At 41.1% G+C, this 1,083,517-nt stretch overlaps 31 protein-coding genes and 1 long non-coding RNA gene across 106 annotated transcripts in view; 18 read left to right on the forward strand and 14 right to left on the reverse strand.

The window, feature by feature from the left end:
• wapla (WAPL cohesin release factor a) overlaps positions 1-10,057 on the forward strand; it is a 15,587-nt gene extending 5,530 nt beyond the window's left edge. For all 3 annotated transcript variants that reach the window (XM_046401887.1, XM_046401886.1, XM_046401888.1), the window contains exons 8-20: positions 360-496; positions 1,461-1,572; positions 2,521-2,751; positions 3,324-3,435; positions 3,589-3,686; positions 3,941-4,017; positions 4,244-4,419; positions 4,812-4,927; positions 5,055-5,291; positions 6,008-6,224; positions 6,873-6,961; positions 7,063-7,158; positions 8,036-10,057. In XM_046401887.1, coding sequence (XP_046257843.1) covers positions 360-496; positions 1,461-1,572; positions 2,521-2,751; positions 3,324-3,435; positions 3,589-3,686; positions 3,941-4,017; positions 4,244-4,419; positions 4,812-4,927; positions 5,055-5,291; positions 6,008-6,224; positions 6,873-6,961; positions 7,063-7,158; positions 8,036-8,101 — 1,764 coding nt within the window. In that variant the 3' untranslated portion in view covers positions 8,102-10,057. The remainder of the gene's footprint in view (positions 1-359; positions 497-1,460; positions 1,573-2,520; positions 2,752-3,323; positions 3,436-3,588; positions 3,687-3,940; positions 4,018-4,243; positions 4,420-4,811; positions 4,928-5,054; positions 5,292-6,007; positions 6,225-6,872; positions 6,962-7,062; positions 7,159-8,035) is intronic.
• Positions 10,058-65,243: 55,186 nt separating this feature from the next.
• On the forward strand, positions 65,244-275,644 carry grid1a (glutamate receptor, ionotropic, delta 1a). 5 transcript variants are annotated; one of them, XM_046401816.1, is made up of 17 exons: positions 65,244-65,505; positions 67,120-67,275; positions 191,554-191,838; positions 205,989-206,194; positions 233,561-233,614; positions 241,230-241,403; positions 244,097-244,258; positions 245,364-245,483; positions 255,071-255,172; positions 256,484-256,681; positions 258,023-258,353; positions 260,982-261,120; positions 266,179-266,374; positions 269,352-269,518; positions 271,164-271,404; positions 273,756-273,891; positions 274,870-275,644. In XM_046401816.1, the coding sequence occupies exons 1-17, from the start codon at positions 65,427-65,429 to the stop codon at positions 275,358-275,360; spliced, it is 3,237 nt and encodes a 1,078-aa protein (XP_046257772.1). In that variant the 5' UTR covers positions 65,244-65,426; the 3' UTR covers positions 275,361-275,644. The 5 variants fall into 5 exon arrangements, with proteins under 5 accessions (XP_046257772.1, XP_046257773.1, XP_046257776.1 ...); XM_046401817.1 differs by lacking the exon at positions 273,756-273,891 and having other exon boundaries at positions 65,247-65,505; XM_046401820.1 differs by lacking the exon at positions 273,756-273,891 and having other exon boundaries at positions 65,247-65,505; positions 271,164-271,638; positions 274,870-274,999.
• LOC124065910 lies at positions 271,637-326,504 on the reverse strand. The gene is made up of 3 exons (XR_006844508.1): positions 326,287-326,504; positions 273,449-274,194; positions 271,637-271,823 (listed from the first exon to the last, which is right to left on the reverse strand). It is a non-coding gene; the product is annotated as an uncharacterized LOC124065910 (long non-coding RNA).
• A 1,684-nt stretch (positions 326,505-328,188) lies between these two features.
• On the reverse strand, positions 328,189-381,638 carry ccser2a (coiled-coil serine-rich protein 2a). Of its 6 annotated transcripts, XM_046401824.1 has the most exons (13): positions 380,930-381,638; positions 368,011-369,509; positions 367,717-367,925; positions 355,578-355,671; positions 352,551-352,659; positions 352,264-352,444; positions 350,222-350,287; positions 349,992-350,111; positions 346,061-346,207; positions 341,916-342,005; positions 338,017-338,101; positions 336,458-336,497; positions 333,240-333,451 (listed from the first exon to the last, which is right to left on the reverse strand). In XM_046401824.1, exons 2-13 carry the CDS (start codon positions 369,464-369,466, stop codon positions 333,388-333,390), a joined length of 2,661 nt encoding a protein of 886 aa, XP_046257780.1. In that variant the 5' UTR covers positions 369,467-369,509; positions 380,930-381,638; the 3' UTR covers positions 333,240-333,387. The 6 variants fall into 6 exon arrangements, with proteins under 6 accessions (XP_046257778.1, XP_046257779.1, XP_046257781.1 ...); XM_046401825.1 differs by lacking the exon at positions 336,458-336,497 and having other exon boundaries at positions 333,215-333,451; positions 380,930-381,636; XM_046401826.1 differs by lacking the exon at positions 341,916-342,005 and having other exon boundaries at positions 380,930-381,636.
• A 2,062-nt stretch (positions 381,639-383,700) lies between these two features.
• On the forward strand, positions 383,701-387,522 carry sparcl2 (SPARC-like 2). Its single transcript, XM_046402626.1, has 6 exons — positions 383,701-383,851; positions 384,395-384,467; positions 385,019-385,130; positions 385,406-385,524; positions 385,612-385,766; positions 387,319-387,522. Exons 1-6 carry the CDS (start codon positions 383,789-383,791, stop codon positions 387,469-387,471), a joined length of 675 nt encoding a protein of 224 aa, XP_046258582.1. The 5' UTR covers positions 383,701-383,788; the 3' UTR covers positions 387,472-387,522.
• Positions 387,523-394,834: 7,312 nt separating this feature from the next.
• ndnfl (neuron-derived neurotrophic factor, like) lies at positions 394,835-404,703 on the forward strand. The gene is made up of 4 exons (XM_046402951.1): positions 394,835-395,241; positions 398,074-398,325; positions 400,925-401,049; positions 402,592-404,703. Exons 2-4 carry the CDS (start codon positions 398,150-398,152, stop codon positions 404,040-404,042), a joined length of 1,752 nt encoding a protein of 583 aa, XP_046258907.1. The 5' UTR covers positions 394,835-395,241; positions 398,074-398,149; the 3' UTR covers positions 404,043-404,703.
• A 920-nt stretch (positions 404,704-405,623) lies between these two features.
• dnajc9 (DnaJ (Hsp40) homolog, subfamily C, member 9) lies at positions 405,624-408,308 on the forward strand. Its single transcript, XM_046401614.1, has 5 exons — positions 405,624-405,983; positions 406,935-407,075; positions 407,394-407,648; positions 407,787-407,873; positions 407,962-408,308. The coding sequence occupies exons 1-5, from the start codon at positions 405,810-405,812 to the stop codon at positions 408,061-408,063; spliced, it is 759 nt and encodes a 252-aa protein (XP_046257570.1). The 5' UTR covers positions 405,624-405,809; the 3' UTR covers positions 408,064-408,308.
• Positions 408,309-408,357: 49 nt separating this feature from the next.
• On the reverse strand, positions 408,358-417,591 carry fam149b1 (family with sequence similarity 149 member B1). Its single transcript, XM_046401611.1, has 15 exons — positions 417,021-417,591; positions 416,509-416,625; positions 415,828-415,972; positions 414,954-415,102; positions 414,639-414,782; positions 413,907-414,068; positions 413,602-413,783; positions 413,361-413,503; positions 412,103-412,215; positions 411,555-411,779; positions 410,589-410,712; positions 410,236-410,361; positions 410,049-410,130; positions 409,520-409,657; positions 408,358-409,349 (listed from the first exon to the last, which is right to left on the reverse strand). The coding sequence occupies exons 1-15, from the start codon at positions 417,065-417,067 to the stop codon at positions 409,267-409,269; spliced, it is 1,980 nt and encodes a 659-aa protein (XP_046257567.1). The 5' UTR covers positions 417,068-417,591; the 3' UTR covers positions 408,358-409,266.
• Positions 417,592-417,868: 277 nt separating this feature from the next.
• ecd (ecdysoneless homolog (Drosophila)) lies at positions 417,869-422,707 on the forward strand. The gene is made up of 14 exons (XM_046401610.1): positions 417,869-418,027; positions 418,158-418,384; positions 418,501-418,618; positions 418,768-418,855; positions 418,959-419,137; positions 419,277-419,469; positions 419,643-419,771; positions 419,877-420,002; positions 420,431-420,516; positions 420,595-420,698; positions 421,139-421,397; positions 421,749-421,816; positions 421,906-422,114; positions 422,199-422,707. Exons 2-14 carry the CDS (start codon positions 418,180-418,182, stop codon positions 422,433-422,435), a joined length of 2,001 nt encoding a protein of 666 aa, XP_046257566.1. The 5' UTR covers positions 417,869-418,027; positions 418,158-418,179; the 3' UTR covers positions 422,436-422,707.
• Positions 422,708-423,516: 809 nt separating this feature from the next.
• On the reverse strand, positions 423,517-429,680 carry si:ch211-248a14.8. Its single transcript, XM_046401613.1, has 5 exons — positions 429,205-429,680; positions 427,659-427,720; positions 426,775-426,976; positions 424,618-424,918; positions 423,517-424,521 (listed from the first exon to the last, which is right to left on the reverse strand). Exons 1-5 carry the CDS (start codon positions 429,238-429,240, stop codon positions 424,115-424,117), a joined length of 1,008 nt encoding a protein of 335 aa, XP_046257569.1. The 5' UTR covers positions 429,241-429,680; the 3' UTR covers positions 423,517-424,114.
• Positions 429,681-430,125: 445 nt separating this feature from the next.
• On the forward strand, positions 430,126-434,478 carry LOC124066057 (serine/threonine/tyrosine-interacting-like protein 1). Its single transcript, XM_046402125.1, has 5 exons — positions 430,126-431,693; positions 431,858-431,988; positions 432,095-432,263; positions 432,736-432,872; positions 433,506-434,478. Exons 1-5 carry the CDS (start codon positions 431,623-431,625, stop codon positions 434,156-434,158), a joined length of 1,161 nt encoding a protein of 386 aa, XP_046258081.1. The 5' UTR covers positions 430,126-431,622; the 3' UTR covers positions 434,159-434,478.
• A 566-nt stretch (positions 434,479-435,044) lies between these two features.
• On the forward strand, positions 435,045-449,544 carry p4ha1b (prolyl 4-hydroxylase, alpha polypeptide I b). 2 transcript variants are annotated; one of them, XM_046402124.1, is made up of 15 exons: positions 435,045-435,446; positions 439,615-439,697; positions 439,868-439,964; positions 440,518-440,669; positions 441,031-441,168; positions 441,332-441,571; positions 442,753-442,970; positions 443,073-443,249; positions 444,261-444,331; positions 446,063-446,162; positions 446,398-446,451; positions 446,561-446,626; positions 447,383-447,451; positions 447,918-448,014; positions 448,246-449,544. In XM_046402124.1, exons 1-15 carry the CDS (start codon positions 435,433-435,435, stop codon positions 448,314-448,316), a joined length of 1,647 nt encoding a protein of 548 aa, XP_046258080.1. In that variant the 5' UTR covers positions 435,045-435,432; the 3' UTR covers positions 448,317-449,544. The 2 variants fall into 2 exon arrangements, with proteins under 2 accessions (XP_046258080.1, XP_046258079.1); XM_046402123.1 differs by lacking the exon at positions 444,261-444,331 and adding an exon at positions 443,458-443,528 and having other exon boundaries at positions 435,060-435,446.
• Positions 449,545-449,648: 104 nt separating this feature from the next.
• On the forward strand, positions 449,649-468,607 carry actn2b (actinin, alpha 2b). 2 transcript variants are annotated; one of them, XM_046401299.1, is made up of 21 exons: positions 449,649-449,988; positions 453,523-453,637; positions 453,909-454,028; positions 454,173-454,259; positions 454,479-454,566; positions 454,955-455,033; positions 457,946-458,027; positions 458,256-458,341; positions 458,542-458,634; positions 458,899-459,129; positions 459,363-459,510; positions 459,838-459,988; positions 462,305-462,413; positions 463,207-463,347; positions 463,580-463,762; positions 464,063-464,197; positions 464,536-464,715; positions 464,905-465,051; positions 465,938-466,003; positions 466,127-466,285; positions 466,464-468,607. In XM_046401299.1, exons 1-21 carry the CDS (start codon positions 449,860-449,862, stop codon positions 466,620-466,622), a joined length of 2,688 nt encoding a protein of 895 aa, XP_046257255.1. In that variant the 5' UTR covers positions 449,649-449,859; the 3' UTR covers positions 466,623-468,607. The 2 variants fall into 2 exon arrangements, with proteins under 2 accessions (XP_046257255.1, XP_046257256.1); XM_046401300.1 differs by lacking the exons at positions 449,649-449,988; positions 453,523-453,637; positions 453,909-454,028; positions 454,173-454,259; positions 454,955-455,033 and having other exon boundaries at positions 454,485-454,566.
• A 1,407-nt stretch (positions 468,608-470,014) lies between these two features.
• On the forward strand, positions 470,015-533,588 carry ryr2b (ryanodine receptor 2b (cardiac)). Of its 7 annotated transcripts, none has more exons than XR_006844477.1 (104): positions 470,015-470,235; positions 472,157-472,276; positions 472,682-472,786; positions 473,202-473,276; positions 473,390-473,468; positions 473,563-473,675; positions 474,011-474,134; positions 474,391-474,487; positions 474,581-474,655; positions 474,789-474,945; positions 475,125-475,289; positions 475,415-475,536; positions 476,223-476,403; positions 476,490-476,625; positions 476,830-476,925; positions 477,121-477,239; positions 477,611-477,744; positions 479,735-479,976; positions 480,648-480,840; positions 480,955-481,174; positions 481,336-481,440; positions 481,586-481,689; positions 481,864-481,947; positions 482,094-482,253; positions 482,536-482,683; positions 482,963-483,171; positions 483,866-484,040; positions 484,239-484,447; positions 484,593-484,779; positions 485,085-485,217; positions 485,477-485,591; positions 485,862-486,022; positions 486,227-486,386; positions 486,590-486,676; positions 486,945-487,171; positions 487,411-487,624; positions 487,734-488,342; positions 488,438-488,638; positions 488,825-488,930; positions 489,062-489,202; positions 489,420-489,696; positions 489,863-489,977; positions 490,212-490,344; positions 490,813-490,916; positions 491,467-491,602; positions 492,194-492,380; positions 492,927-493,035; positions 493,743-493,863; positions 494,546-494,715; positions 495,231-495,454; positions 496,063-496,153; positions 496,269-496,409; positions 497,074-497,237; positions 497,423-497,501; positions 497,687-497,776; positions 498,056-498,193; positions 498,338-498,415; positions 498,657-498,732; positions 498,833-498,956; positions 499,242-499,357; positions 499,651-499,727; positions 500,583-500,704; positions 500,947-500,996; positions 501,269-501,329; positions 501,711-501,958; positions 502,408-502,489; positions 502,944-503,074; positions 503,164-503,478; positions 503,601-503,838; positions 504,253-504,340; positions 504,452-504,538; positions 504,672-504,833; positions 505,035-505,097; positions 505,944-506,072; positions 506,362-506,474; positions 507,235-507,331; positions 507,558-507,686; positions 508,607-508,660; positions 509,152-509,193; positions 509,340-509,439; positions 509,637-509,716; positions 510,352-510,428; positions 510,588-510,661; positions 510,957-511,037; positions 511,278-511,366; positions 511,741-511,869; positions 512,053-512,157; positions 512,382-512,463; positions 512,567-513,861; positions 514,037-514,089; positions 514,394-514,538; positions 514,669-514,755; positions 515,376-515,594; positions 515,775-515,905; positions 516,095-516,137; positions 517,713-517,849; positions 518,730-518,790; positions 519,150-519,296; positions 519,476-519,610; positions 520,921-521,077; positions 521,341-521,405; positions 521,872-521,960; positions 523,103-523,203; positions 524,425-524,465. XR_006844477.1 is itself a non-coding variant. In XM_046401292.1 (104 exons), the coding sequence occupies exons 1-104, from the start codon at positions 470,029-470,031 to the stop codon at positions 525,468-525,470; spliced, it is 14,994 nt and encodes a 4,997-aa protein (XP_046257248.1). In that variant the 5' UTR covers positions 470,015-470,028; the 3' UTR covers positions 525,471-525,674. The 7 variants fall into 7 exon arrangements, 6 of the variants coding, with proteins under 6 accessions (XP_046257248.1, XP_046257247.1, XP_046257249.1 ...); XM_046401292.1 differs by lacking the exon at positions 521,872-521,960 and adding an exon at positions 525,375-525,674 and having other exon boundaries at positions 507,558-507,685; positions 508,609-508,660; positions 524,425-524,476; XM_046401291.1 differs by lacking the exon at positions 521,872-521,960 and adding an exon at positions 525,375-525,674 and having other exon boundaries at positions 495,234-495,454; positions 524,425-524,476.
• A 17,228-nt stretch (positions 533,589-550,816) lies between these two features.
• chrm3a (cholinergic receptor, muscarinic 3a) lies at positions 550,817-629,810 on the forward strand. Of its 3 annotated transcripts, XM_046401303.1 has the most exons (4): positions 551,134-551,252; positions 557,600-557,668; positions 581,512-581,626; positions 625,883-629,810. In XM_046401303.1, the coding sequence occupies exon 4, from the start codon at positions 625,902-625,904 to the stop codon at positions 627,858-627,860; it is 1,959 nt and encodes a 652-aa protein (XP_046257259.1). In that variant the 5' UTR covers positions 551,134-551,252; positions 557,600-557,668; positions 581,512-581,626; positions 625,883-625,901; the 3' UTR covers positions 627,861-629,810. The 3 variants fall into 3 exon arrangements, with proteins under 3 accessions (XP_046257257.1, XP_046257258.1, XP_046257259.1); XM_046401302.1 differs by lacking the exon at positions 557,600-557,668 and having other exon boundaries at positions 551,121-551,252; XM_046401301.1 differs by lacking the exons at positions 557,600-557,668; positions 581,512-581,626 and having other exon boundaries at positions 550,817-551,252.
• A 642-nt stretch (positions 629,811-630,452) lies between these two features.
• Positions 630,453-666,112, forward strand: fmn2a (formin 2a). 2 transcript variants are annotated; one of them, XM_046401298.1, is made up of 18 exons: positions 630,453-630,872; positions 632,048-634,241; positions 636,874-637,037; positions 640,477-640,632; positions 641,809-642,671; positions 643,225-643,366; positions 647,688-647,775; positions 651,007-651,068; positions 655,100-655,191; positions 655,288-655,417; positions 655,520-655,666; positions 656,342-656,401; positions 657,061-657,181; positions 659,112-659,204; positions 663,104-663,155; positions 664,031-664,180; positions 665,212-665,293; positions 665,485-666,112. In XM_046401298.1, exons 2-18 carry the CDS (start codon positions 632,093-632,095, stop codon positions 665,509-665,511), a joined length of 4,578 nt encoding a protein of 1,525 aa, XP_046257254.1. In that variant the 5' UTR covers positions 630,453-630,872; positions 632,048-632,092; the 3' UTR covers positions 665,512-666,112. The 2 variants fall into 2 exon arrangements, with proteins under 2 accessions (XP_046257254.1, XP_046257253.1); XM_046401297.1 differs by having other exon boundaries at positions 630,453-630,849.
• Positions 666,113-666,595: 483 nt separating this feature from the next.
• On the reverse strand, positions 666,596-673,583 carry grem2a (gremlin 2, DAN family BMP antagonist a). Its single transcript, XM_046401306.1, has 2 exons — positions 673,143-673,583; positions 666,596-668,009 (listed from the first exon to the last, which is right to left on the reverse strand). Exon 2 carries the CDS (start codon positions 668,006-668,008, stop codon positions 667,430-667,432), a length of 579 nt encoding a protein of 192 aa, XP_046257262.1. The 5' UTR covers position 668,009; positions 673,143-673,583; the 3' UTR covers positions 666,596-667,429.
• A 1,239-nt stretch (positions 673,584-674,822) lies between these two features.
• Positions 674,823-722,665, reverse strand: rgs7a (regulator of G protein signaling 7a). 2 transcript variants are annotated; one of them, XM_046401305.1, is made up of 18 exons: positions 722,407-722,665; positions 721,287-721,405; positions 693,127-693,223; positions 689,904-689,954; positions 682,562-682,668; positions 681,675-681,726; positions 680,648-680,712; positions 679,795-679,871; positions 679,468-679,549; positions 678,513-678,587; positions 678,252-678,350; positions 678,025-678,086; positions 677,472-677,582; positions 677,207-677,332; positions 676,580-676,766; positions 676,359-676,448; positions 675,560-675,596; positions 674,823-675,287 (listed from the first exon to the last, which is right to left on the reverse strand). In XM_046401305.1, exons 2-17 carry the CDS (start codon positions 721,362-721,364, stop codon positions 675,576-675,578), a joined length of 1,380 nt encoding a protein of 459 aa, XP_046257261.1. In that variant the 5' UTR covers positions 721,365-721,405; positions 722,407-722,665; the 3' UTR covers positions 674,823-675,287; positions 675,560-675,575. The 2 variants fall into 2 exon arrangements, with proteins under 2 accessions (XP_046257261.1, XP_046257260.1); XM_046401304.1 differs by having other exon boundaries at positions 674,823-675,292; positions 722,407-722,663.
• Positions 722,666-726,641: 3,976 nt separating this feature from the next.
• Positions 726,642-729,422, forward strand: LOC124065664 (ubiquitin-conjugating enzyme E2 D2-like). Its single transcript, XM_046401264.1, has 7 exons — positions 726,642-726,826; positions 727,400-727,463; positions 727,661-727,692; positions 728,008-728,085; positions 728,320-728,425; positions 728,872-728,965; positions 729,057-729,422. The coding sequence occupies exons 1-7, from the start codon at positions 726,803-726,805 to the stop codon at positions 729,100-729,102; spliced, it is 444 nt and encodes a 147-aa protein (XP_046257220.1). The 5' UTR covers positions 726,642-726,802; the 3' UTR covers positions 729,103-729,422.
• A 1,473-nt stretch (positions 729,423-730,895) lies between these two features.
• On the forward strand, positions 730,896-785,755 carry LOC124065663 (protein bicaudal C homolog 1-like). The gene is made up of 21 exons (XM_046401263.1): positions 730,896-731,222; positions 748,353-748,399; positions 755,809-755,878; positions 760,240-760,319; positions 761,578-761,736; positions 762,975-763,028; positions 766,846-767,028; positions 770,002-770,253; positions 771,786-771,917; positions 774,016-774,220; positions 775,862-776,023; positions 776,298-776,485; positions 776,604-776,745; positions 778,404-778,557; positions 778,918-779,077; positions 779,173-779,212; positions 779,519-779,673; positions 779,913-780,075; positions 780,640-780,803; positions 781,091-781,190; positions 782,563-785,755. Exons 1-21 carry the CDS (start codon positions 731,027-731,029, stop codon positions 782,688-782,690), a joined length of 2,934 nt encoding a protein of 977 aa, XP_046257219.1. The 5' UTR covers positions 730,896-731,026; the 3' UTR covers positions 782,691-785,755.
• A 4,323-nt stretch (positions 785,756-790,078) lies between these two features.
• On the forward strand, positions 790,079-807,254 carry LOC124065648 (phytanoyl-CoA hydroxylase-interacting protein-like). 2 transcript variants are annotated; one of them, XM_046401215.1, is made up of 6 exons: positions 790,079-790,187; positions 791,223-791,403; positions 799,126-799,322; positions 800,919-801,093; positions 802,597-802,714; positions 804,993-807,254. In XM_046401215.1, the coding sequence occupies exons 2-6, from the start codon at positions 791,298-791,300 to the stop codon at positions 805,534-805,536; spliced, it is 1,140 nt and encodes a 379-aa protein (XP_046257171.1). In that variant the 5' UTR covers positions 790,079-790,187; positions 791,223-791,297; the 3' UTR covers positions 805,537-807,254. The 2 variants fall into 2 exon arrangements, with proteins under 2 accessions (XP_046257171.1, XP_046257172.1); XM_046401216.1 differs by lacking the exons at positions 790,079-790,187; positions 791,223-791,403 and adding an exon at positions 797,663-798,784.
• Positions 806,462-826,213, reverse strand: LOC124065646 (protein FAM13A-like). 6 transcript variants are annotated; one of them, XM_046401207.1, is made up of 21 exons: positions 825,940-826,213; positions 825,213-825,414; positions 824,926-825,135; positions 823,122-823,302; positions 821,379-821,484; positions 820,664-820,785; positions 816,115-816,321; positions 815,836-815,950; positions 815,428-815,516; positions 814,623-814,680; positions 813,878-813,982; positions 812,246-812,453; positions 811,190-811,439; positions 810,870-811,002; positions 810,336-810,417; positions 809,344-809,558; positions 809,145-809,228; positions 808,932-809,060; positions 808,316-808,530; positions 807,853-807,954; positions 806,462-807,403 (listed from the first exon to the last, which is right to left on the reverse strand). In XM_046401207.1, exons 1-21 carry the CDS (start codon positions 825,967-825,969, stop codon positions 807,277-807,279), a joined length of 2,970 nt encoding a protein of 989 aa, XP_046257163.1. In that variant the 5' UTR covers positions 825,970-826,213; the 3' UTR covers positions 806,462-807,276. The 6 variants fall into 6 exon arrangements, with proteins under 6 accessions (XP_046257163.1, XP_046257161.1, XP_046257162.1 ...); XM_046401205.1 differs by having other exon boundaries at positions 821,379-821,553; XM_046401206.1 differs by having other exon boundaries at positions 808,932-809,036; positions 821,379-821,553; positions 825,940-826,212.
• Positions 826,214-827,584: 1,371 nt separating this feature from the next.
• LOC124065647 (monocarboxylate transporter 9-like) lies at positions 827,585-834,910 on the reverse strand. 4 transcript variants are annotated; one of them, XM_046401214.1, is made up of 6 exons: positions 834,719-834,910; positions 833,167-833,421; positions 831,376-831,519; positions 830,231-830,326; positions 828,532-829,407; positions 827,585-828,228 (listed from the first exon to the last, which is right to left on the reverse strand). In XM_046401214.1, the coding sequence occupies exons 2-6, from the start codon at positions 833,363-833,365 to the stop codon at positions 828,047-828,049; spliced, it is 1,497 nt and encodes a 498-aa protein (XP_046257170.1). In that variant the 5' UTR covers positions 833,366-833,421; positions 834,719-834,910; the 3' UTR covers positions 827,585-828,046. The 4 variants fall into 4 exon arrangements, with proteins under 4 accessions (XP_046257170.1, XP_046257169.1, XP_046257168.1 ...); XM_046401213.1 differs by lacking the exon at positions 834,719-834,910 and adding an exon at positions 834,260-834,578; XM_046401212.1 differs by lacking the exon at positions 834,719-834,910 and adding an exon at positions 833,565-833,677.
• A 3,563-nt stretch (positions 834,911-838,473) lies between these two features.
• On the reverse strand, positions 838,474-852,594 carry LOC124066091 (coiled-coil domain-containing protein 6-like). The gene is made up of 9 exons (XM_046402190.1): positions 852,218-852,594; positions 850,919-851,068; positions 848,793-848,921; positions 846,945-847,048; positions 846,362-846,522; positions 844,734-844,890; positions 843,536-843,636; positions 842,397-842,518; positions 838,474-839,747 (listed from the first exon to the last, which is right to left on the reverse strand). Exons 1-9 carry the CDS (start codon positions 852,470-852,472, stop codon positions 839,550-839,552), a joined length of 1,377 nt encoding a protein of 458 aa, XP_046258146.1. The 5' UTR covers positions 852,473-852,594; the 3' UTR covers positions 838,474-839,549.
• A 1,232-nt stretch (positions 852,595-853,826) lies between these two features.
• ank3a (ankyrin 3a) lies at positions 853,827-969,575 on the reverse strand. 37 transcript variants are annotated; one of them, XM_046402632.1, is made up of 50 exons: positions 969,172-969,575; positions 912,458-912,559; positions 912,022-912,120; positions 909,750-909,848; positions 909,086-909,184; positions 907,711-907,896; positions 907,299-907,322; positions 905,576-905,674; positions 904,292-904,390; positions 903,678-903,776; positions 902,853-903,050; positions 901,743-901,841; positions 901,455-901,553; positions 901,230-901,328; positions 900,916-901,113; positions 899,279-899,377; positions 897,462-897,560; positions 895,408-895,605; positions 895,130-895,228; positions 894,212-894,310; positions 893,958-894,056; positions 893,730-893,825; positions 891,947-892,019; positions 891,653-891,709; positions 887,618-887,741; positions 886,184-886,195; positions 883,825-883,912; positions 882,881-882,931; positions 882,139-882,248; positions 881,255-881,287; positions 880,150-880,374; positions 879,785-879,939; positions 879,229-879,440; positions 878,812-879,019; positions 878,332-878,428; positions 877,060-877,288; positions 876,821-876,946; positions 876,214-876,336; positions 875,656-875,682; positions 874,104-874,185; positions 865,491-872,756; positions 864,504-864,578; positions 863,997-864,128; positions 863,476-863,619; positions 859,588-861,088; positions 859,250-859,412; positions 858,361-858,444; positions 858,122-858,235; positions 857,099-857,190; positions 853,827-855,919 (listed from the first exon to the last, which is right to left on the reverse strand). In XM_046402632.1, exons 1-49 carry the CDS (start codon positions 969,238-969,240, stop codon positions 857,119-857,121), a joined length of 14,040 nt encoding a protein of 4,679 aa, XP_046258588.1. In that variant the 5' UTR covers positions 969,241-969,575; the 3' UTR covers positions 853,827-855,919; positions 857,099-857,118. The 37 variants fall into 37 exon arrangements, with proteins under 37 accessions (XP_046258588.1, XP_046258618.1, XP_046258605.1 ...); XM_046402662.1 differs by lacking the exon at positions 886,184-886,195 and adding an exon at positions 858,821-858,901 and having other exon boundaries at positions 859,588-859,675; positions 863,539-863,619; positions 866,943-872,756; positions 883,825-883,927; positions 969,172-969,574; XM_046402649.1 differs by lacking the exon at positions 886,184-886,195 and adding an exon at positions 858,821-858,901 and having other exon boundaries at positions 863,539-863,619; positions 866,943-872,756; positions 883,825-883,927; positions 969,172-969,574.
• Positions 969,576-989,612: 20,037 nt separating this feature from the next.
• On the reverse strand, positions 989,613-995,472 carry ubac2 (UBA domain containing 2). The gene is made up of 10 exons (XM_046402574.1): positions 995,277-995,472; positions 994,655-994,779; positions 994,085-994,204; positions 993,661-993,767; positions 992,988-993,111; positions 992,785-992,832; positions 992,508-992,616; positions 991,869-992,011; positions 991,556-991,702; positions 989,613-991,323 (listed from the first exon to the last, which is right to left on the reverse strand). The coding sequence occupies exons 1-10, from the start codon at positions 995,305-995,307 to the stop codon at positions 991,216-991,218; spliced, it is 1,062 nt and encodes a 353-aa protein (XP_046258530.1). The 5' UTR covers positions 995,308-995,472; the 3' UTR covers positions 989,613-991,215.
• A 3,186-nt stretch (positions 995,473-998,658) lies between these two features.
• dachc (dachshund c) lies at positions 998,659-1,021,713 on the reverse strand. 4 transcript variants are annotated; one of them, XM_046402231.1, is made up of 11 exons: positions 1,020,887-1,021,713; positions 1,013,853-1,013,962; positions 1,010,988-1,011,098; positions 1,007,488-1,007,666; positions 1,005,870-1,005,990; positions 1,005,650-1,005,784; positions 1,002,339-1,002,535; positions 1,001,616-1,001,763; positions 1,000,801-1,000,929; positions 1,000,464-1,000,628; positions 998,659-999,225 (listed from the first exon to the last, which is right to left on the reverse strand). In XM_046402231.1, exons 1-11 carry the CDS (start codon positions 1,021,468-1,021,470, stop codon positions 999,188-999,190), a joined length of 1,917 nt encoding a protein of 638 aa, XP_046258187.1. In that variant the 5' UTR covers positions 1,021,471-1,021,713; the 3' UTR covers positions 998,659-999,187. The 4 variants fall into 4 exon arrangements, with proteins under 4 accessions (XP_046258187.1, XP_046258186.1, XP_046258188.1 ...); XM_046402230.1 differs by having other exon boundaries at positions 1,001,616-1,001,766; XM_046402232.1 differs by having other exon boundaries at positions 1,000,524-1,000,628; positions 1,001,616-1,001,766; positions 1,020,887-1,021,712.
• Positions 1,021,714-1,028,846: 7,133 nt separating this feature from the next.
• Positions 1,028,847-1,031,186, reverse strand: mzt1 (mitotic spindle organizing protein 1). Its single transcript, XM_046401502.1, has 3 exons — positions 1,030,880-1,031,186; positions 1,030,565-1,030,710; positions 1,028,847-1,029,355 (listed from the first exon to the last, which is right to left on the reverse strand). Exons 1-3 carry the CDS (start codon positions 1,030,929-1,030,931, stop codon positions 1,029,332-1,029,334), a joined length of 222 nt encoding a protein of 73 aa, XP_046257458.1. The 5' UTR covers positions 1,030,932-1,031,186; the 3' UTR covers positions 1,028,847-1,029,331.
• Positions 1,031,187-1,031,223: 37 nt separating this feature from the next.
• Positions 1,031,224-1,035,591, forward strand: bora (bora aurora kinase A activator). 3 transcript variants are annotated; one of them, XM_046401500.1, is made up of 13 exons: positions 1,031,268-1,031,340; positions 1,031,421-1,031,495; positions 1,031,661-1,031,810; positions 1,031,982-1,032,088; positions 1,032,207-1,032,252; positions 1,032,366-1,032,441; positions 1,032,563-1,032,610; positions 1,032,707-1,032,763; positions 1,032,854-1,033,119; positions 1,033,556-1,033,718; positions 1,033,828-1,034,405; positions 1,034,546-1,034,682; positions 1,034,853-1,035,591. In XM_046401500.1, the coding sequence occupies exons 3-13, from the start codon at positions 1,031,661-1,031,663 to the stop codon at positions 1,034,884-1,034,886; spliced, it is 1,662 nt and encodes a 553-aa protein (XP_046257456.1). In that variant the 5' UTR covers positions 1,031,268-1,031,340; positions 1,031,421-1,031,495; the 3' UTR covers positions 1,034,887-1,035,591. The 3 variants fall into 3 exon arrangements, with proteins under 3 accessions (XP_046257455.1, XP_046257457.1, XP_046257456.1); XM_046401499.1 differs by lacking the exon at positions 1,031,421-1,031,495 and having other exon boundaries at positions 1,031,224-1,031,371; XM_046401501.1 differs by lacking the exon at positions 1,031,421-1,031,495 and having other exon boundaries at positions 1,031,224-1,031,371; positions 1,032,566-1,032,610.
• On the reverse strand, positions 1,035,501-1,043,405 carry dis3 (DIS3 exosome endoribonuclease and 3'-5' exoribonuclease). Its single transcript, XM_046401496.1, has 21 exons — positions 1,042,971-1,043,405; positions 1,042,399-1,042,556; positions 1,042,056-1,042,252; positions 1,041,790-1,041,863; positions 1,041,479-1,041,646; positions 1,041,111-1,041,275; positions 1,040,828-1,040,941; positions 1,040,518-1,040,655; positions 1,040,154-1,040,300; positions 1,039,880-1,039,996; positions 1,039,690-1,039,791; positions 1,039,106-1,039,170; positions 1,038,877-1,038,961; positions 1,038,563-1,038,690; positions 1,038,229-1,038,315; positions 1,037,937-1,038,093; positions 1,037,345-1,037,559; positions 1,037,040-1,037,208; positions 1,036,631-1,036,789; positions 1,036,408-1,036,530; positions 1,035,501-1,036,161 (listed from the first exon to the last, which is right to left on the reverse strand). Exons 1-21 carry the CDS (start codon positions 1,043,187-1,043,189, stop codon positions 1,036,093-1,036,095), a joined length of 2,856 nt encoding a protein of 951 aa, XP_046257452.1. The 5' UTR covers positions 1,043,190-1,043,405; the 3' UTR covers positions 1,035,501-1,036,092.
• Positions 1,043,406-1,043,718: 313 nt separating this feature from the next.
• On the forward strand, positions 1,043,719-1,060,205 carry pibf1 (progesterone immunomodulatory binding factor 1). The gene is made up of 18 exons (XM_046401498.1): positions 1,043,719-1,044,350; positions 1,044,500-1,044,600; positions 1,044,898-1,045,096; positions 1,045,234-1,045,353; positions 1,046,066-1,046,199; positions 1,047,047-1,047,155; positions 1,047,301-1,047,420; positions 1,047,507-1,047,568; positions 1,047,715-1,047,840; positions 1,048,132-1,048,230; positions 1,051,610-1,051,775; positions 1,053,337-1,053,487; positions 1,053,901-1,053,991; positions 1,055,038-1,055,140; positions 1,056,991-1,057,121; positions 1,058,491-1,058,575; positions 1,059,531-1,059,713; positions 1,060,012-1,060,205. Exons 1-18 carry the CDS (start codon positions 1,044,084-1,044,086, stop codon positions 1,060,063-1,060,065), a joined length of 2,301 nt encoding a protein of 766 aa, XP_046257454.1. The 5' UTR covers positions 1,043,719-1,044,083; the 3' UTR covers positions 1,060,066-1,060,205.
• A 1,733-nt stretch (positions 1,060,206-1,061,938) lies between these two features.
• klf5a (Kruppel-like factor 5a) lies at positions 1,061,939-1,072,122 on the forward strand. Of its 2 annotated transcripts, XM_046402454.1 has the most exons (5): positions 1,062,494-1,062,743; positions 1,063,276-1,063,332; positions 1,063,440-1,064,586; positions 1,065,875-1,065,934; positions 1,069,441-1,072,122. In XM_046402454.1, the coding sequence occupies exons 3-5, from the start codon at positions 1,063,452-1,063,454 to the stop codon at positions 1,069,617-1,069,619; spliced, it is 1,374 nt and encodes a 457-aa protein (XP_046258410.1). In that variant the 5' UTR covers positions 1,062,494-1,062,743; positions 1,063,276-1,063,332; positions 1,063,440-1,063,451; the 3' UTR covers positions 1,069,620-1,072,122. The 2 variants fall into 2 exon arrangements, with proteins under 2 accessions (XP_046258409.1, XP_046258410.1); XM_046402453.1 differs by lacking the exons at positions 1,062,494-1,062,743; positions 1,063,276-1,063,332 and adding an exon at positions 1,061,939-1,062,318.
• Positions 1,072,123-1,083,517: the final 11,395 nt, after the last annotated feature.

The following is a 1,083,517-nucleotide window of genomic DNA, read 5'->3' on the forward strand; positions in this document are numbered from 1 at the left end:
GCCCTAGATCAACATGTTAGCCAAAGATCCAGTAAAATTTTTCAACTAAGTTGTCACTACACACTGGTGTTATCTTAAACCCAGGTTTTCACTCCTGTGCCACACTGAGTGCGTACACAGCATGGCTGTTGATACTTGTAAACATACAGTCAACTACTGATCAGACCCCAGCTTCACATGCTGAGTTTTTATTGATGAAGGGTATTAGCACAGTTGGCTATTGCTGCTAATGGAACCAATATAGAGGAATTTAACAATGAGAGCAATTCTCTCACTGTGCTTGTGTGAGCTTTTTGTGCCTCTGGCCAGATGCACTGCTTCCCAATTAGCTGTAATTAACCCCATTCCCCTTCCACCAGCTGTACACCGTGGTGCAGCACGTGAAGCACTTCAATGACGTGGTGGAGTTTGGAGAGAATCAAGAGTTCACAGATGATTTTGAGTACCTGGAGACAGGGCTGAAGAGCAGCCAGCCACTCAACACAAGATGCCTTAGGTAAGTGGAATAAAACACTTAGTGCTGCCTTTTTTGTGATGTTCGACAGAGGAGCACTTAGATGCTTTAAGTCTGCTCTGACTGAGATTTCTTTTAGTGCCATGATGATTGTCCTGGTTTGCACAAAGTATGTCACCAAGTTGATTGAATGGTACAAGCACCTGTCGGCCAACATTTGTTCATGTCATCTGGTATTTTGAAGGCAATTTGAGGAACACCTGCTTTAGTTTAGTCTATGCAACAGTCCTTATTTAAATGAAGCTCAATATTAATTATGCAAACTGAAAGCAACAGGTAGCAGCATGAAGTGAATATATTTAAAGATAAAGATTTTTTTTTTCTGTTTTTACTGCAAAATGTCTTTTGAACTGTTAATACAACAGCTGACATTGACAGCTTTATCTTTCTGGATAAACAAACATCCACTTCTAGTATCCTTGTGGTTTTCATTTAATTGAAACAAATATATTGTTTTTATTTTAAAACGAAACAAAAATAACGAGGCGGCATGTGTGCCCCTATTTTGCCTTCCTGTCTGTTCTTTTCTGTTGATGTTCTCGCCTCCATTTCCACCGTCTGTTGGGGTAAAATTGCAGAGATGTTTTTCTGTAGTCCGATAAAGCGTACAGTCATTCTGTTTTGAAAATTGAATCCACTCAAGAGAGACAGCCTTGAATTTAGAAAAAAGCTGCAGGGAGTTCAGCCTTCCTTTTTAAGGAAATTTTTTAGTCCTTATGCATGCAGGAAGAAGAGCGTGAAAAGATATAAATTCTAGTCTTCAACACTGGAGAAAATCAAAACAAGTTGCAGATGGGACAAATGGTGCTGCTGATTTAGAAGTAGACTGTGCCACATTCCGTCTCTTTCATCCTAGCTTTTAGGACAAGACTGATAAACATTTGGCCCACCAATTTTGTAATCATTCCTTTCTCTTCCCTTTCCTCTTCCTCTCTCATTGCTCCAGTATTATTAGCCTGGCTACACGGTGTGCCATGCCCAGTTTCAGGATGCACCTGCGAGCCAGAGGGAAAGTGGCTCAGGTCTTCAAAATTCTCAGTGATGCTCCACAACACCCGGTCAGTAAAATACCTTTTCCCCGCTGACAGAAAATCTGAAAAACATGGTGAGGAATGGCAGTATGTTTGCTTCTTTTAGTAATTGCTGCCCTTGTTTACTTTGTCCTAGATGGAAATGTATTCTCAAGGTTGAGTTGAAAAGATTCGAATCAGTGTAGTGGGAGTTTGAACCATGAACCTCATCTGGTGTGCTTAGCTACTGAATAACCCAAAAATAACAAGAGTACACAGGACCGCACAGTGGCTTTAATAAGAAGATCCAGGGTTAGACAAGAAATACATGATCTCTTCTGATTCAACAAGCACACTTACTTCATAAAGGAATCCCAGCATTTTTCATTCATTATTTTCAGCATTGTTTTCTGTTTCACATTTGTACAATTAATGCAAGACATTCCATGAAATCTAGACTTAAATTTATCATTAACACTATTATAGCGTGGCCTAATATTTTTCTTCTGACCACATAAAGGGCTGCCATTGATTGTCTACATTGTCAATATTGTTGCCCTGCAGTGGCAGTGTGACCTGTATGCTACAGAACAGCTATATAGAAACTGTAATGCTACAATTAATCTGGAGAGGGTGATGTTTATTTCATTATCTTGGACCACAACCATGTAATATTTGTGAATTTTAGAGGTTGTTTAGTTTTTACATGCCTGCAGTTATTTAAAATTCCAATTATTCCTTTTTGATTCAAGTCCTTGAGGTGTTAAGTTCAGTTTCAGTCATCCTTGAAGAGTAGCCTTTTCTTGGTATGCAGTATTTCTAGTGAGAAATTTTCCCAGTTGTACAGACAGTTTGTTGGGGAATGCTGCAGTTGTAGTAGGGAGACATTCACCTCATTCAGACACGTCCAGGGTTTTCAAACTGTTGACCACCTTGTCTCACCTCTCAACACCACGTACACCACTTTGTAAAAGCTGGTCTCTGTCGTTCCGTCAGAATCTTGCACTGTGCACGGCTTCGCTGATGTACATCCTGAGTCGGGACCGCCTGAACATGGATCTGGACAGGGCCTGCCTGGAGCTTATGATCAAGCTGCTGGAGTTAGACCAGGACTACTCGGCCCACCAGGATCAGCTGACAGCAAAGGAGGTGGAGAAGGTCAAGGAGAAAATCAGGAAGCTGTGTGAGACTGTGCACAACAAGCACCTCGATTTGGAGAACATCACGGTTGGTCGAAGTTAAATAATAATAAAGCTTCATCTGTGGTTCAGACAACCACCTCTTGCCCCCCCCCCCTCTCCTTATAGGAAAAGCATAATTTCTCAACTTGAGCACAAGATGTCAGTCTGATTTTGTTTTCATGCACTTTGATCTGTTTCTGATCTGTGTTAAAGAATTTACTAAGCACCTGTTTATATTTAAAGAATGAATGCATGTAGATACAACTGTCCTACTCATCGTGATCTTTGAACATCTTCTTCATTTTTCAAGTTGATGTATAGAATGAGACGAGTTTCCATGAAGATTCTTCTGTTTAGCTGAGTAGATGATTTAGGGTTAGCAGTTGATTGATCCGATAAAGAGGTGAGGGCACTATTCACATTTGGATCTTTATTACTTATCAGCTAGGTTTTATGTAGATGACGTGAAGTTAACACAGTGGGATGTAAAAACCTCCTTTGTTATATCGAGTCACAGATGGCTTGTTTTTTTCACATTCCAAAAAGACAAGTGTATGCAATTTGAGAATATGAAGGACATCTGAAAGAAATCTCTAAAATTTTTTCTTCCTGTTGCAGACGGGCCACCTTGCCATGGAGACATTGCTCTCTCTAACCTCCAAGAGAGCTGGAGATTGGTTCAAAGAAGAATTGCGGCTGCTGGGAGGTTTGGACCATATTGTAGACAAAGGTAGGTGTTTGAGATGCACAGTACGTAGGTGGGTTTATATTTCTGTATATGTGCAAAGATCTTCTTTCTTAAAGTCATGAGTCACAGCTGATGTTCCTGTAGCTTTGAGGATGTGTTATAGTTATGTGCCTTGTGCGTGTTGTGTTGCCACAGTTAAAGAGTGTGCGCAGAACCTGAGCCAAGAAGACGACAAGGAGAACCTTGTAGCATCTTTATGGGGGGCTGAGAGGTGTCTGAGAGTGCTTGAAAGTGTAAGTACTGCTTCATCAAGTTGACTTTTGTCTTTCAACCAAAGTCACACAGGAGTGAAACTCTTGACTAACCACTAGATGACATCTTTTATCATTTCTTGAAGGGCTTTATTTAAAACAATGAATGACTCTTACCAGCTATCTCACTTAGAATGTGACTAATGAAGAGTTTTCCGTTTCTTGATGACTTTGGAGTCTTTCATTGCTTTTTCTTCTTTATTGACTTTTATTTCTCTTTCATCTTCTGCCAACAGGTGACAGTGCAGAACCCAGAAAACCAGGGTTACTTAATTGCCTACAAAGACTCACAGCTTATTGTCTCCTCTGCCAGGTGATTGACTGGTGACTTACACATACTGATGCACCAGCTGTTATCATATAGTTAATTTGTCTGTTAAAACATGTAGTAACAGTAATGTGTACCCATCATATTAACGAGCATCCTCTATCCTTTCCTTCTCTCCTTCACCCTTGTTCTTGTTTTCTTTAAGAAAAAAATTCTGCAATTTCACTTTGCTCCCCAGTTTCTCTCATCATGTTTTTCTTACTTTCATCAGAGCTTTGCGGCACTGTGAGGATATGATCCAGCGGTACAGCAGGGCATTGAACAACAGCTCTCTGTCATTGTCTGGTGCAACGCTGCCCCACTGCAGCTTCAGTAACGTTGGCAAGGCGGTGGAGGACTGCATGAGGGCTGTTATAGGAGTGCTGCTCAACCTTACCCATGACAATGGTACTCTCATTTGCAACCTTTTTGCATTTGCTTTGTTTTGCCCTTGTTCTGTGTTTGTTGCTTTGGTCTGGCATTGCTTATTGAGAGCTGGGCAATAATTCACTATTCTGACTCATTGTTTGTCTGATGTAATGCATAACAGCGAAGCACAGTTGCCAGGATTAACTGTCAGTTTGATTCTTTTACGCTTGATATTGCATGCTATTGCAGTATTGTGATTTATGGTATCAGCAATGGAAAATATTCTTATTAATGAGTTCATATACGTCAACCATATCACTCAGGCTTTGTTAGCATATACATTTCAACATGATGTGTAATAGCTGGGTGCTCAGCAGGCAGATGCGTTAATTAGTATGAGCCAAGGTTAATAATGATGTTTTTGTCTGCAGAGTGGGGAAGCACAAAGACAGGTGAGCAGGAGCAGCTAATAGTAACTGCTCTGAATTGCGTCCTGCGAGTTCCACGCTACATCCCCCCAGAGCAGCGCTTTGACGTGCGAGTCCTGGTAAGCTGCTTCTGAACAAAACAAAACCACTCACTTGTTGAATAAAGAAGTGGGGGAAAAAAAAGATATTCTGGCAACCCGTCAATGTCTTTATGTGTGTGTCTTAATTCTGTGTTCTGCATAACAGGGTTTGGGTCTACTAATTAACCTTGTGGAGTACAGCTCCAGAAACCGCCACTGTCTGGTAGACATGGAGTACAGTGTTGACGGCACCTGTCTGGAAGACAGCCTGGTGCAGCCCGCTGACCCAACACAATCTGACACAGCTGCAACATCAGCATCGGGGCTGCCAAACATATCTGAGACTCAGCGAGACGGGGCTGACGAGCCCAAGTCCTCCGGTGCTTTGGTTGCCCTGGTGAAGGTAGGAACTGTGCCAGGACTCATTAATACATATTTCAGCTGTCATTGTACACTGTACTTTAGAAGTAAGGATCTGAGCAGAAAAAGTTAGTGATGAGCATTCATGAGGAAAAATCAATGTTTTTACTGTTCAAAAAGCACTTTGTATTGTCTGAACAGGTGAACCAATGATTCATCTCTTCTCTCAGGGAGATGGTTGAAACTTCACTCTGGTACTTTAATGAATATGGATGATTCTCTGTTGCTGTATCATCATTTCCCCTCTGTGCTACAGACTCTGCTGCACAACCATAAGCTGTACCCTTCAGCACATTTTAAGCAAATCAGTCTCAAGCTGTACACATTTGACAGCTTTAACATAAAGTAATAAAGTGTAAATCGATTCACACTCTTTTGTGAGTTTGAATTTCAAGATAAAATGTCATTTTATTTATGTTTAGCTTTGTTATTGATGTTACTTTAATTAAACTTGCCCAGCTGACTCATTAGTCAAAGTTTTCTGAAAGCCTGAGATGTGCCTTTGAGAATAAATTAGTGATGAGCTTTAAAATTCCTTTTCACCTTCAGACTTAAAGCCTTATATCAGTTTTGTATAAACCCACTTGCCGTGTTACCTTGCCATGAGGAGATCACTTGGCTAGCATGCTTCAGTGTTTTGTGTTCAGTGCTGTATTTGTGTTTGGACTACACAACTGTTTATTTCTCTAAAAATCCCAGCTCTTCCTGGAGAGGGAACGAGCCGCCATCCTGGCTGAGGCCAAGACTGATGACCTCATCAGCGAGGCGCCCAAGCCGGCACTGGACCAAAGTGGAGAGTGGAAGGAGACGTCGGGAGAGATCCAGTGGGTGGCAGCTGAAACCAACGACAGCCAAACTGAGAAGAAAGAGAGTGAGAAGAAAGAGGAGGAGGATGAAGAGTTGGACCTAAATAAAGGTAGACGTTGGTGTGCGTTTCAAGTCGTGTGTGTGTGTGTGTGTGTGTGTGTGTGTGTGTGCGCGCGCATATGAGAGGAGCTGTATTTAGCAGAATATCCCAGTTCCAGTTTCACAGCTGATATTTTCACAATTTTCTAATATTTCAGCGACCAAACAACAATTAATTGAAAAAGTAATCACCAAGATTCAGAATATATTTTGTTGCAGCCCTAATACTCAAATGATTTGTTTAGTCTTTGGCAGAATTTTGCAGCTGTTCAGTGCTGTGTGTTGTGCATCAGTCCATTACAACCGCTGAATGTGCACCACGTGTGTCATATCGCACATCAGCTGTAAAAGTCAACCGGCTGTAGATTCAGGCTATTGTGGACAACTTGTGCAAAACAGCTCTTGCACTGCAAAGCTGTTTTGTCAAATTTTAAAACATTAAAGACCTATCATCACAGTTAGTGCCTTTGACTGAATTTTAGCCACAGTGCAGCCGGTTTGGTATCTGAGTAGTGAATTACAGCACGAGTCCCTTGTGCTAAAACTTGTATTTCTTTAGCATTTCCTACCCTGAGAGATGAGACGCTCTCCTCCAAAAAAGGCCGTCTATATATCTGTAATCTTTAACGCTTTTCATTCTCCCTTATGTGTGCTGCAGCTCTGCAGCATGCAGGCAAGCATATGGAGGACAGCATCGTTGCCTCCTACACCGCTCTGCTGCTGGGCTGCCTGTGCCAGGGCAGTCAGGTGAGAATATCAAACGCACATGTGCACAATGTGATTGGGGATTCTGTTTCCCATTCGCAGATATTTATGTTGTATCTCACACACGTTTCCGTCTCTTTCAGATAAATGTGACTACTGTGAGAGAGCATCTACCTAAAGGGGATTTCTCCATCATGACAGAAATGCTGAAGAAGTTCTTGAGTTTCATGAACCTCACTGTGAGTATGACTGTAAAGACGGACCTTCTGTCATCAGCGTTGCATGATGATGCTGTTGGTATTATGATTAAAAAAAAAAGATGACAGAAATTACAATTAAAATGTATTACTGAAGTGACAAACTGATTTTTTTTTTCTTTCTAAAAGAGCATTCGTTTTAAATATTGTGAATACTGACATCGGAGGTATTTTTGGTAAACACTTAAAATTGATGATGTGCCTCTTAGCTGCAGGCGAATTGCCTTGAAATTACAAAAACCCCTTTAATTGGACCGATTGGACTGATTGAGCTGAAGTCCGTGTTTGTGCAGTGTTGTGGCTTGGATGTAATAAACCTTTTTTTGCTGACCGCTGATTTTGTACAACAGCACTTTTCCCTTAAGATTCAAATATAATTGCAGTTTTTTTCCTCTTTCTCCTCCTTCAATTCAGCCTCTTTGTGAGAACATACTAGAATTTGGATGAAAATGAAAGCTTTTATTACTGTTTATTTCATTAAGGTCAGCCTAATATCACTTCTTCTGCTGACACTTAGCTTTTATTAAAAGCTGTACTGTGATCAGTAAGTTGTTAATCAATGAAATATGATTGTTGTGTATCCAACCAGTACAGTTTAAGTCGTGATATGAATGCTAATTTAAAAATAATTAAAATAAACTGAACATTTACAGTCACATTGTGCATTTTGCAGCAGATTTCAATGTGACTCCTGTCAGAGCTGCAGATTGGAGCCATCTGTTTCACAAATGTCCTTTTCCAGTGATCATATGTGCTTTCTTTCTCCAAAGTTCCTCACTGTCTTGGCCTCGATTGTACACTTGTACCTGTTAGCACCCTCACACCCTTCTTGTTTTTGTTATTCTGTCTCTGCACACAGTGTGCCATGGGCACCACAGGACAGAAGTCCATCTCTCGGGTCATCGACTACCTGGAGCACTGTTAACAGACAGCCAGAGGCCAAACTCACACTGCACACCAAAAGGGATCCCAGGCTATTCCGGTGCCCCCTACCCAACGGGAGCCACAAGGGGTCATGGGAGACTCAGCAGCATTCCCTTGATTTCACCAGATCACCCGATGTGATCACTCTGAATTTCATAGTTGGAGGCGTACGTTGATGTGCGTGTAAACACACGAATTTTAAAGTTTCACTCCCTTTCTCGGAGCACAGCCTGAACCAAAGCCCTGCTATAGCCGACGGACATGCAGTTCCTTCAATTCCACTTGACTGACGCCACATTTGGAGTCAGACTGAGATCCATCCTCGGGTCACTGGGAATCGGTCAGTGGTTGGCATGAGGTTTCATACTCGGGGGAGGGGGACTGTCCCTTATGAAGACGGACTCAAAGCAGATCCCTTCCTGAAACATACCCACAAGGTTTGACGGTAACAGGCCACCGAGGTGGAGACTCCTGTCCACTGTCTGGTCTCCATTCTTGGTCCCCTTAGCTGGAGTGCAAACCTCTGGGTCGGGCTTTACGAATCGTTAAGTTTTAATCTTTACTCATCCCAATAGAAGCCAAGGCTGAAATCATTGATTAGCATGGAACAATCCCCAATCATTGTCATGGATGTGAGAAAGCCGTCTCTATGTGTCAGCTTGTGTGGAATGATTTTTGAACGCATACATCCGTTTACTTACATATTCGCTCTTTGCTTGAATGTTTTAAGGGAAAGAGAGTTTTTATGTTTTGACTTTTATGTTCTCATTGTGCCCATTAATTTAGTAAACTGTGATTTAGGAAGTTGCGTAGTTGTTTCCTCTCATGTTGTTAGATTTTTTGTTTTTTTCTTTCCTTTTGGGGCATTTTTTAACCCAAGTCATAAATTCCTTTTTAAAGAAATCCGGACTATGTGACATTGATAAGATGTCCTCTGTTTGACTGATCTGGAAAGTACACGTTTATATAATTTTTGGATTTCCCTCATACCCATTATCAATTTGATCCTATTTTACTTTGGTTAGATTATTTCAATTTCAGTTAATTCAGCAGTATGAAGCGAACAGTATGCATTTAACCTCACAGGTATAATGGATGTGATGAATTACTAAAATAATGGTTTGTGCTTCCTTTTTTAAATTTGTAATGTTAATTTTTGAAAGTGTATTTAATTTAATGCTTTCCTCCTCAATTGTAAATGCAAAATCTTTACCTAGCGAGACGCCATTTGTGTCGAAAGTTTCACGTCATGTTTCATGAAAATATGTCCCATGTGACACAGCTCAGTGGCTGGACGTAATACACACCTGTGACAGATTTTGTTTTGAATTGTGGATTCATTTTCAAACTCATGAAGCTGCATTGAATAGAAGAGGGAATGTAATTTTTGTGCTCCTGTTAGTCGGCGTGGGGGATTTCCTGATGCCGTCATGTCTTTGTATGTCCAGCCACATGTAGCTTCATGTTTTTGTGTCATATTTCTGCGTTGGACACCACGCATCAATCTCCCATTTATTTATTCTTCTGTGTTGTCGTCTTACCTGTAACGATGATTCTTCGCCTCCACCTTGTACTGCTCACATGTACGATCACTGATTTGAATGACAGCCATACCTGTATAAGCAGATTAGTTTTATCTGGTTTGTAAGGCTGCAGTGAACATGACTGCAACTGCGTTTACTGTTAATTACTTAGCGAAAATTCTGGTCTGAATGGAATTTTAGAATGTAAATACTCCTGTACATAGCGGTTAATGGACATTTAAAATGCTTAGACTACTTTTTTCCCTGAAGCTGATATTTTTATTTTATACAATATTTCTGAGTTGTCATTTGGAAAAACCACAGGAAGAGGAAAAAAAACGATTGTTTGTACCTGTTTCAAGGACATTGTCTTTGGTTACATGTAAATAATTGTATCTCAAAAAAGAAAAAAAAAAGTTGCTACTTTGAGTACACTCTCTACGTGTTTTCTTTCTTCAGTTTATTTTGTTTTGTTTTAATTTTTTTTTTTTTGGATCAACAGGACTTCTTTCTTTTATTTCAAGTATTTTGAGTGGAACCTTTTAATGCATTCAGAGCTACAGGATGTAAACACTTTACCAAACACAGGAGTGTGTTTCTTTTCCTTTTGGTATTCATGTTTCTAGCAGCCCCTGAATGCTTGACTTTGTATTCTGGCTTGTCTCCCTGCCTGTAACCCTACAAGGCTGTAAGTGGAAACGTGTGTGTGTGTGGTGAGAGATGTCTCACCCCCCTGACAAACTGGCTGGGATGGAGTGCGAGTCCAGAGCGTGGTCGGTATACTTAAGAGCACTCGGTGGTGACAGTTTGTGGACACGGCCCCTCAGCTTGACTGACTGCTGCATAATGGAAACAAAAGATTCTTGTAGCACTTGCTTGCCGAGAGTCAAACTTACAAATAGCTCAGGGGGGCTGGGGAATGTAGTGAAATACTATCTGGTGACACTGATTCGTTGCAGGAGACAACTGCGATGCGACAAGCGGGGACAAAAATGCAGGCTTTAAATCTGAACGCTGGGGTAACATGTTCTGTAAACGGAGCACAAATAACATCTAATTACGTCTATATCTCGTCGCACGCACTGCAAGTATGTTATTATGCTGTGCGGATAGTACACGTTTAAATTAAAAAAGAGCAGGAATCTTGCATGTACGTGACACACACCTCTGCCTGTCATCTTCCTCAATACATTATACATGACAGTTCTTCAGTTGTGGGAAGTCAAAGGCATGCATGGGAGTGTGAGAGAGAACGTTCCCACTGCGTTCGTCAGCGGTGAGAGAGGAGGCTGAACAGGAGGAGGAAAGAACGAAGTGTCTCCTATAGGTTAACAGGATCGACAGGATGTCCTCCATCACGAGGGGAGGACGCGGAGCACAGGGGATTAACGGTTCCCACCTGTCGATCAAAAGCCTCTCGGTGAGCGGGAGGACACCAGCAGCTGAACTTTGCAGCTTCCCCCAGCATTCATCCTCTCCCCTCATGTCTCTGTCCACATTTTTCCCTGGTTCGACTCATTTGTCTTTTCAGCCTCGCTGTGCTCCTCTGCTCCTCTGCTCCTGTTGCTTTGCTTTCTCATAACCTGTTTTCTCCTCTTTTTTTTTCTTTTTCTGAGATCTCCTAGCAAAAACGGTCTCTTTAACTGCATGCAACTCTTATTTGATGTCTCATCTCGTGCCTTGCTTTGTTGCGAGGGGAATGGGCGGGTGTACGTATTGTTTTGTCTCTTCATCTTTTCTGCTCGTCTCTCTGAAGGCAGCGTGAAACAAGGCCTGAATGCCACTAGGTGGTGTGAGTGCTCAGCCTCTGACCGCAGTGTTTGAATGGCTGAAAGTGAAGTGCACACACCCACGCATATTTTTGTGTACTTTTGTGTACACACACACACACACACACATACAAGTATCTTCTCATCAGTGGTGTTGCCTACTGATTTCCCCTGAAGCCATAACAACTCTGCTGTCTTTGGAGAAATAAACGCCCTTGTCTCACTGTTGCAGTCGCATACACATACTGGTGTGTACCCCAGATAGTACTGGAAGAATCTGGATGGTTACTTTGCTGACCATCAGTGTCCTTATTCTTTAAATTTAGATGAAGCTGTCACACAACAGGGACGTTTCGTTGCCCGTGTCTCAACACGTTCATTCATCTCTTAGCACCTGTTGTGCTTTTGATGACATTTACGTGGGTGAAAACGGAAAAACAAAGGACTTTTTGCTTTCGCAGAATTTTTTATTCATGTCACAGAATTTCTAATGAGTGTTTAACAGATGTACAAGCTTGAAAGACACACGCCCACTCACCTCCATTAGATTAGATCAGCTGGAGTGTTTTGGCGTAGAGGAAAGCAGGCTTTCAAACAACACTGCATCTCGTACTTAAGTTCAAATACTGCTTTACAAGTGCAAGTCCTGGCATTCAGGGGTGTTTGGTCAAAAGACCAAAACCAACAGCGTGTTGGCTGTCTCAGTACTTCCAGACTTTTTGTCAGATAGATGGAAAAGATGAGAAAATTTCCCATGAGTGACTTGTGGGTTCACCTCTCAGGAGAACTTGGACCTGTTTTGTGACTGCACAGTTGTTAGTGTGAGTGTAAAACAGTGTGTATTAACGTGATACCCGTTAAATCTTGGTTTAATTACACACATGTAGCAAACTGAGGTAGGTCGTAAACCTCATTGTTTCCTGCTGAGGGTGTAAAAAGTGATGTTTTACAGTAGTGTGCTTGTTGAGGACTATTTTATGTTGCGTATGCCCATGTTGACTGCAGTTCAGGAGTAACTAGTCAACAGCATGACAGCAATCCAGCATGGGATTTCTGACAATAAGAAACTATATAAAAAAAATAGTATCAAAAGTTAGCATACTCATGACAGTGTTGTATTATTATTACTTCTTCATTAAAGTGTAAGCAGCTGGTCAGGGTGGAGCTAATTAATCAAACGTTGTATTCTGTTTGGGTTTTAAGAACAAGTAATTAAAAAGAAATAGCTGCCACGTAAAAGAAGTGCAGTAGAAAGGGCAATATTTATGTCTGAAAGCTAGTCCAGTAATTAAGTAATAAAGCAGCATTAAGAGATCATTAGGAGGTACTTGTTCTCAAGTACACATAGCTCGTACTCAACAAGAGTGCTTGAGTAGCTGTACTTTACACCACTGCTGTGGACACCAAGAACAGTTCTTTTTCCTCTAACTCCTGCTCTTCAATTTGTATGTCAAGACAGATTAAGTCAGAGGGTAAACAGCGAAGCCGAACTGAACGCATTATCTCGAAACTGCAGGAGAACCTGGAACCAACCGCGAGCGCCACACTGTCAGCTGAATGAGGAACTTTGCTCTTGACCACACTAAAGGCCTTAAATTATTTTGCTTTGACTAAGATTAATTCAGTTTGTCCACATCTGCTCTGCTCTGTCTGTCTGTCTGTCTGTCGCCTAAATGGATGCTTTCACCGCTGTCTTGTTTACACACACACACACACATTTGCAGGTATACACACACGGCCAGCCAGGCGTATGAAAAAATACACACAGACCTGCAAATATTCTGCAAAAAAAAAAATAAAAAGAAGAGAAAAATAAAAGCCGTGAACAAAGGCACAACAGAAGGCACACATGCAAACACACCGGCACAAATATAATCAGACTGTAACAAAACAAAGCCGGTGCACATTCCTCTCCGCTCATCCACGTGCAGGTAGCTCCTCTTGTTTAATCTCACCCCTTAAATCATTGAGTGGCAGGGCAGAAAGACTCGCCAGCCCATCTGTATTCCTGGGTGTGCGTGACCTGCACTCTAACGGATGGGCTTTGTCCACAGGCGAGCCAGATGAGGAGCAGAGCAGAGTGGTGGTATTACTACCCCACTCTGCCTCTTGCCTTTTGCTATTCCCCACCTCCAGGCTCAGTCAGCCTTCTTTCTGTCTGTGGCGGCAGAGTGGAGGCTGATGTTGCTGTTTGCATCTGTGTGCTTATGTTTGTCCATCTGTCTGTATGTATTAGGGCAGGAAGCAGCGTGTGTGTGTTAAGAGTCCAGGAGGTTGTTCATTTGAGACGGACATGACTGTGGTTCCTTTGCTTGTTCTCAAGTAGAAGCTCTTGGGTCAACCACAAGGAGATTGTTTCATTTCAATGCATATCACAAATCTCTGCCACACACGTCTGATTCTGCAGGAACACATACATCCACAAGGAAATCCCCACAGCACAGTCAGCAACGGCTTCAGAATACACATTCACAAATCAAGCAGCAGGATAATAGTCTGTCTCTGATCTTCTTTAGTCAGTGTTAAAAAGGTCCTTTTTCTGAGACAGGTTGCTGTGAAAGGAGGCAAAGTGTGTGGGTTGGGTTGTAAGAATGTTACGAGGAGCTCAGGGACACGGCATCTGTGCATGTGCGTTGGTCATAAGATAAGATCAAAAGATCTAAGAAGGGATTGAGAGCACGGGAATATAAGATTATCAATTCAGAAGGTGTGTAGATATTTTTCCTGCTGTGTGTACCAGGACTGTTCTATTCTGTTTTTTTTTTTGGCATCTTGCCTTTATTTGAAGGGTGTCTGTGGAGACAAAGAAGTTGATAACCTGTAACAATGAGCCCTCTGACTTGAATCTGGCAGTTTCGGTGTATCTTAGAAATCATTATCTTAGAGGCAGATCCCTCCACGGTGCCCACCTGTACTTAGAATTTATCCCGCCATGTTTAACTGAAACACATTTATTTTCACAGTGGATAGCAGATAACAGGGTACAACGCAGCTCCAGGTTTTCTTCAGTGGAAGATTATTTCTGTATAGCCTGCTGGGACTATACAGAAGCAGGGGGTGCTCCAGTGATATGGTACAGCACTTCTATAAAGTTGAAGGAATCACAGGAGACATATTTTAAAAGAGTGGTAAAAATTGATGCAACAGATACTGAGATATCCTGACCTTAAGTCCCATATGCCAAGCTCCATAAAGTACTGGACACTCCGCTTACCATAATGCAACTGATTGCAGCTGCAAGAAGAGATATCAAGGGGTATCAAAAATTCCTCAGACCTGACAGCCTGTGAACACACAGACGAAACTTTGCACGGCCGAACTGACTAAAAGGCCTAGTCATATTTGGTTCTCGAAGCTTGGATGCCCGAAGTGGCTGGAGAGCTAACTGCTAACATGCTAACCAGCCTGGAATGGGCTCATGCAAATGTCACAACAGGTTTCTGTCGACATGCTGTCAGCTCGGAGTGAAGCCTGTCAGTCATTTCAGCTACATGTGAATTTGTGTGAGAGGAGGCAGTGTCTGTTGTTTCTCCTGCTAGCTGGAGGAACTGGTGTCGAGCCTGCAGCTGCCTGGTTAACAGTTTTTTTTTGATGCTTTGGAGTTCACGTGTCCCACCATTGCCGATGTACTGTTCACTAAGAGTTCATTGTCACTGAAACAATAACGTCTGGGTAGTTGTCAGTCTCTTTTTATGATCAATATACAATTAATCTATTAGCAATAGAAGAAGAAGAAGAATCAGCTTTATTGACAGTATATATATTTTTACATACACACACTGAATTCGTCTTCTGCATTTGACCCATCCTTAGTTGAACACACACATGCAACACCCGGCAAATTACATGCAGTGAAACACACACAGGAGCAGTGGGCAGCATCAAGCGCCCAGGGAGCAAACTGGGGGGGTTAAGTGCCTTGCTCAAGGGCACATCAGCCGGCTAATGGGGGGGGGGGGGGCCTTTATCGCATTAATCACTCCACCACACCCAAATTTTTCCTGCCCGTCCGGTGGGGGAATCGAACCGGTGACCCTCCGATCACAAGCCGCTTCTCCAACCTCTGGGCCACGGCAGCCCCCAGACCATGATTTCACAGCATTAGTTTTCAACACAATTTCCTTCCTTCTTGTCTTTTTTCTCTGTCTGACTGGCTGTTTTTTCCTCTCTCTCTTATATATATATATATATATATATGTGTATTTATTTATTTATTTATTTATTTGTTTCACCAGGCCTGGCTGGTTTTGTTGCTGGAGATCTAAGTGATTAACTGCCAGTGTGAAGCATTTGAGGGCATGCCAACACAACTAGCAAAGACCCCTGTGGCTTATAAAAAGCAAACCAAAACATCAGCAGCACAGGCCTCTAAACGGAGTTTGAAGACCTCCTTTTATCCGATCTAATGGTCCCTGTGATACATCCCTGGAGGCTGGCGTTAAGCTAGGCAAAACCTTCAGTTCAACGCTGCGAGATGACAAGGCAAAAAAGGGCTTTTGATACTGTCTGCTGCATTTGATGGCAAAAGTTTGGTTGTATTATACATTAGGTGTGGTATTATCTCCCAGATGTCATTAACCTTACACCCAGATGTTTCACCAGAGAAAACCTGCTGAATAAATGAGCACAAGCAGAATAGACAAAAAGTCCGACAATGCTTCTCAACAGCAAGGTTTTTGTTTTCTTTTTGTCTTTTGTGTGCGCAGGGCGTCAAACAGACCTGAAAGACTCGGTATTTGCATTATCTTACATAATTGATTCTCTGAGTAATTTGGAAAGAATTAATATTAATCTTTTCCTGTGGCAGGGTGCCCTGTAAGGCTGAGGGGGAGAACACAGAGGTACACTGGGGAGAACATGCCAAGATCCTTTACAAGTAAAATATTCAGCATCATAGGGAAGGGGGCTAAATGGTGCTTTGAAGGGACTGGCTAAAGAACCCTCAGGAGCCTGGGCACTATGAGAGTGGAGTGTAACAAAGTCCAAATCCAAAGGTTCTGCAGGCGCACTGGGATGGGTTTCATAACAGCCCAGAAAACAGCAGCGGAAAGTCGCCACATGGCTGGGAAACTCGTATACATGCACTGTGAAATACTGGAGATGTGAGGTTATCACACAGTGTTGTGCCAATTCTGTGAACAAAACACTCCTGGGATACAATAACACTTTGTACAACAGTCTGCAGAGAGAGTAAAATTTGCTGAATCCTTTCAATGTAAAATGTGTAAAGGAAATGAGAGGGAGCTATTACCACAAGCCTGAGGGCCCGGCCAAGTTTTCTTTATTTTGATACTTATGTGATATCAGTTTGTAAAACTTTTTAGCCATAACTTTAAACTGTCATTTACACTTTGTTTGGGACACGCCATAATGTAGTTGTGAACAGATATAAGGACACTTCTGCGTGTTTATTAATGGTTTTGTGAGCAATTTTCAATGTAAAAACTGGCTGTTACTGGTTGATAATACAGTATAACATAGTTGTAATCATGGTTATTAATATATGATTACACACATGAAGAAATCCTGATAGGTCCTCTTAATAAACAGTGTGTTAGAAATCATTTGTTAAATGTTTGTTCTTAAAGCTTGATTAAATGTAATTTTCCCTTGGGGATAAATAAAATATCTATCTATCTATCTATCTATCTATCTATCTATCTATCTATCTGATGTTTCTTCAAACTGTTTGTGAACACACATGCTAAGTTTGAAGGTTCATTTTTGACCTCAGAAAAAGCTGCTTGAAAGAAGAAGAAGAAAAAAAACAATTTCCCTTTGGTTCACATTCTTTTAGCAGAATCTCATGGTCTTCAGCAATAGATGGAATTTGCTCAATGCCACAGAGAGTGAAGTGTGCGTAAATATATATTTCATGTTTCATATTCTTCTAAAATGTGAAAACATATTTCATGTGATTTCAAAATATTATAGTTAAACTTATAAATGTTATATTCAGTAGGTTGCATTAATATGAATTCTCACAGGTTTGCACGGTAGCTGCATGAAATTATGAAGATGGATTAATGTAAACGCATAGTTACATTGAACTAACACAATGAATACAATGAACAGGTGACAATGTGTTTATGTCAAAGCTATAAACACAACTGAAAATGGAATGGAAATATAAGTAAACCTGTTCCTTGTTGGTGGAGGACAGCGATACCTCTGAGATGCATCTTATAGGCCACAAAGGTAAAGGAACAAGAAAGAGGAGGACATAAAAAAGAACTTTTTTTCATAAGAATAATAAAAGAAAAACAGTTGTGCAGTCCCTGAGGGTGAGGAAAAGTTTGTGGTGATGCTTTTAACAAAGGAAAGCATCGAGTGTTTTGTCTCTTCTGTCGCTAAGTGGAACATGTTTTGCATTTTGTTTTGTGTAAATGGATTCACCGCTGGACTGCTCAGGATTTTCTTAACACTCTGAAGCGAACTAACCTGCTAAGAGCTTTTATTCAGAGAACTTTTTTTCAGGGCCCTGCTTTGGGTTTTGAATTTTCCTATAAGCTGATGACACTTGCACACGAGCAGGTAAATCCCTGCGAGAGCGTTAACAGTTTAGAGCGAAGTAAAACTTTCAGGCCGGTTTCTCCCAAGTGTGGCATTTCGCTTCTAGTCTTACTGATTACAATTTCCAGCTTCATGACTACACGAGAACTTGAGAGTATTTCTAAGCCCAGTCCTTTTCCCTCCATTTCAAGTCCTGGACTCCTTTATCTCTTTGCATTTGTCATCAAAATCCAATTGCCTTTTAGGTGTATAATAAGCAATCTAGGGAAAAGCACAAACTTGTTTCTGTACACCATATTCTGTACACCACACACATATCAGGTTGTATAAAGTAAAAGATCAGCGTGTTCACCAGAGCCTGACTTGAGGGAAGAGGTGATAAAACAGCCTCCAGGCATGTTAGACTCCTCAGTTACCGTCTGTATCTTAGGGTTTGAAACGTTTGCTGGAGACGACTCCTTAACCAATAAATGAATGAATTCATCCATTATAATTAACAGTGACTCATGTTTATCTTACGAATTTGTGCAGCTGTAATTCAAATTTGTAAACATGACTGACTTTCCTCAAGGCTACAGAGATTCAGTGTTTTAATCTGTGATATAATATACAGATGCCGGATTCAAAAATCATGAATCTCTTCGGTTCCTAAAATTATGAAGAGGCAAAACGTTGAACTTGTTGAGCACAAACACAGTAACTGTCTTAAAACAAAACGTCTGCCGCGCGTTTACAGTTCTGAGTCTATGCTTTTATGCTTCTGAACGCGATCCATTTCGTTTGGAGTCATGGTACTGATGGAAATGCACTTCAGTCATCTAACGCAAAACAGTGGGAAGGTTTAAGGGTTATTTAACCACGGTTTCCTTTTTAGACTTGACTTGTTTGCGCCAACAGTCAACAGTCATACGGGGATAAATGTATCACAACCACAGACTGCATATAATAGATCATAACAGAAACAGAGTTGCCAGTTTCTCCTCCAGCAGCAGCACATTTAATAGACCATGATGCAATTGAGAAGACATGCGGCGTTTGAGTAAATCGAGTCTCACTTTTTTCGGCTAGTGGGAAACAGCTGTCACTGTCTTGGTCTCATTATATTATTGTTATACCTGTCCGTATCACTAGTTATCGCTCTGCGGTTACCCACAGCTGAATTCAACAAGTTTAAACATTTATTCCACAAGATGTTGGAATTAATTCAAGGAAGAGTAGAAGTCACTGTCTGAAATAACAAGGCCAAGAATTTTTTGGGGAAGGCGGGAAAAAAATTCAGGTGCATCCCAGAATTTACTGAGCATCACAAATGTGTGGTTTTTGGATCTCTGCACACTGTCATCCTCGGCAGCAGTGAGAGATAATTAAAATAATGTTCAAACTGCACCAAAAATGGAAGAGACTGTCATTTTCTGCGAGTGAACATGCAAATATGATGTGAAAGCTGTTATTTCCAGATTACTGCCTGTTCTAAACACACTTTATAGCCTCACGAGTGGGTTATTGAGTATAATTATATTGCAATTATAACAGCTCCAATTGTAGTAAACATAGCTTTCTTGTTTTTGTGTACTTTTAATACTCCACCATGCAGATAAACATCAACCATAAACAACCTCCGGTGGACTTTTCCATGGGTATTTGTACTGCATAGTAATTTATATTGTGGATTTACAACTTGCTTGTGGTGTCTACAAGTTCAGAGCCGTAAGGAGCATCTAATCTCACGCAGGCAACCTGAATGCAGTCAAGGCCACAGCAGCTCTGTGAGGCTGTAAACAGCTTTGAGCAAAATGCTCGAGCTAACGTGCTCACAATGCGGTTGTTAACGTGCTGATGTTAAGCAGGTATCATGTTAGCATGCTAACATGATACCTAACATGTGCTCTCGCTTCACTGAACAGCAAAGTACAGCTGAGAGTGCTGGGAATGCTGTCGTTCGGTCATAACTTTAAAGTGGAAATGGACGACTTTGCTCCCTAGTGTTTCCAAGTGGTATTATTGTTCACGCAGCTCGAGACAGACAGATTGTTTTCCGCTTTCCTCAGTGTAGCAACAACATGAAAACATCTGTTCATTCACTTAGTCTATAATGGAGACATGAAAGCAGATAAAAACGGTGCCAAGCTGCCTCTCCATCTTCACTTTTCTGGGAGATTTTATGTCGTGTGTTTCTTAGTGAAAGGGCGGTTTAACCATACTAAACACAGATGGTGTCATTATACTGTAAAATCAACAATTACCTCATAATATTCCTTCAAAGCAAATAAACTTTGTCTATTGTCAGCTAGAGTGTTGAACAAATTGAACAGCAATCCATCTAATAGTTTTTTGACAAATGTAAACCTCATTGGGGTGTTAGAGAAAAGGTCCAAAGTTGTTAGGATGTATTGTCAGGGAATCATGATTGCTTGTAGCAGATTTCATGACAATCCATCCCAATATTTTGTTGAGATATTTCAGTCTGTATCAATGTGGTGGACTGACTGACAAACAAACCGTGCAATCCTTACAAGCCTGCTTCTGATGTGGCTAAAAATGGGCTTTTTCTGGACCAAACCAGCAGTTTAGAAGTGACCTTTCTGCCTGTTGGCCATGCTTGCCGTCATGAGCTGACGAATGCTCACATTATGATGATGGCCTGGTCAACCTGAAACATTTGACAGATGAAGTGTCTACACTCACAAAACATATCATGATCTTTATAATGCACAGCAGCAGGAAAAGAAACAAATGTGTTTGGAAAAGCTGACAAATGCTGCAGGCTGAAAGACATTTGTTTTTTGGTCGCTGCTGTGCAGTTTAAACGTACGAAGTGATGAACAGCCAGCTGCAGCCGTGACATCGTCTGTCCTCTCTTCTGAAACAAATGCACACATGTTGATGTCCCATACAGTTACATACTTCCTGCCTCTCTCTGTACCTTCATTTGTGATTGTCTTTAATTTATGTACACTGAGCTTAGTGGTCAGTTTCTATTCACCTTATAGCAAAAAATTAACATAATATAATTTCAGCTTGGTCTGCTCCACTGTTACAATGTGTCATATGGACAACAGAATGAAAAATTAGTCTAATGGACATCCCGATCTTATCTCTGCATAAAAATACCTGACAAACTGTTGTCAAGCAAGACTTGTTTCCACACTGAATCTGCAGCAGGAGGAGGTCTTCTCTGCTTATAAAGGTAGACCTATCCATCTGTCTTCTATTATTGATCAATGCAGGACAACATAATCATCGCTGACTTCCATATTGCTCTACCTTTTTAAGAGTTGAGGTGAGTCTGCCAGACAAGAAAACATTTTAAACTGAGGTTGGCGGTGTTAAAATGGCTTTGTTGTTCTTAATCCATGCATGACTAAAAACATTTGCATGGTAAATCCGGGACAACAGAGTGTGCCTCCTATGCTCTCCCTAAGCTCCTGCTTGTATTGAGTGAGGCTGGTAGACTTTGCAAAGTTCACTTAGAGTTTCTGCATCTCTGCTCTGGTTATCCTCATTTTCCAAGCAGAGCTACACCTGAATCAAAACACATACATAAATACATACTGCTACCTAGGTAAGATTGTGGAAGGTACAATAATGACTGTCTGCAGGTAACAGTGAAGTGTGGTGGAGGTTCCTTACAGGTTTGGGGATGCATTTCTGCAAATGGAGTTGGAGATTTGGTCAATATTAATGGTGTCCTCAATGCTGAGAAATACAGGTAGATACTTATCCATCATGCAAGACCATCAGGGAGGCGACTGGCACCAAATTTATTCTGCAGCAGGACGACGACCCCAAACATACAGCTAACATCATTAAAAACTATCATCAGCATAAAGAAGAACAAGAAGTCTTGGAAGTGATGGTATGGTCCCCACAGAGCCCTAATCTCAACATCATCAAGTCTGTCTGGGATTACACGGAGAGACAGAAGGATCTGAGGAAGCCTACATCCACACAACACCTGTGGTTAGTTCTCCAACATGTTTGGAACAATCTACCAGCCAAGTTACTTCAAAAACTGTGTGCAAGTGTACTTAGAAGAATTGATGCTGTTTTGAAGGCATAGTAGATGCTGTTTTGAAGTCACACCAAATACTAATTTGATTCTAGATTTCTCTTCTCTACACTGCATTTTGTCAATTGATAAAAATAAACTATTAACACTTAGTTTACAGCATGTTTTCACACCTGCCTAAAACTTTTGCACAGTACTATGCACACACACACACACACACAGTATCTATTCTTAAGAACAAATTATGCGCTGGGGGAAGCATACATTTCATTTTTTTAACCTCATAACTCCCTTCTGTCTCTCTGCCTACGACTTCCTCTTCCATTCTTATTCATTCTCACTATCAAACTGACTGCAGTGTTTCCAATCTCTTTTCTCATATTCTGCTCTTATTCAGACTCTGGCAACACATGGACTGAGAAAGTATTGCTATAGGCTGCTGAAACAAAAATCCACGATACATACTGGGCAGACACATTTTCTCCTAATGCTTGCTTTTGTACATAAATGTATTGTTTTATTAATATATATTATATACACTGTACACATTCATGTCTCCCTGTTGATGTGAGCTCCTTTTTGTCACGTGTCTTCCGTGTTTTCATAAGGATGTACTCTCTGTTGCTCACTGCGCATGTCTCAGTGTGTGTTTATATGTGTGTGTCTATATGTGTGTGTGTGTGTGTGCCTCACTGGTTGTTTGAGGTAGTCATTGAAGCAGCAGCTGTGGAGGGTTTTAATGTAAGATGAACACACCTGTCTGCTCCTCTGACTGACCCCTCTGACCTTTTGTTCACATGTGGTTTGTAAAATGGGCTTCAAAGTTTAATGGGCATTGAAGCCTTGTGCATGTTCTTACAGTTGTTGGACAGACCAAAATAATGTATTCCTCATGAGACCCAGTACAACCTCCTGCTCTCTGCACACAAATGCTGTCTGATGCACCATTAATGCTCTCATCTCTTTTAATTACCTTCTCCATCAGCACAGCAGCTCAGCAATCAGTCAGGGGACCACGTGTCTCTGGGGATCACAGGACTGGCCTCCTGCTGGGATGCTGCATGCAATTTTCAGGCCCGCGAGGCTGCACTGTGGTTGGACTGCGCGCTGTGCATAGACTCACACTGTGGCGATAACGACAGCAATGCTGTCGACCAATGGATGGTGCTGTGATCCCTGCAAATCAGATTTCAGAGGTTCTGTCATGGTGTGAAGGGCAAAAGAAGATTTAGATTTTATGTATGGGGGCAACATCTGGGGAGGCTTTGCATGAGTCCTCTGGTTTGATACAGCAGTCCATTCATTAGCTTTTTTAATGAGACAGAAACTGAACGTACACTACGCAGTGTGAAATCACTGATCACACAACTAATTTCATTAAGGTCGCCTCAGAAATATCATAATAACCCCCTTGAATTAAAAAATAATTAGATCAGATTAACTTCACCCCAGTGTGAGCGCTGACAGACTGATGTAATGGCAAAGATTATGCAAAGCTTTTCAAGGTGTTTAAAACACTTTGCAGGTTTCACTTTCATGCAAAAGCAACGTGGAGTCCAGCCTTAATCAATAGACCCCCATGCATTCTTAATGCAGCAGAATGCATAAACATCCCCACAGAGAGAAACACCTTCTCTTTAAAGCTGTTTTTCAGGGTGAGAACTGCCTTAAGTACTGCCACACATATTGTAGACATGAGTTTTGGTACATTTAAAGCTATTGACCTGAGTCATTTCAGAGGTGATGTCTGTGGTCATAACAGAAGGATTGGTCAGAGTCCTCATACTGTGGAAATGCTCTAAAATGTACCAAGGATTTGTAATGTTTCTGGCAAAGGATGCTTGGACTCATGACTCAAGACTCATGAATAGAGCAGGTAGGATTAAAAGATTTTTTTAAACATTTTTAATTTGAAATTCAAAGTTCAGCATCAGGCAAGCAGTCAACAAAAGCAAACAGGTGATAATCAATAACTGGCAGGCAGGCAGGCAAGCAGGCAGGCAGGCAGGCAGGCGAGCCAACAAGAACAGAAGCTGGACCACAATAGATACAGTGGCACAATAGACAGTCTGGCAGGGGACAAGAGTTTGTGGACAGGTATATACACTGAGAAGCTGGTGAGGGAATTGAGAGCAGGTGTGTAGGCAGGTGGTGATCAGGTGAGTGGACTGGCTGAGGACTACAGCTGGAAGGACAGGGAATGTCATAAGAGGATATGAACCCCACTTCTCATCCAATGTGAGCTGGGTTGGCTCAAGATAATAGATGGATGGATGAAGAGGGATAGCCAATCATCATACAAATGTGTTTAAAGTCACCTTTGAAACCATTGCAATTGGAGAAAAATAACCTGTTAAGACAACACTCACCTGGAGCTTCCATGGTGAACATGTTGGCAAACAATAACCTTTTTACACATCCAGCAGACATGGGGTTGTGTTTTTAGGAAGCTGGCTTATTCAAGTCCAATTTTCACTCTTCTTTTTGCTCTGTTTTTGGTCTTCACCGACTCCTGAGGGAAATATCTGATTCTTTAACTGCTAAATGTTCACCAGCTGGTGGATAACTTTTTCTGTCTGCTGTTTGGTGATGGACAGGTGGTGTGAAAGTAAAACTGTGGACTGTCAACCCAAAACAATAAGCTGAAAGGTGCTAAAATGCCATGTAGAGCTGAGAGGAACTGAAGAGTCGGGTGATAATTATCTGTGGGTTCATCACAGTGATGAAGCCTTAAACTTAACACACAGTAACCTGATTCACGGTTAATATAAAAATATCGATTATTCCTGATTCAAAGTTTTATTCACTTAAATCCACAGCAATAAAACAACAACATGGGTAATTATTGAGGAACAAACCAATCTAATTAAAGAGTACAAGTACTTCCTGAAGAACACTGAATCAATACAGTCTGTGATCAAGGTTTGTAATGCTGATAACAATGCGATTCGTGAGAACAGGCTTTTAAGCACTGCTTTAATGAACCAGTTTTTAATTCCTAAATCCTCTGAACACTTTCATATTTAATCATTTTTAATTAGCTCTGAATCAGCTGCTAAATGGGACATGACAAATAATCAATCACAGCTTCCTTATTACGCACAAATAATTTTGTTTTTTTTGTTTTTTTTTTTTTTCTTTTGCGCCTCCTCAAATAAAGTAATGAATCTTACTGAGTTATTAAGGGATGCATCATTACTTTGAGGTTATCTCACCGTTACTAAACACTTCTGTCAGTGTCCCAACAGTAGTGCATCATCCTTACAAACAAATTAGTTCCTCTATTTGGCGATTGCTCGCAGTTTTTTTGTGCACGTAATTTTTATAATGTCCCCAAACCTCTCCCATGGAGTTCAGCACTAACAGGCTCACGATGAAGATGGATTGTTGGATTTGACTGTGTGATCGTTTATTTTTGGCCTCTTTTTTTCTTAAGTTTCTAGTTGAAATTTAAACCTCTAATTTTCTTTTCATTCCACTTACTCTCTTCCTCTCTGTCTCCCCTGCCCTGCTTTATTGCTGTGCCGATCACACACTCAGAACAAACCCTGCAGGATCTTCAAAATATATTGTACTAATAGACAAAAAAAAAAAATCCAATGGTCATCAGTGATGAAAAAAAAATCTTTCATGTTGATGCTTCAGAAGCACCCTGGGGTAAACTAAAAGGATAAACTAAAATTTGATTGAGGAAAGAGAGACAGCTGCTGGATTGGAGAATCAGGATTCGGGGGCTCGTGCAGTGATCAAGAAGCTTTAAGATCATAAATCAAACTCGCTGGCTCGACTCTGATGAATGTATCATGAAACCGACCTGGATACGCGAGATACTTTGATCCTGACATTACAGCGAATCAGTGAAACAAGCACCTGCCTCGCTGCTCATTCAATCTCCCACTTCATTCTGAATCAGAGGCTCACCTGTTGTGCGACTGTTGCTATAGAATAATATGCAGGGTTAAAGGACACGACAGAAAAATTCAGATACAACAGAATTATATGGATTTCACAATACCTGCTGTGTCTGCTTCTGTTCCACTGGTTTTTATTTCTCGCTTTGCCAGTTTCATTTTCAGTTTTTAAGAAAAGCTGGAAATCCATTGAAAATCTAACGCTTAGTCTTTTACCACTAGTGACCACTGATAAACTCTGAGGAGTAAAAAATGAATATCAACTCAAGCTCCCCTTGAGGTTTTGAGAGCCATTCTGTCACACATGTTATCAAAATAATCATTTATATTGAAATGATGAGGTGCTCAAATCCTCTGACTGGCACAGACATTTTCAGCTAATAATCTATGACAAAATACCAAGTGGAGGTCATGTCATATTCTAGAATTAGACATTGAATTACTTTACAGCTTTCAGTGTTGTGAGCAGCTCTTGTGTTGCCATGGGTTCATTACAGAGTGTGTCTGTTACTTTAAGAGAGCAGTGTATTGTGGGTCGTTTGTAGCTTTAATGTTGTCCATCAGTTTGCTGTGAGTCTGCTGGAGTCAGTGATTCCTGTCCAGTTGGCCCAGTAAACCTCAAGAGGTATCTGATGACTCACATTATGTCTTTGTGGAGCCCAAAATCTTTACCACAGAAATGTCATGTTAGAGGATGTGAGCCCCTAGAAACTGATTTAAAAGTCACAGAAAGCTTTTCCAAAGTGGATGCCTTTCTTGAGCTTGAGTGCAGTGGCCAAACTCCAAACCAAACCCGGATCAAAAACAAAAAAAACCCACCAAGGTGAGTTTTCTACTTCTGATAAAAATCTTTTTCAAACAAACTGATAAACTTTAACAAAATGAAGGGTTTTAAGGATGAAGACTAATGAACTTAATTTTATATTTTTCTGAGAGTGCTTGATTAATTGTGTCCCTTTTTTTTAGGGGTTTTATTTACAATATTTTGATTTCTTGGACACACACGGGTGTTTTCATTTGCCCAGGCTGATTACACCTCAGCTCTGATCAAGCAAAAAAACACCTGCGAGGCTGTAACGTGGAGGTGAACCTGCTTTAAAATAAGCATAACATCTCCTTATTTTATTCAAAATGTCTCTTATCGTTAAAAAGTGTTTATATTTCTTGAGCATATCTTTAACATTTGGCTGAGGCTTGTGAAATAGAAGGCAGGGCTTTGGCTCTTGGTATCTACCCTGAAGGTGTTTCATACAGGTGCTCGCTCGACTATACAGGGCTCCTCTGAACTGAACAGATCCATGCTGACAAAATGCTACGCGTCTTTATCCCCCTCTTCAATGGCACTGCTGCTGAAGTTGTTAGCTTCAAGGGATTGTGCTAACTGCCCTGACTAAACTCTCTCTGCAAGGGTTTTCTCAGTGGGGTCTTTCCTGACACATTGGTTTTGATTTGGCTGTCTTGGTGGTTTCTAGCTTACCTCCCAACATCCCTGTGAACCCACTTACCGATGCTCCCATGCATCATTTGCAAGTATGATTTGGAGAAGGATTACACTGCCTGCGTGAATTGAAAATAAGTACAAACAGAGGAAAACCTCTCGAAACGCCTTGATTTCGGCTTCACATTTAAGATACGTTTGTAGCCACGGATGACAGGAGAGAGGATACGCTGCGTCCCTCAAATATTGTGTTGCTGTTGTTGAATACACATCAGGGGCCAGCGAGATGTAAAAGCAGCCAGCCGCAGCCTCTGCTAAAACGTCTGTTTGTTTTACTTCTCATTCCAAGGCACCGTGGCATCGCCCCTCCACTCTCACTCTCAGCTCCCAAAGTGAAAGCGGCACAGCAATCGCTGGGCTCATCGACTGCAGGGCCTGAGGGGCTGTGTGGTAAAAGTCTGAGCACGTATTAGCTCTGCAATGCTGGCTGACCCAGACTGGTCCCTGACCACATAACCACCGTCTCATGCCTACTCAAAGGGCCTCTGTGTTGGAATGTGTCGGCACGGAGCCTGGCCCCACTGAAACATCATCCGTGGGATATGCGGAGCTGGCAGGTTGACAGGCAGGTATGTAGGCACGAGGTGGCTGGAAGGCCGCCCCGCTGCCTGCTCAGATCATGTTTAAGAGGCCTTTGTGAGGATTTTTATTTTTCTCCGTCGTTCCTTCAGTCCAGTTTTTAATGTTGGTAGTTTTAAGTGCCGATTTCTCTATCCAGTCTCTACTGACTCCGTTCACTCTGCTTCTCCTCAGTGACATAAGAAACCTTCATATCACTGCGACTCTTTCTCCGCACGCTATTCCTGCGACTTGTCTCCACTTCTTGTTATGTTATAATTAATTGATAAATCCCCAGTCTTCCTGTCATCTTCCGCTGTTTCTCCCCCCCCCCTCTTACCTCCTCTCTCCCGTTATCTGCTTCCTCTCTCTTCTTCATTCCCCAATCAGCCTCCTCCTCCACACTTCCTTCACTATCATCCCTCTCATCCCATCTTTAACTTGCAGGGTTGTGCTGTTTCCTCACCTAATTAGAAATCCCCTGTAGGTTTTGGTTACAAAGCAGAATATTTACTGTGAGCAGTTCAGTCATGGGTTTCTGGGTCATGTGAGGGGAAAGGGAGACTGATGAGCCTGAAGATTGTAGCTTAAATGACTAATTGATTACTAGATAACACATTAGTGTGATTATATTACTAATAAAGTAGTGCAATGCATTATAATTTAATTCTTAGTAGTGTAGAATTGAACTCGAGAAAGCGACTTGTCTTACACATCGCATTTCAGCGGAGCTATTGTATGTTGCTTAATTTGATAGCCGATTCATTGCACAATGAATATTGTTTTGATATAAAACTTAATATGCACACGCGGGCGTGAACTGTTACCTAGCAACAGCTGCTGTAAGTGGGTGAAGACAGATGAATGCATGGGAGGACAGATGCCAGAGTTAGCAAATTTAAGAATGGCAGGGGAGATTGGGTGCTTCCAAATGTGGAGAGACACTCATTATTTTGAATTGACTTTCTGGAAAAAGAAGAACTTTAACTGGAGGTTGTACAAAGTCAGAAACATGTTGTGATGTCTTGTGGCAGTTTTTAGCCAAGAACTCTGTTTTAATGTATGCTCAATTGAATTGTCTGAGTTTGAGGTGATTCTCTGATTCAGTCCTGGGTCTGTTCATGGATATACTGTACTGAACTGACATTGCAGAAGTTTTCTTCCTCACTTTGGCATATATTTCAGTGGCTGAGCTTCAGATGACCTCGGAAGCAACGGTTGATGAAACAGCTTCACCGTTGGGTTCACTTTTGATCAGGATCACATGATGTTCATCAGCAGGTGGAGTTTGCGCTGTGTTCATTAGTGGAAGTCTGAATAATCGGGCCAAAATGTCACTCTGAGGTGACTGGCGTTGGCTGATGCCTGCCCCCACAAGACTGCTGAACATTTTTATTTTCAAGTATTTTCTGTGTTTTCAAGTGAATAATACATTAGTGTTAAATAAATGTTCACAGATGTTCTGCAAACAAAGACATGCTGCTGTGTGCACCAACGTTCATTATTTACATATTTAATTTTTTTAAGTTTACAAATTTTCCTTGTCTCTGAGAAACAAGGAGATGCTGCTATCTGCTGATGAACAGACACTTATTATTCATTAGACACATTTTTTATTTAAAATAAGTGCACTGCAGACAGAGCACAGAGATACTTAAGCAAGCAGAGTCAACGCGGATAATGAAGTTCGCTGAAGTTCAGTAGCAGGATGTTATTATTCTTATTGTTATTTCTGTAAATGTGACATTTCCAATTGTTGGGCACTTTAAGGACTCAGGACAGATTTGCTTTGCTGTACCTTTCCATTGTAAGACGAGGCAATTTCTGTACATATGACATTTCATACAAAGTGGTACTTCAGTGCTTTAAAAAAGGTCTGACAGAATAAAAAGAAATCTAGTGGTCCAGGTCCGATTCCAGCCCAGGCCGTTAGGCTCTTTTCTTCCACATCCCTGTCTTTTGAGTCTCTCTCTCTCTCTCTCTCTCTCTCTCTCTCTCTCTCTCTCTCTCTCTCTACCATAACAAAGCAGAAATTCAAAAAAATATAATCTTAAAAAAAATGAAAAGCCTTAAAATTCAACTCTGAATGTATCTGAGTCAGCTGAGGACACTCTGAGTAATGCGAATCATCACCAGCTTTTTTCGATTTTGTACATGTTAAAAGTAAAAAATGGAGGCTAATTGTACACGTACTGATGAAAATGCAGTAAATAATTAAAAACTGTGATTGAAAAGTCCTTACAGCCGGTCTGTTACACCCAGAAGGAGTTCCTCTGTTTGTATACCTCATTACTCGCGGTGTTTAATCAGATGAGTGACGAGTGACGGAGGTTAAGCACGGCAAATTTGATTGACACAAACAGAAAGAAACACTCCTCTTCCTCAGGGAATCAGAGTGTGCCATGATTGCCAAGTGATGCAATTAAAGAATTCCCAGCTTAGGACTTAACTGCTGTGCTGGAGGCACTTTACAGGAACAGCATCTCGAAGGAAATGATAGATTAGAAGCTGCTCATCTTCATGTCATGGACGTCTTGCTTGTCATACCGGAAAATCGTCCTGGAGATGTTGGAGACGTTCACACTGGTTAGATGTACGGCAGAGGCACGAGGAAAGGCCGCGGTCATCGCGTTTAAACGAAACAGAGGGCGAGCATTTTAACATGATTGCTTCAAGATGTTTCGTTGGAATTTGGTGAAGTACTTGCATCTTTTAGTATTTACAAACCTAACACCTTATCAAATAACTTAGGGGGCGCTTGGGGGTTCAACAGGGGGCAGTCAGACTCCTGCTGACATCACTGACATACCTGAGGGTTGTGCGAGTCAGATTAAATATGAAACGTGTCCAACATATACAGCTTCACATTCTCATGACAGTCTCCTGAACCTCACTTTAACTTTTCTGAACTTTTGTACTCTATAAGGCAAATTTATTTGTCACTTACTTTCAATATCAAGATCGGAACCAGGGCCTGATAGCGTAAGACTGCAAAACTAAAAGTCAGTTATTTTTAGGATTAATCCATTAATCCTGTTCCAAACTTTTAATTTTTATGTTGACAATGTCATTGAAGGCCAGCACAAGGGGGAAGATGGGACAGAACAAAGTGGAAACTTGGCTTTATTTAGTCTCTGTAGAATTACACAGGATGTAATTTATGTTGCTCAGGGTCTGTCAATCAAAATAATGAAAGCAATAGATGTTTGATGACATAATGAAGTAGCTTGGGATCAGGGGAGTTGATTTGCTGATGAAAATCTGTTTGATATGACAGAAATGTTCACAGATGAGGTAATGTTTTAAAGTTTATTCATAGTATGTTCAGTCCAGTTCACCAACTTTCCTCCACACTCTTTGATTCTTTCCCAGAAGTTATAGCAACAAGCGACCGAGTGAAACGCAACATTAAAAATGTACAGATTTCTCTGCATTTGAACATTGTTGGAAACATTTCGGATACTCTAAATACAAAACAACAAAGGTTGAGCTGTTTGGAGACATTTTAGATATTAATGTTACACAAAGTGAAGTGCTTGAAGTGAATTGGCTTGGACAAAGACACGATAAACATCCTTCTTTTCACGTCTCAACTGAGAGCTTGCTGTTGTGTTTGATGTATTAAAGTATATACGTCTTTTGTCCTCTGTCAACATGCACTGTGTCTCTTTCACAAACCAGCTTCTTAGATGACCAATTTGTCTTCTCAGTACAAAAGCTGCAATGTGTCGATGCAAAGAAAAGGAAATTGAAAAACGAAGGAGTGTAATTTACAAAAAGATCCTATTGTGTCCTCTCGGTTTTCTATTCAGGGTGTTCTGACTAAACACAGCATGCATATGTGCAATGGGATTTCACTTCTCAAGACAAAACGCTCTGCTATTCTGTACATTGAAGAGCCATTATTATTTCAGTATCAGTGTGTTAATGCTGTGAATGTTTGCTTTCACACAAGAATGCCAGCCTGTGACATCATGTTTTCTTTGGTGAAAAGGTGGTCAGAGCTATGGGATTCTTATGTTGGATTTGTACGTTGTCTGTCAGGGACAGAAGGGTGTTTTCATGCTGTTCACCGAAACCTAATGCAGACTATCTCATGAATAATACAGCAACTTAGGTGGAAATACACCCTTTGGCATTTTCTCCCCTTGCCCTAAGGAATTTGCACCTCATTTGCATTTCAGCCAGTTATTTTCATGTGGATTGTGAGCAATACTACTATCTGAAGTACTCGATTGAGCCTGTTTAGATGTTCTGTAATGGTTTTCATAGCTTTTCGGATTGCACAAATTAGTTGCACATGCAGTACTGAATAGCTACGGCAAAGTGATCCACCCAAGGTGCTAAACGCAGAATTCAAAGTCCTGAGACCTCTCTGCCCTACCTCATAATGGTTCAATCAAGAGGTCTCACAATGAGAGACTGGATTCAAGGATTCAAATCAAAGGACCTTGTAGTTCTCTCATCTTTTGTGTACTGACCAGCTGTATCCGAGCCTGCATCTATGAAAAAAAAAATAAATAAAAAAAGCTTCTTTTCCCTCCTTCCTCTTCTGATGCAGTGAAGAACATGCCTTCAGCGCTTCCCCAGAATTCAGAGGAGATTTCCGCTGAGTAGCTCGACCTCACAGCCTAATCACCAGATCTAAAACTCCAGCAGAGCTCCAGGCTGCACCAAGAGGGATAAAACCCCCCTCCTGCTCTTGCTTCCTCCGGCCTCACATGCCAGGACACAATTAATTCATACTGCTGGCAGCCTTGGACCGTCCCAATAGTACAACTCTCATCCCTCGTGCTCATTCTCTGTCTGTATTTGCATAATATCAATTTGGTTTGTAATGGCCTACTGGGGAGCACAGTCTGCAAGTTTTGCATAAACAAGACAAAAAATGCATACACCGAATTCAAGTGATATTTATGGTCAAAGCTCAAAGCTCCGACTTCTGCATCCACAGTGGAAGTGGTGAGGGAATATGTGTTTAAATGGGCAAAGTGTACACTTTCCCTGAACTTGGTGTAAAAGGAAGCTTTGTGTGTGAAGCTATTTCTAACAGAGCTGCTACCAGAGATCTCTGCGGAGAATCTTGTGTCCGTGTGTGTGTGTGTGTGTGTGTTGGGAGGAAGGGGAGGGTGTTGATGAATTTAATCACAGATAGCCAAACTGGCCGTGGGCTGAGTAGGTGAGTGAGTAAGTGGGGGAAAAAAAAAAAGCTCCCTGCTTTTCCCTGGATGAATAATCATTCCCTCCTGCCACACTCCTCCGCTGGCTGCTTCTGAGGAACACACACACACACACACAAAAGAGAGGGAGCCACAGTCAGAAAAACAGCGATAGATAGACAGAAAGAGAGAGATGAAGGGAAATAGAGCGAAAATGATGAGATGAGAAGAAAAAGTGCAACAGCGCAGAGGAGAAGATTAGGTGAGGGCCAAACTAAATCTAGAAAGCAATCCCCAGGCAGGCTCTTACAGTGGAGCCAGAATCTGTATTAACCAAGCTCGTAGGGATGAGTGCTGATAGGATCGTAGTACTTCGCATGACTAAATATAACTCGGCAGCTCAGTTCAAACGTCATTTATACAAAAAGGAGACATACAAGAGGAAATGGGACAAAAGGAGATATGTTTGATTCTCTGTCTCTCTCTCGTTCTCTTTTATCTTCTGCTTTCTTAAAACCAGAACTCGGGCATCTGTGTGCCAAGTCAAGTGAGTGAAGGTGTAGATGGTGTGTGTGGCTCGTGATGAAACTGATTCCCCTCGGGACCCCCACCCCTGCAGGCAGGAGAATGAAACAAGCAGTGTGTGACTGATGTGTGCTCCTATGCAGAGAGCATTTACAAACATTACATGGCGACTGGATGTGTTTCTGCCACTGTGTATCCACACCCAAAAAGGGAGAATCTTCTTTTCACTCGTTCCTCCTCCACAGGGAGATTGAGGGACCAAAAGACCGTCGACCAACAATTGTCAAACTTGTGAGACACTGCAAGCTAAATACACAGACAGCTTTGCAGCTATAACAGCTTCCACTCTTCTGGGAAGGCTTTCCACAAGATGTGTGATGATGTGTTTCTGTGGGAATTTGTGCCCATTCATGCAGTAGAGTATTTGTGAGGTCAGACACTAATGTTGGACCAAAAGACCTTTCTCACACTCTCTGTTCCAGTTCGTCCCAAAAGTGTTGGATGGGGTTGAGGTCAGGACTCTGTATGAGCCAGTCAAGTTCTTCCAAACCAAACTCATCCAACCATGTCTTTATGGAGCTTTGTTTTGTGCACTGGGGCACAGTCATGCTGGAATAGAAACGGGCCTTCGCCAAACTGTCCAAAATGTCTTGCTATGCTGAAGCATTAAGATTTCCCTTCACTGGAAATAAGAGGCCGAGACCAACCTGTGAAAAACAACCCCATGAACTGGTGCGTCTGGATACTTTTGTCTGTATAGTGTGTATGATAGACAGCCTTGATACACATCCTTGTGTTTGATGTACAATATAACAGTCTTTTCAGTTTGTCCCCTGTCAGTACACACTGTCTCTCTGTCACAAACCCGTGACTTAGATGATCAATTTGTCTGCATTAATGACACAAAGGGGACAAAACACACAACAAAGGATCCGGTCTGGTTCTTAAAAATAATCCCATCATTTCCTTTTCAGTGTATTCATATAACATACTGGTTGTATGGTGTTCACTACTAGGCCAAACAATTATTTTTATTACTGATTAATGGGAAGATTATATTCTCAATTAATTGATTGTTTAGTCTATGAAATGCAGCAACAGCTCATTTTTGTCAGCTAGGCAATCCAAAATCCAACCAGTTCAAATCAGTTCACTATCAAAGCAAAACAGCAAATCCTCACATTTGAGAAGCGGGAACTAATGAATGACAAGAAACAGCTGATCACTTATCAGAATAGTTGCTGTTAAATTTCCAGACAATTGACTGATTGATTAATGATTGTTTTTTGCTTTTTGAGGTGTGTTTATGTTATTTCTGTTTTAAATTTTTCAAATGCAGACGTCCTCCCTGGGATGCGAGCACCACCTGTTGGGATCCACGGCACCAGGTGACCCTGTGATCCGCCTTGCTGCTTCCTGTCTGTTTGCAGGTCTGTCATTAAAACCATTGTTACAGTCATTTGACCTCAAAGTTGAATGAGTATTTACAACCTCCCCACTGTTTGAAGCTTCTTCAAATCCCCCCTTGCATGTTTGAAAGTTAACTCCAGTATCTTAATTAAACATTTGTAGCAGCTTCTTAATGCAGCAACAGAAAGATCAGATGGAGGCTTTGCTTTGCGTCTTTTAATTATGTAAATAAGAACAGCGTGGTGGTGCATTTTAATGTGAGAGTTTGCCTGTGCTAATTCAATTACACAAGGGTCTGCACCGGAAATATATAAAGGGTAAATGAATTAGAAATATTCATAAACTATCACACACTTAAAGACTGATTATTTATTGCAATATTTTATGCATTATTAAAACTTGAATTTTGAGCAAAGAAGATTACCAATACCAGATAAAATAACATCTCTACAACTTTTACCTACAGCTTCATAGACTCTCTAGAGGTCAACTTCAATAGTTTATATGAACATCAGTATTCAGTAAACACTAGTATGTGGCAGGGATTCACAGGATGGAATCAGATATGCACAAGTGTCCAACCGACAAATTCATCTTAACCAAGACAAACACATTCAAGATCACAAATTATGAAAACAGTAAAGCAGGGCTGCCGCTTGTGCTTTGTGAAATCTTTTGAAATGCCAGAAAACAAAGCAGAGTCGAGGTGGAGATCAGAGGGAAGAAACTTGGGAGAAAGGTCACGTGAAGTAATAATGAAGCTCATCAACACATAAAAGAAGGACTGTGTGAGTGCAGCATTTCCAGAAAAGAAATGTGGCTCATTAAATAAAGATGAAAAGCTCATTAAAATAAATCTCCAAACCCAGATGTTTTGACAAATACTGTTAGTGTATGTGTGAATATGCGCAACTACACTGATAAATTTAAGAAAATATGTGGACAACAGATGCAGTAATGCTTTTTGTTCCTGCCAGCTGATGTGTTGTTTTTCTGACGCTTTTCTGCTGATGATTTTATTTTTTTGAAATAATCATTAATGGCTCCCCTGACCTTTCATCAAGCTCCATTGTTGAGTCAGAAAGTTGACTTCTCAACTTCTTTTGTTTATGGCTTAACTTAATACATTTAACTCAGTGTATTGCTGTGCCTACGGTCAGCCTCTCACAGCCATTAGAGTGTAGACCAGCATCCAGCAGAGACCACAGTAAACCCCAGTGGTCACTTTTAATGGTCACAACATCGAATCCCACGCTGTTGCACAGCTGGCACAACTCTGCGATGGCCTTTAACATCCCATACCAATTTGCTGCATCTCTGAGACCAGTCAGTGACTCCAGGATGCAACAAAACTACCTTCTCACTCACGGAAGTAACTGTGACACACTCTTGACACACCGCAGGCATCCTTACAACATCTCCCATACGCACACGCAATTTGTAAAATTTTATTCAGCGCAGATGTTTGTCCACTGGCAGCTCTTTTGTCAGAGTCTCTTGTCACGGTTGCGTTTGAGGATCGCATTTCTGACCAGGACTGATGATGACAATGTTAATAACCGCCTCATGTAGTGTTATCATAACCCTGAATACTTGAGGCCACAGACTCCTTCTCCGTCTGTCCTGTTTCTTTGGTGTTTTTTTTTTTTTTTTAAAGCAATTTGCTGCTGGGACTGTGCAAGGCGGCACACTAGAGAAGACAGGCGACAAAATGGGCATAATGACTGGCCTTAGGGGGGAGACAGAGACAAAGAGCACCGAAAGTGTTAGACTGTTTTGACCCCATAAACAGTGGGGCCATCTGGGAGGGCAAGGAGGTGACTTGGAGACTGATTTAAAAGATAAACGTTCAAACAGCTTTATTCCCATTTGACGCACGCGGAGACAAAGCAGAGATAAATGTGTCTTAATGGATATGACGGGAGCATCTTGATGCAGAGGGTGGGAGGAAAGTGATTGTCATTCAACTCTCTGCTAATCTGATTACAGTCTGAAATACTGCAGACATAAAATACACACCCACACCCCCTGGTGTATCGCACAGCACCATCATAGTCTTTTTGATTGATTACCTATCGTGTTTTATCCCTCTGACACACAAAAGCAATGCACAGTACAAATCCCTACACTTCATGCTGCATTATGCATAAACTCAACATAAGCACTGTACATTATGAATACAATGGATCTGACAACATGCATCAGAACATATGAAGATGTTTGAAACATGTACCCACCCGCCTACATCCGCAACCTGTTTGTGTTTTCTGTTGATTTTTCAACCTTTATGGGGACCAAAATGTTCATTTCTATTTTTACAAGAGCAAATGTAGCCAACCCTAACCTTTATTTAATAAAAAATAAATAAATAAATAAAATACAGCCTAACTTTAATGTCTAAACTCACACTAAAAAAATACCACAGAATTAACATGCAAAGACAGACCGACACAAATGCTCTCACTTTGGAGGCTTTTACGCAACTAATTATTGTTGTGTGAACATATGGTCCTCATAAAGTTATACAAGAACACACACATACACATGTACATATATAGCAGCACATCTACCATATGAGTCAAGGTAAATCTATTTTATTGTGCTATTAATCTGCTCTTGCTTTATTTGCTCTTTGCTCTTGCACCTTCCAGCCCGTTTGGGTAATCTGAATGAAATATACATATAATTAAATCTTCCTGAACGTGCAATAGCTTTCGGTCCGCAATTGGAAATGCTCTGTTGTGCAAACATAAAGGGACGTGATTTCTACAATTTCGGCTAGAGCTCAAAATGAAGGTGAAGGTACAGAATGACTGAATGTACGCACTGTGGCTGATATTTACAACAAACACACAAGAACAAATGGCTCCGTACAAATGACCATACATTCGGGAAGGTGATGCAGTCACACATTTCCGTATGAATAAATATGAATGAATAAATGTGTCATGTACATCATGTGGCTGCATTAGTTATGCACATGCATTCAGACAGGCAGACAGACAGCACACGTGCACATGCTATGTATTATATATATTCACTCACTAATGCATGCACACGGTGCCTCACATGCACTTGTGCAAATAAACACATCTTGAGGTGGAGATAAGCTGTGACAGGGTGTCTCTGGATTCAAGGCATCTGCTTTAAAGGCCAAAGGCAGCAGTGTGCAGTGAGTGATGACAGGCCAGTGTACGCACACGCTTCTTCTTCTCCTCACACTTCACATCTACCTGCACTTTCAACTTCATTTGTTTGACTCGGAAATAGCCAGGGTTGTTTCCCTTGTGTGTGTTTTAAAGGTTATATAAACTGTGTCCTGAGCAGAGAACGACGTCACGCGGCCTCTGTGTGTGTTGTAATCTCAGACGCTCTGTTATTTGTTCTGTTCTGGTAGCCTGGACTGTTGCCTTTGTATTTGTTTTCAACATAATGAAATTGATGTCATTATTAAGTTGCATTATGGGAACTGTTGGATCCCGAATTGTTGGTGTTTCTTTTTTTTTAATTTCGTGGCCAGTATGCTAAAGTCAGGAATTTAAAATCCTTCACAAAGATGTTTTGACGAATTAAAGAATCCAGCCTCCCAGTTAACGTGTTCTTATTCCCCCCTGGGACACTAATATATACTAAGGATTCTAAGTTAGTCTCATTTTATATTGCTCCTTGGCTGCTGTTTGCAATAATGTGACCCAGTGAACTAGCTGGTAATTGAACAATGTGGTCGGTGCCTTTAAAATGTACTGTAAGTACCTCACAGAGAGGATTAGATAATGGGTCCTTGTTGTTGGCCCGGGAGGGGGAGTTGGGTGAAGGTTATTGGCTCTGGCTCCTTTCTTTAGTTATAGCTATAATAAATATCACCTAAGCAGATATATTACGTAGGGAAGAGTAGCTCAATAATGTAGCTAGCCTCTGGGGGGTATTCTCTCAGTCAGCTCTTTCTTTAGGCTCTATATCTTGCATAGGAAAAGGGGAACACATGCACATTCTGGCAACCATCATTTTATTCCCACACACAGCTTTCCCTGTGGCAGAGGGCATCTGGCAGAGATGGACTGTGGTTTCTGGAGTACACTAGCACTCAGATAAATAATCAATTAAACATTGCTTTCTCATCAAAACCTTTAGAGTATTGCACTTTAAGTTAAAAAAAATATATCGACTGCTGTAGACCATTTGGGTATGGTGGATGATGGTTGTACAAAACACAGAACTTTATAGAAATGTAATTCTCACTCAGGTCTGAGTGCAGACACCGTGTCTAAACTATGTCAAGCTTGTGTTGGTTCTGCAATTTCTAATTTAACAACACATACTTTACCAACATAATCTCCTAGAAATTACATTTACATGCTACGAATGCATGTGTGAAATGTAATGACATCCATTGCATCCAATTACATTTTAAAACATTTGCCTTGCAGCAAAGCATCCAGCGACAAGAGATGCCATTTATTTTCCTACAGTACTTTGAAAGTTAAGTATGACAAACCCTTATTATGCTCATGTTTACGCACTTGGTTACGGTTACAGGATATAAACAAGTCGGCAATAACTTGTACTATGAGACCGAACAAGTTTATTTTATTGACATTTAACCAAAGCTGTGATCTTTGTGATCTGTACAAACTTAGCAACTAGCTGGTAAACATAGCGGCTCTAGAGCCAGATGTTGGACCCACACAACCAGACTCTGCAATCTTTTTGTATTGCACTTTTTATTGACTTGTCTGTCCTCCGTGTTTGCACTTTATGTAGAAATGATATGTAATTTTATCTTTACTTGTGTGCAGTCTGTTTTTTATTTATCAGCATGCAGCATCCGGCAGGAACATTATGTCACTGCTCTGTGTAATACACTTTTTTTGATTTGGTAGGGACCAAAAACAGAGCAAAAAGACTCTAACTATTGGACTTATTTTTGCCAGGTAGCCAGAGAAATCACTTCAAATGAACCATGATGTGACGTGACTTCGAGATGTGTAAACCAGCAACTTTTTGCCAAACAAGTTGCCAAAATTCAGCTTAACCAAAGGCTTTTTGTTAGCTCAGTATAACCACACGAGAGACTCCACAGTCTTAGTGTCAAAGCTTTGTAGACTACTTGAGCCTGTGCTCATAATCCAACAAATGTGTTTCCTTCAAAACGTACCAGGCAAAACAAACAATGGTACAAATGCAATTTCAAGGTTGCATTTTTTTTAGGGTTGTTGTTACAAAAAACATTCTGGCACTCAGTGTTAACAGTGTGCCTTTTCGATCTGAATGCTCATTTTACCCATCTGTGATTGTGACAGTAACCAGGAGGTGGTTGTTATGGTTGTCCACTTCACATCACCGTAGTCACTGTGTTGCGCCTGTCAGAAGAGACCTTTTCCTCATTCTTTTTTAAAAGAGATGTGACCACTGGTTATCAGCTCATCAAAAAAAAAGAAAAAAAAGAAAAAAAAAGGATGAGTTTTCTTTGATAACACTTAAAGTACACTATTACAGGAAAGAGTGACAAAAAACAAGCCATTACTGTGTTGGTTGAGTTCTTATCTAAACAGGAATCTCAAAACATGTAATTTTCCAGCAGTAACATTTAACTTGTCTAGACAATAGAAAGTACATGTGACACATTTTGGCTTTGTGGACATATTAATAGATGATTTTCAATGATCTATTAATAGTACCCTGATCACTGTGTCAGCCAGTTGTTGACTTAACTATTTTTAAGCTTGTTTTCTAACAGAAAAATGGAGCAGAGAATATATTTGGTCTTCTTAGATGTGCAGAGGTTTAAACTGAAAATAGATGAGTGCATCTGTTTCTCTCTCTCTCTCTCTCTCTCTCTCTCACACACACACACACAAGCTGCCTTCACCCTCAGGACTTACATCTCATGATATGACTCTTGCTATGCGTGTGAGCATTTTTAAAAGAGAGATTATGTAAATGTAAAATCAATAAACTTTCAGCTTGATGTGTTCACTGCACACGTGTGCTTGAAACTAAACAATGAGGTCTTTTTATACAAAACCCATTCAGTTTGTGTTTTTATGTTTTAAAAAATTGACATGTCAATAATATAAGGACCCTGACCTTACACACTGCACAAGAATTCACTGTCTCAATGAAATGCTTTTTATTGGAGTCTACATATTATGACTGACACAAAATCAATAAGATGTGAGTCTTTACGTGGGGCAGCTGGCTAATAATGTGAAATATTTAATTGCCTTTATACTGCTGTTTGACAGTCTGTAGAACCACATCATGGATCCAGAGAGTAGCTCACTTGCTATTTTTTTTACTTGACTTTACTTCAATGTTGAGCAACACAACAACAGGCCATTTAATAAGATTGTGGGATCTAGCTCTCCTATTGGCTCCAAACACCCCCCCCACCCACCCTCCCAATCATATGATCATCCATCAGATTGGCAAGAACAGAACTACAAACCTTAAAGACATTGTGTTCACCTCGTCTGAATGTTAATTAGATCTGGTGGGTAAGCATATGTGGCAGTAATTTGGTGTAGTGGTTCAGCCATCCAGCAGTCCCCCATTTGAGTGTAAACAAGTCAAAGCAACCTGGGCTTGGTGTACCTGCACAAGGCAGTTGTTTTCGCAAACTGACAATCCTAATTCATGTACATTTTAGTCATAGTTTTTGATAATGTCTAAGCCATGTCAGGTAGGACAAAAACACGTTTCTGTTGGAAACTGGGTTCTATCTGTACAATCTTTTCCAGTGCCATCAAAATAACTAGATGAACCCCAGGTTCAAATAGAGAATGCGCTTTATAAAAGATATATTGAAGCTAAATAATAGTGCATGATGAATCAATTTAATCAGATAATACGGGTGCAGGCTGAAAGGCGTTGTGCTTGAAGCCAGCGGCCTTGGCCTTGTGTCAGCAGCCTTGTGTTATAGCAGTCAGATATAAACACAGCTTTGTAACATGAGAGTGTAGCTGTTGATCAGGGAGATACGTTTAAGGTGAGTACATGAAATTACTTCATGTTTTTGTTCGGCATCTGTGCTTCATTAAAGTCTGCGCATCCGTTTTGGCGACAAACAAGTTGGAAACTCGATGTTGACATTTTATTGTCACTATATTAAGTTGATGTGACTGGCTTCTTAGCAATGGACTGTTTATTTACACATCCAGCAGTTTTACTCAGCAACATTAGCATTCATTTGGAGTTTTGTTTGTCTTCTATTGAATCCAGTGCAGTCTATTTATAGTCCTCTGTTATATGTCTATTTAATATTTGGCTGCTAATCACTCCATGATTTTCACCAGCTAATCACTAACTATGTCTGTCTGCTGTTTGGTGCTGAGCAGGAGGTGTCCAGTGGCTTTTAAGACCTTTTTCTCTGAAAACGGCTGCCTGCTGTGGCCACAAAACCGTGAGAGTAGGAAGAGTGAGCCAGAACAGTAAAGTTGCATGTTATTTCATAAAGACCGGGCCTGGGCATACTCTAAACATTTGTTATTGTCAACAAATCTGAAAAGGAGCCAATCACAACAATGTGTTTGTCAGTCTCTCAGTACTGTTCCTTTTTCCCAGCCTGTATTTGGCTCTCAGTTCCAAGCCATTTTGTTCCCAATAAAACATAAATGACCACTGATATACACACGCTTTAACTAAAGCAGCTGAGCACTCCAGGGTTTAGCAAACATTGGAGTATTGAGGTAAATATTGTATTTGTTGGCGACTTGGATTTGTTCACTTGTGAGTATTTACAGCAACAGGATGGAATATGGTGGACTGGCTCAAAATACACTACGGTTCCCATGTTTGCAATACGGAACAAGGTTGTCCATTCACACACTTTGCTTGGACCAGCTCATTGCTCATTTTGGTCTTTTCCAGGGGCTTGTTGTTCAAAAAGAAAAATAGAGAATATCACCAGACTCGCCCTTTAACTATGATGAGTAATTTACCTCATAAATAATCAATAATCAAAACTATTCTTGAAACTAATCATACAGCCAATTTTCATTCGAGGTAGTGAGGAATGAACAGTTGCCAGTTTTGTTTTTTGTTCTCTCCAAGTCGATGTTTTTGTTATCTCTTGGCTTCTTTCCAGCTCCTTTTGTTTTGCCTTGCAGTTCCTATAGCCCGGGAAACATCTTTTTCATATCAAAGAGGTTGCTTGGAAAGAAGGCAAACGTTTTTTTTTTTTCTTTCATGGAATTGCAGCCTCCTTTGATGTCCTTTACGTGTGCCACAGCTGCTTCACCTCTTTGCACTTAAGGTGCTTGGAGGGCCGTCCGTAAGCTCCAGCGAGTTGATTTGACCCACCATAGGTGGAAAAAATTGAAAAAGCAATTCACATCTGAAAGGTGGCCTGCACATTGTGCTGTTTCAAAATTCTCTCAAAAAGCTCGCCCACCCATATTGAGACTATTAAAAAAAAGCTTCAATAATCTACAATTTGTATTTTAACAAAGAATCTCAATTATGCGTAATGTGAAACGTGTTGATTTTTGTGATGAACCTGCTAATTTTCTTTTTTTTTTTTGATAAAAGTTGATGTGTCAGTTCCAGCATCATGCAGGCGAATGTCAAAGTAATTTAATTTCGAGGACAGTTCGCCACGTATGGTCTTAATTATTGATTACATGTTTAAGATATGTTTGAAGCAACTACATGGGTGCACGTCTCTTGTGGGTGTGTTGTGTGCATCCAAGTGATGAAGACCTAACCCGTCGTATTTGATCTGTGGATAGACTTTGTAGCATAAAAAGCCCCGGGCAACTCTGTTAAGAAGAACAGTTCTCTCGCTCTCCTTCTTTCCATATCTGTATTTCAAACACACACACACACACACACTTATATTCTCCTTCTCCCATGAAGGACTTTCAAAGGTTCAAAGTTTATCGCAGACAGCGTTTGATCGCATTCTGATCCGCCTCATGAAAACGAGATGAAGGAACACATAGTTTTCACTTCATTTGCTTTGAATGCGTTTCTTTAAAACATCAGCCAGTCAACAGGAGACAAAAATAAGTTTGTTCCATATTGCTGCTACAGAGATTTGGCACAGCCTGCGTTTTTATTGGGGTTTTAGGGTTGTGAAATGCTGTAACAGTTCACTTGTTTACATATTTAACATTTCCAGGTATTATCTGTGAAGCCCAGGATGTTTGATTTTCATTAATCCGCAGTGAGGCCGATGCAGTGCTCAGAACCTCTAATCTGGTGAAGGATCCATCAGTCTTGACAGCTCATTTGTTCCATCTGCAGTAATGACCTCTCGTCTGGAAAGACTCCTGTTATACACACCTTAAGCCTGTCAATCTGCTAGCTTTGCCATGATTGCTGGGGTGATGCAAACCTAGCGAACGCCACGTTTTTGTGATCCACAGGGGGGAGAATGTCTCTTCAGTGCAGCCAATAATTTCTGGACAAATAGGAGAGAAGTGTGAAATTTTCCGGCTGGTGTGCGTGGTGGCGGCTATTTTTACGGACATTAGAAATTAATACGCTTGTTGATAATTCATGTGCAGTCATATAAGGGTTATGCAATTATTAAAACTGGATAACCAGCGAGCCCATAGGGTAGCTAATATGAATTTGTTCACTGTAAATGCATTTGTAAATGCCTTTGAGGGCCTCAAGAATGATGAACAAAAATGCTCCAAGGCCAACGCTATACTTTGCTCATGCATCTCCCTGCAGCGAGTTCAGTCTCCCTTTGCCTTGGTATCCACATGTATGAGTCTTCATACACACAAGCACGCTGCACAGGTACAGCCAGCCAGCCAAATGAGCATTAAAAATGCTTCACCCTTTAAAACAGCCAACATTAAGTTTAAACAGAATCTGCTGTTTAATGAGCTGAATAATTAATTTAGTTTGTGAGACACCATTAAACACCATCCATTTAATTATCAAAACAAATGAAATTTAAGCCTGTCACCAGATAGCTCAGTTCACCTATACGCTGCTAATGTTTTCTCACTTTTAAAAATGAATGTGCATGGTGGCTCTGATATGGTAAATAAACTATAGTTATGGTAGGTGTTGGGCAACTAAAACACCGGCTGAGGTTAAGGAAGGAAAAACTATATTTATGTGGCATAAAAAGTCTGATGTTAATTTAAGATCTGTCACAAGACACAAACTCTTTAGCACGAAAGACTGAGGGTCTGGTAACGCAGGTAAAGATACACTATATAGACAAAAGTATCCAGACAAACCTCTCTATGTGGCTGTTTTTCAGACTTTGTTCTTGGCCCCCAATTTCCAGTGAAGGGAAATCTTAATGCTTCAGCATAATAGACCATTTTGGACAATGCTATGCTTTCAACTTTGTGGCAACAGTTTGTTGAAGGCCCTTTTTCTATCTCAGCATGACTGTGCCCCAGTGCACAATGAAAACACTCCAAAATCTTTTGGAAAGCCTTCCCAGATGAGTGGAAGCTGTTATAGCTGCAAAGTTGTCTGTGTATTTAGAGTGCAATGTTCCTGTTGGTGTAATGGTCAGGTGTCCCAATACTTTAGTCCACATAGTCTACAATATTTTGTCCACAGGCAGAACTGTTTAGAACTATTTCAAATAGGAAAAACTTCCCATAATAAAGAGAAGCGAGAGGCAGTAACTCTTTCTGTTACACATGAAAATCGACAGAAAACTTGTTATGAGAGAGAACAGTTAAAACTCAGCTGACTGGGTAAACAGGTGAACAGAACAGAGACTCCGTTAATCAGGGCCGTGGAGAGACGACCAGATGTTCAAAGTTAAACAGGAGCACATGCAGCAAAACAATAACAACCTGCTGTATGTAGCCACAAAATACTGTATCATTGCCCCCCCAGCCAATGAAAATGCTTTCAGATTCTTGAAAATTGTAGGCTATTTTTCTCAAATATGTCCTCTACTAAGATGCCAAAATAAATGCACCAAGTGAAAGGGCACAGAGAGGGAGTGAGACATTTGATCACAGAGGATGTTATTTTGTCCTCAGTGGTCTTGGTCTGCCCTCCAAGACCACTGCAGTCAGGCCCACTATGAAACTGGTTGTATTAACTGACAAGACGATCTGAAGGGGCTGCAGTGTAGAGTGAACACTCAGGTATGTGACTGGCAAAGGACAAGAAAAGCAAGGAACTATACAGAGTGCAGAGTGTGACACCACACACACACACACACACACACACGCACACGCACACACACACCAACACAGAGCCAGCTATGAACCCTCACCCACTGACTCACACAAATGGATAGCTGATCTGCTCTGGAAAACTCAACATGCTAGTCAAAGGCCTCCCTTATTTGTTTCACGTGCTATAATTACATAAATAATCAACATTAAACATTCGGTTTGTCTGATTATTTGTCTGAGCTTTTTCACAAGGCAGAAAACGTATTAACTGCACAAATATACAATACAAACTACAGGTTGGTTAGAGTGAAACTGCAGTTACTTGCATCTTAAGTACCAGCAGATTGGTAAACACCAGTAAATTTGTGTTCTGTTTATAGACTTCAGTAGTTTGGATTCTTTTGTTATGTTTTCATGTATGGTCACATGCTTTTATGCGCTAATGGGAGCGATATTTGCTGAACTGAACTGGTTAGCTCTATTGCCTTACGTCAAGGAGTTGCTGGTTTAGAATCTGCCACTTAGCTGGGACCTTTCTGTGTTTTTATGTCATGCCTGTGTCTGTGTGGGTTTCCCCCAGGCGCTCCAGGCCTTCGAGCAGGTTTATATAATAGATGGATGGATGATCTGAGACTGTGTGCTGGAGATTCAGTGTCCACTTTAGCCAGTGAGCACAAGGCTCCTTCTACAGCAAGGAAGTTGGTCCTAACACATTTGTTGACAGCATGGCCTTCACAACAGTGTGACTCCTGCTATGTTGAATAAAAATCACTCGTTCTCGCCAGAGTTGTGGTATTTGGTCACTGTACATTATTTAAATCATCTTTAATAACTGTCAAACTTATTTCTCGACACAAACATGCCAGTACACACACAGGCAAACACTTCTGTGTCCAGATACACAACCACAAGAGCCAAGAGGGTTTCTGCGTTGGTGGCATCCTGAGCAGGTGGCAGCGCAAGTTTGTCAAGTCAGGCTGAGCCCAGGGTGCTGGGCTGCACAGCAGAGATAGCAGGGCTCAAATAGGCACACTCACACAACTGCATACATACATATCCCACAGCATTGTTGACCTCAGCTGAGTCTCTAACTGAACTAGAGTGACGCCGAAACACTGACAAGAAAGAGGAGGCACATTTAAGAGGCTTCAGAACAAAAAGATCAGAACTGTATTTATTTATTTATTTGGGATGTAGGTTACATTGGGTTTTCGTTTCCCCAGGTGGTGCCGCAAGTTAATTCAGCTCAGTCTATGTTTGTGCACATAACAGGGAAATAAATCGAAAAATGTAGAAACAGATTAAACTCACTGAAGTGTGGATTCTGGTGAGAATTTCTGGAGAGACGTGCAGCAGCCACTCTAGTGGTTGTCGAATGTTTTTTTGGTTTTTTTTTTTAAAGCTGCCCTTTTGACAACCGGAAAAAAAAAATCGTTCCTCAAACCACTGTATTTATAAATCATTGACAATGTTGGGGAAAATTAGTAAGTAATGAGTCAGATCAGCTGTTGTTTCCAGTTTGGGAACCTCTCAGTCAGATACAGCGACTCCACCTGGGAAATGGCTTGATAAGAGATCAGTTAATGCACAAAGCGTTTATTGTCATTGGAGCAGTTCCAGATGTTGTATCTTGATGGCAATGCAGACCGACAGACAGAGCTGCAGACCAGAGTCTTGGTTTCTTGGTTTGATTTGGTGAGATTTTAAAGGAAAAGGCGGGCGATGTTCTATATCGTTGTTATTGTCAACAAATCCTATCAAAAATGACCAAGTCAGCATCTCTTAAAGTGCCCCCCCAGCACGGGTTCCTCTGAGCTCGAAAAGCAAATCTTAAACTCATTATGTATATAAGAGCAAACCTGGAGGTTAAATATTGTGGGCTACATTTTATTTCTGCAAGGAGATGTTCCTTGTGCTCTCGTTTGGCTGGCAGGCCAGAGCTCAAGATGAGCAAGAGGACAGCTCAAAGACATCAGCGTGAGGTGGATATTTACCCACTGATTAACAGAAGCTTTAAGAATAGATAAACAAAGCATTGCAGTACATGTGATTTTGTCAACTATGTTGCCTCAGCAGCACCTGTGACGACTAGCCTGCAAAGATCTCATCATTTACCCTCTGCAAGGATCCATTTTTACTGCTTTTATATATATCAAGATTATATTTTAACATATAAATGTTCAGAGCTAAAGCTTAGCTTGGCTGTAAAATTGCCCCCCCTCCCCCCCAGGAGAGTCAGATCTTATTTCTCCCCCATGATTCAGTGACAGATTTCCTGAGCACTCGGTTCATAGTCTTTAATCTCCACTCCCAAGTCACATATTAAGCTGCAGATGGTGAAAGGGAAATGAAAACACCACACATTTCATCTGCTGACTGTGCTTGACACTTTGCTACAAGTCTGACATTCAAGCAAGCACATCATGAACTGCACAGGATCAGCCGAATCCCTGTCCTCTGCAGAGACACTTTGGTAACAAGGAGGCTCTGCAGGGGCCGAGTTTGTCCGCCTCTTGCAACCTCTGCAGCTGCTGTTTTCCCAGCGTGAAGCTTGTACAGTATCTCCAGCATGTTTAAAGCTTGTTTTCCGTCACTTAAGCTAGTAGACTCAGTTTTTTGTCCGGAGGAGAATGTCGTGAACATGGACCGCCTTCTCGCTGCCTCTGTACAGTCCACTGATCTGGTGTTTCTCGTTTCCTGTCTGCTGTGCTCTCTGGAGCCACGGTTTCGATCAAAATGTGAATGCGGGTTTGATGCGTAGCTGTTGACTCAGAGGTGAGCACCCAGCCTCGTCTCCTCTCACTCCATTTGCTCGTGCTGCTTTGACCTCGTCACTGTGCTGTCAGTCTATTGATTTTAATCCCCCACCCTCATGTTTATTTTACACAGATGAATCGTTAACATGGCTACACATGGAGATCTTTAGGTTTAGCTACCAGAAATGCATTTTGAGAACATGTTTGAAGCTCACCTTTTGTTTTTTCCTGTTTCTTTTTCGGTTTAAAATCATTTTTCACAGTCGCTCATATTTTAATCTAATCTTGATCTGGCTGAAAAATGTTTTTTGGGTGAGTTTAAATGAAAAATATTTAATTTAATTTATATTTTCCTTGCAGTAAAGACATGTCTGTAGTATTAACTATACCCTTCTTACACCTTCTCCACCACCTGATATTACTTCATTACATTTCTAATAATGCAGCTGATAAGCAGGTTAGTTTGGTTTAAAGAGATTAAAAGCGAGGGTCAACACATGTACAATTCCAATTTTTTCTTTATAGTTAATATACTGATGGTGTGTTGCAGATCATGCAGAGATACAAATGAAAAAAGTCATGCAATCTTTAATTGGCTGCTGACATTTAACTGTTACATGTGTGGCATTTCTTATGTATATCAAAGAGTTTTAGGCCGATACAAATATGACATAATGTTACTGATGATAAAAAATTCTTGCTTAATCATAATGACACTTTCCAATCAGTAAATAAGCGAAAACGTGTCTTCTCAGAGATAGGGTTTGATCCAAAGACTATAAAATGTGGCATTAAATATCAATGACAAAATTAAATTAGTAACATACATTACAAATGGCAGATTATATTTTGGACACGAGGTGAAGGTGTGCGAACCAGGAAATGAGGAGTTAAAGAAACTAAACATGATTAGATATCCTACGTGTTCATCATCATGTGTCTAATATCTATTGCTGCAAGACTCTGATCAAAGACTGTGAGACATGTATTAATGTACAGTCGTATGATATGTTGCTTGTTTTGCTTCTACTCACACCTGCATTAAAGAGAGTGCCTTTGGACAAACAGAGACGTGCACAGCAGATAGTTTGCCCCATTAGGCAGGTCATGGAGCAACAGTTAGTGAAACAACAGGAGCAAGTTTCTTATTTAAGCCTTTCTAATTCTCTTAGGATGAAAAGGTTAACTACATAAATATTGAATTACTCTGGGAAAATCACACGAGCCTGTGGCAGACGGTGGAGGTTGTGTAACTGTATGTGTATATTTACATTTATGTGTCCATTCATTTGTTATCTCTAAAAGGTATAAAAAGTCTTGATTAAATACTCAAAGTTTATTCAGACTTTTATCAGCTGTTTCACTGGCTGTGGATATGGAGATGGCAATGTTTCTCACTCCTGGTCCAGACTGAAATATCTTAACTTCTACAGGCTGAAGTGCCATGAAATTTAGTGCTTAACTCAGGACTCTGTGTGGGCCAGTCAAGTTCTTCCACACCAAACTCATCCAACCATGTCTTTAGGGACTTTGCTTTGTGCACTGGGGCACAGTCATGCTGGAATAGAAAAGGGCCTTCATGAACTGTTGAACTGTCACAAATTTGGAAGCATAGTATTGTCCAAAATGTCTTTGTATGCAGGTACATTAAGTTTTCCTTTCACTGGAAGTAAGAGGCCGAGCCCAATCCCTGACAGGCAGCCACTAAAGAGGTGTGTCTGGATACTTTTGTTTATATATTATAATTTAGCAATTTAATAATTTAGTATTTTATGTTGTGGACTTCAAAATCCTAAAATTATTTAATGAATTTACACGCACAGACAAACACACACACACACACAAAAAAGACAATCATTAATAAAACATACAAGAAGGAGAATTGCCTCATCCAGCAGTTTAACATTATGTCACTTATGAAAAGTTTCAAGTTTGATGGTTTCCAGAGAAGGATCTGTAAGTTTTATTTCTGGAGGATTAACAGTAGCTAAGGTAGTGAAAAATATGTACTTGTTGACCAGTAGTATTGTGTGTGTGCGTGTGTGTGTGTACACACGATTGCAAACATTGCAGACAGATATGTTAAAGAGGATATGGACATTCTATATGGTTATCTGTGTATATCCATGTATGTGCGTGTGTGTGTGTGATGGGCTGACACCAGCAGAACAATTACCAGCCCTCTGTGTAACCCCTGAAGCCATGAAATCCTATTTTATGACTGCATATGAGGGCCTGTGGGGTGTTGGCGGCGCTGTGTTGTGGTCTTCCGCAGACCCTCGCTGAACAGGAGCTGCCTCCACTCAGAATGGAGACGGCGGTGGATTGTACAAAATATGCATGAGTTCTTTCATAATCTGTCGTGTCCTTTGGCAGGAAGGCGAGGCCGTCCTTATCTCCTCCGTGTTCTGTCGGCTGCCCACAAGACACCTGGTACCCAATTTGTTACTGCCAGGATGGCTTTGACAAGGGAATTTAAATGGATGTTGCGTTAATCTCATGGTCTGACAGCACTTTAGGTTCATTTCTATGGGGTTGTTTTTTTTTTCTAATTAACCATTCATAGAAAAATCTTCCTCTGGGCAATTACAAATGTAACGTACATTATATCTATCTGCAAGTGACAGGGCTTATCGTAATGTGGTATATGGCTGGTAAATGCTGAAGCCATGGATTTTAAATTTCTGTACAACTTCACAAAATGATCTAATCCACTTAGTGAGCTGCTTCCTGTCAAGACTGGAGATGAAAGTTCAAGAAAGAATGATCTCGATGTTAATGTCTCTAGCAGCAGCGTGACCTCCTCTGCACTGTAATTTCTTAAGGTTTATGAAGTATGGAATACTGCATGTGATGATTTAATGTATATAAATAAATACAGTCATAAAAGGCCATACTAGCTTGTAAATGGTTATTGGCCAGCGATGGGGATGTAGTAAAGAGAGCATCTGTCACGGGTAATATGTTGCAGTTTGGTCACGGAGTAGTCATGGTTATGCTTAATAAGTGTGTCTGCACTTGAAAAATGTCACATTTAAAGATCTCTCTAATTACATCTTTTTCTTCAACATGTTACAGGAAATATAACGGGCAAACTCTGACTTGGCTCCTCAGTCGCGTGTTTGTCCGTTAGATACCTGCCCTCTGGGTTCTTCTTCTATTGTCCTGTCGTTCAAGAGCTCTAAAAACACCAAACACGCTCTGGTGCACTAAATGATCTCTTCTAAAGGAAAAATCAATGAGCTTTGTCTTGTTTGTCACTTCTTCTCCCTCTTCTTCAACCACCCCCACCCCCTACCCTCACCCCCACCCTACACTCCTTATTTATCTCACTCTCAGCTAATGGAGTGATGATTTGGAAAGTATTACGAGGCTCAAAATCGGCTCAGTGAGCTGCACACAACTGCGTGGCCAGCTCTTTGATGGATATCCCCGCTCTGATTGCCTGAGCTCGGTGCCATACAATATGAGGAATTTCTTAGATGTGCCCCTTAAGAGTCTCAGAGACTGATGCTGTGATCAGCCTATGTGGCTACTGTAGGGGGATCAGCAACTAGATAATGAAACTCTCCTGCAGACAGGCACACAGAAATGCATGCTCACACGAACGCGCTGGCTGGCAGACAGACAGACAGGCAGGCAGACAGGCAGGCAGGCAGACAGACAAGCACACCTGTTCCATGACTGATCATCTTTTCTCTCTCATTTGCCACGTCTGGAGGTGGCAGTGGTAGTTGGGCTGTGCTGGAGAAGAAATAGTGAGAGAGAGTAATTTGGCCACTGGTTTATCAAAAACCTCCACAGTCCATCTCTGGCTCTCACCAGGCTCATAGCTGCATGAAGCAGCTCCTTTCTATCACTTTCCTCCTCATCTTCTTTCTAATGGGCTGCCAGATTGCACGTATCATAGCCGCAATTTTATAAAATAACTTGATAATGCTATATTTTCCATTCATGGGAATTCTAAGGAAACGTCTTTTTCATCTGATGTACTATACCGGATTTCTCCATTTTCATTGTGCTCTAAAAGAAGCAAACGAGACAGACTTTTAACCACGGAGGAAATAATATTCACTCTACTCCTGCACTCACTGCAGAATTCATCAGCGTGTAAACCAATGCCTAAAATGTCCCTCATATGAGATAATAGCACAAAGGGGGATCTTTCATATTAGATTTTAGATTGATGTGCTTGAAACCTCATCTCATACGATTTCAAAATCCAGATAAACACTGAGATTTTGTTATTTTTAATTCACACGGGTACCTTAAAGGCAGAGATGTTACACCAGGTTTCTCTTTTAATTAATCACTCTTTGCACTTTCTTACAAGTTCAGATATGCAGAATGTCAGACGACAATGGACATGCTAATTGCTTTATCACCATTTCTTTCAGTAAGGTCATCTCAGCCACCTCACGCTGGCTCAGGAGAGTAGCTGTTAGCTGTCTGAACAGAGAACACGGTGTCTTTTGAAAAGTCATATCATTTGCGTTACGTCTCAGGGCATATTTCTGCTAAGAAAACAAATGAAGTGCAGCATATAACAATGAAAGATGGTTGAGGTCAAACACACGTGCACACACACACACTCACACACAAACGAACCACCCCATGCCACGCCTACATCCACAACAAACTGAACAACTGAAGAAGCTAAACAAGGAGACTTGTTAGTTATGTGCAGTTTTGGGCCTCTTCGAACTAGCTTTTTTTATTTTATTGTTGTTGCAAGACTTAACAATGCCCGTTACAACAGGATGATAACTCTGATAAGAGTAGGTTCATTTTCTTTGCTGTCGTGGCTCAGCTGGTATTTCATTTTGTCTTCGGAAATCAGACAAAGAACCGCAATCAGGCTTCGATCTTGCTGTAAATCATGCAGTGCTCTTACGCACACCAGCTGTTTGAGAAATCAGTGTGGGTTGTGAATTGACTTCAGATGTTCTTGTGCCTTAACAAGATTATTCATATATTTCTTTTAATTATTTTCAGTGGAAGTGGAGTAAGTTTCTTGGGAATTAGAATTTTAAGCGGCATCATTGTGCTTCTGGGCTTTAACAGCAAATCTGAAGATTTTCACATTAAGTTATTTGATGGCTTTTTGCCTGCTTTCATTTTGAGAACAGACAGACAGTGCAGACCAGTGTGAGCTTTGATGCCAGTTCATCAAAATTAAAACACATTGCACAACTCGTGCACACATTATTTCTTTATGTTTTAGTGCATGTTACTGAATCATGTGGAGGATTGGCAGTCCATGCACACATCTATATTTTCTGCAGCTTATCTTGGCCTGGGTGTCACAGTGACAGAAGTGTCAATAAGTTAGTCCAGATGTCCCTCTCTCTAGCAACGTCTTTCATCTCCTCCTGGGAGCCCTACCAGTTGGTCGTGCCTGCTAAACCTCAAAGGAGGCATCCTTATCAGGTGCTCGAACCATCTCAGCTGGCTCCTATGACGTGAAGGAGCAACGGCTCAGTTGCGAGTTCCCGCCGGATGAGCCTCTGCCAACCTAAAGAGGAAACTCATTTCTGCCACTCACATCTGTAATCTCTTTATTTATTTTTTTTTTCAGCCCAAAGCTTATGGACATAGGTGAAGGTTGGAATGTATATCGACTGGTAAATTGAAAGCTTTGCCTTCAGGCTCAGCCAGGTCCTATTTAATACAGCAGTCCAGTGCAATGCCTGCATTACTGCTGACACTGCACAAACCTACCTGTCAGCCTAGCGCTTCATTATCCCCTCTCTCCTGAACCAGACCCCAAGATATTCCTTCACACTGGGTGACAACTCATTCCGAACTCCAAAGGTGGAGGGAACATCCAATGGTTTTCAGGGGGAGAACTGTGAAGGTCATGGGTCAAATGACTCCTTAAAGAACCACATCATCTGCAAAGAGCAGAGAAGTCATTCTGAGATCTCCAAACCAGACGCTCTCCCCAACTGCGCACTGAGATCTTCTCCATGAATATCACTGACAGAATCTGTGAAATGGGACCACGCTGGTCGGGCTCTACACCCACTGAAAATGTGTTTGACTTCCTGCTAAAAATATAGACACAGCGCTCTCTGTGAGGACTAAGTGGCTCCTAGCAATGGCCTGGGTGCCCCTTAAATTTCCACAGCAACCCCCATAATCCAAGCATGGGTTGCATGACCCAAACATTCATTTAATTAGAATTAACTTAAATGAATGCAGGCGATGTTTTAGAGATGAAATAATAACAACATATGTTCCACACATTCAAGTCAAGGAGTGTCTGGTCTCAAAAAGTTTGTATGCAAATGGGAAACTTTCAGGAAGGAACAACAGATATTTTGCAGTTGCAACCTGACATTCATTACTGACTCTGTTTAATTGGATTTGACAGGGTTTTCAGTTTTCAGTGTTTAATACTCTCCCCCACTGAGAAACTGGTGGTTATCACTTTTCAAATGTAACATGAAAAATTACTGAAATTGGAGTCAGAAGGTTTCCACAGGCAACAGCAATGAGCGACTCATTTACATGCAGCTGTCAGCAAACCACCTTTTTCCCTCTGTGTTCAAATTAAACACAACAAGGTGTCTATGTCTGTGTATTCAAGATTCAGACTGCAATTCATCCATTTGTATCGTCTGCCTCTGAAGACTGTAGCTGTGATTCAGCCACTGGGAGATGATCGCTGTCTGGCGTGCGTGTGTGTGTGTGTGTGTGTGTGTGTGTGTCTGTGTGTGTGTGTGTGTGTGTGCGCCAATAAAACTGCAAAGGTTCAGACACACACACAAACAAACATACACAAACAAGCAAAATAGGAGACAGCTGAGGTCCAGCACTTCTAGAGACTGTTCTCAGAAGTGTGGAAGCACTGAAGCATGACGGTAGCTCAGTAGTGAGCTGGTTAAAGATGCTGCAACCCTCTCATCACCCCACCCATCTGGTCACACGCACACACACACACACACACACACACGCACACATGCACACATATGCACACACAGAATCTATTACCATCCCAAGCAGAAATGCAAGCAGAGGCTCCTCCACAGCATCAAGTTAAGGTTAAAACTCAGTAAGGTGGAAGGGTAAACCTTTTGTATATTTTTCCTTTCTGCTTAGCAACATCCACACACACACACACTCATACACACACACACACACACACAAATGCTTTCTTCAAAGTGCCAAATAATAAAATAACTTGCACAAGTCCTCATAGCATGGATCAGGATATTTGCTAATTCTTCAATATTTTCATTTGAAATTAGTTTTAATATATGGACTGCTGATGACAGTGTCCAGGACACAGTCAAATATCAGTTCTCACCAGCCTTAGGGTTGGGCTGAGGATAATTTGGCTCTTTTAAATCAAATTGAAAACCCGCTTATGATATTGATTATGTGTCACCGTTTGGCTTAAACTGAACAGTCAGATCTCACCAAAGTATTTATTCAGAACGGTGATCAAACAGTTGTCACGGCACTCCAGTTAAACTGCGCTTTATACAAATTTAATCGACAGCACAGAAGCCTTTTAGAATCAAATATTCCCTGGGGCAAAAGTATAAATGAAAAATGCACAAGCCTGCACAAACATGCGCACATTTTCCCTGTCGCAGTCATTGTGAATAAATGCTGTTATCATCTGTCAGCAAGAGGCAAGTTGCCAGCAGCTATGGTAGACATGCAGACAAAATAAAATATTATCCTCCCACAAAACGCCTGGGGCAGGCCAAAAACACAAGACACCCGTGGTCACACATAATGTTTAAATCTGTTTTATTAACAGCAGTACATTCACAATCATTCTCATATCTCTGCTGCTCAGTCCACTGTCTCATAAGGAGGCGCTCATAGTGAAATGCTTGACAGACAGGATAGGTTGATTAAATTTATGTTGTGGCCATTCATGCCACTAATTATTTAACCAGGTTTCATTGTGAATTAGATCTCTTTTTCAAGAGTTACCTGTTGCCCAAGGAATATTGTTACAAACATAAACAATGCAACATTAAAAATGAGTGAACACAACATGCAGTTAATATGCAACAAAAGGTCAAAGTGAGCCACAAGGTCTCTTAAGTGTCTGACGAAGGGTTTTTATCCTGCAATAGACGAATGGAAGTAGCACTGCTGTCCTGATCTGAGGAGTTCATTCTGCCACTGCAGGGCCAGAACAAATTAGAGTCTGGACCAAGATGAGCAACCACGGAGACCTCAGAGTGCACTCAATTGCCTGGATGCCAGCTGCAACAGGCAGTGGGCGTAGTGGGCGGAGAAGAGTAGTGGTGTAGGAAAATATCAGGTGGGCAGCAGCATTCTGGACTGATGGTAGACACAGGGTCTGTGACGAGGAGGGAGTTGCAGTTGTCCAACACGGATTAGGCCAAGCACCTGGATGAGCACCTGAGATGTCCCCGTATTGAGAAAAGAGTGGATCCTCCTGGTGTTGTACAGGAGGTGTCTACAGGAGCTCCTGCTGCCATGCCAGAGCTAGAGTTCATCATTTATGGTGACACCCACTATTCCTCAGTTTTTAATACTGGTGGATAAACAGGTCTCAGATGGACGTTAAAACAGGACCAGCTCGGACTTTCTTACGTCATCATCATGTGGGCTTGGAGACTACTGGAACAAACTCGGTGTGAAGTCTGAAATACAGAGCCATTTAAAAGACAGGAAGAGCTGAGTTGAATGAAAGATGCAGTTGAGTTGCTAAATTGCAGATATATTCCCTTTTTAATTACTTGTATGCAAATGAGAGAAAGGATCGCAGTGCTGCTGTGCAGCACCTATTTCCTCCGAGTGAACGGCCACTCCTGTCTGCAAGAGAGACCCTTTCATTCTGAATGACAGCTGCACCAAGTAGTGCACGTCTATCGGACTATTCACGATTTTGTCATTACTGTACAATCTTAGCAGCTTGTATTTAAAGTGATCTAAGACCTCCGTCAGCGAGATAATATCCTACTCCAATCATGTTTGTGTCACTGAATAGATTGCTTGGCACCTTGTCACCGGATGCACTGTGACAGTTAGTGTAATAGGCCCACTACACTAGACTATATCATATGCCAATTAATTAATCCCATAGAGCCTGGCTAGGCCCATTAGATCCCATTCTAATTAATCAGATGCCACCAGGATACTCTGTCACTTACCCCAGTTTTGAAGGATAATTAACCAAATGGAAGTCAGTAATTTCACTCCTGAGATTTTTTAAATAATATCTCCTTTTAAACAGCTAAATGAGGCACATTCCTGCGTATTTTCAGTGTGGAAGTGACAGATTTATTGGGGTGTTAATAAATCATATCTGTGAATGGTAAACCGGCTGCAGGAGTACAATGATGCATAGGAAGTTTCGGGATGAGCGTCACCAGTGGTGGAGTGGGAAGCATACATTTGGAGCCACTAAAAGGAAATCCAATTTGGTTTCATGAGTAACACTTATTATGTTAGATCTTGTCATTAGGCCCAAGGCTTTAACATCTTAAAAGTAGACCTGGGGCCAAAAGGGAAGGGAGGAACCCCACAGAGTTAAAAGAAGACCAGGAACTGAGCTGAATACTAAGACGTTTGTCATCTCTACCTCTCATGCACAGTATGAGAGAGCGAGAGAGCGAGAGAGATCTTTCAAGCACATCTGTGAGGGCTGCAGTGTGAGGATAAAAAAGGAAAACAGGGAGATTGGGACATGAGAGAGGAAAATGGCAGAGAGAGACGGCCACTTTGTTAGTTCACTAGGCAGGGCCAACTTTCCAGAGCACTGAAACCCAACCTCGACTTTGTTGTGAATAGATTATAAAGTGGGAGGTTATTGGGATCCGTGCTGCTGTCCCTCTGGCTTTCCTCACTCCTACTGCGCTCTAACACCTGTGTAATATTTTATGTTTTGTACACAATCATGATGACAGCACATGCGGACGGTCACCTATGGAGCTTTGTTATACAGCTTAAAAACATCACCTTAAATTTGTGAGAACTTGAGTTATCAGTCCAGCTATTGGTGGATTTGCGTGGCAATATTTTATACAGATGGCTGCTAGACCACAGCCTGCTGCAGTCGAAGCAATTTGTACTTTTAGATTCTTTTGTTTTGCATAATGGCCACAGAAAATTGAGAACTTTCACAAGCATTTGTCTGCAAACTTAATTTGGAGATTTTTTTTGTCTGTGGTCCCCAGCTACACAATGTGCATAATTGGAATAATAGATGTTTGCCAAGCAGCAGCAGAGCTTTTTAAATTTCAGTCTCCCTGTGTTTCACCACTTTGTATATTCTCTGTATACCCCTGGTAGGTTTCCTTTCATTCTGAGTTTAATAATGACTCAGATTGACCTGCTCTTAAAAGCTAAAATACTCAAAGGATTTTTGTTGTTGCGCTCACTTGCAAAAGGTACTATTTTGCAGGTGGATTTTGAAGTGTGTTTCTGCCAGTGGCTCCCCTTTAAACAAGCTCAACTGCTAATGACTGTGTTACAGGTGCAGCTGGAGTGAAATGTGGCTGACACAGGCACTGGGCTCAGTAGCATTGCTAAAGGCTCGCTAAACAAATGACTGAACGGTCACTATTAGGTGTATGAATTGTAAACATCTCTGCAAGCGACACGAGTGCCTCGCAGATTTCGCTAACGTTGGTTAATAATGAGGCTGATTTATTTCATTGTGAATTCGTGTTCATATTTTCCACATGAATATCATTATTTTGTTGTTAATATGGTGAGATATTTCTTCAGACACACCAATAGGCTGACAGACAGACAGACAGGTGAACAAAGGCTCCATTCACATTATGGCGTCCCCACAGATCAGTGTAAACAATGAACTGTGCACAGCAAAAGCAGAAAAGACCCACCACATCTGGTATATAGTACTAATAATAATGATAATAATAATGTTAATTATAATAACTTTATATAGAACCTTTCAAAAACCAGGTTCGAAAGTGCTTAACAAAAAACAAAACCAGCATAATGTACATGTGTTCCCTTCCTCTTCCTCCTTTTAATAGCAATAACCCCAGTCCACTCCCAGTTTGACACTGACATTATGATGATGATGCATGATTATGAAACAAGATTTAAAGAAAACTGATCAGCATTACTCAAACCACAAGTGATCTTATAACCAGTCTGTTCTGTAGGCTGTTTAGGGCATATGTGTTTCTTTTATTTCCCACATTTGTTCTCTGTGGGAATAGAACAGAGCGTGACATGAATATAAACTGTACTGTACGAGCTGTGGAAAAGTTTGGTTCTGATAAACGTGGACTAAAGCAAACTACAGCACACATCTAAAACAGGGCTTTACTTTGAACTGATCCAAGATGCATTATCATCTCATAACAAGCCCATAACCCATGATTAAGATCCATCCATCCATCTATCCATCCATCTTCTTCCACTTCGAACCAGGTCACCGGGGCAGCAGCTTGAGCAGGGATGCCCAGACTTCCCTCTCCCCAGATACTTCCTCCAGCTCTTTCGGGTGGACCGACAGGTGGAGAAGCAGCGGCTCTACTCCGAGCTCCTCCCGGGTGACAGAGCTCCTCACCCTATCCCTAAGGGAGTACCCCGCCACCCTGCGGAGGAAGCTCGTTTCAGCTGCTTGTATGCGAGATCTCGTTCTTTCGGTCATGACCCAAAGTTCATGACCATAGGTGAGGGTAGATCTTTTTTTCTTTTTTTTTTTAAATTTACATACCTGATTAAGACCACAGTTATGTCCCTGCCTGGAAAACTAACAAATCCTCTACTCAGGCAGTCAGTTTTTAGCTGAGACAGATAGATCTGCACTTCGCATTGCTATAGAGCCTCAGTCCACGGTTATATATTCCTGTATATATATATATATGTATATATATATATACAAGTTTGGTGCAGCGGTTAGCGCTGTCGCCTCACAGCACGAGATTTTCCAGGTTCGAATCCCAGTAGGGGCCCATCTGTGTGGAGTTTGCTTGTTCTCCCTGTGCCTGTGTGGGTTTTCTCCGGTTACTCCGGCTTCTTCCCACAATCGCAAAAACATGCACGTTAGGCTAATTGGCTACTCTACATTGTCCCTAGGTGTGAGTGTGTGGTTGTCTGTCTGTGTGTGTTAGCCCTGTGATCGATTGGCGACCAGTCCAAGGTGTACCCCGCCTCTCACCTGCTGTCAACTCCCCTTCACCACCACCCACGCCTCTCTGATGGCGTAGAAAATGGATGGATGGATGGATGTATAGATACAGTATATAATCATTTATATTTTTAGTGCTTGGTACATATTTCATCAAGGCTCAGACCAGTGTAATGTTGAAATATATAATGATGTGGGTAGTCAACAATTCACTCATTGGAATTCAGAGGCTGTGATGGAGGTTGCACTTATTCTCCCATAACATGATTAATCTATAATGTTACCTCAGGCTGTGTATTTGGAAGAGAGAGCCGTGGTTATTCACCTCTGGCGCTGCAGACCCTTATTGCTATTCCCCACACATTTCTGCTTGACATGAATGGATTTCCAACTTGTCTGAGATTTACCCTGTCCTCCAAATTGGCGCAGGGGCTTCATATAAGTACATCCAGTACCACAATGTGATGGACGAGATGGATGGGGCCGACTGCACGGCGACACACTCTTCCTTTAACTGAAAATATTGAAGAGTCATCTCTTGCTATTCTGCTATGAGAGTAGCAAACAAGATACTTCATAAATATGCTAAGATTCTTGTGGAACACTGCTGTTGCTCAAAGTGCATTCCTCACTTGTAATACTAATATTATGTATTACTATGTATGTTACACAACTGCTGCAGTAACTAGTCTAGACTCTAATTACGCTGACCTACAGTACAGTTGACTGCACACTTCTGGCTCTGTCCAGTTCTTTCCACTGACCACAGACATATTAGGCTAAAGGCTAATGAAACGATTAAACTCAGACTTATTCAACAGCACATCACTAGTCATCATATCATGGCTCCATGTGTAACGATAAAAGCTAACACAATTAGTGATTATCCGCTGCTCTGTGAGAATGTCTGTGCTTAAACTGCTTTTTCCTCTTTGAGTGAAACGAAGAGTCACTGAAAACACAAAGGTGCTAATGCTGCTACCGATCAGTGAAGACAGAGACCAGCTGCACAGGAGCCAGGAGTGTGTACTACACCATTTCCCAGGCTGCAATGTGTACATTCATTCATAAGAAAATAATTTAAGATCAAACTGAGAGATGTGATTCATCAGAGGAAAGTGAGGACCCAGAACGCAAAGATGCTGCTCTATAGAAAAAATTAATCACGCCAAGACTTGCGCCGCAGGCTTTTGTTTAGAAGAGTGAATTGTTTTGGATGAAGGAGAAATTACTTTGTCAGAGAATAATCCATTAGTTAAAGGTCACTGTGTAGCAGTTGTACTCTCTATTCATGACTAACAGTAGGTTTTTGTTGTTGTTGGCTTTCACTTCTGCATGTGGCAGCTCCTCTTCATTTAAATTCACATTTTGGCCTCGTTCCAAAAGAGGAGGAGGAAAACTCTGTCTTTCGTTTACACTTCATCGCTCATAGTCATAAACATTAATGACTCAGGTTTGCGTGACAATGAAATTCCACCTTCGACGCAGACAGCTGGCATGACCTACCCGCCAATGTCTTTGTGGCTGCTTGCAGCACTTTGAAGGCTGACTTATGTTGACACCGGTGGAGATACATGAGGTGCGCTCCACGACCGCAACCGAGGGACCAAAATACTGACGGACAATGATTTTTGAGATGCATAAATAATCAGCAGGGGGCCTTTTCTGGACCAAAATCAGAGCAGGTAGGATTCACAACTGGATAATGAATCCAGAATTGGTGATTATCCACGGGATGGCCTATTTTCTATGGAAAAGTAATCCTTCTGTCCTGTGAAATCTACTTACTGATGCATTGAATTCATCTACTCATGGCACCAAACATACAGTGCTATTCATTCAAACATCTCATAAATACCATTCTATATGCAGAGAATAAATATTAGAGGACATACATTATTTTCATGCCTACCTTATACATGGAAATGGATAACGTAGCATGATTTAACACTTACACATAGCTTCACTATGTGGAGACTTAGATGCTCCATCGCAGCTCATTTGTGAACCACAAACAAAGCCGTCACTAGATACAGCATGAAACACATTTTCATTATTCTTATGCATATTTTGAACAAGATGCAAAGTTTATTTTTATTATTTGGCCAACAAGAGAGCAGACAGATAAAATGATAGATTTGTCTCACATGCAGTCATAATAAACACAGGAAAACTGAGAGAATGAAGCCTTTTTAAGACCTGCATGAATTGCCAGTTAAGATGAATAATTCATAATTTATTTTGATGAAATCTCTGCAACATATTGCTTCATAGATCAAGGAAATTAAGAGATGTATCCCTCAGCTGGAATGTGATGAATTGTTTATGGTATTTTGGATGACTGTCAGCTCAAACCCCAAATCACAAAGTTAATCTTTCTGTCCAGATTGATCTACTGTGTTATGGGAACTTCATCTGGGATCAGTTATGGTATTTTCCTTTTTCCTTTTCTAAAGAGCTGACATGTGACATTGATATGTCTGTTAGCATTTACCGAATATTCAGACATAAATATCTACTGTAATGTTCCACTTTTAAGATATTAGTGTTAGGGGGCAGAGCTTGTTCTCACAAGCAGCGTGTTGTAAATTTCTCTGTCAGCTTCTCTTTCAGCCTGTTCTTATGTAAATGACGCACAAATGTCACAAATGGTTGTGAAAAGATGGAGATGTTTTTGCGCAACCACAGCTGCGGTACCCACAGGTGGCCAGTAGGGGTAGTGTGTGATTTTTAAAACAACTCAGGAAGCATGGATCTTTATTCTTAGGCTGCAGTGATGATACAGAACATGTGAGACTTTGACATGAGAACGACGTGGATTTATTTTGTCTAAGTATAATTTGCTAAATTGGAGCCTGGGAAGAAACAAAACACGTCAACAAATACGGAGATGTTCAGCTGACTGTGAGATGGCCGACTCTGTCCGCTCTACAGGTGCCCCCACACCCCCCTCACTTGTGCAGCTTAGTGCAGAAGCTGTCCACAGCCGGTGGTGCTGAAAGTTTGTGCTCTGCGCCTCTGACAGACTTAACCAAACAATTAAGAGATATTTCCGTTTTTCATTGCAGTCACGAGAAATATCCTTTAATTGTAAGATTATGCCCATCCAGAAACTCCGTCTCTTGCACGACTTCTTCCTCTTCCTCTTCTTCTTCTTCTTCTTCCTCCTCTTCTTCTTCACAGCTCTGCACACGCCTGACATTGTTCAAGTATTATGAGGCGTGTGGCTGGCGCCCAATGAGATCTGCTGGCACCCTGTAGTCTGATTCACAAGAAAACAAGTCCTCAAAATTTGCTCCGGTGTCATAATCCCGTTATTTATTTATTTTTTTTTTAAAAGGGGGGAAAACAAACAAAAAACTAAACACAAGAATGAAGGCGTCAGTTTTGCTGAAGCAACAGTCAATGGCTTGAACAAGTCACGTAGCATAGAAATTAAACACCGAGATATTCTGAGTTTGTTTCTCTGCAAAATGCTCCTCCGGTAACTCCAACCAGCTCGTCCCCCCGGTTCGGTCAGGCGTTGTGGCTTGTGTCACGTCTGTCCCTCGCCGAGCAACACGGTGTGGAAATCCTCTTCTCTGCCACATCAGCTGCGCTCCGTAGCCGCTGAAGTGCGCTGAAAATACGCCTCCCTGCGCCCTCACACATCACCCCTGAAAAACGCCAACTTCTCCAAAAAGTAAACTGTTTGCGCAGCCGTAGACTTTTCATCTGTCTGACCAGTCTCTATGTTTGGTTTTGCGTGTGAGCTTTTTGTCCTCCCTATCAGGAAGTCGCACAGGCTGATGGAGTTTTTGCTTTGCCTGTTGTAACCTCCAGTCATGTGTTCGGATGTCGGCTCTGCGAGCGTCTTTCTCCGGCTAGTCCAAATCATTTCTACCCGGCTTGTCGGGACAGCAGCCCAGTCGTGAAGTCTCTGCAGTCACGTGATCGAGACAGGACTGAAGGGTGTGTGTGTGTGTGTGTGTGTGTCTGTCCGTGTGCAGTTAGAGGGGTGTCCCTCCTCCGCATTTTTTGCTGCTTGCCATGCTTTAGACGCCGGAGCGCAGGGAGAGAAGCGAGAGTGAGAGAGGCAACACCGGTCTCTCTCACCGGGCTACCTGTCTTTTTGGTCTTACCCCGGGTCCCCGTCGGCTCTTCCTTGTCTTTTTGCGTTCACCTTCCTGCGGTCGACTTGTGTGTTGTTGTTGTTGGTTTTTTTTTTTTTTTTTTTGGTTTTTTTTGTTGTTGTTTTTGGTTTCAAAAGAGAGAGAGATAGAGAGGGAGAGAGAGAGAGAGAGGCAAAGGAAAAGTGTCATAATTTCTGCGGGGTTTCTGCTCTGCCAGGAGGAGGACAGCGGTTCTTGTTTCGCCACCAGTTGTGGTTTTGATCGTCTCTCTCTTTTTTTTGTCCCTTTTTCCCCTTGGGTGCTCTATTTGGACAGCATAGGATAGAAGAGCAGAGCTTGGATGAGCCGCCTCGCTGAAATCCCGAGATGGAGTTGCTGCTGATCTGCCTTTCCCTGTGGATATTGCAATGCAATTCGGCCAAAGCGGACTCCATCATACATATCGGTAAGCGTCCGATAAAACAACGCGCCGTTTGGCTTGGACTGGTGTGAAAGGCAAAGCGTGCGGGGATAAAAGCTCAGCCAGCGCATACTGCGTTGGTCACAGGATTTTGGTGAGAGGGCGGGATAAATAGTCTGTGCAGCTTGCATCCCGAGTTTAAGCAACACTATGACTCTCAAGCGAGTTGAAAAGTTGGCGTTTTCAACGCGGTCATGCCTCCGACCTCCGCTGCCACAGCTATTTTTTGTTTTAATTCATCACCACCATTCATTCATCAGCCTATTTGTGCAGCCATTACTGCACTTTTCGACGGCAGATCACTGCAGTCGTGTTGGCTTCACATCCAAACCTCTCACCGCTGTCGGCCTGTAAATTGCAATTCTCTATTCAAAAAACCGATTGCAGTAAGAACAAAGGCCTGTATTGTTGTAGCTTTGATGAAATTAATGTCCCATAACCAAAACGACTGAGGCTTTTTTAGACCAAGCTACCTCTTGTCTGTACCCGACAAGCCTCAACTTTCACCTGAACGTGACTGCAATATCAAGAGGGAGGGAATGTCAGTGGAGTTTGGTTTTAGAGATGCAAAACGCATAGAGCCTCTTTGTTCTCAAACTTCAAACCGAACCAGAGCTGCTTCTTCCAGGGCTTTAAACTCATCACGACTGCATTCTGATCCGGTGTTTGTCCTTAAACATCGCGTCACAGTTCATTTCACAGTTTTGAAATACAGAGATGAGTCCTCCTCTCCGTGCCCATCCTTCCTTCCTCTCCCTCTCTCTGTCCACTTATCTCTCCACACACACACACACACACACACACACACACACACGCACACTGAGTAATTGCCTTTGGTTTGTGTCCTCTTTCCACGCACACAGTCAGGTAGCCACTTCTAATGACTGGCGTTGTAATCTCAGATAAAAACGTCAATGTCACTGTGGGCAATTTTGGTTTCGGTGCTGCTCCGCCGCCGCTGCTCACAGTTTACTGCATCAGTCTGGCAAGCAGCAGGTGCTCAGTCAGTGCCTTAATACAGAGGTGGGACTCCATCCAGATAATATTGGCTGATGCGCCGCTTTACGTTAGGGTATCCCAATTATACTTCTCATTTCCTGAAACCCTTTTCCATGATATATGCGCGTCTCCCAGTCGCAGCTGCTGCCATTTTGATAAACAGAAGAAGACAGAGTGAGGGGAGGCCGAGACAACTAAGATTCAGCACGCTTCCCACGTCAGGCCTTTAAGGCTTATTGGGAAGGGTGTCATTGATCTGGTAACAGGCAATTGTTTTAAGTTTGGCGACTTTACGCATGATGTTGGAGGGGTGGCCGTGTCGCTGTCCAGGGTTCTGAAAGGCTGCCCCGGCTCACCGAGACGCACATGTTGCACAACCTCAATCTAAATAAACCACAAAAAGATCAAACAAAAATTCATCAACTGTTATTTAATTATGCATCACTCTGCACGACATCATTAAAAAGCTGTTTCTGTTTAGTCTGGTCCAACAGTCAAGGTGTTCACCACTTCACCTCACATCCAACTCCACCGTGCAATCACACTTCACCCACTTCTTTTCCTTTTTCTCCAAAACTTGTGACTGATTTTATTCAACAGGTGCCATATTCGAGGAAAACGCTGTGAGAGATGACGAGATTTTCCAACTTGCCATCTCAGACCTGAGTCTGAACGACGACATTCTGCAGAGCGAGAAAATCACCCACTCCGTGAAACTTATTGAGCCTAACAACCCCTTCCAGGCTGTGCAGGAAGGTAAGACCGGTCTGGTATTTCTGCCCTGATCTCACACATGATCATTATTGTTATTATTGTTACTATTATTGTTATTATTATTAATATTATTTTGATTATTATTATTATTATTATTTGCCACACAAGCTGTTGCTGTTGATTTCACATGGTGATCAGTCAGTGTGGTCGCTGAGGAGCAGCAGTCCTTGATGATGATGATCCATGTGTCTCTGTCAGCGAAATGGCTGTGTGTGTGTGTGTGTGTGTGTGTGTGTGTGTGTTGCCATCTGCAAAGTGCTGTGTGCCACTGTACCAAAGCAAGGTGCCTTCTGTGGCTGAAAAGCTAGGTGGAAGCATTGAGTTAGAGCATAGCAGCTAAGGATAATATGTTACGTGAAATAAAAATAATTTGAAGATGATCAAGTGCAATTCCAGCTCCACTACTGCTCTTTTATAACCACAGGTGGGAAAACTATTCCTGCGCATTCATCAAGCTGTTCTTTTAAATGTTTTGTCTGCCTCATTTGGATTTCCCATAAGTGCCAAGAATATACACAGCTCTACAAAACAGACAGAAAGTTAGCAATAAAATTATTTTAATCAAGGTTATGTCTTTCAGTCACTGAAAGCTGGTCCCATACGCTGTGATTAAAAATTCTTCCACTAAAATGAATCATTAAGACTTTAATAGGTTCCCTGGGACCTTCAAAGGCTGTTTATGTCCGCTGCACTTTGTTACCAGCTCATACTTTTGTCCCCAGTTGCACAAAGGCCTTGATGACTCATTGCTATTCATAGCCTCCCTGACAGGCACAGAAAGATAATGTCCCGCATTTTGCCATAATTATCACTTGTCATTTAGTTGTGGTCCTTAACAATGTCTCAGATATCTAGCACTCTAATTCACATTGCCTTTGCAAACTTGCAGTCTGACCAGACTCCCACGAAGCAGACCACCATTCAGGTTTCTTAAATATTCCAGAAGAGAAAGTCCTGGTTGTTTTCACAAAGATGAGATTAAAAAATAAATGCAGTACGCGCTGTGAATGGCTAATTAATCTGTCGCCGTTACTTGAGATGCAAAAGTAAATCTTTTGCTGTATTCTGATTAGTTCTGTAGTGTCAATGTCATGCCTGCACAAAAGCTTAAGGACACACGTGAGTTGTTGATGATCCTGTGAAAACAAACAAACACAGAAAAAAAAACCACGAAAGATGTGAAGAGAATTTGTAACTGCAGGGCTTGTTATTGCTTATTGGAAATTATTCAGAGTGTATTCCCTCTGATTGAACTGCCTTTTGTTAGCCTTGATTGGGTATCATTTGACATGTCTAATTACTGTTTACAGTTAGACTCCTGATGATCAAATATTCACAGAAGTGGGTGATTAGGGGGCTTTCAGTGCCTGGAGACAGTAGGGAATAATGTGCCGTCGACGACATGAGGATCGGTGGGTGGTCCCAGATTCTTCCACAATACATGAGGCAGCAGTGTGGTGAGAGTTTAGTGACATGCGGGATACGTTGACCTTTTGCTTTGCTCTTTTGTTTGCTGCCATCCCACTGTGAGTGGCAGTCAGGGACCTTGCCATCACATGGCAAAGAGGAAAGGGAGGGGAGGAGAGGGAGGATGGACATAAACAGGGAGGAGAGGAGGGAGGGTTAGTGAGGGCAATGAGAATGAGATGATAGTGATGGAGAATATAGTGAGTGCAGAAAAGAGGAAACAGAGGGAGATTAAGGGTGAGAAGAGCAATGAGGACAAGAATAACCATGAGTGCCAGCGATGGTGGCAGGACAAAAAAAATGGAAGAAAAGGAGACAATTGTGATCAAGACCTGAATAAACATGAAGCGAGGGAACAAATGAAGAGCAGGGGGAGCGTAAAGACAGCAGTCAGGTGACGAGGAAAATTTTCCAGCCCAGTGACAAGGGTAGTTGCAGCGTCATGTTTGTCCTCATTTGGCTTCCATTGTCCTTGCACTGGTGGACAAGGTTGTCACACTGAAACGACTGTTCGGTCATCCCACACGCTTATTGTTTAAAGATGACAGCTAGAGGCTGGATGGACATACTGCCTGACCACAATGCTGGTAGATGCTGTCCTGTTTATGAGCCGAAGGAGAATGAATAGGACGATTTTCTCACGAGAGTGATTACTCAGAACAGTATCTGTCTTTGATGTGCTAAATGCTAACATGCTAAACATCAGCATGTTTAGCAGGTATCAAGCTGCCCAGCGTCATCTTGGTTAAGCTTGTTAGCATGCTAAGCTAATTAGCACTAAACACAAACTGCAGCTGAGGCTCATAATAAAGTTCTGCATGAATGAAGTCATAATTACCTACCACGAGGCAAAATATCTGACAGTTCACTGCTAGTTGAATTCAGCCCACTTTCGCAGTAGTGATTTTAAAATGTAGCTCAGTGCTACAATGCTCGGTGCTAATGTAGTTCTGTCAACTCTGCCGGTTCTGATTTCATTTACAAGCATACGTTTAGAATGAAGCAAGTAAAACACAGCAAGCTATTCCTCTAATGTGCCTGTCTCACTGAATTTTTTTCACACAATACACCACTAGTGATCCTCCATTGTCATCTAACCCCTGTCAAGGTAACGTCAAGGAGGACTTGATTCTTTGCACTTTTGCAGTTTTGTCTTTTTAGTCTTTTTCTTTTGCTCAATCTGTGATGACAAAAGTTTTAAAAAATGGTTCCTTTGGAAATGCTGGCATGGGTAATGTAATATCGTCCATCTGATTCTCTGCTTATGACAACTCATTACTCCCTGTGCTCTAAACATGATGGAATGCTGCCCTTTCTCTATTATTGTCCCTGTGAATTTAATAATGCTGCATAAATCTTGGTAATGGATTTGTTTGTTTTTTTTATGTCTTTTTACCAGCTCTACACAGAGGGTGTTGATCAGGCCATTTTACTGGCCCCTGTTAATTACCCAGTGGTTATTTTAATCTGTCATAAGCTCCTCAATGGGCTGTATAAAAGGCTGCTGGTAGCTTAATCAGCTAAGTGATGTTGCGGCAGAGGTATACCTTTCACTGTTTAATCCCTTCAGAATTGTGAAGCTCACTACTCATCATCCGTGAAGGGTTAGCTCTTGACTGGTTGCTTTTTGTTTGCATACTGGTGTTCCAGTTTGTGTTTGAGAAAATGGTTAATTCCTACTCAGAAGAAAAACTATTAGAAAAGAAGTTTATTACTGATTTTGTCCAGTCAAGGGTATCTGGAAAGCTTCTGGCTCGGCTAATCTTGAAAAATGAGTTGGTTCTGGTTTAAGTTCTGATTAGGGTATATAATTTACACCATATGCACAAAAGTAATGGGACACCTGGCCATTACACCAACAGGGACTTTAATGACATCATATTCTAAATGCATAGATATTAATTTGGTCCTTTAACACCTTACACTTTTCTGGGAAGGCTTTCCAAGAAATTTTTGTGGGCATTTTTGCACATTCATGCAGTAGAGCATTTGTGAGGTCAGGAACTGATGTTGGACCAAAGAGCCTGGCTCACACTCTCTGTTCCAGTTCAAAGTTCTTCCGCAACAAACTCATCGAACCAATGTCTTTATCGGCTTTGCTTTGTGCACTGGGGCACAGTAATGATGGAATAGAAAAAGGGTCCTAAGCTGTTGCCACAAAGTTGGAAGCATAGCATTGTCCAAAATGTCTCAGTATGCTGTAGCATTAAGATTTCCCTTCACTGGAAGTCACCTTGGAAAAACAGTCCCATACGACACTTGAAGTCAATAATAAAGAGGTGTCCCAATACTTTTTTCTATATAGTGTATGTAGAATAAGCACAAAAAATAATTGCGAACTGGTTTAATTTATATTTATTGTCACATAAATCATAAACACATGGCATACAATTTTGTTCAGATTTTGAATGGCATGATGGGATGCTGAGACACACACACACACACACTTGAAATGGATGTCCGTCCTCGCTCCTGATGACCTGACAAAAAACGTTGCCTCATGAATTTATTCCATCCTGTATGGTTTGAGCTCCTGCAAACTCAGTGAGAGACGCCCTTGTTGCTGCTCGTGTGTTCATGAATTGGCTGTGCAACAGTGCAATGAATGTGCGACTAACAGCATATCTGAGGGCTTGTATGTGTCGGTGTTGTATTTGTGCAAAGTGCCATATTTTCGTGTGTGATGGATATCGTTGCAGGAGTGCATGTTAAGTGCTGTGCTGGTTTGGTTGTTTCCCTGCTGACTGCTTACTGTACACTACTACTCACTCTTTGTCTTTCTGCTTCAGGTGATATTTTTTGTCACACTATGCATCTTATGTAACTGACAGTGCAGTGCTGTGATTATACAAGCCTCTGTTTGCCCCTCTGTACCTGTGCCATTCACATCATACAGTGTGGATGACACAGGGGAGACCCTATGGAACCTGTATCCAGTGTGGGCTGACAGACACAGCAAAGGATATTATATTATATTCCTCCAGCTTTTAGCCAGTGTCAGCAATGTCTGCTGAGCAGCACCTGCCACAGAGGAAGGGGAGAAAAAGAGCAGAATACTGAAAGGAGGAGACAGAGAGAGGTCAAGGCTGTAAAATGTTGGATTTGCTTAGTGAGCCTTCAGGTTTTGTCCTCTGCGCAGTGCAGGAACAGCTGCTGAGTATCCCTGTCCTGCGGTGGGACACCTCAGTGTCACACAGTCCCGACATCTCCCTGTTGGAAAGATGACTCATTCGACGGTGCTCAGACAAGCTTTGAAGCATTGAGACATTTCTAAATATCCAGTTATAAAATAAAAAGAAAAGACTTTGAAAGTGATTTTGGCTTTTGAGTCAGAAGGCTTGGTCCACTGATTAAACTTCAAGAAAAGCGCCAGTTCGCTTAAATGCCATGTCTGATCTGTATTCAGAGGAATCTTCGGCAGTGTGCTAAATGTCAGCATGAGTGGAGGTTTTAGCAATCTTTTAATTTGAGTAAACAGGACTACTTTGTTGTGAAGCGCTGACTCTAGTTTTTACAGAGTCCCACATATAAATAAATAAATAAATATGCAGGCAGATAGAGGGAGTGCAGCATGCTGCTTTGCTCGTTGTAATCTTTCAACAGATTTTTTTTTTGCGGGGTTTTCAGGAAATGGAAAACTTATGTTTGGTGTGAGATGTAAACAGAATTAGTGTATTGCACTAATTAGAGAGAGCGTCGATCATGTTTGTGCATCACACATTCATCACACTTGCCTTTCTCCCTCAGCAGCAGGCAGCTGAGTATTCTCATTGCTTTTCACGCTGGCATGTGTGATTGAGGATGTTCTCGGGGGGTCATTGTGTATAAGGCTGACTAATGGCTTCTGGGTGGGATGATGGCTGTCTGTCTGTGAAGGACAAATGCAGGAAAAACACATTTGAGCCGTGGATACATTTTAAATGGGCAAAGAACAGAATCTTGAATCTTGATTGATGTTTGACTGTGTGTTCCTCCCACAATGCGCACAGGATTCCTAAATTTGGCAGCAGAGGATATTATTTGTGTCATTTAGCACTGTCAGACAATGACATCAAACTAGCAGGCGACCAAATGTATCCTGGCCTGTTCCCGTACTTGAAATTTAGCTCAGGTATTGATTTTCTGAAGTGACAGCAGCACCTGATGCGTGACAAATGGCAAAGAGAGCAAAAAATTTATGGCTATCAGTGCACCTGCTTGGATACCACACATAACTCAACGAGATGCTTGTAATACACAAATACACAACATATGTTTTCACTATCGCGGGTCTCTCAACCCTTATTCATGTTCCTGTCTTCTCTGATGTGACAGATTTATAACGAGCTGCAGAGAACACAGTGACAGATGTTAGTGCTTTGCCACGACCCCAAAGAGCCCCCAACCACCACTGGGGATTGGCCATCAATACTACTCTACCTGTTGGAGTGCGAGAGACTGAGTGAGACTGAGACAGAAAGAGAGACAGGGAGAGAGAGGCGGCCCAGCGGAGATGTCCTGTCCAATCAGATTGATGCTGATGAGGCCCTCGGCCTCTGTCCATTGTAATACATTGCAGTCCCACGTTGCTGGCATCATTTCTCTTTGTACACGCTGCTACGCTTCGACTTTATTGAGCTGCTGAGGTGACAGAGATGGGGAGCTATGCTGGGTGTATGAATGGTGGGAGAGGGTTTGTTTGTGCATCGTGGTTTGAATATGTGCCTTTATGTGTGTATGGGTGTATGCTGTGGTGTGTGTGGGTGTTTGTGGTGGTTTTTACATGCACAGATTTGTGTTTTTTGTGGATGTTTTTGAAAAGCTGTGCTGTGGTTTGCTGAGCAGTAGTGTTGGTGGTGGTAATAGGTTAGGAATGGGAGGTTGTAACTCCCCCATCCCCACCCCCACCCCCACTTCTGATGCTGACTAGCTCAAAGGGACGTGTGTATAATTTACTACCCACCACCTGCACCATTGGCGGCAAGAAGACTTCATTCCAGGAAGGAAGAGAGAAAGAGAGAGAGAGAGAGAGAGAGCTGAAAATCAGCCTCCAAGTAAATCTTATTAGAGGCTAAACAGGAGTCAGCCAAAGAAATGCTGTGAGGCTATCTCTGACTTCACACTCTTTTTAGACAGAGGGTGGAGAAGGATGCAGGGGGTGAGGGATGAGGAGTGGGGGTTGGAACAGGAGTCTTAGTGGGAGTAAAGGGCTGAAGCAGAATGAAGTGGTGAGCAAGCGTGATGATGAGGGTGATGGAGACGAGCGGAAGGCAGAGGGAAAGATAATGTGGGGAATAAAAGAGCAGAGGCTGTGAAATTTCAGGCCGTATGGAAGACAAGAGGGACGAAGTCATTTGAAACTGTGGACTCGGCTCACTACCCTCATTGATGAAGAGTTGCCAAAATGTATTTGGGAGCCATTGTTTGCATTACTGCCCACAGACACGGATACCGAGTGAGACCATCTGTTACAAGAATCCTTCCTCGGTCTTCCTCGCGGACTCTCTGACTCTCTGTCTCTCTCTCTCATTGCCATGGGTCCTCTACCGTGCCCGGGCAACATGGATTTTATCCAGAGATGAGGCTAAGCTAGTGTGTAAGCTCTCTGAGTGAAATCAAAACCCAGCTAAAACCTCATGAGTCAAAGCTTAAAAGAGTGTATAGGAGGAAACATGCAGGCATCACTGAAAACAGGGTCCATTATGCACCCTGATATCAGTGTGCTAGACACAGTTTGGCTGATGAGTAGCCTTTTGTGTTATTTTTACAGTGAAAGTCACCACAAGCACAGATCGGACGCGGCTTTCCCAAGGCACCTGACACCAAATGCATCCATTTGCTGGTGGCTTTCAATCCGTTAACCCAAAGAATCAGCATTTGCTCTCTGTGAAGTAATCAGGTCTGAAATGTGCCCCGTTTACGGCGTGGGAGCAGGACAAGCGAGACTCCACCTCTGACAAAATGTGCGACGAAGAAGCAGGCGTATTCGTCTTATGTCATCACTCATCAAGTACACTTAAAATAGTCTACAGAACCCATATTTTTATTTACTTATTTATTTAAACACTGCTTCCCTTCTGTAATTGAAAGCTGACATTTCTCACACATTTCCATGAATAGTTTTTCTTTTTTTGTGGGATTTTTCTGGAGTAGACTGTGTCATATTTTGCTGGCATGTGAAAAAAATAAACAAAAACAAAACATGTATGTTGACCAAAGTACTTGTTAGAACTGGTTTTGGTCCCATAGTGCTGCATAGTGGCTGCTGCTCCCAATGCTTAGCCCGAGTTAAATGCAGAGAATGAGTTTCCCTGTGGGAATCAATCAATTATAGTCTGATGTGTCTTTTTTGCATCGTAGTGTTTTCTAATTTTCTATAAAATGTACATTGGTAATTTGATTTTTTTTTTTTTTACAAAGTAGTTTGAATAGCTTTTCGAAGTAGCCTTAGTTAATTAAACTAGTTTTCTCTCCAGGGCATCTTTGGTGTTCTTCCATCGTAGCGTAATCGCTATACTTTCTTTTGCAAACCCTATAGTAGTTCTGTCTGGACTGGATGGACATCTGGACACAACTAAACCAAATGGTCGGGCTTTTGCGTCTCTGTTGGTTAAATGTTGGTTAAAATTTAGATTCCCTTCCAGACATTTTCAGCTATTATTTACGTTATTATCATTATTATTATTGTTATTATTGCTATTATTCTTGTTGTTATGTTGATGCTGAAATGTTCATTTGTCAACTTGTTCATTTGTTCCTTGTTCCTTTTTTCGTTAAACAGTCATATTTGCTCTGAAGCTCTTAAGCTCAGTGTTACTACATTTCTAAGTACCTTTTCATCTCTTCAGTTACTGAGCACAAAGACATTGGTTTCCTTAATGGGAAGCCCGGGCTGTTGTTCCTGAAGCCGGGGCTGTTGGGAGTAGAAGTTCATGTGTTTGTTCCAGACTCATGCTGAACATAGCCTTCCAGTGTAAGGACTTTTGCATTGTGTTAGGCCTCTTGGTTGAAAAATCAGTAGAAAGATTTTTGAAAGGCGTCATGATCCACTGCATTATTACTGCATGCTCTGTCACAATTTTTGAATTCATAATGAGACACTGTCTTTGACACTTGTTTCTGTGCTCGTTCATCGACTGTGCTCCCTTTTACTGTAACAACACGTCACAGCTGAGAGGAGGATGTTACTCTCTTTCATATGGGATGTTTTTAAATGTAACAGTCTGTCTCACTCGCAGATCGTCTTGGCTGAAGATAAAGAGACAAGTCTCAGATGAATTATTGATTTGTCATTGTTATTGTTTCCAAAATGAGCCGAGTACGTATTTGAGTATTAAGTGGGCCACGATTTGTCGTGTTATCTAATCCATCACATTACCACATGAAGACAAATCATTCTGGGAGCACTCGTGAGATGTGTGGGCCTAATTTCTGCTGTATGAACCCATTACAAGTACATGAGTCCTCTGTAGGTTGTATCAAAGCAAGTTGTCATCGTTGGGCTTTAATCATCAACTTTTGAACTCACATGCCACAGAATTAATTGAATCCCTTTTTTTCCCCCCTTAAGGTCAGTGTAAAGAGAATCTAATTAGATGCCCTCATTCAGCAGAAACAACAACACACCAACATGATCAGCTCCTCTCATCCAAACCAGGATTGATAACGGTTTGGATATAACAAATTACATCGATGGCCTCCCCTGCTGTCACCTGAAGCCAAAAGGACACTGCAGTGTGCTGACATTTTAGCGCTATGCTAGGAGTACAACCCAGACTCTCACTTTACGTGCTTTAATCCTCTTATGTTTGTCATTTCATGACCGTGAGGTGACCTTCACTATGATTGTCATCAGTGAAACAAGGGACTCAACAGGTAGTTATTTCATGCCGATCCATCCAATATTTGTTGAGACGTTTCACCAACTGTGAACCTCTCGGAAGCCCTGGAGAGGATTACCAAAGTCAGTATACACTGTCTGGAAACTGTCTGAAAGTCTGCACCAACTTTTCTGGCCATCTTAAAGTGGCGAATTGATGGGATGAGCAACTTCAGCATCGTCAGAGCCCGGCTCCCAGAGGGGCTAAAAAATACACAGATAACAGATAACAGATAAACCAAATTCTTTATGTTGTGCATGTTTCATCTCTACACACACCACACAATATAACACACAAGGACACGGTTATCCCATTTTAGCAACTGTCACACAAATGAGTCACCTTCATGCAGGGTGGAGTCAGTGCTCCGTCATTAGCATCAGCTAATAAAAAATTTTATTAGGCTTTTATAGTGGAAAGGCTCACACTCACAAAGGTATCACAGCACAGAAGGAGTGAAACAGCCACAAAGGCTTCTGACAGGGCCAATGACTTTTCTTTACTTCGCCTGAGTGAGGGGTAACATGTGTTAAAGAGGATCACTTTATTCAGAGAAAGAGGTGATAAAAAAGAGCAGTGGTAGTCTTTAAGCCTTTTCAAACCCAAGGCGATGTGAATGATTCATTATTTCACTTGAGCAGGTTCATCATCTTGCATTATCGTGTCACTCTGAAACACTTATTTTGTTTGCCTCCATCACAACATGTTTCCAAAGCCTTTTGCAGTTTTACTCTGTTATTTCAATTACTGTTCAGGCTGAAAAGCACATTACCGCTGTGTAAATAACTACACTGTACAAGTCCTAGCATTTATATGAAGTGGATAGTGTTTTTCAATGTATTTTATCTGTCAGGCAGGTTTGATGCGTCTTTGTAGGCCTTAGATGCTGGCATATTTGAGTGCATTTGTGTTACTGTGAGGTTCAAAATCTGCAGCACCAATGTTGTGAACCAAGTTCAACTCCTGGCAGTGGAACATGGAAAACTTAATCTATCCTTTTTCATGTAGGAGGTTTCAGAGGCCATTTTAGTACAAAGTGCACAAAGATTGGAAATCAGTAAAAGAAGCAGGCTTGTATGTAACTAGTAAAGTCTGTAGAGTCTGACCAAGTGTCTGTTGGTCTGTCAGCGTGTCCACCACTTTGGTCAAGACCGAAATAATAAGATGGACGTACACACTATTGTGATCCTAAGAAAATGACTCATAATGACTTTCCCATAGTGCCACTACAGGATGAACTATATGGATGGCTATGCAAACACATTAATCTCTTGTTCCCCTGTGGATGAATCATAATAACTTCAATAGTCCTCCAACTTTTCACGTTGCGTCGTCATCATTTCATTTGTCCAGTACTTTAGTTTATGACCAAATACCTGCAAACTAATGATATTCCCAGCAGCTTCAGCTGTTAGTTGCCTGTAGTTCAGTGCACTCCAGCCTTTGTGTTGCTGTGCGTTCGTGTTGAGTAATCTGGCTACTGTCACTATGTATCACTGCGAATGGCACAGCTGTTTCAGAGTGATGGGACCATTTGCATTTATTAATTACCACTGATTACAGGAACTGCACATACATGAACCAAAATAGCAGCAGTACTTTTCATTGTGCTTATGTGGTTAAAATAAGACCCATCGTTTTGTTTGGAAACGCAAAACTGGTTTAATCTGTGTTTGGTAGTTTATCAGTTTCAGATTTTGTGACAAAGCTACTTCATATCCCTCGCTGACTCTTCTGACAGAGCTACACCACCAGGCTGTGGTAAAAACTGTCATTTCAACCAACCGCTCAGAACTTTGTTAACCCTTAAATTGTTCCCACCATGAAATATTTAAGATAAAACCTGCTGTCCAGTATGGTGGTCCAGCTAGAATGAAACAACTCTATGATAGATACCATGCAGAGCAAAGAGCCGTCCTAATGTGTCCACAGAGAGGGAGGATCCCTCATCAGAGGAAGGTTACCTATTTTTATTGGCTGGTCAGCATTGGCTATGTCCTTCACATAATTACGTGCATTTAATATATGAGCTCAGGATGTGATAAGTGGTTTAAAATATTATAAGCATAAGCCTGGATTCCCACATAAGGGAACAGCATTATGCATTTTCTCATCCATTACATTATTTCCATGCATATATAGGAGCCTTTACAGTGTCCTGATTCTCTGTATGGTTTATGAGAAGAGTAATATACCGAGCATCACGCCTCGGGGACACATTTTGTTTTTCATTAAAATGAAAAAGAAAAAAACAGTAAGTGTATTCTCCACTGCTGTCGGAATGAGGATTTAGCTTCAGTTTATCTGAACAACATAAGAATCAGACTTTGAACAATCAATTGGAATCAAATCTTTTTATAGTCAAATGCAGACTGTTGGCATGGGAAAGAAGCACAAGAACATTTTCACACTGAAAAAGGCAAAACTCATCCACCAAATTCCTATGGCTTCTAAGACTCCATCCAGGCACTAAGGTTTGGACATAAACAAAATAATGTGTAATGCGACACTTTGAGAAGCTACATTTTCACGAGTTCAAACACGGTGAACATAGCAAAAACTTTCAGTGTGTAGAGGCTTATCTCTCCCCTACAAGAACAGTATCACAATCAGAAAAAGATGCCTTAAAGGCACAAGGAAAATATACAAAAGACATGAGTAGGAAGAGCAGACAAGCAGATTGCCTTGAGGGGAGAAGGAGAGGAACAGTGGTGGATAAGGAGGTGGCAGAGTTTCAGATCATCTCTCTATCTCTCCCTTTTCTCTTGGACAGCAGGAGGGTGTCTATCAAGGCAAAGTCATCATTTCTGGCAGCGCCTGTTTCCTCCTAGCAACGCAGGAGGCCGTGCAACCAGGAAGAGAGGCTAGAAAATGAGGCATCTTCCCCCACTGAATAGCTGTCCCTCACTGACTCACCACATGCCCACTCAGTGCCATAACAAACCCTCCTTTTAATAGCATCAAAATGGAACCTCTTGGACACAGGCCCATTCATTCCTTCACAAAGAGTTTGTGTGCTTTTGTCACAGGCTTGTATGGGGTTGATTAGAGTTCAATATGCGTATGCGTGTGTGCGGCTCTGTGAGTACACAGCATGTTGTTGTGAACGTACAGCAAACTGGCGTGTCTGTTATTCTTGCGTTGGCATTTTAATGAATTGCAATTCTTCAGGAACCTCACTAACAAGATGTCAAGACACCTCTATGCTGTGTGGTCATGATGTACTGTACTTTTACTAGTTAAACCACATGTCTGAGTTGAGACTGAGTAAAGTAATGCCATGATCCAATGCATTGGTTGATATGGCAACTGCTGCCTACTAGAGAACAAATTTTCTCTGTCCACCTGTTGACGAGGGAGAAACAGGCCGAGAGGCGTTAGAAAGGAAATGTGTTGCTGGCGGGATAAAAATCAAGGCATGTGCAGCCGCACAAGGGAGGCATTTTCATTGGAAACATCTGTCACAGGCACAGTGATTGTCTCCCACTCGATAACTGAATAACCGCATGATGGAATCACTCTCTTGATGGGGATGTTTGAAGCAATTTTTATTTTTTAAGAATGCAGATGTAGGCTCACAAGGGAATCCATGTTCTATTTGTCTTATTGACTGCGTACTGAGCAGCGCCCACTTTTCCTTCAAATTAGCCAGTCTCTTCTCACGATTCAAGGATTCAAGGATTCAAGGAGCTTTATTGTCATTTCACACATATAGAAACATGAGGTGGAATGAAATTAGTTTCCCTGCTCTTACCTAACAAAATACCTAATGCAAATAAATATAAACAACACTATATAAATATAAAAAAACCCCAATCAGAATAAGAGATATAAACAATCAGAATAAAGATATCTAAACAGTACTGCGATATTGTGCAAATGGCGGAGTAGTGCAAATGACAGCAGTGCAAATGAAATGAGTAGTCCAGAGTACTACTCATTGCTATCACGTGATCCAGAAACAGAGATGGTATCTGGGATTGGTGACATGAGTATTCTGCTTTGTTGTACTTCTGGAAAAGCAGAGGAGGAGCAGTAATGACCAGGCTTGATTCTTTCCCTTCTGAGTCCAGAGGAGAGAAAACACATCAGCCTGAAAGTCAAATGTGGTGCTGGGATTTCCTTTGCTTTTTGTTGCTCCTCGCAGGACGAATGATGATGTAAATGTTGAAGTGTGTGTTTGTGTGTTGTCTCTCCTTTGTCAATATTTCATGTGGTGGCAGCTATTGATTTTGTTTGTCAATATATAAATTTTTTTTTTAGACTTTTCGTGTCTCTCTCAGGACCACATATTATCCATGTTATCTGGTAAGTGGAGTTAAGCTTCATTTGTTTTTGGTAGGCTTTTTTGAGTTTGATATGAACAAAATGTGATTTAACCAGGATCAGAGTCAACTTTAACCCCAAAATCCCATACTCTCTCCTCTGAGACCAACTTTCCAAATTCAATGCACTATCCATGTTTAACGCTTCTTGGGGCAGAATGTCATTGTTTGGTTCTGTTTTATTTACCTTCAGACCTTCAGAAGCTGCTTTCGCTCGTCTCAGAACATTTTTAGAACCAAATTAATGCCTGTCATCAAGTCCAATTGTCAAGTCCAATTGTTAAGGGGCTAATAGCAGCTTTTGTTATGTGGCAGATCAGGATTGTGTTCATTAATGCGTTTGCAAATATCAATACAAGTGCCAAGCTGTGTGTGTTGGTGTGTGTGTATGCATGCTTTTGCAAAGGCTTAGTGTCCCCCCCCACCCCGCCCCGGAGATTGGGGGGCATAGCTTTTAGGATTTTGCCTTAAACAGAGTAAATCTCTGATTATGTGTTCCTCCATCGGCGTGCGAGGTCTCAATAGAAAAGGCTCTTAGAATGTGTCATCAATAATCTCAGTAGTCCTGTAATGCCTCTCAATCCTCAATTTTCAGCGCTGTCAAAAAACTAACCCATACCATGACTGTTCTCACCCTCTCTAATCCAACACAGCCTGTCTCAGCTTCTTTTATTGCCTCTTAATGTCACCCTTTTGCAGTATTTCAGACTGTAAGTGCAGTATGAATAGAGTTTATCCTGCTGCCGTGTTGCTGAAGAATGAAAGGTTTTAAAAAAACTTCGTAGCTGCAGCTCTCAGCAAAAATGGATTACACCTGGAACTGGTTTTGGTTAGGATCAATAACGGGCTCGAAACAGGGTGCACAAAGCCACAGTAGTAGAAGTGTGTCTTTCCTGTGATACTCTCCAGCCCTGGACAAGCTGAGCAGTGTTGATTATTGATTACGGCTGATAATTACTTACCCACAGACCTTTAATTTAGGAGGGGTGTTATTAGGTTTCTAAATGCTAAAGTAGCTAAACGTGGTGCTGGAAGCAATGTAGCCGCCTGAATAATATGGAATGTGCAGTGCTTTCTTTGAGCGGACCACAGTTATACATAAAGTGCTATATCACGCACTTTGGTTTTCTAATTTGGAGCGCATTCATTTCCGTTAAGGTGTGAAATTGTTTATTTATTGAACAAGTTTCCGCAGAATCACATCGTGGTATGATCTTTTAATATCACATGCCACAAATTTCTGTTCAAATGAATGATTCATAGTAAGATACCGACGTTATTGCTAGTCCACATACAGTAGCTTATTTCACTGTGTTATTAAGTTGCTTCCACTGTAATATGGAGCGCTGCAAACTAAGCTAATTTAGTTTATTTTCACTATCTGAGGTTTGTGATGTCCTCCAGTCCCTCGGTAGTATTTATTTCCAAAAGAGCTGTGAGAGAAAGAAAACATTTTTTTCATCTGACAAATGGTAAGATGTAATTTGTCAATGTAAACACTTCCTGTCCAATCATTGTTCGCTTGTTTGTTTGTTTTTTAACCATAGTGGTTAAACGGTTATAAATGTTTCACTGACAAATCAATGAAACTGAATCAGTGAAAAGATATCAAACAGATGGTGCTTCTGTGTTTTTATATGCTCTGCAAAGCCCAGGTCCCACAGTTTCAAGTACAGATCACATGGTGCATCACAACTGAGCACAAATATGAAAGCATTTGAAGACCTCATTTCTCAAAAACAGATAAACTCTTAAAATGAGTAAAGCAGAGTGAAGCTGATTTTCAGTCAGCTGCAGACTGGAAGCAATCACAGCGTCTGTTTACAATAACATCCAGATAGAAAACCCCTGCGTCACCAAACTAACATGGGCTGCATTTCAGTTTTCTTCTTCATGAAGTCGTCTCAACGTGTGTGCATCTCATTCATCTAAAATGCATATTTGATGCTTTCATATAATAACAGCACATTAACGTTAGACCGGAGAACCTCATTTTCCTGTTGCGCCACAGCACAACGTCATGATGATCTGGTCTATTGACAAAATGATTATGAAAAGTAAAATGAATAATATAATAAAATTAGATATCTTGAAAGAAATCCAGTTTTATTGATATTCTCTTGAGTCTCAAATATCAATAGTGGAAATCTTTATTAACATTGCAGTAATGATTTTCACCCAACACTAATTTCCATTGACAGTTAGCTGAACTGTTGTTTCTTTTTCATTAAACTCCTGCCTCACAGTGTTAAAGTTAGATACAATAAGGTCAAATGATCTCTTTTAATGCCGCAGCACATCCTCGTCATGTATTTCTCCTGTTGGCGGCTAATAATGCAGCCAATAATGACCCAACTGTTGCTTGATATTGCTGGTTTCCACAGTGTTCACTTTACAGCCCTCGGTGCTAAAAGTCGTATCAGCAGCCCTCGAAGAGTGAAAGGATCCACTTTCATCTACTTTCTCTGCCTCAGGATTTCAGATTATGAGCTCACATCTTGAACCTTGAGGCTACCGCTGACTCTAATGATGTGTGTTTTTGCTTTTCGTAGACAGGATAGGTTAAAGCGTAGGTTAAGGTTCATTTTGCACAGAAGGCCAATGGAGTATCTACGAGTCGGCGCCTACAGGAAATAAAGTTCTCCTCATCTTTCGTTGGAGCTGTCTCCTCCTCATCAGGGGGTGCTGTCAAATCTGAGCTTATTCCCGAACTCGTCGCAGGCTCACGTTGTAACGATCCCCTGATTAAGTCTGATCAGCAGTGTTTGAGCAACAGGATTTGACCATGCTGTCTGAACTGATGATTCCCTCATTTAGATCCCTGTGGGGATTCAGCTTTGAAATGACCTCACCTCCCTCCCCTAAAAGCTGTAATGATCAAAGGAAGGGATGTCTTCTATCCACTCAGCAGAAATCACTGGAGCCTAGAGTTCAGACCCAATAATTAATAAAGAACCTTTGAAGTTCCCTTTTATTACATACAGGATATTTCAGATTGAGCTTACAGCCTTTCATGAACATGTGCACAGAAGAAAATTTAATTCATTACATTCCTCATTATTATGACATTATTTACAATACCTCTGGCATTGAAATAAATTAAAACTATAAAATTGTCCACTGTTGGAGCCATATTGGCATCACAAAGATATTATGGTACATAAATGTATTATGTGTTGTGGTTTTTGTATATTTGAGCTGATTTATCTTTGCATTTGAAACCCAGAAATCCATTAGGTAACACAGTCTACTTGATGGTCTACTGACTGATAATTTATTCAAAAATCCAGTGTTGGCAGAGTCTACTGGAAACAAGTGTTCATAATAGTTCATAATAGTTATAATCCAACCCTTTCATATGGGCTAAATGCCAGAAACACATCTGTGTTTATGCAGTGCAGCTCAACAGCAACACAAACTGCACCATCCAAGTGCATCATACAGTTGAATCAACACGCCTCTAAAACAATGCAAACAAAACTGAACATGATAACCTTCATGAAGGGAGGATGTATTGTACCTGTATTACATACCTAATAAACTGGCACCCCCCCTAAACATCTTATTAAAGTATGTTCCACTTCATGCAGTCAGAAAGGAAACTAGTAAAGCATTCCATTGCTTGATAATTTACTGCTCTTTGTATTAAGCTAGTTCCACTAAGAGGCAATATAAAAATGACCCTCAGATGACAGCAGTGTAAAATAGTGGTCTCTCTCTCTGAACAGGAACATGAGCTTTTCTATATCACTGATAACATTTCCTCTTGTGTTCTTGTTCTTGGCACTGCACAGTAGAAGTACTTTGAAAGCTACTTAAAACCAGAGTCAAATTCATTGCATGCGTCAACAAGACACACTTGGCAGTTAATTCTGATGTTAAAAAAAAAAAAAAAAAAAAAGCTTCCTCTGCCCACAGCGTTGCACCGTGAAACAGCTTAGCATCTAACTTACCGCGTCCAATCATCGCATTCATCCCGCAGAGCCTCGTTGGTGTTTGTTTCACATGCTTTTTTACAAACCAACACGATCTAACCTGATGTGCGTGACCTTTCCATCACAGGAGGGTGACTTTTCCCTTCATCAACAGGAAAGTGGATTAGTTGCTTGGCAGCATCTTTTTGCTTTTCACATGTGCAGCTCAAAGTTAGCAAAAGCAGCCTACTGAGGCTCTAGACTATTTGCAGTCCTCCTTCTTCCCTGTTGAACACGGTGACCCTGCCAAGAAGAGACAAAGAGCAGTTCTTGTTGATGATGCATGTTTATTTTTTGCATTTTCTTCTTTTTCTCTGCCCATGTTTAGTCTCAAGAGGCAATCTCATTATGGACTAAATGTTAAGATCCAGTTCCCCTTGTTTTCTCATTACTTTTTTTATATCTCTCTCTGTTACTCTCGTTTTTTCTTTCTAATAGTGTGCTCTGTTTCTGCTGTTTTTCTCATCATGTACCTCCCTACTCATATGGATTAGTTCTGAGGTCGATTTCCCTGAGGGTTGCGGGTTAAGCTAAAGCCTGTCAGAGGTCTTACGTGGATGCAAGCTCTGCCCGTATCACGTAGATAACAAATCGAGTTGATGCTAATTAATTTCATCATGCATAAACTGCCTGTGATTCATGAAATGATGCCAGTTTTCGCTCTGTCTGATGCAGATATACGGCTTGTGTAAAACCCTCTCTGCTTATGAGGAAGTGTAAAGTACTGGTGTTGTGCCATAGCTTCTCTGATGTGATTAGGACTTCATTAAGTGATATGTACATCCAGAACTGCACAGTTTATGTCCAGCAAATGTTTTCACTTCAGCATTTCTGTATATGTTTGGTGCACACACACACACACACACACAGGCACACATGCTTTTTCCGTACTTGTACACTTATTGTGTTTTTTGAAGCCGAGCTAATATTTGCTCAGAGCTATTAACGTCACTGTATCATTCATGAGGTCTCAACCTTCCTTTGTGTGTTTGCAGGCCTTTAGCTGACTTTGAGATCATATAATGACTGGGAATAAAAGGAATGCATTTGTACAGAACACACACACACACACACACAAATCATTTTTAACGCTTTATGATCCTTTTTAAATTGGTAGTGAGATAATCAGCTGTAGGTCACATAGAGGTTAAAAAATCAGATTGTTCTTGCATGAATCCAGCCAAAGGGTAAAACCATGTCCTTTAGGGTGGGAAATGGGCTGTGATTTATGTACAGATCACGCAGCCATTTGGTATGGGCTATTATCCTGCATATGATTATCATTATTCTCTTTTCCCTGTTAATCATGGCAATCTCCCAGGGTATGTTGGCAAGGTGATCACATTTAATCTGGCTGTGTAAAGACCACTCCACAGAGGTTGTTTTATCACTTAAGAGAGGGGGCTAGCATTATCCAAATGAAAAACAAGCTGGAGAGGAGGCTGATTTGTCACAGGCTGATCAGAGCTCTCTCTGGCACTCCTCTTTGCTCCTGCAGGAGCTCTTCAAGGGCATGGCGAGACGCAAGGGCCCTGAGAGGCACAACACCACTGTTTGTTTCTGCATTTAAGCAGAAAACGCTGAAAATCTCCTACCCTCTGATGGCCTTATTTCCTCTGTTGCACATTCACCATAGAAGAGCGGCACATCGCCTCTGTCATTGCAATATGCGTGTTTGTTTTTGTTCAAAACAGTCATTTCGTCAACGCTAACAAACGTGTTCATTCTGAGACGAATGACACTTTTTATAGAGGCTCTTGAATGAAGAGCTTGGAGGCAGGAGACGAGAAGTTACACAGCACAGTGGGTGTCAGGCATCAAAATTGGAAACAACAGGCAAAACACTTGACGAACAAGAGTGCACGGAAGCATCCATTCTTACTCACATATTTATGAATTGTACAGAGCTGTCAACACAGCAGTGTTGTTCATTCTGTTTGTTTAAAGATGGCGTGTTGTGAAAGAATCAAACTGTTGTCTTGGCACAGACTTTTTATGTAAGTTTTAAAGAAACATGACCCCAAAAGATTTCTTTTGTTTTATAATGGATGCAGGGGAATTTGACAGACTATGACTCACTGCTCATGTTCATATGTTTGTGTGGGTTTTCAGATGAGTTCACCCCAAAGGATGAGGGCATGATCGCATGGTATAACAGGACAAATTACCAGGTCGTCTGCTGCATAATAAGACTTCTCTGCTTTCTTTTCCCTGAGGGGGGCAGGCGCTCGTATAATCCATTAAATATAACATGTTGGAAGGGGTCATTTATGTCTTCTCCCTGGAGCAATCACAAGATCAGCCTCGCTAATTACCCCTCACCCTTCTCCCCTATCATTGGCCACCAGGTAGTGAAGGTGACGTAGCTACTGTCCTTATTCTTTCCAAGTGGTTCACTGGAGGCTGAGGAGTGGCACCGAAGCCACTCTGCATCTAAAGGTCCCGAGTTTATGGCTTCACGTTGGCAAATATCTACATCTCTTTTGCTGAAGCATCCTTGACCCAGACATCATATTTCTGTAAGTTCCGTGAGTGGCAGACAGTCACTGATAGGCAAACAAACACTCTAAGTTTAAGTATTAAGTTTTGCATTATAATTAGTTACTTAAACACCCTGTTTGCATAACAAGTTGCTCCTTCATTTGGCTGTCAGTCTGCAATATGAGATAAGGAAAATACTGTGAAACATTCTAAACATCTGTGGATGGTTTGGCCACTGCAGCCAAAGAAAATACCGAATGAATAAGAATAAAGGAAAACAGGGTAATAAAAACAGGACACTTGAAATTTAAACACTACAATATTGAAGCAGTTAACTCATGTAAAGAAGATTATTAAATGACATTACATCAATGATGAATTAATCGCTCAAGTCATTTGTGCAGTCAGTCTCTCTATTGTGTATCTTTGCAAATCAAATACTTTTGGCTTTTGGTAAGCTTGCACTGAAAATGTCATTTTGTGTTAACTGAAATCTCGATAGGATTTTCATTTTCTGACATTTTGTAGCTGAAGCAATTATTCAGTTAATAAAAGAACAATAGAGAGATTCACCGTTAATGAAAAATAATTATTATTTGCAGACGTAGTAGACTGCCTGTAACCATAAACTCAGTTAGGGTTAGTGGAGTGATGATAATAATTTCCCCTGCAGGGAAACTTGCACTGGGAGGATACGGGTCGATGCCGGAATGGATGTGGGAGCTCATGAAACTCTTGATGCATCGTCTCCAGCAGCGTTTTCAGATAAGCAGTGCAGCAGCAGGCAGGGCAGAGCTGAAGAACAAGCAGAGCTCTGAGGTTTAACATACACTAAATTATTGCAAAGAGTGTGTTGGCTATACAGTACATGTTGTAGAGAGCAGAGCATATTTAATTACTGCATTGGATTATTGAATGGCAGACTATGGGGAAATGTATGTAATGAAAATACTTGTGTGGATGCGTAGGAGGTAGGAGGTACTTTTATATTATTGAGTATTCACTGAGTAAAAACTTGATTTCATGACACACAACACGTTGTCAAAGACTAAATCAAGTGCTCCTAACATCTCACAGTCTTGATATTTATGTTGTGACCTGTTGGACGAGAATGGACCGAATAACTACACTATCTAACTGTATATAAAATACACTATATGGACAAAAGTATGGGACCATAACTTCAACAGGGACACACCCCCCACCCCCCCTTCTGGAAAGCCTAGTGGAAGCCTTCTGTTCCGTGAAGGCTTTCCACAACATGTTGGAGTGTTTCTGTGGGAATTTGTGCCCGTTCATGCAGTAGGGCATTTGTGATGTCAGACACTGATGTTGGACCAAAAGGTCTGGCTCACAATCTCTGTTCCAGTTCATCCCAAAGGTGATGGATGGGGTTGAGGTCAGGACTCTTTGTGGGCCAGTCAAGTTCCTCCACAACAAACTCATCCAAACATGTCTTTTTGCCCTTGATTTGTGTTGCCACAATGTTGGAGGCATAGCATTGTCCAAAATGTCTTGGTACACTGAAATATTAAGATTTCCCTTCACTGGAAGCAAGGGGCTGAACACAACCCCTGAAAAACAGCCCCATACCACACCTGAATTAAAAAATAAAGAGGTGTGTCCCCTTAATTTTATCCATAAGGTATATTTAACGCTTCTTTAAACTCATTCAGCTACAACAATTAATCACTGCTTATGCTTCTATGCATGGGTACCTAATCATGTGATATAATATGATAATCAATCATAGGAGTCGTTTCTCTGCAGAATGAGTTTTTATACTTTTCATACTCATACGGTAAATATCTTCATACATGTCACACTCATGCCTCTGAATGTTGGACCAGGACTGGCTTCCAAACTGTTTGTGACATCACAAATCCTGCTTGTGGGCTCCGACTCTTAAAATCAGACTTTCAGTGAGCGCAGAGAGAATTCACGCAACGAACATGAAAACAGCCTTACAAGGTCCAGCTCTGCACATGCGTTATTCTACACAGTGAAGCTCAAACACGAAGAAAAACACATTTTTGACTGGAGTGTGAATTTGAATTCAGGGCTTGTTTCTACGTTGTATTGGAACTTAAAGGGTTGGAATACTTCTTCCACCCCTGGTATTTATCGTCACTTCTTGTTGTTCATCATTTATCATCATTTGTATAATGTTGCCATTCATCATTGCAGGGGAGCAACCTGTAGTGACTAGAAGGAGGGCAACATCTGAGCTGTTAATAAAAAGGCGGCGATGACGGCGCGATCACTCAGTTCAACCGAACAAAATGATGAGTGGAGTGAACAGTGGCGAGATCAAGGCACATAATTCTCACCATGTTTCATGCTGAGAGGACGGCAGGGCCCTGTCTTTGATCCCTGGTGTGATGGGCAACTCAGGCGAGTTCTATGTGGTGGGCTGGTGGTTGATGGTAGGAGAGGGAGGTGACCTGAGGGCCCTGTTCTAGAAAATAGATGTTTTACTCATTTGGTATGTCCCGAATGCTTCTGACTGTTTTCATACACACTCCCCACATCATACATCATGTTTTTCTGCAGTTTGTCTTCATTCCTCTCCCAGTCTGTGTTCTTTCCAGGGTCAGTTCTGCTCTTCAGCTCTCTCTGCTTATCCCCACAAGCTCACTTCTTCCTATTGAGAAGATGTGCTCTTCTGTTTGTGATCCAGTGTTAGCCGGTCAGATAACAGCTAACCATTTTCATTCAATTCATTTCTATTCACAGCAAATGTACACAGCAATTGAAATGGTCCATTGCCCCAAGGAGTAGCGCCTGCACTCCTGTAGAGCCTCTTTTATGAGCTGCTGCTGTACAATGAACACATATACCTGGACACTGAGGGTCATCAACAGGATCTCTTGGCTGGCAAGTTTCTGTCCTAACTATGAGACGCTTTTGGTCTAAGAGTAATTCAAAGCTTTTTTTTTAATAGTAAAGCTATCTTTTTCTCTGTCTTCAATCAATCTGCTCCTTCTAGTAATGTGTCTCTGCACATCAGCATTTCTGAATGACGGCTGGGTGAGTTAATCACGATTCAGTTGGCTCGTGAACAAAATCCAATAACATCAGAGGTGATGGCTGTTAGTATGACTGTGGAAAAATGCAGTTTGCCCTGCTGATGAATTGAAAGATCTCAGCAATCTGTCAGATTTATTCATCAAAACGAAATGTGACCCAGACTCGGTTCAACAGATCATTAAATGCACATGAGATCATCAGAAACATTTGTTACTTAAATGGCCAATATAAAGCTGATTTCATGGCCATCACGCGATATAGACGGAATTACCTCAACAAGGGTGAAGAAAATCAAAATCAGACCATCAAGATGGCGTTTTTGCATGTAAAAAAAGAATGTGATATTTGTGATATTCTTCTTATTCTGTGATATTTCACTGAATAAGAAGAAATGTCCAGAGGTTAACGTGAAGACACCAGGATGTTGTGAACTGTCTGTGATAAGCCGTGATTTTGAAAAAACAAGGGTGGTTTCTACAGAGGTGGCCGGGTTAGAGGCCCTGAAGAGATTAGAGTTGGTAACACAGGGGCAACAGCTGTGTGGCAATGAGAGTCAGAGCCATTAGCCAGCTTATCGCCTCTGCTCTCCCGTGATTAGCCCAGTTGCTCTTCGACCATCTCTTCTGTTCAAAAGCACTTCTTGCCCTGCACTCCACTCCATTTCACTCTTTCTCTCTTTCTCTCTGTTCCTCCCTGATGGCAGAGTGAGAGGTAGAAAAGGTTGCTGGTTAGACGGTGGGAGTTGTTTGGCATCGCTTGGTCTGAAATTGTTGCTCAAGTGGATTTTCTGAACTTAAATGGGATTTAAAGACGTGTTGGTAGGTGTAGGCTGGAGGTGATCTGACTCCATTTATCGATGTTGGATGGAGAGTGATGGAGAGTCCATGTGGGGTGCAGTCTCTGTCTCTCATGGTTCTGCTTAGACTGGCTCGACTTGGCTGAACAAAGTCAAATAGGAGCCACTGAGGCCCTCCGTTTACGTCTGTTGACTTTGTACAACATGTAGAGATAATAAAAACCAGAGGGAAGGGATGTAATTTGCTTGTTCTCTCTCACATACACAAACACATTATGCATATACATATATAAGTATGTACAATATTCATCATCCCGTTGTGCAAACAATGAGTTTACCGTATGTATAAATCTCATCAGCTCGTAGGGACAGCTTTCCTCGTGCTTGCAGCTTAGAGAGAACATGAGTAGGTGAAAAGAGACAATCTACCATCTGCACACTGGTGGCTAATTGTCAGGCTGTGGCTAAATCTGCCTGTTATGCAGCATTTGGGGCCGTGCACTTGGAGTCTAAAGAGATTTCATTACTGTATTTCTGTAAACATGTTTCTGTTGTTCCACATGCTAACAGTAAAGAATAGCTGCTAATGACGCATCTAATATGCACATGTGGAAATAGAAAGGGAAAATAATGTATTACTCAACAGGCAGCCCATTAATAATAGTGACCAACTATAATAAATAATGTATGTGTACATGCATATGGCCCCATGTGCATATGCTGAGGTGCTGAACGGGTACAATAATGTGGGATTGTGTGTTGTCAGTGTTTGCGGGCATGCCTGTGTTTCACTTAGGTGTGTGCATATATTTGTGTGTGTGATTCTGACTCAGTCCTTCCTATAACCGGATGCGTGTGTGTGTGTGATGCTAAATAAGGGTCTGACCACTTTAAAGCTTGTCTCGGTGAATCACCAGTCGGCTCTCCCCTGACACAATGATAAGGCAGGCTGTGTGCTCCTCAGAAATTAAAAATGCTGCAGTCCCCTTCCCCCTTTTCTCTCTCTCAGCTCCACTGCCTTCACTGAAGTGCGCTCCGGCGTAGCTGTAAGCAGCAGAGATCTGAAGAGCTGGCTGCCCATGGCTCATCCCTCTCTCTATCTCTGTATTGATCACTTTGGTGCATGAGCCCCCTAATCATTTAGATGGCTGGATTTACTGGGATTAACCTGTTGACAGCCAATCACAGAGGTATGCTGGCAGGAATGTTGACATTCACACACACACACACACAAATGTGTGTTCCAAGTGAAAGTGCAGCAGCATGGAGGACTATACACACACTGCTCTTTTTTTTTCTTTAGTCCTTTTGACGTGTCAGAGTAGGAAAAGCACAGAAGCAAACAATCAAGTGAATGATGGCTCACTTCAGTTTCATGCTGCTTATGCACAATGTCACTGTCACGGCTTAATGGGACACCAGAACGGAGCCATCATTCAGGAAACAGAAACTGACACTTTAAGGAATATTTTTATTCACTCAAAGTTAAAGAACTTTAGAAGTAGGTGGAAAGTGGATATTGTTAGCTTTGGACAAACTAGCTGTTTCCTTCTGCTGCCAATGTTTATGCTAAGCAAAGTTAACTGTCTTCTGTGTCCTGCTTCGTGTTCTCATCAAACTCTCTCAACTCACGAGAAAGCACATATGTCAGACTATTCAATGGATGCTTGTGGAAACATCAGAATGTCTGCTGTGAAGGCCTATCACGTCTGGGCGCATACATTTTTAAGTTTAAACATCAGTGACATTTAAGGCCGTCAACATCCACACCAGACTGTATGCATTAATAATGAAGGTGTTTAATCCCGCCCTAACAGGTGCAACAAAGCTGACAGGAGAGTGAGGGAGATGTCAGCTATGCACAGTCTGTACACACCCACACGGTCCTGTAGAGACATCTAATGAGCCAACAGTGAAAACACCTGTATGGGTTTAGCATGCATGTGCAGGGCCTTCAAAAGAAATTTCCATTTTTAAACCACACATCAAATTAGCATATTATTTAAATATCCGACATCAGCTCAATTGTCTAATGTTTCAACCTCCGGTTTGTCTCTGTTGTTACTGTCTCAGACTTTTGTCTTTCTATAGAAGGGTTTTTCAAGAGATTTGTGTTCAGGTCACGTGTTCCATAGATGACTCATTAAGTAGTTAGATGATTTTGCTGTGGTAAAGAGCTGCATGAATTATTGTCCTGGCAGGAAGGTTGAAAGTGGTTGTGTCATGCTGCTCCAAAGACCAGAGCTGATGCTGCCATGCAGAGTGACAGATGCACACACACTTTCACACTCTCTTTCTGAACCTCTCTCTTGCTCTCAAACACACACACACACACACACACAGAGTTGTAGTCTGTTTTACACTTTATCCCAAATGTTATGGTGATGATGATGATGGCCATGATATGATCATGATGGTGATGACAGGTGATGGTGATGATCATTTTTGTGTCTGTATCTCTTGTCCATTTTATCTGTTTGGTGTTCAGTGGTAACGTTTCATATTAAAGTGCTTTGAGCTGCTATTGAATATCATAGCTTAAAGGCTATGATCCTGCAGATATTCTCAGTAATAAGCCATGTGGATCTACAGTGTTTTACTGCACAATGCTTATTTGTATGTCTATTGTTTTCTATTGTATTGCTTAGTATTCCTCTTGTGTACTTTTGTCAAAATAAAATTCCACCCAGGGACAAATAAAGCTGAAACAGACACACATAATGAATCACTCAATAGGTACTCCAGCATAAGACTGTTATTGGCCACTCATCGGTCAAATTCTTGTTCACTTATGATGTTTGTCACCACAAAACTACTGTTGGGAAAGAATAACTCATGCATTTTGTAGGCAATCAAAGCAGAGAAGTCAAAACCAGACAAAAATGTATCTACCCGCCCGACCACTCACACATCCCCTCACCTCATTCCTTTCTGTAGCCGTTCATTCCTCTCTGTCTTTTCCTTCGTCCTTTTTGTCTCCTCATTCGACCAAGTTCTGTTGGGCCATCTCCTACCTGGCATGGATTCAAGCCTTTAGGTACTGCATCATCCACTGTCAGTGTGGGTGGGGGCCTGAGATCAATCACTGTGCTTCTAATGCAGTGCATTAAGCATACAAAGACTGGTTTGAGGTTGATATGGCCCATAGGGAAATCATGTGATGCATTATACTGAGGGTACCCGTAGCCAGCATTCTCAGCTGTATTTTATGCAACCTATCTCTTCTGATTTCTTTCATGGCCATTATAGTATTATTTTTATCAAACATTATGCACTCACCTCAGCCAGAGAACTAAAAGGCAACCTTTTGAACATCTTTATCATTATCAATGGCCCAGTGATTCTGGAGCAGCAGGTCAACACGTCGTACGTCAATACTTTTCTTGTGTTTATTTCTGAAGTCTTGGCATCTCCCCTGGATTCACCGCAGAAGACATTTATCTTAGCTCTGACCTTTCTCAAGATGACCAGTGGAGCAGATCATTACACCTCAAATCTCTGGCCCCCACGCACTAATAAATTACTTTCCCAAAATGAAATTGTCATCCTTCTCAATGCCCCTGTGTTTCCTCCATATGAGACTGTGAAATAAAGTGAATGGGACATGCCATATACTGTTTCTCAAAGGTATTCCAGTGCAAGAGTAAGGAGGTGGTCTTACAAGGAGAAATGAATGCCATGCTTTTGAAGAGGAAGGACAATTCACACTGTTTTCACCCGCGATCGAATCGAGACATTCAATATATTTGGAGTCCACATCTTGTGTATGGCAGGTTCGCGCTACCTCTAGGCCTCTGTGGCGAGATGAACTTATAACCTGCCAATTATACACAGGGTTGGATCAAAGTCTGTCTGTTCTCTATAGATTTCCTGTTGCTGTGCTGGGCTCGCCTTGATCACAACCAGCAGATACTTGGAAATAGAAGAGGGAACAGAGATGCTTATAGGCAGATGGCATTTACCAAACACATACATATACATTTTCTTTACCTGTATTTACTTGGATGTAAAGGGTTTCTATGAGAGAACAGTGTAGGTGGTGTATTGATGTCCATTTCACATAGCCAAAGGCTTACTAATTAGAAACGTGCAGCTTTATGTTTCCACCCTCAATCTAACAAACCATTTATTCCTGCTGCCCCTAAGGCGTATCCTCAAATGACAGTTCCAGTCTCTGCACACGTCTACAAAATGGCTTGTGTTCAGAGAAGATATCTCTTTAAGTGACTAACATATGTGCACTGGTCCGTTCGTAGCGTGGATGTATGTGCTGCATGTGTGCTGATAAAACTGTCTTGCAATTATACAGTTATTTACAAGGTGAAAGGCAGGGCATTCAGATTATTTATCACTATCCCAATGCATCCTGAGCATGAGCATCATGAAGTCACTGAGCTCTCATTTCCATGCTGAAATTTTGCACGTTTTCTAGAGCAGTTCTGTAGTCGTGCAAACAACACGCTGCTTTGTCTGAATGACAACTGATTACGCTACAAAAGGCCATCACTCACTCAAAATATTTAGCTCCTGGGTCAAAAGTAAATCAGTTCCTCAAACAGTTGTTGCAACTAACAATAAATATTAAGTCAGTGTCTAAAAGCCTTTAGAATTAAAGTCTGCTAACTGTTTGTAAGTCTACATTAGAGGTCAACAGACAATCAGACCAGAACCTTCATTCAAAGTAAACACCTTTCAATAGCAAACCAACACATACAGTCCACTGTTCATGGGCTCCATCGTCTGCCTGCTCCATGTCCACACTGATGTAACTCACCTCCTGCAGTGTAAATATGTTTTAGAAATGGCAAGTTATTGTTTTCTTGCACTTGTACTACTGGATTATTTGTTTATTAATTTTGTCAGGACTGATCTTTTTATGACACTAGCAGATTACTAAAAATCTATCCACGCCGAGGTTCTGACATTTGTGAAATTTGGCTTAGTTGTTTTGCATCTGAGGTCTTACAGAATTAGCAGAAATATAAAAATGTCTTACAGTTTTTCAGTTCATTAGAAGAGCAATGTAATTCTTTTTGATCACAAATTATATAGTTGATGAATGATGGATGAATTTATTTATTTTTTAAATAAAGTCTGAAAGCAAAAAGAAATAATGAAGAATGATGCATGGTTGTTCTAGTAAGACAACAGCAGATTAAACTGTTTATAAAACCTACTTTTGCCAAAGTAAAGATTGTCTTCCCCATCGATACCCAACTGTGAAACTGTGACATGATCATCAGCGGAAACGCATCTAGTACAGCTTAGTATTCCCTCATTTTATGAGAGCTCAATTTGGCATTGGTGGCATTTAGTAAAGGTTGATAATGCATCATGGCATCATCAGCATGTTTACTGGTGTGTTCGTGTGTGCTTTTGCTTCCAGATTTGACATGAATAAGTTGGTTCTCCAAGTTAAAACTCACACATCCACATCCACATCCTTTCTCGCCGTGACTTTGCATACAGAACGGTTCCCACCTAGTTTGTCAGTGTGTCTAGAGTTGTTTCTCCTTTGAGGTCAGGTGAGAGCCAACATGGCTCCTCCCTGCATCAGCCTGCATGTGATGAAAAGGCTACACTTTAGTGGGTTAACAGCATAGCTAGGTGCAGCTGAGCTCCATCAGAAAGGGATGTTTAACAGGCTTCTCTGGGAGGCAGGTGTGCAATGTGCTGAGTCACGTCTCCATTAGGAGGATGGAAAAAAACTAACAGGAAATAATAAAAATAGATTTGTTTTGGATGTTCTGACTTGAAAAACACTAACACACTGCTGATGAAACAGCTGAAATATTTCATGCAGTTAATACAAAGACAGTCTAATTAAAAGAGAACTGATTAGATTTGAACACTAATTAGCCACTTTAAATTAAAAGGTTTTCTAATGGTTTAAGCAAATGACAGAACTTAACAATAACATGCAAAGAAGGATTTGGTTTAAATGAAAATGAAAGGGGAAAAAAACATATTCTTGAGGATGTGTACTTGATTTGGCTCCGTGAAATCAATCACTTCCCACTTGTGCATTTTGAAACATTCGACACGTTGACTTTAAAATTAGCAAAGGTTTTAATGACAGAGGCAAACTAATCAGCAACAAACTCCTCAAGGCCCTCGTGTAAGTCAGTCAGGGGTAAAGATTATAATCAAACTTTAGACTTTTTGTGATGGAAGCACGGGTTGATGACAAAATCTATACCTCTTGTCAGCTTTAGTTAAGCCAAAACATACGAGATAGGCAGTAAAAATACTCTTAAACATATAAATACGCTACTCTTGTCGACAAAATGTATCACGTGAGAACATTTTCCTGCATTTAGCTTTATTTTTGAGGGATTTCCAAGAGAATATGGAGGAAAAAGAACAAAATAAGAGTTATACATTCAGTCTGTACTTAGACTGAATGTAGGATGTATAGCAACATATCTGCTTCTCCCTTCACGCATGCCCACACCCCTTTGTTTATCTTTAAATGTTTATGTAAGTGAAAATAATTGCACAGCAACAAATTGGAGGTACAGTGAAGTTATTAACAATTTTTTTAACGTAATCTTTTTATTTCAACAAAACAAAGGACAAAAGGGCAGAAACAAGATGTATTCTTTTAGGTACATGATATACCACTGAAGTTCAAATATTCATAAATCATTTTGATAACAAAGAAAGATGTGGATCAAAAATACACACTCAACTTGCAATATAATATTTTATTTTCTGGAAGAAGAAATGAAAGGAGGGAGTTTTCAGGAATATCCTCACAGTGCTGAGACATACATTTTCAACGCTTCCATAGAGCTCATCCATCGATGCTCCACTGAATATGTGCGTCTCTCGTTCACGGTGGTCCTCGGCTCCGTTGGCTGGGTCAGCACTGATTTGCCAGGCAGTGAGAACTGGGTGTGTGGCAGCTGCGTCTGTATTTCATTGACCTATGCCTGTAATTACAATGTGAAAATATCAGCTGTCCTCTCACGTAAATGTCTTCCCAGAGTGAGCAAAGTTTAATCGAAACAGAAACCCTTGCCTGATCTGACACAGGGGTTATGAATGCTGATAGGAACGAAGGGCTGGGTGGGGATTATATCCACTTTTTTTCATCCTCCCAAACTAAGAAAAAGATAAATCTGCATTAAAACACTCAACATTGTTACCAAACCAAAATATTAAGTGAAAGCTGACATGCAGTTGGCATGAAACCAACAGTTTATTTACTGAGGTGCTAAAATGCTAAAGTCTGTAAACAGAGACACAGAAGCTTCAGTATAGAAATTTTAGCTGCAGTATGGAATGTGTTGACAGTCTAAATTAAAACTTTTCATGATGCAACACGTGGTTAAGCTTTCAAAGGAAGACATGACACACAAATTGCTTGCAAAAAATTTCAGCCATGTATACAACACATCATGTCAAAATGGTCAGCATGTAGATATGTCTTGGATGTTTTTCATAGACATCCTCATAAATAATGAAATAGGGCTGCCAATATCATTTTCATTGATTAATCTGCCAGTTTATTTTCACAATCAACTGATTAATCATTGCATAAAATATCAAAATATCATCACAATTCCCAGAGCCCAAACTGACATCTTCAAATCTCTACTTTTGTCCACCCGGCAGTTCAAAAAGACTCTTCATTTATTATCAGAGATGACAAAGAAGAGCAGCAGAAAATTACTTTTAAGAAGCCGGAGCCAGCAAATGTTTGACTTCTGTTCTTGAAAAATGACAAATGAACCCGTTAATTCAATAATGAAAATAGCGATGAATTTTCTTTTGATCGACTAATCTTGGCAGTTCTAAATTGAGAAGGATATTTCTGAATCACTTCACAACCTTTACTCCTTGCTTTATCAGGATAATCCTCTGATGTTTCATCTCGACTGGGGCAGTCATCCTGCTAAAAACATCCTGCTGACAGCAAATAAAAGCTGAGGTTTTTTGACAGTCCAAAAATCAGAGCAGAGCAAACAAGCCCTCAGCTGTGAATTACTCTTATTTAACATAAAGCCGAGGCTCTGCCAGCACTCTCTTTTCCCATCATATATGTACAGTATATGAGTATGTCTCTTCCGTGACGTTCCTGCTGCTGTAAATAGACGTGAAGCTGAGGAGTTCTCTATTCCTGGAAGCGTTCACCACCTACATGATGTGAAGTAATTATTTTTTTCATTTATTTTTATAACTGCCATCAGTCCATCCCAGGAAAATGGAGGCCAAACAGGATGATATGATCTGTGGTCTTATGACTTGACCAACATATTATAGAAAGTTATTATTAAAGAAATATTATCACCAGCTACAAAAAGAACACAGTAATATAGGTATGTATTTCCATTTCTTTCAGTGGAATCCATCAAATTCATTTTTATTTCTGAGTTGTCTTTCTTGTATTTTTTAAGTTTGTTCACTGACTTTTTTTTTTTCTTTCTTTCTTTTTTGTCGAGATTCTCATGCATATCAATGATATCACCATTTGAAATGTTGGATCGATAGAGTGTCCGTCATTGTTTGAATATGCCTAAACAAATGTCACCTATCTTAGTGTGCATCCCTGCACAAAGAGCACGGGGCTCAGTCACGGAATAGTTTGAAGCTCTGAATTCCCCTCTGATTTTTTGTGTGAGAGTTTGCGTAAGAGAGCTCTGACTTATCTTGGTTGCGAGCTAACTTGGCAGGAAATGGGAATGAAAGTGCAATAAATCCTGGATGCTCCACCGAATACATTGAAATGTTTCTGCTAATATAAGTACAGGACATCTGATGCTGAATGTAAAATGAGGAAATATCAGATACTGTATGGGAGCCACATGGACTGATTAACTTAAATAGAGGATGTTACAATGCAGCTTGTTGGAGAAAAGGGAGGCAACATAAGTGTCAAATATTTTGTAAAATAAGTTATTTGTTTGAAGGAGCTAAGACAATTTACATCAATAAAAAAACTGTGAGGCAAAGGGCTGAGGAATGTTGTTTATAACCAAGAAAACCAAAAGGGGACACTAGAAGAGCTAAAAGTAACTTTTCATAAAATGAATCCTCTCGCCAATTTAACAGCCCTGCACTTAGTGTCACAGGGAAAGGTGTGTGTGTGTGTGTGTGTGTGTGTGTGTGTGTGTGTGTGTGTGTGTGTGTGTGTGAGATGAATTTTTTTAAAGATAAGCCTTGGCCCAGTCCCCCAGGTAGTTAAATGAGTGCCTCAGATGTGCTTCACAGAAAATATACACTAATTGACATAACAGTCTCACAGCACAACAAAGAGCGCCGAGGCAACCGGAGCGCTCACTCTCATTCCCAATTGCTTCTTCTGGGTTGGAGGGCTGGACCAGATACCCCTCCAATCAGGATCCTCAGCTTGTTTGGAGGAGGTGGGATTGGCAATGCCTGAGCACTTGAACCCAGTCCCGTACAGGGGACCACACATCCTCATCAACATACTAATCCCAAACACTAGAAGCGGTGTAAATCACATGTGGAGGCTTAGGTTTACTCTTAGAAATTATCTGAGGTTATGGCGATTTTAGAGGCGCAGTCTCTTAAGCAGGCAGTGCCCAAATTATCAACACAGGCCTTCTTAAACAGGAAAGGACCGGGGACACGGAGGACTCAAAGGGCTAGAGCTGGCCCTGGCTCAGCCATGTTGCAAAATCTACTCTGCTTCTTTTTCATCAACGCACGCTTCATGGGATAAACACAGTAGAGATATCGTTTAATATTTATGTTTAAGATTGTTTAACGGGCTTAATGTCAATATCGCATTGGAGGACGGGTCACTGAAAAGACAAGGGAAAAGGATTTGCATCATTTACAACTGCAGCGTTTGAGCGTCGGAGTTTGATGTAAATCTTAAAATATTCTTCAGACTGGAGTTTGCTTATTGATAATGTACCATGCTTCAGTGCCTCCCACAAGAACAGCCAATTAATTACTTACATCGGCTGCATCCAATCTTGAATACTGCATTTCCTCCAATATGTTAACATTTATTGCCACTGTAACCTGTTGTGTGTTTACATCTCAGTAAAAATGCCAATCAATTACGCTGTGAAAGGCTGTTGGTAATATCAACTATTTGTTTTGTGAACAGAAAAAGAAAAAAACAAAACAAAACACAGACTCCACACCCAAACCTAACTTCTATTATCTGTTCATTCTTTCATCACTCTCTCTCCTCTTTTCTCTCTCTCTCCCTCCATCACTGCCTTATCGGCCTCTTCCTCCCTCTTTCCTTCCAGGGAAGCATGGCTTTACCTGGGGGGCTATGATAACACAAGGCAGAGTCATAAATGGCAGCAGAGTGAGGAGGGAAATCAGAAATGGTCAAGCGGTTAGCTAGAGAAAATGCAGCAGAGTGTGTCGACTGCCACAGGGGCCAGCGAAGGTCTCATTGGCTGATTTCACTCAAGCTTGACCTTTCTCATAAGGGAGCAGGGACAACAGAGTCTCTGCTAACCAACTAACATAGCTAAACCCCAGGAGTCACAAACACCATCCTGAGAGGGAGGAAATCACAAAAAAAATAGCTGCATGCTTGGCAGGCTCTATACATCTCTGTAGTCTCTCACATACTGTATATGTCTACTGCTTATACAAATACTGTGCACAGGATATTAAAGAAAATCTACATATTAGGTTGTAGCCCTTTATGCACTGTCAAAAATTTCTTATGTCTCATTTATAGGATTTATCTCAGTTTGTTTCCCAATGTGGAGTGGCAGATTCCCTGTGTCCACCATACTTGTTACTTCCAAGCCACTGTCAACCTGAGGAGGGCTGTAGACAGACATGTGCTCCCTCCATGACACAGTGTTGCCAGATGGTTTGTTTCACCTCAATAACACGACACCTACGAGTCCTCACTCCTCGGTGGCAAAATTACTTTTCTCTTTCTGAAATGACGACGCACTCTCCTCAAGTGACAGACTTTTTACACTTGTTCCCCACCCCTGCCTCCGGTCTGAAAGACCCTCTGTGGAGTTTTTGACCACCAGAGGCGTTATGGAGGGTCTTCACTTGTGGGCTCCATTTTGTTTGTATCATGCATGCACACAAGGAGACACAAGCAGATGCGTAAGAACATAAACAAAGCAATTCTCATTCTGCAGTTGGTTACATGCTATTGGCTGACAGATGGAGGTGGCAGTGTGGCAAATATACATAGTAATGCATCCAACACGTGCTGTTAGCTACAGGACTAAACATGGATGTTAACAGTGTAGGCTTTAAAACAGTCTGCTTTGCAAATGTTAAATGAGGAACAAAGTGAACTCGACATATTTCTTAATCAAAGATAAACACAACGCGTTTTGGTGAGTAACACTGAATGTAAACTAAATCTTAAAATTTAAAGCAAAGTCTATTCAGTTTGTGTTTATTCACCCCAAACACTCATTGGACAGACTTAACCTGTAAACTAACTGGCTTTTTGCTGTATGTTTGCAAAGTCAGCATGTGAGTTGACAGCTCAGGCTCTGACTGAGCACAAAATTTACCATATATATTTTATATCCAAGTTATAAAGCCTCAGAATAAGTGTGTCAGCACCTCAGTTTGTGCAGCCTGCCGAATTTGCATCTGCCCATACTTTTGTATTGATCACCCCAAACTCTAAGTTCTCTTCGCGTCCAGTCTGAACACCTTTGGCAAGAATGTAATATCACACATATTCTTATGTTGTTACTGAGAATAGTGCTATATCCTTCTTTAATAATCAATCTTCTGCAGAAAACAGCTATGGTTACATGCACATACATATGTACAGCAGGTTTACACACTTACTGTACATGCACAGATTAATGAATACAAGCTTACACTTAAGTAGCAGTGGGAGAATGTGCTGTACATTCATACGCACTTATCTGCTTCACACATTTGCATAATAGTATAAAAGTATGAGTGCACATACACAGACACACACTTCCACGCATACAGTCTTGCATGTATACTGTATAACGCCTCAGTGGCACCACTGCACATGAAACATGTGGGATATTCTGTGCAGAGGAAAAGCTGTGGGATTATGTGAAATGAGAGCCGTACAGAAAAAGAAAGAGGGAGGGAGAAAAGATAGCCTGACATGAGAAACATTTGGACAGAATTCCTCTCCCATAACAACACACAGTCTTCCCTTGAGGAGGAAGGGGAAACCCATTGTTTCCAATGCCCTGTGCGACCCCGAAATGGTTTTTTTGCAGCTCCGAGCAAAGCGGGGCACGTCCAAAAGGCACTCAGTGTTAAAGTTTGCTAAACCACCTTTCTGGACTGAATTGTCTGTAGGAGGAGTACGGAGATGTCTATTGTGCATGGAGCTTTAGATGGAATGAGAGACATTCGGATGTGTCTGTTTACGCATAAGAGTATGATATTCTAATAATGATCTCTTATTATGAACTTACCGTAGGAAAGTTCATGTGGATATGCATAAGTGCATATGCATTAAAAGATGAGGATCTCTTCTCTTCTCTTCTCTTCTCTTCTCTTCTCTTCTCTTGTGCTTTCTGTCACCACAGTGGCTCCTGCTGAAGACAGATAACGGGAACTGGAGGTTTATATTTGCTTTATTGAGCGTTAGATTCAGAAGTGTGTGTTCAGCGCTGATGGATGTTCCTTATGAGCTGTGCCCAGTGTGAATGTGAATGAGCGTCTCTGTGTGCGTGTGCGTCTATGCGAGAGTTTATGTGCATGTGTGGTAATGTGTGTAGGTTGTTTAAACTGATCTGCATGAAGTGCAGAGAGCTGAGGGTGAAAGAAAATAAAGGCAACTGTTAGTGTTTGCTATACACAGGCAAATGGCTTCACACAGCACACAAATGTATGACAGAAAACTGGCTCAACTGCAAGGGTTCTGTAACACGACGATAACAATGACTCGATGCAACAAAATTCAAATTACTCTTTTATCCCATTTTGCTCCTTTCACTAAAGTATCCTCCGCTTGTCAGTTCCATCTCATATCAGCTCTGCTTTCTTTGGTTAGATAATAGATAATCTTCCATCTCATTTCTCCTTACAGCATGATATTAGCACATGGTGCCCTTTACCAGATATTCTTCCTTTCATTTCTGATTTCACTCTCCCTCTCTGGGAGCCGTAGCTTTCTCAATTATTGAACTGGGAGGAAGCTATTCACTGATTTTGTTTGTTTTCTTTGACCTTTTTCCTGTAAGAGGCAAATGTCTCCCAATATATTGACCATGTCATGCCTCTCCATCCCAAAAGATGAGGCCCTAATTAAACCATCTATTCATCTTCGAGTTTTATTTGAAAGATTTTTCTTACCACTGTGGCTGATCTGACATTTTAAGTCAAGTGCACTCAGCCATGCCACACATCATGACCACCATCTGCTTAGACATGCCTGCTTGTTATAGTGGCTCTCCAGAGAGGATACACCCGCTCTGTTTGGTGCTGGTCCTCAGTGGTGGTGTGTAAGCGGCTATATGGTAATATGATATGCAGTGTGTGTTAGATAGCATAACAAGTAAAGGCCATAGGGGAGTTTGTTCACTGCTGCACATCATTTGCACACCTTATGCTGCTCCTAGAGAACAGCTAAATATTCATAAGAGTTAAAAACCACTGGTGGCCAAAGTACTCACATCTTTTACCAGTGCAATAATGTACAAATACCCATCATTTAATTGTTTAAATTAAAACATCTGAGAAGTTTCAAAGAAAAATTTAACTTAAGAGGAAACATTAACAAGTCAGGGATTTTTGGGCCCTTCATATAACCACCAAAATATTCAATTACTTCATAATTTAAAAATACCCAGATTCCCCTTTACTCTTTAACAACATATTTGACAAGTTTATCAAAATAAAATGTGTATGGAAAAAAATAATATATGGGAAAAAAAGCTGTCAAATAAATGTTGTGGAGTAAAAAGCACATTATTTCCCTCTGAAATGTAATGAAGTAGAAGAAAATGGAAACAGTATGTACAAGTGCCTCTAGTTTGTAATTAAGTGCAGAGCTCCAGTAAATTTACTTTCAGACAGTTTCCTTACAGACTGACACTAAGAGGCCATTTGTTTTAAAATCCAGTGACCGACAGTTTAGAAAATCCTTGGATGAGATAAGATAAATAGATAGTGACAAACAAAGAAGTGGGTCCACGCTCTCATTGGCACCGCTGGCAAAATGTCCTAAGCCATAAGTTTAGCTGCATCCATATTTAATTAGCCGTCCCCTTTGTGCTTTTAGGCCTTTGTTAGATGTGAGGCACTCAACTCCAAGGGCACTGCTCACTTCCAGTCAGTTCGGATGAGCCTGTGAGATAAACACTGCACTGGGGAAAACATAACAAAAGAGAAAAGCACTCAGATAATTCTTGATTGGAGTTGACATACACTTTGTGTCACTCCTGTACTCCCTGTCACCACAATTTGTATATTTCCAATTGCCAATGTATTTATTTATTTATTTTTTTTTGGCCGAGGGCTGTGTGTGAGGATACTTGGTTGAAGGACGGTTGTTTTGGTGTAGCTGTTCAGCAATGTTGGCGAGAAGAGAGAGAAACGGAGAGACAAAGGATCAAAAGAAGTAAGAGTTGCTGTAATCCAACTTTGTGGATCTGTTTCCAATCTCTGGTGATTTTCTCAGGGCTAATCTGTTAATAATTACTGTGACACAGATGCTCGGATCTCAAAGGACCGCACACAAACACATTTCCACTCCCACATCCGCTTCTCATTTTTCTATTGCTGACACACACACACACACACATAGACTCATAGGGTATATTAACATATGCACACACACACACACACACACACACACACTTACTCTCAGATGCACAAACACTAAACCCCCAGTGTCTTACCGCCTCCTGTTGCTGCTTTAAAAATCCCTTTCATTTCTCAGCTGCTTTCTAAGAATGGTGGTCATATTCCACTTATTCTACAGGAAGGTCAAAGGTCACCTGGTGCTGATAACACTGTTGTTGCTGCTGCTGTTAACTAAAGAAACAGTAAATCAGCACTGGCTGCTCATCACTTTCCTAAATTTTCAGTGGTGTTACTTTTGCTGAGGTCCTACCAAGCCTTACCTTTCATTACCCTGCTAATAGTCCATCCATCCATCCATTTTCTATACCGCTTATCCGTCAGGGTCGCGGGGGAGCTGGAGCCTATCCCAGCTGACTACGGGCGAGAGGCGGGGTACACCCTGGACTGGTCGCCAGTCAATCGCAGGGCCAACACACAAAGACAAACAACCACACACTCTCACACTCACACCTAGGGGCAATTTAGAGTAGCCAATTAACCTAATGTGCATGTTTTTGGTATTGTGGGAGGAAGCCGGAGTACCCGGAGAAAACCCACGCAGGCACAGGGAGAACATGCAAACTCCACATAGAAGGGCCCAGACCGGGATTCGAACCTGGAACCCTCTTGCTATGAGGCGACAGTGCTAACCACTGCACCACCGTGCCGCCCCTGCTAATAGTCAGAGTATTATTTCATGATATGCATTTCTTTTCCTTCTTGTCTGGTTTAATTCTGCTCACTGATGAGCTGAGCTTTGGTCACCATTCATGTCTTGTCAGCAAGGCTCCTTTTTGCATCAGGGGACTGTGACGTGTTCACTGCTTTGGCTAGTTTCCACTCTGCTGCTGTCCATAGGTAATCAATTGTTAGAGCCCAGCTCAGCTGCAAGCAGGACTAACCATATCCTTTAAGTTTGTTCTCCTCAAGTCTGGTGCAGAATGTGTTACATTAAAAAATACAATGAAATTGATAATTCATTAGTTGTCTTTGTTGTTTTTTCTCTCCAATAAGCATCTGTTGTTTTATAGAGAACTACATTGTGTGGTCACTGCAAACATGTTTTGTGACAAATGTTTGTTTGATTGGTAGTCTATAAATTCAGAAAGCAAATATTCAAATGTAAACCAAATAAATATAATGTCCTAAACAATGATAATGATGCCACTCAATGTCGACTGCAGCTAAAAAGTTAAAACTAAAAGTTGAAAAGAGCAGCAATTCAACAGCCACATCTGGCTCACTCCTCTGCCTTTTTCTTATCTCTGAGTGCTTTTCATCTTGGAGTTTTCTTCAGTGATGCTTGTTACCCATTTTCAAATACATCAGCCTCTTTTTTCCTATTTGTGTTGATGCTGTTAAATTTTAAGATTGACTGTTTTTTTCCTCTTTGTATTCTTTAGTTTTTATCTCAGTTTATATTATACTAATTGCTTTTGGTAAAACAACTAAGAGCCTCCAAACTAATTACTGTGGTGTCACTCAAGATTACACAATTACAAAGCAGGGATTTTATGTCCACTTAACTGGCACTCCAGTGAAAACCGTAGGGAACATAAATGAAATAAAAAAAATTATGAAATAATTTAGGAAATTATCCATACTCAACTCATTTTCATAAAATGTTGTTTCTTCATTCTTATTTTCATGAGAAGTTTGTCAGACTCATTTTTATTTCAGAATGCTCTGTTTCATTGCTGTTGGTCAAGCTAACTGGAGCTAAGTGGCTAAATCTGGTAACAGTTACTGAGTCTGCTAGCGTCAGAGAGACAGGTGGTCTGTGATTGGCTGAAAGCACCTCTGTTAGGAAACATAACAGAATGAGGCCCTGGTAGGGGTTATAATTAAATAAAATGAGTTATTATAAGTAAGTAAATAATTGTATTATAATAATAAGTGATATTATGAAATAATACTCGAAAGTGTCATGAATATGTAATCAGGAATAATACCACAAAAGAAATAAGAACAGAACTTTTGAAAATGAGAAATAAAAAATGTCTTAAATGTTTGTTCTTATGAAAATTGTTGATTCATTTGCTTGTTTTTACACAATGTATTCAAATAATTATTTAATATTATTATTATTATATGGTAATAATTACTAAATTACCTATTTTTAAAATGTTGTGTTTCCTCAAACTTGTCCTGTGAAGTGTGCTGAGAAAACCGTGCTCACATAGACTGGAGGTTTTGTCTCAGAATTTATCACAATAAGTTCACAGCACAATTAATACAGGAAGTACCCATACAAAGTGAGAGACAATAAGCATGTGATAAGTAGAAGAAGTGAGAACTCAAACAAATTAAAGTGTTTCAGCAAGAATGCATGAAAACTAGGGCCACAGTGTGAAGAAACTTAACTGTGCACCACAAACCAACACATACTCATCACATGAGATGTGGCCATGGTTACACAGCAGGGAGCGCCAGCGACGCTATCAAAATGTTTTTATTTAGCTGAAGTGCCACCCTTTGAGCCCTGATCCTCAAAGAAGGAATATGAGCAGTTTCCTGCCTAATCAGGTTTTTGAGCTGCACAGGTTGGCACTGTGACAAGGCATCATTTGGCCATGGCAGTGTCCTTTTCCCAGTGTTCATGGCACATGCTCTCCAAAGTGTACAAACCTCTCCATGTCCACCCATTCTGGATTTAAGTGGACACAGGTGGAGTTTGACATTGTCATTAGTTTGTCACTGATTCATAAGAATCAGACATTAATTCTGCTCTACGTTTTCCACAAACATGTCCTTAATTTTGTTGTCTTGCTCATGAAAGTTATGATTGTTTGAAAAACAAGTTGAACTGTTGACTTGTCTGCCTCTTTCTTTATTTTATAAAGTTCCAATGGAAGGAATATGTGAATCACCCAAATATGTAGGAAGCTACACTGATATAATAACCAAACTAAATAAATGAGTGAAAAATATTCACCTAGAAAACAGATTTCTACAAAGAGGAGAACAAAGAGGGGAAGAAAAGTCATGATTTTGTTTTCGGCACTTTTGAACTGCCAACTTGCTATAGACTTGAAAATTGGGCTCTTTTGAAAAAAACATTCACAGCAAGTATTTGGCTTTTATCTCTGTGTTCTTGAGCAACCACAATAGCCTTCACTCAGGACTGACATGGGATGTGAAGTCATGATGGATTGATGAACAGAACAGTCGTGAATTTTATACCATGAGGGCAAAGTTGCACTTTGTAGTCATATGTTGAATAAAGGGAAACAGTGACGAATAGCAAGTCCAGCTGGAGATCACGCCTTAACAGGAAGCACATTCAATTTGTCAGTCACACTGCCTTCGGCTTCCACTGCAGTAAACAGTATTACTCTTAATAGGACACCAGTATCTTGGCTTCTTGCTTGATTACAAGCTTTGCTTCAAAAACATATTGATGAACTGACTACATGTTCCAAAGCAAAACTGGCATTATTTTACAGAAATGAGGCATGTATCACCCAGAACTGCAGAAAGCCAATTGTTCAGTCTGTGTGGACTACAGTGAAATAATTTATATGCTCTCTCCTGCTTCCAATCTTAAACTTCTCAATGCAATGCATCATTCTGCCGTTTGGTTTATAACTCGGGCTGGCTTTCATTGTTTCCTGAATGAGGAAGTTGGGTGGCCATCTTTGGCAGTGAGAAGAGAACAACACCGCAATCTATTTATTTACAAAGCACTTCTTGGCAAGCTACCACAGTATCCTACATGTCTCTCTAACTATAGATCAAGTTCACACTGCATTAGGTCCCAAGACTATCTGATCTTTGAAAACCAACATATTAATGCAGAACTCAGGGAAATGGCTGTCAAATATTATCCTCTACTAAGTAAAGCAATTTACAGAAATGTGGAGAACTAATAAGAAGGTCTCTTTTGCATAGTTTAAGACCCTTTAGACTGGCAGTGCAAAGGCATGTCTTTGCTTTGACTGTTTGCAATGTAATTTTTTTGTATTGTATATACTCCACTACATAGTTATATATTGAAAGTGTATTTTATTCACGGTAGCCTTGAAAAAAAGCTTCTTGCTCTTAGTGGCCCTTGTCTGTTTAAACAGAAGTTTGATTGAATGAAAAATTAAATTAAGCATCCGGCAGGATAGTGAGTTCTAGTGTGATTCCACCTCTTAGCAGCCATATCTACAAGGTCTTCTCATTCTTTCCAGAAAAACTACTGTGTGATTTTTTTATCATAGTTGATGATATTTTCTAAAATTTCCCACCAGCATAATGTGTACCTGTAATACACACACAGACCATTTTGATTTAAAAAGCCTGCTTATCAACAGTAGCCTCTATGTTTCTTTTCAGTAAAAGCCTTTTCTTTATCTGACTAAAAGGAAAATGTGATCCGAGTAATGGAGTTTCCAGGTTACTAATGGTGAGTAAAATGATATGGAGTCCTGCTCGAAAATAGAATGTACCTCCTCCTGCCTTTACGATGTATATACAGTTTATCTACACAGAAATATCATGATGAACACATTTCACACTTTGATTATTTGTTACGCATGAGGAAGTGGAATTTTACCAGATCAGTGGTTCCAAAATCACCCAAATATGTAGGAAGCTCTACTAATATAATAACCAAATTAAATAAATGAGTGAAAAATATTCACCTAGAAAACAGATTTCTACAAAGAGGAGAACAAAGAGGGGAAGAAAAGTCATGATTTTGTTTTCGGCACTTTTGAACTGCCAACTTGCTATAGACTTGAAAATTGGGCTCTTTTGAAAAAAACATTCACAGCAAGTATTTGGCTTTTATCTCTGTGTTCTTGAGCATCCACAATAGCCTTCACTCAGGACTGACATGGGATGTGAAGTCATGATGGATTGATGAGCAGAACAGTCATGAATTTTATACCATGAGGGCAAAGTTGCACTTTGTAGTCATATGTTGAATAAAAGGAAACAGTGACGAATAGCAAGTCCAGCTGGAGATCACGCCTTACACCAGTGGTTCCAAAATGTTGAACTATAGCTTTACTCATCTGAAGTAACATTATGTTGCTCTGTGATAAAGTGCGTGATATTGCTAGCTTGTGCCAGACACATGGACAACCCACACAGCTCATTATTTTTAATTAGTCCAACCTCGTCCGTTATCACCACCAGTCTGTGCTGCCGATGACATTCAGCACTGCCCGCCCCAGTGGCCTGAGCGGGATTTGTTTTAGCGCTGCTACCTCTAAAGTTCAGAGAAATGATGGGGGAACAGCGTGTGGATGCAAGACGATGTGAAGTTGTGTGTGTCTCTGTCACCAGCAGTCATGGGAGGACAAAGAGAAGACAAGCATCTATTTGGGCAGTGAAACAAATGAGCAGCCCTTTACAGGGCTGTGCATGTCCCCTGTGTGATTTTGCTCATAACCACAGGTTTCCTTGTGCCTGTTGCTGCGGCAAAGCTGTGATTTTCAGTGTTGAAGTGTTTTTGTGTTATACCTCCAGGGGAGCAACTGGTGTCCGGTTTTACTGCTTTTATTACTCCAGACCGTATGAGAACACCTGATTGATGTGTGTGAATGTGAGTGTTTCGTGTGATTGGCATTAAGCTTCCTTCACCACAGAAACTCTCCTGTGGTCCATTTCAGTGTGACGGGTGCTGATTGGGTTCAAGTGCTCCTCGACTGCAGATGCCATTTGAAGATTGCTTTCATCCTGCTTGAAACACAAGGACAGATAAGAAACAGACTTTTCTCTCCAAGGATACAAAAACCTCCCCCCGTCACATAGACGCAAATGTGTGTGCACAGCACAACTTTTCCATATAACTCTTTCCCTTCTTTCTTGCGCCTTCTGTCAGGCAGGTGTAGATGCACACACAATCACACGAACCCTGAAAGAAAATACTGCAAATTGTATTTACTTGCGCCAAGGCAATTTCCTTCAAAAGAGAAAAAGATGTTGCGAATGATTGGTCTCGAAAACCCTTTAACTCCCCAGTCTTCCACCTCACCTCCGTTCTGCCATCTTATCTTCCCCTTACAGCATGCTAATCAAAAGTGGCCGCAGCCTGCTATCTCTCTGTGGGATCAGCAGCTTTGTCTAAGCCTTTGCCATAAATGTCTTAAAAGCAACACCTTTAAAATTAGCACAGGCGTTGTGTTGGTTTTGAATCCCACGTAACACACATCAAAAGTTGACTGCAAAGTCATGAAAAGTGACTTAACAGATCATTTTTTAAGGTATGGGAATGGTGACCCTTTTGCTGAACAGGCTACTTCCTGTGCAGTTTTCATCTTTATTAACAACTTGCACTTCTGTTGAGACTAGGTTGGAAAAGAAGTCACTTTTTACAAGCTTCCCCTAAAGGGACATGTTTCATAACGAAAGCTCAGAAAAGCAGGGCTTGTGTGTGAGCATTTGCAATCCAGAAGCTGTTTCGTAAAGCAAATTAAGAACTAATGTAATCAAAAATTGCACATAATATGACATGAAACACAAATCCAATTAATTTACAATGACAAAAACTGTTAAAAGTTGTTAAAAAACACAAGCACTGGGACATTTCTTTGTAAGGCTTGCAACACACATGTGTAGAACACAACATGACATTAAACAAGAAGTATCAAAATAGAAGCCCAGCCATCTAATGTATTAAGATCAAGATAATGAGATAAGTAATAGTTTCTGGAGATTCAAGTTCTCTATCAGTTGGATTATAATATGCTGCTTTACAAGTGACATAACAACCTCCATGCTGAAAATACTGTTTAAACATCCTTTATTTTTCCCCATTTATAATTTCAGTAGGTGATTTTGCAGATGTATAATTGTTTAGATTTTATTTTACCTTTTTAAATTAGCCTACAACCATGTGCCAGTGTTATTTGCTAGTTCAGTGAACTAGTCTAAAGCAGATGTTTTCCCATTATTGCACTTACAATTACATTGCAGCATGCGCACATACAGATGAGCTGGCAGGTTAACACGGACAATGAAAGCATCAGAACTTTTGTTCACCATAAATCAGCACAGAGGCAACGTGACGTAGGTGAAGTTCCATCCATCCATTTTCTATACCGCTTGTCCGTCAGGGTCACGGGAGAGCTGGAGCCTATCCCAGCTGACTACGGGCGAGAGGCGGGGTTCACCCTGGACTGGTCGCCAGTCAATCAAAGGGCCAACACACAAAGACAGATAACCACACACTCTCACATTCACACCTATGGGGCAATTTAGAGTAGCCAATTAACCTAATGTGTATGTTTTTGGTATTGTGGGAGGAAGCCGGAGTACCTGGAGAACATGCAAACTCCACATAGAAGGGCCCAGACCGGGATTCGAACCTGGAACCCTCTTGCTATGAGGCGACAGTGCTAACCACTGAACCACAGTACCGCCCACGTAGGTGAAGTTAAGCCTGAATACTAGTTTTACCAGGCTTTACGTTTCCATTGGTATAATTCAATTCAATTCAATTCAGTTTATTTATATAGCACCAGTTCACAACAAAAGTTATCTCATGACACTTTCCAATTTGAGCAGGTCTAGACCAAACTCTTTAATTAAATTGTAAATAAAGAGAGCCCAACATTCCCAACATAATAATCTGCTTCATGACCCAGATTTACAGAAGTGAGCCTGACTTAACCGGTAATCTTTCTAAACAAAGCACTGGTCTGTTTTCAGTAAATCCTAACTTAAGCAAGCAAAGGCAATTGTTGATATTTGTCTTTTAGTCAAGCTCAACATTAACACGCAGTCGCTCATATTACTGCGATCCGTACAGCCAAAGAAATATTGTTCCACTTTAAAACTGTTGCCATCTCTATGCCAATTTCTTCTGACATCACATCTGACATGCAGCATCGCTTTTTTGCCTTTTGATGAAGTGCTACTTCCCTCTTTTTGAGTAGACTGTAACAGAAAACTTTACACCCTCTACAAGTTTGAAACCCTGCAAAGTACTGAGAGTAGACGCTCGTCAAAGAGAAGCAGACTAGTCGCGACGCTCCCGGGATTTGTGGATGAGCATAGCACAATCTGCTGCCATGCGCTGGAGCACAGTGTGCACATCACGCTGTAGTCATATTAATGAAATCTAAAGTGCTTTTCAGGTAACTCTCACCATTTCCCTCCACTGAAGACTCGCAGCACTAAAATGTCCACAGGTGGGTGTGCGCCGATGGTGGATAACACAACGAACAGTCTTGTTGGGAAAACTACGTCTAATGACAGTGCAGGGGTGTTTGAGGGGATTTGAAAGTAGCCCGCATCTACACTTTCACTGGCAGCTCGTCGTGTTGTAAGGGATTTTGATAACACAGGCTTTTTGTGGGCTTACAAGCAGAAGAGCCTGATAGTGGGTTGGGTGGAGGGATGTGCTGACTGGGTTTCAGAACATCTGTCGCGTCAGGAGGCAGATATTTATGATGAATACATTCCATGTCAGCCTTGCACATTTTATCCTCACTCTCTCTCTCTCTGTATTTTTATTTTGTCACTCAGTTTGTTTCTCAGGCCCCAGTTGTACTTATTAATATGCATATCCATAATTTCCTTTGTCTCATTGCCTTATGCTGTTTTCTCAGACCATCGCTTTCTGTCTTGTATTTCTCCACCACTCCCTCTCTCTCTTGTTCCCGTGTGTCTTGTTTCTCTCGCCGCCATCATAACCAGTTATTTATACCTTTTACTTTTTCACTCCATTATCCCATCATTCCTCTTTACAGGTCCAGCTCTCGTTTCTTTTATCTTCCCTTTCTCTTTTTAATAGCCTCCTGGATGTCAGCTGCCTCTTATGGCTATCGTTCTCCATTTCCCCCTCTAGCTTTCTTTTCTTTTTTCTTTTCTTGTGTTCTGTGCCGATGCCCTATCCTTCCATCTATAAGGATTTATACCACTGCTGGGAGCCGGCAGGAGGATAGCAGAGGAGATATGTGCGGGAGGGAGTGAAGAGAAAGGAGAGATCAGAGTGACCATCAGATGGAGTGCAAGAATGCGAAGATGAATAGTAAACAAGAGAGAGCTCCTGAGGCTCGACTAATTGAATTCAACTCTCCCCTTTGAGTCGGGTTAGCAGCGGCAGTCATAAGGAAATTCTGACTGAGATAGGGAGAGGAGAGGAATTGAGGAGGGAAAAAAGAGAGAGAGGGAGCAGGGAGGACAGCGAGAAAGCAAGTTAGAGAAGGGCCAAGAGATTGGATAACAAATAAAAAAGAGAGAAAGAGGGGGCTCCTCTGGCCAGACTAATTGAATTCCGATTTTCCCTCTGAGATTGGTTAGCAGCAGCAGGCAGGCAGACAGGCTGCCCCCAGCATGGATCAGCTCTATCCAACCAATCACACTAATACAGTGTTTATGTCCAATCCAGCGCACCCCGGTCAATAGCTTCTTCTCTAGCGCAAGGCCAAGAGGAAGTTTACCGAAGCCAGTGCCAACTTAAGAAATGATACATGATTAAAAAGCATGTCAGCTGGAACTACAATGAAGTGATTGCAGGTTTATTCATTTTTTTTTGTAAATATCAAGTAGTGGTTAGGTGCTGCAGTGTAAACCACAGAGAAAAAGTGAATTGTGTTTATCAAGGTCATTACTGGTACTGCTTTCTCCCAGGAGGCAGTGGCCAATAGGAATCCAATTTGTGGTAAACTGACTCTAAACTAGTTGGCTTTGTTCTTTAAAGGATAAGTCTGGTAATATTCTCTTAAGTAATATATATATATATGTGTGTGTGTGTGTATACATACATACATATTTTACTGGCAACAAATTCCATTAAAAGTGAAAACAAAATGACTGTAAGAACAATTTTTGCCTCTGTAGACAAAGCCCGATAGAGCTTATTCCTCTGTGCCACTGACTGCCATTGTTGCACAGAAACCATTAAAATCAAATCAATGAGCCACACTGTTCCCTCATGACAATGACTAAGGCCACTGCATTTTTATTTTGAGTCAATCCACATTCACTGTCCTGCTGCTTTAAATACTCACTAACTCACCACGGTGCCCAGCTTACTGGGCTGCCTATAAAATTAAACTATAAGTACATTTTAGACTGCTATTTTTTTTTTTTTTTTCAAGATTCACTTCTTCAGCAGGGACCAATGGGCTTGTGACAACAACAGGCATTGTCAGGGAGTCAGGCAGTATTTAAAAACAGCATCACGTCACATTTTTGGTTTTGATCTTTAGTAGAATCATTTTGACATAAAGTAAAATAACAAAAACTGCAGAATTTCTCAAGGTGAAAGTTGCATGTGTTCAGAGTAAACCCATCATTTTCTGTGTGCCAGGAGACACTTTGCCCGCAGAGCATGTGCAAGTCTGCATGCATGTGTGTCTACGAGTGTTTGCCTCTCTGTAATTTCACTTTTGTATGTGTGAGTTTTTGTCTTGACTGCCTGTGTGCCTCCAGCTGTGTCGTAAAGCATGTGGGTGTCTCTCCCCACGCTCATTATTTGCCTTCCTCCTCATTCTCTTCTATCTCCCTCGCTGCTGTACGTCACTACCCATCACCACACAGCCTTTATGAATATTTAACCACTCCTCAAGCTTCTGCTCTCTTTTCACACCCCTCCTTTATTCCCTTACTTTTCCTTATATCCTCTGTCGTACCTTTTTGTCGTTGTTGCACTCATTTGTCTGTCTCTGTCTCCCTCTGAAACTCTCGTAAGTCATTCCTTCCTCTCTCTCCCTCTGTCTGTCTGTCTCTGTCTATCTCTGTTTCAGCACATCATTTGCTCTTCCCTACAGCGAGGGAGGAAGCTACTGCTACACACCCTGCCCCTTAACGCCCAATCGTTGTTTCTTATTTAATCTGTTCCGCTTTATTGAATTTAATTATTTCTAAATGATTAACTCAGAGTTCAGAGGGAGGGAGGGAGGGGGGCAGAGGGACATATGCTGTGAGATGGTGTGGAGGGCCCACTGGAAGAAAGATAGTGGGATCATGGCTTTTTGTTTTGGAGCCAGGCAGTGTAAATAGCCTGGTATGCACACTCATCAGTCTTTGATTCCATTACTGCAGTGTGGCTGCAAATGCATGCCCCGCTCCCACCTCAAACGTACCAAACACAATTGCAATATGTACATTTGGTTGAGTGCAGAGTCATGAGAGAGAGGAAAAAAAAAATGAGAATTTGCATTTTTTGAAATATTATACTCTGTCTAAACACCTACAGGTACCAAATCAGCCTATTTTTCAACATGTCAGTGTGTTTGTATGTTTTTGTGTGACAGGAGGAGCGAGTACTGTTTACTTTCACACTGCCATATCTCAAAAAGAGGTATTCATTACAGTGCCAGAGGGTTCTGAAAACAAAGCTGTAATGACGCCCAGTAGCTTGTCAACTCTTTACATGAGAATATGACTGGTGGAGAAGAGAAAAACTAGAATGATGGGATTTTGCTATTCTGCAGTACCCCTACAATCACAGTGGAAATACTCGTGCAGGCGTGATACAAACCTGCATGAAAAGATATAAATGGAGCTGCAAAATACACATGTGCTTGCAGGCATGACAAGAAACACACCAGTAGTTTTTATACACACCTTTCTCTGAAATTGTAATTATCGGTACAGTGGGCTATTCTGGTAACAGTTCACAGCAGATGCTATGAAAATGGAACAAATTCAAAGTGCACGACTAATCATTTTATTCATCATCAGTTATTGCAGTGATTGGTTTCTTGATTTATCAGTTATTCACTGAGCCCATCAAATGTCCAAATGTATTTCCAAAACACAAGGTAGACCTAAAACAAAACTCTCCAAAAGATATTTGATTCACAGTTGGAGACAAAAATATGAAGTGTTTCATCACTGTGCTTAAAAAAAAAGACTTAAACAAATAGTTAATTATTAAAATAGATTAGGTATAATCAAATCAATAACTTCACTTTCTAATTCAATGCACCGCCCAGCGCAGAGGCTCGGTGAAGCAGATCGAACATACCGACAACAGAACCGCATGTCCTGTACAGCAGGTGCCTAGGAAGTAAAAGTTTCCGGAAAGAATAATGCGTATTTATTAAAACATCCATTAGGCGTTTCAGCAGCAATCTCAACTGGAAAAAAACACAAGAAGGAACACAACAAGAGGAACACTTCTGTTTGTGTGTCTACGGGGCTTACAAGCAGCGGATGCGGAAGGACCAGCTAGCTAACGGTAACTGTTGTACAGCTAACTTTGCTGTCGGGTTTTTTTTTGTTTTTTTGTAATCACCTTGCTTAATGGGTTTGTTGTATGACACCTTTCGAAATTTGGTTCAATGGTGAGAGTTCTTGGTATTAAAATTATTCGTCTACTTGTGGATGCCTTCTGTCGGTAAACTAAGCTAACCGAAACCCTTAATCGTCATTGGCTGCCAACAGACACCGGAAGTAATAAGTCTGTAGATGTTAATGAGCTATAACCAGCGACAGTACGCTATTTTTATCAAGCGGGACGGTTTGATCGAAAATGCTGTGGATTTATAAAACTCAGGTGGTGTTAGGTGTATGTGTGACGATCCGATGTTAATAAGGTTAAACTGATAGGGATGGCAGGAGCTCCCGGTGTTCTCCAGGTAACAGGTAAGACTAATTGGGTTCATAAGCTGGTAGATGTTTGGTCGCCATGTCAGTAATAAGAGAAGTTGGCGTTTTAGTTTGCTCGCATGTAAGTGTGAAGCAGGAGGGAGATGTCTTTTTTTCTTTTTACAATTGACCAGTTATATAATGGGAATGATGGTGGGATAATGGGGAGTCATCTTCCTCATTAACTTTCATTATCAGTTTTCCAAATCTGTACTTGTTATGGTCTTAGAGTCATTTTGCCTACAGATTCACTCAACAATCATCCGTTTCTTTGTTGCTGGTGGACATGAGTCACATTATGTATTTTTTGTTTCAGTTATTTTTGTTGTGAAGAGTAGGATCCTCTTCGTGCGCTCTTTTCTCTTTTTTAAAGCAAACAACCATACTTATCAACGGAAGAAATTGTCTACAAAAACACAAGAAAAAGAAATAAGGTCACTTCTGTTGAGTCATATTTATATAATTTTGGATGTGAACTATTAGAGAATGGACTCAAAACTTTCACTTTGCCAGCTTTTATTGGGAGGATTTTATACTTTTCTTGGTATATTATTACAAATTGAAATTACTTACTTACTTACTAAAACAATATAAATATTAAAACACATATTTTGCACTTAATAAAGTAGCATCACAAACCGTGGTAATCTCCAATGTGAAATTCAGCATTCAAAAGTGCTATGCTAGAGCTCAGATGCAGTGAGAAGGCCAACTCACCAAAATAAATTCAAATCAAATTTAAGAGTTTTTTCGTAAGTCTGAAAATGTTTGTCAAGAATAGCTTAGCAGCCTTTATGTTCTATAAGGTCTGCTATAGGTGAATCCTCCTACAGATGTCTTACTTATGGACTTTCTGAAGGTGTGTTTGCACCACTGAGTCTGGAGCATTTATTCCTAAAGTTTGGATCCTCTGGCTAGGTGGAAAAAAAAGATAAACTCACATCACAACAAATAAGTGCTGCTGAGATGCCTTTGGTCTCCTCTGTTTTCCAGAGTCCTGGAAATTACTTCAAATGTGTTTGATCATCGTAGTGCAAACAGAAGGATGTTGACATCTGAAAACCTGTGGTTGCTCATGCTTGAAACTCTGCAGTGTGAAACCACACAAAGCAAATACAGAAATGCATTATGCTGCTGCTGCTGCTGCTGCTGTTGTTGTTGTTGTTGTAGTAGCCTAGCAGTGTGACTGTTTCCCAGCATGGTGGCTTGATCTTATTTCCCAAACTGATAGACAGTATGTTTACTTAAGACCACACCACTGTGTGGGTCCTTAAGACTTTACGAGTCCAATACAGTAATACAAAATCAGTGTGTCCTTACTTCAGAGTCAGCCTTGCAATGGTACTATTTGATAACAACCACAATATTTGATAACAACAAGTGCAATGAGCTTGTGAGAATTAAATTTTACAGCACAGTACCCTAAGGCTGTCAAAGTATCATAAAGTCAAGTTAATTTGAGCAAATGATGTGTTATTGAGAATTAATTCTGCTGAATTTAAACGCAGGCTATAAGAATGTGTGGCACTGATTTCCATCTGTCTGTTAGCGGAGAGTGCCTTATCCTTCAGTAAGGTCTGTTGTGTTTTCTTGTGTGGCATCACACAGCTGCACTGTATGTCTTGAGCAGACAGTCAGAGGAGGTTGTACAGTTGTTTTGCTGCACTCGTTCCTGGTGTCTTTGTTGCTTCACTTGGGTTAGGGTTGTGCAGTTGTTTCTATGTTTATATCACAAATATTGGTCACTTGAAATTGCCTTTAGGCGATCTACTCATCAGGGGGTGGCAGCAGTAGGAGGGGGTGGGGAAAGGTATGTCACAGCATGGCAGGAACATTGCCATGTTACCTCACCAGGCGTGTGGAGAACGTTGATGATGGGTAATGGAATGGAATGCAATGGAAAAGAGAGAGCAAACTAGTTTGTAATTAGGGATTTAAATTAACTTTGCTTGTGCTGATTAATGGGGCTCGGAGGGCGGTCATGCCAAGAGTGCATGATTTTACTTAGTGCAACTTGAGTTGTGATATACCATCTACTTACCAGTCGGCACAAGCCTACCTTGGGTGTCGAGTGAGTGCTCAGATTTGTTGTTGTGGGAACAGTCATTACACGACATTAACGCTGGTAGATATTTTCCTCTCATTCACTGACATTCTGTGTGAGCAAAAGGGCGAAAAAATTATTCGCTTCCATCCACCTGTGGAGCTCTACTTTGTTGAACTTTGGCTGGCAAAGTCGTAGACTCAGCCAGTAAAAATGATGTGGGTGTGGTTGACTCCTTAAATCATCTACACACACAACCAGACAGATTTCTGTGTGTGTCGCATCCTGCACTGCCCACATTTGTCTGCATTTGTGCAAATGTGACCGTGCCTCAAGGCAGCTGCTTTTTAAAAGGTTGGAAAACAGCTGTGTCCTTGTTGGTGACTTTGACATCTGTGGTGTAGACCCCAAAATACTTCCACACAGTCCTTCTCAGATGTTTATTTCAGAAGGATGACTTTGCTCATCCACATTTCGCTCAGCATTTATTCATTTATTTTACTAGCTTAGCTCACTGATGGGTCAACAGGCCATCCAATAGGTCATGAGTTTTCACCCTCTGTTGGACCACAAGGCAAATAAATCCAGAGGGCCTGTTTTAAGTCTGATTTTGAACAGGTCGTTACAGAATAATACAGAATTTTGAATAAAAAGTGACAGCCTTACAAAAAGCATGGATAGCTGCACAAATCCAGCCTTGACACACAGCAAGGCTTCACTGACCAGTCTTAACATCTTGCACCCCATTAGCTGAGGAGGCTTTGTGTATGAACGCCTCTGCTTTATAAGCTTTTTGTTTTGTTGAACTTTCAGGCCCTAAACTTTTGTTTAGCTGGTCTCTGGTGTCTTGTTCTTACAATTGCACCATGTAATGTGAAGGCAGCTCTTTTTAATGATTTTGAAATACTGCTCGACAGATTTATACTTCACTAAAGAACATGTGTAAAACCTGTATATGCTGGTGTAGCTCACACACTCGTTCGTACACTTCTGTTACTATGTGACTGTTGTAATGCACTGTATACACACATGAAAAACAACATATATTACACAACTCAAGCTCTCATACCCGAAAGCGTCGTGTATACAGAAAATGTATACCTACTGTGATTTAAGACTCTGTCTGTAAGAGGCACTTTGTATGTCTTATAGCCCTCTTTTGTGGATTTTTTTTTAGAAAACATTTCCTGCTATACTGTGTGTCTTATTGAATGATGCAGAGGGGTAGGGATCCATGAATCTTGCTGCTTTCTGTGATTTGCAAATTGACAGGCAGCTACATCTTGCTCCTTTTATTACTGTTTTTTTTTCTAAACTAAACTTCCTTTGCTTCAATATGAATAACTTTATTGTTATTATCTGTATTTCACTGTTTGTCATTTTGTCAACAAATGTAGATTTATCTTCATCTGTAGGTTTGACAGGTGGTAGATATTCTTGTAAATAATATATATCAGAGAAGCAGTAAATTTTCCTCCTTAGGATGATAACCCATTGTGAGAGCTCAGTGTCCCCACAAAACCCTATTCATAATAGATTATTATTGAGCTGAAGATCATTTTTCACCTGGGATGTCTCAGTAGGGATTTCTCAAAATGTCAACAGCTCAGTGTGATTGCTCAGTGTGACACGACTATCTCATTTCATAGAAACCTAGGCCTATAGTCAAGGTAGAGAGGGGCTATCCAAAGGAATCTCGAGTCCCTATCAAACTGAGAAGCATTGGGGAGACTTGTTTCCGATAGTGCTTAATTGAATGAGAACAGTGGATGCTTAGTATGTTTTGCTGTGAACTTTAAACCACTGTTAGCAGATACTGCCGCCTGAGGGCTCTGTGTATATCCACTAGCAAGCCTGCAGTGGACTCCTTGGCACTCAGTGCCCCTCTTTTAATGCAGTTTCCCCCCCGACTACCTTTGCTTTTAATATCTGTGCTTGATCAAAAATAAAATTCAGGAACATGTAGTTAATCACCATGGCGGGTTCAATGTGCACTCCTCTCACCAAACCTGCTTATTGACTGAGCCAGCACCAACGATCAGCCTACTAAGCTTTTAATCTAAAACACAATTACCACCTAAGACTCGATGGTTCCAGGCAATAAATGTTTTCTGTTATTCCATGGGAACTGTTGCTGTAGCTCTAATTTGCACACTCCATTGGCCAGTTAGACCAATAAACTAAAAGGCAAGACATATTTATTTTCAGTTATTTATTTGTGTATGCATGCATACATACAACAACAGCACTTCTTACTAAGCAGTACTCTTATGATTCTGAACAATGTAATGCAATAATTTTAGTCTGAACACTCTGCACAGTCACTGAAAATGACTATAATCTTGTAGTCATCAATAGTTATATGTATCAAATAATATTACTTGTTCATTACTGTTGCTTTCAATGGACCAGGGTGACTTTGACATAATAGAGCAAAACATCTTGATTAAAAAACAGGAAGCACCGTAATAGGGTGAATTATAATTTCATTGTGTTTCTATCTCTCAGTCCAGTGGAGTTTGTTTTGTCTCTGTAATGACAGCATTGTTATTCGAGGTCTCAGGTCTTGTTGTTATCTGAGCAAGGTTGCACAGCAGATGGGAAGTTAGATAGTCCCACTAGTAGCTCCTGCCTCTTCCCTGCTCCCTCCCCTTGCTCCACCTCTGATACATTTTTTCTTTCTAATCTTTCTGGCCCCATCACACCTCTCCATTTTTGTATTCATTGTGAGACATCACCATATGGTATAGTGGCTGTTCAGACATATGCACTGGGGACAAACAGAGAAAAGCAACATGGTTGGCACAATGCATCAGCCCTATTAATCTGACGAGCCCTCTAGACACAGAAACCTATCAGAGAGCTGTGGAAAATGGCATGTCATGAATGTGTTTGCATGCATGTGTGTTATATCTTTACCAAATGCATGCGCCAAGAGCTCAGGTTAATACATTAACTTTGACATCACATTAAAAAAATACTGACCGTTATTTCCACTGCAGCATCATAAGGGAAATGTGAGAAGGTCCCTCAGTCACTGTCTGACTCACTTGAAGGGGGTCAATGAGGTTTCCAACATGGTTCTTCTTGTGCAAATAAAACATGCTGACTTTCATACAGGAATTATACCGTACTATCTCTTGATATTAAACAGCCATTTTATTTCTCACATTGCACCGTATATGGTGAAAACCTTGAGTAGTGATATACAACTGATCAACATGATCAAATACTTTTCACATGTAATTAAAAAAAATCATCTGACTGACTGCTTACTCTTGTATTTTTATGAAGCATTGATAAAAGTAAACTATGGCTGCACTTCACAAAGTCACTTTCAAACTTAAATACTTGATATTTGCTGACATTTTATAGACCAAGAAATGAATTAAATGTGATAATAACTAGTAGATTAATGGAGAATTATTATTATTATTATATATTTGTTGTATTCCAAGTGCAAGGTAAATAAAATGTGTAAATGCGTGAAAAAAAATTCCCCATAGCTATTTACAGTTATTTTAAGTCATAACCTCAGTTAACTGAAGTAGAAGTGAGCAAAGCATAGAATTGTAATTTTTAAATGATAGGATTTTCAAAGCTCCTTAATGGCCTGTCGTTCTGAATAGTCTGTTGAACCATGAGTAATAGTTTCCGTCAAAGCAATCTGACGGTGCACGCTGTGGAAACTATTTCACGTGTAGGTTTCCAAATGGCACAGTCTGACAATGTCACATCAAAGAATTAATTTTTCAAATGTGTTTTTTTTCTGTTTTTCTAGATTCACTATGGTTTTGGAGTGTAGAGCTGCAGGTTTTATGGCTCAACAGGAACAAAGTTGTTCTGACAACCAAATAAGCATGAGCAGGTACACAGTCCTAACCCAAATTATGATGTGTTTGTATAGTCCTTAGTGACACAGTGATCATTAAGGGCTATACAACTTCAGCTTTAAAGAAGACTTACATTTTTGAAAGAAAAATAGAAACCTTAAAGGAAAATGATCCTCACTCACTTGTAGAATAGACTGGGCAAATTTCACCATATCAATTCAAACTCTGAAGAAGAAAGGCAACAAACAATCCACCCTGACAGACTTACACTGACCATTTATATTTCTACAGGATGAAACAGAAAGAGGAGAAATGCAAATGAGAGACTGGAGTGTAACTGCAGAGATGAAAGGAAAGCTGTTATGGGTTTACAATGATCTGTAGTGCAATCACAAACATTAATCTTCTATCATATTTGCCTGTAGATATTTTTTCATCATTGTAGCCTTGCCTTCTGATAATACAAACAGATTAGCTGACCTAGTGGTCTCGCTTATGCTACAAAATTGTTGTTTATATTTACATTATTTTCAAGAGCGGTTTGAATTCAAAGATAGCGGAGATGGCCAGGGCTGACTTGGGGCCTCAGTAATAAATATTGTAATCTTTCAGCATACAGTAGGGACATTGTGTAGGTGATAATGGTGGCAGTAAGAAAAAAAATGACCTAGCTACAGGTAGTGCTGCAATTTGTGCATGACCTCTGATATGCTCCCAGCAATAATTGCATGTAACAAAAGTATTCTTTGAAAGGTTATTGCAGTAGTTCATATTAATATGTCTGCCTTCTGTAATTATAATTAAATCAGCTTATAATTTGGCTAAAAGGTTCCTGTAACAATTGGCTACTTTGAAGACTATTTTAGAAATTTACCATAACCCAGCATTAATCACGCCAACCCCTATTCTCCCAGTTTAATTGTATTTGCCTTTTGCTAATATTAATATTTCTTCTCAATACGGAAATCACTGGCTATTGGCTATTGCTAGAACCTGTTAAGACCTATTTGAAGCCTTTTGTTTTTAAACAGGGCATTACAATGGATGTTCATAAGCTAATTTAGGCCATTTGGGCAGAAGCCTTTTAGCCCGTGATGCATCAGTGAGTTACAGCTTAGCCCTGGTGGGCAGTCTCTTTGAGCCCTAATGAAGAGCAGTATGTCACTGACCATATGGCAGGAGTCATGGTGTTAGTACAGTCACTCAGTGCCAGCTAAGACATGTTAAGATAGCAACTGTGCGTGTGTGTGTGTCTGTGTGTGTGCACACGTGTATGTTCTCATCTATGTGTACAGTATTTGCACACTTTATGGTGCTAAAATGCCTGCGTGTGTGTTGTTTGTGTACAATATAAACGTGCTTGTGAGTGTGTTTTGTGGGTTGTAAAGGTTTGCGGCATGTGCCAACAAGCCTGGCTTGAGAATGCTAACAGACGGCCTGGTTTTTCATTAGTGCGGGTCAGTGGCTGAAAGTAAGGCCTGAGAGAACCTGCTGGGTAGACAGACTGTCAGCCACATCAAGTGGACAAATGGGGCTGTCCAGGGCCTTGGGGCATCCAACAAGGTCAAGGGTCATTAGCATCACAGAGGTGTATATGACAGTATTCGGCGACTCCGAGACAGGAGCAGTCCATGTGTTCTTGTTTTAATTTCTTTGTATAGCTACTAGGGCTGCAACCAAAAATTACTTTTATTAATGATTCACCTTTTGGTCTATATGTCAGAAAAAAAGTGACAAATGTCCATCACAAATAACAGTTTCCCTAAAGATCCAAGGTCATCATGGTAGCGCTCTTCATATTCCTGGTTTGGACAGACCCAAAGCCCAAAATATTTACCACTAGAAAAGCAGCCAATCAAACACAAGCTGCAACATGGGGATATTTGGCATTTCACCTTGTTGCACTTCTAGTAACTACAATCATAATTTTAAAATCTTCATATTCAAAATTGACTTATGCGTTTTCTTTGGAGTAAATTACTTGATTATTTTTTTTAAAATGAAAGATGCTCCCAAAATATGCATAAAAATCTTTTTATATGCACTTGAGGTGATCCACAGCCAAGAGTGGCTCCATTATTTCATGCCAAGTCATCAGTGTGAAATACAAAAGACAATAAAATGTGTGTTATTGTTCTATATTCAAGTGATGCAAATTATACTTTAGCCTTTGTTTCATAATCCAGGCATTGCCTGGGTGTATAAAAGACATAACAAATAGACTGTAATGCCCTGAAAGACATTAACAGTAATGACCTTATTCATTTGACACCATTACAATTACCCAACCCAGGGGCTCAGCAGCTCTTGTCTCTCTCTCTCTTCTATCTCTGTCTTTCTCTCAGTCATTTTCCTTCCAATGCTGCAATTCAGCTCACAGTTTGATTCAGAGTCGCTTATCATGCATACATCATCCCGGCAAGACGTGTCTTCATCAGGCGGAAGATACTGACATACATAAACACACACAAATGGACAATAGTGCAGACACATTAATCTTTAAGCACCTTTTGAGAGTTGAGCACAGGCGCGAAAGTACTGCAGTAAATTAGTACAAAACTGGTAGAACTAATTAGCCACTGTTTTGTTGAGAGATGTTATAAGGGAAATAGCATGAGAGACGAGATATGTTTAACAGATGATCCATACGCAGGGCGCTTCACAGTGGTAACCCCCACTGAGAGAAATTATTGCTGTAAACAGAAGCTTGCATCTCATAAATGCATCTGCATTTATTTGACTTGACGCCGAGCTTCACAATGCCGTCTTTGGCGGCAGGTGATCTCTTTCTCTCAGCAAGAATAGCATTGACTGCCATCCATGATAAAACTGAGAAAAATGGGCTAAGTGGAAAAAGAAGCGAGACGGGGTTTGCCATCTGGCATGCAGGCAGAAAGCAGCAGCACCTTGATGACCTGAATTTCCGATAGGGCCTCACCTGCCTTTTGTCAGTAAAATTCAGATTCGGCTTTTCAATTCAAAAAATTAAACTATTCGAATTGATATCAGCCTCCATAAGGTTCATGTTTCACCTGTACTCATGGTTTTATACATTGCATCATGTAAATAGTAGGAGTAGTGCTGTGCATCCTCCTCATAGTTCAGTTAGAAAATCCCAATTCCTGGCTGCTCCAGGCAGCATCTTTCTTGCCGTCTCTCCTGCTGACAGCGCTGTCTTCTGAAGAGTCAATCACAGTGGACAGCAGGGCTGAAGGATATGCAAAAAAGCCTTTTTTCTTTCTTTTTCTTTCTTTTTTTTTGCTGGATAGTGAACCAATCAAACCATGTTTTCAGTCTGGAGAATATGATTTGTAGACTGGGGCATCATTGTGAGACCACAGTGCTTCATTTTTATGGTGCTGCCATTCAATTATATCACCCTTCTTTGCTTAGTTGTTTTGTGGTCATTTTGAGACTTGGTTTGGAAAATTTATATTGTGCCATTGTGCTCCTGCATTACTCTATTTGCAGTGAGACAGCTAAAATATAAAAGTAAAAGTGCAATAACTTGACTCATAAAATGAAATTTATTTGTTTTTATTTATTATTATTATTTGTTTTTCTGGTTAATTTCTGAAAGTCCTTGATTTTAAGTCTGATTTTTACATTTAAAAACCAGGGACCAAATCATCGGCTTTTGTGATATCTCAATGACTTATTCACCTTCCATTGTGGATAATTGACCTTAAGGTACAAGAGATGATAGGTCACTGTATGCTGTTAAAATAAGTTACAAATTTTACAGGTAGCTAATATGTTATGATACTATTTAATTTATGCAATACAGTATGACTTCATGTTGTACTATATTTCATAGCAATTGTTTCCTTGTGTCCTTTTATCCTTGCATTTTATTCATTAAATGTTATGGCTTTTTATGTAGTTTATAAAGTAACCACTATTTATTACCTGGTAATCATGACTAGAAATAGCCTCATTTTTAGTGGAAACAGACTTGAAGTGTAATAAAGGCTAGCAAAGCCCTTTCCTGTCTGCAGAAACTCAAGTCCTCCTTCTTTTGTTAGTGGATCTATTAGCATGTCTACTTTTGGATTGTTTGCTGGCATGGCAACCTGAGCTACAAGCTAATGAGCTTGGTGGACTCTATAATGACTGGTCAAATAAACACATCAGACTTGTCTTCTCAGTCTTTTCAGATTTTTTCACTCTTGCTAAAGCACCAGCTACCTTTTCAGATAGATAAAATTCTCTTCAAGCTGAATTTCAAATAGCATTTCAGTTGTATTTATTTACAAATGAAAAGGTTGAAAGGATATGCAGGGCTTGTATCTGCAAAATAAGATTATTATCATGAGTGAAGCATTATTCTGTGTCCCCAAACTTGGGCCTCACCCTGAGCTGCACACTTAATTAAACTGTGTTGCTGTATTCAGTCTGAGGTTTATCCACATTATTTGGGTTTCTTTTATTTTTCTGTTATTCTTAACCTTGGAGTTCTTGCTGTCTTACCTTGAAAGAATTTGAGAGACACAGTGAAATATTAACTTTGAGTAACATCATACTATAGATACATTTAAAGCAGTGAGATAAATACCGTAGCTTTAAGGTATTATGACAGGGAGGATGAGAGAACATAGTTTTCAAGGCAAAATCTGACCTCAAAACTCTGTTATAGTTTGAATTTTTCTTTAAGTTTGACTTGTCCCTTAAGGAGAGAAACCAACAATATAAGAATAGACTTTTTCCCTTTCTGCTTGTTGCAATTCAGTGCAACATTACAAATATTTCTGGAGGCATTTTACACAAAGCCTGCTATGACTGGCTTTGAGTGATCTATTTATAGTATAACAGTTAAACATCAAACAGTGAAGTTAGCAGTCAGCCCTGATATTTATGATTTAAACCAAGATTCCTTCACTATCTAGTTTATAAATTTGACTTGTATTTGATTTATGATGGTCTCTGTTATTATTTTGTATATTTTGGGATATACGTAAACCATTCTGCATTAGATTGTACAGTAAAGATTGTGCATTTCTTTTAAAAACTCTTAATTCTGTCAAATCATCAAAACTTTCTACATAAATGCATCCCTGTGAATTCTTGTATTATGGTATGCCAAGCCGGTTCTGAATAGGAAAACAAAAATAAAACAAGGCAGATTACTCAATGCCATAATTGCCTGTATTGTTCCGAAAAGTTCTCTTAATCTCACAAAGTATGAGCTAAAATTTTCAAAAGGTGCTAATGAGAGGATCATACATACTAATTAAGTGATCACAGGGAGATCCTTTGGGGGCATTATACATGTTTCATTTGTTCATAGAGATGGTTGTAAAAATGTAGTTTTTTAGTCTTCATAGCTTTAATCTTTGTGCATATTTTTTTCTGTCATTTTACAAACTGACCCCTAATTTCCTATGTTTGCATTTTAAAGTATTCTTGTTACTAGCATTTACTTGTTACTCTATTTTAGTTTCTGACTTGTGTTAACTTCATTTACCAGATACTATATTTGGGATACAATTGCATACCAACATATACTATACATATACATACATGTATTAAACGAGCTCCTGACCATTAGCTGTTGTTACACAGGCGCATAGAAAAGCTTGCAGTATGATAATCATTTCTACAACAATCATTCTTCTTTTCCAAGATTACTCATAGTTTTATCCGTGTCAAAACTTAGATTAGTAGTTCTGAGTTATAATCCTCTTAAAATAATGAATAAACTTTGAATGTCTATGCTCTTTTTATTAAACTTAGCACCTAGCTTTCATCTCATCTCAGAATTCATCATTCCTCATGTCTACATCCTGGTAGCCAAACACAAAGCAAATCTCAGACTAGTTGGTTTGGAGGCAGCTTCTAGCCTCCATCTAAGCTTCCATTATGCATTATTAGAAATGTATTAATTGATTTGTTTTTTTTACACTATAACCCGATGTTCTTGCAGACAGAAATGAATTCCCATGCCGACACGTTCAAGCACCCATTTACAGTGCAAGTTCTGAAAGTTCAATTTAGAATCACTTACCACATGGAATACTTTACAGTCAGCAAGATTGTTAATAAAATTACACTCTTGTCTGAGCACAAACACACGTGTCATATGCACAAGGAAACTGTCTTTACGCTGTCTACAAACAGCTGTCACTTGGGGCATTTGGAGCCTAGACATAACTGTTAGATTCAGTTGTCTTAAATTAAACGGAAGGAAACAGTGAAGAGAAAAGAGAAATTCACCCAGAAATACTAATACCAATGTTAAAAAAAACGTGAAGCACTTTAATCAAAGCACTGCTTCCATGACTGTGATTCCCAGTAATTCAAAGTTTAAATAGACATAATGGCTCAGTTACCCATAAATTCAGTGGTATCATAACAAATGCAGATTGCAGTAGAAACCTAGAGATAGCGTGTTTAATTTCATTTATTCCCTATCACGGTTAATGCTTTCAGTCTAAACTCTCTCATGTATTGGCCACAAGCTATGCTTGTCTCTGCAAGTTTAGTTTATTTAAAAGAGGTCATAGGATCCCATTATTTAAAAAAAATAAAAATCAGTTTTTAGAGGCAGCTTCCTTAACTAACCTAATACATCATTTAAAATGAGATGATTATGGTAATGTTTCCTAACTTGACTCAAAGATATATCAAAACTAAACCCACTATGCTTGAACTGAATATGAGTTTCCACTAATTGTCTCCACATAGACATCGCCCACCTCTCCATCTGAAATTTTGTTTTGACTGCCATCAGAGGACCATAAAAGTGTGTTCTTAAAGAAAAGGTGGACATTTTTAACATCAAATGTGGTAATTAGCTGAAAATAAAATCACTTCAGGAGAACTCATCATTACTGTCAACTCTAATTCTGTAATATTGTTGCACTGTGGATGTAATAAATGGATAATTTGGTTTAAAGAGTGGATTGTTTATATGTGAATAGGGTCTATCATTAGATTATGTTCTTAAAATTGTTTCAGCGGTGGCTGTTGAGCATCCTTTGTTGGTGGAGGATATTCAGTGTATACAAGCACTGCATACCATGCGTGCTCTAGTTCCTGGAAAGGCAAATAATGGGCAAAATGTTTTGTGGTACCTTTATTCTCCATGATAGACTGTCTTTTGAAATGACTGTGAAATGGCAACAGAAGGACACCATACAGTGTTGTCTGGGAGTGATACAAAACACTCAGTTTGGATTGGCACTGTTTTTACTTCTGTTCTACTGTGTATGTATGCATCTGTATTGTTTTGAGTATCTGTATCTAATTATGATCTTACTAAAATGTGGATATGCACTTTTATGTGTTGTGCAGGTGTCTATATGTGTCTGCTTGAGATTAATCTGATGGTTTGCAATTCAATCAGACCCTGAAGTTGAATTCACTCTGCAAAGATCCATCATCAAAGCAGGGGACATTAACACAGCAGCAGTGATGGGACATTATTTACAGCACAATGGAGAGGAGGAACATGCCAGCACTCCCATTTGTGCAGGCGTGGCACTGCAAGCAGAGGGATCAGGAAAGTGACAAAGTTAACAAAAACAGTGAAAGTCAAAGCAGATCCATGTGAGACAATACTTGTCAGTTATTCAAAATGTTCCCCAACTTTGGTCATGTTTTGGTCCTGTCAAATTAAATAGGCCTTCTTTGCACTGTCACAGGGCATTTTCTCCTTTTTGTCACTGGTGCTTTCTTTTGCTTCATCTTCTGCTCTCCCATCTGTCTGGATCATCTATGAAAAAGTAGAGACAGTCAAAAGAGCCTAAAATCACTTTTCACAAAGGTCAGTTGATCATATTTTATACCACTGTGTTATTGTAATAAGCCTTAATATTCTCTCAGATATTTCTTTGCCATCGATTAACTTTGCTCGACATAATAGAACTCACTCAACCAACAGAATCATCTCTACACATAATATATCCAATCCTAGAAATATCAGTAATTTAAGAGTTTCATTTCATTTATATGTGCACAGTCCAGGGCCGCTGTTTGCCAAACTACAGCATACAGTGAGACCACTCGACTGTATTAAAAATGTTTCTGTTTTCATTTTATTTTGAACAGCTGAAAGCACATGCACATCACAGAAAAATGTCTCTAACAAACGGCTTGCATATTTTATTTGATGTAGTATTTGAAATCTTACCTCTCTGTTTGTTTGTGTGCATGTTATCATAACTATTATTGATTACTGAGGATGTTTTACAGACTTCTAAGCGTCAGTACGAACATCATTTATGTCATTATCATTCATCTCTCTGCTTCACAGCCCTTTACCTCCAGTTTTTCATTGCTCCTTAAGATACACAAAAAGCTCCTTCAGTTTCTTCTTGCATGAGTAATCTGGCGATCTTTGGGCAAGTCCCAGCCACTGATAATTAGCTTACTTGTCAAGTGGACACAACTAGATGAACAACTGGTTCTCTCGAGTTCCACTACAATGGAAGTGTAGCCATGGATATAGCTCTATGAAATTAACATCTCAGCCAATCAGTCAGCCCTGCCTTTTTGTGACTGCCGGAATCGGCTGTGCTTCACCGCTGAGAGATAGCCTGCCGGGGGCCATGCTAGCCGGAATACAAGAACCACAATTAAATCCTTGTGTCACTTCCATTAATGATGCTAATCTATTCATCTATCTGGAGATCTTTCGGCCTCGGCTTATTGAAATGTGGACACTGCTTTGATCGGGCCGAGATACTGAGAACTCTGCACATGAAGGCAGCATAAGTCAAAAGCCTTTGCAAAGGGATGTTGCTGTTAGGGAAGATACACACTGGGTAAGCCTATCCAAACAGTTATTATAATAGAATTACGTTTTGATAGCATTTTATCTCAGTGCACCATGCTTTGAAACATTCTAGGATACATTAAATTCTTGTCTCTCTAAAAGAAACAATTTTGAAAGAGTTATTTACTGTGTTTTCCAGAAAACAGCATGAATTTTCAGCCATTTTTAGGAGATGGAAACAAATCCCAAGATGTAGTCAAAGCATCCAGTGCCTTGAGTGGAATCCAGCCTGTGGTTATGTAAATGTATCCTTTCTCCAATATAGGATTATTCAAATGAGGTTGTTTAAGACCCTGCTACTTTTGTTTAAGCTATTGTACAAGTCAGGGAGAAAAGTAATCGAATTAAAAGTGTGGGAATCATGAAGCTATCTAGCAGCCAGTGTCATAATGTTCCAGCATCTACCGTCAATCATTGTATGGGAAGGAGGCACAAATCAGCTAAGAGGTGGAGAGAGGTGAAGTGAGACTCTATGAAGCAATGAGTAACACCTGTGTCCCTGTACACATCTCCTCACCTTTTCTTTTAAGAGGTAGTGAACTGTAGAAAAAGTACACCTGAGTAGCTAGAGAGAGGAAGTCAATGAGATGTTCACGGGCTAAAAGATCGGGGAGGAGGGCTGGGTGATTATGGCTAAAAATACAATCATAATATATTTCCATATTTCCATATTGATCAATATCAATATTTATCGCAAAAAGCTTTGGAAATTAGTTACTGCTGTCAATTATCCTGACAAACAGAAAGAAGCCAGATGGTTCATTAGTTAAACTTTAAACTATAGTGTATGAACATAAGAAAATACAATAACATATTCATAAGATTTGATTCAAAACATTTAGCTTTGCAGGCATGGCTTGATTTTAGAAAATATTTTGTGATTAAAAACAGAATATATTGAATTAAATTCAGGGAAGTGCAGCCATCTTCTGATGAATGCTCAACCTGGTATTTGCATGCTGTACTGGCTTTTGGAAACCTTCACAAATCATCTGTTCCAGACAGTAGCCAGAGAAAGCTGTGGAAGAAAAGAGGGAAATAGCATTTGCACTCTTTTGACATTTAAATTGTTTAGCACTCTGCAATAGACAGATGTCATATAAAATAGTCATGAGAATGAGTTTTGGTTGAAAATTATTTTAGAGACGTGTTGATTAAACTTAATTGTCATTTTGAGGCTTTAGTGTGAATTGTTGTGTTGCTTGTACAGGTTGTTATTTCTAGCAGGGTGTTCATGCTACTGTGCATAAGCATGTTGCATTTATTGCATACATTGTGAAATCCTAAGCGTTAACATGTGAATTACTACTATTGTGAAGCATAATTTTGTGATTTTTATGTTCAAAGAAAGCCAACATTGTCTCGATGATGATGCAAATGACAATATGCAGAAAAAACATCATCCTATTGTGTTGTTCATCGTCGTTTTTTGTTGCAGAAACTTTTGCAATGACGTCTCAGTTGCTGGTTGCATAGCAAGGCCAGATGTTGGAGAGCTACTTCTCTCCCCCTGCTAATGTGCTACAAGCTCTCCTCCTGTGAGATAGCTGAAAGTGTTTATCAAATTGGCAGTCACTGATCTTTAGAGGATGAGGTGAGAGTGCGTTCTCACGAGGCGGGAGGGTTGTTCATCTCATGTTTTTAGAACATTAGCTCCACATTTCGACATAAGTCATTCTTATTAGTGGTTTAAATGTGCCGTACAGTATGACCTGACTTAAGCGTAATGGTAACATGCGTAAAGCCCATGTTTTTGCACACAGTACAAAGAAGGCAGCTGGAGGGAAGATGTCACTGTCATGAAGGAGGCAGCAAACATGCGAACAATGTCAGGTCATTTTTGATGTCTTCCTATTTGACAGTTTTGCTTCTGCTTTGAATCCCGCTGTGGATGATGTTATTATTACTTTTGGAAATGGAAATGCATGTTGAGTTTCATCTCCACTTGGCTAAAATTCAGTCGCATTGTGGGCTGCATTTGGTCATATTCCAATTATAATGTGTTCTTTACATGTTAACCAGCTACGGGTCAGAAATGGAAAAGAAGATGAAATGCTCAGTTTTTGGCAGCCACTTTGTCTCATGGTTCTTCGTAGCTCTCTGTCTTAGGCAGACTAAAATAGACATGTTTTCATTTTGAAGTTTTAAATAAGTGGTCATTGAAGGTCAAAGCAACATAGTGCTGCTTGACTTCCTCTTATCTGTCCTCTGAGGTCTCTGTTTAGAGTATAAAGCTGTATGCCATCACGGAGTCATGCTCACTGACTGGAATGGAGCCACTGTGCACCGGAATGTGCATTACCTGTATGCGTGTGTGTCCATTTGAGTGAATATGCACTCCAAGGTTGGTCTGACTCTAGTGTACAGGGTCAGTTGGGGGTCAAGGTTCTTCTTTAATGCCGAGTCACACTGGGTGGCACTCAACTCACAAGGTCCAAAGTCATGACTCTGCCTGTGATTTCTAAATGCCCTGCAGATGTGCAGATGTTTAGCTACTTAATGTATTCATTTAGTCAGCAAATCAATGGGCAGCTGCAGCAATGCACTCAGGTGTAAAGGATTTTTCTAATATTTATTTATTTAGAGCCTCTGTGTATAGATTGATGTTTTCAGTATGAGATGTTTATGTTTATTATGTGATTGCTACCGTGAAATTCACGTTAGCTGGGACTTTACCATTATGCAGACACACCAGTGTAACTCATAATGTTTGCTCCATCTTCTCTGTAACTTTTATCACAATGAGTATATTGATATAATTTAAATTCTAAATGACAACTGTGTTGTGTTCATTCAGAAAAAAAACAAACAAAGGTGAACTTAAGTGCAGAGTTTCTGAACTCCATCGTTCTGAGTGAATGAAATGCTGCCCCTGAAAACAGTGCTGTCATATTATTGAGTGGGAGCTTTCAGACTTTCTAAATAATTTTACAATTAACAGCAGCAGCAGTGACAGCAGTAATGTTAGGAGGAATTGCAGCAATTACTGCAATTGCTTTGAACAGTACTTTCCAACATGTATTTTGAGATATGCTATTGGACAATGTTTTTGATTGTGACAACTTTTCACCTGCACTTGATTGTGCTTCAAATTGATATTCAGCCAACTGCTTGCTCCGTCACATTTAAGTTTAAGTTTTTTCCACATTACACATGGAATCAAACAGCACTGAAATCGTGCCATGCCTCTAGAATGATATGAACAAAAGTGAAAAGCATGATAATATATTCCTATTCATTATTTTCTTCTTTAAATTGGCAAAACCCCTGGAATCGCACAAATGCTACTTTTTTTTCTTGTGTGTACGGGGGATTTTTGAATACTGCTAGTTGTCAACCGCTGGCCTATAGAGCTGCGAGTCTGGTTTCTGTATGTCCGCGAACATATCTCTGTTTGACAGCCTCTGTAAAACATGCAGCTTCTTCAGTTCCTCATGTATTTATGCCATACGCTACCTTCTGAGGTGTTGTTGATGAGACAGACATATAGCCAAGTTGCTTGCGGCCAAAATCAGACTTGCGGTCTTTTTTTTTTTTTTTTTTCTTTTTTTTTTTACTTGAATAACTTTGCAGGCAGACAGCATGCTGAAACCTGGATCAGAGAGTCTGTACAGTGATGCGATTATGCACTGCACAAGTCCGTGTTGCTGTAGTCAAACTAACTGTGAAGTTGTTCACTTCAGAGGAAATAGAAGGAAATTGTTGGAAGTTGCCTTCTCTGAAAAGATCATCTGAGCTGAGTGTTATTACAGAAGATGGAGACGACGATTATTATAAATCAGACTAATTTTTTTTTTCCCCCCTGGATATGTTCAGATGCTGTGTTCACACTGCTATGCTGAATTGTTCTCGATTAGCAGCTACTTGTATACTACCATTAGTGCAGGACTTATACATGGACTGTGTCACAGCCTGGCAGTCAGCCAGACTGGAAGGAATCTGCACCTTTATTTCCCTTTGGTGCCCTTTTCCCCTCTGTACTGGGCTAATCTGGCCTGACAGAGTGGGTGTAACATTACACAAACCCTAGAGCCATCCTGCTGCTTGCTAATTAACTCTGCTCATCAACCATCGCTGTATGAAGAGCTGTATTTAGAAAACACCATACAGTAAGCCCATGAGAATGTGTTCATGATCAAGAAAGCAAGAAGATTTGACAGGAAGCGATATTAGCGTAATGTTCATGGTTAGTCATATTTGGATAACTGTAATGTTTTGTAATTCAAAAATGTCAGTCAATTTGCTGCTATTTACATGTGCACTTTACGTACTTATTGTGAATGACGTGGAGACACAAGAGTAAATGAACAATTTAAAATGAAATTTTAGTATTCAGTACCCTCCACTTTGGCTGTTGAGCTTCAAATGGCTCTGTTTCTTGAGCGCAGAGCTCTGCCTCGTTCCAGAGGGGTTTGAGTAGGTGGATTATGAGAGAAGGAAAACAAACTTCAAAACAACCCTCCCTGTCGCATCACTCACACAGCCTGTTCCCTCACACTGTACCTCCTCCTGCTTAGAATCCATTTACAGTAAAAAAAAAAAAAAAAAAAAAAAAAATTCAATCTCATGGCACTGCTGCGAGGGTCTGTTATAGTATAAAAGCAGTGCCACCAATGTCCACTCATGTCTTCATTAAAATATATAAGTAGAATAATCAGCAGTATTAATAAATATTAATAACCTTGAGCAGCGCATAAGAAACACATCATAATTAGTGAGAGGATTGTGGAGGTAGTTCGCTTGTAATGTGTTTCTGCTAAAAGCCATGTGTTCTTGTAGGAACATAATAACATAACATGGCGAAGAATGGTTTCAGTCTTGGTCAGCTTCGGTCTGAAATAAACATGTCTGTCTTTGTCTGTACATTTACTGTATTGTATGCTCACTGTGACTAGTTAGATTAATGCGCATGTTTAATTTTTACCCAGTAGTTCTAACATATAGATTTTTTCAGTGTCATTTAAAATTTGGGTCAGAAGTGCTATATGTATGTATATGAACACTGCTTGTGTACTGAATCAGTGCTTATACTGTATACTCTCTACTTAAAGGGCATCTGTCACATCTTAAAAATTGGGAATTGAAATCAAAGTGCCACCTCTAAGCTGTTGGAATCATTAGCTTTGTGGTGTTTCCTCCCTTCTGCACGATATGCTTGCTGTGTTTGATGAGCTGACTCACACTAGTCCTGTCTCCTTGTAATTCTGTGTGTATATAACTAATTTGCAGCCGTAAACATGTATAAAGGGAAACACAATGTCACTGAAATTACATTTACCATTAACACAATGAGAAGATGTTGGTAACTAGCTTTTTTTTATTATTATTATTGTGTTTAAACCAAAATCATTATCTTTTCTTAAACTTTTGTTGCTGTACACCTAACCACAGATGAGAGTCTGGACATGAAGTGAGGATTCTTGTGTCCAATCTTTGTAATTTGTATGCCTACCATTCACACTGACCAACTCCATGCAACTCCAAGTGTTTAATTCACTCAAAGACACATTGTTATCCAGACAGTGATTATGTTTGTCACCACAACACAATTATGCAAACAAAAAAAATATGCAAACACAGTTTCTGAGTTGGATACAAAAAAAAACAAAACAGCGTGATTAAACAGTACATTGCAAAAGCCCAAGCAACGCAGCCACAACCCCTTCAGAACAGCCAAGAAACATGCTCGTATGAGCTGAGTCAGCGCAGTGACTAGTAAATGTTGGCTGTGTTTGTGTTGCTCCTCAGGTAAAAAGCAGTGAAAGCTGCCCTGCCTGTGTCTCCATCTCTTTGGAATCACTCCCAGAGAGCATGACTCAAACAGACAGTTGCACCCAGGCTCAATCCTCTCCATCAGCCACTGGCACATTCTGAGGCATTGCTTTCTCCGCTAACCACCTGTATGTGTGTGTAGGCTTCGTGTCCAGTTTCATGCTCTTGTGATTGCCGCCTCAGACAGGTTTGAGATAAGATAATAAATAATAGAATTGTGGTATGTCATGCCATGCTGTGTTTTATAAAAATAAAGAAAGGATGAAAACATCTAGAAGATATTAAGAAGAGTTGCAGACAGATTAGTGCAGGGAGTTTCTGTGGAACAAATAGTAAAAGAAATCACCCGTGCATTATCCAGTTAAGTAATTTGGCGTGTCACACAAAGTTTTGTGGCCGTGGGCTGAAAGGAACTTTGCATATAGTTAGTCCATCAGTTGTTATAAGGGAGTGAACAGAAGGGTTTGTGAGTGATTTTCTTTTTTCCTGAATATGAAACAGCTTTTTGAAAGTCAGAGGTCTCTATTTTGACAGTGTTAGTGTTTAACATCTATTGCCATCTCAAACGGTTATTGGCACACAGCAGCGGTATTTGTAAAGTTGGCAACAAGAGGTGAGACAACTTAAAAATAATGAGCTGCATGAGGTTTAAAATGTTGACTGTATGTCCTATCTTATTTTTTTTTCCCCCCTCGAGTCTGCTTTTGGCTGCCTGCATTCAGGTGTTTTGGTTCAATACTATTTTTTCCTGTCATGAGAAGTAAGAGAGGAAGATTATTGAGTGAGGAGCAAATTAGAGATAGCAAATGGAGGCAAAAAATATAATTTTCTTCAGGGAACTGAAGTTCATGTTACTTAGTATACAGTAATTGAGACCATAATGTTCACTTTAAACTTTGATATATGGTAGGGTGCACATTAATGTGTCAGAATGTGTGGGAGCAGTAAGAAAACATCTTGTAACTGGGTTTGCGTCCTTTAAAAGGCACATTTTATTGTGATTGATCACTGAGGGTAACTGCGTTTTGTCAAATGGTTGAAAAAGTTAAATTCATACCTATTTTGTGCTTCAACCCTGACATTAGAAGAGTGTGTCCTGTTTGCAGACTGCTCTGCGTATGTTACACTTCATCACATTTCGTTGTGCTTTTGGCATCCATATTTAATCTGTGTTCACGTCATAAGTTCAATCATAATTTGATTAAGGCAATAATTCTAGACACACAGAGCCCAAATAACCGCCGTACTCTGATTATGATGATGTAATTAAGCTTTAAAGTGATGAAGCACATTCACAGTAACATGCAGTTGTTACAATGTCATTAATTAACACCAGTCAAGACATGTATACAGTTCCTGAAATGAAGTAAGTTTTGCATTTATTCAGCTTGAAGAATGGCTATACAATGTGAAGAAACTGTGGGTTAGACTTATTGGTAGTTCTCTCCAGTAGCTAACAAGATCATACTATAGAATCATCTAAAGACCAGTTTGCCAGCCACCCACACTACAATCTGTGGTTCACTCTCAGAATAGATTACTCACACATACTGGAACACACAGCATAGATCAGAAGACATATTCCTAACCAGCAAAGTAAGATGGCAATAAATTCAGAGAAGCCTATAGACAGCCCATCCAACATAAATAAATGACTATCATTCACAGGCACAAACAGTTTGCAGAACACCATAACTGACGGTGTCTTTTTTGCAATACTTAACTGGACCTTCTCGATAATTGCCAAAGTGAAAATCAAACAACTTAGCTCAAAGGTTGAATTAACCCGCACTAGATTTTCAAACAAGAAGCCTACAGCACAATTTCATCTTCTCTAAAGATGACACTCATCTGACAGGCCCAAGACACTGATCACAGCATTCATTAAAAAGCTCAACGCCAACTCCCATTGGGGACACTGAATCAGACTGTTTCCCAGCTCTTTTCAGTTTTCAGCCATGTTCGAACAAGTCACCCAAATCACCTGTCATTGCCAAGTTCAATCATTTCAAGCACTAGGAACTCAAAGGAAAGTGAAAGAAATGGAAGGCAAACTGAATTCAGACTCAGTGATGAACGTCCACATGAATCAGTGAATTATTGCAGTATTATATCCTTTTTGTAGACAAAATTGCATGTCGGACTTGTTTGGCTCGTGTGGAACAACTGGGGACTGCCTATCTATTTAAACCCAATTTCTGAAAGAGTTTTTTGGGGGAGGTGTCATTTTAACCTTGTTACTCCCACAGTTTTGATCCCAAATAATGGTTGTAAATAGTACAGTGATAGTAGTTATGGTAGTTAATTTTTATAGGAAAAAGACCAAAGCTACAAGTGATGAGTGACAGTGCTGTTGATACTGTAATTGAATAAGTCTTGTTCTAATTCTTCTCCAGGGTGTAATTGTGCTTCCGGATTACCAAACACTCAGTCAGAGCCTGTAATTATTCACACATAATGGTTTGACTGATGTTCCGTTTGTCTTTTTTCGGATTGTAAAACTATCTCAAGTACCAGTAAAATTTTATGATACTGCTGTACCGCACCATAAATGTTTGATCATTTCATTGCTTCAGTCAGATCTAGTCTAGTTATTTCAAGATTTGCAACTTTGATGACATTTACCATGCTGTTGACGATAAGAGAGATGATCCCAGCTGACACCTGTTTGAATTTGGGGAAAAGAGGTCATTTCAGTTTTTTTATTGTTAAGCTTCATCCCTTTAGAAGTAAAAAAAAAAAAAAAAAAAACACCATCTATTCATAACTTGTTGTGTTGCAACCCTTGTAGAGGAGTAAAGCTAAGCCCGACTGTGACTGGATCCCTGAAGTTCAAAAGACATCCGTATTCATACCTGTGGGAGGATGCACAACAGACGTGGTCTGAAATGGTCTTTTGTCCCTGGTGTTTCATCTTGTCTGCCATTGCCATTTATACATTTTATATAAGTATGATTATGTGACATATATTATCATGTGACATTTAAGCAGTCCCAGGGCAATTTTAAATGAATAAATGCCCCTTCTCTTTCGTCGTACACAGCTACATGAATGGCCGGGGGTCTTTTTACTGTTATTAAATCTATTCATGGAAGAAAATCAAGCAAACTCTTAAATAGTGCACAAACGTATACTTTTGAATACTCTGCTTTCTTATAATAGGCATTCACTTGTTCAAATCAGTGCCCACTTCAGTGCAGGCTGGTCTGATATTATAGCTAAATAATGTTAGACACGTTCGGAGATTTATCAGGTTGTCCTTTGCATGGCAGCAATAACAAAAATCTACTTGTTGAAAGGAAGCCACAGTTCGAAGAGATGGAAAGATGAGTGACTGTCGGATACATGGGGTTATTCTCTGATGCTTTAATGTGTATCTTCTATAAAACAGGTTTAACACACACTGTCATTTCATGAGACAGAAGCCGCTGTGATCAGGTTGTGACATAAAAATATTCGTCTTGCAATTTTTCTTCAAGGACTTCCTGTTTGCAATCATCTGAAAGCTTTTTCAGATGATTACACATAACTGCTAGATGATTGCACGCAGGAAGGCAGATGTCTGGTTCTGATGGCACTCATATCAGTTTGGAATACATTTATCTATTTATATCTATACGTTTGATATTTTGTTTCATCTCCTCTGTCTTGTCATTATCATTATTACTTCTGTTTTTTTCCTCTCTGTCTTCACATAACATCAGTGGCTAGATGCAACAAGTCTAATCAAGTCTGAAAGTTGTTTTGGAAAAATAAGGTCATAAGTAGATAAGGTGGGTTCAAAGAAGTTAGATCTAAAGTGAATTATATCATGGCGTTGTGAATATCAGAATTTGGCATTTTCCTTTGACCTTCACTCCAAGCACAATTTAAAACTGCTGTCTGTCACATTTGTTACTTTTTGTACTTTAGTCAAACATTTGAGCATTGTTTCCACATCTGCTGAAGACATTTGTATCCCAGCAAAGTCTCAACTTGGCAGCTGAATATTCCTGCAAGGCTTATATGGCAGCTAGTAGTGTCAAGTACTGCTGTTGGGCATTGTGACTGGATTTGACTTTGAATGTCTTGATATTTTTGTCCCTTCCCCACCCCCCGAATGCCAAGTCTGCTAGCTTGTATGGTGTATGACTCTCAAGGAGTAGGGTTGGAGGATGTGACCTCTTATGGAGTGCGACAGAAGAAATTTGTCCACCTGTAGACTGCTTTCACTGTGGGAGCTATCCCTGTCTCTGCTACATAGTCAGGGCTGGATTCTTGTGATGTTTCCATCAAGCTGCCTCACAAGGTGATGTGATGTAGGCAGCAGGACTGCTTACCGTGTTGTCTTGTGATGTGAGTGCAACAGTTGTTGGCAGTAATGCACCTCTAAGCTGGTTTGCCAACTGCAGCAGAAGAGAATACAGAAGAATACAGAGCAGGAGGGATCCCAATCAAATGTTGTGTGATCCTGTGTGTCTGAAACTGTGTTATCTCATGAGAGGTAGTTGTGTCTGTTTCTGTATGGAAGTTTCAAATGAAAGAAAATGTAATGAAATGTGACCAAGTACAGCGCAGTTTGGTTATTTTAAACCATTTCTTTGTAGAATTTACAGAACCATGTCTGTTCTGTAATGTACTGTTATTATGATGTAAAATTACATCAGCCACATCTAACTTTGGGACCAAAAGGAACGTAATTAAACCACTAAACTGCACCCCAGGATAGGCACTCGAATACGCCACCAAAATCTGGCCACTGTTCACAGAATTTTAGACATCCACTTGTAAATGACCTCCATTATGTCTTTTAATGTCTCCTTTGGGATTATTTTTGATTTCTTCAACATCAAAGCAGAATGGCATTGTTGAGGGCATGTAAGAACAATAAGACAATGAGTCTTATTGTTCTTACATGCCCTTTACAATGCCATTCTTCATGTATCATTTTAATTGAATCTAATTACTTTATTTTAGCATTTAGTCATTGGTTCCTATGTTAACCTTTGCCGCCACATTTCAACAGATGTCTTCTCCAAAGACAAAGCTTGTCCTTTTACAGTTCATACTGTATCACCTAAACAAAAGATATTACCATTTGACTATGCTGTGTTGGTGTTGGTGGCATCCCCACCAACTCTGGCTCATATCGTGCATGTTGTCACCTTCAAATATGATTTGATCTGTTGTGGCTCAAATTAGTGGAACTTTGATGGATATTTTGTGACTTTATTGCTGTTGGTGATTGTAGAGAGGTAAGAGATGAGTTTTTTGTGTTGCTGTTGTTCTTGCACTGTTGCGCTCTTCTCTCTTTATGGAACTATATATATATATTTTTTTATTTTAATATGGTTTTATTCAGGGCTTAATGTATCAAAAAGTGGCATTAATACTATGGGTGGCAAAAGGCCCTAGGTGTCCATTTTGTTCTCTGTGTTGATGTGTGTTGTGTTTGTGTCACTTTGATTATGATGAAGTAGGCACTGCAGATGAACAAGCAGTACACAATTATAAACACCTAATAATAGCTGTCCTTGGGTGATGTTTTGTTCCCCCGTGGCCCCATGCTATCCATTTAAATGAGCGCATTGCACTGATTGATTCTGACTGTGATCATTTGCTTTATGTAAAACCTACTCATGTGTCCATACACAATCCCAGTTATAATGGTGTTTTGGTATACACTGTGATCTGTGTTGTCAAACTAATCACGTCTGCATATTTACTTGTATTTCAGATTTCAATATCAATCTAAGATTGTGCATCTTATCTTATGTTCTGTGATTAGTTTGCTTTATTCTGCATGGGTTTTGAAGTGTCTCTATTCTCTTTAAACCAGTGTAGAGCGGTCTTTGCAGTAATGATTACACTGAGAGGTTGCAGAGAGTGTTTGGGAGGTTGGAGCTGTCACAGAATACTGAGACAGACTGAAACACAGACAGACGCAAGGAGCCACACGCGACTAGCTCACTGCACACACTTACGCATAAACACAGATGCTCACACGTTATTAGCAAGTAATTGCGCGCTAATTGTGATTAATCAGGTATGCATTTAGAAGTGTGTGCATGTACACCTGTGTGAGTGCGTGTGCATGTCTGTGTGTGCATGCGTGTGTATGTGTTTGTGTGTGTGTGCGTTGCTTAATTGCCTCAGGCTAGACAGCCAGTAGGGAAGGTCACAGTCAAGGTGTTTAAAAGGGGCTAAAGGGAAGACTAAAAGGGGTTGGATCAGCGGCCCACAGGGCCTAATTGAACACTGGCATGACAGGGCAAGTGAGGAGGGAACAGAGCAAGGAGCATTTAGTCCCAGGCCACCCACTTTAAAAGCAGTCTGATCAGACGTGCTGATAAGAGCAAACAGAATAGCCTGGTTCAAATAGGCAGAGAGAGAAAGTAAAAGAATTCAGTTCAAGACAATTGTTTTTATCCACAGAGGTAAATTCGGCTTTCCAACAGCATGTATAACCATCCAACAAATTATACACCAAAGAAAGATACTGCACATCCATTAATACTGCAGCTCCAACAGCAGTCAGTAGCTTAAATGTGCATTAAGCAGTATTTTTCTTCTTTCCACTAATATTAATATGGAAGGGCTGCATGTACTACTGAACCAACTGAGAGTCTGAGAACCCCATTTTGTATCTTCATACTTTACAGTGCAGACAATTTTTGGAGCAAAATATGCACAAGCAAGAAACATCTTTTTTTGGGTAAGATAAATCAACTATGTTAACTTAAATGACGCTGAATTAGAGGAGAACTTCGTTATTTACTGATACCCTCTTCACTTAGGCACAGTAAAGCAGCAAACAGCAGCAAACAGCAGTAACACAGTAGCGGCTGAGAGCACTGCTTTAGCGTGACAGGTGCCTCATTCCAGATATATTCTGTTCCTGCAGACTTAGGCCTACCAGTCATTATTGAACAGGTGTAGTGCTGCTTTCACATGTTGCATACAGAAATCTGGCGCCCGTTTGTGTGTGTGCGTGGGACAGTTAAAAATGCCTTCCACAGAATTCAGTAACACATTGACCTTACAGGGTATTTCCACTAATCTTCTAACTCCCAACACTGATTTTTTTTTTGCTCAAGCTCGGGGTACCACAGTGCCATTTTAAGTAGGGTCAATAGATCAAGGTAATCACAGAGGTCCCCTTGGAAAGCAACTTTTGAAAAAACAACTTCTAATTTATTGTTCAGATTAAACCTTTGTTTGTTTCAAAGCATTGATTGCCATTAACAGCAACTTTGTTTTCACAAATTTAATCAGTTGAGCTTAAGCCTTGCATTGTAAAATATTGTCTTCTTCTTTTTACATGTTTAAAAAATATTTGCCACACATCAACTATAAAAAAAGCAAAACAAAGAAAACAAGCATTTTTAGTGTATGTCAATGCCTATATTAGTCATAAAAAGCACACAAATGCTACACAATTCAACTAAAAATGTTTAACTAATTCTTTGTGTGACAAGCTTTTTCTTAATCTTCTTAATACCTTGATCGTGTACAAGGCTGGAGAAAACTCTTTGAAGATTAACTTGACTGGTTATTTGTTCTTCTAGAGGGCTGGGAGCAGTGGGTTAAGAAAGAGACTGTTGAGCAAATAAAGCTTTATTTTTTCACTTCACTGTGAATAGAGAGTTCAGAGTCATCATTTAACCATTACATTGATTTGGTTGATGGCACTTGTGCCAAAAAGGTTAGATTCACATGGGAACAATTTAAATATTGTATCAAAGTTGGCAGTAGACAGAAATGTTACTAAACTTCTAATGTTGTAAAAACCTCCCTCTTTAAAAGGAAAGGCTCCACCGCTGCCCTATGGAAGAGGGATTGCAAGGATATGTAGTTTTTTAAAAAAACAAACAAACAAAAAAAAAAACAACCTGTATCTCCTGACTTATCATTCAGTAAAGTCAATTTCCTCAGACAATTAGACTCAAGCGTTTTAGCACAGTTAGGATTCAGATTTCTTTGAGGATGTCTCCATTGTCTGCCCTAGTGAAATTTATGCTGAATAGAGGTTCATCGTGGTCAGACGGCACTTAGTCAAAGTCTACATTTCTTAACTGAACAAATATGCAGTATTCAAAATGGATCCTTTTCAGTGCAAATAAGAAATTATGATCTTAAAATATTCATCCGGCCTTTCTGCACAAGAAGGTCAAGTGCAGCGTACAACATGGACTTGGAGAAGTCACAGGAAGAAGTACTCCCATTTTAGCTGGAAACAGAAATTGCTCAATATAAATGAGAATTGCTGTTATAGCCTTGGAAGGTCCTGACTCTGAGGTGATTGGTTAAGTGAAGGTTTTCACAAATGTTGCCTGGGAGTATGAGATTAAGCCAAGGGTTTTTTGAGCTCCAACTAGGTGTCCATGCCAATTATAATCAAAGTCCAAGACTAGCATGTGTCATTATGGCCCACATCAGTCTAGACTCTATGATTAATGACTGTTCAAATGCGGACATGGGGACAATGACATTGATAGATGTCACTTTACCAATGACGCTTTCAACTCGCTCCCAAATGGATTTGGAAGAGTGCATGACTAACTGTGCGCCTCTGTTCCCCCCCCCCCCCCCCCCCTCTCCCCGTTCCTCTTTCACCATCTCTCTCTCTTCTTCTCCTCTGCCTCTCTCCTCTGTTTCTTTTTCACTCTTGCTTCCACATTATTCCTGCCATCCTTCTACGCCAGGTAAGACGAGATTTAAACCTTTCTACGCATACGCCCACACTCAGTATTAAACTACAGTGCACGTGGTCTAAAGAAAACCCACCAGTTTGCCAGTACTACTGCAGAAGAAGACATCACTGTAGATGGTTTTGGACCTTTGCCTCCAGCTGGCCTGAAATAATCCACACACTCACCAAGACAGCACTGTTGTCTTCACTGCTGATATGAATGCTGAATGGAATCACACTGGCCCACTTTGTCATAATCCCACACTAAACCGACACTGGGGGTGGGGGGTGTTCAGCCTCTGCCCATATGTGCACATAATTATATTTTTTGAATGCCTAAAAAGCAATGTTGGTCGTTTCTCTGTTTATAATGAGATGCACAGCCTTGGGAGCAGGAGGGGATTGGAAAACAGATGCCTCTGTACATTATAGGGGACAGCACACCAACATGAGTGAATGTTGGCTGGCTGCCTTTGGTTTACCCCTTGCGGTAAAGCAAGCAGCTGCCTATCTGTTTATGCTTTTGCGCTACATGTCATGTGGTTCTGTCAGAACAAAATGAGTAACAAAAAAAAAAAAAGTTCCAAGGGAGATCTGATGTAATACAAGCAGACTCTTTGCACCAGTTTGTCAAGTTGTTTTCCACTTGAGCGCACAACTAAGGCCCACTTCAATAGAGACCGAGTTTGAGCCCATATTAAGAGGAAAATATTCGCAGAGAAGGGTGTTCATGTTACTTCTTGCTGTGGATTAAGTGTTCATTGAATAAGCTGCGGATTCTTAATTGAGATGACAAAGCAAGTGGGACTCCCGAGTCTTGCTTAAGCTAACAAGTATTTAGAGATAGCGTGAATGAAGGAAATGAGGTGAGATGGGCAGTGAGACGTGGTAACATGGCGGGTAGAAGAACTGGAGAGGGATTAGATAAAGTGGTATTTACTGTGGGGAATATTGACCAGGGTAAGAATGGATTGTGGGAGATTTGTGTTTGGAGGGTGCATGAATCAACTATAAAAATGATGGAGAAAGCCTGAAAAAGGAAAGGATAGATCAGGAATAGAGTGCAGAGCAAGACAGTGTGGTGGAAGGAGGTAGAGAGATGAGAGCTAGTGGAGTGTGACGACTGTGGATTTCTCTATCAGTATTCTGTCTCTGTGACTGAGCTCCAGGGGCTTCAAGCAGCCATGTTCTCCGTTCTGCTTAGTCTCCTTTATACATACGCATGTGCATAGACATAAACACAAAAGTATGCATACAGATACATGACACCCCCACATACACAACCTGAATACACAATTTATTTTTCAGTTATTGTATCTCTACTTTTCCTTGGAGTTCAACACCAACAACCGCAGCAGCATTTACGATATTCTTGAACTACTTACTTCCAAGTCCATATAAACCCAGAAGTACATTTTGGTGAAATTTCATGGTCGTGGATTATGCCAAATCAAGGCTGCTAGCCAAGATCATAAATAATCTCATGGATGAAGACATAGTGCCGGCTGCCTTGTGGATTATAATGGAGATCAGTTTTTGAGTTGGATGTGGATGTTATTGTGAAAGTCTTCATCATTTGGCTCCATAATACCTAACTTCAAAATACCGAATGGAAGTCGTGCCAACAAATCCCCCCTGTTGCTAAGAAAGGTCCAGAAATAACAGCACAGTACAAGCTAACTCTGTATATAAATAAAGAAAACATTTTTTATGTTATGCAACAAATCTCCTAAAAAACAAAAGTCTGCCCTCGGTCTTTACAATAATTAAATGTTTTGAAACAAAGTCATTAAGAAACTCTGTGTATTTTGCTTGCTTGCTTGCTTTTAAATGCTTCATCCGTGACCACTGAACATTTCTTCTTTGATTGCTTTTTTTTTTTTCTTTTTCAGCAAATGTTACTCAAATCAGGTTGTGTCATGTTTCATTTCTAGCTTTTTGAGCTTAATGATTTGCTCACAAGAGGGCATGTTTTGCCTCCTCCCCTGTCAAAGCACGTTCACCCCACCCATCTAAACTGATACTCAAATGTAAATCCTGACCTTAAAGTTGAATGTAAATGAAATGTATTTAAGCAAAAATGACAGACTGGTCATGAATGATCACCGAACCAATAATATATAAAATCCAACAAACTGCGATGCGTCTGTGTTTAAAGCTGTTGAATCTGATTTTGAAAATACCGACATGGTGTGAAACATGACACATCCAGTGAGCTGGCTCTGCATTTAATAGACCAATTGGCATGGTCAGTGAGGGCAGATGCAACCTGTTCAACATTTGTCGCTATAGCAGACTGTAAACAGCATCTTCAACCATGGCAAATGTGCCAGGTTTTATAATTCCTCATTTTTAATTTATGTCAATTTTTTTTCAACTAGACATGGGTTACAGTTGGATGTAGTGCACAAACAGAAAAACATCTCATGTTTACTTCTACATGTGACATGTACAGAGTGAGTGTACTTTCTCTTAGAATGACTTGGATGCAACATCTGATCGAAATAGTTCCTTCAGCGCCTCTGTCTCACAATAAATGCACAGTCAGTATAATCACGTTTATTTAAGTCAAGTCAGTTTATTTATTTATACATATTTATGTTGATATTTTTTCGTATAGAAAATGTAAATACATTTATTTTCATTTTTGTAACCAATAATTACAAAATGATACATAAATACTTAATGATTAAATAATGTAGTCATTAAGCTGTTACATCCATCTGTCACATGCCAACTGTCCCAGCAATAAGAAAGTTATCAGCTAAGTTGAAAAAAGTACTGGTGAGAGTGGAACAAAAAAGGAGAAGCAACTCCTACACTTCTTAGTGCTCTACTTAATCGTGCTTGAGGACTATGTTTATGGTGATGGTCCTTCGTCTGTGCCATATGCTGTTAGATTCTTGACCAAGCGAAGAGAAGCACTAGAGCTGTGTGTGCCGTCATTTTATATTAATTTGAAGGTGCCGAGCAGTGGCTTGGTTTGGCTGAAAACAACTCCAAATGACGTAGCTTCAGGGAAGTAATAAGAGCAAAACACATCATTGAGCTGCTGGAACTTGGCCTCGTTCATCCTTTATCATCTCATAGGCAGTTATTTCAAGCTCTGCCTTAACAGTCAGCAGCGGCTGAATCTGCAGCAATACACGCCAGGCCGCAGCAGGCCTACGTGCCTTGCCTTTTAAACAGTGTGTTATTTTGATTTAGTACAATACCATGTAAAAATCACATCTGTTGCTTTTTGTAGTGTTAAAGATTGCCATCTAAAATCATTTGAAAACACCCTTAAAATCCATTTGACTTAAAAGATTGTTGATTTATCGGGTCAGCATGTCAGTTGCAGGTGCATTTTGCTGTTGTGTTGGGCAGCTTGAAACAAGGTAAAATATGGAAACCCACTGATCCACTTTGAAACTTAACATCCATTAACATATCTCACGCACATCTTGTGCCGTCAGCTAGCTGAACTGTGAAAGCTATTGGCTTGTCTGTGGTTGTTTACACATGACTATTACTTTGACATGTCAGCATGTATCAGTAAAGTCCAGTACAAGTACAATATCTTCACTCTATCTTAACAGATTTAAGGGGGGATTAAGCAGAAGAACTGCATCTAGATTGAGCCGCTTTGATTCTGTATGTCCTGCATGTAATTGACCTCTCCCTCTCTTTCTGTTTCTCCTCCTTGTGTTATCTTTTTCTCGCGTTCTATTTTTCTTCTATTCTTCTTCATATTTAATGAAAACACCTGACTCTACCAAGTAATCTGTTGTTTTGTAATTGAATTGGCCCTAGACAGCTTGATGTTAGCCTCATATTAAATGAAAAGAAAGTCTTTGATTTTATTTTGCACCTCAGTTTTAATATATCATGCAAGGGCATAATCAAGGCCGTGTTTTCGCTATAATTTCTATGATTTCTGCGCTTCAATACCTCATGGATATGATTCCTAATTTGTACATCTTGATTTATTCCTCTCATGAGATAACATCAGATTTCACCTCTTGGGTGATGGTAGAGAGAAAGCAGCATATCTCCCAGCGAGTCTTGCTTGCTTCTTTTGGAAGACATACTATGAGATTGCTGAGCCTGCATCCTCTCGTGGCCTCAGTGTGTTGCTTTGGTTATGGAGTGATAGGTCTGTCCAGTTATTCTGCACTGCCAAGGTTTTGGGCCAAGACTAACTGCAGCTCCTTGCTGTGAAAGCCACCCGTGGCAGAGGTTGTCACGTACTTAAATGATTAATTTTTCACTCAGAACCTGCCCCTCATGAGACACAGCCAAACAGTTTTCACAGGTCAAAGGAGCGAGTGAAAGCATGTAATGGATTCCCGCTTTATCATCAAATGGCCCTCCCTCCATTATGAACAAAACAAATAGAGTGTGAGAGAGAAGTGGATAAAGAATAAAAAGTCATTGGAATTGGTGAGGAGGAATGTCTCCTCTGGTATAGGTTGCTGTTAAGCCAGATAACAGTGTATTTTTCATGAAGCACAAATCTTTGTGTTTACCTATTATCTCTTTTAATTGCCGCAGGTTTTTTTTTTTTCAAAGAAGTTATTCTGTTCCTGTCTTACAAGCTCTCAACACTTATTTATTACTTCTTGATGTTGGGGATTTTCTTTTCTCTAATGACAGCATTTAGGGTCTTCCCCTCTGTGGGACTAACAAAGGCCTATCTTATCTTATCTTTACACTGGCCATAGAGAAATAAATCAATAATTTATAATAGCTACTGAACATGCAGACTGCATTCCCAGCTACAGCAGTAGCTTGCATGTAAATATTCATGGTGCATGTTTAGCTGATGACATCAGTCCTGTTGGGTTTAATGAGGCATGAAGAAAGGGGTTTGCTATCTCTCCGCTGCTGCCATCTCACCCATCACATGAGTTGACTCAGGAGGTGTTGATGGTTTAATGAGGGTCTTTCAGCCAGCTAGCTGTGTGTATATGTGTGTGTGTTTGTGTGTGTGTAAACCAGAGGCAGACTATTTTCACTTTTTAGTGGTTACTCATTATACTTTGGTGTTTTAAATAACACTGACTCATTACAACTTTTCACTTTGGAGGATAATTCAAAACTGGTTGACCGTGGCAAGTGGGTGTTGTTTCGCACTGGCCTGCACAAAATCCAACCACCAGAACAGCAGCGATTCATACCACTGAAGGCTTTGGGAAAATTCACGTAGTTGGCAGGGGAACTAAAATTGTGTTTTTGTTTCATATCTTATATGTTTATCCACTGCCTGTCATGTCTGTCTGCACATTTCTCCAATAATTGCTGTTTATGTTATCATCACTTTGTCACTCGCAACATCTTTTTTGTATCTTAAACTAAATCACTACATTAATAATACATGTTGTTGACTGAGAAGAAGAGGAAGAATCAGCTTTATTGGCAGCATATATATTTTTACATGCACACACTGCATTTCTTCTGCATTTGACCCATCCTTAGTTGAACACACACATGCAACACCTGGCAAATTACATGCAGTGAAACACACACAGGAGCAGTGGGCAGCATCAAGCGCCCGGGGAGCATATTGGGGGGTTAAGTGCCTTGCTCAAGGGCACATCAGCCGGCTAATGGAGAGGGGGAGCATTTTTGCATTAATCATTCCACCACACCCAAATTTTTCCTGCCCATCCGGTGGGGGAATCGAACCGGTGTCCTTCCGATCACAAGCCGTTTCTTCACCCTCTGGGCCACGGCTGCCCCCTGAGCAAAGTTAAGTTGCCAGATGTCAGTGTGATGCTGCAAATATGGATCACTACTCCCAAGGGTAACAGATGCTAACTACTAACGTACAGCCCACTGGCCCTGTATACACTTAAAACAATCAGAAGTGGCTTCCTGCATGTGGTAGCTAGAAATCTGGAGTATTTCGATAGAGGTTTTCTTTTTGTTTTTTCAGGTCCTGTGGTTTTCTGAAAGAAGGAATTACCAGTCCCTGTGCCTGACATGTAGACAATGGCAATAAAATAAGCAAACAGAGTATTCTCAAAGCCTCCCTCTGTCTCCATCCCTCTTAACTGTAGAGCATTACTTGCCTGACTAAATTAAAATGTCTTTCTCATGTGCCTGCAGGTCTGCTCAATTTGGATTTGGACAGCAGTTCAATTTGGATCACATTTCTCAGAATAAGCTGCTTTCAAGTTTTTGATAATGTTCATTGGAGATTTTCTGCATCACTTTTCCTTCTTCAAACACAGCTCTTTGTTCTGACCTTTTTAATCCACACTCATTTAGATGAGTTAAATTGTGTTTTTTGTGTTCTCAGAGGCCTTTTTTTCTTTTGTGTAATGAAATGCATGAGCAACTGCAAAATGCAAATGCTGGTTGCAAAGTCTGTCATTTGAAAAAACATTGGTGTGAGAAAATCCAGTTTTTGCCAGTGGTTTTCTTACTGAAGCTTAAACACTGCCAGAAAATAGCTGCAACACTGTTTTCTATATGTATTAATTTTCTTTTTCTGCTGAGTCTCCCCATAACAAACACAAGAACAATTTAGTTTAATCATTAATAGCATGTTCATGAATTAAAATCTTTTAATGAATTTCCTTTAAGAGGATTCATTTTCCTTCTTGCTCATAAACATTTATGGGATTGTTCTTTGCAGTTTAGCTTAATAGGTGGACTTTTAATTCAAGGATTCAAGGAGCTTTATTGTCATTTCACACACGTAGAACATGAGTGGAACGAAATTAGTTTCCCCGGTCCCGGTAGAAACCCAATTGCCTAACAAAATAAATATAAATATAAACAACGCTATATAATATAAAAACAGCAGAATATAAAAAAGACAGTAGATGATATAAACATCAGTATAAACAGTAGTGCAAATGGCTGACAGGGTAGTGCAAAATGACAGTCTTTAATCTTTTCTCCATTTCCAGATATAGATACATTACTGGTCGTTTTTCTTCTTCCTGCTACTTGTGAATAAGTACAAAAGGAGCACAAAATTGGTAGTTTTCAAATAGACTTCTCAGTTCTCCTATATTCTCTCCACCTGGTCACTGAGGATCTTGCTGACTTCTCCTGTAGCGATCTGTCAAGGAGACGGTCTTTTACCCTCATGTTTCTTTCAGCTCTGCCTTCCTGAGATCAAATCACATTTGGTTCTGGCAAGGCTGTGTAGAAGACCCCCCCTCTACTATCTGAAACAGCTCATGCCCTGCCTTGCGTTTTTCACTTGGATATCCAAAACATTTTTCCACAGGACTTAAAATCAGTCATTGATCTGTGGCCTAATGTGCTACAGTGTCACGTACACTCCGGCTGCATTGTCTGGAGGTCATCTTCTTCACTGAGCTGCAGTGGGAGGTTTCTGTATTGCTGTTAGTGAAGTTTGTTCAGCTAAGCAACCTTTTGTTAAAACATTCACAACTCCAGCTGTGTAGCAGCTATTTGAAAAATATTTTCAGCACCACTCATTCACTTTAGATAGCAGCCCAGTCAGAAATACCACATCTTATAAAAGAGTGTACTTTCAGAGCTAATACTTGGGTGCACGTTTGAGCTCAATGGTCACTTTTTATATTTTTCTTCTGCTGCTTGCCAGTCAGTTTAGGCCTCTACTTTGTCTTTCAGATCTTTAGCCCATGAAAATCTGATTCCACAATGTGTTTGAAGTGTTGTGCACAGAAAAACAACAGGGTTCATCCAGATCCAAAGGGCATGCCTGCATGGGTCCAGGATTAGGCCTGGATGTACTGAGACCGAGCAAGGTTGATCTTGATCTTGTTGGATTAGTCACAGGGATATTTCTGAGTAACTGTTGTATATCAGGAGTTCATGCTCCTGTGCAATCCCTTTAATACAGTAAAACCCAAGTAAAATCGCTTGGAGAGGATTTACTATTAGAGGGGAAGGGTGGGAATAAAATTGATAGTTTAAGTTGCTGTTCACTGTTGTGCCAAATTGACAGCCCATTTGATGAGGTGTAGAAGAACAAGCTGCTCTTCCAGTGTTTAAAAACAAACAACAACAAAACCTCAGAGACCACTTACAGGGGCATTGATTCAGACAGGAAAACAATAACAGCAAGTACATAGATAAACAATAGATTGAACAGAATTGTGACTGTACTTATTAGCACAAGTGATGTTAAAAATCATACCACATCCACTAGAGAAATAATTCCAGTCAAAATGGGGGCTTGAACTTGTAATTAGAGTGGGAAACAACAGGGAACTGGACATTCACATTGGAGTACTGCCTGTCCTAGAATACAAAAATAAAAAAAAATTGAAAATTAAAAAAACAACTTGAACAACATGTTCTTTATTTTTAATTTACTGATATAAGTAGAGGGCACTTTGTTCTCTTTAAATTTAGTATTTGCTTCTGTACTTAAGTAGAGTGGGCTGCTTATCTGAGGGTGTGCAAGGTCAGCTTGAAAAGTGATTCCACTTTGGTGTGAAAACGCTTGCTATTTCTGACAGAGTCAAAAGCACAACCATGCTCCAGTGGTGAAATATTAATATTTAAATTTGAAATTGTTTGAGCCAGCTTATGGTATATTTGGAGTAGTCAGTTCTGCCACAGTTAAGTAGTGCTGTGTAATTTTTATGGCATTGAAAAAGTGAGACCTGCCTGAGGGGTCATTGTCTGCATGTATAATGGAATGATTAAAGTGAACTTTGGGACAAAAAACTGTACTGGCAACTGAAAGATATCAAGTTGACTGGTAGGTAAGGAGACCTGAGATGTAACTGTGCCATAGGTGATGATCCAGAGTACAAATTTCCACATCAAGTATTCTTGCCTCTGTCTCAATGCACTGAGTAGCTTCACTTTGCCTTGACTTTCATGCTATGCAACGAACACTAACCTGTGCTGGCAAGGTGCTACGGCTTTACTCTTCACTGCGTTTGGTGGGCAGCCCTCCACACGCAGGTTTGTGTTTTCCACAAATAAGGCTGATACTGCCTCAACACGCTGCTATTCATCTTTGCTAATTATGTCGGACAACACGTTAGTCACAGTTACATTGACTATCAATCACACAGGAAGACCAAAACTGGGGGGGCGGATGGAAAGACACATGATGAATGTTCCTTCCTGAGTGTCTCTTGGTTGGTTATATTGTTTGTGCCTTCATTCACTGGCTGTTTTTGCATTCAGTTAAACATCGTACACATATGAGCACATTCACTTAAGTGCTCATTCTTTAGGGTTTTTTTTTCACTGGGAGGTTATAGAACTACAGGTTGCTGATTTGTATAGACCATAATACAGTCTGCCTGGATGTAGGCTAAAATATGATCATCATCATTAATGCTCTTATACTGCCTGTACAATGGAGTTATTGTCTTTTATAGCCACCGCTATGTTCAAAGGAAGGATTTTGTGAGTGAATTTGCCTCTGGGGCCTGTGGGGCTACAGTCACGGGCCATTTTTCTTTAGACATGAGTTTATTTTACTGTAAAATATTTATCGAGTATGAATTTTGAGCTCATACAGGGTCAGTGTAGGTATTCCTGTCTGGTAATGAAATTAAAATGTTGCTAACAAGGGAAGAAAGGAAATTTTGCATGTTTCTGTCGACTGGCTAGGAGTAAATCAGCTAACTCATTTTCGAAAAAAAAAAAAAAAGAAAATATCGAGGGAATCCCTAAGAGACAAGTGAGGAAAACAAATTCAAATGATTAGTTTTTATCAGTGAAAACAGGAAAAAAACTTTTTTCCAGGATCATAAGTCCCATTTAGAACATGGGCTGGTGGTCTGCTTCATTCATCCTCTTGTGGTTGAAATGAGTATTACAACAACAAGACTTTTCGAAAAAATTCTAACAGCCTCAAGCAAGCTGGAAAACTTTTTTTTTTTTCTGGCAAAATTGAGTATGTTTTTATAACCTTTGCCATTTTTTTGTTTTCTAATGCAATACTTGATACAGGAAAAATAAGATATATGACAAATCCCTTGCGTTTCATTGTATTTTATTGTAATGTTTTCCTATGCATGCTGCTCAGAGTAATTTCAGCCAGCATCTCTCCCTCTCCTCTCACACTGTGCGCCTGCAGGCAGGAGTGAGAGTGAGTTAATATGGTTTTGAGGACACTCTGTGTCCCCACTGTCATTTCACATCTACCACACATATTGGCTGCAGCTGTTAGTCTAGTTGGTATTTCTACAGTAAATGTCAGTGTGATGTGTACTCACAGTACATTTGAATAAGGGATGATGTTGACTTACTGTGTAACTACAAAGCCAAATTCTGTGAGCTTCCTCTTCACCAGCATATGTAAAAAATGCAACAAAGGACTGCACAGGAAGCCAGCTGTAGGGAGTGTAGCCTTGTGGCAATTTAGCGTGTGTTGCAGGAGGTAAGGAGACACTGACCAGAGTGACTTTGACAGTGTGACAGAATGGCCGCGGCTCAGTGTAGCAGGAACAGCCAGCTGGTAGTCAGAGCTAACCAGTCATGAACAGCTGCTGTGAGACTCTCTTTGTCTGCGCTAAAAACACAGAGAGTCCGCTGGAGCTTTGACAGTCACCAGAAGCACATTCATTGACCTTTGTAAAAGTTTCTGTGTGGTACCTGCGTTGCAGCCGAGCTCTCTATCTCAGTCAGGCTGACAGGCTCTCCGCCGTGTGTGTTTTTGTTCACGTGAGTCCGTCTCTGTCCTCCCCACATCTGTTGTCAACATGGCAGCCTGGTAAGAAGTCAAACATACACTAAAATACGTTTCTGAAAACATCTGAGGTACAAGAAACAGGCAACACAGTAACAGAATCTTGAGTCATATCGATCAGCATTGCCTACTTTTTGTGTAGACAGGAGTTTGATCAATCTGAGTTTCATATGGAGTGTTTTTTTTTCTTTCTCCCAACTTTATTGTGTAAACAGCAATATCTGTTGGCAGTGAAAGTCCTGTATTTCACCAATAAGTACTGCCTAACCCAAATCAAAATGGTTCCTTGGACTTTTTACGCTTAATTGGATACAAACAGAAGAGGAATTTACAAGAGAGGGTATTTACAGAGCAAAGGTAATAATTAGGAACGCACCAATCAGATACTGATATTGGTTATCAACCTGCTGCTAACTCAAATGGCTGCAATGTGATCAATCTGTTCAGTTTAATTCTATGTGGACAACTATGCGCATGTACTACATCATGTATCACTAAGAACCCATTAGCAAAATACATTATACCACCACGCACGCTAAAACTGTAAACCAGCACAAAGCACAAAACAGCACAGTGGTGGAAAGTAACTGGTAACCACTGGAGTCTCAGCCACCTTTGGTGCTTTTGATGCCAATACTTCTCTGTCCATCCACCCATTTTCTATACCAGTTTCCCATCAGGCTCGTGGGGGGGCTGTAACATATCTCAGCTGACAACTGGGGAGTACAACTGGGTGAGAAGCGGGTACATCTTTACTGGTCGCCAGTCAGTCACAGGGCCGACACACAAGACAAGACAATCAAACACACTCACACCTAGGGGCATTGTAGAGTGGCCAGTTAACCCAATGTGCATGTTTTTGGGACTGTGGGAAAGTGACAAAACAAAATCTCCGCATTTTATTGTGGCAAGATCATCCATAATTTTAAAGAAATAAAAAGAAAAAAAAATCAAATAACTACTAGTCTTACTCATTGACAACTTCCTGTTTTTTCCTGGTTGAAAGTATGCACCACACTACAGTAAAGGTCACTGTTAAATAAATGACTGTCTTAGTAGTTTTTCATTTTTATCTCAAAGTTATGCGCAAAGTAAGAATCTGACAAAATAAAGGATGCATTCATCTCTGTCTTCTATGTGGTAAAGGGGCCCAAGGTCTGCTGTTAAAATAAGGATATAAAAATTTTAAAGCCCATCTCGCCCTTTGAAAAACAACTAAAAGAACTATAAAAAATATCCTCTTTTTATTTGTTCTTGATATTGTTGTTGTTTGGCACTGAGCACTGTTATTATTACCTTTTTTGCTTTGCAAAACAGTGTCACAATATAACCTCTTCTCTGTGGTGCTTGTGCTGTATTTATCAAACTGTTCTCTTTTGCTCCATATTTGTAAGTGTGCAATCCAGTTACTTTTCTTATTATAAAAACTGTCTCCCTCAGGTTTTGTGCTCCAACATCCCTGCTGTGGTTTAACCTGTTTGCATTAGTGTAACTGATTTCTCCTTGTGAGTTTTGTAGCTGTTGTTCAAAGATAAAATTTCATAGGTACAAAAAAAAAAAGTCTCTCTCTCTGCATAACGTATGATAAATTGGAGAAAATTCTAATATCTGTGATATAACCACACTCATTTTCACATTTGGTAGAATAACCTTAACATTGTTCACATTGACCATCTGATAAAATAAGTGTACATGAGAAATTACCACATCATTTACCATCATCGTAAGGATCTTGATCTAGATATGTTTATGAAAAGAACTCCTCTCCAACTAAAGCACTTCCTCTGTGATTAGTAGTATTGCCATTTACAAGTGACAGCGTCTTGCCTGGATTCATATAATCGGTGTGCTGAAAGTGAACAGTAGTGAGTCTACTGAAATTTGAATAATAACAGGAAAATATCATCTTAAAGGTTAAAAAAAGACAGACTACTAGAATGAGATCAAGCAATCACCTGGAAAGCAAGTGTTCACAGTTAATATTTTTACAACCATCCATCAGCCAGAACTCCACAACTGTATTTTTAGAAGCACTCTATGAATGCACTTTACTTTTAGCATTAGCCTGGGCTGTTGCGCTAAATGTTGCACGGAGTAAGCTGTAAGTGAAATATATAGGAGATGTGGTGCAGATGTCAGGTCTATGGTAATGTTAAGGTATAATGGTATAGACATCTCTATTTGTCTTTTCACTGAGTGTATAACGCCTGAACAGATTTTGTGTTCCGGATTCAGATGTGTTGTGTTGCACAATCCTGTTGCACAATGTTTTCTCCCTATTGTTAACAGAAACGTGTGATGTTTTGTCTGTTTGCCCAGCAAACACAGTCTCGAAGTACAGTACAGCCCTAATGCCTCAGTTGGCTCAAAGCCTCAACAATGTGGAGGAGCACAGCTCTGATGTGAAGGCACAGAAGTTATGAATTTTCCATAAAACATCACAGACAAGCCTCAGGTGCTTTTCTTTCTCAACTACTGCAAACTCTCAGCTCTCAACTGTTGAACTTCTTCCAGCTGAGAGAGATTGTGAAAGAGCCCGCAAAGAGAATACTGGGCGTGCAGGATTGCTGTCTGTTAGATTCATGTAAACATACACAAGCATGTGGCAGTTTAAACAGACTGAATCGATCAGGTGGTGCAAGCATGATGGAAGATTTCTTTCATGATGTTTGCACACCAAACTCTCCTCCTTTAATATACTGTTCAGTGTACTGTTATTGTGTATCTTCTATATCTGATTCATTAGAAGAGTGTTCTCGTGAGGAAAAGTACTTCCGAAAAGCACATGTGAAAGTGAACAAGTTTAAATACCTTGTTTTGGCTAAATGTACAAAATCTAGACCTGCTCTATTTGGAAAGACAACTTCTGTCGTGATTTGGGACTGTATAAATAAATTGAATGGAATCGAATCTTGGGCAGCAGAAATCTGGCAAAAGTCAAAATTAAAGACTTATAGTATATTCAAGAAGGTTTATAAATGTGAGAAATGTGTTAAGTGTAATTTGAATAAAAGTCAGCGATCACTCTGTGCACAGTTAAGATGTGGTACATTACCATTACATATTGAAACGGGAAAATAGAGGTGACATCGAACATTAAATCATTTGTGAAGATTGTGAGCTAAATGAGGTGGAGAACAAATTTGTCTCGTATTGTTGTTAATGTCATGATTTACGACAAATATATTAACGTTCATGTTCCTGATTCAGATTTGATAGGACCTGAGGGTTGTGTTGAAGTGCGGTTTTGTATTGGATCCCAAGGCTGACACAAACACAGGAGATGTATTTTATTATAGTGAATATTATAGCAAATAGAGATGATGGCAGAGTGCAGGTGTTGTATTACAGTACATGGTTCTGTTCTAGTTACGATTAGATTTGAAATAGTCGTTACATTTAAGATTAATACTTTAGAACTTGAGACCGCATGTTTAAGCAAAGTCCCACTGTGCACTGGACCAAGGATGAATGTGTCTGTGTGCATCAGTATTTCTGCTTTTACATTTTACAATAACAATCATTAATTTAACAGATGTGTGTGTGTTGTAGCAGCACCAGCCTTGGCTGCTGGGTCAGAACAGGTCAAGCAGTACACCCTGTGTAATGCCACGTTACTAATATTGAGCAGTACACAGTGAGTTCTGCTGTGTGCGTAGGCACAAACTGAAGTTAATGTTCACAACAGTTGCCAACTCTGCGGGAGGTGTGTTCATCTTTTTTGTATAAATGAAAGGTTATGTAACCATTGTTAGTAATGGAAGGTAAAGGGAGCGTGATAGAAGAATGGAGTACAAGATGTCTGTAAGCTGTGTGATATTGCATAGTTGGTGTCAGTTTAAAGGGAAATTAAGAGATGGAGTAATTACTGTCCAATGGTGCTAAAAGAATAACATTGTCACGAGTCACAGAAAGAAGGACATGTCCTACTTTCATTCCTGGGTTGCTGGGTTGTGCTTTCATTTTTATCTCTTCTTTCCTTCCATCTGAGAAGCGATCAATCTTGCCCAATCAGCTCAAGGTCAGCCCATCCACTCAGTGCAGACAGATTGTAATAAGGACAGAAATAGCAAAGATATTAAACTGGGTGAGGAAAAAACAAACGTGTACACCCATGCAGAAGAGTGTAATGGGGTCAATTAGGAATAATATAAACACAGGAATAAAAGTGGTTACATTGCAATGAAATGACAAGACAGGGACATTAGCTTTGACTCTGATGTCACTGGCCATGGACTCACGCCTGCTTGTTGGTCTGAGTGGAGGGAGACGGACCCCTGGCTAATGTTGCGTCATCTCTCACATTTGACCACAGGCTGTCTGATATTGCCACTCCTTTCATTTCTCCTCTTGGTGGGTCTGCAGGGGCAGGTCACTGTTGTGACACCACAATAGGTAGAACAGGTCCATATCATCCATCAAAGCTAAAGTGCCTATTAGATGCATTTTAATATTTTACTAATTAAGATTGTGCAGTACTTAATCATCATTCACTCCCGTTAAAGTGGCCTGGGTTCACTATAAAGTGTTAAGTGACATTGATTGCCCGACTGTGGTGTACCCTCCATAATGGGCTTCAGGAAATTTGCCCTTCTTCTTGTCTGCCCTACTGCGGTTGATGAGGAAATAGATAGCAGCTAGCAGTCTGCTGAATTTGTAATTGATGTAGTTTGTTTCGATCCTCCTTCTGTTTGACTGTGACCTTTGCCCTGACAGTACAGCCAGGATGGACAGTGTCCTTTGTGGGTCACATCTGAAGCAGCATTTCTTCTTTCAGTTATCCATTGATTGGTTAGTTCATTTTGAATGTCCTCAACTCATACGAGCTCACTGTTTTTCTCTGAGCTTGCGCATTTTGAATTTGACAAGCTCTTTGTTTGTGTCTCAGCGCAGTCCAGTCTCGGCTGCGGTGAGCGAGCACTTTCTAATGCCGAGGCCTCCCTTGGAAAGAGTAGAAGTGCGATCACCCATTGAAAGTACTAAGCCAGCTTGGCTCAGCTAAGCAGGACATTTTTTCAGAGGATCTACAGTTCACGCACCTCCCAGTATTCGGCTTAGTTTTCATCTCTCAGCCTTGACACAAATAATAGAACAAGCCAAGATATGGCAGGTGGGTCAGCCAGGGGTGGAGTCATTAGAAGCAACTGGATACCAATCCAGCGAAATACGTAATAAGGAGTGTCTATATATTCATGGTGCTGCAGATTGGAGGGGAAACAAAGGGTTACTTTTTGTTTTTGTGTTTGATTTCTGCTGCTGAAGCAGGGGGCATGTCAAATTTCAGTTTGAAAAGTGTATGTCAAACTCCTGCTGATGACTCGCAGCTTCCACCAGAGTACAGCCTTATAGATGTTGAATTATTAAAGAAGACTGAAAGTCTGGCTTCTTACAGATGCACGATTCAGCAATTCTGATAACTGCTCTTGCGCTCAATATATTTAACTTCTAGTAACGATTATGGATGTCTTGTATCAGATATATCATTTATTAACTGTGTGATTGTTTTGGGTCAAAACATTACACACAACAAGGCCAGGAAATTATCTCACAGTCACACATTATGTTGGAATTTTTTTTTTTTTTTAATCAGTGACAGCAGATTTATCAAACATATGATTGTGTGGCAAAAGTTGATGCTTGTTAGCTCAAATGATTCAGTAGCGCAGTTTAATGTGCTTTAGTCAGCTAAATGTTGAAAATATTAATCCTTGAAGCCACAGTTAGTCTATTTTGTCATACATGATGACTAGTCATTAAGTTTGACACATAACTTAAAATAAGCTCCAAAGGTGATATCATTGTGTAGTGGAAAGGAATAAAAAATACAAGCTTTTTCCATGAGATTATACATTTGCTCCTCATGTTTTCCATTCCATGTTTCTAAAATAGCCTATTTGCGAAAAGGTCTCCATGTATGTAAAAAAAAAAAAAAAAAAGAAACAACAAATTATAATAATTATTATTCTTTGAATAGGAGACACTATTAAAATATTTTAATGGGTTATTTAGCTGCGGATGAATGAAATGGTCTATTTATGGCAACCCCAGCAGCAGAACCAATGGATTTACTTTATGTCTGTGAGCACAGGGGAATTACTGTATATCAACAACACAAGTCTGTCAGCATATTGCAGTGCAGTTCAACTGACAGAAAGAAAAAGCTAAATCATTTTCTCTCGATATTAAAAAAAAAATAGAAAAATAAGCATATAACTCACTGCGTTGAAATGTGCATCATTTCTTTTCAGGACAAAGACAAATTAAAATAGAGTCAATGGACAAAATGGATGTCTGTTTTAATTGCTGGACCTCTGATTCTCCTCTTAATTATGGTGTCTTTGTAATTGGGATTACAGATAACCGCCGGGGTCGGGCGTCCTCATTGGCTGGATAACAGGGTTTAGAAGGTGCAGGGGGTTGACAGAGAGACAGAAGACCAGAGTAAAGAAATCGAGTGAAGATTAAAATGGAAAAAGGGAGATTAATTGTCTGTTGCTCCAAGTTTGGCTCTCAGCTTCCAGCTCCTTGTCATTCTTTCTAACAATGTGGAAATGAAAAGGAGACCCTTGTGCCCCACATTCCCACGCTGATGAAATTGGATCCCAAAAGGACGGGAGAGGGGGACCCACTGTGAGAGTCAGATAGAAAAAAGGAAAGATGGAGACTCACGCTGAAGGACCATGAGAAAGTGAGTCAGAGCTGAAACAAAGCCAGAGTGACGGAAATGAAAAGGATCGAGATAAAAGTCAGGGGTTTTATTGCTACACTCTCTACATTAGTTCAGTCCCCACTTGACCTGTTCACTGAACAAGAAAAAAATGTTTTCTAATCATACTATTAGTCCTTGGAATATAGTGTGTAAAACCTCACCACTAATCCTTTTTAGCTATACAAAAATTGATGCAAATGCAAATACACTTTTTGCTGTTTTCAATTACTGTAATCCTGCTGCTGAAGGCCTATCTTTGGATAATACAGTCTCTGACATTTGACAGCCTATTGAAAGTTTTCTTTCATTGTGTAATGGTGAAATTACTACTGAAATATCCAAGTTAGAACCATGTTACAAAACCATGCCGCCCCTGTTCAGCCCTGTTCAGATTAATCCCCACTAAGTGCACCAATCCAATCAGTCTGTCCCGTTTTTAGTGTTAGTCAAATATTTCCTGGGCAGCTCTTATTCAAGGATGCAAAGTAGAAAGTGCTGTCATCCTTTATAGCACATTTATGTTTTATCCAAAGCCATAGATATCTTTCTTTCCTTTTTTTTTATTATTTATTAATTTTTTTTTTATTACTCATCACCAGGCTACCGGAAGCATTTGGCTTTACCTATGTGTTGACGAGAGAGAGAGAGAGAGACTTGAAATGACTCCTCAAGGCAACATTCATTAACACAACGGACTTTCCTTAATGTTCTTGCTACTATCTCACCCAAGGGCATTATTCAAATGAAGTCATCAAGGGAAAAATGGGTGACAGATAAAAGATTTGTCTGCTCAGAGATGAATCGCAGTGCGATTCAGTGTGTATGTATGTATGTACGTATGTATGTGTGTGTGTGTGTGTGTGTGTGTGTGTGTGTGTGTATGTGTGTGGTGGGTTGTATCCATAAAAGCACCTCATCAGAATGCTGCTGTCATTCAAACTTTGAATTGCAGTGCAACGAACATAAAAATAGCCAGAGGTGAGGGCTTCTCGCCGATTACTCTGAAAAATAGGAGGAATTCAATTATGGCTGTGCATGCATGTGTGAAGGGATTTGGAGGTGAGCCATTCTTGACGTGTTTCAGCGGTGGCAGTAGGCTTAAAAACTCAGGGCTAAGTTGCCCAAAACATTAAATGATAAGAGAATGAAAAGAAAATGGCATATATTCACAAATTCATGTACGCACACAGTTTTTATGCAGTTATGAGTCTTATTCCAAACACCAGCTTTTTAGGCCCTGTAATAGTTTTGCAAACCATTATCCAATTCAACCTCCAGACATCTTATTCATTTTTGATTCCTTCTTCCTTCATCTCTCACTACAGCAGTGCAATACTCTGATAAGAGGTTAAAGATAAATCCTTCCTGTAGTCTGAATGGTTTTTTCCTCACTCAGACTCATTTGCGAGATTGAATTTAATGGTGTAGGGGTTACAACTGGTAGCTGTCCTTTCACATGGCTTCCTCTTCATTGATTGGAGGGAGACAGTGGCAGTTCCCTTGTTGCTAATAGCCTGCTGATGTGTCTAATCAGGGACTGCATGACCTTTACAGAAGACACCCCACCGCCTTCCCCTCCTACACAGCCACACCCAGCATCCACCCGTTGTTAGCATCAGCAAGGACTATTAATCCAGTGAGTTGGCATGCAGTCACCACACTGTATGCTGTATGTGTCATCTTTAAGTGATATCGACAGGAAATATGCTGAAATTTGTTCCCTCCTATTCCTTTTGATTAAACATTTCAACTCTTATCAGAGCAGAAGCAGTAAAGCATGTAAGGACACCATAATCTTGTACTTTCTTAGCCATCTACAAACACCCACAGAGAGTGAAACTGAGGCATGCAGGAATCATGAAACTCTGGAGTATCACAAACTTTGCGCAAAGACGTTAAGAAATCAATTTCAATCTTTTACTAAATCAGTATCACATTAAGAATATGGCCGCTGCCTGTAGGTCACTTAAACTTGTGTGCAGGGTGTATAATAGTGTGACGTGATCAGGCTGTAATTGCACTGAAATGAAATCACCTCGCCTCATTCTACAAGGCTGGCGTTTTCTCACGCCTGAGAGATTATCCACAAAATCTTGGTCTTGGACTAAAACTACCCAATGAAAGTGTGAACCTTGAGTCTTTCTGTATACAGAGATAAATGAGTGTCCATGGGCTTACGAGGGAAAAGGCAAATGGCCTATTGAGTACCTTGCCTAAAGTTCTGATGTTTTCATGTTCTTTTTATCTTGCGTAACATGTATAACTCTGTCAGTACTATTAGAATGTGGCACTTAAATCAGAGCAGTTTTTGTACCTTTTGAAGATCTGATTTAATGAAGTGAAAACGACTGGTAAGAGAAAAGATAAGAAAAGCATCTGCCTCTGGTTTACACACAACCTGTTGGTGTGTGTTCACCTGAACTCTGCTCATGCTCTGTGTCATGCTGTTAAGCAATGTGTCTGGACCCTTGTGGAGTTTAAAGGAACATGCCTTGGAATGTTTTTCTCGTTGAGGCGACACTTTTTGTTAAAATTAATGGGATATTTTTAAAACTTATGTTATTGTGGTTACTTTCACTGAGATGTTGTTGTATCTGTTTACCTGACCTGCAGCTGACCCCATGTGTCAGCTCAGTAACAAAGTTTGTTCTTACTTGTTGGCTATCGTGGCTTATGCCTTCAGCTGCAAAGGCACTTCATTTGAGAACCTCTGGAACCCTGAAGAACAACACTGACTTTGAATTAAGTCTTGTTCCTTGTGTGTGTTCCTTTGGAGTTAGAGCCTCTTCTGCACCCACACAATCCTTCTATCTGTCTTCCTTTCTGTGTCCATATTTGCTTCTTTATAGTTAGAGCCTTATCTGTGCACTTGCAAGAACTCACACACACACACACACACACACACACAGTACAAACTTTACATATACACACATTACTCTGGCTCTGTCACTGCTTTCCTTGCCCGGATAGCTGTGTAATTGAGTTTTGGGGACGCAACTTGGCACTTCCTCCATGTGTGCAGGCTCCCCTCATTACAGAAGCCTAATTGGGATTAGTGCAGCATTTTGTTTTGGCATTGTTAACGAGGCCTGTGGTCAATGCCAGTATCTAGCTTGTTGTCCCCAACTCCAGGACAACAAGCCATTTGTGTGTTCATATGTTTGGCTATGTGTGTATTATTGTATGCAAGTCCAGTTTTACCTCTATGTTAAACACTGAAGCAGGCCAGGGAATCTTTTCTGGGAAGTCATGAACCATTCCAGAGGTATGCCCACTCAATGGAGCAATAGCTCTCAATCATATATAAATGCTGTCATAATTGAAAAACTAAAAACTGTAACTTTTAAAAATGTGATTTAAGCATAGTTCTCTTGGTGTGTGAATTTCATCGAGGAAATTAGCACAGCAAAATGGTTTACGATAATTTAGCTAGTAACTCGATTGATCACAAAGGACTGGATGTGTTCAGAACATGGTTGAGGTGGGGGTGTCTTCTGACGAAGAGCCCTGCAGTTTCGCTGTTCACTTGTCAACTCCATGAAAGGCCTTTCATCTCTGGCACATTTCTCTGCTTGACCTGTATAACCTTCTAGTCTTTCTTCAGCCAAACAGGTGACGGGTAGTACAGAATGTTTCTTCAGAATGTTCAAAGACTGAACTGATTATTTTCTTGAACTCCTTTAAGGATTAATACATTCGAAGCACAAACGTTTGATTATGATTTATTCAACAATGTTTTTATAGAACCCGTTAACATTTATGAAAGAACACATTTTTTCACTGAAAAAGAAAATACGGTTGACTCCAAGGAGCCTGCTTTTTTGTGATTATTTTGATTTGATTTGATCAGTCCATCCATCCTGTATCCACCGGCTGAATTACAGTGGTGTGGGTTTCACTGCTGCCAATCCATCAGGATGAAAGTGAACATTTTTTTTTTTCCCTGTTGTTCGGTTGTCTGCCTCCCTGTGTGTGTGGATGGATGGATGGATGGATGGATGCAGCAGGTGGAGCTTGTTTTAGCATGACTGAAATCCATCACCACAGGATTGTCCCTAACAAATTGTTCCCTACAAAAACTCCAAACACAGTTGACACAAATCTTTGCTGAAAAAGGTTTGTCACTGTCAGAATAAATATAAAGTCTACATGTTAGGCGATCAAATCTAAACGTCATATTTTAGTTAAATGACTGCTGGTACAGAAGGATGAACATGACTGAGGAAGAAGCTCAGCGGAGAATTTGCAAAATGTGGAGGAAAAAGACATTTGTACTTACAGCATAAAGGTACGCAAAACATGTAAGAAAAGCATGTCATGTACACAGAAATACAAGCAAGTAAACATGGTGCTATACACACACACACACACACTGACACAGACACACTATTCTGGCTTACAGCATTGTATAGTTCTGTTCCAGGCAGAAACTATGAAAGAAGAGAAAACGCATGTTAAGATAATGGAGCATGGTAGTCAACAGCTCTGTCAATAACCCTTTGTCAATTAAAACTGCTTGAAATTGATCAGTTATTGGATTTGAAGATGATTAGGAGGTACCTAGCTCCATTGTTACTCCTGAGTTATATTCCTCTGGACACAGATCAATAGTTGTTATGTTTGAGAGTCTGACAAGGATCAATTTACACAATATTTTAAAGGGATCAGACACTTTTTTTAATCACACATGCCAATCTTGAGACACTTATTTCCTGTCCACAAAGATTAAAACAGAATGTGTCCTCTTAAGTTCTTCAGTTTTGTATCCAGACTGATCCTTCAATGAGGCTTTGTGTTTGCATGATATCAGTTCTGATTTTTACACTTTTAATCGCTGGCAAAAAAGACAGGAATTTTTCCACTGTCTTTCTCTTTTTATTTCTGAAAATGACATACTGACAGCTTACCTTTCGCAGCACCTCCACGACTTGTCAGCCTGAGTCAAGCAAGGTTTTTTAAGCCCCCTGATGACAAAATGAAAAACCACGAATCTCCTCATTACTGAAGAATCTCTCCAACCAGGGCAGGCATCAAAGAACACTCCCACTCTCCTTAATGAAACTCCTTAATACCTCAGAATCTACACCAGCATATCACGCTGCCCTACTTTACTTTGCCGAAATATTTACATCACCTTGAAATATAACTAAAGCTGCCTCTTGCCTTCGCTACCACATTTATGGCCACATGAGAATTCAAGAGATCTGTTTTTCCCGAGATGACTTGCTTTACATGTTGCACTGTGCAGTGCAGCTTTGCAAGCTGTTCATGCTGGAAAATTTGTTAAGTAACTCAAGGGTAATAGCCCTTCCAAATACAGATGTTTTTACTTGACATAGTGAAAGTGAACCCCGCTGAGAGCATGGTGCATTAGTCCACTGCTGTTGTATGCTCTGGGTGATGTGAACACTTTTCTTATCAACTGAAGAGCTATTTACTGCATGGTTAGTCTTAGATGAGTTCTAAAATCAAACCAATCAGACCAAACCTGTCAACAACAAGACGATGTAATGTCACACTTTCCAGTAGTACATGGTTAAACAATGGCATATTTCAAAGTTTCTGTTTTGTTAAACAGTATGCAGTTTTTAAGGTTTTAATTGATTCTTACATCAGAGACTGAGACTATCAAATGTTGTAGAATGTAATAGAAACGCTTCATACTACACACCGTCATGAGACTCGAGCTCATGTGCTAAATTCAAACAGTACCATTTGGCAGATCATTACAGGGGCATTTGTGGTGAAAAGATCAGCCTTCTGAATCTCTTTATACAAAAAATCTTTGCTTACAAGCGCAAGGACAATAAGAAAATGGTTCTGTATGTGTTTTGTAAGAGATAATTTCGATTCACCGGGGATAGATATTATTCAGCTGAGCTAAGTGTGATTGAGTATAGTATTTTAAGGATAACATCTAAGAGGGATTTTAGCTTACATTGTATTTGGAGTTTTAATCTTTAATCTTCAGTACATCATGTTAAACTAGTTAGTGCTGTTTCTGTAGGTCACAGCACTTTCATCATGATAATATGTAGGTGTACTGTATGTGTATGATTATCTTTTCTTATTCCAGTGCAAATTAATACAGTTTACATCTTGCCACTCTTGTTATACAGAATTTCCAAGTCAGTTACTGTTATGGGAATCACTGTGTGGTGATGTGTGTTGGTTCTGTTTAATTATACAATGGCTGCTCTGGTCTGTTTGAGGGCATTGACAGAAGCAAGTGTGAAAAGGCTGCTGATTTTCTGGCCTGCTTTAATGATTTGCATATGACGTGCGTAGAAAAGCTCAAGTTGGGGCAACTGGACATCCGTTTAAAAGCTAAAACGTTTCACCTCTCATCCAAAAGGCCTCTTCAGTTCTGATTAACTGGTTGGGAGTTTGGTTTAATACCAGTGGTGCAGGCCATCGCCTCTGTTGAGGGAAGGTTGTTCCAGGTGGACATAAATGGCTTCCTTCACATGACATGTCCCCCACCTGTTCATACAAAGCAGTAAGGATGACCTCATGGTATGATCCAGCCCAGTACAATGCTGGCAGCCTTGATTAAACCATTTTAAAGGTCCCAAATTCTAGGAAACTGGAGTTTTAGGTGGCTTTAGTTGATAAATATTGCAAAATTGCACACTGTCAATATGAAATATTGACCAAACAGTGTAACATCAGAGGATAATGTGATGATTCCTGTAAGCTTAGTTTGTTCCTAAAAAAAATCCTCAGCTCAAAATCCTGAAATATTCCTTTTTGTTTATATTGTAAATTGATCTTTCAGTGAAATACAACTGGCTTGCGTAATGCATACAGTGCAGTATGTCATACTGATGCACATATTATATGTTCTGTTGTAGTTTTTTTGGCCAGAGACCAATTAGAAAATGATGACCATAAAAACTACAGTAGACTGATGTTGCTTCTGCCAGTGCGATATTCAAAAGCCCATTAGGTTTTCCTGGGCCCGCCGGCACGGCCTTGAAACATTTGTTTTGACCTAGCAAATTAAAATGCCTGCTCTTATCATTGCCCTCAAAGCTTGAGGGAGGGAGAGAAAGAGATGTCGCTGTCTGTCCTTGTCAGGTCACCGGTCTGTCTTCCATCACTCGAGTAACCACAAACCTGCTGTCAGATAACAGAGCACCTCTGCCCTCACAGTGTGTGTTTGTGTGTGCGATTTAAAGAAGGCAAAGACAATGTTTATGATGAAAAATATTCCTTCTGTACACATAGAAACTTGGCATTTTAAATGACTGTAATATAATTTATTAATGAAAATCTCCAGTTCCAGTCACACCTAGAAAAACAAGGGACACGTTGTTTATGTGTGTAATCACTTCACTTCTTTGTCAGATGGTTACATGAGCCCGTCACTGTTCAGGGAGTTGGTCTCTGGCTTTTTCTCTGTACATGGTTTGACAAGAATCTGAGCAGGTGACTTCTGTGTACTGTTTTAGTTGTGACATGTTATGGCTGACACTATTATTTTTAGATTTATTCCTGTTTTTCCTCACTTGCATGAACTTCCGCTGCCGGCAAACGAGCTGTCATTGTACATGTGACTCCTCCCAACATTTTGTGTGCATTTGTGTGTGGTTCTGCTGATGCATGTTTGGGGCGGCAGCAGGGTTCCTAATGAGGATGTATGGCCCTCGGTGCAGACTGCCATCCGGCTGCAGAGATGCACACGATTTTACTCACAGTTCTCTCTCTGCCTGTCTTTCTCTGGTTAGCTCTCCTTCCATCTGCCACTCCTCAACTCAGTCTCTCTCTCTCTCTTTCTCTTTTTGGTCTAGACTTTTCCTTTCGTAGTGTCACCTTTTTTTCTCCCTTTTTTCCCTCTCTCACACGCACAAGCATGACATTCTCCCATTGTTAGCATTTTCCTTGGGAGTCTGTACATGCGGATTGAAAAGATGTCAGAGCTCGGTCAAAGGTAATTCACACGTGCTGCATGTTTATCTGTCAGCTGCAGCTGTCGGCACAACCACTACTCAGCTCAGAAAAGCGCGATTTCACACTTGGTCCTCATCTTTCTTTTCCATTCAACTCATCTCTCTCTTTTTTTTCGCATCCCTCATACTATTATTTCATCTTTTCCTCTCACCTACCAGCCTACTTCCTCTCACCATCTGTTGCACAAAGCAATGTCCCTTTCTACCTCAGTCTCATTTCCACCATCCATCATGTTTTCTAGGCCCAAACCTGTCTGCTTGCTCCTCAGCATTACCCTCTAACTAGCTTCCTGGTGTGGTATCAGTGCTCTCCCCCTCATTTTTGCTCTTACTCTTTTCTTTATTTCTGTCTTAATGCTCTCCTAGGATCAATTTAACAAAATGCAGAGCTCTGCTATTACCCTGCGGGGACAGCCATTTGACAGATCCAGTTCCTGGCAGCATGAGCCAGCAAACACAATGGAGCAGGGATGAAGGTAGATAGTCACTGACAGCTAACAAATAGGCCCAGGGGACTCAACAGGATGAGATAGCCAAGTTCTACACACATTAAACGCCTGATCTGTTCACTGATAGTGAATGAACCAAAGTGGCAGTGAATGAAACAGATATGATACTGATATAGGCAGCGGATGTGTTGCATTAAAAGAAGGCCAGATGTGCATGGAGTATTTCCTCATGGCAAAAATCAAAAGTGTATGTGTGTGTGTGTGTATATATATCTAAACACACACACATTTAGACAGTCCTTTTTTTTATTGCACTGGCATTCAACAAAAGATCTGATTCCGAGCCCACCAGAAGACAGCCTAGAGCTATGTGTGTTTGGAACAGGTAGGCGAAATGAGAGCTAAGAAGATGTAAAATAAATCCTGAGGCAACACATGAGAGAACGTAATTCTCACAAGATCTACAGGCTCCAACACAGATGAGATGCAACATGACTTGAACACAAGAAGTATATGGTGAGAAAAAAAAATATCACTTTTCCTTGTGCTTTAATCCATTTCATTTTTTTGTGGATGATGCTGGATAATAACTGCACTGTGCCCACATGAACTTTTCAGTAAAGCAAAACAGCTCAGTCTTTATGAATGTTTGCTTAAATGTTTCTACCATTTTAGTTTTGAATAAATGATATTCAGTTAAAATTCCATAATTAAGTAATAAGGAGTTAGTGATGAGGTTTGAATTGCTTGTTTGTATTTTTTATTCAAAACTGTAATTTAGGAAAAAGCTTTTAATTTGTGCTTTTATTTCCAACAGAATGTATTAGTTAAATGAACAGCAGTCATTAAAAAAAGAAATAAGTTTGAAATACATGATAGGCCCCGGCAAATAGATGTAATTCAGCTGCAATTAAGCATGTTTTTTCTGCTAAATGGCCCTAACAGCAGTCTGTAATAAAATCAGGCTTCAGACTTCAAGGCTGTCTTTCATTCTTTGTCCTGTGAAGCAGATGGTCTGTATTGGGGTTGTAAGAAAGCTGCCCCTCCCTCAAAGGCAGCTTTAATTTTCACTTATCTGTCACGATTGAGAGGTACACAACAGGTGCTCAGCAAGAAGGGCTTTGGATAGAAGTGTGCAGAGACTCCTGACAGAGATGCTCTCTAGTCAATCATTATCCTTCCATTCAGTTCAGTTCTGCAGATAGAACCCAAATCTTGCTCAGTGGGCTCACTGTGTCATCAGCCCCTTGTTAACCCACCTTTGCACCAAGACCTACTATACTGCACTGTTTTATCTACTTTAAAGTGGAGTAGAGGACAAATTCAAAGCTGTGTTCTGTGTTCGTCTTGTATATCTGGTGTATATATCTGGTGTGTATATCTGGTGTAATATATTTACATTTGTTGTATTGTTTCAAAAAAAGGGTGAAATATCTTTAGGATTTATACTCTAGTTTGTTGAGACAGGCATTTTCTTGCTGAATTACATGCTATAGCACACAGAAGGCGTTTACTTTCTCCATCAAAGGCTAGGGTTAGGGTCCTTGTCAAGGTCTGCGCACAATCTGCAGGAGGTTCTTAGGAGAGCAAGAGTGTGGAATTGGCCAATTAGCAACACAAGGCCGATATAAAGACAGTGCTAGAGGCTTGTAAATTTAATAAAGTGAACAGACAAGAAGGCGAAGGAGAAAGAGCGGGAGGGCATCTGCTTATTAGCTGTTTGATAGGGACTGAAGAATGGGATTCTTTGTGGGCCTGGTCCAGATGATCTTTACGCCTTTTTAACATCACAATTCTTTTGTGGACGTTATCCTACTCAGTAGCCTCAAAAGCCATAATTATATTCCCAGTAAAATCATACGTGCATTTTTATGGCGTTTAAGCGACTTGACCACCAAAGATGTAACATTTGTGGTATCAGATTCTGTAATTCTTGAAATCATTGCCCCAAGCTGGTCTTTCAATTTTAAATGAGTCTAAATTAATGCAGTTTTCATCCAAATCAGTGTGTATTATTTCATGCATTCTTTCAGGCGTTTATTGATGATAAGTCTTCTGAGACAGAAATTTGATTATTTGGTTTGTTGCTGAGAGTTATGAGAAGATTGATACTGTTCAAATTTCTGACCATTAAATGGGAAGCAACAGCCAAGTGATTAAAAGACTACAAAATAGGACAAATGGTTAGCATGGGTCTTTTTGTACTTTTGTGCTATTTTTTGTATAGGTTAAACAAAATATAACACATTAATCAGTGAGCTTCAGAATAACCAGTAGGTGATTTTTTTTTTTTTTTTTTTTACCCAAGTTAGTCAGGCTAACCATTTTCTCTTGCCGAGCTAACTGACCAAGCTTCATATTTACAATACAGACACGAGAATGGTATCAGTCTTTCCATCTAACTTTCAGCAAGAGCACATAAATCATTTCTCGAGATGTCCAATTGATTATATGTAGCATGAGCATGATACAAAATACAATAAAAATCTTGCTGGAATCTCCCGTGAGACTGCACGAGTGTATTTGGTCTTGGTTCACTCTGCTCTTCCTCCACTCTCTTTTTGACCTCAGGGCTAAACAGCTACAAAGCCAGGGGGAATCCTCAAGTGCTCGCATGCTTGTTTCACTCATTTACAATACTAAGAGAGAGAGATGGAAAAATCTGAGGCGCAAGAGGGGGCTGGAAAGAAAAACAAGGACTGAAGAGTAAAGTACACTCATAGAGAGCATAAGTCAGAGATGGTTTGACCAGTGCAGCTACTATGTACTTTAATGTATTGGTTTTGTTTTTAAAAATGTATTGAAATATGATTTACATTTAAAAGATCTCAAGTGTGATACTTCATATTCATATTCACTTCACCTCATACTTACTTCACACTTCATAGTCTTTATCCAAAAGGCGTTGCGCTGGGCCGGTTGTCTCACCGGTATGTCATAGTGTATATTGAGGCCAATAAGGAAAACCTTGAGAAATGTAGAATCGAGAATTCTTCACGGACTTCGATTTATTCACACCCACTCTGTACTCTTATTTATGTAGATTTTGAGAGTCTCTCCGGTACCGTCTGCATACATTTAATTAAACACAGACTCACTAGAGACCTTGATTAATTCTCAGTTACACCTTGAAAACTGGAATAATGCTGCTGTACTGGCAGGTGATACAACAGATGTAGCAGTGGATAGCATTTAGCTGTGAAGAATGTACTAGTTTTCCAGGATGAGTATGTCTGCAGAGTTAATGCGTGATGATTTATCCGCTACACTGCATTGTGGGTAGAAATTGTTGAAGCACTGGAAATGCATGAGGCTGTAGAAAATTAAATCAAAGAGGAATAAATGAGGGAAAGGAGTCCACATCAGAGACGAGAGTTGTGGGTATGCATGCAGCCAGACAACAGGACAGGGGTTTAGTAACACCACACATTGAACATTTTAAGAGACCGAAACAAGACAGCAGGAATCCTCAAGCAGATGGCAGCTCAGGACTGCTGGGTCATTCAGAGCGGTGATCACTGAAGCACAGTACAGAAGACAGTGATTCAGCAGTAAGCCACCTGTGTCTCATACTAAATAAGAACAAAATTGTACAGGACGGGAGCAGCAAGCTGATGATTACAGACAGAAATATAGAGCATTGTCCTTATTACATATTGTTTTCATAATTGTAATCATTTGTGTTGAGTTAGTTTCAATCAGCAACAGACTTATGATTTCGTCAGTGTTAAACTACGTTTAATGCTTGACATTTAAGAGAAAAATCAAATCGAGGAATTTTCCACAATTCATTCGTTACAATCTGTCATTGTTTACCATACTTCCTGTTGCTGTCAACCCCAGTGGTTTTCTCAAAAGCAAGAAGATTCCATAGGAATATCTAATGCTCATTGGGATTCATCTTCACCTCAGCCATCCTCCCAACCATGAACACTGTCACTTGGTCATTGGAGTGTCCCACCAAGTTGAATCTGGATTTCAGAGGTGATGAAATCAATACAAAGTCTTTTCAAAGATTTAGAAAGACCCCAATTGCATCTACGCTTGATATTTTACTATTCCTCAAAGTGAGGTATGTAGAACTCACACATTTTAAAATAAATTATAGAAGGTCTCAATTTGATTAATTCTGTTTTTTGATATCTGAAATATAAGATTTGCTTAAGGATTTCACGGTAACAAATTTCTACAACAAACGTGAAGGAAAGTGTTCAAACAACAAATCACTGTCCTTCAAAAATCTATTCAGTGTCATTAGATGTTGTAAAGAACACTGTAACTCTGCTAGATAAAAAACATATAAAAAACATGTAAAACACCTAAAAAAAAACATGTTAAATCAGAAAAAATATTGTATATATTACATATTATTTAATTTTAAAAATAATCTTTCCTATTTTTGCTACCACCAGTGGCTTCCTTAGTCTGCGGCTAGTGAGCGTATTTCTCGATGTTTAACAGTTAACCGCGCTCTGCAGTGTGACATGATCACATGTTACATAAAGTGGACTTTTGAAGAGTTTTGTAGGAGCTCTGATCATACCTCACGTTTGGTCCTGGCCTGAAACCAGGTAAAAATCACAGAGAACACATGGTATTTGTGTCATTGGAGACAACACCCTGTCTCCTATGGCAAAAGTGAAAAGACCCTGCGGGGTATTAAATAAATGTAATTGCTGTTGGAATTGGTGGTGGGGTGGTGTATGGAAGAATGGCTGGTTTGTGATTTTAATCAAAGCAGAAACTCTGTGGCTGAGAGGACGAGGGAGCAGTCTTGCAGGACTTGGTATTAGCTCACCCCACACTGACACTTCAAATTGATGTTATCAACATGGTAATAGAGCTACTTTTGCCAGCTCCCTTCATACATTATGGGGGATGACAGCTTACTTAGGGACTACATAAAGTAGATCATATTTCCACTAGATTCTGTCCGCTTACATTTACCTCAGTATCTCCAAACAGATGGCCTGGCCTGTGTGTCTTCCATGCCACCTGTTGAACTGGCACATCGAAAAACATTTCATTGTGTCCCTTGGAGCAGCACCTGGAGATTCACATAGTACATTAAGGTTAATCTTGGATTAGATGAAAGCTTGGTGATTGGAGGTTATTTTGCCCATAACTCTATGAATGGAGTTCTGCAATGCAAGTCTATATTTTCAGCTGTGTTGATCGGCTACACCATCACTTAATAAAACTATGCTGTGTTCATAAAATTGTACTAGTGATTGTGTTTTGCTAAAATTGTACAGTTGAGATATGCACTATAAATAGGTAGTGCAGAGTATGGTAAGCTTTGCAGAAAATTATATGATTATTAAATTATTATTACTAAATTAAAGAGACACAGCACATGCAGATGCTTCCATACAGGTCGCTGAATGGGTCAGAAGCTGTGGCATCCACTTATGTACTACGATTTACCGCAGAGCTACGAATTAATATAATTTCCTGACATTTCCTGCTGTCACAACATTATTTTGTCACAAAAATCTTATCCATCTTCTTCAGTATAGTGTCTGTTATACTGTCAAGTTGTAATGGTTATGGTACGTTTAGTCAGTAGTGCGATTAACTGTTTTCATAAAGTTAGAAAAGCAACATCAAACAATAGCTTTGAAAATTCACGTGCAGCCCATGATATTCATAAATACTACAGACCCATACATTTCAATGCTGCAGTATTTTGTTAGATTGTTTCCTCTCAAAAAAGTTATTGTTTTACCCTGCTTATACCCATTAAGTGCACACATGAGGCAAATACATACGTACGCTACAAGCATACAAATATGGTTTACATCTTGAATATTTCTGTTACCCAGGAAACGGTTGTCAAGTGGTTGCCAGGGAGCACCCACATGTTATAGACAGTATGCACACCCCTGAAAAGTTGAAGAGGACAAATATAGAGCATCTATATTCCTGAAGACCATCTAAGTCAGAGTGATGACATGTATGAAGTAAATGCAGTCTCTTACCTTTCGCAAAATGTCAATGTCAGCCCCTACAGGAAGCTCTCTTTCATTTCATGCATGGTGAGTGCCTCTTCTGCACTTTATTATATCTCTGCCTTCTGCTCATCTCGAACAAGAAGAAATGAACAAACACTAGAGTGCAGAACAAAGGGAAGGGCTGAAACTGGATCCTAATTCCAGAGATGATTAGTGGGTTGTTGCTATTTAGGATTTGAGACGATAAGAACTTCTGGAATTAACCCAGCAGTTGGGTTAACAGCTCTATCTGAAGGCACAATTTAGGTATTTTGGGTGGCAGCCACACAAATGCTAATTTCATCCTGGCACTAAACGGTTTAGTGAAATGATGCCAAAAATACTGCCTAACAATTCACTGGCTTGTATTGTGCTTTTTAACAAATAAATATATATAGAATTTGTTTATTTGTTTTTGTTTATTTATTTGTTTAGAATTTTAAAAAAAGCTTTACTTAAGTTGATAGGCTTATCCGGTTTGGAGTTTCTTTTGTAGAGTAGATTCAGAACATAACCCTTACCAGTAAGAATGCATTGTGCATGAAGAGGCTGTGTGTGAATGCAGGATAGAAAGTTTGAAAGAGGTGCCATGACACCAGTGGGTTGTGTCTTACACTTGGAACTTGTGACAATATATGTTTTCAAGCGAATAAAACTGCACATCAAGTGGCAGTCTTTGACTACTTGAATATTCTTACACACAGACTAAAGTCTGTTTTGAAACGTCTCCTCCAGTAGATGTTTAACAAATTCAGGAATTTGGGTCATCGGCAACATGAAGCACAGTGTGTCACCTTGGCATTTACCTACAGATGCTCGTCCCAAACTTTTAAATCCTGCTGCTTGTTTGATGTTTTCTTTTTTTGGGCGAGTGTGGTGCCTTAATGGACTCGATAATGGGGATCTGTCTTGTGACAGCCATTACCGCCTGAGTTTAATGTGCGCTCTCAAGGTAGTATGTTGACATTTTCAGCTTGGCACATCCAAACGCTTGGCTCGTCACGCATGCTGCTCCTATGTGCCCAGCCTTCCAAGGATAATGAGCTAATTTGTTTTTTAACGGGACAGTGCTAACACTAAGGGGAGAGCAGATCACTAGGGAAAAGTCAGTTCTTCTCATAAGAAAGAACCATCACCTGTATGTGATGGAGCATTGTTCTGAATCTTCAGTTATTAGGGGTGTTGTTCTTGAAAGCATGGGGTCATTATTTAGTAGAACAGAGTAATATGTGCAAGATGAGCCTAAAAGCATAAAAGCCTCTTGCAACAAAAAGCCTGAAATTTTTAGCACAGACTGAAAAGCAGAACTTTAAATTATTCTTTTTAGTACTTTCTTACCATTTATCAGACACTAAATATCATGTACTTTGGCTTTGTTACAAATCCACAGAGTTATGAATATTTGTTTAAAATTGAATCTAGTGACTGGCAAGTAGAAGACAGGCAACCCTAATTGCAGTGCACTTTTAATAGCTAATGGATGATGGATAAGCTGCTAGCTGTTGATCTCATTAAAAGAATATTATTATTGTACAATCAGAGCAGTTTCAGATAATCACAAAGATTGTTGAATCCTAGAAGATTCTGGTGATTTGAATGAAAAACACTATGACAACAGGAAACGAATACAGATTAACTTTCTTTCCAGAGCGAAGTAGAGAGAAACATGTACTCTTGTTGCGTTAATAAATTTGTCAGTGAGCAGTTTACTTAAATCATTCCAAATGACTTGTATAAGCTGATCCCCTTAAGAGAAAAACATGAATGGAAGGATGGAGAAGAGCAGTCTTCCATCTGCCTCACTGCTGTTTGTTTACTGTTGGCCACACCATTACCCTCATCTACAAACATTACTGGTGTTAATTGCAATTTCATTCATGTCTACACCTTTTACAACTGCAGTTTACAGCACGCACTAAGAAAAGACAGATAAAGATCTATTGAGCGTATTCATATTATAAAGACTGGCACGTGAGGATTCTCTGTGGAGTTTTTGACCTCTGTGCACTATGGTGCAGCACAAACATGGCTGACTCGATACGCAGTCCTACCAGGGGTGTTACACTCCTCTGCAAAACAACAGGCAGCCACAACATGACAGGATATGCACTAATAAAGGCATGGAAAGAAGATTTTTAGCTAGTAAACCTAGATGTAAACAATGTTGAATTTTAAAATACTTAAAAAAAAGCAAAAAAAAAAAACAAAATCAAAAAACAGGCTACAAACACTAATTCCAAACAATAGCCTGGTTTTTTGTTTGTTTACTCCACAGGGCCCCTTCAAACCCCTGCAGTGGTTTTGATAACAGCTGGCATCACCGCCTGCGTTTAAAGGCATGCGGCTACCAGAATCTCTTTAGGCCTTTTGTTCTATTGATACTCTATATTAATTAAAATGTGATAATACATTTTAAACTGGTAAATTATTGAATAAGTTACTGTCTACTTTGTTTTATTCAAAATAGTTATGTGTTCTTATAGTTCTAACGACAAAGTCACTCGCACATTTGACTGAAACATTACAACACTGACATCCCATTACGGTCCTATTTCTCACCATGTCCAGGATATCAGGGACCTTTAGCTTGCCAACCCACTCAGCAAATAAAATATGATAAAATATGATTCATTATAAAATGTTTAATATTTGTTGGTTCATTGGGAACTAGAGCAACTCAGCTGCATTCGCTGGCAAACCAACCACACAAAGGCTAAAGTGGCTGAAAGTGGCACAGTGGGCCGTAGGCTGAAAAATTACTTCATGACAAGTAATATGAATATTAAAAATTCTCAAGGTCTCCAACCTTTGTAGGGTTTAAATATCGAGCACATCTACATGTCACGTATGTTATCTCAGGCACCTCATGGCAGTTTTCTTGTGTACATTTTTAGTGCCTACAAGGTATTTCATTACTCTTTAGTACAAGTAGGTCCTGTGTTTTTTAACTGCTTGACATTGCATTGATTTATTGCACAACTCAGCAGAATGAATCAGCAACAAAATAAGCCTAACCCATCAATCTGATTTAACACACAAGAAGAAGGCTGTTTCTTACTCTAAGTCGGGTCTCAGTTAACAGTAGTGGTGGATTTGGATGAATTACTCTGTGAAGCAGGTGAACACCTATCTGCCACCAGGCCTGCATGTGACCACATGTCCAGCTTTGTTCAAGCTGTGGGAACAGGTGGCTGTGATCTTGTGTGCCAACATGAGCCTTAGTGGAGCTGGTCAGTGTTTGTTGTATTGTGGCCAACATACTATCGAGGCTACAGTCTGCATGCTGTGGATTAAAAACGTTAGCTGCCCATAAGCCATTGAAATGATGAATGCAGTGTAATTTCACTGGAGGATAGAGCTGAGACTGTTCCTCTAGAGTGAAGTGAAACCTGAAACCTGAATTTATGTGTGCGCTAAAATGTCATTTACACATTCAGTTTTTGTGATGTTGTAGTCATGCATCATGTGTCGTGTGTGGTGTGATGTGTGGCTGTTCACGGAGGAGAAATGTACTTTGTGAGAGCGTGACAGGTGACGCCCGTGAACCTCAGAAAAACCACTGGACTGATGGGGAAGTGACTCGTGTGCAGACACAAGCAGTTGTGTGTTTGTTTTGCAGCAAACCTGAAGCAAGCCTGGATGTGTTTTAGTATTCCTTATCTGCCTGAATATTATTCTAAGTATTATTACCACTCTGTGTTGTTTTATATTGGTGTTGTTTGTTTTTGGAACCTTAAGGCTTTATGTTGTGTTTAGTGTAACATTATACATGTTGCTATATAGTGCTATTCTCCCTTCTGGTCTTTCAGCATTAAATGTTTTCCTATTCCAAAACTATTTTTTCTTTTGTGACAAATGTAGACCAGTACACAGCTAAACTTGGCCTTTGATTGCTATAGTACCTAGGGCCGGGTATTGGTACTAATTGCCTTCAAGGAATCAAATGAAATGACCCCTTACCAAGTAGTATCAAAACTTCTCCAGTTAAATAATACCTGCATTAGATTCTTTTCGTAGCGATGACTTCTTCTTGATGTCGCAGGACCACTGTCTGACTGTCTTTCCACTGATGCACAAAACCACATCTTGTGTAGCAGCAGCTAATGGTTCACTATTGCTACTGAAACGTTAGCTGCTGCAGACAGATTGAGTCGACTTCTAAATTGAACTCTGGCTTGCCAAAAGAATTGTACTTGTAGCTGTGAGATGTTGGGGGGAAAACTATAAATTACTCAGACACTTAAAGAAGTTATACCCCTGAACCCCTAAACTACCTCTTTACACTGTTATCACATAAGCCACATGTTAGCCCTGTCAGGGAAGTGAAAGAATAAGAGGGGAGTATGGTTGCATTCAGACTGACTCTACATTACAATTTCCATGTGGCTCTGATTGTCATAGAAAAGGTTTAATTTTGTAATCATTCACTTGTTTATTTCTTGACTCAGTCTCATTATTAGTCCACGTAATAGCCGCCTGATAAAGACCATTGTGACCAGCAGTGACCACTCCAACCTTGTGTTTTTCTATTCTACTATAGCACAAAGGAAGAGAGCACAACTGAGGGAGCTTGTGGTAATTCATTATTTATTTTTGCATGTTTGAGATATTGTGAGATACTCATTGATACACATTGTGAGATACTCACAATGTAGATGTGCTGAGAAGGACAAGGGCAGATTTTGATAAGGACAATGTAGGGTGAAGATGAACAGGATGAAGAGGGCAAGTGAGAGACAAACAGAAAAACGCGACAGAGGCAGATTTGTAGATAGGAAGAAAGAAAAAGAGACCATAAACCAAGAGACAAAAAGAGGCCAAGAAAGAGATTATATCAGAGCTTGTCTCTGCGCCAGTGGTCAGTGATTCATGATTATCCTCTGACAGTCAGCCATCACAAAACCCAAACATGTGTTTTCCATAAAAACTACACTGCCTATTCACCTGTTTCAACATTCAGCACAGTGCTGCCAGTTGAGTACCTTGTCTCAACAGGCACTGCTGGATCTTAATGGTTACAAGGACTGATTAGCCTCGTACGACCAAAGAAGAGAAAAGCAAAACAGACCCACACATCATTGTGTATGCAAAGGACTATGTTATGCACATTAGACTGACCATATTAGCTCTGGAAGGAACAGTGGTTGTGCTAAGTTGATGAGAGAACAAGTGACAGGGAGTAGAAAGCGCAGAAAAAGTAGAGAGGGAGTGGAGAGATAACAAGGAAACACAGAGGTGAGGATTCATTTAAGTGGTTTAAATATAAATGCAATTTCAAACTGACATTTGTCTTACTGTTCTAACAGAGATATTAAGATGATGTTAGAAGTAAAGTCATAATTTTTATGTTTCAACCTGAGAGAAAGCAAAAGCTCAGTGCTTCAAGGCAAAGGGTCTTTACCAATTGTTCAACAGTTGAAACTGCTGTCACAAGACAAGGCAGCTAGTTGTATCACTTTTTGGGGTTGTTGCATGTATATTGGTGTTTGGCAGCATCAGTTTTAGTGTCGGAATAGCAGCCAGTGGTTCAGTGCATTGGGCGTGTTCCACCAGTGTAAAGATTCTGTCTTCGTTTTTTTTTGTTTTCTTTCTCTTACCTTGTTTACTGAATATGTAAGGAGTGGACTCTGTTGCATTAGGTCAGGCTCCTCTCCCAGGCAGCACAGACTTAGACTGCAGGCCCTTTTCTGCGGCATCCCTCGGGTACCAGCAGTCGAAAAATATCCCAGAGCATACATTTCACAGGGCACAGTAGCTATCTTATTTCGTCAGCTCCAATGTCAGAAATAATAAGAACCAGTTCTCAAAAGTATATTTAACAGCGGGACCCAGGCGATAACACATGAAAGCACTGCAGAACAAACTGGGTCTCATTGTCAATCCACAAAGCATGTTGACGTTCAGTATACTATATCAGTACAGCTTAAAGGCTTTTTCTTTATCGCTGTATATATGATCGTTTTCACACAGATAAAAGCAGCAGCCAGATTTTATGTGAGCTACAAAGATAGATACGGTTTTCTTTTTTATATACACATGTGTATTATTACATTATAATGTGGGAGAAAAGTGGTATAAAGGCCTTAAGTGGAAGACTCATGTTCAGTCACATAGTTAGAAGACAACATGCCGTATAAAAATATCAGCTATTATGGAGTCAGAAAATGCTTAAGCCAGTCCGTTTGATTTAGAAGATGATAGTATGGAAATGTATGTACATATGTTCAGTAGCATGACTGCAGTCATTAACAAGGATTTAGGCCACACATTTATGTTTATGTCATTTAAATTTGTTATTCATCCTGACGTTAGCTGAATTAACAGGTACCTGACTTAATGCGATGTTAACAGAGGGTTGTCCAAACAGAACCACTACCTTATAGCTCATAGAGTGATATGAGCACCCACCAGCAGCATCATTGTTCCACTGATCTGCTCCCACAAAAAAGGCTTTTTTGTCTCTGTTTTGAGTTTTGTCTGAGGAAGCTCAACAAATGCTATAAAGTATCATCAGCTGTCTGAAAAAGAGTCACAGAGACAACCTTGGTGCTCCTGAACTCACATCTTTCTGAAAATTCAGTGCTGTTTCTCACACGGTCTCCACTGTTCTCATTTAAACAATTGAAAAAAGATGCTAGTGCACAGAAAAGATTGCCACGTGGACACAGGCCCTCAGGGGTTTATTTTCTCTGTTAGGCAGATGACAGTCCAGAGTTGTCATGAATGCTTTCAGCTGGACTTGGTCAGCGTTTTAAACTCGCAGGATGCCCCTGTAATGTAATTTTAAATACATGATATCTGCAATACAAACTTTATGAAGATTATACAGTTCAGTTTTTGCTTTTAGGGGGTTGTGGCGGTGCTATATTGAATTGCATTGCATTCTCAGGTGCTCCTGTCCACCTCTGTGGACAAAAACAAGATGTGAGTGTTTAAGCCTCACAAAGGTAATATTATTGGGCTGTGCTGCACTGTACAGAATCTGGGTCCACTCCCTGTATATAACCAGTATCTACTGTACAAAGTCTATTTCTGCCATTCCACCTGTCAGTTGTCTGGAGGGTATAATTTAGCGCAGTGAAACACTTCTTCACAGTTCAGATGACATGGGCAGTCTTAGCATCAATAGTATTGACGGGGATATGAACCCTTATCTTAGTCTGACAGCAGGGGAGCGGGCATGGGGAATAGGGCCATGGATGTTTATCTTCCCAAAGGAAGAGAGTCAGATGAGATTGAGTGAGTGGTAGAGAGAGGGTGACGCAGAGACGATTCATTCTTACTGGAGGTGCTGTACACTTAAATGTTGAGCTAAGCTGTGGTCCAGCTGCCATATAACGCTGATCTCTCCCATTTCTCCCTTTCTGTGTGGTGAAGAGCTATTATGTTGTGGGAAGCTGCCAAAAGCGGAGTGGAAGGGCCCATTCATAATGAGGAAATGACACAACACCCGGTCTCCTCTTAGCTGAGCGTGTTGTGGATCATTTGAAGCTCTTTCGGGTCTTCCACCAGCTGAAATGTTTGTAAAAATTGCACTTGTAATGTCAGTTTTTCCTGCTCAGTGCTTAAAAACCAACAGTGACCAATTTTGTGGTTGGGTATCTCAGTCTCAGCACTTCAAAAATCACAATCAGTGAAGTACACAGGGGAATGTATGTAAATACATGGTTTAGCTTATTTTTTTTTTTCTTGGCTTCACATTTAGACCAAATCAAGCTCAAATTCTAAAGTTAACATTCTAGTTGCTTTCTTTGCGGAAAGACTATAATCAGATGTTGATCCTTCAGACTCTTTTATTTGATTCTAATTTATACTATCAGGTATAACATCTCCCTAATCTCATGATTTTATATTTAGAAAGAAGGAACTCATCCTAAAAATAAACAGGAGGATTTTAACACAGTCAAAGCCTTTGTAAATCAGCCTCAGAGGTTACAAAACACACATACTGAATCACATATTTCAAGATGTCTCAATTAGATCGTGTGTGGAGTTTTGTTGACAACATTGCAGCATCTCAGTGGTGCTCTCAGTCAGAGCAAACTAAATGAGACTGTCTTTTTCAGACTGTGAAATCACTGAGACAGACCCAGTTACGAAACATTCACTATGGCAGTTGCGTGGTGGTTTGCCTCATCCCATGCACTGATGACATCATGTTTTCATGGGCAAACGATTGTGTGGCACAGTCGAAATGTCTTCTTTCAGCCTGGCATGTTTATGAAAATTTTTGTTTCCCCAAGCCCATCCGTGTGTAACTGAACTGGTCTGATGAGGCGAGGGCTTTTGCTGTGGGGGGGGGATCAGCGTGCTTTTGTTGATCAGTCCAAATCCGCATGGCAGATGTCCTTTATAATGGTTTCAATTATGAGTGTAGGAGCATGAAAGAATCGCTTACAGTCTCCCAGCCCCCTCTGTGCTTTGGTCTCTTAGTTTGCTGATAGTTAAGCAAAAATACATGATCTCATTGTAATGGTAATTGTATTGGGGTTTTAAACGTATGCAGCGATGATTAAATGTGTTTAAAAATTCATTTACCTCTGCTGAATTCATCATCCATTTATCAGCCATGTCATTACTGAGAAGAAAATGACTACAGTGGGTTTGATGGATTATTAAAGCTCTTTCCCAAGAAAGCAGCTGATGTTGTCTTGCATCTCCCTATTAGAACTTTTTTAATTACAGAAGACTTGTTAAAATTTTTCCATCCATTTCCATCCATAGATGCAATCTTAGTCTATGCATTTATTGAATCAGACCAAAAAATAAAAAACAGAATTCACGAACGAATCAGTGGTTTTATGTCTCATATGGTTATGTTGGCGAAGGAAGCTATTCCTTTAAAGGCTATGTAAAAGATGGGTGTTATATGATGACATTTGATGTCAGATAGCTAGCAGGAAATGAGTGATGGCCCCTGTCCACTTCAGGGGGAACATTTAAGAGTCATTATTCGACCATTATCATCCTTGCCAATGACTGTGCAGCACTGCTGTCTCCTGTCAGTGGGATGTCTGCTGTATAATGGGCCCAGGGTGTCCATTATGAAGCCGAAATGACTGCAGATGCACTTTAGCCACAGTCTACTAAAGTGGCCACGGAACATAGGCAGGGAATATGGACAAAGAGAAGAGAAAAATAAGAGAAACATATATTTCTATATGAACCACTGTTATACATGGAGTTAGATGTTAGACGTGTCTTGCATTAGCAGTTGGTGGAACGAGTGAAATAAAAGATGTAGCACTAAAGTAATGCAAAACAGTAGCACTAACAGTACCGCCGATAAGGTGGAAAACCTGAAGAGATTCCATTAGAAATATAAAGCACAGATGAGCAGCAAATCTTCATATTTGAGTATTTAAACCAGAGAATGTTGTCGAAAAATCAATAATAAAGTGACATAAAACCTTTGCTGTCTAATTTTCTGTTGATCAGGTAATTGTTTGAGCTCTAATATAAAAGTGTAACATTCAGCACTTTAAACTGGAATCCAGGCGTCTATATCCAGTTCTTGAGTTTATAATGACAAGGTAGCATCTAAGAAAATATTTTAAGATTAAACCAGCAACTCTTAGGAATAGGCTGTCGCTGTTCACAGTACGAGGTTTTATTACGTATTGACACATGTAGTAACAGTGTTCAAAGCATGCTCCAGACTTTTATTACTGTCAGTCACAGGACTTCTTACTGAAGGGGGTGTCTGAATTTCATGTTGCACACATCGGAATCCATGTAACTCTCTCTTTCTGTGTTGCACACACACACACACACACATACACACACACACACACACACAGAGCACATACACAAACAGAAGCAGCGACACACTTCCTCTGGAGAAGAACATTGTCTTTCCTGCACTCTCCTGAGCATTCATGCAAAAAGCTACAAATAATCCCTCTACTTCTCTTGCCCTGTTTTCCTCATTCTGCACACTCTTTCTTGTTGCACTCCATCTAGAACCACTATAGTGCATCTCCGCCTGCCTCGATTGTCTGGCATTCCTGCTTTGCCTGCTCCCCCTCAATGTGTTATTTAGTTTCCCCTGTACTTGTGATTTACAGAACCTTAATGTAGTCCTGTGCTTGCAGTCAGCAGATGAAACCATCATTTGTCACATTAATAGACCTCACCCTCGGCTGTACAGTCACACACACACACACACACACACACACAAAACCAACCTTTACCAGTATGGCTCCATTCAACACCCTGCTTATCATGCCCCCTCCTTCTCTCAGACCTCTCGCCTCCTTTTTTTAGCACACCTCCTACTTCACACCTCCTCTAATTTGGACTTAACCTACCTGTATACGTTTGACACGTTCATGTTGTGCTTAGAACGTCCAGTATCTATATTTGTATGCTACAATGTGGTCTTTACTGTTGTGTTGTTGCTTTGAGTGAAATTTTGCAGACATTAAAGTAGTCTGTATAATTTGCTGGTATTATGAAATGCAGTGAAAGAACATTAAAAAGGTATTTTGTACAATGTGTTTGGCTGTTTATGCTGAAATTATAAGAACTCTGTTTGAGAAACAGTGACCTGAATTTTAAAGGCAGCCTTTGCCTTAGCCCGTCCTGTGTCAAATGCAAAATTAGACAATCCCTGTAGAAGACAATTATGCAGCTTATAATAGAGATATGGTTGAAAATTAAATGCAAATTCAGTATTATTCATTTAACCTGTTTTGCCTTTGGATTTGCATCACTTTCTCTTTCCTGCATACTGCCAGTTTCTCTGTTTTTCTTGTAATCTAGGAGAGGAGGGAAATAGGTTTTTCTTTGTGGTTTGTATACTCCACAGCAAGGTTAATTTGGGACTTCTGATGCACAAGTTATAAATGTCTATTTTTTCCACCAAGAAGCATGACAGTAATATAAGATGGGATTTTAACAGAGCAATATTGGTTTATAATGAATCAGGTAAAGTTGCTGAAGATGCTGAAGGTCTCAGAACCAAACTGTTGTTTCTTTAACCGTTCTTTTAACGTTTGCTGTTTTCATAACTTTACATTACATGCAACTGTATTGAAAATAGCAACCATGAAATTAAGTTGTACAGTAATCTCAGCTATCTTTAGTTTTCACTAAACGCGGTCATTTTGGTTGAATAAATCATCCTTTTTAGATCAACTGTGAATGCCTGATATGTCAGATCATCGCAGCCTCAGATCTACCCACTGTCATTAAATATTAACCACCACTTCAACAAAACAGCTCCTCTTGTCAAACTTGAATGTATAAATAATGTTGACGATGACATTTTCATCCTTTAAAGATATTAGGTATTTTATCCCAGCAGACATGCTGACCTGTCCTAAGAGGATCCACAACAGATTCTGCCCAAATTACATGTGTAAATAAAAATGTAGGGACGTTAAGACACAGACATTACAAGCATATGTCTGATGTCCTAATCTGTGCTGGTTTACAGATTTTCACCATGTGTACATGAAACAGGAAGAGAAAATGGTGTGCAGCAAAGTATTTAGTTCAGACTCAGCAGAAGCATCACTTTGAATCCAACCTTCTGTATCTAGCTAAAATACGCCTGACTTTTATTTGTGACAGATTCCTCCCACTCAGATGTTGGTCTGTGCTTTTGCCAAGAACCACACTAACTCCTGTAGCTCTCTGATTCGTCTGCTGTTTTCAAGGGACTGTTACCTCTAACAAGCATTTCGCTTTAATCAGCCGTCTCATTTTTGTCTGTTGAAAAGGATTAGAGGATGCCCCCTACCGAATCTCTCATCTGCACATTATAATACAACTTCAGTTCCAGGCCCCTCCTTTCTGCGGTCTGCTCTCAACTACTGATGTAGACTCAGATGTAATCCTAAGTGGGATACACAAAGAACCATCTTGAATTCTTAAGCCTAGTTGAGCGCACTTTCTTGAATAATGTCGAGTGCTCTTAAAACCTGGAAAAAATAGTTTTGGAATGAAAATCTTGTTGGAATTGATTACAATTTCTGTTTACATGGAGAGCATATCTAACCGTGTTTTATCTCTCTGTTTCTCTTCCTCTCTGTCTCTTTCTCCTTATATCTTTTTTTTCTCGTCTCTTTCTTCCTCTCATATCCCTTCATACACATCCGTGTCTTTCATCCTTATTTTCTTTCTTTATATCCTTGCCTCTGCCCCTCTCCTCTGCATACATCTCCCTCAGCATGTGAGCTGATGAACCAGGGGATCCTCGCTTTGGTCACATCCACGGGCTGCGCAGCCGCAAGTGCCCTGCAGTCCTTGACAGACGCAATGCACATTCCTCACCTCTTCATCCAGAGGAGCGGCGATGGCGCTCCCCGCACTGCCTGCCAGCTCAACCCCAGCCCAGACGGAGAGAGCTACACTTTGGCTGCCCGTCCTCCTGTTCGAATCAACGACGTCCTGCTCACGCTTGTCTCAGAACTGCACTGGCAGAAGTTCATCATCTTTTATGAAAGCGACTATGGTGAGTTGGGACGAATGAGGGCAGTTGATGGTCAGATGTATCGTAGAAACGTTGCATTAGTACGTAAGATGATCTGAGCTCCTTCATTTAAATGCAAATACCCCAAGGAGAGATCAGACAGCTGCTGAGGTAAAGCCATTTAACAGAATTCATATGATGTGAAGAATACACTAGTAGGAGCTAAGATGAAGGAGCATCACCACTCTCCCACACACACACATAAACACTCACATGCTTTTCATTCAGACTGCTAAAAAATAAATCAAAATCCAGAAAAAAAAATTTAAAAAAAAATAAATAAAAAATTAGGGAAAGCAAGACCTTATCACTACATTCACAGTTAATAGCATCCTCATGAAAAGACAACTCTCAGTCTAATTGGCTCATTTGTGGCACCAAAGAATGAAGACGTGTCCCAGCAGTACTTTTATATATTCTCGGATGTTCTCCATTTCTGCGTCATTATTCTCACCACGACTCCTCCTGTGGGCCCGACCTTTCCTGACCCACAATTGGCAAAAAGGCAAAGTACTGTGGATCTACGAGTGATTGGCAAGAAAGTCCAAGGGCAGAGAGATGAAGAGAATATATTGCTGAATTGGCATTCCTCAGATGATACTTTGCCACTGCTGGCTAATCTTTTTACTACTTGGAAGAGTGCAATCTAGAGGGGAGTGTAAATCTTTTTTATTTTTTTTATTTTTTTCAGAACAGTGGAAGCCACAGTTCATGCAGTGTGTAGTAAAGCAAGCCCTGAAGGGAATACAGCCACCCACCACCCCTTTACAAGCTTCCACCCCACAGTTTGCACTCTACAGCCAGTCGCAGTGCTCCGTGTGATTGTATGAGACATGTTGTTTCACTTATAGAGAGCTCCGTCCTTGGATTTATTTCTGACATTGGCACTGTTTTGTAGAAAGTGCAAACTCAGCATTGAGCTGGATCGATTAAAATCCACCCATCTGTCTATCTATCTGTCGTGCTATCTACCTGCCTTTCTTCCTGGTTAGCTGTCTGTCTGGCCAGCTTGCTATCTGTCTGTCTGACTAGCTGTCTTGCAATCTATTTATCTTTCTTTCTTCCTGATTGGCTGACTGCGTCTGTCTCACTAGCTAGTTCTCTGTCTTCGACTACTGGCTGCCTTGATGTTTATTTGTCTTTCTGACTGACTAGCTGTCTGCCTGTCTGACTGACTGTCCATTTGTTTAGCCAGCTGTCTGTCTGACTTGCTCGCTAGCTTTCAAAGTGACCGTCTGTCTTGCTTTCTATCATCTGTCCATCCATCTGCATTTTAAGGAATTTTCAAGCAGCTTTCCCCCTGCTGTGAAACATTTCCATTCAGTTCCATTCATTCCAGTTGCGTTCACTGAATCATATCACATCTGTATAACACCCCGCCCCACCCGTGCACAACACACTGTATCCCTGAATATCAAGTACCGTGAGATGGAACCTATAGCTAATGAATGGAGGCTCAGTTTAACAAGGCATTGTTGGTGAGAAGTAATGGATGAGAATACTCGTTCTAACAAAATAGCCTTTTTTAAGTCTGCTAAATTAGGTGCTACAAAGTCGGCACCATTGACATTTGTGCTCGCGTTACACTGTTTAACTCTGCACTCGTTTAATTAAGGAATGTAGCGGCTAATTAGGAACCTCATCACAGAACGGTCAAAATACCCGTGGTGCCTGTTTTGAAGCAGTGCTACGGTGACCCACAGCTCTGCCTAGAGAGAAGTGTGGCCTGCCAATCTGTACCAGCACTACTTTCTATTGAAAGTAAGACAGTAAATGCTGAACCGACTTGAGATATATGAGTAACAATAAACACAGGCAGCGGTTCACTCAGTTTTACTTAGGTAATTGTGTGTGTGTGTGTGTGGGATGGGGATTAGTGATTTAACATGTTACTTGTGATAAATCAGTGTTTACTCTCTCTAATTGAGTCGTATGAATTGCCAATACAGTGCCTGAATTTAAGCTAAAAAGGTACTGTTTGTTTTTATAATATACTTATAAAAACATATTTTTCCATGAATTTAGAAATGGATGAAAGATTGAGCAAAAAAATATTACACCATTTGGTATTTCGCTGCATTTCAGTTCATAGCAAAAAGGGCTGCACACTGGTGCTTTTCAGTTGGTCCGGCTGATTATATTTCTTTTCAATTGTAGTTCTGCTGATGACATCCCGTGGATATGTTGAGTACACCTGAAAGAATCACGGACATGTCAGTCAAGTTCAGTATCTACACAAGGAGAGACGTCATCAAAAGACCTTTAGACCTGAACGTGGGATTTGTTGATGAATAGGGTTTAAAGAAGAAGTGATCCTGTCTGCCTTGTTAAGTCTTTATCACAGATTGCATGATCAAGTCAAGAAAAAATACGTATAGAAAAAAAGACAAGAAGACATTTTTTTTTTTCTCTTTAACTCAGAGGTGAACTGCTGTAATCGATTTTTCTCGGGGTTCTCAAACCTCAAACCTTAAATGGTGGAAAACAATGTGGAAAACATGATGGAAATATAGCTTCTGTGTTTGTTTCATGTATTAAATTACTGAACAAACGTACCTCCTTTTCACTCCAAGCAGATCTGGTGTTTTCGCCTGCCAAAATTTTTGATCTCTTCAGTGGACCTTTAAGTACCATGGAGGATTTTTGTCTGTTTCCATTGCACTTTGCAACTTTTTACTTTTATAAATACACCAGATTTTCAAGCTGTTTGTGTCAAATTGTTGGCATTTCCATCAGGCTGTTTCTAAGTACAAACTGAAATCGCACAGTAAAGCAGTTGGATTGAAACACATGTAGTGTCTTCTTCTTAGGTAAAGCGCTGTGTGTAAAATGTGCAGTAGTTACTCATTAAAGTTTGCTCACCTAATCATACCCTGTGGAAGAAAGAATGAAACAGTGCACAACATTTAATTAGACAACATTTGGTCCATTACACTTAATTTATTCAGCCAGAGGGCAAACATGCTGTTTGATAAAAGTTGATTCATATTCAGGTTTGAAAATGTTTCAGCACTTTTTTGTTGGCACAAAAGTTTGAAACATTGTTGTGGTCACAGAATGATTTTCTCAAGTCAGCTTAATTAATACTGTAAATCATGTGGAGCAAATTCAGAACAAATTTTTTATTTTTTAAAATTGAATGTATCAAATGTATGGCCACTTACAGTTTCACCAACATAGAGAGTCACAATACTTATTTACCATATTCTTTATAGTAATATTCATTTACATTTGTTTAAAATTAATCTCTATCAAATAAGACCGCGTATGTTTCCATTTATAATCATAGGCTTTGTATTTCCACCTGTTCAGAAACTCTACTGTAGTCTTTGTTCCCTCTTCTCCCATCACTTTTCCCATCATTGTTAAACCTGTATAAGCTTCCAATACATGGTGTCAGATCAATGACAATCAAACACCTGAAATGAGATTGTGTAACTTGACTCACAGTGCAGGAGCTCAGATCAGGTACTCACTGTGACCTTGTCAAAGTCTCCAAGTTTTCTCTCTTCAGCAGTCTGTCTATGTTTAGCATGAAAAGGGCAGGAAGTACAACACTGTTACATCCCCTTTGCTACAAAAGTTCCTTTGATACCTTGAGAGCGATCATGATGTTTGTGTGTCACATTTGTCACACTAAAGCCTTCAGCACCTCGGGTTTGCCAGAAATGCTGAGAAAGTAATTAAGCTCTTCTTCATTTAAATGTATGCAGAGGTGATTTTTCACATTGACAAATGAGAATCTCTATATACAAAACCTGAGAATAAAACATATGGCTCATTGTCTGCATGGAAAGTGAGGCAGTGAGTCAAGTCAAGTTTTACGTTCATAGTCCGATATCACAAATCACAATTTGCCTCCTGGGGCTTTACAAGCTGTACATCACATGAAATCCTCTATCCTTAGTCCCTCGATTCAGAAAAGGATAAACTCCCTGAAAAAACTCGTTAGCGGGGAAGAAAATGGAAGAATCCTCAGGAGAAGCAGCAGAGGTGGGGGAGGTATGAATGAATGTATGAATAGACAAAAAAATGACAGTACACAAATTATGATGAGAAAATTACAAATTGTAAAATGATTGTAAAAGATTGACCATGTGAAAATATGCATCAGGAGGACATTGAGAGAGCATAGCAGTTACGGTAATATTTTGTACTGTGGAGTCTTGTCAGCACTGCCAAGGAAGGCTGTTTTTTCCCTCAGACATAATCACATTTGTTGATTGACTGTGACTGTGACAAGGCACTGTGCTCATCTATGATCGTCAGTGCGTATCTCCATCAAGTCTAAGGTACACTACCAGTCAAAAGTTTGGACACATCTTCTCATTTATTGGTTCTTCTTTATTTTCATGACTATTTACATTGCAGATTCTCACTGAAGGCATCAGAGTTATGAATGAACACATATGGAATTATGTAGCAAACAAAAAAGTGTGAAATAAAAGTTTTATATTTTAAATTCTTCAAAATATCCACCCTTTGCTTTGCTGCTTTACACACTCTTTGCATTCTCGCGATGAGCTTCATGAGGTCACCTGAAATGGTTTTCCAACAGTCTTGAAGGAGTTACCAGAGATGCTGAGCACTTGTTGGCCCTTTTGCCTTCACTCTGCGGTCCATCTCATCCCAAACCATCTCGATTGGATTTAGGTCAGGTGACTGTGGAGGCCAGGTCATCTGGCGCAGTACTCCATCACTCTCCTTCATGGTCAAATAGCCCTTACGCAGCTTGGAGGTATGTTTGGGGTCATTGTCCTGTTGAAAAAATAAATGATGGTCCAATTAAACGCAAACCGGATGGGATGGCATGTTGCTGCAGGATGCTGTGGTAGCCATGCTGGTTCAGTGTGCCTTCAGTTTTGAATAAATCCCCAACAGTGTCACCAGCAAACCACCACCCACCATCACGCCTCCTCCTCCATGCTTCATGGTGGGAACCATGCGTGTAGAGAGCACCTCTGTTCACCTTCTCTGCGTCGCACAAAGACACGGCGGGTGGAGCCCAAATTTGGACTCATCAGACCAAAGCACAGACTTCCACTGGTCTAATGTCCATTCCTTGTGCTTCTTGGGCCAAACAAATCTCTTCTGCTCATTGCATTTCCTTAGCAGTGGTTTCTTAGCAGCTATTTGATCATAAAGGCCTGATTCTCCATTGAACAGTTGATGTGTCTGCTACTAGAATTCTGGGTGGCATTTATCTGGACTCTAATCTGAGGTGCTGTTAACTTGCGATAACTGAGGCTGGTGACTCGGATTATCCTCAGCGGCAGAGGTGACTCTTGGTCTTCCTTTCCTGGGGCGGTCTTCATGTGAGCCAGTTTCGTGATAGCGCTTGGTGGTCTTTGCGACTGCACTTGGGGACACATTCAAAGTTTATGCAATTTTGCGGACTGACTGGCCTTCAGTTCTTAAAATAATGAGGGATGTCGTTTCTCTTTTCTTAGCTGATTGGTGCCATAATATGAATTCTAACAGTTGTCAAATAGAGCTGTCAGCTGTGTACCAACCTGACTTCTGCACAACACAACTGATGGTCCCAACCCCATTAAGAAGGCAAGATATTCCACAAATTAACCCTGAAAATGCACACCTGTGAAGGAAAAACCATTTCAGGTGAGTACATCATGAAGCTCATTAAGAGAACGCCAAGGGTTTGCAACGCTGTCAACAAAGCAAATGGTGGCTACTTTGAGTAATCTAAAATATAAAACATATTTAGAGTTATTTTACATTTTTTTCTTTGCTACATAATTCCATATATCCTACTTCATATATTTGATGTCTTCAGTATGTATCTACAATGTAGAAAGTAGTAAAAAATAGAGAAAACACTGAATGACTGTCGGTGGAAAGATCAGAGTTTTTGATTTATTCACAGAATGATCATCTCGCTCAGTTCTTTTTCTAATCTCGTGTTTAAAACTCACATCAAAATGAACAGACTGTCATAGTGAACATGTTGAAAAGGGACATTTAATTTACAGATTCATTAGAAGCACGAGAGCTGCATACCGCCGTCACTGTTATTGAACATGTAAAGTAGTAATGAACGTTATGTGATGGATTCCTAGATGTGGTGAGATCAGGCTGCGTCTTGCTGGGCTGCTGTGTCATCAATTTGTTGATGGCGCATTAGTCTATATAAAAGCACATGTTAGAAAAGATGGAGCACCTACTTGTGTGTAGCTTCAGGCATACTGTAGCACGGCATAAAAAGAATTGTACAAAACCTCATTATCTATATTGCACTTGTCTAGACAATTGTTATTATTATCTGTCATATTTCTTTAATCCTTTCGTTTTTGGACGGAGAGAGCAACACCGGGCTCTGCAGTAGGAGAGCACAGGGTAAGTTTTGTGTTTTATTACAGCTTAAACAGCTGGCTTCCCCGACCTTAGGGCCAGAGTGTAGCTCAGTGTAATGAAGTGTGTCGGGGAAGCTGATTCATTCCAGTCTCCACCAATGCATCAGTTGCATAAAAGGCACATTATGTAAACAACTTCCAAGGCTTCACCTCTTCTGGTTACATTTGTCATTGTACATTTTCAACACATAATTTGATTCTTTGTTGTGAAGGAGGGCCCTCCTTAAGTTCTTTCACAAGTAACAGAAATAACTTGATTTTTGTGGTGTTGAAGCTCCATAAGAAGCAGAGCAACATATGGCAAAGCATCATAATGTGATCTTGCCTTTTGTACCTTCAAGCAAAAAAATAGATGGGAAAATCATATTACAATGCAGTAACAGCCCATTCCTATCCAAAGACCCTTAAGACCGTCTAGGATTTCTTGTTGAGTAAAGTCGTTATTTTCTTTTTCTTTCTTCCATTTATTCTATTTTTCCAGCAGGTTTTTTTTGTTTGTTTTTTTTTTTTTTTCAGTATGGCTTTAAACAGTCCTACTGTTGTAGATTCAAGCTATGCTCTCTGACAGTGCTGAAGCAAAATCTAATGTCTTGTGTCTGTTATTCAAAAAACACAAAATAAACTAGCACGTCAAGCATGTCAAGACCACAAAAGTTCGTCTCTTCCACTGAAAAACAAATGTGACTTGTAAACTCTTGATCAGCCCTTTGTGCATTGTGGGCTCAGATACCAAACAAAACTTTCATACAGAGACAAGTGTTCATTGTTACATATAAATGACACTGTCTGAATCTGCAGCTGTGGGTTGAGTTCCTGTGGTGAATCGAAAGCTGTGGTTTTATTCCATTTCATTTTGCATTTGACCATGACCACACATAATGCAGGTTCATACTCTTTTTTTTCTGCGTGTTTTACTAAACCAACCATGTCTTTAAATAGACAGTGTTCAGCAGAGTGACTGTAAATTGAATAAGTCAGTCATGCCATGCTTTGTTTGAAAGCCTATCTATCTGGTCAACACCTACTCAGTAACAGTAAGCTACTGAAAACGCCTCGCACTTGCCAATCAAGTATTAAATGTCTGTTATTTTGAATATAAATTGATTGAAAATGACTAAAGATTGTTGCATTCATGCCGAAGACAATCAAATGATTTTTTAACCAGTCTTACCAAAATTGCCTGTTCTGTTCTAGTACTGCTGATATGGATGATGGTGTTTGAGATTTCAGTGTCATTGTGTTGGTAGGTCGATTTATCGGTCCACCACTTAGGTCTGAAACATTCCAATAACTACTGGATGAATTGCCATGAAATTTAGTATAGTCAATAATTGTTCCCAGAAGGTGAATTCTAGTGGTTCGCTGACGTTTATTTTCTGTAGCCCCACCACGAGGTTTACATTTGTGGGTCTGAATTTTGAATGTTAGTGCCTGTATTGCCATGAAATATCTCCATCAGGGTGAGCCACAACCACTTTGGTCATCCTTTCATTTTCCATATAATGCCAAAGTCCAATACGGAAATCAAAACAAAAGACATCAGCATTCAACACTACACAGTGTTGGATAACACTGTAAAAATTATACTTGCTTAATATTGGCATGTTCCCTGTAATAACATGAGCATTTTGCTGAAAACACTGTTGTTCCTAAGTACAATCTCACAGAGGTGCTAGCAGACAGAGACTGCGGACTCTTGTTGTAAAGGTTGACGATATGTTATCTGTGTGCCTTTGTAAGTGCCTTTTAAGATGTGCTTGCACAGTACTCACAGTTGTGGGTATATAAGCCAGATATTGATTTTGTGTGGGAGGATGGGCAGTGGGTAGACTATCTACAAACAAAAGCTTCTGTAAAATTGTCTTGTCATTTTATCATAACAAGGGAAGTATAAAAGGCAACTGAGGCACGATTATAGGAAATCTTAAAGAAGGGTCAATTTTCTTGAGCATCGGTAGGCTCCTTGGCAGGTCTGTCTGAGTTAATATGCGATTAGTAATGATTGTGGAGCAGCTACATCTGTCTCTGCCCACCCTGTGGTGACTGGCTCTCGGTTAGAGGTGGAGAGAATTAGGCTGGGATTAGGTGTGAGACTGATTAAGCTGCTTTTGGTCCCAAGTAGGAGGTGGTTCCTAATGTAGAAAGTGCATTTATAACACAGGCAGGGTCTGAACGTAGACACACAAAGGATATCTACTGCAGAGTTTGTAGCAAGACTGTAATGCATAATGCTGAGGGTTAGGGTTAGTGACAGATCTGAGAAAATGAAGCAAACCCTCTGTGTAATGACATACTCTTTCATATGCTTTTTATTGTGTTACTTTATTTCCTCTAAATTAATGCTACATTTAGGCCATAAGGTCTGTAACACTGCCAACTATCTTTCAAGGTAATTTCACAGGGAGTGAACATACAAGTGACCTTCAGTTAATTGGCTTTCTATGCGAATACAGAGAAGAAGAAAATCAAAGAATAGTGAAGGAAAGGTGGGGAGAGAGGCTGTGAAAATATTGAGGACATATTTTGCTACCTTAGGCATTATATGAAGAACTTTACACCTGGTAGTGTGTCAAATCTCATGTGGAAAACTAATGAGGAAGCAATGAGAAAATGTTAATCACCATGACAAAAGGAAATTAGAGGAAGTAATAAATACAGATATTGTATATAAATATTACTCCATTATTCTCCTCACTAACTAATGTTTATAACCATGAGGAAATTAACAAATAAATCCTGCACCACCAAACAGAACTCTCTTAACCTTTTTGTGAAAGAGTGAAATAATTAGTGAGCCCTAATTTGCATAGTTCTGTGCTGAAGCTCCACACTCAGGTGACAAAAAATAAAAGTGCCTCTTGCCAAAGTGCTGAATCTCAACAGATTATTTTAAGCATAACCTTGACATCATTTTGATTAAAAGTGAAAATTTTTGATCAGATGGACTGATTTCTCTCTTTTTAATGATGCTGCATTAATTCCATTTTATGTTATTACAGTTTTACCATTCAAATTGTTTACATTTTGTTCAACAGTCTCCCTCCTAAGCTTGTAACATTGTATTGTCCCCAGACTTGCCATATGACAAGTAATTTCTTTCCCCCATGGACTAAAATGCGCATTGCAGTGTTGTCAGCCAAAAATGCAATCACTGGACAACATCCTTGTGACCATTTACCAGGCCCACACTGAGATAATATTTCAGTCCATGAACTGTAACCCCAGCCCTCGCCCTTCTGCTCAGTCAGACCTTAATTCTTACAGTGGAAGCATTTTGTTGAGCTTCGCCTCACTTTTCATAGTCCTTGACCAAAGAACACATGGTGTGACATACTCACGTCTACCAAAGTATAATAGTGAGCAGCTGCTTTGCAAAATTTGCCAGATGGACCACGATGAAATAACAGTTATAGATGTAGACCTCCTGTGTCTAAACAATGCATAAAATCAAAAACATTATATACCAAACAAGCAAAAAACAAAGTTTTAAGTAGGAAGTAAGGGAGTAATCACTTTACTGACGCGTACATTCCACAGAAATATAAGTGCAAGACATTTTCGCTCTCATTTTTCATAGAACAGAAAATGCTTTTCTCTCAAATTTTGATTACAAAGTTGTGCCGTGGGCAAGTGGAACACGGCATCATGAGCTGATGGCAGTGGATGAATGATGCAGCAGTGGACCTCGTGATCTCATCATGGTACATGTTATGTGTCACATTTACCCTATGTCGGTGGAATCGTGGGACCCCCAGGGTCCCCGAGTGGCTTCCAGGGGGTTCGCAGCTAAAAGGGGAATAATTTATTTGTGCTATAATCCCATCCCTGAGTAACACAATGACAAAATGCATGACTGCGTTGGTCATGAGTTTCTTTCTGTAATAAAAATAAAATCTAAAACCACATTTAAATCAGGTGGGGGACCTTAAGGCACTTTGGCAAATCTTATCAAATTGGGGTCTGTAGTATAATGGTTAGATGTGAAAAAGATCCACTGCTCTGTACCACATAAATGAGGGTTAATCACTAGACACCACATTTGTCTTCTTCTTTTTATGTTTTTTTAAACACCACCACCACCTCCCCCACCCCACCAATGTGTGTGACACAATTGAGATCCCACCACGAGGTGAAAAGCAGATGAAAGTTATGTTTAGCTCAGACCGAATGTAGCTAATTTGTGTTGTTTTTCCCCTTTGAATGTTAACATCGCCCAGACTCTTGGGGCCAGTGAGTTGGCCTTGCTACTAAGAATGGCCGGTCTGGATGTGCCTTTCGATCAATGCTGTGACGGGCTGCTGTTCACACACTGCTATGCTGTTTGGCATGGTGTAAGAACATAATCAGTTTTTCTTCACCTCTGTGTCACTTCTGCAAGGTGTTGGGTTTGTTTGTCTCTACAGCCCAATTCATAACACATGATATACATGCATACAGACAAGCACACAAGGACTGATGGTGTGTGCACATATCCTCATCTACATGCCCCAAACCAGCAGCCAGTCGTCTGATCTCTGATAAGAAGTGCTTAAATATAATTACAAGACAACACATACATGCTGAGATATTTTCTGAAGTGAGTGTGCTACATTACTTCCAGATTATGTGCTAACTCCTTTGTGTAAGGCTCATGAAGTGTTTTTCTTCCTCCTCACCCCTGTGCCAGCAATGACTCTGGAAGGCCTTAGAGGGAATTTCAGTCAAATTTGGCACAAATATCCAGTTGGACCTGGACAAAAGAACTGACAAGATTTTGGCAGCTAAATGCCATAACTTGCCAAATTTTGTGTGCTTAATGTGACAAAATTTTACACAAATGAGTACAATGATGAAGTGATGACATATTATGTTCAAAAGGTCAATGAAAATAAATAAAGAAATAAATTCTTGGCCACCCGGCTTGGAGATGTGTGTCAACCATCCACATTGTAGAATTGACAAAAAGAGAAAAGAATGAGCCTGACTTCTTCTGAGGCTGAAGAGAAGATAGTAAGATGATATTACAAATGTCAGTCTGGAGCTGAACTCCTTCAAGCAACAGAAATCATGACTGACAAATTTACTGTTTTATGAATATGATGTCCATGCTGTAAGATAAAATTTGTCATTTTATTCTGATAGTTCAGGTAGACATGTTTACCTTTGAAACACTGTGTAAGCACAGAATAGATTGTATGCATGCAGTCAGTAAAAAGATTGTGCTGAAACGTTTCTCACTTTCTGCTTTCTCTCTGTGTCGCTAATAGCTCCTGCGGCAATGCATAACACACTCTGTGGCTGATACATTTCACATTTGTGAAAAAAAATCCATATTGCATATAATTAACTGATATTGTTGTAACAAAAATAACAGTGATTGCTTTAAGAGACTCATCTCAATTTTGAGTAAACACAGGCTGGTAGCATAGCCATTTCTCATACTTTTCCGCTCGAATTGCAATGCAGCTTGACAGCTCAGTAAAAACCTCAGAGCCTTTTGATCATGATATGCTCATTTCTGCCTTGCTCAAATCCAAGAGGGTGTCCCACTGTACTTACAAGTTGAGCAAGACAGAGCTGAAAAGGACGCCAGAGCGTCTTCACAGCGTATTTCTCAGCCTCCTTCGATAAATCTTTCCTGTCTTCTCAGATCACATATCCGTAATTGGAAGTATAAGGTGGGTAGGGGACAGAGACTAGTCAAGAGTACTGAGTAAGTTGCTGTTCATCATAGAGCAGGATGCTGACACAGGATGGGCAGAGAAGGTCAAAGTTTTGATATCCAAAACTTTCAGAAGCAGATTTGTGTTCAGAAATGAAGCTTGGGTAAACATGTCCAGAAATCAGACCTTTAATTCCACGTTAATCCTCTTTACTGCAGCCCTGTCCATGGCCGACACGGCTGCCCCATGGAAAAGCCTGCTACCGGTTTGGAACGCTGACTTTGAAGTCCGATGTTTCTATCGGGTTCTCGAGTAGTTATCGCATGGTAGCTTTCCCTCGGCTCTTCATGGGATTAAAAACTCTGTTTGTTTGTCACAGTATGTTTCTTCTCTTCCCCATTTGAGAGATGCAAGGTTTTCACCCAACAGCAACATTACAGTATGTCACTACTGAATAAAGTTGTAGTCTGTTCTGATACGATTGCTTGCCGTGTTGATCCACTGAACTGCATTGTTCTTTGGGCAATTAGGAAACTTTTGCTTGGTAGATTTTTGTCTTATTTAAAGTCTGTAGTCTTCATGTGGACTAATGATCCAAAACCAGATGAGGAGACCTCTTGGAGAAGTGATAAAAGTACTGCTAACTACACAACTTGTTAATTGTTGTTTGAGTTAGAATTTGTTTTTTTTATTCAATCTAAAATTTACATTTTTTTCTGTCAAGCACAGAATAAATAGGAAATAAGATTCCGTGTTTGATCTGTAATCAATATCACCATACTCCACTGCAGCTGACTATCATATATAAATCATATATGAAAATTAATTGCAGTGGTAAGATCCTGCAGCAGGAGGGAAGGAGCCATGATTTGCTTACAAGTTGCGTTTGTGCTCCAACAGAGGGATGTTGAGTTTTTACTCGTCATATCCAAAGCAACACCATCAAGGGTAATTCTTTCAATTTGAGACAAAGAAAGCAAAGTGCTGTGTGTGTTTGTGTGAGATTGGGAGGCAAAGAGTTTCAAAATGCGCTGCAGTAAGAATTTGCTTCAAAATGATGAATGATTTAATTTGATGTTTTGTTTTGCCGTTTGAACATTTTTATTCTCTGTGTATTTATGTTACCCTAAAAATAAGTTGCAATACAACAGTAGCAGGAAAGCATTTGTCATCAGAAGTGAGTCTTTACGGTTTGCTTCATATGATACTTAGTCATGTTACTCTTTCATGTTGCCCTAAAGTATAGACTGAGAAATGGGGACAGCATACAGATATGTTGCTTGCCTACTCAGACCAGGTCAAGTGCTATATTATTAGCCTTATTTCCAGTTTTTGCCCTGAGCATCTAAAACTGTGCCATATCCCAAATAATGACCACACACCCCAAGGGTATGATATTATAGGGTTGTGCATGTATGTATGTGTGTGCGTGTGTGTCTGTGTGTGCACAGTGCATTTTCTCCATGTAGCCATAGGGTTGTGTATATTGAGCCTGACTGCCTTTCTATGCCTCTGTATATAGTTTGTTCTCACTACCAAAGCACTAGATCATTCTGTGACTCATCAAACCCCCACAGGTGCAACTAGAAAAATCCCACCCACCCACACATGCACACACACGCACACACACGCACACACACACACGACATACAGAAGCCTGGGACATGCTGGGCTGCTGCTCCCCCTGTGACTGCTGGGATTGGTGTGTTTATTGTGAGCCCTCCGCTGCACATTACCTTTTCATTTGGGTGTGCAGTACAGTCTTTTAAATGGTTTCTTGTATAGTGAACACACACACACACATCTCTGGGGACAGCAACACCTGCCTGCAGCTTCATATCCTGTAAACCCCAGGAAACAGAAAGACAGGAGTGCTTGTTGCGTTTTGTCACGCTTTAGATCAGGAGCAAAGAACGAAATCTGCCTTGAAGCTTTTGGAACGGAGCCTGAAAGTGTGTACAGGTGTTAAAAGTGCAGACTGTTTTCCAATAACTGTGATAAATAGTCCGTTAATAAAGTACTGTAGAGCATAGCCCCCGTCTAAGGTGTCATTCGTTTTGTTATTCAGTCTGTCTCTGTCACCCGCCATCACTCAATTTCTGTTGTTCTCCCTCTTCAGATATCCGAGGTTTGCAAACCTTTATGGACCAAGCATCTCGCCTGGGTCTGGATGTTTCCCTGCAGAGGGTAGACCGCAACGTCAGCCGAGTCTTTACCGACCTCTTCAACACGATGCGCACTGAGGAGCTCAACCGGTACCGGGACACTCTACGGCGGGCCGTGTTGCTCATGAGCCCTAGAGGCGCACAGGTGTTCATCCACCAGGTATGCTGTTTAATCAGGTTACACTGCTGAGACTTCACTTCATCAAGGGCATCGGTAACATGAGCAGAGAGAGAGAGGGTGAAAGAGCCAGGCAGAAAACTAGCATTTATTTATTCATTAAAGATGATGACCTATGACTGAAAGCACGTTTGCCTGGCACTCCTGATCTGACAGCTGATCAGACTTTTCACTGCTTTAACTGTACTGAATTAAACATAACAAAATAATTAGTAGGAGATGAACTGCCTGCTTTTCATTGGGAACTTGCCGCTAAAAGCACTCTAGTGACCCTGCCCTTGTTAAAACTGATGAAACAAGATGCAACTGCTTGTTTGCACCTCTGTGGATTTCTGACAAAACCCAAAGCAGATGGCACAGATCAGACTGGGATGTGTTTTGCCTTCTGTATTGAGTTGGCTAGAGGAAAACTACATACAGGTGCCAATATTGTGCATCACATTTTTCAGATATGTCTCTGGACAGCAGAAACGGTAACAGTTCATTCAGCCTGCTCTGCACTGCCAGTGAAGGGACTTTTGTTTTCTTTACTGATCTACAACACTGCACATAACCCCAGGCGAAGTTCAAATGGAGTCAGAGTCAAGTGTGTGTAGCCACAGCGGATCTGCATCTTTCTTAGTTCAGAGTATCCTAACTCGGACGCGGCTACTAACCTCTCTGTTTGCTCCTTACACATCGGCTTTGCTTATTACAGCAGCTGGAGTCAGATGGCGGTGTAGCAGTTAGTGCACTGAACTCTCCACTCCAACTAGCACATGTCTTTTCTTTCATCACACTTTGCTAAGTTCAAAGTTAATTCATTGAGCTGTCCTCTTCTGAACTGCTGTGTCCATGACTGACCTAAATTCCAGTAAACTGAAAATAATTGGGGTCAATGTTATAATAACAAACGCTTCTCTATGTTTTTCTCACTAATGGCAGCCAGAAGTGGAAGGTTTTACTTTAATCATCTGCTGGGCTTTTACTGATGAAAACCGCTCAGTCAAACCATGTTGAATAATAATGTACTGTAGTGTTTTGGCATGATGGAGAGCAGACTCGTGTGGCATTGGCAGAGTTGGAGAAAAATATGGCAACACAAAAGCGAGCTGAGTGGCTTGTTCTGCCCAGCAAACACATCACAGACTGACACTTAATCTTCCTTCTCATCTGGCAAGGCCAGTGAAACGCTGATAAATACTGACAGTTTTCCAACTCAAATGAAAAATCTGGACCTCAAATACAGGGCAGTAGACAAATAATTGTTAAATAATGGTTGTGGATTAGAGTCACATGCCCTATTTAACAGTAACCAAAGCTTTTTTTCTTTACATGTTGCAGTATCTACTCTTTTGTATTTTTTATTAACCAGGAGGCAGATTCACAGTCTATGACAAATTCATTAATGATGCTTGATAGGTCAACTATCTGGCCATTGTGAAAGTATCAACATCTTTGCTGCTCAGAGAAAAATATCATTCAAAAAGGTCTACAGTCAGTGGATCAGAGGTTCATTTTCAGATTAACAGTGCAAAGCATAAGTGACCTCTATGTTGTGACGCATTCAACCAAAATGACATCCACACCTTTCCACAGAGTGAGCCTCGCTTTGACAGAAAATACACATATTTTAATATGTACCGTACAAAGCTTTGCAGAGAATTAACTGATAAGGTATCTTGTTTTATGTGAAAAATCCTACCTGTATTTAGAGTTAATAAGCATCAATATTTCTCATTTTAGCCTAAACACAGTCTTCAAAATGTCTTGCCTCTAAATTACTGCTTAAAAAGTCATACAAAAAAATGTTGTGTCAAGCCCAGTGTCTCATTTTTGGTTTATTTTCATTTCCTTGTTCCCAGGACACTGAGAAAGTATATCTCTCATGATGGAGAACCTTTTAAGAGACTAAACTTAAGCTCAGAGTTATGACATTTCTGTAGGCCACTATAAGTATCCATCTTACTTAGTGAAGTGCAGTTATAGATAGAAGGAACTAAAAGAGTCATGATGATGTATTGAAGTGCTTTGTAAAAGAAATATAAAATATATGTCCAAATTTTCATCTTTTTATTGCATTTGGAGCTCACTTGCATTGAGAATGAGAGAGAAGCCCTCTTGCATGTGACGGTATTACGCTGCATGTACTATTTATAACTGATTTATTGTCTACGAGGGAGGCTGCGGCTCAGGAGGTAGAGCAGTCGTCCACCAATCGGAAGGTTGGTGGTTCAATCCCTGACCCTTGTGGTCTGCTACTCTGAACCCCAAATTGCTCCTGATGGCTGCTCATGTGAATGTTTATCTCTGCTGATGAGCAGGGGGCACCTTGGCTGCCACCAGTATATGAATGTTTGTTTGAATGTAGGGTTGAATGGTTGGCTTTCATGTTGTAAAGCGCTTTGAGTGGTCAGTCAGATCAAAAGAACTTTCTATCTAAATGCCGTAGAAAACAGTCTTAATCAACAAAAGGTCTGACTTGTTAGCTTCATGTAAATTCTCCAGTATTAATCTGAAAGTGAACCACTTATATCGTAATAAATCAGCACACAGGTTATGAATACACCAAGGCTTTCAAGTTTTATTAATGGCATACCACTTTGATCTTTTCCTATACTCCAATGTATTCTGCTTTAGCATGTGTGCACATGCGTGTGCATTCCCACGCACACGCCCAAACTGCTGTAGACCTTCTTTCTTCTCGTAAGTTTGCATTTAATCTTGCCTATTATATTCTTTATCATTCTTCATACAATTAGCAAGAGGCATCTTGGGAGCTAAGAAATAAGCACAGTTCCACATTCAACGCAGCTCCCAAAAGCTCCTGTGAATATGTTAATATATTAGAAGTGGCGGAGATTTGTTAATTCATCAAAGCTTCATTAATGCTTTGGTAACTGTTGTCACGCAGCGTACCCTCTTCCCACCAGAGATACTGGGGGAAAATGTAAATATGCTAATAACCGAATGGAGAGTGATGATGATGATGCCTTGGAGAATAAAGTATTCATGAACTGCTGCAGTACAAGAGAAAACAGTGAAGTTACCAAGGTGACTAGAAGTCAACAGAATGCCATTTCAGTCACTTGATGTCCTTTTTTTTTAGGATGGTAATGAACATGTAAAGAAATATGGGTAACTCAGGGGAATTGGTGGTATTAGTAGTCTCAAGGATTTGTGCAAGGAATCATTAATACAACCCTATGAGGGTGATCAGCTGTGTAGCAGTGCTCCTTCCTGCTCTGTTTTCTGCTTTTTCCTGAATTTGTGATCTTTGCATTCCAGAGTTCTTCTCCTGTGCGCTGCTCTTTTTCATTTTCATACCTGCTTGGATGGATAGATTACTGAGCAGGCCTACAAAGTGACTACAAAGAAATGTAAAACAGCTATGAAGATGCAAAATGGCTATAAAGATATCCAGAATGTCCACAAACGAATGCAAGATGACTGCAAAGATATGAAAAATGAGCACAAACGGACACAAGAACACAAAGAGATGCAGAGCAAAGGGACGCAAGTGACTTGAAGCAACAGCAAAAAGCAAAATGACCTGAAATGCATGAAAGACAACCACAAAGAGGTGAAAGTGCTGTAAGGAGACACACATCCTTTCAGTCTGGGTATCTTACTCCTGTGTGGGGATGAGGGATGCCTTTTACATGTCTGTGCCCAGAGGCCCATTCTCTCATCTGTCCATGCCCACTTATTTCTCTACAAGGTCAGATGTGGATGACTGAAAAATGTCTCAATGTGCATTGGCAGATTAAAGAGAGGCACCTTTGTCAGGCCAACAGTTCGTCAAAGGAGTAATACGCTGTAGCTAGACCGTATTCATAATTTTAATTTCCAGTCCTCAGTTCACCTGACTTACATTAAAGGACACAAGTGCTTTAGCAGAAGTTGTCCTAAGTCACATGTTCTGTTCTGGTGATGCTCTCCTTCTCTGAGTTACATATTCTGTCACAAGTCAGTTGTCACTTCTACCGTCTACTCTCAGGCCACCGTCATCTCTCATACTTTGAAGAAGACATGTATGTAATTGACAGTGTCTGTGGTTTTATGCTGAAATTCTGGGCTCTTGTTTTCTCCCGTCCAGACAGTTGCCATCTCGTCTCTTGTTCATTTTGGCCATGAGTGGACGTAGCGTCTTCTGTCAGCTTCAGTGCCGCCTCGTTCCTGACACCCAACTACTCTGTGCTCCCTTCACGATAGGGGAACTTCACTTGAGTCACGCGAGCCTTTCAGACGGATATGAAGTGGAATTTTAAGTCTTGAACTGTCCCATTTCTACGTCCTTGGGTTGTTTCAGTGAGCATCTGCTAAATCATTTTCATAAAACGATGCACATTTAGGTTCAAAAACTTGACACATTTTATGAGTTACCAAAGTCACTCCCCAATTAATTGTCGACGGTGCAGCTCTGAGCTATATATCTTGAAGACACCTAAATTAGATTTTTGGCGTTCTAGGTTCTGGCTTTGGGAGAAAGTTATTCATTTTCACCTGCACTGATTAAAATGCTTTAAGCAACTGAAATGCCTGTACTGAAAATGAATAGTACACTTTAAAATTAAGACTGGTAAAGGTTAACAAGAAATGTGTATTACAAGTATATTTAAAGTGTATTATTTTTATTATTAGGAAGCTTTTCAAGGTTTTTTGATGTCAGTATTATGGTCTGCCTCAGCTTTTGCAATGTGACTTGGTAAATTAAACGCTTTGCTCGTGCTCATATTCTATCATTCTCTCTGTGCTTGCGGGACAGTGTCCTCCTGAAGGCGTTGATGCAAAGGGAAACGGAATGGGTGGTGTCAGCTAGCATGCCGCCTCTGCAGGCTACTGACGGATGGAGCAGAGAGGCTGGGTGAGGCCTGCCTCCTGTGCGGCGGCTACACCAAGCTACAGGAGTGACAAGGGCTGCTGCCTGCTGCCAGGGAATGTGAGGGAGAGAAAGAGATGCTGCACAGGGTGGCAGGAGGGTAGAGAGAGAAAGACAGTAACAGAGAGAAAGAGTGCAAATAAAAGGAGTACAAAGTGAGGGAGGGAAATAAAGGACGGGAAGATGGATGTGGGGAGGAAAGGTCAACGATGAGAAAGAGATGGGGAGCTAGAAGGGGTTCCTCCGACATAATAAAACACCTCTGTATGAAACAGTAATAGGTGAAATATAATGGAAAATATGGCAGTGAAAAGAGACAAAAGAGATGAGCACCGCGTGACTGGAACTGAGTATCTGACAGACAGAATTATATATTTAAGAGGGGAGGACTTTAAGGACATTTGGAGAAAATGGCTTTTGTTATAAGATGCAAGAAAGGGATGTGACAGCTGTAAGCATTTTAATCTGTGCCATATGACAGTCTATGGTTGCACATCTAATGTGGAAAAGATGAAAACTTGTTCACAGGTTTATCACACATTTCTCCCACTGTGGCACTTAAACAAGCTCGACTGATTTTTAGGAAAACACACCGCACCTCCTTCCAGCTAAGGCTGGATTGAACCTTGTTACCATCGCTCCCTTTAAACTTGAATGACTCACATCCAAAACCCACGACAAGATCATCTGACAGCGTTTTAAGATACTGACCTATATACAGACACGTTTTTGCTAAATCGAGTTTTATTATTTAAGTCATGTCTTAACCTTGTATGGACGGTGCTCTTCTCAGATTCTTTCAAATAATGGACCATGACAATCACCAGCTTGTCACAGGGCAGAATGTCCTGCTTATTTAAGAGTTATGTTTGTGCAGCAGTAAAACTGCTCACTGAGCTGTGGCACATAGGTGATAGACTGTCCTGTGCACTAGCTGTCTTTGACAATAAATGCTGGTTATTCAAATTTGTCAGTAAACCTTAGATTGAAACGTAGATTAATCTGTAACTACATGAATGTTAACATAGCTCTTGGGTTTTCCCAACGTCCCAGTTAAAGCAGCATTCAAAGTAAACGTGTCCAGTAGGATTCCAGACATAAGTAACCTTCACCTGCTAGATTGGCTTTGTGGATCATCAAGTCAAGTCTGCCATTTTGTGTATCATCTTTGGCAACTGGAACATCTTGTTTAACATCCAAAATGCTTATTTCAAATGCAAGGATGCAATGTGAATGGCATCGTTAAGTACCTATTATTGGAGCTGTTTTTTTGTTTACTCTTACGAGGTCAGTTCTGCTGTTGAGCAGATCTGCAGCATGAACCCCACATTCTTTGTTTGCTCAGCTCAGCAAGAGTTCGACAAATCTGCTTTGTTGAATGAAGTGAATTTTTTTGCCCACATGTTCGCTAAATGTCCTCATGTTTGACAAAAACTTGACACCCAACAGTGAAGTCTTTTCACTTCACAAGAAACACGTAGAAGATCTTGAAGAATTTGTCTGTGTACTCTTTGACTGCATAGCAATCAGGGTTGTTGTGTTTGAAACAGATTTACTTGTCAAAAACTGAGACCATGAATCGCTGATTAAAAGTGGACCCTTGTGACACTTAAATGTGACACGTAGTAAACACATTTGCCCTTGCTAAGAATTGTGTTTTGATGCCAAGGACTCTTCCATCTTATTGTCACAAACACTTGTGGATGGTGATTTAAAAACGGCCCGAGCTGACAAACTATTATGGGGTGCTTTGGAAAAAGACAGCTACGATGGTTTTTCCTGCTTGGGGAATTCAGTGCTGTTGACATGACAGGTTGAGGAGCACAACACACACACAAACACACACACACAGACATGCACATAGGAATGGAAGTCTCACACACACTTAACTCACATTTCTCTGACATGGAATCCTGAGATGCCTCTTGAATGTAAGCTCTTAATTTGCGACATTTCTGTCCTTCACAATTATTTTGTCAAAGTCAGTGAAAAAAATTAACATTTGAAGATTGTGTCCACTTTAATGTGAAGGTGACAAGGGTGTGTGCAACATATGTAAGAATAAGCTACCTGTCAAATTTATACACTTAAATGGGGAAAGCATATTAACGGAGAAACTGCTAACTGCTGCTAACTGCTGCTAATTGTAGCCGCAGCTGGCTAGTTAGCTCAGGTTAGCCATGCAGAAAGTGCTCCTGTTTGCTGACTCTCTGCATGTTTAAATATATATATATATATTTATACACAAACACACACACACATCTGATGCAGTGTAGCAACTGTTAGTCAATTGCATTCTGTTCATAATTCTCGTTTATTTAAAGCTGGCAGAATTTGAAATCCTCTGTGTGCCATGTTTTCAATTCAAATGTTATTCCCTCTTTCTCAAGTTGTTATCACACTGCAAAGAAGGTCCAGAACCATTTCCCACCTACAGCACCTCTCAGCAGTAAGAGCTAACATCCCCTGTGTCTAGACTGTCTTCATTTCCTGTGCCCAGCACTTTTGCTTACTTTTTCCAATTTCTGTGTCATTCTTGTTGTTGCCCCAGATTCTGACAGCATTTCTCAACTTTAGCAGATGAAACAAACCTATTGCAGTCCTGTAGCTGTGCATAGTTTCCGTGGTCTGTTTTTTCTCTCACATTTTTCATAATATTCCTGCGCAGTTGTGTCTTGGCACCTGGACTTCCCCTCTCCCTCAGATGGAATATAAGCTGGCCATGACCTGGAAGTGCTTATCCCAGCATGACTCATTAACCTGACACAGAGAGTGTGGTGTTGGTGCAAGGGAGCGTAGTGCTGGCACAAACAAAATCCTTTGCATTCACACACACACACACACACACCCAGAAGGATGCCCAAAAACATGCACACCTTCACTGCATCGTTCCTCTTTCCTTCCCCAGATCCATCACTGCCAGTTCTGTCTACACCCCCTCTCTTAGTGCTAACGAGGGAGGCCAGGTATAATTACAAAGCTCCAAAAGTACTTTTCAACCTGATTATTTTTTTAATGCCATAGAAAAACACACTTGCAGCCACCAGGAAGATTCAATTAGACTGGCCCAGAATACAAATAAAGGCCACGGTGCGTTATTGGTTGAGAGGCATCATTTGGAATCAGGGGCTGGGAGAGTGTAGGGAGCTGAAAAATAAAATAAAAATAAATAAAATAAAAACAACACATTAGGGATGGCCAATACTTGGCAGGGGAAGTGCAAGTAAAGTTTTAAACAGAGGACATAGTATGAGATACTATACAGTATCAAGATGATCTGTACTGTAAACAGACAGACAGTGGGGGCAAACCGGGAATTTAATCATGTTTACCGATTGCATTAATTCTTTAGGGGAATATCCTATTTAGCTGATGGGAGATTTATCATCCAAACACATTTCAGGTTTGGTTGTGCTACAGTTTAAACATGATAAAACGTGAAAAAAGTGTTAAACTTCACAGTTAAGCAACACCCCCTTATTTTGTCACAGTAGCCATAAAAAGACTTTAATGGGCTACTCCTGCTAGTAGTAACTGCTCTTCATTGACACAGGAGGACTTTTAAAGGACTTTTAAGAAAAGATTATAAAAATAATGGATATAAACTGCGCTGCAGAGGTCAAAATATCCTGACCTTTTAAGGTATCAAGCTGGAAGCTTTGAAGCTGAAGCTTTGAAATGGATCTTACACTTCTTGAATTTCCCTCGAGATCAATAAAGTATCTATCTATCTATCTATCTGTAATTAAATACGAAGACATCTTCTGTCACTTGATCAGTTATAAATCAGTTATAAATTTGAATTCTCAAGTATTAGTAATCCCTTTGACTGGTAAACTGATCCCGATGTGTAAAATCAGTGGCATGACCCTTTAACGAACAGAAGTATCTTTAAATAGCTAAATCAGAATGAAATACATTCCATCCAACACAACAGCAGCCTGCAGACTGAGCTTCAAGTTTGCCCAGCTCATATAAGGTTCCTTAATCAAAGTCAAAAACACATAATTTTCAAATATCAAACAGTCCACCAGCTGTGTGGTGGTGCGATGGTTACTGGGATGGACTCATCAGAGCGCTGTAACCTCCAGCGATCATCTGTTGAAGGCCAGAGGTGAAGAGGTGCGTGGAGTTTATCTCGCTTACCGTCCGCTGGTGTTGCTCCCTCCTGGCTTAACCCTCCCACCTCTGGACCCCCGTCATCTCCCTCTGACCCTCACTGCTGCTCTTCTATTCCATTTTCCTCCCAATAACAGTGTGACAAATTGAGCCTGCCAGAAAACGATCTATCATTGTCCTACATCTCATCCTCCTCTGCCCTCTGTTCCCTGCTCTCCTCTCTCTTTTTGTCTCTCTATCCCCTTCTGTCCCGGTTACAGGACATTCCCTCTTTTCCTCTTTGTATTTTTCCCATCTTAATGGCTTCATGTTTCTCTCTACATGGGCACTTTATCTTTCTGTCCTTGCTTTCTACCCCCCTATAACCTCATCTCATTTTGTCTCTTCTCTTATTGCACTGTATCCTTTTGCCTGTGTCTCCATTTCTCTTCCTCTGCTCTTTTCTCCTCACCCGCTGTGCAGACTTGTTTTGTTTGTAATACCAGTATTATCACTTTGTTTGCTCTGTCATCTCTTTGGTTGTGTGATAGACTGATGCAGTACGTTAAAGCTTTATACACTCTTTAGACTAACAGTTGTCTTTAGTTCCCAGCAATAATTGAGCAACTATAATGTGTACAGTCCACACACCAGACGTCTTGTGGTTTCCTGTCCCATGGCTTGAAGCAGCACAGTTTAGTTCGTGTGACTAAATTCTGCAACTCCGTGTGATTTCCCCTTAATAAGCAACATGTTATTACCGGTGAGCGTGGACAAACTGTTGTGCAAACAGAGAAAACATTAATTGCTTTGCATGATGAATAAACACTACATTTTGGCAGATAAATGATAGACGGCACCCCTCTGTCCGTGATCAATTAGCGGTACCTCCTTGGGAGTTGGAGAGAAAACCCGTCACGTTCTGTGAATTTGAACAAACGTGTTGCCTTTGCATACAATATGTTACTTCTCACAGCACAACACTTTGTAACAATGTAGCGTAATGCAACAAAATCTAAATAAAACCACCTCTTCGGGTGCATGTTTCATGGGAGGCAGGAATAATCAAGAGAAATGGTTGTATATCCAAACTCTGGTATTAAAAATGAACTGGGGGCAGTTGGCAAGCTCTTTGCTTGATGGATCGTTATTACTTTCACAAGTATGAATCATCTGTTGAAGTTAAAGAGCTTTTCATAAATAATTTGCCTTTTCATAAGTAATGCTGGAGAATTAAAACTGTGGTGTATATGGGGTGATGGCTTATCCTATCTCATTAATCAATGTCAGGGGGCTTTCTGAAATGTGGAAAAGGGCCTTCAAAGGATAAATAATTTGAGCATTGTATTACTGATAATAAAGGTGGTAGTTTTGAAAGTGATTATCGTGATGATGATAAGGAAAGTGACGAAAACAGCAATGTAACATTGGCACCACTCTGCCCACAACTGATTACTTCCTACCCTCTGTGATCACTCTCACATTGCCCTTTGTGATCCAGCTCAGTAAATATTGAATACAGCCAGGTGTACCGTACAAAACCCCTTCCCAGATTATGCATTTCAGTGGCAGCACCCAAAACACAGTCGACAGGTGATAAACATTGATTGATGTTTGTGATTATGAGTCATGCTTAACATTATTGAAACAGTAAACCTCTTGGGCAAACTTTATTTCTTTAGGAGTGATAACGCTTAATCTTATAAAAGGTACCCAGCAGAGCCTAGCTCATTTATCTTGTGACCTCTGGAGTTGTACATGAGTGTCAGATGTCCTTTAAATAGCAGAGTTGTTCCCTCAGAGTCTTTTCTTCTTTTTTTGTTTCAGTAAGTTGACCAACAACAGGATCAGAACACAAAGGTCAGGTTGCTTTAAGGGCTTTGTTATATGTCTGATAATGATGAGGGGTTTTTTCTGAGTTGCATAGACATTCAAAAGCCATTTCTAAGTTTTTGCAAAACACTTTTATAGTTCATTTTCTTGTTAAATTGGAATGGTCAAAAACACATTTACTTTGTCTGTATATGTTAATAGCTTTATCACTGTGTATATTTGTCTCCCTGTAGCATAATATGAGATGCAATTATACCAAAACCCTGCAATATTGTTGGAAGGTTCTGTCTCTGTGAAATTGTTGCTGTGGGCTCAGGATTATTGCCCAATTCCCAAGTGGCAAACTCAAAATACAGTAAGACTTATAAGGGTAATTGCAAAGCCAACCACTTGGAAAAACAAGTACTGTATTGGTACCCAGCATACAGCCTATCACAGTCAAAAAGCTCTGGAGAAATGTTAAATTAAAGTACAGCCCCTGTGAAAGGAACATAAATTTAAACTCAAGTTCAGGTGTCCTATTACCCTTTTCTAACCTGTTTTCCTTGCTTACTTTTTCCTTACTTTGCCCTTACACAAATATGCATCATGCATGAGTCAGACTTCAACATGTGCACATGCATATTCATACGTTCCTTTGATGTCTTATTCCCAGGTCTGTGTTAACACCCACATTTGAACATTATGGCCTTATACTGTATCTCATTTATGCATAACTGGGATATGTTTGGTTATGCAGGTGGCATCGTTCAAAAAGGATCTGTTCTCAGTGTCCACACGCATACGCATAAAGTCAGATTTTTATAAAAATATATCAGCAGCATAAATTATTTTTCGGTATGTTTTTCATATATCATTCGGTTTATGTCTTCGGGAAATTACCAGGACAGCTGTCTCTGATTTGTTTGTTTGCCTCAGGTTTGTTGGTTATTAAGGAATTCACAAGTAACAAGATACTGTTCCCATTTAGTCTTCCACACAACAATAACACTACATGTGTTATTGTGAATCTCTCACTGTGATTGATTGATAATTATTTTTTTTACACTGAGAATAGATCTGGATCGCCAGTCATTGTCCCAGGAGATTTTGTGTCCAGTAGCAATAAAGAATTTTTGAAAGTGAGGTTTCCAACCTAAATGCCAATGGTGTCATTATTCTATAGCCATTATATTGTGCAATCAGTATTTACTGTGTAATGATGCATCAAAGCAAAACACTCGACTGCTGCCAGTTTAATAACTGAGAAGGGAATATAGAGTCCTTATTATGGATTCAGTCCTAATCATCCAATCCAATCATTCAATGAAGCTTTTATTTTTGCGAAACGTCTTCAACACTTCAGTATAGATGGAGTACCTGTTCTGAGAAAAGTTATTCCCATAAGGCCGTAGGAGTTTCATATGGCTGTGAGTGCTTCTGTAATTTCATTAGCGGATTTAGTTTTTCATTGGGGGCTTTGAATAAAATCCTTAACTGATTTTGATGTAAAAATTGGAAGAGCACTGTGGAGAGAATCACTGTAACTGCTAATGTATAAATGTGCACAGGGGACATATTTTGACATTTATGCCAAGAATGTTGCTTAATTCACTGTGGCAACACTTACCTTGCTTGTATTTAATTTAGTTTAGAGCTGAGATATTTGCAACATTATCATGTCAACAAACCTTCCGCCAAATTACATTTGGATAGTTAGAAATGTAAATACATGAATGTGTGAATCTGCTTTTTTGTTGTTGCTTTTGCTTACCATCCATCTGCCCTTCTAAACTTGTTCACTTTTTTGCAAAGAGGGATCCCTAGAGCTTTTCCCTAAGCCCTCTCACTTCTTTTCCCTATCCCCATGTTTCACAACTCCCATGTAAGGACACACACACACACACACACACACACACTGACAAGTTTGTGTAGTGCTACGTTCATGCATGGGCATTGTGACTGTGGCAGTGATTTTAAAACAGGCAGATAAAGAAACTAAAGAGTTCAGAGGTCTCCCAGTGTTGCCAGAAAACAGACATTTACTGTCTCATTGTGGTAATAATCAGGACACCCCCAGAGAGCACAAAATGCAATCACGGTTACAACAAAGAGCTGGTGAAAAGCAGTCATTATCCAAAGCTATAGAGGCTGGATGGCATTTAAGAATTGCGGAATAAAAGCAAAGATTTTCCTGCCCTTCCTTCCCAAGTTAACTTGTACATGCTGCATCCATCTGAAAACTCCAATGCACTGGATTATAAAGATTTAGACAAGTATGAATTTCTTTGTCTGTTTTTGTCTTTCTTTCAGTTTATCCTTTAATCTCTCGCTCTCATTCTCTTGGTGATGCAATGATTAAGGTAATTGAGTAACTTGAATCTAACTGATCAATTTGTTACTTGGTCTTCTGCAGACTGCCTCCCACGCACAGTGGCTCATAAAAGCTATAATTAGACTATTGGGATATTATTTTCCTCAGTGATATCTAGTAAGTTGGCAAGTTCAGCTAGGTTCATGTGCGGGTATAAACACTGCAGCATGATTAGTTTCTCCAGGTGCTTATCTATATTCACTTAACAATCTATATCACTAATCAGGTTTGTCCCTTTTCATTTACAACCTACACTGGCTCAGGCACACACCTAATATTAACAGTCTTCTGCTCATCTCTGATGTAACACCGATCCAAAGCCTTAAGATATGGTTTGAAAAGTGCCTTTCTTTGTTGTATGCATTATGTGTTATTATTTCCGCACTGATTTTTAATGAAACCTCTTCATAAGTGGTACTTGAGACTTTTCTAGTACAGTCTAGTACAGATCTCTCAAGAGGTTTACTTAATATTCATTTCCTGTTGCTTGATAAGCTTTGCAACATGGACATTAGTATAAATGTGCTTGAATACATGTTGTCCAGAATAACCCGTTGAATGATGAAGTGAATGCACTGACAGAATGGAGCATAAATTGAGTGTCAAACACTATGTGAGGCAAATACTGAAAGATGCTACAGATACATATTAATCACAATTTCTAGGATGCTCCCCCAGCTTAGAAAGGACCAGTGAAGCATGCCACTAAGCCTGATGAGAGACGCCTCAGAGGGGAAGGTTTACGGTAGTGCTGTGGGGCTTCGGGGTGTGTGGCGTGGGGATAGATGGATGAAGAGGAGGTAGTCTACTGTCCAAGATGCCCTGTAGAATCTCCTCCAGATCCTCCTTTCACGCAGGCCTTTTCAGCCCTCTATTCAAAAAGCAGTAATTGCATCATTTTTCAAGCCCCTTGCCTCTGTCTGACTGTGAGCCTGGCCCCATTAATCAAACTAATGGAGAAGTAAGTGATTTCAAAATATAGGCTTTGATCATGCACCTTCTATCCTCTTCCACAACTCCGCCTTCTCAGCTTTGGGAACCCCTCTCCTCCCGCCCTCCCATAGCTTTCCTCTCCTCTCTCACAGCCCGCTTTATGCATTTCACTGCACGCTGCAAGGACAGGACTCTGTGAGTGAAAAAAAGTTTTTTTTTTCTTTAATTATGTCCTTTTAGGCTTCTGTTAATATACATAAGAGCTTTGCTTTTGCACATTCTGCCAGAGCTATGGCTCTCCGGCTTGATTAGAGTTGATTTCCAGTATTCCAGAGCACCAAACTGCAAATATGAGGTTGTAGAAAATGGTCACTCTGAAATCATTGTGGCCTATTAACAAGCAGTATGTCCCAAAGAATCACAGTTCAGACACATTTATTGATCTTGATGAGACAGATTAAATTAAAGTGCTCCTCAGGTGTATTGAAAAGCTTGCCAGCTATAAAGCAGCAAAACCATTACTTGAGGCCACTACTAGAGCATGCTGGCAAATTATATTACTTCCAAGCAAGGCACAAACCACTGCTCGGAGAAAATCTCCTTCAGTGTCTTTGATACAACCACAGTGGTCTTGGGGGAACATCAAAAAGCATGCATAAATCCTTTATTTACAGCACATTTTTACTAATTCATTGTCAGTACTGAAGCGCACTCAGATTTTGCTCTAATTGCCCCAGAGGGTTGTTTACTGGGAATTATTGACTATAAAGCTTCTATAAAAGTACTTGTGGCCCTGAACAAGTAATATACATGTAAGTATACATGCTCTTCCTCAGCCCATTGTTGTAAACACAATGCTGATTGAGCAAACCATACAAAAAAAACATTTCATGAAACAAACAACAATATCTCTTAACAATTTCTCTCAATATTGTTTGGAGATGCAATTGGCAAAGCGCCGCCGCCGCCTCCTCCTCCTCCTCCTCCACTCCATTTTTCTGCAGCCTCCCTGGTTGTCATGACTGTTTGAAATTAGTATTGTGTCAAAACCTAAACTCTCACACTCCCACTAACACTTCTCCCTTCCCTTGGTGTTCTGAGAAGACATGTCTCACCCTGTGCCGGAATAATTAGGATGAGATTCACGTTCATCTTTGGCCTCGCTAAACTCCCACTGTTACCTCTCTTGCTCCCTCCTTTCTCATTTCTTTCTTATTTGCTTACCCGCTTATCTTGCTTACTTGTTCTTAATCAGGAAGGGTTCGGTGCATAGAGCTTGCCTGCTTACCCTGTTCTGTAATACTTACTCGCAGAGAGAAGTCCTTGATTTCTCAGAAGAAGCGGGAAATAGCGTCAATACAGCCCCATCAGGCAGCGAGTTATAAAATAGCTCTCTTTAGTGATGTTTTTATATGACGAAACTAAGCATTAACAGAGCAACTGTTACACCTTGTTAAACCACCTGCTCCTGTATCATCTTTTCTCTTTAGTCTCAGCATGGGTTCTCAGGCTTTTCACCCCCAAATATTCCTGTTTACTCCCCTAAACATAAAAGAAAGAGGGAACACACACTTTTACATAAGAAGAAAGACTGTCACAAGTCTACAGTAAATGTTTCAACACACTTCTTACTCAGTGGACTTCTGGCTGTTTTTCTACCTTTATTTAGAGTAGTAGGTTCGGGCATCAGCGATCTTTTTTAGGAGCTCTTTACCTCTTACTCACATACATCTAATGTACAACAGGAACCTGCCCAGTACATCTACAGTCTCATACCACCAGCCATGGAGCTCTGCTTGACATGGTTAATGGTAGCTCAAAAACATTGATGATTCATTCTAAAACACACTGGCAGCTTTCATTAGGGCAGTCACACCTCACATATCTGCACATGTGATGTCCACTTGTGCAGATATGCACATGTCTTATTTTCCAGTGTTGATGTCCCAGAAAACCAGCATTTTTTTTTTCTTCAAATGTTTTCTGTACATCCAAGCCTCTTTTTCTCTGGGTGGGCAGTAAACCTTCTTCTACTGTGGTATTTTCTGTCACAATACACAAGGAAAGAGTCATTGTTGGGGAACAATAATAAATGTGCAGCTTTGTCCTCGGCTGACATTATAGAGACAAAAAGTAAACTGGCTTTTTAGTCAAGAAATCCTGTGAAATAGCGCACAGATGTTCCTGCATCCAGGGTGGCAAACCCACATTCAGCTTATTCAGTGCCATGATTAATATGCTGTGTGGCTCTGCTAATGTGCTACAGGTTTCAAATGATGCACCGTTGTGTTGTGCTGGTAGTGTTTATCCCTGTGCAGGTTTCCCCCTCTGTAGTGGGTGTTGAAGCAGATGGGGCAGACAAACTCACTCGCAGGATCTTCAGGACATTACTTCTGCTGCGACAAAGAATTGCTGTCCTGTACAAATGTACGGAACAAAACGTATGAATGCTTATGCATTCTGGTTACAGCTTGTCACATGTCAGTGCTTTGTGACGGTACCCCCTTGGCATCTGTGGCCATCATGCAAAGGCTTCCAGCTCCAAAGGCCAACACATGCTTAACATGTCATGCGTTTGCTTTCACACAGGATGCAAACTCCCGTCTCCTGTGGGAAAGTTGTGTGTGTGTGACCCACCAGTCAACCCTGACCTCCACCCCTCTAGGGACTTTCTCACTTGTGGGAATTTTTGCCCATTCATGCAGTAGAGCATTTGTGAGGTCAGACACTGATGTTGGACCAAAAGGCCTGGTTCACAATCTCCGTTCCAGTTCATCCCAAAGGTGTTGGATGGGGCCAGTCAAGTTCTTCCACACCAAACTCATCCAACCATGTCTTTATGGAGCTTTGCTTTGTGCACTGGGTCATGCTGGAATAGAAAAGAGCCTTCCCCAAATTTCCTTTCACTGGAAGTCAGTGAAAGCCCGACCCCTGAAAAACAGGCCCTAAAGAGGTGTGTCTGGATACTTTTGTCTGTATAGTGTATCTCTAAACTCGACATACAAGGGTACCCTCTGCTGAACGAGACGCTGAGGGACATGCCAAAATGGCCATTTTTAGTTTTACATAATATTTGCTTATGTCTATATTCATGCCATGTAAATAATTCTGTGTTTTTTCAACCTGAAAAAGTTAAACTGGAGCCTTAATTGTTGAGTTAAATGATTAGTATAAAGTCTTTTTATTTGTTGTTTTTTTTGTAAATTCCATTGCCAACAAAATCTGAAAAACATGTACAATAACAGATACTTTGTTGACTCAACAACTGTTCAGTCACACTGATATTACAAACAAATTTGTTTTCCTTTCACATTTTTGTCAGTTTGAAGAGTCAGTTCTTCATCTCACACAAAGAGCAGCTGCGGCAGCTTCTGTTAGAGCTACTTTGTTCCAGCATTGGTACAAAGACAATAAGTGAAATTTCTCCCACTGAAGTGTAAGACCGTGGAGGCTGGATTCAGTATTAATCTTTGTTGTGGTTCAGAATGTTTTCATCTCTGTGAAAACAACCATGACGTTTCTTGAAATCCATTAAAGACACAGCAAGTTGTGATCATGTTTGTTTTCTACAAAGTACAGAAAAGAAGAGTCTCAGGAGAGTTTGAACTCTCCCACGATGCATGATGGATTTCCTCAGTAACTTAATTTAATGAGTTGATTGAACTATGTACAGTACATTCATTCAGGTCATCGTTTTAAGTGGAAAGACTCAGAGAGAAAATGGTCCGAAAATTTAAATGGGAAATTTAACAAGTTTTATTGACTTGAAATAAATAGCTAATAGCTAAAATATCTGCACTTTATGATCTATGCTCATGTCATGATCCACCTGCTGACCATTTGCACTGTTTACCTCACCTACTTGCACTACGTCCACTCTGTAGAACCATATTTATTTTACTTATCTTATTTTATTTGTTTTATCTTGTTCTATTTTATTTTATTCTATCATTACATGTTACTCGTTCTTACGTTCTATGTATGCACCAATCACCAAGACAGATTCCTAGTAACGTGAAACCTCTTCACTTACATGGCAATAAAGACAATTCTGATTCTAAATAAAACTTGTCTGTTTACATTAATCTTAAAAGATTAGTTGATTCCACTAAGTCCTGTATCCTTTCTTTTTCAGTGCACAAACAGCACAATCTCTTTATTATTTGATATGTTGCAGACAAGCATGTACAGTGGGCCAAAAATATCACATCAGGGCTGAATCCCCTGTTACTGTCAGTGTGCATTATTATGTGTGTAGGGCTGTGTCTGTCATAGGCGTATTTTGCAGTGGAGAATAATACCCTGTTCCCGACAGTACCTTTGGTTGTGCACCTTAATTTTCATCTCTCAGATGTAGACAGCACATATGTATGCATTTATAGTTTTAGAGAACTGCTCTCCTTTCACGCTGAAATTAAACCTGGTCAAGTCCCTTGATGAACCTAATTTGGACCACGTTTGGATTTAATAATATTTGTTGTACAATGTAAATAACACTTCTAAGCTCCAGCCTTAATTTGAAAGTTTAACTCAGGGTCTCAAAGAGGCTGAACCGTGCAGTAAAATATGATATGAAAACCTTTTAGCACCAGCAGAAGCTTGGGAATGTAAAAGTTGATCACTCCAGAAATATTACAAATTCTTTTACTATTTCATGTCGAAAGTTTGCCTTCTGCACCCACGAAAAGCTGTTTTTGTGAGAATTTTATTCTTTGTACTTTTGAAGAAACTGCAATATCTCTTGCCCAAATATGCTCCATTTCCCTGGGGCAGGTCACACAGGCAATTAAGTGGGCAGACCACCACGCATCAAAAAAAAAAAAAAAAAGTTGTAGTTAAAAGGAGAAAAAATTAGCGAAAAAGAAATAAATGGAGTGGATGAAGTACCGTAGGACCACATTCTGACTCGGCTGTCATAGCTTAATTAATACCACCTTTTTTTTTCATGTTTCTCACCTCACCTTTATTTTCTCTCTTCTGTGTGTGAGTCTTGACTTTGAGGTAGAGATTACAGCAGTGTGTGGCTTTAGTCTGGTTGTTTTTTGTTGGTGTGCACTTCCTCCTTATAGGCAACGTGAGAAAAAGGTTCACAGCATGTGAAGACACTGAAAGGCCTCAGGAACCACGAGGGTCACGCAAGGACACAGAACTGTGGTGATTGTAGCAGTCTATTGTGAGAGGGTTGTTTTACTCTGATCAAGCCCACTACAACCAGCCCACTCTACCACCCACACCCCATCGATACAAAAGCACTTAATACCACGACTTTCTGGCCAGCAAAACTAGTAAAACTGGAACCCTTGTGAAACTTCTGTATCATTTAATCAAAGGGGTATGTGTCTGGCTGTACAAAATAGAACAATCAGCTTCCCACTGTATCACCTTTTATCCTTTTATGCAGAACAAAACAGATGAAGGTGTCATCTTCTGCGCAAATCAGTTTCTAGAAGTTTGAGTAAAAGAGTTAAGAGATTTCTGTTTGTTCCGGTTTTGTAAGACGCTACCTGTCCTGCCCCTGCAGTGCAACACTGACTGAAGGGACAGCTTAATTATTTATATGCTTCCAAATAAAAATCACTTACCTCTCTCTCTCTCTTAAGATGTGTTTTTTCGGGTGTGAAGTTCAATGTGAAAGGAAAGTTCGGTGATTCATTATCCAAAGCTAATGGCCTTTGAATGGTAGGAAGTGCTTTTATGGAAAACAATTGTTGTATTTCACTCACCTGAAATCACTCTACTAATGTTGGGTAATGGTGGCATGCATTATTCAGTTCCCTTAGCATTCTTTTGCTTATCTCCTGTCTTTACTTGGATCCAGTCCCCTGAAATACAGATTTTAATTTTTGTACAATATTACTTTTCAACTTCATTTTGAGTGTTCAAAATTACAGGTACCAAATTTTTTTTATCAAACAGCTGTGGAAATCATATGAAAAAGAGATTGAGAAAGACTTTCCAAAAATGTTTCTAGAAATGTGATCTTTATGCAGCATACAGTTGTTGTGTAGTTATAATATTTCCTTCTCCTTTCACTCTGTGGTTATACATTTGAGGTTATGCTAATGTAAAATAAGCTTGAGTCTTATAGTGTGTTGCTTTTTACAGTACATTGACTACATATCTGCTTGTCCTTGTGTGGTGAAAGTAGTCACAGATGAGCAAAATAACTTTTGGTGAAGTAATCAGTTTCCTCTCTGTTAATTATCCTGGTTTATTACATCCATCAGCTGTGCAATAAAAATCCAATGGCAAATATCATCAAAGTTGCACAACATAAATTCCCCCCAGGTGCAGGAGTTTAGTTTATGTTCAATGCTTTCCCCCAAGGGCAGCCTGCAGGAATCCAAAGTAAATCATCTTCTGGTAAGATGTATTGTTTAAGAAGTGTGCTTTGGCATCTTGTGTTAAAATTCTAGCTAAGTTGTGCAAAGCCTGCTCACAATGCAATACTTAAATTGCTGTCTTTTATTGAAATATATGATTTGTTTTTTTAATCTGGGCCATCAAATGTTGTAACTATATGTGGAAGTCTGGCTAAAAACATCTGATTATTGGAAAGTTTAATACTTTGGAAATGCATGTGTTGCCACTTCTGTTTTGATGGTTGTTTTCAAAGAGAAGGGAATATTTTGGCTACATTATGCGAAGAGGGAAAAGCAAACTTGGAATAATATAAATATTTTAAAGAATTGGTTGGAGGAAAGAAGAAGAAGAAAGAACTTCATTTTAATAGCAACAGAAGGATGTGACGGGATTCAGTTTATTTACATACATATGCTCTCATTAGTCTTTCTCAGAGTTGGTGTTGGTGAGGTGGGTATGCTGAGGCCTTGTCCACTGCACAGTTTAAAAAAGATCAACTGTTAGAAAAGCCCTGCCCTGAAGGTTCTTACAGCCTTACTGAATGACTGCACTCAGGAGGCTCTTCAGCCTGCTACGGTATTCATAAAATGTCACACCTAGTTTTAATCCTGTCAGTGATTCTCAGAAATCCCCCCTCACAACATTATAGCTCACAATATACGCAGCAGTCCACAGCAGGAAATAGTTCAGAGGGAGAGTTAAAGAATAGCCACCACATATTTTTACTCAAGGTGCCACATGGTTCTGGTACTAAAAGAGGTGTTTTTGTTTGTTTCAGGTGCTTCCACCAGTCTTTGTGAATATGTTCTTTACTTCATTTCAAAGACTCTAGCACTTTTAAGTACTTAAATACTTTCATTTTCATTTTCCATTGTTTGTCCAGGCTGTCCTTGCAAAAGATTCTGTTCACATTGATTAATATTCGGATATTACAAATGTACCTTGTGGTACGTTTGTGCCCCGACAAAAAGGTTCCTCTAATTTTAGTCTGAGTCTAATGCGTCTACTGGCGAGTCTCTTAGTGGGGACATTAGCTATTCAACTCATGGCTGTAGCGTAAGCCTGTGGGAAGCTAACTACACGCAGAGAGAAGGTAGCAGCCTTAGTACTGTGGCAGATGGGAGTCGTGATTTGTTTTTAATGTGACACATGTGTGCCATCTTCTTGGGAGGGCCACCTGGTCCTGACGCCTGACAGTGGAAGGTCAGAAGTGGTTTTTTCTTCACCATCACTAAGGACTGCAGCTCAGTACTCGGAATAACTTCTCTCTTGGTTTCATCAGTTTCTGTATCTTTTGAGGTTGAATGACTAGTTGATAATGGTGGCGACTCTAAATAACCCACACATGCATGGTTTTAACGGGCATGTTCACATGTGTGCTTGTGTAAGAGGTATGCTCATTTGTATGTCGCTACCAGTCTAATGGGGCTCTTGTTGTTGTCACCTTTTTGTTCAGCTCCGACTGAGCCGATTCAGTGGTCTGAAGTTTCCACAGCAACGGTGACATGGCTGGGTTCAGAGGGACCATTATGAATCTTTTATGACAGACCTCATTACTCCTTAGCTTCTTTGTGAGATCCTCATGCCGAAAGAACAAGGAAAGTCTGAGTGTTGGCGAAACCTTTTCACTGTCCAACTTCTTCAAATGTCGGCCATCTACCAAAACCGTGTGAAATGCACCCGCTACAAATCAACGTGAGCTTTTGATTGCAGTGAACCTCAGTGGAAATGAAGCTGTGTTACATCGCTGCGAAAAGGGACAAATCTGTTGTCATGAATTTGTAATGAAACAGTACACTGCAATTAAAAACCAACTCAAGTCAGCCGGAAAGATTCTGATTTGTAGTTAGTTACAGGTGATAGTATGATTGGGTGTAAAAGGCACATCGTTCACAAGCAGGGATGAGGTGAGATTCACCACTTTGTGAAACATGACTGTGTAAAGGACATTACTATATGAGTTCAGGAACATATTGTAAAACCTCTGTCGGTAAACTCAGTTTGTTTGCAAATGACTGCACTTAGTTTTGCACAGCATCCCAACTTTTTTGGAATCGTGGTTGTAGATGGGAAGGTAGTTAGTAGCTGACTAATACAGAAAGAGATTTGGTTAAGCACACTGAGAGAGGCTGATCGAGTGGAACTGATTTTTAATGAACAAATCTCGCACGTCTTTGTTGATGTTGAGGTAATCAAAACCATAAACCTCAAATGGGCCTTTTTGTAAAACAAAGTATTATTCATTGAGCTGCAAGTTCGCTGAGTGAACAAATGAACATGTTGATTTTTCTGGCTGGGAGAAAGGATGTTTATTCTTTCCACATGGTGATTCTGTAGACATTTGTTTTGAAGACACATTGAATTTAGATCATTATCTAAACTGTAAGCTGCAGGGTGGGGATTTGCTTCACTTCCCAGATCCATACAGTGTAGTCTGAGAAAAAATAAGAACATTGTTATCTCTACACAAACTTTTGTGTGTGGGCTGTTGCATCTATAAGCACTTAATCCCCTTTTCTTGCTTTTGTGTTGCTATCTGAACCAAAATTTGCGTTTTGGTCCAGCTTTAAATGCCCCAGTGACCATATGCGGTACAGTGCTTATTATTATGTAAAGCTATTGTAGCCTATATTTCGAGGTTAGAGTAATTATCAAAAATGATCATTTTAATTAGCAATTCAAGTACAATCTTGCTTATATAGTCTCACTTGAGATTCATGTGGAGGTTAATGTAATAGGTAACATATATAAAAGAGGTGTGCCAAAATAACAGTCACACAGTATAATCAGTACAATACAGTACAGTTAAACAGCCCCACAAACAAACACTTCTCTAAACAGTCTTGGTAAAAAACCTTCACACAGTCGGCTGTGTTGGAATGTACACTTCCACTGGTTTTGCTTTCAAATATTTAAAAGATGATTTTGTAATGCTGCAAATAATTTTATTAAGTGTGTTTACTGTGAGCGGCTCGTCTTTTCACATTCAGGAGACTGATCCTCAGTTGTCTGAGGCTCGCCCAAACCTCCCCCCACCTATTTTCACATCCTTCTAACCGCAATTCCTCTCCTTTTTCAGCTGTCACGGTTGTAAATTGGAGTTGGCATTCTCTGGCTGCCTTTGTAGCAATGCTACTGTATAAGAACATGCCTGGGGTACTTTGCCTCTCTGATTGGAGATCTTACTGTCGCCAGGCTTTGGCTGCATCCACAGTATAGAATATTCCTCAGATGTCACTCCAGGCTCTTGTCTGTGCCTCCGTCTCCAAAACCGCATTGCTCTCCAGAGTTCTGAAGTGAATGAAAAGAAAGAAAACACACAAAGCCAAAATTACTCTGCCTGAATGTCGATAAGATTTAAGGTCTCAAATGGATTTTTAAGGCTTTGGTGTGATAGATTTTAAGCAAAGGGGAAAACCCTTGCTTAGTTCAACCGAAATGAGACTATGTGCAATTAGAAAAGGGCTGATTAGGCAAAATAATGTAGAAAATGTACAGAGACACAAGAGGCTTTTCTATTGAAGAGCTTTAAGTTTCAAATCCCAGTGAACAACCCCCTAAAGTACTGTAAGCGTGATACATTTTGTGATACTTCTGAGATCTATTTGAACTTTGTGCCATGCATAACTCGAGGTGAAACAAAACAAACTATTCATTTTATTTAGTGTTGTGATATACACAGTGTATATCACTTCCCATGGAGTTCAAATCAGTAGTTTTCCTCACCTTTTGCTTTCTTAGGTTGATATTAGACACCATGGCAGTGGTGACTAACACCCCCTGGTGATCACCCACAGCTTTCAGTCTCTTATAGCAGCTGTCAAACATTTCAGCATTACTGTATAAACAACGTGTTTGTCACATCCATTCAGCAGCGAGGTTAAACAGCAGCTCCAAAACATCATTTAGCCTAATAAGGCTTTATTTCTAGAGTGTCTGAAGCTCTCAGTCTTCAGTTGTGCTGTGAACTGGGGCTGAACCTCTCAAGTGGTGGGTTCTGCTGTGCCCAGGGCTTCAACAAAGCACTGCATCCCAGCTGGTACACATTAACTAACCCACATTACAGTACTTGACTTTGTTTTTACCATCATGGCATCTGACATATTTTGTCTGGAACAATGAATGCAGCTGAAGGAGCTGTCGTCTCACTTGAATGTCAAGATTATTCTTCAAGGCAGACAATAGTTCTCATTGTCAGATTTTATTTAGAACTGGAGAGACATTATCATAATTTAAATTAATGGATTACTCACACATGAAAGGATGTTGCTCCTGTTTTTCCATCACAGAGATTACAGGAAACCCCTAATGATCTTTTGCTTTAAAGGTTTACGGTGAACTGTTGTGCCCGAAGTGAGATTCACAAAGCTGTGTCTGACTCATAAACAAATAAGTCAAGTTATTTCTCTTGTCAAAGCAAACAGTCTTACATTGTGCTATTCAGGAATGGTTTGAGTGCTCGTGTGATTTATCCATGCGAAAAAACCAACTTGCAACATCTGCAAAAGATGACATTTTTAACATGTTGCATTAACAGATGGAGCACTACTGTTACAGTAAATAAAAATAGTTTTACAGTAACAGTAAAACTTAAAAACACAGTAATAAAATAATGTTTCCATATATTATATTTATGAAGAAACTGTTCATTATTCTGAATTAAAACAAATTCAAAGTTTATTTCTCCACTCTCATTTATCTCTGCTTCTGGCTCTCTTTTTACTCACCTTTTGCCTTTAGTCGTCCCTACGGTTCTACCTCAAGCACTTTAGCCTCCTTTTATCTCCAAATTTTCCTTCATTCCACACCATTCATACATGTAAACACAGAGACACACACATGCTCCAGCCCTCCAGTATTATGTTGTGCCTCGAGGTTACATGACCCAGTGGTGAAATATTTCCTACCTTCTCTACTTTCATCTCTTTCAAAATGTCAGTATGATAAATACTTCATAAATAACAATATTAATTACAGTACCAATATTGCAAATATACGTAATTATACATATAAAGAATGCGATCAGCGTTTTTCATTGTGGATCACAGGGACCATGTACATGCTGATGGTTGCACCGTGCACCTGAACAGGTTAGAAGCACTGATCAGATCTCTCTGGTGAGGACTAAAGCATAGTCTCTAAGACATGGTTTTGGTTTTGCACTACATAGATCTTCAGCAGGTCACAAAGTCCAGCATCTCTTTGGGGTTTGATAGCATCCATTGATCCGTTGCTGGCCTATCCATTTGACTTTCAGGGCAGTTTTTGAAGGCATGTGGTCCCGGTCTTTAATTTTTTGTGAGAGATGTGACATTTCAACCGTGGAGGTAAATATTGCTCTTGAACTGGCATGGTCGTCTTGCAGTTTGATGAGTTCACTCTGGAATGAGAGGAGCATTAAAATCAAATCATGACTCTTCCAAGGTTAGAAGATCGATTGGCAGCTTTTGGTGCAGTGCTCTGCACTGGCTATTATTGATGAGCATGGTGTTGTCGAGTAAAAATGCAGCTGGGTTCCATCGCTTATATGTGGACACATCATCATTGCTTTGTGTGAAACGGATTCATTTGGACACTAATGACAGCAAATTGCAGGAGAGAGCATGCATTGAGACTTTAAGCATGGCAGATGTCAAATGTGTACAGGCTCTTGACAGGTGGAGGAACTCCATAATGAGAAGGAAGGTTTACAGTAATTTCAGCGGGGGTTATTTTCACCCGTGCTGAGAAGGTTTTAGGTCATCTGCTGTATTTACATGCACTTCAGCGACCAGATTACTGCCGTGACCAGATTTGTTAAACATCATGCATTCGAGAAACCCTGTTACTGTAAGTGGGTGGTTTTCTCTCAGGAAAAGAAGATTTTGCCCTATTTCCCTTAAAAAGACTTCAGATAGAGAGAGTGTCACAGCAGAGCAGTGGGGATGAAAGGAAAGAATATTACGCAAGCTGTGTCCTTGTATTCGCACGATTCCATCCAATGTCTGACTAAAACAGAAACTCACAAAAGTAGCTGCTACATGTCTAAAGACTGTTTCCACCGCTGAACATCAGTGGAATTTGAACAGTAGAAGCATTTCTGGAGAAGGTCAAAAGTTCTGCAACAAATATATAAAGAGCAAATGTATGTAGACACTTTTCTTCATCTAGTCCACAGGACAAAAGCGTTGGTCTCGCAATAAAGTCGTTTATTTATTTATTTTACCAGAGTTGACTGGGTTTTGACTCTTGCAGTGCACTCGTATTGGAAAGAAAAGCTGTGCACTCACCCGTTTTATTTAGATAAGGCAATACATTTTGATAGCTATGCAAGCAGAAACTCTTGGCCAGTTGTATGGCTTTGTCTGAGCCATACACACCTCATTACACATCTCATTTGTCAGTTTTTTTTGGTCAAGCCATTTGTGATTTATTTTTCTTCAGATTCCACCCTCTAGTGAGACAGAGCCCGACAGATTTATATCGAACACTGGCACCCATTTCTGTGAGCCCCGTATTTTCTATTTCACTTTTAACTTGTATTTTATAAGGGAAGGTGAAATGAGTAGGGATAATGAAATAAGGCCCATAGCGGTGGGCATAATATGTGCATCTTTATTCCAGGCTTCATTCTCGCATCCAATGTAAAAATATTCAGCGTGTGTGTAGCAGGTCTGCTCCTAGCATAATTTATAATGGCTAGCTTGTCCAATATGCTCCAGGCGGTATGATTTTGATGCATTCCATGATGTTTTTTTCTGCCTTGACCCATCGACCAGAATGTCTTGATTTACAGATGAAGTTCCAGAGATACTCAAAGAGTAACTAACTTGAACTGCTGTGAGAGCTAAATGAATTAAACACAAGGTTCTCAAAATGCTCTTCTTTCTTTTCTGTCCCCTCTTTTTCTTTTTATTTATCTTTGTAGGCTGTGGAAACCAACCTGGCATCCAAGGACAGTCACTGGGTCTATGCCAATGAGGTGAGTCCAAACACAAACACACTTTAATGCAGCCGAGTGAATTTAGACCTCAGTGTCAGTTTGCCTCTGTCAACACAGAGCCGGGTATGCTGCCAAGGCACACACAAACACACAAAAACCTGTAGCACTGTCACTCTGTGTTATTTCACATTCACTTACATTAGCAGCACATCATTTGTTTTTATTTTATCCTGGCTGCCTAAGGGCCTGGGCCTTTATTTGATATTGTCTAATTGCCCTCTCTTTACGTGTTGATGTTGCGTCTTTTCTGTCTCTGTACCAGTGCCTTTGTGTCTGACATTGACCTAAATGGTCTTCTAAAGTGGCTTTAACAGCACAAAATTCAGGTGCACTTTGTGAATGCAGAACAGTGGGCTGTGTCTTTAGCTTTAGTGCCTCAGCGCTGCATTTTCATTGATTCAAAGTGATTTGGAGATAAGGGGCGAGTCATAGGAGTGGCCTGGTACTAAAAGCATCGGATGAAAGACGTTAGATAAAAGCTTGTTCCCAGTTGATTTCCCTGGAATATTAGCATTTCTGTGGCTAATGGAAGTTCTTGGTGTAACACACACATACATCTCTGTTCATGTATTTCATTGAAATGTCAACTAGTTACTTCAGCCTTAATCTGTGCTCAACATATAAAACATGACACATATTGATCTACAGTCCATAGAGGCTGATTAATGTGTGTATGTACCCCAGATGACCATGTTGTTTAAAGGAACAATTTGCCACAACGGACAAATACATATCTTATGTCTTAAAGTACTAAGTATCTAAAAAGTATCTATCTATCTATCTAACTTACATTTGAAGAACTCAACAGAAATGTCTCTTTACGGATATCATGACCCAGTCACAGACCTCGTTGTGAGTGGTTTCATTTAGGAACCATTTTGTTTATGTCGAACCACACTGTATCACCACACAGAAAGAAATATGCATCTATTCGCTGACCAGAGGCTGGTGCTTGTGACAGGGCGGGTTGTAACCATTAATGGTGTCTTCCTCGGCTGAGCTTAACGTTAGCTAACTTAATTAGCTAGCCCCTCATCCGTGCATGGATGCGGATCTTCTGTGTAGTGATACGGAAAGAATTTCTGTTCTTACATAAAACTGCTCACAGAAAGGCTTATGGATTATCTTGATTTCTGGAAAGAGAGATTGTTGTTGAGTTCAAATGTGTTCTTTCTCATCTATAAGCTCCACGAGTGCAGTGCCATCTAGTTTCATTATATTTGAGGGAAGGCAGACATCTCTATAGTTGATATCTCCAAAACTCACACCACTTTCTGATATCTCCAAAACGCACACATACTTTTTTTTTTTCTTTTTTTGGGGTCCATCTGTCCCTTAAATCAGTGTTCATAGAAATATTCTAGATGCTGCTGTCCTGGGTCAAAAGCAGAGAGGATACAGAAATAGAAAACACACACTGGCTGTCAAATAGATGACATTTATGCTTTAGTTAGAAATCCACAGTGCGTTTCATAATTTAAATATTGATTTACAACATTTAATGAGGCTCAATATGTTGAAAACCTTCTGGCGTCCCTGTAGTCTAAATTATCTAATTTTAGACTGTAATGAGCTTTTATAAAATAAAGCTTTTATAAAACTACCTTCTATGTTTTAAATTATTTTCACTGTGCATTTCAGCAGTCACATAACTGAGGTATTGATTTGCAGCTAACAGCTAATGAGACCTTTAGTTTGCTGAAACATTTTCTCTGACAGCTAAACTCATATTATCTGTTTAGATGTCTCCAAAAGATTTTCTAGATTGGGGTTGGGATTATAATTCTAAATTTGAAGCAGCATTTATACACACAAATTCATTCATGTCTTTCAGTCAATTACCACCTCCAACAAGACATTAGCTTTTATTGCATTAGACTCTGGGAAAGTATGAACTAATGGCATGTTAATTGCCGTGGCATTCCTTTAATGGTTAGTGTGATGTGGCTTACTTAAGAGTTCTCTCTCCCCAGCATGAATTTAAAGAGAAAGAATGAGCCTGTTTCTGTCTGTGAGCTATGAAACATATCTCCATCCACTTTTTTTCACTCTTTCTTTCTTTTGGTGATGTGATTTTAATTTTCTGCATTTTTCTGAAAATGTATCCTTGTTTATTTTTCTTATTTTTTCCTCTCACCTTTATTCCCCCCCCCCCCTTTCCATAATCACCACCTGAGACGAACTGCCCATGAAACTGGCAGTCACTTTGAAATGAGAATAACAGACATGTTGAAAAAGCTAAAAAGAAAATTCAGTCCTCATGCCGATCCATTTTTCTCACGGCATTGGCCTCCAGACATGAACATTCACATTGAGTCACCTAGTCCACCATTCACTCAAATCTGATTTTTTTTTTAAACGAAATTCATCTACATTTATCACCAACTCGGGTCACCGTGTAAACTGAAAACAGGTCCGTATCTGACTGCAAAAGATTCATTCACAGTATTTGTGCAGTGAATTTAATGGAAGGTAAAAAGGTAGTTTGCTTCCATTAACCCGTGATTTGATTTCTAAGAAGCTCCTCACAGTGCTGATACCACGAAGGCTGTGCACAAAAATTCTGAATTCATTCAAACATATGAGAGGACAGCTAGGATGCCGTGCTTATCATAATAAGATTCTCTAAAACGTTTCTATTCTATTACCTTTTATGGGTTATTTTCCAAACTGCAACAACGATGAATCACTCTCCTTCTGTAGCTGCTGCTCGACTCTGTTTTCGAATCTTAGTACACAGCTATAATATACTAGCTACTGTTTCCTGCACTCATGGAAATCCTGTTAGCCTGACCAGATGCAGTCCGGCTGTTTCACAAAATCCTGCGGGGAAATAACAGCTTTCTATGTTACCTCTTGCCCCTGCATGCACCGGCAGTCCCTGCAGACAGTCGGTTCTATTCAGCTGCCTGGTCATGACTGAGTTGTGACATTCATTTTAACCAAGTGATCTGGAGGCTCTCTGTTGCCTGCCCACCCAATCGGCTCTCCAGGCTCCTGCCAGCCTTTACAACCCACACAGGCAAAGCAAGGTCTCGCATTTCATTCAAGACTCACGACAAGTTATGTTAATCTGCCTCCAGCGGCAACATGTGGCACAATGAATGCAGCTGTCAAGCCAGAATGCGATAAGAGCACAGAGGGAGATGGATGGAGACGGAAAACGATGATGAGTGAGTATAATCACAAGTCAAAAAAAACAATGAGGACTTGCAGATAAACGAAAAAGAATAAAACAGATACTTTATCCGGATTAGTCACTCATAATATTGTAATGCCATAAACATTACACTTGCTTTACAGCATAAAGGGAGAATATGCAAACCAGTAACATTAAAAGCAAAGCTTTAAAAGGCTGTTGATCTCACAAGGATGTACTCCAGCCATTTAGTTTCACACAACATACAGTTGGGAGACTGTCAGGAAACCAATTTTTTTAAAAAAGAACCGACTGTAATAGAGTAGATTTGACAAAGCTCTCCACGGAGCCACTGAAAACATTATTAAACAGCCATGTGCCACATCAGTAGACTGGAGATCTCCTTTCAACAAACTTTTTCTCAGTTACAAGAATTTTTAGTTTGAGACTGACAGTAATGCATTTTAAAACCAAAAGCGTGGGTTTGAGTGCCACACAGTTCATTAGGCCTCGGGGTATGAAACTTATCCAATACACTAATGGACAGCATAATCTTTAGGATGAAAGAGAAAAGCTTTTAAATTGGAGTGTGTGGCAGGACTTGATGTGAGCATAGGATGATAGGTGTGCGTCTCCCTAGCCCACCCACTTAACCAGCGTGCTGCAGCTGCTAGCACACAGAAGGTTGTCTGTATCTGACCCTGTTTAGCGGACTCAGATGGATTGTTGCACATTCTGGGAGGATTTGTTGTTATTTTTTTCCCCCTTCAAAGGCGGGATGGTGACACTTCCAGAATGTTTGATGGATTAGGTGGCTGTGCCTGCTGTGACAGGACGAGTCGGGGAGGACAGTCATGATATGACTGATGTCTTGGGTAACTGCCCATCAACTAACTGAGATGGAAACGATTCTACTTACACAATGTCTGCCACGACTGTAGGACAGGACTGTGGATTACTGAAGAGGCTACTTACTAGATAAAGACATATTACATTTTTCAATTAGCTTATTGCTTATTCAAAGTAGATTGCATTTATCAAAAAACTGGGTTTTGCTGATATGATCCTGTTAGACAACGAGCATCCATGCAGAAGCCCAAGTGAAATGTCAAAAAAAATGATGTACTAATGCATCAATGGTGATCACCAGAGACGTCCAGCATCACATATCTAATGGACCTCAGGCAGGGTGTCTCCCTTCACAACCCACCTTATCTAAATTTTACAATAGTTAGTCATTTTATATCACTGACGTTATTGAGTGGGTTATTCAAATCACTCACAGCATGTTTCATTAAATGAGACCCAGTGTACCTCCAGGCTGAAATGTAAGTTGAATCATAGCAATAAAATCAACACCAACTCATGTAAAGTTGAACCCATGAAAAGTTAACTGTGTAATGGGATAGCTCATGCAGTTGCACTGTACTGTAAAAATGAGAGCGTTAATTAATTGTCATTCCACCTGTCACTTGAGAAATCCTGTTCCAATTAAGCAGTCTCTTAGCCACTTAGCCAAGCACTGATACATTTTAGATTGCTGCTTTCCTCTTAGGTCAAAGTCTGTGTTTTTGCACTTCAGCTGGATTGGTGAGTTTATGCCTCAGAACAAACTGGCTTGCACAGAGCTACAAAGTTAAGGTTGTCATGGCATGGAATTATGTTGCATTTGCACCTGCTCAGACCACATGTTATTGCAAATGGACTTTCCTTTGTTACAGTTTCATTTAGCCCTTCCATTTCATCATACTGTGCTCAATTTCTTTTATCCAGCTTCTTTACATCCACACTGGCTCACCAACATTGAAAAAGCGATGCGGTCGCAGCAACGTGTGCATGCACCTGCAGCTTGCACTAGTCATCATAAATCTATAGAGAGTCATATTTGACAGTGACGCACTCATCATTGGATGTTTAATTAGACATAACCACTTTGATCTCCTAGGAGAGTAACAAAGTGCCACAAAATCAGCTGCTGTGACTTTACTAATCAGTTTTTACTGGCACTGCATGGGAGCATTATTAATAAAGCTCAACAAAACCCTAGCTTAACCATTATTAGCATAACATGTCAATTTGAGGATTAGGCAACCTCAAAAAAGCGACTGAAGAACCACAGCTCCTGCAGGTCTGTGCGATTAACTGTTACTTACTGCTATTAAAGAAAATCCTTTATTTATTGTGGTCGGTTGTTAAGAATCGTTTCAACTGTGTACTGTGACATTGTGTAATATACAGTGTACTTCAGTGGTATTCAGTATATTTTTTTCACCATTGTAGAAGGATGATGGAACACCAGTTGTTCAGTTCTATCACAAAAGCGCAGAAAAATAAAGTAATTTTCATGTTATTTTCTGACTAATTACAACATACCGTTTCTCAAGTATAAATTATAAAGACATGTATGTATTTTATAGGCAAGAACAGCTTAAATTAATGTCATACCCACTGTGCTTTGTTCCTTTCTCTGACTCTCATTAATCAGCTTTGCTGCCTGCAGATTCAAAGAGCACCTTAACTTCTAATTAAATTGCTGTCATGATTACTTGTAATTTTTTTATTTATTTCTAGTGAAAGATTAATAACATTGACTGAGTAGCACAAAGAGGATAATTTAGCCTATCTGTCTGAACTTGATTTGATTAATGTATTTTGGTCATTTGCTGTCATTTCAACAAGGCTCTTAGGAATTAATTTTTTTCACAAATTTGAGTGGGTTACTTCCAAGGAGCTTACCAACTGACCAGATTGTGTGATACTTGTCTGTGATGTCTTATGCTTGTGTCCAGATAAGCAGACATTCTAGTGCTTCTAAAATAAAGGGATGGCCAACTTAATTGGAGGCCTGATCATATCGATCCTTTATATTCTTTATGTATTAATAGTCATTTTTGTGTGCAAGTGAAATATATCATAGTGGTATTCAAATTGTGACTCAATGGCCTGTACTTTCAGAGGTTAAAGGGCATGGATTTCGTCAGTCATGTCCCATTGGTCATTGCCATTGCCAGGCCAGGTTGTGACACAAATGTCACCTGGGATGGTGACAGAACACTTGGACTGGGTGGCACTGGAAGTTATTAGCTTGGACGTGAGGGTTTGGCTCTGTGAACCATGCAGCATAATTCATCTGATTAATGTGTCACAGCCACTCATGAATATTCATACTTTCCACCTGAACGACTGTGAAGAGTCAGAAAAAGAATCACGGAATAAAACTAGTTGAGGTAGAATCACCTGAGGACTGTTTTACTCACATACACAGGTAAAAGGTCTGGGAATATGTGTTCTGGTTGGTAGAATCCATATTATCAATTCAGTTTGCTTATCATAAAATGGTTTAGCACTGACACTAAAAGTATGTATGTTATATGAGATATGCACACGAGAAAAAGGCATAACAGGAAAAGGGAATTTCAAGGGAGGATAAACCCTGATTTGAATAAAAGGAAGACTGACTGTCAAATGTTTTAATGTAAACATGCAAAGAGACAAAGGATGGTGATAAGATAAGAAGAGATTGAAAACCACCGTATGATGAAAGAAAAACAGGGAGCCCAAAGAAGCACTGAGACCAGCCCCAGCGGCGAGGTCGATTGAAAGGTAGAGATCAAACTGTACGATTCGGAAAACGGATAGATTCAGGCAAGTGTGGTGAAGGATTTTATCACCCCAGAGCTGCTTAAGTTCTGACCCCGACAGTAACCTAATGACCTTATTATCAGATAGTATATGAACCCCTGGTTTCCCAGGAGACTCACTGTCTGCTTTAGCATTGACCACTGTCCACCTCTGGAGACCAGCAGGCAACGCTGTGTCTCATGAATATTGATCCAACCCTCCGCATATACATACCCCCTGAAGACGAGAGCCAACGGTCACCTGCGCTATTATTTTGAAGGATATACTTAAAATGTTCATTGAATTATCAATGTAATGTGAATAACAGAACAACAAGGGCTCCTAGGTGATGAATTCTCTCTTAAAATTTGACAAGCTGGTTAAAATCTCTGTTTTTCATTTTTGCAATGTAAAAAGATGGACTCAGTTGATTCGAGGTATTAACGTTGGGACAGAAAATGAAATGTGATTGATCACTGCTGATGTGCACTGGGTTTACGGAGAAGAAAATTCTTAAAATCAAGTTGGTATTTCAAACTCAAGCCTCTATCGGTTGTCCTGATTTAACTTGTGTGAACTTTCCTCTTTTTTCCTCTTTGTCTCATATCTAATTGCTCTGTAGCCCCCCAATGTGTCATTTAGTATTTTAATTGCTTAAGAAGCAGACAAAGCCAAAGCAAACCCCTATGAGATTTTGTTATCCAAATTTACACCATTAAATGACCTTTCAAAAACTGCAAAATCACGGTTCAAGTGAGATTTAAAAAATCATACGTACTAGAATTAAGGGAAAGACGTGATGAACTAATCTCCTCCTGTCATCCTCATCCTCAGGAGGTGAGTGATGCTGACATCATGGAGCTGGTTCACAGCTCTCTGGGGCGGATGACCATCATTCGTCAGATCTTCCCGTTGTGGAGAGACACCAACGTTCGCTGCATGAGGAACAATCATCGCATCTCCTCGCTGCTCTGTGACCCACAGGAGGGCTATCTGCAGTCCCTCGAGGTAAAAACTGCCTTAAGATTCCCCGCTGAAGCTGCTGAAATATTGACATTTCCATCCACTACTTCACAATTCCTGGATTTTATTTTAATAACACAAAATTTGGGCTGCATCATACAATGGATACACATTTACATATTATTGGTGATGGACTTTCAAAGGATATACAATCCAGGTATTTTTCAATCAAATAACTGCAGTAATTTATGAAGAAAAACAAACAGCGGAAATGTCTGTCACCGTCCTTCAAATCATCTGGATTGACACCAAAAACAAATTCCTTGTGGTGAAGTATTTGTTAGATATGAACATAACTTCTTACACAATTCATATTAGATTTCAAACAAAGAACTCTGTCTATCATCTCAGACTAAACAAATAATATCTGCCACAAAAAAGGTTCCCTTCTGAGCACGGCTACAAGTGAAAACATGCAGGTCTTATTTTGAATCGCTCAAGTTTCTTTTCAGCTATGATGGATTTCATTTAGAATTCATTTCAGGACTTTTGAGTTTCAAATGGTCACCCTCTGGAGGCTTGAACAGTGGCTGTAAAAGGTTAGAAGCTCATTCACAGAACACAGGGGCTGAGGCCAGTTTGAATTCAGTCTGTCACATTCCAATAGTGAGATTTTTTTTAAATCAGAAAAAGGAATGAAAACATCCACAAAAAAATAACCCAACTCTCCAACACAAACTACTTTCAGAGGAGAATCTAAGCTTTGAGGATGGCAAGTGCACAACATGGAAACAGTATGATGGATGAGACTGTACTGTGTATTTGACTAGTGGCAAGGTTGTGTTTTTTTGTTTTCGATTTTTTTTTATCCATTTCACCGCGAGTATTTATAGGACAGTGACTTTGTGCTTCAGGAGCAAACACACATGTTTCATCCACCTTCTCCAGCAGAAAACAGGAGGGTCACTCGTTATCAGCTGGAGAACAGAACCATAAAGCAAACATGGTGTGGTCTTTTTTCCACTTTGGGTACAGTACATGTGCCGTAAGGGCTTATGTGTATGATTCCTGGCTGATAACACAAGTTTTGCTTATCTAAAGTGACTGTAAAGCACACATATGCATATGTTTTACAGTCATATAAGCATCTGCCAAGATATAAGCATCTACCACGCGAAGACAAATACTGAGTGATTATGTATGCAACTGAATATAGATTAAGCTCCCTAGATAAGGTAATTATAAGGACATGAATGTCCATGAATATAAATGAATTGAGCTCAAAGTGAGTGGGGAATAAATTCAGAATATCTCTTTGAAGTAAACAAAAGCTTGTTTTTCATCAATGTGCAAAATTACCTAAACAGTGAATACACTCGATGTTTAGAACGTCTAAAAACAATATACAATAAAACATGAAACAAACTACAGAGATATCACAAGCTTGACAAAGGCTTCCATTGTGGAAGGCAGTGTATGCTCTAAAATAGATTACGCTATCTTTGTCGTAATGTCGAATTTGTGAACCAAGAGTCCAGCCTTAGGTAAATAAAGGAAGATATGCACCTCACTCCCATCACAGTTTTGTTCTCTAATGCAATGTCACATTCTGCTTTTAGTGGTTGTAGCACCCTTGCTCACCCTGCCACTTCATACTTTGTATCGTGAGTTAAGAGTGTCGTCTTACACCTTTTAGACTTTTGCTCAATCCATCTGGAGTGTAATGACTGTGTTCCCTGTGGTTCTATTGAAATGTTCACTTTCCTTTTCATCCATACCCCGGACAGATGGCAAAACCATGTGGTGTGTGCACCCACAGTTCTCAATAATTCACATGAAAGAGGGTTAAATATCGGGTAATGGCAGTTGAAGCATTCATCAGAATAGTTAAACACTGAGGGAGATCAAAGTGCCTTCCTGTGCTAATTCCTTTCACAACCTGTCAGCTGTGGTGTAACCTCAGAAATCCGAGCTGCTCGGCTTCTGACTGAGTGACCTTGAGGCAAGTGGACTTGACTTGTAGGATGTTGTACCACTGAGGGGCTTGGAGTGAAGTCCAAAGGTGTCATGAGCTGAATGCCTGGAGTGGCAGCTAGTATTGCATCCATGGATCTTCTAGTGTGGGAAGGCTGACTTGACTTGACCCAGAGGACCTGTCAAATCCACTGTCACACCAAGACATTAGGCAGGAGACATGATTCCTGACAGGGCATACTGCACTTGGAGGGAGACAACTGGACTGATGGAAGCTCTGAAATGAAATGATTGGACCAGCAGTAATTTTTTGTTTGGATGCCACTCTCTCTTGGTTTCCAGACCACACCACCGTACTCCTTCATCACTTACATGTTGCCAGTGTTGTATCTTGCATATCATTTTGCCTGCTGCAGGTGGTACAAGCTCCATGATTGTTGACTGAATCGATCCTCTGTGCCTCACCAGAAAGCTTCTTTCAAGTGTAAACGTGTCAGAGGCAGAGGAAGGTCACTGCTGGGACTTTATCTCCACACCAAACAACATAATATTGTTAGACAAAAGGAAAAGTTGTCCCCGTTCTTCCACATTCTCTCTGTTCTCTCTTCAAACGAGGAGCTAAGCTTTTATTTCCCACTGAGAATATTTTTTTCAGACGGAAAGACGAGCTCCACTGCTTCATTCAGAAACGTGATGCTGTATGTATGATTTTTTTTGGAGCCCTAAAACCTATTTGTGTTAAAATTTCTTTCCCCTTCTAACAGGTGTCCAACCTTTACCTGTATGACAGTGTTCTGATGCTGGCCAACGCCTTCTATAGGAAACTAGAGGACAGGAAGTGGCACAGTATGGCCAGCCTTAACTGCATGAGGAAGTCCACCAAACCGTGGAACGGAGGATGGTCAATGCTGGACACCATCCAGAAGGTATATTAGTTTTAAGTCATCATTTATTCCTACGCAACAAAGCTTTGTATTTGATATTTTGTAAATAATTCTGAACAATAGCTTCTGCAGTATTTATCTATATTCAGTTTATACATTTAAACACTTCTTAGGAGCATCCCCTGAGTTACCATGATGTTTGCTGGAAACTCCTATAAGGTTTAAATGCATTTAATTTGAAATACCCTGAAGGAAGCTGAATGGTAAATGTGATCTTCAGGTTTGGCTTTAGGATGGATTTGTGGTGGATTCTTGGCTTTGATCTCTTTCTGCTTGTGTAGCCCTTGCAGGTCTCTCATTTAAATAATATTGCATATCCTTGAAAGTGGATTGATTTTATCCATTTCAAACTGATAATGGAATTTTTCATTGTTGCAGAGAGTCACGCTGGCTTCATCTCAAGTGTGACTCTAGATGACCAAGTGGGTCACAAAGAAGAAGGGCTGTTCTCATCATATGAGATGTTATGTTGACTAATTTGAATTGGCTTGATTCCTGTTACAGTTAATACTTATTTCAAAAATGCACTGGAATTTTTCATCAAAGGTAATTTTCACCTAACCAACAACACACCGCTGTCTGAAATGATCTAAATTGTCTTTGATAACCTCATAATGGCAGCCTACCTGCAAGCTTGGTTGAATGACACAGCGTGAGTGTATGACTAAAGGGATAATTTGCATAAATGATATGGTGTTATTAATGACACACAAGAGTGAAAACTTTCCCTTGATGATTATAGACTGTAAAATGTCACAATTCTGTAAAACGCTACCTAGGCTCCAGCTCGGCTTTATTTGTTCCAATTTCTTCCTGCGTATAGTAAGCTTTAATACCCACTTGAGGAAACTGATTAAATCAATGCAAACATTTAATTTTACTAAATTGTTATGAAAAAATCTAACATGCAAAAGCGTTACATGTGCTAATTCAGGCTTGCCGGCTATTTTGTTTGTATCCGTGTTTGTATCTGTTTATGTTCTGCGCCCACAGAACATAAACAGAAATAAAACATCACCATCGGTGCTGCCTCTCCTGCTTTGTGGCATCTCACACAGCAACTATCCTCTGCTGATTGTTGCTGCAGGGACGGATCAGCGGCCTGACAGGACTGATGGACTTCCGCGCCGAAGGCTCTAACTCCCATGTTCAGTTTGAGATTCTTGGAACCAGCTACAGTGAGACATTTGGGAAAGACGTGAAACGGGTCAGTCCATAATATTTTATATACAGCATATTGCTTGTTGGTCTGTAAAGGACACCTCATGCGACACTAAGCGTCTATATATTGAGGTTTTACATAAATATTTATGATGTAAGTAAGCAAGTAGGTTAAAATGAAAATTATGAACTATTTCCCACTACTATTCTTCCCTTGTCTACAGTAGCTCAAAGTTTCTATGTGAGTGGTCTATTTTTTTTCTCCTTTAAGTATGTCAGAAATAACCATGCATGTATATCATTTGTTAGGGTAACGTGTGCTGCAGCAGGGTGCCCCACCTGTCTCATTTCACAAAGTAAGGCAATCGTGCCATGTTCCAGTTACAGAGCCTTGCAAAAGTATTCACCCCCCTTGGCTTTTGTTACATTACAACCTGTAATTTAAATGTTTTTTTTTCTTTACTCTGAATTTTATGTAATGGATCTACACAAAATAGTCTAAGTTGGTGCAGTGAAATGAGAAAAAAAATACACACACACATATATATATACATATAAATGAAAAATGGTATGTGCATATGTATATAAGCCCCTAAAAAGTTCTGGTGCAACCAACTACTTTTAGAAGTCACATAATTAGTGAAATCTAAGTGTCACATGACCTGTCAGTACATATACACCTTTTCTGAAAGGCCCCTGAAGCAAGTCAGGGTTGGGTTATAAAAATGTCCAAGTCTTTGATGATCCCCTGAGGCACCATCAAATCCATCATCATCAAATGGAAAGAACATGGTACCACAACAAACCTGACAAGAGTAGGCCTTACAGATAAAAATAGGAAAGAACATTTTGAGTTTGACAAAAGGCATGTGGGAGACTCCCCCAACTGTGTGGAGGAAGGTGCTCTGGTCAGATGAGACTAAAATTGGCCACCAAGGAAAATGCCATATCTGGTGCAAACCCAACACATCTTATCACCCGTCCCCACAGCGAAACATGGCAGTGGCAGCATCATGCTGTGGGGATGTTCTTCAGCAGCAGGGACTGGAAAACTGCTAAGAATTGAGGGAAACATGAATGGTGCTAAATCCAGGGATGTTCTTGAGCCACTTATTGACTTGCAACTATAATTGCCACAAAAGGTGGCTCTACAAAGTACTGACTTTGAGAGGGGTATATAGTTGTACACATTCAAGTTTTCTGTTATTTTGTCCTATTTGCTGTTTGATGTTGTAACATCTTCAAAGTTGTAGGCATACTCTGTAAACGAAATGACGCAAACCCTCAAACAACCCGTTTTAATTCCAGGTTGTGAGGCAACAAAACACGAAAAATGCCAAGGGAGGTGAATGCTTTTGCAAGGCTCTGTATGTAATGTGCACATTAGACCACAGACCAATTGATTAGAGCTTCTGTACAGAACTTCCTTTTAGAAGCGATTTTGCATGGACTTACATAACTGTCCATTCTGTAGGTGTTGAGGAAACAGCGGGTACCGTGAAGCCACTGATGAAAATAGCTTTTCCTAGATGTTGTCTCAGTGTGACCACAGACTGTGTGGGCAGAGAAATAAAAGTGAAATTAAACAATTTCTCATTTTCTCAAGCCCCACCCCACCCCACCCCCCAAAACCTCTTAAGTGTAGGCACTCGGTTTCAGTCCTTAAGAACTGGTGTCCTGCTGATTTCAGCTGCTCTCTGATAGTTACTTCTCTGGTACATACAAGTGTGGCTGATTTACTAACATTAATGTGGGAAGGAATGTGCAGAATAATTCTAGCACCACTTGTATTTGAATTCCTGGGGGTCCATTGCCATGCCTAATGCTCTTTATTCATAGACGGATGGTTCTCTTAATCCTCAGCATTCAAAGCCCTCCTGTTTTGTTTTGTTTTTTTCTCCTTATTTTTGTGGGATGTCAGGTGACTGCACTTGACTTATTGGTAGGACTGAAAATCATCTGTATTACCATCCCTGAGAGCCATGGTCAAAGGGCTCAACATCTGATAGTGAGGTGTCATGTGTGAGAGTGCCCCCTACTGGGATGTACTCTTTCATGTTCACCAACCATCATGGCTTGATTAATATCATGAACGGGGAGTTGAAATAAATAAATTGTGTGTGTGTTTGCTATTAATTATACTCACAAAAAACAGACCACCCTGCCTTTGGCTATTAGTCACAGTGTATCTGGTTTTCTGTGGCTGCATGTTGAACACAGACATTTTGCAATGAGCAGGCTATATGAGCTGACTGTGAGGCCTTTACTGAGAAACGTGTCTGATCCTTTAGTTGCAGAGTTGAAGTGAGGATTGAGAGCATTATTTGTGCACTCTTCTCTTAGCTGTAATTTGTTTGTCGCTGTGGATGCCCTGATTCAGTCAGGGACCTCTTACAGAATGAAGAGGAATTGAGCTTCTTGGCAATCTATGTAGAGCAGGACTGACCAGAAGCGGTAATGAAGATTTAATCACCACTCAGCCTAACTGAAATCATGAAGCCAATTCATCATAATGTGGCCATTAGCATTAGCGAGGACAAGACACACTACACGCGGTGCCATGTGTTTATGTATGCACGCACACACACGAACATGCATACACTTTCATTTTTGCCAGCAGAGTCACACATTTAGACATACAGTGCGTTGCACACAAATAGCAGAGCCCCAAAGTACACACACAAACACATTGTATATGTATGATTTTGGATCTCAAACACTTAGAGCATGCAGCCAGACAAACAGGGAACAGGCCAGGGAGCAAACTAACATGTGGACGCTTGTATCTCAGAATCATTAGAGGCATAGGGGGACAGCAAGGCCAGATAATAGGATGCCAAATGCATTCAGTGCTCTTATTCATTACCTGGCATGTCTATCTGTGTGTCTGCCCACCACTTGGCAGAACCATTTACTTAGAGAAAATAGACACAAATTCATGCACCTCTCCTCTCAGTTTCTCGGTAATATTATGTCTAGATGTACACACAGCATGTTTCAGGCCATGTGTTGTGTAAAAGTGGTGTTTACCATCATGAAAAGCCGCATTAGGTGATTTTCCCTGCAATATGCTGTCATGTCATGTCGCTGTGTGTTTTTTCAAGTGAAGTCTAACGTTAATTGCATGTGCTCTGTGCCCCGACCCGCATCCACCCCTCAGAGCCATCCTCATTTTGTCCCCTTCTCTTCTCTCTTTATCTTTTCCTCTCATTTCATCTCCCATCCTCCTCTCCCCACTCTCTTCTTCCCTAACCTTTTCTCCCCATCTCTCAGCCATGGTTTCCTCCCTCTCCATCATCGTTTATCTGCATTCAGTCCATTTTCTCCCCAGCCTGATGGCTCTTAGATGAGGCGTCTTTCTGGTTAGAAACTGTAATGAAGACTGAAATACTATTTCCAGGATGGCTACTGTGAGTTTTCTCCACCATCCAATGCTGCTGCAGAGTGATCGATGCCGTTGTTGTTGTTGTTGTTGTTGTTGTTTTGCTTTACCAGTTTGCTCTTATTGATGTGTCAGCCCGTCTCGAAGCAGATATTGCTAATGACTTCCAGCTTACACGAAGCCCTTCATAGAGAAAAGTCGGTTCATTTGAATGTAATTGTTCCTCCTAGCCAGGCATCCTGCATGCATCATGCAGGAGTTATCTCTCAAATAACAGTGCTGGCATTGTATTATTGAAAACCACGTTTTTGGTAACATTTGTGCTATTCCATAGCGCACAAATATTACCTGAATACTGTGTGTTTGCTTGACTTTGTGGATAATATAACCTGTGCCAGAAATCACTGCCTGAGACGTGTCTAAGCCATCAGCCTAAGAAAGAGGTGGAATGAAAAACAGTCAAAAAAAAATACTGTAGTGATGGCTCAGTCAGCTGTGATGCTATCGTCAATGAACTCTGTTGAATTTCTGGATTTTCCTTCATGTATATCTTTCTATTTTCTCCCAGGTAGTCAATATAGCTTTGTCACCGGAAGCTTAAATGAAGTTAATCTTTTTATCAGTTCAATTCTGGTTTCCAAACTTGGCCCAAAGCTATCCCAAACACAGCTCACTAAGCTGGTTCTCACCCTGTATCAGTCCATAAGCTCCACATTGAGCCAAAACTTCCAGCTGGCTCACATTTGGTTCTCTTTTGCCCAAACAAAACCAAGTGATATTTTATGATGTTGGATGACAGAATTTTCTTTTTGGCCATCATCAACCGTTCAACCAGCAATAGTTGATGTATTCAGCCGTGACGGTGGACGTCACATGAGCTCCATGTGTCCCATTGAATGTTACATTTGGAAAACCACAGTCATCCACAGCTGATGCGTTTGTCCTGCTGCCCAGTCCTGTTTCTCAGAGGCCCACGATGCAGAAATGGCATTAAATAATCTCTAAGGGGTGCTTCTCTCTCTTCAACAATCGCTCTACAGGGGTTTGATAGGGATGTTGATCAAATGATTAATTTGCCAGGCACTGAGATTTCCAGCTTTTAGAAATTGCTCTGTCAGGTTTTGGAACCTCCCCTGCATGCTTGGATTGTCAGTAGCAGCTAAGAGTAATAAAACCCGTACTATTACAAACACTGATAGTATTTGCCAAGCTGAGCAACATACTCATTACTGTATTTTACAAATTTACACCATAAGATAATACTGGCACATGTCCACAGCTTCTTTTGCTGGATCTGTGATTTCATTAGATAATTATCCATATCTAAAGTGATAATTAGGTTTTTATATTTCAATTTCACAAACCACTGTATGGAGTGCCAGACACCTGTTGATGCTCAAATTCATGAGCCACCAATCAACATCGATAGAATCAGCAAATTGCGTAAAGCTCCTATAACCATATCCCATTTAGCTGTGGGGAAAACACTAATAGACTGGTCAAGGTATTTTGCCACAGAGAAGTAAATCACGATAAGGTTATAATTTTGTAATGTTGCAATACTGATATACAGTATGATGAATTGTAATTGTGTAAATTGCCTTTTCACACAAGAGGCTGCATGAAATGGAAAGCATTAAAATGGCAGCGCCTCTTATGACCGTTCATATTGCCACACTAGTGAAATAATTGGATGAAAAGTGGATGATATTTCTCCACATCCCTTAATTTATTCATCTCTCACGTGCTCCAATCCATCATAAAAACAATATCAAACAAATGTTACCTACCTTACGGCCATCTAGTTCATTGAAATTCATGTCACCTACAGCTCCTTGTTGCTCTCACTTCATGAGGTGAAAAAAAATAATAATTTTCATTTCACAAATGGATATGATGAGTTGAAAGCAGAATTTGCTTTTTTTTATGATAACCAGCAAGTTTGCTTCCTTCTCTCTGTCTTCTGTTCATTTTAAGACTTTTTGAAGTCTACACTGTATGTGATGAACCTCCAGATTTGTCTTTCTCTATCTCTTGCAGTCTTCTTGAAGCAGCATAACCTTTTGCACTGAAACAGAGAGGATAGATGATAACTCTGTCTGCTGTCTCCTGCGCTGATCTAACTCCTGATAGATCCTGTGTCTAGTCTTTTTTTTTTTTTTTTCCAAAATACCACATTGTATTTAAAAGCTATGGTGGGAGTGAAAACAAGGGGGAAAATAGTGATCATTAAGCCAGTATTTTCATGACACATTTTTCTTATTGCATTTTCTCTTAGTGATTTCATTTTGATAGAGGGATGAACCCACTTCATCTCTTCTCGTCTCGTGTTCCCTTGTTCCTCGTTTCTCTTTTCCTCTAAAATTTCCAGATTATTGTTGTTTTACTCTGTTGTATTCTCTGACAGAGTGAAGTAAATCCCGCCTCATGTTGCTTATTAGAGATTAGAGTGATAGGCTGGCGCCATGTCGGCCCAGCTCATCTCCCCAGTATCAGGACAGATGAGATGTCATGGGTTTGCTTGACTAATTTAGATGGCTGGCTTATTTTTCTCAGTTGCCTGTTGAATACCAACAGCATGACTTTCACTGTTCCAGCCTTCTCCTCTGCAGTGAAAAACACAAAGTTGGGAAAAAAGGGAAAAAAAAAAAGAGTACATGTACTGTTTGCAGTTGTACTAGCAAGATATGATCTCATGGATGTACACATATGCTTGTTTAATTAATAAAGCTATGTATACAGTACATTTAGTAAGGATAATAGTAGGTATTAGTAGCAGTTCAGTCAATAAGGCAGACAGTTTGTGTGACATTCAGCACAAACTTTCACACGCTGGCATACGCAGCCTTGTCAATGCACTCTACGAGTCACGCAAAGTGGTCAATAAGAAGCTCGGTGGCATGATGGGCTTGTCAATATGTAAGCACCTGTCGGACGAAAGGGATAAAGCAGAAGCTAGCCTCAGAAACGAGCTCAGACTGTGGCTTCACATCGGGAATAATGCACTCTAAATGATTCCGTAAAAGAGAACCAAGTGGTTTCTATAAGAATTTATAGGAGCTACTGTAATTGAGACGTTATGGCTCTGTGAATCCGGGGCTATTTCACTTCCATCCCTTTGTCGTTTTCAAGTGGTCATTGGCATTTACTCAGCCCCATTACAGATGATTTTTTTACGGTATTGAGCATCATGAGCATTAACTAAATAGCTGCTCTGCCATTGGTGTGACTTTTCAAACAGGATATTCTAAAATCTCATTAGCTCGATATTCTCCATTGTGCCTGTAGGATAAAAACTAATCATATACCTTAAGTTACAGGAGGAAACAACAGAATGTCTTACTTCACTTAGAGTAGGCACACTTTTGGTGACTGATTGCTATGCATATTTATAGGAAAACTAACATCAGTGAGCTGACACTTCAAAGAAAGAAGGAGGTAAAAAGTGAGAAAAGCCCTTTTTTAAGGGATCTGGTGTCAAGCAACAAAATCAGTTTTTCTTTCATGTATCACTGAGCATATTTTTATATAATACATCCCTCCTCAGTATAAGTATGTATCCCATGTTCTGCATCATGTCCTTAAGTCATCATCCATAACTCAAATTACACGTTTGGTGTGTTTGGTTTGTTGTGGGTTGTCAGGAAGATACCTGTATGCTCTGTTAATACATGACAGTGAGGCAATTATTCATCCACAAATGACATTTTCCAAGCTGGTAATCAAATATAACAGTGTGTGTGGTGAAGTGTGACTCATTCATATGCAGGTGGTGTGGCTTTGCTGTAGGTTTTCTTTGTGACCTTCCCGGTGGCATGTTGGTGTGCAAAGCTCTGTGAAGTAGAAGTGTTCCTCTTTAGTGTTTTTCGGTATACAGAGCAGAGATTGCTCAGTGTTTTTCACTGAGGACGAAGCTGCTCATGGAGAAAATAGTCCCCTGTGAAGGAGGCAACAAAAACTGACATTTTGCCCTGACACACACACACACACACACACACACACACAGGCTGGACACAGTGGCACACATTCACGTAGACACCATGAACAAGTACTGCAACTATTAAAATTAGACTTTGCACTGCTTGCCTACAGAGCTATAATCATTACCCACACATGGCTCAAAATCTACAGCAAAGTGCAGTGCAGCAAAATCACATGAATGCATGCTGCATAACCATATATTATTTTTACAACAAACTGCTCCATGAACAACTGATCTCCATATCGTTTACATGCACACAGTGCTTAGATGAAGAAGGCACATTTGATGAGAGACATCCTGCACGGAGAGAAAACAGTACACCCACACAAGCTGGCAGGATATAAACATGATTCACTAGCAGTTTGCTGTGAAGCTATACATAGCAATGCAATGTAACTTTTAAGGAAGGTCACACGCTCCCGAGGTGGTTTTTAAAGAACAAAAGATCAGACTAATAAATGAAGTATTCTTCTGATGTTTTTTTTGCAAGTCTCTTTTATTGCATCACATGTTTCTGTTTCCTTCACAGCTGAAAGCCTTTGTTGTTGCCTTGTGGATTTATAGTAATTGTTGTTTTCTCCTGATTGTATAATTGTTTGCCTTTGCAAATGGTGTCAGTGACAGAGACTTATGTTTTGCACATTTTGTTTTTCTCATCAATCTCGAATGGAAGCCAAATGGAGCATCACAAGAATACAAAATCCAGTTTTTAAAAATGTAAGGACAATATGCTCAGTTCTCTGGCTCTGGTATTTCCAGGTCCAACCCAACCACCTATGTCCAATCAAGTAAAAGTGCAAAGGAGCCTCAATATTTATGAAACTAGAGTTCAAAGTTAGGAGCAGGACTTGTGATGAAATCTTGAAACTTAAAAATATCTCTACTCCTGTTCATGCTTTTTGATCTTTGGTACCTTTTTCTTTTTTTTTTTTTTTTTTACTTAATATTGAAGGAAATGTCCAGAGCCATCTTCTCAAGGGCCAGCAGTCTTTCAGCATTTTGTGTACACCTTCACTCACAGATGAAAGTGAGTTATATAAGCTTCCTGTAAAGATTCAGCTGGACGTAACTGTGCCAGAATGAGATGAGTGCAGTTTCACCCAGTCAGAGGTTATCTACTTTGAACTCAAGCAGAGTATTTCACAGAGCTAACATGTATGTAAATGGTTTTAAAAACACATTGTATTGAATTACATGCAGTTTTATTTAGTGAATTGAATTTCATAAAAATGTAGACAACATATAATTGCGACACATGCTGTTACGTCACATGACCACTATGAACTAATTGGAAGGCTTAGACTAACCCCCCCCAAAAAAACCCAAAAAAACATGCACCCAATTAAAGTGACAACATAAATGAAGTCATTTTAAAACAAACTAAACAGCTCACTGCTAAGCTCATTGTTGTGGAGTCCAGTGTGTCGCTGTGGGTGAAGGTATCTGGATGAGGCTGCTGCCGATGGGGCACGTGTGCTGTGGCCAGAGAGGCCTCATGTTTGGCCTTGGGCCAGAATTCTTGTCCTGTCAGTTCAAATCTCACAAACCACTCCAAATGATGTGTCAGATCCTCGAGAATCCTTGTCCGGCTAGCAGCGCTGATTAAGAATTGAACAAGCATCAGCTTCATAACTTGAGACATGGCTCAAAAGGTTGACAGTGTGGAATGAGAGTTTTAAATAGGAGATATAGTTTAGAATTAAAAAAAAAAACAAACAAATGGATGGATGAGCAGCGTGTCTGAAATTTTATGTATGTTTGTTTTTTGTTTGTTCTGCAGTTTTTACATGATGATCATGATGCCTCCTTAAAGTTTTAATTATTTAATTATGTGCTTCTGCTCGTCTCTGTACTTCCTCTCATCATCATCAACCCCATCACCACCACCACCTCCATCTTTATGATTGCTGGTAAAGTATACTGTAAACTGCTTACAAAATGTGACGGTGCATTGCTTGATTAGCGTGTCCTGACTGCCTGCTAATGGAAGACACTTGATGTCTTGGTAAACAGCTCTGATGTTAACGTAGACATTGGCCACTCAGTGCTGAATTTCACAGTGAAGTGAGTCACAGGTTAGCAGATTGGATGGAGAAATTACTTCTAGTTCACTCACTTTGTAATCCTGCTACAGTTTTCATAGTTGAGTTACAGTGGTGATCATTTATTTATAAGGTGTTAGGCACCTTTGCCTGTTATAGACGTACTCAGTTTTTCCATTTTTATCTTTATTTTCCATGTATATCTGATTTCTCTTTCTCCCCATTAGCTGGCGTCTTGGGACTCCACTCGTGGTTTGAACGGTAGCCTAAAGGAGAATCGGATAGAGAGCGGTATGCAGGGAGTGACGCTCAAGATTGTAACATTACTGGTAAGTTGTAGGAGTACACTGAATCTAATTAACACTTGACCTGAGTAGGCAAATATCTGAGCAAGAAAACAAACACCACAGAATACAGGCAGACACATTAATGAGGTTGTTCTTTACACCCACAGATTAAGCTACTGTTTGAGCACACATTTCACAGAGAAACAAACAGAATGCTGTGAATTCCTGCTGAATTCTTCTGAAAGTGAAACTTTGATTTGCTGCTAAATTTATTTTGACGCTTTGCCTTCTCCACGTTAATGATATGAATGGAAGAGAGACTAAAGTAAAAGATGTTTTACAAAAAAGTAACCATGCAAACATTACCACTAGTCTACATGCTCCTTGGAACTGTTCTGTTTTCCAGACCATGTGTGACATCAAACGTGGCACACCAGACCATAGGACGAAAAAAAAAAACTAGAAATAAAAGAACTCACCCTCTTCTAATCCAATCTTCACCTACACTGTTTGGTCAAACTCACTTGGAAGAGAGAAGTTTAGGTCTTCTATATCTTGTCCTGTGACTCCAGAGGAATAGAGGCTGGTAAAAATCAAAACCTACCTTATTACAGCTGTTCCAACTTCACCAACTGTGACAGCTAAGGTCTCTCATCCTCCTCTGCTTTGGTCACTTCTCTTCCCCTTCTCATTTGGTTTTTTCTTCTTCTTCACACTTGATTTACCTGCACCATATTTATTCACATAAGTTCTGCTCAGCTCTCCCCTGGCAGTGTCACTTAATCAAGTCATTTGCCTCTGCCCACTCTAAACACATCACCCCCGTCCCCGTCCTCGTCCCTCTCACATCGTCTTCTTCAGCTCTCTCTTTATTCCTTCTTCACCCATTTAATTCTGCCCTCAGTGCCCTGACACTTTCAATACATAAAGAAGAACCACAGTGGGGTGCAATAAATTTAAAATGGCAATTTCCACGCTGATGAACCGTAGCCATGGCGCCATGTGTTACAGGTCAACAGTTGCTGAGGAAACTATTTTATTAAGATGAAGATCAACTCAGATCACCTTAGAAGCTCTTCATAAAGGTGTCACCCTAAAGTTTTAAGATGACTGACTGTGTCCTCGCCTCGGTGGCCAATCTGGCCCCGAGGAGATTATGGTGCATCTTGATAAATGGCATGCCTCTGATTAAGTACACATACTCTACTCTCTTCCAGTTTGAGCAGAGTTTGAGGATAAATTGTGGGCTTTGAGACAAAATCCACAGGCATTCACATTTCTCAGAAGTGTCAATGTCAGTGATGTCTTATCCCAAAACTCCTTTAACCAGTTGTTTGGTATTCATTCAAACAGGAAGAGCCTTTTGTTATGGTGGCAGAGAATATTCTGGGCCAACCGAAGAGGTACAAAGGTTTCTCCATTGATGTCTTGGATGCTCTGGCCAAAATTCTGGGTTTCAAGTATGACATATACCAAGTCGGCGATGGAAAGTATGGCTCTGCACTCCCCAATGGATCCTGGAATGGCATGATTGGAGAACTCATTGGCAAGGTTGGTGCATTTCTTTTTCTTTTATCTCAGTCAATCAATGTCCAGATTTCACGCCAAATCATTGTTTCTGGGAGTCAAGCCACATTATCTTGTTTTGAAATGGGAGCCCAATTATAAGGCTCAGTAAAGTGGAAAAGATTAGAAAAACACAGTATGGGCCAACAGCCTCTATCTGCAAATCAGTTTTCTCCAGTGGATGGTATCAGAGTATGACTGAACTGGGCTCCCATATCGGCTTTTTGAAAGGACACTGAAAACTTCACAATGGCCCATGCTTCCACTGACATTTAATCACTGTAAGGCGCAACCTGCAGTCTTTATACTGTTAGGGGAGGGGGGGATTGTGCAACTAGATTTTCCACTTACACGAGTTGGGTTTCCTCAGATAAACCATATCACATTTATTGATGATTGATCACTATATTTTTCTACAGAAAATAGCAAGGCATGCTGATTGGAAATAATTCATAACACTGACTTGATTCCAAGATTTGGGGGAAAATACCTGAGTTCAAACTTCCAAGGAGGCCTATTGATCACTCTGATTATTAGCATGTAGTGGGTAGATAACAGAATAGTTCTATAAGGTAAGGAAAAGTTTTGTCAGAAAATGAAAAGGATTTCCTTCCTGCTGAGAGATTGAAGATGCACAGAAAATTTATCTGAGTTAGGGAGTTTAGAATATGAGCATTTTAAAATTGAAAAATGTGGGCCGATGGTGGTTATTGAGGAAAACTATTAATTTTTTTTATTTTTGTCTTTATTGAGCAAGGATCAAGCACAAAAACATTAATCTCAAAATGAGAAAATATGATTTATAGCAGATTTGGCTATTAGCTAATTTCCATCTGCAGTCCTCGGGCAGGTACACACAGACACAGACACATTACCAGACCCTAAAAGCTCAGATACAAAACCATAGTTTCTATCCCGTACATCTACAAGCACACTTCAAAATATGCACCCCAGATTGACTTCCAATTTTAGCCTTATAATGTTGCAGATATGTCAGAGAAAACAGCAGCCTGATGGTGTTTTCATGGAAAAAATGGAATTCCCGTAAAATGGATAGTTCCTGTTAAATGTGTGAATGAAGTGTGATGGAAGCGAGAACAAAGGTCACCGAGCAACCAAAATGAATTTTCTTTCCCCAGCAAATGTTTGAAGTCAGAAGTCAATAAGCCAACCTGACCATATAAATCTTGAGAAAACATCAACCATTTCATGGATGCCAAATTTGCTAGACTCTCTTTCAGCATCCAACAACAACAACAACACATTCTTTTAAATATAAAGGTTACAAAGTTACTAAAATGAGACCATATGATTCTTCATCCACAGCGAGCTGACATGGCCATATCAGCCATCACCATCACTCCCGAGCGTGAGAGTGTGGTGGATTTCAGCAAGCGCTACCTGGACTATTCAGTGGGAATCCTGATGCGAAAGTCAGAGGACAAGATCAACATTTTCTCTTTGCTGGCACCATTTGACCTGGCAGTGTGGGCGTGCATTGCTGCAGCCATCCCTGTGGTGGGCATCATGATCTTCCTGCTCAGGCGTATCCAAGCAGTACGCTGCCAGAATAATGCAGGAGGCCATCCGCCGCCTTCTGTCTCCACTTCGCTTCAGAGCGCCATCTGGATTGTCTATGGTGCTTTTGTGCAACAAGGTTTGTGATGTGGTTTGAGTCTGGCCTCCACATTGTTCAAGGACTGCAGTTACAAATAATGTTTTTGTCATACACTTGAGGGCCAAGGCGAGGCAAGTTTCCATTCCACCAAATGAGACACAAACCTGTTATTAGTCTACACTTTTCTATTTGAACTTGTGTTAACTGATAAAGTTAGTGCTGAATGAATGGAAACCTGCCTGCACACAGTCTTCAGTGGTACATTATTGGACAGAAAGCACGTGAAATACTGTATTCAAATGTGAACAAAAGGGGAGGAAAAAAATACTGAAAATGACTTTACCATGGATTAAATACAAATGATTAAAATAGAAAGTCCAATCAGTGAAAACACATATGTGGATGTCAGTACACAAGCGAACGCTGATTCAGTAGCGAGTCAGTCAGAGGCACAACGCCCACCGTAGCACTTTCTAAAGGTGCCCTTTTCAAGGAGAACATACCATCTTTAGGTGGGGGAGATCCAAGTATGTCGTGACGGTTTGGATAAATGACTACTTCAGCAACTGATGTTAAAACCTGCCCTGCATCTATCAAAGTCTGGCACGCTGCCGTTGAGCCTTTTTTAACCCAACACCTACTATATTCCAAGCTAAATTTCACATCTTTTTTTTTTTTCTTTAACACATCCCTGGCTCGCGTTCCAGCGTTTCCCTTTTTTTGTTTCAGTCAAATGGATTGCATTATTTCTCAGGATGACGTAGGTCACTTTGATATGGGTCTGACTGCTGATGCACAGTGTGCCATTGTCAGAGAGCATAAACTTGGCAACCGTATCCCCTCCAATCATTTCATAATGATAAACCAACACTTGGCTGCGTTTTGTTGCATGTTCAGGGGGATTAAGCCGTCCACACTTACTTTCCTCACTGCCTTTTTCGAACGGGGACTGACCTTCTTTTGTTCCACAATGAGGTCAGGGAGAGGCAGGAGATAATCTGAAAACTGTTGAAGAGAACTGTTGAAAATAACACTTTTCCCTTATGATGAGAGAGTTTAATCAATTTGTTTCAAAGATGAAAGAGACTGCACCACAGTGGAGGGTGAGATCCAGTAAAGTTTCAAGATACAGATTTCGCATTCTGTGACCTTAAGAAATCAGTCAAAGCCATATGTAATAAAAAAGACTGATGCTGGAATGTGGTGCATCTGACAAGGGCTTCGGGTTTTGTTTTCCCCAAACTGTCCTAAGGGCGCAGCTGTGTTGATTGTGACACTTTCAGACAAATATGTTTTCATTACATTTCACACTCCTGAATCTTTCAGATGACATTTCTATGGCTTTACTCTTCAAAATTAGAATGTGTGTTGACATTTTTCTCATGCACCTCATAAACCGTTGGATATATGGGGAGAAAGAGTCTGTATGACAGAGAGAAAGTGAAGATAGAAAATGTGATGAACCAGTCGTTTCCCCTCAAAGAAAACAAGAAAGGGCAAAGCATTAAAGACAAGAAGGAAGGAATGTTAAAAGGACAGGATGAAGAATGAATATTAATGAGCACTACACCCTTTGAAAAAATTGGATTGGGATGTGTGATAGAATACAAAAGTGTGCCAGTAACATTCAAGAGTAGACTGGGTTGAATACACTAAGCTCTTGATAAAATAGTTTATGACAATTGGCAGTAATTACTCAAAATCATCAGATTAAAAAGTCAGCTACTTCAGTGTCACACGCCAAAATGAATATTATCTCAAAAGTGAGAAAACTTACCACTTACAGCAGGTGGTGGGTAAATGGTAGGTAGATTAAAAGCATGCAAACTCAAATATGTGAGTTTCAGCAGAAGCCCAATAATGTTTTATCAGTAAGAATTTTAATTTCTTTGGCATGTATACAAAGCTAGTGAGAAGAACAGGGTTGATGGAAACATGTTGTCACTATTAAGTGAGCTTTCATCCTATTGTAGTAAACATGCAGAGACGCTGGCACCCTTAAGTGATTAAGAAGATATATATGAAACACGACAAGGCAATACGGAGACACGACAACAACGAAAATTATCAAAATAAAAAGAACAGAAACTAAGACAAGCCTGAGTAATAAACAAGATGTACGGGAGTAAATTGTGTGTGTGTGTATGGAAACTGTATGTGCATGAGCTTATCAGGAGACAGAAAATGAAAATACAAAAGACCAAATTAATTTGTATTTCATTTGTTTATCCACCTTTTTTTTAAATCATACTTAGTTTTATCCATGTATTTCTCGGTTTAATCTATTTTTTCTTTCCATATTACATTGTGACTATATTGTACCAAAACAGATCACTTCACTTAACAGGCACACTCAAAGGATTTTAGTGTGTTTACTCATGGAGTTGGAATCTTTTCTTGGCTCTCTCATAATATAAACAGTAATTGAAATAATACACACAAGACCCTGATAATAATAAAGCTCGCCCACACACTCTGTCAACGTTACATCTTACTCCTACAGTACATCGCATGTGTGACATTTAAAAATGTGAAAACAAGGTTGTGCACAGCATGTTTTCGGTGTGTGCACTTGATTAGGAAGAAGAGGAAGCTGCAGCAGAAGTATATGCACAAAGTAAACATGCTCACGTTGTGTGATCTGCCTCTACACCTGCACCTCCACAGGAAGTGACTCCATCCTGGGCTCAGTGGCTCTGCGCATCGTCATGGGCAGCTGGTGGCTCTTCACCCTCATTGTGTGTTCGTCTTACACAGCCAACCTGGCCGCCTACCTGACCGTGTCACGCATGGACAATGCCGTCCGGTAAGCAGACACACCTGCACATTAAGATTAGTTAGCATCTTTGTTTTATGTCGTCTGTTAGCTTGTATCTGGCTGCGGCTGGCACGGGATTTGTGGTTGTGAAACACAAGCCTTCCTCTGGAAAAATCTGTGGAATTCCCCTTTATCACTTCTGTATGTAGCATATACATTCTTTGCATCAGCCTTGATTGAATTTGTGTGGAACTGTTGAGGTACTATAGTAAGGTCTTTGAAGGTATAAACATTTTATATGCAGTGATCAACATTTTCTTGGAGTAGCGTATATTTTCTGTTATTTATTTTACATTTTTTAACTACACCTGTGAGCATCTCTCATTAGCTGCATTTGGTATGGAGTGTTTGGTCTGTCTGCTTGTCTGTAATTTTTGACCTGCTGACTAACAACTAGCCTGTCCACAGTCCAAGTGCTATTTGTCAGTGAATACAATTTGGTGTGCCGTCTCTCCCCAAAGAATGGACAGAGACGCGTTTGATTGCATTGGGTCCGTCTTCTGTTGAACAAAAAGCCACATGTGGATGTGTGAGGAGAGGGAGGGAATGCTAAACAGCACACACACACACACACACACGTACCTGTGGTGGTCTCTTCACAGGTGTGTGTCTTTCTTTATGCCTGTCAGTTCCATTGACATTAACATTTATTGTATTTACATTTGTTACAGTTCAGGTAAAGAATCTGCAAATGGTTGCATTTGGGAGTTGAGGGGTTAAGGGAAGTAAACAGAGACCGAATTTTAAATTACAATCACAATCACATGCTGTTCTTAGTATTAAGTGCTTGATGAAAACTCGTAATTATTGTGCAGATTTTAAGGAATAAAACCTAAACAGCACAAACCAAAACCAAAAGTATTTCCTTTTTGTTTGTTAAATCAAAATGTGAGAGAGACAGGATTACAGCCAATGTACAGCATAGCTTTCCTTACTGCAGGATGAAGAACAAATCACTGCAAATCCAAAGTATCTTTATTGATTTCTTTAACCAGTGTTTCAAGCTAACATAAGCAATAATGGACTCCATTGCTTTTCTGACACGCGTAAGATGTTTCTTGACTTACCCAGCATTAGGTCTTACTTAGCAGCAGTGCATTCAGTTATATAATGTGTAATTACTCTAGTTAAATCTGCCCCATGACAGGTAAAAACTGAAACCAAAAATAGAGGACAGGTTGTACATTTTTGAAGTATCATAATTATTTTTTCTAAAAAAAACAAAAAAAACAAAGTGATACTAAATTTGTGTGCAGGAAGCTCACATTTGACCAGGAAAATGTGTGGCAGCGATTGTTTCTTTTTATTACAGAGACAGAAGAAATAACACCTCAGATGTAATCTTGAGAACAGGAGATATTTGACTTGATGAAAAAATTCTCATCTCTTTTTAAATTTGATTGTGGTTCTCTGCTCGACCACTTGATGTTTTTACCAGATCTTGAAAGAGACGGTGGGACCTGCCATCACCCATAATCAAAGTAGGAATCTGTCTGGCACACCAAGGCTTGATTTTCTATTAAGAAATCAATGTTTAGCAAAATAGTACTAATAAAAATGACAAGGACAGATGGTAGATACGAAATTTATGCAGAAACGTTGGTCTTTGGTGAGGTGCCATAGCTGCCTTTCTGACTGACCTGTGTTAACATACACTTAAATCAGATTTTACTTCTCCCTGCTGCAGGCCTTATTTTGACCGCACGGCTTACTAATTTTAAGTGTAGTAGTGATAGAACGTGGTCTGAAGTGTAGTGTCTCTAAGCTCATTTAGGTTTCTCGGCAGGCTACTTTGTCTTGGTTTCAACTTTAGTTCTGAACAGGAGGACTCATCGCTCTGTGATTATCTCTCATTTCATCCAGCTGCTCAGCTGTTTGTTTCCCTGTCTGCAGCCTTTAGTCATGCACATGTGGACTTGTATATAGCAGATTAGAAAACTGGCTTCCCGTGTAAATGGTGAAGAGATCTACCTGGGGAAATCAGGTTTCCCTAAATACCTGCCCTGATAACAGAAACCAAATTTCTTGTTGACATCTTGTGTAAGAAATCAGCTTATGGGGTTGGAAAAGGAACAGTACTCTGCTGTCTGAAGTAAAAATATGTGAGAAAAAGACCTTTGACGTTTCAGATTGCTCTTAGCAAATGATAACGTAGGTTTTAATTAAACCTGGTGATCAAAGACTTACTAAAAATAAAACATGTCTGGCTGGATAAATTGCCAAATTTGAAATTTCTTACTGAAATGTTTGTAATGAAAGCATTGGTAGTTTGTCCTCCAACACAAATCCAATTTCCAAACCTTGGAAAGATTCTAACAGATACGACACGAGCTCCACTCATGGAGAAATCAACTTTCTTCCTTCCACAAGTCAATTACTGACTCTGGTATGCTGCCAAAAAGCAGCTGCTTGGGTTTTTACTGAAGTCCGGAGGAGAGAAGAGACTGTACGCTGTATCCTCCTTTTATAGTATGTATGTGAACACGCTTCTGGCTGTTGGCTTCTGCAAGTGTGTGTGTGGAAACAATTAACGACTTTATCTGAAAACAGTTAGGGTACTTCAATCAGCATTTTCATAATAGATCACTACATTTTGGGGGCTCTCTTTAAATAAACCTTTAAAAACTCCTACGCTTTGGGACTCCGAGGTGAAACAGTCGCTCAAAAAACTCTTTTATTGGAGTACAAAAACCATTGTTTTTTATCCTCCGTGACAAAGAATAATCCTTATTAGGTTAACACTCTGATTGAACTCTTTGGTTACTAATTTTTTAATTGTTTCAGCGATGGACAGTTTTACATTAGTGAAGCAGTAAATATAAGCATAACCACTGATTCCAAGAAGAACAAATCACAGAAAAATGATCTTTATAAGTATGTGTCTGTGCATTGCACAGAGAGAGAAAAATGTGGTTTGTGTACGTGTGTGTGTGTGTGTGTGTGTGTGTGGTCTTGACTCATCCATTATAGCTAATGAACAGAAGGCTGAGTTGGACCTCTCTGTATTGATCGTGACTCAAAGTGTATGCTGCATTGCTTTGAGAAAGAACAGGTAAACAAGTACAAAGTGCTTAAAATAGGTGGCAGATGTCCTATATATACATATAAAGTATGTCGGCCTGCATCAAATAGTCATTGCTTGATATTATAAACTGCTGGTAGTTTAATTTCACCTGATCTGTGATTGTTTCTTTTAAATTGTGCCACCATCTGTGTGAGGGTTGTTTTTCTTGTTATTTGATACAGTGCAGCGGCTTCCACCTCTTTTATTCATTCTGATTAGTGCAGCTGGTGGATCTAAATATTTATAGTGTTGATTCATCTCAAATCTATAGTTCAACATGAGCAGGTGCTCGTGTAGTTACATAAAAGTAAACCGTTAGACAAAACTGAAGCAGAATAATTTTACTTGTTGCAGTAAAGCTTGCAGTTTTATGACAATAAGCAACAATAAGCTCCTTCCCCAAACAAACTACTGCTACACCATATAGACAGCTAATTAAATGCATGAATTAGTCCAATATCATAAGCCATCAGATTCTCTTGCTTTTTGGGAAATTGATGAGAAGACTTAGTTATATTAACATTTTCAATTTTTAAAGAAAAGCAGCACACGCACAGAGCAGCATGCTGCACATCAACTTAGTACCAGTCAAGGAGGCAGGTAATCTTCCGTGTAGATTGCCATTTAAATCGCACTGCAAGCAAACTCTAATTATGAAGACACTGGCATTAGCTAAATAAGATGCAGTACAATCGACACAATCTACACATAAAATACAGCTGCTGCATCATTGCCCAATTTCAGATTGCCAACACAGCATCTGCATAATAAGCATTTCAATCAGGAGGGACTGGTTCTCAGACGTGAAGTATTGTGAATAAAAAGAAGATTAGAGTTTGCTGAAGACTCCATGAAGGGCAGCTGTCCAATCAAGGGGATGAACCCCCAAAACAGTAAGCGATTTCACCTCCCATCATCATTACTGGGTCTGGTTAAAGTCGTGGTGCTGGTGCTGGTGGGTGGGGGGAAAGTGGCTTCGACATCAGAAGCAGAGCGCTACAGGTGCAGCTCATTTGGTTGATAAAGAACAGGCTGAATAGTGATTTGTTCCGATGTGCAAACGAGAAGGAGGTGGCAGTTTTAGGCAAACAGGCTGAATGTACTTGCTAAAACTTGAATTTTAAACAGAGGGAAATTCTGTACATAAAAGGATGCAAGCCAAGAGGCGTAGGCGGAGTAATGACTGAAGGTGGAGAGGAGTGTTGTTGTTTCTGATATGGACACTGGGAAGCACCGTGGTCAGAAATGTCCCAAAAATCCCACATAAACAGCAGAGTCATAAATTCACTAGATTAGTGACAAACAGGTAGTCCTGTAACTGTACAACAGGAACCACCTGCCACGCCAAAATGAATGTTTTTTACTGCCACAAACAACATAAAATATCCATTCACTCCTCTATTTTGACGCAGTTTTACAAGTTTGTTTCCATTTCCTTCCTTGGCCACTGTTGTGAAAATAAATATGAAAAGAATGAAGAGTAAATTTGAAAAAGAAAGTGTAATTCACAGCAATAAATAGACAGTCAAGTGTTTGTACATATAGAATTATTTTCTCGGTCACATATTTCCTACAAAACGTGGTTTATATTTTACAAGTTCACATATTGTAAGCAGTAACAAGTTTGCTGGCAGCGAACACGTACAACAGACTGCAGGCGAACAAAAAAAATATTGTAATAATGGTAACTGCTGTTTATCATTGAAAACATTGTAATATTGCCAAAGTAAAGGCACAGTCTGGGATCCTGATAAAAACAGCTGTTAATGTTAATGTTTGTAAAAGCTGTGTATTATCTAGGCTATATTTTAATAATGGCGGGTTAATCAATGCACAAATAGCTATTCAGTTAGCTAGCTGTTCAGTTAAACTCAACGTCTACCATATATCTGTTTTTTGATACACATACTTTAAATTTTCATACATATCAAATTATCATAGTTCTTTAACTAACCAACTTGCTGATGCGACCCTGACTGCAGGTCGTTCCAGGACCTGTCCAGGCAGACGGACCTGGTTTACGGGACCGTGAGAGAGTCGGCCGTGTACGAGTATTTCCAGGCCAAAGGCACCAACCCTCTGGAGCAGGACAACACGTTCGCTGAGCTCTGGAAGACCATCAACAAGAACAACGGCTTTGAGAACTCTGTCTCCAGCCCATCAGAGGGAATCAAGAAGGTAAACTGTTGTCAGAACGGTTTTAACCTGCAAACATAACCTCACATTCTTTAACAAGAACATTTAACACAGGAACTATGAAACACCAAAGTCAGATTTAACCAAATCAGCTGTTGGTTAAGTATTAAGTATTCAAAAATTCCTCATGGTTCGACCACACCAAACTGTACTGCTTTTAAATTAATTATAAGACAATATAATATACTTATATGTTGAGCCTCAGAAACATAAGCTCAGCTTTGATGATAACTGTAGCTTTTCACTGCCTTTCGGCCAGCTAAGAGCAAAATCTGAGCTTCTTAAATAATTACCATCCCCGAGTCACAAGTGAAGTGAGAATTTTATTCTATTGAATTGTGATGGTTTTAATTATCTCTCCCAGATAGCAAAATGTGAAGGAATCAACACTGAAAAATTGTCAGGCAGAAATATTAAATCCACACTGAAGTCCAATTGAAAGTGATTGTTATGTTTGAGGTTGAATAGATATCAGATTTTCAATCATGACTGACACTGAACCAATACTGATTGTACTGACACAATCTCACACAAATTAACTACAAGAAACCAGACCTTTTCATGGCATTTCTTCCTGAAACTACACGTATACTCACAGATCAAATATGTAAAGTGAAATGTAATATAGCAAGATATTGGACAAGCCAGCAAATTCAAGGGGAGAAAGAAACATTGATTTATATGAAAACTAAGGAACTAAACTAAATCCCCTACAGTTTATTGTGGTACAAACTCATGCAGTCTTTTAGATGTTTCCTCAAATGGCCTCGTTTTCTTCATGATGGGACAAAAGTAGGATAGACTGCAGTTATTATATTGTACTGAACTGACAAAATAACAACTTGCATTGTAATAAAATACCATTAAATAATACTAATGTCCTACCATCAGGGTAATTTTGACATTTTCCCTACGTAGCTCCTGAGTACAGCCAGCTGCTAACACTGTGAACAAATCTGTTTTCACCAAACTGCTCAGCATACAAGATGATATTAAATCTTACATTTCTTGGTTGTAGTTTGAGCTGAAGCTCGACATTTACTGGCACCAGTGAGAGGGAAAAATAGACCCTAACTTATCATACTCCATAATTGCTAGCTGGCATTGTGTTTTTTATACTTTTAAGCATTTTTTTGCATATGGTCATGTTACAGTAGTTAATTTCATTACTTAGTAACTATTTACAGCAAGTAGAGAGCGAGATAATGGTTGGTGTACTTGTGAGCCAACTAGTTTGCTCACCTTTAAAAATAACAACTACTACATTGTACCAGTTTTTTAAGGCAACATTGCAGTTTTAAGTTGACCATTTAACAATTTCCCAAAATGAAAGATGAAAACTCTCACAAGCTGGTGACAGATGAGAACATTGGGCAGGTCCAGCAGTTGAATATACATTTCATTTTCCTGGGGAAGGCTCGACTGTCCTTCATACATTTCCCTCCAAAAACAACTGTTAAATGTTTTCCTCATTAGGATCCACATATAATGTCATCTAATGTCAAATAAGTGCTTTACTAAGTAAATAACTGAGGCTAATTACATTGAGTGTATGCAGGTTATTTGGCTTTGTGCAGATACATCAATTGAAAAGAATCAAAATTGAAAAGAAGCCATTTTATTCACAGTTATCTCTTAATTTCAGTTTAATTCTTTGGAGATTCAGTGGGATTTTTCCAATATGTGTCCAGCTGCTCCAATTGATTGGCCATTGATCATTATCAAACAGTATCCACACTAAATTGTTTAATCAGTGCTCTCCATAAAGGCCTATCAGCAGAACAAATAAAGACACCATACAGTTTCTTTTCCACAGTGTACCGCAGGGCAAGGTAACTGAACTCGTGTAGTGCTAACAGGATGTGAGGTGGAAGGGCTGGTCAGCTGAGCACAGTGTTAATCTGGAAGATAGGTATGTTAGGAATGTGAGGACACCACAAGGAAGAAAGCCAGAGAAATGCATTCAGCAGAAGGAATAAAAAAAACAGCATAAACCAAACTCCCAACAGATTTCAGACAGATTTTCAGCTGTGGTTGTTCTACACACTCTCTGCAATGTGCGCTTGAGGCGATACAGCACACGATCACGTCTCTGAAAATATGCTACACACAGAGGAATGCAAAGCGAGAAAAAAAAAAAATGGTTGCAGGTATTTTCTTCATCTTTGTAAAGAGATCAAGTGCATCCTATTTAATGTGTGTTCTTTAACTTTTTAACTTCTGCCCTTGAGAATAGCACCACAGTAAGAAACTTGACCTGCCCGCCATCATCGTGCATGTGCTAACATATCCACACAAGATCAGGTCAACTTTTGAGCCTTTAGTTAATTTAACATAAATAAATAAATAATGGGTCAGAGTGCTAGTTACTGCCAAAGGAAATGAAGTTACTGCCACATGTTAGCCTCAACACTGCTAATGAGCAGCCATGATGTTTATGCTAATTTCTTTGCACATATTTAGTGCTGCTTCCCATGCGCCACTCTCTCACCAACACAGGCTGCGGGGGTTCAAGGAGTAAAAATTCCAAGAAAAACATCTTTCAGCCAGACTGTTGTAATTATTTCCTAACGTGACCAATAAAAATCACAGGTTGATGTCTTCACTCTGTAATTCACCTTACAGGTGCTGATGACAGGATGCTGGGGTGGGACATGATGAGGGAAAAGCTCAGAAATCATAAAGTTATAGTGAGAATTAATGGGAGGATCGTGAGGTGCGTCTTAAAGACAATAGTTTTATCTACGCATTGTATCTACTTGTGTAGGGAGGAGTATTTACTTAGGGTGCAGGGAGTAATCTTTGTTTTTCATGGGGTACATAAAACCGGAAAACTTCATTAAGAGAAGGACTCTAAGCTGAACTAATTTCAATGTCCATTAAGCACATCGTTCATGTATTTATCCTTTGCATATGTCTTCTGTGTGTGTGCTATGGAAACGTTTGCTGAACTCTCCAGGCAAAGCGAGAGTCGTATGCCTTTCTGTGGGACATGGCCGTGGTAGAATATGCTGCTCTGACAGATGACGACTGCACGCTGACTGTAGCCGGAAACAGCATGAGCACCAGAGGCTACGGCATGGCCCTGCAGCACGGCAGTCCTTACAGAGACCTCTTCTCTCAGAAGTATGTGTGTCGGTATATATTTTATACTTGTATTGGTATCTGTGTTACTAACTGGACCTTGTTTCTATCAGTTGTGACAACGCTGTCCTCACTAAACAGTTTCTGAGATTTGAAAACGTCGAGACATCGCCAAAACCCGATCCGACTGGGCATGAAATGCAAGCCGTCACACCATCACGCGGGTTTTGTAAATGAGCTGACAGTACACCCAGATTAGCAAACAAACTTTATTTGGTGGTAACTGAAAGTGAGCTCTGCTGTAATGGTGTTAACAGTCATTTCACAGGTTTGTTTACAATGTGTGTGTGATGATCTGTGTGTTTGGAACTGTTTCCTGGCTGGACTTAGAGATGAGACCGTGTTTCCAGAACTAAGCGATTATTTTGGCGGGGTCAGCTTTTTCAATATTGACAAAACACATGGCCAGAGAGCAAAATAATCCACGCTGAAGTTGTACTTGAAGTTGAAGTTGTAATAAACCACAGTTTTCAGCATTAAAGTTGACTGATGTATAGAAAAACTTAAAAGTGCAGTTTTAACTTTTGCAAACTGCTCATTTCTAATCACAGTTTCTCTTGAAGAGGCTGACAACTAAAGTACATCCTTCATATGTTCAGTCCATACGCTTTGCACCGTGTTTTTCTTTAGTCTGGTTTTATTTTTCCCAGACACAAGACAGAAATATGCTGCTCCAAACATTTTCAGTTCAGCTTTACAAGATTGATGGGAGCGAATTTTAAATCAAGACTGCAAACTTTCTCCTGCTTGTAAAACACAGATTCAGGACAAACAGCATTTGAAACAGGAGTTTAAAAAAAACCCAAACGAACAGCGTCCCTGTGAAAGATCTTAAATACATGGCTTGCCGGAAAGAAAGGAGTTGGAGGCTGTGATGTTTCTGGACTATAAATGTCAACGGCTTTGGCAGCTGTTTGCACATGGTCTGACTGTGCACAAACACTTAGGTGCAAGTCACTGTTGAGGCTGAATAATGACTGTGCAGAAGGTTAACCTCTCTGATAGGACAGATTCATTGCCTTGCCTGTTTGTACCCTGCCATCATCATTCTCCTCTACAACGTCCATCCACCCGTCAGTCCCCGTACGCTAACTAATGGGCTGACTGTAAGGATTTGATTGTCTTTGTTTCCTTGCATACAGTTTGATATGAAGCCAATTAATGTTGAGGCCCTGGTTGTTTTTCTTTGCCTTGTTCATGCAGAACTGTTTTTCTGCACTTGTTAGCATTTAGAAGTTGTTTCAACAGCGTGTCAGTATCACATATTATGCTCTACTGCTGTGCAAACTGCAGCTTTTCATAGCGTTTTACCCATTATGGGTCTTAAACAATCAATGCTAATGCAGTACGCCAAGTTTCTGTTTTTTTCCTTTTCTTTTTTCATTAGTTTTATTTCACGAGCTACAAAGTTATAATGTAATTAAATTCATTCAGAGCAGTCTAATTTCCTGATTTTCCCTCATGTTTCTTCTTCTTTAATTTTCTATTCTTTACTAAATTCTCTTTATAATTTGGTTAACCAGCATTTAACAAAGTCTGAATTGGTGCTGCTGAAGGATTTGTGCTCTCACATGAAGGTGTGCACCCACTGCATGTGAAAGATCCACTTAGTCTTTTGTGTCCACAGGATACTGGAGCTTCAGGAGAAGGGTGACCTGGACATCCTGAAGCAGAAATGGTGGCCAAAGAAAGGCCGCTGTGACCTGCAGAGCCATGCAGATGCCCAGCCGGAGGGACGAGCGCTGCGTCTCCACAGCTTTGCCGGTGTCTTCTGCATCCTGGCTGCCGGGCTGCTGCTGGCCCTCCTGGTGGCTGCACTGGAGACCTGGTGGAACAGCAACCACTGCCGGAGAGAGCAGCCCAAAGAGGTGACCACCGACAACTCGTCGGGCCAGGGCCCAGGCCCAAGCCTGCTAACCCAGAACCGGGCCATGGTGGCCACCACGGGTCCCCCTGCCCCACCAAGGCCCCGGTCGAGACCCAGACCCCCGGGCCCCCCGGTCCTGCCCAGAGATGCCACTGCCACACTCTACTTTATGGATCCAGCAGGCGCTGACGCCAGCCCCGATTTAGTAGAGCTGCAGTACACCCAGTTATAATAGGTGTGCCCCTGATGATAGTTCAGACATCATGTGATCAATCTACTCATTCTTTCTCATGTTGGGAGAGAGGTTGGGGTGCTTCGTCAGGGACTTCTGAGGCTTCTCTCGCATATGACACATGAAAGCATTAATGCCCACATTGAGGCCTGAAGTCACTCACTGGTGCTCATGTGAGGGAACCGCAGCTGGAAGGACAGAAGCAGATAAAACGCTTTCATCACAAATTCGAAACCACACACAGAAATTGTACTTCTGAGTCGATAAGTGCTTCAGTTGTACAATAGCTCTCTTTAGCTAATCCATTCAAGTCTTAATGCTTTAGAGCTCTGACTTCATCTTGCTGCTGTCGACTGGGCAGCCACTCTGCATGAGGCGTCCAGACAACTAAGGCTTGACATGGATCCCTAAACTAAAGTGTGAGCAAAAGCAGATAGTGAAGAATCTGAGCCTTGACCTGCCTGTTTGACTTGACAGTCCAACAATCCAATAAGAATCACCGGCTGAGGACATCCATTTAAGACCCAGTCCTGTTCTGAAATGACGCACAGTAAATCAAACTCCACCCATGCTGGTCTTTGGTGCATGTCAGAGTTTGAGTTACTGCTGTTGATTTTCCATTTCAGTCTTTGTGTGCAGCTGCTCTCATAATAACCACATACTGCCGTCATGCGAGAGTCACAACAAACATCACTGTTACTCTTTTCTTTAGATAGAAAATGTGTCAGATGTGTTTGCGTATAATCACAATTGCGTGCTCCATTATTATTGTGTTTGTAGACATGTCTTGAAGTGATTTTCGACCCAACAATCAGTCTTTTGAGCATCAAACACTCATCCTCTGCAGGCCTGAAATGTAACTGTGAGAGGCAAGTAGTTTTCCTGGTTACTGCTGTCCATCTGTATCCTCAGCAATGCCCAACTTAAACAGTGAGTTGTTTGCTGGGAAAAAAAATTTCAGTAATAATTCAGTTTAAAAAAGATCAGGAAAGAAGCAATATGTCTGATAGGAAATGAATTTGATCATTAGTTTTTTTAAAGCCATTGCAAATTGAGTGTCTTTGAGTTTTGTACTGTTGGTAGGACAAAGCAAAACACCTGAACTTGTAAAAGGCATTTTTCCTCCGTTTAACATGTGAGGATTTGCCGTTTTTCTCCATTTCATTACAAAAATGAGCAAACCGAAGACTAAACCAGTCGTGAAAAACAGCCACAATTTTTAGCAGCTACCTTTCAAGCCTGCAGGGAGCAAGTGTTTAATATCAAAAGATTTGGGTGGAGCATCACTTTCAGTTGTTCCAAGTATCACCGGCACCATGACAGCACAAACATACAGTATGTGGACATTATGACAGCCATTTCGAACAAAAACTACTGCAAGCCTGAACATATCAGCCATTTAAAGGAATAGTTCAATGTTTTGGGAAATGGCCTTATTTGTTTTCATCCTAGGAGTTGAAGAGGATTGAAACCTCTGTCAGGACTATTGCATTAAATAAGAAGCTGCAACCAGCAGATGGTTAGCTTAGCTTAGCATAAAGCCTGGCTCTGACCCCGCTGGTGGGAACTTCATGCAGCGAAAGACAGTTACAGTAACGTCTTGTAAAACGACACGTTGCTTTACATTTGACTTCATTTGTGAGCTTTTTAGCAGCACTTTCATCTTGATGTAACAGAATTTTAAGCTTTTTGATTGGATGCTTCTACTGAAATACACCTTAGGAGACACAGTCCATAAAAACGTACAGTTTAACCTTATGTTTTCACATGCACGGTTGATATTTTATTTTAACTTCTGTACTGATCATTTAACCAGGAGACTTTCATGCCCATTCAAGACCAGGAAGTTCTTCAGTTGTCAGTGGCTTGACATTGTCTCTGAAGAAAATGATCCGTCTGAAACGAGGGGCTCCCAAAATAGCTCCTTCAGCTTCACAACATACGGACATGGGAGTAGCACAGCTCTTCCCATCCAGTTCTCAGACAGCCGAATAAGACTATTTCCCAAAGTGCTGAATAATTCCTTTTGTTAACTAAGTAGTTACTAATTGCAATTATATGTCAATGTCCGGATTCAAAGGGGACCCTTCTGGTTACACATTGTTGTTTATGATCTTCAGCAGGTGACAAAGGATTACAGTCTGAAAAGGGTTTCTGGTCCATTGACATATAATGTCATAACAAGCACTGCAGCAGAAGGGAGGCGGGACATATGGACAGACAGAGAGGGAGACTGGGAGGAGGCTCTTGACGCAGGTCAGGAGAGGCCTGACATACTGTATGGTCATTGGCTGTGTCAGGGCAAAAGGGGGCGGGGCATGGGGCCGGGCAGGGGTAGCTGGTAGTTGCTTCATCTGTCATCTCACCACATGGTCTCTCCTGTTATCTGGCCTTTGTTGATTTGTTTTGTTTTGTCTGTCGTCAGCGTGGCTCAGTTACATAGCTGCATGATGATAGAAAATATTGTGTTGAGGGCAAGGTGCAGCCAAAAAGTGACAGCAATTACTTGGCTTCTCCCTCTCCTCCCCCATATTTGTGTTGCCTCATTGAAGTGTGTTTCTGGGGAAAAAAAAAAACAAAAATAGGAATATTTTAGAAATTAAGCGACATTAATTACATTGTCTCACAAAGACTGATTCATCAGATGTGTCTCCACTGGCTGATGCTCTTCATGCAGGAGTTGCCTACTGTTGATGTGTGGTAACCTAATTGTGGAGAAAATTTAAACACTTCTGCATGAAGAGACATTTTCATTTAAACTCAGTAGAGTAGAGACATTACCCTTTATGACCCCCATATTTAAGATTTAGTGTTGTAATGTAATGTCTCTCTCAATGTTGGTTGCTCAAAAAAAAAAAAAATCCAGCAAATTATTAATTCATATATTTGGGTTTCCTGAATAAAGCTGAACTAAACCTGTGTGTTACGTTAACAGACATACATTAGACTTGCTCTAAATGAATAATAGACTAGCGTACTGTATTGCATGTAAACTGGTCACAACAGTGATGATTAAACAGCCATTGTAACCTGTCTTTCTGTCTTCGTTCACTCTCTTTATCTCCATCCCATTCTTTCTTTTAACCTCTTAACCCCTTTCACTGCACATTCATTTCACTCTTATTCTTTATCACGTTCCTCCTTAATTCCCTTCCATTCCATTAAAACCTCTATTCACTATCCTTTTCCTTTATGCCCCACACTCTCCTACGGCTTCTTTCCATCTATCTTTAGGACAAAGAGGTGAACCTGGAACAGGTCCACCAGCGATTGAACAGCCTCCTGGACGAGGACTTGGCCCACAAACAACTGCCAGGCCAGTCTATCGAGATCTCTGCCCTGGACATTGGCAGCATGCAGCCCAGCCAGTCCCTGGAGGCGTTGGCTACTCGGGACTACCCAGCCCATCGGGGGCCGCCACGGCTGTCTGTGACCACCTTCCTTCAAGAGGGCCACGGGGCAGGAAGGACATTGGGCGCCACCGCAGGCAGAACCTTGCCCCTGCCCCTCAGCAGTGCCACCATGCCGTCTATCCGCTGCAAACACAGGGCCCCCAATGGGGGCCTCTTCCGGCAGAGCCCAGTCAAAACACCCATGCCAATGTCCTACCAACCAGTGCCAGGAGGACCCATCCCAGAAGCCAGCGAGCCCAGCCACGGGACATCCATCTGAGCACGCCGAACACTCACAGACACTTGAGCTCAAACAGAATAGTGGAGAGCTAAGCAGTGCTAACAGTGTGAAGAGATATAAATAAAACACTAAAAAAAAAGAAAAAAAAAAGGATTTTTATTACCAGTGAAGAAGAAGAGTCAGTTGGACGACACACATAAGACACTGAGACTTTCATGTACATATTTGTAAGTACAAAGAGAAAGAGAGAAGCAACATTAAAAAGTGTATTTTGAATATTCAACAGTTGAGTTTAAAAAACATAAAAGTATTAAAAAAAATGACTGTTTGAATGGCTTTGTAAATTTTGTTCTAAATGAATAAAGGTGACAATTCTTCGTGGTTGTTTTCTAAGTGCCAAGTTCAAAGATGTTTTCTTTCAGATCAACATTAACTGAATGTACTGTGAGAATTAATGATAAAAAAAAAATACATTTCACACTTCAAAGATATTGGAAGAATTGATTTGTTTCATATGAAAAAAAAATAAAAAGTGTAATAAAAAAAAATGTGAGATGTGTGCTTGGAAACGTGTTTAGCCTAAACCAGCTGTGCTGTCAGCATCTGAAAACGAAAGCCTGAAATGTTTCATCACATATTATCTGGCATCATAGTTAGTGTAGTAAATCACAGCTCCTACATACTCATTAAAGTTAATTAGTTATGGTTTAAAATTTAAATATAAAACTTAAACTTAAAATAAAAATCACCCTGTATGATCATTTGCTCTTTTTTTAACTTACTGAGAAGTATTATCAGCAGCCCACTGCATTTACTCTTCTTCTCTCCATTTCCCTCTTCAGTTTCTATTTATTAAATTTCTTAACTGTGCTTATCACGAGAAGACGTAGTTTATTGTCTTGTAGCAGGAATCAAACTTAATTTGCCAGGAAAGGATTTGTTAGATCTTTCATTTGTTGGTCCATCTATCTAACGATGTGTCAGTGCTAACCAGGTGCAGGAATTAGTTTGACTTCTCATTTGGGAATTCTGAAAGTAGATCAAACGTCGCCGGACCCCTCAGAGATCGATTTGTAAAGGAACAGTTTGCTAAAATCACTAGGAGGAAACACAGCAAGGCCTCAGGGAAAGACACTATGAAAGACACTAAATTACCAAGCAAACCTCTCCAGACAAGACGTCGCATCGCGTGACACACGTGTGTTGAGCTGCAACTCGTCACCGTGACAACTGACACAAAGAAAAACCGGTGTTGCCATCACCGCCCTCTCCGTCAACAGGAGGTTGTTCTTCGCCGGAACGCTAAAAACAGACAACCGCCATTCCCTCCCTGTGTGTGCGGCGGCACTGCAGCCACTGAACCACACTGCTGGCCTGGACGGAGCAGAGACTTAACATCTGCCTCCTCAAACACACACACACCGAGTCGCCATCTGCTTATTTTCACCTGAAGGGAAAGACTTTTGCTGTCAGAAAACAATAAAAATAATAATCCCCACAGGAGATGCTGCTACAGCTACAAGAATGCGACTCCTCATTCCAAAAGCTGCCAACTGTGCTGACTGGGGTGGCACTTGGCCCGCTTCATCCCATGGCGGGAGAGCGTTTGTCTGAAATAATAACTAAGGTGGCTCCAGTTTGCTGCACTGTGCCCCTAAAGTTGAAAACTTCAAAAGGGGAGCGAGGACTTTTGAAATTGCTTCCCTCAAGTTTGTCTGTGTGCATGCACTTCAGTGTTCTCGAGTCAGGAGATCTGTCGGTACTCGTGTGTGTGTGTGTGCCGAGACTGTTGATTTGCCCCCATCACCTTCCCTGTCCGGCGGTCCTGCCTGCCAGTCTTCGACGTGGTGCCGAGCGATGCTGTAAATTCTTCATGGCTGCGCTCAAAGGAACCACTGACCTTTTTCTTAGGGCTGAGCTCAGTCCTGTCAGGGACGCACTTCCTGTTTTTGCCTAACGCAAACAGTCCACTGCCACCACTTTACGTCAAGACTCATCTTATGACATGGCCTTTTTCACCTCCACCATCAGATGCAGCACACACAGAAGCTCTTGCCTCACTTTGCACGCCTTAAAAATAAAATCCAAGTCCCCAGAGGAGCTACTGAGATTACTCTCATGTGAAGGGATTACTGAAGAGGTCATCTTTGAAGACAAGTCTAATTTTAAACGTCACGTAACGCAAGATAGCATGAATACACGTGCAAGTAAAAAATCTTAATGCAGAAATGCGGATAATGTGCTGTGCGAGGAAGAAAATCACACGAATGGACTCGTATCGCTTGTAAAACCAAAATCTCTATCAGTTTTTCTCACAGCACATTATCACAGGAACAGGGTCTTTGTAATTATACAATTCCGCCATACAAGACTCGCATGAATAGTCTGTATAATTAGCTCGTGTGGGCAGTGTGAGGCAATCTGCTGTAAAATAACTTCTATTCTCCCTGCGGGGAGATCACTGACCGTCTGTCCAGACTGCCTCTGCTGCCTTATTATCCATTCATTGGCCATCATACCTTGAAGTGAATGCAGAGCTTTCACTTTCAACTCCTTAGGGGAAGCTGTTTGCTTTTTTTTCCCCCCTTTGCCCTCAAAACTTTTAATTTGACACTGACTTGAATTTTTTTTTTTTCACATTTAGTGCCTCACATCTAAGAATCTGCCCGTCTTTATCGTCTTATCCTCACACAATATGGGTCAAGATTACACGTAACATACGCAGGTCACGTAGTTATGCTACAGGAGTATTTTTAACTCTCATCCTTTCACCAAGGAGAGATCATCTTTTTCTGGTGATGAGTTTGTTTTTCTGTTTTGTTTTGTTTTTACCCATAGAGCCATCGATAGACGACGTGAATATCACATGGAGAGCTCTAATTAAATGGAAACTGACTCCGCTACATGTATTCAAAAACAGCAATTTGATATTTCGGAAAATATGCTTAATTTCTCTCTTTGCTGAGAGTTAGACAAACAGGCTGAAGCAAGTCTGACAAAATCCACTCATTTCAAATACAAGACACATTTAGACGCCCGTTAACACCACCATCAATGGGCCTCAAGTGGAAATGTTAACCTATGAAAGTGACACGGGTCACACAAATATCAAATCTGAATATGAGAGATTTTCATCCTTTAGACACGTGATTGTAAATATTAGAGCATCTTTCTGGAGTCATCTGTTCAACACGTCGGATTCTGATATTTTTATTTCTTTGATTGTTTTTGTGCATTAACTGTAGCCAGCATGATGTTTCTGTTACTGGATATGACTGTGTGATTGCTGATTCCTGTGTATTACAGACTGAGTATAAATAATTCAGTTATTAATGACTTAACTACTGCAACCCAAAGCCGATCAAAAAAGCCAAAAAGCATTTACAAACATGTGCTTTTCATAAGTCATGAAAGTTGCAAACGCAAATACATACAATATACATGTAAAGCACCTCTGAATCTTGCAGCCTCTTTTCTTCCACTCCTCCTCTCATGATATCTGAGTCAGAAAAGCTGAATCTGACTGACAGTAAAAAAAGATCTTATCGAATTTTGATCTTACGGCCAATTCCATGAAGAAAAATGATCACCCGAACCTCCACAGTTCCAAGGCAGCACATACATACTTTCTTCTGTTAGTGAAGTTAAGCGTATGATTAGCAAAACACTTCATCTTCTGGTAATAAACAAGCAGTGCTTGTGCACACGACTGTATGCAGGCAGTCCTTAAGGTGCATAATTTAATACAATTTTCAATAATATTCAATAAGAGCAGATGCAAGTTAAACAAAAAAACAAAAAGTGAGAAAAAAAAAAGGTTGTGATTCAGTCTTCAGGCTGTTCAGACTGCAATAATTTAAAATGCATTACTATTAATAAACCCACTAGCTGCTCCAGTGCTCCAGTGAAAGTTTGAGAGGGTAAACAAACTACAAGTGGGCATATTTACACATGATGCTGGAGCTCTTTATCTGAGCCTCTTTCAGGGGGAAAAAACTGTTTTCATGCTGCCTTGATAAATTACTGCTAATATCTGCTTATAGTCCACTTTGGGGAAAAAAAACATTAAAAAGTAGTTTGAGTGAGGATAAAAAATTAAAGAATAAGTTAAGCATAAAAACAGGAACTGAGGTGCTTAAGTTATAATTTGACCAGAAATAAGTGAGAACGATCAAATGAAAGCTCTTTGATGAACTCTTCTGCGTGCCCAAAGGAAACATGTGAACTTTAAAGCAATTAGTCAGAAACCAAACGACTGAACACAATAAACTCTTGTCTTTTGGCTGGTATTTTAAAGATAAACTAAAACCAACTGATGACAATCAAATGCCCTCAGGAGAAGAATAAATTAGTCAACCGTTTCCTGAATGAGACAAAAACAGACCACAATGTGATGATGGAACAGAATCGAGTACAACTTCTTAGGTGAGATAAAAGGAGCTTTTCTCCTGAAAACCTTTGGGACTAAAAGAAGCCCAAACCTCCTGCTTCCACCGACGGCAGAGAGAAAACACTCCTTCATTCCTGGCATTATAATAAGAAACACTGCTTTAGAAAATGTTGAATTTTTCATGAAGCAAAAGGGCCTCTGCTGTGTGAGTACAGGTGTTACACAATGTTATTTCATATTAGTAAAGTGCTTTACTGTTGAATTATGTATTCATAACTTCTTATTAAATTATTTCATGCTCCATCGACAGTCTTAAATCTGACTACCTGCATAAAAATATCCAAACTTTAGAAACAATTCTTTGCCTTAGCGTTGTGGAACCAACGTGTCTTAAATGTTCTATGTGAATGTGCCGTGATAACCCTTTTGTACTGAGGCAAAGACATTTGATTTGAGCAGTAAATAGTCACAGCACACACTACAGTGAGAAAAATAGTCCACAAGTAAGAGTAGAGTTTGCAGGGCTGTTTTTTTTTTTATTTTCCGCAACCATGACAACAGCCTTCATGGCCGAATGACAAGCGAGTTTCAAATCCGCCCTGTACATTACGTACATCTGACAACAAGGTTAGCTACTGTCCGTGAATCAACTCGGATCAAACTGAGGATTGTTGCATTGCCGCTGCAGCCGGCGGGCAGCGAGGAGCCTTTAGCAGCAGCGCTATCATATGTATGGAGAGGAGCAGTTTGAAGACGCAGCTACAAATCCCCTGAAGAGACCAAAACAAAGGAGTTTATCCTGCTAACAAGTGCGCTGTGTGTATACGCTCTGCGCAGACACAGCTTGCAGTATTTTCAAAGACCTCCAATGTTGTTCAAAAATTAAAGCCACCAGAAACTCAGACACTAAATGACTAGAGTTTCTTACAAAAAAAAACTTGTTTTAGCACCTTTAAACTTTTTCCAAGAGGAGAGTTTTGGTGCCAGGGTTTCCTTTTTTAATTTGCTGAAACTCACAGTCACTGTGTTGGTTCCATGCTGACTAAACCTGTAAAACTTGTTAAATGATTAAGAATCTGTTGTTTTTGGCCTGCTCGTTAGATCTGCTGACAATGAAAAAAAAAAAAGAAAAGAAAAGAAAAAAAGATTAACACCAGTTCTATGAGTGAGACAAGTTAACAGAGGCAGAAGCCACTTCTACATACTCTGCAGTGTTTTAGTGTTTAAGTTCATGTTTTATACATGTATGTATATCATACAATTCTATGTATGTCTGAGCTCCATTGTCATGAGGAACTGCTTTTCTTTACGTGAATCAGTTTTATGTGGCTGGTGTCCACTATGGCCAATTGTCTTACTTTGGGTCGTTTTGAAGACAGACATGTGACACCTGAACTGTCGTGGCTTACGTGTATACGTGCCCTAGAATAGCAGTATGTGCCCACATAAGTACAACGGCTACTGTGTCCACGAATTCAGGTTCTCCTGCTGTACCCGTCACATGGCTTAAATGACCAACACACCACCAGCACAACACGCAGTATTAAATCAGTATCACTGAGTGAGAAAAACATGAAATGAGTACATTTTTTAAGAACTACGAAAGTAACTTTTTCATGGTACGACAGATTCTTCTACAAATCCATTTTCTCAGACAAAGTGTGCAATTAACCTTTAAAAATATGAAAGTTATTATTCATAACATGATTGCTGCAAAGCCTCATAAAATGCGTGGACTGGCAGTTTAACCAAACCAGCAGTCTAAGGTGAGATTAAAAATAAAAAACTCCAAACGTGTGGAAATCTCGTTCGATCTTGTTGAAGCTTCCCTGTTAGGTTTTTGACCTCCAGTAGCACGACAGAGAAACGCCTTTATGAGTGGTGACACGATACGCGTTCCCAGGACTGGCCTCATACCGTTCATCTGATCTACAGGCGCTGGTAACGCGCCAAGAAACAAAGATGGCCGCAAGCAAATAAATACGGATGTAAGCAGCGCAGGCTTCTGCCAAACATGAGGGGAAAAAAGAAAAAAAAGGTCTTACAAATATTTTATGGGAGAAGGAGACACGTTCACCTCCACAGAGCCAGTGAAACAAGCTATCTCAGCAGTCAGTATTAATGCAGGAGTGTGTTTTCAGAGTGGTGACTGTAAAAGGCTGCGACTTGAACCGCAGGACCTCAGCATGAAGCATTACAGTCTCTGCCTTCACTTGATTTATCACTGGAGCTATGAGTGATATCAAAGTTATATTTTTAGTCAAATGCAGCAACAACCTGATTGATTATTATCATCATCATCATTATTTTTATTCTTATTCCTGTGCTGTAATCGAGAACTCCACACAGCAAAGTGGACCCGGCAGGTCAGGGCTGCAGGGGCCTCAGGTGCTGCAACTCCCTCCGCATCGTACGGCTATCGTGGCTTCCGACCTGCACGCGGCTTGTGATGGGATTAATTAGGATGAGATAATGACTCTGTTGTGAAGCCAAAACAATGCCCTCAGACCTCAGTAGGGTCAGTTAGCAGCGACCTATGATTACCTGGACAGATACTGTTTTAATAAAGGAGGCCTCATGTTTCTGAGGGGCTGCCTGTTGCTTTGGGCACCGTGAGAGGTTTTGATTTGTAGTTTAGGTCTTTATGCGAGCGACTTTGTTGTCTCTAAGCTCGGGCGAAACGCGGCATTGTACGATATCCATCCCTGATAATATCCTCATTAAATCGTTTATGTCACATATGTTTTTCCCGACGACATCAGAGGAAGAGCTCTCTAGCTGAGCTGTGGAGCATCCACCTTATTCCAACACTTAGGTCAAATGAATGTGGCACATCCATTTTTCTTCCTTCATGTTGCTGGAAAACAGATTAATATTTATTAAGACGACCCAACTTAAGCGAAGCTGCCAAGCCCCTACCTGAGGAGAGCAGTATTAGCTGTGTGATAAACAACTTCTCACTATTTGATAAATAATCCAAGAGAAACACAGCATCCTGACAGAGCTATGAAAGTTTTATGCCCTGTGCCGCAGAGGCCCTTTCTCTCGCCGAATACCAGACACAACTCAGAGAGCCCACAGAATCCCAATATTTCTCTGTTTTTTTTTGCCCATCTATTTTCTGCCTCACTCTTTCTGTCTCTTCAGATATGCCTAAAATGCCTCTTTCTCTCTGGCTAGTTTTGTACTGAATATTTTTTCCCCCTCCTCTCATATGCTTGGGGAAAAATGTTCTCTGCTCACCAACAGGTTGTAGTTCATCCACACTGTATAAGTCTTGATAAACTTTTTCCCCAGCAACCCATCCAGTTAATGAAGACACTATTTCTAAAGCACGTATCTCAAGTGGAGTGGAAGCAGGAGAGTTAACCGAGTCCAAACAGGAAAAAAACAACACTGTTCTGGACGACGTCTGATATGCATGCGATACGGACTGTGGGACTGTATCTTATTTCGATTTTTTTTGTGGATGGATGGCAGATGGCAGATTGTGTGACCATCTGGTCAAACTAAAAGTAACAAACCTCTGAGATCCATCACTTTGCTGTCGTAATATTGTTCATGATACAGATTGTTCCATAAACTTACTGTACTGTAACAACCTATAAATCTTGTTTTGCTGCAGTTGTCATGCTGAGACAGTTGTTAAGGGTTTTGTTTGGGGGTTTTTCGCCCCCCCCGGTCTCTTTGACTAAACCGTCGCAACATTGTACTGAGAATAAGAATCAGAAGGATGAAGAGAAACCATTGCGTACTGATAAGTGTCAGGTACATACTGTACAATCCTGCTGCCTTTGATTTAGAGCTTTCTGAGGGAGTTTTAAAATCACTTAATTACGGAGGGATTGTTTTTAGCTGCACTAGTGAAACGGCTGTAAGGACGGATGAATGAATGAATGAATGGCTGTCTGTTAATGTCTAAAAGTGATATCTGCATATGAACGTGGAATCTACACCCCCCCATGGGACATTGAAGTCTGTATGGTAGTCTGAAATGAGCTGTGAATTGTGAATGTGATGTTTGGCAATTTAAAAGGTAACCTTGCAAGCCAAAAAAGTCTCCGTTTAAAATTAGTAAAGAAAGAGTTTGGTCTTGTGTGAAACTGCTCCGTAAAGTACATTAATATACATATACAATACATAGACACCAACATGGAGGTTAGCCAAACCTGAACGCAGCGTAATTCAAGAGAGGAGGTTCTGATCATTCAATAACTGAGATATGAAAGAAAAAATTTCAAAGATCAAATTTGCAATTTCATCTAATTTAATGTCAGTTTAGCAGCATCTCACTCTAACGTCATTCTGTCTTATTTAGATGCTTCTTGTCTGTAGAATGACTGACATTTCATGGAGATTTCAAACGATTATATGAACCTTTCTTTCATGGCTTTGGGTTTAACTGCACAAACACTGCTGGAGAAAATGTAATAAAAAAAAAATAGCATGCCAGTGGACAGAAAATTGCAAAAACTGTATTTTCTCTTATGGTCTATTTTTATGCAGCTCTGCCAGACAGACTGGGATTGTGGGACATGAAAGAATCCGTTTTTACTCTCTCTGCCTTTCTCTCTTTGTCTCATTGTCTCTCTACACTCCATTATCTCATTTTCCCTTCTTTCTCTCTGTAATGGCTATCTTTACTGACTTTATAATTTGAATTATTGCATATTAATTTGATGACTAAATTGTTTCAACAGAGAATGCGGCAGTAACAAAGGCAAAACATGAAAGCAATTTTCCAATTAAAATTCGGATTCGCGGCTACTTGGATTGCTTACACAACAGTCACTGCCAGCCATCAGCCATTTCTGCTAATATGTTTGCACTTAAATACTTAAATATCACCTTTAAGAGAAGCATCCACTGATAAACATCTGGAGACAGAAAGTGTCGACGTCAGTTTTGGACTTGCAGTTTCTTAATGATCAGCAGAAGTAAAACTGGAAGCCATAGATGCCACAGTTTAACACTTTCTCCATCATGCAAAGACTTTCACATCTGCATTTCTTGTCACTTGCGTGGTAACTCTGAACACACACTCGGTAAACATGGACAACCCGGGCGTAACAATAAGCTGTTTTCAGACACTGAAAATCCAGACGAGTGAGTGTTTTGTTGTGAAATATGACTTTATAGTTTAACTGAAACATTAACCAAATTACCCAGCACCCCATTACCTTAGCTATTACAATTTCCATAATAAGTGAAAGAGCCAATATGTGAGGATTTGTATGTGATTATAGCACCTCTCTCATTATGCTCACGGCACAAGTTTTTGTTTGTAGAACAATGAGACACCCCCAGTGAAAACCGGTGTAATAAACTGTGCCGCACATCAGTCAGTTGTTGCCAGGCATAGAGAGTCAGAGTCAGGAATGTTCAAATCCACATGCCATTAACTGCCTTGAATTATAAAGGGAATTTGTTCAGAATAAGTTATTCCCAGTGGTTTGTCATTATGGTACAAGATGAAATGCTGTTATGTGCTCCACCGACAAATCTGAAACCAAATTTACAGGCATCACCTCTCAAACTAAACAGAAATCTGTTTAGTTTAGTTTAAGCACAAAACTTTACTAGACTTTTTCCCGACCAAAGTATCTGGAGAGCAGTTTTGACACCAATTTGTTCCACTTGCTTGTTTAATCCAAAAAGATATGATCATAACAGTGTTTCCCATGCAGAGTTTAAACTCTTGCTCTACTGCAGAAAACATAATTCCTATGCAAATTACTGAGATATCATCTGGCGACTTCTGCAGCTTTATGGAGAGCAATTATTTTCCTGCACAACACAGTTGGCGTTGCCACTTGCAAACCTGTTGAAACAAAGTCGAACTTAGGCTGCTTGTTATCAAACTTGTTTCACTTCTCTCTGAAAAACAGTGGAAAGACTGCAAGGACTCGCAATTTTCATGTTGCACACACCACTGAATGGCAAAGGTTACATGCATCTTGGAGGATTATCAAGGATATTTTATACAATAGTACAAATTTACACTTCAGGCAAAACGAAGGGTAAAACTGTAGAATTATCTCAGTTTCAAACTTAACTACGGCACCTTTTTTCAGCTGCTTGTCAAAATATTTACATATTTATTTTGGATTTGCATCAGATCGCCATCTCCAACACAACCTCTGAGTCTGGACGGCAATCCCACAGCCGAGTGTGGGTTTGTGAAAGGCTGTTCACTTGGAGGCAGCCAACACACTGACCACAGAGTAAACAGCCTCATCCACAGCTAAAATGCGACCACAGCCTAGGCTTCAGAGCTAGAGGGAACATGCTGCACTTGCCAAAGGCATTTCCAGTCCTGACTTAGTATTGTCTGACTGTGTCGTTGAGAAAAATTACTGCAGTAGGCTCGAATTAATGACCCTGAATTTGGTTTTTACTTGTTCAAAGAAGAGTGGAGGACTTACCGTTAGACTAAATGACCAGTTTAAAAAGCAGATTTTCTGCTGAGTAATTCACACAAAGCGCGCAGTGATTGATGTGTCCTTGTCCGTTCAAGTGAAATTAAAAGTATGAGGAGACATTTGTCGAACCGAGTCTTCTAATTCTCACTAATGTTTCTGCCAAGGATATCCGATGTTCACACTATACGACTACAGTGCAGTTGTCCTCCTTTTACAAAGCAGCAACAACTGATTACTTGTTGTGAAAATTCATCACAGTTGGCACATGAGGTTGCCGTCAACCGCCGTCTGCAGTAAAATGATTTCTTAAATGTCATGTAGAGAGGAAACTGTAACCGAGGATGAGGATTTGGGGAAATCCTGGTCAGTTGGAGAAACCAGATTTCTTGTAGTTGGGGGAGTTTGGTGAGTGCATGAGAATGACAGACTCGGGGACAGGATTGATGTGGCAGCAGTGCAAAAACAGAAGGGATATTATCATGCATTGTGGTGTCCTTGTATCCAAAATAATTAAGCGCGTGAGGAAAAAGCAGCCGCCACACTGTTGACACAGCAGGGATGCAGGGTCAAAGAGATTGGAAAAAATTTACTGACAAGTCATCTGACAAACAAGTTGAACCTGCTTCAACTTTGGCTACAGCACAGTGAAACTTCATCTTGTGAACCAAGGAGGCTGTGATGCATCTTAACCAATAGGATATAAATAATTTCTGCCGTGATTAACCTTAATAAAACTCCTAGTATCAAACCGTCCAGTGCTTGGAAGCTATTAAGATGTCAGTCTGACAGATCTATGACTCATTCTGGCCGTCCTGGATTATATGTCATTGTCTCACCCAGTGGAGGAAGAAGTATTCAGATATTTTACTTGAGCAAAAGTAGTAATACATCCATCCATCCATTTTCTATACCGCTTATCCATCAGGGTCACTACAACTACGGGCAAGAGGCGGGGTGCACCCTAGACTGGTCGCCAATCAATTGCAGGGCAGACACACAAAGACAGACAACCACTCATGCACACACTCACACCTAGGGACAATGTAGAGTAGCCAATTAACCTATTGTTTTTGGTATTGTGGGAGGAAGCCGGAGAACCCAGAGAAAACCCACGCAGGTACAGGGAGAACATGCAAACTCCACATAGAAGGGCCCAGACCGGGATTCGAACCTGGAACCCTTTAGCTATGACGCTAACCACTGCACCACCGTGCCATCCTAGTAGTAATACAAGCCTGTGAAAATATTCCACCACAAGTAAAAGTCCTGCATTCAAAAGCTTACACAAGAAAAAGTATGTTCCCATCACAGTTAGCATATCATGTGAATGAGGATGACTGCAGTGTACCCGAAACTTGACTGAAAGTAGTTTTTCCAATGTAGTTGTAAAGTGGTTTGACAGCATGTTAGTGACTGTATTTAAATTAATATAAACATGCAGCTGAGCAAGATTTTTTAAATGTGAAACAGAGGTCTAAACATTCACAGTCAGTCTGAATCTTAATCTGTTAGATCCATACGTTTATCCTCAGATGAGGACACCCACATTTTGTCCACGTCAGGTTTGGACCATTTGAAAATCAAATGTAACATGGGCCCACTGCAGGGCTGTGTCATCCATTAAAAGAATTGAAGTCTTGAAATGATAAATGAGTTAACCACACTGAATAAAATTTAAAAGTGTCCACACACTGCCCGCTGTCTTCACTCCCCGGTCTGCTCTGGCTTCTAGCTAAACAGGATTTAAATGGAGGGTGTGCTCTGAATTTACCTGTTGCCATGGTGACTCTCTCTTTTTTATTCCCAACTTTTAATGAACAAACACAAAACTGATCAGTTTCCTCAGGGTCTGTCGAGCCTGAGTTGTGGATTAAACTCAGAGTAAGTTAAACCTGCTTTCTGAGACAGAAAGTTGTTGCAATGCCAACACAAACAGAGGATTGTAGGGGGAGAATTTATGTGTACAGGTGTACTCATGCAGTGGGCCACGGCATGCATGTGTTCTCTCACAGCAGCATCAGGCAAAATGAACCAAAGCAGACATCAGATTTCCCCTACTGAACTTGTTTCTTGTGTGCCTTCAAGGCACAAAACCAGCTGCTTCCTCCATTTCTGAGTGCCAGCCTTTCTAATAATCTGCTCGACTTGCAACATCATCAGCAGACAGCTTTGAGAATCAGAATCAAACCAAGCTCATCTCCCATTTGGGGCTCATGTTTTCTTCAACAGTCCTCTTAAAGAACACAAGGCAGTAGTGAAATGGGACTTGACTGGGCGAGGGACGATTCAAAATATTTATTACATGAACTCAGAAGCGATATTTGTCTGTATGTTCAGGAGATAAGAGGTTCTAGAAATAATTGGTGCACTCTGGTTGGTGCTGTTAGGCCTCGTAGTGTAAACCGCAGTACGCCCGATGCCAGACGAATAATGGAGTCAGGCAGACGGCCGCGAAGCTTGAATATTAATTTCAAAATGTGTGGCAGATGTGGTCACTCTGTTTGAAGGATGGAAAAGAGATTTGTTTCTGGAGTAGGTAATATGACAAAACACAGGACACACCCTCTTTCTGCTAAAATGGACAAAGACATGTAATCACACACACACTCATAAAATACACGACACAACTTTCACGTTACCATCCTAAGTTTTATGCATTTAAAGTTAATGCTGACGGTTTGGATGACTCAGCCTGTCCTCTACGAAGCAGACGGGAGTTGAGCGCAAGTGTGACCGTGTGTGTGTGTGTGTGTGAGTGTGTACGTGTGTGTGTGAGTGTAGAGGAGGGGTTGGGGGCGGAGGGTGTCGTGCTTAAATTCCAAGTGCCTTGAGTTCCTTAACGGCACGCAAGTTGTGTCAGCAAGGCAGAACTAAACTGCTGCAAGCCTCAGTAGCTGCTCTGCCTATTGAATTCAAAGTGGATTTAAGGTGAATTATGAGTGTCAAACTAGGATTACCATCACAAAGTCGGTTTGCTTATTTAAATGCTCACTCAATAATTAAAACTCAGGTCTGTTTTAAACATTGTGTGTTCACAAGTTGGACGCTGTAGGCTGTGAAGTTACTTCTGTTTGGATTTTTCTACTACAGTAAGATTTCTGTTGTCCATCCAAGTAAATTTCCCATGAAAAACTGCCTTTGAAAATAAAACCAAAAAGAGTGATCACCCAAAGCAAAGAACACATTTTCTATGTGATCTTTGGTCTGAAAAACACATTTTTATGAAACAGTTTGATTTTTGAGGCCCTACCTTCTGGTGTTTTTATGTTTACAAACACAGTAATGGTAACATTCATTCATTCCCAGCAAAACACACTGTAAAATGGATGCGCCGAATGTTATTTTCTGATGCATTAAACATAAATAAAATATTTGAAACCAGGAGCCAGATATATAAAACTTTTTAGACTCACAGTAAAATCTGTGCTTATGCACAAGGACAGAAATACTCACACACTACATACAATATGGAACCAAGTGAAGATAATCATTAGCAGGAAATGCAAATAAAAAGCTAATGATAAAATAATAAATCATTTCAAATTAATAAATAAATGAGTGTAATTTCAGAGGACAGAGTAGACTGTCAACAAAACAATCAGCAAAACTGGCAACCTAAACAAACAGCAGTTCATCTGCGGTTACGTTGCTCCCCTTACATTTCACGTCGTTTAACCCGCAGCTTGAAGACTGAAGTACACATATTTTCACCACACACCTTATTATTATATAATATTTATTAATACCAGTTAATGTGTGGACAAAGTGTGTGTAAGTATGCGTATGCATGATTTTTGAGAACACAAATCATTTGTACTTCTGGCCTGAGGGTTGTTTACGTCCATGTTTACTGCTGTTTATTTCTGTAATTTCCTAGTAATGGGACTAATAAAGAATTATCTTATCTTATCTTTACTTCTGCTGGTGCATTTCTACTTTTTTTTTGGCAGATTACAGTCACTTGTTGTCAGTCACCAGCAGGAATGTATATTGCATCAGAAAGAGCTAAAGCAATGAATGTGCAACAGTGATAAGTGACTAATTGTCCAAGTAATTGTTTTTTTTAGATATAAAAGGCTAAAAATGGAAATATTTCATTTAAATATATATATCATACATCATCCATTTCATTTCCTAGGGTTTTGGACTGTTGGCTGAACAAAACAAGGAATATGAAGGAGGGAAATTGTGATGGGAATAACAATTATGAGGAAAAAAATGGCAGGTTAAGCAATTATGATCTGTAGTCTCAGTGCTAATGCCACTTAGACCAAATATGAACCTGCAGGTAGAGCACAACATCAGGAAACTGCTCTGTAGCACCACTGGTGGTCAGAGACTCCACAGGGACCCTTTATTAAAACATTCATGAATTAGGACATCCTGTGCCAGCAGGAGCACGTTAAGTACCTGTAAGTATACAGCGAGGCTCCCATTTACTGAGTGCTCTGACTGGCCTGCGCTTCTGTGTTGTTTCAAACAAGACAAACAATTTTGAGCCACCAGCATGGACTTGTGATGAGCATTTTTCATAATTTTGATTTTATGACTAAACAGACAAATCAAATAATTCTAAATAAATAATCATTACTTTCTGCCCATCTATCTATAGATTTTACACCAGATGTTGTCCGCATTATTTCATTCACTACTCGCGGTTATTACAGCTGTTTTACGTCACACTTGTCTAGTTTCAGTTCTGCATAAGTAAAATTGATTGTTGAGTCCTCCTGACAGCCTGACATTTTAAATGATCTCCTGGCTTGGCCCAAAAAATGCGATTTGGCATAGTGTTGTGCTACACTCAATGAATTCCCTAATTAAGTAATTGCACACAGTTCATAAAAAGCCCGCAGAGAGTTCTGTCACAGCACACTGAAGATGGTGACCTGCCAAACGTCTGTGCTTCAGCCTTCCTGTGCTATTTATAAAATGTGTTGAAACTGTTTTGAACGCCTCAGCATCTTTGGAGCTCCTTCTCCAGTTCTGTTTCCTCCAGGTCAAGCAGAGAAGCGCAAGATGTCAGGTGAGAATAGTGAAGGTCTGTGTCGTCCTTATATTCTTACACATACACACACACACACACACACACACACCTACCGACCAGTTTGTTCACTGTGAGACTGCTGTCACAGTGCCCACGGCAGGGCAGATGTCCCTTCATATGGGCAAAGCCAGGGAGAGGAGACAGCTTAGATCTCATTAGCAAATTACTACATCAGTTCATCTGCATCCTCACCATGGAGCAGCCTCAGGCTCTTCCTCCCACTCCCCATCAACAGCTTTCATCCTTTGTCCTAATGCTCCTTAGGGAAAAAAAATATATAAACTGAAAGCATAAAACTGAATCCAAGTGACAGGACCTTTCTGCTTGTTTTCTGAAAAAGTTCCTCTCTTGTTATGACAGGTGTCTTTATTTTTTTCCCCCCCCCTGTCTGCACGTTGTTCCTTCTCTTTGCATTTTTGTTAAACTGACTCCACACAGTGCTTCACTTACAAGCAGGAAACAGAGCAGACATTTTGTTTTGCCCGTTAATTCTTGATCCTGTACGAAATGCAACAACTTGTAGCACATACGCTCAGAGGGACCACTGTTAACGTGCATTCAACGTACATGTTGACTGTAAAAGCTGGGTTCATGCACTGCTCAGCTACTGCACCACACACCTGCCTCTGCGTGCAACAAAGCTTTTTATTAAGAGTTAAGGTGAATAATAAATGTCTCACTGTGGACTTTTCTTTCCCTGTGTCTGTGTGGGTTTTTTCAGCTTCCTCCCACAGTCCAAAGACATGCAGCTTAATTGGTGACTCTAAATTGCTTGTAGGTGTGAGCATGTCCAGGCTGCATCCTGCCTCTTACCCAATATTTGCTGGGATCGACTACCCCTACTTGTGATCCCCCAAAGGATAAGCAATTAGAAATAACAGATAGATTGAAATTAAAACATGACTTACACTCTGTGAGCCCTGTTCCATATCTGAACGTCAAATTATGTATAGTTTTATCATTTATGGATTAGGCACACAAAGTGCTGCATTTCTGATTAGACCTGAATTCCTTCTCTTGAAGTCTCTCAGTGCAGGAGAGCATCCTCAACACAACAATGGTCTAAACACAAGGCTTTCGTGCAAGAGCTCACATGAACAGATGCACTCGTGCACTCGCCAGGTATACGTTCGCATCTTACGTGTAAACTGTGAGCCAATTTACAAGGTAATTAATAGCCCTCTATGCATGTCAACAGCCGTTTAAATCTCTGCAGCGTGTAATTCTCTGTCTGAGATTTACTGGAGCTGATAATAGCATACAAACTATTCATCAAGGATTCAAATCAAAACCTGCTGTTCCACAGTTTATCAGGTCAGCTATTTAACATGCACACGAGGCTCAGTACAAAACCTAAAATATGATTTAAATTTGATTAACTTCTTTCTCAGATTTCCATTTTGATTCCATTTCCTTCTACTCATGAACTGACTGGAGACACATCCCAGAGCCATGAAAGTTGTTCCCATAGAAACTGCTCTCACCACTTCATTTTTCAGTGTCACACTATCAGACCACCAACAACTGCAGAGTCTTTGGATGCTGATTAAAAACAAAAAGGGAGAAATATAAAAAAGTGAGACATGCTTAGACATATAGGAGTCGCTTATGCACAAATAAAAGCTCTCTAATGTCAGACCTGAAAGAGCTTTGTTTTTCCCTGAATCCAAAGTACTTAAGTAAGCAAAGCAAATACACACTCCACTTTGTCTTTTTAATGCTGGTTTGAGGCTTTGTGGGCTAAGAAAACCAATATTTCCTCCCCACAGGTCCTTAACCAGCTCTGATTCACGTGAATGTTTATCTTCACTGTCCAATCAAAGATGAACATCAATTCCTTCTCCCCATCAATGAAGCAGTGGCAGCTCCTATCGTCCTTTCCTTTAACCAATCTGCAATCTGGAAAACCTAACTCGTCTCATTCTGTCAAAGGAAGTCTCCTCATCTGTGACTGAGACATGGATGTGTGGCAGCTTTTCTCTTTATCACTTTACAGCCCACAGAGGAAGTGTTCTTTTAAAGAGATTGTTATGTTATGTGTACATTTATCCAGCGTTTTTAGGCATTAAGGAGCAAGCCACCACCATCACCAGCCGGAAGCTCGCCAAGAAGTAAAAATACAGACGCCCTGTAAGACCCTTAAAAGTGAGAGTGATTGATGCAAGCAATACTACTTGTTTTGCATGATGTCTGAGCTTCATTTTGCACAGCTCACTCTAAAGCCACAAAAGGCTTCCTGAGGTTGTTCACATGGGTAGACGTAATCCCCAAGACCTGTAAGCACACTTTGATGTGTGAAATTAGTACAGTATTCTGTTTATGCTGAGGTTGAGAAGAGTCTGACTAAATCACGTGCAAACTTTCCTGCTACAATAGTTACATACTGACATGCAGATATTATAGAAAGTTTTATAGGACACCAGAAATGTTCCTGCATTTATCTTCCATCCTGCTTTCTCACATTCATGTCTAAGGTGTTTTTGGTGAAGCACAAAGGCAGGCACGCAGTAGAATTTTTATAGATCGGATTACAACTGTCAGCCACATACAAGCATCTAGTTTTTTTATGATACTAAATGTAATTAGAATATAATTACTTCCCAATTCAACATTTTCATCAAGATTGCATTTGCTCTTATTTTAAATAATTGCTAGTTCAAGGTTTTCATCAGTTATAACTAATTTCTTCAATTAGCTGAAAGCAATTGGATCAGCTGTGTAAATTAGATGCTGTTGAGTTTGCGCTTGATGTGAAATAATTGGTCTCACATTTGGCTTAAACACTTGCCTGAGACACATTTTTCCCCACCAGGACAAGCACAGCATCTTGAATATTACCATACGATAGGTGAGCACTCAAAGGGTACAATCGGCCCCAGCACAGTTAATGCTTATGCATCAAAACATGTGGACTTGCTGTCCAAAAATATAGTCCAGAACTGCACATTTCTGTGCCTGTGCCTTTTCTAATAACAACCTCAGCTTGAACAAACATATTAACAGAGTTGTCCGATCTGGTTTTCCGTTGTCATTTGGACTATTTTAACTCTGTCTATGTGTTTATGATTTAACAGAGATCACAGTCGAAATGGAGCAGCCAAACAAAAAAGAAAAGAGCACATATCTGGCTTTCACTTGTTCAGCTCTGTACTAGAACCCAAAAACATCTCAGCATAGTGTCTTCTGCCACCATATGTACTTGCCAGTCACAACCTTAAGTGCTCAAACAAGGCTCTGCTAGCCCCTCCACAATGTAGGCTGAGGACCAAGGATGACTGGGCCTTTTCTGTTGCAGCCCACACCACAAAGGCTGAGAGAGCTCAGGATATTGCAAGAAGAAACACAAGCAAATCCAAGAAACGTCAACTGGACAACACATGCATAGAATTGAGGGGAAAAGATTACACAGTGCAATGCTGCAAACACCACAACACAGCCCATTACAGAAAAGCTGCAGTGTGTGTAGCTCTCTCAGCCAACACACCTCCTATACAAGTGAGCTTTTACACAGTGGTCTGCATTCTCCTCTCGTTTAATTGGCTCTCCTCGCCTACATTCATAAGATTATGATTTTCACTTTGCAAAATTGATCACAATCAGCAGTCATATGGCCTTATTTTACAGTTGTATTTAATACATTTGAAAGTAATACACTGTTTGACATTGATTGTGTCAATCCACAGGAGTCGAGCAATGGTTTCAGCTGAAGTACAGCAACACCACCTGGACAAAACACATGCAGAACTGCAGTAGCCTACATCATAATAGTATAACTGTTAGGGATCATGTCAGCGTCAATGTCAATTTGTTAGATTAGCTATGATTAGGATCATATTTACTGATGATTACTTTGGACAGCGGTGCGGGTTGTGCTGTCGTATCAAGGAATTCTTTAATTTATGTCTTTATATATTAATATATGGGGAGGAGGCAATTTGGGCACATTTGAAAATGGTCCCCCAATATACTGCCAGTATAATGTTGCTGTACATGATGTTTTCTGCTAGAAAAAACAGAAAACATTATGCCATGGTGAAGGCAACATCGTATATATCACTGATTATGTTGTTTTTTTTCAACCTGCACAAACAACCTGAACCTCCTTGTGTGTAGTATGGCAAAAGCATAAGAAAACAATTGTCCATTCAAAGAGGAGGTCAAAGAAGAGTATGTAAATTACCTGCTCAACACAACACACCACAGAACTACAGATTCCTCCTATGCAGATATGAACTGCATGTGAACTCAACAACTACTGATCTGATCTGATCTCCGACATTTAACACAACCGGGATAATTTATTCAGCGCTACACCCACCAGTTCCACCAGTCTGCTCTTCCTAACAGAAAACTATACAGCTCACTGTCTATTTTTATCATTTAAGTAAAACCATCAGAAGAGCGTAAGTATTGCAGACAACAGCCGAGCTTTCTGTTTAGCTAACTCACACAATCAACATGGAATCACTACAGCTTTGTAAAGCTGCTGGTGGCCCACACTGTCTCCCACTTAAGACATTTTAATTGTCAAGTCTCCAAGTCTCTGTAGGCATTTGTGATGGACTTTCTTGCTGTACTTTTGCATTGCAGCCTTTCATTACTGTGGTTCATCCTTTGATAAGAAGCAAACTATCCAAAAACACAGTCATGCTGACCCCACAAAACTCCTGCTGAATTTGACTGAAAGCAGAGAAGACAGCTCGGCATGATCTCATGCTGTGATGCAGTAAGTAACTGTCCTCTCTGTGTGCACCTTTGACCTCACTCACAAAATGTGTGGGGTGTGTTAAAGTGCTTTTAGACATGCACTTTGACAGAGCTTAAGGTAGATGTGATCACTAAAATGATATCTTTGCAACAATGATGGTGTGAAGAAAAAAACACAACAGAATTATTTATACTTTTGGCCTTCTGAACTATTTGATAAGATTGCTGCTGATGGATTTATCTGTCTAACGGTGTTTTGAGTCAGTGGGTGATTCCTCTGAACAGTCCTTTGTGTTATAATGTTTGAAGGAAATGGGCTCTGGCAGATCCAGAAGCAAACTGAGTGCACTTTTGCTTTCAGGCCAGGATTTTGAACCCAGTGGTTCATTTGTTTAATTAAAGATACTGAATCCAATGAAAGATATGCTGCATGCAGGAGGCAATTGATGGATTAAAACTCAGAGTGATGTCATTCAGACCAGCAGATGACAGTCTTCGTCACTGATAAACTTTTTTTTTTTTTTTAAGAAATATGTGAACACAAACTTGCAACGACACACCACAACATAACTTCCCAAAAGCAGAGCACTTAGTTGAATTAAGTAAGTCAAAACATTAAAATACACTACCATGGTATAAGGAACTGAAACCATGAATTGGATTTGTCCTAAAATTAAGCATTAAACGTAATTTTTAGTAACAGAAATTGTGTGAAGGTTAATTATGCCAATAATCATGTCCATTCTGCACTACAGTTAAAGTAGGATTAAGGATAAAACCCTTTCATTATTTCTTAAAATCAGACAGATTTAAATCAGAACAGCAAAATGTTTGGCAAAAAAAGGATATTTGTCAAGTAACATCTTAAAAAAACAAACAAAAAAAAAAGCTATGATTTTGGTATCGACACCAAATCTCAGGCACTGGAATAAAATAAGTTCTGATATTTTACCAAAGTGTTGGGCGAGAATCCAAAAAGGCTCTGCTTTTCACCATTTACTATTCAACAACCAAGAAAAATTCAAAATTCCTAAAAAGATCAATCTGGAATCAGGTGTCAATATTTACAAATGCACAGAGAAGGTTTCACAAATGTATTTTATGAATTATGTACGAATGACTGTTCACAAAATTATTTTTCACCCCACACCAAGTATTTCTTATATTTATCTTTGTATATAAATGTAAAAAAAAAACAACCTACATATAAAAAATCAAGGTTCATAGATGGATTTCTGACGCACACACAAATATTTCTTTTTTTAAAAAAATAAATTAATCCACAGTGATCCACAAATGTATGTGTCTAAAAGTGTGTGGTAGTATTTTTTTAAATCAGAAAACATATCTGGATGTTTGCATACAGACTATTAAACCTGCATTTACAAACCGCTTTGCATTTGTGTACATCGTTGCATTTTGTGTGTAGGTTCTTTGAAACGCCTCCGCCATTTCGTGTTTCACGAGCCGCAGACTCATTTATATAGAAATCAAATGCATTTGTGAATCCTTCGCATTTACAAGACGCAACTAAATTCCATAGTGATAGAACAGGATTAAACTGTTAAACCGTCTCTTGTCCAAATCAAATAAAACATAAATGTAATTTGAAGCAATAGTTGAAGAGAGGATGAGCATCACAGACAAGCAAACCAGCTCAGTGAAAAAGTGATCATTGTTGCAGTAGATTGTTGTGTGTGTGGAAGAAGCAGCAGATGGAGAGAGAATTGAGTAGAAGCATGAGTTATGTTGCCAAAAGTGTCATATGTTGGGAAGTAGTTGTCCAGAGTAGGACCAGATGGCAGAGGTTGGACCAAGTCAGTTTTGCAAGGCACAAATAAGTCTCAGGTCTTTCCAAGTCCCAAGTCTCGAGTCCCTTTCCTAACACTAACCAAGTCGTCTCTGTGCCTGAACATAACCAAATTTTAACCACTGCACTGTCATAAATGCTGTGATATTCTCGTGGCATGAATAAATGACATTTTCTCCTGTTTAATTTGAAGAATTTGTTTTTTTTTTCTGGTGCCAGTTGTCACTTCAACTAACCTCCAATATTGTTTTCTGAAAACATTTTTAAACTTGTCACTTTGTCCTAAACAACGTCTAGTTCAAGTGTTCACGAGGATCAGGAGATAAGAGGCATCAAGTCAGCATTAAATTCAGCTCAGTTCAATGGAGCACCAGTGAAAGTTTCACAGTATTTGCATTTCCCACAAGTATCTTGTAGTGAAAAAACTGACCTTGCAAGATTTAGGCTGACTTTGTCAAACTATTGACTTATGTGGGTATTAATGAATATGTAAACTCTCACATTTACAGAGAATCCATGTACATCAATCCCGACCAAGCTGCAGCTCTACGGACTCAGGGATTCCCCTTGCAATTGCCAGGGTCTTCACATATTGTGTTAATCAGCCCAATAACCCTCGAGAGTGAGAGCGACCGAGGCCTGAGCTGTCCACACATGTATTCAGCTGACCAGTGAATGTGAGAGTATAGTTTTTAAAGTGTTCCTTTACTGTGTTTCAGAGTGTAGATGTTAACGTTTCTTGTCCAGATGGATGCCCTCTGTACTGGCATTGGGGAAGCTCCAAGTCAAGAAGACCCGTTGAATAAAATCCAAGGATCCATGTCTGAGGTATCACCTGACAGGATACACAGACAATTAAGCCCCATCTCGTGAAAGATGGCAACTCCAGTACGGCACTTTTTCAGCCTTGGTACCCAGCAGCAGTTTAAGATCTATGTGTGCCATAAAACGAGGAAGGCATATGTCACAGCTGATGATTTTGATTACCAAACATCACCTCCTCTGGAGAACAGGGAGGTAATGTGATGGAGAAGCAAAGTCCAAGCACAGACACATGGTCACATCAGTGCACATTAAACATTCACAACGTGTGCGTTCTCCCGGCACTGCTGTTTTTTTGTAAGCTACTTTTCTTTGTTACTTATGCTGCACAGGACTCATAAGCTATGCTGTATTTTTCTGTTGGCTGAAAAGTGCCTGCCTTGCATTATGGAGGGTATATCAATGTTACGTTTTCTGCTGTTTCATCTGATACCAACTCCCTCCTCACCTCATCACTTCAAAAAGGCTGTTTTTTCATGCTTATGGGGAGACAGCTTAGTTGCAACATGAGAAAGCTTTGTGCCAACAGTCTGGTGAAAACACTTTCCTGTTCCAACATGACAAAGCCAGGTATATAAAGAAATGGTTTTTGGAGTTCAGTGTGGTAGAGCTCCACTAGCCTGCACAAAGGCCCGACTTCAACTCCATCAGACACCTTTGGAATGAAGTGAGAAGCGACTACAAGCCGGGCCTGATTGCCCAACATCAGTGCCTGACCTCTTCGATGCTCCTCAGGCTGAATGGGAGCAAATCCAGACAGTAGAGAAGAATGAATGCTGTAACAGCAGCATATTAATGCCACTGATTGTGGAAAGTAATGTTCGACAACCATATATGTGTGTGGTGTTCAGCTGTCCACATACTCTGGGTCACACTCTGGCTGAAAGGATCTTTTGTCAACATTGTCAGCTCCTCATTTTGGTATTTCCCATTTGGGCCAGGGGCGTCGTTTTCAAAAGGTTGCTGTGCTCAAGAAGGCTGTGGAAACAGGAGTGACTGGTATACCAGAATTTACCCCTAGATGTCACTCTTGACTCAGCAGCCACTCCCATGTAGTCACTCTATAAGAGTGTAGTGGCACCACAATTCATCAGGACAGCTGTGACATCCTGTTTTTGTTTCTCACAACAACCATTCAACCTTTCTTTTACTTATAGTTTAACATAGTAAATAAATAATAAATAATTAGCTTCGTCCAACTTGAGAAAAGTCCATATTACAAGACAGGAAGAGCACGCTTGAGCTGTTCCTGCTGGCCTGCTGAATTACCGTAATCTGTTTTCCTGCTAACTAGATGCATGCTACTAGCTCTCGCCACGGCAAATGCTGACTCAGTCAGGAAGTATAATATTAAACTGGTTTAAGCTCAGTCACCAGACCGGACTGGCGGAACTATAAACCTAACCAACCACGGCTGCCACCACCAAAAGGACTAAAAGGGAAAGAATAAAGCAAGAAAATCAGAAGAATATATCAAGCTTTTTAGACACTTGTACTGTTCCATTATTTTATGTTTATGTACATAACTAGGAGTAAATGGATGCATTTCCAGAGAACAAAAGGCATCTCAAGTAAAAATGGAGTTGGATTTCCTCTTTTGGCTCTCATCTATGTCACGTGTCACCTGCACATTGGAATAGTGGTCCACTAACCTTGACTTAGTACAGCACCAATCTCACTTCATAAAAAACAGCCTTGTTCTGACTCTGTTTAAATATTGGGTAACTAGTTGTCTGAAGTCATAGAGAGTCATTCTGTATGACTCTTTGTTCCTGTCTCTTTCATACCGGAGGTAGCCCGACAAGTATAGCTTTAGCTAAATATCAGTGTCCCAGTGCCAAGAGACATTTTCTGAGAGTGGATATTAAATGATCATGAAGGGGAAGCACAAATACAACTCACAGCCACTGCGTGTATTAAATGTGATTACTTTTACCATTTCAAATTCCATTAAAAATATCATGGCATATCATTAGGTTTTCATTTACATAGGCTGTGATGACTTAATGTACTACCTTAACTTTGGATTAGCTTCTGCCCTGAACCATGTCAAATGTTAATTGGGTAATGCATGTGGTACACACATCACGTCGAATGGGTTCTGCTTCTTCCTGCCAATGTTTTTAGCTCATTGTTATAAGAATACGATGGATTGTTGGAACTTTTTTTGTTTTTGCACGATCCTGTCAAAACTCTTTTCAACTCTAACCACAGTGTTTATGTTACTGATTAATTTTCCGGTCTCTATTAATGGTGCCATGCCAAATAATTTTCACATACGATAAAGAAATACAACAACATTCGAGAAGCTGGAACTACAGAGTGTTTATGCCTGCAAAATGACTGAACTGATTACATAAATACAAACTGATTATTTTTCTGTTAATTGAGAAATCAATTAATCATTTCAGCTCTTTTTCTGAGGATCAATTACTCAACCAATCGATGCAGCATTTTCAGGTTTCAGTTGTGGAAAAAAATAATAATTTTCTAGGTTTGACTGTAGCTGAGGAGTTTTTCACAATTCCTCTCAGGACTGTCACCCTCTGTACTGCAATAAAGCATGGTGCCAGAACTGATTTAGGCCTGTATGGAAATATGTAATTTTATTTTGATGTTTTCCACACAATGAAAGACCTTTAAAGAATTGTCCCTTACTTGACAGGACTCTGACACACACGAACTCGGGAACTGCAGCATTAATGATTAAAATGAATGAAAAATGGAAGAGAGGGGAGGACTAATCAGGGGAATGGATAGGCTGTCCGTAGCATTCTGCTCTGCTACCCACCGGTCAACTCAATCAGCTTTCAGAAGGAGGGGAGGGAGGGAGCACACACAAGCTCTCTATTGACTGCCAAGCATCGCCATGGCAACGCTCAACCTTCTTTCCCATTTTCCCTCTTCTTTATCTGTGTTGCTACAAATCTTTTTAGTGAACACAACATGGTTTTGTAATTATTTAGGGCTCTTATTCAGTGCAGACCATTTTAATTGCAGCTGCAAATAAGCTCCCCTTTCACTTGAATTATTTGATGCTCAGTGCTTCTGATTTGTTTTTGTTCCTTCAAATTACATAACCTGAGCATCTCTACCAGCTGCTAGCACTACTGAGTACAGCTATGTGAATATAACATGCCTTGTTAAAATTTTAAAATGACTAACTCAAAAATAAAAAAATAAAAAACCCAAAGAAAATCTGACAATGTATAACCCTGAACATACAACCTACATTTAATACCATAATAAAAACAAAAAAGTAACAGAATTGCAGATATTCAGAGAGCGTAATCATCAGTAAAGAGTTACTACAGGTGCTGATAATTAAGAGGTTGGTGTATGCAACCTCCTAGTTTCTCATTATTACTTAATAGGTAGCATTTACTACCTGTTATTACATACACTCTGTTGGATCAGCAGTGCACAGAAGTCCTTAACATAAAACCAAATATTCTAAACTGCATTTGCACATCAAAGATATAAAAAGACGTGTTCATTAGCATGTGTTGTGCACCATTCTCAAGTTAAAGCCAGCACAAACAAATAATGTCCAGCTAATTCCCAGTATTTCTTTAAACTTTATCTCACAGAGATAAAGACAAAAGCAGGTTTCTCATGTCCAGCCAGCGACCATCGATTTCGCCAGATGAAATGATAGATGTTGCTAGCAGATTTTACAGCTAGCAGGAAAAGCTGCTAGCTATAAAAAAAAAAGCTCCACAAAGACAGCCCTGTGTGAAAACAGTGCAGGCAGCTCCGTTGGTAAAGGCATGTTGTTCAAGGATTATTATGTGTAAAGGCTTATCAGAAGCTGCATAACAGCTTGCAATACTCACAGATACTCTGAGAGACGGGAAAGTTACCTCACCAACATCACGCTGAGCCTAGTTACATTTTCTTCTTTGTACGGGGCGACCGCGACACCTGCTGCGTCACCAAGTTAACACAGGTCTGAAGTCCGCCTGATTGTGGCCTGAGTGCAGTGAATTGGTTGAAAACACAGTCTCCAGCTGACTGGTCAGGTTTCTTACTGACTTTTTAAAAAAGGAGAAGTCTGTCATTGATGTACTTGATGGCCACGTACATGATCTCATGCTGAAACGGTGAGTCTAAAGCTGCATGTCCCAGGCATCCCCTACAGTTGACAATCCATGTATAGAAGACAGAGATAAAATAAAGAAACCACATTGTTTATGTTTTGCCCTTTAGAGCTACTTAGTTCTAGTGTTTTGATTATGACAAATACGTAAGGATCAGATTTGTTTTTCACTCTACCATAATCCTGTTTGGATGCTGCTTATCTGTTCTACTTGGACAAGCAAAAGAGAGGTTAGATTTGCTTTGCTGATGCTTTATTGTTTGTGTTTTCAAACTGAGCGTTTCACTTTTAAGATTACCAGAGAAAAGGCTTTAAGTATGAGGACCAAAATGTGTGCCAAATGCGACACTCTCTTAAGATAACGAGATTGGCAATGTCTTCTGGAATCTGCTCTTTGCCAAAAATTAATAAAGAGCTGTCAGAACCATAGGGCGTCCATAACACACTTTAGCACACAAAGTAACTAATAAATTATAATTATGTGAATGTTTGCAGGCTTTAATTAAAATGGACTTAAACGATAAACTGATTATTAAAAACTTTTAAATTGTTGCACATTAATTTTCTGTCAATCCACAAACTGACCGATCAGTTGTTATACTGATGGAATTAGTTCAGAGAAATGTACATTATACTTAAATAGATTTTGAGTTTGCAACAACATCAACTTAAATCTTACCAAAATATGATACTATATGCAAAACAGAGGAAATGAGAAATAACCATGCCCAATAAAAACCCATTTCAAATAAATGTCTTATTCTTTCTCTGCAACCACAATAAATAATTGCTGAATTCGTGGTAGTCATGTATCTGTAATGTCTGACGATTGACATGCTTTGGTCTCTTATTATACACCCGTTGAAAATGCTTTTGAAAATTGCAGATCTAAAAGCTTTAATGGCCTCTGATGTTTGATAAAGGATCTGATAGGTTACATGCCAGCACCACTGTCAAAGAGTCCACAGGTACACAGTAATTTCCCTTGGCAAACATGCGCAGGTTCCTCCGCCTGCTGTGAGAGGTGAAGCTTCAGATGCACTGGCTGATGAAATGGCAGAAGATTACTAAAGAATGTGGTCTGTCTGACAAGGTTGACAGCTCACACTCTCCTCCTCAGATGTGCCTCCCAATTCCCAATCACCCGAGAATATATGCAGTACCTGTGGTGTTAAACCAATGTTTTTTATGCAATACCTGTGCAGTCGTGCAGCAATTCACATTGAGAGAAACGTCAGGCAGAGAGTGCCCAAAGGTGATGCCTTCTGTTTGCAGTAGATTCAATTAGATCAGCAACATGCTGTATTCTCTTTATAGTGACGAGCTGGATTGCACAGAGCATCATCAGCAACATAAAGGATTGGCTTCTGTGCATGTTTAGGACTTTTGATTATCACAGTTCACCCAATGGGAGACCGATACAGGCTCTCCTACTGCAGTAACCAAAATGATCCTCGCACTGCGCTTGCAGGAGTTTCTAGACAATAAATGTATACTGCCTGACTGACATACAGCAGGAATAGAGGTGGTAAGGAAATTATGGGCTTTACTGATGAGCATCTATCAAATGTGGATGGCAAGAACACTGCGTACAACATTTTCAGCAGTGTGGCAGCAGTTCCCTAGCTACTTCCATTACTGTTGTTACTGCTGATGGATGAAAAAAAAAATAATAATGTTGGCTGATTTATGTGCCTGGATTAAACTTAATCAAACTGCAGATATAAAGTTAAAATATTATTTAACTGTTTGACATTAACATTTAGAGAAAACTGTCACCTTCTCTGACATCCTATGCAAATGGATGAATTCCATTTCAACAGATGGCTTAATCAATTGCTAAAGTGTAAGAGTGAAAATTATTTCAGTTAAAGAAGTCAAAGCTATTCATGAAGGTCATGATCATTTCACACAATATTTGCATTACCTCTTTCAGTGGGTTTTGTCCAAAGAGGAAGCAAGAATGTGTTTTAAGTAACTGTTACCTCAAGCAAAAAAAGCAGTGAACACATCAGATCATCAAGCATCAGATATTGATTATTTGCACTCAGTGGCACAGCTGAAGGTGCCATCCATCGATCAGCTGTGCTACAACCTCCAACAGTAATCAAACTAAACAGGGCAGAGTACAAAGAAAAGATGTATAGAATATCTGTGGTCTTAATTGGGTGGTTTTTGCCTGTAGGTTCCCAAATTAAGTGAATCCCACCAGTAATGGTTCTAACATACATGGACATTTATACACCTTGGACACAATATAACATCAACTGCCAGTAATACCCCACATACAGTATAATGCAGTGTATACTGTGCACAGTTACACCACCACTATGATGTGTCGCCTAATATTACAGAACAACGACAAACAATTGGATGATGCGATTCATAGTTAACATGTTCCTCGATAGCTGTAAATAGCAGAATAAATAGATGAATTTTAAAAGATACATTTTTACATGTTTATGTATCGGGTGGCTGCTTAACCCTGTTGCCGCGTCTCTGCTCGTAACTTGCCGCAACGCAACCCTGCAGTTAAGCTGTTAGTTTGTTTTTCCTTCATGATCATCTATTAAATCGCACCTACCTGTGGATTTCTGTTTTGATGCGGTTGGCATGTGAATAAAGAGAGTTTAAGGATGATTAACGCGGCTTTCAACAGGGTCTGTGACTGATGCCGTCTCACAATTTAGAGTTCAACTTGCAAAGACAAGGCAAATACCAACTCGGAGCAGAACTGTGAAAAGAAATGCACATTTTCTAAAGATAACACGAAGTAACATCACTGAAAATGTTACTGTCTTTATGCTTGGCAGAAATTCTGGAAACTGTATACAGATTCTGTGCAAGACAACACTGAAAAGAACATATCTGCATAATGATAGGTCAGCTGGTGACCTCTTGATTACATAATCTCTTGGGTGCCTGAGCCTCTGGTTTAACCTCTTTAAACCTGTGAATGATATTAATTGACTTTTGATTACATTCCATGAATTTAAATTCTGGTGGTGTTTGCTCCAGCTGCACATAATTTTTGTTAAGCCCATATGGAGAACGAACTTCACTGACCTCCATTTGTGAGTGCAGTGTACACGTCTTGAGTGCCGTCAGTTATTTGTGGAGACAACCAGAGGTCCCAACACATAAATGAAACAGCAATAATGTTGTCAATAAGCAAAAAAAGACTAACTGTGCCTCAAATCAGAAAACCTCAAAATCCTGGTTGGTACACTAAAACACATAACATCACCTTCTTCCAACTCAGCCCAGAGCTCCTCAAATCAGCGACAAGAGAAAACAGAAACTCAAATTATGTTTTTGGGGCATAAAAAGAGAAAAAAAACGTCACGTGTACTGACAGAAATGTCCAGGGATGGAACATGACCTTGCCTGTGAACATCTGCTTCTATTCAAGTGTTCAAAATGTTTCAGAAAAGAAGTGACAAGTTGTTAGAGAAAACAAAGAACACTAATAACTGTTCCAGTTTTCTCGCTTTTATTGTTTGTATGCCTTCAACGTAGCCTTTATGGTAAGTAAGAATTGGCATTGTGAGAACAGTCTACATTAGTCATATGTAGTTAATGAGCATCTTAATCTTAAATATGTCTTAATCTGCAGGGGAAAATTTGAAATTAAATAAAGAGGCCACAACACTGAAAACACACTGACTTCCATTTAAAGCTTGCAGTGTATTCATGGCTTACTCCAAGGTTTTCTTGGAATACATTTTTCATCATATAATTCAAAGCCAACTAGATATGTTTCCAGAAGAATAGTGGATATTTGGCTTTCTACTGGACAGTATGTTTTTCTGCAGTTCAGTGGGATGCGTCAGACAAAAATACAAAATAGACACACATACATCTAAAGCGTTTTGTCTGAGCCGCAGGGGAAAATTCATCCATCACCATTAAAACAACTCTTTTTTTCCCTTCATGCTCTTTTGAATCTGAAACAAAAAAAACCCATGGGACACTGTGACAACAAAATACTCTGTCACCCCTCAACATGTATACAGAATAACTGTAAACATGGGAAAAGCAAATCAGATACAGTAGAGGTCACTGCAGATGTCCTTCAAGTACTTTTTCCTACAGTTGATCATTTTATTTGCATCTTTTAGTATCTTTCTTTCAATTATCTCATAACAACATTATGATGCCTCAAACAGTTAAAGGAATAGTTACAAGAAACAGTCCACACATAATTCCCAACCCTTATTTCCAATCTTTATGCCAAACTGGGCTAACAAGCTGCTGGCTCAAGTTACATATTTACTGTTCAGATGTGAGTGGTGTCCATCCTCTAAAACTCTCAGCAGCAAAGCAAATGTGAGCATTACCCAAAATGCCTAACTATTCCTGTAACTTTTATGTCATCACACATCTGATAGTTAGAAAGCCTGATCTGGACTTTATGTTCATATAAAATAAATATATAAATAAATGAATAAAGTTCAAGAGTTGCCTCTGTTAATACGGCAGAGAAAACAGGGCAAATATTATGATTCGTCAGTCTGAACGCTCAGATGATGTGAGGAAAGAAAACTTTCTGTCTATTAGTGTACAGTAATTCCATGAACACTGAACGCTGTTGTTAAGAGAAGGCTGATGTCTGGGCTGCGTTGCCCTTTGGCGCCATGGCAACTCAGATCTTGGGACAAATTGCTTTCAAACAGCCAAATGGTTTTTTGTAAACATCCTTTCACTAAAAGCCATAAAGTCAGTGGTCAGTTTTACTCTTTTCCCCTGACTGGACTTCTTTCCACTTAAACTGAACTAACATGTTTTTGTACTGGCTTGTGCAAACACATGCCAGTGTTCATTTAGTCTTCTTGGACAATTGGTCCTGTTGCCCTTTTCTCAACTCATGTGTTGTCTGCAATGAACTCATGCATCCTCCCTTTGCATCTTTTGTCTCCTTCCTCTGATATAACTGCATCCTTGATACTTGTCTTCAGGTTTGTATGTCTGTCCTCTTTCTAGGTCTCCGTGCTACATTTGTGGATTGGCACTCCAGGTCCTAACAGTGCTGGCGGCAGGGGAGATTTAATCCCGTCACGGGCCGCACTTCGTCCTTTTTGCTATGTGCGGCCACGTAGCCGCCACCACCACAACAAACCGATTTACCTCTGCACCTGAGTGAAATCACAAACGTGAATGAATGAACATGAATTCACTTCCTTTATACTTTTACATTTCTACTTTATTACATCAGCACAAATATGCCTCTTCAACAGTATGCTGTGTCACACCACACCAGATGCACTGGAAGCTTTATAAAACAGTCTAGAGCACATATGTCAAACTGGTCCACAGGAGGGCCGGTGTGGCTGCAGGTTTTTGTGCCAACTAACCAAGAGCACACCGTTTGACCAATCAACTGTCTGAAGACGGAGATCAGTTGATTAAATGAGTCAAGTCTGGTGTGCTGCTACTTGGTTGGAAAGAAAACCTGCAGCCACACCGGCCCTCCTGTGGACCAGTTTGACATGCCTGGTCTAGAGCATATTAATTCCACAGTGACAAGTATTAAAAACCGACCCACATAAGAATTATCTATAACTGGTAACTCCTTCCAAGAACGTTGCTCTTGTTTAACATTGGTGTCAGATGGCTCAGTGTGTCCTAATGAATGATAAGAGTGCAATCTGTTGTTGTTGTCATTCAGAGGCCCCTTTGTAATTCAGGGCCCCTGGGCTTCAGCTCAGGAAAGCCTGTGCATAAAACTGGCAGCACCTGAACGTTTCATAACGTCTTCTCTGATCCACCTTGTTCATAATATACAATATGTTACATGTTACTATATGTAACATCTTCCATATGCCTCCGCCGCCCCCCTAGAGGTTTCTCCATTTTATCCCGGCTCAAAGAATTGTTCTCTACTGCCTTCGAAGTCGAGGGTGTGAAGGTTGTGCATGTCATTTGTTGTACAGATTTTAAGCAATTTCATTATTCGTGATTTTGGAATATCATAATTAAGTTTACCTCACTAGTTAATGACAAACATTCATCAAGAGTCACTGACAATGAAAATGGACAAAAACAATAACTCAAACTAAGTTCCTAATCTCTGTAAGGGCTACTAAAGTGACAAAATGTTACAGTGAATAAATGATGTCTGATTCCCCAATATCACCGTCATCCAATTATATTTATGCACTAGCAGCTCCAAATTTGTGACCCCTTCATTGGCCAAATGTTGCTCACTCAGTGACTGACAGACATTTGCACACAACGATGGGTTAACTGTATCATCATATTTGTGGCCAAAAAAAAAAAAAAAAAAAAAAACGTCAGCGCTCATAATAAATCCTACGGTTTGCAATGAAATGCTGCCAGGCTCCATGGCCAAAAGCTGTCAGAGTTTTGGCACTAATTTCCTAAACATTAAAGAATAAAGTATCTACAAGTTGTATCTAGAGGATGAACTGTAGCTGTGGACTTCACCCAGAGGGAGGCAAGTGTATCGAGACTTTTGAACAAAGCATGAACTATTGTAAGGATGTTTAGAGATGCAAATTTACAGAGAAGCTGCTGGAAGTGTGTTTTATTCCTCGACCTGCCCAACCAGATGGCCTAACACAGTCAACATGGTTACATGGATGCCCACTTCCATTCAGTTTAAAGAAACACTCTGTGAGCTGGCTGACCAAAAGGACTGACACTCTCTCCATGCCAGAATAAACTAGACGCTCTGGATGAGCATACAGAATGCATCAGGACCACCGTATGTCCTTGTCCTCCTGAGCCCTGCTGTGTTTTACCTCAACGGCCACAAGTCAGAATTCTGTGGAAGCACAAGGTACAAAGACTTAGCTGCTTTATCAGAAATGAAAACAACCGCATGTCAGACACTGTCAGTTTCTGCACACACCAAAGATATTTAAGCTAAGAGTTGATGTTAATTAAAAAAATTATGCAAATAATCATAGATTGAATACACCACCTTGGGCTGGGGGATATTTTAGAGGTCGACTTAAATCGTTGCTGATGGGACATTTTACTAAACCATCGTCACTGGCAGAACAACAGTGGCCGACTCCGGAAGCCATGTGCACGTTTTTGCAATCTGTGAGCGCTAATAGCCAATGTAGATGCGGTAACAGATGTTTTGTGGCTGTATTTGAACGTAACAACAGTTTTTTTAAAAATGTAAATGTAATAATCTCAAAGATCGGCTGCTGTCATTAGGCCGTATCTTTGTCTGTCTGATCATAAAATGCTGATTTTATCCGCAACTCCATAATAACAACTGGTCAACATAGTACTTATGAGCTGCAATCTAATTTCAGTCTCCTTTGACAGCAAAGAGAAAAATGTGCCAGCGGCAACAACTATTTTGTGAAACTGCTTGTATAGAACACAACATATAAACATGAAAGAAGTGAAGGCTGTCAGAACATCTAAAACATCTGATCAAGGGAACCTATAACGGGAAAATTCACGTGGTTCTTTTTCCTTGGCAGCACGTTCTTACTATAGTCCCACGTACACTACGTTAACTAAGAAAAATCCAATGCTTGACTTTGACAGTGCTAAAAAAAACTAATAAACTGCATTAACCAAATTTGCCTAAATTAAATTTGGGAGTTGCGTAACAAATCAGTTCTGCACCCAGAAGGTGATGAATTAAGAATTTATAACTGAGATTCAACACAGCCTTCTGTGCATTCTGCCAAAGAGAGAAAGATTTTTTTGCTACTCTCGCCTTCCCAGACAGAAGAACAAATGAGCTCTGGGATTTAAAGTACGCGAAAGCTAACTCTTGTTAAGCTATTTTTAACAACCATTTGATGACCGCAATGCGTGAAGCTCTCAGCTGATGATGCTGGAAATGAGCTTGGCAGTCTGACACTCACTTTGACCGCCAAAGCACCATTCCCTACAACCATCTCAACTCATCTCACAACCACTCACTAGCAATTTAAAAGCAATAGTTTGCTTATAATTATCCAGTACTGTTGCAAGGCACATTATGAGAGCCAGTATTAAATGCTTAGCCCCAAGTTAAAGTCCTTTGGTTGAGCGATGTTGCAACAACAGCATATAATTTCCAAGGTCTGCAGCAAAATCATCTGTTCTGGGCATCAATAATTTGTCAGGGAGCTGTGTTCTGTGTTATAGTGACTCCCAAATTATTCCTTTGAAGTGGATTGTGAAGCTGTTGCTTTCTGCGTCCCCTGACAATATTCCTCTCCGTCTCGATCCCTTAATGTCTCTCTGTTTCTCGTCCTCCCTCTTCACAGATCATTATGTTAGAATTATTGCTCACTACTGCTCTGTTCCACATCTGTGCCTCTGCTGCCCCCCCAAAGGAAAAACACGATCCAGGCAGTGTTAACTGGCAAACCATTAAATTATCGACGAGTACCATAAAAAACTGGCATTAGCCGACTTTTACAGAGTAGTAATTAAAGTAGGAGGGTGTGATTTGAAGCTTACTATTTCATTAAAAAGCAACAGGATAGTCACAGATGCTGAAGAAACAATGAGAGGTCTGGAAGGGCTGGACGTCCACTCACACAGGCGACTTATCTGAGAGAGTAACTGTATTCGCTTGTGTGTGCATATTGTAGCGAGCTGCTCTAATTATTGTACTCTACCAGATCCTTGATTAATTAATAGATATCTCATTTGACCCAGATTTTTAGAACATTTCAAGTTAATATGTCCACTGCTTTACATGTGATACTCTCTGTTCAAGGCAACTTTGTGACACGATTTTGATTTAGTCACATTTTGGTTTTATTGCAACTACATTCATGGGCTGTATTTTATCATTTTGGTAGTTCATTATTGTTATATTTTATTATTCTGCGGTGTAGTTGAAGTATTGCGGCAGCTGACCCTACAGCGATAGGGACTTTAACGACATCATATTCTAAATACACAGACAGCTTTGCAGCTATGACAGCTTCCACTCTTCTGGGAAGGCTTTCCACAAGATGTTCAAGACCAAGACCAGTTCATCCCAAAGGTGTTGGATCGGGTTGAGGTCGGGGCTCAAGTTCTTCCACACCAAACTCATCCAACCATGTCTTTGCAGACTTTGCTTTGTGCACTGGAGCACAGTCATGCTGGAATAGAAATCGACCCTCCCCAATCTGTCGCCACAAAGTTGGAAGCATAGCATTGTCCAAAATGTCTTGGTATGCTGAAGCATGAAGATTTTCCTTCACTAGAGGCAAGGGGCCAAGCCCAACCCCTGATAAACAGCCCCATAAGGAGGTGTGTCTGGATACTTTTGTCTATATAGTGTATCTACATGAAAAAAAAATTACATGCTTTATGCTTGACAGTAGGGCAGCACGGTGGTGCAGTGGTTAGCACTGTCGCCTCATGGCAAGAGGGTTCCAGGTTCGAATCCCGGTCTGAGAGCTATGTGGAGTTTGCATGTTCTCCCTGTGCCTGCGTGGGTTTTCTCCAGGTACTCAAGCTTCCTGCCACAATCCCAAAGACATGTACATTAGGTTAATTGGCTACTCCACATTGCCCCTAGGAGTGTGTGATTGTGTGATTGTCTGTCCATGTGTGTCAACTCTGCGATTGACTGGCGACCAGTCCAGGGTGCTCCCCGCCTCTCGCCCATAGTCAGCTGGTATAGGCTCCAGCCCCCCCCGCGACCCTGACGGATACACGGTATAGAAAATGGATGTTTGACAGTATTTTTCCTGGGGAAATTTTTTTTTTTCCCCCATACTGCTTAGAAAGAAGGACGCAGCACATGAACAGCTGTTCTTGCCAGAGATCAAAATTACAGCCATTCAAGTCTGCTAGCTATTATGTTCATTTTGAGACATTTTATCTGTCAGTCACTGCTGAAAGCCCAGAATAGAATTAAAAAAGCAAGTTTTATAGTAAAAGAGCAGCTTTAGTTGTAATGATATTAATTATTTCCTTGGCACTGTCTTCTTAAAACTCATTTGTGTTTATACTTCAAATGAAGCACATTATTTGCTCACACTATCATTGAGCTGTTTGGCTGCAGATGCTGTACATTAAAGCAGCCCTTCCCCCTCTTAGTTTCACTTTCTCTGTCAAGACAAATCATTTGAAAAAACAAAAAGTGAGCAAAAATATTGCTGGATCGGAAGACATAATTTAATACACATGCGGCTGCTACATTGCCCCTTTGCCCTTTATGGGAGAGGATGAGTGTGAAAGTTAGGGAGATGTCGTTCCCAGGCCCGTGCTGTTAAATATTTCAGGAAGAAAACTTCGCCTCGTCTCTCTGCATCAGTTCACAGTGCCCCTGTTCGTCTCACACACTCACTCTTACAGAACAGACACATCCAGGCCCACACACTCTTGAAGACAAGCTTCTATTAAAGAGCTGCAGTCGACAGGTAACCTTTGTCTGCTGCCTTCTGCTGTTAAAACAGCTGCAGCGACTTCACGCAGCCGCTCTCGAGACAGAAGAAGTCAGCCGGAGTCAGGGAGAAGTGGGCAACCAATGAATTCATCCGATATGTAGCGAACGGAAAATGTTGAAGTGAGTTAACGCTGAAAAAGTCGCTAAAGCTTCCGATAAATAAACTGGTTATCAGTGATCGATTCGCCAGTTACATCAGTCAGTTTATAAAATGGCAGAAAATAAGGAAAAAAGCTTGTTTTCAAATGACAAGGGCTGCAATGGCAGTATGTCACATAACATACAATGATATCAAAGAGAAAAGCAACAAATCCTCACATTTTAGGAGCTGCAGAAAAGGTTTGGAAAGGGCCTGATAAACAGCAAGCATTTAGTCAAAGATTACTAAAATTGTTGATGATTAATTTAGTTGTCGAAGCACCATCACTGTGTCAAGTGCCCATTTTCAACTTTTCAATCAAAACATGTTCCACTAAATGGGAAAGATTTTCTGTCAACAGAACAGAATACAATAGAACTTGGCTCCTGTTATGAAAGCTACATGAAAACAGAATAATTCTGTGGTCATGAATGAATAAGACAAAAATATTTACAAAGTAGAGCCAAACTAGTTGGAAAAAGTATTATTATAGTATTGTACATAGTATTATAAAGTTTATAAATAATGCTCACTATCCTTGACAATAATGCTGGGTTATTATTCAGTATGTCGAAATACTGAAATATTAAATGTTGCACAGGTGCTGTGGGACTGTAGAGCATCTGGGTTGGGTGTATTTACTTAAATACTGTACAAAGGAACAAAATCACTCAGAATACGCTCTCTCTCTATTTAGCTTGAAGCTACACCTTTGTGCCGACAGTCAGCCCCACTCATACTGCTCCTAAATCAAACCCCTGATGCATGTAAGAGCAACACAAACAATAATCTGCACTGCAACAGTTTAATCCTTCTGCTGTGCATTCATAAATTAACTGGAAAATGATTTACGAAGCTAAAAAGTCTGCATGCATAAGCTTTAATAAAACACCTCGCAACAAGACAAAAAACTACAAAACAACCCCAGCTCACGCATATATATATATACACAAGCACATATATATACACAAGCACAATTACACATGCATAAGTAAACATACACAAGTTGTTTCAGGGATGTCACTGCAGCGGGCAGCAGCTGATCGGTGTGCAGTTACAGGCACAATGGTGCACTGAGCTAAATGCTAACACAGCTTAGCATGTTAGCTTGCAATTTGCACAAAACACAAATTACAGTTAAGGATAACGAGAATGCCATTAGCTCTGCAAGATGAATCATTTCAACTCACTCGCAGGACCACAAGTGACATTTAGTTGGTCTCAAGCTCTTCCAGTGCCTCTAAACAATATGTATCACATCGCAGTGTGAAAAAGAGGGAATGACAGACAGAAAGAAAGACAGAGAAAAGAAAGAAAGAGATTGAAATGGAGAGACAGGTGCTGAGTCATTTTGACCCATACGGTGGAGGTCATATCAATGAGTCACTATGGCTGAGTGACTCTTCTGTCACTCGACATGCAGGCGATGGAGATGTTGAGATCTCTTAAACAGACTTGATAGGGATTTCCTCTGCAGCCTGATGGAGTTGACACTTTTCTACCTCTGTGCCATTTCTGTGAGGGCACTTTATGCCAAGCGTCAGTCTACATCAGTGGATCCCGCTTTTGCCAAAAAAGGCCCCACCTCAACCTTTCCAATGTGTCTTAGACCATTGCTGGGTAATTGACAAAAATGTGGTGGGCCAAGGCAAATGTGACAACTGAGAAAGTCAGCCTTAAACCCTAAATAAGCTATCTGGAGTGAAACAGCAAGCGAGAGCAACTGAATATTAGAAATTACAGCCGTTTCCCCCGGGAACCAATTTTAGCTCTAAATCTGTCGTTCATTGAAAAGGTAGGAATACGCAAACACTCTGATATTCATGGGCTGTTATTGAAGATATGCATCCAGCTGACAAGTGAATACATTTACTCTGGTGTTTGTGACAGCTGTCGGACACAGCGGAGGACATCCAGCTCTAAAGCTTGACCACAAACTGTTCTGAATAGAAGAATAATCGATCTGAATGTGATGTAAGAGTTTTCTGAAACTACAGTACAAAACCGGAAAAACATGTTGCCGTTTCTTGCCGTGGCCCACAGTAATGGCCCAAGTGTTTTTATCATCGTGTAACTTGGTAAAAAGGTTCTCCTTTTTGTTGGTGGTGCCGTCTTCAATTGAAATTTTTAATACTACTGTCGCTGTCTGTCTGGCCTGAACAGCTTTAAAACCTGCAGAAATTCATTGATTTTGGCATGGGATATAAAACTCATTTAATGTATTTTTCTGCCAATCTTTTGTAAATATAAGAACGGCATTTTACAGCATCTACGCTAGGTTCACTGCCACAATATTATTAGGAAAACAGTTGAACAGTAGAAGATTCTTAAGACTCACTGGGCAAGGGGCCAGACAAGGTCGCTCTCCTTTCTCTTTCTGTACGCCTGAAGAAATATATCCATAAAGTCTTTGTTCAAGGATGTATGAACTCTCAGGATCTCTGTGTTCCACTTATTCAGGCCATTGAAGGGATGGTTATTTTCTTTAGCGGCTGATGCAGGGAGTCATTCGCTCCCTCTTGATCTCACTGTGTTATGTGTTGGCCTTCAGCGTTTCATCACAGCCAAAGCCCAGTTTAGCATGTTTGGAATGGTTCACATCGATCTGTTTGGCCCTGGTAGATCACTGTCCTTTCCTTCGCATTAGAGGGTTGCAGTTCGAAGCTAAATGTTTGCATTTGCCAGTTAATGAGGGTAGCTTTGATTAGCCCTGTCCCTTTTCAGAAGCCCTCTGTGTAAAAATCTTTTGATCTCAAGAACCTTTTGATTTTCATTGGTGTGTTTGTGTATCTCTTTTTTTTTCCATTATTGTCTGTAACTCATTGGATATTGAGGTTTATGGTGCAGGCGCTGAATTTTAAATGTCAAGTATGATGCAGGTGTTGCATCCCAGAAAGTTAAAAGTGGCCGTCTGAATACATGATCTAAAACTAACAGGGTTCTGTGAAATATTTTGGCCATCAAGCACCTTCAGGACACATGCTTTCAAGGCCTCAACACTTTGCCAATAAAGCCAAAAGATAATATACTTTCCAGCAAAGCTATTCTTCAGCCAGTACCCTGAGAATCTGTATTACATCTCCTGTCAAACAGTATACTGATGCATCTGAAAAATGGAAAGGCGCTTGACAGATGTGCACTGGCAAGAAAGCACTCTGTGATTGCGCCTGTCCATCACGCAACACCTTGTTTCCTGATCTCACTCAGGAGAATATGGGAGAGCTATAGAGTCACCGTCAGACTGTGTTAGTGTGTGCCGGGGCTGACACGACTTTGTCTCTGAATATTGGACAAGTCTATTATGTGATCTGAGACAGAAGAAGGTTGTGCAATGACATCCAGCGCTCAGCAGGCAGGGACAGAGGTGTAGATCACATAATTTCTGTGTGCTGCACATAATGGTCTCCAATTTCTTAGTCTTTTTTTTTTTTTAGGGTGCCCCCTTTTTGGGCAGATGCCCCTCTGCGAGCGTGGAAGCTGGAGACAAAGCACCTATCCTCACTCAGAGCTATGGGCCAAAGCCGTCGCAGAGTTTTAACTATGGATATCCACTGAGTCCCCCAGTTGTTAGATGGTCTCTTAGGCAACAGATGTGTCTCCACAACCCACTTAGCCACATACAGGCATTTGATCCATGCAGGGGAGGGAAGACACCACAGAGGTGATGGAGATACCTGCCACTGCAGCAGCACTGGCTGATCTGTTACTGACAAATACTCTCCCTGGGACATGAATCTCCCCCCGATCCCTCCAACCGAGATGTGCCAGGGAAAGTGAGAAAAACAGAGGGGGGACATCCAAAAAGGACATAACATGCAGAAAAAGTTTGTGTTTGAAGAGGAGTCCTGCTTCATCCAGAGTTTGAAGGTCGGATTTTCATGACCTGATTGTCTTACAGATATAACACAAAGCATGTGGCTCCTTTTGGCTTTTGGTTCACCATGTCTCTCCTGTTTAGAATCACAAGGTGCATTTGAGAAGATTCGAAATGCAGAAGCAATATCTTTAAATTCTGTTTTTGTTTATAACATTGCATTTCCTTTTGATGTTTTTGTTTGCACCCGGCTGGTTCTTGTTTCAAGTGGATTCAAAATTGATTCTTCCTTGTTGCCATCTTTTCTTTTCCTGTTTACTGATTATTATCATGTTGTATTCACATGAGTGGATGTCAAATATTCCTGCTGGGAAAACAAAAGATTTTTTTTTTTATTTTGACAAAACACTAAGAAGCCAAATGAAACATTAAGAGAGGAAGATGTCATGTAAGGACAGAAGATACCAAACACTGACCACCGAGGGATGTTACTGGATTTGCTTCCATCTCATTGCATAGATCATGACATTACTGTGTCCACAACTGAGGCTTCGTCTCCAACGCTGCAGAAATCCTTACCTTTCTTTCCGCCTTGTTTCTGCGGTGTTAACCAACATGTATAAGCAGTGCGTCAGTATTAACAACACAGGAGTAGAGGCCTTTTCACACCTGACAGTCCAAACCGAGGTTCACAATTTTGTTACTATATATACATTTCAACCGGTCAGGTCTGGTTCATGTGTGTGTACTAAAGAAGTACACGAGCTGCATCTGCCTGTAGTTTGAGTTGATTGGTATGTAGACAGACTTTGACAATTCAGTCTCTTCCTCTCTCATCCTCGAGGAAAATAATTGAGAGGCTTTTCCAACCGACTCTTCATGAAGTAATCATACCAAATGCCAATTAAACATTTGGTCGCTTCAAGTCCCCATATGTTCCCATGACTCATTTTGTTTTGTCACATTGTTTTCCCCCTTTTTAAAGTTCTGATGATAGTCTACAAGAACTATTCTTGTCTGAAAGTCCAACCACAGCACATGAAATGAACTGGGATCACCTCTTTAGGTGAAGGTTCGGTTGTTCGGTCCAGACCATGTTCCAGGAGGAGGTAATTTTGCTTGGGATCAAAATGAAAAGTATGCAAGTCCAACCATGAGGAGAGGCAGGTGTGAAAGAGCTCTTAGTCTGTGTTCAGTGATGGTGGGTGACAAGAAAAGTCTGTTGTTGTTGTTGTTTTGTGATAATCCTGATGGTTCTACACAGTGTGAACAATTTTAAAGCAACTTCTCAATAAGAAGAATAACGCTGGCATATTCTTTTACGGTACCAACCATATGACAAACATAAAATGTATCCCCTGTCAAGGCTAATGGTGTGCAGAAAAAAAAAAAATCTCAATGAAAATGAAATGAAAACTGTTTTTCGCTCATATTAAAGTTCTTTTCATGTTATGCCTGCTAGCCAGTAAAAATATGTTCAAGGTCAATTTTAATAATAAAAGTGGAAAAAAATGATTCAGATGTCTCCATTTTTTGATAAAAATCCCTTCTATTTGGCCCATCAAATAAATCACTTAACAATGTATCCCCCTCATTTGTATGTAAGAACAATTATTTCATTTGACCTATTAGTTGGATAGACAGTCATTGAAGTCAGGGAAGGAGTGTAAACATTCATGGGTTCCAGCTGCTTAAATGTAAGGACTTGCTGTTTTTCACTGTTTTCTAACACTGAATTAAATGTCGCTGGGTGTGGGGCTGACACTTTGAAAAATTGGCATTGAGAACATGTGAGGGAGATACTTTCACCACTTCCTGACATTTTAAAGACAAAACAATGAATCACATAATTGGAAAGAGAAATTGCTGTCAGAGTAATCAATAGTGAAAATCATTTGTTACAGCTCAAACTGAAATGCTTTCTCCATTTTCTGTAGCATTTACATTTTGTACACTTAGATCCATATGCTGTGAAAATAACTGAGGAACATCCTAATGAAACAACCTGAAGAAAACACCTTAAAACAGGCCTCACAGACAATGATTCTCCTTAGATGGTCAGAAGAGTAAAAGATGTTGAAAGTGGAGACAAAACAAATACTGACAATGAAATCAACATAAATGGGATTCAACAAATCCTCATTATTAAACAACAAATTAGATCATTTGTAAATGCGTTTTCAGCTGGCACATTAAGGACAGATGTTCGGGTTCAGATTATTTCTTTGTCGAGACTGAGCTGCCTTGACAATCGCCATAATTACAATGGCCACTAGAGGGCTCTGGCTTGAACACTGGCCTTTGCTGAAACTACTGATACTTCCATTTCTCTTAGCAGGACAGTCATATAAGTCAGTATTAACACCATTATGCCAACATTCTCACAATGACGACACTAACATGTTGAGGTTTAACAGTTAAAAAGGTCTACCATCTTTACCATTTTTCTAATAAACTGACATAACTCCACACAAAGTGCTGCTGATGCTGATGAGAATGTATTTGGTGAGCACATCTGAAAGGTTTCACTCAAAATCAGAAACAAAAAAGCAGCTGTGGCACTAAAGCGAGAAGACAGGGGATCACAAGGGGTCACAAGGATTCATCATTATGGAACCATGAATGTCTGTACAAATTTTCATTGTTCAATCCATCCAGCAGTTGTTGAGATCAGTTTGGATTGAAAGTGGTAGACCGGCCGACCAACCAACACTGCCACCCATAGAGTCAAACTGCCAGCTAAAAATACAACCCACAGAATAAGAATACTAAGTTGGAGCCAAGGATCTCACAATGCAGGATGCAAATTACTTTTGCCAGTGCCACCATCGGTGTGATCAGAGACGTGGCCTCCACAGCAAAAAGGACACCAAGGCTGCGCAATCCGACCACGACCAGAACAGATTTCCTTTCACCACCTCTTTTAAATAAAGACTAAAGTGACATCCTGACTTTATTTTGCTCCGTCATATTTCCTCATCTTAAAATGGATAATAGACTAAACTAGCCATAAAGTGTTCCTAGAGGACTTATGCTCCACTGAGACTGAGATGCACACTGACAGATAGCAGCTTGATAAAACTTATTTCCATGTCTTCAAATGTCAAAATCTCTAACAGAACATAAAGGAGGAGCCCACCCTCCCATCAGCCAGCTGTGAAAGCCCTTCTTAAAACAGCAAAGACTCTCATCTCTTCTTAGCTAATTATTCAAGGCTGCAGGCTCTTAACATTAGAAAGACGTCCGACTGTGCTCTGCATTACAAATGAACCAGAAATCTACGATATGAGGTACCCAAAATGAATTCATGTCATTTGGGCAAACAATGTTATGCTGTATTGAAGTATGCAACAGATTGATGACTCATTTGATTACTTTTTTATGTTCAAGACTGCTAGAACAGTATATTCATATTTACCCGTTCTTCAGCATGTGTAAGTCTTGCCTTTTAGATGTTTCTATTCAGTATGTCTTTTTGTGTTTCTCCCTTCACGTTGTTAGCGTCTGCATGTCTGTAATCTGAGCCGGTGCACATTTCACCATCTGTGGGTGGCTGCGTGGGTGAGTTTAGTTATATTATCCTCGAAATAGAGAAGACGAGTTTAGGTTCATAGATGTAGGTTCGAAGCTCGAGATTGAGACATGCAAGACTAAAGGCCAACAATTTACAGCTCTGTGCAGACCTCACCTTTCAATTCAAATCTTTTTTCCAAGGGTTTTGCAAATTTCAGGCACACAGAGAACTGGAGACATGGTAGATCTGATATAAAATAATCAAATATGAAAGGTAAAATTGGGGGCCACTTTCAACACCAGCCTAGTAACGGAAAAGATGACTTTTGAGCTGAAACAGTCAGTTATTTGTCACATTATTCAGCAATTATGTTGATAAATCAGTTAATTGAGTTAAGTTTACACTCTATAGCAGAATTTTTGCAGTTCCAGTATTCACCTATCAATCATCCCATGAATTAAAACACATTCTCTCATTTATTCAAGGACACAGGTTTGAAAAAAAGAATAATAAATACTAAAATGAATAGAGCAAATAACACCAAATTTGGTTATTGTGATTTCCATAATACTGGTTATATAACAAAAACTAGAAATGCTAGAGAACCCTCTCTATGCTGTCCTTACTAAATATAATTTTTAGTGTCCTTTCTAGATGATGAACCTAGATGACAATCAGCCATTAACTAGTAAATGAGATTTTTGGAAAGTGAGGTGGCGATATTACGCCGCCACGCCCCACCCCCTTGCATTTGTCGTGTTCATCAAAGAGACTGTATGTTGAACACGTCTGTGCGCATAAAATATGACCTCTGTGATATGAGTGATGAATGTCAATCAGAGCTGGTGTCGATAAATTAGCAATAACACGTCCTCCAAGACGATCGGGCTGTCTGTTTAAATCAGCACTACCTGCTGAAAAGAAGACTTTAATTGTGAAGTAGAAGCTGCAGTCAAGCCCTGGAAATGTACAAAGAACGTGGCCTCTTTGGCAGGTGTTGATTTAACCCTGGATGTCAACACTCATCTCAAATGCACTCCAACCCACATTGGGTTTGTTTAATCTTCCTGGCTCCCTGACACGTTCTTTGCAACCGAAGGCCAACAGAGCAGCATCTGGGTTATGATTCAGCACTCAAGGTTTTTTTGGCTGCTTGCTTTTCTTTTTCTTTTGTTTTTCTTTGTACCTGTCAGATTTTAATAGGTTTAACAGATGAGATTTTGACACAAAAGCTGGAATTTGTTTTTAATTAACTTTTTAAAAAGATAAGGCTTGGTATTCGACATGAAAATACTAAATGAATGAAACGCTCCATCTGAGGTTTAAAGACCCAGCATGTAATTTAAGCCACTGTGGAGCCTTTCAGTTTCAGCTCAGTCACACTGATGGAGGAGGTAATATTTTAAAGTTCTATTCACATTACATTTAGTAACGTTCTTTAACGCCCTTCCCTACTCTCTAATGTAACACACGGTGCTTCCTTATGCCTCCACATATCCTGTGTTTGAAGAATGAAGAGCAACATTAACTTAAATAAAATTACAGATTTCTCTGGGGTTGAAAAACAACAAAATATGTAACACAGTTGTCAATTGTTAAAAAAAAAAAAAAAAAGTTAAAATATTGGCTTCTTTTACCTTGAGCCGCTGCGTTATGATGAAAAAATGTGTGCTAAAATTTGTCTTGCATCTTAGAATAGAGGCAACTCTGCGCCCTTTAAAACTTCGTTTCCAAAGAACCAGTGTTGCAGACAGGTCCTTGACTGCTTTGTCTGACTTCGATTTGTGCAGGCAGCCATCTGTTTTTCTCTCATCCACATCCTTCTTGGGAGAAAATGTCTAGCATACTAGAAGAAAATGCTGCAAAACAGGGTTATTTTTATGTCGTTTATCAGAACACCAATTATTAGCTTCCTCTTAATTCAGCCAGATGTTTTACACAGCTATAATCATGATTTACCAATGACATAAAAAATAATCATGCTAAAAAAATAAAGAATCCATACTGTCAGAATGCAACACTCCAGAGAGCTTCCTCTCTTAATACACCTGATCACAACAGGTAACTGTTTTCAGACCAAAAGGCTCTGAAAACCCTGCACCAAATGGCAGACAGACAAAGTAAAGGCCTTGCTGGTGAAATAGTGAAACATTTAGCAGCTACGTAACGTAATCATAAATTCTTAAGCACTGCAACAAATATGTTAGTCTGAATGCCAGTTAGTAGCCAGACCTCTTTCATGCAGGTCTGGCACTGAGCTTGTCACAGTTTCGGTCCAGATTTTAAAACAGATTGCAACTTTAGACGCAAGCACAAAAACTAACTCACACCACTATTACCACTGCCCATGTGGGGGGAAAAAAAGCACTGTACTGTACTGTACTCCTTACAATCACTGAGAAAAGTAAATCTGTCACATACACATACAGAGCCAGATGCCTGCCCTGAGCCACAAATATAATGCAGGACTGCTCGTCTGTTCACACTGCTGCCCTCTGGGAAGGTCCATTAAGTCCCACACCTTGAACAGTTTTTATCCAAGTACTATAAAATAACTTAACTCATAATTAATTTTTGGGATTGTGCAGTAGAAATATTTGGGACTTCATTTTTATTCCATTCTTGCTGCTTTTTTTTTTTAATGTCGAGCTGCTTGCTGTATGTTGTTTTATCGTGTCTTTTATCTTGCACCCTACTCCCTCACCACAAAGAGTTGCATTTGATTTTCGTTGCACAGCTGTGCCATGACCATAAAGGCATCCTAATCCTAACACAAACACATTTGTCAAGTACAGGACCCATCCTGCCCAGGTTCATACTTTCTTTTAACCCCCCATTTTTCTTTTATTTGCCATCTTGCAAAGCCAACAAATAGCCTTGACAGCAGGTACTCTGAAAAGAGAAATGGGTGATGTGTAGGTCATTAAAGGTGATCACCGCTGTGTAGTTCAAACTGATCGGGACAGCTATGCATAGCAATGAGAGTCTGTGTGTGAATTAAACCATCACATTGAGAGGGTGCTGTCCTAGAGGAGGTAGGTCAAACAGTTGTCAGGGGATCTAATTATGGTCGTATTCCTCTGCCATCCCACAGCACACGCTCCAGTGTTGTGTATACCCCCCCGCCCCCAACTTACTGTCGACACTCAAGTTAAGCCATCTAGCCTGCAGCATTTCTGAATATTTGAAAGTATTGCCGGAGGAGGAGAACGAGGCTGGCATTCCTCCTTCAAGAGAAGCGATCGGGTACTCTGGTGGCAGAAAGTCTCTGCCTGAAAACATAATGCAAGTCAAATACACAAAGGACCCCTGTGCCTTTGTCACTGCTCAACTGTTTACGAAACTCTCCCGTAGTGACAAAAGGTTCACCATTTTAAGCGACAGAAAGTTGGACGAAGAAAATTAACTCAAAAACACAAACAAATTCTTAATTAAAAGATCAGCTGGCACAAACATCTGGTCATTTTTTTTTACCCATCTCTCTGGGACAAAGCACACAGACCAACAGTGAAAACTCGGTACAATAGAAGTGACATTTTCGACCAAGTTTGTCTGAAGGTGTAATACGCAGAAATTTCCAAAAAAAACAAAAGAAAAACAATGTATATCCTTTCAATCATCATTTATGACCCACTAGATGGCGTGCGGTGGTGTCTGTAGAGAACTTTCCCTCTTCCTCTATTTTCTTATTTCCTCATTACGTAGCTGCAGCGTCTCTGGGCATCAATCATTTCAGAAATAGAATAACAAATATATTTAACGACATCTTAAAAACGCAGTGAAATTTTACTTGCACACTGAAGTTGCCTGCCACACAACACAGATCACAAAAAAAGGGGCCTGCATTCTTCACTACTAAAGTTAATGAAGAGCACAGGAACCTGTGACAGATACTGACAATGTGCTGTACTACTGTACTCACTCCTTTAAAAATAACTGAGATGCAAAACAGCAGCCGTCAGCTCTGGCCTAAGCAAAGACGTTCCGCATCATAATCAAGCAGACTATGAAACTAGTCATTTAGCCAAGCCTAATCCCTACATTAACCCTACCACAACACACCAGGGCTTAGAGTCACATACTGTACATACCATTAACAGTGTCCTGTTTACCTTTTATGCACCACCCGTCACTCAGCACACTGTGCACAGTCCCAGCTGCAGCGCTCCAAATTTTTCACCCAGCGCCCATTTCAGCACACAGAGCAGCGATATCCGTGTTCATCAACATGACAGTCAGGTTTTCACGAGTTTTATTTCATAGCAGACGTGAGCCACCTCGTCTGAAATAAAGACCACCACCAACATCATAAAAACATGAAACAGTGACCTTTAAAGAGCAAGAGCAGAGGTGCCATTTCACACTGCTAATGCCATATACTTAATGAGTGGGTCTATTGTTTAGGCTAACATCGAACTAAACTGATTATGAGACAAAGTGCATTAGAGTGCGAGTGTCTTGCCACTTCTGCCATTTCCTGTGGCTAGAGCCCAGCAGGGCACGAAAACCCTCCTATTGTCAGATAATAGTGTTCTTACTCAAGTGTTCAGCTCTCACTGAGGTACAATTTGCTGTTGCTGGTTACCTGCCTGCTCACTTCTTTTCAATTAAAAGCATTTAAAACATTTAAATTTGAATAAGGAAAGACCGCCGTCTGGGTTCACCACCTCGAGACTCATGAAAAGGACCATGAAAGGTTGAGGAGATTACCAGCAGCACAGGTGTGTACCTGTCAGGCTGAGATATGGGATTATTTTCCCTGAAGCAAATCTTCATTGAGAGAATCTTGTATCCAGTTCTAAATTTAAAACACATCTATGAAGCAAAGCTTGCATGTTTAAGTAAAAATATATTTTTAGTTAAGGGAAGTTTTGCTTTCTACTTAAAGAACTGTAAGAATACTCCCTGTGACTGACACCTGATTTTACAAAAAGTGAAAGAAACATATATAATATAGATGATCTTGCCTTCCAGTTTCACAGTGAATGGGTCTAAGTGTTCAGCTTTATATCTGTCCCCAAAAGAGAACTATCTTCTAAAAAGCTTATGTCTAAAGGTATTATTAAAACATACTTTAGTCAAACACAGCCCTTGCATGAACCCCTATGCTTTAATTGTTGTGACATATGCAAACAGACCGCAAGCTCAGCACAACAGAGTCCAGAAACTAAGTCTACTGTAAGCTATGCAGCAGATCATTATTAACTTAAGCATATTAAACTCACAAATTAATAATCACAGCTTTGAGGAGACAATGCCATGACATCTTAAGGCTTAAGGTTGGCCAGGAGCGCAGTGGCAGTAAACGGTAAGCAGCAGCTCAACAGCAGAAATGCAATTATGAAATGAAAACCAGCAAACAAAGCTGCTGACATTAAACCTTTTGATTTGAGCAGAATTTTTAAAGAAATCTTAAAGTCTGGATAAAATGTGTGTGTGACCACCTATGACAAAAGCCATGCCAAGCATGCCATGAGGCTAATATAAAAAGGAAAATAACTATGCCACTGTGTACAAGACAGCAATAATGTTTACATGTCATATTTACATAATTATCTTCTACAAAGTTTGCAGCGAGGCAATGGAAAATCCTTACAAACTGCGACAACAATGCAATTAAGGCGTAAACATGGCTCAAAACCAATTGAACCCCATGACTCGTTTTCATATAAGCACTCAAGCACTTAACAACAAGAAAGCACAAATCCACGTGCCAAACAGAAAACCCTTTTGGAAAAACTCAGCCAGCACAAGAATTTAGCTCAACATAAACACTGCAAACGGATCCATCACAAATATCAGCAAGGGAGCATCAGCCAGCAAGGCAACACAACAGCTCACAACAAACAGGCTAGCAGGTTAGCATAGACAGCAGAACTTACCCGGATGAAGAGAAGCGCCGATTTCAGACCTGAAAGCTACCGACATCACAGACAGCAAACTGCAAAGCAAAGTTCCATTTGGCAGATGAGGCAAATGTTGTATTTACAAAATCTCCTTAAAACCACACGTTGACAGGCGAGATTGTTTATATCCCCGTGCGGTGTGTGAAAGGTTTAAAAAGAAAAAAAAAAGCAGGGGGAGACCTGAGAACTTAAGATGAACCGCCATTTTTAAATTAAAAAAAAAAAAAAAAAAAGGTCGTTATGTCGTTGACAATCGGTAGAACATACGCAACAGGAAATGGTGTCTTTTTTATTTATTTATTTTATCTGTATTATTATTTTTTGTCTACATGTTATGCTGGGCTCAGAAGGCCTAGTTAATAAACAATCTCAAAAGTCCATTTAATCTACCTGGTTACATTTTAAATATCGGATAACCTCTTAAATGGCACGTGAACAGATTTAACAAATCAAAAGTCTATTTACAGGAGTTAAGGAGGACTCATGCTGTTATGTAGTAGCATAAAGCCTTTTGTTGGTGTTACATCTCCTTAAACTGCCTCGAGTAATGTCACTTGAATCAGCATCAGTTGGGGTTGAAGACTACAAATTTGAAAATGGACAAAAAAAAAAAAGCAACTGGGCAGATGGAGTTAGAAAGAAGTGTGATATCAGTGCCATCTTTTGGCAAGAAAGAAGGAACTTTGGGACGAAATTTTCATCTTTTTAAACACTGGCCGTCCTGATTCGACAATGGAATAGCAGTGCAATGCTAAAGTGATGGAGTATCGTTATAAACCGGGTTTCCCATGCTTTTCCAATGCTTATTCTTTCATCATTATTGATCAAATGTCCTGCTCCTCGAACACCAGGTCACCGGAGAGCCCCAGAACTTTATTTAAATGAGGTGGAGTTGTACACTTTCCAAAGATGCTAATTATGGCAAGTTGAATATGGAGGAAATGTGTATAAGATTCAGCAGAAAGATCCACCAAATTTCTATGTAATATGTCCTTCCACAAAAACATGAATAGTCTTGACTCAGTGTAAATATAAGCTTCAGCAAAGAGCTGGAACAAGGCAAATACTGAATATAAATACAATACAGAAAGGCAGTGTGGAAAACCAGTATTTTTCTAACCTTAAAGCTGCTGAGGAGGAAACAAAAAGGAAAAAGTTAATGTAAGGGTTTTACTGTCTTTCCATTAGAGTTCTCGGTGAAATTCAGCATAATTTAGAGCACCAATCGTACAGTAACATATCTTTATTTCACACAAGAATGTGGACTCTCCTCAGTATTATCCATAAAATGACTCCACTAAACCTCAGTTCTCTGAGTAGCCACCTGCAGCACTCTACCATTACAACAGTTAAAGTCTTTGACAGTTTATGATAAAGGAGCCCAGCTTTCTTTCGAGAGAAAACCTTTTGCACTCCATCTCCCACGTTTCCAAGTTAATGACAGTGTCACGCTACTCTTTGCGCTTGGCAGGCTGTTATCCACCCATCGCCTCTGAAGCGTATAACCTCATTAGTAAGCGGACTATATGCAAGGTGTACGGAGGCCTCGTGGTTTGTAATGAACAGACAGGAGAAATGCTACTTAGTGTGACTTATTCAACAGGAAGGGAAATGCCTCTGCTTCAAGAAATTTCCTGTCAAAGGTGACACAATAGTTATATTCATGTCTACCCACCTCATATCTCATCTTTATCAAAATGAACTGTGGACACCAGCCTTCATCTCAGGACACCTGCACTACTTTAAATTGCCACTCTGGCACTTGAAGCTTGGTTTTTGTGTTTGTTGAAATTCATAAGAATTAAGTGAAAAAGGGGGTAATAATTATCCTCAAAATTGAAAAGAAAAAAAAACAAACAAACAAGAAAGCCACATTTATTTCACAATCACGGTTTATTTCCACAGAAATACAACCAACAGACAGTGAAAATAAGGAAAACAAACTAAGAATGAGAATGAGGTTTCTCTGAACTGAGATCAGCGGCTTTATGTTTGTATGTGTGTGAGCACTGACGAACATCTACAGTCCGTTAGCACTGACTGTCAAAGTAGTAACTCCCAAAACGGCATCAGGGTTTTCACCTGTGGCCTCTCACTGATGGCACAGTACCATCTGACATTTAACATTTTGCCTTTGACCTCCACTTGACCGCTGAGACTATTAGTTCAACATGCAGTCTTGGTGGAAACAACATATTAAAGAAAATGGCATAAAGTTACAAAGCTCTCACCCTACATCGACCACTCGATTTTTGGTTCAACCTTTATTGCTCTCTCACATGCCTTCCAAGACAAATATGATTTAGCAAACAAAGACACACCTGGAAGAAGACAGAATGAGACAAGTCAAAACTGATACTGTAAAACCAAATGGATTCTACGTGGCTTATAAATCGAGTTTAATGTTCAATCAGCATCAACCACTAACATCATTTAAAGTGCTTCTGATTAGAATCTTAAAAAAAGCTTTATTTTCTCTTTTTCAATTGCATAAAGGTTTGCTAAAAATAGAGTGTAGCATTCCCTCATCTTTTTTGTTCCAAACAATATTGCACAGTAGACTGGAGACAGTGCTGAGTAACCAAAAGCAGCTGATACTGGTCATCATACAGAGATAAATACAGTGACCTTGCATAATATGGGGAAAATATATATGAACAGCTACACTAAGGTGTTTTATCTGTTAATTCTTTAAACATCCAGGTGGAAATTCAGCCATGAGTAAAAAGACTGTACAATGTCTCATGCTGCTTGGACAACACATACACCAGAACGGCAGTCAAGTATAAGAGTGGGGCCAAATAAAGGCATATTTGCAGTTTCAAGCTTTGCATTTTACTTGAAATCCATCATCTGGATCACGCAGAGGTGGCTGGTGGCTCAAAAAATTAATACTGAAAGCATTTACAAGCTGCAGCTTACAGTATATATACCCATTCAGCAGATATGTAGCAGCATTAGCATTCATTTGGAGTCATGTTTATATTCACTTAACAGATGTAAGACCAGTATGTCTTCTACTTTTAGGTCTGTTTTTGGTCTCCACCAAACTGAGAGACATTGCTGGTTCTTTATATTCACCAGCTAGCCATTAATTATATTTGTTTCTCTGCTGAGTTTTTCAGTTATGGATTGTAAACGCAAAGCAGTGAGCTAAAAGGAGATAAAATTCCTTGCAGAGTGAGGGGAACTGAAGAGTTCAAGTTTTTGTTAGCTTATCACTACAAGCACATCACTTCATATGCATGTAGTCATTTGATCCATCGTTACTATAAATACACAGATTGAAGCAGTAACTCCACTATACGCTCTAAATATCAGTGGATTACCTGGTTACAAGTAATGTGTCTCAGTTGATGCATCTTGGTTGTATTGCAAAAAAAACATGTTCACTGGTGTGTATGAGATACATACCGCGCCAGTCCTGCGCCATTCAGAGTGAAAATATTGAACAACTGGGGCCCCATTTGGTACTTTCTCCTTATTTTCTAACGCAGTTTGATAATTTGTGTAGGTGCAAAACAAAGCAAATCAACATCCTGCATTAGAATCGATCCAATTCGCTGCAGAGAGTTTTCAGCCCAGTCGTGGTTTTGTTTTAGCATAGCTAGCAAGACTGATCAGCTTGATTATTAAACTGAGCAGGGACATTGATTTGGAGATGCAGCATGGGGCGAGAACGATGGCACTGCTTTGCTTTCCCTGGCATTGGTTTGCCTTTGGCCTGTGGGGCAGACACATCTCTTTATCGCTCTCTCCCTCTCTCCCTCTCTCTCTCTCTCACACTCACACACACACACACACACTCTTCCAAGAGAGAAACACAGGCAGCCAGAGGTGTTTGGAGACGCACATACACACAAACACACACAGCGGGCAACATTGATTTCCTGTTTGGCATTACTAAGCAGTGAGTGACACAGCTGAGGGCATCAGGCTATTCTCTGGACCACAGTGCACACAAACAAACATGCTATGTGTTCACCCCCCCTACACACACACCTTCATGACATTTCATAGACAAACATTAACGAGCAGAAAAGCCTGCCAGAAGCAGCTTATCCTGATCTCCACATCTCATATTCGTTGCTCTCTCCCACTGCTCTGTCTTATTGTCCTTTCTCTGTGCATCTGTCTCATCCTCCATACACCATGTATCTTTCTGTCTGTGTTTCATTCAGAGAAATGGGTTCGCTCTTGGCATCACACAGCAGTGTGGACTGCCTGTCTGGTCTTGGCACAATGTTGAACCATCTAACAGGTAAACATGTGTTATCAGCCACATGGAAGCACACTCACAAACACACAAGCCTCTACCCATTTCCAGGGTAATCTAGAGACGGCCATCTTCATTTGGCTGCAGCGAACAGATGGATCAGCGTGTAGTCGGAGAGCTCGTTTTGTGCGGGCTACCAACGCAACGAACACGCTTTTATGCACTTTGTTATAGGACGTAAATTGTGTGTATGTACGTGCACTTGTGTGGCTACTTGGAAGTGAGAACTGCCGCGTTTCCTATGAGTTCCGTGTCTCTTTGAGTTTTGTCAGAGTTCCTGCGCGTGTGAGTCGTCCAGCTTGCATGTGTATGTATGTGTGTGTGTGTGTGTGTGTGTGTGTGTCTCTCTCTCTGTGTCTCACTCTATCCATGTAGGGTGCATTATTGGACTCAGTAGACCGGACAGTGCCAGAGGCGTACACCAAGCGGTCACGCGGCGTGACAGAGAAGAGAGCAGAGTTGCTGTCAGAAGGCCTTTTTAACACACTGCTGCTCTCCGATCGGGGACATTTCTGGAGCGTCTGACTGCAAAAGGGCTCCGCAAAGGGGAGATAAACACAATTCTCCAAAACTCCCACAGAAACACCGCTAAAGCCCCGAAGGCTCCCTACCTGAAAATACCACACTAATACCTTTGATGTTCCCAAAGAGATGTGCAAGAGAGCGAGAGGAGGAGGGAGAGAGAGGGGGACAACAGCTCAGACACTTCAACACACACACACACACACACACACACACACACACGCAGCAGCGTCACATATCTAATGAATAACCGTTAGCTGATGTTTTCATGTGTGGGTCACTGAGGGAGACAGATCAAGGAAGTCAGTATGAACTGTAAAAAAAGTTAATTCAGCTAAATTCTTTTTCAATTAATCGTTTTTTTCTTAACCTTTTAATTTAGCTTTCTTACGTCACATTATGATGTTTGCACACGAGGCAGATCATTTTAAATTTGTTTCACTTTTAATATATTTGCCCTGGAAAGAAGTGACATTTCCTCTCATTACTGGTACATTATTTTCTGTCATGTTTCTCATGGATTTTAAGACTGTAAGATATTAAATTAGATTTGTTTTACACGCCGTCTCCTCTCTGTTGTCACACTTGCTGTTAGTCTACACAGTTTTCTATCTTAAAATGCACAAAGTAACCAGAGTTCATTCATTTGCACATGGATGAGCGAGCCTACATTGTTCCTGAGCACACTTAAGTGCTTAAGTTTTCCGCTACATTATGACAGCTAATTCCTCACCTACGTACTCTTTCCACTAATTATATCTCCACCAGCAGCATGGTATTATTTTTTGAGCCAATATTTTTATGTGAGCTGCATTTACACTTAAGGTCTGTGACCCCTCTTGCTAATATGTGCAGGGTTCATAAGTTCACTCAGGATGTAAGAGCAGCAAAGTGAGTACGCATCTACAATATGGAGTTGCTTTCCTCTCGTCTCTCACTAAAATATACACACTTTGACAAATTTGCTTTCCTGTCTCACTCCCATATTATTATTTTTTCTTTCCCACTTCTTGTTTTGGCCTCCATCCTCCCCTGGGCCTTCTATTGCTCTGCAAAGGTCACATATATGTCACCTCCACATTTAAAACCAAGCGCACCTGTGTGTCAGAGGGCATAGCTGTGTGAGGACAAGTAAACTTAAAACTTCACAATGTGATAACAGCCAGCGGGTGTTACAGAAGAACACTAAAAGCTGACTTGAATGAATGAACACTTGTATTATGTTGGGGGTTTTTTTTGTTGTTTTTGCATCAGTAGATGTGCATGTGCAAGGCTAGTAAACAGGACATTTATAGCTTTCTTCTTCCATACATTTCCCTCAATCTGAAGACTGTCACATTTTACTATGGACTGTTGTAAAGAACCTCAGTCAGTCTGGAGTTGTAGATGCTAATTCTGAAACAATGCAGCAGTGATAATACCAATGCCAACAACACAGGCTGTCCCTGAATGGTTCATGTGGGTTTATAAGATGAGCGTATATTCCTTTGACGCTCAAACTTTAAAATAATTCCACTGTTGTTATGGCTGGGGAGAAAGAGCAAAGAGGAATGAACATCAATGTCAGAGCGCTCCAGCTTTAAGTTTTGATGGATGGGTTTAAGCTCCTCAGGGAATCTTTGGCTTGGGGAGGCAGGAGCGACTCAAAGGGATCAGGATCTTGGCTGACCCGAGGTCTCTGAGGTTACCCCGCTCGGGCTCTTCCAGGCTGGAGCTGGTGCCCTGTGGATCCCTGCAAGGCTCTGATGCTCTGTGAGGCCGAAGCAGTGAAGTGCGACCAAGATTTCGAGGCTGCACCTGGGGTCCAGCGTTAAAGCAGGGGAGGCCTCTAGACGAAGGCGGCAGCTGCTTGGTCCGGTCAGCCAGAGGCCCTAAGGGACACCCAGGCTTCAGAGAGGCAAAGCCACCGGTGCTCCCTGTCCTGAGTGCAGGGAGAAACACGCGCTTATGAAGGCGAGGAGGCTGCAGCATGCGAGGGCAAGTTGAACCAGCAGATCCAGGAGCGACAGAGTTTTGTGCTATCGCAGCAGGGCCCCTCGACTCATGCTGTGCCGCAGCCTGAGCTGCTGATGCTGGACTGTCTCTGGCATTTACCCCCTGTGGAGCCCCAGAGCTTGGGAGAAGCAGGTGGGTGCTGAGGGGATGACTCCGCTCGGTTGGTTGTGCTGGCCCGGACACATCTGCCGTAAGGTCTTCAAGAGGACAGCTGGCCTCTATACAAGTTCCTTCCTCCGGTCTACTCTTTGTGAGGTCATTGTGGTCCTCGGTGGGGGGAGTTTTTACTGGTCTTCCCTGGTGGAGGCGCCCGCTGAGGCAGTGGTTGAAAGGCTGTAGTATTTGAGGCTGTAGAGAAGAAAAAAGATGTATCAGTATGGCTTAAAAATGGGTATAAAATAATCATGGGACAGTCAGTGTGTATTGAGGCTTGACCTGTTTTATCATGTTCCAGAAATGGTTGGTTTTAAAAATGTCCCCTTTTTTTGGGTATCTTTGATCTCTGTGGAAATCAGGCTTTTTGAATATTTTTGCAGCTGCACATGAGATTCCAATGAAAAAGCCTGCTGCAAATTCTGCCTTTCTTTGACTTGTTTATTTACTCCTCAGTATCACAGCCTGTTTGCATTACCAGTGGGTGAACTATTCTTAGAATGAGAGCGGCAATGTCACAGAAGTCCTGATTCAGCACTTAGAAACAAGCAGAGGAGAATAACCTTGCCATGTGAGCGCCTGAAATCTGCTGAAATCATTTGAGTCATTTTGCGATCGCTGTGACCGAAGAGCTTCAAAGCATTCAAACTGAGAGCTATGATGCCTGCCGCCAGAGTAACAATGCGCTAAGCCGTTAGCCGTGTGGAATTTAGACCAAGCGTGGTGTTGTCCTCCACAGGGGACATACAGTGTGTGGACAGAAAAAACACAAACACCTGTACAATCTAATGCAACACTGCGACAATTTCTGTTTCAGCGAAGCTCATTATGTTCAGCATTTGTTAAGATGAGAAGCTGCTAATTATCCAGCGAGAAACTACGGCTTCAAAAGAGAGTTCAATGAACATCTCTCTGGAACAGACTTGACAAAAACTCATTATGATTTACCACAGTTAGCATTTGTTTCACTTCTGTCCTCTCTCCCATGATTTATTTTAGACTGAAGAATTCACAAGATTCTAGATACCAGAGACGCACTTCAAAAAAAAAAAAAAAGAAACATAGAGAATTTGACAAGAGAATTTGACACTATATGTCTGGATGGCATATAACTTTTTACAACAACTAATTGGGACCACATTTCCAGATAAGCAGCAGAGTAAAAGTCCAGCAATGCTAATTAGTCTATACAACCACAAGTTGAAAACCTACAGTACATGTGTACATTTTCTAAATAGCAGCTATAACAGTCTTTTATATTTATTTATACTTATGTATCCCTGTTTGGTTTGAGACTGATTCCAGAAGGCATGCTGATGGTATTACTGTGAGTTTTTACCATCAGAAATCAGAGGACTGGTCTTTTCCCTGGCAGAACCGAAAGAATCAAAAAACACCATCTAGACCTGCAGAGAAGCATGAAGTTAGTCTAAGCAGAAACATACCCACTGTGGGCTGAAAGTAAAATGATCTCGGAGGATATGAATATATAGCTGCACAGGTCAAGCAGGTCTGCCTGCTTCTACCATCAGTCATTTGTTACAGTGAGTGGGAGTAAATGTCCGAGGCCACAGCTCCATCTCCTGGTCCCCTGCCACAATGCGTCCACTTGTTCATTATAAAATGCTTGTCCACCTCTGGGTTTGATGTCACATGTTTTGTTCTCGTCAAGCAAGGAGACAGTAGTTTTCAAAGTCTGTAATTTAAATACTCCTACATAAAGAAAGTTTGTGCTGCTGTCACTCCAGTCATGAACATGTGATTAAGTCTTTTTTAAGCTTTGAAATATCCAGTCAGACCCCTGCTGACACCCACAGCTCAAAACTAAATAAAGGACAATTACTGGTGTCACCAAAGTAAATCAACCAAGTAAATCATAAAAGAGTTGAGACATCATTAATATGATCTAATTTTTAAAATAATAATGCAAAACAGACTGAAACATAGCTACAGACCTTAGACCTTGCGCTAAAATAACAACTAAAACGCCCCATGTCATAGAAATCACAGTCAAACATGATAGCTTTAATTGTAAGGCTTGTAATGAGTGCGGGTAATTATAGCTGGCCCACCTGGAAGACGCCTCTGTCAGTGACAGCAGCATGCAGTACCTGCAGACTGAGGTCACAGTCAATAATTATTTGCATCTACAGCTGTCTGCTGCAGGATTAATAATTATCAGCATTTATTTTGAGCTCTTCTCTGCACTGCCAAGAAGCAAATATCTCAGCTCACTAACGACAGCGATCATTTCAACAGGAAATCACCAGTCGAACTAAGAAACGCGCTAAATTTGAGGCACCTGGAAGATATCAGGGCCCACCATAACCAATCGCATCAGCAGCCCCTCTCACCATGAAAAACGACTTGGCGATTAGAAAAGCAACATGCGAGAACTTGAATAAAGACTAAACACAAATAATCCCCATTAAGTCTGTCAGAAGACAATGTGATTGCAGCATACATACAGATGAGAGTGGCGATATGGTGGCACTCTGTTTCTAAGCAATATGGGATTTCAGTGTATCACTCAGTATATCCGATTGTGAAAATGGTGATTTGGATTGTGTTTGAATTTAAGGCGTGCAAATCTCTTGAGACCGGACGATGTGCGATTACTCAGATTAGTCTTTTGTTTGCTGCAATTGCTCAGGACAGCAGCAATATCCATTCACTTCCAATAACATGGAGGTATTCTTAAACTTTCAAAACACCTCATCCAAATCCCTCAAGGTGAACACCCGGAATGGTAAAGCAACTCTTCGACAGATAAAATACAGAAAAACAAATTCACACAGATTTATCAATGCATGCATGATGGCTGTTACACACCTACTTTGACAGGATGGAACAAATTAGAAAGACACCAGTGTAAAACCGAGAATGACTAAAGCACAAACACATGGCAAAGCTATTTTCAAAAACTCAACCAACAGGAAAATGAAAGATGGCAAAGATGAAGAATGACCATGACTAAAACAATATCATCGTGACCTACTTCAAGAAGTGCAGAGCAAAGTCTCAAGTAAAGACACAAAACTCCAAAGCACCTGAAAATCAAATGTAAAACATGCAAACGCAGATGTAAAAGGGCGTGCTTCTGTCATGCCACGTGACACCAAACCCCAGCCCAGCGTGCAGGAAGTGGGCTCACGGGGGGCAGCCATGTTGACTGCGTGTTAAATAAAAGGGTTACTGTACCACGCTGTGTCACAGAAGTACTGCACTAGATGCTCCACTCCTTGTCATAGGCATTATGTGTTGAGAGGCAAAGGCAGAAGAGAACAGGAGAGATTCAATTTAGGCTCTTTGGGCGACAGTGTAGAAGGACGAGGTGAGAAGAAAAAGGGTTGAGAGAGAGGGAGAGAGAGAGAGAGAGAGAGAGAGAGAGAGAGAGAGAGGAGTGAGATGCACTTGTTGGGGTTAGGAAATTTTCAATGCATCATTAACACCCAGCCCATGCAGCAAACAAACCAACATACTGCAAAATATAATTACGGCATCCTCCATTCAGCAAAACTATAGCGAAGATTTGTACTTTCTACTCTAAAAACCTTTTCTTACAAGGACTCTTCGCTGGTTATTTTACAGCCACGGCGTCCAGTGGGAGGTCAGATCATTAGTGGCCCAATCCATTGTACCTCATCTTATATCTAAATACGACTGTGTACCGGCTACATCTTAGTGTGTTTTAGTGTCATTAGCTCTGTCCTCCTGCTGTTGTTCTCCCACTGTACAGACATTCTTTTAATGCTCTGTGTTTTGTTTTTAATTAAACCGTTCAGTCTGCTGTTAAGAGAAAATGCGCTTTGAATGAATGCTGAGCTGTATTCACATATTTGTAAGAATAAGTCTGTAAACAAAGAGTGCACTTGATATTGAAATAACCTGAGATATACTTAAATAAAAAAATAAATAAAAAAATACACCTGTGTCACATTTTTTTCACCTTCCCTCACAATACAATGCTGAGCCCTGCCTGCATAGATCAGAGGAGCAAAGCGTGGGTTCTTCTCTTTGTTTCTCTTTTCATCTTTTTATTTTTTATTTTTTTTTTGCTTTTGCTTTGCTTTGTGCTTCACTCTTTCACATTTGCACATATTCTGGGAGTCTATTTACATCTGTCATTCTCTTTACCCGCCTCCCTTACTGGCTACCACATCAGCACAGCAGAATACAAACACTTTGTTGTCACTGGGAAGGTTGAGGTTGTTGTGATTGAGCTGTCATTGTTTGTGCAGGCCTGTCTTTCTCAATGAAGTCAGTTTAAGTCTACAGGAAAAAAAAAGGTTCAAATTTTACTTATATATGCAAAGCAAAGATCGGGTTTTGGTCATATGTGCTGTACAACTTCTGTTAGAGCAACTATTATAATATTACAGTGACACTTTTCTCACTGTATATTATGGTAGATATAGAGACATCTACAAACAGTGCAGGGGAGTAAAGTGAGGATTAGAAGGAAAGAAAGGTATATGCAGGACAATTAAGCCGGGTTCTAACTGAACACAGCTTACAGAAACTGAAGCTAGAGGCCACAGGCAGTTATCTGTTAAGGGACAAGGAGTCAGACTTTGTTCTGTAAAACAAGCAAGAAAATACTGTGCATGTTACTAATCTTGTTACAAATTAATTGTATTTCAGCATATTAGAGGGTTCTTGAAGACAAAGTGAAACTTTGTCAGGCTATTTACAGACCCCCGGACATGTTGTGTTACGAAACGATGAAGAAGAGGTTGCAAAGGATGTTAGTGACTCACTCTGTCTGCGCTGAGGCATGCTGGTACGGGTCAGGCCCTGATGCTGTGCCTGCCACGGGGACAGCAGCTGGGTGGGCAGCACACCCTACGCAGAGAAAAACACAAAGGACAGAAGGCATGACGTACCAGAGACACACACACACACACAGAGGCATGCTAACATAGCACACACGCGCAGACATAAACACAATCTTAATGAGTATGGACAGCCCAATTAATACAGCACAGAAAAACACACGCAGGCAGACACACGTCTCCCCACACATAGTGACAGGTAGACACTGATGCAACATCCATCCATCCACCCAGCTCTCTGTTATTTCCCCTTAGGCCTCTTTTATGGTTGGAAAAATCTTCTTATCCCACACTGTCTGATAATAGAATAGAACAGAATAGAACAGAATATATTTCTATACAACTTTTCCAGACACATACATCTTTAAAATGGTCATATTCTGGATGTATTGCACATAATTATATGCCCGGTTTCCCTGACATATTTGGCTTCTGTGGTCACTTTGGTGATTCTGCTAGAATTCAAAAGAAATTTTTAAAATTTTAACAACGTTTGGCTGCACACTGACTTCGAACAAAAAACCACAAAACACTGGTTTCTACACCTCCAGCCACTACAATGTACTTATTCACTAATTTCTTTTGTCTAAAATACTAGTAGATTATTTTTTTCACACTGTTTCACAAAATATTATGTTCATTATCTTTTAAAACATCCATTATCTCAACACCTGCAATGCTGTTTCTCTATGAGCCACAACTTTCGTCCCACTTCATAATTGTTATAGCTTTTATATAAATATGAAAACAACACAACACATTATCAACCCACTCGAGTGCCAAGCTGAAACAACCAAACCACATAAACTGTACAACTTTTCCAGACATCAATTTGAAAGTTGACAGTTTTATAAGCAGGGAGGGGAAGTCAGGGGATTTCTGATGCCAGTGAATACGCCAAAGATATTTTTCTATGGGCAGAATTGTGTCACTAGAAACTTGATTCATTTATATTTAAATCTGAATCATTTAACTTGAATAACTGCATTGAAAAAATCTTTAATCTAAACAGCACAATTTGAAAATTAATTTATTAGCCTGAAGTTGAAATACAATTAACTTGAAGCTGAAAGGAATATGACGAAATCGAATCAATTTACTCCGAAACTGTATTTCCACTTTCAATTCTCACAGTTCAGATTCACGTCCCAAAATTCTGTTTCAGGTTACTGAGACAGCAAACATCAGAAAACAACACTTTGGGTGCACAGTTCATGTTTTAGTCGAGATGATTCCTCTGTCTGCTGCTGTCGGCAGAATCGGGAGCTGCTGCTTTAAACAACACCTCCTGAACTCCAGCATCCCATCGGGAACATAATCCTCCCATCTAAGCCAAGTTTTCTGCTACAGATGCATAAATGAAGTCTGTCTCTTCACCTGCTCAAAATGCACCCACGGCCGGTGCTTCTCCTGTCAAGAAAACAGAATAATAGTAATAATAAGAAGAGGCATTATTTAAGAAGTGGACAGTGGACGTCCTCTTCAGCTGATTGGCTAAAACAAAAGTGACTCTGCACCTGATTACTCTTTTCAGCTAACTGATGTGTGTCTCAGCGAACTGAAACTGAATTTCAAAAACTGAATGTAGAAGCAGCCTCTAAATTAATTCAGTTAGTACATCAGCCTTGGGTTAAAAAGGAAGCTGATTTGCTGGGATGATAAATTAGCACTTAGCTTGTAATTAGATTAAAAAAAAATAAAAAGAGTGGTGAATCCATAAGTGTTGAAACACAGCCTCTAACTGAAGCACAATCTGATAACTGGAATCACTGTCAGTGTGCCTCATTGTGGCAATTCTACGTAATGTTTTCTATGCACTCCGTCATCTGGACATTTTTGTCTGGCCAGCACCAGCGTCTGTGCACAAACAAACACCCGAGACAATACAAGCGCTTTGCTTGATGCCAAACCAACCTTCAGGTTAAGCAATTCAAAGATCCCTGACCCCCCCCAGAGAGGCAAAGTGAAGAGGCAGCAGGGCCATCACGTTAAGCACGCAGACACACTAAAACCTTATCAAATTCTACTCCTTTCCTCAGCTGTGGAGAGTGCCGCTGCTCAAATAGGACTCTAATATAGAAAGGAGAAGTACCAAACCTGTCAGAGGGAAGAAGTAACACAGACAGAGAGATACAAGATGAAAATGGGAGGGAAACTTCTCAGCAGGTCCAGCAAAGGCTATTTCAGTGCCCTCCTAGTGCGAATGCTGGAGAGGGGAGGAATGAGTTTCCCTGATCTGCTCTCATCCATGTCCTTCCTCGAACACCAACAACTGTTTCAGCGGGAGGTCTGGGCAGAAGACTCCCGTCGAGGCTTCATTTTCACGGAGTAAAACCCGAAGTGATGGGAACAAGAGGGTATGTTGGAGGGCTCTCGAACAACTCTGACAGTGTCTGGTTTTATTAGACCTCCGTAGCAGCTTAGTCTGTCAATTTTTTGCCGTTTTCCATCGCTGTAAAGGCTCTCCAACGAGCGGCTGTCAGTACTTCACAAGGGCAGGGAAACAGAAATTGGGAAAATATAAAACTTTCTCATATTCCATCAATTTTAGCAAAACTTCTTTCATTTTGCATCCACAAGCACACAGAATGTGGGTCTGAAGCCTCGTAGCAGTATTGCAGCTCTGTTCTTTCCAACGAACACAGCTGTTCTTGAGAGGAACGTGACCGAGGGTTCTCTTCCATATTGCTGTATTCACAACTCCATCTGGTTAGTCCTACCTGCACAGCAGGGGTGAACTATGTCCCCGGCTCTGTTGGAGACAGCCTAAAACCCCCAGACATCAAAGCCTTGTGGTAAAGCTCGAAAGGCAGCAGAGGAAGTTTGTCAGCAGCTCTCTTGGGGACAACAGTAGAGTTAGTAGTGACAAGAACTGCAGTGCATGTAAAGCTTTGCATGGAGAGGAGACATTTGTGGTTGTGTGCCTCCAGAGCCTCCAGAGCCTCCAGAATGTTGCAAATTACATACATGTCTGTGCAGGTTAACATAATACTGTATTGGTAGTGAAGAATTTGAAGGAATTTAATAAAAGGTATTAACTGATTTTTTTTTTTTTTTTTTTTTTTTTGGTGAAATGGAAATTATGATGTATGATTCCAGTGCATAATCTCAAGTGAGAAACATGCTGTCTTACATTAATTTTACAGAGTACAGAGCATTAAGTTACAATAAGTTCAATATCAGCACGACCAATGAGCTTCTTGTTGCAAAGAAGCTACAAATTATAAATCTTGGATGGTTCACACACATCTTCACCCTGGCAGCATAGAAGAGCTATACAAATGAAATGAAATGATCTATCATTCTCCTCAACAGAAATAACTTCAAATAAGTAATGGTAGTAATTTGCCAGAGGCCCCTTTCTTTGTGAAATGGACTCTCCGTATTTGTTAAACCACTTCAGCTGCGCAGAGCCACAAAAGCAGATGGTGAAACTTGGCAAAGCGGGATGAGATTTTAAAAGTCAAGTAAAAGTTGTTCTTCAAGATCCCACAACAGTATTTAGTAGAAACTATGATGCTGTGCCCCTAAAAAGGGCCTCTGTGTGCTTGAATCCCCCTAATCCACTACACAGAACTTCTAGTGGTTGGCTACAGGTCGAGCCACAGCGTCTCATTTCAATGACTATGGCAATTAAATCCTCACCTGCCCAAAATGACTCTGCTGTGTACTGTGAATTAATGAGTGTGTGTGTGTGTGCATTTGTGACAGTGCGTCTGTGATGTAAGGGGGCAGACAGAGGGGATGTGGGTGGAGAGATAATGTCAGGATCTGAGACGGGAAAATCTGTTCTTTCAACCTACAGCTTAACACTGATCACTAACCTTGTTCAATCCTGCTGTCTCTCCCTTCCCTGTCCTCCCTCTGTGTCTCTGTCTCTCTGCCTCTGTGACAGCAAATTGATCTAATTTCATCTGCGATAAAGAAGTAGAGAGGTAACTCAAAGAAAGACCGACAGAGACAAAAATACAGAGAAAGAAAGAAGTCACTGAAGCAAGCAAGCAAGAAAGAAAATAACAGAGTGAGGTAGCAAGAGCAATACAGAGACAGGACAAAGGAGGTGTGAGGAGAGAACAAGAGATGAAGAAGAGGATTTTTAAAAGGCACAGAGGGAGTAGCTGTAATTATCTTCTCTGTCTGCTGCTGATGAAACACTGCCTATTGTGTTGCCATTGTTTCACTGATGCTGCTCATCTGCTTGTTTGTTTATCTGGGTTATTAACATGGTCGGCTCCCCAGTCTTCAGTCTGCTGAACTCATTGTTCAGTTACACCAAGTGTGCCCTGTATTTTAGTACGAGAGATACACAAACATATGCAGACAATCAAGGTCTTTCTCTCTGACACACACGAGAAAAAAAAAAAAACAGACGCAAACACAAACACAAGGATGCAAAGTGTTCTATTATGCTGCATCTGAAATGACTAAAATCACGCTGCTCGTATTTTATTTGCCACGAAAGGCAGGGGAGAGGCAGAAAACATTATCTGCTGCTTTGATTGCTCTGGGGAGAAATTCCAGAAACACAAGTGGCATTTAAGTAGTTTTTTTACTGTTGCGCGTCTTGCTGCAACAAGTTTGCATAAGCACACACTCGTACCATATTTTTTTCCCTGCACATGCTTTTAGACTGAGTACTGGATTGTATGGAGATTAAAATAGGAAGCTGCAGGAGCTGGAGCTCAGGGTAGTTTATTAGGCTTTGTTGCCAGAGTCTTCCTACAGACCGTGAAGTTAGGAGACGAGAATGTTCTCCACAAACTGATTAAAGCAGACCAAAATGATTTGAGAGAAAAAAAAAAGAAAATGTAGCTGTTCAATATGAATTAGTGTGAATTTAACCAAAACATCTTTTTTCTTTTCTCTATCTCTGTTATTTTGCACCTTAATATCTCGCCTGTGTGTTTATGGGAGTCTTTGTGTGGATGCGTGACATAAACTCATAAGTGCGGGCTCCGGCCACAGCTGTTTCTAATTTACCATTGTGGCGCTCTCCAACAGTTTAAGTTCATAAAAGTTATAATTAGTGACTTGAATGTCGGCTAAACTGCGGTGTCATTCTGAGTGAGTCCTGCGAATGTTTGTGTCTGCTAAATGAAGCTTTATGTCAGTTTCAACTCGATGAGATCCAAAACTAATGCTAACAGGCCAAATTAGCCTCATTCCTAATGTTACAGGAAGTAGCCTGCCCCATCATCATTCTAACAGAGTAGCCTGTTTTGTTAACCTGGAACGCTAAGATTGGCTGAGTCATCACACATACACACAGAGCTCATTCGGGAGATGTTTTGAATATTTTTACGATGTTGCTGGGCTTGAAGCTTGGCTGTTAAATGTAGAAGGGATATCTTGTGATATTACAGTGTTTCTGAATGAATGTTAAATTGTGAAATGAACAAAATAATAATGAAATCTGGTCACCAATCTAAAATTATTTGGCTGTCAAATTATTAAATAATTTCACTTATTTCTTTCCATGTGATATAATTTGAAGAATTTATTATTTATTCAAGTGTTATCTCAGATGATTTGTGTAGTATTTATGTTTGTATTAATTTGAAGGTTAATTCAACGGTCAATTTTAAGGTTTTTGTATTTAAATTTTATTTTGCCAAATCGATCGTTTTTTTGTTGTTGTTGTTTTTGTGGGAAATCTGAATAAGAGAAAGCGGTTTCTAACGCGGCAGGAGGAGAACTAAGACTGGTGGAGTCATCACCCACACACAAAGCTCATTTTCTCTGTAGGTTTTGTCACCCAGAGTTGTTGAATAAACGAACCAGAGGCCCCAACGCTGCCTCCTGATCCCTCTGACACATACCACAACACAACACAGGTACACACTATGTGTAACACACAAACACAAGGGTTATGGGTTATGGGAACGAATGGTTCACTTCAGGAAAATACATCAACGGCTTGAAGATGCTGCATGAATAACAAACTGTGTATTGAAAAGTAAATGTCCCTAAAATACCCATGTTTAAGGGTCATACGTCATGAGCTTACCCTCTGTTGTATTCTTAAAAGCAGTCAGTTTTCCCTGAATGTTCAAGCTGTTGGCAATACTCAGACCTCCCAGTATCAGGGTGTAAATTTTACCCTTTAGGCTAGTGATAAGGAAACTGCATATCAGCACAATTCTATAAAAAGATTATAACTACTGTCCTTTGACATCACAATTATTCTTGGCTGATCCTTTCAGCTTAGCACTCAAAAATAATATCAGAGGGCAAGAGCTACCCCAGACCTCTGAAACAGCAGCACTTCAAATGTCAGAAGGAAAGAAAACCATCGGAAAAGGGTATTTCAGAGAGTAAGAGGGAAAAAATAAAGATGACACCAGATCATGAATTTGTTCATGTCTGTGTGTGTGCGTGTGGAAAAGTACTGAAGTATGAAACAAAGTGGTTTGGACTGGTGAAAAAGAAAATAATGTGTAAAATAAATGTCAAGCTAGAGAGACAGAGACACTCAAAACAAACAAACAAACACTGAAAGATGGTGTGAAAGACACAAGAAGGAAAAGCGAAGCAGGAAGAACACTGAACCCAAGTTTGCTGAAGGTGCTAAACCTGTCGGCATGACATTAAGAGCTTTGATACAATCTAAAACTAAGAAACAGATAAAGGAACATTCAGTTCTCTCTGTTATGTGTGCTGTGTGCTCTCTTTTCCTGTTACACTGTCAAACACACACACACACACAACAAAAAAACTCACCTTTTAGAGTAACCGCATGATCTGAAAACTAAAAATGTCACTAATGGGTTTGGCCCACAACGCTGCAAAACACAGGAAACAGTCTCTACTCTAATGACGACATGGTAATGGTGATTAAAGGAAGAGAACCAGGAAGAAAACAAAGAAATATCTAAAAACATGAGGAGCAGCATGGAGGGAAAAACACATATTCAGTCTTACTGTTGTTTACGGCTTACTGGTTAGGTGTATTATTATACAGCAGGTACTACAGGTCACAGGCAGATGTTCCCACTATGGAGATGATTCCCACCGAGCACAACTAGCCCTGCTTTCATTGTTGCCATAGCAACTGTTAAACCACACGCTCTTGTGCTAAGTAGGGACCTGCCGTAATGTTAGTGAGCTTGCTTGTTTTGCCCTTTATTTTTTCCTCCATGGCCCATGTGTGCTGCATTAAGATATACTTTGACCATTATCAGTTAACCACCACTGGTAACTCTGCTGGATGGGCTTCCATTCTGTTATTTATGATGACAATTATACCAAGAACAGCAGTAATTCTCTTTGGGTTCATTTTTTTTTTTAAAATTCTATTCTTTCCTTTATGTTAATCTCATTATGTTGCGGATGTCTGTCTCTTTGTGTGTGTGTCAGGTCAATTATGGAAGTGTTCACAAGGCACCCTGCCTGTGGCACTCCTGCTCCTGAATCAATACTTGGCTGCCACACAGCATGTCATTATGGCATGATACTGAACACACTGGACACACATCTATCCGTCTTTCACCTTTCTCTCCCTGTGTCCCTCTGTCTACTTCCTTCCTACCACGAATCTCTCTTTTCCTGCAACCCTCCTACAGTGCACCTCCACTTTCTGCGTCATTTGAACATTAACACAAGCCCCTGAACAGTGCGTGATGCGGTTATTAAGGGTGCGAGACAGAGTGACAAGTCCACTGACAGTCTAATAAAGTGTATTCCGCAGACAGCACATAGTGTAGTCATCTAACATTTCGGACAAGGCTGGCCTAAGAGGCTCAGTAGAGAAATGGGAATCTGGCTGACTGAATTAAGTGGAGTGAGTCAGGAACATGTTGCACAGCGTATCCCAAAGTGAATGTTAACCTGAGAGGAGCACTACAACAGGAAAGTGTCGATGTATAAAAACATCATGACAGTTGCTGCAATAAGGTGAAACACACTAAGTTCAGGATCCCTGTTCTGTGGCACGAAGGTTGAAACACTTGCTGTGAATGTTTGGACTCACAGCATGGCTCGGTGGTCTCCAGTACGTCTGGGTGGCCTTGTCGTAGTTATTCTGCATCCGTTTGTCTGTCTGTCTGTCGCCCTGCCGCAGTGAAGAGGGAGCCCTCTGGTGGTGGCACTGACACCTGAACTGCCGGCCTGGAGCAGGCTGAGGAGGCAGGAATAGACGAGTCAATTAGAGAGAATTTATCACTGAATTTATCTTCTTTTTCTACTTCTACCATTCGTGAACAGTTAAATGCTTGTCACTGTGCAGAGCCGTCAAATCAAGCCTCTCAGCCTCTCTCCATTCAACTTGTAAATCAGAAATGGTTTGAAATTTATAAAAGTGCTACTAAATACTAAATAAGTCAGTCCAAGAGAATGCTTTTCTTAAGTTTCATATCTCGTTTTTGGCATCATCAGTGTACAGTCTTAAGTGTAAACCCGGGCAGGAGAACCACCCACATGGTTGTCACGCAAAATACAAATTTAAAATATCAGTTATATTTACATGATTGATCAGAAAACATAACAAAAAATCTTCTGCATGTGGCTCACAAATAAAACTGAAGACATTTCAAAACATGAAAAATATGTGCCGAAGCAATGAAACATCTTTTTTCAGATCGAGTGTGAACGAAAACTGGAAATCAGAGTACAACCTCACAGTTTTGATTAGAACTGACAGGTATGATGGCCAAATCAGGGAAAAATCTGCCCGGGCTGGCTAGAATTACCCTGACAATGTAATTTAAAGATCCAGCAATAAATTAAACTCGCTGACATTTACTTTCAGCACATGTTCACTCAATATTACTTCCTTTTTCATTTGTTAAATCCTTTACTGATGAACCACTTTGACCGACTACTTGGTCGGTAAAAACTCTGAATCCAGCAGCGAAATACACCATCAGAGCACAATCATTTTTTCAGCATTTTTTTTAAGAATTTAAATCTCTTATCCTTGTATAAATAGCATAACAACTTGTACTTGGCTGCTTTGACTGTGGCACAATCCAAAGGAAATTTCTTCCTTTTGCCAGCCTTGGAGGAAAACTTCAATGCAGCTCAAACAAGAAGAGCACATAATCATGAGCAGTCTGCCTCAGCAGCGGTGGAAGCAGAATCCAAAACTGCATTCTGTCAAGTAAGACTGAGAAATCAGTTTTCTGTCTTTGATAGCTCTGCTTTCCTCCCTTCCATTATTTTATTTTCTCACCCCACTCTTTCTTCAAAATACACACAAACTGCATACTGCACACAGCTCCTCCATTGTTTTCTCATTACTCCATTATGTTCAATTCAGTGAAGTGTTTCCCCCCCTTCTGTCTCTCAGCAGTTTCTCTGTAACACTTCACCTCCCTCTGTTTACTTGACTCTTTACCAACTGCAATATCATCTCTCAACCAATTTCAAGGACAAACAGCAGGTCCAGCAGCCTTTGACCTTCTAAATTCTGGATGTCATAACAACAACGTGACTGGCAATCTTCACAGACTGCAGGCCAGTGTTGTTCTAATTGTTATCTTCTCACAACCAAAAGCTCAAGGTCCAACTGCACATTAAACTGAACTGAGCCTTGTGTGTGTGTGTGTGTGTGTGCGTGTGTTTGTGTTTGGCTTCATCATTGTTCACACCGGTACTGCGGGGACAAAAAAAGAGCACAAACCCTCTTCAGCATTCCTCCGAGCCCTCCTCGTGCTTCAACATAGAGCCAGCAATGTAAACATCTTTGCTGTCCTCTTATACTCTTTGTACTTTGCCGAAAATTTCAACTCTGTAAGCCTCTACACTCATTAACGTCAGGCACAGGTCTGAAAATATGTTCTTTTCTTGCTCTTTTTGCTTGTTGAGGCTGATGGTGCAATAATATTGTGCTGGACTGAAGAACCTGCTGTGGGCAGGCAATGATTCTAATTGGAGACACTGCATGCAGCAGAGAGTCTGGCGGACAGGCCTTGCTTTGACATCATGGTATTTCTCTATACGGCGGGGATATGAACAATGTCAGCCAAGCATACGGCTGTTTGGCTAACAAGGGAGACTGGTCAAGACTAATGAATGCTGGAGTACAGATGGGGCCAGCTTACAATGAACAGAACGGAGGTTATTGGTAGGCAGTCCTAACTGCCCGACTGCACACACTAGAGCGCATGTAGCAGTCCAGCACCTGAACTCTCACCTATCATGAATGGTACTACAACAGGTCTTTACAGACAATGGTGCATTTTTACACGCATCACTTGCCTTTCACACAGTACATTTTTGATATGCTACAAAGCACAGGGGAGATCATTTATAAAAAATAACGTCCCCTGTCTTTGTTCACTCTATTCCTTCCTTTCATGCATCCTCTTTGTAACATCTGATAAATGTGGAATTGGTGCAAAGAAAAGATAATGGATGGCAGTAGTGCTCAGACACGCTGAGAGGTGAAATACCTCAAGAGAAGCTCCATGCTTTGCTGCACATGAAAGCAACACAAGAGCAATGGGAAAACATGAGCACTTGAGCCATTATAGACCTGTTTGTAAGGGCTTGAGGAATATACGGCTAGATCCTGTAACAGTAAAGGGGAGGCGAGACTGTATTGATGTTCTACATGTTGCACAGGCTATTATCTGAACTATCTACAGTTTGCAGAAGCTTCATGTAGAATGTTTATCGGAACATTTACTACATTTACAACACCTGAATCATATCATGAAGAGGATGCTGGTATTTCGCTACAGTGGAGCTCCTGGTAACTGCCCTACATAACAGTAAAACATGCATTCTTTCCAGGTTAACATCAACGTTTTCCACATCTTGTCTGATCCACATTCAGAGTTGCTCTTCCTGAGGTTTCCTTTCTCCTTTTTTTCCCTCTTATCCCAGTCAAGCATCCAGTAACAGAATGTCATTTCTTGTCCTCTGAGATAAATGTATGGTTTGTACAAGGTGCCGATCAGCTACTTATTTTTAAGTAGTTTGTCGTGAGCACATTTTTCTCCACGGCTGGCAAAAGCAAAGTTTGTTCTGCCAAAGTCAGATAGGATGAGAGCAAGGACAGAGACCTATGCTACCTCTTCCACTGCAACTCTGAATGAAGACTTTAGCCATGGTGAGCTCTTTATCAAAGCGGGACCTTGTACATTATGTTATTAACATAATTTAGGGCTCTACATTATCGTTTGCCGCAGTCAGTCACTAACTGAGGGGGGGTCAGATTAGTAGCAGGAGGTTTGGGGTGGCTGGTCCTGAAATAGGCTTTGGACAGCCCAAGCACACAGGTCTTATGTTCAAAAGATGTTTGGGACCATAAATTAATACTTAAATTCTACTAAGGAGAGCACTTACTTTTGATACTTTCAGTGCTTGTTGAATATATACACACACACCACTGCTAATGACTCATTAAAAACATAATATACTAAATATTTAAATCACTTTTAAAATATCAAAACAACAGACATTAGCAGCAAAAATAATTCACATGCTGCACCTAAATAAAGAGATTATCTGTCTTAAGTAAGAGTCAAAGTAAGAGAGACACACACACACACACACACACACACACACACACACACACGCACACACACACACATACACACTGTGCTGATCACTCCAAGCAAGCTTAATCAACAGAGCAATGTTATGATCTAACAGGGATCTCGTCAGGCATTGTCAAACCCATTGGACTATTGGCAAATTTGCTGGAAGCTACAGTCTGTGGATCTTTTGTCTGAAGTTTGTCTTCAGTTTGTTTTTCTGATCAGCACTTATAGAGATTTTGTTTGGATGTGCATGGCCTTTGCCCTGCTTGCTGGCTGTCAGAGAGTCATGAACATGAACATGATGCAGGCTGGGAGGTTTCCTGAAACTGGATGATTAAATTTTAATTATATTTTCCCCTCATAATGTCCAGTCCCCTTTTCATACTCGTATCAGTCCTTTTCGCACCAACTTACCATTTGTTCCTGCTGATGCTGTTGTAACTGTTTACACTGAAGTGTGAGCCGAGCAATGGTCTTGTCCCGACTCTTCAGCTCCTCTCTGAGCACCTGCACTTCCTTGATCAGGTCCTCCAACTGAAAACATGCACACATACAGTAGAGCATACTGCGGGTTTTGTTGCAGCGTTCCCTCAGTTGGAATACATAATCACTCACTGCAGTAAACCTAAGGTAGAGTTTCTTACCTGTGAAGCAGTGGTATTGTCTTCAATCTCCTCAGGAACATCTGCCGGAGAGTCTGTATCCTCGAGCTGTAAATAAACAAACACACACACACAAACACACAAACAGTACACAGTGGGATGAATCAATGACAACTGCCTCAGGCGTACCTTGTGAGCAAAATTTCTCTGTGGAGGAATAAGTTTACTCTTTAACACATATACTCTGCTGACCCTGAACTGTCAGCCACCGGTGTTAGACACCTGAGGCAGTGTGTGTTTTGAACCAGTACATTCGTTTTATACAGTGTAAAAAACTCCCTCACTTTAGAGGCTGCTTAAATTAATGCAGCCCTAGTGGGGTTTGTTTTTCCCAAAAGCTGGTCCAGATTTCATCATGTGTATTCAGAATATCAAGTTCAACCCTCAAAAGTAGATGCTTTTTAATTTTCACAATTACTAATCAATGCCAGTGATTAAGTGCGTCTTGAAATTGTATATTTTAGTGTTGCAAAAAGGTATTTGAATTTCAGTCATGTGAAATGGGGGGAATAAAATAGGACTTGCCACATTTGATAAGCTGCACCAGCAAATGTTTTGAATTTCGACTCTTTTTTCGACTCATTTTGTGGAAAATGATTAAACTGTTGCTGATAAATATTCAGTCAAATATTTGAAATATATTTATTTTCAGCAGTGCATGCCACCTGCTCCTCATTTCATGTCAGCTAGATTAATTCAATAAGAACCACCATGTGTAAACAGAGCTGCACTGGATGGCTGACTTTTAGCAAAATAAAGCAAAGATCAATTAGGATTCAGCAGGGCCGTAGGCTTATTTTACAGTTGCTGCCTTGAGGTTAACATCATAATAAAAAAAATCACAATTAAGAGTTACTAATAGGCCAGCAGAAATATTTTCCCTCTTGAGGCTATATAGCCAATGCCTTTGACTAATTGCAATAAGCACAATGAACGCATGTGTGGGAGACATTTGATGTAAACGGAGGAAAATGTCACTTTTTATGCTGTAGAGGGTAAACTGAACCCAAGCATTCAAGATAATTTGATTTTATGGAGTGTGCAGTGTGAAGTTCTTATGCCTCTGTGCATTTCAGCAATTTCCCAGATAGGGTTGTGTGTTTTTGTAGAAGTGTGGGTTTGGTGTGTTCATCACATATGTAGGTGCACATTTCTATAGCTGACATCTTTTATTTTTCTCCTCTCCTCCCCCGTCACCTTCTCTTTTTCACATTTAATGGATTTCTCAAACTGACAAACTGATAGCTGAGAAAGATCTATTTACTCATCACTTTCACGCCAGCACAGATACACTGTATATGTACTGTACATGCATGCAGAAATACATAACACAAATCACATACTGTGCATTTGAAAAGAAGGAGAATCTAATAACTTCAAGAAATCGCTGTGAGGCTGACACAGCACATTAAACCCACTGTTTTTTCCATTTACCTTTAAACATCTTTCTTAACTTCTTTCTTTGTTTATGTACAGGAGCTATGCAGCTCTGTGCGAGGACAGGATTTATTAAACCAATGTAAACCAATGTAATACTTGAAGTGGGGCCACATTAGCAATTAAAACCAACTTTGTTCAGTTTTGTCAGAAAATACTTTTCATGCTCCTGCTGAACACCTGCGGACAGTGATGGAGTGTACTCCTGGCGAGCTTATGAAAATTATTCAAACTAACCCTCTGGAAAACTAATAACTTATAAAGCTGTATTTAATAGGCAAAACAACAGCAGAAATAAAACCCAGTGTCCTGACAGTTGACAGTGTGTGGCCTCATTATCAGAGCAAAAGTCTGGACGTGGTGACGTGATCTGCATGTCATGTGTGCATGACATATTTAAAATGATGAACCACATGTAAGGGACACAGAGCTTTCTGTCACTGGACACTGCATACTAAACACTCATGTGTCTGTGCATGTACCAACCCAACATATACATGTATTGCAGTCCTGTACTACCGTACGTGTATGCATACGTGTAAGTGCGCTTGTGTTCATTCACATGTATTTGGAAACGTGGGTCAAACCTGAAGAAGTGTTTGGAGCCTGAGCAGCTGGTTCTTCAGGGAGCTGCAGTCCTGAGTCATGTGCTCGAGTGTGAGTTCGTCCAGCACCGCCATGCAACCATGCTGCCTGCCTTCAGAGGGGACAGGCCGGGAAGACATCCTTGAAGCCTTGAGACTGTCATAGTGCTGGAGGACATGGGCCCTGAGGCAGAGACGAATTACCCAGATCGAGACAGTCAGGGATACAGAAAAACATTTCTACTTTTGACTTTTGATGGCTACTTTTTTTAAAATCAAGCTTAACACACCTGCTGTCGTTGTGGAAGCGATCTGGTCCACTCCAGCGGTGGTGTTTACGCCGCTGCCCCTGCCGACCAGCCCGCTCCGAGCGTTCCACGTGGGACATCCTGTCAACGTCTATACAGGCAGAATAGAACAGCACATTGAGCCAGAGTGAGGGCATGGCTGAAAACACAGAAGAGCATATACGCAGGGCTTTCCGACCTGAATTTTACAAAAACCAGCCTTTGTGATATACAATACAATAAAAATGCAAAGAATAAAAGTTCAAGAAACTCACTTCCGCTGATGCTGTTTATGCTGAAGAGAAACTAGTACATGTCTGTGGCTGAAGATGAGCTGTATTTTGCAAAAGATTTTGATGTTTTTCTCTATTTTTCTGTCCCTTTCTGCCACTCTATGGTACATACACACATGCAAAATGCAAGACTGGGAGTTTTCCTATCTTGTGGTAATGAATACTCTCGTGTATATTTCAAATACTCTATTCTAGAATATCTACATATAAATCATGATCTGATCCATCTCATTCTCTATTTCTCTCAACTGTCTCCACCATCAAATGCAAACACACGCTCACACACACACAGCGACAGGCCATTTCATTTTCAACGAGGTAAAAGGACACAGTATTTGGCAACACTCAATGGCGTATAGCTGTGAAATGAACCATGGCTGCAACAAAATTGACAACTAACAGAGCGCGACCCCCAGGAAATCAAAAGGACCCTTGATTTTCTATAGGCCAGATAGTCTTTGGGCTGAGAGAAAAGGAAGAAAGAATAAGAGATAAAGAAATATTGGCAGATTGAAAGACCCAGTCCGAGGAATGCAGCAGTGGTTGTTAAAATACTTTACCCTGAGTGTCACTGCATAGAACAGGAGTAGTCAGCCTTTTTCATTCTGAACTGGAAATTTGAGCACTCCCAGTAACCTTGCCTTTTCAACTCAGAAAAACTCCGCTAAAAAGTAATACTGGAATATATCCCAACTTGTAAAAAAATAAAATCCAGAAAGTCAGAGACGGAGAGTGGAGAGAAATGCCTCCTCGTCCTGTCAGCTGGTGAGCAGTTAAAAGGCCAGAGAGAGAGAGAGAGAGAGAAAGTCAACCCAGCTTCCAGTCTGCGTGGCTCTGTCTTTGTTGACAGCCTTGTTTTTCTGGGAACTCCCTAGGAACTGGAGCTAGCGAGAGATGACTGTGGTGGAGGTGGTGGTGAGAAAACAGCTGAGGTGACTGGTTTGTGTCCAAGCTAAGAAGTCACCAGCTGAGGCAGGCGAGGGAAAAAAGCTGGGGAGTCTCTGCTGTCACGGGACCTGACAACTGGGTGAAAATATTACATGAAGCCCCTTCCCTTTTTTTTAACTCCTCTTCTCCCCTTCCCCTTTTCCTGTCCTGCTCCAGGGTGTCGCTGGGAGGGAGTAGACACCCTTCCCTACTCCTTGTCTCAGGGCCTGCCCTGTGGGCTGGGTCTAACTGGACACTACAGCCTGTCTTGCTTTCGCTCTGCCTCTCGTGACACTCACTCCAGCCATGACACAGAGCGCTATAAATACGGCTTCTTCCTGAAAAGGAGTAGGAAGGGACGACACTCCAATTCACATTCCTCCACTGGGAACATTCTTCTCTCTCTCCCTCTCTGTCTGTCTCCCACGTCTCAAAAACAAGAAGATCACTGTTTACGGACTAAAGAATGATATCAGGGGTGTAAAGCTGCCTCAGTAATATAAATCCAGTTGAAAGTTTATTAGGTACACCAACCTGAAACTAATCCAGTCTAATACAACAGCTCTGCAATACATTTCACCTTCATGCAGATTGTAATATTAGGTTTTTGTTGAAGCTGTGTCAGAGAGGAGTTTGAGAAGGTTTGATGAACTGCACGCCTGTTGCATTACAAAGTTTACTTGATAAACTGGCAGCCGTGTGAATATGTGTGTTTGATTGTGCTCATCCATATGCTTGTATGTGCAAACAAAGCATATCTGTGTCAGACCCATTCCATAGTAAACTAGGGCATCAAACCCATTAGCCATGAATGATACTTTGACAGGGCCACCTTCATGACTGACAATGGAACATTCACTTCCTAGACTCCAGTACATTTCATGGCAGGTGAGGTCAATACTCCTCAACCCTTCTTTCCCTCGCCCTTCCTTCTTCCACAAGCCATATGCGACACACACACACACTAGCTGATGAATCCCCAACAACACTGTCAACACCGTTATTATGTGGTAATAGTGTGACCTGATTACCTTTAACGACTACAAAGCAGCCATTTTACTGATAGGTAACTGATTACATTTACAAAGTGAAAATGGGTTACAGAGAAAACTCATAAGACTTCAACAGATATGATCCCAAGATGAGAGTAATTTGGAACAGTAAGCTATTGAACTAATCATGCTCACACCGCAATCAAATGTAAACTTCGCTCCTACTCGGCCTGGATGTGCACTGCTGTTGTGTTGGTACCACACATGTGTGTGTGTGTGTGTGTGTGTGTGTGTGTGTGTGTGTGTGTGTGCATCTGTTCATGTAAACAGAGACAGACAGCTGGCTAAATATTTCTCCATGTCAGCTGCCCAGCTGTCATTCAAGGCCAGTTGTGCAGCAGTGGCAGAGTTGTAATTTAATAACTCTTCAGCAACCAAATATTAAAAGAGCGCCAGCATATAATAAACAACAAGGTATCCATTAAAATATTTAAATGGATGCTGCAAGGCAAATATTCACCCAAGGCAAGGCGGGATTCAATTTATTCAAGTCATTATATGCCAAAAAAAGGATATTGCTAGAAATAGAATGCTCAGACCTTGGTAATGCATTCATTTACAATTATGATCAGAACAGTTTTGCTAGAGGTCTCCACTTACACAAAAATAATAGGCATACTCCAGGCAAAGAAACTGAAGCTCCTGCCATGGCCTCAGAATGACCTCACAAGTTTAAGTCCTGTGTAGGATAACTGCAATTACATTACAGTGTTGTGCTGTATGTCTATGTGTGTGTGTGCGTGTGTGTGTGTGCTGACCATGCAAGCCATCCTCTGAGAGGTCCACATCCAGCATGAGGTCATCATCATCCAACTCTCCAGTTCCCAGAGGGTCCAGGTTGTTCAGGATATCCTGAGAACAATGAAAATCACAGGTTAACGCTGACTTCATTGTAAGGCATTAGGTATCATTATAGGTACATTATGATATCGTTATATCATTTTGCCTCTGGACAAAAAGCCTTTTTGCGCTGTGAGACCACCTGCTGGGAGAGAAATATCTAAACGCCAGGGGACAGATACATGTAATTCCACACAGACTGACAATCAAACAAAAGAAAGCACATGATGCAAAAAAGCACGAAAACACAGATGCAGTGTTTGGCTGCAAAAGCATATTATTGTATGGCACATTACTCTGAAATTGCTTGTATGTCCTTCCACACCCACCAATTAGCCAGAAATGGATGTTCAGATACTCATTACAACTTGACATATTTTAGGATTGTTCTGTCCTTGGTTTGGTATTAGCAATGTCTTCCAGGTGTTTCTTTGCCAAAACAAAGCAATTTTTTTTTTATTTCTATGCAAAGAATACAAAAGTTTAATTTTGTTGTGATTTTGAAGACATATCACATAAACGTACAGGAAAGGTATCTGATAACAGGAATATATTAATGTACAATGTAACATAGCTGCTACCAATGTGAAGCTTGTAGAGGAGACATCATATCAACTCCTCTGCTGTACATTTGCAAGTATTATATTATTATGAATGGTGTTTTTAAACTGCATTACTGTCACCGCATTGCATGTCGTTGCATTATTGTATATTTTAATTCAATGTGATGTAATATTAATATTTCTTTCCTTAATTAATTTTGTCTGGAAAAATAACAAGTGATGACACACTATCCAACAACGTTTTTTTGTGATACCGTTTCACATGATTCTCTCAACCCCCAACAGCTCCAACTACAGTTTATTCCATACATCAAGACACAGATAACAGAAACAGAAAGCTTCTGGAAAAATATCCCTCAATTATGAATGATAATACAGAACAGTTTGAAAACCCAACAAAAACACTTCTCATAACAGCCTCTGAATATGCAGTTAGTCTGACTGCTGCGCTGCTGTCTACCAAATAATTCAAAGCATACCCAAAAGCAAAGGAATAAATCAATAGTTCAAAGCTTTATTTTTCAAGGCAATTTTGTGCTTCACAAAGTTAAATTGACAGGGCTTTGACTAGAAGCACAAAATTACTCGTTATAGAAAATCTCGTGTTGCATAATAACTGACTGGTGCTCAGATTTTCAGGCTTAATGAAGAAGGAATAATGAAGGAAATAGAATAAACAAAATACCGGTATACTTCTGCAGTCCTCCGAATACCATCGACCGAGATGTGCGTGCAATCTTTGTGTGTGAAGACTCCATGTACACATCAATCTATTTCATCTGTTTTATTCAGATTTCTGGCTCTCTTTTCCCCTCCATCATGTTGCTTCCTCTCCCTGAACTCATAAGTCCCACTTTCTGAGTGTTGAGAGTTTAATACAAGTGGTCTGACAAATATTTGATAAGCAAACATAATCAATTTTTTTTTTTACAATTTCTTTAACCAGGGAAGTTCCACTGGCAGAAAGGAGCTCTTTCTCAGGAATCGCTCTACATTCACGCAGTTCTGCTGAAATGTTAGTGATATGCTGGCACCAAAACTACACTGCTGTGATACACTATTGAGGTATAAGTACTTTTCTTCCTTGGCTCCAGACAGGAGCTTTTCAGCTGTCTTGACAGTTCACCTGTGTGTGAACGACGAAAGACCTCCACACAGTAACGCCTGCCACAGAACAAAAGCAGCAAAACAGCAGCGGCTGTGAGCCCTCCATCAGCGTCACTACCACATTCACCCAGTCGAAGTACAGTATGTAGTGTGAGGAGCTTCACAAAAATCACACACACAGTGCTGGAAAGTGCTGCAGTATAAAACTGAATGAATGAAATTGTATTAGCACAGTCAGAAGAAAAGTGCTAAAAGGCATCCACTGTTTTACAAATGAACTTAAACTTCACGTAAAGGCTGTAAATAAATGTAGTGTGACGAGTCACTGCGTTTGAAAATGATCTTTTTCATGGGAAATGCATTGTGAATCACATTTAAGAAATCATCCCTACTTTTTATGTTGGATTAAATTGTTTCTTCACATACACCTCAGGATTGGTTCAGTGGCTTGCTTGCTCAAGGATGCTTCAACATGTGGACAGGAAGACTCGGGAACTGAGCCGCCACCAACCTTACAGTCAATGGCCAAACCCTGCAGGATCTCAGATCTACAAAAATTAGCACTAAACCACTATATAACACACTGCATTCTTTTGTCTTCATTCCCACCATTTAGAAGTTACTCTCCTTCTCTGCCTTTCATTGACTGTCTCTGTTACAGTTTGTAGCTCCAGGGGAAATTACATTTCACACTGGCAGCACACAACAGCTTAGAGCACTGAAAATTCAGGATAATCTCTCTGTAGAGGAGTGAGAGGAGTGTGAGTGAGGGAGTGTGTGTGTGTGTGTGTGTGTGTGTGTGTGTGTAGTGGATCTGATCAAATGTATGGTCACTAGGGTTGCAACACTGATATATCATATGAGATTTTCTTCTTATTATAACATAGTCATGTTATGCACTTATCATTATTAGGTAATTACTATTTACTATTACTATTATTACTAAATTACTATTAAGTAACTACGCAAGTATTATCAAGTATAAGTGATGAAGAATGTTTTTTCAGCATAACAAACACTTGATACTAATTTTACAACAAGTGCTGACAGACATGAAACTTAATTAATAATACAAATACATTAGATTTAAACCCCATTATATTGCTACTGTATATTGCTGCAACCCTAAAATGTCCACAACGGTCCACGAATGATCAGTAATTTGAGTCCAAATTAGTCATTTATGGACTTTGGCTAATTCCTGAACTTGTATTACAGCAAATGTTTGGTAGGGCCCTGAGAGAAAAAAAATTCTACTAATCATATTGTTGCTATTGCTGGGTTGAGTTTGAGTCTTATTGAAATTCAATCTATCAGAACCCACCTGAACAGCAGACTTAAGCTGATTAGGTCGTAGCCGTTGTACTTTGTCCCACCAGGGGAATTAAGGATTTGACTTTTTGCAGTATATGAATTTGACACAATGACATGTACATTTTCGATCCATCTTAAAACACCCACAGTTGCTACATCAATCCAAACCCTGCAGCCTCCAAACAGCTAAAAGAAGGTCTTCCAGCGTGCTCTCTGCTCTCACTGTAACAACGGCTGAAACATAGCTGGATCAAACACTGATTACAACCTTCAAAATCACTGAGAGAAGTTTGGAGGCTGAACCTTTCTCACTCTGACAAGTTTACCCTCAAATGACCGGGATGTTTGCACAACATACTTGCAAAGTGAGGTAAAAGTTTATAAAAGAAACTTCAATTTTACCCATTGCTTTTTGACTTTATTTTCAAGAGCATCTTTTTGAAAATATGGGGCTTTCGTGGGTTGAATGTAAATGAGCATCATGGCACACAATCAGCCCAAAAAGGCAAAGTAGGAGCTCATTTTCAGCTCAATCAAAATCACAAAGTTCAGTGTTAGTTAAGAGTGTTAAATCAATACGTGCTAGGAAGAAGTTTTCAGACTGGCTGATTGGTTCTTCTCACACGTCTCTGTCTTTCTCTTTTCTTTTGTCTTACATGAAATAAATCACTCTTTTCCACCCAGTGCCTTTCCAATGAAATCTCTGCTGAGTTACTCTATCAGAGAGGAGGGCTAGAAATCAACATGAAACATATCCATATTTCCCAGATCATTAGTTTTTTGAAGGTCAACTCCTTCCCCTAAAACAACGTCCCAAGACATACAGAAATACTTCATGGTGGCTAATGCAGTGAGTTGTCATAGAAGCGGACTGAGTGTGAGGATGACTTGCTCAGCTACTGTTGGTGTTCAAGTGTGTGTGAGTGTGTAGATTGTACATCTCCTGTGTGATATTAAAAACCCGACTTAACAGTCTAATTCTTTGCACTGTGTATCTTGGGGCTCACTGGTGGCTTTAATGAAGGGCATGTCATCTACCCCAGTCATTTACGAATGTCACTGTAATTAATTTAGCCAAGTCATTTGCAGCTCTTGAAGTAGATCCGTTTTTCAACACCAAGTTTCAGTCTGTGTCTCAGAGGATATAACCACTGTACAATGTATGAAATATAGGATAATTACAGGATAATGTAGTACACTCATTGCAAAAGCCTTATTGGTCTTATTGGCTTTCAGGGGGATAATTAGGTGTCTGCTGTGAGCTCTGAGACAAATATGTGTGTTGGGAGAGTCCAAACATCCAAAAAAATGACAACATACAAAGAATTAGGATTTAAAAAAGAAAGGAACTGTGGGATTTTTATTGCTTCTTTTATTCTCTTCCCTTTCAACTTTGGCTTAAAAAGGAATCCTGTCAGCATAGAGTGGGCGGTCTTAAAGGAAGGTGCGCGACAGTTTAAATAAAAGCAAAGAGCATACTGCAAGAAATCCACAAAAACTGCTGTTATCAAGAACTCGAAACTCAAAACAAGTACTGATCAGTTTCAGAGATCAGTGGGTGACGGCTCACGTGGCAAATTCAACACATGATGTACTGTACATCCACAGCCACAATACCGTGTGGCATAACAACACTGAATTCATCACTCTCTTGCTCAATATCAGAAAAAGCTTTTATAAATCACTGACTCATTCCGCTTTATTCTGTGTCAGTGTTACAGTAGGTTACAGAGGTTCAATACATGGAGTATGAAGACATGAACACACACACACAGACACAAACACACACCCCTACTTGCTCCCGCTGGACTGCCAGACACCTTTAACTGTGAAACACACGGGGGAAGTGTTGAGCTTAGTTTAGCTGAGTTTCTAAAATATGATGAAGTAAAATTACAAAGCAGGGGAATTCAGAAATAAGAGCTAATCTCTAATTATAACCCATCTAAAATAATAATAACCCGTCTCTTGAAGAAAGTACCAGCCACAGATTTTACAGGAGTACTGAGTGACCCCATTTGTAGCTGCTGGTGCTTATATTTCAGATTTTGTTATTCTAATGCTTAATGTTTGATTGTGTCCTTCACATTCGACACTGAAGCAAGAATACTGATGGCAACATACTCTCTATTAAAAGTTTATTTCAGATGGGTTATAATCCGCACAGGCAAACATTCAGAGAAGGAAACAGAGGCAGTGCGGAGGAGGCATGCTGAGTGAATTTGTTTAATGAGCGACGGCAGCCGCACAACAGGGCAAAATAGAGTTAGATAACCTGCAAATCAGCAGTATAATCTTCCAAGTTTCATCTTTTTTTTCATCTCTCTTGATGCTCAAGACAGACTGTTGACAAAAATTGATGCCAAACAAGCACATTTCTGTGCTGTTTATGCTTGATACATTTTATTTATCTTTTTCTTGGAGGTTTTCTTTATGTGTATTATACAAAAAATGCAACACAAAAAAATTAAAGTTGCATCAAGACTGACTGTGTTTGCCAATAATTTGAATCCCGAAGTTGCAAATAAAACCTTTAAAAAAGTTAAAAAAGTTAAAAAGTTAAAAGTTGACAAAACCCAGACAACCGAAGCGAGAGATCGCCCTCTCTCCTTTGATTCTTTCATTTTCACTCTGTCTGTAAATATGTGACATATTTAATTGAGCTAAATATCCTCTAAAGAAAGATGAAAAGGTTTTCCTTTCACAGCGCTGAAGCAACCATTAGGAAGAAAAGACCAACATTCAATAAAGGTTGAGGTACTGAATTACATCAGCACAATCTAAAATATCATAAGGAGCAAGAAATCTAAAGGAGAATACTGGAGGTTCAATTGGACAGGAAAGGGAAGATTCAAAAGGAAGATTCAGCAAATGAAATCTAAAAGAGCTTCAAATGTCAGCACTGGCTGGAGTGAGCAATACATCAGTCTACTGAATAAAACAGAGTCGTCTGACAACTCAGTTTCTGTAACATTACTAAGCTACTGATGAAATGTAATATAACGAAACACTAATGTTTGCTTAGTAACTTACAGATCAGTTGATAAGGATTTGGACTGTGACGTCTAATTTACTGTATTGGCAGCACAAAAAAAAAACAATGAAAATTTTGTGGGGATATAACGCATACATAATTAATATATTATACATTAGAAACTTGTAAAAACCGACGTGTCATTTCTCCCAGTAATCAACAGTCTGACAGTGGAGATGCTTGTTAGTCCAAAACAAACTGTTTCATACAAGAGATCTTCATTCATTTAGTAACTCCAGTGCTTTGATCTACAAACTAAAATATCGATTTGTCTGAAATGAAACTACAGATTGAGATTACACTCAGAAGTCAAGTTATAATGTTCTCTTTCATTATTGCCGTAAAGATGCTGTAAAGATGCCGGATGAAAGAGATGCAGGGTGGTGATGACGGTAATGGTTCAGTTTTAATGATATATATAGAAAGGCAAGCCGTGCAATCATGGCTCTAAACAAAAAGAAGGAATGCAGATATTGAATTGAGCAAATGTTACAGAGAATGCATGACACTGTGACTACTCATAAAACATAATCAATAAACCAATTACAGTTAATCAACCCGATCTCGTCAGTAAAAGTGGTTTTGCTTTTGTCCTGCCAATCAGCTCTCATTTATTACCTTTATCTTTCACAGGAGTGGCCCAATAGGCAGCCGCTTAAAGATTTATAATTTGTCAGGGCCAGTTGAGAGACAAAGTGGTTAAAAAAGGCAGCGCAGTAATGATCAGTAGTCAAATAACCGAACACGACTGGTCAGAAACTTCAGAGAGTCATGATTAAATATTAAGGAAGTAAGATTAGGAAAGATGTAGGCTGTAACTGTGGGAATTACTCAGACCCCAGGCGTCATAATAAAAAACTCAGACACACAAAACAAAAATGCTGTTTACCTTAAAGGGCGGCTGCTGTCAATTTAAAGCAAGACAAACAAAAGCCAGTAAGCTGTTAGCCTCATTAATGCAACAGCATAGCAGGTTCACTGGCAGCATGTTCCATAAATGGATAAGTTCTCTGCAGACAAAAAGCTTAAGCACCTCACTCATTTAAACACTAATGAATTGACCTGTCTCAACCTGCCTCCACAAAAGCCTAAAATTAGAGGCAAATAAATAAATCAGAGATAAGAGCCAGTGGTAAGTCTGAAACGTAGAGGAGGCAAAGGGAGAAGCCGAAGGATTACAGAGCCCTGAGGAGTTTGGCTAAAAAACAGACAGAGAACAAGAGGGGTGGAGTGAAAGAATACAAAACGAATAAAACATTGACAGGAAGAACAAAAAAAAAACTGATAAAGAACATGTCAACAGCTAGCCAGATCCAAGAGAAGAAGGGATTAGAACTGACATAAGTATAAAAGGTAAACATTGAGGCGTTTCCCATGCAAAGGTTTCATGCTGTGGGACACTGGGCTGTAACTTCAAGGGTAATCTCTTCTAATGAGAGAAACTCAGACACATGGATAATGAAAACAGTAGATCAGGTCTTGAGGAAACTGCTCCAACTCAAAAAAGTTGCGTGGGATCATGGGAGTTGTTGTCTTCAATGTTAAACAAACACCATTGCCAATGAAAATCTACCTGAAGAGCCTCAAGCCAAAAATGTTCATGGACGATGTGATGTTTCAAAGTTTTATTCATGTTACTTTTAGTCACATTTGCTGACTTCCTTCTTCACTCTCTGACTCTCTATAGCCACAGGCAACCAAATGAAATGCACTGTTGCCTTGAATAAAATTACATATTTCTCTGTTGGAACATTGCTGCAAACTTTTAGGATAATGTAAGTACACAGCTGAAGAAAGTATATAACAAAGGTGCAGTTGTTTTTTGATGGTTTTGATGATTAATGTGTCAATAAGAAGGAGGATCTGGCAGAGAAGTGTTGATTGTACTAAGTCTGAAGCCATTATATTTATGCTATGTTCAAATGTATATCTTTACATTAGTACTCGTACTGAGAGGTAAATCCTGGGTGGGAAAAATGATTAGCTATACTTGTATACTTCCAAGAAGCAGTACATCCATCCATCCATTTTCTATACCGCTTATCCGTCAGGGTCGCGGGGGAGCTGGAGCCTATCCCAGCTGACTACGGCGAGAGGCGGGGTTCACCCTGGACTGGTCGCCAGTCAATCGCAGGGCCAACACACAAAGACAAACAACCACACACTCTCACACTCACACCTATGGGGCAATGTAGAGAAGCCAATTAACCTAATGTGCATGTTTTTGGTATTGTGGGAGGAAGCCGGAGAACCCGGAGAAAACAAACACAGGCACAGGGAGAACATGCAAAGTCCACATAGAAGGTCCCAGACCGGGATTCGAACCTGGAACCCTCTTGCTATGGGGCGACAGTGCTAACCACTGCACCACTGTGCCGCCCAAGAAGCAATACAATAAAAAGATTATTATTGTTTTTTATAACAATAAAAACTCAAAAGTACAACCAAACTACAAATTCCATCCTTCTGACACAGTTTCAACGACACTTAAAACTCATAAGAGGTTCACAGAGGTTACTTTGTTTTGCAGATATATTGTAGTGCTATTACTGTGTCCATCATCATGCAGTTACCAGAAAGCAGCAAGTGAATTCTTACTGTTTCAGCCTTTTCTCTTTATTCTTTGTATTTATGATTGTTTGTGAGTGGCCTGACAAGATGAAAGAAAAAAAATTTAAATATAAATTATGCCTTGTTACACTGCATGATAAATTGCGCCGCGGCTGGGGATACATTAACAGTGGCTGTGAGAAGTAGCCCTCCATTTCACAATGCCAATTTTGTAAAGCTGGTACTGTACCGAGCTGCATGGTGCATCATGGGAATGTTATTATCAGCTCAGGTAGCCCACTCCTTGATTTTGCACAGAGGCATAAGAATGCAGATAGAGCCATATATAGCAAGAAAAACACAGAGACACACAAATCAGGAACACTGGCAAGCACACACATATTGTGTTGTAATAAGGATGCACAGCCCCTCCAAGTGGACTGAGCATGCCACTGCAGCAGAGCTGAAGAGTTCATCCATTCTCTCACACGACAACAACAAACAACAGGGAGAGTTTTTGTTACATGAACGCTGTAAACATCAGCTGCACTACTTCTTTTTGTTTAGAGCCATGTAATGCATGGCTTGCCTTTCTGTATATCATTAAAACTGAGCCATTACTATCATCATTACCCTGCATCTCTTTGAACCAGCATCTAATTCAGAGTAGGAGGCTTTTAAAATACAAGACCAAGAAAGAAGCTTTAACTAAACACACTATGATCTACACTGTTTGATGGCTTAACATTATCATTACAGACTACACAGATTATGCAAGATGGATCAAATGAACACTTGCTAATCATTTTGGACCAGATACTGCTTTTAGACAGTATTATATTTGTGGGTTTCTTCTGCTCATTATGAGAAACAATTTACTCAGTGAACAAGAGAAGAATGAGTAAGAGAGAGAGAGAGAGAGATGCAAACAGATGGAGAGGAAATAGAAGAAAAAGGGGTAGCACAGACAGAGCTCAGTGCATCCAATTACAGTAAGTGGGCTCATTTCCTCTAATCAAATAGCTACGTTAAATATCTCAAAGGCAGATTCCCCATAGAGCTGATCCTCACACATGAGAAATCAGCCTCTTCCTCCTCCTTTCCTCCTCCTGCTTTTTTTTTCCATCTATAGCTCCTACTCATTTTACAGCCATTGTCAGGCCTTTCCCTCCCCTATAGCAATGCTATCACCATTCCCTTCTTCTCTGAGCAGAGATCTGTGCCTCACTGAGAGATGTTCCAGCCTAAATATATATGTATCTCAGAGAGAGTAGAGCTTATAGAGAGGTGCGACTTCTTAAGGAGCTATCTAACATAAGATACTGGGATGATTTCCACATCATGGGAGGATTTCACACAAGCCACAAACACGCATTCATTTATTTTTCCACAGATTTATGGTGTTGGCTAAAGGCTGGAATGACTGAAACACCTTCCAGTTACACTCAAAGAGCACACACACGCTCTTGTTGGCTGTTTTATTCTGGAAGAATAGAATCTTGTTGCAGCATTACAGTAAATACAATAACAAAAGGGTGATTTACTGTAGAACTGCAGACGCTTCATGTGAAGAGCATCATTTCTAAACTCAGAAATAAGCATCAAAACCAGTACAATATGCTTCTTCTATGACTGTTTAAAATTCAGCCATAAATATTTGACTACAAGTATTGCTATGTAGAACGCTGTGTACGTATACATAAAGTAAAGAGATTTAGGAGAACCACGAGATGGTGAAATACACAAGCTTATGGTCTGAACAACTGTCTCATGTCTGCAAGTATGGAATGTCCTTAACACTCAAACAGGTTTCCCACATGATGACAGCTGAACTAAACAACTAACATTGGTGTGCACACACACACACACACACACACACACACACAAATACATTTTAAGACACAGTGAATGACTCTTAATCAGATACACATGACTAAGGCACGTGTGCTTGTACTAACAGGAGCAATGAACACAGAGAGGGGACACACACTCTGAGAGAGAGTGTGTGTATCTCTCTCTCTCTCACACACACACACACCCCACACACACACTATCTCCTTCTTTTCTTACTGCGCTGGAGTTGTTACAGAGAGTCATTATAATAATATAATCACATTACTTTCAGTGACTTGGTACTTGTTTCAACATCACACGGTGAAAGAGTAAACACCCAAAGCTTATTATATAACTTCTAATCCAGCTCGTTTTGAGCTCTTTTTTGAATTCCTGAGATCAGGTGCCTTGGTGCAGGAATACAGAGAACCAAAGCAAGGCCAGCAATGCAATTAACACAGTTGGCGGTCAGGTCAGCATTTACTCTCAGAAAGAGAGAGCAGCCTTAGCATAAAACTGGCAGTGAGAGCTGGCAGAACACTTAAGACGGTTTTGCTTTCCTTTTCAGTCTTTGTTCTGCTTGTTTAATTATAAAACTTGTAACCAGGAGGCAAGCCAGAAGCCTACAAGAACTGGATACGTGTTTGGTAATGGCCTCAAAGTGTATTCACTGAGCAAGGGCAACCCCTTATTAAGGAAGACTGAACGTAATGACAAGTAAAACCAGAATTAATACTAAACACGTGCTCGCTCTCCAAATATATCCACTGCATTCACCTACAAGCTGACATGGTTACTGGAGACAGCAAGTCAAACACTTTGGAGGAGTCTAAAAGATACATTGCTTGTTTGATAAAGATTTCCAGTGAAATGTATTCAGGTGGTACGCACTGTGACTGAGGTTAAGCAGTACATTGTGTTTTTAAAAATGTATTTAGTGCGCCTACATTTTGCCATAGAGAAATTTAGAGAAAGTCTTTAGAGCTAGCGGTTTGACACTTGAACTCTTCATTGTAGTGCCTGTTTGTGTAAAGAACCACTCTCAATATGTCAAAACTTTAAGATTTCTATCAACCCTCTCCCTTTTGAAAAAACTACTGTTTTGGAAATTAACTTAACTAATTAATCAGCTTTAAATGTTCTCTGACATTTTTAGTCTTAATAACCATATCATTGCTAAAGGGTTTTGGCTGCTCTCTTTTCCCTTTCCAAAATATCCTGAAACTACGAGGGGAGAGAATGAGAGCTTTGTTTGCAGACATTAATTATACTTCAGGATACTAGAGCTGAAACTATTCGTTGATTTAATATGCATTAGTCAATCAAGATAATCATCATCAGCATTATCACTGTGAAAAAATGTTAACCTGGATTCCAAAGATTCCAAATTGAGTAATCAAGTATCACATATTTGGTTCATATCAGATTTTCCTTCAATTCTGCATTTTTCAAGATAGAAGTTAATTTGAGATGGTTACACATTTCCTTTGGGATTTTTTTTTTGCCCTGAAACCCAAACAGCAGTGTTAAGAGGTGGAATCAGTTTATTATTTTAAGAAAAGATAGATTTTAGGACTGACAAATTAACAGCAATTTTGCTTTTTGCGTTGTACCCATTATGGTCAAGATTCGTCAAAACTGGAAACTGAGACTCACCGTGCTGTTGAGCTCTGAGTCATCATAGCTGTCACATGTATGTGTCACAGGTCCCCCAAGGGGCTCAAGACCATCTTCATCCCACATGTAGGTACCGCCTGAGCTGTTGGAGGGCGACAGCTCCACAGACGAGGTCTGGGGGACATCGCTCTGCTCTGGAGACACTAGTGGTCCCTGGGAGTCCTGCATAGGACTTTCTTCTTGATGTCCTGCAGACGATACACAAACACCGAGCTGACACAAATGTAACACAAAAATGTAGATGAATTTCCTTTCAATTCTGATTTTTTTTACCTGCCAGATCCATATCGTCCCAGTCAAGGGTTTCATGGAGAAAGCTCTGTGGGCAGGTTTTACTAGCATTGCCAGGTTTCCTATTGTCAGGAAGGTCCCCATCACTGAGCACATCACCCACACTGTAAAAGTCATCTAGAAACTCTTCACTGGTGTCGCCTTTGTCTAGAGATGAGGCAGAAGATAATGACATGTCCTCCAGAGTCTCAGCTGCTGCCTGGCCAGAGCTCTGTGTAAGGTCACCACTTCCCTCTACTTTTACTCCACCATCTCCAGAGCTTCCATCACTGTCACTATGTGAGTCTGCTTTGTTAGCCTCTCCAGACACCTCAATGTCTATTGCTACCCCTAAGAGCCCTCCACATTCAGGTGCAGCTGAAGGTCTGACATCCCCCATGACTCTACCTGGAAAAAGAGGCTTCTGCTGCTTGGCCTGCCCAGATCGAGCCAGTCTGTAGCCCAGAGCGCCCCCACTGTTGCTTAGTGACTTGGTCAGCACACAGCTGGGGAGCAGAGGCTTCTTCAGAGCGCTGGGAGTAGCTGGTGCTGGTGGGATTGAGAGGGTGGACAAAGATGAAGCAGCTGGAGGACTTCTACCGCAATTAAGTCCTCCACCTAGACCTCCTGAACCTCCAAGGTTACTATTCAGGCCTCCGAGTCCTAAACCCATTCTTCCATTGCTCAGTTGAGGAGGCTTGAGGAAAGTGCTCCGAGGAGGCCGGAGCTGAGTGTTTGCCAGAGGCTTGGCTAGCTCCACAGCCCGGTTAAACGAGAAGGACCGTGTCATAGGCTGGCTAGAGGGTGAAGGAATCTGCTTGAAGTGAGTGAAGCTGTTCGAACGAACCATATTGTCTAATGCCAAGGTCTTCAGGCTGTCACTGGACTGGGAAAGGCTATCTTGAGAGCTGCTTCTGGGAGAGCTGGAGCCTAACCTCGGCCGCACAAGGCGAGACTCTGACCCTGTTCGAGCAGGAATGTTGGAGCCACTCTGGCTCATTTTTGAACCTCCATTCAGTGGACTTTGGCCTTGCTTAGTCCCTACTTTGGGACTCATCTTCAAGGATTGTTTGGGGATGGCTTTGGGACTGGACACAGCCACCATCAAAGGACCATCCCTATGCATCTTGGGTGTGCCTGGAAAGCCATTCTTTAACTCCTTTGCCAATGTGGGAAGCTGTTGCTGGGACTTGTCTTCACTTCCATCTCCAGGGCTGATGGGGGCAGTGGGGCTGGAGGGCGTCATTCCCTCATCTCTCTTCCATTTCAGGGAAAAAGGAGAGGCACGAATCAAGCCATTTGGGCGAGTTCCTAGAGGGGTGCTCTTACCCTCCTGGTTAGGGACAGTTGGCTGTGTGGAACCATTAGACAAGGGGCTAGCGCCACCAGTCGAAGAGCGTCCACCAAACTTAGGAAGTCTGGATACCATGGCGGACCTGATGGGTGCTTTTTCTTCCATTAGATGCCAACAAAGGCATGGAGGGACACAGAATCACACACAACTGGGGAAAGAATAAACAAAAAGACAGAATAAGAGAGGATTAGATTTAAGTGTACGTGACATGACACTAACAACAAGCTTCATAGTTAAAACTCTTTGTTAATGCCTAGAACATTGTGTAGCTTTTCTAATACTACCTAAAGCTTGGGGTATCAAAAAACCAAACAACACTTTGTCTTACCATTATCTGTGTACCTAACCCTTCCCTACCTAACCCAAACCCTTTACTTTGTGTTGAAATAGACAGTATAATTTCTATACAAGCAGAAATTCTGTGTATTTTATTTTCATATTAAATGCAGAAGATGTCCAAGATCACGTTCAGCACATGAACATGTGCCGTTATCTGTAATAGTATTGTAATAAACAAGAGAAACAAGTATAAACAGTAATAATACTGAGGGTAACTCTGTCCACTTGCTGCAGTGGTTGCATGTCTGTCTGCTTTTCAAAGACCACTGACTGTGAGGAGCATTAGAGATTAATCTGGCAAGCTTGCAGGTTGACTTAAGACTTTGTCACAGCAAAAATGCCTTGATGCTTTCACGTGGTCATGTGAGAGACTAAAAAGGCTCAATGAGTCTGTCTTTGTGCACATGGCACAAGGCTTAATAGCCAGAAATTTCAATTGCACATGACAAGTCTGATGCCTCTTTCTTACATCTAATTATAAGTAAAACTGAACTGATTCAAATCAGAAAGAAAAAAAGGTTTAAAACTACATCCAGTGTAGCAAACAGAACTGTGTGCTTGTTGCAATCCGTATAAAACCAGGAAACTGTTACATTCAATCTCCCCATATTAAAGGCTAAATAAAGGGATCAAACAGGACATTCTCAATAAGTAGTTAACAGAATAAAGGACTTCAACGTTTTCAACGAGTTTCACACAATATGACCTGTAGCCCCGACTGGTTTTGAAGGATACCGTGCCAACATGCCTGGCCAACAAAAGAATGGGCAAACGGACAGACAACGCCTGGGGGAGAAGGGAAAACCAGTGCTGGGAAGGATGCCAGCATAATGTGAATAGTGACTGGAGGATATACAGCACATAAAAGATACACAGGGCTGTTTCCCTTCACTCATTGTGAGGTTAATTCACTTCCAATCAGCCATGTGACACGTCTACATGTGTTGGTGGTGCACCTGCGTGTTTCATCCATCTGGCTAGTGCCAGAAGATTATGAATAGAAAAGTTACTGAGATCCAGATGGCAGGTGCAGTTAACAGAAAGTGACCCATCTGCAAAGAGGAAGCAAAGCAGTTACTAAATACTATCTGCAGGCTTGATCCCAATGGAAAATAACCTATTATTACATCAGTTACTATTAATGTTCACATACTGATATGCTTAAGAAATTCCTGCTGCAATGTTGCTCCACAGATCAAGAGGTTTCTCAAATGTGGACGGATCCTTTGAACAACTGGCACAAAGGCTCAAAGGCAGATACTGGAGCAATAATCCACTCAAGTTTTGAATGGGTGGGGGAGGGGTGTTGGGTTATAATGTGGGTCTCCTATTCGGTGGAAAAAAAACTCCTACCACACTGCCCCACATTCCCATACACAGACACACGTGTCTACAATCAGAGAGACAAACTCAGCACTGCCACAAAAGTGTCTGGCCACGCCACCATCCTAATCTGCTTCATAAACACACATGGGTACAAACACAGAAACACACACACAAAATCAGGTCAGCATGTGCAGGCAGGGCATCCGAAGCCTCTTTGCCCCAGGGTGGGGGTGGTGACTGTGTGTGTGTGTGTCTATGTGTGTTTAATGGGTAGCAATTAGATTAGGGGTTTTCGCTACTGTCAACGGCCCAAGAACCTCTCAAGTTTCATTTATATCCAGCGTGGCAGATCACTGTTATACTGCAGCAAATCCACACACGGCTGTGGCAAATGTTTATTCGTCAGGGTCACTCACCACCAGTCCGCTGAGTTTCAACAAATTTGTTTAAAATGTGTTTTCCTTCAAGAAAATAAGCGAGAATATGCCAAAATAAACGTTTTCTTCTAAAATAATTTACTTGAATTACCAAATAAAAAGAATGACAACATAACCAAAAAAAGGAAAGTAAGAACGACTGGTTCATTAGTGCGGCAGACACAATATGTGTGATACCCAGTCCAAGTCCCAGCAGCACTAGTACAAGGATCAGCTCAAGAGGAGCACAAATAAACAACAAGATGCTAACTGACTGACACACATTCAGAGGTAGATCAGTAAACCGCACAAGCCATCTGTCATACACTCATATCTGAAAGCATGCCCCTCCCCTCGTAGCACTGTAAATAAATATCCCAGAGCTTCACTAACATCAACTACAAGGCCTGCACTAAACCCATGTTAACCAAGGCCAACAGTGTGTGTTCTGCATCTCTGCATTGCACAGGAAGCAATACATGAAACCTCGATAGCGTGAAGGGATGAATAATAGATAGAAAACAGTCCAGGAAGACACAGTCCAGGAAGACACAGTCCAGCTCAGGTCAGGCTTATAATCACACACAGATGACAGATCCTGTTAAAGAGAGTTAGACAACAGGAGACAAGACTACGGGAAGACTTTTCCCAGAGAGAGATCTTCTGCTAGACCTGCAACTTAGCATCTCAGCAGTGATCCCTGTGGTTTGGCCTTGCTTTATTTCCAACTCAGAGGGCAGCCAAACAGAAAGCACCTGGCAGATACAGAAAGACTGAAACGGATCTGGGGGACTGAAATCATTCATTGCTCTTCTGGCAAAGCTTTGCACACACACACACACACTACAGAGATGTATTCTTCAGGAGTAACAGGACGGATGCAGATAGGATGCGACAGCCTGAGGGCTATGATCTATTGGGTCGTTGGGGCCACGCATGAATGGAGGTGCTCTACTACACACAGTAAATCCCCTGTCCTGCTGTTTATCCCCATAGCCGGTCTGTCCCCTTCTCCCAACTCTCATGGTTCCCTATCTTTACAAAGCCTTAGCACCATCTCACAACACAGCAACATGTCAGGTTACATCCATCTCTCCTCTCTTACATTTCCTTCATTTAGTTTTCAAAGATTCATAAAGAGAGAATTTTAATTGACTTCATTCAGACTGTGGAAACCCCACAGGAAGCTACAGAGATAGAACTGATTCTCCTACAGTATTTTAGAAAGAAAATGATATCACAAAATTAAACTAAAACTTCACAGGACTTTGCTGGTACCACATGACCGGAAACTATCCAAGCAAGCATCGCTTAATTTTAGATTGTTAAAACATTTCCCTGCATATCAAGCAGTCATTTATTTCCTCTACAATTCAGTGTAGAATAAAAACATACCATGTTCCTTAGATGTGGTCAAAGTTACTGTGTGTAAGTTATTGTTGTACAGTTCAAAAGAATGTGTCCTTAAATAGTCTTTCAGTCATAAAAAAGAGCACTGCTATTTCACACAGCAGATGTTTGTTTAGTCCATCATCTGAAAAACAATTTAATGGAGAAAATCCTGAAAGCAAAGATATTTTTCTTATCTTCAAAAGAAATCACTGGTGTGCACAGTTTTCCAGTCTCATTACTGGACACATTTTGTTTCAGACACATTTTATGCCATTTGGTGTAAATTGAGATAGCAATTCAGTTAATATGGACTTTTCTTAAGCTACATAACAAAGTGGACCAAAGGACGGAAGATGCAGTAGAAAACACGTGGAGGGACATGAAGGATGGATGGAGGGAGCCAGAAAAGATGAAACCGCTCTTTCGGTACGGTTTTGTTCTTGAATGATGTGGAAAGCAGCTGTAACCTGAAACGTGTACCTCCCTACGTCTGTCCATCTTTGTACGTCTGTCCAACTTTGTAACCAATCAATAATATAGACAGTTATAGAACAACTGCCTGAAGACCCCAGTATGTCATCCGACTGGCTCTACTCTGAGACAAGATAGTTGTTTTCAGGGCAATGCACCACCACAGACATACACAAAACTATTTTCTCACAATGGTTTTCCTTTTCTCACCATCAGTGGAGACTATAAATAACTCCAAGGGCTTGTCTTAACCTCCTCCCTGACTGAATCTGAACCAAAGTGCAGCTTCATTTACATATATTGGCAGAGTCCAGTGTCTCAGTGGAGTAATAACTAGGCCAGTCATCTGGACAGGGCAGCGGGCCACAGTTCTCTCCCTTAAGAGATTAAAGAAAGCACCATTAGAGCAGGCTAATAGAATGAGACAGAGTTGAAAGCAACACTGATGCTAGGCTAATGTGTATTGAGTGAAACCAACACTGGGCTGAGCTGTGCTGATGATGCTAATCCAATAAGGCACAGTGAGTTTGGGTAATGCTGTATACTAACTCTGGGAGATCAGATGACAGAGACCAACAGAAGGAACCCTGAGCAGCGGAGAAAGTTAAGGTGTGGCAACCTGCTACAGTAAGAACTACAGTATGTATACTTACTGTACTGCATGTGGTGTTACAATGGACCGCCACAAGTACACAGACACAATGTCACATCATAAAACTATTTTGCAGTGGGATTTTGTTGTTTTTTTTATCAGAATGTACCACAGAAAAATAGATAAAAAAAAATATTACCTTAATTCAATGAGCTTATGCTGACTAGTCCAATCATTTTCATCACGGAGTCAACCAATGAGATAAAAGCTACACACCGCCGAGTGACTCTGCACTTTGTCTCCTCCATCATCTAAACTGAAAGTAGGGCGGCACCCAAAAGAGTGAAGAGCACAGGAACAGGAAGACACTCTTCAGAGGAGGATCTGTCTGCTGCCTGACTCTCTTCTTGCATGTGTGTCTGTGCCAGGGTGTGTATGAGTGTGGCAATGGATGTGTGGGTGGAGACAACAGAGCCTTCATGGGTGTGTTTAATATTTGATGGGTCATCGTTTAGGAGCCCCACTCAGTGTGTTGTGAGAAGAGAGGCCAGGAGAGCACAGGAGACATTACGCTTTTGGGTCCAATCCACCAAGAAAAGAAAAACATCACAATTACTTGACTCCCAATACAAGAAAGATTACTTGTAGCTGTACCATAATAAGGTACAAAGCCTACAAACTAAAGCCACATAATCCGCCTAACACAACAAAATGTATCTACCAGCTAAAGTGCCAATTTACGGCAAGCTGCTGCCTTATAATGTCATGAGATCACCACAGGGGACAATAAAGCAAAGCGGATCCTGCCGAGCACTCAGCTGCACATTAAAGGTAACTCCAGTAAGGGGGACTCTGTTTCACTCACTCTGATTCAGTGTGAATTCATTTTCCCCTACTCATTTCATGGCTGACAGCACAACGGTTCCACTCAGTCAACCATTTTTTGTCAAGTGCCAGCAGTAAAACCACGTAAGCATGGCCAGTTCTTCTGTATCTGCTGTTTGGAAGTGTCACGTGTCTTGATAAATCACAATGACAGCACAGAAACTGATCCAACCCACGGCAGCTACTACTTCAGCATTTATACCGTTTCACATTACACTTCTATAAAGGGACTAATTCAGCATCAGTTATATTGGTGTTCTTCACAACAGATGATTTTGATGTTTTACCACACCACTGTGAATGGCGAAAACAAAGTTTTTTGTGGTGCTGCTTTAATTTAGGATATAAACACAGAAGCAAGATAGCGACAAAGAAAGTCCGAACACAAATGAGTCACTCAAAAAGTCCTTAGTATCCACCCTGACTCATCCAGGAGAATAATTCTTCTCTGCTCTTACTGAAGTGCGATGCTGAACAGCAGAAGTCTTGGTAGGACTTACATAAAGTACTGTAACAGCAGCCAATACGTTCACACTCCCATTATTACCATGATCACATTTCTCATAGACCAGAAGTCTTTACTGTATGTGTATAGCGTGTTTACAAGGACATGTATCTGTTCCCTCATCAATATAACCACACTGCGAGAGGACTGCAGTGCCTTTGACAGCGCAATTTAATTCCCACCTTCTCACTGATGAAGTGTCACCAGGCAACAGCGCAGGTGTCAATCACTGTCAGCGAGGTCATTAGGCTTGTTTACGTAGGTGGCAGCAGAAGGCAGAGCCGACAGCAGCCCGAGGCAGACTTTTCTTTTAGGGGTCTAATCAAACTTCACTGACACCACCGAGCATCATATCATCAAGTGATCACCAAGGTGGGACATCACACAAGCGCTGCTGACAATGTAATAATTTAGTGGGAAGATAAAACTAGAGTCTGGAGCTGAGAGACTCGACACGCATGATATTGAATAAGAGGCCTAACCTATTTGTAATAAAATACATTACTAGAATTTAAGCAGTTTGTGTAGTAATCACCTACCACTGGTTTATTTTGGAGCTAACTCAGGTGAGCGCTGAACTTTCGATCCACTGCTCAGCCTTTTTTTGACTTTGTAAGTAAGGGAGAGGAAGCAGAGCCCAGCAAGATTTTAGCTTATAGTTAACTTGTTCACAAGCAATTGTACACATCCAACAGAAAGACAGCACCATGGACTTCCAACTGATTGTGTGGGATCTGCCGTCCAAGGAGCCCTTTCACATAAATGGTAATCATTTACTTCACTGTAAATATATAGTATACAATATCAAAATATATAAAAATATTACTTCACTTCACTTGCAAAACCAACCAACAGCCAAAGGTCATAATGACTGTTTATATATCAGCTGCACACAGGAAGTCATTTGTATGATATCAGATATGATATGAAAACAGTCTTCATCAAAGCTTTGGTGAAAATAACTGCTAAATGAGAACACGAATACTAATAATATCTCATTTAACTAAAGTGACACGTTTTTTGTTTTTTTTTTCATGTAAAAAGTACAGGCTTATAGGATTATGCACTGCTATACAGATAAACCCTTCATAAGCGTGTTTTCACGCATACTAATACATACTCAGAGTCACATGCAGAGTTCATGGTCAAGCGCCTGCAATCACCCAAGTTTTTTTGATATCAGAACCATGGCATCATTTCTCTGCTGGATCAATGGCTTTTCTTCACAATGACTGAGTTCACTTCACACACTTTCTTATCCACTATGTTGTTTATTTAGTATTTATTTAATGTATCCCATGGTAACTCATTCCTGTTTCCTGACACACGTCACAGTGCAAAACATGAGCCTGAGGAGGTGAGAGATGTGGCTTTAAAAGAACCAACTTAAATCACTCCATGACTCAGAGTCTGGGTTAAGGCCCTCAACATGAAGCACAGTCTAAAGAGTAGGCTTTTAGAATATCATGTTCCTGCTGGATTTATCCACTGTGAATGGACAATACAGTGCGATTAGGTCAGCTTCCTCTCTGTCCAACTTCCATCTTTTCCTATGCCTCCGTCCGTTCCATTCACTCCATAAAGCGGTGTCTCTTAACAAACACTTGCCCCAATCGCTACTGTTTGCCCTTTTTGTACAGCAACTGGCAAGCAGTTTCACAGGAGGCCAGGGAGAACAAGGCCCCTGCGCCTTTTTGGCCAGTTTTTCACAGAGTTAAGCGCTATTAGGTCAACTGATGCAACTACAGGAGAACCCATCCAAGAGTGTCTGATACAATAGAGTAACCTTTCCCTTCACCCCAGGAGCCTTCTGGGATAAACTGACTGAACGCTTGTCGGTTGTGGCTGGACATATTGTAGCTGATTAAACTGCTTTGAACTCAGAAAGACACTCCATAACACAAAGTGAGGTATCTAAAAAGATTGTAGACGCTGCAGTTGAGACTGGTATGCAAACACGGTATTTGAATGTCAACGTCATGTCTGTGCAGGTGACCACACAGTTTGACATTTGGGACTGCATTAGTTTTTGTCTTCAAACAGTACATGAGTTAAATGGCAGTGTAGTCTCACAACACCTCAATGAGCTAATCCAAAGCTTAAACTTTCCAGGTGTGTCCCAAGAAATGTTATCCTGGGCAAAGAGGAAGTTTAGCAGAGACAGTGATTCAGCAGTATTGAGTAACCAAAAAGAGGCGATTTGCCGAATGAAACTAGTACAGTAACATGACACAAGGGCACACAGACACGTTTTATTAAGTGGGCAGGGCTCTGGAAACAAGCCATCACGTCCGAGAAAAGCACCTATTTTGAACAGACGCATGCAGATTTCAGCAGGTCGCATATGGTGATTGAGAGCGACTCAGCAGTGTTGAAAGCAAAGTTTCGCCTTCAAAACAGATCTCACACTCTGCAGCACATTCGTTGTCTCGTGTCTGATCCCAAGGACGCAAAGACTCTATAATATCACATGACTCAAAGCCTTGAAGGATTACCGAATGACACGTACAGGTTTTAAGAAGAGTAACCCTGCAACCCGGTATGGTGAAAGCTCAGTGCAATTACATTAGCTGAAGCTAATGAGGCACAGATTAACTGGATGAGCACACGAGCACATATACATGCTGATATGAGCTGACATACTGGCAAATGAAGACACCTGGTGAGGCATATACTTACTATGCCATGCGTTTGCTCTCAATGTAGGAATATCATGCACTTCAAACATCATACAGTACTTCAGTAGAACCATAATGAGAGCAATGACAGGGAATCTGCTTCACGTATACCAATTATCTTTTTCACCCACTGGTCTTTTCATCTAATTAGAGCTCCGCTGCCCACACAGTTCAGAAAAGAGGTCATATTTGGCAAAGTGAAAACACCTGTGTGATTGTAAAGCATGTATAGGAGATTATACATATTATTCCTCAACAAAGCCAAAGTGGAACCAAAGATGACTGTCATATATCAATAAATAATTATTGGGTCGTACAACATATTTCACATACTCTCATTCAAAGCCAAACTATGGAGCTTTTTTAACAGAGGACATTTTGACATGTCACAGAAGAAAAAAATACACTTGGCTGCTTCGGTTTCAGAGGAGTCTAGCAGTTGTGCATGCCGGCTCACTGGCACACTTGTCATGTGATCCATCATTAATGTTATTAGTAGCACATGTGCTTTTCCTTCTGAGAAACAGGCCTACCCCATGTACAGAAAAAAACAGAAGTTTCTTACATTTCAGCAACTGCTCATTGACAGTAAGTGCCATCATCAAGCCAGTGAGGAGACACATCTGCTTCTAACGCCCTGCATTGTGTTAACAAACACCTGTACAAACACACTACTGCGAGCAAACGAACTGAGGGACCCACCGACAAAAAGACTCCTGGCACTGACAACCTTTTCCATATAATACTGCCTTTTTAAAGTACAGGACAGAGAGCTGAATTTTGATACGATCCATAATTTGATATAAAAGAGGAGTTAAAAAATGTGCCACAAATCACAGAGCAAATGGGGCCACAACTGTTCCCAACCACCTCCATCGCTCGCATGCTTTCGTTTTTCTTTTTTCAACATATTGTTTTCTGTTGTTGCTTTTTTAATCGCAGGCTTTATATTTGACATTTTCCTACTTCAAGGTACATCTTCAGTTATTTTCAGATCATCCACAGTCACCCAACAGACCCCTGAAAATCAGTCACACAAACAATGTGAATGTGGCAACACACAAAGAGTACTCCTATATATTACAGAAGTCTTGTCCAGCATTATTAGTATTATTTTTTTTATTCCAAGGACATTTCCTGATCAATGAAGGGCAACGTTGCCCGAGTCAACTTCTCGCCCGGTGTCATCTCATCTGAGATACCGTGCATGCACTCTGCTACACACTGAGCTATTCCAAGCCGTTAAACATCTGTGGTCTTACCAAGGGAACGACAGAACTGATAAGCGGAGCTAAGTATAGCTCTAATGATAGGCCACATACAGGGAGAGAGCAGGGCAAGGAGGATCAGAGAAAAGTCAATGTCAAATCAAGTCTCTAGGCTCCACACACACACACACAAGCGAATATATGCACAAAACTATAACCACAACGGATTTTCCTGCATGATCTCACGTCTGGGCATTTTAAATACTCGGCTATTAAATCCCTCATTTGATTTTGAATAGCCTGTCGGGTGGAGTGTGTGTGTGTGTGTGTGTAAACAAAGACAAAATAGAGGGGGAAAACAAGAATGAGAGACAAAAATGCCATGTCCATGTTGTTCCAACGAATGAGATCATAAAGAAATGACAATATGCAGTAACAACGCACACAGCAGAAAAGATGACTGGAGACAGCTCATGTCTGAAGGGTTGTTAAATACACACCTTGCCCTACACGGATTCCCTCTGTCTGTTCTGGCATTGTCATACAAATGACTCACCACTCTGCATCATTAAAGCACACCTGAAGATCTTATCTTATCTTATCTGTCTCTAAAGGTTGCCCTTAAGGCTTATTACAGCATCTCACAATGACTACTACACGCAGAGAAATGTGTATAATGTGTACGCAAAGTTAGATTACAAAAGACACTGAAGCTGATGGTCAGGGCACACACGAAGACAGGCAGGCAACAGGCAGACAGTCTGGAAAAACAAATCACATAATGAACTGCAGTTTGGGGGGGTCCTGAAGAGGCAGGCAGGCGCACAGTGGAGACACTCAGCTGTTGTTGGGGGGGAAGCAGATTGTAAACACACCCTCAGCCAAGGTGGCGCTGCAGGACTTATGCCAACAGGTGTCTGAGGAACACACACGTGGATTTGCATGTGTGTGTGTGTTAATGCAACCCCACCCAAACACTGGAACACCAGAGTGTCCTTCTCACTTACACTGAGGGCAATCAGTCATGCCTTATCCTAATGTGTGCTGGCACACAGATGCCATGGAGCTCACACTGTCTGGGCTGTAATAGATCACAGCCTAAAATGGCACACACACACACACACACACACACACTTATGAGACATGACTGACAGGAACTTCAGTTGTGGTATAAAAATATGCACTGCGCTGGTATAAAACCTCTGGTTAAATGTGACATCCTGTCTGAGCAGAGCAGAAAGGCACCGTGAGTCATCTTTAGCCACCTGACATCTACACGTGTGTCTCAAACAAGGCAAGAGTCCACCGTGTGACATGATGAGACGCTTGTCAAGCAGAGACACATTTTTCCAATTTATCCACAATCAGAACGCACTGTTTCTCAGTTCTGTTGTATAATGAGTTACTTTTTATATGCTTATTACATAAAGGCCTGGCCATCCTCATTCATGACTCTTTGCAGGCCATGTTATGACTGCGGGGGGTGATGCTGTGACGTTAGAAAACATGGCTTCTCTTCTGCCTCACCGGGCAGCACAGGGGAAAAACTACAAACAACCTCATAAACAGTACAGGCTGGTTTGCGTTATCTTCAACACTATATTTACACAGTGTACACACACCCAACCAGAGAAATAAGGAGATTTGAAACAGTATAAAAGGTACCTAGTGCTACTAACACAGTAATTTCCACTGGCTTCCCATCATTTCAGTCACTTACATAAGCCGAAAAACGTACAGTATGATATGCACTTACCTGAATTACGCCGTTAAAATCATATTTACAGCCTCAACGACGGGTCAGCACACAGTCCGCTTGTTCAACTGTCTTGTAAATAACCACACGCTGTAAAGTGAGCAGCCAAGTAGGTGCAGCCTTTCACTTTCCGTTTAAAAACAGTCCCTCTGCGTTAAGAACCATTCACAAAGTGCCAGCTAACCCATAGCCAACAGTCCTCACGTTACACAAGTTCAATGAAAAGCCCTGCGCTTCATATACCGTAACATCAAATCTGCTCTGTCACCCAGTCAACTGCACTGAGTCCTGAAGGTTACACTTAAGACGAGCCGAGTAGAAAATAAAAGCGCAAAATGCTGGGAATTCCGCGCATTTCCACGAAGTAGCTTACTTCCACTTCACTGTTGAAAATAGCCCGAAGCTACTGTGTGACAGAGCCGTTAGTTTAAAGTGTCAGCACCGACCAACTGATGATAGCGAGCGTTATCGCCGAGGTTGGAAGAGAGACTGAGAGAGAGAAAAAAACACACAGTCCGTAAACGCAACGGCCGAACGTAAACAAAATCCAACCACGTAAATGTTGTGAAACCCTTCAAAAGTACAAAACGACGGCTTGTCTTGTAAACAAACGGGGAAAACCACACGGTACCGACTGACTTCCCAAAGCAGTTTATCACTCCGGCATCGTCCGCTCGTTTCCAGCTGGGCGGGGCTTGTAGATGTCACCTGGGTCTCAAAGGGTGACACTGTAAGCTAACTTCGAAGAGCTTCTTTGCCGACATCTGCACTGTGTTTAGACGTCGTTTCGGTGTGTGTGTGTGTGTGTGTGTGTGTGTAGCTAATCTACGCTCTCTGGACGTAAACTAACGTTAGTTTGTACCGTGGACGTCCCATTTAGTTAATCAGACTATCTACTGGACGATCAACCAAACTGCTAGTGAAGTTTTCACAACTTGACACTTGAACTATTCATGACTAGTTCAGCTTTGTTTTCCCTGATCTTCCATGTACACCTATTATAGTAAGATCATCCAGCAGGAGACATTGCTATGCTGATGTAAAGTTTATTTTGTTGCACAAAAGCATGGCTGCCTTATTAATTTGTTCTGTTTTTACAGTCACATTATCAGGGAAGGATCACCCCACATGGCCGCTGGGGCAAAAATTCAAGGATTTCAAGGAGCTTTATTGTCATATCACACATGTAGGAACATGAGGTGGAACGAAATTAGTTTCCCTGGTCCCGGTATAAGCCCAAAACCTACAATACTAATGCTATAAATATAACAACAACCAGAATAAAAGATATAAGCAGTGAACAGGGACCAGATGGCAACAGTATTTACAGCAGTATTGCAGAGTTGTACAAATGAGATGAGTCAAGTAATAAAATGATCTCTCTGCCCCAGCGGGCTCCTGTTTGTGGTCTCAGGGACCTGCAGCAAACACTTACTTTACCAAAATCCTAGACACACTTTTTCCAACGATATATTTATTTGACTAGTTACAACTTAACGTTTCTTATTATGTTTTCCCTCAATTTAATATTCTGGGCTTCCTCCAAAGATGTGTAAAGCATGGTTCCAATGCAAGAGGAAATTGAGTTAAGAAGCCCACTTTAAAGCCAGCAGTTTTCAAAAAAAAAATATGGTGACTCCTTGTAGGAGAAAAAACAGTCAACAGACTGACAGAAAATTGATTGTGATTTAGGATTCAGGATTACGATTCAGAATGTGTGCCTGTCGTTCAGTGAGGATGTTATTGAGCACCACAACCAGCAGAGGGCAGCCTTTCCCCTCTTGCTGACTCACAGGCGTCCTTCTCCTATGCACATCAGGTTTGATTTATCTTTAGGTGCGTGTTTGCTTGTGTAAGTCTGTGAGTGTGTGTGTGTGTGTGTGTGTGAAATAAAAGGTAAATTTGAATGTGAGACAGAGAGAGTTGAGTGAAAAGGTGTGAAGAAGTATGACCATATGTTCCCTCTGGCTTGTAAATCTTCCCGTGGACCAAAGCCAACTTCAGTGAAAACCACTTCACCTCCCAAAATAACTAATCCCATCTCTCTTTGTCTTTTACCCTCACTTTGTCTCAGTAAGTAGAGCTCTTCTGAACATTTTCCACCTAAGCAACACTGAAGTGGACAGGGTCTTAAAGTAACACTGTAGTTTGAACACCTGTATCCTCCACTGTGATCAGCGAGGGGGCGAATGTGAAGGGAAGAGTCAGACACACAGGGAAGAGCAGAGAGGAGGGGTTGGATAAAGCAAGAAAAAAGATGGAAAGAAAAACCGCTGAAGAGAGCTGTAAAAACAAAACACCCTGAGCGGAGGTAGTGAGACAGAGAGGAAAAAGGTATCTGGCAACAAGGAAAAGAAGGAGAACAACAGAGGAAAGTTGTGACAGAGGTAAGTTTTTTTTAAGGCAACCAAGGGGATAGAAAATGACTCAAATAGCCTCCTCAACCAAAAGCTGGATGTCCTGTTAGTGTAATTCAACCCTCCTTTTCCTCTCTGATGGAAAATGATTGTTTTCTTGAGACTCAGTGAGCTGCATTGTTTCCGGCTACATTACGGGAATGGCTGCAAAGAGAGCATTAGTGGGTAAATGACACCAGGGAAGAAAGAAGTAAAAAATAAAATATGCATCTATTAAGGAAGCAGGATGTGGGTAAACTGAACAGCTATATTTGTTTCCTGGGTTTTGAATGCAATTGATATAAAAAAAAAATGTAAAGGTAGAGTATGGTGCTGCTGGAAATATGTACAGAAATGTTTTTTGGTTTTTTTGCTCATCCACAGCTGTGTTTGCAAGATCTTAGTCTAATATTTTCCTTCTGCAGGAGACTTTTCCTCTTGTATTCCACTTGATGTTTTGACCATGAACTCAAGCTTCACGTTTGCCTTGTTTCTGCTGCTGGCTTTTCACACATGTACAGCCGTGGTGAGTCTAACATGTCATATTTGGATGCGGATGTGACACCTGTAATATTGTCTTGCAAACAACACACCTTAATAACATACGCACACACCTGTTTTCTGTTCAACTCACCAGATTGTTTTGTGTTACGTGTTAAAACAGCAATTCCTGAGTTATGAAACGGTGGCTCCAGTATTTTGGGTCAGCGTTGCACCTGTTTCCCATCTGAACAGGGAAAGTTTTGAGGGCAGATGTGGACCTGGCAGTGACTACAAAGTTTGGAGAAATTTAAGTGTGGAACTGGGGCACGAAAGGGTAGATGGATGTGATGTCTACAACGCACACCATTTTGCAATTTCTTTTAATCATTTACACTACGCGGTCTTCACTGAGTTGACATTGTTCTAATCAAAAGCCTCAGCACCATACTGATAAAAACAGACATTTCTGCCAGGGGACACATTATGATCCAAAGTTTAAGGCTTTACACTGACAGATAAGTTTAGTGCATGCCTCTGGAACTGATGTGTGTGTGTGTGTGTGTGTGTGTGTGTGTGTGTGTGTCAGGGAGGCAGAGCCCAGCGCAAACAAAGACAAGCTGAGGAGAGCCTGAGACCATACATTGGCAGAGTAGAACCAGGTAAGACTTGTGTGCTGTTCAGGTACAGCAGAAGAAGCCGTTTTCTGACCGCATGTCGGTTATGCAGCTCTTACTAACAGAGTAAGTTCAGTTCAGTTTCAGGTTGTTTGCTCGAAGTGAAAAAAAAAGCATTAAGTGGCTGCAGTGATTTTTTTTCCACATGAAGTGATTAAAATATGTAGCTGATAAACTGCCAAGTCACCATCTAAAACTGGCAGAGATGACAGAGAGCACATTCCCATTTTAGCTCACAAATGCGTTTTGAATTGAATGTCTAGCATTGATTGTAACGTGCCTGTCACACCATTCATTTACCTGACTTTTTCCTCTTACTGTTTCTTCCATCCACCACTCACTGTGTCATTTCATTGTCTTAAATAGACCCTATGAGACATTTTATATGATGCTCTCATCCAAGACAGCTGTAATCAGCGCTGAAAGCTGAAAAAGTGCTCATCAGAACGGGCTTGTAATCAGGCTAAGAAAACACACGTGTCAAACAAGGGAACAGGAGAAACACACTGCAGCGAGGTTGTTCCTTCATGTTTCAGAAAAGCTTTGTGAGCTGCTGAAATGTCACAGTCCAGTGGGATCTTGGTGCCAGGTAGTTGAGGAAAATGGAGTCCTTGTCCCCAAGTGTGTTTGTCCTCAGTCGTGTCCAAGGTAAACACCTCATGGCATTCAAACCGAGTAACAATCTATCTGGGATTTTGATCATTTTCCATTTGAGCAAATGTATTGAATTGTCCTGTCTTGATATAAAGTTGATTATTTACTTTCTTTGCATTTGTTAATACCCTTATAAAACTAAAAAAAAAAAAAAGAGGCTTTGGGATGAAATCATGAAGTACAGCAGTTTATTTAATCCAGATGTGCACACTGTATAATCCATCTTCAGATATGTAGTTTTTCAAAATGGCACTGACTCATGTAATCAGGCAGAGGGCACCAGTGTGCAGCGTTCTGGGAAGGACCTATGGGAATGAGTGTTTGCTCCATAAAGAAGCTTGCAGAAAGGGACGCCGCATTGGGCTGGCTCACACAGGACCCTGTCTGGGTAAACACACAACACATTAGATACTGCACACAATTTCCACTGTGCAGGGCAGCCTGCCAAATCAGCTCTGTTATCCTTCTCGATCAGTCCCCGAGGCTAAATGCACTGAGGAGGAATTAAGCCAGTTTCCATATCGTCTCCTGGACTGGTTTCTGCTGCTAAGTCGTATGGGAGAGTCCCACGCACCTGTGGCCCCGCCCCAGAGCTGCCTCAGCCACGCCCAGAGGACACAACTTGCCCAGGTAACACAAGCGTCGCACAGCCTGAGCAGCAGACTGACAGACGCTAATAGTCTGCATCCAAAGGGAGCAATTTCAAACATGGTTTATGATCAGCAATGACTTCACCTAATGATGCAAATGAAATCCATATCAATATCCACAACAAACTGGAGCGCTAGAGAAGCTATAGCCGGAAGACAAAGATACCAAGGGATCATTTTCACTCCCACTCAACATAAAACTGTTTCTGACACCAGACGCCATCATCGTGCAAGTATAGGAATCGTGCTTCTTGGATTGCCTCGAGAGAAATCGATGTTAACAACCTACTTTAAGTGGGATGTAGGTTGTGTGGCTTGTGGTGTGCTCATCCACAGAATGAGACAGCGGCTCTCAAGAAAAGCATGTATAAATAGGATTAGGTCAATAAGCACTAAATTATTCAATAAGATGGTGAATGGAGGGATAACTTAATATCCTCCCTCCAGACAACTGGCCTCAAATGAATTAAAAGAAGACTCATGCATTATTTTTATGTGAAAAATGATACACAGTGTTTCCAAATGAAACCATTTGTGTGACTTAAATCTCCAACACTATATGTATTATTCTTAGAATAAAGTTTTTATTTCTTTCATCAATGTTAACAATAGCACATGTAGAAAAGGACTTTTTGTACATGCTAGCAGGTCTGTGAAGCTAGCGGTATGCAAACATTAGCACGCTAAGATGCTCACAGTGACAACGCATTTACCATACGTTTACTGTCTTCACCATATTAGTTTGGTTGTGTGTGGGAGAAATTAAAAATTTGACCTGATGACCTGGTGGTCCAATACTGAACAGAGACTTTAATGACACTGTATTCTTTATACATAGAATGCTTTGCTACAACAGCTTCCACTCTTCTGTGAAGGTTTTCCACAACATGTTGGAGTGTTTCTGTGGAACTTTTTGCCCATTCATGCAGTAGAGCATTTGTGAGGTCACACACTGATGTTGGACCAAAAGGCCTGGCTCACAATATCTGTTCCAGTTCATCCCAAAGACGTTGGATGGGGTTGAGGTCAGGGCTCTGTGTGGACCAGTCAAGTTCTTCCACACCGAACTCATCCAGCCATGTCTTTATGGAGCTTTGTGCACTGGGACACAGACATGCTGGAATAGAAAAGGGCCTTCAACAAACTGTTGCCACAAGGTTGGAAGCATAGCATTGTCCAACATGTCTTGGTATGCTGAAGCATTAAGATTTCCCTTCACTGGACGTAAAGGACCAAGCCCAAAGTCTGAAAAACAGCCCCCTAAAGTGGTGTGTCAGTGTACTTTTGTCTGTATAGTGTAGATAGTCAGGGGATTACTGGAGAACTTGAGTGCCTGAACCAAATTTTATAGCAATTGTTCAAATGGTTGAGATATTCAGGACCAAGGTGGTGGAACAACAGACAGATCCATGCCACAAGCATTGCTAACAGTGCATGGTTATTTTATATAGTGCAATATAAATTAAAGAACAGTCTGAACAGTCTGCTTCTTTATCACCCTTACTGTTACCACTTTTCCTTTTTCTCTTTAGCAAAGATTTACCACACTGGACAGGAACAAAGATGGCAAGCTGAGCCACAGAGACCTGAGGAAGCTGCGTTACAAGAGGATGCCACTGGAGCATTGTGCCACTCCATTCTTTCAGTCAGTCCCACCTCCAGGAACTAATGCCACAGGCAATTAATTCAGTACTGGCTTGCTTGTTCTTGAACGTCAGACATACATATCATCATAACATGCCATAAACTAATGACCCTTGATTCATTTTTAACGTTGCATGTAGTAGCGTGGGAGGGGAGAAACATTTATTGCATGGCGTATTTGATAAGCAGGTACCATAAGGAGACTTAGTGGTCGATGAGGTAAACACAGCGCTGCACATGATGTTCACATCACCGTCACCTTATGGCACACAAAGATTCATAATGTGAACCTTCTGTCCCTTGCAATATGTTATTTTTCAGCTAATTATTGAAACACCAAGGGTTAAAAATGTCACACCGCGATGCATTTCGCCTCCGCTCTGTAACCAAGTTGCACCTCCCACCATGCTGTTCTCTCTGCACGCCATCTATCCATTCATCCTCCATGCCAATCCCCTCTTCCTGTGTCCTCCTCCCCTCCGATCTCATGGCCACACCATCTCTCCATCATCTTACTCCTCCTTCACACTGAAGCACTTCTCCCCCCCCTCTCTCTCTCTGTGCTCCATACTTTCCTTTCATCTTTCCTACAAATATACTTATCCTCAGCCTCCCTCTCCATCAACTGCTTCTTTGTTTTCGTTTGTCTCATTCTTTCACTCTTCAATCACTTCTCTTTTCTCTACCATCCATTCTCCCACCCAACCCCCTTTTCTCTGCCAGTCTGCAGTGACAGGTTTTGTGGGAGTAGGGCTGGCTGTGTCAATGTCAAGCCATTCCCAGCAATGATAATGTTTATTACCCGCTGTGTCTCCCGCTGCCCATGGATTAACACAAATTGAAGGAGTACCCTTCAGAGATAACGCTGCAGGGTGAACTGAAAGACAGTGGCTGTGGAAGAGCCCCAGCGCAGCTCTTTCCACACCTCTGGATACATCTTTATACCATCTCTGTGTGTATTTGCACAAATCTGCCTTTTTGTGCGTGGACTCATTGGAGTATGAGTGAATGTGTGTGTTTGCTGAGTTGTCTGCTGGTGCCATGTGATGAGGTCAGTGTGTGTTGTACTGTGCTGTGTTTGCAGGTCATGTGACCGTAACAAGAACATGAAGGTGACCCTGCGAGAGTGGACTGCCTGTGTGGTGGATCGCTCCGAGACCTGGTTTTACCATTTCATGTGTTAGTCACATCTTTTGCACAATGTTGCTGTACTTCCTCACATACAAAAATTGGAGGCTATTGCTTACTTAAAGCCTCTTTTACTGTAATCAAAAGTCCAGATTAAAAGTAGTCTGCTGTGTTTTAGGCGTCTGAAGAAGAGCAAAGATTTTTCTTCTTCCAGCCAACTAGGATATTTCATGATACATGTTTTTCCACAATTATCCCATCCATTTTACTACAAGAGTCCGGTCTGAAACATTGGCCTTCTGCTTTAGAAAATATTTTCCTGGATTAAAATCATTCACTAAACGGGAATTCTGGCACATACAAAAGCTTGGTGGACTTCTGAGAGGAGGATTAAAAACAGAATGGTCAAAGTCGATGCTGTGGCAGAGGCCAGGGTTTTATTTTCCCTGACTTTGACCTCCCCTTGACTACAGTGAGCTGTTTTCACAGGCTTAATAGTACTCATCATGATTCATACAATGACTTGAATGTGAATAATTTGAATTTGAAGAAATATCTTTCTAATACTGAGAACTTAAATCTGATTTTGTGAACCCTGAATATATAAATAAACAGGACATTCAGTTTTGGGAATAGCATTACTTGATATTAACTGTTAAAATTCATTTCGTAAATCAGTTTCACCTTAAAGTATTCAGTAGGGATTCACAATTGTTTTAACAACAATGTATTTAGTTTCTTATAAAATTCAAATCTCCATTCATTTGCTTCCATGGAGAAATCTTTACTATAACTGAAATTCTGTAGACGTTAACTGACAATTTGCAGCAATCAGCAGTTCAAAGTTATCATTGATTCCTTACATTTTTAGCATTGTTAATTTTTTAAAAACATTTCTTTTGTCTCACTTATATCACGGGCCGTTTCAAACCAAAATGATTTGTTTTTTGTTTTATCTGCAGCGATGAGAATGGGCTCCCGTAAGCTGTGTCCCACAGTCAAAGACAACCGCATTTGATATGAAAAACACTAACATGAGCAGCCGCACGTCTGAAAGGAGCTCGCCGAAAGAAAAACACCATCGCAGTTACTGGATTTAAATGCTACAGGACGGCACTGCCACACACTGCTCAGTCATCTGTTTGACTTTGTATTGCAGCTTGTAATTTATCATGTCGACAAATCCGAATCTGCTGGCTGTCTGTGCATTCATGTGTGTGCTCAAAATGGACAAATAGATGTCTGGACGGGCTGACCGCCAGTTTGTTAATTACATTACTGACATTTGTACATTTGTGTTGTGAAAGAGCAGAGGCAACACTGAGTACCTAATTACATGGCATGCCTTGACTAAGCAATCACACGGTAGAATGACAGTATTGTACAGTACAAAAGTATTGTAGACAGACAGCGTGATCTACATGCAATGACAAACTGGATGGAAGGTAAAGATAAGGGGAAGAGAAAGATGACGTAACCAGACAAGACACAAAGAGATGATAAAGAGGGTGAAGGGAAGAAGTGGAGGAAAGTGTTGTAATGCACTGGAGGAGAGCGAGGGAGGGAAGGAGAGGAGCAAAGTGACTGTAGGAAGGATGGAGAAGTACAAAGTGTGTTTGTGAAAGATGGGAGGAGGTAATGCACTGTAAATGGGACTTGAGAGTAATGGAGTAATGCATAAAAAATGGATCAGAAATGAGGGAAAGACTGAGAACAGAGGAAGGAGGGGGGGCTGAGAAAGCTGGAGGAACTGAGAAGAAGAGGAAATGCAAGAAAAAAGGTTTTGATGCTGCAAACCATTTCCTGCAGCCAACTCTGTAAATAGCGTCTCCGGCAATGATGCAGAACATTTGAAACGCTTGACCTCCGTCAAGGTCAGCAAGCTTGCATCATGCAAGTTTGCTGACTTTTTGTACGTATGCAACGTCCTTAAAATGTGTTTGCTTGCCTTTGTCTTGTGTGTGATTTTGTGTGCGGTTTTGTTTGTGTTGGTGCTACAAGATCAATAAGAGGATATGAGTGTGGCCCGGGGTGAGTTCTTTGGTGTGCCTGGTTTCTCTGGACTAATTAGCCTTCAGATTTACCATGCCTGAAGGATGAGGGTGGAGAGAAAGACACTGGGAAGAAGATGAAGAAAGAGGGAGAGATTTCAGTGCTCAATATGAGATGCAGATTCATTGCAGACATGAGGCAAACAAGAACTGCTCGCTCTACATGCCGTGCAAAAAGAAAGTGCATCACCATAAATATGAAAACAAGATGTTTTCATTCCATCAGATTTTCACTGAAAACTTTTGATAAAATGGAGTGGACCACTGGAGAGCTGCGGTTCCTCGTGATGCTGGGAGTGAAAAACAAGTCTAAACTTTGAGAAAATATCAGGAAAACAAGCATGAGGAATGAATAAAAGTGGACTGTACTGGATTGTATTTGCTAAAGATGAGTGACCTGCGGATCGACTGGCTGTTGGTCCTGCCTCTCGCTGTGCAAGAAAAAATAAAACAAAACACTTTGAATACAAAGTCCACCCCCATTTCCTCCACCCACAAACATCTCTCCTCAGTCGCTCCCTTCTTCCCCGGGGACTAGTCCCTTTATCCCAAAAAATAAATAAATAAAATGAGCTTTGGGGGCCACCCCTGAAGGTCCAGCATCTCCTCCTCCTCCTCCTCACCGCTGTTCTTTGTGTGTCTTCATACACCCCCCCTGCGTTAATAGATTCCCTCTCATTACCACTGGACCACCTCCTTCCTTCCCCCCAACCAAACACAGAGAGGGCAGTTGTAGATTGATCCACCTAATCCGAGTTTACCTCCTTGTCACACACACACACACACACACACACACACACACACACACACACACACACACACACACACACTGTCACACTCCTACTGTCCTCTCCTGTCACACCCCATTTGGATATTAGAGGAGAGAGATATCTATCTGCCACCTACCTCTCTAACCTTGTTCTCCCCACATCACTAATCGGTGATCTGATCTGTGACGGCTTGCTTGCATCTCTCTTGTTTCCTCTCTCTCTTTCTCTCTCTCTCTCTCACAGACATTTTGCACACACACACACACACACACACTCCCAAGGGACTCTGACAGCACAGGAGCAGATGGGCGACTGGTGATGACATGTTGTTAAAAATAAAGATTCCTGTTAACCCGTTGTCAGCTAGCACGCCCTCCCTTCCTACCCCCCGTTTCATCTCATCTCTGTCAATCTCTCTCTCTGTTGCTTTCTCACACTGTCAGTCCCTCTTTCTCTCTTTCCTTTCACAACACTGTCCTTATAGGCTGTTACTCAGTACCAAAGCCAGCTAACCATGCCAGTGAAAGCATGCTTCAAGATGGTTGTCATAAGGATGCGCCCCAGCATTATGCATGGCTTGTAAGCAGACATCAATAATAGATAAAAAGGCCAGTTTTGCGGTTTCTGTTCATGCAATTATGCCAAATGAAATTTTTACTCTCGCTTTCTGTCGCTTTCTGTGCGGATGGAGTTTGTCCGGTGACCGAATGCTGATAAATTATTAAATGGCAACACAAGAGGAGAGGAGCTGTGGGATCAAAAGAAATATTCAGGCCAGTCACGATGGCAGTGAAACGGAGAGAGGTTGTTTGTGAGAGCTTATGAACGTGTGTCATCCAAGCCTGCGCATCGATTCCACGTCAGCCAGATGTCCGACAGATGTCCAAAGTCTTAGGAAAATAGACTACGACGTGAGTCTCAAGTCAAATTCTTCCCTCCAGGAGAAAAAAAAAAACAGCATAAAACTTGTAAGAACAGCTCATACACAAAGTTGCATGTGTGCAGTAATGTCTCTAAGGTTAATCACCATCCAATCTTCAAAAGCAGCAGGCGTATCGTGCTCTGCCAGACTGCCGACTTTCAGAACTTCTTAGGGGCTGTAAAGTGGGCCAGCGAATGGAGGGGGATACAGAGAGGAGGACTGGTGGCTTTGAAAGAGGGTCCAGTCGCTGTAAAGGGTCCTCACGCAATAAAAAGACCAGTTGTGGCCACAGAAGTGATACATTTATTAATAGCGCTCATGTGCCAGATTTTTTATTCCTCTTTGAAGTGATTTTGCAAGCTGACAGAGAGAGAGAGAGAGAGAGAGAGGACAGGAGGGTGAGGGGGGGTTGTATCTCAAATTTTTAGCCTGCGGTCAGACAATATTCCCTCTGGGTGGAGTGGGTCCCATTCACAGCGACCTCAATAGCCCTACACTGAAGTACCTGGTGAATGAGCGAGAAAAGGCTTCATCACAGAATGGACAGGGGAGTTAGTGCACAATGTGGCGGGCCTCTTTCTATTTTCCTGATTATATTGATTAAAGAGCTCAGGAGCGAGACAGAGAGAGAGAGAGAGAGAGAGAGAGAGAGAGAGAGAGAGAGAGATGAGGCCCACCATTGTGTGGAGATGAGAGGACTGGGTGGGGTGGGAGAGCCACTGATATGAATGGCCATCACCCTCCAGTCCTCTGAGATCCACACTTGACCTATAGGTGGAGGACATAAAGCCTTCAGTACGGCTTTCCTGTATATAGACTTACATATAGCCTGTGTCCAGTAGGTTTCCACTTCATTACAATATGCCCACACTATGGGGGCACAGGTTTTTAATGTCAACTCCACCTAGATGGGGATTCACTCTGAAACCAGTCCTCAGGCTCCAAATAAAAGCTACTTGGAGCAAAGTTCAGCAAGACTGAAATCACTTACAGAAAGGCTTATATGAGGAAAAAATATGCACAAAAGAGGAGGAAAGAAAACCAAAATAGGGATAGCAGTCTGTACAGTAAACTACAGGAACTATTTCCTTTCCATATCAGTGCAGAGGGAAGTGTGCTTCTACTCATGGATGAGAGGCTGGTTATCTAAGCTGAAGAAGCCAGCGATCTGTGCAGCTCAGCCAAGGATGACGCCATCAGTGTTCATGACCTCCTCGTCTATGAGTAGATGCATGTTTCCTTCGGTGTGTAGCTTGCTAAAATAAATAGTTCATACATGAAACTGTTTGCAACTGTGGATTGTTTGGAGTAGCCAGGCCATAATTTCTGGAAAGAGACAATGCTGGTGAGTTTTTCAAATGTATGTGCTGAGGGGCTTTGAGCACAAAAGCAAAACGTTAGCTAGTTCCATTATATAGGATAGAAGGCAGGCAAATGTTTGGCTGAAATATCCAAAACTCAGCAACTCAAAGAGTCTAGATGGATAAAGAGCCCAAGAGATAAGAAATAAAATAAGTATTTTTGATTTGGGGGTGAACTGTCCCTTTACAATAATTGCAGAATTTTGCAAAAGAATCTGACAATTTTAACTACTCTTTAAATTAGGATGGAATCAACCTTAGGGGTATTAATGAAATAATGAACTGAACAGAATGAAATTAATAAGTGATTTGTGTTCTAGCTTATGTATATCTATGTGTTATTACTGCAAATAGGAGCGACACAAGGTATTTTGCTGCAGCAAACAGTTAACTCAGCAGTTGAATACCTGTAAAACATGTGGATGCATTTAACTATTATTTATGTACTTTATTCTTATTTTCAAATTTTTATCAAAAATTTTTTTATCATACATCATACATCCATTCTCACTCTATTAATCTAATAGGGAAAAATAAAACAAAACATAGTACAAAAGCGTTTCCTCTGCACTAGAAAATCCAGGTTTTCGCTTTCTATTTAACATGGTATATTTTTCTAATTAGTTTTAAAGGCAGTACACACCAAATATTTGCATAAATCCATTAGGTGTCTGATAGGCCGTTCTCCCATTCAAACATGTTCATTTAGAGGCAGTGGGAGCACCTGATCGGAGGAGCGATAAGGCACAAAGACAGTGTAACCTCCAGCACGCAGTCAGCAGCTCTCCCCTCACACAGATCTTATCACACCAGCCGGAGAATGGTTAATGTATTTAACTTTTACATCACCTCCCCTTCCCCTAATGCTGCTCTTGACAACACACAGACACACACACACACACACACACACACTCTCTCTCTCTCATTTCTCATCACCACCCCCATTCAGCGACCTCACCGCCAGCCCCCTCACAGTCACCCACTCGCTCCCTCACTCTCAGATTGCACATACAGATACACAAATACACACACACACACAGTCGCACATGAGCCCATTTGAATTGCAAGTGAGCTCTGTTCACTAACCAGAGGAGGTAAACAGAGGGAACAAGTGGAAAGAACAGGAGGTAGAGGGGGGGGGGAAGAGCGAGAAAACAAGAAGAGAAGTGGGCATATAGGCTTCACTGACCGGATGACATTCACACAGTGTTTAGCAGGACAAGACTCCACGTGTGAAGGACTGAGAGACGGAGAGAAAGAGTGAGGAGAGAGCGCCTTGGGGAGACTTGTACCACACCAGAGCTCTGTGGAGGTTGGGACAGCCCTGAGGGGACACCTGAGACCTAAGGAGACACCTCCTGAAGTAGGGAGTGAGCAGCACCCCATGGGAAACGGAGTCAGAGGAACACCCGACAACAACCTGCTGTCGCTCCTCCTCTCCTCGCAACCGGCTCTCATCCCCTTCTCCTCCTCCTCCTCCTCTTCCTCCTCCTCCTCCTCCTCCATCCTCACTCCCTCTCTCATTTGATCCCATCCCTCACTCCGTGCGCAGGAGAGGGAGAGCGTGCGCTAAGAGAAGGTAAGGGGGATGCAAGCATGCATGTTGTTGTCCTTGCAGTGCATGTGTGTGTGTGTGTGTGTGTGTGTGTGTGTGTGTGTGTGTGAGTATACGTCAGCATCTCAGATTTCAACTGGATGTGTAAGTCAGCAACTTGTTTCTTTGGATCAGTTCTTTATGTGTGTGTGTGTGTGTGTGTGTGTGTGTGTGTGTGTGTGTGTGTGTTTATTTGTGTGGTCTCTGGAGGATTTTTTTTAGTAAAAGCTGAGACAGATGCAGGGCACTTTTCATTTGTTGCAGTATTGTTTTCATCTAGACAGAATCACATTTTTGCATGTTTAAAGGCTGTGCTTTTCTGTCTGTGCTGTCTGTGTGTTTGATTTCTGTCTGTGTCTGTCTGTTCTCTCTGACTACCAATGATTCCCTTGTCATTTGAAAGGAAAAGTATGACAGAAAAGTGTGACTGTGGAGCACACAGAGAGAGAGAGAGAGAGCAGACATGAAGTATGTATCAAGAACGGGATGATGGTGTACAAAGTCTGTGAGGGAGAAATACACAAGACAAGGAGAATGAAATGCAAGCACAGAGGGGCAATGAAAGCAGACAGGAGAAGGGTTTATATATTCAAATGTGCGTGCAGCGAGGTAGAAAATCAACCGTAAAATCCTATCAAGACCCATGGTCAGTGCATGATACCCCGCCATCATCTTGTCAACCCCCGCCATGAACCACAGGCCAGTTCTTTGCCCACAGAAGTTTGGGGGTGGGGGTTGGGGGGGGGCAACCGATCCTGCAGGGACCACACCATGCCATTTAATCTGTCCCTGCCCACAGATAACAGAAGGCAGATGGTCCTGCCAGAGCACAGGCAGATAGAAGATAGCTAATACAATGTGCAGACAGATAGCACACAGCACTCAACCTGTCCCTCTGAAACTGAGCCTGCATCAACTTCTAAATAAGGGGGCCAAATGAAATGAAAAGCAGACCGAAAGAGAAGGACAGAAACAGAGAGAGACAGAGAGAGAGAGAAAGAGGGAGAGAAAGACAAACAGAGCAGGGTGGAAGTATCTTTAATTAAAACCCAAACAGAATCCAGAATAAATGCAGTCACTTGACAGTCTGGGATAAACATAATGGAAAGAGGAAACTCATCTAAGAGAAAGGAAAAAAAGGAAAGAAGAAGAAGAGCTGAGCAGGGAGTGAGCGGAACCATCAAAGTCATGAGCTCCTGTGTTTAAAGGGGAGTGTGTATTTATTTATAGAGGGCGGCAGTTAAGTTCACCAGGCTCCCTCTCTCCGTAAGACCCAGCCTTTTTTGCCTTATGAAAATTCAATTGGCCATAATTTGCTGAGGAGCCGTATGCATATTTTATTAGCGGGTGCGTTTTGAAGAGACAAGCCCACCAAGCTTTTCGGTGTCTTCATCTTTATCAAGATTGAATGAGGCGGAGTGTGAGAAGGGCTGCGAGGTTGTGCAGCCGTCTGGTAATATGTGACACATTAGAACCCATTCGACACGGGGGCTAAAGTAAACACCAATCAGCTTCATGTGTCTGGCTAAAACACCGAAACAAATTCATTGCAACCTTGTTGCATGGCAGCAATGTTTTTTTTTTCTCTGATCCCAACCCTCATTTTTTTGCACTTTCTCCTCTTTTCCCCTCTCCGTCTCCTTGCCTCTAATTACTCCAGGATCCAACATCCTCCTCTTCTTGCTCTCCATTTCCACAGCCCTCCCTTCCCCAGCCTACCCTCCCTCTCCTCCTTCTCCCCCCATTTCAATCTGCCTCTCTCCCTCTGCATGTCTCTCAGTTAAAGCTTTATGGGTCGTTCACTCCCCTCTTTCTTTGCAAGGATAATGAGCAGGCTCCTCTGTGCGACTTTGTAGCCGTGCGACGGTTTGTGAGTTTGGATCTCGGAGCGTCCCGGGGCCCGAAAGACTCAGATGTACCTTCTGTAGCCGCCTTCACGGTTCCACTGCGATTATCATCTGATCCATAGGGCACAGCACCAACATAATACACCTTGTTAGAGGAAGGCGGGGAGTGTGTTTGTGAAGACTGTGCGACTTTGAACAAATGTGTTTTCTCTGGGGGAAAGAGAAGAACAGTGAGACCTGTAATCATCCTATCCACTATCACTAAATCACAACCACACGCACGATCACACATCCATATATAAATACACACATGAAAAAGGCAGGGGAAAGAAAACACTAATGGAGTGTGAAAGAAATGCCAGAAAAGACAGAAAGAAAACGAGATACAGAACAATCTGATGCAAGTTCCTCCTGTTAGGCACTGCGTTTATGTATGCTGATTGGATCTGACTGCATCAGAGCACCTCCAGGTGTTGTTTGTGTACCTCTCTCCACATCGCTATCACGTCACTTTCTCCTGATAAAATGGCCCCCAATACCCATGATGAAAGATATTTGGAGAACAGATCCATTTGAACTCCCATACTAAAAATAGAAACGTAGATGTAAAGGCATCGACTTCAGAGTGATATTAGCAACCCACTTCACACTTTGAAAAGTCGTGCGATGGGTGATTTTTTTACAGTGAGTGTCAAGCTGTGCTACACACACACACACACACACACACACACACACACACACACACACACATCCCAGAGTAATATAGCATGGCAATTTCTTTCCCCTTGCATGAATAATTCTGTCTGAATAGGATAGGATGTTCCTTCATATCAATGAATCATCAGCTGCTACAGCTCTTTAGAGTCTGTGTGAATGGTACAGTAGAAATTTAACTAAGTGTGTGTTGAGTGCATGACTGCGGGTGTGTGTTTTGTTCATGGGCTCTGATTGATGGTCTTGACCTTTCCAGCAGAGTCTGGAAGATATCCAAGACCGGGTGACGAAGGAAGTGAAAGAGTGAACGAGACAGAGAGCAGGAAGCAGCGATGGCCCTGTCCCTGTCCTGGTACCTCAGTGCCGCTTTGGCGTTGTTTTGTGGCTCTTCGTGGCCCCAGGCGCACTCGGCCCTGGCGCCGGAGAATGAGGTGCCGCTTCGTCCGACTACATGGTTACCAGAAGGAAAGATCACCTCTGTAACTCTCCCCAAAGGACGAACTCGCAGGTAGAGTGACAGACGGGGGGAAAACATATGAAGCAATTCATGTGGGCCTGAGCTGCAGTTGCTAACTATGATGTTTATGTTTCATCACTTTATGTTGAGATTTATTTTTTTAAGAAATGGATTAGTTGTCTTCTCAAGTGATTGTGGACTTGACTCCAGATTTGCACTGCAGAAGGCAAACAAAGACAAACAGGATTTGGGCAGTGCTGTTCTTCACTGTCACAATATCCAGTAAACTACGATCTGTGAGAACACACCTAAGTCAGCATTTAGAAGTTATTCACTCAATTTATTATTATTTGTACTCCTATGCAAAAGTGTTTAAGGGTCTAATTTTAATTACTTAATATACTGCTGGGTGTTTTGCGATTATCATACTTCCACCTATGATAATGTGCCAGAATTTGTTTGTTGATTACATTTTATATTATTAATCAGAATACCTGAAAAGTAACTAAAGTTGTCCAACAAATGTTGGGGAGTAGAAAGCACAATATTTCCAACTGATGTGAGATGGAGTAGAAGTACAAGGTAGCAGGAAATTGAAATACTTAAGTACAAGTGCCTCAAAATTGTATTTTAGTATGGCAACTGAGTCGATGTAGGCCCACTTAGTTACTTTCGACCACTGGCTATGACAACATATGAAAAGTAATTATGAACAGAGAAGTAAAATTAATCAAGAATACGAGACAATTAATCCAGAATACAAGACTGAGACTGTTCAGTTTCTATAAGAGGTAGTAGCCTGAATATTTAATAAACCTGCATGAACAGTGCAGCTGTATCTATATACTTAATCTATACCTGTGTGTTTATACAAAAAATATATAGAATTAAAATTAAGTTAAATAACATCCAGATTAAAATCCACTCAAATGAACACATTGGGAACACAGTGGTGTCAATGAAGGGCTACTTGAGCTCATCTGATGGGCCCGTGGGAGTGCGACAATACAACAGAAAAGGTTGGGAACCACTCCAGTGCATATAAAGTCAGAAAATAATGAATAATGCCAGTGACAATTTAGCTGGGCCCTAGGTCTAAATTGTTTGTTTTGTTATAACAACAGTCTGAAATCCAAAAAAAAAAAAACCATACAGAGAAAGTCTGCAAATATTCACATTAGAGAAGCTGGAGCTGCAAATGTTTGCCATTTTTTGTTTGATAAATTAAATTTGATCTGGTCAAACTATGAAATAGAACAGCTCTTGACGATTGTCATCTTTGAACATGAGCATATGTCTTTGTATAGCCTAATGGTAAATATGTTCTGCTGGTAAAGAGACTTAAATTAAGTTGAAACGTCAGTGTCAGCACAATCATTTCATGCGTTTCTAATGCAAGTCTGAAACAAAGTGGATCATCCCAATAAAACATGCTCGATTTGCATTTGGCCTTTAAAACAAGCTGTTGTGCAAAATAAATAATTACAACACACATCTGACTCTGAACAGTAAAGAAAGCGAAAGTTTTACCTCATTTTCAGATTTTGCTGAAGACCCGTGAATACATCTTTGATTTGCCCTTGTTTCCACTTCAATAACAAGTCAGCAGCCTTCCCCTCCAACCACCTTTTCAGACAGCAGCTGATTCCAGCACCACTGTAGAGAAAGCGAGAGGAAGTGGAGCCCATTTGGCCTGAACCTTACACAACAGTGCCAGTGCTCGCTTTCTGAAACTGCGAGCTGAAAATTGCAAAATGCATCTCCCTGTGTGCTGCAGTCTGTCCACCGGTGCGGTCATGCAGAACCACACGGCAAATAATGGAGAAAAAACACAAATTCAGAAATTAATCACTCTATTAAATAAGCTGCAAAGCGCCCTTGAGAATGTCAGTGTCGCACATCTGTTTGGAAACGACCGCCATCTGCACAGAATCATGAATAATGATGCTTGTAAGGAAGGAGAGCAAATATTTATTGACAAATAACCATGCAGTTGTTTAATTTTCATGGGTCATAACTAGCTGTGAAGACATGTGAGGTAACAGAACAGTTTGGGTGTCAAGGAGACAGACTTCTTCTGTTCAAATGTCTTGGTGGAGGTGATCAGTTTGACTTATGAGTTAACAACCGCGACTATCTGAATTAAAATAAGACTAGATCACCGCAGTGTGAACGTTAAATGTCCTTTAACTGCCACTGAGCTGCCGTCTAATATGCAAATCCCTAAAACATCAGATCACAAAAAACAACATAATAGTTTCTATGCTAGGCACGATTCCTGATGGTTACAGCAAACAGGCAGATATCCATCTGAAACTGCCAACGCGGCCTTATCGTGTGATTCGCAGGTCACCTCTCCTGATCTCCTATCAAATGTCTGATCAGCATGTGGACAAAGGAAAGACGGTGACTGGCAGATGTTTGAAAGAGCTGCAAAGTTGAAATCTCCAGAGGAAAAAATTATAACCAGCCCACCGTATCAGCAGTCCATCCAACAAAATGAAAGAATGTTGTTCAGTATGCACTGGAAGACATCTTGTCTTCTCATCCATCTCTTCGCGGCTGAACTGAAACAGGATGTTATCTCTCTGACATTCCCCCGATGAATAAGACAAACTTGTTGTGGCTATCCTGGATGTTTCGTCCACAGGCTATACTTTACACTGAAGAAGAAGGCTTCGGCGATGTCGGTGACTGTCAGCCCCTGTGACGTCCCCATCGAATGGAGCTTGGCCGCCCGCACGCTGAAGGACAAACCCCTGAAGACCCTGCAGTGTGAGTGAACAGCAGGACTCGAACCGTCAGACACCCACTTCAGTCTGAAGATCATCTCTACACCAGGCTAAGCCCAGATGATCAATCAGATACTATCATCACCACATAACAGATCAGGGTTTAGAAGAGGGCAAAGACTTACTTTCTACATCCTTATGACCGTAATTTATAGTAAAGTAGAAAGGAAAATCAAACTAGTAGAATTGCTTGTTTGTCCTTTGAAGGTTTGCAGCCTGGAGGTCGAAGCTGTAATTTATGACTTCTGTTAGATCTTATTATAGACTGAAAAACTGGCCTTTAAAGTGATAATCTTCAAGTTTCTTTCTTTTTAAGGTAGATAAGACTTATATTACTTCAATCCTCTTATCAGCACACTGTACCTATTTCTTTAAGTTCGAAGCACAGAAAAATGCTGTATTTTTCCTAAATGCCACCCACTATCTCTGCCAAGGACAAAGACAGTGAGTCTGACCATATCTGGTTGTCACATTGTCATAAATTTTTCATGAGGCTTTTGATTTGGGTTTTAAAATCTTATAAAAAAAACACACACACACACACACACACATCAACTGGAAAGGTTTGCCAACTCTTGCTTCAAAGATTGAATAAACAATAAAATAAAACTGCGCTCTTATGCTGCAATATTTTGTACATGGCCAGTCAGAGAAATCAGATAAACCTTGAAGGATAAAAATAAACTATAGAGCAGCAAAATTACAAAATAGCTGAAAGTTAAAGTCAGGGCAACGAGTGCTGCAAGTAAATCAAAGCAAATTTCCAACCTAAAACGGGTGCAGATTACTGGATAAGAAAATGTGCCTTGCAGTGTTCTATGAGTACATTTCCAGGTTAACTCAAGTTTCTGTACATTTTAAAATAAAATTATGAAGTTATAAAATGACGCATGAATCATTCAGACCCTGAGCTGATGTGTCCCCATCGCCAGACTGAATTATTCACTTTGATTCAGAAACATTTGGTCTCATTTGAGGAGCGATTTCCTATCTTAACAAGGGCTCACAGTGAAGACGAGTGTTTTGGCTTTTTTTTTTCTTTCTTCTTTTTTTAGTGTTTAATTGGCAGTTGCGTCAGAGTGTGTACTTATAACTCTTTAGGCATGCACAAAAATACTGGTATTTTATTTACTTTGGCACTTTGGAATTTCTCTGTATCAACCAGATTCTATGTTCTCACTTGTTTGTTGTGTACGATTTGCAGTGCTTAGGTGTCTTGAATTAGTTGTTGTCCTTTTCTGTTCATTTACACTTCTTGTTGCTCACTAAATAGAAACAAAAACCACTTCCCATGCTCCTCAGGATTTTTTTAACACATAGAATTCAATTTATATTTTGACAAGTAAATTTGACATTTTGCTTATTTGTTCTTTTTTGCAACATGTTAACTCCATTCTCATCTCTACATGCAAACATGAAAACAGCTAGCCTGGTGTGATGCTACATTAATGAATAGCTCATTCTCTATGTTCTTTCTGTGTGTACCTTGCAGGTTTGTAATTATGTTCTTTGTTTTGCCCCACAGGGAGCACCAAAAAGAGTACGCCCGAGGTGTGGTGGCAAGGCCCCGGGACTGAGGAGAAAAGGCACAGCTTCACAGGCAACACCGTGGACACCTACAGGGGTCCCTCTCACCCCCATGCTTCCATCTACATTGTGAGGCTTCGCTCCAAACAGCAGAACACTCGAGCTACCGTGTATCTCCGTGAAGGCTTGGGGACCTCAGGTGCATTCCCTTTGCTCCCAGTAGACCCTCGAGTCCACACGCTAGGTGTCGGCATGACCAGTGTCACCCTCAGCTGGGTGCCCAGTGCCTCCATAACCAGCCTCCCGAACACACAGAAAAGTTATGATTACTGCGTCCTCGTCAACTCTCAGCAAAACTACCCCAGCCTCTGTGCTGCGCGAGAGAGCTTGAGGAAAGAAAAAGATCAGAAACAAGAAAAGAAGGAGGGGAGGAGGAGAGTGACGGCCTGGCCGATTTTGAAAGAGTGGTGGTGGCGGCAGTGGGACTCTTACGCTGAACCCCAGAATGCACCTTCTTCCCTCACCGATGAGTATGGTGATCTCAAGTGTGTGTGTCAGGGCACAGAGAACGTTTGTACTGTCTCTGAGCTCCTGCCCGACACCCAGTATTACTTTGACGTCTTTGTGATAGACAAGCTGAATGGGACCAGCATGCCGTACAAGGGGACATTTGCTCGAACGCACGAGGAGGCTCGGGCGGCGATCACCACGCTAAGAGAAGGGGAGCTGAGGTGGGTGACCTTCAATGACAGAGACTCCAACTCAGAGCAGTTCTTCAGTTTCCGTCCTCGGGGCTTGCAGCAAAGTGGTCTCCTCACCCTGCAGAGCTGCGGTGGAGGCGAAAAGGTCAAGGTCACGGTGTCCAGTAAAGGTCATGTGCTGACCTCCCAGGCTGTGGGGGGAGATTTAGCCCACATTTGGCTGCAGGGAAGTCCTTCTTATCTCATCCACTTGGAGAGAGAAGGAATTAGCAAAGGCCATATCTCTGCTGCTACACACCCAGCTCTACCTGGAGGTCTGATGGCTTCAGTCAAAATGCAGACCTCCTCAGCCTACCACCGCAGAGAGGTCCCATCTTTGCCATCCACTTTACAGATAAAATCCTTCAACCGGTTGCGCGGTTGCAACAGTGTCACCCTGGCCTGGATGGGCACAGAGGAAAGAAGCCTATACTGTGTGTACCGAAGGAAGCTTGGAAACAGCGATGCAAAGGATGGAGGAGTATCAGCTATGACTGCACCGTGTCTGGGGCCAGAGTCCCGCTCTGACACTGAGAGGGTTCTCTGCAAGTATTTCCAGGAGCTGAATCCTCGACGGGCCGTCACTACAGCAGTGATCGGGGGCCTGGAGCCAGGAACGGCCTATGTGTTTGATGTCTATCTAATGAGACGCTGGGGGATCCCTATCAAGTACGCCAGCAAGACGGTGAAGACCAGAAAGGAATGCTGAGCTGCCGCCCTCTACAGGAGGTTTTTAGACTGTCCCTGTCAAGGGGGGAAATGCTTAGGCCATGGACATGCTGTAAAGACTGACCATGTGAACGAAGCCATTTGACTGTTGTGGAGAGACTGTTACCATACCAAGGAAATATTCCCTATGGAGGAGCAATGGTTTTATCGAAACTCCACTTGCGGTATCCATGCAGGTGGATGGAAGGCTGTGAGAAGGATGTGTACACCAGCAAAAGTTGATAACATTTACAGGACAACTCTCGTGCTTTTGTCATTTTGTTTGTCATTGTTGATCATGATAATGATGTGCCAGTTGTCCAAGTGCTTATTTTGTGTGTGTGAGTACAAAGGACAGATGAGGTTTGTGATGATGACAGAAAGTCGATACAAAAACAACAACAGAGACTGTGCCAAATATGCAGCAGAAACAGATGGGGCAGTAATTGGATAACATCTGAGATGGGGGGGTTGCAGTGTATATCTCCACTGCCGCCTACTGCATATTGTACAGGCTTATAAACACAGATGGGTGCAATCTACAGATGCTTAGTTCAAAGTCAGTGTGTATCTTTGTGTTCTGCTTTAGCATGAAGCAGTGAAAAAATACTTAGTGACTTGCCTCATTGTCTTTGATGTATTCTTGTGCTGCTTCAAACACACCAATAAATCCTTGGTTATCTGTACATTCCTGACTGAGTGATGCAAGTATATAAACTGGAAAAATAGATGAAAATAGAATTTCTTACAACCAAATTGTTTTGAGGTAGCTTCAATTTTACTGTAAGCGACAAGGCCTTCTGCAGTTCACTGCCATAAGGTTGTGACATTTAATTGTAGTGCGATTAAGTGTGTTTATTTTGGTAACTACATAAGGCTGCACAGGAAAGACTCAGGTTGAAATATTACAGGAAAATTTAAATATAGTTTCCGAATGTATTGGCTTTGAAGTAGCCCTGCTGAACCAGGTTTTAAAGACAAATATGCCCGTTAACTGTCATGTAATTGCTCATTTATATTTACCAAGAAAACTGCATAATACAGATCAAATACTACCTTAGATATCATTACACTTTTGGCTGTTTAATTTTGATAAAGTAGTCTAATGTGCTCATTTGGTTACATTCAGTTAATCTTAGGTTTAGGATTGTTATAAACAATGTGATTTTAAAATCTGAAACGGAGTCAGGGCTTTGTCTAAAATAAAATAAAGTATACTTATTGGTATTATTATAATTAATATTATTAATTATCAATTAATAATGAATTTAGTTTTCTAGAGTCTTATATTTAGACCATGCTTTGTTAAACTTTTAAACTTTTTAGGCGAGTATCCATGGTCTAATGGTTAATGTTGACCCCATGAAATTAACAGCATATACGACACAACATATTTGCAACAGTTACTATGTTATTTATGTACAAATAAATTATATCTGAAAGAAGGTAAGTGAATTATTAAAATACAAATAATAAATAAATGAATACAGTGATGTTTTGAAAGATGTGGAAATCAGAACCAACTGTCATGACAAACGACGGGAACCAATAAGAGGCCGTTTATGTATGTTACGTCAGCGCGTCGCTGCACGTACGGGTGCATCTGACATTCCAGCGCGCCAACTTGATATTGCCAACAAAGGGAAGGCAGAACACAGGACGTTTTTAACTTCTGCACATTTAATCACAAGTCGTAACTGTAAAAGTGGTTTAGACGTTTGTGAGCAAATACTTTAAGAGCCGGACTGACGTACGTTACCTGGTCAGGATGGGTTTGCTCGAGCGGTGCCAGGAGCTCTTCAAGACCTCAAACCTGTACGAGGTGTTGGGCATCAAGAAAGACGCAACCGAGGCTGATATCCGGAGGAGCTATTACAAAGTGTCGCTGAAGGTCCATCCAGACCGGGCACCTGAGGACCCACTGGCCACAGAGAAGTTTCAGGTTAACTCTCCTGGTTAACTGTCAAACGGCACACAGCGAACACAAGCTACGTTTACTAGCTATCTAGCTAACGCTGCTAGCATGAGCCGCTGATGAGTAGTTAGCTAATCCCCCCTGCGCAATTACCAGCTTCATTCTGATATTGTCATAGAAATGTTGTCATGCGTTTACGCTGTTTGCAGTAGAAGCAAACGATGGTTTCTTCCTGTTATGCTGGCCAAAGCCCAGAAGAAGGCCTTTGGTGTTATTGTAGCTAGCTAGGTGCAAAATAGTCTTGTCACGTCGGTCCTTTTATTTTGTTGCAGCTGATTTTCCTGTTGCATTGCATACAAAGATCATAATAATCCTAAGTCTGTTGTCGTCCAGGATCCGCAGTGGATTATCCGTATTAGACACGGATAACATTAAAGTCTTCATCGAGTTTTTAATTTAACTTCACACTATTGCGATATTATATCATTATTTATTAACTGTATTGTTAATATTATTTACTATTTGTCATCACATATGTATTTTGTCCCATACTACATTTTCCAAAAACTCAGGTGAGAAACTATGCATAGATGAAATAATCAGATGGAAATGTCTGTTATTTTAGTGTTTCTGCAATTAAATACCTGAAAGACTATTATCCCTCATTACATTAATGCCACAATTCTGTAAATCAGATCTGCCTTCTCACTGACTGCAGCATTTCCTATAATGTGCTAAAACAACCAGAGGGAATAGTTTCCATTATATGAAAGGTATGGCAAAATCTGATTACTGACAGATTTCTAACATCTGTTGATTGTAGCCAACAGTGAAACAATAGTTCAATGCATCATCACCTCCTGTTATTATATTATTTGACTAAGGTGTGTAATTATTAATAATAGTACATATCATGTATTTCATTAAGGGCTGCAGATGTGTGTACATTTGAGTCTCAGGTGACCTTTTTTTTCCCAGGTGCTGGGAAAGCTGTATGCGGTGCTGAGCGATAAGGAGCAGAGAGCGGTTTATGATGAACAGGGGGTCGTGGATGAAGAATCTGACATCTTGAGTCAAGACCGCTGCTGGGAAGACTACTGGAGACTGCTTTTCCCCAAGGTACTGGACTACAGCAGGTGTTCGCTGATTTGTGTACATGTGATGATGTGATGTGTTGATAAAGTCACTTGTATTCCAAGGAATTTAAGGATACATTTTTATTTAAAGGATACATTAGATTGGGATAAAAGTTATGTGTTATTGCACTGCCATTGTACAGCAAATTAAAGCCAACAACATGAATGTGCTCATGGATAATTTACAACTACTGTATTTGTTACACCATTATGAAATTGCATATTAATTAAAAAAATGTATCCTGTCACAGATTGTCTTTGTCCTGACAACCTACTTGGTATCTCTCCATCCATCTACTAGATTACAGTGCAGGACATCCTGGAATTTGAGAAGAAATATAAAGGCTCTGACGAGGAGCAGCAGGATGTGATCCAGCTGTATGTGCAGCACCAGGGAGACATGGACGCCATCATGGCCTCAGTGCTGTGCTGCTCCCAGGAAGATGAGCCCAGGCTGTGCGGCATCATCCAGGCTGCCATCGACAGCGGAGACGTCAAAACATTCCCGGCGTTTACTCGGGAGAGTGAAAAAAAGAAAAGAGCTCGTAGGAAGAGGGTGAGAAATGTGTTGGTGTCGAAGCCACAAAATCCTCACAGCTCATATTAATTCATTTCATCAAGAAACACAGGACCAGTCTTTGCTATCCTACAACGTCATCTAATCTCAGTATTGTGATTGCAATCGGTCTTCTAGGCTGATAAAGAGCGACAAGAAGCGGAGGAAATGCAGAAAGAGATGGGGCTCGATGATCAGGATGACAGTCTTGTGAAGATGCTTCAGGTAACAAATACACAAACGTGTATGAAGTAGACCAGACATTTGTTTGTGTCTTCTTAATAATCCTGTTTTCTTCTCCCTTATTTTCCAGCAAAGACAGAAGTCCAGAGAGCATAATTTTAACAGTTTCCTGTCTGACCTGGAAGCAAAATACTCAAAAAAAAGTGGGAAACCCAAAAGAGCAAAAAAGTAAGACGCTACAGACTCTGGTTATAGCAGATAAAATGTATATAAATCGAAGCAGATATTCTCATTTGTTCAGAGGAAAAATAAAATTGCCTTTTCAGATTTTAAGAGCATTAGAGCACGTGTGAGCAGCCTAACTGCTCCCTTCAGTGTGTCTCCTCAGAAAACATAATCTGTAGCTTCTTATCTTTTTATCTTTGTTTTTTCTTTGTCAACACTTCACATATACAAATAAATTCATATTGATATACATTTGTACACAGCTTTTTTATTCCTTTGTATAAAACAGAATCAAAGAAAATGCATTGAAGAAAAGCTTCAATTTTTTGAGTTTTGTCACCTTTGTAGCATGGCTGTCTGATATATTTTAATAATGAATAAAAGGAAAACCAACCTTTGTGCAGTAACCCTGATGTTACCTGTCAAAGCATCCCTATATGGCTTTGCTAAGATAATGATGGGAAAAAAAGATTTACAAACACAAATTACAGTATATTGTGGAGACAGTGAATTACTTAGTTATTTACATAGTTTCCTGTAACTGCTTCATGTATTCCTACATTATCTTGAGGTGTAGGTGTAAAAGCATGTGGGCTGCAGAGATGTTCTGTTCTGCTACCATATTCCCTCTTCTGATTTATGACTTTAATGGGGAGAAAGGCAACAAAAAAATCTTGCAAGGTGGCATCTTCTGCCCAGTGAGCAACGATATGCAATGAGAGCTTCTCTCTCTTTTTACACAGGGTGGCTGAAAAATTGTGTTCTTATAAAAGATACAGTACCAAACTCTCTGATGCAGAATCGGAGAGGGGAAAAGTGCTTTTTATCCTCTCTGTCCCTGTCTGGGTGTGGATGTGTTATTCCCTGCATAGTTATTTACCAGTACAACAACACACCACAGAGGATAATATACAGTACATTCACATAGAAATAGATAGATACAGTATGTACACATTCAGATCATACATACATACATAGTACAAATGTCTACATGCACAGCTCATACTGTACATGAACATGGATTATTGTCGACAGTCATTTGTGTTTGGCAGCCACGTAAGCTGATTTCTGATATACAAAAATAGGCTTCTAACAAAAACTTCACCAAAGCAGCATAATATGAAAAACAAAATCTGCTACTTCTGTTTAAAGAAAAAATTGGAGTGCTGTATAAAGTGAATGGCTGAAGGGTCCAGAGATTGCAGGGAAACTACAAGCCAGGTCTGCTGGCTTTGGATGAGATGCCTCCCCGGGTGTAAGACCGAGGTGGGACTGACACAGGCACCAGTGGGGCTATGGGAAAGAGGAAGGATTAAAACCAAAAAACTCAAGTTAATGAACATACAAGTCATCCTATCAGCAGGTAAATCTTACCTGAGGCCAGCCACTGTAGTCACGTTCACTCATAGTTAATCTGAGAACTGAGTCTGGAAGAGGTTCCTCAGCAGCTTTAATCTACTGACCTGGGACTGAGGCCTGAGGCTCTGGCTCCTCTTCGTCTTTGATGGGCGAGTGCCCCAAGGGGTGATGGGAAAATGACTCCAAAAAAGATGAGCTGCTGATGCCGAGACTGACGCCAGTCACACCGATCCCAAGAGAGTCTGGTGGAATGAATGAATAAACTGATGCATAAGTGAAAGTTAATTGATGTACTACAGACTCCATCCTACACAGGCTCAGGGAATGTAGAGTACAAGTACCACAAAACACAAAGATGAAAGGTTGGTGTACAGTATAAGCGATATCACAGGTAAGTGATAGATTGTGAATTAGCGAGAATTTACTATTTGATTATAAAAATTCTATCCATACATTGAGCCAACCATAACACTTCTGTATGATTTATAACATCCACCATTATATCTAAAAATATAATATTATCCCAATTGAACATGAGATGGGGTGTTGATGAAGCGATAGCTATGTTCATCTGACAGGGCTGTGTGGCCCAAAACATTTAGGAACCACTGCAGTTTTTTCTGAATTTCTGACCTGTGCCCACAGAGGCTCTGCCTGGCCGTCCCTGTCCAATGTTGTCCAATACTGTGAAGGAGCGACGGTACGGAGTGTCCGACTGGGGAGAAAAAAACGGGGGGGTCAAACACAACAAACCCTCTCTAACAGTGAAAATATGCCATAATGCGTATGCAGGAGTCTGTGATGATGAAGAGCATCTTACCCTGTATGTGTGAGTGGTGTTTGGGCGGGAGAAGACATCCAGTAGGTGGTGACGATCTCTTGGTAATGAACTGCCAGCTTCATCATTTATAGCACTGTGGGCTCGGCTGGATGGGCCTTTCGGACGCTGATCCCATGGAATAAATGGACAAATACAGTTAGTTTAAGGAATTTGAATGCATTTAATAAATGCTAAAGTACTATTATCTTTAGGTTGTCTACTTTATGTTAGGTTTTGGTGTTAAAACATATTATCTGCTTAGTAAAACTTTCACTTAATCTGTGTTTCTGTTCATGTGCTGTCATGAGTTTTCATGGTGAGCGTAGTTGTGTTTCACAGGTGTTGTACAGTACCTGTGCAGGTTTGGCCTGCTGTCCCGAGTGAGATGACTCTGGGTCTCCAGTGCTGATCGGGGGAAGGAGTGTGTTCCTGCTCAGAGGCAACAGCGGAGACGTCAGGCGGTCGCTAGCTGTGGGTCTGAAGAGGAAGACACAAATACATTGTTCTATATGGCACTAACATACACTTATCTCTGAAAAGACTGTGGGAGTTGTGAAATCTCACAGCTTAAGCGTTAGGATGAAAGTCAAAGTTATAATTTTACTTATTGTGATGGCGTAGATTCTGTTTTAAATAAAGAACAAATCTGATGTGTAGATAATGTTTGATCTAAAGGGCTGTAAAGAATCAGTGCAATAGAAGACCAAATTTAATGACCAGGATGCTAAGATGACAGCACCGTGATATTGAAAAAGTAGTTTGACACTCTGGGAAAAGTGCTCAGTCACTTTCTTGCGTTATCAATACCACACATATCTGTCTGTAAATATGATGCTGGAGCCTGGACATATATGATCAGCTAACCACGAAGACTGGAAGTAGTGAAACAGCAAGCTGCACAAAAAATGAAGAGCAAACAAAGTAGTTTTACTGATGCTTATGTGCTGGACTATTTCTAAAAAGTAAAATCCACAAACATGTTATTCCTACTGAGTTTACCATTAAATATTAAGATATAGTAGTTGCTGAATTTTGCAGCAGAACTGACAATCCACCTGTCAGAAAAAGTGGCACATTTAACACTATTACTCTTCTCTTTCACTCGCGGTTCATGACAAGTTCACCTGTGAAGCTGCTTTCACAAATGAATTATTCTGCTGCAGAGAGCCAAAAGGCATAAGTTGAAAGGAAGTATGTTTTCAAAGTCATCTTACTCTGCTTCTGCACAACCTCAGACACCCTAAGGGAGAATAAGAGACTAAAAGTATAGATAGGAGCTTGGGTGGGGCTGGTGGTGCTCCCACGACGCCAAGACTCACAGACGTGTCCCTCGGATGACCTCGTCCATGGATCCCACAGCGCTGGACTGACTCAGGCTGGGAACCAGTGGCAGGAGAGTCCGGGGAGGAGGGTTTCTGCGTCGGGCAGACTGTGGAGGGCGGGACAGCGAAGAAGAGCTCTGGTCCAGGGTTCGGCGAGGCCGAGGTTTGTTGGAAGGGACCACACTGGAACCTGGTCTGTGACACAGACGCTCTTCTGGCTCCCTGTATGGGAAGGAGAGAGCAGAGCACAATCCATGAATGGTGCATTTCAACCTGCAGCCAGCCGGCCGTGCAGCGCACCCTGCCAAACAAGGTGTTAAGACGAGGGACGAAAACATGGCACGAATGAGGCGATGTCCCTCTTGTGTTGCAAAGTATGTTCACCTGTAAATGGAAAACAAGGACTACAGGACACCTGTTCATTCCCATTCAAATATTAAAATCACATATCAAAAATATACAAATGTGTAACGGACGTGTCATCGATGTTGATTTCATTTTTCCATTTTGGCACCAGTTGGTTAAAAAGTAACATGCGTCCCTACTGGTTTCTGTCCAGCACGCCCAGGTTCCTCTGCTGCAGGGGGATGCTGTGGATCACGATGAGGTCGTTCAGGTTGTGCGAGGTCGCTGCAGCTCCAACCGGAACCCTCCCAGCCTGTGAACGGTGTGAAATGGAGGGGAACAAGTAATGAGACAGCGGGATTGCGGGGGAGGAATGATTAAGGGCGCAGGGACATGGAGAAATAAGTGGGGACCAGAAACATAAAACGAGAGGAAAAGCAGATTAAATGCAAATAATTTATTTTATAAAGACTACTATCCATATGGTTAGTTAATTCCATATATATAAATATATTACAGCATTTTGTCAAAAAAAAGGTTATTCATGCATCTCATCTCAGCTATGCACGAACCAAAATAACATTCACGATACTTAAAATGCAACAAAAGCAAAAACTAGCAAAACAAAGCATTCCAACATTTTCGCGAAAGAAAAGGCCTAAAGGAAATCAAAGTAGTTCATGTTGAAAATAAGTTGCAGTTAATTAAAAAGACAAACAGCGATGATGCTTTTGTGTTAATCAACAGGCACAAGCACATTTACTCTAGAGATAAAGATAATGAGCCGCTATGGACAGCGTGCACACAACACGCCGCCATTTTGGCTCTAAGTGAGGGAGTTACATACACTGGAAGGCCTTTTCTGCTTTTTGGATTTCCGTCTGGATTTGTGCTTTGAGCCCCTTGACTTTGTGTTCTTTAAGGGGGAAAAGGTGTGACCGAAGGAGGATGGTGGGTACAGAAAGGAGGGAAGAAGGATAAAGAACAAAGAAAGGGGAGCAAAGACAGAAATAAAAACATGGAAAAAGAAGGAAGGAAAAAGGAAAAGAAACAGAGGGTACACGAACACATTGGCAAGGTGAAGGGCAGAGAGTAAAGGGGGAAGGAAAGAAAACAGCGATAAAAGTTAATGAACTGGAAGCACTGAAAGACCGAAAGAGCAACAGGCAAGAGTGAGAAAAAAAGTGACAGTCATGTGTGCACTGTGGAAGAGAGACTTGTGACTCTAAATCCAGCAAAGGCCGACAATTAGCTATGCTGAACAAATGTTATCTGCTCCTCTCAGGGATAAAACGATTCAGATTGAAAGTCAGCCTAAGTTAGACACTTTGTACCGTATTTATTAAAACTCAACTCCTCGCTATTTCCATTACTTTATTTTCATGTTAAATATTGTATTCATTATCAAAGTGAAGCAAACATTACATCAAGTCCTCCCCACCCTCCCAGACCACTCACCTGGAACTGCAGGCCAGCTGTAAGCGGGGGCACTCTGCTCTGGCCAACTTTAGGCAGCATCGTGGGCAGCATGGACAGCAGCATGAAGGGATTCTGGGAGTCTCGCTGCACGGGGCTCAAGTTCCCACAAATCTTTTCAACATCTGCCAATCACATATATCCCAAATATCATGCATAAGAATGGACATTTGTTAATCTTCGATAGATCTAACGCATTCAAAACAGTTAAATTCAACCCTACTTGAGGTGCAGCATTCCCAGTGGCGCTGAACCAGCTCTTTCATCCAGCCAACAAGCTGCCGCCACACATCATCAAACAGCAGGTCGAGAACAGCTTGACGCCGACAACGAAACGGTGAGACAGGGGGCAGACAGTGATGTCTCCGACATGACTCCGAACAGTCCTGCTCCCACTCGTCCTCCCTGTCGAAGAAAGATACAGTAAATCATTTTGACAAAACTGTGCAACACATCGACAGTAGTTTAGGATTAAATTTTGTTTCTGAAATAAGGATAATTATAGTGTCGCAGGAGTGAGTAACTCACAAGTCCCTGCGATCAAAAGCCAGATATTCCTCCATCAGACCCTCCACTTCGATCAGTCTCGGCTTATCCTGACTGCTGGAGCCACTGGTGGAGCCAGGAGACCCATCCAGCTCTGCTGAGGAGGACTCAATCAGCGCTGCTCTCCTGCCCTGCACATTCAACCTTTACCCCGAGACAAGGGCGCACATAGTTAAGCACTTCAATATGTACAGATAAAATGGCACGCTCATGGACACAAGCCCACACTTGGTTTACGTTTTCTATAAATATTAAATGAACTCAAATCCAAATATGACATCTTGAGCTTGAAAAACAGAAGGAAAACTCTGACAAACTTTTACAGCATATACATGCATGCACAAACACCCTGTTATGTCAGCTCAGTTTTGAGAAGTCAGACGTTGCTTGACACTGCCTTGCGTCAACCAGCCCATCCTTAATAGAGTCAGACCCAGAAAGTATTTATCAAACCTCTGACCCACAAACATGACACACAACCACATAGCCAGTCACGACCCCTCCACAACTGATGCACTCACTCAAGTCATTTGGACAGCAAGCAAGGCACCATACAGCAGTTCATATAGATTACAGTTTCAAGGTCTCAAACATTAACACTGTAAAACAAATTCTGTTCACTGTTGTTCATTTGTTCATTTTTGTTCACAGCTGAGCTTTGACCTTATGTGAACTTCTCCTACCAGATACTCAGTTAGTGCAGTTAAGACTTACTCTGTGCCACCCTTATCTTTCTCCTGGAACTTCACATTGCTCTCTTTGCCTGCTGATGGGCTACTGGCAGAGTTGCCTTTCCCTGAAGTAGCATACCACTGGAAGCCCTCATCACTGGGACACACCAGCTGAGTTCCCAGGATCCTAAGTGACACACACACACACATTAATACATAAGTTCAAGATGTTTCATACAAGATTTTTTTTTTTCAAGTTTGTCTCCACAATCAGCATTGACCTTTGATTCCACCGCTGCCTCCATTTCACTCAGAAGTAAAAGGTCAGGAGACCAGCAGGAAACTGTGGATGACATACCGGAGATGTGGGAAACGCGTGGCCCATTGCTGACATTCATCCTGCAGCCCCTGGAGTATCCCTCCTCCGCTGCCTCTCCCCTCGTACAGCTCTTTGTCAATCTCTTCAAACATTTGTTGCACCTGTCGCGATGCTGCCTTGTCGAACTCCTACGGGACAAAAAAAAACAAGACATCAGTAACACAGAACAGAGACAGAAACACGGGAAGGATAGGAAGTTCTTTCCTCTGTTACACTGGCTCTATGATTGCAAGCTGCTGCTTTTCAGTCTCTTCATCAGTTATTGACTATAGGTTCATTTGTTTTAGTCTCACAACAACCTTCAGCATGCATAATAACCAGCTTCTACAGCGCTTTGGGATGTGCGTACATGTTTGTGGTCGAGCTGGACATTACATATGCTATGACAAGAAAACAGAGATAAAGAGACGAGTCAAGACTGAGTTCGTTTGCGTAAGAAATTTTTTTTTCTTCTCAGAAGGAGCTTGAGGATAACAAAATAAATAAATCATTGAGTCCTGGAAAAGTTTTGCAAGACCGGCTGAGGCTAGAAAGCACGGCATAATATCAAACCAGTCAATCCCCAGTGGAATCAGGCCTTACGTGTAAGTCGTCTGCCATACAATACACTGACTAGTTGTATGTTGTTCTGTAGTTTTCCACAGGTTTGCCAAATGTTGACTGAAGGTGAATGTTGCCAAATAAATCAAAATCAGAACATTAACACATGCATGAAAGTATGTTTATGGAGTCATTTCATCGTGGCAACGCAATAATAGAAAAAAGTGTGGGTGTGTGCATGCATGAGTGTGTTCCCGACAGACAGAGCAAATCTTCCCTTCACATTAAGATGGTTTCACAGGATTACACTTACATCGTATCCCCAGGAGAACACAGAGCTCCTCTCTGTGGAGATTCCAGTTCCCGTGGAGCTGTGGATGCCTGACCAGGACTGGCTGGAGTCTACTGAGATGACGGTGGGACAGTCAGAGTGACCTGAGGCAGCAGACGTGTCTGAGCTACACAGAAAAGACCAGAGAGTTGTGAGGTTTATGTGCAGTTTGAGAAGTAATGGATCACCAAGTTCTCTTGTAGCTGTAGAGGATATGCAACACGCCTTCTTCCCACAGCAAACTCTTAGCTGTTTCACACATGCCCTCTGAATTTAACAAGGATATGCAACCTCCTTGACTCTCTGTGTTACAATATAAACCATGTCTCAAAAAAAAAAAACAAAAAAGACAGGGCAAATGTCAAAGTAATTGAATACTCCAACAGCCTACCTCATTATTTATTCTTTTACCTACACATCTGAAGGAAGCAATCTGATATCAATTAATCCACTGCTTCTGGGTGTCTTGTTTCACCCAGAGAGAGCCCTGACAATCAGTTGTACACTCGAAACAGTGTAACATTACAAAACACGCAGGTGTGTGTGTACTAGTTGGAGGTAGTTTGATCTCTGGCTTTATCCTGCCATTGCCAAGGTTTTCTTTTTCCTCCGTGCAGAACAATCCAGTGCTGACTTTGCACAGAACAGCCAGGACTCAGTTACCTGTTGTGAGTGGAAACAGCTTCCTGGAGGTCATGGAGGTAGCGCTGAGGGGTTTGGTTATTGTCTGCCTCCTCCGGGAGAGGATGGTGGTCAAGGCTGCTTCGGGACAACCCACGACTGCATGAAAAGAGTGAAAACATTAACCAAAAAGGTCTAATCCAAAAAAGTGAGTTTATAAACACATTTTGGAGAGGAGACGATAACCTGCTGCTTCTCAGTGCAGGACCTTGCTGAAGCTTTTTCATGCCTTAACTCCTTAAATACATTTTTAAATATCATTTTCCAAAGTTCCAAACCTTACATCATGAAAATAAAGAACAACGATGGACTGTCTGCAATCAAAAAAATATATACTATTCTACACTGTCATTCTATGCTGGCGCAGACGCCAATAAGTCATCTCATTTTCACTCAGTGTAGAAACAGCATTCAGCCCCTGACAACTGGGAAAAGCTTGTTTCCACTGCTTTTACTGCTACAGCAACAAATCTGGTGTTATGCTCGGTACTCACATCTCAAGTTTGTGCGATACGTGTCTTCTGTTGTATCGTGAAATCATTCTCCTTTGTCTCCGTTTTATAGGCTCAAGCCCTCGTCTCTCATTCTTGCCTCCACGTCCTTGACTCGCTGTGAATAGTTTAAAGGGAGGTCTGGCATTTCCTCTCGTCCGCAGACACCCTAAAGCGCAAGGAAAGTGGACGGGGCTTTGGCTACAGATAATGAACGTGTTTCTTACTGTTGCGTTTGCTGTGTTAGAAGGAGGCTACGTCTGAAAATAAGCTAGCTTGCGTTACATGGAGGGACAGATAAAAGATCAACAAGGCACGAACAGCATTGCACGATTCCTTAAAACGCATTTCCTATTAGATTGCTACATTAAATTAGCCTCTTGTGTGGCCTGGAAGTTGCCTACAAATTCGCTTTACATAATTATAACGCTAATTGAGCTGTCGTTAGCTATCGCCACCTCAAAGGATTTCCTTTGCTAATGTTAGCACCACCAACAACAATAACACGGCTGTCATGGATACGCAGCTTCTTGTGCCCGTGGCCTCATGGGAAATAGATTTCGGACGAACACAAAATAGCCGTTACTTTAGAGGCTATTTCACTATAGTTCCCAGCATTCATTGCGACAACGTGATTGCGTTTCTGAAATGTATCCGGTGGTCGATGATGGATTATGTTGGACACTAAAGTCAAAATGCGCATAATCCAAATAATTGTTTTATTTGCATTAAACTTATTAGAAATGTAACTTATTTTCTTGTAACTTATTTACTTGGTTATTTTGTCTCTTCATAATGGCGAAATTGCTTAATTTAAAATGTAGGAACTATTATATGTTAGCTGTTTGAGGGAGCCGAGTAGAATTTTCCGTGGGACCTAAACACTGACTTATGGCGTGATGGAAACGTACGATGAAGTCTCATATATATTTTTTCCAGGGTGTTTTGCCGTTAAATCTCTCCGGGCTACAGTGATATAACGTCTCACATTTACAAGCAAAACAGTGAAAGTAAGTCTGAGATTTCAAGAGATTGTCTCTGATATCAACAGTAATAAATTATTTGCGATTAGCTGTACCTAGTTGACTCTTCCTTTTTGCGTATTTCACTCTTGCTCTCTTTGTCCTGCTATTTTTTTAGCAGATATTTAGAAAATAGTACAATGGACACCCTACAGAGGAGGATGATTATGGAGGACGTGGTTCAGTACAAGTTTTTCTTGATCCAGTCAGACGGTTCAAGTTCACAGCAGACTGAAGAACGTCTCACACATCTAGCAGACGAGATTTTGGCAAAGGTTGCCCCACTCCTGATGCAGTACATCTGGCAGCATCAGGCGTTCAACCTCAAGTATCATCCTGAGAAAGGTATAATCATGTCATCAGCTCAGAGATTAATTAATGTAAACATCGACATAGTTTGACTTTCCAGGTAATCTAAGCAACATTTAATGTGTGTACATGTATGTTTCTGTTATCGACAGGAGGTGTCCCTGCTCACATTGGAGGTAGCACTCAATTTGGGGATAATGTGGAGGACGAGTGGTTTATTGTTTTCCTCCTGCAGCAAATCACAGAGGCCTTCCCAGAGTTCGCAGCCAGGTGAGACAAAATGTGCTTCGTGTTTATACTTTCAAAATGCAAAAGCTGATAATTTGATAGCCCTATTAAAGTGGTTAAAATGGACCAGTTTCTGTTGTTTGTCATTTGCTTCTCCGCTTCTAACTTCCATTTCATATTCGTGTGTCAAGCGTTGAGGACAATGATGGGGAGTTTCTTTTGATTGAAGCTGCTGATTATCTTCCCAAGTGGCTGAATCCAGACTCCAGTCAGAACAGAGTGAGTCAACCATATGAAATGTCACATAAACAGATAATGTGTGTTTATGTCATTGTCTGTATTTACGGTAAACTTTCAAGCCCCAACTCGTTGTCTTTTGCAGGTCTTCTTGTATAGGGGAGAGTTGCATATTCTGCCTTGCCCCTCCAAATCCAGTCCAGTGGGGGTCTCAAAAGATGTGGTACCAAGTGTTGCACAAGCTCTAACGCTGCTTTCCACCCACCCAGAGGCCTGTCAGGCAAGCCCAAAGATTCGTTCAGCCCTGACGAGACGACTGGAGGGGTGGGAGGAGCACTTATTTATTTTTAATAAAATATATTGGAAATTCAATGTTGTTCTTCAATCCATAATTGATAAAATACTTGCAGAAGCAAGAATGGCTAGTTAACAGCCCCATAAATATTTTATGTTTTCCAATCAGGTACCCAGAGAAGATTAAAACAGGCCTCCATCGTGCCCACTGCTTCATCCCTGCAGGTATTGCCATGGTGTTAGCACAACGGCCAGACTTGGTCGCCCCTGCAGTGTCAGCATTCTACCTACGAGATCCAGTAGATCTGCAGGCGTGTCGGAGCTTCAAGACTTTTCCTCCTGATACACGAGTCCTCACTTTGGTAAACGCAGCGGTCAAAAAGAAGAGGTTGACCTCTTTTGAAGGAAACCAAAATGTTGTTTCTGTGTTGTGTTATAAATGAGTTCATTTTGTGTTTTAGTTTTTCATTAGTGAGGTTCAGCTTTTGAGAATTGTATGCAAACCATAATCTTGTAATTCTGTACATATTTCTAGGTCACATTCACGCGTTGCCTGTACAGCCAGCTGCAGCAGCAGCAGTTCACGCCAGACCGGAGGAGCGGCTTCAACCTCCCTCCTCGCTCTCATCCCCAATACAAAGCCCACGAGCTTGGCATGAAACTAGTGAGCTTTCATCTGGGTTCCCTCTGTGTCCTGATCTGTCCTATGTGAAGCATTTGATAGGATGACCTGCAATAAGAGGTTTGTTTTTTTTTTTTTTGCTTCCAGGCTCATGGCTTTGAGATCCTGTGCTCTAAGAGCAGGCTGCCATCATCAGAGCCTGATGCCCCCGTCAGTTGTAACCCTCAGTGGAAAGGATTCGTGGACAGTCTGAAAAGGAACGGCTACTTCCAGGTTAGTCTTCCAGGTTAGGTGAGGTCAAGAGGAAGGATTCAAGGATTCAGGGAGCTTTATTGTCATTTGACACATGTAGAAACATGAGGTGGAACGAAATTAGTTTCCCTGGTCCCGGTATAAGCCCAATAACCTACAAAATACGTAATACTATAAATATAAAACAACACTATATAAATATAAAAACAACCAGGATTAAAAAAAAAAGATATAAACAGTGACAGGGATGGCAACAATATTTACAGCGATATTGTGCAAATGAAAGAGTAGTGCAAATATGAAAGAGGATATGAAAGAAGGGCAGCTGCTTAGCCATACACGGAATATTGGCTTAGATATAAAAGCACACTTTGCCTTAGATGCAACATTCTCCGCATTTATCTGCTGCAGAAAGCTACATTTTTTGATTGCACTGTTGTCAAATGCAGGGAGAACTGGAAGGATCGGCCCGTTACAGAGAACTGACAAGATCTGCAGAAAACTTCTTCAAACAGTCTGTGGCCTCAAAATTGAGGTGAGGACTGTGACTCTGCAGGCATGTTTAGGTAACGTGCATGTGTCTGAATATATCTCTGTCTGTATGTTGTCTCAGTGCCTCGTCGCCAGGTGAGGAGGTTCTCCAGCTGCTGCACAGCTGCAGTCCGTTCAACCTGGAGGAGCTGAAGAAACAAGAGTCACAGCTCCCCCAAGAGGACAGTGAGTGAAAATCTGTCTTTGAGTGATGACCAGTCAGGACAGCAGAAATCAAAATTCAGCATCTGAATATAGATACGTAGAAACCATTCTTGCAGCATTATTTGTTTGATTTTTTTTTGTACATTTTTTACATTGTTATTATTTCCTGTCAGATTAGAGACATTTCCCCTTCCTTCAGGGTATTTACTGACTGTAATGGTCTGCCCTTGCAGATTTTTGCAGATCTTACTTTTTGCTTTTATACTCACTTACTTACCTTAAAATAAGTATCATGTGACTGTGCTAAAATGTAAACATTTGTCTGTCTCTGCCACCTGACATTTTCTGCCTCCAGCCATTTCCTTTCAGTTTCTGTCCTTTTGGTTTACCTCCTCCGTTCTCTACCCTGTCCCTCTTTCAACCATTTCCCATAATTAGTTTTTCTTTGTGTCTGTCTCCAGGTGACAGCTGGATGGATATCACAGCTCAGGATTTGGAGCGTATGTTGCAGGAGAGGAGTGGGGGGAGAGCTGATGTTGGCAGACAAAACTCCGGTTCCACCAAACAGACACAGCACGTCGAGGGCGCAGACAGTAGAAAGGAGACAGAGGACAATAGGGAGGAGGAGGAGGAGGACAGTTACAGCCTGGTGGCCGTCAGTCAGGGGATGAAGAACTTCCTTAACGCCATGTCGTCTCATGAGGGTGCTGAACTGCCCTGGTGAGACTGCCTGACTTATTGATTTAGGCAATATTTAATCACGATCATCAGAGTCCTACAGGGTAAAAGGTCACATTTCACATCGTTTGTGTGTTTATTGCCCATGTAATCCTTAAGGCAAATGAACAGAAAAACACCCCCACCCACATGTTGGAGACAGCTAAATCTAACCAATTATTTTTTTTTTTTTTTTTTTTGATGAAATTGGATGTAACGTTCATCATTTTCTCCTCATTGTCCTCTTGTGCTACTGCAGTCAAAATCTAGCGAGTCTAGTTAATGTATCGATGTGTACTGTCCCAGTCAACAGTCTTTCGGTTCAGGTTTCAGATTGTGTTCTTTGTATTCCAGGAGCAGTTCAACTCAGCCTTTTAGTTTTGACTCAGACTCCATGGCCAACGCACTGGACCGACTGCTAGGTATGTAGATGTAAAGTCAAAATAACTTTCAAAAACTTTCTACAAACTCTTCTCTTTACCGAGTCTGTTCTGTCTTTTAATATTTATAGGAAGCAAAGAGGAAGAGCTAGATTCAGATGATCTAGATGATGATGATGATGAAGAAGAAGATGAGGAGGAGGAAGATGGGAAAGAGGAGGAGTCATCTGATCACACAGAGATAAATGGGCCAGAAGCTTTGGGTGGTCTCAGAGGATACATGGACCAAATGGATCAGGAGCTAATGAGCACTAACATAGGACAAAGTTTCAATGTGACGGTAAATTATGATTGTGATTACACTCTCTGTGTATCATCCTGAATAAAGTTAGGAAACTGATTGTTTTACTTATCCTTCCTGCAGAACTACAACAAGACAGACTTGGACAATGGCTCCCCTCATTCGTCCACCACAGACTGTCTCCCCACGCACGAAGGGCTGAAAGAGACGGAGGAGGAGATCCAGCCTCTCGACATCGATCTCAATCTCGTCACCAACCTGCTGGAGTCCCTCAGCTGCCAGGCTGGACTGGCCGGACCGGCCTCGAACCTGCTGCACAGTCTGGGTGTACACCTGCCACCCAACTCTGATCCCTCATAAAGGACAATAACGAGACTCAGAGATTGAATGAGGGGATATTTGGCCTCTTAAAGCTGTCTCACTGGCAGTAGGTCTGTTGGCTAATCGCCCATATTGTAAACAAATATGATTTTTCTTTAAAGTCTGTGTTTCTCACTGAAGCTTATTGTGTTGGTTGCATTTTTGTTACACCATAAAACATTTGCGAAAATCTTTTGAAATGTGAGTGAAATGCAAATGATTTTTGACAGCACTTACATTTGGTTGTTTGAATAAATATTTTTGGAGATGAAGCCTTGTTTCAGTGTCGTTTCAGTTTATTAAATCTATACAGACTCTCTTTGGTTCACCACCATCAGACAGTTAGGCAATATCAGCGTAAACATCTGACACAGAAAAATATTTACCTCTTTTTAAACATGTAATACATATGTATACTTTGAGGAAGCTAATTAAATCATAAAATTACGACATAATTTCACTTATGAAAATAACTTAGACTCAAAGAAAAACAGTAGCTGTCGGAGGGATTTGACTCCTCTCATCGCAGTCCCTTCTCATCTGACAAAAAAAGCAGTCAGATTCATTCAAGGGCAACTTCTGCAGAGCTCAGGTTAAAAATCCACTCAGTCAAAGATCTAAGCTTAAGTTTTAACTCTGCCGCCTAAATGCCATAAAGTAGGTTCAACAGTCTGTGTCCCGTGTGAACACGTGTCATTGTTATCCCTTCTCATTTGAAAACACTATCAGAATCATTCAAGGACAACTTCCACAAAGCTTGAAAATGTATTCAGTGAAACAGGAGAGTTTGAACCTCTTACACATTTTTAAATAGCTTATGTCACATACACTGTAGGGTCCAAACACCCGGACCCACTATCATTGTTTTAAAAATCAGTCACAGTTTTCCTCAAGTTATTTCCATGAATATTCATTAAAAAATGCTTGTTGACATTTACTTGATATGACTTTATCAGCCTCAGCTCTAACAGAAACAGATTCTGTTGGACCCATACTGCCGATCTGTGCTCGTTTCACTGGTTTTAAAACTTTCTTTCCGCTAAAGCCACAGTCTGTCCGTCATCTGTCATACACTGTTAGGTAGTTTGGTCTTTAGATGTTTTGGTTTTTATTCCTCTCTTGTACAGATGTTGGTGCTCAGCTGCTCCACTGCTTTGAAACTGTTATATTCTGGCAAATATTCTATAAGAAAAGTCCACAGAGTTCATGCACCAGCAGAAGTGATAAAATTGCAGAAAGAGATTCGTATTAAGGACACGTGCAGTATGTGTACTATTAGTATTATAAATACATAATGCTGTAACAGTGTGAGCCATTTGAAAGTCTTGAATAAGCAGAACTGCCACCTGAGTACCTGTCAATAAACCAGAGATTAAACTGTTATTGTGTAGACTTTTGAACCCAACTGTAAATGATTTGCTTTTTACACCTTTGCAAAATGCTGTTATGGTCATAATTACTAAATGCATGTTGCTTTTCTGCTTACATTGTGTATTTGATCTCAGCTGACTGTATTGTGATTGGGGAAGTGCCCATCATGTTAGTGTGAACGGAAGAGACGGTGAACTTGTTAATGTCCACCAGATAAAATGTGTGGTCACTGCTGTGGATTAAACTACAATGTCACACCGATGCAGTAACAAAACAACCGACGTTTCTTCTTTGTCGTTTGGATGAAACTACAAAAGGCGAAAAAATGGCTGTACCAGCTGCCTTGCCGATTGTAGCACTGCACCAGCAAGCGGTGTGATGCACAGAGCAGAAATACCGACCAGGAAGTTCAGCGCCATCCCAAGCAAGAGAATGGCGAACAGGTACCCATAGAAGAGCAGGCTGCGCCAGTTGCTGTGTCTCAACACCTGCCAGGGACTGTCCGGGTGCAGCAGCCACAGGAAACCCAGAATCCAGCTCTGGTTGACCAGCTGAGTGTAGTAGATGTCAAAAACGGAGGCTTGGGCATCGGGGGGGTTACGGCGTTCAGCCTCAGACACTTTGGCCAGCCAAGTTAGACAAAGACTCTGGAGGATCAAAGCCAGAGGTGAATACATGTACTCCAGAGGCTCAACACCTGCCAGACCCTGGGAGACTGCAATGAGAGAAAGAGAGGAATTTGATTTGAACTTAATTTGTTCCGAGTTGAAGGATCATGACTTTCACCTCCACACAACATCTAAGCTTTTACCTGTGGCCACAAAGCATGTCCCGCTCAGAATGGAGATCAGAACAGAGATGTGGGTAGATGGCAGGGAAGCCAATTTCAGGCTGGAACTAAAGCCCACAGTTAGTACGGGCAGCAGAGACAGCATGAGGCGGTAGAGGCCGGCATACGGGCTGCTAGCCTTGGACCATGTGGCCAGCACATCGTGGATACTGTTACAGATAGCAGGCACCAGTAGCCTCTCACCCAGGGACCTGGAGTACTGCTTCAGAGGCACCAGATTCAGGACATGGAGGAGGTTCAAGAATAAGAGAGAGACCAGAACCTGGAAAAGACAGTGTCGACATAAAGAGTTACAGTATAAGATAAAACACAGCTTATGCAATTGTTGCACAAAGCACTGAAGACTCAAATAGAAAGCTGAAGTATTTTGACTGTCACTGAACCAATGTTTAGCGAGAGTTTGACAAACTGTAGCAGTTTGTTTAGAGTAAGTGTATTACTATGTGCAACTCTTAATGAAACTGACTTTATTCTTAAAGCCCAGGACCAACACAACTTGAATAAAAGTTGCGCAAAAAGTCTGCCTTAAGCGAAGCTGCTGCTTTGCTACATTTGTGACTTTGGTTTTAAATTACTGACTTGCGTGTGAATGATCAAAGCTTAAAAATAATAAATACTCAGTTATTCATGTAATTTTTCACGCAAATTCGACAAACATTTGCAGGTTCCAACTTCTGTTTATTTGAAACTTTTTGTTTTTGACAAAACAAGAAGTTTGACATCACTTTGCACTCATACATTCATATTAATTTAAAAATTAATCAATTAATCATAAAAATAACAATCTAATTAGTTGATAAAGAAAATAATTGTTTGTCGCAGCCTTGATGTATATTATTTTACTCTTGTCCTCAGGCTTATCAATTTGTAATATTTTTTATTCAATTGACACTTGACTGATTTGTGAACCTGAAATCAATTTTGTTGGAGGCAATAGAGTTCTTTTCTGTTATAATGAGTGATAAAACCCCAGCTTGCAGAAAAAGATAAAGGAGGTCCATGACCAATTACATGACCATTTTGTTTCAAGACCAAAAATAACCCCACAAATGAAGGATGACGATCCAGGGTGTGTGTTGACATACCCAGACAAACACTGTGATTAACTGACATCACTACCGTCAATAAACCACGTGAATAAATCCAACTTGAACCTCAGGACTGATGTCATTTTACAACCCCTCGCAGTGTCTGTACTTCAGTACTGGCCAATCGCTGAGCTGCTTTGCCTGGTGATATTTTATTAAGCACAGTGCAATGGATCAGCAGTTAGGGTATCGGACCTGTAACCGGTGGGTCGCTGGTTCGATTCCCCGTACCGGTGTCCATGGCTGAGGTACCCTTGAGCAAGGTACCTAACCCCCACTGCTCCCCGGGCGCTGCACGCGGTTGCCCACTGCCCCGGGTTTGCTGTGTGTGTGTGTGTGCACGTCACTTGGGTGGGTTAAATGCAGAGCACGAATTTTGTTGGAGTGAGTTCCCTCCAATGACAAAATATGTCACTTTCTTTTCTTTATGTCAGAAATCAGACATTTTCAGTGCATCTGAATTATGCTCACAGCAAAAGGAGAGCTCAAGGTTAAGTCTGCACACTTACATGACTGCTCTTAAAAATCAGTCATTAGCCAGTTTCAACCTTTGGACATGATCACATTTACATGTCAGTCCTTAGGGCACCATTTTGGTTAAACATCTATCATGCACAAGTGCACACCTTCTATCTCTTCTGCACACAAACACACACACACACAGTGACAGTTCACTTCATCGTACATTGTAAAATCTGATCAAAGAACTGCATGTCTTTTAAAGAGTAAGCAAAGCCAGCATTAGCTTCCTAATAGAGTACATACAGTGTGTGCAGGCTTGCCAGTTGATGTATGACTTCCACCTATGTGTAGGAGGTACTATAAAGGGCTATGTAATTGCAGCATGAGCAAATAGCCTGCTGTCAGGACACAGTACTCTGTGTAAACTAAAGTGCAGCTAGTGCTGTCACTCTTTTCCACAGTTAATAAAATGCACAGGTGCTGGTATCAACTAAATGGTCCTTCTATTTTTGTTCAGCTAATTCTGATTAAAGAGCGAATTGTTCTTAGAAACACACTGGGCACCAACCTGGAAGAAGCAGATAGCCACTGAATACGGGTAGTGGTACTGAGGGATGAAGATGCCAGTGACGAAGTTTCGGAGCTTATCACCCAGGCCGTATATCACCACGACCGCTAGGCAGAAGGTGGGAACCAGCGATTTCAGTACATGACTAGATGAAAGGCTCTTTGTGGCTGAGGCACACCACCCCCTCCTCCACCTCCCCGAACTGCACACAGGGACAGAAAGGAAACATGCAACACCAACAACATTTATGTGTTTGTGCAACTTTCCACATTACACAGATTTAAATATAGTTTGGTGATAATTTCATTTTTAGAATAAATGAGAAAAAAGTAATTTCGCTTGGCCAGGGAACCAAGCAGAGTGAAGAAAAATGCAAAACCAGCCTGTCGTTTAAATTACGTGTAACCTGTTCCTGCAGCGTTTAATGTCACAATGTTAATGTGATAATGTTCAACAACTGAAAATGTTTGCTTTGTTTGGCTGACATCTTGGGAACAGCACTTTTTTTTGTCTTTAGTTAATAGGAAACTCATGGTGCAAAACTGGAAAAATAAGCAAGCACCTGCACTTCAAAATCAATAGCATTTGAGCCTTGAATGGACAGCTACAAAGAGAATCAATTTCAAAAGCTACAGGGCTCAATTTATGAAACTCTGTTGAAGATCAGCCAGAAAATCACCCAGCAGCCATCAGTTTCAAGCAGCCGCTTTGTGTTAGTGTGTGTGTTTGATGCAATATTTAGAGGTGTTTCTATTGTGTTAAAAAAAATTACTGTAATAAAAACTTTTTTGAATAAAGTCCGGTTACAGAAATACAGCTGGCACTCTAATTTTCTGAAATAATAACAGAGAGAATATATAATTTGTAAAAGCCAGTAGGATTACCTTTTACCCAGAAAACATACTGTCATTCTGTGCAGAGGTTGCTGAATGAAGGGATCTGTTGCCTGCAGCCAGAGTGTGGGGAAGACAAATTTACATGGTGATTTAACTTTATAAACCAGTAAGCAAATCAGCATGCCATCCACAAAAATAACAGAAAGGAACAACCAGTTTAATCATCAGCTGACAAATGCTTAAATTTGCCAGAAGAGCAGCCCTTGTCTTATTTGGGAGAAATTTAACTTAAAATTAAATATAATATAATAAATACTTAAAATACTTAATTATCAGGTTGTTATTCTAATATGAGCATCCTTATGACAAGCCAGCATCTGTCATTGATGTTTACCAGTGAAGTAAGTGAGAATGGAGCTGTTGTTAAGAGAGAGAGAGTTGTTAAGAGGGATTTTTTTTATTTACAGATGTTGCTGCGGTTTTGGCATCAGGTCTTGTCAATCTTTGGACTTTGCTGGACTTTCGAGGAGATGTGATTACTTTGAAATTTATCAAATGAGTCATTGCCCCTCATATCATAATTAAATTATGCAATAACGTTTGGTAATATTTTTCCATGACTGCTGCCCTCGTGTTCTGTGCTCTGCAACGGTTACTCTGTGACAGGACACGAAATCAATCATCTACCACAGCAGACTTTTAAGGCTACTTCCTCTGCTCTGTGTGTACTAACAACGGACGCCACTGTTTGTAACAACAGCATTAAAGTACATCACCATGAACCACCTCAGGTTGCAGTTCCCTTTGAGTACACTTTTGTACTTAATACTGCAACGTAGGCATATTTCAACAAATACAGTAAGATACTGTGTATGCCTACAGTATGTGTATCTTTATTTATTTTTAAGCATCTGTTGGTAAACAGTACTTTGAAATAGATCACAGCATACTGTGCAGGATTCATTACCCCCATCTTCACCCAGACTTCAGTTTTGTTGCTCAGTAATTCATAATGCAGACTATCTATGATATGATAGTCTGCATTAAGCAGATATATATATGTGATATATATATATGTATATATCTCAAACCACCTGTAATTTTGAAAAAATGTCTACTGTCTGCCAAATGTCTAATAAAGTATTTTTAGGTTTTCACATTGTTATTCTTTCATTCCCATATTTCACATGTAGTTCCCTCGTGTATCTATCAAGCACGCATCAGAAGGCGACGTAACCTCCTGACGCTCCCATTTAGTGCAGCAAATTATCCTGCAAAGAAGAATAGTGCTGTAAGCCCACCCCAAGGGCCGAATTATTCTTTATTCTGTGTTGATAATCTCACTGATTACAGTTACGTTACTAAAATAGTAATCGTGGGTCTTTTTGTTTAAAAAAAAATAAAGTTAAAGCCTTTTTTTTTAGAGAGTACACAACAATAACAAGCAACGACCACATTTAAAAGTTACATACAGGTAGATTCAGTCAACACACCACACGCATGTACTAAATCTCCTCTTATTTACGCGAAAATAAACCATCAGAAAGTCAAATATAATTCTGAAGCAGAAAAAATCGCAGCAGAAAATACTCACCATCTGAAAGTCATATTTAATCTTCAAGCCAATCATCTCCTCTGCGTGGCTGCCAGCGCCATTCGCTTTCACACTACTAATGAGAATAAGAATAGTGCGTTCACGGTGATATGAATAAGCAGCATTAACAGCTGCCTGACAGACGTGTCTCTGCCACCATCGTGCTGAATGAGCCGCTCTGCTCTCCTGCGTTCACTTCACTTGCTTTCTCGCTTTGTTCAGGTGGACTTCGGCCCGGCTCTGTTTATCTTCCTATAATTAAAGAAGCAGTATAGGTGGGCAGTTATTAAAAGTCCGTCTCTCCGAAGATACACATAACATCTGCGGAATTCATTAACATGCCCTGTTTGCTAACACATTTTATTACATATGATACGGCATAGTGAGAAACAACCGCCTCATGAGAGGACTATGACCGCTTGTGTTGAATTTTATCGATTTGAAATTCCTTTCTTGGCCCTCTGCTGATGTGAGAGTAAAGTCCCCTGGCTCTGTTTCTTTCCAGCTTTGACACCTGTTTGTGACAATCCTGACACTTCTTCCCCGGGTTCATGCACCCCGCCTCTGCCTGGATCCCTGCAGGGCATCATGGAGTCCATGAGCCACATGGCTGCATGAGTAGGTGGGGGTGGGTCTCCTTAAACAAACAGGCTGCTCAGACTGAGAGGACGAGGGTCGCGGGTTGGGCTCAAACAACACAGCAGCAGCATTGTGCATGGAGGGGCAAAGGAGTCTCAGATGGCAACAAGCCTGTAAGATGCAGAGGACTTCATGCCTTGTGTGTACACATTACATATTAGCACGATGATCTGTATGATGGGTGTGTACAGGGTGGGAAAATATGGAAATATGAGTGATCTATGCACACTAATACACATTCACTGACCTTTCAATGGGTGTACACCAGGCTGTTAGCAATAAACTCACTCAGGAGGACTACAGGGGGCAGTCACACTGTGGTCTTGATGGTTGTGGACACGTAACCTTCTGTCACAAAGCGTTGGACACGTCATAGGAATAATCTGTCTATACCAGTAGCATTAGTACACTAAGCCAATATTGTCTTTATAGGGATTTGTGGGCTACGGTGTGGCACGTCATAACAGAACATGGAGTGGAAAATGCAGAGACAGAGACAATAAAACAGAGCACCAGACGATGGACATATTTTAAAATAACAAAAACAACGTGTTATGCATTGTGCAGTCAGTCTCGTGGAAAATGCATTAGCAGCAGCAGGATAATGCACCAGGCCAGCTGCATTGTGTTTAATTAAGATTGTTTAGTTGATATATCAACCTTACATATAAAAGCCTGTTGACTCACAGGCTAGATTCATGAACCCAGAACCCAAAAGAGGAAAAACCAGTTCTCTTTAAAAGACAGTGAGAATGGATGAAGCAGAGGAGGGTCACAGAGTAGCTCAAAGGGTGCCGTGAATGGGGGTAACAGGTGAGGTGGCAGTGGTTTGGGAGGAGGGAGCAAAGTAAGGGGATGGCGAGGCTGTGGCCAAGGGAAGTGGGGAATAAGTGAGGAACTTGAACGTGAACCAGAGCTGATGACATGGCTGGGAGTGACAACTGAGGGGCCACTGCAAAACACACAGTAAGATTAAAAACTTTCAAGATTTCCATAAGGCACTGAGGAAGAGATTAAGACCTTTTGCATCACTGTGAAGGATACTTGTGATGGTGGACACAGCACAGACTTAGATCTAATTTATAGCTTGTTAGTATTTGGTTAATGTTATTTAAAAATTAAATACATATTATGTCACTGCAACAGTAGGAAGTTATCATGAATGAATGTTGTCTTTTGCCAGTCTGTAGACCGGCATTTTATTTTAGTTTTAGCTCTTTTACCCCCTTTTGTTGTGATCCTTTCTCATTAAAAGCAAGCTATGATGCTGATATGAATCAGTTCAGTGCTTTCATGTGGAAACCCCAGAATTTTTTTCTGCCTCAAGGTTGATTAATGTAGACATTCAACCTAGTTTTGTCTTGTAGTAAATAGTACACTGCATGTACTTTTATACTCTCTTAGTCCTCCCTTCCTTCTGTCACCGAATTGTATGCTTTTAAGAGAGACTGGAAACCAGACCAAATTACACTGCAACTATTGGAAGTTAATTTGGGTGAAGTAGGACTCGTATCCAGGCTTTGCCTCCATCACCTGTCACAGCCAGCTACCATGTGACCCTCTAGAGCACTTAACCGTTACTGTGTTTCCAAGACCACCAGCTAAATTAAGGTGAAGGCTGAAGCAGGGCTGAGTAACAATCACAGCTACAACAAATAGTGCATAGTAGGTTTTTACAAATCATTTTCACTTTGTTACCTCCTACTGGGCTTTTTGAGAGAATATTTTTCAACATTTTTAATGTTATCTCTTTGTTTGTTGGCGTAGCATGTTCTTTTAATGAAGGGCTGGTGGGAACAGCTGATGCATCTGTCAAATGACTTGAACGAGATGGGCGTAGTACTGTCCAGGTAATGAGTTCTGCTTTTTTTTTTAAAAAAAAAACAAAAAACAAAAAAACATGTAAAAATCTAAAAAGAGTCCACTACTGAGTCATCGTAAATTGGTTTTGTGTTTAGTCTCCTGTAATGTTGCTGGATTACTGTCTTTGTATGTGTCTCTGTGCTGGTGTCAGAGTGAATAACAGTTGTAGAGTGGCCTCCCGAGAGCCTGTCAACACATCCCAAACAGTGAGCAGCATCTGTGACAGAGAGGTCAATAGTACAAACAGTGACCATTCCTCTATCATACCTATTGGGAACAAAGGTAAAAGGAGTATTTTTTTCTAACCGTTTCTGTCTTTGCACACAAAGAATGTATGCACACATGCAGACACACTGGCCTCTTTGTATTTCTTTCTGCCTGCTAACAGTGTGTGAGCCAGAGGAGGTGCTAGTTCCCGCTCTTCCAGAAATAACTTGCGTAGAGCGAGGCTACATCACCCCACAGCAGGTGTATAACCTGCTGAACGCGGAGGAAGGCCAGCCCGCCTTGTTCGATCCGTACTATATTCTCATCCTGGACTGTCGCAGCGCAGAGAGGTGGGTGCTACATGGATACACCAGCGCTCTTCATGTGCAGAAGCTCCATCAGTATAATGTGTGTAGACGCATTCAAGGCAACACCTGCGCAGTGAAATGCAAGCTATCAAAAGCACGATTTGACATTAAAAGCTTCCACCTTTGAATTAACAAAGGACCCTGGAAAGCATAAGGTGTCAAACATCAGATGGGTGATTAAAATGTGCCTTGTTTCTTGATTTTGCCTTGATTTTCAGGAGAAACATTTGGGCTCGGACCCACAGACAGACTAAAGAATTCAGAAAGTACCAAGAGATGAACACATTGATGATTCTGGTCTTCTTATGGAATTTGTTGACAGTAAAAAAATAAAATGGTAGAAATATGTTGCCTGCCTCAACCTCTAAGAAATCTATCTAAACAGCTGCTACAGTTGTGATACATAATCTATGTGTGTGCATATTATGAATGAATGTGTGCGTGTGTGTGTTAGGTACAAGGAGAGCCACGTGGTGACAGCACGGGCTGCTGTGACGGTGATCCACCCTGAGCTGGGCTGTCTAATCAGCTCTATAGAGCTGCAGAAGTATTCAATAATACTGCTGTATGCAGAGGAGGGATGCAGCCCAGGTCAGCAATCCACATTCAGCCCTGAGGCTACACACAAATACCCTTATGTACTCTTACAAGTAAAAAAGTATGAGCCATCACTAAGCATTTCCACATTTTTAGCTATGCTAGCGACACAGCCTTGTGGACTGCAGTCTTAGTCTCTTCTTCGTTTGTCGATTGGTCCACTTTGGTCTAGACTGAAATATCTCAACAACCATTGGATGGTTTGTAATGAAATTTTCTACAACCATTAAAGGTCCCCATCAGATTAAACTGATTTTGATGTATGTTACCATGACTGAACCAGTGGGATGACTGCCGTGAAATTCATCATATCTTTGGTGATCCCTTAACTTTTCGGTGTCATTGGAAAACTAATGACATTCAGCTTCAGCTGTGCTAATTAGCAAGTGTTAACATGTTAACACACTAAACTAAGATGGTGACTAAGGTAACAGTGATTTCTGCCCAGCATCAGCATGTCAACGCTGTCATTGTGAGCATATTAGCATGCGGACGTTGCTCAAAGCACTCCTGTGCCTACTGTAAGTGTTGTCGAAAACCACTTCTCTGTCTGATTGTACTGATGTTTTCATGATGTCTGTACTGCATCCCTGTGACTGTTTCTATGCATCTCTGTGCATGTTTCAGTGGGGAGTGTAAAGGCCAGAGCAGACTCCCCAGACCTCCAACGCTGCTTCTTCCAGCTCAGTGCGTTGGGAATGGATCCAGTCATCCTTCTGGGGGGGTTCTCAGCCTTCAATGCCCTCTACCCTTTCCTCTGCACACCACGTATGGTCCTGCTAGAACCTGAGCGGCACACCCTCACCATCTACCCTTCAGAAATCCTGGAAGGAGCTCTCTACCAGGGCTCTGTCTCCCAGGCCTCTGACTACCGCATCATCAAGAATTTACACATCACACATGTGGTCAATGCCACTGCCAACTGCCCTGACGCTTTCCCCAACATGCTATGCTACCTGAGGCTACGTCTGAGCGATGACGCCCAGCAGGACCTGGTGGAGGCGCTGCCGTTGGCATCCAGATTCATCAACACGGCGTTGAAGGCTGAGCCCGCTGGTCGTGTATTGGTCCACTGTAGTCTGGGCAGGAGTCGCAGCTCAGCACTAACGCTGGCCTTCCTCATGGAGCATCGACACTGGTCGCTGCTTCACGCCCTGCGCTGGCTGAAGGAGAGGAGGGCATGCACAGCACCCAACATAAACTTCCTGCGTCAGCTGCTGACCTATGAGGAGCAGCTGTTTGGGACCAGACTCACCTCCCTGGACGACATCCGCCGATGACTGGAGTAAAGAGTGGGAATGAAAAGGATACACTGGAGGGTTTTTTTTTCTACAGTTCACAATGAGTAAAGTGTCAAATAAGTTGAGACTGAATCCAGGTGGATTTTGTAATGGAAGAAAGACTCTCAAAGACTGGATAGGAGTATTCCCCCCCGCACGTTTGACATTAATCTTCAACCCTCCCACACAGTGTTTCTTGTGCTATGCCTCAATAACACCTCTGTGTGACTCAGTATGATATATTCCCTGTTAGGATATTTTGCTTGGTGATAGCTGGTAGAAGATACAGATTAATAAAGTGCATTCATACCGTTTTGCATTATAAGGGTTTCTTTTATTACATGTCGCTTCACGAGATGATTGTATATCCGATGGTCTTAGTCATGCATGTGCGAAGGTATTTAAAAACTGAATGGGTGCTTGGAAAATAGCCAGCGTTTATCACATACAGTCTGCAGTTTTTACACAGGACATGCTGTTTTTGCATCTGACATCTAAGGAATATTGCAGTCAAGTTAAAAGTCTGATACTCTCACTGACTCTCTCTCTCTCTCTCTCACACACACACACACACACACACACACACTTAGCTCCACCCTGTTGAACTCTTTTAACATGAAGCTGGATTTCCCTTCCTCCAGTCACACTTTCTGTGCTGGAGGGAGGAATTTTCTGGAATGTGGGAGAAGGACAAGGAAGGCTGTGGGTGAAAATGGTGAAAAATAGTGAAACACTGCGAAAAACACAGAACACCAGTTTGATTGTAGCTATTGAACTGAGGTGTATGCCTTGTCAAGGCTTCATGTTAAATTAAAATATATGGTTACAAAAAATAAAAGAAAAATGAGATTCAAACATGGGCCAGGGAGGAATTGGAGAGCACATTTGCGTTTTGCAGCACAGCTCAACATGTGGCAGAAGGGTGACGTTAGCTGTAGCACACATTTTTTTACATTAAACCCCAAAATACTCCTGCATGTCTGCCTGACCACGGGTCAAGGCAACTTAGATACCTCCCACTGCAATTTACAAGCGACAGCCCCTAAAGTCTCTAGTAGCAGGAGGCTGTATGCATGTGAGAATCTGCACGTAGCATTCAGACTAAAAATCCAGCCCTAACCAGCAGATGGCCAAGAGTTTACCGAAACATCCCAGACAGGACGAAGCACCAGCAGGCAGACTCCGTGTTCATCCTCCCAACGCTCACTGCACCCAGTCCGCCTGAGCCGAGGCCTCCGAGGAGCACAACGCCGGGGACACATTTCTGCTACGGGATGCTGTCGTTAAGGTAATTATTAACTCTTGAATCGGATGGGTTGGCAAAACCCAGTTTTATTAAAATCTCTGAACCCTTTTCTGATAGCTCTCAAGTTAATGTGCACATGTGGACAGTTTTAATTTCCTGTTTTCAAATCACTGCGAACTTCTCCACGACATTCTTTTAGATGTTGACTTCAAGCTAGCACCGCTAGCTGAAAACCGCTGGATGAAACTTTGATTTGTGCGATGGATCTCGGCAGCAGCAACGAATATGACCAGGCTGGACGGGTTACAGTTTGCAAATTCCAGTCCCTTCAAAACACTGAGAAAAGAAACCCAAGGCTGAGTTTTGCCCGTGAAATTAGCTTCAATGTTGAGGCTTTCCAGGGCAACGCAGCGTAGGATGCTGCTGCCTTCCCTCTGCTGTGTGTGCCTGCACTCAGTAACAGCTCAAAATGCACACATTTTATTTTAAATGTCTTTTTTGTGCATCAGCAGTCACCTCCTCTGTCATAACACACACCCCGGTGAAGTGACTGTGTGAGCTTAATGTTCACTTCAAACTTCAGTTTTGCGTTATATTCTCGCTGGTTAGCTTATTCTCCAAAGTAGCTTAGGAGTAAACAAACAGCACCAGCAGCTGCCTTCTGGAAATGATAAGAAGCCACCCCCTGCTGCCAGCCACTTTTCAGGGGTTATTGGTGGGTTATTGCAGGTAAAATGAGGCAGACTCCATTGAGGCTGTGTTGAGTCTTAGCCCGAGTTTCCCCGGCGGGGAGGGGCGAAGACGTGGCAGTCCTCTTCCCTCTACATCCTGTGATATCTGACTCTGCCAGTGAAACTTGGAGAAGATAGTCGTGATGAGGCCAATTTCTCAACGAAGAAGCTGCTAGAAAACTGTAGTGGCTGCAGTGAAGCTGATAAAATGTATTGAGTGTGCTTTGGGTATCATTGAAGAATTTTGTGGAAATAATACATATTATTTTATGTGCTCTGTGTCTTCTGAAGGCTTGAGTTATTTTTCAGAGCTTCCTTAGTTCCTGTGTGACCTCTTTAAAATCAAAGAGGAAGACTTCTGCGGGCATTCATTGCTGTGAAATATATTTTAACAAGATTTCCTCTAAGAGTAAAGACTCCGCTTCGTGCCAGTTATTTCTTTGGCTTTTGCGACTTCTTTCTCCTACACTTGAATTCCTCAAGCAGCTGCTTCAGTTCAGGCCTCAGGGGTTTATTGAAAGTCATTTTGGGCAAAATAGGAAATAGTAGAAGTGATATGATAATGTAGTAATTCAGTAAATGTGGAACAGATCTGGATCAGAGTGAACAGACTATCTAAGGATGGATGTTTCCTTACTGATGGGACATATTCTCTTTTCTTTTCCATCCTAATGAACATGTCTGAACAGAACGCAGCTCAATTTGCACATAGTTTGAAAGGTCTGGAAAAAAGCAAACTTCCAGGCAAGTTATATGGAAAATAACTTTTTGACTCATAAGTTTCTGGTAGGTTAAATATTTAATTGTCCGTCGGCACGGTTTTAGAGTCCTTGCACGTCTCGTACATGTATGTGTGCACACAAACACTCTCACTACCGCTCACTCTCATGTGGGATGACACGCAGGTCTAAATTATAACTGTTATTCTTTGACATGATACTTCTAAAACTTTATAACAAGAAGGGTGCAGCAAGTAGCTGTCGCCCTGTCATTACAAAAATTACTGAGTTTTTATCCTGGACTGAGTGGCACCACTGATTCTGGAAATGCAGTAGTAATAGTTAAGAATAATAAAAATGTTCATATTGCCTTGGAGTTTCTGCTTGAATATACTTAGATTTGAATTTAATGCACTTAATTTTGCTTTATTTCAACATCCATCCATCCATCCATTTTCTATACCGCTTATCCGTCAGGGTCGCAGGGGGGCTGGAGCCTATCCCAGCTGACTACGGGCAAGAGGCGGGGTTCACCCTGGACTGGTCGCCAGTCAATTGCAGGGCCAACACACAAAGACAGACAACCACACACTCTCACACTCACACCTAGGGACAATGTAGAGTAGCCAGTTAACCTAATGTGCATGTTTTTGGTATTGTGGGAGGAAGCCGGAGTACCCGGAGAAAACCCACGCAGGCACAGGGAGAACATGCAAACTCCACATAGAAGGGCCCAGACCGGGATTCGAACCTGGAACCCTCTTGCTATGAGGCGACAGTGCTTTTATTTCAACATGACGAGTGGATTTATTTTCCTTCCTCTACGCTTCCTGCTGTTGGCCTAAATTGAAATGTCATATGAAGTCATTCTTATCACTTTCACTGAAGCATTGGCCATGTGGCAAAGTCAGAACCTGCCTGAGCCTGCTGTCTGCATCCAGTCAAACTACAAACCAAGCTTTACTTTTCCACTAGGTGTGTGTGAGTGTTTGCATGGGTTCTGGTGTGTATGTGAGGGGTATTTACAGTGGTATTGTTACCACTATACCTGACACCTCTTTAAATTTATCTTATTATTTAAAGAAAACACCTTTCAGGCGTTATTCAGCTAAATAGTATGCCGCTAAATAAATAAAATTAAATAGACAAAAAATGAAACGAAACCTCACTTCTTGTCCCAGTTATATTTAAAATGATTGTTGATAACAGTAGATTGGTATTTTGTATTAACGATCTGAATCTGCAGAGTATTCAAACAAATGTTAAAAGGTGGTGCAACATGTCCAAAATGTTGATTTGTGAAAGTATAAAGTAGCAGAAAATGGAAATACTCAAGTAAAATAGTACCTCAGAATAGTTCTTAAGGAGAGTACTATAATAAATTGGAATTGATTTTTTTTTTCTTTTTAATGTGGCCTGCATATTTGTGCACAGATGTTCAGCATTAACTAGATTTTTAGTCCCATTTGTTTGTTAGTTTGCCAACAGGATATCCCAAAAATGTGACAACCAACTTAACTTGAGATATGTGGACAGTGAGGCCATCTGCCAAGGGAAATGTTTCTGGTGCAGATCGGGCTAGAGGTGTGTGGGTCCAGAGATTTTTGAAATCAAAATTCTCAGACATGCATCTCCTGATGTCTTTTGTCATGCGGTTTTTGATGTAGATCCAAATCCATTTCTGGATATCTATAATTACACGTTTTATTACAATAACAACAAATGTTATTGTCCTGGCAGGTCCGCTGCTGCTGCCCAGTTTCAACTACAGTATATGAACATGTGCAGATACAGCATGTACGCACACATTTATACCTGTCTTCCTACAAGTCTGTCTGCATTCTTTTCTAATTTCTGTCTGTATGGCTGGAAAATCACACCGTGGCACTCCTCACAGGCCAGCAGTCCTGTAATGGTTATGGCTGTGCCACATCCAAAGCCAAACCGGACACAGTGACGGCAACCACAGGTTTATATCTGGCTTTGTGTGGTGGTTGCGAGGCAGCTTGTCTAAAGTGTATTTTTGTTCATGGCTACCATTTTTGAATCTGAATACAGATTTTCATTTCTGTCTCTAGAGTTCCAAAATGATCAGTTAATCCAACTCACACACACATATAAAAAAAACAAAACATTTTCCCCACTTACCCTTGGAAATATTTAACCATGTAAACAGTTTTGACGTAACTGCTGAAGGAACCTAAGCCCACTGAACATCCCCACACCACTGGACAATCCACAGACTTTGTAGCCAAGAAGGAAAAGTTGAAATATGTACAGTAGGTATGTGGATTCTCCCATCTTAAATGTCGCTAACAGCCAGGTTTTGAATTTAATTGGAGCAGGCCTGGTGGGAGTCAAAGAGGGCAGGATTCAAGGAGGTGAAGCAGAAATCTGAGTTAAAATCGTAGCCCACTGGGAGTGACCTCGAGTACCCCAGACTTTTGATTTACAGGAAGGTAGAGCACGACAGCCTGCGGTATTAATTTGTGGTTATGTTATGGGACTGACACGACAGTCAGCTGTCACGCAGAGCCTGGTCAGGAGTCGCCATGACTTGTCAGAAGTGATGAAGAAGTCATTTTGGCGAGTAGTTCACGTTTAGTAGCAGTGAGCTTGGTGTGGTTAGCTGACATTGAGCTGGAACCGTGAGGGTAGCAGAGATTGATCTCAGTTTCGCCATACAGAGAAGAAATATTCATCTGAGTTTATCATATGTGTGGTTCAATTTTAAAATTAATTCTCTCACTTTTTCTTCAGGATGAAGCTACCATGTTGGTGTGTATTGTTGCTGAGCTGCCTGCATTCGCTCTCAGCTCACAATGACTTCTTTACCTCCATAGGTAAGACCATCAGGCACCATGTGGCTCTCATATGTGAATAAATGATCCTTCTGCTGACTTCACACATATTGTTTTGCCACACATATGGAAACAAGACGAGTCATAGTGATGCCCTGTGTAATTTATGTTTGCTTCACTGATGCTCACCGTGTCTGATTTGTGTTTCTCAGGCCAGATGACCGATCTGTTGTACACGGAAAAAGACCTTGTCACCTCCCTAAAGGACTACATCAGAGCGGAGGAGAACAAGCTTGAGCGTGTCAAGCAGTGAGTTTGTCCGCCCAGAAGTTATACTCACGTGTGGATAAACAGCATACAATATCATACACATAAGTACACTAAAAACTGACACTTATGGAGGTACTTGTACTTAAGAGTGAGTGATCTGACCCAAAAATAATCATCTTCTCAATTTTGATGAGAATTTTGATGCCTATAGGCAATATCCAGGCTTCAAGTAACCTATGAATTTCTCCATTTGCACCATTCAAACAAAATAATGCATTGAAGATAGTTCTTTTTTTGTCACAAGCTCCCCACCAGCCCCGCCTCTGTATGTAACTCACTTTGCATTATTTACAATCAGTCACAAAAGGCAAAACCTTGCAAAGTAATTTATCCAATCAACACAGCCGTCTGGTCGACCACATCACACTACTGGTTAGTTCAGATAGAAGAAGAAGAAGAAAATGGAAATTAAAAACTGCAGTCTCTATGATTCTGTATGATAGCCCACCACTGCCTGTACTACACACAGCTGTTACATATTAAGCATTTAATAATCAGCAGCCTGATTGTGCGTTTGCCGTTTCTTTGATAGATGGGCCGATAAGTTGGATTCACTGTCAGCCACAGCCACACAGGACCCCGAGGGCTTCCTGGGACACCCTGTCAATGCCTTCAAGCTGATGAAGAGGTTGAACACAGAGTGGGGGGACCTGGAGAGCCTTGTGCTCAGTGACACCACAGATGGTATAGAAAAATATTTTACAGTGCTTTCTGATGTTGATCTGGTCCAGGGCTTGCTATAAATGATCTTTGAAAAGCCTCATGACTGCAGTGTCTCCAGAGTGCAGGGATGTTTTTTTGTTTATTTGCCAAAAAATAGCATAAAGGACTTTTGAAAGACAAGTATGAAGCCAGGGAAAGTTGTGTGTTTGCTTGCTTGAAGCAATACTCTTGTGGTTCTCTCACACAAAATGGAAGTCATTCCAAGCAGCTGACCTTTAGGGAGAGAGTATTTTTTTTTGTCCATTTGTCTGGTTTGTATGTGTCCTATACTGAATTGTCCTGATATGATCTTTCTCTGCCATTTCCTGTCTGTTTCTCTCAGGATTTATTTCCAACCTGACTATCCAGAGACAGTACTTCCCCACAGATGAAGACCAGACTGGAGCTGCTAAAGCTCTCCTCCGGTTGCAAGATACTTACAGACTCGATGCCAACACCATCTCAACCGGAGACTTGCCTGGTAAAAGCCTTAAATCATTACATACCACTTCTTTTTTTAAAAGTAGGATGCATTAAATAACCAGGATCATTTTTTTGTGGTTTCTGTGTTCTTTGCATGATAAAGGAGATAGTTCAGTTTTCTTCTATGTTGATTTTCCCTCCTGTATCCTCTGCATTACTAGGAGTAAAACACAAGAGCCTGATGACAGTGGAGGACTGTTACGAGCTGGCAAAAATCGCTTACTCTGAGGCTGATTACTACCACACAGAGCTGTGGATGGCCCAGGCCCTGAAACAGCTTGAAGAGGGAGAGGTGTCCACTATAGATAAGGTGACAGTGCTCGACTACCTCAGCTACGCCATTTACCAGCAGGGGGAGATAGAACGAGCCCTGGAGTACACCAAGAAGCTGCTTGAACTCGGTGAGTCCCACCACACAACTGAAAGATATCACGGGGGCCGATGACCATGGCTCTTGTTACTCTGGCATGGTTAGATAAGTATACAATGTGGCGATAGCCTTACACAGAGTCACACAAAGGCATTTCTAAATGAAAAGCATAAAGTATTAATCAACCATATTGTTAGAATTTAGTCAGAAAGTAAGCTGGATACATTAAGCAGCAAATGCGACGTTTGGTTTGAATGGAATAGCTTAATAAACAGAGGCCTCACAGACATAAACAGTCTGGGTGATTATCATGTTTAGGCCAAAACACCCACAAGTCTGGGTAGTTTTGTCCAAAAACAATATGCTGTTTTCCCACCTCCAGTAAGACATTTATCTGATTAAAATCTCAGCAGGATTTGTTTGCGGATTTGCAGAAAAGGCTGCAGGAAAAAGCTTTTTGTGCATGGCTGTTCAGGGATGTGGAGAAAACCTCTTCTGAGAACGGAGCAGTTATTGATGTTTGTAGAGACTCGTGTGCCATTTGTCTGCTTTTATTTACTGATATTAGTGATTTAATGATAATCAGAGAGGATTTGGTTTGAGTGTTTTCTTCATTTGAAGGTTAATAATTGTAGAAGCCTCTAACCTGCATCTGATTAGATTAGAACACAACCTTTGTAATGTTGATAAGGTGTGAAGAGATTACACAACATCACCTTTTTTTTTTTTTTAAAGTTGTGGGATTTTAATTGCTTCTAAGAAGAATATCCTCTTCAGCGGATTGACGATGGCACATATGATCTTATTAGCCTTAAATTGGAACTTATTAACCCCCATTTATTTTCTAAACGGTTCGTTAGCTGCATTTGCTCCTAATTAATACTGTTTATGATGCACAGTGTGATACATTTCACATCGTTCACATCTTGAAATATGAATTTGAAACAGCGTTCTGATGAAACCTTGGCGGTGACCTGGTTATCCCGGGCGTTCGTCCAAATGAGCCATTGAATTAATGTGTCCTGTTTGTACATCTTGTTTCTAGGAACTGGATAAGGTCAAACTGAATAAATAGCATATAATCATGTCACGTCATGTGGGAAACTCAGTTATTTTCATCACAGTAGGTGCGACCTTCTCTGGTGACATTGCTGCGCTCATCACTGTTTGTATTCACCATTATTATTTCTGCTGGTCTTGGTATTTCCCCAGATCCAGAGCATCAGCGTGCCAAGGGCAACCTTAAATACTTTGAGTTCCAGTTGGAGAAGCAGAAAAAGGCTGCACAGGATGAGCCTCAAAAAGAACCGGAGAAAGTGGAAAAAGAAACAACTGAGAAGAAGAAAAAGCCCAAAAAGAAGGCCTCGTTTCAGCTGATCCCAGAGAGGAAAAAGTATGAGATGCTTTGTCGTGGGGAGGGCATCAAAATGGTAAGGCAGACAAAGAGATTCCCAAAAATGCCATTTCTGACTCACAAAATACACCTTGGTTTCAACACCTTCGTTCCCTCCTCTCTTGTGTCTCTCAATCAGACCCCCCGAAGGCAGAGTCGGCTCTTCTGTCGATACTACGACAACGATCGCAACCCCATGTACGTGCTGGCACCCATCAAACAGCAGGATGAGTGGGACCGCCCCTACATCGTCCGCTACCTTGACGTCATCTCCGACAAAGAAATTGAGAACGTCAAGCAGCTAGCAAAGCCACGAGTAAGTGATTCTTGCTAGTTTCAGTGCGTCCGTGATGCCATATGGTGCATGTATGAAGCTGCACTGTTCACTTTTTGCTGTGATTTAGTAGGAACATTTGTTAGTTTGAAGGGGTGGGAAATCAGAGCTGTGAAGCTAGTTAGGCAAGCACACGCATACACACATCTTTGCATGTGTGTGTGTGTAAATCATGTCCCTGGCTTCACAGCTACGCAGGGCCACCATCTCCAACCCCGTCACAGGAGTGCTGGAGACGGCTTCATACCGGATCAGCAAAAGGTAAGGCATAGCCAGGAGTGTATAGGAGACAGCTGAGAGGGAGAATGTGAGATTTTCTCCTTCTTTTTTTCCACCCTCTCAATCACTCATCCCATTTCTCCTCTGTATTCCCGTCCGTCTGTATAACTCGATTTCTCCGACCCTTGCAAAGCTTTAAGGCTCTTGAGCTGAAGCACACGATCCAGCTGAGAATTATCAGTGCTTTACACAGCATAAACATTTGTAGTCTGTAACTGGTTTGTAATGCAGGTTCCAGACAAATACTGATGGTTAGAGCTTTAGAGCTAACGGATATTTAGCTTTCTGGAAACAAAGAAGGTTTTTCAGGATCTGTTGTGGATATGTTTCTGCTCAGGAGTCTGCTACAGAAAGGTAACACAAGAAGATAAGAGGAGGGTAAAATGTGTTACTTTTTCTGCTAGTTGATGTCAACTTGGTTGCTTTTGGCCAGCCAAGAGGCGTATCAGAGGCATTCATTTTTTCTCCCGCAGTGGTAGATTTTTTCATTTTTACTTTAAAACAGAAATTTGGTTCGCAGCCTCGTGAAATACTCTTGGCCCTTCTCAGTGATAACATTGACAACTAGTGACCGGTTCTGCCTTCTTTTTTTTCTCTCTCTTTCCTCTTTCTTACTTTCCACTCGTCCTCTTTTGTCTGTCACATTCCACTCGTCCTCCTTTTCCTTTCTCGTTCCTCGACCGCCGTGTCCTTCTGCCGGGGAAACTACTGTAGTTAAGGCGAGCCACGGTGCATGACCCTCAAACTGGGAAACTTACCACGGCCCATTACAGAGTCTCCAAGAGGTAAGGGGTCACAGGTTACTGCAGTGCCCTGCCCTCCTCCTCCTCCATCCATTTCTTCTTCTGTGCCTCTGTGCTCTAGCTGAAACACTCATTCAGCCCTGCCCCCAATAAACACCATGGAAAAAATGAAAATGTTGAGCTACACCGGGAAAACTAACACACGAGGAGGTTTTAATTTGGTTTAAGCGAAATTTTAAATTCTGCCACTCAGTTGAGCTAAAATTAAACCGAGCTAAAGCTAAAAAGAAAATCTTCTGTTGTTGGCTTTTGGTGTAGTTCTTAACCTGCTGATTTCTTTGGATTTACATGCTAAATCACAGTAACAACCTGTTTTCTTCCCCCTCTTATCCTTCCCAGGTGTTTTTGAGATCCAGAGCACTGAATCTCAGTTTCCAGGAATGAATCTGTATCTCATATGAGCTCATTATGGCTGCTGTGATTTTACTGTGCTTGGTCCACTTCCATATCAGCTTGAGAAATTAATAAACTTCCAAGGCCTGAGTCTGGATGCATATGCTTAAAACCACAGATCGATGTGTGCTGCAAATGTGTGGAAAGTCGTCGCCTTGTAATTAAAACGAGTATTTCACTTTCACAGACATGTCGCCTATGTTAAACTAAGTTAGACATCCCAAACTAAAAATACCAGGTTTAGCAGGCGACCAAAAGCCCCGAGTTTTATTTTGTTTTACTGTTCTCCGTAATTAATGTTTGGGCGCGTGTGGGTGTGGTGTCCCTTTGATGTTTTTGCATGTGTACGTGTTAGCCAACACGTGCTTCCAAATTCAGTGAACACCAAGTGGTGGCGAGAGCAGGCAGGCAGGCAGACAGACAGACAGACAGACAGGCAGACAGGTGGGTGCACTCAGAAGAATTTGACCAGTCTCTGAATTGGCTGCAAGACACATTAGGAAAATATTTATTGGCTCGCATTTAGTCCAACAATCCCTTCAGTAATGTTATTTATTATCAGCAAAAATAAAGAAGATGACTCATCACACTCTCATCATACACACGCTTTCTCAGAAACGTCGTGGGGGTGGGAGTCATCTCTTTGGCTGTGTGATGTCTTCAAAAGAAATAACCTAAATTTGATGCTGTATTGAGAGCGATAAATTCTGTCTTTGTCTTGCATGTGTTAGTAGCTTCATCTAAATTCTTCCTCTAATATAATGAATGATTTTACAGTTTTTTTAATGTGCATACTTTGGCGTTTTAATATGTCAGTCAGTTTGAACTTTATGGTGTGGTTCTGCAGAGCTACAGTTGCGTCACGTAATAATTCATGAGAAGGAGTTCAGTGCCGCGCTCAGACAAGAGCTTGTTTCAGCAGGGGCCTTCTCTCAGACTGGCCTGTGTGGGTGAGCATGAAAGGCGGGTAGCGTCAGGAAAGTGAAATCCGTGAAAATATTTGTGCTGTAGTACTCAACCAGACTCTTGTATGAAACGTCCACATTCTCAAGTACACACATAGCTTGTAATCAGTACAACTCTGTACCCTGAGCTGATTGGAGATTCTGAATCTTGGGCCGGTTTCCTATTTTTTTATTTTCTTCATACCTCCACCGCCCTTTCGTCTCACCTCGTAATGCCTGACTTCACTCTTGTTCTGAGCTTTTACATGGCAAGTTTTCAGCATGACTTTCACCGATTTCAGAATCAATCTTTACTGCCATCTAGTGGACAGAATATATTTTTCTCAGTCGTTGTGCTTTCCCTCCTGTATTCCAGTGCTTGGCTCACTGGCGATGATCACCCAATGATTGACAAGATCAACCAGAGAATTGAAGATCTCACAGGGCTGGAGGTGGACACTGCAGAAGAGCTGCAGGTAGTTCACTAATTGAAGATAATGGACATTCACTACAGTTTTTCTTCTTCTTTGAATCTATTTTTTTAGAAGACAGATCCTTGCTTAATTAGCATTTTTCTCATATACATGTTGAAATGAATTTTAATTATCCCTCTCACCCTCAGGAAAAATGTACTGTGTGTGTGTATTTGTCTGTTGGAAACCTGATTTGTGCGTATGTGAGACTTGCAGCGTATTTTATTGATCTCTGCAGGTGGCGAATTATGGTGTTGGAGGTCAATATGAACCTCACTTCGACTTTGGAAGGGTAAGACTCACATGAGCTCTTTTTTTTTTTTTTTTTTTTTTTTTTTTTTTTTTTTATAAATGTACTGTTAATATAGCAGAATAATCTGATGTTGACTCTGTCTCCACAGAAAGATGAGCCAGATGCCTTTAAAGAGCTGGGCACTGGGAACCGCATAGCAACATGGCTCTTCTATGTGAGTTAATTCTTTCACAACTGGAGACCAATGTTGGGAGCTTAACATTTAACATACACTGTGGCCAAGCCCATCTTCAGCTGTTTCAGCAAGGCTGGTGGGTCTGTCGTCACAAATGCTTACGTATGAGCTCCTGTCCTAGTACCTTATAAATTTTGTACAGTTAATGGTCCTAAAGACCAATTTTATATAATATTCATTACATGTTTCTATATTTTTAACAGCGTTGGCCATTAACAGCATTGACAAGAAAAGTTGCAGCCATCATTAATCTGCAAGCCAACAGTAAAAAAGCAGTTATTTTAATTGAGTGTGGCTTTTAACTTAACAAAGCTGAAATCAGGTTTCATAAAAATGAGAGCAGGGCAATGAACTCTCTCGCCTCACATGGTGCGGATCAAAATGTTGCCCTTGAGCGTCATAAAAGCTATAAAAGGCCAATGAAATGGGTGAATGAAGTCCGCCATAATTTTTCACCTTTGGTTTTGCTCAGGGTGACACCCTGATATTACACATCAAAGAGCGTCTGTCATCTCTGACTATGGGCTTTTCCTGCTATGCTGATGCTACAAGGAGGATGGGGCAAAAAAAAAAGAAAAAAAAAAGGGTTTCGGGTCCTAGAAACAAATCCTATGGGAACTGTTGCAGTCATCATGCTTGAGCTTCCTTAAGTGCACTGAGCAGCACTGCAGAATTATTTGACATGACAGACGCTGATATGACTGAACCGTCTTTGTCTGTCTGTCTCTGTCACAGATGAGTGATGTAGCTGCTGGTGGAGCCACAGTCTTTCCAGATGTTGGTGCAGCAGTTTGGCCCCAAAAGGTAACCGTTTATATACCACCACTTGTTACAGTACATTAAATACTGATTCATGCTGATCATCAGTAGCTCTGTCTGGACTGGTATGATGATGTCGCCAGCTGTAGCTCACAATCAGGTGTTTTCTTCTGTTTTCAGGTGAAATATTGATTAATAACCAAATAAAATTGTGTAATTGTGTTTGTTGTTTCTGACACTTGTTGAGGAGCAGCAATTCACCACACACACACAGTCCTCTAATATGGCAACATCTCCTCTCATAATACAGTCATGCGCTATAAGCAACTGATTGCTCATTGGTGTCATAGAAAGAAAGAATCTGTCTTTGGCGATGCATTTAGGAGACAGAGTCTGACTTTTTGAGATTCCTGAAGGGTTTGAAACTCTGCTGACCGGGGCTGTGTGGTATAGCGGCTTCTTACGATACACTGATGTATTTCCAGATGAGATATCGTTGTGTGTATTTCAGGGGACTGCAGTGTTCTGGTACAATCTGTTTGCCAGCGGGGAGGGAGACTACAGCACCCGACATGCGGCGTGTCCAGTGCTGGTTGGCAACAAGTGGGGTGAGCACTTCTTTGTCTGCTTCCCTTTAAACCCCTCCATAAACCCTTGAGTAAATATCTGCTATGAGATCTTGGTATTTTGCTGAAGAGAATGTTAATTTTTTAAAAGCAGTTCAACCCAGTGTCACAACTGGACCTGACCTGGAGTTTAAAAGACGGGAAGGGCAAACTTTTTTGTTGTGATTATAAAGTTATAAGAGTATCGTTTTCTTTTTCCTTTCCTGTTTTTAGTATCAAACAAATGGATCCATGAGCGAGGCCAGGAGTGGCGGCGACCTTGTGGCCTTAGTGAAAGTGAATGATGGAAAAAGAAAACATCCCCACTCTGCCCGTCTCCCCCTTCCTTGTGAATCACCCAGGACCAAAGAACACTGCTGCAGATCACAGATGATACACGGCGTCCAAACGGCTCACTACGTCACTAAAAACACTCCATTTTTTTTTCTTTACTCCCATCTGTTACGCTCTGAACCCAGAGATTGTTTGGGTTAATGTCGAGCCCGTCGGACAGTGTTAGCATCACCGTGACGGATAACACGTTCTTTAGGTTGTCGGGTGGTTTTGAGAAACACTCGTGCCCTTTTCACTCCCACGTGTTCTTCTTTGCACTCTGTATGAACTCTACATCTGTGGTGAGGCTTTCCTGCATTAGTGGCTGTAGGGACAGGCTTCCTCTCTGTCAGTCTGAACCTTAAAGGTACAGTTCATTTTTTTTTAGTAGGCCTGCCTGATTCATTGTATTCCTTTCATTTCATTAACAGAGCATTTTGGCCTGTGGTTTTTGAGAAAGGATTTTGTTAATAATTCAAATGTCAGGGCTTCAAGCTGTTTCTTTGTAAAATTACAGTTTAATATTTTCACAAAGTGGCTTTGCGACTTTGTGACTTGTGGCCGTTTGCTATAGGTGAGCACAGGTTCACAGAATTTCTCTTTTCTTTAATTACATGTGGTGGCAGTCTTTGCTTCCAGTAAGTTCCGAATCAAAAACCAAAGTAAGTGCTCTGTGGAAGGAACGAAAGGACTCACAGCATGTAAGAAAACAGACTCCAAATTAAAAGATCACATCACACAGTCTGTCCTCAAAGGGTTTTCAAAGTCATTTCAATGGTCTCATTGTGTTTGGTTTGTTGTACTAGGGCATAACGGTGTGCACACATGCACAAGCACACTTCCACTTCAACACAGTCCAGTCCTGCATAGAATTAGTGTTATATTTCATGTTTAACTTGTTCCTTCTGGTTTACTCAGTGTTCTGTAAAGCACCGCATTGACTGTTAGCTTTGGGAGCAACAACTGAACAACAAAACCTGAACATATGGAAACGTAAGAAAGGACAGTTTTTCATGGTGGGAGGGAAATGATTCTTGTGGGTTTGTAACCGTAACAAGTGCAAACATGGGTTTTCCAAGGAAGAAGCATTTTATTTATATGTCCCAAGCAGCCAGTTTTGTGTGTGTGTTGTTTTTAGTTCTTAAATGAAAGTCTGACCTTGGTTTTCTACAATAAAGACTATTTTATTGATCTCAAAAACCGTCCTGCTGCAGTTTCTGTGTGTGTGTGTGTGTGTGTTTGAGTGATGAGGATTTTTGGGGGGGGGGTATGAAGGCGTCACGTGACACTCGAGTACTAATGAAACCCTCCCTTGTTCATCTGGGGCAACCAGAGCCAGACGTCTGTCAGGTCGGGACTCGACAGGACACCGGCAAGCGTGAGAGATAGTGAGAGGGAAGAGAGAGGAAGTAGCAGCTCGGAGAAAGTTAGGGAACTACCCACAGCGTTACGGCAAATCCACCTGAGCGGACGACACGCAGCTGAGTTTCAGGGGGAACAGAAATTAACGGCACAATGATGATGACCCAGGTGGAGACCACCGTGCACTATGACAACGGCTACGAGGATGAGTACATGATGCAGGAGGACGAGTGGGACAGGGACATGTTGCTGGACCCGGCTTGGGAGCAACAGCAGAGGAAAGTAAGTCAAAGAAAGAAAAACGAACCTGTATTTACGCACTGTGGTGGATGCAAAAGAGGCATTCAAGTAACCGTGATGCTGACAATTACGTTAAACGTTTTTAACGTTCAAATAATTTAGTAAGTAGTTAGTAAAAACGATACATTCTGTAATTAGCTTTTACGGTACCAAACGAAGTAGTTTCAGACAACTATGGACTAACGTCAAGTAAGCCATACTAAAGAAGTGAACATCCGGTCATGTGTTTTTCAAAATAAGACACATAATGGCGAAGTTTTGGGCAGCATTATGCGGATTAAAATCTAAATTAATATTTCTTTGACCAAAGACGCTAGGTTCATGAAACATCTCGTCTTCTGTAGCCATTATTTATATAAAGCACAATCACTAGAAGACGTTTTTTTCAGTATTTGCTCTCAAGTTGCTTGTGAATGAGCTAACTCGGCATCAATCACTTAAATTGTAAAAACAGAAAAAAGAAAAAAAGAAGTAACAGCATCAACTTTAGTCGGTCTTTCGGGCACTGCGGTAGGACAGACCTATAGCAAATAGGTTCCAGTTTTCTGTTACAGTTAGCGTTACAGCTCCCTGAAGTCTAAGAGGGGAAAATTGGGTCATTTATCACACGAGATGGTTGCAGTTAAACGCGAAATTCGAAAAAATGGCCTCCCCTACGCACGATCAAATTTTACGTGTAGTTGTATTTTGAAGGGTAACACCGTCCAGCTTCCGGTGTGGAATTATCTACGCGCTGCTGTCTTGACGCACCCCGGGGTGGGGGGCCCGAGGGTGGGGGCCTTGACGGACGGATGCGGTGGTGGGTACCAGCTAACAATAGCTGCCTTCCAGCGGCTCTCCAGACTGCTGCCTCTCCACTGATACGCGCGGAATGCGAGCTGTCAACAGATGCTTCTAACACATGATGACGCTCTTGGGATTAGAATGGACGCTACATCTAAAATTAACCTCGGGACCAAAAGGCATTATAGTGGGGTTAATCCAGTGTCCTTGGTGCGGAATTCTTTTGTTTATAGAAACCATACAGAAATATTGTACCAGCACACCAGCTCAACTCAATATAGCCTCGACTTCCCGCACTGTCAGTTGGTTTTAAGGCTTTAAAAAGTTGGCCTGTAAAGTGCAGCTCTTTGCACCACTGATGGACATCAGCCGCGCGCCCATTAACCTCCTGTGGCTCCCACATGGATGACGAAACTGTGTATTTTTGGTTACAGAAGGCAGCAACACGACAGCCAGATCCCTGGTCCGTGAACACAGCTCTGTGTCCAGTGTTTATCTTTTTGCTGATTATCATTTGGAGTTGATAAGTGCTCATTGGAGAGTGGTTGGGTTATGGGAGCAGCTGTTCACAAAGGTCCAAATTGACAAATGATGTTTGCATACAGCAATACTTGTATAGTGTTTCTTTTTGGCACAGTGGGAGGTGATGAAACTGCTCTGGGCCTGACCAGCTAGTAATACATCTTATATCCCTGCCTTGCATTCACAGCGAGCACTTGTGTGGCCACAAAGCTTTTGTTTGCGCCATTAGGCACCACTTTTAGTCACTTTTTCCGAATTATTTCCTAAATCTCTTGTCTAGCTCAAGCCTCTGTGCAGTGGATTTATTTCAAATCCTGCTAGCAGCTGTGGTAACTTTCCTTCAGTGGATATTAATATGACAGCGCTCATGTGAACCTTTTTAAATCTATTACCTCTTTCAAGGAGAGTGACAAAGCTCACGCTGCCCATTCATCCAAGTCTGCACTTTCCGGGTGCTGGGTTACATTAAGAGAAAGTGTAGAAGTGATAAGAATGAATATGCTCGTGTGAGTTAAATAGAAGTCAGAATGAAAGACGCATGGGAAAACCTTTTCAACATGTTAGACGTTCAGTTCTCATTTATTTCGAATCCTCTCGGACACAGAACGCCAGCCTCTGACCTAGAGAGGCCACAAAGGCGCTGGCCACTACAGTGACTCGGTTCAGTGAATATTTTTAGCTTAATTCGTCACTGGTCAGTAGTGCTGGAGAGTGCTGGTGGGTGGGGGGTCTTGGAAAGTGGGCAACAGGGTTCCACAACTGTGGCTGGGTCAAATATGGAGGACCAGCAGGCCACGTTTTTTAACAGGGATGGCAGCAGTTCAATGTCACATACGTCCTGTGGTGTGGTCTCCTGGTGTGGCATCTAATGCCCTTTCTTCTAAAGCCTGTAATATTGTGCTTTTACATCGGCACCCAGATGGGGGAACTGAGTGGCAAGATGGACACACATAGATACAAGGATGTATAAGAATCAGGCCTGCGGGAAAAAAAAGGCTGAAATATGTTCCTCAATTAATATCAATTTGTGGAAATAATTAGACAATGAAACCAGAGGTGTAAAAATAAACTCATGAAGTTTAAAGTAGCTCATATAAAATGTACACAGAGAAATAATACGTCACTGAGCTGTTGAACCTGTTCTAGTTATAATGTAAAGGGATGAGAATGCAAATTCATTACACTATTTTCTCAAAAATGGCCAAAAAATGCTAAATGAAAGGGAGCCAAAATGAAGGCCTACTGCAAACACCATGTTTTGAACCCTGACTTTAAAAGTACTAAGAAAAATCCTTATAGACAATTGTTTTGTTGATTTTTTTTACATATGGTTTACAGTATCCTACACATCATAAACATTTCATTCATATGTGATGATGGTAGCTTATTTGAATCCTTTTTTGTTGTTAATTTCTTTTATTTTTAATTAAGACACATCCCTTTATTCATACTTTTGGCAAATCTGTCAAAAATATTTCAAATATTATCCTTTATCTATGCCTGTCTGTCTTCATACCTCATCAAAGTAATGAGTGTGACCTGGAAGAAAAGCATGTACTGAATGAACATGTACTGTGATAAAGCTATCTCCTTGCAGCTTCAACCAACCACATTACAGGTGTCAAAATGGTGACAGAAAGTGACGCGAGGGGAAAACTCGCCCTGTAGCCACGTGACGTTTTCACTCACGCTGACATGGCGAGACGTTTTGACGTTTTTCCTCCCGGTCTCTTATCGTGAGGCACAGCACAGGGGGTCTAAATTTAACACCTTGTATCGGTCGGAATGTGCTCTGCGGTCGGCTCCAGGCTTTCATCCTGAGCACTCGGGATCTCTGCTGCTGGTTATTGAGAGACTTTATAAAAATAGGAGAAAGACAATGACCCCGTCTTAACTTGATTTGCAGTATTTCGGTACCAAACATGGAGTTGACAACAATTTGGTATATACTCTTATGGTGAGGGCTTGTTAAGTTGTTAGGGGCCTCAGTTTGTTTAGGACCACTGCAGAGAGGAATGTCATGTAACCCAACTAACTGCATTTCTCCTGTTTTTCTCTTTCCAATTATCTGTGGTGCATCAGCAGGGCTTCACAGGAAGTCTGAAGTCTGATATACAGACAATATCCAGGCAGATAATACTAATTATTTGTATGGTGACATTTTAACAAAACCTGTTTTAGCTGACCCGGGTCTTCCTCTCCTGTTGTTAGACCTTCACGGCCTGGTGTAACTCCCACCTGAGGAAAGCCGGTACTCAAATTGAAAACATTGAGGAGGACTTCAGGAATGGACTAAAACTCATGCTGCTCCTGGAGGTTATCTCAGGTTGGATGACTAAAAGAGGATGTCTCTTTTATAACTTCATGTTTTCTTAGTTCCTGATTAGTTCCTATTCTTTGTTTTTGTCTTTAGTTCACCATTAGGTTACCATGCACATTCACTGTTGGCAGCATTTTCGTCACAGTAGTATTAATTTTGCGGTTTATTTAGCTTTTAATGTGATGTAACTGATGCATCAGTTAAAACCACTTTTTGGTCAGGGACACAAACACATTACATACATATCTGACTCGGTCATATGATGTTCTGTTTACAGGAGAGAGGTTACCCAAGCCAGACAGAGGGAAGATGCGGTTTCATAAGATCGCTAACGTCAACAAAGCATTGGACTTCATCACAAGCAAAGGAGTGAAACTGGTCTCCATTGGAGCTGAAGGTACCCAAAGCCTCCCTGTACATATGAATATACTGTACTAGAGTCCATCGCTTGTCTGATATGAACTCACAGACATGAGCAATAATCAGACTTTATTATTTGGTTTACTGCAAAACCGATTCTAACAAATCATTTGCTTTTCAGAGATTGTGGACGGAAACGTAAAGATGACTCTTGGAATGATCTGGACTATCATCCTCCGCTTTGCCATTCAGGACATTTCTGTGGAAGGTGAGTTCATTGAATTTAGCACAAATCTAGCTAATCTTCTTAAGACATTGTGTTCACTGACTGCAGACATGGACAAAAGTAAAAGGTAAAGCAGAACATGTAATGCCATGAAAGTGTAAACCTGGTAGTTTTAGAAACCAAAGCAGTCGACTGACCTGAGGAGACCTGCACCGGATTGCATTATGTACTGTTCCAATTCACTTGAATTCACTTTCTCAGAAACCTCTGCCAAGGAGGGCCTGCTCTTGTGGTGTCAGAGAAAGACTGCCCCCTACAGGAATGTCAATGTCCAAAACTTCCATGTCAGGTTAGTATTCACCACAATAAACACTTTTTCTTTTAGTTGTGAATGCTGTTTGGTTACAGCGATAGTTTATGTGATCGATATCTAATCAAGGTTGTCCTCTCATTTCAGTCATGTACATGTAAAAAATATGATAAATGTTAGCACATGGTCTAAAATATTATTTTAATTTCCTTGCAAGACGATTTGTTACAGAACATATTGCAGTAATATGGAGTTTGTAGAGTGAATCTGATGAGGCATGACGTCAGTTTAAACAAATATCTAGACTATTCATATGCTGTGGTGCTAATGGTTAATGCCGGAACTGGACTTCATCAGCTTCATCTGCGAGTCAAGTTAATGTGTTTGAACTGACCTGTCGGTTCTCTCTGCTCGTTGGCTGGTGAAGCTGGAAGGATGGCCTGGCCTTCTGCGCCCTGATTCATAGACACAGACCCGACCTCCTCGACTACTCTAAGCTCAACAAGGTGTCGTGTGGTTTCACTTGTAACCAGGATGCTGTGTTGCAGCCCCCAAAACACTAACAGATTGATTTCCCACAAAATTAACCAAATAGAGCTTTTTGGGCTACTGTTTATGATGTGTTTATTTATGTTAGGAAAACTAGTCCAGTGTAAGACTGCAGGCATGTGCCACCTTAGTTAGACGAGTCTTAGGCGAGTTGAAGGGTTACTCGCAACGCTCACCTGATTTCCTGTTTTAATTGACTTATCTGAGCTCATGAAGGATTTGATTCAGAAAGGACTGGAAAATATGGCAGTTTGAGATTGAAGTGGTTTGTTGGGACAGAATCAGAAATTATAAATATGTGGCATTTCATAGGATCTGTGAGCTCCATGTTGTTGACAGTGTAAATTATTTGGGGTGAATTAAAGCGAATGTTTGCTGTAGATAAACAGTGTGTTAACTGGCTAATGGATGTCACGCCAATTTAATCTGTGGATGTGTTTCTTCTTCACTGCGTGATGTTTTTATTGGAAGTGCATTCATTTACTCTCACCTCATGCTTCATTATTCTTAACTAAAGCCGTTTGCTTTATACACAATTTCAGCATAATTAGCGTGAAACAAACTGTTGCTTCAGTTTTCAAGTCTGTTTTTGTTTTGAGCTGCGCCCATTTGAATTTAATGATGGAAATGTGTGGCCTGAAGTGATAAATGTGCAAGCCAGCACGTGTCTCCCTTCAAGTTATGGCAAATGAATACTGGCATTTCTCATCCAGCAGATCAGCGTGTGCATGCTACTTGAGCATAAATGTTTTTCACAGCAAACAAATGCACAGCTCATTAAAATGTTCAGGTTTTAATGGATGGTCAGAGTTCTCAGTGTTTGTGTGTATAAACAGGTGAGGGCCTCAGTGAGCTGTGTATTCGCCGAGTTAGAGAGCACAGTTGACATCCTTCATGTGCTTGTCAAGTAACAATTATGCACAAATAGCACACCTATTTTACCCTCTGGAAGAAGACGCCAGACGCTTAGCCAGAAGGAAATGCCAAAGCTGCTGTAGAAGTATTGACAAAACAGATTTTTTTTTTTTTTTTAAGTAAAAACCGACAATAGATATTTTATCCATATGGTTTTATGGTCATTTTATCCAATTTATGCCTGAGGCTCACACTGAAAATATATTGTCCATTGGCTAAAAAAAAATCATACCATGTATCATGAGAAAACAGACTTCTGAACTCAAATAGAAAGTTTGACTTTACATGGGCCAAATTTGGCCTGATGCTGGGTATTTAGAGTCGGGAACCTCCATGGTTGGTTACAAGAGTAACATTTTGATTTGTTTTGGAAACAGAAGCGCTCACTTTTCAGCACACAACTCACTGGCCTGACTTGGAGATGACCCTGAATAGTCACAGAAACATGAGCCTAGTCCCTGCAGGGCTCAGGCTTAGCTTTACCTCTGCTATTGTCCTCGCTGTCACGTAGTGTTCCCCAGTTAGCGGCTGCTGGTTCTCATGAATGTCTGAAAGATGTTTATGAAACGATTGCTGTGGTATTTATTAGTCAAATGTTAAGTATCACTGTGAGGCTGGTGTTGATTTTCATAATTAGGAAAGGGCACTGAAGGAAGATGAGGGATGAGGCACACACACACACACACACACACACACACACACACACACACACACACACACACACAATCACACAATCAACCAAATCTATCCCTCTCTGCTGCTTTTTCTCACTCTTTCAATCTCTTGGACATACATATTCACACATTCAGTCACACCTCGACTTTTCAGTTCTGCTTGTGCTGCCAGGAGACAGTTGCATTGTGTTCCAGGCAGCTGTTGAGTCTGGCTCCAGGTGAGCGTGTTCGTTAAGCTTGCAGTTTTATAGCTGGCTGAGACGGCTCGGGCCAGGGGCGCAAACACACAGGGGTATCCTTCTAGCCATCCATCCGTCCATCCCTCCATCCCATGATCAATTTACAAGCCTATCAATCCATCTCTCTGTCCTGCACTGGATCTGTGAGCAGCTGGCCCTGTCATGTAGTGTGCCAGCCCCCGTCCCCCTCTACCACAGCGGTACAGAGATAGGGACAATAGCAGCAGCATGATAGCATGATCCCTTTACCCCACTGTACTCCCTCACTTCACTGGCTGTCCCTCACTTCACTGGCTGTCCAATTAGCAGGGAAGGGTTCACTGTCAGCTGTTGGCCTAATGCACTACTCCCACTCTGTTAAAACACCTGGTTTCTCTTGTCAGATTCACTTTTATGAGAAAAAAAAGCTAATTTCTTTGATTAAATCTATCATTCCAAAAAAATATGACTGTAGACTTGAATCATATTCTTGTGTATCTTTTCTATTAGTTGATTCATTCACTAGCTGATCAATTTATGGCAATTTACTTCGGAATTTTTTAATTATTTCGTTATTTTAGTCATTCAAGTCATTCCTGAAGTAAAAATAAACTCCTGCTTGTTATGGATTCATGAATGTCAAGATGCTTGCCTTTGCCAGTATCTCTAATCTCAGACACACCACTTTGACATGGCACATACTAAAGGATCAAATGTTTAATTAAAAATGATAATTGTAATCAGTTAATTTTAATCATTTGTTAAAAGATCAATATGTACTAAAAGTAATTAATGTCAATTGATTTGAGAAAATTATAATGAATGATTTTCCTGTTGAAGCTCGTTTCATAGGAAGTTGTTATTAAATATTCAGCTCATGTGAAAACTAGAAATATCATAAAGCCATTTCTAGGTTTTTGTGCAACAGCACTCTGATATGAGTGCATGTACAGTTGGTGAACAAGGAGTGTGGTGTGTCCACCATAGCAGGGAGGTCAGCATGGTGGTATTTTAAGTCCAACATTGCTGTTCAGTGATGTAGAATTGTATGTCTTTATTTAGGATGATCCTCTGGGGAACCTGAACCTGGCTTTTGACATAGCAGAGAAACACCTGGACATTCCCAAAATGCTGGACGCAGAAGGTAATGTTTTATGGAACAGATAGACCCAATTTGAATTTATAGATTAATATGTTCAACTTTCTCATATGCCGTTCTTCAAAATAAGTGTTTCCAGTATGAACTTCACTGTGCTGTTTTTTTTTTGTCTCCTCCCACTCTCCAAAGCAATTTTCCACTTTTTTGATTTAGGTTTTTCACTTCTTTCACCCTTTGTGCAACCCTGACTTTTCCTTCCTCTCAATGCCACAGATATCATCAACACCCCCAAGCCTGATGAAAGAGCTATCATGACCTACGTGTCCTGCTTTTACCATGCTTTTGCAGGAGCGGAGCAGGTACAGTAGTTGAACCTATTCCCTTACCAATTTCTATTTTTAGTTGACTTAGCTACCCCTCGTATCCATACGTATTTTGAGAACAGAGTTAGGTGCATTTATCTATCATCTGTTTGATTTTGATCGTGAGCCACAATGTTATTAGAGATACTTGAATGATCAATCAGAGCGTGGCCCACTGTGTTGCTTTTTGCCCTTAGGCAGAGACGGCTGCCAACAGGATCTGTAAGGTGCTTGGTGTAAACCAGGAAAATGAGAAAATGATGGAGGAGTATGAGAGACTTGCCAGTGAGGTAAAGCATTATTTGAAATTTCATATGTATGTCATACGTGATGATGGTGATGACACATGTAATGAAATGTGCAAGTGAAATTTAGTTAAACTTGAGAACCTTTGTGGAAAATGGATGCATATACTTCAACGTACAGACAATTACAGACGTAATTGTAGAATAAACCACATCTATTTTTTCCCCTAACTATGTATCCCGTTGCTGTGATTAGAGACTAATCTGCTGCCACTCCACTCATTCCCACGTTGTCCTTGTGTTTCCCAGCTGCTGGAGTGGATCCGTCGCACCACTCCCTGGCTGGAGAACCGGACCCCAGAGAAGACCATGGCAGAGATGCAAAGGAAACTGGAGGACTTCAGGGACTACAGACGTCAGCACAAGCCCCCTAAGGTGCAGGAGAAGTGCCAGCTGGAAATCAACTTCAACACTCTGCAGACCAAGCTGCGCATCAGCAATCGTCCTGCCTTCATGCCCTCTGAGGGGAAGATGGTATCTGTAAGTTATCACTCCAAACTCTTCCTCAGCTTACAGTTCAGTTCCCAAAGAAGTGTTCACAATTGTGTGCACCACTGTTGGTGTTAAATGCTTTAGAGATTAATGGCTTCTGACACTGTGATTTATTTATTTATTTTGAACTGTCAATGATATTTGTTTGTCAGATTTTCTTATTTGGCAGGTTAGAATTGATTAAAAAAATTACCACTTTTGTACCGTGACTTTCCATTCAGGATATTGCCAGTGCATGGCAGGGCCTGGAGCAGGCAGAGAAAGGCTATGAGGAGTGGCTCCTCACAGAGATCCGTAGGCTGGAGAGGCTGGACCATCTGGCTGAAAAGTTTCGCCAGAAAGCCACCAATCATGAGAACTGGGCCAGCGGTGAGTCGTTTTTAGCCGCATTTATCCATTTTATCTCTCACTGCTACTCTGTGTTTATGGATCTGCATCGTTATCTCTTGAATTGCTGGCTCCCCATTTATTTCCAGGCATCTGTATTCCTGCTTCTCTGCCTGTTTTTTGGTGTCCATATTTTAACCCTTTATCTTGGAGTTTGATTGAGGGTTTTTGAGTCTGTTCAGTGCAATCAGTCTGTAGTGAACTTAAGGAGGTCATTTTCTTCATCGGCAATGACCACATAAAACCAGTGTTTAGCCCTAACCTTTAATCATCTTGGTGCCCCTCTCTCTTTGCATGCGTGATATTCAGGTAAAGAACTGATCCTCTCCCAGAAGGACTATGAAACAGCTACCCTGACAGAAATCAGAGCACTGCTTCGAAAACATGAGGCCTTCGAGAGCGACTTGGCAGCACACCAGGACAGAGTGGAGCAGATTGCCGCCATTGCACAGGAGCTTAAGTACGCACTCCCTTTAGCAGACGTTTACAGTCATGTGTCATGGAGGCCGAGAAGTATGTTGTCACTATTGTGAAACACAAGAATACAAGGGGGAACCTAATAGCAAATACAGATCTTATTTCCTGTTTCTCTCATAATTTGTAAAAATATTATTTTAATAGGGATTTTGGCTTTAGACATTGTATAACCTACAGGGGTGATTTGCTGGATAGATTCCAGATAAATCATCCTCTGAATGAATGGAATCCATGCAAACACAGAATATGTAGTTCAGTGGTGCCAAAACATATCTTGTCTTTGTTCACATTTGAGACATTGGAAGAAGAAGGAGAAGAAAGTGAAAGACAAGCAGTGCAGAAAACAATCTGCAACAATATGAACTCACTGTCTGCAAAGTGATTATTTTGAACAATTTTGGAAAAGTTCTCAGGTAAATAACTTAAACCATCTTCCCCTCAGTTAAGTGCTCATCACTTCTTCTGTATCTAGAAGGGTAGAGGGTGTGGTTAACAGGCGTGCTGACAATTTCAGTCGGCAGTCAGTGATGAACAGCTGTCCATCGTTACCTTTGTTACCTCAGCCAGGATTGGCCACAGTGTTTCCTGTTACATATTTAACCACCGCTTTGAGAGAGGAAGATATCATTTCAGCTGACAAGAAAAATGGCCATGTGGTTTCTCAGAAGGTATGTGACGGTTCCATGATTATGTTTGCTTATTCATTTTGCATTGCTGGTTTGTTTTGTTTTACTCAAGTTTTTGAGAATGTTGTTTTCCCTTACAGTCATTTGCTCCTCGTTTTGCTGCTAAGCTGGAATGTCCATTGCTTTCCTGTTAGAAACAGTAAGACTATCTCTTCATTATCAATGTATTCTGAAAGTATTAAACTCAAGTCACTTTATCACATGCTTTAGCTTATTTTACAATTTCCTCCTGCTTCTAGATTGGAGCCAGCATGAGCTTAATAAGGGTGGTGTTGCTAACGTGGAGGCATCTCCTGACCTCTACTACACTTCATCCCAAAGTGCTCCTACCCAGCCTTCCACTGTGGGTTACCCTGCTGTCTCAGTCCCATATGATGAAGTGACGGGAGTGTATTTTAGTCCTGACACCAATCCAGCAAGCTCTACTTCAGGTGGTTCCAAGGTGGCCTCATGGAATGTTGCTTTTGATTGGGGTCCTGAGGAAGAATTTACAACTCCAGAGCCAGAATCCCTAACATCTCAGCCCTCACCTGGCATTGGCCTTACTCCCCCTCCACCTTTGTATCGGACAGGTGAGCTTGAGAAATATGAAGAGAACTCTGAGCGTGGTAATTCAGAAATGGAAACTGTGGAGCTAGGCATTATGATGCCACCACTGCCTCCTCCATATCCAGGACCTGGCTTCTGGGGTGGTGAGTTAAAAGAATATACAGCTGTCCTTGAGCATGGAAATGAAGAGAGGGAAACAGAAGAGCAAGGTTTCAGTCTCCACTCGCCCGACACTTTGGCTCCAACAGAGGAGTTGACGGCTCCTTCCATGTCTGAAGACTACATGCAACTGCTTCAACAAGAACTGGGACCAAGCAAGTACTACGTCTTGACTGGTCAGCTTCCCCCTGGCACCATCTCTCATGTCAGTTCAGGCTACGAGGCTGGCATAGACCATTGGGATGAGGTCCATTACGAGAAATCCCATAATCCTGTGGCTGACACTTGGATGGAGCAGGTTCATAATGATGAACTCTGGCAGCAGCCACAGTATCACATCACAGTTTAACTGAATTTCAACTCAAATGTATCTTGATGTCTGAGTTGCTTGTGAAATTTAAATAAAATGCAAAATGCAACATCTAACAGTCTTATTTCCTGTGGGCCAATAAGTTGGGTAACATCTTGATAGTTTCAAGTGTTGCATATCAAAAACTTTGAGGTAAAGAATGTAACTGTAAGTCAGTTTAACGACTAAAGAGCTCTAAATGGTGGCATGGTTTTTTTTTTTTTTTTTTTTTCACTATGGTAATGGTGTGGTGTCAATTCCTTTCAACTCTATCTTAAGACTTGCGTGTGCCTTTCCAGCACAAAAAGGGCCTTGGTGAAATATCACTTATAGGCTAAAAATTGCATGCTAAACACAATCTTTACACATTAAGATGTGGTTTCACATGTAACTATACTATCATATTTCTACTTTCACATGATCTGACCTTTTGTATGGGGAATGTAACAACTGACTTTATTCTCAGTAGTTCTTTCTTGAGACACCCAAATGCTTGGGGAAAACTTCAAAGCTCTTTCTAACAGTTGAAATAAACTGCAGTACTTTGTTTTTTCAGTGAGCTGGATTACTATGACGTGGCTGCTGTGAACCAACGCTGCCAGAGCATCTGTGACTTGTGGGACAAGCTGGGAACCCTGACTCAGAAGAGGAGAGAGGCACTGGAGGTGAGGCCCACATTCAGGCCAAGCACATGGATACAACTTAAAAATGGCTTAATATGTGAATATATGACAGATAAAGGATTCATGTCTATGACCAGTTTCTTTAATAGGATTTAAGTGTTTCTTCATTATAGTCAGTTGAAGGATTCATTTCTTTGCTTATGTTAGAATAAGTTGGTAAGTCCCCCCACAAGAGTGCGCTAATGTTCCACATGGATTACAATTGATGCCAAATGAAGTTGCATCCAAGACAAACTTAATCAAAATACCAGTGTAAACATATTTAGCTGTTGTCACTGACATTTCAACAGTGAAGACAAAGCTGACTGATGAGAAATAACTCAATCCCCTCTAAAACTCCTGACCCAGATAGGATGGTAAAATACCGGGACGGAGGGGATAAAGGAGAAATAAATGTAAGAGTCCTGTCCATGAAATGATTGGCTGAATGCCCACTAGCCACTTCCTCTGATCCATGCTGGCCACTCCAGACCTGCAAATGTGTGAGGGCCCAGGAAAAGGGCCAAGGATTAAGTCTGAATGACAGGGACAGGGTCTGTTTTCTGTCCCTTCTTCTGTCCCTGAGCTGGGGGTTAACAAGGCCATACCAATGTTATGCACCATGGGATTAGTCATCAAAACAGGTGAGGGGATGTTTGTATCAGGAATTGTGATATGAAGATGGTGACTCCTGAGTTCAGGATGGAGCCTGATGCTGAGCTGTAGGCTGAATGTTATGAGTTTTTCAGGATTTAAAAATATACAGCAGATATGTGATATCTTGTAATCCTCTCAGCGGACAGAAAAGCTGCTGGAGACTATTGATCAGTTGTTCCTGGAGTTTGCCAAGAGGTCGGCTCCCTTCAACAATTGGATGGAAGGAGCCATGGAGGATCTGCAGGACATGTTCATAGTGCACACTACTGAAGAAGTCCAGGTAGGCTTACTCACAGCATTGTAGACTCACACACTTAGTGCTATGTGTGTAATACTAGTTTTATTTCGTTTCACTGCTGCTGTTGAAATGTGCAGTTAAGATTAGCCTGCTCACAATGTCATGTTATACAGTGAGTAATGTTGGTACATCTGCTGTACCCAAAAGAAAACCACATTATGCTATTAATAAAAACTGAAAATGTAATAACATTTCTGGACTTTTCCCATTCCAGAGTCTCATCGCAGCTCATGAGCAGTTTAAAGCTACCCTACCGGAGGCGGATGCAGAAAGACAGGCCATCTTGGGAATCCAAAGTGAGGTGCAGAAAATTTCCCAGAGCTATGGGATTAAGGCCAGCATTATCAACCCCTACAGCACCATCACAGTCGAGGAGCTTCTCAACAAGTGGGAAAAGGTAGCTACAACTTTAAAACTGGCTTATAGACTCATATATTGCGGAATAGAGTCATTATTCAGAGAGTGGCTGTCTGGCCATATAAAAGCATTAATTATGAGATAGCAAAAAGGAGCACAGTATCTCCATTCCAGTGCTGCTCTAATGTTTTATCACTGGGTTTAAGCACCCACTAAGAATCTAAAACATTTTATATGTAATAGCATAATTCTGTTGAATGTTCATGGCACTTTTCAGGAGTGGCCATCTTCCCACAGTTAAAAATAATCCCTTTTGTTTGTGCATGTGTGTGTTTTCTAGGTAAAGAAGCTGGTTCCTCAAAGGGATGGTGCCCTCCAGGAGGAGATGGCACGCCAGCATGCCCATGAAAGGCTGAGAAGACAGTTTGCTGCCCAGGCTAATCTCATTGGACCCTGGATACAGGCCAGGATGGAGGTTAGACATACAGCCTTCATAAGCAATTTGACAGTTATCTCCACTTAACCAAATAATGACCTAAATGGAAGATAATTATATCTTAGGGTACAATGATGGTGGCTGTACTGATAATTATGATAATTGAATAATGTCAAGTATTATTATCCATATACATTTGTTTCTTCATCAAATTCTAAATGTCCTTATTCTTAGCCACAGGTAAATGACCCCTGGTTGTGTAAGTGAGCAGGCCATCTAATCTTAATACCTGCATCGTGTCCTCTAAATTGGTAAAAAAAAAAAAATAAATAAATAAAATAAAGTTGACCCTGTGGCGACTCGTGTTATTCTCGCAGGAGATTGGGCGCTGTTCCCTGGAGGTCGGAGGCACCCTGGAGGACCAAATGACCCAGCTGAAGCAGTTTGAGCATGTCATTGTTGCTTACAAGCCCAACATCGACAAGTTGGAGGGAGACCACCAGCTTATCCAAGAGTCGTTGGTGTTTGATAACAAACACACCAACTACACTATGGAGGTATAGGGTAGTGGCAAGGTGTATCTTGCACAAGATACTCATTGCAGGTCTGGATGGATGGTGGTGGAGGCTGAAATATATATACATATATATATATGTTATCTACATGTAGTTTTGTGGTTTTTAAACATTCAGTACTGCTAAATGGTCAAGCATGTTAACATGTCTGCTCTGTCACCACATCAACAGCACATTCGTGTCGGGTGGGAGCTGCTTCTCACAACCATCGCCCGAACCATTAATGAGATTGAGACCCAGATCCTGACTCGAGATGCCAAGGGCATCAGTCAGCAGCAGATGAATGAGTTCAGATCCTCTTTCAACCATTTTGACAGGGTACAGCTCTCAACCAATTTCATGTCATTTTTTTGTCAATTTCAGTGACTGTTCTTAAACAATCTGAGCAAAGCAGAGAAGTGGATGGTAACCCTCTATCTAGAATTGGTTCTGTAACTGTGAGGACTTGAGCCAAAATGTTCTTCCTAGAGCAGTGTTTGTATATGAGCTACTGAATTATTACCAGAGCAATTTCTTGTAGGGAAGGTGGATGGAAATTCTGCTTTCTCCAACACAGATTATCACATATAAAGCATTCCAAACAGTAGTTTGTATTGTACCATGGAATGTTAAGCCATGTTTAGGTAAAATTTTAGCCTGTGAGACTTTTTGAAGTAAGCGTATTCAGTTTCATTTTATTCAGGCTCCATCTGTAGGAATTCCACAGGTAGAGCACAGATAACACACCTGACAAATACAAACTTGAAAGTGGCAAAATATTGTTGTGTACTTATGTTCCAGATAAGAACTGTTAGTGTCGGTGAATAAAACTTTATGTGCACAGAGTTGTAGTCTGTGCATAAATCTCTTTTATCATGAGATCTTTAGTGTTCTTAATGTCTTATCATGACAGCCAAAAGATTAGGTGCTTAAAGTTGAAAGCATTCTCCCTCAGAGGTATTTATTCTATCATAGTGGAAACCGTTCAATTGCTAGTGTCAGATTTGGGAAAAGTTTGAAAACACTGCACACTGAATATGTATTTTAGGATGTAGTCTTAACAACATTCATGTCATATTAAATTTCATTAAGATAAGTACATACTGTAAATAATACACTTAGCTTGTGCCTCCGTTATGCTTCAGTCTTTTCTGTGATCTCCCTTGACTCTACTTTCCTCCTTATTTCCTGCATGGTGAACCTTACATTTGGCTTCTAACTGTAGAAGAAGAATGGAGCAATGGACACTGATGACTTCAGAGCCTGCCTCATCTCTATGGGTTATGACTTGGTATGGTAATTCAAACATGGGTGTGTGGATGGGGTTATATTACCAGTTGCTCTTACTATTTTTTTGCTTACGGTATCTTACTTTACAAAACTTTCTGTCATTTTCCATCCATGCCTTCCGCAGGGAGAGGTGGAGTTTGCCCGTATAATGATGCTAGTGGATCCCAATGCTACCGGAATCGTCTCTTTCCAGTCTTTCATTGACTTTATGACCAGAGAGACTGCTGACACAGACACCGCTGAGCAGGTTGTTGCATCCTTCCGAATCCTGGCAACTGACAAGGTATGTGTGTGTGTGTTATTGTGGTACACTGACATATGTGCAGATATTCTTAGCTGGCGCTAATCTACTATATTCCAGTCATTATTTCCAAGTGGTTTCATACTGATTTATGATCTACAGTTTTGTTCATGAGCTTAGAAAGAAGAATGTGTTTTAATTTTTCTTTCCACCATCACAGCCCTACATACTAGTGGAGGAGCTGAGGAGAGAACTCCCCCCAGAACAAGCAGAGTATTGTATCATGAGGATGCCACCTTACACTGGCCATGGAGCACCACCAGGGGCACTGGACTACACTGCCTTCTCCACTGCCCTCTATGGAGAGAGCGACCTTTAATCTACTAGAAAACCTATTATCTACTGACCGTTTACCTAACAACCCCCCGTGCCCCCAGTTTTTTGATGAATTTAAGAAATCTTTAAGAGAGTTGGATCAAATATGTTGAATGAAGTGTGTTTGTGGCCTTACCAGGTTTGTGTTGATTAGTGTTCTGAAGAATAAGACTGTCAACACCTATGCTGAGCATTGCCATGTGTCTTGGAAACCCCCCTATGTCCTCTTGGATAAAAGATGTCCCCTAACATAAATTCCAGTGTTGAAATTATATTGAAACAACTCATAAACAATGTATATTTTATCTTTTGTGTTATAACAATTGTGCAGAAATTAGAGGTTCTGTGATCAAAGAAAAGCTAGAAGAGAAATTCTGTCCATCAAAAGTACAGATCACTTAGTACAACAACAGGATAATGTTGCTTCTGGGGTTTGTCAGTTAAACTAATTAGACACAAAAGTCCTGGTTTGTCTAGCAATATTATGTATTGTGTTCATGTTTCCTCGCAGTGCCTTTGTTTTGGAAATACAGTCTTCTGATAAGATGTTTTAAGATGTCTAAAGTGAATTACAGTTTGCAAAAACAATTTTAAACCTACTGCCTTTTAACAATAAACAGTTTAGAGAATGGGTTCCCAAAAGGCCAAAAATATACAGTAGTACAGGAAAAGTGGGGAAACCACATGGATGCAAAAGTAAATGTTTACAGTTGCTCAGTCATTAAAGGGCAGGGAACACGGTCAATTGAATGTGCAGTATTCATGAGTAATGTGTTCAAAGATAAAACATTTTCTCAGGCAGCAACAAACACACTAATGCTTACATGTGCCTAGAAATAACTACAGTAAACTCAAAAAAAGGTTTCTTTCTTGTGGGGGTGGCACGGTGGTGCAGTGGTTAGAACTGTCACCTCACAGCAAGAGGGTTTCAGGTTTGAATCCCAGTCTGGGTCCTTCTGTGCAGAGTTTGCATTTTCTGCCTGTGTCGGTTTTCTCTAGGTACTCCGGCTTCCTCCCTCCCACAGTCCCAAAAACGTTAGGTTGCATTAGGTTAATTGGCCCTAGGTCCTGTGTGTGTGTGGCTGTCCGTCTTTGTGTGTCAGCCCTGCGACTGACTGGCGACCAGGGTGTAACCCACCTCTTGCCTGTAGTCAGCTGGGCTCCAGGCTCCCGTGACCCTGATGGATAAGCGGATGGATATTGAAAATGGATGGATGGACCACAATTGTGTTGTACACAATTAATGCATGTGATTGCTAAATATGTTTACTTTTGTAGTCCAGTTGTTTCCTAGTTTTTCTCTGTTGATAGTGCATATTTTGGCCTTTTTGTATACTCTTCTTCTACTGTTTGAGTATAAAATGAAGAAATAGTATTTCAAGAATGTCCATGCTGTCCCAAGTGGAGTGGTTAATTCTACATTTGTCAAGTAAATGGTGAAGTGGTAGTGATTCAACCAAAATGTGCTGGTTATGTACATGCTTGATTCTGACTCAAATTATTTTCGAAAACAATCTTCATGTAATGCTCTAAAAAAAAAAAAAAGATAAATGACATGTTTTGTGTTCTCAATTTCACACAAAGAGGCATTTGGTGTGGAAGTTATGAAAGTAATGGAATTTTCTGTGAAGAGGATCATCGCCTACTTCACACACTGGAGCACGCTATTAATTTAATACTCTATTTAGATTCAAGCAATTCCCTTTAAAAGAATAGTTGTCTTAGACACCACTGATCAGTTTGTGTGAGTTCCTGTATTTTGGTTGGAAAATAAAAATACTCAGGCAGTAAGACGTTTCTTGGCTCAGTTATCAACAAATTCAGTAAGTTAAACTTATTTGAGGGTGATGGATTATTTAAATAAAGTGTCTGTGACTAATTTTAAACATGTATTTCAACCTGATAAATCACTGTTCGTACTGTGCCGTAACTCAAGTTAACAAAAGCCTCACCAGTAGATGTACTGGTGTAATAACAGCATGACAACAAGCCTAAATAAACAAATAAAAAAAAAATTTAATGGTATTTTATGACAGGTTTCTAATCTAAGTTCTTCATATCTGTATGATAGTATAATTGACATGTCATCAAAAATTAGAGGTTAGGGCTTGAACAGGTACAAATCAATAATATAAAACATACTATACGACTGAGGGAAGATACTGGTGAGATGGGTTGTATGGGTTGCAGTTGCAGTAATAGGAGGGCTACATTTTAAGCACAGCTTTACAAGCTTACATGGTAAAGCAGCTCAGAGAAAAAAAACAGTGACATATGCAGTCAGTCCATCTGTTGGTTTTCTAACAAGAGCTAGTCATGTAAAAATTCTGACCAGATAGTGTCTTTGAAAGAAAAGTTGGTGGGCGTTATTAAACTATACCAGAAATACCCACAGAAGATCTTCATGGCAAATTCATGACATTACATTGTACTGATTTTTTTTTTCAAGATGTTTCCTTGGAAGATTTGCTTAATTTGATACTAATTAGGGGAAAAACTGAGACAGCATTCAGTCAGTAAAACTACTGACTGATATGAAGATAAAGGTTAATAAATGAATAGTGAACGATTTGGATTTGAATGGAGCGACAATGGAGCGACGTGACATTCCTGGTTCCTACAATTTTATACAAAATACAGACCAAGAGAGGAAGTAAACTGAAGTGCTGTTTGTTCAGTGAGAAAAAATTAATTTAAGATTTTTTTAATGTATCTGATTTCTCTAGACCACTTTTTAAAAAAATACTCGATAGGGCTGAATGATACTCTATGCAAATCAAATCGTATTATTCTGACAGATAATGTGATTTAAATCTGTTTTAGTGGGAATGGCTATTTCTGCATTTTCACTGGAAAATTATAAAAATTATGATGATGACACTTTGTAGGCCATGGGTTTCTGGAAGACCACAATCCTTCATTTGATATTGTGACACATTTCACTTTTATCAAAAAACTGTGGCTCCTACTACTTGGATATTGCAGTTAGCCATATTTTGATAATATTCCAGTCAACTGTTCAGCTTTAATACTCAATAACCAGAGCATTAATTAATTAATCTCTTTTTAAAGCGTAAAATACACATCACATCAGCGCTGCCATGTTCAGCTCTCAAAGTGAGAAAGAACATAGTTACCATTTAGCAACTAGCTCCTGCTGCATGGTCAGATGCTAATGTCAGCTAATAAGCAATTACACTGACACTCCATTTAATGGTACAACAAAACACTTTCTAGCAGTAGCCTCCAATCAACCCTAATCAATTATCACCCCTTTCTGAATTTGGTAAGCACTCAAAGATTTCCTTGCTGCGAGATAATGTTTATCATATAAACTAACTGTAGGAATTTACATGCACTTCTGACCTGATATTTTATAGCTTTAAAATACTCCCGCCAAAACAGCAGTTATGAAGAAACATGGAGTATCGGGACGCCTGAATCTTAATAGACTCCGCCCAGACGTTAACGGGTGTTTACCTTCGGTGGCTCAACCTCTCTCGTCTTGCTCCTTCTGCTTCAGTGACACCCGTTTCATTCTGTTCAGTGTGGCAAGTTTGGTTCAAAAAATGACCGACACTGGAGAGGCCGACGATGAATTTCAGTTTCTACGAACGGTGAGCCTTTCAATGCTAGTATTCAATAAGCTAATATTTGGTTAAGGATGCTTTGGCTCCTTAACCAGCTCCAAGGTGTCAACAATTAGTGACCAAACGCAGGTCATTGGAAAGGAGTCAGTGAGTTGGCATCTTATATTTTTTGTGAAGGAATAACTTGGTCTAAATTTGAAATGTAACACTTTATTTATATAGTCCTCTGGAGTGTTGTGTCTCAGGATGTGGCCGCATCTTTACCGATTTAAATTGAAATCTAACTACTACAAAATTAATCCGAACCTGAACTCATGGATTTTTCTTCTCATTATTATTTCACCACTGTTTTATTTTTGCTTACTTTTTATTGATTCGTTAAAGTAACATCCAATAATTAGAGTTTAATATCGATAAGTGTGTCTAAAAGTGTTCCTTTATGCATGCGTTCAGGCTGTCAATTAAAAGCCGTTAATTTCATCTTGTAGTTTTTTACTGAAATTAACTTTTATTTTATTCAAACTATGACCAACATAAAATGTAAAGAACTAATAGCAATGACAATTAATTTACATATTTGCTCTATCTTTAGCGCACAGCTCCCAGCAGCATTTTTTAAGTACACTGATAGAAAAGGGAAGACAACAAATGGCTTTTTTCATCCTCACTGCAAGATGCTATCATGGTTTTGTAGTTGTAAGTTGTCTCACAGCTTGTTATCTTTGCCCTCTGATAAGGGCATGCCACAAAGAGAGTGTCTGGTGTGGATATGAGACAAATACAGAGACTCACGCAGGCAGTGCTGTGGATGGTTACCAAACCCAGTACCCAGATTAGGCCATAGGACAAGTCATTTTGTAAGATTGATCCACAATCTTACAATATAAAATTACACTGTAGATGTCCGGGTTGTACATTATTTACCTTAAATTCGCGGTGTCCCACATGAACTTGTTCAGCTGGGCCGAGTCGGGAACCCACCGAGATTCTGACCAATCTTGTCTCATGATTGGTTTAGTTGTTAGATGACAATAGGAACACAATAGCCACACTGGTTAAATGTGAAGCATTTGTGTAATAGCAATTCATTTTTTTATTCACCACTGTAGAACACCCGGGGAAACCCTGACACATACACATCGCAATACATAAACCAGTGTCAGTTTCAAATGCAAAACAAGGCTTTGTAGAGCCTGTTCGAGCCAAATAAATGTGCATTTCAAATAGCTAGGTCTTTTGAAAAGTCTTGTGGCTTTGTGAATTTTCAAATGTACTATGTATGTAATGTAATGTCTTGGAGAAGAGCTGAGTCTTCAAACATCTGAATACCACATAATGCCCCAGTACTGGACAGTGTGTTTGACTGATTGCAGGGTGCTGCTGATATGAGCACTGGAAAGAAGGGTGAATCAGGGGTCAGAGAGTGCTGTATTTTCCCAATATGGAGGTATACAGCCTGGATACGAGAGGTGTTGGTAGTCCTGGCTGTCGTCTGTTGTCCCTCTGTACAGTTCCTTAAATAGATAGCCTGTTTCCTCTGACGTGGTCCATGTGGCCTTTAATTTAAGATAAGATACATTTTAGGTAACGGAGATCTACTGTAAATGCATTTACAATTGGGCTAGACCATGTTTTGCTGATAAATAAGCGGGTCCTTACGCTTACATTTAAGGGATCAGTTTCTCCCGAGTGACCATGCCCCGGGAGACACTGTTAACTTCCCTAAAGGAATTCATGATGTTGTGATGTTATGATGTTCAATATAAAGCTTTAGTGTCCCTTGACTAAAATGCTGTGTAGATTTCAGAGGGGGCCCCTGAGTGTTTGAATTTGCTTTGGCATAAATCAATTAAGGTCTGTAATTCATTTCTATTAACTTTGGCCTTCGCAAACAAATCAGCTGAATCTCAATTTGCACTCACGCTGTGAATGTGTGTTTTTTTTTCAGGGAGATGAAGTGGTTTTGCAGAGCATCTTCACTTCACAGGATGAACATGTGAAGCTTTGTCTTGCTGCTGAGGGATTTGGCAGCAGACTCTGCAGGCTCGAGCCTACGTCTAACTGCAAGGTAAATAGCTCCACCTCGGTTTTTCCACGTTGCCAGAGCAGTGCACTTGTCAATTAATGCCATACTTGAAAGAGATGTGTAAAATGATGCAGATAATTCACTATTAAGTTCCTCAATGTATATAGTAATCAGAAGATTCAAACTAAAATAATTGTTTCTGAGCAGCATGTTATTCTGCAGTATCTAAGTAGTTTATTTCCTACTACTGATTTTATATTGTGTTTTTATAATATATGTATTTGTCTGATTTTTATATTCCAGATGTTCACTCTTTTTCCCCTAGTTTGGACCTCACAATTGCTGCGGTTCTTGTCACTCCTAACAGTGCAGATTAGCCAGTGGAGGGTGTAGACAGATATGTTGCTGCCTCACTGACACAGGCTCAATTGTCTTTATTTCTAACAGAATGTTCCACCAGACTTGTCTGTATGTGGCTTTGTCCTGGCTCAGTGTCTCTCTGTTAGAGCCTTGCAGGAGATGCTGACCCACAGTGCGCACCTGGCTGCAGAGGTGACTCTTTTCTCTTCGTGCATCTCAATCTTTGATGTATTTAAAGATGAACAATACATACAATGGAGCCAAAATATCCTAGATAGGAACGCTGCCATGTTGTGCTGGTGATGTAATGTGAAACCAAAGTCTGCACTGTAGTGACAGTGGAGCAGTTCTTGCCTGTATACCCTCCTGATCAGTCATGATATTTTATACCTTTTTTTAATTGCATCAAATAACTAATTAAAATCAAACTTGGGACGTACATCAACATGATTAAAACTACCTAAAATTAGAGAAGCCATCTTTTAAAAATGCTGTTAAAAATGTATTAATTATTCTATTAATTTTAATTTTAGAACTTCTTACACCTTCTGTTATTATGTTTTTTCATGCTTCGACTTCTATGATGCAGTGTGATTGTGATTTACAGGTGGGAGCTGGAGGAAGCCATCGCACCCTTCTGTATGGCCAGGCAGTGTTGTTTCTACACTCATACAGTGGCATGGTGAGTCGTCTTGATCAAAAGGTTTCATTATTACTTTTTCAATTGCATTTTTTGAAAAGATATTTGTACATATGTTCTCTAAAATGTGTATCCACTGTCCATTCCACTTCCAGTACCTCAGTTGCTTGTCTACATCCCAGTCTTCGACTGACAAACTGGCTTTTGATGTTGGTCTGCAAGAGGATAAAGGAGGTATAATTTGGTTTGTTTGTAATTTTAATTGCGGCTAAGTCTGTCAAGCATATGGAAGAACAAAAACCTTGTTTTTATTCTGTGTGTGGCCCAGGGGAGGCATGTTGGTGGACCATCCACCCAGCATCCAGACAGAGATCAGAGGGTGAGAAAGTGCGTGTTGGAGATGACCTCATACTAGTCAATGTGTCCTCAGAGAGATATCTGGTGAGTCAGTATAGAAGTTTTAAATGTTAAAAACTATAATTATTCTTTTCAAGAAAAACGAAAAGAAAGATTACATTTCAAACTTAAGATGTTGGTAAATTGAATGTGTGTTCTTTTCTTGCATTTTTTTCTCAATCTTTCCTCCAAGTTTTGCAGAATGTGAAACTACCATTTATGTTTCATTGGTTTAATTTCCTTCATTCTGTCCTCAGCAGTCTGTGTTCTGTCCCCCTCTGAGTTGTTCACCAAAGTTGTTGTGGTAGCTACTGTTGTAGAAAATCAGTTGTATTCGTTGATGAGCCCGTATTTATTATTACCATTTGGTTTCTTCCCAGCACCTGTCCTTTGGCGCTGTACATGACAACAAAAGCTTAAGTGACAGCCTGATGGTTAATGCAGCCTTCCAACAAACTCTCTGGAGTGTTGCTCCCATCTGCTCTGGAGGTGGAGTTGCTCAAGGCAAGTTTGACAACTGATTGTTGTGTCCAAGAAATGTGATTGGTCAAAGAGGTATTCCAGCTATGTGTGATGTCCTACTTTTTTGAAAAACCGATGTTGGTGTCAAAATCTGGTTGCAAATGTGTGACTGTGTAAGAGTTGTGCCTGCTGTTGCTATGAAGCTTACCGTCTGTGCTATTTTGCTTGGAGAGAGATGCAGTAACTGTCCACTCTTTCAGTGTAGATTACATCTGCTGTCTGTTGGGCTAATTGTTAGGATACCTGAAGGGGGGCGACACATTGCGGCTCCTCCACAGCCATAGTGACGCATGTCTGACTGCTCCGTCTGCAGAGCAGGGAGAGGAGCTGCAAAGGTCAGTTGAAAAGACCAGGCTCCTCTCAAATCCGCTAGACAGTATGTCATTTCCATCTGTGGTCATTTTTTTTTTTTTTTTAAACACATTAAGGATGATACATTATGAGACTGGATCAGTCTCCAGCCATGCCCACTCCCTCTGGAGGCTCGAGATTCTGTGTGTTGTGTAAGTATACATTGGATGCGATGGTCTACTACCTTGCAGTTTAAATGAATATTTATGTATAAACGTATAAAAATTTCCTTCAAAGGCAAACAGAAGCGACAAAAAAACCCATAATGCTCTTCATATTTCTCAGTTGGAGTGGTAGACATACATGCTGGGGACAACCTTTCCGACTCTGCCATATGACCACTGGAAGGTATCTGGGTCTTACAGAGGAGAAAGGTCTGATTCTAGTTGATCGGGACAAGGCTGACATCAGCACAACCTCCTTCTGCTTTAGATCCTCCAAGGTCAGAAGTCATACGCTGAACTTGTTTAAAGACTGCCATGATCCGTTCATAATCTAGAAGTTTTTGCAGATTGGATACTTGGGGGTCATTAAGTAGCACAGTTCCAAGTTATGATCAGATGAGTTTATTATGTGTAATACATCTGTCTGTAATACATTTAACAGCATGTTTGTTTATAGGAGAAGCTTGACTCTGGCACTAAGGCTAATGTGGATGGCATGGGGATGCCAGAAATCAAGTATGGAGACTCAGTTTGTTATATTCAGCATGTGGACTCCAGACTTTGGCTGACCTACCAAGCTATTGATGTGAAATCTACACTTATGGGATGCGCTCTGCGAAAGGTAAACCTTTAGATTTAAAATTATAATAAGACAGTTATTATTGATTAACCAGAAGAAAAATATATATATATCTTGCTAGAATGTTGAATGTGAAAATGGACTGAATTACAATGATGTGTCCCCAGGCCATTTTGCACAGCGAGGGTCACATGGACGATGGGCTAACACTATCTTGTTCTCTGAGGGAAGAATCTCACGCTGCTAGACTCATCCGGACTGCTACTCTCCTCTTCACTCTGTTTATCAGGTACTGGATGCCATATTTAAACTCTCATTTGTGGATACCACACCGATAGAGACATGGCAACGCTGACATAATGAAGGTTCTTTTCAAGCTGCAGTGTACCTCAGTAGAGACAGAGGATCAATGTTATACTAGATATATAGTGGCAAAGGAGTTCATACTGTAGCAGAAGCCTTGTACCTTTTCTTCTCGGTGCTAGACCAATAAATTGGCCAGGCCGATATACTGGTCTCTGTGCATACATGGGCAGATAGGTAACAAAAATTTGTAGTACAGACGTGCCGAACTAGGTTTGACGTAACTTAGTTTCTCCATTGTATAGAGTGGACTAACAAGTACATCTGGTATCACAGGACATTCAAATTCTATGGCTAAATGAGATGTGCCAATTCAGACAGTAAACACAGAGAAGCCCTGTCACACTTTCTGTTTTCTCTTTTTAACAGCAAGTATACCTGTCAATCACTTGTATAAGTGTGATTACATGACATCTTTGTATCCTTGATTTGGATAATCTTAACAGCACAGATATTCTAGAAAATTGCTGGCCGAGGCATATTGGTCCTTTTCGAGCATGCGCTCTTTTTTAACAACAGCAAAAATATTTGGAAGTCTTGTTGTTTCAGTCTAGGCCAGAAACTGCCTGTATTATATTCTGTTTCATAATACTTAACCTACATTTTCTTTAGGAAACTGGATGGATTTAGCCACCAAACAAACTTCACAACTGACCTGCCAATGGAGAAAGTGACATGTAGTCTGCAGGATCTAATAAACTATTTCCAACCTCCACCAGAGGGGCTAGACCAGGAAACTAAACAAAGCAGCTTGACGGCGCTAAAAAATCGGCAGAATATGTTTCAAGAAGAGGTGAATCTATATGTGTGAATGAATAAATCAGTCTTGTATGTGATGTCTCTATCTTTGCAAAGTACACCTCCTTTTTTTTTTCTCAGGGTGTGACAGATTTGGTCCTAGATTGTATTGACCGTCTTCACCATTATGGCAGTGCCTCTCATTTTGCTGAGGCTGCTCAAAGTGACACAGGAGAAGAGTGGGAGCTCCTTATCACCCGTTTTTATGAACTATTGGGTGAGAATTAACATTTATCTTCTTCCCGTATAGACGGCTCAATACAACTTTTTAATTTCCAGTGCTGACACCACAACATTGATTACGGATACACATTTTTATCTTTGACATCTATGGTTAAAAACCCATCTAAATGCTTTTGTAAAACATGCCCCACTTTAAAACAAACCATAATACATTGTTTCCTTGTTTTTACCCTTCCAGCTGCCCTGCTACGGGGAAACCGTGTAAACTGTGCGCATTTCTCAGGTTCTCTGGACTGGCTACTTAGCAGGCTAGACCGCCTGGAGGCCTCTGCTGGTTGGTTGGATTTATGGACATTTGATTACTAATTGTTTTTAATTTGCAAAATATTAAAGAATTATCTATGATCCATGGCAGTTTTGGTTCCCTTGTTTTACAACTGTGAAATACAGTATGAAATACTGAAATACACATCACTGTCTGATTCTCAAGTACATAAAGTGATAAGCAAATGCATGCTGTCTTGCACAGGTGTCTTGGAAGTTCTACAGTGTGTCCTAGTGGAAAGTCCTGAAGCACTCAATGTCATCAAAGAAGGACACATTAATTCTGTCATCTCTTTTCTAGACAAGCATGGATGCAACCACAAGGTAACGTTTGAAAGTTTTTTTTTGTGTTCTTGACCTTTAAAATGATGGGAAATAATGAGTATGCTTTATCAGTTATGTAAGCAAAATGACTAGTTGTTTTCATTATTGTCATGCTAGTTCTGTTTTTATTGTCTGAAATGCAGTAGATTCTCTAAAAGTAGGGGAAAAACATCCATTATTATCTGGTAAATGTCATGCTAAAATGTTACTCATGCATTTGCCACATGGTTTGGAAAGAGCTGATGCCTTTGCCATTGTTGCACCAGTGCTGTACAATTCATAGCAGTTGTTGATTTGTTCCCTAATGCGGGATAATTTCCATGTGTTTATGGAGCTATTGCTGGATGACGTGCTGATGGGTTGTGTCCCAGGTGCTGGAGGTGCTGTGCTCTCTGTGTGTGTGCCATGGTGTGGCGGTGCGATCCAATCAGAACCTCATATGTGACAACCTGCTGCCATATCGAGACTTGCTGCTCCAGACACGTCTGACTAATCGGGTCACCAGGTACAATTTAGAGGTTTCCTCTAAATAGGACTCCTTTTTTTTGTCTCTGAGTCATTCTTGTCTCTTCCATTCTGTCCTGCACTTTTTAATTGTGTTTTTCTAACATTGTCTGTTTGTGCCATTCACAATACACAGATATCAGACATGCAAGAGTTGCATAAAAAAATAACAAAATAGCTTATTGTGCAATTCATGAAGTGCATCTTCCCATAATCTGTCTTTGCCTTTATTTGCCCTTGAAAACACCACTTAATGAGGACTTCCTCTCATGCTTGCTCATGCATTTGTTTAACTGAGTGCTCTTGGTCAACTGTAGAGATCTCATTGTCCAGCCCTTGTTGTTTTTTTTGTTATTAGTTTTCAATCCAAATTGATATCCTCATCCTTGATACAAGAGATACTTCGGATTTTTCCACAGTACAGCACTCATTCTATCTTTGTTGGACTTGAGTTAACTGAAGAATTGCTTGTCTCCTTCAATGTCATCTCTTCATTTGCTGCAGCAATTTTTTTTGTATGAGGAGATCAGACCAAAAATGCTGTAGCACAGATGTCTTCATCCCAGCCTGTGAAAGATGCCTGCCGTCTGGGATGATATGGCTCAACAGAGTCAATCTTGGACAGTCTTTAGACAGCTTCATCATATTTCATGTTCTTCTTCTGTCTCTCAGTATTCTGCTGCACTGTCCCAGTCTGATCTCATGGATAGTTTCCATTTCCCTTTTTCTTTGAGCTTTTTTCCCCCCACTTCACTTGCCCTTTTTTTTCAGCCACTGCCTTCTTTATCATGCTTTTCTCTATCAGCAGCCCATTTTGTTCCTCGGGTCTCATAGCTTATTTTGTTTCATATTTCTCACACCTACTCAGCCTGTTTCTCAGCTCTCTTCCTTCTCAAGCCACCTCTCATTCCATCACTTTTGCTTCTTGTTTAACTAAATGACTTATTTGTACTTCTGCCTTCATTCTCATTTCCTTCATCTCTTCAGTTGTTTTTCTTTTCTGTCTTCTCCTCCTTGCCCACCACATCGTGTCAATTCTTTCATGTGTTCTTTTTTTATTTATTTTTCTTTATCCTTTTATCTTTTCCATTTCTATCCCATGTCTTGTATCTTCTAATCCAGTTCATACTTACTGTTTGTGTCCTTGTCCCTCCTTGAGTCCTCACTGACGTGAGAGCTCTGTCAAGAGTGAAATTAGTGTCACTATATAAACTGGCATTTATTCTCCAGACAACATGTTCGCCAGACTTAATTCCAGCAACATACTGGTGATTTTCTCATCCTCATACCTTTTCATCTTACTGTTTCTCATAGGCTGCTTATTTCTTGTAATTTAGTTTCAGCATTGATATAGGGAAAACAAAATGGTTCTGTATTTGTTCATTCATTTATATCTTTACATCAACAATGTAAAGTGTTGTGCCTAGTTATGCTCAGTGTGAGATACAGATACAGTACTGCGTAAGGGAAATGCTGCCTGCCCCTACACCAGGTAGTATGGTAAAAATCAATCAAGCATCTACCAGAGACTATTAATATTTTAGTTAAATATTCAGATCAATGATTCAACAGCCTCGTCATTCCACCTTTCCAAACACCGACATTTTTCACAGACAAGACATTTTTTTTTGTATAGCCCATTTTTACAAGCAGTTTGTCTCAAAGGTCTTTGCATAATATCTTAGCAACATCCTCTGCACTTAGACCCTCACATCAACTAAGGAAAACCTCCCAGAGGTGAGTTGCAAATGTCACAGGTGGTGATAAATTTCATACACTGCATTTAATTCTTCTTTTCTTCAATCTGAGGGTTTAGGGTGTATGTATGGACCCTTTTAGATTGTTTTTTTGCTCTAAAATAATAAAAAAAACATACCAAAAAACAATACAATCAAAATGTAATTTGATCTCAACTAAGAAAGGCACAACTGTATTCTGTCCTTTTTGCCCTTATATGACTTTGGCACTGTCTGCACATTACTCTAACGCAGCATGAGACCAAACATCTTCTTGGCTATGGGGGAAGATTCAGCCCAGCATCGGAGGTGGTACTATGAGCTGATTGTGGATCACGTTGACTCCTTCCTCACGTCTGAGCCCACGCACCTGCGTGTTGGCTGGGCTTGCACTGAAGGCTACCGGCCCAGGCCCACAGGAGGTGAAGGCTGGGGGTGCAATGGCGTGGGAGACGACCTCTGCTCCTTTGGCTTTGATGGGCTTTACCTCTGGGCAGGTGAGGGTGATATCAAACAATCTCACATACATCTGCAAAACTCTGCACAAGAGTATATTGCTCCAAATATTTCAGGTTACTTTCTGAGACAGACATCAGTATCTAGAGATTTTTAAAAAATGGTACAAATTCAGATTAAAAATTCGTTTTAGTCCACTTAATTTAGTGCCATGTGGTTGATGAACCAGGACTAGTTAAAAGAAACAAGAAATTCAGTAAACTATTTGTTTATATACCTTTTTGGAAAACCTGAAAGCTCAGCAGCTATTAAAATAAAGGCACTGACTGCTATTGTTGTAAAACATCATCCAGAGAAATCCACTGATATATTAGTGCTTGTTTCTTTAAGCCTGCATAGATAATAGTGGGGAGAGATGATGATACCAGTAAATCAGCAGAAGCAGTGGTGATGCAGACGTGCTCTCAAAAACGATTTGTTTTTGCCACATTAAGATCAATGTAGAAAGCAGGAAAATTTGTGAAAATAAACAGGGTCATTGTAGTCTTGTCCAGTATGAGGTACTGCAACAACACTGAATGCAAAGAAAAATGATTCCATATCAGGAATTAAATGCTGTCTCATTTTGAGCTGAGTAGAAACTGACAACAAACAATAGAAAAAGAAATCTGAACACGGGCAACTTTTAAAGGCTGTTTCTCCGCAATCTCAGGCTGTGTAGGCCGCAGAGTGACCTCCCCCTTCCCTCACCTGCTGAAAGATGACGATGTGGTCAGCTGCTGTCTCGACCTCACTGCCCCCTGCATCTCCTTCAGGGTCAATGGTCTTCCTGTGCAGGGCATGTTGGAGAACTTCAGTGCTGATGGACTTCTTTATCCTGTGGTCAGCTTCTCTGCTGGAGTCAAGTCAGTAGTGGAGACATTGTTTAATTGCCCCACATAGATTTAATAGTTCATTTTGACACAGCATGTTGTATTCAAACATACTGACGTTTTCCTTGTCCTTTTACTGGAAAACAGGGTTCGTTTTCTTTTCGGGGGAAGGCATGGAGATTTTCGCTTCTTACCCCCACCAGGTTTTGCTCCATGCTCTGACGCTTTGCTCCCAAGAGTCAAGCTGAAGGTAGAACCATGTCAGCAATACATCTTGGATCATGGAGAAGGGAAACAAGAGCTCATTGGCCCCTTAGTACCTGCCACTCCAGTGACCTTTACTCCCATGCCAGTGGACATCAGCAAGGTGAAGGGGAGCATGATCAAACAGATTTTAGGTTTAGAAATACTGTATTCAATTGAATATAAATATGGTTATATGCAATTTGAAATTGATCCTTTGTGATATATACTACAGTATAAGAAAGTAGGAAAGTTAATTTTACTTTGCTCATGTTACCCTCATAGGTGGTACTGCCCCTGCAACTTGAGTATATTCGTGAGAAATTGGCTGAGAATATCCATGAACTCTGGGCAATGGATAAGATTGATCTTGGATGGACCTATGAAACTGTGAGAAAAGAGAAAAGACAGCAATAATTTGATTCCGTTACAATAATGAAATAATGAATTGCCTGTTGATTTGAAATTTGACTTGATCCGGCTTGCTTCAGGTTTACTTGCAGCTGATTAGAAAATAGTAACTTTTGTCAAACAGGTGAGGGATGAATTGAAGAGGCATGATCCCTGTCTGGTGGAGTTCTCCAAGCTGTCAGAGCAGGAGAGGAACCAGAACCTTCAGATAGCTCAGGACACCCTCAGGTGAGCTGCACTATCTGCATCACACAATAGACAACACTTTTATTTGGCTTCATTATTTTGATTCATGAATTGAACATAATACACATGGTATGTATGGCCACCGAGCATTTCCCATTGAAATTTTATTCTTTAAAACAGTGTCTGTCACAGTTTCCGTTTGTTTTTTCAATGAAGGACCCTCCTTGCCTTTGGTTTCCACCTTGGTTTGACTGAAGACCACGCTGAGGAGAGAGTCAAATACATGAGACTGGCCACCAAGTATGTACCTGTTTAATATTGTGATTAATTTTGAGGCCTTGCACATAGGAAACATTTTGGAGGCTTCAGTTCATTGAGATAAGCTCATGTTCTTGTAGCCCAACATGTGACTTACCTCATGTCCATTTCTTCATTCATTTTGTCAGGTATGAGCTACCCAGTGGCTATAGACCTGCCCCAGTAGACTTGAGCCAGGTTTTTCTGAGCCCAGCCCATGAAGAAGTGGTGAACTTGCTGGCAGAGAATGATCACAATGTATGGGCCAGAGACCATATCAAGCAGGGATGGACATATGGAACCCAACAGGTTTATGTTCTTTCCTGTTTATGCTGCTATATTGGTAAGGCACTACTGAAGAGGAAGTGCACTAACCCTATCAGTTGTAATGTTGTATGTAGCCTCACTCAAAATTACAATTTTCAGTTTTCAGATGGTATTAATATAGTATATTGTGTTCCCTGTACTGTGTCTCTCAGTCGCAACATAGAAAATTTACATAGCAAAAATATGCCATGGCAACTCAAACATTGATGTCACTGTCTGACAAATATACTTTCCTGTTTTTGTTTTTTCTGTTCCTGTTTTTAGGATGTGAAAGCAAAGCGGAGCCCGCACCTCGTGCCCTACAGCCTTCTTGATGAAAGGAGTAGGAGAGTGGGCAGAGAAAGCGTCAAAGAAGCTGTCTGCACCCTGCTGGCTTACGGTTACAACCTGGAGCCACTCAGCCAGGAGCAGAGTATGTCTCAAATAATAATCTTTTATCAGTCATAGCTCAGTTCATTTCACTTTCATGTATTGTAACCAGCATAAAACAGTGAATGTAAACTTAAGGGATAAGATAAGGGATAAGGGTCTGTTTGTTATTACCTAAACTAATGTAGAGAATTAGTTGAATCATTTTACAGAAAATTTTAATGTTATCGCAAAATTTCTCAACATTGTAAATTTGACACCTGAATGCAAATCATATTTCCTCAGATATTAACAATATTTTTTCTCTTTCTTGGGTTTACAGTTACCCTATCAAATCCATGTCTCTTCTCTTCTGAGACGTGTAGAGTGTTCAGACCAGATAAGTCAAACGCTGTAACCCGAGGGAAATGGTACTTTGAATTTGAAATAGTGACAGCAGGGAATATGAGAGTAGGCTGGGCCCGACCAGGCTGTAGCCCTGATAAAGAGCTGGGCTCAGATGACCAGGCATATGTCTTTGATGGATCAGAGGTGAGATATCCAACTTTGAGAATTCACAGCAATAAGTTGAAGCCAAATGGGACTTTAACAGTATATAATTTAATGTGCTGAAAAGAGCTCTATCTTCCTATCTTTGTTCATCTTATCTATCTTTGTTCTTTACTCTGACACTATACAGAATTACAGTTACCTAAAATACGTGACTGGATCTAATAAAAAATAGTGGATGTCTTGGAGAGCAGGTGCATCTAGAACTGCTGTCGTGTATTTGTCTGTAAAGTAACAGTCTAATGAGAGCAATTTAAGTTAAGCATTGAAAGTCCAATAGAATAGCTGACTTCAGCACTTCAGTTGCACAACCATGCAGTATAATCTGAATTCAGCTTGGTACTTGACCAACAACACAGCCCATCATAGTAACAACAAGGCTGTAATTAAGATGTGTGACTTTGATTTAAAAAGTTTGTGTGATCAAACAGTGCCTGTTTCTACTGGGCTGTTTCACCATAAATTTAATGCATAAACAAGCATTGTTGTACTTACCCCTATGTAACATGAGGGACTTGGAGAAGAGCAAAGTGGAGCACAGCCAGTGTAATTTTCTGAGCTGAGTCTGGCGATCCTGTTAGTAACACTTTTTATTCTATCTTCATCTTATCCTGTTCCTATTTGAGGCCTATACATTCATCTCTTTTTAGTTCTAACTCTTTGTATTCCCGTTCAGGCTCAGTGGTGCCATCAGGGCGTTGACTCCCTGGGACGTGCATGGCAGAGAGGAGACGTGGTGGGCTGCTTAGTGGACATGGCTGAATGCACCATGATGGTCACGCTCAACGGAGAGGTGCTGTTCAATGACAGAGGATCAGAGCTGGCTGCCAAGGACTTTGATATCAGAGACGGTCTGAAAGAGTTTTTGACTTCATACAGTGTATTGTACAGACTGACTGTCTGTTAAACTGAAAGATAATAAATCAATAAATTGAGTTTTAGTTTTGCAGTATTATCTCTTCTGTAAAAGCATCTAAACTATATCAAGATTAAAATATACCCGTCAGACTGAAATTTTATTTCTTTTTGTCTTTCACCATGTTTCCCAGGCCTGTTGCCTGTGGTCAGTGTTGGGGTAAACCAGGCTGGGAGGATAAATCTGGGCCGCAGTGTGGGCTCTCTGCAGTACTTTACTGTGTGTGGCCTGCAGGAGGGCTATCAACCATTTGCTGTTAACATGGCCAGAGACCCAGCCATGTGGATGAGTTTTAATCAGCCTCATTTTACCTCCATAAGGCCTGACGATCAAAATTTACAGGTTGGTTTAGCAGTATATAGGCTTTCTTCTACCCAATAGCTCTGTATATCTTTTCTAGCATGTAGCATGGGGGCCCGAGTTGCTTGCTTGCACTGTTAAATTGACAACACTGATCCTCACAATCTTGTTCAATTCTTTTTTCAAGGTCACTAGAGTCAGTGGCTCAACGGAGTCCTTATCCAGCCTGAGGGTCTCTCAGCGGTTGTTTGCACATCACGGTGGAGCCAGTGAGATGGGCTTTTACCGACTCAGCATGCCCATTGAATGTGCTGCCATCCTCACAATCCCAGCAGGGGGCGTGTTGCCAGTGCCCTCAAACTGTCTCTCTTCAGGTTCAGATGACATTACATTATCTCATCATATACAGTGTGTTCAAGTTAGCTACAGAAAACTACAGATGACCACAATGAGGACTTCTTTAGTTCACCATAAGCTAAATAATCAAGGGACAGTTACAGCGCTGTTACAAAATGTAAACTGAGTGAAACAATTAGTATATAAGATCTGGATAGCTGTTCTTTACCACTGTCCAGATTATCCACTATCCAGATTACTGATACTCTACCATTATGACCTTGAGTTGTTCTGCTTAAGCTCCCCTGGGCCCTTCTGTAATTAGTTTGTGTTGTCCTTTTAGGAAGGAAAGAGCAGGAGGATGTGGACTCTGACTTTGAAATGCTGATGAAGTCAGCCCACAGTTTTGCTGGCTCAAGAGATGAGCTCAGCCAAAAGGATCATAGTCAAGACAAAACATCAAGACTGAAACAACGGTAGGTTGTAGAGAAACTAAAACTGAGATCATAAATAATGAATTGCATATCATTTGGAATATGGAAGAGTAAACAGAAAAGCATGAACATTTGGGACTTTAGATATTACGATAGTGTATCAGTTATTACATTATTTCTTTGTTATTTGGCTGAAAGGTGGTTAAAATGACAAAAACACAGTAAGCAATGCATGCAGTTACTGCACAAAGGAAAAATGAAGATTATGAAATTAATGTGCAAAGTTCATTTGTCCTCCAAGGTTTATGCTGAAGAGGACTAAACCAGGCCTGGTCAGCAGCAGCTCATCTGCACGGCTTCTAGAAGATGTTGTAGTTGACAAAGACAACTACAATGACCTTATCCAGAGCACCAGAGTAAGGCTTTCATTTTTTCATCAGCTCATAATACTCAGATCACCACAGAACAAACCAAAAAAATCAGTGCTAATAAAAAACTAAATATGTTGTGCTATTTCAATTTTTTTGGATAATGCGTATAACAAGAAAAACTAAATGTATTTGGACACTCAGCTGCCTCGGAGTGCACCCAAGTGCACCGTAGATATGATTATCAGCCACGACAAAAAAGTGTAGAATGCAAAATGCAAACACCAGCAATGACACCAACTGACCTCTCTGTTTCAGTATTATTACTCAGTGCGAGTTCTTCCAGGCCAGGAACCATTCAACGTGTGGGTCGGCTGGGTGACATCTAACTTCCGTAAACACGATGTGACTTTTGACACTGACAGTGTCCATACTGTGACTGTCACCCTCGGAGACGACAGTGGCAAAGTCCAGGAAAGGTTAGTATACACCGAAACGTTTGATATGCATGACTTTCCCAAAGATTTAAAGTGCAGTCAGACATGCAGTATTAGTGAACTTCAATGCTATACTTTCAGCGAAAAGGATACTATTGTCCCTTTAAATTCAGCAGTGCATCGTTTGAGTTTTCGTGACAGATTATCAGAAAGCTGTCAGTCAATCATGCCTGTCCTTTTTCACAGTGTAAAGCGGTGTAACTGTTACATGGTGTGTGCTGGAGAGGCAACAGGCCTGTCTCAGAGTCGGAGAAGTTCGGGGTTGGAAATTGGCTGTTTAATCGACACAGCCACTGGGCTGCTCACCTTTACCTCCAGCGGAGTGGAGATGGCCACCTTCTACCAAGTAGGTCATGCAGGATTGTATTTGATTTGTTCATACAAATCATTGTTTCTCTTCTGTGTTCAATATTTTGTCTCAAATGTAATTTAACACAATTTAATGTTATATTGATAGGTTAAACCCAATATTGTGCTATGTATATTAGGCTTGGGGGAATTATAGTGACTGTTGTTATTCAACTGAGGTACTGTTTCACCGATAATCAGGTGGAGGCCAGTACAAAGCTGTTTCCTGCAGTGTTCGTCAAGCCAACCACCAGCAACATGTTTCAGTTTGAACTGGGACGCATTAAGGTAGATGAACTTTTAATTACTTATCCTGTCAGAGACATTAGAAGAATGTTGTGTTTTTCACTCTTGTCTGCTGGCTGCATTGTAAAAGAAAAAGCAATATATTTAAGACATTTTGTCTTTTGTAAAAACAGATTTGATCAGTGATTAGTTAGGTTACAGCTTGGAAAGTTAGTGAATTGTTCAGTGTTGAGAAGTTTTGCTTTGTTTCTGCTCCCTTTCCAGTCTGTTTTTCAACCTGTCTTACAAAGGTTTGTGTTGGTCTTTCCAGAATGTGATGCCACTGTCGGCAGGTTTGCTTCGCAGCCAAAGAAGGAACGCCACTCCTCAGTGTCCCCCAAGGTTTCAGGTCCAGCATCTCATCCCAGCTTCGTGGACCAGAGTACCAGACTGTGCATTAAAAGTGATGGTAGATCGCCCAGATGAGTGCCATGGATGGAGAGTCCAATGCTCAGAGGCCCTGCAAGTCATGACCCTTCAGATCCCTGATGAAAACAGGTTAAAAAGAAATAAAGATATATTTTTAGAATTGGGCTTGCAGATTTTAAGCACATAGGAAGTGATGTATGTGTTCTTCGTAATGTTGCTGTTATCCCGCATGTCTCTTGTTCCACTGTGATCAGCAGTCACATGGCAACATGCATCATTTAGTGAATAACATTATAATGACCTTTCCAGGTGCTGCCATTGTGTAATTTGAATGTGGTGATCTCAACTTTCTGATGATGTATGTTTAGGTGTGTCAGCATTTTGGAGCTGTCGGAACTCGATGGCCTCTTGACCTTTCACCACCACACTCTCCTCCTCTACTGCTCTCTGTGCACCCTTGGAAACACCAGAGTTTGCCATGCGCTCTGCAGTCACATAGACCAAGCCCAGATCCTTCATGCCATTCAGAATCCCCGACTCCCTGGCCTTCTCCGCTCTGCATTTTACCAGCTGCTTAGCGAGGTGATTGCTCTTTCAAGTTCATGCTTTTCTTTAGGTGGCATTCATCAACCACAGGATGAGGATGCTTTGGTGTTGGACAAGAAAATAATAAAGCATTCTTGTTCCTTAGGTTCATCTCAGCAACCATACCACAGCATGTCTCATGATGGACCACGAATACATCGTGCCGATGACTGACCAGACCAGAGAAATCACCCTTTATCCCGGCCTTGCTAAGGGTGTTAATGGGGAAAACGGTATTCCAAGGACAAGTCTTAGCACATCCCTTAAGCCACAGATGCATTTCTCATCTCCTTGTTTTGTCAGGGGCAATGGGATAGAAGACGATTGTGCAGTTAAAATAACCTGCACAGAAAGCCCAGAAATCCCTCTGGACGTACTGAAGAACCTGACTGTGGAGATGTTTATGGCTGGAGTATGGGCTGTGGGTCAGGGTGTGAGGGATCCTGTAGGAGGCAGCACTGAGCTTCTGCTGGTTCCCCTGTTAAGACTGTTCTACACTCTCCTGGTTATGGAAGTGTTTAGTGATGAGGACCTAGGAAAAGTTCTGACACTGATAGAACCGGGAGTCTTCTCGGCAGATCCCGGAATTCCACAGGAGGATGAGGATGAAGAAGATAGTGATGATGAAAAAGAATGGAATAGTAGCAGGGAAAAAGATGATATGCCTAAACAAGGACTTCTTCAGATGAAGCTTCCAGAAGCTGTCAAACTTGAGGTGAATGAGCCAGAACATGTTGTTGGAAGTTCATTATATTCCTGTAATCAGTTTAAAATGAACCATGAGGAAGATTCAATACATTTGTTTTGCAGCTCTGCCATTTGCTGTCCTACCTGTGCGATTGTCAGACTCGCCATAGGGTAGAAGCTGTGGCTGCTTTTTCTGACACCTTTGTGCATCAGCTGCAGGAGAACCAACGCTTTCGCTACAACCAGGTCATGCAGGCACTCAACATGTCTGCCGCTCTCACTGCCCGCAAGACCAAAGAGTTCCGCTCACCTCCACAAGAGCAGGTTGAATGGGATGAAAATAAATTATGCTGTTATTCCTAAGTAGTTTATTTTAGCTAACAATATTGAAGAGTACAATGGTGTCCGCTACAGTTGAGGAGCTTTACACTTTTAAAAAACACATGTAAAGCGTAACTGTGGCTTTTTTAAGATTATTGTCCATATTGTTATGCTATCACTTGTCTATAGATCAACATGCTACTAAGCTTCAGAGAGGATGGGCTGAACTGTCCTTGTCCAGTGGAGATCCAACAGCTCCTGCAAGACTTCCATCACCACCTCAACACACACTGTGGTTGGTACACTGTTTATCTTTGAGTGATTCATTAGCAGTTTTCATTTAGCTAGGGAAATATGAAAAAGCCTTGAGAAGGCACTTCACGTGATTGCAGAGGAAATCTCGTCTTATTGGCTATTACTGTGCAGGCATTGAATTGGATAGTGACACAAACGATGACGAGGACGCCGAGATGTCTGTAAAAGACCGACTTCTCAGTTTGGTGGCGAGAGTGACTCGACTGAAGAAGAAACCCATAGAAGTGGTGGAGAGTAGACCCCAAAGTGCCAGTAGGTGTTTCTTTGTCTCAAAGCTCTTTTTTGGCTTACTATTCTGATGTTTTGGATACTTTGCTCTCCACAACAACAACTCCATAACAGCTGAGAGGTTTGGTGAATATCAGGTATTAACCTCTCTTTAGAGATGTTATGTTGAATTTTGACAGTCCACTAATGGTTACACTGTTCTGCTTTTGACAACTTTTCACTGGTGGTACTTCTTCTTCAGAGTCCCTAAAACAGCTGATCTCTGAGACCATGGTGCACTGGGCTCAAGAGACTGAGATAGAGAACCCTGAACTCGTTGAGGCTGTATTCTCATTGCTTCACCGTCAGTATCAGGGCCTTGGTGGCCAAATGGCAGGGCCCCTCTCCAGGGCCTATACGATCAGCCAGACCTCGGTAGAGGACACCATGGCTCTTCTGTCCTCTCTGAGCCAAATCCGCTCCCTTCTCAGTGTCCGGATGGGCAAAGAGGAGGAGAGGCTGATGATCAGAAAACTAGGGTACGGGGAGATATGCAATGTGACATGGGTCTGCTTCTTTTGACACCTCTTGATTATTGTAATCTTGTGTAATTACTTATATTGATTACTTCTTAACACATTGTGATGTTCTCTGTGGTGTGGAAAATATTTTTACAGTTTTTTTGTCATATATTTGTATGCTCAGAGACATCATGAATAATAAAGTTTTCTACCAGCACCCCAACCTAATGAGGGCATTGGGAATGCATGAGACTGTGATGGAAGTGATGGTGAATGTTCTAGGAGAAGGGGAATCAAAGGTGAGCGATAAATTAAAATACATAGTGATGATAGTGAGAAAATGTCTATAATCAGTGAAGCATGTCCTTTCATCAGTTTGTTACTTGAACAGTATCGGAATAATTACGCCATATTGTAAGGGTAATGGTTAAAAAATGCATGAGGTAAAATAATGTGTTCTAGCTGATGTGCATCATTAACAGGCTGTACTCTCCGCTCTGTCTTATATCCTTGCATTCATTGTCTTTTGTCAGGAGATTGCCTTTCCCAAGATGGTGGCCAGCTGCTGTCGATTCCTGTGTTATTTTTGCCGCATCAGCCGTCACAATCAGGGAGCTCTGTTTGACCATCTCAGCTACCTGCTGGAAAACAGCAGTGTTGGACTAGGTAATCCGTATTCTTTCACTTTTCTGTGTCTGTGTATACATTGTGTGCAAAGTGACAGAAACTCTTGTAGAATGTACTGTAATGGATTACAGTACAGTAACCCTTCATTACATTACAGAAATTGATTTGTGAAGCCTGTTTGAGGCAATGGTTGCTCTTGCAAAGATGGTAGACAGTTTTAAACATGTACCATTGAATGTTTCTCTGAGGTAGTTTACTGAGTATAAATCTACTGAAGAACCTTTTTTTATTGAGTAACACAGATAAACTGTACCTGACCCTGGCCATAATCTGGCACGTAAAAAAATGGAGAAAATAGTTCTTGTTTGACTTGCTCTTGGTATGAATTCAATTTTAGGGTTGCAGTAACCTTGTAAAGTTGTCCCCATGATAAGAAAACCCAATATCCCAAAATTATATATAGTTCATGAGTTGGTGTTTGAATTGTTTTATGCTTTTGTCCCTTAGCTTCACCATCCATGCGTGGGGCCACTCCTCTGGATGTGGCAGCAGCCTCTGTTATGGATAATAATGAACTGGCCTTAGCACTCAGGGAGCCTGACTTAGAGAAAGTGAGTTCATACTATGTGCCATCCTCTGCAGTACTGCTGTTAATAGGATCCATTATGTCATGTGTATAATTGTAAGTGCTCTGCTCTGTAATGAGCATGCTCTGTCATTGCAAATTATTTTGCAGTTTCACTCATCTTTATGTTCAGGTGACACTTAACTTTTTTTCTGTATAGAATACTCTGTGTATGCCATAGCGGCATTGCACTTATGCTATGAATTTAAGTAATTCATTATACATTTCTTGGAAAGCAGCCAGTGCCCATTCAAATACCTTTTTTGTGTCAACAAATACAATATTTTTGAGAATTATAAGAATATGAGAAATGCAGCAGTATATAACTGTAGTTTCTGATATCACCAAAGGTATATTGACCAACACACTGCATGACAAGTGTCACCACTTGACTCAAACTAGTTACCTGAAATCAAATAAGGGCAAAACCAACAAGTTAACACAGTGGATATTCAACCTTTGACTTTGCTGTACAACATTATTCATTATTCTGTCCTACAATAACGCAGTATTTGTAAAAATAATCGACTATCCAGGTGGTTCAGTACCTGGCTGGCTGTGGTCTCAAGAGCTGTTCGATGCTGGTGGCTAAAGGCTACCCTGATATTGGGTGGAACCCTGTGGAGGGCGAGCGTTACCTGGATTTTCTACGTTTTGCTGTTTTCTGTAATGGTAATGTTTAAATTCTACCCAATTTGTCTTGAAGTGTCTCTCTTTTTTGGCAGCCTTAATGTTTAACAATGACTATAAATTATTTAACTTATAATATTATGTGTTCACTTTCTTTTGACTTGTAACCTCTTAAAGGCATTTATCACTTCTCTGCTACAGTGCTAGAGCATCGAGATTAAATACAAAGTTAAAAAGGCAAAACAAGCTGCATCATTTCATCCAAGCAAGCTATTTGTAATAGAGGTAATTACCTCTCTGGTTTTTCAACTATTGATTTTTCTTACTCTGTATCAGTGCCCAGAAGGCATCAGTTCAGATTGTCCTTGAGGCTGTTGAAAGTTCAGCCAAATAGCATTGGCTTTCCATACCATGTGCCTCACGGTAATTACAGCTCTATGTTGTCTTTATACGATATATGAGCTGTACATACACTGCTACTAATCGTGCTTTGTTAAGCAATGTATTCATTTTCATCCTATAAATTCAGTGAGAATGAGACTGAATAAATGCTGTCCTGCACACAGCCCACCCACAATTACATCCGGCCCACAGATGGTTAGTCTTTCTATTCTGTGTGTTTCTTGACCACAGGTGAGAGTGTAGAGGAGAACGCTTATGTAGTGTTGAGGTTGCTGATTCGTCGACCCGAGTGTTTTGGCCCTGCCCTGCGAGGTGATGGAGGAAATGGTCTTCTAGCAGCCATGGAGGAAGCCATCAGAATTTCGGACGACCCCTCTATGGATGGTCCTTGCACTACATACCAGTCCAACAAAACACTGTCAGTATTAGATGTCAAGTGATTGTTTTGTTGTTGTTGTTTTCTTTTGTGTGGGTGCTTGTACTGTATGTGCGGATGCAGCCATCTGAATACTTAAAGGGGTGTAGCGTGGGCCAAGAAACCCACTGAATTTTGGGGCAGACTGGAAAAACTTGGGACTCACAGCATTTCATTCTCTTTCAGTTGGTTCACTCGATACAACACATCTGTATGGGTCACAAACAACTGGTCACATGTTCTAGTGCAGTTTACGTAGGAGCAGATGTACAGAGCACAGCAAATCCAATGTCCTCTGCTCCTTGACTGCAAAAAGAGGGGGACAATAGATAACGGGAAGTCACTAAACATACTTAATAAAATATATAAGATCTCTATATAAGAAAATCTGTTCATTGCTGTTTCTTTCCTTTTTTTGGATGCCTCATCTAAATAATTCCCAGAAGTAATTTTCATTTGGGTCCTTTGGAGAATTTCTTGGCTGGATCTCAGTATTTTATTTAATTATTTTAGTTAATGACAAAGCTTTTTGATTGCTTCCCATAACAGAGATGTTGTCCAGAACAATAATGATGACCTCATTCACATGGGGCACGCCATCATGACCTTCTACTCAGCCCTTATTGACTTGCTTGGCCGCTGTGCTCCAGAGATGCATGTGAGTTTTTTCCCAGCCTTCAGCAGACCTTCTACATCAATATCCACAGATGCCTCAAACCACAAAGTCTAATGGAGTGAGCCTGCAAACTGCTTTTTAAAAATGAGACTTATTCTTACTGAAGACAGTACACAGTGAGCATGTGTACCGATCTGCTAACAAAACCTTACAAAATGTGCCTTTTGGAAGAATGCATTATTTTTCCCATGACAGTGGCACTGAAGTGCGAAGGCAAAATGAGACAAAAACTTTTTTTGTGTTTTATCTTTCAAACACAAAGGCAAATCGGAATGCTTTGCAGAAGTCATAAAAAATGCATTAAAACTTTAAAAAGACAATGCAAAAGGAAACAGAACTACCAAATGAAAAGTATTTTCAATAATGTACACGGGATAAAGAGCTAAGATTATTACAAATCTTAAGAACTGCAACAAATAAATCAGCAGAAGTTAATACACAACAGCATTTCAGAAAATAAATCAACAAAACAGTCTCTACTCAGTTTGTCAACTTTGACACAAATTACATTTGGGCTGTGAAATGGGCTGCAACATTAAGAGGATGTTGCTAAGATTTTATAGAATCAGCGTACAGTGAAGACAGACTATACATTATCTGTATTGCTACATGTTATGCACATCAGCAATCCCATATAGGCTGTAAATGAGTGACAAATAACACGTGTTTTCTTCTGAATTGTTGTCCAGTTGATTCAAGGAGGCAAAGGAGAAGCTATCCGCATCAGAGCCATTCTGAGGTCACTCATCCCCATTCAGGATCTTGAGGGGGTCATCAGTATCTCCTTTCAAATCCCTTCAGTGTCTAAAGGTGAAATGATCCTGTCAGCTAATCTTAAATCCCTTTAATCTGCACTCCCACCTTCCTCCCTCACCAGTTGCCTCCTTGAAATAAAATCTTGGTTCACCTCAAACTTCCTCAAATTAAACAGCAATAAAACAACACTTCTACTGAAAGGCACAAAATCCACATTAAACAAAGTCCATAACTTCTCTGTTCCCATCGATGACTCCTCCATCTCCCCCTCCTCTCAGGTAAAGAGTCTGGGTGTCTTCCTCGGCAGCCCTCTCTCCTTCACCTCCCCTACTCTCTCTGACCACAACTGCATTGTTTATTTTAAATTGTATTTTATTGTCTCTTATTGTTGACAATATTGTGTCTGTTTTTATGATTAATGATGTAAGGTGACCTTGAGTGTCTAGAAAGGTGGCTATAAATAAAATGTATTATTATTCCCTTGTACTGCCATTGCACAGAAACCTGGCTTGGCTGACATGGCTGTCTTTGAAATGACAATTTTCATTATGATCAGAGATTTTTGTGGTTACGGTAACCCTGTAATTCTTCTGTCATGTCAGCATCCTGTACATGATTGTGACATTGGAGTCTGGATGACAGGGATGAGCACGCGTAACATAGATAAATGTACAATACACATTATGTTAATAAGCCCTTTTGTCATCTAATCCTAACTTCTCATTTTTTCGTCCAGATGGTCTGGTGATTGAGCCGGACCTATCCACAGTATTCTGCCCAGAACACAAGGCAGCTATGGTTCTGTTCCTGGACCGAGTTTACGGCATTGAGAACCAGAGTTTTCTGCTCCACCTACTAGAAGTTGGCTTTCTGCCTGACCTTCAGGCTGCTGTCTCTCTTGACACTGTGAGCAGAGAAAATTTAATTTAGTTGCCCTGTAGTTGACCTGCTTCAGAGTTCCAGTGTATTATTGTAGGAGTGACCTTTGACTTCACATTAGTCCAAGCTGCACCCGTCACCAATGAAAAATATCCACTTTTTCACCCTTGTTTCTAGTACTATATCATAGTTTTGTCATAGTTGAAAAATCCTATTGAATGTGACTCGAGTGATGAACTGCACTGACTTGCATGATATTTATGTGTCTTAATGTTTAATTAATAATTAACTATTATTATTATTAAAATTAATTAATAATTTGTATTTTTTTTTCTTAACTATTTGTGCGATTCACTATACAGATGTCTTTTACTTAATTAGTGATTCTGATGAAATTTTATAGTATTCATCACTGGCAATAAGTTTTTTAATAGACTTACTGAACATTATAAAAAACAGTTTCCACTGATTTATGTGAATATAAAAATCCTTTTAATTTAATTGCACTCACTGTAAATGGACCTTTTTTTTTATTTTTGTTGCAGGCTGACTTAGGATCTACTGATATGGCCCTGGCCCTCAACAGATACTTGTGTGCAACTGTACTTCCCCTTCTCATCAAATGTTCAGCTCTCTTCTGTGCTTTGGAGGACCATTCCTTTCTGGTGGATTCTCTCATCCAGGCAGTCTATAGTCTCTCCAGAGCTCTTAGCTTGACCAAAGCTCAGAGAGACACGATTGAAGATTGCTTGTTGGCTGTTTGCAGGTAGGGTTTTTAGTTGATATCTTGAAGCGACCTACAGAGTTAAGGTCCTGGTTCCATATTACTATTGCAAAGAGTTGTGGCTGTTGCTGTCTGCAGATAGCGCATTGATTTTGCAGCAAGTAGCCGATAGATTTATATATAGATAAATATATGTTATGGTGCAGTGTTGTTTTTGGAAGCTGCATCTTTTGTGGTCTGCCATTTTGTTTAAATAATGAATAAGATCATCATTACCTTGTATGCCCTTTAACCTCACAGGCTTTTGTGGTGTTTGATCAAATCACATGTTGGGTAGGGAAAATGAGAAATGACAACAAATTATTTTGAACAACTGCTGGCACACCCGTGCAATCTTATTCCAACTCATCATATTTAATGATTCACTACAAAGCCTGTTTTGCCCGATTCAGATGTAATTTACAAAAATCAATCAAAATGTTAAATTAATTAACCCATGCCCATGGCATTTTCACAATTACATGCATCATTCTTCTGAGATAAGATAATCAGTCACGACATCACTCATCATGTGTCCGTGTATGTCTGTGTTGATGGAACTGGTGTGTATCTGCTCATGTGACTAATTCTGTACTCACTGGTGTCCTCAGTAAACTCCAGCCATCTATGATGCAGCCTCTTCTTCGTCGTCTTGTCTTTGATGTTCCCCATCTCACAGATTACAGCAAGATGCCACTAAAGGTAGATGCACCATTTGCACTTTACTATGGAATATGTGAAAATATATCAGTACACTAATTTGAAATTTTTAATTGTGTTTTCTTTGGTCAACACTTCCAAACACACATCCTCCCAGCTCTTGACCAGTCACTACGAGCAGAGGTGGAAGTATTACTCGCTAACTGGTGGGCAGGGTGATCAGGGTTTGGCTTCTGAAGAGGAACTCCATCTGTCTAAAAAGTTGTTCTGGGGTGTGTTTAATGCCTTGGAAAAGAAGGTAAACCATACTGAATATCTATGTCAATCCCAAGATCACAATGAAATGATTTAAAATTCTAATAATATTTTCCTGGAGCACCAACAAAGTTGAGGAAAACGGATAAATGTTTTATATTTTGACAGTGTAATCCAACCATTGAGTCATTGTCTCTTCTCTTTTTCCATCCTCCTCAAAGTCTATTTCAGAAGAAAAGAGTATTTTCTGTTTTAGTGCTTCGAGAAAAGTTGAGTGAAGGAACATATAACACCCTTGAAATTGAGAGTTAACAGACTCAAAAACTGAGTGCACATTCAGCATTACACAGAAACTTTTTCAGAGAAAATATCAGCTTTATATCTTTACTGTATATGCAGTATAATATAACTTAGGCACGGAGTATTTCAGGAAGGATTTCTACAAAAGGACTAAGTCTTTGCAACCAAAATAATGAAAATGTTGTAAAATACACCCAGACACCTACTAACAGTAAAAAACCTTAAAACATTACTCTTTTAATTGATGTTTGAATAATTATAAACTTCCCGTTCCCTTTATACTGCATGACAGTATTTTTTTGTCCCATTTAATTGCACAGCTTCCCCTGATCTTGTCTTATTATGTTGTATGTTGCCTCTTTTCTCCCCTTTTGTTGCTCTCACTGTTTCCAATGCCAACCCTGCAGCCCTATGAGCCTCAATTATTTCAGCTGTGTGTCCAGTGCCTGGCTGCAGTAGCCAAGGCCCTGCCTCCTGACCACGTAGACTCAACCTGCATGTCCCTCACGGACAGAAAAGCCTCCGTGGACACAGAAGGACATTTTGACCCCCAGCCTGTAGATACCTCCAAGTAAGATACTGATATTTATTGATTCTGAACAAAAATATCATTGATTCTGGATATCCTCAAAATGACTTTTTGTTGTGATTTGGTTGACAGAACTGAATTTGGAACAATGCGATTGATATGAACATTTATTTTCATGCTCTTTATAAATCTTTTTTCTAAATAATGTGCACTTTTCCCTGCACTAGCGTGTCGATGCCAGAGAGATTGGAGTTTGTAGTGAACAAGTATGCAGAGCATACTCATGAGAAGTGGTCACTGGACAAGGTAATATCACAATAATTATTCCTCAGATCTCAATGGCCTGTTCAAGTTGACAAAGAAGACTTGATGTATGATATCCTTGTCAGGACTGAACCACTTATAAATACATTCCTACAGTGTGAAAATATCTGTCTGTGCTATGGTTGAGCTAAGATGTTGTCTGCATATCTTTGTGTTCTCTCTAATAGTTCGCTAATGGCTGGGTTCATGGGGAGCAGCTGTGTGAGAACACAAAGGTTCACCCTCTCCTTAAGCCATACAGGGCTTTGGCTGAGAAGGTAGATAAGTCAGTTTTTATGGTGTGTGTCTGTGAAAGTGCCTCAGTACAGAAAACAGTGAAGTGACAGATCCCAGAGGAACCTGCATAGCAAATGTGGTGTATGTAATATAAAAGATTAAAATGCCTTTCATGGTCTCTAGTATATTGAGTGGACAGCACGCTGCTTTTCAAGTTTTTGCAGTGTCAGAGTAGTTGAAGCATATTTTGCTCTTCTGCTGTCCTTGCATGACCTGCCAAGTTTTGCATGAGGGTTTATCTTTGTTTCTGAGTTTTCTAGGAGAAGGAGGTATACCGCTGGGCCATCAAAGAGACAATAAAGAGTATGCTGGCATTTGGATGGACCATAGAGAGGACCAAAGAAGGAGACGCATTTGGCATGCATACCTGTGCACGCAGAGTCTCTCAGTCTGGACAGGTTTGTATACTTACATACATACATACATACACTACATTTACTTTGCCTCTTGGCGCAGTATATGTCTATTTCACAACTTCACCACTGCTGCGTTTTACATGTTTTTTTTAAAATGAGTAATCAGCCATTTGTCATCTATTGCAGCTGTCCTTTGAAGGAGCATCAATGTTCAGTCCCAAACCTATGGACATGAGCAGCATCATCTTATCATGGGATCAATGTGTAAGTAATTCAGTTTCTTTCTGCTTTATACACCATTAAAGCAGGCAAAATTCTGCTTCTACTTTAAACCTGTCACACAATCTGCAGAGGGGGTGTTTTGTGTATGAGGCCATTATTTAAACCTACCCTATATCTACATACCTGAAGTCACAGAACTAGCAAAAACAAGTGTGCTTTACTCAGTAGATTAAAGTAAATTTTCTTTTTTTCTTTCCTTTTGTATTTTTTTTCTTTTGTTTAGGCAATGGCTGAGCAGTTGGCTGAAAACTACCACAATACCTGGGCTAAAAGAAAGAAATTCGAACTTGAGAGTAAAGGTATTATACCATGGTGTCATCTATTCTCTTGTTTTTCCTCAAGCCCTTTCTTCTCACTTCCTCTCCTCTTGCAATATATTTGACCCATTTCTGTTCTCAGGAAGGGGTGACCATCCATTGCTTGTACCCTACGATACCCTGACTGCCAAAGAGAAGACCAAATTCAGAGAAAGGGCTCAGGATGTCCTGAAGTTCCTTCAGCTCAATGGCTACACTGTGTGGAGGTGAGTGCAGAAAGAGCTTATGATTGCAAAAAGGAGATGCGACACAGCACATATGAGGTTCATAGCAAGTGAGTCGTTCCATTCTCACGTGGTTTTGCTGGAGTATGCAGCACATAATTGCGCTGCCTCTTTATCTTCTCACTTCCTGCTTTTTTTGTAATAATAAAATCTGAAGACAGAATACACAGATAAAGTATGTTGTCCACACTTTGAGCTTGTTTTTTTTTTTCTTTTTTTCAGACACTGGTGTTTTATTTGTCATGTTTGTTTTCATCCCCTTTACAGGGATCGGAAGACAGTGGAGATGGACTTTCCAGCTGTAGCCTGCTGCTTTGGCTACACTCTCCTTCAGCGGATGCTGGCTCACACTGGGGATGCCCAAGAGCACATGTTGGAGCTGGGTAATGTTACAGTATTCAAGAATGTAAAGACCAAAAAGTAATGGTTCATATAAAATAAATCACAGAAATTTAATAGTGATATGAGTTCATACTGTAAAGTTTTAAAACATCATTGGGCTTGAAATCCTCTTTTTATGAGAAACGATTCAGCAAGTATATATAGTTTGGATTTTAACCATCACAAATAGTTCAGACCAAGTTTGGGTTTGTCTTTCTTACACTCCTATGCAGTCTTAGTTGTTTTAGTTTTTGATTGCATAGGACTCAGTATTTGATTGCGTCTTTCTTTCCAGAGGTGATGCAAGCCAGAGGGCAGATCTCTAAAGGAGAGAGAGCTTCACATCAGCAACCAATACATTTTTTTTCCCAGGTTTGCCTCAGATCAATGCATTTCTAAACACAGTCAGAATCTACTCTGTAATGTGAAATGTCATACATTGATTTAGCCGCCTTCCAATGTTATTTTCCCCATTGCCGTTTTCTTTTCTTTCCTTTTTTTTTTTTTCCCCAATTCGTTTACGTCATCTAATTAGTTTTGTTAGACGGTCTCCATGGGCAACCCCTCAAAGTAAAACCCTTTGTGGCTATGTAATTTAGTTAACCATTTTGGAAATCCATGTGGGTGTGTCGATTGCCATCAGAACATTGATTAAAGCTTCCCACACAGTTCTGCCTCTAAGGAGGCAGCGAATGAAAATGGTTTATTTCTCATTGATGGGACTGAGTCAGAACCAGTCAGGCAAGACCGTGAACAGTCATGCCTCTGATCTCTACAGCCCACACTTCCTACTCACACAACCATGCATGTCTTTGTCTGTCTGTATGGCTATGCGTCCGTCTGTCTATGGATTGCCAGTGCTTCATAAGAATAACTAATTGAGTGCAATATGTTTAACCTCTTTCCCCCTCAGATCGTTTTACGGTCAATCATTACAAACTCATGTCGAGCAGGCACGCACAGCTCAGACCCAGAGAATGTATTTCCAGTCATGATCACAAGACATTCGAACTAGCTGAATTATGGGATATGTAATGATGCAGACATAAATAAAATGTCTCTTTGAATTGATTATTCTCTCAGCGAGTGTGATGTAGCTTCAGTGGAGCTCTGGAAGTTGGCATGTATGTGATGTTGTCTGACAGGGTGAAAATTTATTTTTAAGGGGAATGTTGATAACATATTTTGATTTTTGAAGTGACCATTGGTTATTGTTCCATTCAACAGGTTATCCTTCCTCTCTTAGAACAATATGTGAAGAGCCACTGTCTGTATTTCCTGTCCACTTCTCGCCCCTCAAGAGGTAATAGAAGCCATGGCTCAAAAAAAGAGAAAGAGATGATTGCCAGGTATGTGCCACCTCCATTAAAACATGATATGTTGGTAACACCGGCAGTACTGAAAAATGTTCTTACATTTTCCACATTGTATTGTTATGGCACAATTCCTCACACTTTTTGCACAATTCTTTTATGCAAGTATTTTTTTTTCCATTGTTCAGTGCTGCCATTCTTCTGATTTTGTGCCCCATAATTACTTTTTTCACTCCCCTCTCCTCATTACTTCACTTGTCTTTTCTCCTCTCATTCAGCCTCTTTTGTAAGCTTGCAGCTCTAGCAAGACACAGGATCTCACTCTTTGGTAAGGATGGCGTGGAAATAAACCTTATTCAGACATAATTTTCTCCCCTTGTTCTCTTGTTTGTTGCTTCTTTGGCTTGCCACAGGATTTAGCTAGCCATTATTGTGTCTGTATAATTTTCATTGTTCATTTCTGTCTGTGCTTTCTCTAAGATGTAATTATCTTAACTTTCCTTGTGTGTTTAAGCATGTTCTAAAGTTGCATATTTTTATCTGCTCATGTGGGCTGACATTTGAGATTTAATGTGTGTATATGTGTTTGTGTCCTGGCAGGAAACGAAGCCTCCTCAGTTGCAAGCAGCCTCCGTGTTTTGGCTCAGGCTCTGGATGCTAGGTAGCTAGATGGCACTACTGGCACATTCTGCCTAAATCGATCTCCACGCTCTGCCTGTGGTCACATCAATGTCACACCACCATGTCTGAGGATGAGATGACTGGCGTAATTGAGCCAGTGATACACTGATGCAGTCGAATTGTGCTTGATATCACGTTTACTCCCTGAGGACAATGCCTCAGATGAATGACAGTAGAAGTTGAATCTCTGCTCTGATTGATGTCACTTGTTTGGTAGAAAGATTAGCAACTTATTTAGTCTACTTACACCTTGCCACATTTTATTTCGTTACACTTTTCCTGTATCATTTTCTTTTTACTTTTAAAAAAAGAAAAGAAACAAGTCAATCATTATTTTTTTTACATTACCATTTGGCCATAGCACCTTGATGAAGTCAGCCCCAGAGTCCATCCAGGCACCTCTTCATTCGTTCTTTGAGGCAGCTGCAGCTGATCTGGAGCAGACTGTGGAGAACCTTTCTGTGACCTTGGTGTGTTTGCCTCAGAGTAGGAATCAGCAGGCTAGAGGAGCGGCCAGAGTTCTCAGCTACACAACCTCCATTCTTCTCCCCACACTTACTTCTCTTTTCCGACATCTCGGCATCCAAAACTATGGAGTAGACCTCCTGGGTAAGGGCTACCTTGATGTTTACCTGAAAATGCGTAGTTAAAAATGTAGCTCCTTAACATATCATCTTGCAATAGTGAAAGTAATGGAACCACCACGTGTTTTCGGTAGTTTCATTCATCTGCCTCCGTATGCTGTGGAGCTGGATGAACAGCTGGTTTCCACACCCCTGAAATCACTCAGGGACAGCCTGCTCTCCACTTCACCTTGTGCATCTTTGAGACCAGCTCTCATTAAGTGTCTCAGTCATGGCCACAGAGCAGCAGGAGCATATTGTTTCCCTCACTGATATCCTGACTTCCCAAAAATCATTCATTACCTCAATCAGCAGCCATACAGCTAGCCTATCTCTCTGTGCTTGTACACTATCAGCTTTTGTACCATGTCCTTGACTGTTTTTAAAAGAAACCTTCCCATTATTCAAACTTTAAGCGTCACCTTGTCTTTCCAGTGGGGAGTGTCCAGGTGTCCTGTTACAGGATCCTCAACAGCCTCTACTCTCTTGGCACTAGTGGCAGCATCTGCATGGAGGGGTACTGCCTACATTGCTATGTGATTTCAGAGTTTGTGCCAGTGACGATAATGTCTTCTTTAAATCATTTCTTTCCTCTGTGCAATATCTGATTTTTTTTTTTTTGTTTATTTGTTTTGGGTTTTTTTGCATAACAGTTTGCTCAAAAATGCTACTTCTTATGTAAATTTTACTTTAATATGTTTTGTGCATACGTTACATAAAATACTTGATCATTGTCTCATCATCATAGATATGATGAAGTACATTAATTGTCCACATTATTGTTGGGGCTTACAAATACATATTTGAACTAATAATTAATGTATAAAAGCCAACGCAAAAACCAAAATATTTTTGAACCTGGGATGTTAAAGCAGGGGATCTTTTATTAGTAATCGTACCCCAAAGAGTGAGGCAACATTTGGACATTAGTCAGTCCCATGTCTCTGTCCTAACGCTGCATTTCCACACAGGCAGAGGCCAGCAGCAGGTGCTTGTCTGGCAGCCCTGGCTGGAACTTTTCCTGTGTGCTTCCTGGAGCCAGCACTAAACCAAAACAACCCTTGCTCGATCTACAACACCATGGATGCTACTGAGAGAGAAGGTAATGAACAAACACACTGTTATTTGTCAGAAAAGCTGTCACCTCTGACTTTACTCTGCTTTCCTCATTTTCCGTATATGTTATTTTAGACCTGGGGCTGCCTGATCAGGTCGAAGACATGTGTCCCCTCCTGCCTTCATTCAAACAGGCTCTGAGAGAAGTGGAGGAATTGGCAGGTGCTGGAGCTTGTCAGGTCCACTACATCCATGTCACAGAGGTCACCTTACCCATGCTGTGCAGCTACGTGTCCCATTGGTGGTACTGGGGCCCCGAGGGCCACCTAGACAGCCCCACCTGCACTTCTGTCGTTCCTCAGCATGCCAGTGACCTACTTGGCCACATCCTCCGTATCATCCAAAACCATGTGGGTGCTAGCCAGGTTGACTGGATGAAACAGATGGCAGGTATTACGGTCATGTTTTTATATATTATATCATCAGTACTGGTGTGGATTTCTGTGTCCCACATAAGGTATGCCTTTGATTCTCGCCTTTTCCCCACTGTTAACAATTGTCATGTCTTTTAGTTTTTTCTCAGCCAATAATATGCAAAGCCCGCTCTGAGCTGTTAAAGAGCCACTTCCTGCCATTGATGGAGAAGCTGAGAAAGAGAGCAGAATGTGTGCTGCTGGAGGAGGAGCAGATGAAAACACAAGGGTGTGATGCTTCTGAAGCAGAGTTACAGATACAGGAGAAGTTCACGGTGCTGGTGCGAGACCTCTATGCCTTCTATCCCCTTCTCATCCCATTTGTGGATTCTTATCGGTAAGGCATGCTACCAAGGAGCTTAGATTTGGAGAACCAAGCTTATTTGCTGAGACCAAAATATCTTCAAATATTTGTGGATTCAGTGAGAAGGGAAAGCTATTTTACTGTTAACTGACATTACCCAGCCAGTAACTATCACCTGACTTCTTAACTTCACTAAATGAGGACCCAAATGATGCCAAATTTCCAATGAACATTTCTTGAAATGGGAAAACGTTCACAAAAAGCACTGAGTTGAACGACTTTTTGGTGAATTGTAAACTAGTAACTAGTAAATACAAAAAAACATTTTTTTTAAGATATAGTAGTAATATAGTAGTAAAATAGTAAAATTTAGTAAAATTTCAGATTTAGGTTTGGATTTAAATTCTTCTGTGTTAATTTTATGTGTTTTGATCTGTTTTGTCTCAGAGCCAGCTGGCTGAAAGAGCCGAACCCTGATGCTCAACAGCTGTTCACGATGGTAGCAGAAGTCTTTATATTCTGGGCCAAATCTCATGTGAGGATGATAGTGTTTTTTCCTTATTCCTCTCATGTCGATACTTTTCAAGTTAAGATTATTTTACTCAAAAGACATGAAATGTTTTGTCATCTCTGCTTTCTACAATAGAATTTCAAATGGGAGGAACAGAACTATGTGGTCCAAAATGAAATCAACAACTTGGCTTTCTTGGTCAACGACGACAGAATGTCCAAGGTCGGGCATATTTCTAAATTGACCTTATTAGCGTTATTCTTGAACTGGTGTGCAAGAACTACACATCATAGATGCCAATTGTCAGCAAGTCTCAAAGAATTTGTTTTACGTCCATGGCTTTTCAATACTATAGTTCGATCGTGAGAAGAGGAGACTGAAGAGGAAGGGTGATCGTTATTCTGCACACACCTCTCTCATTGTCGCTGCCATGAAGAGACTGCTCCCTGTGGGACTCAGGGTTTGTTTTCCAAGCGACCAGAGCTCTATCATGTTGGCGAAGAACGGCTTCACTCAGGTCAGGTTGGATATGTGGACAATACCGTCATTAATGTAATCCCCACAGTGACAAAAGCTTTTTAAGATATAAATCAGAGTGTGTAATGAGTGTATTCCGTTGATAATCTGCAGTGTGGTGTGATCATAGTGAAGGTGAGTGTTTTAAAATATACATTAAAATGCAGTTTATTTAATATTGGACATTGTTTTCTTTTTATAGAAAAACACTGAAGATGAGATTCGAGAGCACATTCTCAGTTGCCTTACACATCTTCAGAAACAGGTAAAAGTTTTCACTGAATCATAATTCTTGTGTTCAAGGACTTTTAATTAATTCATTTAAAAAAACAAATCAGCTTTATTACAACTCACTTTAGGAGTTCCTTTTCTTTTGGGCTGCATGAAAATCTTCACAAAAAAAATAGTGAATAAAGAAAATTTTTAAAGATGGATATGCTGACTGACATCGTGGAATGCCCACATATGTCTGTCCTTTGTTGGAGCACAAATGAAGTGCAGATGACAAGACAAAAGAGTATCAACAAAGCTCATAAATTTTCTACATTCTGAAGACATTCTGCATATTTGTTGACATGCCAAAAGAAGTGTGTGGTAAATTAAACTGAAGAAACACTCGTAGCCTGTAAAATCCAAGCTGCTTTTTAATAATCTCAAACCAGTGACTCATTGTTCACCAGAGACCCAGCATATGCATCCAATATTTGTTTGTTTATGAGTCAGTGATAACTATGTTTATTCATAAGTCAGTGATGGGGAAAAACATGAATTTTGCTTTGTCATTAGCATATACAAACTTTTGAACAGATTTTTTTGTTCACAGCCGCTGATCCATAATTTGTTAGTCAAACGAGGAAATTGAAGGCAATATAGAAAGCAAGAGTCAGGACAGCTTGATTCCTTAATGGTGTTTATTAGCTTACCCATTTCAAGCCAAGGTCCTTCACTCATTCTTTCATGTATTTTGCCCTGTTACAGGTGCGTGTTTTGAACTGCTAACACCACTTGTTTCCCTGGATTTACAACCTCTCTAGCTATAATATTTTTAATTGGATGGTTGAAATAATAAAACAAAAGAGACAAATGCACCAGTCTTTTTTTCTCTTCACAGGAGTCAAACTGTTTGAGGCAGGAGACACTTTATGCTGAACATCCAAGCCAGCTTGGGGCCTTCACTGAAGCCCAAAGGACTGCAGACAGGATTTTGGAAATAGCTCGTGTCTTGTATTACCTGGACCAGGTGAGCTTTGAAAGGAATATAAAAATATTGTCAATAATACGTTAATTGAAAAGACTCAAGACAAGAAAAAATGTTGGGTTCTTATTCCAAACAGTAATTAATTCTGAATATATTACATTTAATTAAGTAATGTCTGCAGTGCTAATGTATGATAAATGCAAGACAAAGCAATGATGCCAACCTATGACGACCCTCTACAACATTGTTCATATTCTTGCATTTTGACTCCCATGGGAGGATCATACATGCACTACATTGTTACATTATCTGTCTTTGATTTTGGGTTCAGGTGGAACACCCGCAAAGAAGTAAAAAACCTGTGCGGCACAAGGTTTTATCCAAACAGAGGAAACGAGCAGTTGTGGCCTGCCTGAGGATGGCTCCCCTCTACAACTTACCGAGGTACAAACACATGTGTATATGGATCCGTTGCACCTGCTGCTGTTACTGCTCAGGTGAAAAGCTTATTAAATGTAGCATTAGTGGACACTTTGCACTGAATGAAGGAGTATAGAAGAAGAAGAAGAAGTTGGAAAAAAATTATATTAAGGGTAACTGACAAATTAATCTTTTAAGTGATATGTTTTTAAATAATTTATTAACCCATTCATTTAGGGCGTTTTTATATCCTTACAAGCAGTCAGTTACGGAAAACCATAATTTGTTTACATTTTGATGAACTTTTTTCTTACCCCCAGAAATAAACTTTTTTACTGTTCAGATCAAAATATGGTAGATCTTATTCAGCCCAATTGGCCCGTGAGCCCATTCAGGTTTGCAAATGACAGTGCGCCATTGTGAGTGAGACACTACTGTGATAGAGAGGTAATGTAAAACCTAATTATACATTAGCATATGAAAATTCTGTGGCAGCATGTGATGTGTAGGTGGTATAGGTGTAGTATTTTGTTGTTTGTGTCTTGTGAATTATAGCTGTGATGTAGCACTCTTTGCTCTCTGGTGGATGACATAACAATCATCATCTTGGACTGGCATAAGAGGCCTTGATTAAAGGGTAATAATGGGTCTAATCAGACCTCTTTTTTAGTTTAATAGTTTCCTTCTACGCTGCCTGTTTTCCAGTATCTTATTTGCATTTGCCTATAGCAAGTTAGAGAAATGCCAGTCTCTTGTCTCGTAACTGTTTCCTCTTCCTCCCCAGGCACAGAGCTGTCAATCTGTTCCTACAGGGCTACAATAAATCCTGGATATCAGCTGAGGATCACATCTTTGAGGAACAGCTCGTGGAGGATTTAGCTGTGAGTGGAGTCATATTGGCATCACTAGTGTGAAATGAATCTCTAAAAAGTTCAAATGGGCCTATATTTTAAATTTAAAAAAAAAAATACTAAAAAAGACAAATTAGCATTTTTCTATAAGCCAGCCGGTTAGACAGCCACCAGAGGCTGTGGATGTCCACTGTGTGACACTATTTAAGAGCGCGCATTAGTGGCTTTAATTTCTCTCTCTCTCTCTGGACTGCAGAAAGGAGGAGTGATGGAGCTGTTTGGAGGCAATAGAGAGGAAGAAAAGGATCTGGAAGACGGTGCCAAACCAATCGATCCCCTTCTACAACTCATTACACTCTTCAGTCGAAGTGCCCTGATGGAAAGGTGTGTGTGTGTGTGCGTGCGCTTGCGTGCACATTATTAAAAAAAAAATCACATGCAGTAAAAGCCCTGGTCTGCTTTTATTGTTCTTCAAATATGTCACCATGAAAGTCAATATTAAATTGGTCACAAGCGTGATTTTTTTTTTTCCACATGGCAGACTGTGTCCATTGTTTTCTGACAGCCTGAAATCTGACACGTGTTTCGATTCTTTGTAGGTTCATCCGTCAGAAATGCTTAGTGGTACAAGTAGCACATATGTTTTCTCTTAGATGCTTTTTCAACATGTCATTTTTTATTGTAGCATTTTGGAGGCATTGTCTCATTTTTAGATTTTGCACTGACACCAGTGAGTGGGAAGTCTTCACTGATGGGAGACTTTTTTCAACTTGATGCTTAAATCTGTCGAACAAATTTGTAAAAACAAAAGGGAGTATTCTTGTAATATTCCTGTTGTTCTCTTTATTCACGCAATAATTTGGTCCACCAATCTCACTGAATATCATGTCATATTCCTGTGACATTCCTGCAGTGACTCACATGCCGTCTGAGAGCATAACATTAAATTAGCTGTTTCTCTCCACATCGCTGTAAAAACATTAGGGGTGGGCAAGCGCTGTTACTTGTGCAGTCACTGCAGAGATGTGATCAAATCAGCCAGATTAAAGGTGTACCAGTGTGGTCAATAAAAATGTCCAATACAACTGGGTATAAACACTCTAGATTCACACGCTGCCTACCTGAGTTTGAGGTAGTGCTGCATCAACTATGCAAACAAGGGGATCATGTTTCAGCACTGGCAGTGGGTCCATTGAGGATAAGCTGCATGTCAGTCCCCTTTCATTGACCAGCTGTTTTCAGAACTCTACTTCTGTTCACGCATTGACATACACTAATATTGTCTCATCTGTCTTCCCTGTTTACAGTAAGCTTGGAAATGACAGTCTCTATCAGTCCTACGTTGCTATTATGGCCAAGGTAACAGAAGATGGTGATGTGATGTAGATTTGTATCATCTAAATATTTGTTAAATGATAACATACCAAATCGTGTTGTTTCAAAAGGGTTGACTGTATGAGGTGCTTTATGTTTAGCATTGCACAGATGTACTGGTCCTTGTGTTGCAATTCTGTATTTAATGATTCATGGCTCTGGAGCCCAGACTCACGCTCAGTACAGGAGATGAAACAAAATGCTTAACAACGAACCTCAATTTTGCAGACGCTGCTAGAAAAGGTGTTTACTTTGGACTGTCCACAATATACGCTAAAGAAATGAACTGTACAGTTTTTATGGGATTTCTTTTCAAATTGCTTTCATTTTTCTCCTTTCATCTCTTTCTGCATGTCACATGCAATATATAACAAAAAGCAAAGGACATCAAGTTTGTGTGTTTTGTATCTCGTCTACATTAATTTGTTTTTATACCTGCTTTATCCTCACTCTGCACTGTACATTTGCTCCCACAGAGCTGCCACAGAGAGGACGATGATGAGGTGGAAAGCTTTGAAGTGAGCGAATAGAAAATTTAAATAAAAAAATGATTAGATGAATGATATTTCATTGACATTTAAGTTATATTCAATTAGCAAAAATGTCCAAATTATTTTAAAATGTTACAGTATAATTACATTTTTCTCCTTTTTTTGTGGCTCAGGAGAAGGAAATGGAGAAACAGAAACTGCTGTACCAGCAGGCCAGGCTGCATCATCGTGGAGCTTCTGAGATGGTTCTTCAAACCATCAGTGCCAGCAAAGGTAGGAAAAGGTTAAATACTGAAGTCCATGACTTACAATAAGGTTTGTCGCTTTTTTTTGGTTGAGATAAGCTGAGTACTGGACTCAGTATTTGAGTCTCTTCCTTGAAATGTGCATTCTGACCTGTAGCTGCAATATTATTCATATGAGTGAGAACTTTACATCTTCTTATTGTGATAAATTTCACATCCCATCAGGGGCCATGGGCTCCAGGATTGCACCTACATTGAAGCTGGGTATTGCACTTCTCAGCGGAGGGAATGCCACTGTTCAACAGGTACAAAACTGCAATGGTGTCTCCATCTCTTATTATAAAACTTGCTTTTCTTGGGATTGGGATTTCTTGGGAAGTAGATTATATTCACAAATCTCTGACATTGGCCATTTTCCCCTTTCAGACCAAGACTAGAGGTTTCAATATAATGAAACAAATTATTATTTTAATTAACTCCAAATAAGATGAAGAAGACGTATGATTAGATCAGGTGATGCTAAGCAATAAGATTTCTGCAGCAGCTCGATTAGATTGCTTGATGCATTCGTAATGACGTGTATTAAAAGTATAGCTTTAAAATATGGTGTGTGGTAGAAGGTTGTAGGTTGTGGAAGATGTGGGCTGCTGTTGTAGCAGCTGGATAACAAATGTGATGATGGATTTAATGAATAGAAATGTCCTGATGTGGTAGCTCACTGCGCAGCACATCACTTTTGTACAGGACCTGGACTATTCACAACATATCACTTTCATTATCAAACTCTGTCTTCTTATGAACAGGGTGCCATCACACAGAGATGATGTGGCAAAGCTTACAGTAACAAAAAAAGAAAAATCATGTTAAGCTAATCATATCTGCTTCAGAAGAGATCCTGCTTCATTTATCGGATCTCATCTTTGATGCTTTTGTTTGGTAGAAAATGCTGGATTATCTGAGAGAGAAACGAGATGTCGGCTTCTTTCAGAGCATGGCTGGACTCATGCTGTCCTGTAGGTGAGTAACTACAGAAAAAATGGTGACAAAACCTGTCAAATGTCACAAAGCCTTCATGTATGGATTGATAAAAATGGTAAAAGTGCAGAATCCTCTTTTATCCTTTGAGTGTTTGTTTGTGTGTGTGTGTGTGTGTGTGTGTGTGTTTCTACTTTCCAGTGTTCTGGATCTGAATGCATTTGAGAGGCAGAACAAAGCAGAAGGATTAGGCATGGCCGTGGACGAGAGCTCAGGTATTGTATTTGTATGGAAATAAAAAAAAGGAAAATCATTTTCTGTGAATGTCATAGCATGCAACCTGCTGTGAGATCCCTGGCCTTGAACATACTCTAAATTCACACTCCAGATCTCTTATTATTCCTCTGCCTTTCTCAACAGCTGACTCCCTTCACTCCATTGTGGCCTGATTTTTCTGTTCTCTTACCTTTCTGAATTCTTTGTACATTCCCTGATCTATTCTGTTGCCCCTTCTCTACAATAGTATTTCATTCTTTGCCGTTTATCCTTGTATTTCTCGCCCTTTCTCAGGAGAGAAGGTGATGCCTGACAAAGACATAACCTGTGACCTGTTTCGTTTCCTACAGCTGCTATGTGAAGGACACAACTCAGGTTATTTGCCCACATAGATTATATGTCTGCAGAAAGTAAAGAAAAAAGGAAGGAAAAGATAACTGACTTTTTCAACTCATTATCACCTTAAAATAATCAGTACTTATTCATAATTGCTGCAGAACACAATTTTGCTGTATTTAATATCCATTGTCTAATTACACTGTCTACAAATGTAATTAATTTCAGAGCTCTTTTCATGTTCTGTTCAACTTGACACTATCTTTCTTCATGTGTTAGATTTCCAGAATTACTTGAGAACACAAACAGGCAACAACACCACTGTCAACATCATAATATCCACTGTGGACTATTTACTGAGAGTGCAGGTAAGCCCACTGTCTCAGATTTTAATTTGTGCTGATCTAAGTTGTTATTGTAGGACTATAATGGTTTGAGAGTCACTGCAAACCTTTGGCTACTTGTATGCATACAAGTTACACTGCATGTAATTTGCTGGGTGTTGTATGTGTGTTCAACTAAGGCTGAGTCAAATGCAGAAGAAAAATTCAGTGTGTGTGTATGTAAAAATATATATGCTGCCAATAAAGTGATTCTTAATTCTTAAGTTAATTTGTCATCAACATGAAGATCCTCTGATCATGAAATCATCACAATGTATTCATGATGTTGTATTTAGTCTTTAGAAGAAAGGTTTATTTAAGCTCATGAACCATAAATATTTTTCTGTGCCTCAATGTAGGAGTCAATCAGTGACTTCTACTGGTACTACTCAGGGAAGGATGTGATTGATGTTCATGGCCAGCACAATTTTTCTAAGGCCATTGAAGTGGCCAAACAGGTCTTCAACACACTCACTGAGTACATACAGGTCAGTCATTTCCCACGTTAGTTTCATAGTATATTTGATATGAAATCCTGTGGGCTCAGCACAGCAACATCAGCCCTCTGACTCTTTGCCTGTACATGTATATTTGTCTGAAAGGTGACTTGTCTTTCTGTTAGTTGAGATGTTTACAAAGATGCAGCTCACGTTGTCAGTGTATTCACCCAGGGCCCATGTACCGGGAACCAACAGAGCCTAGCTCACAGTCGTCTGTGGGACGCTGTCGTGGGATTCCTCCATGTCTTCGCCCACATGCAGATGAAGCTCTCTCAGGTATACCACACTGATCCATGGATGTTTAATTAGCTTATTTTTTTCTAAAACTCTACTGAATCATAAAATGACTGCACCGTAGGTTTTCTGTCCAAACAGGACTCTTCTGACAATGGTAATATACAACATCTGTCGTTAATGTGTTACATTGTAAACTGCATCAGGGAGTGTTTTGTGATTATATAAAATGAAAGTTAAGAAATAACATATTTTGCTATATCCAGGATTCAAGGCAAATCGAACTTCTGAAAGAGCTCATGGATTTACAAAAGGACATGGTTGTTTTTTTGCTTTCCATGTTAGAAGGCAAGTTTTTTCACTTCTCCTGTTGTTTTCTTCACAATTTGTTATTTATTAATTATTCACAATAAATAAACTTTATTTCTCTTCTTGTCTCTCTCCTATACAGGTAATGTTGTTAATGGAACTATTGGAAAGCAGATGGTTGATATGTTGGTGGAATCATCAGGCAATGTGGAGATGATCCTCAAGTTTTTTGACATGTTCCTCAAACTCAAAGACCTCACCTCCTCAGATACCTTCAGAGAGTACGACCCTGATCACAAGGGCTGCATCTCCAGGAAGGACCTTCAAAAAGCCATGGAAAGTTGCAAGCGTTTCTCCCAAGTTGAGACTCACTTCCTGCTCTCCTGCGCGAAGACTGGCAACAGTGAAATTGTGAATTATGAGGCCTTTGTGGCTCGCTTCCATGAGCCAGCCAAAGACATCGGTTTCAGCATTTCTGTTCTCCTGACCAACTTGTCTGAACACATGCCCAACGATTCAAGGCTAAGAACATTCTTGGAGCTGGCAGACTGTATCATGACTTACTTCCAGTCCTATCTAGGGCGTATTGAGATCCTTGGCAGTGGGAAGCGCATTGAACGCGTCTACTTTGAGATCAGTGAATCCAGCCGCACACAGTGGGAGAAGCCTCAGGTCAAAGAGTCAAAGAGGCAGTTCATTTTTGATGTGGTCAATGAGGGTGGAGAAAAGGAGAAAATGGAGATGTTCGTCAATTTCTGTGAGGACACCATCTTTGAGATGCAGCTTGCAGCCCAGATATCTGGCTCTGACGCTGGAGAGAGGTGTGCTGAAAAAGGAGGAGAGGAAAAGAGTCAGAATGAAGACGAAAGGCTGGGCAACGAAGGAATGTCTTTCATGTATCGTTGGTTGTTGCTGCTGATGTCTGTGCTTTCTGTCAAAAACCTGAAGACACTGATGGGGATGACTCTGAAGGATATCCTGATGGCAGCTGTTTTTCTCCTCAGATTGATTTTTAGGGCTCAGGTCCGGTGTATTTCTCTCATAATTCGCAGCATCATATATGTGCTCTATGTAGCCTTTGTAAGTGGTGGACTCATAGAGGGAGCCAAAAGGATGAGGATATCAGACTTGCTGGGTGGGATCCTTGAGCCAACTCTTGATGAGGTCATGGGGGTGCCAAGTGGTGTGGTTCGGCTCAGGAAACACTCTGCCAGTTTGTCTTCCCAGAGAGAATTGAGGGAGAGCAGGCAGGTGGCACCTGTGATCTCCCCCAGGGAGGTGGATGTACTGTCGGACATATTTGGCCTCCGAGTGAAGAAGGAAGGAAGTCAGTATAGACTTATAACACAAGACCTCACCGCCAGTCTGACTGACTTGTTCAGCACAACTTCCAGAACAATTGCCACTGCTGATTTTCCTGACAAGCATCAGGAGATGGTATGGATTCATTTGAATCTGTGGATATGAGACACTGTCCATCATTTTTTCTGTTCAGTGACGCATAATGTGTTGCATGCATGTTCAGCATAATTTTGTTAATTTTGCACTGCTTTGTTACTTTACTGAAACAATTTTTGATTTCCTCATAAATTTCACTGACAACAACTTCAAGGCCCACGCCACCAAAGAGGAAAAAAGAGAAGATGGGAAAACACCTGATGAAAAGTAAGTCTCTTGTTTCCTCATTAAATCCTCAAAGAGGGAATACGTATTTAACTTCCTCATAACATCCTAAATGGCGGATGGTGAGTCACTCAGTGGTGATAATAAATGGCCAGTCTATAACTAAAGCAAAATACATTGTGAAAGTGAGTGCTGTCGTGTTCATGTCACACCATCATCAAAACATAACTTAAAAATGAAAAATTATTAGGAAGTAAAAGTTGGTTTTCATCAGCTCAAATATTATTCCCTTATCATAGTAAAGCTCTCTGACCTTCTTTCTGTTTGTACTTGGACTCACTCTCAGAGGAAAGGAATCTGAGGAGAAAGCTGGCAAGGAGAGAGCAGAGGCAAAAGGGAGAGCCAAGAGATGCTCTAACAAGTCAGAGGACCCAGAGAGCCAACAGTCAGCCCTCTGGGAAATGATAAGCGCTCATAACAAAAGCCTGCTGGTAATTGTGCACCAAGGGACACATACACCAACACTAGTAAAGATGCACACTTGCAAGCACTTCAGTTTGCATATACAGACACAAACACGTGAATGTTTTTACGTTTTTTGTTGTTTTTTTTCTTTTTCAGAATTATTTTGCAAGGAATTTTTATAATATGCGCTTGCTGGCTCTGTTAGTTGCCTTTGCAATCAACTTCATCCTCCTTTTCTACAAGGTGAGAGTGTGCATATGAGAAAAATTCTAATTTAGATGGCACATTTTGGAAATAGTAAAGTATTAGCATTCGCTCAAGCGTTGTAGTTATGTAGTTTTACTTAATACCTTTTTCATGCAGGGCATTTACCTGTAATAAAGTACTTTACTGTTTGGCATCACTCATTTTTATTTATGTAAAGGATCTAAACGCTTGCTCCATGAAAATAAATTTGTATAATTATTCAAGCTTTAGTCTGTATGCATGACCGGCTGATCTCACCCTGTCCACTTGAAAAAGAGAGAAAGGACCGAGGGAAATCTTCTTTATTTAAAAAGGTTTAAATTAATTTGCAAACTCATGCGATTTGCTCAGATGCACTAGAGCCTGTAAACCTATTCCCAGTTGATGGTTTAACAAAAACTGGGAATGCTTGGAGTGTATTTCTAAATAAGATGTAAAATACACCAAAGACTGTGTTAGAGGAGGTCACCTCGCTCTTCAGTCTTCTTGGTTGCTGTAGTTTGGTGCCATTGAATTGTATTGCATTATATTCTGTGTTTCTAACATTTTAATGAAAAAAAATGTGTGCTGTGTCTGTGATGAAATCTCTCTTTCACTCTCTTTTGGTCTCTTTGCAGGTAGCATCCTTGCCTGCATCACAAGAAGACGAAGGAGGAGTCACATCTGTTTACCAGGAGGAACTGGACTCTGCTGCTGAAGATGATGATGACGATGGGGACGCGGTTTATTTTGTGCTTGAGGAGAGCAGTGGTTACATGGAGCTGTCGCTCCATTTCCTTGCTGTAGCACACACAATCATCTCCTTCTGTTGTATTATCGGCTATTACTGCCTCAAGGTATACCAGCTCAAGGACGTAAATTTGCAAATTTGTAATAAATTCTCTGTCTAATAGACATAGTTTGTTTTACCAACAAAAAATCGAAAAATAAAAATATGTGTTTAATTATTTTTTACCAATTTAACAACACACTGATTATTCAAAGTCAGGTGCTCACTGTAGTGCTTCGATTGCCAGGTACCACTGGTGATCTTCAAACGTGAAAAGGAAGTGGCACGAAAGCTGGAGTTTGACGGGCTGTATGTGACAGAGCAGCCCCCTGAGGAGGACATCAAAGGGCAATGGGACCGACTGGTTATTAACACACCGTATGTTCACAGTCACATAATCAAATGGGCTGATATCATATTAACATCAAATAAAAACATGTTTTACATGTTAAGGAACTTTGAGGAACTTGCTGCTGGCATCTGTTTAGTCATGTTATTTTTTATATATATATATATATATATATATGTAGATTTGTTTTTTTAAATGCTATTTCTTTGTCTTTTCAGGTCTTTCCCAAGTAATTACTGGGATAAATTTGTTAAGAGGAAGGTAAGATCTGCAGCTGTGCAGTACATTTTGCACAGTAAATATATTATACATTCTATTCTAAATGTGCTTATTCATGTATGCAGTTGGGCTCATATTTCACTCGTTGACACTGCATTAACAAACTAACTGAAATTTAATGAGGCATTTAATGACAGGTATAATTATTATCCCTTATCAGGTACCACAGTGGATTTTATTGTCTCCAGACACAGCACAACACTTCCAGCTGTCCTCATTGTGATTGCCTCTTATGTTTTGAAGGAAGATGGAATTATGCTTTTATTCAAGAAACCCCCTATTTGTCTTTTTGTCTTTTTAACATTTTGGTTAAATAATTTACTATGGGCAATGAGTAATATAGTTCTTTAAAATCAAACTAGAGTACTGTACCAGGTTTTTGTAGTCCTCAGATGCATTGAAATAGACAAATCAGTCATATGCTCAAGTCTTCAGATGTTTTCAAAGAAGCATTATTCCCCCTCTACTCCCCAAATGGGGAAATCAGAGCAGCATCTCATCGGTGAGGAAAAGGCCTGGAAAAGAATATAAGCTATATTCTTAGCCGTATTTATTTAAGTGCCTGGGAATGTCTTGCCGTTTTAATTGACTCTGATTTCATTAATTTTTGTTCATTAATTTGAACAAAGGGAAGGTGGACTAAGGAAGTGGTAACTGCAACAACTGGTTCATGTGATTGTGTGCTTAGTGTCCTTTCAGTCAAGTAAACATGCTCTGAAATAGACCTCCCGGTAAGACTCGATGTATTTTAAGTAAAATTGAGACAAATTAGCACTTAAAGAATGGATCCAACAACGAGAAGCTTATAGTGGCACTGAATCTTAAGGCACAGTATGGACCACTGGGTTGGCCACTTGTGTATATAGAGTACGTCTAGCACTGCCACATGGCATTTAATACTCTGTATTGCATCAGTTCAAGAGCCTGCAGTAAAATAGATGCTATAATGCCTTCAAGTGCTTCTAGTAATCCACTTTTGAGTTTGGAGGTTGTCCATATTGCTTACCATATGTTCATGTGCTTATATTTGTAATAACAAAATGGCTCCCTAATAAAACTAGACTTTGGTTGGCACTTGTATCAAGTTAATAAATCAAGAGACAAAAAGTTTCTTAGAGCCCCGACAGAACATTAAGGAGAAGCCCTGCATCTGTTGCATGATTAAATTAAGTAAGGATTTACTAGCCAAGGTTCACTATACATGCACATTTTAGTATGAAAGTAAATGGTAAAGTATAAACGTAGATCAATACAAATCATTTATATATTTCTAACATCAGTCATTTACACAACCATTGTTGGGAGTGCAACCATGGAGCCCCATAAAAATATTGCATTGCCAGCACAGGTATCAGAAAATCCTTTTTGTTCGGTAGCTATCATAAGCAGCACCATTGTACTGTCAGCAAAAGCAATCTGCCATCTCATTATGGCCCAGTGTGTGTAGAGGAATTCAGCCTGTTACCTCCTGATATTGCTTGCGATTATTTATGTGAAAAGACAACGAGGAGACAATTGTTTTTGTCAGTACATAAATCTGTCTTCTTCCCTTGTCAGGTGATGGATAAGTATGGTGACTTCTATGGCTGTGAGAAGATTAGTGAACTCTTAGGTCTGGACCAGGCTGCTTTAGACTTCAGCTTGGACAGAAAAGAAAGGAAGAGGCTCAAGAGAGACACTGCCTGGAGTAATCTGTGAGTGGCCAAGAAATCAAAGCCCAAGTCTTTGCCATTCTGCATTTGTCTGCGGAGCTATCTAGTCTGCCATTTATTTAGCGTTGTATGCCGTTTCAGACAAAATATGGAGGATTATTAAATGGGATTATCATTTTAAATTGTTTTGTCTTGTTTATGTTTGTCATACACTGAGGCATCAAACAGCAAAATCTTTAAATCATCAGTTATGTCTTAGTATATCAAATACATCATTGTTATAAAAAGCCTAATGAATCATTCTGGCCTTTGATAGGTAATATAGTATGCAGTTAAGCAGGTGGCTGTACAGAAAACAACTTGCATCAATGATGGCAATGCTGCGTCCTTCACTGTAGGACAGCTGCATTTATGTTTGCATACCTGATATTCATATAAAAAGAAAGATGATCGAGTTAAGAAATTGATTTTGCTATTTCTGTAATGCGTTTTACTGTTGAGGTGAATGAGAATCTAAATGAGCCCCAGTGAGGAACATTAACACCATTGGCATATTTACTGTTATGTCCAGCTTTTGTCTAGGCCTTGCTGGTAACACCTTGAAGTAACATCTGAGACAGTTGATTGTCAATAGGCTTTCCATTTAAAGCCATTTCATTAAAGTTGCGCGCTGTATGTGTTCATGAGGTTGTGTGTTTGTGTGTGTGTTACCTAACAGGGGTGGCCAGACAAAAGAAGGTCCTAGAACATTATGTTGTACTTGAAGAAGAACAGGACATTCTGTGATAAAACCACATAACAGACGGGCTCTTTTAGAAGAGACACCGAAGCAACAAGGGTCTGATTGTAGACATGGACATTTTTGCCTTATTTTCCCTGTTCTAGCCGTCATGAGTCTGTGTTATTATGCTATTTTTTTCAGATTTAACTCCATTGACGTGAAATACCAGATCTGGAAACTGGGAGTTGTGTTCACTGATAATGTAAGTTTGAATTTTGACTTGTTTTGTTTGTGTGTCCTCTTGTACCTGCAAAGACAAAGATAAAGGTGTCACTTATTGTAATTCATGTTAACAGAGCAATATAACCCAGCAATGTGTGTAAAACATATCCGTTATTTTACGACTTATTTCTGATTTGTTTAATCTCATGTTCTCCTCTGCTGTGATTTAGTTTGATGCAATTGCACATGCTGCAGAAGTGATGGTAGCAATATCCTGTAATTCTGCCTTATCTAAAATACACATTTGTCTCTTTGTCTCTCTGGGTAATTTATATTGTTACCTGTGTGTGTGTGTGTGTGTGTGTATGTGTGTGTGTGTCCTTGTCTGTGTGCTCACAGTCCTTCTTGTACTTAGCCTGGTACATGCTCATGTCAGTTCTGGGTCATTTTAACAACTTCTTCTTCGCTGCCCACCTATTGGACATCGCCATGGGCTTTAAGACACTTCGTACCATCCTTTCCTCTGTCACACATAATGGGAAACAGGTGTGTGTCTGTGTGTGTCAGTCCTTTCTGTTCATCTGCCTTCGTGTGTGTTCTTAGCTGCAGTTTGCATGCATATGATGTTTGCTTTCATGCTGTAGGGTTATACTAGGACTTGTAGAATTGTATTAAAGCCCATCTGCCTCTGTCTGTCCCTTTGTAATTTTCTTTGTGTCTGTCAGTTGGTCCTGACTGTGGGCCTGTTGGCTGTTGTTGTGTATCTCTACACTGTCCTGGCCTTCAACTTCTTCAGGAAATTTTACAACAGGAGTGATGACAAGGACACCCAAGACATGAAGTGCAATGACATGCTCACTGTGAGTTAAGTTTGCATATTGATCCACACACACACACACGTCTCTCACTCCACATCTATCTATCAGCCTCTGTCTATCCTCTCTATCTTTTGATGTTGATCTTACTAGTACAAACTCGTCCACACACCTGATTTTCTACCTCCTCAGATTGAGAGGGGTAGAGGAGGATTTTGACACTGATCCCCATTGTTGGAGTGAGAACAGCCCCTTGTCCTCTTCGTTCTTCCACTACTTTTCATTAAAATGATGGACACTTGGATACAAAACAGCTCCTCAAGCCTCAGTATAGCTCTTTGTTTGGCCATTCTCAACATTAACACCTGCCTGCTTTATTCTAATGTGGACGTGACTGTCACTCACACGAGCAGGCGGCAGTGCGGCGATAGCATTTGAATATTATTCCAGAAGGCCGGGGATATTACATTAACTCCTCAGTCACAATCATTGTGTTATTGTTTGTGCTTGACTTTTAGCAGCACTTTACAAACAGTAACTTGCAAGACCACAAAACAGATTTTTAGTGCAATCATACCTGCAAGCTCGTCTCCGTTTTAAGCATCAACCAAGCCATTGGTGTAAATCCGACCTCTACCTTTCAAAACTAGGCTTTTATTTTTGTAGTGAAGATTGACATGCCTAGTTACTCTTGTTTGTTTAGACGCTACAGTTCAACACTTCATTGGCTGAGTCTAAAGTGAATTACAAAAGAATATTAATGTCCATGGAATGCAAGTTTGTCATGAGTCAAGTTTGATGCAGCCTGGAAAATAAAAATGCTGGTAACATATACTCAGGGACCTATAGGACAAAAGTACCAGTTTCAAATTCTGAATTCTCTTTGAAGGTTTAGCAGACAATTATGTTGGTTTTGTTCAAGTTTCTTTTGGAAAATATTATCCTTGGCACAGTACCGTCCTTGCTAGACAACTTGAATCTTAATTCATCTTGCCTCATATTCTTGTATAAACTCTTTGTGGAGAAATACTGTCTGAGGTGAAGAATATTGATTGAAAAACCTTCTGCTGTTGAGTTAAATCGTATAAGAATGCAGCCTGTTAGAAACTTTTAAATGACCCCCACCAAAAGCAACCAGCATGGAGACAAGCATGAAAATGCCCTAAATAAATCATTTTGCATTTTGAATTTTCAGTATTCTTGTCCTTCTTAGATACTTTACATTTTCTCCTCGTACCCCACATCCTTGTATCCAGCTGTAGAAAATGCTTGTCTGGTGTGAATTTGGGATGAAGTGTCCTCAACCTCAGGTGGATTGCATCATTTATAATAAAGGAAAATGTCATTTCTTTCAGTGCTACATGTTCCACATGTATGTGGGAGTGCGTGCGGGTGGGGGTATTGGTGATGAGATCGAGGACCCTGCTGGAGATGAGTTTGAGGTGGAACGCATCGTCTTTGACATCACATTTTTCTTCTTCGTCATCGTCATCCTCCTGGCCATCATCCAGGGTGAGTCTCGAATGCTGAATTTGTTTTACAGTTCAGTTACTGTGTCTTTTTTTTTTTTTTTGAAAGATATGCACAAATACATTTTATTCACCTTGTCTGGCTAGAATACATCTGATGCATTTTTCATGTGGAACTGAAAAAGAAAACCAGAGTGTCTTTTTATTGCACCGAGTCCTTAAGTTTCACTGACACCTGCCATTCAGAGATGCACATGCGTGCCGGTGCACAAACAAACAGACACACAATTGTGAATGTTTTCTCAGGCTTGATAATTGATGCCTTTGGGGAGCTGCGTGACCAGCAAGAGCAGGTGAAAGAAGATATGGAGGTGAGATTCACACACAAACGCTGTCTCATGCACTGTCACTATGTATTATCCAATTGGAGTACATTTTGTGTGCTATCAAGGTTATGCAGTCTGCATAGCTATGTCAGATTTAGATACAAAGACAGTGAAGGCTAAATACTTCAGTCACCTGTAACGTAAGTGTGTGTGACGATTAAGTAGATCGAAGATTCACTTGTGGGGGTTTGTGTCAGCAGAAACAATCGTACCTTTGGCTTTATTGAGAGGATACCATTGTCTCTTTCACCTCCACACGCTGCGTTGCTTAGAGTTGCTGAACCAGAGTTACTTGTGACCCTTGTTGGATCCTGTGGAGTAGCTTTGTTGACAGGGTAGCAACGGTGTGTGCAGCGTGTGAACAAAACTCTACGAGAGCAGACCCTGCAGGCCGTACAAGTGATCAGGCAGACTGGCAAGTAGCTGCATTGAAAGTATGTAATCAGAACAGGCAAGCAAGTCCAAAGGTGTTGGAGAAACAGGCAAGCAAGGAAAGGTCGGACTGCTGAGGCAACAAGGCAGCACAGAGGACAAACAGTGGTGAGCCACGCTCGAAATATAAAGGGTTCACATGAGATGTCGCTGTTATGTTGTTAGTTATTGTGGTCATTTCCTTTTGAGTGGCAAGCACGCAGAAGTCAGTATCTCCCACAATATCTTCACATGGAAAAATATCAGCCTGTGAAAAATACAGTAGTATTTTATATATTTGTGTATATAGTATGGTTTTGTAGTTTTTAGTTTTATTGTAAATTTCTTCTGACATCAGTTATTAATGTGTGCTTTCATTTAGTTTCTATACAGACTCTGTCCCAGTGTTTCTGTGTATGCGTCTCAAAAACTGAAACAGTGCCACAAATTTTACAGCTGCTTTTCTGCAGATATTGAATTTCAGATACAATTTGCTCTGCTGCGGTCAGCAATGATAAATCAGCTTCAGCTGCCACTTCCGTCCATCCCTAATTTGGACCTTTAAATAGGAATGCCCTAAAGACACATTGCATTAACCCTGAAACACAAATTTGATTTTCATTTTACTAGCACCGAACCTTTGTAACGCAACATAGCAAATAAGGACAAAATCAATTTGACTGTTTAGTGCCCCCAAAATGCTTCTCAGCAAATGTGTCCTTCTGTGTCTTTTGAAAATCTGGCAGTAAATAATTCTGAAAGTATTAAGCTACTGTTGTTTGCAGTCTTTTGCCATTCGTGAGCATCCTGCGTGTGTGTGTGTTTGTTGTTGTTGCAAAACCAAACAGTTTTAATGATGACATGATGACATTTTGTTGTTCTAGAATACTGAGTTTGAGTCCCTGAGCACTAAGAATTTAACAGTCAGCTTTATTGACAGTATATGTATTTTTACATACACACACTGAATTCGTCTTCTGCTTTTGACCCATCCTTAGTTGAACACACACATGCAACACCCGGCAAATTACATGCAGTGAAACACACACAGGAGCAGTGGGGAGCATCAAGCGCCCGGGGAGCATATTGGGGGGGTTAAGTGCCTTGCTCAAGGGCACATCAGCTGGCTAATGGAGGGGGGGAGGGGGGGCATTTTTCACTAGAACAAAAGGCCTCTGTTCTTATTTGTTTCTACTATACTAGAGAGTACATCACATATGTCCAAGCCTTTTTTGTGAACTGCTACATGTCTTGCATCTCTCCTCCTGCAGACCAAATGTTTTATATGCGGAATAGGAAGTGAATACTTTGATAAGGTGCCTCATGGCTTTGAGACCCACACTCTGCAGGAGCACAACTTGGCCAACTATCTGTGAGTTGATTCATGCCTCGGAGTGCAAGTGTCTTAATCTCGTACTAAAAATAACAGCTTGATAATGTGTATTGTCAGTAAAAAAGCTGTCGTTTGTCTTGTTATCTTTCACAGATGTAGTGAAATATTGTGCATGTTCCACCAATACTAAACCTTTATATGAAACAAAAAACGCTACGTTAAAAACCACAGTTACATCTGTTTAATCGTTATATAGCTATATCCATATCCATATCTATCACAGCTTTGATACACTGTGTGATATCCTGTCTATTTTAGGCCTGATCTTGGTCTAAAATATTAAAAACAGTGTCATGTTTACCTTCACCAACAACCACCTCAGCACTTGCATTCATAGTTCAGATTTAAAACACTGTTTTTTTCTTATGAGTCAATATTTTACTTAAGTCTGAGCAACATGTGCTCAGCACTAACCTCTGTAGACTGAGAGGAAGTATAAAAATCCTGCATTTTGATCCTTAAAATGTCCGCCAACGCAGGGATGTAGACACGAGCAGCTAAGAATCCCATAATTACACTTGCATTCAGTCTTGAAAAAACATGACTGTACTATGTATAAAACAGGGTGCAAACAAAGCTCAAATAGAAATAATCACAAAAAGATGAAAAGCCAATAAAAGAGCTAGATATTTGCATTGAGCTTATGCAAATATCAAATGCAGAGCTTAGCCTATAAAGGTACAAAAGAATTATCCACATCAAACATCTTAAAATTGTCATGGCGAAAAACTGATTAACACACATCACCTGAGTTAATGAGTTAATCACTGAGTTAATGAAAACCTTTCTTCTATGTAGGTGGTTCAAATAATTATTTGGGAAAGTGTTGTTGCATTGTGCACTTTTGCCACATTAGTAATTGTCATTGGCTGTATAATAAGTATGTATTTCATGAGATGTGTTTGCATCCTCTGACTGATGGACTCCTCCCTGCTCATGTCTATGATGGTCTTTTATATGACATTTTAAATTCACCTGGTAAAGGTCTACAGGCCTTAGTGCTACTGCTGCCATCTGTAGTTGTATTTCCATTAGAAATACCCGACAACTGTTACCATAATCACCACAATCCTAGGCCTTGTGCACAGCCTCTTTTCAATCTAATAGTGCAACTTAGTATCCTTGTGTTTCTCTCTTCACATTGCTTCCAAGTATTAATGGAAGGTGTGTGATATGAATCCCTTTTCTGTGTCCATACAGATTCTTTCTGATGTACCTTATTAACAAAGATGAAACTGAACACACGGGGCAGGTATGATAGTTACCTCTTGTGTTTTATTGCATGATCCAATCAATTAAGAACAAAATGTGCACTTTAAAAACTCTTAAACAATTCTACTGTCCATCGCCAGATTTTACATTCCTCTAATATATCGCTCTGCAGTGGCTCCTCCATGTCTCAGTGACCTTTTAATTCCAGTTTTTGCGACAGCAGTGACAAAGCTGGAGTGTAACCTTTTCAACTGAGACAGAGTCTTTATTCATGCTGTCTTTCAAAAGCCCTATCAGTTACAACACACACGTTTTATCATAATATACATGACAAGGAAACCCTTTGATTGCAACTTCTGTTTTTTACTTAATCAAGCAAGTATTTAAATTCACTTGTCCTCTTTTCACAATGACATACTGTATTTTAGATGATCTTTTTGCTCACTTAGTATATGTAAATCTGCCGGTGTGCATCAGATCATTGGTAGATGAGGACATGTTTAATTCTAAGTTCTTCACAGTGTGTTGGTAAAATAATAAATAAATTCTTATATGGAATAATTTGGATTTATCTTCCTGGCACAGAATGCATTTTGAATTTTGAATGTGTTGCTGCAGAATTGATAAGAAGAAAATATTACATTTTTTTTATCAGCCTGAATTATTTTGGACAATGGCTGAGCGCTATTTCCAAATTGAGTTGCTTCCTGGGACTTGGCCATAGATATTCTTTTAGCGTGGCATTTTCTCAGGTGCAGATTGAAAAGGTAGCTGCTGGGTCGAATTTGAAGATGTTTCTCCATCGAGCCACAAAATTTGTCTCAAAATCTAAATTGTATTCTCTGTAGACACTGTTTAAATTCTCATTTCACTGATCTAATTAGCTCAAGTTTGGCAAAGTTAATTAAGATGTATTACCACTCTGTTGTCTTGGCCAGGAATCCTATGTGTGGAAAATGTACCAGGAGCGTTCCTGGGAATTCTTTCCAGTGGGAGACTGTTTCCGTAAGCAATATGAGGATCAACTGGGATGAAAGGAAATCTGAGAGCTTTAAAGCCTCCCTAGATATTATCATCACAGAGAAGCCATCTTGATTGATGCCCTTGGACTCAATTACCTGGAATTCTGTGTGTGCACTATTGATTTTGGATTTTTGATGGAGTGATTTTCCTGTAGAGTATACACATTTATGGTCGTAAGTATTTCTAAATTATAACAATTAAATTATTTTGAAACCAAACAACCTCTTGTTTATATTGCGATACGCAATTAATGTTCTGTTTGTTTTGGGAGTCCTGTGGGCAGCCACTAACTCCTTTCGGTGGTTTCTTGAATCGAAAACAAAAGTGTTGTGCCAGTTTACGGTGCTTTACATCGCAATCTCCAAAAGTCAAAGCTGGCAATCCAAATTCATTTCCACCGCACTTTGCCGACTTGATGTGTTTGTGTAAAGCTCATGTTTTGTGAATGAAGTGATTTGTCTTTCTAATCACAGCCTCCCATTCCTTTCCTCTGTGTGACACCCAGATAAACACTCCCCTGCTGGCATTTGGTCTTTTTACCCTCCTCTCCTTGTTTGTTGTGCTCATCTCTCCAGGATCCTTCTCCTCCTGTCCTTGCTTCTTATTCTCTTTTTTCCCCTTCCTTCTGCTCTCCTCTCGTCCCTCATCCTCGACTCTTTTCCCCCTTCTCGTTAGCAGCCACTACGTAACACCAGCAGGTGTCTCAGTGCGCGAGTCATTGTCATGGAAGTGGATCCCCAAGCTTAACAACATGATTGAGCGCTGCCAGCGATGGCCAAGACAGCATTTGGGGAATCCTCAGGTTTAACTCGAATGACTAAAGGAGCGTGGCGAGTTTTGTTAAAGTGTTAAATTCACACCTGGAGAGCTCATTAGCAGAATAGCAGGCGTTGGAGTGCCACCATCAGAAATTGTCCTCATTATGCAAAGGTTAAACACTGGGCTTACACAAGTCTGCTGCTGATATGTATTCATGCTGCTTTTGAGTTATGACATGTAAACATATGTTTATGACTCACTGAAAGACCAAGACAAAAGGTTTTCTGGTAAAAAGTGAGGAAGCCTTGTTGATTATACTAGAAATATGAGTAGAAAATTTTGCTAATGCCATAATCAAAATCAGTCTTCACACATATGTAAAATTGAAGAATTAATAAAAATCAGGACACTCTGCGCTGCAGTTAATGCACTTTAAATAGCTGTGGTGATACAAATTATCACTGTTAGGCCTGAACAGTGTTTTTGGTTTAATGGTTAACCAATGTGTGACGGACCTCACTGGTCTGAGAGGTGATTGGAGGGCCCTGAAAACCTTTGATGGGTTCCTGTATGAACACACAGTTGTGTTTTTTGCTCTTTGGGGTTCCAGCTGGTTTCCTTGGGAGGGAAAGAGATTCAATGAATACATTTCATCAGGCTGTCTACTGAATAGCACAACCAGGTCTCGGTTTGCAGTGGAGTCCATTGAAATCCTCTTACATGACCTTTCATTTTATCTGCCACTTCAGCGTGGCGTGTGATTATTTGTTCAACATAAATTGTCTTGGTGTTTGTGCCACATACTTTGTTGCACTTTCTGAGACAATTAAGGTGCAAATTAAAACATTTAATAATTAAGTTGGATTTTTTTATAATCATTTTACAATACTCATTACTTAACTGATTAGCAACAATAACACCACATATTTTTTGGATAGGTGGAGGGAATTGGAACTACATAAGTGTTTATATCTCAGCAAATTGATGGTTTTATGATGGCGCACACTATGGTTCCCAAACTACTGACACAGCAATAAACTATATTCTGAACAAATTTGTTTACCTGTTAATACCTGGAAACCTTCATCATGGCCACTTTGTCAATTATTGTGCCTATTAAGCGTAGGGGAAACAAGATATCACTAAGATAAAACTAAAGACATACACAGACATACACAAGAGAAGGGTTTTATACAGCACCAAAAAGCCTTCTCTTTTAGCACCGTATTTCACACTGCTGTTGTGATGAAGAGCACCTTAACCATGTCCCTGTCGCCTGTTCATAAGCACTGTACCCACTCCAGAGCTACCAGAGACTGAAAACCAGTTGAGCAGCCAGCCTTGGAGGTTAAAGAATGTGGAAAAACCTCTCATCAAAAGCCTATTTAATTTTGAATTTGATCCCATTCTGGTGTGTATGAACATCAATCATACCGTCATAACATCCAACCCGCAGATATCCAACACCTCTTTGCTGTTCTCTCACGCCACAGGTCTGCAAGAGGGTACAGTTTCAGAAGTAGTCTTCCACCAGTTGATTTACTAGAAAACTGTGTATTTGAAGCAGGGCGCCTAATTGCCCTAAAACCACCAAAATTAAATATCCTGACTGTGCATAATTGCCACATCTACTTGATCAAACAATATAGTGGGTAAGATTGATGTCTCTTCGTAGCTGCCAAGCTTCCCCCTCTAGTCTTCATGATCTTTCTACCCTGTGGTTGAGTAATGCCGCGGTCAGAAGATCCGGATGTAATTTAGGTGTTTTTAATTTAGTTTTTTTACACTGTTTAAAGTATGAATGGTAGTCTAGCAGACACGTATCACTACGTGACACAGATCAGGTCCGTGGTGTCTGAGAAGAATGTAGTTAGTTTAGTTTTAAAGCGAGGGATGGAGCCTGTTCTGAAGTGGCTTTGCAGCTGATGTGTGTCTCAGGCTGAATGATCGGCTCCTTTTCCCGTTATCTCTTGACGTGAGCACAATAATGCGGCCACTCATCACTGTGGCTGTTCATTCATTCATTCAATCTCCTGTTTTGCTCAGTCACAGCCTTCTGGCACCAACTTCAAGCCAAATACTTTCCTGAGAAGGGAGAATTATTTCCTTTTCCGCAATTGTAGGTGTTGACTTGAGATTACTGAGAAAAACATCCAGGCTAAGCAAGTAGTAATGGTAGTATTGCAGTTCAAAGTTTGGGACGCCAGAATATCAGTAACATTATGTCCACAGAGGGGAAGTGTGCTGTCTGGCATCATGTGTAGGTACGTTACTCGCCACTGTCACTACTACTGCTGTAGACAACACCGGAATCAACCTCTGCAGTGGCTTTTAGCTGTTTATAAAAAAAAATAAATATGCAAAATTGTCCAGTCGTTACTATCAGTCAGTGATGCCATTCTGTGTTTTTGCAAAAGCAGATTTGCGTAGTGCAGAGAGTCTTAAGTTGGTGTCATACAAACCGTTAGCAAAAGCCAGTGTCTGTGTCAGAAACAATATAAACAGCTCTGACCGGGTGACACAGAAGCAAAACGTATGCCTGCATTAATGAATGCAGCCACACTTCTCACTGTCTTCAGTGGGAAAATCTGCATCCATTGTGCATTGCCTTCAGTTTTTTTTTTTGCATTATTTAAAGGCATTCTGGTTACATACAGTATGTGCAGCCGACAATAAAGAATGGAGGAATTATGCATGGGCAGATGGCTTTAGGTGGCATACAGCACCTGGGTACACATATAGGGGGCATTGTAATCATGGATTATGGATAAGGGAGCATGTGGGTGGATCATTCTGAATATTACCTCAGACAGTTGTGCTTGTTTGGGAGATAATACCAGTGCACCCAAATACATCATGGAATTGTAATCTCAGTTGTAAATCAATAAAAGATGACAGGAGGAGAGAGAGTCGACGGGGGCATGCAGCTGAGGATTTTCTCATACCTGAGGCCAAGTATCCTGAATTAAATATGACTCCTTTTTGTTACAGGCTCTGGTTTCAGTCTGGGAGCTCTTGTCTTCCTCAGACTTTGACTGTTTTGCACGAAGATTTCTGTGTTATGATTCTGTAATTGTCATTTATTGATTTTTATTTCGAGACTTTGCAGTGCTGAGAAGCCGTTTCTTGCTTGTTTTTGCAGTCTCATAACATTTTTAATTACCTTGTCTATTTGGAATACTGGGACCAAACATGCTGCTTTTGTTTCAGTATAAAAGCTCGGTGATGTGAACAGATGACCAATTTCATCCTCTCCAGTATGAGTACCGTGTGTGTTTACGGCAATCGGCCTTTTGAGATTAAACTTTAGAAGAGGTTTATTTTTCATCCATCCCCAGACACTCCTTCCAAAGTCATTTCTTTGTTCAGTCTCTTCCTTTCTGTTTCACTGACCTGTCAGGAAATCACTTGAAGCCTGCCGGCTGCTTTGTAGCATATGCGGGTTTCTTAGGGAGAGACATGAGTGGACTCTTTGCATTGACAATAACACGAGTCCTTCAGTTTAAAGTCAGAATGTTGTTTTTAAGGCATAGTGACTCATTAAATGTTCTTAGGAATATTACTTTTGTTTTTTTCTATATGCAGAAGCACAAATCTTTAAGATGCATCCAATATTTGATAGGAAACTTTTCTTCCTTCTTCAGTTTTTGCCCCTAATGTGAATAAACAGCCTTTACTGACCTTGCTGTTTATTGTTATACTTCCCCTTTGATTTTGTGCACAGCCTGTGAATTGAAAAGTGCTGCACCAAAACACAACCACAACACGTGATGATCCACCGTAGTTAGATTGAATAAGAAATGGGCAACCAAAGCCAGACTGTTGAACTATAACCAGACAAAATATTTTTTTATTCTGTGACATCAAGCTTGGCTGCTACTCTGAAAGTTTGTGCAAAGATGTTTCAATTAAATTTTTTTCGTCAATAAGACTGACCAACAAATAGTCTATTTGTTTGTCCATCCATCGTTCAACTGTTCTTGTATAGTTTCTGTTGTATAAATTTTTTATTTTGCAGACCGTTTTTTTGAGTTTCTTTATCTTCATTTATTTCTGTCTGTGTGCTGCTGTAATTCTGAAGGCCCTGGGAAGACAAAAAAAAAAACAAAAAATCCACTCTAAGTCTGATCGAAATTGTTTTCTAGCCTGCATTTTTGCCTTAAGAACAGGAGAAAAAAAAAAATTTATGTCAGGATAACATTTTTAAATTCCCAATTTTTTTCCTCCCGTCTGACAAAAACAGATGAACAGATGAGAACAGATGATAGTTGCTGTAGTACGTCAGGACCAGGGATTTTGAGAAGGAAGAAGAAGGAAATTGGAAAAAGGACGATTAGGTAGAAAAATTACAAATAGAGAAGGGTCCATCTGCAGAACGATATGGAAGCCCTGCTCTACATGCTTTAGATGTTTCCCTGCTCCGATGTGCCTGACTCAAACGAATAGCTCGTTATCAGGCTTCTGCAGAGCTTCACAATGAGCTGATCATTTGAATCAGTTGTGTTGGAAGACGTGCAGGGCAGGGAGCCTTCATTGCAATGCGTAGTTAGGTATAAGATGTTCATTCTGCATCATCCACAGCCTGACACTCCTTGTCAAACTAGTGTCAAAAATTCAGTCATCAGTGTTTGCTTTATTTGCTTGCATGACAAGACATGCATGCGACTGAAGCAGAAGAAGAGTCTTTGTCTACAGAAGGCAGAAGTACACCACTATTCCAACGTTGGATGTAAAACTGCTGTTTGTGTTAGACAATTCTGAAGTGGTAGACTTAGAGGAAAAAACAATTTGTATCAGATTTAGAAAAGGATCATCAGCCCCCTCGCCTCTGCCTTTCTCTCTGAGCTCCCATATGTAACGTCTGATTTTCTTCTCTGTGGGATCAATAAAAGATTATCTGATCTTACTCTCAGGATAGTCATGTAAACTGGATTATTGTGAGGATTTGCCAGCTCATGAAAACATGGTGTGTATTTTGACAAAAATCAATTACTTCACTCAGTGTCATTACTGTCACATGTGCTGTAAATGAGTGCAACCTCGTTCACCACCAAAAGTAACATCAACTAAAAGCAGCATGCGAACAGCTTTTTTTTTACAGGGACTTTAGCCAAGAGGGCTTGTTATGATTGTGATAAAAGTGATTTGCTCTAACGTTCGCATGCAACTTTCTTTCCAGTGTTTGAACCATTATTAAAATGGCAATAATAGCTTTTCTTTCCCCCAGTTTTCATCTTATGTTTGCTGTCATCTAAAAATAAGGATCAAAAATTGTGTGAAATGTTCCCACCTTGCAAGGCCAGAAAACAAGAAATAATAAAGCTGCGGACATGAAAGAAGATTATTTTCCCAGATGCCCGTGTCTTTGACTTCAGTACAAAATGACAGATGAAATTTAGACCTGCTATTTATCATCTGAACAGAGAGGTCATCTGACATACTTCAGTGAAGAAGGAAGGCGTACAACATTTTTGGTTGAAACATAATGATGTACCAAGCAGAATCCAAAACCTGCAGAGAAAGAATTTCGCTCTTGTTATTTGCTGAACACATTGATTTATTGTCGTTCTTCACTCCATTAGTTCTATTTGAGTTTAAGGTGGATGGCTCCCGTCCTGGTGTGTATTTGGGCAGAGTAGAACCTCGGACAGGTTGCATTCATCACAGCGAATGCAGAAAGAATGAGAATTTATACCTATGGACACCTAAGGGACAACACTACACCCACCCTGCGTTTGTTTTGAATGTGTGATGAAGCTGGAGCACCCGGTGAAAACGCTGGTAAATAAGGAGCGGGAGCTTACACTTTCAGAAAGCGCTTTACAAACTTATTTACAAAAAGATGAAAAACAAGTAGATATTTTAATTAAGACTGTATTTCCTTTTTATGGGATCACAATTGCCATGCTCCAGGCAGCATGTAGTTTATCACATGATGTGCCCTAGAACAGATTTTCAGTTTTGACATGTGTTGTCTCATGACAGTGAGACAGACCCCTGCCATCTCATTACAGTTCTAATTTTTGTGTCTTCCAGTAAACAAGCATTACCACCAGTGACGAGAGGAGTGCCTTCAAAATTACCATTTAGATTGGACAACTCCATGCCAAGAGAAAGCCAATTACACATAGAGGGCTTGGTAAAGAAAAGGGCTAGAGGAAGTATCCCAGCAGATGAGGTGTGTTTGCATCACTCTTTTGAATGCTGTATCGCACCAACATCTTCTTTTCATTTCCAAGGCTGTTACTTTAAAAATCGGCAAAGAAAAGAGTGGATTTTGTCTCTGTAGGGCAGCTCTCGCAGTGATCCAGCCACTGAAATTTGAAAAGAGCCAGGTGCTGCCTTTAATAATTGAAACTGGCAAATTGGCTCACTCAAAGGTAAGCTCCAGTAGTTTGGGGAAATGACCCATTTTCCACCCAAGTGGAATTATGTGCTTTTCAAAAAATCTACTTTGAGGAGCACTTGTTTATTGGCAGGAATTGTTAGGAATTACACATCAGTTTGGTTTTTATCGTTGCGCAGAAATGGAGAGACTAACCTGAAGCCAAGAGAGATGAATATCAATATTATTCTTAATCATCATTGTGTTCAGTTTCTAAAGCCTTTAATACGGAGTCTCAAGCCTGGCTTGGTTTAAAAGAAAAAGTCGTCAAAACTGTTTTTGTATCCACAGCTGTCTGGACATCTGCCTGCTCAGCTGCTACCCTTAGCTTGTGTGTGAGTGTGTACACGTTTTGAAGAAATTCAGTAGATCAGTAAAGTGTAATTTTTGCATTTACCAATTTAACTGCTCAAAACTTTTAATTCGAATGAGCTCCAAGAAAACTTTCTGTGTTTTATTATTGGTCTAAAAATTTGTAAAATTGCACACAATTCCAGTGAGTTTCTCTGCCATCAATTAATAAGCTTCTGTTTATGGACTGTGTCAAATGCTGTGCTTTTCAATGTGTTTTTCCACTTTGGCCAGTCCTGTCTTCTTATGTTCATATACAGTTGATGAGCAACAAATAAGAAGCATATCGTCAACCAATTACTTTTTCTCTAAACTTAATGAGAGAATGTAATATATGTGGCTAGTGACAAAAAATGTACAGTTAAGTATTGGCAGACAGCATATTTTATTTGTTTTCCAAAACATTTAACCAAATAAACTTTCCCTAACCTTAACCAAAGTGCTTTTCTTGCCAGAACCTAACCGCAGACTAGAATCTGGAGTCAAACCGTGGTTTCTGGTTTTCATACATCCAGCAGTTTATTTTGTCAGATAAATTTCATAACATAATAAATTACAAAATATATAAATACATTGATTGAAGTGTAATTTCTAGGAGACAGGGTTTCTCAGGTTATAGAATATCTGTGAAGAGTTTCACTTTTTTTTAGCTTTCTGTTTAATCAGTATGGATTTGTTTCACATCATGCATAGTGTGTATTGGTGTTTTTCTGTTTGATCAGCTATTGTTCATTCTCTACTGTATGTCCATTTGTTCTTCACTGCTGGTTTTAATTTACTTTTGAGCACAAAATCATTCAGGCCTAACTTCCTACCAAAACTAATCTCACACTGCAGTGTTAGCTCCTCTATACACAAAGTATAACCCCATTTTGGAAAATAAAGTAGCATTTGCCATTCTGAATGAAATTTTGTGTGTGTGTGTGTGATGGTATGTGTGTGGTAGAAAAAGTGCTTGTAGAAATTGTCCCTCATTGATATGGGCTACCAATCAAAACCCCAAAGGTCCTAGTTGACTATAATAGAAGACTTAGTGAGCCAGCAGATAGTTACATTTTATAGCCTTTGAGCCCAAAGTTCTTGGCATTCAATTAACTGAATTTTAGGTTGCTTGAATTTGTATGTTAAACCTGCAGCAAGCTTAAATGTCCCATTGAAAGCACAAACTGAAAGTAATCTTGACTGCTGCTGATCTGCATTTAAATCTATCTTTCCTTCCTCTCTGGTATCCAACTGTGCCTCCTAAACCATATTCTACCAGCACATACAGGGGTAATCTGACCAATATAGCAAGACTTCTGAAAATCCCTTCTTTCACACAGAAAATCTCTTTGATTGATTGCAATCAAAGACACAGTGAAATGATGCAGATCTAAAGTATCAAGGTCCAATTTATTGGGTTTGATAGCAGAGCATAATTTGACTCGGATTAACTGAGACCCTCAGTGTTTTTGGAAGTGGATTAAAAGAAATAGTGAGAGCATTCTGGAGCCAGTGTGGTGTTCAGAGTGTTTTAAATGCAAGACAGAGGCTTCTGTCTGATAACACACATGGATGCAGAAGTCATCCTGTTCATTATGTCCTGAGGTTCAGTTTTGCATAGAAATGTGACAAATGCTGCTCACGTCCAAACCCTTGTCTGTACTGCTTCCTCGTGAAACGTGATCCTTTTTGCCGGACTGTCATTGAAAATAAAATAAAAGAAACACACAGTATATTACATTTGACACACTGCACACAAAAAAAAGGTTTCAAAACAGAAGCCCCCTCATGGTCTGGGAATAAATGATAAGCCTGCGCTAATTCTGCGCTACCTGGGCACTGCACAGTGCAGGGTGGCAGATGGCTTTGGCTGGCTTTGATGGCAACACCGTTGAATGAGGGCAAATGTGATGTGTGAATGGCCTCCCTGCTGGCAAATGGGCTTGTTTCTCATCTCCTGAAATGACCCAGATATTGCCAAGGGGAACCCACATGTGCACACAGTCATAATGAAGCTTAGCATATTACCACTACACGCAGCACTTAAAATTTTCTTTACTGAGTGGACCAATTAAACACCGTGCTGATAGCACACTTGAAACTTGTCATTTTGACATGAGGTAATACAGACTGTTTATCAGAGTCTGTTTGCAGTAGATATGGTTCAAGGCAATGACAGACTGCACGTTGCCTGGTGTAATTCTCAGTAAATCCTCACAATTCAGTTCTGAAAATACCAAGCAATATTAACTTATACAAGCCGGCATAGTTTCTCAGTTTGGGTTTCTTTCATGGTGTAGCCGTTGGCTCTGAATACCTGCCACGGTTGATTGCTGCAAATCAGAATCTTGTGGTCTCTTGCACGCGGTCACAGAAAGGAATGAAGGAATAAAAGACGTCTGCTGACCTCTGTCAAGGTCACGGAGAGACCTTTTCCCTGCCAATAGAAAGGCTTGACTGGAGGTTATCATGGAGATATTATCACATACACCACAGACAGACTTGACTCGGTTACTGACTGACACTAATCTAAAACGATTTTTTCAGGGGTCAGAGTTCAGGCTGGCTAACTTGAGAAGTTGAAGCGTGTTTGATGAGTGAGTTGCCATCCAAATCCTCTAATCCAGCGTGTATGTAGCTCTTGCCTGTTTTCTTGTGGCTGTCTTTTGGTTGTTTCTAATCTAGATGATCATCATTTATGGGTACTTACTGTATATATACAACCTATATGTTATGTAACAGGTGGCTAATTACGTTTTTTGTGTTGTTCTGTTTTGACTTCAAGTGAGTACGACTGATGCTTCATCACTTACACCGAACGTTCATGTCCACTTGTGTAACTGCAGAAGAAAAGGTCTCACGACCTCTTCAGCATGCCGAGCATAAGTCACTGTCACGGTCGATCTGAATTCCACACAGACGCCCGTCTCTCTGTAGTCCTGGAATCAAAATCTGACTTTTGATTAAGGTTTGTGCGCGTGTGTGGTCTCAGGAGGTTTCTGAATACGTGCCCATTGTTACGCCTTGTGCTGTGGATGGATGACTGCTGCTGTCTGTCCCTCTTTCTTATCTTTGCCATTATATTCAGATCATTAAGTTATCGTCTTCTTAGACACTGCCAATTTTTTTTTTTTATATCAGCTGTCACGGATGCTTTAATGAGGTGACGGTAGTCTGCAAATTCATTTTAATTTTAGCTCCTTTAGTTTCATCTGTCTCTCATTCACTGGCTAATGCTGAATATTTTTGAGGATGTATCTGTCTATGTGCCTATATTATATCCTAGTCATAATCCAGCTTTATTATTCTCTGTGTCAGACTTAGTATAATTAGTGTAACGTAGTGTGAGAGGCAGCCTTAACATTTCAGTCACTCAGGCATTGATGAAAACGTTAGAGGAAGGATGTTTAAAATAAAAAATCTCTGGAGGGAAAGCAAGCTCCCTTGTGACGTCAAGAACAAATGATCACAGTCGGGCAGATGGTAAGGGGATGATTAAAGTCAATACAGTCCATGTTAAATCAGAGATGATGCTTATTTCCTGAAGTGCTGCTCAGCAATGCTGCGACGTGTGGTGCACCAACAAAGTGGGAGATCTCTGTTGCAATGCATCAGTATTATGAGTTGTTTTGAGGTATGCCGAAAAATCCGAGATATCCCTTTAAATGTTCAGTGGTGGAATGTATGTATGTAATGTATTATTTGAAAATTTATGTAATGTAATGTATGTATGGATACTTTATTCAGATAATGTGGTCATTTAATATTTCTGCACTTTCTCCTTTTGAAAGACTTTTAACAATTTGTTGGTGACCAATTCCAATTTCTCTTGAACAAAGTTAAATTAAATTCTCTCTTTTCATCATCACAACCTTCCATTAAGTATGAGTGCATATCAGCACCTGCTTTCAAGGCAGGTAATTTTCCATACAAACTGACCCTTGCAAATTGCATGAACCTCAGTAAATCCAGCAGAATGTACCATCAATCACACTTACATCTTCCTTTTTATATTTTATTTTGCACAGTCCTCCCCTAAATGCATATGGAATAAGAAGGGCCTGTGCACTTCACCGATTGAATGTTAAATGTGCAAACTGCTTCAAATCGACTGCTTCAGTTTGATGACTAATCAACATTTTGTCAGGTTTGAGGATCTGGCATAAAATCTGGAATCACATGCAAAAGGCTTTATGAAATAATTACATTAAATTAAGCTGAGCTTGATTTTTTTTTTACCTTTACAATTATAGATAATCTGAGATCCAAATGCCCTTTTTTTACTTGTACCATCCTGCACCAAATATTAAAATGAGGACATATGACAAGGGCTGCATTTCAGTGTTTCTACTAAGAAACCACTCAGACACAGACATTTCAGTTTTTAACCCAATTGCCCAAAGCTGTTCCTATTTCAATATTTGTACTTCTGGAGGGATTTATGGTTATGAAGAATAAGACTCTGCAGCAATACAATACTAATACATTTTGGGAAAGAGGAAGGGAAAAGTTTCAATATTTTTTGCCCATGGGTCCTCTTCAGGGACATTGTGTGATGTACAACTCCGAGAACATTCTGTGGCTATGATAAGAATGTGTTGTCATCATTGGACTCAGTGTTCCCAGACAACCGTAGCTGCTAGCTTCGTCTGTCTGTCTGTTTGTCTGTCTGTCTCCCTGACACCCCACTCCCCCACAGACTGATGAGGTACGAGGCCTTGCCTGCAGTCAGACAGGCAGAGAGAGAGAGTGTGAGTGTCAGACAGATAGACTGAGCGCAGCAGTCAGTGAATATGTCAGGTTAAAATGCTGGGACATTGCTCCCCTGTAATCCCTTTGGCTCCGTAGATTAGGATAGACATGGAGTGGTGCAGCTGCCAAATTTGTATTCTGCTCATCTCCTTTTCTTTCTGAAAGAGGCAACTTTTGGCCATATTTAGTCCAGTAAGAAATCTGCATTTTTTTTTTCCTTTAACCAGTACAGATTTACTTTCAGTTTACTTGCTGCAGGCTGAGTTGTATGCAGCTTGTTTTATTTACGGAAATCCAGTGTGGTGTAACTTTTTCATTCATCAGTGTCTGAAAGAGGAATGAGATTGAGGAGGAGAGGAAACAGTTGTCAGGAAAAGAAAGAGTCTCAAAGCCACAGCATTTGGGATGGATTAACATGGAAGATATGGTTTCATCTGGGCTGCAATAAAAAGGGTCTGAAGCCATGCTGGCATCTCTGTAAGGCTGCACTTCAGGCAAGGCAGGGATTACCAGAGTTATTACAATTCATCCTTAGGAAGACACAAACGTCTGTCTCAAACCTTTCATGAAAAATCTGAAATGGTCACCTCATATTGGTGGTAGAGGAACAATCAGATGTAGAGTTTGTGTTAATCTTTTAATTAGATGTTGAGTTATTTCCCTGCTAATGGAGCTTATCTGTACACAGTTTATCTTTAACTTGGCCCTGTGGTTATCTGTACAAAATCTTAATGGTGGGCACAGCAGACTGACATTGCCATACACAGAGTCGTGGTGCGAGTGTGGTTGAAACAGTGCAAGCCACAGCTGCACATTTGACTGTTTGCTGTAGTGCACAGGTAGAGAGGAAATGCTGTTTCGAGCCTTGAAAATTGGCAGAGGAGTCATGGTCACTTGGTGTGAGTAGCTGTGTTGTTCTTTCAGATGATGGTACTTCATCTTACTGTGATCTGATATTTCACACCCGCATTCACACTTTTGTATGATATTATATATATGTTGTATTTATTGATTGCTCTTATTATCTATCCTGAACACTTGCCTTTCATTGTCAATCGTTCTGATAGGATTGCCTTTATCACTCTTACTAACGCTCTTTCTCTCTCTCTCACACACACACACACACACACACACACACACACACACACACTCTTCACTATGTCTCTTATCTACATCCTCTGTATGGTGTAAATAAGCTTCAGAGTAGGCAGACAGACAGTGACTTTGCTATTGGAATTGTTCGGTTACCTTGACTTGTGGCTACTCATCTCCTATGCAACCCCTCTGGATCCAATTGTGATTCCCTCAACTGTGTCTCCCTTTCTATTGCTCTTTTTGCTCCTCTGTCTGTGTAAGTGAATGGTGCAAGGACTCATATCACAGTGTGGCAGAGGTAAAGGTTTATTTATTTGATTCTCCTCGCAAGAAAAGGAAAAAATTTAGACGTATTGTCACTGAAACCCTGAGGATAGAAAAGGGGGGGCCCAGACCTAGTTTCTGAGTTTAGTTACTTTAATTGTCTCTGTAAATTGGACTTAATTTGTCAGCTGAAATTGCATTATGATGATTGGCACAGGAGGGGATGAGAATTTCAACTGTTTTACGCAGCGCTAATTGGTTCCTCACCCAGCCAAATTTAGAGTGAGCAGCCAGCACGTCACAACTGTTCTTCTTTCTAATAAGGAACACAAACATTTCACCCTGCCTGTTTAGGGAATTTTGTTCATTTAAGGCACACGCAAATATGCGTGCACACAACTATTTGAGAGTTGTTCAATTTAACAATGTTATGATTTGATGGTTTTAAAACTTGACTCTGTGTTGCTGACAGTGCTGGGGTCAGGGATGCATGTGATTACATTTTTTAAAGATTTCTTTGGGGGACGTTTAGCTTTTATTGAACTGGGTAGCTTTAAAAGTTGGGCTTGGAGTTGGTAGACATGCAGATTCAGTACATGGGTGCCCGCTGAGTGACTGTGGCTTTCCAGGTGGGGATATATTTTATTATCATCCAAGTGTTGTTTTTGTTAGGTTGAATCAAGAAATTAGAACCCAAAAGCAGAGCACACAGAGTGAGTGAGTCTAATCCAAGAAGTCTTTATTGAAGAAAACTCAGCAATATTCACTCAGTTCACAGAAATGATCAGGGATAAATAACAGAGTCTCTAAATTGGGGAGTCAATGCAAAGGCTGGGGCAGCAGGTGAGCGTGTGTGGTCTCGTAAGAAGTGAGTTTCGTGTGAGGCGGCGTTTTCTGGTGAACTGAACTGACGAGGATCAGGCGGGGCAGAGCTGGCAGAAGTGAGCAGGTGAACCTGAACACAAGGAAACCAGAGTTAGTATGCAAATAATTTCCAAAGTGAGTCATGGAGAGCAGGTAGGTGGCACTGGACAGCCCCACTCAGGGTGTATTGGCTTAAGGTACACACTCACACACACTCACACCCACAGGAAGAAAAGGAGGGGAGGGAAGAAACCCAGAGGAGAGAGAGATCTTTAAATTCAATAACAGTTCAGCATTAAACAACCAGCTATAAACTGCTGTCACACCATGATTGTTCAAATGTGTTTTTACCTGGGTGGACACAATAATACAAACGACTGCACAATGAACTGCATTCAAGGACAAGGGCTTTTTGATCACTGGCTTGTTTTGAGACCATAGGTTGTTCTTTTTCGGTAGCTGTGTTTTTCATGGTGTATTATTGGATTGCATTCTGTTGTAATGTAAACATGTTATTTTGTACTTCTCTAACCCATGATTCTGTGAGGACTGGAGGGGAATAAATGCTCGTCTCAAGAAAAACATGTGAAGAGGGTGAACTAGGAGAATCTAAGTGAAGCTCCCGTCCACGAGAAGGTCCAATGTGGCAGCAACCCAAGAACCTGGTGGACAGCAGCAGTGAAGGAAACCCGTCAAGCTGAAGACGGAGGCTTTTCGGGCTCGGGTTGCCATGTCTGCTGATTGAGAAGACTCCAGCTCAACCAGCTTTATTATAACTGAGCAGCTCCGTGGGATGAAAAATTTTCTGAAATCAATCCCTTGTTCACGTGTTACCCAGTTCATATATAATACATGATTATTTTGTCTATAGTGAGCAGTCAGTTGAGAAAACTATCATGTATTTGCTGACGTGTAGAAGAGTAATTTTGTATTCCTAAAATGTCCACTAATCAGAAGGTTAGTGGTTTGATCCCCGGCTCCAGCTGCAAGTTGAAGTTTTGGGCAAAATGCTGAACCACAACCTGCTCCTGATGGTTCTTCCATCACTGTGTGAGTGTTCTTGTGGCTCAGTATCTCTTTTGAAGAACAGATGGCACGTTGCATGGTAGCCTTTGCCATCAGTGTACCTGTGCAGAGCGATGAAGAGCTGTCTATACTGAGATATTGGGCGCTGGCATGCTTCATCCAGAAGAGGTGATTCTGTTTACATTATTATTATACTAAAGAAAATTAAGTAGATTTTTTATCTTGCATCAGAAAGCTAAAACAACTGTGAATCCATGCATGAGTGTGTGTGGGTGTCTGAGTCTATTTCTGTCTGCCTCTCATTTATCTGTGCCTTTCTTTGTCCTCTCCCTCGCTGATGTTATTTGCACCTGCGCTACAAGCTGTGTCTCTCCTCCCACTGGTGGCAGTACCTTGGCAGTCCACAACGGAAAGCCAATAGCACAGAGGTGTGACCGTAAATACATCAGGATCCTGGCACAGTGGAAACAGTGGTACCAATATGCACACACACACACACACACACCACATATGTATAGACTGGGTTATGGTCTAAGATTGTGGTCCTCACAGATGTTTTGGTCCATATGCAGTGATTGCGCCACAGTTCCGACAAAGAGATGTAAACAAACATAGGCACACATAAAGGCACACACTGCCTTTACTGCCTTTGAGGAGAATGTGTCTGCAGAGGGGACAGTGTTTAAGAACAATTCATGACGACCTCTTATGCTGTGAATGACCAACCCAAAGCCTTCGAATTTAATGTCTTGGGAATGAGACTCAATAAGGCAATAAGTTATCTTTCTTCACAATTCACATTGTGCTTGTGTTTGATGGCAACCAGAATACCTTACTGTACGTTAGCCTCAAAGCAAGCAGGCAATCAAACTAAGTGACTTATTTCGCTATGTTTTGAAAGCCGATCTGCATCATCCAGTCCAGCAATAAAATGCGCTGATCACCCAACCGAACCTGTGAAATGTCCACTTTATCTGTTATATTGTCACAATAGAGGATTGAGATTGTATTACGTTCATAATTCAGAATTTGTGGAGCTGTGTGGAAACAAGGCATGTGAGATGTTCAAAATGTTCAATACTCAGCTTACCTCAGCCTTAACATAGACCTGCAGCCAGCTGGCTCTTTAGTTAATTCATCCATCCATCCACTCTTGTTTAAATAACTGGTATCAGACAAATATCACAGTGTGTCAGCACAATGTATATTCAATTTGTTATGATTTTAATTTTGCTCACATTTTGTTCTTACATATTTGCTTATCCCAGCTGTAACAAGAAGGACACGGAAGTTTGCTCTGTGAGCACTGGGAATTTCCCTACTCTTCTTTGCTTGCTTTGCTTATTGCTGCTTTGTCTTTTGCAATCATATTGTGTTTGAAGAAACACAAGATGGGACTATGTTCCCTTGTCATTTATTTTCATTTTGATGTATGTTTAATTTGTATTTCTGAGTTTAAAATCAAATGTGAATTTAGCACTGTATATTGCTGGTCTCCATTAAGAGTGGTAGGCTTCAGCACAAACAGGAGTGATTAATTGGATTTTTAAAATATACCTCAGTTGGTTACATCAGTGGATGCATTGTCAGATGGGAGATAAGTGGATAATTTGTACTTTGCAACATGATGCAAGTCCTACTTCAAAGTGTGTTAAAAGAAGCATGTTTTTGAGGGTTTACTGGAGAGCAGCTCTCATATAACTGGACTGTACTTCATGTTGATAGGGATTTTGAACACGTGATGGCAAGAACTAGGTAAAACTAGGTAAGGACCAAGCTGAAAATAACAAAGTAACCAGTGTAATAGTTCATCAAGGGACCATCCTCTAATTCTAAGTTAGTTAAAGCTGCTACTGATATGCTGATGCACCCTGTTTGTCTTCAGTTAATGTCACATGCCTTTTCTTCCCGTGTTTGAACCTGACGTGAAACTTTTGTTAGATACGTCTTTTTATTCGAATCATTTTTTTTTGTTCTCTCTTAAGACTGTATACATGCCTCCGAACGAACTAAGAGCAAATGAAAATCTGCTGGTTTTTAAGCCCATATTTGAGACTCAGAAGCAATTTGGTGGCAGATATATCTACATTGGATATTTTTAATCTAATCTACTTTCTTAATTAACTGTGGTTGGAGCTTTTTTCATCTTTTTTTTTTTAATCAGAACTCTAAATCTGTATCTAAAGGATGGGTGCTGTTGGGGGAATTAGCTGAGCAAGAAGCAAGTGTTCCACTGTAGCTACAAACTTATTTTAAAACACTAAAGGAATGAGACACCTCCTTTATGTTCACGTATGTTAACACTGACGTTCAGTTCATTAATTTAACTAGTTTCAATGTTAGTTTCCATGTTGGTGGGAAATTAAGTGAAACTCACTGTCACCTATCTAAAAAAAATCTTTACAGAATGTCTGTTTTGAAAGGGAAAGAACCAGGCTGGATATGTGGTAGAGTGAGAATATCTCGTTCTCCATTGCTTTCCTCTTCAATTCTATCTTTTCCATTCACACAACCCACCCTCCAGCTGTTTAACACCCAGAGGTTTGTGATAAATAGTCTGTCAATTTTAATAACGTGAGATCGTGTGTATGTTCATTGCGTTATGTTGCCTGTCATGAGTAGCTGAAACACGTCTCACAGCTGAGCTGCTGAGCTTTGAGACGTGTTTCTGTCATTTTTACCGTGATGCTGTAGTTTCACGATGCGTACATTTTGCATTCTGCACACATGTGCGGTATTGAATCATTCATAGATGAGCAGCCAACTGGGAAACTGTTGTTTCACAGAGTCTAGCTGAGTTTACTGCAGCCCCTCTAAGTTGACTGCTGGTAAATTTTTCTCAATCTGGCATAAAATAATAGCAAATAATAGTAATATTGTTTTGCTTTTTAATTATTGGGAGCCAAAAGAGTGTCATTATGCAGAACTTAAAGAGACAGGGTTTGATGTACTTTCAGTCCACTCTGAAGTGGGCAAACCTGATATATACAGTTACCCTTTTGAATCTCTGGTAATGTATGTGACGTCTGACACATTTCCTGTCTAAAACAATTTATTTTTCTGTTTCATAGTCCAATGTGACATCACTATAAAATAACTACATTGCTCTCTGAATCAGAACCGTGTTTCCAGCTAAAATGTTTATATATATGGTGGCGCAGTGGTTAGCACCGTCGCCTCGGAGCAAAAGGGCTCTTGGGCTCAGGTTGTGGGCCCTTCTATGTGGAGTTTGCATGTTCTCCCTGCGTAGGTTTTGCACATCTGACATGCAAAATGTGACACAGCAGCTTTTATCTTGCAACAGTAGTGCCACTTGACTTTTCAGTTTGGCTCCAGCAAGTTATTCATGGTGCCAAGAGAATGACTCCTAATGGCCTCTTGAAATCTCCTGACTTTTTTCTTGCTACACCATGAGTTTGACATTCATGGTTTTGAGTGAAATGTCTCCACAATGACTGGATGGATTGTCATGACGTTCGGTATGTCTCATGTCCCCCTCAGGATGAATCGTTTGGTCCCCTAACTTTTCCTACAGAACCATCATAATGTAAAAATTTAAACTGACTTTTAAATTGCAAAACTCAACTTTAATTTTGCACCTGTTAAGTCATAAACCATTGCTTTCTGTAAGCCAGACAGTTTGGTCTACTGCTGTCCTTTGTGCACCTCAGGAGCTGCTACCGTTCTGAGGACAATAATGGCTAAATGGGGGTCACAGTTGGTGTGGATTGAACAGATTGAACGCTTCAGTAGAGCTTACGCACCGCTAACATCTCACTTAATGTGGATACCCACTTAGGTATGAAATCCTGAATGGATTTTGTCATGTCCTTGACCTGTGTGATAATCAAACTTCTGCATCACGCAGGAGTCATGTACACTATTGTGTTTGTGTAAGTGCCAGCAGAGCTGGAATTGCTTGAAGTTTTCACACTACACTGGTATTTGGATGCTGGATTTTGGCTTGCATCAGCAAAGTGCAGCCGTAACAGCATCCAAGGATGTCTCTTCCATGCGGTAATGAGACATGATGAATTGTTAGCAGATCTCTGTCTGTCAGTCCATCAAAACAGTATGATCCTGAATTACTGTGTAAGCCTGGCTGGCATGGCTCTGATTAGTCCTGCGTGAAGAGCTAATATGAGTCTAACAACCAAGACCAGATGTGGCCTTTCTTCAGGGGGCTGAGGAAGAGGGGGGTATTTATCAGCACTTAACCTGATTGTATAAGTGCAAAGAGGTAAACAAAGTCAATTTGGGTGCTTAAAGGTAGACATGCAGACAGACATCTGCTGTATGTGTGGGCAGGCAGCACACACACACTAATTCATTATTACATTTTATCCCTTCATATTTCCCTTTGTTGATCTTGATGATTTCTCCCATCCCTTAGATCTCTTTGGGATTTTTAACATCTGGACATCCAATTCAGAGTAAGTAAGCGTGCCAAGAATCTGCTTGGGAGACAAAAAGGATGAGCACCTTCACTTTGGCCTTTGACTTTCAGCTATTATCGTGTACATATAAGGGTTCGTAACCATGTTACTATCCATCCTTCCACTTCTTGTTTCTCTATTGCTTGTTTTCTCACTGTCACATCCTCATTCCTTATCACAGGCGCGCACACACGTCCCACGAGTGCTGCCGTTTTAAACTGTATCCAGTAAAATCCCCATTTGTTGTCTTTCTTTTATGAATATTGCGACATCAGTATTTGAATAACCAGGTGCACAGTCAGTACATCATTAGGAAAGGAGTGGAGCTGGGACTCAGGGAGGAGAGACAAAGCAGCATATGGTGTGCAAGTGGTTGATCCATCGCATACTGATACAAATAAGTGATTTATGCACTTTGGCATTGTTGTGTTGAATGTGGGAAAAGCCCTGTTTTGGTGGCTTGAGGAGGAATTAGTCCAACTGGGTCTGTCAAAGCTTTGAGCCGTGCTGGTAAGTTATCTCAAGCATGGCAAAGCTTCAGTCTGTCCCCTGTGTGTTTGAGAGACAATGAATGCCAGCGAACACGATTTATTGCAGAATTCTGCAGTGAAATTTTGCAGAATATTAATGTTTGACTTTCAAGCTCATGCGTGGCGTGTGTTGACTGTACACTTACCGAGGGGCTTAGAGAGGTCAAAAGATAATTAGATTCGGTTTCTTTATCTAAACGGATGTTCCATACCGCTGATAGTGATAATTAATTAGCTTATGCCTTCAGCGTAATTAAAAGTCTCGATAATCTGACTTTTGTTCCGAATGAATGGCTTCTGACGAGTGACTGATGGGACACGAAGAAACAGGGCGAAACAGGAAAGTCTGGGGTGACTGATTGTGATTGTCAACTCGCAGAGTCTGTTTTGTATGTTGATTCAGAAGCAGTGTTGCACACCTGCTCCCTTTAGCAGTCATTTTAATTTGATCTGATTGCACAGAGAAGAATATGCGAGATTGATGAAGGACATTGTGCCACGTGGTTCACAACCAAGCGAGTGGTGACAGCTTCTTCACCTTGAGTCTGGCAATATGGTTATTAAGGAGACTTTAAATTATCTTGTGGCTGTGGATCAGGGTAATTCTGTGAGTCAAACTGATGACAGGAAGTGGAAGTTCAACAAACAAACTCAGAGTTGTTTGCATTTTTAAAGGGCACGCGACTGGTTTTACACATGAAGATCAGTTCACTTGTTATAGGAGGCACCACTTTGCCTGTCAAAAGCAAAGTTATGTAGCTTCTTCTTTGGCTCTGGTGAAGCTGTGTGTTATGACTTGGAGGTGTGGAGAAATGTGTGTGTTAGAGAACATATAATTGAAGATGCTAACAAGTTTCATTGTTAGAAGTGAAGGATCCAGGATTTTGGGGGTCTCTCACCAAGGCTCCAACTTTATGAAAATGCAACTGAATCGCTGGCGTTTAACAGTAATAAAATAAAATGTTAATATGTCATTAAAGAAAATTTGCACATATGAACATGTATGTAATATAGGCAACCAAACAGCAGTGTTGTGTTAGTGTGAAATAACTGTTTGTGTGTCTGTTTGTATTCATTTAGTTGTTCGGGCCTAATAATTTATTATTCATTCATACATGCATCAGCCGGAGACATTATTACTAACTCAGAGTTAGTGTCGGCGATAGTTGCTTTTTCAGCATGCAAATTTGACAGTTGGCAATAAGTTGGAAATAAGAGGCTTTTATCTGGATTCAGAGACCCATTATTTAAGAAAAATCCAAATGGTAAGCGTAAGTTGTGCATGTTTTATGCAGGTTTGTGTTGTTTCACTCGCCTTTTATATCACCATTTCTCTCTCAATTATCCACACATTTTCTGCAGCCAAAAGTTTCAGTTAGAGAAAAAACTAACCTGAATCAGAGCTGAGTGGAAAGGTGATTGACTCCTGCCGTTAGTCAGCATGTGTCATCTCTCCAGTCTGAGAGAAGCACTTCCTTTACTCTCTTTGATTGCGATTACTCTTTGTCACAACATGGCACAATCTCTAACCACAGACTGTTGACCTCTGAGTGATTACTGACTGATTGCCCTCATGGATTTCCCATAAATGAAACAACCAAACTCAAACTGAGGCCAAACTTGGAATATTTTGACGCAGTGCGCGAGTTGCGGTTCCAGCGAGTTTCAAAGCGTGCCTAGACTAGTAATGACAAATATGCAGCCAAATATTTTGTGTAATGATCTTCACTTTGAAGAGCTTTCATGGTAAAGGACTGAGGACTGTTGACAGGCCGAATGGCAAATAAGTTCTGCAGGGAGACAGCGAGAGACTGGGCCTACTTGTATATTCTACTAACAACTTGCTAAACGACAGGGATGACAGTGGAGATGACAAGTCAGGCTGTGATCAAGGCCAGTGCAAAAATGTTGAAGAAGATGCAGAATTCTTTGGACACAGTGAGAGGATTAGGGTTTTTTTTTATTCATGTGAAGAGAGGGAAGAAGAGACGCCTATAAAAGGGAAAATACTGGACTGAATGTATGAGGTAAAAAAAAAAAATGTTTCAATCAGAGTGGATGCTGAAGGAAAGAGAAAAGATGTCAAAGCAGTGTAGAGCTGGAAAATTTTGAAAATTCAACAGCACATTGGTATTCAGATGCTAATATCTCATTGCACATGTCAAGGAAGGACGCAGTCACATAGACACAGAAACCCCCACACTCAGAGAAATCACCCTCAGGCTGTTAGCTTCTAATGATTTTTCAGGAAAGAAAAAAAAAAAGAATCATGCATCCTAAATTGAAAAGCCCTCCAGAAATTCAAAGACTGGTGGCGTTCAACATGTTATCTGCACCAGCGCCCGAACATCCTCAAAGAATGCTTGGTATTAAATTTTCTTTCTTCAAATGCTGCTCATGTGCATGTTAAAAGAAGGGTTAAGTAAAAAAATGTGCTAATTAGTTGTGAGCAGTAGTAATTTGTTAATCAGAACAGATGTGCTTTTTCAAGAGTATTTGCCAACATAATGTTTTAAAGCTTTCTAGCAGTGCGTTGGAGCTGTAATCATTGGTGGAAATTACTCACACTGTGAAATCAGAAATGCAGGCAGGCAAAATTTTCCTCTGAGAATAACCGTGAATGACCCCAACTGTGGTTTCTGTACTGTAAAACACTGCTGGTTTCAAGCAGTGATGCATGATGATTTCTTGCTGCGGCTTTTTTTCTCTAATAGCCAAATCAGTTTTTAAAAAAATGAAATTGAACCCATCCAGTGGAATTTAAGGCTTTGGGTTTTGTCTTCGACATCAGATGCTGATAATCATGCACAAGTAAGAAGTTCACAGACGAACATTACTTTTCCCAAACTTTTCCATCACTCGCTTTGATTTTTATTGATCCATCGAGGTGCATCTTTTATCTGCATGACGCTGTGAGCATTTTCTGTCTTGAGGCACCCCTGCATTACCATTAAATAGATAAAGTGCTTGTTCTAACTTCTCATAGCCCAAGGTGAAGTCTTTGGATATCAGACAGACAGTCCAAGACCCAAAGATATTCAGTTTATCATCGTGCAAGGCAAATGAAAGCATCACGTCCTCACGTTTGAGAAGCTGAAACCATCACATATTTGGCTTTTTTTGTTTTAAATTATCATTGTTTTTTTTTTATTCAACCACAATCAAAATAGCTGCTGTTTAATATTCTGTCAGCTAATTGATTAATTGACTAATGATTGCGGCTCCAGTCCAATGTGAAATATTTCCGAAAAAATAAACCACAAGTCTTTCTGGCAGCCTTTGAGATTGTTTATCGTCCATGTTTTATGGGCTGAGTGTGTGGTCACAGCCACAAACACTTGTGGTTTATTTTTGCTGAGTATTTGTCCATCTGGCGACTTCCAGCACCAGAGCTTTATTTCCTCTGTTTTACTTCCTGCAGATGCGATCGAAGTAAAAGAAGCACAAAGTCTTTTTTCTTCTAAGCTCTTATGCTGATTGTTTACAAAACCTTGAATTTTGTCAGCAGACGGTAAAAAGTTATTTTAATGTTTCCACATTATTTCTTTGTAAATGGGTATTTTGTTGACACTGGAGAGTGAGAGTTGGATGGAAGAGGCCATTATGGAGTGAAAACTGTCTCTGTAGACCAGTTGGCTACAGTGACTTGGTTATCAGTGTGTTCATGCACTTCTCGAGGAATCAGACAGTGTGAAATTGCAGGAAGGTGAATGTTGAGGCTCAGCTTAGAGTGTGTGTTTATCAAAGCCCACATAGCAGGTGTGCTGGACCAGAACCACTGACTGGGTTTTTTTTCGCCACCATTTTATTATTTCTGATTTTAAAAACTATATAACTGGAAATAATATCTCACTCTGAGATACCTGCCACTTGATTTTATTATTTCCTATTAGCATGTTGTTTACACTTCAGGCACTTTGTAATTCATTGATCCCTGCTTTAGGTTATACCCAGTGTCCAAGATGTCATTTGCTGCCTTTATTTGCAATATTTGCAACAATCAGCCCTATGTAGTCTTCATAGAAATTAAGTAAATTGGCCTCAATGCCCTCCTTCTCATACTGATCAGACTCAGTGCTATGTTGCCCACACACATGTACACAACAGTATCCTGATGGAAAGAACCAGTTCCCCACTCACAGAGATACAAACAAGCCGCTGTTGGGAAACTACACGCTCGGTTTTTATTGGCCTAAAAGACATTAGGATGATGAGAGAACCCCAGATGTTACATGAAGTCGGCACAATATCATATCCATATCTCTAACCGTTCTGATTTTCACAGACGTATGGCACTGGGAGGAGGAAATGTGGTCCGAGGATCTGCAGTGGAGGCTGAGCAGGAAGCTCTGAGGCCCCATTCCACAAGTCCCTGCAGTCAGCAGTAATTGGCTTACACATTCCTCCAAGGATTACCTCTCACTCCTTATACATGTTTATAACAAAATTATTAAAACATTTGCTTTGGCTCCCCGAATTACACTCAGACAAGTGTCAAAACACACTTAGTTTCCAGTGGCCTTGTTCTTCATTTCCACATTGGATGAAATAAACAAGCTCACTGACGATTTTTCCCCCCAGCTCTGATAAAACACAGTTTTCTAAGTTTCAAAGCCCCATCAGTTGGTAAGAATTGCTAAAAATATATTTTTTAAAAAAGCACATCGTTTGGACCTATTTTGGCTGCTTTTATGGTGTGTGAAGAGCTGTAGATAATTTCCCCTCCTGAAAAATGGAAGCACTCTTTTGTGTTTTAGAACTGCGGCAGAGTCATAAAAGAGCAAATGAAACAGCTCAGTATTTTGTGCCAAACTGAACAGCTTGAAGCTTGGCTCGATGTCACTGTCCCTCTATTGAAGATAGGAAAAAAAGAAATCATCCTCAGCATGTGGAGCGACACAGATGAAATAAGGAGGACCCTGACATTTTCGATCTTGGACGTCTTCCATAGAGTTTGTGTGACGATTTTATCTGCCAGTGTGTGCATGTGCTGAGCTCCTACAGTTTCCCACAACTATCGTCCATGAATGAATGTGGACTGTTTTTATTCGCCGGGTGTGCCACCTGCCGGTGCGTCACGGCCTCTCTGACCAATCCTGACGCACTGATTCTCCGTCCGCCCTTGGAGATCCCGCGGTGCTCCTCGCATCGCCGTCCAATCTACTGCTCGGTGACGGTAGAAGGTGGCGAGTCCCGTTTTGCCTTTTGCCGTTTGCTCTTCAGATGTGACTACATTGGACTGCCGTACTGCTGTGCCAAACATGGACCCGTGACAAGTTTGACAGGATTGCCATTTTTCCCCCAATCTACTTGCACTGCTTCAGACCCGCGCACTCTTAATGTTATGAGGTAGGTCTAAATAAGTGAATAAACGGAAAGTTTGAGAAATATTCTCACCGCAGCAAAGTATTCGCTCTTCTACTCCCAGACCCGCTTCCCAGCTGCACTTATTTTCCCTGTACGACGGTGCACTTTGAAGTTACAGAATATTATTGATTACTTGTGCTTGTCTCCAAAGCTGCTATATGCAAGGCATTTTTGCAAGCTCGTATTAAATGCGCTTTTGTTTAAATGCAAGTTTGGCAAACAAGTAGTGCTGCTGCTGCTGCTGCTGCTGTTGTTGTTCTTCTCCCCCGCTGCCCGGCTCAGCATCCCTGCCCAACCCTCTGCGCGCTGCACTTTTCTGATGTCTCTCCTCCAAAAAGGTTACGTTGCTTGCTTCACCAGGAAATCTGCTCGTGTAAAGTTAATTAAAAACACGGAAAAATGTCTGTGTTCTCAGCTTGAATTTCCCAAAGTGAAAGCTAAACAAAAAGAAAAGTGTTGCCAACAAAAGGGGTAGAGTTGAATGCGCGTTCTCCCTCTAGTGCCACATTGATTATTTATTTATTTATTTTTGTGGTGGTCTCATATATCGTATTTGTTGCTGCATTGCCGTGGACAGAGGAGGAAATTAATTGTGTCCTTACATGGGAAGTGGAAGGCTTTCATGAATTGGGGTGATTGGTGTTTATTTATGATGTCCATAGATGGCAATGTGAAGGAATGTTCCCTCTCAGTGACCTGGGGGTACTTTGACATTGTGCTGTATAATGAGTAAGAGCAGAGGGAATGGCATCTGTGCCATGGTGCAAATATTTTCCTTTTAGTCCTCGGCTGCAGTTATTCATCACAGAAGCCAGAGTCTGGGTCTGACAGTACAGTAGCCGTATGTGAATCCCAAACTATTCCACCGTGGGTGCACACCTTGATAGTTTAACATTTTAATATGTTGCATATATCAACAGAACCAGCATGTTTTTATATTAATATATCAACAAAGCCACCGTAAGGGAACAGAGCAGTCAGTTCTGCGTCGTGTTGAATGCAGGGTCTGTTACTGGTCTGTCAAAGGTGGAGCAGGAATGTGTTTAGATGATTATGACTTTCCACTGCCTGCCGTGGGGAGAGACGCAGCGGAGGACGCTCAGATAAAGAGACACATGAAGGAGACGATCATGAGGAACAAAGGCGAATGACAATAGAGCTTTCACTGCTTGATTTATTGTTTGGACCCCAGTCAATACAGGTTGAGTAATATTTTTCCAGGCTTTCCTCTCCTGATAGATGGTTTTCTTGTGCACAATGCTATTGCTGTATTGATCAACATTCTGACTATCCCAAATGGACTGTGGGTGGAGGACAGTACATACACAGTAGGCCTTGGTGACAAAGGTGTAGATTGTTCTGTTTTTGCTTTTTACCTTCTTCGGTACCTGTAGTTGTGCGTGGGTGCTGGCTTAAGCTTCTGGTTTATTGGTGCCAAGACAGTGAATATGTACTGGTGAAGAAAATAATGTTCACTGTTTAACTACAATTTGAAATGTAAGTCATGGTTGAGAGATATATGGGATATTCATCTACAACAGTTTACTGGAATGTTAAACTTTTTCCTTATATTTCAGCACAATCGCTGAAGGACTAGTTCGACATTTTGGGAAATATGCTCATCGCTTCTTGCAAAGAGTGAGATGAAAAGTACATCTCATTAGTATAGCTTAGCATCAAGAGTAGGAACAGAGGGAAACAGCTAGCCTCGCTCTGTCAGAGGTTTAAAAGGGATCTGACCACTGGCATCTCTAAACCTCTGCAATATGTGTGTTTAATCCAAAGAAAAATCAAAGTGTAGGTTTGAAACCTCTCTGCCACGAGACCCTGTGAAACTCCACATAAATTCACAACTTTTACACCTTTCTTTTGTAAGGAGATAAAAGGAATAGAATGCAAATGAATTAACGAGCTTTAGAGGTGCTTCTGGGTGTCCTTGCCTGTGGACAGAGCCAGGGTAGCTGTTAACCTGTTTCCAGTCTTTATGCTAAGCTAGGCTAATTTGCTGTGGCTTCATATTCACCAAACAAACATGACATGTTCTCATTTAACTCTTGGCAAGAAGACGAATAAGCGTTTGTCTCAAAATGTCAAACTAGTACATTAAAACAATAATGTGAATACGGCACACATCAGCCTCCCCTCATCAGACTTTAATGGGAGTGTGACAGACGTCTCAGGCAAAGACACTGAGGCAGATACTGCTGTCTTATTAAACAAAGCGGGGTGAAAAAAAATGCAACTAAAAACACAAGTATGTGGGATAAACCTGCATGATTAAGGGAAACGGAGTTTCAGCTGCTGTGTGATCCAGACAAAAGCATCAAACAGCATAACCCTCAGGCGGCAGCGTACGCTGACTGGCACCATCAGGCTACTTTTAGAGCAGGCAACAGGAGACAGTGATGGGTATTTTACAGGAGTCAGCTGGCCAAACAGACGGGCTAACTCCCTCATTGGGTTTCATTAGAGCTCATCTTGATGTTAAAGCCTGTTTAATCCACTTTCACAGCCACGCAGACCACATCAGAGCAAAACAGAGTGTCTATCTTTAGACAGTGCATGGGCTGAAACTTTTCCATCTCACTTCCATTATTAAAACAATACCACAAATTCCCTGTAGTTGGCTTTTAAGAGTTTTTCTGTGCGGACTTTGTTTGCCGTAATCTCCCACGCCGATGGGGAAGGTGATTTCAGCGTCAGATAGAAAGCTGTCAGTCACTGTCTGCTCAATTAACTTGTCCATAAACAGCTGTGTTTACTGTATGCAGCCCTGCACGGCTTCTCCTGTCTTCCCTTGTTTCTCCGGCAAGTAGACACGCTGCCTGAGGGTGCGATTACAGTAAAGCCTTGTGGGGTGAGTGTTTGGCCACTTGGCCTCCACTCTGGGCAGACACTGCTGTTGTCCCATGTTCACAGCATCTGTTTAGCTTCAGATACACATCGCTGGGAAGACAGTGACAGTCTTCAGAGGCCTAATAAGCAGCTCGACATCTTGGAAGTTTTAATCAGATATTTTATATGGCCATTAATTTAGAGACAATACGTGAGAGGAGGTTTAATCATAATTATATGGGTGCCTTATGCAAATAACATGTTATTGACTTTGCAGTTTTTGGTTGTGTTGTGGTTATATTACTTCCAATAATGCTGTCCTGTGGATGCAATTGAAGTTTTTATAGCCAACATAACGTGTGTTAAGCTGACACTCATCACTCACTGACCTTTACTAGTTGTCATAAACTTAGCTGGAACTGCCACTTATTGGTGGCAATAAGGTGCTCACTTCACGGCTGTTAACAATGCTGCTCCCTGTTTACCTTAGGATATTGTGTGTGTTCAGCACACAGCAAACCACGCACACGTCAAGATAATGCAAGTGAGCTTTAGTTCAGAGGTCAGGTATTGGACAGGAAACTGAATTATAGGGGCAGGGTTGAGGTCGGCGATGTTATGGATAGAGGTTCATGCCAGTCTTTTAGATGTTTGAACTCTCCTCAGGGTGCACATTTGAATCTGTCAGCCGTAACTGTAAATGTTGCACTATGAAACAGCCCACAGTGCTGCCATTCATACCGTGTCCATACCCTTTGGAAATGTCTAGCACACCCTGGTACACTCCACTGCACTTGTAATCCGTGCTCTTCTTTTAACTTTCTCTTCTGTGCTCTCTCTACGTCCTTTTCCTTCCCCTTCTCTGCATATCTTTGCCGTTCATTTCTCTTTCACCGTCTCCCTCTGTCATGTGTCACCGCGTCGCTCTCACTCTCTCAACCTGTCTCATTCTTTTGACTCCTGCTCTCTTGACAAAGTAACCCTCACTTGAGGGAATTCAGATTCATGTCTAATATATGACTGCTCTCTTAATGTCGGCTCTCTGTCTGTTCTTTGCAAATAAATCAATAACAAGTTGCTCCGCATCATTTTTGGTGGAGGTCCAGAGGGATGGATAGCGAGAGAGAGAGAGAGAGAGAGAGAGAGAGAGAGAGCTCTACTGCACACACACAGAGAGAGAGACAGGAAACAGGACAATGGAGGATGGTGGAGCTCTAGTGAAATACATGTGTCGTTTAAAGGACAAAATGACTTGGTTTCTGCACCAGCTTCAGCTCAAGTTTTGGATAGAAGTACGTTGAAACTGCCGTAACATGCAGCAGTGATGATGGATGTTTGCCTGCTCTGGCCTGCAACTCTCAACATTCAGCGACATGTTACTCTGTTCCGATTAATGTTGCCGTCACTGATGGCTTGTTTATTATTCTGAGTTAATGTAGTTTAACACGGTGTTGATTACGTTAAAGATTGGTTTGTGACTGAACCTCTAACGTACAATATATGCTTTTTCTGACTGTAACGTTCTGATATATGATAAACTATCCAATGTGGCCCTGGGACATTAAAGTTTTCAAGTAAAACTAACAGATTTCTAACAAGAATGTGCTCTTTATAAACATTTTGAGGAAGTGTGAGCTGGATGTCACTTAATAAACTCGTGTCGTTCGCCCACTGCTTTCATTTTCACACGGACTGTTCATTGCAGGTGTTAATAAGATAGCAATTACCCTCTGTTGACACATTTGTATTGGCTTCAGTTGCGTAATGCTCGACAGCTAATAATCCTGAAAATAGTAAGTACAAGATCATGTTTCCAAAGCAGCGACTAAATGCCTGTAAATATTAGTGAACGGCTGCTGTGGATGAAGGGGAAACTCAAACAGAAGGACGGAAGACAGGAAGGAAACTAATATAAAATATATTAGCTGTCAGGGACGTAACAGATATAACAAAATAAAATTCAAAGACGAGTCACCTTTTAAAGTATTAAAAAAAAAACAAATCTAAACACAAAAATGCCATGTCAGAGTACATCTTTTCTTTATGTTTTTCTTAAATGATTGATTCTTGTTTTCCACAAAGGGCCCACCTGCACTCTACACTCACCCCCCCCCCCAGCAAAAAGATATGTTGTTTGGAGTGGAGCCATTTATGTGCAATGGGATAAATGTTCACAATGAACTGAAATGCTGCCACTCATCAAACATTACGGCTGATACGCACAAGGAAGCTACTTCTCAGCAGTAAGGCAACACCACAGACTGTGCAGTCTTGCTGTTACGGGTTGTGATTGCAAAGCGACGATGATGTCAGCTGGATATTTGAGCGAATTTTTCAAACTGAGGCAATCCAAACGAATACCACATACTGTGGCACGTTGTGTAGATGCTGTTATACATAAAGATGAGTGGATAGATCACTGCCACACCTGCCAGGCGATAAAATATACATTTAAGATATTAATTCTTGTAATGATTTCTTGTGACCGATGTTGGTGTAGACAAACATCTGTTGTTAGTTCAATGCTTCTTTAACTCTTGGCTGCTCATTCGAGCGGGCATACACTCTCAATATATATCTCTTTATGTACTCATTATTGGTGTGAGACGATGGCTGATGAATCACATTTTACTAACGTCTAATTTAAGTAAATTAAAGCACTTGACGTCTAATCGCTCTCAATGTAAAGTTGGACCAGAGGCTTCTGTGTGATTAAGTTCCTGTCAAAAGGAATTTGTTAGAATTTATCAGCAAGTTCTTTTTACAGTTCTGCTGTAAAATGTGTGGCGCATAACAATTGGGGAAAAAAAAAATATCCTGCCCTTTTTGTGTTGTTGTTTGTTTTCTTCAGTTGTTTGTTTCTGCCTGACTCCCTCCTGCTTTAGTAATCCAGCTCATCAAGCACACATCAAGCGAGTCAAATCGTGTCAGGCACTCGGCTCTAATACGCATCCTGAATAAATCACATTTTTTGGCTTTGTAATGCTCCGTCTCCAAATCCTATCACAGGTTGGACTGAGGTGAAGAACTTTATAACGTAAATGATTTATCTTTGATCCCTTTTGTTTGTTGTTTTTCTCTAGCGGAAAAAGAAGACCATATCAAGATATTATCATTTTTCCAAAGTTTTTCACCTTAGGGTTTAGATATGTGACAGAAAGCCTGTGCAGTTACGCTCAGCCAATAGATTTGACCTTTGGATGTGGTGGTGACTAGAATTTCACCTCAGCTTCATGATTTTCGTGGATAAGATTCATCTGCCTTCAGCAACACATCCGCACTACCTTGCCTTTGTTTTGATATTTTCTGTGTTGACCGGCCTGTGTCATTTAGAGAGAAGTGCAGGCCTTTCTCTGCCACTCTTTTATTTAACACCTGTCGCACAATTGAAGCAGAGCGAGTGATCCTTCTCGACATCACATCTAATCAAAAACTACTTGTGAGGCAGCATGTGGCATAAGAGAGACTGAGTGGGCTGGTCGTTCTGTCTGCAGGGAGGATCATAGCTCTGGATGTGGATAAAGGACGCTGTTACAAACCTCATGGGATGCAGTTTTAAAAAGGTGAGCAAGTGCTTTTTTTTCCCCAAAGGTATTTGGAGTTGCTGATTGGCCGCTGTGCCAACCTGAGCTAGTATCTATGCGGAGTAGCTGCCATTGCTATTGATAAGATTTGCAGCATTTTATAAGCCAACTATACAGTGTGTGCTGTGAGCCATAGGTGTCAGTTTACAGTATGTGGACAACCAAACCACAGATGTTTTGTTAAGTTCCTGTTTTGATTTTGTGATTTGTGATTGATTTTTGCGTTGGTCCGTGGTTATAAAACATATTCTGGCTCGTTAAAATTCAACACATCTTCTGTAAAAAAAAACAAAATAATGGTACACTGTGTGTGTGTGTGTTTATGTGTGTGCGTGAGCAGATGTGGCAGTCATGGTTTGAAGATCAAATATTTGATCTTTAATGTTACAGTTATGGAACTCGTTGATTGTTTACACAGCTGGTTTTCATTATATGAATTCACTTGAGTCGCCTGTCTTAACCAAGTTTGCCAAGTTGGTTTGTTATACTTGCACTCTAAATGACGCTTGAAGGTTGCCTCAGTATTATCACATGCCTCAGTTCCCACTGAATAGCAAAGTTAGAATGACGCTTTCAAAGCAAAGTAGCACGAACTTTGCTTTGACGTCTTTTGCTTTCCCGTTGCAGGTGTGAGAGTGACGGTTTGCCCCGGTCCTTGAGGGAGTTCAAACCGGCACCTGTCTTTGAGTTTTCCTCTTTCCCCAGTTTGATTGACATTTCATAAAGAGACGGGGAGTTGTGGAACTTGTACCAGGCTAGGGCAAGATGTAGAGCGAGCCCTCTGGCTAAACTATGTAGAGGAAAGTTAATCCAAGCCAGCAAGGCCCGCAGGCCCCAGGCCAGCGAATCAAATCCTCAGTTGACATTTACACGAGTCAAACGCAAGAAAAGGTATGAAAATAGTCTCACTCCAATTTGCTCTCTTGTCAGTTTGTCCCTCAGTACGTGATTGGTTCAATACTTTATTGTGGCTGTTTTACTGCACACCGGGGTCCTTGTTGAAAGCTGAGACAAAATTAGGCAAGATGGGCACAGATGTACAATGTTCCTATGGGGATCTGGAGTGTTGCGTAATAGCAGCAAGCAGACAACAGCATGATTACAAGGTAGAGAAAGTGAAACCCTCTCATCCCATCAACCAGACTGAAAATTTTCCCTCTGGGCTTAACCCTTTGCAATTAGCTCTTCCCTGCCTTTTGTGGAGGCTTGTACATCAACAAACATTAAAAGTAATATTCATCACAGCACTGTTTAAACAATTTTTTATGAAAACACACAAGTTAAGTATAAATTCTTCAGGATTGCGTTTAAGTAGAGTACTTGAATAAATGTGCTCACCAGGATGCAGTGTGGCTGACAACCCCCTGAAAGTTGAATTAAGGAAATGAGAATTTAAGCTTGAACATTAGTGTGTGACACAAACAACAAGTTTAATGTAAACAGCTGTTTAGACTTTAACAATCCCTATCAAGATCAGGGAATGCCAGCTTTCCCCTGCTGGTGTTTTTACTCCCCCGCATTTTGGGGATGAAGTGGTGTAAACCTTTAACACCTCCCCAGGGATTACTTCCACTTAGTGAAGTGATAATAATCTCAAACTCATCGCAGGAATGTGTGTAACTTGGCATGACATGAAAGCTTTGTGGGAGAAGTGCAATGACATGAATCACTGCAGTAGGTGTTCAGTTTGGTCATCTGTTTTTTGTTCGTCCTTATCAGCTGTGCAAACCCTCTGGTAACAAGGAACATCGGGAGCAAGTCCTATCAAACGGATTCGTGAAAGCAAGGTTGCTGAAGTATTTTTGTAGCCTTCAATCCAATTTCAAATCAGCAGATTCTGTGGTATTACAGAAATGGGGAGATTTGGTGGAGGACCGGACAGCCAGAGTACATTAACTTTAGAGGTGTCTTTGGGATGAAAAGCAGGCCAGAAGCAGGAGAGGATGGATGGAATTGCCTGGCACGTCTCCATACAAAAGTTTTTGGCAGGGTTATGTTGTTAGAAAAAAAAGGAAAACTGTTTATTGGCTTAGTACCCTCTGTGTTTCTTTGAAATGTAATCATAACCCAAGCTGGGCATATTTATTGCATATACAGGCAACATGCTGGAGTTGCAGGAGCTCATTATTTATCAATATTTAGTCAGCCAAATATATGGTGTAAACATGAAAATACAATGGTTAAGTCAGCCTGATTTATAAAGTCTGGATTCCTGGCATAGAGGTCAGTTTAAATCCCCTCAAATGAAAGTGGCAAATAAGGAAGACAAAGGACGCTGTGGGCTCTTTTTCTCAAGCGGCAGCAAAGCTGGTGGATCTGAGGCACAAAGAAAGTCACCATTTTAGTTTCAGTTTGAGAATTTTTCTGCTCCAAACAAATCCCCTTACACTGAGGAAGATAAATTAGCATCACTAATGTTGTGTTCATGCTGTCCACTCAGACCACCGCTTTTCACAAGTGTATTCACAATGGGTGGGTTTTTTGTGCTTTGACATGGATTTTTAATCTATAACAAGTTGATTTCACGTCCAATCATATTTTTAATTTGATTATTGCCGAAGAATGTGCAAGGAAGGAAGAAATGATTAAATGCTTCACCTTCAGGCAGCAAACAGGAGCGCGATTGATAAGCACAATTCATTAGCATTCTTCTGCTAATGAGTCTAAAACAATGCTAGCAGCTCTGAAAGGCTATACTTATGTACAGTGGTGGAGCTACGAATGTCAGAAAACTAACTAATTCTCACAATAACATTTAGATGTTTAGCAGGTGTAGGTATTTCCCTGTTCATCACCTTAATATTTAGACATGATTATGATGGAACATTTGAGGGACCCAAAAGGGGTTACAAATCATCCAGATGTGGACATAAAATCTAACCATAAGCGTCAACCTCCTGCAGCTACGGGAAATGTGATAGGGTCATCAAATTTAGGAAGATTCGTCCTCTTGGGACCATGATGGCCTGTACAAACCTTTCTGACAGGATATCTCAGTCTGGAACAAAGTGGTAGAGAGGATGACCAGCAGTGCCATTCATAAAGATGTGCTGCGAGAAGCTAACAGAAAGAAACTTTAACAGATGCTATAACAATGTACAAATTCTGCTAGCAAATGCAGTAAATACTGTAAATGCTGGGGATGTGATTACAGAAGGATTTGAGCTGGTAGAATAAATTGCTGAAGCTCTTGGCTCCATGGCTCCATGTTGTTGATGACCCTGAGGAAACTCCTGAAGTTTTTTCCCTGCATGTGCCACCTCTTTGTTCCTCCCTCTTTGCTGTTCATGTTTATTTAACCACTCTTTCTTTATCCAGATTAGTCTCGCTAAAGCTCTTTAAATTAATCTCATTAAATCTCTTTTTCAGCCGAGACGTGGAGGGGCAGTTAGTTTGTAGTCATCTGCTTTAAGCTCCTATCATTACATCAGTCACATCCTGCTTAATCCTGAACTGCTGAGAACCACCAGGAGAGCGGGATAACCTTGTGACCTCTTCGCTGCCTCTCTGTTTATTATTTATACGTTATGTATCAGCATCTGAGGTGATATAATAAGCTAATAATGATCGACGGCTCTTTGGAGAGCTGAGTCTGAGTCATATCCCCGGTTTGGTAATGACCCCTTTTATTGTTTCTCAGCTTTGGCAGCAAGTTTGAGTACAGCAATTTGGTGTCCATATATCATAATCAGTATATGACAGAAGTTATTTTCATTGTTCACAACCCTGTGTTTGGGTTCCTTCTTAATTCCATGGTTAGTTTCCAAACACTATCTTTTCCTAATGTGAAGAAAGTTAATCACATATCTGTCAAATCTAATTTCTAATTGGGTCAGTGAAGGTGGCACTTGGATCATGTATAAAATGCTTCTTTACTGAACAGTAACATTGAGAAGGCAAAAGTGCTGGTGAGATCTGAGGACTTCAGACAGTTGAAATTGCTTGACTCTTATGTTTTGACTCTCTCCAGTCTTTGCGGCGCCGTGTTTCCAAACCTACATTTTTTTGTATCCCTGGAGCTACTGAGGGATAAAATGAGAAATCTGTCAAAAACGTAGTTGTGTTCTAATCAGGTTATTTAATTGTAGGAAATTGTCTGGACAAAAGTTTCAGTTGCAGCCGTGTACAGGATAATTCTTCAAGTTCAGTACGACATGCGCCCCTGCAGCTCTGACAGGATGTGCTGCAGCTGCTGATTCCAGCAATTTTCTACTTTAATGCCTCTTGTAGAAACCTGTCAAACAGGCTCTGCAACATACTTGTTTGTTAGGTTGCAGCGTGTCTGACCATCATTTCAGAATTCCTGCAAAACTAGACCAGACTGTGGAAATACAAGTACAAAAGTAGTGCTAAAAGGCTGTACCTGCCTGTGTGTGTGGTCGATGATACAAGTACCTGCTTCCTAAGATATCCCACACGGGTAGGATAAGAGACTGGGAGTGTGAATAAGAATTCATTGTCTCTTTGTGAAACTGTTCCAAGAGCCACGAATAAAGTGAAATGACAATTTTGCAAGTGAGGCAGACATTTTTCAGTTGGAGACGTCATCGCTTTCCCTTATTTTACTGAACAAATTTGATAACATCACCATTGCCAAAGCATAAACATTTTCTCGTTGGATTTATAAGTTTGTTATTGTTACATTTAATAAATCCCTCACCCCTTATTTGATTTACTTTGTGGTTGTTTCTACAGTCTGTTGGGGGTCTGGATGTCTGAAATAACATCAGTTCCTTCATAGTAACGTAATTCTGAGGACTGCAGGGGAATGAAATGAGTAATCCCTCATCTCCTAATATGCACTCAATTTATTTACTCGCAGAGTACTGGTGGTGCAGTGTTTAATGTTAGTCTAATATGCAGACAGCATTTACTTTCCTACTTGTACTCTCCCACTTTTTCTTTGATAGATATACTACAAAAATGCACGCACAGTTCACATCGATTAGCTTGTACTCCCACTCTTCCTGGAAAGGAGAAAATCCTCACTGCTATTATCGAGGCATGGTCGTCGTGATTGTACGGGCATGTTCGCATTCGATGAAACCATCCGTCAGTGGAAGTGACGGGACGGGACCCAACCTAACACGAGGCTTGTCTAAACAGCGAGGCCATTCGATCTCTGCTCCAGCCTCATCCATCAGAATGACATATGCAGATGGTTCGCTGTACATCCAGGAGACCTCTAGGCATCAGTGCCTCCATATTTAACCTGCTCATAAGCCCTGCCTGAATAGGACCATCCATTTTAAACTTCACCTCTCTGGAGTTTGAAAGATTTGAAAGAAAGATTGTAGCATCTGCTGATGTGTTATTTAATTTTATTTAGCGCACATATTAAGCTTTTTAGTACACTGAAGCTCCTTGGGCAAAAAAAGTGTTTCTGGTGCGGTGCGCTGGAGATTTACAAGCTCCCCGAATCTTATATTACATTTGCTCAACTTGAATATGACTTAATTTAGTAATTCACACATGCTATTCCTTTGGGTCGTGACAAAGACAGGCGGAATGGGAAAAGGTAGGAGGAAGAGATGATATAACATTTGTGAACTTGAATAACACTCCCCCTAAAATAAAAACTAGATAATCTGTGATGTTCGGCTGAATTTATAGCCTTGCGGTGATCCGTGGACTCTTAAGAGAGTAAGAGGTTTGTAGACTTGCTTGTGTGAACCTTAAAAGTGCTTTCATATCATGCCTTTGCCACCAGTTCTGAACCACAAAAAATAGTCTGATGTGCTGGACACAAACTGTCCCAAAGCACATCATCGGGAAAAGCAGCAATGTGTGTCTTGATGGGATATCCGTGTACTACACGTTCTGCAATGGTGCAGTTTTCTCTGCATTAATAATCCCGAACTGGAGACATATTTTTGACATGAACTGTCAAATTTTTATGACATCGTTTACAGCATCAAACACTGTAGACTCAGCTGAGTCTTAACTGTTTTTACAGTTCGCATTGTGCCTCTGAACATATGGTGAGGCTAAGATGTGGAGACTCAAGTGACTGGCCTGAATGAAAAGAAAATGGAAAATTCATTTAGAAGAAAGCCCTGGGCTGACTGAGCAATATATCACATTTATAATGAATGATTATGAGTGTTGAAGGTTTGGGGTTTCAGATTCCTCAAGAAGAAGTAAAAAAAAAATGCAGGTGCATCTGAATAGCAAATTTGGCTTGTGTTTTTTTTTTGTTTTTTTTTTTTTTTTTAATGCTGTGGTTTTACTAACCAGTCCTGCTTTTTAGTTTTTCGACAGCTGAATATTCCTCTTTAAAGCTGAAAAGATGTCATGGTTGGAGCTGGATGTGCGTAAATCCATTTTCCTCCATCACTGGCTCACTATTTGCTTACACTGGGCATAATGAATCATTAATTCGCTGCTGTCACTCGCAGCCCACAGTCACTCTGAGCAGAATTAACTCTTGATCCAGCAGAGCAGAGAAGGAACAAAGGAGTGCAGGAGCATGAGACTCTCTCTATATTTGTTTCACTCCAAACGGCAAACCATGGATCCGCTTGTGTGTTGACAGGATGGGTGTTTTCTAATAAGGCTGGTACTCTGCGCTCCCTGATGCATGTTGTTTTGATTGTATTTTGCATTTTTATAATTTAAATGTGTCATTATTCCCCTGATCTCCTGTTCATCCATGCTGCAGGTATTTTCAGTCTTTGAGCAGATGATGATCTTCTATAGTGGGTTATGCATTTGTGTCAATGCTAATTTATCTTTCTTTTAAATGAAGTACCCTCTTAAGCCCTAAATAAACCCTAAATAGGCTATATGTTATAGAACAGCAGTTCCCAACAAGGGGTACTTGTACCCTCGGGGGAACTTCTGCGGTTGACAGCTCAGTTGTATGAAAAATGTACTGAAACACCCGCCTTTATATAATCAAACGTTAAATGATGTCCAGTTTAAAATGAGTCCAAATAAAGACATTTTGAACGTGAGGGTTGGTGTTGATGAAGGGTTAGTTCATCTGCTACGGGGTGCGCCAGACAGGAAGATGAAGAATGGCTTTTATAGAAGATGCATCTTAGTCAAAAAGATGAGTCGCCACCGGCTTTGTCTCTCCCCGATGAAGTCGAGTGTGTTTTATTTAGTCGGGATTGATATTCCAAAATCCCTCATTAAGGCCTAGTTGATATCAGAGTGCAGTAATTATGCGGACATTAGCATGTACCTCAGCGTCATTATCTCCTCACTGGATAATAAATTGTGCCCCGAAGATAAGGTCACTGGCCTCCCACTGGACAGTGAGACGGTGAGACAGCTGCAACATGAAATAAATCGCAGTCTGGAATATACACTTTGTAATTTCGTTTAAGCACCAAGCGATACCCTCAGATGATTCAAGTCTCCTTCCAGCTCGCTGCTGATGTTTTGAAACTCTGTGAAGTCCTCGGAGTGGATCTTTAAAGTTAATGTTGCTTATGTTGAGGGCACATGTTTTCAAAACACTAGAGCTGACTGCTCCATTTAACACGAGGCAGCAGGTAGCCTGGTATTCCACAAACTTATTCTCTGGTCTTATTTTCACCGGCTGCAGGACTCAGCTTCTAAATCTTTTCTCTTCTCATTTCTGTTTTCCCCCCTCTGTGGTCCCGAGGAGAGAATTTTCCAATAAGACTGGTTGACTGCTGCTGCTTGTCTTTGTGTTTGTCACCTCCTGTGGCAGAGGCTCAGCTGGTCTAATTGGTAATAACCCTTCAGCTGTCATAACCGTGGTTCACTGCAGCTTTTCGGGGAAAAGCAAAGAATACCTGTTTTCTGTCTTGTCACGGCTGTGAGTTAGCATATGGCGTTAACATGCTGTGGTCTTTCAGTTTTCAGAAGTTGTGTGTGTTTTGCACTTCAACTTGTTTTTAATTGTATTTCTTTGCTGGTTTCCTGTCTGCACGGTCATCTGCTTTAATATAGCACTCTCTTGTTAGAAATGCTGCACAGATGCAGACTCGGGTCTCCTCTCCGTTATTGCTTAGTTTTTCAATAAGTTGTCTCAGTGAAGATCCTGGGTCTGTCCCGCTTGTTTATGACTTACTGTTTGTGCAGCATTAAAAGGTCAAACAAGACAAATAACTTGTGAAAAGGCAAACAAATGGCCCAAAGATGTTGTTCCCATGATTTCTAAGGTTTCTAAGTGATTCCTTGAAAACACAAACACTTCTCAGAATTGTACATGTTGAATTATGGCCAGAACATATTAAAAATCACCCAGAGAGACTCAGTGATGTGTGAGAAAAGGCTGTATGTTTGTTTGCGAGACATATCGTGTCATCTGATTCAAGAAACCAATGCAGCTGCATTTCGTAGTAAGTTTGTGCTCCTGATGTTGTAAATGGCGACCTTTTGCCTACATTTTTTTTTTGCTTCCCTTTTTTTTGGGAGAGGTGGGGGGCCACAGTGTCCACAGGAAGCATTTCATGACTATTAGTGGTCTTGCAAGATGAAGGTTAGAAATAGCTTCAGCCTGATGGAAGCCCATCTTTATTTGAAAACCAAGATTATTCTTTTGTTGGTACTGGCACTGGGACAATGCAGTTAAATTCCTTTGTGCATGAATAATTCTTTTGCTCCTTTCGGGACATTGTAATATATCCTTCTTTATTTTCTCACTCTTTTGTGTCTTAGTAGGTCCTGAGCTAAATGAAATTGGAATGAAGTGTTTGGGGGTCGGTGTTCTCCCATTTCTGATGACCGATGGCGGGAGAGAGATGAAAGGCCTGATGTAAAAAGCCCTGCCTCTGCTTCTTTTCCACCCCACCTCCCCTCCTCTTCTCTTTTGTCCCTCCTCACCCAAGGTGCAGTGCATCTTTTCACAAGCAGTGAAAGATTGTTTGGGGGAGGGGGGGCAGACACACACACACAATCCTGCGCATACACACAGCAGACAGATGCAAACACACATATTCCACCTCACTCTTCCTCCTGTCATCCCTTCCAACCTCCCACTGTTCCCCTCCCCTCCCCACCCCACCCCCTTTTTTCTTTCCACCTTCTGTAAGTTACAATATACTTCATGGTCGCTGAAAACAACCCACACAGTTTTGGCTGAATGAACACGCTAAGAGCTTTGAGCTTTTGAGATTTTGAATTCTTTTATGCTACTTTGAGGTATTTGTGGCGATGAGGCCCTGGATGATGGCTGGCTTAAATGGACTGAGGAATTTCGCTCTGTGCAGCGAGGATAAACATCATTTGTCAACCAAGCTGCCTTCAATTATCCCATTAAACACAACACTAACCATTAATGTGACTTCAATGAAAAGCTTATTTGTACACCAGCTTGTTGTACTTTGGTCATCTTTCCACCAGACGCAGAATTGGAACAATTGCTGTTGATTTGTCTCGTTTGCGATTCGTCCCCTGCAGTTAAAGAGTTCAGGTTTCATCTTAAAAACCTGCTCTTTTTGTTAGCGCTGCTCAGTTTGAGGTCCAATTCGTCCTAATAGTTGCATTTATTTTTTTCTCCCGTGTGCCGTTCGCGCCTCACGCCTCCTCTTATGCTGTCGGCTCGCGTTCAGAGTAGCTTTAATTGAGTTTTTGGACAGGCGGCCTGGTCTCAAATGCTCTGTGAGAGATAAAAGAAATTTTGCATTACGACATCAAAGGGGCGCCCCTGCACCCTAACCCCTTTTCCACTTCCACACTCACCGCAACACGATGAGATCAAATGAACAGCTGAGGTCATTGTAGTTCCGAAGGGTTAATGATGTGGAGACTGCACTCCGATTTTTAATTCACACTCTGGACAGATAACTACCCTCAACCCATTCAAGTCTCATGCCTCCACTGATGACTCATGCACTCTCCACTTTGAGAACAACCTGTTTATTTGAGGCACTTCATATGAATGCATTTGACTGTAATTTGACGTGGCTTGGCTCAGATCTGTCATTATCTGACACTGTCTGCTCCACCAAGATCAATAGGCTCCTAATGGCGGCAGACACGAGATAGACGACTCATCTAAATTCAGCGATGGAATGAAGTATCCTGCAGTACAGAGGCTTACTTGATGATGGAGATAATTTACACTGAAGTGGCACATCCCTGAAGCATTTTCACCAAATATTTTTTGTTTTATCATTTCTTCTATAACTCTCTTAATGTTATTCCCTGTTTCTGTAAGTGTACATAATAACAGCTATGCCTCTTACTTGGACAGAACAAATGGGGCAACTATATTATACCCTGACATCCTCAGCCTCCATATTTTGACGTCTCTGCTGTGGAAGTGAAGTGCTCGTACTTGCAGCATGCTGCTGTACAGCTCCTACAGTATATAAAGATTTATATGAAGCTTTCATATCCGGCCCTACAAGATAGACTGTAATCCGCTGACCTTGACTGAGTGAAGTCAGCTAAATAAACACGAGGAAGTGTGTGTGCGTGTGTGTGAGAATGTGTTTGCCCGTCCCTGTTCAACACAGGAGGTTCATTAATATGGCCATGAGTCATTTGCTCTGATGACAAAAGGTTTTTATCAGAGTGACCATTCAGAGTAGGTGTTGTATCAACCCAGCAGGTATTCCAGTGCATTTCCAGAGCCAGTTATTGTAAACACACCCAGATATCGTTTCAATGCTCGTATCTCTTGCACCACAGGGTCATTGTTGTCGAGGCCATAATCATCATATGTAACTGCTCAAAGCCCTGGCGGCATTGCAAAAGGCCAGAGATAAAAATCAAAGTAACCCGCGCTGATGTCTTGTAAAATGATATTATTTACATCCATGTTTGCACTCCTTTTCTTTCTTTCTTTTGCTTTTGTTGGTACGTTGCCATAATTAGCACGAAACTTGCCTGCATGTTTGTGTTTGCGCGTAAGCACTCATGATGCAAACAACATGGGGACCAAGATGATTTGTTTTATGATGCTACCGGTGGTCACACACTCCACAGTGTTCCTTTTAATTAACTTTCTTAGACATTACAAAAGTAAAAATCTTCGAGTGCAAATTATATTTTTGTCTGCGGTGCCATACACGCAGTTAATATAGAAATATAAGCAGCAGTTTCAACCACGTTCACATACATAATTGATGTATTTGTCTTAAAGATGATGTGCAGCTTCTGGTAACATTACTAATTATTATTATTATTTTGTCGCTGTCTGGAGTTGGTGTGACGGTTCTAATTTGAGAGTAGCAGATTTTCTTTGAATCTTGACCCTTCTGTTTGTATTTGGATTATGACCTGTGCCTTTGAAGAGCTTGGCAACTGCAGTTTTTTTTTCGTGAAAGATCAGAAAGTTCTGATCTGCCATCATGTCTGAAAACAAAGACTGAATGAGTATTATTTTTGTCTCTGTGTGGAACGCTTATGAAAGATGACTTTTAAGAATTGTGAGAGGTCGAGAATGCTTTCCTTTTTGGCAAATTTTCAAGGCCTTTTTGTTTTTCATTGTGCCTTGTTTCTTGGAAACATTACATAAGAATGCACAGTAAATAACAGTGCTACAGATCACTTTGAGTGTTTTTCACTTTGTAGAGCAGATGAGTTTTGTCCAGATGTGTTACTAACAGTCCTGAATGTCATTGCTCAAAGGTGAACTCTTATGGGGTTAGATACTTAAACAAATGATTGAAATTGTTTTATTCTGTTAGAAGCTTTTCAAAATGATGTTCCATACTGCATTTTATCAGGCTTTTAATTTGAGCTATCCGCTCTGACTCTCTGTCTCATTATCATCTTCACCCCTCATCTCTTTCCTTCCTTTACAGCCTCATGGGCTTTAGAGTGGCTGCTTCTCTTCCATCTGTTTCCCAATCAATTTGGCCTCATTTCCTGCCAATTGCTCCACCTCCATGGGCTAAGGCTCATTTAAGGAAGCATCGCATGTCGAGATCATCAGCTGTAGTTATGGTGATCAGTCTGTGAACCTCTCGGTGTCCCAGAAGCTTGGCTGGAATTTGGCTATTCATTTGAAGTTTTGTGTATAGTGCTTTACAAAAGCGCTCAAGGAGGAATGTGTGTGTGTGTGTGTCTGTGGAAACTGCAGTGTTTCAGCAGATGGCTCACTAATTTATTTAATTTAACAATGTGAAATTTTAATGAAGAAAGCATTATGCTTGTGGTCAGATTGTTGTCAAAGATTCTGTCGTTTGTTGATTGGTTGGTTTCTGTTTGTGATGCGCAATTCAAGGTCATGTTGCAGACAACTGACTGTTCATTTTAACTGCAGAATTGCATGTAAATGTTTGCAAAAACTAACCCTCCTCCCAGTACTGCAAACATGACTCTTCATTACTTTATTGCCACTTTTTTAAACACTGTCATCTGTTGCCATCATAATGGATTTGTTTAGGACTGGTACCAACATGTTGCCATAAACAGTAATGTCTGACCCATGCAGTATTTATTATCACCCGTATTCCTCTCTCTCTGTCTGTTGAAGCCGCTGCCCTCTGTAACTGAGCCCTGGTTTTGAATTCCTGCAGTCCTCTGCTGGTCAAAAAGGTGCACTTAGACCAGTTAACTCCCGTTTTACATGAGCCTCAGAAGACACTGAGGAAAAATATGTGGACTCTCGGCTGTCCGATTGAGGGCTTGTTCGGGTTAAGCAGTGTCGGACCTCTTTGATGTCCTGCAATTGGGTTTGCCAGCTGACATGCATAAACCAATTAACAGAATATTTCTGTCCACATTTGTGGGTGGAAAGGTCCTTCAGCAAAATAATTTGCCACTGAGCAGTAGATGTGACTGGACTGTGCTTCCTCTATTTTAGAGTAGCTCATAGATGGACCACTTTTACCTCAGCGTATTATTATATGTTTAAACAAATGCACCAACAAATATTTTTTTCCAAGAAAGTCTTCATTTTTGTTCTGGTAGATGTAGTCTAATATGACATTAGGGCTGAGCAATATGCAATTATTGTGATAGATACCATCGCAATACGAGTGATGATTTTAGTGGGATTGTTGGTTTTTTGTTTTTTTTTTTGCAATTTTCACTGGAAATTGTAAAAATGGAATATGATATAAAATGTGATTTGTTTTAGCGAGGGTCTGTACCAAACAAGCTTGTTCCCTTACATCAAGAAAATGAGATTCATTATGTGATATGTAATATCGGTATGTTGTAACACAGTTTATCTTTATGAAAATATTGTAGCTCCTGCAATTTGCAAATTGCACTTGGCCATATTGCGATTTTGATAATACTGTTTTATTGTCTAGCCCCGCATGACATCTAAACTAAGTCTCGAAGCCCTTCTTGAGATTTTTTGCACTGTATGTGTGAAAAAACTGTCTTCTTTATTGCACTCCAAGAAAATGTTAATGTGGTTTTAATCGTGCTATAGCCACACAATGCAGAGCCGTGGTGTCTGCCTGCTGCACATGAAGTAGCCAGTCTTATCAGAGGGAGCAGATGGAGAGCGTCCAAGTGAGAGGCTCAGTCTGGCTCCATGTATGTCATAAGTAAGAGGATGACCTTGGCTGAATCTCAGCTGTGGTTCAACCATAAGAAACACACATTCTCTGTCCTTTTCTGTCTTTCTGTATGTCTCTGTCTTCTTTGCCTCTCTCTCTCTCTCTCTCTCTCTCTCTGTCTCACACACAAACTGCTTTGCTCCTACACATTCCTCTATGCAGTGTTACAGCTGGAGACAATATACACTCCTCCACACTATCACTTCATCAAAAAAAAAAAAAAAAAAAGCCATTTTTGAGACACTCAGTGAGGCACCGAGACTCTTGCAATGCCCTTACAAGCAGGCGATTAGATACTGAGTCATTTGTGGCATTTACAACGGTGGGATGAAGTATTCACTGTAAGGTTAAGATGTTGCTTGATAGGTAATATCAATATGTTGGGATCTCTGGCCATGCGCTCTGGAGAACAATAGAGCGGCCTACATGTAACCCATAAAGCCTGAGTTAGAGTGACCAACTGTTAGAGACCCCACTCATGATGTGCAACTAGTCATAAATTCCTGAGTTTAAACTCAGAACCGGCACGGACATTGGCTGTGTGCCAGCCATCTCCACGGGGGTCCGAGGTGACGTCACTCAGGTAATAAAAGGTCACTGCGACCATCAGCATGCGCTTTTTCCCCGTGCGTGCTGTGACAGTGAGAGCTTCTCCAGGCTCTCCAAATGTCCAAACCGCCAAAAGGGAGCAACAATCAAACGTTTTGATTAACATCATTTTAGATCCCGGGTCACAGTTCTGCAACTCGCAGGCCGAGAAACAGACTGCTGTAATTTTCGGTAACTTTTCCTTTTTTTCTTCATCCGACGTGGATCGCTGAACAATCAGCTGATCGCACGTTAACGAGCCGCGCGCCGACTTTGTTAAGGACGAAAACAAAGTTTGTTAACTTTTTCACCGGTGATTTTCTCCGCTGCCGCCGAGAGATCAACACTCCGCATCTTCTGAATAACGGACCGCCAGCATCCCGCCGAGGACGACGCTGCGAACGTTTAAGCGGATCATCATTTCAAACTCCGAATGATCGGAGCAACGCAACGTAAGAGGCTTATGTCTGGGCAGAGATAGTGTAACGTAGGGTTGTTTACACATGATTTCTGTAACTTTTAAGTGCTGCATTCATTGATCTTGTTTTCCGGTCGGTCATTTCCGCCGTTTCAGCGAGACCGCGCGTCACCAGTTAAAGGACCAATAGCTGAGCAGATAAGCTCCGGTTTACTGACTCCGCTATTGTGTGGTGACACGCGAGTTTCTAAAGAATTGGAGTGGATTATTTTATTGGGTTGTGTTTTCTTGTATTTTCATTTCTATCTTTTTTGCTGAGTCATCACATGCGTGTGACTAGTTTTGTTTGCTGAGTCATCCTTTATGTGGTTGTTCATCCTGGTGTGCTGACCCCTCCTCATGTGGTTCTCCACCATTTTGGTTGTAGTTTCCCCACTCGCCATTCTGGTTGTAGCTCCTCCCCTCATGTGGCCATCCGCCATCTTAATTATAGTCAGCCACTAGCTTGTTGTTAGCTGCTATCTTGTTAGCTGCTATCTTGCTAACCGCCATTTTGTTTGTTTTTAGCCTGTAGCTTGTTAGCCACCCTCTGGCTAGCATGCTAACCGCCATCTTGTTTGTTTTTAGCCACTAGCTTGTTAGCCGCTACCTGGCTAGCTTGTTAGCCTCCATACTTTTGTTGTCATCTGTCTCTCTCACACACACCCACACACACACACACACACACACACACACTCCTGTATATAGATATACTCTTGTTGCTGTACCTGTGTTATCTTAGTTAATAGTTAATGTGTGTTGATAAAACTTAGATTATAATAGTTTTTATTACAAAGTGATACTTATCTATGGATGGTTGTTGCTGTTTAATAAATCCTGTTATAGTTTAACCTGTCGTTGTCTGTGGTTGTTGTGTATGTACTTGTAATAACAGCTGAATTCATGACAGCCAGTGCTCGGATTCATCCTTCACAATTTTAAGAGACTGTTTTCCCATTAATTAATTTGGCTATTGGTCCCTGGTGACAGGGTGGTGCCCCGATATTTATGTGTATTAAGCATACACTGATTTTACTTTGATGATTATTTTCCATAATCATTGACTCTTTGCCAATAACCAAATTGCTCCTACTAAGTCGCACAACATCATTGGTGCCCCGTGTGAGGCTGTCTTATTCTAGCTGTGTTACAGTATAAACACAATAACAAAAAAGGCAAAACCAAACTTTTCCATGGGTCCACCAACATAATTGGGGTCCCAGGTGAGTTTGTCTAATTCCAGCTGTGTTACAGTGTCACCACAGTAACCTGCTGCTGACGGTTTAGAGAATTTCTTTTCTTTTGTGTTGTTTTATTATTCTCCTTATTCTCCTCTCTTCTCAGAATTAGAGTGAAGAAGCCGTCCCCTGCATTTTTAATTGTTAACTATTAATTACGGGTACTAAGAGTATTGGTTGTGTTGTGTTGTGTTTGCACTAAGAGGTGCCATAGATTGGACAGTGGATTACCTAGGTTAAGTGGCAGAACACAGGCCGTGTTCTCTTGCTTTCCTGGTTCTGTGAGTCCTGTTTTGACGTGCACTAACTCCTTTAGCATAAGGTATAGTGCTACTGTGTAACCTCAGTTACAACTACTTAGCAGCCATAGTTAGCCCAGCACATTGTTGATTTTTGTAGGTTTGCAAGCCACAGGTTGAAGCCCACCTGTGCAACTTAAACTTGCTCAGTGTAGCAGTTTTGTGATTTTTGTTTTGTCTGTTCAGTGGAAAGACAAAATGAGCAGTAGGGATTCCCACACCCCAGGAGCTAGAGGCTCCCAAGAGGCAGATGACCTGGACATGCAGGCCACAGTCACTGGCCTCGTGAAATTGGCAGTTAATGGCATGAGTGACCTGAACAGCTACAACGCTAGCACCTGTGATAAGAAAATACAGGAAGTGGTCACTTGTCACTTGTCCCTCATTTCTCAGATGCTCAGTCAGGTAACAATGCTTTATCACCGTAAAGCCCAGTTACAAACTGCAGAGTATATGGAGCAGATTACAGTGTTGCAGACCAGATATCATGCTGAGCAACACAAAAACTTGATCCTACAGCAAGAGGTTAAGGACCTTAGGGATCAGCTGATTGAAGTTAAGGAGGAAAATGAGACCATCCAGCAGGATTGTCCTTATTTAAATTTGCAGCTCCAAACGACGGAGGATCAGGTGAAAGCAGCCTTGATCCCTGATCCGTCTGATATTGGTTCTGACCCAGATGCAGCCCCTGTCCCAGAAGAGATGGTGAAAACGCGAACGGCGGATACCATGGAGGACAAGCTGCGGGCTGAACGACAGGCATCCCGCGCACGGATAGCCGCCACATGTCAGGAGCTTGAGGGTGCTCGACAGACAGTTCGAGCCACACCCACTGATCTGAGGACAGTTAGTGGAGAGGTAGCAGCCCCTACTGAGATGCCCGACATGATCATTCTTGACCAGTACACTCCTCCACTGGTCCACCATAGGCATGGGAATGCCTCAGGCACAAGAAGTGCAACTTCATCAGCTCTCCAGCGCTCCATACCTGACTTTGCCAAAGGAAGAACCTCCCTGGAGAAAGGTGGACATCAGCCATACTCCTTGAGAGACGACAGGGACTTTGGCCCCACACCGGCCGACATGCCATATCTAGGGCGCCGCTCACGCCCTCACTTTGACCAAACCCCTTCTCTGCAACGAAGGAGTAGTCATGGTCTTTCCCACCAGGACTCGAGGAATCCAGAATCCTCAGATGACTCTGACGATGCCAGCACCTACTATCAACAGGGTCTGCGCATACGTCAGCTTGAATCTCTTGCAAGAGACATAGAGAGCTTTGACCCCAGGAACCAGGAGTCATCCATCGATGACTACTTGAGGGAGGTAGATCGCTGTCTCCTTGATCTTCCCCATGCGTCTGCCCGGGAGAAACTTCGCTTGATCTGGAAAACCACCTCCAGGAGCGTCCGTGTCTTCATGGAGACTCTCCCACCAAGAACCAGAGACCATTACTCAGCGCTCTGCCAAGCCCTGCGGGAAGAATACTCCCACTACACCGACCATGCTTCCGCCACTCTTGATGCTTTTGCTGTCACGCAGAAGAAACTTGAGCCTCCCTGGGAGTATTACAGGCGTCTCAGAGCAGCATATTTCCAAGGGCGTAATGCGCCTGGATTAGAGGAAGAACATGCATTCAAATCTCTGTTCCTCCATAACCTGCACGAGAGCGTACGCTACGACGTGACCATGCACTGCCGCACTAACAACCTCAACATGCAGGAGATGAGGCGGTACGCGCAGCTGGCATGGGAAACACGAGTACGCCCAAGTAGGACAGCTAACAGCAGTGCCAGGGTACTGAAGATCCAGCCGTCCGCCACTGCAGAGGTGACACTGGAAGGCAGCAAGATGCCTCGTGCCCAGATGCAAGCGGGACCAGGTCCCCCGGCATACCAATCACTCCGCCCACAGGGTGGACACCCCAGTCAGAGGACCAACAGTCCTAACTGGTCACGAAACCTGAGCCCACCGGCAAAAGACACTTGCCAGCCAGACAGAAAGGTTAGGTTTAAATCCAACTCCAAACAGGGTAGGAGGTATGGTGGCAAAGCCCCACTTCCATTTAAAGGGGAAGACTTCCAAAAGGAAAGTTTAAAAGAGCTTATAAGGAAGTGTGTGGCGGAGACGTTCAGATCGACCACTCAGGCCGCCTAGTCACCCAAACATACTCCTAACACCAGAAACCCTGTTCCTTTAACTGCTTTTGTTTTTCCTTACATATATATATATTTCCCCTTTTGATTTTCTTATAGCATCACCAAACTCTCCAGACACTTCAGCAGGTTGCATATTGGACATCCATGAACAATGACACCAGAGGTTAAATTCAAGGGTGCCTTACCTGCTGTCATCTTTAACCAACCATCCTCTGAATCAAGCACAAATTCAGGGAAAGGGGGGTCAATTTTATGTTCTAATCTTCAAGTCAGTTAGATTGAACTAGTTCCTAAATTTACTGAAGGTAATAAATCCCTCCTTATAATTATCATAGACCTCTAGAAATTAGAGCTAGGCTCTGTTGGAATCATAATTATCATAGAATGGCAGAATGAGCAACTGAAGTCTGTTTTGAATGTTGGTTTCGGCAAGACAATACACGTATGTCATTTATATTGGTGTATTATGAGGAGACTCCTCATTGTATTTTGAACCTTAAACACATGTACCTGAACCAGGAATATCCACTGGGTCTGCCCCAGCAGCCATTTGTTAGAGATGTGAAGGATCTCTGTGGTTTGAGAGTTGACTCACCCTAGCAAAAATGCCAGGGTACCGTGTCTGCAAGAACAGAGGAAAGTGAGATCCTCGCAGAGTGAATTGGCCACCTATGGTTGGTGAATACAGTCACCACAAAGCCCCATTAGCCTATGACCGGCATGATACAGCCACTAAGCTGCTGGCTACATTAGAATACATAGCCAATTCACTGATACTCCTCCTCTTCTTTCTCTTCTCTTTCTTTCCTTGGGTACCTACATTGAGCTATGCTCTTGTGAAATTGTGTTAAATGTGTTGTTGAAATGCCAATTAATCATAGTGGAGTTAGTTAGCTCATTACTCATATCTGCCCAGACTGTGCCTCAACTCTGTCCAGACATTAAAGCCTCAATGAACTCTGAATTAAAGCCTCAATGAACTCTGAGCTAAAGCCTCAATGAACTCTGAACTTTGAACTGTTGATCACTGTGTCTGCTCATCAGCTAACAGGAAGGAAGCCAGAAGGATGACCACCTTCAGCGCACATGGACCATTCGACCTTAGAGAATGTTGCTCTAAAGACTGTGGCCCCTACCCCATTCTTCAGACCAAAGGGGGGATGTTGGGATCTCTGGCCATGCGCTCTGGAGAACAATAGAGCGGCCTACATGTAACCCATAAAGCCTGAGTTAGAGTGACCAACTGTTAGAGACCCCACTCATGATGTGCAACTAGTCATAAATTCCTGAGTTTAAACTCAGAACCGGCACGGACATTGGCTGTGTGCCAGCCATCTCCACGGGGGTCCGAGGTGACGTCACTCAGGTAATAAAAGGTCACTGCGACCATCAGCATGCGCTTTTTCCCCGTGCGTGCTGTGACAGTGAGAGCTTCTCCAGGCTCTCCAAATGTCCAAACCGCCAAAAGGGAGCAACAATCAAACGTTTTGATTAACATCATTTTAGATCCCGGGTCACAGTTCTGCAACTCGCAGGCCGAGAAACAGACTGCTGTAATTTTCGGTAACTTTTCCTTTTTTTCTTCATCCGACGTGGATCGCTGAACAATCAGCTGATCGCACGTTAACGAGCCGCGCGCCGACTTTGTTAAGGACGAAAACAAAGTTTGTTAACTTTTTCACCGGTGATTTTCTCCGCTGCCGCCGAGAGATCAACACTCCGCATCTTCTGAATAACGGACCGCCAGCATCCCGCCGAGGACGACGCTGCGAACGTTTAAGCGGATCATCATTTCAAACTCCGAATGATCGGAGCAACGCAACGTAAGAGGCTTATGTCTGGGCAGAGATAGTGTAACGTAGGGTTGTTTACACATGATTTCTGTAACTTTTAAGTGCTGCATTCATTGATCTTGTTTTCCGGTCGGTCATTTCCGCCGTTTCAGCGAGACCGCGCGTCACCAGTTAAAGGACCAATAGCTGAGCAGATAAGCTCCGGTTTACTGACTCCGCTATTGTGTGGTGACACGCGAGTTTCTAAAGAATTGGAGTGGATTATTTTATTGGGTTGTGTTTTCTTGTATTTTCATTTCTATCTTTTTTGCTGAGTCATCACATGCGTGTGACTAGTTTTGTTTGCTGAGTCATCCTTTATGTGGTTGTTCATCCTGGTGTGCTGACCCCTCCTCATGTGGTTCTCCACCATTTTGGTTGTAGTTTCCCCACTCGCCATTCTGGTTGTAGCTCCTCCCCTCATGTGGCCATCCGCCATCTTAATTATAGTCAGCCACTAGCTTGTTGTTAGCTGCTATCTTGTTAGCTGCTATCTTGCTAACCGCCATTTTGTTTGTTTTTAGCCTGTAGCTTGTTAGCCACCCTCTGGCTAGCATGCTAACCGCCATCTTGTTTGTTTTTAGCCACTAGCTTGTTAGCCGCTACCTGGCTAGCTTGTTAGCCTCCATACTTTTGTTGTCATCTGTCTCTCTCACACACACCCACACACACACACACACACACACACACACTCCTGTATATAGATATACTCTTGTTGCTGTACCTGTGTTATCTTAGTTAATAGTTAATGTGTGTTGATAAAACTTAGATTATAATAGTTTTTATTACAAAGTGATACTTATCTATGGATGGTTGTTGCTGTTTAATAAATCCTGTTATAGTTTAACCTGTCGTTGTCTGTGGTTGTTGTGTATGTACTTGTAATAACAGCTGAATTCATGACAGCCAGTGCTCGGATTCATCCTTCACAATTTTAAGAGACTGTTTTCCCATTAATTAATTTGGCTATTGGTCCCTGGTGACAGGGTGGTGCCCCGATATTTATGTGTATTAAGCATACACTGATTTTACTTTGATGATTATTTTCCATAATCATTGACTCTTTGCCAATAACCAAATTGCTCCTACTAAGTCGCACAACAAATATCAGTATATCCTTTTTGAATAACTATTCAGTGAAGCTGGAGCTCCATTTTTATCATGGCCCTACAGAACTTGCAGCTCTTATATCAAACCGACACTGGGTATTTGACTTGTATAACATAAAACCCAAAAGACATAAATCAAGGTCAGTTTTTTAGGTAGTTGTTCTCGCTTTTCTGCGCTCATGGGGAAGGATAAACACTCAGTGAAAGGCGATATCAATGTATTTTAGGCCAATAAATTTCAAGAGGCTTGCTAGTTGATTTATATAGCTGAGTGAGATAAGGGGCTCCATTTAAGAGGAAGAGAGAAGTGGAACTGTGAGTAAATGCATTGTGAGATTTGCAGGGTTTAATCTGCACAGTCCAGCCCTTCATGTTTTAGTTGTTCCCACTGCGGTTTCTATGTGTACCACAGTAGCTGTGTGCTGCGATGGTCAATCCCTCCTGTGTGCCTCCTTTAATACACATGAAGTCACCAGGTGGTTCTTTTCACCAACAAGTTTTGCTGTTGCATAACTCACGCAGAGAGTTTACTTACCCTAATTATAAAGGAAGTGCTTACTGAGTGGAGATTTATGCATCACTATATTAAAATGTTTTGCAAACTAGAAGTTATACTGAGCTAAGCTGTTATAAATATTTGCACCCAGTAACTGGCAGGTGTACCTGTTATGCAACTAACCAACTGATAAACCAGTATTACTTGTTAACTTGTTATTTGTTAAGAGTGAAGAGTTGCAATGGAAAATGGTCAACACGTCTGACCTGGCACATAATAAAAAGGCAGTTTAAACTGGAAAGATATTACGTGAATGTTTTCGCAGTGGTTTGATAGCATTAGCTAGATTAGCATAATCAGATCAATCTGATTAATTAGATCAATCTAAAGTGCAGCAACACCACTGAATCACACATATTTCCCTATGCATATTAAAACAAAGCAACATCTACATTTAAGAATTGAGAAGTTAAGTTTAATATACTGTTTGCTCCCCTAAAGCTGTACTTTTTGGAAATTCTGTGATAGCATCTGATGCTACAGGGATTTCCTGTTACATGTTTCATTGCTGATGTTTCCTAGCAATTGTTTTACAAGAGCTTAGGAGGGACTTTGTGTAAACTTAAGTAAAGGTTTTGCAAATATCTGGTTTGAAACGTGAAATCTTAAAACTGTCACCCATTTGAACACACATCCTGTTATAGAAGTAGCCATGGCAACGACCAAAACAATATGGTTGCTGCCTCCCAAATTTTATTTTCAGTGCAGTTGTTGCAGTGTTTTATAACTTGCTACTGCACCTTCTAGACGGCAGGTGTGTGTTTGAATATTCTCACATGTAACAGACGTTTGCTGATTAAACATAAGTTTCTTTTCACCTTCCTCGTAGTTACTTTAGAGGAGTGGAACTCACATGTGCTGTATGACACTTTTCTGTCAGATTGGTAATGAGCTATTGTACACTGACATTCAAATTCTATCCAGATAATTACTATTGCATATTATTGTGGGTAAAACGCCCTCATAGGAATTTCAAACTGAGACTCAGGTCAGGTCTTATGTATATAAAGTGGAAACTTGAAAATGGTAATTGTCTCGCTCAGTCCTCTTTATGGCTCACTCGAAAACGCCCCTGCAGACTCAGCAAAAATGTGGAGCAGATAGGCCAAGCAAGGTCGTCAGTATTAGCATGAAATACTCCATCTTGTTAGAAAACAGTTGTGGATTTTCTTTTTTTAAATTGCTGTCTTTTTAGTTCAGTCTTCATGCAGCCAGTGAAAATGTCAGTGCTATTAAAAAATGATGTCAGTGCGAGCAGAATCGTCCTCGCTTAGAAATGTCATGAAACTTACCATAGGAAGAGAAATGTCTCCTCGACTGACCTTTACCGTGTAATTTGTAATGCTCTTTTATTTTGCAATATTGCAGATGTTTGGATATTAGTATCGAGGTCTTGCATTAACTGTCCTCCACTCTGTCACCCTTCTTCATTTACCCATCCAAGCTAGCTATGGCTTCCTTTTTTAATAAATGCTTTTTCAGTATGGGAACAGCTCCATTACTTTTGATTATTTTTAATGGCAAGCTCATTTTTTTTTTGTAGTGCATTCATATTTGTCTCTTAAGACTTGAAGACTGTTTTAATGAGCTCTCATAAGGTCTGCTTCCTTAGCCCTTGGCTAGATCCAGCTATGTGCAGCAGGCAACTCTACTGGACCAAGACTATATAAGGCATGAACACTTCCCTAGACATGAAGACATGCCATTCTTCCCTTTGACAGATATTATCCAGCGGGGAATGGTAGCTACACTTCTCGAGTAGATGCTTGATTAAAACATATTACATAAATAAAGCACAAAGAAAGTTCTAACTGAGAGAAATATGAACTATCTGGCAGTGACATACGTGAAAAAATATACAAAGTAGTTGCTGACTAATTTGAAAAAAGACCTTTGGCCCCTCTTTGAGAGTTGAAATGTATATTTTCTGGAGAGAAAGCGCAGTGTTTTTGGTTCAAATTGTAGTGACATAGTGTTATGGCTTTTTCCACCTGTTAAGGCTCACACTCCTTTTCAAAAGCTGAAAAAGTCAGTGTGCTATAGGTGTTCCACTTCCTAATTTGGACACATCATCTTTAAGTCATTCTCTTCTGCCCTCTCCCTCACGTCTGACCTCTTGCTCCCCTGTCTGCCTCCCAGACGCCATGATCCGGCCTGAGGAGGATAATCGCGCACCCCCAGTAGACAGCATGGACACCAAAAGGCACTGCGCTGAAAGGTGACCTCCAGACACTTTGCCTCCCCAAAACATTTGGTGAGTGAGAGGAGTCCTTGTATTCACAAATGATCTCCACACCCCCTGTCAACATTTGGCAGGATGTGCAGCTCCAAGCTATTTCCTATTGTTCCTGTTAGACACTTTAAATCAAATCCTCTAAAACACAATTCCCCATGTCTTTTCTTGGCCTTTACAAAAAAATTTCAATGTGGATTTTTTTTTGGATGCTCCCCGAAGCGTTGATGGACTTATCTGTGGTGAAGAATTGTTGTTTTCCCCTTTGGACTAAGTGACAGCCTTTAAAGCAAAAAAAAAAATGTGTGTGTTTCAGTGTGGAAAAGATATGGTGATGGCGAACATTAAGTCGTATGAGACTTGCTGTTTCTCCTTGCATGTTTGTGTGTCATACTGACACATTTAACCACTACCACTCTGACACCCATACTGATGGAGGGATCACATGGTTGTGCTTTAACTAGATATATGATGTCATTCATAAATGTGGAAATGAAGACTGGTAATATTATTTACTTTTGTCATTGCCAGCAAATCTCATTGATTACACCAAAACCAACAATGCTCTAATCGGTCTCTCAATAAATTCTAACTTCCCTGCACTGTCTGTGGCACTAAGCCTGCACACCAATGTTTCCAACGGCAGACAGAAGTATTTAGAACAAAGACGCTCACAAATATATAATTGGGGGTTTGAGCAGTGAAGCTGCTGGAGCTCTATTGTATTTGTTGGGATTATTTCTCATCCTTCTTCTTCTTCTTCTTCTTGTGCCCCAAATGTATCTGATCTAAGAAATCATAAAAGACAGATATGTTGGAGTGTTGGGAAAAAAAAAAATATAATAATATATATGTGTGTGTGTGTTTGATAAGCTCCCCAGTGGTGCACTCAGTAACACATCTTCTTTGGGATACGGTGGCCCAGGCTTTCCTTCTTGCCAACAATGTGGCAGTTCATGCTTATCATGTGTTTTCAAGGGCTTCCTATAAAAACAAGCATTAAGAAGCTTGCATATTTCCTTGTATTTTATTTTTAAAAATGGCTCAGTGAACTCCTAAATCATCTGTAGCTTATAGTAAACCAGACCAGAATAAAGTGGGCACTGTTGGGCACGATTTCCAGCTCTGGATTAATACACACTTTGCATTCTGATGTCTATGAAACCTCTAAATTGGAAGCAACCATGTGAAAACGTTAGTGAATCATGTTTGGTGAATCATCTTAATTTGGATGCACATTCCAGGCACTTTATTAGCATAACAGCAGGCCCATATAGGGCAGCAGTCCTCGGTGGCGGGTGCAAACCATCTGTAAGTTATTACCTGGAAAGTAAACATCAGTACACACAAAGCTGAAATAATAAACAAAGATAATGATAATGGCCACACAACAACCGCAATATTGAAGCCCCAATACCACTGCCACTGCTCCTACTACTATGCTATTAAAAGTGATGCGTAATAATGTGCAGCGTGATTAGAGGCTCAGAGAAATTGAGAGCGTGGGATAATGTGTGCTGCACGGACATGGCACATGTGTGGTTTGATTTAAAATGAAAACCTTAGACGTGTCACTGAAGGCCAAGTATTAGCGCCACAGGAAAGGCACAGGCAGTTCCTCAGCAACTGAAATGTAAATGTGAGTGTGCAGAATAGGCGAGGCTGATTTTGGTCTTGGAGCCTGGATTACCTCTCGTGAACTAGCCGCATACACACTGGCATTCAGGGTCGATATTTCTGTGATTTACTCTCTGATTCTAACCTTACGGCACCATGTAAGGGGCTCAGTTCAACTGGAGTCAAAAAAAAAAACTGAATATCTCATAGAATGATTTATGTTTGCACAGTGTAGGTTATTTTTTCTTTATTCTTTATTAATATTTATTAAAACGTGTCGCAAAACACCTGACCAAGCATGAAAAGTTTATTAGTCATAAGATTATAACCTTTTTTAAAAGTTATGAAAATCAGATCAAAACTGAGCTGATTTTTTGTGATAGTACTACATGGTGCATCATCTTGCAAAGCTTGTTCCATGATGAAATATTTAAGTCCCCTGAAAAGTTAGTATTAATTGAAGCAGCCTTTGGCAAAAGTGCCTCTTTATGGAAATCAAATTTTTCATGAAGCGATGATTGATGGCTCAGTAGAGAACCTCAGGCTATAATCAATACAATCTCTCTGTAAGTGAAACTAATACAACTAAACATTGAAATCAGGCAAACAAGAAAAAAAAAAAGGTCAGTTTAATTAACTGGACAAAAGCACGGCTCATTTTTCATACAGGAAATGGTTTGTGTGTCCAGCATGCACTCAGTGTGTCTGAGAGTGTTGACTAGAACAGCAGGAATGGTTAAAAGCACCGGAGCATCGGATAGAATTTAATCAGCACGCATTTAATTGCAGGTTTGCAGTAACAGGGGGCACAGGCGTGGTTACACAGGATATTTGCAAGAGCACATTTGGGCACGTGAGCATAGGAAGGCACAGATAAACCATTTCTGTCACCTCATTTCTCAGAATATGATTACCTGTCTAGAGCAATGTGTTTGTCCTACGTTTGTTCTGTCTTATCTGTTTCAGCTATTTCTTACATTGTTAGGTTTTCATTCACGATGTTTAGTGGCAGATTGTAATCACTGTTTGAAATGCTTTGAAGAGTTTTGTTTAGATGAGGCAGTTGAGGAGGTCACTGGAGAAATCTTTTCAATACGTGAATATATATTGCTGTTTCAGGAACTTTAGCATATTTTCATCAACCTAATCTGCAACTGAGTGAACCTTTGGTTTCTTGCCAGAATTTAGAGTAATTACAGGAGATTTTCTCATAATTAAAAACTCATTTCTTACAGAGGTACTGGTACGTGTAAAATCATACTGCACATCAGATCTGTAGAAGCTATTGTTAATTCCTGCATTGACGCAAAATGCATCATTCAGTCCAGAAATGTTTGTTTTCTCGTGCAGAAATTAAGAACGACTTAATGCTCGCCAGCCGACAGCCAAACGTCCTTGTTCTTGTGAACATGATATGTCAATAAAGCCCTAAAATAATTTGTTCTAATTTCGACTCAGTAGATTATGGTGATCCAGTGTTAAGGTCATTGTGACCTCATGTCAGTCCCATTCTGGAATCTGATTACATCTGGCACAAACGTCCACTTGGACTCAAAGATGAACTGATATTTTGCTGTCATGACTACAACTTTGATTTCTATCAGAATCGGTTTTATTGGCCAAGTATATGAACACATACAATCAAACAGACTTAACCAAGTCAAGTTAAATTAATTTTATTTATATATTCTTATCACTGGATACTGGATATCATACCCATATCTGTCAAAATCAAACTGATGGAGCGTTTGTGAGAACAAAAGGTGAGGAAAACCCAAAGGCAGTTCGTGAGGCAGTGGCATGCAATTACAGAATAATCCTTGACTTAGTTAGGAAATCTCGGATCTAATAAGTCAATTTATACACACATGGATGCACACATACTCAAGCACACACCCTTAGAACTAAGCTTACTCTGCTCAAGCCTTCACTGTCCACTCAGTGTTTTGATGAAACCGTAGCAAGGTCATATCAGATTGTTAAGCAGTCTGAAATCAGCTGTGCCAAATCAGAATCTCTGATTATCTCTGAATAAAAGTTTTTCACTCTCAGCCACAGTTTTCACATTTGACAGAACTTTTGTTGTTCTACTCTGTGTTCCCCACATAGTTTTATACTTACTCAACACTTGTTCATTCACCTGAATAAAGATTTTCTTGCACATATTTTGCATGATGCATTAAATTTGTGTGTTGCTTTTCTTTGCACAGTATTTTTGAATTCAGAGGATCTGGGGATGCATTTAAGCAGCTGTGTTGATGCCGAAAATGCAGTTTTTAGCCAACTGCAGAAGCCTGGCACGATGCTGAACAGAGATGCAAAGACTCTTCTTTCTCCTCTGCTCTCTCCATTGTCAGAGTGTCTACTGTATGTCCTCACTGAAAGCATTTTTTATTTTTCAAGTAGTTAAAGTGTTTTAGCTGAGCACAATCGGATATTTCTGACAGCTGTTGTAGCTGCAGCACAATGGAGTACAAACAACTTAAGGATGTGATTTGAATCAGCTTTTATACAGCTCTTACGTCAAAAAAATGTCTTGTTTGGATTATTTAATCGGCATTGAAAATTTCATTCCTGTGAAAGGTAATGTGTTCATTTGCTTCATAGTGTAAACTGTACGCATATTGCAGGCTGGAAATCACTTAGATTTCCAGTTGTTGTCAAACTGAACAAACTAATTGCAAGGATTATTGTAATAATGATGATTATGTGTACGGAACACTTGGCAGTTTTAGTCTTTAACTGCAGATACAAAAAATTGCTCAGATAAGACAAAGCGCCCTGTCTAAACCTTGATTTTGTTTTATGTTATTTAAAATAAAATAAATGTACTCACATGTAATTTTTTTTGGGACATAGTACAATATTAATTTAAAACAACCTTACATTTTTTTAAAGTACAGCATGTGTATCATTTAAAGCCAGAAGTTTCTCATCTTTTCCATCCATTCCTTACCGTGCAGAGCTGTTTTATGCACATGTCGTATGTATTAGTTGCTTTGGGGGACGGTGGTGAATTTCACACAAACGGGAGGGTGTGCTGAGACGGAGCGGCTCTGTGGGTACGAGGTGAAGCCTCTGGGGACAGATTGAAGAAGTTGTGCATGTTCAGGAAAGGGAAAGTGCCACAGCTGCAGCACGGCAGACCCACAGCTGTGGCGTTGTTTCTTTTTTATTCGGGAGTCGGAGTGGAGAGATTCTGTCGTGTCAAGAATGAATGCTGTGTCACTCCCACTTAAGTCTGCTGTAGATACTGTGCATGTTTATAATATGTTGTGATTTTGTGATGATGGTGATGCAAATCATTGTGTGTGTGATCGCCAGAATATAAAGAGAAACAAGACATGTTGTCATCAAGTAACAAATATACTGTTCTGATGCAACTGGTAAAATCTAGTGATAATTGACTGCTATTTGCATTGCTCTTCTCCAGGACTCTCTAATCTAATCTCACCCTCTGAAGTTTGCTTGGATGATGAGACAAATTATGTTGCAGGGAACGAGTCTAATTTGGTTTACCGCCATGTTGCACAACCTTGTAGCCGAGTCTCTTTCTTGCACTTTCGCAGCTCTCATCCACTGGCTGCTTTGTCCAGAGGCAGCTTTGGCTGAAATTGCTGCTTCTTTTTCTGTCAATATGTTTGTTCCACAGCAATCTGTCTTTTCTGTAATTGAGTTTTCCAGCTACAAAAAGCTTGCCCAATGTTCAATACTAATCTTCTATACCTTTTGTGTACTTCTCCTATACTGTCTGGGAACTTATTATGCCTTTCAGGTGCTTCTTTTAAATTTCCTCTCGATGGTGCCATAAGCTCTATACATGTACCTGTGCACCCTGTAGTCTTGATGTCGGCAGTGTCAGCGTGTTTTCCTCTACAAATCCATAACTCTAAGACTCCATGGCACTCATTTTCTAACCTTTCCCACATCTTTAACCTTCATATTTTTATCTGCTATACCACCTATGACTGCTTAAGCTAAGGGAACATACCAACTTTATCACCAGAGCTTTATCTTAGGGATTGGGAGCTAACGTATATAAACTGTACACCCTCAGTGCCCTTTAACCGCTTTCTTCTTTATCTTCTTAGTATGATCTTTGTCATTTACTGCATAATAACACCTTTGAAATCTTTTCCCCGAGCTCTGATGATGTTGGAACTCCAACAACAAGTGACAAATCTTATAAAAGCTTACAATTTTCCCCCCTCACCTCCCTCCCCCCTTTTCCCCCCCTTGCCCCTCCCTTGTTTCATTATCCCTCCTATTTCAGCTGCCAGAACACACAGTCCCATACCTGTAGGAGACAATGTCCAGATGTATAACTCCAACTTCTCTCCTGTGGCATAAATATATTTTTATGTGGTGGCTTTCGATTCATGCAACTCCTCAGTCAACCAGCAGACATGTTATTCTGCAGATGTGGAATGCGCTGGTGGAAACAGCACTGTAGTCTCACCTCTGTGCATGTTAGAAATATTTACTACATCCTTTACAATATCACTCCTCAATGGACACTCAAGGAATTTTAATGGATAGCTGCTACACATTGCATTCTGTTGGCTATCATGGCTATAACTGGGAAATGTTGTTTTTACAGGATATGTTCTTATAACATGAAATATCTCTTTACTGACAAGTTGGAAACTAAACGTGTTCATACCACAGTCCTAATCTAAATCAAAACTTACTTATGTTATATAGCTTTTGTACATACCAGTGTGATTTAATTTTAGTTTGAATTGCCCATTTCATAAGCTTTATAGCCTTACTGGACCTCACACATTCTGTAACTAACAAGCAGGACAAACGATTAAAAGTACTTGTTCAGGCCACAGCACTCAAAGTTCTGTAGCCCAGTCTTAAGTAGTTTCCAGTCTCTCTGTTTCTGTTGCTCAATGTGTGTGTGTGTGCCTCAAATTTAACATGACTGTGATGAGTAAGTTACTGTCCTCTCTGTGCTGTGGACACTACTTCTTAACCTGCCAGCCTATGTTTGATCAAGAATGTTGTTGCTGATCAATAAATGTGTGTAAGGGAAATAAAAGCTGTCAACAAGAGTAATTGAATTTCAGCCACAGTAACAGCATGGCTCCAGGAATGACTGGTTGGTCAGTTGGTCCACAGCTTTGGTCCACTCTGAAATTTCTCAACAATTGTTGCTGACGGCCGTGAAATTTTGTGCAAACATTCATTGTCTCCAGAAGATGAATCCAAATGACTTTTCCTCTTGGTTTTGAGTGAAATTTCCTTACAGCATTTGGTTCAGACATTCATGTCCCCTTCAGGATGACTCATAATGGTCATCCCTCGTGTTTTCATCTGTCTCCATCATCATAAAAATTTGAACTTGTCCCATACTTACAATACCTGCAAAATTCCAATCAGCCTCAGCTGTACTTTGTGCTGGCATTGTAAACTTGCTAAACATGGGCACCTTAGCATTGTCAATTTGAGCATGTTAGCATGCTGATGTTAGCCTCTAGCTCAAATCAGTCTTTAAGTACAGCCTCAGAGGGCTGCCAGTGTGGCTGTAGAATCTTGTTAATATTATCCTTGGGCAGTATACAGTACACAGTAGTCTTTATCTGCAGCGTCTGATGAAAAACCAAATTGTGTATCCCACAGATGCACAAACAAAGTAGGGCCCACAACCTATGTTTGATTTCAGTGTTTCAGTTTGTAGTTCCATTAAAATCCAAGTCTTCACCGTGATGTTTAATGATTTATGTTGGGACTTGCATCTTTAGCTTAATGCACTTATGTTATGGGGACTTGCATTTTGTCCCCATAAGTAAGGTGGGTCCTCACAATGTGACTGTGTAAACAGATTTTTGTCCCCACAACTACTGGAATACGCATCCATGTCCGCGCACACACACACACACACACAGTCATCCTTTTGCATTTTGACCTTCTGTCTTACCAGTTTAGTTATTTGGTTTACACAACCTCTTAGGAATTTTTCCTGTTCAAAGTTAGTTAGTGATAGAAATCTAGGCATGCGTCATTATGTCATGGTGATGAATCTGTAAAATGTATCTGCTGAGCACTGTCTCGGCTCTGTATCATAATAATGATAAATTTTTGGAGCTTCCACCTTTGCTAGGCCACAGATAGATGGTACAGGATTGAGACTTCCAAGCAGAGCATCGTGAGTGCTGATTTTTTTTCGCCTGACAATTCTGATAAACAGGCGAGGAGTTTTATTCACAAAGGTTTTAAAGAGCAAACCAAACCAAACACAGGGAATGTCATCTCTTTGACATATAAGTCTGAAAGTCAAAGCCAGTAAAACAGCCTCATTATTGGAGCTTTTGACTCATCTTTTCTTGTCATTGTTGTTTTCCTTCATTCTGCACTGCTTTCACTTAGTCTTCACTAAGCTGAGGTCTGAAATGCAATGTATGTTTTCCTTATCTCAAAATGCAGTCTGCTGTTCATTTGCATCCTGTCATACTGTACCTTCCTAATTCTCTCCTCAGTTGTTCACATTCTGTCTCACGCCTGCACCCGCCCCACTCTTCTCTCTTTTCTTTCTCACACTCCCCTCATTTTTCTTTCACAAGGCCATCCGTTATAGGCTGAGGAAGCTGGTCCTGGTGTGATGCATTGCGTGAGGTATAATTCAAAGACATGCCTTCTGTGTGATAAAGACTGTTTATAGAACAAGGGGACATCTATCCTGTGGACCAGTGCTGCTCTTAACTAAAATGAACTTTGTGCTGAACGTTCGCAGAGGGAGAAGGGATTTGCAAACTGTCCAGTACCCAGTTTGAGTAAAAACAAAAGGGTTTAATTCACTTTTCCCCTTAGCGTTATGGAAAATAAGATTGCTTGTACTGCATGTAATGGACTTGAGGCACATTTAGTCATAATTAATGTAGAATTTTAAGTTCTGTTATTCTTTGCAATTTCATACAAAGCATCCAGTTTCTCCAGTTTCTTTTATCTTCCATCTCACTCTGTTCTCTCTGCTCACCTTCTGATGCTAACGTTTGATTCGTTTCCAACTTTAGCTTGGAACCAAACCTCTCTTCCATTTTTAGGGGTCAAGGTGTCCGAAGATCTGAATTGATGATTCTGGCTTTAATTAGTATAGCCTGTTTTAGTGATGTCAGCAATTCTTTACAGGCTATGCTAATCTGTGCCAGAATCAGCAATGCAATTGGGATGGATGCGTTTCTCCATGACGTACATTAAGACTGTTTATTGCACTGTTGTCATTCCTTGGATTTCTCTTTTTTAGTTATTGCTGGTTCAGTCAATGCTTTGAAGTATAACAAAGAAACAAAAAATAGTTCCTCAAGGTGGGTGGAAGCTGATGAAGGTCTTCTGCCAAGGTGCAGGTCTGCAGACAACATTTAATTTGTAATTGCCAGAATGGAAAAGACAAGTGTACAGTGACTTTTCTGAGAAACCCACGGGGCAGCAGCACTATGAGTGTAAATGTCTAAGATGATGTTGGTATCACTTCCCCTCTTGTTTCTTCATGTCACCCTTTTGGTGTTTGATAAGGTGAATCATTGGTGTGAAAAAGTACACGGACAACACTGGCTCCACTACCTGCTGCCATGTTCTGTTGGTCTTTTTTTTTCCATTAACCTACCATGTTAGAGGCGTCTAACCTGTAGACACTTAATTTAATAGCATGCCATTCTTTTAGAAAAGCCATTATCTCTGCAGAAGCTTGTTTGACCCCCCCGATGATAAATGAATAGTGCTGTGTGTTGTTCCTAATGCACATACAGAGAACATATTCCCTCTGGAAAAGGTTTGATAAGGCTTCATTTTATCATTTTTATCTTGTAATTTGTTTTTGAGTATTTGAGAACAGTATACTTAAAGTTGTAGACCTCAGCATTTCCATCATATCACACCTAGTTTTTGTTTCTGTTCATGGCTGGCATTTATTCTGCTACGTCCTTTAAAGGCATTTACAGTCGTCTGTTATTTCTTTGTAGTTTGTATTGTCAGTGGTTCCCTTCCTGTGCTGGATTCAAATGACATGCACAAGGCATTAACACGAAGCCATGTATGCATGAACTGGTGTCAGGTAGAGCTCACATTCAGATGTCTGTAAGAGCACAAGATCCCAAACTTGTTAAAAATGATTGTTTCATGTTAACCTGGTTATGCATATTTATTACAAAACACAATTCACTTGCTCTGGTATACTTTGTGTGTACCGTTCACAGCTGATAAATGCTGCTTTAATTGTGGGACACTGTCTTTCCTTTGTGTTACTTTCCTGCCAAAGGGGTAGAGCGAGTAATACTGACATCCAGGTAAGCCATAAACCAGGTCTCTGTGGGACTGGCATTCTGCTGTGGCCTTTGATTGGCAGGGGAGCAAATGGCACCAGCATCTGGAGGCACTTGGATCAGACCTTGATAAAAAATGTAGACACACACCGACACAGAGACAGGCGGATGGATAAACGCATGTGAATACACACACACACACACACACACACACACACATGCTTATGCATCCATGCATTGAGTGCAGATAGCCTCACACTAACCCTTGAGCGCTCTTTGCTTTGTCTGGCTCCAAGCAGGAGGATCAATCCACCTGTGCAGGCTTCACTTTGAAGTCGCCGCAAGAGGAAATGTGCTCCCATTAACATAATCACCCACAGAGTTTTTCCCATGTACACCCTTTAAAGCTCAATATTTTACGTAATTTGCCATTAGTCATTATTTAGCTTTCATGATTGAGTTTTGCAGTCTCTGCATCTCTCTCACAGACAATTTGCTCTAAAATTTGCAACATGCTCGAGACTCAGGGTGATTGATTTTGGTATTTGGTGTATTAGTCTACTGCCCACTGTGTCATGTTATCTGCATCTATGTTGATGAATTATATGTCTTTATGGCTAACGGCAATTAACTTGTGTGGTTAAGATTCCATTCATCTTGTCCAGCTGTTTTGAAATCCCTGAAGCGGGTGTTTAAATCAGACCCACAGAGCATTCGACTTACAGAAAGCCAATGATTGCATTACTCCCTCTGTTACATCAACTTAGACCCAATGAAGTTAATGCTCTCAATTATCTATTCCCTATCCTGGCTTTTATCCCTGTCTGTCTTTTGGCTCCTCAATCACCTCATCAATGGAAATGATGTTTTAATTTTTCTGGGTAATTATGTTCATATAAAAACTGAAGTAACTGGTATAGCTCTCATCCCCTCTACTGCCATATTTCTCAATCAAGCAGAACTGTAGGTATAAATTGTGGATATAACTTTGTGATATTTTAATAGCTTGTAAATTTATGACAGAAGTGAGTCTGGACTAACACTCTTCCCCCTCAGCCGGTTACCTGCGCTTCACCGGTCAGTGATTCTGTTTAACCTTGCTGATAACATCCCAGTTAAATCCTGCCCATCAGCAGAGAGGAAGAGAACTGAGTAAAGTGCAGGGCCTCCTGAAATCGCCTCTGCACAGTGTTATAGTCCAGAGCACCGGGCCCCTCCATTTAGCAAAAGTAATTCAACTCATTACCTCCCTCCTCTCCAAACTGTATGCATGGAAAGTGTTATGCTTGAGCAGCTATAGGCTCTTAAGCTGCCTTAACTTTATGAGGGTACCCACTATGTGTGTGGGTGCATGAGAGATCACACATGCTGAGTATCTCTCTCCCTCTGTTTCCAAACACTGATAAGGAACTCGGAGGGAGGATTTCTCCCTTTTGCATCATAGCCCACAGCAAAAAGTATAAACTATAATGCTAGTTCAATTTTCACTTTCCATTTGCAGTAAATCAAGACACGAACATACTATAAGTAATTGGAATCTAGGTAATTTGCGAGTGCATTGAAGAAAAATAAATTTGAGTTATTGAGGATAGAGGCACCGTATGCATCTTATTTTAGCCTCTGCTTATTTGGGAAACTTGTTTTTTATACACATGTGCAACATATTTGTATTATAATTTGCAATAGCTTCTGCTGTGCTGATTCTGACTGATTGATTTTTGTGGATGCATTGTTGTGGTGAAAATGAAAATGAAAATAAACAATAAAAAATTGTCATTAGAGATTTTCTTTTTAGATTTTCACTGTGGCGATCTATCTGTGTCATTGTGTTGCAAATCAATGAACAGAATGCCTTGCAATGTTGGATTTATGTTTGCTTCTACCCTCAATGTAATGATGTACAATTTTTGTCAGATATTTAATTAATAGTAATAGATTAGTAATTTCATTTACCAACCATTTTCAGCAGTAAAGAGGAATATATTTGAGTTTTAAAAGAAACACTTTGAGTTTTGAGCATTGCCCGCTTTAGGATCAATTGACCGATCAAGACAGTAATGAACAGATATCAGTGATGGATGGTAAATGGACTTTTATATTGTGCCTGTCCAGTCTGCCGACCACTTAAAGCCCTTTGTTATACATTGTGTCAGCTATAATCATTATTTGCTGTCCTAGACAACAGCCAACAGAACCATATACCATATAAAATTACATATATTGTCATAGAGGATTTTATCTACATCACCCTCCACCAGTTAAAACTTTAAGCATGTCTTTCCTCTTTATTTATGTTGCGTAATATCTTGATTGAATGCGTTCGCTTCCAGTGTTATTCTGCTGGCAGGTTGTACTGTCATTTTGTCTTTGTTCTTGCTTTTAGTGAATGAGAAAGACAGCAAGCTGGACACAGGGGTGGGAAGTGCTTCTCAGATTTTTGGCCAAATTGAGATAATGTGACTTTAATGGAGCTTCAACTATAATGTATAATTTCTGGTTCATTTTTCAGAAGCATTCCAGCCTGGCTGCCCCTTGTCCATCAGCTAAGCTAACTGCCAGAGTGATTTGTGCAGTGCAGTAATGCTCACAGCCAATTCCTCTGTGAATTATTGGAGCCAAGAATACCACCATGTCCTGCAATTAATGACACTTCATTGATTCAGCTCATTCCCTTTTGGCAGGGGGGAAAAAAAAGCTCTCTAGAGGATTGTTCTTCCCTCGGGATGCTCATGTTAGTCACAGATTTCTTTAGCTTAATGCACTTAGTTTAAAGTTTTCTCTGGCGACATAAGCTTCACCAAAATATTAACCTTAACACACCCTAAATCAAGTCCACTCAGCATTTGATTTGCAAGTGAGTGCTGCCTGGTGTCTTTGCAAAAACCTAGCATTGTGTTAAAGTGGACTTTTATGCTCAGTCAAACATGTCTGCTTTTCAATAACACACTTCATCCCGTGAGACGAAGGTCAGATCAGGCTGGCTGGGATCGGAATATTCATGCTCGGTTCCAAGTTCTGTTGGGATTGGCGTAAAATTTATTTTTACAAAAGGGACTCAGCTCATTTAGGAATACTCGTATGATTTCATTTGAAAGCCAAGTTTTAAATAGAAGGGTGGATTATTTCTCACCTCAGTGGATTTCAGCAGGAAGGCTGAAACTGTTCTGTGACATCTCATGATATTTCCCCCCATTGTTACTTTGCTGAATGACAGCGGGTTAAGAAAAAAAATGATCATTATCCTCTACCGGTTCTTGCGTTCTCTTTCCTCCTCTGTCTTCTCTCCCCTTTCTGCTCGTAAAACCTCCTATACACTATATACTGTGTAAAGGCAACATACTATATGCTGTATTTAGTTCGAAGTAACCTTACAGATCCACGGGTTGGCAGATGGCAGAAAGCCTTCCATCAGCATTACAGGGGGAATGACTGTGTTACTGGTCAGGATTCAGCACTAAGGGACACGGAACCCTGCAGTATGAGGCCGAGGCGAAGGCTATTGAGAAGGAAATAGGAGCTCTTATATGTATTGAGAGTGATATGGGTGAGAGGTTGGGGAGAGTTTTGAGTAGCATGCAGTTCAGTTATAAAAGTGCCAACTTTCCAGACTTATGACATGCAGTGTATAAGATTTTCCTTGGATGAACCGCCAGATGGATTTTCTTCACCTCCGTGATCTCTGTGATTGGGCTGCTAGAGACTGCATAGTTCTCGTGCGGTTTATTTAATGTAAGGAAAAAATACTGCGTTCATAAAAATGACATATTTTAACACCCTGGAGTTGCTTTGCCTTTCTCATTTCACAGTATTATCTTAACAGTGGTAGCTCTGAACTGACAACACTGACAAATGTTTTATTACTTTTACTCAAAATGTTATGCTGCTTTATACTTTACACATTGCAGAGGGGAATTTAGAATTTTCTCTTTGCTACATTTATCTTATTTTACATCCAGAATAGCATAGTTTGGTGCATTGTTGTAGATGAATTCTCTAATTTCATAACAGTTAGTTAAAGATTTGTTTGCTTTTATAGCTCTACTTGGACGTTGGTAGAAAATTGCATAATTTTCTTTAAATAAGTTCCTCTGAGATCTTTCTAATAAGCCTTCTGGAGAATTTAGAAGCCTTAGATATCTGTATTACATCTATGAAGGATGAAAATCTGCTGTTGACGGATGACTCACTTTTCGCAGCTGATAAACATGTTGGGCATCCGTTCGTCTGCTGAGTTTCGCTGGTTTCTCAGCTCTTTAGGAAATCAGTGTTTCGCTGATCACGCTGTGCTTTGTGCGAACACAAGGTCAGAGTTTGCTTTAATTTCTTTCAGCTTAATTTTCTGACCTCCTGCGCATTATATCTGTAACGATAAGAAGTGTGTTCCTCCTTTTCATGTATAAATGAAAGTGAAGTGTCTTTCCTCTGTAAAAAGAATTTGGTTATAGCTTAGGAACAAGAAGAGTTGACCTTTATAAAGCACATAACAGTGGAATACATTTCACTCGCACAATACAATCAGTCCAACTTACCATCAATGAAACTACCTGCAACACTAACCAGCTAATGGATTTCTGCCTTGATTTCCTGTCTAACCCAGTTTCCTCGCTGTACCGGTTTGTATGTGCAGTCTCCTCACTTTCACTGCATTGTGTCTCTCCACACAAGTGGACCCAATAAGATTGAAAATCTCTTTCAGCGAGGCTAGCAGCAATGAATATTGTCTAGCTGATTCTGCAGCTGCACCTGCCGCTGATGGGGTTGAATGCAGAGACAATGAGTTTTGAGCTGATCTGAATCCTGATAGCCATCTCTGTGCGTGTAGCCATTGACTGAGAAACGCCTCGGTGACATGGTGTTAATGGCTTCCCTAGGACAACGTAATGCAAAAGCCAATGCCTCAGAGAACAGACTGAAACATGCTTATGAATCCATTCATGTGAAGAAGCTGTAGAGTGACAAACATGACAAACATTTCTCAGTATTTAATACTTGGCGTTGACGTAAGGTAATGCAGTTTTGTACCCAGCTGCTGTAATCAAAGCCGTGGCATGAAGTTGCAGAGATGAGTCACTTTAAAGTGTTCCTCCACAACCCAACCCATCTCTATTTTTATTTAATGATTTCATCATGTCTTCAATTAAATGTTCCTATCACCTTCATGCCTGTGGTTTAGCATGATGGTACTAAAGGTGTCGTGATCATCTATCAATGACAACAACAAGAGTGGTTAAAAGCTGTGGGGGTGTCACTAGTTTCTGGAAGGAACAGTGTAAATAAAAGGCGCAGATGTGGAAAAGCAAGGGCAGATCAAGAGAAAACTGAAGTTGAGAGAGTAGCATTGAGGGTGAACCTTGAAGGCAGAGGAAGGGAGGATAGAATACAAGATCGTGTGGGTTCATCAGAAGTGAGATAAGAGCAGGACAGCTGTTGGAAGAGATGTAGCCGTCCTTTGTTGCAGGGTCGGAATAATTGATAAGTGTGCGTAGTTGACAAAATCTATAGCGATCTGTCTTAGAGTTATCGCCTTCCTGTGACAAAGGCTCAGTCACATGGTGGGCCAGAGGACAAATGACACATAAAATGGGATCACATTAAGCGACTGCACATCCCCTGGAACTAATCGGACTTGACCAGTAAGAGGATCGAATAGTCACGTTAGTTGCAGCTCAGAATTACTGCAGCATGACGTGCCTGACAGGTCTGCTTTGCCGCTGTTTTGGTGATGTATATCTGTTTGTTTATATGACCCCAGGAGTTGGAGATCGTATTTACAACATCACATAATCTGCAAAGCTGTGCTTGGCATGAGACGTAGACCGTAAAATTTTACATAGCATTTCCAGAATTGAAATGATATTCATATATTCCACAAACCTGACACTTTAGCTTGTTACTGAGGCTGTTTGGCTTGTATCGCTGGTTTGACATTGCTTGACATTGTACAGCAGTTAATACTTCTGTTTGCTGTTTTTTTGTTGTTGGTTCGGTTTTTCTTTTTCTTTTTACAGTTTCACAAAATTCCAACACAAGCCACAATGTTTGGGTGGCCAGTACTCGGTATTACTCAGACATGACTAAGCCAAGACGTGTTTCATAACAGGTTTGCTTTGATCAGTAAGCTCTCTACTCACACAGTAATGTCATTCAGTGTACTAACACAATCACCAGGACAGTGTTGTAGCAGACACCTGACCTAATAGCCAGAAATAGCGTGTCATTTGTTTGTTTGCAAACTTAATTCAGGTCACATGTACTGTCTAATATCGCCAAATTCAATTCCCAAGTGGGGAAGTGAGGGAGAAGGCCATAAAATATGTCCTTACTCACAAAGGCCGGAAATCTGACTTCCAAACGGCTCCGTTCATAATTTAAGGTTCATGGCAGTAAATGTTTCACATGGCAGTATTTCATTTACTTACAAGGCGCTCAGGTTATAAAACGCTTACTTGATTCTGTTGTCTCACCTCCCACAGTTAGAACGCTACATCCTGCACATGAAACCTTACCTCTTCAGCGCTTTAAATGCATGTTCACCTCACACAGATTTTATAATTAGTCAGCAAAAAAGGTAACATTTTACGCCACAACCACCAGGTGAGGATCTGAGTGTCTGTTACAGTGATTGTCAGCACTGTGAGCAAAGCATCAAAGACACATATAAGCGGATATTGGTGGTATTAAGTGGTATTAAGAGACGTATCTTTTTCACTACATTGCATGTAGTCTCCCCTGATTCTCTGCCGCTCTGCCTGGGAATGACTGATGTGTCCTCAGAGGACGAGCCTAGCCTCCTTAATGGATTTTCTCTCGTCCATAAAAAGCAGCTGTCAACCTGGAGCCTTAGAACACTCTGAATTTAAACTGACACCGTGTTGTGAAGACGGTCTCACTTTTTGGGAAAGTCCTCCCTCATTCTCCCTGAGTGACTGGGATTGCTGAAACGTGGCGCCGAGCGTGGTGGCGTTCAGCACCGAGCCGTCACTCTCAGCGAGATATAACCCGTTCGTCCATCTGTTGAAAACAGCTAAAAAGTTTCCTGTCACACAACTGTCTGTAGGTAGATGGGTGTAACTCCTAGCTGCTGGTAATTATGTCTCCTTCTTGAACTGCTGCCTGTGACTTGAAGAGGACTTTGTTAAATTTATTGGTATGTGCCTCCTCTCGATAGACAGTTATGAATGCTTATGTACAGTTGCAAAATTCCTCGCTTGTCATTCTTCATTTCTATCCTCTGCTTACAAAGCTCACTTTGCTCTATGCATGTATTTTATGCAGCAAATGATAACTGACAAAGTGATTTAGACACATTACTAAGTACACCGCATACATGTCGTATTTGTCTCGTTAAATTACTGTTATCGCTTAATTTTTAAAGACTGTTAGCTGACACGGTTTTAATCAGCATGCCAAGCGATAATTGTCAGGATTTGTAATAAATTGATTATTATTTTGAAGGGTGCTTGCCAAGGCCTCCTTAATGTCAAGCAAATGCTCAGCGTGCATTTTGATGTGGACCACTTGTTATTCAGCTGACGTGGTGGGTTTCGTAGGCTAAAATGTTTATCTTCTCTTGCTAATGAGACCACAAAAGACAGGGTAATTCTGAGTAGCATCCCTTGTTGCACAATTAGGCTTAAAATCTGAAAATAATAAGCTATTGTAATGACTAATTATTTTCCACAGTGTTTGTAGGTGAAGGTGTGTGTGCCAGCGTTTCTCACTTGCTGTCTGAATGACTCTGTAGGTCTCTGTCTTTGCATGGTTCAGCCTCTCTGAATATGTTCCCAATACTGAGCACTGACACCTGAAGACAGCTGTTGAATTTATGTATTTGTTTGTCCCGTTTCTTCAAAAATATCCCCTTCAAACACACCAATTTTAATTTATCCCAGGCAGCTTTTTTTCTGTTTCTAAATGACGAATTTACTTTGAAAGGACATTTTGAAATAGTTTGAATGACAGGTTTAAAATGAGTTTTTTGGAGCAATGATAACAGAAAGCAGGAGCTGAAAGCGAGAATCTGTTGGCTGATGAAGTAAGTCTCAGCTCTATTATTCAGGTTCGGTCTCCATCATTCATTTGGAAAGAAGAAGAAAAGAGAGTATCTTCTCATTAGATAGCGAAGGCAGGGACCTTTCGTTATGACACATCTTGGGATTTAGATCCCAAGAAATTTTAAAGGGAGCTTCTGATGTTTGAAAAAGGGTCTGCAGTCCGACGCCTCTCACAGGCTCTGAGATAATGATACTCAATGAAAAGAAATGTCCGCATGAAGCGGTAGTTACTGGAAGTCCAGAGAATTGACTCTGCTCATTAAACCCCTCTCCTACACCTGTCAAGATTTCTGTTCTCCCACAGCACATATGCAGTTTACAGTGGTGACGGTGGCAGATGTAACCAGAGGAAAATATTTTACATGCTTTGGCTAGTTGTTTAAGCTGCTGTTAGTTTCATGAGTTTCATGAGAAGGCAGTGCTTCTGGCTTACTTTTAGACTCTTTACTCTAGAGCTTGATTCAGAGCAGATATCTCATACAAGGGGTCCTACGTGAACACTTGAATGTCCCGGGCGATAAGTCAGCATCCTCACCCATTGATAATCCATGGGAGCTTAAAGACAGTGAACAGCTGTTATTTTGTTATAACACAACCCTGTTTGGTTGTTTTGCTTCCATTCTTGGGTAAGCAAGAGGGAGAAAAGGAAAATGCTTTTAGGATGAGGACTTTACTCGTGGAAGGTTTTTTTTGAGCATTCACAACAAACCAAGTGTAAACCTACCGTGATGTCTCCCACTGCTTTGTAGACTGTCTTGAAGCTTCAGTTTGACATTATGGCTGCCATAAATGACCATATTTGGACAGAAAAGTGGAGCCAGGGAGGATGCACATTGCTACATCTGGATCTGATTGAGAACTTGAGGACACGCCGTGGCACCGACCTGTCAGTCACAAGGTAGCTACGCCATGGATTCCCTAAAACTTTATTGTCTGTTTTACTTTAAATTGGAACATCATTTACAAAATGAACCCCGAGGTAACAAATTTAGTGAGAAGTTGGATCAGTTTCTTATAAGCTTACTTACAGTCGGACTTTGCGTTAAAACCAGTGTGTCGTCCCCTGCTGGCCATTACAAAAGTCTTCAGATTTACGGCGCTTTTATGCAGTCTACACTTGAAACGTGTTGCTGCCATCAAATTCAATATATAAAATTAAACAAAGAAGTTAACATAACACTTAAATATTTTTAATTAAACATATTTTCCGTGTATTGTTTCAGTTATGTATATGTCAAAATTGATTCATAAATGTTCACGTTATGTTTAATTTATGTTTTGCACAGCACCCCAACTTTTTAAATAAGGGTTAATCTTAAATGTTGCCACATTTCAACAGCAGTTTTTCCCAGCTTTAACTCCTGGTCCCTGAATCTCAGTGCGGTTGTACCTTACCGTCATTGTGCACAGTGGACAGTGCGGTGTAGCCAGGTGGAACCAGCTGTAATTAGACCGTGGAGAGAAATGATGGACAAGCAAAGCAGTCACAGACAATTTATCCCAGAAGAGAGGATACATTCCCTTCTTCATCCACCCCAACACCCCCTTCTTGCACTGCTGCATCACACAGCTCCGCCAGCCCATTCTGATGTTACAACCACATAATCATCTCACTCCATTATAGGACATAACTAGTTTTATGTGCTTAATTTTTCCTCTTACCTTGACCTGCCTTTTCTCGTAGCCATAATGTCATGCCTCGTTACCTACTTTTGATTTCCCTGGCATCCGTCTTTCATAATATTTATGTCTTCAGCTGCCACAGCCTGTTTGCACTTTCTTGTTCTTTCTCATTTGTCTTTCCTTTTGGCATTCAGTGAAATAGATTGCGTTTACCCATAGTTTGCCTCTTATGTGTTTATGTCACAAACAACATGCTGCACCGACATATTTTTCGCTGGTTTTGTACCCTGGTGGTACTACCATCATCGTCACCCTGAGCAACATAGTTTTAAATCACATTTTTCCCTGAAGATAATTTTTCATGATAATGGGTAGTTCCATATTGGCAAAATGCCTCTTGGCATAGGCTGTAGTGGTGTATTGTCTCCATCCAAACTGTGCGTTTTCACATTTTAACAGCTTGGCTATCCATCACAGATGCCTTGTTTGTCTGTCTCCAGGGTAGAGGTGATTTATTATCCCACTGGAAATTACTGTGCTGATGCTGTCGTTTGGTTAAAAAGAAAAACACCCTAACTCTGAAATTCTGGGAAATAGAGACTAGGCAGTATTTTATTTCCTTTTTGATTGTCTGTGCAAATTAAGGCAGTTATGTAATAGGACTTACTTAAATGAGATCTGTTTTTTGACTAGACTCTCGACCAAGGATAATTTGGTGATTTTCCTCCGTGTCTTAATCTTGCTCTCCACTTACTCCCATGTAGTTCGTTAAAATCTTCTTATGAATTGCATCCAAATTGCATCATCTCAAAATTGCATCATCAAATTAGTCATTACCAAAGTATATTTTACTTCCATTTCCACATTCTGTATCAACATTTATTTGCGGATGAATATTGGAAAAGACACGTCTTTCTGCTTTCATTCAGTCATGTGTCAACACGCATCCACCTTCATCCAAAGTTTTAAAAGTTTAAAAAGTCTCCCATGGCCCTCAGCACTCCAGCAATGAAACTAAAGGAGAAATGAAAGTACAATTACATTACACAGCCACAAGTAAATACTTTTTAAACAGCAAAGCAATACCAAAGAGATTTCCAAATAGCATGCACTGTTACAAACTATGTCTAACATGAATTGATTCTGGCGTTTATTTGATGTTTCATCCGAATAAATTCGGCGGCAAGCTGGGACCAGTCTGTGTGCTGGAGTGTGACAAATGCAGGAAGAGGAGAAACACAGACACAGATGATGGTTTTGACAAATTTGGCTGGTGTTATTCAATTTGGCATGTGGCATTCGGCTGTTTCACATATCTAAAAACTGCCATTTTCCAAAAAAAAACAAAAAAACAACAACTACATATATGATAATTTGTTGCTGCATCAAGTGTACCAAACTCAGCGCAGATTTTTAAAGATGATAATGCTTTATACATGGAATAAAAAAGTGGGTTTTATTAAGCATGTCATGCAGTTATGAGAATTAAGAATTAAGATTGTCCTTTATTTGTCCTACAGTGGGGAAATTTGTGTATAGTATATTATGTTATAATGTACTGTGTTATCTATCATTTATCTAATAATGAAAAAGTGCCCTTATCATGTAGGAAATCTAAAACCTACTTTACCAGCCAAAAAGATAAAAACTAAAATGTTTATATATGTTATGTGATATGTGATTTGAAAATATCGTATTATTGATTTCCGTAGAAGAAAATGGAGACTATTGCTCACCTTTTTTTCTTTGGAATAACTGAGAGCGTAACATTTAAGACGTGTCATTCAGGTCTTTCCTCCACAGGTAAAAGTGGACAAAAGATGTCTGAGATTGGATTTAGGGATAAAATCTTTTGTGGGGGGTATCTAGGAGTGAGCAGCTGAGGTCTGTCGACTTCTCCCTCACCTATTTGTGGGTGACGAGGAGGTCAGTCGGAAAGGACTCTGTCATCCGTAACAAAATCCTGCACAAGAAAACCCAGCAACATGGATTGATAGTCCAGATAAACCGGATGGTGATGAGTGTGATTGAGCACTGAACAAACATTGGAACTGCGCACCGCTGAGCATTTCTCTTACATTACTGGTCTCATTTAATTTTCTGGTTGGGTCAGTAGAAGTTAATTAATTTTCACTCACTTGATGTTATCGCTGCCACACAAACACGTTTAGGGTTGGGTTTTGCAGACTGTGTTTTTTAAACCTAAAATGGCTTTCAGGTCATTTATCTAAACAGCAATGCAATAAATACTAACATGGCATCAATAATAGAGTTACCCTCTGGTGAAAGAGTGTACTCTTCATTGCTAAGAAATGTACTGAGATAACTTTAGCTTTAACTTCGAATTTTGCTGCAGTGAGAAATGTCTTTGCTAAGCTGTATTCAGACTGCTCTGGGGCTGAAGTGACCTTCTGTATGCTTTATGTTTACTCTCGTAAAATCCCATCATTCAAAAGTTATTAGATTTACCGGCTAAACAAACAGGGGGCCCAGCACCTGAAGTTGTCCTTCAGATTGTAAAAAACACCAAATACATACTCTGTAACATCTCAGACAATGATAAATTCTGGCAGCGTTTACTAACAGCGCTTAAACAAAATGCGTGCCTGTGATTGCTGAGGAGGCGATGGAGAGCTGAAGGGACATGCTTAAAATGTTTTGATTGCACTGTCGTCAATCACATCTGATCAATGAAATCCCCCCCACCTTCTGTAAGAGCCGCGATATCAAGGCACAGATCCCACGAACGAAGGCAGCAGAGAGTCAGAGGAGCACAGAGAGACGGGAAGAGGGACAGGAGAAAGAAAGAAAGGATCAAATAAACCCTTTACAATACCTGTTTGAAAAATAGGATCGTGTAGTGACCGCCAGTGTTAGTCTCTAATTAGAGGGATATATTAGCATTTTAAAGTCAGCTTTCTGTTCCAGATTTTAATAAGACACAAATAGGGAGACAGAGCTAAGAGGCTTTAAAGCTGGTAGGAGAACTTTAAGATGATGACATATGTATCTAAACATAAATAGATATTGGTGGATTGTTGTTGATACAACACACACAACTGAGGAGCGAAGCGTGTGGGTATCAGCAAGTGCCTGTCCTTTTGAATACATTTAGCGACTACAAGTTCAGACACGAGTCATTTGCTTTGCACATGGCAGATTTAGTATATTTTGTATATTTGGCTTTGAAACCAATTACAATCACAGACATGGTAGGAACATGAAAAGATTATAATAACAGACATAAATGCTTCCATTTACACTCTTACCACAGCTTACTTAGTCAATATAAATGTTTTAACGGGAACATTTCGTCTCATTTGCCGAGTTAAGGCCGTCTGTCAGAACGAACGTAAACAAAGTGGTCATTTCATGAGTACACACTGGTGTAACAACTTCACCACAATGTCAGAATGCCAAGTTTCTCCAAGCGCTGTTGATGCATACGGTACATGGAAATCATTAAGCTTGATCTTTGGATCAAGCTTGGAAAAAAAAAACCTTGATGTAAGCTTGGATCTTTGTCTGGAAAAAGAATTCCCAAGTCATATGGCATTTCAGGAAATTCTATGCTAATTAAATCAGTTAGGACTCATGGGTGTTAACTGTTTGTAAATGTAAGGAAAATCATGTTTTAGATTTTGTTTTTTTTAATGCTCCATTTTCACACTTTTTACACTCAATACCCACTTGATTGTTCCCTGAACCAGTGGACAGTAGATTGTTAACGTATGGCTGGTTGCCTGAATTCTCCGCTTTAACAGGATAACATGACAGAAATTTCATGCTCACCAAAACAAACTCCCATGATGGATTATGAGATGATGGGTCCCGAGGTACAGATGCCTGAAAGGCCAGACCCCCCACCCCCGACACCAGCACCAGCACCACCTATAGCAGCCCTCTTCCCTCGAGTCAGAGGGGCCACACTGCACGATGTCAGCAGAGAGCCAGAAAAGCTTGGGGGACAAACACTCCCTGTGACGCTGTCACGACGGCCTATTTGTTGCGAATGTCTTCGAAGTGAATATGAAGGTTGTTTTTTTTTTTCATATTTCATTTTTTATAAGCAGTGAGCTCTTTGATGCCTTAAAAAGCAAATTCCATTCAAATGGCGGCTCTTCTGACAACATAGATGTTCTAATTGCATGTGGGAGATACTGCTGCTTAAATTAGCATACTAATGAGGGAAAACTGTTTTTGTTCATTCTATAAAGCTTAGGAAGTAATACATTACATATAATAAATATTAATATAGCATGGTGTTTGGAGAAGAGTGTTTTCACATAGCAACATTTTCTATTTAGGCCAATCATTTAATTTGAATAATTAGTGCAACTAGCTGTGTTTAATATATCATAATGACAATGTAGGATTATTAGAAAGCTGAAATTCTTCATGTTAAGTAATTGAAATATAATTTTGCAGTTTAAAAAAAAAACTCTGACGAAAGTTGTATCCACCGAACAAGATAATAAGATTAAAACCATGAAGTAGGAATGCTCAATACATCTGTTTGCTCAAAAGTCTTCCCTAATTTGCTCTTCTTCAGGAAGAAAACGACGAAAACACAAAAGATGAAAACACCCCATCAAATTCCACTGGCAGGGAAACAGACTCCACACTGGTAAACACACATATAAACAGAACACAAGTAGCTAATCTTAATTGAAGTAAGCTGGCATCAAGCTCAGTCATGCTTTGCAAAACACAAAAGATAGATTACAGTTCACTCGTGAGTGTTACATATTTTTATTTCTTCAGTGAGCCGATGAGGCCTTCAGGCAAGGCAGTCAGATGTGGTTGGAGTCCATCTATTTTTCAGTGGTAACTTTCACATCAGCGGTGATGTATGTTGCCCGCAGGCTAATGTAATGTCTGTTTGAAGGACGAGTCTGTGGAGATCAAAAATCATCTGATAGCATCTCACATTATTCTGAAAACCGTCCGTGAAAAGCTGAGCCAAAGTGTGTCTGATCACTGCATTTCAGTCCTCTCACTTTAGGAAACTCCAGTCTGTGAACTGAAGGGCAGCATCGTGAACGTGTCGCTCTTCAGCATTAGAAGTTGCATCAAACGAGCAGCAATGCTCTGAGGAGAAAACGTTCAACTCGTGTCAAAAAAACTGACTCCGACATCAACAGATCTTCCTCGCTTTTGCATGCATTGCACCACTTTTGCACTCATACGTAATAAATACTGTACATGTGCTGATTCACAGTTCATGTTATTAGCATTTCGGCGTAAACCTTTTTTGTTTGTCATGAAAAGCAATACTTTTACAAACTCGTGAGTACATTTCATTTAAGCAAAAACGCTTGCAAGGAGACTAAACTGTTAGCTGTAACAGTCTGTGAGTCGTGTCCTTGACAAACAGAGGAGGCTGCATGCAGGGGTGACAGCCTCCCAGAGGAACACCACCTGCAGAGTATCAAAACAGTTCATTATATCTGCCGTTCTTGTACTGTAGTGAGTGTTTTGCTTCTTTGAGGGCAGCTTCTGAACATGACTTCAGTCAGAAAAAGACTTTTGTCGCTGCTTTTGTAGGTCTTTAGGTCACGTTGCTCTCTCAGCGTGCTTGCTGCCATCTGCATACAGCCCAAGTAAGGTCAGCTCATTTTTTTGAGAAATTATCTCCCTGCTGCGACAATAATTACATACGTCAGATGTCACTTGTCAAAACTCCTGACAATTAGAAAAGATGCGGTACTTATATGTAGTCTGATAATAATTGTATGCAATGTTCAAGAGAAGGAGACAAGTGAGAAAGTGTTAGCATTATTGTAATTTCACACCAGCCTACATTTCTCTTGTTGTCCACCGAGGCAGCCTGTCACCGTTCCTCTCTTTATTCCACACAGTCAACGCAACCTGCTCAGCTGCCTTAATGTCAGACAGCTGAATTAAGTAAAGGGTAGAGATATCTCGAATCTCAAGGCTGCAGAATGCTGATTTTTATTGTGCAAATATTCCCTCTTACCCACCTAAAAGACAAATATGAAATGCTCTGATTTGCTCTCTTGCTCAAATTAAACTCTGGTGTCAGGACTCTGTGGACGCATCTCCACCCACAGGGACTGATGAAAGTTAAAAGCATGCACATGCATCAGAGGTGTGTAACTTACTGTCTTATTAATTAGTCTTACTTATCACAGTTTGGCTTTTCTTTCACTTTATGAACACAGTGATACTGTTCAGCAAGTGGCTACTGTCTGAAAGCCTCTTCGGGCATACTGTATGGATACAGGTGGTGAACAGGGCATTAATTTATGTGTGGATCTGAGGTGTGTCAGCAATACCAACAATTAGATTTTATTTCCAAAATATCCTCATTCTGTCCACCCCCAGAGAAGAGCGTTCATTAAATGTCAACAGCTCTGACAGACTCGGGACGCCCAATGGGTTATTTTTGGTAAGTTTGCATTAACAAGCTCTAAATTTAATACAAGCATGACACTGGGAAATGTTCATTTCACTGATTCTGAAGCATAAGCTGCTCTGAGGCCATCTGACAGGTTTATATATTAACTTTTGTTAATGCCAAGTTTAAGTTAAAGTCAGGTTTGGTTCTAATCACAAGTTTAATTTCATGTTTAATCCTCATGTTTCTTCCTCTTTTCTCTTGAAAGCATTCATTTCGTCCAAGCATAGGCTGCGCCGTGAACGACTTGTTATCACCGTGTTCCTGTGTGCTTCTCGTCAAAATCAAAAAAATTGTTTTCCACGAGAACGACCACTTAGAAGGCGTCTTTTGCGTGTCAAATTTCTAATTGTTGTATTTGTTAAACACTCATAAATATAGTGTTTCTTTGTCACATGGCTTTTTTTTTGCTCCCTGGGAAACAGATAATCCAACTGTCCAATTCAACCAGATCTGTTATTTAGCATTCACTAGCATGCATTTAAAGGACAAAACACACAATAATAATCAACATTAATTTTCAGAGTGGACGATTAGCTGAGATTTTCATTGATGAGTGGCAGTACAGGATCTGGATAACAGATAGAAGGTTGCTGGCCCAGAAGAGGTTTTTTGCTCTTGAAGTATGGATCTCGGAATAAGTTTGCTGTGTAGTCATGTAGGAGGTCATAGGTCAATAATTTAATTTGAGGAAAGATCTCATTGAGCTTTAGAAAACTAACTGCAAGGTCTTAAATTCAATTCTGAAATGCAGGGAAGCTGGAGTTACTGTGTGCGTTTCTGCCTCGGGGGCTGACGGAGCTCGTGCTCAGACAGGAGAATAAAGAGCTGCAGTAATCCAAGCGTGATGAAATGAAAGCATGGATTACTTTTTTTCCAGATCAAGAAAGAAAAGTTGGAGATGTTTCCTTAGCTGAAGAAAAAGAGGGCCGTTCATTTTCCTGGAATAATTCAGTGTGATTGGGAAACGTGATCCTCGTTGGGTTGTATCATTGATTTTCAGCATGTTTACACACAGGTTTGCCCTCCACACATGAGGCATGAAAGGCAGAGTCACACTGTATCACGTAGACAAACAAGCGAGTGGTCAAATACGCACCAATTAACGTGACATATCCCGGATGTGGATTTGACCCGAAATTCCTGGTTCAAACTCAAGCACCGTGAAAACCCAGCGATGAAGAGTGCTGTGTTTGCTAACGTCTTATTCTCTTATTGATCTTTGCGCGCAGCCATTCAGTTACCTACCAGCAGAGTGAAACAAGCAATCTAATGCTCACCGAGTTGTTTGGAAAGTGAGCTTAAAGTTTCTGCTGGAGCTTGGAAAGTGTGAATTGCACGTTCTGAGAAAACCTTTGTTACCTCCTATGACCTGATTTTCCTGCTCTCAGCCAGATGACCAATTCTCCAAAAATGGCACTTTCTCCCCACGCCGTGCCTTGTGTGAAACAGATGAAAGTATCGGACGTGAGGGCTTATTTGGGATTTGTGTTTGCACGTGAGGGGAGTACAGCACTTCAGTGTGACCATGAGTCGTAGGGTGAATGCCTCTGGCCATTTTGGGACTTGGAAGAAAAATAGATAAAATAAGTTAATGAAGCATTGTTCAGTTCAGGCAGGAAGTCATGTGCACCCAGCAGCTGATCATCATCTGATCCAACAAGCATCAATCACGTTCAGTGATTCAAACAAGGCAATTGTCTGCTCAAGCTCATTCAGTACACACACACACACACACACACACACACACACACGGTTCAGGTATCGTAAGTAAAAGTAGGCACATGTTTACTTATTAATCAGTTAATAGTTATAAAATCCACAATACGTGCAGAATAGTGACTTTGCCTCCACACAAATTAGAAGAGTATCAGTATTATTGTGTTCACCTTCGCAGGATTATTAATCCAGTCTTAGATGTTGTTGCTTTTCAACGTGTGGTAATTTTAAAATGGCACAAATTGTTCTGACGTCTCTTTTTTCAAAGGATTCTGACTGGTGTTCGACCTTTTGGTTTTGATTAATTTCTGATTAATGACAGCGTTGCGTGCGGCGGCGGACTCATTTCGCTTTCTGTGCGTCATCAGGTTGATCTTTAATGTTTGTTCAATATTTACAGAGCTCAGTGACCTGCATTTTTCAATACGATAACCCTTTCCCATCTCAGTTGGGTGCTTTCGTATTGAATGCCAATGAACTGCAGATGTGACAAATGTGTCCATCATTTACCTCATGGTATTCCATGAATGGATGCCTGGGAAGATATAGAATCACATTACAGTTGCATGTATAGTGGTTTCATAACTTGTTCATGAATGACAACCCACTCCACTGCAATTCTCACATACTACATGTTAAAGTCATCTAGGGGGAAACATAGAAAGAGAGAAAATGGAATAATCAGTCAAATCCAGGCCACTTGGGTATTTCCCACCTGATGCGTCTTTCCCTTCCTTTGTTTAACTGCTTCTCTTTGTGTCCTCCTGTCTGCCTGCTTCTACATTTCCAAATAGTTGAGTCTTTAAATGCAGCGGTAGAACACAGGAAGAAATTCTGTACAAGAGGATGAGATCTCTGATTGGTGTGATTAGATTTTTAAGGCTACAAAATGGCTGCGAACTCCGGATCAGTCCTGAGTCCTGAGGTTATGATGTTTATTTTCATTCACTAACTTCAGCACTGAGTAATATACTCACTCTCAGCACTGTTTAAATAAGTTTAAGGGCCTCAAGCCTCCTCGCTTGGTGTTGACATCTGAAAAGAGAGACACACAAGAGCCTGTAGGGTGAGAAAAATGGTCCAGTTGATTAAGAGAGTGGTAGTTCAAAGAAGTACAACCCAGAAAACTTGACTCTTGGTATTACAGGAGGAAAGAAAGGATAGATTATTATTCTCTCGCTGCAGGTACAAGTGCTTGAAGAAGAAAGACAAAATGTGATTATTTTTGGTAGGAGCGAAATGAAATTTGATGGAAATTTAAAAGCCTTTGCTGTTCTCTGCTGCTTTTTGCAGAAAAACAACACCGTTACTGTTGTTTTGCCATTTTTAGCTCATATTACGATTAGAGTCCAGCAGTGAAGTATCAATAAACACCGTGATTTGCGCAGCAAGTGCTCTGGCATGATGCGCTTGGAATTGCAGGTTTAATGTGATTATGATTAATGAAAGTTCTGAAGTTGAAGCTAATTTTTGACAAATAGCGGAACAAATAGCAAACTGACAGGCATAAGAATGATTTGCTATGTTACTGCATGCTGTGCCTGCGTAAGTGGTGTGTGTGTATACATGGTGTGTGTGTATACATGGTGTGTTCTCCATGCCCTGAGAAGTGAAGGTTTTGAATATGATACTAACAAATCAAAAACTGATGACACCTGAAGAAGAAAATCAAGAGCAAGTGAGTATTTATCAACTCATTACAGCCAAAATGTAATTTGGTTGTGTGATTTCTTTATAGCCAGAGGATCGTTTTTATGGCTGAACCACCCACATAATATTCTGAGAGCCTGTTCTGCTCTGTGTTGTTTCTTGCAGTGTGTGTGCTTCCACTCTTATTAGCCATGTTGTAAGTGTAACAGGAGTCAAAGAGAGTCTTTTTCCACTCTGCACGGCTCCGTACAGTATCAGAGTCTTATGAAGAGCTCATCACTCTCCATCCTCATAATGTTCCCGTCAGTGTGCCGGATGAGAACTATTACACGCCACAGATCATCATTCATAGATGCAGGGGCCCCCATAAATGCTGGCAGTTTTATTATGCAAGCTATTAGTCCATTTGTGTATTAGCTGAGTGGTTCGCCTCGTTATGTTAATTTCAGAATGTGTCTCATGCACTTTGTAGTTCTGCGGATTGCAGAGGACGAGACACTCTGGTCAGGGGGATTACACTTGTCCATTTAAGATTTATTTTACAATATGTCAGCTTCTATCTTTAGCTTCTTTCTTCTGTCTTCAGATCTGCTCCGTTGGTAAGTCCTTGAATGAATGGTCTCCGTTTTAATGTCTCCCTCATGTGTTGCATCTTTTCTGGCCCACCAGTAACAACAAGCCTCTACGGCAAAAGGCGGTTGTCAGTGTGGCTGATCCATTACTCATCTGTCGCCATTAGCATTCAAGCTTCATTAGCCAGCAAGCACCCAATATAAAATATAATTGTGGGCAATAAATTCTTTTGTGACACTCGACCACAGCTGCTCGTTGAACATGTTTCAGAATTAGGATCTCATGCTGTCTATATGTGGACTGACCAAGATTTCCCTAAACCTTTTAAACCTTTTTGTTTTGTTTTTTCTCATGTGTAACATCAGCCTGCCCAGGAATTGCATTAAAATAAGCATTTTGGGTACATTTTTTGATGCTAATTAACTTATACTGTCCCTGATAGATAATTAAAGCAAAAAAAAAAAAAAAAAGAAAAAACTGTTAAACTAAGACTGCACTTTCCCTACATTAATGCAATACTGAAACTCGTTCGCTGGCTCTTTTTGTTTTGGCCTGTAATTGTTTTTTGCTCACCTGATCCAAACAGCCAACATATCTACTATGTATTTGTGTGACAGCTTAGACTCTGACTGCTGTCAAAACTTCCCAAGTTTTCCTGTTATTGTACTCCAAACTCTTACATTTGTGTTCTAAAACATCTGGGAGAGCATTTTCTTACACTCAGTTTGAAACCGTTCACATGGATACGTCTGCTCCTGCTGCTCCTAGTGTGAATTTGCATCTGTTCATGTCCACTCACACCTTGAATTGTCTTTATATGGGGACCCAACATGCCTAATATTTACTTTGCATTTCATATTCACATTTAAATTACTTTCCCTGTCTTCATCTCACCAGCCTTTTCATTTTTGTTACGTAACCAGCTTCAAAACCTCCAAGTAATCAACTTTAAAATCTCTGAGCAAATCATCATAAATTCCGTATGAAGTGTGCCATCATTCCATAGGATCACTACCCAATCCAGTTTTATTTAGAACTCACTGAATTAAATATAACAAAGTTATACTGAACGGTCAGAGGAGCGGCAAATAATGATACGAGAGAAGTAAACACAAATAAAGTAATTCGATGGGACAAATAATGTTTATAAGATGCTGTGTTGGCAAGTGCATTAAATATTGATCAAAAATAAAAGTGAGGTGCAGTCAGTTCAGGTAAACTCAGTACAGCTCTGCGAGTAGACAACAACTTTCTCCAATGAAATATAAAATATTATCATGCTGTTTGCTGCAGTTTAAGTTCTGCATGTGGAGAAAAAAAAAACATATGTACAAACCCACTCAAGGACTTTTTTCTTTCTAAATCAGACCTGTCTTGTCAGACCGACATGTCTGGGTCTGATTCATCTGGAACCTGGTTCACAGAGACTGCACTTTAGATATGGAGAAAGACAGATGAGACCACTGTGACTCCCCCCTAGAGAATTTATGGAATCAAATTTAAAAGCTATTTTAGGCTCCAGTGCCAGGTACGCTCACGTCACCTGGGTTGATATCACTGAATGAAATAGGATACACCCTCTGCCAAGTCGGTGTGTGCGTGTGTGTGCAAAGAAGCAGTGAGAGAACAGGAAGGGGTGGAGCAGCTGGGCATTGTTTGAATGAATGAGACAGAAGGGCAGCCAGATACGTGAGATACACACACACACACACTTGTGCGCGTGTGTGTTCATTTCCATGTCACTGTGATTGTTCATGTTTGTAATACAGTTAGTGCTTTGTTAACTGTCTATGTAAGCCAGTCTACATCCGCCAGGCAAAGTGTTTGGACTGTATTATAACCAGTTCTGCCTCTGTGGCAATACAGCACTTGGATCATTTTCAAGACCTCCTTACAATCACCTTGTTGACTCACTGCCCTCTCGAGTGTTTGAGCTTTGGCAACCGACGTTTGTGTTTGCATGTCCGCAAAGGAGTGTGTGTGTGTTTGTGCTCATGTGTGCGCGGCCTTACGTAAGCATATCTGCAAAGAAGAGGGCACATTCTTGTCTCCATCACCTGACAGCCTCCTGTCTTTGTACGAGAAGTCTGTTTTGTTCCTCTTCTCTCACGTAAACACATAATAGCCGACTGCTGGATAACTTACATTCCCCAAGCAGGAGGTGTGACTACCCAGCATCTCTGTCTTCCAGCATTCAAAGACCCCTCTCCTCCTGCTGAAGCATGTTTACATAGGAGTGAGTGTGTGCTTTTTCTCCCTCTCCGTCTCTTTCGAGTGCCTGTTCAATAGACAGATGGTTGCACTTCCTTTTAAGGATTGATCGCAATAGCGTATCACTTACATGTGTATAGCATCTGTGTAGGGTTGTGCTGAAGTGCAGGCATGAGGAGTGAGGCAAAGGGTCAGGCCTGGAATTAGCCTCACACGAAACTCATAGAGTGGTATTTCATAGTTTGGATTGTGGGAATTGTTAGGAACGAGCTGTCACGGTGGCAAATTTAATGCACGAGCTTATGTTGTTTTTTTGGGGGGCGTTTTTTCCCCTCTGTGTTCCACTCTGACATCCACCACGTCCCAGCATAATTTCAATGCCAGTAACTTAGCTTGTGTTTTAAAACACAGTAAAAGGTATGCATTGGACCTCATCCAGGTTAAGATTTATTGTGAGAATGAAAGAAAGACTTTCAGTGTTCACTGTGCAGGCATCCTCAAGTGGCTGCAGCCTTTTGGTTTGACATATTCCCGAGCCATTCTTCCACTGTCTTCTGTTTTGCCTCTCTATTTTTCTTACCGTCTCTTGCTTTCCCATACACACATACTGCACAGGCGTGTCTAAGTGTCGAGGAGTTCCATGTCTAAAGAGTTCCAGCAGCTTGTTACTGAGGCTGTCAAAAGGCACGAAGACCCACCGCAGAGGTGAGGATGTGTGTGAAATCCCATGAGCTTCTAGCGCTGGTCAGAGGCATAACAACATCCTACTTCTCTTTCCACGTGTAGATTTTTCCCCGCACATCCAGCTGCTGAAATACAGCAGCTGAAGCCCATAACAAGAGGAATTCATTTCAAATCGGACAACAGCTGATAAGAGACCGATAAGTTATTTTTATAAAAATATTGTTTTAACAAAAAGTTTTTTGACGAAAGTGTTTTGTCAGCTGCAAAAATCGCTTGGGCAAACCAAGAAAGATCATATTTTGAGTCAAAATTACTATTAATGTTTATGTTCGTGACCGATCGCGGAAAAACAGATTTTCCTAAGAAAAGCAAACTGTGGTCTCTTGTATCAAAGTGCCGCCTCCATCCTTTGCTTACTTTACGACTCTGTAACAATATCACAACATTTCCTCACCTGCTCCAGATGAGTGGGAGTCATATTTTTTACAGCCACTAGGGGGCGTTTTTTTTGTTTCTTGCTTGTTTTTGTCATGGGGGCATTTGCATTTGCAAGTTGTCTGTTTTTTTGTTCTTTGTCTTTTAGCAGGACAGTCTGTTTCAAAGCTGTTTCTGTACTGAACATATTGCAGACGTGTTAAACTTTCATTTTGATTTTTTCCCTCCCAATCGAAACAAAAAAACAAAAGAGAAACAACTTTTGAAGAGACGTAGCTTAGATTTGCACCCTGTAAATAGTTGTACTGCTCCTCTACCTGCTCTTGATACAACAAAGACCTTTCCAAGTGTCTGGTTTTGGCTGGGTGTCATGCACAGCCATCCTTGGCACTCTGCATAACCTCTCACACTGATTATTATTTCACTTCCTCACATTGTTATTTTATCATACTAAGCTACCGTCAAACTGCCTGCCGTCTGTTTATGGCTGGTGGTGCCAGTGTAAGCAGGACTCAGACACACTGCTGCAGTAATCTGGATTGCAGCAAAAAAAGACACCTCAATAAAAGCAGATCTCCTGGCTGCCCACGGTCATAAAGGAGAATAAACAAGGTTAGGCAGAATAATTATGCTGAGCTGCTTCCTGGTATTAAGGGAGTTACAGGACTTCTTCCATTGTACAGACACAAGTCTTGTTTTTCTGCCTCTCTGGGCAGAGGAGTTCACACTGCTCGCATTTTCCACCTGAGGAGCAAGATTCACACTTTATAACTTATTGATACTTCTGCTGATGTACATATGTGCCTAAACTAATCCTAGAATAATTGAATGGCAACATGTAAGGCTTCTTGCTGCACGATTTCTTCTCTCCTTTTCAGCAGATCACTGTGAACACACACACGTATCTGGACCACAGTATCCACAAGTGTGAAATGCGGTGTTGGGGAACATTTATGTAAATAATTCTCTTCTTTTTCTTGGCTGGCTGGAGACTAAAGTGTGAACATATATAACAAATGAATAAAGAACTCGGCTTAACGTGGTGGTATTCAACCAGGACTTGATCTGCTGTGGCACCTGACCTCAGATATTTTTTTTTTCCACTTCACACTTGAGGTGTGTTTTTGTCCATCCAGGCTGATATGTCTCAACAACTATTAGATGGATTGCCATGAAATTTTGAAGAGAAATTCATGTTCCCCTGAGAATCATATAAACGTAGACATATATGTAGTAAATGATTCTAATTAATGACAGTTGATGTAAAATCGTGTTTAATGATACAGTTTGTTTCTGACTTTGTCTTGACACTTACAACAAAAGCAAGAGAGAACTAGACTCATGAATACTACCTTCATTAGCAGTCATTACCAAGCTGTTGCACTGCAGAAAAAAAAAAAAAAAATCACAGCATTGTTTTACAAGGTTCTTAATTTGGACATACCAGCCTAACTTTGACCTCAGCCACCTGTGATTATGTCTGACCTGAAATGAGTCTGATCATGTGCTCACGTCATAAGCAATAACAAAATGATTTGTTGTCACGCATTTCCAATTGCTGGGAGACACAAAGTGAGGGGCTAGTGTGACAGCTGGGTCACCTACTCGCAGTTTAATTCAAATTAGGAGCAGCATAATGTCACAATAGTCAGCTGAAGGATAGATATGTTAACTGAGTATTTCTGTGCTGCACAGTTTGCTCCTTTAATCCTTATCAGTCTGCTTCTGAAGTTGTTTTCAGCATAATTTACAGGGTGGCTCATCTAGGACATATGTAAAAATAATGAAATATGGAGGAAGTTTAAACTTCATTTATCAATATATTAACAAAAACCACAGCAAATTATATTGCGGTGCTTTAAATAATTACCATAGGCTATAGCACCAGATATTTTTATTGTAGGATGACCATATTTTATGTAGACGCATTTATCAACAATAACCCAACAATTCCTCACAAAACTATTCCTCACATTATGCAAAATATCATCAACATGCGACATCAGGCGCACTGGCTAAGAGAGACAGCTATTTAATGACTTGGTGATGTATGTTAGCTCAAAGACTATGCTTAATACGCTCTCTTCTAGTGCTATATTTCATATAGAGACATTACAATTTGCCTCCCAGGCAAATCTGACACACCCACTGTCGATATTTTTCCACCATGGAGAGGGTCTTGTCATCCAGGGCAATAAACTCAGCTTTATTTTTCTGGCTTATCTCCGCAGCACATCCTCAAATGTTTGCCACTTGCAGAGAACCTCTCATGCACTGTTTGTGATAAGGGATGAATGGTTGGCTGTTTTTGTTGAGGGACATTTCTTGTCAGTTGGACTTACAGTGAAGAATGGGCCTTTCAGAAGCCTTCCATAAATTATAATCTTATGTAAAGTTGAATGTGTCCTTATCTCACTCTTGGCTCTTGGGAAAAGACACACAGCAATTGCAAAGTGTCTGGCACATTTTTGGTAAATAATACAAATACACATGGACCTTATTTACACCGAATCCCAAATTGAAACGGGCATGCTTTGGAGACAGGTGTAAGGATCAACATGTCTGAAATTCAAGCACGATTTTAGCAGATGGGAATGTTCCCCGGTCTGAATGCCTTGTTGGTGCTTTGAACAAAGCAAATATGTTAAGACAGCAACAACACTTTTGCCCCGTAATTTTTTTAGTATTATTGGACATATGCTGCATGTAATCAGAGAGACAGGCTGACGCTTCGCAGGCTTCTGTCACTCAACTCTGAGGAAGCTGGGGTTTAGTTGTTTTGTTCCCTGGACAGTCAATCAAAAGGGAGGGAAAAAAACGACAAAACTAACAGAGAAAAAGACATTTCCAAAAATGAGTGGATCATTTTGATTTAAATATCTCATTAATGATATCAACTTAATTTTAATTAATTAGAATTTATAAATAATAAAGTCACTTTATTCCAGGTGATAAAATGAAAATAAGTCTCTGGATATTCAATATTTTCCCTTCCTATTGGCTAAATACGCTCATAAAAACACGCAAACAAAAAAGTGGAAGGAGACTTAAAAAAATACATCATTTCAACAATGTGAGAAAATCAAAAATGTTAAAGCTGTAGTCATTAAGATTTCAGTGCTACTTGTTTTGAGGACACCCATACTGTTGTTACTGTGGTGACGGTAAGTGAGGTTTAAGTGCTTCCAAGTACTGTTGGGACAGCAAACACTCCTTGAGCAGCAATTGTGTCAGAAACACAACAGAAGAACAACTCAACTGCTCTATCTGTTTACAATGCAGCAAAACAAACTCACATTGTTTTTATAAGGATGTCAGCAAATAATCAGCCTTTATCCATCATGCCGAGATCGACCGCGGTGTGGTTTCATGCACACAGCATGAAAAAGCAGTAGTTTTCCATCAAACAGGAGGAAGCAGTAAGTAATTAATTGCTTCGCTGAGGATTTGGAAGAAGAATCAACTTTTATTGACAGTATATATATTTTTACATACACACACTGAATTCGTCTTCTGCATTTGACCCATCCTTAGTTGAACACACACATGCAACACCCGGCAAATTACATGCAGTGAAACACACACAGGAGCAGTGGGCAGCATCAGGCGCCCGGGGAGGCGTCTGTCCTGTCGCCTACAACTCCTTGCAATATTTAGAGATGATCCGCTGGCTGAAAACATGCTGAAAATGACCATGTCTTGTTTTGACAAACTTCAGGGACAAGTACACTGCATTTGCTGTGACCATTTCACAATAAAGGCCACCGTATATCTTACCTGTTTAACTCTTTTAAATTTGAATTTATTAGTATAAAGAGCACTTTGAGCAGTTTGTCTTCAGTTTATTTGTAGCACAAATAACACGGATAAACCACTTCTAGTGTTAAGTGGGAAATGGTTTGCATTGACGGTGACTTCATAGAGCTCTGATATGGCTGAGATTAGTAGCTCTGGAATACATCTATGCATGGATTCCTGTGAATCCCTCTTGCAAGTGAAGGCAACTTGAATCCAAGGCAGAAAGTCCACCATTTCTGCCTTTCTGCCATTAACAATGACAACTATTATGAAACCTACAGTGAGGTGATTTCTAATGTAACGTTTAATGGCTATTGCAGGAAATATAAGACCATAAATAGCAGGAAAAAGGGGTTTTAATTTCAATTATAACTTTAAGCAGTCACTCAAAATACACAAGTTTAAGGAGAATAGCTTCCTCAATAGAAATACTTCCAGGGTTGCTGTTTTTGAGCTATCCAGGTCACAGTTTTTCTATTTTTTTTCATTGAAATCCTCTCAGTGCTCGAACTGGTGGCAAAAATCCAGCAACTGAAAGCACTGAAGGAGGTGAGGTGAATGGCCCCTAACTGTCTGTACCTCTTGGCAGGTAGAGCTGCAGCAGTTACTGCTTCTCCTCTAACTGCTTTTGAAGTTTATGGATCGTAGGTGCACTCCACCACCAGACGCCACCCTCATTTCGATGGCATCATTCTTGTTACCTTTGTGTCCTGAAGCATGGCTCCACCAGCAATGAGTTGTCATGTTTTGCTTTGTCATATTTCTCACTGAGACAGACCATGGCGGTGGACATCCTTTGTGAGCTGTGTCATCACCTGCAGGTTTCACAGCCTTTGTTCGGAGGAGGTGCTGTAAAGGCTTCACATAATAACACACTCACTTAAGATTTGCCTGACTGAAAATCTCTGAAGTTTAAAAGTTGACTTAGAGCATCGCTCATGGACTCCGGCAAGTCCATCTCCTGCCAAGTAGGCGCTAAATGCTTGTTCTTGTCGGCAGTGAGCACCTGACAGATGGCCTTGTGCTGTTTCACAGCCCTTGCCACCATCTTCTGGCAGAAGCCCCATCATCACCAGCTTGTGATAGATTTAGCTCATCCTGTGCCACTACAAATCCCCTTCTTCTTTTATGAAGGACAGCAACTTAAGTACTTACTGCTCTCTCTTAGAAACAGGTAGAAACTGAGTTTATATTTTATATAAGGATTTGAAATGACGTTTCACTTTTCACCAAATATTGCATTAGTACAGCATATAGTTTTGTGTTTAATTAGAAAGTTGTAGATTTACACAGTTCTTCTAATGTGATCTATTGTTTCACAGCAGCTCCGAGTGTGTGTGTGTGTCTTTGGTGTTTCACTGGACCACACATCAGGTGATGGGGAAAGAGCATCAGACTGCAGTCACTCTTTTGTCATCTTCCTTATGCCTCCAAAGTTATTAGCACCTCCTTTTCCTAATTTCAAATATCAAATAGATTATGGATTCCATAAATTCCAGTGGTGGGCCGTCAGCAAGGCCTTCTCTGCTGGAGTAAACACTATCACAAACACTGACCTACATTTACAATCTAAATTCTAATATTTGTTCCATGAAATTGTATTAATTTATTCCCAACGCTTTATTCTCTTCATTTCGTAGCATTTCTCTCGGCTGTACCGCTTCCAGTACGTGTATGTGGATGTTCGATTTTCGTCCAATCAGATTTCAGCCTCTATGTGTTGCCACGTCAGTCTGATCTGCCCAGGGCCTTCAGAATAAGTAGTGCTGGACCACGCAGTTTAGACTATATTAACCATTGACTGTTTCTTTAACCAATCAGATTTCAGGAACCTCGCTGGCTAGCTGGCTCTGTGAAGCGTCAGCATTCTTCCGCCCTCTGATTGGTCGGTCAGAGCAAAAGTCACAGCCAAGTGCGACTATCAATTTTGAACTGCTCCTGATGATGTACATGGCACAGTTGTGGTTGTAGTGTAGAGGTTTGGAGTTGTCTTAACTGTGTTTCTTGTTGTATTAACAATGGCAATTATCCTCAACATGCGACATTCCTCTCTCTCTAATGCCACGCCTTGTCATAGTGCATTTTTGGATAGTATCGATGTTTTTTTTTTATAATTGCGATTGTAACGGCCCGTCACTGATGAGTACACAGTTTAACCCATTGGGCAGATAATACAGTGTCTGCATCAATCTGTAATGTATGTCAACTTTTAGCCAATACCACTACAGTTGCATCTTACATCTTGTATTGGTGTAGTATTTGCAAATGTAAGACAAAACTTCTGGGTCAGAGTTGGTTCACCCCAGGCTTGGTCTAACAGCAAGGCTTCTTCACACAGCAGACAGAAATCAATAACTCCACAGAGCAGTCAGCGTGGTGGCTCTGTTCTCCAGATCACATTTCATCCTGAAACTGGCGTGCTCACCACATTTTATCACTCAGTATGACCTGGATTAGGCATCGTATATCTTTGAGTGTCGTTCTTTGTTTTGTAATACCACATCATCAGAGGGATAGCAGAGACTTAAATGAGAAGGTCTAGTGGGGTAGACTTTTTTCTAAATAGCACATCATAATTATATAAAATCAAAGGCGTTGTTGCTTTTAATACATGGTCAGTAATCTCTGCTTGAAATCCTGACTCTGTCCTGCGCTTAATGTGTCTCACAAGGCAGCAGTATGGATCCTGTTTGGCAATACTGCACTGCCCAGCCAGCGATGGTAATCACAAAACCATTGCTTTGCAACTGCTGGATGACTAAATTTGTGTAAATTCAGTCTGTAGTTGCTCCCTTGGAACTTCTGGTGCCTCATAAGTCTAGTTTTGTCAGTCCAATCTACCTCTCCAATCGTTCCTCCTCCTATTAGCCTTTTTCAGCCAGTTGTCTATGTATATTTCGTTTTGAGTTTATGGTTAAGACTGATTATGCCTTGTATGGTCACCTTTTCTGTGTTTGAGCTGCTTATGCCTGAGTTGTTTTTGCAATAATGCCTCATTATAGAAAACTGCTAAAACCCTGTCTCCCTCCAGATTTATCTTTGCGCTTGGCTCCGGCTCTGAAGTGCACATTACATAAGATGCAACATGAGCAAGGGGAGGCCAAATTGTTAAGTTTTAGACAAGACAGCATGAAAAAAGCAGTTTTATTTTAAAACACAAACTCCAGATTAAACCTCCCTGACTTCATGCCTGTGTAAATGAGAAAAGAACGGCATCCCCTTAACTGAAAGGTTATTGGAGCAGTTTAGGGGAAGCCAAAGTGACCAAGATTCAAATTATAGCAGCTTTAACCTTTATTTAAAAACTACTTGAAAACATGACTCATCCTTGCTGGACATCGTCTGCCCATATCACTGCTCTGCCAGATTAGTTGCTGAAAATAGAAACCTGAAATGGCCACGTATTAGTCACACAAGCATTTAGATGAAACCTTGGAACCGAGTTGGATTGCACTGTCCAACCCTGCTGGGACAAATGCCTCAAAATGTCAGGGAACACGTTGTGTTGCAACACAGTAAATGAGTATTGATCTCTCTGTGCACCTGAAATCACCCCACCTGAGTGCCTGCCTTAAGATATAGGTCCTGACTGGGGACTTGGAGGGACTCTGATGACTTCACCGTAATAGCAAACTGGTTGTCAAAAGTCTAACTAGCCCACCCAAATTGGATGGATGTTGTCATCCGCTGCATGCAGGTTTGATCAGTTCAACAGGAGAAAACAAATAGCACAAAAAACCACCATCACTGTGTTGTGCAGCTAGTTTCTGCTCCCAGAGGAGTACAGATGTAAATGTTTGATAGTTAACCATTACAATCTGAGGCAACATCAAGGCTTAATTTTTCCTTGTGTAAATATTTTTGCCCTGATATGAGTCAGTGTTGTGCATGAAATGGAGTGAACATGAATAAATAGACACATGCGCTTCATATGTTGTATATTTAACAACATCATTTTTTCTAATCAGTGTAACTCATGTTATTTTTCACAGTGTGCCGTAAAGCTTTGCATCTGAGGCTTTTCTCTACTCACCTGTGCCTGTGCTGAGTTATCGACATGTGGTTTTTACCCATAAGATTCAGTTTTCCTTCAACCTGTTCTGCAAACCTCATAGGCATCTGTTCCCCACACAGGGCACTAAGCACTTGACTGCATTGTTATTTTCTGATTTTCCGTTTTAAAACTGTCATTATTTGCTTTTCTAATTCCCGTCCTCCAGCCTCTGTGTTTACAGCAAGTCAAGGTAGCAGATTAAAGACTGATTTCCTTCTGTTGAAGCTCTTATCATCACACAGGCACGTTTTGCTCTCGTAAGCCAATTAAAAGATGTTTAACACTCATTAGCAACACATTGCAATCTCACACGCTCAGAGGAATTTGCTTTGTAAAGAGTTGAAAGCAGACTTTGTTTTCTTGAGAGGCTTTTAAGTTTAATGTCTGTCACAGATGTTGCAGTACTTCACGTGTTCTCGTAGGTCTTATTGTTTTGTACTCAGTTTGGAATTGTTTAATTTGACTTTTGTGTTCATATACATTAGATTTTGTTTTTCACATATTATACTTAAAGACTGTTGTAGGTTATTTTCAGATATGGGTGTGCATGCATGTGCTGTATTTATCTATTCAGGTATGATGTAGAGGGTGTATGTATGTGCTCATGTCACAGTAGCATGTGTGAAATGTGAGCACATACTCTCTGTGTTTGTGAGTGGATGCACTGATAGCCTCCTGATAATAGTAGTAGCAGTGTGTGCTCAGTGTCACAAACGGCTGTCAGTTGCTGTTGGCTACTGGGGTTCTTTAACAGCTCTGTGGGAAGTCTGAGATTTTGTCAAGGCACAGGTGCAGCACTCAGCTTCAAATACCTTTGCCTGTGGGATGGAATCGTGCGCGTGCAGCTGTGGTTTTATATGGGATTGCTATGATCGCGCTTGCATGTGTTTGCTAATGCATGTATTGTTTCCCAGTGTTAACAGGTCGTTGTTTGTCATAAACGCCAACAGAAGAACACCGAGTTCATTGCTTTCATGATGAAAAGACACACATATTTGACAATAACCCATCGCAAATAACGTCTTGTTTCTTCAGAAGGTACATAGATGACATTTTTATGCGGTTTTATGTTTATTAGCCCGCATTCAGGAAAGAAAATCTTGAAATGGCCATTTTGCTTAATGTTCTGAAGGCCAAACAAAGTGTTGTCTCAAACTGAAAGCTGCTGATCATAAGCCTGCTATTAGAAACCATAACATGGATTATACTATGGCTTGACACGACAAGAAGAAAAAACACGTGATTGGCTTCTTCTCTCAAAGTTATTGACATTAAAAGTGTGAGACCAAATCCAAGAGGGGATAATTTGATTGACAAGCCCTCAAAAAAGGAGGCTTTTTAGTTTAATAAACTGAACACAATTGAACTTTATGGACTTCTTGAAGCACAGGATTTGAGATCTTTTTTGTGACATGAAAATATTAAATGAAACTTCTGTCCACAGGTAATTTGGGCTATTAGGGAGAGGTGAGCCGCTAGGTTCCCTGGCACTCACCCTTCCTATTTAGCGGTAGAGGGACAGCTGTCGGACCAATAGTCTGTTTTTCTAAAGATATTAAAAATATCATATTCAGTCAGTTGTATCTGGAATTTTGTTTTTTTTAAGTTAAAACTATATACGGTGGCTTAATTCTTGTAACTCTAATATTTACATGTCATGTTGTTGTTAAAGAATGTAAATTTGTGATATATTAGAGCAGTGCCTTTTGATAAATGCTGCGACACTTTGAAAGAGTGAAGACTGTGACAATTAGTCATGTGACCCACGTGTATTTTTCAGACCTGGAAGTTTAAATGTGACCGTGCTGAGCAAACCTAAATACTCCTAATAAAATCACTGTGTCCAATACTCATAATGTACCAAAGAAAAGACAGATTTGTCAGTTTTATACCATGCTTTAGCTCTCTAGAGACATTTACAGTCACTCACTTATAGGACACTTTCTTGACAAAACTTCCTACATGTCTTGATTTACATTTGTTTTCAAGTATCTTTTTTTTTTTGTTTCAGTACAAACATATACATGCGCTCATCTGAATGAGAACCACCACAGTGATTACAAATGATTGCATGGCAAAACTTAAGTTGGATAGGTCATGCTGCTTTCCAAAATGACAGTTCCTCATCTTATTATCCAGTTGTCTAAGACTGGTTTTACAAAAATTATTGCATGCATTTCCGTCATGAAGTGATTCCTGAATACAGCACTTCATACTGTCCAGGATCATGTTGCTACTAGCTCTTGGACTGCTATTTTCTCTCTGTTTTACCCTTAAGTTTTGTCTATGTGTGAAGTTCTCTGCCAACAGCGTTACTTTCCTAAGAGGGCTCCTGGAACACCAAATCTGGTGACAAATTAATTAACCACGGGATTTTGCGTCATTAAACCGACGCCAAAAACGTCTGTATTCACATGGAAAGAAATGCCAGAATACCTCCCGAGAGTGCTTCCTCAATTAATTTATCTCGTTTTTGTCCTCCATTCTTCATGCTTTCTAAAAGCCCATACTTAGAGTGATGTCTACATAATGGTGTAAACTAGCCTGGCCTAGCCAAAGTTTTAATAGTATAACTGGAAAACATCACTGGAAAACGATTTGACTCTGCATGTGTTTGACTAACGCACTGAAAGACAGATTGGCACAAGACACCAGAGCAAAATTTTGAATAAACACCATCAGTGTGCTACCTCCACTCCTGACCAGACAGGAGAAAACCACTGTCCAAGGCCTAATGTTATGCAAAGTGAAATCCCAACACTTACCTGTATGTAACTGGAATGTGTTTGCAACTTGCTGGGTGTCATAAGGAACAGGTGTTGATTGGAGTCTCTCAAAGTGTTGGCTGTCTAAGTACTATTGATTTAGATGTCAAGCTTTAATTTAATACATGGCTTGCAATACATTTACAGTGAGAGTACAGATCATCTACAAATGAAGTTAAGACTGATTGTTTCACAGGATAGACAAATTAGACCCAAACATCAATCTTTTCTTTTCGGACATGCAGCTTGTTAAAATAGGTTTCTAGCCTCATCTACTGGATATGAACAGGAATGTCAACAACTCATGTGTCCTTTCTCCATTTCATTCTCTTTGTCACTCTATCCTCCCATCCCACGCTCTGCCCCTTCTTACCTCCCTTTCTGTCTTTCTTTCTGTCTCTGTCTTTAGAATATGCCAGGACATAACAATGAGCTCAAACAGCACAGACCCTGGTCTCTTCCTGACTGCCAACACCTCTACCCCAGCAGCTGGAGCCTACTCGCAGTCAAATGCTCTGCACCAAGGAGGAAATGGAGGAGCCCCCCTGTTGGCCTTTCATGCCAGTCCCTTTGATGATAATTCCTCTTCCACCAGCAAACTCTTAAACCTCACCTTCGGATCCCAGAATGGGAATGGTACTGCAGCCCTTGATCCCCTGGGTGGCCACCCTGTGTGGCAGGTTGTTCTCATTGTCTTGCTGACAGGCATGTTGTCACTGGTCACCATCATCGGCAACATTCTGGTAGTGGTATCCTTCAAGGTTAATCGCCAGCTAAAGACGGTCAATAACTACTTCCTGCTGAGCTTGGCTGTGGCTGACCTCATCATAGGGGTCATCTCCATGAACCTGTACACAGCTTATCTTGTGATGGGTTACTGGGCAATGGGCAACTGGGCCTGCGACCTGTGGCTCACTATAGACTATGTGGCAAGCAATGCATCAGTTATGAACCTACTGGTCATCAGCTTTGACCGGTACTTTTCAGTCACCAGGCCTTTGACGTACCGGGCCAAAAGGACCACAAAGCGAGCTGGGATCATGATCGGCCTAGCCTGGTTTGTTTCTCTCGTTCTGTGGGCCCCAGCCATCCTCCTATGGCAGTATTTTGAGGGTAAAAGGACAGTACCACCAAATGAATGCTACATTCAGTTCCTCTCACAGCCCATTATAACTTTCTGCACGGCCATGGCGGCTTTCTACCTGCCTGTGACGATAATGAGTGTTCTCTACTGGCGTATTTACAAGGAGACCCAGAACCGTTCAAAAGAGTTAGCGGGATTGCAGGGTTCTGGAGGTCGTGGTGGCATAGGAGGAAGAAGTGGGAATGGTGGTCGCGATAGAGCCCGCTTTGTCCATCAGACAGGAAGTTCTCGAAGTTGCAGCAGCTATGAGCTGACAAGGTTGCCCCAGAGGAAGAGCACATGTCAGGAGCTCATTGGCCGCTTCCACTGCTGGCCTGGGGTTCGTTCTTGGAGACCTGGTAGTACCCGCCAGGGGGAGGGTGATGCAGACCAGAGCAGCAGCGACAGCTGGAACAACAATGATGCTGCCGCCTCATTGGACCATTCTGGGTCTTCAGAGGATGAGGACTGTGGGGGCCGAGAAATGATTTCCCAGAGTCATGCTATTTTCTCGATTGTTCTCAGCCTACCTGGCATAAAGGCTGCTGTCAACTCGCAACTCACCTCATGTGAGGATCTGGATGCAGCCTCAGAGGAGGATCCTCTCAGGGGGGCAGAATATAACCGAGACAGCCTCTCAACACTCACCACCAACACCACTGCCACTACTACTCCAGATGGAGCAAACAATTCAGAAAATAGCTGCCACCAACGCTTCTGCTCACGCAAGCTTCAGTCAATGCCTACCATCCAGGCTACCTGTAACCAAGGCTCTCCAGATGATCTTCCAACAGCTACCACCACTGCCACTGATAGCACGACCACCAGCACCACCACCAAATCTCCCTCTGTCCCGATGTCCTTCAAAGAGGCAGCTCTGGCGAAGCGTTTTGCAACCCGAGCTCGGACTCAGATAACCAAGAGGAAGCGCATGTCCTTAGTGAAGGAAAAGAAGGCAGCTCAAACTCTCAGTGCCATCCTCTTAGCTTTCATCATCACATGGACACCTTATAACATCATGGTGTTGATCAATGCTGTCTGCAATGAAGTCTGCATCCCAGGGACCCTGTGGGCAGTAGGGTATTGGCTGTGCTATGTCAACAGCACAGTCAATCCAATGTGCTACGCCCTGTGCAACAAGACTTTCCGTACAACCTTTAAGATGATACTGCTGTGCCGCTGGGACCAGAAAAAAAGGAGGAAGCAGCAGTTCCAGCAGAGGTCAGTGGTCTTCCACAGCAGGATTCCCAGGGAGTCCACATAAGGGACAGGAAGTTTGGATGGTTGATAACAGGAAATCAAAGGATTTAACATAGGACAAGGAAAAGGAAGAAGCATCCATGTAGTTGTTTCTGTGGAGTTTCTTTGCTTAGAGATTCTAAACATGTTTCTCGACTGATATGTCAAGCAAAGCAATATGTGGTGGTCTTGAGGTATGTGTTTGTGTTGGTGCATCCATTTAGCAAAGCTGTTTGTATACATAAAGGGTGTGTATAAGGTGATGTCCAGAGATGAAAGTTTTTCCTCTGTCCTTGAAGAACTGCTTACCATTTCACGCTAGAACAGTCGAAAGAAAATGAATGGAGTGGGAAAATGATAGAAAAGGGCTTTAAAATGCATTGCAGGTGAATTACTGAAGTGCAATTGACACAAGGGGAAAGGATATCTTTGCCACAGGGTTGGGGATCCACATTTCGTATCATTTCTCTTTGTGGGTAGCTAGATCTGTAACGTGCAGAGTGGTTTTGCATTTCAAACAGAACTATGTATCTGTAATATGTCACTGAAAGCTAGCGCAAAAACTGTTTTGTGTTCACGGGCTTCTACATTGTACTGATTTGACCTGCCATTTTCTTGACTGGCATGTGTTTTTATTAGAACGTCTGTACATTGCCTTTCTACATGGATATAGCTTTCTTGTGTCTTTCTTGTGGAATATTAAAAGCTTCTTTTGTGTCCTTAATTTCAGAGAATTTCAGAGACCTGTTTTTTTGTGATATTCATCATTGATTTTTCTAGATATTCCTGAGATTTTGAGCCAGTCTGAAGATGACTCTTCTGATGAACTGAGTTGTGAATATTCTGTGTGGCACCACAGTCAGTGAACTGCTATTGTGTTCAATGTGATTGTTGTGGTTTTTATGGTGGAGACAATAAGTACATTGGTTGTGTTATATGTACTTGCAGTTCTCTGTCGAGAGTGATGATTATACAGTGATGATATTCTGTTTGTGTACATTTGGTATTTCTGACTTGATACACAATGATTGCAAACACAAAGATGTCCATTTATAAAGATGTGTGTTCTGATTTTACACTATCTTTTACCACTGAATGACACATCTAAGGGATTCTGTGAACAACTGCTCATCTTTGATACAGTAGAGCAATGGCAGCCTCTAGTGGCTTGAGAAAGACATGTTTTCCTGCCAGTGCAGCTTCCATAGTGCAGCATCGAAGTCTCATTCTGCAAATATGAAGACAAGAAATGTCTACAATTATTGAAGGTACAATATTATAACTTTTTATTAAAACTATTTTTTGTTTAATTTCTTTTTTTTCCCTTTCGTTTAATTTCATATTATTTATGGGGTGAAGTTTTTCTTCTTCAAAATTATTAACCAAACAGACTTACAGGAATTGTAATTTGTAAACAGAATCAAAAGCTGTCTTGGTCTACAGTGCATCAGGGTTTTTTTTTTATTCACAAACTGGGCAAACACCATCTACCAACATAAAGTCTGCATACAAGTGTGCATTTCAGCTTGTGCAAGAAGTTATTTAAATTTTTTTAATACACATTATATTATTCTTATCTCAAGTAGTTCATTTTTACATTATTGCCACACCCAATTCTTAAATATTGTGCCGAAGCTATTGAAGGCACAGCATAAACTGTATGACAACCGACATACTGAAGAATTTGTGTATTGGATGTATTGTTAGATGCAACGGACATACATGCTATTGTGACTTATGTCCTGTACGTAAAAGAGATGTTAAAAAAAATAACAATAAGGAATTTTATTTGCTTTCATCACAATGTGCTCCAGTGTCATAATGCATTCTTCATTAAAATATGGCAGTTTTGTACTTAAATATTGGGAATGTAAACTACCAAAATGGTAAACACAAAGATTTTGTTACATTTTAAGTATGCCAATCATATTTTAAGTCAATAAACAAACTAAAAACTTTTTGACAAATACTGTTTTTTCCTTTCAGTGTGTGTGTGTGTGTGTGTGTGTGTGTCGCAGGTCATGATTGTGTATTTTTCTTTTCTAGGTTTTTATTTATCTTTATTATCCAAAGTTATTCCAGGTTTACAGAGCATGAAAAGCTTTTTATTCAGTAATGCCTTGACTCTATTACACACATCCGTCTGTGAGACCTGTGCAGTCATTACGGCCTCCATTGCTTTGGGAAACTTGTTTTTGAAGAAAGCCACCAAGTTTGCATTTCTTACTTTTTCCATCTAAATAATGTAACACACCACCAGCAGCATCTTTGCTAAGTATGACCTTATTATCTTAGCAGGATGCTGTGCCATTGTGCAACTGTGTTAATTAATTTCCTGTCATTCAGAAACTGTCTGGAGAGTACTGCATGATATCATAAAGAATAGGGTATTACATTTTTCTCTGTAAAATATTGTTGATGGAGTGTCAGTGGTTTCTTTTTCCTCTATGACTTTGATTTCCTCTTTGTAATTGAATGATCTTAATGCCACTCCCTCCAGAAACCTGTAGTTTTTAAATTAGCAGTTAGGATCACTGACATGTCTGGTAACAGCTCATGTTAGGATAACACAGCTGATACTCGTTTCTTGATTGGAGGGACGGACTTAAAAGTGGCACCAGGGTGCTCCAAACCAAACTTAATGTTAAGTGAGGAGGTGGAGAATTTGGCTTTCTTTCCTGTTTTGTTCTACGTGCTTCCTGCATCACTGTATGACACTACTACACGGCATTAGCACTGAGTGTCTAATTTTACCCAGAAACTGAATAAACACAAGAGTGGTCTTTGACTGTTGCACAGTTCTGTATGTTCTCATGATGAAGGCTGATGAAGTTAGTGAGGAGAGTCTCAGACAGTGCAAATAAGAGATGGCCAAGGAGACCAGACATGTGATGATGAAAATACCAGTTTCATGTGACCCATGGCTAAGGAGCGGCTCATAGGCAAAGACAAACACCCATTTGTGTTGTTTTCTTCAGTCAGTGCTGATCCACTGAGGGGAATCCACCAGTCAGGCAAGTACACTGTCATTTATAATGTAAGTTAACTGCTTTTTGTTTGTTTGTTTTTCACCATTTCAGATAATGTTAAATTTTGCTCCTTTTTTCATTTTTTTTTTCAAATCTGAGTCATGTTGCACAGTAATGACATAATGTTTGTTGATTTAACCAAGTAGAGACCAACATGTTCTGAGGGGCTCAAAAAGAAGAAACTTTTATCGGTTAATATGTTTGGATAAACACAAACATTAGTGAAAGTGTGAGCTGGTTATTTCTGGTAAATGATTTTCTTTTGATTAGGATCAGTGTCAAGATAGTGTACACCATGCATTTATTTATTTTTTTGTTTATTTATTTGTGTGTAATAGGGTTTGTTCACTTAATTTGAATTGTCATTTTAAACGACTTACTTTTGACTCTTAAAGTAAAAAGGCAATATTTGTAATTATTGACAAATGGATATAGACTTTGTCTGTACCACACCCATAGGTACTAATCCTATGGGTCTTCAGCCATGCTTTGGGCAAGCCTGAACACGCATATCTAAATAAAGTAATATGTAAAAGTAAATGAAATGTTTAACAATAGTAATACTGCACAGTGTCTTGAACTGTAGACACAGTATGTATCCCGTGAGAGCATTTTATCAGCAAATGGCATTTTGAGCGCTTCAAACAAAATTTTCCATGTTAATTTGCAGTGTACTAGTAACTATATTAGTGTTCAGTCTTGATTAATCAATTATTGGTTAAATTTATAAATTGTCAGAAAAGGTCCATTAAGGTCCCAGAGATCATCAGTTGTCCCAAACGCTAGAGATGTTTAGTTATGTTCATAAAATATGAAAAAAACAAGCAAATATGAACATAAATCACAATCTTTTCTAGAGTAAATCCAGATTTCTAAGTCTGCAAAATCTAAATGTTTATATTATAATAATGGACACAGAAAGTCCATAAAAGTGTGGAAACATACAATGGAAATTATAGCAAAAGGTAGTGTCAAGAGAAAAGAGCACTATATACAAAATGCAAACATGTCATGACATGGCAACAAGAGACAAAACATTTCTTATGTCAGCCTGCCCTCATGTTCAACTTTTACCTCATGACTCCTCTGAGAAGAGATTACGTCTCCTTGTGCATTGTGAAGATGAGCTTCAATATAGAATGAATCAGTGTGATTTTAACCTGCCCTTTTCCTTTTTCTTCAGCCTGTGTAGATTGTCTCTCCTCTGGATGAAGCCTCAGTGGTCAGGATGCAGACTATTAAGACAGTTGAGACCCAAGTGCCCTTTTTGAAAGAGAGTTTCTTTACTACCACTTTCAAAGGCAGGAGGAAGAGCAGCGTTACCAACATCCTCCGTAAACAACAGCACTCACTCCTTAATCAGCCACAACAGCAACAGCAGCGCATTTTAGAGCATCAGCAGCAGGATCTGAAGCAATTTCTTCCCCAGTCAGTCGAAAATGGACAAGGACAGCGCACGCTGGAGCATCAGCGCCTTGCTCGCTCGACCAGCAGCCCGTTATGCAAGACAGCTGAGCGTGCAGGAGCAGATGGGGATGGAAAGGAGGGGCAAAAAGAGAGAAAGGATCAGAGAGCTAGAGAGGCTGTGCTGGGGAGGGTTGGGGAGCGAGGAGTGAGTGGTAGGGAGCCCGCAGCTGTCAGTGCCAGTCTCCTCCTCCTTTCAGCATCAGCATCAGCGGAACTGGGGGAGGCAACATCATCCTCACGGCTGCTTTCAACTGTGGTGGACAGACAGCAGGGATTAGGCAGCTCTGAAAGGGTTCTGACCAACAGAGGAGCAGCATCAGCGGCAGCCCAAGAGGAAGCCAAGAATGACCAGCCTCGACCCCAGCAGCATGGCTTGTTAGCTAAGGGTGTCCGCCTGCTCAGGAACATGGGGAACCAGGAAGCAAAGCAGAAGAAAGGTGGAGGAAGTGGTGAAGCAGCAGGGGATGGATCCTGTGACGGTGATGCTGATGAGAGGGACGTGGACAAAAAATCTAAAAAGTCCCACATCAAGATAAGTAAAGGAGGAGGAGGAGACCACAGTGGCAAAAAGAAACCTAAATCAGAGTCAAAGGGATCTGTGTTTTCTGGGATGAAGATCAGGAAGAGTTTATCCAAGGCTAAAGGGCTGTCTAAGGATGACATGTTGGAAGATGGGAGCTCAGAACGTACTGGCAAAGCAGGGCTCAAGCCCGCTGTGGAGACAAGCCTGCCAGCTGATGAGACAGGCATGCTATCAGATGTCGAAGGGGATCTAAGCCGCTTGACCGCTGACAGTCACCAATCTATAGTGGATGAGATTGGCCGGAAGACGAGCTCGGGGTCTGATGCTGACCTCTACAGTTTTCACTCTGCAGCAGCTGAAAATGAAGACCTGCTCGCTGATATCCAGCAGGCCATAAGAGACCAGTGTGAGGCCAGTGACAAGGTAATGGTGGCTGGCCACTTATCTGAAGGCTCAGCCTCTGAGAGAATCAAGACTTCTGAGAAGGTAATACCTCACCAAGTATTTAGTCTCGATAATGAAGTTTTCTCTCATGCAGTTGATGGTGAAGTAAGCAGGGAGTGTAACAAATTTGAGAACGAAAGTTGTGTCATACCCATATCAAGAAATTCATCTGGTCCAGGGTCCCTGAGTGAGAGTGGTCCCGCCTCGTCCGCCCCAGACACAGAAAGAAGCAGCGGCAGCCTTTTCCCAAAGACTAACAGCACGTATAGCTTTCCTGACACCACTACTACCACCACCTCTTATGAGAGCGCCGAGGAGCCTCAGGATGACCCCGAGAGCCCAGTCCTTCACCCACAGCAGAGCAAAAACACATGTGTGCCATGTGTCCGCTTGGATCCCATAGTCGGGGGAGCAGGACCAATGGGTCCTCACAAGAGTGTAAGCAGTATGGACCTGTCCATGGAGAGGGAGGGGGAAGAGAAAACAGGGAGACGGGACTTCCTGTCCCTGAAAAGGAGGAAGAGTAGTTTGTCTATTGGCCAGTTGTCAACAGACCCCCAGAGCCCTCATCCTAGACGGACATCCTCCATCTCCCCCTCTACTGTCAAACTCTACCCTCCAATCAACCCCTCTTATGTTAAGACCACCACCAGGCAGCTTACATCTCCAGTTGGCTCCCCCATCACCAGCCCCAATGTGCCTAGGAAAACAGATTCCACCTTTGCTTCCGTACAGTCCAGTGGCAGCAAAGGGTTTAAGAGACACAAGCAAAGGTCGTGCTCCATTGCAGGGCCCATCATTGTGTCTGCAGACTGGTCCACAGAGAAGGATACACCAGAGAAGAGTTACAAAAGCGGGACTTACTGGACACTGGGCTCCAGGAGAACACATTATGCACGAAAGACCTCCTCTACTACAGTACCCTACCTGGATGTCTTCTCTGGTGAGTCATGAACAACGCAGCCACCTGAACTGTTGCCATGCATAAAGTTTAGAGAACAGGAGATTGAGTAGATGGCGGTGAGCCAGGAGGGGAGTGGCTTGTTTAGTTTTGAACCAATTGGATGGAAGGGGTATAAGGGGAAATATGACTATATAGGAACCAGGCTAAGTAATGATTGAAGAGGCAGAGAAGACAGAATTAAAAATGAAATGCTTCTAAGATGAAGACATTCGTCAGGTTTACTGACAGCCAGGCAGCTCTTTTGTTAGCTTAGATTTAATTCATGCAAACACTTAGTATTATGTTGCATGACTTTACAATACAGATATAAGGAAGAGGGCTGGTGGCATTATATATTTATCTCATTGTCATCAAATCCAGCAATGTGTTAGCCTTTCGCGCCACATTTTCCAGCTTCTCCAGATTGTTTGTGAGAGTCAGCTCCAACCCCATTTGTTCTGACGTTAATATTTCAAAACCAACCTAACAAACAAACAAACATCAGAAATTAGTCGTAATCCTTTAAAAACCGAGGTTTTGGAGGTTTGTGGTCCAGAAGAATGACCTTAATTTGACTTTTATATGCTGTTATTGTTAAATATTGTTTTCTGTGTGGAAACATTGTGGAAAAATATATAAGATCACCCGATCACCTTTGATGTGGTAGAAAGAAGTCATTTCTTACTCTCAGTGCAGTCACACCGACTGCACTGAGGGCGCTGCTCTCACAGAAGGGAACACAACATACCAGAGGAAAACAAAGAATCCTTCCATTAAAACATTTCAGTTTGTTTGTCATCCATCGCTATTGTTACTGGGAATCCCCAGTGGGCCAAACATGACTTCTGTTTGTTTGGCTGCAAGCCGTATCCTCATCCGAGATTAGCTTATTATGTAATGGTATTGTGAAATGATTGTCTAATTAGTTCAAATTCTAATGAATTTTTACAAATTATCACATTTTAGATATGGTCACAGTTGGAATAGGCAAAGTTATGATTTCAAAGTACAATGGCTCATGAAAAGCGTGATGAAACGCTGAGGGTTCTTTTACTGAGAAGCGTCTTTAGAACAAATGCCTCCTTCTAATAAAACAATACCACTCTGTCCTCCTTTCTGTTGTGGTGCCTTTCAAGAGCTCAGCTGCTTTCCACTGTCTGTGCCTGTGCTCGTAAATCAGACGGCCGAATGACAGCGCTGCCACAGACCCGAGGCGATGCCATCCTCTGATTCCAGACAAAAAGCGCACACGCACATACACATACAGTACACGCACACACATACAGTGCACACTTGTGGATGCTAAAGCCAAGTGACAGTTTTTCTGCATGACAAAAATAAGGCATGATATGAGATCCATTCGCATTTCGTCAGGTGAATTTGCTGTAGCCAAACGGTAAGCGGGGGAACATTGTATCTCTAATCCCCATCTGGTGATTTGTAATTGCAGGACATATTCCGACCAGTTTTTATTCACAAAGACTCTGGTTATTTCAACATTCAGTCCTGCATGTGACACTGATCAGTTCAGCGAGTTGTCCAGGTCACATCCGGCCCAAAGGAGGAAGTGGGAAGATATGAAGGCAAAATGGGTGAAAGTAGGCAAAAAGCTGATTAAACTGTGAGATAACCGGCAAAGCTTTCTGAGACTGACAGCACAAATTTTGGATTTACATGCTAGAATTTGAACTGATTTGACTCTGAATTTGAAACAAGACTTAGTTAAGTTGGCCTGTCTCTCACACACTGTCTGTCCCTCTCATGTATGTTACACAGTTTATGAAACACAATCCGTTTACGACCACAGCCTACATTAGTATTTGTCAAACTCTCATTCAAAGCACTCAAATCAGTGTCCACAGAACCACAAGTCATAAGACTTGATTAATTCATTTTCTGTTCTTTGAATCACATGGTTTGAAAAAATATCGAACTAGTCAGGCCTCATTAACAACTGACTGCACGGTGTTTCATGGCTGGGCTTTCTGAAGTAACAGAGCTGTGTATTTTGGGCTCTGCATCCCCTGTTGATGCCACAGCATCAGTACCTTTTCCAGCCCCTATAGATTACTTCTCTTCCTGCCATCATCAATAAGCAGAACTCTATCTGGGATCCAGACCTGCTCCAGGCAAAGTTCTTTAATATTTCTCAAACCTCAAACTTATTTTTCTATCATCAGATTATCAAGGCAGAGGCAATCTACTGCGATTTTAGTGTATTATATCCAAATTTAGAATTATTAAGCCTTTCAACCACATTATGTGGTTAAGTCATGTGTTTTCCCTTCCGTCTGACACTCAAAACACACTTTTTAATCTTATCAACATCTTCCATCACTTTTTAAAGACCAAAACGTATGTTGTAACTTGTGTCCTCAGTATCATTTAGCATTTTTTGCACTGCACAATTAACACCATCTCTCTTGTCACCCACATGAAAGAGTGTGAACAGAGTTTGCACGTGTAGGTGTTTAATTATCACATCTGAAACGGAGACATCTCACGCTATATAAATAAAGTTTATTTTTAGCTCTTTGGTTAGAATAAAACATGATGTCTTATTGAACCCTTTGATTCACCAAAATAAATTATATTCCAGAATCAGGATTTATTCTTGCACTTCTGTCGCCAGGTCGCACTCTGTTGGACAGGCTGTCTGTGCATTCTGGTGATGAGTCTACAGAAGAGGAGGCGAAAGAACTGTGTCAACGACTGTTGGTCCAGGGTCTGTTGCATCCCTTCAGTGACAACACTGCAGAGCTCCAGGATGACAGCATTGTCTCAGCAGTCTTTAATGTAAGACCTTTATCTTCACTGTCACACTTGTTTTACAAGAATTATAGCTGAAATGGCTTTGTAGTGGTTTTTGTTCACCATGTAATCAAATTATAGGAGTGGATGGGTGACAGGATTGGTTTTTAACTCAAAGAAACACATTTTTGAGTTAAAAATCAAGCGTGAAGGTCAAATTTTCACACTTTGAGAGGCAAGAGCTGCACTGTAACTCCACTTCTCTTCAAACATACCAAGCTGTGATGCACTTTGTTGGTGATTATTCCAGGGGGGTGCACAGTGATTTGCATTTCTCATATTACCTTTTCTTACCAATTCACTGCCTGGAGATACTGTAGTATAACATGTGCTCGTATGCAAAAAGAAGCATATGCTTATCAGATGAAAATACAAAGTAATTTGCAGCCACCAGCAGCTTATGTACAGTATATAAAGTCATGCAAAGCTTTTCCAATCTGTTTCTATATTTGTTGCTGTGTTACTGTGATTCATCCCAGAGAAATTTCCCTCCCCCCTACGGTGGCTGACAAGTACATTTCATTATCTGAAGTGCAGTGGCGCGTGTAGACAGGGTGACCATGTGAAAGTTGATTTCATGAATCTTTAATTCTCCATTCCAGTAATGCTTTGCTCAGGCCTAATCTCATGTGCATCACATCGCCCTGCACAGTTCACCATTGAAGCCATTTCTGCCAAGTTCCTGTTGTAGCTGGATCCATCTGACTGACCCTTGTGGTTGGAATTCTGTTTAATTATCTCTTTTAGCATTGCCTTGTTGTTTTCCCCTTACTTTTCCTTTAGTGTGACCATCAGGTGTTATCACTTATCCCGTGAACTACAGTATTTTTGTTCAGACATTCATTGACTTTTATCCACTGACTTTTCTAATCAACTTTTCATCTAGTGCCATCATTAGGTCAGTTAGCATCATCACTGAGACCATGTTAGTGTGCCTAAGTTCATATATTACAAGGGTGGAGTCTTGGCTGCTAGCGTACACTCTTAGTCTTGTTATTTTGTCTGTTAAATTTGAAAGAATGTGACACGATTAGTGACCGTCTCTAACCGCACGATGCACCTCCCCCACAGACGCACGTGCATGGACATACACTGTTTAGTTTATGCTCGTATGCACATAAATTCACAGCATGGATGCCTAAACACAAATAACTGCACTCACAGAGAGACAAAAGTGGGGCTACACTTCCGAACATGCATGTCCTGAAGCTGTTTTGTTCATATAAATACACTCACAGTCCAGTCTGCTTGTGTGTCGTACACACACAACAGGCCACAAATGCAGAGCACTCGCTTCTGATGCACAAATCTGCCACATGTGCACTCGCACATGCAAAAGTACTGACCGAGACGCCCATACATGTTCAGTAATTCTGACACTCACTCAGTCACACACACACATCTGTGCTTGCGTAGACCATCTGCTGACCGTGTTATGTAACAGCTCCACGTGCCTTGGGCTCAGGCTGCTCTTCCCAAGCAAAAAGCTTACCATGTCAGGATTGTAGAGGATTGGACTCCTGCCCCCCGCCTCTTTCTCTTTTGTCCCCACTCTCTGCTTACTTCTGGCTGGGCCTTGGCCTGGAGCCCTGCTTTATTCAGCTTGACCAAGAACAACCTTTGCTGTTGCCATTGAGAGTGCAGCTCTCGTTGCTTCCTATCTCAACAGCTTCGCTCTCTTTTAAAACAAATCCTCACAATCTTCCTCTGCAACCTTTTCACTTCAACCCATTTAACATTTCACTCTCATATTTTTTTCCTTTTACGGTTAAATTCCATATTGAGATTAATAACTTCTCTCATCCTTTAATTTCCATCCTTTATCTTTCATCTATTTGTCCTCCACTTTGGTACCTAAATATGGCTTTGTATCCAATTTCATCACTGTATTTTGCTGCAGTGAACAAATGTATGAGTAGTTTGTTTCTTGTTCTGCATACTGCCTGAAATTAAATACTCCCATCAGCATCATTTAGTCGAAAAATGGTGTTTGAAGAGGATGAGTGTCTAAGAACTCTGTATAAATCTATTGTCATCAATTTTTACGCTTGCCAGCAGTGATAAATCCTAATGAGTGGCATAGATGTGCATCAAGCTAGCATACATTGTACCATATGAGTGTTTCTGGTGGTACATCAGGTTACCATAATCCAGGTAATAGGTTTTGTCCTGAAAGAAACACAATCTTGGCATGAAAAGTGAGACATTCATGCTCACACATGATTTGTGCACACATGGAGTCTTGACAAATTAAGCAGATTTATGTGACCAAACAGTGTAATGATTTGCTTTAGGTGTATTAGCATGTAGTTCATCGCTGCAAGGCCTTTAGCTCTACATGCTCTTTCCCTGGGACATAATTAGCATTGGGAAAATGAAAAGTGTCAGAGTGTTTAAGAAAACCAGGGAAAGTTCTAGATTAGTTATCCAAAGGGACAGCTTTGACACATTCACTTTTGCACTGTAGTACATAAGTATTATAAAGTATTATAAATGAATATGAATTGACTAATTCTGAAATTATAATTAGCTGTTTGTTTTAAGTGATTAAACAGGTACTGTTTGACTGACATGCCTGTCTGTACATTACAACGATTAAGCAGTTTTGACTATGGAACATATAGCAACAACACTGACTGACAAATAGCTTATTACTTTTATTTGCCGCAGAGACAAACAGACCCTCAAACGCAAACTACCTATAGATGAGATTCTTGATTGGTTACTTTTCAACATTGAGAAACCTACTGCCAAAGAAGCTCTCTGGTTGCATATCAAGGCCTCCTGAAGGCAGTGTTGCAGACAAATGTCCGAGTGGTCACGAAGAGGACCATTTCAAGAGAGAGTAAGGAGGGAGAAGGAATGCAGGAATAATTATTTCAACATGTTCTTAGGCTCAGTTATCACTGATGCTCAGCCCTAAATAAATCAGGTCCAGCAGTACCAAATTGTTCCACAATGTCAGGTAGAGACATGTTTCTTGATGGAACAGGGGAGTTTTTGTTGAACAAAGCAAATGCAGGCAGGGTGGTTAACTTTGAAAGTCAGACATTCAGCACATCCCACGCAGTATTACTAATTAATTATTAACCCGTGTAAACAATATACTGCTTTGAAATAATAACGAATAAAACAGAAGTTGATAATAAGCTCTCAAGTTTTTTTGGCAGTGAGTGCTACATTGGCTATTCAACAGGGAAAAACAGTTATAATTTTACCGCTGCTTATAATCCTCAAGTGTTTCCATGCTTGAGGTTTTGAGAAAGAGTGAATGTTATCAAGCTTTAATCACAGTGCGTCCCACCATGTGCTCCCACTGTACACCACATACAGCAACCCTTTACGGGAGCAAGCAGGTTTTAAGCACAAATATGTGATCTCATTTATGCCATATGCACTTGCTTGTTTTCAACACCGTGTGCAGGAGGAGCAGCTGTATACCTGGGCGTCCGTAGGCCTGCCAGTGTCTTCACACCTGTGGGAGCTCTATGGTGGGCGAACCACAGCCAGAGAGCCGAGCTTGAGATCCCTTTTGCATCAGTCGTCAACCAAGGAGACACCAGGAGATCTACATTCTCAGGTTGGTTACATCGTCTCTTTGTCTGTGAATATTTTACTGTATTTTGCCCTTCATATTGCTTACTTTGAGTTACAGCTTTTTTGTTTAACTACTTACATCAGAGTGCATCTTCTCTCTGGTAACCTCTTACATAAACTCAATATAATAAGCAAACATTGTTGTTGGTTTTAGTTTTGTTCTGTTTTTATTGTTGTGGACAAATGGAAGTTTGCAGTTACAAAGTGTAAATCTTCACAGGTTTCTTGTCAAAGACGTTATCCCTGTAAACAAGATAATATGTTTACATGATGTGTTCACCACCATTTGATAATACATGCTAATAAGTGCAAGACCCTGTCACTGACTGATACCTTCACTGCATGCTGTGCTACTATTTTCTTTATCAAAGGATTGACATTTACTTGATTTGGCTTTAAAATTACCATTTTAATATAAATTAAAATTATGTGATGATTTTTTTTTTTAAAGACAAAATTGACCTGCAAAGGTGACATTCAGAAGTACATACTTTGAAATACAGTACTTTTGGTCCATGCAAGTTTAATGGACACTGAAGAATGCAGTTGTTAAGGTCGTTATTTGATGAGTACTTGATCTTGATTTGAAATCTGAAACAACATGAGCAGTGTGATCTGTCAAAGTGTTGGATAATACTGTAGAATAAACCTGGATCAGCTAAATGTAATGTAAATTGTTCTTTGTCCACCAGAGGTCAGGCTTGTCTTCAGATACTCGTTAGATGATCACAGTGAGCCTCCCTGTTTCTTAGAGGACTTACACAAATTATAATAAATTTCAGAAGGCCACTGAACATTTCTCCTTCAGATTCAACAATGTGACCACTACTGGGAAATGTGTGCAAGGAGACGCAGACCCTCCCCATGTGAGGCCCAACGAGACTTGCTGTCTCTGGGGTCAAATCTCTTGGTATCCCCTCATCCCAGCTCTAACCAGTCTGGAGCCAGAGGTCTGATGGAGTCTAGACATAATGGACTTTCTGACCCTTCTTTAGCTCATAGCTCTGTCGCTAAGCTCTATCAGTTATGGGTGTTTTGCCGTTTATAAAACATCACTTCAGTGAGGTGTCATGTTGGAAAAACACAAAAAAGCTTCCTTTTGTGAACCCTTACATGGTAGCATGTCAAGTTAAAATCTTTTTTGTTTGTTTGTCAACAGACAGAGTCCAGCAGGTTGAAGTCAGGTCATTCATCCTCAGAGGATGAAAGCTGTCTCATCCCTCAGCTGGAGAGGACCATCGATGACCTGCGGATTAAGATTGCTGTGTTGCAGGGCCAGCAGGCCTCCTTGACAAAGGGCAGCTGGGATAATATGGGAGCTCTGGGCGCTGGCCACCCCAAGGCCTCACAGATGAGAGGAGGAAGACAGGACAAGATGAGCCAGGAGGTGTCTGTCCAGACCTCGCCTGTGGAGGAGGGGTTTAAGTTTGATGTGCCTTTGAACGGAGGATCAGGCAGCGTGTCATCCTCTGTTGCATCCTCCATCCCCAAATCTACAGAGAACTTTGTCTGCACATGCCAGCAGAAGCAACAGAGCAGCGCCCTTCCTGCTCCTCCACCCCCGCCTCCACCCACCCCTTCCTCTACAGTCTCTAGAGGTCTGCCCCCACCGCCGCCACCACTACCACCTTTACCAGGGGGTGTTGCTCCTCCTCCACCACCACCTCCTCCTCCACCCTTACCCGGTCTTGGAGCTTGTCCACCACCCCCTCCCCCTCCTCCTCCTCCAGCTCCGGGATCTGGACCACCACCTCCTCCTCCTCCTCCTCCTCCTCCCCCACCCGGTTTTGGACCTCCACCACCTCCTCCTCCTCCACCAGGCATGGGTCCTCCTCCCCCACCCCCTCCTCCTGGAATGGGCCCCCCTCCTCCACCTCCACCCCCAGGGTTTGGGCCTCCACCACCACCAGGACCCGTGCCCTCCATGATGGTCCAGGAAGCTTCCCCTGCCAAGGCTGTGATAGAACCCCCCAAGCCAATGAAGCCACTCTACTGGACACGCATACAACTGCATGCTAAAAAGTAAGGAGATAAAGTGAAGATGGATGCGGATCATTTGTACCAAGGTATTTTCTGAACAGTAGAGAATCGAGAGGAAGCTTGTCCACTTAAGATAAAGATCAACTACCACACGCTGTGACGGCAATAGAGATTCTAACCTTGTGGAAAATGAAAGTGATGCAGTCCAGGCATTGTGGTCACCAGTGAATAGACTTGAACCAGGTTTTCTTTTCCTTAATATGGCTTGGAAAATTGTTGTTGAATACATGTCCAGAAATAGACTGGGCCTACTTGATTTACATACAAGTGAAGAACTTGATAATGAATTCTAAATGTATTTTCTTGGCTGAGGGATATGACAATTGTTCAACTTTTTACCCTGCAAAAGATGATTCATAAAACAGCTGAAACACAAGCTAGAAATGCATAAAAAACATAAATAACTTTTGTGTTATAACAACAACATGAATTTCACTGTAAAAGTGGACTGCGAGGCATTTTTTTTCAAATGATACGGCAAATGAATGCTTGCCTGCTTGCACTGTAAATAAATCCTCTTTCCTCTTATCTTTAGAACCGCTGACTCTCTGGTGTGGGAGAAAATTGTGGAGCCAACTGTAAACTTTGAAGAATTTGTGGAACTATTCTCTAAAAGCGCTGTTAAAGAGAAAAAGAAGCCAATTTCAGATACAATCAGCAAGTCCAAAGCCAAGCAGGTACAGTAAGTTTTATGGTTGTGTGTTTTCTTTTCTGTTTGCAGTGTACAGTATGATACAGCTATGCTGATTTATTTACATAGACAAAGTTATGGTTATGGTGTCTGAATGCATATCCCCACTGGGTCACCAAAAATGGCACTCTTCAGGGCTTTTCCCATCTTCACTTTCACTCCTCCGATGCCCCGTTCCTTTCCATTTCTCTGCTCTCTGAGCTGCTTTGAGTGACAGGAGGAACTGCTACAGCCAGACAGTTATTATGTGGTGTGAGCTCTGGCTCCCACTCGACTCCCCCGTGACCATCCAGTGGCACGGAGCCAATGTCTCGCGTGCGGTGAGGAAACCTCACGACGGTGATGACTGTTGAAAGAGGGGAGGGGGAGGAAAAAAGGGAGGGAGAAGCCTGGGAGCTCTATTTTGTGATGTGGTTCCTCCCATTGTATTTCTTCTAGTCAGACTGTTTGCCTCCCCAATGCCCTTTATGTCACTCCATCAATCTGCAACTCAAACATCTGATCCACAATTTAAAGCTGCTTTGGTCAAGATTTCTGTGTTAATGTACTGTTTGCCCAAATTATGTGTCTAAATCACATATGATGTTGCTCTAGGGAGGAACGTCAGACCCTAATTGAGACCCAGAAGACAGTTTTTGCCGAGATGAAATGTTGGTCTCTGGCATGGAAATGGGTGGGAAATCCTCCTAGTTTATGGGAAGTGATGAACTGAAACACCAAAATATAAAATCATCTCCAAAAAAAAAAAAAAAAATGTTCCAGCCATAGGCGTAGATTTTGGGGAGGATGCAGGGGACACCTCTAGAACATGTGTGTTTGTACCAACGATTAAAATACAAAAGTACCAGAGATCTTTTATTTTAACAAAGCGCTTGCCGAGATGATAAACTGATGCAGAAAAAGCACAAATTGGTTTAAAAAATTAATTTGTGGCCGCTCCCACATTGCAGTTTGACTCGTCAAGAATGAATGAACTCTTTTACCCTTGAGATGATGATGATAATAATACAAATAAAAATAATAATGATGTAGGTCTAATTGAAGCCACATTACATAAGTTCTTTCAAAAATTCCAGTGTTGTATTTGCCCTCGCTAAAAGGTCCTTCTCAGGTGTGGGACAGTTTCAACAATTTCATCATCCCTTCTGCCTCCAGCTTTGATATTTGCTGCTTTAAGGAGACATTTTTATAAGTAACCACACTCTTTAATAATTTTATTTGTTTGCTTTTTGAAGTAAAGGAATGTGGAAATGCTCAAGTACCCCAAATTTGAGGTTAAGTAAGGTATTTGAGTAAAAGTACCACTGAGCATCTGATACTTGTTCATCCCTGGGTTATACAGTATGTGTATTTTAATCTCTTCATGGGTTCACTCAAGTGTGACACTTTTGGCAATCCTCACCGCTTTGGAGAATTATGTGATCTTCAGGCTGTAGAGAGTCCTGAGAGGCCTGTATAAGGAAACTGCAGTATGTGCTTGTAAATCAGCCACATGAGCTACTTTAGTGTATATGTTTTTATGAGTAACATACCCGGAACTAACTAGACAACTGCAGTAGCTCATTTGAAGCCCCTGTATAGGAGAGAAAGGGAGGGAAAAAAAACTCACCTTGCAGCTTTGAGCGCAGGAGTCGAGAGCAGTGGGGAAACAATAGATAAGCTAAGTGAATTTACCCTTCACAAGTTAATCACACTTTCATACATGAATTCCTTTTCAAGCTTTACTTCACAAATAGCCGTCATAAAGCATGTCGAACAATTCAGGAGCTGTCAGATGGTTTCTACACCTGAGAGACCGAGGGAATTCGTGACGCTACGCCTGCAAGTCTCGATGTAGGAGATGAGACTGGGCAAGGAGACGACGAGCAGGCCAGAAGGGGTGTCCTCTTTTCTGTTAAAACAGACTTCCCTTCATGATGAAGTCAGCCACCACATCAAGAGGCTGCTCATGTTGTTGTGTGGGTGTGGGGTGGATTCCTGTAATAGCTGTATGATATAATGTGGATTTTCACACCAACACACCAATGGTGCTGACATATTGCCATCATTAACTGAAAAACAAAACAACAACATCCAGTATGTAGAATAGACACCAACTGGGAGCCAGCCTTTGACACCTCCAGCTCGTGAGGACTGGCCCCCATGCTTTGATCCCATCTCCCACTACTTACTTAGCTATTCCCATCCTCCAGTGTGTTGTGAGTTCACCTGTTCTACTGATGAGAGGGGACAAGCATCTTCTCCAGAGCTACCACTAGAGAGCAGCTTTGATGTCAGAACTCGGCCGGTTAAGAGGCCTCTGTTGACTTCAGCATCAGATGTGAAGAAATGTTAGCAGTGACACCCAGTGTCATGTGTTGACCTTGCTGTCTATCTGCAGAGATTTGAAAGAGGAGCTGTTTTGTGTGCTGCTGTCAGATGGAGATAACGTGTTGTTGTAGAACATGTTGCTAAATTATATGTGATATGCAAATGTGCAAGATTAAAAGTTTAGTGCTTTTGCTTCTTGGCACTCAAAGTCAATTCTGAAACTTGTGGATGTTTGGCATTTGTGCTTAAGAAGTAGTTAAGTAATTATATTATCAAGTTAATGACTGATTAGTTTTCTGCCAATAGACCAACATTGTGGACCCCACATTAACAGGTGAGAGATGTAAACAGGAAGAACAGTGTTTCCGTGGAGTAAGTGAGTTGCTGTGGACTACAATATGAGCTTCTTTTTGGTTTTTCGGTTATATTTATTTATTATAATTTTATTTATAAAAAAGAATATCTGGCTGATTGTGTGTAATGTGTGTTTCTGTAGAAACTCACTACACTGCCACTGCTCAGATCAAACTCTTTTCTCACCAACCAAAAGTAAATGGTACATCAGTAAAACTCTTATTGGTACTTTCAATCACTTTTCTGCACAACTCAAAACTTGCATGCTGTTCTATTTTCAGGTCTCTTTGTCAGTTTCTTTTGAGGGAACAAGTGGGTCCTCACATGCGATTCGGAGCTGTGTTGGGTTGACGAAAGTCCACATTTGCCAACCATGAAACGATAAATGGATCAACATGTAAATAATGTGACTTAAAGGATCTCTTTAAACCAAAAACTTAGACACACAGATCTCATAAGATCGTTGAAAGACCGTGTATTAGATTAAATTTTCAGGGTTGTTTTGTTGTCCTGAAAATGTTTGCTACGAAACTAATTTTGGTAACTGTAGTTGTTCATGCACCCAGCTGTGTTTCATTATGAAATAATACTACCGATATGCTACAAAGGAGTTTTCATCTTAGATTTATGTAAAAAGTGGTAACGTGATCCTCTGTGATATCAGGCAACTTGGCTATATTGCAAACTGCTAAACGCTGTACTCTTGGGAGAGTGACTGGCAGCTGATAAAACATCACTAATTACTTATTTTTTCACCGCTTTTGAGCAGCTAGCCTACGTTAGCTATCACAGGCTCACAGCAGAAGCCATTGGGCATCATATCTCAAATGGCCTTTCCGCTGACACTGTGGCTGAGCTGGGAAAACTGAGACAGTTGGGGCCTGGTGATATAACTTCCTCTGTGTTTGAGAGGTCTGTGGTCTGTGTGATCTGGTGTAGATGGAAGCGTTTTGTCTGGATCACCGTAGGCTACGGGTTTCCTGTCCTGTCCCTTCGCCACTTTGCTACCCGGCACTCACTTCTCAGTCATGCTGTGGTTTAAAATGACCCCCACCATCGGGATGCGGTTTTTCATCAGCACTCGCTTGATATTCAACTCCTGGCTGTTTGACAAGTAAAAGTCGTTATTATTCAGCTTAACATTTGTTAATGTTGCAGCTTTTGGAGTAGTTTTGATCCGGGATACTAGAAGTTATAGTCACTATCCTGCATTGCAAAGTTCCGTAAAATCTGATGTGAACGTCTAATGTAATGTGTGTTTGATCAGTTGCAGCACTTGAATTGATGTGTCCTCTTAGAAAATATGCTTCTTGTTGGTTAAAAAGTTTGATTCGCAAGACTGAAAGATGATGGATGTGGAAAATTGGAGGAAAATGATAAACTGTTAATCATCATACATCAGCTAGACAGCATTATAATTTTCCTAATGTTTGCGGGTGAATCATATTAAGTTTCCTCCCACAGAAGTAAGCAGACAGGGGAGAGTGATGTTCCTGTCTTTTGTTTCCAGCCAGTTATTAAATGTTGTGTGCGTGTGCGTGCACATGTGCATGACAAGGTATTTGGCATATTAACATCCCAGTTTTTTTTTTTGCCCTTGCGTAACCCCGCTGTTCACATCTCTTTATCTCATCCGCTGTCAGGTGGTGAAGCTCCTCAACAACAAGCGTTCGCAGGCTGTTGGTATCCTGATGTCCAGCATTCATCTTGATATGAAGGACATCCAGAATGGTGAGTTATGTCATTCTCCTCTTTCATTTTTGTTTTATTTATTTATTTTTTGTATGATGTGTATGCACACTGTAGTTGTTATTGCCTGCATGTGAGTGCAAGCACCAATGTAATGGACAGGGTGGGAAAATAGATAGACTTCTCAATAAATAAATTTTTCAAAATATAGATATGATATATAGTATATAGTGTTATATACGTTTATATATAGTATAATACTGTTCTTACGTTGATTTTCACCTGTATTTTATCCAACAAAAGGACTCGCCTCTGTTGTATTTCTTCATTGCAGCTTAACTCAGGGGAGTATTGTAATAAATTTGATGTATTTCATCAGTGATTTTTATTAGCCACATTACTGGCATGGTTCTCGGTGTTGTAAGTCAGTCCACCCCTTTGGTCCAATCTAAAATATCTGATAAATGGATCGCCATGAAATCTGGTACAGATAAACATGGCGCCCCGAAGACGAATCCCTCTGACTTTCCCTCGAGCGTCGCTATGAGGTTGACATTTGTGTGCTGCACAAACACAGACGTAACACTGAAGTCAAACCTCATTCTCAAAACAGCATGTTTTTGAATTTTTTTTCTCTGCAAAATAGAGATCTTGGTATTAATATTATTCTATTTGTTTCTGGAGAGCTGTTTTCCCAGTTCATAAACTACATGTTTTCTCAGTCCACTGAGAAGTGAGTAAGACTGAGTTTTGGCTGAGGTCATTGCCAGAGCTTAAAGCTCCCTGTAGTATTTAGCTTTATCACAGTAATAATGTTGCAAGAGATCTAAAATCTTTTCCCCTCGTTACTGTCCTCTCGTCTGTATTCCTTTGCTTTCGTTTTGCGTAATCTAACATTCACATCGTGTTTCTCCACCGCTTGCTGTCTTTCTCTGATGACTTGTCACCATCTTGTCTGGACGGTTTTGTTAAAGTGAAGTCATTCGAGAGATGTGGATGGGAACTGACTGTTTTTCCTGTTTTAGTTACTCTGATTGCTCTCCAGTCTTCTCTCATCCATATGTCTAAACAATCCTCATCTCCCCATCCTATTCAACCTTCTTACAGCAGAGCCTTTATTACAGCTTAAAGTCAGGCGGGTTACATTAAAATGTGCAGAATGGCTGGACCATATTTAACTCTTGTAGTCACAGTTTTCTCCCTTCTGCGTTCCTGATCTTAATGTCTTTGTGCATCTATCTCGGCATCTATCTCAGGTCAGGGTGGGAGGGCAAGCGAGGGCCACTCTCATCAGCACTGTCATGCATCTCCTACGTTAGCTGGTGTACATAATTAGCACTGATTGGAAACTTCAGTATATCATGGAGAGTAAGCTCAGTGGTTTGGTGAAGTATTTGTTATTCCACCCAAAGGTGATATGTCTGCTGCCTCGCGCAAACAATATAACCAAAGAAAATGTTTTTGCCTTCTTAGACATTCGATTGTTATTATGTGTGATGTGTTATTACAACATTCCTTAAATGATCTCACATTTCCACGCGCTGTCTGGCTTTTTATGTGATTAAAGAATCAAAGGACAGTGTGTTTACGAAAGAAATGATTCATTCGATAAAACTTTGTAACTGTCCCTTTCGGTGTTGTGAATCACTGTTTTATTTTCTCTTGATTTCGTGATGAAGACTGTGACGAGCAAAGCACTCATCGCTTTCATATCTCTGACTCGAAGAAAAACAATTTCTCATTTAGACAGTGTGTGTTTTATGACGGCCACACTGCTCAGCGAGGAGTCAACACATTTTTCTTTTCATCACAGCTGTTGTTGTTTGTTGTCAGACTTGGCTGACACTCTGCATGTTTCATAAGACACTATGTGGCGTCTGCTTCCTGTAAGGCTTTGGAGCGCCAGTCGCAGTATTAGACGGTGGTTGCCGGCGCCACGCTGGGGTTGAATGCGGTAGTCGGGGTAGACCCAGGCAGATGAGTCTGGCTTTTGGTCATAAGAGATCTGTGTCAGGGTGATGATACAGTTTTCTGCCATGTCTTTTAAAACCAATCTCCAATCAAACCAGCCGGCCAGACTTTGGTTCAGATAGTAATAAAAAACAAATGGTTACAACAGAAGAGTGCGAAAAACAGAAAAGGGGAGTGTCAGAGAGGAGGAAGTTATTTCTGTGGTGGCTTTGGAAGAGGAGAGAGAGAGTGTGAAGAGGTTAGAGAGTGACAGCAAAGAACTTGGAATGAAGGAGTGGATTTGCCCTTGTGGCACAAGAGTGAAGAGATTAAAAAAAGCAAACAGGATTACATAAAGAGAGAGAAAGCTATAACAAAAGCTAAAAGCATGAAACAGAACCAGTTGGAGCTTTATTGGCTTTATTTTTTCCAAATGCCTTTCCTTCCCTTAACCAAGTTTTTCTTATGATCTTCTTTATTCTTGTCTCCTAAATGTGTGTGTGTGTGTGTGTGTGTGTGTGTGTGTGTCTGTGTACATGAAAAGCTTCTAAGAAGTCCAGCACTATTCATTGTCCGAGCATAAAATGTGAGGCAAAGCGAACCTTGTGCATTGAGTCCATTACTCTGAGTTTCTTTATCTTTTCTGACGCTGGCTTTTCCCCCTGCACCTCAGCAGCAAATCAGCAGATCAAAACAATGTGAGTAATTTGGACACCCACAGCACGGAGAAATACATATATAGGTGTCGAGTGCTACACTGGGTGATTGTGCATACAGCAACACCTCAGCCTCAACACCGCAGACCCCCGGGCTCTGTTTGTCTTTAAACATTTACTTTCAAAGGATTAATGCTCACGGGCGCCAGGTCCTCGTGCCGAGACAAAAAGGCGACACCAGGAATTCAAACACAGGAGTTCAAACACAGATCTTTGTGCCTTTGACAGATTTCTAAGACCTTCGTATTTATGTTTTAGTTTGTGGCCCCTTCTCTGCTATCGTGATGAGAGCTGATATCTGTGTGACTCGCTGCATACAGCGCATGATGCTGAATGTGGGCCACGCAGGGAGAAGTTTGACCTTGTTTCATTCCACCTTCGGCTTGTTTAAAAAGCCTCCCCAAAAAACAAACTAACAACAACAACAAAAAAAAAAAGTCAGATTTGAAAAGGTGTTTTGCCAATGTTTGTCATCATTTTTCAGCCAAAAAATAAATAAATAAATAAATAAAAGTCTAGTGATTGCGAAAGAGGAAGCCTTTATCTCTGATGAGAGATGTCACGACACGCTCACATTAACCATGTCATCCTCTCCTTCAATCCACAGCCGTCCTAAATATGGACAACACTGTCGTCGATCTGGAGACTCTGCATGCCCTTTATGAAAATGTGAGTATAACAATGTCCTCTAGAGCTACTTGGAATTGGAGCTATGTTTTTATGGTCACAACAGTAACAAACATTTCTTAACTTTGCCAGCATTTGACTTTGAAGGGAGGATTATCAAGACTCATGTGGACAGTGGTTTCAGAAAAGTCAATAGACCAGTGAAAAGAAAATCTCTCCAACTGAAATATATTTCTGCACTTTCCTGCCAATGCAGAATCATATAAATACACAGTGTTGAGCAACAAACCCAGAATAATTATACAAAGTAACACCACTGACAGCTCAGGCTGATCTTGACTGCAGCATTCGGTCTGGGAAAACCTTACACTTTTTTCCTTCCTCTGTGGTTTGCAGCAAAAGTATTATTTTGGAACAGTTTGCTTGTGACAAATAAAATGATTTATGGTTACTCATTTCATGCCATATGAATAACAGGCATTCATTTTTTTTTTCATAAAATGAAACCTGAAACCTAAGACCCAATAAGACCAGATATCAACAAAATGGCAAAAAGAAAAAAAATCATTTCATCAGATGTTAGTGTTGCTTTATTTGGCATTTCCCGGAGGGGAAACCACAAAACACCATCCTATCCATCAAAAGTTACGTTTTCAAAGATTTTCAAAAGCTGAACTTTTATAGTGTAGTGGGGGGGTACACGTTTTAGTTAAACTGGTGAGTGTTTTACAAAAGGGACAAGGCGTCAGTTGAGAGATGTCACCTCACTGAGGACGTGTTTCTCTATGTGAAGTTCTCATTCCATACTGAAATGGTGAACTAAAGGAAGTGCGCTTCAGATACCAAAACAAACAGGCGAGCCACAAACCGTACTGGTATGTGTGCTGTTTGGCGACAGAGTCAGTCCCGTGTAGGTCTGTCTGCTGGCCTGGCCTGGGCCCAACACTTCTGCATAGTAAACATGTTTTCTTCACACTCGATCTGAGTGACTGTACTTTTGTTATGCCCCTGCACAAAGCAAATGATAGCCGAGAAACTCCGGTGTTCCTGTGACATAGCTCCTCCTGAAAGCTCTGGTGCGGTTTGAAAAGAAAGAGAGTCCGACTACACTGAGCTTTGCCAAGTGAAATGACCACATTATATGGTATAATATTAGCATAAAAAGAGTGACAGCTGTCATCACTACTTCCCAGCACGTCTCCATTTTGGTTCCTTGTATACAGTGAATACATATTCATCAACTTTCACTGATATGAGCGGTTCAAGACCCGTTCAGAGTCAGGTCAGTAAATAATGAAACATGAAAACAGGCATGTTTTCCACATTTCAACTGTAATAGACTTTTAAGATGCTGTGAAATTCCTGCGAATTGCTTTTTGGCACAGCTACACAGGAGAGGCCTGGACCTTTGGCTGCCAGAGGCATATTAATAATGTTGATCATGGGAATGAGACTGAGGCTTGAGACAAGCCGTAGTTATGAACCAATGTGTCATAACTGAGGATCAAAAGTCCTCTAACCTCTCCACTCACCCTGAGACTTCAAGCCCTCTCCCTCTCTCCCTCTCTCTCCTTCTCCCCTTATGGCCTAAGGCTATGTTATTGAGTCGAGGAGCCAAATTGTTTCTCTTTTGTATTGCAAGACTCCATCCTGTCTGTGGGTCTCCAGCCCCCTAAACCACAGTTGGCAGCACAGTCAGCCTGTCTTGAGGAATGCGAGGGGCTTCTAATGGTTACACCCTCACTCACTGTGCTAGAAGCGAGATCACACACTCACTCTCACTCACTCTTTTCGCTCACACACACACACACACACACACAAACATGCTCGCAAACAAACATGTCGACCCACACAAATAAGAACATACTGTTCAGTATGTTCGCAGACGGAAACGCACATACAGGCGGCGACAGAGTCGCTCAGTCTATGAGCTGCGGATTATAGCCACTCCTGTTCTTTGAACAATAAGCCACTGCCAATAAAGAGGTCACAGTGATAGTGGGACGCTGCTCCCTCCCCTTTAATATCACAGGCCATAATCTGGGCCCAGACTGGTTGTCTGAAGTTCAGAATCCTTTCAGCTGACAGTAGCTAAATGTCATGGAAGTCAGCGGGAGCCACAGTCCCTCCTTTTACACTACAAATAATCACCTCATTCTCCTTTTTTTCCCCTTCGGATAAGACCTTGTGATGTCTAAATATTATTGACATATTTATTACATGATGCAATTTGTCACTTGGACACTTTTCTTTGGCAGCTCACATGTACAAATAATCTCATAAATGTTGTTCCATTGGAAATTGAGTGACATAAATAGTGATTAAGTCCTGACTGGCTCCGTTTAGCCCCTGTACTAGAAACTTGCCTAATGAATACCACTTGGCTATTGCTAGAATTCTGGCATCACAAATATCGTCCTACGTTCCTACGTTTGCATTTGATATTCCACATGGGACTGTATTTCTCATGCTAACAACCACTGCAACATGCCCTAGCAATTCAAAGATCACACGCTAATGCCTACTTGTCCCCAATTACACCAAACACTGCTGGGCTTCGCTGCTGCCCTTTGAAAAGGATCTGCTTTGTATTAAATATATTTACACTTGAAAACATCTCAAGAGAAGGCGAAGGAGAGCTTGCCCTCGACGACAGAAGGCAGCGGTGTGTAGAATACTAATCGGGCTCTCAGTGTGTTTGATGCTGGTGTTTGATGTTTTGCAAGGATCCAAACCCGAGAGAGAAAGATGGAGAGAAACAGGGGGAGAGACCAGAGACTCTTTAGGGGTCTACGGGCTCTGAGGGGACTGAGAGAGAGAGTTTACATTCTCTTCCTGGGGATGGTTTTACTGTGTTGCCCAACTGCGTCAGACACATTAACATCTATTGTCTCTGCCTCTTGTGAAACTAGCAGCATTTCTGGCCCGCTTTTTTGTTTTATACCACCTTGTATAAAACTGTGGTCCAGAGCCTGACAGCAGGATAATAGTCAGGAATGCAGCCTGGCTGAAGGCTACTCTGCAGCATTTGTGAAACTTACACTGTATAAATTGGCATACAGTTGAATTTAAGTGCGACTTTAGAATTCTTTTACGCTTCAGCTGCAGTTTGTCCACAGTATGAAATACAGAACTAAGCTGACCAAACAAAGGCACCTCAGGTTCCCTTTTAGTAGCTGCTCTGGAGCTTTTAATCGCGTCACACGATCTTCAGCAGCAGATGGAGTTTGCCTAACGTCAAGGTTCATTCTTGACCTTCAAAACATTTTTTTAAACCTTTCTGTCTTTGTTGATCATGTCTCATGACTTTCATTAGGAGATAACTAAGGTTTATCTATATACTGTATATTTGTCTGTTTGATCTGATCTGCGTGGCACTATTAGGACACAGATGTCCTGAATTTATAAGTACCATAAAACTGGAATTATGCTTCTGTTCATCCTGACAGTATAGTCCTATCAGGAAACAGGAAAAACTCTGCTTTTTGTTTGAGAGTTTAGACATGAAATCTTCAGCATAGTCCTGCCCCAAGAGATCTCCTGGCAGAGGATAGGAGGTTGATTTCCTTCTTACTTCTTTACCCTTCTTGTCATTGTCTAGTCCATTTGATGAATAAATCAAATTCTTTTGCATTTGTTGTACTGATGTGGTGGTTTTATCACTGTTAACAAACTGGTGTGTAGTGGATACATATTACAGACTGCTTTCAGTACATACAAAACAATAAGAAACGCACGCACGCGAATGCGCCTGAATGACACTCGTACACGTTTGCTCACGAGCGGCCCAGAGAAGCAGATTTCCGAGGAAACATCAGGAACAGATCAATTTGAGTCCTTGATGTCAAAATATGCACATACTATATTTTGGTCAGCTAGTCTTTCATTCAGTTTTGATTTGAACAAAAAAAAAAATCCTTTGTCAACTGTGAGGCTTTGTTATTCATGAGATTATTCATACAAACGTTCATATATTTACACATTTTTTTGGTGTCCTGCACTCTCAGTGACCTTAGGTTTCCCCTGCCCATGTCCAACAAATTTTCACCTTAATCTCAATTTTCATTCAACAGAGAGCTCAAGCTGATGAAATGGATGGCATTAAGAAGCACATTAAATCATCCAAAGACAAAGAGGATGCCAAGCCACTGGACAAGCCTGAACAGTAAGAGTCAAACCTACCTTCTTACCCAAACTTTGTACATGAGAGCTGTGTCATTAGACAGATCTGTCATGGTGACTACTTTTGTGGCTTCATCAGGTTTCTATTCCAGTTATCCCAAATCCCCAACTTCTCTGAGCGAGTGTTCTGCATCCTGTTTCAGTCAACTTTCCATGAATGCATCACCTCAATCCACCGCAAAGTAGAAATCCTTCAGAGAGTGTGCAAGGTGAGCCACTGGCTCTCTTCCTGCAGTTTCACTTTCTGTCATTCAATTTAACCTTCAAGTCTTCATCTTATGTATGTGTGTGTGTGTGTGCACACGCACCAGGCTCTCCAGAGCGGTGAGTGTGTATTGCAGGTGCTTGGCCTGGTGCTTGCTTTTGGCAACTTCATGAACGGAGGTAATCGGTCTCGAGGGCAGGCGGACGGTTTCACCTTGGACATTCTGCCAAAACTGAAGGACGTTAAGAGCAGCGTGAGTTTGTGTGTTCCAGAAGTAAAAACAAACATCACTCTCTCCACAAGAGCAGACGCGCTTTGCGGTATTACTCACGAGCAAACAGACTGGAAATGTATGTGTAAATTTGTGTGAAAATAAGTGCAGTTTATGTGCACCTACTGAAACACAGCTTTCTGTAATTGACATTGTTTCTTCAAAACAATTCTGTGGTATGGGAAAATGGTGACTCTAAATGTTGATTCAGTTTTACAGTTGTCTTGAGTCCAGAGCTGAGAGTCCAGGAGTTGAAAGGGACCTTATTTGCTGCCAAATATGAGGACCATAGCTCTGCAGATTTAGAGGAGAGGCCATTCTGTTTACTGTTCTTATTCAATATCATAAAGGGCTCAGTGTGCCCTTGGCACTGCCATTTAAGGGCACAGTGGTTTGTGTTTTTGTGGTGGTGGACCAAGTAAGGTATCCATAAAGAACATCAAACTTTCCACCAACTCTGAGTTATGACAGCCAGCGCGGCAGAGTTGTTTTGTTGTATTGCTCATCAAATGTCATGATTTATCCCCAACTTCTACGACCACTGTCTCTGTTCTTGTTTGCCTCGCACAAATTAAAACGTCCTGCTCCAAAATGATTAAATTAATAAATAAAGGGAATTTAGTTTATTTATTTTGATTTTTTTTTTCTTTCTTTCAGGATAACTCCCAGAGTCTTTTGTCCTACATTGTTGCTTACTATCTAAGGCACTTTGATGAGGTATGTTTTGGTTCCTGTTTATTTGAATCACTTTTCTGTTTTAGTCTGATTTGCTTAGAAATCCTTCCAGAGCTCTCTTTTCATCTCCTTTCTTGCCAGAGGATACCATGGCTTATCCTTTATCAAATTATTTATTTTCTCTTTCCTCATTTACGGCAGAAACAAATCTCTCTCCTCCTCTGGCTCTCTCTTATAATTCTCTGTCTGTCTTTCACTCTTGGTCTCCCGCTCTCGCTCTGCTTTGGTCTGGGTTCATTCAAACCTGCAGTCTGTTCATTGGCACAGCATCCAAAGGAGCGCTAGTGTAAATAATTAGGTTCTCCAGATGAGATGAACTCAGTAGAGTGCTGCTTGCCAAAATCAACCTGCATGACATGGCTCTAGCACTCATAATGGCCTTGTAGTAACTCTGATGGTGAGAACCGTAATGTACTTTCTGCACCGAGCGTAACGGTCGTTATCTGCTGTAGTTTCACCATATCTTTGCTGAATGTTTGGTCTGCTGATAAGTACATGTTAGGTCTCTGAGGACATTTATTTCAACCATGACTGGTGCATACAGTGTATACCAGAAAGACCCTCTCCCATTTGAGGAAGACTGACTTTGACATTTGTGTGTGTGTGTTTTGTGTCCATGAATGTGTGTTGGGTTTTACCAGGATGCTGGCAGAGAGACATGTGTCTACCCTCTGCCTGAGCCTCAGGATCTTTTCCAGGCCTCCCAGATGAAGTTTGAGGACTTTCAAAGAGATCTGCGCAAGCTGAGGAAAGACCTCAATGGTACGGTTGTCAACCTACGTTCCAAAACCTTTTAAACAGCAAGCTTACAAGATAAACTTGGCCGTGCCATATCCAGCAAATTGTGGCAGGTGTCATTGTCATGTTCAAAATACCATAACTTGGAACTGTGGGTAGCAATAAATTCTGTATTAATCCATGGACATATCTTCTTGCACAATGGAAAGTAATTTTCTAAGCCTGACCAGCTATGGTCATGTGTGGATCGGAGAGGCGGGTCAGGAGAGAGATAGCATCTGTTTGTCATACAGACAAGCTAACCAGAAGCAGATGTGACTTGTCAGATGTAGACTCCTGTTGGACCTGGTGTGCCTTTACTGTCCTCATGAAACAGAGATCAAAATATAGAGGGGGCGAGGTTGGAGAACTTCCACTACCTGTGTGCATTATCAAAGGTTCATCAGTTATTCACTGAAGTGGAGGAGGAGCTCCTTGCTCTGAACTGCCCCACACTCCAACGCACGACAATGAGACTGTATTAAGAGAATTTCAGAATATTCCTGCACTTCTGCATGTTTTGTGTGATTCGCTTTGCCCAACAGGGTCTTAAATATGATTAATGCATGGACTGATTTGGTTAATGGCTGACTCTTTGACTCTTTAATTCATCCATTCATCAGTTATTCCAGTTCCTGACCTGACGCATGTGGTTAATCTATTACGCAACTAACCATCAATCAAAAAAAAAAAGTATCCTCTATTTGTCATTTCCATTGAACTTTGATTATAATTATGTAATCTTTAAGTCAAAGCACATTAAAACACAAACATTATTTCTAAGTAAACATAAAAGTGTCTTGATAAAAAACTGCAAGAGTGAATGTGTCATGTTACTGCATATCAAGACACTCAGGAAAACACTGTTGAAACTGGATTATGCTTGACATGCCAAACTGATTGGTTGAGTGCAAAGACTTCTAATGAATGAGGCAGTTGGGAAATACTCCCTTTCATTTCTCTGGCTCGAGTCACTCAGCACTCACAACACTTTCCAAGGACTCAAGTGCCTACAGGTGGTAAAAAATGACTGTGTATTTTTGTGCAAACATACATGTGCACATGTGTGAGTATGTACATGTGAGTTTGTGTGCTTAAAGCTCGATCAACAATTCCCCAAACCTGGTCTGTTCTCTATCATGTTTTATGTATCTTTGCTGCTAAACCAATCAGGCGCCTGATCCGTGTTGCCAAACATTGTTTTTCCTCTGCCATAATGATTCTTTAGGCTGTTCATTATTTGCAATTCATAAAGATGAAGTTGCTCGCAAGGGAAATGGACTTGCGTCTGTTTCGACCCCAGTGGCAGTGGCACATGCTGGCCATACATAAATACATCATCACATGCTATACCTGCAGACCTCTTCATTACCTAGCAGAGCCAGCTGAGTGCTCTAACAGACGCTGGCTTCGATGACAGTTCCCAGAGGGGGGTTCCGATAGGTAGACGGTGCCGAAATGGCCTTGGCTGGCTCGAAGGACATCAGCAAGCAGCACAGTGGAGAGAGCTCGCTGTGTACCTTTCTGGTGGAGCCACCATATGGTCTGTGAATTACCACTTGCCCAGTCCCGACCTCGCCGTTCCCTTAAGCGTCTCATGGCCTCTCCACCTCTCAGGCCTTGAGCTAAGTTTGCGTATCCGTTATGGTTGCCAATGGAGCTTGACGATAAGGTTCTCTCGGGAGCGGAGCGCAGGCCTTCCTGGTTCCTCTGGGTGCCCTCTTAGTCATTATGGGTCATTATATTTTTGCTGACACTTATTCAGCAGAAATTCAGCAGTGATTTATCAAAGCAAGCTGTACATGCGTGACATGCACTGTTTATAATGCTGCACACAAGTGTTTGATAAGAGATGTTATTGCTCTGGAAGACTTTATTTTCCCCCCCACTCATCACGATCATCTCGTCGTTTCAGCATGCTCAGCCGAGACAGAGAAGGTCTGCAAGTTATCCACTGAGGAGAACCTGCAACCCTTTAAGGACAAGATGGATGAATTTTTGAGCCAAGGTGAGACTGAAACTAACAACTGATAAATCTGGTGACATTCTGTTGTTTTTTGTTTTTTTTCTTGTCCTCAAATCCAACGACAAACATCAAAACAACAATGGACTATTTAGAGTCACATATAAACTATTCTTCTTCTTCTATAAATACTCAGAATTTCACCATATACTGTAAAGAATCCCTTACATATACACTATTTACTCATGTGTGAGTAATGTTTACTAAGAAGTGAAGTGTCCTGCTTTTAGAGAAATATTTAAAAAATTAAAATATACTTATCTATATTTGTTAATTCAATTCAGTGTAGCGTTGGCATATCTAAGCTGAAAACGCCACTGTGGTGCGAGAGTATGAGAAGCAGCTCATCAGTCAGAATGATTTAAATCTGCAGACACATTTCCAATCTGTTTCATGCTGTTTTCTGGTTGATATACAGCACAAACATGAGAGTTCACTCAGTGTCGTTTCCATAGGGACGTCTGTTTATTCCAGGGTATATTGAATAACTAACAGCTATTGTTTCAAGTATGCCTATCTGCTTTGATGGATTATAACAGCCCCTGGTAGTTGGGTCTTTTATCTTGGATCTCTACCTTATAAAACAGAGTATGTCTTGCTCTGCCTCAAAGGAAAGATTCAGGATGGCCAAAGATGAACCTGTCATGCAGACTGTTAAACTGATTGTGGAGAACAGAAGTGGATGCCTGAGAGGCTGGAATAAAACTTGTTTGGCACCTAATCCTTTTCACTTAATACTTCAGATGTCATGATGTTTTTGACATATGTTTATCCTTTTCCAGTGTTAAAGATTTCTCCTCAGTTCCTGCCTTCCTTTATTTTTGCACTGCCGTCCCATCCTAATGAGGTTTCTTTCTATTTTGCTGTCAGCGAAACGACAGAAAGATTAGACGCACCCATTTGCCTCGTTGACCTCTTCTCTCTTTCTATCACTCCTGCAGTCCTATTAGGAAATCAAATAAACCTTCACAGCGCAGTGTTTACCAAGAGGGCTGTTAAAACGAAGATGATGACTTGATTGTAAATGATGAGAACTTCCTCTTCCATTACCCTTTTATTCCAACGAGAGACTACAACCGTGTTAGCAGCTCTGAGGCTGTATACACAGCTGCGCTTTGAGCTGAGCGTCAGCACGCTAACACGCTCAGAGTGACAAAGCTACCACGCTTATTTTTAGCAGAAATAATGTTGGCCATATTCAATTAAAGTTTAGCACGTTAGTATGCTAATGTTTACTAGCACCAAAAACAAAATCCAGCAATCCTTGCAACAGTAGTTTATTTCTCAAAAGCACAAATGTCAGCCTCATGGTGGCACTATAGAACATTTTTGCTCCAGTCCATCAAATAGATTTTGAGTCATCAGTTGAAAACTTTGACAATATGGAGATTTTAGAGGGGGGGGATCAAATCTCACTAAGGTCATTAGGATTCATCCCCTCAGGACCATGCATATCTGTACCAAATTTTCAGCGTTGCCATCCTCAGTGCCAGTCTCTTGTAGACACAGTGAAAGGAAGCTAAAGACGGATAAAAAACAAAAACCAACCCAAAACAACAACAACAACAAAACAATTCATAAAGTGGGCTAACAGCTACTGCTACGTTTTTGTTGTAGACATTGTTATGGCAAAATCCGCAGAAAATGTAGTCATGTTTGCCCTTCATGTTCACCAGATGTCATTCTGTTCTGCTTTTTTTTGTTTAATCTATAATCTGACATCTACAGTACAACAATCCTGGGATATTGTGGTCCTCTTCAAAGGTGTAAGACTTAGTTTGTTATGCTTGTTTTAACATAACAAGCCAAATGTCATTTTTATGTAGTATTGGATTTGACCCTGGCTGTATTCAGTTGAGTGTGACCAATCTTTCTGAAGGACCCGTCTTACAAGCTTCTATTCCAACTGCTTTTGTATTCAGATGAGAGCATAATATATAGCATATGTTCTTCCGTGGTAATGCTCACTGTCCATTTTAAAGGAAGTCTGCAGATGAAAGCATCTCTCCCATTTCCACCTCTCCCCCTCTTTTTTTTTCCTTTCTCTCTCTGTGTTTGAGAGAAATATGGGATCTCTTTCTTTGATGCAAATGACGAGGTTTTTCCTCTGAGAGCAGAATGTAAGCACCGTAACATGAACATGACTCAGAAGGCTCCAGACGGGATTCTTGGGGTTCCTCCACTGCGGCGGTAAAAAAAGAACAACAGCCAAATGTCTTATTTTTGTTATTTCTGTAATTTCTAAAAAGCCTGGGGTTAAACTGTTTCTGGCTCCACAGTTTAAACCGCTTTTGTTTATTTTCTGACCATGAAACTAACCACAGAATAACAGTGGGAGCGGACTTGTTGGAGCTCGGCTGTTTGGTCTAGCTTGATTTTCCCCGCTCGCTTCGCAAATTCTCATGCATGCAGGCCTTTGATGGAGTCGCTGTGACTAGCAGAGAGCACTGGCCGTGTGATAATCTGTTTCTGATGGACATGAAGATTAGTCGGACTCATGTCAAACTCAAACTACAACTCTGCTGCCTAGAATGTCACATTGCGTTGACTGATGTGGTTGAAACTGGCATCGAACTATAATGTTTCATTTTTACGTGTACCACATTCTGGTAAAATCGTATATTAAATAGACATGTTGATCTGTATCATTTTAAATCATGTGATGCAGTAAGAGAATTTAATAATAAATATTCTTATATTTTGTTGTAAATACAGTGTTTATCAGATTAGTCATGCTGCCCAAAAAAATAATTCTGTCATTGATATTCTAGCTAAGCAGAATCTTCTGGCTCGTTGTTCTAGAAAAGGGTAAAGAGCATCTTGAAACATCTTTTCTCAAAGAGCAAAGAACAATCCGGATACTAAGCAAGCCCCTTTCATATTATTTATCAATTTGTCACCATTTATTGATGAGCCGTCAGCAGCCAGAGACAGGATTGTGGCCTACGGAGTGATTTAGCGCAGATCTCAATGGGTTTGTCTGAGGTCTTTAGAAGGGCTCTGGCTTCAATTATATGTTAGCAACCAGATATTCTCTGGACAAAAGCAGAAGACAGATTTGTGCCAGTAAAGATTCTCTGTCCCATCTACTGTCATGTCTGCCTCGGGAAGCCATGAGGAGACTATGGGTCATTTCTGACCATTAGACAGTTGTAGGCAGCAGCAGCTAACAGATAATTGGACTTGAGGGGACAGAGAAGCTTCTCTGGGGGAGAATTTAGTTTCTAACCTTTTGTCACACAGCAACACAGTAAAGACATAGACCAGAGAAAAAAAACAACAACAACAAAAAAACTGGATTGGCTCTACTTCTACACTGCTATATTTGACAATTGACTGGAAAATCAGCCCACGGATCTGAACTTTGATAAGCAGAAACCTGCAAGATTTTCTTGACTGAGGCCGACACATTTCACTGCTGTTCTCTCATTTCATAATTTATAACATACTAAAAATGATCCTGATGGCTCACCGAGATAAATGTTGCGGCCTGCTGGAAATGTCTCCAAATGTGTACCACTGTGTGCAACTGTCTCTCTTTCACTCTCTCACACCTCTTTCTCTCTCTCTCACATACACTCACACTCACACACACACACACACACCAAGTCATCTGTCTCCATTCAAAGTAACACTGCACAAAGAAGCACTTGTCCTGCGATCTGCAGCGTTCATTTATCAGTTGTGCAACAACGAACCGTCCGACACTTAATAACCCGGTGGCATAGCCCTGACCTTGAAGATGACAGCTGGTTTAAGTAATGGTGACATGTGGAATCCTCCTAATATACAACTTGTATTGTAGGTGAAAGATGTATTTGTGATGTTACAGGAAATCCTCTATCTGTCTTAATCCTAATCTAATCCTGTGCTTTCCTTTACAGCCAAAACTGAACTAGAAATGCAAGAGAAGCAGCTGGCAGACACTCAGAAAATGTAAGAGCTTTTTTTTTTTCTCTTTTTTTTTAATTTTGAAACATTTTCGTTTGTTTTCAACGTTTTCCCCACCGTCACAACAGTGACCACAGCTGTGAATTTGAAAGTAAAAGCATCACGGGATAATGCAGTCCAATAGAGTTTGAAGTGATATATTCTCACTGCAGTGAAGAAATATAATCTTGCTGCTTTGTCAATATTTAGGACTCCTGGTTCCTTGAGTTACATGGAAGGTGCAGGCCATCATGTCAGGCCTTCAGTAGACGGGAGGCCCCCTGTGCCGGTGTCTGTGTTGTTTATCTAAGCGGAGCGAGAGTAGACAGCCTTGGCTCCAGGCTTCTGTTACTACTGGCCAGGAATGTGTTCCTATAGCACACTCCAAACAAAAAGACCCCAACCTGTCCACTGTATTGATCCACTGCAAATGGCAACCACATTTAACTCTTTTGCTAGATTGGTCTTTGCCTCCTGGTCCTTTCCTGGACAGTATGAGCGTGCATGCATATACAAAGTTACACAGGGGCACAATGGGCAGAGGAGTGACAAAGCTAAACACTGTATGTGACATGTGTAAGAGTTTCATTTAGTCCTGGAAGTTCATCTGTCCGAGGGGGAAAAAAAACAATGGCCATGCTGCTTCAGTGGCAGTAATTTAATTTTAATGTTTTTTTAAATGCATGTCATCATTGGTTTGTGTTTTTTTATGCTGCTCTACTATTAAACCTCTGAAAAAACATATTATTGCAAGATTAACTTTCATATTTTGCATAGTTGCTGAGTATGGCCAAGTTTCAAAACAATCATTGGTAGGTTTCTGTAATCTCATGTTGTAATAGTTTGGTTTTTGAAGTAATGTTTTTGGTCTCTGCCCTCAGCTTCTTGGAGTTGAGTGTCTCTTTTTCAGTTAAACCCAAGGCAGGAGAGAAAGAGGTCTCTCCAAACACTTTCTTCTCCCTTTGGCACGAGTTCTCCACTGATTTCAAAGACCAGTGGAAGAAGCAGAATAAGCTGATGTTACAGGAACGGTGAGAATATGATGGGAAAGCAAGTTTCCAGTTTTAACATGTAACATCACACTTAATACAGATACCCACTTCTGACAGGACACTTGAACCTATTGTCCTAAAATCACATCCTGCTGAGTCTTTTCATTTTTTCTTTCTCTGTCTCATGGAAGGGCTCACAACTCTCTGACCTTTAAAATGTCATTACAGATACACCAATGTTCCTACATTGAGAATTTTCCCCAAGCATAAGTTCCAGAACCATTAATAACATGCTGTACATCTTGTGTTCACTGAAGATCCTATCAGATTCATTCAAATTCATGAAGGGGAAAAGAAGTTAAATGACCCAAATCTTTGTCTTCACCCCCGTAATGAAAAGAACACATGCAACATCCAGTTAGCTTCCAGTGGTTCGATGAATATAAAGATAGTGTTGCATATGTCAACAAAAAGCAAATTGGTCCATTATGCCAAATGAAGATTGAATTGTGATATGTATTTGTAAGAGAAGCAACATGTCACAAGCTTTGCTTGTTCAGTAGGAAAGAATAAAAGCAAAATTGAAAGCATTAACTCTTTGCCCTTTGCTATCGGCAATCATCCCGATTCTCTCTCTGCTGGTTTTCCTTTTAGACTTCAGTTGAACTAGATATTAATCGTCACCTGTGCTGTGTGGACATGCAAACGTGCAGCACTCACAATACCCTTGCACTGAGTAGAGGCAAGGGCCGTGTCTGTTGATAAATTGTTTAACTCGCTTAATGCCAACATGTCGATTATTTGTCTTTCTAAAGCACAAATGCGTAGTGACACTGCTGGCTCACTCCATGCAGTAGTAAACTAGAGTGAGTCATTTCAAAGCAGGAGGACTGGCGCTTTGACAAACCAAGAACATTGTGTCCAGATATCAGATGACCGTGTCAGGATGGTCCAAGCTGGGATTTTTGCGCTCCATCCTCCTTTTTTAATGGGGAATTAGTGAATTTCAGAAGTGTGAATGAGTGCGCCTCCATAGGATGACTGATGGTCATTGCTGGTCTTTTTTTCAGAGTCAAAAAGGCTGAGGAGTGCTTCAAACAGGCCAGAGAAAAGGCTTCCTACAATGTGAAACCCAAACATGCAACCGGAATAGTACGTCTTTACACTTCTTGTCACAGTTACTGCATGGCTTCATCTGTGCTTTTACTTATTAAGGCTCTGTTCCCTGCAAACACTTTTCAGAGTGTTGAAGAAACAACACTCCTGGCTCTTACAGTAACATATCGAGATGAGTGCCAGTACTGCCAGCTGTAAATAACTCAGACTCATTTTTCATTCCACAGAAAGCAAAGCTGGGTCAGAAGATCTGAAGCAGAGAATGGAAAATTATCATCACCGAGCCTATTGCACAAGCACTGTTTGTACAATCTGACAATGACTCATCAGTCATTTTTACAACATTTATTTGCTTCCAGTATTTGTTTTCAATTGATTTAGACCTGTTGTTTATTGTGAGTTGGTTCAAAGTGGATATTATGTGGCTGTTGTTTAGAAGTGGGATGAAAAATTACATTCTCGGCCGCCCTTTGATAGCACTTGCATAATTAAATGAAATATTGCTACCAAAAGGCATCCTTAAACTGAGATGATAAAATGTAGTTTAGTCATTGCCAGAAAATGCTCACTGGAGTCTGAAATGAGTAGCAAATGTCCTCAGTGTTTTCTAAGCCATATGTAGCCTATTTTTTTGTTATCTTCCTAAATCTGGTTTACCAGGAAGCCATGAACACTTCCTCTTTATATCTTCCCTCATGGTGAAAAGCACAGAATTTTATAACATTTCTATAAGGTAGGTATGGATCGCCTATCACGCAGAAAGTGCCTTATCGCACAGAGGAGAGTTCACGTGAGCGCTGAGGAACAGAGCCTATTTCTGAGACATATCATATGTAATTAAAGGTTACATTTAAAGAAGAATAATCACTTTTGTGTGGGCTTAAACATGACAAATCTCAACAAGCGTGTCTCATAACCTGGTCATGATTATACATGTGTTTTACAGACAGCACTTCTTCAGTGTGGTTTAATGTGTTTTTTTCCATCCAAAAAGGCCGCACATGTGCTAGTGGCATGATCATATATAGTCCTGATGTTGTTTTATTCAGCCATATTGTCAACTATCTAAATGTTATGCAGTTTTTTTAGTTTTGCCTTTCCTACTATGGGTGAGTGAGTGAACTCCCATATGTCAATGGTGGCAAATGATCATGTAATGTGATGTTCATGTGCAATACCAACAGTATGTTTTGATTGAAAACCCCTGACCATTAAAAAATATATTTATTGAATAAAAGAAATTACATAAATTTTTAATAGAAGTTCTGCTGTTGCAGATGGATTTTCTATTTATCGTTTGTCATATGAACTTGTAATTACATGCACTCAGCACCACTGTTGTTTTATATGAAATAGATTTAATATACTTTTCACATACATACATACACACATACATAAAATAGATACTGTATATATTGCATTGCACCTCTGTTACACATGCTGCAGTATGTTTTTCCTGCTGGCTTGTATGTTTGTGGCGAATGCACGGTATACAGCCAGAGTTGCTCAAGCGGCTGGATGCCGCTGGTCATCGTGGTGTTCTTTCATGTTTCTTGAAATCTTTTCCCTGGCATCAACTTGTGTATCATTCATAGACATGATAGGAAAAGATACAGGATAACAAATTAAATATACTGTCAACATCTCCTGCAGGTAAAAGCACTGGTGGCAATTGCTGTAGATCCACCTGTGGAGAAACTTTTTAATAGGGTCATTCTTTATACAGTTCAGTTTTCGATTTAGACACTTTGTTATCAGTAGTGTCAGTAATGTGGTTTTAAAAATCTGAGACACTTTCTTTATCACAAAGGAGGTGTGACAAATGTACAAATAGTCAGGTAAATAGTAACTCCTTGAAATAACAAGGGGGAAAAATGTTTTCATTGTTAAATATTGGCTCCGTCAGTGCCACTTGCACATCCACTTGAATCGGTCTCTTTCAACAGCTTTGGCTTGTCAACATGGCTGCAAGTCTGTCATAAATCGATGTTGAGTCTTTCCATAATAATACCGGTTCCATGCTTCATGTCATTTTATTGTGGGACAAGCCATTATTTGTACGACAAAATGCACAATAGTTCAACTTGAAGCCAGTCCTTGTTTGGCGAGGATTGTCAGTTTCTGCTGTTGACAATAGTTATATGATGTCATCTGAAAGACCTTTTAAGTCCTTCACAGTTTCCCATGGCTGCCCACATCCACAGACATACAGCGACACTGTTTGACCCTCTGCACCTTACGGTGTCTGAAGGGGGGCTGCAGGTCTGGGCAGTCTAGCTGCACTGTGAGCTGTGTGATGCGATGTGGCCTGCAGAAGGAGCAGGACTGGAACGGCTCTTGGGCCTTATTGTGGCCTTTCCTTCCGGAGCCTGATGCTTGGCCTCGGCTCTGACCCTGACCTGAGCTGGGGCCCATATGGCGGGGGATGTAGAAGGAGTTACACTGGCCATAGCAAAAACGGTTGACCACAGTGCGGCTGTGACAACCCTCCTCACTGATTGTCTGGCGGAGGGGTTGGGTCTTGCACCAGTCTCTGCGGAGGTAGCGGCGCTCTGTGACCACCAAGGCCTCCCGGCTGGAGGATAGCACTTCCGGTTTCTGCTGCAATAGCCGATGGTGGCGCTCTGAGGACAGGTTCCCTTTGGTCTTGTGTGGAGATGGGATAGATCCTTGGGGCCGAGACTTTTTGGTCTCTGCTGTGATGCAGAGCACCCCAGCCAGTATGACTGGGATAGTTATTCGCCACAACATTCTGCAAATAGAAAGAGAGATGCATTACTATTCAACGCATTACTACACAGAAAAGACGGTGTCTGAAAATATTTGAAAATATTTGTCACATGTTTTCAGACTGAAGCCAGTGTAACTCGAGCAGCAGGTGATGATGCGTGGCAGTCATACAACTGCTAACACGATATTAATACTACCAGTCGTGTTTCCAATTGTGTGAATGTGCATTCACGTTGAACCACCTTGGCAGTCTAGCCTCCCTGGAATCATTGTGGAAATGAATCCATCACCAGGGCCCCCATTTGTCAGCATCTCTGTGTCATTACTTTTATTTGCTTTCCTCTCGGCTACGCAACTCCTCCAAAAATAAACAAAGCCTTGCCATCAAAGGATACACTTAAACACCCATAACGAGAAGGGGAAGTTGATTTTATTGGTCCCGTCGCCGGGTAAAATAATTAGGGCTTTGCTTACTTTAGTCATGAACTATGCCGCAGATATGTAAACAGGCATTAGAGGGGCCCATCTGCATGTTATTAGGGGAAGAGTTAGGGAACTCTACAGTGCCCTTTGGGAGTCCACTCCTCTACTCTTTGGTGATATACTATGAAGCAAACTGAACTGAGAATGACCCATAATGTCCACAATAAGCATAGTGTCATCTGTGTCATGCTAGCACCAGAAAGATATTTTGATCTAGAGAAATTATTTATCCATTATTCAGGACGGAGTATCCGTCCTGTGCATGCTGTCAGTATTCGCGCCAGCACATTTTTGACCATCACTCAAGCATCTTTTCAGCAGATGTTGCTCCTGACAAGCGTTGCATGACATCAAGTCAGAAATTCTGACAGAGAACCAAACTGCCTCAAGGCCATTGGCTGCTCCTATTCAAAGACTCCACTTTGCTGTGCAAATTTGTATGTTCCCTTTCTTCCTTTCCTGGATCTGCAACTCACTCTGACATGGAACAAATTACTTTATCATAATCCACTCTGCTTTTTGCCTCCTTTTTTCTGCCCTTGACCCTGAGGTCGTGGCAGCCGTGTCCGACCTGAAAGAGCGCTGAAGTCCATATATTACCATCCCGGCAGCACTTGCCGTAAGTTGAACAGCAGCTGTCCATCTAACTGAGATGTAGGCTAAATTCTAGGCAGGCTTTTTCTGTTGGATAAGGAAGACGCTTCGGTGTGATCAAGCCTGTGAACACACACACTGTGTACACTGTGCCAAAAAATCAGTGCCCCACACTTACAATCAAGCCTTTATTTGATATATGGTCTCTTTCATCTGTGGATATCCATTAGAAAATTGTATTTTGAAGACAATTTTCAATGACATTTTCAATGCATCAGAGAATTGATTTTTTTAAAACCATATTTTTATTTTATTTTATTTATTTATTTTGCCAAACACTCCGCAGATATCTTCATCAGGACGGAAACTGCATCTCAGAGCTGTGCTTCCTCTGTAAGTGCGAACACCCACACACCCATCAGAAGGTTGCTAACTGAGCCAAAGACTCACGCTGGGTCCTTCCACCACCTACTGCATCAGGGAGTCGTGACCCCTCTCCATCTTCCAGTGATCTGCCTTCCATGCGCAACAGTGTCTCATTTGTCTTTAGCTGCTCTGCCTCATTCCTGCTGACTGTGTATTTAAATGCATGAACCCCTGGTCAGTGGAACAGACTCTGCTTCTGTGTGCAGCCTCTTGTTCTCCGTTTCTCTGTTCTCCAGCTATCCATCGCTTAAAGAGGCACCCTGTGACTCCAGTGAGCTACAGTCTGCAAAGCCCCAGGGACTTTTGAGGGATGACCTGACCGACTGTGTACACAGGGCGTGACGGATGGCCTACACAGTCAGCAGCCGGGCTCCCTCTGCACTCCAAAACGTGGCCTACGCATGATAGTGCCGGTCCTGCCAAGCTATCCTCATCAATCTCTGCTGCAGGACAAATTGCGGTTTTGGGGTAGGGATTCAGGGGCTTGAGGGGGGAACACTGAGGTGGAGGGGTGGATGGTTAGTGGTTGGGGTTAGGAGATAGAAGGAAAGGGGGTGAATAGATGGTGAGGTTTGGGACAGATGACCTACTGGGAGACAAAACCAACACCACTTGGGCTTCATGCACAGTATATGCCTTCCTGCCACAGCTATATATCTCTCCACAAGCTGCTTGTCTCTTTACTTCTTTCTATCCCCCTCTATATCTCTCTGTCACTCTATCGGTCTGTCTCTCCTTGACGCGCAGCGCTAATCATCACAATGTCCCGGAGACGGAAGGAGACTGTGGTTTTGTGTGTTAATGCTGAGACAGAAATGAACCGGACCTCTCTGTCTGCTAAACGCTAATATTGTCCACAAACACAGCTTTATGTTTTACAAGAACCGCAAATACTTGGGGAACATGCTTCACTGAACTGCGGCAGACCCTGGTTCCAAAATCCAGTCTTCTAATGAAATTACAAATACCAGAAACAAATACCGAAGAGACTGCTGAGCTAGACACAAGCCTTTTTTGAAAACAACTATTATCATCAGTGGGAACTTGTTATGTTTTTGTTTTTCAGAATGGCATTATAATACCATGGTAATGTTGTCTGTCTGGATAATAATGTTGGTGTTGTTGTTGTTTTTTTCTTTTCAAATCTCACAGTGAAATAAAAAAAACAAACAAAAAAAACATAATAAGCCATGAAAACTCAGTGTGGATGCTAACAATTTTAATATTTCAGATATTCAGTTGTTGAATAATTGAGGAAAAAGAAACAGGACTCCTTTCAAGACTTTCAAATTTGTATACACAGATGTGCTTCCACTAAACCATGTGAAACATCTTCCCAGCTTGTCTTCAAAGGCAGGTTAAAACAAACAAAACCTGATGCCTCAATTATTGGTGCGTCAGAAAGTCTCACACACAGACTGGTAAGTGCAGTTAATTACAGTAGAACTGCATTTAATTCACCGTGCAGCTCAAACCTCAATCACACACGTACACACACTCACACACATACGTGACCACACACGCACACACACACAGACTCAAACACATACACAGGATATAAAGAAAGAGGGAAAGAGAGGTAAATGAAATGTTTTCACTTGGAGCCAATTACACAAAGAGGAACCATGTCATTATCTGCATTTGCGGATTCTATTTTCCCAAACTACGCTGGGCTGTTGGCTCATTAACAGTTGGGGTGAGGGGGTGGCGGGGTCCTTTTGGGGGCTTTTCTGGGTAAATGTGTCTAATGCCAACATTGCCAGGAGGCTGCTTTAGGCAGTTCGGGCAGCCATTTGTCACCACAATCCATCTTGATAATGACTAGCAGCCCATATATAATGCTTTCCAAGCTAAGTACTGGCAAGAATGTAAGGCAACTCCTTCGCCTCAGCAACATTAAGTGCTTTAGTGGAGGATGAGGGGCAATTAGGGATGCTATGACTGTACAGCGTTTCTCATTTCAGATCAGGATGGCACTACTTAGATTAACACCACCGTCCATTTGCACTTACAGTGGAATTTGTTTGTTTAATCCCTTAACATACCATTTTCCCCTTATTTACCTTTAAGCTTGCTAAAATGGCCTTATTTCACACTGTCTGACAGCATCACATTTATATTCTGTACCAGTTTGTTCCAGATCTTTACTGAAGCTGTATTATTTTTCACTTGTTAAATATCTGAGCCCAAGACTGCACATTTTTAAGGCTTTACTATTCCATCAAATGGAAATATTCTTGATGTCCTGATCATCATTTTAGACACATACGAGTATTTGGAAACTGTAGGATCACGGTGTTTAGCTGCACAGCATGAGTTTGCAAGAACTGGCACACCAGCAGGCCTCTGCGTATTAAGGGTTGTTAAAATAGCTCCTTTACGCCATATTTTGTTAGCAAGCAAGCTTTTGGTTTTAAAAAGCTTTTAGTTTAACAGAAATATTTGCCATAACTTGCCAAAATTCAGCATTAGTGTATTGTTTTAATCCACTTTCCTAACTGTTTCTTTAGTACCTGTTCACATGTCAACTGTAAGAGTGCCTTTAAGGCTTCTATCAAATACTAGTTTTACTATCTTTAAAGGCTTACAATGAAGTGCTTTATGTGGCTAAAGAAACTGTAATATGTCTGTGTGCTAAATCTTCTTTGACATCGGAGCGGACTGTGCAAGGTGGTGCAGTCACCAGAGCTGTAAGAAGGATCAGAAGGCAAACTCCCTACCATTCACAGCACGCATATTGTAAGAACACACACGCACACACACATGCACACACACACTTTTACACTTGTCAGTACATACAGGAATACAGACATTTATGATATGAAAGTGAATAAACCTGTACATGTGAACAGGAATAGAGATTATTTTGCACACACAGAAAACATGTTCATTATGGACATTAACACCATTACCTGTCATTCTGTCCTTTTTATATTCACAGGAAAAACTGCACTGACTCTTAATCTCGCTAAGATGCACAGTACAACACACTGTCATCACTCACTAATTCTCTCACTCACAACACTAATTCCCTGGAACCTCCAGCCACTAATTATAGTAATCTAGGCGACACTTTTATCCAGAGCACCTTACAGTACCTTGAAGGTGTATATTTTTACAATGGGTGGCCCCAGTGGGAATCAAACCCTTGCTGCTGGCAGAAAAACTAAATAGCTGTACAACTACTGCCGGTTGAATTACATGATTCTGCTACACTTAGTCACTCAGAGACTAACTGAGTCACTCAGTCTCACTATCTCAGTCAAGTCTCTTGCTGCCCACTTCTCAATGCGTTCACAGGGAATATGTTGAGCCAGCACACTTTTAGCTACAGTTTTCTCGGTAAATCTAGTCGGCGCTTTCACATGTATCATCACTGATTCCTCATGTACGATGCATATAACGTTCCACCTTCATAGCATTTATCGCCACACTCTGAAACCCTTGTTATTTGAAAGGAAAGTTCAGCCAATGACATGGGCTCATTTATATATCATCTTGCATCAAGAACCCTCTTGAATGCAATGGCATCAATTTTAAATTTGTGCATACTACTTGTTATGGTGGCTGACATTTCAAAGCATCCTTAAAAAATAAAATTGATAAAAGTCTAGGTGTTATCACAGCAAGGCATAAAATTTGGTTTATGTACCTCTCACCACAGTGCGCGGCAGGACAGTAACGCGTTGAAGATGCAGTCAAGGGAAGTCGTCCACCTTCTGTGGTCCTTGCGTCCGCTTCCAGGTTTTGGTTTCCATGGCAACACAATCTGTAGTATCCTCAGGCCTGTCCTTGCTCCTCTTTCCCTCCCCCTACACTAAAGATTCAAAGTCTTGGTCAGTTCCCCATCTTCCTGGACAAGCTGTGTCTCTTTCTTACTTTCACTCTCAGTCTAAGTTTGTCTTTTTAATCTTTTTGTTTTCGGGTTTAAGAGAGAAGCCAATCCAGGTTTCAGTCACAGTAAGCCCATATCTTAGTGCTGCACAGACTGTCTGTACTCTGTCTTTGAGAGAGTTTGACTCACTGTAAAGCCTGCCTTAGTTTGAATCTCCACCACCCACTTCCCTCCTCAAGACTGGGAGGGTTTATCCCATTGGCCCTGGTCACTGTGTGAATCAAACCAACTTCACTCCTTTCATTTTTAAGTCTGTCTATCCCTGTGTCTGTCTCTCTCTTCCGATTTTTTCTTTGATATGTTTTTGGTCATTCCCACTCACCCATTATATACCAAACTATCAAAGTGAAAAATTTCCTTTGTCTTCCTATTTGCATTGTAAGTTTTCTCTTTCTCTTCCCCCGTCTTTTATATTTTTAGGAAGTACATGACATCTTGCCACCATGGCCATTAAGGTACAGAATTGTGAAAAAACAATGACCTCCTATGAAAACCCTAAATTATCCTCTCTCACTGGTACTGAGACCACATTGCACTGTAACCCATAATCTCCAATCCATAAATCACTGAATGAACTGTACCCAGACACACTAAGAGGACCCTTTGAAAAATGCCACAATTCACATTCCTCGATGCAACTGAGACAATAATGTTTGTCTGTTTTGTGGCTCTGGCTAAGCTGACCACTGGGCACAGAGACTGAAAACACTGACTGCCACTACTGCCATCAAAGAGCTGAAACATCAACAGACCCTGCAAAACCTCAGATGGGTATAGTCTGAACAACAACCCCTTCAGCAGTGTAGAGAATGATGACACTTTTGCATGACAAGACTTCATTTGTCTGCAAAGCACTGTGGTGTAATTTGCTGATCTGTGTTGAAGAGGAACTGGTTGTTGAAAGAAGGCAGATTCCTGCTGTGGGAAATGATTTAGCACCATCTAGTGGTGAAAAACAAAAGTGCACTGTTCGCTGCAATGTTGTTGGATGCTTCTAAAGTTGCGGAATGAACGCTGCGCAAAATCTTCAGAGGTTAGGCAGTGAAAAAAAATCCAAGCCCAGGCCATAGTAACAGATAGAGGGCCAACTTTAATAATACAAGTAAGTAAAAGTGTCTTTAAATATGGTATAAAAATAAATGCAGGAGAGAATAACAAAGAATTATGTTCTACATAAGACAGGAGACGGCATTATTGTAATTTTGAATGACTTTACAGGTGCAATGAAAACCATATGTGCTAGTTATTGCAGTGAAATAAAATAATGCAAAGCAAAATAAATGCACAATAAATAATAATCCTAATCATAATATATATGTATAATATATATATATATATATATATTGTATATTCATTCTGCACAACACTTCCCATAGCGTGACAAAGTATCTGTGACCTCAGATCATGTAAAGCAATGACACTGGTTAGATTTATCAGTTTAAGTTGTCATTTTATATATTTTTTCTTTGTTTTTGTTTCTTTTCTTTTTTTTCTCTCTGACATCATTTGGTTCAGCTGGACGTGAGAAAGGGGGCTCCGATCCAGCAGTTACGATGGAAAGAACCGGAGCACCGGATTTTGACATTTTTCATCTCACCAGTCTGTCAATGTCCTCACAAGTCCAGCAGTGGCTCCATTCTGAGAATACTGGAAATATATCAGGTACTGTTAAGAGGAGAGAGAAGAAGGAACATCCTCTCCATGGACATGCAACATCCGGCGGACAACAGACGAACAGACGACCCGGCTCATTGCCCTGCTGAGCCAAGAGTGGATGGACAGACAATGATGACGAAGAGATGAGATGGTCGCCTCTCCATGTCCAAGAGAGAGAGAGAGATGGCATTGATTTTAGCATGATGGCACACGACTGGTCAGCCTCTTGGATGCTAGTGATCTCCACTGTGCTGGGAGGGGATGAACGAAGGGGGAACAGTTGGAAAAGAGAAAGACGTAATTAAGTAAGTGGGAATGAGAGTGAATAAATAACACTTTTTTTTCTGATTTAATAACAAAATGCGTAGCCATGGCTATTCTGCTCAAAGTGCATATTTCTATCACATGAACTGTGCAAATTTAAGGGTTGATCTGAGTTTAAATGTAACATCATTCATAGTATGACAACAGCAACCAGTTACTGCACACAGTATGTGTTGTTCTGTATGGGTTATTACCTGGAAGTGACAGCCTTCAGAACAAGTTCTTACTTTTCTGTGAGGACACAGAAAGGACACATTAAATGAAGTAATGTTACCATGTAGCAGATTCAGGTGGCTATAAATAAATTATAATATATATTATGAATAACAGTTTGCCAGCCAGACAAGAGCTGTACTTTAGAATAGAGAGAGAGAGCTCTCTGCACTTCCAGTTGCAGCGCATTCACATGATGGTTTATCGAAAAGCCAGAGCTATAATACTAAAATCTTCTTTGCCAGAGTGACAAGCAGAGAAAATGGAGGCGGTGTGAGACAAAGCAGGTTTTAAGCACATAAATACACCTGAATAATTCTGAATTATTCATCATGTTATGACAGCCTTTGGTCTCTGCTATTCATAACAATTTCTACAAGCCTGACAGGACTCCTGATCAGCTACTCCATCATCCACACCTGAAGCAGACTCGATTTATAGGTTGTATTCACTCTCTCTGGCCCTCACTGGTACTGCTGACCTGATAGCACAGTTAGCAACTTTACCACATATATAGGACTTTCAGGTACAGCATGCTTTTGCAGGAAACACCTACAGATTCACTGGAACGAACACACTGCCCTAACTCACACTAATTCTGCTGCTCAAGATAGCTTTTGTAATAAGTGTGTTCTGACCAAACCACAGCTAAACTGACTGAAGAGTCAGTGCAACGAATGTAAGTACACGTTGTCTTCTGCAAACACTTCTCTGCATCTCATCTGACTTTCAAACTTAAACATTTATTCAATATTTTGATTCAGTTTATGTGTTTTTTACCTTCTTCTTGGCCTGTAGTAACTCCTGGTAGGCACTGGAACGGATGAAACGGCTGTAAGAATCACTCTTCATCAATTTGTAGATGTGTTCCTGTTGCAGAAGACAACAGAAAACGGAAAAGAAATGATAAAATCAGAAAATGCAATATTCTACTGACCACCCAAAAAGAGCGTTGCTTCATAAATTGATGATGTGATTTAATGTATTTATATCATTTGCACCTGTGCATCCTCAAAGGCATAGCGTCCTGGATCTTTGACATTCTGGGTGGTTTTGTCGTAGCTCTTGGAGTCCACGTTGATGGCACTGGGTGCTCCGGGGGCCAGAAACTCCTGCCAGATCTCCTGAACCCGAGTTGGAACTTCTCTGATGGGGCGCTTTTTTAGTTCTTGGACTGCTAGCCAGAACCTGCAGACCAAAGTTAAGAGTAAGTGGTAGTAGTCTCTGTAAAAACAGACAATGGACAATCTTGTTTATAGTTTTGAATGACAACAAAACTCTATTCTCTTATTCTATTCTTCTGTCCTATTCTAGTTATCTATTTGTATGTGTAATTTGCATGTAAGAAAGTCTTGGAATCTGCATTTGTCTTCCACCATTGTTGACAGGTCTTTAAATACACTTAATAACATCACATGACAACTGCATGTAAGTTATAGATTTAAAATGTTAAATGTTTAGCTGTTTTATTGTGGATTAAATATTGCAGGCACTTCATATTTTTGTTGTCTCATATAGATTGAGGCTGTTTTCAGTAATCACCATTATTCAAGAAATGAATTTATGGCAAGTATTCTCATAAATAGACTAATAATTTTTTTAACTTTTAAATATGTTTTATTGTGTACCTGAGATTCTCTGAGCTGAACTCAGACTCAAGGAACTTGAGGAACTGCTCTCTCCCAACAGGATCTTTGAAGACCTCGTCAATGCCGAAAGCCCACCTCTTTACCCTCTGCTGACTTGGTTCCTTACTGAAGGTGGATGCACAAAAATGCAACAGATCTTTCACAGGTGTAACATACAAAGCACTCTATAGAATAAACCATGAAAATATATCAACCACTCTTTGTTTCCATCTAAATATGTATGTTGCTTTTCTCATATACCCACCTGGCTTCGAGCTCCCAGAGCGTGGTGTCGTCTGAGATCCAGGGGTTGGAGGGATCTGGAGGCGTCAGGAAGGGGTCGTATTCAAGGTACTGCTCTGTGTAGCCCAGCAAACTGTTTGAGTTTGAGAAGAAACGACAGAGAGCACATGAACAACTTCAAGTGATCGGAAATGTGATTCACACCTTTCTGTGAGTGATTATGACTGAGATGTTTATTTGTAAGCTTTAAGGGAAAGTGAAATGTTCTTGAGAGCAAACACTTCAAACTGAAATAAAGGCAGAGCGTGAGAAGGGACTGAGCCTGTACTTGGAGACGACGATAGAGATCTCTTCGCTGAATGCACCTCTCTTTTCAGTGGAGGAAATGACAAACACGTCGTGTGCCATTCAGTATCTGGTATCGTCAGCGCTGACGCTCACTGAAGGCATAGTCCGGGCGCAAACGGCCCTCAAGGTCATCGGAGCTCTTGATTCCACATCGTGCTAGGCTGTTTAAAAGCTCAATAAACAGATCGATGGCTAAACTGAATAAAGAGGCAAATAACATCGCTCACCTCTCCGCCACTTTGGACATTTTCAGTCGATGCCTGTCTAATTGCAATTGCCAAAAGGTGATCTGAAAACCATAGCAGGGAATAATTAACATACATCAGCCTCCATGAATTCACAATTGTTTTATACAAACTACAATTACAGTTTTAACACTAGCAGCTGCTGGAGCTTCTCAGAGGAGTCACTAGCACTGAGTTGGATAAAGAGCCTGTGTTTAGTAAAGTCTAACCTGTTCCTGTAGTTCTTCTTCTGTTGGTTGCTTGGCCTCTGGGGCAGGGGTGTGAGTTGGGCTGTGGGTACGGATATCATTCTGCAGTCCATACACAGACTGAGACAAGAAAAAACATACAGAATGAGTCAAACAGCAGTACTCTTACAACTGCTGACAAGCACAGCAACCAACCATAAGCCTGTCTGTTCAGGTCCATGTTATCGTGCTATCGTACCTGACCTCAAAAGAAAAGTATATCAGCAGGAAGTTGTGTTGTACCTTTCTGGTTTTGTGGGGGTTTTTCATTCTGGAGGACTTCTTTATGTCGACTTCCGTTGTATTCACACATCCAGGCTGTGAGAAGGGAGAGTTAATTCACCTTAAATTAAATTTCTACAACTATAGCTGTTTATGCTTTGCCCTCTAGGATGACGATGCAATTACAGTTAATCGAATCCAGTATGCTTTGCTGGGGTGAGAAGTGATTCCAAGAAGTCTTCAGGACAATGTGTCAGATGCTGGTTAATTAAACATGGAATGTGCCATTTCTAGCAAAACAAGTAAACCAGCGGGAAATCACAGTCAGTTAGTGTGCAAATTCTGGCTGATTAAACAAGTGGTCCAATCTAGGTCTCTTCCAGAAGAACAAATGTAAGTAGCTTGACAGCATCACTGTGAAATTTGAATTAATATTGATTATGTTGCTCCAAGGATGCATAAATTGAACTTATTTTCCAATTAAGCATGGAGCTGTGGCTTTCAGCAAAATACAGCAGAAGAGAGCCTGTAACCTCAGGGGGGAAACTAAATGCTAATGCCGAGCAAGTGTGGATGACCAAGGTAAAGAGCAGCAGTGAAGCTGATGTGATGTGACAGTTATTGATGTGGCATTTTGTGTGTGTGGCAGAGAAATGCGTGGCAGGGGATTTGTGGTCACCTATTTCCATGATCCACAACTCGGAGGAATCAGGAATCCATAGCTCACATATGAATGAATTAATCTATGACGAGTTTTTAACTGCACCAGAGGCTGTAAATGGCTAAACAATAACTATTCTGTGTAATAATTCTTTGATCCCTTGTGTATGGTGGAGTCCAACGTGGGCAGCTTGAAGTTGTTATTTTCCATTTTTCAAATTTTTGCAGGAACAATTAAGATTACGATGATAATGTCAGCAATGGTGTCGATAACAGCCAAGGTGACCACGAAGACAACATCAGTAATTTCACTCACCACTGGTCTGTGCACGTCCCAGAATGCTCTTTCCTGACTGTCGAGAATTTTCCTTTCAATTTTGTCTCTTTTCTTGTCCACTCTGAAAGGAAAAAAAGAACATCAGAACTGTTTTTACGGAGCATGCAGCTTCCTCCAACACACTGACTCCATCACACATTTACAGTGCAGCTTATCTGTGAAGTTGTGTGCTGACAGCTACAGGGGAGTTGTAGTTATACACTAAAACTGATCGTGTCTTAGTGATTGTGTGATGATTTTGTGAGAGGCCTCACTCATAATGGCTCACTGTGTGTGTGTGTGTGTGTGGTTCACATAGAAACTTACTTTGCTTGTGCTTCTGCTTGCATAAAAATGAACTCCCATTTCCTGGCGAAAGCTCGCTGTAGTCTTGCTAAGCTCTCCTGCAAGAAAAACAAAGTACAGAAAAGGAGAAGAAAAAGGATTTTTGAAGGATCTGATTGTGTTGTGACAATGCAGTGTGCAACATGCAGTAACAGTGTGTGCTACTGCACACCTGGATGCCATCTCTAAGGTTCCCTCCTCACACACAAAAAGTAAGAAACCCAAAGTACAACTGATTAAAATGTAAATAAAAACAGAATGTAATCATGCGCAAATGTACTGTGTTTACTGCCGTTTTGAGCCCATGTAGTAATATACCATAGTACAATCATGTGTCCAGGTCCTAGCCCTGCTTGAGAACGCTCTGTCAAGTTATGATCACCTGTTACTAACTAACCTGTTTACCTGTGGAAGGTACCAGACAGGTGTTTCTTAGAGCATTCCACATATTCCCCAGTTATTCTTGACACTCCTGTCCCAAATTGTTTGAAAAGTGTTGCTGGCATCAAATTCAAAATAAGCTGAATGAAGTTGAAGGTAAATCATTAAATATATCGTCTCTGTACTGTTTTCCATTGGGTAAATGTCAGTAAGGATTGGCAAATTATCACATTGTTTAATTAATGTTTTCCACTCATGTTTTGGAATCAGGGTTGTATAACTAACCTGGTGATTCATTTAATAGCTTTGTTGACAGGAAAGTTACAAATGATGCAGTGGCACACAGAAAAACAAATGTTCTCAGCTTCAGCATGAACAAAAAGGCAAGAGATAAAGCCAGGGAACAGATTTGCGACGAGAGGAGTGCTGACACTCAAAGACCTCTTTCACTTACCGCTTCATAGTCTGCAAGCTCCAGCCGTGCTTTATTTTGCATTGTTCTTTTGCAGAGGTAAACAGCTGAGAGGGGGAGAGGGAGAAACAGAGACTGGTAACAGAGCGAGAACTGGATCTCAGCACGGTTTTAACAGCCTTAAGTGGCCCTTCGTTTACTCATTTAATCCTCTCAACTGCACATTTAAACCGGCCTGCAAATCACAAAGGTCATTGACTGTGCATGGTGTCTGAGCGTCTGTTGCGGCTTGCATTTGTGTGTGCGCGCTCGCATGACTTTTGATGTCTTCCTGTACTATGATCATCCCTTCATCCCTTTGTTAACTGACCATTATGTGGAGGCTTCATTATGCCATTAGACTGTTTTCATTATGGGCCATCATTCACATGAATCAGAGACACTCTAACTTCCCCCAACACTCACAGGATTATCCCCACAGCGAGCATTAGCCCGTTTCCTCTCCTACAATTCAAACTACAAATGAAAGACTGCAGAGGTTTACCAAAACCATTTTTGGCATTATGAAATGTTTATCACCACTCCGCTCTGCTGTAAACAATGAAAAGCTTGTCCCTGTGTCACCATTAAAACGCCCATCCAAATGTGCACAACAGGTGTATGCACACAAACACATGCCTGGTTTCCTTCACTGTAATCAGTCTACATCAGTCAGAGAGATTAACTGAGGCAGACAAAACTGACTTGGGTTGGAAACATTGAAAATATGAAATAGAAATAAGATAGGAAGGCACAGAGTTATTGCATGCCCACTGCACAATAACTGATTCCAACGATGGGCTGTGCAACTAAAAGAAAATGTGATTTTATGCTTCTATCGACCATCCAGATACTGCAGTTGTATCATCTGAGTTTCATCTTTTGAACTTTTCAAAATATCAGCAGTAATAATAACACATTGACTGGGCAGATATATATTTTATGTACTACACAAACAGTCTGCATCATTAGCCTCTTCAGTACATTCTGTGAAATGCATAAAGGAGTTAGACCATAACAGGTCTCTCACCATAGTCTGTGTTTTCTGGTTCCCAGCAGTTCGATGGCCAAAAGTATGGAGTCTGAAGAAGAAAACAGGCCATTAAGAAACAAAACCGAAAGAAACCTGACATTGTTGACAGCGAACAGCTAACCACATGGTGTTTTACATCAAAGCATGCACTGTCACGCAAGGTGGGCATGCAGTCGTCACCCTGCATCTGTCACAATAAAACATTTTGTTGTATAATGGGCTCAGCAGAACGTCTAAAGCACATAAGCCCCTTTCAGCGAGTGCTGAGAGCAGACACCAGCATGAATCTTGACCCTCTGCAGGCAGCACGGTATGGAACGGCTTCAGATGAAAACCAATCACATGTAAAGAGCAAAGTGAAGCCTGCTCCTAACACAAACAGCCTAAGTCATTGATTTATTTTAGTTAGTTATGTGCAGCACACTTGGGGAGCTTACTGAAAAATCACTAAAGTTGTCAATTTCAGTATTGACATTTGAGGTGATTTTTCTTCACAAACCTGGAATAATTATGGGGCACAGTGCTTACTAATTACTGGTATTACTCCAGCATATCACACAGAAGCACTTGAGCAAGTTTCTAATTTTGTCCTCTGGCCTTCCCCTTATTTATATATTCCAAAAACAGTTACATGAGCTGGAGATTTGACGTGTAGCAACTTGATTTTTGCACTTTAATTTCTTCTTTAGAAAAAGCCTCACATTTTTATATAAAAACGATGATGAAATATGTTTTAAACCTAATAAATGTAATTTTTTCCCCATGGTCACACATTAATAAAAACATCGTCTACAGTTCATGTGAAAACATAGCACATGGCTGTTATATGTTTTTTAAATATTACCATAGGACAAATTAGAATCAAAGCATTACCATTACCTTACCTGAAACCTATAGAAAGTGCCATCATCTTTGAGAGTGAGGACGTGGTCTGAGATGGGGAAGAAGTAACCATGTGCAGCCATCAGAGTTCCTAGGTGAAGAGCCTCCACTGAGGAGAAAACACAGACAAAACGTAAATGTACAACTTAGTGTACTCCTGTTCTTTTCCTGGTAATATTTTACACCAGCATGTGTGACTTTGTTGTCATGCCATATAAAAAATATACTCACACATCTCTTCCCATCTTTTGAGAGTGAGTTAAATGAAATGACTGTCAACTGTCTTGCACATACTATACATGGCTATTCTGTGCTCTTTCAGAATGTTGGCCTTTGTGTATATATACATTATGTACAGGTTTGTTCACTGGAAAATAAAAAAGAACAGCAGCCAAATTATTGTTTAATATAGTTTTATATACTCTTAAAAATGGCAAAACACTGTATTTTTGAAACACACCTTTAAGGAATATATTTGATACATTTGACAAAATATGCTTATTTCAGAATCAGAATATTTCATTGATCCCTGGGGGAAAATAATTATTTGCTGTCTGGTTGAATATGAGATGAAAATGTTAAAACTAATCTCATATCTAAAGCTACAGCCGGGTTAGCAAAGCTTAACTTAGCTTAGCACAAAGAGGACAGGGGAAAATAACTGGCAGGGAGCGACAGCTAGCCTAAATATAAGGCTACCGCCAGCAGCAAGTTAGCTTAGCTTAGCACAAAGGAGGTGAGGACATATATAGCTACAATGGCTTTGTCAAATGGTAACAAATCTACCTATCAGTACCCCTAAATCTCATAAACGGATTATATCCTTTTCTGAATCACATACAAAAACTGAAAAACTGGTCACAAGAGGTTATGTGTCTGATTTTTTGTTTTGTTTTTTTTTTGCTACTGATGGAGCGAATTATATTACCATTTAACAGCTTGCTGTTTCCTATTTTCAGTCTTTGTGCTAAGCTAAGCTAACTGTCTGCCGACTGTAGCCTCATATATTTAAGTGCTATCAAACTGAGCATCAAAGTCTAGTCAGATAACAACTAAACATATTTTCCAAAATGTATCAAGATGAGAATGGTAAGTCTGTATAAGAAATACAGCATTGATATAAACAGACATTATGAATTAACCTGCTTTGAATTCTCACTTTTTCATTAAAGAAGATTCTTTGATTATCCTATAATCAATAGTTCCCCATCAGAGACCCTGCGCCAGCATGCTATTTTTTTTTGTTTGTTTGTTTCTTGTTGTGTTTTTTATTTGGTCCTAACAAGTAATTCATTTTCTTTAATCCCATGGTACAAATTCATCCATAAGAAAATGGCCAGAATAATTCAGAATTGGGAGCTGCTTCTCTAACAGACTCTGACACTGCTTTGACAGAGGGACAGGCAGGTCTCCGTTCCAACCAAACACCACAGCGGGAGGTCTCGCTGATTAGTCCGCCTTCAGCCGGAGAGGCGGAACTCATCAGTCAAATCACCTGGTGTTGTGCTTGGTTGGAGAGAAAACCTGCTTCCCTCTGGAGCTCCTCAGCACACGGTTGACTTTCCCTGATTTAAAACCATCAGATAATGAAAACATGTAATCATCATCAACTGTGTGTCATGTCAGCCGCCAGTTATTCCCTGCTGTTCTCTACGTGTAACACCTTTATGGCGTTGATGTTTATTATTCAGGTTTGATATAATGTTTTGACTGTTTTCTGTTAATGCTGCCACTTTTTTTGGCATTGTGAACCGTATTTAAAAACAGTTGTTTTATAAAGCCTTGTCCTTGTCTAGTTCTGCAATTGGATTATTTATTGAGTGTTTAGTGTGTTTGAGCCCCAGAGAGGCTTGCAGTAAACTGTCATCTTAAAACGCTAATAAACACACAAAGGCTGCAATAATTGACATGGTCTAAATACTCAGAGCTATTAATGCTACAACAGGAGATCGTACACATGCATAAAATATGCACAAATCTGTTCCCTCACTCTCTGAGACACACACACACACACAGACACTCAGCCAGTGTGTGTGTGTGTGTGAGAGAGAGTGAGAGAGAGATAAATATAGATTGGCTTTTCCTTTACCACTGAGATGACTGTCACAGCTTTGAGAGGTCGGGATGCTTATGTGTATGCATTTGTGTGTGCGCGCATACATGTGCGCGGGCTCTGTTTATTAATAAATTATGACTCATAAGTTATTTAAACCTGTTTACTCATAAACACACCATTTCCTCTTTATCTGTCGTACTGTTTCTCATACAGCAATATTGTCTCACATGAATATATGTTATTTGCGGTATGTTGTATTTCTTTTGAGCGTGTAATTAAGTCATAAGGAGAAACAGTCATTTCTGTCCGAGCGCTACAGGGAAGGACCGGGCTTGCGTACATCACCTCCACCTGTCCACAAAATACAGAGGAATTCAAGAAGACTGACATTTACAAGAAAAAAAAAATACCCTCATCCATGTAGTTATCACGTTTCTGAATTGTTATCTCAGACTGGTTGCATGTCAGAAGAAAGCAAAGTTAGCACAGTATGAAAAATGACATCTAGGACAGTGCAGTTAGAGCTTGCTGTCACCTTTTCTTGAAACACAGTTCTGAGTGTCTGCCTCTGTGGTGGTTTGTTCAGTCTCTGTGCTTTTGTTGAGGTGGAGATGAGGGTTTTTCTGATGGCATTTTAAGGATGGATGCAGAATATCACTGTTACGCACAGTATCTGATACTTCAGTGTCTGTCCTTGAGACTGCCTGTATTGTCTGTTTTTTTGCATGTTTCAAATTTAGGAAATCATCCAACAAGTTAAAGAGGCATAAAAATGTGATAAAGCTGAGCAGCAAATGCTCATTTAGTATCCAGTACAAAGATTTCATTTCTCTAAATGTACAGAAAATATAAAGTGTAATGGTCCCAGAGGAATAAGTGTAAAAACAATGCAAAATTAGGCTATGTGATCAATGCTTTTTCTATGGATTAAAAGATAGATTATGCATTTGTTAATGCTTTTCTAGTAAGAGTATAAAGATCAATTCCTGATAGCAGGGGAGCTTTGGGCGTTTATTTAACATATCGCAGCCTTTTCTATAAGCTTTATAGCTGACTAAACCTTGGACTGGAATTAGTCAAGTTGTCAAGAAAGGCCAGCCTTGCGGTCCAGAGGGAAAACACCCCCTGATTTCATCATATTACCAGCTCTGTGCCAAAAACCCGGCAGATTGGAGCTCTGCCAAGTGGAGTGTGGAAGTATTCTTCTAGCTGAGTTTTGTCTAAACACAAGGGAAGAGATTCTGTATTGTACCGTGTACTGTGATTGATTATCATTACATATTACAAACAAACAAAACTGTTTCAGATAAGAAGGAGAAGATGATCCTTTCATACAAATAATATGTGTACCTGAACTAGTGAGGGGACTGATGGAGGAATTCTGACACTATTCAATAATTCTAAGATTTTCTTTTCAAGGAAGTTGCAGGCTTTTGTACATCTGTATGCCAGAATAGCAGTGTGTAGAGGGGTGATCTAAGGAGACGCGAACAAGATCATCTGAAGAGCTCCACTACAAGAGGGACTCTCGAGTCTGATGAGGAGGAGGTTTAAAGAAGGTTGGAGGAGAAAACCAGGACCATTATATCGAACAGCATGCACCCACTCCATGCTGTTCTGATGAGCCACGTGTCCTCCCTCAGAGATCATTTTCCTCTTCCCTAGGTGCTGTTTCATATGCAGTTCACACTCTTAATAACACACACTCACAGACAGCTTGACTGAGTGGCTGACAGTTTTTTTGTTGGTGTCCTGTTGTGGTGTGGTAAATTTCATGTTATTTATTTAATGTGATTTAGTCGCTGTGAATGTTTTGACTGTTTTGTAAATTATTATAAACTAAACTACAATAGTTTATCTATTTATGTAAGTCTGCACTGTGTATGTGTTTGGAACACTGAGATAAACAGTTTTCCACAAACAAATTTCCAAAACTAAAACAGTGCATAGTGCAATATTTCATATTTTTGAACTGTGCTGATATCATGAGCAATCCTTCATTCCTGCTCTCTTAGTTTTACAGTGTCACTTAATTATTGACAGAATTTTCAGGCAGGCCAGAGGTCAGATGAGCTGCAGAATGATGATGCTGCAGCAGCTTGTTGGGTTGTTACAGCCCTCCTGACCTAATTAAAATGATAATACAGCAAACCGAAATCATACTGTAAGCGACTGTGAGCTAAATAAGTCCATTAACCCCTTTCAACTTAAGGCTGCTTTTGCTCAGTTTTCATCCACTTTTCACTTCATTTACAGGCTTATCACAGCTTCTCTAAGCCACAGCTGTAGGGCAGCCATACAGTCTATTGATAGATAAAGTAAAGGATTTTCATTGTCAGTTCTGTTGCTTCTCTTTTTTATATGATGTGAATATCTTTTGAGATTTTTCCCAGCAGGTTTCCCATCATGCTTTGGGTGATGTAAACAGGAAGCATGATGGTGGCATGGACTTAAGTCAGTTTGCAGTGGGCTACACACAGCCCAGGTTTTTAAGCCTCACATTTTAGTGAATCCGTGCCATGCAGAGTCAGGTTTAATTCTGTAACCATGAATGCACAGACAACAATCAGCTGGATTACTTAAACTGCAACAGAGGAAAGATCTGCAGTGTCTCTGTAGCAGGAAGTGAATTTATATGGACGTTTTTCACCGATGGATTGGAAGTATTCATATCACTGGAAAGAGTAAGTCAAGCTGCTTTCAATCCAAAGTGGTTCAGAGTGTTACCCTATATGCTTCTCGGGTCAGCTTTGAGATTTGTGATGTATAATTGAAATGTTTAAATGTATAATGCAAGGAATGTATGCAGCATCTGCACCAGACCATTGATCTTAAAGTTGCAGATCGTGTCAGACTGTGACTCCTCATTAACATTTATCTTCTCCGTGTTCCCAATATCTTCGCGAGCTGTCTGGCTGGGACTGCACAGTAATGCAAGCTAATGAAGTCTGGGCTACCTTAAATGAGGTAAGGTGTTAATTTCAATAGTTGCCATGCCAGACAAACCAATAGGCTTTGGAAAAGCAATTAATGATAGCGATCTGTAATGTTCTGAAATGTAGAAACAGTATTACGGCAAAGAGTTAAACATGCACCTTCTGATAAAACATCCCAAACACATGGAAAACACATGGAGAAGAACTTGAAAGGCAGGAATTTGCATCTGCTAATCAAAGTATTGAATGAAAATAGGACTGGAGACCAGAGAGATTGCAAAATAGGATGTTAATGAGTTCATTTTTAGTGCATCAGGATCTTATTTGTGACATTCATTTAGTGAAAAAAGACTAAATCCCTAGTCAACTTTGATATAAGCTCATCTGCCTTTACATAATAAATATGCTGCTATCATACTGTGAGCCAAATTAATTGCATTTCACTTTGCTGTGTTTGTCAGCCCTGCCAGGAGTTGTTCTGTGCACACTCTGTTCAGCACAAATGGGCCACTGACAGCATGTTTTGTGTCCGTTTGCAAAAAGAAAAAAAAAATGCACAGATATAAAAAAATAGAGGACAAGGAACACCTGTCTGTTTACATGTTTTCAGACCTTTTACTTAGAGTTTTTTAAAATTTTGAGTACTGTTACAGAAGAGTGTTTTCAATATTGCAGGTGACACAAAATGTGACAATGAATGTAAATTCACTTGAGGGAATGACATATGTGTTACTGACAGACTTTACACATTAAGCAGACATGATTTGAGAGGCTTGTTGTTGTTATTGTTGCCGTGATACAGACATATAGCAGTGCTGTTTGAATCATGGGGAAAAGCATAATAATTTAAATGCCTGAAACTGTGTTTTCAAATTTCCCCATAAAAAAATATATCAAAAAACAAAAATAAGACAGAATACAAAAGCACAAGAACAGTCAACAGTCTATCTGCTGGGGAATGTTAAACTGGTCTCACACATCGCAGACGTGCTCTACCATGATTCAACCGCTTTCTAAGGCCCTCAAAATCACTCGTGTAGACATAAATATGCTCCATACAAAGCCAGCAGCACCACCTCACACACCTTAAGAAAAACAAACAAACAAAAAAAAAACCTTGATGATATAAACATGCACCACTGGCAAGCACAGAAAAAGACAGGCACATCCTTACATGCAAATGAAACAAGACACAAAGGGATTGTGAGTTGATGAGTCAGCCGAGTATCACAACTACGAACTGGCTGCACAAAGCTGAGGCACACGCTACAGAAGGCAAACACACACACACACACACACACAAAAACACTCCAGTATCCGAGTAAAAGCACACCTGCAGGACACACACACCCTGGGACATAAAACTCAGAGAAGGTTGTTTTTCACACTGTTAGCTATACTGTACGTCTTTATCGGCATCTTTAATGCTAGTGAGCAACAGGTTTGAACTTTTCATACTTAACACAGTTGAACATTTTTGAGTCATTTCACGTGGAATGAGGGACTCAACTAATGATCTGGCAACTCCCCTGGAGACAGTCTAGTTATTTCAGTGGAATAAAATAAGAATAATGAGAAAGGAAAAAAGGATGAATGCGAACAAGAATTGCAGTGTCTGCTGTAGCTCAAGGACATGAAAGTAAAGATCAAAGAAAATGCAGAATTGTGGACTTCCACGTATGCTAAGCTAATGGTATGCATCAATTCCACAAAGGCACATAGGTGTTCCTATTTCTTAGTGCAGAATAATGAAAACCTGCACATTCAAAACTTGTAACATCTGATCAGCACTTTCATCTTGCCCTGAGAAACACCAGCAAACTTGAAACAGTATGAACAACCGTAACAATGATATCTTATACTTTAGGTTTTAGATCAACTTTAATTAAGAAGACACGCCACCTCACATTATTGTAGTAAATCAGGAGTTTCCAGAGTCTGACACTGTGTGCTGCATAATGTTGCCATGAAATCTTTAAGTTTGCTGGTCTACATATTGATCTCCATCTTTTTTCTCTTTCACATTTTTACAGCGTGACAAACATATAACAAATTATTTAATGGAAGTTCTTTTCTGAAATGTATCCGCGTATGTTCAGACTTTGATATTGAAGAAAATTTTAAAAATATGATAATTCTGGAGGTGTAAGGAGCATCTTTTTTTCTATGATTCATTCGCAATGGACAGTGAAGTGAATCATTGGAAATTGCAAGCAATGCTAAACGTAAAACTTTGTGTACCATTTCTCCCTGTTCAGATCTGGCTGAGCTATGACGAGTCTGAGAAAGGTTGTGTCTCTTTCACCTCACCTACTACCTTTGTCCAAGATCAATATTGATTAGCTCTTTTACCTTGATCTTCAATGTCCAGGTTCTTGATCATCCACTGTACAATATCAGAACCTGAAACAAGAGAAAACACATGAATATTAATCACTGACATAATATATTCACAGTGTGCTGAAACACCTTTTTGCATATAGATGCAAATGAAAGGGAAAACAATGACACTCTTAACCCTTCCCACCTCCCCTCATCATCACAGTGCGTGCCAATTTCTCTCGCCTTGCAGTATGTGGGTGGGTAAAAGGCCATCCATTACCAAATTTTCTTTTCTGACTCCCTCTCCAAGCTGTAATCCATTAATATAAATGACCAGAGAGGTACAATGACATAATGAAGCATCCATTGTGTACAGTAACAACACAATTTGTCTGACTCAGTCACAGCACAGACACTGCAGTTGCAATTGTTTCATTTAACAAGTCAGTGCGCAAAGTTGAACACTTTGCTGTCACAAAACAAAAGCTAAGCGTCAGAAAGGAGACCAGATGTACAAGGCAAAACATTATATATGTATCCTTTTATATAAGGTGCAGTCATCAAAAATATAAAGGCAAATGTAAAGCTTTACTGATGACTTGTATATCACTTTTTTTCCATTTTTCTAGGATGGATATCTTTTTTTATGGTGGATGCCATTTTGCAATTCATCGTCTCCATCTAAGAAAGCAACTGAATCATTTTCACATCTCAGAAAAACATAACAGCATCCTCTGCCCCCTGGGCATTTTCACACCCCACCGCAACATGTGACTTTGGCACTTTGGCTAAATATATATTTTCCAAGTTATTATTACTGACTGTCATGCTGACAGGTGAAGGTGCGTTGAGGAGATGAGAGCCACAGAAGGCCGAAAAAAAAGGTGTGAAATGGAGACATGAGGGAATTCATGCAGTGAGAAAGACAGTCCCTGTGGCTGTCCCTCTGTCCATCATGCTTTCTTTCCATCTGTCTGTCTGTCTGTCTCCGTTTGTCTCTTCATTGCTCTTTCAATACACCCTCTTGCTTTTCTGCGCCCCCACAACCAGATGAGATTTTCCATGGATTAACATCATTAATACAACCCCATTTTCACACTATCAGAGTTGACCCACTTTCTAAGACAGCGCTTAAATGAAATGTGTAAGGTAATCCTCTAACAAGTCTGTTCTCTGGATTGATTAATATCATGCCCATAGTGTGTGTGTTGTGTGTGTGTGTGTAAAATTGTGACAATAATATAAACACAGTGATACATGATAACATCAATAATTAATGATCCCAATGATGCCAAATAGTGGCTAATTACTGTAGCAGACATTAACAGGGTACAGCAAAGGACAACATGCACAGCTGAGAATTAATACTTGAACATCTTAGGTAGAAATGATGCATGGAAAAAGCATGGCATCAATGAAAAGAGCAATAATATATAGGGGGTTGCAAAAATCTTTTATTGTAAAAACACGCAAGTTGAAAACGACTTAAATTAAATGGAAAATAATGTGACATGTTGGATATGTAAATGGTACATGCAAAAGTTGTCAAAATCTGCAATGTGAGTGTTCACCCTGACATCTGGCTTGTGTTAAATATGTAGGAGCATGAACAGAAAACAAACTGAGAGAGCAGCAGAGTTGTTTTAAAGTGATGGCTCTGTTGCTCACTCAGGAATGGACACACAAGGACACTTAAAACAAAATACCGCACAAACACACACACACAGAAGAGACATACTCATATTGTACATGCACACACATATACCTTAAGGGCTCGACAGTACGAGTGTATGTTATTCATTATACACGAACTAAAAACGTATGGATGACTAATACAAACACATAGAGTTTGAGCATCTCTGGTGCATGAGTATAAGAAGGAAAAATATCCACATTTGCAACAGCTATTATGCAAAGCACTGAGTATGTGATCCAAATATACCAGCAATACATACAGTAATTGAAATTAAATTAACAAGAGAAGAAATCAGTTTATTTTATTAAAAACCGAGGGCCTGAGTGGTGCAGAGGCAAAACACACTGCAGCAACCTTGATTGCATCTCCGACTGTTGTGCTTACAGCTCGGTCAAGTGCTCCAGTGAACACGAGAGGCAGTGCTCACAGAGGGGGAGCTACAGAGACCACCAGGGGAGGAGTGTTTTTCAGGGGGCTAGCATGAAGCCCGGAGGGAAAATTCAGAAAGTCCTTTGCACATTGACCCTACACAATCTTAATAGAAAGTGCGTGCATTTCGACAAAAATATAATTGTTATTGGTCATGTAGTTGTTGGCCATGTGGATAAAGTATAAGTGTAGCACTGTAGTTAGCTATACGGAGGATGCCCTGACTGTATAATATCTGACTCAAAGATGCAACAGAGATGGTTATGATCTGATGTTATTGGCCATAAGTAAAATCATCAATCAATTCAGATTTCCACTTTTATTAAAGACATACAAACATAAACACTGCTCTTCATATAGGCGAAGAATTCCTCATTAAATCACTAAAGCTAAATGTGCAATTTATCTGTGTCTGGTGTTCATTTGTTAGTGCTCACTGACAACCTTTCCGAAGTCTGTGCACCATCTTAGCCGCCCATCTTAAAAGAGCGTGGACATGTCAGTGGTTGTGACAAGCCAAGCATCTGGCTGGTTGTTGGTGCCCTCAGGCAAAATCGAGCAAAAACGACAACAACAAAAAAAAAAAAGCTCAATGCTCCTGCTCAATTTGCAGGCACTTGCATGAAAAGTATTACAGTAAGGGTTTGGATTATTAATTTATCATTAGACGTTTACAAATCCTTCATGTTTTATCTACATTTTGATACTGTATTATCCATCCATAGTGATACCACAATTCTTTAAGCTTAATACTGTAAGTATTGCAGTACTTGTTGCACTGTTTTTGTTTTTTGTTTTTTATCTGTGCACACAGTAAAGCCATTCAGTAGCTTTTGAATAGTGTTTAATTTAGCTAATTTCTTATAGAGTATTGCTCCAGTGTAGAATCTTATTTATTAGGCCGCATAGCTTGAAAATCCAATATGATCCTCTTGACATTCTGGCACTGCTGGTGTGAAATGCAGAACGGACAACTCTTTAAATACTTTCAGTGTTTTGCTTGGCAAGAAATGAGTACTAGTCAGGCGCTTAGTGGGTGGGAGCCAAGTGGCGGAGAGGAGAGGACAGGACATGAGAGGAGAGGAGAAAGAAATGCAACAGAACAGAGCAGAGATATAAAAGCCTTACCTGAAAAAACACTGGGAATCTTGGTAAGGAAACTTTTCACTGTTCGGATGGGGATGCCATTTTTCTCATCCTGCATTCGTGCTATTACTTCCTCCATCTGGACAACACAAGGACAGAAAAAGGGGGAAGTGGGAGAAAGAGAGGGAGGGAGAGAGAGAGAGAGACAGTGGGTGAGTAGTATTTCGTGAACTTGCCTTAGTTTCTGGAGGTTGTGTGTGAGCCAGACGGAAAGAGGTAAACAGATACAAACAGGTTCCTGTGAGGTTCAGCCATGTCTCCAGGGCAGGGGAGTGTGAGGTGAAGCAGTTAGTGACTAACAATCACTGCAGTCAGATTTCTGCCTCTCATTTGACAAATCGCCCCGATTTCTGTCATTTGTCACATAAAACTGCCAGCAAGCTCCACTTATTGAATTCTGATATTGAATTTTGGAAGTTTAGCAATGCAGTTTCTTGTCATTATCCATCACAGTATGTGTGTCCCAAAATAGCAATACATCCAAACTTTGCAGAGCAGAGAAAAAAAATGCATAAAGATGTCACAAGACATTTCAGACACGAATGTTTTGCATTGACTGAGTTACAAATTTGAACCAAAAGCTGCACTGAGGGCAAACAGACACACATGCAAACACACAAACATTCACATGTGTCACTGAGACAGAAATGTAATAGTAGTTGTCTCAAGGGCCTGGCAGGGCAACAGCCATGTTTCCAAGAACACACAGAAGGGAGCAAATCAGAGGACAGTATGACCCGATGTGTTGGATCAGACGCCAAGAGATCTCCCCAAACTCCTCCCTCAGTGTAAAAATATACACATGGAAAATACGCACACAAACAGTACAACAGCCTGGCAGCAAACTGATCTGCTACACAAATAGGCACACAAAATGTGTTGCTTCATATATCCTTCCACTTCCAAGGATTTAATGTGGTAAGAGATATTCATTGGGGGTGGTCCATTTCCTGTTTCTTTTTCAGCTGGAGTAACTTTGTCAAGGTTAACCGCTTTGAACACAGCCAGTTAATGACAGCATTATTACAGAAAGATTATTCTGAAAAGAGGCAGTCATGGGCTAAGGGCTCGCGTTTCAATAATTAAAGCGTGATTTTGTGTGTGTGTGTCTGAACTCCAAAATGACATGGTTGGGCAACAGTCTCATTATCCACATTAAAGCCACTATGTGCAGAATATGTGCTTCTCATTACAGTAATACTGTGGCAGACAAAAATGCATGTTGCTTCCCTACCTGGCGTGCTTGACCTTCAATCAACCAAATGTTTTCTTCGAAATTCTCAACCTCACAGTGAGGAGAAGGAATAATAGGTGAAAACAAGCTTTCTGATGGAGTATTTTAGCAATGATGTAAAGGAGCATTGTCCAGCTGGTAAAAAAAAATACTTAATTTTGTATGTGTTGTATAACTAGACAGCCAGTGTTTAAATGAGAATCAGAGGTAGTACACATGACATAAAGTGGACCAGCTGCCAAGATTTATTTAGAACATGCTAATGGGAATAAAAACATCTTATATTTAATTCTGATTTGTTAAGGTCTACAAAGTTCTGTGACATAAACATCCAATAAATGAGACACAGTTACAATGTCCATTAAATTTGAGTAGAACATTTAGCTGACTATTTTTTGCATGATAACTATACTATTTTTCCAAAAAAATGTGCACCCAGGACCACATTCAAAGTGAAAACAACATGGGACCCAAGACAGATCCCAGGGGAACACCAAATATTGAGTGGTGGACTGTCAAAGAGGAGAGGCTATTCCTATTCTGTCTAGCTAGCTAGTTATCTAGCTATTCTGTGTAACGTTGTAAAATAGTGTTTTTGGTTTGAAACGTTTCATTTTTATCTGATTACACCTCACTTACAACATATAATTTGGTGTGTGGGTTCTGCTGTGACTGTGCTCTGCACTCAAGTGTTATGTTGTTCTCAGAGATCTGAGTTCAGTCACCCTCCTCAGTTTTCTTTTATCTCTATTTTTATATTTCATACAATGGAGATTTCTGTGGCTAACAAAAAATGAGTTTTATATGTAAATCTGTGACTACTTTTATTCAGCAATTCATATGGTAGTTCTGTAGCATAATGCCATAATGAAAGCTTGTAGCTATTCAAATACCCTGCAGCTAAAATTGTCCCAGTTAGTGATTGAGGCTTAATTGACAATGATGGAGCACAGACAAATACTGTAACTGAAATGCTGCTGGAGAAGAGTAGAAGGGCCAGCAAGACTGAGAAATGGAGAAATGCAAAGTGCGTTTGCTTATCCATACAAATAATTGATGGTTGGATTGTTCCAGAGCAGCCCCTACTGATCCCAATGTCACACCAATGACATGCCAACGTCTTCACCAGCAGGAGTCTTAATGGACAATGATGCACTGCAGCCACAAGATAGATTTCATTTTTAATAAGGGACATCGTGCTCCTTTCCTCTCCTCACTCTGCAATCGCAGACCTTCACTACTTTGTTAATATTCATTTGGGAAATGTAGGAAGTCACTGACTGAATTAATCAGAGGCCAGTCAGGTTGAAGGAAAAAGGGTGCATCTTAGAGACAGACTTAAAAAAAGAGACTAGCAATATTTGAAAGAAGCTGTTGAACTTCAGAAAATGTTGCCATCTTACAGTTTAAGTATCAGAAGGAGAGGTTTTTCTTCTGTGTTCCTCAACCAACACTGGTTAGAGTGAACAAGGTGGGATTTTAAAGCTAAAGATGTCAGTTTAATTTCACTGAGATATCAAACCAAAAACCGTCCTTTATATAATTTCAGGAAGGGTTATCTAACACTGACAAACAGAAAAACTATTATTAAATTATTCATGTGGCCCCTTTTTATGTGTCCCATGGACTATTCCTTTTGTTGTTCTTAAACAAATCTCACTAAATTAATCCTAATTGTGTTCAGCTCATCCCCATTGAGTAAGGGTGCATTATAACGCCAACCTTCTCTCTGTATCTATGTCTCACTGTTTTTCTCTGAGAGTTAGCTGGCACTGTGAGACACAGAGCAAACAAGGACAACAGTAACAGTGATCAATACTTCACACACTCTCTCCTATCTCCGCAAACCCTCACCGCCTACACATGGTAAAATGCCACCAGCGTGAATATTCAGGATCTAAAGCTCTTGAAGTCGGGATGCTCTCTGGCTTCATGTTGTGAGGAAGAGAGGAAAGTCACTTCCCACAAGAGAGCAAGAGTCTCTCTCTCTCTGTCTCTCTCTCTCCCTGTCTTTCTCTCTCTCTTTCACTCCGTCCCCCACCCATCCACCCACCCAGAGCTGTCTGACTGCGTCTCTGCAGGCTCTTAACAGATAAGAGTGTTTTGGCTGCACAGTGTGAATCATTGAATAATGATGGCACAGGACTCGGTACATATGAAGTGACTAACAAAAGCTCCGGATATAAGCACACACTGAGCTCTAGCACACGGCTTCAAGCACTTCAAAGACTATCACTGAGGGCACTTAGGGTGCAATCAGAATGTTCTAAAGCACCATTTGGAGGAAAAAACATTTTCAAACTAGGTTTGTAAATCAATGCTGGCCTCTTAGATTTCTTTTTAGCTGTTGTTAAGTGCTCTATAACTCCCTTATTTCAGGGGCTGTTTCTAAGAAAAGCAAGGCAATAAAAGGATCAGCTATGAGAACGGTTCTGATTTGAACATATCAGGATGGTGGGGTGTTCTCTTTAAGAGGAAATTTCAGCAATTTTATTGTACGCTCTACAATAGCTCATTTGGATGTGACCGTTATTAGTTACCTCAGCAAGAAAGAAAAGGAGATTGTTTCTTTGTTTCTATGTCCAGTGTTTTAAAACATGTACAGTGTACATGGAATCTTCCTGAAACTATGTAGAGAAAAAATGCAAAACCATTGTCATTCAGCCTCTTAGAACTGCTTTTGAGAGCACTGATTCCAGTGTGTTTATGTGTTGAGTGGCAGTAGGCACCTTTATGGCCTAACTGAGGCAGATGACGAAAAGGCTTGAAGAAGCATGGCTCAAAATTGCTGTAAATTACTGTGACCTTGACATTTCAAGTGAGCGACTACATGCAAGCCATTGAGCGTTAATTTGATGATTGTACTGCGCAACCTACAGGATGCGTGAAGTAGTTTCCTGCCTTAATAAACGATGCTATTCATCTCCAGTGCTGACCTAGATTTAAGTGACAGAAAAAACATCCACAGTACTTGATGAGCATCAGGCTCAAAGTGGACTGGCAGTGGCTGGTGCGCAGTATCTGCACTTTTACATTTTACTTATTAACGTATCACAACATTTTCTTTCTCACGGTCACGTCTCACAAGTTGCAAGTACTTTTTTTCTTGCCCTCTGTATGAGGTTTTCTGGGCGGTTCATAATGGCCATAAATAAACTACATTACCCAGGAGGCACTACGTGACACCTGTTCCCTCTCTTGCCTGGCTGCTTTTTTCTGTTAGTGTTCTGTCAGTGTTTAGAGCTGGACAGTCTCACACTTTCACTGTGCAAATCACGTAGGGCCCTGCAATTTACGCATGGACTCCGCCTAACCTGAGTGAAATACAACTATTTATTATGTTTCATAGACATCAACAGTGTTTACAAACTGACAGATGGTGGAAACTGTTGTAAAGGAAAGAGGATTGCAGCGGGAGCACTGGGGTGTCAGGTGTGACTGTGTGGCACTGGCAAATGGTTCACGTGTGTGTGTGTGTGTGTGTGGGCGTGGTCCTTGGCAAAATTTTGCTTAAGGTCATCACCAACTCTGTTAACATTACATTAACCATACAGTAATGTGGACTTGGCTTTAAGAGAACACAAACAGAGTCAGATGAAGACACGACAGAAATTCAAATCCTACCAAGGAACGAAGGGTATGCAAGTCTGATCTGATCAATACACATGCTATCATGTCAATAAGGGAAGTAATGGCACTGTGAGCATGAATTTTTAATATGATAATTAAATCACCACATGCATATGCTTTAAATCCCTAAAGGCAGATGAGTATTTATTAGAGACTGAAGGACTCATCATGATGCATTTGTAATGAAGAACAAACTTGAGTTGCACTTGTCCAGAGGCATGCACTTGTTTAGTTGATGTACTGAAATGGTGAGCTTTCAATTACAGTTTTAATAAGAAACCTACATTTGGTCTATCTCAGTACACTCGATCTAATGCAGCATGCTATGTCATTCAATTGGAAACTCATTTAGAATTCCTTTCAGTTTCTATCTGTCTGCACAGATGTAAAAACCTCTGACTGACTGTGCTGCTGAGAACATTAAAAGCTCCCCTTTTCTTCATCTTGCTGCTTGCGCTGTGACGGGTTACTGCACCAGATGAACAGGGAGAATGGTATTACCTTGACAATTTTATCTGAGGACAAGAGTGTCGACATGAGGAGAACAGATATTCCTCTCAACAAATATGCACTCGCACATCGCAGAGGAACATATGCATCTGTACACACAGACAGCACAGATACTCCCATCATTATAGGACACGCAGAACACACAGTGATTGCATACGTTGCAACCAGAGCATATGCACAGGAGGACAGAATTCAGAAACACACAAACACACACACATATATTATGAAAGCTTATGAGCCCAAAAGGTGGGGGGATTATTATATTTTAAAAAGCACGGCATCAAAATAGGTGACTCCCAGTTCAAGTCTGGCTGCCCAAGGCTGAGAGAGAGCAGCTTGAATAGAACCTGGGGCCATATAGCATGACAGCTTGACTAGATAAAGCAGTCTTGCAGTTGCTTGATCTCATTTCCTTCTGAACTGCAGTCCTTGGATTCATGACTGAGGCAGAACCTGTGGTGTGGAGGCTGAGAGTGAGATACCACAGCGGCTGACAGAACAATACAACATACACGCCAGATTCAAGGTCAATAACTTTTAATAGAATCAACATTATGACAATAAAATTACTCATAGGTTTACACTACAGCTGCATAGTGAAGCACTATGTCACCACAAATGAGTCACATATCTCCTAGACAGGCTGGTGCATTTGCATATGGAGCCAGTCCAAAAACACTGTGTTCTTCATGCCATTCTTTGGGGGATAAGGGTAGGACAGAATACAGGCAACATACTCTTCAAAAAAAATGCACTTCTGATTTGATGGTCACATATTATGAACAGGACAAACATGACAAAGTGTCCTCCAAGGTGCCCTTGCAGTGGCGAAAATGTAACAAAGAGCCTTTTGGGCTGCCCCATACGCTAGCAAACCTATTCACTGTGTCCTGATACCCCTTCTGCATTTAGCTGATGGCCTGTTTCCCCCCCTGTCTGAGTCTACCAGTGGCTATATATTTTTGATAGGTATTATTCTCTTTAATAAACAACATTCCCTCTCCTACTAGCCCTTACCATCTGTATACAAGATTGAAATATTCAAGTGATGCTGTTGTGCAAAAGCGCTGACCTAGATTTAGGTGATGAGGAGATGTCTTGGCACTTGATGAACTCAAACACCTTTTTCAAACAGCCTTAATTAGATTATCACTTCTTATATAAGCTCTAAATCTCTGGGGATAGACTAGTGTGTATCTCCAGCTGAAGGACTGTCTTTCTCTTCTCATCGTGTCACATGAAACATACACAAACAAGTGAATGTCAAACGTGCGATTTTCCTAGCCCTCTCTTCACTCAGGAATGTGGAGGTCAACTGCATTTACGACCGAACACGCAGGACATATGCTGACCAGAGGAATTCATAACGTAATGGCCTTCGTTAGACAAAAGCACTTTGCACAGACATGGTGGAGCTGTTATAGTCACCACAAGCCCTTGTTTTTTTTCAGTCATTCACATACAGTGCAACATTTAACAAACATGTCCAGCAACGTAAAGCAGCCTTTGGATAATGAGTGATAACACAGCGAAAACCCTCACTTCAGTCTTCATTACTGAATATATTCAGAGAAAGCAGTTATGATCATTTCAGTGTTGTGGATGTGATGTTTGTCTCACATGCACATAAGTGTATATAACTGCGTGGTGTCACAAATATCAATCAGTAATGTTGTTACATATTGGAATAACTATCCATAACTGTATAAAAGTACAACAGGGTTCACTGAAAGGCTGCAAGATTTTATTTATAGGCTGCCATGCTGAATATGATATTCATTCTAAACAAATCTGATGGTTAATAGAAAAAGAGACCAAATTATCGCAATGCATTTACTTCATATGGATTAAGCTAATGCTGCAGATGCCTGACATGTCTTTACATCAGTATAAAAAGTGGAATCATGTAGAATCATCGCCTGACGGTTATACGGCTCCATGTGCCAGTCATGCTGCAATTTCCATCCATGTCTGTCCACACTCATATGACATAATGTAGTGAAGACTGTCAGCAATATAGTGAAAGGTAATAAGAGCAGAAGTTATATAATGACACGTATCAGTTTCAGTGAATCAATTTCATTAAGAAACGTGCCGTCTTCACTTTGAGAGTATTTTTACAGAGGAGCACAGATAACTGATACGGTGCCTTGTTACGTGGTGTTGGCCAGAAAAGTGTTTTTAAGGTCATTACGATGTCACGGTGAAGTTGAACCTTGGACCTTTTGGCTATAACATTTCACTTTGCCATTTTATCCTATTAGACATTTGAAATTATGTCATAATTTGCATACAAAGTTTTGGGTTGTGGCCACCAACGTGTTCTGTGAGGTCACAGTGACCTTAACCTTTGACCGCCAAATTCTAATCAGTTCATTCCTTCAGTCCAAGTGCTGCATTCATAAGAATGGCACAGAGAGGCATACAATCTGAAAACATAATGCTTCCAGCCATGTTTATAGGATGAAAATCTGTATGTGACCAGCTGACAAAATGTAAAGATTAAATGGTTTTAATGCCATGAGAGCAACCAACTACTGCCAACCAATTAGACATACATACTCACAATTTTCATATCAGAATAAACACTTTGCCTGTCAAATATCCAAAGAACATACTTCAGGTACTGTTAGGGAAAACAACAAATTTCAATTTTGTGTGTGACTGGGAAAAGTCACATCAAACAATAAACATATTAGCTCAACGAACTGGCTTCTTGTTCACTGGCATGAACAAAACATTGTTCCAGCTAAATACAAACAAAGTTAGTCAGACACTTCAGCCTGCACAAGTGCAGCACTGCACCATTTGGACATTCAAAATAAAATTACCCTGCAGATAGGTGGGGGAAGTTATTGAGCTCATGCTGACAAGGTTGTTGAATAGATGCCATGAATCTTAAGTCTTTGAGTTACCACAGCAACACAGCCTGTGACCACTATCACAAGGACATCTTTGGCAGCTCGCCATCGCTCATTCATAAGAGTGAAAGAAAAATGTGGTTGTGGCGTTAGCAGGGGGCCAGGGTACAGGGTGTAAAGGATAGAGAGAAAGAGAAAGGTAGATATTATCTGTAGGAAAAGCAGGAAAAGCATTTCTGTTTCTTGTTCCTTTTCTTTTGTTCCCATCTCCCATATTAGATGGAATGATTGTAATATTGCTTTGATTTTTGATTATTTGCTTTCTTCGTTAATCAATCAGGTGATTGGTCTACAATATTTGTACTGGTATAAATCAGAGAAAGCATCAGATTCTCACAAAAATGTATAATTTTTGTTTTAAAAATTACTTGAACTATTAATCTAAGCAAAGCAGTGGGCAGTTAATGTCCTGTTGATTGGCTCACTGTTCCACTCAAAACCTAGAGGGACTGGGCGATGTTGAACGCGAACATGGCCCATTCAGGTCTGTCTGGTGGAAGAGACTCTAATATGCAGTAAGAGAGAAGCTAGGAGCCTTCCCTTATCCTTGGCAACAGATCGTCACGCTCTGTTTGCTCTGCTTACCTTTAATCTTACATGACCTCCGCTGATTTATATTCCATCCGATCCAATTTCCCTGCCCAAGTTTTGAGTTTCTTCCTTGATACTCATGACTATCTATTTTGCATCTTCATTGTTTCTGTCCTACTTACATGTATCCATCCAACCCTTCACTTCCCTTATGCCGAGCCTCTCAAAGGGAGAACGGACAACAGTCTGTTTCACAGCAGGCAAAGATCATAGAACATGAAGAGCAGATGCCCAGGTGACAACACTGCCTGCAGTGTAGGGAATTACTCCATCCAAACTGAAGGTTTATTTCTATATGTTGTGAGGCAAATTCTGTAAACCAGTGATTAGCCATTTAGCAACATCTGCAGTTTTTGTGCGTGATAAGCCGTGCTTTCGGTGGCATTCATCAATACACTTCTGTCTCTGTGTGCACAATCAAGCTCCATTGAGCCATCAGTCAAACGAAGCATCTGTTTCTTGGGATGTCACTTCACTGTTTCACACTTCAGGATGTTCTCTTACTCCGCACATTTGTTCCCTCTCTCGTCTTCATCCTTCATTATGTGGTATTTGTAATTACGTTACACCCTAGAAGGTACAGTGGGAAGAAACCAGAGCAGGAAAAATGCTTCTCCGCCATTTGCAGCTCGTGTCTTTATCTTTCCAGCAAACTGCAAAGATCTATGAATTTTTTAGATGATAATTATTCCTCCTCGATGCCTCCTCTCTCTCTCCTCGCACCTAATATTATGAACACGTTTTATAATGTGCCATTTGGTACTGCTTTGTTCATTAATTCCATAGTGGAGGACTGTGATAAGAAGAACGCACTGCCTATGCAAACCCATCTTGCTCGCAGCAGCAGCAGTGGCAACGTTATAATAAGCAAGATCTGATAGACATAAAGGACAGATGACTTTCTTACGACAGACTTTTGTTTATTTGGAAGATTACAAATTGATGTTGTCAACCATAATGCCTCCTCAGCCTTGAAATGCTCCTTGAGGTGCGACTGAGAGTCTTTGAATGGCCTGATCTGATTTGGTCTGATTTGCTAATGGATGAAAGTGAGACTGATATCTGTAGGCAAACAAGAAGATCTTTGATTCCTCTTCTGGTATTATTAACTTAAGGTTACCTGAGTGGTTGTTGAGATGTTGTTGTGGTGTATTCTGTGTAATTAAAAATAGCATCTTCTTGCTTTTGTTCTATCTTTCACTAGTGGTAAGTTTGTCTGAAAGGATAATTATGAAAATAATACATTCAATTACTGAACTAAATCAATTGTACCAGAATCAAAGTGAATATAAATTATGTTTGCATTCAGTGGTGCTCACCAAAAGGCAATGCCAAGAAGAGAAGACTTTGTTTGTCACATAAAGTGTAATTATTCTAAGCACATAGTAAAACCTGCATTTAAGCCAACCCTGCGGAACAGAAGGCAGCCATCCTATGGCGTCCAGTATTTCAAAGCTTTTAATTTAGATCAGAATCACCAAGAACACAATTGAATATCAAAATTTGGTAGTTATGAACCTGGAGATGTGATGCTCATACTACAAATTCGGCAATCCAGTAATACCCAGAATCCAGACCAACTTATGTTTTAAGGTAATTTAAAACTCTAAAGTGGAGATTGGGATAGGCAAAAACAATATCTATTCTAAATTAAACAATTCCACAGTATGTCCCACCCGAGCTACCGTCACTCCACGACTGTAGCGCCTCCTGCTCGTGCACTTTCAATTTGCTTGATACAATAAAGAAGCATTGAGAGGAGCACACATGGCCCTGCCTTTCCTGTCTCTCTGGAACTGCAGTTCTGGCATAGATAATTGAATATGAATGACATGCAAACTGATTTGCACTTCCCAACATTTTCACATGTCATGTGTTAATGAAATGTGGTATTATTTTGACCATCAGATGGAGGCCTATCCAAAGACCACATTCTGTAATCCAGGTCTTATCAGATTTTATCTTTTATCTTACAAAAAAAAGGGGGGGGGGGGGGTTAAAAGTCTGGATAATTCAGATCTAGATTCAAGATTTTGAAATACTGGGCCCAGATCTAAGCTTGTGCTTCAGTCAAGGGCCTCTGAGAGTTAACCTAATACACATGTTTTGATGTTGGGTGAAACAAGAGCACCCAGCAGAAACCATGCAAGCACAAGGAGAACATAAAGGCAAAGAATCAAACCCAGGACCTTCTTCCTGTGAAGTAACAGTGTGAACCACTGAGCTGCCCGAGGTTCCTTTTGGGAGTTTTTGTGAATCCTTGAGGTCTAAGAAATATACTGAATACATCCTCCTAAAACATTTGCAAAGCTATTTTTTATGCATTTTAAACCCATCTTTTTTATTTTTAGCCTTGTTTGTTGGCGCATTGCAGAATGTCTGTGGAAAAGTGTGAAAGCAGGACTGTGCACACACAGAAGATAAACAAAATAGCGGCCGACTCATAAAACAACAGCTCCATAGCCCTACTAGAAGTCAAAAAGTCCAAAAGGAACCTTAAATATAGCAAAATAATAAGCTCATAGACTTGTTGTTTGCATGTTGTTGTTGTTTGCGTGTTGTTACTTTTTCTGTTTCTTTTCGGTTACTGAATAAAGCTTAATGTGAAGATTTTGGTGAATAAAAAAAAAATAGAACCGAGATGAATTTAAATGCTGAGATTTAGCCTGATCAAGTCAGGAAAATGCAATCAAGCATCTGCATGAACACATATCGTAAATCAGCAACATGCAATATCATGAAAATTGTTATCAGAGTTCATTTAAGACCTGGCTGATAAGTAAGTGCCAGAAATGAAGATCATTCTGGTGTTTTTTTCCTCTCCAGCACCTTCCCAGCTTCAGAATTGAAGAGGCTCAATCTGACAGTTTCTACAACTTTACCAAACTGACAACCCCAAAAGCGCTCTCACTTCACACAGCAAATTTCCAGGTGAGCAGAGGTGAGAACGTAGGCAGTGTTTGAACTTCTCCTTCAAGCTTATCCTCTTTTTCACACAATTACCTCTGTCACTTTGTGACTTTGTGCACCTCAGCACAATACCACAAACATGTTCAAGGAATGACAGTCTGAAAGCGCGCGTGGTTATCTCAATTTGTATGTTTCATTGCATCTGTCTAGCCCTCCATAGACTACGACAGGCAGCTTTTCACTCAGCCTTTGAGTCTGAAAAAGCTATAAACACTTCAGACATTCAGACAAAGTGCTTGCTCAAGGGGAATGCTGGGTTCTCTGTATTACAACTTAATTAAAGAGTTTGGTCTAGACCTGCTCTAATTGGAAAGTGTCATGAGATAACTTTTGTTGTGAATTGCCGCTATATAAATAAACTGAATTGAAATTGTTATACATTTGGCTTCAGACGTGGCTGGATGACAGGTTGACACCTTTAGTCTCAAACCCATAACTAATCTCTGATGTGGTTATCCTACAGTAGCATCTATTAAGCTCCATTTTGGCTGCAGAATTTTAGAAGTTACAGAAGTTATTCATGATAGCTCTTACTGCTGTGTGAAACCCCACAACCTCACAAACAAATACCGAAACATGGTGCTGAAGGCATGAAATCAGCTTAATGCTTCAACTGCATGTTGCATTTCTTGCCTCTAATTTATTCACAAACTCCTTTCAGTGGATCCCTGGTACGTTTCCAGGCTGAAAATGAAAGGCGAAGACCAATCACAGGCCAGTGAATTGTTCCTTTGTTTTGTCAGGTGTAGAATGGTTCACGTTTATGCCTGAGTGAAAAAGAGAACTATTGGTCACCTGTTCTACAGCTGTTTTGATGTCTGTCTCAAGCTAATTCATCCACACCAGACCACACTGAGCAAAGTGAAACTCTGCATGATTCTGAGAGGCTAATAATCAGCTCTATTTGCTGCGTTCTTTTCGCTTCCCAAAGTCTGCAGAAATCTCAGTATTTTCTGTACAATAATCCATCTCCAAAATAATTAAAAGCCTTTCATAATATGGTTGGCAGTGCATCACCTCTCCATCATTTGCTAGCTGGAAGTGTAGTAATCAGAACTCATTGGTAAAGTATTCCAGTGCACGACAGCAGAAGCAGCCGTCACCCGTTTTGATAGACAGATGTTGTTATCACTGTTTCATTTAGAATGCTTTCCAGATGGCTGCCAACAGATACTTGCATCCGTGGTACCTTCCTTTGCTGTATTTTCATCAACTTCTGCAGCTTTTTTTATTTTTTTGAACACATGGCCTCCTTCCTCCTAACATCTCCAGAGAATCATTGTCCCTGGCGTATGGCTGCAGAAGGATGTTCAATATTTCCCTCGACTCCTCAACATCTCCCTCCCTGAGGGACAACCCTCTACTAGAGAGAAACAGACAAGCATTGAATCATGGATGAGAGGTAGTCAGCCAGCAACGCCTGCTCCTTTAGAGAAAAAATAAATAAATAAATAAATAAATAAAAAATCACTGGCATTTGTCCTCATTTGACATTGCTGCAGATAATGCAGTCCTGGTTCCAAATTTGCCAGAGAGTAGATTTCTGCCATCTCATGCTTTATCATGAGATTTCTCATGAGATGGCAGAAATCTAATTTGCATCCACATTTAATAGTATCATACAAGTTCTGTAGGGCTGTAGTATAGTCTTATGCTCCAATGTAAAATTAAAGCTCTATGTAATGATTTTTTAAAAGTAAAATATTAAATTTGAATTTTTACCATCACTGTAATTGGTTCTTAAAGGTTGTAGCGAAGCTTTTATTTTAATGTCAGAACCTTTAGAATTTCTTGACCTTTGGTATAATAAAAGGTATACTGGACAAAAGCTGTAGCTCTGAACAGGATGTTTCTTTTTAATTTCTGAATTGTATTTTTAATTTCTAATTTAATTTAACTTATTTTTCCTTCTTCTTCTTCTTCTTCTTCTTTTTTTTTTTTTACTTTAAAGACGTGCTAAAACATTGCTGGTGCTGGTTTGAGTTTCTGAATCCAATGTGATCTGCCACCTAGTAAACATAATGCAGTATCAGGCAGCAATATTTCCCTTAGGAGATGGAAGAGACCAAAAAACTACAAGGAGAGAGTAAATTGGACTTACATTCATTAGGTGTACAGAAATACAACAAATGTGCTAATATTGATCTGGATCATCTGAACATGTAAACAGACAACCGTTTCATAAACATGTTGTGTTTACAGTTACAGCTGTTGCGCTGCCCCCAGGTGGCTAAACAAAAAAAATAAATAAATAAATAAAAAATCAATCAATACTACTTTAAATTAAATGAATACACCATTTAGTGCATTTTATTGCTTTTATCCTTACTTCATTCTTCTTTTTATAGTTAATCTCCTGCATCTTATTTTTGTGCATTTTTTTGTTCATTACATGTAGCATATTCTGCAGCCATAGTAAACGGTAGCAGCATTATGATCAGTAGGTGGACTAATAATAGTATTTGTGGTAGTGGTGATTTTAGAAGTGGAGCGCAGTAACCACTGGGACAGGAAGTTGTGACAGTTGATGTGTGGGAAAAGATCTGCTCTAAAACCCGCTTGTACTTCTATTTGCTGAGAAGCAACAAATGTAATTCTGTGCTTTTTCTCAAACAGCACTGCGCATGTACACACACTAATTTCTCTGGTATAACTTCTGTTTTCAGCATCATCTTTATTGCTTTTATTAATATCATCACTGTTACATATCACTCCCTGGTTCATGTTGGAACAGTTCTCCTGAGGCTTGACCTTCACTCTTCATCTCTAACTTTATCTGCTTTCTAGACACTGATTTCTGTCTATTTCTAAATCTACTATATTTTGGCGTTACGGGTTGCTGGTGGGATAGCGTTCCTAGGGTAAGGCCTCCCTCTCACTCACTCTCTCTCTCTCTGTCTCTTTCACTCTCTCTCCCTCTCATCTTCTTGGTGGGCGGGCAGTGGGCGCGATGACTAAGCCAAGGTTGGCCATGTGCTAGAACATAATCCACTGAAAGCCAATATCCCTCCTGCCCACCTACCATGATTTCATCACTCGTACAGCGTGCTATCATAAATTAGTAGAAGAAAGAATAAAGCTGCGTTACTTTTCAGATGCACTGTGCAAAAGTTTCCCAAAAATGAACATGATAGTGTATCTAATTGCTAGCGGTTGTATATACACACACCTAGAAAAAGCATGCCACATTGTATTGATCAGCCATGCACAGACAATTACCTATACTAATTCATAATTCAATTTAAGCATAATTAAAGACTGTGATTTTAGCACTTACTCATGATCAGCAGTCATTGCCGCTGCTAATGGGATTTGTACTTAGGAACATTTAATAATCATGATTTTATTCTTGGTGGTTAAATACTGTAGTCTTCCGTGGGAATAGCGTAATGTTAAATGAAATCACCCCTGTAGTTAATCCTTCATCAAGACGAGCCTGTTAGCGGTGTCCAAACTGTCTGGAATTACACCTGAGGAGTCTTATCATTGGACACCAGAGAGCATGTTTACTTAGACCAAACAGGGAGACAAGACGGAAGAGGACAAAGATGAGAGGAAAACAGAGAGGGAGATCCAGGGAGGGTATGGAAACTGAGATGCACTGGGAATAGAAATAAAGGGAGGATGCTGTCTATTTTTAGGTTCACATAACATGAGATGGAGGGGGCCTCACTCCTCTCCTCCTCCTCCTCTCTCCATCCCCTCATTTCCTACATTCCTCCTTGGCACGTGCAACAGACACTCAGGACGGATCTGTGTGCCCAGAATACCAATAAGAGAGAAGCAGCTGGATACTGGCAGGCTGACATTCTTCTGCCTTCTCCTGTCTGCAGAACAGAGACAAGACAAGGACTGGGAATCTGACAGGACATGCACACTTCAGAGGACACAACAGTCAGAATAGACAATAAACCGATAAGGGCAGCCCGTTTAATGCAAGTGACACTTGAACTACGGAGCAATGAAGATGATGGACGATAGGCTTTGCTGAACCTTTCAAACTGACAGTCACTTGCGGAGCGACTCCGACTGTGATCAGGTAGAAACCATTAATATGATGATAGCTCAGAGACATACATGGAAAGCTACCTTACTAAATTAAAACATTATCACTGCTACAACTGGATGTATAGTGCTACGTGTCATAATTAGCAGGAGTCATAAGGTTGTCAACTTGTCGTATCGGTACAGTTTAGAGGATAGGGAATTGGCAAATGAGCCCTCTGGGAAAAAATAAATCCCCTCAAGTCATACATTCATGCAGGTCGGCTTCATTAATAACAAATCTTGTCAAAATCTGGTTAGTCAAATCATGTGCATTTATCATCACTATGACATATACTCTCTCGCTTGTTCCAGCACCAGCTCTTCCATTTACAAACAGGCCTCTGCTGACATTACAGACAAGGGACGCCAATATCAGCAAATCAAATCAGCCCGTTGCAAGACACAAGAGAGACCCTTCCCACCATGTCATAATGCATTGTTAAACGTGACCTTGTCTTTTCTTCCACTCTGCTCAAGCTCAGATAACATGTTTTATCTTTTGTCCATTACAGGCAGCAGGGAAAAAGAGGATGCTGCCAATATACATGTCCACGAGATCTATGGTGGGGCTTTATTGGGAGATGAGAAACACTGTTAACGCTGGCCAGCCACTGATTTACAGGCAGAGCAGAGAAGAGATTCTGAGAATCTGATATACAGTATGTTCTAATTATCAAAGTAGTCTTATCCTTTAAAACACAGAAATAAACAAGGTGTAAAAAAAGGAGGAAACACTAGTCATTAAAAGGCACTTATAAGCAGTTAAAGAGCGATTTTGTTAGTTAAAGAGAGATACTGTTGGTGTAGAATATTTGTTAATGGTATACTATGCAGGACTTGTCAGTTGCTGCTTGTTGAACAAACCATTCAAAGAGAGAGAGAGAGAGAAGGAGAGAGAGAGACAAAGAGCAGCAACGGTCGTTTTACTATAGAGGGAATTAGGAAAGGGAATGGCATATTGAGAGATAATTATTTTCTTTTTTATAGCTGTATTCTAAAGAAAAAACACATTCAAACCTCTGCATAACCCTCATCATCTGCAGATGCACAGGCCAGTAGCTTTTACATATTATACATCCAGAGGAAAGAGACGCAGGAAAGAGAGTGTACAAAGGTTGACATCGAGAAACATCCCAAACACAACAAAATACTAAGAGAATAAAGAAAATAAGAAAAATAAGAAAATACAGGCAGAGGGCAGGTGGGATAAATGGACCATGACACCCTTCTCGTGGGTCATGAGCGATGAGAGGAATTACTTTTGTATAAGTGTACAGTATACCTCTAAGTTTTAAAGGAAGGTTAGTCAGGTTAGTCTATACCGTATAGTGCAAAGTGTACACACTCAGTTGCCAGCTGATCAAGTGCACCTACCTAACACTAATGTAGTTTAACATAACAGTTCTTCCATAAATATTATCCTTCAGGCAGATTTATGTTTATTTTTTGTCAAAACTGTTCTAGAGAGATGTTGATTCAACTGTGTGATCAGGCTCCGGTCTGTGTTAAACTGTACTGCAACAGTACAATATTTCTCGTATTTACCCTTAATGATATAAATGGTGTGAACAAAATAATGAGCCAATTGTATTATTATGATTGATGTAGGCAACATTTGAATGCTGTGGCTGGCCAAGATGGAGTTAGCTGTGACCACTTTGGGTAGTCTTGTTTATATGTTTCATATTTAAGCTAGCTGTCAAAATGCATGTAATGCAGTGAAAAAGTAGGTATTATCGAATGCTTGTACATGAAATGGAAGTACTATTGTCGCTATAGATTTTGAATAGTAGCTGTACATGGTTTTTGGCCAAGTTTTTGCTCGCTCACACACAGGGTCTAGCACAGAAATACTGAAACACACACACATTTACACTCTTTCTATCACTTATCTAGCTAACAGTGTACTGGGCACATGGCTTAAGCGTTTGAGATAACAGCATTTGACAGACTATTGGTGTGGCTGTCACGTGGATGCCTATAAAACAGCCACCAGCCACCAGAGCAGAATTTCAGCCTGAGAGTCTGCAGCCATGCAAGCAGCTCTGTGAGGCTGCTAGGCAGGTGTGCTTGAGCTAAATGATAACCTACTGCCAGCATTGCCAGCAGGTTTGCTTACCATCTTAGTTAACGAGCTAGCATGCTACAATGTGTTAATTGGCTGTAGACACAAAGTACAGCTGAGACTGAACTTAAAAAAAAAAAAGAAAATTGACACTGGCGGATAAGTCAGTGGGATCACTGAAGTGTTTGTACAAAATTTCATGGTAATCCATCTAATGATTCGACAACGCAACAAAGCCACACAGCTAGTATGGCTAAGAACAGCTTGCATCATAACAACATCTATTTGCAAGAAACTTGCATGTTCGTTTGCATTTCATTTGCCAACTACATCAAAATAGCTGCAATTAATCATCTTCTTTACATAGCTGTCTGGACATGAAAGACAGAATTTAATTAATGAGGCCAACTTTCCTCCGCTTGGATCCTAATTTACCTCCTCATATTTTACATGTGCCATGACGCTTTCAAGTCCTTTCAAGTTCAAATATAAATATGAAAATGTATGGAAATAATATAGGCTGCTTAGGATTCCAGGTTACCTAACCGGCAAGCTAAGGCACTTACACCATTTTAAATCATTTCATACCTTACCCTCCTGTATTAAAATATAATATAAAATGTAACTAACCATAGAATTTGTATGTATTATTCAAAGTTTGCCTGGCATTAACATTATTAGAGTAATTTTCTGGAAAATGATGAAAAAAATTGATATAAGTACATTTACATGTATAATCGGGCTCCCATTACAGCTGCATACATTTTGTTCATGGCTGGAAATCATTATTTTCTACATTTTAGCAAATGACAAGAAAGAAGCAGCAGCAGGTTGAGTCAAGATGGCACCCGAGGTTTATAAACTAAGCTGTACTGTGGATGGCTGTGCTTGCGAAGCTGAACTAATGGTGTGAAGCTGTGAGCCTCAGTAGGCTGCAGGTGGAAGCTGCTCAGCACAGTGCGACCTGCAAGCCGAGAGAGTGAGTGTGTGTGTGTGTGTGTGTGTGTGTGTGAGAGAGTCTGTCTGTCTGTCTGTCTGCCACAATGATGAGTTGAGAAGTGCACAATTCTCGACAAAGGTGAGACTCCGTCTGTTTGGCAAATGGAAATTTATGTCTCAAACATATGAAAATGTACCCTTTGGAACAATTGCTGTTTGACTTTTATTATTTCGCTGGTATTGGATTTGTGCAGTGGCACTCAGTCATGGCAGGCTAATCACTGAGACGTGATTGCTTGTGGGAGACGGACTCCTCATTGTTGCATGAGGCACCGAGCTGCAGGGGGACAATCAGGCCGGCACTCTCAGTTACAGTTACAGTCAATTTGGATGGAAAATGCCACATCCACTGGTTGTTTGTTTAGAGAGAGTTCCCAATAAAGCTATGAGTCACAAGTGAATCATTTCACACAGGAGGAGAGATGACTGTGCTCCGGCAGGGTCTAAATACATTCCTCTCCTCGCTTTTTCTCTGTGTGAGGATAAAAGCTGACTGGAGTGGCATGAGCTCTGACTAGTGCTCTGATGACTTCAAAGAGAGGCGAGGGATGTGAGAGGAGGGGACAAAGAGACAGAGGTGGATGGATGCTTCACTGGTAAGGAGGGAGGGGTAGAAAGAGAGTGAAGTGCACATGTGTGTCAGGGCGAGAGAGAGAGACAAAGAGAGAAAGTTAGTGTGATATCGAGAGTATACGAGAAACATCAAAGACCTAAAAGTGAACAAAAGAGGGCATGAGAGTGGGAGGGTAGAGTCGGGGAGGAGAAGGGAATAGAAACGAGAGAGGGCAAAGTGTGAAGACCAGAGAGAGAGAGAAACTGGGATGAAAAAGTCCTGGGACTGAAGTCTAGACGGAGGGGGAGGGGGGCAGACAGAGAAAAGTAAAAGGATGTTTTGCAGAGAAAATACATTCTTGCTTCAAGCTGCCAAAATTCACCGCAGAAAAGGCTGTTAATACATGAAATACTCTGAGGAGAAGATAAGATTTCTTATTTGTATTTACTTTTGAAGCCTTGTGATGTGCAAATATGATTTGGCAATAATTTGAGGCTGCTGTGGAATATACGGTGCCTGTTTTGGAGAAAGGCATTGCTCCAATCATTTATTTTGTTCTTTGGGAGAATGCTTCAGCTGCTGAACTTATGGATTTAACAAGCAGTAACATTCCCAAAAATAATAATAATGATAATAATAATTTTTGCAGTTAGGAGACATTAGTTGATGGCGTCCTAGATTATGTTTCACAACATAGATCAGAAGTCTATTTGTTAAAAATGATTCTCACAGCCAAAATCTGGGTTTACATTCTAAGAAATTCACCAGAACTGTGCATTTTTACAGAATAAATACCTCTGCCGGCTGTAGACCTGAGCTGAAGTTGTATGTGACAAGGAATCACTAGTTATAGGATAAATACGAGAGGAAGCAAAGATATTTGGAAGGGATGCAGCTGTCTAACACATCAAGACGTGGAGACAAACCTGCAAGCAGGAATTTATACTTTGCAGATCGAGTGTGGGAAGGAAGAAGCCATCAATATGAACAACAGGAGACCCAATGGACAGTTGCGATGCAGATAGTGTATCTAGAGATGGAGGGTCAGGAGGGAAGGGACGGAAATATAAACAAGAAAAGAGCAAGGACACAAAGAAGTATTGGACGGATGCGTGGTGAATACAGAGAAATAGAGCAACAGAATTCAGACAAATCTGTCATCCTGTCTGTTTCCTCCTACATCCTCTCATTTTCCCTTTTTCTCTTTCATCCTAACTGAGCATCTCTGTCCTCATTAAGGCCATCACACTAGAGATGGCAAAGGATTCATTCACAACTCTGGCAGGGGTTCTCCTGTAATCTTTCGCTAAATGTTGAGCTGGAATTAAATGACCAGACAGAAGCGAGGCCTGACTCAGCCTCTATCTTAATGCCCAGGCTTTCGTAGACCCTTATATAACCCTAACAGACAAGACTAAAGACTCCAGCTGTGGCAAACATATCCAAGGGGAAGAGCTTAGAGCAAGACAGGCCTCGGTATCTTTTCTCTGTCTACACAGTGCAGTCCAAAACCAGCATCCACTGAAGTTCACTATTATCTTCTATCTTACACTGCAGTTTATGGCAAGGTTTTTTATTTGAGGCAACCAAACTAGCTTTTGCCATGTAAGTTTGTCTCCGACATTTCTGTTCACATGCAGCTAATGCTCATGATTTGTGCTCAATGGCAGCATTTAGTGAAACTGTAGGAAGCGCTGTGCCATTTTTGAGTTCAATGGCCAAATAAAATGGACGACTTTGAGAGCGGAGGTCATGGTTTGGATTCCGTCTTATACTAAAAGTAAATGATAAATTTGACGTCATTCAGTAACCACAGCCTAAAGTTAACCACACTTTACAGGAAGACAGCTTTTTAGAAAACTGCTTATTCTTGCAGAGAGTTACATCAGAAAGTTTATATCACACTCCTGTCTGTCTGTTCTGTATGAAACCTGCAGCTGATTAGCCCAGCTTTAATATAAAGAGTAGAAACGGGGAGGAACAGAATGCACCTACCAGCCCAGTAACTAAGTCATTACATCTCATTTATTTAATCTGTGCAAGCACATATAACACGATTATTAGCTGGTAGGCAGACCAGACAGATATGAGAGTTAATGTCCTGCAGACATGTTCATTTAGCGTGCTTTGCAGCTCAGCAGTGAGGCATTACTATGTCCCACAATGTCATTTCTGATGCTAACATGGGGGGGGCATCAAAGCTGAAAATTTTTCACACGCTGGTTTTAATGTTTTGTTTAATAAAACATAATCAAGGTAGAAATACACTTAGCCCCAAAACTATTACGATTTTGGAAAACAGTTTTATACTGTATGAACTCTCTGCAAAAGGTTGCAGAGTGTCACTTTAACGGCTCTGGCTTCTAGCCCAAGACAGTTTATAGCTCCATCCAAAACAAGTTATACGATTTAGCTCTTCAATAGCCACTAATGCTGTGTAATTGCTAAGCTATCAAAGAAGGAGTACTTATGAGATGTGATAAGTGATAAGAGGCAGTCATAGCTTGCCTCTGTGTGTACTGTCGCTGTGCACCTTTCTTTCTGTTTATTTAGTCTTTTCCAAAGTAGGACTGAGGAGAACAAACTGCTCAAATAACCTGTTCCTTACGCATCTCAAACTGTTTCAAAGCCTCTAGTCACCCATGGTATTTGTGGAATATATCAGTTATACATGGCATTGTGACAAGCCACAGCATGGCCAGGTGGATTAGCTTTGCCCCCAGTAGTATGATGAGATACACCAGAACAACCATCGACTGTAGCATGTGTCACAAATGCCAGCCCCTCTAATTGGCGTTTAGGTATTGATGTCAGCAAATACAAGCAAAATGGATTAGTTTGAAACACACAAAGCCATAAATGCCAATTTTCTATCCAACAGTGTCTGCCAAACACCCACACTTTCCCTCATCAGCGTGTGCAAAAAAGAACATGCATGTTTTCATACACAAAAAGAGAAATCGCCTGGCTGGCAAGCTGACATACAAAGAGACCTACTTCACACACAAAGATTTCTCTCTGATCTGGCAATTATAGATCATCCCACCTCACCCCCTCTCTCTTCCTCTTTCTCCCAGTCTTCCTGATCTTCTGATTGCAGATTGAGGGAGACAGGCAGTACAAGAACCCTTCAGTCTGGCTCTTAACTGAGAAAAAGCTGAAAATGTATTCGGTTCCCTCCACTTTATGACTCATGAACAATGTAGGACGGTTGGAAAATCATATTGATAACAGGACAGACTGATGTAGGGTAGGTTTAACATATGTAGATTAGGTCGAGATTGAAAAATGCTTTTCAATAAGGAGATCTGTGCTGTATTTGTAGAAGTCTAAACCGAGACTGAGTGTATTAATAATGGCTGCAGTTCTGCATCATCTAACAATACTGTATTACTGCTGTGTTGCAGCGATGCGGGAAAGAGGGACACTCTTGTTCCTGCAAAGTGATCTCTTGTACACAACCACTTAATCAATTGACAAATCAATAGTAAGCACTAATACCTTTGCCCTGTTTGTTATTTCTGTTTGCGCATTAGTTCATTACTGAGTCGCACTGAGGGCAAATGGTTCAAATCTCACAGTGCTTCATCAACACTCTTTTCAAAAGTGTGAAGGACAGAGCTCCCTGAAGCTGAAAACACAGAGAGAATGTTAACATTATACAAGGAAATCTGGTTAAAAAAAAAAAAAAAAAGTCTCTCTGACCTCGCCTTTATTATTCTCAGGGTAATACATCATATGAAAAAGCTATTTTGGGATTCGTTGGAAAGTTTCCAAATAGCAAACTAAATTGTAGGCATTTTTTTTACAAATGTTTGTAAACTGGAGAAAACACGTCTGTATTCCATGATTGTTATCGGGGTAAAAAAATATACTTGAACAGGACAAAAAATATAATTAGACTTCAAGTGAGACTGTATATTCCATCATCTGACAATGTTTAACCACAATACCCTCACTTTGTTTACATACTGTGAAGAGGTATAATGTGCAAGAACAATAAGAGCCAAGGATTTCATATGCTCTTTTGCATCACTGTCATCCACAGAAAAGACCAAGTTCCACTGGGGACCAATTACTTCAGAGACGCATAGTATTGACATTTATGTAAGGGCCTGAATGTAAAACAGTACTTTCTCATATTGACTGGAGAGTAGTGTGCTACAATGTTGCATGTGCTCAATAGAAAAATAAACATACAGTACCAGATTAATGGCTCTACATAGAGACATAAGCTGAACTGGAGGTTGGAAGAACAATTACCGGATGCCCGTCAGCAGTTCGGATGTAAATAAGAGGGAACCGGTGCCTCAGCTGTCAGATACCACACCACAGAGAAAGATCAATTTTCTGGCATCAAGTGACATAAACTGTTCTCTTTTGCATTTCTCAAATCTTTCAAAAGTAAAGCAGAAGTAAGTGGAATTTTATAACATGTGGAGCATTAAATTCATAGCCCGAATAGCCTGATAGCTAGCCTAGCCAGCAGTTGCATGACATGATCATTGCACATGTCTTTCATATATTTATTTATATGCATATCTTGGCATTATATCCTATGACTATCATGAATCCTCTTGCCTCGCAAATTAAGTCAGAGGGGCGGTTAGATGTTCACGAGTGGGTACCTAGATCCACCAGGAGGTGGCAATACCCAATAAGAAGTAAGGATGTTCGTGGACAAAAATCAGAAATAATCTGTACCGCTTTTTTACTTGTTTGTTTGTTTGTTTTTGCAGTTTGATGACCTCAGTTTTTTTGCTTACTTTTGGGTTGCGGTGGAGAAAATCCACAACGCTGTATCAAAGATACAAGAATAGGCGATGTTGTAAAAGTGGGCGATATACAACAAAATTTAACCTGGGAGAATGCGGCATCTCATTTTTTGTGAGAATAAATGTAGATAAAACACCATATATTCCTATATTAGCTATACTATATTTTTAATATATGTTACTGAGTTTTCTTTCCTCATTCCTACCACTAAAATCATTACAAAGAGCACACACATGTTCACACACAGACGCATACGCACAAGGAGACAAACACACACAAACGCTGGCTGGTGAAAGAAGATGTTCCCTGCTCATGCTGAGTGGCTATGAACTTCGCCAGAGCTGTTTTAGGCTCGCATGAAAAATTCAGGACTCTCTCTTAGCAACATTTGCCCTACATACAGCACACACACATGCTCCCACATGCATCGCAGCATTATTCATGGGTGCACACATGTGAGCAGGAATGAAAGAAAACACACACGTGCGGTCCAATCTGGTACATTTGATAATATAAGCCCGACAAGGTTAGAGCAGCATAACATCACAGAGGCCTTTATATGGTAAATGGTGAACTAGACCGGTGATTCCCAACCAGGGGTACAAGTACCTCAGGGGGTATTTGTGCAGTTGCCAGGAGGTACGTGTAGAGATTGCAGAGTAGTTCAGCTCCTTGATTTAAAAAATAGATCCACATAATGAGTCAGCCAGAGCAATTTATTTAGGTGTTATTGCAATTAAGAATGTGTGAAAACCGGGAAACAAGTAAGCAGAGAAGATGAAACAGTTAACTGAAGGTAACAGATGAATGTTTGGAACGTGCAGCTTTTGCTGCTCCTTGTGCTGCAGTGTGAATGCAAACCTGACCAGTGTGAAACTGTTGTACCAATTGGCTTTTTCATGATGTGTATAGTTAAAGAACATCTGGTTAGAAACACATTTAGTGTTCATTTGGTGTTAGAACCACTGATTTGCACCCACAGACACGTGGTGCATACCAAGCAAATTATTCTGCTGAACACTTTATTGACGTTTCTTGATAAACCGGTCCGTTTCAGACATATTACTCGTTAGCACTTTGTTGAATTTATATATTGAGTGTTCTGAAATGACATTTTCAGGGTCACCAGCCACTGTTGTCAATAAATCATTTAATTATCTGCATAAATAGTTTGTGTGTACTCGCATATCTACATTTTCAGTACAACCATATATGCATTTGAGTAAGATGTTTGTGTGCACGCATCCCTGAGGAAAGCTGACATCTCTGTACGCACCTCCACAGCAAGCAGGTCAACACCTCAGCTCACCCATCCATTTTCATTAGACATTAATGACAGGAGCAGATGGGTGAACAGGCCACAGAGAAAGAAAGATTGAGAGAGTGAAAGGATATAGTTATGCTCCCAGTGGAAAGACTATCAAACCACTTTCTGCTGTCCTCAACCATAAAACTCCCTCTGCTCATGTTACATAATCCTTCCACTACTATACACTACGAGCACATTGTCAACTATACCATAGTAGATAAGGCCAGTTGCTTTATATCAACATTCGAGTTTCCACTATGTAGTTATGATATGGACGTGCAAGAAAAATGAGCAGCAGCACTTCAGAAATCACCTCATCTTAGTGTGGCTCACTCGATATGGGTTGCAACACCTCTGCCAAATCATCTCCATCTGAAAGGCATTTGGGGCACCTGTTCATCCTGGTGGCACCCGCATCTCTACAGAGAAATCTCTTCCAATAGGAGTTTAAGTTAAACCCACTCCAGAAACTCGATTTCATCCTTTCTGGCTTCACCATTCTTTCATTCTGCAGTGTAACTAGGTCAGTCAGTACACAGAGCCAAGCTGCGGCCATGTGTGGTCAAGTGGTGAGAAGTGAAGCATCGGATGATATATGAAAGCTTCATGACTAAAGTTGTGTCTGGACCACAAGCGTCACGTCAGCATCGTTCTCGTGTGACGTCAGTATTCAAGAGGCATCGAAGCGACTGCGTGTACCGATTCCGATTAGTGTGCAGTTTTACTTTGATATGTGTCGGCTTTCCTGATCTATCTTTCATCATCACTGATGCATAAAATTGACAATTTAACAAAAAAGGCATAAAAAAAGGCATTTAACTCTGATCCTGCAGGTGGAAGCTGTAAAATAAACACACAGGCGAGAATACTGAGGTGAGACTGCTTCTTTGTAACTTGGGTCTACAGATCCTTCATGGCATGATTGAAAAAGCAGGACTTGTGGATCAATAGCAGGAGAAAGGAAGAGACGTCACATGTAAGTAAATAGCTGGAAAGACCTCAAGTCAATATTTGATGCTCTTACACAGGATGCAACTACTTTGCATGCCTTGGCATATTTTAATACTGTTAAATGAAATTTAGCAAGAGACACGACTTCCCATCTACGTAAATAAAACTCACGAGGAATGACAAAACCAGTCACACTCATCTATCTCCATTATCCTCAATGTTTGGCCTACTTTATGAACAATCTAGTTCATGAGCCTGTGGTCTTGCTTCGGAAAGATCCTGAAAATTGTATATTACAAAATAGAAAACACTCTTCTCTGCTACAAGCATAACGACACTTCCAGCAAATTTTGTCGCACACTGGCAGTAATACTGCCTAACACGCTGTGAGTGCTATAAAATACCGTCAATCTATGATATCATGCTAAGCGTATCCTCATCCTGGTGTGCAGAGGCTGTCGCAGATGGAATGGGAGCGTTCGCTGAGGGTTGAAAAGAATGAAATGAAGAAATTCACTCAACGCTTCAGTCATCCACAAGTAAGCTGAGAAAATGATCACTTCATTGGTGCATCTGAGAGTGAAGTAAAACAGCAAATTGCCATAGGGAATTTGTGCTCACATACATACATATATAAGATAGAATCTGGCCTCATTTAATTATGGAATAATGATGCGTGGGATACATGAATTAGACACTGGGTTTTATGTGCAAGAAAAGTAACATATACAGCGTGGATTGAATTGGAGCACATCAGCAAAAATTCTTTAAGTATTATACAAGAACAGCAGCCCCAGGGAACAGAAGTCTCTCCTGATAGTGACAAAAACCCTTTTCAAAGCAACTTAAAGGGTTTATCTTAACTTTGGTTGTTTTTGCCCAGAGAGAAAACAATATCACTACCAAATCATCGCATATTATTTCCCACTAGAGATGTTAAAGTTTCTATAAGAAACTATCATTGGACCTCAGGCCTCAAAGTAAACAAATGCCATCTTCGCTGCAGATTATTATTTCATTAATCTGTTTGATGTTTGGAGCAGTACTGGATTAAGGTGTCTCAGCATCGGGTCATTTCACTCCCCTCCCTCTCTCGGATCTCTAATGTAGTAACAGATTTAACCATGAAAAAAATACACCACGAGCAGTGTAATGAGCAATTGTTAAAAAGCCTTTGGCTTCCTTTCGGTTTCATTAATGTGAGCCAGTTAAAAATCCATCCTCATGTTAGCAATAAAAGCTGATGTTTTAACTGGGTAAATGTGTGCATGCCTGTCAGGACACTCACGATGTGTGTGTGTGTGTGTGTGTGTGTGTGTTGGCACGCATGTAAGCATGCTCTGAATGCTTGCATGTCATGCATGTTGTGTTAGAAAAATTGCATGTTCTCGCCATGCTCTCATCAAGCTGATGTAGCATTACAATCCTGAATCAGTCATGGCACAAGAACACTGCCTTGCCATTAGTATTAGTAATTTCCATTGCACAGCTCATCAGCAAGTAAATTGATGCAGGAGGGAGAGTTTCACACATGCACACTCACAAACACACGCACACGTGCAGACTAAAAATAGCAGCTGCCTTACCTTTCTGTACACTATCATGTTGGGGGACTCATCCGCTACCCCGTTGGTCCCCTGCCCACCGCTGTTGGTCTGTGCCATGATCCAGTAAGTAAATCTGCCACAGAAAATGTCAGGTGCTCCTGTTGTGGACATAAATGGACATTTTGGTCCATCAGAAGAACAAAGGAGCCTGAACATGACTTGCCCTTACCTTGCCAAGAACAAAACAATTTACATAACTTGTTGTGGCTTGGATCACGTTTCAACATAATTGGCATTTCCACATGGAACAGATGTGCAGAGCTCTGACTCAGCTACAATGTTCACATTTCACAAGGTCTTGACAAGGACATTTTTTTTTTAAGAAAAGCGGCTGATTTTGCACAAGGTGCGGTTACTGGGACAATGTGAATTTCCAATGAATGGGGCAAAAGTTCAACTTGAAAAGCGATGATAAGCACCATGTAGGACTACTATCGGTCTGCTCTCAGATGGCTTCACTGTGCACAAAAAAAAATCTATATCAATGTCTGAAAAGTGATAACATTTCACTGTTTGTTGACATCACAGGATTCGGCAGCAGTCCTCGCGTCCTACATGGAACCTACTATGCATCCTTAGACTGCAAAAATAAGGCGAAGGTGAAGACACGGACCCTGACAACGGTAAATGCAGTATAACAACACACCGTCCCTGGAGGAGGTAGGCTCCTCTACAATGCAGCTTAGATACATCCTTTCGGATAGAGCAGCCATAGTCAGGACGTGCTAGACTGTGCAAATGTAACGGATATCGTATGCACGTTACAGCTTCATCGTTCTTTTTTTTCCCCTTACGGCACCCGCACGACATCTTTGGGAGGTTTAGTCTGCAACACTAAATAGCCTATAGCATGCAAACAGCGAAGTCATATAACCTGCTCTTGACATGAGGACGTTAGCTCTACTATACACTGTGTTTTTCCCCTCACCGCGAACCACTGTCCGTCTCAGCACCCTGGACAGCTACCGCAAAAACCGCCCGCGCCCCTTATCGTCGCTCCTCCTAATCACGAACGGAGCGTAAATGCACAGACAAACAGAGCGACATCGGTCACCGGAGGAGAAGCGGAGAGGCAGCGGGGAGGCGGGGGGGGGCTTACCTGAAAAAACGCGCAGCCCGCCGACGGACTCCTCAAGCCTTGCAGTGGTGGAAGCCTGGTCCTTCGCGTTCAGTATGTCAACTCGCAGACATAGGAATGCGAGGATTACTCATTGGCAACGCGGAGGGGCAGACATTCGGTGGACACTTGGTGTGGTTCAGCTCTCTGTCTCTAGCTCTCCTCTCCTCTTCTCCCCAAACGATGCTGAGAAGCACGGGCGCGCCACCTCGGAGCGCCGTGAACGCGCATCAATCCATGACCAATCGCATGTGAAGAATAAATTACAACCCTTTTTGAGACAGCTATTTTTTTCCCCCCCGCGCAGCTCACATTGTGCTGTTATATACACCACATATCACTGTGGTGCTGGTTCTGAAAGCTGGGCAGACCAAACCTGTGGCGTACTGATGCTCACATACTAATGGTCACAATCTTTATGAAAGGTCAAGAAGGGGCGAAATACTCACTTTCAGTGCTCTCTGGACCAGGAGAAGAAACTGTCTTTACTATGAAGCCTAAATCAGACGGTGCTGTTGCTGCAGATGAACTTGATGGCACATTCAATCTGGTTGTTTTTTCCTAAATCAATAGTGGAAAGTTATTTAGGCTACTCAAAAATTGTTTTCACGCATCGTTATAAAGCATTTAGATGTTGTGCTAGGCTACTTTATATTTCTACACCACTATATCTCAGATAAACCTGCAATGAACCTAAATTTTTATTTTTTAAAAAATACACAAAATAGTCTATAAAATAGGTAGAGTTAGCACCACCACAGCTTGCCAGGCTACAACATTGATGTGCTATTTACATGTGAACGCAGTGCAACAGGATGGTTATACTTTCATATTTTTAAAGTACATCTTGCTTTTCAGTGCAGGGCTTTCACATTTAATGACTTGTTTGTGACATTGTGATATTGCTAGTTTTGTAAATACTGACACAAATGTAACCTGACTACTTCATTACTGTTATTAATACTGAATTCACATGACATATAATGTGATGTCCATTCCTGGGTCTTCTCTGACACAACCCTGACAGTCACTGGACAGGTCCCAGCCTTCACAGACAGTGAAGTAACACCTTGGAGGAACTTATGCTGTTTGATGTGTCTGGTGAAGAACCGGTCTAAATAATTTTTAAAAATTTAAATAAATAACGTGTGATCAGATGTGTATTCTAAATATACCATCCAACGGCAAGGTTCAAGTGCCACACTTTACATGGAGCCAGCTGATCAGTGAAAACCAAATTAAAGGGTAGAGCGGCGTGAATGAGAGGATGTAAGTGCTGCATCTAAAAAAAAAAAAAAATCAATCCTTGAAAATGAGAGGCAAACTGGAAAAAACAAGAAAAAGGGCTTTCCTGCTGGGAAATGAAAATGCCCCAGGGCCCCGACCATCCCTTATTGGTCACTGAAGCTGGAAATGGCTGTGGTTATTTTAGAGAAAGGAGTTGGTCTAGAAGATGATCGGTGATATACACAGTTTAGTTCCCTCCATTAATCAAATTGATGATTTCAGGAATAGTTGGGATCCTCTGTCCCGCTCATAAGTATCTGAGAGGTGCTGTGCCTAATATTTGTCAGGATTAACTGTTCTGAGAATGAAATGCATCCATCCATCCATCCATCCTCTATACCGCTTATCCGTCAGGGTCGCGGGGGAGCTGGAGCCTATCCCAGCTGACTACGGGTGAGAGGCGGGGTTCACCCTGGACTGGTCGCCAGTCAATCACAGGGCCAACACAGAGACAAACAACCACACACTCTCACACTCACACCTATGGGACAATGTAGAGTAGTCAATTAACCTAATGTGCATGTTTTTGGCATTGTGGGAGGAAGCCGGAGAACCCGGAGAAAACCCACGCAGGCGCAGGGAGAACATGCAAACTCCACATAGAAGGGCCCAGACCAGGATTCGAACCTGGAACCCTCTTGCTATGAGGCAAGCCTACGTGCCGCCCACTATTTTATTTCATTTCATTAAAATAAACAGCTGTCAGTATGCAGTGGAGCTGATGTTTCACACACATAAGATATTTTACTAGGTATATCATTCAAATTCATTACTTGCATTTTACACCAGTGGCCGTGAGTCAGACGCTGACTGGATATGTAAGAAAATGTTATAAATTAGCTAGGAATTTCTGTGATTCGCTGCATTCAGAGCAGCATAAATAACTGAATAAATAAAAAGAAAATCTCTTAATTTGTGCAATCTGTGGTTTTGAGGTATGCAGCTGTCCAGGCGTGAAAGATGACAGATGTGCCTCTTTTCCCTATGTACTGTGTGTGTATGTTTATTTATTTACTATCTACTGTATCTTCCCATTCCCTTTGCTCACTCAGGATGTAAGCTCCTGGCAATATGGGCCTAAAGATTCAGCACACAATAATGTGTAATCCTCATGTGCTTATAACCACTTTGCAAAAATAATGGGTTACTGAGTCGTACAGCAAAAGATGTTACAGCCTTGGGGGATGCTGTGTCCACTAATGCTCATATTTAATCCAATCTTTGCATTATTATCCTTGTTTCCTGGATGTGTTGCAAATGTGTCACTCCAATCAGGCAGTTTTCCAAATCACCTAATGCCTCCTTGAAAACATACAACCTACATTCTTCCATAGTAGATACATCGCTCTCAAATCTAGTTTATTGGGACATTACTGAGAAAATTTCCTATATTCAGCTCAGCAGCAGCGTCATAAGTGTAAATTGGGTTTTTGACATTTTTTATTCTGGCTTGACTGACTTAGGACTGCGCTGATAAAGATACTTACTTTCATCTGATCAGTCATTCAGGAAAAATGTCAGGCTGTGCTTCAGGAAACTAATTCAGCCTTTGATACCACCGACATTAAAAGACTTCTATGAACTGGAACATGGGGCTTCTTGCTATCAGTTAGTTTAGGTTTCATATAACGCAAAGGCGTATGTTGTTGACTTTTGCTGTCATTAAAGTAAGATAATCACTATGACACGCAGATTCACTCAGGGTTCAGTTCTTATTAGTGTCCATTATTCACCTCATTTATATATTTAGGCCAAACCCTTTAATCCTGCAAATTACTATAAACTCAATTTGCAAGGCTGAAGTCTAGTGGAGTAGAGTTAGAAATGTTGGAATCAGATTTGAGCTGCAGGAGCCACATCAAGGTGACATAAGCTTTATGAAAAGTAATTCATACCTTTATTGACGGCAGTCTCTTGTTTGCTTTTCCCACCAGACTACTGGATCCCTGCAGATCCTCTCATGATCCTTTAATTACTCTTATCTTTTTGTACTGGCTTCTACTTAGTTATAAAGAAGGTATTAAGGTGCTGCTAACGGTTTATAAATTACTTTTGGGCCAAAATACATCTATATACAAAAGAATAAAAACCCATGGCCCTTTAGATCTTTAAGAAACAGTGAGCTTGAAGAGCTTTGAGTAAAAACCAAACACTGCGCTGGTTTAAGCTGTTATGTGGAACACAAAGAATCATCTTTCTGATGATTCTAAACTTCAGCCTGACTGAATTCTAACTTTAGCCAATTTAAAATCTAAACTAAAGACTTGTTTGATTGTATTTTCTCCTGCACTTTTATTTCCCTTCACAAATATGGAGACATAGTGCTATTCTACATTATTATTGACCTGTACTACAACTTTTTTTCTGTAGTTTTTTTTGTATTCAGTGTTTTGTGTGTGTGTGTTTGTGAGTTAGTGCATTTCACTATATTTTGTATATTATATTGGAAAGCTATAGTACAAGTGCCTTGTTATGCCTTGTTTTCATATAGCCTACCATTATACATGTGTGCATGTCAAAAGGTATGCATGGAATTTACAAGTTTGATAACTGATAGGCTAATGTATAAAAGATGTGTGGCCTTTTAAGGTTTGGATGACTGATCAAAAATATGAATGAAAAAAATAATAGGAAGGAATATGAATATAGGCCTTGTTGAAAAAATGGGAAAGAGATGAATTGTGATAAAATTAATGTAAACAACAATGATGCCTCGGAGCTAAACTGCATTGCTTGAATAGTGTCCGGGAGCTACACTGCATTGTTTGAATAGTGTCCGGGAGCTAGACTGCATTGTTTGAATAGTGTCCGGGGGCTAAATTGCATCGCCGGCTTAACAGGGGGCGTTTTCACGGGATGAAATGCACCAATATAGTTCAGTGAACGGTCCCTTTAAGTAGCTTGGCCGAAAACTCAAATTCCCACAATGCACCGGTCCCTTATTCGTCGTCGAACAAAAACGCGGAAACAAAAGACATAATCAGTTTGTCAAAACAAATAAGAGGGAGTTGGCATAAAAGTGAGCGTAGTTGTAGCTGACAGCTGTCAAAGTTAACGCTTAGCTTCTCCGACCCCACCTGAAAGATTGGCCATGGCTTTGAAAAGAATACAAAAGGTAAGAATATTCGTCGTTTCTTTATGTATTTAATGTACGTTACAGAAAAGGACGCGGAAGCGTCGCGATAACGTTAGCTAGTCAGTCATCAATATCATTTGTTTGCAAACCAGAAGTGATTGCTTACTGTACCAAGACTATATAAATGTGTTATCGCTAGGTCAGTGAATTACCAAACTGCCTTTACTGCTAGTAAGTTCGTTGTTCAGTTGAACAAGGCTCAGTACAGTGGTTAACACAGTTTACTATGGCAGTGCACAGAAACCAGTTAGCTAAGCGGTTAAACTTACATGTGCTAACTTCGCTGCAAGGTAAAGTTGGCCTAGCAAACGAGCAAAATGAAAGCACTTTAAGGCATGTTTCTAGCGACGTTTCAGTTCAGTTTTATTTCCCCAAGTTTGACATTTGACATGAGTTTACTGGTTGTTAAAGTGTAAACTAGCACTTAGTTAAACTGTTTCTTAAACTGTTACTTAAACCTACTAAGCATAGTATTGAAAGCAGCGTGGCAAGGCGGCGGAAGCTGTCTGTCACTTAAATTGATGGGGCTTGTTTTTTGTTTCAATTGCGCAGGAGTTAAATGACTTAAGGAGGGACCCCCCAGCTTCATGTTCAGCTGGACCTCTAGGGGAAGACTGTAAGTGTGAGCGTACCTGATGGCATGTTTATAAACCTGTCGTTTTTAATGTTTTACTTTAATCTACCACTGTAATTCTTGTTGTCGCCATTGTTGTTCTTTGGGGACTGTGTTTGAGCATATCTGATTTGTGTGTATTAAGCCTTTATACTACATAATGTTCTCACAGATTGTTTCTTTATCTTTGTTCCCTTCAGTGTTTAACTGGCAAGCCAGTATCATGGGACCGGTGAGCCTTTTCTGGATTACTTTACTGGATTTTGTTTTAAACCAAGCTGCTTCTGGATCGCGAGACAATAGTGTTTTATGTTGACTTTACAGCCCTTTCTAGTCTGTAGAGCGAGCACTGACTGGCACGCTCTGTCAAGACAATAGGAAAAGAGAGAATTACGTAAAGTCTTAATTTAAACAGAAGCAAACAAACAAAAGGAAGCCAAATAATGAGCTAAATATAATGTTGCTTTATCACTGCTAATGGTATTTTATCCCATAAGGATACAGCACTAGGCATAATTTAATTTACAATCACTTACCCCATTTTCAGAGTGACAGCCCATACTACGGAGGAGTGTTCTTCCTTTCTGTCCATTTTCCCACTGACTATCCCTTTAAACCACCAAAGGTAAGACTATTTATCTTATAGACTGATACACTCTGAACTCTATAACAGGCATTTTTCGCTGTTTTCTTACATTTTATAGAGCACATTTATTTATACTGAATGATTAGATGGGGCATTTTTCAGAAGTTGAATGGTATTCTTATATATATATTGACATAGAACCCAGTACGTTCAGGTCTAACTTTGAAAAAGAGGTTATTATACTAATTACTGCTTTGTTTGTTATGTCCCTAGGTTGCCTTTACAACAAAAATCTATCACCCAAACATAAACAGCAACGGTAGCATCTGTCTTGACATCTTGAGGTCACAGTGGTCACCTGCACTTACAGTATCAAAAGGTAACCGACACATACATTTTGCCTGTACAATGCAGTGTAGTACATTAAAGCTGCACTCTGTAGGGGCAGAATGTAACGTGGATGCTTTATATCATTATTTCAAACATAGCAGAGCAGTGAAGCACTTCACTGTGCTGTCACCAAATCTGGATTCTTCCAAATGAATGATTTACATGCTCTACAAACAGGATTTTCAGGGCTGATTATCCAAAAATGGACCCTGTGTACTTTTGTCACTTTAAAAATTGCAGGGTTTGTACTGTATAATTTGAGGAGCAAACAGGGAGGTGTTCAGATGTCTGTGATGAAAGTAGTGGCTAAAAATACACTTTTTAAACTAGAGGGATTTTAATATGAAGGTACATAACATCGGTGCATGGCCATTCATCTTTTGAAGTCTATAAAAAGATTTTGGGGTGCATAATGATTTTTGTTCTTTCTTCCAGTTTTATTATCCATATGCTCTTTGCTATGTGACCCAAATCCAGATGATCCACTTGTCCCAGACATTGCAAAAATCTACAAAACAGACAGACAACAGTGAGTACAACAGCCAATTGATCTGGCATGTGGAAAACATAAATCATTCAGCTATTCTTTGGAAATTATTCTCACTCTCTTGTTTCTTTAGGTACAACAAACTAGCCAGAGAATGGACACAGAAGTATGCAATGTGAAGACAATGACACATCCCTGAACACCTCAAAATATGACAGTACTGTTTCAACAGCTTCTCCACACTGGTTCTAGTTAAGGTGTTTTATTCGCTTGGGGCACTTTCTCTACTCTGACTTTACTTGACTGTTTTTACTGTTTTATTTTTTTCCCTTAAACTGGCATTATTATTATTATCATATTATAATTATTATGAATACTTGCAGAGAGATGGCCTGATTGTATTTTTCTTTTAACAGATTGTACAAGACTATACTCAATTTATTTTTCATCATTTTGCATTAAAATAATAAATCAAAAATTGAATTGTTTCTTGACAATACACACGAGTAACCTAAAATTCTGAATTATCTTTCTGTGGTATAATATGTTGCCTTCTGTTTAAAGCATACTAACAAACCGGAGTTTGCCCTATTATATGCATGGCCACTAGGTGGCAGTCTTTACTTTTTACCGCCTAAGTCTTTTACTTAAGACACTTTCTCTCCTGGATAACTCATGTTTGTGTCACATTTAATTCAGCCCCATTTAGTAAATCACTGTTCATGATAGTGCATAGTGGCCATTGTAGTATCCTGCTTTATCAGTGAAATGAAAATGAGAAGAGATGTTCTGTCCGTTGAAACAAATGTCCCTCGCATTTTAAACTCTTGGTGTGCCAGAAGAAAAACACAGCTGAGCCCTCCTGTTAAGTGAAATGAAAATATTTTAAAATAATTAGGTGAATGAATGCAGTTGGTGTTTTTGTCAAGATTAAATTTAAATTGTCAGGTACATGGTAATCTCCATCTTCAATCCCAGATTTTAACTGGACCAGGAAGCGGACTGAGAGACAGTCGTGGTGCCGCAGTTTGCTTTGTGATGAAAGTCCCAGCGGTCAGATTGAAGCTGTCTGCGTGCGGTTCTCTGAAATCTGACAAGGCTGGCAAGTGAGACTCACATGGACTTTATTTAAATATAAAGAAAAGCAATGATGATTGTGGAGCTTCAGCAGCCTGTCAGGTTCCTGTATGGAGGACAAATCATAAGAATGCAGAGAATTGGCGACAGAAACAAGCTTAAACCATAAAAATGTAAATCTAACATATGGAAAACATCACAACGTATCACTGCAAGCTGTCATTAATCATTTTCTGGCAACAGCCTTAGAATAACTCCAGAATATTTTCTCTGTAGGGACTCTCAAACTTCGTGTTGTATACATTAACCAGTTAAGTGACCTTTATCATCCATCCTGGTTCTGAATTACTTTATTCAGTTTTTTTTCCCAAATATACAACATCTTTGATCTTTGGATTGTGGCCCACTTTTGAATCTGTTTTACTGAATGTTGGCTCGCACTGTATTTGTTTTGGTTTCGCTTTCCTGTATTGCTTCCCTGTACCCACTCAGGATGTGTAGTGTTTCCTGTACAAACCAATAAATTGGTTGCACGGGATGTTACTATTATGTGCTGCCAGCACGACTGAAAGAAATGTCACAGAAATGCTCACGTCAAGCCTGCCATTGTGCTTATTCGTTTACTGTGGCTTTATTTTCACATTTAGTCGTGTTAAATCGGCTATGTAATATAATTTTCGGTTCGTGATAACTGATTTTCTTTGCTATAATTGGCTGTAATCCCCCAACAGTTCCCATAAATGAGACAAAAGCTGTGCACTCACACAAGAAACACACATTGAATCCAGTGAATTTCTCATACTAACTTTTGGAAACTTTGACAGGAACCCAGGGGGAGGTAGATGCACAAGAAAGTGTTTCTGGGAGGAGTCCTGCCTCTCCTCCCCCTCCTCCCTCTCCCCCTTTTCAGTCGGATGACACGTGAAACTTTCCCGAGGAGTTGGTTGGTGTGTTTGCTGTGTCCTGTGCGGTGCTCCGTTAACTCGGCAGACAACCTGGCCACTGGAGAAGTTGCTGCGCAGCGCCATGGCTGCCCAGTGCGACACTTTAAGCGGATATTTGCAGCAGCAGTCGGACCATGGCTCCAACAGCGAGCGCAGCACCGACTCTCCTCTCCCGGGGTCGGAGGAGGATCTGAGCGGACCCCATGCGCTGCCAGATCCGGAGTGGACTGAGGAGAGGTTTCGAGTGGACCGCAAGAAGTTGGAAATCATGTTATTAGGTAAAGAAAAGTAATAACCCAGAAATAACCAAGTTCAAAGGCAGTGGTTTGTGTATTGGAGTATTGGCACGTTTTCGGCGTATATCCTGTCCACGTTTCATCTTCTAATTGTTGCCTCGCCGTTGTTTCCGAGAAGCTGCACAGTGTTGCAGCCCTCTGACAGCCCTTTGTTTACTTTAGGCGCTTAAAATTACACTTTCGGTACAAAATTACCACTTTGAGTAAGTTAAAATTTTAGGGCTCCTTGTTGGCACTGAAAAACAAAAACTTCGGCGTGTCGTGTGCGTGAAACGGATCAAATCAATTAAGACAATTAAGTGGAGTCACTTCGCTTTGGCCTTTCACTTAGTGCCACCGTTGTAGTGAATAACAGGAAATGAAATGTTTGCCAATGAAAGAATCTGATTCCTTTACACTCGTATGGGCGTGTATGTGCCTTAAACTACTGAACAGAGGGGTTGAGAGGTCACAGGCTTGAGACAGTTAACCATCAGTGGTGTCGTGCTGTGCTAAAGGAGGTAGTAACACACCCCGACCACAAGCTGTCGCTACACAAACTCCCATGGCGTGCGTTTGTTTTTAGACTAAACTGAAATTGACCTGAACGTGCAGTTTTACTTCTCAGTGAAACAGTCTGCACAAAGAAACAATTGACACTAACGTGGCTGCCTTTAAGCAAAGAAGGAGCTGAAAGTTGGACTAATCTTAGAAAGAGGCAGCATTACATTACTAACAGTAATCATTCGAAAATGGAAAGAGCATCAAAACAGTTTCATGAGTGTCACCTTAATGCAAAACTCCTTTTGAAAGATGACACACTAAGGATGTTGACTTTTCCTGCGTGTGTGGCGTTGCAGTGCGTTTGGTTGTGGTGATGAAGTCGATTTCCTGTTTGATCTCGCCCCTAATGACGTGCAAGTGACAGTGAACAGCTGAACAAGTGATGACAGCCTCGTAAAGACTGGGCTGGCCAGTCTCTGTTGAGACGTCCCTGGAAACACAGAGGTTTAGGTCATTCATCACGCATTTCAAAACACAGCAGTGTGGAATATTAGAGCCTTAGGTGATCAGGCCTGATTGTTTCTTTCTGAGGGAACCCCATAGGATAAATATTATCACTCATAATCACACTGTAATGAAAACAAGCATTACATTAAGTGTGTTCACATCGCTGGTGAGTATGGCTGTTTGTTGGTTTCATTTGTGCTTCAAATGTTATCCTCATTGAGCAGCCGACCTTGAAGTAAGTTTATCCTTCATTGTACACGCTCGCACACAGACGTATGTACGCACACACGGAGTTCCCCTTGAGAATGTCCTGGTTGTTCCCTCGCTGCTCTGTACATTCCTCAAAGCTCCATGTCATCCCTAACTCTTCCAGGAAAACAACTTAACCAGAGTCCGGCCCTAAATCCCAGAGTGCATGCGCCACGTCTCGCGCTGCGCCTAAATGCGTCTGTTTGTATGTGTTGTATATGTCCTATCCGTTTGTTAGTTTGGTCTCGAATGTCCGCCAACATCGTGTTTCCCAGTCGCTGCATCATGACATCATGGCTGACATTGCTCATGTTGACATTGCAGCTGGGTTGTAGGATAGAAACGACTGTTCTGTTTGACCGGTCAGTCGTAGGCTCAGGTTTAAATGCCACATTTTCTCAACTGTGAAAGTGCTTTAACCTTTGACTTCTGGCCTTTAAGAAGAATCCAGGCCGATTGTGACAAATGTCGCTCGCTTGTCTCGTGGTAAATATTAAACACTGTCTTAGCATCTGTTGAGTTTTGCACGTGATGCATTAATTAAAGTTACAGTCACAGTCTAGATGAGTTTCAACTTTCTGTATCCGTAGGTGTAAATTCAAGTCATAATAAATTGCTGTCTCAGTCTCCTGTAGTTGGGTCAGAGCTTTGTAACATCTGGCTGTGTTTTGATTGGATAAGCTGTAGATTTTTACGTGGTACATCATGTTCTGAAGGCCCAGAGCTTGGACTATAATGAAATAATTTTATGGGAACTCCAGTATATTTTTACTCAGTGTTTTACTGTCTGTGACGGTATCTTTGGCTTCTCACTTCTGGAAAATGAAGTGCACTGCACCCTCGGCAAAGAGCAACAGTTCTGAATTGTGCCGCGGTCAATCCTCAAACAATGTAGCTCATCATCTTTAACTTTTTGCCAGATCCAGGTACCCTCTCCTCACTAGTTTGCATTTTTTGAGGGCTTCAGTGATGAAAAAATGATAACTGTCGAAGGTTTTATGACTGTGTATTTCAGAAACAGGCATAAATTATATAAACTGGTCACTGGTAAGTCTTGAAGCACTTTGCTGGATTTACAGCTTCCTCTTTTAGGAATTATTATTTCAGTGGCAAGTTTTTAAGCGAACTACTCAACTGATAAATTCATAAATCAATAGATGAAAGATCAATGTATAAATATGTATATATATATATAATATATTCTCCTTCATTATCAAAATAATTGCTGATTAATATTCTCTTGATCAACTAGTCAATCAATGGACCAATCCTTGCAGCTCTCATTTAAAACATATTTAAGAGGAAAAAAAGTTAGTGCAGCATGAAATACATTTTGGTTTTGATGCATGGATTAAATTTAATTGATGCAGTTCAATTTCTTTCCAGTAAATGATATTCAGGCTCTATTGATCAAATCCCTTTTACATCGTGTACATCGATCAGCTGACTCGAGATCAACTGATCAGTGCCTGAATGCTTGGATCAGTTACATTTGCTTTACTGTCTTAATGCTGACATTATTTAGATCAGAATCTAACTATGACTGGAGGTTATGGGGTGATGCGGGTTAACATTAGCCTGACAGTCGTTCTGATTGAAGAGTTTGGACAGTTTAAGTGAAAAAGCTGCTCTTATTTTCTCTCTCTGGCTACAAGGCTCAAGCTCTCAAAAGGTTCTTCACCGAAAGAAATTAGTCTCAAAGCATCGCAGCCAAGGGCTTACAGCTGATGACAGATGACAAAATACATAAATAACGTTTTTATTCATAGCTACATTTCTTATTTACAAATGTCATATTTTCCTGTTTGAAATAATTAGGAAGTTAGGCACTTACAGCATTGATCATTTCATTTGATTTTCTTAAATGTTTTATTATTTGTTTTATTAATTGGTTGACTGATGAGGCAGACAGATATTGTCATAGAAATCCAATCCCCTGGAAAGACATTTACCTCAGCCTGTTTGAATTCAAGGGCTACTGTGGAAATTAAGCTTTTAAACAGGAATTTTATAATGTTTTCCAAATAATGAACCTGGCTGTAGTCAGAAGATACAGGAAAGGGGTCAGAGTGGGACATCAGCCTGGTGAAGAACCGCACAGTCAGAGGTTGCATAAATTCTGAGAATAAAAATGACCCCAAAAGCACTCAGTTCCCATTAAAATATGTGTTAGTGACTCACCAGCATGTCTCCGCACTGGAGCGAAATCCCAGCATACACACTTAAACCACCCTTTATTTGGACCAGCCGTATTTTACTCCCCTGTTCTGGCACGGTTTGCATCAGGAGAAAATGGAAATTGTTAAGTGCTCGGCAATTACAAATTTACTGTCCCTCGCATTGGCAGAGACGCAGCATGCTGGAGCTTAGATCAGTAAATAGGGTGTAAAGTGACAACAAAATCTCACCCTGACAGCCATCTGGGTTTAACTGTTATGCTATTGGCACCCTGGAATAGGGCTCCTAAGTTACTGCCATAGAGACCTTGACAGAGGCATGAACACTTGAAAGATAGTTTTATGTGTACAGGGAGCAATGTAAGAGAAATTATGTGCTTTCTTTGCATTCATTATGAAGTTAAGAGAGCCGGGGCAAGTGTGGGAAAGAGGTAACATTTTCTCCAACCCGGATTATCCAGTTTTAAGTGTCTGCATGCACAAAAAGGTTTCCATGGGCTTTTATTTTTTTTTTTAACGTGCACCTCAGTAATGTGTCCTACTGTGTATGGGCAATTGGAAGTGCTCTGGTTGTGGGTTTCCTGCTCAGACTAGTAATGATGAGAGTTTTGTGGTGTTTGTGACTGAGCATAGCCTCCTGGTGGGCCAGTGTGTGCACACATCGTAACAACATGTTTGCTGAGTAACTGCAACAACAACCTACAATTAGCCTAAGTGAATCATTTTCTTCATTGAACTAATTTGTTTTCCTGCTCCTAAACCACAGACTGTTATTGTGTAGCTTTGCCTTTGTCTCTGTAACAGATAAAACTGTTGCATATGGTAATGGGAACGCACTCGGCTTTCACAGGTATTTTCAGGACGCAGCGATAAAGTCGTCAGTATGGTATACAGTCGGCACTGATGCCTTGTCTAATGTCCTTTGAGTAGAAGTTGCTAATGCTAGTTGTACTGAGTGTGTGTGATGGAACGGTTCTCATGCACAACTTCATTTGTAGGCAGCAAAAAAAAAAAAACACATGCACATATATATATGTGTATATATATATATAAAATTTTGGAAGCCATTGGAAATTTTAAGAAAGAATAAAAAGGCCCTCTAGCGAAAATGTGATGAATGGTTATTATATATATTTTTTTAATTTTTCCCTTTCATTGTTCTCAGAATGATTTTTCTGGCCTCTGTACCCACATCATGAGGGAACTGTGTGTGTGTGTGAGGGCCTCATCCTCTTCCTCCTGGGTACTGAATAAGACTCACAGACAGGAAGTGAGTGTCTTGTGGGGAATGTGCTGCAGGCTTTCTCCTCTCCTCCCTTTCTTCCCCTCTATTGCTCCCTCTTGAGCATTGAAACACTCCTCTGTTGTTCCAGCTTCCATCAGATCCACTGTGGAGTTGTTGGACTTTCCCTGGTCTTTGTCCTGAAACTACAACACAATCCTTACTTTAACCTTCGAACCAAAGACCGAGTACTCCGTTTTGTGGCTGAGAAGTTGACCATAAGAATGCATGATAAATTGTATATTATCAGACGTTGCGGTTTCCATAATTAATAATCTGTGTCATGCAGTGCCATTGCATTTGAGTAGTCTAAAGTGAAAGTAAGGATGGAGAAGCTGGGAACTTTGAGAAAAACCATACACGGACCACCTCCCTTTGGAAAAAATGCAGTGAAGAGTGGAAAACAATAGCCTAGAGCCAGCACTAGAGAGGAAAATCCTTCTCTCGTGTCTAAATGTGAAAACTGTTTCTTCCCTCAGATGAGATTGTCATCTGTCATTTGAAGATATTGTGATGTTTAAACCAGACCCTGCATGGATTGTGTGCAAAATTTGTAGGCCTATTAGGGTTGCGAATCTTCCAAAACAGCCATTGCTCTTATTTCGGGGTTCTGGATCACGATAAGAGGAACTGCCACAGTCAGGACAAAAACCAGAAAAAAGATTCTTCCCATTCGTTTCAGTGAAGCAGAGATGCATTTGCTTCTGTCTGGAACAGCTTCTGCCTCACACAACATTCAGTCTGTTTGAACTTTGACCGTTGAAATAGACTCTCCAGTTGTCAACTTGAGGAGGGAAAGTGTGGGATTGACCTGCTGTCCAGGAAGCATTGATTGTATATGTTGTTATTGCTATCTACTGTCATGCTGAATGAATTCAGGCTGTAGAGGAGGAGATGTGCTGCATGGCTTACATTTAAGTGCAAGGATGGAAAACAACTCATTTTGAGGAGTTTTAACAAATTATTTCAAGTCCTCTTTATTGGATTACAACAACACAGTAACAATTTCTAACTGCTGTAAGTCTTGAGGAGTGCTGCCACATTTCTGCCTTCTGTCCAATGAAAATATTTTAGCTCCAAAATGCCTGCTTTTCATGAAATAGGAAAAATAACTCTGGCACAAGCATTTAATTTATCAGATTATCTAAAAAAAAAAGCTTTTAATTATTTTTTTATTTATTTTTAGCGCCAGATATGGAGATACGTGGTTTCTCCTGGACAGCAATATGCTATACTGCCACGAGTAAATGTTTAAGGAAATGAACTTATTTTTTTCTGCTAAATGTTAACCGTAAGCATTGTTACCTTCGCTGTGCAGCCCTGGCATTGACGAGACAAATCAGAGACATCCACTTTGAGAAAATCTCTCCATCTGTGACACTTTGATCATTAAACAAAGCTATATGGAAAGCAAGCGTATGTTGAAACGTTCGGTTTGTAATTGAAATGGTTCAGCTGATGTAGCTGCTAAATTTTGCGCCTCATTTTGCTTGGTTACCTCTTGCCACCTCCCTCCTCTCTCCCTTCTTCTTCTTCTTCTTCTTCGTCTTCTTCTTCTTCTTCTCCTCCTCTCTCTTTCTTGCAGATTTTTACGGAAACATGCTGATACAATTAAACAATTCTGTTCGACTTTGCTTACGCGTTGAATTCCTTCTTCCTGGGCATGATGAGGCTTTCAGAAGCTGTAATATAATTGAGCTTCAGCCGGTGGAAAAACCTGTAATTCATTACTCAAGAAAATAAAACCAGGAGTCCTATTTCAACAGTCCGAGTGGAGCTGGAGTTATGCTGTGACCCATTTCTATGCTCTTGGAACTGTAAATGGGCTGAAATGAATACTTGTTTTTCTACGTCCCTCAAAGCTCTTTTTCTTCAACTCCTTTCAAAGTGAAGATTTACATTCTGTCGGGTTTGTGGTTGCTATTTTAGAAATGTTTCATGGAGGAGGAGGAGGGGGCACCCCTGACTTATCCTACATGCGTGCACACCCACCGTGCACACACACACACACATGTATGCACACCACCCAGCCCTTAACCACTACCCCCCCCCCCCCCAAGAGCTTTTAGTGTTTATCTTTGGAGAACCTTGGGTTTGGTTTTGTTGTTCTCTTTCCTCATTCAGTATCCAGTACAATCTGCCTTTTTATCACTTGCCTTAATTGGAGAGAAGCATTTTTATAAGAGGTTCTGCGATATTCTCACCCTGGACAAAAGAGTCGGGAGGGACGAGAAAAGGAAAACTCATTTTGTTTAAGTTATTCCAAGTGCAGGAATTTCATAAAAGCCCCTAACTGGATTATATTCATTTCCTTAGAGCTATCCTGTTATGCATAAAGCATTCTGAATGGACGTATCGGTGGAGATAACACGCAGGTTGAGTAATCAAGTCCAGAAATCGAGAAAATAATTTCCATCACTAAAACCCTGTACAGATTGGCTGCTTGGTTGAAATGTCATTGATTTCCCAATAGTACAATTGAATGTTACAGTGCAACTCTTGGCCTCTTAAGTGAGACTGACTCCCTATGCTCTGTGGGGGATCTAAAACAGTAGATACCAGGCACCAGGAATGTACAGTGTTGTGTAATCACTTGGCAGCGTTCGCACAAGGCGAGATAAAGGAGGAGATGATAACCCAAACATGTTAACAGCAACAGCTTGATGCTAGATGTCTTGTTTCCTGCACTGGATGAATCCTGTATGTACATGAAACGAAAGTGAGGTCACAGTGGGCATACACTGCAAGTAGTACTGTAGTATTCTATGGCATAAAGTGCTTTTCACTGTTTCTAATTTTTTGTCAGCGATGTGACCTTGGGGTCAGTGAGTCTAGTTTCTCTGGCATGTTCTCGTCTTTGTCTGCCAGGAAGCAACATGTGGCACTTAATGCACTTCTTTGATAGCACAGTTGCTTGGCAACCCTGCAGGAGTCGAGACGGCAGAGGAGACGTTTTTGAGTGCAGCGGGTGACTGCTCGGCGCAGAAATGCGGTGACAGGTGTTCAGTTTTGTCGGCGTTAACGTCGTTTACCGTATCTAGAGGAAGGATAGCAGCTTCAAAGCAAGTTCTGTTCCTTAGGATTTCAGTTCTGCTTGACTTGGTGATGCTGTGTTTTAAAGTGCTCTAGAAATAATCTTTAATTACTTACTCATGCCTGTGGCTGCTACTAATACCACAGCAAACACTCGTGGAGCAGTTGTTTTGTCTGGACTACAACATGAGTTTTATTAAAGAAGTATCATCATATCATTCCAAAAAATGGCAAAAATAATTACCATTACAATATGATATGCACAGTATGCATGCACAGTAAAAAGTGTTTTTAACAGTGAGGTTATTTGAATCTACAGTGGGAACTGCAGACCATGCCGAACAACGAAAAGTATAACATAGTGTATAATATTGATTACAGAAAGTAAATATATTGAATAGATAGATACTTTATTGATCCTGAGGGAAATTCAAGAATGGCCAATGGCCAAATTTTTGACAATAAATAACATCAAAAATTACGTTTGAGTTTATGAAAATTGGAAGGATTATAATCCTGCTGGTTATTATGCGTGTGTATCACAGAATATACTTACTGTTTATATTGTAGAAAATTGGCAGTAAAATATAAATTGTGAGGCAACTTCAAAGCAACACATCTGTATTCACACACTACTTTCCAAGTGACCAGAGCAAGTGTTAAGTGAATCTTATGTAACAAGTGATCTCACATGATGGATAAATAGAATAACAGTTTCATCCAAAACAGCAGGATTAGTAATAGGAGTCATATTTGTCTGCTACAAAATGTTGCCAACCTCCCAGTTTCCTTTTAACTAAGATAAAGAAGTCAGTGTTGAAAGCTCGGGATGCTTCTCTGGCAGTTTTGATATGAAAGATCACATAAAGCAGACAGCCTCTTTTGCTTTATGTGTGTACTTTTCCCAATCCTGACTTGGTGATTAGATACCGCTGTTGTCTTAGAGAAGCAGTTTAAGGTTTTTCTCAGGCACTGAAGGGTCTTTTGTTTAGATGCCAGCTTGCGTAAACTGCGGCAGAGCAGTTCACAGGGAAGCTAAAGTGTTGGCTTTTGTCTGTTTTCATTTAGATGTCAGCCTCATTACTACTTGTCGGCTACAAGGTGATACACCAGGCTGAATGATACTGATTATACTGAATCTTTACTTCATAGTAGGAGCTTATTTACCGTTTAAACTTCCTTTTTGGGTCTAAATTAGGAGTGTTTTGTGCATGTGTGAGGAACAGCGGTGGGTCATGAATTGAATTTGTCAACAGAGATTTAGCTGCACCATTTATTCAGAGGTAATTTTGGTTCTGCCCTGGTTGTGTCAGGCTTTGACCGGTAATGTTGTGGGCAAATCATTGAGCTACTCTGCTTGCCATGGCTATAGCAATTCTGGATTTCTTTTCTTTTTTTACAGAATTGTCATTAAGTTCAGTGATTTGTCATCACTTGATTAACCACAATCAGTCATTCACAGCTGGTGATTTCTCTGAAATCATCCGGGAAATGGTATGATATCAAGATATCAGTTTGCGAAATAATATGCTGTTCACTTTGATCGTGGTTTTATCCGTTTCACCCACCCGAAAGAGAAATACAACTATGTATGCATACTGATTTAACTGTTGATAGATCATATTGTCTGTCTTACTTTTACATTGGACAATTTTAGATAAAGTTTTGACTGTGCGGTTCGGTGCTAAGGGGAACAAAATCAAATCCCTGAACAATTTGCATACATTTTTTTTTTTTTAATCTCCCAACATAAAATAAGACGGCATGTTGGTTGCAAAACAAATTTAGTGTGCCATCTGCACGGTGCAGTACAACTGCATGTTTGAATGAGCATGCGTGCTTACCCACTGAGTTTGTCACATTGCGTGTGCGTTTGTGTTGCAGCTCCCAGAGGCCCTCTCATTAGCTCCGTGTTGAATCAGCTGAGAGCTACAGTGGGGGGGGACGGGGGGCACTGGTGAGCCGGTGTCAAAACATCATGCTCTGCCGCTCTTTTTATACACTATGGGAAATATAGTCCTTTCATTCTAGCCTCTCAGCCTGGAGTGGGGGGGGGCTGTCATACGTCTGGCTTAAATATTATTCTGTCTCACTTCAGTAAAGGCATGCGAGCAGACGGTGGACTGAGATGTCAAGCTTTACAAATGAGATTAGAGTTGTCGTTTCTTATGAAATCCTATCCAGGAGAAATGGAAGTTGTATAACCTTGTCTTGTTTTAATGCTTGCGTACACTTTTCTGTGAATGTCCCAAGTTTCACCTTAAGCCCTCCTGTGATTATTGTGAGTGCAGAGGATTTTGTCTAAGCAGCTCTTCAGTTTGGAGATTTAGCTGGTGCCTTTAGGGGCTCCCTTTGCTTTCTGTAATCTTAAAATCTCCTTTCTTCATAGAAATCTTTTGACATGAGGGAGTTTGCTTGATAATTCTGGCACAGCTCAAATGGTGAGGTAACCAGGTGGACAAACTCCTCCCTTATTATTTGGTGGTTATTAAGTGACTGGTTCGATATAAAAGGATATCAGCTTCCATCTGCTCCCCCCCTCCATTAGCCGGCTGGTGTGCCCTTGAGCAAGGCACTTAACCCCCAATTTGCTCCCCGGGCGCTTGATGCTCCCCACTGCTCCTGTGTGTGTTTCACTGCATGTAATTTGCCGGGTGTTGCATGTGTGTGTTCAACTAAGGATGGGTCAAATGCAGAAGACAAATTCAGTGTGTGTATGTAAAAATATATATACTGCCAATAAAGTGATTCTTAATTCTTAATTCTAATCTGCACTATGATCCATTCGCGGTCTTGTTATTGGGAGTCATTGTGGATTTGTCTGCTCTAGTATGGTCTTTGCTGAACCCTCCCTTTAAAACTTGAAGGGTATAGGATTAAAACAAGCTAAAAGTGAATATTTGCACCATCTTTGCTGGTTTATTAGGGCTTGTGTCTCTATTGTTTTCTTGATTGTTGTGTGTGGATTGAAGCCACAACTGTAGAAATCAACACTGTTTACATTCCTTCAGTGTCAAAACAGCAGAATCTCCCAGAAAGCTGGTCTCTCCACAAAATAATGGATACCAGACCTTGTTCCATCTGCCACCGTCGAAGCCTTTTTTGCTGTTCGCTGCAACTTCCCTCACTTCGTTACGTGCAGTGACAGTGATTAGATACATTAAATAATTATATGGATATTATCAGAGGACGTGGATCTGATTAACTGTAACCACCGTGTTTACTTTGCCAGATTAATAGCTAGTGGAGATAACCGCTTTAAATTTGTGCCACATTATTTGATCCACATTTTAAAAATAAATAAATAAAAAAATGGCAGAGGACAGACGTGATTGCAACATGTGATCAGTGCTCTGGGGTCTTGTGTCGTTTTTCAGCTGTGATGCCTTTACAGTCTGCTGTGCTGAAGGGAGGAGTTCTGCATTGTCCTCGTGTAACCTGGACCAACACAGCACCATTAGACCGTTGTAACGCTTGAGAAACAAATTCAAACAAAGCCTCTCTGATATAAATCAGTGCTAATAAAAGCTGAAAAATATATGTTAAACTAGGGATGCGCTTTTCAACTCTCATCCAACATTTCAGTCTATTTTGTCTTAAGAAAGGCCTGTAATTTAAATTGGGTTTTTCAGTTGGCAGACAAAATAATGGGTTTAATAATAGGTTTCTTGGTTATCTAAGTAATGAGGCATAAGCTGTGCATTTTTGTGGTAAAACGCCTGTCAGTTCTTTGGGAAAATGGGCAAAGACGAATGAAAAGATCTCTGCCTCTTTCACTCTAATCACATGTTGTTGGCAAATGAAATCTGGAAGACAAACAAGCAAACATGAATGTTGTGAAGAATGTGAGTTTTTAAACCACTGTATTTGAATTTGGTGGTTTGCTGCATTGAAAAAGTTGCCAATCAGTGGGTGACTTTCAAATCTCAGATGTTGGTGTGTCTTTGAATGCAACAATAACTTGAACAATGATCTCCAGTGATCGAAAATATTAGTCGGAGGACTAAAACACGGTCCATCATGGTCATGGTCCTTGTTTAAATGTCATCAGGCAGTGCCAAGGTGGCCTTATAATCTTTTTGATTTGCCCTTTTTGTTTCCACTCAGTCATTCAGTCACATTATGTCAGCTTGGCAGTTTTTTTTGTTTTGTTTTTTGACTGACGTCTTTTCTACATCATTTTCAGTTTACACACTTTCAGTTATACTGTAGGTAGTGATTGTTAGTAACGGCTAACTTAAGCACACTCCATTTAGCATTGCACTCCGGTAATCAGTTTTTTTTAAAAAAAAAAAACAGCAATATTGTCTTTTTTATATTTGATGTTTTTGTATTTGTTGTCCCACCTACATTACCCACAATGTGGCATAATCCCCCACAGTTCAGTTGAGGATTCAGGTGTTTTGTGTATGGTTGTACAGGCTAATGTAACCTGAACCCGCTAGCCTAAACGGAGACGAGGAGTGGAGGTCAGAGGTCTAGTAAGCTCACTTATCTCCCTTCTTTTCAAGCCTGTAGTTTTCCGCTCTGGAGGACGCTGACTCAAGTGATATCACTTAATATATAGGCCGCACAAGTTTAATACAGCTATTTTACATCAGTCATCCCCAAAACGGACTTTGATGCGTTAAGTTCCCCTTGTGATGTTTGTTATGTGAGTCACAGAAATATGCTGATTTGTTTCTGGAATTGTTATTACAGCAGAATGAGTGAATGTCGTCATTGTTCTGGCTGTGGCACAGGATGAGCCCTCCCCAGTCTTAATCCCACCCATAAAGCTCTCACTGGCTCAATTGTTTTTTCCAACCAGAGAAATCGCCATGAGTGAACACAACCTTTAACCTTCTATTTAGGGGTCTAGACCAGGCTGGTGCTTATAGGGTTATGAAGAACGTGTCTGCTCTAAGGAGCTCTCCAAGTGACTAAAGATGTCTTGAGTAGCTGTCTTATAAATAAATGTAGAGCAGAATGTCCTCATTCATGTGTTTTTAGAAAGCTGAGCCACCACTTGTGTTTTTAAACATATAACATGGCACAGATTTAGAATAAGTGGCGTGTAGGATGAGGCAAATGGTCTCCACATTGTAACGTGTCCCAGAGTTCATAGGACACCCTGTTATACCCCTACTGTCTCTGCTCTGGTTCTGCCACGGCCGGTTTACATGTGCCAACAGGATGTTTTGTTCTCAGCACATGGCTCATGTTTTCACTCATGTTTCCATATCTGATTCTTTTCAGCTCCCTGCGCTCAGTCGCCAAAGATGCCGTTACTCTGTTCGCGTTTGTCTTTGGTTGTTAGGAGGTTAAAAGCCGAACTTCCCTTATGTGTTTATTTTTATTTGTCCAGATGAATCATGTCATCAGGCCCCATTTGACCTTTTTCATTTAGAGACTTTATGAGTCTTGACTTAAATGTTAAATGAAAATCTAAGGCAGCAAAAATAAAAGTTTTATAGTTTGTGTGTTGACTTCATGGGCTGATTGGAGTCTTTCAAAAAAAAAAAAAATTGGTACTGGTTTGTTCCAAAAAATTTAAGATCAGATTTTGTTCTACAGGAATTTAAATTCACTAGTATTAAAAGATAGTTATCATGCCAGTGCACACTTGGTGGTTTTTATTGTCTACTTTTTGGGCCTGATTGTCATACTTGCTCTCCAAGCATCACAGATGTAGTAGGTGCACATACTGTAGTCACATCCATCCCTTTAGCTGACAGCATCTCCGCAACTGAGGCAGACACACAGCAGAGGTTATTTTTCTTTTCCCTTCTTTGTCAATGTTTTCTCTGTGAACAGTGAGAAACCTCAGTAACACATCCACTGAGTTTACAAATCAATGCTAGCTCGAGCGAAACGTATAATAAGATGAAACGAATCCAGTTCAGCATTGCTTGTGAGGAAACTATTATTGTCTTTGTGCAAATGAGGTGTTTGTACGTGGCGTTTTAACTTGCCTACAGTGTGCTCTGTTTTATATCAGTTTCATGAATTTACTACTGACAGAGATTTTACTTTTGGGATTTACTTTTGTTTAGATGATAAATGAATACTGAGACCACAGAGAAAATGAGCAACTGGCCTTCTCTAACGTAGTTTTCAGTAGAAAAGTAAGGGGAAAATAAAACTACTGGACTTTTTTTTTTCCCCACTCCTTTTTGTTTGTCTTAGTTCTTACAGGAAATGCTTGTAGAAACCAGCAACAGAAGCTTTCATAATCTTGGATAACTTCAGGCCACCTAAGAACCGAGCACTTCAGTTGGAGCTGTTCTCCGTCATTCTGCTTCAAAGCTGGATGTTATCTGAAATAAATGTTGGACGTAAACACTTCCACTTACTATCGTTAAGATGAACCACATGTATTTGCTTTTGTGTGAAGGCGGTACAGATGTTTTTATCATCAGCTAGGCCTATAATAACAATTAAATGCTATTTCTTTAATTAACTGTTTGTCCTATAAATATTATACGTGAGACGTGCCTGTCCACTCCACAGGTCCGATGTCCAACCTTAAAAATGTTGTCTGACAGTCAAAAAACTTTATTCTTTCCTAAATTCTCATTCAACAATCAGTAATTCAATTATGAAAACTATAGATGACTTTTCTCTTTAATTTCTAAAAAGAATGAAGAAGAATCGTTTCATCCCCAAGTCCTAACTCCTGGATCGAAATGTCGTGTGTTAAATTCAGTGCGCATCAGTGTTTATAGCTGGCTGCAAGCCATTCCCATTGTAGTCACTCTTCACCCACAGCCTTTGGCTTTACCTCGAGATGGTCTCTGTGAGCATCAGCTGCTCAGTAAAACTGCTCTAACTTTAAACAAACTTTGGAGGCTCTTGTGGCAGCTGAAGTGGTGTCAAACAACGATTAAGCAGCTTTGTTATTTCCCCATCTGTGACACTTTTCATCTGTTTATATTCCTGTTCTGTCAGAATCACAGAAGTTGGATTTTTCTTTAACAGCTGGTCATGTGATTGAAAAGATGGCACAATTTGATCTTTCTCAGGTCGCAGATTGGCAGCCACTTTATTTTCTTTAATTTATGGATGAAGTGTTTAATTTGATGTTGTCTTGTTTACATTGTGGCTAATGGAGTACATTAAGATGACGGAGGATTGTTGTCAATGGGTATATTTCTTTCATTTCAGTGACCTCCTTGAACATCAGTTCCTAATTGACAGGCTTCTTAGATTTCATTTCGTTGTTCTTCTGTTTTGAACTGTGAGCCAACGAGTTGCCAGGATTTATCGGTTCAATCAGTGTAATAGGGGCTCTTGATGTAAACAGATTTCATGTGAAATTGACTTACCCATTGAGCCAAGGCAGACCAGCCTCAGTGTCTTCATAAACTGTGGCCTGGACGTGTTTACTGGGCTGCCTGCGCGAGTACAAACACTTGTTAAATGCTCATGATGTAGGGATTACTCCATCGCCAAAGGGCGTAATGTCACGTCTACTTGAAAATGACATTGTGTTTTGGGAGGCTTTTCATTCTCTGTGTTTGTGCGTTGAAGATGTGGTGTTGATGGAGGAAGTCTAAACAATGACTTTCACACCCAGGATTCACATGGCGATCATATTATAGCAGCACTTTGTGCACTGCAGGCATGATGCTTTTTAAATGTCTTTAAACAGATTTTATATATTTTAAGGCATTTTACAAACAATTTCAGGCACATTAACTAACTTCAAGGAAGGTTTTGCCACTGTGACTCATGTATTCTTGACAGTTTCATGGTAACTGTAATGATAGATTACTTGTTATACACATGAAATATGTTCTGGTTGGAGGAGAAAATCTTATTATTTAGTAAAACAAAAGTATTGACGAGATTCCTGTCTTGCTGTTCCAAAATATCCCTGCTTCCCTAAACTGATATTTTGTTAACAATATATAACACACATTTTGTTTTAATTCATTTTAATAAATTTTCTAATCCAACATGTCCTAAAAATTAAATTAAAGAGTACGGTCTAGACCTACTCCAATGGAAAGTGTCATGAGATAACTTTTGTTGTGATTTGGAACTACATGAATAAATTGAACTTCAAATGAAATGAATATTTATTTTAGTTTGTATAGCTGCAACTAACAACTATTTTCAGGTTTAATTAAGCATAAGCATAAAACAAAAAAGTAGGGACCAATGGCCATCACAGTTCCCAACAGGCCAAAGTGACATCTTCGCATCGCTTGTTCTGCTCCACCACGACTCCAAAACATAAAGATGGGGCATTTACTGTCCCAAAAGCAAAGCAGATCAGCACAGACTCTTTTTTTTTTTCCCAAATCTCATCTAAAATCTTAGTTAATTAACTACCAATATAGTTGCTGATTAGTTTATGGATTAATCTGCTACTTGTCAGTTCATATTCAGTCAGAACTAACGCGATCCATCCAGAAATTAAAACGCCCTAATCACTTTTAGATTTCACAGAACTGTTTATTCTCAAATTAAAGCTTTGTCTTTTGCCGATGCAGCACAGGACGACTTTGGTTTTAACATAACTCCTGTGGGTGCGCAGAGCCCAGCATTTATGACTGAACCATATAACCCACATCAACATTGCTGCTGCTCCTGACCCAGATTTCTACAGACAGCGACAGATTCATCTCGAGAGCGCTGGCTGGCTGAAATGCACCATTAAACTTTCCTCATGTTCCCAAATGACAGAGGAACATGAGAGTTCTCCTTGGAGGGCAGATATGTATTTTGCATCAACAGAGGTTCCACAGTTTGAAGGACTTGCAGATGTGTTGGAGTGACTACAGGCCTGCATTGCTTTTGTCTTTCTGTTTCTGTCCAGCTTTACTGAATGGGAGTTTCTTGGTGTTTTCACCTGCTTGGAAAATTACTTAAAAACGCCGGGGAAGTGTTTATTTTGTTTTCAGGCGATTCTGTTATTAATTTTGCAGCTCTTTTATATACTGTAGTACCAGAAGTGCTACAGACTGCTAAGAGACGAATTGTGAAAACCTTTTTTAAGAAGTGCGAAAACGGACACCAATGGACCCAAGTGTGGTATGAAGTTCTCCATTAAGGGCTACTGTAAAATGGCCACATATTTTCACAGTATCCATCAATTTGTTACACAGAAGTTGTATCCAATCTCTGGGATTATAGGAAATGACTTGGAACGTTTTATCCAGTTCCTGCAAATGCACAGTATCAGTGGTCATGCCAAAGACAACAGCCAAAGAAATGGAGATCCACCATAAACACTGGTCTGAGCGCAGATATCATAGCATTTTGAGGAGGCTGGATAATGTGTGTGTGATTTGGCTGTGTTAAGGTTACATTGTGAGTTTCAAACAGAGTGCCTCTGTGTGGTTTTATGAATTTATTCATTTTTTTCTTCTCTTTCTCTCTGTCTCACTCTAGCTGCCTCCGAAGGGAGAGTCAACGGCGGGGAGGATTTCTTTCAGAAGGTGAGTGTGTAGTCTGCACTTGGATAGCGTTTGCTTTTTTTCTCTGGGTTGTCTTCAAGCCCACTGGGCCAGCGCTTCTCTTTTGGTAAAGCACCAGATGTCAGGTGCTCCTCCACTCACTCGTAATCGCAAATCCCAACAAACAAAAACAAGAGAACAACACTGACGTTGAGTCGCCCCAGGGCCCTGATCCTGTAACACAGCTGACACAACACTGTGGGCCTTCCTCGCTTACATAATAATAATATACCATAATATACCAGATCATCCCTGCAGTTGAACACGGGAGGTCGAACACAGGTTTGCTCTGGCCAGCTCTGCCTCATTGATTTTTCTTTGTCACCGAATTGGTTAATGCTCCGAAGGTTCATTGCATGCAATAAAACGAGGACTTGCCTCAGTGATCTTAAGTAGTCTTGAATGGGTTTCTATAATTACAACTTGCTCAGAATGTCTCATTGGTGCTCATCGATCGGTGAAGTGTGTGACCCGTTCTGGTTTTACTGTGGAGTTTAAGTAGCTCGTCTTATTAATTAATGATCTTTCATTCTTTTTTTTTCTTTTTTTTTTTTTTAACTACAAAGATTAGTTTTTGTTCTATTAAAGTGTCATTGCCTCTAACAAGAAAATCATTTCTGAACATTCATTAATGATGCAGCAGTGATTGTCTCAGGTTTTATTCCTGCAACTGATCCTGGTCAGGGCTGAGTGATTTTAATGTAAAACACCGATTACAATAGAAAATTAGCCCAATATGACGGTTCTAAACTCTTCTCCAGCAACAACCAGTCACATCACAGAAATAATTTTGCATTATTTATCATTTTTAATAATAACTGATGAATTTTTGACTGTGGTTCTACAAACTCCGGGGGAATTGTTAGATCAGCAGAAATAGTGGCAATTATTTCTGTGACATCTTCAGTCAAAATTCTCTTAGCACTCGGATAAAATAAAACAAAATACGTTCAAACTGGCTGGAAAATTCCCGGAGAGCTGTCGCTGCCCTCCGCCATGTATTCACTGATAGCAAACAAACCCATGTTGCACCTGTGTGCCTGCTGTCTGCAAGACCGTTGTTAACTTTGGTTGATGCTGGGGAGTATTTCTCTTACGTTTTCCATCATGTGGTTATCAAATGCGGTTTTAATGACAAGTAAAATTTGAAACTGCAATGCTAACCTTCAGGAGAGCACCGTCACATTAGTTGAGACAGTAAATACTTTGATCTGTTCCTTTTGTTTAGATTCAAGAATGAGTCAAGAGAATCCAATCACATGGCACTGAAAATTAAAGCAGTCACAACAATCAAAGTCAACAGCTGACACTAATTGGGGTTTAACAGCCGTTATTATGAAGGGATCTTGTTAATTATGTGGTTCCTTTTAACTATCTTGAGTGTGTACGTTCTTGTTTAAAATCCTGTTTCCTTAATATGTTGAACTCCCTCTATAGTATGTTAATGGGCTGTAATGAAATAAATGATGGACATTGGTTTGTTTTAGCATTCCTCTTTTGTCTGTTTTTCCATATTTGGTTTTGGAGGTTAGGAAGCTGAGTTTAATGTCAAAGAAGGAGGCAATTTAACCGTCCCTGAAGCAGTTTTCAAAAACCAAGTAATGCAAACCAGGCGCCTTAAGATTCCCCTCCTTGGAATTTTAACAAGGACCCAAGATATGCTGTAGTTCTGTCTCCACCTCTTTTGGTTTGGATATAACTCTAATGTTTAAGATATCCAGTGTAGGTGTCTGCACTGCTCCACAGAGCTATTCTGACAAAATATGGCTGTTGGTGTATTGACTTTGCCAGTCATGGCTTTTAAAGTCTCTGGCTTGAATGTTGTCACAGCTCGTTCAAAGAGGTGGTGGTTGCTAAGAGGTTAAATCGCCGATTAGAAATTAGCGTGCAGCTGTTTGGGTTGGCGTGCTGGCGAAGGGCAGTAAAGCACAAGTTTTTGGGGTTTTTTTTTGTAGAATTTCCATTTGGATAACTCTGTATAATTTCCCCTCTGATAGCGTGATCGCCATACATGCCCAATTAAAGCCAGGAAAATAAACACCGAGTGCGACTGTGGAACGGTATTGTTGAAAGAAAATGGATGAGGTGTGTGAAATACCTTGAAGTTGATGAAAATGGAAACTCTTAGTTGAACTGCTTCCTGCCCGTCCTACACACCCATCCACCGCACACACACTCGGAGGGACTAATAAAGTATGTGTGTAGCAGCTCTCTCCCTCGCGCATTTTTGACGCACACACTTTTACTTACTGGGCTCTGGGAATGAGATTTCGTAGTTGCATCAGCAGTGAGACTTGAGAGTTGAATCACTGACGAGAACTGCATAAAGTAGTCCACCCCCACACTTTCACCCCAGTCCATGTTGATTTGGTCGATCAAACCCTCTTACTCACTGTCTGCTGGACTTCCTTCGAGTCCAGAGCAACATTTTTTAAGAGCAAACAGTCTTCCCTGAAGTCAAAAGTAAAGAGAAGATGGGAGACAAAGTAGGATCAGAGAAGGATGCCACAGGTGGGAAATTAGCAAGTCCAAGCTGCTCACGTGAGAGAATCTCTCCAGCTACACGTCCCTCACTCTTTTCAGTCTTTGTTTTGGTCTCTGCCTCGTGTTTTCCTTCCTGCTTGTCCCTCGGTCATCCTCTTCCCTGCTGGAGTTTTAAGGCTCCATCTTTGTGTTGTATGAAACCACTGGTTGTTATCACCGTAGTGAAACAAAGGGATTTTTCTGCAAATGAAAACATGTGTCAGTGAACGGTTGAGCACACTCTTGGTGCAGTGAAAGTTTTGGATTGGGAACTGCCAGAGTGTCAAATCATTGGCACAGACCACAAAGCTGTTTGGAGAGCTGTGCAGAAGTTGAGCTATGGGACAGCAAAGAGCCCAGAAGCTCGGTTGGTTGAGCCGATAACTGTGCACCACAGAAGAGCTTGGAGTGGATTTAGGTTGAGAGATGCCTTTGAACCTCTGGTGAGTTCAGCTCTGATCCCCATTCCATCTCTACATCCCTGGAGTTGTGGCTCTGTAAATAATGCCAGGCGTGTTGTGTATGTGCCAGTGCACTCAGATCTCAAGCCAGGCATAATTCATTTCATTTGGTTTCTAGCGCCGAAGCTTCTTGTATTTCGCCGTGCTAAAACAGGGCAACTTGAGAAAAACTTAAGACTGTCAGGATGAAATATTCAGTTGGCATGAAATCATGAGATGTTGAAATAAATGGGTCAGTAAGTAAACAATTTTTTGTGTTTATCATGCAGCTTAAGTAAGTTTAAAATGACCTGTAGTCTTCACGCATTTCAACAGTAGAATGTCTGCAGAAACGCCCTCTTTGTAATGTGTGTTGTATTTCATATCCATGCATATGTTAGCCCTGAGGCGTAATGGGCCTTTGGCTGCAAGATAGGACTCAGTCATGGCTGTCGAGACTCGTGGGGAAGGTTCAGTCCCTTGAGTCAGTCCTTTTACCCTGCTTGCAGACTCTTGACACCCCCAAACCAGCCCTCTGTGTCCCTCTCAAACACACACACACACACACACACACACTCCAGCTGAATCAACAGCTGCACCATCACAGTGTAGCCCAGGAAACATACTTCTGCCATGTTGATTACTGCAGTTTTTGTACGTACACACATACAGATGTACACGCTCAGTCACGTGTGTTGAACACATGTGGTCTCTCTCAGGACATCTGAGCCTTAATGATATCCTGTTTGATTTTACGTAAAGCTCTGCACACGTCTGCATATGCCAGCTGCAAACCCCTAAGAACCAATCATCATGTCAAGGTTGCGCCGTGAAGCCGATCAGAACCCTCGTCGTTTGTTATTCATTTCAGAAAGGGTGGGGTGGCAGAGAAGAAAAGGTGGAAAGCTAAATGTGTAGGTAACTTAATTTGTGAAAATATCTTGAACCATTTGAGAGGTATTTGCTAGCTCCTTCATAAAAATAAACACCAGCCACCCTTTAAAATGGTGTGTGGTCTGTCAGAAATCAGTCCCATCTGCAGGACGCTGCCAAAAACAGCAACGCTGGACAGGAAACAGACCTCTGTGAACAAGGCCCTTTAGAGAGAAAAAGTTGATGAGGCATACGACGTATAGTTTGAGAATTTTAGCAAAGTATAGTGGAAGTTACTTCTGATATGGTGCTACTTTGTAAGTGTACTTTGTGTATGGTGCTTTCTCTTTGTAAATTAGCGCTTTTAATGAGTTTTATATGGAAGCTGCAATCACACACTTGCCTTTGTGTTGCTAGTGTAATTTCAACAGCCTCTGAAGGGCTTTTGACACTGCATAGCCATGGGCTAAGAGCTGACCCCAGACAACTTAACCCCTCTTCACATTAACCCGGGGTGACCCTAAGTTGATGGCTGTTCACTCAGTTCACACTCCACTTCTACCAGTCATGGATTAAAAGCCGTCGGAACACGCAACTAATGTTTACATACAAGAAAGATGTGTGACCGCTCTTGTTTACATTAGCCCTGTTTCACGTGACACCTTTTAGCAGTGTGTTTAGGTAGTTTTCAGAGGATAGCCCTGCAAACTCTGGGCTAAACCTGCTCTGAAGCAAGTCCAGCAAGACCTAATCTAAATTGTGAGCCCAGTCTGGAATGTGCCAGTTTTGTGCCAGTGTGAAAACTTTTCTAGCCTGGAGCTAACAGCTCCATTAGCCCGAGGTTAAGATGGTCCTGTGTACTCTGAAAAGCCGTAGTCTGAGAGGTGGCGACAGTGTTGTATTTCCCATTGAAAGCTTTGTTGACATAATCCAGACACATCTGACATTGCTGCAGGAGATTGATTTTAAGAACAAAAGCCAAAAAATGAAAATGTTAGAGGGGAAAGTTGAAGGAGTTTCTTCTTCCCACTGGGAGCAGAACGTCCCTTAATGTTGCTGTGATACACCCAACTGTTGTTGTGAGTATGTGACTTCAGTTAATTGAGAAAAAGTTTGCATTTAGCTACCGGGTATTGATGATTTATATTCCTTTCTCACATAGACCAGATGACGGAAGGAGGGTGTCTTGTTGTAGATTAGAGCTGCTTGTGCCTCAGGCTCATATGAAACTCAGTAACTCAAAACTCATCAGAGTTTGGTTTCAGGCTGATTTTATGTGGTGTAAAACCATTTTGAGTGAATAGACTGATAATGTTTTTGCAGAGAAGAGGTACGGGAAAGTTTCCAGTAGGAGGACATTAATGAACGATCATTAACATGCCATACACTAAACTGAAAGTGTTTGCAGCTCAGTGACTTTGATGAGAAGTGAAAAACAATTCCTTAGAAAAATAGTTAAGTGAGATCATCTTAAAGAAATTCTTTTGTTTACATTGCACAAAATGATACTAAAATTCCTTCTCGTTCTGTGATTCATTCAGTGCAAACTAGACATAAACATAGCCGACAAGTAGGAGAAATCATGAGAATGACTGGAAGAGTGTTTCTCTGCTATTAGATGAATAATGAGAATGCCTAAAGTTATGCAACTTGGACCAAGAGCTTGAGAAGGAAGAACACACTTTGGTTGTGCATATGTGCTTTGTAGTGATTTTATTGGCCTCCAGTAATCTGTTAAATTAGTTATTTTTAATTATTTTTTTGTAGAATTGCACGAAAGAATGTACAGACTTTCATGGAAGGAGTTTTCAGTTTTTTGCTGTGAATTTACAACAGACATCTTCAAACTGACATCTTCCTATGATAATTTAAATGGTGCTTCATAAAGGCTGCTTCAAGTTTCTGAGGTTTTTCTTATCTTGGTTTGCTAGTAGCAGAATAATGGCCTAGAGACCTCATTCTGTTGCCCGTCTAGGCTCTGCATCTTTGTGTGTGATTATTGGATGTTGTAGAAAATCAGCAAGGCTTGAAAGGGCTCCCATTCAACCATCGTGGACTCTCGAGCATATAGCTCCAGAGTGAAGAGAGGCACACATCAGACCTTTCAAAGCCCTCTCTCTCTCTCTCTCTTACAGGTGCGTGAGACTGGCAGTGGATAAGTTGTCAGAATTCATTGTAAAAGATGCCAAACAGACCATGCTACTTCCAGAGGAGCATATGGAGGAATTTAAGCACTTCCCTTTACGATCAATGCACCGGTTCCTCCTGAGAATACAGACTGTAGTTCTTATCATTTGGCAAGGAAAAAAACGGCAGATATAATTTGAAACCGTATGTAAAATAACGAAGACCATAACAGCGCTAATCAGCTGAACATGTAATCTTCATTGGGCGCTCTTAATGCACACACTCTCCCATTACAGTTGTAATTCGTGGCTCGTTGCTTAATGCACTTGACCACCAAGGAGCATTAAGTGCTGCTCATGTAATGGCTTGAAGCAGTCCTTGGGTGCTTGATCACATGGCTGAAACTTTGAGAAATTCATATCTTATCCACCCCGAAGACACAAACCCCCGGAAAGTATTAAAACAAACAAAAGACCGCATGATCTTTGCGAAAACAAGGGTAGTGCAAATCAAGGACAGGGCCATTATGAGAGAGCATGTCAGATTCTCAGCTTTTGGAAGGTTTGACAGTTTTTCCCCCTTGTTTTTTGTCTTAACATCTGCCGCTTGTCATGGCAGGCAGGTCTCAGGGGGTTCGTTTGTGGGTTGGTGGAAAACCAGGCAAGGTGAGAGCTTCCTCATGGTTGAAAAGAGGAGAATGAGGTTAGGTAATAGTTTTCCCCTGACTGAAACACTGACAGCATTTTGACCAGCTCTCTCTTCTCTTGTGCTGCCAGAAGTTGGCCTTTTTTCACATCGATACACATGCTCCTGGTTTACGATGACTAGACTTGTCAAAGCGCTCTTGCATAGATTATTGTTGGCATTTTTCACGTGTACCCAAGCCAAGTGTACTCAATGTTTTCTGTCTTTTTTTTTTGTTCTTGTCTTTTTTGGCGGTGTTGCGGCGGGAGGGTTTGGGTGTTGAGCAGAAACGAAGCAATGCCTGGAAACATCATATAAGCTTATATCACCAGACATGTTTAAACTGGACCCAGCTCCTCTCAATTCCCTGGTCTCCATAACCTATAAAGAGGATTGTTTCAGCCATTTTATTTCGTGCAAGGTTGCTGGCTGCTAATACCTCATTCCATATGTCCTTTAAAATCTGCAAAATGAATGTTTTGTTACTGCAGGAGAAGCACTGGGGAGCTGTCCACACTTCAAGCTCAGGCAAAGCCTCGTTAAGACACGCAAAAATTGATATAAACAATTGATGTGAACAATGTGAGGTAGAGTGTGCTGCTAACAAACTATATAATCGTCATTGTCAAGATTGAAGAGTGAAAACTGTATTCTGATTGTTTGTTTTTGTCCACCAACACACAGTATCTGCAAATTATGATATCTGCGATAAACTAGTGTCAACCCTCCTTCACTCTGTTCCAGATCATGGATGAGACCCAAACGCAGATAGCCTGGCCATCCAAACTGAAAATCGGAGCCAAGTCCAAAAAAGGTGACTATTTTGTTCTGTTCCTTTTAATCAGATTATTATGTTATTCTAATTATGCTATGCATTCTTATGTATTGTTTCCATTGTTTTACCTTGTGTGACTTTGGTGGACCTGCAGAATGTGTGAATGTGATTTCAAGTAATGCCATGCGTCAAAGTCCATAAGCTTAAGTCGATAATTTTCATATCTGTCCTTAAACATTATTTCAGTGCATTTCACTACACCTAACAGAAACACAATGCATCCACACATTTTCTAAGATCTGTAGCAACAAAACTAACGTCTAAATTTAATGTGTGTGTCTTGTGTGACAACATAGTTGTGTTAGCTGTCCATCTAAAACCGGTTAATGATTATGAGTCAGTGGTGTTTGAACCAGAATTATGTTCTCATGAAATTCACTGGCCTCAGACACATGAGAGGTAAACATTTCAAGGCTGCACTTGGGTTCATTATTAAACAAAAGTTAATTGTGAAATTTGACAAGATGAAAGCTTGCATGTTTTCTGTTCCCAATAATCCGGTACATCCATCTGCAATGAGGAATTTGTGATTTTGCTGTGGAGGCGGAGGGGTGGGAGTCTCATGTATTGAAGCTAATGCATTTATTGGCCAAGTTGCTCCAGCCCTCTGTTACCAATAAAACATTATCACGGTTATTTAAAGCTCTTCCGGGAGGGGGTGAGACGGGGTCTGAGGGGAGCAGGGTAAGGAGTATCTGTAGCTGTGCCCACTTTGTTGTCCTTAGGGGAATTGCCATTCCTTCAAGCCAGATGTGAAATCCAGTGACATTATGTAACTTCCTCGCTCAGTCTGTACAGAAAATAGTTGATAGGGTTACATCAGAATCTTTAACATTCCCCCCCCCTGGATGCTTAATCAACTGTAAATTTTGGCAATCCATTCACATACGCAAGCATCCATTCTTCTAGTATGAGTTCATTCACAAAACTTCCCTTCAAAACCACCTGGTAATGATGTTCTGTGTATAAATTGAGGATATTTAAAATTCCGACTGATGATTTGTAGCCTGGCAGATTTTTTTTTTCTTTTTTTTAAATCCTGTGTTGCGTAAAGCCAGAAGAGCAGAGGGGGAAGAATGATTCCCACTTGGTTATCTTCTTAGCAAATGTATTTGTGTGTGTTTCAACAACCTGAAGTCATGGGAACAAAGTGAGGGTAAAAGAAGGGGGAAGATGATTAGTTAGAGAATATTCTACTCAGGCTGAAACCTGCTGTGTGATGACTGAAGATGCAACGTATGCTGGTAAAAAATACGTCACAGGACGCACGTTCAGGAAAGTTACTTGAGACAATGATCAGCATTCCTTTCAACCCTCATCACTCTTTCATTGGATGTGCAAAGCATTGTGAAGCTCACTTGCTCTCCGCTCAAAGTAGCTGATGATGTGGTTGTTGTTGCTAGTGCAGATTATTTTGTTATCCTGATCTGAAATCGTGCTCCATTAGTTTGCCTTGTTTTCCTGGAATTTTGCTTTAGCGTTGTCTTTTATGTGGAGTCTGGAATCAGTTACGCTCGACAGGATAGCTGCAGATGTGGTGCGAGGATTTGTATGTTTGTAACCTCTCCCCACACAGGACAACGCTCCATCAAAATGTCAGCTCTTCCATTTCGTTCATCACCTGCAGCTAGCCATCCCTGCCACCTGCATACGTGTGATAAGACCAGTTGTTAGCCTGAGGAGGCAAGCCGTGATCAGCAAACTGTTGGTGATTTAATACAGTGACGTGCCCTATCACTCACGCGTTGGATTGACCTGCAACTTTGGAAATGTGCAACAGAAAGGCCAAAACCATGTGATTTTTCTAATGTTTTTGTACTATTACATTAAACCTCAACTATTTTGATGATAATTTAATTTAATTATTTTTTAATATAAAATGTCCTAATTCTCTGATTTCTCTGTCTCAGATGTTATATCATCATGTATTATCATATTTTCCCCTGTCCTTAGTCCTCTGTGACACTCAATTGAATGTGTTCAACTCGTGGACAAAATGAGACGTACGAGGACATCACCTTGAGCTTTGGAATTAATCGATTAACATTTGTCACTATTTTCTAACATTTTATGGACCAAACAACTAAGCAGTTAATCGAGAGAATGAGCGACATTTAATCAATAATGAAAATAACGGCCAATCGCAGCCCTTTACTGCTGCTCCTTGTCAGTTGTCTGCATCAACATTTCCGCAGATGTTTTGAATGGGGAAAGGCCGAGCCAAAAGGACTTAATTCCCTTTATTTGTGTGGTATTTTTGAATGTAGTCCTCAGCTGGAAAAATGCTTTGGCTTTGCCAGTACAGAGCTCAGGGTCAAAAGGTTTCTTCTCTGACAAGTGGAGCTGTGTGAAATCTGTGTGACTGAAAACACTTTTAGCAGCTGCAAGTCTTCTCTTCTTTTTTGTTTGCTTTTCTGAGTGTTGTGTGTGTGCCAAATTAAGACTTAAGGTGTCCATTTTTTATTCCGCAATCAGTCGTCAAAAAAGAGCACACAGCACAGTCCATTTCAAGAATGCGGGGGTGTTCTACATCGTGACTGCAACACTCGTTTAGACTGGCTAATGTTTGCCAGATGTGCTGTTCAGCTTAGACACTGGAAGAACCCTACTCCCTCTACTGGGCATAGTGGGTACCACAGGAGGAAGAGGAGGGATTTCTATTTTTCACAGCAACAGCTGTATGATGGGAAACTTTCCTGGAACCAGTGCTGGGACTGTGATAGGTCTCTGACCACTCTGTCTGCTCTTTCTCCTTTTGTTTTCCTGTCTCTCACAGCTTTGTTTTTGTTTACCTCCAACCCCACAAGCCTTTTAAGGGCTGTCGTTTCTCTCTCCTTGATCTACTAGCATCTCTTGTCATGTGTGTCAAGCTCGTCTGACCCTTGTGACAGTAACAAAATCAGTGCTTCTTTGCTGGCACCTTATGGTTCCCATAGTTCCCAGGGCACACTGAACAGTGAGACAAACCTCCTTCAGATACATCAAAAAAGCTAAACGAAACAGAATTCTTCATTCTAGCCAACCCTTGTTCTGCTGCGACCTAAAGAAAACTGGGATTATGTGTTTTCTTTGTATTTTGCTGCCCCATGGAGAGCATCTTGGTTTGGCTTTTGTAAGTTAATGCTGGTAGATCATTATCCTCAAAAACACTCTGTAAATAAGGAACTCCCCTTGTCATCACAGAAAATGTTCTGACCATCTTTTCTCTTGGTGATCCTGTTTCTGCGCGGATTCTTCACTCCCGGGCTTCTTGACAGTCTAAACACGTGTCCCTGGGGTTGTCCGAGGTCCTAAAGTCTAAAAGGTCACTAAATCTGATTCAGTAGATCCTGTCTGAAGGCTTCGCTGTAAAGCTGAGATTCTGTAAGTTTGTGTGTGGGGAGGGGTATTCCTGGAAGGAGGCTTACTCGACTTCCTGCTGGTCAGTACAGTTAACACAGGGCCGACGGGCCGTGTGTGTGTGTATGGTACATGCGTGTGCACATTTGAATTTGTGTGCATGCGTTCATGTGTTTAAACATTCGCGTTCTCCAGGGGTCCCGCACGCGGCCGAGCCAGATGTAGACCTACCCAGCACTACACAGACACGAGCATTAGCTTTGAATGGTTGAGGTATGCAGTGTTTGGTTATTTTAACTGAAGTATTTCGAGCCTGAGGAGGTCCCTGTGCGCAAAGTTTACTCAAGCTATTACTTGCGCAACCTCCAGACTGTTAACAAAAAATGTGTTGCGGGGTTGTTTGTAGTCAAATCTTAAGGAGACATCATTTGTTCTGTGTGTATCAGCTGTTAAAGAGCACACACACACACACACACGCTGAATCATTTGCAACAAAATCTTTGTGAAAGACACTGAAAAATGAGTGCTGGTATATTTTTGCAGCGACTGAATGACAGAATGAGGTTCAGGAAAATGAGCTGATAAGCATCACATGACTGTCCTCTCGCGAGGCTAAATTGCAGCAGAACAGTTCTCTTCAATCCACGCTGTTTCTGTAGGCTCCACTGACTAATGGCTTTGCTGAATATAATTCAACAGAGCTGCCCCCCACTCCACCACCACCTCCATGCCCGTGCGGTGTGGTCGCTTGCCGAGTCAAATGAGACCCGGCAGATATCAAAGCTGCAATTACTGTTGCAGAACTGTTCTCTGACGCGCTGTAATTTGTTGACAAATGCAGACTGCTGTGTCATGTTTAATTAAATGGGTTTAACTTGTGTCCCACTCTTGCATTTTGTCTCTGTCCTTTTTCAGCGCTGACTCACTCGCTCGCACATTAAACACATGCTCTTCCTCTTCCACTTTTAATGTTTCCCTTTTTGCTATTACCCCCCCTGCAGATCCACACATCAAGGTGTGCGGGAAGAGGGAGAACGTGAGGGAAGCCAAAGACAGAATCATGTCTGTCCTTGACACAAAGGTACTGTATCACAGTGAAGGTGAAGATTTTTCTGTTCTGTGTCTCTCTTCAGTTGGACCAAACAGTATTTCACCTCTGCTCCCTTGCTGTCCAAGTGACAGATTGCGCTCAGCAGTGTGGCGCAACTTGGCACTAATTTCACCAGATAATCACAGACTTGCCGTCGATTCCAGTGTGTGCATTGCAGGCTTCATCGCCATGGCAACGTGAGAAATCACGTACCTGGACGGTTGCACTGCAGCACCCCCTGGGGGCAGGCAATCATCCATGCACCGTGAACAGCCACACGCAAAAAGAGCAATACGTGACTGGCTTAGTTTGTAGCATTTCGTATGGTTTTGTCACGCCAATACACCATTTTAGTCTGGCAGGCACAGCAGAACTATGTGATAATTTGATTCTTTTTTTTTATGTGCTGCATATTTTGATGTTCATTTTTCCTCTTCTGAGTAACTGCAGCATGTGATAGTGTTTAACAGAAATTGTAAATTTTTGGTCTTGTGACTGTTTCAGTGGAATAAAAGGAAAGCAGATGCTCAGTGAAGTAGACGGGCGGTAACCAGAGAGTGCAGGCTTATTCACTACAAAATGTTACAAAGCCGTAAAAGCAGACACGTTTGATTTGATCGGTGATGATGGTGATAAAGTGAGTTTGATTGTCTGTGTCAACTGTCATGCTTCAGGTATACTGTTGACTGCACTGTACTAGATGGCTTCATCACCTACCAGTCACTTGGGGAAGACTGTTAAAGCTGCAGTATTTTCCACAGTGCAACTTGTAATGAGTGAAGTGGAAATTTACTTTATAAAGTTTAAAGGGACAGTTTACCCCGAAATCCAAAATGTTGTACCTTTTACCAGTACTGCTATTCATAAATCTAGATTGTTTTGCTGCGAGTTAGCAGCTTTTGGAGTTATCGGTCATAGACGTGTCTACCTTCTCTCAAATGCAATGGAACTAGATGACACTCACGGTGCTCAAAAGCGCCACAAAAAATACAATTCAGAAACTCAACGTTAGCGTCTCTTTCCAAAAATCACGACATTAATGTTGAGGTTTTTTTTTTTAAATGTATTTACCGGACGCTTTGAGCAGTTCCATCTAGTTAAATTATATTTGAGAGAAGGCAGACATCTCTACAGCCAATGTTTCCAAAACTCATCAGCTCACACTAAAACAATCTAGTTGGATAAATGGCACTGCAGTTACAAGGAAATTCATCATTTCACCCCAAGCCTCTTGTTCTGTGCTCATTAGAGTAACAGGGTAACTCTGAAGATGGATGTCTCCCACACGGAGCACTCCCACGTTATTGGCAAAGGTGGCAACAACATCAAGAGGGTGATGGAGGAGACGGGGTGCCACATCCATTTCCCGGACTCCAACAGGAACAACCAGGCAGAGAAAAGCAACCAGGTTTGTGTGGCTACAGCACAGATTTACACTGACGGTGGGTGGAGCGAGCTGCTTACTGCCGGCTCATCAAAGAGTTTTTCCCCCATCAGATATTTTGCTTTAATCTGTCGAACCACAGCAGCACTACACCACGATTGTGTTAGGAGTCTGAGTGTATGTGGTTCTGCTGCCTTGAGTGTTTACTGTCAAGTAGGTTAGGTTGTTAGGTTTAAGGTTCCAAACTGGTTGCAGAGAGCTGACCCACTGTTTTAATAGGCAAACCCAGAGTGAGAATTCAGCTGTATTTCTGTGGTTTGTCTGTATTATGGTTTACTGTTAAACTTGTATCTTGATTGTATCTCATAGACTGTTCGGCTCCATACCATCTTGCTCTAATAATGCACATATCGGCTCCTTTTAGGTCCAAAACCCCTTAAGCTGTTGTTTTTTTGAGGGGTTTTTTTTTAACTTGTGCGGTGGTGTCGATAAGCAAATTTAGCTAACTGTGAAAATCGGTGAACTGACTGATGTTCTCTGGACCTCAGGTTGTGATTTGAGCACACTTCAGCAGGGCAGATATTTGCTGCCATGGTGCTTAACAGTGGCTTTCATTTTGAAAACATCCTGCTACACGTGTGTGTGTGTGTGTGTGTGTGTGTGTGTACACATATGTGTTTTGTTGCTGTGGAAGTAATGGGGGACAGAGATGAACCAGACTGACCTGCTTTGTCATTGCTTGATTGTTTCCTTTTTTAATAACAACCCCCAAACACTGTTTTTTATTTGTTCTGAAGCCATATTGCAGCACATCAGATCTTGATTTTGCTCCATGAATGCAAACAGTCTCCCATGAAAGAGGAGGAGAACGAGGAGAGGAGAAATATAATGAGACTATTTATCACATTTTTCATTTCTATGGAAATGAATTTAATCTGGCCTCACGTGTTTGTGGTTGTCCTAAAAGGTCAATTGCTCATGGAGGCCTTTTATCACAGTCATAGCCATGTCAAATTCATGGTAACTGTAATGATGTGGTTCAACAATATAAACCATTAACTGGAAATATGTCACAAAAAGGGATTATGCCTCAGTTTAGAGGAAGTCTTTAAACTTTTGCAGTTTTTATTATGTTTGTACAAGATTTTGCTTTCAACATTGCAATTAAATGCAACTGTATGCAATGAAGTGAACTATTGTTTGTCTTGAACTGGGTTAGAACTAGCTAACTGATTTACATGTTTCTATTTTATTGTGAACAGGTGTCCATTGCAGGGCAGCCAGGAGGGGTGGAGGCAGCTCGAGTAAAAATAAGGGTAAGTTGGACCTCGGCCACATTTGTCTTAAAGGAATACTCCAGCCAAACACTCATTCCCTACAGGCTTGTAAGTTTGTAGTTTTGACTTGGATGGAGCATGACGACTGTGTTCGGCTTGATTTTCTGACAGGTTGCAATTGATTTCGATACTGACCAATTTTTACAGCGGAAAAACTATCAGAGCACCTGCATATCAAATTCTTTAGCAAATATATGGTCGCTTCTGCCTCAGTTTTAGCACACATGACCCTGATGACCCCGTTCAGCTTGTGCATGTGGATTAGTTTTATGGGTCACAGTGCAGACAATTTCTGTGTGGAAGAGGGTGAGTTCAGTCAGATTGAACTTTGACAAATGAAATCAAGGGACTCTCCAGTGTCCTGCCAGTTCGAGAGCAGAGGTAGGACTGAGGTTCTGTTCTGTTCATTCTGTCATACTTTTATTTTGCAGCTCTTTTATATAATACAAACAGCAGAGAAGGAGGGATTCTGCTTGGCTGCAGTGAGTGCAAGGACAGTGACGAAGGTCAATTACAGGACAGCTTCTGATAAAACCCTGTCTAATTAACACATTTGTGGATTGCTGTTGTTAGCCTGGTCTGGCTGGTTACAACTCTACCCACACTATTTCCTCTTCCCCCTGCTTCAGGCCACGTGATGTAAGTAAACGCCCCTCAGAGTCTCCCGCTCTTCCATTTGTCACAACCACTCCATCCACGCTCAATTATTAGCGAACTAAACTGTCACCCTTCTCATGTGTTAGTCCTGTTGGTAGTTTGCTCACTGGCTCCCAGGTGCATCTCTATAAAGGGTTACTTCCTCAATAAACAAAACATCAGACTCAAGACAGCCAAGTTCCCTACATATTCCTACCAGTGGAAGAGCTCCAGGGTTACAGTAGGTAATTGGGAAACTGTACACTCCGGGCACAGTTTCAGCACTTCATCTAAGCCGCAAGCACCATTCCCAGACCACTTCCCTGGAGAAATTGTAAAACACAAGCATCATCCTGAGCCCCTTTGGCAACCCCAATTTCCAGCCCATTTCCAAGCCTCCTGTCCATCTTCAGTTTCAGTCTGACTGGAAACCCGACCTCCAGCCTCAGCTCTGTGGGCGGAGGACTATGATCATGTGAAGTGCTACATCCCTGAACCCTTTTCTGCATTTCAACACCGCAGCAATTGTCTACGCTGAACACATTCCTCCACTCTGGACTGACCAACACTAACAAGGCTGTGCGTGTGTGCATGTCAGAGTGACTGAGCGAGTGAAGTGTGTGTGATGGAGAAAGAGAGAGAGAGGAAGGAGAAGGTCATGCTGGATATTTGCCCAGTGTGTATTGGCAAATGTCGGCATGTATGCATATGCATACCTCTCCGTGCTTAATGGTTGTTTTCATAAGCAGTAAGCCGCAACCTCGTTTTTTTTGTTTTGGCTGGAAAAAAAAAAGAATAATCAAACCTAACTGTAGCAGTGCTGTACAGAGGGATTCATAACATAAGCTGTAGCGAACCACAAAGATTATTCTGGCCTCCAAAGAACACACAGTCAGCGGATGACGAGGGTGGATCAAAAGACAGGTTTCCCTCTCAGTCCACTTGGCTTCTTTCCTTAATGCTCTCCTCATTCCATCATACGCAAATACCTTTTATGCATTTCTGTTAAACAGTACATACTCGAGACAGTCCTTCCATACTTTAAGGCTTTAATATGCGTGTGAGCCACATCACATCACCACCTTGAGGCCTCATATGCAGCACATACCAAACCTTCATGGAGAAGAAGCTCGTCTGTTAACCAACCAATCATTTTTGTCTGTCAGTCACATTATGCCGTGTGTTTCTGCAGCAATAGAATATATGCATAGTTTCAGCAAATACGTATAGCCTGGCCTGGAATGAGTGTAATTCAGCGGTTTCTTTGTAATTGTTTTAGGAGGAATTTGCCCGCTTTGTGAATTTATCATTGAACTTAGTTTTGTTTGAAAGAAATCGTTCAACAATTTGGGATGTACACTTATTTGTTTACTTGCTTTTTTTCTGTTTCGCATAAAGCAATAGTTAGGGGACTCTAGCATAGCGTAGCAGAAAATTCGGACAGCTAGCCAGGTTCTGTCCACAGGAGGACAATATCCCAAATAAAAAAACATGGTATTGTGTCGATATTGAAGCGCCGCACGGTAAAATGCAAGAGGACGGAAAGTTTATTCCACTTTCTTGACCCTTTATGTAGAGGTTACATGTGCACACCAGTATACAGTGTGCTGTGTGTTTGGTCTTGGGTGGCCTTCAGACCACATCCCCCCCCTCCGCCCCAGTCTCTCCAGATGCCAGAAGTGGCTGGATTTTTCGTTTTCCCCGAGCTGCATTATCGACTGCATTAGCGTCCCTTTGAACATTCAGACAAACTGCAGTGAACTTGTAAGGTCTGCTGTATTCCTGAGGCCTTTTTGGGTGGAGATCTGTTTGAATCTGCAACAGGTCGGTTGTTGAAGTGATGGATTCTCGGGGGATTTCAGTGAGCTTTCAGAGGTGGAGCTGACAGGCAGGTGATGAAAGAGCTGGCCAGTTGCTTTACCTCGAAGATATTTTCTTCTTCTTTTTTTTTTTCTTCATCTCTCACTTTTGTGTCAGAAGAACTGAAGCTCCTTTAACAGCGCCTTCACATTGAATACATGTGAAACTCATATCTGCCAGGTAGACTTTTCGAAAAAAGCTGATGTCAGCCCCGTCGTTAAAAATCAGTCAGTTCTTCATTCAGCGCCTGACTCCTGCTGTTCTGCTTGTCCTCTCTTGCATTTCCCTCAGCGTTGACCTAAATTTCTCAAGCTCCCTGAGAGCGAGTGCTGAAACGTGATATAAATGTAAGGCCAAGCGCATATGGGACTGATCAAGGTTGCATTTTTTTGGTCAGAGCAATTCATGCTGCTTGCCCTTCACTGGCAGCCAAAACCATAGTGGCCCTCTGCCCAAGAGTCACTGTTTGGATAGCACTGTGTGTGTATGAGAGAGAGAGAGTGTGTATATTCCTTCTCCTCTCTGTGAGTGTGTGTATGTACATTCCCTTCAGTTTGTCTCTCTATGGGTGTGTGCCTCCCATGCATGCATAAGTATGTGTATGCATGAAGCGAGGCCTTCCTGTCTGCATCTGTTTTGTCTGAATGACTGCTGTGATACAAATGACAAGAGCTGATGTCTTTTGCTCCTCCTGCGGTTTGACTCAGTGACTTGAAATTAATCTGTGAGAATGAACCTTAGACCGCTGATGCTTTGCAGAACTTCTAAACCGTAGCTTGACCGACCTTGTAGCCATAATGTTTGAATCAGTGTCCCAAATGATACCACCACAGCACACCGTAGCACACTTAACTGTAACAAAGGGAGTCTCTCATGCTGTTGGCACCGCTCACCTCATTTTGATTAACTTTTCTGGATTTATTTGAGCTGACGATTCCAGGTTTTGCCACCTTCTGCTAAAGGAAGGATTGTTATGTCTGTGCGTCAGTTCACATAAGTCTGCACTGTGTAAATAAATCAGCCTGTGTTTTTACTTGGTGTCCAAATGGTCTTAATCAGCACGATATGATGCAAGCCGCCTTAACATGGCTGTTGTGATTTTGTTAAGAAGTCTGTTATGGTTTTATTTCCCTCTTTTCTCACAGCAGCAGAGGCAGCATAATAATAAGCTAACCGACTTTACGGAACTGCAGTATCTCAGCAGCCATCGTGTCGTGCCATTTACACCATGTTCATAGAAATATGATGCTTCTCTCACTCTCTTTTCCCTCTTCTCTCCTTCTGTCTCACCATATTGCAGGAGCTGCTCCCTCTCGTGCTGTCTTTTGAGCTTCCCGCCATAATGCAGTCTGACCCCAGCTCCCCTACCGTGCAGCACATCTCGCAGACCTACAACCTCACAGTCTCCTTCAAGCCCCCAACACGTCTCTACAGGGCCACCGGCGTGATTCGCGGCTCACAGAATAACGTCAACGCCGTCAAGGTTGGGAGGGGTGACATCTGGATGATGGGGTTTTGGTAGTTGACTGAATGGTGTTTGTTAGAGCAGAAAAATGAAAGACTGGCTAAATAAATGTAAATGCAAAATTCTGTGAAATCATAAAAAAAAGAAAATATCCAAAGCTGTTTTGAAAAGAGGGTTGGAACTAACAATTATTTTAATTATTACTGAATATGTTGCTTGTCTGTGAGGATTCTCAGTCATCCAGGTCATATTCACTCAAAGAGTTAAAGCAAGGCGTCTGGACTTGTGAAGATTTGACTTGAAGACGTTTCACTGCTAATCCAAGCAGCTTCATCAGTTCTGAAAAAACTGTTTGGTGGGGTATATATATATATATATATATATATATATATATATATATATATATATATATATACCTCAGTGGGTGTGGCTAAGTGAAACTAAACAAAACAAAGGATCTGATAGTCCTGCAATTGGCCTATGTAGTTTGACTGCCAGTGATGGCCCTCTGTGTGTCACGACTGGCTAATTGTGTCTAACGTTAGTTTTTTTCTGAACTGATGAAGCTGCTTGGATTAGCAGTGAAACGTCTTCAAGTCAACCTTCACAAGTCCAGACACCTTGCTTTAACTCTTTGAGTGAATACGTTGCTTATTTTTACAATAAATTAGTTATTCCATATCAAAAAATAGTGAAAAGTGGCCATTACAATGAATGGATCTCAAAGTCACATCTTCGTGTTGCTTGTTTTGTCTGACAGGGGATTCAAAATCCAAAGATATTCAGTTTACAAATGTATTAAATAAAGAAAAGCAGGAAATCTCTACATTTTAGCAGAAAGTGAATGTTGGGCCAATTTGCTTGATAAATGAGTTAAACAATTTTCTGTCAGCTGACTGTCTCACTGGTAGATTAAATTCCATAAAATCTCAAGGCTTTAACAATAATGGACCAACTCAGTCTCAAGATCATTTACATGTAGATGCTATAATGTTTATGCTGATATTTATCTGTTTCCTGATGTGGCATTGATTGGCATAGTAGCAACAGTATAAAAAATGTGTTTTAGCTTGAATTTTTGAGAGACCAGCACGTAAAGGTCATCATTCCAGCCAGTATGTGTCCCTTGATGGCTGAGTAACTAAACCCTGACCTGTGCACTCCTTGTCAGTCACTCCAGTGTAACAATATTTGCTTTAATACCCTCGCTCTTCTCCACCCGTTTGCATGGCGAGCCACAGACCGAGAACAAGTTTCCAGAGCTGCGCTGTGTTAAAACCCAACACTGTCAGCGTTCCTCACTTTTTTTTTCATATAAACGGTTTCATTACTTTCAACACCACAGGGGCAAGAGAGAGCTGAGAGAAGTTTAGTCGCTTGAACTGGACAGCTGCTGGGTCAGCTCTCTGCCCCACTACTGTGGCAAGGAAGTCCAGAAGGTCACTTTTTTTTTTTTTTTTTTTTAGCTGTGTCCCAACTCTGCAGCTTATTTATGCATAAATATACTGTATATTTATGTATGTACCTTCACACAGATGGACTTCCTCAGCCGGCATCTGAGATGTGGCTACTTCTGCCAAGAAGCCTTCTCATCATCTCACTACCGACACATTTTTTCTTTCCACTGCAGAGCCTTTGTCAGCAATATGGATCTCATTTTAGTTTGCATCTGACTGCATTTGGCATACATGCATTTCCACATTTATCCATTCATGTTAGATAAGATAAGATAATCCTTTATTAGTCCCATAACTGGGAAATTACAATGTTACAGCAGCAAACAGGATATAGAGGGTGCAAAGCATGCGGGGAATAAGGGAAGGATGTGCATTCAAAAAAGAATAAATAAACAGGAAACAAGTACCTGCAGCTGTACACAGTATAGAAAAGAAAAAGACTATTTAAACTAGAGGTCCTCAAGTTATGATTAGTGGATGGATTGATTATTGTATGTATGTACTGATCCTAGCAGTAGTGTTACATGAGTAAGGATTATTGCACAATTATTACTACACATGTATTATTGCAGGTCTGGTGTGACCATTTGTCCCATTATTGCACTTGATTTATGGTCCAGTTAACACATTCAACAGCTTAAATGTCCAGTCTATCAGCTGTGCTGGTTGTGGAGTCTGACAGAAGCGGGCAGGAAGGTGCGGCGGTACCTCTCCTTGTGCACCTTAAAATTGTATCTGCATGCGACTTTCTGCATGTTTCTGTGTTAATGTGTGCATAATAGCAGAAGCATGACCCCCCCCCCCAAACCAATGTGCGGTAGGTCTGAGGGGTCAGACAGTGGGTCAGTGGGAAGCGTGCCACATAAAGGCTGGATTGGGGAATATGTGTGCTATGTTATGTGGGAGCTCCGTCGAGGTTTGCCAAAGCCACTGTGGATTGTTGTGTTATTCTGGCCACAGGGTGTGAAGTCTCACTGTACATTGGAAATTACTTATGCCATCACTACTTACAAGAGACGGCGTGCAGAGGCCAAGCAGAGATACTGAGGAATGAGACTGTTCAGCAGGGTGGCAGATGCAGTGGAAAATACTATACACTCCGCGGGGTATTTAGAAAATGCTGGCGTTTTCGCTGCACTACAGATCAACCGATAGTCGTTTGTTGAAAGTCTACATAATAACAATAGTTTTTAGCAGGAAAAAGCCAAATGATCAGCCAGTGTCACCCACCCATGCGAACAATAGAACAATATTTGACTTAATTAGAAACTGGATAACTGGCAAACTGAACATCAGATTCAGTGTAATACATAGATAAATGAATGTGGAACTGATCAGACCAATCGTGAAAAAAAAAATCTGTTTGGGAACAACTTTTATTTTTTGAGCTATTATGGGAGTTTATTTCAGACAGCATGGCTCTACTTCTCTCTTCGTTAACCAATTAAATTTTGATTTGTATTGTATTTGGTTCATTAAGTCTTTGCCACATGTTTCTGTGATTTTAATTTTACTGTTTTACTTCTTTCCCCAGAGGGGTACAGCCCTGCTGTTGGAGCACCTGGCTGGTAGCCTGGCAAGCAGCATCTCCGTCACCACCCACCTGGACATCGCACCGCAGCACCACCTCTTCATGAAGGGCCGCAACGGCAGCAACATCAAACACATCACCCAGAGAACAGGAGCCCAGATCCACTTCCCTGATCCCAACAGCCCCCAGAAGAAATCCACAGTCTACATTCAGGGCACCATAGAATCGGTCTGCCTTGCACGGCAGTACCTCATGGTGTGTGCCTTGTGTGTGTTTTGGTTATTGGCATCCGCTGGTTGAAAGTAATCACTTTAAACTATTAAGCTTTGTTTTTGTGGTTAAGTGATGGCATTTGGCAGTTTATTCCTTACATATACAGATCTCTGGTGCTGTGTGGTAGCTATAAAGGATGTCATTGTTTGACTAACATTATGATGGTATGTGTGAATGATGCGTGGGTTTTGAGATGGGGTTGAAGAAGTAAACCATGATTGCCTTTGGAGGTTTTGAATAGCCTTGAGAGAGGTTTGCTTGGCTCAGTTCATGCTGCTGAAATGTCCAGTTTTCACATCAGTCTGTAGCCGACTCAAGGTTAGCCTGCGTGATTTACAGCCGCATACCTGAACGTGAGATGGACACGCATTTGCATCAGCTTGGCTTGAGCCTTAAATGTCCTGTCTGCAAGCAGATTATCTTTATTGGTGTTAATGGTACTGGTTTGGCATGCATGCACTGTAGATTTTGGTGGATTTAAATTTCAGCCATGTGTAATTCAGAGGTCCACACATTACCATTAGTTTTCGGAGCAGGAAGAAGAGCCTTGCATTTTAAATTTCTGCTGGTTAAAAATGCTCTGTGGTCATTCTTGTCATCTTGCCTGTAACCGCTGAGGCCACCCTTATCTGAATTACTTAGGAATATAATCATTTGTCTGTTTCAAAAATGTGTATAAAGTGATGGCTGTTTAATTACCGTTGGCTAAAAGCTTCTGCTGAGCTGGTGCATAGAATGCATCTCTGGCATACACAGCTTTGGCTTTCTTTTTGGAGATCCATAATGTGGGGCAGTAATTCTGCCAGAGCCGCCTTCTCTTTGTCTGTGGTCTCCCGTTTGGCCCCAAAGACATTTAGCAAATGCCAAAGTTGTTGCAGTGACTAAACACGACTTTCTCTTGGTCTGATCACACAAGTGGGAGCCTTGCATTGTCTGTGCAAGCACGACAGTGATTTATGAGAGAAGGGGAAAGGGAGAGGAGGCTGAGTGGGAGAGGATAAAGAGGAGTGGGGGAGTCACTATAGAAGCAGAAGCCAAGACTGCATTTACCGGGCTGGGGGGCGGGGGAGTCCTGCTCTCAGTAGTGTACTGTGTGATTTGGTCTCTTCCAGCCAGACTGTAGATGACAGCTCCAGTCCCAGGCTCTGTCAGAGCCAGCCTGGCCCTATACTCTGCTGCTAATTACACCCACTCGCAAGAGGAGCGCCGTCCAGTACTCGGCCCAAAATATAGATGTCTGTGGTGTTTGTGGTGGTGATCATGCAAAACAGATTGCTGTTGGCGGAATTTCCCAAGCTCTGTGTGGGATGAATCCAGCAGTGAATCTTGTATTTATTGGTATGGCTGACATGCAGGCTTGCAAATGGTATAGCGTAAAGGAAAATTTACTACTGTTTTGAGAAATAGCCTATAATATGGGAACACAGAGTATTTTAGAGTATACTAGTCAGGCTCTCAAAGATATTAGTATGCAGCTGACTTAAGAAAACGTTTAATATGTGTTTGCTCCACAGGGCTGCTTGCCTCTGGTATTAATGTTTGACATTAAAGAGGACATCGAGGTGGAGCCCCAGTGTATCACAGCACTCATGGAGCAGCTGGATGTCTTCATCAGCATCAAGCCAAAGCCAAAACAGCCCAGCAAGGTATGACACCAGACTTACACAGCATGGAAAGTTTTCAGGGGATTTTTAACCATGCCAGTTGTATGGCTCTGTGGTTTGGTTGATTGGTCACTTTGATCCAGCCTGAAATATCTCAGCAGCTTTTGGATGGATTGCCATAACATTTGGTATGGACATTCAGGTTACCCTGAGGAGCTATTGGATCACATTAGTAACCGCCTGACCTTTAATCTAGCATTATCATCAGATCAAAATTATAGCATAAACTTGCCTGTCATGCCTGCTTCTAAATGGGCTTATTGCAGTCAACCTCAGCTGTGCTTTGTATTTAATGCCAGCACAGTAACACAGTTTATCATGTCAGCATTGTGAACACATTGGCATGTTTATGTTTAGCTCAAGACACAAAGTGGGCCTCTAATTAAAAGTTAATTACTTACGCAGATTAGCGACAGAATAATAGTCAGTAAACCTTTTGAGTAGCTTTAAATATTCTGTGTATGCAAAAAAAGTGACACCTTTAACATCTATGTGACAACAGCCTTGCTCGAAACATTAAACTATAATACCAGAGGCTGGGAATTGTCATATTTTGAAGAAATTATTGTACCTAAGAAACAGGCCCAAATGTGTTATTTTATAGAACACACATTTGAATGATTTTTTGATTCCCCAAAGATAAACCAAATTCTCAGCTAAAACGAAAACATCTTCACTTTTCTCACTGAGAAAGCCATAGCTGCTGTCTCATTGAAGCGTTCAACTGTTGTGTCAGACGTGGGGGAGGGAAAGAACTATCAAGAACAAATAAGCCACTGTTTCATTTGAGAATTACCCTCTGTCAAATGTCACAGCATGACATTGAAATAAATTATAGACTGCCATGTCAGATTTCATCACCATTTCATTAAAAATAAAAAGCAAAACTGAAACCTTATACTGCAGGGAATCGTGCCACACCAACGCTGAGAACAGTTTTGGCAAAACATCTGTCACAGCAGCAGGGAATCACAGTCTGCCTTGCAGGCTTCATCCATTGGACAGCAACACACACATTTTATTTATCATGACTCATCTATTCCATCTAAAAAGTAACTGACTTCAACTGCATGTGTTTTCATATATTAAGTAAATTGTGTGCTCATTTGCCTTTTAGTAAACAGAGCCTGTATTAATAAAACATTGTAATTTGCAACTTGTCACAGTCACTGTGCTGCACACCTGTGTTAAAAGTCACATGTCACTCATGGTTTACTGTCCTACAGCACATAATATTCGTAATAATATTTTCACCACTTGGCCCAGTCCTGACTGTCTGCCCACATCCCACCCAGAGCCAGGGCTCGATGCCCAAACCAGACAGGCTTGTGGGGACTGATGCAGAGGTGCCAGTGTAAACACTGACCCAGCCCAGATCCTCTTAAGAACCCTTCACTTAAACATTTTAACAAGGTGACAGCAGTAATCCAAAACACATATCCAAATGCTATGCTGCAGTCTCTGTGTTCTGGGCACTTTGGCAGACCCATAATTCATAAAGGTGTGTGTGCGTGTGTGTTGGAGACTGTGAATGGAATCCATTTTTCAAAAGCCCAACTCTGGTTAAAAAAAAAAGAAAAAAAATAAACAGGACATGATATGTGCCCACGTTCATTTTTATTTGATGTTTATGAAGGGCAGAGTTCCTGATGAAGTAAAAGTCACTGATTTAAAATCTTACCTGTTTCTAACCCCTGTTCATTTAGTGCCTCACAGTATGATAGTCATTGAGTAACTGCTGTTGCCTCATATTGTCTTCACTCTTATCAATAAGCGAGTGCTGTGTTATGCAAGTGATTTGAAGAAATGCTTTCTCACAAACGTTGCAGTCGTGTCTCCGCTCTCCCACACTGTCTCAATGTTTACTCTTCTAATCTACCCTTAATTCCTTCTTCCTTCCTCCCCTTTATGTTTGTCTCCCCCTCATCCTCCCTCTTACTCCCTATCTCTTGTACCAACATTCCCTACCCTATCTGTCCATCGCTCTTCCCCTGCCTTCCCTCTTCTGTCTCCTCCCTCACATGCCATTTCCCCACTCTTCTATTTTGGTTTCTCATCACGTCTTCCTTCTTCCTCTCAGTCTGTGATAGTCAAGAGCGTGGAGAGGAATGCAGTGAACATGTATGAAGCCCGAAAGTTCCTCTTGGGTCTGGAGAGCAACGGGGTGTCGTCCTCCTCGCCCTCCGTGGCGTTGAATCCCGCCCCCAATGGCCCGTCCCCGTCCCTCATCTGCCCCGTTGGCCTGGACATCCTGGCCTCAGCTGGTCTGGGGCTGAGCAATCTGGGTAATGCATGTGCACAAGTCACATACAGTGAAGATATATATGAGCCTGTTATCACCTGATTAACGGAATCACTGAGATTTTAAAATCAGACTCGGATATCCTCTCAACATTCAGATATATCACAGCCGGTCAAATCCCAGTGCCCTTTACGCCGCAGAGCTGACACCAAAGTAGCACTGGATTTAAGATTAGACAAGCCAGTTTGTGTCCAAAGGGTCATCAGTTCGATTCTCTAGGGTGGGGAAAGTCTCTCGCTCATTACCACCTCAGAGGTGCACCTCAGCCTCTTTAGTGGAGCTGATGAGCAGCTCAGCAGGTGTGAATGTGATCAGGGCATCCCCTCAAAAGAGAGTGTTGTTCCTCACTGAAACTTTCCTGAATAAATAAAGGTTAAAAAAAAAATGTGTCCCTCAAATTACAAATCTTTGATCTTTTAATCATTTGAAAATAATCTCAACACAAATTTAGATTGATTGAATCCCCTGCTCACGATTCATTCACATTGATTGAATCCCCTGCTCGTGAATCATAGGCTGATGAACGGTTAGAATCATGTAGGAGTTTGTTTTTCTGCAGCGCTGACCAACACAAAGGCACAGAGTTCAGCTTGGAACTGATGTTGGGATTTTTTTTTTTTTTGTTTCCAAGGGTCACTTTAAATTGATTGTAGTAAGAATGGATAGTGGAATAACCTGACAGGAAGTAGCTCATGGCTACAAACACATGCTGGCAATAGATCCCTCACATTTTATCTCTAATGTAAGTGTAAATATAAATGCTGTTTATTTTGTTTATTTACATCATCAATTCATAACCACAGGTATGTATTAATATTATGACAAAAGTTCAGTCAATCTATAATCTGCAGCTACTGAGTTGTAGGTTTATGGGACATACGGGGTAGGTGAGAACCGATATTGAGTCTGAATTTGTCCTGATAAATAAATCCCAGCTTAATTCAAGTCAGAACTTTTTGACATTTTGTCTGCTTTTGATAAGATTATATGTGGGTCTTTTAACTTTTAGCTTTTTATTTATGTCTTTGAGTCCCCACCAAATGAGACGGGAATAAATCCATTTTAAAAATTGGTCACAAAACAAAACAGCGTGCCATGAAGTCCTGGTACAGTAGAAATGGCTTCTTGCTGTTTCTTTTAAACCCAGGGGCCCAGGGGTGAAGCTGTGGACGGCCACATCCTGGCCTTTAGTAATTGCTACATGCTTGTCTTCCTCAGATTACAGGCCAGTCTGCCAGAAGAATCCCTGGCCTTATTCCTGGAGCCAAACTAGCCCTTTGTTAAAGCCACAGACCTGCTTCTTTCTGTTTTCATACACTGTCTTTGGGGCTGAGACACCAAGGACCACATTGTTGGTGCTCTCAATAACATGGTTTTATTGGGTATGAAGGCGCACTAGATATGTACTTTTGCATCCGTGACCTTGTAGAAATTCACGAAATTCTTCCTCTCGTTTTGCTGTGTGGTTGATGACAGTTTGATGGAATTCCACTTAAATAGCTGGAAGAACAAGATTATTTTCTGGGGGCCTGAGTGTAACATGTGATTATCTTGAAAAATGGCGTTGTCCGTTGACAGGACCGCCGCTGATCCATTCTCTCATACTCTCTCCTGTTCTGCTCAGGTTTCCTGGGTGCGACACCACCCCACTCCCTCACCAACTCCGCTGCCCCAAATGCTGTCCTCAACAACCTAAACTCCTCCATGAGCCCCCTGCAGACCCCGAGCCCCAGCACCCCGACGCCCTCCGCCTCCCTCTGGCCCAGTTCACTCACCAGCACCCAGGGTTGGCATCTTGACCAGAGACTCTTTTTGTGTTCCTTTAGCATCTTTTTCAACATATGTATTTTTGAAGAAATCAGCGGAGTGGACTAGTCTTTTTATTGTTTGATTACATGTCACGTTAAAGTGGAAGTGCTGGACTCGTATTTGAAGGGTTCTTTGACATGTATTATAATGTTGTTGAGTAAATGAGTGTATAGATGGACAAATGCACAGAAGGTTTGCAGGTCTCTAATTGCTCACATGTCCCTTATGAACTGCCGATCCTTTTGTTTCAGGCTTCTCATCTCAGCTGATGCTGCACCCTGCCACCCAGGCCACTCTGAGCAGCATCCTGCTGTCAGGTGTGCAGGGGTACACACAGAGTACGCCGTCCCCTCCGCCTGGCCTTGCCCCTATAGACAAGCAGCCCAACGGGGTCCCTGACTGCACCAAGGGCCCCTGCACTCTAAACGGACATGTCAAGGTTGGCTTATTTCTTTGCTGTAATGCTGCATTACTTTGAGTTGACTTTGACTTTGCTGTTTATGAAATTTCACTTGTCTCGATTGTATTTTGCTCTGTATGTGTGCGCGTCCGTGTAGCATCCTGGCTCAGTCTATGGGAGGATAGCGACTGCGTCGCTTGCAGAAACTGTTTTGAGTCCAGCACCATGTGACTCGGTCCAGGAGGCCAGTGGACACAATCCTTCAGAGCCGCTGTCCAGCAAGTCGAGTCCAGACGAAGGTACTTCTCTAAAGTAACTCATTGTGAATCTCAAACACACTATGCACATTTCCTTCTCACTACTGTGTGTGACTGTTGCTTTTTTTCTGTGGTTGTAAAATCCTGAGTCATTGATGTTATTTCACAGTAAGAAGTACCTTATTTTGTATCTGACCAGGAAGATAAAAGGGGGTTGAGGTATTATTTGTGCCTTAAGAGTAAAATATACTTAATCTGACCTTGTAGTGAGTTCACATGATGTAACTCACACATCATCTACCCATGTTGTGAAGGCCCACGTGCAGTCCAAATTTTTTTTTGTGTGTGTGTATATGTATATAATATGTCAATGTATGCAGATATCCAACTGTGAGTATACTCAGAGAATATGCAGCCGTAAAGAATACAGAGACACGTGAAGATGCATGAATTTACTGTCTGCTAATCGCCTACCATCCAAAATGTCAAGTCTGTCTTTTTCAAATGTACAAGTTGTTAGGTGAGCAGACCACCCACATGTCTATCATTTGTTCATTTATGTTAAACCATTTAAAATAATTTCTAATCTCGGATTAATTCCCTTATTCTCCACTGTTTCCTTTGGTCATATATTTTTAAAGGAAATAATACTCAGTGTGTTTTTCTAAATATAACTTTCAGTTTACTTAAGAATTGAATTGTAAAAGTCTCATAGCAGGAGTTTTGCTCTCTTTTGAGTACTTTGTGTTAAAGGCGCACTTAAAATCTGGTGATTTATGTGTGATTGTAACCTTGGATAGACGACATTTTTGAGCTGCTGCTGGCCGCCCGCACTTGCAGATGTAACATAAATGTCCGTTTTAAGCTTTTTCCGCTTCAGATTTATGTAACCCACTTGAGGAAAATGCCCTGAATGAACATATTTCTGTTTCTCTATACTGTTCTCCTAACCTCATGCTCCCTCTGACTGCGTTTATTTTGTTGGAACGGAGACAGATTAACTGCTGGTCTCCTAGTGGTTCAGAAAGACCCTCATTTCCTCTGTTTTTTACACTCGCGGTTTTCCCCTCGAACTTGCACTCTCACGCGTCTCGGTTTTCCCCGGTGTTTTCTGAGCTAGTCTTCCCCTGGTGTGGTGCATCCCAGCAAGGTTTCCTCTCCCTCCTTTACCTCCTCCTGTGTCCCGCGATGTGTTTGGACTGGCTCGCCCAGTCTGGCTCGGCTAGACAGATGGAGCGCAGGGAGATTGTTCAGACATTAAACCCCAAAGAACTTCATTAGATTGACTGACATCATATTATTTTACACCATGCACGTCCACACATTCTTGATTTAAACACATGCGTACATGCGCTCTCGCATGCACATCCTGTTACACAGAGCAGCTTCCTGAAAGCGGAGTAGCAGGGGGGAAACCGATATAATTGCAGCTGCTGTGATTTTAATTAATCTGGGATTCAGCTGAGACTCGTCACATTTAAATGTATGCACATGTACCTGCCAAGCTACACGCATACTTTACACCCAGTCGGATACTGGCAGTAGATTTAAAACTTAGATGAAACATGAAGTTTGTCAGCTGCGATTGTACTTTTTGTACAGAGGACAGCTTTAAGCTGTTTTCACATTGTCTAAAGATTTGACTAGAAAAAACAAACCCAAAAGAATAATCAAAATATGTTTGTGCTTGTTTCCTTCAGGTTCTGACACATTTGTGGAAGTGGGCATGCCCCGTAGCCCTTCTCACTCAGCCAATGGGAGCGAGCTGAAACAGATGCTGGCTTCATGTAAGACGTCATCAGGGAAACGACAGGCTGTGGAGCTCCTGCAGGGCACCAAGAACTCCCATCTACAGTACGTGTGAATCTGGCGATCATTTCGTCTTGTCGCTGCTTCGCATCCTTTCTGAGATCATTTACGCCTCACGCTGATAGAGTTTGGCAGTTTTCTGTTAATGCCTTCACACATGGACAAAGTGATAGCCACTGAAACACTACGATGAAATTCCATCCAGTGTAATCGCACCAAAGCAGACAGATTTTTTGTTTAAAAAGTGGACTAGACCATAGCACACAAAGTGACAGATTGTTGTCCCATGTGGAGATTTAGGATTTTAAATACTGGGTGCCCTGTGGACTGGGTTGCATGACGGCGTGAAACTGCGACTGAATTTTGCCTCACTCATGGTGCTTTATCTTTGCGTGACCCCAACAGTTCTGACTGTCTTCTCTCGGACGCCGAGTCCAGCTCATCGGACAGCCCTGTGGCGGACAAGAGGGCACCTGGTAGCGAGCGGGCGGCTGAGAGGGCAGCACAGCAGAACGAGAGGGAGAGAATCAGACTAGCGCCACAGACCTCCTTCGCTAACATGCAGGTACGCGCCCACGCACACATCCAACGGTCACATAAAATACACAGTTTGGGGGGTATTGATTAATAGATAAATAAAACATGCTGCATTCTCTTCAGGCATTTGACTACGAACAGAAAAAGCTGTTGGCAACCAAAGGTAAGTGTCTGGTCATATACTATAATGTCATTAATGGTGGATGTAGTTCGTAATATGAACGCATACAGCGACATAATCTAAAGGCCACAACTGCTAATAAATTCAGTTATGTCTGTGAAAAAGAATCTTTGAAAGAACACTGAATTTCTCTCTTGCAAACTTTTATCCCTTTCATTTTCTTTCATTGGAAAAATATATCACACACAACTCTTCAAGTGTCCTTAGCCAAGAAACTCAGGCTTCCAAAGATACTAAATAGGTGAAGTATGCAGACACGTTCTTCACTGTATTTCTCTATTCCCACAGCGATGTTAAAGAAGCCTGTGGTGACTGAGGTCCGGACCCCCACCAACACCTGGAGTGGTTTGGGCTTCTCGAAGTCCATGCCAGCTGAGACCATCAAGGAGCTGCGGAGAGCCAATCATGTTCCATACAAGCCCAGCATGAGCACCACCTATGAGGTCAGACATGCCTCAGTGTGTGCCATTCTTACTGTCTCTGATAATTAAGTTCATGTTCCTCTGCATGAATCGTCATCATGTGTTTGTGAGAGAATATTTTATTTGTCTTGCCGTTTACAGTGGCAGCTAGATGTTTTAGTACCGTATATTGAGACAAACTGTAGTCACTCAGGGTTCAGTGGGGGTTCAGAACTCCCTGATAAATGTTTGCATTGTCTTCCCTTTCTTTTCCTTCTCAGGGTTCCCCGCTGTCCTTGTCTCGATCCAGCAGCCGGGAGGGCATTGGCAACGGCAGTGACTCTGACAACTGGCGAGAGAGGAACGGCACCGGTAACGGACTGCCGAGTCATGCTGAGTTCTCCTCCGCTGTCAGCAGCCCGAAGAGGAAGCAGAACAAATCTGGTCAGTTTTGTGGTGTGCATGCTGCAAGGACAAGCAAGCAGTGATAATTTAAAGCAAAGCATTGACAGAACATCATTTGGTTTTCCTCAGCAGAGTCACCAAATATGTTATTTATGTTATTAATACTGGCATTTATGGTAAAGTAATTTCACAGGATGTAATAAATTAAATAAAAAGGTGACTTTTTTTAAATTTCATTTTGTGTTTCGTAAGTTTCAAAAAATACCACATTCTTAATGATGACACTGAAGAGAACGGATGAAGTATAGACGCAAAAGAAAACACCATCCAATCACAAGTCAGCACCTCTACCTCCTCACTCACTGTGGTGTTCGTGCTTGTCTGTTTCACTGACTTCTTTGATCTTTGGAAAGTTCAGCGATAGAACTTGATGGTCTCATCAGTATAGATTTGTAGCACATTAATCATCACTTTATGCTACATATTCTTTGTAGGACTTGACCTCTGTGATAGCCCATCTATGAATGACCTATTATGCTTATTTCAGAATGATTATGTGTTTTTTTTTCTTTTTCATTTCTGCCTTAATCCTTCGGTGGACAGCTGCAGAGCATTACCTCAGCAGCAGCAACTACATGGACTGCATCTCCTCCGTAACTGGCAGCAACGGCTGCAGTCTGAACTCGTCTCTGAAAGGCTCAGACCTGCCCGAGCTGTTCAGCAAGCTGGGCTTGGGGAAGTACACAGATGTCTTCCAGCAACAAGAGGTAGTGCAGAATGAGGACCCACTTATTCTAGTGTCATGATTTTATGGGGCTTTGTGCCCTAGGACATGCATACATTTTATCTGTTAAACATCAGCATGTTAGCATGGTCCCTGTGAGGGTGTTTGGGTGCTTCCTTAGTCCATTGGATGTCACCTTTTTGACATGTCATGTTTTTTTTATTTTTCTTGAAGTTTATGTTTGAAAGTCTTCTATTAGTGTATGTTGCTGAATTGTCTATAAATAATATACATGTTAGTATTATTAAATGTTCTGGTTGCTGCTTCCAGATTGACCTCCAGACATTCCTGACTTTGACAGACCAGGACCTGAAGGAACTGGGCATCACCACCTTTGGAGCCCGCAGGAAAATGCTGCTCGCCATCTCAGGTACAACTGAAGACCAACAAGTCTTTATTACACCTCATTTCTCATTGCTGTGTGTGTTTCATGTCATCCCTGTCTTATTCGGCTATCAACTCCCCAGCAAAGCCAAGGTTGGCCAAAAAGACAGTTAACATAGGGGATGACACAGCGCTGATATTTCTGCATATAAGCACCCCTGTCTTCCAAGGTCACAGCTGTTGCTCTTGTTCACACACATTGGCTTCTACTGCATGTTTCATGAACGTTTCCACGCAAACCAGAGTGAGCCTAGTTGTACACTGCGAGGTCATCTGCACTGCCTGTTGCTTGATTTGAAAGCTTTGGGTGGCCCTTTATTAGTGGCACACTAGTAGAGAAGTTCAACACAGTGCTGTTGTAACTAATTTATCTTGTACAAGTGCAAAGAAGAAAAAAAAAAACCTCTCATCACAGCAATTGGCACCAGCAGGACTAAATGGGATTAAGTCACGTTCTCCTCAGATGAGTGTGTTTGTGTTTCTCCAGTTTTTCCAGCTGCCTCCCTCATGCTGATGTCCTGCTGTTCCACTGAATGTAATGTGCATGTTGTTGCCGTCACATTTCATTACCGTTGTCATGCTTTGGACGTTGTAATAGTTGGACTGCATGTGTTTTGGGATGGTGAGCTTCCTGCGATGGATTTTCTTTAAAAGTTCAGAGATGTCAGACCAGAGCCGGGGTTGACAGTGAGAGCAACGACAGGAAATGGCGAGGGCAGTGCTCTGATTATTAAGGAAGTGGAAGGATCCAAGTCCAGAAATGGTTTTGCTGCTTGATGCCTTAGCCAAGTACGGGTCAACTTTCATCCGTGCTGACAGACTCTGGGGCTCCAAAGCACGAACATGCCTTCCTCCGTCTGTCTCTTTGTCTTTCTGTATTTTTGCCTCTCATTATGGAGATAGAACACCAGTCCAGTCAGTCCAGGTTTTAACTTCTTTCCAGTTTGCCAGTAAAAAGAGCTGCTAGAGCGAGCTGCTGGTCTGCAGTAATCACACTGAGGGTTTATGCTGGCAGCGACAAAACGCAGTTATCATATGAATAACTCTTGAGATTCCCGAGTGTGCCTCTGACATTTTTCTGAAAGTATTTTGTCCATGCTGCTGTGTAAAACCAGATGGACACAAAGAGGGCTTTTGTTGATCTGAGTAATCGTGTAGTGATTTGAATCCAATTTTCATGTCAGTGTCGATCAGCTCAGACAGTATAGAAATGTTAACATCCTTCTTGCGTTGTTTATTTCTTTACTTTGTTATTTTGTTCGGCTCCCAAAACAACACTGGGAGAACATTAACATTTAAAAACCTTGTTTGTATCACCTCTGCTGCCACTGATGTTTTGCGGTGCTCTGGTTTTACAGAACTAAACAAGAACAGGAGGAAGCTATTTGAGCCACCCATCAGGTCCTCCTTCCTGGAAGGGGGAGCGAGCGGGCGCCTCTCCCGTCAGTTTCACACAGACGTGGCCAGCATCAGCGGGCGATGGTAGGGCACCTCCAGAGCTCCTTGGCATCCCAGAACCGTCCATGCTGGAGACCTGCCTCCAGTATCTTTCTGTGCCTCAGCAACCCAGGTTTCAGTTGCCGTTTACTCTCTTTCAGCTTCAGCTGGATTAAGACTGTGCAAAATGTTGTCGTTTCCATGTAGTATAAATACAAATATATAAAAAAAAAAGCCATAGTTTTACCTGAAGTGCCAAAGAAAATAAGGGATGTCTCAGATACATGAGATTCAGTGTTCACTCCTGATGGAGCTGTGGAGTCTGTCTGGAGCATCTGCATACAAAGGATGTTGTTATGGTTCTTGAGAAGGGTACTGTCCAGTATTTCTGTCCACTTTTTGTTCAAGGGAACAGGCAGAATGATTAGTACAATCATTTTTACACATTGATACTACCTGCATTTGTACTATGCTGTTGTATCAGTGACATGCACTTTAATAATACTAGACTTTTGCCTGTGAGAGCCTAATTCTTAGATTGAAATAATGATAGCTATGCATTTTTTATTGATTAAAAAGCACAGATGCATTTTGTACCAAGCCAAATGTAAGCACTTAACCAGCGAGATCTGGACGCCACCAAACGAAGTGCAAAATATGTCGGTGCACCAAAGTGGTGACTTCATTAACTTTAACACACATACACCAAAGGAAGAAAATCAGTACGGCCTTTGACCTTTGGCTAGCTTTAGTGTTTTGATAGGTGGACATTCCTCCGAGGTCAGTGTTCGTGTCCAACCGCAGTCTCTTTGCGTGTCTCTGTACTTCTAAGCAAAAAAAAAAAAAAATCTAATATTTTGTACTCCTTATGCATTATGATTTTATTTTTCATTTTTATTACTATTTTAGGGGAACGGGTGGGATGTTTAACGGTAATCAGTTTACATGTGTATTTTTATACATTCATGAATGAGTTTCTATGATTTTGTAATTAGATTAATTAGTGTCTTTTACTTTTCTTTCTGCCCTTTAATCTGTGGAGCCGTAACATGGCTGTGCCATCAGACAGCAGCAGAGACATGAGGCAGTCGGGCTCAGCTTTTTAGGCCTCTCTCTGATTCTGTCAACAGGCATCTTTCTGTGGTTTTCCCCTCTCTGTTTGTTTATAGCACATGGTCTTTTGTCTCATCTGTTATTTGTCAGTGTTGGCCTTCCTGTGGCCCCCTCTTTGTGCCTAAAACCTCACAAAGCACTCCTCCATGCCTTGATGCCTTGTTAGAACTACGTGCTTTATTTTTTGTCTTCCAATTCACCAATTGTTCCACTTAGAGCAAAGAAAGACCTCGTAACAAAGCAAGACTGTGGCTTTATAGCGAAAAGTGCCAATGTACATAACTAGTTTTTCAGCAGGGAAATATTTCGTTAAGAACACTAATATTTTGGTCTGACCGTACTCTCCGAATAGGAGGTGCATCACACAAAGAACCAGTATATTTACAGCCAAGTTAGTTTCACATAAAGAGACACGAATAAGGAATCAAAGTCATCATAGGGACTGTGAGATTTAAGATGAAAACAAATAAAAATTTGGAATTTCCTAGTATCAGTCGTGCAATCTAAGATCCAGAAAACCTGGTTAAGCAGTGTTTAATGAAGTAACAGGATTATGCTTGCGGCTGCAGTGTTTATCCTCAAAGCTTGTATTTTTTCTGGGCTTCTGTATTATGTTCGGTCATGTGTTTTGTAAAGGAAAACATCCTTTCCCAACAGTTCATTAATTTTGGATAGCGCAAGTGTTTTTTGTGTGTGATGTTCCTAAGAATCATCTGAGGATTTAGCTCACAAGCCAAACCATCTTCAAAGGTCCTGAGCATTTTGGATCAAGTGCAATTAAGCGCTTCTTTGTAAAGTCCCCCCCGTCCCCGCCCCTGCGAAAATGTATTTATATTTGCAGTTAAATAAGTATAAAAGCTAGGGATGAAGAATTTCATATCTTGGTTTAAATGAGAGTACAGTATATAAAATCTATTCGGTATGTAGGGGATGCTTCTGAGGAATTATCACTGTGCAGTGCATGAACGTTTATCTCAACAAACTGAACTATGACAGAAAGTAACAGCAGTCCTGATACCATCTCAAACAGAGAGAAGTCGTCTGTCTGTCACCTCCCTTTGATTCCCCATGACTCCCTTTAAGGTGACTTGTTTGTAATGTTTGAACCACTTTCCACCCTCCCTTGCATCTGATTTGAGCCATTTAATGTGGTTGTCAAGTTAATAACACTATGCTAAATAATATTCTGACATGGTTGCTGATGCCAACCAGGTAAGTCTTCTTTTTTTTTTCCTTCGAAATCTTTAAGAGAATAGATGTAGAGGGAGAAAGCTAATGTAGAAAGGGATTCTTTACCCTGAGAGGAAACCCGGGGCCACTTCGCCCCCACTCATCATGGTACTACATTGAAACTGTTGAGCACTGATTCTCCCAGTGCTGTGACTCGTGTTCCTGCCTAGCAGACATTTGTTTTCAGCCTTCACCTTGTTCGGATGTGTTTGCTCGTGAGGCAGTAGAGGTTCTTGTCTTATCAAGTGAATGTTGTTTAAAAAAAAAAAAAATATTGATGCATGTTATTGCAGATTTCTTCCGGATCAGTGAAGGGACTCGTCAAGTCAAAACGTTTACTGCCAGGATATCTTTGCCCTTGATAGAATAGTTTCACAATTATGTCTTTGATTTCTTGTATTAGTCATAGTTCTGTTCCCAGAGGAATTTGTTTGAAGGAGTCTTTGTACTGCAATCAAATGGTACATTTATAATAAATGTAAACCACTAAGGAAAAGATGTAATACATAACTTTTGTACAACCATTGTTTTTGTGTGAGAAAAATACAGTTCTGCACAAGTTCCAGAGAGGATTTGTGTGTATACATTGCCATGTTACCAAAGCTCTGTTCACTATGGCATCCGTTGATGCTATTGTTATGCTAACTGTATTGCAGTACAGATATAAACAGGACTTTTTGGAGAAACTGTCAAGCAGGCAAAAAAAAAAAAGAAAATGTTTGTTCGGACATTCAAATGATATTATGATGGTAATAAATATATGCAAACAAAGTCCCTTCAATGGTTTTGTTTTCTGGATATTGTTAAAAAATGTCAAGACTGTCCATAATCGTCCTACTTGTCTTCTCCACAGTATCGGAATGGAAGGAACATGAAAGTAGCTCCTCTCTTCCTCCACAGTGTTCACATAAAGCAGATAAGTAGTGAGGTACCAAAGCACAGAGGCTGCTGCTTTAGCTTCTTTTAATGTGATATTAAGAAATCAGTACATTTTAAAATGCATATAAGCCAAAAAATACCACTGACAAAGTTAGTACCCATAAAGAATGAGACTTATAAACATGAGCTGATTGTTTAGCCACGAATTTCCTGTTTTAAAGCCTCATGGCTAACTGAAATCAGAGACACACACACTACAGTTTTAGAAAGAATCCAGTGCCATGCCCTGTGGTTACTGTGCCACGCAAGCCTACGTGAGGCCTAATCCGCATAGCCAGGATGTGCTTAATCCAACAGAATGAATCTGCTGTGATACTGATGGAGACTCTGGCAGAGACAATATATACCATAATGCATGAGAACCAATTTGTTTTAAGCTCAGTCTTGACCTCTAAATTCCTGCCCATCTGTCCTGTTCCTAATACCTACTGGACCATTAGAAAAGTGGAAATTTTTTGGATTTTTTTTTGTTTGTTTGGTTGGTTGTTTTGTTTTTGTTTTTTTTTTGTTTGCACAATTTTTGTATTTTCTCTCTCTCTCTCTCTCTCTCTCTCTCTCGCTCTCTCGCTCTCTCTTTTTCTAGGCGTTATTCAGGTCATACAATCCAGTTTGTCCATGACGGATTGTGGGATCTTAGACTGAGGTCACAGTCCCAGACTCAGCACTGAGTCTCCTGGCTTTGAAGTACTTATTTACAAAAAACTGTGACAATAACTTTAATTCAGTGTGAGCAGCACGGCAAAACTGGTGAATTATGGCACCGACTGTAAAGGACCAACAATGATCTGGTTTATTGCTAAATTCTGTGCTGCTCGTTGCAGAAACACAGGCAGTGTTCTTAAAATCCTCAAGGGGGCAGTGTTGCCTGTTAAAAAGGCACTTCTCCAGTAAACCATGGACAGTTGCTTCTCAGCAACAGATTACTGCATGCACTCAGCAGCAGAAATTATTAATAACATTACAAAATTACTGGAAGTTTATCTGTGGGATTTAATGAACAGGCTTTAAAGAGAACATGTACTCATGAGATTAAAGAAACTAAATCTCATATATTTTTACCATGTCGTTTCAGATGTCAGAATTTATTTGTTGAAATGTGCAGACTTAAGAGGCATTAATGTGTGTGCATGTGTGGCCGCATGCATGTTTGCAAATGGGAAACATTTTTACATCCTGCCTAAGGAGGTAAGTAGCATGATTCAGTTTTCCATTTCATTTTATGATTATACATTGTGATTAAACTGCTCCAAACCTCATTCATCCACAGGCCTCTCTGTTTATGGCAGCAAATTAACGTTCAGATGGCGGGAGGGAGAAAACCTCTCATCCGACGCAAATGAGCCCTCAACAGAAACAGGTGGTGCCACTGAACTAGCTTGTGACTCACTCACTTTCCCTTCCTCTGTTGTTATTTTCCACGGGAGCTTTGGTGAGGTAAAGATCACAGAACGCCTTCATGTTGACACCACAGCACTGAATGGGATGTAAATACTGGTATGTTATTCTGAGGGGCTCGGGCACAATGTGTAGGAAGGATGGTAACAAAACATTCAGTAGTGACTGCTCGCAATTCGTTATGGCGAAACGGCCTCATGAAATCTCAGTTTTGCTTTACTCAGAAACTAGTTTAATCTGAAAGTAGATTTACCCGCCACAGGAACAAATACGCTCACATTTTACCCCATGAAATGATTCTATATGCATCATGGTAGTTCTAGAGAATACATTAAATCATGAATATCAAAGTCTCTCTTCGGCTCACTTAGGACAATTATGTGTGCGGCACAGCTGGCATTCATTTTCATTGCCCAGCATGACTAATTCCAATTTCATGTTCTATTGTGAGAGACGGAGAGTGAAAGATGGCTAAATTGCGGCAAAAAGGAGCAAAGGCCTTTTTATCACTAAGCAGCCATGCATTTAGTCTGCATCCTGGCGGCCTCCACACTTGCAGACCAGCAGTAGTCCGCAGCATCACATATTGTTCTCATGGGCAGCTTGCCTCTGCAGGAAAGGTGTAAATGAGAGGAGCTGTGACTTGGTTGCTACCTCACCATACCTGGCACTTATCCATTGGACAATATGCTCACAGTGTCTGATAAGTCTGGCTCGTTGTGTCGGCCCATCTGTTTTTATTTTCCCCCTCCTTGTTCGTTCTTTCCAAACCACAACAAGACAGGAAATGTTATGATTGTTCAGAGTAACTGCATTGCTTCTTGCATGCAGCAATCGTCTTTGATAAACTCTTATTTCATTTGGAGACCCAGAGACGCGCACGGCCGTTATCAATCAAACTGCGGCAAAGCTCAGGCCGGAGCTCGCACAGCAAATCAATGACGCGCTCCATTGCTTTCTCTCAGACAAATGTGTTTGTGGTGCACAGTGACACACACACACACACATGAATCCTGGAGACTTGATATTGTTTACCGCTACTTAAAATGTTGTGGCCTGCGTGCTCCCTATACTGGCTCATCTCTGACCTCTTGGATGAAAAGTGATGTGTAGCGGCTGCAGGCTGTGTGTGTGTTTGTGGTGCTCTATTGGCTGCTACAGCCAAGCAAGCAGAGAGAGAGAGAGTAGGATAATGTAGAAGGAGTAAATACAATGAGACAGATATTTGGATTTTGGATCCCCTAACCTCTTTGGTCTGTTTTATCTGAGTCTTACTACACCCTTCTCCCTGCTATTCCTCCATCTGTCACTGTGTGTTCTCTCTGAGGACTCTGAGCACAGCAGAGTGAGCAAATCAGAGTGGACTGCCACTACAGGGCACACTGTGACATATACACACACACACATACGCACACTGCACTGCAAAGTCATATGCACTTTGTGAGAGAGGATGTGGGAAAAGTGACAGAAAGAAATAAAAGTAGACTCTAGAAGGAGGAGGAAAAAAATGTAAAAGAGGTGAAGAGGGAAAGAGGAAGGATGCTGGGTGAAGGAGGAGAAGAGGGGGTGGAGGGGATGAACTTGGCTGGGTTTGTGTTACATGGACCACAGAGTCGCTCGACTGGAAACACTGACGCTAACGCATGATGACTCTAGCTGGAGGGGACACGGGTGGGTGGAAGGAGGGATGGCAAGGAGGACGGATGGAGGTAGGATGAGAAGGAAAACTCCCGAATCGGTCAGCTTCATCCTCCTCCTCCTCCTCCTCTCCCATATCAGAGCAGAGCAGGGAAATGGGAAGGGGGGAGGGAGACAGGGTGACAAAGAGGAATACATGATGACAAACATAACAAAGAGCTTTTTTATTCTAGTACACTGAGGGCTGCTAGCTGAGCTCTCCTTTTTGTTAATGTTTTCGATCACTGCTCATAGACTTTTATGGAGTTACAGTGGAAGCATTTAAACAGATGCTGTGTTAATCTGTAGATATTAGTGCAAAGCTCTTTAGCAATCGAGACATTTTAGACAGCAGGGGAGGCAGTTGGTAAGTCATTCTCATATAGTACACATATTAATTTTAAATGTAACTTTCCCGCACAAATAAGTTTGATTTGAAAGCATAGATCATTTCATACTGACTCTAGCAGCAGCAGCATCTCCTCAGACACAGACGTCTCTGTGTTTACAGGGACTGATCAGCATGCTGACCTTCACTTTTAATGAGTTGTATTTACCAGACAGGAAATTTGAGCCAGATGCAGCACTGCCCTCATGAAATCTGAGCGTGGAATAAATTCAGGCCTTCAGTGGTGCGTCTAGTATGGTTTAGACTGAATCTGAATGCCACTGTGATTATGAGCTTACCAGGATTTTAATTCGCCTGCCAGCCATTACCCCGTTCTCTAATCCTCAGAATATGCGTGGACATTACTGTATCTGTGTGTGTGTGTGTGTGTGTGTGTGTGTGTGTGTGTGTGTGTGTGTGTGTGTGTGTAGGGAGGGGGGTGGGGAGAACAGGATAAATTCTTCTCAGTTCCAACTTCAGATGTGAAGACGGTGCTGTGTCAGTACACCTCACTGAGAGATGAGTCAGGGTGGCTTCACTCCTGTAATTTAACTGCGCGGCCTCTGATGCGGCGTTTTGAACAGCGTGACTCAGGGGGGCCCATAGGCGCAGCTGCAGGAGTCGTTGTCCGCTGAACACATAAACACTCTGTCGCCTCTCTTCAGGAAGCCTTGCGTAACACACACACACACACACACAGAGAGAGAGAGAGAGAGAGAGACAAAAACAAATAGGAAGTGACATGGCCTCACTCTGGTGCTCCCCTATGGAGGATGGAGAGGAGACAACACTGCTTCGGGAAATGTAAGAATGAAAATGACTTCATTATGCTGTTATAAAAGGCGCCCGCAGCCTTTGGGGTGTGTGTGTGTGTGTGTGTGTTTAGCCACAATTTATCCGCGCACTTGACCTTTCATGCCATGGCGATCCTGTTCCTGGGAGGCACTGATAAAGAGGGTGTAGTAGTCTAAGGGAGATAATTAGAAACCCACACCCCACAGCCAAGCATGATGAAGTGTAGTTTTCTGGCAACCCAACGTTTTATGATGTGCCATTACAAGAAGAATTGGCTATAAGATGGAAACGCACGGGCTGATCATTAATTATGTCGTGCAGTATGTCAGAGTCGTCCCCCCGGCTCATTACTGCGTGGTCCACTTGCACCTGCGCTCCTGCGAGACAGGGCTACAGCGCGCCAAATAAGGACATGTGAGAGACCCTCGGTGGGATGACGTTGGATGTGAAATAGGAAAGAATGGAAGTGTGTGTGGACGGTTTAGGTAGAGACCTGAACCGGAGGGGGAACACCGAGCTAATCTGGTTACATAAGAAGCCATTGAATTTGTGGAACGTCTCTGGACTAATCCGCTGAAGTATTCATGTTCAACTTCCCCGCAGCGGAACAACGCAGAGGACACACACACACACACACACACACACACACACACACTTGTGGCTCTGCGGGCGCAGACGCGCTGCACGCGTGAGCGCCGAGCGTATGAAATCAGACAAAGGCGCAGGTCGATATCTTTGCGGTTCGCACATTTGAACGCTTCTCCGCCGAAGCTGCTATGCCTCTCACGTTGCAGACCTTTAGGTTACTTCCGTAACCCCGGTTCTCTGAGTAGCATGAAAGAGAACCGAACCTGCGGCTTATACTGTCCGCGCCTGTGACGACTCCGCTGACGCGCCACAAGCCGCACCACCCAGGAGACAGAGAGGAGAGCTGTGAGCAACGGACCGGGCAGGGCACTGACTGACTGACTGACTGACTGACTGGAAACCGGTCTCTCTTCTTTCTCTTTCTTTTCTCCTCCCTTGACGACCGTGGACGGGAAGTCTGCTGTTGCGCGAGCCCCGTGGACGACACTTAACGATATTCAGCAGTAGCATCACCCAGACTCGTCTGCAGAGATGGAGGTACCAGGCTTGGCGCACAACATCACCAGCCCATTAAGTCCCTGCGAGGGGATGATCAAGGACCTGAGCTTGGACGCCATACAGCTGTGCGAAAGAGATGGTAAGGAGAGCTTTTGTCTGCTTTTCACTGTTGAAACATCTGCGAATATTGTCGGCGTACCACGTCCTATTGTCGGCGTCAGAGCGCCTGCAACGCATGCAGTCTGTTTTGTCATTGGTTTTAGCTGCATGCTGTACCCTCATTGTGTGCTTGAAGCGGGTAGGGGCTGGCTGCTCCGCCGGTTCTGTGGACGGATGGATGGTGCGCTTGTGCGTGTGTGGAATATCTGAGTGTATTTACAGTGGCAACAAGGTTTTGCATGTTCATAAGAGGTGTGTGTGTGTGTGTCTGCTTTAAAGAAATGTATATTCCTGCAAACTGAACAGGAGCAGGCGAGGAAACGGTGTTAAGTGAGGAATGTCTTTATTTCAGCACCACAGACATGGATAGAGCCCGGCAGCCACCCCGCCTATAACCGCTGGCTCTTTCCTATTTCCCAGAGAGTTGCCCCAGTCAGTTAATGTGCACACAGTGAATGGCATTTCTCTGATTAAAAATGACTCCGTTTTTTAATCTTATATTGCATCTTCAACTCACCACCACGCCACCGCGTTTAAATTTTTAATTCAAGTCATCCAGCTGCGTTCATTTTGACTTATGCAATTTAAAAAAAAAGTTTTTTCAATATTTGCTATCAAAGAGTTGATATACATTTGAGCATAGATCAGAAGTCCTACATAAGCCAGGTTTATAAATGGGATAAGCGGTTTTCACACGACCGGGCTTCACCCTTGTGTGAATTTAATGGTGGGGAGGGGAAAAAAGCAAGTCATCATCAGGAGAGAATGAGAAGCTCAAAAATGGCTGCACCCACGTGTGCGCACAGGCGGCGCAGCCCTACACACCCACATCAGATCGCGCCAGAGATGCCTTTTTAATCAAGATTATTAGCTCACGTGCGTGAAATGGAAACACACCTTTCTTTTCACAGCTGAATGGATTTAATTGGGTTTGGGTTTTTCTTGGCCTGTAACCGATTGGCCGATTACAGGCCCCTCTCGGAGTCAGTGGTGTGTCTCCACTGAGGCTCCAAGCGACCCCCCCAGCTTCAGATCACAGTGCGGTCTTTGTACCACACTGCCTCGTTTTCTCATCTGGCAGCGCTTCTCCTCATAATGTAATACAGCAGGACGTAGTTTATATCCTCTTAGTGCTTTGCTGGCCCGATTCTAAAGCTGTAATTTTAATAATGGTATACACACCGGGGCTGGGCTTCATTAATGGACCCTGTGCCAGCTTTGTGCCTCCCATGCTGCAGGTTTATGGATAAGAGCTTTTTTGATAAGCTACTTTCCTATTTATCAAGTAGATTACTAAATAGTGACTCTGTGTCCTTGAGACACACTGTCTGCTTACGGAGCAACACAGTTACAATGCCTACCTTCTATGCAGACTGTGCAGAGCAATTGGTGGTTGTGACACAGCTGAATCGTCCCCGTAGTTGTTAATTCAGATGCTTCATGCACTTTAGATGGTTTATTGAAACACTCACATGTGCAGTTTAAGTAGTGACTCATTACAACATGAGATGAGATTTCTGTTCACTTAAATGTGAAGCTTGTCTTGATGAATTCCTTTGAGAATGGCTTGTAACGCTGATTAGGTTATATTGGTGTTTCTGTCATCTTGACCGCCCTCTGAATTTTGGTGTAACAGTTTCTCACTTGAAATGACCTCCAGACATGGTGTCTAGTTTACACTTTCCCTGCCACGCCCTGTGGAGATGACTGCAAGGCTCAATTTTAGCTTTCTTGGAAATTGGTCAATATACGTTTTTTTTTTCCCAAGGAGTGTATTTATTTCAGTCCCACTTAGCTTTCTAAATTTATCTCCCAAATCCATTAATATTTAATTGCCAGCATGAGAGTCTTATGGGCCTATGCTGACCCAGCAAATGGAAATGCATGTAGCCCTACCATCACCATCACCATCACCACCACCCTCACACACACACACACACACACACACACACACACACACAGAGGTCTGTTTGAGCATTTCAATGCACAAAAGAAAGAGTGGGATACAAGTTGTTCTTGTGTGTCTCCTGTTTTCAGGGGGTTATAGCTGTAATGGTTCAGTTTACTGCTGGGTTGTGACATTCAGTAGGTGGTGGGGCGGAGAAAACACACTAAGAGTGATGAGTAGTTTTAAATTTGCAGAATTGGTTCATGTAAATAAGAAGCCCCTGTCGCAGGTTTGCAGAGGTCTGTGGACACGGAGAACAGCTTCCGTGATATTGCAACTGGATACAGATTTATCGCCAAACTCTGCGAGGCTGACACAGACCACCATTTTGATTTTATATCCACAGTAAATGAATGCTTATGGGGGTAATGAAATACACAACACATCTTGCGAGGCCTTTGTACTGTGACCGCTGACATAATTAAGTTGTCATGATGGATGGCTGCCATTTATGCAACCAAGTACTGCGTCTGCACTGTCTGAAATCTCTCAGTGTGAAATACTGCTGCTCCAGCTGTGACATGCTCATTCGGGCAGTGTGTGTATTTGTGTGTGTGTGTGTGTGCAGACAGACAGGTAGATAGGAAATCACCTGCCAAAGATGGCACCAGTAACTGTGTCTAGTTGAAGATAAGCTCCCTGAGTCTTGAGCCTGCCAGTTGCTGCTCAGTAATAGCATTGTTTCCGTGAACAAAAAGGCTTACTTTTCAATCCCTTCAAACCCACAGTGGAGCTGGAGAAACACTACGAGGAGAGCTTTTGCAAGACAAAATAGGCCGGGGGAGAAACAATTGTGCAGCGAGTCTTTTTTTTTTTTTGTAGCATTGTGGCAGTATGGCAATAATAAGGTCAGTCCACCATTCTTGGACTATTGAATGGATTTCCATGAAATTTGGTATGCGTATTCATGATCCCCAGAGCATGAATTCTACTGATTTTGTTGATCCCTGACTTTTCCTCTAATATCTCCATGAGGTTGCCAATGGTGTTTTGTTTTGTTTTGTTTTGTTTGTTTGTTTGTTTGTTTTTTCAACTACATTTGTATGGATTACCATGAAATTTGGTACAGACTTCCATGTTCCCCTGAGGATGAATGGTAGCAGCGCTGGGGATCCCTTCGTGCCCTTTTCATCTAACTCTATCATCAGGTCAAATCTCTTCTTTGGATCATGACAGTATCGTTAGTTTTAACTGGGTTGTGAACGTGTTGTGAACATTAAGCACCAGCATGTTAACATTGTAATTGTGAGCGTGTTAGCATGCCGGCTGCTTTGCGGTAACAACTGGACTTGTGTGGAGCTTATCCAATATGTTCCAAAATGATACATTAGCAAGCCGGCCTTATGACGTACAACTTCATCTGAGTAAGCTGGCATTTCGCTTTGGCCGGTGTTCAATGTGAACAGTTGTGGGCCATGACTGTGCTGGCAAGAGTTACAGGTACATATTATGCAGCCACTTATCAGCTGCATAATTTATTCACTAGCAACTGACTTTAATGCCTTTCATAGTTCAGAACATCCTTTGAGATTGATTGCAGTGTAGTCAAACTCTGAACATCCACGTCGTGCCAATTTTTCTTTTGTATGTTTTTCTCAGCGCTCGACAGCTGGTAAGTAAAGCCCTTCGATACAGAAATTCAAGACTTGTATGACAAAAAAAACAATGACTTTACAGCAGTCTGTTGTTTGGGAATTCAAATTTTATTCAAATGAGAACTGATGAGTCATTCTACTTTTGAAATACAGCTGTATTTAATTAATTTTAAAGAATAGGGATTGGTCAATTTTGAACCATGAAGAGTTCTCTTCACCACTAAAAGTTGTGTTATTAATGGCTGTTTGCTTGGTCTTGATGCGTAAACTGATTCATGTGTGAAAGGTTGAACTCAGACTGTGTAACCCTGATGAACAGGGCATTGTTTAGGCTCTCTGCCTCAGTCTGGCCTGTGAAATGAGAGGAACAAAAGGCCTGTTTTTCAAAGGCTTGCAAGTGTCTGTTGCACTGCTCATGTCTACAGATCAATTTTAGACTGAACGTTGCAACTTAAACTGTAGGAGGCTCGTCTGTCTGAACTGAGTGCCCACTTGTGCAGTCAGAGACAATCAGTGCTACTACCATCTGCCAAATCTCTTTTTCATGATAACACACCTGCCAACACTACTTGGATAATTGATTTTTCTGCAGTAACCTTGACTGAAAGCTGACTTGTTTTGAAATCTTGCAATGTGAAGCCCTGAATGGAGCCCCGTAGTCTCACATGGCTGATCCGGCTACCACCATGAGAGTACATTTACGTGACGTAGATGGCCTGAATGGAAATCAAAAAACTTTCCTCTCACCAGTAAAGCATGCTAACAAGTAATTGATAGTATCAGGCCACGTGCGTCTGGAACAAATCCTACCACAGAGAGCCATTAGAATGGTCCTACGTATGCACGTAAACAAGATTTTTATTGATCCTTCTAGCATCTATTGCTGTTCCACACTGTGGCATTTGACTGCACGCTGACTAAAAGGGCAAAACATGATAAGGTCCATTTAATAGGGTTTAACGGCTTTCCATCTTTTGTAGTTTGTAGCCGTAGTGCAGATATGTGTGTCTTGCATTCAGATGCTTTACTCAAGCATATGCTGCTACGTCATTTTGAACCCGACGTACATGCCCGCACAGCATGAGTTGACCGTGTTTCCAAGCTCCTACACAAGGGCTTTAAAGCTGAGTCATTTTTGCTTTATCGTGAAGAGGCAAGAAAAATGCCCCACCCTTCGCCTCCTGCACAGCACTACAATACGGTGCAGTAACTAGGAAGACAAGTGATTATGACTCAACAAAATGAGTATTAGCTACAGTAGCAACCCTGGTGCAAGTATGAAGTAGCAGGAGCCAAGGAACAATGCTGACATATAAATTTAAGTCAGAACTGTGTGTTTAGGCCTCCCTTGTGAGATTATAAAAGTGTTTTACTCTCTCTCTTACCGCCTGACCTTCATCCTGCGTGGCTTTCGCTCCTCCGTCTTTCATCCCGTGTGCTCCCAGAGTCCCAGAGGATTCAGAGCACAGCTTAACACTGGCTCTCACAAACCCGGTGTATTTACCTGCAGGCAAGACCACCAGGTATCCGCGCAGTTTATTCGGATTCAAATTTGGAGTCAGCAAGTTGGAGTTAATTCTATTTATTCATTTTGATCAGAGTTTCCATAACTCAGTTTAATTCCCTGTCATGTGATGTTTGTTAATAACATGTTCTTGTGCGTCTCATGAGCATCTCCTTTGATTTATACCAAGTCAACTGCAGCCTTCAGAGTCTTTTCCCTGGTAACATCACTTTAAGTACATCTGCGGAGCCTCAAGAGTGTTACGACGGCAATATGTGACTGCCTCTGAAAAGCACTGCTTTGCCTGTGTAATGCCTCCATTTGCAGGTTAATTAGGAGAGTATTAGCGTAAACAGGAGCTAAATCAGCAGTGTGGAGCCACAAGGAGAAGGGAGGGCAAAGGCCCACATGGGGTTGCCATCCAGAGTTTTTAAAGAAAACATCATTGTTGACAGTAACATTTTAAGAAGCATAGGACAAGGAATTTATTCTGCTTCAGGCACAACACAGCAGCTGATATCAGTGTTTATTAAGGAGAACTCTGCACTTAAGAATACTGTAAACCTGCAAAGGAAATCCTTGGTAATATTTCATTTCCTTTGGTTATATTTTATCTTCAAAGAGTGACAACAGGCCTTGTCTCTTTCTTGTTTTAGTCAGCAAGTCATTAACTGACAGGTGGGACATTTCAGTGCTGACATCATTGTTTGGTCAGTGCTGACTCGACGGAGCATTTTCTGACTTAGGTCTGCTCCGTCATGTCCTGCATTGACCCTCTCAGTCTGAGTCGAACTTATCAACTCAGTTTAAGTATAATGAGACCGGCTTTAAACGTGGACCAGCAGCAGGAAAAGATGTGTTCACAAACCAAAATATAGTGTTGTGTCAGTGTCTGCATTATGTCCCTAACGTTGTGCAATTAGGCTGCCGACGGCCCCCACCTCCAGTGCCCATAATATCTAGTTTAAACCACATAACAGTAAGTCCAGATAACAAAACCTACAAATATGTCGTGAAGATTTATAACATTTTTCCCCCAACTTTGATTTGTCTGTTCATTACTGGAAAGTTGTATTTCCACACTTAACAAGTGTTAGAGATTTATTTAGATTCATGATGAGCAGCAGCTTGGTCCAAGCACATAACGATAAGGGGGGGCCTTTCTCTTTAGGGTAAAGGTGATTATTTTTGGTAATCAGCTAGTTGTGATTAGGAACTAGTGATTAGGACACAAGTAAGTGGGGGGTCTGGCCTTGTCTGCTGGTAAAGAACATACATTTGTCTCATGCGGATGTTTATTAAGACAAACAATGAGTCACAATTTGAGGAAAAGGGAACCAGGCTAAAATAAGCTTTCGAGGCTGCTTTTAGCTGTTTTCAACTCTTAAGGGCAAGATACACATTAGATGCAGGAATTATCTTCTGTTTGTCTGTTTCCCAAAGGAATCAATCTACAAATGCTTCACTGTTAGAGAGCTGCGCGGAGGCGAGACAGGAGAGTCTACACAGTCCAATTATGGGACTGCTCTTTTATGTCGCCTTGCCTCAGCTGATCAGCAGGGGTGGATGCTCTATGCTCCGCCGCTCCTGCCATTGTTTACTCTCTATAGAGTCCAGTCATGTTATGCATCACTTCCAAATTCTGCATTCTTGTATTTTACTCACTCTCGTGTTCAGATCCCAGAGTGTGCACAGAAAACACATTGTTGCCATGCCAAGTGGGCGTCTCCCTGAGTGTGACGTAAAGTCTATATTCATCCTAATTCTACAAAGATCTCATTCAACAGCGTTTTGACATTTGCACTGGCCTCAGTGTGCTCTCTGGGTCGTACGCCTTCACTTACAGGATCCTGACTAATGCATGAGATCTGTGCAGCCCCGTGAAATGTAAGATTTATCAGCTCATGTGTTGGAAAGTGATGCTGCAATGGCTATTCTGTTTAGTGTAAATACGCCTGACATGGCAGCTGACCTGATCACTTTCATTATGGCATCACAAGTTTACTTCACTTACTTGCTGAAGCATTTTAAATGTTATTGTTGCAAGGTCGTGTGTAGGCTCCTGCATGCAGTGTGGCAGCTGAGCTTTCTGATCAGAAATGCATCCATTTCTGCTGAGAAGAGAGGAGATTCAATCAGCAGCGTTTGAAATATTTAATGGCGTGTATGTTCTGGAAAGGAGATAGGTGTGTGTGTGTGTGTGTGTGTGTGTGTACTCAGGGCCTGATGTGTTTCCATGGCAACGTATATGGAAGTTGGCGTCACAGGCAGAAGTGTGTGTGTGACAGAGAGAGAGATGGGATATACTACTGAGGTGAGTGAAAGGTTTATGGTCTGTGAGAAAGAAATGAGAAAAAAGATTCTGAAGATCAAATAAAAGTAGAGATATAATGGTGTATTAACCCACTGTCTTAATACGGTCCCAGGCATCTCAGATAATGAAAATGTGATTTACAATCACTGATCAATGTCTCATAACCGTTAAATTATTACGAGCAAAGATTCATAACTGATATTATGTCAAATTTAAATCACCTTTTCTGTTCAGAGCAAGACGTGTGATACTAAAGGACTCCCAGAGTAAATAACATTTAGTGTGTTGTTCTATTTGATACTATTTATATAAACTTTGCTCATTGTTTTTCAACTACACAGGAAGTAAATCCCAGGACGGCAGCCATTCCGAGGTGGAGGAGCTCCCCGTTCCTAAGAACATCAAGATCAGCAACATCACCTGCGACTCCTTCAAGATCTGCTGGGACATGGAGCCGCATAGCAAGGAGCGCATCACACACTATTTCATTGACCTGAACAAGAAGGAGAACAAAAACTCAAACAAGTTCAAACACAAGGTAACTCTTGAATCAGCACAGATAAACACGTTGTAGTAGCAGGATGGGTCTCCCTTGTGAGCCGAGTCCTGCTCAAGGTTTCTTCCTGTTAAAAGGGAGTTTTTTTTCCTTGCCACTGTCTGCTTGTTCGGGGGTTCAGGCTCTGGAAAGCACCTAGAGACAATTTTGATTGTAAAAGCAGCTATATAAATAAAATCAGAGGCTTTCTGTTTGTGTGATTTGGTGCGATTAGCCTTGAAACCACAAACAAGAAAATGTGCCAGTATTATCTTTGATAAATAAATTTACTCCTTTATTTAACCAGCTTGAAGTCTCCTTTATGTTTAAGTGTATTTCTCAGCAGATACCTGGCCAAGAGGGCATCAAAACACTGTTACAACAGTAAAATAAATAACATCATCAGGCTTCCCAAAAGTAACAAGATAAAGTAAAATCCTAACACCAAAATTATTGTGACAATTTCAAGTCAAGTCCTTCCGCCTATTGCTCCCAGAGGAAGGCACCGTCCGTTCAATATGTTTCTCTCTTTTCCATCCTGAAGGCCAATATTGATTTTGATTTCTACACAGACATGCACAAAGGTAAACAAACCATAGATTACATTAGTGACTTCCAAGTGGAATTCTTATCTCGAAATTTCTTTGTTGTAAAATGTAATCGGATGTAGATATAATATCTTGGCCAATGTTTGATAAAGAAATGGGATGTACAGTAAATGAAGTGTTTGTGAATGTTGCCAGGTTTCTTTCAGGTGTCTTTCACTCTTCATTCAGATGTTCTCCACTTGTGCTCTTTTTGCTTTTCCTGTTGTGCTGCACGCGGCTGAGTCTTCTGAATGGACTGGCAGTGAATGAGATTTTTCCTTTCACGGCTGTGACCGTTCTGCAGTCTCATGTTGGTATTAAAGGCAGCTATAAGCAGCTGGAGCTATGATAATCCTCGTTGTTTGATGGCTGAAGCGACTGATTTGAAGCCGGAACACCGTGTTCAATAACTTTTCTTTTTTTTGTGCTTGAGGCAAAAAAAAAAGACTCATTTCAGGGCGGTTTTGTTCAAAGATGCCACAGCGGGCTGTTGTTCTAATAGGCCGACATCACTCACACGGCCCTCGTTGCCTGAGAGTAATTACACCATCAGCAGCGTCAGGAATACTGCAGCTCTTCCAGTGGATGGTCATTGATCTGGTTTGGGTATCTTAAGGACGTCGTCAGCCTCCCTCCTTTTGTGAGGTTAATTCCTGTGTGCTGTGTAGCTGAGTGTTTCTTCTCTTTCTACTCTGTCATAGCGGGCCACCTCATACTTGTATTTCGGTGTGCAGCAACAGTGTTGGTGGATTAATGGGCGGATTCTGTTGCTAGGCAGGGGCTCCTGGTCCAATCAATGAGCTGCTCAGGCCCACTGCTACTTGAGGAAGGGGGGGGAGGGAGGTGGTGGTTGTAGTGTACAGAATAATGTCAATGTAATGTAATCAAAAGGGCAGCCACAGGTATAAACTGTAGGCTGCCACTTATAGGAAAGGTGTCTGTGTCTCGCTTCCTGACTCTTTCCTTCCTGTACTTTATCCGTCCCCCTTACATGCCTACTCCCTCCATCCAGGATGTTCCTACCAAGTTGGTGGCCAAAGCAGTGCCCCTACCCATGACAGTTCGGGGCCACTGGTTCCTGAGCCCACGCACAGAGTACACTGTGGCCGTCCAGACCGCATCCAAACAGACCGACGGGGACTACGCCATTTCTGAGTGGAGCGAGATCATCGAGTTCTGCACTGCCGGTGAGTAATATGCAGCTTACAGTGTCATGACTACGGACAGTTTCAGGATGTGTGACGTCAGTAGTGCCTTTGAGCTTTGCCTGCGCTTGACCAGCTGAACCACTGGACAAAAGCTTAGGGTGTTCACAGAGAGGAATGCGATGAAGTAAAGGATGGATCAACGTATGAGGGAGAATATTCAAGGTAGGCTAATTTATAGTGAGTGGAAGGAAAAATGGATGGAGAAATGGAGGAGGGGTAGAAAGAGGGATTAAAGGAAGGAGGGAGGCTGTGCTGTATATCTTCTGATGCAGAGGTCAGTGGGTTCAGCATCACTGGCTACAGGCTTAGAGTGGGGGAGGGGAGAAGGAGCAGGAGATGATGGCGGGTAGAATTTATCAGGAAGAGTAGTTGATAAGCAGCAGTGGAGTACAGGAGGCAGGGACCGAGTGTGCAGGATGGAGACGTAGTAAGAAAAATGCAATGAAGGAAGGAAAATGTTTAAATATGATGGTTCAAATAATCATCATAAGACATGCTCCATTACTGTAAAATCCTCTTTTGTAGCCCTGCTAGCAGCTATGTGAGGCTATACAGGCTGGATGCTAATGTCACCATAATAACATGCTCAAAATGGCAATGCTAGCATTATAATGACAAGCTAGCATGCTAACTTTTGCTAATTAACACTAAACACAAAGTGCACCTGAAACTAGTGGGAAAGTCTTTGGTTTTGCAGGTATCTGGTCAACGTTTTGGACAAATATGAATGTTGACCTGGTGATGGCGCCAGATAAAAAGTCTCGGTAAAAAGAAACTGCTGAAGGAGAAAGCTGCCAAAACCTTTAACTCCCGTAAAATCCTCAGTGTCTCAGATGGATTGTTTAAATGCCATTTATTCCATTATGTCGCGCTGTCAACAGGATAAGCTTTGTCTCAGAACGACAGACTTAAGTCCTGAAAAAATAAAAAATAACAAAAAAAATTACAAATCGTATTGTTTTGACAGCTGCTTTGCTGAATTCATTTTTCTCATCTTACAGGCAGCCTTTGTTTGAAATGTGCTTGACATTAGCAATCCTTCAAAGAAATCACCTTGTCTTCTTTCATTTTTATTCAAGGTACTTTATCTTTGTGAGAAAGAGCACGGACTTGCCCCAAATCGTCCTTGTTGATGTGTTTAAGTGCCTGTAGGAAAATTGGAATGGCAAAAAAGATGATTATGATAATGAAACTTACTAAATTCCTGGGTTAAAATCCAACACCATTTGGCAGACCTGCTCACAGGCTGGTGAGGAAAAGGTCACTGCATTACAGGACTTACTGAAAATGTTTTTAGTCAAAATGCTGAGTCATAGGAAGCTATGACTGTGAAGAAGTTAAGGATGAGTAGCCCATACATACACAGTTCATATCCCCACATTAAAGAATTGGATTTCTACTGATGACATTTGTACTTTGGTTTCCGATCTGTTGACAGCGTATTTACTTCCACGATGATGATGTGTTGTGTCCGTTTTCCAGATTATTCCACAGTGCATCTAAACCAGCTGCTGGAGAAGGCAGAGGTCATCGCCGGCCGGATGCTGCGTTTCTCTGTCTTCTACAGGAACCAGAATAAAGAGTACTTCGACCACGCTGGGTAAGAGGTCCATAATTTGAATCTCTTTTTTTTTCTTAATAATGTGACCACTTTTATATTATCACCGTTAATGTGAAAAAGGCTGTGTATTGAACCATCTGTATTTAAGTTTGTGTCTGCATTCTTTTGCTCCAGTCTTTCTCTCCAATTTCTCTTCGGTATTTTTATCTAATTTTGAACATCCATTAATCTAATTTAAATTTAAATCTGTGTTTTTCTAAATCTGCAATTTCTTAGTCATGGAATGTTAGGAATTTTATTCATATAGTCATTTATTAGTTAATGCATTTGGCACTGAAATGATGCAATGAGGGTTAAAAAATAAGTCATGGATTTCTTACTTTCTGAGGTTAACTTTTTCTTTAAATTTTCATTTAAAAAGGGAGATTCAGCTCTAATTTTTGTAACCGATGGCTTATCTTATTGTCATTGCCTGTTCTTTGCACAATTCTCAAAGTGAGATTTCTAACACTGCATTATGGGTAATGTAGTCTTTAACATAAAAACTAGTGTTTAAGCTAATTTGTGCGTTCTGTTACTATTATCAAATAGCATAACATTCTGTATATAGCATTTTACTTTTAAACTATGTTGATATCTCCAATTTTGATATCTTTTCAAGGATTCAAGGAGCTTTATTGTCATTTCACACATTTTCACACATGTAGAACATGAGTGGGACGAAATTAGTTTCCCCGGTCCCGGTATAAGCCCAATTACCTAACAAAATAAATATAAACAACACTATATAATATAAAAAAGCAATCGGAATAGAAGATATAAACATCAGTATAAAAAGTAGTGCAAATGACAGTAGTGCAATGGGACGAGAGTTCTGTGCAAATGGCTGCATTGTGCAATGTTCTTTTGGTGGTGCTCTTACTGAACTCAGAGCTGTCATGTTAATATTCCCTATAAAGGTTGCACTGCATATAGTGTTAACATACATTTCAGTTTTCACTACAGCACTTTTCCATCTGCAAACAGCATGATGAACTCGTAATTTTGGGCTCCTATATTCCCCTCTACAGAGACCTGCCAAGCAAAAATGGGGACTCAGCTGAAGGGTGCAGCTGCACAAAGCATTATTTTCATAAATCCAGTGCATCTGCACTCATACATATGAGCGCAAGACAATATGCAGCCATTTTTTTTTTATTATTCTGCCTTGTGATTTCTTGAAAAGACTGGTGTAACTCTGCCAGGCAATAACAGACTGTTGTTGGGGGATGTCGGTGGAGGAGGCAGCAAAAAATTTGTGCAAGTCTATTATGATGTTGGAGAAGAGTGTGACAGGTAGGAGAGAGAAAGAATGTCTGTGGTTGTTTACCAAAGCTGTGTGCAGTTATAGTGTTGACTGGTTTTTCTCTGGTTTGATGAGAGTGTTGTTGTTTTTTCCAAATTCCTGCCTACTCCTCCTCCTACAGCGATGTTGTCTTTCCACTTCATACTCTCGCTCCCTCAGAGGATATGCTCTATGCCTAACAAAGCACACAGTTTCTGTACTGAAGCCACAGCTTGTGAGCGCTCTTTTGTTGGCGCTGTACAGCATGACGTCAACCAGACAGTCTTCTCCCTTTTGCTGAATTGCATCCCCTACAGTGGACTGGATGCGTTTCTATTAAACTGCACCACCATGTGGGGAGTAACAGTACTGACATTAGCACTTAAAGAGGCCTATGCTCTCCTGACCCGGGGTGGGTTGAGTAATTCCATAATGCCCACAACAAAGCATCAATTACGGATATAATGACAACCTCTGTAGTGATAGCAGTATAATTATAAGCCATAATTGGAGCTTGGGAGCTCAAATTTACTCTGTGGGAAAGAAATGCAGCTGTCACAGAAGCATCCACTGCTTTTAATGTTCATCTGATGATTTGCTTTGTGAAAACTGCTTTTGTTTTCTAGCTCATTGTCATAAATATTTTTGTTTTTTCCTCTCTCTAGGCTTCTTTGAGACAAATTGGACTTGACTAATGACATTACAGAAACTAGATATGCATTTCATTCAGAGTTCACTCTGTTTATTGTGTTATGAGGGGTGCTTGTTACACATTTAATCAGCTTTCTCCCGTGTGCTAAACTGTCTCAAACACCGTTGATGATATTTTAATGAAACTTGATGAAGCAATGCCACTGCCTTCTGGCATTTCCAAAATCAAAATCAGGTGCAGATTTGTTACTGGCTGGGCTTAAAATGAAACTGATAATGTTTGCTAATTGCTCATAGCCAGTTTCATTCCCTCCCACCACCCCCCACCACCCCAAAATCCAGGGAGGCGCAGGGGAACCGAATGCTGCCGTCAGTGAAAGACAACAGCGGCAGCCACGGCTCACCCATCAGTGGGAAGCTGGAGGGCATTTTCTTCAGCTGCAACACAGAGTTCAACACCGGCAAGCCTCCGCAGGACTCCCCCTATGGCCGCCAACGCTTTGAGGTCCGGGCTGACGTGCTCTTCAACCCTGACACCAACCTGTACTTTGGAGACTTCTACTGCATGTACACAGCCTACCACTATGTCATCCTGGTCCTAGCGCCGAAAGGCTCCAGGGGTGACGACTTCTGCAAGCAGAGGCTTCCTGCGCTCGACATCTCCAATAATCGTTTCCTAACCTGCAAGCAGGATGAAGAGGGTGACGGCAGTCTGGTGTTTCACCACGCTCAGGATGTCATCCTGGAGGTGATCTACACAGAGCCGGTAGACCTGGCGTTGGGCACGGTGGCTGAAATCAGCGGGCACCAGCTGATGAGTCTGTCCACAGTAAATGCCAAGAAGGACCCCAGCTGCAAGACCTGCAACATCAGTGTGGGACGCTAAGAAAAGGCAGAATTTAGGAGAGCGTGGAAAAGACTAGAGGTGACTGACCTCTACACACACAGGAAGTCCACATGTACTGATGAAGCAGACCAACTCATGCATGAAGCAGCAGATTTAGTAGGCTCCCAGACATAAACACCAACATATCTCTGACACCATTCTGTACTCTCCAGAGACCATCACCATTCCCAAAGAAGAGTGGAGGAAAAAAATAGGAACACCTACACTGTTGTCTCACCTGAAAAGGGTTACCCTAAATGTTGAATACATACATAAAACTGAGCGATCTTAACTGGGAACCAACACAGATCCATCCATCCATCCATCCTGCAAGTGAAAACTAGCATACTGACCAAACCCTTTAACTGTACTAACAAACACGGGCTGCTTCTATTCAGTTTCCTGTTGTTTATTTTAATACACTGTCCCATATTTTATTAATGACCTTTGCCTTGTTATTATTGATATGCTGTTAGTTGAGTGTCCACAGTCTGTGTGGACAAGCATTATGTTCTTTCCAGTTACTTTAACTGTTTGGCGTTTTTTGAAATGTTTTGTTCTCATTCCACAGTAGTCAAATTGAGACTTTACCTCTGACTAGTGGCACTGACTGGTATTACAATTCTCTATGGCTGCAGCATCAAGAGTCATCTTTCTTTATACCAAAGGTATTAAAAACCAGACATGAAACCGCTGTGGAATCTTAACAGTACTAATGCAGCAGCCTCTAAAATTCACCAAGTCTTTAATGACCAAGTGTGAACTACTTGTCATCTTGTTAACCTTTAAAAAAAAGCATGATGCAGTTCTGTGCAGCATGAGTATGAAAGCTGTCAGTACCTCTTACCATAGCAACCTTTTTCTGAAACTTTCTCTTATTTTATTGTAGTCAGTGGAAAGAAAGAAAGTAGAACCATAAACTGTGTTTAGCAGAATAAATGTGAAAAAATATTTATTTTTATTGATACATTCATATATATATCTATATATAGCTATATATATAGAAAATTCTATAAACCAGAAGTGCACAATGTCAAAAACTCTGATCATTGTCAACAACTGCATTTAGGGTATGAATTAACTTCATACAGGCAAAATGAGGGGGAAGAACACAAATTTGAGCAGATATAACTTGCACTACAATGCCGACGTTCACCAACTTTCACATTTTTTTCTACGGTGAGCATGATAATTGAACGATTTGGATCGACGATGAAATTATTAATGCATATCATAGCACAATGTAGGACTATGAACCTGACATGCACAAACACTACAGGATTGTCTCATTACATTTAAGCTTACACCTTTGTTTCCAAGATTGCACTTGTTCAAAATGCAGTTTCCACATTAACTATGGATGAAAATAGTATTTTGGCACAGAAAAAAAAGCAAGTAACAAAGTGCCATAATATAACTACTCATATTCTTATGTAACTAACATCAAGTTGTTACGGCTCTTTGTCCTTGATATAAATTAGTGCTACATAAAATACACTTGCTACATCAGGTTTATAATAAGATGCATCATGAATGACAAAGGATGTGTTTTTGGGACTAATAAAAGCTCTGCAGTTGCCCCACGTTTAATTCAAATTGTCACCAATTACATCAGTTTTCTTCACGTAAAGTGCATCAACATTATGAGCATGGCATGAAACTCTAGACATACCGGCTTCACGACCTGATTTTCCAGAAATGTGTGAGTCCTGCAAAGTTTGATGAAAGTCCCACTGTGACTCAACTGGCCTTGGTTGAGTGCTGTTGTTTACTGAGCAGGGCCTCCAGTAGACGGAGCTTTGCTTTGAGGTTCTTGTACTGGCAGTACTCCTCTGCCATCGGTCCACGGTCCTCCTTCTGACAAGCCCTGTTTGCCATACATGGAGGGAAAAAAAAAAAGATGCAAACAAAAGGCAAATAGTTTTAAACAACCTGCAGCAGCTTCCATTACTGGTTGATAGTCCCTATGTTGCCTTACTCAGATAGCTTTGTACAGTGTGTAATGTAATCAAATACTTACTGTATTTACCTTGGAGGACTAACATGTACAGTGCAAAGGATGTGTACAGTTCAGAGCAAACGTCTATCTCTTCGTCTCTTTCCTGAGCTCTCTGTGCTGTAATTAACGTTAAGTGAGCGTGCATTACACTGTTGTACCATTACGATGGAATTTCTTTTGTGGATGGTTTTTATTTGTTTTTCACAAGGCATTGTTGAAAACCAAATGTTCCAAGTTTGTTAAAAGACAAAATAAAACTCGAACGCCAAGTAGCTTGGATTTTTGCTGTGTGTGTCGTTTGTGGGTGCAACCTTCACCTGCCGGTCTGCTTGTAGAAATGGTCCTCAAACTCCCGGAGAGTCTGGTGAAGCCGCCGCTTCTCTAATCGAGCCATCCTGAGGTGATCCAGTAATTCTTGTCTGCGAAGAAACAAAAGAATTTCTTAGGCCCTTCCTGAGTGATATCCCCAGGCCCCCTTAAAAATCGCACCATTTTGAGAGTTACTGACTGAGGAGAAACTCAATAAACTTTGCAAAATGGCTACAGCAAGTTTGCCACAGCATCACTGTACCAGCCTGTTTGCTTCCTGTCCAAAGTGCGTCGTACGTGCCAACATTTATCAGCTCTTTGAACACACAGTTTCAACTAATTTTACCATTTACACCAAATTTATGAAAGAAGACAACATTTCATTGATAAAATTACATGACGTCAAATTTTGCGGACACAGTAAATAGTAACTAGGCTGCTTCTTAGGGATAGTTGTGGGGTAAGCTGTACCTGGAAGCTTCATGTAGTGTTGCCATGGTGATTATCTGTGGCTGGAGACCCTTCGCCTCCTCCATCGGGGACACCAGAGGTGTCTCAGACATTTCAGGAGATGACAGACGCAGCGACTCATCTGAAGACACACACCTGGGAGACTTCAGCCAGAGCGGCTGCTGCCTGGGGCTTCGCTGCTTGGGACGCTCTTCATCAGACCCATCCTCTTCCTCCTATATAGACACACAAAAGCTTGTCAAGCCATCACAGAACAGAATATGGTCTGTTTTTACTATTCAGCCTGCTGGGAGCTAATCATGATATGCTATGGTTCATATTTAGAACAGCAAAATTTTGAGTGAAACCAGCTTGCATTGACTATTATCCCATCATTAAGTGTCTTGCCATCATTTATTTTGCTGAATGAACTGAAATGTTTCACGGTACTTTGGTGCAGCTCATATATCTGGCCACTAGGGGGCAACAGTGTGACACTCTTCCGTATTGGCCATGGTGAGTTTTACCCACAGGATGGAAATACAGTGGGTTCGTGTCATTCTGGAGGTCTCTTATCTCTCTACAAGACTGCCCCTCTTATTTAAAGTTAAGTATTCACAATTAAATGTTTCCTCACAATGGTCGTAATGACTGTTGCAGCAGCAGAAGAATGCAGCAGATGCTTAAGAAGGCGGTACCGATCGTAGAAAGGTTTCATCAGAGTTCGCTCCTGTCTGGTGCTCTGAGGACAAATACAAATACAAACCAAGGGCAAGAAGAGAGGGAGAAGAGGACAAATATTACTGAAGTGGAGCCTTAAAGTAAAAAATGAGAGATAAACTGGTCTTACTGGTCGTCCGTGCAGACTCTCAAAGTAGAGCAAACATTTCTGCAGGCTGGTCTTCTCCATAGTCATCTGGAAATGGGACATCTCCTGCACACACAAAAACTGTTAAACTGTCTGTTTACCCGACCATTAGCAGACTGTCAAACCTACATTGCAATGATTTGTGTTTGTGTGTGTTCAAAATATTTCTACCAACACCAACCTTGATGCTCTCAGGCAGGCCCAGTTCTTGTCGTCTCTCCTTCAGTCTGTTGGTCATTATGTTGACCGTTTCCTCCACATTTGGCTTGGCGTTGCTGTTGTTGTTGAGTTGCTGCAGCTCAGTTCTGTCTGTGCTGGTCCTGCATGTTTCAGTGGAAGGGTTGAAGCCTCTCTGTCCTCCCAGCCCACCTTCTTCTGACTGTCTCAGCTTTAGCTCTGATAAGGACAAACAAACAAAAACATGAATATGTGAATCTCAAATTTGTACTTTAGCTCTCTGATAAACATTCCAGCACTGTTGTAATTAGTCAGCGGTGGAAAGCAATTGTGTATATTTTTCAGGTACTTAAACTGTAGTATTTCTGTTTTATGCTACTTTATACTTCTACTCAATGACATTACTGTACTGTATTTTCCAGACTAAGATTTTACATTAAAATATTATGAGAAGCTTACAAAATACAGTGCAGTTTCAAAAATTGAAACAGCATTTCCCAACATTTTTAGCTTGTGACCCATTTCTAAACCTCTCTGATGGTTTCATTTAAATAACTCTTCAAGGCCCAAAGAGGTAAAACTCTTCAATATTTTACAAAAACGCAAACATTACTCCAAAAAATTAATACAGCTTCACCTTTGTTTTTTTTCTTTTACTCAAGTATTCTGACTATACAGAAATTAGTCAAAACAAGCTCTACCTCAAAACAGCTACAACAACAACAAAAAAAAGGTACCTACGTACTGATATAACATTATTAAAAATCTAATATAATGTCATTCACAGGGGCCATTTTTCTGCATACTTTTTGATCCTTCAAGTTTTTTAATAGGAATGGACAATTTTTTATTACTCTTTGACATTAAGAATTTCCCTCCAGGGATTAATAAAGGAATTCTGATTCTGATTCTGATTCTGAAGGTGTTTTCATTCAAGGAAAGATCTGAATACTTCCTCCGCCATTTCAATCATTCATCCCTGATTCTGTAACTGACCTTTAAGCTGCTTGCGACTCTTGATGAGCTCCTTCATCAGTCTGGCCATCTCTGGATGTGCTGTCTTGTCATTATGGGCTGGCTGAAAAAACACAACAATAAACTCACTAGAAGAGTTTCAGAGTTTCTCCACCTGTAAGAGTTCCTGTAACTAACTCCTCACTTGCTCTAAGTCTGCGCAGGTTCTAATAACAGTATTTTGTTTTGTTCTGTAAAAGCCCTAACAACCAGCTGACCATGGATCTGTTGTGTAATACAACTGTACTTTTCCAATGCACCAGTAGAGGGAGTAATTCCCACTAGCATGAAGTTTGCTGTTAGCATACAGAGCCTCATTTTAGAATGTATAACTTAGCTAATTTGCAAACAGCCAAGCATGCATCCACACAAAAAACAAGGAAAAAGAAAATCCCACCCATGAAAGGTTACAGGCTTTGGGAACACTGAGCTTCACACTCTGAGGCAGTAACTTCAAATTCAATCATGACTCAAAGGAATCCATCTGCTCAGCCAGCTTCACATTTCCTCCCTCACCTTATAGTGCTTCTCCTGTTCAAAACGCTCCTCAAAACGCCTTATCCTCTTCCTCAGGGTGTGAATGTGTCTGTTGAGCATTGAGATGGACACAGAGCCCTCATCTGGTTCTGCATGGACGCCGCTGCGAGCCCTGGAGAGTGACAAAAGCGCACATCTATCCACCAGAACTGCTGACATTTTGCATATGGTTCCGTAAGATAAAGATTTATAATGATAACATGCACTTAACTATCACCTCTAATCTGCACGAAGATAAAATCTGAGACTCTCCCAACTGCGAGCACCTATTGCCTAGATACAGGAAAGAGATGCCTTACATGCGTATGTGCTGTGAGCACGGTGGAGAAGGGGCTGTATCAGGGTCGAGGTTGTAGCGCAGGCTGTGACTGAGGTTGGGGCAGCGCGGCGAGGGAATGGGGTTGTCAGTCGTCGTGAATCTGGAAAGAAGTGGACTGGTGTGAGGGCCCGGTGGGCTCGGCAGGGTGTCATCTCCTGAAGTCACCTCAGAAAGAACTGCAGTGGAGAGGAAAGGGCTGGACGCTGAGGAGTTAGGGGACGGGCTGTGTGCTGTAAGAGGGAGAGGGAGGGAGGGAGAGGGAGAGAGAGAGAGAGAGAGAGGGAGAGAGGGAGAGAGAGAGAGAGAGAGAGAGGGAGAGAGAGAGAGAGAGAGAGAGAGAGAAAGGACAAAATATCAACTGAAATCTCTGACAACTATGACTGTTTCAATGTGTCTTTTATATCATAAATGTCATTTTTTTGTTGACTTGATAAAGGAAGGTGGCTGAGACAAAATTGGAAAAATCCATTTCATTTAGCCAAAATAAAACACAGAAATAAAAAATATGATAAAATATTTAAAATATACACTAGGGTCTAAACATTACAAAACATAACATATTACTGAATATGTATACCAGTTCATTATGTCACAGTCAGCTGTGTAGGGATGCCACAGTAACAGCATTGCACCTTAGTTCGCAGTTATCAAGGAGAGACACACCCAACTGTGGGAAATGATGAAGCTCATGGCTCGTTGTCAAGATTTACTGACTGTTATTCAACATAGGCCAAAGGAATTACAGCAGCTAGGGAGACGATGACTACTATAAATAAATGCACTAATACATGAAGTACGGCTCTTGCGCTGACAGAGTTATGGGTTTGATTCCCTGTGGGACTGTCTGAGAGGCAAATACTGTACTTTGAGGCGGTACTTTAGGTAATGTAATTCCCTAAATAAATGTATGACAAAAGCTTTTATGACTTCTACTCAATTTATCTCTTTGCCCAAAATAAATATTTATCATTGGATCAGTTCAGAAACTTAAATATTATGATTTCAGTAAATCAGCACTTAACTGTCGTTGTCTTACCAGGCTGCGATGACTCGACCGTCTGCCGGTCCTGAGCTGCTGGTGACGGTGGCGGGTGGAGGACCAGCTTGTGGGTCAAATACAAGCTGTGCTCTTCAGTACACAGTGGTTGTGGCTGGGCAGGTAGGTCATCCTGAGCTTGGGAGTCTTCCAGTGGTGGCAGGGGTCCCACGTCAGCCTCCAGAGCTTGTAGCTTAAGGGACGGACTCTGGAAACAGAAGCAGAACATGGCTTCAGGGATGCAGACGTGCAGGGAAAAGAGACTTCTAAAAGATGCGCTGGGGTTAGCGTGGAGAGAGTCTTCAGTGCTTCACATGCTGCTCAGGAATCTTGAGTCGTGTCCTGTAAAACCATTTTAATCTCTCCAATGACAAAAATATTCTGGCGCTGGAGTGTGGTTGGGCAGAGTTGCAGGATGAGCTGATATGAGTGGTTGTCCTCCTGAGAATGAGTCAAAAGGTAGAATATAGCTCTATGAGCAAGCTGCTTTCGGGGATGACTGAAATACAAGGAACTTCTCAGAAAAACAAAAGCAAATCTTTGATCTTCACAGACTACCCGTCAGTTACAAGCAGCATATGCGAGGAGGTACATATTTTCAGCAACGCAAAAACAGACTTCCCTCCACTGTAGCTCTCCTCAGGTCCCCATGTGACAAGACACTGGTCAGCAAAGCAGGCTTTTAACCGGGAAGACAAGAATCTCGCTGACAGTTGTCAGTTAGTGAGTCAGATTCCTAATATGCATCAGCATCCAGCATGGGATCCCTGATGAGCAACACACTGTAATTCCATCAGCAGTATCACCGCGATTCCCAGATCACCTAATCCGCACGTTTGTGAGAGTGTGTGTACGACAGAGTGTAGTATGCCACCCCAAAGAGAATCCCTAAATCCACATGGTTTTGCTTCCGACTGGCATTCCCGGCACTCCTGCTGCTGAACTGCCTCCACATGGATTATTCATCATGCATGGAGGAAGAGGGGAGGCGGGAATGCTCCTGTCGGTGCGTGCAGTGAGAGTGCGTGCAATGCAAAGGCGGAGAGAGGCGCTGTACATGACGAGGCAACGTTTCCATGGCAACGTTGTCAGACCCAGCTAAGGATTCTATTTGATGGAGCTGTGGGAAGTCACGTAACTGACTGACTCGGTGTGTGTGTGTGGGTGTAGATGCAATGAATTCTGATAGTGCTTAAAAAAAAAAACAGATTAACTGAGCTGCACCACAATCAGTCTGGACTTAGCGGTTTGAGCAAAATTTTTTTGCTCTTTTTGATGCTCTGACATCACTATCAGCATCGTCATCATCAGTGGCAGCAGACAAGCGCTTGAATTCTTACCCTCCTCGGCTGTTCATTCATGAAAAAAAAAACTGCTTTGTGCGTCACACAGAGGAGGTGGAAGGAAGGAGAGGAGGGGAAGGAGCAAGGCTGTTATCGCTGAAGCACAACACCCACAGTCAAGTAAACTCACACCTAAGCAATACACACACAGGTGTGCACGGAAACACACGCATACACAAAGACACACACACAATCACTGGAGGTATAGGCAGCCCCGTTGTCATAGATACCCTTTCAAAGAAAGCGTTAATTTGTGTATCTAAAAAGACTGCAGGGAAGGAGAACTTACGTCAAGGCTGTTGTTCCTGCCCCTGCAATCACTGTGTCTGTCAGGAGAACCACTACATCCACATCCACCTCCTCCTCCTCCTCCTCCTCCTCCTCCTCTTCTCGCCTGGAGGAACAGACGGCATATGCACTGATGAAGTCTCAGTCCCGAAGCCCACTTCCACTTACTGACACACACCAGCGTGGGCACAAACGCACACGCATGTGCAAACAAAAATGTAGGTTACAATGACACATATAGATAGATGATGAATTTCTTTTCTTTATTTTTTTTTTTAAACCTTATTCAACACACCCAGTTGGTTTTTCTGGTACAGTTAGGTACCACGTCACGACAAATACATTTTTAGGTTTAACTCATTTTGAAATGAAATCATCGGTCCTGGGTGAACTGCAACCATCCTGTTTTTATGGGTTAGTCTGGTGACCGGATTGTATGTCAGTCCTACTGGCAACGAAGACAAGCAAGACGAAGACAAGCTTGAATTTCCCTCGGGATCAATAAAGTATCTATCTATATATCTATCTATCTATCCAAGCAAGTCTGTCTTTCCTCTGAAACATTCATATCACTTTTAAGCTTCTTTAGGCGAACTGACTTGAAGACTCTGTGCAGTACATTTTGCTAGCTTGCAAGCCTAAGGCTACAATTCTCTGGCCTGGCTATCACAGACTGATCCTCACTGGCTAGAATTTAAATGGCAGCCTGTGGAAATGAACCGTTCGCTTCACAAAGGTGTGTTTACCTTCCACTCAGACACTGTGGTTCGGTCTTCTGTCTTGTACTTCATGCAGCACAGCATCCTGAACAACAAAAATCTGTCAACACCAGTCAAACACAATAAAATCACATCAAGTATTATTAAGTGTTAAGTATTAAAAACTCAAAATATCTGTAACAACCCTCCCTCTGCTTCACAGAACATGTGATTTCATTACACAGGCTCTTTGTCCGTATTCATAATCAATACTGTATTGAATCTGCTCACAGGCTGGACTGCCCGGCGCTGTGTGTAGTTTTGAGGCCAGACAGTCATGTGGCACTGCCATTAAGGTTACGGTTTATTCATGTCTGACACTAACGAGGCATAACTGAGATGACCTGTCCTGTGGCTCTGTGGAAAGTCAGCGCGCCACCACACTACATCGGCCTGATCTGGCTAGTGTGTTATTTGGACTGGAATCATATCAAAACCGTAACTGTGAGCAGCACACTGCTCCGATAACCTACTTCTCAACTGACTAGAGGGCTGAGAGATGAGCTGAACTGAGAGGAGCCAAGCAGGAAGGAAAGGAGGTGGGGGGGGGGGGGGGGGGGGGGACTTTAGCAGCAGGGGTCAGACAAAATGAAATCAGACACACTTTAACTGCTCCAACATTACTAACGGGTTAACGGTTCTTCTCTCTGGTTTGAATTTCAAATAGCTGATCTATGAAAGTGTGGCAGTTTTTATTCCACTTGGATGCTTTCCAATGAACAAATGGTTGCTGCTTGTACAAAGAAACAAAATGTCATCTGGTGCAGTCGTCATGCAGAAATCTTCCTCTCACCTCTCTGTGTATGTTTTGGCTTTGCTCTGTGATTCATTCGCTGTGAAGCAGTCTGAACCAGAGGACGTCCTCCCCGCTTCTGTAGAAGCCTGAAAAACAGTTCATTCTAAGTCGTTTAACCTTTGCGGTCCCACAATGAGCAAAAAGATTTTCAACTTTAGACATTAAAAGCATAATTGCACTGTGTCGTTTCATTTAACACTATACACTCTACTGAATATATTCTGCATGCAGTAGGCAGTCAGTGGCTTTTTTCTTAGCACATAAGCACATTTTTATAGATCTATAAAGAAATATGAAAGAACATCAGAGCAGTTCTCGCAGAATAATATTCACAGTGAGAGATGTTGAGTGCTGAGGACACAGTTCAATGGTTCGATGGAGAAAAAAAAAAACAACAATGCACACCGCTGAAAAGTCATCTGCTGTGGATGAGGAAGGTGTCATTCGATTCTCTACTTGTTCCTCGTCTTTCTCCTTCGATATGGAGGTGAATGGTGACATCTTGTACTGTGAGAAGGTCCTGTTGACAATGAAGCACTCATTACACTGTAGAGGAGTCAAGACAATTCCTAAACATTTGGTGTCTGTACATTTGAGTTTTGAGAAAGGCACAGAGGGGGAACTGAAGGGGCAAATGATGAGGTAGGATGCTGATGTCAAACTGAAAGGAAGACAAACGCTTACCCCTGTGTGGTACACTCCGAGTCTGGTGGCTCTTGGGGTGGTGTGCTCTGGTGCGGGTGTTGCACTGACCCTGGGTCAGCGGGGCAGGATGGCACACAGCCACCTTCTGTACTCTTACTGCTCTCATCCAGGGCCTCCTGGTCTGCAATCAGCTTCTGAATGTCAGCACTGACGTCAGAGCTGGTTTCACAACCCAGAGTGTCAGGACTAAGGAGAGGGAGAAAGTGAGAAATACATACAGGAGAAGACCGTCTTTTTATGTTTCTTACATTAATTCATCACATTTTTAAATAGGCCGATAAATTCTTAAAAAATGGATTTTGGTCCAGGTGCTCTGTGCGTAGAAGTGGTCCTGAAGAAAAAAAGAGGGTTAGCGAAAAAGAAAAGTATCCAGTGTTTCAAAGCAAATGTCACAATGGAGGAGAATCAATACCAAGTAAAGGGATTTCTCACAACCCTGGAACCCCAAACTCCAACCAAATCAATAAAGTATTACAGAAACATTTTAAAAATGGTACTAGAATGAGGTGGATCCCTGTCGTGTTGGCAGGAATTCAGTACATGTAAACCTAAAACAACAGATTTTAAGTGGTTTACGGCTAACATGCGTTAAGTCTGGAATGTCCAAAAACTAATCCCTGAGAAAACTTCTGTCCTCCACACCAGAAAAACAAACACCCAGCGGGCCATGAATCAGCAGTGTTACTCCATGACACGCATCACAAAGCTCTAATGAGCTGCTTCCAGCAAAAACAAGCACAACTGATTTGCAGTGACGTGATCCAAAAACAGGCCATGGGTCACGCACTTGCTCAAAGGGGTGTATGAGTCCGGAGCTGTAACCTCCAGCAGATGGGTCAGCACAGCAGCGAGGAGAAACTAATGATAGCCGCTTAGGCTATTAGTCAGCGTCATGAAGGCAGATTACTTTCTCTTTCTCAGACATCCTTCATATTAACAGTACTTGCTCAGACACAGCAAAAACATACGGATAACTGGGAGAGACAGAGAAAACCTGAAGTCAACAGGAAGTGAAATGTAAACACCGCTGCTCTAAAGCGAGTACATTTCTCCTCTGGAGACCAGAGACCACCTTGCGTTATCTCACTCACTTGTGCAGGACCGCAGACCCACGGCTGTTGTCACTGATGCTGAAGCAGACGAGACAAGAAAACATCCTTTGCCAGAACGTCTACACTCACCGCAGTCTAGCATTACGCGTGACAGCGAACAGCTTGCTGCTTGAGAGGGACAGAGAAAGCCAAAGACATAAAGAAGAGAGAGCACAAACGTCGAGTACTTGATGGTCAACAACACGAGTGACACCCGGAGGCAGGGAACTGACCCGCCCCCTTCAATTACTAATGCTCATACACACACAAGCACACACAGATATACACTCACATGCAGCAGCACTTTGTGATATCTGGGGTCAACCACGTCACTTCTAGCACTGTATCACAGGGGGAAGTAGGGCAGCGAGGCTGAGACAAGAAAGCTCACTAAGATTGGACACAGCTGCGTGCACTTGCACTGAAATTCATCAGTTTTAATGTTGATATACAAAATTAAAACCAATGCTGAGAAGTTCATTACTGATTTTACATAAGGTGCCTACATAGGGAAGATTATTCATGTGTACTGACCAACAAACTCCTTTATATGAAATATATGTCTGGGCTTACAAAGACTTGAAAATTGAAAATTAATCATTTTAGGAATACATGAAATAAGAAGACAAGAAAGGGACATTTATTGTAAAATATTACTGTTGTAAATGGCTGATCGAAAACCCTATGCCCATTTTCCTAAAATTAAATGTGTGCTTTTGAAATATTATCTTGTACAGCTGGTGGGAGACAGAAAACCGACACTTCTTTTGAAATCAAAGCCTTTGTGGGTATAATTAAACTAGAATCAATATGAACTATGACGTTAGTGGGAACCATGGAGGTCCAGACATGGCCAGATGGAACAGCATGCAAATGTCAGACATGACTGAAGAAAGCACAAGACCCAAATAACAAAACCCAGTCGGACATGCAGGAGCAAATAACAGCATCTTATATGTTTATGTCAAGCGACTCAAGTCAAAGGCATCCATGAGGAATGTGGTTATGAGTTCTGAACGCTGAGCGTAAATATATACAAAAACAAAAGAAAGGTGTAGTTATTTCATCTGGTACCCCTAATTTAGTTGAGGACTGGTTGGACTACTAAGGAAAAAGGAAAATCTGTGCGCCTTAGATTTCGCATAGACGGACAGATGGAATGATGCAGCATCTTATCTGCGCTAAACAGATGAGAGTGGGAAGCTGTTGGATGAAAAACTACTGATATTTGTTTAATGTAAAAAAACAAAACAAAACAGACACTTAGAACTGGTGAGAAGCTTGGCACTTTGTCTCAGCAGGTGTCACAGATTTTACAGCTTAGATAACTAATATCTGTAGCTGCTTGGTGTGTAGGAGTGTCCACGCTGTAGGAAATGACCCGAGATGACGCGCCTGCAGAGGAACCGAACTCCATGACTTTTACAGATGAGCCTCTTCTTGCTCTCGGCTTCGTGGAGATATTGCCTCGTTGTCTGGTCTTATTAAAGAGAGTGAGGGAAAAACATTCGCTTGGCCGGTGGGCAGCTGGTGTTGTGTATCAGCGTGAGCTGTGATAATTAATAGAGCGTTGTGTCTACTGATATGCAGAGACCTGGATGACCACCAGCCCTCTCCCATGTCAGCTGGGAAAGACATACACACTCTCTGCACATATCGTGCCACCTGTTAGACCTGCATAACTACGTCTACTGATGACTCCTCTCTAAACTGACACGTGTGTGTAGCTTGACATCTGGCTGCCATGCTGCAGCCTATGATTAGCTCTGTGACCTTCATATCTCATTTTGCCTGTAGTCCACAAGGGTATTATTAGTAATACATCATGCATGTTTTTAAGTAACATCTTCATTAACCTCAGTTCCACTGAGAACAGATCTTTTTTCATCACTACAATGCACATCTGCTTAAAATGTCAAGAATGTGTTTTTATCTCCATTACAAATTAAGATGCCAGATACACAACTATACACATAAACACGTGTGGCAGCTACAACATTAATCAGAAAGCAGACATGAATGTCATGTCGCATTGCTGTCTGGGGGTGGACCAAAATAGAAAATAAATTAATGTAATTTAGTGTCTGCATTGCCACCTTGAGGCAACCAACACTCATAATTTAAAAATAGAAAACAGCACAGTAGCCTGCAAGTTGTGAGTGGGAAAAGTTCCCCAGAAGCAGATGGTTCTCAGTATGTGGACTCGGTCTGTGGGACTAATACGACATTGCTCCACTCCTCTGCACCTTCGAGCGGTAAAACTGTGTTGCTATTTTTACTCGTCATTATACTGAAAGGCCAGTCATTTGTACAAGCAACAACTCTTTCTCCTGTTGCCTACAGATACTGGGTGTCTCAGGTTCTGTTAGGTTTTGTTCTGTAGCCAACAGTTTGTCTCGTAAGCGAGATTTTGTTTTTCAACTTGTCACCTGCCCCTACTGAACATGATATCTTTAGTACAAATCAGTCATCATTTGGCTCTTAAATGAAGGAGTAGCTGACCTGTAGCATAAAAGTTTGAATATCTTATTATCTTAAGGCTGGTCTACTTCTTTTTTAACATCTGATTAACCCTGTCTGGCCCTTGTCCAATAATGATAAAACAAAGAGACACAGTTTGACATTTTTGACTTGTATGAGTACACGAGACCTCCAGAGGCTGGCCTTAATTCCCTGTGAATGATGTCTCAGCCTTATCATCAATGATAAAACCACAAACCTGACAACTGACTAAACGATGCTGAACACAGAGTGACATGCTACAGGGAAATGGGGCCTAATTATTCTCCGAGGACAAGATATATTAAGGGAGAGGCTGGTGTATATTCACACCACATGGTAGTTTAACTGTGATCAAGGCAGAAAAAACTGTTTTGAAACAGATGAATGAAAAAAGCTGTGTCACCTATCTATCTATCTGTATATTGATCTAGCTACACTATATAGACAAAAGTATCCAGACACACTTTATGGGGCTATTTTCAGGGGTTGGGCTCAGTCCCTTACTTCCAGTGAAGGGAAATCTTAATGCTTGAGCAAACCAAGATATTTTGACCTGCATGACTGTGCCCCAGTGCACAAAGCAAAGTCCATAAAGACATGGTTGGATGTGGAAGACCTTGACTGGCTCACACAGACCCCTGACCTCAACCCCATCCAACACCTTTGACATGAACTGGAAAAGAGATTGTGAGCCAGGCCTTTTGGTCCAACATCAGTGTCTGACCTCGCAAATGCTCTACTGCGTGAATGGGCAAAAATTCCCACAGAAACACCACAGAATCTTGTGAAAAGCCTTCCCAGAAGAGTGTAGGCTGTTACAGATGCAAAGCTGTTTAAGTATTTAGAGTGCAATGTTCAGGTGTCCCAATACTTTGGGCTATACAGTGATCTATCTATCTATTACATAGTTACTGATGCTAAGATGATGACGGTACCTGTTGAGCTGACTGTGCATCCATATTGTTTGGTTAAAATCAATGGCTGCAGAGGCTGAGATGGTCGCTCCATCCAACCTCTCCATGTTACTCCGCTCTGAGTGGCAGCTGCTGGCTCGGACCTGCCAATGACAACAACACTGAATGCACACACACCACTATAGAGGAACAAAACCTCTCACCATTTGCTTCTTGAATCATGTGCATTTAAAGTATACAGCCATTCTGTAGTGTTCACCAAGTTATATTTAAAACTTTTCAAAACATTTTTAACTCCACATAGAAACTCATTGCGTTTATGAGTTCCCAAGCTTCCATAGCTTGCAGGCACAACAGTGCTGCAGGTCTGATGGTGTTGACTGAAATGATTAAACAGCTTCCTGTGTGTACACTGTTGCAGCTATCTCAATTTTACTTTGAAGGTTTCTAACGTCCCCTGACAGCCCGCAACCTTCTTACTGTCCTTTGAAAGGCCTTTGAAATAACAGTCAAGAGTTTTTGGTGACTTGAAGATACTCTGTGTATAGTACATGAGTTCAAAGATTGGCATATCTGCAAATAAAATAAAATAAATACGCAAATACACGCAAATAAAATAGTTCTGTTTGATGCTAAGTGCTGCAAGGACATTTTTTCGTGTGATCAAAAAGATCAGGAAATTCAATCAATGGTGAAACAATTTTTGTCATGGGGAAGAAAAAAAAACATGGCTCACCTCAAAGTGTGAAAGAGCAGAGAGAGTAGGAGGAGGCGGTGAGGAGGAGGCAACTGAGGAGGTCACTGTGTCCTCAGCTGGGGCTGGAAGGAGAACATTCTGATGCCTGAGAAGATGGAACAACAGGGCATTACACACACTCTGCTCCTCCAGCATCCTGGGTCCTGCTGGAACACTACATAAAGAAAAGAGAAAACAACAACACACATGTCACATGTACTGCATAGTGTGTATTCAAAATGGTCATAAACATTATGAAAAAGGGCTCCATCTAGTGGAGGGGCACACACAGCAGACAATTGGGAGGACACATCAGATTCTTATTAGTTATGTGCGCCTACAGTAACTTGGTAAGTACCACGTCAGACCAAAAATAGTCTTTGAAGCAGCTATTTGTTTTCAAAATATACCATGCTGTTACCGACTTCACAGCACATAACAAGGAAGGAGAATTTGTAACATGTGATTATTAATAGATGCGTGTTTACATGGTAGGCAGCTCATTTAGGAAGAGAAAGCAGGAGTAGCCTGTCACATGGATTACATAACAAACACATTCAAGGGCAACAGGCTGTTTAGAACTGGTCTTGGATGACAAATATACATGAGTTATTATGGGGGACGTGCAGCATGTCACACATGCTGCATGTGTGACAACATGTGCTATGCTGTCTGTAATCCCAATCTTAAATGGATAGCAATATTATTAAAATCTTAAAACAGGCAAAAGAACTCTGTACTTAAATGTGGCTTACAAATTATTCTTTTGGTCTCTATGGAAACCTTGTTCAGCTGAGTATTTTTTTGCAACATGTACCTCTGATGCACGTTTTAATCTTTCTCATTCAAAAGAATCTTTTTTATTCAAGCCATTATACTCTTCCTCACTTCCTCTGTTCTTGTCTTGTAGACGCAGAACCTATGAGCATGGGACATTCTCCATCTGTCTGCAGCTAAACCAAAACCAAAGCACGCATAACTTTTTCCAAGTCTCTGCTGCCAACTGTGCACCCCCTACCAACTCTTGTTCCCCAAGCTATAATCATCTGATATTTTCCCCTCACATGCAGAACTAACTCCACATTTGACTGACATGTCTTAACTTTCAGAGAAAACAGGGGTGACATAGATGAGACTGGGAGATCGGGAACAGTTACAAGGGAGCCGAATGAATATCACAAGTTTCCACTGTGGCAAACTCTAAACACGTGCTTAAATTCTAAGTGTGCCTCTGCAGAGATTGTCTTTGTTTACAGTGATGGCTGAGTTCCGTAAACAGGACGAGAGAAGCAACGAACCAAATTCCCGATGAGCTCTGTCATATCTGTCTGCCGTTTAGTGTGCCACGTTCTGTGTTATCAACCACAATCCACACCCATTTCCTCGGTGACAAACCCACAAATTAGCGCTGCAGCTGCGGAAAAATGGAGCAGACACACAACCACTTTGGCAAATGAACTAGGCCAGACATTTACAGGCTGCTTTCATGACAAACAGACAATGTGTGTTTTTTACTACATCACGTTTGAAGAAAGGCCACAAGCATTCACTTCCGGCAAATGTAACATTTGTGCTTTCAAATTGTTTTGATCAGTTTTAGGGAAATCCCTCCAGCTATATCTCTCTTGAAAATATGTACAGCTGAGCAATCTCGGGTCACATAACCATCTGTTCTGAGGGAACCTTGTGTCCCAGAACAGGTCTGGAGAGGATTTGAATGTGGAATGAACAACAGCAACTTACTGGAATATACAAGGCCCAAAGATGGTCGCCAGATTTTCCACGGGCATGTGATTCGATTGGCTGTGTGCTGCCACTCTGGACAGGAAGTGGATGAGGTAAGACAATATGACGAGGTTATCATCAGGGAGTTGGCAAAGGTTCTCTCTCAGAGAGCGGTTAATGGCTGCCTCATCCGAATATCCTAAAAAATAACCAAAAATATCATCAGCATTATCAGTATCAGCGTGGAGAGGTGATAACATACCAAGAAATACAGTAGGGCTACACGATATCAGGAAAACCTGCGATATGCGATAACACATTTAAATTGATTAGCGATACATGAACAAATGGGTTGGTTTAAATGGTTAGTTTTAAAAAAAAGTTTTGTTTAAATGTATTTTTGCATTAGGTTTGCTCTGTTGATAGGTGAAGAGTGAATGAACACTGTGATCGAAAAATAAAAAGGGTTATCTACTTTCTAACAATCCATTTTTATTAGTAAAAAAAAACTGCATCTGAGTTAATCGACAAATCTGACCATGAAATGCCACCAGTTTTGTCCATTAGCAGATCATTAAATGAAATGACTCATTAGTTTATCAGTTCTCAACTTGACTCAGCTCATCTTTCATCGTCTTCAGACACGTATCGTACATTTATGGAATGGCGACAACTGGAAAAATAACTCCGTGATGGAATCTGGTATCTTCGGTCCAACTTGTTTATCAGACTTACAAAGCCCTCGTTACTCACGGCGTTCACGGCCATCATGTCCTTTACTAAATAACGTGCGACGGCCTCCGTTATTTCTTTGTAGTGCTTGGATGTTTTTCTTCATAAATGGTAACGCTTGCAAAACTCCGAGGAATGGATGTATGTTGGACTGGTTTGCTGCTACTGATGCCAACGTTTTTGCAGTGGCTAAAGCTAGCTTCTTTTTTTTTTTTTTTTTTAAACTCCTCCGTCTGATTCGATTCAATTCAAGAAACTTTATTAGTCCCCAGGGAGCAATTCAAGTAAATGCGTTTACTCTTTTGAGAGTCTTTTGTCTTTTGTGATATCATTTTCGCACACGTTAATATCGCGATGAAGATAAATTTTCGATATATTATGCAGCCATAAAATACAGGCAATGGCAATAAAAATTATTATAAGACGAACCATGCCACAACTTTTCCTCCTGGCTTCACATATGATTTTCAAGCTAGCTCAGAGATGTCAATCATATAAATTTAGAAAACATCAAAGTGGGTAATTATAAAATAATACCATAAATTTTTAAATGTCTTCACTTCCATTCATATTGATTTATTTAATTGTCTGTCTAGGAGTTATTTTTTTCCTGCCATCTTTCTAGACTTTTTCGCTGGACACCTTGCTTCTAATCAATAGGGACAAATATCCACATATATAAATCTGTCATCACAAAGTCCTGTTTATGTAAGAATTTCTGCGTTCTCTACCCACTATCAAAAGCATAAACAAGACTGACTACACGATGATGATGATGAATCCCTAAAGATTCAACCTCTTGCTAAGGGACACTTGAGTCAAGCAAACCACTTGCCAGCAACAGCACAAGACTGACTGTTCCCCTACTCTGTCAATCAGCAGTTTAGTGCCTGTACTGCAGCTCTAAAGCGAGTCCAGAGGCACAGTATAGTGGTATATCGATCGAGCACAACAGTGCCTTGCTCAAATCTAAACAACATCACAGCATTAATTTAATTATGCCTATAATTACACTAAAAGTCAAATAGTTAATGAGATTTGATCACAACAATGACAGTCCCACATGAATTCCTGGTATACTTGCTAGTACCCTTGAGGCTCTGAACCAGCTGTTTGCGTTGGGGTTCGGGAACTATGGGGGTGGGCAGCTCCCGAAAGAAGAGCTTGAGGAGCGAGGCCACAGTGGGGACATCTTGCTCACGCTCCAGATCCACCCTCTCTCCAGAGTCCCACCGCTGCCTCAGCTGCTTGATCCGCACCACTGAGCCACACAGACGGAACAGACCCCTGTGCTGCATTCCTGTGACGAGCCAGCAGGTTTAGAAACGGCAGGATAGAAGAGGAGTCACAAAACATATAACATAACAAGTAAATTACCATGCTTATCCAGGAACTCCACCATGTCTCTCAGCACAAGGGGTATCCCACGGACCATCTGCCTGTTCTCGCTCAGTGTTTCCAAGGCAACACCAAACACACACCTGGTGGCCACTTCAGGCTGTGATGCCAGTGTGGGAAGAATGGGCTCTGGGCTTACCTTAGCACCGGTCCTCAGGACTCTCACTGAAGACCAGTCGTTCTACATGGAAAGAAGGGATGCAGCAGCTGACTCAAATACAGAAATGAAATTACTACTTACTACAATCATACTCCAGGATGACCAGACGTGTTTTAGAAAAGCGGTGATCATCTCAAACCGTTTTATTTTAAACTTGTTATAAAAGTGATCTAGACGCGTCTACTTCATTTCAATCACCGAGGATTCTTAATCTGGACCCCGATGATTCATGTTATAATGTGTCAATCTTAGCAACTTAACAACAAGAATATATCCAGTGAAGACAAAATGGCAAAAAAGATCGAGCCAACTAGTTGAGAAAACATCTGTCTATCTTTAAGGAATGTTATAGTAACAGTTAGCGGTCGTTTTGTGTGAAGTTTACTTGCTTTATAATGAAATTGTAACAGAGGTGCTCTGCCTCTCATAGCTGATATTAGTAAGTCAAACTGCCCTTCGCAAACTGTAATTAATTGTACAATCATCTCCAAAACACCGACGAATGTAATAAGACAGCAGCTAAATGCTACCCGCAGCTTAACTCACACAGAGCGACACTGAAGCGCTTGCTCCCATTTTTCAACTCAACGGTCCGGGACGGTTCTCCATTTTTCACTTGTAGACGTATTTTCCCCTCCTTGGCATGATGCTCCACTCTCAGAAACTATCGGAAAGTTCGACGAGTGAGGAGTAACCACTGCCGTCTCCCTCACATCTCATCGTAGGCTAAAGATGAGAGAAAAAAAACGGTTGTTAAAATGGAGTACGGTTAGCTTACTCCGCAGCTAGCTCGCTGTAAATTTGTTTATGTTACTAGTCACGTGACTCATGTGTAACCATAGTAACCAGTGGCGGGGTTGCCAGGAGAAGTGGGAGCAGACTGGCTCGGGATGCTAAAGCGTACAGGTCGAGGAAGCTGAACCCCACCGAAACCGTTAAGTACTTCATCATTTTGGATGAGCTTAAGTGGTTCTTCACGTCAAACCTGAGGAAGAAAATGGCTCTGGGTTAGGACCAGCCGGGTTGGACATCAACAACGTTGACTGGATGAACGTGGTATCACTCCGCCATCCTGGAAAATGTAGTCCAGCTCCAGAAGAAATATGTTACAAAGTCTGACACTTAGTATCATTACTTAAAATGTTTTTTTATTGGCACTTTTTAAATAAAATAATAGAACAGAAATGTAGACAAACCTTATAAGTTGGCGTAAAAAAAGTACAAGTAAGAGTGGTTAAAAGGTGACAGCCAAAGATAATGTCTCTTTTGGTCGGTTCTAATTGCCTCATCTGCACCTTGTGAATAAATACCCTCTACAAACATAATAAGCAAACACTAATGTCCCAGATTTAGCCTTACGCCTGCAACTGGAACTGTCAAAAAATACATGTGTGGTATATTTAACAACATTCACGTGATTCTAAAAAAACTATTGCAATGTATTCATTACAATTATGATCACGATAATAAACTTCCAGCTTAAACAAAAACAGGGTTTTTTACAGCTCCATGGCCGGTTTTGTGCATGTAAAAGTCACTAGCACAGAGGACTTTACAAACTAATGCTAATATAAAATTTTATCAAACAATGTACACACAAGTATGCCAACGTGTGTGCAGACGTGCACACGTTACAAACACATACACACATACACAACATGATAGAAAAGTATCAGTCTGGTCAAAATGAATGGCAGCAGATGTCATTACGATCATGCCACAAAGTGAAAGAACATGCTGTTACAGTTGGAGTAACTTACATTAGGATCTCATTTGTGTTTTTACATGTTTTCAATCATCATAACTTATTCAAGTCTCTGTGCGATCCAAAAAACAGGAGGTATGTGGAACTCAAACCGTTAAAAAAAAAACCTATAAATTCAGTTGATGCACTTGAAGACAAAGACTACAAAGCTTTCGTATTGTTCCAACAGACATTATGTGTTGACAGGCATTAACTATAGTTGATACTTTGGTTAGATACATAGTGGTGTAATTAAGACACATCTAAAAAAAAAACCTAAATACAAAATAAAAATGTGTTGCTAAAACTACGATTATCAAAAGACGGCTCCCTCCTTCACTCCAATCCCTGTATTCTCTGTTCCACTGAGATTAATGGACCATTTTGTTTGTTTGTTTGTTTGTTTTGTGCATTTATAAGGTGGTTTCAAATGTTTTGTTTTTTTTAATTGAGTTAAATTAACACCCAACATTTTTTCTTCCAAGTGTTATGACCAGCACCATGTCTTCTTTCAGAGCAACAGTGAAGTGGAAAGTGTTAACAGAATAAACACATGTAGAATTGGGGAGTTGAGCGGTAGTGTTCAGTTGACCTCATAAAATGAGGGAATAATAATAATAATAATAAAAAAATCAGCAGAGGCATCAGAGTCAAACTTTAAAAAGATCTGCAGTATATGGTTTGAACCTGAGAAATCCAGGCAAAGGACAGAGGAAAGGCCTGCATTTCAAAACCTCTGGCAAGTATTTTGGTATATTAGAACCAGGCAACAGAAATAAAGGGGAAAACCCCTCCTTAGTCAAAGAAAGAAAATTCCTCCTAGAGGCTTTCAGGTTTACAGTAATTTTTCAGTGGAGGGTTGCTGGGTAATAGGGATAAGATTTGAGTCCCGATAAAAGGCGCTCATATTCAGGCTACTGAGGCAACTTTGTCACAGTTGCTGGTGTAATGGACGTCTGGTCTGTTCTCCGAGTGCTTCCTGTTCCAGCAGGGAAGGGTGAGCAGAAACAAAATGAACGCTCCCAGCACAACGCAGCTCCCACTGAAGTAGAATGCAAAGTCATACGACTGCGTCCAGTCAAAGAACCACCCTGGAAAGTTATGAGGAAAAACAGACATTGTGAACACAGTCAGCAGGGATTCTTGGCAGATACAGCAGTCAGCTAAACAATGACAAGTTGTCTCCTCACTGAAGTCGACATGCCCCCTGCCTTGCTCTGTTTGCATGCATGATTCAATATTTTGAAATGTCTCTGAAAACATGGCGTTACCAAAGGGTTGATTTCTGCACAATATAAAAATATCTATATATCTCTTTCTGTGTCTCTTCTACCTAACCCATAACTGCCAGTGTAGCAATCCTTACAAATTCAAACAAAGACAAGCATTCTTACCTACAACAGGGGGTCCAAGCATGATCCCAAATCCCCCAAAGAACATGAGGATGCCATGGGCCTGTGTCAGTCTTTCCAGGCCAACAATCTGAGTGGTAATATAAGAGGTGAGAGACCAGTTTCCAGAGAAGAAACCCAGGACTACAGACAGGATCTGCAGTCCCACATAACTCTTAGTGATAGGAATAAGCAGCAGCGACACTCCTCCTGCAAACATGGTGAAGGCATACAGATAGATGCCGTTGATCCACCTGATGTCCACCAGGATACCCAGCACTAGTTTACCCACGCAAGTGGCAATGGCCCCTATTGATACCAGAGGAATGAGACTAACTTCGTCAATGAGTCCTTGACTCTGCGCCACATCTTCTATGAAGAGCACAGGAGGGAAGGCCCCCAAGCTGAAGAGGAAGACAGCAATACAGAAGGCCACCATGGCTTGGTCCTGCAGGATCTCATGCATGGAGTGCACATACTTTGAGTAGTTCTGCTGCTTCTTCTTGATGGTTTTCATGATGGCTAACCCAGACAGAAAGCTGGTTTTCTTTTTCTCTGTCTGAATGGCGTCCTTGGCATCGACTGTGATGAGCAATTCTTTCACCATCATAACTTTGTCTGGTGTGGCTGCGGTGGAACCTGTTGTGACCTTCATGTCTTCCAACGGGGGCTTCTCAAAAAGCTGCTCCTCCGTGTTGCGTTCCAGGGCGGCCTTCTGCTTGAGGTAGTACCCTGGCATGTTCAGGGGCCTCATGAAGCCAGCGCAGGCCATGAGATTTAGTGCAAGACCTCCGATGATTAGCAGGCAGCCATCCAGGCCGTACAGCACAATCAGCTCGTTCTGAGCGGTGGCGTAGATGAATGCTCCAACACTCGTACCTGGGTGAGCAGGGGAAGACAAACATTCAGTGTCTGTTTAAGAAAGTGACAGATCAATTAATACACATTAAAAGCCACTGTGTGTAGAATTCTATGTGAGTGCAGACCCTTTTAAATGTAGTTTTATTTATAGAAAAAGGAGGCAATTTTGCTGAAAACTGGTGCAGTCCATGTGTTGGTTTTTGCTTATTCATCTCTGTGTTCTTCATGCAGTCATACTTGTCTTTTTGATGCTGCCACTAGATGGAGCCAGTCCAAAATTTTCAAATTCCATACTCACATTAGATTGGAAGAATATCATAACAAAAGAATGAAAATCAACATTTTATGGTCCTCTCCAGTTTAAAGTTTAAAAGCTGCTTCACCTCTGACAACAGCAGGTCAGAAGTGGGACCTTTTGCATCTGTAACCTCACCCAGCAGTGATGTCATGGTGTACCAACACAGCGAGGTTAAAATAATGTTAAATGACTCTTTAATATATACGCAGTGAGACAGCTCAATAGTTCTAAATGAATAATGGACTGACTTAAACTTTTAAAATAAAGACAAGGTGTGAATAATAACCCTCATTAAAGACAATTTTGCCTGATATGGATTCAAAGTGTAATGTCAACCTTCCTGAACCATTACCATCAAAGTTTGATTCTGAGCCAACCTAGTCTCTGGCCAGCAGTCCATGTTCCTATAAAAGACCACTCTGCCTTTGCTACACCGCAGATGTTTACCTCAGCATCCCATGGCTCCCAGCAGCTCATACATGAAAGAAGTGAGCATGGAGTACTGGTGTGCACCCAGTGAGCCCAGAGGGTGGGCAGCAGTACCTGTGGTGACAATGCCGAGGGCCAGGCCGCGTCTCTTGTCAAAATACTGACAGGTGATCGTCAACGTGGCTGCGTAGACCAGACCGCAACCCAAGCCTATAGTGGGTGAGAGGACAAAGGAGGAAGGATTTCCATTAGCTCAGGTGAAAGAGGGAAAAGTTTTCCACTTCTAAAAATACACAAGAATGGGAACTCATTTGCACAGTTCATATCAGGAAAATATCTTACGTTTAATTTAGGTTTTTTCAAAATTCTATAAATTTGTAGGCATATATTAGTCTATAACTCATACAATACTACAGAACAGCATTGTGCTGTGTGTATTGCAGTAGGTGAACTCAAAAAATCATTACCAAGATGTATTCACAATGTACATAAATCCATAAAGGCACTGTGCACAAGGTTTCTTGTGCAATCCAATTAGGAAAACATAAAAGAAGCATAGCATAGCAGTAAACAGGCTGCACGTGCATATACAGCCACAGCCATCTTCTAAGGGCATCTCTAAAAATAAATGGCTGTCTTCAAATATGCATGGCCTCTCTTTTCCGCCAGTCAGCACTGCCTCTGCAACCATTTACCAGGATTAAGCGTGTCTGGGCTGTCTGTTAAAGTGTGCTAACAGGTGCTGTTGGGCCCACACGGGCACACTGGTGAGGACGCCGAGGCACGAAAGGGTCACATGGGAATCGTGCTTTGCCATAATTTTTTTTTCCTGTCAACAATAAATACAAACTCAATATCTTTAAGGTCAAACCAATACTGCTCTCTGTGGCATAGATATTTATCAACGGCTAATTTGATGTTCCCTATCGCAACAGTTGGACTTCACACATGGCACTGCTTGTTTCAAATAATTGGACAATGTGTTACGAAATTCTCTTATGTTAGACGGATAAGAGGCTTAGTTAACTCCCATGACCACAGCAACATCAAACACATTTTTCTCATACAGACCATGACACTGTCACATCACATTAGATTCAAAATGCCAAGACCCAAGCCCCTACTTTACTATCTGTGTGACAGTCACTTGAATGAAGCATCTGGGCTGTTTGCTATATTATCTTTAGAGGCTTGTGCCTTTTAGGGTACCCACCCACCCCACCCCACCCCGCCCAGGGTCACATCAAGAATTTCCTTACCGACCACAATCCCATAAGAAAAGATGAGGAACTGGACATTAGGAGCAAAGGCACTGAGCATCAGGCCGCCCGCCACCATTACGCCGCTGAAGATGGTCACAGGGCGAGCCCCAAAGTTGTCCACACAGGCACTGCAGACAGGACCTGAGGGAAAAGAGGTCGACAGAGGGACAAGGACAGCGAAAAGAGAGTGAAGAGTTGGAAGAGGTTAGCGACTAAGAGCGAACAAAGGATAATGATGACATCACGTAGCTTAATTTGTCGTATTCTGGATGACAAATAGGGTTAAATAGGGTTTCCGAGAAAATCGAATCCCATCACACAAAGCCCTTCTGAGTCTGACCAGGACTCGGCCACATCACATTAGGTTCAAACTGGCAAGTTGTCAGGTGTGGTCAAAGAGAAGAGAAGATAATCTTAAGAGGCCCAGTGTTAACATGAACCCACAGGTTCATAGCTTAACTCCTCAGCATCCTTTAATTTAACCTTTCATTTGCTTCAAGTTTGGAAATATCAACTCATTCTGCACCGTCTTATGGTGAGATATATGTATTTATCAACCCTCTCACCCTTTTCACAAGAGCTACGTGATATATGAAGTATACTGTGTGTAATACTGAAACACGAGAATGTCTTTGTCACTTCTCGTGAATACTCCCACATCCTGAGGTTGTTTGACTCATTCATTGAGCAACATATACTGTTGCTTTCCCCTCTGAGCAGGGGGAGGATCATGCAGGACCAGCAGCGACTGCAGTGCTGCAGCTGTCAGGCAGCTGGGCGATATGTTCAGGACCTGACTAGGCTCCCACCCTATGAGAAAGACGACATTAAGAAGCCAGACCAGGGAGCGAGCTTTGCCTCAGGCGGAAATATCAACCAAGACTGCTATCTGTCACTGATTCTGTTTCCTTCCTACACAGTAATGGAGTATACCGTTATTGTAATCTCCTGGCTTAACTGATAGAGTTTAGTTTGGTTCTCTTCTCCAAACTGACACACTTTTATACTCTTCCCCCTTTTTTATGTTTGGGTTCAAGTATCTGTATGGATATAACCTAGTTCAACCAAGACAATATTTAAGTGCCTGTATTTCCATCCTTTTCTCTCCTCTCCATCTGTCTTTTATTCCCTCCCTTTGTGGTTAAATTACAGGCCAAGTGATCCTCCTATATTCATAGCTTGGATGACTTGCACTTGTTTTGCTCTCCTCGAAAATCAATAACAGCAGCTCCACTGAGGGAACCACAGAGGGCTCATCTTTGTATTTTCTCCCCACCCTGCTGAAACATTAAAGTAAACAGAACTCTTTAACACCTGTAGTCATAGTAAATATATTCACTGGTGATAGTTTGTCATTGGCCAGACTTTGAACAAGCTATGTTATTGTGTCTGCTGCGTTATCAGTGTTATCATGTGGAATGATAACTGAGAAGGAAAAGGTATGCAGACGGGTGTAAAGGTGAGTATGTAGTGCTAAAGCACAAAGCAGGTGTGGAATCCCTCCCTCGATTAAACTTATCGGTGGACTTAGTGCCCATAATCATACTGTATGAACTGCCAAAACATCAATTTACTGCTCAGCACAAATTATCAGATGTTAAAACACTAATCTTGAGAAAACATGCTCAAAAATTACACACATCTTTCTCCGTTCGCATCCATTTAACTTCACAGCAGCATCAGGAGCGTCCCTGATCCATCTCACCAATCTAATTAAACTTCAGTTTTAGTTTGGGTCTTTAATCCTAACATAGGACTAATGTTGAGGATTATTTCATTGCAACTCACTTGCTATTAGTCCCACTCCAGCCACAAGGGAGCCCACCCAGGCTGTCAAGCCTTTGCCCTCCTGGAAAACATGCAGCCACTCGGGGTACAGGACTCCCACTGACTGGGGTGATCCATAGGCCAGGAGCTGGGCCATAAAGGAGGCCCCAACAATCGCCCATCCCCAGCCTCCGTCCAGGACTTCAGTAGATGGAGCCATGGTGCTGATCTTAGAGCTGCCCTCGGGGATCTGCTACAGCTTTGGCAGAGGTGTTCCTGGACAGGACATAACAAACGAAACACTTCAGTCAGGGTTTTACTGTAAAATCATTTGAAAGATGACAAGTGGAGCACAAGTTATTGCCCAAGACAATATTTTTAAGTCTGACCTGCAACAGCTTCCAAACACACACACTTACACAAAGCCTTGATGTAGTGAAGGCTGCTGTAGCACCTGGCCTGAACAAACAGGTGAGTCACCTGTATGATGACTGACCGACTGATGACTGACTGACTGACTGCAACTTACACAAAGGCAACTGCTCCTTTTGTTACCATTATCCTTTCCATAGCCACACCTTGAAGGAGGAGAATCTGCACTACTTTGCAACCGTCTTGAACCCCCCTCCACCTCCACCACCACACACACACACACACACCTTTAACCTTTCTCTTCCACAATTCAGCTCTTATCCTTAATACACAAATGGCAGACCTAAGTTTTCCAGAGCTCTATCATTAATAATTTAGCACAGATGAACTTTATACATCACTGCAGCAGCATTAATCCCTCCCGTCACATTTTGCTTACAATGACGCTTCTTAGTGAGGGGGGGGGAAGTTGTTGCAAAGCTCATCAGATATCCCTGCTTACAAAGCAGGCTTATGACATGTTGACAGTAAATAGGTTACTTTGTAGTTTAAATATAAGACATTAATATCTCGAAGAAAATCACTGTATTGGCTAATGATTGGCTGAGATGACATCTTCTCTACATGCGTCAACGACAACAACAAACACCGTATTTTCTCATCGCATCCTATCTTCTTACAGATGCTTGTTGTTTTTGTTAAAAAAAAAAAAAAAAAAAAAACACACACACGCAACACTCACCTCAGCATCTACAAAAACAGCAGCAGGACCCTGCAGAGCTGCGCGTTCTGCAGGAACTTTCCATATAGGATGGTTTCCCCGTTAAAAAAACACTGCAGATAACATAAACGAGGAAAAACTCGTCCACGCACGCTGGTCTGTCTGATCTGCTATCTATGGTTTTTGCGTGTTAAGAGAACACCCTGCGTCGACAATGCGCATTGTGCATCCGTTTCATACTGCTTTGTAACCGACAACAAAACCGGTTCAAGGCTGTTCTTGCTGGTCCAGCAACCACAGCGGCAGATCTGAGCGCAGCTACAGGAGGAAAGGCGCTGCTTCCTCTTGCGCGCCCGGAGCGCACAGCAGACTGATGAGAAGTCTGCGGACTTCTTACATTCGAGCCTTCATCTGAAATGCCAAGTGAAGCTCGACGGGAAGCGTGCACGCACACACATGCATAAATATAAAATCCATTACCTGATAGGTTTCCGGGTTGTTTTTATTATAAAGAACCTCATCGGTCAATTAAAAGAGTGAAAGCGGCAGTTAAAAATACATATACAGACGTAAAGAAAACGGAACACCCTGCTAATCTAAATGTCTTCTGTCTGGTCACGCTGAAAGTTGAAGGTACATGTGCTAACGATTTGTGGTGGGTGTATGGAGTACTTCTCTCCAGGAACAAACTGTGGATATTGCCACCAGTCCAGTCTGAACCGGTTGATGGATGGTAATAACACGACCACGTTGCACCAGCAGGGCGCACGGCCTGGTGAGCGTCGAATAACGCATCGCGTTACAGCCACAAAATCACATCAAATCCTTATCGGCCATCATTGGAAAACAACAGGAGTTTGATGATGGCGAACATAAAAGTCACAGACGAATATGCAGCAACATGCATTCAGTCTGCAATGCGGCTGCGACAGGTTAAAAATAGCAGCGGTTTGTGATATACACTTAACGCATGAATACTCTAGGAATATCTGAGTGTCCTGTAAAGAGGAAGCCTGCATTAACACAGAGTCGTTAAGTAAAACAGATGTAACCAAGGAAACACAGCTTTTTATTCATTGTTTTCATCTTTGTTGTTTGTTTGTTTGTTTGTTTTGGCTCCAACTTGCAAACAGCCCTCTTTTTACCCAGAAGAACACGCAAGGGCTTGACACACTTTTGAATTACATTTAAAAGGGCAAAGACACAGTTTCAGCCGTAGTCCTTTTGTGTTTCTGCTTGATAATTGAATGCGTTCATATGGTGGTGTGAGAGCAGACAGAAGATCCAGTCATATAACCTCAGGTCAGTGCCAAGTCAGCAGAAAAAATGCTGAGGGGGGAGGACAAAAGGAAGGAAAACAAGAGCTCCAAGAAGATTAAAGGCCGTGGAACAGAGTAAGAATGGGGCATGGAGAGAGCAGACAATTGGTCTGACAGGTTTTCACATTGAATGCACCTAAATTTCTTCAGCAACTTGGATGCTTTTTTTTCCCCCCCGTAGCTGAAGTCTGCTGCCAGGAAGGGAGAACAGATTTAGGCTTCATAATCCCCTTTTGCCTGAAAAAAAAATATAAAAAAGAAGCGAAAAAAGAACAGGGCAGGCACAGTTAATTGTACTCTACACTGACATAACAATGACACGTTGCTCCAGACCGGTTTAAACCAGATGTAGTGCAAGTTGGCTAGAGTCTGTAGGAATCCAAAGGGGAGTGGATTGGACAGAGCTCCTCTGATACACAACAGCGTTTTATATATATGACTGATCCTGACTAGCTGGCCAGCTTACATGAACTTTTCAGCACATTTACTGACACATTTCCCACTTCTGCATTTAGACCACTAATACTGGGTTAGAAATTTTAAGCTAAGTTTAAAGTTTAAGGTTAAGGTTGAAGCTTTGCATGGTTTCGTGGTTATGTGATCTGTTTTATACCTGATCGTTGTACAACATCAAAGCTGAATTTAACACGTGAATACTGAGATGACCGAGAGTACATGAGGGCACTTGCTTGAGAAAAACACTGGACATGTGCCATCTTTGCTTTTTTGATCCTGACATTGCAATATCAGGTGGTTTCAGTGCATGGAGGTGGAGACACTGTTGACCTAAATAATTATTGGCCTATATCTAAGCTGTTTAAAATCCAAGGCTTTTGGTGTCAAGCCTTCAAATGTTGATGGTGTCCCACAAAGACCTATTTTGGGGCTCCTTAGATTTACTCTACGTAGTATATAATATTTTCTCACCAACCCTGTGATTTATTTGTTTTCAAAGCCTTTGGAGAAACTTCTGCACCTCCCACTCAACTATCTGCAGTTGATAAGGCCTCAAAAATCTTGATAACCATTGAGACTGGAGATGGCTTCTTGTTAATCTAACCAAGTAAGGCCAATTTGTCCTGGAAAAAGGTTTTGGTTTTTCTTTATGTGCGATGTATTTCAAAACATATTGTGAATATAATTCAATGGGCAAATATGAAAATTCACATTCATTTACTTCTGCTCTAGCTGTGAAGCTAGCACTTATCCACAATCCATTAGTAAACACAAACGCACAGCACACAGATGTCCCAGCAGTTTTGATGCAAGCTGACATTTTACAGTATCTTTTCTTTTACTCTTCTTTTACACTTTTGTGATACCCGAGTAGCAGCAGCCTGCTGCTCTGTTCCGTAAGAGGCTTGGCAGGTGCGAACATACGGAGCCACCCTGCAGTTTGGATAAATGTCTCTTGGTTAGGCCAAAGCTGCAGAGGTCAAAGGCCACTTTAGCACCCAGCGTGGCCACCCTGAGCCCCCGGCCCAGATTCCTGCTTGGATTAGTTCAGGTTGCTGGTTTCAGCATCAAGGGAGAACACTGTGACATGTTAGAAAAACACAGGATACAGTTAGTTGGATTAGAACTCTCAGCAAGTCTGTGAACAAAGATATACTCATGCCACTATTGCGATGGGGTGTATGTTTCGGTTCTGGTCAGTTTGAACCAGCCGTGTGTGTGAATGGACTACACCTACCTGTGGCGACCAAAGGGAAGCATCATGTGTTACACAGATTGTCATCCTTGCTCAGTTCTCCTCCCATAATGGATTACTGTACCCACTTTACAATCGTTTACAGTGCTAAATGATCCTAGAATGACTGATTTATGGAAACCACACCTCCGCTCTTCGACCAGTCAGAACCGGATAAAACCAATACACAGCACGCTAGAAAATGAAAGTTAGATACTGGCACAGAATCAAGAGTTAGTGGGACTGTGCTTTGATAACAGACAAGGATAAGCAATTCTATAGTTCAGTATTTACATTCAACATGGTTGCCACATTCAGCATCTCATTTTGAAGGTGAGGCATGTGAAATGTGTTTAGTTTTGAAAGTACTTGGTCATAAGCAAAAGTACTGGACAAAGAGAAATTCTAACCTGATGATGGCGCTGAAGATGAAAGGTCAGGGAACCAAAGTTACTACAATGCATCCTCTGGGGAGCATGGAGGTCTGTGCCATATTTCTCTGCAATCCATTCATCAGTTGGCAAGATATTTTGATTACAAAAAACAATATGCAACACGTTTGTGCTAAAAAAAAAAAAAAAAGCCAGGGGATCAGCAGTCAGTAAGCAGCATCACCTGTGATCCAGCAATAATGAGAAAGTTTTTTCCTTTAATCAAACTTAAGTTTTACCTTCTGGCAGCTGCAGAATAAAAATCGGGCTCATTCAAATTATCCTAAAAGGACCTTGAAAATCTTGAACAAACTACACAGCAATCCATTATTGCAGGCAGTCTGACATTACAAGGTCATGAACCATGATAGGAAGACTGAAACAGCAAGTCTTACCTGTGCTGAAGCGTAGAGAAGCCCGAGACATCATTTTTTGTTTTGGTTTTTTTTTCTCCCACTGGAAGCTGAACTCTTCAGTTGCATCTGTGCACGTGTGACACATCACTAAATGGACTAAACAGGGAATTCTCCTTTATAAAAATATCAACATGTTTGCCTTCCCAGACAGGGTGTGAGCTCTACTGGTGTGTGTTTATTTAAAGGCACAAACATTTTCCATCAACCACTGTAGGCGTTTGGTAGGAACTCATGATTTCCAAGAGGCAACATTCCAGTGAAGCTAAAGATACATAAAGACCAATTCAATTCTGAACCAGTGCGCCTGCAAGCTCTCAGAGTTCTTACATCATTATGAGAAACATGTGCCATCCATAAAACGGACAATTAAAAGCAGAAGTTGTCATCTCAAGAGCTTTAATCATACATAGAAATTTAGTTCAACAGTACCATTCATTTAGAATGTTTTTAGCAGTATGTATATTTAGTGTAAAGAGCATTATGTTTTTTTTTTTTCCTTTTTTCTGATGAGGAATATCCACAAGGATGATAGAAGCTTTCAGAAATACACCAGAGAGAGAGAGAGAGAAGAGCAGAGAAGAGACTGAGTACATGACTAAGTTGTAACACCTCAGACTACATTTTTAAACACCTTAAAAGGCGACATTTATCTGTGGTTTATGTACCAGTGTCCATCCTCCGTGATTTTTTTTTTTTCCTTTTCATTTTAACTGCAGAGCCTTCAATGCTTTCAGAAACTACAATAACTGTGGCGCAAGCTCGGTTTGATCAATGCCCTGTAATGGATAAACTCCTAGAACTTTTTTTTATGACACCACCTGTTGACCTAATCAAATCTTGGGGTGTTGAGCTTGGCATCAGGGTGAATTGTTGACACTGCTTCAGAGACAAAGGAGGTGCGGGGAGCACAGTTGGAGGACATTACTGCAATCGAGTGTCATATTATAGGCATAAAAAGAACTGACCACATCCATCTATAAAGTCATCCATTTCTATAGCCTTACATCCATCCATTGATCCAAACATCCAACCTATCAGAAAACACCACCATGAAACATACTCTATGTGCTGTTTGTGCTATCTTAGAAGCGCCACAACAACAATTCCAACCAGCTTAAGTCCCAAGCAAAGAAAAAAAAAAAAAAACATAACATGTACAAGACAAAAGGTGGAACAGATAATTGGCCTACAAATCCCAGAAGCGATTATTTTTCAGTCCATCCATTCCTTTTAAGAGTAGTAAAGTAACGCCACGTGTGGATTTGGCAGGCGGCTAGCTTCACTGAGGGTAAGCCACCGGTTTCTTTCTTTCCCCTCAATAACCTTTGAAGCTGCTTCTTTTGTGAAGTTGGTAAAGAGTAAGAAACTTCCAGAGCTGGTAATGACGGAAGCTGCTGTTGCGGTAGCATCGTGGCATTCAGTGGGCGCACTCACGCGCAGAGACTGTGTGTTGCGTTAAGGCTGGGAGGGAGGCTGCTGTGCTGCTGCGTGCTGCGACATAGCTGCCGGGGAGGACATGGACTGGACCATGGGCTGAGCTGGTGGGGGTAGCGGAGGTTGAGCCTGCTGGGCCCCTGAGTGCGTGTTGGGTGAGGGTGGGGGCGTTGGACGTTTGAATTTGTCGGGACTGGTGCTTCTTCTTGGGGAGGGCCTCTGTTTGAGAGAGAAATAGATAAATATCTCTCATTTTCCAGAACACAATTATTTTGCACTTTGTCTATTAAGAGAAAGTCAACCAACACATGTTCTCATGTAAGCATACTTTACATTTTTTCAAGTCATATTTTAAGGAGATACAACTAGACAGTACATTTGAAAACTACAACATACAAAGCTGAGGTAACTGTAGCAGTATTTTTTTTTGTTCTTGTTTGTTTCTAGTGTTACAAACCACTAAAGGAAAATAAGACTGAGTGGTGAGTTTGCTTGTCTCAGTCATGTTTCCCACAATGAGCCATCTGCATGACCTGAGAACTACAATTCCAGTCAGAGCAATGGAAAAAAAAGAACTGACGGGGGTTTTAGAGAAAAATTAATCTGACTCTGATCTCCCCGAGAGAGAGAGAGAGAGAGAGGGAGAGAGTTATTCCCTGTTTTAAGTCCTGGGTGGGCTGAGTGGTGATGGGAGAAATATGAGAAATACCAGATTCTGAGAAAACAAGAGAGGCCAAGTTATACAATAGCAGGTGACAGAGGGAGGAAAAATTAGTGAATTAATTAGTTCAGCTGCCTGTAATTATCAATAGGAATAGGTTTTTAAATTGAACTTTATAGATGCTGCTGTTGCCAGGATATTTGGTTTCAAGTTTCTAAACTAGGAACCTTATACCTCATCTCAAATACACACCAACAACGTAACTGATGCAGTTCCCAAATGGTCATATAACTTGACATCAAAACAAGTAAATATAGTGGACACCTCTTTCATTATCAGATATCAGAACGGAGGACGGTTGCCTCCAAGTCCATTAATGCCTGATTAGTGACATTATCCTGCTCGTACCTGGATTACTTACCAACTGAGACTATGAATTTATATTTCCATGTGTTTTTCAATAGTTGTAACTCAGTTTTCCTGATAAAACACGAGGGATTAACCAATACCTGTAACAGTCATTACCATCCAACGAGGTTGCTATGCAATGGCAATACTGTTCACTACTCTAGTAAACAGGAGGGTTGGGTTCAGTTGACAAATAGTAAATATAATTTTATGGTATGCTTAACAACAAGACTATCTCGCTATCTAGCTACGTAGGCTGAAGTAGCAAGTTGAATAGCAAATGGGACGTGAGATGATATGCGACAGCCTACCCAGTAAGTTCACAGAGGCAATGTGGTGTATGACTTTCTCCATCCTGTGGTGAGGATGAGACACTAAAGAACAACATTCAGTGCTGATATTCAGATTTTTTTATTTTTATTTTAAGTGAATTATTTCTAATGTCAAGGTGTCATTTAGAAAGGTGAACAAAAAGTTTCACTGGAACTACATAGTAGGTGTCCATGATCAGGAATTAAATGACACCCTGCAACCAATCATAACTGGGTGTGTAACCAGAGTAACCAGTGGTCTGAAAAACAAATAAAGTCTGAGGCCCAGCTCCTGGTGCCTGCTTTATAATATGCATGCCAGTTAAGCATAATGAACATTTCTACCACTTTAGTTCAATAAATTCAATAAAATAATGCTAACCATGCTATTTTTAACACTTCATTGTTCTCTAATCACTTAAATTATGATCATCCTATTTCAGTCACTGCAGGTGTATGTGTGTCAATGTCTCACTCAGCTATAGCTGGTATTTGACAGTCTGTACAACTGACTGCTATGACTTAATCTGATACACTGTTGATATCAGCTGAAGGTGATTAGAAGAAAGACCTTCATGGAGCATGACTGGACAAATGTCTGAATATGAAGCTAATAAAAAAAAAACATATGTGACGCAAATAAGGTGTGTTGACTCAGTTATCTTTTTTTATTGAACAGATGACTCAAGATCCGAATGGACCTTGAGACATTTATAGAGCTGTTCTATGTTCTCAAATTATCAAAGTAAGAGTGGGATATTATCATAGAACAGCATCTGTGTCCAGATCAAACCAGTTTTCTATGGCAGGTTTAAAGTTTACAAATGTTCACACCTCTAACAGATGAACAGTGTAGGACTCATATCCCCTTTTTATTGTTTGCTGACATATATAAAAGGGTCACTGTATCATGTAAAATTTTATATGACGGAGTACAGAAACACAACTGTCTCAATACTGACTGACAACAAAATGGGTCTTATGGGTCTGCAAATTCAACAAAAGGAAAGGCAAAACACATGCTCCGAGGCAATGTTCTCATTTATTGCTAAACATTAAATTCGTGTTTGAGGTCTTTTGCCAAACAATATTATCAAAAGTGGAAAATCTCCATCTGAATAAATAGGGAGCTAAGGTCATACTTACACATGCAAAAATTCTCTCTCATTAACGTGATGTCGTGATGAAAAGGTTTTTATTATTAAATCTCTAAAAATTTCTATTACTTGAAAAGCATTTTGCATCACACCACCGGTAAAAAAAGGGTGCAATTCTGCAAGCACTTTTACAGTATAATTTTTTTTCTCTCAATTTGTCAGTCATACTTTCCTATTTAAAGTGAGGCAATTACGATTTAGATTGGATCCTCTTTCAGTAAAGTAGCTGAGTCCTGGTTTGCAAAGAGATGACTTCCACAGCGCCAAATAAACATGTCTACAGTTTGTCAGATGTGTCAAATTTAAGAAGATGTGGATGGATGTTACTCACCGCTACGGCGTGGGACGAGCTTCCGTGGACGTGCAGGGCGGGGGTGTTGTAGTGGGAGATGGCAGCTCTGGACAGTGTTGCTGGAGGGGTGAAGCCAACTGTGTGGCTGCCATATGAGAGACCTGTGACAGAGACAGGGTGACAGACATGCAGAGAAGTGCGCTCAGATGGTATGTTCTTTTTGTTCAAAGTCACTATTATTTCACAACAAATCCAACTCTGGTTGTTGAGACTCAAATGACACCTATTACTGTACTTAACACCAGTTCCAGGATTATTTATACTTAGAACGACAGGCGAACACATTTTGTACCTGGCTGACAAAAGACAATAAGAAACAGCAGTGCTTTGGTATCTAAGGGCAAAATTATGATATATTTCAGCTGTAATCTAATATCACGCCAAATCATACCGAAAGTGACTATTTTCTTCTTGCCTTTGGAATATGGACTCCAGGCACAGCATAGATGAGAGTATTGCAAAGTAGATTTGGATTTGGGTTTATGAGAATTCCTTTTAATGGAACAGATGTACACATTTTTTATGTGCTTCGTGCTCATTAACCTCCCTCATTTATTTTTCCAAGTTTTGTTACTTTCTCTCAAATGTTTTTGTTCCACGTACCAAACAACTCATTACTCATTAACTGTAGTGACTAAACACCACAAGCACAACTGCTCCCTGTGAACCATTTTCACGCTTAAAATAATAATAATAAAAAAAATTAATAATGAACTATAATGCACCATCTCATAAAAGCTAATCGGAAAAATTGTTAGGTAACAATTTGTTATGCAAGCATGAGGACTTTTTATGATCCCCCAGATCAAAATCACAAAGTGAGAGCAAACACTTTATGTTTGACTGCCATCTACACTGGAGAGCCATTTCTGATTTCACTGACCTTAAAATGACTTGAATGTCAATGAATGTTAGTTCAGATTTGACAAAAGGTATAATGGATTTTAATTGTAAGCTTTGTTACAACGATACAACTTGTCTGGCAACGATTCATATGAACTGATATCAAGTGTGTTTTTATAAATGTGTCAATCAGTATTTGATGTAGGTATATTTGATGTAATATACCTGGCTGAACACTATAATACCTGGACAGAGGCCACCTTACATGTACTTACCAGGTGATATGGGTCGGCTGGAGCTGGGTGAGGGGGTATAGGGGATGGGGCTGGAGACAGTTCTTGCTCGCAAGCCCTGTGCAGACATCTCATTGAAGTACCTGAGACGACGAAATGACCATTTCAGGAAAATTTAGAACACTTCTAGTCCAAGATAATGCAATCAATCCATACTTTCAAGGAGTTAGATGGGCAAAAAGATGATAACCCCTTAGGATACAACACAAAAACCTCTCAAAAACCTTCTCTCATGGTCCCAGAGGAGAAGAGGAGTCTCATGTATGCAAATACGTGTTTACATACTGTATATTTGTCGCCTTTCTTAACTATTCAAACTTTTTGGTCAAGGATCTTACTGGTAATTTTGCTTATTTTGTGCCCTCTTGTCATTGCTGAGGGCAACAACATGTAGACAGTTGCAAGCTGGTTTTAAGTCTTAAGGAAAAAAGCACGCAAATCAAGCAAGTAGGAATATTTTTACACATTGTACTACACAGTATCGAAGCTACAAATTCCTAAAAGTACACTGATAGGCAGGAGCTCAATTGCAGTGTTGTTCCTGTCCTACTGTTGCCTTAGGAGGACTCATAGTCATGTCTTGGTTTCAGAAGAAATTGGCAGAACCATCTGGGTACACACCCATCTGGGTGCCTGAGCTATTAAGGCAATGGCTGGCAGTAGTAAAAAGGATAACATGTAAGAGTTCAAATATGATGTTTGTTCAGAGGGTCAATCTTTGACTTAAATGGTCTTCCAAATTTGGCTCCTTTTCAGTTGCACAGGGAAAACACAGATCTGGTAAAATCAAACATAAGTATTGCTAATTATTTTGATATTTTCTTGCAAACCAAAAAGAAAATCAAAAGAAAGCCAGTACGACACCAACAAAGACTGGTGATCGGAAGAACAACTGTTGCGCACTGAGGTGACACCCGTCTGTTGTGTTTTGCATCCCTCTCTTTTGTTCCTTCATCCTTTCATTCTTCCCTCACTCACTCAGAAATGTCAGCAGTATGACTGGCCAAATGGAGCCAAATGCCTCTCCAATCACTCTGCGACCCAAGCCGCTCCATTTAACAAAATCAAGTATCTCCTGCCCACTTCACTTGATTTGCTGAAACAGGTGATTTTGAGCCCCCTGTGTTAAACTACTGTGACCTTTTTAAGCATCTGTCCTATTGTGTGTGCCATCCTCTACCTCTCATCATCCATTTCCAGACTGGATTCACTCTCTGACAGTTGTCTGCACAGGGCCTCCCGGCGCTCCATTTCTCTCTGCAGCTTTCTCTGCAGCCGGATGTTCTCCTCCCTCATGTGTCGCTCCTCCTCTATGTACTGGGCACGCTTCTCTGTGTCTGGGAGGGGATGCACACAACAAATGACATCAGTTCAGACATTGCCAAGCTCACATCCTGGCCATCAGATATGAACATGAACACCAATGGCATTAACGCATGGGCGGCGCAATGTTTTCTTTTTTAAATTCTGTTTCAATAAACAAAGTTGGTCAATGCCCATCTCTACAAACACAACACACTGTAAGGCAAGCAACGCCCCAATATTTTTTTCAATAGAAATACTGTCTTGCTGCTTGATTGGTGCTTCTCATGTTATAAAGGTTGGCCTGACAGCTCCCTCTACTGGCAGATACAGGGCACATGCAGCATAAACAAGACTGGTCTCCATCAATTCATTAAATTCTTTAATCAAGCTTAAACACTTCTGACTGTCTGAAAAACAAAAAATCGTTACTAAACTCGACAAAATTGTGCTTACTGCTGTGCTGTGAGACTCTTGTTATTTTGTCCGTGCCCTGTGTGCTTTAATTGCACCCATAAAACACTAAAAGTGGCTTTCAATGTGCCTGCAAACACAGTGGCTAATGCAGTGGATAAATATGGCTTCCCTCTTGTAGTTTATTATTTCATCCCTGAACACAGCTTCAACATTAATACCAGCTATATTTCTATTCTGTAACTACATATATATTTTGTCTGTTTTAAACAGGTATGAAAATCAAAGTTAATTCTCAAAGTCTTATATGTTGGAGCATTCTTGAATGCAACAACATGATAACATTTCACAACCGCCCTCAAAAACATCCTTGAACCCATCAAGGGCATTTCTAAAAATGGTACCTGCTTGCAACTGCATTTCCAGAAAGTATTAATGTATGTAATGTGTAGTACATAACAGGACTGCATGAGGTCTTTAAAAAAAAACCCAAAAATTACAGATAGTGTCCCTCTGTATGGTATTTGGTGCCACAGGTAGGACGAAATGCACATAATTGATTTCCAGGTTCCAATGTTGTACAGATGGACTGGAAGTCTAGCTTACTGCTATTAATATTCCATCCACATTTTGCAATATCAAAAGACGGACATTTATCCAAAACACAAGAACTAGTAAACAAACAAAATAAGACGCTCATGTGTAATGGACACACCTTTCAAAAGGAAGAAAGGTGAGGGGATGATTTTAAGAGTTTTGAGTTAAATGAGTTTAAGACCAACATTGACTTGGAGGCTCACTGCTGACTACTGGGCAGTCCTACTTCTTTACATACACTGAAGTATCCTCAGGTGTAATTTGACAAGTGGATGGTTAACAAGGATGCAAACTGTGTTAGACAATGTCAGAAGATATCCTGTTCTTTCTGGTCTGTGGAAGATAACCCATGTCTGGGTGAGGGGTGAGTTCACTCTTCGTAGCAGACCAACGAACCAGTTTTACCGATCACCTCCCTAATGAACACTTGAGGACCCCCGCCCCTTCAGAGCCCACACTCCCCTGGATCATGTGACAACCTGAGAGGCCACTTACGCTGCAGCTCAGTGGTGCGCAGGCTTTTCTTGAGCCTCTCAACCTCATTCTTCAGGAAGCGGATATGCCGCATCATGTTCTCTGGTGAGTCTATCTCCATGGAAACATCTCTAGGAGAGGGGGGAGCTGAAACAGGCTGGTCCAGCTTCTCCTGGAGGATTCTAGTTAGAAAACAAATAACGCATAGTGTTAATAGTATTTATCAACAGAAATAACAGCCAAAAAGCCTACTGACTGACAATGTAAACAATTTATTTAATTCTCAAAAATAAAAAACTTTTTCAACATTTCCTCTTTTGCTGATAACTCTGGCTCTGAACTGGAAGATAACAAACTGACCAGGCAGGGCTTGAGATGGGAATTTGTCATAATTTCAAAAAAATAATTTCAACAGTAACATCAACACCAGGAGCCTGTAAAATGATTTGTTCCTTTTGTTAAGAGATGTTTGCTTTCGGCTGTGTTCAACGATGGATATCGGCAAAAAATAAGCCTTGCATCCAGGCACACAAGGAGCTGATTCTTTAATGTCCAACATTTTTAGATACTGCAATAGTTAACACATATTATGATGATTGCACACCTTTTCTCAGCCTCCAGTTTGTCCATGCGTTTCCACAGTCTGTTGACCAGGGCTTCTTGTTCCTGCTCTAATGTGTTCTCAAGGTCTATCTTCTCCCGCCTCAACTGCAGAATAAAAGAAGAGCAGAGTGTGACGTACAGAAATACAAAGTCCTTGACGCTGAAAAACATTCATGGTACTGCACACCCAAGGTCTCCATCCAGATAAACTTTTCTTTCATAGAGATACGGCGCCCGTGCTTGCTTGTGAGAGCCACAGTGACAAACTATGCAGGGTGGTCTACAGATACGAGACTTTACCACCAAATGATATGAAATGACTCTAAAGCTAAAATAAGTTATATTTTTTTTGCAGAGAAATTACGTCGCATTTTTTTGTGAAAACATTTGATCACACCCCAAAGTAATGCAAGATGCATAACAAGAAACACTCTGATGTATAAGCCAGATTTCAACTTACTTTTTCCTTCCCAGTGTGGTTTGTATTTACACTGCAGTCTACAGACTTGTGAAGATTGGGCAAGGTTGGTTGCTGATTTATGAAAAGGCTGATGATGCCATAAAAACTTGCCGCTGTATGCTTCTGTGCACCACTTGAGTTGCATTTCACATTCATGTCTGTCCAGAATCATTTAATATATACAGGGAAGACTTTAGGTGTTAAATGTAGTTCTTGGTTAACGGAAGTTATCACTATACTGATATGCATGAGTCCAAGGACTGATTTCCTATGAAACATGTCGTCTTTGTTCAGAGACCATTTTTACAGAGGACTGATGCTCAATATCAGCTTGTAATTGAATACTGCTGGTTGTACGTTTGAGAGAAAAAGAAACACAGAGATCCCTTGTATGGGTTCATATACTTAGTCAATAAACCAGATTCTGATAAAACAAGAAGAAGTTACAGATTCCGATACGTGAATGCCTGACACACATCTTCAATCCCGCAGCACAGAAGATCCACACAACCAGCAGTTTCAAGGTAGACATTAGTGTCACCAATTCAGTATCCAACCAAATCCCACCTTCTGTTCCTGATGTATGATGTTAAATAACACCACACAAAAAGTGCTTTTGCAGAACATTACATGTCACAGTGAAGTCAACCTTTGACCTTTTGGATATGAAATGTCATTACTGTATCATTTTTAGACATTTGAATATGTTGCATGAATCCTTGAGTTATGGCCAAAAACATATTATATGAGGTCACAGTGACCTTTGACCACCAAATAAATCAGATTATGCTCGAGTCCAAATGGATGTTTGTGCCAAATTTGAAGAAATTACTCCAAGGGGTTCCTGAGATATCGTGTTAACCGGAATGTGACAGATGGATGGGGATGGATGGATAGACGGGCAACCTGTAACATAATATCTCCAGCTACCACCGGCACGGAGACATAAAAATGGTTGCTGAAATAAAATGCTGCGAGTACTTGACTAATGATAAATGCAAGCATGGCAGCAAGCCCTGAAGTTCTGGCACTGTTGGAAAGGAGGGTAAAATAATTTAGATCCTGGTGCCTGCAGCGGAAACACACCAAGGTCCTCCAAAGGTTCCTAGTCACTGGGGAAAATCCCTGGGGTGAAAATGTAGCTATGCATTCATAAAAGAGCAGCGACAAAAAAAATGTATGTACGTTCATGTCATAAGAAAAATCTTTGGAGTGGTTCAGAACAAACAGGAGGGACCTAAACACTGACCAAAATCTCTTTTCCAGCTAACATTCAGGAGGAAGAATTAAGGATGGTGAAATTCTGGCTGATAACACTATTAACTATTCAGGGATATGTCACTGTACACTGGGTACTGAAGTCTTCTTGCTCCAAGATGATAAGCATACCTGTTCAAGGGTTAGTTGCTTTGAGATGGTTTCATTCTCCATCTTCTTGATCTTTTTCATGAGTTTGTTAACCTGGAACTCCTGCTCCTGCTCCAAGTGCTGCTCCAACTCTGCCTTCTCATGCTGGAGCTATGACGGAAAAGGGGTGGGTAGTTCGTGGACAGAGAAAAAGAAGAGGAGGTGGATGAAATGAGAGAAGAAGAGGAGACTCATGGTGAGTCACATGAAAACTATTTGATGACCACAGTGAACAAACATACTGGTGTCAGATCATTTAGGCTACACGCAAAGAGTACAGGAAAACAGGAAACTAATGTTAGAATTCTACTGAACTCATGTAACAACTTTCCAGAAGAACAAACAGTGTAAAATAATTATTTGGCAACCAAAGAAACCACCTTTGGCAGCTCACCAATGAAAAGAAAGGGTGCGGTTCAGCGCTGATTCAAAATGGGACACTTGTGTGATGAATTATATAAGTCATTACTCATTATGTGGAAACGGATGCAAATTCATTCATAGGAAAAGGCAGAAAAATAACCATTTCCATTATCCTACCAACAAACCACTGGAACAACTGAAAACAATAAATGTGCTCCAGATTCTGCATTATACAGTGCTGAGTGGCCTGTGGTATCCTGGCTGACAGAAAGCAGCACCAAGTTTTGCCACACCCAGTCCATTTGTCTAACACTAACAATTTTATGAATTGCTTTGATAATGCACCTCCCTTTGGCAGGGCTGTCACTAACAATTATTTTCATTGCAGATTAAATGATTAATAGACTAACAATGGCAGCTCTACCCACCCAAGCTTATAAAACTACCAGCTATTGTAAAACAGGCCTCCACCTCACAGCACTGTCTGTTCAACAGCAACTAAGCCCGAGTCTGTGTGAAAGTATATCAGTTCACTTTAAGCCTATGGATACCTTGCAGAGACATTTTATCCCACTTGGATTCTTCTGTCCTTCAAGCAGAGGCTGTCTGTAAACAAAATTAGTACAGTGGCAATGTGCTAACGCATGTGCACACTTTACACACTGGTAACTTAAAGTTTGTGCCTTAATTATCTCACATAGTAAAAATAACTATTGGGCCAAAATAGCTTGAAATGTTTTGTCAGTTTCCTCTCTAAAAAAAATTAACCTATTTTGGCACATTAGAAGACATCAGAAAGGGGGACAGAAATTACACAGTACATCAAATTGACAATGTATGGGTTGCACAGTGTGCTGCAAGAGAGGCACTGATTCCTATACCTGCTGAAGCACTTGAAACATTTAGTTTCTCAGGTTTAGATGCCTTAAGTAAAAATCATCAACAGTAACGGAGAGGAAATGGCAGGTCAGACAAAACTGTTTACAAAAATGCTTGTGCAAAGGAGCTTTACACATCGAGGAAAATAAATGATCACATTTACTCATTTCTCCCTCTATAATCACAAGAGTACAACACATGCCCAAGTATACACACACATTATGAGCCATTTGTCAGCACTGAGTCTATGGGCGGAGGCGGACACAGGTCTGTTTTTTGTTAACTGAGAAGGCAAGATAACAAAAGCCCAAACAAGTCCATCTGTGTGACCTTAAGCAGGGTCTGTTGAGGCATGTACATGTGTCCCTTCCAGTTTCCCACTTCTTCACACATCAACAAACCATTAGTCAGCCTACAGCTAGCCACTGAAAGTGTGAGAGCATGCATGTGTACTCTGCAGTTGGGAAAATAAAATGTGGAAAACAGACTGGACCAAATAACCGACAGACGGGAGGAGAGTAATTTGAGAGTCATTTAGAGTAGCTAGCAGCCACAGTGAAGTCATCTTGAGCCGTTCCAGGCTTCAGGCAAGTAGCAATACAGTTGACGATAATGCACTAGCTGCTGCGCACTCATACATGGCTTGTGTGTATAGACACATACTTGACAATACTGCAGGCAAAAAATTTGCATAACCAACCATTAAGATAACATCTCTGTACCACAGTCACATTCGTTAGCAATAGGTCATCAAAAAGGGTCAAAGTTCAAACTGATGTTAGGCTATTCTTCATTGCACCTAGTATAAACAGCTCCAACTTGTGACTTTAAAATGGCCATTTTCTTATATAGCTCTCATCACCTACTTGCATGAGTTTCCTTGACAGTTCATTAGTGAGAAACTCCTCCTCCTTTTCATAGTTGACGGCCAAGGTCTCCTTTTCCTTCTGGAGGGCCTGGATCTTCTTGAACAAGGTGTTGCTGATAAATTCTTCCTCCTGCTCTGCTCTTGCTTGCTGCAGGGCAAAAACAAATGGGAGACAGAAACAGGGGCAAACATCAGTTAAGGAGACTCTGGGATTTGGCACATCAAAGTTTTGTACACATTTACCCTGATTAAATTGTAACGACCCACAGTGCATAGGCATACTGCAAAACACACAATCCAGTCTACCAGCCAAAAAGGAAGCCGAATTCTCCCTAACGACTCAAGAGATATTGCAATGACGGATGACTTACAGAGAGAGGAAGAGTGAAAGCGGGGGCACTGAGGAAATGTGTTGGGACAACTACCAGCGCTAGCGTTACAGTGTGACGATACGTCTGTCCTTGTTAGCACCAGTCTCAAATTCTCCATCCTCATTCCTCGCTGACCTAAAAGCTAAACTCTGTTTTGCAAGCTGTGAGGATTTGTCAGTTGTTCAAGAACAATGTCAGGGATAATAAGAACCAAACCGCTAGCGTTAGTTAAGCCTCGCACATTTACGGAGGGTGGAGAGGGTGCACTGTGGCTGACTTGCCAATATATGAGCCTGACGTTGAGCTAGCTCGCTAAGTTTGGCCTACATACTTCCCATCTATCCAACAGATCGGTTCCACATTTTAATGAAGCTGGATCTCATTAACTGAGCATCAAGACATATGACATCGGTCCATGCCAACGTTGCTGCTGGGCTACTTATTTTCCACTGAGTTACCGTATCTTTGTTGGACATAACGTGGTGACAGTGTCTAACAGTGAGTAATCAGCTGACCAAACAGCTAACAGCAGTCCGGTAACTTACATCATTAAGTCCCCACCTAATTTTTACGCCCTTTAACTTGACGTTAGCCGTTTAGCTAACGTTAGCCAAGTTTAGCATCGCAGAGCAAAACAAAGCAAACTAGCTGGCTATTGCTGCTCAGCCTCCTAGTAAACGTTAACCCGCTGGCTAAATGAGCAACATACCCAAATAGCTAATGTTAGTGGGGCTAGCAAAACACCAGAGGGTTGTGTTTAAAAAATATAACATTTCATGTAAATCAATAACGTCAAATATGTTAAAATTGACTATTTGAGACTAATCAAAGAACACTTTACACCGCTAACCTGCTGACAAATGCAATAGAAGAAGTGGCGTGGGTATAGCATCTAGCTAGGTGGCTAGCTAGCTAACGTTACTCACAATGGTGACGCTAGCTTTGCGGAGGTCCCGATTCTCCTCCTGCAGGGCTTTGCACTTGAGTTTGAACGTCTCAAGCTCAATTTTAAGAACTTTATTCTCCTGCTGTAACGAGGCCAGGCGGTTCGTCAGCTCCTCCAGACGAAACTGTGAAATGACTATGCTCGGTTTCCCCGAATTTGAAGCGGAGGACGACATCGGGGTGGCCGAGCTGCTCCCCGCTCCGTCGGTGTCGCTCTCGCTTGCGCTGTCCGCCATGGCTGTGCGACAGTGTGGAGTAGGGAAGACGACGGCAGCTGCAGCGTTTGAGAAGCGCAGACAGCAGAATGGTACACCGTGTGACCTTGCTCACGCTCGTCTGCATAGCACCACCAAAAGGATGTCTCCAGTACCGCACAATGCAACCATTTGACACATCTTTATCAAGTCCATATGGATTTCCAGTCTAGCAAAGTGAGCAACCACAGACCCCCAAAATAAGAGCCTGAAAGTATATACGGTATCGTTATCTGTCTGTTTTCTTAGAAGGGCGCCTAGATAATCTTAAAACTATATTTGTTATTAGGTAAAAGTAGTACCACAGTGAGGGGGTCAGTTGAGGGGGGGGAACAGATCATGTTTGCCCTCAAGAGGGATAATCTTGCCTTGACTCTATGACCATATGGGGATGATGTGGGAAGATTAGCTGTATATAATAAAACATCAGTAAATGGCAGAGCATCTCTCCAATGTGTTCCACCTCTAGGGAAAACCACAAACAATTGGACCATACCCTGAATATTAATATTTTATTAGTAGCTATAGCTTTACAGTAGCAACACATTAGTCTCATCACCACTTACATCAATCATCCACTTTATGTTGTCTATGTAATGTTATTAGGCAATACTTCATTTTAAAATGAAACAAATCGGTACAATAATCAATCCATCCGGTAATCATAACTTGAGGGACTCTAGTGTAAATAGTCTTTTCCTTTTCTGTACTGTGTACAGATGCAGGTACTCGTTTCCTGTGTATTTATTCTTTTTGAATGCACATCCTTCCCTTATCCTTGCATGCTTTGCACCCTCTATATCCTGTTTGCTGCTGTAACACTGCAATTTCCCAGTTATGGGACTAATAAAGGATTGTCTTATCTTAAATAATTTTTCCATTTTATCTTTTTCATCATGCTATGGCTGTGGTTCAGCAGGTAGAGCAGGTTGTCCACTAATCAGGGTTGGCAGTTAAATCTCCATCTCCTTCTGCACAAGTGTTAAATTATCCTCAGGAAAGACACTGAGCACCAAATTTCTAACTGAGCGTGTGTCAGTGAGAGGCAAATTGCACAGTGCTTAAGTTAAAAGTGCTAAACAAAGGCAGTCCATTAACTACTTATTCAGCAGAAACCAACAATATCCTCATGGGGAGCTGGGACTGTTGTTGCCTGGCCCCAGAAGGCAGTCCAGATATATAAACAAGCATCCCTGGAGAATTTTGTTCAAGGGCACTTTGATAGGGAAGAAGCACATCGCTGTCTCTCATGACATACAGTAAATACCCTGCTGCGGTTACATGACGTACATAATAAAAATGTTCAAGGACACAAAGACAAGAACAGAAACAATTATATTGCGAAATCAATGCATTTTTATTTTTATTTTTGGGTAGAATTTTTTTTTTAAAGACGTCTTGAAACATTTGTGGTGGCATCATTGCTGCTATAGCTTCTAAAAGACCTTGAATAACCAAAGTGCTAGAATAGTTACATTTCAATGGCTTCACTCTGTTAGTAAGAATTGTACATCAAAAAATCTGCTCAGGTGAAAACACATATCAAACAAAATTGACAAAATTGATAGTTCAACCATATCAAAGGATCCTCTACCCCCTGATTGACATAGTAGTATGAGGGGATGTGGTACGGCACCCTACCTGACTTTCTTTATCCCCAACCTTTAGCCCCACCCCCCAAAAAAGTTACATAGTTTTCATGTCCACAGCATAGACATCAGCATACTGAGCCATCACACCAGTAGGACACCACACTTGAACTATATGGGCATCTAATGAAAACCAATACAAAGAGAATTCCTAATGTTATGTAAAAGTAAAATTTTGCCAGTGAGCTAGTGAAAACAATTCTATTCGACACTGCATATACAGACTCTCAAGCCTAAAAAGATCACACGGTTTCAGAGTTAAACACAATTTATTTCAATGGTTAAATAATTTGTTTTTGACCATCCAGTGTTTTTTTTTTTTTGTCATACAATATGCTATTTAGAGCTACAATCAAATAATGTCTTTATGTGTCCTTAATGTGAGTAGGTTTTAAATTAAGGAAATACTTCACCAAAATATCCAAAATGAAATGCCCCCAGTTTTCCTTTAATACCACAGCAGCCGTTAGAAACCAAATTGACACACTGCTAAAATGATTACAGACAGTCTAACAGTGTACAGAGACTCCTACACCTTATAGCCAATACGCACAATACAGGTATAATTTCACAGCGAGTCAGCCTACTAGCATTTACATTCAGATTATTTCGTTCTTGTAGCTGAAGCTGCCCTCCTGTTTCACACAGACAGACAAGACATGACACCCTCGAGAAGCTATAGAACTTTTTTTTTCATCCTCACCCCAACATGATAAATGTTTTAATGGTATCCTTTTTCAGTTTAAAATATAAAATCGGTGACAGATGTTAGGGCTATTATGTGTACACAGATAAAGGGTTTTATTTGTCATTTGAATACAGTGTTTGCAAACTTGTAAAAATTGTACTTAAAATAATGTGAACAGCATGCATGAAAATATGAGAACTCTGAAAGGCTGCTTTTTGTAGGATTAGATCCATTCCCACTTTGGGAATTACTGAGATTTGATTTTTCTGGAAATTTCCTCTGTTAAAATCAAACCAGCATGTTTTTTTTCTCATGTACAAACATTATACCTGCTCTAATAACTAATTATACAAGAACCTTTGAAGTTACACTCAAATCTTTAAAAGTGGAACCCTTTCAATAAATTTTGAAAGCACTTGAAAAGGTTACTCTCCTCAGTGCTTTCTCAACCAGTGAATTACCCCGTTTTAAAGATTTTTTTACACATTGTAATTTTATATACAGAAAAAAAGCTTTTGTGTTAGTTTAAGTTTTAAAAAGGAAGAAAAAAAGAAATTCCCAAAACAATTTACATCCTGACAACAATGGGTTCAAGAAAAAAAACTATAAGGCGAGTGTTGAGTAGGATCAGGAGTGTTCCATTAGGGGTTTTTTGTGTGTGTTATTGTGTCTACTCCATTCTTTCCACCCAAGATGTGGATTGAGCTCTTGTGCCGTCTTTGGTCACAGTTTGCACCTGTGTGGTTGTCGGTAAGGGAGTCTTTCTTTCGTTTTCACAACAAACGATGCTCCTCGAAAAAGCTCTCAAGTGGACCAATGGCACGTATTGTTTCACACAAAACAGGAAGCAGAATCATTGTCCGCGGGTCCACTACAGTCAGAAAGTGAGAGACCTCCCGGTCCTTTGATTGACAGGAAGTGAGTTTTTCATGCTCATGCGTATGTCAGAAGGGTCGACTCCTCTCTCACGTGAAAACCATTTGTTTGAAGCAGACAGTGTAGTTGTAGACCCTTGCTGAAGTCCTCACACAGGAACTCTCCAGCCTTCTGAACACGTGTTCCCAGGAAACATCTAACTTTGTTCCTGTACATCTGTAAGACACAAAATATTACTTCACATACTGTAGCATATTTAATGTAACTTTAAATATTAAACAAAGGCTGAAACCTTATTTTTCTCCAAGTAAAAACACTTTTTAAAGGGAGAAAATCTGTCACAATCTTTCATTCCTTGACTGATGGTCCACAGGTTTTTATGGCAACTTCTGTTACCATACAAACCCTTTGCCAACCTTTGCAGTAGAGCCAAATTATTTCCAAGTCAGTTTTGTACAGATGGAATGATTCACTGCAAACATAACATAAGGGCGAACAGCAGTGGGGATTAACAGTCTGGCCGGTGGAATAACAAACTCTCTTTGGATGCTACAGCGCTATTGTGAGATGGGGATTTAGCAGACAAAAACAGGCAATGGAGGGTACCAGTGGGGCAATATAATGCTGAGGTGTGTACCATCACCATCAGCCCGGTTCCCTTTTCACACACACCGCTGGCAGAAATGTTGCCAGAGGATAACCAGGCTCAGACATCAGTCAGCCATTTGCACTTTTGAGTCTGTGTCACCGTATGACAGAGAGACTCTATGGAAAGAGGTAAATCAAAGGAGCAGTTTGACGTTCTGGAAAAAAAAACCAACTTGTTTGTAAAGCCATTGGCATAGCATAGACTGCAAGACTGCAAGACTGAAAGCAAAGGGACGCAACTAGCTTGGCTCTATCCAGAGTAAAAAAAACAAAAAAATAAACCAAACAAACAAAAAAATTCCTAGCACTTCAAAGGGTCAATAATTAAGGCCTGGTATATTGCACAATTAATAAACAAATATAACCATTTTTTTGTAGTTTCAGCTGGAGTTGTATGCTATAACAATTTTTTGCCAGCACTTCTGTGCAGCATATCCACTGGTATCCTCTGGTTATCCACCAACAGCGCTGGTGGGTGTATGTTTCAACTTTAGGAAAGCGAATATGCATATCTGGTATGCTGCATTATTCCTTTTAAGGAGTGAGTAGAACCGAAGAGCACAAACAGAACTAAGCAATGCCCCTCAGTCCAGCTGTACAGCGCACCAAAAACACTGGGATGGAACAGTAGCGTATGGTATGAACGTAATCACAAGGAAGAGCAGGCAGCATGAACAGAACAGCAATGCATAAATACATATGCCTCATTGCACTATACTGGCTGTATTACAGTGAAAGCTACTGTACCTGGTGGAGCACAATCATCCCTAAGAGTGGAGCTTTTTATCCCCTGATCTTCTTTCATCCTTTCGCCTGCTATTTCTGGACCCATCTCCTTGCTGGAAAAAAACAAACATACAGAGAAGTAAAGGTGAGAAGTGTTGTTATCTTCTCATACAAAGACAACATGTTGCAGCCCAACGCACAAAACCTAAAACAGAGATACAAAAGAGAAAACAAAAGTCCTCACACCACAAGAACAGCAATCTGAAACTAGTAAATGTTAGTCATAATTGCTAGTAACATAATAAGAAACCAAACCACACACCAAGCAGACTCCTGGAAGAAGAAAAATTATGTTATTACAGAGGTAGTTAGAAATAAAAGAACAGATTGTATTTTCACAGCAGAGTCACAGTACTGATTAGTCACACTGTTGACTAATCAGTTAAACACTAAAAGAAACCATTAAAACCACACAGTCAGGAGCATAGTCAGCACCCCCTTTGTTATAAAAACACAATAGCCACCGCAGTTCCAAAACCCAACATGCACAAGAATGCACCTCAAATGGCTGCATTTATGTTTTTTAAAACAGAAACAATGAAGACAGTTATTTCAGAATAGTTAAGCCAGTGTTATTGAAGAATTCACCTGCTCCGCCAGAGGAAAGCATGATCAAATCTAACCAATTCTCTTTTTGACTTAAAGCTGCACTCAAACAATGATGAGATGTAACCTAAAGGTCTTCAATACCTAGAAATGTGTTATCAGTAATAATACTATTTTAAACATTTAATAAACAACAACATTTTTATCTTCTTCTTGTCTTATTTCCCTCTTAATATTGCTTCAAAATATTCTGTGTCTCACTGGGTTGATAGGAGACAATGTTTTGTCACATACCCACTTTGTAATTTAGGCTGATAAAATAGGTCTTTTCTAACATTAAATCTTGCCCTGTGCAGCTTTAAGCCTAACTGCTGAATTAGCTGGTAACCTCTCGCCAATGCTCTCCAAAAACACAGTTCACAGTATCTTTATGCCAACCTCTGACCCATCTTCTGGCAGAATGGGACTGTACTGAAGGTCTGTGTGCCACCTGTCACCTCCTTGGTTTTCTGGCGTGGGAGTAGACACCCGCCGAATAACCTTCCTGATTACCTGCTCGAGGCAGGATGGTGACAAAGGGGGAAAAAGAGCTGATGGTGTCTGCTTTTACAGAAATATTAACCTACTATCCACTAGCTTTATTTCAAAGCTGAATGGGAAATTAAGGTATACGTTACTTTTCTACTGATGAGGTTACCATCATGGTCCATATAGTGTTGCTCCGTCATAGATTCGCCTGGGATATTCTTCGCTTGTTCCCCCTGCAAGTGTTTGTGGTTAAAACATGAAGAAAGGCTCAGAGAACATGTTCAAACATGATTTAAAAAAATATCCTTCACCATCTCCACACCGAAAATAACACCCCAAGAGAGACCCTCTCAGAAAGAAGATGAGCACTATGTTAGTCTTCATAACAAAGTGCAAAATGGTTTGGGGTAACATAAACTATTGCAGGCTCTATAGTTATATACACAATATACAAATATAGTATTTATGAACACACAGAGAAAGTAGAGCTATCAATATACCAAGCAATACCACCACAAAGCACACAAGACTGACCAGTCTAAACCAAACCAAACCAAACCAAGCCAAGCCAAGCCTCAGCCAGGCCTCTGCTCCAGGCTTTCAAGATACCTTCAAAATGAGACGCCGTCTGAAGATTCTGGTAGTTACAGTCTGTTCTTCCTCTGAGCCGGAATCTACACTAACCCGCTGCTGAGGAGGGTATTAAATTCATTACACAAATACATGGAGATACTCAGGGGGAAGCACATTTATAGGCAAGAGAATTAGATGAAATATTGGCTTGATATCCTTTATGTACTTGAACTCCATGGTTGGCTGTATCAAAAAGGAAAAACCTGCAATAAAACGCTGAAGTTTATGTTTCTTTACCACACCTTACGCCACAAGTTTAGGGGTGGCCCCTGCAATAGCAGAATCACAGGGCAATATAGCACTTCAGTAGCAGAACAGAAAATGAGAAGGATTATATTATACACTGTTTAAACTACTGTTTAGGATCTCTTTGTTTGGTTCTGTTCACATTGTTTATAACATTACCTGGACTTTTTTCTCAGACACCAGTGCTCCCTCTTCCCTTCTGCTGCTCGATGATTCCGATGAGCCATCCTGAGGTGAGTGCTTTGAGTTGTCGCCGTTGTGTCGGGACCTCCCCGATTCTCCCCTAGATGAGGAAGTGATGGAGTCACTAGAGTTCTCTTGGCTGTTGGGTAAGAAAAACAAAATTAGGATTAGGAAACAGATCATCTAAGAAGATTTCATAAAAACATCCATGAAGAAAGCAGTAGATTTCAAACTGAGGTTATCCTCATGGAAGACTTGAACATTTTTAATGGATTCTGTTTGAAGCCTTTAGTGATAACTTCTAATGATTTTACCTTTCCCGCCTGTCGAGCAGGTCTGAGCTGACACTGCGACCAGGCGTTGGTGGCTCCACATTGACACTGGATGAATCACTGTGCCAACCTGAAAGTGAACACACATCTTTTTCTGCCTGTTCGACCTGATCAAGGATCTCCTTAACACTGGCCATCTCTTTGATCTCCTCCTTCTCCTCTGAGCCTTCTTCTTTCTTCACCTCCTCCACCAGAGATCCTAATGGCTCTTCTGTGATTTCTTTATGTCTGTCTCCCTCCTCCTCCTCCTCCTCCTCCTCTTCTTCAGTGGACACAGAATCACTGGGCTGACGTTCCCCAAGTGCCTCCACCCAGGCCTGAGGGGAGAGCTGAGCTAGAACCTGGTCCTCAGCTACCTTGTCCCCTTCTGATGTTCCACAAATTTCTCGTTCACTTTCACACAACCCTTCTTCATCCTTAGACCTCAGTTCTCCAGATATTTCATCCATTCTGTCACTCTGGTAGAGCTTTTCCTTGCTGTCCCCATCGACTTTTTGAATCTCAGGTGTTTCAACAATACACTCTTTGACGGTCTCTGCTTCTAATCTATTTTCTTTATCCATTTCTTGCCCAATTTCTATCAGATTATGCTGGTCTTCTGACAGATCCTGCTTGTCCCTTACCTCCTCCACCTCACAGACTGCCCCCTTATTCCTGTCTTGAATGAAGATGAGCTGCTCATTTGTCCCATCTTTCTCCTCCTCTGCAGATCCCTCCTTCTGTTCTGGCAAAATGTTATTTTCACCTGCCAACTTAGACCTATCTTTTGTTATCATCTCACACTTTCTTTCCACATTTTTAATAAGGTCCTGCTCTACCCACTTTTCCACTAATCCATCTCCCCCTGCTAACTGTGCTGCGGCCATCTCAACAACCTTCTCTATTTCTTCAGTCACTTCCCTTTCATCTCCTTTCAAACTTGCATTCTCCTGTACCCCATTGGGGGCATCAATCTGTGCTCCTCCACCTTCCATCTGTGCTCTGTCAGGCGATGAAGGGGTTATTGATGACACCGATGAGAGTGAAGGGGAAGATGTGGAATGAGCCATGTCGATGTCTAACTCACACATTGTGGGGATGGAGTGTGACTTGGGCCTGTGGCTCAGCTCCATTTCTTGACAAGACCTGTCCTCCTCCTCACTTAAAAGAAGCTGGTCGTTCAGAGCAATATGGGGCTTCCTGACCTTGGAAGGAACAGGATCAGGGAGTTCAAAAACTGGGATGGACAGGGCGAGCTCACAGGGTCTGGGGGGGCTCCTAGGGGGACTGTCTGGCTCTCCACCACTGGGCTCTATTTCCGGGCTCCAGGGCAGGGGCTGAGACTGAGAGTTGGGCAGCAAAGGGATGTCTGGTTCTGGGTAATGCTGGGGTTGGTAGTGCGCAAGGGATGGGTTGGGGGTGACAGGGAGTTCGGGCTCCAGGAAATGTGGGTCAGAGTGCAGCGCAGCAGGGGACTGCAGCTCCGCTAGAATGCTCTGATAATCTGTAGGTGACAGGATGACAAATGTAGAGACATACACACACCGAAGCATGCCACAAAAGAAAATAACCCACCACAAACACACACACACCCTAAAAAATACACCGTATGATGTGTACAATGGCACCATCGCTGAAGTGTGGAGCATGTAACCAGACAGCCGCTAGCCCAGACGGTCAGCAGTTACTGTCTAGTGGCAGTATGGCAAACTAATGTCAAAGTAAAATGTAATAAATACATTCAGTACATTTTAGTGTATTTGCCTGAAATGCCATATTTAACACAAATAATAATAAAATTTCAACAATATAAAATATATACATTCAGATTGATGTCATGCTTACAAGTAGTTGTTTTTCAGTGAGTGTTATGAGGTAAGACGTTATAAGTGGGACACATTAGTATTTATCACATATGTTTGATGAGTGAAAGATATTATTGTTTGCCAGGGTGTTCTGTTACATGCTCACATGAAACAGTTGACAGATGAGAGATGTGAGAAGGTATGTGGGAGGAGTAGGAACAAGATAAATTAATATAAGCTAAATTAATATTTCCACCGTGGAAGGGTCAATATGGGTTTGAGTGGGAGGTGGAGGGATGGTGGAAGGCGTGCAAGTACACTGGCAAGCAGGACAGGGAGACAAGGAACGGAGAGGAGGGGAGGAAGGACCAGGGCTAGGACAACGGGACCCAGAGGGAGAGACGGGAGGGAGAGGAGACAAGGAGAGAGGGGAGACAGGGCGGGAGCAGGAGGCCAGCTGGGTCACTGAAGACTCTTTGCTTGGAGAGGCGGTGACAGAGGGTGAGGATCTGCCTGAGGGTGAGGAAGAGATGGGCAAAACAGGTATGGTGATAGATTCAGATTGGCCAATAGAGGAGGGTTCAAGGGTGAGGCAGGTGGAAGTGTCCGTAGTTTCAGAGGGGGCAGTAGTATTACTGGACAGGTCAGATGCAGATCCAGATAATGCGAGAGAGGACGAGTTTGGTTCTGCTTGTGAAGGGTTTGGAGTCAGCGTGGTGAGTGTAGGGGAGGTTGGGGCAGAGGTGGGAGAGGACGGGACAGACGCAGTTGAAGAAGGAATTGGTGGCGGAGAGTTAGCAGCAGACGAGGAAGGTAAAGGTGAGCTGATGAAGGGGATTGGGGAGGATGGGTGGGGCGAGAATGGGAAGGCAAGGGATTGATGAAGATCAGCATGGGGGCACTGAGGGACAACATGTGTGGGAGGAGGGGAGAGGAAGTCAAATTTTGATGGTTCAAATGGTGCTGGAGGTGCCAAGTCTTTGAGGGAAATGGAAGACTCATAACTCGGAGAGCGGCGCGAGGAAAAGGGACGGCAGTGAAGTGCTGAGGTGGTTGTGAGGGGAGTGGGTGGAGGTGTTGCGGTCAGTGACGGAAAGAGGGGGCTGGGTGTCTGCAGGATGAAGGCACCTTCAGTGCTTCTGGGAGTTAAAGGTATAATTACACAAACTGTGGGAAAGGAATACGGTGAGATATGAAGAAACAAAAAGAGAAAACACAGGACTGTTTAAAGCGAAACATGCTTGCACAACAAGATGATGAATGAATAACATCACTGAGGGATGTGTGGAAAAGGAGGCGGATGAGGCGTGTGAGTGATGGATAAGGAGAGGGTACATTTAGATATCAGCAACACATGACTCTTAAATTTGTTAAGAGCTTTTAGGTGCTGTTATCAGCGGTGGATTCTCCTATGGGGAGGTGATGGGAGGCAGGAGGAACAGGATGAGGAGGAGGAGGAGGAGGAGGAGGAGGCAGTCTGGTTTCACAGAGGAAGAGAGTCTCTCATCTATCCAAGGAAGGCTCAGAGGAACTGGAGGAGAACTAGACTAAATTAACAGAGGAAAGCAGACTCTACATGGTTATTTAATTTCTACTCAACTCAGACATAATTAAAAAAAAACAAACATTTAAAGCAGTATGTAGTATGCGCCATGCACTGGAAATGGGATTTTTAACAGTGGATATTGCTCATTTGTGACAACTGGCTACACTATTGTGATTTATGAGTGAGTATTCAACGTGAGCACATGATTCATATAAAAAGGGTTGTTAATCTAAAAACGGGTCAATTCAAATCAGTGAAAGTGCTCTTAAAAACATAATAATATAATTTAAATTGAAAAGCACGAAGGGTTAAAATGTAAAGTAGAATTTCACAATTATTTGAAAAAACTGTAAAGTACAGACATAAGGAATGCATTTGGGAAAAAGTAGGAGCCAGTTGTCCAAACAAAATCCAAATCTGACTGTAGATCAAGTGCTCTGGAGATTTACACAGGTACTAAATGTATGTGATCCATGCATTTGGCACAACAAAAGGTGGCAGGGAGAGGTAAGAGGTCAGCTAAACAGAGCTAAACTTTACCATCAGCCTGATCCCGGAAAACAGCGTTATCATCGGCAAAACATCTTGTGCCTGAAATGTTACCATAGTCAAATATTGGGCCCTCCAGTAAAGTCACAATATCCATCCGATTGACTTTGGTCAGCACTGCAGTTAAGGTATCCGCTGTAAGGAAAAAGAAAAATACAAAATCAAAATATAGGAAAAAAAATACATTAAAGAATGTTTTTAGTAAGAGTAGGCACAGTTAGGTTTTTTTCCTTTAGTTTTTCAATAAACACAATTAGGTTGTTCCTGTGTCTGAACACATGACATATGATAGTGATGTAACAAATAGAAAGGTAGTGAGGAGAACAAAAAGGAAGACGGACAGATACTTTGATTAAGATGGATAAAAAAAATCATCTTAGTAAGCTACTAAGCTTTCACTAAAAGTTTGTCTTCTCAAGGTGAATGTTTTAGTCTCAAATCATGAGCACAAAGACTGAAAAGAGTGAGAAACAGAAAAAAGGGACACAAAGGGACGAGAAATGCAGTCTTACTTGTGGCATTTTTCCCTTCCCGACTGACCCATTTCTTAAGCAGCATGAAGCTCTGTGCTGTGAGAGAGTTGGGGTTCTCTAGTCTGATGTGATTGATCTCATCCACTGTGAAGTTCATTTCCCGAGCCAGCTCTGTAAGGGGACACAGACAGCAACTCAAACATATTCAAACTTTTATGTATAATTTCTGAGGGTCTACCATGTGATTCACCGTGCAAAAACACAGACTGCAGAGGGTAATACGTAATACATATATTAGTATTTTAGTTTATAAATCAGTCGTCTCATCACTACATTTTAACTGCAACAATATCCCATAACAAATAAATGATCCTTGGCTTCTCCTTTTCGGGGCAAAATTATAAAAGGACACGATTCCTTGTAGTTTATTCTGTTAGCCTGAAGATGGCAGTAAATAGCAGCGTTCAAATTGATAAGACCAAGGAGAGAAATATTAGTTGACAGGACCAAAGACTGAGAAACAGAGCACTGCACAGTGCTTCTCACCTGTCCAGCTGAGACCCAGATGATCTGCAACAATAGCCATGCGCAAATCTGTTCGCTCACAAGGACTTTGGGGACCTGAGTAGATAGAGGACAAAAACTCATCAATAATGTTCATATTCTTCTCAATCCATACACTAATGGAAGAGAAAAACAAACACGTATATAATTTTCCTTTTCTGGCCACTCTTTCATCAAAATTAACAAACATCAAGTTAGTGTTAAAATTATTTTTATTACAGTTAGCAAATTACTTTGATTACTTTGATAGCTGTATATAGGTTCAATTATTTCCCCAGGATGGCAAGAAAAGGATGTTTCACATTAGAGACATTATGAGCAACTTAAATATGTTCATAGATTAATTGGTGCTTTGGGACTGTTTGTGGTATGTATCCTCTAGGCAGGCAGTAACTGTCATGAGAACCACACAACACAAAGCATAACATGACTCTCAACGACAGACTCGTAGCTTTACAAATCTAGGGTGGAAAGGTCTATGTTAGAATCTAAAATGTCAACATGCGAAGACGCTTTTGTGTGTTCTTTGCCAACACTAGTTAGTTTAAATGACAGCTGATAGCATGAAAAATTCTGTGGGAAGAAACTACTACAAAAACTTGAGAGCCACCCTGCACAGACAGACAGATAGACAGACAGACAGACCAGGGAGTTGTCAAAAAAGGCACTGGTTGTGCCAGTGGACCAGTCACTACTACTGACATGCTTAATTCTACTATACAGAATTTAAAAAGGGTTGAAAAAGGGGAACAGAGAAAAGAGAATCTTGCAACAAGGACAATACATTACACAGTACATCAATGACAAAAAAGAAATTTAAATGACAGCTACTGTTCTGAAGAGAATATGTAAACACGCCACAGGCATTCCAGTCAATCCATTAAACGATCACAACGATGTCATGCAACTAAAAGTGAAGTATATAAATATATAGATGTATTTTAAACATAGTGTGAAAGTTTTACAAACTAGGCTTGATCTCCGCGATGGGAGGCGTTCGAGACCCTGTGAGTCCCTGACTGCCCTCCTTCCCACCAGTCCGCCTACTCCTCCTGCTTCTCTCACTGCCGGAGGCCCTGTCCGTCGTCGCCACCTTTGCCCTTACGGACGCGGCCCCGGCCTCAGCCCTCGAACCTCTACCAGACCTGGATGAGCGGGAGGGCTGGGAGGGCTGGGAAGGCTGGGAGGCGTCCGACAGAGAGGTGCTCCGGGAGGTGCTGTCTTCCTCCGACTGCTCTGTCTGCGTCTTTTTCTCCTCGTCTGATAGGCGGTCCACCAACTTTTGCGTCTCCCCGCTAATGCCTTTAAAGTATTCGATGGTTCGCTTACAAACCTCACTAGGGTTCTCCTGTCTGTCCTGCCTACATGCTCCCTCAGTTGTGACATTGCTGACCTGATGCCTGTCCTTCAGTGGTAGCCTTGAGGGCAATTGTATGGCTGGTCTGTCTGTGTTCAATGCCCTTGTTGGCTGTGAGGTAACACGAGCTGAAACAAGTGAGCTAGCTGTGGTAGCAGGGCCATGCTTTTTAACATCCTTGATTGGTATTCTAGACCTAGGCTCTACTTTGGCTATGGCTGGTTCTCCTTTTTTCCTGACCTCAGCCGTCACTGCTTGTTTAGGCTTTGGTTTGCCTATGGCTGTCCCCTGCGTGTGAAATGACCACCCTGATGCTTTAACGGGAAGCCTCGACTTGGGCTGTTTCACTTCACTTTCTTTAACTGTTTCACTTTTTGGCTCCTGCTCTTGATTGCTGTTGTGTACTTCTGCTCTTTCATCTAAATCCCTACAGCACAGTGTTTCTATCCTGCTAGCTTTTTGAAGAGTGGGCTCAGAGGAGGACTGCAAATTAAACACCACACTACCACACTGAATGTAGTTGGCCTGAACACTGGAGGACTCAAGATTATTGTTGTTGTTGCAGTTTTCGGAAGGGTAATCTCTTCTCTCTAATTTGGGCTCAGTGGGTCTGCTAGATTGGCTCTCTGTACATTGACCCTCTATGCTGATGTATTCAGGCACAATCTGACCCTCTGACATCTCAGCTTTACAATCGGTGAGATCCACTGAGTCTTTTTTCACAGTTATTGAGGCAGCTATGCCCATCTTAATAGGAGTGCGTAATTTGGGATCAACCTTAGAGGCTGTGACTGTGCAGGAAGAGGCGGCCTCAGCTATGGCTTCACAGGTGGGGGCATCAGTACCCGTATAGCCAGTGTCACTGCCAGGCTGTGCAGGGCTGCATTTTGCTGTTGTTGTTGCTGGTGTTGTTGGTGTAGTGCTGCTGTCTGTGGAATTATCTATAACCTTCACCATCCCATCTACTGTGGCCCTCTCCCCTGTTTTTGACTGAGAGGAAATTACCCCCAGGATCTTGCCCCCTCTCCCCTTTTCCCCTGTTTTAGGGTCAGAGGAATGCTCACCAATCTGGAAAAACTGAAGCCGCTCTTCAACAAAGTCCCGCTTGCTCATGTCAATAGCACCACTGCGGGTCATCTCAAACATCTTCCCTTCATGGAAAGGGAAGGGGTTAGGCTCACTAGTTGGTGTACTCTCATCAGTTGGTGTTCGAGCGGGAGTTGTGTCAGGTGTTGTAGCCTGTGATTTGTCCTCCACCGATAAAGCAAAGGGCTTGGGGTCCTCCTCTTTTGATTTGGACTCAAGAACTCCCTCATTGTCACCCCCTTTGGTAGACCACGGGTCAAAGTCCAAGCCTTTGGTGGCAACAGTTTTAAAAGTTGAATTCAACTCCTCTTCCAGTTGGTAGCCAAAGTAACTTTCCGCAAAACCTTGCCTATCTGGATGTCTTCCTTCAAGTGTATAATCTTTTTCATCTCCACTGCTTTTCACTGAAGATGTGCTGGCTTTAATCTTTCCATTATCACTCCCTTCCTCACATTTCTCTTCCTCTATCACTTCAAGCTTTGACTGACTAAATGAGCGGTCTGTTGTTTTTCCATCATTGGACAAACTAGATGTTTTTGGGTCCTCGCTCAGTCCATCATCCTCGTCTTGAAGGTCATACCCATCTAAAGAGTCTATTTCAGTTGCATCTGTGTCATGGGAGAACTCAGCAGTGGTTGCTATGGAGCAGTCTGTGATTGACTGGTCATTGCCATTTTGTTCAAAGTCAGCATCCTCCCCCTTTACAACGCCATTGATCCCTGACTCCTTATTTCCATTCTTCTCTGTTCTTTTGTGTTTCGGGCGTTTGTCTCCCTCATCTTTCATTTTGAAGGTGTACTTTTTGACTGGGATGGGATGGAAGACAGACTCATCATCACTAGAGTCGCTATTATCAGCTCCAGGGGGAATAGGGGATGGAGGCTGGACCCTGATGATAGGCTCGGCTAGGAGGTGCCTATCATGCTCCTCTTGGAGGTTCACCTCCATCATCTCTGTCTCTGCCTCAGAAGAACCACACGACCCTCTTTTCTCAGGGCCAGACTGCTCTGCTTCTAAGGGAGGAGGAGGTGGAAACTCTATATAAGCCATTCTTTTCGTCTTTGGCTTCTGTCTCTCAGCATCCTGTTTTTTACTATCATTCCCTGAGAAAGCTGGCTTAGGTTTTTCGTTTTCCTTGTAGATGGAGGTTTTCCCTTCTTCCTCCTCAGACTCCTCTGGGATAGGGCTTGGCATGCCAGGCATGAAACCTATCACAGAGTCTGGTGTTCTCGATGTCAAACTCACTTCCTCTGAGCTGGGGGTCTCAGGGGTAACAGGACTTTTCCCAGAGCTGTCCATGAAAGTCACTTGCTCTAGAGTGTCATCTTCTGGACTTCCTTGAGGAGATGGAGACTGCTTTTGCTTGACAGAGTAAAATGAACCCCTAGCCTCATGTACTGTCCTACTCTCATGGCTTACTATCTTTTTGTAGGTTCCAAGCTGCCCTGAGGCTGTTTCTTTCTCATACTGCTTTCCTACTTGGATGCTAACATACACAGGTAAGGGTTTAATATCTTTGAAACCCTCTGTGACAATTACAGGAGTTACTTGCTCCAAATACTCTACTTGGTCACCATCAACACCATTACACACTACATTTGACTGACTACTGTCTGATGAGTCTGTAGATTTTCCTACTGAAGATCCACGAGTAGACTTATTGGAGTCAGAGCTACTGTGTAAACGATTTCTAGCTAATGTAGGTATATGAGACCCTGTCCTTTCAGTTGGTTCAACAGAGGCATCTAATTTTAAAGTGCTGGATTTGTGATTTTCTGAGAAATTAGATGGCTTTCTTACAGGAATTTGTGATTCCGAGTTTTTTTTTAGACTATCGTTGCTATTTGGACTTTCTCGGACAACAAATTCCGTGTAGATTATTTTCTTGGTGGTTTCTTGTCGTTGGGAATCACTGTTATTGCCATCTTTCATAGAATCGTGGATTAAAGAATGAGATGGTTTCGGAGATTGAGGCTTATAGGTCCCGTACTCTTGGCTCTCCCACGCTTTGAATAACTTTTTCTCTTCCTGATCTTTTCCACTGGTCTCATGCTTGGGAATGAACTTATTTGATTCGTTATTGAGACATCTCCTCTGGTTTCCAGGACTATCTGGTGTTTTTGGGAGGTCTGAACCAGCAAATACCTGATACACAGGTAGCTTACTTTCCTGGAGTTTCCTAACAGGAGGATTTGAATTTTGGCCTCCCTGAGGACTTCTATCTTGCCTTAGAGCCTCTTGCTCAAACTTAAGCCTCACTGCACTGACCTTAGAAGAAGACATCTGAAAAGCTTTGGGACTTTCACCTGTGCTTCCCTGCGATTTATTATCTTTCGGTTTTCTTGGGTCTGAATCACTGTACTGCAGCAATACTCTCCTCTCAGGACTGCTGGGTAAGCTGGCACATTTCCTGTCAGCGGAGCTGAATCTGTCCCGAAGCCTTTCTCTGCTCCACTCTTCCCCACTACCCCCATTCCTATAAGATGACCTCTCTGGACTGCTGTGTGTAGAACTGGGCCCTGATCGAGATTCTCTGAAGTCTGGTCTCCGAGATTTCTTCTCTGGAGATGAGAGCTCATCGTTGAGCTGTTCTGTTTTATCACGAAAGAATTGAGATACCTCACTGAGTTTTTCCTCTGCCTCTTTTACAGTCCTGTCTACTCTGTCCTCATACATTAGCTGTTCTCTGTCCTTGTTCTGTGTGTCATCTGACACACGCATCCAGACAGACTGCTTTGGGCTACCAGGCTCAGAAGAATATTGCAGAAGTGTCAGTTTGTCAAAGTTATCATCAACATTGGCCATTCTTCCAGATTTGTCAAACACATTTCTTGATGATCTAAAGACGTACTCTGTCCTTGGCCCGACTGATCTGCCCTCGCTGCGATTGCTTCTGTCTGGTGAGTGGAAGCGAGACCTGTCTCTCAGATATTCCTCTGTGTCAGAATGAGACTGGTCAAATTTCTCAGAAAGAAGCATTTTCTCTGCAAAATTATAAGATTCTCCCCTAAGTTCTGATGATTCATCATCATTGTACTCCACAGATTGTTGACTAAGTAGCTTTAGTGTTTTGTAAGAGTCATCTGCCATGAGCTGGGCTGAACTAGGGCGACTGTCTTCTTCTTGTGACATGGGTGTGTTCACTCTGGGGGAGTCAAGGTACACTGGGAGTGATTCCTCAGGTTCCTCCTCTTCCAGTCTATTCCCTGGATAGTAATACATTTCTTTCTCAGCATGGTTTTTTGTCTCTCTGATGATGACCTCTGTTGGTTCTGTTTTATTGCCCTTTTCAATGTGAACCTCAATTATTCTTTCAACCTTAGGTTTGGAGTTGATGTCCTCGAGGACTCTTTGCGATGTCTCCTCATTGCCAGTCTTGTGTTCAAACAGTCCAACCAGCTCTCTAGAAGGGTCCTTGCCTGACTGAAAAGCCTTCATTATGTCATGCACAGACATGGTTTCCTCACACCTCTCTGACGCTGCTTCTTTGCCAGGCGGTTTGTGGTACACCATCCTGGTGGTGGTAGTTATGTGAGTCTCCTCCTTTACCCTCATCCCATTTCCCATTGGATCCTCGTCAGGGCTGACTTTCATTGAATAGCATTTATTCTGTTCTGGGATTGATGTAGGTTGATTAAGACGGACTTTAGAATCTGAATCAATATATCTGACAGGATGTCCATCCTCCATTGCAGGTTGTTTGTTGTCCTCTGGGGACTCATAGCTCCTGATGACATGGACAACCTCAGTCCTTGTCTCAGTTATCACTGGGGGAACTGGGATATCCTGAAAAAGAGCCTTGGGGCCCATGCCTTCAGCACTCTGAGGGGCAGAGGGTGTCCTTTCACTCCTGGTCTCAAAGCCACTGTCTGAGAGGGGGCTTTTATCCTGTTCATGTGAGATATCATCAGGGGATTCTAGCACAGTGTCTGCTCCAAAAAGTGCATCTGCTACTTTACTGATCTCTTTGTCTGAAGGTGAAGAGCGCATATTTGTTGGAGGCATTTTGAGCTTATGCTCTTGAACTGCTATGGTGGGTTTTAGGACACGTTTCTGCTTCTCCTTGCCCTCTCCTTCTCTTTTGCCCTCATCTGCTTTTTGCTTTGTGTCATGCATTTTGGAGAAAGAGCTGCTACCAACATCATTGACCAGATAGTCAACCACTTTGGAGAGATTGAAATCTCTATCTGGTATTGTTTTTGATTTGGCTTGAGGAACCACAGTCTCATATCTTGGCGGATAGCTCCAATTGCTTGGTGGTTGTTCAACTTGTACTTTTGAGAAGTGTATGTCATCCAAAGAACCCCTTGCCAGGGAAACCCTGCCATCCTTAACAGCGTCTTTAGTGAGGATTTCACTCACTTTTACCAAATCTTGTTTTACTTTCTCAACAATCCTGTATGGTTCCTCATCCTCTATCTTAGCCTCTTTAGGAGAATCAGACTGAAATCCTTTATTGGCTGTGGAATTCGGGTCTGTCTGCAAAATGGCTGACATTCGTATCAAGTCTTCTTTCATTTCGGCTACATCCTTGAGAATCTCTTGGCTGGATGACAGCGGTGATGTGGTGTTTGATTTCAGGCCAGCAGAAAAAAGAGGGGCTTTGATAGGAGAAAGAGTTCTGGCAAAAGAAGACTGCAACTGAGCATTCACCTCAGGAGGAACAGTCTTCCGCGGGGACAGAAGAGCAGCAGCTGACTTGGACACCTCAGGTAACTTTTTAAACTGGGGTTCTGGCAGTACATTAATAACTGAGTACACTGGAACAGTCATTGTGCTGGATGTTACAGCTGTGGTGGCATTAGGAGGAGATCTTAGAGAGGCATAAAGGGAATTAGAAGCGGATGACCTAATGGACTGATATGAGGAGGATGCAGAAGAGGACAAGGACTTCAAGGTGCCATAGCCAGCAGAACATGAATTAAATGTTTTTTCAACCTCATCAAAGGCTGCATTGACACTTGTAGTTGCAGCATTAGTGGTGGCTTGTATCCTCTCTTGCAGACTGCTTGTGAGAAGAGATGTAGGGGATGAAGAGCGGTACTGTGTAGGTGACACAGTTCCATTGATCAGAGCTGCAGCACTTGGAGAGGCGGTGGATTTAAGAGGTGAAGAAAGAGAAGAGAACAGGTTTCTTGCAGGGCCAATGACATCTGAGGCGAAGGAGCGCACAGAGGAGAGACCAGGGACTGTTTTTATAGGTGAGGAGGAAGATGTTGTGCCACTAGAGCCTGCCATGACAGTCTTGTATGGCAGAGGTGAACTGAACATATTCAGAGAAGATTTAGGAGAAGTTGGTGGTGTCATGCCTCTCTCAAGAAGAGGGCTTCCTCCTCCAGAGACAGTTATAGGGGAGGAGGTCCGAGCAGACAATGCTGCCATTCCTTTCATAGACACAGGATCTGGGGCATTTCTACCTGGTGAGGCCAGGGGACTGGGGGTGACCTGGCCTGGGTACTGGACTTGCTGGACTACAGTTTTTATGGGAGAGGAGATGGTTCTGTAAGATCGGATAGGAGAGGCCATGTCACTAACTGACTTAACAGAGGAGGCAGGCGATCCCGGGATGTTAGTCTTAATGGGGGAGGCAGAGTTGATGGACCAGACAGACTTTAATGGAGAGGCAGAGGGCGTGTTGGATGACGAACTGGAGAGGGAGCCAAACCCAGACTTGGCTTGGCCAGGGACGGCGACAGGAACAGGCGACCACGCCTGATAAGATCTCGTTGAAAAGACAGGTTTGTGAGGGTAGCTAGAAGGCTGTGTTCTCGGCGAGCTTCGATCAGTTGTTTCTTCAACAATAATTTAAACCAAAAGCAATAAGGAAGTAAACATAAAATGTAACATAAAATAATTTGAAATAAAACATAAAAACCAGAAAGAGAAATTTGAGTCAGTCAGAAACAGCATTCTTTATAGTAGCAAGAAAAAATTCTACACATGAAATGTAAGAAAGGCCCTCATTCAAAAACCCAGAATGATATGACACACAATGGTCTGAAAACAGTGACTAATGACACAATAAATCCAAGAAAGAATAAATGTACAGGAACAAAATGCTTGACATATGGTAGGGCTGACAAAAAATGACATGATAACAAAAAAAAAAAAACAACTGCATTGACTTTTGATGTGCTTCATCTATTTGCCTCCTTGCCACAGTGCCTTTTATTGTACATGTTTGACTGACACGTGTTTATCCTTTCAATTGGTTCATTTTCGATGCCAGAGATGACCCCACAAGTGTATACCATTAATAAAAAATATGACTTTACTTGTTTGGTCATGACTTAAAATAAAGTATGAGGCTGCACTTTACAATAAAGTAACATTCAAACCAGTCCATTATGCCATGCAATGTAAATCATATTTGAATTGTCTGAAGCCACATCTATGAACACATAGCAAGTCTTATCAAATCAGGATTAATGATATTTTTTCACAAAAGACTCAGAGGGACAAGGCTGGAATAATAAAATTAAGCATACACAGTATTTGTAAAACTTCTGTGTCCTGATAATACACAAAGTGCACATATATGTAGTTTAATAGTTGCACAGAAATGTATGCCACTATTTTGTATTGGCAAAAATATAATATTGTAGGAAAATGCTTGCTCTAGCATAGTCTCACTGTAAGGGAAATTAAGTTAATGTAAAGTGCAACCTGCTACCACAATGATATACACAGCCGCACACAATCATAAAGCCAATAAGAGTGAAATGGCCACTAAAAGATTGAGAACAACTCAAAAGAATTTTTATTTAACATGAATTAAAACATTTTTTGTTCAAATGATAAATGAACAGACAGACATTGATTTTCAGTGTTTCCACAACCGTCAAATAACATAACAGTTGAGACTATGGGTCAACATGGGGTGGATAAGCGAAGCATAACACACAGTAACATGCAAATGTTAGATGAGTGACAGATGACCGATGAAGAGTATGTGTCAGGTGAATAGAATATGTCTGATGAATATGTTTTGTCAGGTAGATCTCTTTCTATACTATGAATAAGGGGAGAAAAGATATGTACAGGGTATAAAGGGACCTTTAGGCACTAAAACTGATTAAAATCACATAAATATCTGAAATCAATTAAAAATTTAATGTAAGTAAAAATGGCAAACTCACTCGCTGCTGGGTCGGTCAAATAGCTGTAGCGCTTACGCAAAGCTAAGGAGGCAAAGGTATGACGTCGTTCTGGCTTTTCAGTCTGAAACAAAACAAAAAAAAGAACAAAGGATGCTTTAACATAAAAAAGATGGTCAAATGATATTCTAATCTATCAGAATTGGGTCTAAATAGTAATGTCAATTACTGCAGGGAGAAAACAGGGTCCTGTTTTTAGTTTATCAGTACATGCTGTTAGTACTGGCACAAGGAGGCACAGCAGGTGTACTGCGTGTACTCTGGGGAGTAATGGACTGTTTTGAAGCAACTCCTCACTCACTGCATTTCTCAATGTCACTGCAATGAAATAGCTAGAGATAAAATGTACTTTGTCTGTATGGTCTACTCCATTAAACAGTAAGCACTGGGAAAATCCAACTTCCAGTTAAGTATGGTATGATAGCCGAATGTTCTCCTATTATGAAGATGATGTTCTTCAGATCATCATCATTAAATGTGGTGACATGGTGCACCTCCTTAAAATTACAACAACAGTGTCAATTTCAATATTAGGACAGTGGTACATATTCAGCCCAGACTCCAGGAATTATGTTCATAGCGGATAATTCTGCATTACAGGGTTTAGACCACATGCCAAAGTTCTGTGCCAAAGCAGTTAATCGTATGCCCTTTATGTAACAAAGTGGAAAGTGAAGGAGTGGACCTTGACATGATGAATGTGGTTCCACTGTGTCCATCTTTCATGCCAGTGACAGGAGTTTGTGTCTGTTTCGTGTTTGTGTCTAACCTTAACCATACTGTAACCATAAAGCAGTTGCAATGTGCTTTTTTTGTTGGCACTGAACCTTCAAAAATACTGTCAGGGAACTAAATCTGGATGCTGAATTGTCCCATATCAACATTTAATCTGGTGACTGGGTTGGTATATTTATGTAGAAGGAACTTAACACACATCTCTACATATAATTTAAATACTCAAACAGAAAAACAAACTTATCTCCCTTTGATTAAAATTTGTTTTAGCATGCGGCTGAGAGAGTTAGTATTCTCTGTTAAACACAAGCCAAGGACAAGGGCGAAGAAGGGACCCCCCCCCCCAAATACAACAAAACAATGACTAAGTAGACAAATGATAAGAGTTAAGGTTTCATCTTTAGCTGACAAAAGATACCATAGTCCTGTGTGAAACTTCCTATGGGTTAATAATAAGGATGGCGATATGGTGATATCCCACTGAACATGTATGAAAACGAAGGTAGAGATGAAAAACGAGCTGAGGTGTGGCACAGCAACTGTCTCCACTGGACTTGGGATGAAGACAACAAGAAATAAATCCTGGCTGATTAAAACAACTGCCATTTCCACACATGCACTACAAAGGGTCACTTCAGCAATGACGCAGCGGTGTGAACAACAACGTGCGGTCAGAAGCGTCTTTCATAGACAAAATATAATTTGCGACACATATACTTCCGACAGCATCTGCAGTAAAGCCAACAGAAAGGATGACAAAGAAGAAGCAGTTCCATGTGATGATGAAGATGTGTTTTACCTCATCATCAGGATCAGACTCCATATCCTGTGGTATTCCAAGATGCATTGCAGGAGAGGAGAGAGATGACACAATGGAGAGAGCAGGGGCGTTATAGTGAGCGGGGAGGTGGAAACAAAATTCAGGGGATGAAAATGGAGCAGCAAAAACAACAAAAGGCATCAGAAAAAATCTTTGGGATTAATAAAAAATAAAAACGGCAAAACAACAAAAGCAAAAGCAAAATAATTTCAGTTTCTTGTGATCAATCAACACCACAACAAACAAATAAATGAGAGATGTCTTATTTTGCATAATTCATATGTAACCACAGTGAGCCAGGCAATAGAACGTAGCACGATGTGCATGTGTGACTGCATGTGTACGTTGTGGGGCCTTACGACTGGCACAGGCTTTAACACTAATAAAAGACACAAGCAGCAGGCACTCATTTCTAGATCAAATGAACTCCGATGGCTCCTCTTGATGTCAGGACACTTCCTGTATTTTAGTTTCATTTACATGTAGATGATGTGATATGGCCTAATACGATGAACTATTCAAACGTGGTGACCCTACCTTCTTGTGGGTTGGCAGTGTGATATTCAAATTGCATATGGCAGTCTGTGGAAGGCCTTTAGTGGTTTTTGGCTCTCTCAGGAAGGAGAGGCGGCCACATGGCTCCTGGCCCATATCTCTGATCTGCAAAAGACAGCAAACAGGGTGCATCACCAGGTGACCGTAACAAACAATTTCAAGAACAGCCCGCCAAAGTGAAAGATGCGAATAACATTTTTTCTTTTGTACTCCAGCCGTAGAAATGGCTATAGTTTGTCTACTTCAAACTATTGCACATTCCTAAAACTGGAAGCTGTCATGCAATATACGGATTTAAGAATGCATTTCATTGGTCATGGACACGTTACAAGACTGGAACAAAAACTGAGTTACATTGTGTAGCTCTGACCTCAACATTCATTTTTACTTGATTGTACAGCATTACATTCTGCCGTTTCAATTTTCCTGGGCTATTGGCAAAAGAAAATCGCTGTGGATGTCAGCTAATTATGAGAATCATTTCTGACATAATTTTAATCATCAAGACACATTTAGAGAGGAGACCAGAGGGAATAACACAGATAATAAATGCTAGCAGAGAGGGTGATAGGAGGAATGCATTTTATACCTTCACATTGAAAGGAAGTCTGTTTTCCTTGAAGGAGTAGAAGTTGAAAACCAACTGCTGCCCACTTTTGGTGAGAGGGGACAGGTTGCCATAGCAATCTACATGGATAGGCTTGCCCTCAAGAACCTACAACATCCAATGAGAAAAAAAAAAGATGTATTCCTTTGTCATTTTGTTCTTAATTTGACTCTCCTGTTGCAGTGCTTGGTTTGCAAATCCACACAAACAATCAGCCTTACCTCAATATCTTTGCTCCGGGCCACTTCTTCAAAGTTCTCCTGCTGCTCGAGAGTTTTGTCCACCTTGTCGTCTGTCATGCAAAAGCAGCGCAGCCGAGCCTCGATGGCGTCGTTCATCTTAGCGAACACCACAAACTTGGCCAGGTACGGCACGCAGATCAGCTCCCGGTATAACTGAGACGCTAGACTCACCGTCTCAGGAATCTGGTGACAGTCTGCGAGCCAGAACCTGTGGGGAGTCAGGAGAGGAGAGGAGAAATCTGAAAGTCAGCTAAGTGAACAGTTGCCTAATATGGGGACAAATCAGAACAGCCAAAATCTGCTCTGCACATTTATTTCATTGGGACATTTTGACCATCTTAAGTAATAAATCAAACAAGCTGGGTTGTTTTCACTGAAGGGTGAGCACATGACAGCTGTGTCGTAATCTAATTACAGAGCACCAAAGGGTGCTTGCTTAATATCAAGCTGCACACTCGCCCCATGATTCCAATCCAGTTAGGAGGAGAATTCATGACGATTACTAGGCAGGCCTCAACAATGTATGGTTGATGTGAGTTTGTACCATTTGGCTAAATGTGTCAGTATGTGTAAGCTGCTTAGCGTGCACAAAAACAGAACAAGAAAAAAAAAAGATTAAATAAAGGTAGATAGAAGGAGAAGAGAACTGCTAATATGAAGTCACTTCATTCAGTAAACAGGTTAAGCAATAACATGTACAGTCAAACAAGAGGAAAAAAAGGAGACGAAGTCAAAGTCAAGAAAAAAGTTTTTCTCTTGTGACACTCACTGGCAGAGATTGAAAATTCTTTGGACTTTGCTGTTTCTTCCACATTTTAGCCAATAGATCAATAAACTGCATTTTTTATCTAAATGGAAAATTCTGGACATATTTTAATTCACTGTGGTGCTTGAAACAATATTTATTACCCTGGTTTGGAGAGAAATAGCTGCAACATTTTTGTAGTACACATGGCCATCAAATGGTTATTGACTATTAATTTAATTAGCATGGCTCTATTTCTTTAATTGATCTGTTTGTTGTTTAGACAACAGAAAAATGTCCCTCCCAGTTTTCCAGGGCTCAAGGAGATGACTTAAAATGTTTGTTTTGTACAACCAGCAGCCTAAAACCTCTAATTTATAACTACATAATAAAGAAAATTCATTAACACCTCATTAAGGGTTAATTGACTGTGTGGTATTCAAAACACTCTTCTTTTTCTGCATTTATTATCTTCAGCTGTGCTCTGCTGTGTGTGCGTGTCTCACCTGGCCGACACATTTGTGGTGAAGGAGACGCAATCCGTTACAAAGGACAGTGGTGTGGTCCCAGTGATGTCCTCCCACTGGGCTGGGGACGTCCCTCCTGTATGAGACAGGGGCAAAAAGATGAATTCACTGCCTTTACAGCCGAGCCAGCATCTTAGCTTTCATAATAGTCGTCCTTTTATCTTCCCAGCACTTCATCTTCCCTCTATTGTCCAGTAGCTTTTCAAAGATATCAAAGCTGGCCTGATGTACCTGCGGATATTCAGTTCACGCGACTCTGAGTTACTAACTCTGTTTCACGTACAATAAATTGATGTACAACTATGTCTGCTCTCATAAATAACATGTATTCCCATTCCACAAACCATCAAACTATCTGAATTAAAAGACCTGAAACTCAAAGCTGGTCCTGCAGAAGCAGTTCGGACAGAGGCACTGCTATAGTGGCGTCATGCTCTGGTTATCTGCAGGTCCACTCACCTGTGATGCTGCAGAGCAGACGCAGGCAGGGTGCAGCGTCGCCTCGGTGCCCACTGGGATGTCCTTCTGCCGATCTAGGTGGGACGGGGATCGTCATAGTGATAGGCTTGTGGAACTTCCTCCTCCTGGGCTCCACAGTGACGATGGGGCTGAAGGTGGCTCTGTTGCCAAGGACGGCTCTCACCATGTCATCTGGCACAGGCTGGGCCTAAACGCAAACACAGGAAGAAAGAGAAAGAGACTCAGTGTTTATTTGTTAATTAAACTTTGGAAAATGTTTGGTCAAACATTTCCTGAGCCTCCCATGAAATGAAAGAGTCCAGGCATGTTGGGCGGAATCAAATGTTCAACCAAAAACAGGCCAAGTATAAATAAATAATACAGTGTACAGCAATTTGCAAAAAGGTCCAGCTGTACCTGCAGGCCAACGCGGATCTTCTTGGTGAGTGCCCCCTGTGGGAACGAGGCCTGGACCATGGGCACGGTGCTGCTGGACAGCATGCCTCCGTCGGGACCCATGTGGTTGGACTCCTGCTTGATCCGCGACACCACAGCAAAATACTGCGGAAAATCTCTGGTGACAATGCGACAAATGCGCTTCTTCTCCAACTCTGCGGGACTGTCCAGCTCTGTGACAGAAGATGTTACTTTCGCAAATGTGACTTAAAGCAACATTGTGTGTTTGTTGTCTCGAAAAACAATTTGTGACTTTATAGATCCACTTAAATATCACTTAGAGGTGATACTGAGGTATGGCACATTGGTCAGTGTCACGACAAAAGAGGAACCTGAATAAGGAAAACATGCGCCTGGAAGGAAAATGTGATTTTCTAGGTTACCATCTGACATGTAGATTTTGGTGACTTCAGGTACAGGTTTTCCTAAGTGGATTAATTTTGCCTTCAGCTTGAATGGTGGACAACAAAATTCTAATTGTTAAATGTTAAACCAAGCTGAATAACCTTTTCTTTACCTTCATCCATTCCAGAAAGCAGCTCAGTGAGATCTTCCGGTCTCGTGTCAGACTGGTGCTCCTTCCACGTGTCACCATTGTCGCTCCTCAACACAATCAGCTCCCTCTCTTTCCCACGCATGGAACCAAAATGAGGGATCTCCACAATCACAGGGCTGAAAGAGAAAATACAACACGATAAAACAGTCTGACGAAAGGGCAGCTATGAAGGTCTCTCTTGTTTAATGATGATTACTCATTCATTAGCAGGACAGGTAATCCACAACCATCATCTCTGAGTCATGATATTTTAAGCAGATATTACAAAATATCCCATTTGATTCAACTCCTGTGCTGCTGAAAAGTGCAACTCCTAGGCATCCTACCCGAGGAACTGAGCCCCCGCTGGTCCGACCTCCACGAGCCGGCTGACCAGCCCCTCTCCCTCCACCATGGGTGGCGGGTAGGCCAGCTTGTGCCTTTTGGCCAGGCGACAGGTGATGCGTGTGGGCGCCGTACACTTCCTGGGAGGGATGATGATGCGCATACCATTGTGGCGGCTGCCTCTCATGGAACCGCCGCGGGCGTCCACCATGAAGCTGACCAGGAACCTGCAAAAAGAGCAAAAAAAAAAAAAAAGTCTTAGAGGAGGGAGGAAAATAGATACAATACAAAAGACAGACAGAAGCCATACCACAGACACTAGTGAGGAGGACGATTCCCATGCTGTGATCACCGTACACCCAAACAAAGTAAGGAAAAGAGAGAAAATAACAAAAATAGAGAAAGAGACAGAAAAGAAGAAAAGAAAAAGATGCTTTGAGCTCTGAAAGTTGGCAGCTTTCACCCTCATCTGCCTCGATTTAGGACATGTAACACTTTCTGAAATTAAACAGAGGGGCTAATGATGTTGCAGAAAGTTTAGTTTCCAGTTCTGAGGCAGAAGATGAAACTGTTGCCAAGGTTTCATTTCCTCTAAAGCATCATCCACTGATCAAATATTAAACACCTGCACAAATGTTTCACCAAAGTAGGGTTAATGTGATTAATACGTGATGTGTCCCATTCTTCAAATTATCACTGACACAAGTGAAGAGTGAGCATGGGTGTAGGCTGAAGCCAAATGTTGCTTTTCTTTTCACTACAAGTGTTGTGTTATGCACTGCAGAGTTGTTTTTCTCTATCGTGTACGTCGCAAACAGCAAAATGCCCATAAGGTTTTAAGGAAGTGTGTATGTGCACTGTGAGAGAGAGAGAGAGAGAAATGGCACATCAATGAAAGACTTCCAAACAATGTTGACTACACACTTCTAACATCTAGGCAGTGCAAATGAAACACCAGACCGCAAGATGAGATGAGCACAAACTGGAGGAGGAGAGGGAGGCTAAGAAGAAAAGAGTGAGTGACGAGATGAGAGAGGGAGACAGAGGCGGAGGAGTGAGTGACATCACTGCGGCATCATGGGTGAAAGCAGCGAACTCAGTCATCACCTGGAGTCATACTGAGGGAGCGGGGAGGAGAAGCTGCAAAATAAACACATGGAGGCAATGCAGGAGGTAAACCCCCCCCAGAACCTAGTTTTAGTATCAAAGTTTCACAATCATTTTTGGGATCTGTAATAACTACTAAAGATGAAAGAAAGATTTGAAACTACATGGCAGGAAAAATCAAAGGAAAGAGAAAACAAAATACACAATGAGGACAAAATGACAATGAACAAAATACTGGATGAACAGACAGACGCACACAAAGAAATAATAATGAGTCAGTAAATAGCAATAAAGAACCATAACTGCATATGACAGATCCTGGAATGTCATTTCTCAGCAGAACACCGAAGAAAAGATGCACGTCCAATGACAGCACTGTTTACTTAGAGCAGCAGGCCTTAACATTTTTATAACGTCATATATTCAAAGTATGTCAGCGGCATATCAGTTCAGCCAAATGAAACACATGAGCCATGAGTGTGTTCTTTGTTTCTGTGAGGATGGAAAGTAGAGCACGGCGGAGTGACTTCTGGAACGCGTCTCTAGCCTTATGGTATGACATGAGAGCTTCGGAGGATGAACTGTGTATTTTGTTGCTGTAATGTTGTGTGTACAGTAGCAGCACTGCAGAAATCCCACAGCTCTGCACCTTGTCTGCATCAGTGCTGCAGGGCTTGCTGATTATTGACTCTTAAGGCAAGGAGGGGGACAAAAAAACAATACAACAGTTCTGTGCTATACGCATAGAAAACGTACGATTTCTGCAATAGTTGTACATGCATTTTATGCCTCTGCACGCGACCAATACACTTGTCTATGCAGTGCATAAATGCTGGTGCAATATATCTTGACAGATCATATAAAACAGCAACGGCTGCTCTTACCCAGAGTGAATTGGGCTGGACACAGTGTTGTGGCTGTGGTCCATGGTGTCTGGAGTCCAGCTGTAGCGCCGCATGCACTCCGAGCTGTAGTCTCTGGTCACAGCCAGGTGCTGGGAGGAGCAAAGGATCCAAAGACAGAGGAGACAAGATAAGAGGGAGAAGAGCAGGGGGAGATCGAGGAAGATGAACGAGGGATGAAAGGGTTGATGAAGAGGAACAAGTCAAGATGGAGGAGATGACACCAACAGCAGACAAGTGATTATATAAAATTCAATAAGGGACAGACACAGGAAAAAGTGAATGGAAGGCAAAGAAGGTACACAAAGCAGACAAAAGTGAGTTAATTATTAATAACTGCATGGACATGACAGAAACAGATTGTCCTGTCCCTCTGGTCATGCAAGGTACGGTGCTGATAACATTTACAGCCTTTTGACTCATATTTCAGCAACATTTCTCACCATTATCAGCAGCCTCACCTCCACCAGGACAAAAAGTACACAGGAAATGTGCTACTATAACTTAAGCAATACACTGATATCAGCTTTAATGAACTGTTATGTATGTGAACAAATACAGTAGCATGGGAGTGACCTGACACTAAACACAGTAGTTGTGAATGAGATGAAAATGGCATAGGCCCAAGACAAACACATACACAAAGCACAAAACTCAAGAGAAGTGAGAGCTGTACTCCAGTGACTGGATGATGACAAAACTGACATCCATGAACACTTTATACCTTATTGAGAGGGTCAACCAAGTAGGAAATGTCTTTACAGACACTCTGAAGCTTAGGGGAGAAGAGAGACAGTTCAGAAGTCACACTGAGGGAAATATGTAGTCCAGACAAGGGAAATTATTCTGTTTTGTTTGCCAATTTCCACCAAAGAAAACATGATCTTATCTCCCTGAAGATGAGAAGGTCCCACGATTTAAGCATCTAAATACATGCGATCCCACTACAGATTGTAGGATGTGTGATTGTAACTGAAACCTGACATATCATATGTAGCAGTTTATAGTGACTAAAACTGAAACAAATCTCAGAGATCATCTACAATATCAATTACTTCTAACCGGAAGCTCCCTGGAAGTCCACAACTTTGCATGTTTTGCAAAAGAAAAAAATTGACTTAACTGCGTATTTTTTGCCATGTTTGAGAATTTGGGTGATGTTGTCCTTAAACTTGTGGATTATATTACTAATATTGTTTATAATGTAAGAGGTTACAGTTCTGTTTTCGTTCCTAACCACCAAAACAAATGTTGGACAGAAGAGCTCTGCAAAGTTTATTTTTTTTTCCATGAAAAAGCAAAAGGGGGGGGGGGGGTCTCCCAAAGCTCTTAAGTTTGAAAAAACTCTTCGTCAAGGTGCCATACACTCACCCTCAGCACTTTGGCAAAAGCAAGCATGGCATCAGCACTGCTTCTGTTATGACCTTGGTGCAAGACAAGTAAAGCTATCCTGATCCCTGCTTTAATTCCACTCAGCCTGTGTTTTTACCAGGGCCATTGACAGAAAGACAGCCAAAGCTGAAGCTTGAAAAACAGACAGCTAAAGATGACAGGGAATGGAAAAATGTCATCAGAGACTCGAGAGACAAAGGTTGGGTACACCAGGTGAACAAGAGACACGAAATGGCAGTAACACAAGATGAAGAGTGAAGAAGAAATTGATCTTACCGTGTCCTTTGTGGGAGCCAGAATCTCTTCAATCATCATACTGTCTCGTGCGAAGGAGCTCCGGTTGAGTGTGTTGGACCTATCCGAACTGAAGGAGCGGAGGCTACATGTTACCACGCAACCCAGCGCCGCGGGCAACAACAAGTGACGAGCGGGGGAGCACAACATAAAACAAAAAGCAAGGAATCCATTACTACATGCAACCTCCAGGGAACCAGTTTTTTAAATTACTGGACAGAAAAAGTCTAAAAGTAATAGGTGGAAAATAGAGAGAGGTGGAAGAGCCCGCAGCTGAACAAGGATCAGATACTGCAGGAAGTTATTCAGAGATGGAAATGTGAGTGAGGTCAGTTTGTTTGCATTAAGAGATAGTCGGATGAGACTGGAGGAAAACGCACGCGACTGCTGCGGTCAGGCGTGGTTGGTGTGCATCATGAACATGCAACTAAGTGTGTCTAACAGATGAAACAGGACAGACTGGAGGACTGTAAGTATGTGCACCTGGCCGCCAGTTGAGAATTTCTCTGTGCAGGTCTTTTGTTGACGGCGGCATTAATAAGGTTTACTAAAAGTGTTTTAAACTTAGACTCGAGCTCAAAGACCGACATCGCTCTTTATTCTAGGATTAGCAGCTGACCCGGACCTTTTCGAGAGCAGCAAAGCACAAAGGGAAGCTGGTCTTTTCTATCTGTCTTGCTGTGGTCTGCTTTATGGCTCTGTGTGTGTGTGTGTGTGTGTGCAGTGACGTGTGCCAATTTTTGCATCCACTCACTCAATGCAGTGCTGTAAATTCCTTTCAGGGCTTTTTTTTTTTTTCCTAGTGTTGTTTGATCAGAGCATAAAAGCCAAAATGTCTGTGTGAACGCTTCACATGCAAGCACTTGTGTGTATTGGCACATAAATAACCAACGGGATGAGTGTGTTTTTGTACAACACGTTTGTGTGTCATAAGGGACACGCAAAAGGCTAAAATCCCAGTGACAAGGCCGACAACTCTGAGCCTTATCTTGTGTATTAGTACATGTGTGATGAGTCCCGCCTGTGAGTGCGGGGAGGTGGAGAACGGCTGAGAGCGAGGGGGAGAAAATGCAGAGCTCAGCGTGTTTGAGTGGGCACACTATTCAGCACAGAGAGAAGCCCTTTATTCAGCACAGCCTGCCTACCCCGCCATCGAAGTTACCAAGCAACTCTGCACGGCCTGAATGGACTCGCTGGCATGGCAGCACCGCGCTACGACCCCTCCCGCTATACCCCCCCCCCACCCTCTCTGTTTGTTCTTCACAGCTCCCCACTCTTTCTCATTCTGTTCATCCGCCTCTCCTCGCCCAAAATGTCATTTTCTTTATTTATTTCTGCACGTCATTCTTTGCCACGCTCTCCCCACTATTTCTGTTTCAAAGTCATCTAGCTGCAACGACTCTGGTGTGTTTACCTTTCAATTCACTCACTGGGAGACTTTTCTTACTTTTCGACATTGCTGCTTTCCTCTTCACGCCATCCTTCTCTTTCACATCCCTTCGTCTTTCCACACCAATCCATTCATTTCACTGTTGATCAGTCAAGCCTGCCTTTTCTGGTAACTACACTTCCTCTTATCCAAAGAACTTGGGGTTTTTTTTGTCTCGCATCTCCATGTATATACCAATGGTTCAATGTTTCTAAGGAGGCATCTGTGTGGACTCAAAGAGACAACTGTTTGAGTCATTGCATATCCACGTCAGGGCTGTGTACATGAGTGCAACTGAGTGCCTGTCCTTGATGTGTGTGTGTGTGTACGGGGCGTAAGTTTCCATCTCTGTAAATCAAGATTTAACCTCCAGAATCACCCTGAATAATAATCTCCAATTTATAACTTGTAAATAGGGGGGGGATAAAAGGGATGGACTATGAATAAACCGATTGATCCCTGGAAGTTACACTCGGTGGCTCTGAGCCACATCAAAAAGGTTAGGGGATTATTCCACACATCTCAAACGGAAGAAAAGTCTCCAAAAACAACAAAAGGGCAGCTCTTTTTTTCTCATTTAAAGCATGATTGTCTCTTTTCCACACCTGCATTAAAAAAAAAAAAAGAAACACATTTTCAATCTGCAGGCGTGATGATTTTTCTTATGACGTGAGGGAATAAATAAGCTGAGTGGTGATCATCCACAATGGATCCCGAAAAACAACAAGTGACGGCAACAAACAGAGAAACGACAAGACAGGATGACACCGATGTGCAATGTGGTTTGGGTTAGCGACTTTATGGAGGTGCGGTTGGGGTTAAAAAGTAGTTCACTTGTCACAAAGGAGGGACACAATTCACAGCTAATGTTGTCTACTACTACTACTACTACACCTACTAGTCTTTTCTTACCTGATTCTAGGGCTAGAATGAGGCACAGGGTGCGGGAAAACAAGGAAAAGAACAAAATAGAAGAGTGAAAAGCAAAGCATTTTGAAGACATTCAAGCATGATGCGGCTTTCTGTTTTATTTAAATTCCCCACATGACACTTTGCGTGACCGTGCGCTGTAACTTGGCACAGGTGTTTCTAGGTTTTCGTGGGTGTGTGTGCAGCCCAGTCAAAGAGCAAACGATGCAATGTCGATGTCATAAACAGAAAGGTAAGGAAGAAAAAGGAACTTGCTCAGCATCACACACTCGCTGATCAATAAAATACAGTATTTCACAGCATTGCATGCACACCAACGCAAAGAGACATCACAAGATCCTCACACACCGGCCTTCTACTTCATATGCAATAACAGAAGAGTGGCAGTGTGATAGGAACTGTTTTTGACTCTACTTTGTAGCAGATAGTGAAGTTAGTTTATACAAAAATAACAGTGAACTTCATCTGTAGTACCCTTTTTGTTCTAAGCATACCAATTAACCATAAACAGTAGTAAATAAACAGCAGTTTGAGCAAATAACTGGAGGTTCAAACCCTCAAATGTGGCCACCAACATTTTATATTTTCTAATCTTTGTAATATTTTAAACTGCTAACAGCAGTTTACATAATCCAATTCATTGCTTTGGTCTAAACAATATCAACCCAGGAGGCTCATCAAACAGGATTGTTTACATGGAATCTCTCCATTTAATTCATTGTTTCCCTTGTTTGCTGTTGGCCCGCTGATGTAAGCGGCTTCCTGTCACAGTTAGTGAAGTTGTGTTTATCATTCCAGCCATCACAGTGCATCTGCCATCTGTTAGCGTGGCTACAATGCACTCTGGAGCTGTCCAGCACTCGTCCCGTGTGCTGCTGATGTGTTTTCACTGGAGCCTGCCAGTTTTCCAACACACAGTTTGTCCGCTACTTGAAACTGTGGTTAGGCCTGAGCCAAATCCTGATGCGCAGCTGTTCACGGAAAAGATATCAAAGTTCAAAGATACCGCTTGTATGGCTGGTGTTATTACTATGGGTCATTTGTAATCTTTGCATAGGTTTGAATGAGGCCACACAAAATGCTGAATCATTACGTCAGGCTGAATCATTAGATGGCAACTTTCCAGATGCTTTCTCTGGCGATTTCTATTATTCTGTGTTGTTGTTGGGTTTTTTTTCCTCTGTGTTGGAGGGGCTGTACATTATACAATTTATTTCAGTCCAATATACACTATACAATATAATAACAGCATATCACACCAGATAAGGCATCATAAATCTGAGTGTACAGGGTGCAACATCCACCACATAATCTGGCCACAATAATCTGAGGACAACTTGAACCAATAGCTGACAGCACTGCACCACAGTACATCAGTGGTTTTCATACCATCTAATAAAAACAGCAGGTGCTTACCTGGCTGAGCGGGCTCCTATGCTGAAACCCATGTACCCCTCCTGAGGGAGGGAGTCATCCCCCAGCTCTTTGAGGTCCTGAGGCCGCAGGTATTTGTCTGTGTCGCCGGTCATCGCATCTTCACCTGGTGGGGCGGGGAGTGAAATAATAAAATCCTCCTGTTAACTTCAAAAGCAAATCCGGGCAAGAGGTGCGATGCGGCACGTCGGGAAGAAAAACAAGCCCACGCCGCCGACATCAGTACCTCACTTATTTGATTATGGTGCTTACAGGAGGCCTGGGATCATTCACCAACACCACAGCATACCTTACTGCAACTGCAAAGCCACCTGCAACTTTTTCTTTTTGTCTATTCATCCTGACTGTGGCACAATAGCAACGACAACATGAGGCTGAAACACACAGCAGCGCCGATGCTTGACTCTTTTACGGGTTAATAATTTCAGAGAAAAATGTCATCACACTCGGCAGCAAAGCCACTTTGCGGTATATCTGGAGCTCCCCTGTAAAACCAAACGCAGCTCCTTTCACACAACACTCAGAGACAGAGCGCAGCGCAGGGTCTCACAGCCACCAAAGCCTCAGCACAACAAGCAGAGAATAAGCAGAAAGTGAAGAACCGCAGCGCACCTCGATCGGCGGACCGGTGGACGATGACTCGCCGGTCAAAGAAGCCGGCGGAGCGGCTACTATGCTTCCCCTTCTCCCTCATGTCCGGCTCTGTCCTGCCTGCAACACTCTGCTCCTTCACCGCAGCCCCTCCCCCTACCTTCAATACTGCCGCACTCCGATCAGACACCAGCACCCGTGTCAAGTTAGATGGGAATGAAAAAAATAGTCGTTTCCGGTGTTACATTTCAAAATAAAATTATGGTTTAAAAGTATTAGGCTGTAGGGATACTTCCAAACAGGTCGAGGCTTGAAATATTATTTTCGTGTACGTGTATGCATGTACACTTGTCTAGTAAGGGCAAAATACTACGGTATTAAATACTGAAAAAACTGTGTACTCTAGTATATTGTTTTTAACCAAAGTGTCCAGTCGGGAGTTTTCTATGCGCCTTTGTTCCAAAACAGTGGCCCAGAATAATACACCTTGTGTTAGCAAAATAAAGCTAACACATGTAACACTGCCGATCTAGAATTTAAGACAGGCTTGGTGGCCTAATTCATGGCATATACTTTTATTGTGATGGTGAAATTGATCACCTAACTTCCTGTGTTTTTCTAGAAGTCTGTCAGACTTGACAAAACTGGAAAGCAATGGGCTCCCTGCCGCTGTAATATGTATCACCGTCCCGTATCAGCTCAGATAACCCCGCCACCCCAACACACACACACACACACACACACACACGTCCTGAAGCCTCGTCCTTGTCCCTCTCTAACAACCCAAGAGACAAAAACTAAAGGCTGAGTGAGTTGCCACCTATCCCATCCACTGGTAGAAAACTAAAACTGATGAAAATAGAACAGACAAAAAATTTCACATCGACTCTCACACCATCCCTTTGTGTCTTTTTGCACTGTAGACTTAAAAACACCAGTCTCCGAAACTCCCTCTGATGTTTTCGGGACTTACCTTTTTCCATAGCAGCCATACTGATCACAACTCTTCTTATATCTCTCGAGTTATTTCTAGTTTTCTAAAGCTCCACAAAACGTTCCCAGGACGAAAAGTAAATCCAGAGAGAGTTGAAGACTATCAAGTGATCCATTCAGAGCCTCTGGTGCTGATGGAAAACGCTGCCCTCTCTTCACCCCACGCACTTAACTCCACTCTATAACTTGCGCGTTTTTTCAGCTGGTGCGCACATTATCTGCCGCCTTCAGAGAAACGCAACTCAAACCCAAACAGATCCTGTGCCTCCCTGTTGCAAAACGCCGCACACAGCCGAGCAGAAACAGCACAAGTCCGAGCCATCTGATAGCAGCGGCCACACAGGGGTTAATTCTCCCGCAAGCGGCTCAACAAAAAAGCTCATCTCATCGGATTTAAAGAGAGAAAGTCCCGGTGCGTCCCTGGCTCGACGGCATCAGACAACAAACTCCGGCTGAAGAGAGCCAACAGGGGCCGCACTCAAATGTGTTTACCGCTCTGTGGAGAGCACAGTCAGCTGACAGGTCGCTGGAGCAAACGCATGGGAACCTCGGTGGAGGAGACAGTGACGGGGAGGAGGAGGAGGAGAAGAAAACCCTCACTGAGCACCCCTCCTGCCATCTCTTCCTCTGTGGAAGTCACCGAGAGAGTCAAACTGGGAGTGGGGCTAAAATAATGATGAAATAACCGCAGCAGGCCTCATTTTTGCCAATTTTTTTTTTTTAAAAACATCTTGAGCAACATTTCTCCGCAAAGTTCTTCCTTCTACTTGTTGCACACAAAAAAACTTGCACAAGAATAAGTGAATTTAGAACAATTACGCAAGAGGTGCCTGACAGTTAAAGACCTTAAGTATACAGCAGCCATAGTAATAAAAATACCCTCCAGTACTACAAGGATTATGGAGATACTCTGACAGCACAACAAGGAGTTAAGTGGTTCACTGAAGATGGTGCAATTAGTTGCTATAGTAGTCCATAGAAAGCATAAGATGAGCGTGATTACACACACACACACACACACACACACATACAACAGCCAGGTACCAGGAGTGACCCATGCACTCACTCATACCTACAGTTTAATAGGATTGGCTTCCCTCATATAGGATTAAAGAGAGATGTGGAGACTCTTTACGTCCCCTAACTCCTTCTTTCACACACACACACACACACACACACACACAACTCAAGCCAGCCTGGTGCTGCAACTACTGGGCAAAGTGAATATCAAGGCTGTGTTGCAGAAGTACAATGCTGATGAACTGAGCACACAGTATAAACAGTTTATATGAAGTGTATGAGGCCGTGGATGCTCTTTGCTATTCCTGCTGGGCAGTAATAACCCAATGAATCGATGTAGATGAGGATCTTCATCGTGTAGCTACTAAACAAAACAATCCATTATCACCTGATATGTGTGTGTGCGTGCGCGACTTGTTGAGTCTAGCTGTATCAACTGACACAGAAACACTCCTCCCCATTACCACCACCAGCACCACCACCACCACCACCACCCGTCCCCTAAGCAACAACCCGTGAACAAGCTCATCAATTTTGCAGGCTTGTTGGCTCTGTGGTTCCAAAACAAACGAGAGAGGCCTGAAGTGGGCAGCCTGAAACAATGTGACTTGTACTATGAACTTGGCTGTGCCATTTGGCTTTTTAATGTTACGTAATTCATCGAGGTTTACATTTGGTAAAACAAGATGGTTTCACTGAACATCTGAGCGTTCGGGTCTCTTCATAATTTGTCATCTGAATGAAGCGCTTTCATTTTCTCACAGCAGCTCCTTCAAAGAGACTGCAGCGCTAATGTTGGGATGACACATCAAAAAGTGCAGTATGAGACTTGTGGTGGTAGTTAAAAATAACAAATGTCTTTTTTTAAGTTGCAGTGAAAATAACATCAGCAGTGTCAGTTTGTGAACAGAAAGAGGACACTCAAACCTGACAGAGCACTGAGCCAGATTCAAGGCTAAAACAGCTTAATAATTGAATGTTCGCTGATGTGATTTCCTGGATGAAGCAAAAATAGCAGAGACTTTATTTTTTGTTTGACGATGGTGGGCAAATTACAGTAAATATAACAAAAAACCTCACAGAAATAGACTATCTGCTGTGTCCGACCCTCTTATTGGCTCTTGGGATGACAATCAACAACATATCTGTCTGTCTCACAGGGCCGACAGAATAATAATTTAAGTGTATAACCACTGCTTTCTGTATGAGTGGAAAGTGTGTGTGCTCTGGCTGTCGAGTGAGTAATTTTTTCCTCGAGAATTTCTAGTGGAAATGGACAGCAAAGCCGACCAGCAATACAGCAAAGGCTTGACAGTTAGCTCCTCGACGAGGCAGGTGAGTCCAGCTGAAGTGCGGTATGTTAATGGAAAACCAACAAACAAACAACAATGGAGGCAAACTGGTGACAAATACCTTCATCAGTATCTGAAAAAGACTCCTCATTGAGAATTTCTGGCACATTGGCCTGGACTGTGTGATTTGGACACACACACACACACACACACACACACAGTGAAACATGCACGTTAATGAACATGATATCACATAGCACACTGTGACGGGTGTATGGAAATCATGCGGTGAATTGATATTATTTTTACTTCATTAAATTCAAATCACAGCAACAATTCGCAGGTATCAGCTAAACCTCATTTTAGTACTCAGTAAGTGAAAATGATGGGAATGAAGGGAAAGTTCTTCACATACCTTCATCGTCCGACATGTCGAGGTACTCATTCATGGTCTCTGGGACATTGATTTTGTGTTTTTCTGATGCACTCTGTAAATGTAAAACAGACAAGTGAGCAATTCAAACAACAATGTTTTGCTGAAACATACTTATTTTAGGGACAAATACCTTCAACTTTAAACCAGTTTGAACAGGGTTTGAAAAGAATATGTTAATCCTTTCATAATACGTGAAAGGATCATTTGAGCTCGCTGTCGACACTCAATCAGACGACATAAAGCACTGTCTCGCCTGTTTGTTGCTTACACACCTTGACATCTTAAAACTTGAAAGTATGCTTTCTGATATTGTTAAAGTATCCAGTAATGCCACTAATCGCCAAAGTTCCTACCAGCTCGCTGTGGATGTTTGGAAACTCTGACAGAGACTTTCAAAAAAGGAGCACAGAGCTCAGAGAAAAATACAGGGATTTACTGGTGCTGGCATTTCCCATAACAAAATCAGAGAGTATATCTCGAGAATGAACCATTTTGAAAGTGTTCCATCATCTGAAACTGGGTCAATATTTTCAAGACAACTATAAGTTCAGCATTTACATTCCAACTGAGGTGTGACCTTCACTTATATTTCCTAATAGGGACTTTAAACCGAATCTCAGCCATGGCCCCTTGTCAAGGCCATTTTACCCACATAACTGAGCAGCTAAGGTGTCACAGGCTGCACATGTAGCTTCAACAGAGCCATGAAGCAACAGCACTGGCCTCTGCAAGGTGAATAACAGATCAATCACACAAAGGGGTGGAGAAACGACCTTCATCTTTAAGTTACTTCATTTATGACTAATACACGTTGCTGCTGATTGTGCAGGATCCTCAGTGACCTCCCTTCACTCACTGTTCCTCTTGCTCTCCTTTCACCTCTTCATCATCCTACAGTCTTTCATTGTTTCCCACTATCATCCCCACCCCACCCACCCAGGGTCAGATCACTGTTAGTGACCTGGGCTATTTGAGGAAGTACTTTAAGCTTCAATCTAAGCCCTCTCTCTCTCTCCCGTAATCAGGGTAACTTCATACATGTGACACAGCCCGACTCACTGACTGATCTGCACTGACTCCTCTCGCCGTACGCTGCTGGGTGATATACAGTTCCTCAATAATTTTTGCATGGTTTTGTCCAATAGCGACAAATACCTTACATTACCACTGGTGATTTTCTGAAGCATATCTCACGTTTTCAGCACTCAGCAACTCCCTCAATACAACTGACAACCAAGTTTTGCCGATTGTCTCATGCATTCCACATCTGACGTCACTGCTTGCCTTGTAGCTCCTGACTGCAATTCCTTTTGGTAGCCAAGACTTAAATCTTACATGTCAGAGAATCCTTGAATGCACCACTAAGGGGAACTTTCAAAATCAGAAACTGTGCTGGCGACTGCATTGATATGCAGAAATATCCCAGACATACATGACTTGAATGAATGAAACCTTTACTGAGCCTGATAACTCTAATTCAACTATTTTCACGTTACTTACTATTTTAATAATTTGAAAATGAGTACATGATACTAAGTGTATGAGACTGAATGGGCTAAAACATGCAAAACAAAACTGAGGATGCTGAAATGCTGAGTTCTGAAATGTTTTTCATTCTGTCTCTTATTGTCTGGGTACTAAAAAAAAACCTAAAAAGAATCAAACTTGACTTGATTTAATTTGGAATTTATTGGAATTGTGGTAGAGATTGTGCGCCTTTAACAAGCGTACATGATATGTCAATAAGAAGGCAGTATCTCACCATGGCAGTCAGGTTTTCATCCGTCATGGGCCGCAGAGTGTCCACCACAGAGATATACCCCAGGCGACAGGCGATGGATAGGGCAGTGTTTCCATTCTGACCAGTGACAGACCAGCAGGAAGTTATTCACAGCAGGCGCAAGGAAAACAAAGAGCATTCAGTATTTCGTTGAGCTTCAGCTCTGTTCGAGAGAGAGTGTGTTTGTGTGTGTGTGTACTGTACACTGACCACGGTGAGCTCGTTGGCTGAGGCCCCGTGCTGAAGCAGCAGGTTGATGATGTGGGTGTGGCCCTGCTGAGCTGCCTGGTGTAGAGGAGTGTACCCGTTCTAGACAGACACATAAACACAATCGGGGATATGTCTCGTATCATATTTCTCTGCATAAATCTGCATCTAAAGGAGGATCTACACAAAAACATAACAAAAAGACTGCATGTTAGTGTGTGCGTACAGCGTGTGTGGGTGAGCATGTGTTTTTCTACCTTGGTTTTGCCATTGAGTCTGGCATGGTTCTGCAGCAGGAAGTTTGCCATCTTTGCGTTGCCGTAGTGACAGGCCACATGCAGCGGAGTGTAACCCATCTGCATGAAGGGAAGTGGATGAAGAAAGAGACACAGACATGACGGGACGAGCGGACAAAAAGACGAGGAAAATAAAGTTATGGATGCTGAATGGAGGCCTCAGCTTGTTGTGTCACAGTGTCTGAAAGAACTGGCAGTTATTTTCTATTAGAAATAATTGTGCAAGAAATAAACAAATGTTTTGAAATGGGAACATTTTATTTGCCTCTACATCTTAGCATGTGATCTCTGACTCTACACAGAACTTCAAAAACGGCATCATGTTTCACGCTCACACTGAATTGTGAGTACAGCGCATAATAGTAATGGAGGAGATCAGTGAGTGAATAACCTGTTGGCTGTCAACAACTGCCATGTCAGCACACACACACACACACACACAACCTTGTGTTAGTTCAACCTTCAGCACAGTGAATGTGAGCATCCTGTTATGAGGCCTGTATGTGTGTAAGTGAATGTAGCTCACAGTATGTGACCTAACATCACAACATGTATATGTGTGTGTGTGTGTGTGTTTGCTGCAGTCTGGGGCGCATCTATAAAGACATGAACACCTTCGACTCAGATATCAATCCTTTATTTATGTAGCACCTGAGATGATTCTGGATGAATGTGCTTGTGCTTGTGTGTGTGTGTGTGTGTGTGTACATGTGTTTCTCACAAAAAAAAAAACAACAACAAGATATAGACAAGCATATGCAGCAAAGACAACCTTAGGTATGAATAAAAGATTATGCATCAAATTTCAACCACGAAAATAGAGACCAATATTTGTGTATACATTTGTGTGTGTGTTTGTACCATCTGAGAAAGCTTTACCTTTGTCTGCGGGTTGACATCAGCTCCGTGATTGAGAAGGACTTCTGCAACATTGACCTTGTCCTCCTGAGCAGCTAAGTGGAGTGGTGTAAGTCCGCTCTGCATATGTGGAAAGGACACGCGTAAACACGTGTGAACACGCAGACACATTTGTGATGGTGGGAGCAAGTAAGAAGACTGAAACATGCCATCCCTCTCAGGAAACAGGGTGCTGGAAAGTCTTTTGAAAAGCCTTAAGACCCGTCTGATTGTCTTCTTGGCTGATAGTGAGCAGGTACCTTATTACAAACGTTGACATTAGCGTTCTTGGCCAGCAGCAGTGACACGAGGTCCACGCTGCCCTCCTGCGCTGCCAGGTGAATGGGGCTGATGCCTTGGCGAGTCATCGCGTTGGTGTCGGCGCCGTACTCCAGCAGCGTGGTCCCAATTTCCATTTGGTTTTTTTTGGCAGCGATATGGAGTGGTGTGTATCCATTCTGAGGCGAGCCAAAAAGATTCAGGGGTTAGGAGGTCATCATAAAATGAAGCATAGACAAGTCGGATGGCCACTGTGGTTAGACCATTTTCACTATAAACAACACATTTGTCACCACAACCGTATTTCCTGCACTGCAAGATCCTGAATCAAAATGAAAACTCAGAAGAGGTTTCACTAGTTCAGCAGAAGTAGTTCAACATTACTGCAACTGCCGAAGTAACACAGAGCTATGAAGTGTTGGCATCAGTGTAGGCTACCATGCAAAGATTTTGGTCAAATGTAACATTTTGCATCTCAACATCTAATCCACTTATTGATGAAAACCAATCTAAAGCAAATCATGCAACTGGGTTTAACAGAATGTCTCAACTGTAGATTGACCCACAGGTGAGCAATAATAATGACTTCAATGCACAGCCAACCATGAAGGCTGGAGGGCCGGATACGTTTTGCCTGTCGCCCAATACAAGCACGGAAACATCGGCTTACCCAGCGATGCTAAATTTACATTTATCATCGGATCATTTGAGGAAAGAGTTGCCACTTTTTGAGGATCTTGCGAATGAACACTTGACACCTCAGAGAAAAGGTTTCCCTCAGCTGATTGAACACATAAACAGCACTGATACAGAACGAATGGACAGAACAGTCACCATCCCGACATTTCTCACACTGGTCGCCATGAAGAGGACCTGTGAGACAGCATTAAACTAAAAACATTTAAAAAGATTTCCCTGCCAGGATCCTCACTGGTGGCAAGAAAACTGAGTGGGTTATTTCCAAACCGTCCTCCTCATTTGAATCACTTCTTGGGTTATTACAGCGAAACTTATTTCATGAGTCACTGTTTTGATAGACAAGGTGGATGCACCATGTTTTATGCCACCACTCTGTGATCATACACTGCTTGCATTTGTGTGTGCAAACACTTCTAGACAACTCCTCCGCTACATATAGATTCATCCCTTTCCAAATGCTCTGAAATTAGACCAAACTCACCCACTTTAGCACCCAGCCAAATGAAAAACAGTTTATAGAGGGAGAAACTGAGGGAAACGGAGGCTGGGAGGAATGACTAAGAGTGTGGGAGGGAGGCAGGAAAAGCAAAGGAATAAATAGAAACTGATACAGATTAGGGAAGAGAGAGTGCAGGAGACGGAGCCAGTGACAAAAAGGAAAGACAGCGAGCAAGGATAAATCAGCTTCACAAGCTTTGGTTTCCCTTTGTAGGATGTCTGCTCTGAATGACAGTCCAGCCAGAAACACTTCCAGAAACATCTTTTGGTTGTTCTGCCATTCAGCTCATACTTGTTCCATGGTTTTGACAGACTACCAAGGCCCAGTCTGAGACTGACCACAATTTGACCATATGCCACTGACCATGTGTCTGTGTGTGTGTGTGAGACATTCTTAAAGTGTTTTTTGTTGTTGTTGTTGCTTTTAATTGGAAACACACAACATTTACAACTCTGGAACAAACTTCAGAAAAGTGTGTGGTTTTAAGTAGTTACTGATTCTGGAGTACTTTAATGTGCTACACAGAAGCAGTCCGTTCACATGCACACCCCAGTTTTATTTTATGAGAAATATGAAAATATAGCATCCAGTAAACCACCAAGTCCAATATACCGGCTACATGTGATAAATTCTGGCTGGTTGAGTGATTTCTAAGCTGCACATTCACTCAAAACGTCATAGGCTAGACAGGATGGAATGGGAGACAATGGCTGAGCATTAGCTCTTCATAGACGGACATTACACACAGAAAACTGTTATTGGTCTGAAATGGCACTGAGGGCATAAGCCAGGTGAATTTACTGGAGTGTGAGTGTTTATGTGTGTTTTTGTGGATACCTTGGCGGCAGCATGTGGGGAAGCTCCCTGATCCAGCAGCAGCAGTGCCACTCTCTGATTATCATAGTGAGCAGCTACATGCAGTGGAGTTAGCCCGCTCTAAAACACCCAACACACACACACACACACACACCCAACACACACACACACACACAAGCGCGTAGCACAACAACGGGTTAGAAAATCGCCTAACACACACGGCCACACGAACCAAACCGATAGAATGTGAAGACATAAAGACAAGAGAGACGAACATCAAACAGATGGAAGACAGCAAAGGAGACAGTTTAGAGTAACAACTTCATGCTGATATTGAGAAGAAGCTAGGAGAGGATGACATTATCACAAGAGACAGATTATGATTATGTTTTTGCGGGTTTGTGGAATGTTATCAGCAAAATGGCAATCTTTTATTTAGCTTCAGTAGCACAGGGACAGTTAAAAGTTCTCTAAAGGATCGCAATGTAGCATTTCACTCCTATAAGACTGTCAACTGTTGGACAAAAAAAAGATTAAATCGATGCGTTGCTCCCTCTAGAAAAACTAAATGCTTTCTTCAGCTTTTTCCACATATGCATATAAATGCATTTTGATGTGTAAAACCAGTGGAATTCCTCAGTAGTCCTTTTTGGAGAAAGCTTGGAGGTGACATTGGCCAGTCATTGGACAGTGTGGATGTAACAGATTAGATTTTTTTGTTTCGCAGTGGTAGGAGGACTAGCAGTATTTAGAGTGCTAGCAGCAGCAGTAGCAGCTTGTTGATATCCTTGTCTTTGATTAAAAATCCCCATCAGACTCAGCAACCAGGACTGAATCACCAGGAGGCTCACCAAGTCACTGGAATGTCCCATGGACTTCACAAAAAACTTGAATTTACTCAGAAAAAAGTGTGCAGAACATATGCTGATAATCTCATGAGTCATGTGAAACATTTACTTTTTAGTTTGGGATAAAATGTTTGTTGGTCAAAATGTGAGGAAACTAAATAAGTCACTGTCTAACTTCTAATCTCTAAAGAAAATGAGTGCAATTAAGTGTTACTCAGTGCTACAATGGGACTGATTTTAGTGCAATACCACCAAACAGTGTGGAAGCTTCATTATCATACCTGACTGCCATTATGTTAAATGCTCTCAGATGGTGGCACTCACACACAAATGCAAACACACGCATGCACGCACGCACGCATAATCAGTGCCATTAGGCTTGTGCAAAGTGTGTTTGTATGTGTGTGAGTGCCTGTGTATACAAATGGCTTTGCACAAGGGTGCATGTGGAGGTGGAATGAGTGCATGTTATCAGGGGAATAAAAGCAAATCTACCCAGAAGGTTTTAGCAAAATGAACAAGCATCTGTTGGCTGTGTTGTTCTGGGATCAGACCTAAACCTGCCACTCCTCCACACAACCACCCCCATGTCCAGCTGCAGCCTGCAAAATGCAGCTGCAGAAGGGTTCTGCTTTCTCTCCTACAGACAGGCTGGAGAGGGGCAGGCGACAGACGGACTTCCAGAATGATAAATGGTCACAGCATCTGAAAGACTTCCTTATTCTGGCCACTTGTCAGCCAAATCTCAGTGGAAAAGCTGACTGTCTAAAAATCTATTTTAAGGATAACAGCATATGTACAGTTTCTTCTTGATGTTTTGTGCTTTTTATTTATTATTATTTGAAAACTATGATCCTGATACACCTTGTTGCCAGTTGCTTGTAATTTCTCACATTTTTCAGAAGCAACACATCTGAAAGCACCCTTAAACGTTGGTGAAGGTAAAGATCGTCTTCTCTAATATGTGTCGTGCGCTAGGCCTCGTCTCACCTTTCCAGCAGCATCAGGCGCTGCTCTCTTCTGTAGCAGGAGACTGGCCACCTCCATCTTGCCGTACTTTGCTGCCACATGCAGGGGACTGAACCCTTTCTGTTGAACACAAAAGTTGATATACAATCAAAATGAAAGACAGTGAAAAGATGGAGAGCAGAGAGGAGGTTGAGAGACGGATATTCAAACAGGAAGTGAATATTTGCTCTGTTTCAGGTCAGCCTCTGCTGGCCCTGAGGTCAGGCTCTTCTTCATAACAACATAGTTTCTCACGTGAATGACTGCATACATTTTTAGTTGAAACCAAAATAACAGGATTTGTACACAGAGGTATCTTTATCAGTATAACTGAAACACAGACTGACTGTAACAAAGACCTTTTTTTTTTAGACAGACTGGAAGGTTATGGTGATATCAGCCTATTCAAAGCCCGGAGTTTGGTTACTCTATAAGTTAAAATTGATTTTTGATTATTATGAATTCCCTTATTCAGCTACTGTAAAATGTATGATGACCTATTAACGACTAGTATCTGTGCATAACATATTTAGTTGTAACAACACGTGAACTAAAATTCATTTAAAGGTTTGTAATACCCTGAGAGTCTAATCCAAAGGCCCCTATTTCCTCATGTATTCCGGACCTATAAATGGCTGTTGTATAATGTGATCATGTTAATCTTGGCGTCCTTCCCGTGTGTATGTGAAGATATTTAAAGACATTGGGTCATATTTTCCAGAGGAATGTGGGACTCCCACAGATTCCTGTTCCATGCTCTGAAACGCACGACCTCATTTGCGTGACTGGTCACTGCTAATATTCAGTATTAGAAGACAACTTGCAGGATAGAGGAGTAATTTTTAAATGTTTTAAAAATGTCGGCTCTTTAATGATGTCTTTGTTCCTCTCAGTTCCTCTGTTCCCAGATTGATGTGACATCATTTCACTGAACAGCTGACTCAGGTGATGTCCCAAAAGATGCTGCATGTGTGTGTGTGTGTGTGTGTGTGTGTGTGTGTGAGAGAGAGAGAGAGAGAGGAAGAGATAAAGCTCTGGCACCATGGGGTTTGCTCTTCATTAATCTGTTCCGCTGCCAGAGGTCACCTTCAAAGACAGCCCCAAGCAACACATCACATACATGTACAAACTAATTCCATAAAGTCTGCTCTGCATCTCTTTTTGACCTTCATCTTCACAATTAGTCATATGTGAAACCACCACCAGCTCCAGTATTTTACATTATCTGTCCATGGCCGAGTCCACACATGAGAAAAATCCTCCTGAGGTAATAAGAATTGTAATGACTGGGCCAACACGGACACTATTACTGACTGGAAGGAAAACACTGTAAAACTGACGTGACTGATGTGACAGAACTTAATATGACTGAGTCTTGTAGGCAGTTTAGTGGTCTAATCAGTGGAGTATATGAATTCTTCTGTATAACATCAAACCAGTGACAAATAAAATAAAACAAATAAACTTGACTAGCAAGCACCATGGAGACTTTTGGAAAGACTGGTGCCCACTAGTGGACACACATGGCACTGAACTAATGAGGACGATGAAAGAAATAGAGCTATCCGACTCCTGGATCTCATTTCATGCAGTGAACTTAGATCCTCCTCCATACCCACCTTAGTCGACGAGGAGAGTGAGGCTCCATTCTCCAACAGCATGGCAGCAACATCCTGGTGTCCTTCACGGGCAGCCAGGTGAAGGGGGGTGTAGCCTGAGGTGGTGGCAGCGTTGGCAGAGGCGCCGCACTGCAGCAGCTGCTGGACGATGTCGACTTTTCCCAGCCGGCTGGAGATGTGCAATGCTGTCTGGTCATCCTGTGGAGGTGAAGAAGGAGGAGAAAGTGACTTTTGGCCCAGCATTTCATCATTGTTCATCTTTTTTTTTTTTACTGTCCAGCACACTGATTAATTATGAGGCTCAGTGCTCTAACCTTGGATTTGGTCTCCACCTTGGCTCCGTTCTTGAGCAGGTATCGGACTACGTCTGCCTGGCCTGCCCTGGCTGCCATATGGAGAGCTGTCTCACCTCGCTACAAGACACACAAACAGCAATCAGCAGGAGCTTTTCATATGCAACAATGTGGGCTTTACACCCACAGAAACATGTGTTTAGAAAACCTGTACTCGTAATATTGCATCAGAAATGATCCACTCACTACGTTGGTTGTGTTGGGCGATGCTCCGTGGTGTGTCAGGGCATGGACAATGTTCTCATGGCCCATGAAGGCTGCCACATGGATGGGTGTCAGGCCAGACTGTGCAGAGACAAATATGATCATTGCCATGTATGCAGTGACATAACAAGTCAAGTCCCATCAACAGACAAATTGCAATGAATGAAATAGAACAGCTTAAAAGTCAGTACAGATTAAAGAAACCACTTTTGGTACTAAAAGTCATAGAGTCAAGCAGGGAAGAGCAAACATGGTCCAGTGGTGTAGTACCTCAGTGACAGCCTGGATGGATGCTCCATGTCTAAGTAGTAGCTCCATCACTTTCACTCTGTTCTTCTTGCAAGCAATGTGAAGCGGAGTGAAACCATTCTGCACACAGGAAGAAAAAAAAAGTCCACTCTCCAGCAAGGGACAAACTCTTCTCAGTCAGAAAACATCTCTAACTGTGGCTGCTTTTATTAGGCTGATAAGAGTAAACAAATGATCTGCCAGGAAATGAATGATGGCGCAAGAAAAATAGCACCTGCATACCACAAGGGGGAGAAACAATTATTTTATCTCTCAATTCTTGTCCTCCTCAAAGAAGTTTTTAGAAAGTTTCTTTTTATCGCTGTATGTCCATCGCCCACATTTTGGCCTATCTTTACATGATGCATGTTCCTCCAAAACTAAAAACCACACAACGCGACAGTCTTTGATTTGCACATTTCCTCCTTTAAATCAGTTATTCCATTATTCTCCATGAGGACTCTTCTTCTGCCAACATTTTGTAGGAGACCCGAAAGCTGACATCTTTATCCCCAAAGTTACGTATGAAAACCTTCACCACAAAAATAGTTTCTCTCAGTGACAGCCTCTGAAATTATCTTTATCAGTACCGGTGTCTACTTTTAAATATTATCCTTCTGTTTGACACTTGATTTCTCTCTTTATATATTTTTCTTTTCATTTTATCGTAACTTATACTTAACTATACTCAAGGCAGATGGCGGCCCACCTAGAGCTCGGGTCTGCTCCGAGGTTTCTGCCTTCTAAAAGGTAGTTTTTCCTCGCCACTGTCGCCAAGCACTCATGGGAGAATGTTGGGTTCTCTGTTTACTTAACGAGTTTGGTCTAGACCTGCTCTAATTGGAAAGTGTCATGCGATAACTTTTGTTGTTTTGTTTTGTTTTGTTTTGTGAACTGGCGCTATATAAATAAACTGAATTGAACGATGGTCTGTGTTTTTAGTATTTGGTCAGGAGACTCTTGTAAAAAAAATCTTGATTCCACAAAGTCCAGTGAGTAACCGCAAAGGGTTTATTTTATATTAATACTGACTGAATGGTTTTGTCCAATATGACCGTGTCCCTCCTTCCCTGTCCAGCCCTTTATCCCTACCAGAGCTTTGGCGTTCGGGTTGGCCTTCTTGTCCACAATAAGCTTGGCCACCTTGTAGTGACCACAGTGGGCAGCGACGTGCAATGCCGTCAGGTAGTCATTGGTGACATCGTCCACCGGCACGTCGTGCTGGAGCAGGAGCTGGACGCAGTTCAGGTGGTCCCCCTGAGTGGCCATGTGGAGCGGTGACAGACCGTTCTATAGTGGGGGTGGGAAGAGAGGGAAGGAAAGAAAGAAAGAGAGAGACAGAGAGAGAGAGGGAGGGGGAGAGAGAAAAAGAGAGAGGCGAGACAAAGAGAGAGAGACAAACACACACGCAGACGGACACGTAGACAGATGGACAGACAGACACAGGAAGTTAGGGCGAGGCCAATGTGCTGCACGGAAAGACTGTGAAGGAAGTTGCTCTGAAGGTTACAGAAGCATTGTTATAACGAGGTCATTACAACAATGTCTATTTTGTTACACTGGTCGTCCTGCGCGGTCAAACTGTAGGGCTACGCAGCGGAGACAGGCTTTTCTGGAGAGGTCGCACACAAGTTATGGAGACAATGCGACAACACTACAGCAACAACAACAGACCTGCTGCTATCTGATTGGATAATACAATTCAAATAGCTCTGTGTGCTTCTGGAAGCTAGTTTATACAGTTTTTGTTTTGTTAACTGTATGTGCCCTAGCTGTTTCAAATGTAATGTGATCTGTTCTAGTTTACAACAGCCAGTTGGAAATAAAAAATAAACACCACGTGCCATGAGTTTGTGACCTTTCCTTTTCTATTCTGAGCTAAGCAGTGTCTCCCGAATTGATCATCCCAGTAACTACCTTGGTCTTGGAGAGGAAAGGAGCTCCTCGATCTAGTAGGATTTCTACCACCTGCTCGTGCCCACTCCGGGCCCCACAGTGAAGAGGTGTCAGCCCGTCCTGGAAAAGGAGAAGAAACAGAAAAACTGTTGATAAATCACTTGAGACAAAAAAATAAATAAATAAATAAATAATTTCCCTAATATGGTTTGCGGTACTGTTGCATGTGATTAGGCAGGCAAATGAGGAAAAAAACATACATTGTACATTTGACATGATTTGAGAAACTCGTTCCATACTGGAAATTAAGGCCTTGTTTCTATAATTACAAAATCATTGAATGAAAAGAAACTCTAACAAAACTGAAATACTGACAGATAAACTTCACACTGCAATATAGTTCACTGATTAGGACAACTTTTCAAACTTGACAATGCACACAATTTTCACTTGGAAGGTAGAAAAGTCTGCCTAATAAACTTTAGCAGATGTTTTTTGTTTTTTCCCAAAAATCCAGTACACCCAGAGTGGAAAATTAGATCTGTCATCCTCCAAAAGACCACGAAGCTCTGCCTCGTGTATATTTTTTCTGAATATCATAGTTTTCTGAGGGGAAATTGGGTGCACAGGCTCACCTTGGTCTTTGCATCAATTTTGGCCCCTCTGTCCAACAACAACTTGACCATGTTGCTGTTGCCCCTTTTCGACGCCACATGAAGTGGTGTGATGTCATTCTAAAGTAAAAGGAGGAAACTGGTGTTAAAATTCAGCTGTTAAATTAGACCATTACTGTATTACATAAAATTAAATCAATTCATTGGATATGTAAAAACAGGTGTTAACAGCTTTAATTTCTAGTTGTCAACTCTAATACAAACCTTATGATCTTTTTATTAAGGGTCTTTTATTATCAAAACAGCTGCATTGTTTATCACAACCCTTGGGATCAAACCTGCAATCAGTGTCAAAAAGCAGCACAAATGCTAACAATCACATGCTAGCTGATATAATAAGAGGCCTCTGCTGACTCTAGTCAGCTAATGTCTAATGTGGAAACAAACACATTTTAATGGCGCCCACACATGTACGACAATGTAAATATCGCGGTAAATAAATAGCAGCCTTACTCTGCTTATAATATCAAAGTCTTACAAAATGAAGCACCTATAATAAACACTGAGAGGCAGAACAGCTAGTGGAACACATAGGCAGCAGTACACTTTATTAAAGGACAGTTGGGGATTTGTTTCCTCATGTCCACTTGAAATCATGAATGACAATTATGCGCCCCGTGCTGGCTGGCATTGTTTACAGTGTGTAATGAGCACACACAGCGACATGCAGACCAATATGAGTGAGCTTAAAACACGTCACACGTCACACAATTCACGAAACTTTCTCAGCTATTTTGCCTTCACTGGGTTGCTGTCTTATCCACACCACACTGATGTGCATTATGTTAACTAAAAATATAATAATGTGACAGCCCTATTCCTGAAGCTGACTTAACATATCAATCATTTAATACATTTTCCTGTTGTTTCCTGTAAAAAAAACCAAAAAAACAACAAACTCCTGTGTCTGAGGAAGAAATATCACTGTTTAGGTTTAAAAATCCTTATGTTTTAAAGCTTCCCTCTTAAGGCGTAATGTCTCTCAAATCTTGTTCAGACTGCCAGCCCAAATTTGTGGCAGAGTTTATCCAGACTGATTTTAGAAAGTCTGGGCAGCAAAGAATCGTGGGGTTTAGGGAGTGGTCATGAATAAGCCATGAAAACCAAGCTAATTCATTGTCTCGCAACTGTGTAGGATTTTTGTGCCACTATATATGGCATTAAACTAAACAAACCACTGACCGCTTGTTTATCTTGAACATTGGTAATACTCCTCCCAAACAGCAGAGGGCAGAATAAACTCACCCGAGCCATGAAGTCCACGGCAGCCCCTCTGTTCAGCAGAAGCGTGGCCACGTTAATGTTGCCATAGTGAGCCGCGATGTGGAGGGGGGTGAAACCACTCTGAGGGTTGGAGGAAGCCGTACGACACACAGATTCAAACAGACAAGCACACGCGTTACATTACAAACTGTGAAACACAAGACACATGCTCAATACAGTACAGACCTTGGGCTCTTTTAGCAGTCTACACAGGGCAGGTCACACTCCATCAGACAAGGACACACTCCACTAGACACTGTGACACTAACACCTGACTTAACTCACAAAGGCAGAGAAAGTCCTTTTATCGAAGCATCAAACATGGGGCCAACAGTATGCTGACAACTAGAGTCAATATTCAGTATACCATATGGGCTTCTTTGTGCTTTCAGGATATAAAAATGCAACTCGTTACACCATCACACAGGACAAAGTAAAAGTTAAAATATACACCCCTGAGTGCTAACATACCACCAAGTTCGGCAGATGTTATTTAGAGATAATTACTGGTAATCTACATTATCTCATTTACAACATCCTGATTCTTTTAGTGCCTAAAAAATGTCCTGCAAATGAACCTAATGTCCATTTGTCTTGAATGAAAGTAATTTCCTGGCAAAACCCCTGGCTTAGTGAGCAACAGCTGTCAAAGCAACAGAGGGACACTGGAAACAATCTGTCGAATGAGTGAATGAATCTCACGTTAAGCTTTCTAATGGGTGGAACGCCAATTTCAAATAACCAATAATCCACTGGAGAGCAGGTGTCTCAGACATGTGTATCCTCTCTGCTTATATCTGCTGTCTGCTTAATGGTCAACTGTTAATTTTATAGGAACAAAGCAGGTTAATCTTGTGCTGTTCATAAAATCTACAATAACTTTCCTCCATTTTCCACTGTGAAAATTGATTTACCACGATGCATAAGTCTCATAAGTTTAAGAGCCATTTTTGGATGAATCACACCAGATAACTGGTCGGCCTGCCAAAACCAGAGACGAAGCCAACTAAAACAGGCACGCCTGGCTTTAGTGTGACGAAGGGTCCTTTGTTACCACAGAAGCAGAAACAGTTGAGGTAGCTTTTTGCTTTGGTCCCATGCAAAATGCATTAGGTGCAAGGGTTGAGGATTAGAAGTATTAAAACCAACAGCTGGTTAAACTAATTAAACAAAGTGTCTACTGCTGGAAGGCTGGGTTCTTTTACAGCTTAATGGGGATTTGGTTGCCATGCAGGTTATGGACAAACCACTGCTTTTCGATGAATGATAACCACTCATGCTAACACGTTATCATGTTAATCAGTTTCATGGAAGGACGCTGTCCGGACACGTTGGGATGACATTTTTTGACACAGTCACAAAAAAATTAGCTGGAAACAACAGCTGGAGATTAAGTTTTGGACACCATGAAACCATTAGAATCAAGGAGAGCCTTGATACCAAGCCTCCAGCCTCAGGATTTCCTAGTGAAACATGCGCTAAAACTCTGACTTTCTCCATGACGAGGGATATCCACTACATGAACGAAGCGATGGAGAGGAAGATGAGTTTGAATTAAAATGGGAAAGGGCAAGTGACAAAGGGCTGCAGAAACACTACTGCATCAAGTCAGGGGCACTGAAGTGTTTGCTGTTGTTTGTTTTTTTTTCTGCGTTTTTATGAGCTGCGATGGAGAGACTATGTAATGCACAGAGTAGAGGTGTACCTCTGTTGTTCTATTCACCATCATCTATAGAGCCAGCCAAGAGAGGAGAGAATGGGCAATTAGTGAGCAAAAAGAAACAGAAAGGGGCCTCCACTGGCATGTGGAGGAGCAGAGAGAAGGGAGAAGAAGCAGTGTTATCTAATATTTAGATAGATAACATTCGACGTTTGAAAAAGATACTATACGCAAATGTGAACAAAAATCTACTCCTGCTCCTTCCCCCTTTCTGCCAGGAAGAGCATCAAAAGCAAATTCAGAGAGAGAGAGAGAGAGAAGGAGAGACAAATGCAGCATGAAACAAAGAAAACCAAAGGCATCAATAATCAAAATAACCCAACAATCAAAGGACCAGAGAGGTTAAAACAAAAACGAAGCTTCCAAGTGATCCACCACCAGAGACGTCATCACTCACCTTGGACTCGACATCCGCGTTGTGGTCGTTCTGCAGGAGCAGGGCTGCGGCCTTGGTGTCGTCCTTGCGGGCAGCGATGTGCAGGGCAGGCAGGCGTACCTTGCCCTTTGTATCGTTCTCCAGCAGCAGGGAGACCACCTGGTCATGGCCCTGCTGGAGGGCCACCGCCAGAGGGGTGAAGCCATCCTGTATATAAGGGAAGAGAGGTGTCACCAGGGCTGAAGGGGTGCTGGTTACTGGTGATATGTTGCCACAATCAAATCTTTTATTTCAATTTCAAATGGCTCTTTGGGAGCTCTGCAGCAAAAAAAAAAAAATATCTAGATACTTTAGAAGAACTTAAAAAAAAAGATACTTAAGAAAAAAATTTCCAGTTCAGTCTGACCTGCTTGGGAGCATTTAGGATAGCAAATCACAACCTAATAACCCATGTGTCAAACAGCTGTCAAGGCTGCTGTATATTTGCAAGCCTCCTCACCACATAGGACACTAATGTAAGTTACATAATGCGAGGAAGGGATGGAAAAGGCTCACATCTATCTCCTACACACATCACTCTTATGATGCATAATTCAGCTGAAAGCTTCCTGCTACAGCAGCACGTTTCTGCATACTGCAAGTCTGAATGTTTGCGCTTGCATTCATACATCATGTTCACGTGCATACTGGTTCTGGTGCAAGAATTTCCTGCGGGTGTGTGTGTATGCATGTCCTGAAGGGCAGCCTGTGTTCTACCATGTAGCACACAGATGTAAACCGATGGACTGTAGACTGGCTGGGGCGTTCCATTAGCCCCATCAGTATGAGCACGTGCTTGTGGACATAAACGTGTGGTGACTGGTAAGTATGTGCGCGTATGGACTCCAAAGGGTGAGCAACGTAAATCAGAGCAGTAACAGCAGCAGCAGCAGCAGCAGTCGTGGCGGAGAGGCAGCGAGTGCAGCGGACCTCATCTGTGACCCACTCAAGGTCACCCTGCCTCCACCACCATACACTACCAATCAATGAAACTCTGCCCAGTCCCTCATGAAGAGATGGGGGACAGAGGGGGGAAGGGGAGAGGGACTGCGGAAAGACAAGTGAGGTAGACAGAGGGAGAATGTGAGACAGAAGGGATGAGAAAAAAGACACAGAGAAGGGTATTTAAAGAAAGGACAGGGGGACGGAGAACCAGACGGAGACACGGGCAGGTGCAGAGGAAGTGGGGTCGGGATGATGAAAGGAGGAAGGAAACAAAGGAGGACCGAAGATGAAGGTGGTTATGGACGAAATGCGCAGAGACATACTGTAATGGTATGAGGGGTGGACACAGGACTGACACACATACACGTATTGTGTACACACACGATAACAAAAACACACATATGTACAGTACCTCAGTGGCTATACTCTGGCTGGCGCTGTTCTCCAGAAGGAACCGCACCACCTCAAGGTGATTCTCCTGGGCAGCCATGTACAGAGGAGTGAAGCCATTCTGCATACAACATGGACCAAAACATACATTCATAAACATGTTAAAACAGCTAAGACTGAACTTTGCTGTTTTCCTGTATTTTGCATCTAAACCTCATCATAACAATAACCTGAATGTAGTGTAAAATGTCCCAGTATGACACTTACATGCCTTCAAATCATCAGTGTAATTAACAATCTAAAGCCTGTCTGATATCCAGACACAAAGATCTCATTGACAAAAGTTGCAGTTACATCTCTACTGGCTGTTTCTGGGTTTGATGAGACCAGAGAGAGTAAGAAATCTTTCCTCTCACCTTGATCTGACAGAGTTAAATGTAAAACGCAAAGACAGCAGTATCATCCTGGAGAGGCAGAGGCCTAGTTGGCGTGAAGCCAGATTCTGTCAGCGAGGATCTTTCCACTGAGTGATTCCCTCAATGTCAGCCACTTCATGATACAGTATCATTCAAACAAAGGTGTGCCTCACAGCAGCGTTCACTCCTAAATTTACTGTAGGACCACCAGGACCTTATAGTCGCTGTGTAACCGTGCATGTGTATGTGTGCATGTTGAGTATATCCCACCTGAGATTGTGCGTTGACATTGGCTCCATTATTGACCAGCTCTTTGACGACTTCCGTCTGGCCAGCCAGCGAGGCTATGTGCAGAGCAGTGTTTCCTTTCTAGATTACACGGACAACCACAGGAATGCGCGTTAAGCTCTGTCCCACCTGTCCAACCGTATTGCTTGTGTGAGTGTGTGAGTGTGTGCGTGAGACTATTTGTCACGATAGCCTGTATATATCCATGTCAGTATCCATGTGTCCTAACGAATCCCCTCACGCCAACCACACTTTTGTGCTGCTGGTGTTCCAGCTCTGGCACCCCCACCCCCGCCTGCACTGCCAACAATGTGTCACTTCCGATGCCCCATGTCCCACACATAAATGATCCCCTGCTGATCCTCGGCCATAAATAAAACTACAGGAGGCTTTTTATGAGCCTGTGCAGGTTGACTCTGAACCTGTCTGCTGGCCGCGTGACACTGGGCTCTGTTATTTGCTCAATCGTGATCACCTGTCACATGTACTGTATACTGTAGCAAGGGAATCAGACAGCCATGGCTGCCGAGGCACAAGGCAGATTTATAAAGAGTCAGACAAGACTGTTTTGTAGCTGTATAAAGTAGCTGAAGACTTTACTGAGCCTAAAAGCTTCTGGAGTACACAACAGTAAGCCTACCAGTTAACCAGTTAGATATGTATATGCCTCTGCTCATCAGTGTAACATAATCTAATTCAAAAGTTATGCAATATCCACTTTGTGAAGCTTATATGGTTGAGCTTTTATTGAGAGCAGTACTGATTCTACTTCATATATCTTGCAACAAAGTATTTGCATCATTAAAGTTTTTTTTTATGTATAAGTACACAGAACTTGATTAAAAGACTACTCCACTGATTTAACACTGTCAAAACTTGCTGTCTACATTCTCCATGATGCAACTCAACCATCGATGGCACAGACTACAGAGGTCTGGTGAGCAGCTCCCTCTGTAGCCACAATAGGATTTATACAACATTTTTTTCACAGATTCAGCCATACTCGCCCTGTTAACTGACTTTGATGTGTAAAATGGTGGTGAGGATGGTGGTATTGGTTGAATACTGAAGCACAAGACATAACACAAAGTCCTACTTGATTTGCCCACCAACCAAACCTGCAGTGCTTTCTCTTCACTCCCTTCAACATTGTCACCGAATATAATCCAACGAGCAATTTCATTCCATTTCATAAAGCATTTAGCAAAACAAATTAGTAGTAAATTAAACGTAATCTCCAGTAGATAAGGTTACAAAATAAATGCCACCGTCTTCTATGACTGCTTCAAACTGAACATTGCAAGCTTCACAAATATAAAACAAATCCAGATAAACACCACAAACTACAGCCACAGCAGCGACAACATAGTTCAGCCAACATCTCTCACAGTATTTTAACATTGTAAGCCTCACAAGGGTTGAATTAGTCACAGACCTGCTAAGGTGCTAATGAACCGAGGACAGGGCCTCTTGTTTAATTCTCCCACAACAAGAACAGCACAACATTAGGGGCGGATACACAATTAACTTTAGCCATAAGCACCCACACAGCCTAAATGAAAGACTCTGTGTTACTAAATCTAGGTGTCCTCAATAACACCGCCTCCCTGACTGTCTCCATCAGCTGCATAAAATAGAAATTTATAGGTATTAGTGTGCAGGCATTGGATTCCCAAGATCTTTAAGTAATCCCCCAGCATCCTCAGGGGTCACAACAGAGAGAGGCTTTAATTGGGGAGATTTTGTCCCTGATCTTGAATATTTCATTGTGTCCTATGTTTATGTCAGCACTAGGCATGTGGCCTGGGGCAGAGAGGCCGAACATAACGACTAAATAGGAGCGAAAGCCTTCTGGGCTCAAATCTGGATAATGTTTTCAATGGCTCTCAGCTCCTTCTAGCATCAGAATAAAGAAGCTTCAAAGGAAGACCCTCCCCTGATGTGTCATACTGTATTATATTGTACAATACATAAATATAACACACACTGATGATGATTTTGGCTACCTTATTCTTCATTTCATATATTCCCAATTTATACATTCTACTGGCTTAATTCTCTATTTTTTCCAGCAGCAATTCCCATAGGGATCATTAAATATTGATCCAATGTTAAATCCTAACGAAAGGCTGCACACTTACAGTAGTCATACTGTAGCTCCATATGATTTAATCCCACAGTGCAGCCATGTTTTCTGCTGGAGCCAAATATAGTCCTCCGTAACATCAGCTGACCTGTGATAGGTGGGCCTTACCTTTGTGGCTGCATCCACAGCAGCATCGAGCTTCAGCAGCTCAGCAACAACCTCTACATGCCCCTCCTTGGAGGCTAGATGGAGAGCGTTCAGACCATTCTGAGAAAGAAACATATTTGATGGATTTGGTGTACCTTGTGCAGTAGAATATACTGTGAGATAAATCGTTGATCAGCCTTAATAGATGGGTTAAGATTATAAAACATTTCATGTAGAGGATGATCCTGCTTCTTCAGGCAGCCCTTGAGCCCTCAGTTTGAAATTCAGCTGAGGCAGCAGTATGGTGTGCGCATGAAAAAACAACTTCTTCTATAATCCCAAGATTGATAGATAGTTTATTGATCCAGAGTGAATTTTAGTATTGTTTTTTGGTTTTGTTTTTTTTAGATAGATAGACAGGAGCCAGACACACAGAAGAACATCTCAGAAAACGTACCTGATTGCAAATGTTAATCTCAACCCCAGACTTGAGGTAGTCAAGGACCTTTTCAAGGTTCCCTGCCCGGGCAGCTCGCAGGTAACTGGCATTACTGTCAGACTGGAGAAAGAGAGGGGAAGGGGGAGAGACAGAGAGACAGCAGGGGGAATATGTCAATATCAAATTTGTCTACATCAAATTAGGCACCAGAGAGAACAGAAGCACGTACAAATGCCACAAAATTTTACTGTACCAGATAGAACTCTGTCATAATTTCACAGACATCCAAAAAGACCTTAACAGCGGAAAAAACGAAGCCAATATCCACACATACACTCCGTCCATGGTCCCGTTAAGATCAAGTAAAATCCACTGGGGTCTCAAATCAAGACAATGCAAACATCTCAAAAAGAAAACCCATGAGAAAACAAACAGAGCCGAAGCATAACAACAATCAGCGTCATCCTCCGTCATCCATCAGATCCCGCCGAGCTGTTATTCCAGCTTTCTTAAATCCAAATGTCTCTGATTCCCAAAGGTAGGAAGTTCAATGACCGGGTGGTCCTTACAGCTGCCACAGAGACCTCCTCCCTTCGACAGAGATCTCTTCTGAATCCACTAGCAAAAGCAGTTGTGAGGCTCTATGTCGCTGTGCTACGAGAAGCAGAGCATTCTCTATTCTGCTTGCCTGTCCTTTATTTCACTACAGAAATAGAGCTTTGCACACTACAATAAAATGATGAGGCAAGCATGTTTTTGCCCCTATAACAAATGTGATGTGCATGTGTATGTGCGGGAGGAAGAGAAAGGGAGGGGGAGAGAAAGAAGGCTGAGAGTAGACAAAGAAAAAGAGAAGGAGACAGAACAGAGGGAGGTTGTGTTTCTTTTCTCTGTTCATGTTAGCTGCCAGGTCATTGCTTTTGACACAAAATGACACACAGCAAACTCTGCACATTTAGCGTTCCTTCTTCACAGCAGCCTCGCTAAGAGCATTTTGTAAAACTCAGCACTGAAGCTGCTGAGAGCAGGAGTGAGAGAAGCTGTGATATGCTGCTTCATAATAGAGGCTCAAAAACCAAATTCGTCTGAATTATCAGACCTGCTAAATTTAGCCTCGTGTCCAGAGACACTTAGGATAAACTCAGCAGGGCCAAACGGTACGTTATCCAATGTTGTACTCCCCACCTCCCCCTCCACTGTGCTTTTCCAGAAATAACTCTGACGAACATAGAGGGAGCTGACCCAAAGCCAAAATGTGAGTGAACAAGACATCCAGCATCAGATTGTTCCACCGATAGGCTGCATAAAACCGTGAGAGGAAAATATTTGTGTCTGTGTGTGCTCATGTGTACACAAACAGAATAATGGCAGATGAACCAGTGTCAGCTGAAAGCCAAATCATTTCCTGATTAGAGATTGTTAAGCTCATAGCTCTCAGCAGCCAATCGAGCAACATCTAGAAACCTCCTCTTCCTTTTCCCATACCCTCAACCCCCAGAGAACAGTTTGATAGCACTGAACCACTGATGATACTGATGGCCCTGAGAAAAGTCACAAAACAACCAACTGTGTCACTAGCACAGAGCCTCAACCAGCACAGAAATGAACCATGGGTCAAGAGCAATCACAACAACATACAACCACTGCCATTAAGAGATGCACATGCAGAAGAAATATTTTAAAAGAGACAAAGAAAGTTCAAGAGAAAGAATCATTAGGCCTCTGGCTGTGAAAACTGATAAACACTGCGGCCAAAGTCTCCTGTTGTCTAACTACAAAACTGTTTAGACAGTGTGGACATGTCTCAGTATGAGAACTCCTTCACTCATGTACCTGATTTGTGTTGCATTTCCATTTTTCTGCAGGTCAACCATATGCAAAAACAACAACAACAACAAAATTTTAAATTTCCACAGCAATGAGCAGCGAAACAAACCTCATGATAGATGACATGACAACGCAAAGGCAAAGACCACAATACTCTCGGACTGAGTCCATGTCATGGACATGGACACCAAGAATCTACGTCCTTCACAGTGACCTGTGAGAAGCACTTTGGCTCCCGTCCAACTGAATCAGAGCCAGCAGTTGTCTGTCTTCACACCTCAACTGAGACACTGAAGTATACTCTCATTTTCTATGATATTTCTGCTTTACAGGTACAGGTACTGCTTTACAGTAATGAGAAAACGTGCTAGCAAGAAGAAAATATAAACTGGGAAGTATCACAAAGGTGTTCCCTCAAAAAACTTCTTTCAACACTTCTTTACACTTAAAATTTCTGCCAAAATTTGCCATTCAGCTTCACATATTATTTGCAGTTTTTTTGAAGTTGCAAATATTTCTAGGCAATAAAGAAAAATGTTTCCTTTCTAATACTTAAAATTCATTGTAGTTTTTAATCTAAAATCATAAAACACATAAAAAGGTCTAATGAAATAAGTCCAATCATAAGGTTATTAAGATTTAGTCTCATGTGGATTTTCAGTGGATTCTTTGAACTCAGCAGAAGTGTAGAAGTCTTTCTGAATTTCCACCTATTTTATGTGTGTTTTCTTTTTTTCGGATTTCCCTAGTTATTTTCATTTATTTCTTTGGTACTATTTTCTTGCATTCATCTTCCCATCTTTTTAACCTCTCAGATGGATAACACTTTAAATGACTAATAATCCGTTTATTCCCAATGCAAACTTCAAGACAACTTTAATGTTTCACTCATAATATCACCATCAGCCCCAGCGTCATCATCAAAGATCCCAGTCAAAGTCTTCCCACATAACCAAAATATCTGTGCAGCATGTGTGTGTGCCAACAGTTGTCCTGGTTCTTACATAACCAACATGTGTCCTGAGTGATTGTCATGCTGCATGAACTACAACTCGTAGGCTTTGTTGTGTGTCACAAAATGCTTGACCGCTCTAAAACCTCTGACATGGAAACAGACGGGTCACGCTGCTGCGAACAACTCAGTGATTTACACCATCCAATATTATGTAAGTCAAACGCAACGTGATATTATTCATCCGGTACAGATATTTAACAGAAGACTACTGGTTGGTTTGAACTGGCAGATGTAGTGGTACATGAGACAACAATGAAATATTAACATGCATACATGCTCTCACTTCAAAAATACATGCGGTTCATCTCTAAAAATACTGGCATCTAAAAGCATCTTTAAAAGTTTCCACGTGTTTCCAAAGATTGCTATTTTTTAAACAGTCTTTTAAATATCGCGCAGAGCTTTTTGCTTCGTCTGCATCCGCCCAAGCTTAAGTGCCAACAGATTAAGTAGTCTTCATCCATGAGTCGCTATTCATTGCTCTCCTTAGTTTATCCCTTAATGCCAACAGTTAAAACCAGTGACCAACATGTGCAACCCTCCATCCACATCCCATCTACGTCCAACATGAGGGATCTTGAAGTCTTTGTGAATGAAGCATTACACGGGACAGGGCAAGAGATTAGTAAGAGAAATATCATTAAGCCTCCACAGATCAGAGGTTCAAAGAAAATGGGGCCATTAAAGACTAGGTTAAGCCTGAAGGAAAGCATTAATCTAATGTTAGATTGAAGGGAGAGGATGAGTGTGAGACGAAGAGAGAGAGCGAGAGAGAGGGGAAGACAGAAAGAGAAATCTGACACACGAGTGATAACCGGAAAAGCTGAGAATTATATCATTTCCAATTACAGTCTTGGTAAGTCAAAAATGCAGCTAATTTCTGGGTAAGATGCTATAAAAATGACAAATTAACCGTCTCGGTTCTAATTAAAAATGCCCTCTGGTCACTGACTGGTGTCTACAGATGCTCTTTCAAAGGGAAAGGAAAAACTGAAACACTACATAACAGTGAAGTATTGCCAGTTCAACTGCTTGTCTGTTTGGTTAGATTACTGCAAGATGAACGATCCCTTAAAGGTCAGTCCAACCAATATTTATGAGGCAGATTCCAACATTGATAATTAAAAGTTTAAAAGGATAGTCCACTCCAAAATCAAAAATACACATGCAGCATAAATGCAGCTGAAAGACAGCAACGTCTCTTTCCAGAAATCAAGACCAGATTACTTGTGATAATCTGCAGACCTTGTCTTAAGCAGTTTCATGCAGAACCATCTACTGAGCTCCACCGTGTCAGAACGCAGAATGAAAGATGGTTCTGCTCATGTAGGAAAGGCTCTTGCTTGTGACGGGGTGGGATGTAAACATTAATGGCGTCCTCATTGGCTGTGCTGTCAGCTTAGCTAGCTTAGTAGCCTCTCATCCACGAGTAAATGAGGTGAAAAATGTCTTTAAGTGTGTGAGATATAAAGTGTCTAAAACATGCATAACAAAAAAAGACTACTGATCGACTACTGATTTTTCATTGTGCTATTGATGAACAATATTGTTCCACAGAGACTTGGGCAAAGGAAACAGAGGAGATACTCACAGCAAAAAAATTAAAATAAACTGTAAACAGTGAGGCTCAAGAGAGTACAGCAGTGTTAATTACTTTGCTTTCCCTTCAATTTTTTTTGGTTTATTTGAATTCCACATTGTGCATCATTTCCTCTTACGATAAATTGAAGTATATAGATTTTCTGAATATTAACTGCAAAATACAATGTGACAATACAGGCTGGGCAGCCAGTGTGTGGAGATTCATGAGGTTTTGGAGCTGCAGAGCATTTGTTTTCATTTCTGCTGAATCTGTACTTGGCACTTTTTCTCCTCATGACATCAACGCTGTGATAGTCTAGATGGATAGAGGATATTTAGATGAATAAAGACTGATATCCCCTACTGGCCAGATTGCGATGATGTCAGCTTGGCACTCCGAACCGAGCATGTAACCAAACATAAACTCCTGTGGCATTTTGGCCTGCGTCCATAGGATGCACATCAATACGCATATGTCTGCACACACAACTGGACAGGGTTCACTTAAAACACAGGCAAAAAGAATTACACAAACGTAGACACGCATGTTGATGTCATGGCTGTAGGCTCTGGGTGAAACGAGTGAGCTTAGAAGAGGAGAGCCAGACCAACAGTGGCTGTATTGTTTCACTTTATCCCCTTCTCTCCTGACAGCACAAAACGGACAGCACTCCGCCAGCACAAAGCCGGGGGCATCCAGCGGCGGGCCACAACACCCGCCGGTGCCAAAGAACGTCACCCTACCAACCACCCAAATCCCCCCATCCTGCTTAGTCCCTCACAGTATCCTGATTTCCCTCTTTCCCTCCAGGCTAAATATAGCAAAGCTACTGATGAATTAATGCCCTATTTCATTGTCAGCGTACTCATACCAGAAAATCACTATTAAGGCTTTAGGAAGTATGAATGCAAATCATGTTATTGGCAACACAGTGAATGTTCTGTGATAATAATAATAATCTAATAATCTATAATGGAAGTCCTTACATTTTAGAGCCTCCTCAGATTTCAAAAGCACACAATGTTCTGTGTACATCTGCTTCACAGTTCTCATGACTGTAAAGATCACAAACCGTATGCATCAACATCACTCTGAAACATCCCTCTGCTGCACTCAAGTTGCTGCACATTTCAGCACATGTCAGAAACACTGCAAAGAGGAGTTGTATGTCTCATGCCTCCCACCGGCCACTAGATGAGTGAATAAGTGAGCGAATGAATGAGCAAGACAGTGAATTTCTGGTGTCATGAAGTCTTTTATGACTGAAAAGATGACAATAAATAAAAGTTTAGCTTTACTGAGAAGAAAGCTCACACTACAGTATGTTCTGCAATCTGCACCAGCTTTCTTTCAAACGTGCTTCCGTTTCTTTCAGTCCCATTTTTGTTTTTTGGCCAACTGGAGGCAGTAGAAACAAGATGTAAACACTGCACTGACATATTATGACACATGTCTCTATCAGCTCAGCAAATATCTGACTCTTTTGCTGCTGAGTGCTTCATTAGGTTCGGCAGCACGTTATTCACTGTGCAGAGTGGGTTTTTAAAGCTTTTAAGAAACAGCCGTCTGCTGCAGCAGAAAAAATAACAATATGACAGCAGTGAAAGTTAACCAAAATACTTACAGGATGGAAAGCTAAACGCTGAGCTGAAACTTAGGCTATGAAGCTTGGGAAAGTTGAGGGGAGCTGCAAATTCAGGTGCTAATTTCCTGTGGAATAATATTGTTTTCACGCTGTCAACTGATGCATTATTGTTATTATTGCTGAAATATTCAAATGTATAGCTGCTTTAAGTTTCAGTGAATGAATTCCTTAATGAACTGCACTCCAATTCCTCTACTGTATGCAGACAACGTGAACATGCAAGTGCAGTTGACTTTCTAGACATCACACTTCCTGATGCTGGTGGTGAGAGACTCCGGCATGGCAAACATGCACTTTAAATCTGACTGCAACAGATCAGCCTTTCATTTTCATTCATACAATTCACAGCGTCAACCTCTGAGACAGTCACTAACCCATTTTACATTTTTATAAGCTGATACCAATTCACAATACCATCTTCTTTTATCAAATATACAAATATAAATGTGAGAACAAATCCAAATATGAGCACTACTCACTTGTATTAGGAACACACCACCTTCTTCCACAGCCATGTTCACTTACTTCCCCTCTTTATTTCTCTCCTCTGAGTGGAAAGGAGTGAAACCTGAGCTCAGAGTGACCAGTCAGCCACACAGCCAAACAGCCAACCAGTCAACCAGCCATCTACAGTCAGTCAGCTGTGTCCTTATCTTAACCTCACGGGCATCCATCCCACTCAGAGGAAAGAGCGAAGTGCCATCGGCTCAGGTAACAGAGTACAAAAAAAAAAGCACACCAACAAATGCGAGCGCTGAAGGTAGCAGATACAACAGTTCCTCGGCCTGTCTTGTTGATGTCCTGTACATCAGAGGGATGGTGGGAGGAAAGAAGTGAGTAAGGAGGGAATAAAGAAGAGAAGACGGGGGTCTATCTAAGTCTCCGGTGCTGAGTAAACAAAGCGCTGAGCATCTCGCAATCTTTCACGCTGCAGAAAGGACAAACGCCAAATCCCCTTTGCTGCCTCACTCCCTCCCTGTCCCCTCACTAATTCTCCCTCTTTTTCAAAAAAAATGTGTCAACAAGGGTAAATCCCTGCTGCCTTCGCAGAAGATGGCCCCTGCCCCAGAAAGCACCTTTGAGTGGGGAGGATGCGGGAAGAGCACTTACCATAATAGCTGAGGCTTCTTCCTCCCTCTCTGCCTCCTTCCTTTTCTTTTTCACCTTCATTTACTCTGGAGGGGTGGGGGGCTGAGTTTGTCAGTGTGATTTTGATATCCAAGGTTGGAGGGGCAAGCAGACAAGGGGGCCAAACTGAAAATAGCAGCTGAAACAAATACTCGACTGGGTTATGTCAAACCCCCCCACCACCACCACCGGCTTTCCTCTCCCGTGTTATCCCACCCACTCTCCCTCTTTCCCTCCCACTCATTCTCTCTGGTTCATTCTCCCTGCCTCCCCCAGTCTCTGCCAGCGTGCTGCTCTTTATTGTCATCCTGCTTATCAGCTTTTTTCCTCCTAACAAAGACCAGCGTGGATGCATGCGTTGTGAGTGTCCAGGCTGGACTTTCTCTACCTGGCTGCATAAAATCAACCAAGTGGGGAATCTCACCTCATGGGAACAAGCAGCAGTGATTCCATGTGTGTCTACTGATTGGGAGGTTTACAAGCCCAATAACAGCAGAGACGGAAACAATAACACCAGACGCTATTTTGGGGCGTGTGGACCAGCGGATGGGGGGGTGGGGGGGTGGGGCACCAACAGTCAATGGGGACACTTTAACAGAGGATTAGGGGCTTTTCCTTTGGTATTAGGGACACCGTCTATCCTCCCACCTCTCACCCCTCAGCAGACACGCCCCACTACAGGCAGCTGAGTGGGAGTTGGGGATGAGAAGCTCACCCCCACTGACTTCTCCTCGCAAAAGCCTGCTCATATCTCCCTATCTCCCCATAGCTCCCCTGTAAAATGCCTTTATCTGATCACTATCTGTGTGAGCGCAGGGGAAAAAGACAGTCCAGGCGACGAGCGTAACATGCAGCATGACGACCGCGTCCATGTTATATGTTTGATCTTAGTTTATTACACCTGTGGGTGAACTGATTATCTTAACTTGGTGGACCACCCACAAGTGTATAGTGGCTCAAGCAAAGCCATTTTTCCATAATAGGAAGACTCCATCACTAGACAGACCGTTAAAAGCAGTTCTGTGGTTCCCACCATAGGGGTCATGATCCCCAAAGGGGTCACAAGATAAATCTAAGGGGGTCATGAGACAATTAATTGGGTAGTAGAGAATAAAAAAAGAAACATTCTGGTATAATTTAATTTAGCTGTTTTCTTGTCAAGATTTGGGTGAGACGACTGTCCTCACTCTGGGGCGCAAATCACTTTGTGAAGGACAGTCCTCACCCCGGGTCCCACCTGTTTGACCTGTTACCCTCTGGAAGGAATTACAGGTGCATGAAAACAAGGAGCCCCCCCTCCCACGCATGAAAGTCAGGCTCTCAAAATCCCATCCACCACTGTACCCCCTACGCATTTACTGCTGTACAAAACTGTAAGCATTAATTACTAAATAGATACTTTTGTTGTCTCAACAGATGTGTAAACAAACGCTGTGGTCGTTAACCTCCAGGATATGGAAAATCCCAGGGACAAGCTGTGATGTGATCACTCTTTCCTTCTGCCTGTGGTATTCTGATAATAAGTGAGAGTTCAGTTCATCAGTATATAACCCATAAGTGTTATTTATAGAAGGAACGCTGCTGCTTGTAAAATAATACACGTACGCACAGACTATACAGTCACATGCAGCCATCCATCCCTCAGCCACTGCTTTCACATTCTGTCACCGCTCCAGAGGAACGACACCACAGCACTATTGGTATTTTCCAGTGCTATCAGCTTTCAGACAATGAGAGTTAGAGAACCAGAGTCGGAGAAAGTGAAAAGGAGCTGGAGACTGTGGCGTACGTGAGAGTTGACAGAGGGAGCGACAGATGCTTTGGACCAGAAGAGGCGAGTTGAACATGTGACTGGTGGATCACAGGCCCTTCACGCCAACACGGCCTTCTTGAAAACCGCGGGGTAACCATGGCTACCGTGGGAGGCTACAACAGGAGAGGATGGGAGTCGAGCCTACTTATGCTCAATGTGTGTGTGCTCACACACACATTGAGCACTGCGGTCATTCTTGAGTTAGCGGCTGCTGATAATCACACACGCAGCACGGCTCATTATCTGAGCGAACAGCGTTTCAGTTAGACGCTGAGTGGAGTTACTTTGTATTGTATTTATGTATTTATTTGGACAAGTGGGAATTTGTAGTATCCACGTTCATAGATACATGTAGATACATTCATATTTGTATGTATTTATAACCTTTAATTCTCATAGGTGATTAAAGTTCCTTTCCTGTACACATACTTTTCTCTCTGTTTTTTTTTTATTTTTCCTTTTTTATAGTTATCAGAAATCTGATCTGAAGCTACACATACTTGTTATCCGTTAGGAAACTCGATAAATACATGTTGTGACCATACAGTAATAATACAGCAGTAAATTGTCTTGAAATTTAATTGAGGAATCAGTAAATGAACAAAAAGCAATACTGACAACAATCATGACAAGCGCTTTAGGAGACACTTTTAAAATAATTTATAATGTGAAAATAAAAATGACCCAATAATTAGAATGCATCACTGTTGCTTTTACAGAGCTGAAACACTATAATAAGATTAGAAATCATTTAACTGTAACTTAGCTGTAAATACCTGGAAAAGACAATATCTAAGATACATCCTGATCTTACAATAACCAAATCCAAGGCCATATTAGATATTATATCTCAATATAGAGAGCTTCTCAGATCAATGTGCACAAATGATACCACAGAGAACCAGTCACAAACACAGTAATATTTCTTAGAAGAAGTTCTTTGCCCCAGAACTGTATTATGTTTATGACATCCAATCAGAACAAAGCAGTTATGATTATATATTCAAAGGGTATAAAAAATGGCTTTGGGCTAATGCAGTTGTCTGCCCGCTGGCTTTCCTTTCCTGGTTTCACAAACATGCTAAGCAAGCTCAACCTTCTCAAAGGAGCTGTAAAATATCCTCCTCATCCTCATTCTGGGGAGTATCCTCAATATTTGTAGAGAACATACAGCACATAAACACCAGACGGATATTTACTGCTCCTGCTGCACAGAGCTCGCTCAAGGGCACAGCTCCCCTTTGTCACCTGGGACATGAAACCGCCTGGGAGGAGGGAGGCAGGAAGGAAAGGATGTGAGGGAGGGAGCTGAGAGAAAGGGTGGAAAGGAGAGAAAGAGAGGAGGGAGGGAAATGGGTAAAAGACTAAACCAGAGCAGAGAGAGAATAAGAAAAACCTCAGACATCCTCATGTACCACCAACCAACTGCTTTGGCTAATGTTCATCACATTCATTATCAAATTACTACTTCATCAGAAATGTAAAAGATTTAATACAATTTACAACCTTATTGCCACTACCACTGCTGCACAACCAGGGACAGTAATGCTGACGGTAATGTAAGGAGACTGCATTGGATTTCATCCTACTGACGTGTCAGCTGTAAAGATGAAATCTACACACTAGTGCACAGTGCTGGATCAATAGCTGTCCCGCCAAAAAGTCACCGTAAAACAGGCTCCAGCAGAGCAAAGGTGAGACAATGAAACACACAAAGGAGGAGGAGGAGGTATAAAGAAGGTGACGGGCGTGGCAGGGCGGAGAGGAGAAGAAGTTGGAAAGTGAGGAGGCAAAGCAAAACGTTATACGTATGAGGGGCGAGGAGAGAGACAAACACGAGAAACAGAACAAAAGAGGAGCAGACTGAGCATGGATACTGAACAGAGTAGTGATGGCCTAATGGTGACAAGAGACAAAAAGGAAAAACAAGATACCAGAGTTTAGATAACTCTGGCACAAAGTCAGAGACATCAAACTCCTCCTCCTCCTCCTCCTCCAACTCTTCCTCATCCTCCTCCTCCTCCTCCTGCCTCAGTTTGACCTCAAGCAGACTCTGTTCAACAGTCAAACACTGGACTCTGGTGGACAATCCCCTGCATGACAACTGTACAAAACATCACCAGTTTCCATGTGACACCTGAGCACCGAAAACTGATCTATAAGGTTAATTGGCTTTTATCCTTTATATATATATTTTTTATTTTTATTCTATTTTATTTTTATTGAATGCTGGTTTGATGCTCCTCTAGTCATATTTCTGTTGTTGTTTATGTTTTATTTGCAGTTTTTGTACATTTGTACAAATCTTTGTCTTGTTTTGGCCTTTATTACACAGTGTACAAAAGAGCCAGAACTGTTCTCACTGCAGTTTTGAATGACTGAATTAAAATGGTACTTTATATAACTACAGAAGAGACGGTTATTTTGGTCGTGTAATGCTTTGCATGTTGATGCAAAAATACAAAGAAAAGAAAAGAAAAGTAAACTTTTAGACTTTTTTGTCCACTTTGAGGCAGCTGAAAACAAACACAGACACATGACCTCCTAAGAACAGAGTCTAGGAGATTGTAACATATTAAATATGTCTTTTACCAACAGACCTCGAGGTAACAACTAGCCTTCCGGTTATTTCAAAAGTCCATATATCGCATTGCTGAGAAATGAAGCCATCTCAAGGCAATGACTAAAGAGAAGTCCATAAACCATCTTAAAACACCTTTTGTGTCAAAAAGGCAGTTCTCTTTTCTCATGAGAGAGTTTCCACTCTTTGTGATTGAGGAATGGGGCATAAAAATGCAAATGACTAACCAGTAGATGGACTGAAATGACTATTCTCAATAATAAGAGTCAATCTTGTGTGAACAGTAGGTAGCATACGTGAGCTGCTGGAGCTGAAACTGATATGTTGTACTGCAAAGTGTGTGTGTGTGTGTGTGTGTGTGTGTGTGTGTGTGTGTGTGTGTGTGTGTGAAAGAGGTACATGTGACACATTATGAATTTCAATGAGCATGTGGGAAAAAATGTGACAAAGAATGACATCAGAAAGGCTTGCAGAACAAAAGTTAAGGTTAAAAATTGAGGATCGAAATCACAAACTGTAGTCCCAAGTTTACTTCCACTCCATGCTTGTATGGAGCTAAAAACTCCAAATAGTCCATCTAAATGAAAATAAGTTTAAGCTTTTAACGCAGTACGTATTAAACCAAAGAAGAAGAGAAAAGAGTTTGTAAGCAGACTGTGCTGTACCTCATTTAGGATAGATTCAGTCTCATTGATTCAACATTACATTGCTTTTCTGGTACCGCGTGCACTGATGCTGTAATGTAGTGAATGTAGACAGCAAATGGCACATGGGAACGCACTAACTCACTTCACATGTCCAGACATGGACAGGCACAAACACAAGAACATGGGTCAATTCTTTCTTTGTTTCTCTCTTCTGTTTCTCTTGTTTATCGTATCAACTTGAGCAGCCCAAACTAACATATTTAACGACTCTTCCCTCAGTTTGTAAGCAGGCAGTTTAAGCTGTAGGCAGGTCGTCTGCCACCAGGATGTTAGCTCAGCATCTCCTTGTTCTTTCTCCTTCTCTGGACTGGTGGCAGAGCTAACATCCTGGTGGCAGACGACCTACCAGGATGTTAGCTCTGCCACTAATCCAGAGAAGGAGAATGAGCAAGTTGATGCAGCTTGATCCAAGAAGGTATTTCTTTCCCTTTCTCCCCAGAACTATGTGCTGTTACTGATGCAGGACACAAGAGAAACTGCTCTTGAGGTCTCTTTCAAAACACTATGCAAGTAGCACGACAAAACATCTTCATCAACAGCAGACATCCATTACTGAAGATCGTTGCTCCACTCCTCTCAATTTGGTTAAATGAATTTCTGAAAGAAAAGATTTGGTAGCAATGGACAGACAGATGTGAAAAGCTTTAATAACCATTTTCTTTCTTCTTCATTCTCTACCGTTCTATACTGAATTTCCTCTTTCTGTTTTCTTCCCTTTGTTATTCCCATAAATAGGTTGGGAGACAAGTTATTTAGCCTATTGTAACCTTCTACATGTCCACTCTGTTCCACTGTCTCAGTAGTACCACAACGGGGCTGCAGCAAGTGAAAATACTTTGGAAAAGACTGAGAGGCTGAATGTCCATCTGGCTCCTAAATTCAACAGGGCATGGTTAAACTGAAGTCAAGATGACTTTCACAGTTGCGTAATGAAGTTTGAAGGTGTGCCTTGATGCCTGATGTTTTGTCGGTTTGTGCGTTTCTCTTTCAGATGCCCTGATTGTTGGCAAACTTGTGAGACTTTCTGAGCGCACTACAAGCCCGCCTCAAAGTCTTTGTCTCGGTCTTCAACAGAAAGCCAGTAGGCTAACACATTTAAATAATTTAAGTCTGTATATTTTAAATTACTTTTTTTTGTGTGTGTGTGGATGGATCTACCACAGGTACATTGCACTGAATGTGGAGAAGTGAGTGTGTGAGTGCATGTGTGATAATAATCTCTCTGCTGAGACCCCTACAGCAGACAAACAGGCTCTTCCTAAGACTTTAAGGAGAGGTAAAAGCCAAGTCTAAAAGTCTCTTGTCTAAATTATCACTTCTCATGAACCCACAACGGCAAGAAACCCACAAGAAATACATTCACTCTCAGTGCATCCATCAAAACACACACTGTGTCTGGGATGTGAACATGCATTTATTTGTATGGAAAAACGTCTGCAAAACTTTGGCTGCCTTCTGTGAGAAGTTTAAAATCAATATGAAAAATGGGATAGTTTTTGATAAATAATGATTTAAACTGAGACAACTGAATATAGCAGTTGCAAAAGTTTCTCAGATAAATTATTAAAGATATGCAGTTTGAAAGATGGCTTTTAAACACGCCTCTCTTTGTCTTCCAAGTAGATCCACAAAACCAGGCATTCATTGTCAAACACAGTCTGTCAGTAAAACAAAACAAAATCTGCTGTAAATGTCATTTTTGTAGCCGGCACCATAACATTTTGAAAGCTCATAAAGCTATCTATAAAAAAGAAAGCGGTCTGTTATTTCGGCCTGTCTGAGCAGAGCTGAATGAAGTGCAGAGTGCTCTAACTGTTTTCGCCTGATCTTTGGCAGGCAGAAAGCACCAGAGGAGAGCAGATCACGAGCCATCTGTGTCCCCCCCCCCGAACCCCCTTCAGTCTCCACATGGCACGCACACAAACACACACACACACACACGCAGGCAGACACAAATGTGCACACAAGGACCTAAACTAAACGTGTGCACGCCGACGGGCGGCTCAGTAAACATGTTAAACTTAGGGGCCAACACTCTAATCCTCCATGATCAGCCTCTGACATGAGGCCAAGCAGACCAACTGCTCCATCCAGACACAGAGGATGTCTGAGAGAAGGGAGGAAGATGAAACAGGAGAAAGAAGTGAAGTTCGAGAGTGAAAGGGGATTTACATTTAGCCAGCGTCCAACATGCTCAATAACAGGTTACAACTGCTGATTTTTCATTTATGCTTCTTAAATCTGTGCACCCTCCCTCCTCTACAAATAAAAAGGATATTACACATTACAGCCTCCTGTACTGGAGTAAAGGTCTTTCAGATCCTGGCGTCTCTTCTTGGCAAACAGAAGGCTATTAGATGCTGAAACAGCCAGCTGCCCCTCAGGAAACACAAAGTAATAGACTGTTGAAAGGGGAGGCCCAAATCTATAATAGCAGCACTCCCCAAACGTGGCAACAAGACAGGCAATCTGGGTGTTGAGGGTAAAGAAATTCACCTGCATTGTGTTGCTAGGAAATCATCAATATCCCAGAAGGGAAAAAATAGACTTAAATTGCAGGATTTCTTTAATAGCAAAACTGTATTTTGAAATATGTTTAAGATTTTTAAATTAGACAGCCATCAAATTGAATTTTGTTTAGTCAAAGCAGCAAAATCTCAGCCTTGTCAGGTGCCTTATTGCAATAATGATGCCGTGACCAAAACCATAACATCAATCCTTGAGGTCACAAGAGTTCAGGGGGGCAACCGGGTCAAGCGTGGCCTGAAGAGGGATTTCAGTATATTGGAGGGGACAAGGCAGTGGAATGGCTATTCAGTCTGTCTACTTCGAGCAACTCATTTAGATTAATAACACCAGCAGATGTCAGTGCAACAATCGTAGTGCCTACACATGAGGAGATATGGCCCTGAAAGTCACATCATGTGACTTAAAGAGGAAAATTAAAAAGCTTTCTCAGTCTCTCACCCTAATGCAGGCTATGCTCATGATCAATACCTCTAGCAGAGGACATGGGACATGGAAATCCATAGAGGGAGTGGTACAAGATGATCCAGAACATCTCCCTCCCTCATCTCATCTGGATTACTTTAGATTGTCTGATTTCTTCTTGCGGGACGCTGCAACATGAATCTGATCCACTAGAATTCAGGAATACAGTAACCTAGACATTGCTTTGCACTGCTGGCTTCAGGATGCATACCAGCTCGTGTGGATCACACAGCAGAAGGGTGGATATGTTTTAAAGCAGCTCTAGAATCATGTAGTTCAACATTTGGTTCTTCCTCGACCTAAATACAGCAGTTCATTTGGTGGATGTGAGCTGTCAAACTGAACGGGCTGAAGCTGCAGCTGATGGTTATGGACTGTTTCCACCATGCAAGCTTTGGATCAGTCAGCACCCAGTCTGATGCAGTTCAGACAGCACAATGCAGTACTTACAAAGAGACATGTGCAGTATTTCCTTCATAGTATGATACACAATTTAATAGAACTTGCAGGGACCGATCTCAGAAGGAGCAACAAAAATATGAAGCTATGTGTGTCTTTATCGTTAATATGCTCATCTGTTTGCAATCAGATCAAATGCTTTTCAAAATATTCGAGACAACCGTCTTGTTGTTTGTCTTCTTGCTGAATGTTTAATCAAAAAATTGATGCCGCCCTCATGTACACGGAAACACTACGTCAAAAGGTAGAAAAATCCAGCACCTCTGAAGTTTACTGATTAATTAATTAATTATTATAACTTGTTTAATCCGTACAAAAACTGTTTACAAAAACACATTGCAGTTATACTGGGGATTTATGCGCCAGACTATTTCTTGGCTGGGAGACTCAGTATCAGAGTATCCCTGTAATGCATCACATACCTAATAATTCCAACATATTGGTGAGAACTTGCTAATTTACTGAGGTTTGCACATCACGGCGTAACTGTCAAAGTAGGTAAAAGGCAACAACCAGTAAACGACTGCTGGCAGTTGGGACTCAGCCTATTTACTGTCCTGCACGGCAGACAATTTTTTATTGTGCTTGGCAGCACTTTTACTTTAGGCCGGCGTTAGTCCTGTAGCACTAAAAACTGTGACTGACGTCCTCGTGAGCACTCTCCTCCCCCATCTGTAAGAGCGTGTGTTGACTGACCCTCTCTGACCCGCCGTGTGTCTGTCCATCCATCACACACACACACACATACAGACACACACACACATACACACACACAAACAGCCAGAGCTGACTGCTCATCAGAGCCGCAGCCACACGCGCTCTCACACACACTTCAAAAACAACATGCATTTATACACTAAACAGTTTTAAATATATTATTTTGTTCAGTGCAATACATTTAGTGCACAAAGCAGCCTAGTTATGCACACTCAAACACACACACACACACACACACACTCATTTTGTCGACTGTGGTACATATACATACTCCAGCAGATAGCAGACCAAGGTCGCGGCTGAACAGAGATACTAATGACCTATAATAAGACACAACCTTGACTGATGGGTACAGTCAGTTAGCTTGGCTATAGCAGCCAACAGAGCACCACACACACACACACACACACACACACACACACACACACACACACAGCTCTCTCCACAGCTCAGCGCTGTTGTTCTGTATCAGCAGCTCATCCGAGGTGGACTCGGATGTGCTTTATTTACTTTTACCAAATCTTTTCCAGCAGTCTCACCTTATCTGACTGCTTCTGCTCTGCTGTGTTTTGTTTTAAACTCTGGCCAGCAAAATAAAGATTTCTCAAGGAAACCTGTTATCAACAAAACAAATTAAATTTCTGTTAATCTAAGTGACTGAAATGAACAAGTCGACATGCTTGTGACACGTTTTCTGCGGTTACTTCGAGGTGAAATTGCTGCTGTCTTGCATGTATGGTCCTTCATTACAGGAAGGAGGGACGCAGAGAGGAACTGAGGTCATCCTCATCATGTAAAGTGAGCTATGTGTTCCTATAAGGACACTTTGACGCTTTGACAGTGTCAACAACAACTCAGATGATCAAGTCACGTATGTACAGTCTCCGCCCCCTCTCTCAACTCACCTTGGAGTGTCTATTATATCTAACATTGATGTATATGTAGTCCACACACACACACAGAAACACACATTCAGAGTGGTACAGCCACAGTACAAAGACACACAGGCTATACGCATATTTATACACACAATGTATGTATGATTGCCTGACTCATAACAGTAACAGTTGAATCAAATCATTCTGTGATACGGTAGAGTCTTTGCCACTATTTTATTTAGTTGACTGTCACCAAACAAACTAATCAACAAGATCTGAAAGCCCTTTAAAGCAATTTTAGGCCAATAGCGTTACAGAAGACTTCAATGATACCAAAGTCATGAAGACCCTGGGGGGAAAGAAGCTTTTTATGTTGTTGTCTTCTCTGTGTTATTTATGCTTAGTTCCAACACATCTCCATTGGTCATTTCAGCCACTTCAGTGTGTGTGTGTGTGTGTGTGTGTGTGTATTTTCCTAATGGCTGAAGCAGCCATTTGGCTGTCAGGAGGGAAGGTCCCAGAAAAGTTAAAGTGCACTGTGGGTGTCAAGATGGCTGACACCCAGCTAACAGCATACCAGTCAGCAACACACACATACACGCAAAATACACACGCACGCACACACACACACACAAGCAGTGACAACAACCTAGTCAGCAGCAACACGAACAACACCCTGACTCCTACTGCTGTGTCTCGGTGCATCAGATCAAACCTTCATGCTGACAGATAGCAAAGTGTGCAATTAGACTGAACTTTAAAGACAGAGAGGACGACGCAGTGTCTGCCTTTTGACTGTTGACGCTGCAGGGTGCATCACTTAGGAAAACCTGCGGGACAGAATCCCACAATACAGGGCTAAAACTAATGTTAACCTTCGTCATCGCTTAAGTCTTCAGATTCCTTGCTTAGTCTAACAAACTACACGTGCCACACTCTGACTTTCTGACTCCCAGTTCTGATACCTAAAGTCAGGGAACCTGCAGGTACCAGCAAACGTTTGGTATTTCTCTCTAGTGAGTGACTTTCTGTCAAAGGACCAATCAATTGAGTAATGCTACAGCACAGCAACAACAACTCCAGAATGATGATAAACATAAAATAAATAATAAGGCTGGGTTAAACCTCATACTTAAAGTAAAATATGGACAAAGTGATAACAAACAGGGCATCAGCAGTGTTATAGCTCTAGTTGGTAATCCTCACTTCCCAGTGGGTAGGAAACAACAGGGTTGGATCACACTACTTTACACTACTATGGCTTTACGGTGAAACACAGATAAGACAGACCTCAGACAGAAGCTGGGGTCTGTCTTAGTTGAGCTCTTTTCCAAACAAAAACCAGAAAAGAAACTCAAAATATCCAGTGTGAGATCGTCAGCATGGCGATACACATCATCAAGGGAGCTGGTTTCAAAGTTGCTGTGGGGCTGTTCTATTTTCAACATGGTGGGTGTTTGTGAACCAAACAGAGGGGAACGACAAAGGAAGGAGAAGAACGGGTGATACTAACTCTCATCATCCTGCTTTATGTTTAAATGCAGTTTCCTACAAACGTCCATAACCCAAGATTAATTAGTTTAAAAGGTTATTAAGCAGAAATTCATCACTTAAAAATGTGACAGTGGGTTGCTGTTAGCCTTTTAGTCTGAAAAATTGCTTTGAGTTAATAGACTAATTTATTGATCTAATTGTTTCAGATCTGTTTCCCTTCTTAAATGATAGTTTTCTTTTTCCTACTTCTCCATTGTTAAACATAATATCTTGTCTGGACCTTTTTAACCTTTACTTTTACCTTACCAAATTTGTTTTTGGTTTCACTCTTCCTAAGAAGTTTAAATCCTCTCCTCTCCTCCTGTGTTTTTGCCCTTGCTACAGTATTAGTGATGGATGTCTGGCAGGTGCAGTGGACCCGGAGGGCACCTCGACCCGGAGCACAGCATCAGTCCCGAATACCTGCATCGCCCTGGGGGTAAACTCAGGCAATGCCCCTGTGAGCACCAGCCATTTACAGTCATCAAATGATTTTCGGTATGCATATTGCTCAATTTTCCCCCCAAGAATCAACATTCATCTGATTTGGATAAACAAAAAAGTCTTTAAAAAACAAAGATGCATGAACTTAGTTTAATAAACATTTAATGAAAAAAAATCTAATGTAAATCCACCCATAGCACTAAAATTTGTGGTGCTCGAGTTTTTCCGCTAATAGTCAAACATCAGCAGCAATGGGACCAAAGTCCTGAGTTTGATAGAAAAAGATGGTTTTAAAAATGAAAGATCACATAAATGTGAGAAAACCACAGTTTACTGTACTTTAATGGCCCAATAAAAACTTACGGACAATAACTGATGACTTTATGATAAAAAATAAAAGTAAAAAATCTTGTGGGTTTAAAACTAAAACATGGGGGAACCATAAATATAGATATGATATGAAACACCTCTTTTCTCTGTGCTCAGCCTCATCCTTAAATTTCAGACATTTCACACTGCGATGCTGTTGTGCCACAGCATGAACCCTTTTGACTTTTCTTAATCTGCCATATAGTAAGTCTATAGTTAACCAGGCTGTGGTATTACTATTGTTATTATTATCATTATATTACTATTTATTGCTGCTTCAGTCATCTCTCAGTAAGGGCAGTCTTCATGGGGATGACAAAGTACACTTTCCTCCCACTATGTGCTGTGAGTGTTCACTGAGAACAGAGTCTAAACATGTCTGGCAAAGCTGCTTCTGAATAATTCAGTTACCAAATGGTAAGCAAACTAAAAACTTTGCTTCGAGTCTGGCTGTCCACACAACTGTTAATGAAAACACGACAAATGGAGCCAAATACTTCTCTGGTGGTGTGTGTGTGTGTGCATCTGTGTATAATGTTCTACTGTCTAAAGGTCTGTTTCCAGTGATCTGACACATAACAGGCTGAGTAAAAGAATACCAGTCCCACCTTGGAGCTACAATCAACCTTTCCCTATCAGGCGGCATTTTACTGGATTACTACGCTGCGCACAGGCTTGCTTTAAAGACGTACACCACCAGCCAGCAGATGACAAAAACGATCATTTCACTGCTTGTTCTACTTCCAACTGTACTGCACATACACCCAAGGACACACACACACACACACACACACACACACAGCATGGTAAAATTAGACTGCAATAAAGACTGCAACCTTTTCACACTAAATTACCTCCTTTGAGGTGCAATGGAGTCTTCCCCTCAGGACCAAAAGCAAAATACAGTCTATATGTTGTGACAAAGTGGTATTAAGTGCCAGTATTGTTGCTGAGTCTATAAGTTGGACATTGCAGGAGGGTTATTGTGCTTCAGAGGGCAATAATACATATTTCAGTAAAGAAGAAATACAGCGTGCAAGGACCAAAGGACAGCTTCGTCCACTAAAGAGACAAAGAGAACAAATGGATGGTGTTATGGGTGGATGGATGGACGGAGTCTGTGCATGTTAAAGCTAAAAAAATCAGCACACAATCAGGCTGGACCATGTTCACACAGGAGGGTGCATCCATGTTTGGGAGTTGGCAGATGGGATAGAAGATGTGGGGGGGTGGGGTTAATATTTTTTCTCTAATCACGGATGTGGGCGTCCCCCAACGACCCCCCCCCACCCACACCCACACCCACACAAACACACACACACTGTGCTGCACCCACCCCCCACATGAGAGAGCTAACTGTGGAGAGGTGTGATTACCATCGATCTGTCCTAACACAGACCATTTCCTCAGCTCCAGAGCCTCTGAGCTCCACAGGACCAGGACCACACGCTCCTGCCCTTGCCTGGAGACAGAGACTCTTTCTGGAGGAGACAGTGTGACCGCATCCAGAGCTGTCAACAGGGATAGTGGCTATAAAAGCGTACACCTGATAATACGTAAATACAGATTTAATAAGTGCGGCTTGTTATACAAATTTGAGCGCATTCGTTGTCATCACGTAGAGCCGATCGAGCTGGACGACAAAACTGATGACTGCGTGGTTCTGGTTATCGCTGCATGTGATGGCGGAATGGCAGGTGGTTAAGTGGAGGACAGGGAGGGTGTTGTGGTGGAGGTGGAGATGGAGGTGGGGGTAGAGTAAAAGAAAGTAATTATCAAGCCATGCAGGCGTAAGTCCCAAGGGTCAACCAAGTGGAGTACGTGTGTGTGTGTGTGTATGAGAGAGAGAGAGAGAGAGAGAGCAAAGAACCATTTCAATTGGATAAGCTTTATCTGTGGATGTATGAGGAGCACCTGCCATATATGCATAAATGTACACACACACACACACACACACACACACACACATGACCATGACACACCATTTGGCGCATTTAAGAGGTTGATAGAAGAGGTCTGGCGTTGATGCACAGTAGGGGATTAATGAGTGTGATGTTGCAGAAGAGGGGGTGCTTTCTCTCTCTCTCTCTCTCTCTCTCTCTCTCACACACACACACACACACACACACACACTGCTGCTTCAGTGAACAGTGAGTTGCGGTTGACCCCAAGGCAGACTTGTGCATCAAATGGAAAAAGCAGCTGTAGATAGATTTAGGCATTATAGGAAAAGTATGGGGAAGACTGCATCTTCACCGTCATGTTTTAGTGCGTAGCGGACATCTTCCCTCGCCGAGTTTCAAACACTAACTCTGTCCGCGGTCTATTTTTCTATTCTCTCACCCTGTTTTCAGAATGTCACCCTTCTGTCTCTCCTTCCTGCATGTCCTCCACATGCTCCCCCTTGGCCTCTCTTTCTCTCCCTCTGTCCTTGCCTCATCAAGTGTCTGCTCCCTTATCTCCTCTCCTGTCCTACTTGCCACCCCCGACACACACACACACACACACACACACACACACACACACACACACACACAAACGATTCAGCTCTATAATCACATCATTAAGCAGCATTACTGTATCTTTTCACCGTGTGTGAATAATCTCACGGTGAACTGCACTTACTGTGTGCACTAAACTCTTTTTCTGTCACATCCTACAGCGTCAGAGGTGAGTTGGTCCTCTTTAAATGACATGAGTGATGGAGTGCGAGTCCTTGTCTTACACTTTGGTGTAACTTGGTGTTGCTTCACTAACATGAAGCATTAACATTAACATGGCATGTTATATTTTCTGTTCCTACAGTCGCAAGATACGGTACAACTAACGATCATTTTCATTGTAAATAAATCGGCTTATTGTTAAAGATCAACTGTCAATTAAATGGGGCGGCACGGTGGTGCAGTGGTTAGCACTGTCGCCTCATAGCAAGAGGGTTCCAGGTTTGAATTCCGGTCTGGGCCCTTCTAACTGAAAAGCTGAAATAAGGTAAAGTTTTATATTTTTACTTGAAAATTTACATTCATTAACTCTCAAAATAATTTGCAGATTACTTTCCGCAGAGCCACAAATCGACATACTGATTCTGTGATTTTGTAAACAATCATCCAAAAGCGCATGTGAAATGACAGACACCATGAATTATTTTCTGAAGAGAATTAAAATAATGTAACGTGAATTTTATAATTAACGTCCAGTATAAACCATCTCCATCTTTCATCTCCAAATGTGGAAAATTTTCAGGTAACATGAAAGTTGTAACGCTCTTTTCCTTCCTGAAAACCTTGTAGGGCATTCTTCCATTTAAACAGAGCCAGCAAAAAGCTCTGAAAATATACAAAATCTGAATTTTTTTTTGCATGTTATAATGTGAAATCACATCCAGTAGCTCCACATAGGACAGAGAGAGTGAGAGAGACGAAGACGAGGGGATGGTGCGCATGGATCTGAAGAGCGGCACGACAGACGCCAACTCACCTTCAAATGACCTTTAGGCTTACGATCATGCTTTCTCTCTCTCTCTCTCTCTATCTCTCTTTCTATCCCCCCTGCCTTTCCAATTCTCTCCATTTCTTATCTCTCACTCTTTCCGCCTTCACACGGATGCTCACTCTTTCTCCATCTATTAGTCCTTATCTCTTCCTCTCTCATTCTACCTCAAACTCCATTCCTCTGCTTCTCTGTCTCACTCTTCAATGCACACACACACACACACACACACACACACACACACACACACACACACACGCTAGTGCCAATGTGACTGGAAAAACAGAGATATTAAAATGTAGTGTTAGATGAAATATAAATCACCTGATGCACAGAAAAAGAAAAAGACTGAAAGACTGTCAGATGTAAAAGACCAGCAACCACAACTAGACAACATGGGTTTTTTTTTCCCCTGTGGTAGGACAAACAAATTCCCACATACATGGGTTTCCAGTTACGAAGGCTCCCAAAGAAATCCCATCACCACACACACACACACATACACACACACACACCATCCCCCCAAACAGAAGCTCTCAGTGAGGACCCTTGAAGTGGTGGATCAATAATTAGAACAATCCTTATTACATGCTCTCATTTCCCCTTAGAGACTGAAGCTAATGTAGAACAATAGCAGCGGTATACAGTAGAGTGAGGATGCCGTGCTGCTCGTTGGAGGATCCTGCTTGTTTCAGGCCAGCTTTTACACAGCAGTGGACTTTTCAAAATGGACTCATTGATTTGTATTACAGTGTCCATGTGAGTATGTTACAGCCACATAACAGGCATTGTCATTGTTATGATCTCGTTGACCAGTTGTCAGAAAGCATCGGATTGATGAATTGATTTTTTTTTCAATGAAAACTGCATTTGAAAAAGAATGGCAGCACCTACTGAGTGATGCATGATGTGTTGTTTGTAGCCTTAAAATGCAAAACTTTAGATTTCAATCCTAGATGACTTGGCAACTCCCAAGAAACAGTAGTGATCTCATCTGTTGGAAAAGCTTCATTGGTCAGTTTCTACTGACCTTCCAACAAGGACTGAACATCATTCAACAAGCTGTGCACACACACTCACACACTAAAAGGGAAATACAGAAAGAAATTCAAACAATTTAAGTCTCTAAGATTTTTACTGGAACCTTGATAGTCTGAGAAGTTGTGATTTGGTAAATGACCATATGAACACTGAACCGGGTTTAACTTGCTGTAGCCTTTTCTCCCCTTTATACTGGCCATTAAAAAGATCCCTTCCAACTTTGCTTCCAGGGACAAAATGCACAAATCATTTTTCAAAAGCTTTGATGAGTTTTCAGCAGTCTGATTAGTCAAGTCAAGAGGATATCAACAGGATAAGTTACAGTCTGTTCGGTCTGTGTGCTTCCATGGAGAGGAATTTCTGCCGAGCTGCTTAGAAGGTGCTCTAACAAAAACAATAAATGTTGTATTAAAATTAGAAGCGTTTCCGATTGTTTTTCCCTGCGTGACCTGCCTATGCCGATTTTTGTTAATTACGATTTTCTTCCTAAGAACTAGAATTGACAGCATATACATACAAAAACCAACTTGTCTTCAATGTAAAATTTTACTTTCATAATGAAAGAAATTACTAAACTTGATAATTTCCTCTTAAAATAAAGTGCTCCACAACTGGAAAGAGTTACTAATAACAAAAGCAAATGAGCTGTACACCCAACTTTATCTGACATATTTTACTCTACATGACAAAACAAATGTCAGTTACTGATATTATTTTCCTGTCTGTCCTTTTCAGTGAATGAGCGTGTGTCAGTTGCTGTATGTGTTGCCTGTGGATGGTCTTCACAGTTTGACACTCAGTCCGCTTCCGTCAGTGGACATTAACCAATAAAGCTAATCTGGTTGATGACTACTGCCTCTCGCAGATTAACACACACACACGCACACACACACACACACAAGCAAAGCGTTACGACAGACTTGATCGATTTACCTAAACTGACTAAACCACATACATCATGTTCCAGCTGAGTAAATGAAATAACAATATACGCTACATCAGTTGTCATTATTTCCACAAAAAGGAAACTTGGCAGCCTCTTCAAAGACACGCTCACCGGCCGTCCAGTCGGTAGCCATCTTGATGATGAAAACATTTTGTAACACTGGGAGGAGTTCCCAATGCCAGCGCAATTAGTGGAGGCATGCATGAGCGCCGAATTCATTAACCTCCATCCTTTATGGGCTAGCGGGAGGGGGGTGGATAAAGGAGCAGGTGGGGGGAAGGAGGAGGGGAGCAATCTGAGTGCCAGCTTTGTTTCAGCCAAACCAGAAAGTGAGTGGAGACAACTGAGGCAGAAAAGAAAGAAATACAGAAAAGAAAAATCTTTTAAATATGCACTAATATTATATTTGCTCCTTTCCTTCCTGCCTACAGCCTGATGGCTCTTTTCCCAATGGTTTACTTTTCCTCCTAGGGCAGGGCAGACTCTTGGCGCCTTTGCCACTGTTGCCATGGGCTTCTTCTGAAGGCAGCACGGGGCTGAAATCCAATTTCAACACTGCCAATCGCCTTGCAGCATTCATTCCAAAGTCTTGCTTTAGATTCGCTGCTGTGATCTGGATTGAGACCTTCTAATGAACGGTGATGATGGAGATAAATGATGATGACATTCGCCACTGATGAGCGGGACGTGCAAGTGATCTTTGGAATTTTTAATGAATTGGATCGACTTTTGTTTTGTAAGTCTTGCTTTCAAGCTTAAAAAACAAACAGACAAACAACAAAACAGTCAGTGAAGACACAGGTGCACGGAGCTGGGGTGCAGGGTTTCCTTGGAAGATGAAACACTGTAAGGTTAGACGGTAGAATAAGCCTGGAAATAAATAAAAAAAAAAATGCTACCTGACCCACATAAGCCCTGTGAGAGAGACAATAGGTACTGTACCAGCACACACTCTGTGTACCAGAGTGATGTGTAAAACTAGGACTCGGCAGAAGGAAATCTATGCTTTGCTTAGCTCTCTCTCTTTCTCTCTCTCTCTTTCTCTCTCTCTCTCTCTCTCTCTCTCTCAGGGAATCCATTGGGGGCTCCTGGCTCTAGATAATGTCATTAGAAGTAAAGCAGCTTGGAGAATTTATGTAACAGCATAACGGGGGTTTCCCGTTTGGATGACCACTGCGGCTGATGAGTTTTCAGTGACTCTCTCTCTCTCTCTCTCAGGTGTGCTTTCTTCTCTCTTCCTTGTTCACAGTCTCTGAGGTTAACATCCCACCATTCCCATGCTGATAACGGAAGGAACTTTACCTCCCTCTGTGCTGCGTTCCTGGCAATGCACACCACAAACAGGCACACTCTGCACCAACTTATTAGGCATCTGTGGCAGACATCCCTCCCCAGACAGCTGGGACTCCATTAGATCTACACTGAAGTGAGTGCTGTCCGATAAAAGCAGCAAGCCTCACATCGAGCTGTTCCTCATCTCCCTCGCATGCACTTTATCTCTTTCTGCATTTTAATAGTGAGTGAAGGTGAGTGAAGGAGTGAAAATCACTCTACCTACCGTATGAACCTCAACCATTTTATATCAGAATAAAATATCTGAATTCTGAGCGTGATTTTTTTTTTACTAATATTAGTTTCAAAAAGGCCCCTAATGGAATAAAAAAGTGGTGTCTATGGCATGTACTCTACTCTCTGCTAACAATCCCACAATGCATTGCCTTTACGTTTTATAGGTGAAACACGCATGCAAACTGAAGATCAACACAACAATGTTTCAAGACTGCGTGTCGTGTTATTTTCTGATTTTAAAGTAAGTGCACACAGTGGATAAGACAGAAAATTGTAATATAAACACTATTTTCAGGTGACATTATAACTTCAATCTGAGATTCAAATGAAAACAAAGTCTTCACTGCATTAAAGCTCAAAACACAGGACCAGGACCTGCTATTACTTCCAGACCAACAGAGAGGCACAGTACAGCTCGAAAGAAATTGCTTAAAAAAATAAATTGTTGTTGTTTCTAGTTGTTTCTAAACAGCAGAAAAAATGACTCTATTTTCAAATTATTTTCATGACATGTACATTCACGCATCTGCATGGTGACTAATAAAAAAAAAAGTATGAATGGGAAGACATACCATTCTGCATTTACAAGTGTTGTTTATACGGTTTTGTACCTGCTCTACCATCTAAATATAGTGTTAGTGGAGCTGTGAAAGCAGTGACTCTAAGCAGTTTGTTGCACAATTTGCAATGAGACAGAGATCAGGGTCTGAACCTGAATGATGGTGATGATTTTTTCACTCATTATATACCTATGACAATGACAACTTAGTCTCAAGTACTGTTTGACACAGTGAGATTTGGAAGGCCAGCACATGAGTGAACGCAGCCAAGGAATAAAACCATAGGAATATAGGTGTGTGAGCAAAACAACTACTCTGTATGCGTATGTGTGTGTGGGAGAGACAGTGATGAACAGCAATGAACCCAAATTTTACACCACCCCAGTAAACAATGACAGACAAATTAACTTTAGTCTTTGACTTTTGTTTTCCCGACAGTGTATTATTCAAAGCTAGCAGCATGAGCCAAACAGCAGCACTAATAAATAATAATAATAAGAGAGAGAAAAGAGGGAGATACGTGAGTGGATGGTGTGAATCCAAGACAAAAGTAAGGAGACGAAAACTTACAAAAGCGAGAGGGACGAAAAGAGGCAGAGAGACAGAGAAGGAAATGAAGGAGAGAAGAGTGTGAGGGCAGAGGAAAAGGACGCAGGGCAGGCCGAGGTGAGAAGACAAAGTTTATTATCCTCATGGACGGTGCTGTGCACAATCCAATCAATACAACCCTCTCCTCTCCTCTCCTCATCATCTCTGTCTCCTGTCCTATGAAACATGAGCCTTCATAGGGACTATAAAACCTCCTATACAGATCTACATCTCAGACACATATATTTCGGATGCACACATGCGAAGGAAAACATAATCTGCACTTTTAGACAGGTATACAGATGTAAAAACGTGCTTGGCTGCATGTTGAAAGTAGATCCATAAAGTCCCTTGACCTTATGAATCTTTTTTTGGTTGCAAAAGATTAGGCCATGATAGCTCACTTCTTGTCTATGCTGAGGTCAAATAACGTTGCCAGCAGCATAATTCAAAACCAGGCACCCACGGGCACAAAGTGCAGTAAATGTCACTGTTATTGAATAGATCTCTCACGGTCAAATCTCCCCACATTCAATACGCAGAATGCGATTGATGCATTCTCTCAACACTAGAATAGTCCAGAGAGAAGAGAAGTTATTTAAATACATAACTGTGGATCGAATTAAACTTTTGTTTTAGTTTCCATCAGTAGTAGCTTATAGTCTCTCATTACATACCTTCTACTTTAGCATGAGTTTCTCCAACTGGTCTGTGTGAGATAAAGAGCTGACATGTAAGAGAGGAGGTAGAGGAGGGCGCCCCACGTGCTTTCTCAGTTCCTCCTCCATCATATGAAAAGCTTTGTCATCAATAAATCAGTCGTGCCTGCATTATACATGGCTGTCTGTGCATCCAAGCACACATACAGGCACGCACACACTCACACACACACACACACACAAGAGCAAGAACCCACAAAACCCCCACTTAAGCACTCACATACTTCCAAAACCATGATCAAGAAGAAGAGGCCTGTGTTTGTCCCATTTGATAACTCGTGTTCTTATTTGCCATTTTGAAAAGAAAAAGCAAGCGTGACTCTTCTCAACTCCCGAAATTCGTCTCATTTGGTATGAAAACCCACAGCAGGGTTGAATTGCAACAAATCTGCACAGGGTGATCATAACAACCGACCGCATCATTTCTCATTACAAGGATGTGCAAATATTTAAGGAAGCCCTCACATGACACAGTGTTACTAAAGACACACAACATTAGGAAACAATGAAAGAGTCAAAATGCTTCATGTGTCCGTACAGCTCGTTCAGACACGGGCAGCTACAATTACCATGTACAAACAGGTGAAATTATTTTTGACTTTGAGCTATCACGTGTATGACGACACACACACACACACACGTCATCACTTTACAGGAATTTGGACAAATCACACCCAGACTCCAACATAAAGAAAGAGAACACACACATACTCACTCAGACACACTCACACACACACACATACACACACACACACACACACAAACACACATTCAGAATACAAGGTCAACAGAAACAGAAAGAAGACACCACGTGTGTCCGGATTTATGAGCAGATAGGAACATGTACATGAATGTAAACATGTGTGACAAGGCAAACTCCAAGCCCAATTGATCTAAGCAGTCAAGCTGAGGGAGATGTAGAGATGCACACACACACACACACACACACACACACACACACACAGAGTCACGCTCCAAGGATGCTAGCGGAGCGGAGCAGATGAAGCCACCAGCCAACAAGCCAGCACGCCTGCAAGCCCTCGTCTGTTACCTTTCTCTTTTGTTCCCGGGACGCTGCTCTCCTGCTCTTCCTCCGCTTCTCCTTCTCGTCCTCTATTGCATTCACATCCACTTCCCCCCGATTCTTCTTCAATTGGGAGGCCGCGTGAGCCATGATAGGTAATAGAAAAAAATTAAGCACCACCACACACTACACACGCGTGCCTCACCTGAAATCCCAGAGAAGTTCAGGGGCTGTAAGTGACAAAACCGGGATCTCAGAGGAAAAAATCGGGGTAGAAAAGGAAAGGGGGGGAAAGGGAAGAAAAATGCCCTCCTTGAAAAGGAGAATGGAGAAGAGTAGGGTTTCTTTTATGTTTGTATGTATGTATATCCTGTGTGTCCTTTCTTTTGGCTGTTGCTCTGCTCTGGTCTGCTCTCTCTCTCTCTCTCTCTTCTTTTTCTCCTCTTTTTTTTGAAAGTGACGGAAAGACGAGAGAGAAGAGACAGCAGCTTCTCCTCGTCTCCTCTTCCTCCTCCTCCTCCTGGTGTGTCATCCACTGGCAGTGTGAGAGGAGCGCGTCCAGGAGAGGTGAGGACAAACCGGATGGAAAGAAAAGAGACACGAGCATCACCAGCACAGAGGTGGAGGGAGGGAGGAGAGAGAGAGAGAGAGAGGGAGAGAGGGAGAGAGGGAGGGAGGGTACGAGGGGAATGGTTACTACAGCAACCACGCTCTGTTTCAGTCCGTCCTTTTAAATGTTTCTGTCTCTCTCTGCTCTGGTCCCTGCACCTCGCCTAGTGCTCCAACGTGCAGACATGTGACTGAGTGCATGAATGAAGCAAAGGCAAGGAAATGGTGGTAGGATGTGTGTGTGTGTGTGTGTGTGTGTGTGTGTTTGTTTGCATACCCCCCACCTATCTGCTATCACACACACATACACACACGGACACACATTACCAGCTGGAGTAACGGGATGGGGATGGGGAGAACATGTAAGGGACATGGATGAAAGCAAAGGAGGGGGAGGAAAGACTGGGTGAGGGGTAATAGTGCACAGATATCACACAAACATGTGCACTTGTGTTTTCATCACTTCAGAGGTCGTTACATCAACTTACATTTATTGCCTGGTGACTTAACCTTTTTGTGGGTTCTTGACCAACCCTAAACCCGACTTCACCTTAACCTCAAAGGACCAATGTGTAAAAATTGTAGATTAAGGCATTCAAAAATATAACAGAATGTGAAGCAATAATAGGTTTGATATTTGTGACTGTAATCAAGCCCAGTTGGCTCTCAGGCCAGTCCGAGGTGGTTTTCTTGCCAGGTTTGGCTCCTGGCATCACAAAGCTCAGCCATTGCAACCGCTTGTCCTGGTCAGAGCTGCCGTAAATCAACTCAGTACTGTATTCCCTGTAGTAAAACTGGCCTCTGTAAGGCTCCAAAGCTTTGTTCAGTGCTGCTCTTGTGTGTTCACTGGGAGGCTGTTGAGCCCAGTTCCCAGTTCTGGTACTAGTGCCACCACACACATGACCCCACCACATGAGCAATACATGTGAAATACTCACTGTTGAGATTCAGCATTTGATTGTTTCAACAATTAAGAACTAAATGCCTATCCCCCTGATTACTCAGTTCTCTGGCCTGTGCTTCTCTAACCTCAGTGGGGTCAACCCACCGCCTGGTTTATTGACAGTATGATGGAGAGGTCAAACAAGACCAGGAGAGCTTTTGTTTCACCAAATCACCCGGCTCTTTGTTGAAAACAGAGAGACAAAAACGGAGAAGCACAAGGAGGAGGAGGATGACGAGGAGGAGGGAGAGAGAGACAGTAAAATATGGTCTACAAACAGAGAGAGAGAGGCACAACAAAAGCTCCTGTTTGATTTTCTGTGACTGAAGAGGGGAAAAAAAGAGATAAGAAAAAACGTGTCTTATTCAGGATGTCTTCCCATCAGACGTGCTCACGTCAGACATGCCAGCATGGAAACAAACGGAGCACGCAGCGGCCATCTTTGTGTTTCTTTCTCTGCCTGACTGCATGTCAGAGAGGCACCTATGAGCCTGCCGGGGTCCTGTCGATACTGAGAGGATGCCTCATCACATGCCTGTCTGCTTTCCACAAAATCTACTGCATTTGTTCATGGCTGTAACTGCGCATATGGACCAAATGTGAGCCATATGGGGAAAAGCTGAGAATGAGAGGAGGCGATCGGTCACTGCTGCTGGAGAAAGAGGAGAACAACCCTCCAGGGACAGATGACAGGTTTAGTCTGTGGACACCAGTCATGTAACGACGTGAGCGTGAAATTCCCTTTTCTCTTCCTCAAATATATTCATCCTCTTCATTCCATTTGTCTCTCTCTCCACAACCCCAAACACCAGCCACCGGCACGAGGAGGGGGTGGGATGACTCTGACTTACAGCCCCCATCATGCATCAGGGGGGTGTCACATTATGCCAAATTATCATGCGGTTGCTAGGCGAGGGCCAATGGGGTGCCTTCAGGGAGAACAGGATGGATGGATAAGGAGCGTGGAGAGGTAAGAAGCGGGATTGGGAAGGCAGGCAGCAGGGGGGTGGGTACATGTGCACGAGTGTACGTAGATGCATGGAGAGGACAGGACATATGTGCACATGGTAAACAGACTGCTATTCTGAAAAGAACAAAAACCTTTGTCCGAGGAGAAATACGCAAAGGGGCATCATGATAAATGAACAGGAAATTAAAATCCTTGAAAATAATAATAATAATAATATATTTTTGTTGTTTTTGCAGATGAATAAAAATGCTGTGAGGAAACCCCCAGCATTGTGCAAAAACAAGAATTTAGTAGCTGCCCCTTCATTTACCCTTACAAAAATTCATTCACTGATAAAAATCCATTCACATTTTGATAGCCAAAAGAAGACCCACAGCCATACTTGTAGTAAAAGCAACTGCCAAGGTGTCCTATATTTCAAACACCAGCAAAGAAAAATCACAACTAAGTACAACAGAGTAGAATTGGCTGGTGGCCGCTGAACTCTGGAAGTGGACGATTATTGGAAGTTTTCCATCACGTTTTCCAGGCACTGTGCCACACACACACAGACGCACACACACTGCAAGAATAAAAGAACCACTACAGATAATTAAATCACACATAAATCAAAAAGAGCATCATTAGGATGGTTATTTTCATTAAGTAGAAGTTCAGTAGCCACTATATGCAAGTGTTCAGCCAAACTTTCTAAATCTTCATACGTCTTCAGATGCCCCTGAGACCTTTTTGTTTGACAGTCCTTAATCTGTGATGAGCTGCTTTGTCCCCAGTCTGTGGATACTTATGCTGTAACTCCCAGGGGAGCAACATGACCAATCACAGCATCAATTTCATTGACCTTTCTGACCTCCATAGCCACAATAGTGCGTCCCCAAACACCAACAAACACAAGCAGAGCAAAGACAACATCAGGAGGGCTGATCGGGTCATTGTGAGGTTACAGAACAACCAACACACATCAAATTACACTGATATCTTTAACTAAAGGGGTGAATGGTGCTGCTAGAAGAAGCTGATTAAACTGACCTTTTCTTGGATGGTCCATGTTATATGCAAGTTGCTGCAACACAGATATTAACAAATTATGGCTTCAGGGTGGCCGTTATGCTACCTCATAACTGCCACACAAACACATCATGCTGCAGGGATGGACAAAGTTAAAAACTGCAGTGCATGTATATCATATATATAATATCTATTTTGAGGTTTTGATAAAGCTAAAAAAAAAAAAAAAAAAAAAAAAAAAAGCAGCATTTCCTCTGTGAGCCAGTGTAATAATCCCTTGTACTCTGCTGCCCTCTAGTGCTCAAGAGCATCAACAGTCAAAAATATGCACTGTTGGCTTGGTAGAGTACACATAAAAAAAGAAAGCTGTTTTCGTTATGCTATGCAATAGTATACTCAGCACCAATATGTCAGACTCAACTGAACTGTGAACAAAGGTTTAAATTCAGGCACCATAATCCTAAATGCTTAATTGTTTGTCTGGTATGTAAAACACATAAATCGATGTAACCCGTTCGTCTAATCCATACTCTTAAAAAGAGTCATAAAAGATAAAAAGATCTCTGGTTTCAAGATTTTATATATACTGTATATACATTGCATTGTCTGTTTCTTCTTAACTACATTCCTTCCCCACCAAAGCAGATTTGTGCATGAATTGTAGCTGTTCAGTCTAAATCCCCTCCTTTCCTCCTTTCTGCTGGTCCCCAGTTGTGTGGAAATTCTGCTCTTACTGGACTTGAAACGCCTCCGGTAAAAAGAAAAAGAAGACAGAAGTAGAAGACTGTGAAAGGTGCAAGGTCAAATAGCAAGTGGTTTAGACTAACGGGAAATCCACCCACATAGAGAACCCGCCCTGCACCACCTTCACGTGGCCTCAGGGGTAATGCATCAAGATGGGGGGATGTGGTGAGGAGAGGAGGTGGGGGTTACACAGTTGGAATTGAGTTTGAAATATCATGAAGCACAGAATGAGAGAAATATGAGTGGAGTAATTGCTTACAAGAGAGCGCAAGAGCAGAGCAGACCTGAAATAACGTGGAGACAATTAAAAATCAAGCACAGATGAAAACGAATGAATCATCAAGCATCAGTTTATATTCAGCTCCACTGTAGCTCTGAATGCCTGCCTGCCTGCCTGCGTGTGAAGGATGCTCGCAGCCTGGACATTAAGGCCACAGCTCAAGGCAAAATATTTGTTTTGATGAGATTCGTTTTTGCTCTCTTCCATCATTTACATGCCCGCCTTGGCACTACCAAACACACAAACTGGGTCTCTCTCACAGGCACATACACAATATTCACAATCCCGCACCTTCTATTTTTCTTATCCCCCTCGATATCCCCCTTGTTTCGCTTCTCTGTCATCTAAATTACTTTAATGTCTACCCTACGGGCAAGCAAAATGTGCCATGAGACGTGCATTTTAACCCAGTTAGCTACCAATAACCTACCTAAATGTGTGTCACGACCAAGCGGTCCCCTTCAAACCAGACCAAAATGTCCTTCCATGGTTTCCCCACTGAGGGGCAGACAGACATTCATGGTTCAGGGGATGGGATTTGAACTGGGGTCTTAACAGTCGACTGACTGTGGGGGGGGAATTTCCTTTTTTCTTTTTTGCTTAACATTCAGTGGGCATATTTACATGTGGTGATGGTCATGAAGACAGAAAAACAGCAGCGAGATGCACACAGTTCACCCTCACAAACACAGATTATGAGGCTTATATTAAAGATTAAAACCACTAAATAAATTAGAAAGAAAAACCTTGTTCCAGTACATGTGGTTCCAGTACAAAGTGGAAAGATCAGAATTTCTGAATTGCTGTCATGCGGCATTAACAGGCAGTCTTTTGCTATATGTTACAGGTTAACCCAGGATAAACCATTGGGGGCAAGTGGGATCTACACAGGAAACAAAAGAGAGCAGATTGCAGACAAAAGATTGCAGTCAAAGCCTTTCCAGGTTTCAAATGACTTCATAGAGCCACAATTGTCAAACAATAGCCACATTTTCAAGCACTTTAAAACCACTATCCGGTTTAATGGAGGCACTGAAATCATATTTACAACCCAGAAACCACCTGCAAACAAAAACTGCAACATGTTTCATTTTGAACTGCCAAAGAAAGGGTTCATTTGAATGGACAATAATGAGAGAATACTGCTCAGATAAATGTTTCATAGTCTGTCAAGCCTTCATGAAGCTAGAGTTGTGAACAAACCTCAGTCACTATGAGGGGAAGTGAGAAAATGCAATCAATAATTTCGACTTTTTTCTGGCAGCATCTCCAGGCTATTGCAATGAGTGGGAATATCTAAATAACAACAAGAACAAGCGCAGTTGCCTGTTGATTAAGAATTTCCGGTAACCAATGGGGAGTTAATTTCTTGGCTGAAACAAGTGGCAGTCTGACTGTGACGGCTGTGCAGTGGGGGGAAGTGATTCCTTTTCTGTTTAACACAGAAATGGCAGCAGAAGAATAAACAATTTCACGCTCTGTTGGGAACAGTAATACACGAACAATCATACCCACTTTCTTCGTATTCAAAGGGTGCTTCATATCCGCATACCGTACTGCAATAAGTCATTTCACCGAGGTTCAATACAGCATTACAGATTTAAAAAGCAGGCAATAAGTTGTATGAATGAGCAGGAAGCAGAATTGGTTATCTTGGAGATGACAATGTCTTAACTTTGCAGGGCATCTACTTAAAAATGATGCAAAATTTCCATTAGATCGCTGACAAAAATGTTCTATAGTTCTCTGTGTACTTCTAGATTAAATGTGTCTTTTAATTCCAAATATGTTGCTGATGCACAGTGTTCAATTACATTGAGTTGTCCAGGAAATGGACACAATGATTATGTTTGTGTCTGAGGAGAAACCTCAATTTGGGCATTAATAAAACACAGTTTCCTGATGGTAACCATTATGAGTCATCCTGAGTGGTTTTTAATTGAAAACATTAGGAAAAACTGTGGTGTTTACTTTGATATCCTATTCCTAATGGGAGGTCAATACCGAAATGAAGGAGATGATGGTGTGGTCCACTGACAAAATGCATCTTAACTGATGGTGAGAAACAATGAAGAGAAAGAGAGAAATGTGATTAGCAACCTGTTAATGGCTGAATTTGGAGGTATATGACTAATGGCACTTAGGTCTTGTTGACCCCATTCAAGTATCACTAATAGTGAAATTCATTTATGTTGACTCGAGGAAGGTGGCATATTGCATTGCATAAAAATAGGACAATGGAAAATATCCATCCATTCATTTTCTACACCGCTTGTCCGTCAGGGTTGCAGGGGGGCTGGAGCCTATCCCAGCTGACTGCAGGTGAGAGGTAGGGCTCGCCCTGGACTGGTCGCCAGTCAATCAGAGGGCTAACACGCAAAGACAGACAACCACACACACTAGGGGCAAGGCAGAGTAGCCAATTAACCTAACATGCATGTTGCTGGGATTGTGGGAGGAAGCCGGAGTACCCAGAGGAAACCCACGCAGGCACAGGGAGAACATATAAACTCCACATAGAAGGGCCCAGACCGGGATTCGAACCTGGAACCCTCTTGCTGGGACGTGACAGTGCTAACCACTGCACCACGCCCCAATGCGAAATATATGAATGGATAAAAAAAAGGAAATAATGACTAAAAGAATCTGTCAACCCCCACACAATTCACAAAATTTAGAGTTCTAACTTAAAATCACACAATCAAACAAACACATTTGTGGAAACTTTTATAAAGCAATTTCAAATTTAACACAAACTGTTGTGGTGTGTTCATTAGTGTATGTGTTGTATGTATACTTGTATGTTGTTTTCTTTCAAGAAAAATTCAAATTATGAAACACATATACTTTGAATTATACTACACTGCAAAAAACTGCACAATTTTGTTGATTTAATTAAAATAATTCATGTCACTGCAAAAATCACAAAAACTGAAAGAGGCTCCATTGCAACTGGTTTTTTTCTAACAATGGGACAAAATGATGCAACCTGAACAGTTAGAGATTTTTAGGCAGTACTTTGTGTGCTTTGCTCTGTGATTTGGAGTCTGATCAAAGGCGAGCGCAGTGCCTTCCTCCCATGCGAATCAGCAGAAGCCACCAGCACCATATGTGTGTGCCCATCAGTGGGTCCACATGCCATATGCCTGAATGTGCTGGTGTAATGCGTTCTCTGTGCCAATCATCTCACTGTCCTCTCAGCAATTGGAGTGTTCATTAGTGCAGTCCAGGGGTAGGGGTGTGTGTAAGGGTGTATAAGCAGTATATAGATATATAGTGTGTATGTAGTTTTTGATACTTCAGCATGGAATGTGGACTGTGACAAAATGCAGCAATGTGTTTGTGCAGGCATAACCTCTCCAGGCCCTCTTACTGGAAGTGCAGAAGCAGCGTGTTTGTGCAGCCTTGTTACACTCCCTTAGCTGCTGGGCAGTGGAATATCCTCCCCAGTGTCAAGTTTCTCCGTCATGATGGGATCATAGAGATGTGCCAAGAAGCTCTCCACCAAGGGAGCCTCGCTCACCCTCACACAGCACGCCAGCTCCATATTAAAGTGTCATCACACACACACACACACACAAAAAACAACCACCTGAAAAGTGGAGCTAAGAGCAGACAACCCTAAAATCTTCAAAGGACAGACATCTACACACACTCACACACACATGCTATTGCTTTTCTTCACAGATGAAAGGTCAGCTGCAATATGAGCATTTGCAGCCAGTATTTCTTTGAGCCTGGAGACATTTACCTTAGACCATCCCAGCGCACACAATAATCCATATACACCTATCACCAAAAAGTATTTGGTAACAGATGCAAGTGTATCAATGGTTCTACAACACACATAAACTAATATACTGCTCAAGTGACTGAGGAAGATACTGGTCAGGGAACATGTGGAGTCAGTAGTGAAGCTTCAGTAAAAATATCAGGTTTATTTTTATTCAACTTACGATCATTTATTGAGCAGCGCTCAGTAAAATAAAGTCAAATAACTAACTGTTAGATAAATGCAACATCATCTATTTTTAGCGTTATCCTTAAAGCAAGGTGACATATAAATACTCACTCCTATCAGTTTCTCAATGCTATCAATTACATTGTGCTGGTCATCATGCCAGGTGGAATACACACTTTGCGAATAGGCCAGCAGACAGAGTTTTAGGGCGTGTATTTTCAACAATTCTGCCTCCACGTTAAATTTAGTCAAAGTAATTTTGGCCAACATTGCGTTTTTATCCTGGACACGTTTCCTAACAGGACATGTGAGTGTAAGGTGCACAGTAGCATCTAACAACAGGACAGAAGCCTGAGTTTTCCGCTTGCAACCTGTGGCCTAGTAACAGCTAGTAGGTTTGATCACATGCAGGCATCATTTTCAAACACTGGAAAGACGAGGCCGAGTGTCGGCCAGAGGTGCTAGCCATCCAGACAGCCGGTGTGTGGGACTGGCCCTTGGTAATGGAAATGTAGCACGACTACGCTTAGCTCATTCCATTCGTCGTATTAGTGTTGCCAAAAGGTCGAAACGCCGTCTGACATGGTATCTGGAAACGAGAGAGCGTAGAAAGGTTACATATCGAGTTCACCGAAGTTTTAATTGGTTGCAAATCAGCTAATCGCATTTGGACAGTGAGAGCTGAGCAGCAAAGTCTGTAAATTACACCTGCAAGTGTACATACTTTACATACAAACAAAGTCTGGGTCACACACATCCAATAACCTCATCTTCCTCACGCCTTAGCAATGATCACCCTGCAAAAACACATACATGCACACACTCCCTGGATGGTTTGGATACAGGGCACAGTGTGGGGCAAAATAGAGGTGATGTGAATGTCAAATCCTCTCACAAAGCAAGCTACAAAGTTGAAGACTGTTCCCCCGTTTTAATTTACATCCCATGCCTTCTGCCAAATATGTTAAAAAAAATAAAATTCATTCATCCAATTCATTAAAGAATCGAACGACAAACAATACACCTTGAAATGTTGGTTCAACCATTTAAACGCAAACCAGAACAGACACCCATCCGTATTCAATGCGCTGACGGGGTTTCATAAATGTGGAGCTGAATACATCATTTATCTCATCTTAGGTAGCTCCGAAAACAAAACCAGTGTCATTCTGCGAGATAAGTCTCACGCTGAATACATCAGAGGAGCTATCATTCACTCTGCTACTGAAAGCAATAAGGCACAGAGACAGCGAAAGAAAGGAAGAGAGAGAACTTATCGATGTTCTCCCCCATAAGCCATAAAGCTGCAAGATCTTGCCAAGTCTGATAAGCGCTTTCTCTTTCTCTCCTACTCATTTCACCCCACCCAACCCCTCCCTGCTGCTCTGTCTTGACAGCTGGGGCCCTCATCCCACATCAGTGGAAATTTCCTGAAATGTCACTCCAGTCGATGGCCTGAGTGATAGGATAGTGTGGGGAGTATTGCTGCAAAGGCCATACACAGACATACACACAATTCGCCCTCAGCCTATTGTCTCTAGTCCCCACACGATGGCTGTCACCCCAGCTCCAGCACTCGGAGGCCAGATTTGTCCGGTCATGCATGTATCTTTCCGTCTCAAAAGCCCACTGTGACTCGCCGGCCTCAACCCCTTCCTATCGTGTCCTCACCTTTTGGTACTGAGAGTTCAACCTGTCATGGCAACTTAGCCAGAGGCCAGAATGAAAAGGTGATGGTTCAAAGGGTTCAAAGTCTTCATCTTTGAAGACTACTGTGGGCTTTGAGTTTAAGCTAACAACAATATGCATATGTGAATCTCACGGTGGTGCAGGAGTAAAAAGTCAGAGAATAATCCTTCAGTTGTTGAGATATTTCAGTCTGAACCAAAACGGTGGACAGACAAATAAAGCAACAGACCAACATTGCCAACTTCAGCACCATGTTGTGATTGTGAATGTCTAAAATTGAAAGTGAAACGAAGTGAGAGTGACTGTAACAATGCAGTTCAACCAGACTGATAAAAAGTCCTGAGAAAAATCTTGATAAACCAAATCAGCGACTGCAACAGTGTTTCACCTCATTAGTTGACAGTCACAGGGATCCTGCCTAACATGACCTCACATTTATTTAAATCCGCACTGACTTATCCAACTCACAGATAAATAGGTTACCAGTGTATTTTAATTAGCACAGACACAGCCCTTTTAGCCTAGCAACTCTGTGTGAAGTTATACCATAATTAACTCTTCATAGAAAAACTCATTTAAAACATTAATGTGAGTGTGTTTTTAAACTCACCGTTTCAACTCTTCGCATCTTCAGCTAATCCTGACCCTCTCTGACATTGTTCACAAGTGCACAGGGTACAAAAAGGGAAAGTGTATGGAAGGCCGTGCAACGGCTAAAGACGGGATAGTGAGAGCACACATAAAGCCCTGCCCAACCCAGGTCAGCTACAAGCAGCAGCAGGGGTTACAGGCAGTTAATCAGACAGGAGATAATCTAGTTAGGAGATCAACAAATGAGCCTCTCAGTGCGGAAAAGGAGGACACAACCCCACAGACAATAGAGTGGGTCAATGCCATTGTGTAAGAGAACAACAGGAGGAGAATTACTGTCATAATTCAGATCAAAATGAGGGCTGAGTGTACAGCAGGAGTGTTAAGCGGTGCCTGCTGGTGGGAATTTCGACTGGAATAATTTGTATTGGACTAATTATTGGGCTGACTTCATGTCTCAAAGCAACACATTTAAAGTTGTCTGAAACTGACAAATTGTGACTGTGTTAATTTGCACGAGTTAAAACATAACACAAGTAAAGGCACTAGGTGTAGATTGGAATTAGTACAACCACCTGCTTTTTTCTAATTAGCAATTTCAAGAAACTGCCTTTGTGGAGCGCCTGGCTGTGAAGGGGTATTACAGATAAGTGGTGATGGCTGGCAGCACGTATGACAAAGCCAGTGACCACAGGAGGGCTTCAGGATTCTCCACACCTCTTCTGGTCTCCATGGAAACAAGGACAGGAACGTTCAGGCGGCACGGGAGATGCGAACAGACCATCACAAGGGTGAGAGAAAAACATGTATCCTGCTACTGGCATTTGACAGACTCCAGTCCAGATGTTTTCAAATCCCCTGGAATCAAAGTGTTGTTTTCACAATCCAAATTCAGTATAAGCCACCCCCAGCGCACAGCTGACGCCCCCTGTCTTTCACTGATTGTCGTCCATACAAGGCTACAGCCAGATTAAAAATATGTCAGACATACTTAAGGCTGTGCTGCCAGTCTTATTTTCTTAATCCATTTTAAGCCAACACAAATTCCCATTAAAAGAATGGTTCATATTATTGCCTGTTTTAGCACATTTTGGCCTCAACTGGGAAAACATAACAGTTTAGTTTTTTTTTTGTTTGTTTTTTTTTTTTCAAAATTCCTCTTGATTTCCAAAACAGGATAGACACAGTCTGGTGATGATGTGGTGCTTCTAACTGTTATAGTTCCCATAAAGAAGCTGTTACGCTTCCACGAAGAGCAAGTATAAACTGTTATAAACACACTAAGACAGTGTTTGTTAAACCTTGCAGTCACAAAAGGGGGAAATGACTTTTGCTGTTAGACACATGCAAACAGTGGCTGCTCTGCAAAAACTAACCCTGACCCTGTCTTAAATGAGATTGCATTAAATCGAAACGAGCAGTTTTGAATCTCTCTTTAGCAAACAGCTGGCCTCACTGATGAAATATTTTTACACCACATCTGTTGCAGCTGCAGGCACTGATGAATGTATTGGAAGGAAACAGGTGATTAAGTATCACCGGCTGATCCAGACAGAGGAGTTGAGTGACTGACAGACAGACAGACAGACAGACTCAAAGCGGGTCAAAGAGGTCCTTCTTCGCCAACAGCAGGAAACAACATCCTCTCTTCATCTGACCTGTAGCCTTACTAATGCTGTGACTTTAGAAACAAACTGCAAAAATGTACATTTGCAGCCAGATAGACATTTTGCCCATCACACACACACACACACACACACACACACACTGGGGGCCTTGTTAGAGTGAGCTTGCAGGCAGGTTCCAGATGCCACATGCTGAGCTGAGGGGCTGCTGGCTGTGCCAAGAGAGGAAATAGACAGAGGACTCGGCATAACACACACATTTCCAGCACAGCTTTGTGAAGCACAGAAGAGCACATATACAAGTTGTGATGTGATGCCCAGACACACAAAAATAAGAATATTTCTTATAGCGATCTGTCTTTTCCAACTCTTTACTTCCTCACCTTGCCTTCACCGCTCTCTTTGTCTGTCCACGACTGCCCAGCAATCTGGCTTGTCAGTAGGCAGAGAGTGATGGGAGCTTTGCTGTTGAGACAAAGTGTGTGTGTGTGTGTGTGTTACTAGGTTTCTTAGTCAAAAATCCTACCCTCCTTCAGGTTTTCACAGTTCCTTCCCGTCACTCTGAGGCAGCTGCGAGAAAACAAGCGGGCTGACAGTGAGGGAGGAAAGTGAAGAGAGAACAAAAAAGACAGCGAGAGGGAGCGCTGCAGCGGGAGGCAGCGATGTGAGCAGAAAAGGAGGTCAGATAGTGGATAATGGTTTATTGCACTGAGCCAGAGAGTGCAAACACCTGAAGGTGGAAGGTTTTTGATTTTGTTTGAGTGGCAGATGAAGACGGACAGATGGATGGATGAATGGATGGATAAATAGACTGCAGGGAGTTGGTTAGTAATTTATCGTATGGGACTTTAAGATTTTGTATATGCTCTCATCATAAGTCTTGTCTTCTTTACACATAAAAACCAAAATGTTCAAACAGACAGAAAGAAGACAGGAGACTTCTTGAATTATCAATCTATTTCATTCCATTTTCTGTCAGACAAACCGCTTTTGGGTTTGGCCTTTTTCATTCAATAGCTGCATGATTTTTTAAAATAATTCTTTCCGCTTCTGACATTCACACACACTCACTCTCTAATCGTCTTTTTTAGATGTGTAGAGGTTGTGCCGTGCCTTTTTGAAATGTGAACTCTAATACAGATTATCAGCAGACTGACAGCTCCAATTAGCTGGTATTACAGATGGAATAATAAGGTAAAGCCCACTGTAGAGCACATATCGGACCTCCTCTCCAATCTCATCCTCGGTGACACCAGAGAAAATCCCTCATATGAAACAGTCTGTAATCTAACCCGAGTTATACAGATGTTTCATCCCAGGGAGCCACCAAATAAGAACAAGTCTCAGTCCTGACTTCCAGTGACTTGAGCTCTTTCCCCCCCGCTGTTAGCTGTGATTTATCTGATACAAACTGTTAAACAGTGTAGACCAACTAAGTTGCTGATTTTGAAAATGAAGCAGCAGTCACCTTCAGCTTCAACTGCTTCAGTCTACCGCATCAACATCTCGTTGCCGCGCCGCACGTTATCCCGTCACAGGCCTATGTATGGTCAATACTAATGCTGTTTTTATCCAGTTCGAACTGTGACTGTGCTGGTAAAGCAGACAATTAGCTGCCAGCTTCAGCTGGGAAATAATATTTTCTCTGAAATGTATCGGAGGTTTTAGCGGACACAGAGGTCCGGCTCCAGGGCCATTATTACATGGCTGATTGACGCTAATCAGAAAACTACCCGGACGTTGATGTTATTGAATTAAATACCAGATTAAGAATTGAATACCAGATTAAGATTAAATTCCAACAGTGCAGCCTTGCAGCAGATAGCAATATGGAGGACAGCGCTTCTAGGAGATCACCAGATAGACGACATGTGGATAATTAAAATGTGCAGCTTGAAATGACTTTCTGGCCATGCTTCTTTGGGTAAGTAATACATTTTTAACATTTTTTGCCATCTGGACGACTGAAGTAGGGCACAAGGGGAACCCTGGAGACACTTCAGTAGTCAGTTCCTTAAGAAGAAGCCTTAACCTTCATCTCTAACATACAGCGATGAAGACAAGTCCATGACTGAGCACAATTAAGTAGAAGCACCTGCAGATGACAAGCATGACAACAATCAAACATGTTCATTGGATGTCACTGACGGGGAGAGGGAGACTGGTGCAGTGTATGCCTAGGAAGTAAATCTTTGAACTATGATACAAACAGGAAAAAAAAAAAGTAATCCTTAGTGCAGCATTCAAATTATGGTCTGAAATTCAGACACAGGCTATCTTTAGTCACAACTGGACTTCCAGTCCAACTGGACCTGAGACCAAGCTAAGATCGGGTACTTTAAGTCCACTCTCAACATCATGTTCATATAATCTGATTTAGTTCAGAGCCAGCATTAATGTAACTTTGCTTGCAAACAAAAGGCGATCTTCCCATCTGGTATTCTGTTCTGAAGAATTAGGACACTAAACACTGTCTGTAAACAATAATTTGCAAACAAAATTAAATTACAAACAAAAGCACAAAACAGCATGTAATCTCAGTCCTTCTCCTCCACGTCCTTTTCCCCCGAGTGAGGTGTTGCAACCCTGAATTACAATGAAATTTTTATTTATTTATTCTTTTTTACATGGAATTTTGTTAATATCGAGATCAAATTTGTAAGGAGAACAGAAAACATAATATTTTTGAAAGAACAAATCAAAATGTCTTAAGGAAGTGGACAAAGATAACCAGGAAAGTCACATCAGAAATTTTAACAGAAGAACTAGTTTTCAGCTTTACAAACTCATGTTAACTTTACGGCAGAAATGACAAATAAATCTCCAGGAGATTGTTGGGCTGATCAATAGACAATCATATGTTGCAGACGACTCAAGAGGCTTGAGGCTTTCTTGAGTGATCCTGACATGTTTACATTACATTATGACTCATGTAAGTTCAGGACGGTGATAATTACAAGTGAAAGATGCTTTCCTCTGCAGGAAAATAACAGATATTTTGTCTTCGGCTCTCAGCTTAACTGTTGTATTTCCTGCTTTATTAACATGCCTGCGTATTAAAGAAACATGTAGACACACGCATGCACACAGACACACACAAACCATGACGAATAACATTATCAATCATCGGGATTGTGAAACAGGGGTCTTTACAGAACCACTCAATTCCTCTCTGTCCTGGCCAGCGAGGAGGCTGTCTCCATTGTTTAATGGCACACTGAGGGAGGAAATGGTTTCCCTTTGTTCCTTTACAACTCCATTGCTGTCTGTATGGGTGTGCAGTACCGACTGAGCTGACAAACCACATCATTTAGTAATTTTGACTAAATTCTTTTTTTTTTTGTTTTGTTTTCTTTTTTTTGGGAAGGGGAGTGATTTAATCGTCCCACTCACTTTTATGTAACACCCTCCTCTGCAGCTGTATTTAAGAGGACAGTGATTTTTAGTCAACGTTTTAGTTTAATGATGGATGATTCAGGTACGTGTGTGCGTAGCCTGTGTGTATACGACTTGGCTTCCCACTCACTCCCTCCCCCGTTTGTATGTTGATATTCTCCACCTTCATCTATCTTCCTTTTAACATTGTTTTTCTGTCGCTCGTGAAGCTCAAATTCAATATCGGAGATGTCCACACTGGTAAGTCTCCCCCTGCATACTTTAGAGGTGTTTTGCTTCGGTTGTTCTGGATAATTGATGATGGATGAAGCAATCATAAAGACTTCCCAGCTGGTAAATTACGACTTGGCTTATTCTCTGTGGGTAAACTAGGCCATCTGGGATGAGCTATAACTATGAAAGCAATACTGGTCTATGCTGGGCTAGACAGCAAGGAGATCTCAGCTGTGATTTATTCATGACACAAGTGGGTGAAGATTCAGCCTTCCTCTCTCATCCCTCAGCTCTCTCTTTCCCCAGCTGCCTCCTGGACACCATCACATCATCCTCACTTCCTCTCTTCTGTATCCCACCTTACTGCCCACATGTCCCCTCCCTTCATTTTCTACCTACTCATATTAATCACGTCAAACCACCCAGAGACATGAGCAATTCATTTTCGCTCCCCCAGTATGTATTAAATGTGTGTGAAAAGACCATTTTGACTACACGATCACATAAAAGTGTTGGATTTAAAACATGTATATTTAGATGAATCTACAGCCAGCAGATGGCTAACTTAGCTTAGCTTTAAGACCAGAAACAGGAGGAAACCATTTGCCCAGCTCTGTCATAAAATCAGAAAAATCAAAAAAAAGCAATATGGCTTTACTACACAAGGTTACGTTTTGAACTGTTTTCTGATTGGGATTTATGCCTAACCTGGAGTGACCCAACTCTTAACCCTTAAATATGGAAAATTCCTTAACAACTGGGACCTATAACTTCCTGGATTCCAGCAGGTTGGCAAACATTGTTACCTTTGAACAGTGCCAAACTAGCTACTTCCCCCTGTCACCGATGTTGGTGCTAAGCTAAACCATCCGGTTCCCGACCACAGCTTCTTATTTAGCAGACAGACATGAAGACATTATCAATCTTGTCATCTAATGCTTGGCAAGAAAAGGAACAACAACAAGTGCACCTCCTAAAATGTTGAACCACCCCCTGAATTTACACTGCTTTTTAGTTTTAACTACAATTATTATAGTTATTCAATTAAAAATAAGTGGCCAAAAACATTTTAAGGGATCTACAAGCTCAATGACGTATTTTCAGCCGATGACAGCCTGATCTCTGCATTACTTCTTGATGTCTTGGCTATTCCATTAACAAACAAATGGCACACACACACACACGCACACACAGGTCCAGAGGGTATCTCATTAGCAGATTCACACCCTCACAGCTGGAGGTTGTCACATTGTGTGTGTATGTCAGTGACCACAGGCAGGAGAAACCCTGTGACCCACCCACACACACCCAGCAAAACCACTGGGGCATTCCACAACACATGCACGCACTATGTTATATACATTCCTATATATATTGTGAAAATCACCATGCTATCCCTGTACAACTCCCACATGCCTAATCCAAGCCTCAGGCAATGCTACTTTCACACCACAGCTTATTGCAAGCCCAGTAAACACAGTTTAAAAGCAGCGATAGCAACTGTGCACTGGGACAATGATCCATGATCAATTTCATAATTTCCATTCTTTTCCCAGTCTAGTATTCATACTAAACTGGTGCTTTCTAGCGTAAGAATGTTGAGGGTTTTTTTTGTTTGTCTGCAGTGTTAAAGTAAAAAATATCAGTATCACGGAGTGTTGAAGAAGAAAGCAGAGCTTTTCAGAAACGCTGATATGATCATCAGCCTGCGCAGACATAGCTGAGTACTCCCACATAGCAGCAGCGATTTGATGCCAGCTTTCTGTCAAGGTTCTTGACACAGCTGCTCAGGAGATATTGTGTCGGTTAGCAGGAAGCATTTATCGCCTTCAATCAAATCACTATCTCATGCTCATGCTCTGACAAAATTAACAAAAATATGTCACAACACCATCTTCATCCTGTGGCTGGCCTTACTGAGACACAAAATGAACGGTGACGGGGGAAAACATAGGTGGACCCCCAGCTATCCTTAAAAGTCTGAAAGAGGATAGTGTCCAAATGGCAGGAAGCTTTTTCATTTAATGGGCCATTACATCACTGCTGTTTGTACAGTGGAAATCATAAATAGAGAAATAACATCTTGGGATGTGTGTTGCTGAGCGAAGCAGGTGTTTTGGAAAATGACGAAGTGAATATAACCACTTCCGGCTCCTCATTAAAGTCAATGATGTGGGGAATGAATGGTAGAGATAGGAGAGGAAGCAGTGAGAGGTGCACTGAGGGTTTTCAACATGGCTATAAAGTCTGAGATTGCCTGATCATTAATGATTTAAACTTGCTTGTAGCAGCATTAGATAAAGTAACAATCCAAAATGTCTCTGCAAATGGAGGACCAGATAAATAGCAAGCAAACGGGCACCTTCTACTCCAACCCTCATGGAATATCATTGAATCAAAACCACATTGGTCTGTCCGCCAGAGAAATTGAGTTATCAGTATCAATATCAAGCAAATCCTATCTGTCTGGCTCTTCCATTCTGTGGCTGTGAGAGGAAAGGAGAGGGGAAGGCACAGAGTGTTACAGTAGAGATGAGGTGAACATTTTTGTTCTTACACTGAAACCTGACAAATGTCACAGTTTCACTACAGCAGCACTGAGATTATTTCCTCAGTTACATAATGATGACAGAAAAAATCTGTGTAGTGCCATCACTGTCACTGAAGCCACCGGGAAGGTGGATCTCATGCATGGCTTCAGGGGTTTATTTTAGGGTGTACACTTGCATACATGCTTATACTCATGTGCTTTTTCCTACAGCCACTCTCTCCTTTGCTCAACATCTCAATAAATCCCCATGTGGTTTCACCTGTCATGAGTTTCACTCTCTTTTATAGACATGATTCTCCTTATCTTCTACTTACCTACTCATTCCTTCCAATCCTCTTTCCCCATGCTACTGTGCCATAAAGCTCAGGTGATGTTGCCTTGGGGCTCACATTATGCTAAAATCATTCCTGAACTGTAATCTAAAAGAGGGAACATTTAACACGGTCGGCCCAGTCAGCATACCTCCCTCCACCCACACACTTCTTCTCTGTGCTGTTTTTGAGACCCCCACTCACAGGGCTTTTCCTGCAGAAAACCATGAGACAGCGTGGGAAAAACCATAAAAGCACGAATACAGGAAGTGTAACATTGTGGAGCACCTGCTGGAGTATGGTGGCAAAATGTTGATACTGACTGTTCCAGAAAAATGATCTGTGGCAATAGATTTCCCATTATTTACACTCTTGCATTACAATATCTACATGTAGAGAATAAAACAAGATTAGACTTTTTTATGGTTATGTTTAGGTGAGGGTAAGTCAACAGTGACTTGAAGCACCAGACGCTTCTTTACTTTGATCTTTCCTGAGCTTTAACCTAAGTGATTCTGTTGCCTAAACCTAACTAAACACACAGGAGACAGGACGTAAACCTGATTCTCGTAATGGAAACCTTCAGCTGCCCTGCATTACAAGGCACTCAGATCCTGGCAAAACAAACAAATTAGCAGCACATAAAGGTAATGTCTTCAAGCCAACATTGTTCTGAATCGGTGAACTATACTCAAAAAAAAAATGTGCTTAGCAGACTGCAGCGTGTCTCCAGGATGTCTCCCTCACCTGGTTTTCTGGTAAGTTTAACATGAAAAGTGCTAAATTGGCCATCTCCTCTACATTTCAAAACACAGTCTCAGTTCAGTGGCTATCTGTCAGACAATCTAAATTTCAGAGGAAGCCAGATCCTGCTGTTAAGTGCATCTTCAAGCTGGGAGCCAGCAAAAGAGATTTAACGCCAGGCCTTTTTGATAGAGAGACCGCAGCTATCTCCTACTGCACATTTCATCTTTCATTTACCTACTTTTATTCACAAACAAGCTTTAATTCTTCATCTTGTGGAGGAAGCAGGGGGGGAGCCATCTGGCTTGGCTCCACTGTGGATGTATTCCTGACCTCACAGTGCATCATCTGATTCAAGTAAACAACACCTGAGAACCACAGGGACAGTGAGGGATGCAGACCCCTTTTCCTTGTTTTCAGTTAATCATATTTGTTAAATTAAGTTCTTTTAATTATAAACAACAGTGGATTTTCTTTCATCAGCAGCATTTGAGTCCCGGTAGGGCCACAGCTCTGAAATCTGAAATCTGGACTGTTTGCACCCATCACAGTTTGCTGTGTGCAATTTATTGGGAATTCACATCATGTGACAAGATGTCTATTCTCTGCTGCTTTAGTGTGGGAATTAGTGTGGGAATAGTCTGATCTTTGTCAATTCTCACACTGGATGTTATGTTCCCCACATCTGTGGTGCTAATTTTTTTGTGAAGAGCAATTAACAGCCTGAACATCTGTGATTCACTGAAGAATGGACTATGAATAAACTAGCAATTTTAACCTTACCTTCAGATGATAATTTAGTTGTTTTGTTTTCATACATTCACACAAGCCGTAGTAAAACCACTGATGTTAAACAATTGAGAAAGAAGGTGAGACAACGCTGCAGTCACAACAGGGCTGGCAGACAACACAGTGAGCACAGACCACTGTTATTGCTCTTCGTACAGAACAAAAGCTTTTGTTACGCTGCTCTGTTGCATTTAACAGTTGCCATGGCGACCCTGAGCCAAGAGTGGATCCAAACTCGATTAAATTTAAAAAAAAATAAAAAGGGGAGGGGTGGGGGTGTCTAAATTTGACAGTGGCGCTCTCTATTTGAAAAGAGGAAGAGGAGAGGAGGAATGGAAAGAGCACAACGGAGCAAGATGTAAAAAGCCTTCCGGACGGAGCTGTGGGAAACGGAAGAGGCTGTGGGGTTCAGGCAGCAGCAACTGCCAGCTGAGAAAAATACCACTAGACTGGATATGAAGGCAACCATTATTATACTGTAGATGCATCAAAGCAACTCCAGTCTGGGCCACCAAGCAGCCCACGTTAATAGTCTTGATACTTTCTGTATTCAAATTCAGTAGTGGTCCATCACATGAAATGACTGCTCCAAATATTATTCAGCATCCCGGAAGGCACATGAGTTTAACAGACAGAAGCATTCTGATAACAGTTCAACGGCACCTGTGGGGAGAGAAACTCATTTTAAATTGCACAGAGCTCTCACTCATATCGATTCATTCTGACCAACAGAACATAAAAAAAAACTCACTGAGGCATTTCTTGAAATTGCTTGCTTTTGTTGATTGGGGGGGCAGGGGGGGGGGCAGGAGTGCAGGAATAGATGGATGGATGGAAAGAGCAAAGAGTGGCGAGCACTTGTCAGGCCTTTTCGTTGATTAGGTCTGGGTCAACAGCCTTGTTAGTTGGCTGAGGCCACTCTTTCTCTCTGTGGTCCGGGTGTGCTTACGCTTCGGTTTGCGAGTGGTAGTGTACACATGTACTCAGGCTAAAGCCTGTTCAAGTGTATAAATGCATGTCGCTGTCTGACAGCAACAACTGCCTCAGGTTTGCATCAAGGAAGCTGACTTGTGATTAAACCAACCAGCCATCAGCGTTATCAGTCAAGTAACTGGTCCGTCAGCAAAGGAGCCAGTCATCAGAAAGATAAACCTCGCTGCAGGACTCGTTAAAGAAATCATACAAAATCTTAATAGCTGTTCCTGAAGACCACATTAGAGGCTATAGTGAAAGGCTGGACGTAAGAGAGAGGGGCACAGTACGATAGCATTAAAATATGGGGCATACTGGTGCACATTTTCAGACAGGTACTTGTCAGTTTGCTGCTAGCTTTCTCATCTCCACACAGCTGTCAACCACTGTATAAGGAGGCAGTAGATGTCAGACTGTCGGTTTTGGAAAATGAAAGAAAATGCAATATCAGGAAAGTGCGTGAGGAGGGGGATTTCAAAGCTATCTCACAAGCTACAGGCCTCTTAAACCTCCCCTACAGCATTTTGGAGATCAAGGGAGATCTCCAGCACTACACTATGACAGAGAAAGAAACACTCCTTCTTCACACATTCTCCTTCCCTTCCTTTCCATCTACTCCTCTGTCACTCCCCAACTCACACCTCACTCGCACTTCTTCACTCTGTCTTTTCACTCCTTTCTATTTCACCTCTCCCCCGTCGAAATCCTTCTCTCCCCCCCGGCTAGCCGTTTGCTTTTTCACCTCATCCCTCCCTCAGCGGAAAGACAGGAACAGGGATAGTTTGTCTGAGAGTGATGGAGCTCTGACAGGCTGATCTTTCTGCCCTCTCCCCAGGGTGTGCAGCTGTGCCCAGGCTCTGCGACGCCTACCTCCCCGAACACACATCCACACAGAAACTGCAGGAATACACCCACCTACACACATACATGCATACATTTATAGAACTACCGAGGGAGTGCACATGTGCGCTCACTCACACCTCCACACTCATACAGCACATGTGCAAGTGTGCGTGAACAGGTTTATGTAAGTCATCACATTTCTATGCTGCACCCAGGATCAGCTGAAGGAACAAGGAATGTCATGTGATGGGTAATCACGGTGTTTTTTTTATTATTTTGGCCTGATACCAATACCAATGTTGAGTTTCAATTGATTTTTCTTGTGTTTTGAGTGTATGCTGCTGCAAAAGTTGGCAGAACAATCTTGACATCTACCCAGAACAAGTTCTGTAGCGTTAAATATAATTCTTCTAGAAATCTTACATTGAACATTTTTGACATTTGAACGCTCCTGAGATATCACCACACAAAAAAATCAAGACATTAGTGACACACATATTGTGGCCAGTATTAAAAAGCACATTTGTTTCAACATTAGTGGTAGTGTTGCAACTAATGTCTACTAGTGCAGTAGAGTCCAAGGTGGCGTCTTCAAAGGTCTTTGTCCAATCAACAGTCCAAAACTCAAACATATTGAGCTCATAATGAGATAAATAAGAGAAAAACAGCAAATCTTCACGTTGATAAAGCTGGAGTTTCTGCATGATTATTCAATTATCAAAATGTTATTGTTCTGTTGATCAACTAATACATAAATTGTTGCATCACTGTATCAGCACACACATTTTCTCCACATACTCTCTCCAACACAGCCCATAAAGCATAACCCACCTCTCTTAAGGATTTGATCTGTGCCAAGTCCATTAGACTAATCTGAAAAACAAAAGCAGCACTTTGTTTCCTGCCTCTCTCTTAGTCTCTCCCAACACACACACACACACACACTTCCATCAGCACATTCACTAGTGCCCTGCTGTTATCTGGAGGATGTGATGTGCCATTTCTCTTTGAAAGCACTGTCACAGAACGGCTTATTTCACCAGTCGTCCAGACGCGGGGCTCTCTCTCGCTCTCTCTCTGGCAGGGTTTTTCCATCCAAGACAAAGAACAGAGCTGCCCGAGCCTTGTCGCCAAGCTGTCTCATCAGGAACAAGACAACGGAGGAAACACAAAAGAGAGATGTAGACTGCAGCCCAGCGGAAAGTGGAAGCATGGGGAAAATTAGCTTAAGTCATCTGCACCTTTTTATTTTTCTTTGTACATTTTTTGCCCCTGATTTGCACGTCACTTACATTAAATATAGAGCAACAAGTAAATGAAATTGTGCTACCTTTAGTTGTTCTGTGAGCGTGAGAGACACTGTGAGGAGAGGCAGCAGGATATACTGACTGTGGAGGGAATAAAATCATCAGCAGTGGTCTGTTTGTGACAGAGTTTCGGCGATAACACATCAGCTGTGTCCGTCCATTAACATGCTCTGCTTAGGTTTTTCCGTCAGTAACACCATCATCCCTCACACAGTCCTTACACAATCATCTGAGCTGTAAATATAACTTGCAATTTATTTTTGGAAGATACAAACCTGGTAAATCTATGGTGTTTCTCAAGCTGTGTAAGCATCCTTTATATTACAATATGTTTACCACGCTGAGAATATTTACCTGGAAACGTCGCTGATTTAGAAAAATGTTTTGTCTATCATCTAAGTTTAAATTTCAATGTAATTCATAAGCTCACATAAGATCTACTGCACCTCATTATGTATACTGTATATAAACATGATATATGTTTATATAACCATGCATAACAGTTATGCAAGTCTCTAAATAAGGGCAAATAAAATGCATTTTTGCTTTACTGATAATATAAGCACTTTCTTTCTTCCTTTAGTTAAGCAGCTGAATTTTGTTGAGCTTAGTTATAGTTATTAGAATTCTGGAGATATTTTAAGTCCACTGGAGTCTTTTTATCTCGCAGGCACATTTCCCCCATTATTTCTGCTTTCTTTCGTGCAAGAAAGCTGTCCTATGTCCAATTTAAGCAGCTAAACTAACTAACACCAAAGCAGATGTCCAGTGACACACACACACACACACACACACACACACACACACGAGCAGCTTCTGTGTAGTGGAACTGAATTCATGTTAATACTGTGAGAGTGTGTTTGTGTGTCCGTGTGTTATGTAAACCTCATTATCTCTATCACTACATCAACGTCTTATCATTAAGCCTCTCTGAGATCATGGAGCATTTGAAGAAACATCAAAGTGCTACACAAACTCAAAACACTCGCAAATGCGCACGCGCACACCAGCACACACACACACACACACACACAGATAAGCAACGTTTACAAAAAGGCAAATCCTACATTGTGTCTGGTGTTGATTTGTGACCCCCGTCTTAATCGGGATAAGTCTGGGACCTTGAGTCAAAAGATGTTTGATTGCATCCTTGAGCTTCCCACCCTGTCACAGCAGCTGCTTCATGAAAAATATATTTCTGTTCTGGCCAACAAGTTCAACAGTCCACCGCCTCTTCACTCTCTCTCTTTCCCCCCTCTCTCCCCCGCCAGCTCTCACCCTCGACATCTTTCACTCAGAGCAGAAACTAGTTGCCATGGCTACCATCATTAACACATCTGGCACAGTCATCTGGCATGCACATGCGTACAGAATGAAACGCGCGCACTCACACAAACACGCATGACAAACAAACAACATGCATATGTGAAAAGCATTAATATGCATCATTTTTGCCGTCCGGCGCTTGTGTGGGAGAGATAACGGACTGAGGCTCGTTGAGGAAAACACATCAACTTTTGGCCTCAGTGATAATCCTGTTGGTGAGTTTCACCCAACCGTCCTTCATCTTAATCCGTCGGGGAAAGGAGATGATGTGGAGAAGAACAGAATGGTCATAATACTGGGATATTCCAAACTGATATTTAATGCTCTTCTTCAAAACTTCGTTGTCTCTGTATAACAAAGAAGAGACTGACTGATGATGTTACATTGGCCAATATTCCTTCTTTTCTTAACATAAATTACATAAACATAAACAAACATTTTGATTAAGATCTATTAATTGTTAGTGGAATATGTGGGACATTTTATGGTGGACATATAAGCACTCTCTGCTGAGCGAACCATTTAATGGAGACACAGTTTCTGTATTATATATATACAAACATTTATACCATATTTCTGCAATGCAGTTGTTTTTGTTACTTATCAGCTGACATTTATACTGGCCTGGCTGATTTATCAGTCTGGATCCCTTTTGCAAATGCTGGTTCCAAAAGGTCAAAGAAAGAGCCATCATAAAATATCTTTCCACTTTTGTAATTTTTAATATGTGCGCTTCTTTCATTATAACAACTTGCTTGACTTTTCATTCATAACATTTGACTGTTCTGTTTAAGGCTTATTTTGTACCAACTTTGTCTTGAGGTAAACAAGTTCAGTTTGCTCACATTTATTAGTTTTCAACAGCCCCTACACTGTGTGACTTTCCTTTGTCTCAACATTTCATTAATGAAGTCAGTCTGAATATCTTTGTCTTCTTCTGTTATTTAGGAATAAGACTGACAGCTTCACCGCTGAGGGCTGCACATCACAGCAGCAATAAATTATTTAAAGCATAAATTTCCTCCTCAATAACAGATTCACTCAGCCTTATAAAATGTATAGTGGCCTGCTGTAAATGTGCTTCTCTTCTTGGCTTTGGTCTTCCCCTGTCCAACGAATCCCTGATCTCAAGGGCCACCTGGAATTTAGCTTCAGCCCCATCCAAGCTGAAATGGTCTGGAAAATACTCTTTCTGTGTATGTGTGTGTGTGTGTGTGTGTATTTTGTGACACTGTTTGTGTCTGATCAGTGGCTTTCGGCACCAAACACATTTATCATAGGCTAGCCACACTGACACAACGGCACAGGATGCACAGGAGATGTGCTTTAGTAATGCTTACCACAAACAGACACGCTGGAGGAGTTTAACTGTGGACCACAAGCTGACAATCACATCTAAGTACACACAACTGAGCACAAGTACACAGACATACACACAAACCTACATTCCACTTCATAAGTCAAAACATGTTTCTGTGGTTTCAAACACCTTCATTTAAAAGCCTCATTAACTTCTGAGGAAAATAACAAGACAGCCATGCACACATTACATACAGTGCATTTGTCTCAGGTACACACACACACGCACGCACGCAGACACACACAGCTGTGGAGGTGTTTGACTGTACAATAGAAGCTGGTGAGGTGCACGCATTCTGCTGCCCCCACCCCAACCCCTGAGGACATCCCCATACCTCCCATTATACACACTCCCTCTCTCGCCACTTTACATACCACCGCTCCTGCAAAACAACCAGACCGACCAGTCACAGTGTCAAGATTACAATAATAACTGGTGACAGACAGCGTGTCAATAGGCTTTGGTAGCATTTCAGGTGAGGCTGAAATGTCTCACTTGTCAGAGCCACATGCGAGCTTGTGGTAGACAGAAGAAATGTGAAAGCGGCTAGAAAGAAAAACAACCAGGTGTCCAGGCTGTTCTTTAAATGAACTGGTTCTTATATAATACAAACCGGCTCAATCTTAAACATCTGAAACGTGCTGAGACTTGATCACAATGAATGATCAAACAAAATATCTATTAAAAAAATTGATTAAACCCATAACCAAACGCATCTTCCACTTCCACTTTCAACTGGGTTCATCAACATCACCCATTAATCTCACCTCATCTAAGAACCTCCTACTTCCCATACAAATCCAACAACAACAGCTGAGCCTAAGCAGCAATCAAGGAAACACACCAAGACAAAGAAAGCGCTTCCTCTCTCATACCTTTTTGCCTTTCTTCTTGCGATGGGCTGCTTTCCCGCCGCCTGCTTTCTCCTTAGCCTCCTCACTCATGTTCAGAGATCTCCCCCTGTTCCACTCCTCTCCTCACTTTTTTTTTAAATCCAGCATGTAGGAGCTTGTAGAGTGGAGCGGCAGCAGCTGCTGTCTTCACTGGTGAAACATTGCCACAGAAATGTCCATTTAGAAGCAGTGAAGGAAGGATTGTTCCATGCAGAGTGGGAGTGTGCGTGAAGGGAGACTGGGAGGACTGTGCTGATGCTCTCTCCTTCCTCCTCCTCCTCCTCCTCCTCTCCTCGTCCTCTCCACGTTCACACACACTCACACACACTTGCAAGCACGCTCGCCGAAAGTCCACTCCCACTTGCTGCCTTTGCTGTGCGCAACTGGCGACTCTCTCCGGCGCACTCAAAGTCAGGGCGTGGAGGCAGGAGGAGAGGGGAGAGAGAGAGAGAGAGAGAGAGAGAGGCGGAGGAGGAAGATGAGGAGGTGGAGGAGGATGTGTATGATGAAGGAAGGAAGAAAAATAAATAGAGAGCTTGAAGGAGTGTATTCCTGGCTGGATGTGGTGCTGCCTACCTGAGGCTACAGACTGAAGACTGGACACACTCTCCCAAAAGAGAAAGACACAAAGACACATACAAGAAAACTATACATTAGAAGAGAGACGTAAACAATGAGAGACAGTGAAAAAAGACAGGGGATTGGTGGGTCAGACAGAAAGAAAGAGAAAATGAGGGAAAAGAGCGTGAAATGGTGTTAATGGTGTTAGTGAAAGAGAGAAAGAGCACAAGGCTGAGACAAAAGGGGGTGGGCGGGGGGTTGATCCACACGGTCTTCACTCTGCCGGCTGGATGATTTCTGCTGTTGCTCTCCAGACGTTGTGATATGAAATGAGACTCTTCACTCCTCTGACAGGCCAGTAAAGAGAGAGAGAGAGGGAGAGAGAGAGAGAGAGGATCATTAACACGATGCATCAGGTCCTTCCAGAAAAGGAAGTCTCCCCACTCGCCTCTGCCAGCAGGATCAGCTTACTGGAAACTGGAACAGAACAGAACTGCACCCAGCATTGACGAACTGACTGGCTGCCTGGCTGACTGGGTTGATCGTGTTGAGGAGTGAGTGTTAAAGTGTGTGTTTGAGAGACAGAGAGAGAGAGACACACACACACACACAGACACAGAGACAGACAGGCTTAGGGTGAAGAAAAAAATGAGACATGCACAGAAGGTTGACGATATGCAAACAATATCCAACCAATAACCATTAAAATTCCTGTGTGACGACTCAACATACAGCGAGAGACTTTGAAAAGACGGAAAGACCACGCCTTTCCAGCTCCAACAACCTACAGCTCTCCACCAATGAAACATCTAGCTAATGAGGCAGGAGGAGAGCAAGTGAATCAGGGAGAGGGGAAGAAAATGGGAACAAAAAGCCCTGGGTGACGCAGAGGGAGAGATCAGAAGGAGGGGTGGGGTGAGAGAAAATGACAGTGGGAGATGCGAAGGGTGAAAAAACAATGTGATATCAGTGAAAGAGGCAAACCAAGGAGGCATGGAGAGGATGAAAGAACAAATGAAAAAAAAAACAAATGAGGAGCAGGCACAGAGAGGAAGGGTTTGCTGTGATTGCCCTCCAAAACAACAGGTTCTTTATTCTGGGGGATAAATTGCTGTTAACCATCTCTCCGTCCCTCCGGCTCCTGATCCTGAGCTGTATGCCATCACCACCATGCTGTGAGATGTCAGTTAGGCCTTGGAATCCCGACAGAGAGAGATTAAGATCAGAATGTCCAGAATTTTCTATGAACAAACAGATGCAGAGATTCATGTTTCAACAAGACTGAAAAAAGACTCCACCAAACAAAAAGTCAAATTACAGAGAGAGAGCACAACAAAACAACAAATTCCAAATGCATGCAGAGTTGGTGTGTGTTTTTAGCTAACTGGAGCAATCATGTTCACCCGATGGCTATGGTCAATGAAAAACAAAGAACAGACTGCCAAAACACTCCAGCAGTCAAATTCCCACAAATAAAACAAGACAAATATTAGCTTTACTTTCACTTTGAACACACGTAAGCTTAAAATCCTACAGCTATCATTTGGGATTGGCTTTTTTTGGGATTGACTTGAGCAATGACAGTTAGAGCTACACCAATAATGCAAACAGGCTGAAATATCATCCGATATTAGCTTGTTGCAGACATCGTTATATCATTGATATCATTATATATCAATGTAGATGTCTTCTGAGAAGTAGCAAGAAAATCCAGACCAGGATTGCCAAGAATGTGTTGACAGTGCTTTTAGCGGAGTGCACCAATAACTTTGTCATACTAGCTGATGTATTGTTACCACATTTTTAAAGTTCTTACAGGAAGTGGCTAGCGCTGATCACAGATTATAAGACAGATTCGAAGTAAACTGTAGTTTGCACAGGAAATCAACATATTGTTCACCAGTAGTCTTAGTGATGTTAATTTAATTCGTTGGAAATCATTTGGGCTATTTTACTTATTTTTGCTTGTGCAGTTCATGTACACTACTTGTAGGTCAGTTTCAAAATGAAATTTGAGACATGTCCCAATAAAGATCACACTATGTTAGCACAACCCCTTCATGTACTTGTTCAAATATTTATTAGCTCTTTTTCTCCAAAAACTGGTGAGATGTACTGAGATATTAAGTTCTTTTTCAACAAAATCCCGGCAAGAGACACAACCAGTGTGATACCTGGGCAAATGTTTGTAACATTGTGTGGTAGCAAACAAGATCTCATTAGTGAAGGAAAATGGTGGGAGTGTGATGAATTTAACTCACAATACTTCTTTACAATAATTCTAAGCTTAATGCAGTTAAGACAATCAGAATGGGGCATTTACATGAGAATCACCATATGGGATGCTGCCTAAATTTGATTATAAGAGATTAGAGTGCATGTAATTGCACTTAATCACAAGTCACCACATTAAAGGATTAAATAAGGAAGAAAGGAGGGAAGAGCTGTGCCAAAATCCTGTCGATGCTGTAAATTTTAGTGGTAAACAATCGATTATTGAATAGAATTGTTGAATAGGAAAAAAACTGAAATTAGAATTATTCACAAATACATCCAAGTGTAATATATGTATACAGTAAATCAAAATATTGTAACAAAGTGGTCATAGCCATCCGTCTTTTTGACTATTTAACAAGGTTTCTTTAATGCTGTGCTCTGACAGATTACTAGCTTCAGCTCTGGAGACGTATAACATCCTCCAGTCAACACCATCATCCTCCCTCCATCATCCTGTGTCATCTTCTCTTCACTCCACCTTCCCCCAGCTACAACCCTAACTCCTCGGATTGAGAGGAGAGAAGGATTACACATGACTTCACACATTAATTTAATCTGCAGCTGGAAATGTTCACTTCACTCCTGTGTGACAGGGAGCGTGTTTGCGAAGTGCAGCTGATGTGTGTGTGTGATTCTGTGTGAGCTTACAGCTGATGTACACTGTACACATTTGTGTGTGTGTGTGTGTGTGTCTCAGGGTGTGGTTCCTCTGACTCTGTGCCAGCAGTAGTTTTTATTGATTGTGCCAGGAGGCAGCTCCATCAGCTGGCCACTTATTAGGATTTACAAGCTCACACCTCACTCCAGGAAACACCACAAAGTCTGACATCATTTAACATCTTTCATATCTATTTATCTCCATTTATGGTTTACTGCCACCATGGAAAAGAGCTGCTCATACGAAGATATTTTCTAGATAATTTTATGTGCAAATGAATCGTTATGACAACATACTGTCTCTAATGTGCTCTAATGAGAAATGTTACTCGTTAAGACACATCACAGCACCTTGTTGTAAAAAGATCTCGTTTCTCACTACAGCGTTTATACACAGAGCAGATGGAAGCAAAGTTTTGCCATCATGTCTATACAATGAAAAACAATTTACATCTAAATATTTAAAACTGTAACAATTGATGTGTCTAAACAACGCAGAGAGTGTGTATGTCAACCAGACTGATTACATAAACTGCATTACATGGACTGTTTGAAAAGTTACATTTTTTACTTGTTCAACCCAATTTATTTATTTATTTTCAAAATGCTGGCTATTACGTGACTGTGTCCATTCTCAAGATCTTGCATGCTGTATTACCTGCTAAATATCACTGCTGCTTTCAGCTTTATTTATCTTTAGACACACTTGGCTTGGCTTATTTGGCGGCTGTCGCTGTTGACCTAACTTATAAACAAGTGCACACACTTTTGCTGCTATTCTGTTTAGAGGGGGAGTTCTATTCGGTGGGGATGTTGAATTTCCATATCAAAAGGAGTATTTCTCTCTTAATCCGCTGGAGAGGCAGGCGCAGCATTCCCAAACCAGCCAATACATGAGGAAACAGAGGTAAGAAAGAAAATGCAGATGGTAATCAGACTGACTAACAAATAGACAGAAAGAAAGTCACACTTAAATGAAACATGTATAGCTTTTCTTTAATTGTACCAAATGTCTGCAAACAAGCCCCATATTCTCGGTGTAAGATTTACAAAATATATACGACATTCAGATACTGAGCAGCCATGTGTGTGTACTGTGTGTACTCTGGCCTGCAGTCTGAGGTCCTGCTCGTCAGTCATTGATTACCAGTCCTTATTGAAAGGTTTACAGTTAAAATGTCACTTTTAAATATTTGTTGAAGCTCTAATAAGCAGCTCGTGTTTACAGTTTGAGAAAAAGAGCATGAATATACCAATAATTGTGCTGATAGTACACATAATGATATGAATATTATTCAGGATTGTGATGAATACACAGAATGCTATGGAGAATAATGATATGATGAGCTGACAGAGGCAAATATTAAGCAAGTATACAGTCTCCTGAGCTATCTTTATGAGCCTTGTCCTTGTAGCAAGGACCAGACAATGTCACGGGATCAGACTGTGATCTTTTGACCGCAGTTACATTTTCCATCAGTGTGACTTTGATCATCCAAACACACTCAGACACATGAAGGGATGCACAGAAATCTAATTTTGCTCAGTTTCCTTTCAGCCATGGAAGTGTTCAGCACAGAGTTGAGGATATTCACAGTTTAGAAGAAATTAAAAAGGATGTGTGAATAACAAAGTCCAAGGAGAAACAGCATCACCCTACAGAAATTTACCGTCTTAATATGATCTTTGGAACTGATGCTTCAAAATCAAACCAAAGTACAAAAGTAGAATTCTTTTCTGATCTCTTCTGAATTTCGGCCTTGACAAACACTAATAAATCAAGTGGAACACATGCTGATACAAGCAGATATATGCTAATAATGTAAATGTTTACTATCTTATCGAGCTTATCTTATTTTCGCTAAACACAAAGTACAGCTCAGACTGATTGCAATGCCAGTGGTTTTACACATATTGTATGTAGAAGCCGTTAGGCAGCCGTGGCGTAGAGGACGGCGAAGTGGCTTGTGACCAGAGGGTCGGCAGTTCGAGGAAAAGTTTGGGTGCCCTTGAGCAAAGCATTTAACCCCCAATTTACTCCTCAGGCGCCTGACAATGGCAGCCCACTGCTCCTGTGTGTTTCACTGCATGTTGCATGTGTGTGTGTTTCAATCAGTGATGGGTTAAATATAGAGAAGTAATTTCCCAGCTGGGAATTAATAAAGTAAATAAAATGAAAAACTTCTCTGTCTGCTCCACTCTGTTGCTTCTCTCAGTATCCCTCCCACAACACTATCTGACAGCTAACATGCTACCAGTAACAGCCAATCAACAATGAATCTGCAAAACTCAATAGATCTAGAAAAGTCATTAGGATTTATTGCTTGGGAACCATTGGCACTATGATGCATCCAATACTTTAACGGAAACAGTTTTCAGTAAAATCCTAAAATGTCAACCTTGCTAAGATTCACCCAATCCTCTGTGGACTATGAATGTCTATACAATCTTTCAGTAATTGCTGAGATATTTGAATCTGGATCAAAGTGGTGGAGTGACTGACATTATTATCCATACAGTCAGGCAACTAGCATGGGGATAAAAATTGAAAGGTTTATTGATTGTGCAGATCACATCTGTCCTATCAGGAATACAGTGCAGACTTCAGTCATACACATTAATCCAAGAAGTAGCAGTAACAGAAAGACTCTGAAATGACTCAGGCATTGCTAATGTAAATCTGAGGGGAAATCTCTGCCACAGCTATAACACCATCATGTCAGCTACCCAGGCTGCCACTAAAGCCACCCTATAAACCTCCGCAGTGAAGTGTCTTCTCACATCCATCATGCTCAGGATCGAAAATCTCTGATCAATGTGTTGCATGCAGAGGGCAGATAGGGCCTGACAGACAGCTCTACAGGGGTTCCCATCCCTGGCTCACAATGGGAGGGGCCCCATACAAATCAAGCGCCCCCTTCACTAGAAATCAATCATCACGTAAGAATAATGCTCCCTCCACAAAAACAACCTTCCAGTGAATCATACTAAGCTAAGCATCAATTCACTGACAGCCTTGGTGCAGATGCAACTTCCATCTCATATCAATTCACGTTTTCAAATTGACTGGTATGTTTATCTGCAATCAATAAATGCAAGCGAGCTTATTATTACACTTTGGCAGCAGCTTCTGTTTTACTGCAGTGGTCTATACATAATATACCAAGTCCAACTCTACACCACGAAAATGTACTTTCAACACCTTACCGAGGAAATTTGTAAAACTACACTTTCAATTAAAGAACAATATGTTTGGTTACAGCAGCATCCTGGTCAGTTGGCAGTGGCTGCCTGTTCTGATGAAATAGGTGACACCGTATTGTCTTCTGTGCTGATGTGGTAAGTAAGCCTCTGGGCATGGACAGGTGGAGCACCATCCCAAATATTTAATGCACACTAAAAATTAGGGAGGAAAATAAATGCTGTGGTCCATTAAATTTCACAGACAAGCACATACTTTGGTCTATGCCAACTTATTCTGGTGTACAGCAGTAGTTTAGAACCCGATGTGTTCCTAGTACTGTATATACACCAACTAAAGTCAAATCCTAATCCATAAATGGCCTTGGAATGAACTGAGCCTGGATCAAAATGGTCACTTAAATTCTGTTTTTAACTGCACTCAGCCTGTACAGAGAAGAGTGAGGGGCTCATTTTGGGCTGCGTGCTTTCAGATAGATGTGACAGCAGTGAGGGTTAAATTCAGACCTACTTTTCTCAGTAATCAGGTCACGTCTGGACAGGTGCTCCCTGACTGATAAAGAGCCATGAGGACGGAGGGCTCCATTTTTACAGACAATTTTATTCTAGTGTTTAGGCAAACACTTGTATTAATCAATATTGACACACAAATGAGCATAGCAAGCAACATGATTCCTCTCAGCAGGGCTATCACACACTGAATCTGTTATTTAGATCTGATCAATTGAGATTTACTTGGATTTAGGGAGAGGAGAGGAGATATTTAGTCAAATTTTCTCAAATGGTGAAACACTAGCTTCTTTATTTTTAAGAAAGTTATAGAATTTTTATATTAAATTCACTATATACAAATATGATCTGTCAATATTATGGTTTGATTCCAACAGACATGAATCATAATTCTTACAACTGTTAGAGGTCACCTAAACATTAATAAATGTTGTTTTGGGTGTGATTTCACTTTTATTTTTTTTTTCTTGGGAGGACAGTCATAACATCAAAGGTGCAGAAACACAATAAATGTCTGTTTCTCAACATACTCACCTTCAGCCAAAAAATGCTTCCACGTAACACTTTTTGCTAGTTTACCTATCTATGGGACTGTATCACACTGAGTCACTTCCTCACAGGCAGCTAATCCACTCTGCAAATATTGCAAAGCCTGTACCAACACATCATCCTCAAATGAACAAACATGGCATCTTTGAAGTGGGAGAGGCGTATTCTGCTTTCCGACATGCAGTGTTCTTAAAAATCAATGCTGTTGTATTGTATTATTCAGTACATTGTTCCTGGCTGCTTTACTGTGAAAACTACTGCAGCATTCAATACAAACATGACAAAGAGCCCATCATTGATTTTTTTTGTTTGTTGGTTTGTTTTTTTGCATTTTGATTATCCTCTTGAGGTGTCTTGTCATTTTTATGGATCGGGGTGTTGATGCGAGGCTTTTCACATGTCTCTGCATACATGTATGGCATATGCACTTGCTAATATCTGAATTCATCTTTCTGTTTGTGTGTGTCAGTGGGACAGGGGCTTTAAGATATGTGTGTGTGTGTGTGTGTGTGTGTGTGTGTAATTTACCTTAATATTAGCCTGTATCTAGTGAGAAGAGTGTGAATGGTGGACATGCTGAAGAGTCTTGCACTTGCCTTGCTGTTGCTGACACTGCAATGTCCAGAGACTGCCTGATCTCTCCAGTCAATCCAGTCTCACTGTGCTGGAGCTGCCAGGGGAACAAGCAGAGAAAGGGAGTTGCTTAAAGCACAAGTCCGGGCAAACAGCAGACTTCCTCATGATGGTGCACAGGAACAGCCCTTTCTATATTACACTTATTTCTTGAAATAACTACCTTCATGATACCACTCCCAAAGCAAGGTAAAAACAGTATGACGATTATAGGATAAGACATATTCATCCGTAATCTATAGTAAACAGAAAGTGTAAGCCGGTGAATGGAAAAAGAGAGATGAAAAAAGTAATGAAAGAAGCTAGCAAAAAGATGGAGAGTATCTTTCAGTTTTTGCTTTAACACAAAACAAATCCTTTTATTTCAGCTACTGGTGATGAAACCTGTCGCAACTTGTACTCCAAGTCGGGATTCACCTCAAAACAGCTACAGATCATTGAAATGTTAAATGCGACTGGAGAGCTTTGACAAGAAACAAGTGCCTTTGTGATCAGTCCGTGCCCCCTATGATTAATGAGCTAGCTCAGCCAACTGTTGCAGTGAAGGAAAGACTACTGAGACTTCCATTATGGAAGTCACTTCTCTTCAGTCTAAAAGCGTTGACATGACTTACATGACTTTGCGGCGCACTGCTCACTCCAGGTAATTTACATGTTTGTGACTCAAAATGCCATCTCTCTTCCTCCTCACCCTCTGGCTTCATTTAAGTACACATAATTACACTGGGCTCCAAAGCTCACTCATTATGGGACATCATTTAAGTAATTAAAGTCTGATTGATTTTAAGTTCCAATTTAATTTTGAAGACAACTTTTTAGCCTCAAAATATTTAAAGCAAAATGAAACTCAACAAATATCCTGATGTCCAACACTGTTCAAAGTCATGAACATGATATTTACTGTTTCAAAATTTCTTAGTTATTAACTTTTTAATTTGTCTTAGCACATTTAGCATCAAGCTAAGTCATTTAAAAGTTAATATTTCTCATCAACCTTTTACACGTAAAATAAATGTTCAGGTGACACTGTGAAGTTTGTGTTGTGTTTTGCGTTTTTGAATGAACATTATTAATGGACAACAGAAAATATTTGTGCAATGGGCAAAAATCATCCAAAAAACTATTCCTGTTATTTAAGGCTTTCATATGAATACTCAACAAGAGAGATGTAAATGGCAAACATGTTTGTTGTATACAGTTATATTTGTTGAGTCATGGAATGCCTGAATGAGACAGCATCGAGCCATTCTATCCTGGGAATTAGATGATAACTTATTCCAGTGACTCAGCACCATTACCTACCATTATAGCTTGACATAACTTTGTTTGAAACAGCATGAAATCACATTTGCCTGCTTAAATGGGCTATTAATGTCAGGGTGGCATTCCCAGAAGATGTAGAGTTGGCTTGAGAGAGATAGAAAGAAAGGAGGAAGGATAGAAAGAAAAAAAACACAGGCAGCACTCCCGAGTGAGGTGATGAGAAGAAAAAACTGTGGTGATGCTTGCCATGTGGGAGCAAAACTGGCATGACAGAAAGTGATTTAACTCACAGAATGAAATGAAGATTCAAGAAGTAAAAATTGCTGAATTGGAGATGAGAAGCACCCTATTACTTTAAAGTAAATAAAATTATGAGCCTGTGTATCCTAATGTAAATACAAGACGTGCCTTATTGTATTCATTTAAATGTCGTTTGTTTTTACCCTGAGGCCATGCTAATACATCACTATGTCTTCGTGTTGAAAAGACATGTTGAGAAATCTGATTAATGCTAGAGTCTGTTACCCCTCCAGCTCTAAATGTCAGTCATTCTTGTCTTGGTTAATATCATCATAATGTATTCTGCTATGTTATCTCCCTTAGCAGCCTCCAGCAAAGGAGTTCTTTTGCTGTGCTAAGCCCTCTACACAAGCTCACTCTGGCAAATCTGGGAGAAGGAGGCACAACACAAACAAAGTCATTGCATCGTACTAGGTTTTTGAGACACTGCTTTAAAGATCATGTTTAACATCATTTTAAAGGAAAACACCAGTGTAATTAAAGGTTATTTGTACTGTACATAAAGCCCTTAGTTTACTGTCTTCAGTCAGGGCATGTGATGTTAAATGCATAATGTAAAGTCTATTATACAACAAGTAGTTCCAACAAAGCAATCTGATTGGTCGGCTAGGTATTTAGAATATGTTCAAATCAGCATGAGAGCACACCACACTCAGTACTTCATACGGATACCTTACATTTATAAGGATTGAGCTAGTAAAGTAGTTTTGTGTTTATATGTGTGGTTTGGGAAATCACATGATCTCTAGAACGTTAATTCAAGTTGGTTGGCTGACTCAAGAGGGACTAGAAATTTCAAATTGGCACAACATTGATGCAGTCAGGACTTAGGTGCCTTTTCCAAGGTTCGTAATCGTCACTGCTTGCCAGCTATTATTCATGCCCCATGTATTTCCAAGGAAACAGAGATACACAAGTAGTAAGCTCATCCCACAACATGAATACATTTTGATTATATCTTTAATTTTGTAGGTAATTATTTTATAATCACAATATTACACAAGAGCTTTACAGTCATTATTGGCACACCCTCTTGTGTAATACTGCATAATTGGTGCCCTCTGTACTGCAAAGGTGGACAATTTTTAGACCCTGTGAAGTGGACAACCAACAACCAAGATAATGTAACACTGCTTGTTTGACAAATACCAATCATCCTGCTCTTCTTGATTTTTCAACTTCTTTGAGGGTTTAGAAAAATTACAGGCATTTCCTGACAAAACAGGAGCTAACTGTGTATGAAGGTCCGGCAAACCCTAAGAGGTGTTTACACTTATTCTGGTCAATTAGTATACTGCAGTTATGTTGCATTCAATTAAATTATCTACTTCTGTTACTGTCACATTCTACACAGACAGCTTTGCAGCTGTAATGAAGGCTTTCCACAACATGTTGGAGTGTTTCTGTGGGAATTTTTGTCCATTCATGCAGTAGAGCATTTGTGAGGTCAAACACTGATGTTGGACCAAAAGGCCTGGCTCACAAACTCTGTTCCAGTTCATCCCAAAGGTGTTGGATGGGGCTGAGGTCAGGACTCTGTGTGGACCAGTCAAGTTCTTCCACACCGAACTCATCCAATCATGTCTTTATGGAGCTTTGCTTTGTGCACTGGGTCACAGTCATGCGGGAATAGACAAGGGCCTTCAACAAACTGTTGCCACAAAGTTGGAAGCATAGCATTGTCCAAAATGTCTTGGTATGCATTAAGATTTCCGTTCACTGGAAGTAAAGGGTCTAGCCCAACCCCTGATAAACAGCCCCATCCTAATACTTTTGTCTATTTAGTTTATTTATAGTTTTCATTTTGTGGGCAGTATTGCTTGTGTCAGAAATTGCCAATATTGCTGACTTTCTCCCTCAGCTACAAGAAATTAAGATATAAACAATACAAAGTGAAAGGTATTAGTAATTTGAAAGGATCTGGAGCTAAAACCATTTTTTTAAACCTTTTTTAATATGTACTTGTTGGATTTCTGATATCCTGCAGATGTTTCGCCACCACCCTTTCTTAGTTTTAACATTTCACAGTCGTCAGTAACTCCCTTCTTCACAGCAGATATTGGGACTTGTTAGAAAGCCTGAAAAGAACAGGTGCGACTAATGGTGTTAATGATTGATTACTCCTGGGGTTTCATGCTTTGACAAGTCAAAATGTTGGCTGTAAAAAAAAGCATGTCTAGTATATACTTTCAATGTACTCAGTTTTGTCACTTTTGCACTGATCACGCTGCACACATTTTCCAAATTATCATTACTATAATACAATTTGCACCCAGCTGTGAACTCACAGCAGTTAGCATAGCTTGTCAGTACATTAACATTAGCAAAGTGGAACAATGCCATAACAATCTCATGGTGGCAGCCTGGTCCATATTTGTTTCAGAAGCTAAAAAAATCTTCATCATAAACTTTTCCATTAGTGGCAGAAAACATCTAATTCTGGTGACAACAAAAAGTCTCAATAACACAAAGAATAATAATAACAATAGTAAGTTGTTGTTTTAATATTATTATTATTTATTAGTAATACTGTTTTAATAATAAGTCTCAATAACACAAAGCTGAATAACAGTCACCCTGCAACCGCTAGCTGTTAGCTACCTAGCTAGCTTGTAAACATCATGCAGACAGCCTGTTACCCTCTTGTTGTTGTGTGTAGGTCAAGAAGGCACTTTATTAATACACAACCTCGCCTCACTGTCTTGAGTTGTTCTTAAGTGACCAAGTGATATGATCTGCTAATAAACTGTTGATGAGCTGTTAGACTCATGTGGTGTGACTCCAGCTTGGGGGCCTTTGTTGAATTTAAACCCCTCTTCTTTTTTTAAAAAATAGACAACGGTTAAATCTGAAACCGTGTTTGAAACAGGAGTTTAAACTAGTTTTTGAAAATCTTTCTTTTCTGGTTTGTTTATTATTTTTGCAGTACGAGGACTCCTTGTTGTGCAGTACACATCTTTGTCCTGGCACACAGTGGCTTTACAGTGATACAGCTTTTGTGGCATATTTTGTCACAGCAGCTTGTTGTCAGCTCGTCTCTTTCTTTTCATAACCAACTGAATGTCATTCTCTCATTTTTCATGAACACACACGCCTCATCCTAAACAATGACTAACTGATCCTCTCCTCCCCTGCCTTTCCATCTCCCCCATCTAAAACGGCCTTTAACACCTCTCCATCACCATGGCACCCAAAGCTCTGCGCTTAATTTTAGTAAAATGGGTCACAGCAGGTCAGCAAAACAAAGATGATTTCAGCGGAGGATACAAAAGCTGTACTCCTGCATTGTACCACTGCATCATGACAGCAACTCTGTGTGCACTTACACACCTGTGACATTTTGATATTTACAATAGGCTAATTACCAGTTTAGAATTAAATTGGAAAATAGCCGTGTGCACTCTTTAACTTAAATTGTGAGTCAAGTATAGTGCGCCATATAGTCTATGCCTTAACTACTTCCTTAAATTCCCGCTCTGTAGACACATAATAAGGAGCTGAAACAAACATTACCATTAACTGTCAAACCAGATTTTCCCAGATTGCCAAATGGTACAGATCTTTGGATGTGAAGAATTTATAAATGATACTCCTCAGACTACTTGCTTGTGCCAATATCCCTTTGAAATGTTAGTATACATAGGAGATGAGAGATGGGAAAAAGCTTTCATACTGACTATTTGGCTTGAGAGCTTGTTAAATGTTGCTTTGTTTTTCTTTGATGCTATCTATAATCTGCGAGAATATGCATGTCACAAGAAGTTCGCTCTCTGTACTTGTCACAACCTGTACTGTCAATCAGTGTTGACGATGGCCTTACTTCTAAATTCAAGCTGTTTGATTTTCTCCCCAGATTTGACAGGTGACACATTTACCCTCCAACTGGACAAAAGCTATCTTGCATGCAGTGTTAGACAATGAAATTACCCTTCTTTTTAAGGTATAGCATCATCTCTCTCTCTCTCTTTTTATCTGTCTGTTTCCTGTATACGACACGCAAGCACACACTGAAACACATGGCTGATTCGGGACTGCTGTTCTGCCAGCAACATCATCACTCTCCTTCCCACCCTTGTCTCCATGGAGACAAGCTTCCAGAGCTGGCTGGCTCTAGACCGTTGTGAATCAGCACCGACTAAAAAGGGAAGGTTGGGGGGGGGGGGGGGTCTCTTTGTGTTTAAACATGACTAAAAGATCAGCTCTCTGTAGTCCCCACACTGAGGTGATCAAAGTGTCTGATCATTCATGCATGCCGATGTGAAAAGGAAATGGGAATATTCTGATAAAGATGTCTGTACTTGAAATTTGGTACATGTGCCAGCATCTTTTTTTTTCCCACATTCTCTTGCAGCTAATGCTACATTCATTCATCTACAAGTACAGGATATTTTATATTATATTATCATCTGGTGGTGGTTTTGTTCATTGATGTACATTATACATTAAAAAAGAATTCCTCTGTATCTCATTTACCCAAACAGATAAGACAACATCATTAAATGTGAGTGGACATTGTTTTATTGGTTTTGTTGACATGACTGACCTCTGGTACAGCATATTCAACACATTCACACGGCAGCCATTTTGCTCTAACATCACACACAGTGTGGGGAAAATCTGTTATCAGAAGGGTGGCGTACTGGCACGTTCTAGGTCGCACTTCAGATAAACAGAGAAAATCTGACAAATCGTTATCATTTCATTGCTTCACAATTGATCAGTAACTGATAAAAGAAAGGATAGTGGCCATATTTCAAGGTAAAATAAGATATGATAACCCAGGGACTTCCATTAGCATGCAGCCATTTTCTCCACAACATCATGAATGTTTTTGTTTGCTCATGTATGTTCTATTTTCCTAATGAACGTGAGAATGTTGCCGTCACTGCTCATATGGTTTTTTTATTTCACAAGTTTCCCTTCTACTCTGTCAACTACTTGTACATGTTCCCATTAGGGGGAGTTATTATCATCACCCTCCAGTGCCTGCCCATTGCTGAGCTTAGTGCTTGTGAGGAGTGATGAAATCAGAGCCTCTATGCCAATCAATGCTATATAGATTTGACATTCAAATCATAATTTATTCTTGAAATTAGTTTGACCTGCCGATCTTAGATCTTTTACATGAAACATTTGCTACATCATGTTAGATTTTTTACCTCCTACAGCACGATACAATGACCGATTAAAAAGCACTGAGCATTAAAGACATTAGACATTATGGCCCGTTTATTTGTGAGATCCGTTTCTCCAGATTAAACCCATGTGCAGACCAGCTGACTGCTGAGGCTACAGTGACTGGAATAGGATGGCAAGTTCATGAATTTTAGAACCGGCATCCCTAATAAGCTATATGTAGAAAGACAGATGGAGCAGAAACTAGTGGGGTTAGGTCATGAGTTGGCAGACAGCAAAGGAAAGTGTAGAATGATGGCTCTTCTGAAATGGCCAGTTGTTGAATCAAGGAAACGTCTTAATACTGTGTGGTGCAGACAGACAGCCAGAATCAACTCTACGGCTTCGTGATAAATGCACTAACAGCTGGACGCCCCCCCAGTCAGAACAATGTCGGAAGCATTTAGGGAAGTTGGTTTTATACCGGATGCAATGGATCTGCTGGAGCGTGTGTGTTTGTAAAGTTCACTTAGAGAAGCAACGGAAGAGAAAGCTTTCATCAGCTTAACACCTTCACCTCAACTACAAGTCTGAATGGGTACTCTGTGTTCATCACATTTATAGACACACACACACACAAGCATGCAAACAGTGCACAGATGCATAAAAATAACCAAACCCGCGCACGAAGCATGCGTTCATGCCATACCTACCGTGTGTGTGTGTACAATTACAGAGGAAGCGAACTTCATTAAAGGTCAGAGGACACAGAGAGATTCCTGCGAGTGTACTGAGTGCTATGCAGGGACACAAAAAAGCAAAGTAGAGTTTATGGAATAGGAGAGAGCAAATAAAACTGTTGTCCTGTCAAGATTCTGGACATTTGAGCGTCTGTCGTGTATCAGAATATCATTTATGCATAAGAGAGCATGAAACAGCCTCAGTTTTTCTTCTTTCCTCTAAAGTCAGCAACCAATGATTTTATTTTACTGTGGTCCTTAAATCTCAAACAATGGTGGACCTTTAATTACTCATGTTTCACCTCAAACGAATCCCCTCCTGGCTACTTCAGCACAAACAGATGTGGTGATCACATCTTTGTCATAACATCCATGTGCTGTTTATGTTGTCCAGATGATGACAGACAACTACACCTTAAGCTTTCATAATAAGGACAGACATATTCTTGGGGCCAATGACAGCTGATGGTCAAGAGTGGAGGCTGCTTACCTCACAGTAATGCTGATAAAAGAGTAGAAAGTGTTTGGTTTTTTTTTTTTCTTTTGGAGATGCTTGGGTTGCAAATGACTGTTTTCCAGATTTGTATGAATTGTGGGTGTCTTATGATTGGACTCAGGCAAGTCTAGGCACATATCTAGTGAGCAAACAAACAAAAGGAGAGGGAAAAAAACAAGCTGCCATTCCACAAACTGTCATCATTGCTGGAAGATGAAAAACAGGTTGAACAAACCCACAAAGTGAACCTAGACAAGCCCAAATGATTAAAGAAGATTGCTCTCCCTTTAATTTAAGTGAAGCGAGCATGAACTGAACAGATCACGAGAGGCATACAGGAGCCAGTACACAATGTAAAATGCCAAACCCCTGAATGGCCTGGAGGCAGGTACATTTTTGTGCCCCATTAACAATGAAGTTCCTCTTAAAACGTCTAGGGCAAAACATCAGTGGCTGGTGCTCGCTCTCTGCCTTGAGGGCGGGATACAAACACTCACACATGTGGTGCACAGTGCACTCACATGCAAGTGGACATACATGCCCGTGCACACAATACATGTTAGAAGACCTTTATTCAAGCCTCGAAAATCACTGAAGTTTCCCCCATTTGCAGTGATGCAGACACAGAGAAATACGCAGAGTTAAAAAGGCCAAGGGGAAAATACTCAGTAAAAACAAATGCACACTGAGGTGAAGTGGTCCGAGACCATCATCTTGAATTGTCCAGGAGGGAGTGAGAGTGTTGCTCTTCAGAATGTGTGTGTACATAATTTCAAACGGTTGGTGCACCAAAGCTAAAGGCAGATTGCAAGTTCAGAATAAACCCGTGGGACTTGAAGCATAAGACAGTTAGTAATTGTTGGTAGGAACCAAGCAAACAAATGATGTCATTATCTCAAAGCACATTTGCTTCAATATTATTACCATACCAGTGGGAGGCATTTGGCATTCTTGCCTTTCGTAGCTGCGGTCTCACAAGCAAGACGGAAAGAGAGAGGGCATTGTTTTGAATTATCTCTGTACATCTGACATTTTCACTGTCAGACATGCAAAGTCACAGGGAGAGAGTCATTCAGCTCCTTTATATATTTATTTATTTATCCATCTTGTCATCCACTGAAACAGCATCAGAAATACCTCAGCGTTTGTCTACAGACGGCAATCCCCGAGGGCACTCCCCAGTGCTGCTAATGTTTTTTAAAGCATTAGCGTACAGGAGGCATACAAATGATCATGCAGAAACATGATGAGAGCAGGAGCGAGGCTGTGATACGGGGTCCCCATGGCAACCACACAAAACGGCATGCGCTCACCATGGCAACAGAGCTGGCGAGGGAATATAGCGGAGACGGCGTCAGAGCTGGTGCTGGCCTCTGGCTGTTTGAGGAGATGCATGCACGCCAGAAGCACAGCATTTACTCATGCTGGAACATAAACACTAACATATTACTTCTATGAATAAATATCAATAAGGACATCAAAAGTGTACATTTAAGAACATGGAAGATGATTCTTCTGAGGAGCTTGAACTTCAAAGCTGTTAATCAATATTTTCATATTAAATATGGATCAAAAAGCTATGTGTAATGCAAAAGAAGTCATTTGGTAAGACCCACAGAGATGTTACAACCGATTCTGCAGTTCCCCTAATGTCTATGGAGCATTTTAGCTTTTTTCAGCTTGTTGTTTTGGTTCTTCTTTACTGATTGGCTGACTCAAAGCTCTCACCAACCTCATTTCAAGCACTGACTGTACACTACCTGCCCAGCGCCAAATGGTATACAATCAAAATTAGAAAATGGCTGGCAAACATATAGCGGATGTCAGTCTGTTCCTTTAAATCAGCCAATTCATGCTGATTTAAAGGAACAGACTGACATTTTGTGAAACAGGCTTAATCACGTCCTGGCAGAGAGTAAGATGGGAAGATCAATACCGCTCTTATACCTGTCTACTAAGTATAAAACTACTGTCAATCTTCTCATTTGGCTCTAAGAATATTTCCAAAGAAGTTAAACCATTCCTTTAAGCATTACCTTGGCCTTTATGTCCAGCCGAACCTATGCAAAACTTAACATTGACTTTAGCCCAGCAGCTATTAGCCATAAACTAAAATAATGTGACTAAAACTTTTCTAAAAAGGATATTAGTGCGTGAGAGGAAACACACAGCCACCACTTTGTTCCTGTACAGTAGAGATATGTCATAAACAGTCCAGTAGGCATAGGTTAATAGAGCCACAGACAGCTCACTGAAATGACAAATAGCCCAGTACAGCTGCTGACGCTTCAAGGCCGCAGTTACAGCTGTACTGTAAACGATAATGAACACAACATACATCATCATTCTGTTAGTGCTGCTTATGCTCCTGCTCTAACACACCTAAATTTTCACACAGCAGTTTACACATACAAGACGTGCTTGCTTAAACAAAGCCATAACAAGTTTCACCACCTGGACACACATCAACGTACATAACTTACCCTAATTTTTAAATAAAAATGACTAAACATCCTCCTGAAGCTCCAAAAAAATCAAAATCATTATCCTAAACAAGACTTGATTAATGCTGCTCATTAAGCAGCCATTTCACAAAAGAATCTGTCTAATGAGGTTGGTTGCCAGTTAAGTTTTTTCCTTTAATTGGTGTCTTTAATTAAACACTGGGACACAAAAAACACATAGATATTAATTATTCTGGTGTCTGCTTTTCAGTTCAGCAGCCATTAAAAGTTGTGCCGCTTGGCTGGGTTCAGTGTCAGCTAAGGTAGGAAGGAACTGTGTCACTGTGAACTCAGGAGACCTTTCAGGCAAAGAAAACGTTTCTTGAGTGTCAGTGTGGAGATCAGATGAGATTTCAAGAGCAACACATGTGAAATGAAAAATATACGCTGCTCAAAGTGTCATTTTTGTCCTTTGAGGCTTGCAAATCACATGCGTTTGAATTTCTTTGACTAAAAGGTGTGCATAATTTCTCAACATTGATATTCAGCCACCCTGGAGCAAGACTGTCTGCTCGAGCTGTCTGCTCAGTGGAATAATCGGAGGGGGTGGGTGTGGCAGTGGGCTGACTGGCAATAACAAGACTACAAACCTGACTCAGTGTCTCCATCTAGTGACAAAATGTAACTTAACAATAGCAGGTGGATTTTTCACAATAATGGAGCAATCATGGCCATATTGTTTAAAGAAGTGTCTCACCTTTTTTTTTTTTGGTCAGAATTACTGTTGCATATTTTCTTATCATCCAAACACAATTGCAGTACGTTCATAATATAATAAAGCACAAAGGAATTGCTCTACAACAGCTGTTTTTGCTGTGAATTCCCTTTATAAGCCCAACATGCAGATTGCGCTTGGACAGACAATGAGAGAAGCCAGACTGAAGAATAAAGTGGAAGTAAAATCATCCTGTTTTGTATGCGCTGGTTTATGCCAGATAACAGACCACTCACTATATCCTTAAAACACTGACTGTTGGTATTTGGGAGTATTTGCTGGAAGATATTGTGTCCCTTAGAGCAACGACTCCAAACTTTTTTGGCTTGTGCTGTGTCTAAGGTAGCCTTACACGAGGCTACACAAGAATCAAAACCGCTCAGATTGTTAAACAATTGTTAGAAGTTTAAAAATACAGAACTCTCCAACATTAACCAAAAAAAAAATGTAAAAAATAAATTTTCTATTTGTTTTTTCCAACTGAACACACAGGACTTTATGAAATCATTACTTATACTTTATCGTTTGAAGACTGTCTAAAATATGCAGATTCAATAGTCCTTTTCCAAACATTACTAATGGTGTATGTATTATGATGGAACATTTTCTTCAGACATGAATGAGGGGGTCTTGGCACAGAAATGCCATCATGTGGTAAAAAGCAGTGTGAAAACAGTGTGATTGCATCTGCTATATTAATGCATTAAAGCTATTAGAATGTTACTCAAAATGTACATTTTTTAGAAGGTTTCACATTACAGCATCATCTTTGAGTTACAGAACATTGGCTGCATGGTTGTTTGGGGTGGTGGTACTCAGCAAACTCAGCACTAGCATGACTGGTGTTAGCATGAGTTGTCGAGGGTCGATTAGGAAAATATAAGGTAGAACAAAACAAATAATTCAGTCAGCAAGTTGATTTATTCCACAGATGAAATATGATTCATTACAGTTCATCTTAAGTTGCCCATGCAACAACTCCCTCATCACATCCATATACTAATTTATACCATTCTAAAAAATACATACACACAAATGACAGACTCATCTCAGTGGTCATATATTACCAATATTATTATGAACAAAATATAAAACTAGCATCTGTCTTTGACATCAACATAGTGGCTGCAATATTACTTCTCTCTGACAAAAGTTTTGCACATTTATACACACAAATGAGTTACTATGCAGTGCATAGTCTCCATAAATTTCTCTTACCATGATATTGCATAATAAATATAATCTGTCTTTTAAGACTTGTTATGATTCAGACATATTCTGGCAGAGAAAAGACTTCAGCTAAAACTGAATAAATAACACCTGTGCACATAGGCATATAAGAGCATGAAATGAAGAAAGAAACAAACGTGTGTGTGAGATATGACCTCCTCAAAGGGCCACTGTGCATCTGTGTGTGCACTCATGTCTGTGAATGTGATTAGGTCATTAACAGACCCTGAGATAGCCCATCAAACCCGTACCCAGCCAAACAGCCCTGTCTGTCACCAGCTGTAACTGCAGACTTTCAAATGGGCCAAACCAATCAGCTAAGAAAAATTTTGGCTGGTACAGTAGCTGTCAGTCAGGATAAGTGTTTTGTTAAAACAGTTCAAGCAGGAAAGGGCCGAGCCCCGCTGCTTCCATGAAACACTGTCAATATAAAGAAAGAACTGTATAATAATATGGTGGTAAATTAGGTTTATGGATTCTTTCATAAATTGTCGAAGTTGAAGTTGTAATCAAGACCTTTGTACCTCCTCGTGGCATTACACAGGCACAGCATTCCAGTTGTTTCAGTGAGGTATAAAAGACTAGATGTCCTAAAATCCTCAACAAACAGACTGATCTTATGAAACCTGACATATGAAATAATGTTCTTCGATCCATGGTCTCAATAACCTTGTGATTATTTTTCTTTATCTGCTTTCTATGTCATTCTAGTCATTTTGAAAGAGTGGCAGTACATGATAGTGGGTTATAAAAAAACTCTATTTCACAGAGATAAAAGTTGATATCCATGTGAAGAGGGTGTGTGGGATGTCTGCTGATCTGTGTGCTTCAGCATCAGTTCTGTTTTAAAGAAATAAGCCACTTTTCCTCCGCTGGACTGAAGACTCTGGCATGTTTAAGATGTACTGTGAAGAAACTGAGACCCGTTTGGTTTCTGTATCTTTTTAACCCCCTTGGAGTAAGAGATCTCACTCATCGGACTGAGCAATGACGCCTGTTTCACACAACGACGGCCATCAGAAAGCTATGACGCAAATGTCTCCCACTTTGTGCTTCACACTTCTTCATTAATCAGCCTGCTAACAGGCTCAGTTCACGCTGGGTCAGCCCAACACTGCTTCAGGGAGCAGTGGCACAGCTTTCAGATTATCTGTACAAGTGTCGTCTTCAATGCTTTCTCTCCATTTTACTTTTTGCTCCTCTGCTTTGGTTGCTCCTGCTTTCCTGCTTTCACTCTGTTTGCCTCACAGAGCTCTTCCACTCACTTTCTCTGTCTCAGTGTTGCAAGAGGAAGTTTGTTGCCATATTAATATCGTTGTTTGAAGCTCTGAGGGCCTCGAGGGCATCAATTCTGGAGAAACCCATTTCCACCAACCGTGCAACCTGTGGGAGTTGAGAGACATCAGTTAGACCGCAGCGGCAGACAAATCACCTGGAGATATTTTATAAGGTTACCCTTTTAATGTACGACGTAGGTGGGTTAGAAAGCAAGAGTTAGCGGTCTGTCAGTCTGGGAAGATCCTGAGTCATCCAGATCTTTAAACATGTTCAAGAATATCAAGATATCACACACAGAAAACCAAAACTGCCAGTGGGAAAAAAGACAGGCACACACCTGCTCCTCTGCGACAGGTGAGTTGTCCAATAGAGGTGGCTGAGTGGATGGGGGTGTCTGAGCCTGGGGGCGGGCCTGCATTGGGGGTCGGTTCTGTCCTCTGTGTCTCAGGGAGGGGAACAACCTGGTCCACTGTAACAACCCAGGCTACACACAGACGCAGACAGGATCAATTACTTTGTACATACATAAGTATGACTACAAATACTGACATCCGATAATTGAAGTGAATAATGTTCTGACACTGTGTGTGTTTATGGGAGATCAGTCTGACTGACAGTGGGGCAGTAAGTACGTTTCCATGTCCATCTACCTGTGGCTGGTGTCTGGCGTTCCTCCTGGCCTCGTTGTATTGGGCCAGCAGCAGCTGTTGGTCGAGTAGGTCCATCCTTTGTTGCCTCTGGATGTCCAGAGTGGCACCCATCCCCAAAGGCGTCTCACTGCTTGGCTGGGAGCCTTGAAGACCACAAATGTTAAGAACACATTAACAGGCAGATATAAAACATGTGATACTATGTAAAATATCTGTTTAACTTTCTCTTGAAATGACAGGACAGACAGGACACTTAATGTAAACAACTTTTCAAGCAAAAGTGCTGAGAGAAGAAAGTAATGTGTGCAAAGAAATGTATACAAAATCCCTTCTTCAGCCAGTCAGAAATTCTTTTTATTCTATGCTTTCATGCTGTTACTTAATGATTACATCACTGACTCATAAATTTTATTACATGAAACACATTTTTAACACACAGTTTTTTTTTCCAACTGTCAATGAATTGTTTCTGCTTTAGACAGAGAGAGAGGGAAAGAGAGAAGGAGAGAAAGAAGGATATAGAAAAAGAGGGAGAGGGAGAGAGGGAGAAACGACTCCCTGTAAGGCCCTGCATCACTGGTCACTGTGCAAAGGATTTGCACAGGATTTGTGTATGTGATTACTAATGGTTCGACTCACTTGAGAAGACTGGCTCCAGAATATACCGTCCAATACGAGACGCCCACATGGGTATGCAGAGGAGCTTCTGTAACCAAAGAACATTGCAGTGGTACAGTCCGCCTGAGATCTGAAAGACATTAACAAAAAAAATAAGTATGCAGAAGTGAAGTCCCAAGCCAAATTTTAAACCTTTCAATCAATGACAACTACTTTCCTGTGTGAAAAGTTCAGTGACAATTAACACAGAATCAACACCAAACTGGACACACTGCAGAAGAAGAATTTGACTACATACCAGTCCACTGAGTGCAAGGAGCCACATGAAGGGACTGGAAGTCAACAGCTGTACCACAGAAAGAGGAGGAGGAGGAGGAGGAAGGCAAAAACAATGAAGATCAGACTAGATGGAGAACAATTATTCTCAAGAATTCCTGAAAAATAAAAGAGACAGCAGAATAGACCTACATACATCCTGAAACTAGCAGAATACAGACTTACCTGTAAGCCTACTATGTAGACCAGAGACTTGTTGGTGATGTGGATGTGGCCCAGAACCTGGGTGACCGGCATTCTGGGGATCAACAGGTAGAAAGGCACGAATATGGAGAAGACAGGAGCGAGCCTGCGAGAGGGAAAAGGGGAAGTTCAAGAGGACAGAGATGACAGGAAAAGAAATATAAACCTTCCAGGCTTGAATTTCTAATTTGTCTGGAGATAATTCAACTGATCTAGGAAAGTCAGTGTGTGCTGTTTGGGGTGTTGTGCTTTTAGAACAAAACTCTTTATTATCATACTTGATTCAAATAATAACATTTGTCAAGCCATTTTTATTTCCTTGTTTTTGTGGTCTGGGCTGTCACAGTCCGGCACCATCTAAATACCATATAACCAAATACAATGCAGGGAGAGGATTAAGAAATTAAAAAATAAATTCTGCTCAAGGCTTACATGGTGATATGTGGGATGAAAAATAATGATTTTCCACTTAAGTGGCACATAGTTTGAACTTTGCTTTAACACATTATTAACCTAACTAGCTCAATACCAAGCTATTCATATTCACTGGCTGTAAAAGTGACCAAACAAAAGCTGTTCCCTTTTCAAAGGTGGAGCACATGTTCCAGTGGAGCTTAGCATGAACTGTGGCTACTAAAGTGACCAAGCTACTCACAGTCCCGCAGGCAGTTCCTCCACCTCATAGTCAAACAGAAACTGGAAAGCCTGGGCCAGCACAAAGTCCATTAGCGCAGAGAGGCACCAAGTACCCAAGATGAAGGACTGGGAGTAAGAAGATCAGCATATATATTGATTGACATTGCCAGAAAACAAATGTCTTGTCCATGTCTAAAACATCTCAGAACATTTGGTTTATGTTGACACAGAAAGTTTGTGATATTTGCTTTGTGCAAGATGAGGAAGCTCTGCGTTAACTGTGTGAGTGATGTTCATTCTTTGAATCCTGTTACAAATATCTTAACATAACGTTTTTGTTGATGAAAGTAACTGGAGAAAAATCAAGAATATCAGCAGGTTAATTAAATGTCTTCTCTGGGTTTCCATCTCTGTGGTCATCTCTCAACTGTGTAGGTACTTACAGCAAACTTCCTGGTGCCAAACCTCCTCTCAAAGATTCGAAAGTTGTAAATGAGCAGGCTGCTGCAGAAGGCGTCCTTCACGTCTAGACAGACCAGCCTGCCACACAAAAACCTCCACACCTGCAGCGTGAAGGCGAGCAAAGTTATACATACACACATACGCCTAAAACACAGCAGGGGATGGACAATATAGTGACTTTGTGTACCGTAATAATGCCTCATCTGAATAATACAGCATATATGATCCAAATATTATCACCCACTCAATTCAATACCAAACTGGTTTGAAAAATAATATCAAGTCAAGGTTCACTTAGGACCTTTTAAACTGCATCTCATGATGCTCATCAGTGAATAGAATTGGCTCATTATGTGGCCTCTGTATGCCTCTGAACAGTTTTGGTCTGATGATCACAAACAGTTTATGTTTTCAGCTTTCTTGTATTTGTCCGCATGGGTCCTTTCAGTTTCACTGATGTAATTCACACGACACTGCACTATCTGGAGATCCTGGATGTTGGTTTCAGTCCCTGGCCTTTGTGTCGTACTTAGAAACACACAAGTAGATACCTGGTGATGCTGTGTGGCAGCCTGTAGGTTGTACACGAACAGTTCTTGGTACTGTGGCAGCAGGGTGAGCATCACAGTCAGCCCATTGAGAACCAGCAGGAGGCCTTTAGACAGAGGAGCCTTGTCTGCGCATGACACACACACACACACACACACACACACACACACACACACACATATATATATATATATATAACGTAGTTTGCGACGAGAGTGACTGAAATGTCGCCTTCTTCAACGAGCAGCTTTGCATACTTTCAGATACATTAGCCAAGACGTGTGTTTCCTAATGCAACGGAAGAGGTGGGGCAGAAACATATCCTCCTCAGTCGCGCAAATTTAGCTAATTATTCAGAAAACACCTTTTCAACAAACTTACGAGTATTTTTAACGATAGCACCTGAGCCGAATTAACCGACTACATGAACAAGAAAAATGTAACGTTAGGTGGTCCGCTACTACACCTAAACACAGCTGTAACTGACAGATATTGCCCCGAGTAAATGAATGACAGCGGAATGCTAACAGCACTTAGCTAAACTAGCTGTTTCAGTTGAAACCAACAGGCGAGAGGGGCTGCGCCTGCCCGGCTGTCGTTTAACGTCGCATCCGGGATACTTACAGAGGCCCCGAGAGCCGGTGGTGGTAAACATAGTGTCTAGTTGAATTACACAATCCAGACGATGACGTTAATCCCAAGGCAGCGCGAAACTAACACTAAAACACCGAAATAAAGTTGGAGAGGGAATCCATGCTGTGACGGGAGAAAGAGACGGGGGAAAGGGGATCTCCTACAGGAGCTCGAGAGGTCCAAAAGTGTTCCTTCGCAGTCAGTTGAAATTAGGAGAAAACTGGCCTGTCGGGGGCGCTGTTGCTCCGTGTTGAGGACGAGATGAGGCTCAGACATTTTTACTGATAAGCAAGAAAACATGTAGAATATCGATAAATTGTTTCTGTGATTAATTGCTGAACCAAATTCATTTCCATTTTCTGTTTTTTCAGTTTTATTCTTCTAATTTATTTATAAAGTGCTTCACTGATAAAGTGATATTGGTACCACTACTATTATTACCACTAGCAGTTCTAATACTACAAATAATAATGAATAATAATAATGTTTAATTTTTAAAGAAAAGCAGCAAACAAAACTCACAAATTAACAAACAAAAACAAAATATAAATAAAACAAAATAATGTCAGTAAAATAATAAAACATAGTACCACAAATAGATTTTAAAAAATGCATTAGAAAAGTAAAAATAAAACGACAGGAGAACTGTGGAGAGCAAATTATTTTAAGCAAGCCTGTAAAAATGTTTTGACAGATCATGGCCCCAGCACACTCCACCACAGTGCAGTGACACAGCAGTGCAAACAGGGCCATCTCCACTTTGTGACCACTAAGAGGTCTGCACCACTGATCTAACAACTGCAGCATCCCTGTGGATTGGATTTAGTTTCCTGCTCACAGGCATTTCGACAGGGATGCTGTTGTGAGACGAACGTCCCGGTGAAGAGCAGTGTTCTTATCCACAATGCCACCCTGCTGTTCAGATAGGGTAAACCCAGGCCATGAAGCTCTGGTCCAGTAATATTTGCTCTTTAGCCTTCACATCTATAACCATTTGCTCAGTATGCAATATGTGTTTATGGGTTGGATATGCGTAGAAGCAACACACAGGAAGTGTTTCACATCTTGAAGCCATGTGGTCAGTTTTCTGACAGAGTGATAACAGTGTTAATTATCCTTGGGGCCTTGAGCAGGATGTGACTGCACAAAGTCCACATTAATGACTTTTACTTATGGTCCTCTGGTTTTATGCACACAGTGTCATATCTTGTCAAGGTCCAGACTTCCTTTGCAGGGGCCCTGCTTTGTCTTACACTACAGGCTGCCAGTTTTATTCACATCAAGCCTTGTGTATACCTTCATGCCTGGCTGTGACTGTGCCTGGGCCAATTGATCCAATGTTATGTCCAAGTACATTTGAAAAGATATGGCGAACAGCTGTCTAATAGTGTTGCCTTTCCCCATCATCCACAGAGGCAGTAGCGTGTTAGTTCCCATTGGTTAGTTCCCACCCATTAGGTCTATTTGGCTGCCTGTGGTCAGATGTGACTGCAAAGCAGAGCTCAGGAACAGCTTGCTAATTGTGTTTCAGACCTTCTCTGTCACTGATGTAGGAGTGAGGTCTAAAAAGGTTGCTTTGCCCCTGTTCTCAATCAAAGATAATCAGATTAAACAGCGCAGAGATGTGTGTATGTGTATGTGTGTGTGTGTGTTTGTGTGTGCTTACCAATAAAGAGACTCCAGATTTGGAGACAGCCTTGACTCCTGCTGTTTGCTTTGTTCATTAAGAGGAGATGAGCAGATGGTTTGCTGGTCTGTTGTGCAGTACACACACATGCAGGCACACACACACACTCACGCAAATACACATACACACATGGATGCTCGATCCTGTCACCTTAGCTTTATCCTCCATTTATCTTTTCCATTACACATCTCTCGGCAGGACAATGCTACTCTGTGAATTGTGAGGGATTCATGTGTGTGTGTGTGTGTATGTCAGAGAGATAGATACAAGGGAGTGTGAAAGAGTATAACGGTGCTGAATGAAGTCACAAACCTTTTTAGTCAAGACAAGCCTCTGAGGTGGTCATCTGAAAAGCTGATGACTCATTCACACATTCATTTATGTGAATCATTGCTATTCACTTGTCAGCCACTCTGCATTCAGGAAGAATTGCTTGTAACAGAGGTATTGTTTTAGTCCTGCATCAAAGCTTATCTGCCTGTGTCCAGAAAATGGCACACTGCATATTTAGACAAGGTTGCGTGAGCAAAATCTGGCCTACTGCAAAGACTTTTTTGGCCCAACAAATAGGTTCAGTTTTTAAAACTTAATAATGCTCTCCAGCAAGGACACTGAGCATATACTCTATACCTGTGTACAGTTTTATCTGCTTCAAAAATTTCTAAACATTCAACAGCACTTGTGATTCTTGACATCTGACATATTACACATTCATCTCTTATCTCTCTGCACACTTGTGTGTGGTGCGGTTTTGACGTCTCCAGACACACTCTTTGCTTTGAACGACCGAGAAAGGTCCTGACTTCAGTTTATGATGCTTTCAAATATCTCTTATATGTCCGCAGACAGAGATACCGTTATCAGGTAGCGCTAAGGTTGATTTACATTACCAGACATTTGCAGGGCTTCAATCCAAAAGGTGTCAGAAAATATTATTCATTAGTTTAATTAGATATGGTGTCCATATCCAGTAAATGCTAACATTTGGCTGGCAGAGATCATAAAATAACAACAAATTTTCACATAGCAAAAGTGTCAGGTTTATTTTACATAATTCTTTGACTATTTCTTGTCCTATCTTTATATTAAAAAAAATCCCCAAAAAGTGCACTTAACTGTTTGGTTTTTTTTTTGTTTATTTTTTTTAAGTTTCACCCTTCTTTCTCCTGAGGGGGAAACAGTAAAACACAAGTGCAACCGCAGGGAAAGCGAGTGCGTTGTCATCATGTTTCACTAAAGGACAGCTTACATGTGACCCTCCTCGCCACCGCTCCGTCTGTCTGTCAATAGTTACGTGTATGTTTTTGAAGATGGAGCGAGAATCAATGTCACATCACTCCCCACACTCTCGCATATGTACAGGCAGGCAAGCACACGGAAATTCCACTCCTCCACACCAGGGAGTATACACACACACACACACACACACACACACAAATTCTCAAGGGTTTGATGAATGCAGAACCGCTTTGTTTGTCACAAAAAACAACCCAACTGAACTCTAATATCAATCCACATTGCAGATAGGTGCAACATATTTCATACAAATCAATAAAACTATCTAGTCAAATAAAAAACAACTTAATTAAGGATGCCCCGCGACCCTGACGGATAAGCGGTATAGAAAATGGATGAAATTAAGGATGCATTCAGTTGTGAAATAAAACCAAACACTGACACAGTTAAATAAAAAGGATTTGTATTGTTTGTATTGTCAAACTGCACTACTGCATAACATACACAACACAAGTCATGTACTGACTGTACAACATGCCATTATGTTTATTTTTTTAGATAATAATAACAAAAATGATGAATATATTTATGTACACAACTCTGTTACAAGTTAAATTCATCACTCGTGTTCAGATAAACAGCACTGACAAAAAAAAAACCCAAAACAAAATAAACAAAACAAAAAAACGACTATGGTCATCTTCATCTAGGAATCTAATAACCTTGATTGAAAGAAACACAGTCAAACACATCGTCAGAATAAAGTACTGTTCCCACTACGGCCCGAGGTTCGGTGATAAATGCAATAAATTAAACAAGAGAACAATGGAAAAGTTCAAATGTCACCCTCGAAGTGCAGGGGAGTCCTCTTGATGAGCATGCCTGTCGATTGTATTTCTGATAAAAGGAGGAATCTTTGTCACTCTATTCTTCCATTCACCTATCCATCCATTCGTCCACTCGTCCTTCCAACTCGTCTTCAGTACATCCCAGTGGTCTGCAGGAACACTCTGCCCTCTGAAATCCACAGAGAAATGCAGATTAATAAAACACAATGAAAATTCTAAACGTGGGAACGTTCTTGGTGTAATAAATTCAGACTGAGTCTTTGTGGTAAACCACAGTGACTGTCACAGTGGGAGGGAAAATGCTGCACACTATTAATGTATTCATATAAATATTGAACAAGGTCTTCTACAACCTTGACCACATCATTAATAAAGGATCATTATTAAGTAAGGCTCAGCTGAAAGTGTTTTTCGGCCCCTGATCCCTGTTTTTGGCGATAAAACTTCCTGGCACAAAGGAACCACATCCTGCCCTGCTGTCTGACAGACAATTCCCCTTTAAATGATTTATTACTGGGTGTTAATTATGCAAATGATGTCCAAACAAACTCGTCACGAGGACAATTAAGACAGCCGTTAATTAGTGGCCAGTTCCCTTCTTGCTTCACTGACATTCAATTAAAAATTGCCTTTGAACAAGCACGCTGTCTGGTAAGGCGGTCCTGGCACGGCGAGGAGCAGAGGTGGGCTGGAACCATGCACTCATTTGATGAGGCCGGGCTACAGATCACGGCCATTTCTTTTTCTGTCCGTTTAAGATGTTGCATGTGGGATTTTCTCATTAATCTATCCCAGTAAAGACAACAATGATGGCAAAATAAATATATTAAACGCCTGTCTCCATTAAAACTGTAGCCCTGGTGAACTTCCTCACGCTTCATTTGACTTTGTTCAATTTCTCAGGAGCGGTCTCCCCTGTGAAATCTTTGAAAACCCTTCCAGTAGACTGGTCAGTTAAGCATCAAAGGCAGTGAGAGGGTGAAATAATGAAATCTGTTGTTCTAGTTCAGTTGATAGGAACTAAATAAAACCCCAGCAGCAGGTATACTGTTTATTTCACAATTCTGAAATGACTTTTTTTTTTTTAGTTAGCACAACACTGAATGTACCACAGTTAATATGTAAATTACGTCCACAAACTTGCATTCACTCTAAGAACTGGTCTCAAACTTAAAAGATCACAGATTCATGTCATTGGGGCACAGCTTCAAAACCATTAAGTTTAATACTTTTACTTGATGTGAACAATTATATTGTCTTTTCTTAGGTAGCAGAGCAGACAAGTAAGCAGAAAGAAATTTAATAAGGTTGTTTGTCTTAATTTCCTTTGAGATGTCATTTTGTGAAACCGTTTTAGCAGAGACAGCAGCTTTTCTGTCTAATAGTTGCACGACTGCTACAACATACCTGCCAACTCTTCGCAGCCACACACTGAAGAGGCAGTAACTGTGATGTGGACACCTGTACCTTGTACTGTCGCCTTGGTGTCCAGCCTGTTGTCATCGTGGTTGTTCCCGTCCACGTCCTGGGTCACGGATTCTGTGTGAGGGGGGGCTGCTGATGATTGATGGCCTGTAGGTTGGTTATTAATTAATAAAGACACTTAATTAGAGGCCAATAAACAGCCATGGCCAGAAGACTCAGTGACTTTAAATATGAAAACGAAGAATTATGCCAGCTGTGATAAAGTTAATCCTGAAACAAGAAAGCCAGAAACAAGGCATTCATGTTTCTGTGTCTGTACCTGTGTGTGCGCTGGCAGTGTGCAGCAGAGTGTGTTCAGCCTGATCACGAAGTTTCACCTCCTCCTCCAAGGCCTCCTGGAGTCTCCTCTTATTCCTCTTTTCCTTCTTCAGGCGCTTCTGGATCAAAACTGAATAAAGAAGAACAAGAACAAGAAGTGACAGTTATTCATGTGCTTCTAATATTTTTTATTCTTGACTTCATTTGAATCTATTTTTGTAGGAATTTGTTTATTATTTTCCTATGTGGTCTCCCTGTTTCCTGACTCTCCTTGATCAGGACTTGAAGGAACTTTGAAGGTATTGTGAGCTTGGAGTGAGTATGGTGTGTTTGTTGTATTGTTACGGTCAGAATGAGATATTCATTTCAGAGTGTGGAACAAAATGGAGGCTGGTCTAAATTACCAAAAATCCTATTTCACCCCCCCCAACACTCCCCAAACATATGCCACCTGCACCATCAAGTCACTGGTTGATCAGTCTAATTCACCTCTGCAGACGCTTTGAGGGGTAACATACAGTAGGTGTCCTCACCTCCTTGTCTGATTTTCAAGTGATTGTAGTGTAGTAACTGCCAGTGTTAAGGTGTAAAAATCAACACCATGCCAGTGTTTATAAATAAACATTGGCATATTCAAAACTATCAGAGTGTTAAATTTGAATAGTTGCTCTATAAGTGAGTGCAACAACACTCCAATCAACACTTCCCAACTAGAATAACGTCTGGGGAGACAAACTAAAATTAACATCGACTGTGGGTTTATTCTGCTGTTTCTGCCGCGATGCAGCATGTGGTGCTCAATGTGATGCGGCCCACCTCTGTTTTTCTGTTCCATGCTGAGCTGTCTCTCCAAGGTCTCCCTGAGCTCCCTCTCTCGGACCAGCTCCATCTTCAGCTCCGTCCTCTCCAGCTGGTCCTGCTTCTCCTGCGCCCGGGCGTTCTCTATGGCAACCCTCAGCAGACCCTGCTTGGAGACACACAGGAACACATCAACAGGTTACACACGGAACGAAAATCCGCGAGAGACGTATCTGAGAGAGCACTGAATTCACCTAATCACCTGAGTTAATATTTCTCTTGTTCTGGCACTTTAACAAAGGTGGTGTGTGTCTAGACTTCCAAGGTTAAAATCATTCAAAATGAGCCACAGTTAGTAAAAGTTAAAAGCTCACAAAGAATTTCGCTCTTCCTTTGGTAACGTTTTATTCTGAATTTACTCATGTGAAAAAAGAGAGAGAAAAAAAAGTGATTTCTGTCATCACATCAGGGTCAGGTGGGGTTAAAAACATGCTTTATTTGCTTTATTTTCCCCTGTGAAAAGCCAGCCAGTCAGTGCTTTCTTTCACTGTGACTCTGCTATAACAAAGACATGTAAAACCTGAGAAGCAGGTCAGCACACGCCCATCCTAATTACTGCATATCTTAAATGTCTTATGCCTTGTCTGCTATTTATCATTTCAGGAAATCCCAAAGAGTGTCTCATCTCACTTCCTATTCATCTCAGAGTATAATAATAATAAAGCCCCGGCAGAGCCTCACCTGGATGTTCGTGAGCAGGGTCTCTATGGAGGACAAGCCTTCCGGGAAGATGAAGGGAGTGTGGTGGAGACCTGCTGGGAGCTTCTGTCCCGCAGGGTAAGATGCCCTCTCACAGCTCTCCCTGCCTGATGGGGGTTTCTGGAACACTTGTCTATCACAGCTCTCCTTGCTGGTGTGAGTGGCCAAGGAGCTGCTGTCTGCAGGGCAGGGAGACATTTTGATGTCTAGTCAGTAAGCTCAGTATTCTTATGGTTAAATCTTTTTAACACAAAAAGCTTACAGTTTGAGTAATATCTTCTAAAAACGGCACTGCCCTGCTGTTTTAGAAAATAAACTTGAAAGTACGTCTTTGTGATTTGCTTTTGAAAGGTTTACATGTACAGTAGGTCTTCAGTATGAGCACGTGGGTTTTGGGATGAACACCACGGACAGGGCATTAGGTATAAGAAGTATTAGGAGGAAGACGAATGCATTGTTTGTTTCAGTCTTTTCTTAAGTTTTTCTGAAAATATAAAAAGTAAAGAATAACTTCCAAATTTTATCATTTATGCAGTGATATTCAGTAAGTAGCTAAACTTTATTATCTGAAATGAAGACACCTTCAAGACACACCTGGTAGAAGGCTTACCTAAAGCAACTTACAATCAGTGCATTCAGCTCCATTAGCAACAACACGAATTTCTCTTTCTCTTTACTCCCTTCTGCACTTTGAAAGTACTGTTTTGCAAAGTGCTAAGTAAATTAAATTTCCTTACTACGGTGTCACTAACTAATGTGAGTAGATTCCACTACCACCTCCAACATACAAAAGTTTCCAAGCACTCAGGTGTCATGTTCGTTTAAAACCTACAAACTGAATCATTCCAGTGACAATATGTAACCAAGGTTGAATGCAAATATCTATCATTTGTAGCTTCCTAATTCTCCACTTGCTTAATTTCTTGTAAAGAGCTCAACAGTAGATAGGTGTTTACACTAATTACTGTGTGCGTGTAGACAAACACACAAGTCCTGGTTTGGGGTTTTGAAAATGTGGTTACCCTTTATTAGATGGCACTCTGCCTATTGATAATGCATCACAGCTTGACATCTCCCATAAAAACAGCTAAGAAGCTGCATTATGGATGACCATCTGTTTGTAAACCTGAGAACTGCATGTTCCCGATTCGTGACAGTGGGGGAGATGAAGATTAGCCATTTTCTGCATTTTTTTCCCCCCACATCAGGCAGTTGCTCAGTTTCTGCGTTGACTGTCATCCGAGCCACTGAGGACGAAGACGTCCTGGGAGTCCGGTGGTTATTGGAGCAGAGACGGGTGCGAACGTGCGATGTGATATCTGGCACTTTTCTCAGTCTGTGACAAATGACAGTGTTTTCTCCACTTAGCTGACCACAGCATCTTCTGCTCCAAATCCACCCACCTCCCCTACTTCGCCTCGGCCTCACGTCTTGGCAACTGTCACATTCAAGGTGTTTCACAGATGAGAAGCAATACCCCCCTCCTCCTCCTCCTCTTTCTCCCTCTTTCTTGCTAAAAGCATTGCTCTGTAGAGAAAGGTAATTAGCAGGTGCTGGCGAGCTCAGCGGAGGGCATCCAACTACACTCCCGTGGCTCACATACAGACACACACATTCGTAGCCGCTGAAGTGCGCAGTCAGCAGCGTGGGCTCCCCAGGCTCCTTGGATGTGACTGATCCTTTATTGAGTTACTGTTTTACGCCTACTTTACCTCACACTCATACACACATTTGGCATAAATACACACACGCGCACACACACACACGTACACACTTCTGCCAGCTCGTTTGATCATTTACCCATCTCCCTAACCAAGGTCACTGTCTGTTTTTCTCTTTTCTCCCAACTTCATCTCTCTTATTCCTCTCCCACCCGTCCCCAGGGCTAATGAACTTCACCACATGAAGACTGCCAGTCAGCGGAAGAGAACGAGAGGGAGGGAGGGAGGGAGAGAAAGAGAGAGACAGAGAGAGAGAATAAAATTCTGCTGATGTTTGGTTAATGTGTCAGGGATGGCCTCTGATCTTTGCTGCACGGATATGTTGTTCAAAGACCACTGAAACAGCACACACAGCCAAAACTGTCTCTCTCTCTCTCTCTCTCTCACACACACACACACAGAGAGATTATCATACAATAGATTGATGGAGTGACAGCGCTGAAGTGCTCTTTGAAACTCTTTTCAATCCATGATAAACCTATCCTGTGATGTTGTAGGTCAAATACAAAAGCCTGCGATCCAGCATATGTACATGTGTTTCATTTGCATGCAGTAAAATCAATTGGGAATCAATTGCATAAATGCGATGTGTAATGCATGGCGCTCATGTTGTTGGTGCCATCACTGCTTTGTCAATATGTTCACAGACACCTGACAGCATCTGAAACCTTACCTAGGAGCCCTTTGTGATTTTTAGATTCGATTACTGAATAATGTGATTCAGTATTAGAATACATTTACACAGGCGCGTGCACACACATACAAACTCTCAGCTCCTCTCTCACTCTCTCGCTGTGGATTTCTGCTGACTGTTTGTCCTTGAGCAGTCCTCATTAAGCTAATGCAAACCTCCCTGACAGAGAGAACCAAACAACTGACGTTGCAGCGCCGTGGCAACGCGGGCCCTAACGACAGGGAGGCGGTCGTTATGCAGATGAGGTCCAGCTGAGAGCGCGGGAGGCCGCCTGGCTCGTTAGGCCGCGGCCCGGCAAATGGCTCACTAATGTAACACTGCTTCCTGGTCTAATGGAGCCCTGTTTTGCAGAATTATTTGTCTTTGCGCTCCACGGGAAGCCAGGGGGGCCACCAACAGAGAGGAGGAGAAGAGGAGGAGAGAAGTGGTGAGACTCCTTCTTCTTTTTATTGACCTGTTACTGAGTTATTTCTTTCCCGTCAAACTGTTAGAAAGACGTTCCCCTTTAAAATAGGTAACATTAAATAAACCATCGCACAGCTGCCATAAATGATGACACACAGTAGATTGATGGACTGATTCAGAGAGCTGTACAGGCTGTATTGACAGACTTTATTTGAAGGCAATTAATTGGTCTGAAAAATAATCATTGCTCATTCATAATCACTGAATGATTAATGACCGCAACAGGAAATTTTCGAAAAATAGCAAGAATTCTGAAGTGAAGCTGACACTGTCATTCAGTAAATTTGTGTAATGCAAGACAAGTTGCATTACTTTTAAGTATAACATAGAAGTTTGAAATGTGTGATTTGTCTAAAGAGGTCTGCTAAACCCAATGCTGACCCATGCTATTCAGACATAATGGTCACTCTTACCTCTGTCAGTGTGGCTCCTCTTGTTTTCCTTGCTGTGTTCCGCTGAAGTCAAATCTGTCTCTCTGGTCCCCTGTACCACACCAGGGGAATGTCCCAACACACTGTGACTTGATGACAGCCCGTTGTCCAGTGGGTCTGCAAGGAAAAAGTCAAAAAAAGAGAACTCACAAATGCCTCAAAGGTTTTGTCGTACCTGAAAATCACGCAGGTAAGTACATACGTGTGGCTTCTGCAGTGCGTTCTGTGTGAGACGGTGAACTCGACACACTGCTGCTGTGATTGGATGACATCTGAGCCTCTTCCAACGAGGGAGAAGGTGAGGGGCTGTCACGCACTCGCTCCTAAGGAATGACAGAAAATTATTATCCTAACAAAAATGATCTGACAATTATGGTTTACGTATAAAACATGTGTTTAAAAAAAAAAAAAAATATTAAAAAATTTTTTATTTACCTCAAACTCAATAACTAAAACTTTAAACTGAGAAAATTCAGACTGGCGAGCTAATAGGCGTAGAACGTTTCTAATGCTTTTTATGCTTCAGTTTTATAACTTTCAAGGCTGATTATTATATTAATAATTGTCATAGACTATATCATACCTAGAAAAGGTACATAATTAACTCTGGAATGGGAAAACTTAAATTACATTTTTAATAATTTACAATTAAATAAAGGCAGCATGCTAAATTGGATGAATTCCACTTGAAAAAAGCTGACATGGCAGTTACTGTTACTCTCCTAAGCAAGGCTAATGTCAGTTACCTTTTGGCTAGCTGGGTCCAGTTCAGCTGTTATATTCTTCAGCACATACCAGTGTCTCATTTAGCTATGATGGATAACAAACTACCACCATTTTTTCATTATTAAGTTAAAAAAAAAGGAAAAGAAATGAATAGAAAATAAGAAAAAAAAATATGTTTCGTTTTAGCTAAGGCTAGCATGTGGCTAGCTAGATTTTCTCTGAAATTCAAAATTTTTAATAGTTTCTTTAATCTTAAAACAACAAATTCTGGACTTAATTATATTTTGACCAAATAAGTAGTAGTAGTAGCTGATTTGCAAGGCAGACTAGAGTTCTTGTATAGTCAAAAGAAAATTATATCGTTGTAAAGGCTAACACATAATACATAATATGGTATTCTTTCGGTGTTCCCAGAAAATTTGACGCTCATTCCAATAAGCCTTGCAATCTTTGGGTCCCAGTTCTGTGTATGAAAAACAATGGTCCGCATTGTTAAATTTATGACCGGAGATGGTACTTCCTGCGATTGATGAGGACACGGTATAATACTTTGTGAGGACTGATAATGACATTTTTGCAAATATATAAGCAATCTTTCCAAACCTCATTTAATCAGTTTAAAGCACGAAACCCCGGGAAGGGAGTAACATTCAAAGTTTCTGTCTGTGTGCAGGATAACCTTAAAATATATAAATAGATATTGGAGCGGCCTTAAGCCAAGGAAAAACTGATTACATTCTGGTAGTGATCCAGTACTTGGATATCAACCAGGAGACAATTACTGGTTTTTAGTCATAACCATTTGATAAAAGAGAGACTTGTATCTAAATTCAGCAGGTAAATTATCAAAATATCAAATTATATATATATATATATTATATATATAAAAATTTTTAAAAGAGCCTTTGAACATTAAAAGCAAGTTGGAGAGCTCATTGTGATGTATTTTGTTATTTCATAATATCCTGTATTGAAACAACACTTCTGTGTAGCTAAAATTCATTTTAATGTCACGAGTTCCCGAGTGTCACATGGACTCAGAAGAAAACTGGCTGGTGATCAGATCCACCGGACTGATGGCACTCTGAGTTCACCTTAATGACGGAGGTGGGAGCCCTGGTAGGGGGCTTGGCGTGGAGATGCGCCACGTTGGCCATGCTGGCCAGCGTGCTCAGTCGGTTCATCTGGCCCATAGCCATGGATACGGAGGCCGGCGCCAGGCTGGCAGGGATTAGGGGATGTGACATCATCATGAAGGGCAACTGATCCAGAACTGGTGAGGAAAATAAAATAAAAGAATTGCTTTACCTTTTCAAAAGAATAAAATAGTAAAGAAGAGAGAGCATAGTGGAGCACAGTCAGAGTCTGTTGCTTCTCATACATGGAAAGGTCAGACCAGCAGCTCTGTTTAAAGGCCATAAAAACTTTACTTACTATACATGCGCCAAACATGAAACATCTTTTTTAATTTTTGCCTCAGCCATCACAGCTGAAAGACCATACTCTGTTCAGTTTTGTGACGTGTGCTTAACTGAAAGCCCGTAGCGTCCCAGAAACTGGACACCGATATCATCTCTCTGCGATGTCAATATCACCCGAGTGACTACTCTGCTTCTAAACCACCACTTGGAAACGTGTGTGCATGTGCATGTGCATGTCAAGGGATGTCGAGTGTGGAAAAAGATGAGCGTGGGAGAAGAGCAGAAAGAAAGGGAGGGAAAGTGGAAGAAGACACGCCTGAGAAACACTTGTCCTGCTCATTACAACAAAAAAGATGTAAAGGCAGTGATGGCCTGAATAAGCTTTAAATGTGTCACCTGCAAAAACACGATTCAGCCTCTCTGGAATTAAGACAAACTGGCTAACTTTTCTTTCAATGCCCTGGTGTTCTTGAAGATAATCCAACAAGTTCTCAGCGGTTCAAACCGAACTCTTGTTATCCCGGCCAATCTGTTGTTCACTCTCCTCTCTTTAAGAAAAGCATCCACTATCTTTAAAGAAAATCCTTCCCCTCAACAGCACCCTAGTGGGTTGTTGCAGTGCCTCTATTCATGAAACAAACAATCCTGTTGGGGGGGGAGAAAATGACATAAATATTTATCATTTAATAAAAGGAAAAACAAAAACAAAAGAAACACAGGGAGGAAGTGGAACAAAAGAAGCTGATGGCAGTCCTGGTGCTGGGCCAGCAATGCACGCTGGGTAATTATAAACACAAAGGAAAAAATCTTGGACTCTATTCCACACAATTGTCACAAATAATAGAACGAGTGCATGGAAACAAAAAAAAAAAAGGCTATCCAAAGCGGAGAGATGAAATAGAACAAATAACGGAGGGATAGGAACGGAAGGGAAAAAAGAAAAGAAAAGAGAAAGAAATAAAGAAAAAGAAAAGGCAAACTAAGAAATAAAGAGTGAGGCGTGGACTTTATGAGTCGGGCTCGCTGGACATATGTGCAGTGCTTTGTGCATTTGGCAGATTAGTCTCTCACTTGCCCAGAGCAGAAACCAATCCAAACAAAAGATCTGTCTGAATGGAGCTAAATAACCAGATGCTCCGACAATCAACTAGCAGCCAACTCCAAATATTAAGCCTTGGTTAGAAACCAACACTCGACTTTTTGTCACACCCCCGCCCGAACCCCCACCCCCAACACTCCCACCCGCCTCTCTTTAATTTCATTTTCACTCTCATTCTCTCCCTCTTCTTAACTCTGTTTTTTTTCTGCCTTCTCTTCACTTTCTCTGCCCTCCCATCACTCTCTCTTATGTTTCATTAAAAAACATCAAAAGTCAAAGTGCCTCTCTTATGTTTATCCAAACAAACCATTACTGTAAACAAACAGTTACTGTAAATTTCCCAGAAGATCTTGTTAAATGCAGAAATGGCTGCTCCCTGCTCTTCCCCAGCCCATAAGGTGTCACACTCAGCATTTGTGAGTGTGTGCGTGTGTGTAATCTGAGACTGCCTTTGTAGTGGTTAAAGCTCTGGTAGGGGCCCATCCTTCCCATAAGGCCGTGGGTGGCGGTATGGAAAAAACACATTGTGCTTATGTGTGTTTTGTATGTATGTCTGTGCTCTGTGTGTGTGTTTCCACTTGACTCTATCATTAACAGTGATTAAGCTTTACAGGTTTATAATGGCTGGTGGTAACCATGCCACCTAACTGCGCACAGATGCTGGCAGTCGTAACTGAGTATATACAGTGGTAAACAATGCTTAAGACTGGGAGTGTTTGCAGACACGAGTAAAGAAAAAACACATACAAAACTCACACACAGACACACACAAAGCCAAAAAAGAGGTGGCTTTAAACATATGGTGGTTTTAAATTTGTCCCCTTTTAATTTCTGAAAAATGGAGAAAAAAGGAGAAGTTTTTTCATATCTGCCCCAAAGCCTTGCTGTATGCGTCACGAGTGTGTGTGTGTGTGTGTGTGTGTCCCAGGTTGATAGTGTATTCCACACAGGCCTCCATAAGCCCTGTCATCTGTCTAAACACACTGATGTCGCTTTAACCTGTCGATAACAGTGGGGGGAGGTGTGTCCGATTTGTTTGTGTGCGTGTATTCATGTTTGTGGGCGTGCGTGAACGCACGCGCGTCCGTTCCTACATCGATTGTCCAGCATTTGTCGTTTGCATTCAGGATAGTGAATTAGAGAGAAGACTATTGATTTAGCTTCAGCCTCTCATCTTATTCATCTCTCTATCATCCCGGTGTGCTTGCACTCGTCCGCTGTTGCTCCACTTTTGCTGGCTGCTCCCCATTTTGCTACAGGGAACGTTGGCAGGGAACGTTTTTTTTTAATAACATATGACTAGAAATTATACCTGCACATGTAATGAGTAGTCAGTGGGGATTCAATTCCAAAATGGGGTGATTTTGTGCTTTCAAGGAACAAAGTGACTTAACTGTAAATGAGAGCACACTGCAGTTTCTTCCAGTAAATCCTGAGGTAATGTTACTCATCCCTACAGACCAACGCCATGCTGACGATGAGTAACAGAGCTAGTCGGGATCTACGGTCTCTTGATGTGATGACCAACATGCACTAATGATCTGTGGCAGCGTTTAGAGGCCACGGAGCAGATGACCAAATGTGTTTTTCAGGATATGTTTCCCGAATCCTTTTAAATGTATGCAAACAAATCTGAAGCTGGAGTAAAACTTCACCATTGAAGACATTCCTAACAACATAAAAAAATGGCAAAAAAAAAACCCCACAAAATTGTTTTCATCAATTGTTGAATTGTTGATGAAAAACAATTTATAGATAAAAAAATCTGTTCCTTTTCTTTTAATGGTTTGGACGACCTGACCCAGATGTCTCTCTCTGATTCCATCTGAAGAACCGCTTTATTGCTGCTGTAGTTTGTTTTTCATTCACCGTCTCTCAGAGGAAACGTACAGGCAGCGGAGGTGATGTCACATCCTGGTTTTAATCAGCTTGCTTCAGCAGCCGCACATAAACACAGCTGCTCAGGTCGTACTGACTTGCCATGGCTGATGTGTACCGACAACAACTGTGCGACATGTTATACGACCGTAATTAAACATTTCACACACGCGCACAGAGTGGGGACGGGACTCACCCAGTCCTGGGTTGTGGTCACCGTTCTCTCCGTTGGGCACGCCATGTTGCTGGTTGCTGTTGTAACTGGCCATCGCCTCCAGCTTGATCTTTTTGGCCAGGGCAGACAGATCTGAGAGAAAGACAGATATAAAGAGGAAGAAAAAAGAAAAAAGATGGAAAAGAAAGAAAGAGAAAGAATCAATAAGAGCCAGATCAATGGCCCCGGTGGAGGATTAGAGCAGTGGGTAGGCAGGAGGTTGTCATGGGAAGACAGAGGCCAGCCATTCATTCTGACTGCACCGCTGCACTGGCCATTTAGTCTGCCGGGGGAATCAGCAGTGATAGGAACAAGCCAAGACATTCATCTCTCCCACACAGGGACATCACATCCCACAGCACAGCACACAGCACGACACTCAGCGGTGGCAGAAGCTCCACCTTTTAGCCTGAAAGTTTTTTGTTATCAGTATAAATTAGGAGCATTAGGGGGAAAAAAGCAAAGATACTTTTTAATAGGGGTTGTGCACTTTTGGATGATATGAAATGGAGAGTGACAAAATGTGGCAGGAGGGCTGAGCCGCATTTTAATTTGTGTCTTGAACTTCAGAAGGTAGTCTGACCCACAGAGCAACCTTTAAAACTCTATCTTACAGAAAATTAAATAGGCTATCTCCTGCACTAATACAGACAAACATGGTGAATTATTAAAGTTGGACAAGCCACGCAACTGTGCAAACACTACTGAGGAAATGCAAACAAACCATAAGTCTTAATTTCCTGATCTTGGATACACTGAAACATTTGCAACAAACTGAGCTTCTTACACAATGGTTGTCTGAGGCAAACAGTCAGTCTGTCCAAGACAACCACAACAAATTGTTCCTTTTCTTCTCATCTTCTCTTTCCTGCCCTCTTTCCTGCTCTCCTCCCATCCCCTCTCCTTACTTTACCTTTTCAAATGTCAGCATCACAGCAGGACATAAGCCACTGTGTTGCGTGTGTGTATGTGTGAGTGCAAGAGGGCGAGAAAGGAGACTAAGGAGGATCACATCAAAGATTTCCCCTGCCTTTTACGCTCAAATGTCCTCCCTCTCTCTGTCTCTTTCTCCTCCTCTCATGTGGCCAGTTCTAATCAGTAGCGCTGACATTGCCGCCGTGCCCTCTCCTTTGGTGGAAAAAGACTCTTTTCCCACTGAGAAAGATGCTCTTGAACACTCAACGCATGCACAACACACACACACACACACACTTGAGCACCTTTGAACAGTGAGAGGAAGCGGCGCTAACAGAAAATGGCTTCTTTTGAGGCGGGGAATGAAAAGATCAGGTTGCAGTGAAGAGCACAAAGCCAAGGGCAACTTTGAGAGCAGCGAGGTGCCAACAATTACTTTTCTCCCTTTCTCCGTGCTGCACACACGCACACACACACACACACACACACACACACACACACACACACACACACACACACACCACAATAGGGACTCAACTACACAACTGTTTGTGACAAGAACAAGCAGCGTTTTGGCCTTTAGCAGGCAGTTGACTAAGACCGATTCTGACATTTTTCAGACACATTTTGACATTTTTGTTTGTATGTTTTCACCTGCCACTACAACAGTATTAATAATAATAATATTTAAAAAAAAAAAACAAAAAACCAAAAAACTTTAAGCATCCTAAAACCTAAAACAAACAAATTCGAATCGTGCTTTGGTTTTCAAACAGGGCACATTTCAGAAAATCCTAAAACTGATCAGAGCCCTAAAGACTGTAACACTTGCTCAACTTAACTGAGGACTTTGTGTGATTAGAATTCAAGAAAAACGACCAACTTGCAACTTATGAGTTGTTTTTCATGTGTCAGCAGTGTGTATGCTAATTTCATTAATCAACACTCAGGTCGCCTCCCAGAACACCACCTCCTCATACTTTCAGTGATGGGGAAAATGTGTCATTATGGGGGTCTGCAGGGAAAGGAGACAACCAAGCCATCGCGTATCAGTTCCCTTGAAATGATTGGGTAACACAGCTGTTTGCTAAGTCATTGCTTTCACTCTCCAACAGCTGAACAGAGACCAGCATCTGAACTTTGTGAACAGCTCCTCTGTGGGCTGAAGCAACAAAATGACACTCATTTGCACCCAAAGTTAAAACAGGGATTCTGTTCTGTGACTTCTACAAAGAAATATTACGAAGCTTGACATTATGAAAGTCAGAGGGGGTCTTTGATACAGAATACACTGGCAGGTGTAATGAACGGATTTGGCCGTGTTTCAGAATTGAATGTAATTTTTGTTAATTCAAGATTCAACCATAATTTTCAGCTGACAAAGTATACTGCACATAAACAAGTTATTTTAAAATAGCATTGTGTATTTCATCGGGTTACTGAAAGTACTTTTAGCAGTAGCAGTGGTCGTGCATTTACAAAACAATGAAATGTTGTCTCTTAAATAGCACACATCAATTATACATAATTAAAAATACATTTATAATTGACTCAAAAGTTAAAAAGGAGTGAAATAAATTTTCTGCACTTTTGTTTACGTTTTCTGAAAAAGAAAATCTCTGAACTGTTACGTCAGTTCAGCAGACAAACTTCTGTGTGACTGAGAATGCAGATGTCTGAATTCTTGTATTCTTATATTCTAAAACAAAACTGGAAGCAAACAAAAACCTATCAGAATTGAAGTTTATGGACTGGCCCATACAGGCAAATTGGAGAATCTAATGCAAATTTTGAAACTTCAACAATGTAAGCTGCACGGCGGACAGAAATGATGATTTCCTCTCAACAGTGTTAGTTCAATATGTCTGTGCACCTCTGCGACACTGCCATATACATGGGCACATGTGTACATGGTGAGGCTTGGGTGGTCACCTGCAGGTGGCATGATCCCAGCGTGCATCAGACCGCTGTGGGACAGCATGTGGTGAGTCCCGCCCTCGGTCACAGTCTGCAGCCTCTTGGGCGGTCGTCCAGGCCTCGAACTGCAGGCAGAAAGCAGAAGCTAACAATAGTCATTAGACACTTAAATGCGTTAGTCCCTCAGTAAATCAGTTTTTCATGCTGAGACTGAGATGGGTGGCCTGGTTAGACAAACTGTCCTTCAGTCTGTAAACCTCTGATCCTGCTGAAGTGTCAACTAGGAAAACACTGAAACCTGACCGGTTCCAGGAAGGCTGCTGTACTGCAAATCTGACCTCCCTGTGGATACGAGCAAGCAAAAAACGAGTTTCCCTATGGCATCAATAAAGCACCTCATTACTGTTCAGCTTACTCATTCATTTGTTTGCTTATTAAATGTGTTTGAACGCCTCTTTTCTTTTTCCATCCTTCCCCCATTTGGTCATTCATTCCTTTTTTTCCCGCCATGTCACAAATTCCCTCAATAAAGGCTGTGACTACAAGCAGATTCACATGGTTTGATTGAGCTGGGCATGCTCAATCAATCCTGGAGGAAGTACGTGAAAAGCTGTCAGACATCACTTTGGCTCTGACTAAACGCTGTGAATGTCCTGACAGGGGAAATGACACGGGCCACATCAGGCTTAATGACAGCCAGCGCAGCTCATCTCCTTTCATACCAGCCTGACACTGGATAACACGAGTCTGTGGGCAAGTGTGCAAATGCGTCTGTGAAGTGTGTGATGTTTAAGGATGGAGTGACAGAGAGCAAAAGAAACAGAAAGGACAATAAAGACGAAGCGGAAGATGGAGGGAAAGGTGAGGACATGGGTGAGGCAGACAGATAGTGAGAAAAGGTGGGAGAGTAAAAAAAATAAATAAATAAATAAAATAAAGATGGAGAGACAGACTAGCAGCAGCAGCAGCAGCTTCCTAGCGTGGGGTGTCTTTGAGCAGATTTTAATTAGAATCTAATCCAGCCGTCATTAAAGCCCCATAAACGAAGCTGTCAGTCAGGAGATTAATGGCGCCTCATTTGCATATTGCATATAATTCATCAATTACCCAGCAGAAAGGACCAATCCCCTGTTGACACACCCACTGGCTGAGAGGGGGGGGGGGGGAGATGGGGAGAGACAAAAAGACAGAGAGAAAGATTGTGTAGTCACTAACTGTGGGAGAAAAACAGGTAGCTGTGTGTGTGTGTGTGTGTGTGTGTGAGTGCATACCAGTGTCTGAGTGTGTGTGTGTGTGTTTGGCATGTGTGTGTGTATGAAGTGTTCAAAGGTTAATTTGATGAGCCGATGAGCTCCACAGTTCCTGCCCTCGGTTTTAATGAGTTGTTATTATTGTCTCTTATTATGGGCCCAGACCGACTGGGATGTGACAGCTGACATCAGATATCACACACACACACACACACACACACACATGTAGGCAGTGAGACACACACACTCAGGTAGGTGTACACGTAGTCACACTCGCACAACATGACAGACAGACAGCAGGAATGTGCACAAGGGATAAAGTTGTGAATGCTTGCATGTGTGTGTGTGTGTGTGTGTGTGTGTGTGTGTGTGTGTGTGTGTGTGTGTGTTTTGGAGGTGGTGGGTGCGTTCACATCACAGACAACATTTTTTGCAGTGCATATAGAGCAGCATACTGTGCTCAACAAAAGCAGGAAATGTATTTTTAGGTCTGCGAGTTTGAAGGTACAGCAGCACAGTTCCATTGCAACTGATGTTGAAACACCTCAAATGAACACACACTCACACACACACACACACACACACACACACACACACACACACACACACGTACACACAAATACAGAAGCGAACACCAGTGGGGGGAAATAAAATACACAGAGACCAAAGACTGTGGTTGGTTTTTACTGCAGCCACTTCCCTTTCCCTTAATACTGTTTATTTGCACACACTAATTAATAGCCTCTGTGAGTGAGTGTGTGTGCGTGTGTGTGTGTGTATGTTGATGGGTGGCTATGTTGTGCGCGCCTTTGTATATGTTGCTTTTTAGGAGGCATAAAGAACTGGAACCTAATTTTGTGTTTAGTCTGCAAGTGCGTTGATACATCAAAGTGACCCGTAGAGGGAGGTCTAAGTGTGTGTGTGCATGTGAGTGTTTTTTTTTTTGAGTGTGTGTGTCTATGAGGTTGGAGAGCACTGGTTCCCTGAGGTAGGATTAATGAAAAAGCCTTTCATGGAAAAGTCATCAAGCTGAGGGGATGGAATGAGAGAGAGGAGGGGGAAGAGAGAAAACAGTGCATTGTGTGTGTGTGTGTGTGTGTGTGTGTGTGAGAGAGAGAGAGAGAGAGAGAGTGCACGTATAAGGTGTGTGTGTGTGTGCACATGTAGAGGAGGGGGTGTATGGCTTATGACCTCTTTGTCTCAAACTTTAATTAAAATCTCACCCAGACGTCCTCCCTCATGCCAACATTCTGGCCACACACACACACACACACACACACACACACACAAACACACACATTTTTTAAAGGGTACTCTGTACATTGAGTTCTGCCCTCTGAGCCTAGTGTGTATGTGTGTGTGCGCGTGTGTGTGTGTTACCTGAAACATGAAACGCCAAACATGGCAGCTGGAGCTTAGCACAGGTGGAACAGAAACAAAACATAACAAAGATGACAGATCTCTCTCCTCCTCTCTCTCTCACACACACAGAAGGGAAAGAGAAAAGTAATGAAAGAAGAGGAAGTGTTACAGTCAAAACAGTGGAGCAGCTACTGGCTTGAAGGGACTGAGGTGCTGATAGGTAGCAGCTGTGTGTGTGTGTGTGTGTGTGTTTATGCGAGTGTGTGTAGAGCAGGGAAAAAAGAGAACTAGCTCAAACAAGATTTTGTTTGGAATATATTAGCGGCGGTTTACAGCTCCCATGCTCCCATCCTTTCAATCTGTGTTTATCACGCGGGTTTGTATTCACCGTCACGGTCCGGTTTGATAAATCATATCGTCGCCGCCGTGCGCAGGAAGACTTATGCTTCTGGTTAGAGAAGGCAGGCAAAGATTGATGTTGTGATCTTCCTCTGAAAATCGAGGGCTGAAAAAAAAAGCTTTATGTGCCATTGTTATTAGGAAAGCCTGTGTGATGATGTCATGAAAGAAGCAGGCAGGACGACACACACACACACACACACACACACACAGGACGTTTGATCATGGCAAGAATCTGATCTCCAAAACTGATACTGCCTTGCATTCCTCTTCTGCATTCCAGGGTCAAGACGATGTCAAGACCGTGTGTGTGTGTGTGTGTGTGTGTGTGTGTGTGTGCTCCCTAAAACCTGTCATAGTGGAAGACATGGAGGCCCTCTCTATCACATCATGCTCTTCTCTATAAAACATCAAAAGAGTGCGGAGGTTAAAGTTGAGCTAATCACCCCACCCTTACACACACACACACACACACACACAGCCCTCCTCCCCTTCATCTTAACGCTGCTGACTTTGACAGTGAGTTATGGCATGGCAGTGGGGCTCGGCTTTGAGGAGTCCACCTTCCCACACACACACACACACACACACACACACACACACACACACACACACATTGCTGCCAACCTGGGTTGTTGAGGTTTGCCACAGAGAAATACAAAGAGCTTGTTTCTTTGGTACTCTGCAGGCCGCTTCGTCTCATTTATCACTCATCGTGCGATTTAACTTTTTTATTTCTTCTTTAACATTTATTTCCTTGTTGCAAAGCAATGTGTGTGAACCCATTTTTCAACGTACTCCTCAAAGGGTCAGTTCATCTAAATTAGGAGGGGAATAAAGTTGTTGAGATCTTTTTGCTTCCACTCGGATCCATTGGACATGAATGTTAGCGGTGCTAACGCCATTAGAAAGTGATATCTCGCCCGTCCTCTGGATAAAAAAAAATGCAACATAATGTCAACAGTTTTCATGGAGAACCTTTCTTTAGAAGAAGATCTAGAGTAGAGCTAAACATTTCCTGTCTGTATGTTATCTGTTCTCCAGAGCAACATGGACCCTGTTTCTGGACAGGCACTTTTTTTAAAAAAAGAAAAGTCATTTTCACTGCTTTGAAGACAACAAACAAAATTCCAAGCTCCACTTTACTGGTGTGTGGGCAGGAATCTGAAGGATGGATATCTCAAAACGACGGCAAACAAAAATACCTGCATGGGAGATATCAAGTTTTTCTGTAAATTTGATGACACAAACATCTTTTCAGCGATTTGCGCAAAAGATGTTTCACAGGCACAAATGTAGAAACCATGTGTTGTTATTAACTTGTGCTTTGTTGAAAAGTAACCAGAGATCTTGTACCTCACCATATTACACTTCTTTTATGTGTAGAGTGAGGCGGGCACACACACACACACACACACAGTATACATATATATCTACAATATGTACACATTCATACACACTCACAGTTTGACCTGAGCAAACTGTTTGATGTGTGTTCCTAACAGAGAATGAAACTGTTCCTTTGTGAGGGAGAAAGAAAAGGACGGAGGATCAGGTTGCCTCCTACACGCCATGTTCCCTCTGTGGAACTAATGTCATTTAGCAGCAAAGCCAGCAAACACACAGGCGTGACCATGGGAGTTTTGTGTGTGTGTGTGTTTGTGTGTGTGTGTGGTGTGTGTACCACCTATGCATGAATTATAACTAGGCTTTAACTGAGGGTGAAGTCGGCCCTTCTTCATGGTTTGGTGAGTCAGTGGTCAGGGTGTGTGTGTGTGTGTGTGTGTGTGTGTGTGAGACAGAGAGACAAAGACGAGAGGGAAAGAGAGGACATTTTCATAACCTTTCCTTTTATATATTTCATCTTAAAAACCAACCGAATGAATGAACAAACAGCCAAAAGACAAAACAGCAGGGATCCATGTAAAGCATTCTGTTTCAGTCATGTTAAACTATCAGACAAGGCTGTTATTTCTCCTCCAGCCCATCTGACTGTACTGGACTGGAAAATAATAAGTGATGGCTGTCTTAATCAGTAACAAAAACCTCACTGAGCCCTGACGCTGTCAGAGAGCCATAACATCACATTCTTAGAGATGTTTTTTATTTAACTTTTTAAGTTCAATTGGCCAACCTTTCTGCTTTAACCATCGAGACCTGCTTTTTACCTGCTACTGTATGCTGCTGCATCCCTACATGAGGGATTACTTAGAAACTTCTAATGCAGGAGCGATGATACTAATGGCTACCACAGCAACATCTGAAGCCTTCAGACAAAGAATCACGGAAGTCGTTTGAAGATTTCAGACGAGTGATGTTTCCAGATCTCATTAACTAAAGGCTGTTTGAGTGTTGTGTGGATAATTAGAGACGACCGAGGTTGTGTATTTTCAGCGGCTGTAGAACAACGTTCCCATTAACACCTGACACAGAAGAAATCCCAAAGCTGCCAAAAGATGCATCTGGATTTTCTCTTGGTTGGAGGGCCTCAAATGCTTAAGCGCAGGTGTTGTTCCATGCATGTGGAGCTGGAAGCTGATTCTCACAATTGTATTGTTCTGGTTTTGCTCAACAAGTCAATGCTTGTATGAAAAACTAACACCTGGTATTAAAATCTGAATGCAGCTCAAAGATGAAAAAAAGAAGCACCTGAACAATTAAACTTACAGCCAAGGAACGCAAAGGAACAGAAATAAAAGTAGTTTACACATTGTGAAATCAGTTTTTGGCATCTATCTGACGACGTCTTGATACATCCTCTATCTGAATTTAATGGCAGGTGTAAATTGGATCAGTCATGCTCCAAGGAGCAGGATTAACTATCAAACAATATAAATTCCCCAAACTAAGGCTAATCCACACTCCTCTGGATTGAAACCCATGCTGTTACGAGCATGTGGTCTGCACAACAGCAGACTGAGGCACCAGGAAACCACAAATCCCCGCCAATTTAGCCCCTTTATCCAAGCATCTCTGTGGCGCATTGGATTGATGACCCATGTAGTTGGTCACCATCGGAGTTCTGCAAAACAGCTCATTTACATAATCACATCATAAATACCGAGAATTCATTTAATCATCTCCTCTGTTCTGATGCTCAGGGCTAAAGAGTGTTGATATGATAAGACAGCGAGTTATTAAGGAAGGAGAGAGAGGGAGGCAGAGAGAAGGAGAGAGCAAAGGGATCAGCGAGTGAGTGAGTGAGCTTGTCCTGATTTAAGCTGCCGCTTGGGGCCAAATGAAAATTAATTAATTTCTGTGAAGAATCAATTTCTCAGAATGACAGTGTCAGATTCAACGTGTTTGTGTGTGTGTGTGTGTGTGTCAGTCAGAGAGGCACTGTGTATGTATGTGTGTGTGTGTGTGTGTGTGTGTTGGAGAGAGCGAGAGATCAAATCCTATGATAACACGACAAACTTTTAAGAGTGTCTTTTTTATTGAGATTACTAAAATTCATTATCGTCAACACCATCAAAACCATCAGCACCATCACAGTGTTTATCGACTGCTCAAACGGCGATTAGTGACAGGCCCAGCAGCACTAATGTGGTAAACAAAAAGTGATTAACTGGACCTCCAGTCAGTGATCACCAAATGGTATAAAACCTCCAAAATAAAATCAAATCATTAAATTAATTAATTTAGGGAATATTCCTTTAATCTAGTTACATGTTTAATAGTGGTTTCTAAAGGACTCTATCAGCCCTTAATTCAGAAGTATATAACAGTTAAGCTCTACTCAGGTCCTTTAATATTACACAAATATTATGACGGCCTAATATATGAAACATAACACCATAAGGTTGCAGGCTAATCATTAATTAACGCTAAAAAGCTATTTGGAATTCAGATTTTTGTGATGCATCATGGAAATTTTGCCTTATGAGACGAGTCCCTAAAATCCTACATGTTCACTGGATGTCTTCAAATAACCCCACCTGCTGCCACCCTTCTTCAAACATAAGCAGGGTCACCCTAAAGACCCCCGCCCTCCCCATCCCCTCTCTCTCTCCCTTACCCCCCGCACACCCCACTCACCTCGCGTTGGTACAGTCGTTATAGAGCGTCTCGAAGTCCTGCCTGGAGATGAGTTTGCACCGGTTCACCCCGGGCTGGATGGCCCCAAGCCCCCGCAGCACCCGGACCTGCTCCACGTTGCACACCACCGGGGTAATGTCCAGCCGTTTCAGCTTGGTGTAGACGGTGTGGAGCCCGCCGACCAGGTGCTTGAGAAACACGTCGAAGGCTTGCGGCAGGCAGATGAGCTCCGTGTCTTTCACCGTGAACGAGGCCAGCTTGGCACCTTTCACCTCCACCAGTTTGCACTCGTTGTTCTGCGGCGTGCTCTCCACGGGAGACGGCGTGGCGTACACGGGCTTAGCGCTGCCGGGCACCGGGGTCCCTCCGCTCTTCAACGGGTTCCCGTTCGGTAATAAGAGGTCCGCCCTGAACTGGTGAAGCAGCGCCGGGTGCGCCACCGGAGGAGCCGGCGAAGAAGCGGCGGAGGTGGCTGCGGGTGGCGGAGAGTTGGTGGACGGAGAGACGGAACTCGGCGCCGGGTGGTGCCCGAGCGGAGCGGCGGGGAGCAGAGCCGGAGCAGCCGGTGATGCCATGGTGGTCATGTCCGAGAATTGAGAACAAAAAGTAAACTTCAAAGTCAACTATCTAAGAAAGTAACTTCGCCGAACAAACGCGGTTGCTTTTGCGAGAGGGGAAGTGCGCATTGAGCGTGCCGTGGAGGACGAGGACGGCGAGGAGGAGGAGGAGGAGGAGAAGACAGGGATAAAAGAAGAGGAGAGGAGACAGGGTCCGTGTCCGTGTGGAAAAACAGATCACATAGTTGAGTCAGAATGAGAGGAGGCTCGTCTCCGAGCCGGAGATGCTACTGTCACATTATCATAAAGAGGAGGAGCCACGTTCTTAGAGAGTGAGAGACACATTCACAGAGAGGGGGAGAGAAAGAGAGGGAGAGAGCGAGAGAGAGCAAAGATTAGCCTACATAAACTTTGGATAAGCCTGTTTAAGAACGCCTAACGAAAAGATACTTTGATATTAATGCTTCTGATGGGGCTTAGTGTGTCACTGGCACTCAATCTGTCTTCTTTATAACAATTTTAAATGATAGTACCGCTGTAATCTTCCCACATTACCGTGTGGGACTAATGGTTGTATAATTATGTTATCCTTGAGAATGTTATGATCTGATTACTGTGGTTATATATCTCGAGAGCAAATATTCTCCATGCCTAAATAGCAGTTCATGTGGATGCCATCATAGAGACTGCTTGAAATCTGATTGTAGCAGAGCACTTTGGAATAAAATACAAAAATGGTATAGTCAGGGGACATTTTAATGTTTGTTTTCTCTTTCTCCCTCTCTCAAATATGAAATCACAGAAGCGTCACAGCGAGCTCTGAGGTGTGTCAGCATGTGATCTTTACGCCGAGTAAGCTGCACTTCATTCCCTCTGGCTACCATTGTTTTGTAATTGTTGTAAAGTTGGTCTTAAATCAACAGAAATCTTATTCTGAACTTGAATCAAGAGGATCCAGAAGGAGTCAAACCAGAGAGATGAGAAACCGGGCAAAAGCTCATAAGGGAGGGACAACCTTGGCTTGACAAATTGACCCCTTTACCTGTTCGCTGTACTGCTTCCTCGTGCAGTCTACACTCACACACTCACAGTCTCACACACACACACACACACACACACTTCCATCATTTACATATGGAGCTCGCAGTCCTTTCAAAGTGGCTTTCACGGAACATTGTGCTGATAATGATCTTGGTCGTGAGGGAGAGAGAGACACAGATCTCCAGAGACCATCTCACCATAAGACAAGGGGGAAGAGGATAAAACTCCGACTGTACTCCAACTCAAAGGACTTTAACACTCTTTTCCTCGCAACCCCCACCCCCACTCCCCCACCCCAATAAGCCCTCTTGTGTTTTTTAATTGGCAGAAATTAATCTTTAGGATGTAGATGGTAGATTTACATTCATTAAAAGTCAAGAGAGGAAGCCAGGCTTGATGCTAATCAAATCTGCTTAATTATGCTTAACATGAGTATCTCCAGGGGAAGAGAGAGAGAAGAGAGAGAGAGATAGCTAACTCGAACTTTTTACTTTTTGCCTTTGATAACTCCTGCTGAGTCTGGCCTTTTCCTTGCCAAAAAGAAATGTCACGACTCTCTTTCTCCATCTGTAGAAAATAAACCGATGAAGCCATCAACGTTAAGCAGAGCTCATGTCGTAAATTCCCACCTTAAGTGTTTAATAAGTAGTGAAACGTTCAGTTTTAACCTCCCAAGCCAGTTCTTTCCAACTTTTTAGACTTGTGGCATCATCTAACCCAAGCCAGTTAACAAGGACCTGATTGATTATGATTCTAACCTTAGAGGTGAGGTTTCGTTTAATTTTTAATCTGTCCCTGCTCTGGTAAGCAACCACAGTGTTTAAGAGAACCTTGTTACCAGTTGGCTGCAGGATGCCCTGGTGGGAAGTGACTTTGTCTCACAACAGGAAGGTCATAGGTCTAATTCCTACAGCAGCTATTGTGCTTAAACTCCCATGAAATGAAACAATGAACCAATATTGCTGCAAAATCTTTCCAGTTATTGAAGTATAAAAATACAGTAGCGTACAAGGGAGAAGACAGAAACAAAGATGTACTTCAAGTGTGTAATATTAAAGGGGAACCTCGATTGATTTAGATATCAGAATCTGTTTACACGTCTTGGGGGAGCCCTGCTGCATGTGTGTGAAGCGGCTTGAGACTATATTATCTGTTAAATGTTGCTAGTCGAGTTGCATTGTGGGTAAAGTAGGCACAGGTGTTTTTTTTACAAGAGGAATGTGAATAATGTGAATGAATAAAAAAGATGACATGTCTGCATCTGTTGCACTAATTTTGATCCCTTTTCTTTTAAAAACAGTCCATTGTGACAATGTTATAGAAGAGCAATGCTAAATTTTACTACTAATAATAATACTTATAGTTTCTCTTCCTCTCTCTTGGCCGCCTGAGAAGATTCTCCTTTGCACTGAATTTTACCGAGGTCATTAATTTTTTATATCTTCTTTCATTCCCATAATTGCTCCAATACAGTGTGATTCTCACGTTTTAACCTCCAACATTTAAACTTAAATTTCAAACCTTTATTGTCAGTATATTTTTACATACACTAAAATTCTTCTCTACATCTAACCCATCACTGATTGAACACACACGTGCAACATGCAGTGAAACACACAGGAGCAGCGGGCTGCCATTTCAGGCGGGGAGCAAATTGGGAGAATTGACTAATCACTCCACCACACCCAAACTGGCAACCCTCTGGTCACAAGCCTCCAACTTCTAGGCCACAGCTGCCACGATTCGTGTCATTGTATCGGATGATTTTGGGGGAAATATGCGGCCTCATCTCAGGTAGGCTCACTGATTGAAGTGAGGAGTCGCTGGAAGACAAACAGGCAGATTCCCAGTGAGTCACCCTCTCGGTCCAATGTGCCTGCCAGAGATCTGAATCTGTTGTATAGTACCTTTTCCTCCTAGATTTTACTGTCCGAGGCAAATAAAAACAACTTCCCTAAAGATAACAAATCTAGCCACAGTTTTCCTGTTTTAATAATTCATACTTATCTTGTTGTCTCTTTGGCTCACCACTGTGAGCCAAAGAGACAGAGATAATATTCATGTTGTGTTGCTGTTTGAAAGCCAAGCTCTGGTCCTTTCCACATGTCTGTTTTGGCCAGTGAGCAACAGAAGCATGAGGGAAATGTGTAGGTGGTTAGATCATCCGATGAAGTGTAAATACCACTCAATCTGTTCTCATTAGAGGAGTAAAAACATACGAATCACTTCGCCTCTATTAAAAATGCCCCAGGGTCCTGGTTAAGTGTGTGTGTGTGTGTGTGTGTGTGTGTGTGTGGATTTGGTTGTACATGTGGTCGTGTGAAAGAGAAGGAGAGGGGGTGACAGAGTGATGTTTTGGCATTTGTGTCTGCAGAGGAGATCTGAAATGCCACCACCATCAGCGCTGCTTAATTCTCAGAAACACTCTTAATCTGAACAGACAATCCGTTCCGACAGCCACTGTTATGATTCAAATCAACTTGGAGTGAAGGGTGTGTGTGCGTGTGTGTGTGCTCTTGTGAGTGAGAGAGTACGTCATTATGTTTTGGTATGTGATTAGGTGTCTGTGTGTGTGTGTGTGTATGACCAAGATATCACACATCCATTCCACATTCTCCTATGATAATGTGGATTGATTATGGATATGATAATGAGAGGCCGGCGCGGCGTCGCGACCTTCACAAGGTCTAATTGAAACAAGCGTTGGTCCTCCGAAGCACTTATCAAGTCACACAGCACATCATTAATCACGGAGAATACAAGCTGTCATTGTAACACACATGCACGCACACACACACACACATTCTCTATTTTTCTGTTTTTCTAACATAGACACACACACGCTCACTCTCCTGTCTTCTTTTTCTTTTTGTCTTACACACACACACACACGCACAAACACACACACACGCACACACATACAATGCAAGCTGTCACTACAATATGCCTGGTATTGTCTTCTTTTAAGGCGAGTGGACAGCTAGTCCACCCTCCATCTTTATTTTCTACAAGAAAAGTTGAAGAACAAACAGGCTGTTGGAGTTCAACCTTATGAAAAAGCACAAACAAAGAAAAAAGAAAAACAAGAGACTGAATGTTAAAACAATCCAACAAATCTGAACAGCTGTTCACTTCACCCAAACTCGCCTGAAATTGAATTAGCTTAAGTTGTTTTACTACCTGCTTTTATTAGAAGACAATTTAACAACCAAATGTGATTCCGATGTCTGATTAAGGCAGCATATGGTGCCTACCTGTTAAACACAACGTGTTCAATACCAGCTTAACGCATCAACGAGCCACTCGAATAAACTAATAAGCCCAATATCATATTAGTCATTACATAGTCCAACACACAAAATTCCAATCTGATAAAAAAGGTGGTTTCATTATCATCACAGGGAAAACACAAGGGAGTTTGTATGCGCTGCGTCGATGCCATCGCCAACTTTGTTAATTGTTATTCAATTAACTGCTTTTGTTAATGAAACCAATTAATAGTTTAAAGCAAGCAGGGTGATATACGATTATTATGCATCTATGCAGAAGACAGCTAATTACAACTGTAAATCAATCAATTCTACATTAATCAGCTTGGAAAATGTCCAAAAAACAACAAAGTCACTAAAAGACTTTGGAAGTTTTTTGTGTTTTTTTTAACATATTTTGATTGCCATGCCATTATCCCGTCTAATGATTGTTAACGATCCTTTAAAGAGTTTATTATCCAATTTCCTTGCTATGAATTTAATTGGGATCTAAATAGTATAATCTTACAGTGTAAAAGTGTGGTCTGTATTTAATCAAGGGTGGTGTATTGGAGAAAGCCCTAACAAGGTCACAGAACTCCTCTCAGGGCAGATACAGTCAGTGAAGCTTCGCATTGCTGAGGGATGAGGGCCAGACAAGCTCGATCAACTCAGAAATGTTAATAAATGAGTCATTTTAGTGCCAGAATACAGACTTAGATGAGTGTGCTCTCTTCAGGATATTCTGGTCAATAAGTGGATTTCAGGGCAGACAGAAATACCAGCTAATTCAGCTTATTCTGTTTATTATTGTGTGGTTAAATCTACTGCAATGTATTTTATATGTTTTAACTTTTTAATCAGTTAAATAATTATTATGTCCAATTCAGTATAATGGAAGAGCTAATAGTACAGTGTTTCCCTCTGAAATGCAGTGGAGTAGAAATATACGGTGGCACACAATTAAAACATTGAAGAAAAATAAAAACAAGCACTTTTGAATTGCATATTCTTAGTTACTTTTCCAGTGTGTGCCCAACTCACTTGGATTTATGAGATGCCAAAAATACAGCTGCGGTGTTGCCACCTTCGTCAGAAGGGAATATCACTTATTAGATGTAACATTAAATCACAAAGAATTCCTCTCTTGTGGTGATCTCTTACAATTAAAATCTGCCATATAAAAGTTCCTAAAACACAACTTAAGCTTTTCTTTCTTTCTTTTCTTTTTAATGAGAAGAACTTATCAGAAATAAAAGTCTTTTAACTAAAGGTTCTCGCAATGAAATTATAATATAACGAGAAATAAAACACGGAATGGGCATAAACAAAGCCTTGTCTCTGCAGGGAGACCATTAAGGCTACCTGTTTATGGCTAACGGTAATTAGTAACCTAAACATAACGGCACACAGAGATCTTTGACTTTTCAGGTCTGCTTCACATGAGGCTAGTTGTTTTTTTTATGAGACAATATGTTTGTAATCTTGGTTTGTGCAAACATCAACAGACCATCTTTCCTTATGCATAAAGAACTTCTAATCAGTCCAGTCTAATTATTTTTGTAATATCAAATACAAACACCTGGACCATAATTACAACACATACATGTTTCACTTTTAAATGAGACTGCCCTCATTTATCAGAAAAATAGACCTCAGCCTGGATAATTATCAGACGTACAAACATAAACACCTTCAGAAGTTCTGATGCGAGGACCTGCCCCAGCCTCTTGAGTTTATACAGTCATGTGACCTGACCAGTGCCCTAGTTGAACACCTCTTAGATGTTTATGCATATATGGACGCTAATCTCTCAGTCAGGACTGTGGGATTTGTGAATATTTTGTTTTACAGAGATCAAAGTAGCTGGCTAAGATCAGGAGGAACCCTTCAAACACATCAAACAGAGAGCAATGCATCCTGAATCCCACGCCAACAGTAGCCAGTCAAGCTGTGCATAACTCCTTCCCTTTGTAAAAAGAAAAGGATTCTCAATGTGGGTCTCCTTCCATCAACATCTCACCCCCCACAGAGGCCGAGGTTTGTTTGGGCTGATGGGCTATCAAGGAGAGCCACTGCGCCGTATCTGTATGCCTCTCATACTTGGCTAACACGATGCTGATATTGGGGAACAGAGGAGATACTGTGTTAAGAGATCAAAGCGGCGGTACAGAGATTTAGACTCGCGGCCCGTCAGTCAAGATGGCGAGACAAAGCACAAGTAGACAGAAATGCTTACACACACACACTCTCTCCCGCTCGCTTGCTGTCTTCCTCCACGGTGTGCCTGTGAGGGGTGAGGCGTTACTGTCAGATGGCTTAGGGGGCTACTCATTTGTAGACATCAAGTGCGGTGCTTTAACACCTAAGCTCACACACATACACACACTCACAGTTTAAAGATAGTGATCCAAGCCCTTGCAGATGAGAGGTCGCCTCTAGCCTATATATCGGCCTGTGGAGGAATGTTCTGTGCTCTCAGCATTTTCCCTCGTCTCGAAGATGAATAGAGCTATTTAACAGACAGCGGAGAAACAACACAAAGCTCTGTGTGGTTAGACACATGATGTAGGAGCTTCATTTCTGGTTGATGCAAGACATTTTTTTTTTGTCAAGTTCGCAATATATCTCAAATACTTTTTCGTGGCTGGAGCACAATCATAAAGTGGCTAAGATTCCAGTTCAACAGGAAATCCTGCTGTAAAGAATGACCCTTGTTAAAGGTCTTCTCTTTTGTACACGTGGATGTACACCCCTGCATGGTATGCGTTTGGATTATTGTGAAATGTTCTGGCACAATTCTTGTCCCTTTCACCTAGCATGACAGGAAAGATCATTTCCTTTACAAAATCTGCAGCCTGTAAGAATGATGTCACTGGGGGGAAAATGCTTTGCTACATTCTACAATGGGATCAAGACAACACACAAAAAGAGAACAATTTAATGGTAAATAAATAGTGAAATGTTATTTAAGAAATTGTCCGATAAAATCACAGCATCTTAATTCTTTTAAACATCACAAAAACTCATGAGATAAGAAACTTGCAGAGTTAGAACTTAACATCCAAAAAATACCCACACCTCAGATTAGAATGAGAATGACACAACACCACCTTGTGGCCATTGACTGTAACATTTTAATTTAGACTTATTTCCATCATTGATCACAACATGGACAATGGAAATGGCAAAAAGATTAAGAACAAAAAAACAATTCATAACACATTATACACATTTCAAAGCATCATAAAAACAGTTCCTAATGAGAAGTACAACACAAGCTGATGTTCAAAAGTCAAATGTAGGCTCTTAAAGTAAGGCAGGAAGTCAATAGTAAGACCACTCTGAATTCTGAACTACAAATGACAGCTGAGGATTTGAGGCAGGATGGCCGAGCGTGGCCTCAAGTCAGGAGAACAATTGTGTTTAGGAAGAAGACTGAGGTCGATTCCTCTAGTCGGAAACTCAGCCACAAGTCAAAGCACAGACCAGGAACAGTTAGTCACCTAGGAGACGCAGAGGACAAATCTGATTGGCTGGAGAGCCCATGGTAGGTGCAGATACAGAGATGGGAATGATCCAAGTTCCAGGCCGCAAATTCAGTTAGTGCAGTTTTCAGAAGCCTGGAAGAGAAAATAAATGTATAACAGTGATGCATCATCAGGATTAATTATGCAATCATTATACAGTGTTTTTTATTATGATAAAATTACAGCAGCTTCATGGGTGGGCTACAACTGTGCACAAGGCAATTTTCCTATTAACAGTTGCTTCAATAGTGATTGAACTGTTCCCTTCATGATTCAGTCACACAGCAGATGTGAGCCCCACATTACAAATATTATCTTTCATTTTGTTTAGCCTTAAAGCAGATATTGATCATGGATTAACCTACAAATTATTTATTTTGACCAACCAACAGTCAAAAAAAAGAAGCTGGAGCAGGCAGATGTTTTGACACTTTTCCTTTTAAAAAAATGAGTTAAACAATTAACTGATTTGCCAAATAACTTCAACTAATTTTCTTTTTGATCAACTGATCGATGAATTGGCAGATGAATCTATGGATCATTAGTGCATTTACTCATACAAAACATCTTACATATGGTGACACGAAAGAGGTGGCCAAATCTGACAGTCCAAACAGAGCAAAACTTAAACAATGACACACCATGTTAGGAGAGAGAGATATGGATAGATTAGTACAATGAATGTGACTTTCTATGTTGGGTTGTGTTTCTTGGAACTTCAAAAAATTGTTTATGGAAACAATAACCACAACAGAATGTGTGTTGTCTGTCTGTCATCACACATCTGCGAAAAGGCCATAAAGATCCATCATTACTGTAAAGCAGATATGCAAAACACTGCTCACAACAACCTAATACATTTAGATACTCCAGGGAGGAATCTCTGACGATTTTCTCATCTCAGTGTGTATTTATATCTATCCTAACCTATAAGATGTCACTAAAAACATCTTTAATTTCAGATGATATCTAGTTCACAGTACAAAAGCCATGATGTGGAAAGCAGCTTCAGGTATCTTAACTTTCGGTTTGACAACGCATTACTTTGCAGTCTTGCACATCAACTAAACAGCTGAATAACTGCTGAAACTATTAACTGACCAGCTGATCAATAGAAAAGGCAAATTCAATTTCAGTTTCACTTCAGGATCTGACATTTCTTACAAACAATGAGCTGCCTGATCAGCAGTTACGAATGTTCGCAACAGGGCTGGGATTTAAACAACAATTAATGCCCAGTCCCCCCAAAACACTGCCTTTAATATTATGATTGTGCCAGTTTTCTGGCAGCCTTTTCTGTACCTTGAGGGTTTCAGAAGCTTTACGAAGTTCTTTGATGACAGCAGACAAGGCTTCTGGGTTGATACCCTGCTCACACAGCCTCACACATATGGACAGAGACTCCATGTCCAAACCAGTGTTTAGCAACCTGGAAATCTCCAGCAACACTGTTGGAGGAAGAACATGAAGGGTTACCCAAGTTAGTTTAATGTTCTTGTGGCAAGACAAAATTTGACTGGTACAATTAATACAATTTGTTAGCAATACGGCGTAGCTAGGGGTCAGCAAACAAGTCTGTTAAGGACTGAGTTAGAAGCATTTTTCATATGTATTTACCGTCCATTGTCTCCCGGACTGCATTTAGGTTTGCATTTGCTGCACTAGCCATCCTTAGTCAGTTAATGGTATAGAATGAATATAGTTAGCCAACGTTTGCTAGCAGGTGGCTACAAATAATACCCGACGAGGTCACTGTTGCGACACAGAGATAAGTTATTGCAGCAGTTCAGCCGGATTTTAAACGTTTCGTATTCATCTTAGATGGAGTCTGGAAAAACAGAAAGAAACGATTTTTAAATTCCTAGATGCGTTAGCAGCTAGCTGACTTGCCGCTAATGAAACTGGAGAAGGAAGTGACGACACAACATTTTTTTCATTGATTGGTTCACAAGAATTTCCTGCAACATTTCTATTGGCTAGCGGGCCTTGTGGGCGAAATTGAAATAAACGTTTGAAGCCTGTTGCTGCTGAGAGAGCTCATTCTTTGCTGACTCTTCAATGAAGATTGTATTTTACTTGTGTGTTCAAAGTCCTGGCTTATAAACAGTTGTAAGTACCAACGACAAAACGCATATTAAACGTGCATTTCATTTTTTAGGGAAAGTAATGCGTTTAGAACGAGAGGGCAGGAGGAAACGCTGTAACCAAATTCCACCAATTGATTCCCTCGAAGGTTAGTTAACGCTATAGAAACAGGGAAAATATTGTAGCTAACGTACCAAACTAAAACACTGATTCATCGCACAACTTGATAGTGTGTGGAAATACTGCTCTCCGGAACTTTGATTTCTGGTATTTTCCTTTATGCTGACTGTAATATTTGTTGTTGTTGGCTAAGATGGGGGACCCCATTGAAGTACAGATAACTCCTGAGACTCCAGGCAGGCCTTCCATCAGAAATCCCTTTGAAAGTCCCAATGACTACCACCACCTCCGTGAAGCCCTGGTGCCTAGCCCATCTGTGTTCAAGTCCAAGCCTTGGAAAGCTGTAAGTTTGGACATACCTATCATACCTGTTAGATCTGTGTGACATGCACAGACACACATCTGTTACCGCAAAAATAAACAAATAAATAAATCTGTATTATATGAACAGGTACTTCTCTACTGAAGGATACATGTAGTCTTCTACTTACTTCCTCATCTGTCTCTCCTACAGACTCCTCCCAAGTTTGATTGGTCTATTGAGGAAATGGCCAGTCTTCTCCCAGTACACATAGACCCAGAGGAAATCCAGCGACAGTCTTTTTACCTCAGCCAGACAAGGTATGCACTGAAACAGCCATCGCAGAATTTGTAACCAAATGTAAGTGCTTTACTTAACTAAGCCCACAGTGATGTATTTTGATATTAAATGACAAACCTTTTTCCACTTAACATGTAGGACGGATTCTGACATTGAGGAAAAGCGTCAGAACGCTATTGAGCAGGTATGAGATTCTAGTCATGTTGGATAATGATAGAGATGTCAGTGCACTGAGTATTTTATTTTTTTTTTTAGATTAATTTTGTAATTGTGTTATTTGTCTGTCTCTTGATAAAGTTTTTTACCAAAGGAACCATTGTGCCTTCCCCATGGGCACCAGCAGACACCCGTAAAGCCATTCAGATCACGAAAAGTACGGTCACCTGATAAAATACCTTTTAACTCCTCAGTCTTTCATAGTTATATTTTTAATAGTTTTTTTATCAGTATTGAGGCTTCTGTCTTCATAGTACTGTTTTGTGTCTTTGCTCTAGTAGGCTGTATGTCTGACATGATTGCAGAGGAGCCTGAAAAAAACTCAGGTTGGTGTGCTGTTTGAGTTGATCGAAATGCCTTTCTTCAGTCTCTTATGTCCCCTTCACGATCTACTAACTTGTTTTTCATCTCTTGTTTTACAGTTGCTTGTCAGACAACTCTTTCATTACCTTTGGCGTTTGATTTGGAGAAAGTACTAGGTGAGCCTTTAATAAATATCAGCGCAATCAAACAGAGTCAGTTATCTCCCATCAAATCTCCATGACTGTTTGTCTCTTTCTTCTACTTAGGGGATTATTACCGCCACGAGGAAGCGTGTGATGCTGTGCAGGAGAGTCTCAGTTCCTCCTCCTTAAGACGAAAACTCTTCCTCGATGGTCAGGGCAGTTACAGTGGCTCTGACAGCTCCAGCCCACCAAGCCCAGAGAGAAGCCATGCCAGGCAGGAGAGGCCTTCTCTAAACTGTGGAGATGGACCTGTTGGAGGGATTGAAACCGTAGTGTCTATCTTTTCGTCCCCTTTGTCCTGTGGCGTGTTGGCCAAGACTCCCTCTACGGTGAGTGAAGTGTATTGACGGATGTCAGTTTTAGCACAATATCTTTGTATGATCTCAGTTAGCTTAATTAACTAGCCCCTCGTCCATGAGTAGATACAAACTTGTTTCTGGGCGGTGATACGTGAAGAAAATAGTTCTGGATCATGATTCCTAGAAAGTATCCAGTTCCATTATATTTAGGAGAGGGCAGACATCTCTACAGCTACTATCTCCAAAACTGGGCTACTCATACCAAAATAATCTAGATGTATGTATAGCACTACAGTCAAGAAGTAAAACATGTGTTTTGATTATGGGGTGAATTGTCTCCTTTAAATCCTTTAAAGTTATTTTTCACAAATAGTTTTTGTTTTGTATTTTGATCAAATTGCTTATTTAATTTATATGAACACTTACACTGTTAAACAAAACTGTGTTTGCATTGTCTTAACTATAGGGTCAATTCTCGTCCAGTCCCATCCAGAATGGCTGCTTCCGGGACTGCAGCCTCGGCAGCATCACCAGTCCTCCCTTCCCTGATAGGTCATCTCCTGCTGGCCTCATGTCCCCCACAGTCTCTCCTATTGTTGCACATTCAGCACGCACACCGATAGGCTCAGGTAGACAGTTTGTTTTGTAAAATAAAGCAGAGTTGTTTTTTTTCTTTTTAAAAGACACTGCGTTAAAGTTTCTCTTTAATCTGAGTCTCAATTTATGTTCTTTTTGTAGCTGAAAGGAAGCAGCTGAGCAGTTTGACTCCACATGGTGTCCCTCTGGATGTAGATCTCACTTCCTGCAATGAGAGCCCATTTGTCGAGGGTTGCTCTCCCATTCGTAGCTGCTCTCCACATCAGCTCCACTGCTACAATGAGCCCCAGCACAACACCAGGCCCAAGGCCCGGCTTAGGGTTCGCCCCTGGGCCTCCCCTCCCCTCATTTCCCCAATTCTCAACCCTAAGCTCCAAGACAGCCAGGAGGCTAGGGAACAACTCCCCTGCTCCTCCTCCTCCTCTTCTCTCCCCCCTATGGAGCTCGATCCATCTTCACCCATGGCCCGTGACTCTCACCCCGCTGACACTGAGGGAGTTAGTCTGAATCCTACGGAAGCTGTGAAAATGGAGGAGGAGGTCAAGGAGACGGGGAAAGGAGGGAGGTTGGAGGATGAGGAGGAGGAGGAGGAGGGGAGAGGGCCTTTGGGGCAGCTGACTAGCTCCCATATGGGCAATGTGTCAGCAGCAGAAAGCTCTCACATGTTTGTGTCTCTTCTGACAGAAGGAAGCAGCATACGCTACGATTCCAGCATGCAGGTTGGTGTGAGGCGGAAGCGAGAGCTACTTTGTTCTTTTTGTCTTTTTGCTTATTGCTTATTTGACTTCCTCTTTGGTCATTTCCTATTCTTAAAGTTTGCCAAAATATAAAGTTGTAACAGATTTTCGTGTGTGTTCAGGTGGACAGCGGGTACAGTACTACCTCAGCAGGCACCGCCAGTCTCATAGATGGCCTGAACTCAGACTGTCACAGCAGTCCTTCTGTTCAAATCTGGCAGAAGAAGCCTTTGAAGTCAATCGACACATTTAAGTCAAGGTGCTGTTAAACCCTTTACATGTTTGTCTTTTTAATATAGTATCAGCTCTTTATATAAATACTTTACTAACATTGTCTTGCTGACAGTATTGCACACGCTTCAAAGTTTTATTGATTTGTTTTAGTTATTTCTTTCATTTTCATCTTCCTAAAACTTTCTTGTTTTCCAGACATTTTAACCTCACCACTGAGTCGTCTGATTGATGCATTTAAAGGGACGCCTCCAGTGGAAACTGAAGATGATTACTATTGCAATCAAATACAACAACGTTTACACTAAGGCATTTATGTGGAATGAATTTTGTTAGGGTGGATGGGGATTGAATTTTTTAATGAAGTTTGAAGAGAACTAAGGGGTTTCACAGGTGATTATTAGATATCTTAAGGTTTCAAGTTCAGTTTGCCTGACTAGAAGAAAATTCTCTACCATAGTGTGTTAGATCACAGGTTAGAAATGAGACTAGCTGTGGTGCGAAAAGGGTAAAGAAAAAAATATCTGTTCTGTATGAAACTTGCACAATGTTAAGCTCCTTGAATGCTGTATTGATGCTAATACCATCATTTCGATTTTATTTGGTGCTGACATGATCAACCTAATGGATCCTGGTCCTTTCAGGTAACACCAGATTTGTACTGTATTTATGTTTTATATAAAACCATTTTATCATGATGTTGTTTTTATTTTAATATGAGACCTTTTGTTTTTATTATGAGTAAGAATTGTTCACATTCAGGTTACCTGTGGATCTTATTTGGACTGGGAGAATATTTATTCCTGAATAAGACACACTGAATAATGCCACCAGTGAATTCAAAGCTGATTGAGCCACTTGTTTTATTATTTTTCATATACTTAAACGTATTGGCTGAATTGTGACATTAAAGTAACTTGATATTTTTTTTCTGTCTGGAGAGGGTTATTTTTGAGTTGGCTGTTTGTACAGTGTTTAAGCAATTCAACTTAATGAAAGATGTGAGTTTTTTTTGGGTCAAGCCCCAAACAAGACTGTAGCAATAACAACAATAACTTATTTCTGTCAGTGTCATGAAACATTTTCTATACAAGTACTTCAAGTTTTACAGGTGGACAGTCATCCACAAAGTCCACAAAACACACAAAACCAAATGGCTAAAAAAACACTTTAATGACTGAGTGATCTCCTGCACTCTTACTTGACAGGCTACATTGCATTTATGACTTGCAGCCACTTCCTTATCCATGCACCAACACGTGTTTCACATAATACAAAACGACAACCTGAACAGAGTGGTACATGTGAGGGTGGAGCAGGGTATTCTCACTGTTGCACATATATTAAAATGGATAAACGTTTAAAATAGGTTTTCACGGTTTCTAGATCTGGAAGATCAGCTGGTGGTTTCTGGTGAATTAGGGTGCTGCTTTCTGTGTCAGCGATCCAGTTTTGGTTTCTTGGCCTGTGGTTCGACATCTGGGGCTGGAACACTCACACCGGGGATCTAAAACAAAGACAAATAACTTGCATTAAGCGAAATGCTAGCAATATTGAGTAAATGGAACAAATTCTCCTCTTAGGACTAACTGAAAGCAAGATGTTAACTTTCCTCAATCACAGCTAACCTGCAAGCTGTTTGCTGAAGCACAAAACGGAGAAGAAAAATTTCTTTAAGATTTAAAAGGTAGCCAGAATCGAGTCACTTGGGTTGTTTGGTAGTTACACCCGCGTTTGTATAGTCAGTCCTTACCACAGGGTCAATCAGAGCCATGCGGATCTTCTGGTGCTGAATATTGGAGTCGTCTAGGCTGATGGTGACCTTCACCTTGTCAAATATGGAGAAGGTGTGGTGCTCGACCTTCAGAGTGGGACCCTAAGCACACACACAGGAGAGATCTTTTAAAGACAGTCCTCTGATGGTTTAAGGCTATAAGTGTTGATTTACTATCCATAGAAATAATTTGTGTTTGTACCTCTTCATCAAAAACGAGGCTTGGGGCCACCTTGTCTTTGGTGTCAAAGAAAACCGTTCCCTCCAGGCCAAACTTTGGGATGAGTACAATGATTGCGTTCTTCCTCACAAACAGAATGAATCCCTCTTCGTTAAGTATGCCCCGACTTTTGAAGAACAACTGGAAAGAGATTGTGTCTATTAAAAGTGTGATTCTGAGGTGAATTATACAATACGATATGGAGTCTGTTTCATTCTATTTTTACTAAAACTAAAGATTCATGGGGTTAGAAAGGGAGAAATGGATTCTTAATTTCAGTTAAAATTTTCCATCATGATGGTTCATGACAGCGTTTTTTTTTTCTTCAAACGTGTAAGGCCCGAACAAGTTTTCAGAAATGAAATCATGAGTCCATATGAGTGTCCATTACCTGTGTGTGGAAAGCCACGGATGCCCTTTGTGCGTACTGAGACATTTTATGTCTGTAGTTGAGGTTGTTGGACAGGGCTGACTGCTTATGTTTGTCCATCAAATCTGGGTAGGTGGAGTCTGCTCCTATGGCCACTGCCAGCAGGCGGTGTACTATGATATCTGCGTACCTGTGTAAGGAAGCAGATGAACAGGGTAGAGGTTTAAAAAGAACTGGTCTAGCCGTTTGTCATTCATGCACACGTGTGTTAAGAAGGCCTGACCAAACATATTTAGCCAGCATGTGAAGAACATCTGTTTTCATACCTCCTAATGGGTGATGTGAAGTGTGTATAAATGGGAGAAGCAAGGCCGTAGTGGTGGAAATCGCTGTCCATGCCAGAACAAAAATAGACAGCCTGCATCATGCAGCGGGTTGCCAGGATGCGCAGTAGCGTGTTGAAGTAGGGGAAGCCATCCAACTTGGCCACGTCAAGGGAGTCAGCCAGCGCCTTGGCCGAATCTGTGTGAATCTCCACATTCTGATAAGAAAAGGATGGTGTAATATATTAATAGTAGGAATCATGAGCAAGGTTATCATTACACAGTTTATTAGTCTACTGTAGTGATTCCCAGTCAGTAGTACTTGTACAGTTGCCTCTGGCAGCGTAATGTTAAAAGCACAAAATCACCTTAACTGTAGGTATAGCTGCTTTAATCACTGATCAATGGGGGCAATGATTTATGGGTCTGGAATCAGGTTTAAATGTGATTCTGCTCACATTTTAGATATCTGATGCTATTGCCAGTCAATGGACAACATCCTCCTTTTATAACAATTCCTATGAATTTTATTAGCTCAAATAACAAGCATGTAACTTCAAAACAAAAAGCATTTTTTCTGCCTGTCCACACTCACCTTGGATTTTGAAGCCTTGAGGAGGATGTCGTAGTTAGATGGAGGAGGTGCTGGATGTTTCCTCAGCATAGCGCAGTCTGGAAACTCATCATAAATCTTCTGGGCAACTGAGATATTGGCCAGCAACATGAACTCTTCTACCATGGAGTTTGTCTCCCTGACAACCAAGAGATGGGTTTATTTACACGTGTGCAAAACAAAGCACATGGAGGCACACTGGAAAAAATTCACAAGAAATAAGAAAAATGTTTCAGAAAGGATCCTGTAAATTCTCCTGTTTGATGTTACCTACATGAGTTCTTTGGTCTGGAGGTCAATGGGGTCGTGGGTTTCGCTGTCAATGTGGAAACGGACCTCTAAGGATGACAGTGTCAACGCCCTGAAGGATATCAAAAGCAACAAACGTTAAATACAGCCAGTTTCAATATACAGCGATTATGATTAGCTAAATTTTGGTTCTTGATTCTTGCTTCAAATCTCCAAACTTTTTTTCCAGTCGTTTAACTTGTTTTTCCTGATTTTGAGGGCAACTGAGCAGATCAATAAAAACTCAAAACTCAAGCCAACAGCCTACATTTCATTAATATGTTTTTCTGTTTCTGTCACTCCTAACTCCCAGTCCTCACCCTTTTTCTATCCTCTTCCTCTTGAGGATTTTGGCCAGTTTGTTAAGACCTCGTAGGCTCGTGGTGATGTCATCGCTCTTGGTGGTGTCATCAATCCTCATCTGGGCCTCAGCATAAGTCAAAGATGCCTGAACCCGATCAAATGGCAGAAGGGGAAAACACGGAAACAAAAATCATGCCTGAAAATATCTTGACTTTCTATTCTGAATTTCAAAAATGTGTATTTTAGAAACAGAAAATGAAAGAAGATGTGAGTAGTATTATTTTGTGCACTTATATTTTCTGTCATACCACACTGTGTATTAGTACTTTACCCCGGAGTTAATGACGCTTTTTGTGAACCGGGTCTTTAAAATTTCTGCCTCCTGATTCATCTCCCAGATACATGAGAAAGCCAGCCTGGTATTAAAAAACATACAAACAAAAACAAACATTTTAACTGCTCTCAGTTTATATCTGCTGGAAAGGCAAAAAAATCTATGAGCATTGATGATATTGATTATTGTGTTGGTGCGAGTGTGTGTATACGTCTTTAGTTCTCACCGGTCCACATTGGAGCGTAGGGAACAAAGATTGGAGCTGAGCAGCTCGGGAACCATATCTATCCTCTGGTGGAAACAAAATCAAACACAACATAAAAGTTTTTCAAAATAACTTTTTGTGAATCAGTCTCAACTATTTAGTATTTAGGGAAACCACATTAGTCACATCAATACACAAGAACCCAAATACCCGTCCGAAGAAATAGTCCTGACTTCCTGATAAAGTCCTGATAAATGGATTTTATAAACCTTCAATTGTGTCACCAAATGTGTTGCCACATTCAGATGGTATATGCTCAGAAAGAATTCAAAAGGACAAGTGGAATAGTGAAAAGAGACATTACTGTAATTAAGCTGCAATCTGGCCCATTATGGTGGACATATGGAAAAGAAAACCATGCAAAAGAAAACCTGTCGTCTCAACAGTCATCTTAAAGAGGTTTTCTGTTAACCTTCACTGCAAACAAAAGTTTCCAAATGGCTTCTAGAGTCTTATTGATACATTTTATTTTATGTTGGTAATGATGTTCAACTTCTGATCATGCGAAAACACTCAGAAGCATGTGTGTGTGTGTGTTTCCTTACTTTGCCACACAAGTAGACAGTGGTGCCGCGGTTGGCAGCCTCTTTGTCCAACGCATTGCCGGGTCTGATGAAGTGACTGACATCAGCGATGTGGACGCCCACCTACAGCAAACAAACAACGCTCTATGAAATACAGACGCAAAATCACTTATTACTGTTACTTTGTCATTTTTAAGTACAATGTGTGTACCTCAAGGTTTCCATTGTCCAGCTCTCTACAGTGCAGGGCGTCATCTATGTCTGTACATCCTGGAGGGTCCACGCTGCACACTGTCAGATGCCTCAGGTCCTCTCTCCTCACCATGTCCTTTGACACACACACACACACACACACACACACACATACACACACATTATCATACACACGACCCGTACATATGTGTTTTCACATCACAGGGTGATTCCACTTCTAAACAACAAGAAAACTGTATATAGTATACCGTTCCAGAAAAGGTTATCATTACCTCAGGTGTGATGGCCCACGGCATCTTGGGAAGGAAACTGAGGACAGCCTGAGAGAAGGCCTGGTGGGGGACGTCATGCTCCAGCAGCAGCACCTCCTGCTCCGTGTCCTTATCCCCCGCACTTCCCAGACTGCGCACAAAGTGACCCTATTAAAGAGGTGGGGAAATAAAAAAATCATTTCACTACCTGGACAGGTGTTTTTGTGCATATTATTAAACATCATGCAACATGTGGCTTCATATAAATGTAGAAAATATAAACAACTCAATTTTCAGTTCTCATGAGCAAGTGGCAGTGTGTACCCACTCATAGTAGGAGATTTAAAATTGAAAGACTGGACAGTCTGAAGGGGTTCCAGCTCACATTTGGGTATCTGGAGTGTTTGGGCCAGCCATCGATGGCCACCATGATCCTCTGGCCTGCTAGCATGGATGCCTGGCGTGTTTCGATGCGAATGCGAGGGATACGGCGGTCTGCTGGGGTGAAAAGATGCCGAGTTGACTGAATGAAAAAAGGGGGGAAGAAAGGTAAGAGACAGGGAAGTGCTAGATAGTTTCTACAGTAAACTTACAGAGAGATTTATAAATTCATGTATACTGATTTTGAGTACAGCTTCAAACTTTGAAACCAAGCTAAATTAAAGTTTATGATAGATTTAGCAGTTTAGACTTACCTCTTTAATCTGAGAGACATTGAGCATGCCACAGAATGGCCTCCAGTTCCTTTTAATGATTCCAACTACTTTCCCTGTGGGCTTCCTGGCTGCTTCAGCTGCTGATATCTTCAGCTGCTCAGACATACAAGAACAAAGAGATTGTTAAGATACTGTAGCTTCAAGGGCCAAGAGAGAAACACCCTAGAGAGTTTAAGAGGGGAAACAGCATCCACCCTCCACCCTCCACCTACTGTAAGCAGAGGCAAAGCCAGTCGAATCAAAACCCAAAACCCAAACTCACTGCTTTCTCTTCCTCCTCTTCTTCAGCATCATCGTCCTTTGCTTTGCCTTCATCCTGCAGCACGACTGAAGAGGGCGCCACCCACTGATCCCGTGGCAACAGCTGCACAGCAACCACATCCTGATACACTGCTCTGTTGAGGTTCTGAAGACCCTGGATGAGAATCTGGGAGCAGGATGAAGGGGCAGCACAGAGCAGTGACATGACAGTCAGTTAACTTGTAGCAATTCCTCTAACTTGAAACTTACATCACAGAACAACAAGACAGAATCTCACCCAAACCCAGATGAACTCTGGGAGATCCTAAGATTACATAACTGTTGATACCCTACAACATCTCACAAACAAATGTAAACACACACACTCACTTCTGAGCCGTCTTCACCCTCTCCCTGGACAAAGACTGTAGCCTCCAGATAGTTGTCCCTGCTGGCCCTAAAGGTGCCCTGCAGAAAGGACCCGCTCTTAATTCCTGCTTGGATCTTGGAAAGAGGGAGGTGCTCTGGGAATAACACCTTACTGCCAGTCATCTCATTCTGTGGGAGGAAAGAAAAAGATTTCATTGGAAGGAGAAGAGAGAGAGAGCGATGTCCCATACAGCCTGGGCAAAAAAGGGGCAATAAACAAGAGGTGTAAATATATCTATATGTAAATAGTACAAAATTATGCAAGTGTTTACCTTGTCATCACAGGACAAAGCCAGACGATCTAGGAGCTCAGGGTTTGCGATCAGACTCTTGATATACTCTTCACCTGGAACGTAAGTGAATAAATGTTTGTGACAAAGTGGGAAGTACACAAGAAGCCACTTAAAATGAAACTTCAGCTTACTGAAAATGAATAGCAGTCAAATCAGGTTTTGTGTTCTCAATATGCAGAGCTTTTTAAGCTCAAATGGCTACTGTGCCCCAAGATATTTTCCTTCTTTGAAGAAAAACCACTTACATTTGTACACCAGCAGGCCGCTCTCCTCTGCCTTCTGCTTGCCCGCGTGATCATTGGTGAGAAGGACCACCGTGAGCCCATCCGGGTCGGACTTGGACGTCTTCAGGTGCTGGCTGTACCATTTTGTTGCCACACGGACTGCGCGGTCATTACGGTCATTGGTGCTCTCCCCTGGTTCTCGTTCAATGAATGTCTCTCTGGAGGAACAGACGTCATAAGGGTGAATGTGAAAGGGAATGTGAGTAGTAACTTCATGTGTAACTGACTACTGGATTTTTGACATATTACTATCATGTAGTTAAGATGCTGTGATGCAATAGAAAAGACAGTGCTATCTTTGTACCTGTGGTGCTCGTTGGTAAAGGTGTAGAAATGTTTCTCTTTCTCATGTATGATGTCCTTCAGGCGTTTATAGATTGGTGCGCTGCGGTGGCGAACCTCCTGCAGCACAGTCTGAAGGATAATCACATTACGAATCACAGGATCTTCCAACACGTCAATCTGCAAGACACAGAAATCGTAAACACAATGTTGAAGAAAATCAAAGATGTTCAAGATCAGGAGCAAGGCATATATGATGTACATTTAAAAAAATTAGTTATTAGAATTGCCTGGAGTCACCTAAATAAATGTATATTAAAGCTCTACTGCAGTAGGTTTTCAGACTAATATCACACAAAGCAGAATTCAGAGCTGTGTGAATAGTAATATATTAGCAATGTAATACGCAATTCATTCACAAAAAATATCACTAAGTTATAGACGGAATAAGTTTACCAAATAATATCCTATGCTGAATTGTCAAAATACATGAGAGACACAAACTGGGACTACAAGAGATCAAGAGGTCTGAACATCATTAGAACAGGCTGGTTGGTCATCCAGGGGAAGTGGGGGAGTTTTTTTTGTAATTACCTGATGAAGCACCACATTCGTGTCAAGAATTAGATAATGTGGAGAAGAGCACAGGTTGCTCTCAATACACGCGTCCCTTTGCAGCACCGTGGACTCCTGTTTGCATTCAGTGCAGCCTTCGCTTCCGCACCAAATATCATCTCTCAGATAATGCTCCCGCACTATCTTCATCACTCCACCCGACCGAGTCTTCTTAACGAATGTTTTAGATTTTAACATGATGACAATTAAAGCTTCAAAATGTTAAATCCCTTGTTTTTAAACTACCAAATGATGAGACGCAAACAGTTAGCTACCCATGTGTGAGCTAAATCCGCGGGCCAACAAAACATTCCCAGAGTTTTGACAAAACCGTGAAGTCGAATTTCAGGAGTTTGCTTTCAATCGCGTATTTTTCCTTTATGTTAGTCTCTGGTCTCTAACTAGGAACCATGTTAGATAATGATGAACAAGTTATGCACACGGACACAACGACATTTGACGGTTTTTAAGTAAAATCATTTTAAAGTCGGTACTGAATTTTGACTGGCCATCTAATACTTGTTCAATAAAAACAAAGCTGAGAACGGCAGAAGAGGGACTAGTTGGCCGGATTCATAAGAAGTACTCATTTCAGAGCGACACCTGTTTGGTGGAGGAGGTACTGCATGATATTTGCATTGCAACGAAGTACATTGATTGCATTTCACCTTCACTGCCGCAGGGGGCGCTGCAATCAAAGCCACGCAACACCATTGAACCGTTGGCGGTTAGCAGGCGGCTAGGAGCGGGACCCTTGAAAACAAAAACAATTCCCCGTGTGCTCTTGTCCGTTCCGGGATGCCACTTAAATGCTGTGGGACGATTTACGTAGTATTTTCTTGAATATGTTTGCCTTGTTGGTCTATTTTAAACGATATAACTAGAATACTCTCTCCTGAGATTTGTTTTCAGTTCTCCTTGGTGCAAAGTAACGTTTTAGTACAACATATCGCGACGTCCGCGATCTGTTATTTAAATCGCTCACTCTTTAATCTGGCGTAATCTCTGCTAAAGTAACCGGGTCGCTCGCCTTGCTAATTAACGTTAGCTAGCAAACAAGAGCTCACAGACTCGGGACTAAAACAATACAAAATGCCTCCCAAGAAGCAACAGCTGAAGCCGACAGCAGCCAACGTCTCCAGCTCCCTGGACCTGGAGTCGGAGGACATCAGCCTGGAGACAACCGTGCCTACCACCGAGGATGTCTCCTCGTCCGACGAGCAGCGGGGCGGCTCCCAGAAGGTGACCCGCCAGCTGATCGAGAGGAAAGAGCTGCTGCACAACGTCCAGCTGCTGAAAATCGAGCTTTCTCAGAAAAACCTGATCATAGACAACATGAAGGCCGACCATATGTCCAAGGTAGTGGGAGGAATGCTGCAAAGTCCAAGCCAGAGGAAAGATGGATAATGTTTATAGTAACATAAAAACACTGTCCACCTCACATAGTGACATAATAAAAGGCTTTGTTACAATAATAGTCCTGTCATTGTTTTTGTTTTGTATACCAGATCGAGGAACTGGAGGAAAGGCTGAATGATGCTCTACATCAGAAACAAGTTTTAACCCTGAGACTGGACAGCCAGCTAAAACTAGCTCAAGAGGACAACAGGTGAGGAAAGTGGACAGTGGACTGTATTGTAGGAAAGCAGCCCTGCCATTGTAATTGCTCATTCGTCAATTGTGGCAAGAAAATGGACAAATGTCTGAAAAATTGGTACTTGATGACTGCCTCTCTCTAGTTGTCTTTCAGCTGTACAGTCATATGGTGTTTTGACAGTCATGTTGACAAGCTACGGTTAACACACATCTTATTAAATACCAAGTAAAATCAGATTAGGAGCACACAAACCGTCATAAGTTTTGGTTTTAATCAAAACCCACCATTTATTCTGGTTGTCAACTGTAGGAAGCAGCAGGCTCTGCGTAAGCAAGAGATGGAGGCCATCCTGCTCAGGCAGCAGCAGCTGGAAGAGACCAACCGACAGCTGTGCGAAAAGGCCGGAGAGCTGCGGAGGTCTTTCAGGGATCTGGACATTTCCCAGGACAAGTACCAGGAGCTCCGCGACCTCCCTGATGACAAAGTCTCCATACAGGAATACGTAGCAGTTAGTCTGAGAGAGCTATCTCTAACTTATACACCACTTTGTTGAACCCCACTGACGCCGACCCGAGAAACAAGATATGAGGCAATGCATGATGAATTTCCCCTCATAGTGAGCACTTCTTTGTGCTGTGTGTTTAGATGCGGTTCTATGAAGTGGTGGCTCCTCTGCGGGCTCAGCTGGCTGAACTCCGTGTAAAGAAAGGCAGTTTGTCCGAGGAGCTGGACACACACAGAGCCCAGATGAAGGCCTTGATGGAGGTACCACACCCACACACACAAGTTTCTAGCTTGTAAGTTACAGGCTACTTCTTTTATCCCACTGATGCATTATTGTATTCTTAAGATTTTATCACAGTTTTTCTTAATTTCGTTCTCATCTCTCTTCAAATCAGAAACTGTGTAGAGTGCGAAGTTCAAGTTCTGTTCCATTTAAACTGGGTGTGCAAACGTGGAAGACCTGTGATCTGAGCCACCTAAAGCGTTTCCTTTTCGCGCTAGATGTCTCAGTTATAGTGTGCTCGAAATAACTATGGCCCTGAGGACACAAATGGGACATTGATGAATAGCGCGACACGCTGAAGACACTTTCCATACTGGGTGCTTATGGTGTGTTATATAGAAAATATTTTTTCGGCAAACATGAGAGCCTTTGAGACTAAATGAGCGTAACTCGAATCCTACAGAGTGTACCTGCATTGTTACTGAACAGGTGCTTGCCTTTGTTGTCACTGTTTCTGTCTTCAAACAGATACAGACGGTTAAATATTCAACAAAAGACAAAAGAATGTGTTTGTTTCAGGAGTTTCTGCTTCGAGATAATCTGCAGGCACGACACTGTTGAGAAAGCACAGAGCGATATTTAGAAAAATGTATCACCTTCAGGACATGAATTCCTACCTATTTGTGTAGTTTATCTAGTAATATGAATACTTCATGCAATTTTAGTGCTGTGTGTTCTGTGTTTCCGCAGAGCTACGAGGAGGAGCGGCGGCTACGTACCGAACTGGAGCTGAGAAGCCAGAGGCTGACCCTCGAGCTGGCTGACACCAAACAGCAGATCCAAGAGGGAGATTTTCGGCGAGACAACTACCCAAACGTCAAGCGGTGCGTCTGTGTCTTTGACGCCACAGGTTTCTCTCTCCTGTAGATCTTAGAGCAGCTTTCTCCTTTTTCTTGCATATTAGTGATGATTGTGAATTATCTGCTACCTGATGCACTGAGTTGCTTAACTAAGTCCATGACTGTAATACAACCTGGACAAGACTTTTTTTCTTTTTATTTGGGATGCAATATATAGACAGAAGTATCCAGACACAACACTTTCTGAGGTTGTTTTTCAGGGTTTGGGCTCGGCCCCTTACTTTCAGTGAAGGGAAGCCTTGTTGCTTCAGCATACCAAGACATTTTGGACAATGCTATGCTTCCAGCTTTGTATCAACAGTTTGGGGAAGACCCTTTTCCAATATGACTGCACAAAGCAAAGTCCATAAAGACATGTTTGGTGTGGAAGAACTTCACTGGCCCCCACAGATTCCTGACCTCAGCCCTACTGAACACCTTTGGGATGAACTGGAACTGTGAGCCAGGTCTTTTGGTCCAACATCAGTGTCTGACCTCACAAATGCTTTACTGCATGAATGGGCAAAAATTCCCACAGAAACACTTTTGTGAAAAGCCTTCCCGGAAGAGTGGAAGCTGTTATAGCTACAAAACTGTCTGTGTATTTAGATTGTGATGTCGTTAAAGTCCCTGTTGATGTCATGGTCAGGTGTGTCTGCTACCTGATGCACTGAGTAGTTTGTTCTTGAAATGTTTTTAGAGATAGCTTTTACTTTAATCATTTTTAATGAAGACAAAGAATGTGACGTAATTAATCCTAGTTTTCTCCTGCATTTAAATCCTGGATATGTAAGTTAAAATGTATGTTCTCCTTTTACTCTGTGGTTTATAGTGAGCGCGACAGCTTCGAAGCAGAACTGAAGGAGTTAACCAGGAGATATGAGACGCTAGACTTGACTCATACTGCACTGACCAGGGAAAGGAACACACTCAGCAAAGAGGTGCTTCACACACACACACACACACACACACACACACACACACACACACAAACACACACTGTTTTGCCTTTAAAATACTACTTTTAAGTCTTTCTGTGTACTGTATTCTGGAATAGTTTTTCATTTCTCTGCCCTTGCCCACCAGATGGCAACATTGCAGCAGTCAGTGACTCTCCTGCAGAAGGACAAGGAGTACCTACACAGGCAGAACATGGAGCTTAGCGTCCGCTGTGCACATGCAGAAGACCGCCTGGAGAGGCTGCAGGTTCATACAGTCGATCAGCTTGGAAGCAATCAGTAATCTAAAGGAATCATCTAACACGCTTTCACTTCTTGTTTCTGTGGCCTCAGGTACAATTAGAAGACACTAAGAAGGCTAGAGAGGACGCCTACGAGAAATATGTATCTTCCAGGTTAGACTTTGCCATTTCACACCAGCCATCATCAGCCAACTTTCTGATTCCAAACATTTGCGTGCAGAAATCACCATATTTTGACACTGATGATTACCTCTGCTGTACCTCCGTTCAAATTTTCTTTGAACTTCTCTCTGGTGCAGAGACCACTACAAGTCCGAGTACGAGAACAAATTGAGAGAGGAGTTGGAGAACATCAGGCTAAAAACCAGCCAGGAGATAGACAACCTGCAGAGAACCTCCAGGGAAATGTATGAGAGGGAGAACAGGTATCAGTCTTCTTTTTTTTTTTTTTAACTTAACTCTCCATGTTGGTGAATACTCTAAACTGAGTTCAAGGACTAAATCAAGGTGACATTTTGTTCACTTGTCATATCGAGTGTTCAGCCAGTCAGTCACGAAGAGAGACGTTTCACACAGTAGCATTAAAATAATAAAAGGAAGTGACAGCATAAGTTGTTATGCTATGTACAACATAACATTACAGGCTGGTTCCTTTGTATAAGTGTTGAGTGTAGCTTTTTTACTGTGTGTGTGTGTGTGTGTTTGTATTTTACCAGGAACTTGCGTGAGGCCAGAGACAATGCAGTGCTGGAGAAGGACAGAGCAGTGGGTGCTGAGAGAGACACTCAGTCCAGATATGACCAACTGCTGGAACAGTGAGTTTCGCTATCCGTGAAGATTTGATACAGATGTCCGCGTAGTTTACATTCAGTGCAGTGCGTTTAGTTTTGCTAGTTTTGCTTTTGATTCTTTCTGCTTTTTCTTCTTCTATGACTGCAACACAATCATTCAGTAGTATTAGTTGGTGTTAATAGGTGTTGGGGGAAATTTGATGACCATATAGTAATATTGTTCCTGTAACTTCACTTCCCAAAAATGTCCTTGCTCCTGTTCTACCTCTCAGTAATCACCGTTTCTCAAGGCAGACCCCGTCATCTTGCGTTGTTTAATCTGATGTGTCACATTTGGCAACACTGTCATGTTCGACATCTTTGACAGCTTTCTAGAAGTTAAACTCTGCTACCTTGAACTGCTGCTTCTGGAATTAAATGTACATTGGGTTACTTCCTGGATGCCCTGTCAATCAGCTGTTTTTCAGGAAAAGTTAGAGCTTCACCTGAAGGCAATTGTTCAACTGTCAAGAGAACTTGGGCCAGTCGGTGCAGATTTTTGTCATCTACTTTAACTGTACCATATTTCAAATTAATTACTCCTCTTTGCAGGCCATTCATCAAAGTGTTGACTTGTTGTGCTTGGGGTGGTGGGGGCTGCTGTGCTTTTTGGTGACTTGTTTCTAAATTTGTGCATGATTATAACATGAGTTTATATCCAGCTGGAAATCCTGGGTATTTTCCTGAAAGCTGCTGTGTGAGCCAGCAGCAGTCTGTCATTAGCGCGTGTTGTGGGTGCGGCAGGCTTTTAGTGGCTGTGGTCTGTCTATTACTAAAGAGCGCATGAACGCTTCGCTGTAAGCGAGAGGTCAGGAGGTCACACGGGAAGTCAGAGTTCACTGAAGGTCAGATTTGTACCAACTGGTGTCACTGGCTGGGCTGCCTGGCTGAAATACTTTCAGTGCAGTTTGAATGCGAAAAGAGAGACAAAATGCTGTCAGTATTGAAAACATGCATGTCCTTAAACTGGTTTTAAACAGCTTTTTTACTTTCTGCACATGTTTTATTGTTCTTAATAAGCTTTTGCAATGACAAAGTGAGATTTTTTTTGTGGTGCCAAATAGGTTTGGACTTGATGTGTTTTTTTGTGTTTTTTATTTTGTATGATGTATTTAAATGTTGCATTCAAATTTCCATATTTAGTTTTGGTGACTTGTATCCAAGTCCTTTAGTCCCTGTCTGCTCCAGGTAAGAGTGCCCATCCCGGTTTAACCTTAAAAGGTGTCTCCGGTTCAGGGCCTCATAGGAAGTTTTGAGTCTTGCATGAAAATTGCTACAGGTATATTGTGAGCTGTGCTGCACACACAACACATGCACGCACATATGATCTACGTAACATTTTTTTCTTACTGGATGTAGATTTTTCAGTGAACCTGCTGAACAGTTTATCCTGCTTTTGTGCTGTATTTCTGCAACATACATGCATGTCTGTCTTATATGGAAAAAAAACTGATTTTGAATCAAATATTTCTAGTCACACACACATTTCTTATCAGAATAACAGAGAATTATGTTTCCACAACGTGTCTCAATTTGCATTATTTCAATACTTGTTAGCATTTTTATTTTAAGCTTTGTTTTACAATATTGTATGTGCAAAAGGTTGACAGAGACACAGACACAAACAGCAGCAGCAGCAGCAGCAGCACCATGTCCCTGTCCTGGGTTACTACTACATGCCAGTCATTTCTCCAGATCCAAACCACCAGCTGTTGGTCTTTCCATACACACTCACACACAGACACGCGCACTTCACTCTCCCTTGCACTCAGTCTCTGCTGTGATCACATTCCCTCTCTGTGTCGCATCGCAAGCCAGCAACGACAGATGCTAGCCACAAGCCCTTAACCCCTAACCCCATGCATGCCCCTATTTTTGGGGCAAAGAATGAGGCGGACAAGCTTGAAATGGCGTCAGATGATTGTAGGATGGAGGGCCAGCTTGAATCTCAGCGTTCTCTATCAGAACGCTGGCAAACAGGCTGGCTACGGAGATCAACTTGTCCAAAACAAAGACAAACACACACTCAGAATGGTTTCCATTTTCGGCTGTCCAGCAGACCTTAACTCTTGATGAAATTTCCTTTTGGACCCCCAAGTCAGGTGTTTTTACTGTAGCTTTAAATATTGTTGTTAAGTTTGGCATTTGAAAAGGCAGATGAATTCCATACTGGACTACGCTCCTCTGGAAAAATGCGCTTTATTTTTTAGAAACATTTTGCTTCTTTGCGTCTGGATTGCAGCTGCCAGTAATAAAAGACGGCGTAAAATGTCGACCGAGTGTACATGTCTGCCACTGTGAGCACACAGCTCAGGCCTGTGCTCGACGGATGATGAAATCCTATCAGGTCAGCTGTAATCGAGAGTTATTAATATTATCCAACCACCCTCCGTGGTTTAATAGAGTCTGTGTGAGTGTGTGCTTGAAAGCCGAGGAAGAGCACTGGACTCGAAAACCATTGCCCATCCTGGTTTTTACCTTCAGTGCTGCTGCAAATTCTTATTTTCGTTTTCTAGTGATGTGTTGATTTTTTTTTCCCTCAATTAATCAATTAAACGTTTGTGTATAAAATATCTATAAATAATGAAAAAGTGTCCTTCATACTAACCTAGAGCAAAATGGGATGTCTTGGAATTGCTTTTCTATCCTGGTGATGCTCAATTTAAGATAATATAAGAGCTAAGTGGAAAATTCTCGGGTTTACCTGCCTGATAATTATGACCCACTTATGTGTACGTTAGCAGGTTTGATCGGTATTTGCTGAAGGTGAATCTGACTGCGTCCATGTTGCGTGCAAGCTTTCACTGCTGTCAACAGACACTACAGAATACATTATGTCTCCTTAAACTAATTACTAAAGACATCAGTGGAACACCTCTCTATAGCTGCCAGCTGGAGACAAGAAACTTCAAACAAGATCAAACGTTGCTGCGAGCGCCACTGAAAAATACTGTTCTGCAACAAAATGATTTAAGACTTGGCTTTCCTGCTTGGTGACTTATTGTAACGCTGTAGTTGCTATGCTCTTGTGTGCCATGGAACACTCGGAACATTAAAACTTAACATAAAAGTTGCTCATTGCGCAAGCCGTGCCACTTCCTTGCCAGCTCTTGAACAGACACATTATTATGCACATCGTCAGCAAATGTAACCGTATCTATTGGAAGAGAGACATCGCAACATTGGTTTGAAACCACCAGGCACGCCCGAGTTCAACCAGAAGCCCAGAGCTTAGTTTACTCTCTGTGTGAGACGCAGCTGCTTTATTATGTCCACATAGGCCGTCTGCACCAAAACACATTATCTCATTTTTAACACACCTACTCACATTCGTGTTCAGTGAGTTGTTTGTGTCTGTATGCAGGTTTCGTCAGCTCCAGCTGGGTACTGACAGCCGGGTAGCAGAGCTGTCCAACCAGGCCAAGCTGCACGCCTTCGAAGCTGAGCGCGCTCAGATGGTTAAGGAAGAGACGGCTAAGGCCCTGGCCCAGTGCCAGGTGGAATGTGAGAAACAGCAGAAGAAACTTGAGGTACTCTAAACATGAAGACAAAAAAGAGAAGAAACTTCTTACATCTACAAGGGTATATGCGGTTACTAGTGTATTACTGTGCAGTCTTACTTTCCGCTCTCATGACTTCATTTCAGCCAGTTATTGTTACTCCTTGGTTTGAAATCTACACGGCGTGACGATCAAACAAGTTCATGGTTTAATAGATAGATGAAATAATAAGCAGCTGAAATAATAATAATGTTAATAAACAGCTTTAAAATAACACAATTTAGGTGCATATGCCAATAGCAGACCAGAAATCCCCCTTGGATCATTATGTACATGTTCACATGTTGAACATGACACACTTGTGAATAGCACACTGTGACTCATATGCTCAGATTTACAGATTATCACCCTGAGTGTTCCTTAAATGAACGTCTCACAGTTCTACACAGCTCCTCATTAACATTGTTTTAACAGGTTTTGTTGTGAAACGTAGGAAAGAGCGGTAGTAAAGTTGCTCACTTGCAGCAAACATCACATGAATTAATACAACGAAAAATTCAAAACACTGCGAATGAAACTAAAAGCTACGCTATTAATCTCCAGATAACTTGGAAACGAACGGTCCACTTTCAGGACTGAGTCTGTCCGGTCTTTGTATGTGGCTCTTATCTCAGACTGTAGCACACCCGTTTATACAAGAAGTTAATTGAGTGCAGATTGTTCTCAATGTCTGAATGCACTTTACTGAGGTCCACCTCTTCACCTGTATTTAACCCATTGCTACCCCTGCTTGCCAGAGGGCCATGCTCTGTACATTATTATGGAAAGGAAGAAGATCTTTTCTCTTTTTACAACAGTGCATGAAAAGCTAGTTTGGGCTTTGTTGTTCACCTTTGATTTTGTTCCAGTTCTTTCTAATAGAGGAATTTAAAACCAGTTTAATTTTTAATTTTTTTTGTCCTTTTTCCTTTTACTTCTTTCTCTTTGTGAATGTTTCTTTGTTTATGTCTGTAAATGTTTTACAGTAAATATGTAAAAATTAAGAATGGTAAAAGTAATCATTTTTAGTAAATATATGTACATATTTATAGTTTTCACATTTGCTAAGACAGCAACTGTGAAAGTATAACAGTAAGAGTTATGTTGAGTTTCACATTCGTATTCAGGTTGAATGAAACATGAACTACATTTTAATAACACAAATTGCCATAAAAATTGGGAACACTGTTTTATTTAATTTTATTTATTCATTAAGTATTGTCTCTGTACTGTCAGTATTGTTTTTTTAAACAATATAACACAGTTTGAAGCTTGCAGAAATAAGGTTGAATATATTTGAAATTTCAACAAAATAGCAGTTTTTTTTGTAATTTGTAGAAAATATGTTACGGCCCAGATATTTAAAAAATGATAACCAGTTTGGAGATCCATTATCCACCCTTTTATTACACAATGTGATATTCACGTTAACATCCTTCCACAGGGAGATCTTTTTGCACACTTTCAAAAGTAATTATTTTTCTTTGTCCACTCCCCTGCTCCTCATCCACTTCTGTCTTCTTTCTGTCTCTGCTCTCCTCCTCTGCTTCAGGTTCTGACCCAGGAGTTTTACAGGTTGCAGACGTCATCAGAGAAGCGGTCGGCGGAGCTGCAAGCTCAGAATGCCGAGCAGGCGTCTCGGCTGGAGACGTATGAAAAGCTCGAGCAGGAGTTGGACCAGGTCACCATGCAGGCTGCCGAAAGTAAGAACATAGCTTTGGCTCTGTAGTACCGGTTACATTACTCACGTTACTGTGAAGTCAAATAGAGGACAAACGAACAAGCGCTGATTCCTTTAAATGCCTGGGTGTAGCTTCAGAGAATTTATGTAATAAAACTGGCAGGGAGCATCATGTTGGATTAAGATGTGGGGAACAATAATGAAGAACTGTGTAATTGCTACTGTGGACCTGTGATGGACGGTATTGTGACAGTGGAGGAGACAGACGTTCAGGAGAACAGACAGACGTTGTGGAGGGGAAAAAAAGACAGGATTTCACTCTAAGCAGGACAAATAAAAAAACAAACAGACATTACCGCACTGTCTTCATAATGCTCCTGCAGACACAGGGACAGTTTTAATGTATTGTATTGTGTGTATTCTTTCTCTTGCCAGTTGAGAATGAAGAGGAGGCAGAGAGAGTTCTGTTCTCATATGGCTATGGAGCCAATGTCCCCACAACGGCCAAAAGACGACTAAAACAGAGGTAACAGTATATAATACGGTGGCATACTTTTATAATAGGCAGATATTTCACTTCATAAATCTCAGATGCTCCTTCCTGACCACATCTACATACATACGTACCTGAAATTTAGTGCTGGTACCCAGCCGTGACTTTTTCGGTACTTTACTCCCTCTGTGGTAAAAAAAAATGTAATTTCAGTTGTGAAAACACAAAAACAAAGAGACATGCTTGACATTGCTTCAAAAGAGGAAGCTATTCAAAGACCAGGGAGCAGGGGGGGAAACTGTTTCTACTTTACGCACTTCACTCATCCTGGAAAGCTAAACCTATGAAACAGGGAATATCAGTGCAATGTTGGACTGGAAAAAATAGAAATACCGTAACTCTTGAAAGAATCATTAATAACAAACAGTAGAGGCATGTTGTCCTGGCCAACTGCATCCTTAAAGGTATAATCTGTAGGATTTTCATGAAATCAAGCCCAGTTTTGATACTGTTCGTGGTCAGCATTGTTTCTGTGATAGCAATTAAATGCAACATTTAATGGTGGAATCTGCCATTTTCTTCTTTCATTAATGAATTTCTACTTAGCAGTATTTTACTGTCAATCATGTGTAGATTTGCTTTGCCGCCATCTGCAGCAGCAGAAAATTGTGTCCAATGTTGTGGCATGTTTTGTGCTTGTTTCATGTGTCTTCATGTACAAAACTCCTTGGAGCAGCTTAAAAAGCAGCGTGCATCACCATCAGTCAACTGTTCATTGATAGTCCCACAGGAAGTCACCAATATGAAAAAAAAAATCAAATTCCTTTCTACTGTACATGTTCGGTCTAGAATTGCCTCTAAAATGGCAACAATTATTTTGTTGTTGGTCTTACTCCACACTTTAACTTTGATTTAAAATATGCATGCGCAGCCAAAAAGTCAATTTGATCCCAGCTGCTGTGTAAAGTGTGGGGTAAACAATGTGGCAGTGCACCAGTGCACACTAGTGTAAACTTGTTGCTGTTGTCATGTTTTGGAATTTCCAACGCTACGTTTGTGTTTGTGTGGCTGCTGTACAGCGTTCACCTGGCCCGCAGGGTGCTTCAGCTCGAGAGGCTCAACACGTCACTGAGGAGAGAGCTGGACAGACACAAGTCACAGGCGGGACAGATATCTGAAGAGGTAACACACACACACACACACACACACACACACACAGCAGTCACGTGTGTGTCTGCCTGAGGACCATCATTCAGAGGATTAAGTTTAATTTAATGGGGTTTTTTTGTTTTGTTTCGTTCGTTTTTTTTCTTTTTTTTAACTCAAAGCTCTGCAAGTCGATACCTGCAATACAGTTGTTTTCCCACCATCACAGATCTCCTGCAGCAACTCAGAAGATGGTTACTCCACAAACTTCTCTCAGAGCCATGATATTTCACCTGATTTCAGCTGGTTTCAGAGCAGAGTCATTATCACAGATCCGTGCTCCTCTCTCATCACCCACCATTTACATTCTCACACCGTCGCACAACACTGCTGTCAAAGTCCATGACCAAAACAGAAACACACCTGATTGCTCTCTCAGCAGCTGTGACGTCAAAGCACACTTAAGATGACTTTTCTGACAGGAAAAAAAAGACCAGGAGAAAAGGAATTGAGCAGCTTGTGAAATTGGCCACCGTGTGTATCATCAAACAGCCTCCTCTGCTTATTTTTGTTCCTTTAAGCTTTAGTCCAGGTTTAACAATAGTCCCTCAAATTCTCTGAATGTTCCTTAACGCTGTATCTGGAAAATGACAGGTTGTTTGAGAGGAGACGCCACAGACCTTTTGCATGAGAAGAACGAGAAGTTAGAGTCTTCGTACCTGTCACATTTGTTGACACTGAACAGCTCACCACACAAGACTTTTGTTGTGTTTGGCACATCATGTGCGTGTGTGTGCAGCGCTGAGACTTTAATTTTGGGTGTGTGTATTTTTGCCTGCGCGTGACTGTGTGTGAATTATGTCTGTTACTCGTGCTCTTATGCTAAAAATCATCCTGTAAGGTCTGAAACTGTGAGAATGACAGCTCTGGCGGCTAGCACGCTTCGTTTCTTTTTTTTTCTCACACTCCTTATTATAATCTCAGTGAGAGGAGAGATTGTGCAAGCCAGGCTCTGCAGATTTGAGACTAAATAAGCCGGCTATTCAACTGTCAGCTGTGTTGACTGGCATTCGTCTGGAATACCTCATAATTCATGGAGTATGAAAAGAAAGGGGTGAAATATTATGCTTTTTAGTCACTAGAAAGAGCAAGGGTGTTAACCACTTAACCGCCCACACAGATGCCCTGACTAACTAACTATTGTCCTTACACTCCCACCCAGTTCTACTCACTGCTTGCTGGCTGTAAAAGTGGTTTAATGAGTAACACCCAAACTTTATCTATTGTTTTGCAGATTAAGCATAATACTGACTGAGCATGCAGACTCTTGTATGAGGGATTATCAAAACACTATAAAGGTGCTTCTCTGCCAGTAATTGCAAGAAAGAAAGCAGTTGTTAAGATTGTGAGCTTTCATTGCATTCCCACATTATGTCCTCATCTTTAATTAAAGTGTGCTAATATTAATAAAAAGGATAAAACTTTGGATATGCCTTCGTAAAAAAAAAAAACAACAACACACACACACATTTATGGGAACTGAACCCACCCTGATGACATGAGAGATAAGATAAAATCTTGGCTGTGGTTGTTGCTGCAAGAGACATTGACAAATATTGACGGAATTGCACTATTTTATAACATTAACCACATGTGAGGAGAGTTTAAAGGTGGAAATATTCCTGCTAACACCAGTGTTTAAAAGTGAGCATTCAAATGATATTTAGAGTAATGAGCATCGTGGTGACAGATGTTTAGGTCCTGCTGTCACATCATGCATGACTTTAAGGTGTTGAACTTCTCAAGTTGCAGCTTATCCTGACGCTGTGTAGATGAAATGATTGATTCTATAATTGCTCAGTTATGCACATGCATGTGTTCCTCAGTTGTTGGCAGCCAACCAACTGTTACAGCAGACGCAACAGCCATATAGCTACCTGATAGAGACGGTGAGACAAAGGGATGCACAGATCAGCTCGATGAAAGAGCGAATCAACTCTCTGGAGGACGATGTCAGGTACACGGACACAACACTACAAAGAAAATCAACACATTTTTAATTGAGAGCCATTAGGTCTTCTGCCTTGCCTAGGCTGCTCATTGTGTGTACGTTTATTTCGTTACATTATGTATCTCATAATTTACTCATCGTGGCGGCACGGCATATCTCCTCGCCCTTGGGCGTCTCTGCTCTGTGTGTTCTTCAGGCCTTCTCACACCTACTTTGTTCTTGTCCTTGTGCAAACCTGCATGAGTGCATGAGTTTGTGTATGCCCAGTAATTTGAGTTTTTCCACATCAGCATAGTCTGGTGCTGACTTAAACCCCCCCCCCCCTCACACCACCACCACCACCTCTTCCCCCACCCCTTCCCCCTTTCCCCCTACTGTATTTTAACCTGCGAAATATGCAAACTGACAGATTGCAGGTTTTCTCTTGCTGCTCTCTAGCAATGAGCGCACACCCGGGGCAAGGAGGAAAAAAAAGCTTTAAAATACTCACAAGCCTCTCAGACTTCTCCATCAGACAGATATATTGGAACTTTCCTGTGGCTATGCAGCGCTCTCTGTTTAACAGCACAGCTCACAGAGAATCCCCACTTTATGTGGCACCAGTCTCTCCATCTTAACTATTAACCTCATCCACAGTTTGTTTGGTGATAATCACTCAGCTCAAAGGCTATAAGACCCTTGAGTTTAAATCTTCTTTTCCAGAGTTCTCAGTGGTGAAGCTATCAAGATTTGGGAGATGACTTGCGTTAAAGCGTTACAAGCCCCATTACAAGCTCCTGCTTGTATCTTTCACAGGCCCCGGGAAAAAATACTTGGACAGTACTTTAAAGAGGTTGAGTTTTTCTCACATGATACAAGCCGAACAAACAAGCCGAAAAAACGCAATTGAGTGTTTTTTATATTTTAGAAATTCATGACACATTTAATTTATTATTTGGCCGTTGGTGGTTTTATACCAGTGATTTACACTCTTAGTGCCAGTTAACCTGCCTTGTCGACTAGATTTACAGTCCACATATTTTTTTTCCCTTGAATCACATTTAAGTACAGTCACACATATAATATATACACATAAACATAGGCAACTCTCATTTTACAAATGTATATCCCACCTTCACATCTGATCCCATGTTCAAAGGAACAAAGGACATCTGCCGTGTACAGTACATTATGCTATTTCGACAGTCTTGCACTATCCTGCCTTAAAGACTCTCATAAACCATCAATTCACAGAACCTGACCCTATAAGAAACTACAGTACACTATTCATGTAACTTGTAAGAAATGTAATAATGTTCTTCTATGAGCTCAAGATCTGATCTGTTTTCTTTTTTTGTTTTGTTTTGTTGTTGCTTTTTTTTTAACGTAACCCCAGTTCTCTGAGGAAGGAGCGGGCTACTCTGCAACAGGTGAAAAACAACATGGCCGCCGATCTGGAGAGACTCCTCAATCATCGAGAGGTACACATGATGATGATGTTCACTGTTAGAAGTATGTTGTTCTTGTTATTTAGCCTATAAAGGAAATACAAAATAAAAAACATAAAACAAAAAGTCCATTGCAATTTCCCCCATTTAGCAATGATGTCAGCAAATGTCTTTATGACAGCTATCACTCACATCTGAGAACAATTATTAACTTATTAAACTTATTAAAATACTTGCTGGTTGTTTATTTATTGATCATTCAGATGATAATTCGACTAATTGCTGTAACTTTGTATGCTTAAAATAAACAGGCTTTTTGAGTCACACCACACATGTTATTGCACTGTGTTGCAACACTTCCTTCAAGATAGTGTATGTGAGTGTGTGCATGTGAGTGTGCCTGTGTCACCCCAAGCCAGCCGTTTGCTGTATAAAGTATGTGCCCTGTCATAGACAGCTGTTCCTCAGCCTGACTGTTTGGGATGCCACCAGGGTGCGTGGGTGCGCATGCGTGCGTGCATGTGTGTGTGTGTGTGTGTGTGTGTGTGACATGCCAGGGCTCATGTCCTCAGGGGTGATAAATAGAACCGTGAAATGGCCAAGAGTTCTCCCCTCTGCCCTGCTGCCACCCCTGCAGACCCTTGAGCTTGTTGAACTTACAGCAAATCGTCCCACAGTTGGGCTTAAGTAGTTCAGCTGTGTTGGCCTGTGGGTCAACATGTCATCAGAAAATACAGAAAAAAACAATATATATATATATATGTATATATGTATGTATTTAAAACGTGTATTATAAGGCAAACATTTCACAAAGTATTGAAAAGGGTTTATTTTAAAATATTACTTTTTCATTAAGGTATCTCAGTCATGTCTGGTGACTTATCTGGCCTTTTGGACGCAACACTCCCACTTATTTCTCATAAAGATTCCTGTCTGTTGTTCTGCCCTGGTTTTCATATCCCTATTTTTATGAACCATGTGACTCCAGGAGCTGGCCGTGATGAAGCAGGTCCTGATCAGCATGCGGTCTGGATGTGGAGGCGCTTCAAACCTTCTGGAAACAGATAAAAATGGTATCAGGAGCTCTGGTGCAGGAAAACACCACTCCAGACGTATCGGCAGGACCATAGAAGAAGAAGAATCACCAAACAAACCCAGACCAACTGTGTTTGTAAGTGTCTGAACTGACAACACCCTTGTGTGAGTCAGTCCACCTTAATCTGCCTGGACAGAAGTTCACACAAGTGAACACGCAAGGTTGACAGGAAGTCATAGATAGATTATTTGTCATTAAGTGTCATTCAAGGTTTTTGCTGCTGTCACCTGATCAAAAATGTGCTCTAGTTTTTATCTATTATATACAAGGAAGTTAGTAGGTGTGAATACCACAAGAGTACAAACAAGCACTCTTGTTGTCATGCACTACATACTCTTCTAACTATAATTTTCCTCGTCTCTTTTGTTTACAGACAAATAAAGAAGTTCCTGATTGGCACCAAAAGCTGAAGCAGAAACCCAGCTGAGCCGTCATTTGTTTTAGTACTGGTGTCACTAAGGGCTTTAACAACCTTTTGTTTTATCGAGGTTTTTGTACTTTAAACTTGTAAATTACATTTCCGTCCAAATTTCTACCATTTTTGAAATACAAATCCAGAGACTGTTACTGGTGTCAGAGTGTTTTGTTGTTCTCATCCTTGGTTACATATTGTTCAGAGAGGATAAATTCTCTGCGTACTGGTCCAAAAGCAGAGGTATTACCTTCCACAGGGTACACATTCCTAGCTAACTGACTGCCCAAAAATTCCTCTTTCTTGGCAGTGGTCTGTTTTATTAGGTCTGTCTATCATTATTTCCTCATCTTTTCCAGGTTTTCAGATACCGGTGGCTACAGACAAACACCGCTGCAGGAACTTTAGCCTCCGATTTGCCCGAGCCCAGGCTCCTTTGGCTTTAAATATAGACATACTGGGCATACCATTATCATTTCACAGCATGTTCTTATCGGTGTCATATTAAACTTGGTCAGTGTACTGCTGGTTTGTCACTTTTCATCCGGCATTTTCCCTCTCTAATATTTTGTTTAAATGAGTCCACGATACTTCACAATACACCCGTTTGTTTTCCTGTTATATAACATACCTAGAAGATAAAATACTTTGAATCACTTTTATGACCCATAAAATTTTTCATATGTGTCAGATAAGTTCAGGCCACTTTTCGGTGTTTTCCATAACAAACTGTGTGATAAATGTGTGATCTTGTGCTGTGTGCCCTCACCATCACATATTAAAGGGCAGCTCCACCAGTCAGGTTGCTTTTCAGTCTGTGAAAATTGCTCATTAATGTCTTCTTTGCAGAAGATTTCCAAATATTTGAAAAACATAATCTCTAATGACACTCAAAGATCCCCTTCACACGTGTCTTAAGACCCATAAAAACATTCTCTAATGTCTGTCTGACATTGTTTTTGCAGGAAACAAAAAGCACATTAAAATCCCTAAAATGGTGCTTATTCCTTCTCCCTCATTAAAAATTTCAGAATATATTTCACAACTTTTAACTGCTAGACACAAGATGTCTCCTCCTTCACTGTGGAGTCGGTTCTCGGCGTTCGTATGCTGCAGGCTTCGAGTTTCCACATCACACTTGTGTATGCTACCAAATATTTGACCAGCATTGGCTTCTGAACTATTTATGATGTCACAAATCCTGCTCGTAGGCTGGGCCTCTTCAACTCAGATTTTCAATGAACACACAAAAAAAAAATATAGTCTGAATAAAATCTTTCAGGCGTGACTGTGACACACTTTGCTCATACAGCCTTCTACACAGTGAAGCACAAACATTCATCTTCAGGAAAAATATTCTGGAGGAGGACAGAAAACCTGCTTTACAAACTGGGGTTTTGGGTTCTGAAAGAAGCAGATATTTAAGAGACTTTGGGAGTGTAATGAGAGAGTAAAATATAATGCAGGTGGCCAATCTTTTCTTAATGGCTCTCCTTTTGAGACCCACAACTTAATGGAAGTGATCTAAATCTCTGGAATACGCCTTTAAATGTTTATACAGTGACATTGTATCAAATGTAACTGTGGGGGAGGTAAAAAACAAAACTGAATTGCTAGAATTCTATGATAACATTTCTAAGCACCAATTTCTGATGCATGTGGTCTGACATAAGCTTTCAAAAGGAAAGGAGGGGAGAAAAAAAGATGTGTTGTTGTTTTAAAAGGCCGGTGCGTGCCTTTAACCTTCACCACCACAATGGACGTGTATGCATTTACGACAGTGTGGTTAATGTATTTAGATGGAGCGTAGGGCGGTGGCCAGTGAATGAATGATCAAAGCCTTTGGTGGGCGGTGCGTGTGCTGTATTTACACTGGGCCGCTCCGCCCTACAGCAGGAGATAGAAAACTGTCTGTGGGCCGGTGGAGGGGATGAAACAAGTGGAAGGAGATGGAGCAGACAGGCGCGCATTAATAACCCCACCACACGCACTACACCCCGTCGGCTCCTCTCCTTCTTCTTCCTCAGTGCGCGGCTGCATCCTCCTCCTTTTTTTTTTTTTTGCATAACAGGGGACGAGCGATCACTTGCGGCGCTGCGTCGGAGCTTCATGGCCGCGGCACTCACGATGAGCGGCGGCGGGCAGGAGGATCCATTCTATCCGCTGCAGAAGGCGACTCTGCCCGCTGGATTCTCCCTGGAGGACTCTGAGTTGTTCGGCTTGGATTGCAAGATCACAGACAAGGCAGGACAGAACGACTACACTCAGGTTAGAAAACAAACCGACTTTACACATTAGTGATGTATTGCATTGAATGGGCGTGGCAGACTGGTTGTAGGTCCAGGTTGTGTGTGTATTTCCCCCTCCCCGGCCTCCAAATTTCAATCGGTGTTGCTGCGTGATGTTCGCAAACACTTTGTTTTGCATTATTTGCGACGATAAGAGAGCAGGCTTCGGCCAGCTGGACGCGAAGTCGAGCTGCTCCGCCCGCAAACGCATTCACCGCATGTTTTCTGTGCCAGCCAGTTGGTCACCAGTTGTTGGTCTCTTCTTGGCGTCCCCTCTCACCATCATACCACGCTGACAACAACTGACTTCAGCCTCGGACAGAAAGGTCCCGGCAACTCTGCCCTCCCTCCCCCAGTTAGGCAGGAAACTTGTGCAGCAGAGGAGAGAGTTGTACATAACAGCTGGTAGGATCAGGAGCCTTGAAATAGCAGCCCATCCCCAGACTGCTGCTGCTGCTGCTGCCGCTGCTGCTGGTGCTGCTGCCTCTGCAGCAGCAGACGGGGAGTCATGGGTGTTTCCCCATTCCCTTTCATGTTGCTGTTTCATCCTCTGCTGCAGGGCTTCGCCAACTTTTATGCCAGTTAGATCTCTCAGATTCGCAAGGAATTAGACCACAAAGCAGAATGTGCACTGAGGCTTAGTTTGACGCAAAGTTGTTCACCAGAGATGCCAGTTTGATCAGTGATGGGCAGCTTCTGTAGTGTGTTATCAGAACTGCAGAATTTCCTCGTGTTTGACATGAGAGGTGTTAGGTCTGATTCTTCATTTGCACCACAGCATGGCCTCAACCTCAAACTGCTGGCCTCGCTCGCAGCTGGTGGGTGTTTGAGTTCAGCTTTGCAAGCAGAAAGGGAATGTGGCAGCCGCCTATTGATGACTACTTGATAAATGTTTTCGTGGTGACTGTCCTATTAAACCTTTGTCTTCTCAAAATAGCGCCTCCGAATAGTTTCGTGGTGGCTCACGAGAAGCGCTTGCTGAGCTCACTGCTGGGTATGTTTTTCCGTGTAGGTTTACTTTAACACCCTAAAATGAGATGTTTCTTAACCAGGCATTTTGTGTGTTTGTCTTTTTTTTTTTCTTTTTTTTTAAACCAATAGGCAAAGTGTGAGATGGACAGGTATCTCTCCCCTCAGCCGCTTTCCCTTCCACCTCCTGCAGACGGCCAGCAGAAATCACAGAGAGACAGTGCGTCCGTGGTGGATCATTTCTTCACTGACGAACACGCAGGGGCTCCCTACACCCTCAACATGAATCTTTACCTCCCCGACGGCGCCTACCTGAGAATGGGCCTGTCTCAGCAGACGCGGGCCCCTCAGCACCAGAACCACACAGGTCTTACCCAAATCAAAACAGAATCTGCCTCCCCGTGTTTCTCTCCCAACCTGCAGCTGCACTGCCCCAGCGCAACGCCCACTAGTAGCTGCGGCACATCTGGCCATGGCCCCGGCAATGTTGTCATGGAAACCTCACCTGTAAACATGACGCTAACAGGGTTACCAGACTTCACCAGTATTTTCAACCAGTCGGGAGGCAGCCGTGGTGGCGACTCAGTGCCAGAAGTGTTTGTAAAACAGGAAATGTCGTCACAGTTTGAGCAGCAGGAGCTCCACCACCATGACAATGGCAGCTCACTGTTTCAGCTACTAAACTCTGGCTTAGAACATCACCATGGCAGTGGTATGCAGGCTCAGCATCATCATCACCATCATCATCATCAGCAGCAACAGCAGCAGATACAACACACTTCCACTTCCACAATCCACACCCCTTTCCATGATATGCCGATAGCTTCTTCCGCATCTCAGCAAGAGCAGACGGCCAAGCCTGCCTACTGCAGCCTGGGTGTCGGGGCATATACGCATCCTCATGCTCAGACGCACCCCCATTTCCTCCAGCAGCAGGTGCCCTACCTTCCACCCTCTCCGCCGAGCTCGGAGCCAGGCAGCCCTGACAGGCAGAAGGAGCTGCTACACACCATGTCCCCTCCACCCTCATACGCAGCCACAATCGCCTCCAAGTTGGCCGGTGGCAACCCTGCGGTCGGTCCCGGCCCAGGACCAGGCAGCTTGGCCCTGCCCCTCAGTACAGGTTCCACGCCGGTCCCAGGCCAAGCAGCGGGCCTTCCCCAAGCCCCAGTAACGACCCCAGCCCCAACCCCAGCTCAGACCACCGTGCCTGTCCGCTACAATCGGAGGAACAACCCAGACTTGGAGAAACGACGGATCCATCACTGTGATTATCCAGGTTAGGACTATAGTTCAGTTCTGCCACTGTGTGTGTGTGTGCGTGTGTGCGCGCACGCGTGCATGTGCTTATTTTACCTCTGCTGTGTTGTCAGGTGAATTCCTGATCACTCACAAAATCAGCTTTATTTCAAGACATTCGTGATTTTTTTTTACAGATTACATGTTGTGTCTCGGCTGACTTTCCCAGGCTTATGACTCACAATATGTACTACAGCCACAACAAAACACACACTGTACTGGAATTAAAATATTTTGTCTGTGGAGATCATCAGTCACTACCTTTCAGTTAACTGTCTATTTAAAAACTGCTGTGCATTTATTATCTAACCTCAAACGGCTGCGGCACTCTCATCAGTCAGCCCTCACACATCGCTGTGGCTTTAAGGTCATCGCTGGCATGATTGTGGAATGAACCTGCTCGTGGGTGTGTTAATTACATAGATTTTCTCACCGAGTCTTTTGACCTTATTTTCCACTAACATATTTGCATATAGTCACAACTGAGGTTGCGCTTCACCTAAACAAAAAAAAAAAAAGAAAAAAAAATTGGCTCACACACTCACACACACACGCGATGTGCAGCTACTTGTAGGACATGTAACATCAACTAGCTTGTGGCAGCGTGTAAAATGGGCTTAAGTGGAGCCTCCTGCGGCATGTTGGCACATGTCTAACTTCTTTCAAGTCAGATGAATCAGATTCATCATATCCTTGCAAGGACAGATCTACACTTTACCCAAATGTAGATTAGTCACAGTGCTTCACTGTGCAATACATGAAATTCTGTCACTTCCTAATTTAAGGTCAATAAGTAAGAAGGCTCTTTCAAAATCATCCAAAAATCTCACGACCTTTTGACGTTGTAATCTACGTACCGTGTGTAACATTATGTGCGAAAGGTTTTCTAATCCTGAAATTAAAATATCTCCACTTTGATGTCAAACTAACAGGTGTAGTGAGCAGATGTTTTCAACAGACCACTGTTCTGTGTGATTAATGGCATGCAGCTGAATGAATTTCTTGGTAAATACCCTAAATTTAAACAGATTTAATGCCAAACAAAATTAACCGTCTGTGGGAGGCTTTTTTTTTTAAACTCAGCGACAGTACTTTTTGAAAGTCGTGACAGCACAAACATTTACTATATCTCATTTCAAACAGCTTGTGTTCTTCATTAGTTCACATAACTCGCATACCGCAGCTCAGTGTATTGGCCAAATACGTCTGACACGAGTTATTTGGTTTAAATTTCTTCTGTTTGTGCTTCCCTCCCTGTTTGTCATCAGGCTGCAAGAAGGTCTACACCAAGTCGTCCCATCTGAAAGCCCACCTCAGAACTCACACGGGTAAGCCATTCCTCTAATCAATGCAGCTTTTTTAATCAGAACCTGTCGGAAAAAAAAACGAAGCTGCGTGCGTGAGTCGTATTTCGGTATCTGCACTGGCACCATGTTGCTAGGCAGAGTGTTGTGTTCCTGGCATGTGTGTGTAAATGTATCCTACCCCATTCCCATCCTCTGCCCAATATATTATTCCATCAAAACAGGTGGAAGTGACACACTTCTGCCAGGGGATGACTCTCAGACTATGTGGTCGGCGCTAGACGTACAGTGCCGTCTCTCCTGGGGTCCCGGTTCCCGTTCAGACATCGATGTTTAAATGCTTTAATACGCTTTACCGAGACTAGTTGGGCTTGTTTGCCGCTATGAAGATCTGCCTGTGCAGATACGGAGATATGTTAGATCATCTGTGTGCACGTCACGCTTCATTTTCTTTTATCTTTCCTCTCCCCTTTCTTCTCTTCCTTGTTTCAGTCACTTTCTTTTCACGTTTAGTTTTGAACTGTTAGTTTTGCATGAGCAAAGTCAACAAACAAGCACTAAGGTGTTGGGCCCCACCTCACTCCAGCTAACAAAACAAAGTTTCTGTTGATATCTACGCATTCCTCACTCATCTGGATACACACACACACACACACACACACACACACACACACACACACACAACTCACTTGTACAACTTTGCGATCCAGATTCTGCTCCAGTTGTGAATCTGAACTGCTTGTGCAGAACATCGTTGTGGGTGTGCGTGCCTTGCATTTGTAGTACATGCAGTACTGGGAACATGACACGACAATTAGATCTGGCGTCATTCATGCTGCAGGCTGATTGTGGTTATTGCAGTTATTACAGACCACAAGATGAGAGCATGACACGTACGGAGGGATGTAGCAGCAACTTCCATATCCTCTCTGCTTTTTTCTGTCGCTTTCATTCATCTAATCATCCTCCTCTCTGCTTTGTGCCATCCTCCCACCTTCAACCCTTTCTGTCACCCTTTATTTCTATCTTTGTCTGTTACTCATCTTACTTCTCTTATTCAGCTGCTCGAATGTGCACTTACACACTCACACATATGTCCACACACACACACACACACACACACACACACACACACACACACACACACCTGTCAGTAATCTGTATGAGATGATTCCTAATGCGTTTGGGTCCCCGCGGGAGTTCCCACTCTAATCTCCATCAACATCCATTACCCTGATTGTGTGTGTGTGTGTGTGTGTGTGTGTGTGTGTGTGTGTGTGCATGCATGCACATAGTTGCATGGGCGCATGTGTTTGCGAGTATATTGTGAAAACACTCCTCCCAGTTTTTTTTGTCTTGGTGTCTTTTGTCTGTCCTCAGTGTTCACTTCTCAGGTGTGTGTGTGTTTGTGAGTCTGCTGATACTCTGGTTGATTTCCAAATTTCCTTTCCTGCTGTGCCTGTTTAAAGGGTTAGTCCACGTATTTTTTTACTTTCCTCTTTTGGTATCCAGCATACAAATAGGTTTTCATTTTGTCCAGATTTCTGCCTCCACCCCACTTAAACGGACGTGAATGGAGTTACGTTTGTGCTGCACAGAGCTTTGAAAAAGTGACATTTAAACTGTTTAAGTGTTTTTTGTTTGTTTGTTTTTCGGAAGCCGTTGTCTTATCAGTCTGAGCACACTGTCAACAGTTTCCACTTTTTTTCCATTGAAGTAGTTCCAGTAGAAAGTGTTCACAGTGAGGTCTGTGAGCTGTCCATGTGGACTTTGTGTCTGTGAACAAATGCTGTGGGATTTACAGAAGGATTACAAACAGTTTGCATTTTGCTTGTCCTGTTTTTGAACATTAGAAAATTGTATATAGACGCTAAAACAAGACTGAGAAGGAGAAAAGACTTCTAGCCAGACAGCACACCTTCCATTAGATTCCAATATAATTTGCTCTTTACAGCCCTGCGGCTTAACTCTTAAGACACTTTTTAATCACTTATGTGGAGATGCAAAAATTCCTGCTAACTTAAATTGGATGTTATCTCGTCTAACCTTTAAATTGCAAAGAAAGAAAGGGAAGAAAAGGAGCCAAACCAAAGAAAGAATAAGAAAAAGGAAGAATCAAGTTCCTTCCCTACTGGCTTTATTTCTTCAGCATCCATTGTTGCCAGACTAGGTGTGGTTTTTATATCACAGTAACAGTATATATCAGTATCACTGCGCAGTAATTGTTCTCTAAATTCAATTAAGGACTGGTTTAAAATAACCACACTGTATCGAACTTGATCACATTTGATTATTTTCTTCTTTTATTTGAAACCTCTATACAAACAAAAAGAAATGCCTCACATGAGACAGCACAGTTAAAACACAAAAGATCTCATCTTGGGTTGGTTGGGATGCTTCCTTCTCCGCATTTATAATTTCACTCTCCTCCTCGACTAAATCCAAATGTCCAGACTTCATCTGGATGTGGCTGAGGGCCGTCCAGACTTTTCTTTAAGCCCACAAGGTGCTTCAAGCTGACTTCCTGCTCATTGTTCAGACTTCACCAGACGTCACTGATATAAATACCCACAACTCATTGCAACAGAGACATAATGTTGTAGTTTTTCTGAATTGCTGACTAAATAAAACAAAAAGACCTTATTCGTAAAAACAATTACATTAGTTGAATCTTGCAGCGGCAAAGTAATATCCAACAACATCATGATACAGAAATCTGTTGAAGTAAAACCTGTAGAGGTAATCAGAATTCATTCCAGAAAGTGGACATTTGGGTTCAGCCCTTTGTCTCTTCAGCCAACCGGCTTCGAGGTGTGTTACCGCCACCGACCTTTGCTCTCACAAGGCGGTTGGATCCGCAAGATGACACAAGAACTCAGCCCTAATTTGCCACATGGCTGTGGGAATGATATGGCCAAATCTCTACTAATAGACACAGATATTTCTAAAGAAATGAAATCAAAGTTACCACCAATGATACCACTAGCGTGAAAATCTCTATTTGTAATTTGGTTGAACAGATCTGTTCAGCCAACATTCAGGTTGGTGAACCTGGAATGGCTGCTGTGCATCACAGACCGGTCGGTTGGGTTGCGTTGGTTAGACTGCGCTGGGGCTGAGGGAGACAGGTCATGCTAGTTTTGCACGAGGTTGCAGCTCAAAGATTACTGGGATGACAAAGTGACAGAGAGGCGAACTACAAACATCAAAAGAGAGCACAGAGGCAAAGGAAGACAATACAGTCGAGTCATACGTGGGAAACTTTTAGTGTGCTTGATGAATGCCTGGGACTGCATATGTTGTTAGACAACCGGACTGTAAAGCCTGTTTCCCCAGTTCCTCCACCCAGTTGTATGAATCATGTAACCCAGGGAATTAAGAGTCTGTTTTAATGATGATCGGTGTCATCAGTGCTGTGATTACACCCTGACACGTCTCTGCTCTGTGGTGGAGTGCCGAGCAAGAAAATTGAGCTCGGTTTTGCTCGGTTTGTCACTCATTCAGACTTTCTCTTTCCTCCCGCCCCGCAGGTGAGAAGCCGTACAGGTGCACGTGGGACAGCTGCGACTGGCGTTTCGCTCGTTCGGACGAGCTGACGCGTCATTACCGGAAGCACACGGGCGCCAAACCCTTCCAGTGCGCCGTCTGCTCGCGCTCCTTTTCCCGCTCTGACCACCTGGCCCTGCACATGAAGAGACACCAGAACTAGCAGCGTTTGCAACACGCTCTACAAATACTAAAAGCACTGTCTGGACTCACGTAAAGCACTCACTCTGCGTCCCACAGAGCTTCATTTCCTGCAAGCCGCCCGATGCAGAGCGACTTTCACTGACACCACAGCTCCTCCTGGTGCTGCTATCATGTGCTAAAATGGTACGATAGCCGAACAAATGTGCTTTACTCTTAACCCAGAGTGGGGTAGTTTGGAGGTTGTATAGTAGAAAGATAACGGCCGGATGAAGTTCCTGGTCCCTTAACCTCCAGAGTTACTTGTTATAGTTTTCTGTGGACAAACACAAAGAAGAAAAATGAACAAAAATAAAATGGTAGCTCCAAAAAAACTGACTGGAAAGAAAGCACTTACCACTCAAAAACTGTACTTTTGTTGTCTCTGTTCTAACATAGAACTGGCTTCATAATTTTTTTTTATTATTATTCTTTTATAAAAGCAAAGCTCTTGTTTGCAAAACTAGTCAAGCCAAATCTTTTTTTTTTTTACTCCTTGGTTTGTTAGTTTGTTTATATAACTGGAATATCCAGATTTAATTTTTTTTTTCTTTTTTAACAAATCCTTTGGTTTGCACTAGACTTGGTAATCTTAAGTCTGAGCCTTTTTGGGCCCGTTCAACTCATTCACCACTGGAGCGATTATTATCACTGCTAGACTGAAGCTCTGTGAACACCACACAAATCATTGCTGTTCAGATATTAAAAATTGAAGGCATTTATACTCTGGAGAGAGGGAAGATAGTGCAGGGGGAAAAAACGAGGGAGGGGTGGAGATGGAGAGATAGAAAGATTTTTGATTTTAGAGAGAGAGAGAGAGTGGAGAGGAGCTCTGAGGACGACAGAAACAGAGGCAGGCGGATGATTGCTAAAGAGCAGCAATTGACGATGAATTATTCATGTATTTCGACGGATTTCCAGCCAGAGAAATGTAAGCGGGACCCTCAGATACATCCTAGGTTTCATTCAGTTTAAGCAGATTTGACCGTATTTGATGCACAAGTCTTCAAAATACATTTACTTTCATCGCATCTCGTCCAGGGTTTTACTTCTTTCAAAAGTTTTAACCAAAGTATCCTCTTCATCATCACTGACACCTTATTAAGTGCCTCCTTCTCTGGTTTATGTATGTTTGTCCAGTGGTAGCAGAGCTATGACCAGTGTGGACAGTCCTTTTTAAATACATGTGGTGCTGTTTTTATTTCCCCGGTCTACTCCATCTCTAGATTCATCATGGGGGGAAAAAAAAAAGTTTATTTCTTTTAAATGTTTACCCATCATTCGTTGTTAATTGAACAGCTCGGTTCAGGCCGCTTCACTGACATCCTGACATAGCGTGGAACCTTTTAATTACAATGACAGACGGTCCTTTCTCTGAGGGTTCTCACTCTCTGACTCTGTACACAGCTAACTTGCAACTGGGTTATATCAGTCAATCGAACACGGACGCTTGTGCTGCTAAAGGATAAGTTCACATTTTATCAAGTCTCTTTAGAACAATCCTCACACTTGCTCATGACTGCGAGTGTTCCTGTCCATGAAGAGATCCCACGCTTCGAACATTTTCAGTGCAAGTGATGGGAGACAAAAACAACAATGAAACAATGAAGTAAAGAAAAAAATGCATTGCGATGTTCAGCTGGAGATAAAGCAGTATGGGTATCTTTCAAAGTTTTATCGGTGCTAAATTCCCTCTTTGTGCTTCAACGAACAAACTGTAATGAGGAATACCACAAAGAGGGAATTTTACACTGAAAGGACTTTGGATGATACCCTTTTGATTTTATTATTCTGTCATTGTAACTTTGGTTGAACATTTTTTCCACAGAGTGAGGATTATGTCTCCCATCACCTGCACCGAAACACTTTAGTAAGAGATCTTATCACAGTCGGTGCCTGTAAACTGCTTACAGACACGTGGACATGAGCGGATTGTTTTATGACAATGTGGAAAAAATGCGAATTCCTCCTTTATAGTACTCTTGAATGTCCATGTTGAGGGTGTGATTTAGCCTGTGCCTATAACTGTATTTGTTCATTCACTGCAGGTAGCATAAATATAATATAGCACTGTAATGTATCATGGTAAATCTGACTATTTATTTGATTGTGTAGAAGTGGGGTTGTATCAGATCAACCGTCTTTCTCCCCAGCAAAAATGCCTTAATGTACATATATATGCACTGTAAATAACTTTTTTTTTTCATTTTGTCCTCCTCCCCCCTTTTGTTAATATTTTGTGAACAAAAGGGCAAAAAGTGGAAAATGCCCTGCATCCAAAAAAAAAACACAAAATCATTTGAGCCTTTTTCCCCCTTTTGGTTTTTGTCTTCTTGTTAAACATTTTGATGTTTTATATGTTGTCCTTCCAACAACTTATTTTGTAGATTTGTTTTTCTTCCTAGATAAACGTTCCAAAGACAAAAGTTGTTTTTCTTCAACTGAGTGAAGCCGATCCTAATAAAGTCAAATGACACTTTTACAGATGTGCTCTCATGCTGGAGTTAATGGGGAGACTTATGCTTCTACCTGCTAACAGTGACTCAATTTCAGGGCTTGGGTGTGGCAGCAATTGAAGAATGTGGTACATCTTGTTTTTTTTTTGTTTTTTTTTTTAGTCCATGAGGTTTTTATTAAAGGTTTTTTTTTCTGAAGAGTGAGACATGCCGTACGGAGTGTGGGACATTAAACAAGCCTCGTCGAGGCCTGAATGAAAAAAAAAAAAAAGAAGCACGACCACGCTTAATGTTTTAAAATCCAAACATGGTTTCTGTGGAAGAGCTGACGCTGCAGATTTTCCTTAGAGATCCTTCATGCTTAAACGTTCAGTTTCAGCAAACGGAGATAAGAGGGGAAGATGTGGACGAGAGGCGAATGCGCCTTCGTCCAGGACCTGCGAGTAACCTGCAGCATCCGTGCTGATCAACAAACAATAGTTCTTTGATGTCCCAGTGAGAGACAATGGACAAGAAAATAAATCTGACCACCACTCGGGGACCAGAGGGGAATCCCACTGCATTGAAATGGATGTAAAAACATGTGCACACACACTCACACACACACATACACCATATGTTCTTGATTTAAGTCATAAATGTGACCCAGGGTCTCTGTTGTAATCTACCTCAGATGTCAGAAAAGGAGGGGAGGTGGAGGGGAGAGAGTGAAAGGAGTGAAATGCAGAACAATCTAAACAAAAGAATCTCTGGGGGGACCCAATCAACCACTTCCGTCCTCCTACATCTCCTCTCGTTCTCCTCCTCCTCCGCTCTTCTTACTTAATTTCATTTTTTCTTTCTTTTTCTCTTTGTCTTTCCATGCACCGTATCCCCCCCCCCACCTCTCCTCCCCGGTGGAAAGTATTGTATGAAAGTCCAGGGGCGCTGCTCCATGGGTCAGAGTGGAGACTGTTCTCATAACCTGCTCCGCTCCACATCTTTTCCCCTACTTTAATCATCCACCTCGTCTCCCTGTAGTCCTCCCTGCGCCATCTTTTCCTCCACCTGAAACTCAGGGAGGAGAACTTGTCATTTCACTTGTCTTCTCTTTCCTTATCTTGATTCCTTCTCTCACCAGGTTTTCCAAAGTATACAGAATAAATGAAAATGTAGACATGCAGGTGTATTTCTGAGGTTTGAGTTCTGATGTTTCACTCACACACACACACACACACACACACACTGTGGTGATGAGTGAGTGGGAGCTACCGGTTCATGTTTTGGATCAACTAAATTAATGTCACACATCTGGAAGAAGGCTTCTGCCTGCTCCACCCTCTGCTGTGCTGCGTTGGTGTGATTCCCAGTTTCCCTTTGTCTCTCTCTCGCTCTCTCTCTCTCTCTCTCTGTGTGTGTGTGTGTGTAAGTATAATGTTTCCAGTGCTCCTCTCTTGGAACAGACCACCCACTCGGAAGACCAATAGAACGACCACGGGGAGCCCGGATAGACACACACACACACACACATACATGCAACTCCCTCCAAAGTCAATCCTTCCCAATATTCTCAGAATAGACCATGTTGTTATCAGAGATCCAAGAGATAACACGACAGCTGACATGCTATCACAAAGTTAAAGATAATATCAGAAATCGAGGAGGTTTTTATTCCGAGACGCTACGTTCTGTTTTAAAAATGTTGCCTCAGGTGAACCGCTCAGTAGTTAGAAAATGTTAAGAGAGGCTTGAAACTGAATACCAGAGCCTCAGCGTGGCGGCTGGTATGGACTGTAGCAGCTCTCTGTAGGGGACTGTACCTTCAAGGCCTCTGTAGAGAGCTGCTATAGGAGAGGTGTGGTGAGGACAAACAGGAGGCCCTCGAGAGTAAAGACAATCCAAAAGTTGCATTTGAAGTTCTCGTCCACGGTTGTTTGGTAGCTGCTCACAGCAGCAGCAGCTGCCTCCCCGTGATGATACCCTTCACTGTGGAGGTGCACCCTGAGACCATCTGAAGCACATGTCGCCCAGCGTTCAGGGTTGTTTGTCCACTTCGGTCTCTTGCTCTTTCTCCCACTGAACCCAAAGATGCTCCCGAAGGTCAGGCCGGCAGCCTGCTGCCACGTGTGTGTTTGAGAGGCAAACAGTAAAGCACTTTGGATAAAAGTGCAAGGCCACATAAATGGAAGCAATTTTACTGTTTCAGTAAGCTCAACACGAGCCTTAACATGGGATGAATTATTGAGCAACTGCTACCAAACCTGCAGGTACCCAACAGGCCCCAGGATCACTTAGTCTGTGCACCACTTAATGAAATTACACACTCAAATGATGTTCCTCAGTTTGTAGCTGATCATAATCCTTTCCTTTAAACAACGCCTGTGTCTTAATGCTGAGTCTGACTCGCTCACACGTGGCAGCCAGCTGTTGTAACAAACTAATGCAATAATTGATTCAAACCCACAAAACTTTATTTTGATTTCCAGTAGAAATCCTCCAATCTTTCACAGACACAAAATAAATGAGGATAAATTTGAGTCTTGGCCTCAAACATTTAACTTTAGTGTAAACATAATCTATATGAAAGATATAAGGGATCCCCCCCCCCCCCCTCACATTAAGGGGAAAACTGTATGTTACAGACTAGATTTGTTATTTCTGTTGATATACTTACATGGCTCATATTTCCTCCAATTGGAGCCTTGAAGGCAGAATGAAGACAGAAACTGGTTGACGAGCATGGATGAGACTGAGGTACAACATACACAAATGAAAATTGTTAAATGGGCATATTTTCTTATTTCCATGACAAATTGCAAGCAGTAACAACAAAGTGAAAACAAATTCAGTCGGATTAACGGAGTAGGAGTAAGAAGGATTTAAAGACTCCCGTAGTTCGTTTTTGCCTGCAGCATCATATGTGGTTGATAATCAATCCAGAATTTGTTTCACCAATTGTACAGCACCTTGTGTACAGCATTACAGGTGAAACTTCTTTGTATGACTGTCATGATTCATAATTTCTCATTTTGTAATAAAACACTAATAAATAAAGACCAGTAAAATATTTGTTCAGCTGCTGCTCCGGAGGGTGAAATGTTCTTTTACTCACAATCACAAGTTGTTTTAGTGATTTAGCTTCAAATTCCTTGTTACTGCCTCACCATGTGAAACATAACAACGTCGTATCAGTTGTCAAGGAGTTTTAACATCACCCTGCAATGATTAATAAGAAAAAGATGACAAATCCTACAAACCATAACCCAGCCTAATCTCAGACCAACACGAGTCCTGATAAAACGCTAATCAGAGAAACATACGAGAGACAACTGAGCTATTTATTTTAACTGTTGCAGAATTTTTTTTATGATAGCCTTAAGCAATACTACGCTACAGCACATGTATTCCCTGGGTAGGTTCCTCTGCATGTAAAATGAGTACAAAGGACAAACCCATTAGGCTGCCCCTCCATATCAGGCAAATATCTTTGCACCTGCTGCTAAACACTCCGGGTGACACCCTGCGTGGGCCTTCAGAGGGTGCAACAAAACCCTTTTGCTTTCACACCTGAAGTGTGGAAGTGGAGGCTTTTTTTTGTGACTTCTTATCGTGATTTGTGAAAAGAAAAAGCAGTCTGTGGGCTAAATGTAGTCCATACATGTACACTTAATCAGAACTGTTTGTTCACCGTTTACTTCTAGACTATCGGGCTGTGCTGAACACCTCCCTGACCAAACAGCCAGACTGTTTCCTCTTGTCTTCACGCATGTTTTATGGTTGTGTAGATTAGTGTCGATGAAGCACATGTGGCCTCCATTTGGTTTGTCATATTGCTTAGAGGCTCAGTCCGGCATAACAGTCAGCTGGATATGTGAGGCCTTAGCACAATCACTCAAATTGTCAGTTCTGAATTTATACTGCCTGAATCTGTACTTTGGAGGATTTATCTTCTGACAATGGAAACAAGCAAAATATGGAATATGAAAAGTTTTACAGCTTAGCTATGGCCCCCCTTGTTTCTTCATGTGGTGGTTCAGTATTTTTTCCATATATATTTTATGAACCACAGGCTCCATTTTCTGTTTTTTAATTTTAAGTTAAACCTTATTAAGCAATTGTTTCATGATATCTTCTCCTGGTTCCTTACCTCTGCTGTGTTCCACCATAACGGTTGTGAAAATAAGATTTGGAAATGTCAGATGTCTGCTTATTTGGAGATTCAAGTATTGTATTTTGTTTCTAAATAATTGTCTTGATTTTAAAGTGTCAAACAAATTGATTTCAGCCTTTTCAGACACAGAGTCATGCAACATGTGGCCTTGCTTAAACCTGAAAATGTTTTTCCCACCCCAAAATGCAACTTCAGGATGTGAGGGACTTTCTGTTAAGTGACGGAAAATTATACACGGTAGATGCTGATGACTTAAACCTGGGGCTAAAGCACCTGATGGCTGTCTAGTGTTGCTGTTTCAGTCTGGGGAATCAAATTGTTCTGGTTCAGTGTAAATCTTTATGGACAAACCTTTAATTATTGTCATAACGAAAACCAACAGTGCAGACACTTATAAAATACAATAGTGTCATTGTTACCCTTAAAAAAAAAGAAAAGAAAATACTGATTGCACATTCTTTGGAGCATAAAACAATATTTAAAGGTCCAATGAGACGGTACTGTTGAGATTATCTGACGTTCATAATTTGTTGTATTTCTCAGGCATGCATTATTCATTAATGTGCACCAAAAGAGAAATCAGTGGGAAAACTGAGGTAGTTTTGTGTTATGAGAGAGGTGGGGGATCAGGACTGAAAAATGTGATGGATTTATTGCTGAGAGTTTATAAATTCTCATCAGAAATAATCCAGTGTTTTCCAGAAAGCAGAAAGTGATGACATTTTTTTTGAAAAAAGGGAAATTAAAAAGTTTCGGTGTAACAATCAATAAATAGAGAAATGTTTCTGATGAGGCGGGAGATGAGTCACTATTTCAATGAATCGATCGCTTTTAATGTGAAATCAACATAAGCACACATCAGACCGGTGGCTCAGGACAGGACTCTGATGCTACCACTAAAACAATTCGGACTTGAATCATTTTCAACTTCCAGTCTCACCCTGAAGGAAAGCTGTTTTGCAGTCAGGAATCATAGAAATGCACTGATGACATCCTGACGTCATTTCAGAAATCAAGAGGTCAGGTTTTTGTATGCTATCCCAGTTTCTGTGGTTGTTTCGTCCGCTTTCGTTCCACAGTTTAAACACATGCAGGTTGTGTGGGTCAGGATGTTTATCTGCCTGTAAGCCCCACGATAAGCAATGTGAAAGAGTTTGGTTTGTTGAATCCATGCTTTTTAAAAAGTAGTCTCCGCTGGGTGTATCTATCCATGTTGATATACTGTATATAACTCTAAATAGATTTGTGTTTTTTGATATTCATATTTTGAATGCAAGAGGTAATCATCACGACATCAAGGGTCTTGATGTTTTTTTTTGCTTTTGAATGGCTTGATGTCATGATGGAGGCCATCTGACCTGTTGTGGTGTACCTGGATGGATGCTTTTAGTGCCTGCTTCACAGAGGCGAAAACATGTCCATTTTGTGTGTGTGTGTGTGTGTGTGTCAGTGCTTTGGGGGCGGACAGACGGGACTTAATTTGTTATATCCTGCCCTGTCCACGTTTCTGTATCTGGAAGAAAAAATTATCTGGAATAAACCCAATCCTATAAAAAATAAAAGTAAACTCTCAATCTAAAGGTTAAAGTTGTGTCTTTGAAGACGTTTGAGACATTTGATTTTATTTCACGCTCTAAAAGCTGCTTGAGAAACAAATCCTCACCGATAGCTGACATACTGTGCAGTAATTGCAATGACACTTAAGGTGATAAATGTGATGATAATGGTGACACTAGTTAATCTTTGTAAGTGCTCTTCTGGTGATCATATTTGTTCCTTTTTTATTATTTTATTTTTTACCAACATATTTTAGTTTTTTTTGGCATACAATAAACTTAGAATAATATGGGAATATTTGCCCTTTGGTTGGACTGACAACAACCTCTAGAGTCACAAGTAGATTTACTTGAATTGTTGGGAAAAATAAAAATAAGTGTGAAAATGCTCATTTAACAAGGTCAGTTGATGAGGAACAGACACCTTGTCCAGTGGGATGCTGCATTGGACAAAGTGGCTGGGTGGTCAACTGAATGTTTCATGAGAGCTGGCAAACAAGCTAAAATTACATTAAAAGTCATTAAACTATGGGAAGAAGTGTCTAACTGTCAGTATGCAAACACACATGCACACACACGCATAACAGACATGCAGTCTTTTGTAGCTAAAGGTTAAGAGCATAATTCTATGTACATAGTCTTTTTATAATAAAAAGCAGTTCCTATTGCTTTTAATAACCTGTCTGACCAGATACAAGCCTGTGTACACAATAGTAATGTCTGTGCATGTGTGTGCATGTGTGTGCTACACATGTCAAACAGGTTGTGGAGTTTCGTGGGTGGACAACCATGTCAGATCTGCTTTATGAAAATAATCAGGCTTTCTCTTCCCCTTCTCATTACTCCCCCTTCACCTCCCCCTTTCTTCCGATGAGATAAAACATTATCCTATTATATGACGAAGGCCTCTCTCATGCCTGAATCCCCCTGCTGCAGCCAAAATATCCCCTAACACCTACACACAGTCACTGAACACATGGCTCAGGCACACACACACACACGTAAGGAGGCAAAGAATCATACATCCCCTACCTCTCAGCCCCCTCCTCCCTCTTTTTCTCTCTCCTTTCTTCTTTGGCAGCTGTGCATCAGTCTAGCTGCTTTCTCTGAAACCTGGTATTCATAACTGCTGGTCATGATTCCACCCTCGAGTCCTACTAACATCATAATGGTAATAGTTTAATCTGTACGGTCTTGACCCTGTCCTGTTGTTTAGATGTGACCTGAGTGGGAGAAAAGAGGCTCCCTGAGCACACACACACACACACACACACACACACACACACACACACACACACACACACACACAAACGCTACAGCTGGGAGCCATTGTCTCCATGAGAAAACAATGGTCAGACCAACATAAAAATCCTCTTATAGTTCTGCTTGACTACATTTCAGAGACAATCATACTTACTATGCTCCACCACTGCATTTATGTAACAGGTATTGGTACATGTAATTAAATGTAATTTGCTTTTTGTAGGGATTAAACCATGAGATCTCAGATTCAAGAATTCAAGAAGCTTTATTGTCATTTCACATATGTAGAAACATGAGGTGGAATGAAATTAGTTTCCCTGGTCCTGGTATAAGCCCAATAACCTACAAAATACCTAATGCTATGAATATAAAACAACACTATATAAATATAAACACAACCAGAATAAAAAAAAGGTATAAACTGTGAACAGGGATGGCAACATTAAAGGGAATTATGTTAAAAATTGTCCACCTGTCAGGGGTCACTCCAAACAGATAAAAAGACAAACAGACAAACGCTAACTCACTGCTCTTTGTTGTGTTTATCTGTGGCTTTAGCTTCTAGCTGCTGTAGCTAGCTAGCCAAGTCAGCTGACTCAGAGCAGACTGGACCGAGACTGGACCCTGGTGAGGGCTCAAACAGTTGGTTTTGGTAAGTTTAATTATTATTTGGTTTATTATTATAAGAGAAACTTGAAATCAGAAGGTGCACGGTTGTATTTTTCCAGCCCAGTCTTGTTCCCAGCGTATCAAACACCGACCCAAATCGTGTGAACCGCCCCAAGGTTGAGACTGTCACAAAATCACTTTTATTACACGAGTTTTAACTATCGTGATGTTGGCTGCAGGACGTAGATAACAAACCGCAACAAAATGCAGCACTGCTCTTACAGCTCACCAACACGCAGTCCTGAGGGAGTCTGTACATACACCCAGGCCACAATGTACTTTTTCTCTCCAAAAAAGTCATCAGGTGTTGGACTTGCAAAGGCCTGCGTCTGCCCGCTGAAACTACAACAGGCTATGCTATCGGACTATCATCTGCAGAGGTGCACAGTTTCGTCATGGGACACGACAGAACGAGCTTAGCTGGTTAGCCTTCAGAAAAACTGATATTTCTTCACATTCTGTTGATAGTTTTTGAATGCTTTAAACTAAAACGCTCACATTCACATTACATACTGTACGTTTAATATGTTAGGGCTAATTACTGAGCTTTAGAGGTGCTGTTGGTTAATATTTTTCATGAGTTTGTTATCCATCTCCTCATCACATTCACACTCATCTCATTCTATCTATCTATCTCTCTGTTTCTTTGACAGCTTCGAGTAAAGAAAAACTCTGTATTTTAGAGGGTTAATTAGCTATACATGCCCGTGTCAAAAGTCCATCTACAGCCTTATCTGAACAGGCTTCGTAAAGCACAGCGGCTGTGTTTGTCAAATCATATTTCATGGTAAAATGAATGGTTGACATTTTCCAAATAATTCTTCTTCAGGCACGTGTAAGAGTGTTGCAACAGGGCAGCAGCTAATAAAAAGAAATGTACTGACTGGTTAATCATTGTGCATCACTGAGAATCTGCTCCTTTCTTTGACAAATAATTATATAACCACCACCCAAACAAGAAAAACCCATGTTGATGTCTTTGATGTGATTCCACTTTTTCCAAAAAAAACAAAAAAAAAGGTGTGATTGCGTGCATCTTCCACAGGTGACATCTCATGGCACAACACGGACCACCCCAGGCACAATATCAAAAGAAAACCATAAATATAATGATTACCCTGGTGTTACTTATACCTCTGATTACAACATAATGACAGTAGAGGCGTGTGCGTGCGTGTGTGTGTGTGTGTGTTTGCAGGGTTAAGATCCGGATTGAAAGAGTGTGGGTTGACAATGTCATAACCTTGCACACATACAATGGGTGGAGACTCCAGACATTGTGGAGACAGAAGTAATAAACTTGGGAAAGACATTTCTCACAAAATACCATTGTGAGTGCACTTTTATAGTATATTTCAGATGAATAATGTTTTACAATACGCTCTGAGGCAACATACATCTGAGTGTTGTTTACATGGGGCGTATGAGGTGGTGTTCGTGTGGGTGATGTAGCATTTACATTACCGGTCATGATTTTCAAACACTTACGTTTTTTTTTTATATTTTGCCCTGATAAGACCTCAGATTCTTTGAATATTTTAGTCGAGTGTTTGGCTAAACTGCCACTTAAAGTTTTCTCTGTTCTTCATATCGGGATAATAGATGACCTTTATGAAAGCTACGAGCTGTAACACGTTGGTCTCACAATCCAGTAAAACGGTTCTTTATACAACAGGTGTTGTGGGAGGTTTGACCTTTTACAGTGAAGACATTTCCCTTCTTCAGGCACCTTGGGAGCTGGTGAAGTTGTCCCATTCTTTCTGGCACAACACAAAACTGTCACACTGTGGTGAGGAAACTAAATGTTTTCTCACAGTAAAAGAGTAAAATAAATCTGCTAGTTGAATAGGATTATTTCACCAATTCTTGGATCTAAAGCAAATTCTTGCATTTGCTTTAATTTCAGGAATTTTTTGGAAATGGGTGCCTGAGTGCACTGCATTGTACTTAATTTTAAAGTGCTTGTACGTTACTTGAGCGATTCCATTTCATGTCCTTTAAGCTTCTACAACGAGGTCAGCAATATGTACTTTTTATGTTGTAGTGTTGCTACTTTTACTGTGTAAAATGACTACTGACTTCTGACTACTCCCACCTCCAGTGTTTATTTGTAGTGTGAACATGTGACAGAGGCCTGTTTTTCTATTAACACAAAGTAAGCAGTTAGCGGTTAGCAGTTGATTTACTGGCATGTAAAGGCAGGAGGTGACAAAATCAGTTCCACTCACTAACGATGAAATGAGAACCAATCAGCTGCGTAAAATGTTGGCCAGCGTTGCTGCCCGTGTTTCTCCACTGATCATGCCTCCTCCTGTGTTTGTCCACCGCCAGGAGCTGTCGTGTTTGTGTGAGCCCCAAAGACTGCAGCTCACCGCTCAGTTTGACTGATCTTTTCTATTGTGTAACTTCTCCGCAGGTTTCTGTTCTGTGGAAAAAAAAATCATTACAAATTTTGGCTTGAGGCATGGGAGAGAACAGAGCTTTGTCAGGCCTGCTTCATTCTCCATCATTTGCTCATCTCTCTCTCTCTCACACACACACACACACACGCTCCACCCGCACACAGTCAGAAGCAGAGATAATATTTTTGTTGAAAGCTTCTTGAACTCTGCAGATGGGATAACATGGAACTACTTTTGCCAAAGCGCCTCTTCCTGGAGGTTGCTGTTTAAGTTACCTCCAGTTTCAGGAGGTCAGCCAGTCAGTCTGTTATGGAGTGTATCATCAATAAGGCGCAGAAATAATTCAATTAAACAGTCTCACTTGGGCGTTTGGACCGATTCTAATCCATTTACTCTCAGTGGATGATCAATAAGCAGATGGTCAGAGTGACTTTAAATGTGTCTGCGAGAATTGTGATTTGCTGCCCTCTGCTGCTTTTTGTGTCACATTACAGCAGTATTACAATTAATTTCTCCTGTGTTCACAGGAGCCCCTCTCTGTGGTTACAGTATAGGGCCATCAGTTACAACATTATGGCCCTCACTAATGGCTCTGACTGCTTCAATAATTTCCCTAACTGATCATAAATTCATCAGCCCAACAGTCTTTTACGTAATCTAAAGGGTGATGGTAAAAGCTGCACAGCTCGACTCTGGAAAAACCTGCTGGAGAACATCTGCCAATACCTCTTAATCTGTTATATCACGTTATTTTTAGAACAGCATTATCTCCAGTTTATTCTATGATTCTTTATGAGTTGTTCTCATTTCATCACACAGACTGTTTCTGGTTTTGTAAAGCACTTCTTCACTATTTTGAAATTTTAGATATAATTACTATTTCAGTAATGTGTTTGTTTCTGCTCCTCAGTGTGCAGCAGACTCATATGGCCTGCTGCCTGAGGCCAATAGGGGGATACTTCCTGCCTCAACACTTGGTCTTTTCAGTCCAATGAATAGTCAAAGAATTCAAACTTAAAGATATTTTTATTCCTTTCTTACATGAATGATTAGCAAAACTGCTCTGAATTATCACATATTTAGTTTTACTTAAATCCCATTGCTCTTTCTTTACTGTTTCCATGTCGAAGCCTTTTCAAGAAGGATTTCAGCCAGTTATTATTATTTAAGAAGAAGAAAGAAAACCGCCAGTGTGATGTGTGAAAGTTGTTTACATCATTATTTACATCAGACACCCTGTGGACTGACGCAGAACCACCCATGTTTGTACCTCCAGTCCAACACATGAAATACATTCCACAATCACAATGCATCTCTGAACGGGGAACAGTTCTCCAAACTGGGAACATTTATTAGATACGGTGTTCAAAATCTACAGAGCTTTA

Source organism: Scatophagus argus, chromosome 10, assembly GCF_020382885.2.
Source record: "Scatophagus argus isolate fScaArg1 chromosome 10, fScaArg1.pri, whole genome shotgun sequence".
Taxonomy (NCBI): domain Eukaryota; kingdom Metazoa; phylum Chordata; class Actinopteri; family Scatophagidae; genus Scatophagus; species Scatophagus argus.

What these genes read in the sequence shown, in the direction of transcription:
- grid1a (XM_046401816.1), top strand. Translation starts at nt 65,427, where the DNA reads ATGGAGTTGCTGCTGATCTGCCTTTCCCTGTGGATATTGCAATGCAAT. An exon ending in GCTATCTGCAGTCCCTCGAG is followed by an intron (nt 241,404 to 244,096) that starts GTAAAAACTGCC and finishes CCCTTCTAACAG; the next exon opens with GTGTCCAACCTTTACCTGTA. An exon ending in GGAGGAGGCTCTTGACGCAG is followed by an intron (nt 273,892 to 274,869) that starts GTCAGGAGAGGC and finishes ATCTATCTTTAG; the next exon opens with GACAAAGAGGTGAACCTGGA.
- ccser2a (XM_046401822.1), bottom strand. Translation starts at nt 369,466, where the DNA reads ATGGAAGAAAAAGCACCCATCAGGTCCGCCATGGTATCCAGACTTCCT. An exon ending in CGCTTCCACAACGACAGCAG is followed by an intron (nt 352,445 to 352,550) that starts GTGTGTTAAGCT and finishes TCTCTGCCTCAG; the next exon opens with GGCCCATGTCCTCCAGCACT. An exon ending in ACAATACCACTGCTTCACAG is followed by an intron (nt 350,112 to 350,221) that starts GTAAGAAACTCT and finishes GCATGTTTTCAG; the next exon opens with TTGGAGGACCTGATCAAGGA.
- sparcl2 (XM_046402626.1), top strand. Translation starts at nt 383,789, where the DNA reads ATGAACTCAAGCTTCACGTTTGCCTTGTTTCTGCTGCTGGCTTTTCAC. An exon ending in TTCACACATGTACAGCCGTG is followed by an intron (nt 383,852 to 384,394) that starts GTGAGTCTAACA and finishes TGTGTGTGTCAG; the next exon opens with GGAGGCAGAGCCCAGCGCAA. An exon ending in CATTGGCAGAGTAGAACCAG is followed by an intron (nt 384,468 to 385,018) that starts GTAAGACTTGTG and finishes TTCATGTTTCAG; the next exon opens with AAAAGCTTTGTGAGCTGCTG.
- ndnfl (XM_046402951.1), top strand. Translation starts at nt 398,150, where the DNA reads ATGGCCCTGTCCCTGTCCTGGTACCTCAGTGCCGCTTTGGCGTTGTTT. An exon ending in CCCAAAGGACGAACTCGCAG is followed by an intron (nt 398,326 to 400,924) that starts GTAGAGTGACAG and finishes TTTCGTCCACAG; the next exon opens with GCTATACTTTACACTGAAGA. An exon ending in ACCCCTGAAGACCCTGCAGT is followed by an intron (nt 401,050 to 402,591) that starts GTGAGTGAACAG and finishes TTTGCCCCACAG; the next exon opens with GGAGCACCAAAAAGAGTACG.
- dnajc9 (XM_046401614.1), top strand. Translation starts at nt 405,810, where the DNA reads ATGGGTTTGCTCGAGCGGTGCCAGGAGCTCTTCAAGACCTCAAACCTG. An exon ending in TGGCCACAGAGAAGTTTCAG is followed by an intron (nt 405,984 to 406,934) that starts GTTAACTCTCCT and finishes TTTTTTTCCCAG; the next exon opens with GTGCTGGGAAAGCTGTATGC. An exon ending in GTCTTGTGAAGATGCTTCAG is followed by an intron (nt 407,874 to 407,961) that starts GTAACAAATACA and finishes CTTATTTTCCAG; the next exon opens with CAAAGACAGAAGTCCAGAGA.
- fam149b1 (XM_046401611.1), bottom strand. Translation starts at nt 417,067, where the DNA reads ATGATTTCACGATACAACAGAAGACACGTATCGCACAAACTTGAGAT. An exon ending in GCTGTTTCCACTCACAACAG is followed by an intron (nt 415,973 to 416,508) that starts GTAACTGAGTCC and finishes TTTTCTGTGTAG; the next exon opens with CTCAGACACGTCTGCTGCCT. An exon ending in GCTTTTGATCGCAGGGACTT is followed by an intron (nt 413,784 to 413,906) that starts GTGAGTTACTCA and finishes TTTCTTCGACAG; the next exon opens with GGAGGACGAGTGGGAGCAGG.
- ecd (XM_046401610.1), top strand. Translation starts at nt 418,180, where the DNA reads ATGGACACCCTACAGAGGAGGATGATTATGGAGGACGTGGTTCAGTAC. An exon ending in CAGACTCCAGTCAGAACAGA is followed by an intron (nt 418,856 to 418,958) that starts GTGAGTCAACCA and finishes TGTCTTTTGCAG; the next exon opens with GTCTTCTTGTATAGGGGAGA. An exon ending in ATACACGAGTCCTCACTTTG is followed by an intron (nt 419,470 to 419,642) that starts GTAAACGCAGCG and finishes ACATATTTCTAG; the next exon opens with GTCACATTCACGCGTTGCCT.
- si:ch211-248a14.8 (XM_046401613.1), bottom strand. Translation starts at nt 429,240, where the DNA reads ATGATTGGCTTGAAGATTAAATATGACTTTCAGATG. An exon ending in TTAAATATGACTTTCAGATG is followed by an intron (nt 427,721 to 429,204) that starts GTGAGTATTTTC and finishes CTCTGGCTGCAG; the next exon opens with GCAACAGATCCCTTCATTCA. An exon ending in GTATGTTTTCTGGGTAAAAG is followed by an intron (nt 426,977 to 427,658) that starts GTAATCCTACTG and finishes CCCTGTGTGCAG; the next exon opens with TTCGGGGAGGTGGAGGAGGG.
- LOC124066057 (XM_046402125.1), top strand. Translation starts at nt 431,623, where the DNA reads ATGAAGGGCTGGTGGGAACAGCTGATGCATCTGTCAAATGACTTGAAC. An exon ending in ATGGGCGTAGTACTGTCCAG is followed by an intron (nt 431,694 to 431,857) that starts GTAATGAGTTCT and finishes TGCTGGTGTCAG; the next exon opens with AGTGAATAACAGTTGTAGAG. An exon ending in GACTGTCGCAGCGCAGAGAG is followed by an intron (nt 432,264 to 432,735) that starts GTGGGTGCTACA and finishes TGTGTGTGTTAG; the next exon opens with GTACAAGGAGAGCCACGTGG.
- p4ha1b (XM_046402124.1), top strand. An exon ending in TGACTTCTTTACCTCCATAG is followed by an intron (nt 439,698 to 439,867) that starts GTAAGACCATCA and finishes TGTGTTTCTCAG; the next exon opens with GCCAGATGACCGATCTGTTG. An exon ending in CTCACTTCGACTTTGGAAGG is followed by an intron (nt 446,452 to 446,560) that starts GTAAGACTCACA and finishes CTGTCTCCACAG; the next exon opens with AAAGATGAGCCAGATGCCTT.
- actn2b (XM_046401299.1), top strand. Translation starts at nt 449,860, where the DNA reads ATGATGATGACCCAGGTGGAGACCACCGTGCACTATGACAACGGCTAC. An exon ending in CAAAATGCTGGACGCAGAAG is followed by an intron (nt 458,028 to 458,255) that starts GTAATGTTTTAT and finishes TCAATGCCACAG; the next exon opens with ATATCATCAACACCCCCAAG. An exon ending in CTTTCAACCATTTTGACAGG is followed by an intron (nt 465,052 to 465,937) that starts GTACAGCTCTCA and finishes TTCTAACTGTAG; the next exon opens with AAGAAGAATGGAGCAATGGA.
- ryr2b (XM_046401292.1), top strand. Translation starts at nt 470,029, where the DNA reads ATGAAGAAACATGGAGTATCGGGACGCCTGAATCTTAATAGACTCCGC. An exon ending in TTGGATGGACCTATGAAACT is followed by an intron (nt 481,441 to 481,585) that starts GTGAGAAAAGAG and finishes TTTGTCAAACAG; the next exon opens with GTGAGGGATGAATTGAAGAG. An exon ending in ACACAGGATCTCACTCTTTG is followed by an intron (nt 500,997 to 501,268) that starts GTAAGGATGGCG and finishes GTGTCCTGGCAG; the next exon opens with GAAACGAAGCCTCCTCAGTT.
- chrm3a (XM_046401301.1), top strand. Translation starts at nt 550,927, where the DNA reads ATGAATGAATGTGGACTGTTTTTATTCGCCGGGTGTGCCACCTGCCGG. An exon ending in CGCACTCTTAATGTTATGAG is followed by an intron (nt 551,253 to 625,882) that starts GTAGGTCTAAAT and finishes CTCTGTCTTTAG; the next exon opens with AATATGCCAGGACATAACAA.
- fmn2a (XM_046401298.1), top strand. Translation starts at nt 632,093, where the DNA reads ATGCAGACTATTAAGACAGTTGAGACCCAAGTGCCCTTTTTGAAAGAG. An exon ending in CAGGAGATCTACATTCTCAG is followed by an intron (nt 640,633 to 641,808) that starts GTTGGTTACATC and finishes GTTTGTCAACAG; the next exon opens with ACAGAGTCCAGCAGGTTGAA. An exon ending in ATACAACTGCATGCTAAAAA is followed by an intron (nt 642,672 to 643,224) that starts GTAAGGAGATAA and finishes TCTTATCTTTAG; the next exon opens with AACCGCTGACTCTCTGGTGT.
- grem2a (XM_046401306.1), bottom strand. Translation starts at nt 668,008, where the DNA reads ATGTTGTGGCGAATAACTATCCCAGTCATACTGGCTGGGGTGCTCTGC.
- rgs7a (XM_046401305.1), bottom strand. Translation starts at nt 721,364, where the DNA reads ATGGCACAGACCAACAGCGGTGGGCAGGGGACCAACGGGGTAGCGGAT. An exon ending in ACATGATAGTGTACAGAAAG is followed by an intron (nt 693,224 to 721,286) that starts GTAAGGCAGCTG and finishes TGTGTTGTCCAG; the next exon opens with ATGGAGGAAGTAATAGCACG. An exon ending in ATGTCCAAAGTGGCGGAGAG is followed by an intron (nt 677,583 to 678,024) that starts GTGAGCGATGTT and finishes AAACTCAAACAG; the next exon opens with TTTGCTGGGCTACACAGAGC.
- LOC124065664 (XM_046401264.1), top strand. Translation starts at nt 726,803, where the DNA reads ATGGCTTTGAAAAGAATACAAAAG. An exon ending in AAGCCAGTATCATGGGACCG is followed by an intron (nt 727,693 to 728,007) that starts GTGAGCCTTTTC and finishes CCCCATTTTCAG; the next exon opens with AGTGACAGCCCATACTACGG. An exon ending in TACAAAACAGACAGACAACA is followed by an intron (nt 728,966 to 729,056) that starts GTGAGTACAACA and finishes TTGTTTCTTTAG; the next exon opens with GTACAACAAACTAGCCAGAG.
- LOC124065663 (XM_046401263.1), top strand. Translation starts at nt 731,027, where the DNA reads ATGGCTGCCCAGTGCGACACTTTAAGCGGATATTTGCAGCAGCAGTCG. An exon ending in CCTCCTTCGCTAACATGCAG is followed by an intron (nt 779,078 to 779,172) that starts GTACGCGCCCAC and finishes CATTCTCTTCAG; the next exon opens with GCATTTGACTACGAACAGAA. An exon ending in GCATGAGCACCACCTATGAG is followed by an intron (nt 779,674 to 779,912) that starts GTCAGACATGCC and finishes TTTCCTTCTCAG; the next exon opens with GGTTCCCCGCTGTCCTTGTC.
- LOC124065648 (XM_046401215.1), top strand. Translation starts at nt 791,298, where the DNA reads ATGGAGGTACCAGGCTTGGCGCACAACATCACCAGCCCATTAAGTCCC. An exon ending in ACAGCTGTGCGAAAGAGATG is followed by an intron (nt 791,404 to 799,125) that starts GTAAGGAGAGCT and finishes TCAACTACACAG; the next exon opens with GAAGTAAATCCCAGGACGGC. An exon ending in CAAACAAGTTCAAACACAAG is followed by an intron (nt 799,323 to 800,918) that starts GTAACTCTTGAA and finishes CCCTCCATCCAG; the next exon opens with GATGTTCCTACCAAGTTGGT.
- LOC124065646 (XM_046401205.1), bottom strand. Translation starts at nt 825,969, where the DNA reads ATGGGAGCAAGCGCTTCAGTGTCGCTCTGT. An exon ending in TCGGAGTGTACCACACAGGG is followed by an intron (nt 815,951 to 816,114) that starts GTAAGCGTTTGT and finishes CATTGTCAACAG; the next exon opens with GACCTTCTCACAGTACAAGA. An exon ending in GCAGGAACAACAGCCTTGAC is followed by an intron (nt 812,454 to 813,877) that starts GTAAGTTCTCCT and finishes TTCTGTTTCCAG; the next exon opens with AGTCCGTCCCTTAAGCTACA.
- LOC124065647 (XM_046401214.1), bottom strand. Translation starts at nt 833,365, where the DNA reads ATGGCTCCATCTACTGAAGTCCTGGACGGAGGCTGGGGATGGGCGATT. An exon ending in TGGAGTGGGACTAATAGCAA is followed by an intron (nt 831,520 to 833,166) that starts GTGAGTTGCAAT and finishes CTTTTCCCTCAG; the next exon opens with GTCCTGTCTGCAGTGCCTGT. An exon ending in GCTTGGACCCCCTGTTGTAG is followed by an intron (nt 828,229 to 828,531) that starts GTAAGAATGCTT and finishes ATAACTTTCCAG; the next exon opens with GGTGGTTCTTTGACTGGACG.
- LOC124066091 (XM_046402190.1), bottom strand. Translation starts at nt 852,472, where the DNA reads ATGGCGGACAGCGCAAGCGAGAGCGACACCGACGGAGCGGGGAGCAGC. An exon ending in GCGCACCACTGAGCTGCAGC is followed by an intron (nt 844,891 to 846,361) that starts GTAAGTGGCCTC and finishes ATCCCCTCCCAG; the next exon opens with ACACAGAGAAGCGTGCCCAG. An exon ending in CTGGAAATGGATGATGAGAG is followed by an intron (nt 843,637 to 844,733) that starts GTAGAGGATGGC and finishes TCGTCGTCTCAG; the next exon opens with GTACTTCAATGAGATGTCTG.
- ank3a (XM_046402630.1), bottom strand. Translation starts at nt 969,240, where the DNA reads ATGAGTGAGGAGGCTAAGGAGAAAGCAGGCGGCGGGAAAGCAGCCCAT. An exon ending in AAATTGATGCAAAGACCAAG is followed by an intron (nt 903,777 to 904,291) that starts GTGAGCCTGTGC and finishes CTCCTTTTCCAG; the next exon opens with GACGGGCTGACACCTCTTCA. An exon ending in GACTCAATGGCAAAACCAAG is followed by an intron (nt 894,057 to 894,211) that starts GTAGAAAAACAC and finishes GTGTCTGTCTAG; the next exon opens with AACGGGTACACTCCTCTACA.
- ubac2 (XM_046402574.1), bottom strand. Translation starts at nt 995,307, where the DNA reads ATGTTTACCACCACCGGCTCTCGGGGCCTCT. An exon ending in CACCGGCTCTCGGGGCCTCT is followed by an intron (nt 994,780 to 995,276) that starts GTAAGTATCCCG and finishes TGTCATGCGCAG; the next exon opens with ACAAGGCTCCTCTGTCTAAA. An exon ending in TCTGGAGCCAGTCTTCTCAA is followed by an intron (nt 992,012 to 992,507) that starts GTGAGTCGAACC and finishes GTGGTCTTCAAG; the next exon opens with GCTCCCAGCCAAGCAGTGAG.
- dachc (XM_046402230.1), bottom strand. Translation starts at nt 1,021,470, where the DNA reads ATGACCACCATGGCATCACCGGCTGCTCCGGCTCTGCTCCCCGCCGCT. An exon ending in AACGACTGTACCAACGCGAG is followed by an intron (nt 1,013,963 to 1,020,886) that starts GTGAGTGGGGTG and finishes TTCTGCCTGCAG; the next exon opens with TTCGAGGCCTGGACGACCGC. An exon ending in TGGGATCATGCCACCTGCAG is followed by an intron (nt 1,011,099 to 1,013,852) that starts GTGACCACCCAA and finishes TCTTTCTCTCAG; the next exon opens with ATCTGTCTGCCCTGGCCAAA.
- mzt1 (XM_046401502.1), bottom strand. Translation starts at nt 1,030,931, where the DNA reads ATGGCTAGTGCAGCAAATGCAAACCTAAATGCAGTCCGGGAGACAATG. An exon ending in AGTCCGGGAGACAATGGACG is followed by an intron (nt 1,030,711 to 1,030,879) that starts GTAAATACATAT and finishes TTCCTCCAACAG; the next exon opens with TGTTGCTGGAGATTTCCAGG. An exon ending in AAGCTTCTGAAACCCTCAAG is followed by an intron (nt 1,029,356 to 1,030,564) that starts GTACAGAAAAGG and finishes TTTCTCTTCCAG; the next exon opens with GCTTCTGAAAACTGCACTAA.
- bora (XM_046401499.1), top strand. Translation starts at nt 1,031,661, where the DNA reads ATGGGGGACCCCATTGAAGTACAGATAACTCCTGAGACTCCAGGCAGG. An exon ending in GCTACGATTCCAGCATGCAG is followed by an intron (nt 1,034,406 to 1,034,545) that starts GTTGGTGTGAGG and finishes GTGTGTGTTCAG; the next exon opens with GTGGACAGCGGGTACAGTAC. An exon ending in ATCGACACATTTAAGTCAAG is followed by an intron (nt 1,034,683 to 1,034,852) that starts GTGCTGTTAAAC and finishes CTTGTTTTCCAG; the next exon opens with ACATTTTAACCTCACCACTG.
- dis3 (XM_046401496.1), bottom strand. Translation starts at nt 1,043,189, where the DNA reads ATGTTAAAATCTAAAACATTCGTTAAGAAGACTCGGTCGGGTGGAGTG. An exon ending in CGGCCTGCTGGTGTACAAAT is followed by an intron (nt 1,041,864 to 1,042,055) that starts GTAAGTGGTTTT and finishes CTTACGTTCCAG; the next exon opens with GTGAAGAGTATATCAAGAGT. An exon ending in GCCTCGTTTTTGATGAAGAG is followed by an intron (nt 1,036,531 to 1,036,630) that starts GTACAAACACAA and finishes GTGTGTGCTTAG; the next exon opens with GGTCCCACTCTGAAGGTCGA.
- pibf1 (XM_046401498.1), top strand. Translation starts at nt 1,044,084, where the DNA reads ATGCCTCCCAAGAAGCAACAGCTGAAGCCGACAGCAGCCAACGTCTCC. An exon ending in AACTACCCAAACGTCAAGCG is followed by an intron (nt 1,046,200 to 1,047,046) that starts GTGCGTCTGTGT and finishes TGTGGTTTATAG; the next exon opens with TGAGCGCGACAGCTTCGAAG. An exon ending in GAGAAATATGTATCTTCCAG is followed by an intron (nt 1,047,569 to 1,047,714) that starts GTTAGACTTTGC and finishes TCTCTGGTGCAG; the next exon opens with AGACCACTACAAGTCCGAGT.
- klf5a (XM_046402453.1), top strand. Translation starts at nt 1,062,160, where the DNA reads ATGGCCGCGGCACTCACGATGAGCGGCGGCGGGCAGGAGGATCCATTC. An exon ending in GACAGAACGACTACACTCAG is followed by an intron (nt 1,062,319 to 1,063,439) that starts GTTAGAAAACAA and finishes TTAAACCAATAG; the next exon opens with GCAAAGTGTGAGATGGACAG. An exon ending in CCATCACTGTGATTATCCAG is followed by an intron (nt 1,064,587 to 1,065,874) that starts GTTAGGACTATA and finishes GTTTGTCATCAG; the next exon opens with GCTGCAAGAAGGTCTACACC.